This window comes from Aquarana catesbeiana, linkage group LG03 (genome assembly GCF_042186555.1).
Source record: "Aquarana catesbeiana isolate 2022-GZ linkage group LG03, ASM4218655v1, whole genome shotgun sequence".
Lineage (NCBI taxonomy): Eukaryota > Metazoa > Chordata > Amphibia > Anura > Ranidae > Aquarana > Aquarana catesbeiana.
This window is the reverse complement of record NC_133326.1, coordinates 739935185-740977382: the sequence shown is the minus strand read 5'-3', so window position 1 is coordinate 740977382 and position 1042198 is coordinate 739935185. Positions and strand designations below refer to the sequence as shown.

The 1042198-nt window shown below is 45.1% G+C and overlaps 2 protein-coding genes and 1 long non-coding RNA gene across 3 annotated transcripts; 2 read left to right on the top strand and 1 right to left on the bottom strand.

Moving 5' to 3' along the window:
* The first annotated feature begins 8192 nt into the window (after window positions 1-8192).
* On the top strand, window positions 8193-125207 carry LOC141134400 (ribonuclease inhibitor-like). The gene is made up of 6 exons (XM_073623961.1): window positions 8193-8287; window positions 11313-11456; window positions 105366-105536; window positions 118580-118756; window positions 119429-119505; window positions 123407-125207. Exons 1-5 carry the CDS (start codon window positions 8193-8195, stop codon window positions 119469-119471), a joined length of 630 nt encoding a protein of 209 aa, XP_073480062.1. The 3' UTR covers window positions 119472-119505; window positions 123407-125207.
* Window positions 125208-254891: 129684 nt separating this feature from the next.
* LOC141133870 (NACHT, LRR and PYD domains-containing protein 3-like) lies at window positions 254892-756192 on the bottom strand. Its single transcript, XM_073623457.1, has 10 exons — window positions 756065-756192; window positions 697972-698036; window positions 687301-687603; window positions 533107-533145; window positions 530585-532304; window positions 406340-406483; window positions 268613-268783; window positions 264233-264412; window positions 263491-263564; window positions 254892-256490 (listed from the first exon to the last, which is right to left on the bottom strand). The coding sequence occupies exons 2-10, from the start codon at window positions 698006-698008 to the stop codon at window positions 256468-256470; spliced, it is 2691 nt and encodes an 896-aa protein (XP_073479558.1). The 5' UTR covers window positions 698009-698036; window positions 756065-756192; the 3' UTR covers window positions 254892-256467.
* Window positions 636211-642957, top strand: LOC141133871 (uncharacterized). The gene is made up of 2 exons (XR_012243128.1): window positions 636211-636881; window positions 641133-642957. It is a non-coding gene; the product is annotated as an uncharacterized lncRNA (long non-coding RNA).
* Window positions 756193-1042198: the final 286006 nt, after the last annotated feature.

Sequence of the window (1042198 nt, the reverse complement as noted above, 5' to 3'; positions counted from 1 at the left end):
GCAGAGTCTACCAACTGAAAAGGCAGCAGTTGAAGTGCTAGCAATTTTGCAAAGCTAGCATTCAACCGCTGGGCATGTGGATGGCTGGGAGCAAACTTCTTTCGGCGGTGCAGCAGCTGGGGCAGGGAAATTTGCCTGGTACAATCTGACGTCGGTGTACCAAAAGCAGATTGCCCACAAGTACTTGGCTGTGACACACCTAATTCTACACCTTCATTCCTCTCAGTGCAGGTCTCAGAGAGGACTGAAGGTCTAGTGGGGTTGGAAATCTCAGCTGATGAGGAGCAAGGAGAGGTCCTCTTTGTTCTTTGGTGTGGGTCTTTTAGATACGCTTGCCAACGAACTGCATGGCAGGTCAACATATGTCTGGTCAAGCATGTGGTACCCAAGCGGGAGATGTTTTGGCCACGCGAGATACGCTTGAGACATATGTTGCAAATAGCAGCGGTGCGATCTGATGCACTCGTCTCAAAAAAGGCCCACACCAAAGAACTTTTTGAATAACGCGCGGAGACTGCAGCGCCCTGCACATGTGGAGCTTTGGGGTGTGATGCAGTCAATGTGCTGCCCTTATGATGTGCCACCTCCTCCTCCTCCTCCTCCTCCTCCTCTCTCCTATCAGGCACTCACGTTGAGTCAGTGACCTCATCATCCCCTCCCTCCTCATCACTGGAGCAAACCTGGCAGTATGCTGCAGCAGCGGGAGCATGACTGCCAGATTGCTGTCCTTCTTGGGCACCCCCTCTGTCCGTGCTCATGTTACTGCCTTCATCGAGCTCAGTATCATCATCAGAGCCTTCCAAATGCTGGGCATCCTCCTGGAGCATGTACCCAACACTGTGGTCAAACAGTTCGAGGGACTCCTCAGGAGGACATGGTGGGGCTAGGGAAGGAGTCACTGATGACATTGATCTGAGGGAAGAGGCCGCTGCTTTGCCAGACAAAGTACCCTGGGCATGGGTGAGAGAGGATGAGGAGGATGAGGACGGCTTGGTCATCCACTCGACCAAGTCTTCCGCATGTTGTGGCTCAACACGGCCAGCTGCCGAAAAAAAGGCCAAGCGTGTCCCACGGCCACGTGCTGATGAGGATGCACCGTCTCCACGACCAGCACTAGACACAGAGCCTGCTTGCCCTCTCTTATTGGCTTGTGACTGTCTACCTCTCCTTCTTGGCCTTCCAGACATACTAATGGCCTGTAGCTGCACTAAGCTGGGATATATATATATATATATATATATATATATATATATATATATATATATACTGATACTGCAGCTAGCAAAATCAACTGCCTGCCTGTAGTATGAGAACACTACCAACCTTCTACAGGTAGCTTTAGCTGAACACTGTGAGGTGGACGCACCCCACTAACTTGCAGGTTTAGCTGAACACTGTGAGCAGGAGGCACCCCACTAACTTGTAGGTTTAGCTGAACACTGTAAGGTGGATGCACCACACTAACTTGTAGGTTTAGCTGAACACTGTGAGCAGGACGCACCCCACTAACTTGTAGGTTTAGCTGAACACTGTGAGCAGGACGCACCCCACTAACTTGTAGGTTTAGCTGAACACGGTGAGCAGGACGCACTGCACTAACTGTAAATAGTCTAGCTGCCTGACTGTGGTACTAATAGGATCAAAAAAACACCAGTAATTTTCTTCAGGTAGCTGTATATACTGTAACAAGACAAGCCTGCTTGTCAGTAAGAAGATAACAGGAACGGATCTAGCTGAACACTGTGAGCAGGACGCACCCCACTAACTTGTAGGTTTAGCTGAACACTCTGAGCAGGACGCACCCCACTAACTTGTAGGTTTAGCTGAACACTGTGAGGTGGACGCACCCCACTAACTTGTAAGTTTAGCTGAACACTGTGAGCAGGACGCACTGCACTAACTGTAAATAGTCTAGCTGCCTGACTGTGGTACTAATAGGATCAAAAAAACACCAGTAATTTTCTTCAGGTAGCTGTATATACTGTAACAAGACAAGCCTGCCTGTCAGTAGGAAGATAACAGGAACGGATCTAGCTGAACACTGAGCAGGACGCACCCCACTAACTTGTAGGTTTAGCTAAACACTGTGAGCAGGACGCACCCTACTAACTTGTAGGTTTAGCTGAACACTGTGAGCAGGATGCACTGCACTAACTGTAAATAGTCTAGCTGCCTGACTGTGGTACTAATAGGATCAAAAGAACACCAGAAATTTTCTTCAGGTAGCTGTATATACTGTAACAAGACAAGCCTGCCTGTCAGTAAGAAGATAACAGGAACGGATCTAGCTGAACACTGTGAGCAGGACGCACTGCACTAACTTGTAGGTTTAGCTGAACACTCTGAGCAGGACGCACCCCACTAACTTGTAGGTTTAGCTGAACACTGTGAGCAGGACGCACCGCACTAACTTGTAGGTTTAGCTGAACACTGTGAGCAGGACGCACCCCACTAACTTGTAGGTTTAGCTGAACACTGTGAGCAGGACGCACTGCACTAACTGTAAATAGTCTAGCTGCCTGACTGTGGTACTGATAGGATCAAAAGAACACCAGCAATTTTCTTCAGGTAGCTGTATATACTGTAACAAGACAAGCCTGCCTGTCAGTAAGGAGATAACAGGAACGGATCTAGCTGAACACTGTAAGCAGGATGCACTGCACTAACTTGTAGGTTTAGCTGAACACTCTGAGCAGGACGCACCACACTAACTTGTAGGTTTAGCTGAACACTGTGAGGTGGACGCACCACACTAACTTGTAGGTTTAGCTGAACACTGTGAGCAGGACGCACCGCACTAACTTGTAGGTTTAGCTGAACACTCTGAGCAGGACGCACCCCACTAACTTGTAGGTTTAGCTGAACACTGTGAGGTGGACACACCACACTAACTTGTAGGTTTAGCTGAACACTGTGAGCAGGACGCACCGCACTAACTTGTAGGTTTAGCTGAACACTGTGAGCAGGACGCACCCCATTAACTTGTAGGTTTAGCTGAACACTGTGAGCAGGACGCACCCCACTAACTTGTAGTTTTAGCTGAACACTGTGAGCAGGACGCACTGCACTAACTGTAAATAGTCTAGCTGCCTGACTGTGGTACTAATAGGATCAAAAGAACACCAGTAATTTTCTTCAGGTAGCTGTAAATACTGTAACAAGACATGCCTGCCTGTCAGTAGGAAGATAACAAGAACGGATCTAGCTAAACTGAATACAGTGTATATATATATATATATATATATGCAACACCTGGGATGCATATATATACACAATACACTGTAAGTGCAGCTAACTGATTGACTGTTCTGCCTAATCTATCTATCTCAAATCAAATGACACTGTCTCTCAGTCTATCTCTCAATGAACGCTGGAACACACACTACACAGGGCCGCCGTGCAGGCGGCCTTATATAGTGTGGGGCGTGTACTAAATCCCCTGAGCCATAATTGGCCAAAGCCTCTTTGGCTTTGGCCAATTACGGCTCTCTGTTCGCTGTGATTGGCCAAGCATGCGGGTCATAGTGCATGCTTGGCCAATCATCAGCCAGCAATGCACTGCGATGCCACAGTGAATTATAGGCCGTGACGCGCCACACGAATTTGGCGCGAACGGCCCATATCGTTTGCAATTCGGCGAACGGGCGAACAGACGATGTTCGAGTCGAACATGGGTTCGACTCGAACACGAAGCTCATCCCTACTGGGGATAATAGATGACCTATTGACAGGAGATATCCTTAAACAAGCTATTAACAGGGCTTTGTTTCAAGTACGTATGCTAATTCTTAGACATTGGAAATCTGAAGACCCTCCCACAGGGCAGGAATGGATCACACAAATGGGGAACACTATACGCTTGCAAAAAATTATCTATCAACACAGGGGAACATCCCAAAAATATGAGAAACTTTGGGCTCCGTGGTTAGGTGTTCCTGGACTTGCGCCAGTTGATCTGGTGATTGACCGCTTGTTTTAGAGGTTATGACTGATACACTGCCTTAAACAAAATAACAATAGGTGAACTTACTAAGAATCACGGGAAGTATAAGAGTACAGGAAGAAGGTTACTGGGGGTGATTGTGTATCATAATACATTTTGAAGGAAATGGGGGAGAGAGATATGATGCAATAAACGCTGTTTACCTGTTTGATAGAACCGCTACTTTGTACAGTGATAGGTTTGTTCTGGAACTGTATGTAATAATTTTTGCTGAAATAAAAACCTTTTTGTTTGAGAAAAAAAAAACTGTGTTCCCTGACTGTGTTCTAACTGTAGGGGGAGGGGACTGACTAGAGGGGATGACAGATCATGGGTCCTAGCTATTAGGAACTCACGATCTCTCTCTCACAGAACAGAGATTTCTATGTTTACACACACACGTCCCTGTTCTGCCTCTCGTGCCCGCGATCACTCATCGCGACCGTCGGCCACAAGCATTGGCACCCCCACAGTGCAGCAGGTGTGTGCATGCGCCTGCTAACCCTCTTAAAGCAGCCGACGTACAGCTATGACGTCTTACGAAATCGTGCCAACGTGCTGCAGTATAATGATGGTGGCTGGTTCGGTAAGAGGTTAAACAAGTGACAGCTGACTATCCCTCATGTTCTGATGAAGTTCCAGGTGTATAGGAAGGAAACATGTAAACATCTAAATGCTGGGACACCCCCGTTCCCTACTTGGCTCAGCCACTCATTTTCAGGGATATCTAACCCGAGCATCCAATGTACAGACCGGAGAAGTCCATCTGACCTGAGAAGTCCATCTGACCGGAGAAGTCCATCTGACCGGAGGAGTCCATCTGACCGGAGAAATCCACCTGACTGGAGAAGTTCACCTGACCGGAGAAGTCCATCTGACTGGAGAAATCCATCTGACCGGAGAAATCCATCTGACCGGAGAAGTCCATCTGACCGGAGAAATCCATCTGACCGGAGAAGTCCATCTGACCGGAGAAATCCATCTGACCGGAGAAGTCCATCTGACCGGAGAAGTCCACCTGACCGGAGAAATCCGGAGAAGTCCATCTGACCGGAGAAGTCCATCTGACCGGAGAAATCATCCAACCTCCTCCCAAGGACTCTGGAGAACCACTATACTATATATTAAAATAGAAATACTCATCAGCACAATTTGAATCTTACAGTCAAGGAATTTGTCAGCTGGAAAAGCCGTATGTATTGGGAACACACCGACAGATCGATTCCCCTGAATGTAGGTGGAGATCTCTGTACAGTGACCAGAGGGATCTGAGAGTAAATTTTACATGAAGAAACACTGAGAAATGTTACCTATAATTGGGAGTGAATAGAATTATCTGAACACTGCGGGAATCCCTTCACATTGCCGCGCTTTACTTCACTTGAATCTGTTGTAATCTCCTATGTACAAGGAATGAATCTCTGAGCAGATTGGATGAGTATTGTGCATTGTATGCCGTTTTTCTCCACTGATGTTATATCTCCTTGTTCTCAATGTCTACTTACCTGGATTAAGCAGTCAGGACTGAATACAATCATTATTACACTCACATGGAATACGGATGTACAAATATGTGACGGTATCATGATATGTCCAATCCCGTTGTCTTCTCAGCCCCACTGACTGACAGACTCATGACCCGGGTAGTTTTGTAGATATTATAGAGTGTGGTTCTTATTCTGTACATCTTTCCATGACGGGATAGTGTGACATGTGTCATATGTGTTCTACACAGACATACACGGCTCCGCTATAGGAACGAGCTGCAGGGATCCAGTTTTAGCTGGTTTTGAGCCATATCAGAATTAAGGGGGTGCTTCGCACTGGGGGAGGGTGGGCTTGTCTATTGTGGGGTTTTTGCACTTTTTTTGGCCCTCCGTCTCATGAGGGGTATTTTTGCCCTACATAGTGTGTCTGGTTTTAAGAGGAATATTTTTGGGGAGGGTTGGAGTATTTCTAGTGGGGGGGGGGGGGGGGGGGGTCATTGTGCTAATACATTGTTGTATATTGCTTTTTTTAAGTAATCTTTTTTTATTTCTTGTTTGTTGGTTTAGTATATTACTGATTACACCCCCGATATTTATTCGGTGAGCTCTGCATATTTATATTAGGTGGGATTCCCATTTATTCCAGATTTGTTCCATGTAAAATCACCAGAAAGTTGTACATTTGTCTGAATCTTTAAGACTTTGCTGCGACTTCTGAGGCTTCTTTACCCCTCACCTCTCCTCCCTGGTCATCCTTGCTGCCTAAAATCTTCCTCCCAACACATCCCAGTCACACCTGAGCGTAGCGGAAACGCACATTCCCACTTCCATTATTTGTGTATTTTTCATGTGTAAGCACACATTGTGTATAGGGAGTCCATTCACTGGAATGTTCTGCCCTACATGCAACAAACACCCCAAAGTAGATCAAGAATCTTCTCAGTCATGGAGCATCATGCATCTTGGCAGAAATCATGTGCAGAAGCAAATGAATAATAACACAAGTATGACGCACATTGTCGCACATTTATGAAACGCACAGCAAAGCATGGATTTTCTTGCAGGTTGCTGTGCAGTTGGAAATGTACAGATGTGAATGAATGGTAACGTATTTACAACTGACGGCAACCTGCAAGAAAACGCATGCTTTGCTGCGTGTTTTGTGTGGCAATGCGCATCACACTTGCGTTACTATTCATCTGCATCTTCATGTTTTTGAACGCACGCCAACCCGTAAGAAAACGCATGCTTTGCTTTGCTGTGCATTTTGAAAATCTCTTACAACACACGTTGCACTTGCAATACCATTCGTTGGAGTCTGAACGTTTCTGAATGCCCGGCAACCTGCAGGAAAACGCATGCTTTGCCACACGTTTTGGAAACATGCATCGTGCTTGCCTCGCCATTTTTGCAGTACAAGCGTATCTTGGCATGCGGTGGGTGTATCTGCACACACGGTGGAAGTGGGGGGCGGTAGTGGGGGGTCTCATGTCAACTTTTGCAGCGGGGCCCACAATCTTCAAGCTACACCTCTGTATTAACCCATCTGTATATTGGATGGATGTGGGAGATGTATGTTTTGAGTGATGTAAAATCTCATAGTATTTGGAGTTCTCTGCACTTTCACATGGGAGCTCAGCCTAATGTTTGAACATGAACTCTTTTTGGCAATATATGTAGTTGTCTATGTCTGAACAATCATCCCCTATATACGGAGATTTTGCCAATATTTAAAATTGTATATAATAATATAACACATCTGTACAATTTTATATGGGTTGAGCACTTGTAGTAATACCACTATATTGGGGTTGATAGGTTATCAGCACCTGTTTTTGATTTAGAATAATTAAGGGTGGGTAGTGGTCCCTATTTAACCACTTCAGTCCAGGAAGATTTGGCTGCTCAATGACCAGAGCGTTTTTTGCGATTCAGCACTGCATCACTGACAATTGTGCGGTCGTCCGACGCTGTATCCAAACAAGAATGACGTCCTTTCTCCCCCCACAAATACAGCTTTATTTTGGTGGTATTTGATCATCTCTGTGGTTTTTATTTTTTTATGTTATAAAATGAAAAAAGAGCAACAATTTTGAAAAAAAACACAATATTTTTTACTTTTTGCTATAATAAACATCCCCATTTTTTTTTTTTAAAAAGGTAATTTTTTCTCAGTTTAGGCCGATATGTATTCTACACATTTTTGGTAATAAAAATCGCAATAAGCATATATTCATTGGTTTGTGCAAAAGTTATAACATCTACAAAATAGGGGATAGATTTATGGCATTTTTATTATTATTTTTTTTTACTAGTAATGGCGGCAATTGTGACTGCAACATTATGGCGGACACATTGGACACTTTTGACACATTTTTGGGATGATTAACTATTATTCTGCAATCGGTGCTATAAAAATGCACTGATTACTATATAAATGTCACTGGCAGGGAAGGGGCTAACACTAGGGGGCGATCAAGGGGTTAACTGTGTTCCCTGACTGTGTTCTAACTGTAGGGGGAGGGGACTGACTAGAGGGGATGACAGATCATAGGTCCTAGATATAAGAAACGCACGATCTCTCTCTCCTCGCAGAACAGAGATTTCTATGTTTACACACATGTCCCTGTTCTGCCTCTCGTGCCCGCGATCACTCATGGACGGTGGTCATTGCGACTGTCGGGCACAAGCATCGGCACCCCCACAGTGCAGCGGGTGCGTGCATGCGCCTGCTAACCCTCTTAAAGCAGCCGACGTACAGCTATGACGTCTTGCGGAATTGTGCCAACGTGCCCAGTATAATGACGGTGGCTGGTCGGTGAGAGGTTAAACATGTGACAGCTGACTATCCCTCATGTTCTGATGAAGTTCCAGGTGTATAGGAAGGAAACATGTAAACATCTAAATGCTGGGACACCCCCCTTCCCTACTTGGCTCAGCCACTCATTTTCAGGGATATCTAACCCGAGCATCCGATGTACAGACCGGAGAAGTCCATCTGACCGGAGAAGTCCATCTGACCGGAGAAGTCCATCTGACCAGAGAAGTCCACCTGACCAGAGAAATCCACCTGACCAGAGAAGTCCATCTGACCGGAGAAGTCCATCTGACCGGAGAAATCATCCAACCTCCTCCCAAGGACTCTGGAGAACCACTATACTATATATTAAAATAGAAATACTCATCAGCACAATCTGAATCTTATAGCCAAGGAATTTGCCAGCTGGAAAAGCCGTATGTATCGGGAACACACCGACAGATCGATTCCCCTGAATGTAGGTTGAGATCTCTGTACAGTGACCATTTTATGCCATTTTTCTCCAGTGATGTTATATCTCCTTGTTCTCAATGTCTACTTACCTGGATTAAGCAGTCAGGACTGAATACAATCATTATTACACTCACATGGAATACGGATGTACAAATATGTGACTGTATCATGATATGTCCAATCCCGTTGTCTTCTCAGCCCCACTGACTGACAGACGTATGATCCGGGTAGTTTTGTAGATATTATAGAGTGTGGTTCTTATTCTGTACATCTTTCCATAACGGGATAGTGTGACATGTGTCATATGTGTTCTACACAGACATACACGGCTCCGCTATAGGAACGAGCTGCAGGGATCCAGTTTTAGCCAGTTTTGAGCCATCATATAGGAATTAAGGGGGTGCTTTGTATTGGGGGAGGGTGGGCTTGTCTATTGTGGGGTTTTTGCACTTTTTTTGGCCCTCCGTCTCATGAGGGGTATTTTTGCCATACATAGTGTGTCTGGTTTTAAGAGGAATATTTTTTGGGGAGGGTTGGAGTATTTCGGGGGGGGGGGGGTCATTGTGCTAATACATTGTTGTATATTGCTTTTTTTAAGTAATCTTTTTTTATTTCTTGTTTGTTGGTATAATATATTACTGATTACACCCCCGATATTTATTTGGTGAGCTCTGCATATTTATATTAGGTGGGATTCCCATTTATTCCAGATTTGTTCCATGTAAAATCCCCAGAAAGTCGTACATTTGTCTGAATCTTATAGACTTTGCTGCGACTTCTGAGGCTTCTTTACCCCTCACCTCTCCTCCCTGGTCATCCTTGCTGCCTAAAATCTTCCTCCCAACACATCCCAGTCACACCTGAGTGTAGCGGAAACGCACATTCCCACTTCCATTATTTGTGTATTTTTCATGTGTAAGCACACATTGTGTATAGGGAGCCCATTCACTGGAATGTTCTGCCCTACATGCAACAAACACCCCAAAGTAGATCAAGAATCTTCTCAGTCATGGAGCGTCATGCATCTTGGCAGCAAAACATGCGTCTGATAACTGTGATTGGGGTGTCATTAACAATTAGCCGACATTCATATCTGTGTGTTTCCAAATACGAGGCAACCCACACAGAAAATGTGCGCTTTTTCATACGTCTAAAAAATGCACAGCAACACAGCCACACATGCACAGATGTAAATGAATGGGAACACAAAAGCAATGCTCCTTGCTGTGCGTTTTTGAAACATATAGCAAAGCGCATGTATTCTTGCCGTCTGCCATGCATTCCAAAGTGTGCAGAAGCAAATGAATAATAACACAAGTGTGACGCACATTGTCGCACATTTATGAAACGCACAGCAAAGCATGGATTTTCTTGCAGGTTGCTGTGCGGTTGGAAATGTACAGATGTGAATGAATAGAAACGTATTTACAACTGCCCGGCAACCCACAAGAAAACGCATGCTTTGCTGCGTGTTTTGTGTGGCAATGCCCATCACACTTGCGTTACCATTCATCTTCATCTTCATGTTTTTGAACGCACGCCAACCCGTAAGAAAACGCATGCTTTGCTTTGCTGTGCATTTTGAAAATCTCTTACAACACACGTTGCACTTGTGATACCATTCGTTGGCGTCTAAACGTTTCTGAATGCCCGGCAACCTGCAGGAAAACGCATGCTTTGCCACACATTTTGGAAACATGCATCGTGCTCGCCTTGCCATTTTTGCAGTACAAGCGTGATGCACGGTCGCAGCGCATTTCTGAAAGTGCCGCAAAGCACACAATTTCTGTGCGGTTGATGTGCATTCAGAATCATGCAGATGTAAATGCAGCCTGATTGTTAATGACGCCCCAATCACGGTTATCAGACGCATGTTTTGTCATGTGATAAAACACGCTATAAACACGGATCATCAAAGTCACATAGGAATGCTTCTCAGTAAAGTCACTTTGAAGTCACACCTGGTCGCCGGGAAGTTGTAGAGCAAAGTCAAGCTGGAAGTCGCTGCGACTTTCATGTTGTGCTGTGTGAACCAGAGCTAAATGGTGGTTCCCACATATCACCTTCTACCAATCACATCATTTACATCATATTAACCCTTTCCCTGCCCCCCAATTATACCATTTATCACACAGAACATTTGGAGGGAAAGCTTTGTGTTCAGAGATCGGGGGAGGGAAATAATGTCAGGGGTGTGACATCATCATCCCAACATTGGAGGGCCCAATTGTCTGCAGAAGTGGGTGGAGATGGGAATGTCTGGACTGCATTTTATATCTGGAAGCAAAGTGGTGTTCCAGGATTTTCCAGAAGCTGAATGGAGACCCCTGTGTAGGATGGCCGGAGACCCCGTATACATATCAGGGGCCTCCTTTAAGTTTTGTCTGGAGTGTGACTTCAAAGACCACTCATAGCCACCAATGAGAAGTCCTCATCAGGTCCAGTATGAGACTGTAGAGCCAGAGGGAAGGCAGCCATGTGGAAGGGAAATGTTGGGTGTTACATTTGTTATTCTTGGTGTCAGAGGTCATACATTCTTGGTGCTAATTATTATCTCATTATTGCCTTTTAGATTTGACTATTGTACTATTTTAAGTAAAGATTGTCGGGGAGAGGACAAAGCAGAAGAAGAAGATTCCTCCTCTTCAGGATATAAAAGGAAGTGTGATTCTCTTTCCTTTCTGATGAACCCGGAGAGTATAATTCAGAAATTACGGTAAGAGAAATGTGTGATCTGCAGTGATGGGGAAATGTGACGTCTTGTGATTGTTCCCGTCTCTCAGTGTTTCCTTCTATCTCTGTGTGTCCTCCATCCTCACCCATGTAGAATCTTCCATCACCTGTCCTCTTCTCATGTCTTCTCCTCTCTCTGAGGGAATCTTTCTCTTTGTAATCTCATCCATGGGATTTGGGGTTCCCCTTATAGTAGAACAGTGACCAGGCTATGTACAGGGCCGGATTTGCCATAAGGCCACCGAGGCCAGGCCTCGGGGCGGCAGTGGTGCAGGGGCGGCGCCGCTCCTGCGGCGACTTCGCGGCCGCCCCCCCCCTTTCGGGCTGCTCGTTAAAGATGATTAAGGGCACCGGTGCCCTTAGAAAACATGGCCGCGAGCCGCCCACTACTGCGCATGCGCAGTTCTGAAGCGGCCGGGCTCGGGAAAACTCGTATGCGCTCGGCCGGGTGGCGCATGCGCAGTAGCGTGATTTCGCCGCCCGGCGCCATTTTTTGAAAGATTAAGAAGTAATGTCAGCGGTGCGGCGGCGGAGGGAGAGAGATGACATCTCTCATTGCCAGCACCGCTGTTCCGCCCTCCTTCATCTGGTGGCAGACAGGCAGCATGGCAAGTGACATCAACATCTGGTGGCAGCGTGGCAAGTGACATCAACATCTGGTGGCAGCGTGGCAAGTGACGTCTCCATCTGGTGGCAGCATGGCAAGTGACATCAACATCTGGTGGCAGCGTGGCAAGTGACGTCTCCATCTGGTGGCAGCATGGCAAGTGACATCAACATCTGGTGGCAGCGTGGCAAGTGACGTCTCCATCTGGTGGCAGCGTGGCAAGTGACATCCCCATCTGGTGGCAGCGTGGCAAGTGACATCAACATCTGGTGGCAGCGTGGCAAGTGACATCAACATCTGGTGGCAGCGTGGCAAGTGACGTCTCCATCTGGTGGCAGCGTGGCAAGTGACATCCCCATCTTGTGGCAGCATGGCAAGTAACATCCCCATCTGGTGGCAGCGTGGCAAGTGACATCAACATCTGGTGGCAGTGTGGCAAGTGACGTCTCCATCTGGTGGCAGCGTGGCAAGTGACATCCCCATCTGGTGGCAGCGTGGCAAGTGACATCCCCATCTGGTGGCAGCATGGCAAGTGACATCCCCATCTGGTGGCAGCATGGCAAGTGACATCCCCATCTGGTGGCAGCATGGCAAGTGACATCCCCATCTGGTGGCAGCCAGGCAGTGTGGCAAGTGACATCTCCATCTGGTGGCAGCGTGGCAAGTGACATCTCCATCTGGTGGCAGCCAGGCAGCGTGGCAAGTAACATCTCCATCTGGTGGCAGCGTGGCAAGTGACATCTCCATCTGGTGGCAGTGTGGCAAGTGACATCTCCATCTGGTGGCAGCGTGGCAAGTGACATCTCCATCTGGTGGCAGCATGGCAAGTGACATCCACATCTGGTGGCAGGCAGAGTGGCAAGTGACATCTCCATCTGGTGGCAGCGTGGCAAGTGACATCTCCATCTGGTGGCAGCGTGGCAAGTGACATCCCCATCTGGTGGCAGCATGGCAAGTGACATCCCCATCTGGTGGCAGCCAGGCAGTGTGGCAGGTGACATCTCCATCTGGTGGCAGCGTGGCAAGTGACATCCCCATCTGGTTGCAGCATGGCAAGTGACATCTCCATCTGGTGGCAGCCAGGCAGTGTGGCAAGTGACATCTCCATCTGGTGGCAGGCATAGTGGCAAGTGACAAGCGATGGTGGCAAGTGACACGTCAGGGCTCCCAATGATTCTGCATTATGGTGAGTTGAACTATTTCATTTTACATTACAATGTAATGATAGAAATAATGTGTTTCAATCATCCTGACACCATACCAACCATGGTGCCGGGGATGATTGAGGCACTAACACCAGCAATTGCCCTGAAAAATTGCCCGCGAAAAATTGTTACCCCGCGCGCTTACCCTGAAGTACAATTAAAGCCAGTTGTTTTCAGTGTTCTCGTGTGTGGAGATATGTTTTTAATTGATCTATTGTAGCAGTCATCGATAAAGGACGAGAATGGTGGTGTGTGTGTGTGGGGGGGGCGGCATTGAAGGACCCGGCCTTGGGGCGGCAAAGGGAGTAAATCCGAGCCTGGCTATGTACATATGGAATGACCATCCATATTCCTAACAAGCAGGAAATAGGATGGAATAGACCCCCTTAGGACTCGCTCACACGTCTGATGATTATGTAGAAGGAAACAATGCTCAGTAACACTTCTATGACATTTATGATGTGTCTTTATTGTGTTTATGAAGCTCTGAAAACACTAGAAGAATGCTGGAGGGGGGGCGTGACCGGAAGCTGCCCTGCATGGACGCTTGAACTCCCAGCTCTCCACTAGCCCACAGCTTTAAGGCCTGAAAGGGGGATTTTAAGCTACATTATATGGGAGGCAGCAGGAGAACCAGATCCTCCAAGCCCAGGGGATCATCATAGCTGCCATCCGGCTCCACTACAACCCTCCACGAGTACTTTAAAACGCCCTCCATGTCCAAGGACGGGCGGGACAAGATGGCGCCGATGGCCCCCACCTCCTCCACGAGGCCGTCGCTGCTGCAGAGCTCGGCATCGCCTCCACTACCCCAGCATGCAGCGGATCTGGAGCGGGAGACAGAGGGACCGATAAGCAGGGGATCTGCAGCGGTGAGTCCGTCTCCACCTCTCCCAGCACAAGGGAAGCCTCAGAGCGCACCCCAGGACACTTTACTAGGCCTCACTGCAGCCTCCTACATGCAGTGTTCAGAGGCCTTTCCGCAGCTGCTGCGCTCAGTGTCAGATCCATCCTTATCCCTGGGAGGAACGGTCTCTCCTACCCCCTCACTGCAACCTAGTGATTTCCCCCCACTGCCAGACCCAGAGGGAATATGGGATCATGGACATGTATCAGAGGCACAATATGGAGGCTGCACCCCCCAACCAGTGTATGGTCCCCCCCTGACTCCCCTCAACCGCAGAGACAAGCCCGCCATAGTGCCTCCAGGCCCACAGAACAGGGGACAAGCCAGACAAAATCGTACGCCCAGGTGGCAAGCTTGCTGACTTTGACCCCTATGGATGTCCTGGAAGGGCCCCTTCTTATATACAGAGGCCTTCATGGGGAGACTCGCGGGATCGCCAGCTGCAGTTCTGGGACTCACGGAAACCTGCACTCCCCCTACACTCCAAAGGGAATCCTCCCCTCCACGCAGCCCACAACACCACATGGGACACACTCCACGCTTCCAGCAGCCCACCTCATGGAAAGACTGCCTTCAAGCCATCCCTACTAAAGAGGACTTTAAAACCCTCATTGAGGAAGTTAAATCCGCCTGTCGGGCAGAAATCCAAGTGAACCATGCCAATCCTAAACATCTATCTGAGAGGGTGGAGATGGCGGAGGAGGAAATTCAAGAGACCAAACTGGCGGTACATCGTACTCAAGTGCAGGGGGCTGACCACCACATAATGCTCCAGAACATGCAACTCCATATTGAAGATTTGGACAATCGGGGGAGCAGGAATAACATCCGAATCAGGGGCCTACCTGAGTCAGAGGGACCCGAAGACCTCCATGAAACCCTGCAACTCTTGTTTAATGACCTCCTGGGGGACCCCCCAAATAAACCTATAGAAATGGACCATGCTCACCGCGCCCTGCGCCCTAAGGGGCCTGCCTCCAGACCCCGAGACCTCATATGCAGGGTCCATTCCTTCCCCCTAAAGGAAGACATCATGCGCAAAGCCCGCATCACAAAGAAAGTGCTCTTCGAAAATACGCAAGTCCAGCTATTTCCAGACCTTTCCTGGATTACGTTGCAGAAATGAAGACTGCTCCAACCCCTGCTCATTTCGCTTCAAGAAAACTATATAACATACCACTGGGGTTTCCCCTTCAGCCTCACTGCTCGCCGGCAGGGAAAATCAGCAGTACTGCGCTTCCCTGAAGACTTGGATAACTTTTGTGACACCTTGGAGATCCCTGTCCCTCGTCTGCCTGAGTGGGACTTAGTGGACTCGCCAACGCCACCTCCTGTGGTTTGGCAGAAGATCCCACCAACTAAACGTCCTAGGGACTGGGATTCTCCCAGAGGATCTACTAAACCTAAACCTAAGAAAGGCTGACTGCCATGCTACCTACTCCTGCCCCTCTCATCACAGTTATATGCATTCCCCCCCAAGGCCCCCCCGCCTATCATTTAGTTTTCAACTTTGGGCTCCCCCTTTTGGAGACTTGTCAGTGGTAGTTTTTTCTGATCACTAGTCCCCCTAGAGGTTTACCCTACTAAAGTTCCCCCTTGTTACCTTGCTTTGAGAACTTAAACACAGTTGACTTTGTTCAGAGTGGTTCACTATGCCCCCCCGGACTGGGCCCTTGTTGGGGGCTTTGACCGGGGGGACCTACTGGAACTTATTGGAGTCTGGGTGGTGTATACTGCTCGGGACCATAACAAAATGCTTATTTCTAATTGAAATGTTAATAACCAATACTTTTCGTTTTCTCTTTTTTCTCTCCTTATTCTTCTTCCTCTCTCTCCTTCCTACCCCCTCCCTCTTCCTGGCTCGCCGTGGGTTTGGGACGGTCACCTGGTTGCACCCCATTTCCGTATCTCCTCGCTTTCTGAACTTCGTAGAGGACTCACGGCTGGATAAGTTAAGTAATCGTGTGCACACATACACTAATGACCATGGCTAAGCTCATGTCGTTTAATGTCCATGGTTTGAACTCAAACAAAAAAAGACATCTTGCGTTGAGAGAGCTCAGGCGATCTTGGGCAGACGTAGCTCTGTTGCAGGAAACACATTTTAACAAGGGATGCGCCTTCACCTTTGCATCTAAACAATACCTTCAGGTTTATCAGGCCTTTAGCTCCCGCAAACAAGCGGGTGTGGCCATCCTATTTAAAAGAGGCTCCCCGTTTAAATGCTCTGAGTCCTTTGTTGACCCGAGGGGATACTACATAATCCTGAGGGGCCAGTGGCAAATGCAGGCAGTAACTATCTGTAATATCTATGCTCCCAACATCCATCAGATACACTTCCTATCTAAGGTCTTTGCACATCTGTTTAGGTTACCCAATGATTATTTGATCATTGGCGGAGATTTCAACTTGGTTCACTCAGTAGGTCTAGATCGCCACGTGTTCAACCCTACAGCCCCTCAGACCCGAGCCGCCCGTGACTCCAAACTATTTTGTCAATTAACCAGACGTCATGCCCTATTTGATGCATGGCGGGCTTTACACCCAGGAGATAGACAATACACATTATTCTCTGCCCCTCATCGTATGCATTCCCGATTAGACTATTTTTCGTCAACAATGCCACTCTATGCACTACCAAAATGGCTCAGATCCTACCCATTTCCTGGTCCGATCATGCCCCAGTTATCATATCACTAGAGATAGGCACCCCTACCCGCAAACCCAGTAATTGGCAGTTAAACAATTTTCTCCTCCAACATACTCCGTCTAAAATAGAACTAGAGACAACTTTGCAGAACTACTTCTTAGAAAATAATACCCCTGACATCTCCCTCTCTACTCTCTGGGAGGCCCACAAGGCAGTTCTTAGGGGACGGTGCATCGCAATCTCTTCGGCTATGAAGAAAAATGCGATGGCATCTAAACTTCAAGCTGAGAGAGATCTTAAAGCCCTAGAATTCCGATTGCAAACCTCGCCATCCATACCTCTCCTTAAAAAAGTGGTTTGTCTCAGAAACACTCTTCGAGACCTAGCGTTGGGCCAGGTGGAGAAGGCACTTCTTCGGCTAAAACAAACTTATTACGATAAGGGCAATAAAGCCCATACCCTTCTGGCGCGTAAATTGTCTGAGCGTTCCCACATGTCCACCCCTTACCAAATTAAAGATAAGAAGGGGGCACTTTTATCACACCTCCAAGATATAGCTCGGGCCTTTGGGGAATTCTACCAGAAATTCCCCAGGATCCGCTTCCTCCTGACTTAAATGCTCGTATGCGACATTATCTGGAGGAAAGTGGACTTCCCAGACTCCAGGTGACGGACCTAATGTCACCCAATCACGGAGGAAGAACTAACGGCCACTATTAAAATCTTGCCCTCACATAAATCCCCCGGACCGGATGGTCTCCCTTATGAGTACTACAAGGCATTTCTCCCGATTCTCCTACCCCACATGTGTAGGATGTTTAACGCCTTCTTTCAGAAAACTGCTATCCCCGCGGACATGCAGAGGTCGTTCCTCACGCTAATCCCCAAACCTGACAAAGATCCTTCAGTATGTGCCAGTTACAGGCCAATCGCACTTCTAAACTCTGATTTAAAAATCTTTACTAAACTCCTCTCAATGCGATTGAACTTGATACTTCCCTCTCTAATACACAAGGATCAGGTGGGATTTGTCCCCCTGCTTTAGGCGGGGATAACACGAGACAAATTATTGACCTGATAGATGTGGCGAACAGGAATAAGCTGGAGGCATTAGTTCTCGGCTTGGATGCAGAAAAAGCTTTTGACCGCCTTGGCTGGTCCTTCCTGTTCGCCACGTTGAACTGCATGGGATTCCGGGGTCCATTTCTGCAAGCTATTAGACTTTTGTACGTCAATCCCTCATCCCAGGTTAAAACTCCCTTTGCCCTATCGCAGGATTTCCCGATTGTGAATGGAACCCGCCAGGGGTGCCCGCTTTCACCGCTATTATTTGCGTTGTGTGTTGAGCCTCTGGCGGCGTCCATTTGAAAAAATCCGAACATACATGGGATTCCGCTGAGAGGTAGGGAATTTAAGTTAGCACTGTTTGCTGTAAATATCATACTTACCCTGACCCAGCCTAGGGTTTCACTTCCCAACTTGCATGCTAAACTCGACCTATATAGATCTTTATCGGGTTACAAGATAAATGCAGCTAAATCCGAAGCGCTACCCATTAATATCCCAACACAGGAGACCCAACACTTGCAACAATGCTTCCCTTACCACTGGAAAACATCATCCCTGAAATATTTGGGAGTTCAGATAACTCCTTCTTACTCTACCTTATACAGAGCCAATTACCTCCCCCTTTTTAAAACCATAAGGGACCTCCTACAAAAATGGAAGGCTCATCATATCTCCCTACTAGGGAGGATGGCCTCTGTTAAAATGGCTATCCTACCAAAGCTGCTTTATCTTTTCCAAACACTTCCCATCCCAATACCACAGGCGGAACTGCGGAAACTCCAGGCAGATTTGATACGCTTTGTCTGGAATTACAAGAGGCATAGAATATCACAATCGGTCCTGACGGCGGCGCGATCGGATGGCGGGTTGTCCTTCCCTGACCTAACTAAATACTACCAAGCCACCCACTTGCGAGCCATGGCCTCTTGGTTTACCCAGCGTTCTTACAATAGATGGACAGAAATTGAAAAACTATGGATGGCACCAGTCCACCCAAATAGTATGCTATGGAATGCAATGGTGAAGGTAGACTCTACTCAGCTTTTGGGCCCCATGCTCCACCTCAGTTCACTCTGGCGTAAACTATCACGACTTCATAAGTTATGCTCAGAGAGCTCACTCCTCAAGTCATTCCTCTACAACCCCAGGTTGCCTGCAGGTCTTACACACCAGATGTCTTCCCCGTGGGCGACAAGAGATCTGTTCCATTTTGGTCATTTGGTGCATCCATGCACACGTAGATTGCTCTCCTTCACAGACCTTCAAAAAAAATTTGACTTACCGCGGCAAGTGTTCTATGGATACTTGCAGATTAGGCACTATGCTCAATCACTAGCCCCAAACTTACAATTCTCGGCTCCAACTCCATTTGAGGGCTTGATATTGGAGGGTTCGGCTAGACGTGGGCTCATTTAGGATATCTACCGGATACTAAATTCCTACAACATCACTGACCAGGGTAAGCACGCATACATGCTCTGCTGGGAGAGGTTTTTGGACGAAGAGATTCCAGAAACTACATGGAAGATGATTTGGTCTCAGGCAGCTAAGAGTTCACTCTGAACATTGTACAAGGAGAACGCATATAAAATTATTTTTTTTGGTATATGACGCCTGATGTTCTCCACGCCATTTACCCTTCTAGTTCGGACAGATGTTGGCGGTGCCTAAAAGACAGAGGGACCTTATATCACATTTACTGGTCATGTCCTAAAATAGTTCCTTTCTGGACGGAGACGCAATTATTGCTGAATCGCTTGTTGGGCGTGCAGGTGCCTAGAGCTCCGAAATTATTTCTTTTTGGGGTGTCCGGATTACAAATATCTCGACACTCCAGGAAACTGCTTGGCCATGTTCTTACAGCGGTGAGATGCCTGGTTTCTCTGTACTGGAAAAGACAGATTCCACCCACTCAAACAGACCTTTATACCAGAATAAATGATATAGAGCTAATGGAGAAAATGACAGCCAGATTACAAAATAGATTGGAGGCACATGATAAGGTCTGGGAGGAATGGCACAGGCGGGAGGACCCACCCTAGGCCGGCGGCCGAGCCCCCCCCCTCCCTTCCCCCCTCTCCCATCTTATCCCTCTTTTCTTCTTTCCTCCTCTATTTTCTTTCCCTTTCTATATTGCTAGATTATATTCAGATCAAAAATGATATCTGCTGGTTGATAACTTTAGGTGATTCGGAATTTGTTACACTCCTACTGTACTTGGATGATTACATTATGATGTTTACTGATTACCAGTTTGATTGTCCACCAGTTGCACTTAGTTATTTGCGACTCCAATGTCTTTTGTATGTATATATCTTTATGCCTAATAAAAAATTGTTATTTGAAAAAAAAAAAGAAGAATGCTGGATAAATGTCCGGGGGAGGGGTTGCTCTTCTAGTGGGAGGAGCCTAAAGGGGAAGTGATGTAGAGGAAATGATCTCCTCTGATATGTGGATTTCGGATATATTACAATAATTCTATAAAATGAAAACCAGCCGCCATCTCATCATCCTCACTATCGCTCTCCTGCCCCCTGGAGGACAGATTTCCCGGTCTGAGGATAATACCCGCTTGGTGACTTGTTACCAGATCTGTTTTATTTGTATGTGTCACAATAGCTGGGATACTCGGGTCATTAATAGTTTATTAATAATAACATGTAATATATCCTCACATAGAATCACAATATATCCATGTAAGAATGCAGAGCAGCCGGCGACCCTCCTCTCCTTCATAACAGTAGAGCAGCGGCTCTCCTAGTGTATCTGACAGGCGTGATGACGTCTCCACCTTACACGTTACGTCCTAGGCGGGGCTTCATCATGTATATTTGTGTTGTTTGTTTAAAATGTGTAAATATTAACATTTTTAGGTTTAGGGAGTCTCACTTCTAGTGCTGCACAACTATCTTTATATCTATCCTGTAAGGGAGGTGACACTGCACATCACTAATCATAAGTGGACGACCACAAAGTAGGTTTTTTGCATGTAAATAGTATGCTAAAGTTTGGGTGGTCTCACTCATCATGCTGCAATATTGAACACTTTGACAATATCTTACTTATATTGTTTTTTCTAACATTGTAATATTCCTGTATGATTGTGCTGAAACACGTGTGAATTGTTTAAACATTTGAAATAAAAATCCTATTTTTAGGTTTAGGGAGTCTCACTTGTAGTGCTGCACAGTTCTCTTTCTATGTATTTGGTGTTGGATTTTGTGGATGAATCCTTCTGTGTTCAGCTGATTAGTATATATAATTATAAGAGGTTTTTGGCTGTGCAGTGACACATTTCCTGCCTGGCACTGTCAGTATTGCCGGCTGGTTGGTGATTTTGCCGGCACACAGAAGCTATTGGAGTTACCACACGGCTGTTCTGTACAACCAGAAGTGACCGGAGCTTCTCTGTCCTACTTCTCTATTATTTCCCAGTGCATCCTGGGATACCGGAGCCTCCGCTGTCTGTCCTCCAATGCCCAGCGATTATTGGACATCACCATGAAATGAATGGAGGTGACTGACAAGCGTGGATGTCTCATGACAGCGACATGCGGCTTCATTTATAACACGACACAACGCTACCGCTCCTGTGTGACCAGCACTGTGTGCTGCCATTGTAATATTCATGGCAGGCATGGAAGGCGGTTATCAGGCTTTAGAAATGCTGAATAAATGTCACATAATCACATGGTACTGACACACGTGTGACCGAGACCTCACTGACCTCTGTAGCTACAGACACCACGGATCAATTTATCCTCAATTTTCACACAATATCCAGTGATGTCCCTCCGGTGGGTTTCAGCAATCTGCTCCCCCCTCCCCTCCCCCTCCTCTGAGTCATTCAGTTATGAAGGGAAATTACAGCTTGAGCTACTGAGCTCTGTAAATAACATGGATTGTACAGTGATCCAGGAAGGACAGGCAGGTAAACATGTGGAAAATAGATTTCAGCTCCACCTGCTGGCTGGAAATGAAAATGTGAATTATTTATATAGAATATTTCATATTTACAAATCTATGAATGGAATGTTTTGTCCTGACATAATAAAGACAAAAAACACGATCCATTCCTCTGAAGTAGGGATGAGCTGCGAGTTTGAGTCAAACTCAGGTTCGACTCGAACATTGGCTGTTCGCAAGTTCGCTGAACAGCGAACAATTTGGGGTGTTCGCGGCAAATTCGAATGCCACGGAACACCCTTTAAAAGTCTATGGGAGAAATCAAAAGTGCTAATTTTAAAGGCTTATATGCAAGTTATTATAATAAAAAGTGTTTGGGGACCCAGGTCCTGCCCCAGGGGACATGGATCAATGCAAAAAAAAGTTTTTTCAGGAGCAGTGATTTTAATAATGCTTAAAGTCAAACAATAAAAGTGTAATATCCCTTTAAATTTTGTAGCTGGGGGGTGTCTATAGTATGCCTGTAAAGGGGCGCATGTTTCCCGTGTTTAGAACAGTCTGACAGCAAAATGACATTTCGAAGGAAAAAACCCATTTAAAACTACCCGCGGCTATTGCATTGCCGACAATACACATAGAAGTTAATTGATAAAAACGGCATGGGAATTCCCCACTGGGGAACCCCGAACCAAAATTTAAAAAAAAAATGACGTGGGAGTCCCCCTAAATTCCATACCAGGCCCTTCACGTCTGGTATGGATATTAAGGGGAACCCCGGGCAAAATTTTAAAAAAATGACGTGGGGTTCCCCCTAAATTCCATACCAGACCCTTCAGGTCTGGTATGGATTTTAAGGGGAACCCCGCGCCAAAAAAAAAAAAAAAACGGCGTGGGGTCCCCCCAAAAATCCATACCAGACCCTTATCTGAGCACGCAACCTGGCAGGCCTCAGGAAAAGAGGGGGACGAGAGTGTGCCCCCCTCCTTAACCGTACCAGGCCACATGCCCTCAACATTGGGAGGGTGCTTTGGGGTAGCCCCCCAAAACACCTTGTCCCCATGTTGATGAGGACAAGGGCCTCATCCCCACAACCCTGGCCGGTGGTTGTGGGGGTCTGCGGGCGGGGGGCTTATCGGAATCTGGAAGCCCCCTTTAACAAGGGGACCCCCAGATCCCAGCCCCCCCTGTGTGAAATGGTAAGGGGGTACTTACCCCTACCATTTCACTAAAAAACTGTCAAAAATGTTAAAAATGACAAGAGACAGTTTTTGACAATTCCTTTATTTAAATGCTTCTTCTATCTTCTTTCATCTTCTGGTTCTTCTGGTTCTTCCTCCGGCATTCTCGTCCAGCATCTCCTCCACGGCGTATTCTATCTTCTTCTCCTCGGGCCGCTCCGCACCCATGGCATGGGGGGAGGCTCCCGCTCTTCTCTTCATCTTCTTCTTCCTCTTCTTCTCTTCTTCCTTCTTCTCTTCTTCTCTTCTTCATTTTCTTCTCCGAGCCGCTCCGCATCCATGCTGGCATGGAGGGAGGCTCCCGCTGTGTGATGGCGTCTCCTCGTCTGACGGTTCTGACGCATGGGACATGACGGGACTTCCGCGTGGCATTCCCCGTGACGTCACAGGGAAGTCCCGTCAAGTCACCGATGCGTCAGAGGGGGGCAGGGTCACCGGGTGGCCCCGCCCCCCGTTATTTAAGAACCGTCAGACGAGGAGACTCCGTCACACAGCGGGAGCCTCCCTCCATGCCAGCATGGGTGCGGAGCGGCCCGGAGAAGAAAATGAAGAAGAGAAGAAGAGAAGAGCGGGAGCCTCCCCCCATGCCATGGGTCCAGAGCGGCCCGAGGAGAAGAAGATAGAAGACGCCGTGGAGGAGATGCTGGACGAGAACACCGGAGGAAGAACCAGAAGAGCCAGAAGAACCAGAAGAAGAAGATGAAGGAAGATAGAAGAAAGAAGATGCATTTAAATAAAGGAATTGTCAAAAACTGTCTCTTGTCATTTTTAAAATTTTTGACAGTTTTTTAGTGAAATGGTAGGGGTAAGTACCCCCTTACCATTTCACACAGGGGGGGGCGGGATCTGGGGGTCCCCTTGTTAAAGGAGGCTTCCAGATTCCGATAAGCCCCCCGCCCGCAGACTCCCACAACCACCGGCCAGGGTTGTGGGGATGAGGCCCTTGTCCTCATCAACATGGGGACAAGGTGTTTTGGGGGGCTACGCCAAAGCACCCTCCCAATGTTGAGGGCATGTGGCCTGGTATGGTTCAGGAGGGAGGGTGCGCACTCTCGCCCCCCCTCTGTTCCTGTGGCCTGCCAGGTTGCGTGCTCGGATAAGGGTCTGGTATGGATTTTTGGGGGGACCCCATGCCGTTTTTATTTTTTATTTTTTTGGCGTAGGGTTCCCCTTAAAATCCATACCAGACCTGAAGGGCCTGGTATGGAATTTAGGGGGACTCCCACGTCATTTTTTTTTAAATTTTGGTTCGGGGTTCCCCTGTGGGGAATTCCCATGCCGTTTTTATCAATGAACTTCTATGTGTATTGTCGGCAATGCAATAGCCGCGAGTAGTTTTAAATGGGTTTTTTCCTTCAAAATGTCATTTTGCTGTCAGACTGTTCTAAACACGGGAAACATGCGCCCCTTTACAGGCATACTATAGACACCCCCCAGCTACGAAATTTAAAGGGATATTACACTTTTATTGTTTGACTTTAAGCATTATTAAAATCACTGTCCGTTTTAAAACTTTTTTTTTGCATTGATCCATGTCCCCTGGGGCAGGACCCGGGTCCCCAAACACTTTTTATGACAATAACTTGCCTATAAGCTTTTAAAATTAGCACTTTTGATTATTCATGTTCGTGTCCTATAGACTTTAACGGTGTTCGCGTGTTCGAACAAACTTTTTTCCAGCATCTGGAGGGTCCACAGCTTGTTGTAAGACTCCCAGGACTGTGGGTAAGTAGCGGCAGGGACTCCAATGAAGTTGCCAGCAGATGTTGGAAGATCCTGGAGATGCCGGTGGAGGTCACATGATCCGAGTCTAGGGAAAACGAAGATCCCGGAAGTGACGTCGGCGGTGAGGGACAGCAACCAGCGTGGAACAGATGTAGTCATCAAAAAGGGACGTGTTTCAGGACTGCTATTGGTTCCTTTTTCAACCTATGGCTACAGGTATACCCATGAATAATTTCTACTCTCTGGGCCAGCTGTGGGCGGGGACAAGGGCGGGATGAAGTAGGAAATGGTGTATGGCATTCTCACAAGACATGAATCATCAGAATAATGCTAAATACACTATTGGTGAAAACAATATTGATAAAAGGGTAAGTAAACAAGTGGAGGAAGATATATAAGAAATTATGTATACATAAATAATTAAAATATATATATAAAAATATATATATATAAAAAATAGTATAGAAATATATTGTAAGAAACACTGGAATAGTATGTATATATCCTCACAAATGGAGATGTTAATTAACCAGCAGCAATCAGTCAAGTAATAGATCAACCATAAATAAATAAATAAATAAATAAATAAATAAAAAGGAATAAACACAGTTGATATGCGTGATCGAGAGGAAATATATTGTAAGAAACACTGGAATAATATGTATATATCCTCACAAATAAAGATGTTAAATAACCAGCAGCGATCAGTCAAGTAGTAGATAAACTAAAAAGAAAAAAAAAGAAAATATATAGGAATAAGAAATGAACAAACATATATTCTTCCTCCAATAAGAAAAACAAAATTGCGCTTGGATAAACAAAATTGAAAAAATATATATAGAAATTAAATATGGGTGCAAAAAATGTGAATAGGAGTGAGGTGACACCTTATGCAGGTATCATAAAAGAAGTTCAATAAGCTGCGGTTATAAGTGGGGCCCACCAACAAAATACATAAACAGGTAAACCGCGCTAAAAGTGAGTCCAGTATAAAATCAGTGAAAATAAAACAATTAAGTCCAAAATACTGCAATAAATTCTTCTATACGATGAGGTGGAGAAATTGGAAGATGACTATGTGGTGAACTGCTTACCAGAACGTAAGCCAAATCAGACAGATGGCTTAAAACCCAGCCCGGGCCTTTGGGGAGCACTTCAAAGAGGGCAGAATCCTTCACGCTCATACGGCAGAACGGGTCCACATAGGGTTAAATCAAATAAAGAGACCATAGTGTGATACTGACATAAACATATTCCATCAAAAGAGGGGGGGGTGTTCACACAAATAATCATAAAATCATAAATGCACCCTGAATGTATAGCCAATACAGGGACGCAAGAAAAAAGTGTGTGCAGCATGCAATGAGAGGTGTCCTTAGAGTCTAATATAAAAACACCAGTTTACCAAAAAATGGGGTTGAACCAACAGACCAGAAATTGACAGCAAAGAGAACACCCGGTGCACAGACACAAGGGGCCGCTTACCAGATGGTGAACTGGTGAGGGCATAAATAGCAATAGGTTTGCAGCCTCTGTGTAACCCAGAGTGTAGACTTAAATAGACCTATAGGGGTTCCTGCTCACCAGAGAGACGACCAGAAATAGCCCAAACGAAGCACTGGCAGAGTCACCACGATCCCGTCCTGGCAGGTCCTCACAGGCTCGGATAGGTGTATATATTAAAGAGGAGAAGCAGCCAATGGTGTAATAACGTACGACTCCAATTTATTAAAAAACAAGCACTTACATTTAAAAACACGAATAACAGCGATGCCGGCCGGCACTCAGACAGCTCCCGTCCACTCAGAGCAAAGCGTGGTGACGTCAGCACGTCCCTCCCAGACGCGTTTCGTCACAGGTTGACGTTCTCAATGGGGAACGGGCAGCGCGCTGAGCCACCACAATTTATGCAGACACCAAGCCTCGCTCTGTGACCAAATAGGAGAAACATAGAGCGCCATCTTGGATGTGGGCATAGGTATTGGAAAGTCACGGGAATGGCAGCGAATAAACGTCAGCCAATTCCCGTCACTCCTCCAATACGTTAAACACATAGAAAAAAGCACAAAAAAGGCATTTACTATTACACTCAAGTGACCATAATATAATTAACGCCCTTTGTGCACAGAGGGCGGGCCTCAATAGTTAAATACAGAGACCAATCTGAATGACCAGATATGTATAGCAAAGAAAAAAATTGGAAAAATATAGGAAAAAAATATATAGGAAAATTATATAAAAAATATAAGAAAAATATATAGAAATATATAAAAATTATATAAAATGTCCCCAATCCTGGGCACATAAAATGAGGCACTTAGCACTCGAAGTGAAAAACAAATTAATATGATTCGCGCCCTTTATGCACAAAAGGCAGGCCTCAATTATTACATAAAGGGACCACTCGGAATGGCCGGATATGCATAACAAAGGAAGACAGTGTCCCCAATAGTGGACAACTTCCATGCTATACCTCCGGACTTTATACCTTATAGGGGCAAGGCATTTCAAACTTATTAGATTGGAGGTTGTGTGGCACACAGCCCCATTCAGCTCTACAAAGATAAATGACATGCATAGAACAAACAAGGCAAAATAAGTACATTATGAATTACCAAGGGATATATTTGTACCCTGTAAAAAACCAAATGGAATAAACCATAGGCCTACATAATGCGCCCCCCCACATCCACAGATTGCATATATAGTCACATATTCACAGTGTACTAAGCCCCTGAGGAGTAGGGGGTACTAGAGTGTAGGATTGGGAAATTGGATAAATGAATTAGAATAAAAATAAAAATAAATAAAAATCAAAATAATATTAAATACATTAAGCGAAAAATAAACTGCTATATCCTTTAAGGAGACCCTATAGGTTAATAGCTGGTGAGGAAATACACCAGTGTCCAAGACCGGTGGTATCCTGGCCACCTCCATATGGTGCCCATATTAACCAGAACATAAAAAATTTGGACGGGGCCTTGTCAAGGGCCCCGACCAAGGTATATCACAGCAAAAATGGCTGAAAATTAAACTTAAAACTGATCCTAACAGGGGAAATACGGACCGTGAATGGATAAAATCGAAGTGCTAACAGAGGTTGGGTATGTCCAGTCTACTGAGATTCTTTAAACAACAAAAATTAGGAGTTATCAATAAATGAATTTACATCCACATCTATGTTGAGACCGTACGGCGTGTAGCTTTTAATCCTATGAATCCAAGCCATTTCGGATTTAGAGATCTCCCTTACCAGGGAGCTACCCCGCCAATGAGGTTTGTAGCGGTCAATTCCCAAAAACAAGGTGTTAGAGGGGTCTCTGTTATGAACCAGCCTATAATGTTTCGAGACCGAATGGTTTTTAAAACCTGTCAGAATGTTGGTAATATGCTCATTGAGCCTCACCTGGAGGGGGCGTTTGGTCCGCCCCACATATTGCAAGCCACAAGGGCATTGCAATAGGTAAACCACTCCAATGGTAGAACATGGTAATAAATGGAGTGATGTGATGGGTCCGACCAGTTTTTGTCGAAACAAAAGTTTGGGTCCTCCTGGTCACACATGAGTTGTAGGAACAGACCCGACACTTATTACATAGTACATTATGTAACATTTATGTTCTGGTTAATATAGGCACCATATGGAGGTGGCCAGGATACCACCGGTCTTGGACACTGGTGTATTTCCTCACCAGCTATTAACCTATAGGGTCTCCTTAAAGGATATAGCAGTTTATTTTTCGCTTAATGTACTTAATATTATTTTGATTTTTATTTATTTTTATTTTTATTCTAATTCATTTATCCAATTTCCCAATCCTACACTCTAGTACCCCCTACTCCTCAGGGGCTTAGTACACTGTGAATATGTGACTATATATGCAATCTGTGGATGTGGGGGGGCGCATTATGTAGGCCTATGGTTTATTCCATTTGGTTTTTTACAGGGTACAAATATATCCCTTAGTAATTCATAATGTACTTATTTTGCCTTGTTTGTTCTATGCATGTCATTTATCTTTGTAGAGCTGAATGGGGCTGTGTGCCACACGACCTCCAATCTAATAAGTTTGAAATGCCTTGCCCCTATAAGGTATAAAGTCCGGAGGTATAGCATGGAAGTTGTCCACTATTGGGGACACTGTCTTCCTTTGTTATGCATATCCGGCCATTCCGAGTGGTCCCTTTATGTAATAATTGAGGCCTGCCTTTTGTGCATAAAGGGCGCGAATCATATTAATTTGTTTTTCACTTCGAGTGCTAAGTGCCTCATTTTATGTGCCCAGGATTGGGGACATTTTATATAATTTTTATATATTTCTATATATTTTTCTTATATTTTTTATATAATTTTCCTATATATTTTTTTCCTATATTTTTCCAATTTTTTTCTTTGCTATACATATCTGGTCATTCAGATTGGTCTCTGTATTTAACTATTGAGGCCCGCCCTCTGTGCACAAAGGGCGTTAATTATATTATGGTCACTTGAGTGTAATAGTAAATGCCTTTTTTGTGCTTTTTTCTATGTGTTTAACGTATTGGAGGAGTGACGGGAATTGGCTGACGTTTATTCGCCGCCATTCCCGTGACTTTCCAATACCTATGCCCACATCCAAGATGGCGCTCTATGTTTCTCCTATTTGGTCACAGAGCGAGGCTTGGTGTCTGCATAAATTGTGGTGGCTCAGCGCGCTGCCCGTTCCCCATTGAGAACGTCAACCTGTGACGAAACGCGTCTGGGAGGGACGTGCTGACGTCACCACGCTTTGCTCTGAGTGGACGGGAGCTGTCTGAGTGCCGGCCGGCATCGCTGTTATTCGTGTTTTTAAATGTAAGTGCTTGTTTTTTAATAAATTGGAGTCGTACGTTATTACACCATTGGCTGCTTCTCCTCTTTAATATATACACCTATCCGAGCCTGTGAGGACCTGCCAGGACGGGATCGTGGTGACTCTGCCAGTGCTTCGTTTGGGCTATTTCTGGTCGTCTCTCTGGTGAGCAGGAACCCCTAAAGGTCTATTTAAGTCTACACTCTGGGTTACACAGAGGCTGCAAACCTATTGCTATTTATGCCCTCACCAGTTCACCATCTGGTAAGCGGCCCCTTGTGTCTGTGCACCGGGTGTTCTCTTTGCTGTCAATTTCTGGTCTGTTGGTTCAACCCCATTTTTTGGTAAACTGGTGTTTTTATATTAGACTCTAAGGACACCTCTCATTGCATGCTGCACACACTTTTTTCTTGCGTCCCTGTATTGGCTATACATTCAGGGTGCATTTATGATTTTATGATTATTTGTGTGAACACCCCCCCTCTTTTGATGGAATATGTTTATGTCAGTATCACACTATGGTCTCTTTATTTGATTTAACCCTATGTGGACCCGTTCTGCCGTATGAGCGTGAAGGATTCTGCCCTCTTTGAAGTGCTCCCCAAAGGCCCGGGCTGCGTTTTAAGCCATCTGTCTGATTTGGCTTACGTTCTGGTAAGCAGTTCACCACATAGTCATCTTCCAATTTCTCCACCTCATCGTATAGAAGAATTTATTGCAGTATTTTGGACTTAATTGTTTTATTTTCACTGATTTTATACTGGACTCACTTTTAGCGCGGTATATATTCTTCCTCCACTTGTTTACTTACCCTTTTATCAATATTGTTTTCACCAATAGTGTATTTATCAATATTCTGATGATTCATATCCTTGTGAGAATGCCATACACCATTTCCTACTTCCTCCCGCCTTTGTCCCTGCCCACAGCTGGCCCAGAGAGTAGAAATTATGCATGGGTATACCTGTAGCCATAGGTTGAAAAAGTAACCAATAGCAGTTCCGAAACGCATCCCTTTTTGATGACTACATCCTTTCCACGCTGGTTGCTGTCCCTCACCGCCGACGTCACTTCCGGGATCTTCGTTTTCCCTAGACTCAGATCGTGTGACCTCCACCGGCATCTCCAGGATCTTCCAAGATCTGCTGCCAACTTCATTGGAGTCCCTGCCGCTACTTACCCACAGTCCTGGGAGTCTTACAACGAGCTGCGGACCCTCCTGATGCTGTATCGCTCTTAGCATCAATGATGTTATGCTTATTTTACTTTCTGATCTTGTAAGTGTTTTTAATCCCACTGGGGATAATAAATATTTTAATCTTCTGCACTTCTAGGCGCCTTTTTTCCTGCTTGTGTTTTTTAGAGTTTGCTTCCACTTTCAAAGCTGCTGCCCTTAGTGTTGAAGAATCACCATTACCACCACCAGACCCCTGGTCTTAAATAGACATTGCCTGCTTAGTCCTGTTGTCCAGAGCACCCTCAATTTTACATTGTATCAGGATAGGAGTTATAAATCCTGAAAGTTACCCCTCCCCCATCACTAGAAGAAATGATGAACATCCCTAACTCCCATCCCCTTTATGAGTCCTTGTCTACCATAAAAAGTCCCAAGTCTTCCTCTGCCAATGTCTCCCCCTGCTGTGTCTGAGCCAATGAGGAGGGAGAAAGCCAAGAGAGCCCCTGCTCTTGTGCACATTGCTGGATGGAGATCAGGCTCAGGTAAGTATTGGGGGATGGGGGAGCTGCATGCAGAAGATGTTTTACCTTAATACAGAGAATACAGAAAATACATTAACCGGTTCCTGACCAGCCGCCACAGTTGTACTGCAGCAGGTTGGCTCTCCTGCGCGAATCATCATCATTATACGTCGGTCACGCTCCCCGCCGTCCCCACAATGATTGGATTGTTTTCAGAACCAATCAGTCTACAAGCCCAGATCAATGATTTCTGTCCTGGACCTGCTGATCGGTTCTGGTGAATGGCAGACTGTCCTCTGTCTGTGTAATGTAAACACAGGCAGAGGAAGTGATGTCATCTCCGCTTGTGGAGCCCTTTTAGTTTCCAGCGACCGAGGAGAAGACATCTACTGTGAGTACACCAACACTACACTGACACCAGGACATGTAGGTACACATTTTACCCCTTGATCACCCCCTGATCACCCCCCCCCGGTTAACCCTTTCACTCCCTGTCATAGTGTCACTAGTATAGTGTACAGATCACTTTTCTGATCACCATATTAGTGTCACGGGTGACATCAATTGCGTTTTAGTGTCAGTTAGGGTCAGTGTCAATCTCAGGCAGTGTCAGAATAGTGCCAGGTACACTAATACACACACTATATACCTCCATTACTAGTATAGTATCTGAACGGGTCAATATCTTTAATATGATCAGAACTATATTAGCTTCCCCAATAGTATAGTGTTCACAAAAGCACGACATTAGCAGGATCAGCCCAGATACCTGCCAGCACCTGCGTTTAGCCCCTCCGCCCAGCCCAGCCCACCCAAGTGCAGTATCAATAGGTCACTGTCACTTACAAAACACAGCACACAAAACTGCAGCATTAGCAGAGTCACGCCTGATCCCTGCCTGATCCCTGCTACAGTTCATTTTTTTGTAGCGATTGAAGCAGTCACTGACAACCAGGTGCTCTTTTACCTGTGAGTCACACTAGCTGTACCTATAAATTTAGTGGCCAAAAATTCCAAACAGAGGTACAGCATTGAAGAGACCTCACTGTCAGATTCAGGCTCAGTATACAAACTGGTAGAGAGCACCCTGACCGATAGCTCTGATGACGGAGTAGTGGCCCCTGCTAATGTCAGGCATACCCGACCCCGTTCTTCTGTTGCTGAGGTGCAACAGCCGCATGGTTCTTATATGGAGCAGAGAGCCCGTACTAGTGTCGCTCATCCTTCTGGTGAACTGGCAAGCACCAGCAGCCTAGTACATCCTGGTCGTAGACAAACCAGCACTGCAGTAACACTTGGTGATGTGGCGAGTCCCATAAGTGCAGTTCAAGCTGGTGCGGTGGCTAGCACAAGTAGTGCCCTGCAGCCACCAAGAGTTTGAACACAGGCCTGTAGAGCCCATAGTGCCCTTCCTGATGCGTCTGCTAATCCTGATTGGAAGCCAACACTTCTGCAGCGGCCGTACCTCCTCCATTCATTGGCCAACCCAGAATTCAGGTGGAAACAGTGGATTTTAGTACCCTTGACTAGAGATGAGCCCCCCAGTTTGGTTCGCACCAGAACTTGCGAACAGACAAAACATTTGTGCGAACACCATTAAAGTCTATGAGACACAAATGTGAAAATAAAAAGCGCTCATTTTAAAGGCTTATATGCAAGTTATTGCCATAAAAAATGTTTGGAGACCCGGGTCCTGCCCCAGGGGACATGGATCAATGCAAAAAAGTTTTGAAAACGTCCGTTTTTTCAGGTGCAGTGATTTTAATGATTTTTCTCTCTTCTGAAATTCCAACAATCATTCTTGGTGACTTCAAAATCCCTGTTAATCTTAACACTCCCGCTACTTCTAAGCTGCTGAGCTTAACCTCTTCTTTTGACCTACAGTGGGGACGGAAAGTATTCAGACCCCCTTAAATTTTTCACTCTTTGTTATATTGCAGCCATTTGCTAAAATCATTTAAGTTAATTTTTTTTCCTCATTAATGTACACACATCACCCCATATTGTACACACAGCACCCCATATTGTACACACAGCACCCCATATTGTACACACAGCACCCCATATTGTACACACAGCACCCCATATTGACAGAAAAACACAGAATTGTTGACATTTTTGCAGGTTTATTAAGAAAGAAAAACTGAAATATCACATGGTCCTAAGTATTCAGACCCTTTGCTCAGTATTTAGTAGAAGCTCCTTTTGATCTAATACAGCCATGAGTCTTTTTGGGAAAGATGCAACAAATTTTTCACACCTGGATTTGGGGATCCTCTGCCATTCCTCCTTGCAGTTCCTCTCCAGTTCTGTCAGGGGGGATGGTAAACGTTGGTGGACGGCCATTTTTAGGTCTCTCCAGAGATGCTCAATTGGGTTTAAGTGATGCTCTGGCTGGGCCATTCAGGAACAGTCATGGAGTTGCTGTGAAGCCACTCCTTCGTTATTTTAGCTGTGTGCTTAGGATTATTGTCTTGTTAGAAGGTAAACCTTCAGCCCAGTCTGAGGTCCCGAGCACTCTGGAGGTTTTCATCCAGGATATCCCTGTACTTGGCCACATTCATCTTTCCCTCGATTGCAACCAGTCGTCCTGTCCCTGCAGCTGAAAAACACCCCCACAGCATGATGCTGCCACCACCATGCTTCACTGTTGGGACTGTATTGGACAGGTGATGAGCAGTGCCTGGTTTTCTCCACACATACCACTTAGAATTAAAGCCTACAAGTTCTATCTTGGTCTCATCAGACCAGAGAATCTTATTTCTCACCATCTTGGAGTCCTTCAGGTGTTTTTTTTAGCAAACTCCATGCAGGCTTTCATGTGTGTTGCACTGAGGAGAGGCTTCCGTCGGGCCACTCTGCCATAAAGCCCCGACTGGTGGAGGGCTGCAGTGATCAGGGCAGCCATCAGAAATTTTTGGGCCCCTTACACACTTTTAGGCCTGCCCCCCCTCCCAAGCCTGACCACCAACATTCCCCAGGGCTTGCCCACAGGCCATCCCACCGAATCCGCACACTGGCCACCTCACCTGTTCGCACTCAGCCTCACATTCCTGTATATATGTCAGTCCCCTGATCCTGTACATATGCCAGCCCCCCTCACACCTGTATATATGTCAGCCCCCCACACCTGTATATATATATATATATATATATATATACACCTGTATATATGCCAGCCCACCTCACACCTGTATATATGTCAGCCCCCCGACACCTGTATATATATATATATATATATATATATATATATATATATATCTATATATGTCAGCCCCCCACACCTGTAGATATGTCAGCCCCCCTCACTCCTGTAGATATGTCAGCCCCCCTCACTCCTGTATATATGTCAGCCGCCCCTCACTCCTGTATATATGTCAGCCCCCCTCACACCTGTATATATGTCAGCCCCCCACACCTGTATATATATATTTATATATATATATACAGCCCCACCCCCCACCTGTATTTATATGTCAGCCCCCCTCACACCTGTGTGTATATATATATATATATATATATATATATATATATATATATATGTCAGCCCCACAGATACACAAATCTGTAAACACACAAGGCTCTGGCCCCTCCCTGTACACAAACAGCCCCCTGCCTTTCCTTCTCAGCCCCTACTTGTAAAGGGAATCTTCCTACCTGGTCCCAGCTCATTTTCACAAAGCTGACATGTTGCTGACACAGAGGAGCACAGTACAGGCAGCTCACATGAGGGGTGCACATGCACATAGTAGCCAGAGGTGGCGGTAAAGAGCTTGATGTTTGAGCTCAATGACACAGAGAATAGCAGAAGCTGCAAGATCGTTTCCATAGTGCACAACACGGCTCCCCTTCACCCGTCCTGCCCCTCTGGCCCCAAGGCCCCTTACAGCTGTATCGGCTGTACCCCGCTGATGGCGGCCCTGGCAGTGATGGTTGACTTTCTACAAATTTCTCCCATCTCCCGACTGCATCTCTGGAGCTCAACTACAGTGATCTTTGGGTTCTTCTTTACCTCTCTCACCAAGGCTCTTCTCCCCCGATAGCTCAGTTTGGATGGACGGCCAGCTCTAGGAAGGGTTCTGGTCATCCCAAACGTCTTCCATTTAAGGATTATGGAGGCCACTGTGCTCTTAGGAACCTTAAGTGCAGCAGAAATTTTTTTGTAACCTTGGCCAGATCTGTTCCTTGCCACAGTTCTGTGTCTGAGCTCTTCGGGCAGTTCCTTTGACCTCATGATTCTCATTTGCTCTGACATGCACTGTGAGCTGTAAGGTCTTATATAGACAGGTGTGTGGCTTTCCTAATCAAGTCCAATCAGTATAATCAAACACAGCTGGATTCAAATGAAGGTGTAGAACCATCTCAAGGATGATCAGAAGAAATGGACAGCACCTGAGTTATATATGTGAGTGTCACAGCAAAGGGTCTGAATACTTAGGACCATGTGATATTTCAGTTTTTCTTTTTTAATAAATCTGCAAAATATCAACAATTCTGTGTTTTTCTGTCAATATGGGGGGCTGTGTATACAATATGGGGGGCTGTGTGTATAATATGAGGGGCTGTGTGTACAATATGGGGGGCTGTGTATACAATATGGGGTGCAGTGTGTACAATATGGGGTGCTGTGTGTACAATATGAGGGGCTGTGTGTACAATATGGGGTGCTGTGTGTACAATATGGGGTGCTGTGTGTACAATATGGGGTGCTGTGTGTACGTTAATGAGGGAACAAATTAACTTAAATGATTTTAGCAAATGGCTGCAATATAACAAAGAGTGAAAATATATATATATACTGTGGCAGAGCGTTGCCCTGCCAGGGTCTAGAAGGAGGATGTGACCCAGAATTCTCAACCAAACAGGTTGAGGGGCTCCAGGGAGCATGTAACATGAAGAGGAAACTGGCCTTTCAGTTTCCTCAGTGTTTTGTAAAGTCCACTTTGGGACCTGGAGCTCGGGGATTTCTGAGAGATCCAGATGGGATAAAATCCCTAGTCCTGGGTCCTGATTTTGAGAACAGCCAGCATACTGATTGGTCAGGTGTGTGCTGGGCTTTTAGTAGTAACCTGACCATGGTTCTGGGCTCCACCCGGCAGATAGGAAGTCTGAGTACCAGGAGTCAGGAGTCAGGAGGGCTCCACGTGGGAGCCAGTGCAGTAAGAGGCTGTTAGCTGTGTGCGTCCAGGGAGCCAGAAGCTGTGTGCGTCCAGGGAGCCAGAAGCTGTGTGCGTCCAGGGAGCCAGAAGCTGTGTGCGTCCAGGGAGCCAGAAGCTGTGTGCGTCCAGGGAGCCAGAAGCTGTGTGCGTCCAGGGAGCCAGAAGCTGTGTGCATCCAGTGAGCCAGAATCTGTGTGTGTTGAAGGGCTTTGAAGCTGTGTGCACCAAGGTGGTCGGTGAAACAGTCTGTATGAGACAGACAAGGGCCTGGAGTGTAAGGCCAGAGCTGCAGTGCTACAAGTGAGAGCCAACTAGGCTGAATGTAGTTTTGTTGATGAAATGGAATGCTGAAACCCCTGCGAGGGAAACATATCTTTGTTGAACTTTCTTTTAATAAAAATGGGCAAACAAAGCCCTTAAAAAGAACACAATCTAAGATCCCTACAATTAAGTAAGTTCATCTGTTATATGAACTGTGTTTTGATGCATGAGACTGCATAGTCTGTGTGTGCAGGTGAGGAGAACCTGAAAAAGAAAGGTGACCAGCCTTAAAGAGACAGTGCTCCAATTTATTGCTGAACTGTGCAAAGTTTTCTGGAGTGACTGGGAGTATGGGGCGATCAAAGTGCCTAAAAGAAGCAAGGATGGCTGAGATGATAGATAGAGCTCTGAGGCTGGAGGGGTTGTTACCGCCTGAGAGAACCCCATACATGCCCGAATGGAGTTTGCCAAGGAGAAAGAGGGCTGGTGTTGTCCCTAGCAACACTGGTGCAATGAGTGCACAGGTGACTGCAAGTATGGAGAGTCCACCAAAGTCTGAGTCTGCAGTGGATTGGTGCAAGCGACACCTGGCAGCACTGGACCAAGTTAAAGGGGAAGTGCATGTTGTTGCCCCTGGCAACGCTGGTGCAAGTAGGCCATCTATCAAGGTGCAGAGGCCTAAGCTTGAAACGAGATGCAGTGTGGGAAGCCCTGACAAGACATGGAACCAAGTGCACTGTTTGCGGTGCAGTGAGTGGGGGGCATCCAGTCTCCAAGTGTCCTTTGTCCCAGGCTCCAGTGCAAAGCTACCTAGCAAAGCAAAGGTCTGCATCTGTGTTTGAGAAGCCTGCTCTGAGTGCCAGGAGTGAGCAACAGGCTTACCAGAAGTTTGAAAGGAGTGCAGTTGCCCATAGCATGTCAGGTCGGAGGACCGCAAGACAAAGATATTGCCTATAGAGGATCGTGGCAAGTTTAAAGCGACACCGCTTCATAGAGAGAAAAGTGCAGCTGGGAGAGCACTGTTTCCATTAGCAACTAGAGAACATGTGCCAATGGGAATGAGGAGCTACAGGGAAGAGGTGCCCCACCATCCTCCCTTAGCAACAGGAGAAAGTTGCCAAGTAACATGCCAGGAATGTGGTCAACTGGGGCATGGGATATTTTCTTGTCCCAGTTTGTGGAATACAGCTGCTAATATTGTTGCTGGGTTTAACTCTTTGCCTGCAAGCCCGGATTCCTGTGTTAAAATGTTTGCAGTCACCACTGGCAACAGAGAGGAAATTTCTGTTGTGCCTGCTTTAGTTTCATCCTGTGGCCACCAGAGGGAGTCGGCCAGTAGAAGTGCAGTACAAGAAAGTCAACGTACTCAAATGAACATGGCAGGATCTGTTACTCGGATGGGTAAGACTGTTGATGTTGAAGTCATGGGAAAGACTGACTGTGGGATTGCTCACACTGAAGTGGAAGTGATCCCAGGGGGGAGATCCACTATTGGTGCAGAAAAGGACTTGCCTCATTGCAGTGCCCTGTCCAGTGGGGAGGCAAGTGTTAAAATTGAATGCGATGATGTGAAACTTACTGAGGAGTATGATCATACTGGTATTGAGTTAACTAATGCTGATAATGTGATTCTTAATGAGATCGGGGTGATCGCTAAGCAGGATATGCTATTCCCCTCAGCAACAGTATATAAGGCTGGAGAGGTGTCCCTGGAAACCTCAAGGGAGCTCTGTGTGTTTTAGCCAGTGGTTGCCCGGGACAACTGTGGTGCTGCTCTGATGGATAAGAGGGTACTTGACCTTGGTGATGAGAATGTGTCAAATAGTAAAACAAAAATGTCTGAAATTACTTGTGGTGATAATTGGTTACTGCGGTCTGTCGCTGCTGACAGCAAAGATCATTGCGAGTTTAACCACTTCAGCCCCGGAAGGATTTACCCCCTTCCTGACCAGAGCACTTTTTGCGATTCGGCACTGCGTCGCTTTAACTGACAATTGCGCGGTCGTGCGACGTGGCTCCCAAACAAAATTGACGTCCTTTTTTTCCCACAAATAGAGCTTTCTTTTGGTGGTATTTGATCGCCTCTGCGATTTTTATTTTTTGCGCTATAAACAAAATAAGAGCGACAATTTTGAAAAAAACGCATTATTTTTCTCATTTTGCTATAATAAATATCCCCCAAAAATATATAAAAAAACTTTTTTTTTCCTCAGTTTAGGCCGATACGTATTCTTCTACATATTTTTGGTAAAAAAAAATCGCAATAAGCGTTTAATAATTGGTTTGCGCAAACGTTATAGCGTTTACTAAATAGGGGATAGTTTTATGGCATTTTTATTAATAATTTTTTTTTTTTACTAGTAATGGCGGCGATCAGCGATTTTTATTGTGACTGCGACGTTATGGCGGACATTTTTGACACATTTTTGGGACCATTGTCATTTATACAGCGATCAGTGCAATTAAAAATGCACTGATTACTGTGTAAATGGCACTGGCAGTGAAGGGGTTAACCACTAGGGGGCGGGGAGGGGTTACGTGTGTCCTAGGGAGTGATTACTAACTGTAGGGGGATGGGCTGTGTGGGTGACGTCACTGATCTCTGCTCCGATGACAGGGAGCAGAGATCGAATGACACTTGTCACTAGGCAGAACGGGGAGATGCTGTTTACAACGGCAACTCCCCGTTCATCCGCTCCGTGAGGCGATCGCGGGTATCCCCGCGGCGATCGAGTCCGCGGGACCCGCGACCCGACTCACGGAGCTGCCGGCGCGCACGCAATGGCACGGCGGGGAATTCAAATGGAAGTACAGGTACGCCCATTTGCCCAGCCGTGCCATTCTGCCGACGTACATCGGCGTGCGCCGGTCGGGAACCGGTTAATGAAGCACCACCCGAGCAAGGTGGTGAAGTTATGGTATTGCAGCCTGCTGTGTTTAAAATGTTTTGCCACAGGTTAGTTTAAACAAAAGTGATATGTGCAATGTGCCTGCTGTGGAGCCACTCTGTCCTGTGTCTCCTTTGGCAGTTGGAGCAGTACTGCGTAGTACCTCTGATGGGAGCCCAGAGAAAATAGACTGGGACAGATGGGCAACAAGTCTGTTGGCTTTATTGAAAGAAGTCTCAATGTGTAACAATGGAGCGGACACCATTTCTGCTGTGCTAAATGGAGGGACTGCAGAGCAGCTTCTGGACCAGGGCTCACTTGCTGCTATTGCAGGGGATATTCCTCTGGAGATGGAAGGGCCAAGAGAGATTGAGCACATAGCAGAGGTTGTGTCCACAACCCATAAAGGAGTTATTGGTGTGGTATACCAAACTAATGTTATCCATAGAGAAGACCAGGAACAGATCATTGACACTGAGCCTGAGAGTTTTGTGGTGACTCCCGCACCTGGCTGCACTCTAGGAGAGCACCAGGTTATTGCATTGGATACCTCCAGTGGGGAGGAAGCCCATTTAAGATGCGCCACCTCTAGGGCATCAGTAAATGAGTCTTTCCACATCCCTAAAGACATGAAGGACCCCAGGAAGGTCTTAGGTGTGGAATCACACTGCCTTTGTATGACAGATATGCTGAGAGAAATATTAGAATGCTGGAGTGTACAGTCGGTGTATATCCTGTCATCCTCTCCTGCATTTGGAGAACTTGTACCATGGGTATGCATAAATGAAGCTGGATATTACAGGCTGTACTATCACAATCTCTGCAATTTTGGAAGCATGTAATGCAATCATTATTATGGAAAATTGTCTCACAGTGGATGGCGTCATACTGAGGTTGTGTATGAGAGGCACTCTGGAGTACTGTTGGACAGGACAGAAATCTGGGCGGAAGTGCCAGAGGGCACAAGCACATGTACTGTGTTTGGGGCCATCAATCCAAAGGTGAAATTGGATAGTAAGGATCAGGTATCAGGACAGTCGCTGGAGGAGCGTCATGTGGCAGTGGAGTTGGTGGTTAGCGGCGTTGCCATGGTAGACAACCACTCCGCTTTTGTGCGATTCTCCTCCAGACACTGCCTTGCAGAACACTGGTGAAAAGAGTTCTGATAAATGTGGCGATACTTTGGACAATGAGGAAAAGTGCAACACACTGAAATGTTTTGGTTACCATGGGTAAGAGCAAAAATAAGGGAAGACCCGATGGTCAAGGTGACATGGTTGCTCTTGATCTTAAAAAATACAGGAAGATGAATGGTATGACAGACACAGAAGAGGGAAGAGCAACATAGCGTTAATTCGTATACCATTTCAGCAAATGTTGTAAATTACAATACAAAGGGAAAAAGAAGAAAAAAAAAAAAATTTACAACGCTTGCTGAAATGGTATACGAATTAACATAGTATCCCTTAGTTAAAATGGCGCTTTCATACCATCCGCCCTTGCTCAGTGGAGCGCAAGGTGATTTCCGGCTTCGTCTTCATTACGAGGTCTGGTTATGTTGGTTTGTTATTTATGTGCGACACGTCAGTGCGTCGCCCGTGCCCCAGACGACGTCAGAGTGTGACGAAACGTACGTCGGGCGTGCTGACGTGCCGTATCCACCGTCTGCAGGACGGGTGTTCGTGTTAGCCGGCCGGCTCTATATGCGTTTATATATCCAACACATTGTAAGTGTATTTTTAATTTCTTTTAATAAATATCCAACCAGGATTACGCTATGTTGCTCTTCCTTTCTTTTTGGGGCAATGTTTGTGAGAACATCTCCTCGTTAGGAGTATAGTATCCCTAACATCCAGGCTCTGTTTATACGTGGAGGACAGTGGGCTACTCTCGGTCTAAGGAGCGATTTAGTGGTGTCTCCATCCCAAGAAAGGCCCCGACCGGGTTAAGGTCACAAGCTTTCCTTAGCTTGCCGGTTGGTAAGCGCGTATTTTATCCATATCACAGTGGTGCGGTGAAGGTTTATCCAGTGTTATTTGCAGTCCTGCCTAGATAGGGACCTCTGCTCTTGGTTCCTCATCTACCTCACCCTCTGAAGATCTTCACTGATAGGAAGTCTGAGTACCAGGAGTCAGGAGGGCTCCACGTGGGAGCCAGTGCAGCAGGAGGCTGTTAGCTGTGTGCGTCCAGGGAGCCAGAAGCTGTGTGCATTGAAGGGCTTCAAAGCTGTGTGCACCAAGTTGGTCGGTGAAACAGTCTGTATGAGACAGACAAGGGCCTGGAGTGTAAGGCCAGAGCTGCAGTGCTACAAGTGAGAGCCAACTAGGCTGAATGTAGTTTTGTTGATGAAAAGGAATGCTGAAACCCCTGCGAGGGAAACATATCTTTGTTTGTTGAACTTTCTTTTAATAAAAATGGGCAAACAAAGCCCTTAAAAAGAAGAACCAGCGAGTGACGGTGTCCTCCAAGCTCTACATTTGATGTTAATCCTTTACTAATATATATATATATATATATATAACGTACCCGCATTCCCCCCCTATGCCAGGAAGATCAGCACGGAGGGACCTGGGACCTCCAATTTTCCGCCGACGGAGACCAGGCCAAATCCAAGATGGCATCTGCGTCTCAGCCACGAGACACAACCACAGGGGGACAAGCAGAAAACAGGCAAGTGATCGCCCCTGCAACTTTAGCCTACACACCTCAAGTGACTTCCACTATCCCTCTCAATGTATCCCCCTTCACCAGCATCCACAGAATCGTTCATAGAACGATCCCTGGATAACTACTTGCTATCTCCTATGGGAGCTACTCCTAATCACCAGGACACTAGTAATACTCCAGGAGGCCCCGACCCTTACATACCCCAGAATGCAGGAGATCTCTTTATTAAGCTGTCTGAGCTACTTGAGAGGGGTCTGGCTCACACAGCCAACAAAATAATGAATGATATTCGTTCTGATTTCCAAAACCTGGGCACCAGAATAGAAGCCATTGAACAAAAGCTTGATTTCAGTGTCAAGGGCCAACCAAAACACAGACCATATTCAGGTTATACAAGAACAATTGGATGTAGCCCTAAATAGGATCGACAATCAATTTAAAATTGTTCAAGGAGGGAGAACTTCAGGGTCAGGGGCATCCCAGAATCTATCACAGGCACCCTCAAAACTGTCCAGGACCTTTTCAAAGTCCTCATACCTGCAATATCCCCACATAATCTGGAGTTAGACAGGGCCCACAGATCCTTGGGGCCCGCCCAGGAAGGACGGGTCCCCCAGGGATGTGGTGGTGAAACCGCGCTACTACGGAGTGAAAGAAGAAATTATTAAACTCTCACGCCAGCAATCACATATTTCTTTTCAAGGACATGATATTCAGATCTTCGGACATATCACCCATGACTATACAAAAACGCAGAGCCCTTAAACCACTACTAGTAATCCTCACGCAGAAGGAAATCAAATACTGGTGGGCTTTTCCCTTCGCTCTAAATTTTACCTATAAAGGTAAAACCCACTCCTTTACCACCCTCCCGGAAGGCGAATGGGTGCTTCTTTCCCTGACATTCATATCACAAGATCCAGCAATGGACACGTCGAATCTTCAAGCCGGATCCTCCAAGCGACCCACTCCTGCTAGTCCAATTTCCCCCATATGGAAAACAAACAAAAGCAGGTGTTTGGGGGAATCCATGCCCATCTGATCTCTGACGACTCATTATCACTTGCTTTTATCTCCTCAAGGACAGGCCCTGTGTGTTACATTCCAAAAAGTCTCTCCCCTCTGACTTTGGAGACCTCCCAGACTCCCTTTTTATGCTCTTTCAATGTGACCCCATGGGTTGATGGTGCATTCCCAAGCCCAGTCAATCTACCTACACTAAGATTTTTGGACTGAAGGACCTCCACCTTGCAAGCGACCTGTTTGCGACACAAATCTCAAAGACATTTACAGCTCATTTCTCAGGGCCCAGCCCTGTGTGGCAAATTTCTAGTGGTTCTCCTTTCTGAGTCTGAATATTTTCCTGTTTCCCTTTTCCCTCCCTACCAACGTGTCCCCATTGGTTTGTCTTTGGATCCCCTACCCCCATCAATCAACACATCCTTAGTATGTGGGACAGAAGGAACACAGTCAAACAAGTCTGTCTTACTTGTGACGCAAATTCCAAAGAATGTTATCTAATGTTTTCTTTCTACCACCAGGGTTGGCTGTGGCAGCAGTCATGCACCTCCATCCATCCCGCGACAATGGTTTCACCATTTTCGGGAGATGGAAAGCTAGCCCCTTTTGAGGGCTACAACGGTATTTGGTATGGCGATAGTGGGAGGATCCTTTCCCCCTCCCACTATCGCAGGCCCTTGTTTGGCCATTTTACACTCTATCTTCCTTTCTCTCTTTTCTTTCCCACTAATCTTCTCTTCTCTTGTGCCAGTCCACAGACGCCGACGCTCCATTTCCCTGCTCTGGGTCCCGGGTCCTGCATCATCCCTCGATCAACACTATTCCAAAGCATTTTGGAGGAGGTAAGTGATGTCTATTTCGATATGCCCCTCTCCTTCCCTAGCCATGCCAAGTAAAGCCGCGCCTCCACCATCCTTTAGGCTAGTCTCTCATAATGTCCAGGGTCTAAATTTGGCTATCAAGAGACGAAAAATGTTTCAGGCTTATCAATCCCAAAAAAATGGCAGTAGTTCTGCTTCGGGAGACCCATTCCCCTATACAATATTCCCCTTCCTTCCTGCACGCTCATTATCCCCACTTCTTTCTAGCAAATGCTGAGGATAAAATGAAAGGAATAGCAATTCTATTTGCAAAAACATGTAAATTTAAGCCTCTACAAGTACACAGGGACCACGAGGGCAGGTTTATATTGGTCAAGGAATCGTTAGACGACCATTTGTACTCATTCATATCCTATTATTCTCCTAATAAGGGCCAGGCAAAATTTTTTCAATTCATGTTTCAAACCGTAGGCCCCCTACTGTAGGGAACAGTGATATTTGGAGGTGACTCCAATGTCGCGTTTGGACAAATCAAAACCCCTTCCTGCACATCTCACCCGTCCCACGAAATCTAGCTCCAAGAGAGTGAAAATGATTTTCCAACAAGGCCTCGTCGACATCTGTAGGGAACATAACCCGACAAAAAGAGATCTTTCTTGTACATCACGGGACACAGAGCCTCAGTAATTACTGATGGCTTATGTAGTACCACAAGGTGATTGGACACTGGTCACACCCTTGACAGGAAGTTCAACCACCTATATAACCCCTCCCCTTACTGGGGATACCTCAGTTTTTTCACCAGGGTCTTAGGTGTTGCTCACGAATAAGATGTGCTGTGCTGAGCTCCAAAGGAGTATCCTACACTGAGGCAAGCCATGCAACCGGATCCATTCAAAGTGCTTTTTCAGGCCAAATTGGATGGTACCCGGGCCTCGTGTCTGAAGAAACGAGGTTTTACCCGTAACGCTTCTCTTTTTAGAGAGCTGGACCCTGGGACCCAGTATTTGTTTTTTTTCAGCCATATCCCTGGCAGGGTGCTTTACGGGGCCAGAACTGCGGCTCCTCCTATTCAAGGGGACCCCAGTCTCTAAAGGTTTCCCAAACGGAGCCCACTGAGAGGTGAAGATTGGGTCTGTAAAACAGAACCCTGCAGCTGGATAAGGTAAGGGAGATTCCTCAAGGATTTTTTAATTCTAGTAGGTTGTCTCCTTTAAGTAAATGTATGCTATGCCTATTGTCACCACCGGGGACTGCCAAGAGCACATACCTTGTCATGCTTGTTCTGTCTGTCTCAGTGTCCACGCTGTACGCTTCTCCAGGTAGGACGGGTTGGGGGGTTCTCTCCTTAGGGATGCTTCCCCCATGATTTAGGGGGGCCAGGTGGTCTGAACAGATAGCTGTAATTTACCACTCCACCGCTACTGGGTTTTTTGAAAAAAACAAGGGAGGGGTGGTCGGAGGAGGGTGGGGCGGAGCATTAACGCGACGTTTGGCGTGATTAGACGCCCACATCGCTGCCTACACAGGCTATAAAGTGCACTCTTTCCGGTGCACACAGCCTCTGGAGGGACACAGAGCTGACGGGCGCATGTGAGGTGGGACAGGCATTCTCCCAGGCAGCATTTACTTGAAACACCAGACTGGGCATTGGTAGCAGCGGCAGTTGCTAAACTACATCGCTCAGCAGTCAGTGTTTTTGTGATACCTCCACCTTGTAGCTTTGCACTATGGGTAGAAGAGGTACAAATACCCCGAAAACCAGAGGCTCTAGGGGATCTCCCTCAGGCTCCGAGGACCCCCCCGTCTGCAGCACCTCCCCCCCCCCCCCTGTGGGACCTGGGATGGCTGGCCAGGGTGAGCCATCGGGGTCAGGGGCTGCATCTGCTTCTGGCACTTCAGCCCCTGTATACATTATGCAGGAGGTTTTTTCCTCAACCATTAATGGACTAGAGGAAAGACTAATGGCCTTAATTGCGTCTGCACTCAGTGAAAGAAAACGCACTAGGTCTCCCTCTGTCACCCATGATCCTCAAGCAGAGGAACTCTGGAAAAATGAGTGGAATCCCTCTCAGAGGATCGGGATGGGACTGATTGATACTTCAGCTTCTCAGGATGAGAAAGTCTTAGTGCAGATTCTTGCTGGATTGGTCCGCTCCACATTTAAGTTGCCAGTATCTGAGTCAGTTAAAGAACCCTCCTCTTCTTTGGGTTCACTGAAGCCTCCTCAAACACATGCTTTTCCTATTCATAATTTACTAGAAAAGCTAATTTATTCTGAGTGGGATCACCCAGATAAACATTTTTTCCCGCCTAAAAAGTTTTCCACACTTTATCCTATGGAGGAAAAATTTAGAAAAATGTAGGGTATACCGGCAGTTGATGCCGCCATTTCCTCCATAAATAAAAGTCTGACTTGTCCGGTTGACAATGCTCAGATGTGTAGGGATCCAACTGATAAAAAAATGGAATTCCTGTTAAAAAAAACATTTTTTCCTTAGCAGTAGCAGGTTCAGTAGCTCAACCTGCAGTGGCAGCAATTGGAGTCTGTCAATACTTGAGAGACCATGTTAAACAGGTCCTCAATATTTTACCTGAACAGCAAGCCCAGGGGTTGGCAAACCTTCCAGCGGCCTTATGTTTTGCTGTTGACGCAATCAGAGATTCTATCATCCAAACCTCTCTCTTTTCGTTTGGGTTGGTGCCTATGCGTAGAATCTTATGGCTGAAAAATTGGTCAGCCGAATCACCATGTAAGAAGCTTCTGGCTGGATTTCCATTTCGTGGTGCAAGGCTGTTTGGAGAGGATTTGGACAATTCTATCCAAAAGATATCTCTAGTGGCAAAAGCACACTCTTACCAGTTAAGAAAAGGAGCAAACGTCCCTCTTTTAAACGGGCGCTTTCCCCGCTGCCAGGAGCATCAGCCTCCAGGCAGTCGCGATGGTCTCCTTCGTCAGACTCAAATAAATTTCAGAGTCTATCCCAGGGACAAAAGAAGTCCTGGGGGAAGAAGCCTACCAGACAAGACGCTAAAGCCTCTGAAGGAGCACCCCCGCTCGCTCGGGTGGGGGGGAAGACTGCTACAGTTCTCAAAGCTCTGGCAGGAAGATTTCCAGGACAAATGGGTAATCTCCACGGTAGCATCGATAGACATCAGGGATGCATACCTGCATGTACCCATTTTTCCCTGCTCCTCAGGGAAAATGTAGAAAAACGCCACTTTCAGTTTTATAGCCCTGCCTTTCGGGCTAGCCATTGCACCTCAGGTGTTTACAAAGATCTTGGTTCCTCCTCTGGCCAGATTAAGGGCCCAAGGTATAACTGTCATAGCATACCTGGACAACCTTCTCTTGATAGACCGGTCAGTAGCCTGCCTGGACCAGAACTTGGTCACCACAGTCAACTACTTGGAATACCTAGGTTTGATTCTCAACTTAGAAAAGTCTTTCTTAAAACCAGTAAGAAGACTAGAGTATTTGGGCCTGGTCATAGATACAAACCAAGAGAAGGTATTTTTACCTCAGGCAAAGATCAGTGCCTTAAAAGAACTGATTCAGGTAGTCAGGACAAAAAAGGGTCCTTCTGTTCGCCTTTGTATGAGGCTGCTGGGAAAGATGGTGGCTTCATTCGAAGCAGTTCCCTATGCTCAGTTTCGTTCAAGACTGCTGCAACACAGTATCCTGTCTGCCTGGAACAAGAAGGTGCAGGCATTAGATTTTCCAATGCATCTGTCTCCTACTGTGTGTCAGAGCCTCAGTTGGTGGTTAATACCCAAAAACCTGAAAAAAGGGAAATTCTTTTTACCGGTCACCTGAACAGTGGTAACAACGGATGCCAGTCTTTCGGGTTGGGGAGCAGTTCTGGAACAGTCTGCGGTCCTGGGGGAGTTGTCCAAAAATAAGAGGACCTTACCCATCAACATTCTGGAGATCCGTGCGCCGTATCTAGCCCTAAAGGCCTGGACTCTCAGGATCCAGTCCGACAATGCCACAGCAGTGGCTTATATCAATCATCAAGGAGGCACCAGGAGTCGTGCAGCTCAGGACGAAGTGAACCAGATTTTAGTCTGGGCAGAAAAACGTGTCATGCATATCGGCAGTTTTCATTCCGGGGATAGAGAACTGGCAGGCGGACTATTTGAATCGCCAGCGGTTATTCCCAGGGGAATGGTCTCTTCACCCCAACGTCTTTTGGGCCATATGCCAAAGATGGGGGGGGTTCCAGATGTAGATCTCTTTGCATGCAGATTCAACAAGAAGATCGACAAGTTTGTGTCAAGAACAAAGGATCCTCTTGCATGCAGGACAGATGCATTGGTGATTCCGTGGCATCGGTTCTCACTGATTTATGCATTCCCTCCTATTCTGCTACTGCCACAACTCCTTCACAGGATCAGGCAGGAAAAGAAGTCAGTACTTCTGGGGGCCTCAGCTTGGCCCAGATAAGCATGGTATGCATAAATAGTAAGGATGACGGTGGGTTCCCCATGGACCCTACCGTCACATCCAGACCTGTTATCTCAAGGTCCAGTATTCCATCCTGCCTTTAGAAACACTGAATTTGATGGTTTGGTTATTGAAACCCAGGTTCTGAAGAATCGTGGGCTTTCAGATCCTGTGATCTCTGCATTGATCAATGCAAGGAAGCCAGCTTCCAGAGTAATTTATCATAGAGTCTGGAAGACTTATGTATCCTGGTGTGAAGCCATCCCAGGAAATATGTCATAGGTAGAATTCTTGACTTTCTACAAATGTGATTAGAAATGAAGCTGGCCTTGAGTACCATCAAGGGCCAGGTCTCGGCCTTATCAGTATTATTTCAACGGCCACTTGCTTCACATTATTTGGTCCGAAACTTTATGCAGGGGTGATGCGTCTTAATCCTCCGGTTAAGGCACCCCTAAACCCCTGGGACTTAAATTTGGTTCTGTCAGTCTTACAAAGACAGCCTTTTGAACCAATACGTCAAATTCCCTTGGTCTTGTTGACAGTTAATTTTTCTGGTAGCCATTTCTTCTGCTAGAAGAGTATCAGAATTAGCAGCTCTTTCCTGTAAAGAGCCCTATTTGATTGTACTCAAGGATAGAGTGGTATTGCGCCCTCCATCCTAGTTTTTTACCGAAGGTGGTTTCAGATTTCCATCTAAACCAAGATATTGTTCTGCCTTCCTTTTTCCCAGATCCTTGTTCTACGGAAGAAAGGTCACTACATTCTTTGGATGTAGTAAGAGTAGTCAAGGCCTATCTGGAAGCACCTGCTCAAATTCGCAAAACGGATGTTTTTTTCGTACTGCCGGAAGGTCCCAATAGAGGACAGGCAGCGTCAAAGTCTACCATTTCAAAAATGGATTTGACAAATGATTATTCAAGCTTACGGTTTGAAACAGAAAATTCCACCTTTTCAAATCAAGGCGCACTCCACAAGGGCTATTAGTGCTTCTTGGGCGGTGCATCACCAGGCCTCTATGGCTCAAATCTGCAAGGCCGCAACCTGGTCTTCAGTCCATACATTCACCAGATTTTATTAGGTGGGTGTAGGAAGGCATGAGGATATCGCCTTTGGGCGTAGTGTGCTGCAGGCAGCGGTACGAGGTCCTCAGGTCTGATTACACCCTACGTTGTGTGGTCCCCTCCCCTCAAATAGCATTGCTCTGGGACATCCCATCAGTAATTACTGAGGCTATGTGTCCCGTGATTTTCGAGAAATAAAAATCCTATTTTCTAACAGCTTACCTGTAAAATCCTTTTCTTTTGAGGTACGTCACGGGACACAGAGGTCCCACCCCTCTTCTAATACACTTATATTGCTTTGCTACAAAACTGAGGTATTCCCAGTAAGGGGAGTGGTTATATAGGGGGTTGAACTTCCTGTCAAGGGTGTGACCAGTGTCCAATCACCTTGTGATACTACATAACCCATCAGTAATTACTCAGGCTCTGTGTCCCGTGATGTACCTCAAAAGAAAAGGATTTTACAGGTAAGCTGTTATAAAAATCCTATTTTTACACACTTCTCAAACCCTCACCAATCCTACTCCAGGATTGATCACATACTCATTTCAGCAATACATGTACCCTCAGTGCACAAAGCCTACATTAAGGATACAGCCCTATCGGACCATTCCATGGTTGTCATCTCTTTAGAAGGTCTCTTCCACAGACCCCCCATTATTCACTGGAGACTCAATGAAAATTTGCTTAATGACCCTATAAAAGTTAAAGAAATTGAGAAGGAGCTGAAAGATTACTTTTTGCTGACTGACGTGGAGGGAATCTCGGCTGAGATTCAGTGGGCAGCTCATAAAGCTACAGTCTGGGGAAAGCTCATCCAAATAGCTTCACAACGCAAGAGAGAAAGAACTGCGGAGAGATTCTAGAGAGGGACTTCTCGGCCTTATGCAAGCAACACAAACAAGTCCAAATAGCTCAGCTAGACGCAGCCAGATTAACTTTAAACTTAGCACATACAGTTAAGGCTGAGAAATCATTAAACTGGAATAGTGCGAGATTTTATCATCAAAGAGACAAGATGAGCACAATGTTAGCGAGGAAGCTTTTCCCCAAGTTTAGCGCCTTTTAGGCTCTGTTTCCACTACTGCGACTTGTTTTGCGACTTGACACATGTCAAGTCGCATGACAAGTCAAAACCCATATATTTCAATGGTCCCCGTTCTAATTAGTGCGACTCAAGTCGCAGCGTCTCCAAAAAAGGTTCCTGCACTACTTTGTTCCGTCTTCGGTGCGACTTGTTCTCCATAGAAAGGTATTAAGTTGCAATGCAGTCGCATGTACATGTCTGACACCGCGACTTTGTTGCGACTTCCACGGAAGTCTACGGAAGCACATGATCTCTGCTCCTCCCAAATACATCACTTCCTATATTGATGTATGTGAGTGTGGAAGACAGGAAGGGGAAGTAACTAAGCAGGATAAGGAATTACATCACTCTGGCTAAATCGCAGAACATCAAAGTCGTTTTTAAAGTCGCATCAAATCGCAACATAAATCGCATTGTAAAGTTGCAGTGTAAATCGCGCAACTTTGGGGACGCACTAGTGGAAACATAGCCTTACTCTCCCAAAAATTAGACTACAGGATGGATCCACAATCCTAAATCCCCAAAGAACCTTACAAGCCTTTCAGACATTCTACTCTAAACTATATCAGAAAGGCAACACTATAGAAGAACCTTCCATAAACTCCTTTCTAGTTGACCTAAAGACACCCACCCTACCTAAAGAACATATAGAAATCATGGAGACCCCATTCTCAACAGAAGAAACACTGGATGTGATCAAAAAATTAAAAGGGGGCTCAGCATCAGGCCCGGACGGCTTTCCCAATCAATATTACAAAACCTTTGCTGACACTCTAGCTCCACGTATTACTAAGTTTTTTTAACTCCAAACGGGAGGGGGATCTGGTAGACTCCCAACTTAATATGGCATTCATTTCAGTAATTCCGAAACCTGACAAGGACCCGGAATCAGTAGAAAACTACAGACGTGTATCTCTAATTAATAACGATTTAAAAATACTTACCAAAATCTTGGCCAACAGAACTAATTTGTTCATCAACCAATATATCCAGAGACCAAGTTGGATTTATCCCAGGGAGACAAGGTCCAGACCAAGTAAGACTGGCGGTAGACATTGTCTCAATCCTGCAATCAAGATGGGACAGAGGCCCCCCCAGGAAGGCCTATTCCTTTCGTTGGACCTTCAGAAGGCCTTCGATTCCCTCTCATGGCCTTACCTGTTTGCAGTTCTAAGACGATGGGGATTCGAGGAGAACTTCTTGGACCTTGAAATCTTTATACTCTGAACCTAAAGCTAGGGTTAAACTGCAGGGGTACTATTCGGATCCCATTCATATAGCCAGGGGCACCAGGCAGGGATGCCCCCTATCCCCATTGATCTTCGCTTTAGCGATCAAAGTCTTAGCCATAGCGATTAGGTCAGGTCAAAACATCAAGGGCGTTCGTGTGGACCAAATATCCACAAGTGCGCTCTTTTTGCGGACGACATCCTTCTCTTTGTCACTTCCCCAACAACCTCCCTTCCTAACATAAGTTTGCTCCTTGAATCCTTTGGGTCCATATCAGGTCTTCAGATTAACATGCACAAATCCCAAGCACTAAATATTTCTCTGCAACCCTCATTAGTAGAACAGCTTAAACCTTCCTTCAAATTTAAATGGAGCGACACCACAACCGCTATCTTGGGATAAATCTTACCCCCAAGTTTGAACAGCTTTACCAGGCTAACATCCCTCCCATGTACCGCAAACTTGAATCTGACCTCCAAACTTGGCCACGATACAACATTTCATGGCTAGGCAAAGTTCATTCTATCAAAATGACCCTACTACCTAGGTTCCTCTACTTGTTCATATCACTCCCGATAGCAATTAGAAGACATCTCATTTTGTTCCAGGGGAAGGTTATTAAATACATATGGGGAAAGAAAGGTCACAGACTAGCCCGGCATATTCTCTATAGCCCCAAGACACAGGGGGATTGGGTCTGCCTGACCTATTTCGGTATTACCAGGCAGCTAGGCTAGCCCAACTCTCGATGGTCTATTTTAGATTTGAGAAACCCGACTGGATAAATATAGAGACAAGCAGTCCCAACGTATACCCTATACTTCCTCCTGTGGTGCCCCATAAAATCTAGGCTCGCTGTAATGTCACCTACGTTATCCCACTCCTTCAAATTATAGGACAACATGAAACACCTCCCTGCCCTGATTTCAGACATCCATCCACTAGATCACATTTTTCATAACCCTCGCTTCAGTCCGGGCATGGACATCAAGTCCTTCCAATGGTGGCTAGATAAGGGGATGTACCATATTGGACACTACTTCTCCTTCTCTGGACCGATCTCGATGAAACATTGTGTAGAAAAACTGGAACTCCCAGACTCTGAGAAATTTAGATTCTTACAGATTTCCCACTTCCTATCCACTTTAAGGAGAAATAATTCCACTTCCCCAGAATTCACACAATATGAGCGCTGGTGTGGCCAGGCATTGGAACAAAAGGGGGTATATCCATCATATATGCATCACTCCACCACCAAATTTCCTTACATGGAAGCTTGGGAGAGGGATCTACAGGAAACCTGGGACCTGGAGGAATGGCACAAAAGGGGAACAAGAGCCTTCAAAGGTATTTTGAATATTTCTTTGATGGAAGCGAATTCAAAAGTGTTGATGAGATGGTACTTTGTCCCCTCCAGATTAGCACTAATGTTTCCTTCCACCTCACCATTGTGTTTTAGAGATTGTCAAGCCCAGGGTTCCATGCTTCACATTTGGTGGGAGTGTCCGGGACTCAGAGGATTCTAGAACAAAATATTTAATTTGAAGAGTCACGGGCTTTCCCGTTATGAAATCATCCCACATAACTCTACTTAATGCCCAAATCCCTAAGATTCCAAAACACACTCGAAAATTGATATCGTTTATGCTCCTGGGAGCAAAAACTACAATAGCCAAAGCCTGGATGCAACCCATAGTATCTCTCCAGGCCGCCAAAAGAGAATTTGTGGATCATGTCCCAAGAAAAACTAGTCAGTGCTATGACAGACACCACAAAGTCTTTTGAGGCAACACGGGAACCCTGGGCTAGACATATGGGCATATTCTTCATTCCTGGAGTTAAAGCGTCTCAGACAGGCTAATAACAGCCTCTATCTGGCATCTATTCCTTGAATCCTTTTCTTACTTTCCTTTCTTCTATCCACTGTACTTATCTGTTATTATAATAGAGTTTCAGCTAGCAAGAATACTTTCTCCATCTGTTCTGTTCTTGTTTGAAACAAGAGCCTTCACCGTTGTCCTAGGAACAGGAGTTCACAAGCAGATGCGATAACATATGGAAGAACCTCTCTGTTTAGACGAGACTCTAACAAAAGAGCATATTTTACTCTCCTTTGGACTCTCATGTATCTCTGGAAACTGCCAGTATTCCTGAGATGTGAGACCAGTCCTGATCCCCCAAGGAGCAATATTTCTCTCCCTCGATCTGGTCAGCGCCTGACACAGTGTGATTCTATAATGGGTGTCGGGACCGTCGACTGTTTCGAGTGCACTTAAATGTTATCCTTTCGCTCACACGAGTCTCAGATACATATCATTATGTGGGGAAATTTTCTTTTTTTTTTTCACTTTAATTGAATAATTTTTTTTGTGTATTCAGTTGACTAATCCTGGTTATCACAAGCGCTGTCTCTGTGTTACGGTGTATTTAAGTTGTAATGTACTGCTCTTCAATAAATCTTTTTTAAAACTGAGAAAAAAAAATTGGGCAGGCTTGTATTGTGATTCCAGGCCTGGTTGTTTATTTTGAGAACTGGGAGTGTCAGTGTAGTGCAGGGTGTGGCCACCTGTGCTTGGACCCAGAGATGCCTCCTCCTTGCTTTCAGTTGAAATGGTTCTGAAAGAGAGGTTGGCTTGGGATCTGAGTGACAGGCAGCTTGTGTGTGGAGTTCTGGCCAATCATTAATTTGTTTGGCAGGAGGCGGGACTCTCATAAAAGCTGGGGTCACATGCTGCTAGGGAGTTCTGGAGAGGAGAGATCGGAGAGAGGGCCCCCTGCGGGGAGCCAAGTGGAGCCCCCCTATGGGGAAGGGGGGACCAGGCCACACGGAGGAGAGAAGTTAGTGGCACAGCATGTAGTCACTGGTGTCACTGGACACCCCTGTGGGCAAGGGAGCGTGCCAGACTGGAGAGAAGGGATGGAGAAACCATTTCAGAAGAAGTAGCAACCAAGCGGAAGACAATTGGGCGATCAATTGTTTGTGAGTGGCACATGGACTGTTGATCAAGTGAGTGAAAGCCCAGGGGAAAGGTACTACCAGAGGCTAAGGGATGCTGGTACGCAAGTCAGTGAGACAGGTGGTGTTAGCCTGTGACTTTGGGTTCAACAATACCCCAGAATTCCAATCAGTCGGGCGGGAGGAATTATTCAGAGTAATTTCTTCCTTAGCTCAACTTGGAAGTACTGTACAGACAAGCACAGAGATACAGATTGTTTTAAAAAGGTCTACGGGTGAAGAGGTTATTCAAAGTGACTCTTTACTACAACAGCCTATATATTCTCTAGTAAATCTACCAAAGTCTATATGCTAAGAGCTATTCAGAGTGGCTCTTTGCTATTCCTTTTCATTGTTCTCAAAGATCAAACTACTCCTGTCTTCCCAAAGAAAAGTTATTCAGAGTGACTTTTCATTGTCCGCATTGTTCTAAGTCTTTGCATGAGAAGGCAAAGGAAAGATTATAAAGCAGCAAAAGAGCATCTCAGAAAACCCTTCTCCTATCCCAGTTCATGTTACACCAATAAAAGCAGGAGAAAACTACAATATGGACTGTTTCTATTTCTATGGGCTGCGATGGGCTGGGTGGTAAATGTGATTTACGAATAGAACACACAAATTGCAGCTCCTTCGGGGGTAGTGCGCTACATACAGTATATAATACACTTCAGGTGGTGTGTATGTGTATATATACTCTCTGCATTCAGTGTAGTGTGTATATATACAGTTCAGTATGTGTGTGTATATAATATATTTATATTCAAATACGCTGCCTGAATATAGAGTATACACTGAATATATAGTCTACGCTAAATTGTGTGTGTATATCTATCTAATCTATCTATCTTATATTGTAGCAGAGCGTCCCAGAGAGAGACAGCAAAAGTCCTGTTCGGGGTTTATACATCTCCCAGGCTCCTCTCATACACGTTCAGGGATCTCTGATCCATGGTTCAGGTCTTGGTCCTCTCCCCCAGGCTAATTTAAGCTCACCTGAGCAGACAGCCTTGTCTCTTGGCCTGGGATACTCAGACAACTTCTGTGTAGGAGAGCAAAAAGGTATGTGGAAGCTGACAAGCTGTAAGCTTGCTCAGCCTGGTAGTTAGGATCTGTAAATATTGTTTAATTAGTGCCGAGACACGGCCAGGTTTTGTTTTGGCTATTTTTGTTCCTATTTGTTTTTTTGGAACACTGTACAGCACCTGTGTATATATCACGAATAAACACCGCACTGTTTGTCACTATTTCACTGGAGTTGGTATCTGTGCCTGAAAGACTACTCATCCCAGGGAGCTTTGTACCTGCTACCTGTCCCCCAGGTTACATATGGTGGAGAATGCGGGAGCTGTAGTAAGTTACTACTTAAAAGGCCAGTACCTAGAGTGACTAAACATGGAGGAAATCCTAAAACAATTGGTGATATCCAACGCTGCACAGCAACAAGCAAACGCTGCACTGCATCAAGCAAACGATACACAGCAGCAAACAAATGCTATCGCACAGGAGCAAACCAAGGCGCTGTGCCAACAGATTGGTGCTGTACAGGAGCTATTGCAGAGGCTGTTTGAACAGCTAGCCACTGATGCAAAAGAGGATAGGAAAACCCTGGCTGCGGTTGTGGAGACAAGCCCTCAGCCATCCATGTGGGTCGCTTTCTTTCTAAGATGACTGCAGATGATGATCCAGAGGCCTTTCTCATAACGTTTGACCGGACCGCTGAGAGGGAAGGTTGGCCCAAAACCCAGTGGGCAGGACTGATCGCCCCCTTGCTGTCTGGAGAATCGCAGAAGGCCTACTATGATTTAGAGTCAGCAGAAGCAGGAGACTGAAAAGGTCAAGCGGGAAATCCTGGCGCGACTTGGAGTCACCTTGGCAGTTCAAGCACAGCGGGTCCACAGCTGGTTCTTCCAAGACGAGAGGCCCCCAAGATCGCATATGTTCGACCTAATTCACTTGATGAGGAAATGGCTACAGCCGGAGTCCCTGTCTGGGCCACAAATAGTGAAGCGTGTGGTCATGGACTGGTTCCTGAGGTCACTACCAGTTCCCCTGCAGAAGTGGGTGAGTCAAGGAGACCCCAACTCGGCGGAAAACATTGTGGAACTCGTTGAAAGGTACTTTGCTGCAGAGAGCCTGGTCACCACCCCTACAGCCGCACGGACTTTCCACCCAAAGCCACGGTCTCCCCAGGCAACCAGTAAGACTGTTCCAGGGGAAATGGGTGGTAAGCATGGCAAGGAAATAGGGGGGAGGATTTTTGGTGCCAGGACTGAAGTTTGGCGTCCCAAACAAGGGAAGCTACTGCCTGTCAGCAAACCAAACTGGGGAAACATCAGGTGTTTTCGTTGCCAAGAACTGGGACATGTTGCAGCAAACTGTTCATTGACAGATGAACCAATGCAGTGTGATCTATCTTCTAGAAGGCAGTCTATGTTTGCTGCTGTTTCATGCGCTGCAGCACCAAGTATGGGAAAACACATGTGCCAAATGACTGTTAATAATAATCCTATTACGGCCTTGCTGGACTCTGGAAGTCTAGTGACTTTGGTTACAGCTGAGATGGTTGACACTGTGAATTTGCATGCTAAAAAAGTTGCTGTGATCTGTGTACATGGGGATACCCGTGAGTATCCTATAGCCACTGTTCAGTTTAAAACTGACTTAGGTACGGTGACCCATCCTGTCGGACTTGTGCCCCATTTGGTGCACGAGGCCATCGTTGGTAGGGACTTCCCTAAGTTTTGGGAACTGTGGGATCGTCCCGCCCCTGACGCAGTAGCTGCCTCAGTGACAGAGCCAGAACTCCTGGCTGCTACTGACAATGTGGGTTCAGGGGACTCTTCTCAGGGCTCCCCAGGTTTTCCTTTCTCAGTTATGGCAGGAGAGCTGGAGGAGCCTGAGGAGGTCCCCACAACCAGTGGAGCTGGACAGCCATCTGCTGAATCTGAGCCTACGTTGGAGTTTGCTGACCTTTTAATGTACACAAGGAAAATTTTGGTACAGAGCACAGAAAAGACTCAACCCTTGCCAGGGCCTGGGAAAATGTAATAGTGATTAATGATGTACCTGTCGAATCAGGGGACAGACTTTGTTTTCCTTATTTCAGCAGCAATGAGGATTTAATGTATCGTGTATGTAAAAAAAAATGATGAAGTGGTTGAACAGTTGGTGGTCCCTAAGCCATACAGATGGGTGGTGTTGGAACTTGCCCATGGGCACTTGCTAGGAGGTCATTTTAGGGGTTGAGAAAACTACTGAAAGGGTGTTGCGCAAGTTTTATTGGCCCGGGATACAGAAGGATATTGAGAATTATTGTCAATCCTGTGCTGTGTGTCAGATGTCAGCCCCACTATCCCACTTCCGAAGTCCTTTAGTGCCCGTGCCCTTTGAGAGGATTGCCATGGACCTTGTGGGTCCACTCCTCAAGTCTGCCCGAGGTCATCAGCATATCCTTGTAATCATGGATTATGCTACCCATTACCCCGAGGCAATTCCCTTACGCACCGCGTCTGCTAAAAACATTGCCAAAGAGTAGGGATGAGCCGAACACCCCCCGGTTCGGTTCGCACCAGAACCTGCGAACGGACCGAAAATTTGCACGAACGTTAGAACCCCATTGACGTCTATGGGACTTGAACGTTCAAAATCAAAAGTGCTCATTTTAAAGGGCTAATTTGCATGGTATTGTCCTAAAAAGGGTTTGGGGACCTGGGTCCTGCCCCAGGGGACATGTACCAATGCAAAAAAAACTTTTAAAAACGGCCGTTTTTTCGGGAGCAGTGATTTTAATGATGCTTAAAGTTAAAAAAAAAAAAAGTGAAATATTCCTTTTAAATATCGTACCTGGGGGGTGTCTATAGTATGCCTGTAAAGTGGCGCATGTTTCCCGTGTTTAGAACCGTCCCTGCAACAAATGTCATTTTTTTAAAGGAAAAAATCTCATTTAAAACTGCTTGCGGGTTTAATGTAATGTTGGGTCCTGGCAATATGGATGAAAATCAGTGAGACAAACAGCATGGGTACCCCCCAGTCCATTACCAGGCCCTTTGGGTCTTGTATGGATATTAAGGGGAACCCCACACCCAAATTAAAATAAGGAAAGGTGTGGGGCCACAAGGCTCTATATACTCTGAACAGCAGTATACAGGCGGTGCAAACAAGACAGGGACTGTAGGTTTGTTGTTAAGTAGAATCTGTTTGTAATTTTGAACGGGTACATTTTTAACGTGTTTAGCTCCAGCCAAAAAATCTTTTTTAAGCTTTTTGGAAAACATAGGGAAGGGTTATCACCCCTGTGACATTTGTTTTGCTGTCTTTCCTCCTCTTCAGAAGATTTCACCTCACTTTTTGCCCCAATGACAAATGTTTTTTGAAAATTTGGGTTTTTTTGTGGAACAAGGATTGGAAAGCATCAGTGGAAAGGAGAAATGTTTTTCCCATATTAACTCTTACAGGAGAGAATTTCCCTTCCTAGGCGTAGATTTCATCTCACTTCCTGTTGTCTCCTTCCGTTTGCAAGTAGGAGTCATTTGTAAGTTAGATGTTTGAAAGTAGGGGCCTGCCCTATATACTCAGCAGAAATTGGGGCCTTAGGTGTTGTTGTGGCCACAACACTGTAAGCCCTCACAGGGCCCTGCTGTGAAATATTAGATCAAGAATTGTAATTATATGCCCCTGTTGAACAGGGCCAGAAAAACTGGGGTTGTGGTGCTGGTGCCACAACACTGTAAGTCCTCACTCACTCTTGGTGGGTGCAGAAATGGGCCCTGCTGTGAAATATTGGATCAAGAATTGTAATTACATGCCCCTGTTGAACAAGGGCAGAAAAATTGGGCCTTTGGTGGTGGTGGTGCTGGTGCCACAACACTGTAAATCCTCACTCGCTCTTGGTGGGTGCAGAAATGGGCCCTGCTGTGAAATATTACATCAAAAATTGTAATTACACGCCCCTGTTAAACAAGGGCTGAAAAATTGGGCCTTAGGCACTGTTGCTGGTGCCACAACACTGCAACCCCTCACAGACACTCTAGTTGGAACGCAGGAAGGAGCCCTGCTGCAAAGTATTGCATCAAAAATTGTAATTACACGCCCCTGTTAAACAGGGGCTGAAAAATTGTGCCTTAGGCACTGGTGGTGGTGCCCAGAACCAAAAATGTTCTTACAAGCCATCAGCGTGATCATTGAGAAGGAAGAGGATAATTACTCAGGGATAGTTACTCAGAATCAGCATAGGCAGTCTTTGAAGGGATCTAAGATTTAAAAAAAAATGATTCGGTTACATCAGCATCAGGTGCTTGGTAGCTGGTGGTGATCCAAGACTGATTCATTTGAAGGTCAGTCGATTGACCGAGTCAGTGGACAGACACACCCTGTGATCGGTTACCACACCTCCAGCAGCACTGAATGTGCGTTCCGAAAGAATGCTGGATGCAGGACAGGCCAGTAGCTCAATTGCATACTGTGCAAGCTCTGGCCAGTGATCCATCCTCAAGACCCAGTAACCCAGAGGCTTTTCGGTGGGAAAGTCTGATCTTGCCCCTAGGTATTCCTGCACCATGTAAAACAGATGCTGGCGATGGTTGCTGGAACTGATCATACCTTGGGGCTGTGGACCAAAAAATTGTCTGAACGCATCGGTCAGACGGCCACCTTCTCCACGGCTCCTTCTTTGACTGACCGAAGCCTCAGCAACACTTTGTCCAGAAACAGGAGTTTGTAACCTCCCAGTCTCTGGGAACGCGTTGCACAGACCTTTCTGCAAGGCCTCCCGAAGATGTTTCATCCTCTGCTCCCTCTGCGATGGCAAGATAAGGTCCGCAACCTTACCCTTGTAACGTGGATCAAGGAGGGTTGCCAGCCAGTATTGGTCCTTCTCCTTGATACCACGAATACGAGGATCCTTACGCAGGCTTTGCAGGATCAGGGAGGCCATGCAGCGTAGGTTTGCTGAGGCATTCGGTCCGGAGTCCTCTGGGTCACTAAGGATGACATGGTCCGCAGCCACCTCCTCCCAGCCACGTACAAGTCCATGTGTTTCTTGGGACTGATCTCTTAAAGACTGCTGCTGATGCTGAGTGCCAGGCTCCACCTCCATACTGACACAATCTTCCTCCTCCTCTTCCTGTGTGATCGGTGGGCACGCAGGAACACTGTCTGGATAAAGGGGGCCTTGAGAGCTAAGGAAGTCCTCCTCTTCCTGCCTCTGTTCTGCCTCAAATGCCCTGTCCATTATTCCACGCAGCATGTGCTCCAACAGGTGGACAAGGGGGACAGTGTCACTGATGCATGCACTGTCGCTGCTCACCATTCTCGTGGCCTCCTCAAATGGTGACAGGACAGTGCATGCATCCCTGATCATGGCCCATTGGCGTGGGGAAAAAAAAACAAGCTCCCCTGACCCTGTCCTGGTGCCATAGTCGCACAGGTACTCATTGATGGCCCTTTGCTGCGTTTGCAGCCGCTGCAGCATGGCCAACGTTGAGTTCCACCTGGTGGGCATGTCACAGATTAGGCGGTTCTTGGGCAGGTTAAACTCCTTTTTGGAGGTCCGTCAGCCGAGCACTGGCATTATATGACCGGCGGAAATGCACACAGACTTTCCTGGCCTGCCTCAGGACATCCTGTAAGCCCGGGTACCTGCCCAAGAACCGCTGCACCACCAAGTTAAGGACGTGAGCCAAACAGGGCACATGGGTCATTTGTCCCTGTCGGAGGGCAGAGAGGAGGTTGGTGCCATTGTCGCAAACCACCATTTCTGCCTTAAGTTGGTGTGGCATCAACCACCTCTGAACCTGTCCCTGTAGAGCTGACAGAACCTCTGCCCCAGTGTGGCTCCTGTCCCCCAAGCATACCAGCTCAAGCACCGCATGGCATCTTTTGGCCTGCGTACTTGCGTAGCCCCTTGAACGGCTACGGAGCACCGCTGGTTCCGAGGACAAAGCACAGGAGGAGGCCATGGAGGAAGAAGAAGAGGAGGGGGTGGAGGAGAGAGGTGTGTCACAATCATTAGCATTTTGGAGGCGTGGTGGCGGAACAACCTCCAACACTACTGCACCTTGTCCTGCATCCTTCCCAGCTGCCAGCAGAGTCACCCAATGCGCCGTGAAACTTAGGTAACGTCCCTGTCCATGCCTGCTGGACCATAAGTCAGCGGTAATATGCACCTTACCGCCCTGTCCAGCGAGGCATGGACATTGCCTTCCACATGCCGGTAGAGAGCCGGAATCGCCTTCCGTGAGAAAAAGTGGCGTTTGGGTACCTGCCACTGAGGAACCGCACATTCCACAAACTCACGGAAGGGGGCAGAGTCTACCAACTGAAAAGGCAGCAGTTGAAGTGCTAGCAATTTTGCCAAGCTAGCATTCAACCTCTGGGCATGTGGATGGCTGGGAGCAAACTTCTTTTGGCGGTGCAGCAGCTGGGGCAGGGAAATTTGCCTGGTACAATCTGACATTGGTGTACCAAAAGCAGATTGCCCACAAGTACTTGGCTGTGACACACCTAATTCTACACCTTCATTCCTCCCAGTGCAGGTCTCAGAGAGGACTGAAGGTATTGTGGGGTTGGAAATCTCACCTGATGAGGAGCAAGGAGAGGTCCTCTTTGTTCTTTGGTGTGGGTCTTTTAGATACACTTGCCAACAAACTGCATGGCAGGTCAAGCATGTGGTACCCAAGCGGGAGATGTTTTGGCCACGCGAGATACGCTTGAGACATAGGTTGCAAATAGCAGCGGTGCGATCTGATGCACTCGTCTCAAAAAAGGCCCACACCAAAGAACTTTTTGAATAACGCGCAGAGACTGCAGTGCACTGCACATGTGGAGCTTTGGGGTGTGATGCAGTCAATGTGCTGCCCTTAGGCTGGCCCCTGGAGGGCATCCTGCCTCGTTGGTGATGTGCTGCCTCCTCCTCTTCCTCCTCCTCCTCTCTCCTCTCCTCCTCCTCCCTCCTCCTCCTCTCTCCTCCTCCTCTCTCCTCCTCCTCTCTCCTCCTCCTCTCTCCTCCTCCTCTCTCCTCCTCCTCTCTCCTCCTCCTCCTCCTTCTCCTTCCCTCCTCCTCCCTCCTCCTCCCTCCTCCTCCCTCCTCCTCTCTCCTCCTCTCTCCTCCTCTCTCCTCCTCTCTCCTCCTCTCTCCTATCAGCCACCCACGTTGAGTCAGTGACCTCATCATCCCCTCCCTCCTCATCACTGGAGCAAACCTGGCAGTATGCTGCAGCAGGGGGAGCATGACTGCCAGATTGCTGTCCTTCTTGGGCACCCCCTCTGTCCGTGCTCATGTTACTGCCTTCATCAAGCTCAGTATCATCATCAGAGCCTTCCAAACGCTGGGCATCCTCCTGGAGCATGTACCCAACACTGTGGTCAAACAGTTCGAGGGACTCCTCAGGAGGACATGGTGGGGCTAGGGAAGGAGTCACTGATGACATTGAGCCGAGGTAGGAGGCTGCTGCTTTGCCAGACAAAGTACCCTGGGCATGGGTGAGAGAGGATGAGGACGGCTTGGTCATCCACTCGACCAAGTCTTCCGCATGTTGCGGCTCAACACGGCCAGCTGCTGAAAAAACGGCCAAGCGTGTCCCACGGCCATGTGCTGATGAGGATGCACCGTCTCCACGACCAGCGCTAGACACAGAGCCTGCTTGCCCTCTCTTATTGCCTTGTGACTGTTTGCCTCTCCTTCTTGGCCTTCAAGACATACTAATGGCCTGTAGCTGCACTAAGCTGGGATATATATATATGTACTGATACTGCAGCTAGCAAAATCAACTGCCTGCCTGTAGTATGAGAACACCACCAACCTTCTACAGGTAGCTTTAGCTGAACACTGTGAGGTGGACGCACCCCACTAACTTGTAGGTTTAGCTAAACACTGTGAGGTGGACGCACCCCACTAACTTGTAGGTTTAGCTGAACACTGTGAGGTGGACGCACCCCACTAACTTGTAGGTTTAGCTGAACACTGTGAGCAGGACACACCCCACTAACTTGTAGGTTTAGCTGAACACTGTGAGGTGGATGCACCACACTAACTTGTAGTTTTAGCTGAACACTGTGAGCAGGACGCACCGCACTAATTTGTAGTTTTAGCTGAACACTGTGAGCAGGACGCACCGCACTAACTTGTAGTTTTAGCTGAACACTGTGAGCAGGATGCACCCCACTAACTTGTAGTTTTAGTTGAACACTGTGAGCAGGACACACTGCACTAACTTGTAGCTTTAGATGAACACTGTGCAGAGGTCTCACTACACTAACTTGTAGTTTTAGCTGAACACTGTGAGCAGGACGCACCCCACTAACTTGTAGTTTTAGCTGAACACTGTGAGCAGGACGCACTGCACTAACTGTAAATAGTCTAGCTACCTGACTGTGGTACTAATAGGATCAAAAGAACACCAGTAATTTTCTTCAGGTAGCTGTAAATACTGTAAGAAGACAAGCCTGCCTGTCAGTAGGAATATAACAGCAACGGATCTAGCTAAACTGAATACAGTGTGTGTGTGTGTGTATGTGTGTGTGTGTGTGTGTGTGTGTGTGTGTATATATATATATATATATATATGCAACACCTGGGATGCATATATATACACAATACACTGTAAGTGCAGCTAACTGACTGACTGTTCTGCCTAATTCATCTAACTCAAATCAAATGTCACTGTCTGTCTGTCTCTCTGTCTCTCTCTCTCTGTCTCTCTCTCTCTCTCTCTCTCTCTCTCTCTCTCTCTCTCAATGAACGCCGGAACACACTACACAGGGCCGCCGTGTAGGCGGCCTTATATAGTGTGGGGCGTGTACTAAATCCCCTGAGCCATAATTGCCCAAAGCCTCCTTGGCTTTGGCCAATTACGGCTCTCTGTTCAGACGGCGCTGTGATTGGCCAAGCATGCGGGTCATAGTGCATGCTTGGCCAATCATCAGCCAGCAATGCACTGCGATGCCGCAGTGAATTATGGGCCGTGACGCGCCACACCAATTTGGCGCGAACGGCCCATATCGTTCGCAATTCGGTGTACGGGCGAACAGACGATGTTCGAGTCGAACATGGGTTCGACTCGAACATGAAGCTCATCCCTACCAAAGAGCTGTTTATGGTGTTCAGTCGTGTTGGAATCCCTAAAGAAGTCCTTACAGACCAGGGCACCTCATTTATGTCACAAATAACTAGAGAGCTGTGCAAGTTATTTAAGGTGTCACAATTGCGAACCTCAGTGTACCATCCTCAAACAGATGGCTTGGTGGAACGCTTCAATAAGACATTAAAGAGCATGTTAAAAAAGGTTGTTGACAAGGATGGGAAAAACTGGGACTTCCTGATACCATACTTGATGTTTGCCATCAGGGAGGTTCCCCAGTCCTCCACGGGGTACTCTCCATTTGAGTTGCTTTATGGGAGACACCCTCGGGGACTCTTAGACATAGCCAAAGAAACTTGGGAGGGGGAGCAGACACCCTATAAAAGTGTCATTGAGCATATCGCTCAAATGCAGGACAGGATTGCAGCAATCATGCCGATGGTAAAAGAACACTTACTGCAGGCCCAAGCAGCCCAACAGAGGATATACAACAGGGGGGCCCAACTCCATGTTTTCTCACCTGTGACAGGGTCCTGGTATTAGTTCCCACTGTTGAGAGCAAGTTTCTGGCTAAGTGGCAGGGTCCCTTTGAAGTAATTGAAAGAGTTGGGGAGATCAATTACAAGGTATATCAACCAGGGAAAAGGAAGCCCGAACAGATTTACCATATAAACCTGTTAAAGCCCTGGAAGGATAGACTGGCATTAACTGCGAGGTCCTTCCCGGTAACGCCTAAGGGTGCTGAGTCCCCTCTGATCCCCGAGGTCACTATTCTAGACACCCTGTCATATTCCCAAAAGCAGGAAACTAGAGAATTCCTGATAAGACATAGAGAGAAATTTTCAGAGTTACCTGGCACGACTTCAGCAGTTCAGCATGATATTGTTACTGAACCTGGGGTCCGTGTCAAGCTCAAACCGTACCGAATTCCTGAAGCAAGGAGAAAGGACATCAGCGAGGAAGTTAAAAGAATGTTGGAACTAGATGTCATTGAGGAATCCAATAGTGACTGGTCTAGCCCCATCGTGTTAGTCCCAAAACCGGATGGCACTTGGAGGTTCTGTAATGACTTCAGGAAGCTTAATGCAGTGACAAAGTTTGACACGTACCCAATGCCCAGAGTGGACGAACTTATAGACCGACTTGGCAAGGCTCGCTATCTGACCACTTTGGACTTGACAAAAGGTTATTGGCAAATACCCCTGACTGGTAGCGCCAAAGAGAAGACCGCATTTGTGACCCTGGAGGGTTCCTTTCAATACAAAAAAATGCCTTTTTGGTTGCAAAATGCCCCCGCAACATTTCAGAGGGCCATGGACAGGATTCTAAGACCCCACCAACAATATGCAGCAGCATATCTAGATGACATAGTGGTACATAGCACTGACTGGGAGTCTCACTTGCCCCGTGTCCAGGCTGTCCTTGATTCCCTCTTCAAAGAAGGTTTTACAGCAAATCCAAAGAAATGTGCCATTGGTCTAGAGGAAGCCAAGTATTTGGGCTACACTATTGGCCGTGGTGTCATAAAACCTCAAGTGAATAAAATAGAAGCCATCCAGGAGTGGCCACATCCTGCAAACAAAAAGCAGGTCAGGGCCTTTCTTGGCATTTCGGGGTATTATAGAAGATTTATCCCAAATTTTGCAACTATAGCTGCCCCACTGACAGGCCTTATGAAAGGGAAAGACTGTGTAATGGTGAAATGGTCCTCTGTAGCAGAGGAATCTTTCCAAGTCCTGAAGAAGGCTCTTTGTGCACAGCCAGTACTGTACTCCCCCGATTTCTCCAAAGATTTTTTGGTTCAGACAGATGCATCTGATGTTGGTATCGGGGCAGTACTATCACAGGTACACAATGGGGAAGAACACCCTGTGGTGTACCTAAGCAGAAAGCTCAATGACCATGAGAAAAAGTATGCAGTCATTGAAAAGGAGTGTTTAGCCATAAAGTGGGCTGTTGACGCACTCAGGTACTATTTGTTAGGACGCCAGTTTGAGTTAATAACTGACCATGCTCCCCTGAAATGGATGGCCCAAAAGGAGACTAATAGAAGGGTGAACTGGTGGTTTTTGGCTCTACAGGATTACTTCTTCACTGTAAAACACAGGCCAGGTGTTGAGGTGGGAAATGTAGATGCCCTGTCCCGTGTTCACTCCTGTTGGGCTACAGGTGTTCCAACCCTGGGGAAGAAACAAGGGGAGAGGATATGTAGCAGAGCGTCCCAGAGAGAGCCAGGAAAAGTCCTGTTCAGGGTTTATACATCTCCCAGGCTCCTCTCATACAGGTTCAGGGATCTCTGATCCATGGTCCAGTTCAGGTCTTGGTCCTCTCCCCCAGGCTAATTTAAGCTCACCTGAGCAGACAGCTTTTGCTCTTGGCCTGGGATACTCAGACAAGCTTCTGTGTAGGAGAGCAAAAAAGTATGTGGAAGCTGACAAGCTGTAGGCTTGCTCAGCCTGGTAGTTAGGATCTGTAAATATTGTTTAGTTAGTGCCGAGACACGGCTAGGTTTTGTTTTGGCTATTTTTGTTCCTATTTGTTTTTTCGGAACACTGTACAGCACCTGTATATAGACTTGTATATATCACAAATAAACACCGCACTGTTTGTCACTATTTCACTGGATTTGGTATCTGTGCCTGAAAGACTGCTCATCCCAGGGAGCTTTGTACCTGCTACCTGTCCCCCAGGTTAATATATATATACCGTATTTATCGGCGTATAACACGCACCCCAATTTAGGAGGGAATTTTAAGGAAAAAAAAATTTAGGAGGGAAGTGGGAAAAAAACTTACATTTAAATGCCCATCATTGCAGCCTTCTCAGTGCAGCCTTCGATCCCCTGTCCCTGCCATCCTGTGCTTCAAAATCGCCGACCGCAATTTGAAAATGGCGCCGCAGGCGCCGAAATACACAGAGCCGGTCCTCGGCTCTTCCTGGCGGCTCTCGTTCACTTTCGGCTCCACTCGTAGTCCCGAGCGGAGCTATCCGAACCTAGCCAAGTAGGTTCGGATAGCTCCGCTCGGGACTACGAGTGGAGCCGAAAGTGAACGAGAGCTGCCGAGAAGAGCCGAGGACCGGCTCTGTGTATTTCGGCGCCAGCAGCGCCATTTTCAAATCGCGGTTGGCGATTTTGAAGTTGTGACAGCTCGGGATCGCAGGGGATCGGCGTATAACACGCACCTGCGATTTTCCCCCGATTTTAAGGGGAAAAAAGTGCGTGTTATACGCCAATAAATACGGTGTGTGTATATATGTGTGTGTGTGTGTGTGTGTATATATATATATATATATATATATATATATATATATATATATATATGTGTATGTGTGTATATATAATATAAATTGCACATCACATACACTGCAACTAGCCTGCCTAATCTAGTTCAAGCTATCTTTTTCCACAGTCACACACTATACATGGCCGCTATGTAAGCAGCCTTATATAGTGTGGGGTGTGGACTTGGTCCCCCTGAGCCATGATTGGCCAAAGGCACCCTGTCTTTTTATGGCTCTCTGCAGAGCATGCTGTGATGATTGGCCAAAGCATGCACCTGACCTGTATGCTTTGGCCAATCAGACACTAATGCACTGCGATCTCGCAGTGCATTATGGGGCATTCCGCGGCACTTGAATTTCCCACGCATGCCCCATATTGTTTGCTGTTCGGCGAGCGGGCGAACACCCTATGTTCGACTCTAACATCAAGCTCATCTTTACCCTTGAATTTTATTTGCTGTTTTTCACAGAAGATATCTATAGATCTATTGTGTACAAAAGCAATTTATACGCTGGTCAATTTATCGCCGAAAATCCTCATTTGACCCTTTCCAGAGAATGTGGCTGGAAACCTATTACGGTTCCCGAATTTAAGACCTTTCTGGGCCTATCCCTCCTCATGGGCATTACTAAAAAGTGTGAGTTGCGGTCTTATTGGTCCACCAACCCAATTCACCACATGCCCGTGTTCTCTGCTTCCATGACCAGGACTAGATATGAGAAAATCTTGTGGTTTATGCACTTCAACGACAACTCTGTCATCTTCGGGGTGACGCTAAATATGATCGGCTCCACAAAATTCGGCCCCTCTAAAACCACTTCAACCAACAATTTGAAGCCTTGTTTATTCCTGATCAAGTTGAGTGCATTGATGAGTCCCTGATTAAATTTTCTGTCCACCTTTCTTTCAAACCGTATCCCCCCAGCAATCGTGCCAGATATGGGGTCAAGATGTATAATCTCTGAGACAAGGCCACAGGCTATATATATAGTTTTATGGTTTACAAGGGAAAAGATAGTAACGTGGAGCCGACAACTGCCCAGACTACATAGGGGGCAGCAGTAAGATTATTTGGGGCTTGTTGTCACCCTTATTCAGAAAGGGGAACCATTTATATGTGGACAATTATTTCACAAGCGTGACACTTTTTAGTCACCTTTTTAATTCTGGAATTGGCGCTGTACGATCTAATCACCAGGGCTTCCCCCAACGACTTGTAGATTCCCAACTTAGATGGGGAGAGAGCCTGCTTGAAGTGTAATAAATTGCTTGCAGTGAAGTGGAGGGACACACGGAATGTTTTTGTTCTGTCCTCCATTCACACAGATACGACGGTCCAAATTCCAACAGCGACTGGTGTTGTTGAGAAGCCCCTCTGTGTCCACGAATACAACCATAACATGGGAGGGGTGGACTTCAAGGACCAGATGATGGTGCCGTACTTAATTGCCCATAAGACCAGACGCTGGTACAACAAGGTGTCTGTATACTTATGGGCTCTTCTGAACGCTTATGTGCTATACAAAGCACTAGGAAGAACTGTATCCTTCATAAAATTCCAGGAAGAGATCATCACAGCCCTTTTGTATCCAGACGGTGCTGTGCCCCAACTTCCCAATGCAAATGCAGTGAGCCGGCTGCATGAGAGACATTTTCCAGATGTCCTCCCTGTTACCTCTACCCGAAGAGCACCACAAAGAAGATAATAAAAGAACCACAACACTCTGTAATTTGAATATGATTAAGACAGACTGAGGATAAAATCCATCCACGTCTATGTAAGAATAGTGACAGTTGCAAGCACCAATCAGTAGTGGGTGTGTTCCTCTGAATTCATGCAGCATATAACAAAAAAATAGGAGGGAAAGTGAATTCGTACATGAGGAACAAGCAAGAGTCAAATTTAAATTAATTAGGTACTGTTTAATAAACAAATTCACAATAGACACCAATCCAAAAATATCCTGAAAACACAGGTACCATCACCATTAAAAAGACAAGACAGTCATGTGCAGACACAGATGGCCACCTATCACAACCAACCGCTCATGCTCGACATATGAAGTCATTCAAAATAAATAAACATGAATGATTTCAAAATACAAAACATTGCTGAAAGACCTAGTAGCATAAGGGAAGAGCAGCAAATGATGAACAGTAGAGACTGAATAAATGTTGGGTGGTTGTAGCAGCAGAAATTGATCAACACTGTATAATAATGTGGAGGGCAGAACTAGACACGGAGGGGGTTAGAGAAGTGTTGAAGGGCCATGATGGAAAGGCCCTGGATGGAGGGATGTTGGGAGACTCAGCAGCAGCTACGAGGCACAGATGTATATAGGCTGGGAGATCAGAGCCTCTCTAGGCCAGAGATGGCTCACAAGGCTGCAGACCGGGAGATATAGATGGAAAGTGCTGGCAGCTGAAGCAGGAGGAGCGGGGTTAGGCTGTATGGCTGACGCTGTGGGACGGATGCCAAATAGTAAACACAGTGAATAACTGGAGATAACTGTCCCGAATCAGGGATGCAAAAAGGTAGGATCTCACCCAGTGTTGATTGCCGTCCACGTCAGGGGAAGAGGTTTAAAACTGTCACCGTCTCCTGTTTATAAAGTGCCTTTTAGCGAGTAGTTTGATCATGCAGGGAGTCATCCGGAGTGTGCCTCCATCAATGGTAGCAGGTAAACAGTAGGGGGGAGTAAACCCAGTTGGGCGCTGCGGGTAAAGTCCGGATGGCTGAGGCAGCAGTCTCCCCCTCGTCTGGTTTCTGCAAGTGGATTCAAACAACCGTTTCTGAAACGCGTCAGCATGACGCCATCACGCTGCTCATAGCGTATCTGCTGACTCACAGACCCACCTATCAGCTTTGATCACACTGACCCGCGAGACCAGCGGTTGTTTGAATCCACTTGCAGAAACCAGACGAGGGGGAGACTGCTGCTACCTGCTACCATTGATGGAGGCACACTCTGGATGACTCCCTGCACGATCGAACTACTCGCTAAAAGGCACTTTATAAACAGGAGACGGTGACAGTTTTAAACCTCTTCCCCTGACGTGGACGGCAATCAACACTGGGTGAGATCCTACCTTTTTGCATCCCTGATTTGGGACAGTTATCTCCAGTTATTCACTGTGTTTACTATTTGGCATCCGTCCCACAGCGTCAGCCGTACAGCCTAACCCCGCTCCTCCTGCTTCAGCTGCCAGCACTTTCCATCTATATCTCCCGGTCTGCAGCCTTGTGAGCCATCTCTGGCCTAGAGAGGCACTGATCTCCCAGCCTATATACATCTGTGCCTCGTAGCTGCTGCTGAGTCTCCCAACATCCCTCCATCCAGGGCCTTTCCATCATGGCCCTTCAACACTTCTCTCCCCCCCTCCGTGTCTAGTTCTGCCCTCCACATTATTATACAGTGTTGATCAATTTCTGCTGCTACAACCACCCAACATTCATTCAGTCTCTACTGTTCATCATTTGCTGCTCTTCCCTTATGCTACTAGGTCTTTCAGCAATGTTTTGTATTTTGAAATCATTCATGTTTATTTATTTTGAATGACTTCATATGTCGAGCATGAGCGGTTGGTTGTGATAGGTGGCCATCTGTGTCTGCACATGACTGTCTTGTCTTTTTAATGGTGATGGTACCTGTGTTTTCAGGATATTTTTGGATTGGTGTCTATTGTGAATTTGTTTATTAAACAGTACCTAATTAATTTAATTTGACTCTTGCTTGTTCCTCATGTACGAATTCACTTTCCCTCCTATTTTTTTGCCACAAAGAAGATGTTGTGTCTTTAGAAAACGCAGATATAGGCGTGACACCCGCTTTTATTGTCCTTCCTGTCCTGACCAACCTGGTCTCTGCATCGGTGAATGTTTCCGTCACTACCATACACTAGTGGAGTATTAGAATAGGGTACAACACGGCACAAGGAGCAAGGAGAGGTCCTCTTTGTTCTTTGGTGTGGGTCTTTTAGATACGCTTGCCAATGAACTGCATGGCAGGTAAACATATGTCTGGTCAAGCATGTGGTACCCAAGCGGGAGATGTTTTGGCCATGCGAGATATGCTTGAGACATATATTGCAAATAGCAGTGGTGTGATCTGATGCACTCGTCTCAAAAAAGGCCCACACCAAAAAACTTTTGGAATAACGTGCAGAGACAGAAGCGCCCTGCACATGCGGAGCTTTGGGGTGTGATGCAGTCAGTGTGCTGCCCTTAGGCTGGCCCCTGGAGGGCATCCTGCCTCGTTGGTGATGTGCCTCCTCCTCTTCTTAGACACCCACGTTGAGTCAGTGACCTCATCATCCCCTCCCTCCTCATCACTGGAGCAAACCTGGCAGTATGCTGCAGCAGGGGGAGCATGACTGCCAGATTGCTGTCCTTCTTGGGCACCCCCTCTGTCCATGCTCACGTTACTGCCTTCATATAGCTCAGTATCATCATCAGAGCCTTCCAAACGCTGGGCATCCTCCTGGAGCATGTACCCAACACTGTGGTCAAACAGTTCGAGGGACTCCTCAGGAGGACATGGTGGGGCTAGGGAAGGAGTCACTGATGCCATTGAGCCGAGGGAAGAGGCCGCGTTGGCAGCTGCTTTGCCAAAGTACCCTGAGCATGGGTGAGAGAGGATGAGGAGGATGAGGACAGCTTGGTCATCCACTCATCCAAATCTTCTGCATGTTGCGGCTCAACACGGCCAGCTGCCGAAAAAAAGGCCAAGCGTGTCCCACGGCCACGTGCTGATGAGGATGCACCGTCTCCACGACCAGCACTGTTGCCTCTAGACACAGAGCCTGCTTGCCCTCTTTTATTGGCTTGTGACTGTCTGCCTCTTCTTGTTGGCCTTCCAGACATACTAATGGCCTGTAGCTGCACTAAGCTGGGATATATATATATATATATATACTGATACTGCAGCTAGCAAAACCAACTGCCTGCCTGTAGTATGAGAACACCACCAACCTTCTACAGGTAGCTTTAGCTGAACACTGTGCAGAGCTCGCAAAAAACTAACTTGTAGCTTATTTAGCTGCCTGCGGAAGTGATAGGATCAGGAAAACACCACCAACCTTCTACAGGTAGCTTTAGCTGAACACTGTGCAGAGCTCGCACTACACTAACTTGTAGTTTTAGCTGAACACTGTGAGGAGGACGCACTACACTAAATTGTAGCTTTAGCTGAACACTGTGAGGAGGATGCACTACCCTAACTTGTAGCTTTAGCTGAACACTGTGCACTACAATAACTTGTAGTTTTAGCTGAACACTGTGAGGAGGACGCACTACACTAACTTGTAGCTTTAGGTGAACACTGTGCAGAGCTTGCAAAAAACTAACTTGTAACTTATTTAGCTGCCTGCGGTAGTGATAGGATCAGGAAAACACCACCAACCTTCTACAGGTAGCTTTAGCTGAACACTGTGCAGAGGTCACACTAAACTAACTTGTAGCTTTAACTGAACACTGTGAGCAGGACGCACTACACTAACTGTAAATAGTCTAGCTGCCTGACTGTGGTACTAATAGGATCAAAAGAACACCAGCAATTTTCTTCAGGTAGCTGTAAATACTGTAACAAGACAAGCCTGCCTGTAGTAGTAGTAGGAAGATAACAGGAACGGATCTAGCTAAACTGAATACAGTGTGTGTGTGTTTGTGTGTGTGTGTGTGTGTGTGTGTGTGTGTGTGTGTATATATATATATACACTGTATTCAGTTTAGCTAGATCTGTTCCTGTTATCTTCCTACTGACAGGCAGGCTTGTGTTACAGTATTTGAAGAAAATTGCTGGTGTTCTTCTGATCCTAGTAGTACCACAGTCAGGCAGCTACACTATTTACAGTTATGCCCCGTACACACGGTCGAACTTTGTTTGGACATTCCGACAACAAAATCCTAGGATTTTTTCTGACAGATGTTGGCTCAAACTTGTCTTGCATACACACGGTCACACAAAGTTGTCGGAAAATCCGATCATTCTAAATGTGGTGACGTAAAACACGTACGTCGGGACTATAAACGGGGCAGTGGCCAATAGCTTTCATCCCTTTATTTATTCTGAGCATGCGTGGCACTTTGTCCGTCGGATTTGTGTACACACGATCGGAAACGGATTTTGTTGTCGGAAGATTTTATATCCTGCTCTCAAACTTTGTGGGTCGGAAAATCCGATGGAAAATGTGTGATGGAGCCTACACACGGTCGGAATTTCTGACAACCAGGTCCTATCACACATTTTCTGTCGGAAAATCCGACCGTGTGTACGGGGCATTAGTGTAGTGAGTCCTCCTCACAGTGTTCAGCTAAAGCTACAAGTTAGTGCAGTGCACAGTGTTCAGCTAAAGCTACAAGTTAGTGTAGTGCGTCCTGCTCACAGTGTTCAGCTAAAGCTACAAGTTAGTGTAGTGCGACCTCTGCACAGTATTCAGCTAAAGCTACAAGTTAGTGTAGTGCATCCTCCTCACAGTGTTCAGCTAAAGCTACAAGTTATTGTAGTGCGACCTCTGCACAGTGTTCAGCTAAAGCTACCTGTAGAAGATTGGTGGTGTTCTCATACTACAGGCAGGCAGTTGATTTTGCTAGCTGCAGTATCAGAGTGTGTGTGTGTGTGTGTGTGTGTGTATGTGTGTGTGTGTGTGTATATGTATATGTGTATATGTGTATATATATATATATATATATATATATATATATATATATATATATATATATATATATATATATATATATATATATATATATATATATATAATTAGGGTTGTCTCAATACCACTTTTTTAGGACCGAGTACAAGTACCGATACTTTTTTTCAAGTACTCGCCGATACCGATTACCAATACTTTTTTTTTTTTTTTTTTTTTTAATTTCACATGACAGTGGTTTTTTTTTTTCCTTTTTTTAGGGGGCGGGGTAGGGGGTGAACGGTTTCTGTGTGTTTTTTTTTTTTTTTTATTCACATTCATTTTTTACAATAATTTTTTTTTAATTCTTTATTGCAATATGTGTTTTTTTATCAGCCCTGTTGGGGGGCTTTGGTGAGATATTAGGGGTCTTAACAGACCTCTGATATCTCCCCTTTGAGACAGAGAAAGAGACAGAGGATAGAGATTCCCCAGTCCCTTTCTCTGCAGCCTCAGCTGCACTGAGAATGAATGGAGAGAAGACAGCGGCTCCTCTCCATTCATAAACTGAGACATCGTAATCACAGGAGATTGCAATGTTTCAGTTATGTGAATAGATAGTCAGCTGACTCTGTCTATTCACACAGCGGAGAGGGACAGAGAAGGAGAGGGGGACAGCGGAATGCCGGAACGGAGGGGGACAGTGGAATGCCGGAACGGAGGGGGACAGAGCAACGGAGGGGAACAGCATAGGGGGACAGAGGAATGGAGGGGGCATGGAGGAGGATGAGGTGACAGTCAGCGGTGATCACGTGTGGGGGAGTTACAAGCACCGATCACCGCTGTATGTCACTAAAGCCGCGGGGGGAGAAGCTTGTAACTCCCCCACGCGCCGATCACCGCTGACTGTTTAGGTATCGGAGTATATATACATATACTCTCTCTCTATATCCCAGCTTAGTGCAGCTACATCTCACTGCAGGCCATTAGTATGTCTGGAAGGCCAACAAGGAGAGGCAGACAGTCACAAGCCAATAAAAGAGGGAAAGCAGGCTCTGTGTCTAGAGGCAACAGTGCTGGTCATGGACATGGTGCATCCTCATAAGCACGTGGCCGTGGGACACGCTTGGCATTTTTTTCGGCAGCTGGCCGTGTTGAGCCACAACATGCAGAAGACTTGGTCGAGTGGATGGCCGAGCCATCCTCCTCCTCTCTCACCCATGCTCAGGGTACTTTGTCTGGCAAAGCAGCTGCCAAAGCAGCCTCTTCCCTCGGCTCAATGGCATCAGTGACTCCTTCCCTAGCCCCACCATGTCCTCCTGAGGAGTCCGTTTGACGACAGTGTTGGGTACATGCTCCAGGAGGATGCCCAGCATTTAGAAGGCTCTGATGATGCTGATACTGAGCTAGATGAAGGCAGTAACGTGAGCATGGACAGAGGGGGTGCCCAAGAAGGACAGCAATCTGGCAGTCCTGCTCCCCCTGCTGCAGCATACTGCAAGGTTTGCTCCAGTGATGAGGAGAGAGGGGATGAGGTCACTGACTCAACGTGGGTGCCTGAGAGGAGGAGGAGGAGGAGAAGGCACATCACCAATGAGGCAGGATGCCCTCCAGGGGCCAGCCTAAGGGCAGCTCACTGACTGCATCACACCGCAAAGCTCCGCATGTGCAGGGGGCTGCTGTCTCTGCGCGTTATTCCAAAAGTTCTTTGGTGTGGGCCTTTTTTGAGACGAGTGCATCAGATCACACCGCTGATATATATATGTCTCAAGCGTATCTCGCGTGGTCAAAACATCTCCCGCTTGGGCACCACATGCTTGACCAGACATATTTTGACCTGCCATGCAGTTCGTTGGCAAGCGTACCTAAAAGACCCACACCAAAGAACAAAGAGGACCTCTCCTTGCTCCTCATCAGCTGAGATCTCCAACCCCACTATACCTTCAGTTCTCTCTGAGACCTGCACTGAGAGGAATGAAGGTGTAGAATTAGGTGTGTCACAGCCAAGTACTTGTGGGCAATCTGCTTACGGTACACCAACGTCAGATTGTACCAGGCAAATTTCCCTGCCCCAGCTGCTGCACCGCCGAAAGAAGTTTGCTCCCAGCCATCCACATGCCCAGTGGCTGAATGCTAGCTTGGCAAAATTGCTAGCACTTCAACTGCTGCCTTTTCAGTTGGTAGACTCTGCCCCCTTCCGTGAGTTTGTGGAATGTGCGGGTTCCTCAGTGGCAGGTACCCAAACACCACTTTTTCTCATGGAAGGCGATTTCGCTCTCTACCAGCATGTGGAAGGCAATGTCCATGCCTCGCTGGACAGGGCGGTCAGCGGTAAGGTGCATATTCCTGCTGACTTATGGTCCAGCAGGCATGGACAGGAACGTTACCTAAGTTTCTCCGTGCATTGGGTGACTCTTCTGGCAGCTGGGAAGTATGCAGGACAAGGTGCAGTAGTGTTGGAGGTTGTTCCGCCACAACGCCTCCAAAATGCCACTACTAATGATTGTGATGCACCTCTCTCCTCCACCCCCTCCCCTTCTTCTTCCTCCATGGCCTCTTCCTGTGCTTTGTCCTCAGAACCAGCAGTGCTCTGTAGGCGTTCAAGGGGCTACGCAATTATGCAGGCCAAAAAATGCCATGCGGTGCTTGAGCTGGTGTGCTTGGGGGACAGGAGCCACACTGGGGCAGAGGTTCTGTCAGCTCTGCAGGGGCAGGTTCAGAGGTGGTTGATGCCACGCCAACTTAAGGCAGGAATGGTGGTTTGCGACAATGGCACCAACCTCCTCTCCGCCCTCCAACAGGGACAAATGACCCATGTGCCCTGTTTGGCTCACGTCCTTAACTTGGTGGTGCAGCGGTTCTTGGGCAGATTCCCGGGCTTACAGGATGTCCTGAGGCAGGCCAGGAAAGTCTGTGTGCATTTCCGCCGGTCATATAATGCCAGTGCAAAAAGTGAGGTGAAATCTTCTAAAGAGGAGCACAGACAGCAAAACAAATGTCACAGGGGTGATAACCCTTCCCTATGTTATCCAAAAAGCTTAAAATAGATTTTTTGGCTGGAGCTAAACACGTTAAAAATGTACCAGTTCAAAATTACAAACAGATTCTACTTAACAACAAACCTACAGTCCCTGTTTTGTTTGCACCGCCTGTATACTGCTGTTCAGAGTATATAGGGCCTCGTGGCCCCACACCTTTCCTTTTTTAAATTTGGGTGCGGAGTTCCCCTTAATATCCATACAAGACCCAAAGGGCCTGGTAATGGACTGGGGGGTACCCATGCCGTTTGTCTCACTGATTTTCATCCATATTGCCAGGACCCAACATTTTTCCTTTAAAAATGACATTTGGTGCAGGGACTGTGGAAACATGAGCCACTTTACAGGCATACTATAGACACCCCCCAGGTATGATATTTAAAGGAATATTTCACTTTTTTTTTTTTTTTACTTTAAGCATCATTAAAATCACTGCTCCCGAAAAAACGGCTGTTTTTAAAAGTTTTTTTGCATTGATACATGTCCCCTGGGGCAGGACCCGGGTCCCCAAAACCTTTTTAGGACAATACCATGCAAATTAGCCTTTAAAATGAGCACTTTTGATTTCGAACGTTCGAGTCCCATAGACGTCAATGGGGTTCTAACGTTTGTGCGAATTTTTGGTCCGATTGCAGGTTCTGGTGCGAACCAAACCGGGGGGTGTTCGGCTCATCTCTTGTCTTGAAAGGATCTGACATTTAAAAAAAATATATTCGGGTACATCAGCATCAGGTTCTTGGTAGCTGCTGGTGATCCAAGACTGATTCATTTTTATGAAGGTCAGTCGATCGACCGAGTCGGTGGACAGACGCACCCTGTGATTGGTTACAAAGCCTCCAGCAGCACTGAATGTGCGTTCTGAAAGAACGCTGGATGCAGGACAGGCCAGTAGCTCAATTGCATACTGTGCAAGCTCTGGCCAGTGATCCATCCTCAAGACCCAGTAACCCAGAGGATTTTCGGTGGGAAAGGTGTCCAAGTCTGATCTTGCCCCTAGGTATTCCTGCACCTGCAACGTTTGTGCGAATTTTTGGTCCGATTACAGGTTCTGGTGCGAACCAAACCGGGGGGTGTTCGGCTCATCTCTTGTCTTGAAAGGATCTGACATTTAAAAAAAATATATTCGGGTACATCAGCATCAGGTTCTTGGTAGCTGCTGGTGATCCAAGACTGATTCATTTTTATGAAGGTCAGTCGATCGACCGAGTCGGTGGACAGACGCACCCTGTGATTGGTTACAAAGCCTCCAGCAGCACTGAATGTGCGTTCTGAAAGAACGCTGGATGCAGGACAGGCCAGTAGCTCAATTGCATACTGTGCAAGCTCTGGCCAGTGATCCATCCTCAAGACCCAGTAACCCAGAGGATTTTCGGTGGGAAAGGTGTCCAAGTCAGATCTTGCCCCTAGGTATTCCTGCACCATATAAAACAGACGCTGGCGATGGTTGCTGGAACCGATCATACCTTGGGGCTGCGGACCAAAAAATTGTCTGAACGCATCGGTCAGACGGCCACCTTCTCCACCGCTCCTTCTTTGACTGACCGAAGCCTCAGCAACACGTTGTCCAGAAACAGGAGTTTGTAACCTCCCAGTCTCTGGGAACGCGTTGCACAGACCTTTCTGCAAGGCCTCCCGAAGATGTTTCATCCTCTGCTCCCTCTGCGGTGACAAGATAAGGTTCGCAATTATATACGTGCAGGAAAAGATCTGGACAGCCGCACTCAAGAATAAGCAAATGGAATCTTCTTTATTCAAAAACGTGGCATAAAGTTAGTACATTACACCGCTGCAGCAATACAGATTAGCCGCTAACGCGTTTCACGCTCTTGCGGAACGCTTACACATAGCTGGCTTACATAAGAGTAATAACCACTTTTATGCATAAAACATGCATATCACATGACCCGGCATTGATGAGATAATGCCGGGGAGCTGACAGTTTGGCTGCATGAGGTCTTAGTGCTAATTCAGCTGGGTTAATGACATGCGGTGGAATCACATCTGATACAAATGTAGAGTATGAAAAAACAAATATCCATGAATAAACTACTGAATAAGAAAAAATCTATCAGTAAAAAAGGGGGATTATTTATATATCAAGAAATATAAAAGTGAATAGCTTATGTGAATCACTTGTTATTGGGATAGAACCGTGACAAATTTTAAAGTGCAATAGTGAAAATGATATGTGGAAAAATATATATGTAAAATGTGACCAACATAGGGCCAAAATATCTAAAAGGATTTTTGATATAAACCAAGTGTGAAAGCATCTATGTGAAGTGTATAAATATATAACTAAATAAATGATTACACATATGAACCGGGGGCTTCTGTGTCATTTGATGAGCCTGACGGACATTTGTACTGAATACACATAAAAATGAATACCGTAATTAATGCATATAGATGCAATGTGATACAGTGACTTAGTCCTATAGGAACATGTGTATATATATATATAATTTATAGTATGCTGTGATGTGAACTACTTATGAAGTATAAGGTATTGTGGGCAAAAAATAAATTGATTAATATTTATTTTTAGATATGCATGTAAAAAAATTTGTGAAAACTAAAACACCATATACTAGACTAAATATAAAAATAAAAATAAAAAAGAAGAGAAAACGAATGCCTTGTAAGGTGTATATAAAAACTGAGCAATGTTCAAGAGACTATTGCGATGGAGAACAGAGCTGCGGTTGACATCCACAATGTCTCGGTAAAACCCGACCGACTGCACCAAGACCTCAAGCAATAAATGCATACATAAACGTTATACAATCGGTCTGTGCGTGTATGGTCTTCAATCACCAATCACAAGGTCTAAAAACAAAGAACAAAAAACATAAAACATAAACCCAGCATATATCAATGCTCTCACAAAACTAGTTTATGCACATGCTAATGCAAATAATTTCTCATGACATTAAATGCGCTCTTCTTTTCTATTCCTTCCTTGGGCTCAAAGCTCAAAGCTATTAGATATTTTGTCACACAATAAAAATTGCTACACGGTTAAGCTATTTTTGAAGAATAGAAAATATGTAAAATTAATTAAACTTAACTTCCAAACCTACATTGTTACTATTCCTGTTATGAAGTGTGATAGTAAAAGTAAAACATAAGTGGACAAATAAATAAGTATATGCAGTGGCGTAGTGTGGGTTGTCAGCGCCCGGGGCAAGGCAAGTAATTTGCGCCCCCTAACCTGTGGGCTTTTAGCACTCCCAGAGTCCCTTCCCTTCCTACAATAGTACTGACCAGCCTGATTCCTACACTGACCACTACACTAACCTACCTGATTCCTACACTGACCTACCTAACCACTACACTAACCTACCTGATTCCTACACTGACCTACCTAACCACTACACTAACCTACCTGATTCCTACACTGACCTACCTAACCACTGCACTAACCTACCTGATTCCTACACTGACCTACCTGATTTCTACACTGACCTACCTGATTCCTGCACTGACCTTTTTTTTTTTTTTTTTGCCACATCAGCGAAGGGATAAACCATGGGAGTAGCTTTTTTCAAGTTGACGATCAAGAAAAATACCTCCCTTTTTCCGTCACATCATTATGGCTTTAATCTATTGCATTGATTGGGAGATTTCTTAACACACATATTCAAGAATTACACCCCCCCCATTATTTCCAACATAGACCATTAATTCCTTACTAGCCACCCTCCACCACCACCCCCCCTGTCCCCCCACCCGAGACCATACTCCCTCACGTCTCCTGTTTTTTTTTTTTTTTATATTATTTACCCCCCCCTTAGCCATTCAAGATAACCATATCTCAGCTGCTTTTATAGAATTTTTAAATCTCTCCCATTCTCCCCACTTAGACCTAAACGCCTCCATTTTCATCCCTTCACTGAACCTTAGATATTCCAAGTCCTGTATCTCATTTATTTTATTGATCCATTCCCTCATGGTTGGCCTTTCTTTTCTATTCCAGTTTTTGGGGATTAGGCTCTTAGCTGCATCAATAAGGTGAGGAAGGAGTGATCTGAGGTAGGCCTTAGTATGCATCTCACTCAGGTGGAACAGAAGAGCCCTGGGATCCCTTGGCAAATCATATTTAGTAATCTCTTTAATATATTTTCTGATCTCATCCCAAAAGATCACTATCTCAGGACACGACCACCACACATGGGCCATCGTCCCAATTTCGCCACATCCCCTCCAACAAAGCCGAGATTTATCCTTATCGATTTTATGCATCTTATCCGGGGTCATGTACATTCTTGTTAAACACTTGTAATTTAACTCTAGGACTTTATAATTAACTGACGTGGTCAAAAGACGCTTTACTATCAGTTCCACTTCTGTCTCTGCAAATGTTAAACCTAACTCCTTCTCCCATTTACTTATAAAAGACAAGGTGTCTACCCTCTTCAGCTCGACCAATATTTTATATATTCTAGAAAAACCACTTTTTTCGTCTCGTTCTATACATATTTTTTCTAATGGGAGTAGGTTATTCATTGTTCTAATAGGTTGCGGCAAAGATGCTACGAAGTGTTTTAACTGAGCGTAACGCCATGGATTAATATTCATCTTATCTCCTCTTTTCTTGAGCTCCTGAATTGAACAGATTTTCCCCCGGTCTGTTACATCCTTTAATTGCAAATTCTCGTCTAAAAGCCATTTCCCGAACCACTCTTCCTTTCCCGGTGGGAAATATTCTACTTCCTTCAATGACATTAGTGGTGAGTTGTATTCCCAGTGTTCCCTTTTATGAACCCGGTCCCATACTCCAAGTGCATGTCTAGTGATTTCGTGCATTTTTGTGTCTTGTTTTCTTAATTTTGGTGAGTACCATATTATTTTGTGAAGTTTTAACTTACTGATATTATTTTCAATTTCTACCCATTGTTTACCTTTGTTTTTAAACCAATCTATTACCCTCCCCAGTGCAATAGCTTCATAATATTTACTGATATCAGGTGCTCCCCATCCCCCTTTGTTTTTAGTGTTTATTAATTGATCATATTTTATCCGTGGGGTTTTCCCTTTCCATATGAATTTTAATATCATTGAGTGCAGCCTTTTAAGATAACCAGACGGAAGAGCCACTGGGAGCATTTGCAATTTGTATGTAATTTTTGGTAATAAAACCATTTTAAGTGAACTAATTCTACCCGACCACGACAGTTGCCCCTGCTGTAATCTCTTTAGTCCTACTTTAACCTCGTTTAAGAGCGGGATGAAATTGGCCTGGTATAGCTCTTCTACTGATGTTGTAATTTTAATTCCTAGATAGTTTAGGGCTTCCCTCTCCCACCTAAAAGGAAAATGTTTTTGGTAAGCGAAGTCTCTTGTCTTGTTTGGGCTAATGTCTAGTACTTCTGATTTGGTGATGTTTACTTTAAAATTAGACAATTTCCCGTACTCTTCTAATGTAGCTAAGACATTCGGAAGAGAAATTCTTGGATTAGTTATATAGAGGAGAATATCGTCCGCAAAAGCAGCGAGCTTATACTCAGTTCCCCCTATATTAACTCCGCCAATGTCAGGGTTCTGTCTTATCCTGGTAAGAAGGGGCTCCAAAACCATCAGGAAGAGCATTGGGGAGATTGGGCACCCCTGTCTTGTGCCGTTATACATGCTAAAAGGCTCGGACAAGATCCCGTTTATTTTTACTCTCGCTGATGGTTTTGTATAAAGCGCCTTTATCCAACTGCAGATCCTCTCCCCATAGCCTACTTGTTTGAGTGTTTCTATCATGAAGTCCCAGTCTACTCTATCAAATGCTTTTTCAGCATCTATTGATAGCAGTAGACCTGGGACCCCACTCTTTTTAATTTCCTGAGTTATCAGTAGCGTTTTAATACTATTGTCCCTTCCTTGCCTACCTGGTATGAACCCCACTTGATCAGGGTGGATGATGTTTTTAATCGTTTGCTTTACTCTACCCGCAATAACTTTTGCAAAGATTTTTGTGTCGTTATTTAATAGGGAAATAGGCCTAAAACTAGAGCATAGTGTGTTGTCCTTGCCCTCCTTGTGAATGAGCGCTATAGTGGCTGCCAATGCGTCTCTACTCATTTCCCCTCTCTCTCCTATCTCATTCATATAGGTACATAATTTTGGTACTAACCGCTCTTGATATTTCTTATAATATAATACCGTCAGTCCGTCTGGACCCGGGCTCTTTCCTGTCTGGGTCTCCTTGATAGCTTTCCTTACCTCAGCCTCTGTAATGGGGGCATCTAACACGAGACTCTCCTCTTTTGTTATCTTAATCATCCCAGTATCTTTTAGGTAGTTATTTATTTTTTCTCGTTTTTGCTCTCTCACTTTATCGTTATCCTTTGTATTTATTGAGTAGAGTTCCCCATAAAATTCCTGGAAGGTTTTTGCTATATCCTTATATTTACATTCTCCTGATTTCGTCTTTATCTTATCGATGTAATTTTTGTTTTTCTTTCTACACAATGCCCTAGCCAGAACCCGACCTGGTTTATTACCAGATAAATATCTTTCTTTTTTGACTAAATTGTATTTCTTACGATTTTCTGCCTCTATCTGCTGTCTCAAGGCCTCTCTAGCCCCGTATAATTTTCCCAAAATCCCTCCTTCCCCCGTTTCCTTATGCTGCCTTTCTAGTTTTTTAACTTCTTCCTGGAGGTTGCTCAAGACTTTTTTCTGCCTTCTTTCTTTCTCCACTCCCGCCTTTATTATTATCCCCCTAATATATGCCTTATGGGCCTCCCATACTATTACTTCCGATATTTCTTCAGAGGAATTGGTTCTAAAATAGAATTCCAGTTCTTCATTTATTAATTTGTCTATTTCCTTATCGTGAAGGAGATCTTCATTTAGTCTCCAATTATGAAACGGGGGAGTTTGCTTGTTTTGCTTTATTCGTAATGTCACCGGGGCGTGGTCCGAGAATGTTATAGAGCCAATATTTGTACTTTCAACCTCCTCTAAAAACCTATGGTCTATAAAAAAATAGTCAAGTCTTGAGTACGTCGCGTGCACGGGGGAGTAGTAAGTGAAATCCATTATTTTTTGATGTTGCATCCTCCAAACATCGACTAGTTGAAGCTGATGTAATTTTTTTTAAGTTTATTCAACCATACCCCTCCTGTCCCCCGAGCACGCGACGCACTATCCTTGCCCGGCTCAAGGCAAAGATTCAGATCTCCTGCCAGGACCATCCTCCCTCTCCTGAAACCCTCTAGCTTTAATAAAGCTCCAATTAGATATTTACTTGAATTGTTATTAGGGCAATAGATGTTAGCTAATGTATATACCTCACCATTTAGTTTTCCCCTCAAAAACAAAAATCGGCCCTCAGGGTCAGACATTCTCTCCTCTATCTGAAAACGGGTTTCCCTAGCAAAGCCGATCGCTACCCCTTTTGCACCCCTTATCGGGGAGTCGCTATAAAACCACAACGGGTAGTCCCTTGACAGAATCCTCTGATTTCTCCCCAGGTATAGATGTGTCTCCTGGAGGAAGACCACCTCAGCTTTATTGGCTCTCAGCTCGCACATCACGTTCGCACATTTTATGGGCGAGTTGAGCCCCCTCACATTATAGGTTATCAAGTTAATTCCAGCCATTTATTTTCTTTTCAATACCCCATCGCAACTGCCACAGGAGACGAATAAGGTTGTACTGGTCTCGCCCCTCCCTTGCCCCCCCCTCCCCCCCTCCACAACACCCCCCCACCCTCCCTCCCCCCCTACTCTTAGAAGCATCCAATCTCCCCATAACCCTACTGACCGTGACCTCGCCTTCTCCACCCGGCCCTACGGTTAGCCCCTCAAGGGTTGAGCACAGTGCGAGAGCCATGCATTTCCCATCCCGCCCCAGGAGCTACCAGGCCACCCCCCTCCCCCCCGTTCCCCCATCACCCCCCCTCCCCCCCCAACACTCCGGGCTCTAAGCCCATTGCCACCCGCCCCCCCCCCCGCCCCCAGCCGCACAAGACTCTGACCTACTAGACAAGGGATAACTAGCTACAATTTCACCTCTATACACCTCTCCTTTTATACACAGGTTTCCAATTTTGTGTATCTTCAGCAACGTTTTGACCTCCCCCTCTCTCCCACCATCCTGGGATTTCTATGGGTGGAATGTCCAACTTGCGGCAGAAGTTTTGGGTCTCCTCTGGGAACCTTAATGTCGCTGAGCGCCCGTCTTTTTTCCCAATCAAACATGCTGGGAAGCCCCAGGAATAGTGCACTTCTCGCGCTTTGAGTAGATCCAGTAGAGGTCTGAGGACTCTTTTTCTTGCCCGTGTCTCATTCGCCAGATCTGGGTAAATTTGTAGACTGGATTCCCCGTATTTCACTGATTGATTGTTTCTCAGACTTGCCCTGATTTTTTCTTTGTCTTGATAGCTATGAAACCTCACTATCACATCCCGAGGAGTTTCCCTGCTGATCTGAGCAGGTTTCCTAAGTCTATGCACTCTATCTAGTTTAACGGGCTTGTCATCCAGGTTGATTAGGCCTCCGAAGATTTGATCTATCTTTTCCTGTAGGTCTTCGCCCTCCCCTTGTGGCTCTGGGAGGCCTCTAATTCTCAAATTTTTTCTTCTACTTCGATTTTCCTGATCTTCCAATTTATATCTTAAGTCTCTTTGTTCACGCTGCATCTCCTCTAACTGGGATCTCAGTATTCCTATCTCAGTCTTCTGGCTCTCAACTGCCATCTCAGCCTCTTCCACTCTTCTCAAAATGTGACCCATATCCCCTCTTATGGCTTCTGTTTCCGCTCTAATAAAAGTTTCCAGCCTGGCGAACATCTCCGCTATATCATTCTTTGTTGGCATGACTCCTTCCCTTTGACTCTCCATTGGAGCTTCATCTAAAGTTGCCAAAGTCGCTGTATTTAAACCTAGGGATTCTGCTTCTGCAGCCTGCCTCCTTGTATTAACTTTGGGCGGACCGTCAGAGATTTTACCTTTAACTCCCGGACCCTTGCCTGGACTTGTAATATTATCCTGTACCATGTACTTCCTTATCGTTCCTGGACTTGCACTTAATCTGGCGGACACCCCAGTTGGATTAGTTGTTGCTGTTGTTCCCCCCCTGCTTGTTTTTCCTCTCATTCTTATTATCTTTTCACCTCCTTAACTTTATTTTACTCTACCAGAAGCTGAGGTTGAGCCACCAATATGTCCGCCCCCCCCCACTTAATGAGGGACCACAAAGCTAAACTTGCTCCACTTATCTTAGGGTATGTCAGGGCCTGTACCACCAGTGGCGTCTTCACTTGTCTATTTGGGCTAATCCAATCCTTTATAGATTTTAAAGATATTTCTCCAGACACTGGATGGATATCCCCGATTCGGCAAGTAACGGGTGAAGTTGTTCTTACTGGCGGTACATTATCCTTGAGATACTGATATACAGCCCTTATCCTAGATCTTATCCCAGAGTCCAAGGGCGGCGGATATTTAGATTTTTACATATAGATTATATATACATAAAGCCGTTTTCAAAAGTTCTCCAGAAGAGGGTTAAATCGTTCCATATATTAATATAGCCGTTTGATTCAGCAGACTCAAAACCAAACAGTCCCTTCACAAACCATTCAAGCGGAGCCACTCATGACAATTCACTCATTGTATATACCAGGTCTCCATATGGACTTCAGCTACTCTAGAGACAAACGGATAAGAGAGAGGGAATCTGATTCTGAAAACAGTCCAACGCGTCTTCTCCTTTAAGTGGATAAAGGACACTTTCAATGGTTTAGTGCACTATTTGGGAGAGATCTGAAAAGTAATATACACATCCATGTCCATGCCTGTACTGCCAGGGCTTTACCTTTCACCTTTATCTCTCCAATGACAATACGGATTTCACATTGGAACTCCCACCATGTTGATATGTATAAGGCACTTACCCTCTCCTTCCGTCTATTCAGAGGACCATATCACTTATCTGAGGGTTGCCTGTCTCTCCTTTCTTCAGCTGCTTCTGTGTCCCTTGATGTCTGTCAGCAGCTCCGTCTGTTTTACCTCACTCCATGGGCTTGTGTCAGTGCTTTACGGTGCTGTTTCAGGGCTCCCCTGCTTGCTGTTTCTCCTCTCACCTCCTCGGTTCCTGCTCTACCAAGGCTCCGAGAGGGGGAGATCCAACACAGACGCGGCGGGGGGAGGGGGGGGGAGGGAGAGCTGCAGCCGCGATCGTACAGGGACCTAAGTCCCGCGGCGAATCTCGGGTATACGGGGCTAGGGGACGGCCGCCCGCACCAGAGATACGGGAGCCGTAGTCAGCGTCACCCTACCGCCGACCACGAGGAGGAAGGAGAAACCCGGCATCCCAGAGCGATGAGGATGAGGTCAGCCCGACTTCCGCATCCGACCCCTCCCCTCACATGGGGATGTGAGTTCTGCAACTTTTCTTGAGGGAACAGCCGGATGTTGTATGGAGGTCTCCTGCACTGACCTACCTGACCACTACACTAACCTACCTGCTTCCTATACTGGCCACTACACTGACCTACCTGTCCACTATCCTGACCACTATACTACCCAATTTCTACACTGTCCACTACACTACACTGACCTACCTGACCACTACACTATGCTGTCCACTACACTACACTGACCACTACACTGCACAGGCCACTAAACTGCACTGACCACTTCACTACACTGTCCACTGCACTGACCACTACACTAACCTACCTACCTGATTTCTACACTGACCTACCTGACCACTGCACTAACCTACCTGATTCCTGCACTGACCTACCTGATTTCTACATTGACCTACCTGATTCCTGCACTGACCTACCTGACCACTACACTAACCTACCTGCTTCCTATACTGGTCACTACACTGACCTACCTGTCCACTATCCTGACCACTACACTTCCTGATTTCTACACTGTCCACTACACTAAACTGACCTACCTGACCACTACACTACGCTGTCCACTACATTACACTGTCCACTACAGTGCACAGACCACTAAACTGCACTGACCAGGGGGCGTGGCCAAGATGGGGACCAGATAGGACGCGTGTGAAAGGAGCTCCGTCCTATGCCGATATCTCATCCGTTCTTAGGGGACATATACTCACCCTGACGCTGCCGGGAGGTGGAAGAAACGAGCGGGTATGAGCAGGGGAGGCTCCGGTTCCCAGAGGAAGAGGCAGCAGGCTCCTAGGACCCCGCTCACAACCAGCGGTGCGTGCGGGGCGGCCTACACCAACATGGCGTCCCAGACGGAGCAGGCCGAGTCACCCCAGCTGGGAGCCGATAAGTTCCAGGCGCTCATGCAAGCCATCACGGGCTGCCAAACAACACTGACCACCAAGATCGAGCAGATGCAGCTCGAAATGGGCCTTATTAGGCGGGACATGGACAAACACCGAGACCGATTGACTGAGGCGGAGCGGAGAGTGGGGGAGACAGAAGACACGCTCAGGGAACATTCCGCATCCCTACGCACGCTACAGGTTAAAATGAAGGCGATCGAATCCCGAGCAGAAGATCAGGAGAATAGGAACCGGCGGAACAACCTGCGCATGGTTGGCCTCCCGGAGGGGGCTGAAGGGAGAGACCCCGAAACCTATGCAGAACAGCTGCTGCGTACGCTTCTCCCGCAGGTGCCATTCTCCCCCCATTTTGCAGTTGAGCGGGCTCATAGGATGCCATCCGCTCCAGGCCCCTGGCGCTCTGCCATGTACATTTATTTTTCGCCTATTAAACTTTAGAGACCGAGATCTGGTTCTCAGAGAGGCTAGGAAGATTGGTGAACTACGATATGAGAACGTGACGATCATGCTATTTCTGGATTTCTCCATCGAAACACAACGACAACGCAGATCGTTCGACCAGATCAAGGCCCAACTAAGGAGCAAAGGTCTCAAGTACAGCATGATTGACGGCGAGACCACCAAGTTTTTCGTTTCTCCGGAGGAGGCTTCCAGATGGGTTGAATCCCTTCCTTGGCAGCGTTAGGATGCCTACCGTTTTGTCCCCCCTTTTTGTTTGTTTTACTCTCCTCTTTTGATTACTTTGGAAGTTTCTAGTGAACTACGCAGTTACCAGTGAAGTGCATGCTCCTCTACAGATTTACTTTGTCGGCTGCTTGGCACACAAGCTTTCCCTGAGGACAACCCTGATGGGCAGTTTGTTTGCTGTGGGGGCGGGAGGGGAGGGGGGGTGCAACACCTTTAGTCTGAAGATACCTGAGCTCATATTTATATGATACCCAGATGCTTTCCTTGCAAGATGAAAAAACCGACCACCCCTAGATGCTCACAGCATTTACTACTGCAGGAGTCTCCGCCTCTCCTCCTCATGGGTATGTACTCTTACTCTGAAGTGTCTTTATAATTCCCTCTGGAGCCGACTTTTCAGGAGGAGGTATGGATTTATTCTCGAAGGGGGGTGCACCTATGTGTCCGGAATTTGACGACTTAGGTCCCCTCCCCGAAGGTTATTGAGATTGACCTGTCTGTCTGAAATATTTTTCCTGGCAATCATAAAAGGGACTTAAAAAGAGCCTTATTATCCTATCGTGGAGAACTCGGGTCTTGAACTGGCTTTGGGGAAGACAGGCCCCCCATCCCCATCTGGCTTTTTTACTACTGGCCCTCTCTCCCCCTATGGGGGAACTCGAGTGTTAGAACTGAATATTAATGTACATGGGGCTGGTTTTGGCCGTGTGGAAGGGATGTAATTTAGAAAGTGCCCTTGGCTTGATTTGGATGAGGCGGGGAGGGGATCATTATGCTTAGTCGGGCTGAGTCGGGAGCAGTAACTCTCTATAGATGAGTGGTTAGGCATGATTTATACATTTTCTACTCGGTGCCCTCCGTCAGATGGGGAGGTATTGAAGGGAAGATACGGGTGCTTAGGTCGGGCTGTGCTCCATGCCTCTTTCTCCCCCTGCAACTTGGGAAGCAGGATATATTTACAAATAAGTGTGTGCCCTTAGTATGTCTAAGAGAAAAGAAAATTGATTTTGGTATAGGGATGGAGGGGTGGGGTATGGCCATCCGCATGACCCTAGGTAACTGTGCATGATGCCTATATATGGTTTTTAAGTTTGTGCCCCTAGATAATTCTAGGTGAACTGTCGCCGGGGGTCTCCTGGACAGATAACTCTGTGCGGGCTTCCTTGGCAACAGTGGTCTTCATGACTGGTTTTGGGCGGGGCTCCCTAGCCCCGGCTGGGGCTCTAGGTCCTTGGTGCGCTTAGTACTACGCGTCACCCCCCAAGGGAGATCTCTCCTATCTAAAATGTTTACCGGGTTAGGTTCGAGTATACAAACACCCCACGAGTTAAAATTGGAGGTGTGGGGTGGGTTGGGGGGAGTTTGATTTGTTTCAGTTTTATATGATTTTTACTTTAATTGCCTACCTTTATGCCTTACATTCTATGAGATTGTTTTACTACACCCGCTATGACAGCTTTCAGTGGTCGCTGATGTCACTGTTGGACCCTAGCTGTGTGGGATATTCTCTCCTCCGGATCCCTTCGATAATCCACTCCATTATAATATATGATGGCCCCTATTAAAATTCTGTCCTGGAATGTCAGGGGCTTAAACCACAAAATTAAGCGCTCCCTGGTCTTTGAGTACCTCAAAAAATATTCCCCTCAGATCTGCATCCTTCAAGAGACGCATCTGGTGGGTGGGAGGGTGATGGGATTAAAAAGACCCTGGGTGAGCCGCCACTATCATGCCACTTACTCCAGCTATTCTAGAGGAGTTAGTGTCCTGGTACACAAAAATCTTTGTTTTGAATTGTTGGATGTGGTCACGGATCCGGAGGGGAGGTATGTGTTGATACATGCTAACATTGACACAGTAGACATGGTGGTGGTGGGAGTGTATTTGCCACCCCCAGCTAATATTTCTGTGGTGCAGAAGCTGACCGGGTTGATTGCCCAATTCCAGACTGACAATGTGGTCATAGCGGGAGACTTCAATATACCTCCAAACCCTTGTATTGATAAACTATCCCCTGACCCCGCTAGGGACTCAATGTTGTCTAAATGGGCTGATGTGTATGGGCTGGTGGACATATGGCGATGGAAGAATCCATCAGAACGCGCTTATACCTGCCACTCCTCTTCATATAACACCCTGTCCCGTATAGATGTGGTCTATGTTAGTGGAGCAATGCTGCCCAGGGTTATCTCAATCGAGATACTTCCAAGAGGCATCTCGGATCATTCCCCCTACTCTGTACAATACAAACTCATACTCCCCAAGCAGATAGACTTTGGCGACTTTCTAGATTCTGGATTGAACATCCGACCATAGAAATAGAGGTGGCCAAAGAGATAAGAGGTTTTTGGTCGACCAACGCCGCTTCCACAGGGATGGTGATGGTCTGGGATTCGTTTAAAGCCTATATAAGAGGGTGCTATATATCATCTATTACACGAGAAAGGAACAATGATAAAATTACACTAGAGGAGGCGGAGGCCAGAGCGCAGGAACTGGAGTCAAGGTTCGCCATGACTTCTAATCCTATCACGGCTCAGGATATGAAGGTAGCATATCGAGAGGTTATGTTACTTAGGGTGAACAAGGTTCATAAACGTCAGCTTACCCAAACACAAAAGATATTCGAACACGGTGACAAGCCAGGTAGACTGCTGGCTTGGATCTCCAAGGAGCAATCCCCAATTTCCACCATTGCAAGCCTGCGGAGGGAGGATGGGACTAAAGTGGCGGACCCAGTGAGCATCAATCGATGCTTTAAAGAATTTTATGAGGCCTTGTACTCAACTAGGGCAAATTACTCCCCAGACGAGCTGCACAATTTTCTAGAGGGGGTGACCCTCCCGACTCTCTCTGATGAGGCGAGGGAAGACTTAGACGCCCCGATCACGATGCCGGAAGTGCGGGCAGCACTGAGATCTATGCAGACAGGGAAGACTCCAGGGGAGGATGGGATCCCCCCCTGAATTCTACAAACAGTACCTAGACGACCTAACTATTAAAATGCACGACATGCTTACAAAATCACTGCAGGACAAAGACCTCCCACCATCCATGTCCCAGGCCATCATAGTTGTAATACCCAAACCGGGGAAGGACCCACAGTTGTGCTCTTCCTACCGGCCCATCTCCCTCCTCAACTCTGACGCCAAAGTACTTACCAAAATTCTTGCCAGGCGACTAAATGAAGTTATACTTACCCTGATCCATGAAGATCAATCAGGATTCATGCCTGGCAAGGGAACAGACATTAACCTGCGAAGGCTCTATGCAGTCCTGGCCTCTGGAGATGAGGGAGGGGCTGATGAAATGGTGGCCTCTCTGGACGCGGAGAAGGCCTTTGATTCAGTGGAGTGAGGCTATCTCTGGGAGGTCCTCAGTAAATTTGGATTTGGGCCATCCTTCGTCTCCTGGTTCAGGTTGATATATAAGGCGCCGGGGGCCAGGGTGCGTACCGTAACAGTCTTGTCCTCGCCCTTTGCTTTGGGCAGTGGAACACGACAGGGGTGGACCCTGTCCCCAGGACTTTTTGCTCTAGCAATTGAGCCTATGGTGGTGCTTCTTCGGGCTTCAACACAAATTAAAGGGATTGATAGAGGACCACTGCAAGAAAAGGTGTCCTTGTACGCAGATGACACCCTACTGTATCTGAAGGATGATGGGTGCTCGCTGCGGTCGGCTCTGTCACTTATAGACAGCTTTGGGCGATTCTCAGGAATCAGAGTGAATTGGGGGAAGTCAGTGATATTTCCCTTACATTCTGGGACGGGAAGCCAGCAGATGGATGGACAGCTGAGGAGGGTTCCTCAGTTTCGATACCTGGGAGTTGAGATCCATCGGGACTTAAGGCACTTTATCCCTCTGAATCTCAACCCGGTGGTTCAGCGGATATCCCAGAGCTGTGCTAGATGGAGGTCACTCCCCCTGACACCGGTCGGAAGAGTTAACTTAATTAAAATGTCGATTCTTCCTAAGTTCACTTACCTTTTCCGCCAAGCTCCTGTACAATACCACACAGCTTTTTTCAGAGGTTGGATAGCATTTTGATATCCTTTGTCTGGAACGGGAGGGCTCCGAGGGTGGCCAAAGTAAAGCTGCAGATGCCCACATCGCTTGGCGGCCTGGCACTGCCGTCCCTGTTGAAATATTACTGGGCGGCGGTCCTGGTGACGGTCAAGTGGTTGCTGTCGGAGGAGCCGGCTAACCCTGCCTCTTCATTGGAGGCGGCGTTGCTGGGTTCATATGCGGAGCTCAGAAACCTGATTCATAGGGGCCCTAGATCTAACTCTCGAGTCACCCTTCCTATGATCGCGACCCTGAAGGTGTGGGACTCAGTGGCCAGACAGGTGGGTGGACCTGGGAGGTGGTCCCCTGAGACCCCACTGTGGGGGAATCCTCGATTACCACATTTTCGCTCCATACCTGATCCTATTGCGTGGGCCAGATATGGAGTTACAAAACTAGGCGACATAACGTCTCAGGGGCAGCTGATTGCATTTGATGCACTAAAGCATGACCGTGATATCCCGAACCATATGTTTTTCAGGTATATTCAATTAAGACACGCCTATAGATCCCAATTCCCCTCCTCGATCTCACTGGAGATGTCGCCGATGGAGAAAATGCTTAGTTCCCCTGATCAAACCAAAACGATGTCTAACTTATACAATATGTTTATTACGTTGGATACCTCTGGTGTCTCTCGGCTGTTTGCTATATGGCAGAGGGATATCCCGGAGCTAACAGATGATGATTGGGAGGAAGGTGTCCAACAATATCTGCCCCTTGCGATCTCGGCCAGAGACAGATTTATTCAGTTGAAGTTCCTCCACCGAACATACTATTCCCCGGTTCGCCTGGCAAGAATTTGCTCTGACCGCACGGCTACATGCCCTAGATGTAACTATCACGAAGCCGACTTCTTTCATATAACCTGGTCTTGTCCTGTAGTGACAGAATTCTGGAAAGAAATCCTAGCTGAAATTAATAACATTGGGAAACTTTCAGTCCCGTATAGCCCGATTCCTCTTCTCCTAGGCATAAGTGACTTCCTGGACTTAACATGGGGTAAAAAGCTGTTCCTTTTCTACAATACGTTTTATGCTAGGAAAGCTATTTTAATGCAGTGGAACCAAAACTCACCACCCACTAAACAGCTATGGCAATCACTGATAAACACAGCACTCCCACTCTACCAACTGACATATATGGGCAGAAATTGTACCAAAAAGTTTGGGAAAATATGGTCTGACTGGGTAAAGGCAAAGCACCTAACTATCCCATAGATGTAATTTAAATGTTACTTAGAGGTGGGATTGCTCCGTCATTTCGCCTCTCCCTCCCCCCCCTCCTTCGGGTGGATCCTGGATACTTCCTTGGTATAACAGGGTAGGAACTATATGATATTAGTCTGATAACACATATTATTGGAAATACTGCAATATGTAATGCATGTGTGGATATGTGAACAATTCTTGATATATGATTATTGGATGGTATAAAATGGCAATGTAAAGTTTTATTTTATTTTGTTTAAAATCTTTAATAAACTTTATGTTAAAAAAAAAAAAAAAAACTGCATTGACCACTACACTGCACTGACCACTGCACTGACCACTACACTACACTGACCATTACACTGACCACTACACTGCACTGACCACTACAATGTCCACTTCACTACACTGACCACTACACTACACTGTCCACTGCACTGATCACTACACTGCACTGACCACTGCACTGACCACTACACTACACTGACCATTACACTGACCACTACACTGCACTGACCACTACACTGTCCACTTCACTACACTGATCACTGCACTGACCACTACACTACACTGTCCACTGCACTGACCACTACACTGCACTGACCACTACACTACACTGACCATTACACTGACCACTACACTGCACTGACCATTACACTACACTGACCATTACACTGCCCACTTCACTGCACTGACTACTACACTGTCCACTATACTAACCATTATACTACACTGTCCACCACACTGACCATTATACTACACTTTCCACTACACTACTATGCATTCTACACTACACTACACTTATACTGACACCAGACATTTTTTAACTTATACTGAATCTAACTGCTTGTCTTATCTCTCTGACTGGCTGCTCCCTCTCTCCCCAGACCGTATCCACCCCCTCACCTGCAGCTTGTGGCTTCCATCAGTCCGGAGGAGTGGGGGGAGCCTGGAGGAGGTGAAGGCAGCAGCCATCACGGATAGGCCGGCCCCATTGCCATCACGTATTGCCCGGCCCCACCGCCATCACGGATTGGCCAGCCCCGCCGCTATCAGAGATTGGCCAGCCCCGCCGCGGCCGCCGCACTTGACCTAATTCACTTAATCACAGGGCGCCAGCCACAAATGAGCTCAGGGACACAGGAAGTAAACATAAGGGGAATGGAGCCGGCAGTAACACACTGCCTGGCGCGGGATTTCGCCCCCTCAATGTTGTGCCCGGGGCCACGGCCCCTTCCGCACCCCCCACGCTACGTCACTGAGTATATGGGACTATTCCACACCTGAACAGGCCGGAACTCTCTAGGATGATTTTTAATGTGAATCATAAAGATGGCAGTGTGTCATATTTTGTATATAGACTATAGTAAACGACCAAGATGTTCTAATTTTTGTGGGGCTACCGCTAAAAAAGAAATTTAGAAATGAGAGGAAGAAGAAACAGATTCATCAAGACAAATTTGTAGATTATGTATCCATCCAAGTGTGAATGTGTGTATGATTTCTAAACCATCCACGTATATAAATGAAAAAATAAATAAATAAAACTTAAATAATAAATAACTTGGAGGGATATAAATCTCTTGAACATGGCAGACTATTAGAATTGGCGCTGGATGATTTTATTCATAAAAATGGGACATATCCCATTCAAAGTTTAACCCCGACGGGATCCTAGTGTCCAATAGGAAAATCCAAAGGACTTCACGTTTACACAGTATTTGAAATTTGTCACCTCCTCTCACTGGTGTAATGATTCTATCAATACCTTGGATAACCAAACTGGAGGTATCTTTGTGATGTGTGAAGATCCAATGTTTCGATACATTGGTCAATTTATCCTTTTCAATGTCATGCAAGTGGTCATAAAGCCAATCCCTGAGGCGCCGTGTTGTACAGACAACGTACTGTATCTGACAGGTCGTGCATGTAATAACATATGTGACAAACCTGGTATTACAGTCTATAAAAGCTAAAATCTGGAACTCTTTCTTGTTACTACAAGATTTAATGTATTTGCCGGTTTTAATATAACTACAATAACTGCAGGTTTTGGTTCCACACCTAAAGTTGCCAGTAAAGCTGAGCCAGTTAGGTTTGGATCGGTAGGTCATAAACAGACTAGGAGAAAGAGAGCGACCAAGGGTAGGTGCTCTACGAGAGACTACTTTAATCCCTTCAGAAATAATATTGTTGTAAACTGGTTCAATATATAGAACAGGAAGGTGCTTAGTTATAATTTTCTTAATTTTAGTAAATTCTGAACTATATGACATTGAGAAAACCGGAACATGTGGGAACATATTTGCTTTTCGTGTGGTTTGCTTATATGACTTTTTCTTTAAAAGTGAGGATCTAGGGATGGATCTAATGCCCCGTACACACGGTCGGATTTTCCGATGGAAAATGTCCGATCGGAGCGTGTTGTCGGAAATTCCGACCGTGTGTGGGCTCCATCGGACATTTTCCATCGGATTTTCCGACACACAAAGTTGGAGAGCAGGAGATAAAATTTTCCGACAACAAAATTCGTTGTCGGAAATTCCGATCGTGTGTACACAAATCCGACGGACAAAGTGCCACGCATGCTCAGAATAAATAAAGAGATGAAAGCTATTGGCCACTGCCCCATTTATAGTCCCGACGTACGTGTTTTACGCCACTGCATTTAGAACGATCGGATTTTCCGACAACTTTGTGCGACCGTGTGTAGACAAAACAAGTTTGAGCCAACATCCGTCGGAAAAAATCCTAGGATTTTGTTGTCGGAATGTCCGAACAAAGTCCGACCGTGTGTACGGGGCATTACTGTGTCAAGTGCTTTATGAATGAGTGCTTCTGTATAGCCTCGGGCTCTGAATCTGTGTGCCATATTACTGGCCTCAGTCTCAAAGACTTCTGGGGAACTACACAGGCGTTTCAACCTTAAAAAAATGTCCATATGGTATCCCTCTGATCGTGTGACTGGGGTGTGCTGAGGTTGAGATGAGGTTCGCAACCTAACCCTTGTAACGTGGATCTAGGAGTGTTGCCAGCCAGTACTGATCCCTCTCCTTGATACCACGAATACGAGGATCCTTCCATAGGCTTTGCAGGATCAGGGAGGCCATGCAGCGTAGGTTTGCTGAGGCATTCGGTCCGGAGTCCTCTGGGTCACTAAGGACGACATGATCCGCAGCCTCCTCCTCCCAGCCATGTACAAGTCCATGGGTTTCTTGGGACTGTAAATGATCCCTTAAAGACTGCTGCTGATGCTGAGTGCCAGGCTCCACCTCCATGCTGACACAATCCTCCTCCTACTCCTCCTCGTGCTCTTCCTGTGTAATGGGCGGGCACGCAGGAACACAGTATGGCAAAAGGGGGTTTTGAGAGCTAAGGAAGTCCTCCTCTTCCTGCCTCTGTTCTGCTTCAACTGATGCATGCACTGTCACTGCTCACCATCCTCGTGGCCTCCTCAAATGGTGACAGGACAGTGCATGCATCCCTGATCATGGCCCACTGGCATGGAGAATAAAAACCAAGCTCGTCTGACCCTGTCCTGGTGCCACAGTCGCACAGGTATTCATTGATGGCCCTCTGCTGTGTGTGCAGCCGTTGCAGCATGGCCAACGTTGAGTTCCACCTGATGGGCATGTCACAGATTAGGCGGTTCTTGGGCAGGTTAAATTCCTTTTGGAGGTCTGCCAGCCGAGCACTGGCATTATATGACTGGCGGAATTGCACACAGACTTTCCTGGCCTGCCTCAGGACATCCTGTAAGCCCGGATACCTACCCAAGAACCGCTGCACCCCCAAGTTAAGGACGTGAGCCAAACAGGGCACATGGGTCAGTTGTCCCTGTCGGAGGGCGGAGAGGAGGTTGGTGCCATTGTCGCAAACCACCATTCCTGCCTTAAGTTGGCATGGCGTCAACCACCTCTGAACCTGCCCCTGCAGAGCTGACATAATCTCTGCCCCAGTGTGGCTCCTGTCCCCCAAGCACACCAGCTCAAGCACCGCATGGCATCTTTTGGCCTGCGTACTTGCATAGCCCCTTGAACGCCTACGTAGCACCGTTGGTTCTGAGGACAAAGCACAGGAAGAGGCCATGGAGGAAGAAGCAGAGGAAGGGGTGGCGGAGAGGTGTGTCAGAATCACCAGTAGTGGCATTTTGGAGGCGTGGTGGCGGAACAACCTCCAACACTACTGGCAGAGTCTACCAACTGAAAAGATAGCAGTTGAAGTGCTAGCAATTTTGCCAAGCTAGCATTCAACCGCTAGGCATGTGGATGTCTGGGAGCGAACTTCTTTCTGCGGTGCAGCAGCTGGGGCAGGGAAATTTGTCTTGTACAATCTGACATTGGTGTACCTATAGCAGATTGCCCGCAAGTACTTGGCTGTGGCACACCTAATTCAACACCTTCATTCCTCTCAGTGCAGGTCTCAAAGAGGACTGAAGGTATAGCGGGGTTGGAGATCTCAGCTGATGAGGAGCAAGGAGAGGTCCTCTTTGTTCTTTGGTGTGGGTCTTTTAGATACGCCAATGAAATTGCATGGCAGGTCAATATATGTCTGGTCAAGCATGTGGTGCCCAAGCGGGAGAAGTTTTGGCCACGTGAGATACGCTTGAGGCAAATAGCAGCGGTGCGATCTGATGCACTCGTCTCAAAAAAGGCCCACACCAAAGAACTTATGGAATAACGCGCAGAGACAGCAGCGCCCTGCACATGCAGAGCTCTGCAGTGTGATGCAGTCAGTGTGCTGTCCTTAGGCTGGCCCCTGGAGGGCATTCTGCCTCGCTGGTGATGTGCCTCCTCCTCCTCTCTCCTATCAGGCACCCACATGGAGTCAGTGACCTCATCATCCCCTCCCTCCTCATCACTGGAGCAAACCTGGCAGTATGCTGCAGCAGGGGGAACATGACTGCCAGATTGATGTCCTTCTTGGTCACCCCCTCTGTCTGGGCTCACGTTACTGCCTTCCTCTAGCTGAGTACGATCATCAGAGCCTTCAAAACGCTGGGCATCCTCCTGGAGCATGTACCCAACACTGTGGTCAAACAGTTTGAGGGACTCCTCAGAAGGACATGGTGGGGCTATGGAAGGAGTCACTGATGCCTTTGAGCCAAGGGAAGAGGCCATGTTGGCAGCTGCTTTGCCAGACAAAGTACCCTTAGCCTGGGTGAGAGAGGATGAGGAGGATGAGGACGGCTTGGTCATCCACTCGACCAAGTCTTCTACATGTTGCAGCTCAACACGGCCAGCCGAAAAAAATGCCAAGCGTGTCCCACGGCCACGTGCTGATGAGGATGCACCGTGTCCACGACCAGCACTGTTGCCTCTAGGCACAGAGCCTGCTTGCCCTCTTTTATTGGCTTGTGACTGTCTGCCTCTCCTTCTTGGCCTTCCAGACATACTATTGGCCTGCAGTGAGCTGCACAAAACTGGGATGTATATATATATATATATATATATATATATATATATATATATATATACTGTTTATACTGCAGCTAGAAGAATCAACTGCCTGCCTGTAGTATTATTAGTATAATAACACCTGCACTTGTCTGCAGGTAGCTATACTTTAGGTGCAACTGTGCAGGGTACACAGTACAGTAGCTGGAAATACTTCAATGAGCCTACACAAGCACCTGGCTGCAGGTAGCTATACTGTAGGTCAGACTGTGCAGGGTACACAGTACAGTATCTAGAAATACTTCAATGAGCCTCCACAAGCACCTGGCTGCAGGTAGCTATACTGTAGGTCAGACTGTGCAGGGTACACAGTATAGTAACTAGAAATACTGTAAAAACGCCTGCCTGATAGTATATTAGGAAGAGAACAACAGGATCTAGCTAAACTGAATACAGTGTATATATATATATAACACCTGGGATGCATATATATATATACAATACACTGTAACTGCAGCTAACTGACTCGCCTGCCTACTCTATCTAACATAAATCAAATGACACTGTCTCTCTCTCTGTATCTGTCTTAATGCCGGAAAACACTACACAGGGCCGCCGTGCAGGTGGCCTTATATAGTGTGGGGCATGTACTAAACCCCCTGAGCCATAATTGGCCAAAGCCTCCTTGGCTTTGGACAATTACGGCTCTCTGTTCAGATGGCGCTGTGATTGGTCAAGCATGCGGGTCATAGTGCATGCTTGGCCAATCATCAGCCAGCAATGCACTGTGATGCCGCAGTGAATTATAGGCCGTGACGTGCCACTCAAATTTGGCGCAAATGGCCCATATAGTTTGTAATTCGACGAACAGTCGAACAGCCAACGTTCAACACGAACATGAAGCTCATCCCTATTAGGCATCATCTTGGTACCTTTCATTTCAGCCAGCGGTCAGCTTTCCATTTTACAAGACATCCTTTAATAAAGAACAGTCCAGAAAAACAGGCAAGGGAAGGGAAGCACCATAACGGGTCCAATAGGGAAGCACCATAACGGGTCCCATATTTACCCACAATGCCGACCTTCTTGGTGCGTTTAGCCATCTTCCTTTAGGACCCGAGCGGAAAGGGAGGAGCCTACCGCGCATGCGCCATTTACGCACCCTCGACACACCAGCCAGCGGTCAGCTTTCATGTAAAAGCAATCCTAGTGGCTAATTAGTCGCTAGACTGCTTTTACAAGCAGTGAGAGGAAATGTCTCCCCCGCTGTCTACCATGGTTTTCTCGGGCTCTGCTGTCCCACTGTGGAACCCGAGGATGCAGCTGGTGGTTCCTCCAGCTGACCATAGAGCTGATCGGAGACTAGAATGGCTCCAATTATCTCTATGGCTTAAAAAAATGGAAGCTACAAGCAATTCATGACTTCAGTTTTGCCGGATATAAACAGCGCCATTGGGTAATCGGCAAAGCATCTTATCACACCGATCTTGGTGTGGTCAGATGCTTTTAAGGGCTGAGGAGAGATCTAAAGTCTAATAGACCCCAAAATCTTCAAAAAAAGAAATACCTGTCACTACATATTGCTATCATAGGGGATATTTACATTCCCTATGATAACAATAAAAATGATTAAAAAATAAAATGAAAGGGACAGTGTAAAAATAAAATAAAAAGCAATATAAATGATTTAAATAAATAAATAAAACCACCCCTGTCCCCCCCTTGCACACGCGTAAAGGTGAATGCAAGTGTCAGTCTCGTGACATATGTGAACAGCAATTGCACCATGCATGTGAGGTATCACCACAAATGTCAGATCGAGGGCAGTAATTCTAGCAGTAGATGTCCTCTGTAAATTTAAAGTGATAACCTGTAAAGGCATTTAAAGGCTTTTTAAAATGTATATAGTTTGTCGCCGCTGTGCGGGTGTGCGTAATTATAAAGCATGTCGTGTTTGGTATCTATGTACTCGCAATAAGATCATATTTTATATTTCACTAAACATTTGGGCAATATAGTGTGTTTTTGTGCATTACAATTCAAAAAATTGTTTTTTTCCCAAAAAATTGTGTTTGAAAAATCACTGTGCAAATACTTTGTGAAAAAAAATACAACACCCACCATTTTAATCTGTAGGGCCTCTGTAAAAAAATATATGATATATATGTCTGCAGACTTTGCCAGACCAGATGGTGTTCCTTATGTACCCCCTGTACATATCTTAAGGAACGGTACACAGCATTCCAATATAGTGTCATCATTTACACAGGACCCTGACCAATGTCCTATTCTGACCCCCTACTGTGAGATCTCCATAGAAGCTGTAAAGTTATCATTTCTAGCTGCACATAGCCTGGCCTGAGGGACCACTGACACGTTCCTTTCCTGCGGGCCGTTACATTTCAAATCTATAGGTTGAATTAGACCTCTACATACACCATCCACTGACAATGTTAATTTCAGTCTTGCCTGAATACTCTGTGTGTTTGATTGCGGTGCCATTCACCAGATCTCAAATGTAAAATCTCCTATACAAATACCCCTGATGAAATGACTTTGAACCTGAAACATGTTGGATACCGCATTTGGTTACCAGAAAATGTTCTTGGTTACTGGAGAGAAACTACTCTATATACGTGCTTTTGTATTCTACTGCACTACTGTTTTTGCCAATTTAAAGTCCCAATTGGGGTATTCTAACTTTCTCTATATATAGGGATGTGGCAAACTCTCTAGTTTTTCTGGTATGGCAAAAACATTTATCATATGATGTTTGGGGGTTCAAAGTAATTTTTTAGCAAAAAAAAATGTTTTCATGTAAAAAAAAGTGTCAGAAAGGACTTGGTGGTTCAAGTGGTTAGAAGAGTGGGTGATGTGTGACATAAGCTTCTAATGTTTGGCATAAAATGCCAGGACAGTTCAACCCCCCCAAATGACCCCATTTTGGAAAGTAGACCCCCCAAGCTATTTGCTGAGAGGCATGGTGAGTATTTTGCAGATCTCATTTGTTTTGGAAAATTAAGAAAGAAAATTACATATATTTTTTTTATTTTTTAAATATTCAAAACTTTGTGACAAAAAGCGAGATATGCAAAATACTCACCATGCCTCTCAGCAAATATCTTGGGGTGTCTACTTTCCAAAATGGGGTCATTTGGGGGGGGGTTTGTGCCATCTTGTCATTTCAGGGCCTCCAAAACTGTGATAGGTAGTGAGGAGTGAAATAAAAAATTTACACCCTTAGAAATCCTGAAGGTGGTGATCGTTTTTTCGGGGTCCTGTACGCGGCTAGACTCCCAAAAAGTCTCACACATGTGGTATCCCCATACTCAGGAGAAGCAGCAAAATGTATTTTGGGGTGTAATTCCACATATAATCATGTCATGTGTGAGCAATATATCATTTAGTGACAACTTTGTGTACTTTTTCTTTCTTTTATCATTTTTCAATCACTTGTGACAAAAAAAAAAAAAATATTCAATTTGCTCAACATGCTTCTCAGCAAAATCCTTGGGATGTCTACTTTCCAAAATGGGGTCATTTATTTATTTGTATTGCCCTGTCATTTTAGCACCTCAAGAAATGAGATAGGCAGTCATAAACTAAAATCTGTCTAAATTCCAGTAAATGTATCATAGTTTGTAGACACTAAAACTTTTGCACAAACCAATAAATATACGCTTATTGACATTTTTTTACACAAGACATGTGGCTGAATACATTTTGGCCTAAATATATGACTAAAATTGAGTTTATTGAATTTTTCTTATAACAAAAAGTAGAAATATTTTTTTTCAAAATTTTCGGTCTTTTTTCATTTATATTGCAAACAATAAAAATCCCAGAGGTGATAAAATACCACCAAAAGAAAGCTCTATTTGTGGGAAAAAAAGCACACACATTTTGTTTGTGTACAGCATTGCATGACCGCACAATTACCAGATAAAGCAGCGCAGTGCCAAATTGTATAAAGGTCTCTGGTCATTAAGGGGGGTAAATCCTTCCGGGGCTGAAGTGGTTAAGGTAAAAAACCTTCATCCTTTACATCGTCTGTAATAATTCCTGTAACATCCTAGTATATGATCTATATCTATGGAGATGATATCTGATTGCTGGAGACACTAAAGAATGAGGGATGGAAGAATAAAGTGCTTTAATGTGAAGTGTCCCCCATGTGAATGTAGAATCCCATTGTAAATGTGGAATATCCACCAATATAGTACTTGTATCTCTAATATATCCCAGAAGTCTCAGCACTAAAGGCTGGAAATGTATATCCACCCCTCCCCCCTACATTCTCTATAAGGGATCCTATTCCTGCCACAATCCGGTGATCTTCAATGGGAACTCCTGATTGGTGGACTTTAGGAAGGTGATGGAATATTGGGGTCACTGGGGTATCCACCATCAGAAATTCTGCTGTTTTATTTCATAAACCCCCCAGATCCTTTCCTTTATCAATTTCAGAAGCCCCTGTATGAGACACTGTGTGAGGGCCTGCTTAATATCCGGGTACATAAGGGGGTGACTGAGCTGTCACAGTGCCCCCTCTTTATACTGTGTAGACATAAGTACTACAACAGCTTCACCTTTATCAGCTTCCCTAATAACAAGATCTTTCCTCTGTATAACATTCTGTATATCCTGATATTCCGCTCTAGTGATGTTATGTTACTTTTCACTAAATGGGAATAATTCCTCATATTCATCTTATATTATAATATCATGTGTCTGGATTTGTCTCTGCAGGCTGGATTGGTGTGCTGTGACTTCCTCCGGCTGTGATGATCTCCGATCCATTCTTATCAATAATCGATCCCTCACCAGACTGGATTTATCAGGGAATAATCTTGAAGACTCTGGAATAAAACTTCTATGTGAGGGGCTCAGACATCCTGGCTGTACTCTGCAGAGTCTGAGGTGAGAATTATCCTATAAATGATATAATATTCTGCAGGATTCTGTTATAAATCTTCTATGTGAGGGATCCAGACATGTCACCTAGATGAAAGTTATACAAAGACAGACTTCTGATTGGCCTGTTACACTGGGAGTTCCCATCATAGTCCTTCAGGTCACTCGCTGTTATTGGCTTTCATCCCCTCCCCCCTCCACTGACTATCAGAGATCAGATTTTGGCTGGGTTCACACTGGAGGTCACAGCGGCTCACAGCAGGGGGTCCGGTGCGTCTCCATTCACCGTTTCAGGTCAGATTTCTCCTCAAATTTTGGGCTGAATTCAGACCTGAAACAGAGCAGAAGACACACAGGACTACGTATTCTCTTCATTCAGTGACCAATCATAGACAGATGGTCCTCAATTAGAATCTGGAGGGACAGAGCGAGTCTCTAGACAAGAAGTGACCCCTAGATGCCAATAAAATCCCCCCATCCTTGTAGATATAAAATTGTCACCTCACTGAGCCTCAAAGAGAAGTCCTAGTCATTTCATCTACAAGCCCAGCAGGGGACGAGGCCGATACAGTGAGAAGACCCCGAACTGTCTGCCAGATATTGATTTATATCAGAGATCAGAGGAATCTATTTTATCTCTCATACAAAATAAAATATTAGTTGTAGAGAGATGGAAATAATTCCTCCTGATTGTACACATGTTGGGGTACATGCACATATAACATTATATGTGTAGTGAGGATAGAATCCAGGAGAAACCCCCAGAATGGTTCTATGGAGTCTGATCACACCAGACAAGCACTGATTGGTCTTGTTGGGATCAGACTGACATGCTGGAGTTAGAAATCCAATCCTCGTCCATCAGAAACGTTCATGACCCATTTAGCTCTGGTTCCTTCAGAACACAGGACCGGCTTGTTGGCTGGGCAGGGAACACCCCCCAGGGTTGATTGGCTGATGGCTAACCCACATCCATAAATTGAGGATCCTGAGATATGGACGGGGTGATTCCCAGGGTGCCGGTCTAACCGGTGAATAGCGGATGTTCCTGACATGTTTCTGTCACAGGATAATCCTCAGAAAAAGTTTATTTCTGTTTTATTCTCACAGCCAGACTGTGTCTGTCCTTTTGTATTTGTTGTATTTTCTGTCATTCTTTATCTTTGTACATATTTTATACACTAAATAACAAACTAGTGTAGCTCTGCTCTATATTACACAGACAGACAACCTACCTGCAGACAGAGGTAAGTGTTACCACAACCCCAGTGTTACTATACGGTTGTGTAACTATGTAACAAACCAATGACCAAAGAATAAGCAGCAGTCCAATAATAAAGGTTAAGAGATTTAATATATGTGTACAATAAAAACACTATAATAAAAACAATAGGTGAACAGTATATAGTCCCATGTAGATAACACTGTATGACACTTAAATAAAAAAGTTTATAACAACCAGAAGGTCCAATCAGCAGCAGGCAGTCTAAAACTGGAGATCCATCCAAAAAACCTAACCCCAGGCTAAGAAGCAGATAGAAGGGGGTTGGAGGGGAGATGGAAGCCCCAGCCCACCAAACCCAGGAGACTAACACTGTAGACACCAGGTTTAGATGGAAAGGCTCACCGATACCGGAGGACAGATCTGTGGATGTAGTGTGAAGACAGGCTGTGGATCCACTGGGAGGAGAAGGTCTCGCAGACGCTCTGTGTCAGGGAGCGATGACGTCAGCCCAGCTGGAGGAAGAGGGCGCGGCTTCACACAGGGGAACCGCCGGAGAAACAGCTGATAGCGCTAGGCAGCTAAAAAAGCCGGTCTGTGTCCCCTCTGAATGAAAAAGCCTCAGTAAGAGGCAGTGACACTTGGTGAAGCCGTTATGATTGTAATCAGGCTATCAGGGAGTGACAAGGTGGACAGGAGGCCACCAGAGAACAGGCTGGGGACATGAAACAATTAGACTGCCGGTCTGTGTCACTTCTGCGTGGAGTAAACCTCAGGGAAGAGTGGTGTCACTCAGAAAGTCCAATGAAAAACATGGGCTGCCAGCCAAAAGTAGATAGATGGAATTAGCAGGTGAATGGGAGAACGCTGTGTGTAGACCATGTGAAGCTCCCACGGGTGGGTAGATGGAAGGATGGATTCTCACCGTGGCATGGTGCTGAGTGGAACCTCTGTCAGGGGTTGCCTTGACGACGCGTTTCGCGCGTTTGCGCTTTTTCATAGTCAAGGGTGGAGGCAACTTGCAAGGTTTAAATACAAAAATACTGAGTGGGGAAAAAAAGAGGAAAGGGGGGGAGAAACAGGGGGAGGGGAAAAGAAGGGGAGGGACAGTGCAAAAGGAGGGAATTAAAAGTCAAATTTAAAATAAGGGCGGGAGTGGTTAACCCATTGCGAGAACAGGAGGAAGGGGGAAGAGGAGAGGAAAAAAAAAAAAAAAGGATTCTATCTCCAGTCCAAAACCCCTGTTACCCAGAAGACACAGCGGCAAATAAAACATACATTGGTATATACATCAATTCAGCAAGAACAACTCTATACAAAACTGCATGTCTCCAGTTCCTCATTTAACCCCTTAGGGGCAAGTGAGTCAAACATATATATCCAAAATACCTCCCGTTTGCACAGTAGAGAAAATCTTTTGTTACTAGTCAGTGTGCCTTTTGGGATAGTTTCAATAACATAAACTTCTAACAGTCTAAAGTCCTTGTTGTGGAAGCGTAAAAAGTGTCGAGGGACACTATGTTCATCGCTCCCCCTGGAAATCAATCTACAGTGATCGCCCACCCTGGCCCGTAGGGCCCTGATGGTCCAACCAACGTAGAAAAACCCACAAGGACACCGCAAAACAAAGATTACAAAGTCTGTCGAGCAAGTAATAAATTGCCTAATCTCATATGTTTTGCCTAAATTAGTTGTGATGTTCTTGGTGCCATGTGCAATAAATTGGCATGTAAGACATCCCCTTTTCTTGCACTGAAAAATCCCCTTTCGGTCATCAAAATATGACCTAATGTCAAATGGAGATTTAGATGTTTGGTTGGTTACTTTACTAGGTGCTAATAGGTTCTTAATGGTACGAGCCTTGCGGAATGTCACATGTGGAACATCAGGTAAAACTGGAGCTAAACGTTGGTCCAGTAATAAAATATTATAGTGTTTCTTAATAATTCTGGATATAGATTTAAAACTGTCGTTAAAAGTAGAAATAAATTTAACTGTCTGGCTAGTTTCTACGTCTTCTTTAGGAGCCTTCACCTTAGGAAGAGGGTTCATGTGGGAAAAATAGGCGTCATTAATCAAATTACATGGATAGCCCTTCTCTTGGAATTTAATTTTCATCGTGCCCCCTTGTTCAACATAATCCTCTACTCTAGAGTAGGGATGAGCCGAACACCCCCTGTTCGGTTCGCACCAGAACATGCGAACAGGAAAAAAGTTCGTTCGAACACGCGAACACCGTTAAAGTCTATGGGACACGAACATGAATAATCAAAAGTGCTAATTTTAAAGGCTAATATGCAAGTTATTGTCATAAAAAGTGTTTGGGGACCTGGGTCCTGCCCCAGGGGACATGGATCAATGCAAAAAAAGTTTTAAAAACGGCCATTTTTTCAGGAGCAGTGATTTTAATAATGCTTAAAGTCAAACAATAAAAGTGTAATATCCCTTTAAATTTCGTAGCTGGGGGGTGTCTATAGTATGCCTGTAAAGGGGCGCATGTTTCCCGTGTTTAGAACAGTCTGACAGCAAAATGACATTTCGAAGGAAAAAAAGCCATTTAAAACTACCCGCGGCTATTGCATTGCCGACAATACACATAGAAGTTCATTGATAAAAACGGCATGGGAATTCCCCACAGGGCAACCCCGAACCAAAATTTAAAAAGAAATGACGTGGGAGTCCCCCTAAATTCCATACAAGGCCCTTCAGGTCTGGTATGGATTTTAAGGGGAACCCCGCGCCAAAAAAAAAAAAAAAACGGCGTGGGGCCCACCCAAAAATCCATACCAGACCCTTATCCGAGCACGCAACCTGGCAGGCCACAGGAAAAGAGGGGGGGACGAGAGTGCGCCCCCCCTCCTGAACCGTACCAGGCCACATGCCCTCAACATTGGGAGGGTGCTTTGGGGTAGCCCCCCAAAACACCTTGTCCCCATGTTGATAAGGACAAGGGCCTCATCCCCACAACCCTGGCCGGTGGTTGTGGGGGTCTGCGGGCAGGGGGCTTATCGGAATCTGGAAGCCCCCTTTAACAAGGGGACCCCCAGATCCCGGCCCCCCCCCTGTGTGAAATGGTAAGGGGGTACTTACCCCTACCATTTCACTAAAAAACTGTCAAAAATGTTAAAAATGACAAGAGACAGTTTTTGACAATTCCTTTATTTAAATGCTTCTTCTATCTTCCTTCATCTTCTTCTTCTGGTTCTTCTGGCTCTTCTGGTTCTTCATCCGGCATTCTCGTCCAGCATCTCCTCCGCGGCGTCTTCTATCTTCTTCTCCTCGGGCCGCTCCGCACCCATGGCATGGGGGGAGGCTCCCGCTCTTCTCTTCATCTTCTTCCTTCTTCTCTTCTTCTCTTCTTCTCTTCTCTAAGCATTTAAATAAAGGAATTGTCAAAAACTGTCTCTTGTCATTTTTAACATTTTTGACAGTTTTTTAGTGAAATGGTAGGGGTAAGTACCCCCTTACCATTTCACACAGGGGGGGAGGCGGGATCTGGGGGTCCCCTTGTTAAAGGGGGCTTCCAGATTCCGATAAGCCCCCCGCCCACAGACCCCAACAGCCACCGGCCAGGGTTGTGGGGATGAGGCCCTTGTCCTCATCAACATGGGGACAAGGTATTTTGGGGGGCTACCCCAAAGCACCCTCCCAATGTTGAGGGCATGTGGCCTGGTACGGTTCAGGAGGGGGGGCCGCACTCTCGCTCCCCCTTTTCCTGCGGCCTGCCAGGTTGCGTGCTCGGATAAGGGTCTGGTATGGATTTTTGGGGGGGCCCACGCCGTTTTTTTTTTTTTTTGGTGCGGGGTTCCCCTTAAAATCCATACCAGACCTGAAGGGCCTTGTATGGAATTTATGGAATTTAGGGGGACTCCCACGTCATTTTTTTTTTAAATTTTGGTTCGGGGTTGCCCTGTGGGGAATTCCCATGCCGTTTTTATCAATGAACTTCTATGTGTATTGTCGGCAATGCAATAGCCGCGGGTAGTTTTAAATGGCTTTTTTTCCTTCGAAATGTCATTTTGCTGTCAGACTGTTCTAAACACAGGAAACATGCGCCCCTTTTCAGGCATACTATAGACACCCCCAGCTACGAAATTTAAAGGGATATTACACTTTTATTGTTTGACTTTAAGCATTATTAAAATCACTGCTCCTGAAAAAACGGCCGTTTTTAAAACTTTTTTTGCATTGATCCATGTCCCCTAGGGCAGGACCCAGGTCCCCAAACACTTTTTATGACAATAACTTGCATATAAGCCCTTAAAATTAGCACTTTTGATATCTCCCATAGACTTTTAAAGGGTGTTCCGCAGCATTCGAATTTGCCGCGAACACCCCAAATTGTTCGCTGTTCGGCGAACTTGCGAACAGCCAATGTTCGAGTTGAACATGAGTTCGACTCGAACTCAAAGCTCATCCCTACTCTAGAGCAATTACGTCTCAGTCTGTTAAATTGGCCACCTGGGATGTTACATTTCCATGATGGATGATGGCAACTTCTGAAATGGAGGTCGGAGTTGCCACTAGTTGGCTTGACATGGTTTTTAGTGAAAATCCTATGTTGATCATGGGCCAGTACTAGATCCAGGAATACAAGTTCGTGGGGGTCTATGACATGGGTAAAAGACAAACCCAGGGAATTGGAATTACAATGGGCTACAAAAGCGGAGAACAGATCTGGACTCCCACTCCAAATGAGCACAATGTCATCGATGTACCGCCCAAAATAGACAGTGTGCTCAGCAAATGGGTTGTTGGCCCAGATACTGCACTCCTCCCAGTAGCCCATGGTGAGGTTGGCATAGACTGGAGCAAAATTAGCTCCCATAGCAGTTCCTCTACATTGCAAATAGAAGCGATCACAAATGGTAAAATAGTTATATTTGAAACAAAATTCTGTTGCCTGAACCAAAAATTGTGATTGCAAGGAATTGAAGTCTCCACTTTTCATCAAAAAGTGTTGAACAGCTCGCAAACCCCACTCAATATTTTTGTATTTAAACCTTGCAAGTTGCCTCCACCCTTGACTATGAAAAAGCGCAAACGCACAAAACGCATCGTCAAGGCAACCCCTGGCAGAGGTTCCACTCAGCACCATGCCACGGTGAGAATCCATCCTTCCATCTACCCACCCGTGGGAGCTTCACATGGTCTACACACAGCGTTCTCCCATTCACCTGCTAATTCCATCTATCTACTTTTGGCTGGCAGCCCATGTTTTTCATTGGACTTTCTGAGTGACACCACTCTTCCCTGAGGTTTACTCCACGCAGAGGTGACACAGACCGGCAGGCTAATTGTTTCATGTCCCCAGCCTGTTCTCTGGTGGCCTCCTGTCCACCTTGTCACTCCCTGATAGCCTGATTACAATCACAATGGCTTCACCAAGTGTCACTGCCTCTTACTGAGGCTTTTTCATTCAGAGGGGACACAGACCGGCATTTCAGCTGCCTAGCGCTATCAGCTGTTTCTCCGGCGGTTCCCCTGGGTGAAGCCGCGCCCTCCTCCTCCAGCTGGGCTGACATCATCGCTCCCTGACACGGAGCGTCTGCGAGACCTTCTCCTCCCGGTGGATCCACAGCCTGTCTTCACACTACATCTACAGATCTGTCCTCCGGTATCGGTGAGCCTTTCCATCTAAAGCTGGTGTCTACAGTGTGAGTCTCCTGGGTTTGGTGGGCTGGGGCTTCCATCTCCCCTCCAACCCCCTTCTATCTGCTTCTTAGCCTGGGGTTAGGTTTTTTGGATGGATCTCCAGTTTTAGACTGCCTGCTGCTGTTTGGACCTTCTGGCTGTTATAAACTTTCTTATTTAAGTGTCATACAGTGTTATCTACATGGGACTATATACTGTTCACCTATTGTTTTTATTATAGTGTTTTTATTATACACATATATTAAATCTCTTAACCTTTATTATTTGACTGCTGCTAATTGTTTGTGAGACATTCGGAGCGCTGGACACTCTTTGGTCATTGTTTTAAATCTGTATCTATCAGTTACGGTTAGTCCAGCTGCACTGATTTCCCTTTTCCCCTTCCCCTCCCCCCCCCCCCCCGATTTCAAGTCATGTCAATCTACTTAGTACATGTTATGTGTCACATGGAGGACTGACTATACAGTATATGTTATTTTTTTACATGCCTTGATTGAGGTCCCTGGGTTTACACTCATTGGCGCTGGATTAGTATTGTGTTTTTGTTTTATGTAACAAACCACCTCACCACCTGATCCTGATACTTCCAAATGATAATTACACAACAACAATTATAATACAAAGCAAATACTACATACAATATATGTCTGCTACTACCAGTGTTGCCAACCGCCTGTAGATTTATGGACAGCCCGTAAATTAAAGCCCATTTTCGGGGTGCCCGCGAATGTCCGTTACGGGCAACGGTGCCCATAAAAAAGATGGCCGCAAGCATTGCGCATGCGCCGTTCCGAAGCCGGCCGGGCATGGGAAGGTTCGTACACGCTCGGCCGGGTGGCACATACGCAGTAACACAATGAAACCGCCTAGCGCCATTTTTAAATGGAAAGTAGCGGCTGCGAGCGGCATTCGCTTCAGGACAGGGCAGCCTGGGCTTGGGCGGATTATACACGGCATGGATTGTGAGCTCTGCCTTCTAGAGTCCTGGTAATGACACTTCATTTTTTTAGCACAGGGCATGCCTGATGCAGAGGGTGGCACAGCACTTGTACCTTCCTAACTGACACACTGGTCAAAATGTTATGGCTCCCCATAGGAAGTTCCTATAGGGAGGCATAACATTATGACCAGTGCGAGTCGTCACACACACAGCCACAGCCAAGGAGAAGGAGTGGACAGGCAAGTCAGTCCAACTGTGTCATGCCCGCTGCCTCTGTCCATCTCCTGTAGTATGCCCGCAGCCTCCACCCACCTCCTGTAGTATGTCCGCAGCCACCATCCACCTTCTGTAGTATGCCCACAGCCTCCGTCCACCTCCTGTAGTATGCCCGCAGCCTCCGCCCACCTCCTGTAGTATGCCCGCAGCCTCCATCCACCTCTTGCAGTATGCCCGCAGCCTCTGTCCAACTCCTACAGTATGCCCGCAGCCTCCGTCCACCTCCTGCAGTATGCCCGCAGCCTCCGTCCACCTCCTGCAGTATGCCCTCAGCCCCCATTCACCTCCTGCAGTATGCCCGCAGCCTCTGTCTACCTCCTGCAGTATGCCCGCAGCCTCCATCCACCTCCTGCAGTATGCCCGCAGCCTCCATCCACCACCTGTAGTATGCCCGCAGCCTCCATCCACCTCCTATAGCATGTCCACCTCCTGCAGTATGCCCGCAGCCTCTGCCCACCTCCTGTAGTATGCCCGCAGCCTCCATCCACCTCCTTCAGAATGCCCACAGCCTCTGTCTACCTCCTGCAGTATGCCCGCAGCCTCCATCCACCTCCTGCAGTATGCCCGCAGCCTCGGTCCACCTCCTGCAGTATGCCCGCAGCCACTGTCCACCTCCTGCAGTATGCTCGCAGCCTCCATCCACCTCCTGCAGTATGCCCGCAGCCTCCGTCCACCTCCTGCAGTATGCCTGCAGCCTCCGTCCACCTCCTGCAGTATGCCCGCAGCCTCCGCCCACCTCCTGTAGTATGCCCGCAGCCTCTGTCCACCTCCTGCTGTATGCCCGCAGCCTCTGTCCACCTCCTGCAGTATGCCCGCAGCCTCTGTCCACCTCCTGCAGTATGCCCGCAGCCTCCTTCCACCTCCTGCAGTATGCCCGCAGCCTCCGCCCACCTCCTGTAGTATGCCCGCAGCCTCCATTCACCTCCTGTAGTATGTCCACCTCCTGCAGTATGCCCGCAGCCTCCGCCCACCTCCTGTAGTATGCCCGCAGCCTCCATCCACCTCCTGCAGTATGCCCACAGCCTCCGTCCACCTCCTACAGTATGCCCGCAGCCTCCGTCCACCTCCTGCAGTATGCCTGCAGCCTCTGCCCACCTCCTGTAGTATGCCTGCAGACTCTGTCCACCTCCTGCAGTATGTCCGCAGCCTCTGTCCACCTCCTGCAGTATACCCACAGCCTCCGTCCACCTCCTGCAGTATGCCTGCAGCCTCCGTCTACCTCCTGTAGTATGCCCGCAGACTCCGTCCACCTCCTGCAGTATGACCACAGCCTCCATCCACCTCCTGCAGTATGCCCGCAGACTGCATCCACCTCCTGCAGTATGCCCACAGCCTCTATCCACCTCCTGCAGTATGCCCGCAGCCTCCATCAACCTCCTGCAGTATGCCCGCAGCCTCCATCCACCACCTGTAGTATGCCCGCAGCCTCCATCCACCTCCTATAGCATGTCCACCTCCTGCAGTATGCCCGCAGCCTCTGCCCATCTCCTGTAGTATGCCCGCAGCCTCCATCCACCTCCTTCAGAATGCCCGCAGCCTCTGTCTACCTCCTGCAGTATGCCAGCAGCCTCCATCCACCTCCTGCAGTATGCCCCCAGCCTCGGTCCACCTCCTGCAGTATGCCCGCAGCCTCCACCCACCTCCTGCAGTATGCTCGCAGCCTCCATCCACCTCCTGCAGTATGCCCGCAGCCTCCATCCACCTCCTGTAGTATGCCCGCAGCCTCCATCCACCTCCTGCAGTATGCCCGCAGCCTCCATCCACCACCTGTAGTATGCCCGCAGCCTCCATCCACCTCCTATAGCATGTCCACCTCCTGCAGTATGCCCGCAGCCTCTGCCCACCTCCTGTAGTATGCCCGCAGCCTCCATCCACCTCCTTCAGAATGCCTGCAGCCTCTGTCTACCTCCTGCAGTATGCCCGCAGCCTCCATCCACCTCCTGCAGTATGCCCGCAGCCTCGGTCCACCTCCTGCAGTATGCCCGCAGCCTCCACCCACCTCCTGCAGTATGCTCGCAGCCTCCATCCACCTCCTGCAGTATGCCCGCAGCCTCCGTCCACCTCCTGCAGTATGCCTGCAGCCTCCGTCCACCTCCTGTAGTATGCCCGCAGCCTCTGTGCACCTCCTGCAGTATGCCCGCAGCCTCCATCCACCTCCTGTAGTATGCCCGCAGCCTCCGCCCACCTCCTGTAGTATGCCCGCAGCCTCCATCCACCTCCTGTAGTATGTCCACCTCCTGCAGTATGCCCGCAGCCTCCGCCCACCTCCTGTAGTATGCCCGCAGCCTCCATCCACCTCCTGCAGTATGCCCACAGCCTCCGTCCACCTCCTGCAGTATGCCCGCAGCCTCCGTCCACCTCCTGCAGTATGCCCGCAGCCTCTGCCCACCTCCTGTAGTATGCGCGCAGACTCTGTCCACTTCCTGCAGTATGCTCGCAGCCTCTGTCCACCTCCTGTAGTATGCCCGCAGCCTCTGTCCACCTCCTGCAGTATGCCTGCAGCCTCTGTCCACCTACTGCAGTATGTCCGCAGCCTCCGCCCACCTCCTGTAGTATGCCCGCAGCCTCCATCCACCTCCTGTAGTATGTCTACCTCCTGCAGTATGCCCGCAGCCTCTGCCCACCTCCTGTAGTATGCCCGCAGACTCCGTCCACCTCCTGCACTATGCCCACAGCCTCCATCCACCTCCTGCAGTATGCCCGCAGACTCCATCCACCTCCTGCAGTATGCTCGCAGCCTCCATCCACCTCCTGCAGTATGCCCACAGCCTCTATCCACCTCCTGCAGTATGCCCGCAGCCTCCGTCCACCTCCTGCAGTATGCCCGCAGCCTCCATTCACCTCCTGCAGTATGCCCGCAGACTCTGTCCACCTCCTGCAGTATGCCCACAGCCTCCGTCCACCTCCTGCAGTATGCCCTCAGCCTCTGTCTACCTCCTGTAGTATGCCCGCAGCCTCCGTCCACCTCCTGTAGTATGCCCGCAGCCTCTGTCCACCTCCTGCAGTATGCCCACAGCCTCCATCCACCTCCTGCAGTATGCCCGCAGTCTCCATCCACCTCCTGCAGTATGCCCGCAGCCTCCATCCACCTCCTGCAGTATGCCCACAGCCTCTATCCACCTCCTGCAGTATTCCTGCAGCCTCCGCCCACCTCCTGTAGTATGCCCGCAGCCTCCATCCACCTCCTGCAGTATGCCTGCAGCCTCCGTCCACCTCCTGCAGTATGCCTGCAGCCTCCATCCACCTCCTGCAGTATGCCCGCAGCCTCCATCCACCTCCTGCAGTATGCCCGCAGCCTCTGTCCACCTCCTGCAGTATGCCCGCAGCCTCCGCTCACCTCCTGTAGTATGCCTGCAGCCTCTGTCCACCTCCTGCAGTATGCCCGCAGCCTCTGTCCACCTCCTGCAGTATGCCCGCAGCCTCCGTCCACCTCCTGCAGTATGCCCGCAGCCTCTGTCCACCTCCTGCAGTATGCCCGCAGCCTCCATCCACCTCCTGTAGTATGCCTGCAGCTTCTGTCCACCTCCTGCAGTATGCCCGCAGCCTCCGTCCACCTCCTGCAGTATGCCCGCAGCATCCATCCACCTCCTGTGTCATGCCAGCAGCCTCTATCCACCTCCTGCTGTATGCCCGCAGCCTCCGTCCACCTCCTGCAGTATGCCCGTAGCCTCTGTCCACCTCCTGCAGTATGCCCGCAGCCTCCGTCCACCTCCTGCAGTATGCCTTCAGCCTCTATCCACCTCCTGCAGTATGCCCGCAGCCTCTATCCACCTCCTGCAGTATGCCCGCAGCCTCTGTCCACCTCCTGCAGTATGCCCGCAGACTGCGCAGATACCATCAAAATTGCCCCCATCAAAATTGCCCATCATATTGCCTCCATCAAAACTGCCCCATCCTCTAGCCCCATTCTACTGCCACCCTCAAAAGTGCCCTATCCTATTGCCCCATCAAAACTGCCCCATTAAACTTCCCCAATCAAAACTGCCCTCATCCATCCTATTGCCCCATCAAAACTTCCCCATCAAAATGGCCCCATTATACTCCCACCATAAAAATGGCCCCATCAAAATTGCCTCATCCTATTGCCCCCATCAAATTGCCCCATCAAAACTGCCCCCATCAAAACAGCCCCATTAAAATTGCCCCATCACATTGCCCCAATAAAAATTCCCCATCCTATTGCCCTCATCAAACTTGGCCCATCAAAATTGCTCCATTAACTGCCACCATGAAAACTGTCCCATGAAAGCTGCACCCATCTTATTGCTCCAAAATTGCCCCATCCTATTGCCTCATCAAAATTGCCCCATCAAAACTGCCCCTCCTATTCCTGTATTATAAATGATTAGTAATGGTGTGTCCCCTCCGCCCAACCTTCGGGATTTGTATGTAATGAGAGATGAGATGTTCCAGCCCCTCCCCCACCGCCCATCACTGTGTATAAGAAGATTTGGTCACCATGGCAACAAAAGCCTGGTTACCCTTTTTATAAATGGCCGCCGCCTCGCATGACGTCATTTCCGGTTTACAAATAATGGGATGGTACGGCCCGGCGATGCCGATCGATGACACAAATCTCCCAGGAGGCATTGCAGAGCAGAAATGACGAGCTCCGCCCCCAGGGAGGGGGAAGGGAAGATTTCAATCTGAGATATAAAAGATATATAAATGTCTGTGGATGTGTCTACTCCTGCCCCTCCCTGGAAGAACATTTAATTCTGTAAGACCCCGCCCACTGATTATTCATTGGATGTGTCTACTTCTGCCCCTCCCTGGAAGAACATTTCATTCTGTAAGACCCCGCCCACTGATTATTCATTGGATGTGTCTACTTCTGCCCATCCCCGGAAAAACATTTCATTCTCTAAGACCCCGCCCACTGATTATTCATTGGATGTGTCTACTTCTGCCCCTCCCTGGAAGAACATTTCACCTCTTTCTTGCTTCTCCCTCCAGTATTAGGGACTGTAAAGGGACTTTATGGTGCTGTGATGATCTTTGCTCTGTTATCCCCACAAACCGAACTCTGACCTCTCTGTATATAATATTGGATGATGATGAGAAGATGTCGGAGTCAGAAGTGAGACGACGTTGTGAGGTCCTCCAGAATGCCGGCTTTTCTGTGTATAGATGGTAAGATCTGTTCTATTGGAGGTAACACACATACTAAGTCTTAGAATGTGAATAGTAAAATGTAGACAACATTGGATGGTGATGAGATGATGGAGGTGGGACGTTGTTGGGAGGTCTTCTGACACCCGGGCTGCACTGTAATGAAAATGGAAGGACAGGTGACAAACATTCTATACAATTTCTGTAGAACCCATTGGAGGTCTCTGTAGTTCTACAGATAATGAGAGAGATGATTGAGATTTCCTGTGCCAGTCACAGATTTCCCAGATGATGGAGAATTTATTCCTCATCCCAAGTTTTATCATTACAGATGGGGGATGGGGAAAATCAGATCCACCAATAATAATCTTAGTCAGGTCCTACAATCTTCCACAAGGTTTTACCTTTACAGAAAAATAACCCTCCATCCCCCCGAGGTCCATCCAATGTGTCAGTATAACTGAGCCAATCAGATGTGTGTTCTCATCCTGTACACATGACAGCCCAGCACACCAGTCATACAGTCTGCTATCCCAATGGTTGGATAGACATGAGTGTGTGGCCCCTGCCATGGTGAGGGCCCCTCACTTTTCCATCATTTCTTACAGAGCACAGTATAAGACCGTCTCCCCCTCCTCCATCATCACAGCAACATTTCCTCCTCTAACACTCTCATTTTATTCTTCTATGAAGGGATGGAGGAGGCTGGATTGTATCTATATACAGAAGAAGATAAGAAGATGGTGTGTGGGAGCCCCTCCCCCTCTCAGGTAATACACGGATCCGGATATGAAGAGAATGTCCGGAATGGAATGATATCAGAGTAAAGTCATATGAACTCTCAGCTTTTATTTTCTCTTTCTGATCCTTAAATATAGAATTCCAGTAATAGTAATCTTTGTGTTCTTTTCCTCTTCTAAATGGTGTCATTTCTGCTCAGTCTTGCCCACTTCCTGTGTTGTTGTGTGACCGGTGCCCCTTCACAGCACTAATCTGATAGGGGCACCCGCGCATGCGCACTCCCATCTATTGTAATACAAGCCTGCGGTGACACACTGGCTGCACCACACATCAGATCCCCGCTACAGCTCCGCCTCCATTGTTATCTGATTGGAGCCCTGCCTCTGCCCCGCCACCTCTCTGTGAGTGACAGCTGCCCCTGGCAGATTCTGTGTCACCAATCCCACTGCAGAGCATTACATGTCACCAATCCCACTGCAGAGCATTACATGTCACCAATCCCACTGCAGAGCATTACGTGTCACCCATCCCACTGCAGAGCATTACATGTCACCCATCCCACTGCAGAGCATTACGTGTCACCCATCCCACTGCAGAGCATTACATGTCACCCATCCCACTGCAGAGCATTACATGTCACCTATCCCACTGCAGACAATTACATGTCACCCATGCCACTGCAGAGCATTATGTGTCACCCATCCCACTGCAGAACATTACATGTCACCCATCCCACTGCAGAGCATTACGTGTCACCCATCCCACTGCAGAGCATTACGTGTCACCCATCCCACCTCAGAGCATTACGTGTCACCCAACCCACTGCAGAGCATTACGTGTCACCCATCCCACTGCAGAGCATTACGTGTCACCCATCCCACTGCAGAGCATTACGTGTCACCCATCCCACTGCAGAGCATTACGTGTCACCCATCCCACTGCAGAGCATTACATGTCACCCATCCCACTGCAGGGCATTACATGTCACCCATCCCACTGCAGGGCATTACATATCACACACCCCACTGCAGAGCATTACATCTCACCCAACCCATGCAGAGCATTACATATCACCCATCCCACTGCAGAGCATTATGTTTCACCCATCCCACTGCAGAGCATTACGTGTTGTCACTAGTGATGGGCCTAACACCCTCTTGTTCTTTTCATGTCAGAACTTTCAAACATCACAAAAAATTGGACCCGAATGACAAACTCCATTGTAGTTTATGGGACCTGAACTGCAAAAGTCCCCATTTAGAAGGCTTTCAATGCAAGTAAATGACCATAAAGAGTGTTGGGGGCCGGGTACTGCCCTGGGGGACATCAATGAGATTTTCTTTTTTAAACAATTGTAGCACTAACTCTCGGTGGGGCTGCTGGTTTAAGCGGGCTTGTTACCTTCACTCTCGATACCTCTGTTTCACCGGGTCTAGGGTTCAGTTGAGTTTACCTCTGGACGATATAAGCACCAAACACTTGAGTAGGTTTTCCAAGCTTTAATAAACGAACAAGGGAAGTAGCAGGAAAGAGGTAGAAGGAAAGCTGCAGGGAAGCTCAAATACCTTTCTTAGTATTCTTTAGAACACTTCTCTGAATGTTGATCACTTGTAGTTGAAAGCGCTCCCCCTGTGGGATTTAATCTTTGCCCGCCTGGATAGACTTCTCTCACTTGTCTAGCAGCCGGTACGCAGCACGAACAAAAGTCTCTGCCACAGACTTGTTTGGAATAAAACCCATACGATCCTCTGCCACAGGATGTATTGGTTTGTGATGAAAGTCAGACACAGTACTTGAACCTTTAAGCCAACCCGGCAGTACGATACTGTAAGATTACTTCAGGAAACGTCCTCCAACCGAGTCACCAGACCCCTCACCAGACCAGCACTCTGCGTGATCCTTCCATGACCGATCCTCCCCTGGCATCTCCTCGGTTGTCCAGCTTCTTCACTCAGGATAGACAGCTCAGGACCATTCCTCTGCTGCTGTGGTAGGCCCCAGACAGGCTTCTGGGCCCACCCACACGCCGCAGCGACGTGGGCCTCCGGAACGGAGGACCATGAGGTGGTACTCTTAATGCATACCTGTTGGCCAGGAGGGCCAGCAGGTGGCTGAAAAAGAACCCCTAAACATTGCGTCTGTCCCATAAATACCCTCTCCCAGAATGCAACGCGGAGGACGACCTCCACCGAGTTGTCTCCGGGACAGAGGAGCGCTCATACGCTTCAACACGTTGCTTTTCCAACACCAGCCGATGGCGACAACGACACCCACCGGCTCAATGTGGAACTACACGCAACATCAGCCAAGCTGGAACAGAGGCAAATCTAACTCCCTCTAATAAGCGACCCACTAAATTTACCTAACAGCGGTAGATAAAAATCTACCAGCGTTACACAATCTTTTTAAAAGGAGAAATGATTATAATGATGCTTAAAGTGAAACAATAAAAATAAAAAATAAATCCTTTAACTACTTCAGCCCTGGAAGGATTTACCCCCTTCCTGACCAGAGCATTTTTTGCGATTCGGCACTGCTTTATTTTAACTGACAATTGCGCGGTCGTGCGACGTTGTATCCAAACAAAATTGACGTCCTTTTCTTCCCACAAATAGAGTTTCCTTTTGGTGGTATTTGATCATCTCTGCAGTTTTTATTTTTTGCGCTATAAACAAAAAAAGCAACCTTTTTGAAAAAAAAGCAATATTTTTTACTTTTTGCTATAATAAATATCCCCAAAAAATATATAAAAAAAGCAAATTTCTTCCTCAGTTTAGACCTATACGTATTCTTCTACATATTTTTGGTAATAAAAATCGCAATAAGCGTATTTTGATTGGTTTGCGCAAAAGTTATAACATCTACAAAATAGGGGATTTATTTTTTTGGCATTTTTTTATTATTTTTTTTTTTACTAGTTTGGCGGCAATCTGTGATTTTTATCAGGACTATGACATTATGGTGGGCAGATCAGACACTTTTGACACTATTTTGGGACGATTGACAATTATACAGCAATCAGAGATACAAATAGCCACTGATTACTATATAAATATCACTGGCAGGGAAGGGGTTGAACTCTAGGGGGTGATTGAGGAGTTAAGTGTGTTCCCTGGATGTGTTCTAACTATAGGGGGATGGGCTCACTACAACATGACAGAGATCACTGCTCCTGATCACTGGGGATCAGTAGATCCCTGTCATGTTGCTAGGCAGAAATGCCTTGTTTCCCTGTTCTGCCTCTCCTTGCCAAAATCCGCAATTCCTGCCGGCGAATATCGTGTTTGCGGGACCCGCAGGCACACTCCCAGGGTGGGCATGTGCCTGCTAGGTGGCAAATTCTATGAGATGTATGTGTACATCCCTTTGCCTTCCCGTGCCATTCTGCCAACGTAAATGTGTGTGTGGCGGTCGGCATGTGATTAAACATAGTGCCGGGGGGTCTCTTTAGTCTGCCTGTAAAGTGGCCCATCTGTACCCTGTATAGAACCTGCTGCAGCAAAACTGACATTTATAAAAGAAAGCTTTCAGGAAAAAAAATGTCAATTTTTTTTCTTTATAAGTAACGGCTTGGGGAGCCAATCTGTATGATGAGGTCACAATGTAGTGGACTGGGAACAAGATTAGAGATTTGTTGGATAAATTCTGGTGTCTCTTTGGTAGACTTTGGTGCTCTTGCCAATAGGCTGAGTGGTGGGAGGTTAAATGCCTTGTCAAGCATGTGGTACCCAAATGGTTGGTGTTTTTGCCACGCTTGATGTGGCACCCAAGTCACGTCAGTGACGTCATCATCATCATCTCCTCCATCCTCATTACCACTGGAGACAACTTGGCAAATACACATCACATTCAATGTATGTATTGATGAAACATTTCATGGGATGTATACAATGTAATATCTTGGTGTAATTGTACAATTATCTCTTGTAGATGGCCAAAGATTTGTCTGGTGATTGTGTCCCGGTGTTGGATCTGCTGGACCTCTTCCATGTATAGAGGATGTCCTCACCGACACCTCGGATTTCTCTGCAACCCTCTAAAGGAAAGTCTTCTACTCTTCATGGATATAATGGTCGCCTCCCATTGTGAATTCCCTTTTCTCCCCTCTGTAGGATTCCGCACTTCCCAATATTATCAATACTTACTATGATGATGATCCGACTCTTTATTAGGACTCATTCATGGTGGGAAAAAGACATTTTCTAAAGTTTCTCATAAATAAAAGCCGAATGGAACAATCACTAATACAGAGAAAGAGACCGCAGCTTCCTCTTACTGCTATCCTACTACTCTCCATCCTCCATACTCCTCTCCATCCTCCATACTACTCTCCATCCTTCATACTATTCTCCATCCTCCATTCTACTCTCCATCCTCCATAATCCTCTCCATCCCCCGTACTCCTCTCCATCCTCCATACTACTCTCCATTCTCCATACTCCATACTACGCTCCATCCTCCATACTCCTCTCCATCCTCCATACTCCACTCCTCTCCATCCTCTATTCTCCTCTCCATCCTCCTCACCATCCTCCATACTCATCTCCATCATCCACACTACTCTCCATCCTCCATACTCCTCTCCATCCTCCATACTTCTCCCCATCCTCCATACTGCTCTCCATCCTCCATACTACTCTCCATCCTTCATACTCCTCTCCATCCTCCATTCTACTCTCCATCCTCCACAATCCTCTCCATCCTCCGTACTCTTCTCCATCCTACATACTACTCTCCATCCTCCATACTACTCTCCATCCTCCATACTCCTCTCCATACTCCACTCCTCTCCATCCTCTATGCTCCTCTCCATCCTCCTCTCCATCCTCTATACTCTTCTCCATCATCCACACTCTCTCCATCCTCCATACTGCTCTCCATCCTCCATACTGCTCTCCATCCTCCATACTGCTCTCCATCCTCCATACTGCTCTCCATCCTCCATACTCCTCTCCATCCTCCATACTCCTCTCCATCCTCTATACTCCTTTCCATCCTCCTCTCCATTCTCCATACTACTCTCCAACATCTCTCTCCTCCCCCTGCACTCTCCTTTTGTTGCATTTTCTCTCTTTTTCCCGCACTCTCTCTGTCCTTTCTCCTCTCCCTGCACTCTCTCTCTCTCCTCTCCTTTGATATAATAAAGTGATGCGGCTCTATCTAACATATGCGGCATTCCCGGCTCCTAGTGTCTCTCTCTTCTTGCTGCATCTCTCTACAATTGCTTTCTCCATGTTGCTGACATTATCTTGTATAAGAACAGAACCCGATCCATCAGCAATCCCAAGGAGAGACGGACATCTCATAGCCGGCCCTCTGCTGCCTTATATCAGAGTTTTTGTTCCACAACCAGAACTTTATCCCCCTGAATGACAAGCTTAGCCAAGTGATCCCATTTCTAGAAGTTCATCTTCTGCCAACTCCCCCATCTCTGCTCTGCATGACTCTCTGCCAACACGGCTACTAAGATTTCATTGTGCCGAGTCCGTTCAGCCGCTTTGCCTTTCACTGACAACTTGCTGCCATTTTTATTATATCAACTAAATGTAATCAGAACAACCCATGGATAAATTCATTTCATGTCATGGATCATTACCCAAAGGGATGTGATTATCCTGATTGATTATTGGGCTACCAATATTATTACCTAGTTATTGGAAGGTGTTATTCTCTATAGATTTACCCCATTGAGGTTTTTTACTCATCAATAAAGTTTTGTATATTTCATTAACCTTATTCTGCGATTCTGTGATTATTACCAAATTCTTCTCAGCTTGTTCTCCACAGCCAATACCCTCTCCCCTCTCCCTTCCCCCTCTCTTCTCTCCCTTCCCCCTCTCATCTCTCCCTTCCCCCTCTCTCTGCATTTGTTCCTTTCTTTGCCTTCTCTCTATTTACCACATAATATGTTCCTACCATATAATGTATATACAGTATCTGACAAAAGTGAGTACACCCCTAAGTTAAAATGTCCAAATTGGGCACAAAGTGTCAATATTTTGTGTGGCCACGATTATTTTCCAGCACTGCCTTAACCCTCCTGGGCATGGAGGTCACCAGAGCTTCACAGGTTGTCACTGGAGTCCTCTTCCACTCCTCCATGATGACATCACAGAGCTGGTGGATGTTAGAGACCTTGCGCTCCTCCACCTTCCGTTGGAGGATGCCCCACAGATGATCAATAGGGTTTAGGTCTGGAGACATGCTTGGCAAGTCCATCACCTTTACCCTCAGCTTCTTTAGCAAGACAGTGGTGGACTTGGAGGTGTATTTGTTGTCGTTATCATGTTGGAATACTGCCCTGCGGCTCAGTCTCTGAAGGGAGGGGATCATTCTGTGCTTCAGTATATCACAGTACATGGTGGCATTCATGGTTCCCTCAATGAACTGTAGCTCCCCAGTGTCGGCAGCGCTCATGCAGCCCCAGACCATGACACCCCCACCACCATGCTTGACTGTAGACAAGACACACTTGTATTTGTCCTCCTCACCTGGTTGCCGCCACACACGCTTGTCACCATCTGAACCAAATAAGTTTATCTCATCAGACCACAGGACATGGTTCCAGTACTCCATGTCCTTAGTCTGCTTGTCTTCAGCAAACTGTTTGCGGGCTTTCTTGTGCATCATCTTTAGAAGAGGCTTCCTTCTGGGATGACAGCCATGCAGACCAATTTGATGCAGTGTGCAGCGTATGGTCTGAGCACTGACAGGCTGACCCCCCACCCCTTCAACCTCTGCAGCAATGCTGGCAGCACTCATAAGTCTATTTCCCAAAGAAAAGCTCTGGATATGACGCTGAGCACGTGACCTCAACTTCTTTGGTGGACCATGGCGAGGCCTGTTCTGAGTGGAAACCTGTCCTGTTATTCCGCTGTATGGTCTTGGCCACCGTGCTGCAGCTCAATTTCAGGGTCTTGGCAATCTTCTTATAGCCTAGGCCATCTTTATGTAGAGCAACGATTCTTTTTTTTAGATCCTCAAGAGAGTTCTTTGCCATGAGGTGCCATGTTGTACTTCCAGTGACCAGTATGAGAGAGTGAAAGCGATAACACCAAATTTAACACACCTGCTCCCCATTCACACCTGAGACCTTGTAACACTAACGAGTCACATGACATCGGGGAGGGAAAATGTCTAATGGGCCCAATGTGGACATTTTCACTTAGGGGCATACTAGCTTTTGTTGCCAGCGGTTTAGACATCAATGGCTGTGTGTTGAGTTATTTTGAGGGGACAGTAAATTTACACTGTTATACGAGCTGTATACTCACTACTTTACATTGTAGCAAAGTGTGATTTCTTCAGTGTTGTCACATGAAAAGATTTACACTAATGTGACTGAGGGGTGTACTTACTTTTGTTAGATAATGTATATATACACACAACATAAAATTTGTACCATAAAATACATGCATGTTTCTTCTATATTAACTCCAAGTTAGATGTACAGATTGCAAGTGGAGCACTTAGGACACCTAGTGGTGGGTGAAGAAATTACAGCCCAGTCCAATCACACCTTGCTATGGGTAGCAAGAAGGTAGGTGCAGGCAGGAGAAGCATGAATCTCCTGAGGTCTCTGGTGAAGCACCTTTCCCGTCTATGAAAATATGAGTCTGTCAGAGCTGCAGTCAAAGCTATAGGTAAGAATAGGGAAGAGATGTCTGTGCTGTGTGCAGTTGGAATAAGAGACTGCCAGATATCATACACAAGGTGGAGGGGATGGTATTGGGTGAGGTAAGGTCTCTTCATACAGGGAAGATGGTATTTGGTGAGGTGGGGTCTCCTCAGGTGAAGGGGATGGTATTGAGTGAGGTGGGTCTTCTCGGTGGGGGGCGGTATCGGGCGAGGAGGACAGTAACAGGTGAGGTGGGGTCTTCTCGGGTGAAGGGGATGGTATCAGCGAGGTCTTCTTAGGCGAGGATGTAACGGGTGAGGTGGGGTCTCCTTGAGCAGGGAGGATGGTATCAGGTGAGGTGGGGTCTCCTCAGGTGGAGGGGGATGGTATTTGGTGAGGTGGGGTCTCCTCAGGTGAAGGGGATGATATTGGGTGAGGTGGGGTCTTCTCGGGTGGAGGGGGTGGTATCGGGTGAGGACGATGGGTGAGGTGGGGTCTCCTCAGGTGAAGGGGATGATATTGGGTGAGGTGGGGTCTTCTCAGGTGGAGGGGACCGTATCAGGCGAGGAAAGGTATCCTGGGGCGAGGAGGACGATAACAGGTGAGGTGTGGTCTCCTTGTGCAAGGAGGATGGTATCGGGTGAGATGGGGTCTTCTCGGGTGGAGGGGACGGTATCGGGCGAGGAGAGGTCTCCTTGGGCAAGGAGGATGGTAACGGGTGAGGTGGGGTCTCCTCGAGCAGGGAGGATGGTATCAGGTGAGGTGAGGTGGGGTCTCCTCAGGCGAAGGGGATGGCATTAGATGAGGTGGTGGTCTCCTCAGGTCGAGGGAATGATATTAGGTGAAGTGGGGTCCTCAGGTGGAGGGGATGGTATTGGGTGAGGTGGGGTCTTCTCAGGTGGAGGGGACGGTATCAGGAGAGGAAAGGTCTCCTCGGGCAAGGAGGACGGTAATGGGTGAGGTGGGGTCTCCTTGTGCAGGGAGGACGGTATCAGGTGAGGTGGGGTCTCATCAGGTGGAGGGGATGGTATTTGGTGAGGTGGGGTCTCCTCAGGTGAAGGGGATGATATTGGGTGAGGTGGGGTCTAATAATAAATAAATAAATGCGTTGCGCTAGAAAATATGTATCCAAAGTGTATAACTCAAATATAAATATAAAAGTGACAAATATAAAATAAATACCAACAAATATTGAACAATAATTCATAAGTGACAATCCGTGATGTAAAACTAATTAATAAAGTGCTGCGTGCATAGATAATAACGCTGGAAACAAAGTGCATACATAAATTGTAAAAGTGCACAATATTTCCAAAAAAATCCCTGGGCTCTATAATGAAGTGCAGGTGCCGATCTCCAGCCTCATGATAATATTAGAGGTGGTGCTATTGGGATTTGTTATCGGTTAAATTACCAACGTAGAGCCAGTGGCAATCCGCTGATGCTGGTAATCGCCTCAGTATAGAATATACTTTTCCTCTGTCTAGCCTCTTCTGAGAATTCGTGCCTTTTCGCTGAATCAGCACCTTTGTGTTATGTCAATTTTCAGCACGCAAAACATGAAATGATGACTTTTCTTGTGTTAATTAATTTATTTATGCACTTTGGTTCCAGCGTTATTATCTGTGCACGCTGCACTTTATTAATTCATTTTACATCAGGGATTGTCACTTATGAATTATTAAAGGAATGTAAGTGGGGGTATGGCGCTCCCTTGTGGGGGGTATAAGTGATAAAATATATGTGATACAATAAGTGCTGATGAAGATTTGAATGAATTAATAATAGTATGTGACATACACAAAGGGTGACGTGTGCAATACCTCATATTCAATTACCCCAAAACATAAAGAAAAGTGAACCAAAAAACATATGGAAAAACCCTTATATATATTGCATACACATGTAAGGTAGTGGCAAAAAGTGACCACTAGGTGCTGCTGCTATATAATCTATGCAGCTAATGTATTGAGTACAGCGTGTTGTAAAAGTGAATGACAAATGCAATCAAATCTAAAAAATAAACTAAACCGGAAAGTTATATAGAAAACAACAGAAGACCAAATCGCAAATAGTCTGTTCAAAAAGTGGTATGTCCCAATTTGTACATATCAGGAAGAAAACTTTTCAAGAGCTTTGGTGACTGTAGTGCCCACAAGGTGAATATCCGTGACTTCTGTGCTCCCCTTTTGGCTCCCCACTCACCAGCTCACAGTACCCCTGCAGGGGTGACAGACACTTTAAGATCCCAATGCCTTCCTCTTGGTCGGTATCCTGTGGTTGCTGAGAAATGATATCCTCTCTCCCGGGAGTTCCAGGTTACCGCTTCATACCACATCCAAGAAGGGGATCATCAGAGAAATCCTCATAAGAAAAGATGCCACCTCATAGTGTAGTATGATTAAAATCTTTAATAAAATAATGCTCCCCAAAAGGGAGAAAATGATAAAATCCACACAACACTACACTATGGGTGAAGCCGAAAGCCAGGAAGTACTTTCCCGCAGCGTGCGGTCCGGCTGCGTTCCAAGCTCTCTCGCTCCGTACCCGGAAATGACGTAAGTGCGTAGCCCCGCCTTATGAATTATTGTTCAATATTTATTGGTATTCATTTTATATTTGTCACTTTTATATTTATATTTGAGTTATACACTTTGAATACATATTTTCTAGCGCAACGCATTTATTTATTTATTTCACCACTGCACGGTTATGAAACGTGATCTGCGTTTGCAGCTGGTTATTATTATTATCATTTTTATTCTTTAAGCATTGGTCTGTTTGTGGCTCACAAGATTTTTTTCTTTTAATTTTAGTGATTTTAATAATGCTTAAAGTGAAACAATAAAAGTGTAATATTCCTTTAAATTTCGTACTCGGGGGGTGTCTATAGTATGCCTGTAAAATGGCGCATGTTTCCCGTGTTTAGAACAGTCTGACAGCAAAATGACATTTCAAAGGAAAAAAGTCATTTAAAACTACTCGCGGCTATTAATGAATTGCCGGTCCGACAATACACATAAAAGTTCATTAATAAAAACGGCATCATTTAAAAAAAAAATTACGTAGGGGTCCCCATCAAAATTTATACCAGACCCTTCAGGTCTGGTATGGATTTTAAGGGGAACCCCGTGCCAAAATTACAAAAAAAATGGTGTGGGGTTCCCCTAAAAATCCATACCAGACCCTTATCTGAGCACGCAACCTGGCAGGCCGCAGGAAAAGAGGACAGGTTGAGAGAGCACCCCCCCTCCTGAACCGTACCAAGCCACATGCCCTCAACATTGGGAGGGTGCTTTGGGGTAGCCCACCAAACCACCTTATCCCCATGTTGATGGGGACAAGGGCCTCATCCCCACAACCCTTACCCGGTGGTTGTGGGGGTCTGCGGGCGGGGGGGCTTATCGGAATCTGGAAGCCCCCTTTAACAAGGGGACCCCCAGATCCCGCCCCCCCTGTGTGAAATGGTAAGGGGGTACTTGTACCCCTACCATTTCACAAAAAAACTGTCAAAAATGTTAAAAATGACAAGAGACAGTTTTTGACAATTCCTTTATTTAAAGTCTTCTTTTTTCCATCTTCTTTCTTCTATCTTCTATCTTCCTTTGGTTTCTTCCTCTATCTTCTTCTTCCTCTGATCCTCTTCTTCTTTCTCCTGGGTTCTCATCGGGCATCTTCCTCCGTTGCGTCTTCTTCCCTTCTTCTTCTTCTCGGGCCGCTCCGCATCCATGATGGGAGGCTCCCACTGTGTGATGCTTCTTGTCTTCTGACGGTTACGTAATGGGTGACCCCACCCCCTCTGACATCACGGGGAAGGCCACAGGGAAGTCCCCATCAAGTCCCAGTGTGTCAGAGGTAGGCGGGGTCACCGGTGGCCCCGCCCTCCATTATTTAAGAACCGTCAGAAGACAAGAAGCATCACACAGTGGGAGCCTTCGATCATGGATGTGGAGTGGCCCGAGAAGAAGAAGAAGGGAAGAAGACGCCACGGAGGAAGATGCCGGACGAGAACACCGGAGCAAGAAGCAGAGTTTTTTTTTAATTTTGGTTCCGGGTTCCCCTGTGGGGAAATCCCATGCAGTTTTTATCAATGAACTTTTATGTGTATTGTTGGACTGGCAATTCAATAATAGCCGCGAGTAGTTTTAAATGACTTTTTTTCCTTTGAAATGTCATTTTGCTGTCAGACTGTTCTAAACACGGGAAACATGCGCCCCTTTACAGGCATACTATAGACACCCCCCAGGTACGAAATTTAAAGGAAAAAAACGTCCGTTTTAAATTTTTTTGCATTGATACATGTCCCCTGGGGCAGGACCCGGGTCCCCAAACCCTTTTTTAGGACAATACCATGCAAATTAGCCTTTAAAATGAGCACTTTTTATTTCAAACGTTGAGTCCCATAGACTTCAATGGGGTTCTAACGTTTGTGTGAACTTTTGGTCTGTTCTCAAGTTCGGCTCATCCCTAGTGAGGTGGAGTCTTCTCAGATGGAGGGGATGGTATTGGGTGAGGTAAAGTGAGGTTGGGTTTCCTCAGGTGCAGGGGGTGATATTGGGTGAGGTGTGATCTCAGGTGGAGGCAAAAGTATGTGCTGCCCCCCCAAATGAGCTCAGGTGTTCCCAGTGCTAATCCACCATCATACAAAGACATTGTAGACAGTTTTGCTCCTCCAATCTTGTTGTTGGTGAAGACCCTTTTCTATTCCCCCATGATGGTCCACCTGTACACAATGTCAGAACACGGCCAAACTTTATCCCAAAATTCATCTTCTATTATTATAAAAATACACAGAGAAAAGGCAACCCTTCCCCTGGACACTTATACAAAACTAAGGCATACTGGGAGTAGGGGGGGCTATACTGGGCCCACAGTTTTTGTTTTCCAGTGTCTCATTCTTCCTGTAGGTGGCTGTATAACCCGATAGTCTCTGAATTCCTGGGCCCCTCAAAGAAGAAGAAATAAATAGATTTTGTTTTCCTTGACAGAGAGAATCCAATGGTAACACGGAAGGGTCATCAGAACAGCTGGGGCCCCCGGAGTGATACAGCACACCAGCCAGGGGCCCACCTAGAGCCAATAATTCCACCTGCTGCTAATGGGACACTGAAAGAGGACCTGTCACAAAGGGGCATCTATGGTGTCAGCTGGATCAATATTACCCAGATGGGTTTCTATCAGATTACTGGGATCTAGTCGTTGGTGGACAGGAGAGGTGCAGATCCGGGCCCTCTTATTGCACTCCATCCATGGACTGGTCCTCTTATCTTCTCTATTCCTCAGCAATGCCACTGACTGTCCTTGTTATATATAAAGAAAATATGAATCTGCATAGGAAATACAGCCATGGAAATATGAAACAGCAAAGCATATTAATAATATGAAAGTCACACCCAACAGCAGTAATGTAAATCGGAATTCTGATCCCATTGGAGGGCCCAGAGTGGAAGACCAGCCTCCATCTTTGTCCATCCACAATGCATTGTGAGATGTGATGACACCGTGTGTGGCTCCTTGTGTACTGATTGGCTGGATATGAATTGGGCCCCCAATATGGCGGCACCACACCCAGCTGACATGACTCCTCCCTATAACCCCATCTGCAGTGTCCTGATATACACGTATGTTCTCCTGTGTGATGTCCACATCTGTCACCTGACCTCTATGTCCACCATCAACCTCTCAGATTTCATGTAGTTTCACCAATTGGACACCAGGGGGGTCAGTTCTCTCCCGTATGCCGCATGTTATGTCCGGTGTCACTGAGTTTTGTCTGTGTAAATTTCAGTGCTGGATCTGCAGGGGGGGCACCACATACCACCATTACTAATGGGAGAAGACAATATGGGAGGTTCTCTAACCTCTGATGACTTCACTCCCACACGTTTCACTGACACTTTATTGTCCTTCCATGCTCTTCCACCTCACTGTTTATCATCTGGCGACTCTCCTGAGACTGGATGGGATAAACAATCAGCCTGATGATAGGGAGCGTGCCTGAGGAGCACAGAGGAAGAGTTCCAGGGAGACGAAGGGAGGGAAAATTCAAGGGAGGCGAAGGGAGGGGGAGATCCAGTGAGGAGGAGGGAGAGTTCCAGGGAGGCAGAGGGGGAGTTCCAGGGAGGCGGAGAGAGGGGGAGTTCCAGGGAGGCAGAGGGAGGGGGAGTACCAGGGAGGCAGAGGGAGGGGGAGTTCCAGAGAGGGAGAGTTCCAGGAAGGTGGAGTTCCAGGAAGGTGGAGGAAGGAGAAGTTTCAGGGAGGAAGGATGAGATTCTCTATATCAGGAGAGGAAATGGCGATATCTCACCGGAAGAGACTCCTCCTCCACACAGTCCACGATGACAGGACGCTGGCCATGCCTCTCCTGCAGACTTGGGGAGGGGGAAAGGAGCATTAGAATCTGATTGGTGGCAGGAGATCTCCCAGAACTGAATTCTGCTCTAATCCAGGAGATCCTTTACCTGGGACGATTCCATCCAATGAAGAGCTGTGAAGTCATCCGGCCACACAGTATAAAATATATTATCCCCGTCCCTATCCCCATGTGTAAGATAGCCCCGCCCCTCCTTTACCTTTCTCCCCATCGCCTTCTGCACAGCTGTGTTGGTCAATCGTTGCAAAGGCTTGAGAGGTGCTTGTAGTTCCTTCCTCTGCCACTGGGGCATGGAGGCGCTGTCCACACTCTGCAATGTAAAGGAACAATGACACGGTTATGGCGGCTTTGTTGGAGCTTCCAGTGATAGATTGTCTTCCTCAATCACACATCTCCCGATGAATGTGAAATTTATTTTTATTTTGGTGTCCATGGTTTTTTTCCCCCATTGGTACCCCTTCTTTTTAGTCTAAGTCACGTGACCACTTTTCTCCCCCCTGTTGTGGGATATAGCATCACCCATTTCCTAACGCCCCCCCGGTGTGAATCCTGATACTCCAATCTTCACTCACATCCGTCACAAGTCCGAAATCCTTGGACAACCACTGAGCATCATTCAGGGAAGGGGTCACCATCTTCATCCGCTCAACAATGGAATCCACTTCCCTGCGTAGAACCTGTCCCGTCTCCCATGCCTGGAGAGAAGATCAGAGAATGAAGGTGACCCTGGGAGGTCTTATATTTTATTGTACAGGATCAAAATAACAGTAAATTTCACAGATTTTTAATTCTTAATCATCAATAATTAAAATAATTATAATTAAAAATTGTATGATGCAGAGGATTGGATGGATGTGTGCTGGACGTGGCCTCAGATATCTGACCTCTCTGGCTTCTTCTCTGGTAACGGTGATATCGTGACAATCCCTCTCAGCAGAGGTTTCTCGGAGATGATCACCAAATCTTCAATGGCTCCCGTCTTCTGAAGGTGTCTGCATATAAACAGAATTTCAGGAGGAATCGGGGGATCCAGGAGAATCTCAGTATGAATCCAGAGGTGGGGGTCCAAGAATTTTTTTAGAGGAAGCCAGAGGTATGGGTGTCTCAGGAGTAGGGATGAGCCGAACACCCCCGGTTCGGTTCGCACCAGAACCTGCGAACGGACCGAAAATTTGCACGAACGTTAGAACCCCATTGACGTCTATAGGACCCGAACGTTCAAAATCAAAAGTGCTCATTTTAAAGGCTAATTTGCATGGTATTGTCCTAAAAAGGTTTGGGGACCCGGGTCCTGCCCCAGGGGACATGTATCAATGCAAAAAAAACTTTTAAAAATTGACATTTTTTTGGGAGCAGTGATTTTAATGATGCTTAAAGTAAAAAAAAAAAAAAAGTGAAATATTCCTTTAAATATCGTACCTGGGGGGTGTCTATAGTATGCCTGTAAAGTAGCGCGTGTTTTCCGTGTTTAGAACAGTCCCTGCACAAAATGTCATTTTTAAAGGAAAAAAAGTAATTTAAAACTGCTTGCGGCTTTAATGTAATGTTGGGTCCTGGCAATATGGATGAAAATCAGTGAGACAAACTGCATGGGTACCCCCAAGTCCATTACCAGGCCCCCTTGGGTCTTGTATGGATATTAAGGGGAACCCCGCACCCAAATTAAAAAAGGAAAGGCGTGGGCCCCCCAGGCCCTATATACTCTGAATAGCAGTATACAGGCGGTGCAAACAAGACAGGGACTGTAGGTTTGTTGTTAAGTAGAATCTGTTTGTAATTTTGAACTGGTACATTTTTAAAGTGTTTAGCTCCAGCCAAAAAATCTGTTTTTAAGCTTTTTGGAAAACATAGGGAAGGGTTATCATCCCTGTGACATTTGATTTGCTGTCTGTGCTCCTCTTCAGAAGATTTCACCTCACTTTTTGTCCCAATGAAAAATGTTTTTTGAAAATTTAGTGTTTTTTAGTGAAACAAGGATTGGTGATAAAGCATCAGTGGAAAGGGGAAAAGTTTTTCCCATATTAACTCTTACAGGAGAGAATTTTCCTTTCTATGGGGTAGATTTCACCTCACTTCCTGTTGTCTCCCTCCGTTTGCAAGTAGGAGTCGTTTGTAAGTTGGATGTTTGAAAGTATCGGCCTGGCCTATATACTCAGCAGAAATTTGGGCCTTAGGTGTTGTTGTGGCCACAACACTGTAAGCCCTCACAGGGCCCTGCTGTGAAATATTAGATCAAGAATTGTAATTACATGCCCCTGTTGAACAGGGGCAGAAAAATTGGGCCTTTGGTGATGGTGGTTGTGGTACTGGTGCCACAACACTGTAAGTTCTCACAGTTCTCACGGTCGGACATTGATCGTACATTCCGACAACAAAATCCTAGGATTTTTTCAGACGGATGTTGGCTCAAACTTGTCTTGCATACACACAGTCACACAAAGTTGTCGGAAAATCCGATCGCTCTAAACGCGTGACGTAAAACACATACGTCGGGACTATAAACGGGGCAGTGGCCAATAGCTTTCATCTCTTTATTTATTCTGAGCATGCGTGGCACTTTGTCCGTCGGATTTGTGTACACACGATTGGAATTTCCGACAACGGATTTTGTTGTCGGAAAATTTTATAACCTGCTCTCAAACTTTGTGTGTGGGAAAATCCGATGGAAAATGTGTGATGGAGCCTACACACGGTCAGAATTTCCGACAACAAGGTCCTATCACACATTTTCCGTCGGAAAATTCGACCGTGTGTATGGGGCATTACTCTTGGTGGGCGCAGAAATGGGACCTGCTGTGAAATATTAGATCAAGAATTGTAATTACATGCCCCTGTTGAACAGGGCCATAAAAATTGGGCCTTTGGTGGTGGTGCTGGTGGCACAACACTGTAAGACCTCACAGTTACTCTTAGTGGGCGCAGAAATGGGCCCTGCTGTGAAATATTAGATCAAGAATTCTAATTACATGCCCCTGTTGAACAGGGGCTGAAAAATTGGGCCTTAGGCAGGCACTGGTGCTGGTGCCACAACACTGCAACCCCTCACAGATACTCAAGTTGGAGCACAGGAACTAGCCCTGCTGCAAAAGAATTGCATCAAAAATTGTAATTACATGCCCCTGTTAAACAGGGGCTGAAAAATTGGGCCTTAGGCACTGGTGCTGGTGCCACAACACTGCAACCCCTCACAGATACTCTAGTTGGAACGCAGGAACGAGCCCTGCTGCAAAGTATTGCATCAAAAATTGTAATTACACGCCCCTGTTAAACAGGACCTGAAAAATTGGGCCTTAGGCACTGGTGCTGGGGCCACAACACTGCAACCCCTCACAGATACTCTAGTTGGAGCGCAGGAACTAGCCATGCTGCAAAGAATTGCATCAAAAATTGTAATCACATGCCCCTGTTAAACAGTGGCTTAAAAATTGGGCCTTAGGCACTGGTGGCGGTGCCCAGAACCAAAAATGTTCTTACAAGCTATCAGCATGATCATTGAGGAGGAAGAGGATTGTCACTCAGCATAACAAGATAGTCACTCAGCATCAGCATAGGCAGTCTTTGAAGGGATCTGACATTTAAAAAAAATATATTCGGGTACATCAGCATCAGGTTCTTGGTAGCTGCTGGTGATCCAAGACTGATTCATTTTTATGAAGGTCAGTTGATCGACCGAGTCGGTGGACAGATGCACCCTGTGATCGGTTACAAAGCCTCCAGCAGCACTGAATGTGCGTTCCAAAAGAACGCTGGATGCAGGACAGGCCAGTAGCTCAATTGCATACTGTACAAGCTCTGGCCAGTGATCCATCCTCAAAACCCAGTAACCCAGTGGATTTTCGGTGGGAAAGGTATCCAAGTCAGATCTTGCCCCTAGGTATTCCTGCACCATGTAAAACAGACGCTGGTGATGGTTGCTGGAACCGATCATACCTTGGGGCTGCAGACTAAAAAATTGTCTGAATGCATCGGTCAGATGGCTCCTTCTTTGACTGACCGAAGCCTCAGCAACACGTTGTCCAGAAACAGGAGTTTGTAACCTCCCAGTCTCTGGGAACGCGTTGCACAGACCTTTCTGCAAGGCCTCCCGAAGATGTTTCATCCTCTGCTCCATCTGCGACGGCAAGATAAGGTCCGCAAAATTACCCTTGTAACGAGGATCAAGAAGGGTTGCCAGCCAGTATTGGTCCTTCTCCTTGATACCACGAATACGGGGATGCTTACGCAGGCTTTGCAGGATCAGGGAGGCCATGCAGCGTAGGTTTGATGAGGCATTCGGACCGGAGTCCTCTGGGTCACTAAGGACGACATGGTATGCAGCCACCTCCTCCCAGCCACGTACAAGTCCATGTGTTTCTTTGGACTGATCCCTTAAAGACTGCTGCTGATGCTGAGTGCCAGGCTCCACCTCCATACTGACACAATCCCCCTCCTCCTCCTCTTCCTGTGTGATCGGCGGGCATGCAGGAACAGTGTCTGGATAAAGGGTGCCTTGAGTGCTGAGGAAGTCCTCCTCTTCCTGCCTCTTTTCTGCCTCAAGTGCCCTGTCTATTATTCCATGCAGCGTGTGCTCCAACAGGTGGACAAGGGGGACAGTGTCACTGATGCATGCACTGTCACTGCTCACCATCCTCGTGGCCTCCTCAAATGGTGACAGGACAGTGCATGCATCCCTGATCATGGCCCACTGGTGTGGGGGAAAAAAAAACAAGCTCCCCTGACCCTGTCATGGTGCCATAATCGCACAGGTACTCATTGATGGCCCTCTGCTGTGTGTGCAGCCGTTGCAGCATGGCCAATGTTGAGTTCCACCTGGTGGGCATGTCACAGATTAGGCGGTTCTTGGGCAGGTTAAATTCCTTTTGGAGGTCTGCCAGCCGAGCACTGGCATTATATGACCAGCGGAAATGCACACAGACTTTCCTGGCCTGCCTCAGGACATCCTGTAAGCCCGGGTACCCGCCCAAGAACCGCTGCACCACCAAGTTAAGGACGTGAGCCAAACAGGGCACATGGGTCAGTTGTCCTGTCAGAGGGAGGAGAGGAGGTTGGTGCCATTGTCGCAAACCACCATTCCTGCCTTAAGTTGGTGTGGCGTCAACCACCTCTAAACCTGCCCCTGCAGAGCTGACAGAACCTCTGCCCAAGTGTGGCTCCTGTCCCCCAAGCACACCAGCTCAAGCACAGCATGGCATCTTTTGGCCTGCGTACTTGCGTAGCCCCTCAAACGCCTACGGAGCACCGCTGGTTCCAAAAACAAAGCACAGGAAGAGGCCATGGAGGAAGAAGAGGAAGGGGTGGAGGAGAGAGGTGTGTCACAATCATTAGTAGTGGCATTTTGGAGGCGTGGTGGAGGAACAACCTCCAACACTACTGCACCTTGTCCTGCATCCTTCCCAGCTGCCAGCAGAGTGACCCAATGCGCCGTTAAACTTAGGTAACGTCCCTGTCCATGCCTGCTGGACCATGAGTCAGCGGTAATATGCACCTTACCGCTGACTGCCTTGTCCAGCTAGGCCAAGACATTGCCTTCCACATGCCGGTAGAGAGCCGGATTCGCCTTCCATGAGAAAAAGTGGCGTTTGGGTACCTGCCACTGAGGAACCGCACATTCCACAAACTCACAGAAGGGACAGAGTCTACCAACTGAAAAGGCAGCAGTTGAAATGCTAGCAATTTTGCCAAGCTAGCATTCAACCGCTGGGCATGTGGATGGCTGGGAGCGAACTTCTTTCGGCGGTGCAGCAGCTGGGGCAGGGAAATTTGCCTGGTACAATCTGATGTCAGTGTACCGAAAGCAGATTGCCCACAAGTACTTGGCTGTGACACACCTAATTCTACACCTTCATTTCTCTCAGTGCAGGTCTCAGAGAGGACTGAAGGTATAGTGGTGTTGGAGATCTCAGCTGATGAGGAGCAAGGAGAGGTCCTCTTTGTTCTTTGGTGTGGGTCTTTTAGATACGCTTGCCAACGAACTGCATGGCAGGTCAACATATGTCTGGTCAAGCATGTGGTGCACAAGCGGGAGATGTTTTGGCCACACGAGATATGCTTGAGACATATGTTGCAATAGCAGCATTGCAATCTGATGCACTCGTCTCAAAAAAGACCCACACCAAAGAACTTTTGGAATAACGTGCAGAGACAGCAGCGCCCTTCACATGCGGAGCTTTGCGGTGTGATGCAGTCAGTGTGCTGCCCTTAGGCTGGCCCCTGGAGAGCACCCTGCCTCGTTGGTGATGTGCCTCCTCCTCCTCTCTCCTATCAGTCACCCACGTTGAGTCAGTGACCTCATCATCCCCTCCCTCCTCATCACTGGAGCAAACCTGGCAGTATGCTGCAGAAGGGGGAGCACCCCCTCTGTCCGTGCTCACGTTACTGCCTTCATCTAGCTCAGTATCATCATCAGAGCCTTCTAAATGCTGGGCATCCTCCTGGAGCATGTACCCAACACTGTGGTCAAACAATTCGAGGGACTCCTCAGGAGGACATGGTGGGGCTAGGGAAGGAGTCACTGATGCCATTGAGCCGAGGGAAGAGGCCGCGTTGGCAGCTGCTTTGCCAGACAAAGTACCCTGAGCATGGGTGAGGGAGGATTAGGAGGATGAGGACAGCTTGGTCATCCATTCGACCAAGTCTTTCGCATGTTGCGGCTCAACACGGCCAGCTGCCGAAAAAAAGGCCAAGTGTGTCCCACGGCCATGTGCTGATGAGGATGCACCGTCTCCACGACCAGCACTGTTGCCTCTAGACACAGAGCCTGCTTGCCCTCTTTTATTGGCTTGTGACTGTCTGCCCCTCCTTGTTGGCCTTCCAGACATACTAATGGCCTGTAGCTGCACTAGGCTGTGAGATATATATATATATATATATATATGGCTTTTTTTCCTCAAACAATAGGTGCTGGAACTTAACCATGGCCCCACAAAACCCCTCCCCTACACACACCTTCCAAATCATATCTAATAGTGGGTGTATTCATTCAAATTTCACAAAAACAGTAGGAGAGTCTTAAGTGGGCATTAAATACCAGGATTGCATAACATACAGAGTGCAGAGCTGTCACTTGTAAACACAGAAACCAGACTTCTGTGTTTACAAGTGATTGTGGTGTGCAGGCACCAAAGGGTCTGAGCCAGAGGTGGTGGAACTGAGTTTCACCAAGTTCCCCCTGAAAAAAAGCCCAATATATATATATATATATATATATATATATATATATATATATATATATATATACTGATGCTGCAACTAGCAAAATCAGGAAAACACCACCAACATTCTACAGGTAGCTTTAGCTGAACACTGTGCGGAGGTGCACTACACTGACATGTAAATAATTTAGCTGCCTGCGGTAGTGATAGGATCAGGAAAACACCACCAACCTTCTACAGGTAGCTTTAGCTGAACAATGCAGAGGTCACACTACACTAACGTGTAAATAATTTAGCTGCCTGCGGTAGTGATAGGATCAGGAAAACACCACCAACCTTCTACTGGTAGCTTTAGCTAAACACTGTGCAGAGGTCACACTACAAAAACGTGTAAATACTTTAGCTGCCTTCGGTAGTGATAGGATCAGGAAAACACCACCAACCTTCTACAGGTAGCTTTAGCTGAACAGTGCAGAGGTCACACTAAACTAACGTGTAAATAATTTAGCTGCCTGCGATAGTGATATGATCAGGAAAACACCACCAACCTTCTACTGGTAGCTTTAGCTGAATGCTGTGCAGAGGTCGCACTACACTAACGTATAAATAATTTAGCTGCCTGCGGTAGTGATAGGATCAGGAAAACACCACCAACCTTCTACTGGTAGCTTTAGCTGAACACTGTGCAGAGGTCGCACTACACTAATGTGTAAATACTTCAGCTGCCTGCGGTAGTGATAGGATCAGGAAAACACCACCAACCTTCTACAGGTAGCTTTAGCTGAACAGTACAGAGGTCACACTAAACTAACGTGTAAATAATTTAGCTGCCTGCGATAGTGATATGATCAGGAAAACACCACCAACCTTTTACTGTTAGCTTTAGCTGAACGCTGTGCAGAGGTCACACTACACTAACGTGTAAATAATTTAGCTGCCTGCGGTAGTGATAGGATCAGGAAAACACCACCAACCTTCTTCAGGTAGCTTTAGCTGAACACTGTGCAGAGGTCGCACTACACGAACGTATAAATAATTTAGCTGCCTGCGATAGTGATAGGATCAGGAAAACACCACCAACCTTCTACTGGTAGCTTTAGCTGAACACTGTGCAGAGGTCGCACTACACTAATGTGTAAATACTTCAGCTGCCTGCGGTAGTGATAGGATCAGGAAAACACCACCAACCTTCTACAGGTAGCTTTAGCTAAACACTGTGCAGAGGTCGCACTACACTAACGTGTAAATAATTTAGCTGCCTGCTGTAGTGATAGGATCAGGAAAACACCACCAACCTTCTACAGGTATCTTTAGCTGACCAGCGCAGAGGTCGCACTACACTAACGTGTAAATAATTTAGCTGCCTGCGGTAGTGATAGGATCAGGAAAACACCACCAACCTTCTACAGTTAGCTTTAGCTGAACACTGTGCAGAGGTCGCACTACACTAACGTGTAAATAATTTAGCTGCCTTCGGTAGTGATAGGATCAGGAAAACACCACCAACCTTCTACAGGTAGCTTTAGCTGAACACTGTACAGAGGTCGCACTAACGTGTAAATAATTTAGCTGCCTGCGGTAGTGATAGGATCAGGAAAACACCACCAACCTTCTACAGGTAGCTTTAGCTGAACACTGTACAGAGGTCGCACTACATTAACGTGTAAATAATTTAGCTGCCTGTGGTAGTGATAGGATCAGGAAAACACCACCAACCTTCTACAGGTAGCTTTAGCTGAACACTGTGCAGAGGTTGCACTACACTAACGTATAAATAATTTAGCTGCCTGCGGTAGTGATAGGATCAGGAAAACACCACCAACCTTCTACTGGTAGCTTTAGCTGAACACTGTGCAGAGGTCACACTACACTAACGTGTAAATAATTTAGCTGCCTGCGGTAGTGATAGGATCAGGAAAACACCACCAACCTTCTACAGGTAGCTTTAGCTGAACACTGTGCAGAGGTCGCACTACACTAACGTGTAAATAATTTAGCTGCCTGCGGTAGTGATAGGATCAGGAAAACACCACCAACCTTCTACAGGTAGCTTTAGCTGAACACTGTGCAGAGGTCGCACTACATTAACGTGTAAATAATTTAGCTGCCTGCGGTAGTGATAGGATCAGGAAAACACCACCAACCTTCTACAGGTAGCTTTAGCTGAACACTGTGCAGAGGTTGCACTACACTAATGTATAAATAATTCAGCTGCCTGCGGTAGTGATAGGATCAGGAAAACACCACCAACCTTCTACTGGTAGCTTTAGCTGAACACTGTGCAGAGGTCGCACTACACTAACGTGTAAATAATTTAGCTGCCTGCAGTAGTGATAGGATCAGGAAAACACCACCAATCTTCTAAAGGTATCTTTAGCTGAACAGTGCAGAGGTCGCACTACACTAACGTGTAAATAATTTAGCTGCCTGCGGTAGTGATAGGATCAGGAAAACACCACCAACCTTCTACAGGTAGCTTTAGCTGAACACTGTGCAGAGGTCGCACTACACTAACGTGTAAATAATTTGCTGTCTTCGGTAGTGATAGGATCAAGAAAACACCACCAACCTTCTACAGGTAGCTTTAGCTGAACACTGTGCAGAGGTCGCACTACACTAACGTGTAAATAATTTAGTTGCCTGCGGTAGTGATAGGATCAGGAAAACACCACCAACCTTCTACAGGTAGCTTTAGCTGAACACTGTGCAGAGGTCGCACTAACGTGTAAATAATTTAGCTGCCTGCGGTAGTGATAGGATCAGGAAAACACCACCAACCTTCTAAAGGTAGCTTTAGCTGAACACTGTGCAGAGGTCGCACTACATTAACGTGTAAATAATTTAGCTGCCTGCGGTAGTGATAGGATCAGGAAAACACCACCAACCTTCTAAAGGTAGCTTTAGCTGAACACTGTGCAGAGGTCGCACTACATTAACATGTAAATAATTTAGCTGCCTGCTGTAGTGATAGGATCAGGAAAACTCCACCAACCTTCTACAGGTAGCTTTAGCTAAACAGTGCAGAGGTCACACTACACTAACGTGTAAATAATTTAGCTGCCTGCGGTAGTGATAGAATTGGGAAAACACCACCAACCTTCTACAGGTAGCTTTAGCTGAACACTGTGCAGAGGTCACACTACACTAATGTGTAAATAATTTAGCTGCCTGCGGTAGTGATAGGATCAGGAAAACACCACCATCCTTCTACAGGTAGCTTTAGCTGAACACAGTGCAGAGGTCGCACTACACTAACCTGTAAATAATTTAGCTGCCTGCAGTAGTGATAGGATCAGGAAAACACCACCAACCTTCTACTGGTAGCTTTAGCTGAACACTGTGCAGAGGTCGCACTACACTAATGTGTAAATAATTTAGCTGCCTGCGGTATTGATAGGATCAGGAAAACACCACCAACCTTCTACGGGTAGCTTTAGCTGAACACTGTGCAGAGGTTGCACTACACTAGGGATGAGCCGAACACCCCCCTGTTCGGTTCGCACCAGAACATGCGAACAGGAAAAAAGTTCGCTCGAACAAGCGAACACCGTTAAAGTCTATGGGACACGAACATAAATAATCAAAAGTGCTAATTTTAAAGGCTTATATGCAAGTTATTGTCATAAAAAGTGTTTGGGGACCTGGGTCCTGCCCCAGGGGACATGGATCAATGCAAAAAAAAGTTTTAAAAACGGCCGTTTTTTCAGGAGCAGTGATTTTAATAATGCTTAAAGTCAATCAATAAAAGTGTAATATCCCTTTAAATTTCGTACCTGGGGGGTGTCTATAGTGTGCCTGTAAAGGGGCGCATGTTTCCTGTGTTTAGAACAGTCTGACAGCAAAATGACATTTGGAAGGAAAAAACACATTTAAAACTACCCGCGGCTATTGCATTGCCGACAATACACATAGAAGTTCATTGATAAAAACGGCATGGGAATTCCCCCCAGGGAAACCCCGAACCAAAATTAAAAAAAAAAAAAATATGACGTGGGGGGGTCCCCCTAAATTCCATACCAGGCCCTTCAGGTCTGGTATGGATATTAAGGGGAACCCCGGCCAAAATTAAAAAAAAAAATGACGTGGGGTTCCCCCTAAATTCCATACCAGACCCTTCAGGTCTGGTATGGATTTTAAGGGGAACCCCGCGCCAAAAAAAAAAAAAAAAAAAACGGCGTGGGGTTCCCCCAAAAATCCATACCAGACCCTTATCCGAGCACGCAACCTGGCAGGCCGCAGGAAAAGAGGGGGGGACGAGAGTGCGGCCCCCCCCCCCTGAACCGTACCAGGCCACATGCCCTCAACATTGGGAGGGTGCTTTGGGGTAGCCCCCCAAAACACCTTGTCCCCATGTTGATGAGGACAAGGGCCTCATCCCCACAACCGTGGCCGGTGGTTGTGGGGGTCTGCGGGCGGGGGGCTTATCGGAATCTGGAAGCCCCCTTTAACAAGGGGACCCCCAGATCCCGGCCCCCCCCTGTGTGAAATGGTAAGGGGGTACTTACCCCTACCATTTCACTAAAAAACTGTCAAAATAGTTAAAAATGACAAGAGACAGTTTTTGACAATTCCTTTATTTAAATGCTTCTTCTATCTTCCTTCATCTTCTTCTTCTTCTGGTTCTTCTGACTCTTCTGGTTCTTCCTCCGGCGTTCTCGTCCAGCATCTTCTCCGCGGCGTCTTCTATCTTCTTCTCCTCGGGCCGCTCCGCACCCATGGCATGAGGGGAGGCTCCCGCTCTTCTCTTCATCTTCTTCTTCATCCTCTTCTCTTCTTCATCTTCTTCATCTTCATCTTCTCTTCTTTTCTTCTCCGGGCCACTCCGCATCCATGCATGGAGGGAGGCTCCCGCTGTGTGACGGCGTCTCCTCGTCTGACGGTTCTTAAATAACGGGGGGCGGGGCCACCCGGTGACCCCGCCCCCCTCTGACGCACGGTGACTTGACGGGACTTCCCTGTGACGTCACGGGGAATGCCACAGGGAAGTCCCGTCATGTCCCGTGCGTCAGAGGGGGGCGGGGTCACCGGGTGGCCCCGCCCCCCGTTATTTAAGAACCGTCAGACGAGGAGACGCCGTCACACAGCGGGAGCCTCCCTCCATGCATGGATGCGGAGCGGCCCGGAGAAGAAAAGAAGAGAAGATGAAGATGAAGAAGATGAAGAAGAGAAGAGGATGAAGAAGAAGATGAAGAGAAGAGCGGGAGCCTCCCCTCATGCCATGGGTGCGGAGCGGCCCGAGGAGAAGAAGATAGAAGACGCCGCGGAGAAGATGCTGGACGAGAACGCCGGAGGAAGAACCAGAAGAGCCAGAAGAACCAGAAGAAGAAGAAGATGAAGGAAGATAGAAGAAGCATTTAAATAAAGGAATTGTCAAAAACTGTCTCTTGTCATTTTTAACTATTTTGACAGTTTTTTAGTGAAATGGTAGGGGTAAGTACCCCCTTACCATTTCACACAGGGGGGGGGCCGGGATCTGGGGGTCCCCTTGTTAAAGGGGGCTTCCAGATTCTGATAAGCCCCCCGCCCGCAGACCCCCACAACCACCGGCCACGGTTGTGGGGATGAGGCCCTTGTCCTCATCAACATGGGGACAAGGTGTTTTGGGGGGCTACCCCAAAGCACCCTCCCAATGTTGAGGGCATGTGGCCTGGTACGGTTCAGGAGGGGGGGGGCCGCACTCTCGTCCCCCCCTCTTTTCCTGCGGCCTGCCAGGTTGCGTGCTCGGATAAGGGTCTGGTATGGATTTTTGGGGGAACCCCACGCCGGTTTTTTTTTTTTTTTTGGCGCGGGGTTCCCCTTAAAATCCATACCAGACCTGAAGGGTCTGGTATGGAATTTAGGGGGAACCCCACGTCATTTTTTTTTTTAAATTTTGGCCGGGGTTCCCCTTAATATCCATACCAGACCTGAAGGGCCTGGTATGGAATTTAGGGGGACCCCCCCACGTCATTTTTTTTTTTTAAATTTTGGTTCGGGGTTTCCCTGGGGGGAATTCCCATGCCGTTTTTATCAATGAACTTCTATGTGTATTGTCGGCAATGCAATAGCCGTGGGTAGTTTTAAATGTGTTTTTTCCTTCCAAATGTCATTTTGCTGTCAGACTGTTCTAAACACGGGAAACATGCGCCCCTTTACAGGCATACTATAGACACCCCCCAGGTACGAAATTTAAAGGGATATTACACTTTTATTGTTTGACTTTAAGCATTATTAAAATCACTGCTCCTGAAAAAACGTCCGTTTTTAAAACTTTTTTTTGCATTGATCCATGTCCCCTGGGGTAGGACCCGGGTCCCCAAACACTTTTTATGACAATAACTTGCATATAAGCCTTTAAAATTAGCACTTTTGATTTCTCCCATAGACTTTTAAAGGGTGTTCCGCGGCATTCGAATTTGCCGCGAACACCCCAAATTGTTCGGTGTTCGGCGAACTTGCGAACAGCTAATGTTCGAGTCGAACATGAGTTCGACTCAAACTCGAAGCTCATCCCTACACTACACTAACGGGTAAATAATTTAGCTGCCTGCGGTAGTGATAGGATCAGGAAATACCACCAACTTTCTACAGGTATCTTTAGCTGAACAGTGCAGAGGTCGCACTACACTAATGTTTAAATAATTTAGCTGCCTTCGGTAGTGATAGGATCAGGAAAACACCACCAACCTTCTATAGGTAGCTTTAGCTGAACAGTGCAGAGGTCACACTAAACTAACGTGTAAATAATTTAGCTGCCTGCGATAGTGATATGATCAGGAAAACACCACCAACCTTCTACTGGTAGCTTTAGCTGAACGCTGTGCAGAGGTCACACTACACTAACGTGTAAATAATTTAGCTGCCTGCGGTAGTGATAGGATCAGGAAAACACCACCAACCTTCTACAGGTAGCTTTAGCTGAACACTGTGCAGAGGTCGCACTACATTAACGTGTAAATAATTTAGCTGCCTGCGGTAGTGATAGGATCAGGAAAACACCACCAACCTTCTACAGGTAGCTTTAGCTAAACAGTGCAGAGGTCACACTACACTAATGTGTAAATAATTTAGCTGCCTGCGGTAGTGATAGAATCAGGAAAACACCACCAACCTTCTACAGGTAGCTTTAGCTGAACACTGTGCAGAGGTCACACTACACTAACGTGTAAATAATTTAGCTGCCTGCAGTAGTGATAGGATCAGGAAAACACCACCATCCTTCTACAGGTAGCTTTATCTGAACACAGTGCAGAGGTCGCACTACACTAACCTGTAAATAATTTAGCTGCCTGCAGTAGTGATAGGATCAGGAAAACACCACCAACCTTCTACTGGTAGCTTTAGCTGAACACTGTGCAGAGGTCGCACTACACTAATGTGTAAAAAATTTAGCTGCCTGCGGTAGTGATAGGATCAGGAAAACACCACCAACCTTCTACGGGTAGCTTTAGCTGAACACTGTGCAGAGGTTGCACTACACTAACGGGTAAATAATTTAGCTGCCTGCGGTAGTGATAGGATCAGGAAAACACCACCAACCTTCTACAGGTATCTTTAGCTGAACAGTGCAGAGGTCGCACTACACTAACGTTTAAATAATTTAGCTGCCTTTGGTAGTGATAGGATCAGGAAAACACCACCAACCTTCTACAGGTAGCTTTAGCTGAACACTGTGCAGAGTTCGCACTACACTAACGTGTAAATAATTTAGCTGCCTGCGGTAGTGATAGGATCAGGAAAACACCACCAACCTTCTACAGGTATCTTTAGCTGAACAGTGCAGAGGTCGCACTACACTAATGTGTGAATAATTTAGCTGCCTGCGGTAGTGATAGGATCAGGAAAACACCACCAACCTTCTACAGGTAGCTTTAGCTGAACACTGTACAGAGGTCGCACTACACTAATGTGTAAATAATTTAGCTGCCTGCGGTAGTGATAGGATCAGGAAAACACCACCAACCTTCTACAGGTAGCTTTAGCTGAACACAGTGCAGAGGTCGCACTACACTAACCTGTTAATAATTTAGCTGCCTGCGGTAGTGATAGGATCAGGAAAACACCACCAACCTTCTACTGGTAGCTTTAGCTGAACACTGTGCAGAGGTTGCACTACACTAATGTGTAAATAATTTAGCTGCTTGCGGTAGTGATAGGATCAGGAAAACACCACCAACCTTCTACAGGTAGCTTTAGCTGAACACTGTACAGAGGTCGCACTACACTAATGTGTAAATAATTTAGCTGCCTGCGGTAGTGATAGGATCAGGAAAACACCCCCCAACCTTCTACAGGTAGCTTTAGCTGAACACAGTGCAGAGGTCGCACTTCACTAACCTGTAAATAATTTAGCTGCCTGCGGTAGTGATAGGATCAGGAAAACACCACCAACCTTCTACTGGTAGCTTTAGCTGAACACTGTGCAGAGGTCGCACTACACTAATGTGTAAATAATTTAGCTGCCTGCGGTAGTGATAGGATCAGGAAAACACCACCAACCTTCTACAGATAGCTTTAGCTGAACACTGTGCAGAGGTCGCACTACAGTAACATGTAAATAATTTAGCTGCCTGCGATAGTGATATTATCAGGAAAACTCCACCAACCTACTACAGGTAGCTTTAGCTGAACAGTGCAGAGGTCGCACTACACTAACGTGTAAATACTTTAGCTGCCTGCGGCAGTGGTGTACTTAGGTTTTGTGCTGCCCTAGGCCTGACTAAACTTGGGCACCCCCTAATTTAAATATGAACCACCCCTTCCTGTCAAGGCCACACCCCTTCCTTTTTAAGACCCGCCCTGCCATCTTCATCTGAGGAAGACAGAGGGATGTCGGGGGAGGAGGACAGAGAGGGTTGTTGTGGAGGTCAATAAGGCCTAGAGAATAGCAGGTTAAGCACGGCTCAGTCTGTAGGAACAGTAGTGGATAATGGCCAACAGGCCCTCTTACCAGACCCAGCGAAACCGCAACAGTGATCCTGTGGCTCCCTCTCTGGTGGTGCGGCTACAGCGGTGCTCCCTCTCTGCTGGTGCGGGTACAGCATGGCTCCCTCTGTGGTGGTGTGGGTACAGCATGGCTCCCTCTGTGGTGGTGCGGGTACAGCGTGGCTCCCTCTGTGGTGGTGCGGGTACAGCGTGGCTCCCTTTGTGGTGGTGTGGGTACAGCATTGCTCCCTCTGTGGTGGTGCGGGTACAGCGTGGCTCCCTCTCTGGTGGTGCAGGTACAGCATGGCTCCCTCTGTGGTGGTGCAGGTACAGCATGGCTCCCTCTCTGGTGGTGCGGGTACAGCATGGCTCCCTCTGTGGTGGTGCGGGTACAGCGTGGCTCCCTCTCTGGTGGTGCGGGTACAGCATGGCTCCCTCTGTGGTGATGCGGGTACAGCGTGGCTCCCTCTGTGGTGGTGCGGGTACAGCGTGGCTCCCTCTCTGGTGGTGCGGGTACAGCGTGGCTCCCTCTCTGGTGGTGCGGGTACAGCGTGGCTCCCTCTCTGGTGGTGCGGGTACAGCGTGGCTCCCTCTCTGGTGGTGCGGGTACAGCGTGGCTCCCTCTGTGGTGGTGCGGGTACAGCGTGGCTCCCTCTCTGGTGGTGCAGGTACAGCGTGGCTCCCTCTCTGGTGGTGCGGGTACAGCGTGGCTCCCTCTCTGGTGGTGCGGGTACAGCGTGGCTCCCTCTCTGGTGGTGCGGGTACAGCGTGGCTCCCTCTCTGGTGGTGCGGGTACAGCGTGGCTCCCTCTCTGGTGGTGCGGGTACAGCGTGGCTCCCTCTCTGGTGGTGCGGGTACAGCGTGGCTCCCTCTCTGGTGGTGCGGGTACAGCGTGGCTTTATCTGGTGGTGCGGGTACAGCGTGGCTTTATCTGGTCTCCCCCAGCACAGTCCTCTCTTTTTCTTCCCCTGTAGCACTCTGCTGTTTGCTGGGTTCCAGGTCCCCCCCCAGCGCATGTATGTTGGGGGACTGTAGCCTGTAGTATGTCTGTGGACATACTGGGGCCATCAATCTTCTGGGACTACGTTTCCCATAATGCCCATTCCCGTGTTTTCGGATTGGCTCTCTGCTATGACAAGAGCGGGCAGAGAGCCGGGCAGCACTCAGGGGAACGAGACGCTCTCCTCTCCTGTTCAACTTCAGCTGACAGGAGAAAGGAGGGGGGCGAGCAGGGGAAATACAGAGACACTGTGCACACAGCTCTCCTCTCCCTGTCACAGCGCCGCTGCCTGTGATCATCGCTTTGCCAATGGGGTGGGGTGACTGCACCCACTACAACTGCTTCCTGGTGTCACCCAGGGGCAGTACGCCCCCCCCGCACTCCCATAGCGATGTCATTTAGATTTACTCCTCGGATGGCGGCCCTGCATGCGCGAGTCGGGAGGAGGATGCAGGTGCTTTTTTTTTCGTGGGGGGGTTGCCGCCCCCCGCAAAGTGCCGCCCTAGGCCTGGGCCTTGTCGGCCTAGGCCTAAATACAGCACTGGCCTGCGGTAGTGATAGGATCAGAAAAACCCCACCAACCTTCTACAGGTAGCTTTAGCTGAACACTGTGCAGAGGTCGCACTACACTAACGTGTAAATAATTTAGCTGCCTGCGGTAGTGATAGGATCAGGAAAACACCACCAACCTTCTGTCATTTCTTGAGGTGCTAAATTGGCAGGGTGGCACACCCCCCCCAAATGACACCATTTTGGAAAGTAGACACCCCAAGGAAATTGCTGAGAGGCATGTTGAGCCCATTGAATATTATTTTTTTTGTCCCAAGTGATTGAATAATGACAAAAAAAAATTAGAAAAAAGTTGTCACTAAATGATATATTGCTCACACAGGCCATGGGAATATGTGGAATTGCACCCCAAAATACATTTAGCTGCTTCTCCTGAGTATGGGGATACCACATGTGTGGGACTTTTTGGGAGCCTAGCGGCGTACAGGGCCCTGAAAACCGATCACCGCCTTCAGGATTTCTAAGGGCCTAAATTTTTGATTTCACTCCTCACTACCTATCACAGTTTTGAAGGCCATAAAATGCCAAGATGGCACAAACCCCCCCCAAATGACCCCATTTTGGAAAGTAGACACCCCAAGCTATTTGCTGAGAGGCATGTCGAGTCCATGGAATATTTTATATTTTGCCACAAGTTGTGGGAAAATGACAAACTTTTTTTTTTTTTTGTGCACAAAGTTGTCACTAAATGATATATTGCTCAAACAAGCTATGGGCATATGTGGAATTACACCCCAAAATACATTCTGTTGCTTCTCCTGAGTACGGGGATACCACATGTGTGAGACTTTTTGGGAGCCTAGCTGCGTACAGGACCCCGAAATCCAATCACTGCCTTCAGGATTTCTACTGCCCCGTACACGCGGTCGGATTTTCCGATGGAAAATGTCAGATCGGAGCGTGTTGTCAGAAATTCCGACCATGTGTGGGCTCCATCGGACATTTTCCATCGGATTTTCCGACACACAAAGTTGGAGAGCAGGAGATACATTTTTCCGACAACAAAATCCGTTGTCGGAAATTCTGATCGTGTGTACACAAATCCGACGGACAAAGTGCCACGCATGCTCAGAATAAATAAAGAGATAAAAGCTATTGGCCACTGCCCCGTTTATAGTCCCGACGTACGTGTTTTACATCACCGCGTTCAGAACGATCGGATTTTCCGACAACTTTGTGCGACCCTGTGTAGACAAAACAAGTTTGAGCCAACATCCATCGGAAAAAATCCTAGGATTTTGTTGTCGGAATGTCCGAACAAAGTCCGACCGTGTGTACGCCCTATACGGGCGTAAATTTTTGATTTCACTCCTCACTACCTATCACAGTTTCCAAGGCCATAAAATGCCCAGATGACACAACGCCCCCCCCCCCCCAAATGACCCCATTTTGGAAAGTTAGAGATGACTATTGCTGTCCTATAAATTGTAACTGTATATGGCAAAGGCAGAAAGTCTACAATTCCACAACCAATTCTAGCCCCTTTCCAGCCAACTCCCACATGTAATTGTCTTCAGAAATGCAGCATTTTGTTAAAGTTTAGGGCATAGGAGGAGCCTTTCGCCTGGGGGAGGAAATGCAACTAACTGGTCCTTTCATGGAAGGGTAAGGTTTCCCTGGGCTAAAGAAAGTGAACCACGTGCAATGGTGCCACATTGATTAGTGAGCATGGTAAAAGGTGAAAAGGTGGGTGTTCATAAAGGCCATGGATTGTTTTGACACACTTTTTAAAACATTTCTCATTACAAAAGAAGTTAGTGCTGGAAGATTTCCCTCTGCCAGATGATATGATTACAGCTCTGAATAGAGAAGGCATAAAATGCCCAAAATGTGCCACTGATTGTGACTTTCACTGTTATTGATGTCTAAAATATCTCTACTTTGGGACCTTTGGCCAACATGTCTTATTAGTACTGGCCTGGAAGACAAATCAAAAGCCCAGAAGGACATAGCCATGTTTACTTATCCATTATCCGGGGTCTGCATCTACTTTTAAGTTTTCTTTAGAGCTCCACACAGAAGAGAAGAAGAGAAGAAGATGAAAAGAAGAGCGGGAGCCTCCCCCATGCCATGGGTGCGGAGCGGCCAGAGGAGAAGATAGAAGAACGCCGGAGGAAGAACCAGAAGAACCAGAAGAAGAAGAAGATGAAGGAAGATAGAAGAAAGAAGAAGCATTTAAATAAAGGAATTGTCAAAAACTGTCTCTTGTCATTTTTAACATTTTTAACAGTTTTTTAGTGAAATGGTAGGGGTAAGTACCCCCTTACCATTTCACACGGGGGGGGCCGGGATCTGAGGGTCCCCTTGTTAAAGGGGGCTTCCAGATTCCGATAAGCCCCCCGCCTGCAGACCCCCACAACCACCGGCCAGGGTTGTGGGGATGAGGCCCTTGTCCTCATCAACATGGGGACAAGGTGTTTTGGGGGGGTACCCCAAAGCACCCTCCCAATGTTGAGGGCATGTGGCCTGGTACAGTTCAGGAGGGGGGGCACACTCTCGTCCCCCCCTCTTTTCCTGCGGCCTGCCAGGTTGCGTGCGTCTATACCAGACTCCATAAGGGTCTGGTATGGATTTTTGGGGGGACCCCACGCCGTTTTTTTTTTTTTTTTTGGCGCGAGGTTTCCCTTAAAATCCATACCAGACCTGAAGGGTCTGGTATGGAATTAAGGGGAATCCCACATCATTTTTTTTTAAATTTTGGCTGGGGTTCCCCTTAATATCCATACCAGACCTGAAGGGCCTTGTATGGAATTTAGGGGGACTCCCACGTCATTTTTTTTTTTAAATTTTGGTTCGGGGTTGCCCTGTGGGGAATTCCCATGCCGTTTTTATCAATGAACTTCTATGTGTATTGTCGGCAATGCAATAGCCGCGGGTAGTTTTAAATGGGTTTTTTCCTTCGAAATGTCATTTTGCTGTCAGACTGTTCTAAACACAGGAAACATGCGCCCCTTTACAGGCATACTATAGACACCCCCCAAGTACGAAATTTAAAGGGATATTACACTTTTATTGTTTGACTTTAAGCATTATTAAAATCACTGCTCCTGAAAAAACGGCCGTTTTTAAAACATTTTTTTTTTGCATTGATCCATGTCCCCTGGGGCAGGACCTGGGTCCCCAAACACTTTTCATGACAGTAACTTGCATATAAGCCTTTAAAATTAGCACTTTTGATTATTCATGTTCGTGTCCCATAGACTTTAACGGTGTTCGCATGTTCGAGCAAACTTTTTTCCTGTTCGCATGTTCTGGTGCGAACCGAACAGGGGGGTGTTTGGCTCATCCCTAGTGGTGAGACAGTTCTCCAGGGTTTGATAGATAAATACCCTTATTGGTAGGCTGAATACCTTCTACACATAAACAAAATGAAGTGTCCTATCAAGCTTTGACTGTGATTTAAAAGCACTGCTTGGGAAGTAATCCAATCTAACTTTGAAAAGCTGAGCAAATGTTGTTAAAGTGGGCCTTTCAGGGTTCCCAAAGTAGTCAATACTGACCTCCAGGGGGTCATGGGACTGGGGATTAAAAAAAAAACAAAAACCTGGGGTTAAATGGAGGGTCAGAAAATGTTGGGGGTCAAAATATGTCGACAAATGATGAAAAGTGAATTGGAGTCAATACATTTTTTGAGGTCTCTGTAGAGCTCCACACCAGTCCCTATTCCACAAGGTAAACTGGCTAGTGGTAGAACATTACACAGGGTGGAAGGCCCAATACCCTTTTTTGGTAGGATGGATACCTTGTATACATTAACAACATTTTTTTATTTCTAATCAAGCTAAATTGGGAGGTAAAAGCATTTCCCGGCAAGTACTCCAACTTTGAAAATCTGGCCAAATATTGTTAAAATGACCTTAAGGTAACTTTACAAGTCTGAATACATTTGGACAGGTCACAATTTACATCAACAGTGACCTCTTTTCACAAAGTTCTCCCATTCATTATTAAAAATCAGCCCTTCAATTCCAGTCTAGTGATTTTGCCAAGCTGAGGTAATGCCACTAAACAAGTCATAAGACGGGGGGCTGCAGCAGGGGGCTGATTGGTGTCCCCCAAAAACTGCACAGACACCCAGATTTACATGATCTTTGTAAATCTGTCAACCAACATCCCCTCATCTAGAAAGTAGATGCCGACCCTGCATGATGCCTAAACAAACATGGCTCTGTCCCCCCGGAGAGGAAAGCACATGAAGGCATTGCCAATAGGCATACTATGACATATGTTAGAGGTAATATATAATAATAAGTGTTCCATGTATACACCCATTGGCATGCATGTATTTACCATGCAAAAATAGATCTTATGCTGGACCCACTTTAGATTATAACATGGCTTTAGAATGATTGGTCAGATCTCTGGAGAACAGATGATTTAGGACTGGTATAGGAGGTGAGATGGTTACTGATTGATTTCTGTATACTGATGGTAACTACTAAACATTTACATAGAACTCCAGGTAAAAAGGTTCAAGAATTACTAAAGGCAAAACTTTCCTTAGATTTATGCCCCGTACACACGGTCGGACATTGATCGGACATTGATCGGACATTGATCGGACATTGATCAGACATTGATCGGACATTGATCGGACATTGATCAGACTTTGATCGGACATTGATCAGACATTGATCAGACATTGATCGGACATTGATCGGACATTGATCAGACATTGATTGGACATTGATTGGACATTGATCGGACATTGATCAGACATTGATCGGACATTGATCGGACATTGATCAGACATTGATTAGACATTGATCGGACATTGATCAGACATTGATCGGACATTGATCGGACATTGATCGGACATTCCGACAACAAAATACATGGATTTTTTCCGACGGATGTTGGCTCAAACTTGTCTTGCATACACACGGTCACACAAAGTTGTTGGAAAATCCGATCATTCTGAACGCGGTGACGTAAAACACGTACGTCGGGACTATATACGGGGCAGTGGCCAATAGCTTTCATCTCTTTATTTATTCTGAGCATGCGTGGCACTTTGTGCTTCGGATTTGTGTACACACGATCGGAATTTCCGACAACGGATTTTGTTGTCGGAAAATTTTATATCCTGCTCTCAAACTTTGTGTGTCGGAAAATCCGATGGAAAATGTGTGATGGAGCCCACACACGGTAGGAATTTCCGACAACAAGGTCCTATCACACATTTTCCGTCGGAATATCCGACCGTGTGTACGGAGCATAGTCATTTAGTGAATTGGTTGATGGCATGATAACTACAGAAGGGAAGAGGGCTATTTTATTCCATGGTTTAAGCCGCATTAAACCCAAAAACAAAAATGGTATATAGTGCAGCTTACCAATTCCTAAATCTGGTGGCTGGATTAGTTTTATTTTTTTTAGGCTTCGGCATTCTTTTTCACCTGGTGATCCAGCCAGTAACTGTCTTAGTGTGTCTCCACTCTGGATGTAGGGACAACGGTGACACCTTGGGACAGCGGCATCAATCTGGGAAGATGGCAGTGTTAGGTACAGGAGCCAATATAGATGAACCTTCCCTACAAACAAACGGGAACTCCAGGGAACATGATTTATAATGGAACTTTACTTAAACTTAAATACTGGGTACTTTCACCCCCTTCCTACCGAAGGCCAATTTTCGGCCTTCATCGATGTCGCACTTTGAATGTCAATTACACCGTCATTCGAAGCTGTACGCAAATTACATTTTTTATCATTTTTTTGAGACAGATAGATTTTTTTTGGGTGGAATTTAATCACCACTGGGTTTTTTATTTTTTGAAGAAAAAATGTTTTTCTTTGCTTCTGTTGAGGCTGCACTGATGAGGCGGCACTTATGGGCATTGATAAGGCGGCACTGATGAGGAGGCACAAATATGCCGCATTTATGGGCATTGATAGGTGGCACTGATTTGTGGCAATGAAGAGCACTGGCAGGCAATGAAAGGCATCACTGATGGGCACTAATTGGCATCACAGATGGGCACTGATTGGCATCGCTGCTGGGCACTGGTTGGCATCGCTGATGGGCACTGATTGGCATCGCTGCTGGGCACTGATTGGCATCACTGATGGGCACTGGTTGGCATCACCGATGGGTACTGATTGGCATCACTGCTGGACACTGATTGGCATCGCTGCTGGGCACTGGTTGGCATCACTGCTGGGCACTGGTTGGCATCCCTGCTGGGCACTGGTTGGCATCACTGCTGGGCACTGTTGGGCTGCACTCATATTCAGGGCACTAAGTAAGGAAATGCCGCTGATCGGCTCTCCTCATACGTTGTCAGTGTGAGGAGAGGAAAGCTGATAACTGGCATTTCCTTGGTTACATGTGATGAGCTGTGATTGGACACAGCTGATCACATGGGTAAAGAGCCTCATCATCGGCTCTCTACCAAGATGGGGGATGCACCGTGTCCCATATGACGTCATCCCAGAACAAGAGAGCCACCTTGTGTCCCTCATTTTACTATATGGGGGGCGGGGGGGGGGGTTGTTAAAAAAAAAAAAACATTTGTAAACAGTCATCTTTCTAATCCAGAAGAGGCGGATATGTCGGTATTCTGATCTGCCTGGTTGCTCTGTACACTGAGATCTTCTCATCAGATCACTTTACAATTTTGGCATCAATAGAAAAGAATGAATTCCTAAGCAGTGGGAGTGACATCATTTCTGCCCGGCCAATCAGAATGTCTGCAGATGGAAACCCAGAGACTGGCTGAAGATGTCATTGGCTGTCAAAGTGTCTCTGAATCGGAGGGGATTATAGTTCCACGTATAACAAGCTGAAGTAAAAGTTATTTTTTTCTTATAAGATAAGAGTTTTCCAATGAATAAAAGCCGACCATTGTAATCATCTCTCTCCCTGGTAAAGGAGAAATTCACCTTTGGGAAGATGTTACATGTTCCACTCATTATTAGGGTGTTACATGTAACATGTTCCCGTTCCTGCCGCCTCCCGCCGATCCCCTCCCTCCGTCGGTGACAATCACGGCTGATCACCATGGAAACAGGAAGAGACGTTTATTGGCTTTTCCTCACTCACATCTGACAGACGAGAGGAGAGGAGAGCCAATCAGCTGCTCCTCTGACTGGGGGGTTCTGCACTGATTGGTTATCAGTACAGCCCCCCTCGAATGTCCACCCAGGACCACCAGGGATGCCACCAGGACAACTAGGGATGACCACCAGGTATGGCATCCCTGGTGGCCATGGGTGGCAATGTGTGCCCACACACAATGCCACTTAGTGCCCACCAGCAGTACCTGCCAATGCCTCCTAATCAGTGATGCCAATCAGTGCCACTCATCAGTGCCCATCAGTGCCACCTATCAGTGCCCATCCATGCCCATCAGTGCCCACCTATCAGTGCCCATCAGTGCTTCCTATCAGTGCCCATCAGTGCCACCTTTCAGAGCCCATCCATGCCCATCAGTGCTTCCTATCAGTGCCCATCAGTGCCACCCATAAGTACCCATCAGTGCAGCCTTTGTCCATCTGTGCCACCTATCAGTGCTTATCAATGCTGCATATCAGTGCCCATCATTCGTGCTCATCAGTGCCACCTCATCAGTGCCCATCAGTGAAGAAGAAAACTTACTTATTTACAAAAAATTTTAACAGAAACAAAGAAAAACTTTTTTTTTTTTCAAAATTTTCTTTTTTTTTTATTTGTTTAGCAAAAATTAAAAACGGCAGAAGTGATGAAATACCACCAAAAGAAAGATCTATTTGTGGGAACAAAATGATAACAATTTAGTTTGTGTACAGTGTAGCACGACCGCGCAATTGTCATTTAAACAGCGACAGCGCTGAAAGCTGAGAATTGGCCTGGGCAGGAAGGGGGGAAGTGCCCCCCGGTATTGAAGGGGTTAAATTGTTTTCCTCAACACTCAACTGTCATTTCTTCTGGACAGATTGGAATGTTAAGATTCCATTCACATTCCACCAACTTTGGAGTGCGACATTGATGTGATTTGATGTGACTTTGATGTGATTTGATGTGATTTGATGTGATTTGATGTGACTTTGATGTGATTTGATGTGATTTGATGTGACTTTGATGTGATTTGATGTGACTTTGATGTGATTTGATGTGATTTGATGTGATTTGATGTGATTTGATGTGATTTGATGTGACTTTGATGGGATTTGATGTGATTTGATGTGACTTTGATGTGATTTGATGTGATTTGATGTGACTTTGATGTGATTTGATGGAATGGTAAAGCCCCTTTGGACGGGTGTGACTTGGATTTGGCTTTGATCGGTGATAATGGACGATTGTTGCTCTGTATAACATTCAGGGAAGACATTCATACAACTTTTCAGGGTAACATTGAAGTCTTTGGCCCTCAAGTGTCATAAAAGTCGGAGCAAAGTAGTGCAGGAACTCCTCTGAAGTCTCTACAAACTTTAAGTTGCACAGATATGATTGGTTCTCATTGGAGAACAAAGTCACATGACAAGTCCCACAAGTGTGAATGGAGCCTAAAGGAATCCATAAAATATCAGCTCTACTTGTTGGATCAATAGGTGTAAATAAAGGAATAAAAGTCTGGAAGAAAAGGAATGCAGCCACCACATATACTGGAAGAATTGGGAAGCTGCAATACAAGAACTTTTTGTTTGGAGGTTGAATACGGCTTTAAGTTCAGATCTAGACTGTTATCTGAGGTTTACTTTGTGCTCCTGAGCCTGACAAAGAGTCCAGTGATTGGCCTCCTCCTCTAATATCTTATTATTCTACTTAAAGCCGACTTCTACCCAAAAGTGGGACTTCCCCTTTAAGTACCCCTCCCCCCTTACATGTCACATTCCGCATGTCATTTTTTGGGGGGGAGGGGTGACTAGTTTTGAGTGGGACTTCCTGTCCCACCTCCGACTACGGGTTGTCTAGGTGACTCCGCCCCTCCCCCTAGGCGGACCCTCCCTCTCTGTAATATTCTGGGACACGTCACAGGTCCAAGAGGATCGCCTGTCCACTCAGCGAACACAGCGCGACTCGTGCATTTGCAATGCACGACGCCCATCCATGAAGCCGCAAGCTGTCATGGGCGGGTGCCCACACTTTCAATGGAGGCGCCACGGAAAGGAGGGGGAGGGGAGCGAGGCTCCATGCGGCCGCATCGCTGGACTGTGGGACAGGTGAGGGTTTGTTTAGTCAGAAGATACACTTTTTGTAGCGGATACAGTAAAATAAAAAGCCTGGAACTCCGCCTTACACCTGATTGTGAAAACTGTAGAACTTTATATAAGAACCCTTAATGACCATAATCAATGCTGCCTTTGTAGAAATGACTCCCAGACACCGGCTGTGACTGTGGGGATCATTACTGATACTAAATGTCTCTTCAAAGGAACAACAAGCTTGGGGGATACCGAGGAGAACCCCAAACACTCCGCTCTCAGGCTCCATTCACATCTATGCATCTTGCTTGTCAGCGTTTCTGCTGTGTTTTTTGTGCTGCTTCCAGCGTTTTTGAGCAGTGTTTTTACAGCATTTTTGCAGCGTTTTGCGGTTATTTTTTTTTTCTTTTTCGACTGTATACAGTCTAAAGGAAAAAAAACACGCCAAAAATGCAAAATGCATCAAAAACGCCGTAAAACCACTGTAAAACTGCTGTACTTGCGATTTCTATGCTGGTCTATTGAATTCTATTAGGCTCCATTCATGCATTTTGTGATGCATTTTGCAGCAATGCATGGCAATTTTTTAACATGGGTTCCTATGGAACATGTTCACATTAATGCATTTTTGTACCTCTGTGTTTTTGGAAAGGGTCAGGGACTTTTTTCATGCAAAATGCAGCATTTTGCATGTAATAGAATTCAATGGACCAGCATCAAAAACGCAAGTGCAGCGTTTTTACAGCGTTTTTACAGCGTTTTTGCCGCGTTTTGCGTTTTTTTTTTTTAAGATTGTATACAGTAAAAAAAAACTGTAAAAAAAAAAAAAACCTGCAAAACGCCACAAAAATGCCGCAAAAACGCTGCAAAAATGTGGCAAGCACCACAAAAAACACTGCAGAAACGCTCAAAAGCAACATTCACATCTATGGCATTTTTAGTGCTTTTTGCATTTTGCAGAATTGCACTACAGAATGTCACCCATAGGAAACCATGTTAAATGTTCTGTAGTGCAAATCTGCAAAATGCAAAAAGCACTAAAACTGCATAGATGTGAATCCAGCCTTAGGCTCCATTCACACTAGCGTGATTTTTGATGCATTTTGCATTTTCCAGAAATGCACGGGAATTTTTTAACATGGGTTCCTATGGAACTTTTTTTCATGTAAAATGCAGCGTTTTGCATGTAATAGAATTCAATGGACCAGCATCAAAAACCCAAGTGCAGTGTTTTTGATGCGTTTTTTTTTTTTAATTTTTTTTTAACTGTATACAGTCAAAAAAAAAACTGTTAAAAAAAAAACACAAAATGCGGCAAAAACGCTACAAAAGCGCGGCTCAAAAATGTGGCAAGCATGACAAAAAAAAATCCAAAAACGCTCAAAAGCAACATGCATAGGTGTGAATCGAGCCTTACATGCAAAATGCTGCATTTTGCATGAAAATAAGTTCCTGACCCTTTCCAAAAACACAGAGGTACAAAAATGCATTGATGTGAACATGTTCCATAGGAACCCATGTTATAAAATTCCCATGTATTTCTGCAAAATGCATCAAAAAACGCGCTAGTGTGAATGGAGCCTCAGGGAGACAGAATGGCGAGTTCTAGTCCTTCTCTTCAGTATTCCAGTCCTAAATCTTTGGGACATTCTTATCAATGAAATGAATTGGTTGCAGGAAAGACATTTGTACGATTCTCCCATCAACACTGACAGGGGAATCAGCAGCCGGTGATTATTGGTAGCGTCTATAGGAGACACGAGCGATTATTACAAGATATTCCGTCAGGCTGGTTGTACCCGAGCTGATCGATCGATTGGTACATTCAGCCTGCCCATACACAGGTCTAATCTTGGCCGGTTACTGTTGAACCTTGTATGGCCGGCCTCGGAGTCTCACTTAAAGTGGTAGTCAACGTTTGATTTTTTTTTATAAATAACAAGCATGCCTATACTTACCTGCTCTGTGCAATGGTTGTGCACAGAGTAGCCCCTCTCCTCTTCTTTCGGGTGCCCCCCACAGAAAGCCGCATTCCATGGGGGCGCTCATGCAGGCTCGCTCCCGAGTCCCGCTGCTGCATCCATTGACACAGACAGCAGGACGAAGCCTCGCCCCCGACTCCCGTTTCACAGCTTTTGATTAACAGCCAATGGCTCCTACCGCTATCAATCTGTCCAATGAGGAGAGAGACAGTGGGTGGAGCCACTTGTGCACATCGGAGGATGGGATTGGCTCAGGTAAGTAAAGGCGGCTCTCTGGATTGGCTGCAGCACAGAAGGTTTTTTACCTAATGCATGGAAAGCATGAAGGGGAAGAACCTGAAGGCTTTACAAGCACTTTAACACAACAGCAGCCAGTAATACGGCCCCATCATTACACATCATTTATTATTACATGGCCAATGGCAGAAGCAGATTTTATTTCCGGAGTTCAGTTTTATCCATAATGAGTATAAATCAATGTTTATTAGCCTTGCTTTGCATGGAAATGATAAGTTTAAGGCTTAAAGTGGAATTCTAGTGACCTTGTCTCCAGCAATGTGACGTCCTGGAGGATCTCCCCACCAGACACGGACATCTTCCATCATCTGGCTTCTCAGCACTTTTATTGGCTGGGGGGGGAGGGGTGAAGTCACATGACCTGTGCAGCATGGGGAGGAGATCACGGCTTCTTTTACAAGGTATTGACCGGCTTTACAAAGGTATTTGGTGCACAAAGTGGATTTCTATTCTCTGGAGCTTTCCAGGAATAAAGTTCCATGAAAGTTTTTGCTCCGGGTCCCGGAGTTCATCTTCATTTCTTTATAACGGCACAATTTGGAGTAGATGATAGATCTGGGCGGAGCTCAGCTTAAGCATGTGATATTTTATTGAAGCCACAAAACTTTATTTATAATGATCTTTTCTGTGTAGATTGGATACAATATTTTTCCACACTTCTCCTTTATCTAAAACCCGGTCAGATTTCTAGTTTACTACGGAGATGCTGAATATTCGGCTTTTCAGAAGACAATGAACAATTCTTTTTGCTCCCGGCTCACTTTAGCCCCCGGTAGTACATAACGGCGCTGTGTACCATTGTGAAAGCATTGACAACGCCTCATCTTTGGGTTCCGAGCTCAGCTCTGTTTGTCCAGAAGGTTTATTTGGCGGATTTATTACAAAGTCTGAGGAAATGAGTTGTGCAGTTACCGGCACATTCCGTGTCTTCCAGCATTGCCCATAGCAGTAAATGAGTGGAGGTGTCTGCATGAGTTCACACTACTGAAGATGAAGAATGACTTGGCCCAATATAGGGAACTGGTGCCAGGAACACCATAATATGGAGCCCGGGGTTAGGACTCCATCATCATTTTCTTTTACTGATGGAGAAAAGATTGATAAGGACGTTGATGGTGAGGATATTACATTTGTCTTCTTCTGGATAAACGAGAGTCGGCACTTTTATGTGGTTATCATAAAAAGGATCTCCAGATGGGAGAAAAACTGACAGTCGGCTTGAAGATGATCAGATCCTGGAATGTTTGTTTTTATGTGAGATACGGAAATGTGTGTCTGTTGTTTGATAACTATGTTGTATTTTATAGCAATTACTTAGGCTTTGAAAGGACATCATATGTAGGTTGGAGCTGCATTGTGTGCAACAGCTACTACGTTGTGTAGTTTTATAACAGACTCCCACAGTAATTTTTCTTTTAGTTTAACCCCTTCAATACCGGGGGAGACTTATACACCTTCCTGCCCAGACCAATTTTCAGCTTTCAGCGCTGTCGCTGTTTAAATGACAATTGCGCGGTCGTGCTACACTGTACCCAAACTAAATTTTTATCATTTTGTTCCCACAAATAGAGATTTCTATTGGTGGTATTGCGAAACAAATAAAAAATGACCGAAAATTTTGAAAAAATAAAAGTTTTGCATTTGTGTCCGTTTAAAAATTTTGTAAATAAGTAAATTTTTTCTTTCACTGATGGGCACTAATAAGGTGGCACTGACAAGCACTGATAAGGCGGCAGCAATGAGGTGGCACCAATGAGCGGGCACTGACGGGTACTGAAGATGAGCACTGATATGCGGCACTGATGGGTGGCACTGATATGCAGCACTGATGGGCATTGATAGGTGGCACTGATGGGCACTCATGGGTGGCACTGGGTGGCACTGATGGGCACTGATAGGCGACACTGATGGGCATTGAAAGGCTGCAAAGATGGGTTCTTATGGGTGGCACTGATGGGCACTGATAGGCGGCACTGCTGGGCACTGATAGGCACTGATACATGGCACTGATGGGCACTGATACACGGCACTGATAGGCATCCCTGGTGGCACTGGCAGTGGTAGGCATTGGAGTGGGCACTGATTGGCAGCTGCCTTTGCACTGATTAGTACTTCCCTGAGGGTCTAGGGGGCATACCTGGTGGTCCAGTGTGGCTGGTTTCCTGGTGGTCCTGAGCGGCTTCCCTGGTGGTCCTGGGTAGGATCCGAAGGGGGGCTGTCCTGATAAACAATCAGCACAGACCCCCCTGTCAGGAGAGGAGCTGATCGGCTCTCCTCTACTTGCATCTGTCAAACGCGAGTGAGGAAAAGCCGATCACCGGCTCTTCCTATATACATCATGATTAGGCGTGATTGGACACGGCTGATCACGTAGTAAAGAGTCTCCACCAGAGACTCTTTACCTAGATTGGTGCTGCGGGGTGTCAGACTGACACACCACAACAACGATCGCCGCGATGCGCGCCCCCGGGGGCGCGCAGCAGCTCAATATCCTGTAGACGTCATATGACACCCAGTCAGGGTATTGAAACCACTTTGCCGTCCTCATTATGGCAAGTGGTTAAGTTACAGAAGAGAATGGATGTAACCTCTGTCAGGTTTTTATTGTTCTTGGTGTCCAAGTAAGTGAGGGGAAGTTTCTCCCCTCCCCCCTATAGGTGAATAGCAATAAAGCTCTGATAAATTCTAATCATTTCCTTCTCTACCAAATAAAGTTTTCATTCTACTGTATGTATTGCATTGTGGAGATTTCCATTAGCAAAAAAGTAATACAAATTTGACATTTGAGATTAAAGTGATACTAAAGTCTTGTTTTGTTTTTTTTTTCTCCTTTAAAAATAACAAACATGTTATACTTACCTGTCCTGTTCAGTAGTTTTGCACAGAGCAGCCCCGATCCTCCTCTTCTGGGGTCCATCTTCGGTGCTCCTCTCCTCTCCGTCCTGACGAGTGCCCCCCACACCAAGCAGCAGCTCTGTGTGTCTATTCAGACACGGAGCCATGGTTTGGCCCTGCCCCCTTTCTCTCCTCATTGGCTGACTGACTTTGATTGACAGCAGCGGGAGCCAATGGTGCCACTGCTTTGTCTCAGCCAATCAGAAGGCTTAGTCCCGAACGGCCGAGGCACTTATGGACATCGCTGGCTCGATAGGGCTCAGGTAAGTATTAGGGGGGCTGAGGGGGCTGCTGCACACTGAAGGGTTTTTTTATCTTAAGGCATACAAGGCATTAAGAATAAAAACCTTCTGCCTTTAGAACCACTTTAATGATTTCCAATAGAAGAGAAAAAAAATGGAATCAGATTTGGAGCCCAACTTTACAAAGTAACGCCTGTGTCCAAAATGGCCAAAAACAAAACTCTGACTAAAGAGGCTCATTCTTTACACATTTGGACTCTTCATTGAAGATAAAAGTGTGATTAGTTTTTAGATAATGGAAATGTGACTGTTTGTAGTGAGTGAAAATGTCAGAGCGTAAGCCAGAATTCTTATTATGGGATGTGTCATGCTAGGTGACAAAGCTCCAGTGATAGAATCACTAATGCCGCGTACACACGACCCGACTTTTCCACAGCAAAGGGCCGACGGAACGAATCCCCCGGACAATTCCATCGTGTGTGGGCTTCATCCGACCTTTGCTGTCGAAAAATCAGACGGACTTTAGAAATAGAACATGTTTCAAATCTTTCCAACGGACTCGAGTCCGGTTGAAAAATTCGCTCGTCTGTATGCTAGTCCGACGGACGAACAACAACGCAAGGGCAGCTATTGGCTACTGGCTATGAACTTCCGTATTCTAGTCCGGTCGTACGTCATCACGTTCCAATCAGTCGGACTTTGGTGTGATCGTGTGTAGGCAAGTCCGTTGTGTCGGAACTCCGTCTAAAGTCCGTAAAAAAGTCCTTTGGAGTTCAGTTGGTGGAAAGTCTGCTCGTGTGTACACGGCATAAGGCTCCATTCACATGGTGTGCATTAAAATGTGCTGTGTTAGGACAGCCTATTCATTTGAATGGGGTGCCCAATGCATCAATATGGTCTATGTGTCTATTTCTGGCAGTGCAAGGCAATGCAGGATAATGTGTCGCCACGTGTTGTGCTGCACACCCCAAAGCATGACCATCAACATGGTGAACTGAGTGTCCGTCAGTCAGAATAAATGGCATCACATTGTACCAGTGCATGCCAGACGTTGTAGGAATGTGAGCATTGACCACCGCTGAGAAAAGTGCCAGTGGACCGCCAAGAGTCTCCACACTTCCTCCAATGGAGTTCCTCCCTTTCTAGCTTTAAAGATCATGCACAATTTACATTTTATTTTCCAACAATCGATGTTTATTGAATTATAATGGTTTACATGTTGTAGAAATAACAAGGGACACATAGCAACAAGTTAAGAACAGACCAGCCTTTCAGTATATAAAGCACACTGTAGGTGATCCACATAAAACATCCTAAATATCTGCATTGTATTAAACTTATAGGGGACACCAAACAGTAGTAGAAGATATCATTGAGAGCCATGGACTCCATATCCCATTACATTTGGGAATAGAACCTGTCCTAAGAGCTATACTCTTTTCATAATTATAGGTTAGATTCACAAGAGCAACTATCTCAGACACGTTGGGTGCTTGAACAGACCTCCACATATAGCAAGGTATATCACACCAATGGGGATACAGACAGAAATAAGGATCTTCTTACCCTTCCCTGCACCATCCAACACTAGAAGAAAACTTTTTTGGCTGGAGTTTCCCTTTAAAGTGGTTCTAGAGACAGAATGTTTTTACCTTAATGCATTATATGTGCATTATGTGTGCAGGAGCCCCCCTCAGGACCCCTAATACTTACCTGAGCCCCATCTTGAGCCAGCGATGTTACACGAGAGGCTTGGCTGTCTGCGACTCTGCCTCCTGATTGGCTGAGACACACATGGGGTGCCATTGGGGGCTGTGACTCGGACCGGGTGCCCCCCATTTCAAGCTGCTTGCTGTGGGGGGCACTCGACAGGAGGGAGGGGCCAGGAGCACCAGAGAGGGACCCGAGAAGAGGAGGATCTGAGGTGCTCTGTGCAAAGCCATTACACAAAGCAGGTAAGTATAACAGATTTGTCATTTTTAAACAAAAAAAACAACAACGAGACTTTAGTATCAATTTAAAATACCCTTAAAATACGTAACATAAATATATTAAGCAAGGGTCAAATGTATGCCAATCAGGATTTAATATTAACCTAAAGTACAAATCAGCCCTTGTTGTGGAGCTCCCTGAGCACTGAACAGGTTAAAGATGCATTTCTTTCTATGATACCTTAAAAAAAACAGTTTTATCTGCTTTATCACCTTCCTCTCTCAGACTTCTCCATATAACCCGTCTCCAAAGCTGCTTCTAACAAGTAGCACTCGGGTTGATTTACTAAAATTCCAGAGTGCAAAATCAGGTGCAGCTGTGCATGGTAGCCAGTCAGCTTCTAACTTCAGCTTCTTCACGTAAGCTTTGACAAAAAAAAACTGTTTCTATGGAGAGCTACACCAGATTTTGCACTCTCCAGTTTTAGTAAATCAACCCCACTGTGACATCATCAGTAGCACTGTGATATCATCATGTACAATAAAGTGCTGGCAGCCCTGCATTGTAAGTGAGGATGCTGAGGGCCAAATTCACTGGAATAGATAAGGAATGCATTGTCTGCTGGGTGGGGGAGGGGGGAGTAAGGTAAATAAGCCTAGACAGAAGCCAACATGTATTCCTCGCAGTGTGGGAAAGCCTCACTAAGAGGGAAGTTTTGTCATTTTCTCGGAGTTCAGCTTTAATTCTCATATACGGTAAAATAAGAATAGAGTTGAAATATCATCTACTGGACTTTAACATTGCTGACTTGAAAAGCCACCTAGACTTCCCAAATTCTTTACAGCACTTTTTGGACGGGTTGGAAACTCTTTTTGTTGCTGAGACTCCAACACTTTGACGTCATGAAAAGTAAATGGTCTATCTTCTTCTTTTGGAGAATCCAATGTCTGTCATCCATCTTTCACATCTACAGTAGTGTTATAATAAAGGACAGGTTGAAGTGCTGCAGCCGTCACTCAGGAACAAGTGAAGTTTTATGACTTCTTTTATTTGAACTTTCTGGATATCAAAGCTGTTTGTCATCTTTATTACCATCGGGTTCACCTGCCTCCTTGTAAACGCATGTGGAGTCACAGCCGGGCTTATTCAACAAAGCAATTCAATGAGTAAAGCCTTATTTCTATTGGTTACAGCAATTTGCTCTTTGCTGACTGAATTCTCTTATAAAGATCCCGTATATGAACTCACAAAATACTTAAAGCCCAACTCCGAGAAACATGGAAATCCTCCTTTGCTGTGTGGCTACATTGTACAGGTTCATTATGAGTTTAGTCCCCATGAGAGTAAAAACACTTTTACTTCCCTAATGCCGCGTACACACCACCGGACTTTCTGCCAGAAAAGGTGCGATGGAATCATTCCGTCAGACATTCCGATCGTGTGCGGGCTTCATCGGACTTTTCCTTTCTAAAATTCTGACGGACCTAGAAATAGAACATGTTTCAAATCTTCCCGACGGAATCAGTTCCTATCAGGAAGACCGCTCGTCTGTATGCTATTCCGACGGACCGAAAACAACGCAAGGCCAGCTATTGGCTACTGGCTCGCATTCTAAACGATCGGACTTTGGTTGTGAACGTGTGTAGGCAAGTCAGTTTCAGCGGAACTCTGTCGGAAAGACCGTTGGAGTCTATTCTGATGGAAAGTCCGGTCGCCTGATGCAAGGACGGACTCTGCTAGGGGCACCTGATGCAAGGATGGACTCTGCTGGTGGCAGGCGACGTGGTTAGTGACACGCTCAGGGATCACACTGATTCGGCATTATGGTGAGTTGAATGATTTAATTTTATAATACAATGTAATAATAGAAATAATGCGCTTCAATCATCCTGACACCATAACAATCATGGTGCCGGGATGATTGAAGCGTTAACACCAGGTGTTTGGAGTATCTTTATCTGCTGATTGTTAAACTTTCTAGAATACACATATTTCTATTGTTGTGTAGGATCTGGGCCTGCTGTCCCGTCATTCCTCTCTCCCCCTTTCCCTCTCCCCCTTTCCCTCTCCATCCCTCATTCATCTCAGACTCTAACCACACCCTCTTTGAGCCACGCTCATTTAAGCCACGCTCACTATTTCACGTAAACCACGCCCATTTCTCACCACGGCGTGCTTTGCGCACCGCGCTTGGATTTTCTCTTGATAAGCCATGCCTACAAATAAATACCCCGCACCCTAATTATTGTACGGTTCCTCCTACAGCCAAAAAAAGTGTCCCACATATTTTTTTTGCAATGTTGGCAACTATGTGTGTGCACCCCTTCAGTTGGCCATTGGATTGCCTAGCTGATACCCTTGATAGGCAGTCCAAAGTTAAAAGAAAGGAGTGTGAGGCACTGTCAGTCTAAAGGGGAAGCATTGTTACTAGCAGGATCCCATGACAAGAAACTTTCTAGATTCACAAAAACACGCCTCCTGCATGTATCCTTACCTGTCAAATGTCTCCCCTCTGTCTGTTATGAGACCCAAAAAACTGCATATTCTGTGGGCGGGTCTGTTGTCTGGAGCTCGGTGGGTGGAGTCGTGATGTCAGTGGACTCCCCGCCCACCTCTACACTCCCCTTGTCAACATGCATTTTCTCCTGTGTATTTCTGAACTTCTGCTATGATCACTAACATCCAGTCAAAACCCAGAAAAGTCACCACATGACTTCAGCATGCCCAATCACACTGAGGTGTGGAGCAGCCAATCCTGGGAGAGCTGGAGAAGAAAGGAGGAGGGGATCTGAAGTACACAGAATGCCTCTCTCAGGCTCCTGCATGAGATATGTAAATCACCCGTCACTCACAGCAAGGGGGAAGAACAGACTCCTATTTCTCTGTGTGTCAGTTTTTATCTCAATGAAAAAAGATAAGAGGATTGCTCAGAGCTGGATTAACTCTTCGTGGCAAGACTGGGTACAAATGACATGAAATCCTATACTGTACAAGGTGCAAGCCTTAATTAAAAAAAAAAGAAATCGGGTTTACATCCACTTTAAAGCTTGACATATTGGGTATCTATTCACTCATCACAACCTTATATTTTATATTTTACAGAAAAAAAATGTGACTAAAGTTAACATCCGTGTATTATTACATAAAATTTACATTTAATAAACTTGTGCACTAATATCTTTTGCAAAAAAAAGAAAACACAAAACATATCTCACCTACCACCATTTTATTCTACAGGATCTTTTCTTTAAAAAAATATACTGTTTTGGGGGTTTAAGTAGTCTTCAAACCTAAAATGTGCATTTTAATGTGTGTGTGTAAAACCAGAAAAAACGTCTCTAGTAGTAGACATGTGCATTCGTTTTCGTCCGAATTTCAGGTATTTTCATTATCGTTTGAAAGTGCAGAATCTGAAAAACAAAAGATCCGACATAAACAAATGCTTTATTTTCGTTGCTACAACAGTTGGATATAGATAGGAGATTCGACATGATGATGACAACAATCTGTGTCCATCAAACCTGTGGTGGAATGTGCCTAACCTTAACTCTATTAGTCCAAGATTATTCTACATAGAGAGAAAAGATTCGACATAGAGAGAAAAGATAAATAAAAATGATGATGAATGTTATTGGCTGATTGTAACCAAAGAGGAGGAGCAGTAGAATATCTAGAACTAAGTACAAACGTACTTTGGCTTATGGTGTCTGTTGAAAGTTCTAAGAAGATTTGGCGGAGCAGGTAATCTATACGGCGTCGTACAGTTTAGCCGCTCCATCAAATCTTCTTTGAACATTCGATAGACACCATAAGCCTTCAATGACAGATTCGACCTTAATTTGGATTTTCGGACGAATGCAATTTTTAACGAAAAACGAAATAAATAAAAACGAATTTCGGGAGTAACTAAATAAATGTATTTTTCGGACGAAAACGAAATTCCGAAATGAAATATGTCAGTGTGCACATGTCTATCTAGTAGTGAAGTACCTATGTACAGTTTACGCATATTTTAAAGAGGAGGGCCAGCCACCCCCCTCAAAAAAATGAAAAGTCAGCAGCTACAAATACTTAATATTAGGACATTAACCTGTCCTGGAATCCAGTGATGTTGGCACCCCAGCCGCTGTTTCCTTCGGCTCTCGGGTGCTGCCGCTGCCAATGCCTGTAAGGGAAACCGCCAGTGAAGCCTTGTGGCATGCGCGAAGCATGCTGCTCTTTCTGAATGGCCCGGCAGCAGAGGAAGGATGAGGGGGGCCAAACTTCTGGGGGACCTCGCTGCATCTCACCCCAGCCAGGTCTCCCGGAAGTGGGGACAGTACCTGTCAAAACCAGGTACCCGTTCCCCCCTTCCCCCTGAAAGGTGACAAATTTGTCACCGGAGGGAGGGGGGATATAAGCAGAGCTTCCCCTTTTTGAATGTAGCTCCGCTTTAAGATGTTCGTTTTTCTTTTTGTTTTGTTTTTTTCTTTCCCCTTCAATTTTTTACAAGGTAAACCTGTTTTGTCAGGTGATCACTATTCATGTTTTTTTTTACTAAAGGAGTCATATATTCACATAGTCCATTCAAGCTGCTTTATTGCTGTGAGGTTCAAGGGGAATTTTTTTTTTCTTCTTCCCAACACTGGACATTTAAAGTGACCACAGCTTGGCCTAAGTGAGCATTTTACTCCTAAATGAACCCAAATCTATTCATCGTTCAGCTGCCCCACTGCAACTATGGCTGATAACAAACTCCTAATAATCTGGACACACACAGGAGGCTGTATACAAACCATGCTCATTCTTCCTTTATATCTTTTAGGTTCCTAAAAGAATTGAATTCAGTCTTCTGATATTATCATATCTACAGATCATACAGAATAATAGATCTTTTAACTAGAAAAGCTACAATTTCTGGGGAAATTGTGAAAAGTGTTCTTGCCTCTACATCTGGAGTGGGCGGAGTAACTGGGTGGAGTGGGCGGAGTAACTGTTGTGTGAGAGAGCTGAACATTTTTTTCAAAAATTTTTTTTTCAAATTTTTTTTTTTTCAAAAATGATTTTTTTTTTCAAAATTTTTTTTTTTCAAAAATGTTTTTTTTCAAAAATGTTTTTTTTTCTCAAAAATGATTTTTTTTTTTTCAAAAATAATTTTTTTTTTCAAAAATGATATTTTTTTTCAATCATCAAGTAACTATGAAAAGTGTTAAAAAGCTTAATATTTTAAAAAGTATAAATAGTAGTAAAACAGTTGAAGTCCCATCAGCTGAAAGAGTTGAACATTTTTTTCAAAAAAATTTTTCAAACATATTTTTTTTTTCAAAAATGATTTTTTTTTCAAAAATATTTTTTTTTTTAAAAAATGATTTTTTTTTCAAAAATAATTTTTTTTCAGTCATCAAGTAACTGAAAAGTGTTAAAAAGCTTAATATTTTAAAAAGTATAGATAGTAGTAAAACAGTTGAAGTCCCATCAGCTGAAAGAGCTGAACATTTTTTTTCAAAAATAATTTTTTTTTCAAATTTTTTTTTTTCAAAAATGATTTTTTTTTTCAAAAATTTTTTTTTTTTTCAAATTTTTTTTTTTTTTTCAAAAATGAATTTTTTTTTTCAAAATGATTTTTTTTTTCAAAAATGTTTTTTTTTTTTTAAAAAAAATGTTTTTTATTTTCAAAATGTTTATTTTTTCAAAAATGATTTTTTTTTTTTTAAATGATTTAAAAAAAAATATATATATTATTTTTCTTGATGGGGTGATCATAATGTTTAGGCTGATCATAGGGGGGGGGTCATAATGTCAGCTTTTGTCACCTCCCACTCTAGTTTTGAACATTTCGCCATTCATTCCTATGGGACCAATTTCGCCGCAAAAACTATGATATTTTGTGAAAAATTTGGCGAAATGTTCCACAAAGTAATAGCAAACCAATCGGGAACAATCCTCACGTTTCGGTATATTACTTGTCTATGTAGTGTAAAAACTGTGGGAGGAGTTAGGGTGGTAAATTTGGCTATAATAAGAATAATAATAATATATATGTGAGATAACAGAAAGTAGTCTTGCTATGAACACTTAATAATAGAATGACCTTCTTCATCTTTTCCCATTTTTTGCATTACACACACAAGACAATGTTAGAAGCAGAACAATGTGAATGGAATCTCATCACATAGACATGTTTCATAAAACACAAGCACTTAGATCTGATAATCAACTGGAGCTCAAAGAAACAAAATGTATTCATGGATTTGTTTCCCTTTCAGATATTCAGACATTTTATTTTAGCAAATTCATTACCTAATACACATTTTACATAACCCATAATTAATCTGCATAATGCAATTCATTCATTGCATAATATGATTAAAAACATAAAACAAATATTTCACATAATACAGAATTAATTGCAATGATATTTAAAGGTCAAGTGTATTGAAATTAAAATGCGGGGGGTACATGACCCCCCCTATTGCTCTACCACTTCCATCCTCATCAAATACTTCAATAGATGGACGGCAATGTAAAGTAGATTTAAAGTGATTGTTGTAAAGTCTTGTTTTTCTAATAAAATAACAAACATGTTATACTTGTGGTTTTGCACAGGGCAGCCCCGGATCCTCCTCTTCTCGGGTCCCTGGCTGGAGCTTCTGGCCCCTCCTTCGTGTTGAGTGCCCCCACACCAAGCAGCTTGCTATGGAGGCACCCAAGCTGAGCTGCAGCTCCGTTTGTCCATTCAGACATAGGGCTGCCCTTCCGCCCCACCCCCTCTCTCTCCTCATTGGCTAACTGAGTTTGATTGACAGCAGCGGGAGCCAATGACGCCGCTGATGTATCTCAGCCAATCAGGAAACAGAATCCCGGATGGCTGAGGCACTTGTGGACAGATAGAGAGGGGGCTCTGGGTAGTATTAGGGGGGCTGAGGGGGGAGTTGCACACAAAAGACTTTTTATCTTAATCCATAGAATTGAGAATGAAGATAAAAAACCTTCTGACTTTACAACCCTTTAATAGGAGCAGCTGGAGCATGTTAGCTCCACTCATGCAGGTCATAGAGCCAGTGTCTGGATTTAAATGTGGGGCCTTTCCAGCCTTACTATACAAATGGAAACACCTATATATACTGAGAGAAAAGAAATGACTACCAGAATAACCCTAACTTTACTGTCATAAGAAATGGATAATCATCAAGGTCATTTTATAATGACTTTTCTTCTATTTATTCAATACAGTGCTACATGTTCTGAACTTCTGAGCTCTAATTCTCCTTTAATATTTGGATACCCATCCAAACTGAAGAGTTCAGGGGTTTTCAAGAAAAAGTCTTATAAATAGAACTCTGCCCCCTATATATACTGAAGTACTTCATCGTACTTGCATCTGTATTTACCATTTTTTTCTATTTTTCCCCTTGCAAAATCTCCCAAATACTTGTTGACCCGGCCAGTGAAGTCCACCAAATGGAAAATGTGATGAGGGATATCTATGCTCTTCTGAATTCAATGTTGTGTTGTCCTTATGTAGATTGTGCCTGCTTGCACTAAAGTGGAATGAGATGTTACTGAGGATGTGGCTTTCAGCATTGTTACAGCTGACTGACAGACCTGTAGCTTGCTAAGCAGACCTGGCCCCACTCCAGACATGCACATTCTTTGGGCAAAACTGCTTCTGGTGGTGAAATTCTCACACTGCGTCCGGGAGCAGGACCATGTGACACCCAAATGAAGACAGATTTGGGTGCTACAATTGAAGTAAAGTATTTTGTTCAATGAATTCGGCTCAAATGAATCGATCACAAAATAACTGGATCTGAGACCTTTTTAGATACAACACTGGAGTAGATGTATTTTAGTGCTACAATATACAAAGACATTTTAGACAATTGTGCACCTCCAACTTTGAGAAAACCGTTTGAGGAAGGCCTTTTTTTTGTTCAAGCATGACTGTGCCAATGTACACAAAGCCAGCTCCATAAAGACTTGGTTTGCTGGATTTGGGTTTGAGGACCTCGAGTGGCCTGACCTCCACTCTACTGAATGCCGGAATAAATGAAAACACCAATGAGCCATGTCTTCTTGTCCGACATCAGTACCTGACTTCACAAGGGCTCTTTTCACTGACCAGCCACACATTGTAACATTCACACATCAAATCTGATGAAAAGACTTTCTAGAAGAGTAGAGGCTGTTATAGCCATGGGAGGGGGAGGGGCATGGAATTAAAACGGAATGTCCAGCAAGATTATAAAGGTGTGATGGTCGGCTGTCCAAATGCTTTTGGCCATATAGTGTAGTTCTCTCTATATAAATCTGAATCAAAAGATTTTCACAGTGTCAAATGTATAAATGTGACAATGGCAATAGGTTTAAGCAATGGTAGAACTTGAGTAGAATGGATACAACTTTTTTTTTCTGGACAAAGAAACTGGAGTTTAAATGTCAGTGGTGTTACTGAGTGTTGTAGTGCTCGGCTGCAGTCACTCATCTAACAATTCCCAAGGGATGTTTACACCATTTTATTTATTTGTTCTGTGCCAAGGCGGCAGGTAACCCGGAGGCCTTGGAACTCCACATTCCCTGCACAATGGTTCTTTGGTGTTCTGACAAGGAGAGCTGGAACAAGGGGGGCAGAAGCTTTAGCTAAGAGGAAAAGCATTGTGGCCTATGCCAATAGCATTATATCATTTTTCATATTCATCACGGTTGCTGTTCCTGATAAAGCAGACAATCTTCCATGAATGCTTTACAATTTATTAGCAGTTTTATAATGATTTTTTTTTTAATAAACATAATTGAACAAGAAATTGATTATCAGTCTATAATAGATTATCAACAGATATGAACTATCTGTAGGACATTGTAAACTTTTGTTAAAGATTATGATATGGATGAATTAGAAATATGTTCATATTTAGCTTTTTCTAGTATTTGGTCCTAATGATAGATGAATAAAACTCTCAATTTAACATGTTTTTTTCTATTAATTTATTATGGTATCAGTAACATTTCTTATACTTCATGGTAAATGTATTCAAATATAAGGGATGTGGATATCAACTGATATTTAATTCGATAATTATCTTTTTAATTGAATCAAATAAATGACAGTGTTTAAAGGAAAACATGCACTGTGCAAAATACAGATGGCAGAATTGTTCTCCTACTTCTAGGAATACAAGTTACGTGGCTTTATTACCGGTCTACTGACTTCAATACTTACTATGCTACAATGTAAAGTAGTGAGTGTACAGCTTGTATAACAGTGTAAATTTGTTGTCCCCTCAAAATAACTCAACACACATCCATTAATGTCTAAACCACTGGCAACAAAAGTCAGTACACCCCTAAGTGAAAATGTCCAAATTGGGCCCAATTAGCCATTTTCCCTCCCCGGTGTCATGTGACTGGTCAGTGTTACAAGATCTCAGGTGTGAATTGGGAGCAGGTGTGTTAAATTTGGTGTTATCGCTCTCACTCTCTCATACTGGTCACTGGAAGTACAACATGGCACCTCATGGCAAAGAACTCTCTGAGGATCTGAAAAAAAAATGTTGCTCTACATAAATATGGCCTAGGCTATAAGAAGAATGCCAAGACCCCGAAACTGAGCTGCAGCACGGTGGCCAAGACCATACAGCGGTATAACAGGACAGGTTCCACTCAGAACAGGCCTCGCCATGGTCCACCAAAGAAGTTGAGGTCACGTGCTCAGCGTCATATCCAGAGGTTGTCTTTGGGAAATAGACATATGAGTGCTGCCAGCATTGCTGCAGAGGTTGTAGGGGTGGGGGGGTCAGCCTGTCAGTGCTCAGACCATACGCCGCACACTGCATCAAATTGGTCTGCATGGCTGTCGTCCCAGAAGGAAGCCTCTTCTATAGATGATGCACAAGAAAATCTGCAAACAGTTTTCTGAAGACAAGCAGACTAAGGACATGCTGTACGTTACTTTTTCATTGCCCTGTACAGCTTTTTTATTTATTACGTTTTGGTCTATGGTACTACACGATCGGAGGCTACCTTTTGTTCTTCTTTTTTATATTCATCCGGATTCATCCTGATCCGGCCCTACATTTATCATCTACTTTCTGGATGAAACCGCTGGTCTCAAACTCCCATCTACTCACCATGATGGTTGAGGCATTTCCCATGTCTTATAAGGTAAGGGCTCTGTGATCTCATATTTCATCTGTCATCTCACCTCTCATCACACCTTTTCTATTTGTTGCCTCCACTGAGAAGATTCATCAACGGCTTTTCACCATTTTCTGGACTTATTTTATATATATATATTTTTCACCACTCATCACGATTTAGTCACCATTGCACATTGTTATTTTGTCCACTGGACTCTTCATTTTTATTTTTATATATTTCATTTTTTTTATACACATTTCTATCGTGTTTCTTTGATTGTTTATTCATTATTTTCAGGAGCCAATACATAGCTATTCAGCACTGGGACTTTTTTCACTTTCATCTTTTGATGAAAAAGTGAAGACCCGCGGCGCTGCGTGTGATGCCACTCCTCTCCGGGGGCTCATTAGCGGCGGCGTGTTGTCCAGCTTAGTGTGTGTTGGGCGTCTCCGCCGATGCTGGCGGCAGCGTGTCAGCTGTTTTGGGGGGTAAGTCCTAGTCATACACACCCAGCGTGACGCTCGGGGCATCTTGTACGGCTGCCCTGGCGGGTATATCAGGCAGTCCTGGGGGAGGTTTCTTTCTTTCCTTCTACACTGGACACTCCTTGGATCACACATGGAAGTCATGGCACTCACATACAGATCACTAGGTACACTGTTTTTCATTCTCTCTTCCCTCCCCCCCCAAGAAATATGATTTTTGGGGGGTTCTTTCCTTTCTTTTGTCTCTCTGATGTTCCTTGAACTTTTGTACAGGATTGGTCTGTGGTGATTCTAGGACAGTGCACTTCATCACCTCATCACTCCAGGTTCCCCGGTGGTTCTTTCTTCCTCTGTTGTTGTTTTTTTGTTCTGTTTTTTATGGGTATCCTTACCTAATTTCTTTGTCCTTTCAATTTCATCTTCGGCCAGTCCTGAACCCCTGGGCAGTATTGGTCTGTTGTGATTCTAGGATGTCCTATCATTTCTTTTCTGCTCTTATGGGTTTCCTGGTTCTTCATGGGCCTTCTCCCCCTGTCCAGCTACATTCTATGTTTCTGGTCATCATTTTGTCCTTTTGAGTTGTTTTTTTTTTTTGTTTTTACACTTTACACAGATTGGAGCTGTGCACAGGCATCCTCCTGCAGCTCCCCCTGCACACATTTCTTCTCTCCCCCGGAGTGTGGTGTTCTCCGCCTTGGCTGTCTGCAGTGTGACGCCCCCTCAGCTCCCGGCGGGGATGTGTCCCGGCCTCCATTGACCGTCAGGCTTCAGCACTGTATGACTGCTTATAGAGCTGGTAAGTAAGCCATTTGGGGTGTCTGGGTGTTTTCCTTCCCTTCCATTCTTGTTTAATTCATTGGAATCATTTTGGATATTTATTATTTATAGACATGAATTCTGCAATTGCTTCTGAAGAAGGGGAACGAATCCACGAAACGCGTCAAGCCTATTAATGCAGTTTTTTACTTTATCATGTTTGTATACTACAATGTCCCTTGGATTTTAATGCTTGTGCAATATGTATGATGTTTATATGTATTACATGCCCATCAGATCGTCATACTTGCTATGCATCAGGTCCAATGCATCTTTATTAATAAACCTTTTCTGATGATGTCATGGATTTGTTTTTTTCTCACACATCTCATTCAAAGTCCCCAAAATGTTCCTTTCTTCTAAATGATTCCCAGGGATGGAAGTGTAATGCCCGCGCATGACCACACACTTCATTCAAAGTCCCAACCTTTTTCCTTTTTTAGATATTCATATTTCCCCTTGGAAATCTCCCTTTTGGGACAATTTGGTCCCCTCCCCCTTCCCTAGTGGCTACTTGGAGGATTAAATAAATGATCTATTTTATACCAAGCTCTACAAAACCTAGATTTTAATTTATATATTGGGACAATTAAGGTTCCCCAGTTACTTGGCTTCACCGCTTTGCCCCCGGATGACCAAATCCTTTATGGGGTTCCCATGTGGCCGTTACAATAGTCTGCAGGAGTTACGCAGAGGAGGAGCAATAGTCTGCAGGAGTTACATAGAGGAGAAACAATAGTCTGCAGGAGTTACGCAGAGAAGGAGCAATAGTCTGCAGGAGTTATGTAGAGGAGGAACAATAGTCTGCAGGAGTTACGCAGAGGAGGAGCAATAGTCTGCAGGAGTTATGTAGAGGAGGAGCAATAGTCTGCAGGAGTTACGTAGAGGAGGAACAATAGTCTGCAGGAGTTACGCAGAGGAGGAGCAATAGTCTGCAGGAGTTATGCAGAGGAGGAGCAATAATCTGCAGGAGTTACATAGAGGAGGAACAATAGTCTGCAGGAGTTACGCAGAGGAGGAGCAATAGTCTGCAGGAGTTACGCAGAGGAGGAGCAATAGTCTGCAGGAGTTACGTAGAGGAGGAGCAATAATCTGCAGGAGTTACGTAGAGGAGGAGCAATAGTCTGCAGGAGTTACGTAGAGGAGGAGCAATAGTCTGCAGGAGTTACGTAGAGGAGGAGCAATAGTCTGTAGATATAACAAAAAGCACAGCGCTGGATATAAATGCAAAAATACAACAAAAATTGATATTACTATTAAAGCACCAACAACTTTCATATGTGGTAAAAGAAAAATGAACAATAACATGGATGCTTTACTATAGTGATATATATGCGTGACTATTCCCAGTTTTTTATCCACACATTTAGAAAAAGTCCAAAGATGCAAAAATTATGTCAAAACAAATGTCCAAAAAAGCAATTAAATGTGACTTTCTATGAATAATAAATCCGTGACTGTCACCGTGTTGAAATCCCGTCACCTGGTATAGATTGAAGGCTTACCAGATAGCCTCTGATCAGAGGCATAGAGCTAACAGCTTGGGGTTTGCCCTCCACAGCGGCTGGAACTTTAGCTGGGATGATGGATGTAGATCCACAAACGATCGCCACAGGCTTCCAGACAGCGGTACAATCAGGGAAGAGAGCTCTCACCGATATGGAAGTGTTTAAAAGAAAAGAGAAAACTCCAATGGTGTAGAACGTTTTATCTCTTGTTTATTAAAAGTCACCTCACTGGCATCCATAAAAACACTTTTCCTTGCAAGGAACCAATACAGCTTTAAAACGAAACTCCTCGCATGCGCCGTCGGTACGAGCGTGTCAATCCCTTACGTAGAGGAGGAGCAATAGTCTGCAGGAGTTACGCAGAGGAGGAGCAATATTCTGCAGGAGTTACGTAGAGGAGGAGCAATAGTCTGCAGGAGTTACACAGAGGAGGAGCAATAGTCTGCAGGAGTTATGCAGAGGAGGAACAATAGTCTGCAGGAGTTACGCAGAGGTGGATCAATAGTCTGCAGGAGTTACGCAGAGGAGGAGCAATAGTCTGTAGGAGTTACGTAGAGGAGGAGCAATAGTCTGCATGAGTTACGCAGAGGAGGAGCAATAGTCTGCAGGAGTTACACAGAGGAGGAGCAATAGTCTGCAGGAGTTACGTAGAGGAGGAGCAATAGTCTGCATGAGTTACGCAGAGGAGGAGCAATAGTCTGCAGGAGTTACACAGAGGAGGAACAATAGTCTGCAGGAGTTAAACAGAGGAGGAGCAATAGTCTGCAGGAGTTATGCAGAGGAGGAGCAATAGTCTGCAGGAGTTACACAGAGGAGGAACAATAGTCTGCAGGAGTTACGCAGAGGAGGAGCAATAGTCTGCAGGAGTTACGTAGAGGAGGAGCAATAGTCTGCAGGAGATACGCAGAGGAGGAGCAATAGTCTGCAGGAGTTACGTAGAGGAGGAGCAATAGTCTGCAGGAGTTACGCAGAGGAGGAACAATAGTCTGCAGGAGTTACGCAGAGGAGGAACAATAGTCTGCAGGAGTTACGTAGAGGAGGAACAATAGTCTGCAGGAGTTACACAGAGGAGGAACAATAGTCTGCAGGAGTAACACAGAGGAGGAACAATAGTCTGCAGGAGTTACGCAGAGGAGGAACAATAGTCTGCAGGAGTTACGCAGAGGAGGAGCAATAGTCTGCAGGAGTTACACAGAGGAGGAGCAATAGTCTGCAGGAGTTATGCAGAGGAGGAGCAATAGTCTGCAGGAGTTACACAGAGGAGGAGCAATAGTCTGCAGGAGTTATGCAGAGGAGGAGCAATAGTCTTCAGGAGTTGCACAGAGGAGGAACAATAGTCTGCAGGAGTAACACAGAGGAGGAGCAATAGTCTGCAGGAGTAACACAGAGGAGGAACAATAGTCTGCAGGAGTAACACAGAGGAGGAACAATAGTCTGCAGGAGTTACGCAGAGGAGGAACAATAGTCTGCAGGAGTTACGCAGAGGAGGAGCAATAGTCTGCAGGAGTTACACAGAGGAGGAGCAATAGTCTGCAGGAGTTATGCAGAGGAGGAGCAATAGTCTGCAGGAGTTACACAGAGGAGGAGCAATAGTCTGCAGGAGTTACGCAGAGGAGGAGCAATAGTCTTCAGGAGTTGCGCAGAGGAGGAACAAGAGTCTGCAGGAGTAACACAGAGGAGGAGCAATAGTCTGCAGGAGTAACACAGAGGAGGAACAATAGTCTGCAGGAGTTACGCAGAGGAGGAACAATAGTCTGCAGGAGTTACGCAGAGGAGGAACAATAGTCTGCAGGAGTTACGCAGAGGAGGAGCAATAGTCTGCAGGAGTTACACAGAGGAGGAGCAATAGTCTTCAGGAGTTGCGCAGAGGAGGAACAATAGTCTGCAGGAGTAACACAGAGGAGGAACAATAGTCTGCAGGAGTAACACAGAGGAGGAACAATAGTCTGCAGGAGTTACGCAGAGGAGGAACAATAGTCTGCAGGAGTTACGCAGAGGAGGAGCAATAGTCTGCAGGAGTTACACAGAGGAGGAGCAATAGTCTGCAGGAGTTATGCAGAGGAGGAGCAATAGTCTGCAGGAGTTACGCAGAGGAGAGCAATAGTCTGCAGGAGCTGCGCAGAGGAGGAACAATAGTCTGCAGGAGTAACACAGAGGAGGAACAATAGTCTGTATGGTGATGCAGGGAAGAGACTGTAGCTATTACATATGCACATCACTCATTTAGGCTCAAACTAAGTTCTAATCTATTAACTTCTCTTTGATCCCTACTACTTCAACAGGAAACATAGTCACATGTGTGCTTCTCCACTCCAGCTTATCGCACACACTTTTTTGCACCATCTCCTTTGACCACTTTGTAGACGGCCGCTCACATGTTGGGCATTCTAAGGTGCCGCTGACCCGTACGTGCCATCTGCCGGATGCGGGGCACTTTTTACGTGTAGCTCACCGTAAGTCACGCAATTGCTGCTTGACTCCCCCTTATCGGGGTGTTGGCCGCCTGGGGGACTCCAGGCGGGGACCGGATTGTTGAAGGCCCCCCTTCAAAAGTTGCAGGCTCGGGAGATCTGGCTACATACATACTTTGGCGCATGCATTTCCTCTGAAGAAGACCCGATGGGGTCGAAATGCGTCAGAACTATCCAAGCGCCTGTTTTTTGTACTATTCATGTATAGCCATGCATATTCTCTTGCGCTTTTTATAAATGTTCTACACACAGTTCATATTTTTTTACTCTAATGTCTTATGCTTGAATAAAATTACTATTATTTTATACCTTTGTATGAGTTTTGTCCTGCCTAGAAAAACCCCCTTTGTCCTTGGGGGACAAATTCCCTTTTTGTAATCTATTAACCGCTTCCTGACCGTCTCACACTGATATACGTCGGTAGAAGGACAGTACAGGCAGATTAATATACCTGTATGTTGCCCTTTAAGAGGTGGCTTGTGCCCGCCCGCCGGGATCTCTGTGATTGGTGATCGGTGATTGTGGGTCCCGCCGACATCGGGATACCCGCGATCGTCTCACGAAGAGGAAGAACGGGGAGATGCTAATGCCGCGTACACACGACCGGACTTTACGGCAGACTTGGTCCGGTGGACCGGAGTCCGTCGGACAATTCGATGGTGTGTGGGCTCCAGTGGACTTTTTTTCCCAAAAGTTCAACGGACCTAGAAATAGAACATGTTTCATATCTTTCCAACGGACTTGAGTCGGGTCGAAAAGTCCGCTCGTCTGTATTCTAGTCCGACGGATAAAAACCAGCGCTAGGGCAGCTATTGGCTGCTGGCTATGAACTTCCTTGTTTTAGTCCGGTGTACGTCATCACGTACCAATCCGTCGAACTTTGATTGATCGTGTGTAGGCAAGTCTGTTCATTCAGAAAGTCCATCGGAAAGTCCTCTCATGTGTACGCGGCATAATGTAAACAAGTATCTCCCCGTTCTGCCTAATGACAGGACACTGATCTCTGCTGCCTGTGATTAGGAGAGGTGATCACTGTTGTGTCACTCATAGCCCCTCCCCCTAACAGTTAGAATCACTCCCTAGGACACACTTAACCCCTTCATCGCTCCCTCGTGGTTAACCCCTTCACTGCCAGTGACATTTATATAGTAATCAGTGCAATTTTATAGCATTGATCGCTGTAAAAATGACAATGGTCCCAAAATAGTGTCAAAATTGTCCGATATGTCCGCCATAATGTCGCACTCACAATAAAAATCGCTGATCGCCGCCATTACTACTAAAAAAAAAATTAATAATAAAAATGCCATAAAACTATCCCCTATTTTGTAAACGCTATAACTTTTGCGCAAACCAATCATTAAACGCTTATTGTGATTTTTTTTTTACCAAAAATATGTAGAAGAATACGATCGGCCTAAACTGAGGAAAACAAATGTTTTTTTATATATTTTTGGGGATATTTATTATAGCAAAAAGTCAAAAATAATGCTTTTTTTCAAAATTGTCGCTCTACTTTTGTTTATAGCGCAAAAAATAAGAACCGCAGAGGTGATCAAATACCACCAAAAGAAAGCTCTATTTGTGGGGAAAAAAGGACGTCAACTTTGTTTGGGAGAAACGTCGCACGACCGCGCAATTGTCAGTTAAAGCGAAGCAGTGCCGAATAGCTAAAAGTGCTCTGGTCTTTGGCCAGCCAAATGGTCCGGGGCTGAAGTGGTTAATCTATAAATATGATGGCAAAGTGATCTGATCTATGGGCATCCCATATACCCTTTTCCCCAACCAAGTTGTACCCCCCAATAAACAAAACAAATGACTGATGATTGTCTCTGAAGTGATATATGGGAGTCTGGCATCGGGGTGAAATGATGGATATTTGTTACTAGTGGCAACTACAGCGCTACACTCATGTATGTCATTGGTGGATCAGGCTGAAGTTCTGTCAGAATGTGGAGGACCCGTCTGATACTACAATGTTTTTGAACAAATCTGTCAATGAAGGTCATACGGCAGGAACTTAGTCATCCTGTATGAAAAACAATCATTCCTGGGTAGTGGTACACCTATTTCCTTTCTCTAGGTGATAAATAGTGACAAACAGGCATTTCCCTGCCAAGATGGTTCACAGAGAATTCCAGTTCAAAGCAAAGAATTCCCAGTAAGTCCACTCAGCAAAACCTGAACCTCTCCGGCCTCTCCAACCTCTCCAGCCTCTCCGGCCTCTCCAGCCCCTCCGGCCTCTCCTGCCTCTCCATCCTCTCCAGCCCCTCCGGCCTCTCCATCCTCTCCGGCCTCTCCGGCCTCTCCGGCCTCTCCGGCCTCTCCGGCCTTTCCGGCCTCGCTCTTCTATGTTTGCATCATATGAATCTTCTGTGACTTCTTCATATCCTCTATTCCTAAGACGTCTGCTCTTCTCTCAACACTTCCAATGACCTCACCGAAGTATCTTTACCCCGTGTCTGATATTTACCTTCATCCATTTCCACACTACAAGTGTTCATTCCTGACTCTGCCTCCAATTATAGTCCTACATCCATTATGTCCCCTCCAATTCCATCCATCACCCTGTACTGACCTCTATGGGAAAACTCACACTGGATCTAATCCTTCTACACATCACTATGTTCTCTACTCCTCCCAGCAATCAAACCTAAACTGCTCTCCAATCTTCTCAGTATCCTTCATGTGAACGGAATAGAATGCTGCACTAATTCTACCCTATTTAATGGTTAGTGATAATGGAAAGTCCTGTAACACTGATGGGGCATTCTGGTTCTGAGCATGCTCATGAAGTGAGGTCCCACCACCAGCGAAAGCACCCGCCTTCACCCCATAGACCACACCCAACAGACACAACCGTGCCCCACCCCCAGCACACTCATTGGTCCTTTCTAGACATGTGCAGAACACAAACATTAGCTTTGTTTCATTATAGAATTCATTTAGCTTCGTTTCGTTTTCGTTAAATTTCATTTGGTTAAAATTCATCTCATTTATTAATTTTCTAACGAATTCCAACTTTTCAGAATGATCACAATTTAGATCGGTCGAAAAACAATCAACCGATCCGAATTCTGTGTGAAGAAATAGCTGGATGTTAAGCAGCGGGACATGAAAGCCGCGTCCTTAGCAACCATAAGTTATCAGCTGTCAACTGGCTTCCCTACTGACAGAGAAATGTAAAGAAAAGAATGCCGGCAATAGAAAAATGTTTAAAAAAAAAAAGGCGAAGGGTTTCCCCCCCCAGTCCATACCAGGCCAAAATTAAAAAAGAAAAATGGGCGTGGGGTCCCACCCAAAATCTATACCAGACCCTGATCCAAGGATGCAGCCTGGCAGGTCAGAAAAAAGGGGGGGGGAACGAGCGAGCGCCACATGCCCTCAACATGGGGGGGTGCTTTGGGGCTCTGCCCCCCCACCCCAAAGCACCTTGTCCCCATGTTGATGGGGACAAGGGCCTCCTCCCTACAACCCTACAACCCTGGTCTGTGGTTGTTGGGGCCCCCAGATCCCATCCCCACTATGTGAATGGGAATCGGGTACATCGTATCCATTCACCAAAAATGTGTAAAAAAGAATATAAAAACACAGAGACAGTTTTTGACAATTCCTTTATTAAAAAATAAAAGATCAAAAACAGTGTCCCCCAATGTAGATCCATCGTCAATCACGCCGCCCACCGACCCAAAAAAAAAGAAAAAAAAATCACTCTCGCCGACACAGAGGCGCTATGCCAACTGCGGGCTCCTCTGTTTGACAGTTCTTTTATAGGGAGGGGGGGCACCTATCTACCTCACCTGGTGGCGCCACCCCCTTTTGACGTCACGGACCAGTGCATGTTGGGTCCGTGACGTCAGAAGGGGGTGGTGCCACCAGGTGATATAGACAGGTGGCCGCACCCCTTCCCTATAAAAGAACTGTCAAACAGAGGAGTCCGCAGTTGGCATAGCGCCTCTGTGTCGGCGAGAGTGATTTTTTTTCTTTTTCTTTATTGATGACGGATCTACATCGGGGGGGACAATTTTTTAATAAATGATTTGTCAAAAACTGTCTCTGTGTTTTTATTCTTTTTTGACACTATTTTTACGATGTACCTGATATCTATTCACATATAGAGGGTGGGGCAGAATCTCGGGGCCCCCTTGTTAAAGGGGGCTTCCGATAAGCTCCCCCACCCACAGACCCCATAACCGCAGCCCAGGGTTGTCGGTAAGAGGTCCTCGTTCCAATGGGGACAAGGTGCATAGAGATGGGGGGGCGGAGCAAATCACATGTTGAGGGCATGTGGCCTGATATGGTTCAGGAGTAGAGTTGCCACCTCATCCCTTTAAACCCGAACACCTTTGAATTACACAGGTTCTGAGGCTAATTAAATGCAGATAAGGCACCAAGTGATAGTGTGCATGCGCGGGACTCCCGAGGAGACGCTCTAATCGAGAGCTCCGCACCGCTCCGGCCCTTCTCCTCCCCCAGAGCTATCAAAACGAGCGGAACCGGCACCAGACTTCCCCCGGGACTCACCGAACCTCCCCAGCTCATCATCACATGCCGAGCGGAACAAAAAAGAGCGAGGTGAGCCGTCAACTGCTATTCAATCAGGCGGCCCCTGACCCGTCCAAGATGGCGACCGCTACCTCACAGAGAGACAGCATGGATACCACGGATCGATCTTCCCTCACCCAGCAGAGCGCTGACATACTGGCGGCAACAGTAAGTCTCAGCACCGCTCAAGGGTCCCCCCCGGCTAACACAGACTCCCTACACATTAAATCCCGGGGTGACATGATACTCCCTCCCAGGCTCCAGGCTCCCTTAGGCCTAACAGGGCCCGCCCATCCCCCAGCCTCACAGCAGACTCAGCCCCAGGACATGCAGCTCTTGCTACAGAGCTTTTCAGACATGCTGGCAGCAGGATTGGCTCAGAATGCCACCCAGATTACAGCCACCATTAAGGCTGACCTACAAAACTTGGGCTCCCGGATAGATGCAATGGAGAAGGTGGTGGACAACACAGCTGCACGCACAAACCAGCACACAGTTTGTATTCAATCACTTCAAGACCAGCTAGATACGGCCCTATCCAAAATAGACGATTTGGAGAACAGAAATAGACGTTACAACTTCCGTATTCGCGGGATACCCGAAACATTTACAGATATACCAAAAACCGTCCAATCATTCATCAAAGACCTCATACCAGACATCCAAAACCACAGTCTCGAACTGGACAGAGCGCACAGAGCCCTCCAGCTTCCCCGCCAAGATGGCCTCCCGAGGGACATCGTGGTCAAGACACATTACTACGGCGTGAAGGAGGAAGTTATGAGAAGATCTCGCAACATAGAGAACCTGTCATTTCAAGGTCACAAGATTCAAATCTTTGCTGACATTTCGCCAGCTACGGTACAAAAGAGAAGAGCGCTCAAGCCATTGCTGGTAATACTGGCCCAAAATTCCATCAAATATCGCTGGTCGTTCCCCTTTCGCCTTCAATTCCATTACAAAGATGTTCCCTACCAATTCTCCAACTTCCAAGAAGGGGAACATTTGCTCCTGCAACTAGGCCTGATCTCACAATCCCTGGAATCCCTGCACGGAACACCCAACCCGGGGTCCTCCAAGAGACCCCCCCCGGGCAGCCCCCTTACTCCACTATGGAACAAGCAACTACCAAAGCGGCATCGGGACTCTCGCTCCACAAGATGAACACCCCTCCTCACGCCGGAATTGGACTCTCTTCTTCCGATCGACCTGCTGGACTGAGGACAACGTGTATTATTCAGATTAAGGACATCCCTATACCAAACACACCGCTGTTCTCCTCTCCTACCAGCTTTTGCCCACAACTGGACCCCCCCGTGCCTTAACAATGGCGACTGGGGGCCCCAGTACGGGCTAAAACGTATCCTCTTGACGAGGAGATATACTTATAGGCATTGCCAGGTGGACAATACTATGGCTACCCTCGTTCACTATTAATCCCGGTCTCCTCCAGTTAAATTGCTCTCTCTCCTGGTGACCCTTCCCATGAATTTTTTATTTTTTCAAACACCTTTCTTTGGGGGATCCAGACGGCCGGAGCGGCCCTGCATGCCACCCTCTCTGTTGTGACTTGAGGGGTCTCTGTACCCCCCCGGTGACATCAGGTAGACAACCCATATTGAGGTTGCTCCCTCCCACCCCTTTTTTCTCCGGACTCCTCCGTTTAGGGGAATCCGGACTAGGACTAGTAACACTAGTCCGAGTTTTCATTATAGCCTTTATTCACTTGTTCCTAGTTTGATCTCACTTATTGTTGATTTTGCACTTAATGTTTGAAGTATTTTTATACCTGATTAATCTTATTGTCCTACATTTCTTTCTCTCCTTCTTTCTCTCTCATTTTACCTCTCTCTCCCCTCCTTTGTCTTCCCCCCTCCCCTCCCCCTCTTTTCCACACTCCCCCCAGGAATCCTCGAGGAACATAACTACAAACCCAGCCTTCAGGAAAACGGATGGATCCATTCCTCTTCGTGTCCACTCCCATTCCCGGGCGGTCCTGGTAAGCTCCATTTGCCTCATATCGCTTCGCACCCCCTACACCCATGGCTGACCCTAATACCCAGGCACACTTGTTAAAAATAGCTTCGCACAATGTTCAGGGACTCAACTCCCCCTCTAAACGCCGCAAGGCATTTCAAAGCTACCACGCTAGGGGCCTCGATGTTGTCCTACTTCAGGAAACCCATTTCCCAACCAGTTATAATCCCACCTTTCTGCACCGTTCCTTCCCGACTTTTTTCCTGGCGAATGCCGACACCAAAAAAAGGGGTGTCGCCATTCTCCTGTCCAAAGATACTCCCTTTACACTTACACACACGATCAAAGACCCAGAGGGCAGGTATATTTTAATAAAAGGAACAATAGGGGGTATTCTATACTCCATTATCTCCTATTACGCCCCTAACCAACGACAGGCAAGGTTCTTCACTTCCATGCTTTCGATTCTAGCCCCTCACTTGGAAGGCAGAGTGATCATGGGCGGTGACTCTAACATCGCTTTTGATCAAATGCTCGACAAGTCTTCTCAGGGGAGAGCTCGTCTTAAAAACCCACCCACTCAAAGCCTCAAAATAGCCCGCCTTCTCCATGATATGGGCCTGATAGACGTCTGGAGGGAACTGAACCCCAAAGCAAAAGACTACACCCATTTCTCGGCTCCACACAACACCTATGCCAGAATTGATCATATATTTCTCCCAAATTCAGATATACACACAGCATCCAAGGCCTCCATACAGGAAGTACCATGGTCAGACCACTCCCTAGTGACACTTACAATCTCATGCTCTCTTTCTCCCTCTGGGCCTCCACAATGGCGCATAAGCAAATCCCTACTAGCTAACCCCGTCCACTGCATAATTCTAGAAAAAGATATTAAGGAATTCTTTCGTAATAATGATACGGAGGACGTTTCTCCTAGTGTGCTCTGGGGAGCTCACAAGGCAGTCCTCAGAGGGAAAATGATCCAAATGGCGTCTAAACTCAAAAGGGAAAGGAAAGCGGATATTCTGCAAATGGAAAGGGATTTCCAGTCCCTCAGTAAGTCCCATAAAGCTAACCCATCTTCCTCAACCCTGTCCAAACTAGAAGCAGCCCGAGTAGCACTTAATATGGCCCTTACATCTAATGCAGACAAGCATCTTGAATGGCTAAGCGGCAGATTTTATATCCAGGCAAATAAAATAGGCCCCCAGCTGGCTGCTAAATTATCACCCAAAATTAAAACATTCTCACTTCCCAAGATCAGAACCCATTCGGGAACTCTCACCCAAAATCCCCAAAAAATCTTGGAAACCTTCCAGGACTTTTATTCTAAGCTATACTCAGCCCCTGTCCCTAACAACTCAAACAACTCAGACTGTATCGATTCCTTCCTGAATAGCCTCGATATTCCCACAATTTCGGACTCCCATAGGTCCATTACGGATTCCCCCTTCAGGGTTGAGGAAATTCAGGAAGTAATAAAGAACCTCAAAAAAGACTCAGCCCCTGGCCCTGACGGCTTTTCGGCACACTACTACAAAGCTTTTTCGGCTGTCCTCTCTCCCTATCTGGCCCGCCTATATAATTCTCTTCGTGCGGGGTCCCCCTTGGAACCTTCAGCCAACCTGGCATACGTATCAGTAATCCCCAAACCAGGCAAAGACCCTAGCGACGTAAGCAATTACAGACCAATCTCATTGATAAACAATGATTTAAAAATTATGACGAAAATCCTAGCCAATAGTCTGACTTCCTTCATAGCTGACTATATCCACAAGGACCAGGTGGGGTTTATCCCCGGAAGACAGGGGCCGGACCAGATTAGGAGAGCGGTAGATTTAATTTCCCTCATGCAATCGTCATGGGATGGAAGGCCCTCTCAGCCAGGATATGTCCTATCGATAGATCTCCAAAAGGCCTTCGACACGGTCACCTGGCCATACCTCTTTACTGTATTGCGGAAATGGGGCTTTGGTCCGGAGTTTATTACTACTATATCCTCCCTCTATTCCTCCCCTAAAGCACGTATCAAAATACAAGGCCATCTCTCCGATGAACTTTGCATTCTAAAAGGGACTAGACAAGGCTGCCCTCTCTCACCGATTCTATTCGCAATAGCGATAGAAACCTTAGCTCTGGCCATAAGACAAAACCCTAACATTCACGGAGTGCAATGTGGCCAAAAAACCCATAAATGCGCACTATTCGCTGATGACGTTCTCCTTTTTGTCACATCCCCCCTTATTTCCACCCCTAACATTCTCAAACTACTTACCTCATTTGGCGGCATATCGGGACTTAAGGTCAACATGACCAAATCAATGGCGTTAAATATCTCCTCCCCACATGAGCTGGTGGAGCGGCTCAAGACCCATTTCCCCTTCACTTGGTGTGACTCAGCCCTACCATACTTAGGAATTTCTTTATCAGCAAAAATAGATCGGCTCTATCACCACAATTACCCTCCAATGATCAAAAAACTTTCAGAAGATCTCTTGCATTGGGCCCGTTATAAAATGTCCTGGCTTGGTAGAATTAACTCAGTCAAAATGACTTTACTCCCTAAAATCCTGTATCTCTTCCGCTCCCTACCTATCCCCATTTGAAAACACACACTAGACAAACTCCAGGCTTTAATTACCAGATTTATCGGGGGGGGAAGGGACACCGTTTTTCTAAGCTGATACTATACCGACCTAAGAAGAAAGGAGGACTAGGCCTACCTAATTTATGGTGGTATTATCAGGCGGCACAACTCTGCCAATTCTCAGCCATATATTCTAAAGGCCCTAAGCCTGACTGGGTTGATATTGAACGCCAGGCCACTCCTAACCACACTCTGGACTTCCTAGCTTGGAGACCACAAAAAGATAGACCCCCGATCCTTTCCCCATCCTTGTCTCATTCCATGGCCCTGTGTGACACACTTTATAAAAAACATTACATCACTTCCGAATGGTCACCCCTGGCACACATTTTTCACAATCCTCAATTTCAACCGGGTATGAACATCGAGGCCTTTAGGTGGTGGCTCGACAAGGGCCTTTACAGAATAGGTCAATTTTTCACTAACTCCGGTCCCATATCGCTCAAGTACTGCATCTCTAAATTGGAGATGCCAACATCAGAGACCTTCCGTTACTATCAACTTTCACATTTCTTACGAGGGATCTGGAAAAGCTCGTCAACCCCACTATCGGTTACCCCATATGAATTCTGGTGCTCCTCAGCCATGGGTGTAAGGGGTGGAATTTCCCTTATATACTCCGCACTAGCGGAACCCCGGGAGAAAGCGAATTATATGCTGCAATGGGAGCGGGATCTGCAACTCGATTGGGACATGGACACTTGGCATACTTGTGTTTCCCGTTCCTTTAAGGGCATGCTCAGCTCCTCTCTGATGGAAGCAGATCTCAAAGTCATAACCAGGTGGTACCTGGTACCAACCCGAATCACCAAATTCTACCCAAACTCTTCGCCCCTCTGCTTCAGGGGTTGTGGCCATGTAGGTTCTCTTCTTCACACGTTTTGGGAATGTCCCAAAATTAGAGGGTTTTGGAATGGAATATTTCATCTCATACGCAAAACCACAGGATATGCAATCCAACAAAACCCCACAATAGCTTTGCTAAATTACAACATCCCGAGGGTACCTAGGCTGTCACGATCTCTGATTCATTTCATTCTACTAGGGGCCAAGATTACATTGGCTCATGCTTGGAAAAAACCTTCGGTTTCCCTTCGCCAGGCCAAACAAAAAATTTCCTGGATTATGACACAGGAAAAGGTCTCGAGCAGCATTTTAGACACCTCTGATAAATTCAGACTGATTTGGGAACCCTGGGCCCGCTTCCTGGGTCTACCACCGCTAACTTGAATCAGTATATGGGCTGGAAGCCCCCCGGGTCCAGGTCGGATCCAGGTCTGACCCCTTCTCCTCGAGGATTCCTGACCCTAACCTTCTCACCCCATCTCTCTTCCTTCCTTCCCCACCCTTTTCCCCTTTCTTCTTCCTCTTTTCTCTTTAACCCTAATGTCTTACGTCTAAACTTATTCTAATTAAGTTGAGCAAACGTTGAGCATAGAGTACCTGGCAGAAACCCCCTTAACTGTATATTATTCCTCAATAGACATATTAGGGCTATACAATTTAAAAAAGGGGATAAGTCACATAATAGTGACCTAGCAGGTACCTACTCTAAGTTTTGGGGTTAGTCCCCTGTAGAAGTGATACTTTCTTTTATTGCTAAAGTTAGGCTCATAGTCTGTTTTTTATTCCTTCTATGAAACAATAGAGCTCTCAATGGCTCAACCATGGGCGGTCCGTGAGCTCAGGACAGGTTCAGAAAATGCCATTAGGCTCTCCCGGGTTCCCTCTGGGAAGGTTTGCGTACAGCTGGTTCCCATTCGGGGTTCGCGGCCGACCCTGGAGGAGCTCTGGTACCCGCGAACTATAGGTTCCCTGACCTGAGCTCTGGCGGCCTTACACTAGGAAATAGAATATTGAATGTTGACCTTGAGTCCTCATATGTCTACACTCCTCTCTCGTTCATGAATCAAGAGGAGGTACATGTACAGCTTGACACTATGGTAACTTACATTGCTTTGTATCGCCTGGTGGTCTATGCCAGTTTGATAATTTTGTACTGTTATTTATTTTTCAATAAACAGTATTTAAAACGGAAAAAAAAAAAAAAAAAAAAGGCACCAAGTGAGTTTAATTACCACCTTAATCAGACACAGAACCTGTGTAATTAATATGTGTTCGGGTTTACAGGGATGAGGTGGCAACCATATTCAGGAGGGGAGGAGGGGGGGGGGCGTTCGCTCGTCCCCCCATTTTCTGACCCGCCAGGCTGCATGCTCAGATAAGGGTCTGGTATGGATTTTGGGTGGGACACCACGCTGTTTTTTTACATTTTGGCAAAAAAAGGGACTTGGTATGGCCTGGTATGGGGGGAACCCTACGCTTTTTTATTTCTTACATTTTTCTCAGGTAACAAAGAGGGTTTGGTGTCTCTTGAGAGGACGGGATAGTACTTTTAGGAGTGGTGATAGGATAAAGTATAGAGAGTCTAGGACCAATTTAAAGAGAGGTATAAAAGAAGCCAAATCTCACCATAAGGCCCCATGTACACGGGATGCTGGGCAAAGTCCTCTGAATGAATTTTTTTTGACACCTTGAATTCTGCGTTTAAAACGCCCAGTTAGCCGCGTTTGCATGCCACGTTTAGCTGCAATTAACCGTGTTTGCGTCTAGAAGCGTTTCTTAGGATTACCTCATTTAAGACCCTCCCCAAGCTCAAAAAACATTGTAAGTGAACTATTTCAGACATTTTGACCAGAGTGAGTAGCAGCAGCAGAGAGAGCCGCTGTCTACTTGTATTTGTCTCTATTTCTGTGCTTTTCTTTTTTGCACTGAATCCCATAATGAGCGTATGTGAGGAAATGCTCCTGACATTGCTCTTGATGAGGCTGGAACGACGCAGAAAATTGCGTGAGAGGTCCAGAGTCAGAGTTCGTCGCTATTGGACCCATCCATTGATTGCGCAGCGAATGTCGGCAGGATATTTTGTAAACATGTATGTGTAACGACCCCGACTAATTTTTTAATTTCACACACATGTCCATTGCCACATTTGACCTTCTACTTGAAAAAGTACGACTATATATGGTCTATATATGGACTATATATGGGCTATATATAGACTATATATGGACTATGCATGGCTATATATGGACTATATATGGACTATGCATGGCTATATATGGACTAGATATGGCTATATATGGACTAGATATGGCTATATATGGACTAGATATGGCTATATATGGACTATATATGGCTATATATGGACTATATATGGCTATATATGGACTATATATGGGCTATATATGGACTATATATAGGTCTATGAATCATCGCAAGTATGATGATGAATGTGAGAAAAGTCCTGGACAGCCGCACTCAAAATGATAATCGCCTTTATTGATAAAAACAACAAAAATACATGCCACAGCAAGAAGTACAGGAAAGCTGACGCGTTTCACACTATAGTTAGTGCTTAATCATCGCAAGTAATTAAAACATTTTGTAACTATATTTTTTCATGTTTTTTCATTGTTTTCCATCATATTTTTGTCTTTTCAGTTCTAAAATATAGGGCACGTTTAAAAACGCTTATAAACGAAAATGCGTCTAAACGCGGGTTCCCGCATTTAGCCGCGCTTGCCGTCTGAAATGTGGAAATCTTCTGCGTCTGAACCCATTTTTTTGCTTCCAAAGAAACGCTGTTAAACGTAACTGCAAAAAATGGCAATAAAGGAGACTGTGTACATGGTCACATAGGATAACATTGGATGAGTTCAGAGGCAGTTGAAAAAAGCGTCCAACTGCCTCTGAACGCGCGTTTAACAGCGTCCCGTGTACATGGGGCCTAAAAGCCAAAATGAGGAATACATGGAGGGCTCATGCACATTGCAGCTCAAAGGAGCTCAAAGAAGCTCAAATAATCGGCTCTTAAAGGGCTTTTGAGCTCTTATTTTTTTCTGCCTAGAAACTCCCCTCCATGTTAACCAATGTGTCCATACACACGATGGCTATTTCTGGCGTTTTCAGGGATATACAGACGCAGGCAGGCAGAAAAAAAAAAACACCACCAAACTCACGTTTTTGAGTGGAGCTCTTGCCCCAGAGAGCTCAAAAGTGCTCAAAAAAGCGTGAAAACATTTGTTTCAGCTTTTTGTTTTGTTTATAGAGTGGTTAAGAAAATACTATCTAGGAGGGTTTGTGGAAGAAAAAAAAAAAAGCTTAGGCTCAAAAAAGTTCGAAAGAGCTCGATAAAAATTATGAGAAAGATCACAAAAAAGAACAAGCTTCTTCAAGCTTTTACAGGCAGAAATAAAAGCTCAAAACGCCTGTAAAAAGCAGCTTTTTTTATTTTTGAGCTGCAGTGTGTATGAGCATCTAATGCCACGTACACACCACCGGTTTAGCCATCAGAATAAACTCTGAAGGTTTCTCCAATGGAACTCCGAGGGAATTCCATTCAAGCGGTCTTGCCTACACACGGTCAAACCCAAAGTCGGATCAAAGTCCGAGCGCCCAGAATGCGGTGACATACAACACGTACGACGGGACTAGAAAAAGGAAGTTCAATAGCTAGTAGCCAATAACTTCCGTCTCGTACTTGCCTCAGAGCATGCGTCATTTTTGGTCCGTCGGAACAGCATACAGACGAGAGGGCTTCCCGATAGGAAATATTTAGAACATGTTCCATTTCTAGGTCAGTCAGAATTTTCGACGTAAAAAGTCCGATGAGGCCTACACACGATTGGAATATACGATGAAAAGCTTCCGTCGGACATTTTCTGTCAGACATTCCGCTCGTGTGTACGCGGCTTAAGGGAAATCACCCGCCAGAAGGATGGAAAGGGCTGCAGCATATTCTTTACACATGTGCACTGCCGAAAAAATGTGTTTGTTTTTATTCCATTTGTTTTTTTTTTTGTTTTTCGGGTCATTGGTTATGGGGACAAGGTGCCAATTCGTAGATTCATAAAAATTTGAATTTGTTATGCTCCATTCGTTTAGATGTGGCATTTGTTATTTCGATAATTCGCAAAAATCCAAAATTCGAAAATTCGAAAATCCAAAAATTTAAAAGTACAAAAATCTGAGATAATAATTAACTAATAATAACTATTAATTACTTAAGGAGCGGGCCTATTTTTTAGACTTGGTGTTTACAAGTTAAAATCCGTTTATTTTTACTAGAAAATTACTTAAAACCCCCAAATATTATATATTTTTTTTCAGACACCCTAGAGAATAAAATGGCGGTCGTTGCAATACTTTGTCACAACTTATTTGCGCAGCGGTCTTACTAGGGCAATTATTTTGGGGAAAAAATGCACATTTTTAATTAAAAATTAAGACAACAGTAAAGTTAGCCCAATTTTTTTTTATATTGTGAAAGATGATGTTACGCCGAGTAGATTGATACCCAACATGTCACACTTCAAAATGGAATGGCAACAAACGTTTACTCTTAAAAATCTCCATAGGCGACGTTTAAAAATTTCTACAGGTTTCATCTTTTGAGTTACAGAGGAGGTCTGGGGCTAGAATTATTATTATCAGTCTGACACACCACATCTCCGATTGTGGTAAAGAGCCACAGAATGACACAAATATTAATTTTTACAAAGTTGCTGCCTCAGTGTTTTTAGATCTTTTTGTCAGATGTTACTATGGGATACTGAAGTATAATTACAAACATTCCATAAGTGTCAATGGCTTTTATTGACAATGACATGAAGTTTATGTAAAAAGTCAATATTTGCAGTGGTGACCCTTCTATTTCCACCCCCCAATTCTTACTTAATCAACGTTTGGAGTTTGTCAGAATTTGTGGGGTTTTTTGTTCACCCGCCTCTTGAGGATTGACCACAAGTTCTCAATGGGATTAAGGTCTGGGGAGTTTCCTAGCCATGGACCCAAAATGTCCATGTTTTGTTCCCCAAGCTACTTAGTTATGACTTTTTCCTCATGGTAAGGTGCTCCATCATGCTGGAGAAGGCATTGTTCCTCACCCAACTCTTCTTGGATGGTTGGGAGAAGTTGCTCTCGGAGGATGTTTGTGTACCATTCTTTATTCATGGCACATGAATGGTCTCTGGAATGGATGCATGGCACAGGACTGATGGTAGCGCTCACCTTTTCTTCTCTGGAAGCCCCAAACAATCGGAAAGGGGATTGATCAGAGAGAATGACTTTCCCCCAGTCCTCAGCAGTCCAATCCCTGTAACTTCTGCAGAATATCAGTCTGTCCCCGATGTTTTTTCTGAAGAGAAGTGGTTTCTTTGCTGCCCTTCTTGACACCAGACCATCCTCCAAAAGTCTTCTCCTCACTGTGCGTGCCGATGTCCTCACACCTGCTGCTGTTCCTGAGCATGCTCTGCACTGGTGGTGCCCCCATACACCTCTGCTCTGGTGGTATCCCAATCCCCCCTGCACTGGTGGTGCCCCCACCCCCCCTGTACTGGTGGTGCCCCCACATCCCCCTCTGCACTGGTGGTGCCCCCATCCCCCTCTGCATTGGTGATACCCCAATCCCCCCCTGCACTAGTGGTGCCCCAACCCCCCTCTGCACTGATGGTACCCCAATCCCCCCTGCACTGGTGATACCCCAATCCCCCCCTGCACTGGTGGTGCCCTATCCCCCCTGCACTGGTGGTGCCCCATCCCCCCTGCACTGGTGGTATCCCAATCCCCCCTGCACTGGTGGTGCCACCACCTCCCTCTGCACTGGTGGTGCCCCCATCCCCCTCTGCATTGGTGGTGCCTCCACCCCCCCTGCACAGGTGGTGCCCCGATCCCACAGCTGAATCAACTGTAGGAGACAATTCTGGCACTTGCTGGAGTGTCTTGAGTGCCCTGAAGCCTAATTCACAACAATTGAACCTCTCTCCTTGAAGTTCTTGATGATCTGATAAATGATTGATTTAGGTGAAATCGTAGTAGCAGCAATATCATTGCCTGTGAATCCCTTTTTGCATAAAGCAATGATGACGGCACATGTTACTTTGCAGGTAACCATGGTTACCAGAGGAAGAACAATGATTTCAAGTACCCCCCTCCTTTTGAAGCTTCCACCCTGCTGTTCTAACTCAATCAGCATTACAGAGTGATTTCCAGCCTTGTCCTCGTCACCACTGACACCTGGGTTACTCAGAGAATCCTGACATGATGTCGGCAGGTCCTTCTGAGGCTGGTCTAAGAGGGACTTCATTCATCTGATCGCTCTTCATAACATTCTGAAGGATATGCAAATTGCCATCATAAATACGGAGTCAGCAGACTTTGTGATGATTCACGTTTGTGTCATTCTCAGAACTTTTGGCCCCCAGCTGTATATATAATATTTGGGGGGTCTTTATAACTTTCTAGCAAAAAAATTGGTATTTGTTTACATGGAAACAAAATATGTCAGAAATCCTCTGGATCTTCCAGTGGATGAAGATTATCAGAATGGATAGGAAAGTAATATTTACCACACACACCATCTAGTGGCCATAAACCAAACTGCTGCAAACTGATATTTTCATACAAAACTCCTCGCTGGTCATTGTGTACATTTACGCCCCCCCCTGGTGACCAGGCCATTTTTTTTACACTACGGTGCTGCGTAGTTTTAACTGACAGTTTTGCCGTCGTGCAACGCTGTAGAAAAATAAAACTGAGATCCTTTTTTTCCCACAAATAGAGCTTTCTTTTGGTGGTATTTGATCACCTCTGTGATTTTTATTTTTTGCGCTGTAAACAAATTAAGAGCGACAATTTTGGAAAAAAAAACACAATATCTTTTACTTTTTGCTATAATAAATATCCCCAAATAAAAAAAAACAAATGTCTTCATCAGTTTAGGTCGATATGTATTCTTCTACATATTTTTGGTAAAAAAAATCGCAATAAACGTTTATTGATTGGTTGGCGCCTACAAAATAGCGGACAGATTTATGGCATTTTTATTATTTATTTTTGCTAGTAATGGCGGCGATATGCGATTTTTAGCGGGCCTGCAACATTGCGGCGTACAAATCTGGACACTTTTTTGGGACCAGTGACATTTATACAGCGATCAGAGCTAATTATAGCTACTTATTAATGTCACTGGCAGGAAAGGGGATACCACTAGGGGGTGATCAAGAGGTTAAATGATCATTTCAATGCCTGATTTTACCTTACTTTTGTAAGTATAACCTTTTATGTGCAATATATGTTTAGTCTGAACATACTTCACTATTGTCCCCCCTTTTTTCTTCCTTTCTGGGTACCTGTTTTCTGCATGGCTGAGTATTAATGTTTTTATTAGGGATGAGCCAAACACCCCCTGGTTCGGTTCGCACTAGAAACTGCGAACGGACCGAAACTTCACACAAACGTTAGAACCCCATTGACGTCTATGGGACTCGAACGTTCAAAATCAAAAGTGCTAATTTTAAAGGCATATATTCATGGTATTGTCCTAAAAAGGGTTTGTGGACCTGGGTCCTCCCCCAGGGGACATGGATCAATGCAAAAAAAAGTTTTAAAAAAGGCAGTTTTTTCGAGAGCAGTGATTTTAATCACTTGCCTACTGCTGTCAGCACATATACGTCGGCAGAATGGCACGGCTGGGCAAAGTAACGTATGGGTACGTTACTTTGAATTTCCTGCCGTGCATGCACCGCAAGCTCCGTGACCGTGCCCGCGGGACCTGCAGACTCGATTGCCACTGTGATTCCCACGATCGTGTCTTGGAGCTAAAAAACGGGGAGATGCCGATGTAAACAGCATCTCCCCATTCTGCCTAGTGACAGGACACCGATCGTCTGCTCCCTGTCATCGGGAGCAGCGATTAGTGTCATGTCACTGCTAGTCCATCCCCCCCACAGTTACACGCACTACCCAGGACACACTTAACCCCTCCCCGCCCCCTAGTGGTTAACCCCTTTACTGCCAGTGATATTTTTACAGTAATCAATGCAATTTTATAGCATTGATCGCTGTATTAGTGCAAATGGTCCCAAAAATGTGTAAAAATTGTCCGATGTGTCCGCCATAATGTCGCAGTAACAATAAAAATCACTGATCGCCGCCATTACTAGTAAAAAAAAAATCTTAATAAAAATGCCATAAAACTATCCCCTATTTTGCAGACGTTATAACTTTTGCGCAAACCAATCAATAAACGCTTATTGCGATTATTTTTTACCAAAAATATGTCGAAGAATACATATCGGCCTAAACTGAGGAAAAAATGTTTTTTTATATACTTTTGGGGATATTTATTATAGCAAAAAGTAAAAAAATAATGTTTTTTTTTTCAAAATCGTCGCTATTTTTTGTTCATAGTGCAAAAAATAAAAACCACAGAGGTGATCAAATACCACCAAAAGAAAGCTCTACATGTGGGAAAAAAAGGACGTCAATTTTGTTTGGGTGCAACGTCGCATGACCGCGCAATTGTCAGTTAAAGCAATGCAGTGCCGAATCGCAAAAAGTGCTCTGGTCAGGAAGGGGGTAAATCCTTCTGGGGCTGAAGTGGTTAATGATGCTTAAAGTAAAACAAAAGTGAAATATTCCTTTAAATATCGTACCTGGGGGTGTCTATAGTATGCCTGTAAAGTGGAGCATGTTTCCCGTGCTTAGAACAGTCCCTGCACAAAATATGGATTTTTAAAACAGCTTACCTGTAAAATCCTTTTCTTGGAGTACATCACGGGACACAGAGCACCATAATAATGTGGGTTATACGCTTACCTTTAAGTGATTGGACACTGGCAACCAATAATAAGATGGTTCCTCCCATATAAATCCTCCTATACCGGAAGGACCTCAGTTTTGTAGCAAGCAATGACGATCCCAGAAAAGAGGGGCGGGACCTCTGTGTCCTGTGATGTACTCCAAGAAAAGGATTTTACAGGTAAGCTGTTTTAAAAATCCATTTTTCTTTATCGTACATCATGGGACACAGAACACCATAATAATGACTATGTGGGATGTCCTAAAGCAATGCATCTGAGGGGGGGGACACATTATCCATAAGCCCAACGGGCCTGAGATTATAAAGCTGCCTGCAACACGCTGTGGCCAAAAACTGTTTTATTTTGAGATCTCACATCCACCTGGTAAAACCTGGTGAATGTATGAACTGAAGGCCGCTTTGCAAACCTGAGTCATAGACACCTGCTGGCGTACTGCCCATGATGCACTAACCCCTCTAGTGGAGTGTGCTCTTAAATCCCAGGGTGGAACCCTGCGCTTTAATCCATACGCCTGGAGAATAGTCTGGCGAATCCACCTGGATATAGTTGAACTTGTTGCTGGTTGTCCTCTTTTAGGACCCTCAGGCAAGACAAAAAAAGTCAGTCTTCTGAAAAGGAGCTGACATTTCTAATGCCGCGTACACACGAGCGGACTTTCCGGCGGACTTAGTCTGACGTCTTTCCGACTGACTTTCGCCAGAGTTACGGCGGACTTTCAGAATGAATGGACTTGCCCACACAAGGACAAGTCCGTTCATTTTGAACGTGACTCCGGTACGACGGGACTAGAAAATGAAGTGAATCTCGCCGCATTTATCGGCGAGATTGACACCTTGTGAGCCCCATCGTGGGGCATCCCAGGCCCCTAGGTCTGGGATGGATTTTAAGGGGAACCCCCTACGCCGAAAAAATGGCGTGGGGCCCCCCAAATCCATACCAGACCCCGATCCGAGCACGCAGCCCGGCCGGTCAGGAAAGGCAGTGGGGATGAGCGAGCGCCCCCCTCCTTAACCGTACCAGGCCGCATGCCCTCAACATGGGGGGTGGTTGCTTTGGGGGAGGGGGGGCGCCCTGCGGGGCCCCCCACCCCAAAGCACATTGTCCCCATGTTGATGAGAACAAGGGCCTCTTCCCGACAACCCTGGCCGTTGGTTGTCGGGGTCTGCGGGTGGGGAGCTTATCATAATCCGGGAGCCCCCTATAATAAGAGGGCCCCCAGATCCCAGCCCCCCACCCTAGGTGAATGAGTATGGGGTACATGGTACCCCTACCCATTCACCTAGGGAAAAAGTGTCAATAATAAAACACACTACACAGGTTTTTGAAGTAATTTATTAGACAGCTCTGGTGGGGTCTTCTTCCGGCTTCGGGGGTCTTCTTCCGACTTCGGGGGTCCCTCCGGTTCCTCTTCTCCCGGTGTCCGGTTGGTTCTTCTCCGCTCCCTCTGGCCTCTTCTCCCGGTGTTCCAGTTCTTCTGCCGGCTCCTTCGCTGTCTTCATGCCTCTCTTTTGCCAGTGGAGGTCCGGACTTCTGGCCTCTGTCTTCTGGGCTTCTTCTCTTCTTCCCATGTTGACACAACGATCTCTCCGTCTGGAATGGTCTCTGAGAGCTCCGATGTGACTTATATAGGCGGAGACCCCGTCCCCTTATCCATCACAGTCCCTGGGCATGCTGGGACTGTGACGGCATAAGGGGGCGTGGTCACCATACCCGGTGACCACGCCCCCTATGTCACAGTCCCAGCATGCCCAGGGACTGTGACAGCATAAGGGGGCGGCCATCAGAGTTCTGGAGGTGACCTTTAAGAAACACCTTTTCTTGGGCGGTGTCCAAGACCAGACCAAGGCTTGGGTCGGACAAAGAGCTGACTTGTCCATATTCAGCATCCAACCTAGGCGCTGTAAAACCCGTACTGTTCTTGACATGTTTCGAACTAGCATGGGGCGAGAGCATTCCCTTAGAAGAAGATCGTCCAGATATCCTACTACGGAGACCCCTTGAGACCTTAGGGAAGCCAACACAGGGGCCAGAATATTTGTGAAGACCCTGGGGGCCGTGGCCAGACCGAAAGGTAGTGCCACAAATTGGAAATGACTGCCCTCTACAGCGAAGCGTAAAAACCTTTGATGTGGACCGAAGATCGGCACATGAAGGTATGCGTCCTTGATATCTATGGACGCTAAATAGTCTCCCTTTCTCAGGGACTTTATTATTGAACGAACCGACTCCATGCGGAAGGATCGGACATCTACAAAGAAGTTGAGAGCCTTGAGGTCCAAAATGGGCCTTACTTCCCCATTTGGTTTTGGCACGGTGAATAGGTTTGAGTAAAACCCCTTGAATCTTTCCTTGTGCGGAACCTTTACAATTACCCCCTGCGTCAGCAGATGGTGTAAAGCTAGGAATAGGCATCTTCTTTTCTCTGGATCCGACGGGACCCTTGAGTACAGAAACCGGTTCGGGGGATCTCCCAGAACTCTATTCTGTAATCGTATTTTACAGTGGAAATGACCCATCTGTCTTGAACCATTTCTTCCTAGGTCTCCCCAAACAGCCGAAGCCTGCCCCCACCCGTGAGAGCAGGGGCACTCCTTTACAAGGTAGACTTGGAGTTGGGCTTGGGTGTCTTTGGGGCCCAGGGTCTTTTAAACCCAGACAGCTGAGGCCGTCGATACCGCTTAGGGGAAGAAGCACTAGGTCCTGGAGCATTGGGAATTTTATAAGAGGGTTGCTTCCCTTTCTTTTTAATAGGTAGCAGGGCACTCTTTCCTCCAGAGATCTTTTGGATGTATTTATCCAGATCCTCGCCAAACAGGCGCTCTCCATGAAATGGAAAGGAAGCAAGTAGCCTTTTACATGGCGTCTCAGCAGACCAGTTCTTTAGCCACAATACTCTGCGCATATGAACTGACAGTAACGCAAAACTAGACATCTGTTGGATTGAGTCTTTCAATGCGTCTACCGCAAAACATAAGGCATGGGGGATCTCTGATAACTCCTCAGCAGATTCCTCCTGGCAAGGTATGTTCTTTACCAACCTCTTAAAGCAATCCTTTAGGGATTGGCAAATCGCAATAGCTGCAACTGCTGGCTGAACTGCTGCCCCAGCCACCGAAAAGGAGGCCTTTAATAAGGACTCTAGCTTTTTATCAGCCGGATCCTTGAATACCTGGGCATTATCCACTGGACAGGTTAAACTTTTATTCACAGAAGATATGGCAGCGTCCACCGAGGGTGTGCTCCATTTTTTCCTGAACTTCTTCTCCATAGGATATAAGATAGAAAACCTTTTTGGAGGTAAGTATATCCTGTCAGGATACTCCCAGTCTGCGTAAACCACCTGCTCCAGTAACGGATGCAAAGGGAATGCTTAGGAAATTTGCTGAGGTCGCAAAGATCCCAAAGTAGAACAGGAGAATGCAGACTCCTGAACCGGGGGTAACTTAAACCCAACTCGTACCATCTTTATTAGAGATTGGATAAACAATTTTTGGGAATGGGAGGCTGAAATTGGCTCTTCAGAGCCAGAGTCCTCACTTGAGGATTCTTCAGCTTCTCCTTCCTCTCGGGAATTAATAACCACTTCTTCCAAATCCTCTGCCCATTCTTGTTCCAGATCACCTGGACCCATCTGGCTATAAGAGTCCTGGTGCTCTAGTGACTCTCCACTTTGCCCAGGCTCAGGGGAGGGAGATCTATTACACTTCCTCCCTCCCTGTGTTACAGAGGCAATCATGCCAGCTATTTTGCCCTCAAGGCCTGCTAAGGCAGATGCCAAATCCTCCTTTGTAACATAAGCCGAGGCAGGTACATTGGTAGTGGCCACTATGCCTGACAAGTGCAATGGCTCAGCCAGGTCAGATGCCGCAGGTCTTTCAGGAAAAACTGAGGCTGCATCAGCATGGGGTTGGTCTCCTTCTTTTTGTGGAGGGACTCTTACCCCTGTGCTAGCCTTGTTTCCTGTACCTCGTTTTCTGGAAGACATTGCTTACACACGAGGAAATAAAAAAAGGAGTACTCCCCACAAACTATAACCAGCCTTTAACCTATCACCACTGTGTCCAAGACCACCAGACTCACGTTCCCAATAATCGCTCTGTGTTTGCTCTACGCGCACGCCAGGAGCTCCATGCCTATAAGCACCAGTTTGAGAGTGAGCGCGCGTCAGCGATTGGTGGCACGCCTTCCGCCCTGATGCACGCAGTGCACCTGCGATGCACACAGCAGCGGCACACGTGCACACGGGCGGTGCGCACGCGACAGACACGTGGCGCACGCGCGCCTCGCGCATGACAGAATTTTAAAAATGCACGCCAAAACCGGCCTCTGTAATCTTAGACACAGGATCAAGGTTTATACCAGCAGTTACAAAGGGAAATACATATACAAATATAAAATCCCAGTGGGAGTACTCACCATCCCAAGCAGCAGGGCCTGTCTTACCAGGCCCAATCTTCCCCCATCACGGCGGGTAGCGCCTCTGAAGACCTTCAGGGACCGGGTCCCCCATATTTTGGGGTCCACACCCCTGGACCTGTAAAGCACCCTTTCTGGTTTACCTTGGGCAAGATTGACCGGGAATACCAACTTAACAAGGGTCCAGCGCCTATATAGGACACATTACAAGCAACACCTCCTTCTTGAACCGAGGTTCGGGTACCATCCACTTTAGCTTTGTTATGCTATCCGAATGGATCCGATTATAACGTCCTCAGTGGGACATTCTTTCAAGAAGTTTGAAGAGCTTCAACAGCCATGACCATCACCTTCAAGACACTGGCGAAAAAATTGAGGTCCTTCCGGTATAGGAGGGGTCATATGGGAGGAACCATCTTACTATTGGTGGCCAGTGTCCAATCACCTAAAGGTAAGCGTATAACCCACATAGTCATTATTATGGTGCTCTGTGTCCCGTGATATACGATAAAGAAATTACATTTTTAAAGGAATAAAAGTCATTTAAAACTGCTTGCGGCTTTAATGTAATGTTGGGTCCTGGCAATATGGATGAAAATCAGTGAGACAAATGGCATAGGTACCCCCCAGTCCATTACCAGGCCCTTTGGGTCTTGTATGGATATTAAGGGGAACCCCACACCCAACTTAAAAAAGGAAAAGTGTGTGGCCCTCAGGCCCTATATACTCTGAACAGCAGTATACAGGCGGTGCAAACAAGACAGGGACTTTAGGTTTGTTAAGTAGAATCTGTTTGTAATTTTGAACTGGTACATTTTTAATGTGTTTAGCTCCAGCCAAAAAACGGAAAATTGTATACTCACCTTTCCGTAATTTTCCTTTCCTGATGCATCTTCATGGCAGCACACACTGGGTTGTGACTCCGCCCCCACAACCTGACAGAATTGGTCTAGCTATAAAAGTTGAAGAGAGATGACCCCCACCATTCTCTGTATATATCATCTTAAGACAGGGTGGGAATCTGTGTGCTGCCATGAAGATGCGTCAGGAAAGGAAAATTACGGAAAGGTGAGTATACAATTTTCCGTTTTCCTGATGCCTTCATGGCAGCACACACTGGGAAATAACTCGCCAGTCGGGAGGGTGCAATTAAAGATTTATTATTCTAAAGAGCTGTGGAATTGGCTGTAATAATGGATCTGCCAAAGTCCGCTGTAGTTAGATGCGCAGAATCAATCTTATAGTGAGAAGTAAATGTATGTCTTGACGACCAGGTAGCTGCCTTACAGATTGTCTCCGGTGAAACTCTGCAGTATGCTGCCCATGAAGTTGCCACTGCCCTGGTTGAGTGTGCCCTGATGCCTTCTGGGATGGCTAGCTGCTGAGACGAATATGCCTTTTTAATGGTGTTGACCAGCCAGGATGCGATTGTTCGGGAAGTTGCTGGATGACCCTTCCTAGGACAGTGAGGGATTATGAGAAGAGTATCTGATTTTCTGAAAGAGGCTGTAGCTTCCAAATAGCTGGTAATGATAGTTTTGACATCCAATGCATGAGGATCACCCTGGTCGTTAGTAAAGGATGGAAGGTTGATATCTTGATTATAATGAAAAGAAGATGATACCTTGGGAGTGAAACGTTCCGAGGGTCTTAGTACCACTCTATCAGGATAGAAGATTAGGTAAGGTTCTGTTATTAATAGTGCTTTAAGTTCTGAAACTCTTCTCGCAGATGTAATGGCGATAAGGAAGGTTACCTTTAAAGTCAGGTTCCAAAGTGAGATTGACTCAATTGGCCAAAAAGGAGGTTTAGATAATGCATCGAGTACTGTGGAGAGATTCCATGCTGGAAATGTGGGTTTCTTTGGAGGTCTGATTTTTAAGCAAGCCCTCATGAACTGGATCACTAGCGGATGTAGTGCCCATCTAATGCCTGTTTTAGCTGAAAGAGCCGAAATCTGGACTTTAAGAGTACTTGAGCTTAAGCCTTTGGTAATACCCAACTGAAGGAATTCCAGAACTTGCGGTGTCTCTGGTGATACTGGGTTCCATTTTCTTTGTTGGGCCAGAGAACAAAACCTATTCCATACTTGCGAATATGTCTTGTTGGTGGTGCTTTTTCTTGCTTGTAGAAGAGTAGAAATGACCTCCTGCGAGCATCCCTGCTCTAACAGCCGAGTCCTTTCAATTTCCATGCTGTCAAATGTAACTTCTCTGGAGCTGGGTGTAGAAATTGACCCTGGGACAGGAGATCCAATGTTACTGGGAGAGGAAGCGGTTGTTGTAAGCTGAGTTGTAGTAGGGTTGTGAACCATGGTCTCCTCGGCCAAAAGGGAATTATGGCTATTACTGTTGCTGATGATTTCCGAAGCCTGGATAGGAACCTCGCAATTAAGGGTACTGGAGGAAAAATGTAACCCAGCTTGAAATTCCACAGGTGGGTCAAACAATCCATCCCCTCGGCCGATGGGAAGGCTGCTCTTGCCAAGAATCTCTGACATTTGGTGTTCGCAGGTGTGGCTGCTAGGTCGATCTCTGGTGTTCCCCAGGTTCTTGAAAGAAGGGAAAAGGCCTGTTGGCTCAATGACCACTCGTTGTTTGAGAGCAGTTCCTTGCTCAAATAGTCGGCCAGCATGTTTTGAGCTGCTGGGACATATACTGCTTTCAGGTCTATTAGGTGCACTTGAGCCCACTCCATGATAGGGCGTACCTCCTGCATCAAAGTGCGACTCCTTGTACCCCCTTGTCTCTGGATATACGCTACAGCGACTTTGTTGTTCATTCGAATTACGACATTCTTCTCTACCAGGTATGGAGTGAAGGCCAGAAGTGCCTGAAAAGCCGCTCTGAGCTCTAGTATATTGGATACTATCCCACGGGCCTGAAACTTCCACTGCCCTTGGGCTGCTAGATTCTGGTAATGGGCTCCCCATCCTAGCTGGCTGGCATCTGAGGTGACCATCTCTGGTTGTGGAGGAGCTAGAGGTTTGTATCTCTTGAGATTTCTGGGTCGTGTCCACCACCACATCGATTGCTTCACATACCTGTGTATGTAGATTCTCTGAAGCATTGATACTCCATCCCACTGCCTCAGAAAGGAATTCTGGAAGATTCTTGTGTGCCATTGAGACCACTGGATCATGGGCAGAGTTGCAGACATGGAGCCCAGGATACTCATACATACTCTGGCTGGCAAGTGTGTAACCGAGATTAGCCTGTGAATTTTCTGAATCAGAGGCATGATTTTCTCCTGAGGAAGCTGTACTCTGTTCAGGATGGTGTCTAGTTCTGCACCTAAAAAAATCATCTTCTGAGTGGGCTGAAGCTTGCTCTTCTGCCAGTTCACCAGCCAACCAAATTTTTGCAGAGTTAATAGTAGGATCTCTCGGTGTTGTATCAAGACCTGGCGACTTTCTGCTAGAAGAAGTATATCGTCCAGATAATGATGTACTCTTAGACCTTTTTCTCTGAGGTATGCGATGAGAGGCAGGAGAACTTTGGTGAAGGTCCTGGGAGCTGATGAGATGCGGAAGGGTAGGCATTGGAACTGGAAGTGATGTTGTTTGATTGAAAAGCGGAGAAACCTTTGAAAAGCAGGGTGTATTGGGATGTGAAGATAGGCATCTGATAAGTCTATGGACAGCATCCAATCTCCTAGATTCACTGCTAGTAGTATGGACTGCAGGCTTTCCATCTTGAAGGTTTCTAACTTGATATTTTTGTTTAGTCTCTTGAGGTCCAGTACTGGCCGTAAATCCCCCATTTTCTTTTTTACCAAAAACAGAGGGGAGTAAAAACCCCTGCCTTTTTGACATAGTGGAACCTCCACAATTGCCTCCTTTTGTTTTAGTTCCATTATGTATTTCAGAAGGATTCTTTTCTTGTCTGGAGAAGCTGGGAGTTTGGTTGGCAGAAAGTGGTTCCTGGGAATCTCGTTCAGGAATCTCCACCTGTGACCGTACTTGATCGTAGAAATGGTCCAATGGTCCCTGATGTTTTCTGACCATATTTGTATGAATTTCTTTAGTCTGGCGCCCACCCTTGGAAGATGGGCGGGCGTACCTTCAAAAGGACTTCTGTTGCTCGGTAGAAGGGGTGGCCTTGGTTTTTCGCATCCTCAGGAAGGAAGACTGTGTGTTCTTCCAGTTTCTCTTAAACTCTCTGCCTGGTCTGTAGGTTTTGGCTTCTCTGTACCTTTCAGGAAGGTTACCTTTATAAGCAGGACCTCTTGGTCTCTTGGGTCTCCTGTCAGAGGGAATGAGCCCCGATTTTCCTCCTGTCACCTTAGAAATTGCTGTATCTAATTTGGAGCCGAAGAGATTGGAACCATCATAGGGAATTCTACACCAATTTGTTTTCGATGCTGCGTCGGCTACCCATGGTTTTAGCCACAGAGCTCGTCTTGCCATCACCGAGGCTAACATTGCCCGGGCCGAGCACCTAATAATGTCCACGGAGGCTTCTGCGATAAAATCGCCTGCTAATTTAAGTTCCTGTAGGGATGAAATTACCTTCTCCAAGTCTATCTCTCCCTGAAGAGATTTTTCAATATTGACAGTCCAGCCCTTCCCAACCTATGGCCTCTTTGACAGACTTTGCAAAGGGTTCGACTAAGGTGAAGTCAAAACCTGTTGGTACTTCTGGATCTTCGTTTTCTGAAGGAGATTCTTCTGCCCCTGCCTCGATCGCTGAGCGAGGAGGAGCCATGGAAGTACCTGGGTCTGACCTTGTCGGCAGGGGTGCAGTTGACACCATTATAGATTCTCTGACAGATTCCCGAATCAGGTCAGTTACTTCTCTGACGTTTGATTCTCTATCCTTCGTAGCTTCATTGAAGCACGAGCGATATACTAATTTTTCTGGCAAAGCAGTAGCGCCACATACCCAGCAGCAATTGGCTGCGGGACGAGTGTGCTGGGTTTTCTTGCGATGTGCCGAAGGTGATCTTCTATGATGAGATCGGCTACGTCGAGAATGACTGTGGCGTGAGTGACCATGACGAGAATGGCTACGGCGTGAGTGCCTGTGACGGGATGAGGAGCGTGATCGGCTTCTGCGGGATCTTCTGCTTGAGGCATGGCTTGATCTCTCCTTGCGTCTTGATTCAGACCTGGAAGGACTGATAGAAGGAGTCTTGTCAGCAGATGTGCGCTCTTTTTTCTCTCTCTTCAATACTTACCATATGGACAGCCTTTTACCTTACTGGACATGGGTGGTCTGCTTGGGCAGTGGTCTCCATGAGCAGAGAGGAAGAAGGCAGGCAGAAATAAAAGAGGTCTGGAATGGGTTAAAAGAGGAAGATTATATATATATATATATATATATATATATATATATATATATATATATATCCATGCCTAGAAAATAATAACATATATACATTTTTTATTTTTTCATTAAAAAGTTTTTTTCTCTTTTTTTTTTTTTTTTTTAAAAACCCTTGTAACGATGGATCAGGAAGGATAACAAGGACTTACCAGCTTCCAGAGAGAAATTCTGTTCCAGGATGCAAAAAAGAGCAGGCAAAAACGAGCAGAATACCAAACTGCTGTTTTTTTAAAAGCCAGAACCCTTTTTTAAATAGACCGCCACCGTCGCGCCAAAAATGATGCTCTGCGCATGTGCAGAAGCGTCGCGACGGCTCCGGCGCCATGTTGGGAGCTGGCAAAGAAGTAAGCTGTCCCCATCTGACTCCCACGCGCCGACGGCCATCATGAGTGCTGTGGGACTACAGAGCTCAGAATAAGAAAACAAGAATTTCCAGGAACAAAAAAGAAAGATCAGTAAAAATAACTTACAGGAGAAATGAGATTAGAAGTGGAGACCACTGCAATACTGAAGCTTCTTTAAAGCTTACTCTGTGCCAGATGATCCATGTTGCTGCCCCTGAGACCACCAGAGTGGGGCTCCCTCCATAGAAGCTCCTTTAGAGACTGTACAGGAGGGACTTCCAAACAGGAGAGGCTTGAACCTGCTGGAGCGATGCGGTAAGAGGCTCTGCGATGTCCAACCATCTTGTCAGGTGAGGATAAAAAAGAGAATGGTGGGGGTCATCTCTCTTCAACTTTTATAGCTAGACCAATCCTGTCAGGTTGTGGGGGCGGAGTCACAACCCAGTGTGTGCTGACATGAAGGCGTCAGGAAAATCTATTTCAAGCTTTTTGGAAAACATAGGGAAGTGTTATCACCCCTGTGACATTTGTTTTGCTGTCTGTGCACCTCTTCAGAAGATTTCACCTTACTTTTTGTCCCAATGACAAATGTTTTTTGAAAGTTTGGGGTTTTTAGTGAAACAAGGATTGGTGATAAAGCATCAGTGTAAAGGAGAAACGTTTTTCCCATATTAACTCTTACAGGAGAGAATTTCCCTTCCTAGGGGTAGATTTCATCTCACTTCCTGTTGTCTCCTTCTGTTTGCAAGTAGGAGTCGTTTGTAAGTTGGATGTTTGAAAGTAGGAGCCTGCCCTATATACTCTGCAGAAAGTTGGGCCTTAGGTTTGATGTTGCCACAACACTGTAAGCCCTCACAGGGCCCTGCTGTGAAATATTAGATCAAGAATTCTAATTACATGTCCCTGTTGAACAGGGGCAGAAAAATCGGGCCTTAGGCACTGGTGCTGGTGCCACAACACTGGAACCCCATACAGATACTCTAGTTGGAGCACAGGAACGAGCCCTGCTGCAAAGAATTGCATCAAAAATTGTAATTACATGCTCTTGTTAAACAAGGGCTGAAAAATTGGGTCTTAGGCACTGGTGCTGATGCCACAACACTGCAACCCCTAACAGATACTCTAGTTGGAGCGCAGGAATGAGCCCTGCTGCAAAGAATTGCATCAAATATTGTAATTACACGCCCCTGTAAAAAAGGGGCTGCAAAATTGGGCCTTAGGCACTGGTGACGGCGCCCAGAACCAAATATGTTCTAACAAGCTATCAGCATGATCATTGAGGAGGAAGAGGATCTGACATTCCAAAAAAAAATATTCGGTTACATCAGCATCAGGTGCTTGGTAGCTGGTGGTGATCCAAGACTGATTCATTTTTATGAAGGTCAGTCGATCGACCGAGTAGGTGGACAGAAGCACCCTGTGATCGGTTACAAAGCTTCCAGCAGCACTGAATGTGCGTTCCGAAAGAACACTGGATGAAGGACAGGCCAGTAGCTCAATTGCATACTGTGCAAGCTCTGGCCAGTGATCCATCCTCAAGAAGACCCAGTAGCCCAGAGGATTTTCGGTGGGAAAGGTGTCCAAGTCAGATCTTGCCCCTAGGTATTCCTGCACCATGTAAAACAGATGCTGGCGATGGTTGCTGGAACCGATCATACCTTGGGGCTGCGGACTAAAAAATTGCCTGAACGCATCAGTCAGATGGCCACCTTCTCTACCGCTCCTTCTTTGACCCACCGAAGCCTCAGCAACACGTTGTCCAGGAACAGAAGTTTGTAACCTCCCAGTCTCTGGAAACGCATTGCACAGACCTTTCTGCAAGGCCTCCCGAAGATGTTTCATCCTCTGCTCCCTCTGTGATGGCAAGATAAGGTCCGCAACCTTACCCTTGTAATGTGGATCAAGGAAGGTTGCCAGCCAGTATTGATCCCTCTCCTTGATACCACGAATACGAGGATCCTTCCGCAGGCTTTGCAGGATCAGGGAGGCCATGCAGCGTAGGTTTGCTGAGGCATTTGGTCTGGAGTCCTCTGGGTCACTAAGGACGACATGATCTGCAGCCACCTCCTCCCAGCCACATACAAGTCCATTTGTTTCTTGGGACTGATCCCTTAAAGACTGCTGCTGATGCTGAGTGCCAGGCTCCACCTCCATGCAGACACAATCCTCCTCCTTGTCCTCTCCCTGTGTGATCGGCGGGCATGCAGGAACACTGTCTGGATAAAGGGGGCCTTGAGAGCTAAGGAAGTCCATCTCTTCCTGCCTCTGTTCTGCCTCAGGTGCCCTGTCCATTGATCCATGCAGCGTGTGCTCCAACAGGTGGACAAGGGGGACAGTGTCACTGATGCATGCACTGTCACTGCTCACCATCCTCGTGGCCTCCTCAAATGGTGACAGGACAGTGCATGCATTCCTGATCATGGCCCACTGGCGTGGGGAAAAAAAACCAAGCTCCCCTGACCCTGTCCTGGTGCCATAGTCGCACAGGTACTCATTGATGGCCCTCTGCTGCATGTGCAGCCGCTGCAGCATGGCCAACGTTGAGTTCCACCTGGTGGGCATGTCACAGATTAGGCGGTTCTTGGGCAGGTTAAATTCCTTTTGGAGGTCTGCCAGCCGAGGACTGGCATTATATGACTGGCGGAAATGCACACAAACTTTCCTGGCCTGCCTCAGGACATCCTGTAAACCCGGGTACCTGCCCAAGAACCGCTGCACCACAAAGTTAAGGACGTGAGCCAAACAGGGCACATGGGTCATTTGTCCCTGTCAGAGGGTGGAGAGGAGGTTGGTGCCATTGTCACAAACCACAATTCCTGCCTTAAGTTGGCATGGCGTCAATCACCTCTGAACCTGCCCCTGCAGAGCTGACAGAATCTCTGCCCCAGTGTGGCTCCTGTCTCCCAAGCACACCAGCTCAAGCACTGCATGGCATCTTTTGGCCTGCGTACCTGCATAGCCCCTTGAACGCCTACAGAGCACTGCTGGTTCCGAGGACAAAGCACAGGAAGAGGCCATGGAGGAAGAAGAAGAGGAGGGGGTGGAGGAGAGAGGTGTGTCAGAATCACCAGTAGTGGCATTTTGGAGGCATGGTGGCGGAACAACCTTGAGGTTGTTCTGCCACCATGCCTCCAAAATGCCACTACTGGTGTCACTACTGCACCTTGTCCTGCATCCTTCCCAGCTGCCAGCAGAGTCACCCAATGCGCCGTGAAACTTAGGTAACGTCCCTGTCCATGCCTGCTGGACCATGAGTCAGCGGTAATATGCACCTTACTGCTGACCACCCTGTCCAGCGAGGCCAAGACATTGCCTTCCACATGCCGGTAGAGAGCCAGAATCGCCTTCCGTGAGAAAAAGTGGCATTTGGGAACCTGCCACCTAGCAACCGCACATTCCACAAACTCACAGAAGGGGGCAGAGTCTACCAACTGAAAAGGTAGCAGTTGAAGTGCTAGCAATTTTGCCAAGCTAGCATTCAACTGCTGGGCATGTGGATGGCTGGGAGCGAACTTCTTTCTGCGGTGCAGCAGCTGGGACAGGGAAATTTGCCTGGTACAATCTGACGTCGGTGTACCGATAGCAGATTGCCCACAAGTACTTGGCTGTGACACATCTAATTCTACACCTTCATTCCTCTCAGTGCAGGTCTCAGAGAGGACTGAAGGTATAGTGGGGTTAGAGATCCCAGCTGATGAGGAGCAAGGAGAGGTCCTCTTTGTTCTTTGGTGTGGGTCTTTTTAGGTACGCTTGCAATTAAACTGCATGGCAGGTCAACATATGTCTGGTCAAGCATGTGGTGCCCAAGCGGGAGATGTTTTGGCCACATGAGATACGCTTGAGACTTATGTTGCAAATAGCAGCGGTGCGATCTGATGCACTCATCTCAAAAAAGGCCCACACCAAAGAACTTTTGGAATAACGTGCAGAGACAGCAGCGCCCTGCACATGCGAAGCTCTGTGGTGTGATGCAGTCAGTGTGCTGCCCTTAGGCTGGCCCCTGGAGGGCATCCTGCCTTGTTGGTGATGTGCCTCCTTCTCCTCCTCCTCCTCTCTCCTTTCAGGCACCCACGTGGAGTCAGTGACCTCATCATCCCCTCCCTCTTCATCACTGGAGCAAACCTGGCAGTATGCTGTAGCAGGGGGAACATGACTGCCAGATTGCTGTCCTTCTTGGGCACCCCCTCTGTCTGGGCTCACGTTACTGCCGTCCTCTAGCTGAGTACCATCATCAGAGCCTTCAAAACGCTGGGCATCCTCCTGGAGCATGTACCCAACACTGTGGTCAAACAGTTCAAGGGACTCCTCAGGAGGACATGGTGGGGCTAGGGAAGGAGTGACTGAAGCCATTGAGCCGAGGGAAGAGGCCACATTGGCAGCTGCTTTGCCAGACAAAGTACCCTGAGCCTGGGTAAGAGAGGAAGAGGAGGATGAGGATGGCTTGGTCATCCACTCGACCAAGTCTACCGCATGTTGCGGCTCAACGCAGCCAGCTGCCGAAAAAAAGGCCAAGCGTGTCCCACAGCCACGTGCTGATGAGGATGCACCGTGTCCACAACAAGCACTGTTGCCTCCAGGCACAGAGCCTGCTTGCCCTCTTTTATTGGCTTGTGACTGTCTGCCTCTCCTTGTTGGCTTTCCAGACATACTATTGGCCTGCAGTGAGCTGCACAAAACCGATTATACTGCAGCTAGCAGAATCAACTGCCTGCCTGTAGTATTATTAGTATAATAACACCTGTACTTGTCTTCAGGTAGCTATACTGTAGGTGCAACTGTGCGGGGTACACAGTACAGTAACTGGAAATACTTCAAAGAGCCTACACAAGCACCTGGCTGCAGGTAGCTATACTGTAGGTGAGACTGTGCAGGGTACAAAGTACAGTAGCTGGAAATACTGTAAAAACACCTGCCTGCCTGTCAGCATAGTAGGAAGAGAAGAACAGGATCTAGCTAAACTGAATACAGTGTATATATATATATATATATATATATATATATATATATATATATATATATATATATATATATATATATACAACACCTGGGATGCACAATACACAATACACAATACACACAATACACTTTAACTGCAGCTAACTGACTCGACCTGCCTACTCTATTTAACTTAAATCAAATGACACTGTCTGTCTCTCTCTCACTATCTCTGAACGCCGGAACACACTACACAAGGCCGCTGTGCAGGCGGCCTTATATAGTGTGGGGCGTGTACTAAACCTCCTGAGCCATAATTGGCCAAAGCCTCCATGGCTTTGGCCAATTATGGCTTTCTGTTCAGACGGTCCTGTGTTTGGCCAAGCATGTGGGTCATAGTGCATGCTTGGCCAATCATCAGCTAGCAATGCACTGCGATGCCGCAGTTAATTATGGGCCATGGCGCGCCACTCGAATTTGGACGCGAATGGCCCATATCATTCCTAATTTGGCGAATGACCGAACAGCCGATGTTCGAGTCAAACGTGCCTTCGACTCGAACATGAAGCTCATCCCTAATTAGGATATTAATAAGAACATTGCGTTTTTAAATGAATATTATATACATACTAATATATGTGATTTAGAAGTTTAAAGGAAACTTATATTGTATATGATAAATGGTTTTACATATAGGTCCTCTTGGCCCACTCCTCAGGAATAGGGATGAGCTTCGAGTTCGAGTCGAACTCATGTTCGACTCGAACATTGGCTGTTCGCAAGTTCGCCGAACAGCGAACAATTTGGGGTGTTCGCGGCAAATTCGAATGCCGCGGAACACCCTTTAAAAGTCTATGGGAGAAATCAAAAGTGCTAATTTTAAAGGCTTATATGCAAGTTATTTTCATAAAAAGTGTTTGGGGACCTGGGTCCTTCCCCAGGGGACATGGATCAATGCAAAAAAAAGTTTTAAAAACTACCGTTTTTTCAGGAGCAGTGATTTTAATAATGCTTAAAGTCAAACAATAAAAGTGTAATATCCCTTTAAATTTCGTAGCTGGGGGGTGTCTATAGTATGCCTGTAAAGGCGCGCATGTTTCCCGTGTTTAGAACAGTCTGACAGCAAAATGACATTTCGAAGGAAAAAACCCATTTAAAACTACTTGCGGCTATTGCATTGCCGTCCGACAATACAAATAGAAGTTCATTGTTAAAAACGGCATGGGAATTCCCCACAGGGGAACCCTGAACCAAAATTTAAAAAAAAAACTGCGTGGGGTCCCCCCAAAAATCCATACCAGACCCTTATCCCAGCATGCAACCTGGCAGGCCGCAGGAAAAGAGGGGGGGACGAGAGTGCGGCCCCCCCTCCTGAACCGTACCAGGCCACATGCCCTCAACATTGGGAGGGTGCTTTGGGGTAGGGTGCAAGGGCCTCATCCCCACAACCCTGGCCGGTGGTTGTGGGGGTCTGCGGGCGGGGGCTTATCGGAATCTGAAAGCTCCCTTTAACAAGGGGACCCCAGATCCCGGCCCCCCCCTGTGTGAAATGGTAAGGGGATACTTACCCCTACCATTTCACTAAAAAACTGTCAAAAATGTTAAAAAATGACAAGAGACAGTTTTTGACAATTCCTTTATTTAAATGCTTCTTCTTTCTTCTATCTTCCTTCATCTTCTTCTGGTTCTTCTGGTTCTTCATAAATAAAAGGAAAATACTGCGCTGTATCAATGTAACAAAACTGACTAAAAAAGGATGATAACTAAACCAATAAGCAGCTGCTGAAGTGAGATACACATACCAACAATAAATTTCAATACAGAGCAGCGCTACCCCCAAAAAGATATAAAATTAATATAGTAAAGATCAGATACAATTCGCCAATTAGTTTAAACATTAATTAAATCAATTGTGATCAAAAACAAGAACTAAAGTCCATCTTCTCGATTCTGCAGTGATAGAAAAGGAAGTGCCACGCATCAACTGATGCTAAAGAAACAGTGTAACTGTGCATCCAAAATTGCTCAGAAAAGGTAGTAGTAATAGTCCACAATAGGTGAATTCAACCTCCACCACACCTTCAGTGTTAAGAAGAATGCTCGCTTACCAGATGGCAAGCAATTAAAGCTTGCGGTCTAAACCCGACCAGGGCCTTTCTCCAGAATCAGGATACAAAGGTCTGAGGGAGAACCCATCCAGGAGGTCAGCAGGGGATCGCCAAACTCGTCACCCAGAATCGTTCCCAGATCAAATAAGGTGATGATCAGATGTTCCAAAAATATATAAAGGAATCACCATAGCGTAACACGTTTAAAACTAGGTTTATTATAAAACAGAAAGCCACTTACAGTGTATCGTAGCAATTAAAAGCAGTACAGCCGGCCGGCTTGTGCAAACACCCGTCCCTTCGGACACAAACGCGAGACGTCAGCACGTCAGCTCCTCCCGACGCACGTTTCGTCATATAATGACGTCGTCTGGGGCATGGGCGATGCACTGACGTGTCGCGTATACATAGAGGGTTCAGGGAACCAAGCCTCCTTGTGGGACCAAATCCAGAAATCATCCGCGTTCCATCTCCCGATAAACCGGAAGTCAATAACGGCCATTTTAGCTACTGGAAACGGATCCCATATTATAATCCAGATACATAACTAAATATCCAGGTGAGAAAGGAAAAATTAAACAATCTCACCATACTGACACCCTATGAATAAAGGACAAATTATGCCTCCTAAATCGTGGAGGAACCTAATAAAATAGTGTGCAACCGTTCTAAACAAAAATAGGTCCACCTACTTTAAAGGGGGGTAGATATTCTACACCTAATCTCAACCAAAAAACTTCCTGACATAAAGTACCCAATCTACAAACTATATGTGAAATCGGGATGATTTCCTTAGGTTCACAAAGAGTCTGATCCATTAGAAGTTAAATAAGTTAGTAATAACACCACAAAAATACATAATCTCAGGAGTTATCTATGAACGCATTTGTGTCTACATCTACGTTTAACCCATAGGGGGTATAACATTTGACCTTATGGATCCATAGCATCTCCAACCTGGAGATGCTCCTGACCAGAGAACTACCCCTCCAATGGGGACGATATTTATCTATCCCTAAAAAGATCGTATTAGAGGGATCCTTGTTGTGAGTATTCAAATAGTGTTTGGAGACCGAGTGTTTTGGGAATCCATTCTTGATATTAGTGATATGTTCATTCAATCTGACGGAGAGGGGTCGCCTAGTCCTGCCCACATACTGCAACCCACAGGGGCACTGTAGCAGATAGACGACCCCCTCCGTCGAACATGTTATGAATGGCTCAATCACATGTTCCCTCTGTGTAGTGTGGGAAGTAAACTTATGAGTACGTCTCTGTATGCCCCTATTAATGGAGCACACCCTACATCTGCCACACTTATAGTATCCTGTGAAATTACCAAAAAAACTTAATTTAGTAGTAGGTGGATCAATAACATTGGTGGCCAGTCGGTCTTTAAGACACGATGCTCCCCTAAATACCATTTGAGGTCTAACAGGTAGAATAGACCTAAGAACACGATCATTATTCAAAATGTGCCAGTGTTTCTGCACTGAATTCCTGATTTGGTTATGCTGAACTGAATAGGTAGTGATGAAAGGAACCAAAGCAGAATTCTGCTCACGAGGTGGTCTATCCCTTAACAAATCACTCCTATCCAGATTTACCACTGAATGAAGAGTGGAGTTAAGAGTATCTTGCGGATAACCCTTCTCCAAAAATCTTTTGGTAAGAACATCCGCCTGTTCCAAAAACTCAGCAACGTCAGAGCAATTACGCCTCAAACGTATATACTGGCTCTTAGGAACAGAATGAAGCCAGGCCTGATGGTGACAGCTATCCATAGAAATATAGGAGTTCCGATCTGTACTTTTAAAAAACGTAGAGGTACTAAATTGATTATGGCGGATGCCTATATTAAGATCCAAAAAACTAACAGCAGACTGACTGGCTTCAAAATTTAGAACAATGCCTCTATCGTTCTTATTGAGGTCTTCCATAAATTGATCAAGGTCGCTCCGAGAACCGTCCCAAAGGAGGAGGACGTCATCGATGTACCTGGCCCACAACCTGAGTTGGGGCCTTCGGCAAACATGGATGACGTCCTCCTCCCACAGAGCCATAAAAAGGTTCGCAAGGCTGGGGGCATATTTAGCCCCCATAGCCACTCCGCGATCTTGGCGGTAGAACTGCTTGTCGAACCAAAAAGAGTTATGTGAAGCAGCATACCTCAGAAGGTCCATAATAAAATTAATTTGCTCATCAAACAAGTCAGAATCTCTTCTGAGGTAATACTCAACTGCAAAAAGGCCTAAATCATGAGGAATTATTGTATACAAGGACATTATGTCTGCGGTGACCAACCATGTAGATGCAGTAGGGGTGTGATTAGACAAAATGTTTATTACATGCCTAGAGTCTTTGATTAGAGAGGGCATTTTAGCAACCAAAGGTTGTAAAAAGAAGTCAATGTACTTGCCCACCCGGGACGTAAGGGAATCGATCCCGCTCACAATAGGATGTCCCGGGGGGCAAGTAGGGTGCTTATGAACTTTCGGCAGATAGTATATCACTGGCGTACGAGGTGCTTTGGGGATAAGATACAGCTTCTCTTTTTTATTGATAATACCCCGTGTGTAACCATCATCAACAATCTTGGTTAATTCAACCAAATAAGAGATTTTAGGGTCTCGTTTTAACGGGGTGTAGGTATCCCTGTCACCAAGAATTCTATACATTTCTGTTAAATAATCATCTCGATTAAGAATGACGATCCCCCCTCCCTTGTCGGCAGGTCTAGTAACTATTTCTTTGTTGCTACATAGTGAGTCTAGTCCCAATTGGAGTTCACGACTCTGTCTTGCCTTCTTAATAGGCATTTCCTCAAGATCTCTTAACAAGACATCACGAAAAACTCTAATGGATGGAGCCAATGCCCCCGGGGGATTGAATAGGGAGGCGTTAGCAAGCTTAGTGTGCTGGTAATCATTAAACACCTGTCTGCGATCTGTAATAGTGTTAGAAAGCAGATACCTTTTAATATTGACCTTTCTAATAAACTTGTGGACATCCATATATGTCTCAAATTTATTGAGCTTGCGAGGGGGTGCAAACTTAAGGCCTTTGTCTAATAACTGTTTTTCATTAGCACTAAGAATAACGGAACTTAAATTAAGAATTCCTGCTCCAGCTATAGTTTTATTCTTTTTTGCTTGTAATCGTCTCCCCCCCTGGTTCCTCTCCTTGGTCTACGGCCCTCTTGATCCCCTGTGTGGGCCTGTGAAAACCCCACTGTTGGGAGTTTTGACAGGAAGGTCTAGGGTTAGCATGACTCATCCCTCTATTATTACCCTGTTGTTGGGATGGACCAGGAAAGATGGACCAGGACCAGAAATAGTTATTAGACCTGCCGACAAGGGAGGGGGGATCGTCATTCTTAATCGAGACGATTATTTAACAGAAATGTATAGAATTCTTGGTGACAGGGATACCTACACCCCGTTAAAACGAGACCCTAAAATCTCTTATTTGGGTGAATTAACCAAGATTGTTGATGATGGTTACACACGGGGTATTATCAATAAAAAAGAGAAGCTGTATCTTATCCCCAAAGCACCTCGTACGCCAGTGATATACTATCTGCCGAAAGTTCATAAGCACCCTACTTGCCCCCCGGGACATCCTATTGTGAGCGGGATCGATTCCCTTACGTCCCGGGTGGGCAAGTACATTGACTTCTTTTTACAACCTTTGGTTGCTAAAATGCCCTCTCTAATCAAAGACTCTAGGCATGTAATAAACATTTTGTCTAATCACACCCCTACTGCATCTACATGGTTGGTCACCGCAGACATAATGTCCTTGTATACAATAATTCCTCATGATTTAGGCCTTTTTGCAGTTGAGTATTACCTCAGAAGAGATTCTGACTTGTTTGATGAGCAAATTAATTTTATTATGGACCTTCTGAGGTATGCTGCTTCACATAACTCTTTTTGGTTCGACAAGCAGTTCTACCGCCAAGATCGCGGAGTGGCTATGGGGGCTAAATATGCCCCCAGCCTTGCGAACCTTTTTATGGCTCTGTGGGAGGAGGACGTCATCCATGTTTGCCGAAGGCCCCAACTCAGGTTGTGGGCCAGGTACATCGATGACGTCCTCCTCCTTTGGGACGGTTCTCGGAGCGACCTTGATCAATTTATGGAAGACCTCAATAAGAACGATAGAGGCATTGTTCTAAATTTTGAAGCCAGTCAGTCTGCTGTTAGTTTTTTGGATCTTAATATAGGCATCCGCCATAATCAGTTTAGTACCTCTACGTTTTTTAAAAGTACAGATCGGAACTCCTATATTTCTATGGATAGCTGTCACCATCAGGCCTGGCTTCGTTCTGTTCCTAAGAGCCAGTGTATATACGTTTGAGGCGTAATTGCTCTGACGTTGCTGAGTTTTTGGAACAGGCGGATGTTCTCACCAAAAGATTTTTGGAGAAGGGTTATCCGCAAGATACTCTTAATTCCACTCTTCATTCAGTGGTAAATCTGGATAGGAGTGATTTGTTAAGGGATAGACCACCTCGTGAGCAGAATTCTGCTTTGGTTCCTTTCATCACTACCTATTCAGTTCAGCATAACCAAATCAGGAATTCAGTGCAGAAACACTGGCACATTTTGAATAATGATCGTGTTCTTAGGTCTATTCTACCTGTTAGACCTCAAATGGTATTTAGGGGAGCATCGTGTCTTAAAGACCGACTGGCCACCAATGTTATTGATCCACCTACTACTAAATTAAGTTTTTTTGGTAATTTCACAGGATACTATAAGTGTGGCAGATGTAGGGTGTGCTCCATTAATAGGGGCATACAGAGACGTACTCATAAGTTTACTTCCCACACTACACAGAGGGAACATGTGATTGAGCCATTCATAACATGTTCGACGGAGGGGGTCGTCTATCTGCTACAGTGCCCCTGTGGGTTGCAGTATGTGGGCAGGACTAGGCGACCCCTCTCCGTCAGATTGAATGAACATATCACTAATATCAAGAATGGATTCCCAAAACACTCGGTCTCCAAACACTATTTGAATACTCACAACAAGGATCCCTCTAATACGATCTTTTTAGGGATAGATAAATATCGTCCCCATTGGAGGGGTAGTTCTCTGGTCAGGAGCATCTCCAGGTTGGAGATGCTATGGATCCATAAGGTCAAATGTTATACCCCCTATGGGTTAAACGTAGATGTAGACACAAATGTGTTCATAGATAACTCCTGAGATTATGTATTTTTGTGGTGTTATTACTAACTTATTTAACTTCTAATGGATCAGACTCTTTGTGAACCTAAGGAAATCATCCCGATTTCACATATAGTTTGTAGATTGGGTACTTTATGTCAGGAAGTTTTTTGGTTGAGATTAGGTGTAGAATATCTACCCCCTTTAAAGTAGGTGGACCTATTTTTGTTTAGAACGGTTGCACACTATTTTATTAGGTATATGGTTCTCTGTTCTTTTCCAAATAATTGGTTTTTTGAAACAACCAATAAATTCTCTGTATGTTTTTATTTAATAATATTTTTAGTTGTTGAATAATGTCACCTGAAACAATTAATTTTTGTTTTAAGGCCCTAATTATCTATGTTCCTCCACGATTTAGGAGGCATAATTTGTCCTTTATTCATAGGGTGTCAGTATGGTGAGATTGTTTAATTTTTCCTTTCTCACCTGGATATTTAGTTATGTATCTGGATTATAATATGGGATCCGTTTCCAGTAGCTAAAATGGCCGTTATTGACTTCCGGTTTATCGGGAGATGGAACGCGGATGATTTCTGGATTTGGTCCCACAAGGAGGCTTGGTTCCCTGAATCCTCTATGTATACGCGTCAGTGCATCGCCCGTGCCCCAGACGACGTCATTATATGACGAAACGTGCGTCGGGAGGAGCTGACGTGCTGACGTCTCGCGTTTGTGTCCAAAGGGACGGGTGTTTGCACAAGCCGGCCGGCTGTACTGCTTTTAATTGCTACGATACACTGTAAGTGGCTTTCTTTTTTATAATAAACCTAGTTTTAAACGTGTTACGCTATGGTGATTCCTTTATATATTTTTGGAACATCTGATCATCACCTTATTTGATCTGGGAACGATTCTGGGTGACGAGTTTGGCGATCCCCTGCTGACCTCCTGGATGGGTTCTCCCTCAGACCTTTGTATCCTGATTCTGGAGAAAGGCCCTGGTCGGGTTTAGACCGCAAGCTTTAATTGCTTGCCATCTGGTAAGCGAGCATTCTTCTTAACACTGAAGGTGTGGTGGAGGTTGAATTCACCTATTGTGGACTATTACTACTACCTTTTCTGAGCAATTTTGGATGCACAGTTACACTGTTTCTTTAGCATCAGTTGATGCGTGGCACTTCCTTTTCTATCACTGCAGAATCGAGAAGATGGACTTTAGTTCTTGTTTTTGATCACAATTGATTTAATTAATGTTTAAACTAATTGGCAAATTGTATCTGATCTTTACTATATTAATTTTATATCTTTTTGGGGGGTAGCGCTGCTCTGTATTGAAATTTCTTCTGGTTCTTCCTCCGGCGTTCTCGTCCAGCATCTCCTCTGCGGCGTCTTCTATCTTCTTCTCCTCGGGCTGCTCTGCACCCATGGCATGGGGGAGGCTCCCGCTCTTCTCTTCTTCTCTTCTTCATTTTCTTCTCCGGGCTGCTCCGCAGCCATGCTGGCATGGAGGGAGGCTCCCGCTGTGTGACGGCGTCTCCTCATCTGACGGTTCTTAAATAATGGGGGGCGGGGCCACCCAGTGACCCCCGCCCCCCTTTGACGCACGGGACATGATGGGACTTCCCTGTGGCATTCCCCGTGACGTCACAGGGAAGTCCCGTCAAGTCACCGTGCATCAGAGGGGGGCGGGGTCACTGGGTGGCCCCGCCCCCCCATTATTTAAGATCTGTCAGACGAGGAGACGCGGTCACACAGCGGGAGCCTCCCTCCATGCCAGCATGGGTGCGGAACGGCCCGGAGAAGAAAATGAAGAAGAGAAGAAGAGAAGAGCGTGAGCCTCCCCCCATGCCATGGGTGCAGAGCGGCCCGAGGAGAAGAAGATAGAAGACGCCGCAGAGGAGATGCTGGACGAGAATGCCGGAGGAAGAACCAGAAGAAGAAGAAGATGAAGGAAGATAGAAGAAAGAAGAAGCATTTAAATAAAGGAATTGTCAAAAACTCTCTTGTCATTTTTAACATTTTTGACAGTTTTTTAGTGAAATGGTAGGGGTAAGTACCCCCTTACCATTTCACACAGGGGGGGCCGGGATCTGGGGGTCCCCTTGTTAAAGGGGGCTTCCAGATTCCGATAAGCCCCCTGCCCGCAGACCCCCACAACCACCGGCCAGGGTTGTGGGGATGAGGCCCTTGTCCCCATCAACATGGGGACAAGGTGTTTTGGGGGGCTACCCCAAAGCACCCTCCCAATGTTGAAGGCATGTGGCCTGGTACGGTTCAGGAGGGGGGGTGTTTTCTCATCCCCCCTCTTTTCATGCGGCCTGCCAGGTTGCGTGCTGGGATAAGGGTCTGGTATGGATATTGGTGGGGACCCCACACCGTTTTTTTTTGTTCTGTTTTTTGACGCGGGGTTCCCCTTAAAATCCATACCAGACCTGAAGGGTCTGGTATGGAATTTAGGGGGCCCCCACGTCATTTTTTTTTTAAATTTTGCTTCGGGATTCCCCTGTGGGGAATTCCCATGCCATTTTTATCAATGAACTTCTATGTGTATTGTCGGACGGCAATGCAATAGCCGCGAGTAGTTTTAAATGGGTTTTTTCCTTTGAAATGTCATTTTGCTGTCAGACTGTTCTAAACACGGGAAACATGCGCCCCTTTACAGGCATACTATAGACACCCCCCAGCTACGAAATTTAAAGGGATATTACACTTTTATTGTTTGACTTTAAGCATTATTAAAATCACTGCTCCTGAAAAAACGGCCGTTTTTAAAACTTTTTTTTGCATTGATCCATGTCCCCTGGGGCAGGACCCAGGTCCCCAAACACTTTTTATGACAATAACTTGCATATAAGCCTTTAAAATTAGCACTTTTGATTATTCATGTTCGTGTCCCATAGACTTTAACGGTGTTCGCGTGTTCGAACAAACTTTGTTCCTGTTCGCATGTTCTGGTGCGAACCGAACAGGGGGGTGTTTGGCTCATCCCTACTTAGGAATGTCAAAGTTTAGTGACTGAATAACCCCCACCCTTGCGGGAGAGGTGGGAGGAAAGATATGTCCCAGGAAACCCTGAAATTTTCTGTAGGACTACAAGTCAATTAAGAACCTTTCCTTTTAAGGAAGGAGGGGTCGGATTTTAGGAGAAGGTGGGGGCTAAATTTAGGAGTATAAACCTAGTAACAGAGAGTTTTGGGAGACACTCACGCACACCAGGAGGACATTGCTGTCACATCTACACACAGACACACATCTGATTTAATCTTCATCTTAAGAATATTACACATTATTATTAATGACATTCTATACTTTGATATTGTTCTTGTAATATTTTGCTATTTTTTATTATTAAATCAATTTTTGAGTTTTTACACGAGAACTGAACAGACTTTCTTGGAACTTTCCTCATCAATATGAATTATTGAAATATTTATATTATTACCGTAAAAATGAAAATTCAACATACTGGCATGTATAGGTAAAGGTGATCCAGGGAATATCTGATTGCCTCCTGTGGGATCAGGAAGGAATTTTTCCCCTACTGTAGTAAATTGGATCACACTTTGCTGGTGTTTTTTCACCTTCTTCTGGATCAACTGTGGATGAAGGATTGTGTGTATGAGATTGTGTGATTTTTTAAAATTAATTGAACTGGATGGTCTTTTTTCATTCTGACTAATTATGTAACTATGTATGTCTGATATTGTAACACAGGTTTCTTAAATTGTAATGGGGGCGTGTTCTCTAATAATGGGAGGCATGTTCCTGTAGTAATAGGGGGTGTGTTCTCTAGTAATGGGGGTGTGTTCTGCAGTAATGTGGGGCGTGTTCTCTAGTAATATGGGGGTGTTCTCTCGTAATGGGGGTGTGTTCTCTAATAATGTGGGGGTGTTCTCTAGTAATGGGGGTGTGTTCTGTAGTAATGGGGGGCATGTTCTCTAGTAATTGGGGGCGTGTTCTGTAGTAATTGTGGCATGTTCTCTAGTATTGTGGGGCCTGTTCTCTAGTAATGTGGGGTGTGTTCTCTAGTAATGTGGGGTGTGTTCTGTAGTAATGTGGGGCTTTTTCTCTAGTAATGGTGGAGTGTTCTGTGTATTGCAGGGCGATGCGTATCTTGAACTGCACAGGGAGAAGTCACAGGTAAGTCACTATAATGAGATATCGATTAATAGGGAGCGTCTATCTTCCCAGCATGCTCTGCACACCATGGCTCAGTGTTCTTATTGTAAATGGTTCTGTTCAGCCTGTCAGTTTCCCCCACCCCCAGAAGACAGATCACCCCCAGTATAAATGGGAGAGGTATGCAGGTGATTAGCTCTACTCTGTCCCTCAGAACACAGCCCATCAATATACAGCCCCTCAGTGCCCATTCCCTCTTTACCCAGCCCCTCAGTGCTCAGCCCCTCTCTACCCAGCCCCTCCATGCTCAGCCCCTCCGTACCTATCCTTGAAATATCCAGCCTATCAGTGCCTAACTCATCAGTATCCAGACCCTTAGTCCCCAATCACTCAGTATCCAGCCCTTCAGTACCTAGCACATTACTGCCCATTCCTTCAGTTCCCAGTCTTCTGGTACCCAGCCCCTCTGTACCCAGACCCTCAGTACCGTCTCCTGGCACCCAGCACCTCAGTACCCAGCCTCATGGCACCCAGCCCCTCAGTACCCAGCCTCATGGTACCCAGCCCTTCAGCTCCTAGCACATCACTGCCCATTCCTTCCGTACCCAGTTTCCTGGTACCTAGACCCTCAGTTCCTTGCCCTCAGTACCAAACCTCCTGGTATCCAGCATCCCAGTACCCAGCCCCTCTGTTCTCAGCCCCTCTGTTCTCAGCCCCTCTGTTTTCAGCCCCTCAGTTCCCTGCCCCTCAGTACCCCTTCTCCGGGTACCCAGCCCCTCAGTACCCAGTCTCCGGGTACCCAGCCCCTCAGTACCCAGTCTCCGGGTACCCAGCCCCTCAGTACCCAGTCTCCAGGTACCCAGCCCCTCAGTACCCAGTCTCCGCATACCCAACCCATCAGTAATCAGTCTCTGGGTACCCAGCCCCTCAGTACCCAGTCTCCTGCTACCCAGCACCTCAGTACCCAGTCTCCTGGTACCCAGCCCCTCAGTACCCAGTCTCCTGGTACCCAGCCCCTCAGTACCTAGTCTCCTGGTACCCAGCCCCTCAGTACCCTGCCTCTCGGTTCCCTAGCACTTTGGTACCCAGCCCCTCAGTACCCAGCCTCTACATGTGTTATGTGAAATATGGAGAATTTGATGTCTTCTAGTACAATGTTCCGAGCATTCTGTGCTATCTACCATCATTTTTGCTTTTATTTTTTATTTTTTATCACTGGGGCTCAGCAGACCTCTAGGTTTTTTACTCAACCCATTCTCCGGTGGATGGAAAGCTCCCCATCCCCCTCCAGGTCAGTTTCCTCCTGAATAGGGAGAGGGAACCCCCTGAGACTGGACATGGTAGATCTATTGGTCTATATCCTCCTTTGCATTTAATGCCTGCTGAACGTTAGCACACCAATTGTACCCAATCAGGGGAGGCTCTAGGTGCTCTTCGTGGGTGGACTGACAACTGCTCATTATATGAAAGAACACATCCTCAGTTTCCCTTTAGATGTGCATGTTGCTCCCTGCTGGCTACTGGGTTCTACAGATTTTAGCCGTGCATTCTGCTGATCAGTTCCCTGATTACACAGAGCATAACCGAGTAAGCAGCAGATTGCACAGGTAACATCAGCACCCAATCGCCAGCATGCACTTCTAAAGGGATGTTGGGGATGTGTTCTTTCATGGGAACAGAAGTACAGTGCCTGACACCAGCCCTAAAAGTCACACCAACACACGACAAAGGGCAAAAATGATTGATAGCAGAGAATTCTAATAACTGTAAGAGGTGGGCCAACACCAGTATGGATCAGGAGGGTAGGGAATTGATGAGGGGCTTTGTGCTGGAGTACCTGAGCTTGCTAATCCTCGTGAGTGGACCATAGAGCTGCTTTTCTCTCTGCAGTGACATCCAGAGGCTTTGTTTTGATGTACCTGAGCTAGCTGATCCTCATGGGCGGGCCATTGAGCTGCTCCCCTCCCTGTGGTGACACTCAGAGGCTGTGTGTTGAATTACCTGAGCTAGCTGATCCTTGTGGGTAGGCCACAGAGCTGTTTCTCTCTCTCTCCAGTAACATCCAGAAGCTGTGTGTTAAAGTACCTGAGGTAGCTGATCCTCATGGGTGGGCTACAGAACTGCTGCTCTCTCTGCAGTGACACTCAGAAGCTGTGTGTTGGAATACCTAATCTAGCTGATCCTTATGGGTGGGTCACAGCACTGGTTATCACAATGCAGTGACATTCAGAGGCTGCTCCCTTCTCTGCAGTGACACCCAGAGGCTGTGTGCTGAAGTACTTGAGCTAGCTGTTCTTCATGGGTGGGCCATAGATCTGCTCCCTTCTCTGCAGTGACACCCAGAGGCTGTGTGCTGAAGTACCTAAGCTAGCTGTAACTCATGGGTGGGCCATAGAGCTGCTCCCTTCTCTACAGTGACACCCAGAGGCTGTGTGCTGAAGTACCTGAGCTAGGTGCTAAGTAATGGAGAGATTTATTTCATTTCAGATTGTGAGAATCCTGGATGAGAACGAAGAGGCTTTTTTTTGTTTCATAAAGTTTTTATTGATTGAACAAATAAATGTAATACAACATTGTCATAGAAATTTAGTACAGTATAATCACATTATTCGATAATAATGTCAAGATGATTTTGGACAGTGTTAATAGCTAGATTTAGAGCAAATACATATCATATATCTAAGCATTCTTACGTAATGAATACTGAAGTGAGATAACTCACTATAGGAGCGAGGTGGGGTGGGGGAGAAAAAAAAAGGAGGTGGGAGGGGGAGAAGGTGAATAAAGACGATTTATTTATTATAGTAGTCTAGTAATCTCTTTGGCTTTTCTGTATGATTTGTTTTGGTTAAGGGATCCTATTATTAATTAATAATTGCTTTGTAAGACTGTGAATTTTTGAATTCAAACCAGTTGTACCATGTTGATGTAAATTTCGAAATCTTCTCCTGAGATATACTTTCTATTTCTAGTTCTTCTATATTTTCTATATTGTTTATTCTCCGGACCATTCTTTTTTCAATGGAAAAGAGTTTGAGCGCCAGTGGCATGGGATACAGTGTCTTGCTGCATTTATCATGAACATGAGTAAAGATTTTAAATATTGTTTTTTGGGGATTGAATTGTAGTGTAGAAGGTATTGTGCTGGATTAAAACTTATGTTCTCTGAAGTGAGTGAGGTAATGGTTCCATGAACCATTTTCCAGAAGTTTTGCAATAGTGGGCATGACCACCAAATATGAAGCATAGAGCCTTCCTCCTGTTTACATCTCCAGCATCTGTCTGAGATGCACGGGGAGAATTTGTGCAATAGGGTGGGGGTTCTGTACCACCTGGTAATTAGTTTGAAGCCACATTCCTGGGTGGCTACGTTAAGAGATCCTTTATGAGCATACATGTATATTGTTTCCCAGTCTGCTCTTGTTCTCAAGCTTGGCACGACGCACTGGAGAACTCAGTTTTGTCTTCAAAAAGCGAATTGTAGAGGGTAGATATAATATGTCTTTGTGGGGTTTTTCTTGTACATAGATCCTCTAACGTCGTGAGTTGTCTTGTCCATGATTGGACTGTCTTGTTTCTGGTCAAAAAATGTCTGATTTGTAAATAGTTCCATTGTGAAATCTGGTTGGGTTAATGTCTTTGTTTAGTTCATCTCTGGACAGAAGTCTCTTACTCTTAAAGAAACCACTGACCAGGATTTCCTTATGTGGCCATGAATTTGCAAGGAAGTTTTGTTCTAAACCCGGGGGGAAGTCTGGATTGTTTCTAAGTGGTGTAAGGGGGCTAAGCCAAGGAGAGGGATTCATTCTTTTAAAGGTGTTGCGAAAGGTTTCTAATGTGGGGCCTATTAGGGGGTGGGTTTTGATATCTTTTGAATGATTTTTAGGATGAATTCATGGAAGAGATTTAAGCTGTTGGGAGAATTGTTTTTGCTCTAAAGATACTCAGTCTTTCACTGTGTTATGGATGTTCCAGTCTACTATTCGAGCTAAGAGGGCAGCCTGATGATATTTCTTTAGATCAGGTAATGCAATTCCCCCTTATTTTTGGGTAGTCTAGTGAATTTGATTCTGGGAGATTTGCTTTTCCATATGAAGGTGGAGCAAGCTTTGCGAAAGGATTCAAAAAATGACGTTGGTAGTCTAATGGGAATTGTTTGCATCACATATAGAAATCGGGGCAGGATTGTCATTTTTATTAGGGAAGCTCTTCCAAACCACGATACGTTCAAGGATTTTCATCTTTTTATATCGTCATATGTTTCTTTTTAGGATGGGGGTGAAGTTAAGTTTAAAGAGATCATTTAGATTTGCAGGGATTTCAATTCCGAGGTATGTAATACTGTGTCTGGCCCATGAGAAGGAGAAGTTTTTTGGCAAATTTCTACTGAACTTGGGGGTATGGAGATGTTGAGGGTGTTAGATTTGGAGTGATTGATTTTTAGATTTGATAATAATTGATAGTATTCTAGGTCTTGTACAAGATTGGGTATAGAGATGTGTGGTTCTGAGAGAAAGAGGAGCATATCATCCGCAAAAGCTGCAACTTTATACGTATGGTTTTGGATTTCTATTCCCTTAATATCTGAATTTAATCTGATTTTATTTAGTATTGGTTCTAGTCTGAGGACAAACAAAAGTGGAGATAAGGTGCATCCCTGTCTAGTACCATTTTGTAAGTGAAAGGCGTTCGACAGGTGGCCGTTGACACAAACTCGTGCTGTTGGATTTGAATATAATGCTCTAATGTATGATCTCATTAGAGGCAGAATTCCTATATGTTTTAATACTGCGTCAATGAAGTCCCAGGCCACTCTGTCGAACACCTTCTCAGCATCCAGGGAGAGAAAAAATCCTTGTTTCTTATTGGATGTTAACCAGTGGTTTATGTTTAATGCTTTGATTGTATTGTCGCGTCCCTCTCTCCCTGGGATAAATCCCACCTGATCCAAAGAGATAAGGGAGGTTAATAGGGGTAAAAGTCTGTTAGCCAATATTTTGGCATATATTTTTACATCCACATTGATTAGTGAAATTGGTCTGTAGTTAGCAACCAGATTAGTATCTTTTCCTTCTTTGGGAATTACAGTTATGTGTGCTTCTAGTAATTCTTTTGGGGGCTGTTGTTCAGTATGTAGTGATTGGAAGGTTTTCAAAAATCTTGGTTTCAGTATATTGGTGAATGTCTTGTAATATTGTAAGGGTAGTCCATCTGGTCCTGGGTCTTTGCCTGTTTTCATATCCTTTATAGATTTGTCAAATTCTGGGCCTGATATAGGAGCTTCAAGCTCTTGAGCTATATTTTCTGCTATTTTAGGAGGGCTATATTTCTCTAGGAAGTCTTGAATGAGTTTTGTTCTCTTGTCTGTGTTATGTGGGCATCTAGGATTGGAAGGGATGTTGTATAGGGATTGATAGTAATTTTCGAACTGCTTAGCATTCTCCTCATTCGATGAGTGTGGTGTACCTTGTTTATCTCTTATTTGATGTATTGTTGAAGCAACTTTCTTATTTTGAACTGCTTTTGCTAATAATTTCCCACAATTTCCTTGTTCATAATATATCTTATGTCTTAGGATATATTGTCTTTTGGTTTTCATGTTAATTTCTTCTGAGTTTTGTTCGTGCTTTTGTTAACTCATCAAATGTTGAGAGTGCAACACTTCTTTTGTGTGCTATTTCTAACTTGTGGATTTGTTCTATCAGTGATTTTATTTTGGATTGTTGTTCTTTCTTTATACTGGCTAGTTTTCTGATAAATTCTCCTCTAATAACGCATTTGTGCGCCTCCCATTGTGTGATTACAGATGTCTCATCATTTTCATTTTGTGAGAAATATTCTTTTAATGTATTATTAAAATTTAGTACATCTATGGGATCTTTTAGTATGGTGGTGTTAAGTCTCCAAGTTTTAGTTATCGTCTTTTTCTCTGGAAAAGTCGATGTCAAGGTGATCGGGTGGTGATCGGATAAAGTCATGGTTTCGATTGTGGAATTTGTCAATAAGTCGAGGTCAGGTTGTGAGAGAAAAAAGTAGTCTATTCTAGAGTATTTTTGATGGACAGAGGAGAAATAGGTGTCTTTAGTTTGCGGGTTTAGAGTTCTCCAGGCGTCGTGCAGCACTAGTTCCTGAAATTGAATTTTGATTTGTTTCAGTGCTTTATAGGGGAGGCTCGATGTTCCACTTGAGGTGTCAATGAGGGGGTTTAAAGCAGTATTGAAATCTCCTCCAAGGATAAGAATGCCTGATTTGAAGATCCTTTATGTTGCGAAAGAAAGCCACCTGTTTTGAATTGGGGGCGTAGACATTTGCTATTGTTATGGGGTGTGGCCCTATCTTTCCTTTCAAAAATAAGTATCTTCACCCCGGATCTAGCATTGTATCATGAATCTGGATTGGTGTTTGTTTAGATATCAGTATTGACACTCCTTTAGTTTTCCCTTCTGGATTGTGTGGATAGGTGTGGCGCTAAAAAAATTTATAAATGTGCGTTAGTGAGCAAAGTCAGACAGAATATCCGCTGAAAGACGGTATGCACAAAAAAGTGTATTAGTGAAACTTTATCTTAAGTGGAAGTGACAGCAATATATACCCTAGAGTAATTGAATAGAACTACCTAGGTGGAACATATATAAGCTGTTAGCTGACACTGGCAGAAACAAATGTGAATAGGATATAAAAAGATCCTACAACTACTACACATCCCAATAATGGGAAGGAGTAGTAAAATAACTAGAAGTGAAGCAAGAAAAAGTGAAGCAAAAAAAATTGATATCAAATTCCCAAGACATCATTAAACTATAGTGCCCCCAAGTGTATAGTCAAAACAGATGGTGAGAAAACGAAACCTAAAATATTGCAATTGTGGGCTAGGAACATGTGGGCTAGTGCTAGGACATCAGACATAAACTATTGAGTTACTAATATAACCAAAAGTCCAGAAATCAATGGGTGTACATCTGGAAACAAAGACTGAAAAAATCAACAGCAACCGAAAAATAAAATATGGAAATGAGAGTCCCTTAAATCTGGGGATGGCATCCACAGGATGGAATTTCCAGCTTGTATGTGAAAGGGATAAGTAGAGGTACCCTTACCAGCAGTGATGGACTCCCAGCCGGCGGCTTGGGAGTCAAACAGTAGGGATGAGCCGAACACCCCCCTGTTCGGTTCGCACCAGAACATGCGAACAGGAAAAAAGTTCGTTCGAACATGCGAACACCGTTAAAGTCTATGGGACACGAACATGAATAATCAAAAGTGCTAATTTTAAAGGCTTATATGAAAGTTATTGTCATAAAAAGTGTTTGGGGACCTGGGTCCTGCCCCAGGGGACATGGATCAATGCAAAAAAAAGTTTTAAAAACGGCCGTTTTTTCAGGAGCAGTGATTTTAATAATGCTTAAAGTCAAACAATAAAAATGTAATATCCCTTTAAATTTCGTACCTGGGGGGTGTCTATAGTATGCCTGTAAAGGGGCGCATGTTTCCTGTGTTTAGAACAGTCTGACAGCAAAATGACATTTTGAAGGAAAAAACTCATTTAAAACTACTCGCGGCTATTGCATTGCCGACAATACACATAGAAGTTCATTGATAAAAACGGCATGGGAATTCCCCAAAGGGGAACCCCAAACCAAAATTAAAAAAAAAAAATGACGTGGGAGTCCTCCTAAATTCCATACCAGGCCCTTCATGTCTGGTATGGATATTAAGGGGAACCCCGGCCAAAATTAAAAAAAAAAAATGACGTGGGGTTCCCCCTAAATTCCATACCAGACCCTTCAGGTCTGGTATGGATTTTAAGGGGAACCCCGCGCCAAAAAAAAAAAAAAAAAACGGCGTGGGGTCCCCCCAAAAATCCATACCAGACCCTTATCCGAGCACGCAACCTGGCAGGCCGCAGGAAAAGAGGGGGGGACGAGAGTGCGGCCCCCCCTCCCTCCTGAACCGTACCAGGCCACATGCCCTCAACATTGGGAGGGTGCTTTGGGGTAGCCCCCCAAAACACCTTGTCCCCATGTTGATGAGGACAAGGGCCTCATCCCCACAACCCTGGCCGGTGGTTGTGGGGGTCTGCGGGCGGGGGGCTTATCGGAATCTGGAAGCCCCCTTTAACAAGGTGACCCCCAGATCCCGGCCCCCCCCTGTGTGAAATGGTAAGGGGGTACATAAGTACCCCTACCATTTCACGAAGAAAGTGTCAAAAATGTTAAAAATGACAAGAGACAGTTTTTGACAATTCCTTTATTTAAATGCTTCTTCTTTCTTCTATCTTCCTTCATCTTCTGGTTCTTCTGGTTCTTCTGGCTCTTCTGGTTCTTCCTCCGGCGTTCTCGTACAGCATCTCCTCCGCGGCGTCTTCTGTCTTCTTCTCCTCGGGCCGCTCCGCACCCATGGCATGGGGGGAGGCTCCCGCTCTTCTCTTCTTCTTTTCTTCTCTTCTTCTCTTCTTCATTTTCTTCTCCGGGCCGCTCCGCAATCCATGCTGGCATGGAGGGAGGCTCCCGCTGTGTGACGGCGCTCCTCGTCTGACAGTTCTTAAATAACGGGGGGGCGGGGCCACCCGGTGACCCCGCCCCCCTCTGACGCACGGTGACTTGACGGGACTTCCCTGTGGCATTCCCCGTGACGTCACAGGGAAGTCCCGTCAAGTCACCGTGCGTCAGAGGGGGGCGGGGTCACCGGGTGGCCCCGCCCCCCGTTATTTAAGAACTGTCAGACGAGGAGCGCCGTCACACAGCGGGAGCCTCCCTCCATGCCAGCATGGATTGCGGAGCGGCCCGGAGAAGAAAAGAAGAAAAGAAGAAGAGAAGAAGAGAAGAAAAGAAGAAGAGAAGAGCGGGAGCCTCCCCCCCATGCCATGGGTGCGGAGCGGCCCGAGGAGAAGAAGATAGAAGACGCCGCGAAGGAGATGCTGGACGAGAACGCCGGAGGAAGAACCAGAAGAGCCAGAAGAACCAGAAGAACCAGAAGATGAAGGAAGATAGAAGAAAGAAGAAGCATTTAAATAAAGGAATTGTCAAAAACTATCTCTTGTCATTTTTAACATTTTTGACACTTTTTTCGTGAAATGGTAGGGGTACTTATGTACCCCCTTACCATTTCACACAGGGGGGGGGCAGGATCTGGGGGTCACCTTGTTAAAGGGGGCTTCCAGATTCCGATAAGCCCTCCACCCGCAGACCCCCACAACCACCGGCCAGGGTTGTGGGGATGAGGCCCTTGTCCTCATCAACATGGGGACAAGGTGTTTTGGGGGGCTACCCCAAAGCACCCTCCCAATGTTGAGGGCATGTGGCCTGGTACGGTTCAGGAGGGAGGGGGGGCCGCACTCTCGTCCCCCCCTCTTTTCCTGCGGCCTGCCAGGTTGCGTGCTCGGATAAGGGTCTGGTATGGATTTTTGGGGGGACCCCACGCCGTTTTTTTTTTTTTTTTTTTGGCGCGGGGTTCCCCTTAAAATCCATACCAGACCTGAAGGGTCTGGTATGGAATTTAGGGGGAACCCCACGTCATTTTTTTTTTTAAATTTTGGCCGGGGTTCCCCTTAATATCCATACCAGACCTGAAGGGCCTGGTATGGAATTTAGGGGGACTCCCACGTCATTTTTTTTTTTAAATTTTGGTTCGGGGTTCCCCTTTGGGGAATTCCCATGCCGTTTTTATCAATGAACTTCTATGTGTATTGTCAGCAATGCAATAGCCGCGAGTAGTTTTAAATGAGTTTTTTCCTTCAAAATGTCATTTTGCTGTCAGACTGTTCTAAACACAGGAAACATGCGCCCCTTTACAGGCATACTATAGACACCCCCCAGGTACGAAATTTAAAGGGATATTACACTTTTATTGATTGACTTTAAGCATTATTAAAATCACTGCTCCTGAAAAAACGGCCGTTTTTAAAACTTTTTTTTTGCATTGATCCATGTCCCCTGGGGCAGGACCCAGGTCCCCAAACACTTTTTATGACAATAACTTGCATATTAGCCTTTAAAATTAGCACTTTTGATTTCTCCCATAGACTTTTAAAGGGTGTTCCGCGGCATTCGAATTTGCCGCGAACACCCCAAATTGTTCGCTGTTCGGTGAACTTGCGAACAGCCAATGTTCGAGTCGAACATGAGTTCGACTCGAACTCGAAGCTCATCCCTATCAAACAGGTTTGTAATGGAGCAGGGTAAACAGCTCTTTGTCCCCAATGGCAGAAGTTGATAGAAGAATAAAGGCACTCACCAACCGACACTCACTGGTCTCACCGACTCTCGGCTTCGATGGTGCAGGTGAAGGGCTGTTCACCACAGAATAAACTCCATGAAGTAGGTAGAAATCCTCAAGGGAAAAGGGATAAAAAAGGGAGGCTCCCCATAGTGTAAATCAGCTTATCCAAAAGCTTTTATTTAAAATAAAGTAATATAAAATACACTCTGGCTCATAGGTAAAAGTCAGGTATACAACGGTTTAAAAAGCGCTTAAATCAAATGGTGGCAAGACAGGCATAGCAAACCCATTCTGGATTGGTGGCGTGAAAATCTGTTGGAAAATCTTTTGTCTTGTATTTTTGGAATTTTTGAGATTTAAAGTGGGTTTCTTGTATGCAAATGATATTTGCTTTCTGTTTATGGAATTCATTAAGAAATTTGTTTTTTTTTTCTGGTATGTTGAGTCCTTTCGCATTTATTGAGAGTAATTTTTTTGTTAATGAAATGTTCTGTTGTTTTTGGATAGGCATTTTGGAGGTAGTTTTTCGGTCTTTCAAAAAACTGGATTCTAAGATGTTGGTGTTGTGATAATGATCTATGTTTTGAAGGTTTTGATTATTATATCTGTTCGTTTTTATGTTAGTCTGAAAAGAGTACTCAAGTTTGGGGAGGGAAAAAAAAAGGGAAAAACCGCAACTAGAGGTCGGGGAAGTAAATGTTCCGGAGGTAGGTTAGACCAGCTAGTCTACCCTATAAAAAAGGATCCGGTAGGGTCAAAGGGTAAAAAGGAATTTCTACCATTTGTGTGGGTTTGAGGTCTAAGTAGGGCAAGATGAATTCTTATAGTGTCTCTCTTTCTCTTTTTCTATTTTTATTAAGCAGTATGAGATAAAACAGTCCTTTCTTACCTGTTACTATTTTCTAGCACTTCGGAGCAGCTAGCATAATATATTGTTCTAATAATTCAGGAATCGGTATATTATATTAAATTTCATAAAGGATACTGTATTAGGTTAATTAATGTCTAATATACTTTGTGGGCTAGGGTGTGTTGAACTTTTGTATGTTTATGAGGTAATACATAAACCTATGTCTTAATATGAGTAGAGTTCTTTAGGTCAGAAATGATTGAGGTCAACTTTTACAGTTATGCCTTTCGGCCACTAGAGGGATCCCTTGTATTTAAGAACATAAACTTCTTGTAAGTTAGAGAAAAACAGTGCATATTAAATGGATGGAAAATGAAATACAAAAAAAAATTAGAGAGAAATCATAAGTTTTAGTAAATTATACCATAATGATTAGGCAACTGTTTAATCATCTATTAAGTGTGTCCAGTAACAGTAAATACTTGCATTTCTATTTTCACCAGATACAAATGAAAGGCACCATGGTGGTCTAATGAGATGTATGTTGTTTTAATATGTTTGATGCCTCCGATTGATTGAGGAGGTTTTCATCTAGCTGTATAGCACAATTCCCTATGTGTTCTTTGAGGGAGTGGTTGAGTACCTTTGAATTAAATATCTTGAACCTTGGATTTTTGAAGGCATTTAGTATAATCCACCTTGATATCTTTCTTTTGCACTAAATTTGATTGGTCAACAAAATATAGTAATAGTAACTTAAGCTTTGCCTGAACAATATAAATGTAACTTTAGCTTGGATCTATGAACTACATCGCAAGCTACTAATAACTCTCCTCTTAGTTTTATAATAGAGGATATTTCAAATCTAACTTTAATTATGTTTGCTTAAAGTTTTGTTTATTACCTGGGGAATCCAGTGCATGCAGATATTGCAATTTTTAGAATATACAGCATGTCTGATACTGGGTAACTGAGGTTATGAATATTGATTTTTTTTTTTTTATGTTTTTTTGTATATTTTTTTTCTATTTTCCTTTCTCCTTAGATTACCCGAGTATCAGAGTGGTAGCATAAATTACAATATTTACGAACATTTTCCCATAGTTCATAGCTTATTCAACATACCATCAAGATAATGTTTTTCCAAAAGTAGTTGTAAATAATCGAGTATTTTTGAGGATGGTATACTTGCCTTGTTTGAGGTATGTAACATAAATGTAAATGGGTAGAAAGTAAATACGTGGGGATAGGTAAAAGCTAACAGTCAACCTTTTTTTTTTTTTAACTTAAAACTTAGATATCTGTGTTTGGATAGAAGTCTGTTAATCTTCTTGCTTCTGTTTCCTCTGAAGGGTGTAGAGACATATTATTGTAGCTTAGTTGAAGATGCCTGTTTGGGCAGAGGGTGATAGACATCACAGCTATAGACAGATAAAGTTCAGGTGTCCATATGATCCTGATGGTCCATGCGGTCTCTACGTCTGGGTGGTGAGATTCCAGGGCTCCCTTGGTTTAATCTTCTTCTGTTACGTTGAGCTGATGGCGATCTGCAACGGTGATCTCGGTGCTTTTGGGCTCTGGGAGTATAGTTGTTGGTTACATTTAATCCATGAGTCGTTTATCATGAATGAATTGTACCATTCTGGAACCTCGATTGAAGGGATATTTAATGTGTCGCAGAAGGATTGAAGATCGTTGGGTGTGCGTAGTAGTGCTGTGTGTCCTCTCCATGAGGCTGATAGACAGAATGGGAACTTCCATCTATACGGTATTCCTCTGGTATGCAATTGATCAAGAATTGGACGCAGAGCTCTGCGTTGCTGTAATGTAATATTTGACAAGTCTTGGTATAGCTTAATTTCATTTCCATTGAATAGGACTCTGTTTTTTCCCTTGCTTTTTTTAGAATAGCTTCTTTCAGAGGGAAGTTTACCAAGCAACAAATAATATCTCTAGGAGGATCAGTGTCCCTTCCTCACGGTCTGAACTCTTTCAAAATCAATGGGAGAGTCTGGGGGTCTGTCTATCAGATCAATAAAGATTGTTGCAGCAGTCTGTTCTATTGGGTTTTGATCTGCTAATTCTGGGACTCCTCTTATTCTAATGTTATGTCTTCTTCCTCTATTGTCGAGGTCCTCTAGGTGACGGTGAATCTCAATAATATGAGAGAGGTGCATATCTGAAGTTTTCTGTACTTGTTTGATGGCTTCTGCATGGCGTGCTGTGGCCTGCTCCACTGATCCCATCCTTGCTGCTACAGCCTGTATGTCAGTTTTGAGATCTGTAACGGCTGCTGCTAGGGTTGCTTTAATATCAAGGGCCACAACTTGCAAGTCTGCTAGGCATAGGGCTTGAGGTTGTTGTGCTGGGAGTCCTGCTTGCATTGCAGGGTTGTGAGCGCCGTTCGCGCCGTCCGCGGCAGGGCTGGGGCTGCCGAGCGGGACGGGATGTTTAGGCGAGGCTGCGGCTTTGAGGCCTTCACCCTGCGATGTTCCAAACATCGCAGAGATGTTGCTGACCTGCTGCTGGCTTGACTTCTGTGGATCCCGGGTAGATGAGGAGCTCCGGTCGCCCTTCACCATGTTTAGGTAAGCGTTATTGGATCCTGAGGCACAAATTAGCTGCTCCTGTGTGCTGGAGAGCTCGGTCTAAGCGTCCATCTTGGTCCGGAGTTAGGCCACGCCCCCGAGGCATTTTTAACTTCCCTCCAGCAGGAGAGCCGCATCATAGAGGGCACTCTACAGTAGGAAGGTGCTGGTAAAATATTTCCCAGTAAGTGTCAGCAGCCACCCTGTGATGTCATGATACAAGCCAGATATAAAATATATATTGTAAAGATGTAGGAAGTCCATATCCATGGAGAGAAGGATAGTTCTGATGATCGCAGGAGCGTACCTGAGAGTAGAGGGGCAACAGAGGGTACAAATGGGGTAGAGAGGCAGCAGAGGGCACCGGTGGGGTAGAGAGGCAGCAGAGGGTGCCGGTGGGGTAGGGATGCAGCAGAGGGCACTGCTGGGGTAGAGAGGCAGCAGAGGGTACTAATGGGGTAGAGAGGCAACAGAGGGTACTAATGGGGTAGAGAGGCAGCAGGGGGAACCGATGGGGTAGAGATACAGCAGAGGGCACCAATGGGATAGAGAGGCAGCAGGGGGCACCGATGAGGTAGAGAGGCGGCAGAGGGCACCAATGGGGTAGAGAGGCAGCAGAGGGCATTGATGGGGTAGAGATGCAGCAGAGGGCACCAATGGGGTAAAGAGGCAGCAGAGGGCACCGATGGGGTAGAGAGGCAGCAGGGGGCACTGGTGGGGTAGAGAGGCAGCAGAGGGCACCAATGCGGTAGAAAGGGAGCAGAGGGCACTGATGGGGTAGAGAGGCAGCCGGGGACACGGGTGGGGTAGAGAGGCAGCAGGGGGCACCAATGCAGTATAGAGGCAGCAGAGGGCACCGATGGGGGTAGAGAGGCAGCAGGGGGCACCGATGGGGTAGAGAGGCAGCAGGGGGCATGGGTGGGGTAGAGAGGCAGCAGAGGGCACCGATGGGGTAGAAAGGCAGCCAGGGACACGGGTGAGGTAGAGAGGCAGCAGAGGGCACCGATGCGGTATAGAGGCAGCAGAGGGTACCGGTGGAAGAGTGTAGCAGGCCAGACAACAGCAGAGCATATCAGAGGCTTTGTGGAGACATAGGCTCAGCTCAGGCATAGTTATGGAACCTGAAAGAAGACCCTGGATCCTGGGAAAGGTTTTCATTACATAGGAAATACAGCCAGGTCTACAGACCCCACAAGAGGAGTAAACTTCTGTAACATCACCCACATCTAGCAGAGGGCGCTCTGATTCACACGTTTTGTCTCTCTGTTTGCAGCGGATGTGGCGTGGTTTCTGTTCCATAATCTGGGCTTTCCTCTGAACCTCACTGGCTTGATATTGGAGGAGCGGGGCTCTTCTCTGGACAAGGCAGCCCTGGAGGAGCTTGCAGAGGAGGAGGAAAAGGTCAGAGGATATGTAGGGCCTACCATTGTATATACAATGTTTATATATAGTTCTATACTTCCTTTATAATAAAACAGTGGTTCTCAACCTTTCTAGTGCCTTGACCCCTTGATAAAATTTCTCAAGTTGTGGGGACCCCTAACAGTAAAATTATTTTTGTAGCCTGGGTTGTCAGCACCCTAACACCCAAAGTAATTTGCACCCCTAACCCATGGACATTTAGCGCTCCCTGAGTCCCTTCCACTCATACAGTATTACAACCCCTTATGGTACATTTTAGGATATATCACTCTTTCTCTTTGTTCTCCTTTCTTCCCCTTTTATCCATCTCTAGCCTAATTTCTTGTTTTTTTCCCATCCCTCTCTCTAGCCATCTTTCTTTTTCTTTCTCTTAATCTTTCTCTCTTTTTCTTTGTTCCTACCCCTCTTTTCCTCTCCTTTCCATGTATTCTCTATTTTTATTCCTTCTCTTACTCCTTGGTTGGGGGGTAGAGGGAATGAGATGAGTGGCAGTGCTGGCGGGGATTTGGGAGGAGTAGCAGTGCTGGCGGGGAGTTGGGAGGAGTAGCAGTGCTGGCGGGGAGTTGGAAGGAATAGCAGTGCTGGGGAGGAGTTGGGATGAGTGGCAGTGCTGGTGGGGAGTTCTGATCAGCCAATTTAGGTGCTCTTGATCAAGGTAATCTGCTCATCTGAGAACTGTAGTGGGGCCTTTTATTGGCAACTAATCACAGGTGGTGTTATTCACTGTGTCTCCAGATTCACTGTGTCTCTGACTTTGTGGTGTCTCGTAGCAGTGACACCTATGCCAAAATCAGGAGATAGGGTCTCCTCCAGCCCCAAAAAGAGAGTGGTGTGGGCTTCAGGAACAGCCCAGGATTCAGTGACCCCTGGCAAATCATCATTCGACCCCCAAGGGGGTCCCAACTCCCAAGTTGAGAACCACTTTAATATTTTCTACCAGTACATGCTTGGTGTGACCAGGAGGTACTTGGTATTTTCTACCAGTACATGCTTGGTGTGACCAGACAGTACTTGGTATGTTCTACCAAGACATGCCTGATGTGACCAGGAGGTACTTGCTATGTTCTACCAGGACATGCTTGGTGTAACCAGGAGGTACTTGCTATGGTCTACCAGGACATACTTGGTATGTTCTACCAGGACGTGCTTGGTGGGACCAGGAGGTACTTGCTATGGTCTACCAGGACGTACTTGCTATGTTCTACCAGGACGTGCTTGGTGTGACCAGGAGGTATTTGATATGTTCTAACAGGATGTGCTTGGTGTGACCAGGAGATACTTGGTATGTTCTACCAGTACGTAGTGGGTGTGACCAGGATGTAGCTGGTATTGTGAAATAAAGTGTGTCCCTTAGTGACAGGACTTGTCTCTTTCTTTGTATTTTTATACTGATCGAGTTTTGTGTTCTCAGAGAAAGTTGAGGAATCAGCCCGGCAGAGGGGGCTGTAGGTGGTCTGCGGCTGGACATCCACTCTCTAACAGAACTACAGCGCAGGGGGTCCCGGCTACTGATGACTCCCCAAAATACGGCTATACCCTGGGGGATGATGGGAAATATGGTAAGTTCAGTCTTACATCTCCAGCCTGGTTAGTATACTATTGTAGGGGGAGGAGGGTTGTGTACCATATGGTAAGGATGCTGGCTCTTGGTATGGTCAGAGTGTATCTAAGAAGCACTAATTCTGAGGTACTGATATTGGGTTATTGATACTGAGGTACTGATACCGGGGTATTGATATTTGACTTGATACATCTAGAGAGTGACCAGGGTTCTCTGTCTGCAGTGTTCAGTCCCTGCCCGGCCACCATCCTGATGCTGTACAAGGACCAGTCAATACACAGTGCAGTCAGCAGTGGTCAGCACTGTGGGGTCATCCTGGACTGGACCTGTTACTACGCTGAGCAGTGGGGACAGAGCTCAGATCTGGGGTACTTTGTGCATGAAGGTGAGCAGGTAAGATTCCCTACAACAGGTAACATGGATCAATCCTTTCTATATTACATGGAGAGCTAATACCAAGAGATAGCGGAGGGTGCCAACATCAATCCCCAGCAACACCCCCTCCCCCAAGGTCAAACGACTTCTGCCCCCAGGGCAGCTATAGCTTACAGTAAAGAAGCCCTTCCTGTACTGATCACCTCTCCACCATTTATATAGCACTTTCAGTAAAGAATTTATCCCTTTGCTGATCACCACTCCTCCATACACAGCTCTTACAGTGGAGAATTCCTCCTTGTACTGATCACCTCTCCTCCATAAGATAGCTGTGTACAGACCTTGAGAAATCCTTCTACTGACCATGCAGCTTTTCTGTGCTCCACACAGAACATGCTGTTTCTGGTGGAGTACCTACACCAGGCTGGAGGTTATGTCCTACACGAGGTGATGGCCACGGAACACCTGAGGGTTGGAGATCATGTGGTGCTGTTCCTGGATGAGGTATCTGTGGGAAGTCCTGGGGGTGTCCTCAGCTGCTGGGCTGTGATCTCACTATGCTCCCGTCTCCTTGCAGGCACAGCACACTGTGTGTATGGAGAAGCACACCGCCACCCATCTGCTGAACTTCGCCCTGTGCCAGGTTCTGGGGGAGAGCGCAGCACAGCACGGGTCACATGTCACTGCTGAGCGACTGCGGTTTGATGTCAGCGTCATGGTGAGGAGCGGGATAACATGTAGTGGTGAGAGCTAGAAAACTGCAAGCCTGTTCATTGAAGGGAGAAGATCTCTGAGGTAAATTGCCCAATCCCTAGTAGGATGGACACTAAGGGAAAAGTTGCTCCTCCACCAGTTATCATTGCCCAATCCTCCTCTACCAAGTGTCTCTTCCACTTCTTCCCAGTTGGAGTGGACTCTTCCCTGGTTAGTGGTGGGATTGGGGGACTCTTTCTCCTCACTGGTAAGTGGTGGGATTGGGGGACTCTTTCTCCTCACTGGTTAGTGGTGGGATTGGTAGACTCTTCTCACTGGTTAGTGGTGGGATTGGTGGACATCTCCTCCCTGGTTAGTGGTAGGGTTGATGGATTCAATTTCCTTCCTGGTTAGTGATAGGATTAGTGGACATCTACTCCCTGGTTAGTGGTGGGATTGGTGGACATCTACTCCCTGGTTAGTGGTGGGATTGGTGGACTCTTTCTCCTCCCTAGTTAGTGATGGGATTGGGGGACTCTTTATCCTCCCTGGTTAGTGGTTGGATTGGTGGACATCTCCTCCCTGGTTAGTGATAGGATTGGTGGACATCTACTCCCTGGTTAGGGGTAGGATTGGTGGACATCTACTCTCTGGTTAGTGGTGGGATTGGTGGACTCTTTCTCCTCCTTAGTTAATGGTGGGCTCTCCTTCCTGGTTGGTAATAGGAGTTCCACATTTGTTTTTTTGCACCTGTTTACATGGAACCCCCCCAAAACAAATAAAAAAACAGCAAACTATTAATTCTTCTGTAAAGCCCCTCCCATGAGGTCTCAGGGAATAACGCCTCTCTGTTGTGTTCTCAGAAAGCCCCTCCCAGGAGGTCTCTGGGAATGTCCCCTTTCTGGGTGTTTTTATACTGACAGATTATTTGTCTCTTTTTGTGTATTCTCTCACACAGTTGGTATATTTAAGGGGCCGGTGAGCGGTCAGCAGCTGCAGGAAGTTGAGAAGAAGTTCAAGACGTGATTGGACAGAATCAGGAAGTTTATAGTGCGGAGATCCCACTCACAGATGCCAAATGTATCCCGGGTCTTCGCAGTGTGGAGAAAGTATGTAATTTACATCACAATGCCCTGAATGGGTGTAATCCATCCAGAGTCCGGGGAGGGAACTCACAAGTTCTTTTACTATTAAGAGTCAGAGCAACAACCCCTCCCCCTCCAGAACTGTGACTCCTCCCCCTTCTCCAAAGCACTGACTCCTCCCCCTTCAGAGCAGTGAATCCTTCTCTTCCAGAGCAATGACTCCTCACCCTCTCTTTATAGCAGTGACTCCTCCCCCTACCTACTCTGTTCAGGCTTTGTAGGAAGTTTTCAGTCAGAGAGTGACAGTCTGAAAGGAAGCAGCTTCCGCTGTGCACCGTCTGTAGATAACCCACAGTGCTCTGGGAATTCTGTGTTAGAAGTATGTCTGTTAAATGATTATTTGTGAAGCTTCTGTCTTGTGAGAGAAATTCAAAATTCATATTTTTTGCTATATTTTAATTGGACCAAAAACTTCCAATGGGTTTGGGGGGTAGTGCTCTATCCTCCACCATCTAGTCTGGGAAGCCTTTCCTTTCCTGTTTGTGATGTATCAATACCTCAGCCACCAATCAGATACAAACCTCCTTTAAATCTCTGAATCTGATTGGTGGTATATTAGGAGAGTGAAAGGATTTATGAAGAAGGCCACCTACACCACATGTCAGCTTCCCTCTGGAATCAGTCTGCAGGGATTGCACAAAACTTAGTGTTTTTTCCACTTTTGCAGTCAAAAAGAACTACATTTCCCATGAAACATTGGGCATGTGGTGATGTTGGTGGGTGGGAAGAGACAGCGCTGTCCGTATGGCATAGCTGTTAGTCAGTGCCTGTGGAAGGTCACCACCGGATGCTACACAGATTGTAACCGCCCACTCAAGGAAGTCCGACATAATTGGGAGACATTTACCATAGGGAGATATTGGCAGCAGCCGTTCGCTGCACACGGGAGCGTCCCTCGGTCACATCGAGAGAGATGTTGGGGGATAAGAAGAAAGAGGAGAGTTTTTGTGATGGTAAGGCTGTACCTCGTATATAGAAGTGTTTGCTTTCTGGATGGAGTTCCGCTTTAACAGACAGACCAGTGGGACTGTACAGCATACCATTGGTGGTTGTGGCCTGGCATTCCTCTACCCCTGGTCTCCTCACTTCTCCCCTCCCCCAGGTGTACCCAGATCCGGTACATGTGGTCTCAGTGGGCGTTCCCATTTAGGAGATGCTGAGTCTGGCCTCCAGAGCTGCTCAATAGACGTCGGTGGAACTTTGCTGCGGCACGTAAGAGACAAGTTTTTCCCAACTGAATGTGTGTCCGTTTGGTGTCTCCTTCCTGAAATTCTCCTGGATCGCCTTCCCTCTCCTGGTTGCTCCTGGGTTCTCCTGATTACCCCTGCCCGAACTCCTTCTGGACCCTCTACCCCCGGATTCCTCCTGATATTCTCCTGGATCCCCTTTAATTCTTTTATTTAAGATTCCCCCACCCCCCACTTTCCAATTTCTCCTGATATTCTCTTGGATTCCCCAATATTCCCCACCACTTCCTGATTCCTCCTGAGGTCTCCTGGATCCACCCCTCCTGCCAATGCTTTTCAAACTTTTCTGGATTCCCTTTCTCTATCCTGATTCTTCTTGATAATTCCATGGATTGCCCCTCGATTTCTCGAGAGATTCTCCTGGATTCTTCCACCTCCCCTTCCAGTCACCACTCTCCCCCATGTGTCTCTCCTCTAAATTCTCCTGGATTCCCTTTAGTTCCTTCTATCATTCTCCTGCAATCCTCAACTCCACCGCCATGCTTTCCAATTCCTACTGATTTTCCCAAAGGTTTCCTGGATCCACCCCCCTTCGTGATTCCTCCTGAGGATTCCCTCCCTCTATCCTGATTTTTCCCGAGATTTTCATGGATCCCCTTGAATTCTCTGAGATTATCCTGGATTTCCCCCTATCCCAAGATTCCTCCTTAGATTTCCTGCCACCAGTCTCCCCCACCCATTTCCTCTAATACTTAGTTTTCTCCTGTGTTCTATTACCCAATGATTTCTCTTAGGGTTCTCCAAGACCCAACCCCTCCCACCTTTTCCTTTTCCTAGGTTCACCACCACTTCCTCCTGAGATTCTCTGGGATCCCCTTCCTGATCCTCTTGAGATTCTTCTGTATCCCCTAGCCACCCCCTCCCGATTTCTCCTGAGGGTTCTTAGATTCCCTAAATGCTCATGAACCCCCCTCCGCAATTCCCCTTGAGATTCTCCTCTGTCCCCCAGAAAGATTTTTCCTCACTTTACCTTTGTCCCCCCTCCTGATTCCTTCTGAGATTCTTCAGTATTCCCTACCCCAGAGCCACTCTATAACCCCCCTGATTTCTCCTGAGGTTGCCTCAATTCTCTTGATACCCTCCCCGGATTCCTCTGTATCACCCCCAGACATGTTCCTCCTCAGGTTTCCTGGGTTCCCCAAATGCTTATGACCCCCCTAACTTTTCCTGAGATTCTTCAGTATCCCCTATTCTACAGCCACCCCCAACCCCTTCAATTCCTCCTGAGATTCTCCTGGATCCCCTACCCTACAGCCACCCGCAACCCCCTCCCCCCAATTCCTCCTGAGGTTTCCTGGATTACCTTAATTCTCATTGCACCCAACCCCCAATTCCTCTGATTCCTCCAGTTCTCATGAACCACCCAACAACTCCTCAAGAAATTTCCTGGATTTCCTCTGATTCCTCCTGAGAAAGCCGAATCTCTGGATTCCTCTAAAAAATTCTTGGACCCCCCACCTCTGGATTCATACTGAGATTCTCCTGGATCCCCCGATTCCTCCTGAAATTTTATGTTTATATGCAGACACCTTCGGAAGACGGGAGCCATTGAGGATATGGTGATCATCTCCGAGAAACCTCTGCTGAGAGGGATTGTCCACCTTATCGCAGTTACCAGAGAAGAAGCCAGAGAGGTCAGATATCTGAGGCTACGCCAAGCACACATCCATCCAATCCTCTGCATGATACAATTTAATTATTATTATTTTAATTATTGATGATGATTAAGAATTAAAAATCTGTGAAATTTACTGTTATTTTGCTCCTGTACAATAATATATAAGACCTCCCAGGATCACCTTCATTCTCTGATCTTCTCTCCAGGCACGGGACAGGTTCTATGCAGGGAAGTGGATTCCCTTGTTGAGCGGATGAAGATGATAACCCCTTCCCTCAATGGCGCTCGGAGGTTGTCCAAGGAGGTCAGACTTGTGACGGATGTGAAGATCAGGGTGTCAGGATTCACACCGGGGGGGGCATTAGGAAACGGGTGATGCTATATCCCACAGCAGGGGGGAGAAATGTGGTCACATGACTTAGACTAAAAATAAGGGGTACCGATGGAAAAAAAAACGATGGACACCAAATAAAAAATAAGAAGTTTCACATTGGTGGGGAGATGTGTGATCGAGGAAGACAATCTATCACTGGAAGCTCCAACAAAGCCACCATAATTGTGTCATTGTTCCTTTACATTGCAGAGTGTGGACAGCGCCTCCATGCCCCAGTGGCAGAGGAAGGAACTACAGGCATTTCTCAAGGCTTTGCAACGATTGGCCAACACGGCTGTGCGAAAGGCGATAGGGAGAAAGGTAAAGGAGGGGCGGGGCTATCGTACACATGGGGATAGGGACGGGGATAATATATTTTTATATTGTGTGGCTGGATGACTTCACAGCTCTTCATTGGATGGAATCGTCCCAGGTATAGGATCTCCTGGAATAGAGCGGAATTCAGTTCTGGGAGATCTCCTGCCACCAATCAGATTCTAATGCTCCTTTTCCCCTCACCCAGGCTGCAGAGAGTGTCCCCAGTCTGCTGGAGAGGCATGGCCAGCGTCCCGTCATAGTGGACTGTGTGGAGGAGGAGTCTCTTACGGTTAGATATCACCATTTCCTCTCCTGATATAGAGAATCTCATCCTTCCTCCCTGGAACTCCCCCTCCCTGAAACTTCTCCTCCCTCCGCCTTCCTGGAACTCCCCCTCCCTGGAACTCCTCCTCCCCCCACTTTCCTGGAACTCCCCCTCCCTGGAACTTCCCCTCCCTCCTCCTTTCTGGAACTCCCTCCCTCTGCCTCCCTGGAACTCCCCCTCCCTCTGCCTTCCTGGAACTCCCCCTCTGCCTCCCTGGAACTCTCCCTCCTCCTCCCTGGAACTCCCCTCCCTTTGCCTTCCTTGAACTCCCCCTCCCTTTGTCTCCCTGGAACTCTTCCTCTGTGCTCCTCAGGCACGCTCCCTATCATCAGGCTGATTGTTGCTCCCATCCAGTCTCAGGAGATCCACCTGATGATAGACAGTGAGGAGGAAGAGCATGGAAGAACAATAGAGTGTCAGTGAAAGGTGTGGGAGTGAAGTCATCAGAGGTTGGAGAAGACAATACGGAAGGTTCTCCAATTAGTAATGGTGGTGTGTGGTGCCCCTGCAGGTCCTGATGAAGATGGTCTTCCTGCTGTGTGAGCAGTGCCCAGGCTCGGCGGTGATGCTTTTCAGCAGGCAGAGCTCTGGGAAGGTGCCGTGTGCATGTCAGGTGCCCAAGGTAAGGGGGGTGGGAGGGTTTTATTTCATGTCTGATCCATATGTATTCAGGAATTCTGCTCATGTGATCTCTTCTCTCCTCCCCCTCAGGGCCCCTCCCCTGTTATGTCTGCCCTGGATTGGGCGGTGGTGGTCTGTTCAGCGATGGGTGGTAAGGCTGACGGTTCAGAGGGTTACGCCAATGGAAATGGAAGCTGTGAGAACCTGGACGGGGTTGTGGAGGCGGCACTGAAATTCACACAGACAAAACTCAGTGACTCCAGACATGACACGCATCAGGCAGGAGAGAACTGACCCCCCCCCGCTGTCCAATTGGTGGAATTACATGAAATCTGAGAGGTGGATGGTGGACATAGAGGTCAGGTGACAGATGTGGACATCACACAGGAGAACATACGTGTATATCAGGACACTGCAGATGGGGTTATAGGGAGGAGTCATGTCCCTGGACATGTCAGCTGGGTGTGGTGCCGCCATATTGGGGGCCCATTTCATATCCAACCAATCAGTACACAAGGAGCCTCACACAGTGTCATCACATCTCACAGTGATTTGTGGTTGGACAAAGATGGAGGCTGGTCTTCCACTCTGGGCCCTCCAATGGGATTAGACTTCAGATTTGCATTACTGCTGTTGGGTGTGACTTTCACATTATTAATGTGCTTTGCTGTACCATATTTCCATGGCTGTATTTCCTATGCAGATACATATTTTCTTTATGTATAACAAGGACAGTCAGTGGCATTGCTGAGGAATAGATAAGAGGACCAGTCCATGGATGGAGTGCAAGAAGAGGGCCCAGGTCTGCACCTCTCCTGTCCACCAATGACTAGATCCCAGTGATCTGATAGGAGCCCATCTGGGTAATATTAATCCAGCTGATACCATAGATGCCACTTTGTGACAGGTCCTCTTTCAGTGTCCCATTAGAAGCAGGTGCAATCATCGGCTCTAGGTGGGCCCCTGGCTGGTGTGCTGTATCTCTACAGGGGCCCCAGGTGTTCTGATGACCCTTCCTTGTTACTAGGGATGAGATTTGAGTTCGAGTCGAACTCATGTTCGACTCAAACATCGGCTGTTCGCTAGTTTGCCGAACAGCAAACAATTTGGGGTGTTCGCGGCAAATTCGAATGCTGCGAAACACCCTTAGAAAGTCTATAGGAGAAATCAAAAGTGCTAATTTTTAAGCCTTATATTCATGGTATTGTCATAAAAAGTGTTTGGGCACCTGGGTCCTGCCCCAGGGGACAAGGATCAATGCAAAAAAGTTTTAAAAACGGCCGTTTTTTCGGGAGCAGTGATTTTAAAAATACAAGTGTAATATCCCTTTAAATTTTGTACCTGGGGGGTGTCTATAGTATGCCTGTAAAGGGGCGCATGTTTCCCGTGTTTAGAAAAGTCTGACAGCAAAAAGACATTTCAAAGGAAAAAAAGTAATTTAAACTACTCGTGGCTATTAATGAATTGTCGGTTCGACAATACACATAAAAGTTAATTAATAAAAACGGCATGGGAATTCCCCACAGGGGAACCCCGAACCAAAATGTAAAAAAAAAATGATGTGGGTGTCCTCCTAAATTCCATACCAGGCCCTTCAGGTCTGGTATGGATATTAAGGGGAACCCCGGCCAAAATTAAAAAAAGAAAAATGGAGTGGGGTCCCCCCAAAAATCCATACCAGACCCTTATCCGAGCACGCAACCTGGCAGGCCGCAGGAAAAGAGGGGGGACGAGAGACCGCCCCCCCTCCTGAACCGTACCAGGCCACATGCCCTCAACATTGGGAGGGTGCTTTGGGGTAGCCCCCCAAAACACCTTGTCCCCATGTTGATGAGGACAAGAGCCTCATCCCCACAACCCTGGCAGGTGGTTTTGGGGGTCTGCGGGCGGGGGGCTTATCGGAATCTGGAAGCCGCCTTTAACAAAGGGACCCCCAGATCCCGGCCCTCCCCCCTGTGTGAAATGGTAAGGGGCTACAAAAGTACCCCTACGATTTCACAAAAAAACTGTCAAAAATGTTAAAAATGACAAGAGAATTTTTGACAATTTATTTAAATGCTTCTTCTATCTTCTATCTTCCTTAGGTTTCTTCCTCTATCTTCTTCTGGTTCTTCCTCCGGTGTTTTCGTCCGGCATCTTCCTCCGCGGCGTCTGCATCTTCTTCCCTTCTTCTTCAGGCTGCTCTGCATCCATGATGGCATGGAGGGAGGCTCCCGCTGTGTGACGCTTCTCTCTTCATCTTCTTCTCTTCATCTTCTTCTCTTCATCTTCTTTTCAGGCCGCTCCGCATCCATGATGGCATGGAGGGAGGCTCCCGCTGTGTGACACTTCTCCTCTTCTGACGGCTCTTAAATAACGGGGGGGGCACCCGGTGACCCCGCCCCCCTCTGACGCATGGGGACTTGATGGGACTTCCCTGTGGCATTCCCCATGACGCCACAGGGAAGTCCCGTCAAGTCACCGTGCATCAGAGGGGGGCAGCTTGACCGGACTTCCCTGTGGCATTCCCCGTGACGCTACAGGGAAGTCCCGTCAAGTCACCGTGCATCAGAGGGGGGCAGCTAAAGAAGCTGAGGGTAAAGGTGATGGACTGGCCAAGCATGTCTATAGACCTAAACCCTATTGATCATCTGTGGGGCATCCTCAAACGGAAGGTGGAGGAGCGCAAGGTCTCTAACATCCACCAGCTCCGTGATGTCATCATGGAGGAGTGGAAGAGGACTCCAGTGACAACCCGTGAAGCTCTGGTGACCTCCATGCCCAAGAGGGTTAAGGTAGTGCTGGAAAATAATGGTGGACAGACAAAATATTGACACTTTGGCTCAAATTGGAGATTTTCACTTAGGGGTGTACTCACTTTTGTCAGATACTGTATATACATTATATGGTAGGAACATATTATGTGGTAAATATAGAGAGAGGGCAAGGAAAGGAACAAATGCAGAGAGAGGTGGGAGGGAGAGGTTAGGGGGAAGGGAGAGGTGAGGGGGGAAGGGAGAGGAGAGAGGGGGGAGGGAGAGGTGAGAGGGGGAAGGGAGAGGAGAGAGGAGGAAGGGAGAGGTGAGAGGGGGAAGGGAGAGGAGAGAGGGGGAAGGGAGAGGAGAGAGGGGGAAGGGAGAGGTGAGAGGGGGAAGGGAGAGGAGAGAGGGGGAAGGGAGAGGAGAGAGGGGGAAGGGAGAGGTGAGAGGGGGAATGGAGAGGAGAGGGGGAGGGAGAGATGAGAGGGGGAAGGGAGAGGTGAGAGGGTATCGGCTGTGGAGAACAAGCTGGGAAGGAGTTGGTGATAATCGCAGAATGAAGTTAATAAAATATACAAAACTTTATTGATGAGTAAAAAACCTCAATGGGGTAAATCTATAAAGAATAACACATCCCAATAACTAGGTAATAATATTGGTAGCCCAATAATCAATCGGGATAATCACATCCCTTTGGGTAATGATCCATGACATGAAATGAGTTTATCCATGGGTTGTTCTGATTACATTTAGATAATATAATAAATCATGTTAATAAAAATTGCAGCAAGTTGTCAGTGAAAGGCAAAGCGGCTGAACGGACTCGGCACAATGAAATCTTAGTAGCCGTGTTGGCAGAGAGTCATGCAGAGCAGAGATGGGGGAGTTGGCAGAAGTAAAGATGAACTTCTAGAAATGGGATCACTTGGCTAAGCTTGTCATTCAGGGGGATAAAGTTCTGGTTGTGGAAGAAAAACTCTGATATAAGGCAGCAGAGAGCCGGCTATGAGATATCCGTCTCCCCTTGGGATTGCTGATGGATCGGGTTCTGTTCTTATACAAGATAATGTCAGCAACATGGAGAAAGAAATTGTAGAGAGATGCAGCAAGAAAAGAGAGACACTGGGAGCCGGGAATACCGTATATGTTAGATAGAGCCGCATCACTTTATTACATCCAAGGAGAGGAGAGAGAGTATGGAGGATGGAGAGTAGTATGGAAGATGGAGAGGAGTATGGAGGATAGAGAGGAGGATGGAGGATGGAGAGTAGCATGGAGGATGGAAAGGAGTATGGAGGATGGAGAGTAGTATGGAGAGTAGTATGGGGGATGGAGAGGAGTATGGGGGATGGAGAGGAGTATGGAGTATGGAGAGGAGTATGGAGTATGGAGAGTAGTATGGAGTATGGAGAGTAGTATGGAGGATGGAGAGGAGTATGGAGGATGGAGAGGAGGATGGAGAGGAGTATGGAGGATGGAGAGGAGTATGGAGGATGGAGAGTAGTATGGAGGGTGGAGAGTAGTAAGGAGGATAGAGAGGAGTATGGGGGAGGGAGAGGAGTATGGAGGATGGAGAGGAGTATGGAGGATGGAGAGGAGGATGGAGAGGAGGATGGAGAGGAGTATGGAGGATGGAGAGGAGTATGGAGAGTAGTATGGAGTATGGAGAGTAGTATGGAGTATGGAGAGTAGTATGGAGGATGGAGAGTAGTATGGAGGATGGAAAGGAGTATGGAGGATGGAAAGGAGTATGAAGGATGGAAAGGAGTATGAAGGATGGAGAGGAGGATGAAGAGGAGGATGGACAGTAGTAGGACAGCAGTAAGAGGAAGCTGCGGTCTCTTTCTCTGTATTAGTGATTGTTCCATTCGGCTTTTATTGATGAGAAACTTTAGAAAATGTCTTTTTCTCCGCCATGAATGAGTCCTAAAAATGAGTCAGATCCTCATCATCATCATAGTAAGTATTGATAATATTGGGAAGTGCAGAATCCTACAGAGGGGAGAAGAGGGAATTCACAATGGGAGGTGACCATTATATCCATGAAGAGTCCTTTAGACTGTTGCAGAAAAATCCGAGTCGATGAGGACATCCTCTATACATGGAAGAGGTCCAGAACACTCAACACCAGGACACAATCACCAGACAAATCTCTGGCCGTCTACAAGAGATAATTGTACAATTACACCGAGATAATACATTGTATACATTCCATGAAATGTTTCATCAATACATATATATGTGAATGTAATGTGTATTACCAAGTTGTCTCCAGTGGTAATTAGGATGGAGGAGATGACGATGATGAGGTCACTAATGTGACTTGGGTGCCGGATAGAGCAAAGGAGGAAAGTGAGGGTGAGGCACAACCCCAAGGAGGCAGCCATCATGGAAGAGTAGAGAGCAGCCACCCTATTCCATCACATTGTGGAGCTGTCATCTCCCGGCCCACTTCCCACAGCTCAGCTGTCTGGACCTTTTTTAATACATGTGCAGACGATTGCACTGTTGCAATTTGAAACTTTGTCTTAGGCACATCAAGCGTGGCAAAAACACCAACCATTTGGGTACCACATGCTTGACAAGGCATTTAACCTCCCACCACTCAGCCCATTGGTAAGAGCACCAAAGTCTGCCAAAGAGACACCAGAATTTATCCAACAAATCTCTAATCTTGTTCCCAGTGCACTACATTGTGACCTCATCATACAGATTGGCTCCCCAAGCCATTATTTATAAAGAAAGAAAATTGACATTTAAATAGTTTTGAATGGCACGGGCAAGCAAAGGGGCGTACACATACATCTCATTGAATTTGCCGCCTAGCAGGCACATGCCCACCTTGGGAGTGTGCCTGTGGGTCCCGCAAACTCGATATTCGCCGGCAGGAATTGCGGATTTTGGCGAGGAGAGGCAGAGCAGGGAAACAAGGCATTTCCCTGTTCTGCCTAGCAACATGACAGGGATCTACTGATCCCAGTGATCGGGAGCAGTGATCTCTGTCATGCTGTAGTGAGCCCATCCCCCCTACAGTTAGAACACATCCAGGGAACACACTTAACCCCTTGATCACCCCCTAGTGTTTAACCCCTTTCCTGACAGTGACATTTATACAGTAATCAGTGGCTATTTGTATCTCTGATCGCTGTATAATTGTCAATCGTCCCAAAATAGTGTCAAAAGTGTCCAATCTGCCCGCCGTAATGTCACATTCCCGATAAAAATCACAGATTGCCGCCATTACTAGTAAAAAAATGCCATAAATCTATCCCCTATTTTGTAGATGCCATAACTTTTGCGCAAACAATCAATATACGCTTATTGCAATTTTTATTACCAAAAATATGTAAAAGAATATATATTGGTCTAAAGTGAGGAAGAAATTTGTTTTTTTTATATATTTTTTGGGGTTACTTATTATAGCAAAAAGCATAAAATATTGCTTTTTTTTCAACTGGTTGCTTTTTTTTTGTTTATAGCGCAAAAAATAAAAACCGTAGAGGTGATCAAATACCACCAAAAGAAAGCTCTATTTGTGGGAAGAAAAGGACGTCAATTTTGTTTGGGTAAAACGTCACATGACCGCGCAATTGTCAGTTAAAATAAAGCAGTGCCGAATCACAAAAAATGCTCTGGTCAGGAAGGGGGTAAATCCTTCCAGGGCTGAAGTAGTTAAAGGATTTTTTTTTATTGTTTCAATTTTAGCATCATTAAAATCACTTCTCCTTTAAAAAAGATTGTTTTAAAAAATTTCATTGATATCCTCCAGGGCAGTACCCGGGCCCCCATACCCTCTTTATGGCCATTTACTTACATTGAAAGTCTTCTAAATGGGGACTTTTGCAGTTCAGGTCCCATAAACTACAATTAAGTTTGTCATTCGGGTCCAATTTTTTGTGATGTTTGAAAGTTCTGACATGAAAAGAACAAGAGGGTGTTCAGCCCATTACTAGTGACTACACATAATGCTCTGCAGTGGGATGGGTGAAATGTAATGCTCTGCAGTGGGATGGGTGACATGTAATACTCTGCAGTGGGATGGGTGATATGTAAGGCTCTGCAGTGGGATGGGTGATATGTAATACTCTGCAGTGGGATGGGTGACATGTAATGCTCTGCAGTGGGATGGGTGACATGTAATTGTCTGCAGTGGGATGGGTGATATGTAATGCTCTGCAGTGGGATGGGTGACATGTAATGCTCTGCAATGGGATGGGTGACATGTAATACTCTGCAGTGGGATGAGTGATATGTAATGCTCTGCAATGGGATGGGTGACATGTAATACTCTGCAGTGGGTTGGGTGACACTTAATACTCTGCAGTGGGATGGGTGACACGTAATGCTCTGCAGTGGGATGTGTGATATGTAATGCTCTTCAGTGGGATGGTTGATATGTAATGCTCTACAGTGGGATGGGTGACACGTAATGCTCTGCAATGGGATGGGTGACACGTAATGCTCTGCAGTGGGATGGGTGACACGTAATGCTCTGCAGTGGGATGTGTGATATGTAATGCTCTGCGGTGGGATGGTTGATATGTAATGCTCTGCAGTGGGATGGGTGACACATAATGCTCTGCAATGGAATGGGTGACACGTAATGCTCTGCAAAGGGATGGGTGACACGTAATGCTCTGCAGTGGGATGGGAGACACGTAATGCTCTGCAATGGGATGGGTGACACATAATGCTCTGCAGTGGGATGGGTGACACGTAATGCTCTGCAGTGGGATGGGTGACACATAATGCTCTGCAGTGGGATGGGTGACATGTAATGCTCTGCAGTGGGATGGGTGACACGTAATTGTATGCAGTGGGGTGGGTGATATGTAATGCTCTGCAGTGGGTTGGGTAACATGTAATGCTCTGCAGTGGGATGGGTGACAGGTAATGCTCTGCAGTGGGATGGGTGACATGTAATGCTCTGCAGTGGGATGGTTGACAGGTAATGCTCTGCAGTGGGATGGGTGACAGGTAATACTCTGCAGTGGGTTGGGTGACACATAATACTCTGCAGTGGGATGGGTGACATATAATGCTCTGCAGTGGGATGTGTGATATGTAATGCTCTGCAGTGGGATGGTTGATATGTAATGCTCTGCAGTGGGATGGGTGACATGTAATGCTCTGCAATGGGATGGGTGACACGTAATGCTCTGCAAAGGGATGGGTGATATGTAATGCTCTGCAGTGGGATGGGAGACACGTAATGCTCTGCAATGGGATGGGTGACATGTAATGCTCTGCAATGGGATGAGTGGCACGTAATGCTCTGCGGTGGGATGGGTGACACATAATGCTTTGCAGTGGGTTGGGTGACACGTAATAGTCTGCAGTGGGATGGGTGACACATGATGCTTTGCAGTGGGTTGGGTGACATGTTATAATCTGCAGTGGGTTGGGTGACATGTAATTATCTGCAGTGGGATGGGTGACATGTAATGCTCTGCAGTGGGATGGGTGACACATGATGCTTTGCAGTGGGTTGTGTGACATGTAATTGTCTGCAGTGGGATGGGTGACATGTAATGCTCTGGAGTGGGATGTGTGACATGTAATGCTCTGCAGTGGGATGGTTGACAGGTAATGCTCTGCAGTGGGATGGGTGACAGGTAATACTCTGCAGTGGGATGGTTGACACGTAATGCTCTGCAGTGGGTTGGGTGACATGTAATGCTCTGCAATGGGATGAGTGGCACGTAATGCTCTGCAGTGGGATGGGTGACACATAATGCTCTGCAGTGGGATGGGTGACATATAATGCTCTGCAGTGGGTTGGGTGAAACATAATGCTCTGCAATGAGATGAGTAACACGTAATGCTCTGCAGTGGGTTGGGTGACACATAATGGTTTGCAGTGGGATGGGTGACACGTAATGCTCTGCAATGGTATGGGTGACACATAATGCTCTGCAGTGGGATGGGTGACATGTAATGCTCTGCAGTGGGATGGGTGACACGTAATGTTCTGCAATGGGATGGGTGACACATAATGCTCTGCAGTGGGATGGGTGACACGTAATACTCTGCAGTGGGATGGGTGACACAGAATCTTCCTGAAGGGGGTGACACAGAATCTGCCTGGGGGGGTGACACAGAATCTTCCTAGGGGGTGACACAGAATCTTCCTAGGGGGGTGACACAGAATCTTCCTGAGGGGGTGACACAGAATCTTCCTGGGGGTGACACAGAATCTTCCTAGGGGGGTGACACAGAATCTTCCTGAGGGGGTGACACAGAATCTTCCTGGGGGTGACACAGAATCTTCCTGAGGGGGTGACACAGAATCTTCCTGAGGGGGTGACACAGAATCTTCCTGAGGGGGTGACACAGAATCTGCCTAGGGGGGTGTCACAGAATCTTCCTAGGGGGGTGACACAGAATCTTCCTAGGGGGTTACACAGAATCTGCCTGGGGGAGACACAGAATCTTCCTAGGGGGAGACAGAATCTTCCTGGGGGAGACAGAATCTTCCTGGGGAGGTGACAGAATCTTCCTGGGGGGTGACACAGAATTTTCCTTGGGGGAGAAACAGAATCTTCCTGGGGGGGTGATACAGAATCTTCCTGGGGGGGTGACACAGAATCTTCTTCCTGGGGGGTGACACAGAATCTTCCTGGGGGGTCGACACAGAATCTTCCTGGGGGGTGACACAGAATCTTCCTAGAGGGGTGACACAGAATCTTCCTGGGGGGTGACACAGAATCTTCCTGGGGGTGACACAGAATCTGCCTGGGGGGTGATAGAATCTTCCTGGGGGTGACACAGAATCTGCCTGGGGGTTGACACAGAATCTTCCTGGGGGGTGACACGGAATCTTTCTGGGGGGTGACACAGAATCTTCCTGGGGGGTGACACAGAATCTTCCTGGGGTGACACAGAATCTGCCTAGGGGGGTGACACAGAATCTTCCTAGGGGGAGACAGAATCTTCCTGGGGAGACAGAATCTTCCTGGAGGGTGACAGAATCTTCCTGGGGGGTGACACAGAATTTTCCTAGGGGGAGAAACAGAATCTTCCTGGGGGGTGACACAGAATCTTCCTGGGGGGGTGACACAGATTCCTCCTGGGGGGCTGACACAGAATCTTCCTGGGGGGCTGACACAGAATCTTCCTGGGGGGTGACCCAGAATCTTCCTGGGGGGGACACAGAATCTTCCTAGGGGGTGACACAGAATCTTCCTGGGGGGTGACACAGAATCTTCCAGGGGAGTGACACAGAATCTTCTTGAGGGGGTGACAGAATCTGTCTGGGGGGTGACACAGAATCTTCCTGGGGGGTGACACAGAATCTTCCTGGGGGGTCGACACAGAATCTTCCTGGGGGTGACACAAATTCTGCCTGGGGGGTGACACAGAATCTTCCTAGAGGGGTGACACAGAATCTTCCTGGGGGGTGACACAGAATCTTCCTGGGGGTGACACAGAATCTGCCTGGGGGGGTGACAGAATCTTCCTGGGGGGTGACACAGAATCTGCCTGGGGGGTGACAGAATCTTCCTGGGGTGACACAGAATCTGCCTGGGGGTTGACATGGAATCTTTCTGGGGGGTGACACGGAATCTTTTTGGGGGTGACGGAATCTTTTTGGGGGTGACACGGAATCTTCCGGGGGGGTGACACGGAATCTTCCTGGGGGGTGACACAGAATCTTCCTGGGGGGTGACAGAATCTTCCTGGGGGGGTGACACAGAATCTTCCTGGGGGTGACACAGAATCTTCCTGGGGGTGACACGGAATCTTTCTGGGGGGGTGACATGGAATCTTTCTGGGGGGTGACACGGAATCTTCCTGGGGGGTGACACAGAATCTTCCTGGGGGTTGACACAGAATCTTCCTGGGGGGTGACACAGAATCTGCCTGGGGGTGACACAGAATCTTCCTAGGGGGGTGACAGAATCTTTCTGGGGGGTTACACAGAATCTGCCTGGGGGTGACACAGAATCTTCCTGGGGGAGACAGAATCTTCCTGGGGGGAGACAGAATCTTCCTGGGGGGTGACACAGAATTTTCCTAGGGGGGTGACACAGAATCTTCCTGGGGGGTGACACAGAATCATCCTGGGGGGGTGACAGAATCCTCCTGGGGGGCTGACACAGAATCTTCCTGGGGGGTCGACACAGAATCTTCCTGGGGGTGACACAAATTCTGCCTGGGGGGTGACACAGAATCTTCCTAGAGAGGTGACACAGAATCTTCCTGGGGGTGACACAGAATCTGCCTGGGGGGGTGACAGAATCTTCCTGGGGGGGTGACACCGAATCTGCCTGGGGGGTGACACGGAATCTTCCTGGGGGGTCGACACAGAATCTTCCTGGGGGGTCGAAACAGAATCTTCCTGGGGGGTGACACAAATTCTGCCTGGGGGGTGACACAGAATCTGCCTGGGGGTGACACAGAATCTGCCTGGGGGGGTGACAGAATCTTCCTGGGGGTGACACGGAATCTTCCTGGGGGGTGACACGGAATCTTCCTGGGGGGTGACACGGAATCTTTCTGGGGGGGTGACACGGAATCTTCCTGGGGGGTGACACAGAATCTTCCTGGGGGGGACACAGAATTTTCCTGGGGGGATGACACACAATGCTGGGGTGTGATGGTTAAAATAAAAGTTTTTTTTCCAATGAAAATTGAGTCAGTAAAATGAATTGTCAGTAAACTTTGACACAACAGGACAGTGTCTTGTATGAATAAAGTTTGTTGTAATGTTTGGCTCTTGTGCCGTTGTCACAGAATATCATCCAGGAGCCAATCCACAGCTCTGAAAGTGCAGGGGCCACTGTCACTCATAGAGGCAGGGCAGAGGCAGGGCTCCAATCAGATGACAATGGAGGCGGAGCTGTAGCAGTGATCTGATGTGCGGTGCAGCCAGTGTGTCACCGCAGGCTTGTAGTACAATAGATGGGAGCGCGCATGCGCGGGTGCCCCTATCAGATCAGTGCTGTGAAGGGGGCACCAGTCACACAACAACACAGGAAGTGGGCAATACTGAGCAGAAATGACACCATTTAGAAGAGGAAAAGAACACAAAGATTACTATTACTGGAATTCTATATTTAAGGATCAGAAAGAGAAAATAAAAGCTGAGAGTTCATATGACTTTACTCTGATATCATTCCATTCCGGACATTTTCTTCATATCCGGATCTGTGTATCACCTGAGATGGGGAGGGGCTCCCACACACCATCTTCTTTTCTTCTGTCTATAGATACTTTCCAGTCTCCTGGAAACCTTCAAAGAAGAATAAAATGAGAGTGTTAGAGGAGGAAATGTTGCTGTGAAGAAGGAGGGGAGGAGGGGCTCATACTGTGCTCTGTAAGAAATGATGGAAAAGTGAGGGGCCCTCACCATGGCAGGGGCCACACACTCATGTCCATCCAACCATTGGGATAGCAGACTGTATGACTGGTGTGCTGGGCTGTCATGTGTACAGGATGAGAACACACATCTGATTGGCTCAGTTATACTGACACATTGGATGGACCTCGGGGGATGGGGGGGTTATTTCTCTGTAAAGGTAAAACCTTGTGGAAGATTGTAGGACCCGACTAAGATTATTATTGGTGGATCTGATTCTCCCCATCCCCATCTGTAATGATAAAACTTGGGATGAGGAATAAATTCTCCATCATCTGGGAAATCTGTGACTGGCTCAGGAAATCTCAATCATCTCTCTCATTATCTGTAGAACTACAGAGACCTCCAATGGGTTCTACAGAAATTGTATAGAATGTTTGTCACCCGTCCTTCCATTTTCATTACAGTGCAGCCCGGGTGTCCGAAGACCTCCCAACAACGTCCCACCAACATCATCTCATCACCATCCAATGTTGTCTACATTTTACTATTCACATTCTAAGACTTAGTATGTGTGTTACCTCCGATAGAACAGATCTTACCCTCCTCTATCCACAGAGAAGCCGGCATTCCGGAGGACCTCACAACGTCGTCTCACTTCTGACCCCGACATCTTCTCATCATCATCCAATGTTATATACAGATTGGTCAGAGTTCGGTTTGTGGAGATAACGGAGCAAAGATCATCACAGCACCATAACGTCCCTTTACAGCCGATAATCCTGGAGAGAGAAGCAGGAAAGAGGTGAAATGTTCTTTCAGGGAGGGGCAGAAGTAGACACATCCAATGAATAATCAGTGGGCGGAGTCTTAGAGAATGAAATGTTCTTCCAGGGATGGGCAGAAAGAGACACATCCAATGAGTAATTAGTGGGTGGGGTCTTAGAAAATGAAATGTTCTTCCAGGGAGGGGCAGAAGTAAACACATCCAATGAATAATCAGTGGGCGGGGTCTTACAGAATGAAATGTGAAATGGAGGTAAGTTGTCACCCACCTGAAAAGTCTTAGTGTGGAGTTACACTGTTGCGGGTACATTGCGGAGTACGTGGTAACGCACACATTGGAGGTGTGAATGGCTCCATATAGATTCCCTTTCACACTAAACTGCGGCACATCAATGGGAACCGGCCACATAGGAAATAATGGTATTTCTACTTCACATGCGTCTCCGTGCAGCAAAATCCATGAGGATCGCTAAACACACTGACAAGCAATGATAATATGTCAGCAGATCAAGCAATTAATGGGGCAAGTGACCATCGGGCGGAGTCGGGTGATGTAATTTCCTGCCTGAAACTGAAACAGGAAGTGGTGCTGGTGAGTGATATTATCTACTGCCCAATTGGTTGCTGGATATGCTGACATTTTATTGGTTGTCAGTGCATTTATTGTCAATAAAGAGACAATTGTTTTGAAGGACGTACTTCACTATTGGTGGCATTTTTGTTTTGTTTGGAGTTCTTCTATCCAGCCAATCAGGAGGGACCAGATCCCTTAAAGGGACCCCACACTTGTGACAGCTGATCTTGTAGGAATCCCCTGGGCCCATTGAGCCCCCCAAAGGGGGGACAAGCACATGACACCTATATTGTATATGGGGCCAATACCTGAGGGGGCATTTCATCAGCACGGAGGTGGAGGACTCTGAACACACTTCATTTTGTAGTGACACACTGGAGGGGGCGCCATCATTGAGGAAGATTGATCACAGATATATGGACTTTCCTCTTATATATATCCAACTAGATACATTCATTTTACACCACTGGGGTTGTGGTATTACCAGCCAATCACAGCACTGGAGTTGTGGCATCAATTACTTGTAACTAGTTGTTTTATTACAGTCATCATTTCCATTAGTAATGTGTTAGTTTGTAATATGTATTCACAGCACTGGGGTTGTGGTATCACCAGCCAGTCACAGCACTGGGGTTGTGGTATCACCAGCCAGTCACAGCACTGGGGTTGTGGTATCACCAGCCAGTCACAGCACTGGGGTTGTGGTATCACCAGCCAGTCACAGCACTGGGGTTGTGGTATCACCAGCCAGTCACAGCACTGGGGTTGTGGTATCACCAGCCAGTCACAGCACTGGGGTTGTGGTATCACCAGCCAGTCACAGCACTGGGGTTGTGGTATCACCAGCCAGTCACAGCACTGGGGTTATGGTATCACCAGCAATCACAGCACTGGGGTTATGGTATCACCAGCCAGTCACAGCACTGGGGTTGTGGTATCGCCAGCCAATCACAGCACTGGGGTTGTGGTATTGCCAGCCAGTCACAGCACTGGGGTTGTGGTATTACTAGCCAATCACAGGACTGGTACTTTGGTATCACCTTAGGGTGAAGGACATTACAAGCTGTCATGTTCTGATTATGGTGTTTTTTGGACACAGATCTGTATACATTCCATGTTTTTGCTTAAGTACAAATGTTTTAATATAATCTGTTTAATAAATATTATCTTTTCTATTTACATATATATTTTTCTCATACCTTTTAACCACTTCAAAACCGGGCACTTCCCCCCCTTTCTGCCTAGGACAATTTTCAGATTTCAGCGCTGTCACACTTTGAATGACAATTGTGCGGTCATGTAACACTGTACCCAAACAAAATTTTTTTCATTTTCTTCCCACAAATAGAGCTTTCTTTTGGTGGTATTTGATCACCTCTGGGGGTTTTATTTTTTGATAAACAAACTAAAAAAAACAAAATTAAAAAAAAAAAGTTTTTCTTAGTTTTTGTCATAAAATTTTGTTTTCCCCTTCACTGATGGGCACTGATGACGAGGCACTGATGAGTTGGCACTGATATGTGGAATTGCTGGGCACTGATAGGCTGCACTTATATGCAGCACTGATGGGCACTGACAGGTGACTGTGATTGGCACTGACAGGTGGCACTGATGGGCAGCACTGATGATGAGGTACTGATGTGTTACTGCTTGGCACTGATTGGCACTGTGGTGGGCACTGATTGGCACTGTGGTGGGCACTTGAAGGCTTTTTTATTGGGGGAATGCTGGGCACTGATCGTCTCTCCCTGTCAGCACGAACCGAGGAATGCCATTTACCAGCACTTCCTGGTTCATGCTGTGATCAGCTGTGATTGGTCACAGCTGATCACGTGGTAAGAAGCCTCTGACAGAGGCTTCTTATCAAGATCGGAGATGCGGGGTGTCAGACTGACATGCCATGATTGCCACGCTGCGCACCCCCACGGGCGCACGCCGGCATGTTATCCTGCTGGACGTCATATGACGCCCAGTCAGGATTACAGAACCACTTCATTCTGCATATGGCGGGCAGGAAGTGGTTAAATATACAAGTGCCTTAGAAGTCCCCCTTAGGGGTATTTATTTTGTTTCTAACAAGTTTTTGGATGTGGCACTACTGAGAGGAAATCCTCACCGACTCCATTTCTACAATTACCAGTATAAAGTTCTTAATTTTCTGTATATAGTGTATTAATACCAATTCATTATTCTACAACACATTGTTCCAGCACTGAGGTTGTGGTAGTAGCAGACATATATTGTATGTAGTATTTGCTTTGTATTATAATTTGTGTTGTGTAATTATTATTTGGAAGTATCAGGATCAGATGGTTCGGTGGTTTGTTACATAGTTACACAGCCGTATAGTAACACTGGGGTTGTGCTAACACTTACCTCTGTCTGCAGGTAGGTTGTCTGTCTGTGTAATATAGAGCAGAGCTACACTAGTTTGTTATTTAGTGTATAAAATATGTACAAAGATAAAGAATGACAGAAAATACAACAAAGACAAAAGGACAGACACAGTCTGGCTGTAAGAATAAAACAGAAATAAACTTTTTATGAGGATTATCCTGTGACAGGAACATGTCAGGAACATCCGCTATTCACCGGTTAGACCGGCACCATAGGAATCACCCCATCCATATCTCAGGATCCTCAATTTATGGATGTGGGTGGAGTTTAGCCATCAGCCAATCAACCCTGGGGGGTGTTCTCTGCCCAGCCCACAAACCAGTCCTGTGTTCTGAAGGAACCAGAGCTAAATGGGTCATGAATGGTTCTGATGGATGGGGATTGGATTTCCAACACCGGCATGTCAGTCTGATCCCAACAAGACCAATCAGTGCTTGTCTGGTGTGATCAGACTCCATAGAACCATTCTGGGGGTTTCTCCTGGATTCTATCCTCACTACACATACAATGTTATATGTACATGTACCCCAACATGTGTACAATCAGGAGGAATTATTTGCATCTCTCTACAACTAATATTTTATGTTGTATGGGAGATTAAATAGATTCCTCTGATCTCTGATATAAATCAATGTCTGGCAGACAGTTTGGGGTCTTCTCACTGTATCGGCCTCGTCCTTTGCTGGGCTTGTAGATGAAATGACTAGGACTTCTCTTTGAGGCTCAGTGAGGTGACAATTTTATATCTACAAGGATGGGGGGATTTTATTAGCATCTAGGGGTCACTTCTGGTCTAGAGACTCACTCTGTCCTTCCAGATTCTAATTGAGGACCATCTGTCTATGATTGGTCACTGAATGAAGAGAATACGGAGTCCTGTGTGTCTTCTGGTCTGTTTCGGGTCCGAATTCAGCCCAAAATTCAGGCAGAAATAAGACATAAAACTATGAATGGAGATGCACCGGACCCCTGCTGTTAGCCGCTGTGACCTCCAGTGTGAACCCAGCCAAAGTCTGATCTCTGATAGTCAGTGGAGGGGGGAGGGGATGAAAGCCAATAACAGCAAGTGACCTGAAGGACTATGATGGGAACTCTCAGTGTAACCGGCCAATCAGAAGTCTGTCTTTGTATAACTTTCATGTAGGTGACATGTCTGGATCCCTCACATAGAAGATTTATACCAGAATCCTGCAGAATATTATATAATTTATAGGATAATTCTCACCTCAGGTACTGCAGAGTACAGCCAGGATGTCTGAGCCCCTCGCATATAAGTTTTATTCCAGAGTCTTCCAGATTATTCCTTGATAAATCCAGTGTGATGAGTGATCGATTATTGATAAGAATGAATCGGAGATCATCACAGCCTGAAGAAGTCACACCACATACCTCCAACCTACAGAGACAAATCCAGACACATGATATTATATTATAAGATGAATATGAGGAATTATTCCCATTTAGTGAAAAGTAACATAACATAACTAGAGCGGAATATCAGGATTAGGGATGAGCCGAACACCCCCCTGTTCGGTTCGCACCAGAACATGCGAACAGGAAAAAAGTTCGTTCGAATATGCGAACACCGTTAAAGTCTATGGGACACGAACATGAATAATCAAAAGTGCTAATTTTCAAGGCTTATATGCAAGTTATTGTCATAAAAAGTGTTTGGGGACCCGGGTCCTGCCCCAGGGGACATGGATCAATGCAAAAAAAAGTTTTAAAAACGGCCGTTTTTTCAGGAGCAGTGATTTTAATAATGCTTAAAGTCAAACAATAAAAGTGTAATATCCCTTTAAATTTCGTACCTGGGGGGTGTCTATAGTATGCCTGTAAAGGGGCGCATGTTTCCTGTGTTTAGAACAGTCTGACAGCAAAATGACATTTTGAAGGAAAAAACTCATTTAAAACTACCCGCGGCTATTGCATTGCCGACAATACACATAGAAGTTCATTGATAAAAACGGCATGGGAATTCCCCAAAGGGGAACCCCGAACCAAAATTAAAAAAAAAAAAATGACGTGGGGGTCCCCCTAAATTCCATACCAGGCCCTTCAGGTCTGGTATGGATATTAAGGGGAACCCCGGCCAAAATTAAAAAAAAAAAAATGACGTGGGGTTCCCCCTAAATTCCATACCAAACCCTTCAGGTCTGGTATGGATTTTAAGGGGAACCCCGCGCCAAAAAAAAAAAAAAAAAAACGGCGTGGGGTCCCCCCAAAAATCCATACCAGACCCTTATCCGAGCACGCAACCTGGCAGGCCGCAGGAAAAGAGGGGGGGACGAGAGTGCGGCCCCCCCTCCCTCCTGAACCGTACCAGGCCACATGCCCTCAACATTGGGAGGGTGCTTTGGGGTAGCCCCCCAAAACACCTTGTCCCCATGTTGATGAGGACAAGGGCCTCATCCCCACAACCCTGGCCGGTGGTTGTGGGGGTCTGCGGGCGGGGGGCTTATCGGAATCTGGAAGCCCCCTTTAACAAGGTGACCCCCAGATCCCGGCCCCCCCCCTGTGTGAAATGGTAAGGGGGTACATAAGTACCCCTACCATTTCACGAAAAAAGTGTCAAAAATGTTAAAAATGACAAGAGACAGTTTTTGACAATTCCTTTATTTAAATGCTTCTTCTTTCTTCTATCTTCCTTCATCTTCTGGTTCTTCTGGCTCTTCTGGTTCTTCTGGTTCTTCCTCCGGCGTTCTCGTCCAGCATCTCCTCCGCGGCGTCTTCTGTCTTCTTCTCCTCGGGCCGCTCCGCACCCATGGCATGGGGGGGAGGCTCCCGCTCTTCTCTTCTTCTCTTCTTCTTTTCTTCTTTTCTTCTCTTCTGTTCTTCTTCATTTTCTTCTCCGGGCCGCTCCGCAATCCATGCTGGCATGGAGGGAGGCTCCCGCTGTGTGACGGCGCTCCTCGTCTGACAGTTCTTAAATAACGGGGGGGGCGGGGCCACCTGGTGACCCCGCCCCCCCTCTGACGCACGGTGACTTGACGGGACTTCCCTGTGACGTCACGGGGAATGCCACAGGGAAGTCCCGTCAAGTCACCGTGCGTCAGAGGGGGGCGGGGTCACCGGGTGGCCCCGCCCCCCGTTATTTAAGAACTGTCAGACGAGGAGCGCCGTCACACAGCGGGAGCCTCCCTCCATGCCAGCATGGATTGCGGAGCGGCCCGGAGAAGAAAATGAAGAAGAAGAGAAGAAGAGAAGAAAAGAAGAAAAGAAGAAAAGAAGAAGAGAAGAGCGGGAGCCTCCCCCCCATGCCATGGGTGCGGAGCGGCCCGAGGAGAAGAAGACAGAAGACGCCGCGGAGGAGATGCTGGACGAGAACGCCGGAGGAAGAACCAGAAGAACCAGAAGAGCCAGAAGAACCAGAAGATGAAGGAAGATAGAAGAAAGAAGAAGCATTTAAATAAAGGAATTGTCAAAAACTGTCTCTTGTCATTTTTAACATTTTTGACACTTTTTTCGTGAAATGGTAGGGGTACTTATGTACCCCCTTACCATTTCACACAGGGGGGGGGGCCGGGATCTGGGGGTCACCTTGTTAAAGGGGGCTTCCAGATTCTGATAAGCCCCCCGCCCGCAGACCCCCACAACCACCGGCCAGGGTTGTGGGGATGAGGCCCTTGTCCTCATCAACATGGGGACAAGGTGTTTTGGGGGGCTACCCCAAAGCACCCTCCCAATGTTGAGGGCATGTGGCCTGGTACGGTTCAGGAGGGAGGGGGGGCCGCACTCTTGTCCCCCCTCTTTTCCTGCGGCCTGCCAGGTTGCGTGCTCGGATAAGGGTCTGGTATGGACTTTTGGGGGGACCCCACGCCGTTTTTTTTTTTTTTTTTGGCGCGGGGTTCCCCTTAAAATCCATACCAGACCTGAAGGGTCTGGTATGGAATTTAGGGGGAACCCCACGTCATTTTTTTTTTTAAATTTTGGCCGGGGTTCCCCTTAATATCCATACCAGACCTGAAGGGCCTGGTATGGAATTTAGGGGGACCCCCACGTCATTTTTTTTTTTTAATTTTGGTTCGGGGTTCCCCTTTGGGGAATTCCCATGCCGTTTTTATCAATGAACTTCTATGTGTATTGTCGGCAATGCAATAGCCGCGGGTAGTTTTAAATGAGTTTTTTCCTTCAAAATGTCATTTTGCTGTCAGACTGTTCTAAACACAGGAAACATGCGCCCCTTTACAGGCACACTATAGACACCCCCCAGGTACGAAATTTAAAGGGATATTACACTTTTATTGATTGACTTTAAGTATTATTAAAATCACTGCTCCTGAAAAAACGGCCGTTTTTAAAACTTTTTTTTGCATTGATCCATGTCCCCTGGGGCAGGACCCAGGTCCCCAAACACTTTTTATGACAATAACTTGCATATTAGCCTTTAAAATTAGCACTTTTGATTTCTCCCATAGACTTTTAAAGGGTGTTCCGCGGCATTCGAATTTGCCGCGAACACCCCAAATTGTTCGCTGTTCGGTGAACTTGCGAACAGCCAATGTTCGAGTCGAACATGAGTTCGACTCGAACTCGAAGCTCATCCCTAATCAGGATATACAAAATGTTATACAGAGGAAAGATCTTGTTATTAGGGAAGCTGATAAAGGTGAAGCTGTTGTAGTACTTATGTCTACACAGTATAAAGAGGGGGTGCTGTGACAGCTCAGTCACCCCCTTATGTACCCGGTTATTAGGCAGGACCTCACACAGTGTCTCATACAGGGACTTCTGAAATTGATAGATACAGGAAAGGATCTGGGGGGGGGGTTATGAAATAAAACAGCAGAATTTCTGCTGGTGGATACCCCAGTGACCCCAATATTCCATCACCTTCCTAAAGTCCACCAATCAGGAGTTCCCATTGAAGATCACCGGATTGTGGCAGGAATAGGATCCCTTATAGAGAATGTAGGGGGGAGGGGTGGATATACATTTCCAACCTTTAGTGCTGAGACTTCTGGGATATATTAGAGATACAAGTACTATATTGGTGGATATTCCACATTTACAATGGGATTCCACATTCACATGGGGGACACTTCACATTAAAGCACTTTATTCTTCCATCCCCCATTCTTTAGTGTCTCCAGCAATCAGATATCATCTCCATAGATATAGATCATATACTAGGATGTTACAGGAATTATTACAGAGGATGGAAAGGATGAAGGTTTTTTACCTTAACCACTTCAGTCTCGGAAGGATTTACCCCCTTAATGACCAGAGCACTTTTTACAATTTAGCACTGTGCTGCTTTATCTGGTAATTGTGCGGTCATGCAATGCTTTACACAAATTAAAATTGTGTCCTTTTTTTCTTACAAATAGAGCTTTCTTTTGGTGGCATTTTATCACCTCTGGGATTTTTATTTTTTGCAATATAAATAAAAAATGACCAAAGTTGTTGAAAAAAAAAATATTTCTACTTTTTGTTATTAAAAAAATCCAATATACTAAATTTTAGTCATATATTTGGGCCAAAATGTATTCAGCCACATGTCTTTGGTAAAAAAAAAAAAATAAATAATAAGTGTATGTTTATTGGTTTGCACAAAAGTTATATTGTCTACAAACTAGGGTACATTTACTGGAATATCCACAGCTTATGACTGCCTATCTCATTTCTTGAGGTGCTAAAATAACAGGGCAGTACAAACCCCCCAAATGACCCCATTTTGGAAAGTAGACACCCCAAGATATTTGCTGAGAGGCATGTTGAGCTCATTGAATATTTTACTTTTTATTTATTTGATTGAAAAATGACAAAAAAAAAAGAAAAACAAAATGATATATTGCTCACACATAACATGGGTATATGTGGAATTACACCCAGGGGGCAAGGGATGCAATTGCCCCCCCCCCCCCCGGGCCACTCTGATTCCTCGTAAAAAGGCTGATGTGCTGCCAGCTGGGAACCGCGCGCGTGCAGTTCCACAGTTGGCCGAGTGGACAGTCTGTCCATTCTGAGCACAGCCAAATGGAAGAGGGTGGATCCGCTCTGCCTCCTCCATCCCCCTCTCTCACTGTGCCCGCCCACACTCTGAGCAGCCCATGTGCTGCATCTGTGAATAGGACAGGTGGGTGGGAACATTTAAACTGAGAGCAAACGGTGTTCTGTATGGGACGCTCTGGAAGCTGATGACTGAGCCTTGTGCTGGGTCCTTCCTTTCAAGTAAGTGAGCTGTGACCGGCCTCTCCCCCCTCTCTCCCTTCCTGCTCTCTCCCAAATACCTTCCCCCCTTCTGCAGATAAGGAGGTTTCTTTCAGCAGCCTGTGCAGTACCTGGTCCTATGTACTATGATGTGGGCTCACACTGGTGTGCTGCAGTGTTGGTGATCACACTGTCTTAATGCATGTCCCCCCAGTCAAATGCAGCCTCACTGTGCCCATCAAGTGCAACCTCACTGCCCATCAAATGCAGCCTCGCTGTGCCCATCAAATGCAGCCTCGCTGTGCCCATCAAATGCAGCCTTGCTGTGCCCATCAAATGCAGCATCGCTGTGCCCATCAAATGCAGCATCGCTGTGCCCATCAATTGCAGCCTCCCTGTGCCCATCAATTGCAGCCTCCCTGTGCCCATCAAGTGTAGCCTCCCTGTGAACATCAATTGCAGCCTCATTGTGCCAATCAAATGCAGCCACTGTGACCCCCCAGCAGCATTTAACCAGCACCCTCCTGCCCACTCGCTGTCTGCCTGGCACTTGACCCATCTTGGTGGTGGGTCAGGCAATGGATGATGGCGGTAAGCTGTGGGACGGGCAGCGGGTCAAGCAGCGGCTCCTGTGTCCTCCATTCTTCCTTCATGTTTTTCCTCCTGCTAGATGTCCAATAGGAGCACCAGACCTTCCAGCCAATCAGGTGATGGGAATTAGACCTGTGCTATCCTGATTGGCAGAGAGCATGTTAGAAAAGCAAATATTAATTTGCTTTTCTAATACACCTGGGTGGGCTCCGAGCGAAATGATCTATCCTCCGAGTCCACCCTATTTTAAAGCCTATTAGAGATTATGGCTCTAATCAGGTGCTTAAAAGAAACCCCACCGCTGTAATTCAGGTGCCCGGCATCTTAAAAGGGGCCGTATGGCTGAATAGGGGGTGGCCACAGCAGCCAGGGATAGACTTATTCTCTGTGCAGGGAAATGTGGAGCAGGGTCTCTCTCTCTGTGCAGGGAAATGTGGAGCGGGGTCTCTCTCTGTGCAGGGAAATGTGGAGCGGGGTCTCTCTCTGTGCAGGGAAATGTGGAGTGGTGTCTCTCTCTGTGCAGGGAAATGTGGAGCGGTGTCTCTCTCTGTGCAGGGAAATGTGGAGCGGGGTCTCTCTGTGCAGGGAAATGTGGAGCAGGGTCTCTCTGTGCAGGAAATGTGGAGCAGGGTTTCTCTCTGTGCAGGGAATTGTGAAGCGGGGTCTCTCTCTCTCTGTGCAGAGAAATGTGGAGCGGAGTCTCTCTCTGTGCAGGGAAATGTGGAGCAGGGTCTCTCTCTGTGCAGGGAAATGTGGAGCGGGGTCTCTCTCTGTGCAGGGAAATGTGGAGCGAGGTCTCTCTCTGTGCAGGGAAATGTGGAGCGGGGTCTCTCTCTGTGCAGGGAAATGTGGAGAGGGGTCTCTCTCTGTGCAGGGAAATCTGGAGCGGGTCTTTCTCTGTGCAGGGAAATCTGGAGCGGTGTCTCTCTCTGTGCAGGGAAATGTGGAGTGGTGTATCTCTCTGTGCAGGGAAATGTGGAGCAGGGTCTCTCTCTCTAAGCAGGGAAATGTGGAGCGGGGTCTCTCTCTGTGCAGGGAAATGTGGAGCGGGGTCTATCTCTCTGTGCAGGGAAATATGGAGCAGGGTCTCTCTCTGTGCAGGGAAATGTGGAGCGGGGTCTCTCTCTCTCTCTGTGCAGGGAAATGTGGAGCAGGGTCTCTCTCTGTGCATAGAAATGTGGAGAGGGTCTCTCTCTGTGCAGGGAAATGTGGAGCGGGGTCTCTCTCTGTGCAGGGAAATGTGGAGAGGGGTCTCCCTCTGTGCATGGAAATGTGGAGCGGGGTCTCTCTGTGCAGGGAAATGTGGAGCGGGGTCTCTCTCTGTGCAGGGAAATGTGGAGCAGGGTCTCTCTCTCTATGTGTCGGAAAATCTGGAGAGGTGTCTCTCTCTGTGCAGGGAAATGTGGAGCGGTGTATCTCTCTGTGCAGGGAAATCTGGAGCGGGGTCTCTCTCTCTGTGCAGGGAAATGTGGAGTGGGGTCTCTCGTTGTGCATTAAAATGTGGAGCGGGGTCTCTCTCTCTCTGTGCAGGGAAATGTGGAGCGGGGTCTCTCTCTCTCTCTGTGGAGGGAAATGTGGAGTGGGGTCTCTCTCTGTGCAGGGAAATGTGGAGCGGGGTCTCTCTCTGTGCAGGGAAATGTGGAGCGGGGTCTCTCTCTGTGCAGGGAAATGTGGAGCGGGGTCTCTCTCTGTGCAGGGAAATGTGGAGTGGTGACTCTCTCTGTGCAGGGAAATGTGGAGCGGGGTCTCTCTCTCTAAGCAGGGAAATGTGGAGCGGGGTCTCTTTCTGTGCAGGGAAATGTGGAGCGGGGTCTCTCTCTCTCTCTGTGCAGGGAAAAATGGAGCAGGGTCTCTCTCTGTGCAGAGAAATGTGGAGCGGGTCTCTCTCTGTGCAGGGAAATGTGGAGCGGGGTCTCTCTCTGTGCAGGGAAATGTGGAGCGGGGTCTCACTCTCTCTGTGCAGGGAAATGTGGAGCGGGGTCTCTCTCTCTCTCTGTGCAGGGAAATGTGGAGTGGGGTCTCTCTCTCTCTGTGCAGGGAAATGTGGAGCGGGGTCTCTCTCTCTCTGTGCAGGGAAATGTGGAGCGGGGTCTCTCTCTCTGTGCAGGGAAATGTGGAGCGGTTTCTCTCGCTGTGCAGGGAAATGTGGAGCAGGGTCTCTCTCTGTGCAGGGAAATGTGGAGCTTTTTCTCTCGCTGTGCAGGGAAATGTGGAGCGGTGTCTCTCTCTGTGCAGGGAAATGTGGAGCGGTGTCTCTCTCTGTGCAGGGAAATGTGGAGTGGTGTCTCTCTCTGTGCAGGGAAATGTGGAGCGGTGTCTCACGCTGTGCAGGGAAATGTGGAGCGGAGTTTCTCTCTGTGCAGGGAAATGTGGAGGGGGTCTCTCGATATGCAGGGAAATGTGGTGCAGGGTCTCTATCTAAGCAGGGGAAATGTGGCGTGGGGTCTCTCTCTCTAAGCAGGGAAATGTGGAGCGGGTCTCTCTCTATCTGTGCAGGGAAATGTGGAGTGGGGTCTCTCGTTGTGCATTAAAATGTGGAGCGGGGTCTCTCTCTCTCTGTGCAGGGAAATGTGGAGCGGGGTCTCTCTCTCTCTCTGTGGAGGGAAATGTGGAGTGGGGTCTCTCTCTGTGCAGGGAAATGTGGAGCGGGGTCTCTCTCTGTGCAGGGAAATGTGGAGCGGGGTCTCTCTCTCTGTGCAGGGAAATGTGGAGCAGGGTCTCTCTCTGTGCATAGAAATGTGGAGCGGGTCTCTCTCTGTGCAGGGAAATGTGGAGCGGGGTCTCTCTCTGTGCAGGGAAATGTGGAGAGGGGTCTCCCTCTGTGCAGGGAAATGTGGAGCGGGGTCTCTCTCTGTGCAGGGAAATGTGAAGGGGGTCTCACTCTGTGCATGGAAATGTGGAGCGGGGTCTCTCTGTGCAGGGAAATGTGGAGCGGGGTCTCTCTCTGTGCAGGCAAATGTGGAGCAGGGTCTCTCTCTCTATGTGTCGGAAAATCTGGAGCGGTGTCTCTCTCTGTGCAGGGAAATGTGGAGCGGTGTATCTCTCTGTGCAGGGAAATGTGGAGCGGGGTCTCTCTCTATCTGTGCAGGGAAATGTGGAGTGGGGTCTCTCGTTGTGCATTAAAATGTGGAGCGGGGTCTCTCTCTCTCTGTGCAGGGAAATGTGGAGCGGGGTCTCTCTCTCTCTGTGCAGGGAAATGTGGAGCGGTTTCTCTCTCTGTGCAGGGAAATGTGGAGCAGGGTCTCTCTCTGTGCAGGGAAATGTGGAGCTTATTCTCTCGCTGTGCAGGGAAATGTGGAGCGGTGTCTCTCTCTGTGCAGGGAAATGTGGAGTGGTGTCTCTCTCTGTGCAAGGAAATGTGGAGCGGTGTCTCACGCTGTGCAGGGAAATGTGGAGCGGGGTTTCTCTCTGTGCAGGGAAATGTGAAGGGGGTCTCTCGATATGCAGGGAAATGTGGTGCAGGGTCTCTATCTAAGCAGGGGAAATGTGGCGTGGGGTCTCTCTCTCTAAGCAGGGAAATGTGGAGCGGGTCTGTCACGGGCAAGGCCAGAGCGGAGGCTGTTGGAGAGGACTGTGTGCAAGCCTGTTGCCCACCGATTATGGGCCCTAGCATTTGGGGCAATGGTGCTCTCTGTGAGCTGTATGCCTGGGGACCCTGGGGTTGGTGTTACTTTGGATTCAGCTCCATGTTCCCCCAAAACACACAGACTCTGGATAGGGATGAGCCGAACACCCCCCTGTTCGGTTCGCACCAGAACATGCGAACAGGAAAAAAGTTCGTTCGAACATGCGAACACCGTTAAAGTCTATGGGACACGAACATGAATAATCAAAAGTGCTAATTTTCAAGGCTTATATGCAAGTTATTGTCATAAAAAGTGTTTGGGGACCTGGGTCCTGCCCCAGGGGACATGGATCAATGCAAAAAAAAGTTTTAAAAACGGCCGTTTTTTCAGGAGCAGTGATTTTAATAATGCTTAAAGTCAAACAATAAAAGTGTAATATCCCTTTAAATTTCGTATCTGGGGGGTGTCTATAGTGTGCCTGTAAAGGGGCGCATGTTTCCTGTGTTTAGAACAGTCTGACAGCAAAATGACATTTTGAAGGAAAAAACTCATTTAAAACTACCCGCGGCTATTGCATTGCCGACAATACACATAGAAGTTCATTGATAAAAACGGCATGGGAATTCCCCAAAGGGGAACCCCGAACCAAAATTAAAAAAAAAAAATGACGTGGGGGTCCCCCTAAATTCCATACCAGGCCCTTCAGGTCTGGTATGGATATTAAGGGGAACCCCGGCCAAAATTTAAAAAAAAAAAATGACGTGGGGTTCCCCCTAAATTCCATACCAGACCCTTCAGGTCTGGTATGGATTTTAAGGGGAACCCCGCGCCAAAAAAAAAAAAAAAAACGGCGTGGGGTCCCCCCAAAAATCCATACCAGACCCTTATCCGAGCACGCAACCTGGCAGGCCGCAGGAAAAGAGGGGGGGACAAGAGTGCGGCCCCCCCTCCCTCCTGAACCGTACCAGGCCACATGCCCTCAACATTGGGAGGGTGCTTTGGGGTAGCCCCCCAAAACACCTTGTCCCCATGTTGATGAGGACAAGGGCCTCATCCCCACAACCCTGGCCGGTGGTTGTGGGGGTCTGCGGGCGGGGGGCTTATCGGAATCTGGAAGCCCCCTTTAACAAGGTGACCCCCAGATCCCGGCCCCCCCCCCTGTGTGAAATGGTAAGGGGGTACATAAGTACCCCTACCATTTCACGAAAAAAGTGTCAAAAATGTTAAAAATGACAAGAGACAGTTTTTGACAATTCCTTTATTTAAATGCTTCTTCTTTCTTCTATCTTGCTTCATCTTCTGGTTCTTCTGGCTCTTCTGGTTCTTCTGGTTCTTCCTCCGGCGTTCTCGTCCAGCATCTCCTCCGCGGCGTCTTCTGTCTTCTTCTCCTCGGGCCGCTCCGCACCCATGGCATGGGGGGGAGGCTCCCGCTCTTCTTCTCTTCTTCTTTTCTTCTTTTCTTCTTTTCTTCTCTTCTTCTCTTCTTCTTCATTTTCTTCTCCGGGCCGCTCCGCAATCCATGCTGACATGGAGGGAGGCTCCCGCTGTGTGACGGCGCTCCTCGTCTGACAGTTCTTAAATAACGGGGGGGGCGGGGCCACCCGGTGACCCCGCCCCCCTCTGACGCACGGTGAATTGACGGGACTTCCCTGTGGCATTCCCCGTGACGTCACAGGGAAGTCCCGTCAATTCACCGTGCGTCAGAGGGGGGCGGGGTCACCGGGTGGCCCCGCCCCCCCCCGTTATTTAAGAACTGTCAGACGAGGAGCGCCGTCACACAGCGGGAGCCTCCCTCCATGCCAGCATGGATTGCGGAGCGGCCCGGAGAAGAAAATGAAGAAGAAGAGAAGAAGAGAAGAAAAGAAGAAAAGAAGAAAAGAAGAAGAGAAGAAGAGCGGGAGCCTCCCCCCCATGCCATGGGTGCGGAGCGGCCCGAGGAGAAGAAGACAGAAGACGCCGCGGAGGAGATGCTGGACGAGAACGCCGGAGGAAGAACCAGAAGAACCAGAAGAGCCAGAAGAACCAGAAGATGAAGCAAGATAGAAGAAAGAAGAAGCATTTAAATAAAGGAATTGTCAAAAACTGTCTCTTGTCATTTTTAACATTTTTGACACTTTTTTCGTGAAATGGTAGGGGTACTTATGTACCCCCTTACCATTTCACACAGGGGGGGGGCCGGGATCTGGGGGTCACCTTGTTAAAGGGGGCTTCCAGATTCCGATAAGCCCCCCGCCCGCAGACCCCCACAACCACCGGCCAGGGTTGTGGGGATGAGGCCCTTGTCCTCATCAACATGGGGACAAGGTGTTTTGGGGGGCTACCCCAAAGCACCCTCCCAATGTTGAGGGCATGTGGCCTGGTACGGTTCAGGAGGGAGGGGGGGCCGCACTCTTGTCCCCCCCTCTTTTCCTGCGGCCTGCCAGGTTGCGTGCTCGGATAAGGGTCTGGTATGGATTTTTGGGGGGACCCCACGCCGTTTTTTTTTTTTTTTTTGGCGCGGGGTTCCCCTTAAAATCCATACTAGACCTGAAGGGTCTGGTATGGAATTTAGGGGGAACCCCACGTCATTTTTTTTTTTAAATTTTGGCCGGGGTTCCCCTTAATATCCATACCAGACCTGAAGGGCCTGGTATGGAATTTAGGGGGACCCCCACGTCATTTTTTTTTTTTAATTTTGGTTCGGGGTTCCCCTTTGGGGAATTCCCATGCCGTTTTTATCAATGAACTTCTATGTGTATTGTCGGCAATGCAATAGCCGCGGGTAGTTTTAAATGAGTTTTTTCCTTCAAAATGTCATTTTGCTGTCAGACTGTTCTAAACACAGGAAACATGCGCCCCTTTACAGGCACACTATAGACACCCCCCAGGTACGAAATTTAAAGGGATATTACACTTTTATTGATTGACTTTAAGTATTATTAAAATCACTGCTCCTGAAAAAACGGCCGTTTTTAAAACTTTTTTTTGCATTGATCCATGTCCCCTGGGGCAGGACCCAGGTCCCCAAACACTTTTTATGACAATAACTTGCATATTAGCCTTTAAAATTAGCACTTTTGATTTCTCCCATAGACTTTTAAAGGGTGTTCCGCGGCATTCGAATTTGCCGCGAACACCCCAAATTGTTCGCTGTTCGGTGAACTTGCGAACAGCCAATGTTCGAGTCGAACATGAGTTCGACTCGAACTCGAAGCTCATCCCTAACTCTGGAACCCGTTGTATGCCATATTAGAATGATAAGACTGATTTATACCATTGGGACTCGTACTGTTAAATGCTAATGTCATCAACTCTGCTATAATGTGTTTAGTGTGGCTCTAAGAGTCTTTTCACCCATTGTTGTTTATGTTAATTGAGAGAGCTGATCACATTAGCCACCAGCCCTGGCTAATAGACGAATGGTCTAGGCTGAGGAGGGGGGAGATTGTTGTTTGTATTGTTAATTGTATTAATGTGTGAAGCCCGGTGCCCACAAGACTGTCATCTGGTCTGGGTACATTTTGTAGTAAATTAGGTCATGTTAATTAGGTTAGCTTTGAGTCATCCCTGACATAAAAAGGTCTGTGAGATCTCAAAATAAAGGCAGTTCTGATGTACTCCAAGACTGGTGTTGTCTAGTTCTTGGGGTTTCTATAGCCAGATCCATTGGACTCGTGTTCCAGAACTTAGGAAGCGGTATACAGACGGAAGCACTCAAGCGGAGTGTGGGGCGTTCCGTGACAGGGTCTATCTCTATCTGTGCAGGGAAATGTGGAGCGGGGTCTCTCTCTCTGTGCAGGGAAATGTGGAGCTTATTCTCTCGCTGTGCAGGGAAATGTGGAGCGGTGTCTCTCTCTGTGCAGGGAAATGTGGAGTGGTGTCTCTCTCTGTGCAAGGAAATGTGGAGCGGTGTCTCACGCTGTGCAGGGAAATGTGGAGCGGGGTTTCTCTCTGTGCAGGGAAATGTGGAGGGGGTCTCTCGATATGCAGGGAAATGTGGTGCAGGGTCTCTATCTAAGCAGGGGAAATGTGGCGTGGGGTCTCTCTCTCTAAGCAGGGAAATGTGGAGCGGGTCTATCTCTATCTGTGCAGGGAAATGTGGAGTGAGGTCTCTCGTTGTGCATTAAAATGTGGAACGGGGTCTCTCTCTCTCTGTGCAGGGAAATGTGGAGTGGGGTCTCTCTCTCTCACTGTGTGCAGGGAAATATGGAGTGGTTTCGCTCGCTGTGCAGGGAAATGTGGAGCAGTGTGTCTCTCTGTGCAGGGAAATGTGGAGCGGTGTCTCTCTCTGTGCAGGGAAATGTGGAGCGGGTCTATCTCTATCTGTGCAGGGAAATGTGGAGTGAGGTCTCTCGTTGTGCATTAAAATGTGGAACGGGGTCTCTCTCTCTCTGTGCAGGGAAATGTGGAGTGGGGTCTCTCTCTCTCACTGTGTGCAGGGAAATATGGAGTGGTTTCGCTCGCTGTGCAGGGAAATGTGGAGCAGTGTGTCTCTCTGTGCAGGGAAATGTGGAGCGGTGTCTCTCTCTGTGCAGGGAAATGTGGAGCGGGGTCTCTCTCTGTGCAGGGAAATCTGGAGCGGGTCTCTCTCTGTGCAGGGAAATCTGGAGCGGGTCTCTCTCTGTGCAGGGAAATCTGGAGTGGTGTCTCTCTCTGTGCAGGGAAATGTGGAGTGGTGTATCTCTCTGTGCAGGGAAATGTGGAGTGGTGTATCTCTCTGTGCAGGGAAATGTGGAGCAGGGTCTCTCTGTGCAGGGAAATGTGGAGCAGAGTCTCTCTCTGTGCAGGGAAATGTGGAGCGGGGTCTTTCTCTCTGTGCAGGGAAATGTGGTGCGGGGACTCTCACTGTGCAGGGAAATGTGGAGCGGGGTCTCTCTGTGTGCAGGGAAATGTGGAACGGGTCTCTCTCTCTCTGTGCAGTGAAATGTGGAGCGGGGTCTCTCTCTCTCTGTGCAGGGAAATGTGGAGTGGGGTCTCTCTCTCTCTTTGCAGGGAAATGTGGAGCGGGGTCTCTCTCTCTCTCTGTGCAGGAAAATGTGGAACGGGGTCTCTCTCTCTCTCTCTCTCTCTGTGCAGGGAAATGTGGAGTGGGGTCTCTCTCTGTGCAGGGAAATGTGAAGCGGGGTCTCTCGCTATGCAGGGAAATGTGGAGCGTGATCTCTCTCTCTGTGCAGGGAAATGTGGAGTGGGGTCTCTCTCTGTGCAGGGAAATGTGGAGTGGGGTCTCTCTCTGTGCAGGGAAATGTGGAGCGGGATCTCTCTCTCTGTGCAGGGAAATGTGGATCGGGGTCTCTCTCTGTGCAGGGAAATGTGGAGCGGGGTCTTTCTCTGTGCAGGGAAATGTGGAGCAGGGTCTCTCTCTCTGTGCAGGGAAATGTGGAGCGGGGTCTCCCTCTGTGCAGAGAAATGTGGAGTGGTGTCTCTCTCTATGCAGGGAAATGTGGAGCAGGGTCTCTCTCTCTAAGCCGGGAAATGTGGAGTGGTGTCTCTCTCTGTGCAGGGAAATGTGGAGCGGGGTCTCTCTCTCTAAGCAGGGAAATGTGGAGCCGGGTCTTTCTCTGTGCAGGGAAATATGGAGCACGGTCTCTCTCTGTGCAGGAAAATGTGAAGCGGGGTCTCTCTCTGTCTGTGCCGAAAAATATGGAGCAGGGTCTCTCTCTGTGCAGAGAAATGTGGAGCGGGGTCTCTCTCTGTGCAGGGAAATGTGGAGGGGGGTCTCTCTCTGTGCAGGGAAATGTGGAGAGGGGTCTCTCTGTGCAGGGAAATGTGGAGCGGGTCTCTCTCTGTGCAGGGAAATGTGGAGTGGTGTCTCTCGCTGTGCAGGGAAATGAGGAGCGGGGTTTCTCTCTGTGCAGGGAAATATGGAGCGGGGTATCTCGCTATGCAGGGAAATGTGGAGCGGGGTCTCTCTTTCTCTGTGCAGGGAAATGTGGAGCGGGGTCTCTCTCTGTGCAGGGAAATGTGGAGTGGGGTCTCTCTCTCTGTGCAAGGAAATGTGGAGCGGGGTCTCTCTCTCTCTCTGCAGGGAAATGTGGAGTAGGGTCTCTCTCTCTGTGCAGGGAAATGTGGAGCGGGGTCTCTCTCTCTCTGTGCAGGGAAATGTGGAGCGGGGTTTCTCTCCCTCTCTCTCTCTCTCTGTGCAGGGAAATGTGGTGCGGGGTCTGTCTCTGTGTAGGGAAATGTGGAGCGGGGTCTCTCTCTGTGCAGGGAAATGTGGAGCGGGGTCTCTCTCCGTGCAGGGAAATGTGGAGCGGGGTCTTTCTCTGTGCAGGGAAATGTGGAGCAGGGTCTCTCTCTCTCTGTGCAGGGAAATGTGTAGCGGGGTCTCCCTCTGTGCAGGGAAATGTGGAGTGGTGTTTCTCTCTGTGCAGGGAAATGTGGAGCGGGGTCTCTCTCTCTAAGCAGGGAAATGTGGAGCCGGGTCTTTCTCTGTGCAGGGAAATATGGAGTAGGGTCTCTCTGTGCAGGGAAATGTGGAGCAGAGTCTCTCTCTGTGCAGGGAAATGTGGAGCGGGGTCTTTCTCTCTGTGCAGGGAAATGTGGTGCGGGGTCTCTCACTGTGCAGGGAAATGTGGAGCGGGGTCACTCTCTGTGCAGGGAAATGTGGAGCGGGGTCTCTCTTTCTCTGTGCAGTGAAATGTGGAGCGGGGTCTCTCTCTCTCTGTGCAGGGAAATGTGGAGCGGGGTCTCTCTCTCTCTCTGCAGGGAAATGTGGAGCGGGGTCTCTCTCTCTCTCTGTGCAGGAAAATGTGGAACGGGGTCTCTCTCTCTCTCTCTCTCTGTGCAGGGAAATGTGGAGTGGGGTCTCTCTCTGTGCAGGGAAATGTGAAGCGGGGTCTCTCGCTATGCAGGGAAATGTGGAGCGTGATCTCTCTCTCTGTGCAGGGAAATGTGGAGCGGGGTCTCTCTCTGTGCAGGGAAATGTGGAGTGGGGTCTCTCTCTGTGCAGGGAAATGTGGAGCGGGATCTCTCTCTCTGTGCAGGGAAATGTGGATCGGGGTCTCTCTCTGTGCAGGGAAATGTGGAGCGGGGTCTTTCTCTGTGCAGGGAAATGTGGAGCAGGGTCTCTCTCTCTGTGCAGGGAAATGTGGAGCGGGGTCTCTCTCTGTGCAGAGAAATGTGGAGTGGTGTCTCTCTCTATGCAGGGAAATGTGGAGCAGGGTCTCTCTCTCTAAGCCAGGAAATGTGGAGTGGTGTCTCTCTCTGTGCAGGGAAATGTGGAGCGGGGTCTCTCTCTCTAAGCAGGGAAATGTGGAGCCGGGTCTCTCTCTGTGCAGGGAAATATGGAGCACGGTCTCTCTCTGTGCAGGAAAATGTGGAGCGGGGTCTCTCTCTGTCTGTGGCGAAAAATATGGAGCAGGGTCTCTCTCTGTGCAGAGAAATGTGGAGCGGGGTCTCTCTCTGTGCAGGGAAATGTGGAGGGGAGTCTCTCTCTGTGCAGGGAAATGTGGAGAGGGGTCTCTCTGTGCAGGGAAATGTGGAGCGGGTCTCTCTCTGTGCAGGGAAATGTGGAGTGGTGTCTCTCGCTGTGCAGGGAAATGAGGAGCGGGGTTTCTCTCTGTGCAGGGAAATGTGGAGCGGGGTATCTCGCTATGCAGGGAAATGTGGAGCGGGGTCTCTCTTTCTCTGTGCAGGGAAATGTGGAGCGGGGTCTCTCTCTGTGCAGGGAAATGTGGAGTGGGGTCTCTCTCTCTGTGCAGGGAAATGTGGAGCGGGGTCTCTCTCTCTCTCTCTGCAGGGAAATGTGGAGTAGGGTCTCTCTCTCTGTGCAGGGAAATGTGGAGCGGGGTCTCTCTCTCTGTGCAGGGAAATGTGGAGCGGGGTTTCTCTCCCTCTCTCTCTGTGCAGGGAAATGTGGTGCGGGGTCTGTCTCTGTGCAGGGAAATGTGGAGCGGGGTCTCTCTCTGTGCAGGGAAATGTGGAGCGGGGTCTCTCTCCGTGCAGGGAAATGTGGAGCGGGGTCTTTCTCTGTGCAGGGAAATGTGGAGCAGGATCTCTCTCTCTCTGTGCAGGGAAATGTGTAGCGGGGTCTCCCTCTGTGCAGGGAAATGTGGAGTGGTGTCTCTCTCTGTGCAGGGAAATGTGGAGCGGGGTCTCTCTCTCTAAGCAGGGAAATGTGGAGCCGGGTCTTTCTCTGTGCAGGGAAATATGGAGTAGGGTCTCTCTCTGTGCAGGAAAATGTGGAGCGGGGTCTCTCTCTGTGCAGAAAAATATGGAGCAGGGTCACTCCCTGTGCAGGGAAATATGGAGCAGGGTCTCTCTCTGTGCAGGGAAATGTGGAGCGGGGTCTCTCTCTCTCTGTGCAGGGAAATGTGGAGCGGGGTCTCCCTCTCTCTGTGCAGGGAAATGTGGAGCGGGGGTCTCTCTCTCTCAGTGCAGGGAAATGTGGAGCGGGGTCTCTCTCTCTCAGTGCAGGGAAATGTGGAGCGGGGTCTCACTCTGTGCAGGGAAATGTGGAGTGGGTTCTCACTCTCTCTAAGCAGGGAAATCTGGAGCAGGGTCTCTCTCTGTGCAGGGAAATGTGAAGCGGGTCTCTCTCTGTGCAGGGAAATATGGAGTGGTGTAAAATTGTGGATTAACTCATTCCGATTCATTTCCGTCACTTCCGTGATTTTCTTCTTGATATTAACGTACCCAAGGGACAACTAATGAGGGTAAGACGCAACTGCACCCGATTGGAGACCTTTCTAGATCAAGCAAAGAAAATAGGCCAGAGGTTTGTCACAAAGGGCTACGATCAAAAGTATATCAAGAAGAAAATCACGGAAGTGACGGAAATGAATCGGAATGAGTTAATCAAAGAGAAAATCAAAAAGGAGCCATTACCGACAGTAACTCCTATCATCCTGGATTTTAATGTACAGTATAAGAAGGTAGAGAAAATAGTCAAAAAACATTGGCACATCCTTCTGGCAGATAGAGATTTATACAATACCCTACCTATCAACCCAAGGTTCATATACAAGCGAGCACCTACTATCAGAGATAAAGTGGTTAAGAGCGTGGTCGACCCACCAAAGAAAACATTTTCCTTTTTTACTGGAAAAGGCTTTTTTCCTTGTAAAAGATGTTTTGCGTGTTTAAGAACGAAACGTCCAAATGAGAAAAAATTTAATTTTACGTCCAGCAGCACAGGAGAATCATATGAGGTCAACAACTTTATATGCTGCAATACGGAAGGAGCTGTCTATGCTCTAGAATGTAGTTGCGGTCTACAATATATAGGTCGCACGAAAAGACCACTCAGGGTGCGTATTAAAGAGCACGTGCAAAATATCCTTAAAGGATATGACAAGCACAGTGTGTCAAAACATTTTCTGGTGCACCACAACAAGGACCCCACCCAGTTAAGATTCTGGGGAATAGAACCATATGTTAGACACTGGCGGGGCGGACACAAGGTGAGGACCCTTAGCCAGTTAGAATCCAAATGGATATACACATTAGATACCTTCTCACCCAGAGGCTTGAATATCGAGTTCGATCTTAACTGTTTTATCAGTGATTTTTAATTATTGGTTTTTATACACCCCCTGCTCTCTCTTCCCCTAGACCTTCTAGTGTTTTTTATGTATTCTATATAAGATGAACTCTCTCCCCAGGAATGTCTTTATCTCCCCGGAAATTTTTTTATCTCCCCTTATTTACATAATCGTATCCTCTTTTATATATTGTACCATCAGTTTCTTGTTTCCATTTCTATGTATGGATGCTTTTTTAAAAAAATTTTAAAAGATTTTTAGGTTTTATATTGACTATGAGTGGACATATTTTAAAGATAATGTGTATTAACATATGATAGGGTTTCTGCATGTAAGGATTGCGATTTAGCTGTCAGAGCCTATCTCGTCCTATACACATTATTAGAGCCCATATATATATTTTCGTTATATTAGAATGGTCCCACATGGCGTTAACTATTAGTCTATCACTAGGGACACTCTGGAATTGCATTCATGAATACATGCGAGCCAGTGTCAAATGCTCTGTACTGTTGGTATAGACGCTGAGCGCTAGTCACACTATATATTTTCCAATTTATATCCTTATTAAATAAAAAAGCGCTGTACGCTAGTCCCATTTCCCCGTTTTACATTACATTTTTTATATTTTAAAATATTTTCACATTTTTATATTTGCGATTGTATGTGCGATTTTTAAAATAAAATATTATTAGCATTAGGTTTATTGAGCCGCCACCTATAGGTGCTATATTTATAGCATTGTTTGTGTCAACTTGTTCCCCATAGTTTTATTTGGGGCTACAGAGTATCAGCAGCCTGTCATTGGCGTCTATGGTACAAGCAACGCTCAGTTTACAGCCGCAGAGATAATCTTTTGAGACATGGACGCCGGCACACTGCACTTGGCCACAAGAAAATGGCCGCTGATGTAGTACAGACCCCAGCCCTCGGCACTATTAACGTGCCTTCTAACCAAGAAAATGGCCGCGCACGTGTATTGAGACAGGTCTCTCCAAACATGGCCGCCATGACATCACACCGGGCCATAAGAAAATGGCCGCTCATTTACTACAATGTTAAAACTATTTAAAGACATGAATGTGCCTCCCCTGTCATCCCCTGTTGAAGTCACGTGATTGGGTGACGTCACGCGTAGGGACGGGATAGGCACTGACACAGATCGGGTTTGACGAGCTCGCCGCTCGTAGGATATACATGTGATGTACATCTGCTCCATGTGAGTACATGCTGTTGACTTTAATAAAAGTATCATCTTGCTCAAAATACTACACTATCTGGCATCCCCTGTTTTGTTCCTCCATATGCTGACTCTGCTATTGTTGATGCTGGTACTGAGGGATTAAAGCGCAGGAACCATCGGCTCCGGCCCCGGGGACCCCAAAGAGAGACCATCTCCTCCATTTACACTTTATGCGGTTGTCCCATTGCCGCAAGGTAAGGGGCCACTACCTATCTGCGTGTGTTGAAGCACGAAGAGGATAAACACCCTCTCTCTTTCGGCACCCCACCGACTATTTGTTGCACATTTGGATTTTAAAAGGATCACTGAATATCTCCTTTGAGTCTGCACTGGCACATATGCTTTATTGTACTTGCAAATTAACTTGGTCTGGACTTCACGCAGCTATATTTCTAATGGCATTTTCTATTTGGGCCATATAGAGTAATGCCACACACCTATGTTGCACTGATGCGTTATTTGCACAGTTTTTTGCACAATATTTATTCTGTATAGTTTTTTCACTTTGTGTCTATATATATTCACCCTGCAGGATTTGCACTTTCTTTTTTATCCATATATTTTATTTCTATTTTTTGTATATGTCATTTCGGAGATATTTATTATTTTGCTACACATGTTTTACGATTATATTGATACGGGTTGCACAGTGACACTATAGCACTACATCACTTTAAAGTTCATCTGCACAAGCTTTACTAGCACTAGGTGTGCAAGAGGAGTATACCTATTGGTTCCCTGCACACGCTGCACCGATACAGGTTAGATATTCACCCCTTTGCATCGCTGGATTCTTTCACAGGATACTGTGCAGACAGACATACTACCTGCACCAATTTTTATATTTTTTTACACTTTTTTTCTTTACATCTTGTTTTTACCATACACTACCATATAGTTACACTTTACGGGACCAGCGCAGCACTTTTCATTTCTATTTTTACACTACCCATGGGCTTTGTTTGATCCCACTCAGTGTTTGCAGCTGTCCATGTGCACCACTGTTTCCCAAGGTAGCGCAGGAATAATCTATACATATATATCTGATTGTATTTCATCACTGTTTGGTGCACCATGTTTGTATATATTGTATATTTTTTCGTGATCGATCTTCGTTCTGAGCCCTCACATTTCATATATTTTTTATTTAGAGCGGGTAGTTTTACAATATTCAATTGGCAACCAGCTTAGGTAGTTTATTTATTTTATTCTTTATATTTATTTTTATATATATATATTTTTTTAGCCTGACACCTTTCTTTTTTTAGGTATTGTATATGTTGTAAGCACCTTACTACATCCACTCCGGATGACCATGTCATTAGGGTCCTTTGGTGTGGTTTGGATAGAAAAGTTACTCGTGCTGCCCACTAGATGTCGCTCAGCTTATTAGCTGAAGTATGACACCTTTATATACATTGAATAAGTTTCTGGTGTCTGGGTGTGCGATGTGTTAATTGCTTCCATTTATTTTCCAGTTTTCCTTTGCAGTATTTGTATTGTTCCGGACCGTATTGGCTTGGATTATTTTTATCAATTCAAACATTCAGGCTTTGCCTTTTAGCTGCTTTGGACGCTTGTGTTTTAATTGGCGTGCAAGATACTGTTTTTGCGCTACGGCACATGCTCGTGTTTGGGTGTCGGCTTGGAACGAGGCTTGACATGCTTTCTTTTGGTATAATAGAGGTGACACAGCGCGCCGCCCGTGCCCCTGGATGACTCAAGTTATTAGGAAACGCATAGGGCGGAGCGACGCGCTGATGTCACCTCGTACTCCATTTGTGTATCCAGAAGGAACGGGCTGTCTGTTTGTGCTCCAGCCGGCGTTCATTACTTGTTTTATTAATTGTCGTTGGTTTTACACTATTTGGAGCATTTATTTCTTCCATGCACCACATCATCCATATGCTGATCTGAGTGGTTGTGAGGTGGTCTTCCAGTACCTGGGTTATTGCTTGCTGTCCTGTGGAGCCAGTTTATGGTATAATACACACTCTCCCTGACCCTCTGGTTGATATTGGTTTTGGATATCACACAGTATTTGAAGACAACAATTTATTCACATTTTATGGACTTTATTTCACTACTCACTGGTGTATGTTATATTACACTGTTTATTTATTTGTGCACCTAGTGTGTTTTATTAATTTAATTTACATGTTGCTAATGATTTTTGTTCAACATTAATTCACTTTATATGATTTTTTTTTAGTTATTTATACAGTATGCTTATTTTGCACTGTTGATTAATTTCACATATGATTGTATATTGATTTTGGATCATACTCATCATCAATTGCACACTTTTGGTCAGTTATTTATGGGTAGCGCGATTTTTTATTTTTTTCCCATATGTACAGTGGGGACGGAAAGTATTCAGACCCCCTTAAATTTTTCACTCTTTGTTATATTGCAGCCATTTGCTAAAATCATTTAGGTTCATTTTTTTTCCTCATTAATGTACACACAGCACCCCATATTGTACACACATTTTTGCAGATTTATTAAAAAAGAAAAACTGAAATACCACATGGTCCCAAGTATTCAGTGCCTTTGCTCAGTATTTAGTAGAAGCCCCCTTTTGATCTAATACAGCCATGAGTCTTTTTGGGAAAGATGCAACAAGTTTTTCACACCTGGATTTGGGGATCCTCTGCCATTCCTCCTTGCAGATCCTCTCCAGTTCTGTCAGGTTGGATGGTAAATGTTGGTGGACAGCCATTTTTAGGTCTCTCCAGAGATGCTCAATTGGGTTTAAGTCAGGGCTCTGGCTGGGCCATTCAAGAACAGTCACGGAGTTGTTGTGAAGCCACTCCTTCATTATTTTAGCTGTGTGCTTAGGGTCATTGTCTTATTGGAAGGTAAACCTTCGGCCCAGTCTCAGGTCCTGAGCACTCTGGAGAAGGTTTTCATCCAGGATATCCCTGTACTTGGCTGCACTCATCTTTCCCTCAATTGCAACCAGTCGTCCTGTCCCTGCAGCTGAAAAACACCCCCACAGCATGATGCTACCATCACCATGCTTCACTGTTGGGACTGTATTGGACAGGTGATGAGCAGTGCCTGGTTTTCTCCTCACATACCGCTTAGAATTAAGGCCAAAAAGTTCTATCTTGGTCTCATCAGACCAGAGAATCTTAGTTCTCACCAACTTGGAGTCCTTAAGGCGTTTTTTAAGTAAAACTCCATGCGGGCTTTCATGTGTCTTGCACTGAGGAGAGGCTTCCGTCGGGCCACTCTGCCATAAAGCCCTGACTGGTGGAGGGCTGCAGTGATGGTTGACTTTCTACAACTTTCTCTCATCTCCCGACTGCATCTCTGCAGCTTAGCCACAGTGATCTTTGGGTTCATCTTTACCTCTCTCACCAAGGCTCTTCTCCAACAGCTCAGTTTGGCTGGACGGCCAGCTCTAGGAAGGGTTCTGGTCGTCCCAAATGTTTTCCATTTAAGGATTATGGAGGCCACTGTGCTCTTAGGAACCTTAAGTGCAGCAGAAATTTTTTGTAACCTTGGCCAGATCTGTGCCTTGCCACAATTCTGTCTCTGAGCTATTCGTGCAGTTCCTTTGACCTCATGATTCTCATTTGCTCTGACATGCACTGTGAGCTGTAAGGTCTTATATAGACAGGTGTGTGGCTTTCCTAATCAAGTCCAATCAGTATAATAAAAACACAGCTGGACTCAAATGAAGGTGTAGAACCATCTCAAGGATGATCAGAAGAAATGGACAGCACCTGAGTTAAATATATGAGTGTCACAGCAAAGGGTCTGAATACTTAGGACCATGTGATATTTCAGTTTTTCTTTTTTAACCACTTGACAACTGGGCACTAAAACCCCCTTCGTGACCAGACCAATTTTCAGCTTTCGGTGCTCTCACACTTTGAATGACAATTACTCAGTCATGTAATACTGTACCCAAATGAATTTTGTGTCCTTTTTTTCATACAAATAGAGCTTTCTTTTGGTGGTATTTGATCACCTCTGGGCTTTTTATTTTTTGCGCTATAAATGAAAAAAGACCGAAAATTTTGAAAAACACATTTTTCTTCGTTTCTGTGATAAAATTTTGCAAAATATTAATTTTTCTTCATAAATTTTGGCCACAATGTATACTGCTACATATCTTTGATAAAAATAACCCAAATTAGTGGATATTATTTGGTCTTTGTGAAAGTTAGAGAGTCTACAAGTTATGGTGCAAATCATAAAAAATTGATCACATCTGATGTACTGACGGCCTATCTCATTTCTTGAGACCCGAACAAGTCAGGAAAGTACAAATACCCCACAAATGACCCCTTTTTTGAAAGTAGACATTCCAAGGTATTTAGTAAGATGCATGGTGAGGTTTTTGATGTCATTTTTTCCCACAATTCTTTGCAAAATGAAGATTCCCCCCCCCCCACAAAATTTTCATTATAATAGGTTATTTCTCTCACATGGCATGTGTATACCACAAATAACGCCCCAAAATACATTCTGCTACTCCTCCTGAGTATTACAATACCACATGTGTGGGTTTTTTTCACAGCTTGGCCACATAGAGAGGCCCAACATGCAGGGAACATAATCAGGTGTTCTAGGAGCATAAATTACCCATCTAACTTGTTGATTACCTATTACAATTTTGAAGGCCCTGGAGCACCAGGACAATGACATGTGACACTGATGTGGCACTGATGACAGATGGCACTGATACGTGGCACTGATGTGGCACCAATGACAGATGACACTGATACGTGGCACTGACACTGATGTGGCACTGATGACAGATGGCACTGATACGTGGCACTGATGACAGATGGCACTGAAAACAGATGGCACTAATACGTGGCACTGAAAACAGATGGCACTAATACGTGGCACTGATGACACGTGACACTGATAACAAATGGCACTAATATGTGGCACTGATGACACGTGGCACTGATGACAGATGGCACTAATATGTGGCACTGATGACACGTGGCACTGATGACAGATGGCACTAATACGTGGCACTGATGACAGATGGCACTAATACGTGGCACTGATGGCACTGATGACACGTGAAACTAATGACAGATGGCACGTGACACTGACAGGTGGCACTGATGACAGATGGCACTATGTGGCACTGATGACAGATGCCACTTATACGTGGCACTGGGGACAGATGGTAGTGGGGACAGATGGCAGGGACATGACAGCAGGGACATGATGACAGGGACATGACAGGGACATGATGACAGGGACAGATGGCAGGGACATGATGGCAGGGACATGATGGCAGGGACAGATCAGATGACGGGGACAGATGACAGGGACAGATGTCAGTGAGGACACTTTATTTTTATTTTTTTTCACTTACCGCCGCAGCGGTTCGCTCTCCCTCCTCACACGCTGTCTCTGTGAGGAGGGCAGAGCCGCAAAACACCGGCGATGAGAGATGATCTCATATGTTTACATATGAGATCATCTCTCATTGGCACCACCGATCGTGCTGAAAACGGCCGCTAGGATTGGCCGTTTTCAGCGATCTGTGACTGGCTGTGTCCGAGGGACACGGCCAGCACAGAACTTCCTCGATGCGCGCAACGCGGAAGTAAACAGGAGGCCGTCCAGGGACGGCCTCCCGGAAATTAGCGTCCGCGCTGTAGCCGTCTTTCCGCTATAGCGCGGACGCCTAGTGGTTAATAAATCTGCAAAAATGTCAACAATTCTGTGTTTTTCTGTCAATATGGGGTGCTGTGTGTACATTAATGAGAAAAAAAATGAACTTAAATGATTTTAGCAAATGGCTGCAATATAACAAAGAGTGAAAAATTTAAGGGGGTCTGAATACTTTCCATCCCCACTGTATAGGCAAGTATTTGTGAAAAATAAATATCCCTTTATTATGGGTCATAACAAAATAAAGAGGAAGGCAACGCTGGAGAAACTGTTGAAATTGGCAAAGCCTTTGGACCCCAGGGCACACATCAACTATTTTAAGGCAAAATTGGTGGCCTGAGGAGTCCATATATAAGGGAGTATAATCTGGTCCAGAAGTCCAAGAGATAAGGAACAGCAGCAGATGACATACATGCAGGGGCGGACTGACCATTGAGCCACTCGGGCACTGCCCGAGGGCCCTGGGCCACTAGGGGGCCCCATCAGGGTTGCCAGCCTCAGTAAAACCAGGGACAGTATGTATAAATCTGTGTTTTTTTTACATCTGTCTGTGTATACTGTGTGTGTGTATACTGTGTGGCCCCATAATCTCTGATTGCCTGGGGGCCCCATAATCTCCTATTGCCCAGTGCCCCATGAGTTATCAGTCCGCCCCTGCATACATGTCCCCATGCTGTGGTCATACAAGAGCCTGCATCTTCTGTCAGACCAGACTGAACCCAGGCCATCACTTTCTTGTCTTCCTTCCATGCTTCCTTCCTGGCTGTGGCTGTGGTGTTGGAGGTGTGGGAGGAGGAGGAGGAGGAGAAGGAGAAGAAGAATGGTCCAACTCACACAGGTGGGTTTTGTTGGTGAGCTGTCCCCTCAACCAGGGGGTGGACTGACAACTCATGAGGCCCGCGGGCAATAGGAGATCCTGGGGCCCCCTGTCCCCACCCATGTGTTCGTGCCCACACTCAAGCCACACCCACACAAATCCCTCCCTACATAATGCACCGCCCCCACACTGCATGCATTCGTCACAGAATTTATCTGCACATGTTCAAAATAAATGTTTATTATAGAATATAAAGAAAAATAAACTTACATTAAAAGTGCAATAACGGTACATGTCCAAAAATAAGGATTTTATAAACTGACAATAGAACAGGTGCAACAAATGTCTTCTTAGTTGAACAGTTTGATAAAAAAATATACAAAAAATTAAAAGCTCTGTCCAGCGTGTTACAAAATTATGGCCCTAGAATTGCTCTTACTCCAACATTCCCGACTATACCATACATGTGTGGTGCCATTGTTGTTTACATGTGCTTGTCCTACATAAAGCTTTTCACATAGAGCGTGTGCAGGGGTCATGGGTGTGCTTTACATTTTTTTTTAAATAGTTTTTACATACTTTATATCATTTTCACTGATCACCAATGTAAGGAACATTCTTCTCACTGTAAGGGACATTCTTCCCACTGATCACCAATGTAAGGAACATTCTTCTCACTGATCACCAATGTAAGGAACATTCTTCTCACTGATCACCAATGTAAGGACCATTCTTCCCACTGATCACCAATGTAAGGAGCATTCTTCTCACTGATCACCAATGTAAGGAACATTCTTCTCACTGAACACCGATGTAAGGAACATTCTTCTCACTGATCACCAATGTAAGGAACATTCTTCTCACTGATCACCAATGTAAGGAACATTCTTCCCACTGATCACCAATGTAAGGAACATTCTTCTCACTGATCACCAATGTAAGGAACATTCTTCTCACTGATCACCAATGTAAGGACCATTCTTCCCACTGATCACCAATGTAAGGAGCATTCTTCTCACTGATCACCAATGTAAGGAACATTCTTCTCACTGACCATCAATGTAAGGGACATTCTTCCCACTGATCACCAATGTAAGGGACATTCTTCCCACTGACCATCAATGTAAGGGACATTCTTCTCACTGATCACCAATGTAAGGAACATTCTTCTCACTGACCATCAATGTAAGGGACATTCTTCCCACTGATCACCAATGTAAGGGACATTCTTCCCACTGACCATCAATGTAAGGACCATTCTTCCCACTGACCTCCAATGTAAGGGACATTCTTCCCACTGACCATCAATGTAAGGACCATTCTTCCCACTGACCACCAACGTAAGGACCATTCTTCCCACTGACCACCAATGTAAGGAGCATTCTTCTCACTGATCACCAATGTAAGGAACATTATTCTCACTGATCACCAATGTAAGGACCATTCTTCCCACTGACCACCAATGTAAGGACCATTCTTCCCACTGACCACCAATGTAAGGAACATTATTCTCACTGATCACCAATGTAAGGAACATTATTCTCACTGATCACCAATGTAAGGAACATTATTCTCACTAACCACCAATGTAAGGACCATTCTTCCCACTGACCACCAATGTAAGGACCATTCTTCCCACTGACCACCAATGTAAGGACCATTCTTCCCACTGACCACCAATGTAAGGACCATTCTTCCCGCTGACCACCAATGTAAGGACCATTCTTCCCACTGACCACCAATGTAAGGACCATTCTTCCCACTGACCACCAATGTAAGGACCATTCTTCCCACTGACCACCAATGTAAGGAACATTCTTCCCAATTTTTCTTTATTAAAAGTCTTGCAATCAATAAGCATAAAATCATTATATATAATAGACATAAATATATACATATTTACATAAATGAAAAAAAATATTGCAAATCTGCTCTCAAACAAAAAAAATCACTTTACAGCAAAAACAAAAACTCATCATGAACATGTCATTATTGGCAATAATCTCACTATGACTCACACCAATACACCAGACATCAAACCTGTGAGCTCAAGAAACAAACCCGCACCCATTATGCATGCAGCCCTTCTTCAAAAAGAAGATACTAACCAACAAAAGCTAAGGGAGTGAAAGAAACAGAAAAAGAAAAGAGCTCCTCACCCAGAAATGGGCAGTTCACCAAAGGCAGGTCTGATATTCCTCCACGCCCTTTTCCAGACCCCAAATTTTCCCAACCTCACCCAGAATATCGTGCACCACCACCTCAACAGAGAAGACTTTCTTCCACAGGGTAATCTGGCACCGTGCATTCCATGTGAAGTAACGGACAACTATACTAACTAAAAACAGTGTATCCAAATCAAAATCCCAGCGAGTCGGGAATGCCCCATACACCCACTCCGCATAACTCATGCGATAGAAAAAGGGGATGCCTAGAGCTAGGGATGAGCCGAACACCCCCCTGTTCGGTTCGCACCAGAACATGCGAACAGGAAAAAAGTTAGTTCGAACATGCGAACACCGTTATAGTCTATGGGACACGAACATGAATAATCAAAAGTGCTAATTTTAAAGGCTTATATGCAAGTTATTGTCATAAAAAGTGTTTGGGGACCTGGGTCCTGCCCCAGGGGACATGGATCAATGCAAAAAAAGTTTTAAAAATGGCCGTTTTTTCAGGAGCAGTGATTTTAATAATGCTTAAAGTCAAACAATAAAAGTGTAATATCCCTTTAAATTTCGTAGCTTGGGCATTTGTCTATAGTATGCCTGTAAAGGGGCGCATGTTTCCTGTGTTTAGAACAGTCTGACAGCAAAATGACATTTCGAAGGAAAAAACCCATTTAAAAACTACTCGCGGCTATTGCATTGCCGGTCCGACAATACACATAGAAGTTCATTGATAAAAATGGCTTGGGAATTCCCCACAGGGGAACCCCGAACCAAAATTAAAAAAAAAAAAAAAGACATGGGGGTCCCCCTAAATTCCATACCAGGCCCTTCAGGTCTGGTATGGATATTAAGGGGAACCCCGGCCAAAATTTTTTAAAAAACTGTGTGGGGTCCCCCAAAAATTCATAACAGACCCTTATCCAAGCACGCAACCTGGCAGGCCGCAGGAAAAGAGGGGGGACCAGAGAGCGCTCCCCCTCCTGAACCATACCAGGCCACATGCCCTCAACATTGGCAGGGTGCTTTGGGGTAGCCCCCCAAAACACCTTGTCCCCATGTTGATGAGGACAAGGGCCTCATCCCCACAACCCTGGCCGGTGGTTGTGGGGGTCTGTGGGCGGGGGGGCTTATCGGAATCTGGAAGCCCCCTTTAACAAGGGGACCTCCAGATCCCGGCCCTCCCCCCTGTGTGAAATGGTAAGGGGGTACTTACCCCTACCATTTCACTAAAAAACTGTCAAAAATGTTAAAAATTACAAGAGACAGTTTTTGATAATTCCTTTATTTAAATGCTTCTTCTATCTTCCTTCATCTTCTGGTTCTTCCTCCGGTGTTCTCGTCCAGCATCTCCTCCACGGCGTCATCTTCTTCTCCTTGGGCCGCTCCACACCCATGGCATGGGGGGAGGCTCCCGCTCTTCTCTTCATCATCTTCATCATCTTCTTCTCCGGGCCGCTCCGCATCCATGCTGGCATGGAGGGAGGCTCCCGCTGTGTGATGGCGTCTGCTCGTCTGACGGTTCTTAAATAACGGGGGGGTGGGGCCACCCGGTGACCCCACCCCCCTCTGACGCACGGGACATGACGGGACTTCCCTGTGGCATTCCCCGTGACATCACAGGGAAGTCCCGTCAAGTCACCGTGCGTCAGAGGGGGCGGGGTCACTGGGTGGCCCCGCCCCCAGTTATTTAAGAACCGTCAGACGAGCAGACGCCGTCACACAGCGGGAGCCTCCCTCCATGCCAGCATGGATGCGGAGCGGCCCAGAGAAGATGAAGATGATGAAGAGAAGAGCGGGAGCCTCCCCCCATGCCACCCAGTGACCCCGCCCCCTCTGACGCACGGTGACTTGACGGGACTTCCCTGTGATGTCACGGGGAATGCCACAGGGAAGTCCCATCATGTCCCGTGCATCAGAGGGGGGTGGGGTCACCGGGTGGCCCCACCCCCCCGTTATTTAAGAACCGTCAGACGAGGAGACACCGTCACACAGCGGGAGCCTCCCTCCATGCCAGCATGGATGCGGAGCGGCCCGGAGAAGAAAATGAAGAAGAGAAGAAGAGAAGAAGATGAAGAGAAGAGTGGGAGCCTCCCCCCATGCCATGGGTGCGGAGCGGCCCGAGGAGAAGAAGATAGAAGACGCCGCGGAGGAGATGCTGGACGAGAACGCCGGAGGAAGAACCAGAAGAACCAGAAGAAGAAAAGATGAAGGAAGAAAGAAGAAGCATTTAAATAAAGGAATTGTCAAAAACTGTCTCTTTCATTTTTAACATTTTTGACAGTTTTTAGTAAAATGGTAGGGGTAAATACTCCCTTACCATTTCACACAGGGGGGGCGGGATCTGGGGGTCCCCTTGTTAAAGGGGGCTTCCAGATTCCGATAAGCCCCCCGCCCGCAGACCCCCACAACCACCGGCCAGGGTTGTGGGGATGAGGCCCTTGTCCTCATCAAGATGGGGACAAGGTGTTTTGGGGGGCTACCCCAAAGCACCCTCCCAATGTTGAGGGCATGTGGCCTGGTACGGTTCAGGAGGGGGGGCCCGCACTCTCGTCCCCCCCTCTTTTCCTGCGGCCTGCCAGGTTGCGTGCTCGGATAAGGGTCTGATATGGATTTTTGGGAGGACCCCACGCCGTTTTTTTTTTTTTTTTGGCAAGGGGTTCCTCTTAAAATCCATACCTGACCTGAAGGGTCTGGTATAGAATTTAGGGGGACCCCCACGTCTTTTTTTTTAAATTTTGGTTCGGGGTTCCCCTGTGGGGAATTCCCATGCAGTTTTTATCAATGAACTTCTATGTGTATTGTCGGGCGGCAATGCAATAGCCGCAAGTGGTTTTAAATGGGTTTTTCCTTTGAAATGTCATTTTGCTGTCAGACTGTTCAAACACAGGAAACATGCGCCCCTTTACAGGCATACTATAGACACCCCCCAGCTACGAAATTTAAAGGGATATTACACTTTTATTGTTTGACTTTAAGCATTATTAAAATCACTGCTCCTGAAAAAACGGCCGTTTTTAAAACTTTTTTTGCATTGATCCATATCCCCTGGGGCAGGACCCAGGTCCCCAAACACTTTTTATGACAATAACTTGCATATAAGCCTTTAAAATTAGCACTTTTGATTTCTCCCATAGACTTTTAAAGGGTGTTCCGCGGCATTCGATTTTACCGCAAACACCCCAAATTGTTCGCTGTTCGGCAAACTTGCGAACAGCCAATGTTCGAGTCGAACATGAGTTCGACTCGAACTCGAAGTTCATCCCTACCTAGAGCCCTCTCCACCCTTATATACACCTCTATGTTAAAGGGACACTGCAGCAAAAAGTGGTCCATAGACTCCACTTTACCAACACACTCCGCTCTAGGACATCCCGATCATCCACAGGGTGATGCTTCAAGTTCCCTCTGACATAGAGCCTTCCATGGAAAGCAAGCCAGGCTTGGTCCCTAAACTTCAAGGGGATTCTTTCTAAATTGATTAAACGCAACCCCTCCCTCATTACAGAGCCTGGGCAATCCCTTAAGGCCAGTGACACACTGAAAGCAGAGCTCAAAATCCTCTTCTCCAGAAGCTTCCTGGGGAGGGACTTGATATCCTCCACTGTCACCTGCCACTGCAATTTCAGAAACGGGGCAACATAAGCCGGGAGCTTGCCATGTTGGACTCTCAGACTTTTCACTGGCCCGCCATCTTCCCAGCATCGCAGAAAAGGCCTAAAACAAGAATGAAAAATTCCCACCCATCCCGGCGGGTTCTCTGCTAGCATGTTACCAAGATTGTACTTTAAAAAGAGCAGAGAAAAGAAAACTATTGGGTTGACCATTCCTAGGCCACCCTCCCGCCTAGACAGGTAAGTTACATTGCGTTTGATCAGGTTCAGTCTACTTCCCCATAACAGTTGGAAAAAACAGCTGTACACCCTTGCATAGAGAGATGCTGGCATGATACAGACGAAGCTGACATATAAAAAGATTGGGACCAGGTACGTTTTGATCAAGTCAACCCTTTCCCTCAAGGAAAGCTTCCATATCTTCCAGCTTGCTACTTTGGCATTGGCACACACCAACCTGCTTTCCCAATTTCGATGACCATAGTCACCAGGACCAAATTTGATGCCCAACACTTTAATTTCCTGATGGGGCTCTGGGAAGGCATCCGGAAGTTCGAAGCTTTCACCCTCCTCACCTATCCAGAAAACTGCACTCTTTTCATGGTTGATTTTAGAACCAAAAGCCTCCGTGTACTGCTCTATCATAGAGACCACCTCCTGTGCCTCCTCCGTCCCAGAGACAATAACAGACACATCATCGGCATAGGCCATGACCTTCAAAGGTGGCACACCAGCAATGCCCAAAGGCACCCTGCACAAAGATCCACTCGCTAGCCTTCTTATGAAGGGGTCGATTGTGAATACATATAACAGGTGAAACAGCCACAGCTTTACTTGATTTAAGGAAAAAACTACAGTCCATTTTGAACCTTAAAGCCCAAAAGATCCTTTTTTCAAGAAAAAGGTTCTTTTACGAACACGGAGACAAGTCAGGTAAATTTTTAGCAAAAGCATTAAAGGAAACTTTATTATCATCGACAAACATAATGGCCATCAAAACCAGACAAAATCAAATAACTAATGATACCCAAAAGATCGCCCAGCGATTTCAAGAATATTACACAGATTTATACAACTTATCCTCCACACATAAACCTAAAGACCTTATAGGATCCAAAGCAGAAATAATTTGCAAGTCCCTTATAGATAGTGACCTACCCATTCTAAAAGACATAGACACACAAACATTAGAAGAACCGATAACAAAAACAGAAATGACTGAAGCCATTAAATCCCTCAAATTAGGAAAAAGTCCCGGTCCAGACGGCCTAACGGCCCATTATTACAAAACTTTTTCCGACATTTTGATACCACACCTCCTTAAAACACTGAACTCCCTAAGGAATCCACAGGCTATTTCTGAGGACTTTTTGAGAGCTCACGTAACAGTATTGCCCAAACCAAATAAAGACCCCACAGACTGTGCTAATTACAGACCCATTTCCTTACTGAACATCGATCTGAAAATACATACTAAAATACTACCAAACCGACTAAGACCATTACTAAATCAAATAATAGGACCTGAACAGGTGGGATTCATGCCAGGCAGAGAGGCCAAAGATAATGTGACCAAGGCCATGAATCTCATTCATAAAACACACATAGATAAATTGGAAGGCATGATCTTATCAACCGATGCGGAGAAGGCCTTCGACCGGGTGTTGTGGGACTTCCTTTTTGCCGTATGCTCACATACAGGACTAAAAACACATATGTTAACTTGGATAAAGACGTTGTACTACAATCCGACAGCCCAAATTAAAATAAATGGAACACTATCTGACAAAGTAAGGATTTATAATGGGACAAGACAGGGATGTCCATTGTCACCCCTATTATTCATTCTCACCTTAGAACCACTAATTTGCATTGTAAACAAATTACCCGACATTCATGGTTTCGATATCAAAAACAAAACATACAAATGTGCAGCATACGCTGACAATTTACTATTTTTCATATCCCAACCACACATCACTATGCCCAACCTATGTAAGGTATTTTCCCAATATAGCTATATGTCAAACTTCAAAATTAATTACAAAAAATCTGAGGCATTATATCTGACACTCCCAGAAACCACTTTAAACACAAAAAACAACTGCAAATTTAAATGGGAAACAACATCTCTCACATATTTAGGAATACAATTAACTCCAAAACTAGATTTGATGTATAAAGCCAACGTTCAACCACTCTTACAAAAGATCACCATAGACATAAAGAAGTGGACATTGAAATATTTTTCATGGTTCGGTAGGGCAGCCATAATTAAAATGACAGTCTTACCCAGAATACTATACTTTTTCCAAACAATACCCATATTACTACCTTCAAGCTTCTTTAAATCCTTACACTCTGATAAGAAAATTCCTTTGGGCCACCAAAAAAACCCAGAATTAGTTTAAACCTACTAACTATGAATAAACAAAAGGGAGGCATGGGTTTTCCTAATTTTAAAAATTATTATCTAGCTGCACACCTAACTAGAATTATAGATTGGACATGCCACAAAGAGAATAAAGATTGGGTGGGATTGGAGAATAATATGGGACCTATTCCGACATCACATACTCCATGGATACCCTGGAACCTTTGTCCAAAACAATTAAAACCACATCCTCTCATTGGGGCCACTTTAAAAAACTTACAATCAGAGGCATTTCCTCACCTCATCACTGGGACCATTAACACCTCTGACAACAAACCCTGATCTCTCACCAGGAATGGATGGTTCTATCCAATCGCTTTACAACAGAAACACACCACTTTTAGTGGCACACTGTTTACAGAAAAACAAAATCAAATCTCTATCAGAATTGCAAAAAGAAATAGGACAAACACCTCTACAACCCAGGGAATATCAACAAATACATGAATTCATTATGAACACTCAAAAACATTTCCTTAGATCATTAACACCCTTCGAAACTATTTGTCTTTCAGCTACTACAACCACTAAGAGTGTTTCCTTAACATACACATGATTGCAGTCCAGCAATGTACAGGAACCGAATAGACACAAAACTTTCTGGGAATCAACTTTAAATAAATCCTTTACAAAAGACCAATGGTTACAAGCATGTGTGTTCGCACACAAATGTGCAATCAGCGTAAGATTGCAAGAAACATCATTTAAAATTTTAACAAATTGGTACATAACACCAAATAAAATACACAAATGGTTTCCGGCAGTGCCTGGACATTGTTGGCGCTGCAACCAAGAAGAGGGTACTCTATATCATATCTGGTGGGAATGTGGCCTGATAAAACCCTTTTGGAATCAAGTAATAAAGATCATAAAACATATCACAAAAACGACAATTCATCTAGATGATGTTTGCTGCCTCATAAATATCACCAATTGCATTCTGAGAAAATACAAAAACTCTTTGACCAGATTCTTAATCACATCAGCTAAAACAGTGATACCAAGACACTGGAGAAGCACTACCGCCCCTACAATTAAGGAATGGCTGGAAGAAATACATCTCCTTAAAGGAATGGAGGAGATCAGAGCAACAACACAAGGGAATATAGAAAATTTTAATAAAATATGGCAACCATGGATTACTTTTAAATATTCTGATTCATATACCACTTTCACATAAAGATAAACCTTTTATACATAGACCAATATTTTTCCTATAATATATTTATTTTATTTCATTTTTATTTAATTTTCTTTCCTCCTCTTTACTCTTCATTTCTATTACTATATCTATAGACACCTCTCAGGGGTCCACAAATTTACTCTCCCTTTCAAAATAAATAACAGATTTTTTCTATACAAAGCTAGAGTATTTCCAAATAATTTATCAATATAACAATAGGTTGGATACAAAACCACCTTGGTGGCCTTACCAGTAAATACTCTATTATTGAAGTCAATTATTCACTGTTATATGAAACTTATGTACAAATGTTAATATGATTGTACCATTGTTATTTTCAAACATTAATAAAAGCTTTTTGTTTAAAAAAAAAAAATACATATAACAGGGGGTTCAGAGGACATCCTTGGTGCACACCAGAGCCAACCTCAAAAGGCCATCCAACCCAACCATTAACCAGTGGGAAGTTCTCAGCCCCTCTATATAATGTCTTCAGCCAATCTATAAACCTCCCCTGCAGGCCGTATCTACCCAGTAGCAAAAACAGGTACTCGTGATTGACTCCATCAAAAGCCTTTTCCTGATCCAATGCCAGCAAGTACTTTCTCCATCCAGCAGCCCTGCATCGTTCCAAAGCCTCCCGGACAGCTAAAAACGTACTTCTACCTTGGACCGAGCATTGCTAATGACTGGACAACAAATCGCCTGCCACTGATGACAATCGCCAAAAAAGAATATTCGCCAAGATCTATCAACATTGAGAAGACTGATGGGGCACCAGTTCTCAATCATTGAGGGGTCTTTACCTTTTGACAGAAGAATCACAGCAGATTGCCTCATGGAGGGAGGGTGCGAACCCTCTTCTAGACAGCTGTTATAAACCTCTGCTAAAAAGGGAGCCAGAATGGACTTAAAACACTTGTAGAATTCAGCTGTCAACCCATCTGGCCCAGGCAATTTTTTGGTAGCCAGCTTCTCTATAGCATGAACTACCTCATCCACTGAAATTGGTTCTGTCAAATCCATCAAAGGCAACGTACCATTTCCCAATCCTGGAGTAGAATCAAGAAAGCTTTCCATCCTGTCCCGACAAAGGTCATTTCTTCCCAGAAGGTCTGCGTAATATGATCTGAAGATCTCCAGGATCCCTGATCTAGACTTCACCGGGGAACCCGTACTATCCCTCAGGCCTATGATCATCTTAACTGCTATGCCTTACTTACAGTTCTGGTAAGGATCAGGCGAGTGATATTTTCCATAATCCCTCTCCAGAACCAAGGAGGCATTCCAGTCATATTGATGCTTCCTAAGAAGAAACTTCACCTCAGAGATCTCCCCTGGATCTTCTCTATACGAGACAAGACGATCAAGCTTCCTCTGCAAATGCAGGTAGGCAATGTACATACCAAGCTGCTTCTTCTTACTTATGGCCTTGAAAAGTCCAATTGCCCTTTGTTTCACCACTCTGACTTACTGCTGCAAAAGTCCATAATAGAAACCTGTGCCTAAAAAAAATCCTCAAAGGATTGTCTTACCTCTACATCTTCCAGGAGAGCCAAATTCAGTTTCCAGGTACCCCTTCCCCTTGGTGGAGTGTCCGAGGCATTCAGAGTCACAGACAGCATACAGTGGTCAGAGTACTCCACCACCTTCAACTCAGGAGCCGAGAAAGCAGAGTTTTCCTTTAAAAAAAAAAAAAAAAACTATCCATCCTACTCTGTCTATTCCCTCTCTGAAATGTGAATCCCGTGCTGCCAGGGCAGTGCTTAATATGCACAACTACCAGGACTGCTTGTCTCACCATATCTCTAAGAAAAATGCCAGCCTGTCTATGGAGCCTCTCCTGTCCTCAGGCCTAATTATGGTGTTAAAATCACCTCCAAAAGACAACCTGCTGGGATGTAAAAAGGAAGGGCTTGATCTCTGTGAGGAGGCATTTCCTGTCCCATTTTGACTGCGGTCCATAGATTTTGATCAGGCACAGGTTCTGCCCCCTAACAGACATCTAAGACCATGCATCTCCCCATTTTTACCTCAATTACCCACCGGCATGTTACCATGCCGGTTTTAAAAAGGACTGCAACTCCGCTGCAGGGCTCAGCCGCAAGAGACCAAAATGAGGGACCACATCTCCACTCCTTTTGCTAGATGGACATCGGCCAAAGTATTGAGCCAGGTCTCTTGCAAAAATAAAATCTTGGCATCAAACTCACTGAGCAAAAATAAGGCAATATCACAAGCTCTTGCAGATTTAATGCTGGCAACATTAATGGTCGCCACCTTTATCGGAGCGGGAACTGCCATCAGGATGATTGGGGTAGTCATTTCCTAACCTTTGCCACACTCTAATCACCCAAAACAGGTCTCTTCAGACTACGTGACTCCCCCTCATCCATGAATGATAAAGAAAAAGATAAATCAGACATCTCATCACCTGACAAAACTGAAAAAGTGTTGCCAAGAGGAACCCCTCCTTGGTCTGACTCTGAGGAAGAAATGACCACTTTACTTGTCTTCCTCTTCTTCTTCCTACTAAACTTCTTCCACCCCTCATCATCTGAATCCCGCTCAACAGAAGGTGAGACATGGGATATGGACACCCTTCCATCAGCCCCACCCCCATCCAGCACCCCCACATTCCCCTGACCACATTTGTGCTGTTGAGGGACAGGGACTGGAGGCTGAGAGGGAAGATCTGCTAAACCTGCCCCCCCAGCAGCTTCTGCCAGTCTGGAGGATCTACATACAGAACGATTAGGAACTACCACAGGAGGGACAGACTCAGGGACCACATTACTAGGGGAAACAGAATCCGAAACAACAAATGTAACAGACACAGGAGGGACAGACTCAAGGACCACATTACTAGGGGAAACAGATGAAACAGACACAAGAGAGACAACCACAGTTTCAGCGGCCTCATCCTCCTTATCAAGCCTCTGCAACTCAGCCTCCAATCCTGGCAAGTTATGTAATGCCTCCAGGCACTGACTGTAAGGATGACTGAGCTTTTGTCACGAATTGCAATGAACTTCAGTACAATCCTTAACCAAATGGTCCAGATCCTGGCATAGTAAGCATTTCTTACAGGTGCAAAATGGCCTTTTTCACCACATTTATTACAGACTTTACGCTGACCCTGGTAAAAATAGTCAGCCTATCCCTCCCCAGAAAGGCTGAACAGGGAAGGTGTTGAACTACATTTCCCAGCACCCCCAATTTAGTGACACTGTCCAGGCCCCTGTCCATATTCCATGCTCATCAAGGACCTTCCGCAGTGGAGCGAGGACCAGGGCCGTCTTTAATTTTGATTGGGCCCTGGGCAAACATTTTCTTGGGCCCCCCCCATTCTGAGACATACAAAAAAAAATAGCAGGTAGACTCAAAATCAGTTTACTGCAGCAGATCATGCAGCGATTGCAATTGTTTTCCAGAGGTTACAGCCTATCCTTACTGCTCACTGGCTGGTTTCTAGAGGTTACAACACATAATTTCTGCTTGCCGATTGGTTGCTAGAGGTTAATGTACATTATTAGTGCTCAATAATTGGTTGCTAGGGGTTACAGCACATCATTACCACTTACTGATTGGTTGCTAGAGATTAAAGCAGATCACTACTGTTCGCTGATTGGTTGCTAGAGGTTAATGCACATCATTACCTCTCACTGAGCAGTGGAGCAATCCCAAATAATTGAGCAAGTAAAGGGGCACAATAATACACATACTACAGGAGAGTGTCAGAGAGTGCACACATACTACAGGAGAGGTTCAGAGACTGCGGACATACTGCAGGAGACAATCAGAGACTGCAGACATATAGGAGATGGTCAGAGAACTTTCAGCAATGCACAGCTTTACATTTGAATAACACAGCTCAGGGTTTAAACATTCAGGCATTTTATGGGTGTAAGGACATACCTGGCCAGCCAAACTAACTACATACATTCAGTTCTGTGGGTGGGGCTGCCACTCTCTGCTCTCAGTACAACAGCCAGGAGCTCCACTGATGCTTTGTTGGGGGGCCCACGTCACCTGTGAATTGGGGCCCCCAATGACAGCTTTTCAGATCGCAGAGGACACGGGAGGATGTATTCCCGCACTAGCCAGCTGAGAGGGGTGGCTAGTGCACACGTGCAGCCTGTGTACTCGCAATAGAGCGCCTGTAGCGAGAGCCAGTGATCGGAGTGGGAGTGTCATTGGAGCTCCCACTCTGATCACTGGCTCTCACTTCAGATGCTCTATTCCGAGTACACAGCTGCACGTAGACAGGTCAGAGCGTCAGTGGAGCTCCCGGCCCCGCCCCCTCAGCTGGCTAGCGCGGAATACATCCTCCCATGTCCTCTGTGCACTCTGCAAAGCTGTCATTGGGGCCCCAATTCACGGCTAGCGCAGGCCCCCAAACAAAGTTTGGGCCCAGGGCAAGTGCCCCGTTTGCCCTGCGCTAAAGACAGCCCTGGCGAGGACCTCATCATATTGGCGTAGCCATACTATTAAATCAGCCTCTGGATTCATTATGCACCAGGATCGTCAGAGATTTTATCAGAGGCTGCCTGGAAATCACCTTTGGCACCAAACCACTCCACTGCGGAAGGCCCTTGCACCTCCTATATGGCTCCCAAAATAAATCCAAACCCTCAGGCTTTACAAAGGACAAATCAAATTCATAACTCCCCACTGGACAAATCAAAGCAAATATATCCAAGGCTTTAAACCCCATTTCTAAAACCAACTCAGCCACCCTCCCCCTTACTGGTGGGGTCCCCTCCCACTTCAACTGAACCACATTCCTCCTCCTGTACCCACCAACCATCCCACCACCAAACCTCCCCAAATTATAAACCATTAATATTTACAAAATTCCCTCCACCCTCCTTGGTGTGGCTTCCCAAAACTGACACATAGCCCACATTCCTCCCTGCAGAAGAAACATTTGTGTGTTTTGAACCCTCTGACACATTTCTAGCAGATATTGATTATACAGATTTGGTCTGCACAATCAATAAGTCTTTCCTTTGCTGAGCAGGGAGAGTAATGTCATTTTTATTTTTCCCAGCAGTATTAACCCCTTTACCACCACCCACCATATTCATTGTTTTATGATTGCTGTCATTCTTAATACTTTTCACAGTTCCTGCAGTCTTCCCAACAATGTCAGTTCCCACTGCTGTGCAAACTGCTGTGCTGGTGGAATCTTCAGCTGGCCTGTTCTCTTCCATCAGGACAGGTCTTTCAGCAGAGGATAGTGCAGGCTGTTCTGACACATCCATGGCTTCCACTGCACATGGTGCAATGTGCTGATCCCCTCCCCTATCAGCATCAATCAGCTCTGCTGGAATACAGGGAGGCAATCTCTTTGCAGGTGTCAGCCATACTGTTTGAAACACATGCAGCAAACTTGGTAGAGGAACTACAGGTCTCAGCAAATACAGGGAGTAGAAACATCCATGTTTAGGGTGTTTGGTGCAGGTCCATCTTCATTCCCTGGTTTATTTTTCTTCTCATCCTCAGGGACTTCTGATGGATCATCAGAAATGGCAAACTTGGCTGCTCTCAGGGGTGACTCCATCTGCTGGATGAAGGTCAGGGTGCCATGCTCACTCTCAACCCCCTGGCTGGTTGCCGCTGGCGATTCCAAGGCCTAACATGGGGGGAGAGGTGCAGAGGCAGATGGACCCAGGTCATCCATTACCTGAGGATGCTGATCCATGGAACTTGCTGATGACTGGCTGGCAAATCTCTTCTCATTGTCAAATTTTTCTTTAAATGCTCCACTTCTGGCTTTCAACTTCTCCAACAATAAAGTTTGCTGCTTTACCTTTCCTCCAATTCCTGTAACTCAGGCTACATGGCTGTGCGATTTTTACTCCAGGCCTTGAAGTATTTGGCTCTGAGGTTTTAATGTTCAGCTTTCAAAACTTTAAGTTTCTCTTCAGCTCTTCCAATCGCCCTAAAATGATCAATAATCTTCTGACTGAAGACACTTGCATCCACACCAGGGCCTGGACCCACAGTCAGATCCTTCACCTCCTCCTCACTAGACCCCGTGTCATCAGGGGGATCCCTCCCAGGGCCTCCCCCAGGATCAGGCATTATTATTGGGCCAAGCTAGCAGGCAAGGCCCAGGCTTGAAAAAAGGCTGGTTCTTAGAGAGCTCCTTGGGTGTATCCTCCTCCTCCTTCCCACTGATCACCAATGTAAGGAACATTCTTCTCACTGATCACCAATGTAAGGAACATTCTTCTCACTGATCACCAATGTAAGGAACATTCTTCTCACTGATCACCAATGTAAGGAACATTCTTCTCACTGATCACCAATGTAAGGAACATTCTTCTCACTGATCACCAATGAAAGGAACATTCTTCCCACTAGGGATGAGCTTCGTGTTCGAGTCGAACCCATGTTCGACTCGAACATCGTGTGTTCAGCCGTTCGCCGAATTACGAACGATATGGGCCATTTGCACCAAATTCGAGTGGCGCGCCACGGCCCATAATTCACTGCGGCATCGCAGTGCATTGCTGGCTGTTGATTGGCTATGACCCACATGCTTGGCCAATCACAGCGCAGTCTGAACAGAGAGCCATAATTGGCCAAAGCCAAGGAGGCTTTGGCCAATTATGGCTCAGGGGGTTTAGTACACGCCCCACACTATATAAGGAGAGAGAGAGAGAGAGAGAGAGAGTCATTTGATTTAAGTTAGATAGAGTAGGCAGGTCGAGTCAGTTAGCTGCAGTTACAGTGTGTATATATTATATATATTACATATATACATATATATATATATACACACACACTGTATTCAGTTTAGCTAGATCCTGTTCTTCTCTTCCTAATATACTGACAGGCAGGCGTTTTTACAGTATTTCCAGTTACTGTACTGTGTACCCTGCACAGTTGCACCTACAGTATAGCTACCTGCAGCCAGGTGCTTGTGTAGGCTCAATGAAGTATTTCCAGCTACTTTACTGTGTACCCTGCACAGTCTGACCTACAGTATAGCAACCTGAAGACAAGAGCAGGTGTTATCATACTAATAATACTACAGGCAGGCAGTTGATTCTGCTAGCTGCAGTATAAATCGGTATATATAAATTATATATATATATATATATATATATATATATATACATACACACATATACACACACACCCCAGTTTTGTGCAGCTCACTGCAGGCCAATAGTATGTCTGGAAGGCCAACAAGGAGATGCAGACAGTCACAAGCCAATAAAAGAGGGCAAGCAGGCTCTGTGTCTAGAGGCAACAGTGCTGGTCGTGGACACGGTGCATCCTCATCAGCACGTGGTTGTGGGACAGGCTTGGCCTTTTTTTGGCAGCTGGCCGTGTTGAGCCGCAACATGCGGAAGACTTGGTCGAGTGGATGACCAAGCCGTCCTCATCCTCCTCATCCTCTCTCACCCAGGCTCAGGGTACTTTGTCTGGCAAAAGCAGCTGCCAACGTGGCCTCTTCCCTCGGCTCAATGGCATCAGTGACTCCTTCCCTAGCCCCACCATGTCCTTCTGAGGAGTCCCTCAAACTGTTTGACCACAGTGTTGGGTACATGCTCCAGGAGGATGCCCAGCATTTTGAAGGCTCCGATGGTACTCAGCTAGAGGAAGGCAGTAACGTGAGCCCAGACAGAGGGGGAGCCCAAGAAGGACAGCAATCTGGCAGTCATGTTCCCCCTGCTGCAGCATACTGCCAGGTTTGCTCCAGTGATGAGAAGGGAGGGTATGATGAGGTCACTGACTCCATGTGGGTGCATGATAGGAGAGAGGAGGAGGAGGCACATCACCAACGAGGCAGGATGCCCTCCAGGGGCCAGCCTAAGGGCAGCACACCGCAGAGCTCCGCATATGCAGGGTGCTGCTGTCTCTGTGCATTATTCCAAAAGTTGTTTGGTGAGTGCAAACGCCACATTTTCTCATGGAAGGCGATTCCGGCTCTCTACCGGCATGTGGAAGGCAATGTCTTGGCCTCGCTGGACAGGGCGGTCAGCGGTAAGGTGCATATTACTCATGGTCCAGCAGACGTGGACAGGGTAGCAGCTGGGAAGGATGTAGGACAAGGTGCAGTAGTGTTGGAGGTTGTTCCGCCATCACGCCTCCAAAATGCCATTACTGGTGATTCTGATACACCTCTCTCCTCCACCCCCTCCTCTTCTTCTTCCTGTGCTTTGTCCTCGGAACCAGTGGTGCTCAAGGGGCTACGCAAGTAGGCCGGCCAAAAGATTCCATGTGGTGCTTGAGCTGGTGTGCTTGGGGGACAGGAGCCACACTGGGGCAGAGATTCTGTCAGCTCTGCAGGGGCAGGTCCAGAGGTGGTTGATGCCATGCCAACTTAAGCCAGTAATGGTGGTTTGCGACAATGGCACCAACCTCCTCTCCGCCCTCCGACAGGGACAACTGACCCATGTGCCCTGTTTGGCTCACATGCTTAACTTGGTGGTGCAGCGGTTCTTGGGCAGGTACCTGGGCTTACAGGATGTCCCGAGACAGGCCAGGAAAGTCTGTGTGCATTTCCGCCGGTCATATAATGCCAGTGCTTGGTTGGCAGACCTCCAAAAAGAATTTAACCTGCCCAAGAACAGCCTAATCTGTGACATGCCCACCAGGTGGAACTCAATGTTGGACATGCTGCAGCGGCTGCACATGCAGCAGAGGGCTATCATTGAGTACCTGTGCGACTATGGCACTAGGACAGTGTCAGGGGAGCTTGTTTTTTTATCCCCACACCAGTGGGCCATGATCAGGGATGCATGCACTGTCCTGTCACCATTTGAGGAGGCCACGAGGATGGTGAGCAGTGACAGTGCATGCATCAGTGACACTGTCCCTCTTGTCCACCTGTTGGAGCACATGCTACCTGGAATAATGGACAGGGTACCTAAGGCAGAACAGAGGCAGGAAGAGGAGGACTTCCTTAGCTCTCAAGGCCCCCTTTATCCAGACAGTGTTCCTGCATGCCCGCCGATCACACAGGAAGAGGATGGAGAGGAGGAGGAGAATTGTGTCAGCATGGAGATGGAGCCTGGCACTCAGCATCAGCAGCAGTCTTTAAGGGATCATATACAGTCCCAAGAAACCCATGTACTTGTACGTGGCTTTGAGGAGGTGGCTGCGGATCATGTCGTCCTTCGTGACCCAGAGGACTCCGGACCGAATGCCTCAGCAAACCTACGCTGCATGGCCTCCCTGATCCTGCAAAGCCTGCAGAAGGATCCTCATATTCGTGGTATCAAGGAGAGGGATCAATACTGGCTGGCAACACTCCTTGATCCACGTTACAAGGGTAAGGTTGCGGACCTTATCTTGCCATCCCAGAGGGAGCAGAGGATGAAACATTTTTGGGAGGCCTTGCAGAAAGGTCTGTGCAACGCGTTCCCAGAGACTGGGAGGTTACAAACTCCTGTTCCTGGACAACGTGTTGCTGAGGCTTTGGTCAGTCAGAGAAGGAGCGGTGGAGAAGGTGGCCGTCTGACCGATGCGTTCAGACAATTTTTTAGTCCACAGCACCAAGGTATGATCGGTTCCAGCAACCATCGCCAGCATCTGTTTTACATGGTGCAGGAATACCTAGGGGCAAGTTCTGACTTGGACACCTTTCCCACCGAAAATCCTCTGGGTTACTGGGTCTTGAGGATGGATCACTGGCCAGAGCTTGCACAGTATGCAATTGAGCTACTGGCCTGTCCTGCATACAGCGTTCTTTTGGAACTCACATTCAGTGCTGCTGGAGGCTTTGTAACTGATCACAGGGTGTGTCTGTCCACCGACTCAGTTGATCGACTGACCTTCATAAAAATGAATCAGTCTTGGATCACCACCAGCTACCAAGCATCTGATGCTGATGTAACCGAATATTTTTTTTTGAAATGTCAGATCCCTTCAAAGACTGCCTATGCTGATGCTGAGTGACTATCCTGTTATGCTGAGTAATTATCCTCTTCCTCCACAATGATCATGCTGATAGCTTGTAAGAAAATTTTTGGTTCTGGGCACCGCCACCAGTGGCTAAGGCCAAATTTTTCAGCCCCTGTTTAACAGGGGCGTGTAATTACAATTTTTGATGCAATATTTTGCAGGAGAGTTCATTGCTGCGCTCAACTAGAGTATCTGTGAGGGGTTGCAGTGTTGTGGCACCAGCACCAGTGCCTAAGGCCCAATTTTTCTGCCCCTGTCTAACAGGGGTGTGTAATCACAATTCTTGATCTAATATTTCACAGCAGGGCCCGTTACAGCGTCCACCAAGAGTAACTGTGAGGACTTACAGTGTTGTGGCACCAGCACCACAACGATCACCATCACCAAAGGCCCAATGTTTTTGCCCCTGTTCAATGGGGGCATGCAATTACAATTCTTGATCTAATATTTCACAGCAGGGCCCTGTGAGGGCTTACAGTGTTGTGGCAACACCAATACCTATGGCCCCAATTTCTGCAGAGTATATAGGGCAGGCTCCTAATTTAAAACAAACAACTTATAAACGACTCATACTTGTAAATGCAAGGAGACAACAGGAAGTGAGATGAAATCTACCCCTAGGAAGGGAAATTCTCTCCTGTAAGAGCTAATATGGGAAAAATGTTTCTCCTTTCCACTGATGCTTTATCACCAATCCTTGTTTCACTAAAAACCCCAAATTTTCTAAAAACATTTTTCATTGGGGCAAAAGGGGAGGTGAAATCTTCTGAAGAGGAGCACAGACAGCAAAACAAATGTCATAGGGGCAGGCGCGGATTAATGCACAGGCTGGTCTAGGCTGCAGCCTAGGGCTGCACGTGTGCAAGGGCCCCCGATTGGCCAGGATATTTTTATTAATTTATATATATTTATTTATGTATATGTAGAATAAAAATGGATGGGGAGACCTTTTTGATAGTGCTGTGTGGGCCCATGAAACAAGTAATGGCGTGTAATGCTGAAAAAAGGAGGAGGAGGGGATAAAGAATGTGCGAGAGGGAAAAAGCAGTTTGAAGAAATAATGATAATAGATCGTTTCATGAGTCCACACAGCACTATCAAAAAGGTCTCCCCATCCATTTTTATTCTACATATACACACAGTTTTTCATTATGTTTCGTTCAGCCTGTCGATGGTTATTAATATATCCTGGTATCTGATGTTATCTAATCAGCCACTTCCCGAATAGCTCTGAACGATCGCAGCATTATCCAATGCACAGCGTGTTTTGTCAACCTATCAATGTCACTCACTGGCTGTATAAACCCTGCCCAATCACAGCCCACGTTAGGCCTGAGGAAGGAGCGTAGCCCTGCAAATGTGTCGCCTATTTGTGCCCGCTTCCAGAAGTGACGTCATCCTTCTGGTTCCCACCATGCGTTCCAACGGCAGGAAGTGCCAGCATCCATCGGTGCAGCATGTCTATCGGACACCACTGCAATCCAGGAAAGGGACCAGACTCACTCCCAGGATATCCGGCAGCTTTTGCCAACATGCTTGTTCACTATGTACCTTTGTGAGTACCTTCTTACAGTTTTATTAAACTCCATGTTTAGACCTGAGAGTTGCACTTGAGGCGTGTAATATAGGTCTACCCTTTTACACATGGCACTAAATAATTTATTTTCTGGTAAAGCATGCTTAGGAGGGGGCCACACAAAAAGTATCCTAGGGGTCCATGACCACCTTAATCCACCACTGCACAGGGGTGATAAACCTTCCCTAGGTTTTCCAAAAAGCTTAAAATAGATTTTTTGGCTGGAGCTAAACACGTTAAAAATGTACCAGTTCAAAATTACAAACAGATTCTACTTAACAACAAACCTACAGTCCCTGTCTTGTTTGCACCGCCTGTATACTGCTGTTCAGAGTATATAGGGCCTGGTGGCCCCACACCTTTCCTTATTTTAATTTGGGTGCGGGGTTTCCCTTAATACCCATACAAGACCCAAAGGGCCTGGTAATGGACTGGGGGGTACCCATGCCATTCGTCTCACTGATTTTTATCCATATTGCCAGGACCCGACATTACATTAAACCCGCAAGCAGTTTTAAATGACTTTTATTCCTTTAAAAATGAAATTTTGTGCAGGGACTGTTCTAAGCACGGGAAACACGCGTCACTTTACAGGCAAACTATAGACACCCCCCAGGTACGATATTTAAAGGAATATTTCACTTTTTTTTTTTTTTACTTTAAGCATCATTAAAATCGCTGCTCCCGAAAAAACAACCGTTTTTAAAAGTTTTTTTTACATTGATACATGTCCCCTGGGGCAGGACCCGGGTCCCCAAACCCTTTTTAAGACAATACCATGCAAATTAGCCTTTAAAATTAGCATTTTTTATTTTGAACGGTCGAGTCCCATAGACGTCAATGGGGTTCTAATGTTCGTGCAAATTTTAGGTCCGTTCACAGGTTCTGGTGCGAACCGAACCGGGAGGGTGTTCGGCTCATCCCTACTTCCCACTGATCACCAATGTAAGGAGCATTCTTCTCACTGATCACCAATGTAAGGAACATTCTTCTCACTGATCACCAATGTAAGGAACATTCTTCTCACTGATCACCAATGTAAGGAACATTCTTCCCACTGATCACCAATGTAAGGAACATTCTTCCCACTGACCACCAATGTAAGGAACATTCTTCCCACTGATCACCAATGTAAGGAACATTCTTCTCACTGATCACCAATGTAAGGAACATTCTTCTCACTGATCACCAATGTAAGGAACATTCTTCTCACTGATCACCAATGTAAGGAACATTCTTCTCACTGGTCACCAATGTAAGGAACATTCTTCTCACTGATCACCAATGTAAGGGACATTCTTATGCCCCATATACACGGTCAGATTTTCCGATGGAAAATTTCCTGAACGCAGCGTGTTGTCAGAAATTCCGACCGTGTGTGGGCTCCATCAGACATTTTCCATCGGATTTTCCGACACACAAAGTTGGAGAGCAGGAGATAAAATTTTCCGACAACAAAATCCGTTGTCGGAAATTCCGATCGTGTGTACACAAATCCGACGGACAAAGTGCCACGCATGCTCAGAATAAATAAAGGGATGAAAGCTATTGGCCACTGCCCCGTTTATAGTCCCGACATACGTGTTTTACGTCACCGCGTTCAGAACGATCGGATTTTTCGACAACTTTGTGTGACTATGTGTATGCAAGACAAGTTTGAGCCAACATCCGTCGGAAAAAAATCCTAGGATTTTGTTGTCGGAATGTCCGAACAAAGTCCGACCGTGTGTATGCCCTATTAGTGTACAGATGACAGTGTTAGGGAAAAGCACTCAGCGTATACATTTCAGTGAGATAGAGATTATATATATATATATATATATATATATATATATATATATATATACCGTATATACTCGAGTATAAGTCGTTCCGAGTATAAGTCGAGGCCCTAATTTACCACAAAAAAATGGGAAATACTTATTGACCCGAGTATAAGACGAGGGTGAGAAATGCACAGCTACTGTAAGTGGAAAAGAGGGTCAACAATGCCCATTTGCAGCATCACTGTGCCCATTTGCAGCCATAGGTCCCCTGAACTTCAACCTCGGTAGTTAAGGGTTCCTAGATGCCCCCTAGCTGCAGCCAAAATTTGGGGTCTCTAAACCCAAAGGGTCCCGAAATGACATTGCTGCAGATGGACACAGTTGACCAAATTTGGGGCCCGTATCTCAGGGCCACTTAGTGCTATGAACCCCAAATTTGGTGTGGAAACCCAGTGGAACTAGCACCATAAAATTTCCAAAGCTGGGGTTTCTAGCACCAAGTGGCCCCGAGATACAGGGCCCCAAAGATCAGAAAACGTCAAGCACTTTTCTGCAGCAGAGAATGACATTTTCCGAACCGGTTTTGGGGCCCCGTATCTCGGGGCCACTTGGTGCTAGGAACCCCAGCTTTGGATATGTTATGGTACCAGTTTCACTGGGTTTGCACACCAAATTTGGGGTTCCTAGCACCAAGTGGCCCTGAGATATGGGGCCCCAAATTCGGTTCAGAAAATGTCAAGCACTTTTCTGCAGCAGAGAATGACATTTTCCGAATCGATTTTGGGGCCCCGTATCTCGGGGCCACTTGGTGCTAGGAACTTCAGCTTTAGATATGTTGTGGTACCAGCTCCACTGGGTTTGCACACCAAATTTGGGGTTCCTAGCACCAAGTGGCCCTGAGATACGGGGCCCCAAAGTCGGTTCGGAAAATGAAATTTTTTGCTGCAGAAAAGTGCTTGACTCGAGGATAAGTCGAGGGGGGTACTTTCAGCACAAAAAAATGTGCTGAAAAATTCGACTTATACTCGAGTATATACGGTATATAAAAACTCACTTAGCTTAGGTCCTCACTGACAGGGGAAATGAAAGCGCAGCTAAATTTGCACAGATGTCTATGGAAATCGCACCCAGAAGTCGCATAAAGTTGTACAGAAACTACTTTTGGGAGTCAGTGCAGTGCCACATATCTAAATGGAATAGGCTGCGCTGCTTAATATGTGAACGTGATTATAACAGGTGAGTATAACCATGCCATGCACATTCCTGGTGATAAACAACAGTCAAAATGGATGACAAATGTGTACAAAAAAACAAATAAAGTGAATATTGTTAAAACAATGTAGACTAAACTCCACAAACTGCACGATTCATGGTGAAATGCAAAAAACAGTGAAAACTCAGAATCGAGGACCATGTAATGCTGCAAAGTCCATAAATTCAAATAACAGTCCTTATAAGAGAAATAACTTTATGGTGAGAGAAGAAAACACCAATCTTGATGTAGAGTGAGGCATGCACAAACATATCTCCCTGGGGAGCGTGGTGATATAAGAAGTTCCTCCACCTCTGACAAAAACGCCCCTTACCAGATGGTTAGATCTCCTGTCACAGAGATCGTGTAAGCGAGTGGCTGTGTCCCCCAGCCACTGGGTCTCTGCAAGGTTCACACTTCCAAGTTCACAGGATAGGGGTAATAGTGCTGAAATCCCAAAAATAAAAAGAGAGATGCTCCATAGCGTAATACAGTTATGCTTTATTACAATAAAGAATAAAAAAATGCACTTACAGTGTAAAATCGTCTTAAAAACAATGCAAGCCGGCCGGCTCTCAGATGCTGCCCGTGTCTTCCGGGATCAGTGTGGTGTAGTGGTGACGTGGTGACGTCAGCACGCCGCTCCTCCCAGTGCCACATATGCGGCATCACACCGATTCAGGTAGTGCCATTGCCGCCAATTTGCCATGCGATTTGACATGTCAAATCGCATGGCAAATTTCTCCAACGTGAACCAGGGCTAAGTACTATTCCCTATATATAACACTGATATCTATACACGGAGTGGCATTCAATGTACCAGATATCAGTGTGCACTAGTAAATAGCACCTGCCACCTGGTGAATAGGCACAGCACAGGGCAAGGAGGAAGGAACACTCAGCAAGCATGGCTCGTTCTTCTTATAACACAGACACACACTAACTGCTGTGCTGTCATTATCACACTGACCTGCTGCTGCACACAAGGCAAGGTCAGTGTGGGTGGCGTTGAGAAATTCTAAGATGACTCAGTCCGCTCCGCTCTGTGTGCACTCTGCATTGTAGCCTCCAGCTTTTTTACCAACTGTTCCCCACGGCAGTAAAGTATGGCCCCGCCCCTCAGCTGAATTCCCCAGGGGAAGGTGGCCGCAGCGCCTGTCACGGCTGACCGCTCTGATTGCTCTCCATCTTTCTCTGTCTGAATAATCCCGGCCAGCTTGCTTCTCTGAGCCTCTTATATAGCCGCATAAACCAGTCTTCAATGGCTCACTGCTTTCTCGGGGGAATAAACTTTTCTTTTTTCCTGCATGACAAGCTGCGGGCACTGCCTGGGCCCTCCCACCACAGGGCCTTCGGACAGTGCCCGAGTGCCCGAATGGTCAGTCTGCTCCTGCCCTCAACCCCTTAGTGTGAGGTACATGATTTCCTCATACAAGAGGAATTGGCCCTCCTCCATGTCCTGCAGTCTTCATGCAGCCATGGAAGCAAAGGCCTCTTGAAGAGTAAGGGTGGTTCTGAGGGCTGCAGAAGCCTCCCCAATCAGCCTGAGCACTGACTCCTCCACATTCCTTCCCTTCCAGGCCCTTTTGGTTGGAAGGTGGAGGGGAGGGACCTGGGATTCTGTGAGGCTCTTGGGCCTGGCCACCTCCTGGCTGACACCAACACCTGTCTCCTCCTGGCTGCCACATACCACAGCCACCTCCTGGCTGTCACATTCCACGCCCTCCTCCTGGCTGAGGTCTTCCCGTGTATGAAAAAGGGACATAGTTTTAGTTTTTTGTTCATCAATCACACACAATTTTCAGCTCATGACTGTTGCAAATTAAATGTTAACAAATAGTAAAGACTATCCATTCTGACCCCAGCATTTTTCATTCTTTGGGGCCACTACTGTCTATTGATATGTAAAACACTTTATTAAATCAGCAATTAGTGATCAATAATCACATCTAGTTAAAATTATTAATTTTTTGACAAGAAATATGTTGAAAAATGCTATACCTGGCTCAAGCTGGGCTCCTCCACTTCTTCCTGGTTGGAAGGCCGAGGTTGGGCGTCGGAAGCCTCAGCTGGGGTGGAAGGACGTGTGGAAGGAAGGGTGGAAGGGAGAGTGGAGAGTGATGGCCTGACTTCAGTCTGGTCTGACAGAAATCACAGTCTCTCATAGTACCAGAGCCTGGGGACATAAATGTCATCTGCTGCTGCTCCTGATCTCTGGGAATCCTGGACCTTCTTGAGCTCCCTAAGATATGTGCTCCTCAGGCCAACAATTATGGCTTTTAAATAGGTGATGTCTGCCATGGGGACCTGCGGCTTCACCAACTCCAGCAGTTTCTCCATCGCTGCCTGCCTCTTTATTTTGTTGTTATAATGGGGGTGTTTGACCTGCCACAGACAGGGCAGGTCCCTGTACTTATCTATGAAGATTGGGAGAAAGCTGTGGTCTTTGAACCCATCCATTTTCTCTGCAAGACACAACACAAGACAAACCCTAATGTCAGGCGAAACTCTCCTAATCTTGACCCAATATAGGCCTCAATCTATAAGCAGTAAAGGCCAGTGATGCACCAAGTTCAAATTGTACCTTCGTTAGAACGATCTGCGCTTCTGTTACTTCGTCCTCCACTCACAGATTGTACATACGATGCACACGTGTTATGCTTTATATACACTGCGCATGCATGTAACTCCGCCCGCCCCTAACGTTCTTTCTAGTCTATTTCCCACCCCTTCTCTTTCGGTGCAGTGGCCAGAGCACATAGTGGAGACACAGCAGGTGCGTGATAATCTCAGCAACGAGGAAGACGAAAGCCCGGAGCCGGAAACGTCACGATCCAGGAGGAGATTTAAGGCCTCAAATATGTCCTTTGTAGAGATGACGGAGATGGTGGACATCTTGAAGAAAGCCGACTATGAAGGGAAGTATGGACCGTACCCAAACCCAAATATAAGAAAGGCTAAGATCATAACTAAAGTTGTGAGAAGTCTGCACAGGAATTTTGAGGTACGACAATTCAAAGGAGCAATTGAGGAAATGCTGGTCAGACCTAAAAATGAGGGAGCACAATCAGTACAGAAGGATCAAGAGAGTTCTTCTAAAAAGAAAGTAGTTGTCGTGTGTTCCTATTAGTATTGCATGCTGCTCCATGTGCTTTTCTTTACTGTTAAACAGTTTAAAATGGCAACTTTCATGTTCATGGGCACATTAATCGGTCGCAGTGGCGTAGTGTGGGTTGTCAGCACCCGGGGCAAGGCAAGTAATTTGCGCCCCCCCCCCTAACCTGTGGACTTTTATCACTCCCTGAGCCCCCTCAAATACAATAGTACTGACCTACCTGATTCCTATACTGACCATTACACACTACACTGACCATTACACACTACACTGACCACTATACTATACTGTCCACTACACTAAGAACTACACTGACCACTATACTATACTGTCCACTACACTAAGAACTACACTGACCACTATAGTGTCCACTACACTATACTGACCACTACACTGAGAACTACACTGTCCACTACACTATACTGACCACTATACTACACTGAGAACTACACTACAGTGACCATTACACTGACCACTACACTAACCACTATACTGTCCACTATACTGACCACTACACTATACTGTCCACTACACTATACTGACCACAATACTACACTGTCCACTATACTACACTGACCACTACACTATACTGACCACTACACTATACTGACCACAATACTACACTGACCACTACACTATACAGACTACAATACTACACTGTCCACTATACTACACTACACTACCCAGTCCACTACACTACACTGTCCACTACACTACACTGTCCACTACACTACACTGACCACTACACTACACTGACCACTATACTACACTGTCCACTACACTGTCCACTACACTACACTGACCGCTACACTACACTGTCCACTACACTGTCCACTACACTACACTGTCCACTACACTACACTGTCCACTACATTACACTGTCCACTACATTACACTGTCCACTACACTACACTGACCACTACACTACACTGACCACTATACTACACTGTCCACTACACTGTCCACTACACTACACTGACCGTTACACTACACTGTCCACTACACTATACTGACCACTACACTGTCCACTACACTGTCCACTACACTACACTGACCACTACACTACACTGTCCACTACACTGACCACTACACTGTCCGCTACACTACACTGACCACTATACTACACTACACTGACCACTACACTACACTGACCACTACACTACACACTATACTGTCCTGCCTAATCTTCCTATACTGACACTACATATACGGCGCCTGTCTCTTCTCTCCCCCCGCCCCCCCTCCTCACCTTCTTGTCTTGCATCGGTCTGGAGGATAGGAGGAGGAGGAGGAGAAGACAGCGGCCCAGCGGCTCACACTCTCCAGTGCTCGTCTCCCCTGCGCTCCGGCCGCCATATTCAGTGTTTCCCGGCGCACTGTGATTGGGCGTTTGGGTGTCATGTGCGGAGGCGGGACTTCAGGAGCAACCGTGATCGCGGATAGGCCAGCCCCACGCCGCACATGACCCCCATACGCCCAATCACAGGGCGCTAAACACTGGACATGGCGGCGGAGCGCGGGGGACACAGGAAATTAAATTAGGAGGAGGCAGCCAGTAGTGACACTACTGGCACGAAATTGCGCCCCCCTAAATGTCACGCCCGGGGCCACGGCACCCCCCGCACCCCCCACGCTACGCCACTGTGACCACTACACTACACTGACCACTACACTACACTGACCACTACACTACACTGTCCACTACACTACACTGTCCACTACACTGTCCACTACACTACACTGACCACTATACTACACTGACCACTATACTACACTGTCCACTACACTACACTGACCACTACACTGTCCACTACACTACACTGTCCTGCCTAATCTTCCTATACTGACACTACATATACGGCACCTGTCTCTTCTCTCCCCCTGCCTCCCTCCTCACCTTCTTGTCTTGCATCGGTCTGGAGGATAGGAGGAGGAGGAGAAGAAGACAGCGGCCCCGGCGGCTCACACTCTCCAGTGCTAGTCTTTCCTGCGCTCCGGCCGCCATATTCAGTGTTTCCTGGCGCACTGTGATTGGGCATATGGGGGTCATGTGCGGAGGCGGGACTTCAGGAGCAACCGTGATCGCGGATAGGCCAGCCCCACGCCGCACATGACCCCCATGTGCCCAATCACAGGGCGCCAAACACTGGACATGGCGGCGGAGCGCGGGGGACACAGGAAATTAAATTAGGAGGAGGCAGCCAGTAGTGACACTACTGGCACGAAATTGCGCCCCCCCTAAATGTCGCGCCCAGGGCCACGGCACCCCCCGCACCCCCCACGCTACGCCACTGATCGATCGTAGTAGACATCGTTCGTTCGCCCACTAAAATACAATGTTTTGGTCAGATGCAGGTTAACTACATTTGTTCAGGCCTATTTGTATTTAAATAAGTTTGTCGTCTAGATGGGTTTGTAACTAGAATGAAATGCAAACTTGATTCAGTGTAAGGAGAGGACACTCAGCAGCTGTTTACACATCTGGACACAGGATCACTAGTGTGGGACACCAGAACAAACTTTTTAGGGTGTTCCCACACAGGTGGATACTAGGGGTGTCTCCATGTGTGAAACTTGTCCAAAAAAGGTAAGTATAAGATGCACAGTGTGTCAACATGTGCTATCTGCCATCACGGGAGATCAATGTACGCATTTTGTGGGTGCAACCCCTTCCTCCCAACTAAAGTAGCTGAGATGAAGGGGTTGCACCCATAAAACATGTCCATTGATCCCCCATGATGGGAGCTAGCACATGTTGACATCATGCATGGGATCAGGAGGGAAATCCCCATTTTGACTCTCAATTTGTGTGCATCTTCAAAATTTGGCTTTTACAGGGGTGACATCACAACACAGTTTTGACATACTGTCTGATATTGCCTACACTTTATCAAAGTTGAACTTTGTAAGTGCCTGAGTTGTGTATGTTATGTTTTGAAACATGCCCGTTTAACCAAAAAAGGCTATTTCTAATTAATGTGACAAAAAATAATGTTATACACCAAAGATGTTGGTTTGTTCAAAAACCCTTTTATAAATGCACATGTGAATGTGCTTTGAGTAAAAAGTTTTATAATCAACAATGTGTGGCTTCTTCTTTCAATGCTCAAATGCAGTTTTTGGAGTAAAGTTGGTGTTTTCAGTGACAATGGGGGTTCTTTACTAAAGGCAAATCCACTTTGCATTACAAGTGCACTTTCAGTGTAGTTTCAAGTGCACTTTTGCAGTGCACTTGTAGTGCAAAGTGGATAACACCCACAGTGCTTTATAATTTTCCACAATCAGGCCATTTTCATGACTCACAAATTTCACTCATGGTGCTGAAAATGATGAATATTTTTATCAGTAATGAATTACATACATTAATGACAAAAACAAGGTGTGTGTGTGTAGCAGACCCACAACATAATAGTTTGCTGAAGAAGAGATTGTCACCCCACGTATGACCAAAAAGAAAAGACCATTAGATAACCTAGGAGACAGCTAAAAGAAACCCAAGCAGTAAATCAAAGCAAATATTAGTTCAGTTTCAAAAATATATATTTTTTAAAAATGTCTCAGACATTTTCTGGCATATCAATGGCCCCCCTACACGCAAATGTTTGCATGCCTTTATACGGACCTCGCAGGTGCTTTTGGGGGGGGGGGCAAGCCAGGACGGCCAGTTTCAAGCACCGTCAGGGTTTGTTCATTAATAAGTCCCAACTGAGGCAACATAGTTCAAAGAATTTCTCCTTAAAAAGTTGTGGAGAACACAGCAAGAAAGGATTATATGATTGAGTTCATATTCCGCCATGTGTATGGGTGTAAGAAATAGGCGGAACAGACTGGCCATTATCCCGAAAGCGTTCTCCACCACTCTTCTGGCTCTGGCCAGCTGGTAGTTAAAAACCCTCTGCTCTGGGTTGAGGGTCCTCATCGGGAACGACCGCAGCAGGTGTTCACCCAGCCCAAATGCTTCATCAGCAACAAACACAAACGGGAGTCCTTCCACGTTCTCTTCTGGAGGTGGCAATCCCAAGCCACTACTCTGGAGATGCCTGTAGAACTCTGTGTGGGTGATGACTCCACCATCCGACATCTGCCCATTCTTCCCCACGTCCACATAGAGAAACTCATATGTCGCTGACACCACCGCCAACATCACAATACTATTAAACGCCTTATAGTTATAATAGTATGACCCCAAGTTAGGGGGTGGGACTATGTGGACGTGTTTCCCATCAATTGCCCCTCCACAGTTGGGAAAGTCCCACTGCTGGGCAAATTGGGAAGCCACGGTCTGCCATTCCTGTGGCGTTGAAGGAAACTGTGGAGTCAAACAAGAAAAAAAAAAAGTCATTTTGCACATAACATTGCAAGCAGATTAGACACAAACCTTCTTGGCCAACATCAACATAAAATTTATTTTTAGGAGTATTTAAAGTCATAAGTATAAGGTCCACTTATCAGATTCCTCACACCCTCTGATGGCCCATTGTAAAAAAATTTTAGGAAGGGCAAATATTTTGGACAGGTAACCCTCTCCACTTCATTGAGAGCTGAATGCATACACAATGTGTGTTACTAAGGCCAGCCCCTCCTTACTTACACTATTGGCAGCCTACTCGACAGGTAAGAAGTGTCATAATACAAAAATAAAAATACACACTGTACAAAGGGAAGCACATTTTTACATTCTGCAATTACCTATCAAGATAATAGGAGAACAAAACTTTAAACTGTACCATTTGAAAGTATTCAGGCAGGCCCTTTCACTACATGCTTTGGTGAATTCATCCATAAATCTGACCACAAAAGAGGTAGGTATAGTGTGTATGGGTTTGGCAAAGTCAGCAGATAAAGCATTGGTACCAGTTGACTTAGCAGTTGGGGGGGAAGGGTTCCAAATGAGTTTGGGACCCCCCAAAAAAGCCTCTGGCACTCTGCATGAATTTAAGCACACACATAACATTTGGACACATTTTAGGGGGTGTTTAGGGTAAAGCACTACAATGGAGCTGTCAAAATAAATTAAGTGACTAGGCTAGGTGTGTATGGGCCCAGGATAGCATGCTGTGGAGGTTAGTGAAGGCAAATATGCATGAAGGACAAAAAAGGAGGTTTAAAAACTTCCAGCATGCATGGGGACAAAGGGGACATTTACAGCATATTACGATCATGGTAATTAGGGAATGAGGAAAGAAATACAATACAATACATTAGCAAACATTAAATACATAGAATGTGATGTTAAAGGAGAAAACTTACCTTAATATAGTCCTTCTACAGGACCAGCATTATGGCAGGTCTCTGGAATAATGATCCCCTGAGCCTGGGGGGAGATGCCTGTCGTGAACTTGATGTCCTGCAGACTTCTCCCAGTCGCCAAGTACCGCAACGTGGCGACTAGCCTCTGTTCTGGAGTGATGGCTTGCCTGCTAATATAAGGGGACAGCAAAACCAACATACGGTGAAAAACAGGGTCCGTCATCTGGAGATAATTCATGAAATCATCAGGGTTATTCTTCTGGATCTCCCACAACAAAGGCATATGAGAGAATTGATCACGCTGGAGCAACCAATTCTTCATCCATGAACTCCTCCCCGCCCTGGTCATAGACTGGGCTTGGGTCAAAGTAAGAACCCCAACACCAAGCCCCTGCACAGCACGAACTCTACGATGAGCATGCACCCGCAACATGGCTTCAAAACAGTTAGCTGGTCAGAACGAACTAACAGAATGCACTGAAGAACAGCAAGACCTGTGAAGAGCGAGCTGAAAATCAACAATGAGCGGACAAGAAAGCACTGAAAAACAGATACGAACCCACAAGCACAAACTGAGCAGCAGTAAAACGATCTGAAAAGCACGAGTCCGAAAAGCGTGAATCATCTCTAACCAAACTTCTACTAACACGAAATAAACATGAGATTAGCAGAAGGAGCCCAAAGGGTGGCGCACTTGAATATGAGCTTCCCTTTTATAGTCCCATCGTACGTGTTGTATGTCACTGCGTTCTTGATGTTCGGAAATTCCGACAACTTTGTGTGACCGTGTGTATGCAAGACAAGTTTGAGCCAACATCCGTCGGAAAAAAAAACATGGGGTTTTGCTGTCGGAATGTGCGATCGTGTGTACAGGGCATTACTCTACCTGATTACCTGTGTTTGACCCAGCTTGTCTGACCCTGATCCAGCCTGCATTACCCAGCTCACCGTGTCGCTGACCTGCATCTGCTTCTGCTGCCAATGGCATTCCGGTCTTCCCTGGTGATCCATAATCCGCCCTTTTGTGCCAGCTACCACAGTGTCACGAACATTACGTCCCGTTCCAGAAGGCGTGCGCCTATGCGCATGCACGAGTCACGGACCGCTTGTACGAACGTGCGCATGCGCGTTCGTTAGACATGCTTTGGCGCCCAACAGCCTTTAAAAGATGCTCAATGGCACTGCCCCTTGCGCTTTGATCTGCTTCTGTTCCCTGTGTTCCTGATTGTACCAGTACTCTGTTCCTGTGTTTGACCCGGCTTCTTGACCTTGCTTATGTCTCCAATCCTGACCTTGGCTAGTTTGACCCGGCTCTGTTACCTGCCTGATTGCCTGTTGCCAAGACCCAGCCTGGACTCTGACTATTCTCTGCCTTTGTCTCTCTTATTAATTTCTTGTCATCCAGTCCCCGTCGGATCTTCTCAACCTTTAACTCTCTGAAGATGTTGTGAATGGCCTTGTAGGTTATGGTTAGCATTTTGAATTTTACACGGTGGGGTATGGGAAGCCAGTGAAGGGATTGGCAGAGAGGAGCAGAAGTCACGGATCGATTAGTGAGGTGTATTAGTCTAGCAGCAGCATTCATAATAGACTGAAGGGGGGATAGCCTGCTTAAGAGTAGGCCATTAAGGAGAGAGTTGCAGTAGTCAAGGCGGGAAATAATCAAGCAGTGAATAAGTTGCTTTGTGTTGTCATTAGTCAGAAAGGGTCAAATTCTGGAGATGTTGCGGAGGTTAAGGCGACAGGATTTAGTCAGTGGTTGGATGTGGGGGCTGAAGGAGAGGTCAGAGTCAAGGATTACACCCAGCACCCTGGCAGTATGTCACTTGCCACTGTCACCTGCCAACAGATGCAGTATGTCACTTGCCACCAGATGCAGCATGTCACTTGCCACTGCCACTTGCCACCAGATGCAGTGTGTCACTTGCCTCCGTAGCCTGCCGCAAGATGCAGTGTGTCACTTGCCACTGTTGCCTGCCACCAGATGCAGCGTGTCACTTGCCACTGCCACCTGCCACCAGATGCAGTGTGTCACTTGCCACTGACACCTGCCACCAGATGCAGACTGTCACTTGCCACCATTGCCTGCCACAAGATGCAGCGTGTCACTTGCCACTGTCACCAGATGCAGTCTGTCACTTGCCACCGTCACCTGCCACCTGATGCAGCATGTCACTTGCCACCATCGCCTGCCACCAGATGCAGTGTGTCACTTGCCACTGTAGCCTGCCACCAGATGCAGCGTGTCACTTGCCAATATATTCGGTGTGTCCCTTGCCACTGTCACCAGACACCAGATGCAGTGCCACTTGCCACCCATAGCCTGCCACCAGTCAGACACACCGGAGTCCCAAGAAAGTGAACGTCCCTCCCACCTCTGGCTGCTGATGTGGCTCCTCCTAGTGGCAGTGCAGCCCAGGGACCCCTGTTTTAGAGCATGCTGGAGTGGGCCCGGAGAAGAGAGAAAAGGTGGGTGCTAGGGTTGGTGTCACCCCACCGGTGCGATAAAACATGGTGTCACCCCTGCCAAGTATAGTCCCCCCTCAGTACAGACCCCCCCAATAAGTACAGACCCCCAATAGGTACAGACCCCCTCAGTACATACCTGCCCAATAGGTACAGACCCCCCTCCCTCCGTACAGACCCTCCCAGTACAGACCCCCCTCACTCAGTACAGACCCCCCTCAGTACAGACCCCCAATAATTACAGACCCCCCACCCTCAGTAAAGATCCCCCTCCCTCAGTACAGACCCCCCACCTCTCCACTTGTGCTAGTAGGGAGGATATGTGCTGGGGGGTAATTTTTTTACTTTACTGATCACTGTCCCCTCATCTGTCCATCTACCTACAATACAATAATAGAACAGATCTCTGTATGGGAAATGCACAGCGGTGTTCCCTCCTTTGGCTTCTGTGTAGTGATGTAAACAGCGGCTTCGGTCAGCTCTGCTGATAGAGGCTGGGAGACAGCCGCGGACTGAGATCGTAGTGACCCGGAGTGCAGTGCCGGGATCAGTGTCTTTGGTGCTGCTGATGCTGAGAGGTTGCCCGGCATGGAGAGCAGTGGCGCAGAGGAGAAAGTTAACTTCCCCTCTTTGCATGCTGGTTAGGAGTTATGGCTGGGATGTCACAAGTTTTCTAGACACCAGGCAGCTCTAGCAACCAGTGGACAGAGTCTCAGATGGAAGCGGAGCGAGTGCCAGCGCTATGGTGGGGTTTGCTCGCATTGTCAATTTCAATCCGGGACACTGTATTGGCCCGGAATGAAGGTGCCCGGGACCCGGGACAAACTTGCTAATTGCAGGAATGTCCTGTTCGATCCGGGACACGTGGGCACACTACTCACAGGCACTCCTACCTTGCTGCGCTCTCAAGGCCACTGTCTCAACTCCAGTGGCCCATGAGCCAGCGCTGTAAGAGAGATCTCCTCATACAAGTCAGGCTCCACGGTAAGGTACGTAACAGTAACATGTTTGAGCCTGCAGGAGGAACCTCACCTGTGGAGGAGATTTGTCAGCACCTCGCAGCTCTCACACAGGCCATGAAATCCTTACAGGGGGGTTACGTTAAGATGGAAGAACGGGTACAGAATTTAACAGTTTCTACTAATGCAGCTTTTGCATCCTCTGCTGCACCTACACAGACTGTTTTCACTCCCTCAGTGGTGATGCTACCACCCGAACCCAGAGTCCCCACTCCAGAGAGATTCACAGGGGACCAAACTAAATGCCAGGCCTTCCGCAACCGTTTATTTTGCTCTGCAACCCCAGACTTTTTCACTAGAATCCACCAAGGTGGGATTTAAGGGAACCCCAGACCTGGGCCCATCGGTTACTGAAGGGAAACAGTGAACAGATCCATGCTATGTCATCCTTCTTCGATGCCATGGCCCAGCTTTACGAAGATCCACAGTGGACTGCCACAGCAGAGACTGCCCTGTTTGCACTCAAGCAAGGCGTCAGAGCGGCTGAGGACTATGTTACGGACTTCAGATGCTGGAGCGCACCTAGTGGAATGACATCCAGTTTTGCATGGGTCTTTCCAAAAACCTCAAGGATAAAAAACTTGCCCAAGTGGGAAAACCCAATACCCTTGAAGGATTGACCACCCTAGCTATCCAGATCGATCAGCAGCTCCGTGAACGCCAATCAGAGCATTCCACCCAGCAGGGCCATCCTGTAGGGATGACACCAAGAGCTCCAGTCCCTGTCGCACGCTAACTGGCACCAGCCAGTTCAGGCCCTACCAGTTCAGCATCTGATGTTCCTGAGACCATGCAATTAGGATTGATGCGACCAACCCTGTCCCCTGAAGAGCGAACACACAGCTGCCCTGTAAAGACTCATAAGTGCCCATCTCATGTTCCTGCTAACCTGTCAACATTGTCTGCCAATGCCTCTCACCTTGCTCTTCCACTCTCGTTCCAGTTCTCGGAAAGAACAACCTCAGTCAACGCCATCATTGACTCCGGAGCATGGAGCTGCTTCATTGAACCTAACTTTCGCCACTCAGCAACTTATCCCCCTGCAACAAAAGACGCATGAACTTTCTGTCTACTTGGCTGATGGCTCTTGTATTAGGTCAGGACAGGTAACCCAGGAGACACCTCTATTACCTGTTATCATCTCCACCCAACATAAGGAAATACTGAGCCTGGACGCCATCTCCTCCCCATTGTTCATCATCTTGGGTCTACCCTGGCTTCAGGCCCACAATCCCCAGATCAACTGGGTATCCGGAGAAGTCAAACTCTTACCAGCCTACTGCCAAAGACATTGGGTATCAAAGCCCCCTGATCCATGGACTCTGATCAAAACATACTCCAGTCAATGCCTGAACCATATCACAAATTTGTTGACGTCTTCAGCAAACAAGGGGCAGACACTTCTCTCTCAATGTTCCTATGACTGCCAGATTGAGCTTCTCCCCGGGGCTGAGATTCCTTTTGTGCGCATTTTCCCCTGGCAGAACAGGAGCAGGAGGCATTGAAGGAATACATCAACAAAAACCTTGAAAAGGGATTTATCCTCTCCAGCAGGTGCTGGGATCTTCTTTGTAATGAAGAAGGACCAGTCCCTTCGTCCATGTGTGGACTATCGAGAATTAAACAAAATCACGGTCAAAAAACGCTATCCCCTGCCTGTGATGCCCAAGCTATTTCAGCGATTAAGATCTGCAACTATCTTTACCAAATTAGATCTGAGAGGAGCCTAAAACCTGGTTGGCATCCGAGCTGGGGATGAGTGGAAGACAGCTTTTCGTACCTGATTCAGTCACTACAAATATCTGGTCATGTCATTTGGATTTTGCAATGCCACTGCCACCTTCCAACATTTTATCAACATTTTTGTAATTGCCTATGTGACGAACTCTTGTCCTCAACAGGTCTATGTCTGCTGTAAATGCTTCCTCTGTCCAGAACCAGCACTATCCAAGACCCCTTAGCTCACCCAGTCACCAGCCGTAACACAGTGTAGGGTAAACAACAACATCAAAACTCCTTTATTCCAGCACATGTTACCACAGATATCCAACTCCGAGACACTTCCCCCACCCTTGGATTCATGGCGGGGTAAACTGTCCAATCGCAATAGACACACAGCTCAGGTGTATTCAAACTTCTCAACAGTAAACAGTCTTATCAACAGGGAGAGCTGTTGGAGGAATCCCCCCTCCACATAGACATCCATTACATAATATAGGTTTCTTCCAAGGCAGACAGACACAAACAATGGAATACAACCACATCCCAAACAAACACAACAAAGAGTCACAACAGCATGAGACAACACACAATATATACATATTAAGGAAAATTGTTATCCATACTTACCGTCATTTTCCTTTCCTGGATCCATGTCAGCCTACTATGGGTCAGGTCCGCCCTCTCTCACCCCTCCAGGACCACCTCTTTCTTAGCCCATAAAGGGCGGCTGTCTGCCCACACCAGTGTTCAAAAAATTCCCGCGTCGCAACGGATAAACTGGGTGGGAATCCTCCGGCTGACATGGGGAGGATCCAGGAAAAGAAAATTACGGTAAGTATGGATAACAATTTTCCTTATTCCTGGACCTCCCCATGTTAGCCTACTATGGAATGTATTCCCAGCAATATTAAGAAGTGAGGGAAGACAAAAACTAAAAAAAATAAGCCAAACCCTCAATGCAATGCTACTCAAATTTTTTAATGGACAACAGCCGCAGTAATAACCGTAGAGCCAAATGTTTCCTCAGGCGGACAAGCCGCATTAAGCCTGTACTGCCTAAAAAGGTCTTGGGCGCGCCCCAGCTTGCTGCTCTGCAAACTACCTCAGGGGCGACCTTCGCGTATGCTGCCCAGAATGCTGCAATACCCCTCGTCGAATGTGCTTTGATCTCTGAAGGAGGAGGAAGGCCCAGCGTTCTGTATGCAAATATGCCTGGTCTTGACAATCCAGGAAGACAACTGTAGATGTTGATGGCATACACTTTTTAGGCCCCATTGGGAAAACCTACAGCTGATCTTGTTTTTAAAAGCTTTAAGTCCATTGATACCACAGAGACCAGGTCTAACCTACTCCACTCATTATCAGCTGTATCCGTTGGAAAAGCTGGGAGAAAGATCTCCCAGTTCATACGAAATTATGTGGCCACCTTAGGTAAAACAATCAGTACCGGCCTAAGGACTATTTCAATGGAGGTCTGATTTCTATGGCTGCCCCCTAAAAATCAGATCACCAATGGATGTAGAGCACATCTTGTACATGACATAGCCGACAAGGCGGGGATTTGACCCTTCAGGGAATTATAAGCTAACCCCTTATCGAGACCACTCTGCAGAAACTCCAAAATGTTTGATACTAAAGAAGATCCAAGGACCCAACCCCTTTTTGTAGCATTACAGATCTGGTGATAGGTTACACTTGTGGATCTCTTACGAGCCTGTAATGTCTCCACTACAGGGCCCGAGAGATCCAAGCGAGTTAAGGCCCCTCTCACTTCCAAATTATTAACTTCAACCTCCTGTGGTTCGGGTGTCAGGCACCACTCTGCATCCGGAGATTCTGGCAAGGAGACAGTGGGATTTTGTGAGCCCAACTTTATCCTCCAAGCCAGAGGGAACCACGGCTTCCTGAATCAGTAAGGTAGGACTACTATTGCTGTGACCCCTTCTCGCTGAAACTTTAGCAAGATTTTGAGAGCCCATGGAAGCGGTGGGAACACATACACCAAAGGGAAGCTCCAAGGCCTGGACAGTGCACGCTGACCCAACGCCTGTGGATGCCAGGTCCGGGAGAAGAAGCAAGAAAGATGACAAATTATCTTCCGATGCCATAAGATCTATGAAAGGGGTCCCCCAGACCCTGAATATCTTGCATAGGTACTTGGGGTTGAGGCCCCATTTGTTGTGATCCCCAAAGCTTCGACTCAAGTGATCTGCTAAAACTTTCTCGGGCCCTGGGAGATAAGATGCTGTAAGAGAGCTGAGATTCTTCTCTGCCCACAGGAAGATTTGACATGCCACCCAAAGAAGAGGGTGGCTTCTTGTGCCCCCTTGATGAGACACATAAGCCACTGTAGTTTTGTTGTCCGAAAGGATCTTGACAGCTCAACATCGCAACATAGGTTGGAATGCTAAGGGATCACATCTGACAGCATCCAATCCCAGGAAAGTTGACCTCTTTGGGCCACAAAAGTTTCATTGGCCTTGAACCTGCTGTCCCAGGCAGTGTGCCCCCCAGTCTGCCAGACTGGCATTGGTCGTCACCACTACTGGTTCTGAGGCCTTAAACGGAACTCCGCGGGGAAGATTGTGAGCTTTTGATCACCAGCCAGGGACCAGATCATCGGAAATGGCAGATAGATTTTCTGGAACAAGGAGTGACCGAAGAAGAAAGTTGCATTGAAACTGCCACACTACATCACAGTCCCCACTGTGTCAGTGTATGAAATTATTTTCAATTTAACTGCACCATTCCACCGCTGTGTTATTGGCTGACTGGGTCACTGCTTCATTACATCATAGCTCCCACTGTGTCATTGTACAAAATCCCTTCTATTTAATCACACCACTCCACTGCTGTGTTACTGGCCAGTCGGGTCACTGCTTTATTACACCACAGTTCCTACTGTTTTGGTGTATGAGGATGACAACTCGCAGACAAGTAGCTGCGCAGCCATCAGCAGGGAGAGGAAGGAAATCAATGGACGGCATTAAGGCTTTCATGTCCCCCCGCACACCTGAGCCAACTGGACGGCTGGATACTAAAAAACGGAGCGGAGCCATCATAACTGACGGTGTGGAGAAAACAGAGTGGGAGTCTGGGATAAAGCAGGCGGACGTACAGCCGAAAGGGGACAGTATCGTCGTGAACGGTAAGAGACCTCCTACAGCGGGAAGAGGGAGGAGGACCCCGGAGCAGAGCCCTCCCGGTAGTGGTGGTGGGTGTCCCCAGGTAAAAGGGGCTAAAAATATAGGCCAGCTAGTTCCTGGTAATGGACATCTAGAAACGGCTATACAAAGTACATCAATGGGAAGCCGGGGTACAGTAACACAGGGGGAGAATAATAGACAGACTCAAGAAGAGGCTGAGACCATAGATATGGAGAGGATGAGAGCAAGAGAGGGAGAGGACCCAACCCCCAACATGGACCGAAGTAATGGTCAGGAACACCCAAGAATAAAAGGTGGGGGAGAGGGAAGATGTGGGTCACCGCAGAGACATGTCATGGACTGTGACCAGGAGAGCCTCCAAAACAGTGAAGGGAACCCACAAGGATGGACTGGACAAAGTGTAGACCCAGAAAGGGATATCAGGGGCCTGTTGAAGGCCCTCCCCACTAAAAGTGATATTCAGCAACTAATAAATGCAGTTGAACAATCTTGTATGCAAGCAGTAGCAAGCGTAAAAGAGGATGTCAGGGACCTGGGATACAGAGTAGAGGGGATGGAAAAAGAACAAGAAGTTATTATACAAGCTGTGACGGAAACTCAAGAGTCCATGAAAAAATATGAAGAAACTTTAAATGCATACAGGGACCAGCTGGATGAATATGAGAATAGGGATAAACGCCAAAATATACGTATAAAGGGACTGAAGGAGTAAATCACAGCGACAGAACTAGCCCCAGTGGCACAAAAAGTTTTCGGACAGATTTTAATCAAGCCCCTAATGTTATAGAAATAGACTGGATACACCGGGTCCACTCCAAGAGTACAAAAACTGATGTCCCCAGAGATGTAATATGTAAAGTTCACAAATATGCAGTGAAGGAGAGTATAATGAAGATGGCACGTGATAACCCTAGGATTACATTTGAAGGTTCAAACATAGCTCTGTATCCAGATATATCGAAAAGGACTCTCTTTAAACGTGGGGCGGTTCGCCCACTGCTGGAAAATTTAAGGAAGGCGGAGATCAAGTATAGGTGGGGGTTCCCTTTCAGCTTCCAGGAATGGAAGAACCGCAACATTGCAAACGAAGGATGATCTAAAAGTATTTGTGGAAAAATTAGATCTCCCGATGGTGGACTTTGTGGACTGGAGAATAAGTTGTCTAGGGCCCCCCCTACAACGAGCAGAGAAATGGCAAGAAGTACCAGCAAAGGTTAATAGGGCAATAGCCCAGAGAAGGACTTAAAGGACCTTTTATTTATTTATTTATTTATTTTTTTGTCCTTCCCACTTAGGAGGGGGTTAATAGAGTAAGGCCGGGGAGGGGGGGATTGGAAGGGAAGGTGTAGTGGGAAATGTGTACCTTAGGTAGGTCAATAGGTCAGCCCCAATGGAAGGGGAGAATAATCCTGCGGAAGGCAGGGAAGGGAGGTGGCAGGCGCACAGGAGGTATGGGTGTGCGCAAGCTAAATACCCGATTTTTAGATATACCCCTAATGAAAGGTTTGTGGTATGGGAGGACAGGATGTAAGTACGTAAGGTATATATTTATGATATACAAGTGGTATATTTTTTGTTTTTTTGTGTTTTTTGTTTGGAAGTAAAGAATGACGGGGTGGGGGAGGGGGCAGAAGGGGGGGGGATTGGCAGAGGAGAAGATAGAGAACAAGGGCAAGGGGCTGGGTGTTCTGAAAATGAAATAAAATGACAGCCATTTTGAAAATTGTCATATAATGTGAGGGGTTTGAATTCACCAATTAAAAGAGGGCACTTATGGGTTGAGCTGCAACATTGGGAAGCTGATGTTGTTTTCCTGCAGGAGACCCATTTCAAGAGCAGCTCAATTCCAAGCTTACCCCAGAATGTACTGAATCAGTGGTATCATGCAGTATCCCCAGTAGCGAGGGCAAGAGGGGTCACAATTGCGTTCAAAAAATTGTGCCCATGGACTACGGAGACCCTGCAAAGTGACCCAGAAGGTCGGTACTTGTTTGTAAAGGGTACGCTACATACCTTTGCTTCAATATATTCGCCTAATGTTGGGACAGCTAACTTTCTGGTTAAAGTATTTAGAAAACTGGAAGAATTTAAGGAAGGGTGTGTAGTGGTAGGAGGAGATTTTAATATGGTGTTAGAGCTGAGTATAGATACCTCTACGGGTAGAACTGCTGTGTCTTTTAAAGCCATAAAGCGGGTTAAACAAACCTTACGCTCTCAACACCTAGTGGATACTTGGAGAGCTTTACATCCAGGTATCAGGGATTATAGCTATTACTCTAAAATACACGATATGTATTCACGGCTAGACCTCTTTTTGGTGGATCAATTCTACTTGGGGAATGTCAGCACAAGTACAATTGAACCAATAACGATATCTGACCATGCTCCAATAATTTTGACCCTTCAACCAACTCAAATGAATCGGACGGAACGAACTTGGCGTCTGAACGAGTCATTGTTGGATAAAGAAGACATAGTGGAGAAATTAAGGGTTAGGATAAAGGAGTATTTCGAAATAAACAAAACGGAAGGAGTGTCAGATCAAGTGGTGTGGGAAGCACACAAAGCGGTTGTGAGGGGGGACTTAATTGCTTTTGGCACATATATGAAAAAGGAAAGCAAAAAGGGAAATGGACGAATTACTAGAGAAGATCAGAACCCTAGAAATAAAGCATAAGGAAAATCTCGATCCAGTGGATGGTAGATGTCTGGAGAGTGTACGGGCAGAGCTTGCGCAATATTTAGAATATAAAGCCAAGAACAAAATTAGGTTTTTCGCAAATAGAGCATATGAACAAGGAAATAAATGTGGTAGGCTACTGGCAAAACAACTTAAAAAACAACAGGACTCCAGACACGTGCACAGCTTACTAGTTCAGGGTAGGAAAATAATAGACACAAAGGCGATAGCAAAAGAATTTAGTAACTTTTATGAGGTACTATATAATATCTCCAAAACTGAAGCATCTGAAGAAGGGGAAAGCGAGGAACAAAGGAGAGATAAGATCAAGGATTACATTGAGAACGCAGATACGCCCATACTAACTAGAGAAACCTCCGAGATTATAGAAGGCCCAATCACGGTGGAAGAGTTGAGCAGAGTGATAGCAGCCCTACCCCCAGGGAAAAGCCCAGGCCCGGATGGGCTGACAATCATATATTACAAGAAATTTCTCCCAATTTTGGTAAAGCCACTTTGTGATTATTTCAACTCTATGGGTGCTGGAAATCCACTCTCCTCAGAAGCATCACTTGCGTACATAACGGTTTTGCCAAAAGAGGGAAAAGATCCCCAGGTATGTGCCAATTACAGGCCGATCTCTCTGCTGAACTCAGACACCAAGATACTGGCAAAAAGTTTGGCCCTGAGACTACAGGAAGATGTAGGAGAATTAGTGCACCCAGATCAAGCAGGGTTTGTAAAGGGGCGAGAAGCAAGAGATAACACCACCCGCGCATTCCATATGCTGCATTGGATGCAACATGGCCCGGGTGAAGCCCCAGGAATCACTCTGTCGATGGATGTGGAGAAAGCCTTCGACAGAGTGAACTGGGGCTTTATGAGAGAGGTACTGAGGAGGATAGGACTGGGGGAGAGGATGCTGGGATGGATTATGGCACTATACACAAAACCAAGAGCAAGAATTAAGGTAAATGGGACAGTACCTGAATGCTTTAACATACAAAACGGTACCAGGCAGGGGTGTCCACTGTCCCTATTGATATTTGCAATAGTAATGGAACCTTTTTTGCATAGAATTAGAAAGAATAAGGAGATAGCGGGGACGCACATAGGCCATACGGAACATAAAGTAGCAGCATATGCGGACGATTTATTATTTTTTCTGTCCGCTCCCCAGACATCTATAGCCGCATTGATGGTAGAAGTACAGAAATTTGGAAGGGTGTCTGGCTTTAAGATTAATTTCAAGAAATCGGTCATCCTTCCCAGTCATGTCCCAGCGGAGATGGAGAGAACATTGAAGGAGAAATACCCATTTATATGGAACAGGGAGTCGCTGACATACCTGGGGGTACAGATAAGCGTAGAATATGAACTATTGTTGGAGCATAATTATGGCACATTAGTGAAAGAAATAACAGAAGATTTGAAGAAATGGAAGGGGAAATACTTGACCTGGTTCGGAAGAATCAGTGCCATAAAAATGAGCATATTGCCCAGAATAGTTTATGTGCTACGTACAGTGCCAATCAGGTTGCCGGCGAGTCTCCTTAACCAAATGCGTCGGCTATTCATGGCCTTTGTGTGGAACGATAAAAGGCCTAGATTGGCGTACGACATTTTAAGAAGGAGTAGAGCAGAGGGTGGCCTAGGACTCCCGGATATAACATCCTATTACAAGGCCATGGCGCTAGTTAGAATAATAGACTGGTGCCATGACCTAGATAGAAAACCATGGGTACAGGCAGAAATGATGATGGCGGGGAGAAACCTGGCAGGAGCACCATGGATCCAAGGGTCACTGAGAGGGCTGTCACAATGGACATCACCAATAACCCTGAATACATTAGAAGTATGGGATAGAATGAATAAAGAGGGTAGGTATGCCCCACAGACCTCCCCTCTGACTCCTCTGGAGGGATTTCCGTGGTTCCCCCCGGGGGAGAAGACTGGAAGTCTGGGGGCATGGGGACAAGATGGGAATATTAGATGCGGTAAGTTTGCCCCAAGTGGAGTTTTAATACCACTGACAGAGATGATCTTGAAATTTGGGGAGACAAGAATGGCAGAATGGAAACACCGTCAAATGACGAGCTTCCTTAAGAAAATAAAACCGTTAAGATCCATAAATACACTTACCGCATTTGAGAGGAAGTGTGCACAGACATCAGAAGATGGGCATACATTATCCCGGATGTACAGAATGATCCTAGGAGAAGAAAAGAAACCCCCATACTTCATAAAAGAATGGGAGAGGGAGCTAGGCCAAGTGTGGTCAGATAAACAAATAAATAAAATGATAATGTTAACATTTACTACCTCCATAAGTACAAAGGTGCAAGAAATGGCATATAAATTCCTAGCGAGATGGTATAGGACACCAGTTAAAATGGCACAAATCTCTTCAGAAGCTAATGACAAATGCTTGAGGGGCTGTGGACAGAGGGGAACTTTTCTTCATCTATGATGGACATGCCCAATAATTAAGCATTTTTGGGAATTAGTAGCCCCCTGCATTAAGAAAATGACGAAGGAGCACATAGAGTTTGGGCCCATACAATATTTATTTCATGGAATGACTGGATCTGTCAAAAAATAGAGAAAGTATAACCCCACATTTGTTAAATGCAGTGAAAAAACTAATTCCGAAGTACTGGAGACAGAACCGGATCCCGTCAGTTATGGAGTGGAGAAATGAGGTTAATGTAATAAAAGAAGCAGAGAGATGGGTTCATGTGGTTAAAAACCAAAGAAAGAAATTTGAAACGACATGGGCAAACTGGGAACAATGCGCTGAGGAGATAATAGAAGAAGAGGGAAATACAGAGGGGTAGGAGGAAGGAATGGTATAGTCATTTAGAATAGAGACAAAAGAAGAATGGCCCTGAAGGGTAAATGTAAATAGTCATATAACTTCTCTAATGCTAATCAAAGAGGGAGGGGGGTAAGATAATGTATGGTTAAATGTATATGTGGTCTCTGGGTTTTTTTTTTTTTTTTTTCTATTTCCCTCCTGTCCCAGTTGTGACAAACATTGGAGGTGGAGGGGGGAAAGAGATAGGCACACGATTAACAACAATTATGAATTATAGGGATATTTTTTTTTTTTTGCACATTTTTATAATTATGAATTTTAGTGGTTAGTGACACGAACTAGAATAAAGGGGTTGTATTTAATAATGAACTAAAGTAATTAATGACACGAATTAGAATAAGGGGGGAAAGTATTCATAAATGTATCCTTAAAAACACTTTACAAATGATATAATTACAAACACGAATATAGACGGAAGGGTTTTTTTTTTTTTTTTTTTTTTTAAGCACTCTATAATCATAAGCACTATTATACACAGAGGGTTTTTTTTTTTCTTTTTTATAATATATAATTATGAATTGAAGTGATTAATGACACTAATAAGAATAAGGGGGAACTTATTTATAATTTTATTTTTTAAACACTTTATAAATATAAGCACGATAAACACGGTGGGGTGCCCCCCCCCCCTTTTTTTTTTCACAATACATAACAAAGATTGGAGGGGACTAAAGACACCAATCAGAATAAGGGGGGAACTCTTGGTTTTTTTTTGCACTTTTTTTAAATTATGAATTTTAGTGGTTAGTGACACGAACTAGAATAAAGGGGTTGTATTTAATAATGAACTGAAGTAATTAATGACACGAACTAGAATAGGGGGGGAATGTAGTCATAAATTTATCTTTAAAAACATTTTTACAAAACACGAATATACACGGAAGGGTTTTTTTTTTTTTCCTTTTCTTTCTCGCTCCTCGCATATGTAAATGTTGACCGCTGGGACAGGTGGGAAAATGATGGTAGGTGACGTAGGATGTAATGTGTAGTATGTTTCTACTGATTGAACAAAGGGGTATAGAATGTTGTATATATAAATGAAATAAACAATAACAATTATTGATTATTAAAAAAAAGAAACTTACTTCTGCGCCACTTGACCCATGGCACTACTGGAATCGTGGCTGATAGAACCCCCAGATACTGCATGCATTCCTTCACCATCACAGAAGGCCTGGCCATGACTGCTTTTGTCTGAGACTGGATCTCCTGGACCTACTTCTGAGGAAGAGAAACATGACCCCGGTTCCATGTCGAATTGTACTCCTAAATACTCCAACATTTGGGTCAGAAGCATCTGTGTCTCCCGAAAGTTGATCAACCAACCAAACCGAGCTAGTGTTTTGCAGGTGAGATTCACATCAACTAGAAGGAGCTCTTTAGACAGACCCAGAAGTAGCATGGCGTCTAGATAATGAAATATTTGCACTCCTGACCCTGAGAGACACGACAACAACAGATAGTAGCTTTGAAAACTTTCTTGGAGCCGTGCAGAGACCGACTGGGAGACATTGAAATTGAAAATGAGAGCCTGCTACGGAAAACCTGACAAAACGATGGTGAGCTGCGTCTATAGAAACATGAAAATATGAATCTGCCAGATCGATGGAAACCATCCAGTCTCCTGACTCCACAACCAAAATGATTGCCATTTTGAATGGTGGACCCTTCATATAAGAATTCCAGACTTTGAGGTCCAAAACTGGTCTGAAACCCCCTGAAGCCTCTGGGACCAAAAACAGATGGGAACATACACTTTGACCCAATTCGTACCTTGGAACCGGAAGGATGGCCCTTGTTGCCAACAGCTCCCCTATATATCCTTGCAAACATTGCCTCCTTTCCAAATCCGTAGGAAGTCGAATTTCTACGAACAAGGTCTGAGGAGGTCTTGTTCTGAGCTCAAGACCATAACGCGATCGAATGACTGCTACAATCCAGGTATCCTGTATTTTGCACACCCAAACCTCCCCAAATTGTGCTAGTTTTGCTCCTACTTGAGAGGGCTGAGCGGAGACACATTCAGAAGGACTTATCTGAAGCCTTAGGAGCTTTGTTGGCCCTGGGCTTGAAAGGCTTCCGGAAGGTCGAACTGACTCCCTTCCACTGACTGAAGCCTACCAGGCCTGTAAGCACTGGCCTCTCTGATTCCTCCTTTTTTTGGATCTCTTGTTAAACCGAAAGGGCTGAAAGAAGAATTCCCTGACCGGGAATCGAACCCGGGCTGCGGCGGTGAGAGCGTCGAATCCTAGGCACTAGACCAGCTAGGAGAGGTGTCCATTGTCTTTTTCTCTTCTGCGTAATTAGGCCGGAAACCTGCTGAATCGCTGATTCTAAGACTTCGCGAAGAGCAGCTTCCGTTGAATGGAACTGAACACAGACTGTGCTTAGAAGCCTTAGCGGCTGACCAATGCTTCAACTATAAGGCTCTGCGGGCTGTGACGGAATCTTGACCTGGTCGACAGCCACAAACTCTACAGCAGTCTTGCCAAACTGCAAAGGAGAAGAACTGCCACTTCCTAGACTTTCATCCGAACATCCATCCACTAGTAGGGATGAGCCGAACACCCCCCGGTTCGGTTCGCACCAGAACCCGCGAACGGACCGAAAGTTCGCACGAACGTTAGAACCCCATTGACGTCTATGGGACTCGAACGTTCGAAATCAAAAGTGCTCATTTTAAAGGCTAATTTGCATGGTATTGTCCTAAAAAGGGTTTGGGGACCCGGGTCCTACCCCAGGGGACATGTATCAATGCAAAAAAAACTTTTAAAAACGGCCGTTTTTTCGGGAGCAGTGATTTTAATGATGCTTAAAGTAAAAAAAAAAAGTGAAATATTCCTTTAAATATCGTACCTGGGGGGTGTCTATAGTATGCCTGTAAAGTGACGCGTGTTTCCCATGTTTAGAACAGTCCCTGCACCAAATGTCATTTTTAAAGGAAAAAATCTCATTTAAAACTGCTTGCGGGTTTAATGTCATGTCGGGTCATGGCAATATGGATGAAAATCAGTGAGACAAACGGCATGGGTACCCCCCAGTCCATTACCAGGCCCTTTGGGTCTTGTATGGATATTAAGGGGAACCCCGCACCCAAATTAAAATAAGGAAAGGTGTGGGGCCACCAGGCCCTATATACTCTGAACAGCAGTGCAAACAAGACAGGGACTGTAGGTTTGTTGTTAAGTAGAATCTGTTTGTAATTTTGAACATTTTTAACGTGTTTAGCTCCAGCCAAAAAATCTTTTCTAAGCTTTTTGGAAAACATAGGGAAGGGTTATCACCCCTGTGACATTTGTTTTGCTGTCTTTCCTCCTCTTCAGAAGATTTCACCTCACTTTTTTGTCCCAATGAAAAATGTTTTTTGAAAATTTGGGTTTTTTTGTGGAACAAGGATTGGAAAGCATCAGTGGAAAGGAGAAATTGTTTTCCCATATTAACTCTTACAGGAGAGAATTTCCCTTCCTAGGGGTAGATTTCATCTCACTTCCTGTTGTCTCCTTCCGTTTGCAAGTAGGAGTCATTTGTAAGTTAGATGTTTGAAAGTAGGGTCCTGCCCTATATACTCAGCAGAAATTTGGGCCTTAGGTATTGCTGTGGCCACAACACTGTAAGCCCTCACAGGGCCCTGCTGTGAAATATTAGATCAAGAATTGTAATTACATGCCCCTGTTGAACAGGAGCTGAAAAATTAGGCCTTAGGCACTGGTGCTGGTGCCACAACACTGCAACCCCTCACAGACACTCTAGTTGGAACGCAGGAATGAGCCCTGCTGCAAAGTATTGCTTCAAAAATTGTAATTACACGCCCCTGTTAGACAGGGGCAGAAAAATTGGGCCTTAGGCACTGGTGCTGGTGCCACAACACTGCAACCCCTCACAGACACTCTAGTTGGAACGCAGGAACGAGCCCTGCTGCAAAGTATTGCTTCAAAAATTGTAATTACACGCCCCTGTTAGACAGGGGCAGAAAAATTGGGCCTTAGGCACTGGTGCTGGTGCCACAACACTGCAACCCCTCACAGACACTCTAGTTGGAACGCAGGAACGAGCCCTGCTGCAAAGTATTGCATCAAAAATTGTAATTACACGCCCCTGTTAGACAGGGGCAGAAAAATTGGGCCTTAGGCACTGGTGCTGGTGCCACAACACTGCAACCCCTCACAGACACTCTAGTTGGAATGCAGGAACGAGCCCTGCTGCAAAGTATTACATCAAAAATTGTAATTACACGCCCCTGTTAAACAGGGGCTGAAAAATTGTGCCTTAGGCACTGGTGGTGGCGCCCAGAACCAAAAATGTTCTTACAAGCTATCAGCGTGATGATTGAGGAGGAAGAGGATAATTACTCAGGGATAGTCACTCAGCATCAGCATAGGCAGTCTTTGAAGGGATCTGAGATTTCAAAAAAAATTATTCGGTTACATCAGCATCAGGTGCTTGGTAGCTGGTGGTGATCCAAGACTCATTCATTTTTATGAAGGTCAGCCGATCGACCGAGTCGGTGGACAGACGCACCCTGTGATCGGTTACCACGCCTCCAGCAGCACTGAATGTGCGTTCCGAAAGAACGCTGGATGCAGGACAGGCCAGTAGCTCAATTGCATACTGTGCAAGCTCTGGCCAGTGATCCATCCTCAAGACCCAGTAACCCAGAGGATTTTCGGTGGGAAAGGTGTCCAAGTCTGATCTTGCCCCTAGGTATTCCTGCACCATATAAAACAGACGCTGGCGATGGTTGCTGGAACCGATCATACCTTGGGGCTGCGGACCAAAAAATTGTCTGAACGCATCGGTCAGACGGCCACCTTCTCCACCGCTCCTTCTTTGACTGACCGAAGCCTCAGCAACACGTTGTCCAGAAACAGGAGTTTGTAACCTCCCAGTCTCTGGGAACGCGTTGCACAGACCTTTCTGCAAGGCCTCCCGAAGATGTTTCATCCTCTGCTCCCTCTGCGATGGCAAGATAAGGTCCGCAACCTTACCCTTGTAACGTGGATCAAGGAGGGTTGCCAGCCAGTATTGGTCCTTCTCCTTGATACCACGAATACGAGGATCCTTACGCAGGCTTTGCAGGATCAGGGAGGCCATGCAGCGTAGGTTTGCTGAGGCATTCGGTCCGGAGTCCTCTGGGTCACTAAGAACGACATGGTCCGCAGCCACCTCCTCCCAGCCACGTACAAGTCCATGTGTTTCTTGGGACTGATCCCTTAAAGACTGCTGCTGATGCTGAGTGCCAGGCTCCACCTCCATACTGACACAATCTTCCTCCTCCTCCTCTTCCTCCTCGTCCTCTTCCTGTGTGATCGGCGGGCACGCAGGAACACTGTCTGGATAAAGGGGGCCTTGAGAGCTAAGGAAGTCCTCCTCTTCCTGCCTCTGTTCTGCCTCAAGTGCCCTGTCCATTATTCCACGCAGCGTGTGCTCCAACAGGTGGACAAGGGGGACAGTGTCACTGATGCATGCACTGTCAGTGCTCACCATCCTCGTGGCCTCCTCGAATGGTGACAGGACAGTGCATGCATCCCTGATCATGGCCCACTGGCGTGGGGAAAAAAAACCAAGCTCCCCTGACCCTGTCCTGGTGCCATAGTCGCACAGGTACTCATTGATGGCCCTCTGCTGCGTGTGCAGCCGCTGCAGCATGGCCAACGTTGAGTTCCACCTGGTGGGCATGTCACAGATTAGGCGGTTCTTGGGCAGGTTAAACTCCTTTTGGAGGTCCGTCAGCCGAGCACTGGCATTATATGACCGGCGGAAATGCACACAGACTTTCCTGGCCTGCCTCAGGACATCCTGTAAGCCCGGGTACCTGCCCAAGAACCGCTGCACCACCAAGTTAAGGACGTGAGCCAAACAGGGCACATGGGTCATTTGTCCCTGTCGGAGGGCAGAGAGGAGGTTGGTGCCATTGTCGCAAACCACCATTCCTGCCTTAAGTTGGCGTGGCGTCAACCACCTCTGAACCTGCCCCTGCAGAGCTGACAAAACCTCTGCCCCAGTGTGGCTCCTGTCCCCCAAGCACACCAGCTCAAGCACCGCATGGCATCTTTTGGCCTGCGTACTTGCGTAGCCCCTTGAACGCCTACGGAGCACCGCTGGTTCCGAGGAAGAGGCCATAGAGGAAGAAGAAGAGGAGGGGGTGGAGGAGAGAGGTGTGTCACAATCAGCATTTTGGAGGCGTGGTGGCGGAACAACCTCCAACACTACTGCACCTTGTCCTGCATCCTTCCCAGCTGCCAGCAGAGTCACCCAATGCGCCGTGAAACTTAGGTAACGTCCCTGTCCATGCCTGCTGGACCATGAGTCAGCGGTAATATGCACCTTACCGCTGACCGCCCTGTCCAGCGAGGCATGGACATTGCCTTCCACATGCCGGTAGAGAGCCGGAATCGCCTTCCGTGAGAAAAAGTGGCGTTTGGGTACCTGCCACTGAGGAACCGCACATTCCACAAACTCACGGAAGGGGGCAGAGTCTACCAACTGAAAAGGCAGCAGTTGAAGTGCTAGCAATTTTGCCAAGCTAGCATTCAACCGCTGGGCATGTGGATGGCTGGGAGCAAACTTCTTTCGGCGGTGCAGCAGCTGGGGCAGGGAAATTTGCCTGGTACAATCTGACGTCGGTGTACCAAAAGCAGATTGCCCACAAGTACTTGGCTGTGACACACCTAATTCTACACCTTCATTCCTCTCACTGCAGGTCTCAGAGAGGACTGAAGGTCTAGTGGGGTTGGAAATCTCAGCTGATGAGGAGCAAGGAGAGATCCTCTTTGTTCTTTGGTGTGGGTCTTTTAGATACGCTTGCCAACGAACTGCATGGCAGGTCAACATATGTCTGGTCAAGCATGTGGTACCCAAGCGGGAGATGTTTTGGCCACGCGAGATACGCTTGAGACATATGTTGCAAATAGCAGCGGTGCGATCTGATGCACTCGTCTCAAAAAAGGCCCACACCAAAGAACTTTTTGAATAACGCGCAGAGACTGCAGCGCCCTGCACATGTGGAGCTTTGGGGTGTGATGCAGTCAATGTGCTGCCCTTAGGCTGGCCCCTGGAGGGCATCCTGCCTCGTTGGTGATGTGCCGCCGCCTCCTCCTCCTCCTCCTCCTCCTCCTCTCTCCTATCAGGCACCCACGTTGAGTCAGTGACCTCATCATCCCCTCCCTCCTCATCACTGGAGCAAACCTGGCAGTATGCTGCAGCAGGGGGAGCATGACTGCCAGATTGCTGTCCTTCTTGGGCACCCCCTCTGTCCGTGCTCATGTTACTGCCTTCATCGAGCTCAGTATCGTCATCAGAGCCTTCCAAACGCTGGGCATCCTCCTGGAGCATGTACCCAACACTGTGGTCAAACAGTTCGAGGGAATCCTCATGAGGACATGGTGGAGCTAGGGAAGGAGTCACTGATGACATTGAGCTGAGGGAAGAGGCCGCTGCTTTGCCAGACAAAGCACCCGGGGCATGGGTGAGAGAGGATGAGGAGGATGAGGACGGCTTGGTCATCCACTCGACCAAGTCTTCCGCATGTTGCGGCTCAACATGGCCAGCTGCCGAAAAAAAGGCCAAGCGTGTCCCATGGCCACGTGCTGATGAGGATGCACCGTCTCCACGACCAGCACTAGACACAGAGCCTGCTTGCCCTCTCTTATTGGCTTGTGACTGTCTGCCTCTCCTTCTTGGCCTTCCAGACATACTAATGGCCTGTAGCTGCACTAAGCTGGGATAGAACACCTGTAATTTTCTTCAAGTAGCTTTATATACTGTAACCAGACAAGCCTGCCTGTCAGTAGGAAGATAACAGGAACGGATCTAGCTGAACACTGTGAGCAGGACGCACTGTACTAAATGTAAATAGTCTAGCTGCCTGACCGTGGTACTAATAGGATCAAATAGAACACCTGTAATTTTCTTCAGGTAGCTTTATATACTGTAACCAGACAAGCCTGCCTGTCAGTAGGAAGATAACAGGAACGGATCTAGCTGTACACTGTGAGCAGGACGCACTGTACTAAATGTAAATAGTCTAGCTGCCTGACCGTGGTACTAATAGGATCAAATAGAACACCTGTAGTTTTCTTCAGGTAGCTTTATATACTGTAACCAGACAAGCCTGCCTGTCAGTAGGAAGATAACAGGAACGGATCTAGCTGAACACTGTGAGCAGGACGCACTGTACTAAATGTAAATAGTCTAGCTGCCTGACCGTGGTACTAATAGGATCAAATAGAACACCTGTAATTTTCTTCAGGTAGCTTTATATACTGTAACCAGACAAGCCTGCCTGTCAGTAGGAAGATAACAGGAACGGATCTAGCTGAACACTGTGAGCAGGATGCACTGCACTAAATGTAAATAGCAGGAACGGATCTAGCTGAACACTGTGAGCAGGACGCACTGCACTAAATGTAAATAGCAGGAACGGATCTAGCTGAACACTGTGAGCAGGACGCACTGCACTAAATGTAAATAGCAGGAACGGATCTAGCTGAACACTGTGAGCAGGACGCACTGCACTAAATGTAAATAACAGGAACGGATCTAGCTGAACACTGTGAGCAGGACGCACTGCACTAAATGTAAATAGCAGGAACGGATCTAGCTGAACACTGTGAGCAGGACGCACTGCACTAAATGTAAATAGCAGGAACGGATCTAGCTGAACACTGTGAGCAGGACGCACTGCACTAAATGTAAATTGCAGGAACGGATCTAGCTGAACACTGTGAGCAGGACGCACTGCACTAAATGTAAATAGTCTAGAAGATAACAGGAACGGATCTAGCTGAACACTGTGAGCAGGACGCACTGCACTAAATGTAAATAGCAGGAACGGATCTAGCTGAACACTGTGAGCAGGACGCACTGCACTAAATGTAAATAGCAGGAACAGATCTAGCTGAACACTGTGAGCAGGACGCACTGCACTAAATGTAAATAGCAGGAACGGATCTAGCTGAACACTGTGAGCAGGACGCACTGCACTAAATGTAAATTGCAGGAACGGATCTAGCTGAACACTGTGAGCAGGACGCACTGCACTAAATGTAAATAGTCTAGAAGATAACAGGAACGGATCTAGCTGAACACTGTGAGCAGGACGCACTGCACTAAATGTAAATTAGCAGGAACGGATCTAGCTGAACACTGTGAGCAGGACGCACTGCATTAAATGTAAATAGTCTAGATAGAAGATAACAGGAACGGATCTAGCTAAACTGAATACAGTGTATATATATATATGCAACACCTGGGATGCATATATATACACAATACACTGTAAGTGCAGCTAACTGACTGACTGTTCTGCCTAATCTATCTAACTCAAATCAAATGACACTGTCTCTCTCTCTCTCTCTCTATCTCTCAGCACACCGGAACACACACTACACAGGGCCGCCGTGCAGGCGGCCTTATATAGTGTGGGGTGTGTACTAAATCCCCTGAGCCATAATTGGCCAAAGCCACCCTGGCTTTGGCCAATTACAGCTCTCTCTACTGACGGCGCTGTGATTGGCCAAGCATGCGGGTCATAGTGCATGCTTGGCCAATCATCAGCCAGCAATGCACTGCGATGCCGCAGTGAATTATGGGCCGTGACGCGCCACACGAATTTAGCGCGAACGGCCCATAACGTTCGCAATTCGGCGAACGATCGAACAGCCGATGTTCGAGTCGAACATGGGTTCGACTCGAACACGAAGCTCATCCCTATCCACTAGCTACACTACCCACACTCTAATGGGCGCTGCCACAGAAGTGAGTGCTACCGCTAGGGATGAGCTTTGCTTTCGAGTCAAACCCGTGTTTGACTCGAACATCGGCTGTTCGATCGTTCCCTGAATTGTGAACGATATGGGCCGTTTGCGCCAAATTCGTGTGGCGCGTCACGGCCCATAATTCACTGTGGCATCGCAGTGCATTGCTGGCTGATGATTGGCCAAGCATGCACTATCACCCGCATGCTTGGCCAATCACAGCGCCGTCGGTAGTTAGAGCTGTAATTGGCCAAAGCCAGAGTGGCTTTGGGCAATTATGGCTCAGGGGGTTTAGAACACGCCCCACACTATATAAGGCCGCCTGCACAGCGGCCCTGTGCAGTGTGCTTAGAGAGAGACAGTGTCATTTCATTTTAGTTAGCTAGATTAGGCAGGACAGTCAGTGAGTTAGCTGCACTTAGTGTGTATATATATATATATATATATATATATATATATATATATATATATATATATATATATATATATACACACACACACACACACACACACCACAGTATTCAGTTTAGCTAGATCCGTTCCTGTTATCTTCCTACTGACAGGCAGGCTTGTCTTGTTACAGTATTTACAGCTACCTGAAGAAAATTGCTGGTGTTCTTTTGATCCTATTAAGCAACATAAAAGTATGGTTGAACCATCAAACAATATAAATGTGCAGTCAGATAGACTCAAAGGTGGAGATCACCTCTCACCACATCCCAAAAACAAATAACGAGAAAATATGGACCCCAAAAGAGGGGTGGCGACCCCAGGGATTTTATGGGTGGGAGGGAGCCAAACAGTAAAGAAAAGTATAAAGGTGAAGGATGACAGAGTATATATAAAAATTGTAAACTTTATTCAAAATATCACATAATGTAGAAAATTAAAAACAATCCAATGTACAGAAACTGCAAAAGATCCTTTACATACAGGTTCTACACATGAAGAACTCATACGTGAATGATATATATGGAAGGATCCAACATGTTTCGGAATATATGAAACGTGAGTTGCTTCTTCAGGGAATTTCCTTTGAAGTTATACAATGTAATCTGCAAGCGTATAAGAAGTAAAAATATGCTAAGAAACATAGTACAAAAATACTGGACATTTATAGTTTAGTGGGCATACAGGAGTTGGTTGGGGAGCTTGGGAAAAAACTATAGCTGGTAATAGTGACACACCAACAAAAAAACAAATTGACTTGTTACACCATTTACAGTTGTTTACAAGAATCAAGGAGGATGCAATGTTCCGAGTGTAATGCAGTATTGATCTCCCAAATTTTAGAGGTAGTGAAGGAGAAAGGATTGGAGTGGATTGAAAACTCAAACCATCGTTTGGTAGTGTTGTCCCATATCAATATTCATGGGTAACAGCATTTGAGACAGGCAGAGTCATAGAATCCGGCCTATGCAGTCCACAAGGAACGGCTAAGTGGATACCTATGCCAAATCCTATGGTACAAGAATAATGCATAGTCAGATATGCTATACTAAATATGAACTTTGGTACATATACCGTATATACTCGAGTATAAGTCGAATTTTTCAGCACATTTTTTTGTGCTGAAAGTGCCCCCCTCGACTTATCCTCGAGTCAAGCACTTTTCTGCAGCAAAAAATTTCATTTTCCGAACCGACTTTGGGGCCTCGTATCTCAGGGCCACTTGGTGCTAGAAACCCCAAATTTGGTATGCAAACCCAGTGGACCTGGTACCACAACATATCCAAAGCTGGGGTTTCTAGCACCAAGTGGCCCTGAGATACGGGGCCCCAAAACTGGTTCAGAAAATGTCATTCTCGGCTGCAGAAAAGTGCTTGACATTTTCTGAACTGATTTTTGGGGCCCTGTATCTCGGGGCCACTTGGTGCTAGAAACCTCAGCTTTGGAAATGTTATTGTGCTAGTTCCACTGGGTTTGCACACCAAATTTGAGGTTCTTAGCACTAAGTGGCCCCGAGATACGGGGCCCCAAATTCGGTCAACTGTGTCTATCTGCAGCAATGTCATTTCGGGACCCTTTGGGTTCAGAGACCCCAAGTTTTGGCTGCAGCTAGGGGGCATCTAGGAACCCTTAACTACCGAGTTTGAAGTTCGGGGGACCTATGGCTGCAAATGGGCACAGTGAGGCATGCAAATGGGCACAGTGATGCTGCAAATGGGCATTGTTGACCCTCTTTTCCACTTACAGTAGCTGTGCATTTCTCACCCTTGTCTTATACTCGGGTCAATAAGTTTTTCCCATTTTTTTTGTAGTAAATTAGGGCCTCGACTTATACTCGGAACGACTTATACTCGAGTATATACGGTATATATATATGGGTAACGTGGCCTATATAGAAAATTGTAGGAGCTGGATAGACTCAACAATATATGCTACTTTCAAAAAGGGGGGAGGGGGAAAAGGGGAGAGAGAAGGTTTTATAGAGTAAAATGCTAAATCCATATATATGGACCTATGCTCTGTTGTATCCATGAGTATGGAACTGACAGGCATGTTAACACATTCTGGCAAAGAGGGGATTTAGGGCCTATGTATAGTATAAAAAACGGCTGATGGCTATATAGGTGAAAAATTGCCCATGATTTATAAATAAGGAAGCGATTTACTAAATAAATATAGTTAGTTAGTTAGTTACTTGGTATCTAGCAATAATTCAAGTATACATAATTGCTAAGACATAAAAAGAATAAAGGACCAAAAGAAAGGTCATGATAGCCAGTGCTTACTTTGTAGTTGAGAGTCTGCATACACCTGCTCCACAAGACATACCAAAGGTGTATGAGAGGAGACTGGTGTGTTGCCAGATTATAAACCAGCTGATTGTGAGGTGTAACTGCCCATAGAGGGTGGAGAACCTCGCAGCTGTAGGTGTTTTGGTGGATCAGAGACGTATGGGCAGAGGGGAGGGCGGTATCAGCTAGGCGATACACCTTCCATCGCTGACAAGTGTCAGCAAAGGAGGTGATACTATCACCTAGAGCTTGTTCCCCCAGCACAGCGGCAGATGATGCCACCTCACCGGCTGGCGCGGTGACATCAGACGTCCAAGCCCCGCCGACACGGAAAGAGGGACGCCAATGAAGCGAATCCGAAGGTCCGCCGTCCAGCGCATGCGCGGACAGCGGAGTGCTGCAGATCCCCAGGCATCCATGGTATGGCTCCACGCATAGATGCGTGGAGCCTACCCGTGCTGGGGGACAACGCAAGGGCCGAAAAACAAACCGACAGTGCCTGAATAATGCTGATTTAAATGGAAAAAAAAAAAAAAGAAGAGTGATTGATAATACGTTGGAATATTAGATATGGGGGATCAAAAACAGGTAGTTGTAATAATGCGCAAGAAAATATCAAAAGATATTGTAATATTACATTGCATTCTCTCGATTTACATAACATATATACAGTTGGAAAATATTGAATGCATTTGTACAATCAACGAGTATTGAATACATTTGTAACATTGATATTCTGATGGGAATCAACAGGATTATTGGTAAAATAACTTGAAAACCCATAGTCACAATGCACATATCAGCAGACCAACTATATACTGAGATAGATGCTACACAATATATGTTTTATTGTACAGAATGAAGAGAGAGGAAATAAAAACCGTTAAAAAGGGAATTACCAATTAAGGACCGCCTCACGCCGATGTACGTCGGCAGAATGGCACGGGCAGGCAAAATCACGTACCTGGTACGTGATTGCCTTCCCGCGGGTGGGGGGGCCAATCGGACCCCCCCGGTGCCTGAGGCGGTCCGCTTTTGTCCAGCGGCGATCGGAGGTGAGGGGGAGGCCATCCATTCGTTCCCCCCCCTCGCAATCGCCGCCGGCCAATCAGATCATTCCTCTGCTGCTGTATGCTAAACAGCAGCAAAGGAAATGATGTCATCTCTTCTCGGCTCGGTATTTTCCGTTCCGGCGCCGAGGAGAGAAGACTGAATGTGAGTGAAAACACACTATACACAGTAGAACATACCAGGCACACAAAACACCCCCATTTACCCCCCGATCACCCCCCGATCACCCCCCAATCACCCCTCCCCCCGTCACACTGACACCAAGCAGATTTTTTTTCTGATTACTGCATTGGTGTCAGTTTGTGACAGTTAGAAGTGGTAGGACAGTTAGTGTTAGCCCCCTTTAGGTCTAGGGTACCCCCTAACCCCCCTAATAAAGTTTTAACCCCTTGATCACCCCCCGTCACCAGTGTCACTAAGCGATCATTTTTCTGATCGCTGTATTAGTGTCGCTGGTGACGCTAGTTAGGGACGTAAATATTTAGGTTTGCCGTCAGCGTTTTATAGCATCAGGGACCCCCATATACTACCTAATAAAGGTTTTAACCCCTTGATTGCCCCCTAGTTAACCCTTTCACCACTAATCACCGTATAACTGTTACGGGTGACGCTGGTTAGTTAGTTTAATTTTTATAGTGTCAGGGCACCCGCCGTTTACCGAATAAAGGTTTAGCCCCCTGATCGCCCGGCGGTGATATGCATCGCCCCAGGCAGCGTCAGATTAGCGCCAGTACCGCTAACACCCACGCACGCAGCATACGCCTCCCTTAGTGGTATAGTATCTGAACGGATCAATATCTGATCCGATTAGACCTATACTAGCGTCCCCAGCAGTTTAGGGTTCCAAAAAATGCAGTGTTAGCGGGATCAGCCCAGATACCTGCTAGCACCTGCGTTTTGCCCCTCCGCCCGGCCCAGCCCACCCAAGTGCAGTATCGATCGATCACTGTCACTTACAAAACACTAAACGCATAACTGCAGCGTTCGCAGAGTCAGGCCTGATCCCTGCGATCACTAACAGTTTTTTTGGTAGCGTTTTGGTGAACTGGCAAGCATCAGCGGCCTAGTACACCCCGGTCATAGTCAAACCAGCACTGCAGTAACACTTGGTGACGTGGCGAGTCCCATAAATGTAGTTCAAGCTGGTGAGGTGGCAAGCACAAGTAGTGTCCCGCTGCCACCAAGAAGACAAACACAGGCCTGTCATGCCCATAATGCCCTTCCTGCTGCATTCACCAATCCTAATTGGGAACCCACCGCTTCTGCAGCGCCCGTACTTCCCCCATTCACATCCCCAACCAAATGCAGTCAGCTGCATGAGAGGCATTTTCTTTATGTCCTCCCGAGTACCCCTACCCAACGAACCCCCCCCCCAAAAAAGATGTTGTGTCTGCAGCAAGCGCGGATATAGGCGTGACACCCGCTATTATTGTCCCTCCTGTCCTGACAATCCTGGTCTTTGCATTGGTGAATATTTTGAATGCTACCATTCACTAGTTGAGTATTAGCGTAGGGTACAGCATTCCACAAACTAGGACACACTTTCACAGGGTCTCCCAAGATGCCATCGCATTTTGAGAGACCCGAACCTGGAACCGGTTATAGTTATAAAAGTTAGTTACAAAAAAAAGTAAAAAAAAAAATAGTTGTCGTTTTATTGTTCCCTCTCTCTCTATTGTTCTGCTCTTTTTTACTGTATTCTATTCTGCAATGTTTTATTGTTATTATGTTTTATCATGTTTGCTTTTCAGGTATGCAATTTTTTATACTTTACCATCTACTGTGTTTTATTGTTAACCATTTTTTTGTCTTCAGGTACGCCATTCACGACTTTGAGTGGTTATACCAGAATGATGCCTGCAGGTTTAGGTATCATCTTGGTATCATTCTTTTCAGCCAGCGGTCGGCTTTCATGTAAAAGCAATCCTAGTGGCTAATTAGCCTCTAGACTGCTTTTACAAGCAGCGGGAGGGAATGCCCCCCCACCGTCTTCCGTGTTTTTCTCTGGCTCTCCTGTCTCAACAGGGAACCTGAGAATGCAGCCGGTGATTCAGCCAGCTGACCATAGAGCTGATCAGAGACCAGAGTGGCTCAAAACATCTCTATGGCCTAAGAAACCGGAAGCTACGAGCATTTCATGACTTAGATTTCGCCGGATGTAAACAGCGCCATTGGGAAATTGGGAAAGCATTTTATCACACCGATCTTGGTGTGGTCAGATGCTTTGAGGGCAGAGGAGAGATCTAGGGTCTAATAGACCCCAATTTTTTTCAAAAAAGAGTACCTGTCACTACCAATTGCTATCATAGGGGATATTTACATTCCCTCTCGCGCAAAGGCGAACGCAAGCGTCGGTCTGGCGTCAAATGTAAACAGCAATTGCACCATGCATGTGAGGTGTCACTGTGAACGTCAGATCGAGGGCAGTAATTTTAGCAGTAGACCTCCTCTGTAAATCTAAAGTGGTAACCTGTAAAGGCTTTTAAAAATGTATTTAGTTTTTCGCCACTGCACGTTTGTGCGCAATTTTAAAGCATGTCATGTTTGGTATCCATGTACTCGGCCTAAGATCATCTTTTTCATTCATCAAACATTTGGGCAATATAGTATGTTTTAGTGCATTAAAATTTAAAAAAGTGTGTTCGTTCCAGCCTTCTTGTTGTAAACGCGGAAGCGACATCATGACGTCACTTCCCGTTTACTCGGCTGCCAATGGCGCCAAATTTAAAAAAGTACACAGTATTCAGAATCGCCGTTTTCGGCGATCTGAATACTTTCAAGTGTAAAGGAGGGAGGGGGGGTCTTTTAGACCCCCGATCCCTCCATAAAGAGTACCTGTCACCACCTATTACTGTCACAAGGGATGTTTACATTCCTTGTGACAGCAAATAAATAAATAAATAAATAAAAAAAAATTTTAAAGTGCCCCTGTCCCCGCAAGCTCGCGCAGCAAAGAAAACGCATACGGAAGTCGCGCCCGCATATGTAAACGGTGTTCAAACCACACATGTGAGGTATCGCTGCGATCATCAGAGCGAGAGCAATAATTCTAGCCCTAGACCTCCTCTGTAGCTCAAACCTGGTAACCGTAAAAAAATTTTAAAGCGTCGCCTATGGAAATTCATAGGTACCGTAGTTTGTCGCCATTCCACGAGTGCGTGCAATTATAAAGGGTGACATGTTTGGTATGTATTTACTCGGCGTAACATCATCTTTCACATTATACAAAAAAATTGGGGTAACTTTACTGTTTGGATTTTTTAAAATTCATGAAAGTGTCCCTTTTCCAAAAATTTGCATTTAAAACACCGCTGCACAAATACCGTGTGATAAAAAATATTGCAACAATCGCCATTTTATTCTCTAGATTCTCTGCTAAAAAAATATATATTATGTTTGGGAACTCTAAGTAATTTTCTAGCAAAAAATACGGATTTTAACTTGTAAACACCAAATTTCAAAAATAGGCTTAGTCATGAAAGGGATAAGATAAATAATGAATGTGGTTTGACAATTGGCATAATGTTTTGCAGAGAATAACCAGCCACTGGGAAGGTATGGATGCTTATTGGTGTTCATATAGCGGCAATATCCGCAGGAGCCACATGGGAAAGTGCCTAAGGTATTACAGGGGTCTCCTCGAGTAAGGCCCCTGAATTCACTTCTAACCAGTCGGTCCCCCACTGACGTGGTTCGTCGGAAGGTGAGCAGAGGGCTAGGTGACACATAAGGGCCCACCACCGGATCATTGGTGAGGAGGTGCCAATATTTAATTAGAATCTGTCTCAATTCCATATGTTCGTTTGAAAAGGTTGTAATAATTCTGGTGTAAGGATTGGAAGCGGAGGTGGGCCTATCAGACATTTGTAACAAATCTTGTCTATCTCGGGCTTTAGCTTTATTGAAAGCTTTTTTCAAGCACTTATGGCTATAGCCTCTATCTAGTAATCGACTCTTCGGGGATCTGGCTTCCCTGAGAAAGTCGTCGTTGTTAGAGCAATTACGTTTAATCCTCAAAAATTGGCTAAACGGGATTGAATTGATTAGAGGTCTAGGATGGAAACTTTTAGAATGTAGAATTGTATTGCCTGATGTGGGTTTCCGATGGAGTTTACAGGCTAGATAATTATTAGGATCCCTAAATATCTCGATATCCAAAAATGTTAGAGAATTATGGTCATAGACCATCGTAAATTTCAAGTTGAATGCGGTGTTATTCAAGACATCTAGAAAAGTACACAGTAATTCCACAGGTCCGTCCCATAAGACGAGGATATCATCAATGTACCTGCGCCATAATCTGATATGGCGCAGGTACAGAGCGAGGTCCTCATCTTCCAAAAGGGTTTTCTCCCATTCCCCCCAGGTACAGATTGGTGTAGCCAGGGGCACAGCAAGTGCCCATGGCTATGCCCTGTACCTGGAGGAAATGTTGGCCATGAAAGCTGAACACATTATGTCGGAGTATGAAGTCCAGTGCTAATAATACAAATTCATTAAATGGTTTCTTAGACAGAGGAGTTTGTGATAAGACTTTTTGAATGCAAGTTACCCCTTTGTCTTGGGGAATTGAACTGTAAAGTGTTTCGACATCAATGGAGACCAAAATGGTTTCATTAGTTATTTTCTATATAGGCCACGTTTCCCGTGTATATAGACTTATGTACCAAAGTTCCTATTTAGTATAGCATATCTGACTATGCATTATTCTTGTACCATAGGATTTGGCATAGGTATCCACTTGTGGACCGCATAGGCCGGATGCTGTTACCCATGAATATTGATATGGGACAACACTACCAAACGATGGTTTGAGTATTCAATCCACTCCAATCCTTTCTCCTTCACTACCTCTAAAATTTGGGAGATCAATACTGCAAACATTACACTCGGAACATTGCATCCTCCTTGATTCTTATAAACAACTGTAAATGGTGTAACAAGTAAGTTTGTTTTTCGTTGGTGTGTCACTATTACCAGCTATAGTTTTTCCCAAGCTCCCCAACCAACTCCTGTATGCCCACTAAACTATAAATGTCCAGTATTTTTGTACTCTGTTTCTTAGCATATTTTTACTTCTTATACACTTGCAGATTACATTGTATAACTGCACAGGAAATTCCCTGAAGAAGGAATTCACGTTTCATATATTCCGAAACATGTTGGATTCTTCCATATGTATCATTCACGTATGAGTTCTTCATGTGTAGAACCTGTATGTAAAGGATCTTTTGCAGTTTCTGTACATTGGATTGTTTTTAATTTTCTACATTATGTGATATTTTGAATAAAGTTTACAATTTTTATATATACTCTGTCATCCTTCACCTTTATACTTTTCTTTACTGTTTGGCTCCCTCCCACCCATAAAATCCCTGGGGACCCCACCCCTCTTTTGGGGTCCATATTTTCTCGTTATTTGTTTTTGGGATGTGGTGAGAGGTGATCTCCACCTTTGAGTCTGACTGCACATTTATATTGTTTGATGGTTCAACCATAATTTTATGTTGCTTAATACCAGGTAGTAGATACCCAGAGAGGCATTGAACTCTTTTCCTTTTTTCCCCTCCCCCCTCCCCCCTTCCCCCTCCCCTCTCTGTTTTTTCCCCCTATCTTTCTTTTTCCTCTTCTTTTGACCCCCCCCTATTTGGTGCACCATCAAGTGTATACATACTTACTGTTATTATATTTTGTGGGCAGTTTGCTAGTTACTAGTATGGCCGAGTTTGTAGGGCAAGCTTGGATTGCTTTTGCAAATAATCTTCAGAAAGAATACGGACAAAAGGAATCAAAGGAATCCGAATAAGGTTTTCTTTTCTCCAATCTAACCAAATGGTTGGAGAAAAAATCCTCCCTATATTGGCATACCAAGACTTTCGAAGAATACATGAGAGAAGATCTGAACCCTCTAGGTCTTAGGGTTCAGATCTTCCCTTCTTTTGACAATATTGACCCCACGTTTAAAACAGCCTGGGAGGACATCTTAAAAGCTTGTTCTAACCAGATGATGAGCTTATTAACCGAAGAATAAAAAAAACGACTATTAGATATAGATAGAAATATCGAGGATCTTTATTCTAAGCTCAATACATTCAATACTCACCCCTCTTTCTCGTAACTTAATGAGAAAACTAAAGATACATATTGAAGGTTACAATAAAAATATTCTTGCCAAAAAAGAAAGCAAATTCTTACGTGACAAACAAGCCTTCTATGAAGGCCGGGCCTATAAATGGCATCAGACAAAAAAATAGGACATACCAACACCAACAGATACACTATGACTACCAATCAGAATTTTCTAATACTTCTTCTATGGCTTCTTATTCATCACAACCCCCTTTCAAGGGGTCTATGCGCACAAGAAAAGCCAAAAAAGACATAGAGAAGGAGGGAGCTTTGAAGGCAAACCCAAACGGAGCCAGACTAATCGCTCATGTAAAACACCAACAAAAACATCGAGCTCTGCTCCCTTTCCATCTACGAATCAACCTACCCCCATACCCACAAGCACTACCAGCAAAGATACCACAATTCCACCAAATGTAAGGATCCCTGGCTTTTTTCAGTCAAAAAAACATAGGCACTCCTCTAGCCCCCCAAACATAGGAACCATCCCAAGACCATCCCCTCCCCCTTGTCTCCCCTCCCCTATTTAACATCATTAACCTTTCATCCCATTCTCTTACAATAGATGAAACAGCGGTTCTAACTCTCACTTTTTGCCCCAATCAGAAAATTAATACATTTGATACAATAAAAGATCTACATTTATTCACACGTAAACTCCAGCTACAAAGCATGCTTGACAAAACCGATGTGGATTTAAGTACCTTCCGATTCCTTAAGGAGCGACAGGCATTGAAGGACCTAAATACACTCTTTGAGGAAAGTGACACTCGAGATCTCAGACAGAATAGATTTGGAATCTCTCTTGAATCCATCTATTAGTTCCAATACAAAAGATCAGACATCTTCTAAATTGAAGAAAAAATCTGACCTATATCCCTCTCCAGGTACCAACCAGGGCATATCCACATTCCTAAAATTATCAACTCAGGAAATCAGAGAGTTAAATGCAAATAGAAGTCTCCCTGATAACCTAACGAAGAGAAACAGGCCTTGAATACACTAGCTAATAACCTTAACCTAGTCATTAAACCTTCAGCTAAGGGTGGAAATATTGTACTAATGAACAACGAAGTACATATCGATGTGCATGCAGATACTTAACACTGAATGGTACAGACCAATTAAGCCTGAAATAATTACTTCATTCAATGAACAATTCTATATTCTGGTAGATAAAGCACTCAATAACAACATCATTTCCAACCAACTATGGAAATTAATCCGTGCCCCTTTTCCCATTGTCCTACATTCTATTCCCTCCCCAAAATTCGCAAGAACAATATAGATCCCCCAGGTAGACCGATTGTGTCTGGTAATGCATCCATTACCGAGAATCTTTCCAAAATGGTAGACGAAAATCTAAGACCATTCATACTTTCCCTACCATCATACGTAAAAGACACAATACACCTACTCAACATCATCGACGGCATCCGGGTAACTAATGAGACCATTTTGGTCTCCATTGATGTCGAAACACTTTACAGTTCAATTCCCCAAGACAAAGGGGTAACTTGCATTCAAAAAGTCTTATCACAAACTCCTCTGTCTAAGAAACCATTTAATGAATTTGTATTATTAGCACTGGACTTCATACTCAGACATAATGTGTTCAGCTTTCATGGCCAACATTTCCTCCAGGTACAGGGCGTAGCCAGGGGCACTTGCTGTGCCCCTGGCTACGCCAATCTGTACCTGGGGGAATGGGAGAAAACCCTTTTGGAAGGTGAGGACCTCGCTCTGTACCTGTGCCATATCAGATTATGGCGCAGGTACATTGATGATATCCTCGTCTTATGGGACGGACCTGTGGAATTACTGTGTACTTTTCTAGATGTCTTGAATAACAACGCATTCAACTTGAAATTTACAATGGTCTATGACCATAATTCGCTAACATTTTTAGATATCGAGATATTTAGGGATCCTAATAATTATCTAGCCTGTAAACTCCATCGGAAACCCACATCAGGCAATACAATTCTACATTCTAAAAGTTTCCATCCTAGACCTCTAATCAATTCAATCCCGTTTAGCCAATTTTTGAGGATTAAACGTAATTGCTCTAACAACGACGACTTTCTCAGGGAAGCCAGATCCCCGAAGAGTCGATTACTAGATAGAGGCTATAGCCATAAGTGCTTGAAAAAAGCTTTCAATAAAGCTAAAGCCCGAGACAGACAAGATCTGTTACAAATGTCTGATAGGTCCACCTCCGCTTCCAATCCTTACACCAGAATTATTACAACCTTTTCAAACGAACATATGGAACTGAGACAGATTCTAATTAAATATTGGCACCTCCTCACCAATGATCCGGTGGTGGGCCCTTATGTGTCACCTAACCCTCTGCTCACCTTCCGACGAACTACGTTGGTGGGGGACCGACTGGTTAGAAGCGAATTCAGGGGCCTTACTCGAGGAGACCCCTGTAATACCTTAGGCACTTTCCCATGTGGCTCCTGCTGATATTGCCGCTATATGAAGACCAATAAGTATCAATACCTTCCCAACGGCTGGTTATTCTCTGCAAAACATTATGCCAATTGTCAAACCACATTCGTTATTTATCTTATACAGTGCGAATGTGGCTATGTGGGCAAAACCATTCAAAAATTATGCAAATGCCTCTACCGCCACATATTGGCAATGAAAACCAAAACTCCAGATTTCCCTTGGGGACAACATATGGCTACAATCCACAGTGAAGCCTTTCTGAAAATATCAGTTTTAGTTTTGGATCGGCTACACCATAATCCTCGAGGAGGGGATTTAAACAAACTACTTCTTCAACGTGAGATGATGTGGATTTCTACTTTAAACACCACCTCACCCCCAGGATTAAATGAGATCCTAAGTTTCAAACCCTTCCTCCAAGGATTTACATCAGGGGGCTATTAAGGCGATATGTAGGGGTCCCCACATGACCACTGACTTTATATTCCTGACTTTTTGTATTCTTATTTTTGATTCCCTTTTTTACCGGTTTTTATTTCCTCTCTCTTCATTCTGTACAATAATACATATATTGTGTAGCATCTATCTCAGTATATGGTTGGTCTGCTGATATGTGCATTGTGACTATGGGGTTTCAAGTTATTTTACCAATAATCCTGTTGATTCCCATCAGAATATCAATGTTACAAATGTATTCAATACTCGTTGATTGTACAAATGCATTCAATATTTTCCAACTGTATATATGTTATGTAAATCGAGAAAATGCAATGTAATATTACAATATCTTTTGATATTTGCATACCATGGATGCCTGGGGATCTGCAGCACTCTGCTGTCCATGCATGCGCTGGACCTTCGGATTCGCTACATTGGCGTCCCTCTTTCTGTGTCTGTGGCGCTTGGACGTCTGATGTCACCGCGCCAGCCGGCGAGGTGGCATCATATGCCGCTGCGCTAGGGGAACAAGCTCTAGGTGATAGTATCACCTCCTTTGCTGACACTTGTCAGCGATGGGTGGTGTATCGCCTAGCTGATACCGCCCTCCCCTCTGGCCATACGTCTCTGATCCACCAAAACACCTACAGCTGCGAGGTTCTCCACCCTCTATGGGCAGTTACACCTCACAATCAGCTGGTTTATAATCTGGCAACACACCAGTCTCCTCTCATACACCTTTGGTATGTCTTGTGGAGCAGGTGTATGCAGACTCTCAACTACAAAGTAAGCACTGGCTATCATGACCTTTCTTTTGGTCCTTTATTCTTTTTGTCTTAGCAATTATATATACTTGAATTATTGCTAGATACCAAGTAACTAACTAACTATATTTATTTAGTAAATTAAAAAAAGCAAAAAAAAAACGCGCTATAAAGTGATGTGAACAATAGTCCAACTGTGAAGTCCCATACATAAATAAATAGTCCCAATTATGATCCAAAAGGAAGGAAGGTAAGTTTATAACATAAACTTCATCCAAAGAGGGACAGTGATGGAGGACACAATTTTCGGAACACACCAAAAAGTATTGTGCTTACCAGAAGTAAGCCAAAAAGGGGCGAGTGGCTTAAACCCAGCCTGGGCTTTTAGATGAATAATCCAGATGAAGCAGGAAGAATGCCCTCGTCCCGTGGATCCACAGATTATGGTCCGAAAAATATATGACAAAAATATAGCGTAATACTGTTGACATAAACAACACTCCAAACCAGAAAAAAAATGTGACACTCGGCTAGCCATAAATCATATGTGATCATATAAAATCCTGTGCTAAATAGCCAGGACAATATAGTGAGTATCATGCAATCATGCAAAATGAAGGTGAATAGGTGAAAGCTACAAAGACACCCAAAATCTGCTTACCAGATATAAGTGGACAGTCAGCGTGTATCAATCACCCCAAAGGTATGTGAAGGGAAGTCCCACCAAGTGCTAAAAAACTGTTAGTGCGAACTGCTTACCAGAAGACAGACCCTTGTGCGCAGATTCAATAAGACCAGGAACCAAACACCAAATGAGCAGACACTGATAATAACGAACCTTAGGGAATGTCCCCTTACCAGATATGCAAACAAAGAGGGCAGATATATTACGGTCCAAGCCGGACTCCAGACCGGAATGGTGTAAATACGTCTTGACCACTCAACCCGAGCAAAACACCATGACCCCTTTATTTAAAAAGGCAGGTCAGGTGGAGCTTTAACAGATTAAGGAACTGTCGCCTATGCTGGCAAAATCCGATGGGGTACATCTGGGAAATCGCTCCAATCCACAGTTGCTCAGAAAAGATAAAGAGAGCAGGACCATAGCATAATAACGTTTTATTAAAAAGTACAAATATAAAACAGCTAGCCAAATGGCCTCTTACTTTAAAAAGTGCCTTGCCTCGGCACTGAAGGGAAAATGCATATAGAACCAGGTGGGTTGTGAGCCAGCATACAGCGCGAGCGGTACGGCTGGCTCACAACCCACCTGGTTCTATATGCATTTTCCCTTCAGTGCCGAGGCAAGGCACTTTTTAAAGTAAGAAGCCATTTGGCTAGCTGTTTTATATTTGTGAGATGAAATCTACCCCTAGGAAGGGAAATTCTCTCCTGTAAGAGTTAATATGGGACAAACATTTCTCCTTTCCACTGATGCTTTATCACCAATACTTGTTGCACAAAAAACCCCAAATTTTGAAAAAACATTTGTCATTGGGACAAAAAGTGAGGTTCAATCTTCTGAAGAGGAGGAAAGACAGCAAAACAAATGTCACAGGGGTGATAACCCTTCCCTATGTTTTCCAAAAAGCTTAAAAATAGATTTTTTGGCTGGAGCTAAACATGTTAAAAATGTACCCATTTAAAATTACAAACAGATTCTACTTAACAACAAACCTACAGTCCCTGTCTTGTTTGCACAGCCTGTATACTGCTGTTCAGAGTATATAGGGCCTGGTGGCCCCACACCTTTCCTTATTTTAATTTAGGTGCGGGGTTCCCCTTAATATCCATACAGGACCCAAAGGGCCTGGTAATTGACTGGGGGGTACCCATGCCGTTTGTCTCACTGATTTTCATCCATATTGCCAGGACCCGACATTACATTAAAGCTGCAAGCAGTTTTAAATGACTTTTTTTCCTTTAAAAATGACATTTTGTGCAGGGACTGTTCTAAGCACGGGAAACATGCGCCACTTTACAGGCATACTATAGACACCCCCCAGGTACGATATTTAAAGGAATATTTCACTTTCTTTTTTTAACTTTAAGCATCATTAAAATCACTGCTCCCAAAAAAAACAGCCCTTTTTAAAAGTTTTTTTTGCATTGATACATGTCCCCTGGGGCAGGACCCGGGTCCCCAAACCCTTTTTAGGAGCACTTTTGATTTCAAACTTTCCAGTCCCATAGACGTCAATGGGGTTCTAACGTTCGTGCAAATTTTCGGTCCGTTCGCAGGTTCTGGTGCGAACCGAACCGGGGGGTGTTCGGCTCATCCCTAGCTACCGCCGGTCTGCAGGCTGTTCCGGCCAAACTATACAACCTTTTTAGGTCTGCGTTTATTATGCGATCCATAGGATCTCTAAAAGAGACCAAATCCTCCAGCGGAAGAGTAATGTGGCAGGCGAATCTCTAATGAAGCATCCACGTTAGGCGTAGTGGCCGAGGTGTACAGCTTCGATACTCTATTATGCACATTGAGCTTCTTCTCAGGCCTCGCCCACTCGTCAGTTACTTTTTTAGTTTCAGAAATGAATGGGAAGGAAGGTATTGATTTCCTTAACTACGGATAGTATCTCTGCTGTTTCTTTGGAGGCAACGATTCTTCCTGCCACTCTATCGCATCCTAAACAGTCTCCACCAAGGGGGGAACCAGAGCTAAGACCAAACGTATTTGATTCCGAGACCAATTCTGCCTTAGATGGATCCGAATCGCTATCGACTTCAGAGTTAAAATGCACTGAAAACACATGATCCGAATCTGTAGATGCTGGACAGCAGGATGAGCAGGATTCCTAGAACCACTCTTTAACCCTTCCTTGACTGTGTGCTTAATGTAGGATTTAACCTTGCGTGCTTTCGCAGCATTGTCCCGAGCTGCCCCCTTGAAACAAGATGCACATACCCGCTTTAGTCTGAGGACCTCAGCTGAGCAGGCCCAACAGGATCTTTCTTCTGCCTGGGCTGGCGATGAAGACCTATCCGAAGAAGATGATCGACTTTGGTGTCTGCACCTGGATTTGCTCTTTCTAGAGGCTTTCCGATGTCTTGACCTCTCTTGGCTCGGGTCCAAACGACTAAAGTGAGGTAGGAGCGAGGGAGATCTGTAATGCCGTGACAACGGGCGTCTATCCATCCGCATGCGACTCTGCGATTTGTCACGTCTAGTCCCTTTTTTACTCCTTTGAGGTTGGAATGCCAATTTGGAACCTCTTTGCGGGCATTTATCCCTCACTGGGCCCTTCTTTCAGTAAAACACAGAGAGGATGTGCTCTCTTTTAAACAAATATATATTTTTTTAAAAACAAAAATAAATAAAAACAATTAAAATAAACAAAAATCTAAACATTGTGACAGACAACTAACACAGCAGAAAGTAATGAGAGACCAGGAAGTCAAGCTTACCAGAGCAGAGCAGAGCAGCAGATTGATCAGCTGGAGGCTGAGATTAGAGTAGTAGAGCAGCATGAGTCCTCCTGCACACAGAGTGGCTCAGAGAGTGACCCTACAGGACAGAGCCTGCTGCAAATCAGCAATGAGCATTCTGGTGTTTGCTAGGCAACCCAAAGAGGATGCTGCCTCTGACCTCACCTGCCCAACTCTGAGCTTTGTAAAGGATTCGCATCAAATGTAGAGCTTGAAGGACACCGCCACTCGCTGGTTCTTCTTTTTAAGGGCTTTGTTTGTTGAACTTTCTTTTAATAAAAATGGGCAAACAAAGATATGTTTCCCTCGCAGGGGTTTCAGCATTCCTTTTCATCCACAAAACTACATTCAGCCTAGTTGGCTCTCACTTGTAGCACTGCAGCTCTGGCCTTACACTCCAGGCCCTTGTCTGTCTCATACAGACTGTTTCACCGACCACCTTGGTGCACACAGCTTTGAAGCCCTTCAACGCATATAGCTTCTGGCTCCCTGGATGTACACAGCTAACAGCCTCTTGCTGCACTGGCTCCCAAGTGGAGCCCTCCTGACTCCTGGTACTCAGCCTTCCTATCTGCCGGGTGGAGTCTAGAACCATGGCCAGGTTACTACTAAAAGCCCAGCACACACTTGACCAATCAGTATGCTGGCTGTTCTCAAAATCAGGACCCAGGACTAGGGATTTCATCCCATCCGGATCTCTCAGAAATCCCCGAGCTCCAGGTCCCAAAGTGGACTTTACAAAATATTAAGGAAACTGAAAGGCCAGTTTCCTCTTCATGTTACAAGCTCCCTGGAGCCCCTCAACCCATCTGGTTGAGAATTCTGGGTCACATCCTCCTTCTAGACCCTGGCAGGGCAACGCTCTGTCACATTTCTTCCCCCCGTTTCGACCCTGGAAGGGGCGTAACACACCAGCCAAACCTCTTCAAAATGGCACCTCTGTGCCAGTTACCACCAACAAGGGCCAAACCCAGTCTTATCAGGTGACTTTTCCTATGTCCCCCTGCTACACTGACTTGGGTACTACAAAGATACCCCAGTGACTTTTTACGGGTGCGCTTCCAAAAACGCCATCTGCCCATTTTCCTTGGGGCCACACCTTCAAACACTTTTGTTTTTTTTTGTTTTTGTTTTTTTTGAGTGGTACTGTACTTGAAATTTATTGCTCCAAACATGTAGTTTGGTCTCATTAGTGAGGTGGGTTTCCTGCAGGCAAGCCAGTTCAACACCATAATCCTCCATTGCCGAAAACACAGCTGTCCTTTTAGCAGAATCGCCCATGCCCCTAATGTTCCAAGAACCTATTTTTAGGGTTTTAAATGACATCTAAGAAGAAGAAGAAGAAAAAAAAAAGCAAAAAAAAAAAAACTCTAAATCCAAAAGGGAAAAAAGAACACCCCAAAAGAAAAAAAAAAAAAAAAAAAGGGGGCAGTTCAATCGTATAATTGTGTCTACCGTGCTTGCCATCATCTCTATAATTGTGACAAAAAAAATGAAAAAAAGGGGAATTGGCGAGGGGCCCCCGCGTCCAGGGACCGCTCCGCTCCCTCCCCTTGTGTTAGTTGGCTGTAGATATGAACAACATGTGCAAATATGCTTTATTTTTATGAGCCCCCTCCTCCTATCTACGTGTGCCTTTCGTTCACCCTGGTATCTAATCCTGTGTCTCACTGTAAACCCCCCTCCCCCCCAACCTCTACTTGATCTATCTCCATTCCCCCCACCCTTTTTCGTGACCCCCCCACCTGCCTACCTAGGCTAGCCCTGGGGGCTTTGTAGGTGACCTTTTTCCTTCCTCCCTTCCATTCAACAAAAAACACCCTGCTTGAGTACCGAGCAAGTACTTTGTGGTTTGCTCCCGAACTCCTCGCCCCCTCCCTCCCTCCCACAACCCAGTTCCGAAGCATCAAAACAACACCTTCCAAACTCCTCCCCTCCTCCCTCCCCCCCAGAGCCCAATTCCAAAACATCAAAACAACACTCAGAGCATGTAAAATTAGTGAAACCCCATCCTTGATCCGTGCTTCCATCTGGTATACCCCCCCCCTTCCCCATGTCATCCGCTATATGCTACAAAAAAAGAGAAAAGAAAGAAAAAAAACAAAAAAAAAAAACCCAGAAATATATATTCTCCTTTCTTTTCCAAGCTTTAACCAGCCTTATTCAACCCTTGGCTCTACAGGTCCTTTTTGTTTTCTTCAAGCCATTTTGTAGCCCCTGTTGATGTATCAAAAAAATGGGTAGCCCCTAGGGCAGTAATGCGTAAGCGTGCCGGATACAGCAGGGCATATTCAATTTTGAAGTTCCGTAGATTGCGTTTGATATCCCTAAATTCAGCCCTTCGTTTCTGCAAATCTGGGGAGTAATCGGGAAAAAATAAGATTTTAACTCCATTGTGCAAGATATCTCCCATCTCTCTTGCCCTGCGCATCAAGGTTGCCTTGTCTTTGTAGTTAAGAAATTTCATAATTATTGGCCTGGGATGCCCCCCTGATAATGGGGCTCTCGTCGGCACTCTATGGGCTCTTTCGATAGCAAAGAGGTGAGAAAAAGTCTCTGTCCCAAATATACCCCTAAGCCATTTCTCCAAGAACTCCTCAGGGTGGGGACCCTCACACCGTTCTGGTAAGCCCACCACCCTCACGTTGTTCCTGCGGGCCCTATTTTCCGTTTCCTCAATTTTGGCTTTATACAGGCCCATCTGCGTTTGCATCGCATTAAGCTCCAGCTTCATTGGGGCTAAATCGTCCTCCACCTGGCTCAACCTCTCCTCCAGTGCAGTTGTTCTAACAACAGTCCTTTGCAGTTCCTGACTTACTGTTATTAGCTCTTCCTTTAGTCCCTTGAGCTGATCGCATAGATCGCTTAGAGAGGCCCTGCATGAATTAACAGCGCATAAAACAACTTTCAGAGTAGGCTCGGCTATTTCTGATGCGTTTTGTTCAGCGACATTGTTAGTAGCTATTCCCGAGGACTCACCCGCGGAGCTTTTGCTGCTCGCACTTTTTGTGGTATGCATTGCCGCCGATCGCTTTCCTAGGCTCTTCCTATCCCCTGGGCCCCCTACACAGGACTTCTCCTGCTGTTGCTGAGTACTTTTAAGTGGTGATGAAGTAGAGGGGTGCGCAAATTTCTCCAACTTAGCTGCTGCTGCTGCTGCTGCCTGATTTCCCTTCTCTTTAGATGTACGGGTCGCTTGGGAGCTGGTGTTCTCCTGCTGCTGCAACTCTTCACCCTTTTTTCTAGTCATAATTTATTATATTAGCGAGGGGAGTATGTAAAAAAGATTTGGCAACCCTTGAACTGACCTAGTTTTTAGTAATATTGTAATGTTGCAGTCCCAATATTGTCCTGCCAAAGTTCAGTCAGCTTTAGGGCTGTCACCCTGCCTAATGTGATGGATGATTCACAGCTGTTAGAGTTTTTGCATTAGCGATGTATGGCAGGTAGAGCATAGACACAAGAATATTCCGTCTGTCTCTTGCACAAGCAACCCATACGGCTTGGCAAGTATGTCCGAAGCTTTAGCAGATTTGATTTATAAGCGATAATTGGGCGGTATGAACTCCTAGGGATAAAGTTCTTACAGACACTTTAAGGCACCCAGGGACTATCCCCACAGCCCCTGGACCCAGAGCCAAACACTACACAGGAGAAGCAGTTTTAACGTTGTGTATTAGATCTTTCTGCTCACAGAGTGACTTAAAAAGTAGTAGAAATTGTTGAAGCAACACACTGACATGATTGGTATAGTTAAACTTTGCATAAAAAAAATGTCACTTTACCAGGAATTATTCTGAACCAGCATAGACGTGTATTTGTTAAGTTGCTTATGGTTTTGCATACTGAGATCCACTTACTGTACCCTCTCAAGGAGCCTCCGGTTCTTTAGCAAGCGAGTCAGTGGGGGGCACGAGATGCAGCCAGCCAGCTCTCACCTCCCTCGTACCGCTTAGCAAATATCTCACATCAGCGTCTCATGAGTGTGCAGGGAGTGACGTCACTCCCGTGAGTTCTTCGGCATTCTCAGCCAGCCAGCCAGGGGAAATCAGGGAGAGACAGTGAGGGAACGAGTTCCTGAACCCCTCTCACACTTCTCCACAGCGTCTATCTGCCGTGCGCACACTGCCACGATGAGCCCACACCGCCAGGTATGTCACCCGGCTAACCGAGGGAGAAGGGGGAGCGGAGGAGGGGGAGAGCACACAGCATCCTCGCGCTCACTCACTCCATGCCGCAGCCCAACACACACCCATCCATCCGGTCACGCCCTCCCACCTTCAAACACTTTAACACTAAGGGATTTACCAAGGACTTGGATATTGTTTCTCAACTTTTTTCTCTTTACTTCTAAATGTGGTCACATTTTTAAACACCTTTTTAGTCATAAGTGTGGGCACTTTTATTTGGGAATTAAACTCTTTTAATGACACCTTGTTAAGCTTTGGGCCAGTGTCCTCAGACCTTTTACTGTTGCAACTTGGGAGGGTCCTGGACCGCTGGAAATCTTTCCCAAAATTAGACTCCTGAACATGTATGGGACCCATTTCTACTGCACCTATTCCCTCTTCTGTGTCTGTCATACCATTCATCTTCCCGTATTTTATAAGATTAACAGCAACTATGTCACCTTGACCATTAGGTCTACCCTTATTTTTGTTGTTACCCATGGTAACCAAAACATTTACCGGTGCGTTGCACTTTTCCTCATTGTCCAAAATATCACCACATTTATCAGAACTCATCTCACCAGTGTTCTGCAAGGCAGTGTCTGGAGGAGAATCGCACAAAGCGGAGTGGTTGTCTACCATGGCAACGTCACTAACCCTCAACTCCACTGCCACATGATCCTCTCCCAGCAACTGTCCTGATACCTGATCATCATCATCCATTTTCAGTTTTGGGTTGATGACCCCAACCACATCACATATACTTGTGCCCTCTGGCACTTCCACCCAGACTTCTGTCCTGTCCAACAGTACCCCGGAGTGCTTCTCTTACACAACCTCCGTATGAAGCAATCCAGCACACTGAGACAACTTTCCACACTAACAATAATCGCATTAAACGCTTCCAACTTTGGCAATCTCTGCATCCTACAGCCTGTAATATCCAGCTCCATTTATGCATACCCCGTGGTACAAGTTCTCCAAACGCAGGAGAGGATGGCAGGATATACACTCCAACATTCTAATATTTCTCTCAGCATATCTGTCATACAAAGGCAGTGTGATTCCACACTTAAGACCTTCCTGGGGTCCTTCATGTCTTTAGGGATGTGGAAAGACTCATTTACTGATGCCTTAGAGGTGGCACTTCTTAAATGAGCTTCCTCCCTACTGGAGGTATCCAATGCAATAACCTGGTGCTCGCCTAGAGCGCAGCCAGGTGCGGGAGTCACCACAAAACTCAGGCTCAGTGTCAATGATCTGTTCCTTGTCTTCTCTATGGACAACATTAGTTTGGTATACCACACCAATAACTCCTTTATGGGTTGTGGACACAACCTTTGCTATGCGCTTAATCTCTTTTGGCCCTTCCATCTCCTGAGGAATATCCTCTACAACAGCAGCAAGTGAGCCCTGGTCCAGAAGCTGCTCTGCGGTCCCTCCATTTAGCACAGCAGAAATGGTGTCCGCTTCATTGTTACACATTGAGACTTCTTTCAATAAAGCCAACAGACTTGTTGCCCATCTGTCCCAGTCTATTTTCTCTGGGCTCACATCAGAGGTACTACGCAGTACCGCTCCAACTGCCAAGGGAGACACAGGACAGAGTGGCTCCACAGCAGGCACATTGCACATATCACTTTTGTTTAAACTAACCTGTGGCAAAACATTTTTAAACACAGCAGGTTGCAATACCATAACTTCACCACCTTGCTTGGGTGGCGCTTCATTAAACTCACAAAGATCTTTGCTGTCAGCAGCGACAGATCGCAGTAACCTAATATCACCACAAGTAATTTCAGACATTTTTGTTTTACTATTTGACACATTCTCATCACCAAGGTCAAGTACCCTCTTATCCATCAGAGCAGCACCACAGTTGTCCCGGGCAACCACTGGCTAAAACACACAGAGCTCCCTTGAGGTTTCTAGGGACACCTCTGCAGGCTTATATGCTGTTGCTAAGGGGAATAGCATATCCTGCTTAGCGATCACCCCTATCTCATTAGGCATCACATTATCAGCATTAGTTAACTCAATACCAGTATGATCATACTCCTCAGTAAGTTTCACATCATCACATTCAATTTTAACACTTGCCTCCCCACTGGACAGGGCACTGCAGTGAGGCAAGTCCTTTTCTGCACCAATAGTGGATCTCCCCCCTGGGATCACTTCCACTTCAGTGTGAGCACAGTCCCACAGTCAGTCTTTCCCATGACTTCAACATCAACAGTCTTACCCATCCGAGTAACAGATCTTGCCATGTTCATTTGAGTATGTTGACTTTCTTGTACTGCACTTCTACTGGCCGACTCCCTCTGGTGGCCACGGGATGAAACTACAGCAGGCACAACAGGAATTTCCTCTCTGTTGCCAGGGGTGACTGCAAACATTTTAACACATGAATCCGGGCTTGCAGGCAAAGAGTTAAACCCAGCAACAATATCAGCAGCTGTATTCCACAAACTGGGACAAGATCCTATGCCCCAGTTGACCACATTCCTGGCCGGTTACTTGGCGACTTTCTCCTGTTGCTAAGGGAGATGGCACTCTCCCAACATGCAGAATCTTACTGGCATCTCTATGAGGATGGTGGGGCACCTCTTCCTGTAGCTCCTCATTCTCATTGGCACATGTTCTCTAGTTGCTAATGGAAACGGTGCTCTCCCAGCTGCACTTTTCTGGCTCTCCCAAACATGTAAACTTCTCTCTCTATGAAGCGGTGTCACTTTAAACTTGCCACGATCCTCTATAGGCAATATCTTTGTCTTGCAGTCCTCCGACCTGACATCATAGGTGTTGCTATGGGCAACTGCACTCCTTTCAAACTTTTGGTAAGCCTGTTGCTCACTCCTGGCACTTAGAGCAGGCTTCTCAAACACAGATGCAGAACTTTGCTAGGTAGCTTTGCACTGGAGCCTGGGACAAAGGACACTTGGAGACTGGATGCCCCCACTCACTGCACCGCAAACAGTGCACTTGGTTCCATGTCTTGTCAGGGCTTCCCACACTGCATCTCGTTTCAAGTTTAGGCCTCTGCACCTTGATAGCTGGCCTACTTGCACCAGCATTGCCAAGGGCAACAACATGCACTTCCCCTTTAACTTGGTCCAGTGCTGCCAGGTGTCACTTGCACCAATCCACTGCAGACTGAGACTTTGGTGGACACTCAATTCTTGCAGTCAACTGTGCACTAATTGCACCAGTGTTGCTAGGGACAACACCAGCCCTCTTTCTCCTTGGCAAAATCTGTTCAGGCATGTATGGGGTTCTCTCAGGTGGTAACAACCCCTCCAGCCTCAGAGCTCTATCATCTCAGCCATCCTTGCTTCTTTTAGGAGCTTTGACCGCCCTATACTCACAGTCACTCCAGAAAACTTTGCACAGTTCAGCAATACATTGGAGCACTGTCTCTTTAAAGCTAGTCACCTTTCTTTTTCAGGTTCTCCTGCACACACAGATTATGCAGTCTCATGCATCAAAACACAGTTCATATAACAAATGAACGTACTTGATTGTAGGGATCTCAGATTGTGCCCAAAGTACTTCTCCACCACGTGTAAAGGATTAGCATCAAATGTAGAGCTTGAAGGACACCGCCATTCGCTGGTTCTTCTTTTTAAGGGCTTTGTTTGCCCATTTTTATTAAAAGAAAGTTCAAAAAAGATATGTTTCCCTTGCAGGGGTTTCAGCATTCCTTTTCTTGTACAAAAGGTTTTATTGAAAATATATATCAACAGAAAAATACAAAACAGTGATGGATACATCATGAATCAACTGGTATTCTGACGTAACGGTATGATATCAGTACACAATAATATGATTGCAAACATACATAAATAACTAAAAGTTACAATGCGAAATGTTGTTGCAATACATAACTTTAGATGAAGAAATATATATATATATATATATATATATATATATATATATATATATATATATATAAAGCAGAATAAAAATATAAAATAATAATTAAAAAAAAAAAAAAAAAATTATAAAAAAACAGTATTCAATTCAGATTAAATTGAATAACCTCAGAGAGGATGAAATACCTCTGAATGCTGTAAAATTGTTTGTTATGTTAATTTTCTTATCATTGTAGAATTAAGCCCGAGGGCCTGAATAAAGAGAAGGAGAAAGAAATTGAAAGTAGAAAAGGAGGGGGAAAGAAAGAAGAGAAGGGAAGGAAGGACCCTGGGGTGGGGGGAATGAAGGCTTATTATAAGGAGAGGAGCGTTAGGTCAAATCTTGATGGGCGACTGTAAGTCACCCAGGGTTGCCATATCTTGAGGAACTTATCGTGTTTGTCCAGAAATTTGGCCGTAAGTTTCTCATTTACCATGATATAATTCACGGTATTTTTAACTGCTTCAAAACTAAGGTTCGGAGTTTTCCAGGCTCTTGCTATGGTAAGTTTACTTGCAGTGAAGATCTGTGCTGCTAGCTGACGTTCAGGACGAAGAAGTTCTGCAATTGGTTTCCATAAAAGGGCTTCAAAAGGATCCCGCTTTATGTTAGTATTAAAAAGATTACGTAATAGTGCATATACTCTAACCCATAGTCTGCAGACCCTGGGACAGGTCCACCAAATATGCGCCATCGTGCCCTCCTGTGAGCACCCGCGAAAACATAGGGGGGAGTAAGATGGGATGAAACTTGCTGATTTAGCCGGAGTATAATACCATCTGTAGAAGACTTTATACGCATTCTCTAAAAAGAGAACATTCTTGGAACACTTAGGTAGCGCAGTAGTCATACTATGCCAGTCCTCCGGGTCTAATTGTTTCTCGAACTCAGCCTCCCATTGGAGTTGGTAAGGTCTCAATGATATTGTCTTAGAGTTAATTATTGCGGTATATATTAGAGAAATCAAACCTGAGGTTTGGGGGCGTGATCTACACAGGCTTTCAAATGATGTCATGACAAAGGGGGCAGAATGGGATGTTGTGAGTTGTCTGAGAAAATGTCTAATTTGCAAGTAACTGTAATGTTCCCTAAGGGGGATATCATGTGAAGAACGTAAGGCTGCAAAAGAGATAATCTTGGTTGGGGTGAAAAATGAATGGATATCTATGAGGCCATTATCCGACCACCACTTAAATTGCAGCGGATTATCACAACCTGGTTGAAATAAAGGACAGTGGAGGAGACGGAGTAACGGGAGATGAGGAGAAATTAGGCCTGCTGAGTATTTAACCTCATCCCATAATTTGAGAGAATGAGCCCAACAGGGACCTATGGTAGGGGGTCGATGAGCTTTAGGAAGCCAAGGAAGAGAAGCTAAAGGTGTTGGGTGTGCATTGACCAAATCAATGGTGGCCCATAGTGGCATTTATTGCTTTGCATGAAGGTGAGATAATGGGGCAATGCCCCCTACTATATAGTATGCTTGCAAGTTAGGAACTGAAAGGCCACCATTGACTCTGCGCGCGTAAAGGACTTGTCTCTTAATCCTGGGCCTTTTGTGGCCCCATATAAATTGCATAATTTTACGTTGGTGTATTTGAATAATATGGGGAGGCACTTGAACTGGCAAAACTCTCAAATAATAGAGCAATTTAGGGAGGTATGTCATGCGTACCGATGCTATTCTGCCGAACCACGAAATCGGGAGTGTGAACCAAGAGGCCAGCATAGCATCCAGCTTTCAGAAAAGCGGAGGAAAATTCGCCTGATATAATCCCGAATATTTCGGGGTAAGTTTAATACCCAAATAGGGTAAAGAGGATAACCACTGAAACGAAAATGCCGACTGCAAGGCTTCTACTACCGGGGGCCGAAGATTAATAGACATCGCTTTAGATTTAGCCGGATTAACTGAAAGGCCCGAAAATGAGGCAAAAGTGTCTAAGAGAGAGAATAAGTTGGGGAGGGAGATTCTGGGTTGAGTAATGGTTAATAAAATGTCGTCTGCAAACAGGGACAACTTGTATGCAGTGCCTGCTATTTCTACTCCTGAGATATCTGGGTGAGAGCGTATGGCCTCCGCCAGGGGTTCAAGTGCTAGTATAAATAGGAGAGGGGAGAGTGGGCACTCTTGCCGTGTTCCCCTTTTAATTGGGAAAGTAGGCGATTCATAACCATAATACCGCACTTTAGCCCGAGGGGATTGATATATTGCTGAGACCCAACCCAAAAAGGAGGTGCCAAAACCATAATGTGTAAGGACCTGTGTCAAATAGGGCCAGGATAAAGTGTCAAAAGCTTTGTTAACATCTAATGAGAGAAACATTGTACCCAGGGACCTTTCATGCACTATATGTTGGATCTGGAGAAGTCGTCGAATGGCGTCACTTGCCTGTCTACGGGGAACAAATCCCACCTGATCTTTTTTTATTAGGCGCAGTAGGAAGGAATTCAAACGATTGGCCAAAATTTTTGTCAGTATCTTCATGTCAATGTTGATTAAAGAGATTGGCCGAAAATTTGCCCAGGAAGAGTGATCTTTGTCTGGCTTAGGGATAATCACTATGTTGGCAGTTAGCAAGTTCGGCAAAAATAAATGACCTCCTTTGACCGAGTTATACATAGTCGCTAGGTGTGGGGCCAGGACCGCTGCAAATTTTTGATAGTACAAAGCAGTGAAGCCATCCGGACCTGGCCTTTTGCCCACTTTCAGTTCCTTAATGCACTGAAGAATCTCAGAGACCTGTATATCTCGGTCCATTAGGGAGATATGGGGATCCGATAGGGAAGGTAAAGATAATTTACTTGGAAAATCATTCAGGCCCTGTGTTGAAGAATAATTTAGGGGGGAGTAAAGTTTAGTAAGGCGGTAATGGAATTCTTCCAAAATCTGCTGAGGGTTTCCCGTAAGCATATTATGACTGGTGCGCAGGTATATGGGAGTAAATTTCGGTATATAGGTTCGCAGTCTGTTAGCCAACTGCGCATTTGGTTTGTTTGCCCTAGAATACCATTTCTGGCGGGCCCAGCATAAGGTACAGTCCGCCTCATCTGTCAGGCATAAATCCAAGTCGGTACGGGCTTTGTCTAAAGCTCTGCGGTTGACAGGGGTGGGGGATACTTTAAAGGCTGTCGAGCAGTCCTCTAATGTCTGTTCTAACTTACGTCGGGCCTGAACTCTATCTCTCTTGCGCTGGGACGCTATTCGAATAACGCGACCCCGGATGACCGCTTTATAAGCCTCCCATAATGTTATTGGGGAAGAGACCGAACCTACATTAAGTCTAAAGTATTCCATAGTAGCTTCTTTAATCTCACTGAGAATCGGTTTGAAAGATAAAAGTGAATCGTTCATCACCCAGGGAGCATGTTGTGAATTGTTGAGTAGAGTACGACATACAGTTAAAACTGGATCATGATCTGAGCAAGGGACTGCTAGAATCGATAACGACCATTAAGGGAAGGTGTTTCCGTAACATAAATGAATGGTCGATTCTAGAGTGAGAGTGGTGAGGATGACAGTAATGAGTGTAGTCCCTGCCCATGGGATGAAACTCTCGCCATAGGTCTACTAGGTCCAAATTTTGTAGGGCGCGCAAACATTTTCTTGCTGCAGGAGGAGGGGTTTTATGATCCGCCGGGTATTTATCAAGGGCTGGATTGAGCGTCACATTTGAGTCACCCAACAGAAGGGTGCCTCTTTGGTGGACCTGTAACAAGGAACAAACATGAGACAGAAATGGGCCCGGATTTTCGTTTGGGGCATAGTAGGTCATAATGTTTACTTCATTGTCCTGAACAGAACCCTGTAAGATAAGATATCTGCCATTAGAGTCAGCTATTTGTTTATTAAAAAAAATTAGGGACAGATTTTCGTATGGCTATAAGAACCCCCCTCTGCTTAGTAGGACCATTCGCTAGATATACTTGGGGATAATTTGCTGCAAAATATTTGGGGCAGGAAGAAGAGGAAAAATGAGTTTCCTGTAAACAGGCTATATCTATCCTTTGTTGCTTAAGATATTTAAAAACTTTAACTCTTTTTTGTGGGGAATTCATGCCTTGAACATTCAGGGATAGCCAATGAAGAGTCATTGGGATTGAGTTACAACGCTATGGACTACTCCATCCACGCACCCCAGGGGCCAAGGGAAAAGGGAAAGAGAGGGGGAAAGAAAAGAGAGAAAAAAATGGTAAGAGCAGAGAAGAACATAAGATATGAGAAAACCAAGATAAATTCTAATTAGAATATGTAGTGGATACATTGACGTATCGTGCCGTGGGCTGCAAGGCCCACAATAAGGTGGGAGCATGGCCAAGACAAAAATCCTAGCCATGTGCCAACCCCTGAGGGGAGCAGTGGTCCGTCAGAACCACCGGCCTATAATGTAGATAGATCAAACTAAGTAAACTTGACATAAAATTTTAAACAATACTTAGAGATAGCAACTAGACTAACAACATTGGAAGAATTACAGTACGAGAACCTCAGAGCACTATTGGCAGCTTGAGGGTGTGGATGTAGGGGCCCCCCAGGGACGACAGCCACAAGACCGCCCCCCCCCCCGAGGACGGGGCGGGACCCCACACCCAACTCCAAACGCCGTCCCCGTCACCCCACTGAACAGGAGCAAGGGGACTCGGCGAGTGAAGAAAACTTACATTCAACCTAAATAACCGTCAATGGGGGTTTTGACCCCAACCAAAAACCACCTGCCCTTTACCCCCCACCCCACCAGGACTTAAAAGTAATTTGGTTGTGTCTGATGAATCCTCTTCTCCATGAGGACCATCAGCAATGTAGAGGTGGTACAGGGGGCAAACTATTGTCAGTGACCCCTCAGGGAGTTTCACGTGGGGTCGCCACGCCCAAGACCGCCATCTCACAGGTGGGGCAGTCTACCATAGGGCCATGATCCACCCCGCAAATCTCCAGTCAATTCAAGTGGGCAGAGGTATGGTAGGGGGACATCCTCCAAAGGTAACAGCTGAAATTTTCCAGTTAGGTTGGAAGGTAGAAATCAGAACACTAACTGTCATTGACACCCCGAACCAAGCGGCCAAGCAAAATGAACTGCACATCATGAAGAAATGGAACTTATCATCCGTTGTTAGCTTGGTGGAATCTTTGGGCCTGCAGATCACGCAGCGCCTGGGATCCAGATTGTGAACGTTGTGATGCTTGAGGAGGTTTACGAGGGGGCCTAGAGGGGCCTGGCTGAGAATTGGAAACCTGGGGATCAGGTGAAGACAGAGGAATGTCCAATTGCAGATCCTGGAGATGTTGCTTTAGGCCTGATGGAGAGGTGGCATGGAACTGACGACCCTGGTGGGAGAAAGAAAGCTTAAAGGGGAACCCCCATCTGTTTTTGATCTGATTGGATTGTAGAACTTGGAGTTAAGGCTTGAGACCTCATCTTCTGGCGATGGTGACTGGCGAGAGGTCCGCAAATATTTGAAGGTGGTTGCCTTGAAAAGAGATATCTCTTTGTTCTCAAGCAGCTTGTAATAGCTTCTCCTTGGTTCTAAAATAGTGGAATTTGATAATAACGTAACTTGGGGGACCTTCGGAAAGCTTAGGGGCCAATGACCAGTGTATGTGGTCAAATTCTAGCCTTTCCACTAGGATCTCAGGAGCCAGTTCTTGGAAAAAAGCGGTGGCTGTTCCTTGCAGGTCCATGATCGTTTCAGGAAGACCGCGGATATGAAGATTATCCCTGCGGGCCCTGTTTTCCACGTCCTCTAATTTATCTCTGAGAGCATCTAGTTCTGCGGACATTTTGTCCACCTCTTCTTCATGACCCTCCAACACGGTGGTAGCCAGGTCCATGCGGTGTTCTAATTGGTTGGTACGGTGGCCTATCTCTTTAAGGCCTCGAACCAAGTCCGAGGAAAGCTTACGGGAGGCGGCCGTTATCTCATCTCTCACAATGCTACGGAATTTGGCTAGCATAGCATCAGGATCAGCAGGATGAGGGCTTGTGCGCTCCGTGGGGAACAGATGAAGGCTTTCAGCAGGGGATCCTTGTCCCAATTCAGAAAGTTGTGTGTCATTGTCAGGTTCTGGAGGTTCGGGCTCCATTTTAGATCTGCCTTTGCCTGGGGCCGGGGATTTATTGCTGCTCTGCTTGTTTTTTAGCTTGTTTTTTGTAGAGCGGTACATTACCGCTTGCGGCTCCAGGAATTCCTCTGACCTTTGTGATAAAGTAAACCTCCCCCTCATGATTTCTATGTCAGATTAGGCTGGGTATTTGCTTCCGACGGCACGGAGTGGGGGAATCAAATATCCATTTCCTTCGCTCACGCGTATGCCCCCCTCTCGGACAGTGTCTTATATAGCAAAAAAAAAAAAGAAAAAAAAAGGGGGCTCCTTTAAAATTAATGAAAGTTGTTGTTCAGTGGTTCTGTGAGCCTATGTAGTGATTGCAGGGGGGTGGTTAATTATAGCAAATGATGATTAAAGATTCATGCTAAAAGTGAGCAGCCAAGTCACAGTAACAGAAAGTGGTTTTGAGAGTCCCTGGAGTACCAAGATGGCCGCCACCCTCCAGGAGTAGGCCAAAGCCGGGAACTTTCCTAAGGAGCGGCCGCCGGATCTGTAAAGGCTGCTCTGTTGAGGCCCAAAAACCCCCAGCCAGGGACAGATGCCAGTACTTAGAGGGACAGGTGCCCTCAGGCTTGACTCAAGAGGGATGATAGTACTCACTGCGGACCGGGGGGAGGCCTGTAGATCTGATGCTGAGGCCTGAGGCCTGTGGGAAACAACCGGACGCGGAACGGAGCGGATTCTCACTCCATTTTTCGGTTCTTTTTGTTGCCGCTACCCTCCGGAGGTGGGGTATCCCCCCGCAGAGGTCCGGGTACACTCTCCCTGGGTGGATGGCTGCTGGAACAAGTAAAGGGACGCTGGACGGATCCTAGGCCCCAAGATGGCGGGGGCTGCCGCACTTTCAATACCACCGGCGCCATTCCTGACCCAGATGGGCAAAAACGAACCCCCTGTAGCAGGCTGGGGAGAGTCCAAGGGTGTCAGGGTGTAAGCCAGGGGCTTCCCAGGGCAAAGATGGGCTGTGGATGGCGATGGATTGGCCTCGGGTCTGAAGAGCTCAAAGCTGCACGTCTTCACAGTTCAACACCAGGACACGCCCCCCCTCAGCATTCCTTTTCATCAACAAAACTACATTCAGCCTAGTTGGCTCTCACTTGTAGCACTGCAGCTCTGGCCTTACACTCCAGGCCCTTTTCTGTCTCATACAGACTTTAACTGACCACCTTGGTGCACACAGCTTTGAAGCCCTTCAATGCACACAGCTTCTGGCTCCCTGGATGCACACAGCTAACAGCCTCTTGCTGCACTGGCTCCCATGTGGAGCCCTCCTGACTCCTGGTACTCAGACTTCCTATCTGCCGGGTGGAGCCCAGAACCATGGCCGGGTTACTACTAAAAGCCCAGCACACACCTGACCAATCAGTATGCTGGTTGTTCTCAAAATCAGGACCCAGGACTAGGGATTTCATCCCACCCAGATCTCTCAGAAATCCCCGAGCTCCAGGTCCAGGTAAAGTGGACTTTACAAAACACTGAGGAAACTGAAAGGCCAGTTTCCTCTTCATGTTACATGCTCCCTGGAGCCCCTTAACCCGTCTGGTTGAGAATTCTGGGTCACATCCTCCTTCTAGACCCTGGCAGGGCAACGCTCCACCACAATATATATATATATATATGTAGCGCTGGTAGATTTTTTAATCTACCGCTGATAGGTAAATCTTGTGGGTTACTTGTTAGAGGAAGTTAGATTTGCCTCTGTTCCAGCTTGGCTGAGTTGCATGTAGTTTCACACTGCACGTTGGGTGTCGTTGTCACCATGGGCTGGTGTTGGAAAGGCAATGTGTTGAAGCATATGAGTGCTCCTCTGTCCCGGAGACAACTCGGTGGAGGTGGTCCTCCAAGTTGCATTCTGGGAGAGGGTATTTATGGGACAGACGCCATGTTTAGGGGTTCATTTTCAGCCACCTGCTGGCTCTCCTGGCCGACAGGTATGCGTTGAGTACCACCTCGTGGTCCTCCGTTCCGGCGGCCCGCGTCGCTGCGGCGTGTGGGCGGGACCAGAAGCCTGTCTTGGGCCTACCACAGCAGCAGAGGAATGGTCCTGAGCTGTCTATTCAGAGTGAAGAAGCTGGACAACCGAGGAGATCCCAGGGGAGGACCTGTCATGGAAGGATCATGCAGAGTGCTGGTCTGGAGAGGGGCCTGGTGACTCGGTTGGAGGACGTATCCTGAAGTAATCTTACAGTATAGTACTGCCGGGTTGGCTTAAAGGTTCAAGTACTGTGTCTGACATTCATCACAAACCAATACATCCTGTGGCAGAGGATCGTACGGGTTTATTCCAAACAAGTCTGTGGCAGAGACTTTTGTTCGTGCTTCGTACTGGCTGCTAGGCAAGTGAGAGAGGCCTATCCAGGCGGGCAAAGATTGAATCCCACAAGGGGAGCGCATTCAACTACAAGTGTTCAATTCCAAAGAATGTTCTAAAGAAAACTAAGGAAAGGTATTTGAGCTTCCCTGCAACTTTCCTTCTGCCTCTTTCCTGCTACTTCCTTTATTACTTGTTCATTAAAGCATTGGAAAACATACTCAAGTGCTTGGTGCTTATATCGTCCAGAGGTAAACTCAAAGGGACCCTAGACCTGGTGCCGCGAAACAGAGGGAAGGAGAGTGAAGGTAACAGCCCGCTTTAAACCAGCAGCTCCACCGAGAGTTAGTGCTATATATATATATATATATATATATATATATATATATTACAGTGGGGATGGAAAGTATTCAGACCCCCTTAAATGTTTCACTCTTTGTTATATTGCAGCCATTTGCTAAAATCATTTTCCCTCATTAATGTACACACAGCACCCCATATTGACAGAAAAACACAGAATTGTTGACATTTTTGCAGATTTATTAAAAAAGAAAAACTGAAATATCACATGGTCCTAAGTATTCAGACCCTTTGCTGTGACACTCATATATTTAACTCAGGTGCTGTCAATTTCTTCTGATCATCCTTGAGATGGTTCTACACCTTCATTTGAGTGCAGCTGTGTTTGATTATACTGATTGGACTTGATTAGGAAAGCCACACACGCTGCACACCTGCAGCGATCAGTGCATTTTTAATTGCACTGATCGCTGTATAAATGACAATGGTCCCAAAAATGTGTCAAAAATGTCCGCCATAATGTCACAGTCACAATAAAAAAATCGGTGATCGCCGCCATTACTAGTAAAAAAAAATTATTAATAAAAATGCCATAAAACTATCCCCTATTTAGTAAACGCTATAACATTTGCGCAAACCAATTATTAAATGCTTATTGCGATTTTTTTTTACCAAAAATATGTAGAAGAATATGATCGGCCTAAATTGAGGAAAAAAAATGTTTTTTTATATATTTTTGGGGGATATTTATTATAGCAAAATGTAAAAAATAATGCGTTTTTTTCAAAATTGTCGCTCTTATTTTGTTTATAGCGCAAAAAATAAAAATCGCAGAGGTGATCAAATACCACCAAAAGAAAGCTCCATTTGTGGGAAAAAAAAATATTTCAATTTTGTTTGGGAGCCACGTCGCACGACTGCGCAATTGTCAGTTAAAGCGACGCAGTGCCGAATCACAAAAAACGCTCTGGTCAGGAAGGGGGTAAAATCTTCCGGGGCTAAAGTGGTTAAGGTAAAAAATCTTCTGCATGCAGCTCCCCCATCCCCCCAATACTTACCTGAGCCTGATCTCCATCCAGCAATGTGCACAAGAGCAGAGGCTCTCTTGTCTCTCTCCCTCCTCATTGGCTCAGACACAGCAAGGGGAGCCACTGGCAGAGGAAGCCTTGGGACTTTTTATGGCAGACAAGGACTCATAAAGGGGATGGGAGTTAGGGATGTTCATTATTTCTTCTAGTGATGAGGGAGGGGTAACTTTCCAGGATTTATAACTCCTATCCTGATACAATGTATAATTAAGTGCACTCTGGACAACAGGACTAAGCAGGCAGTGTTTATATAAGACCAGGGGTCCGGTGGTGGTGATTCTTCAACACTAAGGGCAGTAGCTTTGAAAGTGGAAGCAAACTCTAAAAAACACAAGCAGGAAAAAAGGCGCCTCTAAGTGCAGAAGATTAAAATATTTAATACCCCCAGCGGGATTAAAAACACTTACAAGATCAGAAAGTAAAATAAGCATAACATCGTTGATGGTAAGAGTGATCCAGCATCAGGAGGGTCCGCAGCTCATTGTAAGACTCCCAGGATTGTGGGTAAGTAGCGGCAGGGACTCCAATGAAGTTGCCAGCAGATGTTGGAAGATCCTGGAGATGCCGGTGGAGGTCACATGATCCGAGTCTAAGGAAAACAAAGATCCCGGAAGTGACGTTGGCGGTGAGGGACAGCAACCAGCGTGGAACGGATGTAGTCATCAAAAAGGACGCGTTTCAGAACTGCTATTGGTTCCTTTTTCAACCTATGGCTACAGGTATACCCCTGCATAATTTATACTCTCTGGACCAGCTGTGGGCGGGGACAAGGGCGGGAGGAAGTAGGAAATGGTGTATGGCATTCTCACAAGAATATGAATCATCAGAATAATTCTAAATACACTATTGGTAAAAACAATATTGATGGGGGGCGTGGCCTGGCTGGAGTTCGGAATGGTCGCTTGAACACAGAGCTCCGGCCATCCGAGGAGTAAAATCAGCCTATTACAGGGGATAACCGCTCTAATCCATGGTGGGGAAATCTTCACTATGACTCTAAACAAGGGTCTGCAGAAGCTGCCTGCTCGAATTTTCCTAGTTAGAGCGAAAGGCTCCCACAGCACTTTTTTCCCTTTTATTTATGTTTTGTTTACTTTTTGCTTGTAATAAACAAAATCAGTCTTAATAACTCACGCGGAAAGAATGTTGGTCCATTATGCAGCGGGGAAACGAAACGCCTCCATCAAATCAGACTCTCGTGTCTTCTGACATTACCTGTCACAACCTCCAAGTCTGAAGTTATTGTGGCTGATGTTGACGTTCTCCCCTGACCCCCCAGATCTGCAGAGGCTTCCCAACACATTACGAAGCTAGTACATCTCATACCTAAGACGCTTCCCATGCATCTAGTCCCTTAGCGCCTACATACACATCAACGCCTTAGGGGACAACCTCTTTGTGAGATGAACATATACACCGCTCTTAGATATTTGGGACGCGTTATATATGTATTGGTAAAGTAATTGGTTTAACATTTTTCCTCCTAGGGCTACCTTTGTCCTCCTTCCCATCCCTATCCACACCTCCCCCTCCCCTCCCTCATTTTTCCTTTCCCCCCTTATCTCTCTTTTTACCCGACCCTCCCCCTTTTTCCCTTCTCCTACCTCTCCCCCTCCCTTCCCCCCAATCCTCACCCCCCTCCTTCCTCCCCATTTTCTACCTCCCTCCCTTCCTCACTCCCTGACCTCCAGTCCCTTTCCTATGAATATATGCGCTAACTGTCTAAGTATATCTTTGACATATGAATATGTATGTTAACTGGGAGTCACCGAGGCAGACACATGCAGTTCACTTCCTTCTCTACAATCACAAATGTCCTCTATTTGTTATTCACTGTAGATGACAATTATATTGAGACATAATAAGAGAATAATACTCTAGGACATTACCTACTACCCCGATAACCATGAATGGAAAGCTGCACAGTATGCCTCGGGGGCTCATAGGGCTATAATGACATATAAGTTAACACGAATCCCCAATACAGAAGCTCGTTTAATGTAGATAAGAAGGTAGCCCTCGAAAACTCAGATGGGTGCTATTCTCACTGCCTAGCTCTAAGATGAAGAGGTACGGTTATATGACCCTATACACCTTCGAACGGAAATATTAGTTTGTACATGCATAATGATGTGAAGCCCCCATAAAATCCAGATAAGGAGGCGAGTACATGGATCCATGAGTCATGATATCTATGTTTATGTATACCACATGTTTTGAATCTCTCTCAGTTTCTAGATGTTAGACCTATATTTGATCCCCATCGGCGGGCTCTCAGGATGTTTGTGTTGAGTTTACTGTTGACACGAAATGATTGTCTCGTTCTCATTTTTGCACTGTTCCCTCTTACACTACTATCTTCTCACACTCCTCCCTATGGCCAAGGAGTAGGACTCCAGACACTCTCACCAACCCCCAGCAGCAGTACTAAGATTTAGTCTGCTGACCAACCAGTTTCCTATTTCATAGGTGGATTGGTACCTCCATTTCCACCTCTGGTATTTCTTTCCACCCTATATCTTTTCTACCCCTACTGATCCCCTTCTAATTTTCCTTACCCCTGGTGGGACTCTTCCCTATTTGTTTCTTAGACAACTCATAAGCTCTACCCCGACACTCCCCGCAGCTGCTAGCTGGACCACCCCCGACGTGAACTGACAATCTTTAGAGAAGATAAATAAAAACCCGGGTCTCGAACTTTGCTTCGAAATACATCTATTTATAATAAATAAAAAAAAAAAGAAAATGCCTCACCATGCTCCTCTATCTCTGAAGTGTGTTTCTCTTAACGCAAAAGGTCTTAATGTATCTGAAAAACGTTCACAGGTCCTGTCCTCCCTTACCAAGCAAAAGGCCCAATTCATCCTCCTTCAGGAGACTCACTTTCGCTCTAACTCCATCCCAAAATTTACCAATCATATATACCAGACTGCCTTCCATTCCACCAATCCCATAGCAAAGACCAAAGGATTTTCCATACTTGTTTCTAAACAGGCCCCATTCAAACTCTCAGACTCCCTACTGGACCCTGAGGGGAGATTCATATTCATTAAAGGTACCTATGCTTCTAAGCCAATAATGCTGGCAAGCATATATGCTCCAAATGAACACCAGGTATCTTATTTTAGGAAAGTATGCGACCTTTTGATCTCCTTAAGGGAGGGTATTGTACTCTTAGGAGGTGACTTCAATGTGCCCCTCAGTCCAGACCTTGATACCTCCTCAGGCACCTCAACGCTGTCTTACCGAGCCCTAAAACAAATTAAATTCCAACTCCAAGGTCTGGCGTTACACGACACATGGCGCACATTGTTCCCCTCTGTGAAGAATTACACCTTCTATTCCGCCCCCTTTCAAAAATATTCAAGACTGGACTATTTTTTCCTCTCCCAGCCTGACTTAACCTATCTCACACAGGCCACGATTGACCCTATGTTCCTTTCTGACCACCACCCTATCTCAGTTACCCTGACCTTCCCGGACTTGACCCCAAAAACAAAAACCTGGAGACTTAACTCCTCCTGTTAAAAGACGAAAAGTTCACTACACACCTGACAGCAAGTATCGACACATATTTCAAAGAGAACTCCACCCCAGACATTTCTCCTACCACTTTGTGGGAAGCTCACAAATGTGTGATCAGAGGGGAATTGATGGCCCAAGCAGCGAAAGTAAAAAAGAATCATCAGGTCACCATAGATAACCTGATCGCCACCATTAGGCGACTGGAGGCCACGCATAAACAATCCCACTCACAACAGACACTGCAAGAGCTGACGCATTCACGCGCAACGCTTTTAGAAGAACTAGACGCCAGTACGTTCTCCACCAACGAGTCTTTTATGAACAAGGCAACAAGTGCGGTAGATTACTGGCCAGAGCAGTACATACCTCTAGACCATCTAACACAATTCACCACATACAGACCCAACAGGGCACTTTACTATCTAAGAATGAAGACATAGCCCACGCGTTTGAACAATACTACAAAAGTCTATATAACCTTAAGTCCCCCAATTCAAACTCGGACCAAGCATTACGCAGAACGGAAGATATAAAAAGCTGCTTGACCCAATATGGCCCACAACCAATCTCACTGACACAAGCAGAGGAATTAGAGCAACCCCTCTCAACAGAAGAATTACAGACTGCCATGCGACAGATGAAAACAGGCAAAAGTCCGTGCCCAGACGCGTTCACTCTGCAATATTACAAATGCTTCTCCCAGATTTTAGCTCCAAAAATGTTAACCACCTTTAATTCTTTAGCTGACCCCATGATGAACATGGGGCGTATGTTGGAGGCACACGTAGCAGTAATCCCTAAGGAGGGAAAGGACACCACACGAGTACAAAATTACAGACCAATTTCACTACTCAATGTGGGCATCAAGATCTACGCCAAAATCTTAGCCAACAGAATGTCCATTTTCCTGCCAAGCCTTATCTCGTTAGATCAGGTTGGTTTTGTGCCTGGACATGAGGCTAGGGACAATACCATTAGAACGTTAAATATCCATCATTGGCTCACGACCACAAAAACGCAAGGTTTTTTTCTGTTATTGGATGCTGAGAAGACGTTCGACAGAGTGGCCTGGGACTACATGGGGGAGGTCCTGAAGAGGATTGGCCTTCACCCATGTATGTTGTCCCACATCTCAGCGCTGTACTCTAACCCGAGTGCAGCTGTAAGAGTAAATGGCCACCTGTCGAACGCCTTCCCTATAAGAAACGGTACGCGTCAGGGCTGCCCCCTTTCACCTTTAATTTTTGTACTCTCTTTAGAACCCCTCCTTAACAGATTAAGGGACAATTCAGACATTACAGGCCTTACAGTTCAAGGAAAGGAGTATAAAGTCTCTCCTTTTGCAGATGATATTCTGCTCTCCTTGACCTCCCCAACCACCTCTATACCCAATCTACTCAAAGACATAGAGCACTTCGGAACTTTATCGCATCTAAAGATTAATTACGCAAAATCCCAGGCCCTAAATGTCACCCTCACAACACAGGAACTTGAACGTTGCCAATCTTCCTTTCCTTTCCAGTGGAGCCAACGGGAAATAACCTACTTAGGTATCCAAATCACCACTAAATTAGAAGACTTATACAGGGTTAATTATCTTAAGGTCCTAAAGAAAGCTCAACTTGATTTAAAAGAATTGGGGAATCTTAATACCTCCTGGTTTGGCCGCTCCGCTCTTCTAAAAATGATAACCTTGCCGCAATTTCTTTATATTATTCAGTGCTTGCCTATTCATCTTCCAGCCTCTTTTTTTGCAGCGTATAGGAAGATGTGCACACTGTTTTTATGGAAAGGCTCCCCTCCGCGCATCAAATTCGCCCGGCTCACGCGGCCAAGGCTTAAAGGAGGCATCGGCTCCCAGACCTCCACAAATACTCCCTGGCGAGTCACCTTGCCCGAATCGTGGACTGGAATGTCCATGAACCGGGTAAGCTTTGGGTCACCTTGGAGAAATCAGTCTCTCAACTTTCACTGGAGTCCCTCCCCTGGATTCTTCCAGGACAAGTGCCACAGGAGATATTAATGCATCCTTTCATTTCAGCGTCGCTGGGTTCCTTTAGACGATCAATTAAAATCCCGTCAATATCCTCCGTACCGGGCCCGTTAACCCCACTGAGAGGCAACCCTGGATTTACCCCAGGGCTCTCATCATCTTTTCTAAACCAGATATGGCCACATAACAGAATGTTAGCCTACCAGTTCTATGTAGACAAGACCCCTAGATCATATGAGAATCTAGTTGACTCGTCCCTCCTCAAATCCTTCCCCTTTTGGACATACCGAAGATCCGACACTTCCTCTCAACTCAAGGAACGACATTGACTTGGACTAGACAACTAACTCCTTTTGAGGAACTATGCACTCGATCCTCCCCACAGGGACACTTAATCTCGTACATGTACAATGCACTTATAGACGATACCTCTTACACCCCAGACTCCGCACACACAGCATGGGAAGCAGACCTTCAGATGACCTTTACGGAGGAGGATTGGACTCGTATCAACGAATATATACATAAGGGCTCCCTTAATGTAGCCATTCAGGAGAATGGCTATAAAATTCAAACACGCTGGTATAGGACTCCGTCACTTCCACATAAATTCTCTCCAACCATCCCAGATACATGCTGGAGATGTGGAAAAGCGAAAGGCACTATGCTGCACATATGGTGGGATTGTGATTCCATACAGCCATTCTGGAAGGAAGTCCACGACCTCATCTCACATATTACAACATACTCTCTGACCTATTCTCCTGCCCAATATCTCCTACATCACACTCACCTGACTAAAAACAAGTACTTTAAATCATTAGCTATGCACCTGGTGAACGCAGCTAGACTATGTATCCCGACACATTGGAGATCCACCTCCGCACCTACAATTGGGGAGTGGTTCCTGGAGGATCTCCAAGATAGAGGAGATGGAGGAGCTGGTGCACATTTCACAAGAACGAATCCAAAAATTTACGACCACATGGGCCTGTTGGGCACATTTCAAATTATCTCAACGCTATAGCACGTATAGTTCCTGAATATTCTTGATTGGACCCTCAAGAGGTAAAATACAGTTCAGGATATGTGCAATGGAAAAAATCTGGACAGCCGCACTCCGGATTGGAAAAGTAAAAATAATGACATGATTTAAAATCCGTACATGGCTCTGTTGGAATAATGCAGCATAACCGCTAATGCGTTTCACGCTCCCATAGAGCGCTTACTCATAGCTGGTTTGTACGAAAGTGATAACCACTTATATACACACTATATGTCTACCACATGACCCCATATTAATTACTTAACTCTAAACAGCTGATCGTAGGTTTGTGTGGGGTTTTGACATTGATGTGATTGGATGTGCGTCCTATAGTGGAATCACTGTTGAAGACATGAATGAATAAACAAAATGTATTCATATTGACAATGTCAACTTATATAAACGATTAAAAAATTATTTTAAAGGTTTCTGAAAAAACATATTTTTTGTTCTCAAAAACCACAGAACTGAGATGGGTGCTGGAGCTTGACATTCAAACGTATAAACGTGTAAAATGTCATGCGGATTGATGCAGGTGTGTGCAGACTGTGTGAGCCGGTAGCCGCGGGACGATATGAACAGTGCATGGAGTGAACGTTAAGTGCATATACATGAAGTGAAAAGAGTGCCCGTTTGACATCACTGTTAGTGTTTAAAATAAAAAAGAAAAAATGGAAAAAACAACATGTGTATGTATACGTGCATGAATATGTACAAAAAATTGAGCAAATGTGAGTATAAAAGACAATTTTTTTATATATGTGTATATATATACACACATTTGTTGAATGGAAAACTTCCAAACAATGTGAAGATGTGTATAAACTGAAGACTGGGCAAAATATTGGCCCCCTATCTCAAAGATGCGACCAACAATGCCCAGACTCACAGTAATCCATATAATGAATGGGTGTTTTCCATTCAATCCCTACATATATGGATACTGATCGTTGCGATACAGAATCCGGAAACGAAAGGTAATAAGATATATCATGCACTAATAGTCCCTCCGCTCCAGCTCACAAAAGCGCACTTCTAAAAACATGCGTCACTCCGCATGGGATGCATTCATCCTGACTAGGCAACAAGGTCAACGTTGCTAGACGTAGTACTTTGAGGCAATCCCATCTCTTGATGAATCGTCTCCAAATGTATGGGCAGAACTATATGAGGTAGGCAAGAATGGAATAAGATGCAGTGTCTACGCACGTATCATTATTTTTTCTATACAAAAAATACTGTTAACCGTAAGAATGTGACGATCTCATTCAATACATATATCAATACGTGAATAACAATCTCACTAAACACATAATTATATAAATAAATGAAAAAATGAGCAAACAATCTACCTCTTTGCAGGCTATGACTCTTAAATCTACTTAAAGTGCATGGAGACCTTATAAAGGTAATAATGATCATGTTCAAGTATGATGAAAATTATGTCTGTAAAGCTAGTGTTGTAGCCTGCATACAGCTACCGTTAAACGATAATATCTACTTAGAAACAGAGTTTAGACAACAGTAGATATGACAGATATGACAAATAATTTCTTCTTGGTGTAAGTATATGTACATATCACTAATCATTCGCTTATATAAATGAATGGGTGTATGGCCTAATAAGAATCAATTATTAGGGAAAGAGAAGGAACTGATATATCAATATGTATTGTTATGTATTTTTTCTTAATTATCCACCAGAAAAAGTGTGAATGTATAACCTAGAAGGGAGGTGGGAGGAGAGGGACACAGGTGTGCCACTCGAGGACATGTCTTCAAGGGTATTTTATTTATAGAAATGTGAAACATCCCACTCAAAGTTTAACCCTCGCGGGATTCCCCCTCACTGGCCAATATTTATATGGGCTGGTGGGAGAGGTCCCGCATCTTTGGACCGGATAGTACCCGCCGTAAAGACACCGTCTTTTTCTGTCGCTTTATAGACGACTTGTTGTTCATTACATCAGATAGGGAGGCAAATTTGGATATCTGGCTTGCATAATTCAATGACAATCCATTTAACTTAAAGTTTACGGGAAATCTGCAATCCAGATCCATAGATTTTCTTGACGTAAAATTGACAGGGTCCGGTGATGCTATTCAATCCAGTCTGTACAGAAAACCCCTCAGTGGTAACACCCTACTCAGAGCTGACTCTGCACACCCTAAACACACTATCAGAGGAATACCATATAGTCAGCTCTTGAGGTTAAAACGTCTATGTAGTTCCCCTGAAACCTTTGAAGCTGAGGCCAAAAATATGGCAAACAGGTTCAAAGCTCATGGTTATAAAGAAACAGCAGTACAAACGGCACTCAATACAGTAAGATCCATCCCAAGACCTTCACTTCTAGAGAAAAAAACATCCAGAAAAATTCAACACAAAAAGGGGACTTCACTCAGAATCCCGTTTTTTTCTACCCCATACAGTTCGGAATTCAACCTAATAAAGAAAATTATCATGAAACATCTTCCTGTCCTGTATGACGACCCAATATATAATAACATCCTCTCTAAAGGGATAAAGGTTGTATCACGCAGAGCACCCACATTGGGACGTTCATTATCCCCCAGTTTGTTTTCAACAAATCGCATCATATCATAGTTACATAGTTACATAGTAGGTGAGGTTGAAAAAAAGACACAAGTCCATCAAGTCCAACCTATGTGTGTGATTATGTGTCAGTATTACATTACATATCCCTGTATATTGTGGTCATTCAGGTGATTATCTAATAGTTTCTTGAAGCTATCAATGCTCCCCGCTGAGACCACCGCCTGTGGAAGGGAATTCCACATCCTTGCCGCTCTTACAGTAAAGAACTCTCTACGTAGTTTAAGGTTAAACCTCTTTTCTTCTAATTGTAATGAGTGGCCACGAGTCTTATTAAACTCTCTTCTGCGAAAAAGTTTTATCCCTATTGTGGGGTCACCAGTACAGTATTTGTAAATTGAAATCATATCCCCTCTCAAGTGTCTCTTCTCCAGAGAGAATAAGTTCAGTGCTCGCAACCTTTCCTCATAACTAAGATCCTCCAGACCCTTTATTAGCTTTGTTGCCCTTCTTTGTACTCGCTCCATTTCCAGTACATCCTTCCTGAGGACTGGTGCCCAGAACTGGACAGCATACTCCAGGTGCGGGCGGACCAGAGTCTTGTAGAGCGGGAGAATTATCGTTTTATCTCTGCAGTTGATCCCCCTTTTAATGCAAGCCAATATTCTGTTTGCTTTATTAGCAGCAGCTTGGCATTGCATGCCATTGCTGAGCCTATCATCCACTAGGACCCCCAAGTCCTTTTCCATCCTAGATTCCCCCAGAGGTTCTCCCCCCAGTGTATAGATTGCATTCATATTTTTGACACCCAAATGCATTATTTTACATTTTTCTACATTGAACCTCATTTGCCATGTAGTCGCCCACCCCATTAATTTGTTCAGGTCTTTTTGCAAGATTTACTCATCCTGCGGAGAAGTTATTGCCCTGCTTAGCTTAGTATCGTCTGCAAATACAGAGATGGAACTGTTTATCCCATCCTCCAGGTCGTTTATGAACAAATTAAATAGGATTGGTCCCAGCACAGAACCCTGGGGGACCCCACTACCCACCCCTGACCATTCTGAGTACTCCCCATTTATCACCACCCTCTGAACACGCCCTTGTAGCCAGTTTTCAATCCATGTACTCACCCTATGGTCCATGCCAACGCACCTTATTTTGTACAGTAAACGTTTATGGGGAACTGTGTCAAATGCTTTTGCAAAATCCAGATACACCACCTCTACGGGCCTTCCTTTATCTAGATGGCAACTCACCTCCTCATAGAAGGTTAATAGATTGGTTTGGCAAGAACGATTCTTCATGAATCCATGCTGATTACTGCTAATGATATCATTCTTATTACTAAAATCTTGTATATAGTCCCTTATCATCCCCTCCAAGAGTTTACATACTATTGATGTTAGGCTAACTGGTCTGTAATTCCCAGGGATGTTTTTTGGGCCCTTTTTAAATATTGGTGCTACATTGGCTTTTCTCCAATCAGCTGGTACCATTCCAGTCAATTGACTGTCTGTAAAAATTAGGAACAACGGTCTGGCAATCACCTGACTGAGTTCCCTAAGTACCCTCGGATGCAAGCCATCTGGTCCCGGTGATTTATTAATGTTAAGTTTCTCAAGTCTAATTTTAATTCCGTTCTCTGTTAACCATGTAGGTGCTTCCTGTGTTGTGTCATGAGGATAAACACTGCAGTTTTGGTTACTGAAGCCCCCCGATTCACTCGTGAAGACTGAGGAGAAGAATAAATTCAATACCTCTGCCATCTCCCCATCCTTTGTAACCAGATGTCCTTCCTCATTCTTTATGGGGCCAATATGGTCTGTCCTCCCTTTTTTACTGTTTACATACTTAAAGAATTTCTTGGGATTTTTTTTGCTCTCCTCCGCTATGTGTCTTTCATGTTCTATCTTAGCCATCCTAATTGCACCCTTACATTTCTTATTGCATTCTTTATAAATTCTGAATGCTGTGGATGATCCCTCAACCTTGTATTTTTTGAAGGCCTTCTCTTTTGCTTTTATATGCATTTTTACATTGGAGTTAAGCCATCCAGGATGTTTGTTCGCTCTTTTAAATTTATTACCCAATGGGATACATTGGCTAATGCCCTTATTTAATATGCTCTTAAAGCAAACCCATCTCTCCTCTGTATTCTTTGTTCCTAATATTTTATCCCAATTTATGCCTTTTAGCCAGGTTTGTAGTTTAGGGAAGTTGGCTCTTTTGAAATTCAGTGTCTTTGTGTTCCCTTCATGTCTCATATTTGTGTGATTTATACTGAAACTAATTGACCTGTGATCGCTGTTACCTAAATTGCCCCGTATTTCCACATCTGTTATCAGGTCTGTATTGTTGGTAATCAGTAGATCTAGTAATGTTTTATTTCTAGTTGGTGCGTCTACCATCTGACCCATAAAATTGTCCTGCAAGACATTAAGGAACTGGCGAGCCTTAAATGAATGCGCGGTTCCCTCCGCCCAGTCTATGTCTGGATAATTAAAATCCCCCATTATGATAACACTTCCCATCCTTGCTGCTAATCCAATTTGTGATAGGAGATCCGTCTCCACTTCCTCCCTCAGGTTAGGGGGCCTATAGCATACTCCCAGTATTATTTTCCCCTTAGCTTCATCCCTTTGGAGCTCTACCCATAAAGATTCCACCTCCTCCCTAGCCCCCTCAGTGATGTCATCTCTCACATTCACTTGTACATTATTCTTGATATATAGGCATACCCCTCCCCCTTTTTTACCCTCTCTATCCTTGCGGTATAGGGTATACCCTTGAATGTTTGCCAGCCAATCATGAGAGCTGTTGAACCAGGTCTCTGAAATTCCCACAAAATCCAAATCCTCCTTGTACAACAGTATCTCTAGTTCACCCATCTTGTCCGCCAGGCTCCTGGCATTGGTGAACATGCCACATAGTTTAGACCGGTCGCATATTGTCCTCGTATTGGGTGTTTCAAGATTGCAACTTGGACTTGCTACTATACTCACCTTGCGTTTTTGTGCTTTGGTTAACCTACCACTAATGCCCCCAATACTACCCTCTGGAGTATCTTCCGCGCTGGCTATCACTGTCTCTGGACCCTCCCCCCCATCGCCTAGTTTAAAAACCCCTCTAACTTTTTGGCCATCTTCATTCCCAGCAGATCTGCACCCTCCTCATTTAGGTGCAGTCCGTCCCTTCTATAGTACCGGTTACCGACTGAGAAGTCGGCCCAGTCCTCCAGGAACCCAAACCCCTCCTTACTACACCAGCTCTTCAGCCACTTGTTTACTTCCCTAATCTCCCTCTGCCTCTCTGGTGTGGCTCGATGTACCGGTAGTATTCCTGAGAACACTACCTTGGAGGTCCTTTTCCTCAATTTAGCTCCTAAGTCCCTAAAATCGTTCTTTAGGACACTCCATCTGCCTCTGACTTTGTCATTGGTGCCAACGTGCACCATGACAGCCGGGTCTTCCCCAGCCCCTCCCAGTAATCTGGCCACAAGATCCGTGATGTGCCGAACCCGAGCGCCCGGTAGACAACATACTGTTCGGCGCTTCAGGTCTTGGTTACAGATTGCCCTCTCTGTCCTTCTAAGAATTGAGTCCCCTACCACCAGAATCTGTCTTTCCTTTCCCTTTGCTGCCCCCCCACTCTCACTGGAGGAGTTCTTCCCCTGGCAGCTAGGAGAGTCCCTCAACTCCAGCAGTGCTGGTCCCTGACTGGTTACACCAATGTCACTCAATGGAGCGTACTTATTGGGATGCTCCAGTCCTGGATCGGCCTCCCTGGCACTTCCCCCTCTACCCCTCCTGACTGTCACCCATCTACTCTTTGCTAGTGCCTGCACCTCTTTGTCTCCACCCGCCTCTGTGCTGGCCCCTGCCGGCACCTGCCGTGTACGTTCCTGGCTCACCTTTAGTATGGAGGGACTTCTCAGTGCTGACAGTTGCTTCCCCAGATTCAGAACCTGGGCTTCCAGGGAAACAATGTGCTTACATTTTGCACAGCAGTATTCGCCCTCGATCGGATGATCAAGGAACGCATACATGCCGCAAGATGTACAAAGAGTCGCCTCTCCACACCCGCCGGGCATCGTACCTATTAAATTTAGTGAGGATTTGGGGATTTTACCCTGTCCAAATTACCTAACAACTAGCTTCCTGGCACTAATACTCAAGACAATACACAGGTACACAATACACAAGTACTAACAATCCACACACACTACTCAGACAACACTCAGATACTCACACTACACAGGTACTATGACCCCTGTTATAACCTCCTGTTTTAAACTCTTGTTTATAACTCCCACTTAATCCAGCTCCACTTACACCAAGCTCCACAGCTTCAAACTGAGCACGCTCAACTGAGTCCTACAACAAGTTAAATAGGCACCTGGGAGCAATTAACCACACCCCTTAATTGATAGACTGATGAAACAGAAAAAAAAAAAAAAAGCTATTTAAAAAGTGACAGCAATTCCAATATCCAATTGGCTTAATTTCACAGGCAACTTTAAATGTGCAATAAAAACCTGCAATTACTGCGGGTACATTAAAACGGGTCAACATATAAAATCATGCAGCAACCAGAAAGAGTTTTTGATTCCTGTGTTTATAAATTGTAACACCAAATTTGTGGTATATGTTATTACATGTACCAGCTGCCAGGTACAATATGTTGGACGCACAACACGGCGTCTTAGGGACAGGCTACATGATCACCTGTATAACATTGAGAAAGAGAATTTGACAAATGTATCAAAGCACTGGATTTACACACACCACAAAGATACCTCCAGCTTGGTTATCCAGGGCATTGAGAAAATCATGACACCAGTGAGAGGAGGTGACAGATTCCAGATATTGTGCAAACGAGAAGTCCTTTGGATATTCTCATTAGACACTAGAATCCCGCGAGGGTTAAACTTTGAGTGGGATGTTTCACATTTCTATGAATAAAATACCCTTGAAGACACGTCCTCGAGTAGCACACCTGTTTCCCTCTCCTCCAACCTCCCTTCTAGGTTATACATTCACACTTTTTCTGGTGGATAATTAAGAAAAAATACATAAGAGTACATATTGATATATCAGTTCCTGAGAAAATACGAGAACCCCCTATCGGGGCTTTGAAGCAGCCAATGAAGTGCAGTATAATTAGTTGAAAAAATTCAATTTTATTGGTACAAAAATTTTTTTGTACCAATAAAATTGAATTTTTTCAACTAATTATACTGCACTTCATTGGCTGCTTCAAAGCCCCGATAGGGGGTTCTCGTATTTTCTCATGCACTTTATGGGGTGTGCGGCCTATCCGTCTACACTCATGTGAGTGCTTCTCATTGTTTGATATATCAGTTCCTTCTCTTTCCCTAATAATTGATTCTTATTAGGCCATACACCCATTCATTTATATAAGCGAATGATTAGTGATATGTACATATACTTACACCAAGAAGAAATTATTTGTCATATCTGTCATATCTACTGTTGTCTAAACTCTGTTTCTAAGTAGATATTATCGTTTAACGGTAGCTGTATGCAGGCTACAACACTAGCTTTACAGACATAATTTTCATCATACTTGAACATGATCATTATTACCTTTATAAGGTCTCCATGCACTTTAAGTAGATTTAAGAGTCATAGCCTGCAAAGAGGTAGATTGTTTGCTCATTTTTTCATTTATTTATATAATTATGTGTTTAGTGAGATTGTTATTCACGTATTGATATATGTATTGAATGAGATCGTCACATTCTTACGGTTAACAGTATTTTTTGTATAGAAAAAATAATGATACGTGCGTAGACACTGCATCTTATTCCATTCTTGCCTACCTCATATAGTTCTGCCCATACATTTGGAGACGATTCATCAAGAGATGGGATTGCCTCAAAGTACTACGTCTAGCAACGTTGACCTTGTTGCCTAGTCAGGATGAATGCATCCCATGCGGAGTGACGCATGTTTTTAGAAGTGCGCTTTTGTGAGCTGGAGCAGAGGGACTATTAGTGCATGATATATCTTATTACCTTTCGTTTCCGGATTCTGTATCGCAACGATCAGTATCCATATATGTAGGGATTGAATGGAAAACACCCATTCATTATATGGATTACTGTGAGTCTGGGCATTGTTGGTCGCATCTTTGAGATAGGGGGCCAATATTTTGCCCAGTCTTCAGTTTATACACATCTTCACATTGTTTGGAAGTTTTCCATTCAACAAATGTGTGTATATATATACACATATATAAAAAAATTGTCTTTTATACTCACATTTGCTCAATTTTTTGTACATATTCATGCACGTATACATACACATGTTATTTTTTCCATTTTTTCTTTTTTATTTTAAACACTAACAGTGATGTCAAACGGGCACTCTTTTCACTTCATGTATATGCACTTAACGTTCACTCCATGCACTGTTCATATCGTCCCGCGGCTACCGGCTCACACAGTCTGCACACACCTGCATCAATCCGCATGACATTTTACACGTTTATACGTTTGAATGTCAAGCTCCAGCACCCATCTCAGTTCTGTGGTTTTTGAGAACAAAAAATATGTTTTTTCAGAAACCTTTAAAATAATTTTTTAATCGTTTATATAAGTTGACATTGTCAATATGAATACATTTTGTTTATTCATTCATGTCTTCAACAGTGATTCCACTATAGGACGCACATCCAATCACATCAATGTCAAAACCCCACACAAACCTACGATCAGCTGTTTAGAGTTAAGTAATCAATATGTAGTCATGTGGTAGACATATAGTGTGTATATAAGTGGTTATCACTTTCGTACAAACCAGCTATGAGTAAGCGCTCTATGGGAGCGTGAAACGCGTTAGCGGTTATGCTGCATTATTCCAACAGAGCCATGTATGGATTTTAAATCATGTCATTATTTTTTCAATAAAGAGGATTTTATTTTTACTTTTCCAATCCGGAGTGCGGCTGTCCAGATTTTTTCCATTGCACATATACTATTGGAATAGCAATTGCCGGCACCTGGGGCTCTCACAATTATCCACACAGCGGAGGACAGGAAGTTTGAACCCGGTTACCTGAAGCGGTGGCAACCACACAGTTCAGGATATGTCGGGGTGACAACGCCACACGGAGTAGACTTCCGTCACTACCCACCCCCCCACAACCCCACTATCTCTCCCCTGCCCAACCCGCCTTCCCTCTCCCCAGTTCCCTCACTCCCACGTTCTTAATGCATACTTTCTCTGATACTTTTCCCTCCCTATCCCCCATTCACTCCTTTTCTTCCCCCTTTCCCTATCTCTTATTTTCGGACCCACATTCGGGTATCATTTTTCTTCCCTTTTTTTCTTTTTTCTTTCTTTTTTCTTTTGTTTTATATATAGTTTAAAAAAAAAATACGATCCCTAATTTCACAAAGGGGTTATAGGAACCCCTCTGAGCACCCTATCAGGGATTATGTACAGAATCACACGAGCTTGTCAAATAATAATTGAAATCTTGACTTGACATCGACATGTTTGTATTTATGTAATATATCTGTAATTGAGAACATTGTGACAAAAAGTACTATATAATACCCATGTTATTGTACAAGATGCTACCTTGCATGTTTTTGTTAATAAAAACTATTGTGGAAAAAAAAAAAAAACAATATTGATAAAAGGGTAGGTAAACAAGTGGAGGAAGAATATATATATTTGTTCATTTCTTATTCCTTTATATTTTATTTTTATTTCTTTTTAGTTTATCTATTACTTGACTGATCGCTGCTGGTTAATTAACATATCCATTTGTGAGGATATATACATAGTATTCCAGTGTTTCTTACAATATATTTCTATACTATTTTTTATATATATATTTTTTAATTACCGTATTTATTGGTGTATAACACGCACCCCAAGTTTAGGAGGGAATTTTAAGGAAAAAAACTTTTAGGAGTAAAGTTTAAGGAAGAAAAACTTACATTAAAATGCCCATCAATGCAGCCTTATCAGTGTTCATCTGCAGCCTTGTCAGTGTCAGTGCAGCCTTGCCCCTGTGTCCATTGCAGCTTTGTCAGTGCAGCTTTGCCCCAGTGCAGAATTGTCAGTGCAGCCATGTCAGTGCAGCCTTGTCAGTGCAGCCATGTCAGTGCAGCTTTGTCAGTGCAGCTTTGCCCCAGTGCAGCCTTGCCCCAGTGCAGCCTTGTGTGATCGCCGCGATCCCTGCCGACATACACAGCTGTGTGTAAATTCAAATATGGCGCTGAGACTGCAGGGACTCGGCGGAGCCGAGATACACATACCCGAGAGTCCTCGGCTTTTCTCGGTGCTGCTCACAGTCACGCCCTATGATGGACATAACACAGGTCCAATGGCGGGACTGGGCGTGACTGTGAGCAGCACCGAGAAAAGCCGAGGGCTCTCGGGTATGTGTATCTCGGCTCCGCTGAGTCCCTGCAGTCTCGGCGCCATATTTGAATTTACACACGGCTGTGTATGTCGGCGGTGATCGCGGCAATCGCCGCGATCGCTCCGATCACACAAAATTGGCGGGGATCGGCCTATAACACGCACCCACGATTTTCCCCTGATTTTCAGGGGAAAAAAGTGCGTGTTATATGCCAATAAATACGGTATTTATGTATACATATTTTCTTATATTTCTTCCTCCACTTGTTTCCCTCCCCTTTTATCAATATTGTTTTCACCAATAGTGTATTTAGCATTATTCTGATGATTCATGTCCTTGTGAGAATGCCATACACCATTTCCTACTTCCTCCCGCCCTTGTCCCCGCCCACAGCTGGCCCAGAGTGTAGAAATTATCCATGGGTATACCTGTAGCCATAGGTTGAAAAAGGAACCAATAGCAGTTCTGAAACGCGTCCTTTTTGATGACTACATCCGTTCCACGCTGGTTGCTGTCCCTCACCGCCGACGTCACTTCCGGGATCTTCGTTTTCCCTAGACTCGGATCATGTGACCTCCACCGGCATCTCCAGGATCTTCCAACATCTGCTGGCAACTTCATTGGAGTCCCTGCCGCTATTTACCCACAGTCCTGGGAGTCTTACAACAAGCTGCGGACCCTCCTGATGCTGGATCGCTCTTACCATCAACAATGTTATGCTTATTTCACTTTCTGATCTTGTAAGTGTTTTTAATCCCGCTGGGGATATTAAATATTTTAATCTTCTGCACTTAGAGGCGCCTTTTTTCCTGCTTATAACTCCTATCCTGCAGAAGGGAGACAATGACAGATGATATTTCTGGAGTATGAGTTGTATTGGTTATGGGACATCCTTTTGTACAGAAGTGAGAACTGTCTGAGGTCTTTGTCTTCAGAGGAATAGATCGTGTTTTCTGTCTTTATTATGGTCAGGACAAAACATTCCATTCATAGATTTGTAAATATGAAATATTCTATATAAATAATTAGCATTTTCATTTTCAGCCAGCAGGTGGAGCTGAAATCATTTTTCCACATGTTTACCTGCCTGTCCTTCCCGTATCTCTGTACAATCCATGTTATTTACAGAGCTCAGTAGCTCAAGCTGTAATTTCCCTTCATAACTGAATGACTCAGAGGAGGGGGAGGGGGGAGCAGATTGCTGAAACCCACCGGCTCACTGGATATTGTGTGAAAATTGAGGATTAATTGATCCGTGGTGTCTGTAGCTACAGAGGTCAGTGAGGTCTCGGTCACACGTGTGTCAGTACCATGTGATTATGTGACATTTATTCAGCATTTCTAAAGCCTGATAACTGCCTTCCATGCCTGCCATGAATATTACAATGGCAGCACACAGTGCTGGTCACACAGGAGCGGTAGCGTTGTGTCGTGTTATAAATGAAGCCGCATGTCGCTGTCATGAGACATCCACGCTTGTCAGTCGCCTCCATTCATTTCATGGTGATGCCCAATAATCGCTGGGCATTGGAGGACAGACAGCGGAGGCTCTGGTATCCCAGAATGCACTGAGAAATAATAGAGAAGTAGGACAGAGCAGCTCCGGTCACTTCTGGTTGTACAGAACAGCCGTGTGGTAAATCCAATAGCTTCTGTGTGCCGGCAAAATCACCAACCAGCCGGCAATACTGACAGTGCCAGGCAGGAAATGTGTCACTGCACAGCCAAAAACCTCTTATAATTATATATACTAATCAGCTGAACACAGAAGGATTCATCCACAAAATCCAACACCAAATACATAGAAAGAGAACTGTGCAGCACTACAAGTGAGACTCCCTAAACCTAAACATAGGATTTTTATTTCAAATGTTTAAACAATCCACACATGTTTCAGCACAATTATACAGGAATATTACAATGTTAGAAAAAACAATATAAGTAAGATATATTCAAAGTGTTTAGTATTGCAGCATGAGGAGTGAGACCACCCAAACTTTAGCATACTATGTACATGCAAAAAACCTACTTTGTGGTCGGCCACTTATGATTGGTGATGTGCAGTGACACCTCCCTTACAGGATAGATATAAAGATAGCTGTGCAGCGCTAGAAGTGAGACTCCCTAAACCTAAAAGTGTTAATGTTTACACATTTTAAACAAACAACCCAAATATACATGATGAAGCCCCACCTAGGGTGAAACGTGTAAGGTGGAGACGTCATCACGCCTGTCAGATACACTAGGAGAGCCGCTGCTATACTGTTATGAAGGAGAGGAGGGTCGCCGGCCACTCTATGCATTCTTACATGGATATATTGTGATTCTATGTGAGGATATATTACATGTTATTATTAATAAACTATTAATGACCCGAGTATCCCAGCTATTGTGACACATACAAATAAAACAGATCTGGTAACAAGGCACCAAGCGGGTATTATCCTCAGACCGGGAAATCTGTCCTCCAGGGGGCAGGAGAGCGATAGTGAGTATGATGACATGGCGGCTGGTTTTCATTTTATAGAATTATTGTAATATATCCGAAATCCACCTATCAGAGGAGATCATTTCCTCTACATCACTTCCTCTTTAGGCTCCTCCCTCTAGAAGAGTAACCCCTCCCCCGGACATTTCTCCAGCATTCTTCTAGTGTTTTCAGAGCTTCATAAACACAATGAAGACACATCATAAATGTCATAGAAGTGTTACTGAGCATTGCTTCCTTCTACATAATCATCAGACGTGTGAGCGAGTCCTAAGGGGGTCTATTCCATCCTATTTCCTGCTTGTTAGGAATATGGATGGTCATTCCATATGTACATAGCCTGGTCACTGTTCTACTATAAGGGGAACCCCAAATCCCATGGATGAGATTACAAAGAGAAAGATTCCCTCAGAGAGAGGAGAAGACATGAGAAGAGGACAGGTGATGGAAGATTCTACATGGGTGAGGATGGAGGACACCCAGAGATAGAAGGAAACACTGAGAGACGGGAACAATCACAAGACGTCACATTTCCACATCACTGCAGATCACACATTTCTCTTACCGTAATTCCTGAATTATACTCTCCGGGTTCATCAGAAAGGAAAGAGAATCACACTTCATTGTATATCCTGAAGAGGAGGAATCTTCTTCTTCTACTTTGTCTTCTCCCCGACAATCTTTACTGGAAATAGTACACCACTCAAATCTAAAAGCCAATAATGAGATAATAATTACCACCAAGAATGTATGACCTCTGACACCAAGAATAACAATGTAACACCCAACATTTCCCTTCCACATGGCTGCCTTCCCTCTGGCTCTACAGTCTCATACTGGACCTGATGAGGACTTCTCATTGGTGGCTATGAGTGGTCTTTGAAGTCACACTCCAGACAAAACTTAAAGGAGGCCCCTGATATGTATAAGGGGTCTCCAGCCTTCCTACACAGGGGTCTCCATTCAGCTTCTGGAAAATCCTGGAACACCACTTTGGTTCCAGATATAAAATGCAGTCCAGACATTCCCATCTCCGCCCACTTCTGCAGACAATTGGCCCCTCCAATGTTGGGATGATGATGTCACACCCCTGACATTATTTTCCTCCCCCGATCTCTGAACACAAAGCTTTCCCTCCAAATGTTCTGTGTGATAAATGGTATAATTGGGGGCAGGGAAAGGGTTAATCCGATGTAAATGATGTGATTGGTAGAAGGTGATATGTGGGAACCACCATTTAGCTCTGGTTCACACAGCACAACATGAAAGTCGCAGCGACTTCCAGCTTGACTTTGCTCTACAACTTCCCGGCGACCAGGTGTGACTTCAAAGTGACTTTACTGAGAAGCATTCCTATGTGACTTTGATGATCCGTGTTTATAGCGTGTTTTATCACATGACAAAACATGCGTCTGATAACCGTGATTGGGGCGTCATTAACAATCAGGCTGCATTTACATCTGCATGATTCTGAATGAACATCAACCGCACAGAAATTGTGTGCTTTGCCGCACGTTTCAGAAATGCGCTGCGACCGCGCATCACGCATGTACTGCAAAAATGGCAAGGCGAGCACGATGCATGTTTCCAAAACGTGTGGTAAAGCATGCGTTTTCCTGCAGGTTGCGTTTTCTTACGGTTGGCGTGTGTTCAAAAACATGAACATGCAGATGAATTGTAACACAAGTGTGATGCGCATTGCCACAAAAAACACACAGAAAAGCATGCGTTTCATAAATGCGCGACAATGTGCGTCACACTTGTGTTATTATTTATTTGCATTGGCACATTTTTGAATGCATGGCAGACCACAAGAATACATGCGCTTTGCTGTATGTTTCAAAAACGCACAGCGAGGAGCATTGCTTTTGCGTTACCATTCATTTACATCTGCACATGTGTGGCGTGCGTTGCTGTGCATTTTTTAGACGTATGAAAAAGCGCACATTTTCTGTGTGGGTCGCCTCGTATTCGGAAACACGCAGATATGAATGTCGGCTAATTGTTAATGACACCCCAATCACAGTTATCAGACGCATGTTTTGCTGCCAAGATGCATGACGCTCCATGACTGAGAAGATTCTTGATCTACTTTGGGGTGTTTGTTGCATGTAGGGCAGAACATTCCAGTGAATGGGCTCCCTATACACAATGTGTGCTTACACATGAAAAATACACAAATAATGGAAGTGGGAATGTGCGTTTCCGCTACACTCAGGTGTGACTGGGATGTGTTGGGAGGAAGATTTTAGGCAGCGAGGATGACCAGGGAGGAGAGGTGAGGGGTAAAGAAGCCTCAGAAGTCACAGCAAAGTCTATAAGATTCAGACAAATGTACGACTTTCTGGGGATTTTACATGGAACAAATCTGGAATAAATGGGAATCCCACCTAATATAAATATGCAGAGCTCACCGAATAAATATCGGGGGTGTAATCAGTAATATATTATACCAACAAACAAGTAATAAAAAAAGATTACTTAAAAAAAGAGATGTACAACAATTTATTAGCACAATGACCCCCCCCCCCCAAAATACTCCAACTCTCCCCAAAAATATTCCTCTTGAAACCAGACACACTATCTACGGCAAAAATACCCCTCATGAGACGGAGGGCCCAGAAAAGTGCAAAAAACCCACAATAGACAAGCCCACCCTCCCCCAATGCAAAGCACCCCCTTAATTCCTATATGATGGCTCAAAACCAGCTAAAACTGGATCCCTGCAGCTCGTTCCTATAGCGGAGCCGTGTATGTCTGTGTAGAACACATATGACACATGTCACACTATCCCGTCATGGAAAGATGTACAGAATAAGAACCACACTCTATAATATCTACAAAACTACCCGGATCATACGTCTGTCAGTCAGTGGGGCTGAGAAGACAACGGGATTGGACATATCATGATACAGTCACATATTTGTACATCCGTATTCCATGTGAGTGTAATAATGATTGTATTCAGTCCTGACTGCTTAATCCAGGTAAGTAGACATTGAGAACAAGGAGATATAACATCACTGGAGAAAAACGGCATACAATGCACAATACTCATCCAATCTGCTCAGAGATTCATTCCTTGTACATAGGAGATTACAACAGATTCAAGTGAAGTAAATCTCGGCAATGTGAAGAGATTCCCGCAGTGTTCAGATAATTCTATTCACTCCCAATTATAGGTAACACTTCTCAATGTTTCTTCATGTAAAATTTACTCTCAGATCCCTCTGGTCACTGTACAGAGATCTCCACATACATTCAGGGGAATCGATCTGTCGGTGTGTTCCCGATACATACGGCTTTTCCAGCTGGCAAATTCCTTGACTATAAAGATTCAGATTGTGCTGATCAGTATTTCTGTTTCAATATACATTATAGTGGTTCCTTGGGAGGAGGTTGGATGATTTCTCCGGTCAGATGGACTTCTCCGGTCAGGTGGACTTCTCCGGTCTGTACATCAGATGCTCGGCTTAGATATCCCTGAGAATGGGTGTCTGAGCCAAGTAGGGAAGGGGGGTGTCCCAGCATTTAGATGTTTACATGTTTCCTTCCTATACACCCGGAACTTCATCAGAACACGAGGGATAGTCAGCTGTCACTTGTTTAACCTCTTACCGACCAGCCATCGTCATTATACTGCGGCACGATTCCGCAAGATGTCATAGCTGTACGTCGGCTGCTTTAAGAGGGTTAGCAGGCGCACGCACGCACCCGCTGCACTGTGGAGGTTCCGATGCTTGTGGCCGATGGTCGCGATGACCACCGGCCATGAGTAATCCTGGGCACGAGAGGCAGAACAGGGACGTGTGTGTGTAAACATAGAAATCCCTGTTATGTTCTGTGAGGAGAGAGAGATTGTGAGTTCCTAATAGCTAGGAGCCACAATCTGTCATCTCCTATAGTCAGTCCCCTCCCCCTACAGTTAGAACACAGTCAGGGAACACAATTAACCCCTTGATCGCCCCCCTAGTGTTAACCCCTTCCTTGCCAGTGACATTTATACAGTAATCATTTTTATAGCATCGATCGCTGAATAATTGTCAATCATCCCAAAAATGTGTCAAAAGTGTCCGATGTTTCTGCCATAATGTCGCAGTCACAATAAAAAATCAGATTGCCGCCATTAGCAGTAAAAAAAAATAATAATAAAAATGGCATAAATCTATCCCCTAATTTGTAGACGTTATAACTTTTGCACAAACCAATCAATATACACTTTGTGATACAATTGTGATTTTTATTACCAAAAATGTGTAGAATGCATATTGGCCTAAACTGAGGAAAAATTAGCTTTTTTTAAAAAAAATGGGGATATTTATTATAGCAAAAAGTAAAAAACAATATGTTTTTTTCAAAATTGTTGCTCTTTTTTCATTTTATAACATAAAAAAATAAAAACCGCAGAGATGATCAAATACCACCAAAAGAAATCTCTATTTGTGGGAAAAAAAGGACCTCAATGTTGTTTGGGAGCCACATCGCACGACCGCACAATTGTCAGTTAAAGCAACACAGTGCCTAATCGCAAAAAATGCTCTGGTCATTAAGTAGCCAAATCTTCCGGGACTGAAGTGGTTAAATAGGGACCACTACCCACCCTAATTATTCTAAATCAAAAACAGGTGCTGATAACCTATCAACCCCAATATAGTGGTATTACTACAAGTGCTCAACCCATATAAAATTGCACAGATGTGTTATATTATTATATACAATTTTAAATATTGGTAAAATCTCTGTATATAGGGGATGATTGTTCAGGAATAGACAACTACATAGATTGCCAAAAAGACTTCATGTTCAAACATTAGGCTGAGCTCTCATGTGAAAGTGCAGGAACTCCAAATACTATGAGATTTTACATCACTCAAAACATACATCTCCCACATCCATCCAATATACAGATGGGTTATTACAGAGGTGTAGCTTGAAGATTGTGGGCCCCGATACAAAAGTTAACATGAGACCCCCCCACTACCACCCCCCACTTCCACCGTGTGTGCAGATACACCCACCGCATGCCAAGATACTCAAAGTAGCTTCCTCCTTACATCAGCGGCACAGTGGCGCAGTGGGTAGCACTCTCGCCTAGCAGTAAGAAGGGTCGCTGGTTCGAATCCCGACCACGACACTACCTGCCTGGAGTTTGCATGTTCTCCCTGTGTCTGCGTGGGTTTCCTCCGGGTACTCCGGTTTCCTCCCACACTCCAAAGACATGCTGGTAGGTTAATTGGACCCTGTCTAAATTGGCCCTAGTATAGGTATGAATGTGAGTTAGGGACCTTAGATTGTAAGCTCCTTGAGGGTATAGGGACTGATGTGAATGTATAATATATATATGTAAAGCGCTGCGTAAATTGACGGCGCTATATAAGTACCTGAAATAAATAAATAATAAATAAATAAATAAATCAGAGGACAGGGATCACTGCAGAAGAATCAGAGGACGGGGATCACCTCTGGAGAATCAGAGGACAGGAATCACCGCTGAAGAATCAGAGGACAGGGATCACTGCTGGAGAATCAGAGGACAGGAATCACCGCTGAAGAATCAGAGGACAGGGATCACTGCTGGAGAATCAGAGGACAGGAATCACCGCTGAAGAATCAGAGGACAGTGATCACCCTAGGAGAATCAGAGGACAGGAATCACCTCTGAAGAATCAGAGGACAGGGATCACTGCTGGAGAATCAGAGGACAGGGATCACTGCTGGAGAATCAGAGGACAGTGATCACCCTAGGAGAATCAGAGGACAGGAATCACCTCTGAAGAATCAGAGGACAGGGATCACTGCTGGAGAATCAGAGGACAGGGATCACTGCTGGAGAATCAGAGGACAGTGATCACCCTAGGAGAATCAGAGGACAGGAATCACCTCTGAAGAATCAGAGGACAGGGATCACCGTGGGAGAATCAGAGGACAGGAATCACCGCTGAAGAATCAGAGGACAGTGATCACCCTAGGAGAATCAGAGGACAGGAATCACCTCTGAAGAATCAGAGGACAGGGATCACTGCTGGAGAATCAGAGGACAGTGATCACCCTAGGAGAATCAGAGGACAGGAATCACCGCTGGAGAATCAGAGGACAGGGATCACCGTGGGAGAATCAGAGGACAGGGATCACCGCTGGAGAATCAATGGACAGGGATCACTGCTGAAGAATCAGTGGACAGGAATCACCGCTGAAGAATCAATGGACCGGGATCACCGCTGAAGAATCAGTGGACAGGAATCACCGCTGAAGAATCAGAGGACAGGAATCACCGCTGAAGAATCAGAGGACAGGAATCACCGCTGGAGAATCAGAGGACAGGGATCACCGTGGGAGAATCAGAGGACAGGGATCACCGCTGAAGAATCAGCAATCAGAGGACAGGGATCACCGCTGAAGAATCAGAGGACAGGGATCACCGCTGAAGAATCAGCAATCAGAGGACAGGAATCACCGCTGAAGAATCAGAGGACAGGGATCACTGCTGGAGAATCAGAGGACAGGGATCACCCTAGGAGAATCAGAGGACAGGAATCACTGCTGGAGAATCAGAGGACAGGAATCACCTCTGGAGAATCAGAGGACAGGGATCACCGTGGGAGAATCAGAGGACAGGGATCACCGCTGAAGAATCAATGGACAGGGATCACTGCTGAAGAATCAGTGGACAGGAATCACCGCTGAAGAATCAGAGGACAGGGATCACCGCTGAAGAATCAGAGGACAGGGATCACCCCTGGAGAATCAGAGGACAGGGATGACCGCTAAAGAATCAGAGGACAGGGATCACCGCTGGAGAATCAGAGGACAGGGATCACCGTGGGAGAATCAGAGGACAGGGATCACCGCTGAAGAATCAATGGACAGGGATCACTGCTGAAGAATCAGTGGACAGGAATCACCGCTGAAGAATCAGAGGACAGGGATCACCGCTGAAGAATCAGAGGACAGGGATCACCCCTGGAGAATCAGAGGACAGGGATGACCGCTAAAGAATCAGAGGACAGGGATCACCGCTGGAGAATCAGAGGACAGGGATCACCGTGGGAGAATCAGAGGACAGGGATCACCGCTGAAGAATCAATGGACAGGGATCACTGCTGAAGAATCAGTGGACAGGAATCACCGCTGAAGAATCAGAGGACAGAGATCACCCCTGGAGAATCAGAGGACAGGGATCACCGCTGAAAAATCAGAGGACAGGGATCACCGCTGAAGAATCAGAGGACAGGAATTACCGCTGAAAAATCAGAGGACAGGGATCACCGCTGAAGAATCAGAGGACAGGGATCACCGCTGGAGAATCAGAGGACAGGGACGCATGGCAGGTCACTTGGCAGAGCTCCTTTCCCATCCCAGCACTGTATACAGCTCCCCCCCACACTACACAGGGCTGGAATCACATTCCTTCACACACAGTCTATCAGCCTTCACAGGGTGTATCTGTCTTTTATGTCACCCTTCTGACCTGTGAAATTCTCTGGTCTGAAAGGCAGTGTAGTTGCAGTAGGCACCCTGTGCAGATCATAGCTGACTGGCTGTGTTGTAAAGGAATGTGATTTCAGCCCTGCAGAGGAGGAGCAGTATACAGTGCTGTAATGGGAAAGGAACTCAGCAGCCTGGCATAGCATGCAGGGTGGAGGGGGGTGGTCAGGGGGCTTTGGGGGGGCAACATAGATCTGGGAGGGCAAAGCCATGTGACACAAAATCTGGAGCCTGCAGCCCCTCAGGGCCCCCTTAGGAGGTGTTAAGGGATTTGTTTTAGCAATTTCTGAAGGTTTCTTTGTCAGTGTTGGCAGGTGCAGGGGGAAGGTCACCTCCCGGAGGTGTGTGTCTTTCCCCAGTTGTCAGGGAAGTGGGGTAAGCAGACATCTCCGGGTGAGGGGTACAAAGAATCCCAGATGGTGACTAGGAGACACTGAGCGGTGTCATACCTCACCAGTAACATCCGTCCCATCGTGGCTACAGGACGGCACTCTCCTCCTCTTAACTCGCTGAGCTCGGTTACCATTCCATGTTGCCAGCACACAGCACAGACACTTCCACATTCTGGGCTGTTCTCACCTCGTGCTCCTCTCCATTCAGGAAAAGTCTCACAGCTTCTCCCCAGCCAATGGGAACAGAGGGGTGTGGACTGTGGAAGGCAAAGTGGAAGCCCAGTAGTGGAGCGTGACTGTGGGGCCCTAGGGCAGATCGGAGCTGGACTTTGTGGAGGATATGTTAATATGACAGGAAGGCTGCAGGGGCCCCCTCGAGCTAGGGGCAGGGTTGAGATTGTGACCCCTGCAACCCCTTATGCTACGCCCATGGGTTAATATATACTTGTGTTGGGGATTTATTTATTTTTTTAATTCGTTTTTATTGAGAAAAGAGGTATACATTGTATATTATAGCAGATAATAACCATTACCCATTACAAAGTAGATCTGAACAGATAGATAGGACGTATAGGCTTGTAATAACAGGGTACATCAAAGAAGCACACTTCTTGTCAACTATAGCCTTATCTAGGTTCAATCTCACCTATGCAGTCTTCTTATCTATCAACATGTTACATAGGTTGAGACATAATTTGCACATATGTGGTAGTGTATTTGAAGGCAAACCAGCAGGACCATATCTTCTTTGCTAGATGAGATTTGTTTCTAAGGGAGAGAGTCATATCTTCCATGTAGTAAATATTGTCTACTTTCATCAACCATTGACGTAGCGTCGGGATGGTCATTTTTTTCCAATATTGAGGAATGAGTGCCTTTGTAGCAAGGAGAAGGTGTGGTGTTATTGATTTTTTATAGGGTCCCACTGGTTTACCTGTACAGTGAAATAAAACAAACCACGGGTCATCAGGGACCTTCCAACCTTGGATTTTCTTGATCCAGTGTAGGGTAGTTAGCCAGAATGGGCGTATCAGTGGGCATAGCCACCAGATGTGAACATGTGTTGCTCTTGCACCACATCCTCTCCAACACAAAGGAGATGTTTTTGGGAAGAACTTGTGTAATACCGCAGGTGTATAGTGCCACCTTGTCAATAGTTTGTAGTTTTCTTCCGCCATTCCAGAGGCCCCAGATGATGTGTGAGCCAATGTGAGAATGGTGGACCTTTGAATTGTTGACAGTTCTTTTTGTAAATCCTGTTCCCAGTTGTGGATGAAAGTGGGGGCTCTTGTAGAAGCCAGATAGGTTTTTCTACTGGTTGATCTTCTGAAGATGCGGCTTCCATGGGAGTCAGATCAGAAAAGAATCTCAGGGGTTTCGGGAGGGAGTGTACAAAGGCTGATAGTTGTCAGTGTCTCCACTGATCCATAGTAGAGATGGTAGAATTATGTAGAAGTGTGGACAGAGGTATTATACCTGAGGAGCTGGTAACTTGGTGTAGTAATATCTTTTTTTTAACAATCAGGAGTGCTTTATTGAAAAGTATAAAATGCAGTACAAAAAAAGTAGGTACATACAGCGGGACATGTGTAGGCAGGTACATCAAAAAATGGATCATATAATCGACTATAGGTAAACTCTTACTCACATAAGATTTAACGTACTGTATCCAACGCCGCTATATAAATACATTTTGTATTGGATTGTTAATCATGCTTGCTATGCCTATCAGGCTTGTCATTACATCAATAGATAAGGAGTCATGAGAGGCATCTGCTAGACCAGAGAAGGAGGCGTGTAATAGTTTAGTTACATCCTTATATCAGCATAACCGCAGGGTCATTCATCCCCTCCCGCCCATAACCCAGTTACCCAACACCCCACTGAGAGAAAGCAAGGACAGTATTATCCACCAATCCATGGCAGCCAGACCTTATCGAACTTCCAAGAGCATCCCCGACTAATATAAGTCAGCCTGTAGAGGGGCAGAGCAGAGTTTACTCTCTTTTCCCAGGAGGAAAGGGTCGGAGGGTTAGCCGAGGTCCAGCCAGCGAGGATCTCCTTTTTAGCATAATAGAAGAGGAGTGAGATTAGAATTTTACTATGATGTGTCCTGTGTTCATCCTCGTGTATTCCCAAAAGGGCTATCTCAGGTGTTTTTGGAACAGATAGGTCCATTCTAACATTTAGATGATCATACACTCCCATCCAAAACTTTGACAATGCAGGACAGTCCCAGAACATGTGTATAAACGTGCCTATCTGAGTTCGACATCTAGGGCAATGTGGGTCCCTATCAGGGTATATTTTGGATAATCTCGCGGGCGTAAAGTAAATCCTGTGTAAAAATTTTATTTGTGTTAGTTTATCTCCAGCTGATATTACCAGTTTGGGGCCTTGTTCCAGACAAGTTTCCGAGTCCTCCCTTTCCAAAGTGGGAATATCTGATTTCCAGGCATTCCATAGCCTGTCCATCTTGGGTATCTCCCTAGGGAGCAGCGTGGTATATATAGCTGACAGGGGCTTTGTTAGGTCACTGCTAGAAAGCAGGTCTTCCAACGGGTCTAATTGTAGGAGAGGAGGGGTAGGAAATTGTGCCCTAGTCGCGTGGCGTAGCTGTGCGTATCGGAAGAACATCCATCCCGGGAATCCATACGTCCGTGACATAAGCACAAAGGACATCAGTTCCCCATTGGGCATAATGTCTCTGAGGGTTTTGATTCCGAATTCCGCCCAGAGCTGAGGATCAGGTATTGTACGGAAATGGGACAACTGAGGGTTTCCCCAGAGAGGCTGGACAGGCGCCCATCGCCCCACTAGGGAGAACCTCCTTCTAGCCATCCTCCACACTTGCAGTGTTGCCCTGGACGGAGCAGGAAGCTCCTCGTATGCCTTTACCCTCCTATAAACCAGATTTTGCAGATTCTGTATAGATCCTAAATATGCCGCCTCCACACAGACCGCGGCGTTGGAGCGTTTCCCCTCAAACCACCAGTACGCCGTCACCAGCATCGCCGCCCAATAATACAGTTTGAAATTGGGGAGGGTGAGCCCCCCCAACTGGGTCGGTAGTTGTAGGGTGGGTTTGGCTAATCTTGGAATGGCTCCATTCCAAATAAAGGAGATAATTTGTTTATCAATTTCCCAAAAAAAGGATGCTGGTAGCCAAATCGGGCTATTTCTAAAAAGATAGGTAAACTTGGGTAAAAGAATCATTTTTAGGATATTTATACGTCCTAGTAAATTAAGTGGCAGTTCAGACCATGCACGACATCTTTCTTTGAGGAGACGGAGCAGAGGAATCATATTTAATTTATAATATTGGGCAGTGTCCCTGGATACCCGGACCCCAAGGTATTTGAACTCTGAGACCCACTGTAGGGGCGTAGCGGCCGCCCCAGCAGGGATCCCGCCATCCAGAGGGAACAGGACTGACTTAGACCAATTTATTCGAATCCCTGATGCAGCACCAAATCTGTCGAAGATGTCCAGGGCAGCCAGCAGAGATGGTCCCGCATCATTCAAATACAGTAATGCGTCGTCCGCATATAGGGAGATTTTCTCTTCCAGTCTACCAACCTGCAGCCCCCTGACCTCCGAAGATTCTCTGACTAAGATCGCTAACGGCTCTAAGGCGAGAGCGAATAAACTAGGTGACAGCGGGCACCCCTGGCGAGTGCCTCTGTGGAGTGGGAAGGGATCAGAAACTCTATTGTTGGTGCGCACCCTAGCTCTTGGTGCTCGGTAAAGCAACTGTATCCAACGGAGATACCCAGGGCCAAAACCAAATCGCCCTAGCACTTCCCAAAGATATTCCCACTCCACAGAGTCAAACGCCTTTTCAGCATCCAAGGAGGCGATCACTCTATCTCCACACTTTTTATGAGTAATGGACAAATTTAGGAAGAGGCGTCTAATATTAATATCTGTCCCCTTACCCGGCATGAAGCCGGTCTGATCAACATGAACTAATGACGATATAACTGATGACAGGCGGGTGGCAAGGATCTTGGCCAAGACTTTCATATCCACATTAAGTAGTGAAATGGGCCTGTATGACGCGCATTCTTGGGGGTCCTTACCCTGTTTATGGATCAATACAATGACCGCCTCCCCCATGGACTCCGGCAGAGCACCCCCACCGACCAGCCCAGCAAAGAGGGATGTAAGTTTGGGTGCAAGGAGCTCCACATTTTAAGAGTAGAACTCCGTAGGGAGTCCATCCGCCCCAGGGGTCTTTCCTTTCTGAAGACCCCCGATAGCAGTCTGGACCTCCTCTAAGGAGATATCCTTATCCAACATTGCCCTATGTTCGTCAGACAGCGTAGGAAATGGGACAATGTTTAAGTATTCCTGCATCGACAAAGGGTTATCACTAGCTCTAGAAGCGTATAGATCCCTGAAGTAACAGGAAAATCTATTATTAATGTCCTCAGGTAGGGTCAGCAATTCCCCATTATCACTCCGTACCCCTGCTATATGTGTAGTGCCCATTTGTCCACGTGCAAGCCAAGCTAATAATCTTCCATTTTTATTGCCGTATTCAAATATCTTCTGTGTGGAGTGTAGCATAGATTTCTTAGTTTGTTCTACATTAAATAAGGAAAGCCCCCTGCCATGTGTAGTAGTTTGGTTCAGTAGGGGACCTTACATAAGCTGCCTCACTCTCCCCGCCACCTCCTCCAGCCGCTCCAGGGACCGAGCAGCCTCTCTCTGCATTGCAGATATACGGGATATATATTCCCCCCTAACCCAGGCCTTAAAAGTATCCCAAAGGGTCTGTGGGTCCGCCGACTCCCTGTTTCTCAACCAAAAATTACAGATAGCTTCCGGCATTGCCTCCTGAATCTTTTCATCTTGCGCCTAAAATCTGGATAGACGCCATAACCTTGGGCCCCCCGATCCACCCAGGGAGATGACAAGATTAAGGGGAGCATGATCTGATATACCCCGTGGCAAGTATTTGACCTCTCTTGCCCAGCAGAGTGCATCTCGAGACACATATGCCAGGTCTATTCGGGATAGAGCTCTGTGTGAGGCTGAATGGCAAGTAAATTCTTTATCCCTGGGGTGAAAAGGTCGCCATGCATCCGTCAGAGTAAAAGTAGTCGCCCAGCTCTGCAGCTCCGACGCAGTGCGGGCCCCAGGGTTGAGTCTATTCGCCTCCTGGGAGGGTACTAAGTTAAAGTCTCCAAAAATAAAAACTTCTTGAGTATGATATCCCATTACCTTCTGCATAATATCTTATAAAAGTTAGACCCTCGCAGGAGGAGGAAGATACAGACCCACCAATACCATCTGTTTGGAGTGAACAGACATATGTATAATCACATATCTACCCTCAGTGTCAGTTTTAACATCAAGGATCTGAGATGGGAGGGATCTGCGGATCAACACGCTCACTCCCCTGGCATAACCAGAGTAAGTAGAGTGGTAATGCGACCCCACCCAGGCCTTTTTTAACCCAAGAATTTTGAAGCCCACCAGATGCGTCTCTTGTAAAATACATATGTGAGGTGTGTGCTTTTGTATATATTTAAAGACAAGAGATCTCTTTATGGCTGAGTTTAATCCCCGGACATTCCACGAAATAATAGAGATGTCAGTCATCTAACCAGTCCCAAAAGTATAGCGTGTCGGATCCACAAGTCCCACCCATCCCCTGGTCTGCTTAAACATCAATACCTCTGCTCCGTCTAGCTTCTTGAAATCATGAACTCCGCACAGTAGTAAATCCAACAGCATTTCAGCAATCATCAGGTATAGTGGTGTAGGGCATAATAACCCACTTATATCAAAAGCAACTCCTTTTTCTATTAAACTAGCACATCTGGTTCCCCTGTGTCTGCAATGGCAGAAAACTCCCTTCCCTCCCCCACACCCCCTTAAAACTGGTGATGTGTATATCCCCATAAATCCCAACTCTTACAACCGTAGAAGGGGCGTGAACTTAGCTAAGATGAAGTTGTCTAGCCAGACAACAGAGATGCTGGAAGTCAGTTTGATGTATAGAATACAATTCTCCTGGACTATTTGCAGGGGCACATAACTTAGTTACAGTATGAAGGTACTGGGCTCCCTCACTCCTGCCCAGTTACCAGCAAAAAATATCTCCTGAGTTTATAGAAATCATTTCTCCTGAACTGTTGCAGGGGCACATTTCTTAGTTACAAAACTGGGGTTCTAGTCTTACTCGCCATTAACCCAGACTCTAGCAAGAATAATATAGGTTATAAACATCGCTTCTCCTGTACATCTACAGGGGCTCCTTTCTAGTTAAACAACTAGGGCTCTAGGCTCATACTTTAGTAACCCAGACAGTATCAGCAATAAAAAGGTTATAGTAATCATTTCTCCTGAACTGCTGCAGGGGCACGTTTCTTAGTTACAAACTGAGGCTTTGGACTCACTTACTTTAAACCCAAACATTAGTAAAAATAATAATATAAGTTATAAGGATCACTTCTCCTGGAGTGTTGCAGGGGCACATAGCATCGTTACAGTACTGAGACACTAGGCTCATTCACTTATATCTCACTATCCAGCCTAGAGAAGTAAGTTAAAGCAATCCTTTCTCCTGGAGCATCACAGGGGTACATAACTTAGTTACGGCTCCGACGAGCTCTGTTCTTTAAGCCTTGACCCGGTGATTGGCATTAAAGGATATTCGTTCAATGGGGATCCTTATTGAGTGTATCTAGCAGTACAGCAGCAGGTGTGGATTAATAACACGTAGAGAGTCTACTGCGATTTGGAAGAGCCAACATGTTAATCCTCTGCTGTGCCGAGTGTGCAGCAAAAGGCCAGATCCACCAGAGCATCCAGTAGATTATAGATATGTATCAACAGGAGCTTGCACCAGAGTCTCTATTATATTGCTGCAAGAAAGAGGTGGTACCTTTAGCAAAATAAAAAACTTATAGACAGTCAGGCAGTCACTAAGCTGATCCAGAGATAACTACAAAAATCTAAAGGTTTAACGAAGCTGTGGCAAGGTCTCCAGCCAGGTGGCAGCCTCACGGGGGGATGTAAAGAACTTCACTGTCTCCCCATCTTGCACCCGCAATCTGGCCGTGAACAGTATACTGTACTTAATGTTCCGTGCCCGCAGTGACGCTTTAACTTGGTCGAACGATCTGCGTAGTTTCTGTGTCTCCACAGAATAATCCGGAAAAAAGAGTAGGTTAGCATTTTGAAATTTTACTTCACCTGCCCTGCGTGCTTCCCTCAGAACAGCATCCCGGTCCCTAAAGTTAAGCATTCGGAAGATTAAGGTGCGGGGGTGAGAGCCAGGTGGACCGGGAACAGGAGGAATCCGATGGGCTCGTTCCACAGTGTAGAAGGGGGAGAACTGTGCTGTGGGGAGCAAGGTTTTCAGTAACCCCTCCACAAAAACCGTAGGATCCTTTCCCTCAGCTCTCTCTGGCAGGCCTATGATCCGAAGATTGTTTCTTCTGTTCCGGTTCTCGGAGTCATCCACCTTATATTCCAAGGCACGGACTTTAGTCTGCAATGTGCGGATAGATGCAGCATGGTCTGCAACCGCATCCTCCACGAGGCCCACTCGCTCCTCCACTTCAGTCACCCTCTATCGGAGCTTGTCCTGGTCCTGCCGAATCAGGCTCACATCGAGCTGCACACTCTCGATCTTGCTGGTCAGGGCAGCTTGACAGGAGGCGATCACCGCCATTACCTCCGGAAATCCAATCTGTGGTGTCTCGGCCGGGTCCGCGGCCTCAGTCTGCGACGCCATATTGGATAGGATCCGCCACGCGGTGGTTCACAATCGGGGCTGTGGCGTCCAGGTTCTGCGGGAAACGTATCTTTTTGGCCCGCTGCCGTGTTCTGTATGGCATTCAGGCTATTTGAGATAAATCTCTTCCCCGAACAAGAGCCAGGAGACAGGATCTTAGGCAGTCTTTCAGCAGAGCTCTGGAACACACGTCCTCCTAAGTTGCCATCTTGGCCACGCCCCCCTGTGTAGTAATATCTTGGTCCCAAGATTCCAGGCATGGATCCCAGGATCGATATTTCCTGGGGGGGAAATAGTTATGTCCAGTCAGAGGTAGTAGTGGGGAATTATATGGCCATTTATTTGCCTTACACAGTGAGTCCCAAGACATGAGGGAAGAATGGGTTAACGGTGATGTGTCAGAGGACAAATTTCTGTATTTTCTTGGTATCCATATTTGTGTAAAAAGATCTGTGCCACTGAGCTCCATTTACAAGGTTACCCAAAGTTTGGAATCTCTGTGGTACTTCCAGTCAGAGATTCTATTTAACACGATTGACCAGAAGTATTTCCTAAAGTCAGGTAGGGCTAAGCCTCCTTCCCTCTTGGGTCTAATGATAAGGGACCTAGGAAGTCTAGGTCTTCTTCTATTCCAGACATATTTACCAATTATAGAGCTTAATATTGTAAAAAAGCCTATCGGTGTTCCATATGGTATCATTTGAATCAGAAAAAAAACACCCTGGGCAGTACATTCATCTTTACAATCCAATTCTCCCCAACCATGAATGAGCGATCTGGGACCATTTCTGTAGGTCTAATTGTGTTCAAAAGGGGCATATAGTTCATGCGGAATAATGCGGTCGGATTTGGTGTGAGAAAAATACCTAAATATTTAATTTTTCTCGCCTGCCAACTAAAAGGAAAGGCTTGTTTTAAATGGGTCACAGTGGAAGTTGGAAGAGATAGGTTTAGGATTTCTGATTTCATCATATTCATTTTGAAATTAGAGATGGCACTGTACGTTGAAAATTCTGACATGAGGTTAGGGAGGGTTATTAGGGGTTGTTATATATAGAACAAGATATCATCTGCGTATGCAGCGTACTTGTGTTCTGATTTACCTGTGAGTACTCCGTGAATATCTGGATTCTGTCTTACTATAGAAATGAAGGGTTCCAATGATAGGGCAAATAAATTGGTGAAAGAGGGCAGCCTTGGCGTGTACCGTTGTGTAGGGTGAAGGGGTCACTTAATATGCTATTTATGCATAATTGTGCCATAGGGTGGTTGTATAGCACAGAGATTTGGGATAGAAGAGATGTACCAATTCCTAGATGGGTCAATGTTTCCATTAGAAACTGGGAGGATCTGCGAACATGTGCCATCAGTGAGAGGGTGTAAAGGGAGTAGTCCCTTGCTTCCCTACCCGGGATAAAACCCGTTTGGTCTTTTGAAATCCATTGCAGGATCAGGGCAAGGAGTCTATTTGCGATAGTTTTGGCATATAATTTAGCATCAATATTCAGTAATGAGATGGGGCGGTAGCTTCCACAGTCACTGGGATCTTTACCGGGTTTGGGGATGACAGTAGTGTGTGCATGGATAGTCTTGGATCGGAGGTTACCACCCTTATGCCCTGTACACACGGTCGGATTTTCCGACGGAAAATGTGCAATCGGAGCGTGTTGTCAGAAAATCCGACCGTGTGTGGGCTCCATCGGACTTTTTTCATCGGATTTTCAGACACACAAAATTTGAGAGCAGGCTATAAAATTTTCCGACAACAAAATCCGATCGCGTCAATTCCGACCGTGTGTGGACAATTCCGACGCACAAAGTGCCACGCATGCTCAGAAGAAATTCCGAGACGAAACAGCTCGGTCTGGTAAAATTAGCGTTCAGAATGGATATAGCACTTTCCTCACGCTGCAATGTTTAAAATTGCTTAATACAGTGCACTCTCTTCTTCTTTATAATGCAGGAAGAACAAAGTCGTTTTGCTGCTCATATTCACACAGAGTTCTTACAAACTTCTTTCTTTATATTTATTGTGATTCCCTCAATATATTATGATTTGTTACATCTGACCCAAAATCTATATCTTTTTTTTTTTTTTAGGTTTTTTTTTTTCAAGCCTGATGTGATTTTTTTGATTTTTTTTGGTTTGTATTTTTTTCAAGGCTGATCTTGTTGTTATTTTATTTTTTTTTAGTTATTTAACATCCAGAATGTTTTGTGTGTCCAGTTACCACAACACCATTATTATCTTGTATTATTTAATCTCAAGGAGATTGTTTGGTGTTGGCGTCTCTTGTTAATTTCACATTGTATTTTTGAAATGTACCTGCCTCCTCACAAACAAACTGTCCTTTTTGAAGGAAAACACACACAGGCGAGTATAATTGAAACAAAAAAAACCTTTATTAAGGGCTCACAAGCAAACAAAGAGGGAGGCAACGCTGGAGAAACAGCAGAAATTGGTGAAGCCTTTGACCCCCAGGGCAGACATCAATTATTTTACTGCAAAATTGGTGGCCTGAGGAGTCCTTATCTAAGGGAGTGCAGTCTGGTCCAGAAGTCCCAGAGATCCTGAAAGCAGCAGATGACATCTGTGTCCCCAGGCTGTGGTCATACAAGAGCCTGCATCTTTTGTCAGACCAGACTGAACCCAGGTCATCACTCTCTGGTCTTCCTTCCACGCTTCCTTCCATGCTGTGGCTGTGGTGGTGGAGTTGTGGCAGGAGGAGGAGGAGGGGGAGGAGGAGGAGGATGGTCCAACTCACTCAGGTGGATATTGGGTGTGATTTCCCCCCTCACCCCCTTAGTTAAGACTTTATAAAGAAGGTCCTCACACAGCTGTCGTTGGCCCTCCTGCATGCCCTGCAGTTTGGTGGTAGCCATGCAGGCAAAGGCCTGTTTAGGAGTGGGGGTGGCTCTAAAGGATGCAGAAGCCTCCCGAATGAGCCTGAGCGCTGAATCCTGCACGTGACTCCCCTTCCTGGGTCTTTTGTTTGGAAGGCGGAGGGGAGGAACCTGCGATTCTGTGAGGCTCCTACTGGGCCAAGGCTTCTCCTGGCTGCCACTTAGCCCCGCCTCCTCCTGGCTGCCACTAACCCACGCCTCCTCCTGTGTGCCACATTCCACAGCCTTCTCCTTTGTGCCAAATTCCACAGCCTCGTCCAGGCTGAGGTCTTCCTGTGTATGAAAAAGGGACATCATTTTAGTTTTTTAGTCATCAATCACACACAATTTTCACCTCATAATTGTTGCAAATTGAATGTTAACAAATATAACTGACTATCATTCTGAGCCCAGCATTTTTCTTTCTTGTCCCAATTATTTTTGCCCACTACTGTCTATTGATATGTAAAACACTTTATTAAATCAGCAATTAGTGATCAATAATAACATCTAGTAAACATCATTTATTTCTTGAACAGAAATCTGTAGAAGAATGCTATACCTGGCTCAAGCTGGGCTCCTCCACTTCTTCCTGTCTGGAAGTCCCAGGTTGGACATCGGAAGCCTCAGCTGGGGTGGAAGATAGGGTGGAAGGAAGAGTGGAAGGAAGGGTGGAGAGGGATTCCCTGACTCCAGTCTGGTCTGACAGAAATTGCAGTCTCTCATAGTAGCACAGCCTGGGGGCATCAACGTCATCTGCTCCAGCTCTGGATCTCTGGGAATCCTGGAGCTTCTTCCGCTCCCTAAGATAAGTGCTCCTCAGGCCACCAATTTTGGCTTTTAAATAGGGGATAGTTGCTGTGGGGACCACCAGCTTCACCAACTCTAGCAGTTTCTCCAGCGCTGCCTGCCTCTTTTGTTTATGATTATAATGTGGATGTTTCACCTGCCACAGACAGGGCAGCTTCCTGTATTTGTCTATGAACAGGGGGAGGAAGTTGTGGTCATTGAAGCCATCCATTTTATCTGCAAGACACAACACAAGACAAACCCTAATGTCAGGCTAAAGGCTCCTGTCTTGTTAAAATATAGACCTCAATCTAGAAGCAGTATAGGCCCAAGTTTAGATCTTACCTTCGTTATCACGATCGGCGCCTCCGATACTCCTTCCTCCGCTCACAGATCGTACATACTACGCATGCGTGTTACCATTTATACACACTGCGCATGCATGAAACTCCACCCACCCCTGACGTTCTTTCTAGTCTATTCCCTGCCCCTTCTTGTTCGGCGCAGCGGGGAAGAACACATGGCGGAGACACAACAGGTGCGTGCTAGTTACAGCAACGAGGAGGAGGAGGAGGAGGAGGAGGAAAGCCCAGAGCCTGAAATGTCTGGATCCAGAGGGAGAAGATTTAAGGCATCAAATATGTCCTTTGGGGAGATGTTGGAGATGGTGGACATCCTGAAGAAGGCCGACTATGACGGGAAGTATGGACCTTACCCCAACTCCAATGTCCGAAAGGCCAACATCATGGCGAAAGTGGTCAAGAGTCTGCACCGGAATTTCGGGGTACGACGATCGAAAGATCAGCTCAGGAAGCGGTGGTCGGACCTCAAATTAAGAGAGCATGAGCAGTACAGAAGGATCCGGAGAGTGCTGCAAAAAAGTAAGTAGTTGTCCTGTGTTCATATTCTTTATGTTTATTACGTTCGTGCTGCTCCATGTGCTTTTCTTAACTGTTGTCCAGTTTAAAATGTCAACTTTCATGTTCATGGGCACATTATTCGTTCGTATGAAACATTGTTCATTCGGCCTAGAAAACACCATTGTTTTGGCCATATGCATTTGCCAACATTTTTTATGGCCTACTTGTCAGAAAATAATTTGGTTGTGTAGATGGGTTTGTAACTAGAATGAAATGCAAACTAGATTCTGTGTAAGGAGAGGACACTCAGCAGTTTTCACATCTGGATGCTGGAGCACTAGTGTGGGACACAAGAACACACTTTTTATTAGGGGGTCCCACACAGGTGCTCCAGTGTATACTATAGGGGGTCTCCATTTGTGAAGCTTGTACTAAACAGGTAAAGTATTGAAGCTTGACAAAGGACACTAAAAATTCTACATCTTGGAACTCTACCAAAACAGACAATTGTACCCCACTTCCAAGCAATGTTTCATATTCCTATTTCTGCCATCAAATATCTGTGTGCTAAGTAAACCTATTTTTTTGACATAGGGGAGAAAAGACTCGGAGGACACCCCTCATCTGAGGAGACCAGAGACCCCCCACCTCATAAAGAAGTGGAGACCCACCAAAGCCAACAGGAGGAGGAGGAGGAAGGAGACGTGGTGGAAATAGTCACCACAACAGGTGAGTGTCTGCGACCACAGGCTCAGGTAAGAGATGGATGCTGGCATATTTATAATACATGGTGTGTTTTTGTTTCTATCTTTTTAGGTGATCGTGATGTTGTGGATCCAGGGCATTTCACCTCAGAAAGTGCACAGATCTCGTCTAGTCTCGTCGTACGTGGTGTACATCACCGCGTTCTTGGCGATCAGAAATTCCGACAACTTTGTGTGACCGTGTGTATGCAAGACAAGTTTGAGCCAACATCCGTCGGAAAAAATCCTAGGATTTTGTTGTCGGAATGTCCGATCAATGTCCGATCGTGTGTACGGGGCATTAGAGGTCGTGTTGGTGTAATCGGTCAAACGAGGTAATGGTATGTCTGCAAAGGATTGATAATAAGCTACCATGAATCCATCTGGTCCCGGTGCTTTGCCATTAGCCATGGCCTTTAGTGCAATGCGTAGCTCCGAGGTGGTAAGCTCCCCCTCTAGTGAAGCTAGAGTCTCAGGTGAGAGTCTAGGTAGGTTCGCAGGCGCTAAGTATTTCCTAATGAGTCTCGTCTTATCATCTTGATCTGTAATCGAATGTTGGACATGGTACAAGTGTTTATAAAACTCTCGGAATTCCTTAGCTATATTAGGCATGTCGTGTACCATAGTAGCTGAAGAATTTTACATTTTTGCTATGAAAGAAGCAGTAGGGAACGGACTAGCAATCTGCTTGGCTTATTTCCCCATTCATAAAAACTTTGAGCTACTATGCGGGTCTGTTGCTTTTGGTCTATGTAAAGAGAGATTTCAATTCTTCTCTCTTTACAGTCAGGGTGTGGAATATCGCCTGCAACTGTCTAGCTTTATGCTGTTGTTCAAGTAGCTTAATTTCGCTAAGTAATCTAGATTGGTGAAAAACTCCCTTTTTTTCCTGGCTCCTAATTCTATTAATTTGCCCCGAATATGGGCCTTGTGAGCTTCCCCTAGCGTCCCTGATGAAATGTCAGGATGTGAGTTCTCCTTAAAAAAAAAGGGATAATTCTTCACCTATCATTTTTTTGTCAATTTCATCAGTGATAAGTTCCTCATTCAGTTTCCAATTAGCGGATTTAACCACTTGCCGACTGCCTAACGACTATATACGTCAACAGAATGGCATGGGCAGGCAAAATCACGTACCTGGTATGTGATTGCCTTCCCGCGGGCGGGGGGTCCGATCGGACCCCCCCGGTGCCAGCAGCGGTCGGCTTTGGTCTGGGAGCGTTTAGAGATGAGGGGGAGGCCATCCGATCGGGGCCCCCCCTTGCGATCGCTCCCAGCCAATGAGAAACATCCCCTGCCTCTGTGTAGTACACAGAGGCAGAGGATGTGATGTCATCTCTCCTCGGCTCGTCAGTTTCCGTTCCAGCGCCGAGGAGAGAAGACATGTGAGTCACCAACACACACACAGTAGAACATGCCAGGCACACTTTACACCCCCAATCCCCCCCGATTGCCCCCCAATCACCCCCCCTGTCACACTGACACCAAGCAGTTTTTTTTTTTTTCTGATTACTGCTAGGTGTCAGTTTGTGACAGTTAGAAGTGGTAGTGCAGATAGTATTAGCCCCCTGTAGGTCTAGGGTACCCCCCCAACCCCCCCTAATAAAGTTTTAACCCCTTGATCACCCCCCGTCACCAGTGTCGCTAAGTGATCATTTTTCTGATCGCTGTATTAGTGTCACTGGTGACGCTAGTTAGGGACGTAAATATTTAGGTTCGCCGTCAGCATTTTAAAGCGACAGGGACCCCCATATACTACCTAATAAATGTTTTAACCCCTTGATTGCCCCCTAGTTAACCCTTTCACCACTGATCACCGTATAACCGTTACGGTTGACGCTGGTTAGTTTGTTTATTTTTTATAGTGTCAGGGCACCCGCCGTTTATTACCGACTAAAGGTTTAGCCCTCTGATCGCCCGGCGGTGATATGCTGCGTCGCCCCAGGCAGCGTCAGATTAGCGCCAGTACCACTAACACCCACGCACGCACCGTACACCTCCCTTAGTGGTATAGTATCTGATCGGATCAATATCTGATCCGATCAGATCTATACTAGTGTCCCCAGCAGTTTAGGGTTCCCAAAAACGCAGTGTTAGTGGGATCAGCCCAGATACCTGCTAGCACCTGCGTTTTGCCCCTCCACCCAGCCCAGCCCAGCCCACCCAAGTGCAGTATCGATCGATCACTGTCACTTACAAAACACTAAACGCATAACTGCAGCGTTCGCAGAGTCAGGCCTGATCCCTGCGATCGCTAACAGTTTTCTTGGTAGTGTTTTGGTGAACTGGCAAGCACCAGCCCCAGGCAGCGTCAGATTAGCGCCAGTACCGCTAACACCCACGCATGCAGCATACGCCTCCCTTAGTGGTATAGTATCTGAGCCATAGGCGTGCGCACAGGGTGTGCCAGGTGTGCCTGGGCACACCCTAATGCCCAGGCACATCCAACACACCCCAGGGCTTTTTGCTGCCAAAATGTGTGAGAATTCTTTTTTTCTAAATGACACTACTGCGAGTTAGACTATTTGCCATGGATGTGTACAACTCCTGTGGGAACCGCAGCCACTGGCTGGAGTAATCAGTCAGTTAGCTGCGTTTTCCGATGCTGACTCTGTAGTTCCGGCTACAGCATCCCTGTCAGCTGAATATCACTCCGCCGCCAGCTGTCAGAGATGAAGCGTGTGAACTTCAGAGAGCATCGGATATTTCCTGACTGCTTACTTTACAGCTGTGGCTGCAGTCCTTACAGGAGTCACCCACCATCCTATCCCCTGTGTGCCAGAAGACAGCTGGCCGAACTCCTCTCTGATACAGCATCTGTCTCTCTCCTCGGGTTCCTGTCTGGCTGAGTCGGGGCTTTCACAGCTCCAGTACAGGTGGGAGGAGCAGGAAGTGATATCACAGAGTGCACCCTCCATCACTTTCCTCCTGTCCAGCACACAGCACAGCTCTCCCGGGGATGATGGAAGAGCTCAAAGGACAGATAGCAACCTTTTACCTGTGAGACCTGTGAGTACTGACCTTCTCTGCCTTCCACTATACAATTCTATGCACTTTGCAGAACAGGTTTACTGAAAGAGAAAATAACATTCTTCAACAGGTTAGGAATTCCCGGGACTTCTGAGGTGTTACATAAATGTATTCCACATACACCTTATATCCCGTTAAAATGATTTTTTTTAATAACATATAATATGTGTGTGTGTGTGAAATACATCTATGTAGCACCTTAGAAGTCCCAGGAATTCCTAAAAACTCTTATCATAATAATACAGCCCAACTCCAGGACAGTGTGTGGGGGGAGGGGAGGGGGGTAACCTCTTTCACTTACCTGACTCTAATGTCTCTTCCTTCACCCCAAAGCCGTGACATCATCACATATCATAGAGGGACATTAACCCTGTATGGTATGATAGGGAGGCTGGAGTGTGACCACAGCCAGTAACTTAAAGCGAAGCTCCACCTTAAAAAAAATATTAAAAGCCAGCAGCTACAAATACTGCAGCTGCTGACTTTTAATAAATGGACACTTACCTGTCCAGGGTGCCCGCGATGTTGGCAGCAGATGACGAGCAATTGCTCGGTTCTCAGCTGCCCCCACTGCCATCCTCGGTCAGGGAATCAGAAAGTGAAGCATTGCGGCTTTACTGCCCGGTTCCCTACTGCACATGCGCGTCTTCACTGGTCCCCATTGTGTTGTGGGAACTGTGTGTTTCCCAGACCACAACGGGGGGGGGGGGCAGGCATCTGCGGCTAGGTATTCCTGGAAGTGGGTGCAGATACCTTTATTATACAGGTATCTGCACCCCCCCCTCCCCCCTGAAAGGTGCCAACAAAACACTAAACACATAACTGCAGCGTTCGCAGAGTCAGGCCTGATCCCTGCGATCGCTAACAGTTTTTTTGGTAGTGTATTGGTGAACTGGCAAGCGCCAGCGGCCTAGTACACCCCGGTCGTAGTCAAACCAGCACTGCAGTAACACTTGGTGACGTGGCGAGTCCCATAAGTGCAGTTCAAGCTGGTGAGGTGGCAAGCACAAGTAGTGTCCCGCTGCCACCAAGAAGACAAACACAGGCCCGTCGTGCCCATAGTGCCCTTCCTGCTGCATTCGCCAATCCTAATTGGGAACCCACCACTTCTGCAGCGCCCGTACTTCCCCCATTCACATCCCCAACCAAGTGCAGTCGGCTGCATGAGAGGCATTTTCTTTATGTCCTCCCGAGTACCCCTACCCAACGAACCCCCCCAAAAAAGATGTCGTGTCTGCAGCAAGCGCGGATATAGGCGTGACACCCGCTATTATTGTCCCCCCTGTCCTGACAATCCTGGTCTTTGCATTGGTGAATGTTTTGAACTCCACCATACACTAGTTGAGTATTAGCGTAGGGTACAGCATTGCACAGACTAGGACACACTTTCACAGGGTCTCCCAAGATGCCATCGCATTTTGAGAGACCCGAACCTGGAACCGGTTACAGTTATAAAAGTTAGTTACAAAAAAAAGTGTAAAAAAAAAAACACAAACAAAAATATAAAATAAAAAAAATAGTTGTTGTTTTATTGTTCTCTCTCTCTCTCTATTCTCTCTCTCTATTGTTCTGCTCTTTTTTACTGTATTCTATTCTGCAATGTTTTATTGTTGTTATGTTTTATCATGTTTGCTTTTCAGGTATGCAATTTTTTATACTTTACCGTTTACTGTGCTTTATTGTTAACCATTTTTTTGTCTTCAGGTACGCCATTCACGACTTTGAGTGGTTATACCAGAATGATGCCTGCAGGTTTAGGTATCATATTGGTATCATTCTTTTCAGCCAGCAGTCGGCTTTCATGTAAAAGCAATCCTAGCGGCCAATTAGCCTCTAGACTGCTTTTACAAGCCATGGGAGGGAATGCCCCCCCACCGTCTTCCGTGTTTTTCTCTGGCTCTCCTGTCTCAACAGGGAACCTGAGAATGCAGCCGGTGATTCAACCAGCTGACCATAGAGCTGATCAGAGACCAGAGTGGCTCCAAACATCTCTATGGCCTAAGAAACCGGAAGCTACAAGCATTTCATGACTTAGATTAGATTTCGCCGGATGTAAACAGCGCCATTAGGAAATTGGGAAAGCATTTTATCACACCGATCTTGGTGTGGTCAGATGCTTTGAGGGCAGAGGAGAAATCTAGGGTCTAATAGACCCCAATTTTTTCAAAAAAGAGTACATGTCACTACCTATTGCTATCATAGGGGATATTTACATTCCCTGAGATAACAATAAAAATGATTAAAAAAAAAAAATGAAAGGAACAGTTTAAAAATAAGATAAAAAAGCAAAAAAATAATAAAAAAAAAAAAAAAAAAAAAGCACCCCTGTCCCCCCGTGCTCTCGCGCTAAGGCGAATGCAAGCGTCGGTCTGGCGTCAAATGTAAACAGCAATTGCACCATGCATGTGAGGTATCACCACGAAGGTCGGATCGAGGGCAGTAATTTTAGCAGTAGACCTCCTCTGTAAATCTAAAGTGGTAACCTGTAAAGGCTTTTAAAGGCTTTTAAAAATATATTTAGTCTGTCGCCACTGCACGTTTGTGCACAATTTTAAAGCATGTCATGTTTGGTATCCATGTACTCGGCCTAAGATCATCTTTTTTATATCATCAAATATTTGGGCAATATAGTGTGTTTTAGTGCATTAAAATTTAAAAAAGTGTGTTTTTTCCCCAAAAAATGTGTTTGAAAAATCACTGCGCAAATACTGTGTGAAAAAAAAAAATGAAACACCCACCATTTTAATCTGTAGGGCATTTGCTTTAAAAAAATATATAATGTTTGGGGGTTCAAAGTAATTTTCTTGCAATAAAAAATAATTTTTTCATGTAAACAAAAAGTGTCAGAAAGGGCTTTGTCTTCAAGTGGTTAGAAGAGTGGGTGATGTGTGACATAAGCTTCTAAATGTTGTGCATAAAATGCCAGGACAGTTCAAAACCCCCCCAAATGACCCCATTTTGGAAAGTAGACACCCCAAGCTATTTGCTGAGAGTCATGTCGAGTCCATGGAATATTTTATATTGTGACACAAGTTGCAGGAAAGAGACAATTTTTTTTTTTGCACAAAGTTGTCACTAAATGATATATTGCTCAAACATGCCATGGGAATATGTGAAATTACACCCCAAAATACATTCTGCTGCTTCTCCTGAGTACGGGGATACCACATGTGTGAGACTTTTTGGGAGCCTAGCCGCGTACGGGACCCCGAAAACCAAGCACCGCCTTCAGGATTTCTAAGGGCGTAAATTTTTGATTTCACTCTTCACTGCCTATCACAGTTTCGGAGGCCATGGAATGCCCAGGTGGCAGAAACCCCCCCCAAATGACCCCATTTTGGAAAGTAGACACCCCAAGCTATTTGCTGAGAGGTATAGTGAGTATTTTGCAGACCTCACTTTTTGTCACAAAGTTTTGAAAATTGAAAAAAGAAAAAAAAAATGTTTTCTTGTCTGTCTTCATTTTCAAAAACAAATGAGAGCTGCAAAATACTCACCATGCTTCTCAGAAAATAGCTTGGGGTGTCTACTTTCCAAAATGGGGTCATTTGGGGGGGGTTGTGCCACCTGGGCATTCCATGGCCTCCGAAAACTGATAGGCAGTGAAGAGTGAAATTAAAAATGTACACCCTTAGAAATCCTGAAGGCGGTGATTGGTTTTCGGGGCCCCGTACGCGGCTAGGCTCCTAAAAAGTCCCACACATGTGGTATCCCCATACTCAGGAGAAACAGCTAAATGTATTTTGGGGTGCAATTCCACATATGCCCATGGCCTGTGTGAGCAATATATCATTTAGTAACAACTCTGTGCAAAAAAAAAATTGTCACTTTCCCGCAACTTGTGTCAAAATATAAAATATTCCATGGACTCAACATGCCTCAAAGCAAATAGCTTGGGGTGTCTACTTTCCAAAATGGGGTCATTTGGGGGGGTTTATGCCATCTGGGCATTTTATGGCCTTCAAAACTGTGATAGGTAGTGAGGAGTAAAATCAAAAATTTACGCCCTTAGAAATCCTGAAGGCAGTGATTGGTTTTCGGGGCCCCGTATGCGGCTAGGCTCCCAAAAAGTCCCACACATGTGGTATCCCCATACTCAGGAGAAGCAGCTAAATGTATTTTGGGGTGCAATTCCACATATGCCCATGGCCTGTGTGAGCAATATATCATTTAGTGATAACTTTTTATAATTTTTTTTTTTGTCATTATTCAATCACTTGGGACAAAGAAAAAGAATATTCAATGGGCTGAACATGCCTCTCAGCAATTTCCTTGGGGTGTCTACTTTCCAAAATGGGGTCATTTGGGGGGGTTTTGTACTGCCCTGCCATTTTAGCACCTCAAGAAACGACATAGGCAGTCATAAATTAAAGGCTGTGTAAATTCCAGAAAATGTTTGTAGACGCTATAACTTTTGCGCAAACCAATAAATATACACTTATTGACATTTTTTTTTACCAAAGACATGTGGCCGAATACATTTTGGCCTAAATGTATGACTAAAATTGAGTTTATTGGATTTTTTTTAGAACAAAAAGTAGAAAATATATTTTTTTTTCAAAATTTTCGGTCTTTTTCCGTGTATAGAGCAAAAAATAAAAACGGCAGAGGTGATCAAATACCATCAAAAGAAAGCTCTATTTGTGGGAAGAAAAGGACGCAAATTTCGTTTGGGTACAGCATTGCATGACCGCGCAATTAGCAGTTAAAGCGACGCAGTGCCAAATTGTAAAAAGTGCTCTGGTTAGGAAGGGGGTAAATCCTTCCGGGGCTGAAGTGGTTAAGGGGTAAGTATGGGATTTTAACAGTGAGCATGATCAGGACATGATCAGATATGGGAGAGGTTTCAATTACGGATTTCATTAGTAAGGGTAGATGATGATGGTCAATAAAAAACAGATCAATTCTGGAGTAGGTCTGATGAACCTGAGAATAATGAGTGAAATCTTGTTTCCGTGGGTGCAAGATCCTCCAGGTGTCTACTAACTGAGATTCAAGCAAATGTTTGCGAATGTATCTTAGGCGTTTATGTGACATGCTAGAGCTCCCTCTGGAGGTGTCTAAGACAGGTTCCAGGGGTGTGTTGAAATCCCCAGCAAGAATAATGCACCCACGGGAAAAGTCTCTCAGTTTCTTAAGTGAAGAGGCTATAAAACCTGCCTGGTCATGGTTGGGAGAATATAAAGTCGCCAAGGTACAAGGCATATTGCCTAGGGTGCCCCTCAGAAACAAAAATCGTCCTGATGGATCACTTAACATGGATTCTAGTGTAAACGCAGTTCCTCTTCGGAACCCAATGGGTACGCCTTTTGCCTCATGTATGTCAGAGAGACTATAATACCACGTGGGGTATTGTTGTGAATAGAGTTTTACAGAGGTAGTATGTGTAAGGTGGGTCTCCTGCAGAAAGATCACGTCTTCCCACAGTCGACCTAGCTCTCTATATAGACTATGCCTCTTTCCAGGGGCGTGTAGGCCCCTTACTTTAAATGAAAGTAGGTTTACCGTAGCCATGGGGACCAAAAGAAGGGTTCCGTGAACACTGGTATCTCGAGGAGTTGGACCTGAGGCAGGGAGAGAAGGGTTAGGGTGAGGAGAGGGATGGGAAAGGGGAGTAAAAGGGAGAGAAGAAAGGAAAGAATAAAAAGAAGAGAGAAGAGATTAGTACCACACAATGAAAAAGGTACAGATCATCACGGGGGGTGACTTCAAGTGCACGCATAAAACTGCGGTGCAAAAACAGGATGCACATGAGGTCCAGCACCTCCACATCCACAACCCACAAAAGGGTAGGAACATGAAGACGCGAGGCCACATGGCCCCTATTGAAGGGGGGGCAATGGATCCTGGGCATCCAGACACAGGCTCCAAGGAGGGGTATGAGCAGTGTCCCGATGCCCCAGGGCCGACACCATATGTTAAAACAAAAATTAACCTTAATAAAAGAACACTAAACATACACCACTAGGTCGTTACTGAACAACCACCTATATGGAACTTAGAACAAAAAGAAAGAAACCCAGGACATAGTCCACTGACTTAACCCAGATCGGCACACAGCTAAATTAGGTATAAATAGGAACTGTCAAATACATGCGTCCGTCTGATAGACCTAACTCGGGACTATGATGGGCCGGGTATACTTGCTGATATAGGGTTTCCATCCCCGTCTGGTGATGGGAAGATGATTCATAGGGCAGCAGGCCCGAGGATCAATTTCAATGGGGCGATGTGAGCTATGGCAAGTTGTCGGGTAGACGTCTGAAGGGTCCTAATGGCGGCCGCGTGGCGGTCCAAACATTGTTCAGATTCCTCCACTCTCTCTAGCACTTGAGAAAGGTCAGAGCACACCGCGGAGACCTCTTTCTTGATAACCCTCTCAAGACTCAACAACATAGGGGCTAGATCTGTCTTGGTATGTAGGTCGCTCACCAAGTCCGCGACCCCCGAGCGTGTATGCATGCTCTCCTCACCTTCCAATCCGGCCGAAGAAGCAGGAGAACAGCAACTGAACTCAGGCCTGGTGCGGGAGGTGGAGCCTGCGCCGGAACTCACGCCATGAGGCGTGCGGCCCAGTCCGTCCATGTCCTCCATGTCCTCAGGTTCCGCGGATAGGAACCTCTTAATCGAGCCAGCTGAGGTGCCTTTTTTAGGCAGGGGTTTGCCTGATCTCTTCCACATCATTACTCGGGCAGTAGCGGTGATGATGTGTCAGTAAAAGCTATTCGTTCTGTGACGGTGCTGGAGCTCAGGGGAGATGCGTCCGCTCTACAGCATGCTGAGACCATGCCCCTCGTGTAGGGGATATATATGATCGAGCGACATACAAATCATTATCAGTCTGCATCCAAGAGATCAGTCAAAACCGTATGACAACTCTTGTAGCTCATCCTAACTGTATATAATACCTACAATGAACCACAGACAGAGCTGATAAATAACACATGGGTATGCACATAGCACACATAGACAGATCAGATCTGTCAGACACAGACTGATATCGTGTCACTACTCGGATATAGACAGTACTGAAAAATCAAAGCAATGAAATGATTTTAATAATAACTAGTGATTGCACATATCTCATCTCTCTCTCTCTCTCTCTCTTCCAATCCTCCTCCCTGGATCTAAACTAGCAAAAATAATCCAATGCTGTATATAGTTAGCACTTCCCATGTTAATTATACATTATATCAGAGAGTTACAATATAGCCATTCCGAGTAAATGGTCAAAACAGACACATATCTAATAGTAATAGCTGAGGATAAATAGGATAAGTTTGGGATGTTCCCTCACTCAAAGCTCTAATCTCTCAGCAGATGTTAAGTTATGGCTTTCTAGAAAGTCGCACCTATAAACAGCATGGACAGTTTGCTCATATGTAAGGGGTTTATTGGCAAACACGGGTCGATCAAAAAATTATTGATCCAAACAGATATATTCATTGATTAATTAACACCTGTGCATCCATAGCACATTATTGCATATGAGACACTCTAAAATCACTGAATAAATATCTGGTGGCTACTAGAGAGAGGATGATATATGCCAGTTGGTCACACACTAATTGATCGAAACCAAATGAAAAATCAATGACTTGGGATGTTTCCTCGCTCAAAGCTCTAGTCTTTCGGCCATTGTTAAGCTACGGATATTTAGATAATCACGCCTATAGACAGTCGACTCATATGTAGGTGGTTTCTGGCATGCACAAGTCGATCAAAAAGTGATCATAAATATTAGATATACTCATTAATTTATTAACACCTACCGTATGCATCCATACCAAAATATTACACATGAGACACTCTAAAGTCACTAAATGAATATCAGGTGGTTACTAGAGAGAGGCTGATATATATACTGGTCACAACAAAGTGATACAGGCGAGACAATCTCAAATAGATGTATTGAGTAATAGATAGACAATAACACAAGAAGGACGAGAACATGTGTCACTCATAGCTAGGGATGATCCGAACACCCCCCCGGTTCGGTTTGCACCAGAACCTGCGAACGGACCGAAAATTTGCACGAACGTTAGAACCCCATTGACGTCTATGGGACTCGAACGTTCAAAATCAAAAGTGCTCATTTTAAAGGCTAATTTGCATGGTATTGTCCTAAAAAGGGTTTGGGGACCCGGGTCCTACCCCAGGGGACATGTATCAATGCAAAAAAAACTTTAAAAACAGCCGTTTTTTCGGGAGCAGTGATTTTAATGATGCTTAAAGTAAAAAAAAACGTGAAATATTCCTTTAAATATTGTACCTGGGGGGTGTCTATAGTATGCCTGTAAAGTGGCACGTGTTTCCCGTGCTTAGAACAGTCCCTGCACAAAATGTCATTTTTAAAGGAAAAAAGTCATTTAAAACTGCTTGCGGCTTTAATGTAATGTCGGGTCCTGGCAATATGGATGAAAATCAGTGAGACAAACGGCATGGGTACCCCCCAGTCCATTACCAGGCCCTTTGGGTCTTGTATGGATATTAAGGGGAACCCCACACCCAAATTAAAAAAAGGAAAGGTGTGGGACCGCCATGCCCTATATACTCTGAACAGCAGTATACAGGCGGTGCAAACAAGACAGGGACTGTAGGTTTGTTGTTAAGTAGAATCTGTTTGTAATTTTGAACTGGTACATTTTTAACGTGTTTAGCTCCAGCCAAAAAATCTATTTTAAGCTTTTTGGAAATAATAGGGAAGGGTTATCACCCCTGTGACATTTGTTTTGCTGTCTGTGCTCCTCTTCAGAAGATTTCATCTCACTTTTTGTCCCAATGACAAACGTTTTTTGAAAATTTGGGTTTTTTTGTGGAACAACGATAGGAAAGCATCAGTGGAAAGGAGAAATGTTTTTCCCATATTAACTCTTACAGGAGAGAACTTCCCTTCCTAGGGGTAGATTTCATCTCACTTCCTGTTGTCTCGTTCCGTTTGCAAGTAGGAGTCGTTTGTAAGTTAGATGTTTGAAAGTAGGGGCCTGCCCTATATACTCAGCAGAAATTTGGGCCTTAGGTGTTGTTGTGGCCACAACACTGTAAGCCTCACAGGGCCCTGCTGTGAAATATTAGATCAAGAATTGTAATTACATGCCCCTGTTGAACAGGGGCTGAAAATTTTTGCCTTTGGTAGTGGTGGTGCCACATCACTGTAAATCCTCACTCGCTCTTGGTGGGCGCAGAAATGGGCCCTGCTGTGAAATATTAGATCAAGAATTGTAATTACAGGCCCCTGTTGAACAGGGGCTAAAAAATTAGGCCTTAGGCACTGGTGCCACAACACTGCAACCCCTTACAGGTACTCTAGTTGGAACACAGGAACGAGCCCTGCTGCAAAGTGTTGCATCAAAAATTGTAATTACATGCCCCTGTTAAACAGGGGCTGAAAAATTGGGCCTTGGGCACTGGTGCTGGTGCCACAACACTGCAACCCCTCACAGATACTCTAGTTGGAATGCAGTAAAGAGCCCTGCTGCAAAGTATTGCATCAAAAATTGTAATTACACGTAGGGCTGAAAAATTGGGCCTTAGGCACTGGTGGCGGCGCACAGAAGCAAAAATGTTCTTACAAGCTATCAGCGTGACCATTGAGGAAGAGGATAATTACTCAGGATAGTCACTCATAGGCAGTCTTTGAAGGGATCTGAGATTTCAAAAAAACTTATTCGGTTACATCAGCATCAGGTGCTTGGTAGCTGGTGGTGATCCAAGACTGATTAATTTTTATGAAGGTCAGTCGATCGACCGAGTCGGTGGACAGACGCACCCTGTGATCGGTTACAAAGCCTCCAGCAGCACTGAATGTGTGTTCCGAAAGAACGCTGGATGCAGGACAGGCCAGTAGCTCAATTGCATACTGTGCAAGCTCTGGCCAGTGATCCATCCTCAAGACCCAGTAACCCAGAGGATTTTTGGTGGGAAAGGTGTCCAAGTCAGATCTTGCCCCTAGGTATTCCTGCACCATGTAAAACAGACACTGGCGATGGTTGCTGGAACCGATCACACCTTGGGGCTGCGGACTAAAAAATTGTCTGAACGCATCGGTCAGACGGCCACCTTCTCCACCGCTCCTTCTTTGACTGACCGAAGCCTCAGCAACACGTTGTCCAGAAACAGGAGTTTGTAACCTCCCAGTCTCTGGAAATGCATTGCACAGACCTTTCTGCAAGGCCTCCCGAAGATGTTTCATCCTCTGCTCCCTCTGCGACAGCAAGATAAGGTCCGCAACCTTACCCTTGTAACGTGGATAAAGGAGGGTTGCCAGCCAGTATTGGTCCTTCTCCTTGATACCACGAATACGAGGATCGTTACGCAGGCTTTGCAGCATCAGGGAGGCCATGCAGCGTAGGTTTGCTGAGGCATTCGGTCCGGAGTCCTCTGGGTCACTAAGGACGACATGGTCCGCAGCCACCTCCTCCCAGCCATGTACAAGTCCATGTGTTTCTTGGGACTGATCCCTTAAAGACTGCTGCTGATGCTGAGTGCCAGGCTCCACCTCCATACTGACGCAATCCTCCTCCTCCTCCTCGTCCTCTTCCTGTGTGATCGGTGGGCATGCAGGAACACTGTCTGGACAAAGGGGGCCTTGAGAGCTAAGGAAGTCCTCCTCTTCCTGCCTCTGTTCTGCCTCAAGTGCCCTGTCCATTATTCCATGCAGCGTGTGCTCCAACAGGTGGACAAGGGGGACAGTGTCACTGATGCATTCACTGTCACTGCTCACCATCCTCGTGGCCTCCTCAAATGGTGACAGGACAGTGCATGCATCCCTGATCATGGCCCACTGGCATGGGGAAAAAAAAACAAGCTCCCCTGATCTTGTCCTGGTGCCATAGTCACACAGGTACTCATTGATGGCCCTCTGCTGCATGTGCAGCCACTGCAGCATGGTCAACGTTGAGTTCCACCTGGTGGGCATGTCACAGATTAGGCAGGTTTTAGGCAGGTTAAACTCCTTTTGGAGGTCCGCCAGCCGAGCACTGGCATTATATGACTGGCGGAAATGCACACAGACTTTCCTGGCCTGCCTCAGGACATCCTGTAAGCCCGGGTTCCTGCCCAAGAACCGCTGCACCACCAAGTTAAGGACATGAGCCACTGAGGAACCGCACATTCCACAAACTCACGGAAGGGGGCAGAGTCTACCAACTGAAAAGACAGCATTTGAAGTGCTAGCAATCTTGCCAAGCTAGCATTCAACCGCTGGGAATGTGGAAGGCTGGGAGCGAACATCTTTCGGCGGTGCAGCAGCTGGGGCAGGGAAATTTGCCTGGTACAATCTGACGTCGGTGTACCAAAAGCAGATTGCCCACAAGTACTTGGCTGTGACACACCAAATTCTACACCTTCATTCCTCTCAGTGCAGGTCTCAGAGGACTGAAGGTATAGTGGGGTTGGAGATCTCAGCTGATGAGGAGCAAGGAGAGGTCCTCTTTGTTCTTTGGTGTGGGTATTTTAGATACGTTTGCCAACTAACTGCATGGCAGGTAGGGATGAGCCGAACACCCCCCGGTTTGGTTCGCACCAGAACCTGCGAACGGACCGAAAATTTGCAAGAACGTTAGAACCCCATTGACGTCTATGGGACTCGAACGTTCAAAATAAAAAGTGCTCATTTTAAAGGCTAATTTGCATGGTATTGTCCTAAAAAGGGTTTGGGGACCCGGGTCCTACCCCAGGGGACATGTATCAATGCAAAAAAAACTTTTAAAAACTGCTGTTTTTTTCGGGAGCAGTGATTTTAATGATGCTTAAAGTAGAAAAAAAGGGAAATATTCCTTTAAATATCGTACCTGGGGTGTGTCTATAGTATGCCTGTAAAGTGGCGTGTGTTTTCCGTGTTTAGAACAGTCCCTGCACCAAATGTCATTTTTAAAGGAAAAATCTCATTTAAAACTGCTTGCGGGTTTAATGTAATGTCGGGTCCTGGCAATATGGATGAAAATCAGTGAGACAAATGGCATGGGTACCCCCCAGTCCATTACCAGGACCCTTTGGGTCTTGTATGGATATTAAGGGTAACCCCGCACCCAAATTAAAATAAGGAAAGGTGTGGGGCCACCAGTCCCTATATACTCTGAACAGCAGTATACAGGCGGTGCAAACAAGACAGGGACTGTAGGTTTGTTGTTAAGTAGAATCTGTTTGTAATGTTGAACGGGTACATTTTTAACGTGTTTAGCTCCAGCCAAAAAATCTTTTTTAAGCTTTTTGGAAAACATAGGGAAGGGTTATCACCCCTGTGACATTTGTTTTGCTGTCTTTCCTCCTCTTCAGAAGATTTCATCTCACGTTTTGTCCCAATGACAAATGTTTTTTGAAAATTTGGGTTTTTTTGTGGAACAAGGATTGGAAAGCATCAGTGGAAAGGAGAAATGTTTTTCCCATATTAACTCTTAGAGAAGAGAATTTCTCTTCCTAGGGGTAGATTTCATCTCACTTCCTGTTGGAGTAGGAGTCGTTTGTAAGTTAGATGTTTGAAAGTAGGGGCCTGCCCTATATACTCAGCAGAAATTTGGGCCTTAGGTGTTGTTGTGGCCACAACACTGTAAGCCCTCACAGGGCCCTGCTGTGAAATATTAGATCAAGAATTGTAATTACATGCCCCTGTTGAACAAGGGCAGAAAAACTGGGCCTTTGGTGGTGGTGATGGTGCTGGTGCCACAACACTGTAAGTCCTCACTCGCTCTTGGTGGGTGCAGAAATGGGCCCTGCTGTGAAATATTAGATCAAGAATTGTAATTACATGCCCCTGTTGAACAAGGGCAGAAAAATTGGGCCTTTGGTGGTGGTGGTGGTGGTGCTGGTGCCACAACACTGTAAGTCCTCACTCGCTCTTGGTGGGTGCAGAAATGGGCCCTGCTGTGAAATATTAGATCAAGAATTGTATTACATGCCCCTGTTGAACAGGGGCTGAAAAATTAGGCCTTAGGCACTGGTGCTGGTGCCACAACACTGCAACCCCTCACAGACACTCTAGTTGGAACGCAGGAACGAGCCCTGCTGCAAAGTATTGCATCAAAAATTGTAATTACACGCCCCTGTTAAACAGGGGCTGAAAAATTGGGCCTTAGGCACTGGTGGTGGCGCCCAGAACAAAAAATGTTCTTACAAGCTATCAGCGTGATCATTGAGGAGGAAGAGGATAATTACTCAGGGATAGTGACTCAGCATCAGCATAGGCAGTCTTTGAAGAAATCTGAGATTTTGAAAAAAAATATTCGGTTACATCAGCATCAGGTGCTTGGTAGCTGGTGGTGATCCAAGACTGATTCATTTTTATGAAGGTCAGTTGATCGACCGAGTCGGTGGACAGACGCACCCTGTGATCGGTTACAAAGCCTCCAGCAGCACTGAATGTGCGTTCTGAAAGAACGCTGGATGAAGGACAGGCCAGTAGCTCAATTGCATACTGTGCAAGCTCTGGCCAGTGATCCATCCTCAAGACCCAGTAACCCAGAGAATTTTCAGTGGGAAAGGTGTCCAAGTCAGATCTTGCCCCTAGGTATTCCTGCACCATGTAAAACAGACGCTGGAAATGGTTGCTGGAACTGATCATACCTTGGGGCTGCGGACCAAAAAATTGTCTGAACGCATCGGTCAGACGGCCACCTTCTCCACCGCTCTTTCTTTGACTGACCGAAGCCTCAGCAACACGTTGTCCAGAAACAGGAGTTTGTAACCTCCCAGTCTCTGGGAACGCGTTGCACAGACCTTTCTGCAAGGCCTCCCGAAGATGTTTCATCCTCTGCTCCCTCTGCGACAGCAAGATAAGGTCCGCAACCTTACCCTTGTAACGTGGATCAAGGAGGGTTGCCAGCCAGTATTGGTCCTTCTCCTTGATACCATGAATACGAGGATCCTTACGCAGGCTTTGCAGGATCAGGGAGGCCATGCAGCATAGGTTTACTGAGGCATTCGGTCCGGAGTCCTCTGGGTCACTAAGGACAACATGGTCCGCAGCCACCTCCTCCCAGCCACGTACACGTCCATGTGTTTCTTGGGACTGATCCCTTAAAGACTGCTGCTGATGCTGAGTGCCAGGCTCCACCTCCATACTGACACAATTTTCCTCCTCCTCCTTCTCCTCATCCTCTTCCTGTGTGATCGGCGGGCACGCAGGAACACTGTCTGGATAAAGGGGGCCTTGAGAGCTAAGGAAGTCCTCCTCTTCCTGCCTCTGTTCTACCTCAAGTGCCCTGTCCATTATTCCACGCAGTGTGTGCTCCAACAGGTGGACAAGGGGGACAGTGTCACTGATGCATGCACTGTCACTGCTCACCATCCTCGTGGCCTCCTCAAATGGTGACAGGACAGTGCATGCATCCCTGATCATGGCCCACTGGCGTGGGGAAAAAAAAACAAGCTCCCCTGACCCTGTCCTGGTGCCAAAGTCGCACAGGTACTCATTGATGGCCCTCTGCTGCGTGTGCAGCCGCTGCGGCATGGCCAACGTTGAGTTCCACCTGGTGGGCATGTCACAGATTAGGCGGTTCTTGGGCAGGTTAAACTCCTTTTGGAGGTCCGTCAGCCGAGCACTGGCATTATATGACCGGCGGAAATGCACACAGACTTTCCTGGCCTGCCTCAGGACATCCTGTAAGCCCGGGTACCTGCCCAAGAACCGCTGCACCACCAAGTTAAGGACGTGAGCCAAACAGGGCACATGGGTCATTTGTCCCTGTCGGAGGGCAGAGAGGAGATTGGTGCCATTGTCGCAAACCACCATTCCTGCCTTAAGTTGGCGTGGCGTCAACCACCTCTGAACCTGCCCCTGCAGAGCTGACAGTACCTCTGCCCCAGTGTGGCTCCTGTCCCCCAAGCACACCAGCTCAAGCACCGCATGGCATCTTTTGGCTTGTGTACTTGCGTAGCCCCTTGAACGGCTACGGAGCACCGCTGGTTCCAAGGACAAAGCACAAGAAGAGGCCATGGAGGAAGAAGAAGAGGAGGGGGTGGAGGAGAGAGGTGTGTCACAATCATTAGCATTTTGGAGGCGTGGTGGCGGAACAACCTCCAACACTACTGCACCTTGTCCTGCATCCTTCCCAGCTGCCAGCAGAGTCACCCAATGCGCCGTGAAACTTAGGTAACGTCCCTGTCCATGCCTGCTGGACCATGAGTCAGCGGTAATATGCACCTTAACGCTGACTGCCCTGTCCAGCGAGGCATGGACATTGCCTTCCACATGCCGGTAGAGAGCCGGAATCGCCTTCCGTGAGAAAAAGTGGCGTTTGGGTACCTGTCACTTAGGAACCGCACATTCCACAAACTCACGGAAGGGGGCAGAGTCTACCAACTGAAAAGGCAGCAGTTGAAGTGCTAGCAATTTTGCCAAGCTAGCATTCAACCGCTGGGCATGTGGATGGCTGGGAGCAAACTTCTTTTGGAGGTGCAGCAGCTGGGGCAGGGAAATTTGCCTGGTACAATCTGATGTCGGTGTACCAAAAGCAGATTGCCCACAAGTACTTGGCTGTGACACACCTAATTCTACACCTTCATTCCTCTCAGTGCAGGTCTCAGAGAGGACTGAAGGTCTAGTGGGGTTGGAAATCTCAGCTGATGAGGAGCAAGGAGAGGTCCTCTTTGTTCTTTGGTGTGGGTCTTTTAGATACGCTTGCCAACGAAGTACATGGCAGGTCAACATATGTCTGGTCAAGCATGTGGTACCCAAGCGGGAGATGTTTTGACCACGTGAGATACGCTTGAGACATATGTTGCAAATAGCAGCGGTGCGATCTGATGCACTCATCTCAAAAAAGGCCCACACCAAAGAACTTTTTGAATAACGCGCAGAGACTGCAGCGCCCTGCACATGTGGAGCTTTGGGGTGTGATGCAGTCAATGTGCTGCCTTTAGGCTGGCCCCTGGAGGGCATCCTGCCTCGTTGGTGATGTGCCGCCTCCTCCTCCTCCTCTCTCCTATCAGGCACCCACGTTGAGTCAGTGACCTCATCATCCCCACCCTCCTCATCACTGGAGCAAACCTGGCAGTATGCTGCAGAAGGGGGAGCATGACTGCCAGATTGCTGTCCTTCTTGGGCACCCCCTCTGTCCGTGCTCATGTTACTGCCTTCATCTAGCTCAGTATCATCATCAGAGCCTTCCAAACACTGGGCATCCTCCTGGAGCATGTACCCAACACTGTGGTCAAACAGTTCGAGGGACTCCTCAGGAGGACATGGTGGGGCTAGGGAAGGAGTCACTGATGCCATTGAGCCAAGGGAAGAGGCCGCGTTGGCAGCTGCTTTGCCAGACAAAGTACCCTGAGCATGGGTGAGAGAGGGTGAGAAGAATGAGGATGGCTTGGTCATCCACTCAACCAAGTCTTCCGCGTGTTGTGGCTCAACACGGCCAGCTGCCGAAAAAAAGGCCAAGCGTGTCTCACGGCCACGTGCTGATGAGCCTGCTTGCCCTCTTTTATTGGCTTGTGACTGTCTGCCTCTCCTTGTTGGCCTTCCAGACATACTAATGGCCTGTAGCTGCACTAAGCTGGGATATATATATATATAATGTATGTATGTATGTATGTATGTATATGTACTGAAACTGCAGCTAGCAAAATCAACTGCCTGCCTGTAGTATGAGAATACCACCAACCTTCTACAGGTAGCTTTAGCTGAACACTGTGCAGAGCTCGCAAAAAACTAACTTGTAGCTTATTTAGCTGCCTGCGTTAGTGATAGGATCAGGAAAACACCACCAACCTTCTACAGGTAACTTTAGGTGAACACTGTGCAGAGCTCGCAAAAAACTAACTTGTAGCTTATTTAGCTGCCTGCGGTAGTGATAGGATCAGGAAAACACCACCAACCTTCTACAGGTAGCTTTAGCTGAACACTGTGCAGAGCTCGCAAAAAATAACTTGTAGCTTTAGTTAGCTGCCTGCGGTAGTGATAGGATCAGGAAAACACCACCAACCTTCTAAAGGTAGATTTAGGTGAACACTGTGCAGAGCTCGCAAAGAAATAACTTGTAGCTTATTTAGCTGCCTGCGGTAGTGATAGGATCAGGAAAACACCACCAACCTTCTACAGGTAGCTTTAGGTGAACACTGTGCAGAGCTCGCAAAAAACTAACTTGTAGCTTATTTAGCTGCCTGCGGTAGTGATAGGATCAGGAAAACACCACCAACCTTCTACAGGTAGCTTTAGGTGAACACTGTGCAGAGCTCACAAAAAAATAACTTGTAGCTTATTTATCTGCCTGCTGTAGTAATAGGATCAGGAAAACACCACCAAGCTTCTACAGGTAGCTTTAGGTGAACACTGTGCAGAGCTCGCAAAAAAATAACTTGTAGTTTTAGCTAAACACTGTGAGGAGGACGCACTACACTAACTTGTAGCTTTAGGTGAACACTGTGCAGAGCTCGCAAAAAAATAACTTGTAGTTTTAGCTGAACACTGTGAGGAGGACGCAGTACACTAACTTGTAGCTTTAGCTGAACACTGTGCAGAGGTTGCACTACACTAACTTGTAGTTTTAGCTGAACACTGTGAGGAGGACGCACTACACCAACTTGTAGCTTTAGCTGAGCACTGTGAGGAGGACGCAGTACCCTAACTTGTAGCTTTAGCTGAACACTGTGCAGAGGTCACACTAAACTAACTTGTAGCTTTAGCTGAACTCTGTGAGGAGGACGCACTACACTAACTTGTAGTTTTAGCTAAACACTGTGCAGAGGTCACACTAAACTAACTTGTAGCTTTAACTGAACACTGTGAGGAGGACGCACTACGCTAACTGTAAATAGTCTAGCTGCCTGACTGTGGTACTAATAGGATCAAAAGAACACCAGCAATTTTCTTGAGGTAGCTGTAAATACTGTAATAAGACAAGCCTGCCTGTCAGTAAGAAGATAACAGGAACAGATCTAGCTAAACTGAATACAGTGTACATATATATATATATATATATATATATATATATATACACACACAACACCTGGGATGCATATATATACACAATACACTGTAAGTGAAGCTAACTCACTGACTGTCCTGCCTAATTTAGCTAACTCAAATGAAAGGACACTGTCTGTCTCTCTCTCTCTCTTAATGAACGCCGGAACACACTACACAGGGCCGCCATGCAAGCGGCCTTATATAGTGTGGGGTGTGTTCTAAACCCCCTGAGCCATAATTGGCCAAAGCCACCCTGGCTTTGGCCAATTACAGCTCTCACTACCGATGGCGCTGTGATTGGCCAAGCATGCGGGTCATAGTGCATGCTTGGCCAATCATCAGCCAGCAATGCACTGCGATGCCACAGTGAATTATGGGCCGTGACGCGCCACACAGATTTGGCGCAAATGGTACATATCGTTCGCAATTCGGCGAATGGTTAATCAGACGATGTTCGAGTCGAACATGGGTTCGACTCGAACACGAAGCTCATCCCTACTCATAGCATATGAAGAAAAGAGAGAGAGAGACAATGAATCATGAATAATCAAAAATAGGGAAAAAGGGAAAGAGGAGACAGTCAGTTTGGGTAAATCTACAGATAGGCAACATATACTAATGAACCGGGCGCATGCATGGCACAAAACTGGCAGGAAGCTAAGAGCCTGAGCTCCGAGGGTAATCAAGACCTAATATCACTCCCCGGGGCTATCAACACAGCTATTTTTCACCTAACAGCCCCAGCTCCCCTGTGGGACCCATGGTGCATGCCGACGGCTAAGAAAAACAAACCAAAATCTGCGCAGCGGTCCCTGACAAACTATTTGCTCCAGGTACGGGAACAGACCACAATGGCCCAAGATGGCATCCGACCGAAGCCTGTTGTGCCGGACATCCCGGATCCAGCAGCTTCTCCCACGGCATCCTCGGAACAGAGTGAGTACATGCCCCATCTCACCATAACAGACCTGGAGGATAGCTTGTCCACAATGTACGACAGACTGGCACGTAAATTTCAGGCTGAACTGCACAAGTCGATGAACGCTCTGACCCATGAGATCACCTCATTAGGAGTGCGAACAGATATGCTAGAAATCAAGCATGACGAATTGCATCTAGCTTATGTTGACCTTCGCAAAGACCATGAATTATGCTCTGATACGGTTATACAGCTACAAATCCACCTCAAGGACCTCGATAACCCTAATAGGAGAAACATCAGGGTATGCGGAGTGCCAGAATCAGTCACTGATCTGTCTGACGCCATTAAGAGACTGTTCAGCTCCAAGCTTCCAGACCAACCTGAGGCCTTGTTCCTGTGTGACAGGCTGCACAGAGCCTTTTGGCCCAAACCACCACCCGAGAAGCCTCCTAAGGACATTGTGATGTGCCTGAAGGACTTCCTAGTGAAAGAGGAGATCCTCTGTGCATCCCGCAACACCCCACGTATACAGCTGGATGGGATCACCATCCAGATTTATCCAGATGTCTCCCCAGCAACCCTAGAGAAGAGGAGAAGGATTAAGGATATCACCAATGTCCTGCAATCAGCGAGGTTTTGCTATATATGGGGTTTCCCATTTAAACTGTCAGTACCCCACAATGGTATGACATACTCCGTGACCACTGTAGCTGAAGGCAAAGAAGTCCTGGTGAAACTGGGCCACCTGGAACCTCAACCCACCCTGAGACACCCACCGACTCTGCGCCCATCACCAATATGGGCTACGCCATCTCCTCATCATGACCGGAGGAACCGCCAATGCTCCAGAGACCCAAACACTTGAGCCCTGCTTGATGGCATTGTTCCAGCTATCGTCGGTGGAGTTTGGTTTGCATAGAAGCAATATTTAAAATTGAAATTTATATTTTGCTTTCTCTACCACCTAAAACTGGTTTTCCATCACACAGGAATATATATAAGAACAATTGGACCCATCTGAATAGCCCCCTCTCCACACCCGCTCTAAACTACATCCCCTTATTTTTATTTTTCTACTCTACCTTATTTTTGCTGGGAGGAAATAATGACTTTCCTGTTTTCCCCTTTCTGCAGAACCCCTCTCCCCCTTTTTTCACCCCACTCCCCCTCAGCGGGGATCCCGAGAGCCTGTGGAAGTTTGGACTGGCTAATGCCCTGTACACACGATCGGACATTGATCGGACATTCCGACAACAAAATCCATGGATTTTTTCCGACGGATGTTGGCTCAAACTTGTCTTGCATACACACGGTCACACAAAGTTGTTGGAAAATCCGATCATTCTGAACGCGGTGACGTAATGTCGGCACTATAAACGGAGCAGTAGCCAATAGCTTTTGTCTCTTAATTTATTCTGAGCTGGCACTTTGCGCGTCGGATTTGTGTACATACGATAAGAATTTAAACGATCAGATTTTGTTGGTGGAAATTTTATAGACTGCTCTTAAACTTTGTGTGCCTGGAATTCCAACGGAAAAAGTCAGATGGAGCCCACACATGATCGGAATTTCCGACAACACAATCCGATCACACTAATGCAGATATACTGCGGCAGAATGGCACGGGCAGGCAAAATCACAAACCTGGTACGTGATCTACCTCCCGAGGGCGGGGGGCGTCTTACGCCCCCCCGGTGCCCGAGGCAGACGGCATCATTAGGGGAGGGATCCAGGCTGAGGGGGAGACCACTCATTCGTGGCCACCCCCTCGCGATCGCTCCCAACGAATGAGAATCTTCCTCTGCTGCTGTATAGTAAACAGCGGCAGAGGAAGTGATGTCATTGCTCCTCGGCTCGGTATTTTCCGTTCCGGCGCAGAGAAGAGAAGACATCAAGTAAGTGCACCAACACTACACTTACAGTAAAACACACCAGGCACACATTTCACCCCCATCACCCCCTGATCACCCCCCCCCCCGTCACAGTCACACCAAGTAGTTTTTTTTTCTGATTATTGCATTGGTGTCAGTTTGTAACAGTTAGAAGTGGTAGGACAGTTAGTGTTAGCCCCTTTAGGTCTAGGGTACCCCCCTAACCCCCCTTAATAAAGTTTTAACCCCTTGATCACCCCCCGTCGCCAGTGTCACTAAGCAATCGTTTTTCTGATTGCTGTATTAGTGTCACTGGTGACGCTAGTTAGGGAGGTAAATATATAGGTTCGCCATCAGCGTTTTATAGCGTCAGGGACCCCCATATACTACCTAATAAAGGTTTTAACCTCTTGATTACCCCCTAGTTAACCCTTTCACCACTAACCACCATATAATTGTTACGGGTGACGCTGGTTAGTTAGTTTGCCCCTTCGCCCGGCCCAGCTCAGCCCACCCAAGTGCAGTATCGATCGATCACTGTCACTTACAAAACACTAAAGACATAACTGCAGCATTTGCAGAGTCAGGCCTGATCCCTGCGATTGCTAACAGTTCTTTTGGTAGTGTTTTGGTGAACTGGCAAGCACCAGCCCCAGGCAGCGTCAGGTTAGTGCCAGTACCGCTAACACCTACGCACGCACCGTACACCTCCCTTAGTGGTATAGTATCTGAACGGATCAATATCTGATCCGATCAGATCTATACTAGCGTCCCCAGCAGTTTTGTAGAGTTTTGGTGAACTGGCAAGCACCAGCGGCCTAGTACACCCCGGTCGTAGTCAAACCAGCACTGCAGTAATACTTGGTGACGTGGCGAGTCCCATAAGTGCAGTCCAAGCTGGTGAGGTGGCAAGCACAAGTAGTGTCCCGCTGCCACCAAGAAGACGACAAACACAGGCCCGTCGTGCCCATAGTGCCCTTCCTGCTGCATTCGCCAATCCTAATTGGGAACCCACCACTTCTGCAGCGCCCGTACTTCCCCCATTCACATCCCCAAACAAATGCAGTCGGCTGCATGAGAGGCATTTTCTTTATGTCCTCCCGAGTACCCCTACCCAACGAAACCCCCCAAAAAAGATGTTATGTCTGCAGCAAGCGCGGATATAGGCGTGACACCCGCTATTATTGTCCCTCCTGTCCTGACAATCCTGGTCTTTGCATTGGTGAATATTTTGAACGCTACCATTCACTAGTTGAGTATTAGTGTAGGGTACAGCATTGCACAGACTAGGCACACTTTCACAGGGTCTCCCAAGATGCCATCGCATTTTGAGAGACCTGAACCTGGAACCGGTTACAGTTATAAAAGTTACAATTACAAAAAAAAGTGTAAAAAAAAAAAACACAAAAAAATATATGAAATACAAAAAAAAAAATAGTTGTTGTTTTATTGTTCTTTCTCTCTCTCTCTCTCTATTCTCTCTCTCTATTGTTCTGCTCTTTTTTACTGTATTCTATTCCGCAATGTTTTATTATTATGTTTTATCATGTTCGCTTTTCAGGTATGCAATTTTTTATACTTTACTGTTTACTGTGTTTTATTGTTAACCATTTATTTGTCTTCAGGTACGCCATTCAGCTGCTGCGCGGATTTATTTATCTTGACAGCAACAGCGTTTGCTCCCACGATACATAAAGCCGTGACTCCAGCGGAGGTGATATTTGCCGAAGCATGGGGGCAGCAGTGGGTGGAGGAACGATTTGCTCCTACCTTTTGCGGGAGGATGCCCCCATGCTTTGGCATATATAAATGGTGCATGTATGCCCATCATTAGAAGTGGGTGGATGAAGGGAGGTATTCTAATGGTGGGCATACCCACCAATCAATCTCTTTTTTTCGTTCAGCCCACAGGCTGCATGAAAAAAAGAGATTACAATACATGCCCAATAAGGAACAGCAACGTACTGGTATGTTGCTGGACTTTGAGTGGTTATACCAGAATGATGCCTGCAGGTTTAGGTATCATCTTGGTATCATTCTTTTCAGCCCGCGGTCAGCTTTCATGTAAAAGCAATCCTAGCGGCTAATTAGCCTCTAGCCTGGGAACCTGAGAATGCAGCCGGTGATTCCACCAGCTGACCATAGAGCTGATCAGAGACCAGAGTGGCTCCAAACATCTCTATGGCCTAAGAAACTGGAAGCTACGAGCATTTCATGACTTAGATTTCGCCGGATGTAAACAGCGCCATTAGGAAATTGGGAAAGCATTTTATCACACTGATCTTGGTGTGGTCAGATGCTTTGAAGGCAAAGGAGAGATCTAGGGTCTAATAGACCCCAATTTTTTCAAAAAAGAGTACCTGTCACTACCTATTGCTATCATAGGGGATATTTACATTCCCTGAGATAACAATAAGAATGATAAAAAAAATAATGAAAGGAACAGTTTAAAAATAAGATAAAAAAGCAAAATTTAAAAAAAGCAAAAAAAAAAAGCACCCCTTTCCCCCCTGCTCTCGTGCAGATGCGAACGCAAGCGTTGCTTTGGCGTCAAATGTAAACAGCAATTGCACCATGCATGTGAGATATCACTGCGAAGGTCAGATCGAGGGCAGTAATTTTAGCAGTAGACCTCCTCTGTAAATCTAAAGTGGTAACCTGTAAAGGCTTTTAAAAGCTTTTAAAAATGTATGTAGTTTGTCGCCACTGCACGTTTGTGCGCAATTTTAAAGCATGTCATGTTTGGTATCCATGTACTCGGCCTAAGATCATCTTTTTTATTTCATCAAACATTTGGGCAATATAGTGTGTTTTAGTGCATTAAAATTTAAAAAAGTGTGTTTTTTCCCCAAAAAATGTGTTTGAAAAATTGCTGCGCAAATACTGTGTGAAAAAAAAAATGAAACACCCACCATTTTAATCTGTAGGGCATTTGCTTTAAAAAAAAATATAATGTGTGGGGGTTCAAAGTAATTTTCTGGCAAAAAAAAAAATATTTTTTCATGTAAACAAATAGTGTCAGAAAGGGCTTTGTCTTCAAGTGGTTAGAAGAGTGGGTGATGTGTGACATAAGCTTCTAAATGTTGTGCATAAAATGCCAGGACAGTTCAAACCCCCCCAAATGACCCCATTTTGGAAAGTAGACACCCCAAGCTATTTGCTGAGAAGCATGTCGAGTCCATGGAATATTTTATATTGTGACACAAGTTGCGGGAAAAATATTTTTTTTTTTTTGCACAAAGTTGTCACGAAATGATATATTGCTCACACATGACATGGGGATATGTGAAATTACACCCCAAAATACATTCTGCTGCTTCTCCTGAGTATGGGGATACCACATGTGTGAGACTTTTTGGGAGCCTAGCCGCATACAGGACCCCAAAATCCAATCAACACCTTTAGGGTTTCTAAGGGTGTAAATTTTTGATTTCACTCCTCACTACCTATCACAGTTTCGGAGGCCATTGAATGCCCAGATGGCACAAACCCCCTAAATGACCCCATTTTGGAAAGTAGACACCCCAAGCTATTTGCTGTGTGAGGCATAGTGAGTATTTTTCAGACCTCAGGTTTTGTCACAAACAGAACAAAAACACACTCACAAGGAGTGCAGCTCCTCTGATGGAACTTTAAGACCCCTTTCACACTGGGGCAGTTTTCAGGCGGTATTGCGCTAAAAATACTGCCTGAAAACCGCCCCTAAACAGCCGCCGCTATTTGTTCAGTGTGAAAGCCCGAGGGCTTTCACACTGAAGCGGTGCGGTGGCAGGACGGTGAAAAAAGTCCTGCAAACCGCTTCTTTGGAGCGGTGAAGGAGCAGTGTGTTCACCAGTCCTGCAAACCGCTCCTGCCCATTGAATTTAATGGGACAGCGCGGCTATACCGCGGTAATACCGCGGCTATAGCCATGCTGTATGAGGTTTTTAACCCTTTTTCGGCCACCAGCGGGGGGTTAAAACCGCACCGCTAGCGGACGAATACCGCTGCAAGAACGACGGTACAGCAGCGCTAAAAATAGCGCTGTTGTACCGCTGACGCCCCCACCGCCCCAGTGTGAAAGGGGCCTAAAGGAGGGTCACCTCTAATATAAGTACAACAGTAGTGAAGGTTTTTTTTAAATGTATGAATATTTATTAAAGAATATATATAAAAAAGGATCATCATGACCTAACAATGATACATAAATAAAATGGATGCATACAATTGAGGAAAATTAATGTATATGGAACAATGACCAATTGTAATGATAAGGTTGATTGAACAACAGTAACCATATGACCCGACATTTCGAGGTAAAAAAGGGGTTGACCTCTTCTTCAAGGGTAACGACAATTGGTCAGGGAGATTTTTTCATCACTCAAGTTCATATAGGGATTTCCATGAACATTCTCAGCATCCAGTAAGAAACAGTGTGATCCGTCACGACTCCACAGGGGCCCAATAACAGAAAACAAAGGAAGGTATGAGAAAGGAAGGAAGTACTGGCATGAAGCGCAAGGACTAGATCCCAGAGTTGGCAGAAGGAACCAATGGCTGCGATCACTCCACAAAGGGCACCCCCAAAGCCGAACACAGTCACCCCTTATGAATGGAACATATCAGAGCCCATATGCAAGGGCTAACTGATCAAAGACCCAAGGTCACTAAAAAGCTTAACTAGTGGTATGTGGAATCACAGAGCCAAAACCTTGAAATTCAAGCCAGAGAGGCATGGACAGATCACTGATATCAATCCCACAATGTTTGTAGGGAGTGTAATGTTCCCTTGCAGGGTGTCACCAACGAATCATCAGTCTCTCCTTCCTCAGTATCTGTCTGTGAAGCGTCAGAAACTGATGATTCTTTGGTGACACCCTACAAGGGAACATTACACTCCCTACAAACATTGTGGGATTGATATCAGTGATCTGTCCATCCCTCCCTGACTTAAATTTCAAGGTTTTGGCTCCGTGATTCCACATACCACTAGTTAAGCTTTTTAGTGACCTTGGGTCTTTGATCAGTTAGCCCTTGCATATGGGCTCTGATATGTTCCATTCCTAAGGGGTGACTGTGTTCGGCTTCGGGGGTGCCCTTTTGTGGAGTGTCTGCAGCCATTGGTTCCTTGTGCCAACTCTGGGATCTAGTCCTTGCGCTTCATGCCAGTACTTCCTTCCTTTTCTCATGCTTTCCTCTGTTTTCTGGTCTTGGGCCCCTGTGGAGTTGTGACGGATTGCACGGTTTCTTACTGGATGCTGAGAATGTTCATGGAAACCCCTATATGAACTTGAGTGATGAAAAAATCTCCCTGACCAACTGTCGTTACCCTTGAAGAAGAGGTCAACCCCTTTTTTACCTCAAAACTTTGGGTCATATAGTTACTGTTGTTCAATCAACCTTATCATTACAATTGGTCATTGTTCCATATATATTCATTTTCCTCAATTGTATGCATCCATTTTATTTATGTATCATTGTTAGGTCATGATGATCCTTTTTTATATATATTCTTTAATAAATATTCATAAATTAAAAAAAAAAAAACTTCACTACTTTTGTACTTATATTAGAGGTGACCCTCCTTTAAAGTCCTGTCAGAGGAGCTGTACTCCTTGTGAGTGTGTTTTTGTTCTGTATGTTACTAGGGATGTGGGTTCACTTCTAAACTCATAACGCATATTGGGGCGACACCTCCCATCTCCGCTTTTTGTCACAAAGTTTTGAAAATTGAAAAAAGAAGCAAAAAATACATTTTTCTGTTCTTTCTTCATTTTCAAAAATGAAGCTGCAAAATACTCACCATGCCTCTCAGCAAATAGCTTGGGGTGTCTACTTTCCAAAATGGGGTCAGTTGGGGGGAGTTTGTGCCATCTTGGCATTTTATGGCCTTCGAAACTGTGACAGATAGTGAGGAGTGAAATTAAAAATTTACGCCCTTAGAAATCCTGAAGGCGGTGATTGGTTTTTGGGGCCCCGTACGCAGCTAGGCTCCCAAAATGTCTCACACATGTGGTATCCCCGTACTCAGGAGAAGCAGCAGAATGTACTTTGGGGTGCAATTCCACATATTCCCATGGCATGTTTGAGCAATATATCATTTAGTGACAACTTTGTGCAAAAAAAAAAAGTGAGGAGTGAAATCAAAAATTTACGCCCTTAGAAATCCTGAAGGCTGTGCTTGGTTTTCGGGCCCCGTACGTGACTAGGCTCCCAAAAAGTCCCACACATGTGGTATCCCTATACTCAGGAGAAGCAGCTAAATGTATTTTGGGGTGCAATTCCACATATGCCCATGGCCTGTGTGAGCAATATATCATTTTTTTTGTCATTATTCAATTACTTGGGACAAAAAAAAATAATATTCAATGGGCTCAACATGCCTCTCAGCAATTTCCTTGGGGTGTCTACTTTCCAAAATGGGGTCATTTGGGGGAGGGTTGTACTGCCCTGACATTTTAGCACCTCAAGAAATGAGATAGGCAGTCATAAACTAAAAGCTGTGTAAATTCCAGAAAATGTACCCTAGTTTGTAGACACTATAACTTTTGCGCAAACCAATAAATATACGCTTATTGACATTTTTTTTACCAAAGACATGTGGCTGAATACATTTTGGACTAAATGTATGACTAAAATTGAGTTTATTGGATTTTTTTGTAACAAAAAGTAGAAAATATCGTTTTTTTCAAAATGTTTGGTCTTTTTCCGTTTATAGCGCAAAAAATAAAAACCGCAGAGGTGATCAAATACCATCAAAAGAAAGCTCTATTTGTGGGAACAAATTTTGTTTGGGTACAGCATTGCATGACCGCGCAATTAGCAGTTAAAGCGACGCAGTGCCAAATTGTAAAAAGTGCTCTGGTCAGGAAGGGGGTAAATCAGGAAGTGGGTAAAGGGGGGTAAAATAAGTGATTAATGAGTATAAACAAGAAAGACATTTAATAAGTTTGTATGGAGACCAAAAAATAAATAGCAGATAATAATGGCTTCATATTGTATACATCGAAAATAGTTATGCAAGAAGGTAGGTGCGTGGACATGATCAGATGCATTCAGTGGAAACCCTTGGGGAGGTGATCATAAAGGTATATAATCCTGGCTTCAATATTTAGACATAACGAGAATAACATAACGAGAATCAAAGAGTCCATAATAAGACATACAGCAGAAAATCATAATATCTAAGTATAGTATATACATTTGCCATTTTGTAATATTGTAGGAACCATAAACAATCAAGAAAAGAAAAAACAGAGATGCACATCATGTCAAACAGTTTATTGATGTATTTTTAGAACATAAAACAAGATATAGTAGTTAACTGTGATGTTTTGTTGGAAAAATTATTCCTTTTCACATCCCCCTGTCACCACCCCTGCCGTCCGGGTGGACTCGGTCAAGGATGGTTAATAGAACCGGGGGGGGGGGGGCTGCTTGCATGATGCTTGTGATGTGTTGTGCTGCCCTCTTATAAAACTCTTGTTTAGTTTTTCCTATATAAAAACATTGGCAAAGTGTCTGGGTCTGTATACTTTACCATTTGGTAATACAAAATTTGATTGTGTGTCATATGTAGCACTAACTCTCGGTGGAGCTGCTGGTTTAAGCGGGCTTGTTACCTTCACTCTCGATACCTCTGTTTCACCGGCACCGGGTCTAGGGTTCTGTTGAGTTTACTTCTGGACGATATAAGCACCAAACACTTGAGTACGTTTTCAATGCTTTATTGAACCAAGTAACGAAGGAAGTAGCAGGAAAGAGGCAGGAGGAAAGCTGCAGGGAAGCTCAAATACCTTTCTTTAGGTTTCTTTAGAACGTCCTTTAAAGTTGAATACTGTAATTGAATGCGATCCCCTTTGTGGGATACGATCTTTGCTCGCCTGGATAGGCTTCTCTCACTTGCCTAGCAACCAGTATGTAGCACGAACAAAAGTCTCTGCCACAGACTTGCTTGGAATAAACCCGTACGATCCTCTGCCACAGGATGTATTGGTTTGCGGTGAATGTCAGACACAGTACTTGGACCTCTAAGCCAACCCAGCAGTACTATGTAATAAGACTACTTCAGGATACGTCCTCCAACCGAGTCACCAGGCCCCTCTCCAGACCAGCACTCTGCATGATCCTTCCATGATGGGTCCTCCCCTGGGATCTCCTCGGTTGTCCAGCTTCTTCACTCTGGATAGACAGCTCAGGACCATTCCTCGGCTGCTGTGGTAGGCCCCAGACAGGCTTCTGGGCCCACCTACGTGCCGCAGCGACGCGGGCCTCCGGAACGGAGGACCGCAAGGTGGTACCGTAACACATACCTGTCGGCCAGGAGGGCCAGCAGGTGGCTGAAAATGAACCCCTAAACATGGCGTCTGTCCCATAAATACCCTCTCCCAGAATGCAACTCGGAGGACCACCTCCACCGAGTTGTCTCCGGGACAGAGGAGCACCCATACGCTTCGACACGTTGCTTTTCCAACACCAGCCAAGGGTAACAACGACACCCACCAGCTCAGCCAACCGTCAGCCAAGCTGGAACAGAGGCAAATCTAACTTCCTCTAACGAGCAATTCACTAAATTTACCTATCAGAGGGTAGATCATAAATCTACCAGCTCTACACATATATCGGCAACATGTGCATCCACCGCAGGTGAAAGTGCCAAATCTTTTGCAGGTGTCAGATCGAGAGGCACCAACATACTCACTTTTGACCAAATGGTCTTTAAGTGAGCGTGCTTTTCTGAAGGTGATGGTGGGTGTAGCTGATGTAAGAGATTTTAAGTTTGGGTTGATTTATAGTAGGTGCCAATGTTTTTGTAAGATTTTTTTATGGCCTTGTGTTGTTTGTTGTAAGTTGTTATCAATCTAGTTGTTGATTTTGAAATATCAGATTTTTTTGGGGGAAGAGTAGTTCTTGCCTTAAATGTCTACGTGCATGTCTAAAGGCCTTTTTGAGGCATGTTGGTGAGTAACCTCTATCAAGGAGACGATGTTTGAGTAGATTGACCTCATGGATAAATTCTGCATCTGTAGAGCAATTGCGTCTGAGTCTAAGGTACTGCCCATATGGAATGGACAGAACCAGAGGCTCAGGATGCAAACTGGACGTGTGCAGAATGGTGTTTCCAACAGTCTCTTTGCAATAAAGACCGCTGGATCAGTGGCGGCTGGTGAAGTTTTAGGATGGGGGGCGCCAGACACCATCCTTCCTTTTTGAACCCTCCCACTTGGTGAAAATGGGCGTGGTTTCAGTGAAATAGTGGACGTGGCTCTAAGGTGGTGTGGTTAGCGTCTGAGATGAACGAGGGATGGAGGGAGAGGGAGAGAGGGATGGAGGGACAGCAGGCCCAGATCCTACACAAAAATAGAAATATGTTTATTCTAGAAAGTTTAACAATCAGCAGATAAAGATACTCTAAACACCTGGTGTTAGCACTTCAATTATCCTGGCACCATGGTTGTTATGGTGTCCGGATGATTGAAGCGCATTATTTCTATTATTACATTGTAATATGAAATTAAATCATTCAACTCACCATAATGCAGAATTAGTGGGAGCCCTGAGCGTGTCACTAGCCATGTCGCCTACAACCAGATGCCATCAGGCGTCCCCAGCAGAGGCCGTCCTTACATCAGGTGCCCGCAGCTGAGTCCCTCCTTACATGCAGCCTGTGTCACATCAAATGCAGCCTTTGTCACATAAAATGCAGCCTCTGTCCCACCAAATGCAGCCTCTGTCTACCCAAATGCAGCCTCTGTCCCCCCAAATGCAGCCTCTGTCCCCCCCAAATGCAGCCTCTGTCCCCCCCAAATGCAGCCTCTGTCTCCACAAATGCAGCCTCTGTCTCCCCAAATGCAGCCTCTGTCCCCCCAAATGCAGCCTCTGTTCCCCCTAATGCAGCATGCCTGTGTCCCATTAAATACAGCATGCCTGTGTCCCATTAAATGCAGCTTGCCTGAGTCCCATTAAATGCAACTTGCCTGTGTCCCATTAAATGCAGCTTGCCTGTGTCCCATTAAATGCAGCATGCCCATGTCCCATTAAATGCAGCTTGCCTGTGTCCCATTAAATGCAGCCTGTAACTTCAAACCCCCCCCCCCTGTTCTCCAGCACAGCAGTACTTACCTTGCTGTTGTCCTCTCCTGCGGTGTCTCCTTCCACTGGCAGCGGCGATGGAGTGGCATACTTCCTGTTTCCTCTCTCGGGCGCAATGGGAGAAAGAAACAGGAAGTGACATCCAACTCAGGTCAGATGTCAATCAAATCTGAAGCGCCCAGTAGCTTCTGCCCAATGCCTGTAGTATATATTACTATGGCCAGACGGAAGCTACTCAGTGCTTCAGAAAACGCTTCAGAAAATGCCGCAATCTTGTGATTGCATAGACGTGGCACTTCCCATAAGTGCACTGTGTCCGGTCTGAACACCCTGCACTTAAGGACCTTTTTTTTTTCATTTTTTTTTTAAAGGGCCAGTTTTTTGACATTTTTTTTTTGGCTGCCTGGAGGGGGGGGGGGGGGGGGCGCCCATGCGCCCCCTGTGGGTGGGCCGCCACTGCTGGATGATGAACCATCTGCTGATTTGGTAATGTTTAAATCAATGATTTAAACATTACCAAATCAGCAGATGGTTCATTATCCCACGGTTTTTATCACAAAGAGACCGCTGGAAACAACACCATTCTGTTCCTGAGGCTCAGACGCAATTGCTCTATAGATGCAGAATTTATCCATGAGGCCAGTCTACTCAAGCATCGTCTCCTTAATCGAGGTTACTCACCAACATGCCTCAAAAAGGCCTTTAGACATGCACGTGGACATTTAGGGCAGGAACTACTCTTCCCCCCAAAAAAATGATATATTAAAACCAACAACTAGATTGATAACAACTTATAACAAGCAACACAAGGCCATAAAAAAAAATCTTACAAAAACACTGGCACCTACTATAAATCGACTCGAACTTAAAATCTCATATATCGGGTACACTCACCATCACCTTCAGAAAAACACGCTCACTTAAAGACCATTTGGTCAAAAGTGAGTATGTTGGTACCTCTCGGTCTGACACCTGCAAAAGATTTGGCACTTTCACCTGCGGTGGATGCACATGTTGCCGATTATATGAACACACAATCAAATTTTCTGTTACCAAATGGCAAAGTGTACAGACCCAGACACTTTGCCAATTGCAAGATGCCTGGAGTCATCTACTTACTAACGTGTCAGTGCCAGTGTTTTTATATAGGAAAAACTAAACAAGAGTTTTATAAGAGAGCAGCACGACACATCACAAGCATGAAATGTGCCAATCCCGACCTCCCTCTGTACAAGATCATCATGCAAGCAGGCCCCCCTGGGTTCTATTCACCATCCTTGACTGAGTCCACCCGGACGGCAGGGGTGGTGACTGGAACAAGATCTTGCTCCAGAGGGAGGTCCGTTGGATTGCTGACCTGAATGCAACCTCATTTCCAGGCCTTAACACTTAATGAAGTTTCTGTCCTTTCTTAGATGGGTTCACTTCAGGGGGTTGTGAAAAGGAATAATTTTTCCAACAAAACATCACAGTTAACTACTATATCTTGTTTTATGTTCTAAAAATACATCAATGAACTGTTTGACATGATGTGCATCTTTTTTTTTTTCTTTTCTTGATTGTTTATGGTTCCTACAATATTACAAAATGGCAAATGTATATGCTATACCTAAATATTATGATTTTCTGCTGTATGTCTTATTATGGACTCTTTGATTCTTGTTATGTCTAAATATTGAAGCCAGGATTATATACCTTTATGATCACCTCCCCAAGGGTTTCCAGTGAATGCATCTGATCATGTCCACTCACCTACCTTCAAGCATAACTATTTTCGATGTATACAATATGAAGCCATTGTTATCTGCTATTTATTTTTTGGTCTCCATACAAACTTAATAAAGCTCTTTCTTATTTATACTCATTAAGCTATTCAAATTTAACAAATTGTCATTCCATACATGTTCCCGTCCTTCATTCCAGGGCTCGGTCCATCACCGCCCGGCACACAGGCGCTCGTGTTTCCGTCGGGAGGGCAGGCGCCTGTTACATGTTGCATGCCTTTTTGCCCCTTGTTCATCCTTGGGACATTCGGGCATTTGCGGCTGTTTTTTGCGCCAGTGGGTTCGATCTGCATGATGCTCTCCCATGGTTCTTCTGCCATGGGTGGGCGCCGTGCAGCTCTTATCCTGGTGATCCCCCATGCATTTTTCCTCATTGGTTTCTATATGTCCAGAAATCTCCCTTTCTGCCAATATTGAATTAAATATTTTTGTTTCCTTTCCTTTTTCCTCATTTGTCACTTTTTTATTTTTCAATATCATTATTTGGTGGTTGCTACCGCTACCATTAAGGATACGCCTGCATCTTCTCTGGCGTACAAAGATGCTAGGTTTGTTTAGCTTATGGGCACCGCCAGTTGTTTACCCGCTCTGCCCTGAGACGCAGTGGGATGATGTTGTTGCATCATTGGGTGCTTCCCATAGACGCCAATAAGCAATGCCATTAGGGGCCAGATGGCTAATTGCGCATGAGCCGGCAGCTTTTAAAGCCCGCTGATGGCGCACTGGCTCAGGGTGGACTTTGTCTCTCGGTACCAGCGGCATCTCAACATTAGATGGTTATACCCATGCCCTAAGTAAGTAGAGCATCTCTCTGTTTCTCCTGTTGTTGCCGCCAGCTATAATATGTCTTCCTTTATATGTAGAGAATATGCGGTAGGCAGAGATTTTGTTCTCTTCCCTTTCCGCTTTCCTTTCCTAGTATGAGGATTCTACAGACATCCTCCTTTTCTTCCCCCTCCTCCTCCTCTTTATATTTTATCTTAAATGGGCCATGCAGCATGTTTGCTATGAAGCCCCATATGGTTCAAATATCTATAGCTTGAGTATCCCCCCTCTTGTTTTTTGATATATATTTATACACACTGTTTATTATAATGGGACATCTGATCATTTTTCCCGGGATATACTTTTTTCTGTGGCTATGCCATGAGGGTCGCTCTGTGGGGATCGCTGTGAGGGCTGTTCTGAGCCCGGACGGGTTCATCGCTTTCTGATGAACAAATTCACTCTTCTATGAAAATCTGTTTTAAAGTATTTACATGAAAATTCTTTACATTTCAATGTTGGTATGTATGTTGGACAGGCTCATGTGTTATATCTTTGATGCAGCTTTGAAACATTGTGATGAAACTACTATTCTTGTTCTCTTTCAGAATATAATTGTACTCTCTCCTATAATGCTGAGGAAGGAATAATTTTCCTGAAACATGTCAGGCCAAAAGGAGAAAATCAACGCTTATTGGAGTTTGTAACAATTTACCATAAGCAATTTTTGTCTTTTTATGTATTATACAAACTGTTGCTATATGTGTCATTCCATGTGCTTTTTAAACAAATTTGTTCAAATAAATTATATATTTTATACACAATTGTTTTCCCATAAAGTCCCAATGTACCGTGGGGTACTTGTTTCCCTCTTGTAGGGTTTTGATTTAACATGCATATGTTACTAGGGGGAGATTTCAATCTGGTTGCTCAATCTGCCTTAGACAGAAGTAAGACTACTAGTGTGGCCAATGCTTTTCCCAAATCCCTAATAAAATCCCTGGGAACACATCAATTAATTGACACTTGGAGAGCCCTTAACACGGGGGCAAAGGAATTTACCCATTACTCAAACCCTCAGGATAGTTATGCTAGGCTGGTTTACATTTTTAGCTCCCCAATCCTACGCGCAAACTCTGCCTCTGCTAACATTCACACTTGCCCCTGATCAAACCATCACCTGGTCTCATTCCACACTTCCCACATTGGACTATCTCCAATGACAGTCTCCTGGAGGCTGAATGACTCCCTTTTAACAGACCCCAAAATGACATCACATATAGCAGATCATTTAGCTGAATATTTCAAACTGAACGATGTAGAAGACATCTCCCCACCTATACTTTGGCAGCTCATAAGGCAGTCCTTTGTGGTCACTTTATAGAGCTCGCCACACTCAAAAAACACCAAAAAATATCCAACATTAAGACCCTCACCCTAGAATTGGATAAATTATACCATGAAAATACCCTGACCCACTCCCCTGATGCACTTACACAAATCAACCAAAAGAGAGTAGAACTAGACACTATCCTTTCAGATCGCACTGAAAAAGCCATGAGATGGTCTAAGGCACAGTTCATCCTCCATAGCAATTCTGCCTCTGCCATGTTCACACGTAAACTCCACCAATCCCTCCAACCGATTCATGTTTACAAACTAAAGAAATGTTTCTGGTCAACTGATTTCCCACTTCAAGGAGGTATTACAAGTCTTTATTTCCTTTTATAGATCCCTGTTGACATCCCCAGACACACCGTTACCAAATGACTCACAGCTGGGATCTATATCCATTCCTTCACTATCAGAGAACCAACTACAAAGCCTGAATACCCCTTGCACTGAACAAGAAATCCTATCTATCATAAAATCCCTAAAATCATCAACAGCCCTGGGTCCAGACAGATATAGCTCATCCTACTACAAAAAAGTTGCAGGTACATTAGCCCCTAAACTTACAAAAGTAATTAATCATATCCTACAATGTCATAAACTCCCTGAAGAGATGCTCTCTGCCAATATGACTCTCATCCCCAAACCTAATAAGGTCCATTCCCTACCACAAAATTACAGACCGATCTCAGTTCTTAACAATGACACTAAGATTTTATCCCAAGTATTAGCTGATAGACTAGTGCCCATTATCTCCATGCTAATAGGCCCAGAACAGACAGGCTTTATCCCCAAGAGACAGATCACAGATAATATCCGCCTAGCGGCTAATATAATACATGATGCAGATATCTGTTCCCGCAAAGTATTAATTCTAGGCCTAGATATACATAAAGCCTTCAATAGCGTCCTCTGGACCTATATAGATGCTGTCCTGACTAAGTTTGGTTTCCTGAGGGAATTTGTTAATGGTTCTAAAGCATTATACCATAACCCACACAGCCGAATCAAACTCCAAGGATGTTCCTCAGAGTACTTCCCACTCAGCCGGGGAACCAGACAGGGCTGTCCATTGTCACCATTGATTTTTGCCCTGGCCATAGAACCATTGGCCAGGGCGATTATCACTAACCCGAACATAAAGGGATACACAGAATGGGAGGAAGATTTTCAAATTGAGTCTCTATGCAGACGACGTGCTCATGTTCTTGCCAGACCCGTTAGTTTCCCTCCCCAAACCTAATATCCGCCCTACAACAATTCCACCTAATTTCTGGGCTGGGAGTGAATCTAGCAAAATGCTCTGCTCTCCCCATCAACATCCCACCTCATATCTCCACTAGCATTAAAGACCCATTCGGTATTACCCTCACAGATAATTCCCTGCAATGCCTGGGAGTGCCACTAGCACCCTCCCTTCAAGCTAGGTACAATGCAAACTACCCTCAGACCTTCCTTAAAACTAAACAATGGCTACAACTTTGGTCTACGTTTTCCATCCCTCTGTTGGGACAGATCACGGCCATTAAAATGTCCATCCTCCCAAAACTGTTGTATTTTTTTAGAGCTCTTCCCCTATATGTGTCTCACCAAACTTGATCCAGAGAGCCAATAACAAATTCATTTGGAAAGGTAAACCCCCCAGATATGGTAAATTACTCACACATAGACCCCTTTCACAGGGAGGATTAGGGTTGCCAAACATATGGCTGTATTATTTATCTGCCAGACTTGCACAAGCAGCCCAGTGGCATGCCCCCCGGCTATGATCCCATGGTTGTGGTTTGAGATGATTTCAGCTCGCCCATTTTATATATCTGGGCTCTTATGGCAAACTGGAATAAAACCTAGAGAGGTCGACACATTAAATAATATTGTAGGCCAAACTATCCACCTATGGAATTTATACCATCAGAAGTTTAAACATCGAATAGACAGACCCCTCCTATCCTCATTCTTAGGAGACAAGAGATTCCCCTGCCTATGATCTACCCAATGAATTCCACAGGTGGGAACTTGGGTCCCTCACCACATTAAGAGCCTTAACAAACGGATCACAGTTTTACTCCTTTACACAACTACAAGAACAGTTTGATATCCCAAGAACTGAGTTCTATAGATCTCTCCAAATAAGACATTTCTTTGAATCTCTATTCTCGTTAAATGGTAATCCCATATTCTCACAATACAAAAATATATGCCTTAATTTATCCAGAGAACAGGGGACCATCTCTACAATATATAGACACCTCAACGAAATAGACTTTCCTGAGAAATCAACAGCTATGATCCGTTGGGAAACCAATGTTGACCAGATATTCTCTATAGAGGACTGGTCGGACATGCTGAATAACATGAATAAATGCTCCCACTCCATGGTCATTAAAGAGACTGTAGTTAAGCTACACACGAGGTGGTACCTCACTCCAGACAGAGTACATAAATTTTACCCTGGAGTCCCAGCTACTTGCTTTAGGGGCTGTCAGGTCTTGGGTACCTTGCTCCACACTTTTTGGCGCTGCCCACAGCTTAAACACATATGGACTCAGGCAGCCACCAAGGTAGCACAGATATCAGGCACTATGGTCACATTGACAGCCCAATGTGTTTGCTTTTCATACCTATCCCAGATGTGCCTCCACCTGCTCAGAAATTGGTGGACACATTATTCTGTGCTATCCTGTGGGCCATAGCCCTGAATTGGCGCTCCCCGATGGTTCTCCGGGCCCAGGTGCTTCAGAGAATGGAATCCGTTAAACTAATGGAAAGGATCCATCGCACTATACTGGACACCTTGCATATTTACCATAACAAGTGGTCCGGATGGACTTCCTATGGTGATACATTATAACTAGCGCCCATGTACACCACTATTATTTTCCCTACTATGAACAAGGGAAGCACCTAATGTGACTCCAAACTGATAAATGGAGCCTTTATTTGATCTTGGTGTGTCACTTGGGTTGCATCCCAGCTTGTGATATATATATCTTTGTTATGACAAAACTGTATTGCATTATTTCAATCCCTAAAATAAAAAATGTTTGTATAAAAAAAAATATATATATACTAATGGACAATGTACCGTATTTATCGGCGTATAACATGCACTTTTTTCCCCTTAAAATCATGGGAAAATCATGGGTGCGTGTTATACGCCGATCCCCGCTGTCTTTGAGGGCAAGAGGAGTGCTGCCGACATTGACTGAGCCGAGCCGAGTGTACTCGGCTAGGCTTGGCTCCACTCGGCTCCGCTCGCAGTCACACCGAGTCCCACCTCCTAGCCTTTATGTCCTGCTATTGGACCGGTGTTGTGTCCATCATAGGAGCCAGGCTAAGGGGCGGGGTGGGGCGTGACTGTGAGTGGAGCTGAGCAGAGCAGAGTAGCCGAGTACAAAGTACACTTAGCTCGGCTCAGTCTATGTCGGCGGCGCTCCTCTTGCCCTCAGAGACAGCAGGGATGACCCGAGAGGAGCCAGGAGGAGCCGAATACACAGACATCCAGCTCTGTGTATCTCGGCTATGCCAAATTTAAAAACCCATAATGCTGCAATTTTGGGCAAGGCTGCAGATGGACGCTGTGCAAGGCTGCAGATGGGCGCTGTGCAAGGCTGCAGATGGACGCTGTGCAAGGCTGCAGATGGACGCTGTGCAAGACTGCATTGATGGGCATTTAAAATGTAAGTTTTTTTTCTTTAAACTTCCCTCCTAAAAGTTTTTTTCCTTAAACTTCCCACCTAAACTTGGGGTGCGTGTTATATGCCAATAAATATGGTACTTATCATAGAAAGCATAGTAGGGGCAAGTCACTATTTAACCCCTTAAGAACCAAAGAGTTCAATAGAAAAATCCATTTTGCCTCCTTCTGTAGTAATATTTTGTCCCAATCTCCTCCCCTCTTAGAAAATTCAAGTTTATAGACAATCATACATTGCAATCCAGTAGTGGATGCCCCATGTTTATCGCTGAATTGCATCCGGTGATGTATTATCTTTAGTGACTATACTGGAGATGTGTTCCCCCATTCTCTTACGGAATTCTTTGATAGTCTTTCCTACATATATTTTACCACAAAGGAACAACATACAGTAAGGTCCATAAATATTGGGAGATCAACATAATTCTAATCTTTTTGGCTCTATACACCACCACAATGGATTTGAAATGAAACGAACAAGATGTGTTTTAACTGCAGACTTTCAGCTTTAATTTGAGGGTATTTACCTCCAAATCATGTGAAAGGTGTAGGAATGACATCAGTTTGTATATGTGTCTCCCACTTTTTAAGGGACCAAAAGTAATGGGACAGATTAACAATCATCCATCAAACTTTCACTTTTTGGCACTTGGTTGCAAATCCTTTTCAGTCAATTACAGCCTGTAGTCTGGAACGCATAGACATCACCAGATGCTGGGTTTCATCCCTGGTGATTAGGAATGAGCCACACACCCCCTGGTTCGGTTCGCACCAGAACCTGCGAACGGACTGAAAATTTGCATGAACGTTAGAACCCCATTGACGTCTATGGGACTCAAATGTTCAAAATCAAAAGTGCTCATTTTAAAGGCTAATTTGCATGGTATTGTCCTAAAAAGGGTTTGGGGACCCGGGTCCTGCCCCAGGGGACATGTATCAATGCAAAAATAACTTTTAAAAAAGGCCATTTTTTCGGGAGCAGTAATTTTAATGATGCTTAAAGTAAAAAAAAAAAAAAAGTGAAATATTCCTTTAAATATCGTACCTGGGGGGTGTCTATAGTATGCCTGTAAAGTGGCGCATGTTTCCCGTGCTTAGAACAGTCCCTGCACAAAATGTCATTTTGAAAGGAAAAAAAGGAAAAAAAGTCATTTAAAACTGCTTGCGGCTTTAATGTAATGTCGGGTCCTGGCAATATGGATGAAAATCAGTGAGACAAATGGCATGGGTACCCCCCAGTCCATTACCAGGCCCTTTGGGTCTTGTATGAATATTAAGGGGAACCCCGCACCCAAATTAAAAAAGGAAAGGTGTGGGGCCCCCAGGCCCTATATACTCTGAACAGCAGTATACAGGCGGTGTATAAAAAAAACCTGTTTTAAGCTTTTTGGAAAACCTAGGGAAAGGTTATCACCCCTGTGACATTTGTTTTGCTGTCTGTGCTCCTCTTCAGAAGATTTCACCTCACTTTTTGTCCCAATGACAAATGTTATTTGAAAATTTGGGGTTTTTTGTGAAACGAGGATTGGTGATAAAGCATCAGTGGAAAGGAGAAACGTTTTTCCCCATACTAATGCCCCGTACACACGGTCGGATTTTCCGATGGACATTGTCCGATCGGAGCGTGTTGTCGGAAATTCCGACCGTGTGTGGGCACCATCGGACATTTTCCATCGGATTTTCCGACACACAAAGTTGGACAGCAGGAGATAAAATTTTCCGACAACAAAATCCGATCGCGTCAATTCTGACCGTGTGTGGCCTGTTCCGACGCACAAAGTGCCACGCATGCTCAGAAGAAATTCCGACACGGGACAGCTCGTTCTGGTAAACTTAGCGTTCGCAATGGATACAGCACTTTCGTCACGCTGCAATGTAAAAAATGGTTTAATACAGCGCACTCTCTTCTTCTTTATAATGTGACAAGAATTAAGTAGTTTTGCTGCATATATTCACACACACTTCTCACAAAGTTTTATTTGTGTTTTTTTAGTGGGATTCCCTCAATATATTGTTATTAGTTGTCACATCTGACAGTTTTATATTTTTTATGTTTTTTTTTTTTTGTTTTTAAGCCTTTTTTTTTCTTTAATGTTTGGATTTTTTCCAAGGCTGATCTTTGTTCAATGTTATTTTTATTTTTACTCCAGAATATTTTTGTGTGTGTTTTGTGTGGCAAGTTACCCCAACACCATTGATATCTTTTATTATTTAATCTCCATGAGATTTTTTGTTGTTGGTGTCCCTTGTTCATTTCACATTGTATATTTGCAATGTACCTGAATCCTCACAAACAAACCATCATTTTTGAAGTAAAACACATAGGAGAGTATAATTCAAAACAAAAATCCTTTATTAAGGGCTCAGAACCAAACAAAGAGGAAGGCAACACTGGATCAACAGGAGAAATTAGTGAAGCCTGGGACCCCCACGGCAGACATCAATTCTTAAACCTCAAAATTGGTGGCCTGAGGAGTCCATATGTAAGGGAGGGCAGTCTGGTCCGGGATTCACAGAGATCCGGATAGCAGCAGATGACATCAGTGTCCCCAGGCTGTGGTACCACAAGAGGCTGCATCTTTTGGCCGACCAGACTGGATCCAGGGTCCTCACTGTCTGGTCTTCCTTTCACACTTCCTTCCGGGCTGTGGCTGTGCAGTTGGAGATGTGGCAGGAGGAGGAGTAGGACCTGGAGGAGGAGTAGGACCTGCAGGAGGAGGACCATCGCGAAGGTGTGTTTGAGGTGTAATTTGGCCCCTCATACCTTTCGCCAGAGCCTCTGATATGAGGGCCTCACACATGGCTTTTTGGCCCTCCTCCATCCTCTGCATTTTATAGGCTATGAATGCAGCAATGTTCTCCTGCCTGGTGTGTGGTGCTCCCAGGACCTCTGTAGCCCTACAAAAAAATCTGATAGCAGCCTCCTCTAGGGTACTCCTCCTACTGCCACTTTCTGTTTCCAGGGGGGGTGGAGGGACCTGCAGATCAGCCAGCCGGCTCGGCCCGGCCACCTCCTGGCTGAGACTTCCCTGTGTATGAAAAAGGGACATGGTTGTAATGTTTTGCATCATCAATCACAATCATAAATTAGTACTCCCAACTAACATCTAGTTAACATCATTGATTGGACAAGCAGAAATATTTAGAGGAATGCTATACCTGGCTCAATCTGGGCTCCTCCACATATCGCCTGGAAGGCCCAGGTTGGGCGTCAGAAGCCTCAGCCGGGGGGGAAGGAAGCGTGGAAGGAAGACTGGAGAGTGATGACCTGGGTTCAGTCTGGCCTGCCAGAAAGTGCAGCCTGTCGTAGTACAACATCCTGGGGACATAGATGTCATCTGCTGCTCCGGATCTCTGTGAATCCAGGACTTTATTGCGCTCCCTCAGATATGTGCTCCTCAGGCCACCAATGAAGATCTTTAAATAAGTGATGTCTGCCGTGGGGATCACCTGCTTCACAATTTCACACAATTGCTCCAGTGCTGCCTTCCTCTTTGCTTGGTTCTTGTAATGGGGGTGTTTAATCTCCCACAGACAGGGCAGCTCCCTTAGCATCTCTATGAAGACTGAAATGAAGTCCTGATCTTTCAGTACCATATCCATGTTCACTGCAAGACACAACACAAGACAAAGCCTAATGTCACACCAAACTCTCCTAATCTTGTTACAATATAGGCCTCAATCTATAGAAGCAGTATAGGCCCAAGTTTGTCTCTTACCTTCGTTCTTACGATCGCCGCGTTCAATGCTCCTTCCTCCGCTCACAGATCAAACGTAATACGCACGCGTGTTACGCTTTATATACACTGCGCATGCGGGTAACTCCGCCCGCCCCTGACGTTATTTCTAGTGTATTCCCCGCCCCTTTTCGTTCGGCGCAGTGGGGGAAGAGCATGATGGCGGAGTTACAACAGGTGCGTGATAATTCTAACAACGAGGAGGAGGAGGAGGAAAGCCCGGATCCAGGCACGTCCCGATCCAGAAGGAGACGTTTTAAAGCCACAAATATGTCGTTTGGGGAGATGTTGGAGATGGTAGACATCATGAGGAAGTCCGACTATGACGGAAAATATGGGCCTTACCCCCACCCCAACATCCGAAAGGCCAAAATCATTGGTAAAGTGGTCCGGAGTCTAGAGCGGAATTTCGGGGTACGAAGGTCTAAAGATCAGCTCAGGAAGCGGTGGTCGGACCTGAAGTTGAGAGAGCCAGAGCAGTACTGAAAGATCCGGAGAGTGCTGCAAAAAAGTAAGTAGTTGTGCTGTGTTCCTATTCTTTCTGTCTTTATTACGTTTGTTCTGCTCCATATGCTTTGATTAGTTGTAACGTTTCCAAAGGTCAACTTTAATGTTCATGGGCACATTATTCGTTCGTATCAAACATTTTTCTTTCGGCCTCTAGAACACCATTGTTTAGGCCATATGCATTTTCACACATTTTTGGGGGCCTACTTGGATGCCAAATATTTATTTGTGTAGATGGGTTTGTTAATAGAATGAAATGCAAACTAGATTGTGTGTAAGGAGAGGACACTGAGCAGCTGTTTTCACATCTGGACACTGGAGCACTAGTGTGGGACACAAGAACACCATTTTTATTAGGGGGCCACACAGGTGCTCCAGTGTGTACTATAGGGGGGTCTCCATCTGTGAAGCTTGTACCAAACAGGTAAAGTATTGCAGCTTGACAAAGGGCAATAAAAAATATACATCTTGGAACTCGGCTAAAATAGACAATTGTACCCCACTTCCAAGCAATGTTTCCTATTTCTATAGTTCTGCCATCAAATATCTGTGTGCTAAGTATACCATTTTTGTTTTACATAGGGGAGAAAAGACTCGGACACCCCTCATCCGAGGAGACCAGAGACCCCCCACCTCTGGAAGAAGGGGAAATACCGCAAACCCAAGAAGCTGAGCAGGAGGAAGAAGAAGACGTGGTGGAGATTGGCACCACAACAGGTGAGTGTCTGCGACCACAGACTCAGGTAAAAGAGATGGCTGGTGGCAGATTTTTGAGACCTGTTTTTTTTGTTCTTTATCTCTTTTTAGGTGATCGTGATGTGAGGGAGAGAGAACGCTTTACATCAGAAAGTGCCCAGATACTGATAGGGGAGATCATGGGATGTAATCTCCAATTGCAAAACATCCAGCAACAAATCAGTGATGTTATTAAAAAAAATAATAACATCATTGATGTTTTGGGGCGAATTTAAACCCCACAAAATCACCTGTTTTATCGTACCAAACTTTTTTCAATGTTTAGAAAAGCCAAATTTGGAGGATGCACACAGTGTGCCAACATGTGCTATCTGCCATCACGGGAGATCAATGGACGCGTTTTGGGGGGGCAACCCCTTCCTCAATTATAAAGTAGCGTTGAGGAAGGGCTTGCTCCCCCCAAACACGTCCCTTGATCCCCCATGATGGCAGATAGCACATGTGGACATTTGTAAATTGGTGTGCATCTTCCAAATTTGGCTTTTCCAGGGGTGATTTCCCCCAATCTGAACGCAATATCAAACCCAGTTCCTAAATACTGATGTCTGATATAGCCTTCAGGTTTTACCTAATGTGAACTTTGTAAGTTCAAGTTTTTTGGCTTTCTTGTTGGTTTTACACAGGCCTGTTTTATCTGAAATGGATATTTTGATTTTTCATAATGCTACTGCAAACATTTTATACAACAAACATGTTGGTTTGTTTTAAAAACCTTTGGTAAATGCGCATGTGATTGTGCAGGTATAAAAAAGGCAAATCCTCTTTGCACTACAAGTGCAGGTTCAGTGCAGTTGCAAGTGCACTTGTAGTGAAATGTGTTTTTGCATTTAGGAAGTACCAGCCAACACTGTTTTTTATAAGGTTACCCAATCACGACATTTTCTGCACTCAACACATTTCTGTCAGGGTCAGCTAAAACAAACACAAGCAGTAAATGTCCACCAAGAATTTCTTTTGGTTGTTTTTTATTTGAAAAAGGTGTCACATATTGTCTGGCATATTGATAGCCCCCCTACCCGCAAGGAACTCCAGGTATCCTAACCGGACATCACGGGCATTCAGGGAGGGCAAGCCAGGACGGCCGCTTTCAAGTGCCGTCATTGTTGATGTATTTGGGATTCCGGCCTCAGGCCCAACTGAGCCAGCATAGTTGGCTGAATGTTTTCGTAGAAAATTATGGAGAACACAGCAGGCAAGTATTATATGGTTCAGTTTATACTCCGCCATATGGATGGGTGTCATAAATAATCGGAACCGGCTGGCCAGGATTCCAAATGTGTTCTCCACCACTCTTCGGGCTCTGGCCAGCCGGTAATTAAAAACCCTCTGTTCCGGGGTGAGGGTCCTCATCGGGAATGGCCACATCAGGTGGTCCCCCAGCGCAAATGCTTCATCAGCAACGAACACAAATGGGAGACCTTCAACATTGTCCTCTGGAGGTGGCAAGTCCAAGCTGCCATTCTGGAGACGCCTGTAGAACTCCGTCTGGGCGATCACTCCACCATCGGACATCCGGCCATTCTTCCCCACGTCCACATACAAGAAGTCGTAATTAGCCGACACCACCGCCAACATCACTATACTATTAAACCCCTTGTAATTATAATAGTACGACCCCGAGTTGGGTGGTGGGACGATGTGGACGTGTTTCCCATCAATTGCCCCTCCGCAGTTAGGAAAGTCCCACCGCTGGGCAAAGTGGGAGGCCACAGTCTGCCATTCCTGTGGCGTGGAAGGAAACTGTTGAGGAAAAAACAATAAACATTACTATTTTTTCACAGAAACCTGGCAAGCAGATTAGACACAAACATTATGGGTCAACCTCCAGATAGCATTTATTAAGGGGAATTTAACAACAACAAAGTATAAGGTACACCTATCATATTCCCCCCCCTCCTCTCATGGGCCATTTCTAACATTATAGGGGGGGGGGAACTCTTGGACAGGTAACCCTCTTCACTTCATTGAGAGATGAATGCCTAAATACAGGGTATTACTTGGAACAGCCCCTCCTTAGTTACACTATTGGCAGCCCACTGGACAGGTAAGAAGTGTCATAATACAAAGATATAAATACACACTGTACACATTTGAGCACATTTGGACATTCTGCTATTACCTATCAAGATCATAATAGGATACAAGAACTTTAAACAGTACCATTGGAAAGTATACAGGCAGGCCCTTGCACTACATGCTTTGGGGAATTCATCCATAAATCTGAGCACTAAAGAGGTGGGTATAGTGTGTATGGGTTTGGCAAAGTCAGCAGATAGATGACTGAGGATAGAGAATTGGGATCAGCTGACTTAGCAGTTGGGGGAGGGAGGGTTACAAAAAATTTGGGGACACCACAAAAAAAAGCCTCTGGCACTCTGCCTGAATTTAAATCAAAAATGACATTTCAAAACATTTTAGGGGGTGTTTGGGGTAAAGCACTACTATGGAGCTGATAAAATACATTGTTAAGTAACTACATGAGGTGAATATAGGGCAGGAGACACCATGCTGGGGAGGTTATTGAAGGGCAAATATGTATGAAGGACATAAAATAATAATTACATAAAAATCCAGCATGCATGAGGACAAAGGGGACATTCACAGCATATTACAATCATGGTAATTAGGGAATGAGGAAAGAAATACAATATATTATCAAACATTCAATACAATAAAATGTGATATAAAAGGATAAAATTCTTACCTTCATATACTCCTTCTGTAGGACCTGGATGATGGCAGAACAGGTCTCTGGGATAATGATCCCCAGAGCCTGGGGGGAGATGCCTGTCGAGAACTTGAGGTCCTGCAGGCTTCTCCCTGTGGCCAAATACCGCAAGGTAGCGACCAACCTCTGCTCCGGAGTGATGGCTTGCCTCATGCAGGTATCCTGCCTGCTGATATAGGGGGTCAGCGAAGCCAACAAACGGTGAAACACGGGGTCCGTCATCCTGAGAAAGTTCCTGAAATCATCAGGATTATTCTCACGGATCTCACGGAGCAAAGGCATATGACAGAACTGGTCACGCTGAAGCAACCAATTCTTGGTCCATGAACTCCTCCCCACCCTGTTCATGGACTGGACTTGTGTCAAGGTCAGGACCCCAACACCAAGCCCCCGCACAGCACAAACTCTACAAGGAGTACGGATACGCAACATGGCTAGAAAACGGTCGGCTGCTCAGAACGAAGTAACAGAACGCACTGAAGAACAGCAAGGCCTGTGAAGAGCGACCTGAAAAACAGCAACGAGCGGACAAGATCGCACAGAAAACTCCAATACGAACTGACTGCACGCACTGAAGAGCAGATACAAACCCACAAGCACAAACTGAACGGCAGAAAACGATCTGAAAGCCACGAGTCTGAAAAATCGCGAATCGTCTCTCACCAAACTTTTACTAACACGAGATTAGCAAAAGGAGCCCAAAGGGTGCCTCGCTTGGTTCTGAACTGGCCTTTTCTAGTCTCGTCGTACGTGCTTGACGTCACCGCGTTCTTGGCGATCGGAAATTCCGACAACTTTGTGCGACCGTGTTTAGGCAAAACAAGTTTGAGCCAACATCCGTCGGAAAAAATCCGAGGATTTTGTTGTCGGTATGTCCGAACAAAGTCCGACCGTGTGTACGGGGCATAACTCTTACAGGAGAGAATTTCCCTTCCTAGGGGTAGATTTTATCTCACTTCCTGTTGTCTCCTTCCATTTGCAAGTAGGAGTCGTTTGTAAGTTGGATGTTTGAAAGTAGGGGCCTGCCCTATATACTCAGCAGAAATTTGGGCCTTAGGTGTTGTTGTGGCCACAACACTGTAAGCCCTCACAGGGCCCTGCTGTGAAATATTAGATCAAGAATTGTAATTACATTCCCCTGTTGAACAGGGGCAGAAAAATTGGGCCTTTGGTGGTGGTGGTGGCGGTGGTGGTGGTGGTGCTGGTGCCACAACACTGTAAGTCCTCACAGATACTCTTGGTAGGCGCAGAAACACGGCCTGCTGTGAAATATTAGATTAAGAATTGTAATTACATTCCCCTGTTGAACAGGGGCATAAAAATTGGGCCTTTGGTGGTGGTGGTGGTGCTGGTGCCACAACACTGTAAGTCCTCACAGATACTCTTGGTGGGTGCAGAAATGGGCCCTGCTGTGAAATATTAGATCAAGAAATCTAATTATATGTCCCTGTTGAACTGGGGCTGAAAAATTGGGCCTTAGGCACTGGTGCTGGTGCCACAACACTGCAACCCCTCACAGAGTTGGAGCGCAGGAACTAGCCCTGCTGCAAAGAATTGCATGAAAAATTGTAATTACACACCCCTGTTAAACAGGGGCTGAAAAATTGGGCCTTAGGCACTGGTGGCGGGACTGGCGGCGCCCAGAACCAAAAATGTTCTTATAAGCTATCATCATGATCATTGAGGGGAAGAGGATAATTACTCAGTATAACAGGATAGTCACTCAGTATCAGCATAGGCAGTCTTTGAAGGGATCTGACATTTCAAAAAAATGTATTCGGTTACATCAGCATCAGGTGCTTGGTAGCTGGTGGTGATTCAAGACTGATTCATTTTTATGAAGGTCAGTTGATCGACCGAGTCGGTGAACAGACGCACCCTGTGATCAGTTACAAAACCTCCAGCAGCACTGAATGTGCGTTCCGAAAAAACACTGGATGCAGGACAGGCCAGTAGCTCAATTGCATACTGTGCAAGCTCTGGCCAGTGATCCATCCTCAAGACCCAGTAACCCAGAGGATTTTCATTGGGAAAGGTGTCCAAGTCAGATCTTGCCCCTAGGTATTCCTGCACCATGTAAAACGATGCAGGAATACCTAGCTGGGGATGGTTGCTGGAAATTATCATACCTTGGGGCTGCGGACTAAAAAATTGTCTGAACGCATCGGTCAGACGGCCACCTTCTCCACCGCTTCTTCTTTGACTGACCGAAGCCTCAGCGACACGTTGTCCAGAAACGGGAGTTTGTAACCTCCCAGTCTCTGGGAACGCGTTGCACAGACCTTTCTGCAAGGCCTCCCGAAGATATTTCATCCTCTGCTCCCTCTGCGATGGCAAGATAAGGTCTGCAACTTTACCCTTGTAACGTGGATCAAGGAGGGTTGCCAGCCAACATTGTTCCTTCTCCTTGATACCACGAATATGAGGATCCTTCCGCAGGCTTTGCAGGATCAGGGAGGCCATGCAGCGTAGGTTTGCTGAGGCATTCGGTCCGGAGTCCTCTGGGTCACTAAGGACGACATGGTCCGCAGCCACCTCCTCCCAGCCACGTACAAGTCCATGTGTTTCTTGGGACTGTAAATGATCCCTTAAAGACTGCTGCTGAAGCTGAGTGCCAGGCTCCACCTCCATACTGACGCAATCCTCCTCCTCCTCTTCCTGTGTGATCGGCGGGTACGCAGGAACACTGTCTGGATAAAGGGGGCCTTGAGAGCTAAGGAAGTCCTCATCTTCCTGCCTCTATTCTGCTTCAAGTGCCCTGTCCATTATTCCACTCAGCGTGTGCTCCAACAGGTGGACAAGGGGGACAGTGTCACTGATGCATGCACTGTCACTGCTCACTAGGAATGAGCTTCGAGTTTGAGTCGAACTCATGTTCGACTCGAACATCGGCTGTTCGCCAGTTCGCCGAACAGCGAACAATTTGGGGTGTTCGCGGCAAATTCAAATGCCGCGGAACACCCTTTAAAAGTCTATGGGAGAAATCAAAAGTGCTAATTTTAAAGGCTTATATGCATGGTATTGTCATAAAAAGTGTTTGGGGACCTGGGTCCTGCCCCAGGGGACATGTATCAATGCAAAAAAAAGTTTTAAAAACGACCGTTTTTTCGGGAGCAGTGATTTTAATAATGCTTAAAGTGAAACAATAAAAGTGTAATATCCCTTTAAATTTTGTACCTGGGGGGTGTCTATAGTATGCCTGTAAAGGGGCGCATGTTTCCCGTGTTTAGAACAGTCTGACAGCAAAATGACATTTCAAGTCAAAAAAGTCATTTAAAACTACTCGCGGCTATTAATGCATTGCCAGTCCGACAATACACATAAAAGTTCATTGATAAAAACGGCATGGGAATTCCCCACAGGGGAACCCCGAACCAAAATTTAAAAAAAAAAATGACGTGGGGGGCCCCCCTAAATTCCATACCAGGCCCTTCAGGTCTGGTATGGATATTAAGGGGAACCCCGGCCAAAATTTAAAAAAAAATGATGTGGGGGTCCCCCTAAATTCCATACCAGGCCCTTCAGGTCTGGTATGGATATTAAAGGGAACCCTAGTGCCAAAAAAAAAAAAAACAACGGCGCGGGGTCCCCCCAAAAATCCATACCAGACCCTTATCTGAGCACGCAACCTGGCAGGCCACAGGGGGGATGAGAGAGCGCCCCCCCTCCTGAACCGTACAAGGCCACATGTCCTCAACATTGGGAGGGTGCTTTGGGGTAGCCCCCCAAAACACCTTGTCCCCCTGTTGATGAGGACAAGGGCCTCATCCCCACAACCCTGGCCGGTGGTTGTGGGGGTCTGGGGGCTTATCGGAATCTGGAAGCCCCCTTTAACAAGGGGACCCCCAGATCCCGGCCCTCCCCCCTGTGTGAAAAGGTATAGGGGTTCAAAAGTATCCCTACCATTATACTAAAAGACTAAAAATGTTAAAAATGACAAGAGACAGTTTTTTACAATTCCTTTATTTAAATGCTTCTTCTTTCTTCTATCTTCTATCTTCCTTCATCTTCATCTTCTTCTGGTTCTTCTGGTTCTTCCTCCGGTGTTCTTGTCAAGCATCTCCTCCATGGTGTCTTCTTCCCTTCTTCTCCTCGGGCCGCTCCGCATCCATGGCATGGAGGGAGGCTCCCACTCTTCTCTTCATCTTCTTCTCTTCATCTTCTTCTCTTCATCTTCTTCTCTTCATCTTCTTCTCTTCATCTTCTTTTCGGGCTGCTCCGCATCCATGCATGGAGGGAGGCTCCCACTGTGTGACGCTTCTCCTCTTCTGACGGTTCTTAAATAAGGGGGGGCGGGGCCACCCGGTGACCCTGCCCCCCTCTGACGCACAGTGACTTGACAGGACTTCCCTGTGGCGTCACGGGGAATGCCACAGGGAAGTCCTGTCAAGTCACCATGCGTCAGAGGGGGGCGGGGTCACCGGGTGGCCCCGCCCCGCGTTATTTAAGAACCGTCAGAAGAGGAGAAGCATCACACAGCGGGAGCCTCCCTCCATGCATGGATGTGGAGCGGCCTGAAAAGAAGATGAAGACAAGAAGATGAAGACAAGAAGATGAAGACAAGAGCGGGAGCTTCCCTCCTTGCCATGGATGAGGCGTGGCCCGAGGAGAAGAAGGGAAGAAGACGCTGTGGAGGAGATGTTGGACGAGAACATCAGAGGAAGAACCAGAAGAAGATGAAGATGAAGGAAGATAGAAGAAAGAAGAAGCATTTAAATAAAGCAATTGTCAAAAACTGTCTCTTGTCATTTTTAACATTTTTGACAGTTTTTTAGTGAAATGGTAGAGGTAAGTACCCCCTTACCATTTCACACAGGGGGGAGGGCCGGGATCTGGGGGTCCCCTTGTTAAAGGGGGCTTCCAGATTCCGATAAGCCCCCCGCCCGCAGACCCCCACAACCATCGGCCAGGGTTGTGGGGATGAGGCCCTTGTCCTCATCAACATGGGGACAAGGTGTTTTGGGGGGCTACCCCAAAGCACCCTCCCAATGTTGAGGGCATGTGGCCTTGTACGGTTATGGAGGGGGGGGCGCTCTCTCATCCCCCCTCTTTTCCTGCGGCCTGCCAGGTTGCGTGCTCGGATAAGGGTCTGGTATGGATTTTTGGGGGGACCCACGCCGTTTTTTTAAAAAATTTTGGTGCAGGGTTCCCCTTAATATCCATACCAGACCTGAAGGGCCTGGTATGGAATTTAGGGGGACCCCCCAGGTCATTTTTTTTTAAATGTTGGCCGGGGTTCCCCTTAATATCCATACCAGACCTGAAGGGCCTGGTATGGAATTTAGGGGGACCCCCACGTCATTTTTTTTTTTTTTGGTTCGGGGTTCCCCTGTGGGGAATTCCCATGCCATTTTTATCAATGAACTTCTATGTGTATTGTCAGACCGGCAATTCATTAATAGCCGCAAGTAGTTTTAAATGACTTTTTTTCCTTTGAAATGTCATTTTGCTGTCAGACTGTTCTAAACACAGGAAACATGCGCCCCTTTATAGGCATACTATAGACACCCCCCAGTGACTCGGTTAAATTGGTGATAGGCAACTCCTATCCTCATATTGATTAGTGGTTCCAAAATAATAATAACTACTGCAGTAGGGAACAGACACAAAAGATACGCTCAGCATCTTTCCAAATAACTGTTCTGCTTTATTATGACGTAATTGAAGGTTGTTATGCACATGATTACGTAGGTATCACATTAATATTACACATTGTACGTTTGTGGTAACAAGGGGCGTTACATAGGCAGGCTAATTCTAATCAGGACTCGAAAGAATGTAAACATTTACTGAAAACATTATTAGTGCTGTGTTGCACAGTGAGGGCATTGTGCAATACATACAAAATACAATACAATTATATACGGAACGTACAAATTTCCATTGTGGTCTCCCCTCTTTTGATCAATATTTTGATCACTAACCATACCTGCTATCACATTTAACCTGGAACCTCCACACGCTTAGGTGGAGGTAGTCCTGGCCAAAGAGGCAAAAAACTCCATTGTGGAGAAAATAATAGCTGAACAACTTTTTCATTACAAAATGGCTTTTCATTGTGAAAAACAAATGATTGATAAGACATATTTACAGAGTACTGGCTGTACACTCCTGTGGCCAGAATGGCCTTCTAGCTGAATTGTTGGCATGCTGACTTATCAGCGTATGTAAACACAGACAATTCTACATAAAATGGAAGACATACAAAAGACAAATATGACTTCAACATGGCTAAACTACTTTTCCAATATATATATCCCTTACAATTAAAGTAATTGAATCAAAAAGTACCCTAGACTGTGATCACAAGAGGGAAACAAATCAAACACAGAGATTTCTTTAATTTAGTCATTTTTGCAGTGTCTGGTGTGGATTCAGGTGACTTTTCCTTCAAGTTTTGCAAAAACTGTACATGAAATAGATGCTGTATTGAGTCTCCAAACATTTCCTTATATATAAATGTCTCTTAACAATCCACAAGTCACCTGGCTTTAGTTTTAGATCCTTCCAAACTTTTAGGATCTGGAATTGGGGAGAAAACACATAAATGAGTTTGTCAAAAACCTTAAAAGATCAGCAACATTCTCTGTGAGATCCGAAAGGAGGCCTTCAGCTGCTGAGACAAAATATAAGCAAGTGAGTAACACACTCCCAAACCAAAATCCCATAGGGAGAGAGTCCAACATCCCCTTAGGGGCTTCATCAAATATAAGAAAACATTAAGGCAAAAGTTTTCTAGTTTCTTGCTCTACTTTGTCCGCTACATTGTAGACAGTAGGGGGTGTAAAAATAAAACCTCAAAACGTCTAGTAAGGACTCTCCTATAAAAATTTGAATCAATAAAGTATCAACACATAGTGGTGGTGTGGATACGTATACAGTACCAGGTGCCACGTCCTAAAATATTTGTATACATAAATATAAGTCTGGGCATTGAACTTTATGGGCACAATAATCACTATTATATATTAAAAAACTGAATTTATTCAAAATGTGGTTTTTAAAAAGAAGCGAGAGTACAAAAGGACAGATACAGAAATCAGTTCATAGAGACACAGTTACAATTATGCACTCCATACATAGCTCTATATTATAAAAATAGGTTATAAGAAAATGGAATACCAATCCTTCCACCATGAAGTTATTTTGTAGTTATAAAGGAGCTATGCAGTTGATAATAATCAATGTCTAGAGCTTGCTCAACATGTTGCACGCCAGAGCGCTTCTTCAGGAGAATAGAACAGATTACTCGAATATACAAAACATCCAATAAATATAACTCAAATACAATAGCTAAAATGACAATAACCAAATGGTAGCAAAATATTGGGAATTTGATATCACTGAAATGGGAGCCCACAAAAAGGTGCCAATCCAGCAAGGCCTAGGCTGTATTCATACACTATGGGGACGTATGTAACATGCTAGATATGGAAATAGGTGGTAATAATTATACTTGGATCGATGCATAAATGTGGCTGCAAATACGGTAGTATTTAACCACTTGCCGACCGCCTAATGCCGATATACGTCGGCAGAATGGCACGGGCAGGCAAAATCACGTACCCGTACGTGATCTGCCTGCCGCAGGTGGGGGGTCCGATCGGACCCCCCCCCGGTGCCATCAGCGGTCGGCATTTGACTGGGAGCGTCGGGAGGCGAGGGGGAGACCATCCGATCGTGGCCCCCCCTCGCGATCGCTCCCAGCCAATGGGAATCCTCCTCTGCCTGTGTGTCGTTTCACACAGGCAGAGGATGTGATGTCATCTCTCCTCGGCTGGACAGTTTCCGTCCCAGCGCCGAGGAGAGAAGACAAGTAAGTGCACACAACACAAACACACACAGTAGAACATGCCAGGCATACTTTACACCCCCGATCCCCCCCCGATCGCCCCCCGATCCCCCCCCAATCACCCCCCCCTGTCACAAACTGACACCAGCAGTATTTTTTTTTTTTTTTTTCTGATTACTGCATAGTGTCAGTTTGTGACAGTTACAGTGTTAGGACAGTTAGTATTACCCCCCTTTAGGTCTAGGGTACCCCCCTAACCCCCCCTAATAAAGTTTTAACCCCTTGATCACCCCCTGTCACCAGTGTCGCTAAGCGATCATTTTTCTGATCGCTGTATTAGTGTCGCTGGTGACGCTAGTTAGGGACGTAAATATTTAGGTTCGCCGTTAGCGTTTTATAGCGTCAGGGACCCCCATATACTACCTAATAAATGTTTTAACCCCTTGATTGCCCCCTAGTTAACCCTTTCACCACTGATCACCGTATAACCATTACGGGTGACGCTGGTTAGTTCGTTTATTTTTTATAGTGTCAGGGCACCCGCCGTTTATTACCGAATAAAGGTTTAGCCCCCTGATCGCCCGGCGGTGATATGCGTCGCCCCAGGCAGCGTCAGATTAGCGCCAGTACCGCTAACACCCACGCACGCAGCATACGCCTCCCTTAGTGGTATAGTATCTGAACGCATCAATATCTGATCCGATCAGATCTATACTAGCGTCTCCAGCAGTTTAGGGTTCCCAAAAATGCAGTGTTAGCGGGATCAGCCCAGATACCTGCTAGCACCTGCGTTTTGCCCCTCCGCCCGGCCCAGCCCACCCAAGTGCAGTATCGATCGATCACTGTCACTTACAAAACACTAAACGCATAACTGCAGCGTTCGCAGAGTCAGGCCTGATCCCTGCGATCGCTAACAGTTTTCTTGGTAGCGTTTTGGTGAACTGGCAAGCACCAGCCCCAGGCAGCGTCAGGTTAGCACCAGTACCGCTAACACCCACGCACGCACCGTACACCTCCCTTAGTGGTATAGTATCTGTACGGATCAATATCTGATCCGATCAGATCTATACTAGCGTCCCCAGTAGTTTAGGGTTCCCAAAAACGCAGTGTTAGCAGGATCAGCCCAGATACCCGCTAGCACCTGCGTTTTGCCCCTCCACCCGGCCCAGCCCACCCAAGTGCAGTATCAATCGATCACTGACACTTACAGAACACTAAACGCATAACTGCAGCATTCGCAGAGTCAGGCCTGATCCCTGCGATCGCTAACAGTTTTTTTGGTAGCGTTTTGGTGAACTGGCAAGCACCAGCCCCAGGCAGCGTCAGGTTAGCGCCAGTACCGCTAACACCCACGCACGCACCGTACACCTCCCTTAGTGGTATAGTATCTGATCGGATCAATATCTGATCCGATCAGATCTATACTAGCGTCCCCAGCAGTTTAGGGTTCCCACAAACGCAGTGTTAGCGGGATCAGCACAGATACCTGCTAGCACCTGCGTTTTGCCCCTCCGCCCGGCCCAGCCCAGCCCACCCAAGTGCAGTATCGATCAATCACTGACACTTACAAAACACTAAACGCATAACTGCAGCGTTCGCAGAGTCAGGCCTGATCCCTGCGATCGCTAACAGTTTTTTTTGTAGCGTTTTGGTGAACTGGCAAGCACCAGCGGCCTAGTACACCCCGGTCGTAGTCAAACCAGCACTGCAGTAACACTTGGTGACGTGGCGAGTCCCATAAGTGCAGTTCAAGCTGGTGAGGTGGCAAGCACAAGTAGTGTCCCGCTGCCACCAAAAAGACAAACACAGGCCCGTCGTGCCCATAGTGCCCTTCCTGCTGCATTCGCCAATCCTAATTGAGAACCCACCGCTTCTGCAGCGCCCGTACTTCCCCCATTCACATCCCCAACCAAATGCAGTCGGCTGCATGAGAGGCATTTTCTTTATGTCCTCCCGAGTACCCCTACCCAGCGAACCCCCCAAAAAAGATGTCGTGTCTGCAGCAAGCGCGGATATAGGCGTGACACCCGCTATTATTGTCCCTCCTGTCCTGACATTCCTGGTCTTTGCATTGGTGAATGTTTTGAACGCTACCATTCACTAGTTGAGTATTAGCGTAGGGTACAGCATTCCACAGACTAGGCACACTTTCACAGGGTCTCCCAAGATGCCATCGCATTTTGAGAGACCCGAACCTGGAACCGGTTACCGTTATAAAAGTTACAGTTACAAAAAAAGTGTAAAAAAAAAAAAAAAAAACACATACAAAAATATAAAATAAAAAAAAAAAAAATAGTTGGCGTTTTATTGTTCTCTCTCTCTCTATTGCTCTGCTCTTTTTTACTGTATTCTATTCTGCAATGTTTTATGGTTATTATGTTTTATCATGTTTGCTTTTCAGGTATGCAATTTTTTATACCTTACCATTTACTGTGCTTTATTGTTAACCATTTTTTTGTCTTCAGGTACGCCATTCACGACTTTGAGTGGTTATACCAGAATGATGCCTGCAGGTTTAGGTATCATCTTGGTATCATTCTTTTCAGCCAGCGGTCGGCTTTCATGTAAAAGCAATCCTAGCGGCTAATTAGCCTCTAGACTGCTTTTACAAGCAGTGGGAGGGAATGCCCCCCCCCCAACGTCTTCCGTGTATTTTCTCTGGCTCTCCTGTCTCAACAGGGAACCTGAAATGCAGCCGGTGATTCAGCCAGCTGACCATAGAGCTGATCAGAGACCAGAGTGGCTCCAAACATCTCTATGGCCTAAGAAACCGGAAGCTACGAGCATTTTATGACTTAGATTTCGCCGGATGTAAACAGCGCCATTGGGAAATTGGGAAAGCATTTTATCACACCGATCTTGGTGTGGTCAGATGCTTTGAGGGCAGAGGAGAAATCTAGGGTCTAATAGACCCCAATTTTTGCAAAAAAGAGTACCTGTCACTACCTATTGCTATGATAGGGGATATTTACATTCCCTGAGATAACAATAAAAATGATTTAAAAAAAAAAAAAATGAAAGGAACAGTTTAAAAATAAGATAAAAAAATAATAATAATAAAGAAAAAAAAAAAAAAAAAAAAAAAAGCACCCCTGTCCCCCCTGCTCTCGCGCTAAGGCGAACGCAAGCGTTGGTCTGGCGTCAAATGTAAACAGCAATTGCACCATGCATGTGAGGTATCACCGCGAAGGTCAGATCGAGGGCAGTAATTTTAGCAGTAGACCTCCTCTGTAAATCTAAAGTGGTAACCTGTAAAGGCTTTTAAAGGCTTTTAAAAATGTATTTAGTTTGTCGCCACTGCACGTTTGTGCGCAATTTTAAAGCATGTCATGTTTGGTATCCATGTACTCGGCCTAAGATCATCTTTTTTATTTCATCAAACATTTGGGCAATATAGTGTGTTTTAGTGCATTAAAATGTAAAAAAGTGTGTTTTTTCCCCAAAAAATGCGTTTGAAAAATCGCTGCGCAAATACTGTGTGAAAAAAAAAATGAAACACCCACCATCTTAATCTGTAGGGCATTTGCTTTAAAAAAAAAATATAATGTTTGGGGGTTCAAAGTAATTTTCTTGCAAAAAAAAATTATTTTTTTATGTAAACAATAAGTGTCAGAAAGGGCTTTGTCTTCAAGTGGTTAGAAGAGTGGGTGATGTGTGACATAAGCTTCTAGATGTTGTGCATAAAATGCCAGGACAGTTCAAAACCCCCCCAAATGACCCCATTTTGGAAAGTAGACACCCCAAGCTATTTGCTGAGAGTCATGTTGAGTCCATGGAATATTTTATATTGTGACACAAGTTGCGGGAAAGAGACAATTTTTTATTTTTTTTATTTTTTTTTGCGCAAAGTTGTCACTAAATGATATATTGCTCAAACATGCCATGGGAATATGTGAAATTACACCCCAAAATACATTCTGCTACTTCTCCTGAGTACGGGGATACCACATGTGTGAGACTTTTTGGGAGCCTAGCCGCGTACGGGACCCCGAAAACCAAGCACCGCCTTCAGGCTTTCTAAGGGTGTAAATTTTTGATTTCACTCTTCACTGCCTATCACAGTTTCGGAGGCCATGGAATGCCCAGGTGGCAAAAACCCCCCCCAAATGACCCCATTTTGGAAAGTAGACACCCCAAGCTATTTGATGAGAGGTATAGTGAGTATTTTGCAGACCTCACTTTTTGTCACAAAGTTTTGAAAATTGAAAAAAGAAAAAAAAAAATGTTTTTTCTCGTCTTTCTTTATTTTCAAAAACAAATGAGAGCTGCAAAATACTCACCATGCCTCTCAGCAAATAGCTTGGGGTGTCCACTTTCCAAAATGGGGTCATTTGGGGGGGGTTTGTGCCACCTGGGCATTCCATGGCCTCCGAAACTGTGATAGGCAGTGAGGAGTAAAATCAAAAATGTACACCCTTAGAAATCCTGAAGGCAGTGATTGGTTTTCGGGGCCCCGTACGCGGCTAGGCTCCCAAAAAGTCCCACACATGTGGTATCCCCATACTCAGGAGAAGCAGCTGAATGTATTTTGGGGTGCAATTCCACATAGGCCCATGGCCTGTGTGAGAAATATATCATTTAGTGACAACTTTTTGTAATTTTTTTTTTTTTTTTTGTCATTATTCAATCACTTGGGACAAAAAAAATGAATATTCAATGGGCTCAACATGCCTCTCAGCAAATTCCTTGGGGTGTCTACTTTCCAAAATGGGGTCATTTGTGGGGGTTTTGTAATGCCCTGCCATTTTAGCACCTCAAGAAACGACATAGGCAGTCATAAATTAAAGGCTGTGTAAATTCCAGAAAATGTACCCTAGTTTGTAGGCGCTATAACTTTTGCGCAAACCAATAAATATACACTTATTGACATTTTTTTTACCAAAGACATGTGGCCGAATACATTTTGGCCTAAATGTATGACTAAAATTGAGTTTATTGGATTTTTTTTAGAACAAAAAGTAGAAAATATCATTTTTTTTCAAAATTTTCGGTCTTTTTCCGTGTATAGCGCAAAAAGTAAAAACGGCAGAGGTGATCAAATACCATCAAAAGAAAGCTCTATTTGTGGGAAGAAAAGGACGCAAATTTCGTTTAGGTACAGCATTGCATGACCGCGCAATTAGCAGTTAAAGCGACGCAGTGCCGAATTGTAAAAAGTGCTCTGGTCAGGAAGGGGGTAAAACCTTCCGGGGCTGAAGTGGTTAACTGAGTGGATGAGGGAGAAAGAGAAGGGGGGAAGAGGAAGGGAAAGGGGCGAGGGGTGGTAGGGAAATGGGAAAAGGAAGGGGGGTGGAATGAGTTAGCGAAAGAAAAAGAGCAAACAGAAACCGCGTAAAATAGGGAGAGCGCAGAAAAGAAAAACAAGAAAAAAGGGGGAGGAGGAGGAGGATGAGTAGGCAGGAATGAGGAGAGATAGAGATATGCGACCTTCTGTTTAGAACTGGACTAAGTAGAGCAGATTGATAATGTTTGACATTGTTAATCAGTATTAGGTAGGAGATTTGTGAGCTGATATAATTATCAGGTGGCATATGCACGGTCAGTCAATAGTGATTTACATTGCTTTAATTTATCGTTTATAAGGAATGATTTTTATTTTTGTATGTATGATAAATCAATTATAAAGGTCCTGTAACGACGTAATGAGTTGCAGTGCATATCAGATAAAAATACATGACGGTGACAGTTTTGGTAAGATATCTATAGTAACTGATGTTAGTAGTAGTAGTCCTTTTGGTAACATGTCTTGCTGGATGACCCCAGCAATAGACTGTCTAATTTAAAGACACATAGTGAATATTTTACTATCAACACCCCAGGTGTATATAGTTTGTCACTTCTCTAATATGATAATGGTAAGTGTAACTCATTTTTATATTACCCTATTTATCGGCGTATAACACGCACTGGCGTATAACACGCACCCCAATTTAGGAGGGAACTTTAAGGAAAAAAAAAAACTTTTAGGAGGGAAGTTGAAGGGAAAAAAAACTTTCATTTAAATGCCCAACAGTGCAGCCTTGCCCCAGTGCAGCCTTGCCCCAGTGCAGCCTGGTCAGTGCAGCCTTGTAAGTGCAGCCTTGTCAGTGCAGCCATGTCAGTGCAGCCATGTCAGTGCAGCCTTGTCAGTGCAGCCTTGTCAGTGCAGCCTTCCCCAGTGTCCATTGCAGCCTTATCCCAGTGCAGCCTTGCCCCAGGGCAGCCTTGCCCCAGTGCAACCTTGCAGCTCGCTGAGCTTCAAAATCGCCGACCGTGATTTGAAAATGGCGCCGCCGGCGCCGAAATACACAGAGCCGGTCCTCGGCTCTTCTCGGCGGCTCTCGTTCACTTTCGGCTCCATTCGTAGTCCCGCCCGGGATGGGCGTGACTGTGAGGGGAGCTATCCGAACCTAGCCGAGTACACTCGGCTAGGTACGGGCGGCGCTCGAGTGAAGCCAAAAGTGGCCGAGAAGAGCCGAGGACCGGCACTGTGTATTTCGGCGTCGGCGGCGCCATTTTCAAATCGTGGTTGGCGATTTTTTTGATCTGTCAGCTCAGGATCGCAGGGGATCGGCGTATAACACGCACCACCGATTTTCCCCTGATTTTAAGGGGAAAAAGTGCGTGTTATATGCCGATAAATACGGTAAGGACTACTACACTGGCAAACAGCGGGAGGAAAAGGGTGGTACCCCACTCATCCAATAGATTAGTCTTTGTATGTCAAGTTGGATGAGTGGCGTACCACCCTTTTTCTCCCGCTGTTTGCCGGTGTAGTAGTCCTTTTGGTAACATGTCTTGCTGGATGACCCCAGCAATAGACTGTCTAATTTAAAGACACATAGTGAATATTTTACGATCAACACCCCAGGTGTATATAGTTTGTCACTTCACTAATATGATAATGGTAAGTGTAACTGATTTTTATATTAATTATGTCTTACTGGCAATTAATTGGCCCGATATCTAGTTAGGAATTTAGACTTAATACTTATATTCATATTTAAAATCTATATGTAGTCCACAATGATTAGTTATTCATTTTTTACCAGCTGTTACAACAATTCAGTAACATCAGTTACTATAGATATCTTACCAAAACTGTCACCGTCATGTATTTTTATCTGAATGACATATGCACTGCAACTCATTACGTCGTTACAGGACCTTTATAATTGATTTATCATACATACAAAAATAAAAATCATTCCTTATAAACTATAAATTAAAGCAACGTAAATCACTATTGACTGACAGTGCATATGCCACCTGATAATTGACGGAGCCTATATATATATATATATATATATATATATATATGGTTATACATATAAGAATATGATTATCTATATCAGCTCACGAATCTACCGAGTACTGATGAACAATGTCAAACATAATCAATCTGCTCTACTTAGTCCAGTTCTGAACAGAAGGACGCATATCTCGATCTCTCCCCATTCCTGCCTACTCATCCTCCTCCCCCTTTTTTCTTTTTTCTTCTTTTCTGCTCTCTCCCTATTTTACCTGGTTTCTGTTTGCTCTTTTTCTTTCGCTTACTCATTCCACCCCCCTTCCTTTTCCCATTTCCCTCCCCCCCTTTCCCTTCCCCCCTACCCCCCCTTCTCTTTCTCCCTCATCCACTCAGTTAAATACTACCACATTCGCTGCCACATTTATGCATCAATCCAAGTATAATTATTACCACCTATTTCCATATCTAGCATATTACATACGTCCCCATAGTGTATGAATACAGCCTAGGCCTTGCTGGATTGGCACCTTTTTGTGGGCTCCCATTTCAGTGATATCAAGCTCACAATATTTTGCTACCATTTGGTTATTGTCATTTTAGCTATTGTATTTGAGTTATATTTATTGGATGTTTTGTATATTCCAGTAATCTGTTCTATGCTCCTTAAGAAGCGCTCTGGCGTGCAACATGTTGAGCAAGCTCTAGACATCGATTATTATCAACTGCATAGCTCCTTTATAACTACAAAATAACTTCATGGTGGAAGGATTGGTATTCCATTTTCTTATAACCTATTTTTATAATATAGAGCTATGTATGGAGTGCATAATTGTAACTGTGTCTCTATGAACTGATTTCTGTATCTGTCCTTTTTGTACTCTCGCTTCTTTTTAAAAACCAAATTTTGAATAAATTCAGTTTTTAATATATAATAGTGATTATTGTGCCCATAAAGTCCAATGCCCAGACTTATATTTATGTATACAAATATTTTAGGATGTGGCACCTGGTAGTGTATACGTATCCACACCACCACTATGTGTTGATACTTTATTGATTCAAATTACATTATGGGTGGAAGCACCTGGGCAAAAAATGTTTTAGTGTTTTTTTTGAGTTAATTTTAACTTTTTATAGTTTTCGGCTAATACGATATACTATTCAATATTACAGGATCTTTTTCATCAACTTTCCTTTTACTTTCTGCTTTCTCTCCCCTCTCAATATGGAATTTGTTGGTTCGGGTTGGTTGGGATATATGACAGAGATCCAAACGAACTGTAACACAGACACCGAACAGGAAATAGGCATAAATCATCACATGGCAAAATTAAAATGTTCCCTTAAAAAGAAATCTAATCTGTATTGGCACATAGAGTTCCTACAAAAATATGTACGGGAGAATATTAATCCCCTTGGCTTAAGGATACAGATGTATCCATCCTTTTAAATAACATCCCCGGAATTTAAACTTGCATGGGAGAATATATTGACCCAATGTAGCTCGGAACTTATGAAACTCCTGATTTCTCACTATCAAATTGAACTTAATACCTTGGATCAGGAGATCCTCCTACTGCAAACTACCAACGAGAGCAGTAAAGATCATTATTCATTATTATTATTATTATTCATTATTCAGCACTATTCTCCAAACGGGTTCAAGGAATTAAAGGCTATGTAACTAGGATTACTAGGGATATTATTTACAAAAAACAAAACAAGTTGTCTAAGGATAGGCTGGCCTTCTCGGAAGGCTTTGCATATCATTGGCACAACTTGGCTCAAACGAAAGGGTCTAGAAACAATCGTCGTATAACAAAAATGAATACCAACTATAGGGCAACTGATGATGACACTGAATCAGACTCATCTCTCAGGTCTTCTTCCTCTTTTTCCAGACAAGGTAAAAGTAACACTACTAACCCTCACAACAATCCAGGTGCACGCAAACGGGATTACGGTGGGGGCTCATATACACCTTCCTCAAGAAAACGTCCCCCCAATCAAGATAATAATAATAATAATAATAATACTAATTTACTACCTTACCCCCAGAAACAGGGAAACATAGCACAACAGAGTGAAAGTTCCCTATCACAACCCAAATATTTGGGTGCCACAGCTTTACAAGCTATCCAAATCTTGAATACCCAAACACAAGCACACAACACCTCACAACTCAATGTCACAGGCCTAACTGAGCTAGGCCGAACCAATGCAATTCCCACTGATCAATCCCAATCCCAAGGACTAGGTTCCCAAACCACATTTCCACCTCCCACACAATGTTCTTTCCACACTAGACAAAGCACTTTAGATGCACATATCCAATCTAATATCTCTCAGGCAAATTTTCAGTTACCCATGGATACGATGCCCCTGACTTAACACCAGGATGAGACATCATTAATTTAACCCCTTATCTTTTTGGGGATGAGATCCTTGATGTTCTAAAATATGGGCTTAGTTTTTGCCCCTCTGCTAATATCAATAAATATGAGACGATTAAAGATGCCTACCTATTCTCACGCAACTTGACCTACAAGTTCCTATTTGATAGGGAAGTCCTACAATCCAAACAAGATAAATCCATCTCTGAACAAGTGAAGCACTTTTCCATGGAGGACTTTAGAGCCCTCCGGGTTCTAATGCTCTTACTTGAAGAAAGTGAATCTTCACAAGACCTTACTAATCCAATAAAGGTGATACGACATCTGCCGGACCTACACCTCCTACCAAAACATTCAAGTCAAAATCTCAATGTTTCCCAGAATTAACAACTAATCCCCGTATTTGGGCCTTCCTGATGGGAACTATCAATGACATCAAACATATGACCACTTCACCGAACTTAGGCAATTTAACCCCTTCCCAAACACGAGCTATTCAATTCCTACGAAACCATCCAGATCTTGAGATTAAGGCCTCCGACAAGGGTGGGAACATAGTCCTCATGACCAGGGCCTACTATGACTCTATGGTCATGAGGATTCTACATAATAAACAATGTTACTCCCGTCTGTCGGAGACCTTGATTTTGGAATTTAAGGAGGAATATTTATGTATTATTGGGTTAGCTCATCAGAGAGGCCTTATCGACCAAGACATCTACAACTACCTAAATGTTAAAAAACCGAGAGAGGCCACATTTTATGCTTTACCAAAAATACATAAGCATTGTACGATGCCCCCAGGTCGTCCCATTGTCCCTGGGATCGGTTCCCTGACTGAGAACGCCAGCCGTCTTGTCGACTTTGTTCTAACACCACATGTATTAAGCTTACCTTCCTACACCCGTGACACACTGGACCTTTTGAAACAGAGGGTTTGCATGTCCCTCCCGATGCCCTCCTCGTGACCTTGGATGTTGAGTCCTTATACTCTAGCATCCCTCATGAGCAGGGCATCGGGATGGTTCACACCTTCTTACGAGAGCAGGATCACTACAGTTGGGATTACTGTGAGTTTATTTTGAAATTACTCAAAATTGTGCTTACCCGCAACTATTTTTGCTTCAAAAGTTCCCACTTCCTCCAGGTACAGGGCGTGGCTATGGGCACTTGTTGCGCACCAGCCTACGCCAACCTGTACCTGGGGGGGTGGGAATGGAGCATTTTTTCAGATGACTCATTGACTTTCTTTACTGACCACGCCCTCATTTGGCGGCGTTATATTGATGACATATTTTTGGTATGGACAGGCACTCAGGACCTACTTGACAGATTCATTCAAACCATTAATCAAAACTGCTTTAACCTTAAATTTACGGTCTACAGCAAACCCCAACAGATATCTTTAAAGATAGTTAGGTCTAAAAAGGTTAACGAGAACTGCTTGGCCTCCACCCTCTACAGGAAGGAAACCGCAGGGAACACCCTGCTACACGCAAATAGTGCCCATCCGAGGCCACTCATTAAAAGTATTCCATACGCACAATATCTATGATTGCGTCGCAATTGCACTCACTTAAAGGAATTTAAATCCCAAGCTGATGCGCTTCGTGACAGGCTCATGGCGAGGGGCTATACAAAAACCTTATTGCGCAGCGCCTACAATAAAGCTATACGTCAATCACGAAGCTCTTTACTATATAAAAAGAAACCAATCACTAGTAACTCCTCAGTGAGATTCATCACGAGATTCTCACAACAACACAAACAACTTTGTGTTATTTTGAGTAAACACTGGCCAATCCTCCAAGAGGATCCTATTCTCAAAAAATATATCGGTCCCTCTCCACAAATCACTTTCAGACGAGCCAGATCCCTAGGTGGCAAGCTGACCTCCAGTCACTATTCCACGACCCCAAAATCTAAGCAACTCAAACATGGTATCTCACAATGTGGCAAATGTTCATTCTGCCCATGGATGAAAGTAGGTACAACATTCATACTTCCGAATGGCAAAACTTTTACCCCAAAATTTCATGCTAATTGCGACACTGAAGGGGTAGTATATCTTATGTTATGCCAGTGCTGTACCTTTTATGTAGACAAAACTATTAGACACCTACGATGCAGAATAAAAGATCATGTCTACTACTCAGCGGAGGGCAAGATGGTCACGGCAGTCAGCAGACATCTAGATTAATACCACAAGTTCGATGTTTCTCTGATATCATTTATTGTACTAGCAGTAGTCTCAAAAGATCCCAGAGGTGGAGACTGGGATAAATACATTTGTCAAAAAGAAACCATGTGGATAGAACGCCTTGGTGCCATACACCCCCCTGGCATCAATGAGGCCCACACATATAAGCCTTTTTTATAATATCCTTTCTTTCCCTCTATGGCCCTTATTGGAAACCTTCCTCTATTCCCCTTCCCTTTTCTGTGGCTGCTTATTTCTGCTTATACTACTCAAGTCAACATGGTTTCAATCAAGGGTAACTTTGAGATATTTCGGTTGACTGTCACCCACATTTATCGTTGTTTGTTTGATTTGCCCTGTTTTGCTGTAAAAATCCTGATTATTGATACCTTAAAACAGCCGTTTTTCACTTCCGGTTCCGGCGCCGCATGGAGTAGCTGCTCTTCACCTCAGCTCCCGCAGCTCGACTCTAAAAACGGCATATAAAGCCTGCAAACCCGCAAATCACACCGGCACTTGCCCCACTCTCTCCCCGGTTACAAGATGGACCAGTTTGTTGAAAAAACAGGCCCGCGACGGCGCGGGCACCACAGCCGCAAATCGAGGCCCCGGCTTTGGCCTACACGGAGCCTCTCACAGAAACAGAGCCTGACATGGAGGTAAGCGGCGCTGCGGCCCCCTCCCACCCACTGAGGCATCCACTCAACTCACAGGCACATCCAGCACTGAGAGGATAGCACAAGCTTTGGCAGCTCTTCTCTCCCCAATGATAACAGCCTCTGTGGAGAAGGCTGTCAGCGCAGGCATGCAGCAGCTCCAGGCCCAGCTAGGGGAACATGCCTCCAGGCTGAATGAAGCTGAGCACCACATAGCTAACATTGAGGAAGAACTATACCACTCTCAATCCTCAGAACAGGCCCAAGACAAAACTAACAAATACATTCTTGAAAAACTGGACGATTTGGAAAATAGATCCAGAAGGAGCAATCTGCGATTTGTGGGCATTCCAGAATCGATGCAGCCTTCAGCTCTCACAGACTTATGTGCCAGACGCATTCCCGAAGCACTAGGCCTACCAGGCCCCCGCACAGTAGAACGTGCACACCGCATGGGAACCTTCAACTCAGATTGCAAATCGCCCCATCCCATAATCGCAAAGTACCTCAATAACTCAGATAAAGCTTTCATCCTGCAAAAATTCAGGCAATCTAGATCTCTTCAAATCGACGGCATGAAAATCCTGATTTTCACGGATTATTCTATTGAGGTGTCCAAGAAGAGGAAAACCTTTCAACAGGTTTGCTCGGAGCTACATCATCAACAAATGAAATTTATCTTGGCGTTTCCAGCCACTCTCCGACTTAAAGCCCCGAATGGCAACCAGCTCTCCTTTCATGACCCAAACGAAGCTGAGGCCTTCCTACAATCACTACGCTCGGGCCCCAACCTCAGCTCCTCTCCCAGAGCGGCTCCTGTCAACCGTGCTCTAGACCAAAGGAGCCCACACAAAAACTCTCCAAAACGGTTTAGAGCCTCTGCACCGGACCACCACCGCTCCACGCCCCGTTGAAGACCATTATCACGGTCCCAAATTGCCAAATTGTTTACCTCACCGCCTCGCCTCTAACGGCCATGGTGGTTCAACTTTCAACAAGATGTCTTATTCAAGAGAAAACGTTAAATTTTTCCCTCAAGCTTGTTCTCTCTTCCTCACCAGGCAAATCAGCTACTGGTAGGCCAAACAGTATTCTAATGTTTTACATATTGTTAACTGGTTAACTTGATTTTGCTATACCTCAGGTGTTGATTTTCTCCCCCTGGCTCTCCTGTGTAACCCACTCCTCCTTTAATATTGCACAATCCAAGCTGCCAGTACATATCACCCCCTCAATTATGGGTTTTAAGTACAGCAGTCTTTGGGTCTTGCGATGGGAGCTGGCCTACACGGTTGACTCCATGCGGAAAAAAGTGAAGTTTATTGAATATGTTTTATTGTTTCTTTTTTCTACCCCCCTCCTCCTAGACCCCTCCCTATATTGCGCACCCCCATCTTATGATAAACATGCCCCCAGTGGTTGTACAAAACCTCGTTCAGACAGATTAAACCCCTCCAGAATCCAGCCTTTTCTCACATCACACCACCACATATTAACCTATGAGGACCATGTAATATCTGCAAACACCCCCCCAGTGACCCCCCCCATATGAAACTGGTCTCCTGGAATGTTAAAGGGCTTCGTTCACCTAATAAGAGAATGAAAATCCTCCGTCACCTTAAAAGACATAAAACCGACATTGCCCTGCTCCAAGAAAACCACCTTTCCGCCTCTGATTTCCACTGCATGAAAAAATTATGAGTAGGCACGGTACTAGGCTCAGATTCCAATGAAAGCAAAGCAGGAGTCTTGATACTCATATACAAAAACCTCCCATGTGAAGTCCTATCTGTCAAATCAGATTCACAGGGACGCCTTATCTCAGCCCACATTAAATTAGCAACCAAGGATATGATAGTCTCCAACATCTATGCGCCCAATAACCCCACAAAGCAATTTTATAGTGAACTTTCAACATGGCTCCTTAGTGACCCGACTCTCCCACATATAGTCGGCGGAGACTTTAACTCCACAATTCACCTGATAGATGAAAGATCCACTCCTAAGCGCTCATGTCTCCCCCCCGGCCCACGATTCGCAAACTCTACTAGCCTCCACGATGGAATCCCTCCATTTAAACGACATTTGGCGACTCCAGCACCCAGCTGACAGAGAATTTACTTTTTACTCCAACCCCCACAACGTTTTCACCAGAATTGATTATCTCTTCTGCTCAGACGACCTTCTACCACTGATATCCGACGCGGACATTCATGACATTGCCATATCCGACCACGCACAGATCTCGACTACGATCGACAACCCTGAACTTCACCCGAATCCTAAAATATGGCGTTTCCCATCTTATCTCCATAACAACTCTGACTTCTGACAATACATGGAAAACGCCTGCTCAGAATACACCTCTACCAATGCGGGACACTGACAACCCCAATCTATTCTGGGAAGCAGGCAAAGCATTTCTCAGAGGCCCTGTAATCTCTTATGCTGCATCCTTTTAAGAGAAATACACTCAAAAAATACAAACTAGCCAGTTCCTGACTGCACCTAGCCCAACGATCACTACTCATAAACAACTCCACTGATAATAGGAAGGCATGGCAGTCAGCAAAACAATCCTTTGACACTTGGGCCGAAACCCTAGAACAAACAAAAAAAGCTTACATGGATGCCACCCTCCATAAATTCGGCAATAAGGCAGGTAAACTCCTGGCCAATTTATGTAGGGGACCCTATCGTCCGACCCATATCACATCTCTCCGTGACTCTTTGGGTAACATAAAAACCACTCAAAAAGACATAAATGAAACCATGCTACAATACTATTCCTCCCTTTACGCACCAGACCCCATAAATGCTTCAAGTATCAACTTCACAGTTAGATGCTCTAAACGCACCTATCTTCCTCCTTGAAATTTCTACTGCCATTAAAAACCTAGCTCCTTCTAAAGCCCCAGGTCCTGATGGATTCACGGGAGAATTCTACAAGTTTATATAGACCTATTTCACTCCTAAACCTGGATGTCAAAATCCTTTCCAAAATTATTGCCACAAGATTAGCCGACATCATACTCTCTCTGATACACCCTGTCCAATCAGGGTTTGTGAAAGGCAGAACTGCCACCATGAACATCAGGAAGGTAATGATGGCCCTGGAACATGCCAATTGAAACTCAGAGGGAAATTATGCTATCATCACCCTAGATGCGGAGAAAGCCTTCGATAACGTCAGTTTCGAATGGCTTTCTTTGGTCATGACTAAAATGGGATTCTCCGGTTCTTTCGCCCATCTTATAAACACCATGTACACCACTCCGGCTGCTAGACTGGTGGCGGCAGGCCTCCTATCTGAGGAATTCCGCCTCCATAAAGGTACTCGGCAGGGTTGCCCCCTATCACCACTTCTCTTTAACATTGCATTAGAACCATTATCTAGATATTTATCTCATGTAGCCCCACTAAATGGCATTCCAATTGGCAAACATGAGCTTCGCACCTCACTCTTCGCGGACAATGTCCTTATATTCTCAGCAAACCCCTCCTCTGACATGCTCACGAATAAATCAATTTTTGACCAATTTAGACTATGCTCGGGCCTTCGTATAAACTATACCAAAAGTGAAATCCTTCCCCTAGTCACCGTGTCCAACCCTTCTTGGACACAGAACTCCATATTCTCTGTAGCACAATCCCACATCACTTACTTAGGCATAAAAATAGGAAAACTACCCTCCTCTCTCTATCACCTTAACTATCCTCCATTACTCAAAAAGATCTCTCAAGAACTAGTTAACTGGATGGATCTGCCTCTTTCGCTACTGGGAAGATGCCATCTAGTGAAAATGGTCAGCTTCGCCCGCCTACTCTATCTACTACAAACCATTCCCTTACTCTTACAGCATAAAGACACAAAAATTCTCAATGATGCAATCTCCAAATTCTTATGGCGAAATAAGCGACCACAAATTGCACTCACTAAGCTTTACCTTCCCAGGCGTGAAGGGGGTATTAGTCTCCCTAATGTCAGGATCTACAATTTAGCCTGCCTCTTAAGGATAAGTTTAGATTGGGTAGCTCAAACATCTCGTTACTCCAATTTCTTCCTGGAAATTGAAATGGTTCACCCATACTCCCTGGTAGCTCTCCTTCACTGCAAGTGGAAATCCATTCCTCCGCCCCTTCAACATAACCTCCTACTTCGAGACACAGCAATTGCCTGGAGGGAAATCCGGAAAAGCCTCAAACTCTCACCTTTTATATCTAGACACCTTCCAATACAAGGAAACCCATGTTTTCCCCCAGGTCTGGAAAGGCAGCAGTATATCACCTGGCAACAGAAAGGCCTCTCTGACTTTTCGTCGCTTTGTGACTTAGAGTCTGGCCGCCCCATCCCTTTGAAGTCATTAGCGGAGAAATTCCAACTTCCCCAGTCACACATCTTTCAATATGGTCAATGCATCAGCTTTCTCAAAAACGCTTGCAGAGAGGATTGCAAAAGATTTAAAACGTCCCTCTCAGACTCTCTCCTCTTAAAGGGCTCCTACAAAATCTCAGACATATACCAGCCTCTCCTCCTAAAAGTCATTCCCTTCCTGGAGTCCTCATCAGCAGCCAACTGGGCAAAAGACTTCCCTGATACCGACTTAGTAAACAAACTACTTCAAGGCCTCAACACTATTCACAAACTGGTGCCGAATCTTGGAAGGAAACCCAACTTAAGATCGTTCATCGAGCTCACATACCTTTCCTCTCAAACAAACAAGCACAAACCGCCCACACATGCCCCTTATGTCAACACCCCAGGCCTTCTTTGACCCATCGTTTCTGGTCATGTACTTTCATCTCCGCCTTCTGGGACCAAGTCCTACAGTACATATTTGAGGTGACCCTGCTAAAATTACCTAAGGACCCCCTACTCCTCATTTTCGGACACTGGGACCCCCAGCTGTTACCCTGGTCACCAAACTCTACCCTCTCATGCAAAAATTGCATCCTGATATGCCTCCTACTCGCTAGAAGAGCCATTCTGAAAAACTGGATCTCAAATGCATGCCCCAACACCTCTCAAATCAAAAGGGATCTCCTACAACTACTCTACAAAGACTGGATCAACATGGACTTAACGCACGAAAGAACCAAGTCACGCTTCCACCATAAATGGGGAGCTTTTATGACCTCAACACTCACTCCCACAGATATAGCTCATCTCGAGACTTTCTCCTTCCGATATCACGACCCCTCCCCCACACCTTAGATGGAATGCTTCTTCCAAACCAAGGATCTACAACACAAGGATACCAACTCTTACCAAATACTACAACATACTACAAGACCTCTTCGAGCTCTTCAAAACTCTATCTTCCCCCCCACATAGAAAGGGGGTGAACACAAATGTTACAAATGACATTAATTTTATTACCATAAAAATCATAGTTTTTTTACCTTTACGTTCTACCCACAGGCTACAATATTCATCTAAAACATGAACTTGGTGCTCAATTTCCCTACTCCCCCCCTGATGTATATTTTGTTTTCTTTCAGTCTTTCCCCCACTCACCTCCCTCCCCACCCCACACCTTTTGTGGGGTACATCCAGTAACATTCTTCTGGCAATCTCAGGGATCCCTCCCCCCCTCCTACCTAGATCCATCCAGTTTATTTCCTTTTTCTCACATAGAAGGTTACCTTATTACCCCATTCCCTAGGCTATTTATCTTTATCAGCTGTTCTGTATCTCTACTCCATACCAGGCTGATGTTCTTCTGTTATTTTTATACAAAATACAATGATACTTTTTTTATGTTATTCCCTGTATGTTACATCTTTCAATAAAATCTATAAAAAAAAAAAAAAAAAAAAAACAGCTGTTTTCAATATTATTACCATGTTATACCTGTCTATCAATTTCTGCTTATATTTACTTATATTGCGACCCTGATAATATTGCTGTTTTGTTAGCTCACGACAGGTGTACCCCGCATGGCCCTTGGTTTATCTTCATCACTATGTGGCCGCTCAGCACCACACCCCCTTAACAGGGCTGTAGGCGCATCATGGTATTACTGGGTTTCCTGGTATACCTGGGGCTGCAGCCTTTCCTTCCCTGTCTCACGCATCAGGCGGTTTCTATGCCGACGCTGGGAGCTGGGTCATGCACGGTATGCACCCAGTGGCCGGCTTGGATGACGTCACATCGGCCTCTCCGATTGGTGAACTACAAGCGGGGCGTGTGTACAAGAGACACCACTCAGCGTCCCTCTACCCATGCTCTACACCACAGTCGCTCTCTACCCGAGCGGCTGTGCGGATGCCGTTCCTGGCTACACTTTGTTTATCTTGAATTGCTAACAGGTATGTGCCTGCATGGGAGATGATACAAGTTTACACCTCAGTCAGGGTTTATATTTGAGATAAACACTTTCCACTTGGCCACTTTGCCAGGAGATATGTTCCTTGTTAACAGTGTAGCTAACTGATACCATGGCACTTCTACCAAATAACTGTTCTGCCTGTTTGCACCATAATAGGTCCGGTACTACAGTTTAATGATCTGGATACCGAATCATCCCCTGACACCACACACAAGCGATGCTGACCGGATACTTGACATACAAGGACTAATCTATTGGATGAGTGGCGTACCACCCTTTTCCTCCCGCTCTTTGCCGGTGTAGTAGTCCTTTTGGTAACATGTCTTGCTGGATGACCCCAGCAATAGACTGTCTAATTTAAAGACACATAGTGAATATTTTACTATCAACACCCCGGGTGTATATAGTTTGTCACTTCGCTAATATGATAATGGTAAGTGTAACTGATTTTTATATTATGTCTTACTGGCAATTAATTAGCCCGATATCTAGTTAGGAATTTAGACTTAATACTTATATTCATATTTAAAATCTATATGTAGTCCACAATGATTAGTTATTCATTTTTTACCAGCTGTTACAACAATTCAGTAACATCAGTTACTATAGATATCTTACCAACACTGTCACCGTCATGTATTTTTATCTGAATGACATATGCACTGCAACTCATTACGTTATTACAGGACCTTTATAATTGATTTATCATACATACAAAAATAAAAATCATTCCTTATAAACTATAAATTAAAGCAACGTAAATCACTATTGACTGACAGTGCATATGCCACTGATAATTGACGGCGCATATATATATATATATATATATATATATATATATATATATATATATATATATATATATATATATATATAGTTATACATATAAGAATATGATTATCTATATCAGCTCATGAATCTACCGAGTACTGATTAACAATGTCAAACATTATCAAACTGCTCTACTTAGTCCAGTTCTGAACAGAAGGACGCATATCTCTATCTCTCCCCATTCCTGCCTACTCATCCTCCTCCTCCTCCCCCTTTTTTCTTTTTTTTTCTTTTCTGCTCTCTCCCTATTTTACCTGGTTTCCGTTTGCTCTTTTTCTTTCGCTTACTCATTCCACCCCCTTCCTTTTCCCTTTCCCTTCCCCCCCTCCTTCTCTACTCCCTCATCCACTCAGTTAAATACTACCGCATTTGCAGCCACATTTATGCATCGATCCAAGTATAATTATTACCACCTATTTCCATATCTAGCATGTTACATACGTCCCCATAGTGTATGAATACAGCCTAGGCCTTGCTGGATTGGCACCTTTTTGTGGGCTCCCATTTCAGTGATATCAAATTTGCTAAATTTTGCTACCGTTTGGTTATTGTCATTTTAGCTTTTGTATTTGAGTTATATTTATTGGATGTTTTGTATATTCCAGTAATCTGTTCTATGCTCCTGAAGAAGTGCTCTGGCGTGCAACATGTTGAGCAAGCTCTAGACATCGATTATTATCAACTGCATAGCTCCTTTATAACTACAAAATAACTTCATGGTGGAAGGATTGGTATTCCATTTTCTTATAACCTGTTTTTATAATATAGAGCTATGTATGGAGTGCATAATTGTAACTGTGTCTCTATGAACTGATTTCTGTATCTGTCCTTTTTATACTCTCGCTTCTTTTTAAAAACCAAATTTTTAATAAATTCAGTTTTTTAATATATAATAGTGATTATTGTGCCCATAAAGTCCAATGCCCAGACTTATATTTATGTATCTCCTATAAAAATGATTTCCTCTGTTACTCTCTGTATATTCTGCACTCTATATTTACAAACTACTTCTGATAACACTTTTTACTGTGGCCTTTGCAGTAGCATTTGCCACTGGACATCCAAAAAACATGTCCATACAGACAAAATGCATACTCGTAAGATCCTAACTTTGGTATCTGGATATATCTTTTTTGTAATCTCTGGAAGGGATGTTCAGCTTTTGGTAACACCTTTGGTAACAGGTAAAACAAGAAGTGGTATGTTATAAAAACAACTGTGGAGAACCCTGGCTCTATCCCATGCTCATTTACTAAGGCAGCCATAACTGCTTGTGACTGATGACACGGTCCATGTGTCAAGCTGGAGGGAAAAGAGTGGCTGACAGACATAAATGATCACCTTTTCCAAAGTCCTGTTTCATAAGAAGTTGCGCCCTGTGGACCACTTGTTCTTCTTGTTCTGGGGTCCTTAAAGTTGAATTATTAATCCCAGCTATACTGGGCCAGAACTGGGGTGGAATCTGTGAGTTGCACAGACCCATCAAGTGTCCGGGGCTGTAAATGCAGCATCCTTAGTCACCTGGTCTGCTTCCATGTGTGAAAGTTAATATGGCTACCTCAGCAAGAAGCTGGAAGGCTGAAAACAGCCAATCAAATTAACTTGGCATGCTTGATAGGTTTACCTACCTAAGTAAAAACAAACTTCTGGCCCTTCAAATGGAACCAAAAGCTCTCTATATCTCTATTATCTTAAAAAAAAAATACATTCTTTTCATAGCTCACAGGCTTTGCTAAAACATGGAGCTCTGCTTCTTGAGCTGGGGAAAAAAGATCCAATGACTTTGAATACAGAGTATCCTTCTGGGTGATAAACTGCATACTCAAATCTACAAAAAAATTAATATCTGGGTCTTCAGGGAGTGTGTCCTGCACTGGGCTCACAGCAGCTGATTCCTACACCATCAATTTAACACATGTGGTTTTTCCTTTCTTTTGAATAAATGTACGCGTTTTTCATTGTTAGATTTGTACATAAACAAACTCATATTTTAAACCTTTCATTAGACAAACATTTAGTTAGCTGGATATTTGCTGCACAGAATGTCGGACCATTAAAAATTAAAAGTTTGACCAAAACAATATCTAACTTTGTCTAATAGCACCTTTGCATAAAGCTACAGCTCTGATATATCGGGGTGAACCCTTCATTACTGGGTCCAGCTTCCATAAATATATTACAATGGCTTGTTTTCTATCATGCTGTTTGTGTAAGAAATCCAGTTTCATGTTTCAAAAGACAACTTTGTCCTGGCAATATTATAATAAATGATAACAATACCCTGCGGTCATGGAGAGATGCCCATAAATCCAAAATATTCTTCTGCTTATACCACTGTCCTTACAAGAAAAAGGGGCACATCATTTCACAATCCACACATTCTGCTTTGGATTTCAAAAATAAAAATAAATAAAACAAAAGGACCAAGAATCTGTATGATGGTCCAGAAAGCATCAAAAACTAAAAAACAACTGGCTGCAGGTGGGATCTATCCTAACAGGGTGTGTGGACTTGATGTGATGGGTCTGTTATATTTGAAATTTATTTATTATAACTCTCACATCATGGACCGCACATCAAGTTATTATCAAAAATCTTAAAATGTCATTTTTGTAGAAAAACTTCTTATGTATCCCATCCATCTTGGCTTTGTTAAATATTATGGCAGCTTTATTCCAAATAACAACCTCATCTTAATCTAAACTAATCTCATTCATTACAAATTTCCCCAATAACCTGGGTTTCATTTCCAACCAAAGGTTGTCTAAACCAGTTTCAATATATTTATATTATTAATACAATTGTTAAACTCATATTAGAAATGAATACTCATTATTACTTAATATCCCTTTTTTAAATGCACTGTTTCCACTATCAAAGGATATTCAATTTGTGTAATACACGGTTAAATGTAACCTTCATTTTACCATGTCTGGAAAACAGATTCAAAAAATAATTGTGATCACATTGTTTACCATTAGATTCGTTAACCCGGCACATTTTGTTATAAATGTTTTGTTTAAAAAACTGGAATTGGCTTGGTGTCCTTCCAGCTTATCACTGACCTCTCATCTCAGCCACATTCTTTCAGGAGAGCACAAAGGAGGGGGTCACATCTGCGTACATGACACACACAAGGGATAGAACTAAAGGTCCCAGCATTCACACACACATACACGAATATCTCTGTAAAACCGCTAACTTTTTTCCCATTTGTACACTACATATGCATATCATTTTCTCACTTTCTATTATTTTGTTCAGATATCTTTTATATCTAGCTTCTATGATCAGACGAGCAGCCAGAGTGCTCATCCCATCTTCCCTCTCTGACAACATATAAAGTATTCTGTTTTAATTCTCATTTATCTGTTTCTGACTCTAATATTTGTAGTGCCTGACCCCCAAATTCATCCCACAACATGAAAATGTCCCTTTCTGTCTAGTGTTAATGTCACCGTTGATCCATCCTGCTCACATAGATAGCTGTTTCTCTAGCTGTTTACTCTGCATGATTCTTAGTCCCTGTGGACTTTGGTAACCCAGTTACCCATTGTGGATCCCTGTCCACTTTAACCATTAATCTAGGGGCTCAGTATAGGCGGAACCACACCTTTTGTTCATATATAGCGCTCCTCTTGCGCTGGGCATTTTTGAGGGTCTCTTACCCTTGATTCCCTTACTTAATTTATTGCCCATAATGACTGGCCAGTCTTCTCTACTTGTGGCTATACCCTCTTGCCTCTAAACTACTTTATCTAGCAGATGTACTACATATACCTGTGAACAGCACTATTCTTCCCTTTCTTTTCTATAACACTCCGATGGACAATAGACAGTGACAACATAACATATAACCACCAATCAATACAGTTCGATTAAGGGGAGTAAAATAGGTATCCTTTGTCCCGAAAATGCCTTACCGATCAAGGAAGTCTGATAACTCAAATGTAAACAAAAGGCTTACCACAGCCGGCTAATTATCAGAAATTCCCGGATCGTCTCAAGCTCCTCGTTTTGGATACTCAGGGTCACCTGGAAACCCCTCCTAAGGCAAAGCTCGCCATGCTGACTCGGTTAAATTGGTGATAGGCAACTCCTATCCTCATATTGATTAGCGGTTCCAAATTAATAAAAACTACTGCAGTAGGGAACAGACACAAAAGATACGCTCAGCATCTTTCCAAATAACTGTTCTGCTTTATTATGACACAATTGAAGGTTTTTATACACATGATTACGTAGGTATCACATTAATATTACAATTGTGCGTTTGTGGTAACAAGGGGCGTTACATAGGCAGGCTAATTCTAATCAGGACTCGAAAGAATGTAAACATTTACTGAAAACATTATTAGTGCTGTTTAAAGAAAATAGGGACTTTGAGGCCATAAATTGGCCCCAGGGACTTTTGAACGGTGCTAGGGTCAATAAGGTAGAAAATATAGAATAAAACAGATCTTTTATTTAACAATCTTTAAAAATAGACATTGGCCAAAAACAACATTAGAAATAGATTTACAAAGCAAATACAAAAATTCATGGATACAGAGATTAATACCACTCTCTCAACATGTTTCGCTTTCCTAAGCTTCTTCAGGAGATATATTATGGTATTTTGATCAGCTATAAAGGTAGAAAAGATATATATAGATAAGAATTACATGTCTGCTAATGAGTTTCAAATCATAAATTATATTGGTTTAGTCATGGCGGGAAAAAAAATTATTAAAAAAAATAAAAAATATATACAAATGAAAACATATCAGAAAAAATGTTAGTATATATACACAAATATAGGACAATTAATATTGTAACAAGAAAAAAAAAAATTAAAAAAAATTAAAAATTACAAACACCACGTAACATATCACGTCACAAATTTCTTTTCGATCTTACCCGTAGAGAGAAAAATATATAGTGAAAAATGAATTTGTGCTTGGCTGATGTTTTGCTCTTCAGCCCACACCTCATTGAAAAAGGCATGCAGAGAGGGATAAAAAATTCTAATAGGGCGTACACACGGTCGGACTTTGTTCGGAAATTCCGACAACAAAATCCTAGGATTTTTTCCGACAGATGTTGGCTCAAACTTGTGTTGCATACACACGGTCACACAAAGTTGTCGGAAAATCCGATCGTTCTGAACGCGGTGACGTAAAACACATACGGCGGGACTATAAATGGGGCAGTGGCCAATAGCTTTCATCTCTTTATTTATTCTGAGCATGCGTGGCACTTTGTCCGTCGGATTTGTGTACACATGATCGGAATTTCCGACAACGGATTTTGTTGTCGGAAAATTTTATCTCCTGCTCTCCAACTTTGTGTGTCGGAAAATCCAATGGAAAATGTCCGATGGAGCCCACACACGGTCGGAATTTCCGACAACACGCTCCGATCGGACAGTTTCCATCGGAAAATCCGACCGTGTGTACGGGGCATAAGAGTGGATGAAATTCTCTAAAGGAGAGAAGAGTTAAATACAGGGGTATTAACATAAAAACAGCTTCAAAAATATAGGGTTGGCTAGCAGAAACGCTATGCATGGGGGTGAAAAATCATCCAGGATAGAAATATAGTTGTGTACCTTTAATAGAATCAATTCACAGATAACCCAGAGTTAAATCCAAAGGATGGTGAAAAGCCAGATTGCTGTATATGTAAATGAATGGTTCTTGTAATGCAGCAGGATGGCAGTCGAGGAATGGGCAGCATACAGGACCAGAACACCCACAGACAGCTAGTGGGTAACTGAACCTGGGAATACGTCTGCAGCCTACCACAAAAGAGCCTATAAATATAAGTAAAAAGAGTTGGCTAAGTTTAAATCCCTAAGTTTGAATCATATGAAAGAAATGGTGAGTTTTAACTGAGAAATAGGAGAATAACCAAAAGACTTACTATTGGTAGTTGGAACCGTTTTTGGCAGCACTCACATAGGTAACGTCCATCTGCCCAGCACATCAACAAAGGGGAATGACAGAGGCTGGCGGGGAAATCCTCGCTTTTAAACCTCTCCAGTGTGACGGCGTCTGACTCGCCGTCACGCTGCGGACAGAAAAAGGCAACTGCGCATGCGCACGCATCCCGGCTTCTATGTGGAAAGAGACGTCAGGCGCGTCAGACAAGTATGACTGACCCGCGGCCATTTTGGAAAATCCTGTGCCCTGAATAGTGCACTACGGAAGCCCTATGACTCAAAATGGATAATGAGGCTAGGGACATTAGCGGCGTCAGGCATATATGACTGATCCACGGCCATTTTTGAAAGTCTTATGCCCTAAATGTAACACCACGGGGACCGTAGGGCTAAAAGCATAAGGAGATAACTGGGAGAGAGGAAAGGCAGCACTGGTTGTCAATTAAAGGGCAACACAGCATCCTCTGAAGAAGTCACGTGACGTGACAACACGCGTTAGGAGCACGGGACGCTGCCACACAACAGCTGATGTTACGAGCACGGCGCTCGCGGAGTTTTACCCCCCAGCTGTCTACTTTTGTAAGTTCATAGTGTTTTTATACAATAAAGTGTGTTTTTTGTACGGGATTACGCTATATGCGGTTTTCTTGTCTTGATACTACATCACTTCTATGACGTATGACGGGTGGTGAGCTACAGGAGATGTGAGATGTTGGAGGGTCCTTCGGCCAGCAGTGTGGATTATACGAGTTCGGCACTCGTGGTTTGAGGATTGCGCTCATCTGTCACAAGTGAGTGCAACCCCCCCTCCCCCACCCCCTCCCTCAGCTCACCTATCCCCCCATTTTCAAACGGTATCACACCATATGCCGTTCCTGTGTTTTTTTCACATGTGATACCACTGCATTTGTGAGCTATACCATCTGCTGCAATTTTCCGGATTCCATCTTCTACTGGGCGTCTAATACATATGCTGTATACCTTACAGCCGTAAGGTAAGGGGCCTGTGTTCACTGAGGTGCCCCCATCGAAGACCACCCCTCTTCCCCTGTCATTTGTCGTTTTTTTTGGACTGCAACTCAGCATTATTACACTTGGTGGCGGGACTGTTTTTTATATTCAACACCATTTTTATATGTTTTTTTATATGTTTGGGAAAAATATTTCCTTTTGCCATCACCACTGTATTCATTTGATTTATTCTTATGCTGCACTTTGTTTTTACAATTTCATTGGTTAAGTGTCTCTGATTTATGTATAAGATCATTTGTCATCCCTTATCCACTTGTTCTTTTGTGCACTTAGTGTCATATGCATTTATTGTTTTATATTTCATCAGCTTGATTGCCCCTTTCATCATGGGCATTGCTCACCTCCATGTGATTTAATACCACTCTGCCTCCATGCTTACACTATTTAGTGGTTTTTTTATTTGTTTACTATATGCACTAGTCAGTGTGCCTTTCCAGTCATTCACTACATATACTCACTAGTGTGCTGTTTATATATATTTTTTATATATATTTTTATATTTTTTTGTTCTATCTATATTTTTATTTCTCTAGGTCACCTGGCATGTCTGTCACATGCACTTTAGTGTAGTTTCCCCCTTTCCCTATCTCCTTTCCTATCACAGCGCAACTACCACCCCCCTAGTATTTATGCGTTTTTTTGTCTGTTTGGAGCAGTCTTATAGGTGTTGCAGCAGTGTCCCCCTGTTAGTATAGGAGTCCGCTAGCAGCGCAGGAGTTCCTCGTTTGGTTTTCTATACTAACACAGCATTCAAGACATTGATTACGAAATGAAATGCTGAGTGCCCCGGGTGTCCATGCAGGCCAAGAGAGTAGAGGAAGATGGACTGAAGAGCAACTGAAAAGGAAAACTCATACCGCACAAAAAACATTTTTTTGGATATGGGGGCGATAGCAATAAAAATCAAGTATAGAAAAATAATTGTGTAAATAACATCCAAAATACTCACTATGAATTCAAAATTGTTATTAGATCGGTTATATATAACGGATCAAATGTATATGAGGGAAGTAAATAGGTGGTGATGTGAAACAACAACAAAAAAAAAAAAAAAAAAAAAAAGGGAACAAACATAATTTAAAGAAAAGGTTTATAACTCAAAACATCATTCAGGCCCGGATGTTTCAAAGCATTAAGAGTGAAGATCCACTTAGTCTTGCGTTGTAGTAAGATCTTACAACTACTACTAGGGGGTGTTCGGCTCATCCTTACTGCTCACCATCCTCGTGGCCTCCTCAACTGGTGACAGGACAGTGCATGCATCCCTGATCATGGCCCACTGGCATGGGAAAAAAAAACAGCTCCCCTGACCCTGTCCTGGTGCCATAGTCACACAGGTACTCATTGATGGCCCTCTGCTGCATGTGCAGCCGCTGCAGAATGGTCAACATTGAGTTCCACCTGCTGGGCGTGTCACAGATTAGGCGGTTCTTGGGCAGGTTAAATTCCTTTTGGAGGTCTGCCAGCCAAGCACTGGCATTATATGACCAGTGGAAATGCACACAGACTTTCCTGGCCTGCCTCAGGACATCCTGTAAGCCCGGGTACCTGCCCAAGAACCGCTGCACCACCAAGTTAAGGATGTGAGTCAAACAGGGCACATGGGTCATTTGTCCCTGTCGGAGGGCAGAGAGGAGGTTGGTGTCATTGTCGCAAACCACCATTCTTGCCTTAATTTGGCGTGGCATCAACCACCTCTGAACCTGCCAATGCAGAGCTGACAGAATATCTGCCCCAGTGTGGCTCCTGTCCCCCAAGCACACCGGCTGAAGAACTGCATGGCATCTTTTGGCCTGCGTACTTGCGTAGCCTCTTGAACGCCTACGGAGCACTGCTGGTTCCAAGGACAAAGCACAGGAAGAGGCCATGGAGGAAGAAGAAGAGGAGGGGTGGAGGAGAGAGGTGTGTCACAATCATTATTAGTGGCATTTTGGATGAGTGGTGGCGAAACAACCTCCAACACTACTGCACCTTGTCCTGCATCCTTCCCAGCTGCCAGCAGAGTCACCCAATGCGCAGCGAAACTTAGGTAACGTCCCTGTCCATGCCTGCTGAACCATAAGTCAGCCGTAATATGCACCAACTGAAAAGGTAGCAGTTGAAGTGCTAGCAATTTTGCAAAGCATTCAACCGCTGAGCATGTGGATGGCTGGGAGCGAACTTCTATTGGCGGTGCAGCAGCTGGGGCAGGGAAATTTGCCTGGTACAATCTGAAGTCGGTGTACCGAAAGCAGATTGCTCACAAGTACTTGGCTGTGACACACCTACTTCTACACCTTCATTCCTCTCAGTGCAGGTCTCAGAGAGGACTGAAGGTATAGTGGGGTTGGAGATCTCAGCTGATGAGGAGCAAGGAGAGGTCCTCTTTGTTCTTTGGTGTGGGTCTTTTAGATACGCTTGCCAATTATCTGCATGGCAGGTCAACATATGTCTGGTAAAGCATGTGGCGCCCAAGCGGGAGATGTTTTGGCCATGAGAGATACGTTTGAGACATATGTTGCAAATAGCAGCGGTGCGATCTGATGCACTCGTCTCAAAAAAGGCCCACACCAAAGAACTTTTGGAATAACGCGCAGAGACAGCAGCGCCCTGCACATGCGGAGCTTTGCGGTGTGATGTAGTCAGTGTGCTGCCCTTAGGCTGGCCCCTGGAGGATATCCTGCCTCGTTGGTGATGTGCCTCCTCCTCCTCTCTTCTATCAGGCACCCACGTTGAGTCAGTGATCTCATCATCCCTCCCTCCTCATCACTGGAGCAAACCTGGCATTATTCTGCAGCAGGGGGAGCATGACTGCTAGATTGCTGTCCTTTTTGGGCACCCCCTCTGTCCGTGCTCACGTTACTGCCTTCATCTAGTTCAGTATCATCATCAGAGCCTTCTAAATGCTGGGCATCCTCCTGGAGCATGTACCCAACACTGTGGTCAAACAGTTCAAGGGACTCCTCAGGAGGACATGGTGGGGCTAGGGAAAGAGTCACTGATGCCACTGAGCCGAGGGAAGAGGCCGCATTGGCAGCTGCTTTGCCAGCCAAAGTACCCTGAGCATGGGTGGGAGAGGATGAGGAGGATCAGGATGGCTTGGTCATCCACTAGACCAAGTCTTCCGCATGTTGCGGCTCAACACGACCAGCTGCCGAAAAAAAGGCCAAGCGTGTCCCACGGCCACGTGCTGATGAGGATGCACCGTGTCCACGACCAGCATTGTTGCCTCTAGACACAGAGCCTGCTTGCCCTCTTTTATTGGCTTGTGACTGTCTGCCTCTCCTTGTTGGCCTTCCAGACATATTAATGGCCTGCAGTGAGAAGTAGCTGCACTAAGCTTGGATATATATATATATATATATATATATATATACACACACACATACACATTCACACTGATACTGCAGCTAGCAAAATCTACTGCCTGCCTATAGTATGAGAGCACCACCAATCTTCTACAGGTAGCTTTAGATGAACACTGTGCAGAGGTCGCACTAGACTAACGTCTAAATAATGTAGCTGCCTGGGGTACTGATAGGATCAGGAAAACACCACCAACCTTCTACAGGTAGCTTAGCTGAACACTGTGCAGAGGTCGCACTAGACTAACGTCTAAATAATGTAGCTGCCTGGGGTAGTGATAGGATCAGGAAAACACCACCAACCTTCTACAGGTAGCTTTAGCTGAACACTGTGCAGAGGTCGCACTAGACTAACGTCTAAATAATGTAGCTGCCTGAGGTAGTGATAGGATCAGGAAAACACCACCAACCTTCTACAGATAGCTTTAGCTGAACACTGGGCAGAGGTGGTACTACACTAATGTGTAAATAATGTAGCTGCCTGATGTAGTGATAGGATCAGGAAAACACCAACGTTCTACAGGTAGCTTTAGCTGAACACTGTGCAGAGGTCACACTAAACTAACATGTACATAATGTAGCTGCCTGCGATAGTGATAGGATCAGGAAAACACCACCAACCTTCTACAGGTAGCTTTAGCTGAACACTGTGCAGAGGTCGCACTAGACTAACGTCTAAATAATGTAGCTGCCTGGGGTAGTGATAGGATCAGGAAAACACCACCAACCTTCTACAGGTAGCTTTAGATGAACACTGTGCAGGGGTCGCACTACACTAACTTGTAGCTTTAGCTGAACACTGTGCAGAGGTAGTACTAAACTAACGTGTAAATAATGTACCTGCCTGCAGTAGTGATAGGATCAGGAAAACACCACCAACCTTGTACAGGTAGCTTTAGCTGAACACTGTGCAGAGGTCGCACTAGACTAATGTCTAAATAATGTAGCTGCCTGGGGTTGTGATAGAATCAGGAAAACACCACCAATCTTCTACGGATAGCTTTAGCTGAACACTGTGAAGAGGACGCACTACACTAACGTTAAAATAATGTAGCTGCCTGTGGTAGTGATAGGATCAGGAAAACACCACCAACCTTCTACAGGTAGCTTTAGCTGAACACTGTGCAGAGGTCGCACAAAACTAACATGTAAATAATGTAGCTGCCTGCGGTAGTGATAGGATCAGGAAAACACCACCAACCTTCTACAGGTAGCTTTAGCTGAACACTGAGCAGAGGTGGCACTACACTAATGTGTAAATAATGTAGCTGCCTGATGTAGTGATTGGATCAGGAAAACGCCACCAACCTTCTACAGGTAGCTTTAGCTGAACACTGTGCAGAGGTCGCACTACACTAACTTGTAGCTTTAGCTGAACACTGTGTAGAGGTCGCACCGCACTAACGTGTAATTAATGTAGCTGCCTGCGGTAGTGATAGGATCAGGAAAACACCACCAACCTTCTACAGGTAGCTTTAGCTGAACACTGTGCAGAGGTCGCACTACACTAACGTGTAAATAATGTAGCTGCCTGCGGAAGTTATAGGATCAGGAAAACACCACCAACCTTCTACAGCTAGCTTTAGCTGAACACTGTGCAGAGGTCGCACTACACTAACGTGTAAATAATCTAGCTGCCTGCAGTAGTGATAGGATCAGGAAAACACCACCAACCTTCTACAGATAGCTTTAGCTGAACACTGTGCAGAGGTCGCACTAGACTAACATGTAAATAATGTAGCTGCTTGCGGTAGTGATAGGATCAGGAAAACACCATCAACCTTCTACAGGTAGCTTTAGCTTAACACTGTGCAGAGGTTGCATTAGACTAACGTGTAAATAATGTAGTTGCCTGGGGTAGTGATAGGATCAGGAAAACACCACCAACCTTCTACAGATAGCTTTAGCTGAACACTGTGCAGAGGACGCACTACACTAACGTTAAAATAATGTAGCTGCCTGCGGTAGTGATAGGATCAGGAAAACACCACCAACCATCTACAGGTAGCTTTAGCTGAACACTGTGCAGAGGTTGCATTAGACTAACGTGTAAATAATGTAGTTGCCTGGGGTAGTGATAGGATCAGGAAAACACCACCAACCTTCTACAGATAACTTTAGCTGAACACTGTGCAGAGGTCACACTACACTAACGTTAAAATAATGTAGCTGCCTGCGGTAGTGATAGGATCAGGAAAACACCACCAACCTTCTACAGGTAGCTTTAGCTGAACACTGTGCAGAGGTCGCACTAGACTAACGTCTAAATAATGTAGCTGCCTGGGGTAGTGATAGGATCAGGAAAACACCACCAACCTTCTACAGGTAGCTTTAGATGAACACTGTGCAGGGGTCGCACTACACTAACTTGTAGCTTTAGCTGAACACTGTGCAGAGGTAGTACTAAACTAACGTGTAAATAATGTACCTGCCTGCAGTAGTGATAGGATCAGGAAAACACCACCAACCTTGTACAGGTAGCTTTAGCTGAACACTGTGCAGAGGTCGCACTAGACTAATGTCTAAATAATGTAGCTGCCTGGGGTTGTGATAGGATCGGGAAAACACCACCAATCTTCTACGGATAGCTTTAGCTGAACACTGTGAAGAGGACGCACTACACTAACGTTAAAATAATGTAGCTGCCTGTGGTAGTGATAGGATCAGGAAAACACCACCAACCTTCTACAGGTAGCTTTAGCTGAACACTGAGCAGAGGTGGCACTACACTAATGTGTAAATAATGTAGCTGCCTGATGTAGTGATTGGATCAGGAAAACGCCACCAACCTTCTACAGGTAGCTTTAGCTGAACACTGTGCAGAGGCCGCACTACACTAACTTGTAGCTTTAGCTGAACACTGTGCAGAGGTCGCACCGCACTAACGTGTAATTAATGTAGCTGCCTGCGGTAGTGATAGGATCAGGAAAACACCACCAACCTTCTACAGGTAGCTTTAGCTGAACACTGTGCAGAGGTCGCACTACACTAACAAGTAAATAATGTAGCTGCCTGCGGAAGTTATAGGATCAGGAAAACACCACCAACCTTCTACAGCTAGCTTTAGCTGAACACTGTGCAGAGGTCGCACTACACTAACGTGTAAATAATCTAGCTGCCTGCAGTAGTGATAGGATCAGGAAAACACCACCAACCTTCTACAGATAGCTTTAGCTGAACACTGTGCAGAGGTCGCACTAGACTAACATGTAAATAATGTAGCTGCTTGCGGTAGTGATAGGATCAGGAAAACACCATCAACCTTCTACAGGTAGCTTTAGCTTAACACTGTGCAGAGGTTGCATTAGACTAACGTGTAAATAATGTAGTTGCCTGGGGTAGTGATAGGATCAGGAAAACACCACCAACCTTCTACAGATAGCTTTAGCTGAACACTGTGCAGAGGACGCACTACACTAACGTTAAAATAATGTAGCTGCCTGCGGTAGTGATAGGATCAGGAAAACACCACCAACCATCTACAGGTAGCTTTAGCTGAACACTGTGCAGAGGTTGCATTAGACTAACGTGTAAATAATGTAGTTGCCTGGGGTAGTGATAGGATCAGGAAAACACCACCAACCTTCTACAGATAACTTTAGCTGAACACTGTGCAGAGGTCACACTACACTAACGTTAAAATAATGTAGCTGCCTGCGGTAGTGATAGGATCAGGAAAACACCACCAACCTTCTACAGGTAGCTTTAGCTGAACACTGTGCAGAGGTCGCACTAGACTAACGTCTAAATAATGTAGCTGCCTGGGGTAGTGATAGGATCAGGAAAACACCACCAACCTTCTACAGGTAGCTTTAGATGAACACTGTGCAGGGGTCGCACTACACTAACTTGTAGCTTTAGCTGAACACTGTGCAGAGGTAGTACTAAACTAACGTGTAAATAATGTACCTGCCTGCAGTAGTGATAGGATCAGGAAAACACCACCAACCTTGTACAGGTAGCTTTAGCTGAACACTGTGCAGAGGTCGCACTAGACTAATGTCTAAATAATGTAGCTGCCTGGGGTTGTGATAGGATCGGGAAAACACCACCAATCTTCTACGGATAGCTTTAGCTGAACACTGTGAAGAGGACGCACTAAACTAATGTTAAAATAATGTAGCTGCCTGTGGTAGTGATAGGATCAGGAAAACACCACCAACCTTCTACAGGTAGCTTTAGCTGAACACTGTGCAGAGGTCGCACTACACTAACTTGTAGCTTTAGCTGAACACTGTGCAGAGGTCGCACCGCACTAACGTGTAATTAATGTAGCTGCCTGCGGTAGTGATAGGATCAGGAAAACACCACCAACCTTCTACAGGTAGCTTTAGCTGAACACTGTGCAGAGGTCGCACTACACTAACAAGTAAATAATGTAGCTGCCTGCGGAAGTTATAGGATCAGGAAAACACCACCAACCTTCTACAGCTAGCTTTAGCTGAACACTGTGCAGAGGTCGCACTACACTAACGTGTAAATAATCTAGCTGCCTGCAGTAGTGATAGGATCAGGAAAACACCACCAACCTTCTACAGATAGCTTTAGCTGAACACTGTGCAGAGCTCGCACTAGACTAACATGTAAATAATGTAGCTGCCTGCGGTAGTGATAGGATCAGGAAAACACCATCAACCTTCTACAGGTAGCTTTAGCTTAACACTGTGCAGAGGTTGCATTAGACTAACGTGTAAATAATGTAGTTGCCTGGGGTAGTGATAGGATCAGGAAAACACCACCAACCTTCTACAGATAGCTTTAGCTGAACACTGTGCAGAGGACGCACTACACTAACGTTAAAATAATGTAGCTGCCTGCGGTAGTGATAGGATCAGGAAAACACCACCAACCTTCTACAGGTAGCTTTAGCTTAACACTGTGCAGAGGTTGCATTAGACTAACGTGTAAATAATGTAGTTGCCTGGGGTAGTGATAGGATCAGGAAAACACCACCAACCTTCTACAGATAACTTTAGCTGAACACTGTGCAGAGGTCACACTACACTAACGTTAAAATAATGTAGCTGCCTGCGGTAGTGATAGGATCAGGAAAACACCACCAACCTTCTACAGGTAGCTTTAGCTGCAGAGGTCGCACTAGACTAACGTCTAAATAATGTAGCTGCCTGGAGTAGTGATAGGATCAGGAAAACACCACCAACCTTCTACAGATAGCTTTAGCTGAACACTGTGCAGAGGTCGCACTAGACTAACATGTAAATAATGTAGCTGCCTGCGGTAGTGATAGGATCAGGAAAACACCATCAACCTTCTACAGGTAGCTTTAGCTTAACACTGTGCAGAGGTTGCATTAGACTAACGTGTAAATAATGTAGTTGCCTGGGGTAGTGATAGGATCAGGAAAACACCACCAACCTTCTACAGATAGCTTTAGCTGAACACTGTGCAGAGGACGCACTACACTAACGTTAAAATAATGTAGCTGCCTGCGGTAGTGATAGGATCAGGAAAACACCACCAACCTTCTACAGGTAGCTTTAGCTGAACACTGTGCAGAGGTCGCACTACACTAACTTGTAGCTTTAGCTGAACACTGTGAGGAGGACGCACTACACTAACTTGTAGCTTTAGCTGAACACTGTTCAGAGGACGCACTACAATAAGTTGTAGCTTTAGTTGAACACTGTGAGGTGGACGCACTACACTAACTTGTAGCTTTAGCTGAACACTGTGAGGAGGACGCACTACACAAACTTGTAGCTTTAGCTGAACACTGTGCAGAGGTCACACTACACTAACGTGTAAATAATGTAGCTGCCTGCGGTAGTGATAGGATCAGGAAAACACCACCAACCTTCTACAGGTAGCTTTAGCTGAACACTGTGCAGAGGTAACACTACACTAACTTGTAGCTTTAACTGAACACTGTGCAGAGGTCGCACTACACTAACTTGTAGCTTTAGCTGAACTCTGTGAGGAGGACACACTACACTAACTTGTAGCTTTAGCTGAACACTGTGCAGAGGTTGCACTACACTAAATTTTAGCTTTAGCTGAACACTGTGAGAAGGACGCACTACACTAACCTGTAGCTTTAGCTGAACACTGTGCACTACACTAACTTGTAGCTTTAGCTGAACACTGTGAGGAGGATGCACTACACTAACTTGTAGCTTTAGCTGAACACTGTGCACTACACTAACTTGTAGCTTTAGCTGAACACTGTGAGGAGGACGCACCACACTAACTTGTAGCTTTAGCTGAACACTGTGCACTACACTAACTTGTAGCTTTAGCTGAACACTGTTCAGAGGACGCACTACACTAACTTGTAGCTTTAGCTGAGCACTGTGCAGAGGTCACACTAAATTAACTTGCAGCTTTAGCTGAACACTGTGAGGAGGACGCACTACACTAACTTGTAGCTTTAGTTGAACACTGCGAGGAGGACGCACTACACTAACTTGTAGCTTTAGCTGAGCACTGTGCAGAGGTCACACTAAACTAACTTGTAGCTTTAGCTGAACACTGTGAGGAGGACGCACTACACTAACTGTAAATAGTCTAGCTGCCTGACTGTGGTACTAATAGGATCAGAAGAACACCAGCAATTTTCTTCAGGTAGCTGTAAATACTGTAACAACACAAGCCTGCGTGTCAGTAGGAAGATAATAACAGGAACGGATGGGATGCATATATGTACACAATACACTGTAAGTGTAGCTAACTGACTGTCCTGCCTAATCTATCTAACTTAAATCAAATGACACTGTCTCTCTGTCTGTCTATCTCCCCCTGAGCCATAATTTGCCAAAGCCACCCTGGCTTTAGCCAATTACAGCTCTCTCTACAGACGGTGCTGTGATTGGCCAAGCATGTGGGTCATAGTGCATGCTTGGCCAATCATCAGCCAGAAATGCACTGCGATGCCGCAGTGAATTACGGGCCATGACGCGCCACACGAATTTGGCACGAACGGCCCATATAGTTCGCGATTCGGCGAACAGACGTTCCAGTCGGTCATGGGTTCAACTCGAACACGAAGCTCATCCCTACTGGTGATGCTCTGCCAGGCCTCTACTGCAACGGTCTTCAGTTCCTGCTTGTTCTTGGGGCATTTTCCCTTCAGTTTTGTCTTCAGCAAGTGAAATGCATGCTCAATCTGAATTTCTCTACTTCCTTTTTCAGTCTTTCATTAAATTTACTAAACTCATCTAGATCCTGATATTCATCAAGTGACCCTATGCTATCCTTTAGCTGCATCTCCAGATCCTGTAGCTGTATTCTTTCCTCATCAACAATCAGCTCAATCATATGCAGTCCATGTTTGACAGACTCCTCAGTCCAAACTTTCAGGAATCTGTCATTATGGAGAGGGTCAGCAGCATAGGTGTGCACAGCCTATTGCATTAGGGTGTGCACTCCAAATCTCAAATACACATGTCTTTCTCTGCAGCCTCAGCTGCACTGGACTCTGAATGAATGGGAAGTGCTCTGTGCTGAGCTGCTTCCTGTTCATTCACAAACCGAAGCATAGTAAAAGCAGTACACTATGCTTCAGTTATGATTTAACATAGTGAGTGAGTGTGATCACTGTCTTCTTTGAGAAAAGAAAGGGGCCGGTAATGTCATATTGATTAGCCCCTTCCCCCGCTCTCCAAACTGAAACATCCCCCCATTGCAGCTGGGGGAAAGGAGAGGAGGGAAGCTGGCAGCACTGTGGTAGGGGGGGCACAACACAGGGGGAAGCCCAGGCATTAGGGGCAATCAGCGCCACACAGAGTGATTAGGGTGTGCCCAGGCACATCTGGCACACCCCCTGCGCACGCCTATGGTCAGCAGGTATAATACGCTCCCTAAGTCCTCGTGAGATCATACCTGCTTCTAGGTATGCCTCCAAGGAGATTATATTCCACTTCCTTTTCAGGTGTTTAATAGTTAAATTACTATGTTTCCTAAATATCTGCCTGAATTCATTTTGACGTTGAGGGGCATTTTGTTTGTCCCTACTGAACACCGATCTAATATCTTGTTCCATTCCACTATCAATACGAAATGATATGTGTTTTATTAGTCTCTATACCTGAACAAAAATATATACAATGCAACAACACACTTTGTGCAAACTTAAAAGTCAAAATGTACTCAAAAAATATCCCAACGTGGTACTACGGGGATTCACCAATTAGAAGGTCAAAAGGAGTCGCAATTGGTTTTGGGAAAAACATCTGCTTTGTTATTGAAAAGAGAAAAGCTGACCCAGAAGGACGTTTTCTCTTCCTCACAGGGACAATACAGGGTATGAGGTACACGTTAGCAAACATCTACTGTCCCAACACAAACCCTAAAAAGTACCTAGTGGAGAAGCTGAAAGATCTGCTTGAATTTAAACAGGGTAAATTAATATTGGCTGGTGACTTTAATTTTCCTATGTGACCATAAATCAGATACTACGTCTACTGCACCGGATAGAGGAAAAAAGCAACTAAGGAAGATCAAAAAGAAATTATATGAACGTCAATTAGTAGATGTATGGCGAGTACAACATGCAAGTATAAAGGATTACACATATTACTAAACAGTTCATGGAACATATTCTAGATTGGACTACATCATGGTGGAACATAGATCATTGGAGGAAGTATCAGAGACAACAATAGGAATATCATCATTTTCAGATCATTCCCCAGTTTTGCTGAAGATGAATTTTCAGGGAGAGTCCATGGGAAGAGTTACATGGAGAATAAATGAAGGTTTACTAGAAGATGGTGAAACTGTAAAAACTATAATAGACGAGATTGAAAAATAATTCTGGGAAAATGACACCCCTGAACTATCAAAAGCAACTCTATGGGAGGCGCATAAATCCGTTATCAGAGGTAAATTAATATCGATAGGGGCAGGAAAAAAGAAGGAAAGAACACCCCCCTGTTCGGTTCGCACCAGAACATGCGAACAGGAAAAAAGTTTGTTCGAACACGCGAACACCGTTAAAGTCTATGGGACACGAACACGAATAATCAAAAGTGCTAATTTAAAGGCTTATATGCAAGTTATTGTCATAAAAAGTGTTTGGGGACCTGGGTCCTGCCCCAGGGGACATGGATCAATGCAAAAAAAAGTTTTAAAAATGGCCGTTTTTTCAGGAGCAGTGATTTTAATAATGCTTAAAGTGAAACAATAAAAGTGTAATATCCCTTTAAATTTCGTAGCTGGGGGGTGTCTATAGTATGCCTGTAAAGGGGCGCATGTTTCCCGTGTTTAGAACAGTCTGACAGCAAAATGACATTTCGAAGGAAAAAAACGATTTAAAACTACTCGCGGCTATTGCATTGCCGACAATACACATAGAAGTTCATTGATAAAAACGGCATGGGAATTCCCCACAGGGGAACCCCGAACCAAATTTTTTTTAAAAAATGACGTGGGAGTCCCCCTAAATTCCATACCATGCCCTTCAGGTCTGGTATGGATTTTAAGGGGAACCCCGCACCAAAAAAAAAAAAAAACAGCATGAGGTCCCCCCAAAAATCCATACCAGACCCTTATCCGAGCACGCAACCTGGCAGGCCGCAGGAAAAGAGGGGGGGACGCCCCCCCTACTGAATCGTACCAGGCCACATGCCCTCAACATTGGGAGGGTGCTTTGGGGTAGCCCCCCAAAACACCTTGTCCCCATGTTGATGAGGACAAGGGCCTCATCCCCACAACCCTGGCCGGTGGTTGTGGGGGTCTGCGGGCGGGGGGCTTATCGGAATCTGGAAGCCCCCTTTAACAAGGGGACCCCCAGATCCCAGCCCCCCCCGTGTGAAATGGTAAGGGGGTACTTACCCCTACCATTTAACTAAAAAACTGTTAAAAATTACAAGAGACAGTTTTTGACAATTCCTTTATTTAAATGCTTTTTCTTTCTTCTATCTTCCTTCATCTTCTTCTTCTGGTTCTTCTGGCTCTTCTCGTTCATCCTCCGGCGTTCTCATCCAGCATCTCCTCTGCGGCGTCTTCTATCTTCTTCTCCTCTGGCCGCTCCGCACCCACGGCATGGGGGGAGGCTCCCGCTCTTCTCTTCATCCTCTTCTCTTCTTCTTTTCTTCTCTTCTTCATTTTCTTCTCCGGGCCACTCCGCACCCATGCTGGCATGGAGGGAGGCTCTCGCTGTGTGACGGCGTCTCCTCGTCACCCGGTGACCCCGCCCCCCTCGGACGCACGGTGACTTGGCGGGACTTATCTGTGATGTCACGGGGAATGCCACAGGGAAGTCCCGTCATGTCCCGTGCGTCAGAGGGGGGCGAGGTCACCGGGTGGCCCCGCCCCCCGCTATTTAGGAACTGTCAGACGAGGAGACGCCGTCACACAGCGGGAGCCTCCCTCCATGCCAGCATGGGTGCGGAGCGGCCCGGAGAAGAAAATGAAGAAGAGAAGAAGAGAAGAAAAGAAGAAGAGAAGAGGATGAAGAGAAGAGCGGGAGCCTCCCCCCATGCCATGGGTGCGGAGCGGCCCGAGGAGAAGAAGATAGAAGACGCCACGGAGGAGATGCTGGACGAGAACGCAGGAGGAAGAACCAGAAGAACCAGAAGAAAATGAAGGAAGATAGAAGAAAGAAGAAGCATTTAAATAAAGGAATTGTCAAAAACTGTCTCTTGTCATTTTTAACATATTTGACAGTTTTTTAGTGAAATGGTAGGGGTAATTACCCCCTTACCATTTCACAGAGGGGGGGCCGGGATCTGGGGGTCCCCTTGTTAGAGGGGGCTTCCAGATTCCGATAAGCCCCCCGCCCGCAGACCCCCAAAACCAACGGCCAGGGTTGTGGGGATGAGGCCCTTTTCCTCATCAACATGGGGACAAGGTGTTTTGGGGGGCTACCCCAAAGCACCCTCCCAATGTTGAGGGCATGTGGCCTGGTATGGTTCAGGAGGGGGGGCCGCACTCTCGCCCCCCCTCTTTTCCTGCGGCATGCCAGGTTGCGTGCTCGGATAAGGGTCTGGTATGGATTTTTGGGGGGTCCCAACACCGTTTTTTAAATTTTGGCCGGGGTTCCCCTTAATATCCATACCAGACCTGAAGGGCCTGATATGGAATTTAGGGGGACTCCCACGTCATTTTTTTTTTTTTTTTTTGGTTTGGGGTTCCCCTGTGGGGAATTCCCATGCCGTTTTTATCAATGAACTTCTATGTGTATTGTCGGCAATGCAATAGCCGCGAGTAGTTTTAAATGGGTTTTTTCCTTAGAAATGTCATTTTGCTATCAGACTGTTCTAAACACGGGAAACATGCGCCCCTTTACAGGCATACTATAGACACCCCTCAGCTACGAAATTTAAAGGGATATTACACTTTTATTGTTTGAGCATTATTAAAATCACTGCTCCTGAAAAAACGGCCGTTTTTAAAACTTTTTTTTGCATTGATCCATGTCCCCTGGGGCAGGACCCAGGTCCCCAAACACTATTTATGACAATAACTTGCATATAAGCCTTTAAAATTAGCACTTTTGATTTCTCCCATAGACTTTTAAAGGGTGTTCCGTGGCATTCGAATTTGCCGCCAACACCCCAAATTGTTCGCTGTTCGGCGAACTTGCGAACAGCCAATGTTCGAGTCGAACAAGAGTTCGACTCGAACTCGAAGCTCATCCCTAATGATGAGACTTTTAAATGAAATTTACAACTTGGAACAAAGACACAAAAAGCAAGCCGAAAAGGAAATATATTGGTCCCTGACTCTAAAAAGAGACCAATTAAAAGACCTGATGGAACAAGAAAACAGAAAGGAGCTTAATAGAATATTACAAGAGAGTTTCACGAAGGGAAATAAAGCAGGTAAACACCTTGCGAATATCCTTAGAAAAAGGAAGACCCTAAACTATATAGAGAAGATAAAAAATGATAAGGGAGAAATAAAAAATAACACTATGGATATTGCATAAGCTTTTGCACAATATTATAGCTCACTTTATGCAATAAAAAGCAAGAAACAAATCAACAAGTAGAAAAAAGAAGGAAGAAGATACAAATTTACTTAAAAAAAGGCCAACTTACCAAAAATCAAACCCAAGTTATTAAAAGATCTAGAAAATGAGATAACAGGATGATATCAAATTGGCCCCGAAGGAAACCCCCACTGGTAAAAGTCCTGGGCCAGACGGGTTTACGATTAAATATTACAAAAGATTTCAAGAACAGCTGATTCCAAGGTTCTGTGAATACTTGAATAAAATAGGAGATGATGATGATGATATAAGAAGAGAGTCACTCTTGGCACATATCACAATAATACCTAAAGAGGGAAAAGATACAACCAACTGTTCAAGGTTGTCCGCTCTCGCCTCTTCTATATGTATTGTCGTTAGAACCTTTTCTAGCAACCCTACGAAACAACCAGGGGATAGCGGGGGCAAGAGTGGAGGAAAAGAACATAAAGTTGCAGCGTATGCCGATGATATCCTAATGTATGTGACTAATCCCAGGGTGACTCTGTCAAATATTCTGAAAGAAGTGACTGAATATGGAGAACTCTCAAACTTTAAAATAAATCCTATAAAAACAGAAATATTGAACATCGGATTGGGGAAAAAAGAAGTCCTTGCCCTTCAAAAAGAATTCCCATTCACGTGGGTAAAAGGCGAATTATCCTATCTGGAAATTTAACTAACATCATCATATGAGAAAATTTATTATGCAAACTATATTCCATTATTAAATGAGATTAACCCCTTCCTGACCGGCGCACACCGATGTACATTGGCAGAATGGCACGGCTGGGCAAATGGGCGTACAGGTACGTCCATTTGAATTTCCCACCGTGCCATTGCGCGCGCGCCGGGCGGGAGCTCCGTGAGTCGGATCGCGGGTCCCGCGGACTCGATCGCCACGGGGATACCCGCGATCGTCTCAGAGAGCATGAACGGGGAGATGCTGATGTAAACAGCCTAGTGACAGTGTTACTGGATCTCTGCTCCCAGTCATCGGGAGCAATGATCAGTGACTGTCACACACAGCCCAACCCCCCCACAGTTAGAAAACACTCCCAGTACTGATTTAACCCCTCCCCGCCCCCTAGTGGTTGACCCCTTCACTGCCATTGTCATTTACACAGGAATCAATGCATTTTTATATCACTGATTGCTGTATAAATGACAATGGTCTCAAATATGTGTTAAAAATGTCTAACATGTTCTCCATAATGTTGCAGTCACAAATAAAATCACTGATCGCCGCCATTACTAGTAAAAAAAAAATTATGAATAAAAATGCCATAAAACTATCCCCTATTTTGTAAACGCTATAACTTTTGCGCAAACCAATCAATAAAGGCTTATTGCGGGTTTTTTTACCAAAAATATGTAGAAGAATACGTATCGGCCTAAACTGAGGAAAAAAAATGTTTTTTTATATAGTTTTGGGGGATATTTGTTATAGCAAAAAGTAAAAAATAATGTGTTTTTTTCAAAAATGTCGTTCTTATTTTGTTTATAGTGCAAAAAATAAAAATCGCAGAGGTGTTCAAATACCACCAAAAAAAAGCTCTATTTGTGGGAAAAAAAGGACGTCAATTTTGTTTGCGAGCCACGACCGCGCAATTGTCAGTTAAAGCGACGCAGTGCCGAATCACAAAAAGTGCTCTGGTCAGGAAGGGGGTAAATTCTTCCGGGGCTGAAGCGGTTAAGGCAGAAATAAAGAAGATGAGTACACAACCAATATCATGGATTGGAAGAGTCAATACGCTTAAAATGGTAATACTACCAAAAATAATGTATAAATCCCAGATGTTACCAATAGGGATTCCACAGAGCTTTTTCAAAATTATACAAAAAATACTGTCAAAGTATATCTGGCAAAATAAAAAACCGAGAATAAAATTTGCACTAATTTCTAGGAAAAGACAGCATGAGGGGTTGGCAGCTCTGGATATTTTTAGATATTATAAAGCGGTAATCTTAGCACGTATGATTGAATGGACAAAAGAAAATAAAGAAAAAAAATGGGTTCAGATAGAAAACACTTTTAGCAGAACCACACTTCACAAAAATATTTGGATTTCAAATAAGTTTAGAACACTAGATCCAGATTCTCATGAATTGACCAAAAATGTAGTTAAAATATGGGATGCTGTTCAACTGTAACTACTCAATTGTGAACTACTCATCGATCGCTTATTATTTATCTCAAAACCTGCTGGTGCCCTTCCCCCCCTTTTTCTCCCTCCTTCCCCCTACTCCCCCCCCATCCCAACCCCCCCCCTTCCCCGTCTAGAACCTATCACTACTCGACATCCTTTTTTCACACAACCTTTGTTCAAAATTTTACTGTTTTCATTTACCATGATGTTAATTAAAGATTGTTTCTAGTCGGAACATCTGTAATTGTAACCACTGTTATGGCTATAACATGTATGTACTATTTGAAACTTCAATAAAAATTATAATTTAAAAAAATATGGGATGCACTTCACCGGAAGGAAAAATGGGTATATAACAATTTTTTTTTGCACCAGGAGAAGATATATTCTGTAGACTTGGAATAAAGAATCCACAAATCAAAGATTACAAATGGGAAGATGAAATCTGCACAAGAATTAGAGATAATATTTGGTGGGAAGTTGCGTGAGTGGGAATTTCTTCAATTGAATCACTTAGTTAACAAATCATCACACATGTTTAGAGACGGAGAGGGACTAAATCAGTTGGAAAGGTTTGTACAACATCAACGCCATGGAAAAAGGGTATTTCAAAAGTTTATGAAATATTGACAGACCTTGAAGGACAGGGAAGATCCTCCTTTATAGAAAAGTGGGAAAAAGAACTAGAAGTAAAACTAGAAGACCAGCAAGTCGATAGGATGATAGAAGCAAGATATAACCAAGCTTGGGATATTAATACCGTCGAGATGAACTATAAATTCCTGGTAAGGTGGTACTTAACCCTGGAGAGAATCCATAAAATTAAGCAAGATGGATCGCCATGATGCTGGAGAAAATGTGGACAAAAAGCCACAATGGAACATATATGGTGGGATTGCCCGAAAATAAAAGAATTCTGGCAGGAAATAATCAGTTGTATAAAGGAAATAACGTGCGAGAAGACAGCAATATATGAAAACAGTGATGCTAAAACTTTTGAACGCTGCAAAGGGATTGATCCCAAAAAAGTGGTTGAATAGTGAAAGACCAGACTTAAGAGATTGGTTTAAACAAGTGGATTAATATAGTAAAATGGAATTCCTAAGCAGCAAGGATAAAGGGCAACCAGATAAATATAATAGTATTTGGGGAGGGTGGTGAAAATATAAAACCTTGGACAATTACTGGCAGAAGATGTTGGAAGGCATAGGGTCTTAAGATAGAAAATAGTAGGGTAAGAAAGAAACAAACTAAAGGCGAGGAAAGAGGGGGGGGGTGGGAGGAGGGAGGAGAGGTGGGATGGTAGGTGGGTAGGGTATAAAGGGGAAAAGGGGAAATTCTTGTAGTTTTTGTATAAATATAAATACAATTTTCTAAATAAATTCTTTTTTATCGATGCCACAATGATGTGAAATTGAGAAGGGACAAAATTTGAACGGCAAGTTGAAATAAGTCTCTCAAAAGTGTTCACTGAATTGGAAAAAAAATTGAAGAGGGGAAAGAAGATGAAAAACAACAAAGAGGGCTTGCCAAACTGTGGGTACTAAATTCCTATAGGTGTCAATGCCCACAGAAACCACAATAAGGTGCAGGAAAATGGGAGGTGGTAATATATGTATATATAGGGATGAAAGGGAAGATATATAATTTACACCATACAAAGTGCTAAATATCCAAGAACAAACTTGGTAAAAATGGTAGGACTCGACAAAATAACGGTAAGGTACAACCGATAACTATATATATATATATATATATATATATATATATATATATATATATATATATATATATATATACACAACAAATATGGAATAAATGGGAATCCCACTTAATATAAATATGCAGAGCTCACCGAATAAATATCGGGGGGTGTAATCAGTAATATACTATACCCACAAACAAAAAATAAAAAACACAACGACTTCTACACACCCTAAAGAGTTAAACTACAAAAAAGATTTATTGCTTAAAAAAGTGATGTACAACAATTTATTAGCACAATGACCCAGCCCCCCCCCCCTAATATACTCCAACCCTCCCCAAAAATATTCCTCTTAAAGACAGACACACTATGTAGGATAAAAATACCCCTCATGAGACTGAGGGTCAAAAAAAGTGCAAAAAAACCCACAATAAGCAAGCCCAGCCCCCCAATGCAAAGCACCCCCCTTAATTCCTATATGATGGCTCAAAGCCAGCTAAAACGGGATCCCTGCAGCTCGTTCCTAAAGCAGAGAAGTGTATGTCTGTGTAGAACACATATGACATATGTCACACTATCCCATTACAGGATCTACACAGACATACACGGCTCCACTTTAGGAACGAGCTGCAGGAATCCAGTTTTAGCAGGCTTTTAGCCATCATATAGATATTAAGGGGGTGCTTTGCATTGGGGAGGGTGGGCTTGCCTATTGTGGGTTGGAGGAATACATTTGGGGAGGGTTGGAGTATATATGGGGGGTTTGGGTCATTGTGCTAATAAATTGTTGGCCATCGCTTTTTTAAGCAATAAATATTTTTTGTAGTTTAACTCTTTAGGGTGTGTAGAAGTCTTTGTGTTTTTATTTTTTTGTTTGTTGGAACTTTACATTAAAGTCTATGGGAGTCGTGCAGCACAAACATCGCCCAAAAGTAGTGCAGGAAGTATTTTCTTTTGTTGCAGTGACTCAAAACGCAGCCATTAAGACAACGCCCATTAAAATCTTTGTGTTTTCACTTGACCTGCGACTTTACATGTCATCAGAATGTTGCTGGGAAATTGCTGTAGTGTGAACCAGGGCTTAGGGCTGAGGAAAGTGTGAGTTCCCAGGACTTCTAACAAGTGTGGTAGATGGAGAACATGTCTGATAATCACCGTTATACTGTATGCAGGTTCCTGCCCATTCTCTGAATTCAGTTAGGATATCCTCACACTCACTTACCTGACATGCTGACTCCTGTGTAGGAATGGAGATAGAAGTTTCTGGCACTCTGGACCCACAGTGAGAGATGAAAAATGTAAAGACTGAAAACTTTCTCTCTTCAAAGTCTTCAAGCAATAGTTCAGCTGCTTGGAAAAATTCCTGTTCATCCACAAGTGATCAGTACATGAGCCACACAGCTTCAAATCTGTACAACCAGACATGACTCTCCTAATGAAGTCCTCATCCTGAGTCTCATACAGACAGAAGATGGTCTGAGTATACAAAGTCTGATAACTGCCCTTCATGACCCATTCTATCATTGCAGGTTTGGCTCGGAGTGAGATGGTGATTCCTGTGATCTCTGAGAATTTCTTCACCTGATTTTCATTTAAGAGACCAAACATGAATTGTACAGATAATGCTAAATGTGAGTAATGTGAACTGAAGTCATCGTGTGATTTCCCTTTACAGATCCTTGGGAGGAAAGAACGTTTCATAAATCCAAACCAACCATCATCCATCCCATAATAGAGAGCAGCAAGGAACTCCTGTACACTCAGGTGGATGAAGCTGTAGCAGATCTGGCTGCGGACGTCACAATGAAAGATGTTCTCATTCAGAAATACAGACTCCACCTCAGACAGAGAAAGTCCATGTCTTTTTAGATCTTTCTTCTCAAATAAGATTTGTTGGTTCTGAATTCCCTGATTGGCCAGAGCACACAGCTTCTTCAGACAGGTTTGTTTCCTACGTACAGACTGCTCCTTCTTGCTGTGATGGGTTAGTAAAACCTCCAGGTAGAGAAGGTAAATTGAAGTCATTGTATCACACTGAATTAAAGCCAAATCTTTTCTTATTTCTTGTTTCATTACAGTGCAGACAATCCAGCATGTGATGGGGACGGCACACATGGTGTACACAACGTCATTGTCTTTTATTATACTGAGAACCTTGCCTGCATCTTCTTTATTTCCAAAGAATTTATGGACATATTCCTCTTGATCGTCCCTTGTAAATCCCTGGATTTCCACATTGCGAGAATCATCGATGAATGTGTTAAGTTTCTCCATGGCCAGTGACCTTGTGGTGATGATCAGAGAAGATTGTGGGAGAACCTGTCTCCTGAGCAAGCTTTGGAGAATTATTTCTTTGTGGGTTTCCATAGAAATGTCAGGACAACCCTCAGATTTCTCCTCCAAAGTCCACCTCAGTTCATCAAACCCATCAACTATGGTGAGAAGTTTTCTCTGACTTCCAGGATCCTTCAGAATAGACACCAGGTCATCTGGACTCAGTCTGCAGGTTCTGGATAAAATTCCCACAAGGCTTATGTTTTCAGGGATGGTGTTGATTTCTCTACAGCTCAGATAAAACACAAAATCAAACTTGTCTTGGTAGAGCTCCCCAGAGGCCCAGTCCAGCATGATCTTCTTGGAGGTCATTGTTTTTCCAATCCCAGCAGCTCCTTGTAACACCACAATCTTAGGGATGAACCCATATTTATCAGCGTCAAAGAGGGCCTGGATTGTGGTTGGGGATCTTTTCTCCATGATCTGTAGATGTCTTCTGCCTGAACTCCTTATTTGTTCTTCTTTTCCCTCTTTATTCTGGGGTCTGTTTATCATCAATAACTTGGTGAATCTTTCCTGTAGATGAACAGCTTCCCCCATACAGGAATTATATTCTAGAATCCTCTGGAACTTCTCTTTCGTGGACTCTCTGTGTTCCTTACTGATATCTTTTTGAGAGAAAAGAGAATATTTTATTCCTAATACATACATGACATAGTATTTATAAGACAGAGTTGGAAATATTATATTCTAACCATAAACCCAATAAATGGGACCCTAAAAGAAGATATCCCATGAAATACAGGAGGACTGTGGAAGCATCCAAACTATGGACACACCATCAAGACCAGAGGCATAAATAGAACCTTCAGGGCTCCGGTACAAGAAACCATGAAGAGCCAATATGACTGCTGGGGCCCTTTCCATCAGTCCCAGGCCCTTTCCTCCAAGAGTGGGGCTCTTCCCTCTGAGGCAGGGGCTCTTTCTCTAGCCTTTTGCACTTGTTCCTGTCGTGGGCCCATTATAAGCTCTGGTTCACACTGCTGCGACTCATCATGTGACTTGCAACACAAAGTTACATGACAAGTCAAAACACATTCATTTCAATTGGTGCTGTCATAATCAAGGCGACTCAAGCAACACAGAAAAAGGATCCTACAATACCTTTCTGTAACTTTGGTGTGATTTGAGTGCCATAGACCACAATGTTAAATAACAAAATTGCAATCAAGTCACAAGGAAATTGCAAGCAAGTTGCAAAACTTTGGGATCACAGCAGTGTGAACTGAGCCCATGTTCTGAAGTGGGCCCCCTTCCTGCCATCTTGGCCCCCCTACAGTGGTGGAATGCCAGGGCCTGGTCTCAAGTGCAACTTTGTGACCCTGGTAGTACCATCACTGATCCAGATTACAACAGAACAAAATGTTAATCCAAAAGAGATTACATATGAAACGTGGATGTCCTACTAACCTGATAATGTTTTGCCATGTGTCGTCTTCTTCAGTTTGGCTGGAAATAAGATTAGGGAAGTGATTAGTCCTGACAAACCTCTGAAATGTATAAAATAATAATTAAGCGAGTTATTAGTGTAGCAGATCCTCCCAGATACCATCATCCCACCAACCCTCTGTAGATTGGAGTCTCTCCTCCTCCAGGTGATGGGGAGTGTCTTTGTCTGCCTGGTAACATCTCAGCACATTGCAGTGACATGTGACCATGGTGGGGGGACCAGAAAAGACCCCAATTCTCTATGCAGGTTTACAGGCACACACCTAGAATCTGGAGCCTTGACTCCTCTTTCTGATGGAGGTTCAGATGGATGCATGAGGCACAAGGCTCAGAACCCCGAGCAACAATCATGAGGGTCTCCTAGGAATACAGCTATAAATATGGAGGTTCTGTATAATAGACAAGTGGCTGTGATTGTATTGCTCTGCTCGGCATGCTGAGTGATGTTATAGTGTTATGGTGACTGACTGCCGGCATCCTGGAGAAGTGTTACTCTGCTTCCATTTTACATTTTATTTTATTCTGTAAACTCCCTCAGTAAAGATAGTTTGGACCTCACAGCCAACCAAAACTATTATACAAAATAAATACCAAAGGATAATATATCATCCTAAAAATACACATGAAAAAGCAGCAACTATTAGCAAGTGACCTCAACACTTTTAACACAAATAATGATAAAAAAAATATGGTGCGCTAATGCAAGAAGCTATACCGCAAAAATAGACAAATATGCATGGATGACTATCCCCAATTAAAAAAATTAGACATGTGCACACTGAAATATTTTGTTTCGAAATTTCGTTTTCATCCGAAAAATACATTTATTTAGTTACTCCCGAAATTCGTTTTTATTTATTTTGTCTTTCGTTAAAAATTGCATTCGTCCGAAAATCCAAATTAAGGTTGAATCTGTCATTGAAGGCTAATGCCCCATACACACGGTCGGACATTGATTGGACATTCCGACAATAAAACCCATGGATTTTTTCCGACGGATGTTGGCTCAAACTTGTCTTGCATACACACAGTCACACAAAGTTGTCGGAAAATCTGATCGTTCTGAACGCGGTGACGTAAAACACATACGTTGGGACTATAAATGGGGCAGTGGCCAATAGCTTTTGTCTCTTAATTTATTCTGAGCATGCGTGGCACTTTGTCATCAGATTTGTGTACACACGATTGGAATTTCCGACAACGGATTTTGTTGTCGGAAAATTTTATAGCCTGCTCTCAAACTTGTGTGTCAGAAATTCCGATGGAAAATGTGTAATGGAGCCCACACACAGTCGGAATTTTCGACAACAAGGTCCTATCACACATTTTCCGTCGGAAAATCCAACCATGTGTACAGGGCATTATGGTGTCTGTCGAATGTTCAAAGAAGATTCGACGGAGCAGCTAAACTGTACGACGCCGTATAGTTTACCTGCTCCGTCGAATCTTCTTAGAACCTTCAACAGACACCATAAGCCAAAGTACGTGTGTACTTAGTTCTAGATATTTTACTGCCCCTCCTCTTTGGTTACAATCAGCCAATAACATTCATCATCATCATTATTTTTATTTATCTTTTCTCCCCTACGTCAAATCTTTTCTCTCTATGTCAAATCTTTTCTCTCTATGTAGAATAATCTTGGACTAATAGAGTTAAGGTTAGGCACATTCGATGACAGGTTTGATGGACACAGATTGTTATTGTCATCATCATGTCAAATCTCCTATCTATATCGAACTGTTTTAGCAACAAAAACGAAAATAAAGCATTTGTTTATGTCGGATCTTTCGTTTTTCTGATTCTGCACTTTCGTTATCGTTTGTTAAAATGATAACAAAAATACCTGAAATTCGGACGAAAATGCATTCGGATGAAAACGAAAGCACATTTCTAATAAAAAACACAGTATTATGCGATAAGATATGATAATGTGTGAAACAATGATAAAGTGCTTGGATCAAAAGCAGATATTTTATTATTATTTTTATGTAAAATCAGATGAATAAGTCCCCAATAATAAAGGGCATGTGCATCAAAAAGTGATGAGTTGTGAAGATCAAGTGCTCAAAAAGCAGTTCTTGAAAGTTGTGAACACAATTGCTCCCACCATCCAGGCATCCACCCGGGGTGTGCTCTAGTAGCTCACCTTAACCGCATGCCGACCAGTTGCTGCAGTTGTACTGCGGCAACATGACTCGGCTGCGCGAATCGCCATCATGGTACGTCGGTACCATAGACGGCCACTAGGGGGCGCGCACGTGCCCCCTGCTCGCCCACGATCGCTCGGGGCACACAGTTTCCGGTTCTTTGAGGGGAGAACAGGCAGATCGTCTGTTCTTACAGAGTATTAACAGACGATCTGTCATCTCCCCTACACAGACCCATCCCCCTTCAGTTAGAACATGTACTAGGACACACTTAACCCCTTCACTGCCCCCTAGTGGTTAACCCCTTCACTGCCAGTGACATTTTTACAGTAATCAATGTAATTTTATAGCACTGATCACTGTAAAAATGCCAAAGGTCCCAAAAATGTGTCAAAATTGTCTGACGTGTCCGCCATAATGTCGCAGCCCCGATAAAAATCGCAGACCGTCATTACTAGTAAAAAAAAATTAATAATAAAAAAGGCATAAAACTATCCCCTATTTTGTAGACACTATAACTTTTGCGCAAACCAAATAATATACGCTTATTACAGGTTTTTTTACTAAAAATATGTAGAAGAATACATATCGGCCTAAACTGAGAAAAAAATTTTTATATACTTTTTGGGGATATTATAGCAAAAAGTAAAAAATATTGCTTTTTTTCAAAATTTTAGCTCTTTTTTTGTTTATAGCGCAAAAAATAAAAAACGCAGAGGCGATCAAATACCACCAAAAGAAAGCTCTATTTGTGGGAAAAAAAGGACGTCAATTTTGTTTGGGTGCAACGTCGCACAACCGCGCAATTGTCAGTTAAAACAACGCAGTGCCGAATCGCAAAAAGTGCTTTGGTCTTTGGCCAGTAGAGGTGCAACAGATCAAAAAACTCACCGTTCGGATCGTTCCTCGGATCAGGAGTCATGGTTCGGATCATTTTCGGATGAACAAAAAAAATCTCCCCCACTGTAATATCCACGTCATCTCCCCCACTGTAATATCCGCAATCTCCCCCACTGTAATAAGATATTATGGTATGGCAGAGTATTGGCAGAGTGTTGCAGAGTATTGGCAGGGTATTGCAGAGTATTGGCAGAGTATTGGCAGACTATTGGCAGGTATTGGCGGGTATTGGCAGAGTATTGGCAGAGTATTGGCAGGTATTGGTGGGTATTGGCAGAGTATGAAAGAGTATTGGCAGGGTATTGGCAGGGTATTGCAGAGTATTGGCAGAGTATTGGCAGGGTATTGGCAGAGTATTGGCAAAGTATTGGCAGGTATTGGCGGGTATTGGCAGAGTATTGCACAGAGTATTGCAGGGTATTGGCAGAATATTGGTAGGGTATTGCAGAGTATGACAGAGTATTAGCAGGGTATTGGCAGGGTATTGGCAGGGTATTGGCAGGTATTGGCAGAGTATTGGCAGAGTATTGCAGAGTATTAGCATGGTATTGCAGATTATTAGCAGGGTATTGCAGAGTATTAGCAGGGTATTGCAGAGTATTAGCAGGGTATTGCAGAGTATTAGCAGGGTATTGCAGAGTATTGGCAAGGTATTGTCAGGGTATTGCACAGTATTGTCAGGGTATTGCAGAGTATTGGCAGGGCATTGCAGAGTATTGGCAGGGTATGGCAGAGTATTGGCACTGCTGCCATCTGATCTCTCCCCTCCACTGTACAGATCAGTACACAGAGGGGAAAGAGGAACCGGTGTCATGACATGACGCCAGGTTTGTTTACAAGTGATCGCTCCCTCAATTGACGGAGCGATCACGTGGTAAACGGCCACCGGGTGTACCAAGATGGCCGCTGCTCAGGAGCTAGGCCGAAGCCGCGGCCTTTCCTAAGGCCAAGGCGGCGGCACGCTCTGCAGAGCACATGTGTGCCGATCCGAACAGGCTGAACCGGCCAAATGGTCCGGAGCTTAAGTGGTTAAACAAAGACCCCAACAGTTCTAATGGAACTTTGGTATACAGATCCTTTATGACAGTTCACATTCCACTCTCCTCTCTACTCCTTACAGCATGAACCCAGGGATGTGGTATATGGCTCAGTAATCGGGGATAAATATCCACTATACTGGATTGGATCTCCTCCTCTTCTCCATTCACAGGCCATACAAGACAAATAAGAACTCCATAGTGTAGTCTTTTCACAGAAGAAATGGTTTTAATAAAACCTAATACCTTATATCTAGGTTAAAAGCATGCAGTATCGTTACAATCCCTACTTCCTGTCTCAGCCGTGATATCACTGAATCCTCCTACGTGTTACGTCACTGGTCACGTGACTTTTTCAAGGATAGGGAGACAGATGACAGACGTCGGGCTTATAAAGCCCATAGGTTACTATGGAAATTTATAAATAGTATCCCTGCAATCTTGTGTCCTCACAGCCACTGGTGGAATTGCAAAAAACAGCCCCCAGTGGTCAAAGACGAACATTACATCTCACAGATTGGTTTTAAAAAATGGTGCTAAATATTAGGGTGAACTGCAATTCATTATAAGACATTTATAAATCACAAAATTTCACTAAAAAAAAAACAACAAACAACAAAAAGCCAAAAAAGGAAACAAGACTAAAAAAATAAACAATGCAATGAAATTAAAAATAGAAAACATAAATAATTGTTGTTGTGTAAAAGCTAATGAAATCTAGTGGGGAAATTGTCTAACTACACCCAATTTAGCCTAACCATTGATAGAAGTAAAAACAGCGCCATCTAGCATTAAAAATACCTGAAATAAATATAAAATGCCAGAAAATAAATTTTGTAGGGACTAATGACATCTAGCGGGGAAATTTAAATATAAACACACAATTTAACCATTAATAGAGGCAAAAACAGTGCCATCCAGCTTTAAAAAATACCTGAAGTAAGTATTAAAAAAAAAACAAGAGTTGGAAATGAAACAATTAAGGCCTGTACGTGAATTTCGGCTGTTCAGGTAAAATTGCACGTAATTGTATATCTGCTCTCAAGATAGGCCAGTATTTTCTAAGAAAATTTTCAACCTGTTTGTTTTGTACATTATAATTTAGTATGATGGGTAGATCATGTGAGGTCTTATCATTTCTTGGTTTATCTTCAATGAGATAATTTCTTTCCATTATAGAGGCTTCTTCAATTCTCTCATTAATAAAGGTTTCATCATATCCTCTTTTGTGCTAATCAAATATTTTCCCAATAAATTTGGCCTGTTCATTAAAATCTTCTTCTTTACTACAATTTCTTCGAAGTCTAATGAGTTGCCCTTTTGGTATGTTTATAAGCCAAGGATCATGATGACAACTATCCACTGGGATATAGCCGTTACCATCAACAGGTTTAAAGAATGTTTTAGTTAATATTTTATGGTTCTCTAACTCTAACCTCCAATCAGGACAATGAATGGTTTTAGCATGATACTCAAATGACAGTTGGATATTTCTGTCCTTGTTGTTCAGTCGTTGAAAAAAATGGGTTAAACTTTCCACATCCTCAGTCCATATCACTATCAGATCATCAATATACCTTTTATATAATACAAGTTCAGGTGGAGGATCCCTGAAAACTAATTCCTCTTCCCACTTTGCCATAAAAAGATTGGCCATGCTGGGGGCGAACTTCGCACCCATCGCAATGTCCTTAATTTGTTTATAATAATCTGAATTATGCCAAAAATATCTGCGATGTAGACCATATTCTAAACACTTAAGGATATAGGATTTTTGCTTGGAGACTAATTCACTAAATATTTCCAGGGCCAATTTTGTTGCAGGTAAAGCTTCATTATGGTTAATGATCGTATATATGATGATACATCGGCTGTTGCCAAAAGTAATTTTTCATTTCCCACTTCAATTTCATTAAAGAACTCAAGTTTTTTTATGAAAAAGGTCTTAAACTGGTTCTACACCCTTATTCCACATAAAAGACCTTTCACCAAAACATCTAATATGACGAATTGGGAAAGGGAGCTAGGCTCTACCTTCACTTCTAAAGAATAGCAATGTGCTATCCAGACAGGTTATCACTATTCCCATTGTGCCAACCACTGGGAAATAATGCAAAAAATAATTCACAGAAGCTATTTAACCCCTGTGAGGTTGTCCCAAATCTTCCCTCTAGAACCCAATACCTGTTGGAGACAATGTGGTACAAGAGGCAGTATAACACACATTCTATGGGCCTATGAGGGTGTGCGCAGTTTCTAGAATGAGGTTTTTAAAGTAATTTCCTCAGTAACTGGATTTTTCATTAGACCCACCCCTCACCTTTCCCTACTCAACCTCTCTATTAATATTATACCAACCCAATTTAGAAGTATGATAATACATATTCTTATAGCTGGACGTCTGACTAGAACTACAGAATGGAAATCTACTATGACACCTAATATCAATGAAGTAGTACAAAGGTTAATGTCCAATACTCTTATGAAAAACACTTTGCTGTCTATTCTAATAATTTAGGTTCTTTCTTATCACAGTGGACACCATGGACTTCACGTTATACAGATGAAAACTAATTTTACTGACAATCTTTACAAGCATGTATGTAACCAAGCAATCCTCAGGTTGTGGTACAGGTTTTGTTTATTTTTGTTCTTACTTTATTACTTTTCTTCAAATTTTTCTGTATTAGTGCATATGCATAAATCATTATGGAAATATTCAAATTATATATATATATATATATATATATATATATATATATATATATATATATATATATATATATATATATATATATAGTCCCAAGGATCGCTGCACTTAGAATGTCTTTATTGAACGAAAGTTCAAACAAACATCACATGATGTGTAAGTTCATTATGTTTCGGGCTCACAAGCTTACGCCCTTCTTCAGATCAAACACACATCTAAAGTCAGAGTCACACACATGGCTTAAATACCATCATTTTACACATTTTGAATCAATTATGTGATTAGTAATCGATTGAAAGCAAACAAAATCCTTTTCTTGTACATCACAGGTGGAGAAATGGTTAGCAAAATGTAGAACCCTCCCATATTTCAACAGAAGCCTTCAACTCGTTTAATCTGTCAAAAAGAAACATGTACACAATGTATCACCATCTAGACATCACATTGAATTAATTATCACCTAAATAAACAGATATAAATACAGATCTGTATTCAACCCCTAATGCCACGTACACACAGTCGGACTTTTTGGCTACAAAAGTGCGACAGCCCGTCCAACAGACTTTCGACTGACTTTTGGCGGACTTAGTTACATAGTTACATAGTAGGTGAGGTTGAAAAAAGACACAATTCCATCAAGTCCAACCTATGTGTGTGATTATGTGTCAGTATTTCATTACATTTCCCTGTATGTTGCGGTCATTCAGGTGATTATCTAATAGTTTCTTGAAGCTATCAATGCTCCCCGCTGAGACCACCGCCTGTGGAAGGGAATTCCACATCCTTGCCGCTCTTAGTTTTATCCCTATTGTGGGGTCACCAGTACAGTATTTGTAAATTGAAATCATATCCCCTCTCAAGCGTCTCTTCTCCAGAGAGAATAAGTTCAGTGATCGCAACCTTTCCTCATAACTAAGATCCTCCAGACCCTTTATTAGCTTTGTTGCCCTTCTTTGTACTCGCTCCATTTCCAGTACATCCCTCCTGAGGACTGGTGCCCAGAACTGGACAGCATACTCCAGGTGCGGCCGGACCAGAGTCTTGTAGAGCAGGAGAATTATTGTTTTATCTCTGGAGTTGATCCCCCTTTTAATGCATGCCAATATTCTGTTTGCTTTATTAGCAGCAGCTTGGCATTGCATGCCATTGCTGAGCCTATCATCTACTAGGACCCCCAGGTCCTTTTCCATCCTAGATTCCCCCAGAGGTTCTCCCCCAGTGTATAGATTGCATTCATATTTTTGCCACCCAAATGCATTATTTTACATTTTTCTACATTGAACCTCATTTGCCATGTAGTCGCCCACCCCATTAATTTGTTCAGGTCTTTTTGCAAGGTTTCCACATCCTGCAGAGAAGTTATTGCCCTGCTTAGCTTAGTATCGTCTGCAAATACAGAGATTGAACTGTTTATCCCATCCTCCAGGTCGTTTATAAACAAATTAAATAGGATTGGTCCCAGCACAGAACCCTGGGGAACCCCACTACCCACCCCTGACAATTATGAGTACTCCCCATTTATCACCACCCTCTGAACCGGCCTTGTAGCCAGTTTTCAATCCATGTACTCACCCTATGGTCCATGCCAATGGACCTTATTTTGTACAGTAAAAGTTTATGGGGAACTGTGTCAAATGCTTTTGCAAAATCCAGATACACCACCTCTACGGGCCTTCCTTTATCTAGATGGCAACTCACCTCCTCATAGAAGGTTAATAGATTGGTTTGGCAAGAACGATTCTTCATGAATCCATGCTGATTACTGCTAATGATATCATTCTTTCTACTAAAATCTTGTATATAGTCCCTTATCATCCCCTCCAAGAGTTTACATACTATTGATGTTAGGCTAACTGGTCTGTAATTCCCAGGGATGTTTTTGGGCCCTTTTTAAATATTAGTGCTACATTGGCTTTTCTCCAATCAGCTGGTACCATTCCAGTCAATAGACTGTCTGTAAAAATTAGGAACAACGGTCTGGCAATCACCTGACTGAGTTCCCTAAGTACCCTCGGATGCAAGCCATCTAGTCCCGGTGATTTATTAATGTTAAGTTTCTCAAGTCTAATTTTAATTCTGTCCTCTGTTAACCATGTAGGTGCTTCCTGTGTTGTGTCATGAGGATAAACACTGCAGTTTTGGTTACTGAAGCCCCCCGATTCACTCGCGAATACTGAGGAGAAGAATAAATTCAATACCTTTGCCATCTCCCCATCCTTTGTAACCAGATGTCCTTCCTCATTCTTTATGGGGCCAATATGGTCTGTCCTCCCTTTTTTTTTTTTGAAAAATATTTATTGGGTTTTATAGCATACAAAAGTATAAAAACTTAATGTAACAAAAGTTACAGAGTATTATTCGTTACAATCTATGACATTCAATGACTTCTCATAATAGTTGAAATACAAGCTTGTCATATCAGTTAGAACAAGGGAGAAGTAACAGAAAACATAAAAATAAAAAGAAAATTAGGGGAAAGGGAAGACGGGGGAGTTCATGTTTGCCATCTTATCAACACTATGGAGTGTAACTTTGCTTGACATATGAAATCTTAACATCTAAATACCTTCAGGAGTGGAGGCAGCGTTTGAATAAACGTGGGAGGGGGGTGGATGCCAAGGGGCACAATGGATTTGTGGATATCCTACGGTGGGTTAAAAGTAAAGGAATCTGGGGTGGGGGGTATTTTGAGTCGGTCAAGAGAGTTGGTGAGATCTTTTGTCAAGTACCATTTCGTGTAGCGAAATGGGTTCATTATCTCGATCAGTGCCTGCGAAGCGAATGTGGCTTCAATGTATTTCCTCCATCTTTTGAAAAAACGGGAAGTCGATCGGAGATTAAGGGTGATGGTGTCCAGTCTCTCTAGGTGGAAGAGTGATGCTAGGGCTTTTTTAAACATTGTTAGGGTAGGAGGAGTAGCTGATATCCAGTGAGACATAATAGTCCTGCGAGCCACTAGGAGACATAGGTGAGCCCAGTGTGGAATATTTTGTGAGACCGTCGTTGGCGATGAGGATGAAGGGGGTATGCTGAACAGGCATAATAGGCGGTCCTTAGTGCACTGAATTTTGTGGACCTCGTTGATGTAAGTGATCACCTTAGTCCAGTAAGCATCAATCTTGTTACAGTCCCAAAGCCTGTGTAGTAAAGTGGGGCGAGGTAAGTTACACCAGGAACATTGCGCTTGGGTGGGGTCCTTCTTGTTGAAGCGGAAAGGGAAATAAGCTCTGTGGATGATCTTGAATTGTGTTTCCCTCCAAGATTCAGAAGCTGTAAGGTTGCGGACTGTCTTGTACCCCTCAAGGATTTTTTCTGGCAGAGATTCGTCATCTAATAAGTGTGACCATTTTTGAAAGGGTTTGAGGGCATAATTCCGTGTTTGATGTTGTATGAGACAAGAGTAAATATTGTAGATGGAGTAGTTATTGCTTTTGATGAGAGTATCAATGCAGGATGTTTCAAGTGGGTTGGTACTAGGTCCCGAGCATGATTTGAGATAGCTGATGAGTTGGTGATAGAAGAAGACATGAGTTGGTGGTAGGGAGTACTCCCTCATCAGTGTTTGAAATGGTTTGAATTTGCCTGGCTTGTTGAGATAAAGAGACGAGACATCCGTGAGGCTTTTAAGTTTCCATTGGCCAAAGGCTTTATGGATGATAGATGGAAGGAACATAGGGTTCCCTTGTATTTTGAGGTATTTGGAGATGCTGGATGGCACTTTGAGCAATTTTCTTACTTCTCTCCATGCAATGACCGTGTCCTTAATGATTACACTTGTTTTGAGGTGGGGGGTAATGTATTGGGATTAGAATGAAGGATGGTCGAGAGGTCATATGGGTGTACCATAGCCTCTTCTAAGGATAGGTTAGAATATTTAGACCCACCAGTTAGCCAGTCTAAGCCCTGTCTAAGTAAACATGCCAGGTTGTAAAAACGCATATTGGGCAGTCCCGCCCCGCCCTCGCCCTTCGGGAGCCATAATTTCTGTAGCGCTATGCAAGGTTTCTTGTTAGACCATATAAAGGCAGTTAGGGCCTTCTGGAGTTTTTGGATGTCTGAATGCTTAATTAGAAGAGGTATGGTCTGCATTGGGTAAAGTAAGCGTGCGAAAGACACCATTTTGAAAAGGTGGCATCTCCCAAAGAGCGAGAGAGGTAGGGACCCCCAAGCCTCCAGCTCCTTCACAATTTTGGTTATCAATGGGGGGGTAATTTAAAGGGTACAGAGATGATGGTTCACGTCCTATTTTAATGCCCAGGTATGTAATATGTTGGTTGGCTATGGCCAGGGGGGATAGATGTTTCCATTTACTGGAGAGATGGGGGTGTAATGGTAGGATCTCGCTTTTATCAAAATTGATTCTGAATCCCGAGCAAAGTCTGAAGTCTGAAAAAAGTTGTTTAAGTCTGTCAAAGTCTGTTATGGGGTCGGTGGAGAACAATAGTATGCCGTCTGCAAATAGCGCCGAACAAAAAGTGTGGTTCTCCAGAGTGATGCCACTGATTCCATCAGCCAAATTTAGTATTCTGGACAGGGGTTCGATTGCTAAATTGAACAGGAGTGGAGACAGGGGGCAGCCCTGTCTCGTTCCTTTTGTTAATGGAATCGTGTCTGAGATAAAGTCAGGGGTGACAAGATGTGCGGTAGGGGATGCGTACATTTGTAAAAGAAATCGCATAATCGGTCCTGAGAATCCAAATTGTGTCATCACTCTGAAGAGCCAAGAGAAACTGATGTTGTCAAAGGCCTTTTCCGCGTCTAATGACATGATGGCAATGTCTTGGTTAGGGTGAGTTTTGGCGTATTCCAGAGCCATTAACACTTTGCGAATGTTTAGGGTGGCCGATCTGCCCGAAACAAAGCCAGATTGGGCTGGGTGTAATAATGATGGCAGTAGGGGAGCTAATCGCGACGCAATTATTTTGGATAGGATTTTGACATCGACATTGATTAATGATATCGGTCGGTATGAGCCCGGTAATAGGGGATCTTTCCCTTTCTTAGAGATTAGTTTGATGTGGGCCTGTGTTTCCGTGGGAAGATAGGGCCCTCCATCCCACATAGCTGCGTATACATGTTTTAAGGTGTCCGGGATAAATTCCCTGGTCATTTTATAGAATTCGGCGGTGTATCCGTCGGGTCCCGGGGCTTTGGCCGAAGCCATGTCTTTGATCGTAAATCGAATATCATCAACAGTAATGGGGGCATTAATCGTCTCTAATTATGTGTGGTGGAGTTTGGATAGACGTATTTTGTTGAGCAGTAAGTCAGTAGTAGGTAAGTCAGTTGGGTCAGCTTTGTATAAATTAGTGTAGTATTCCACGAGTAGGTTGCTAATTTCAGCTGGGGAGGTGACCAGAGAGCCTGTCTTAGCTCTAAGAGCAGAAATACGGGTAGGACGTCTGGGGCCTGAGCACATCTTGGCCAGGAGCCTACCAGCCTTGTTTCCAAATCTATGAAAATGTAGCTGAGAGTATGACATTTTGGCCGCTTCATGCTGTTCTGCCCAGAGGTCAAAGGTGCTTTTGGCCTGTCTCCATTTTTGTATGTTCTCTGTGGTGCGGTTTAATGTGAGCTGTTCATGTGCCAAGCGTAGGGCTTCGCTTGACTCATTATATTGTTGCTTGGCTCTTTTTTTAAACTGTGTTGTGTATGAGATTATTTTACCCCGTAAGAAGGCCTTGCCTGCTTCCCAGAATAGGTTAGGGTCTGTAATGTGAGCTCCATTAGTGGAGATGTATTCCTCCCAGGCACAGTATAGTGTATGTTGAAAGTCCTCATTGTCAACTAAATAGGAGGGGAAGCGCCAAGTAGGGGAGGGAGAGGAGTGAGCTGTTTGGGTTAGATGAACCACGATTGGGCTGTGGTCTGAGATCACTGCGTCTTGTATGTCTGGTGCGCTGATTACAGAGCTTAGGGCCGGGGAGGCAAAAAAATAGTCTATACGTGAGAACGTATTGTGCGGGGGCGAAAAAAAAGTGTATTCCCGATCCGTTGGGTGCATTAAGCGCCAGACATCCACAAAGTGCATGGAGGCGATGGCTTGTGACAGTAGGGTAGATGCAGATGATGAGGGGGTACGGGTGTGTGATCTATGTGTAGGGGAACCTGTGCGATCAGCTAAGGAGGACATGACTGAGTTAAAATCCCCACCCAATAGGTGTAGCGTCTCTGGTGTGGTTAGCACCCATTTCACCAAGTCTTGAAAGAAGGAGGTGTCAGGAGAATTGGGAGCATAGATGTTGGTAAGTGCTACAGGTTTGTCATCTATAGTCAGATGTAGAGTCAGTTTCCTTCCTTCCGAGTCAACCTTGATGTCCCTGACAGTGTGCTGTAAATTCTTGTGCAGAAGGATTGCAACACCCGCTTTACGGCCTACTGCTGGTGAACCATACACAGAGCCCACCCACAATTTACGAAGACGCTGTAGGTCGTCTGCAGCCAGATGTGTCTCCTGAAGTAGAGCCACATCAGCCCGGAGACGACGCAAGTGTCTGAGGATAGACATGCATTTGTTTGGGGAGCGCAGCCCCTTAACATTCCACGAGACAAACTTTAGGTGACTCCCAACTGCAGATTGTGACATAATTGATAGTTAAAAGCGTTTTGGTTGAGGGGTTTGTATAAGGACCCCTTTGTAGATGTGCTATCTACCTTTTGAGAGCCATCAAAGCGCCTCAGAGCCCCTGAGGACATATGAACCAAGCTGGCAAACATGAACTTAAACTTCTCTAAGCAACAACAAGTTATAAACATTAATAAGGCAGTATATCATATTAGGAATTACATAACGTGAGTTGTGGACTTCTCTTTTTTCCACATGAGGTCTCACCTAGTTAGCATAGCTCCCATTGATTGCCAGCTCCTTACTTAGGGGCAGGGTGGTAGCAACGGGGGGTGGGGATAGGGATGGTAGGGGAGATGAAAGGGGGATGGGGGGGTACAGGATAGGAAGGGAGAGTAGTCTAGGGGGGATCCCCTGAGGAGGTAGTGTAGGTTTAAATTAATCGATGGTGAGCTAAACACAGGGGAGGGCCCCCCTCTTAAAATTAGGCATAAACAAACCATAAAATAGAAAATATAAGAAATTACAACATTGCAAGTGTCCCTGATAAGGAAAGTTTCCCAGGTAGTGGGGGACTATCTCTGTTATTGAGTCACATGACCCTAGCAGTATAGCTGCATAACTTTTAGCTGCATACTTTGCAGCTACAGGTTGGGAGGGGTAGTGCTCCACAGAGAGCATGTATGGCAGTTTATAGATGCATCAATAGCATCCTCATCTTAAGAATAAAAAATTTTAGAAAAAAGAAAAAGTATAAGATGGGTTGATACTACCCGTTAGAAGATGGCGATGTGGAAAAGGTGGTGATGTGGGGTCCTTCGACGATTCCTTCAACGATTCCCAGAGCGGTCTTCCTGGTTGGTGGAGCGGCTGCGCTTGTATGGAGGTTTGGTCGGGCTTCGGGGGTGTTTAGGGGGTCCATATGCATGCTGTGAAGATGACGATGGAGATCCCTCTGTCGCGGCGCTGTGTTCCATTTCGGAGCTTCTGTTGGTTAGGTAGGTTTCCGCCTCTTCAGGTGTATGAAAGGTGAGTTGCTCCCCTTCAGATGTTTGAACGCAGAGGACAGCTGGATAGGCTAGGGAGAATCGGGTTTGAGTGCGGTGCAGAGTGGAACATACCGAGGAGAATGCCTTACGTTGTTTCATTACCTCTATGGAATAGTCCGCGAAAAGCAACAGTTTCGCGCCATCTACCAACAGTGAGCACGTGCGACGAAATTTTTGCATTATGGCGTTTTTGTCAGCGTAGTTTAAGTATTTTACTATCACATGCCAAGGTTTAGCGCGCGTGTCAGAATATTGACCCATACGGTGCGCTCGTTCAACAGTGCATGGTATGCGGAGGCCAAGTTGCTCTGGGATGGTTTTCACACATATGTTTGTGAGGTGGGAAGCTGGGATCGACTCTGGCAAGCCAATGATGCGCAGGTTGTTCCTTCTTGAGCAATTTTCCAAATCGTCCAGCTTGTCCCATATGTCCCTATATGAAGCATTGATACGTGCAAGTGCTGCAGATGAGGCTGTGCAGTCATCTTCAATTATAGAGATCCTTTCCTCCACCTGGGTGATGTGCTGGGCCTGAGCCTGGAGCTCTATGTGTAGCTGTTCCAGCCCTCTGTGTACCGCTGCGTCCACAGTGGCTGTTAGTGTTGGCCCCAGTAGTTGAACTACAGCCTGGGCAATGTTGGCAGGGGATGCGGGGTCAGTTTCTGCCATAGCAGGGGCAGGGGGAGGTTGTGGCTGCTGCTGAGGCCGCTCTGCTGTGTCCGGAGCGGCCGCCATCTTGGCTGTGTCAGCCGCTATGTCTCCCGCCGGCGGAGCTGTGGAGGGGGGCAAGGACAGCGCCCGAGCGTAGGATCGCTCCACGAAGCGATCCATGTCTGCCTGAGATGGAGCAGAGGCAGTAGGGGTTTCCCCCGGTGCTGTGGCTGGCTTAAATGCCGGTTATGTGAGGAGCTGTGCGGGAGCTGGAGCTGCTCACCTCCTCCTCATGTGGCACCGGAACCGGAAGTCCTCCCTTTTTTACTGTTTACATACTTAAAGAATTTCTTGGGATTTTTTTTGCTCTCCTCCACTATGTGTCTTTCATGTTCTATCTTAGCCGTCCTAATTGCACCCTTACATTTCTTATTGCATTCTTTATAAAGTCTGAATGCTGAGGATGATCCCTCAACCTTGTATTTTTTGAAGGCCGTCTCCTTTGCTTTTATATGCATTTTTACATTGGAGTTAAGCCATCCAGGATTTTTGTTCGCTCTTTTAAATTTATTACCCAATGGGATACATTGGCTAATGCCCTTATTTAATATGCTCTTAAAGCAAACCCATCTCTCCTCCGTATTCTTTGTTCCTAATATTTTATCCCAATTTATGCCTTTTAGCCAGGTTTGTAGTTTAGGGAAGTTGGCTCTTTTGAAATTCAGTGTCTTTGTGTTCCCTTCATGTTTCCTATTTGTGTGATTTATACTGAAACTAATTGACCTGTGATCGCTGTTACCTAAATTGCCCCGTATTTGCACATCTGTGATCAGGTCTGTATTGTTGGTAATCAGTAGATCCAGTAATGTTTTATTTCTAGTTGGTGCGTCTACCATCTGACCCATAAAATTGTCCTGCAAGACATTAAGGAACTGGCAAGCCTTAAATGAATGCGCGGTTCCCTCCACCCAGTCTATGTCTGGATAATTAAAATCCCCCATTATGATAACACTTCCCATCCTTGCTGCTCATCCAATTTGTGATAGGAGATCCGTCTCCACTTCCTACCTCAGGTTAGGGGGCCTATAGCATACTCCCAGTATTATTTTCCCCTTAGCCTCATCCCTTTGGAGCTCTACCCATAAGGATTCCACCTCCTCACTAGCTCCCTCAGTGATGTCATCTCTCACATTCACTTGTACATTATTATATACTTACGGTGGACTTTCTAACGAACGGACTTGCCTACATACGATCACACAAAAGTCAGACAGATTCGTACGTGATGAATAAACTAGACTCCACCAGACTAAAATAAGGAAGTTGATAGCCAGTAGCCAATAGCTGCCCTAGCGTGGGTTTTTGTCCGTCGGACTAGCATACAGATGAGCGGATTTCTGGGTCCGGCAGAGTTACGATGTAAAGATTTGAAGCATGTTTCAAATCTAAAGTCAGTCCACTGAAAGTCCAGGGAAGCCCACACTCGATCGGATTGTCCGCCGGATTTGGTCTGTCGGCGTCCGTCGGACTTTTGTAGACGAAAAATCTGACCATGTGTACGTGGCATTAGGGGCAATAGTATCAAGAAAATGAATTCAATGTACTTCTTGCTTTTTTTAAAATGGAATCTCGGTTACCACCCCTCCTATTCATATTGATCCCCCCCAGCACCATGATTTTTTTTGGTACGGTTCTTTTGCTGCAGCCTGCCAGGTTGTGTGCTCGGATAAGGGTCTGGTATGGATTTTTAGGGGGACTCCCACGCCATTTTTTAAAAAATTTTGGCGCAGGATTCCCCTTAATGTCCATACCAAACCTGAAGGGCCTGGTATGGAATTTGGCGGGACCCCCACGCAATTTTTTTAAAAATTTTGGTTCATGTTCCCCTTAATATTCATACCAGACCCAAAGGGCCTGGTAATGGACTGTGGGGGAATCCCATGCCATTTATTTCAATTACTTTTATGTGTATTGCTGGTACCGGCAATTCAGAATTTAGAAATGTCCTTTTGCTCTCGGACTGTTCTAAACACGGGAAACACGCGCCCCTTTACAGGCATACTATAGACATCCCCCAGGTAGGAAATTTAAAGGAATATTTCACTTTTATTGTTTCACTTTAAGCATTATTAAAATCACTACTCCAAAAAACTGATGTTTTTAAAACTTTTTTTTTGCCCTGATACATGTCCCCTGGGACAGGACCCAGGTCCCCAAACACTTTATTACAATAGCTTGCATATTAACCTGTAAAATTAGCACTTTTTATTTCTCCCATAGACTTTTAAAGGGTGTTCCATGACTTTCGAATTTGCTGTGAACACCCCAAATTGTTCGCTATTCGACAAATGGGTGAACAGCCAACGTTAGCCCGAACATAAAGCCAATGTTAGCCAGAACATAAAGCTCATCCCTACTGTACAGTATATAATACATTGCAGTCAGTTTACAGTATATAATACAGTGTATTGAAATGGTTAAGGGGAACCCTATGACAGAATTAAGAAAAAAACAGCATGGGGTCCCCCCAAAGTCCATACCAGGCCTTTTGGGTCTGGTATAGATTTTAAGGGGAACTCCACACCCAAAGAAAAAAAAAACGTGTGGGGTACCCACCTGAATCCATACCAGGCCCAGTGGCGAAAGTATAGGGGTCGCTGGGGTCACCATGGCCCCTTGAGGGTCCCATGTATATCTCGATAGGAGTGGAGCAGATGAGACCGAGTTCCCCGATCATTAGCAAAACTGTAATCGGCACTGCAGGGAGCTCGTCACACTGATCTTAAATGAAAGCAGTGTGTGCTGTGCTCTTTGTCTCCCCCTACAGTGTAGTACCCGGCAGGAAGAGGTAAAGTAAAGCATTGCCGATTTTTTAAAGGCTTTCTGTATGTATGTGTGTGTTTGCATTTGTTTATATGTGTGTGCATTTATATATATATGTGTGTAATTATATATGTGTGTGTGTGTGTATATATACAGTATTTGTGTGTGTGTGTGTTTATATAGGTGTATACATGTGTGTGTGTATTATGTGTGTGTGTTTAGATGTGTGCACATTTTATGTATGCACATTTAATCCTGACCCCCCTATATGTGTACAATCCAATCAGAACTGTTTTTTTTTCTTGCTTGTTCAAAGTACCAAGGTACCAGAAAAAAAGCTGTTCCTCTGAAAAGCGATCCATGCTCAGATCGCTTTTTTCAGAGCCATTTGACAGCCTTTAAAAAGGCAATATGTTGCCTTCTGACCGCCTGTTTTAACCCCTTAAATGCATCATCACTATGCTGCAACTGCATACAATGCACACAGTTGCGGAGTGGTTGCAGTGTATTCCCCTAGGGGTATACTTCAAGGGTGCCCTGACTGGAAAAAGATTGAGAAACACCGACATAGAGGAACCTATCTCTCCATTTTCCTCCTGCAGCCGCTGAATGCCTGCGGGAAGGGAGAGGAGGCGAAGCGGGGGGAAATGGAGAAATTGGTTCCTTTATATGCAGCCATCCACTTGCAACCGGGCCCTGTTGTTCCGCCACCGGGCTCGAAGGAAAGGGCCCTGTCCAGGAGTCAGGGGGGTCCTTCATGGTTTCTTGCATTGGGGCCCTGAAGGTTCTAGTTTCACCACTGACCAGGCCCTTTGGGTCTGGCATAGATTTTAAGGGGAAAAATTGGCGTGGGGTCCCCCCAAAATCCATATTAGACCCTTATCCAAGCAAGCAGCCTGGCAGGCCAAGAAAGGCCAGGGGGGCCAAGTGAGCGCCCCCTCTCCCGAACCATATCAGGCCGCTTGTCTTCAACATAACCTGGAAGCCCCCTTTAACAAGGGGGGCCCCCAGATCCCACCCCCCATGTGAATGGGTATCGGGTATATTGTACCCCTACCCATTCAAAAGAGTGTCAAAAAGTGAAAACCTCAAAAGACAGTTTTTGACAATTTCTTTATTAACCACTTCCGGACCGCCGCACACCAATGTACGTTCAAACTTTGCCGGTGGATATCGTTGTTTTGGCAGCAGCTAGCTGCCATAACCCCGGTATCCCTGTTTTCGTGCGACAGACGGCACTTCCGCCCACGCCTCTTAAAGGCATATTTTTTTCAATGCCATTTTTTAAAATAGGGATATTTACATTCCTTGCAATAGGAATAAAAGTGACACAACTTTTTTAAAACAGTGTAAAAATAAATAAAATAATGTAAAATAAATAATAAAAAAAAAAAAAAAATTTAAAACCCCCCATCCCGACGAGCTCGCATGCAGAAGCGAACGCATACGTGAGTAGCGCCCGCATATAAAAACGGTGGTCAAACCACACTTGTGAGGTATCGCCGCGACCGGTAGAGCGAGAGCAATAATTCTTGCCCTAGACCTCGTTTGTAACGCAAAACATGCAACCTGCAGAATTTTTTAAATGTCACCTATGGAGATTTTTGAGGGTAAAAGTTTGACGCCATTCCACGAGCCGCCGCAATTTTGAAGCGTGACATGTTGGGTATCAGTTTACTTGGCGTAACATTATATTTCACAATATAAAAAAATTGGGCTAACTTTACTGTTGTCTTATTTTTTTATTCAAAAAGTGATTTTTTTCCAAAAAAAGTGCGCTTATAAGACCGCTGCGCAAATACGGTGAAAAAAAAAGTATTGTCACAACCGCCATTTTATTCTCTAGGGTGTTAGAAAAAAAAACATATATAATGTTTGGGAGTTCTAAGTAATTTTCTAGCAAAAAAACCTGTTTTAAACATGTAAACACCTAAAATCCAAAACGAGGCTGGTCCTTAAGTGGTTAAAAAAAAAAAAAATTTTCCCACAATGTCCACCGATCTTCAATCACACCGCCTGATGGACCCAAAAAAAAACGAAAAAGCTCCGCCTCCCAGGGACTGCTGTCTCTTGGCTGCGACAGCTGTTATATAGGCAAGGGTGGGGCCACCTGGTGACGGCACCGAGTGACCCCCTTTCTTGACATCATGTGACGTCAGAGGGGGGCGGGGTCATCTGGTTAAATCAGTGGGTGGCCCAGACCTTGCCTATATAACTGCTGTCACAGCCAAGAGACAGCAGTCGCCTGGGTTCTAATTCTTCTTTTTTATAAAGGAATTGTCAAAAACTGTGTATTGTGGTTTTTATTTTTGACACTTTTTGGTGAATGGGTAGGGGTACAATGTACCCCATACCTATCCACATAGGAGGGGTGGGATCTGGGGGCCCTCTTGTTAAAGGGGGCTTCCAGATTTTGATAAGCCCCCTGCCTGCAGACCCCGACAACCAATGGTCAAGGTTGTCAGGAAGAGGCTCTTGTCCCTAAAGCACCCTCCCCATGTTGAGGGCATGATACAGTTCAGGATGGGGGGGTGCTCACTCATCCCCCTTTCCTGTCCTCCAGGCTGCATGCTCGGATAAGGGTCTGGTATGGATTTTGGGCGGGGCCCCACACCTATTTCTTACAATGATTTTAATCTATATTGCCGGGATCCGACAATACATTACAACAGCAAGCAATTTTAAATGACATTGTTTCTTTAGAAATGTCATTATTGCTGTGGCACTGTTCTAGACATACTACAGATGCACCACTTTACAGGCAGACTAAGGTGACCCCAGGCACAATATTTAAAGGAATATTTAATTCTTTATTGTTTCACTTTAAGCATTTTTAAAATCACTGTAGTTTTAAAAACATTTTTTTGCACTGATACATGTCCCCTGGGGCAGGACCCGGGTTCCCAAACACTTTTTATGGCAATAACTTGCATATTAGCCTTTAAAATTAACACTTTTGATTTTTCATGTTCGTGTCCTATAGACTTTAATAGGGTTTGCATGTTTTGCCTGTTCACATGTTCTGGTACAAACTGAACCGGGGGGTGTTCGGCCCATCCCTACTTTAAACCTATTGATCGTAACAGCTATATCCCAGTGGATAGTTGTCATCATGATCCTTGGCTTATAAACATACCAAAAGGGCAACTCATTAGACTTTGGAGAAATTGTACTAAAGAAGATTTTAATGAGCAGGCCAAATTTATTGGGAAAAGATTTGATTTGTGCAGAAGAGGATATGATGAAACCTTCATTAATGAGAGAATTGAAGAAGTCTCTAAAATGAAAAGAAATTATCTAATTGAAGATAATCCAAGAAATGATAAGACCTCACATGATCTACCCATCATACTAAATTATAATGTACAATACAAACAGGTTGAAAAATGATTTAGAAAATTCTGAGAGCGAATATACAATAAGTACAATTTTACCTTTTAACAGCCAAAATTCACGTACAGGAGAGCGCAACGTTACGGGATATTATTTCCAAAAATGTTACAGACCCCCCAAGTTGTCCAGCAATTTTACTTTCTTTAACCACTTGCTTACTGGGCACCTAAACCCCCCTCCTGCCCAGACCAATTTTCAACTATCAGCGCTGATGCGCTTTGAATGACAATTGCGCAGTCATACAACACTGTACCCAAATTACATTTTTATCATTTTTTTCCCACAAATAGAGCTTTCTTTTGGTGATTTTTAATCACAGCTGGGATTTTTATTTTTTGCTAAACAAACAAAAAAAGATGGAAAATTTTGGAAAAAAAGTCATGCTTAATAGTTTGTTATAAACTTTTGCAAACAGGTAATTTTTTTCCTTCATTGATATGTGCTGATGAGGCGGCACTGGTTGGCACTGATAGGCTGCACTGGTGGGCACTGATAGGCTGCAATGATAGGCACAGAAAAAGTGGCACTGATGGGGACAGATAAGGCGGTACTGATGGGCACAGATAAGGCGGCACTGATAAGATGGCACTGGGGACGTGGCCTGGCTCTGTTCTGTGATGGATGCTTAAGCCCTGAGCTCCCATTCCACGAGGTTCAGCTACCTGACTACAGACACCATCACCCGGACTAATTATGGAGAGCACACCCCAGAGTGCTTCGGCAACCAGGTCAAGGTCTCCCAGGAGCCAAGACACACAGATAAGCGGTCAAATTACGGAGATATTCCGGATGCGGCCCAGAGATGCCACATTAGAAACGCAGGCCTCATTCTGAGAACCACGCTCCTCGAGTAGAAGCACTCACCGGACCCGCAGCCGAAGTCCTCCCCTGCCAGACATGCACCAAACATCCTCACTGAGCGGACATTAAAAACTCGCTCTCTGCAACAATCGCAGATGCCATTTCGGAGCTGCGCTCTGACATACAGGCCATATCCCTGGGGGTAGAGGAGACTGAGGAGACGCAAGCCCGCCACTATGCCTCACTTTGTCAGATGCAGCAAATCACAGAGTCACATGCGGTTCACCTAAGAGAGATAAATCGACACATGGAGGACCTGGACAACTGCGGGAGACGCTGCAACCTACAGGTAAGAGGTCTCCCTGAATCCATAGACTCCAACCAACTCTCCTGTGTGATTACTACCCTGTTCAATGATCTGTTGGAAAGGCCCCCTGACACGCAGATAGTTATGGAATGTATGCACAGAGCCCTACGACCGAGGGGCCGAGACACGGATCCCCCAGGGATGTGATCTGTTGCCTCACAGATTTCATCCTGAAAGAGGAGATCATGAGGAAAGCCAGGGGCTGAGTATGCTTTTCATACTTAGGGGCAGAGGTGAACATTTTTCAAGACCTGTCCAACATAACACTACAGAGGAGGAGAGAGCTGAAACCTCTATTGGATGTACGGAGAGCAAAAGCAATTGTTTACTGCTGGAAGTTTCCCTTTTGTTTGTCAGCAACTGTAAATGGGCACACAGTAAACCTCAGAGTACCTGAAGACCTGGAACACTTTTGTACCACTCTCAACATCCCACTAATTGAGCTGCCAGACTGGTACAGTGACTTCCGCCTCCTGCCGATGTGCAGAGCAACCTCCATGGACGATATCATTAAAGCAGGCAATTTCAGTATTAGTCGCCGACACCGTGCCCGTCCACCATCCTCTCCTCATCAGGCTGCAGGACCACTGAGGAATGGCAGCCCCACAGCCTCACCTGGCCATCGCTTGGCATGTCGCTCATAAGGAGGTAACCCATCTTCTCCTTGACACAACCCCACTTCCCTCTTGCAGGCTATTTCCTGTGAACACGATAGCTAACTTCCTGACCCGACACTGCCTGAGAACCGTACATGAGCAGACTGAAAACTATACCACCCCCAACCATTCTGGAACACCCGACAACCAAATATACATGCACCTAGAGGTATCCCCTCATCCTCTAATCTTATGGCTCCACACCCTGTGACAATACCGGACTATTACCCATCGACACCAAACTCCCAACCATATCTGGAAGGGTGACATATCTATTGAATGGAAAACCTGGCACACTCGGCACTACCTTCTCAGATCGGCGCAGGTCCCTTGACCCACGTTGAAGCCCATATCTCATGCACTTGTTGGAGCTATACAACATGAGAACAACCACCAAGGAACCCACCTTCCACCTATGCACGAGGCAGAGTAGTTACAAACTCCGAACCTGCCATATAATGCCTGAACCACATATTATTATGTCTCTAAACCATGCATGGGAAATGCTCTCCCGTAACAGAAGGGACTGAGCTACTCTATTCAACTAACCCCTACTTCCCTTCCAGCTCCTACTACCACCTCTAAAAACTTGGATTGGTTGAGTTGACAACACCAAGGAATGCCAAGATGACCATTGCTTGAGGATAGGTATACTCGAGTGGGGGTGGTGTGGGATGGGCGCCTATTGTTAGGTGGGGTCAAGACACCCGATCTGGTTAATAGGGACAGCCCTTGCTCTTTACAACAAACTCTTGGTTTTCACAGCGCATATCCTAACATAGGGCCCACAGTTCATACCTCTAAGGGAGACACAGGGCACCACCGCAACCCCTTCCCCAAGCAAAACAAAACAAAACCAAAAAAAATATAATAAAAGTGATAAAAGACCACACTTACACACCAGGCCATTGAGAGCGGTTACAAACCAAAACCAGTGAAAATAAAAGTGAGAAAACACTGCGCTAACTATAATAACAGAAAAAGGGGGGAGCAGCTACATACAGTATGACAAATACAATAAACAGAATAGTGAAAAAATAGGATTTTTATAACAGCTTACCTGTAAAATCCTTTTCTTTTGAGGTACATCACGGGACACAGAGCCTCAGTAATTACTGATGGGTTATAGGGTATCACTAGGTGATTGGACACTGGTCACACCCTAGACAGGAAGTTTAACCCCCTATATAACCCCTCCCCTTCCTGGGGATACCTCAGTTTTGTAGCAAAGCAATATAAGTGTATTAGAAGAGGGGCGGGACCTCTGTGTCCCATGATGTACCTCAAAAGAAAAGGATTTTACAGGTAAGCTGTTATAAAAATCCTATTTTCTTTCTCGTACATCACGGGACACAGGGCCTCAGTAATTACTGATGGGATGTCCCAGAGCAATGCTTTTTGAGGGGAGGGAACCACACAAAGTAGGGTGTAATCAGACCTGAGGACCTTGTACCGCTGCCTGCAGCACACTACGCCCAAAGGCGATATCCTCATACCTTCCCACATCCACCTGATAAAATCTGGTGAATGTATGGACTGAAGACCAGGTTGTGGCCTTGCAGATTTGAGCCATAGAGGCCCGGTGATGCACCGCCCAAGAAGCACTAATAGCCCTTGTGGAGTGTGCCTTGATTTGAAAAGGTGGAATTTTCTGTTTCAAACCATAAGCTTAAATAATCATTTGTCGAATCCATTTTGAAATGGTAGACTTTGACGCTGCCTGTCCTCTATTAGGACCTTCTGGCAGTACGAACAAAACATCCGTTTTGTGAATTTGAGCAGTTGCTTCCAGATAGGCCTTGACTGCTCTTACTACATCCAAAGAATGTAGTGACCTTTCTTCCGTAGAACAGGGATCTGGAAAAAAGGAAGGTAGAACAATATCTTGGTTTAGATGAAAATCTGAAATCACTCTCGGTAGAAAGCTAGGATGAGGGTGCAATACCACTATATCCTTGTGCATGATTAAATAAGGCTCTTTACAGGAAAGAGCTGCTAATTGATACTCTTCCAGTAGAAGAAATGGCTACCAGAAAAAATTAACTTTCTTGTCAACAAGACCAAGGGAATTTGACGTATTGGCTCAAAAGGCTGTCTCTGTAAGACTGACAGAACCAATTTCAAGTCCCAGGGGTTTAGGGGTGCCCTAACCGGAGGATTAAGATGCATTACCCCCTGTATAAAGCTTTGGACCAAAGAATGTAAAGCAAGCGGCCATTGAAATAATACTGACAAGGCCGAGACCTGGCCCTTGATGGTACTCAAGGCCAGCTTAATTTCTAATCCCATCTGTAGAAAGTCAAGAATTCTACTTATGACATATTTTCTGGGATGCCAACCCCTGGATACACACCAGGAGACCAAAGCTTTCCAGACTCTATGATAAATCTTTCTGGAAGCTGGCTTCCTTGCATTGATCAAGGTACAACTCATAGGACCTGAAAGCCCACGACTCTTCAGAACGTGGGTTTCAATAGCCAGACCCTCAAATTTAGCGTTATTAAGGCAGGATGGAACACTGGACCTTGGGATAGCAGGTCTGGACGTGACGGTAGGGTCCACAGGGGACCTACTGCCATCCTTACTATTTCTGCATAACAAGCTTTTCTGGGCCACGCTGAGCCACCAGAAGTACCGACTTCCTTTCCTGCCTGATTCTGCATAGAAGTCATGGCAGTAGCAGAATAGGAGGAAATGTATAAATCTGGGAGAATTGATGCCATGGAGTCACCAACGCATCTGTCCCGCATGTAAGAGGATCCCTTGTTCTTGACACAAAGTTGTCAATCTTGTTGTTGAACCTGAATGCAAAGAGGTCTACATCCAGAACCCCCCATCTTTGGCATATGGCCAAGAAGACGTCGGGGTGAAGAGACCATTCCCCTGGGAATAACTGCCGGCGACTCAAGTAGTCCGCCTGCCAGTTCTCTACTCCCGGAATGAAGATTGCCGATATGCACGGCACATGTTTCTGCCCAGATTAAGATCTGGTTTACTTCTCCTTGGGCTGCATGACTCCTGGTGGCTCCTTGGTGATTGATGTAAGCCACTGCTGTGGCATTGTCGGACTGGATCCTGACAGGGCAACCCTGTAGCCTGAGTGTCCAGGCCTTTAGGGCTAGATACGCCGCACGGATCTCTAGAATGTTGATGGGTAAGGTCCTCTCTGTCTTGGACCATCTCCCTTGGACAGTCGACTGTTCCAGAACTGCTCCCCAACCCGAAAGACTGGCATTTGTTGTTACCACTGTCCAGGTAACTGGAAAAAAGGATTTTCCCTTTTGCAGATTTTCGGGTATCAACCACCAACTGAGGCTCTGACGCACTGTAGGAGACAGATGCATCAGGAAATCCAATGTCTGAACCTCCTTGTTCCAGGCAGACAGGATACTGTTTTGCAGCAGTCTCTAATGAAACTGAGCATAGGGAACTGCTTCGAATGAAGCCACCATCTTCCCCAGTAGCCTAATACAAAGGCGAATAGGAGGATTTTTCTTTGCCCTGACTACCTGAATCAGTTCTTTTATGGTACTGATCTTTGCCTGGGGTAAAATACCCTCTTCTGGGCTGTATCTTTGACCAGACCAAAATACTCTAGTCTTCTTACTGGTTTCAAAGAAGACTTCTCTGAGTTGAGGAGCCAACTTAGGTATTCCAGGTTGTTGACTGTGGTGACCAAGCTTTGGTCCAAGAGGGCTACCAAGCGGTCTATCAAGAGCAGGTCGTCTAGGTATGCTATTACCGTTATACCTTGGGCCCCTAATCTGGCCAGCGGAGGGGCCAAGATTTTTGTAAACACCAGAGGTGCAGTAGCTAGCCCGAAAGGCAGAGCTATAAACTGAAAGTGGCGTTTTTCTACTTTGAAAACGCAGGTACTTTTGATGAGCAGGGAAAATAGGTACATGCAGGTATGCGTCCTTGATGTCTATTGAAGCCAGAAATTCTCCTTCTTGTAGGATGGAGACTACTGATCGGATTGATTCCATGCGAAAGGATCGTATCTTTAGGAATCGGTTTAGATTCTTGAGATCTAAAATGGGTCTGACATCTCCATTCGGTTTTGGAACCGTGAAAAGGTTTGAATAAAACCCCAATCCCTGCTCTTGCGTGGGAACCACGATAACTTTTTGCGATAATGGTCGCTTTAATGCTAGAAGAGAGACTTCTTTTTCTCTGGGTCTCTGGGAACATTTGATCTGAGGAAACGAGGAGAGGGGAATTCTCTGAACTCTAGTTTGTAACCTAGAGTTAATGTGGACATCACTCATCTGTCCTGGAAATCCTCCTACCAGAGCCTTGAGAACTGTAGCAGTGTTCCCTCCACCCGAGCGAGCGGGGGCACTCCTTCATAAAGAGGCTTTAGCGTCTTGTCTAGTAGGCTTCCTCCCATAGGACTTCTTTTGTCTCTGGGTCGACTCTGAGATTTATTTCTTGAGCCTGATGGAGGAGGCCGTCGCGACTGCCTGGAAGCTGATGCTCCTGGCACTGGGGACAGAGCCTGTTTAAAAGAGGGACGTATACCAAATCCTCTCCGAACAGCCTTGCACCATGAAGGGAAAACCCAGCCAGAAGCTTCTTACATGGTGATTTGGCTGAAATTTTTCAACCATAAGATTCTATGCATATGTACCAACCCAAGCGCAAGGCGAAAGGTTTGGATGATAGAATCTCTGATTGCGTCAACAGCAAACACAAAGCCGCTGGTAGGTTGGCAAACCCCCGAGATTGCTGTTCAGGTAAAACTTTGAGGACCTGTTTAACATGGTCTCTCAAGTATTGACAGACTCTGATTTCTGCCACTGCAGGTTGAGCTATTAGGACCTTCTGCCACTGAACCTGCCAAGAAGAAAACACTTTTCAACAGGAATTCCAATTTCTTATCAGTTGGATCCCTAGGTATCTGAGCGTTGTCGACAAGACAAGCCAGACTTATTTACGGAGGAATGGCGGCGTCAACTGCCAGTATACCCCCCATCTTAGTAAATTTTTCCTCCATAGGATAAAGTGTTGCAAACTTTTTTAGGCGGAAAAAAATGTTTATCTGGTTGATCACACTCAGAATAAATAAGCTTTTTCAGTAACCATAAACAGAAAAGCATGTGTAGTTTGAGGAGGCTTCAGTGAACCCAAACCAAAGGAGGGTTCTTTAACTGACTCAGATACGGGTAACTTGAATGTGGAGCGGACCAATCCAGCAAAAATTTGCACCAACACCTTCTCATCCTGAGAAGCTGAAGAGGGCCCTTCTCCACTTGATTCCTCAGAAGAGGAATCATAAGTCTCATCCCGATCCTCTAAGAGGGATTCCTCTCCTTTTCCCCAGAGTTCCTCTGTTTGAGGGTCCTGGGTGGCAGAGGGGGACCTAGTACGTTTTCTTTCACAGAGTGAAGATGCGATTAAGGCCACCAGTCTTTTCTCTAATCGTTTAATGGTTGAGGAAAGAACCTCCTGTGTAATGTATACATGGGCTGAAGTGTCAGAAGCAGCTGCAGCCCCTGACCCCAACGGCTCACCCTGGCCAGCTTCCCCCGGTCCTTCAGGGGGGGAAGGTGCTGAAGAAGGGGGGTCCTCAGAGCCTGAGGGAGTCCCTTAGAGTCCCTATTTTTCAGGGTATATGTACCTCTTCTGCCCATAGTGCAAAAACACAAAAAGCAGAGGCACTATCAGAATGCACTGACTGCTGAGCAATGTAGTTCAGCAACTGTGGCTGCTACCAAGTCTCAGTCTGGTGCTCAAGTAAATGTTTGCCTGGGGATGCCTGTGTCTACCACCTCACATGCGCCCGTCTGCTCTGTGTCTCTCCATAGGCTGTGTGCATCTGAAAAGAGTGCACCTTATAGCCTGTGTGCAGCCTGCAATGTGAGCGTTTCACCATGCTGACGTAGCGTTAATGCTCCACCCCCCCACCCCCTTGCCGCCCCTCCCGCATCTTTTTTTTTTTTCCTGCACGAGCCGAGGCTCTAGATCCTCGGATAGCATGGAGGGGGGGCGGGGTGGAGGAGAGAGGAGGGCCGGTGGATGGGAAGCCGCTGTAATGGCCATGGCCGCATGCGGTGCGGCATACTACCGCTTCCCTGTGCTTTTACCTAAGCTGTGGGGGGAGAATCCCAGTAGGGAAACCCCCCCTTCCCACATCCTACCTGGAGCATGGCTTGGAGGAGCGTACAGTGTAGACATTGAGACAAGACAGATCAAGCATGAAAAGGTATGTGCTCTTGACAGCCCCCGGTGTTAACTATAGGCATAAAATACTTTTACTTAAAGGAGAAACCTTATAAGAACTGGAAAAATTCTTAAGGATGTCTTCCCTTACCTTATCCAGCTGCAGGGTTCTGTTGTAACAGACCCAATCTTCACCTCTCACGGTGGGCTCCATTTAGAGAAAAACCTTCAGAGACTGGGGCCCCCTATGTATAGGGGGATCCACAGTTCTGGCCCTGTAAAGCACCCCGCCAGGGATATGGCTGAAAAAACCAAATACTGGATCCCAAGGTCCAGCTCTCTAAAAAGAGAAGCGTTACAGGTAAAACCTTGTTTCTTCGGACACGAGGCCTGGGTACCATCCAATTCGGCCTGGAAAAGACACTTTGAATGGATCTGGTTGCATGGCTTGCCCCAGTATAGGATATTCCTTTGGAGCTCAGCACAGCACATCTTAATTATGACCAACACCTAAGACACTGGAAAAAAAACTGAGGTATCCCCAGGAAGGGGAGGGGTTATATAGGGGGTTGAACTCCCTGTCTAGGGTGTGACCAGTGTCCAATCACCTAGTGATACCCTATAACCCATCAGTAATTACTGAGGATCTGTGTCCCGTGATGTACGAGAAAGAAATGTAGTGCATGACAAATGTGCATGAATATCGTGATATTAATGTAAAAAAGGGTAATTCCTATAAAAGTCAATGAACCAAATCAATGTAGAACAAACAAATTTGCCTATATCTAAATAGAAAAAGGCAAGTAGAAGTCCCACTGTGTCTAAAACAGTATAAACAGCCACTGAATGGTGTGAATCCCGGACTGATAGAAATGGGTATGCAGATCTATCCGTGGCAACAACGTCATGGAGGAAAAACATCAAAACTGGATGGTAGGTATATGCGCTTACCAGATCAGGTGGACTCTAATGTCAGCAACATAGAGTCATCAAGGCAGTGTGCCACACATGGCAGATGTATAGATGTCCAGGTGGATGGGACCTCAAGATGGATTCCAAGGATACTCCTGGGGGCTTCCAAATCCAACGCCACTTCTGGAACTTCCGAAATGGGATCCTGGAGGGTGAGTAAAGCCAGGTGGAGTGCCCGCTTCTGCCAGGAGATTATGTCCCAGGATGCTAATAGGGGCTTCCAAATCCAACGCCACTTCGGGAACTCCGGAACAAGAACCTTGGAGGATGAGTATAGCCAGATGGAGTGCCCACTCGTGCCAGGAAAATATGTGGAGAAAAAATATTACTTCCATCACTCTCCATATTGCCCTTTCTTTTATTGTGATCACGTTTTATTGTATTGTTTTTTTATAAATAAAATACCTCCCTTTTTACCTGCACTATGTGGAAGCAATATTTTTTCTCCACATAATTTTCTGGCACGAGTGGGCACTCTACCTGGCTATACTCATCCTCCAAGGTTCTTGTTCCGGAGTTCCCGAAGTGGCGTTGGATTTGGAAGCCCCTAGGAGTATCCTGGGACATAATCTCCTGGCACGAGTGGGCACTCCACCTGGCTATGCTACTCACCCTCCAGGATCCCATTCTGGAAGTTCCAGAAGTGGCGTTGGATTGGAAGCCACCAGGAGTATCCTTGGAATCCATCTTGAGGTCCCATCCACCTGGACATCTATACATCTGCGATGTGTGGCACACTGCCTTGATGACTCTATGTTGCTGACATTAGAGTCCACCTGATCTGGTACGAGCATGGTGTGTAGTCTGGTTGTCTTGCATAAACATCTTGTCATTTGCACTGTACATGCCTGTGTCCTTTGGTTTTATGTATATTTTTTGTTTTACTTTTTAAAACAAAAATAAAATATTTTTTATTGAATACATGTGACGGTATTTTGCACCCTCAAAAATCCCCACTCTCACTTAAAATAATCTCATTGAACATGAAGAGATTGAATATCCCCGAGAAACGGGCCAAAATTTTAAACAGTATGCGAAGCATGAAAGCAGACATTGTATATCTGCAAGAGACACACTTCTGTTCATCTTCTATTCCTAAACTATCAAACAGGGACTTCCCAATGTACTATCATGCAACCTCACCAAATTCCAAAACAAAAGGGGTCTCAATCCTCATATCCAAAAATGTCACTATTCAGATAACAGACACTCTCATTGATGATCGTGGCAGATACATCTTCCTGAAGATTCATTCTTTTGCTCAACTTTACAAACTCTTGCCAATTTTAAACAAGGTATGTTAATCTTGGGAGGCGATTTTAACGTCCCTCTCGATCCCCTTCTTGACACGTCGACGGGATCTTCCTGCCTACCATACAGAGCGTTACGCCAAATTAAACTCTCTACAGACTCTCCTTATACATGACACATGGCGCACCCTTAGACCAGAAGAAAAAGACTACCTTTTTCTCAACCCCACACAACAAATATTCAAGACTGCACTATCGCTTCCTGACACAACAGGATCTCCCCTTGCTTACAAAGGCAAGGATAGAACCAATGACCATAACAGATCATCATCCAATTACGATTACACTTTCCCTTCCTGACAAACTCTCAATGACCAGAATCTGGAGATTAGACCCTAAGATCTTGACTGACGAAACTCAGGTAAACACACTCACCAAATGTCTGGAAAATTACTTCATAGACAATGACACCCCTGGACACTTAAAAAATAACGGGAATAATGGGAAGCACATACAGTCAGCTGTATACACCACAATGGATTTAAAATGGAACGAACAAGATGTGCTTTAACTGCAGACTTTCAGCTTTAATTTGAGGGTATTTACATCCAAATCAAGTGAATGGTGTAGGAATTACAACAGTTTGTATATGTGCCTCCCACTTTTTAAGGGACCAAAAGTAATGGGACAATTGGCTGTTCAGCTGTTCCATGGCCAGGTGTGTGTTATTCCCTCATTATCCCATTTACAAGGAGCAGATAAAAGGTCCAGAGTTCATTACAAGTGTGCTATTTGCATTTGGAATCGGTTGCTGTCAACTCTCAATATGAGATCCAAAGAGCTGTCACTATCAGTGAAGCAAGTCATCATTAGGCTGAAAAAAACAAAACAAACCCATCAGAGAGATAGCAAAAACATTAGGTGTGGCCAAATCAACTGTTTGGAACATCCTTAAAAAGAAAGAACGCACCGGTGAGCTCAGCAACACCAAAAGACCTGGAAGACCACGGGAAACAACTGTGGTGGATGACCAAAGAATTCTTTCCCTGGTGAAGAAAACACCCTTCACAACAGTTGGCCAGATCTAGAACACTATCCAGGAGGTAGGTGTATGTGTATCAAAGTCAACAATCAAGAGAAGACTTCACCAGAGTGAATACAGAGGGTTTACTACAAGATGTAAACCATTGGTGAGCCTCAAAAACGGGAAGGCCAGATTAGAGTTTGCTAAACAACATCTAAAAAAGCCTTTACAGTTCTGGAACAACATCCTATGGACAGATGAGACCAAGATCAACTTGAACCAGAGTGATGGGAAGAGAAGAGTATGGAGAAGGAAAGGAACTGCTCATGATCCAAAGCATACCACCTCATCAGTGAAGCATGGTGGTGGTAGTGTCATGGCGTGGGCATGTATGGCTGCCAATGGAACTGGTTTCCCTTTATTTATTGATGATGTGACTGCTGAAAAAATCAGCAGGATGAATTCTGAAGTGTTTTGGACATTATTATCTGCTATTATTCAGCAAAATGCTTCAGAACTCATTGGACGGCGCTTCACAGTGCAGATGGACAGAGACCCAAAGGACACTGCGAAAGCAACCAACGAGTTTAAGGGAAAGAAGTGGAATGTTATGCAATGGCCAAGTCAATCACCTGACCTGAATCCGATTGAGCATGCATTTCACTTGCTGAAGACAAAACTGAAGGGAAAATGCCCCAAGAACAAACAGGAACCGAAGACAGTTGCAGTAGAGCCTGGCAGAGCATCACCAGGGATGAAACCCAGCGTCTGATGATGTCTATGCGTTACAGACTTCAGGCTGTAAACGACTGCAAAGGATTTGCAACCAAGTATTAAAAAGTGAAAGTTTGATGGATGATTGTTAATCTGTTCCATTACTTTTGGTCCCTTAAAAAGTGGGAGGCACATATTCAAACTGTTGTAATTTTTACACCGTTCACCTGATTTGGATGTAAATACCCTCAAATTAAAGCTGAAAGACTGTAGTTAAAGTACATCTTGTTTAATTCATTTCAAATCCATTGAGGTGGTGTATAGAGCCAAAAAGATTAGAATTGTGTCGATGTCTCAATATTTATGGACCTGACTAAGTGTGCCATACGAGGCAGAATCATTTCTACGACGGCCAAACTTAAGAAAGATAGACAACAACGACTCTCAGACCTGTTCAAAACACTCAGGACATTGGAAGCACTCCACAAAAAGACGCTAACACAACAAACGTACCAGGAACTGACTGAGACACGTAAACTCATACAAGAAGAACTAGGCCGAACTATCAGGAAAAACTTTATGTTGTCACAAAAACTTTTTTATGAATTTGGGAACAAAAGCGGACACCTATTAGCCGAGCACTACATGCTAGAAAAGCCAAAACGACAGTACACAAGTTGCATTCCCCTATAGGTGACGTCTATACGAAAAATGACGGAAAAAAACTGAAACCTGGAAAAATTCCCGGCCCTGGACGGCCTATTGGCAACGTACTACAAAACATTTGCAGACACTCTATGTACTCCATACCTAAAAGCATTTAATTCCATATCTAACTCCAACCCACTCCAGGAATGCTGGAAGCTCACATTACTGTAATACCAAAGGCAGATAGAGACCCAATACAAGCTGCAAACTATAGGCCAATTTTGCTCCTCAATGTGGATATCAAAATTTTCTCCAAAATTTTAGCTAACAGACTACTACCACTTCGTCTCCCATGATCAAGTTGGATTTGTCCCTGGAAGAGAAGCCAGGGACAATACTTTGAAAGCCATCAACCACCACCATCTTTTCACCACATCGAAGCAAAAAGGCTTCTTCCTTTCACTGGATGTGGAGAAGGCATTCGACAGGGTGGCATGGGATTATATGGCAGCAGTCTTACAAGCACTAGGTATAAGACAGTATATGCTCAGCCTTATAATGTCATTATATGCTAAACCCACAGCTTGGATTAGAGTAAACATCACCCTGTCGAGTGCCTTCTGCATCCAAACTGGAACAAGGCAGGGATGTCCCTTGTCCCCTATCCTCTTTGTCCTTACCCTAAAGCCTTTACTCTGCTCCATCAGGCAGAACCCCGACATCCAAGGGATCAGAACAAACCAGAGAGAACACAAATTGGCTGCTTACGCAGATGATATATTATTGTTTCTCATAAACCCTCACACCACATTACCGGTATTGCTAGATTAATTCAGACGCTTTAACCTAATTTCTAACCTTAAGATAAATTTCTCTAATGCCGCGTACACACAAGCGGACTTTCCGGCATACTTGGTCCGGCGTCCGTCCGGAGTCCGTCGGACAATTCGATCGTGTGTAGGTTTCAGCTGACTTTTTTTCCTCAAAAGTTTGACGGACTTAGATTTGAAACATGTTTCAAATCTGTCCGATGGACTCTGCTTTCTAGCGGACAAACGGTCGTCTGTGTGCTAGTCTGATGGACCAAAACTAACGCATGCTCTAAAGTAAGTACAAGACAGAAGCGCTCGGTCTGGTAAAACTAGCCTTCGTATTGAAGCTAGCACATTCCTCTTCTGTGATATTTTAATACAGCACTTTTTTTTTCTTTATAATGCGAGAGGAATGAGGTTGTTTTGCTGCTTTATATTCACACAGAGTTCTCACAAAGTACTTTCTTCATGATTTATCCTCATGCCATGACTAATATGATATTTTTAGAAAGCCAGATCTCCATAAATAAAGTATTAAATTAGATTTTGGACTCATCTTTCTTTTTTTTAGATGTAAACACTATATCTATTTTACAATGTGTGCTAAATTATACAAAATGTATATATTTTTTTTTTTAGTTTTGGAGTTTCAAGTTACCACAATAACCTTAATATTTTGTGTTGTTTTGAACCTTAATGAGGTTGGTGTCCCTTGGTAATTAGACATAGGGGGGTTTATTTCCCAAAGGCAAATTCATTTTTCACTAAAAGTGCAAATTCTACTTGGAATTGCACAGAAAGAGCATTTGGAAGTGCATTCGCTGTGGATCCGAGGGGCACATGCAAGGAGCCACAAAAAAAAAACCTCTCTCTTGCACATGATTGTATGATAAAATCAGCAGAGCTTCCCCTCATTTCAGATCTTTCCCTCAGATTTACAGCGACTGCACTTCCAACAAGTGCACTTGCAGTGCAATTTTTAAAGTGTACTTTTCACTAGTACTTTGCACTTGATTTTCAAAATGATTTAGCCTTTTGGAAAAAACCCACATAGTCTTTTTAACCTGTACCTACCTACTCCCAAACAAAATGTTGTTTTTGAATCAAAACACATAGTCCATAATGTAAGGTAAAGAAAATATTCATTTATTTTGGGAAAATAAAATGAGCAAGGCAACACTGGAGACACTTTTGGAATCTGTGAAGCCTTTCGTCCCCCAGGACACACATCAAGTTTTAGGACAAGAAAATGGGTTTCTTGCGACCAGGGAGCACAGGGAGCACAGTCAGACCAGACAGAAGCCAGGCAATCACTTTCGACTCTTCCGTGGAGCCTTCCCTGCACGCTTCTCTGCAGCCTTTCCTCCACGCTTCTCTGCAGCCTTCCTTGGAGGCTGTGCCTCTGGTGGTGTACTTGGGGCAGGAGGAGGAGGAGGAGGAGTGGCTTCATCTGCTAGATATGTTTTAGCAGTAAGCTCTCCTCTCAAGCCCTTCTGATACGCCTGAAAAATCAGACTCTCACAGAGGAGGCGTTGCCCCTTTCGAGTTCCAGCAATCTGGTGGCCATATATGTCCCATACGCCTCTTCTGCATTGGGTGGTGTGCTGATGATTTTGCTGGCTTCATGAATGAGGTCTAGTGATTCCTCCTCAGTTTGGGTCATTTTTCTGGCCCTTTTGGTGGTAATGCGGAGGGGAGGCACCTGACACTCCGTGCGGCTTCTACTGGGCCCAGCCACAGCCTCCTCCTCTCTCCCACTGGGCAAGGCCTCCTCCTCTCTTCCACTGGGCAAGGCCTCCTCCTCTCTCCCACTGGGCAAGGCATCCTCCTGGCTGAGCTCATCCTGGGTAAAAAAAGGGACATAGTTGTAATTTTGGGTTACACGCAATTTTCAGCTCATAACTTGCAAATATAATTCTAAGCAAATAGTAAAGGCTATCTATTTGTCCCCACCATTATTCCAGCTGCTCACCAATATCTGAAGTATATTTTTGGCCACTACTGTCTAGTAATATGTCTACATATTAATATTTGTGATTAAGTTTTTTTTATGAAGTACTTAAAAATTTGAGACGTTTACATCATTAATATTTACACAATCACAAATTCAAAAAAAAAGTTTACCTGGCTGAAGCTGGGCGCATCCACTTCATCAAGGATGAAAGGACCCAGTTCTTCCTGGGACTCCTCATCTGGGGTGGAGGTGGAGGGAAGGCTGGAGGGAAGGGTGGGGGGAAGGGTCGAAAGTGATTGCCTTGCTTCTGTCTGGTCATCTAGAAATTGCATTTTTTGATAGTACCACAGCCTGGGTACATAAACCTGGTCTGCTGCTGCTCCGGATCTGAGCGACTCCTGGATCTTATTGTGTTCCGCTTGTACATATTGCGCAAGATACCAATTTTCTTGTCCACAAACTTGAGTTCTGCCTGGGGGACTCGAGTCTTCACAAATTCCAAAAGTGTGCCCAGTGTTGCCTTCCTTACATCTCTATTGGAATATAATGGGTGTTTGACCTCCCACAGGTTTTTGTTTTCCTGATACAAATCAATGAATCTTGATAAAAATTCAGCCTCCTTAAAAGGATTCATTTTTGCTGAAAGACAAGACACAAGATAAAAACTGTAATGTCAGTCAGAACTCCTAGGATTATTTTTGGCAGAATCTAGGGGACACATATATACACACACACACACACACACACAAAACACATTCACCAAACACACACACACCCCCACGTTTTCTTAGTATCATATGTATTTTACAAAGAACGGACTTTACGAACAATGCTGTATAAACAAAAAACATATGGATCAGCATGCAAGTTAAGTATCTCAATAGGAACACACAACAAGTACTTCAGACCACCGCTTCCTCAATTGTTCTTTAGCCTGTTTAGTGCCAAATTTTTCTTCTAGAGCGGTGACAACTGAGGACATTATTTTGTCCTTCCGCATATTGGGACGTGTGTACGGTCCTTTTTTCCTATCGTAGTCCTCCCTTCTCAATATGGACACCATCTCCACCATCTCTTCAAAAGCCATGTTGGTGGCCTTATATCTCCTCCTGGATGTGGATGGTTGTAGCTCCGGGCTTTCCTCCATGCTAGTTGCAGATAATCTCTCCACCATCTTTCTCTATATACTCCCACTGCGCAATGAAGAGTGAAGGGGCGGGGACAAATCCTACTAATAAACGGCAGGGGCAGGCGACGCAGGCGGAGCATGACACGTGCACAGTGTATATAAAGCTATTACGATGGCCTACGTATGTCCGTGCGGAAGTAGCGAGCGTCAGAAACGAAGGTAAGATTAAATAATGTTTTTTTTTCGCCAAAAACTATGGTACAGGGTTGGGACATACATTTAGGTCTTGAGAATTTGTTGTATTCAAAAAATATGGTGATGTTGTTTAAATGTGTTTGAAAATATAATGCTTCTTCAAAAATGATTCAGTGTAATGTAAGGACAGGACACAGCAGCTGTTTCCACATCTGGACTCATGAGCACTAGTGTACTATGTGACCGTAAATAAATTTTTTAGGGGTAATACACATAGGAGATCATTGAGGTGTCTGCATCTGTGAAACTTGTTTTTAATTTTTGTTCAGAGAGAATTTTCATCCTGTCTTCTAAATTTTTGTGCCAAAAAAATGACAATTGTCCCCAACTCCTAAACAATGTTTCATATTATTTAAAAAAAAATATCACTGTGTTTTAACTATACCTTTTGTTTAATTATCATAGGGGAGAAAAGACTCAGACAACAGTCCAAGGATCCCAGCACCCCCCCAAGTCACCAGCCTGAAGCTGAATATACCCCAAGTCTCAGCCCAAGACCATGCCCACCCGACGAGCTGGAGGAAGGAGAGGTGGAGGAAGTGTGCGAGATTTCAACCCCACCAAGTGAGTGACTGACACCCCAGCTTAAGGTAATCTACTTAGGCGTGCATATTTTAACCAATTTTTTTATCCACATATTTTAGGTGAGGTTCTGGTTGTGGAAGGCCAAGCGGTGGATCCATTTAGCACAGACAGTGCACAAAGACTCATTGGGCAGATAATGTTGTGGAATGGCCAAATTGACAGCATGAGAAATCGGCTGGACACCATGCAACAGGAAATGAAGAACATGATTGATGTTTTGGGCAGAATCTAATAACTTTTTGCCTAAAAACATCAATCATGTTCTTCATTTCATTGTCAAGTTTGTTTTTTCTTAAATTTTGTAACTTAAAAAAAAAGAATTGAAACAATTTGCAGATGCACACAGTGTGTCATCATGAGCTATCTTCCATCAGGGGATATCAATGTACTTGTTTTGTGTTTGCAACCCCTTCATCAGAAAAATGTGCGAGGAACAAAGGGATTGCACACACACAAAACACGTACATTGCTCCCCATAATGGGAGATAGCACATGTTGACTTGAACCTTTTTAATCCCCAATTTTGAGCATCTGCAAATTTTAGGCTTTACAAGGGTGACATCACCAGCACCGTATTTAACATGTTGAACTTAGTAAGTTCCTTTTTTTTGTATGTTTTTAAAAACACTGTTGTTAATTTCAATTTTGTAAACAAGGTCTATTTTTGTTGAAATATGCCTAAAATACCACAAAAAAAAGGATTGTTTAAAAAAAACAAAAAAACAAAATAAAAGATTGTTTTAAAAAAAAAATAAAACAAACAAACAAAAAAAACACGTTTCCAAAAAATTCACCTTTCAATGTGCACACAGTAAAATGTTTTTACTACTACAATGTGTGTGGCTGATTATTTATCAGTAAGATTTTTTGATAATTTTTGTGTGGTTACAGTGACAAAGGGCCTTATTAACTAAAGGGAAATGCACTTGCCACTACAAGTGCACTAGGAGACAGACAAAACTAAATGCAAACAAGAATAAAAACAAGATATTTTTGCAAAAATTTATTTTCTTTATTTTTGGAATAAATTATAGCTCTTGTTGAATTGCAATGGCCCCCCGACCATTAAAATAATTAACATATCGGTCACGCACTTGACGTGCGGTTTGGGGGGGCCAAGCCAATACGGCCACTTTCCAGGCCTGTGAGTGGTTGTTCAACTACAAGTCTGGCCTCAGGCCCAACAGAGGTCATATATGTAGCAGAATGTCTTCTCAAATAATTATGGAGAATGCAGCAAGCCATTATCACATGATTTATTTATATTCCGCAGGATTTATGGCCGAGAGGAACAAACGGAACCAGCTGGCCAGAATCCCAAAGGCATTCTCCACAACTCTTCTTTCTCTGGTCAGCCGGTAATTAAATACCCTCCTCTCAGGGGTGAGTGTTCTTTTGGGGAACAGCCTTATCAAGTGCTCGCCGAGAGCAAACGCTTCATCAGCGATAAAAACTGAGGGGAGTCCATCCACATTCTGTTCATCAGGTGGCAATCCCAGGCCACCAGTCTTGAGACGCTGGCACAGCTCAGTCTGTGCAAAGACTCCTCCGTCAGACATCCGGCCATTCTTCCCCACTTCCACGAACATAAATTCCAAATGTGCGAGACCACCGCCATCAAAACTACACTATGGAACCCACTGTAGAAATAATTGTAGAAATAAGACCCCGAATGGGGTGGTGGCACAATGCGGACATGCTTCCCATTAATCGCCCCGACACAGTTGGGAAAGTCCCAACGGTCACCGAACTGGAAGGCCACAGTCTGCCATTCCTGTGTACTCGAAGAAAACTGTGGAGTGAAAGAAGAAAAAAAATAAGATAAGTACTTTTAAACATAACTTTGATATCAGATTACATAAAAACATTCTTGAACAACAGCAGTCGAACATTATTAATATGTGTTTTTTTTCTTTAAATTCTAAAAAACATAAGGCCCACTTATAAGATTACTCACCCCCTCTGATGGCCCATTGATCAATTTGAATGTGGGGGAGGGGTTCTAATTTGGTTAAAAAACACACCTGACAGTTGCAAACATTTAAGGGGGTGGGGGAGGGGTTCTAATCTGGTTCAAAAACACACCTGACAGTTGCAAACATTTGAGGGGGTGGGGGAGGGGTTCTAATTTGGGTCAAAAACACATCTGACAGTTGCAAACATTTGAGGGGGTGGGGGAGGGGTTCTAATTTGGGTCAAAAACACACCTGACAGTTGCAAACATTTGAGGGGGTGGGGGGTTCTAATGTGGGTCAAAAACACACCTGACAGTTCAAACAGTATAATGGAGCTGACAATATACATTGTTCAAGGGACTATAGGCTAGAGATATAAATGGACCCAGGATTGCATGGTGGGGAGGTTATTGAAGGTAAATATGCATGTAGGGCAAAAAATGATTAATGTAAAAAAAACAGGCATGCATGAAGATAAAGGGGACATTCACAGCATATTCCAAGCATGGTAATTAGGTAACGAGGACATTTAGACTATACTATAGCAAACATTTAATACAAATCATGTAATGTTAAAGGATAAAACTTACCTTCATATAGTCCTTCTGCAGGACCTGAATAATAGCAGAACAGGTCTCTGGGATTATGATCCCCATTGCCTGGGGGGAGATGCCTATCGAGAACTTCAAGTCCTGCAGACTTCTCCCAGTCGCCAAGTAACGTAAAGTGGAAACTAGCCTCTGCTCCGCAGTGATGGCTTGCCTCATGCAGGTATCCTGCCTGCTGATATAGAGGGTCAGCATAGCCAGCAGACGTTCAAAAACGGGGTCCGTCATCCTGAGAAATTTCCTGAAATCCTCAGGATTATTCTCATGGATCTCAAGGAGCAAAGGCATGTGCGAGAATTGATCAAGCTGGCGCAACCAATTCTTGGCCCATGAACTCCTCCTCGCTTGTTCATGGACTGGACTCGGGTCAAAGTATTAACCCCAACACCAAGTCCCCATGCAGCACGAACTCGAGAACGCAACATGGCTTCAAAACGGTCCGCTGGTCAAACAAACAAACTTATAACAAACGCACTGAAGAACAGCAAGGCCTATGAAGAGCGACCTGAAAATCAGGAATGAGCGGACCAGAACGGCCTGCTAGGCAGGTTACGAACTGACCAACACGCACTGAAAAGCAGATACAAACCTCACAAGCACAAACTGAACCGCAGAAAATGATCGAAATAAGCTGAAGTGTGAAAAGCGCGAATCGTCTCTAACCAAACTTCTACTAACACGAGATAAACACGAGATTAGCAGAAGGAGCCCAAAGGGTGCCATAGTGGGGCTTGAACTTCCTTTTTCTAGTCCCGTCGTACGTGCTGTACGTCACCGCGTTCAAAACCATCTGACTTTTGGAGTGATCGTGTGTGTCCAAGTCCGTCCGTTTTTAAGTCTGGCGCACCTAGCGGACAAAGTCCGTTGAAAAGTCCACTGGACAAAGTCTGCTGTAAAGTCCGGTCATGTGTATGCGGCGTAAGTCTTATGCCCTCAACATATCCCTACCACAATCCATCGTTCCGGCAATGCAAAGAAAATTTCCCCTTCCAATGGCAGACAGATGCAATTACCTATCTTGGAATACAACTACCCACCCAATTTACAGACTTATATGCGAAGAAGTACCTATCAATACTGACCAAACTGATCACTGATCTAAAAAAACTGGAATAGACCAGTGTTCTTATGGTTCGGGAGGGCAGCAATATTGAAAATGAACGAGCTCCCAAGAATGTTATACATCCTACAAACAGTACCAATATACATACCATTTGCAAACAATCTTCCATAACGATGATACCAGGTCTATTATCTCCAATATGATTGAACCCTGACTTCCCCCCGGGTATGTCTGCAGACTTTTTATCACAACATTGGTTGGAAGCAAAGGTCCTCAAAGGTCCTTGCTCATCAATTCTTTGACCAAGGTAAACTCTATACAGCACCTCTCCTCTCTACATGACTTGACAGATCCCTGATCTCACCATGGACATACCTTCTAATTGCACAGTACCTGGGAACACCAGACAAGAAATCCTCATGCTCTAGACAATTTAAGTCTTTTGAGCACCTCTGTTCCCTGTCGTCCCCACAAACTCACTTTATTTCTGCCACACATTCCCTTCTATTCTTGGACTGTCATCCCAACAGCCCAGCTATATGCAAAGTTTGGGAAAAAGAACTTCACTTCCTCTAACACAAGTAGACATCTACCTCAACATCCACAAAGGATCCATTAATGTTTCCACTCAGGAAAATGGACACAAAATCCAATCCCAGATCTCTGCTGGAGATGCAACACACAACCAGGCACCTTACTACACATCTGGCGGAAATGCCCACAGATCCAACCATTTTTAAAAGAAGTACATCGCATAATCTCACTTGTCACTACATATTACTTGGAATGGTCACCGACTCAATTTCTCCTACACCACCCCAATCTATCTCATCGTACCTATCACAAATCCCTAGCAATGCACATGGTAAACACAGCAAAACAATGCATACCGATACATTGGAAGTCCCAAACCATTCCATCACTGAAGGAATGGTTCTGTAGAATCAAAGGAATTGCAGAATTGGAAGAACTAATTCACATAGCAAAAGACTCCCCCAGCAAATTTGGCATAAAATGGGCATGCTGGAAACATTTCCAAACCACACCAGAATACTCCCTCTTATACTCCCCAACCAACCAGAAATTAATCTAAAACATACTGAACTTAGAAATCTGGACTTTCTAGGAATTACTAGCACCGTCCTTTCCTCACCACTCCATAAAAATATACTTCTATCAGGTGGATAACCACACGAGGAGGGAAGCAAGAGACGGTCAACCTTACTCAAAGAGGCAGGATCCCTGTCCACCATATCACTCACTCTCTCCTATGGTCCCCTCCCCCTCACCACATACATGGCATATCCCTCTGCCCGAACCCCCCCCCCCCAGTTATTTTCCCTGGATTGACATTCTTGATATTATCAAATAAATTATGACGAACACGCCTCGTATGCCCCACATAGTAACCTCTCACGACGCATCACTTAACAATTCAGAACACTTACACACAGGTACTCCTTGCTGAGTACTAGCACCCAATTACAAAATAAAGACTCTCTAATCTACATATTATCTAAAATTCCACATAATGCACACTCAACTATAAAACGAGAGACCTATCTCGATACATTAAAGCTAATGCTGGGTTCCTTGCATTGGATAATGATGGTCCTTTTTTTAATGCTTTCAGCCAATGTTAATATGCCATTTATGTTGAGGCAACCTGTACAATGTGAAATGTAACATGTTACTTTGTTTGATTTTATCAATAAAAAAATTGGAAAAAAAAAAGGATGGCACTGATGGGCCCTGATGGGTGGCACAGATGGGTGGCACAGATGGGCACTGATAGGTACCACTGATAGATGGCACTGATGGGCACTGATAGGTGGCACTGATGTGCAGCACTATTGTTGAGGCACTGATTGTGAGCACTGATGGGTGACACTGTGGGCACTGATGAGTGGCACTATGGGCACTGATGGGTGGCCCTGGTGGGCACTGGTACGCAGCACTGTTGCCTATTGCCTACTGGCAGGGGGCACAGGTGGGCACTGATGATCTGGTGGCAGCTTGCCGTGATCAGGACTGATGTCCCTCTCACAGCCGCTGGTGATCGCCTTCTTTTTTTTTCTCCTCACGCAGTCAGCGCGAAGAGAAAAAATAGCTGATTACAGGGTCTGTTGACATCACATGATTAGCTGTCATTGGCTGACAGCTGATCACGTGGTAAGGGGTCCGGATCGACCCCGTACTCCGATCTGTGATCCCGCGAGTCTCATAGACTCGCTGTTCACAGAGCACGCAGGCCACTCGGGCACGAGACTACGTCAAGCGACGTAGTCCCGGCAAAGCAGGTCCGCGCTGTAGCCATCTTTCAGCTATAGCATGGATCTGAACTGGTTAAAGGAAAAGGTTTTTTTATGTAAAAAGTCTTATGCCTTTAGGAACATCAACTATAACAGTCAAAAAGGTGAAAAATGTAGTTCTAGTGTTACCAGAAAAGAATATACCATTAAAGACTTCATTTCATGTAGGATGGAGGGTGTGGTTTATGTCCTCCAGTGCCCTTGATCGATGCAGTATGTAGCCGTGCGCCATCAGTAGAGGCACAACGCACAATTTCATATTTACAAAACGGTGCGCCGGGAACAGAGCGCAAATCCCCCATTTACTATAGCAATCTCGGCGCACTGGAGAATGCAATCTGTGTGCCACTATGGACATGCCGCACGGCATCTTCAATTCAATACTAACAGAAGATGGAGGTGCCAATATTATGGGGTGATGTGAGGAAGTTTAGTAATAACTGCCCAAGTAACAAATATGACCAAAATAGAATGAGAAAGTAACTTTTTCAGAGCATGCCTGCTGTGCCTGCAAGTACATTTAGAACTGCGTGAGATCAATGTAGTGGCTCTTGCGCTCGTTCAAATGTGTTTGTTCTCTGCGTGGCCAAAATCTTAGTAAATGTCAAGCAACGTAAATGCAATTGTGTGGGTTGAATGGGCGCACCTCTAAACTTGACACATTTTTTTTTTTAATGCTGGTTAAACCTTTATGTATTTTTTAACCACTTAAGGACCAGCCTCGTTTTGGATTTTAGGTGTTTAGATGTTTAAAACAGGTTTTTTTGCTAGAAAATTACTTAGAACCCCCAAACATTATATATGGTTTTTCGTCTAACACCCTAGAGAATAAAATGGCGGTCGTTGCAATACTTTTTTGCACCGTATTTTCGCAGCGATCTTAAAAGCGCACTTTTTTTGGAAGCAATTCACTTTTTTGAATAAAAAAATAAAACAGCAGTAAAGTTAGCCCAATTTTTTTTTATATTGTGAAATATAATGTTACGCCAAGTAAATTGATACCCAACATGTCATGCTTGAAAATTGCGGACACTCATGGAATGGCATTAAACTTTTACCCTTAAAAATCTCCATAGGCGACGTTTAAAAAATTCTACAGGTTTCATATTTTGTGGTACAGAGGAGGTCTAGGGCTAGAATTATTGCTCTTGCTCTACCGGTCACGGCGATACCTCACATGTGTGGTTTGAATATCGTTTTCATATGCGGGCGCTACTCGCGTAGGCGTTCGCTTCTGAACGCGAGCTCATCAGGACGGGGGGTTTTTTACAATTTTTTTTATTTTTATTATTTATTTTACATTATTTTATTTATTTTTACACGGTTTAAAAAAAAAAAATGTGTCACTTTTATTCCTATTACAAGGAATGTAAACATCCCTTGTAATAGAAAAAAGCATGACAGGACCTCTTAGATATGAGATCTGGGGTCAAAAAGACCTCAGATCTCATATTTACACTAAAATGCAATAAAAAAAAGTGATTTAAAAAAAATGACATTTGAAAAAATGTGCCTTTAAGAGGCGTGGACAGAAGTTACGTTTTGACATCGCTTCCGCCCAGCAGTGTCATGAAGACAAGTGGGGGCCTTCTTAGCCTCACTTGTCTCCAGGCACAGGACGGTGACAGATGCGATCGCCTCCGCCGCTACCGACGGCTCTGGTAAGCGGCGGAGGGCACCGGATTGTGGCGGGAGGGGGGCCCCTCTCCCGTCACTGATAAAAGTGATCTCGCAGCGAATCCACTGCAGGGACCACTTTTATCTGAAAGCCGGCCGCAGCATGAAAATGGGGATACCGGGGTTATGGCAGCTAGCTGCTACCATAACAACGATATCCCCGATCAAAGTTTGGACGTACATTGGCTTGCGGCGGTCGGTAAATGGTTAAGGAGATTTGCACACAGGTCATGTTAGCGTGTTACGTTGCCAACATGTGACATGTACCATGTTAAAATTATGTAAAAAGACTCCTCTAGGTTCTCCTAAAAGGGCATTTAACCTTCCCCCTCTAATGCATATGATTTCCATGGGCTAGCTTTTCTTCTATACTCCAAAGGCTGTGAGCTGCCTTCACCAATCCAAACCACATCCTTTTTCAGAGCATACAACAGGGCCAGCTAGGAAAGGGGTGAGAAGAGCGATCGCCCAACCCCCTCCTGAACCATACAAGGCCACATGAACTCAACATAGGTGGCTGCCTTTGGGGCATGTTGGGCTCAGTCCAATACCAACCACAAAGCACCTTGTACCCACTAGTTTAAAGCGGCTTTCCACATTACGTAAAGCCCCCTGTCTGCAGCCCCCCACAACTCCAGCCTAGGGTTGTGTAGAAGAGCCCCTTGTCCCCTTGAATATGGGAACAAGGTGGTTGACTTTTGGGGTGCCCGAGCCCCTCCTGCCCCCAAGCATCCACCCCCCTTTCATGGGCCGGTTTGCTGTGTGTTTTGCTAGGGGTTTGTTACTGTGTGGGAGGGGCACAATATTTTTTTAGTTTGGGGTGGGATTTTTTATGTGGGGGTTCTCATTTTAAGCCTTTTTTTTTTCTCCTTTTCTTTCCACATCAGCGAACACAGCTAGAGGGCAGAATCAGCTTAACGTTCATTAACTGTTGCCTTCGCAAATTCACATCATTGTGGTATATGCTTTTCCTCTTTTCCAATTGAAAAATCACTGTATGAAACTTTATTAAATGAGCTTACTAAAAACCCTACTTACTTATTCTCAAATACCCAGTTTTATCGAACTGAGAGCAATGAGACAAAAAAGAGCCTTGACTCTTGCCAACTAAAGTGTCTGAGCTAATAATACAATAGGGATACAGCGAGCCACCCTATACAAGAAAAAAAAAAAAAAGAAAGGAAAAAGAAAAGACTGAACTAGTGGGCTCCCCACGCCCACCACCTAGTGGTAACGCCAGTGTTATACATACCAGTAAAGGGACATAATTACCATCTTCCTTCCCTCTCCCTTCCCAAGCACCACCTAAGCTAAGTACATACCCAAGAACCGTATTTACATCCTTTCTACTATTACCTAAATTGGCTTATCAAAACCAACCACCCTATGTCACCCGATACAGTCAAAAGTTCCATATTCCTGCCGGTCTTGTCATATTGAAACTATGGCCCACTCTGCTGCTCTCCGAACTCTCCATTGAGGCAACCCACCTTTTCCCAACACGGCCTCCACATTCTATCAAATTCCTGAAGATTGCCTCTTAATATATTCCAATCTTTCCCTACACAGGGTTTCGCTTAGTGTATCTATCCAGTCTTTCACAGTCGGGGGGTCCTGTGATTGCCATCTTAATGCTATCATTTTCCTACCTTGAAACAAGCCTATCGAGATGGCCATAGTGGTACTCCTCCTCTCCCCCTCCACCCACCTATAGCCCAAGATACATACCACAGCCTCCCTTTTCACTAAAGGTGCCAAAAATATCTCCCAGGCTGTTAGTCACCCCCTCCCAGTACCAAAACAGCTTGGGGCACCTCCAAATCATGTGGATGAGGTCCCCAGACTCCCAGCTATCATTGGGTCTTCTGCCAAACTTAAAGAGCCGTTTAGGAGTATAATAGGCTCTGTTTAGCAACAGCAAATGCGAGATCTTCTGTGAAGGGGACACCGAAACCAATGGCCCCCACTCCAGAATCCTCTTCCATTGTTCCTGGGTCAGTACTCCTATATCCCCTTCCCATTTAGCTGTTACACTCTGGAGTTGCCCCCCCCTGTTATCTGAGTTGCTTAGTTGACCGTAGATCTTTAAAATTAACCCCTAGTGGGGACTACCTGAAGTATGTTTTGAAATAGGGGCATTTCTTCCCATCTTGGAGGCCGATTCTTAAATTGGGCTTTGAGTGCGTGTTCTATCTGGCCATACAAAAAGAAAGAGCTCTGTGGTATCTTGAATTCCCTCACCAACTCTGGGAATTTCTTTAGAGTGTTGCCTGTATAAAGTTGTCTTAACCTTTTAATACCAAGATTCTCCCACCCTCTAGCTTTTCCAATTTTAAGAATTTTCTGTAGATTGCGATTATTCCAGATAGGGATATAATCTGTAAACCCCTCATACCTCATCAGTTTCTTAACTGTTTTCCAAAGCCTAGCTAACAATTTGATTGTTGGAGATTCATGGTGAAACATGTCTGCCTCCAAGGCCTCAATTAACGTATCATGCAAGGCACTTGTCAATAATAGCCTACCATTCTGAGTGCCACCCTCCGGCATCCCACACCCCATTAATTGCTGCAGTTGAGTTGCAAGAAAATAACGCTCTGGGTGTGGGAGGGCAAAGCCCCCCTCCCGGGTGGGGAGCTGAAGCACACGTAACCATATCCTGGCTTGTCTCCCTTTCCATATCAGATCTCTGAAAAGAGCCTCAATTCTTTTAAACCAACTCTTGCAAATCCACACTGGGGAGTTATGCAAGACATACAGCAATTGAGGCATCCAAATAATTTGTATTAAGCTACATCTTCCTGCAACTGACAAGGGGAGGCGTCTCCATATCCCTATCTTTTGTTTAAATTTTGTCAAAAGGGGTACAAGGTTTTTACTAATATATTGGTTAGGGTCCTTCGTCAAGACGATTCCCAAGTACTTCAATGCTTCCACATTTGCCACCTGGGGCAGTCCATGTGCTGTTGGCGCACCTATGGGGTCTAATGATAGAAACTCTGACTTTTCCCAGTTTATTTCCAAACCAGAAAAACTGCCAAATTCCTCCACTATTCTCATTGCTCCCGTCACTGTGTTTCTAGTATCCCCCAAAAATAGCAAGATGTCATCCGCGTAAAGCACAATCCTTTCTTCGCTCAACCTTCTCTGAAAGCCAGTTATCTCATGGCTCTCTCTTATGGAGATAGCCAGGGGTTCCATTACCAGTGCGAAGAGCAATGGGGAGAGTGGGCACCCCTGTCTTGTCCCCCGCCCCAGCTCAAACCAATCTGAAAACTCATTATTAATTTTTACTCTTGCCTTAGGGCTATTATAAAGCATTTTGATTCAGCCAATAAAGGAGGGACCAAGTCCAAATTTCCCCAGTACACGCCACATATATCCCCATTCCACACTGTCAAAGGCCCTAGAAACATCTAGGATCAATAAGGCTCTCAAACCCACATTCTCCATAGGGGATTGTATGTTCAAGAAGGCCCTTCTGATGTTCAAACTTGTGCATCTGTTGGCTAAAAAGCCCGCCTGGTCCTCATGAATTAATTTATGAATGACTCTATTCAATCTAGCAGCCAGGACCTTGGCCAGGATCTTAGCGTCGGTGCATAAAAGGGAAATAGGCCTATAAGCAGCCACATCTAGGGGGTCTTTCCCCTCTTTATGCAACACAATAATTGTTGCCTCTAGAATTGATGCAGGCAGCTGGCCCCCCTTAAGTGCCCCTCCCAGTGCTTTCAGCAGTTTGGGGATTAATACCTCACCATAGTGTTTATAGGCCTCGACTGGTAGTCCGTCGGGACCAAGCGACTTAAGGCTCGCCATACTCCCTATTGATTGCTGTAATTCTGCAATTGTTATTGGGGTTTCTAGTAAGTCCCTTTCCTCTTGTGATATGGCCGGGATCGATAACTTCCCAAGGAAGTCCTCCATCACCGATTCCTTTCCTTTTTTCTAAGAGGTATACAGGCTTTTATAGTAGTCCCTAAAGGTTTGTACTATTTTTGGGGTACTTGATAGTATATCTCCACTCTGAGATCTAATGGCGAGGATCGTGGATGGAGCCGTATTGGATTTCACCAACTGCGCCAGCACTCTTCCCACCCTCTCGCCCTCCACCAAGGATACCTGTTGCTGGAGAAACCGCCTAGTCTCTGCCTTCTGCATGATAACTAGCTTGTATACCTGTTGTTTATCTTGCCATGCTGTTTCCTTCTCAGGGGTTGGATTTCTAATAAAGTTATTTTCAGCCTCAAGTGCTTCCCTAAGAGAATTCTCTTCCTCACTCCTAGCCTCTTTATTGAATTTGGCCATCTGCTGTATTAGGACCCCCCTAAGAAAAGCCTTAAGGGCGTCCCATAGCACATTGGGCGACACCGTTCCCTGATTGAATCCTACAAACTCTCTCAAGGTAGGGAGTACCCCATCCGCCTTTCTAATAACTTCAAACCAGTGTGGACTTATTCTCCACTCCTTCCGAGATCTATTTCCTCCTAGATTCAATGTAACTACCATGGGGGAATGATCTGAGATACCTCGAGAGTGCTGAATGTGACACTGAGCGACAAGAATATTGTAACACACCCGGGTTACGCACCCTCCACAGGTCCACTAACCCTACCTCATCCAAAAATTGACTTAAACGGCTCTTCTCAATATACTCTGAGAGGGTTCGTACCGGGAATCGATCAAACTTTCTATCTAAGATCTCGTTAAAGTCCCCTACTGCTATAATCGATATTTCTTTTTTGTCTAACAGGAATTCATTCAATTTAAGCATAACATCTAAATTAAAAGGCGGTGGGATATATATATTTGCCACCACATACATAACACTGTCAATACTACAGAGTAGGAAAATGTATCGGCCCATTTTGTCTATCCTGGACTGCCTGCAGGAAAATTTCACCCCAGTTTTCACCAAGATACTTACACCCCTATAGGAAGAGTGGACCGCATGAAATTGACATTGACATTTTTGCGTCTGTAGATGTCGGGCTGTGTCTTTGGTTAGGTGAGTTTCCTGCAGGCAGACCAGGTCTGCCCCATAACTCTCCATCACAGAGAGCACTGCCAGCCTTTTGAGCGATATCCCTAGACCCCTAACGTTCCAAGATCCTATTTTCACAGTTCTAACCTGCATCTATTTACTGAGAAATATGGACTGCCCAGACGGTTACCACTGTACAAAACAAAGTTCCTTACAGCGTAACGTTTTTTGAGCCCTGCAACCCAAAAGAATGGTTTTAACCAGTGGAAACCGTGTTTCTTCTATCCGTTTAAACATTGGTAATTCTAAAAAAGTGTAAACAAAGCCACATCAACACTACCTTAAAACGTAAGTGGAAAATAAACAAAAGTGTTTTTCAAGTGCAAATTTAAGAGCCAGACAAGAGTTTCCTGTCATCATATCTATAAATGTAAACCTGGGTCCGACCAGGGTGTTTTCCTATGGTGTATATACTTCCTATGAATATTTTACCAAAAATGCTGCCCCTCTCACCCCCACCTCCTTTCACCCTCCTTCCATCCCCCCTTCTAACCCCCCACCACCCACCTAGGTGAACCCCCTGGGGGTTAACCATGACCATTGGCCAACCAACCAATACTAATACCATACATTGACTCTTAATTTCCCTTCCCATTCACCACCCCTCATACAGACGCCTGTGTGCACGTACCCCCCCCCCCCCCACCCCCAACCTCACAAAAAAAAAAAACACATATATATATCCTAAGACTTTCATACCTCCCTTATCCCTCTACAGAGAGCTTAAAAATTTCTCTCTATTCTCCTCAAGCCACTTCTCCACACCAGCAGGGGAGTCAAAAAACAGGGTTCCCCCAAGGCTGTTACCCGTAACCTCACCGGGTAGAGGAGGGCATACGGGAGATTACACTTTTGGAAGGTGCGTTTTGACAAACTCTGCTCTGCGCTTCTGCAAGTCTGGCGAAAAGTCGCGCATAAAAAGATAATTTAGCACCCTTGAAGGAGACATTTTCTGCCTCCCTTATTTTTCGAAGCAGCGCCACTTTGTCCCTGTAGTTAAGGAACCTCATAAGTAGAGGTCTAGGATAACCCCCACCCGGAGGAGCCCTGAAGGGGACCCTATGGGCTCTTACAATTGCAAAAGAGGATGAAAATGATTCTCTCCTGAACTGGTCCACCAACCACTTTTCTAGGAATTCGAGTTAGCGCCCTCACTTTTTTCAGGTAACCCCACCAGTCTCACATTGTCCCTTCGACTCCTATTCTCCATTTCATCCAATTTGGAGGCTTGTTTGGATATCTGTTCCTTCATCCATTTCATTTCTTTAATAAGTGGGGACATGTCATCTTCCAGCAGTCCTACTCTTTCTTCCAGTGCTGTTGTTCTCTCTGCAGTTTTCTGTAGATCTTGTCTGACCAGTAACAAGTCTGCTTTTACTCCCTTCATCTGTTCACAGAGTTCTTTTAGCGAGGTGTTACACACCCTACTGCCATGAATACATCCGTTAGGGTTGGCTCTTATTATATCATTATATCAAATTTGAGTCAGTAATGACCTCAATATTTGCGTTTATATTTTGATCACTTGACCCCGATCCTTTATTACTGTGCGTTTTAGTTAGCTGAGCCGCCCGAGTAGCACCTGATGGCTGTAACTGAGGCTGGCCCTGGCCCTGACTCTTCCTATCAAGTGCCCCCCCGGTGTGCTTTCAACTGTGACCCCTTCTTTGGGGGAGTCACAGTGGGGGTATGAGCGTATTGCTCTAGTTTCGCTGCTACTGACGCTACTGCTGAAAGCTGCGGATTTTTGTCTTTAGCAGAGCGTAGGTTCTGCATCATGCACTCTTTTAGCAATAAGTTGAATTCCGACAATGTTTCCAATACAAAGGAGAGATAAAGGGGCTATACCCCTATCCGCCCACTATGTAGGTACGGGAGCCACAGTGGTTTAAGATGACCAGGCAGGTACCAGCTCCCACTGTTCGTATGCGCCTCAACAGGGTCAGTATTATGTGCTATCCCCCCAACAAGCTCCACCGTTGTATCAGGTTATAGTAAAAACCATACTCTATAGCATACAGTGATCAGGGTGCTGCAGTCTGGATTGCCCTCCAATTTGCGAGTATGCAAAATAGTCAGTAGTTGGAGGGTACTTGCTCCCAGGAAGAAGGATCTTAAAAAAAAAAAAAAAACACCCAGGTGATGTCCCCACAGTCCCTGGACCGGAACCACACAGAGCCTAAACAGAGCAGTATATCCGGTAAATGTTAATCTTTCTCCCTGCAGAGAGCCCTATCCAGCAGCCGAGATTGGTAAGGCAGAAAATACCGACATGGATAACACACTTATGCCCCGTACACACGGTCAGATTTTCCGATGGAAAATGTCCGATCGGAGCGTGTTGTCAGAAATTCCGACCGTGTGTGGGCTCCATCGGACATTTTCCATCGGATTTTCCGACACACAAAGTTGGAGAGCAGGAGATAAAATTTTCTGACAACAAAATCCGTTGTCGGAAATTCCGATCGTGTGTACACAAATCCGACGGACAAAGTGCCACGCATGCTCAGAATAAATAAAGAGATGAAAGCTATTGGCCACTGCCCCATTTATAGTCCCGACGTACGTGTTTTACGTCATCGCGTTTAGAACGATCGGATTTTCTGACAACTTTGTGCGACCGTGTGTAGACAAAACAAGTTTGAGCCAACATCCGTCGAAAAAAATCCTAGGATTTTGTTGTCGGAATGTCCGAACAAAGTCCGACCGTGTGTACGCCCTATTAGACTTGACAAGAGAAAGGAGAAAATCACATTACCAGGGTCTAATCTGGGCCAGCGGCAGCCCGTATTACTTGCGATGTAGAGTGGTTTTGTATATAACAGTCCACTTACTGTACCCACTTAAGAAGCCTTCGGAACTCCAGCTGACAGTATACACACGGGGGGCACTGAGCGCAGACAGCCAACTCTCACCTTTCTCGATCCGCTAACCGGGTAACACCCATCGGCATGTGGGAGGTGACGTCACTCCTGGAGTCTCTCACTAATGTCATATTTTTTACATTATTTTTAAAAAATTCAAACAATGTAGTAGTTGTGGCGAGGATTTCGGCACATAGATATCGTTTATATGTTTTATTTGTTGTTTTTTTTTGTTTTTGTCCTGTGCTTTGCGTTGCCATATCCGGTGACTATTTGATGCAGTGGCCTCCGGATATATGTCATGTTCACGTGTCTTAATTATTACCTTCCATTGAGGAGTTCATAGAATTTTTTATTAATCAATAAATTTTATATTTTTTCAACTTATCCCTACATTGTATGCTGTGTCACTCATTTGGTCCTCTGGCTCCTTACTTTCTTGGTAGGGAGAAAATCCCTTCTTTTTTATATATATGCAGTTTTTTGACTAGAGTGACGCTACTTATACTAGGTAAACAATGTTTGAGGATATTACTTTGTGTCATCACGCATAAAGTTTGGGCCCTTTTATGTCTTCTTTTTGGTTTGTACTTATATAGCACCATCAATTTACACAGCACTTTACATACATATTATACATTTAGATCAGTCCCTACCCTCAAGGGGCTTACAATCTAAGGTCCCTAACTCACATACATACACATACAAGGCCCATTTTAGACAGGATCCAATTACTTACCAGCATGTCTTTGTAGTGTGGGAGGAAACCAGAGTACCCGGAGGAAACCCGCGCAGGGAGAACATGCAAACTCCAGACAGGCGGTGTCGTGGTTGGGATTCAAACCAGCAAACCTTTTTACTGCTATGCAAAAGTGTACTATTTATAAGTTTCCATAGTAACCTATAGGCTTTATAACCCCGACAACTGTCACCTGTCTCCTATCCTTGAAAAAGTCACGTGACCAGTGATGTAACACGTAGGAGGAGCCGGTGACATCACTTCCGGTCATGACTGAGACAGGAAGTAGGTATTGTAATGATATTGCTTGCTTTTAACCTAGATGTAAGGTATTATGTTTTAATAAATCCATTTCTTCTGTGAAAAAACTACACTATTGAGTTCTTATTTGTCTTGTATGGCCTGTGAATGGAGGAGAGAAGCAGATCTAATACAGCATAGCGGATATTACTTTGGTATTACCTGTACGTTACTTTGAATTTGCTGCCGTGTGCGCACCTGCCGCGATCTCCATGACTCGGGTTGTGGGTCCCGCGGACTCGATCGCTGCGGGGATTCCTGCGATTGCCTCACGGAGAGGATGAACGGGGAGATGCCGTTGTAAACAGCATCTCCCCGTTCTGCCTAGTGACAGTGTCACTGATCTCTGCTCCCTGTCATCGGGAGCAGAGATCAGTGTAGTGACACATACAGCCCCTCCCCCCTATAGTTAGAAACACTACCCAGGACATACTTAACCCCTCCCCTAGTGGTTAACCCCTTCTCTGCCAGTGTCATTTACACAGGAATCAGTGCATTTTTATAGCACTGATTGCTGTATAAATGACAATGGTCCCAAAAATGTGTCAAAAATGTCTGATGTGTCCGCCATAATGTCGCAGTCCCGATAAAAATCACTGATCGCCGCCATTACTAGTAAAAAAAAAATGATTAATAAAAATGCCATAAAATTATCCCCTATTTTGTAAACGCTATAACTTTTGCGCAAACCAATCAATAAACGCTTATTGCGATTTTTTTTTACCAAAAATATGTAGAATAATACATATCGGCCTAACCTGAGGAAAAAAATGTTTTTTTATACATTTTGTGGAGATATTTATTATAGCAAAATGTAAAAAATAATGCGTTTTTTTTTTCAAAATTGCCGCTCTTTTTTTGTTTATAGCGTAAAAAATAAAAATCGCAGAGATGATCAAATACCACCAAAAGAAAGCTCTATTTGTGGGAAAAGAAGGATGTCAATTTTGTTCCGGAGCCACGTCGCACAACCGCGCAATTGTCAGTTAAAGGGACGCAGTGCCGAATCACAAAAAGTGCTCTGGTCAGGAAGGGGGTAAATCCTTCCGGGGCTGAAGTGGTTAACCTCTGCCATAATGCCGAATGTCATATGACGTCCTGGGATTTCAGTGGTGATCTCTGAATGATGGGTGCAACTGTAGGCATCATCCAGATATATTTTCTTTTAGCGGGCAATTTCCTATACCATAAGAATGATCATAGTGGCAGTTCAACTGCTTTTTCGTTCTTACCAGCAATGGGAGGGGACGCCCCGCTCCCGCCACCCTCTGCTGCTTCTCCGGGCTCTCCCATGTGATCGAGGACCCGGAGAAGGAATCCACTGGCACCAGAAGTAAGTCATAGAGAAAACTAAGGGAGAGATGGCCCCCGGCAATCTCTATGACTCTCGAAAGCCCAGGCGCGATGTTATGACATCACTCCTGGGCCACCGGAAGTAAACAAAGCTGTGATCATGGCTAGAAAGCATCAGATTGTTCATTTTTTTGATCTTATGCATTCCAGCCTGGAGGAGAGATGTGGAGAGATGTGGGCTCTATAAAGAGGACCAATTACATACTATTCCCATTACAAGAGATGTTTGCACATGGTCTGCTAGTGCAGGTAGGCTGCGAGTGCACATGGGTCTGCAAGTGCACATGGGCAGTGAGTACCTGTGTATTGTCTTGTTGAGTACCTGTGTCTTGTCTTGTTGAGTATTAGTGTCAGGAAGCTAGTTGTTAGGTAATTTGGACAGGGTATAGTCCCCAATCCTCATTAAATTAATAAGTATGCTGCCCGGCGGGTGTGGAGAGGTGACTTGTTGTACATCTTGCAGCATGTATGCGTTCCTTAATCATCCAATCGAGGGCGAATACTGCTGTGTAAACTGTAATGCCGCGTACACACGGTCGGACTTTTCGTCTACAAAAGTCCAACGGACGCTGACGGACTAAAGCTGGCTGGTAATCCGATCGTGTGTGGGCTTCTCCGGACTTTCAACGGACTTTTTTAGCCTAAAATCCGACGGACTTTAGATTTGAAGCATGCTTCAAATCTTTACGTCGTAAGTACGACGGACCCCGAAGTCCGCTCGTCTGTATGCTAGTCCGACGGACAAAAACCCATGCTAGGGCAGCTATTGGCTACCGGCTATGAACTTCCTTATTTTAGTCCGGTGTACGTCATCACGTACGAATCCGTCGGACTTTTGTGTGGTCGTGTGTAGGCAAGTCCGTTCGTTAGAAAGTCTGCTGCAAGTCCGCTGAAAGTCCGCCGGAAGTCTGTCGGACAGGCTGTCGGACTTTTGTAGACGAAAAGTCCGACCGTGTGTACGCGGCATAAGCACATTGTTTCCCTGGAAGCCCAGGTTCTGAATCTGGGGAAGCAACTGTCAGCACTGAGAAGTCCCTCCATACTAAAGGTGAGCCAGGAACGTACACGGCAGGTGCCGGCAGGGGCCAGCACAGAGGCGGGTGGAGACAAAGAGGTGCCAGCACTAGGAAAGAGTAGATGGGTGACAGTCAGGAAGGGTAGAGGGGGAAGTGCCAGGGAGCCCGATCCAGGACTGGAGCATCCCAATAAGTACGCTCCATTGAGTGACATTGGTGAAACCAGTCAGAGACCAGCACTGCTGGAGCTGAGGGACTCTCCTAGCAGCTGGGGGAAGAACTCCTCCAGTGAGAGTGGGGGGAAGCGAAGGGAAAGAAAAGACAGATTCTGGTGGTAGGGGACTCCATTCTTAGAAGGACAGAGAGGGCAATCTGTGACAAAGACCTGAACTGTATGCTGTCTACTGAGCACTCGGATTCAGCACATCACAGATCTGGTGGACAGATTACTGGGAGGTGAAGATAAATTGGGTATCTGGTGTTCCAGGAGGCAATGCCCTTAGTTTGTAATAATGTACATTTGATTAGTCAGTCTGTAGGTAAAAACAAAGTTCAATCATGATAAGGTGTGATTTAAAAAAAAAGTCAGCCATCCTCAGAGTATGTCCAGCAACTCTGCAAAACATATAAAAGAAACAAGTGGGGGTGCCTCTCTAAGTGTAGTATTAAAACAGTAACATTTACTGCACAGGATTAAAAACACTTACACAATATAAGTAGGAGTCATGCTCATCAAAATTATGTAGTCCTGGCAGTTCTACTGCGTCCCACAGGCTCCTTGCATGATCTGAGTAGCTGGGAAGAGTTCTGGTGTGATGTTGTGCTGAATAGCTGTACAATTCAGGAAAACCAGGAAGTAGTCAGCTCCATGCTGACCAGCTTGAACTGGAAGCGGAAATGACATCACCAGCACGGGGCGGGAGGAAGGGGTCAGGACTGTCTCTGTGGAATGAAAGGCTACGTGCTCGGAGCTCACAGCTCCATCTACTGGCCTGTTGTTCTCTGGAGGAGAGCATCATTAAATACACTCTCCTGGGCATGACTTTCGTGGCCGTAGAACTTAAAACGGTCAGCGAACCAAAGGCAATGGGATGAAGGAATTTTGGAAAATTAGTAGATTATAAATAGTTGGGCTTACAAAGGTTGACAGCTGATGCAAAACAGAGCACATGTTGAGTTAAAAAAGGCCAAAAATCAAACTAAGGGTGCACAGTCTGAATATCAATGTTAAAAAATAACATAAAAAATTTAATCATATACAGTATATATAAAATGGGAGGAATATATTTAAAAAAAAATTATATATATATATATTTATTATGTGTGAAAATTTGTATTGTAAAAGAGACATCATAAAATTTATTTTGTATACTGCATGACCACACATATGCAGATATGTACCAATGTATGTTTGTGAGAGATACATATTATTGTATACTGTATGACCACACAAATGCAGATACACACCAATGTATGTATGCGTGAGATGGTTACTTACAATCCCACCACCCCTAACCACTGACTAGGGACCCAACGATATCCAAATTTGAAGATGATGACCGTACAGTTCTACTGTAAAAAATGAAATAGTATTAAAGAAGCTGGAATCTAAATACATGTATTATAACAGAGTATGTATCTCAATATCTTCGTTAAGAGAGAGTACTTAACCACCTCAATACAGGGCACTTAAACCCCCTTCCTGCCCAGACCAATTTTCAGCTTTCGGTGCTCTCACACTTTGAATGACAATTACTCAGTCATGCAACACTGTACCCAAATGAAATTTGTGTCCTTTTTTTCACACACAGCTTTCTTTTGGTGGTATTTAATCACTAATGTTTTTTTTTATATTTGTGCTTTAAATAAAAAAACATAACCTATACCTAATGGATAAAATGTGTCAATGGTGAACACTTAACACATAAGTGAGAAGGAGAAGAGTCCATAGGCATTAGGGTTGCTAATGCTTATTAATGCCCTGCTATCACGCATTTTTATTCTGCTTTGTTTTACTTGTGATCACGTTTTATATCTCAAGTGCATTGTCTAGCACCTTTTTAGCTTTTCAATAAAAGCTTTTTCTTAACCGATTCATGCCCTATGTGGAGAATTTTCACTCTTGTCTCCTTCCATGAATGGGATCTTGTTGAGCTTTAACCAGTCCTCTTGGCATACTCCCTCCATCCGAGCAAGATGTCCCGATTGATTGGGAACCCCCATACCAGCGTACAGTGATGGTCGCCCAAGACATAACTTCACATCAGGATTTCTTCAGCCAGTTACCCTTGGGATCGTTGAATCCCTCAAGCCTGTAAGACACTCCACCGTATGGTGCCTGTGTCCACCCCTTTTGGTAAGGATATTTATTTCTACCACTTGCTGTCTACATTTGAAATCTAGAAGATCCACACGCAAGGTGTCTCCTCATATAGGATCCCTGCATGCGGAGTTTTGGCATCATTTACATCCATTAATCCTCCTGCACTTATGAACTGACATATCATTTATTATTCAGTTATGGACTCTTCTCCTTCTCACTTATGTGTTAAATATTCACCATTGACACATTTTATCCATTAGGTATAGGTTATGTTTCTTGCACTTGTTCGCAATTATATGTCGAACACATAAATTGCACAAAATTTTAGCGCTGCATGTGTTTCATATATATCCACTTGTAAATTGCCTACCACATTGTTACATGCTGGCAGCTATCACCTGTATTTTTGTAATAGCGCAACTATTGTTTGATTTTTTTGATATAAATAAAAAAAGACCGTAAATTTTGTGAAAAATTGCCTTTTTCTTTGTTTTTGTCATAAAATTTAGCAAATTAGTAATTTTTCTTCATAAATTTTGGCCAAAATTTATACTGCTATATATCTTTGGTAAAAATAACCCAAATTAGTGTATATTATTTGGTCTTTGTGAAAGTTATAGAGTCTACAAACTATGGTGCCAATAACTGAAAATTGAAAACATCTGATCAAGCCTTCAGTACATCAGGTGAATCTCATTTCTTGAGGTACTAACAAGTCAGAAAAGTACAAATACCCCCGCAAATGACCCCTTTTTAGAAAGTAGACATTCCAAGGTATTAGGTAAGTAGCATGGTGAGTTTTTTTAAGTTGTAATTTTTTCCCACAATTCTTTACAAAATTGTCATATTAACTGGTTATTTCTCTCACAGAGCATATGCATACAACAAATTACACCCCAAAATACATTCTGCTACCACATGTGGGGATACCACATGTGTGGGACTTTTACACAGCCTGGCCACATACAAAGGCCCAACATTGAAGTAGCACCATCAGGCGATCTACGAGCATAAATTGCACATCTCATGTCTCCACCACCTATTACACTTTTGAAGGCCCTGGAGCACCAGGACAAAGGAATTGCCCACAAAATGACCCCATTTTGGAAAGCAAACACTCCAATGTATAATCTATGAGGCATAATGAGTCTTTTGTTTTTTTTTTTAAATCTTTATTTAATTTTCAAAATCTCGATACAAAAAATAGACCCCAAACATTTGGGGGGAACACAATAAGACTTATAACAAGATTCTCCAGTTCTCCTCAACAAATACAATAAATAAGTCCCCCATATGTCTCTCCCATTCCGTCCCTCCTCCTTCCCCTCCCGGCCCCTGTAGATTATTTCCCGTCCAATCGGATCTTGACGAGTTCTAGTGCTCCTGATCCTATATTACTGCATAATTACTTCCACATATCGCTCGGTTTTTTTAAATGCTATCCAGCAATCCCATTTACCCCTTTGTTCATTTTGGTCCCTTTCTAAATATCCTCCTGACTCTTCTCTCTCCAAAGTACAGATTTAATTCACTCTGGCAACCCAGTCCCTAATCCTTGGTACTTGTAATTCCTGCCATTTCTTTGGGATTATGTTCTTAGCTGAATTTAGTAAAACTGGGACTATTGATGTTTTATACCCTCTTTTTCCTCCTTCCAACCCATGGAACAAGCAGTCCCAGGGGTCGAAGTGGATCACTTTACTTTACTCGTTATTTCTTCAATTAGCCTAATCACTTCTTGCCAAAAAAATTTAATTTTGGGGCAATCCCACCACAGATGCGCCAAGGTTCCTGGTGACCCGCATCCTCACCAACAGTTAGGGGACCTTTCTGGTACAAACGTACTGATTTTGACCGGGGTCATATACCACCTGGTCAAACACTTGTAATTGCTCTCCCTTGTTTTTGTGTCAATTGCCGTTCCGTGCGTCGCCCCCAAGATGCTCCTTAATTTGTCTCCATCGCAGCATGTTCCCAATTCCTCTTCCCATTTTTTGATGAAAGGCGGTGACTCCAGCCCCATTCCCCTTACCAAAATTTTGTAAATCTCTGAGATTTTCCTCTTCACTGAATCCTTACAAAATAGCTTCTCTATCGGTCTTATATCTGGATTTTTCCTTATCATAGCTAACAGGGGTTCTAGGGCTAGGACAAACAGAAGCGGGGACAAAGGACAACCTTGTCTTGTCCCGTTTTCCATAACAAATTGTGCTGAGGGTGCGTTATTAACCTTTACAAATGCTGTAGGTTGGGTATATAAGGTTTTTATCCATTTAAACATTATTGGCCCTACTCCCAATACTTCGAGTGTACAAAACATGAATCCCCAGTCTACTCTGTCGAATGCCTTCTCGGCATCTATCGACAGAAGTAGACTAGGGGATCCACTCAATTTAAATGCCTCCATTATCAGGAAAGACCGCACCCAGTTGTCTCTTCCTTCCCTCCCAGGAACAAATCCCACCTGGTCCGGATGAACCAGGTAGGTCATTTTCTCCCTGAGCCGTAATGCCAACACTTTTGCATAAAGTTTGGTGTCCGCGTTTAAAAGCACAATCGTTCTATAACTCGCGCATGAGGTACGGTCCCTCATCTCCTTAGGGATAAGTGTCACTGAAGCCAACAGGTTGTCTCTACACAATTCTCCCTGCCTCCCTAGGCCATTCCAAATTTGGCTCAACCGACGGACCAGGGTACTACTAAATTTTTTATAGAAGCTGGTTGTAAAGCCATCTGGCCCCGGACTCTTGCCCGGGGGGATGACTTTAGGGCCAAGTATACCTCCTCTTCCGTTATCGGGCTCTCCAGCTCTAATGTATCTGATTCCGACAAGGTAGGAAGTCCCGCCCCTTTTAAGAACTCTCTCATCTTCTCTTCTTTATTTCCACTACTTTTTTCCCTCTGCCCAACCGAATAGAGCAATGAATAAAACTGTCTGAATTCCTCTCCTATCTCTTTGGTAGTGTGTCTCATTTCACCTTTTTTACTTTTTGATCTTCTCTATAAAGTTCTCATCCTTTTTTTCCTAATGACTGATGCCAAATGTTTCCCCACCTTATTTCCCTTCAGATGGAAATTTTTTAGATATTTATTCCTGGTTTTCACCGACTCTTCTTCTACAGTAGGTGACCGCGATATTGTGTCAATCTCGCCGCACTTCTCGGCGAGATTTGACACCTACAAGCCCCGTCGCAGGAGCCAGCGCCGAGATGTCTCAGTCATCGGGAAAGGAAAACTTTGTTTTCCTTCCGCGATGAGTGACAGGCAGCGCTGACAGCTGTCTAGTATGAATCCTGAGGCGGGAACACCGCGCCAAATTTTCAATGAAAAAACCGGCGTGGGTTCCCCCCTCGGGGGCATACCAGGCCCTTAGGTCTGGCATGGATTGTAAGGGGAACCCCCTATGCCGAAAAATCGGCGTGGGGGTCCCCCCCCAAATCCATACCAGACCCTTATCCGAGCACGCAGCCCGGCCGGCCAGGAAAGGGGGTGGGGACGAGCGAGCGCCCCCCCCCTCCTGAGCCGTACCAGGCCGCATGCCCTCAACATGGGGGGGTGGGTGCCTTGGGAGAGGGGGGTGCCCTGCGGCCCCCCCACCCCAAAGCACCTTGTCCCCATGTTGATGAGGACAAGGGCCTCTTCCCGACAACCCTGGCCGTTGGTTGTCGGGGTCTGCGGGCGGGGGGCTTATCGGAATCCGGGAGCCCCCCTTAATAAGGGGGCCCCCAGATCCCGGCCCCCCACCCTGTGTGAATGAGTTTGGGGTACATGGTACCCCTACCCATTCACCTAGGGAAAAGTGTCAATATAAAAAAAACACACTACACAGGTTTTAAGAGTAATTTATTAGTCAGCTCCGGGGTCTTCTTCCGACTTCGGGGGGTCTCCTTCCGACTTCTCCCGGTGTTCGGCCTCTTCTCCCGGGCCCCGCCGCTATCTTCTTCCAGCTCTATTGCCAGCGAGGGGCCCGGTCTGCTGCCGCTGTCTGCTGCCGCTGTCTCGCCGCTGCTGTCTCTCTGCCGCTGTCTTGTCGCCGCTGTCTCTCCGCTTCTTCTCTTCTTTTCTTCTTCCCCGATGTTGACACGACGCTCTCTCCGGCTCAAATGCTGTGTGCGAGCTGCGGAGCCATTTATATAGGCGGTAACCCCGCCCCCTTACGACGTCATGGTCCCAGCATGCGCAGGGACTCTGGGGCCACGCCCCCTTATGACGCCAGAGTCCCTGCGCATGCTGGGACCATGACGTCGTAAGGGGGCGGGGTTACCGCCTATATAAATGGCTCCGCAGCTCGCACACAGCATTCGAGCCGGAGAGAGCGTCGTGTCAACATCGGGGAAGAAGAAAAGAAGAGAAGAAGCGGAGAGACAGCGGCGACAAGACAGCGGCGGAGAGACAGCGGCGGCGAGACAGTGGCAGCAGACAGCGGCAGCAGACCGGGCCCCTCGCTGGCAATAGAGCTGGAAGAAGATAGCGGCGGGGCCCGGGAGAAGAGGCCGAACACCGGGAGAAGTCGGAAGGAGACCCCCCGAAGTCGGAAGAAGACCCCGGAGCTGACTAATAAATTACTCTTAAAACCTGTGTAGTGTGTTTTTTTTATATTGACACTTTTCCCTAGGTGAATGGGTAGGGGTACCATGTACCCCAAACTCATTCACACAGGGTGGGGGGCCGGGATCTGGGGGCCCCCTTATTAAGGGGGGCTCCCGGATTCCGATAAGCCCCCCGCCCGCAGACCCCGACAACCAACGGCCAGGGTTGTCGGGAAGAGGCCATTGTCCTCATCAACATGGGGACAAGGTGCTTTGGGGTGGGGGGGCCGCAGGGCGCCCCCCTCTCCCAAGGCACCCACCCCCCCATGTTGAGGGCATGCGGCCTGGTACGGCTCAGGAGGGGGGGGGGCGCTCGCTCGTCCCCACCCCCTTTCCTGGCCGGCCGGGCTGCGTGCTCGGATAAGGGTCTGGTATGGATTTGGGGGGGACCCCCACGCCGATTTTTCGGCATAGGGGGTTCCCCTTACAATCCATGCCAGACCTAAGGGCCTGGTATGCCCCCGAGGGGGGAACCCACGCCGGTTTTTTCATTGAAAATTTGGCGCGGTGTTCCCGCCTCAGGATTCATACTAGACAGCTGTCAGCGCTGCCTGTCACTCATCGCGGAAGGAAAACAAAGTTTTCCTTTCCCGATGAGCGAGCCAGCGCGACATTCACAGTACCCTGTCGCCGAGAACCAGCGCGATGCTATCGCGCTGGAAACACAATCTCGCGGTCAGGTACTGTATTAACTCCCTTAGCTCTTCTCTTTTTAATATCAGTTCTTTAAATATAGGTTCTTCACTACCCTTATAATGAGTCTTTTGAACGGTTATTTTTTTTCCAGAAGTTTTTGGAAAATGTGGAAAAAAAATGTAAACGCATTTTTTTTACACAAAGTTGTTTATTTATAAGATATTTCCAACACATAGCAAATACATAGCAAAAATGACACTCCAAAATACATTCTGCTACTCCTGCTGAGTATGGCGATACCACATGTGTGAGACTTTTACACAGCCTGGCCACATACAAAGGCCCAACATTAAAGTAACACCATCAGGCGATCTACGAGCATAAATTGCACATCTCATTTCTCAACCACCTATTACACTTTTGAAGGCGCTGGAGCACCAGGACAATGGAATTGCCCACAAAATGACCCCATTTTGGAAAGCAAACACCCCAATGTATATTCTATGAGGCATAATGAGTCTTTTGAATGGTTATTTTTTTTCCAGAAGTTTTTAGAAAATGTGGGAAAAAAATAAAAATGCATTTTTTTACACAAAGTTGTCCATTTATAAGATATTTCCAACACAAAGCAAAAATGACACTCCAAAATACATTCTGCTACTCCTCCTGAGTATGGGGATACCACATGTGTGAGACTTTTACACAGCTTGGCCACATACAGAGGCCCAACATCCAAGTAGCACAATCAGGCATTCTAGGAGCATACATTACATAGATAATTTCCTGGCAACCTATCATTTTTGAAGGCCCTTCATATTTCTAACACACAGCATGTACATACCAAGAATTACAATCCAAAATAAATTCTATTGCAGAAAGGGTAAAAAAAAGTATTACCTGTGCTTTTAGTAGTGTCCACAGAAGAGAGCACTGGTCCAGGCAGCAGTCAGGGATGTGCTTAGCGACAGCAATAGTAATTATCCAGGCAGCAGGCAGGAATATTGTCTATAGTCAGCACAAGGATATTGTCAGCACAGCCAAAGCATTTGTCCATAGAAATTGTCCAGGCAGAGACAGCCAGCACAGCCATAATATTGGTCCTGGTACACTGTTACCTGCAGACACTCATTATTGTACCGCTCTCCAGCCCTTCATAAACATACTGCCTCTTGCTACAGCTAATTATTTGCATAGTCCTGGTAGCAGGCAGAGGTGTGGTCCGTTCATGCGGCAGGCAAAGGCATGATGGCAGTAAGTCAGCAGCAGGCTGAGGGCTGCAATCGGGTAAGACCTGTGCACAGGGGCACAGGGGTAGAGGCTTCGACCCACCCAAATCTCTATTAAGCCTCCAGACTCCAGACCCTAATCCGGAAATTACAAAACCCGGAGAGAAAAAAAATTGTTTTCTCCATCCGGAAAAACTATTCTGGAGCCCCTCACATATGTGAGACCCCTGTGTACTATAGTAGCAGGGCAACAGATCAGTCCAAGCGGTAGGCAAAAGCATAGTCCATAAAACAGGCCAGGGTCAGTTAACGTGCAAGCAGTCCAAGCGGTGGGCAGAATCATAGACACAAAACAGGCCAGGGTCAGTTCACAAACAAGCAGTCCAAACGGTGGGCAGAGGCATAGTCAAAACAGGCCAGGGTCAGTTCATGTGGAAGCAGTCCAAACGGTAGGCAGAGGCATAGTCAAAAAGCAGGCCAGGGTCAGTTCACGCTGAAGGCAGTGGCATGGTTATTTGGGGAAGCATGGAAAATGATCAGCGAAAATGGGTAAAATATGCGCTAATTATTTAGGGATGTATGATACAGTTCGAAGCATTCACCAATGCAAAGGCCAGGTTGGGAGGGACACTGGGGACAATGGAAGCTGGTATCTTTTCGAAAACCTCTTCTGCTGCACATGCGACATCTTTTTTGCCATCTTCGGCCTGCTTCCAATGGTGGAATGTTGTACGGGAAATGGCGTTCATGAAGTCGGCTAACAGCATCAGAACGAAGGTCTTCTGGGGGGGTCTTTGTTGATAGATGAGGGACGTGATTACTACTTCTATGAATTTTAGGAAGGGGGCGGGGATTTCTGTGGATTTTGTGTAGACTATGTAGGAATTGTAAATGGCCAAATGGATTAGATAAATTGCTACCTTCTTGTACTAGAATCAGGACCTCCTTTTTGACAAATAGGGCTGAATCCTTTGGTCATTGAAATCCACCCCCCCATGTAGAGATTATAGTCTTGGACACATGTCGGTTTTTCAATGGGACCTTGTCTTTGCTGAACTACAACTGTAGTGTCATCGTGAGTGGTGGACATCATGTGCACGTTCCTGTTATCCTTCCACCTCAAGGCCAGCACTTCATTGCATCTCAGTGTTGTTCTTTCCCCCTTTGCAGCTTTTTGTTCACTATGGATTGTGGGAAGCCCTTCCTATTTTTTCTTGAGGTTCCGCAGGCCAGGGTTTTTTCGATATATAGGTGTCTGAAAAGGGGCAGGCTGGTAAAAAAGTTATCCATGTATATATGATATCCTTTTTTCAGAAGTGGGTAAGCCAGGTCCCATACGATTTTTCCAGTTGTGCCCATGTAGGCTGGGCACTCAGGGGGCTGGAGCTGGGAATCTCTTCCTTCATATATGCGGAATGCATACAGATATCCCGTGGCTCTCTCACAGAGCTTGTAAAATTTTACTCCATATTCGGCCTTTTTGCTAGGAATATATTGTTTTATTCCTAGCCGGCCTGAAAATGGTACCAGGGACTCATCCACACATATATTCTTCTCAGGGACATAGAGTTCTGCAAACCGTTGGGAAAATAAATGTATCAGTGGGGAATCTTGTATAGCTTATATTTTGATGATTGCGGGGAGGGTACTGGGTGTTGTCATTAAAATGAAAGAATCTCATATTCATCTCATATCGGGACCTGGACATTGCGGCAGAATACATTGGCATATGGTGGATGGGGTTGGTGGACGAATAGGTATGTCCTGCATTTTTTTTTGTAAGCCCCATATTTAGGGTGAGGCCCAAAATTCTCCTCCAAATTCAAATCTCTCCACTCAAACGGACAGGCATAAGATGATTGGGGGTTGCTGGCAATATACTGCTGGGCATACAAATTCCACAATGAATTGCAGCAAAGTGTCGGGCAAAAAAAGTGAAAAAAAATCGATCTCTGTGAAATTTTGGGTGTTGGCCTTGTTAAAGGGGGCTTCCAGATTCCGATAAGCCCCCCACCCGCAGACCCCCACAACCACCGGCCAGGATTGTGGGGATGAGGCCCTTGTCCTCATCAACATGGGGACAAGGTGTTTTGGGGGGTTACCCCAAAGCACTCTCCCAATGTTGAGGGCATGTGGCCTGGTATGGTTCAGGAGGGGGGGGCGCACTCTCGTCCCCCCTCCTTTCCTGCGGCCTGCCAGGTTGCGTGCTCGGATAAGGGTCTGGTATGGATTTTTGGGGGAACCCCACGTCATTTTTTTTTTTAATTTTTGGCGGGGTTCCCCTTAATATCCATACGAGACCTGAAGGGCCTGGTATGGAATTTAGGGGGACTCCCACGTCCTTTTTTTTTTATTTTGGTTCGGGGTTCCCCTGTGGGAAATTCCCCTGCCGTTTTTATCAATGAACTTCTATGTGTATTGACGGCAATGCAATAGCCGTGAGTAGTTTTAAATGGGTTTTTTCCTTTGAAATGTCATTTTGCTGTCAGACTGTTCTAAACACGGGAAACATGCGCCCCTCTACAGGCATACTATAGACACCCCCCCAGCTACGAAATTTAAAGGGATATTACACTTTTATTGTTTGACTTTAAGCATTATTAAAATCACTGCTCCTGAAAAAACGTCCATTTTTAAAACTTTTTTTTGCATTGATCCATGTCCCCTGGGGTAGGACCCGGGTCCCCAAACACTTTTTATGACAATAACTTTCATATAAGCCTTTAAAATTAGCACTTTTGATTGCTCCCATAGACTTTTAAAGGGTTTTCCGCGGCATTCGAATTTACCGCAAACACCCCAAATTGTTCGCTGTTCGGCGAACTTGCGAACAGCCAAGTTCGAGTTGAACTCATGTTCGACTCGAACTAGAAGCTCATCCCTAATGAGAACTCCCCGGTGCTCTCATCAGTCATAGAGAGGATCTGGAATGCGTCCCCACTAGTATATCCTCTTTTGGACATGGCTGTGTGGCGGGTAGCTGTGCGACGGGTGCCAGATGGGTGGCAGGTGATGGTCACTGATGGGCTGTGCGATGGGTGGCAGGTGACGTTCACTGAGAGGTAATGATGGTGTGATGAGCGATGGTCACTGATGGGTGACAGGCAATGGTCACTGATGGGTGACAGGCCACGGATGGTGACGGGTAATGGTCACAGATAGTTGACAGGTGACGGTCACTTATGGGTGACAGGTGCACCGCTGATGGTCACTGATGGGTGACAGGACACAGTCACTGATGGTTGATGGGTGACGGGTGACAGGGCATGGTCACTGATGGGTGATGGGTGAGAGGGCATGGTTACTGATGGGTGACAGGCCACGGACGGTGACAGGTGATGGTCACAGATGGTTGACAAGCGACGGTCACTGACAGGCAACGGTCACTGATGGGTGACGGGTGCACCGCTGATGGTCACTGATGGGTGACAGGGCATGGTCACTGATGGGTGACAGGTGACAGGGCACGGTCACTGGTGGGTGATGGGTGACAGGTGACAGGGCACGGTCACTGGTGGGTGATGGGTGACAGGGCAGGTCACTGATGGGTGACGGTTCCACCACTGATTGTCACTAATTGCAGTCTCTTATGTGACAGGTGCACTTTTATGGGGTGACTGTTGGGTGACAGATGACAATTGGCGGGGCGATGGGACAGGTGTGTTGTTGGTGCAGACACTACTAAACATAGATCTGTAACTCACTGCTCCTGGCTCTTCTCTCCTCACACTGGAAACGGTGGGTGAGGAGAGAAGGGCTAGTAACAGCTAGTGACAGCTCTTTTTTACAGTTAGTGATCAGCTGTGAATGGATCACAGCTGATCATATGGTACACAGCCCTGGCCAATGGCTGTGTACTATCGTCTGTGAGGAGCAGTGTTCTCGGGAACACGCCGCCACCGACGTGCATGCGCAGCATGCTCGCGATCCCGCGCATGCGCCATGCAATGCGCCGTGCAATGCGGGGATTTACCATTCGTGATCGGCCGTGACTTCATCACGGAAGATCACGTGGTAAACAGCCATGCCCTGTCTGTGACAAGCTGTGTCTCGGTGACACGCCGCCACCGACAGTACAGGGCTGCGCGCTCACAATCACGCGCATGCCCTGTTTAAATGGGCTCACGTCATATGACGTCCGCCCAGAACAAGAGGCTTACCGTCCCGCCGTCATATGACGGTGGGCGGTAGGCTAGTGGTTAAAGAGTATATCCAGAAGGTCTCCTGCTGGCACAGCAGATCTTCGCAGCAGGAAGATCTCTGGAGATGGCCTCAATCACCCAGACTTGTAGACCCGCAGTAGATTATTTTTGAGATCCTTCAGAAAGTGTCTGGGGACACCATGTTTGTCTCAATAAATCGTCTATGTTTACCAAATTGTTGGCGTAAGGGACGGATGGTCCTTCCAACAAAAAATCCACTGCGGGTCTACAAGTCTGGATGATTGAGGCCATCTCCAGAGATCTTCCTGCTGTGGAGTGTTTTAAATGGCTGTGCCAGGAGACTTTATGGATATACTCTAAGTACTGTCTTGCCAGGGGGGCTTAACAAAGAGATTGAGATACATACTCTGTTATAATACATGTACGTAGATACCAGCTTCTTTAATACTATTTCATTTTTTACAGTAGAACTGTACAGTCATCATCTTCAAATTTGGATATCATTGGGTCCCTAGTCAGTGGTTGGGGGTGGTGGGATTGTAAGAAATCATCTCACACATACATACATTGGTGTGTATCTGTATTTGTGTGGTCATACAGTATAAAATAATACATATCTCTCACAAGCATACATTGGTACGTATCTGCATATGTGTGGTCATGTAGTATACAAAAATACATTTTATGATGTCTCTTTTACAAATATATGAATTCTGTACATATTGTCATTCTTACATACTAATTTTCACACATATTTTTAATCTCTGGAGCTCAGCCACAGTGATCTTTGGGTTCTTCTTTACCTCTCTCACCAAGGCTCTTCTCCCCCGATAGCTCAGTTTGGCTGGACGACCAGCTTTAGGAAGGGTTCTGGTCATCCCAAATGTCTTCCATTTAAGGATTATGGAGGCCATTGTGCTCTTAGGAACCTTAAGTGCAGCAGAATTTTTTTGTAACCTTGGCCAGATCTGTGCCTTGCCACAATTCTGTCTCTGAGCTCTTCAGGCAGTTCCTTTGACCTCATGATTCTCATTTGCTCTGACATGCACTGTGAGCTGTAAGGTCTTATATAGACAGGTGTGTGGCTTTCCTAATCAAGTCCAATCAGGATAATCAAACACAGCTGGACTCAAATTAAGGTGTAGAACAGGGATTCTCAAACTGTGGCCCTCCAGCTGTTGCAGAACTACACATACCATAAGGCATTGTAAAACTCTGACATTCACAGACATGATTAGGCATGATGGGAATTGTAGTTCCTGAACAACTGGAAGGCCATAGTTTGAAGACCCCTGGTGTAGAACCATCTCAAGGATGATCAGAAGAAATGGACAGCACCTGAGTTAAATATATGAAATATGGAATACTTCCATCTGCTTGTATTCACTTATGACTGCATTTGTACACTATGGACTGATTGGAACTTTTAGTCACCTGGATTTTTTGTTGCACGAGGCAGTTTGTTATTGCTGTACGCCTGCAGTGTTCATGTCACACTCAGCATCGCAGTGGTTACACTGAATGGTTGCACTTTCACAGGAAGCTGTTTCCTTGCAGTTTTGCACATGTTTTGCATTGCACAATATTTTTTAGCTTATGTCTTATTAAGTACACTTGATAGTGTCATTTATGCATTTAATATTGCACTCTGCACTTTTGTATATTATTGTATTTTTTATTTTATTGTATTTTTTTATACATTATTTGTCACATACTATTTCCATATATAGTCACTAGGGATGAGCTTCGAGTTTGAGTCAAACTCATGTTCGACTCGAACATTGGCTGTTCGCAAGTTCGGCGAACAGCAAACAATTTGGGGTGTTCGCTGCGAATTCGAATGCCGCGGAACACCCTTTAAAAGTCTATGGGAGAAATCAAAAGTGCTAATTTTAAAGGCTTATATGCAAGTTATTGTCATAAAAAGTGTTTGGGGACCTTGGTCCTGCCCCAGGGGACATGGATCAATGCAAAAAAAAGTTTCAAAAACGGCCGTTTTTTCAGGAGCAGTGATTTTAATAATGCTTAAAGTGAAACAATAAAAGTGTAATATCCCTTTAAATTTCGTAGCTGGGGGGTGTCTATAGTATGCCTGTAAAGGGGCGCATGTTTCCTGTGTTTAGAACAGTCTAAAAGCAAAATGACATTGCAAAGGAAAAAACCCATTTAAAACTACTCGCGGCTATTGCATTGCCGTCCGACAATACACATAGAAGTTCATTGATAAAAACGGCATGTGAATTCCCCACAGGGGAAACCTGAACCAAAATTTTAAAAAAAAATTACGTGGGGGTCCCCCTAAATTCCATACCAGGCTCTTCAGGTCTGGTATGGATATTAAGGGAAACCCCGGCCAAAATTTTTTTAAAAAATTACGTGGGGGTCCCCCTAAATTCCATACCAGACCCCTCAGGTCTGGTATGGATTTTAAGGGGAACCCCGCGCCAAAAAAAAAAAAAAGAAAACGGTGTGGGGTCCCCCCAAAAATCCATACCAGACCCTTATCCGAGCACGCAACCTGGCAGGCCGCAGGAAAAGAGGGGAGACGAGAGTGCGCCCCCCCTCCTGAACCGTACCAGGCCACATGCCCTCAACATCGGGAGGGTGCTTTGGGGTAGCCCCCAAAAACACCTTGTCCCCATGTTGATGAGGACAAGGGCCTCATCCCCACAACCCTGGCCGGTGGTTGTGGGGGTCTGTGGGCAGGGGGCTTATCGGAATCTGGAAGCCCCCTTTAACAAGGGGACACCCAGATCCCGGCTCCCCCCTGTGTGAAATGGTAAGGGGGTACTTACCCCTACCATTTCACTAAAAAACTGTCAAAAATGTTAAAAATGACAAGAGACAGTTTTTGACAATTCCTTTATTTAAATGCTTCTTCTTTCTTCTATCTTCCTTCATCTTCTTCTTCTTCTGGTTCTTCCTCCGGCGTTCTCGTCCAGCATCTCCTCCGTGGCGTCTTCTATCTTCTTCTCCTCGGGCCACTCCGCACCCATGGCATGGGGGGAGGCTCCCACTCTTCTCTTCTTCTCTTCTTCTCTTCTTCATTTTCTTCTCCGGGCCGCTCCGCACCCATGCTGGCATGGAGGGAGGCTCCCGATGTGTGACGGCGTCTCCTCGTCTGACGATTCTTAAATAATGGGGGGTGGGGCCACCCGGTGACCCCGCCCCTCTGACGCACGGGACATGACGGGAGTTCCCTGTGGCATTCCCTGTGACGTCACAGGGAAGTCCCGTCAACTCACCGTGCGTCAGCCACCCGGTGACCCCGCCCCCCATTATTTAAGAACCGTCAGACGAGGAGACGCCGTCACACAGCGGGAGCCTCCCTCCATGCCAGCATGGGTGCGGAGCGGCCTAGAGAAGAAAATGAAGAAGAGAAAAAAAGAAAAAGATGAAGAGAAGAGCGGGAGCCTCCCCCTATGCCATGGGTGTGGAGCGGCCCGAGGAGAAGAAGATAGAAGATGCCGCGGAGGAGATGCTGGATGAGAACGCTGGAGGAAGAACCAGAAGAACCAGAAGAAGAAGAAGATGAAGGAAAATAGATGAAAGAAGAATCATTTAAATAAAGGAATTGTCAAAAACTGTCTCTTGTCATTTTTAACATTTTTGACAGTTTTTTAGTGAAATGGTAGGGGTAAGTACCCCCTTACCATTTCACACAGGGGGGGGCGGGATCTGGGGGTCCCCTTGTTAAAGGGGGCTTCCAGATTCCGATAAGCCCCCCACCCGCAGACCCCCACAACCACCGGCCAGGGTTGTGGGGATGAGGCCCTTGTCCTCATCAACATGGGGACAAGGTGTTTTGGGGGGCTACCCCAAAGCACCCTCCCAATGTTGAGGGCATGTGGCCTGGTATGGTTCAGGAGGGGGGCGCACTCTCATCCCCCCTCTTTTCCTGCAGCCTGCCAGGTTGCGTGCTTGGATAAGGGTCTGGTATGGATTTTTGGGGGAACCCCACGCCGTTTTTTTTTTTTTTGGCACAGGGTTCCCCTTAAAATCCATACCAGACCTGAAGGGCCTGGTATGGAATTTAGGGGGACCCCCACATCATTTTTTTTTTAAATTTTGGTTCGGGGTTCCCCTGTGGGGAATTCCCATGCCGTTTTTATCAATTAACTTCTATGTGTATTGTCGGACGGCAATGCAATAGCGGCGAGTAGTTTTAAATGGGTTTTTTCCTTCGAAATGTCATTTTGCTGTCAAACTGTTATAAACACGGGAAACATGCGCCCCTTTACAGGCATACTATAGACACCCCCCCCCTACGAAATTTAAAGGGATATTACACTTTTATTGTTTGACTTTAAGCATTATTAAAATCACTGCTCCTGAAAAAACGGCCGTTTTTGAAACTTTTTTTTGCATTGAACCATGTCCCCTGGGGCAGGACCCAGGTCCCAAACACTTTTTATGTCAATAACTTGCATATAAGCCTTTAAAATTAGCACTTTTGATTATTCATGTTCGTGTCCTATTGACTTTAACGGTGTTCGCGTGTTCAAACAAACTTTTTTCCTGTTCGCATGTTCTGGTGCGAACCGAACAGGGGGGTGTTCGGCTCATCCCTAATAGTCACTGTTAGTGGCTGCAATTTATCCCTTTGGGATTATTTTACTCTCAGTGCTTTATTTTGACTTACACTGCGATTTGTAGCAAAATTTATTTTATTGCTGGATTAGCGCAGCACCCCCCCCCCCATTGCATTTCACTGATTATTTGGGTTTGGTTGGACCCTATTCAGTGCAGGAAGCTTTTCCATTCGCTCCGTCCTATTATGCATGATAGCGCAGGAATAACCTCTCTACACTTTAAATATATGAGTGTCACAGCAAAGGGTCTGAATACTTAGTACCATGTGATATTTAAGTTTTTCTTTTTTAATAAATCTGCAAAAATGTCAACAATTCTGTGTTTTTCTGTCAATATGGGGTGCTGTGTATACATTAATAAGGAAAAAAATGAACTTAAATGATTTTAGCAAATGGCTGCAATATAACAAAGAGTGAAAAATTTAAGGGGGTCTGAATACTTTCCGCCCCCACTATATATATATTAAGTTTAATTTATTTTTTAATATTGATATTCAGATCGTGCATCAGCTGTCAACCTTTGTAAGCCCAACTATTTATAATCTACTATTTTTCCAAAATTCCTTTATCCCATTGCCTTTGGTCCGCTGACCATTATAGTTCTACGGCCACATACGTCATGCCCAGGAGAGTGTATTTAACCACTTGACGACCGCCTCACGCCGATGTACGTCGGCAAAGTGGCACGGACAGGCAAAATCACGTACATGTACGTGATTTGCCTTCCGCGGGTGGGGGGTCCGATCGGACCCCCCCCGGTGCCCGAGGCGGTCGTCTTTTGTCCAGCGGCGATCCGTGATGAGGGGGAGACCATCCGTTCGTGGCCCCCCCCTCGCGATCGCCGCCGGCCAATGAGAACACTCCTTTGCTGCTGTATGCTAAACAGCAGCAAAGGAAGTGATGTCATCTCCCCTCGGGTCGGTATTTTCCGTTCCGGCCCGAGGAGAGAAGACATCTATGTGAGTGCACAACACACACACACACAGTAGAACATGCCAGGCACACAAAACACCCCGATCCCCCCCCCGATCGCCCCCCGATCCCCCCCCCAATCACCCCCCCCCCCTGTCACAAACTGACACCAGCAGTTTTTTTTTTTTTTTTTTTTTTTTTTTCTGATTACTGCATAGTGTCAGTTTGTGACAGTTACAGTGTTGGGACAGTGAGTATTACCCCCCTTTAGGTCTAGGGTACCCCCCTAACCCCCCCTAATAAAGTTTTAACCCCTTGATCACCCCCTGTCACCAGTGTCACTAAGCGATCATTTTTCTGATCGCTGTATTAGTGTCGCTGGTGACGCTAGTTAGTGAGGTAAATATTTAGGTTCGCCGTCAGCGTTTTATAGCGTCAGGGACCCCCATATACTACCTAATAAATGTTTTAACCCCTTGATTGCCCCGTAGTTAACCCTTTCACCACTGATCACTGTATAACTGTTACGGATGACGCTGGTTAGTTCGTTTATTTTTTATAGTGTCAGGGCACCCGCCGTTTATTACCGAATAAAGGTTTAGCCCCCTGATCGCCCGGCGGTGATATGCGTCGCCCCAGGCAGTGTCAGATTAGCGCCAGTACCGCTAACACCCACGCATGCAGCATACGCCTCCCTTAGTGGTATAGTATCTGATCGGATCAATATCTGATCCGATCAGATCTATACTAGCGTCCCCAGCAGTTTAGGGTTCCCAAAAACGCAGTGTTAGCGGGATCAGCCCAGATACCTGCTAGCACCTGCGTTTTGTGCCTCCGCCCAGCCCACCCAAGTGCAGTATCGATCGATCACTGTCACTTACAAAACACTAAACGCATAACTGCAGCGTTCGCAGAGTCAGGCCTGATCCCTGCGATCGCTAACAGTTTTTTTGGTAGCATTTTGGTGAACTGGCAAGCACCAGCCCCAGGCGTCAGGTTAGCGCCAGTACCGCTAACACCCATGCACGCAGCATACGCCTCCCTTAGTGGTATAGTATCTGATCGCATCAATATCTGATCCGATCAGATCTATACTAGCGTCCCCAGCAGTTTAGGGTTCCCAAAAACGCAGTGTTAGCGGAATCAGCCCAGATACCTGCTAGCACCTGCGTTTTGCCCCTCCGCCCGGCCCAGCCCAGCCCACCCAAGTGCAGTATCGATCGATCACTGACACTTACAAAACACTAAACGCATAACTGCAGCGTTCGCAGAGTCAGGCCTGATCCCTGCGATCGCTAACAGTTTTTTTTGTAGCGTTTTGGTGAACTGGCAAGCACCAGCCCCAGGCAGCGTCAGATTAGCGCCAGTACCGCTAACACCCACGCACGCACCGTACACCTCCCTTAGTGGTATAGTATCTGATCGCATCAATATCTGATCCGATCAGATCTATACTAGCGTCACCAGCAGTTTAGGGTTCCCAAAAACGCAGTGTTAGCGGGATCAGCCCAGATACCTGCTAGCACCTGCGTTTTGCCCCTCCGCCCGGCCCGGCACAGCCCACCCAAGTGCAGTATCGATCGATCACTGACACTTACAAAACACTAAACGCATAACTGCAGCGTTCGCAGAGTCAGGCCTGATCCCTGCGATCGCTAACGTTTTTTGGTAGCGTTTTGGTGAACTGGCAAGCGCCAGTGGCCTAGTACACCCCGGTCGTAGTCAAACCAGCACTGCAGTAACACGTGGTGACGTGGCGAGTCCCATAAGTGCAGTTGAAGCTGGTGAGGTGGCAAGCACAAGTAGTGTCCCGCTGCCACCAAGAAGACAAACACAGGCCCGTCGTGCCCATAGTGCCCTTCCTGCTGCATTCGCCAATCCTAATTGGGAACCCACCGCTTCTGCAGCGCCCGTACTTCCCCCATTCACATCCCCAACCAAATGCAGTCGGCTGCATGAGAGGCATTTTTATGTCCTCCCGAGTACCCCTACCCAACGAACCCCCAAAAAAGATGTTGTGTCTGCAGTAAGAGCGCGGATATAGGCGTGACACCCGCTATTATTGTCCCTCCTGTCCTGACAATCCTGGTCTTGCATTGGTGAATGTTTTGAACGCTACCATTCACTAGTTGAGTATTAGCGTAGGGTACAGCATTGCACAGACTAGGCACACTTTCACAGGGTCTCCCAAGATGCCATCGCATTTTGAGAGACCCGAACCTGGAACCGGTTACCGTTATAAAAGTTAGTTACAAAAAAAGTGTAAAAAAAAAAAAAAATATGAAATAAAAAAAAATAGTTGTCGTTTTATTGTTCTCTCTCTCTCTATTCTCTCTCTCTATTGTTCTGCTCTTTTTTACTGTATTCTATTCTGCAATGATTGTTATTGTTATTGTTATTGTTATTGTTATTATGTTTTATCATGTTTGTTTTTCAGGTGTGTAATTATTTACACTTTACTGTGCTTTATTGTTAACCATTGTTAACCATTTTTTTGTCTTCAGGTACGCCATTCACGACTTTGAGTGGTTATACCAGAATGATGCCTGCAGGTTTAGGTATCATCTTGGTATCATTCTTTTCAGCCAGCGGTCGGCTTTCATGGAAAAGCAATCCTAGCGGCTAATTAGCCTCTAGACTGCTTTTACAAGCCGTGGGAGGGAATGCCCCCCCCCCACCGTCTTCCGTGTTTTTCTCTGGCTCTCCTGTCTCAACAGGGAACCTGAGAATGCAGCCGGTGATTCAGCCAGCTGACCATAGAGCTGATCAGAGACCAGAGTGGCTCCAAACATCTCTATGGCCTAAGAAACCGGAAGCTACGAGTATTTCATGACTTAGATTTCGCCGGATGTAAATAGCGCCATTGGGAAATTGGGGAAGCATTTTATCACACCGATCTTGGTGTGGTCAGATGCTTTGAGGGCAGAGGAGAGATCTAGGGTCTAATAGACCACAATTTTTTCAAAAAAGAGTACCTGTCACTACCTATTGCTATCATAGGGGATATTTACATTCCCCGAGATAACAATAAAAATGATTAAAAAAAAAAATATGAAAGGAACAGTTTAAAAGTAAGATTAAAAAAGCAAAAAAATAATAAAGAAAAAAAAAAAAAAAAAAAAAAACACCCCTGTCGCCCCCTGCTCTCGCGCTAAGGCGAACGCAAGCGGCGGTCTGTCGTCAAACATAAACAGCAATTGCACCATGCATGTGAGGTATCACCGCGAAGGCCAGATCGAGTGCAGTAATTTTTCCAGTAGACCTCCTCTGTAAATCTAAAGTGGTAACCTGTAAAGGCTTTTGAAGGCTTTTAAACATGTATTTATTTTGTTGCCACTGCACGTTTGTGCGCAATTTTAAAGCATGTCATGTTTGGTATCCATGTACTCGGCCTAAGATCATCTTTTTTATTTCATCAAACATTTGGGCAATATAGCGTGTTTTAGTGCATTAAAATTAAAAAAAGTGTGTTTTTTCCCAAAAAAATGCGTTTGAAAAATCGCTGCGCAATTACTGTGTGAAAAAAAAAAATGAAACACCCACCATTTTAATCTGTAGGGCATTTGCTTTAAAAAAATATATAATGTTTGGGGGTTCAAAGTAATTTTTTTGCAAAAAAAAAAACTTTTTCATGTAAACAATAAGTGTCAGAAAGGGCTTTGTCTTCAAGTGGTTAGAAGAGTGGGTGATGTGTGACATAAGCTTCTAAATGTTGTGCATAAAATGCCAGGACAGTTCAAAACCCCCCCAAATGACCCCATTTTGGAAAGTAGACACCCCAAGCTATTTGCTGAGAGGCATGTCGAGTCCATGGAATATTTTATATTGCGACACAAGTTGCGGGAAAGAGACAAATTTTTTTTTTTTTTTTTTTTTTTGCACAAAGTTGTCACTAAATGATATATTGCTCAAACATGCCATGGAAATATGTGAAATTACACCCCAAAATACATTCTGCTGCTTCTCCTGAGTACGGGGATACCACATGTGTGAGACTTTTTGGGAGCCTAGCCGCGTACGGGACCCCGAAAACCAAGCACCGCCTTCAGGCTTTCTAAGGGCGTGAATTTTTGATTTCACTCTTCACTGCCTATCACAGTTTCGGAGGCCATGGAAAGCCCAGGTGGCACAAAACCCCCCCAAATGACCCCATTTTGGAAAGTAGACACCCCAAGCTATTTGCTGAGAGGTATAGTGAGTATTTTGCAGACCTCACTTTTTGTCACAAAGTTTTGAAAATTGAAAAAAGAAAAAAAAAAATGTTTTTTCTTGTCTTTCTTCATTTTCAAAAACAAATGAGAGCTGCAAAATACTCACCATGCCTTTCAGCAAATAGCTTGGGGTGTCTACTTTCCAAAATGGGGTCATTTGGGGGGGTTTTGTGCCACCTGGGCATTCCATGGCCTCCGAAACTGTGATAGGCAGTAAAGAGTGAAATCAAAAATTTTCACCCTTAGAAATCCTGAAGGCAGTGATTGGTTTTCGGGGTCCAGTACGCGGCTAGGCTCCCAAAAAGTCCCACACATGTGGTATCCCCATACTCAGGAGAAGCAGCTAAATGTATTTTGGGGTGCAATTCCACATATGCCCATGGCCTGTGTGAGCAATATATCATTTAGTGACAACTTTATGAAAAAAAAAAAAAAAAAAAAAAAAAAGTGTCACTTTCCCGCAACTTGTGTCAAAATATAAAATATTCCATGGACTCAATATGCCTCTCAGCAAATAGCTTGGGGTGTCTACTTTCCAAAATGGGGTCATTTTGGGGGGTTTTGTGCCACCTGGGCATTCCATGGCCTCCGAAACTGTGATAGGCAGTGAAGAGTGAAAGCAAAAATTTACACCCTTAGAAATCCTGAAGGCGGTGATTGGTTTTCGGGGCCCCGTACGCGGCTAGGCTCCCAAAAAGTCCCACACATGTGGTATCCCCATACTCAGGAGAAGCAGCTAAATGTATTTTGGGGTGCAATTCCACATAGGCCCATGGCCTGTGTGAGCAATATATCATTTAGTGACGACTTTTTGTAAATATTTTTTTTTTTTTTTTTGTCATTTTTCAATTACTTGGGACAAAAAAAATAAATATTCAATGGGTTCAACATGCCTCTCAGCAATTTCCTTGGGGTGTCTACTTTCCAAAATGGGGTCATTTGGGGGGGTTTTGTACTGCCCTGCCATTTTAGCACCTCAAGAAATGACATAGGCAGTCATAAACTAAAAGCTGTGTAAATTCCAGAAAATGTACCCTAGTTTGTAGACGCTATAACTTTTGCGCAAACCAATAAATATACGCTTATTGACATTTTTTTTACCAAAGACATGTGGCCGAATACATTTTGGCCTAAATGTATGACTAAAATTGAGATTTTTTTTATAACAAAAAGTAGAAAATATCATTTTTTTTCAAAATTTTCGGTCTTTTTCCGTTTATAGCGCAAAAAATAAAAACCGCAGAGGTGATCAAATACCATCAAAAGAAAGCTCTATTTGTGGGAAGAAAAGGACGCAAATTTCGTTTGGGTACAGCATTGCATGACCGCGCAATTAGCAGTTAAAGCGACGCAGTGCCAAATTGGAAAAAGACCTCTGGTCCTTAGGCAGCATAATGGTCCGGGGCTCAAGTGGTTAATGATGCTCTCCTCCAGAGAACAACAGGCCAGTAGAAGGAGCTGTGAGCTCCGAGCACGTAGCCTTTCATTCCAGAGAGACAGTTCTGACCCCTTCCTCCCACCCCGTGTTGGTGACGTCATTTCCGCTTCCGGTTCAAACTGGTCGGCATGGAGCTGACTACTTCCTGGTTTTCCTGACTGTACAGCTATTCAGCACAACATCACACAAGAACTTTTCCCAGCTACGGATCATGCGAGGAGCCTGAGGGACGCAGTAGATCTGCCAGGACTACATACTTTTAATGAGCATGACTCCCACTTCATCTTTTTTTTTTTAATTATTTTTATTGGTTTTATCAACATAGCAAATCATACAACATTAAGGACGTGTCCAATAAGACATCGTCCCTACTGGGTCAACAAGACCTCATGCCTATATAACAAAGATCTACTAACTACAAGAACTTTCCAATGCCCCCCTGGTCCCCCCCTCCCCCCACCCATGAACCACAGCTTGCCAAGAATTTCCAGGATCCCTGGTATAGCCTATATCAGAAGCTTGTGCTAGTATATATGCTTATATATGATCATGAACCTCTACCCTCTAAAATTAATTATTGACACTTATTGAGACCTTTATGAGAAATACATTCATCCAAATATAGCGCTTTTTGTCAGAACAATACTTCCTCCCCTATCCCACCGTGGTGTTAGACTTATACCATGCTTGCCACACTCTATCAAATTTATTTACAGTGCATCTGGCTTTTTCCAGGCCAACAAGATAGCTTTTCTACCGTAAAACAGAAGTATATTTAACAGTGTTCGCATGGCACGTGTTGGTACTAAATCTTCCACTAAGCCCAGCAGACAGACCTTAATAGTCATCGGAATTGGTATTGATAACAATTCCATGATACAGGAGGTAATATCTTTCCAAAATTCCTGGATCTTTGGACAACGCCAAAAAATGTGATCTGCATCTGCGGTTGAATGAGAACATCTCCAACACTCTGCCGATACTGTAGGGAAAATCTTATTTAGCCTAGCTGGAGTAAGATAGCTTCTGTGTAGAAATTTGAACTGGATTAGCCTATCTCTGGCAGATACCAAGTGCCTAAATGGTTGAATCAACAGTTCATCCCAGTCTTCCCCTTGCACTTCCAGGACTTCCATCTCCCATCTCTCTCTGCATTTGGTAATTGCTGGTGGGGTTATCTTAAAGAACTCTTTATAGGCCACTGAGAGAGGTTTGACCAGATCTCCATCTGCCAATAGCGATTACAGAGATGAAGGCAGAGACTCTACCTTCAGTTCTCTAAATTGCTCCTGAAATGCATGTCTGACTTGTAAAAATCTAAACAGGTATGAATTTGGAAGATCATGCCTCGACTGTAGTTGAGAAAAGGTCAATAACTCTCCAAAAGATGTTATGTCTCTTAATGTCTTAATTCCTTTTACTGCCCAAATCATAGGATCTGGTAGATTGTAGAATTGTGGCAAGGTTGGATTTATCCAAATCGGGGCTGAAAGCGATATCCCCCTATAACTAGGGCATGCTAGTTTCACCGCTGTCATCCACGCTTTAATAGTGGCCTTCATTGTCAGCGTCAGGGGCAGTTCAGACCTAGAACCTCTAAACAGGGCAAACTTAAGATTTTCATACGATCCGAGTTGGGCCGCTTCCAACACCGTGGCCGCATCCCTATCCTTAGCTATCAACCATCTACGAGCGAACACCATTTGTCCCGCTATATAGTATTTTTGCCAATCAGGCAGTGCCAGGCCCCCTTGGTCCCCCGGTTCCTGCAGGACCCTAAGGCCTATTCTTGGAGGCTTCGGAGCCCATATAAAGGATGAGATGATACTATCCAGCTTCTGAAAATACGTCCTCGGAATCCAGATAGGTGCATGTCGTAGAAAATATAAGATGACAGGGAGAAATTTAATTTTGATTAAACTAATGCGACCTATAAGGGACAGTGGAAGTTTAGTCCATGTTCAAATCTTTTGCTGTAGGGATGTTAAGAATGGCAGTAAATTTAGGGACGCGTATTCCTGAACATTCGCTTTAATTTGTACCCCTAGATATTTAATAGTCGTGACCCACTCCAGCGGCAAACTAGGATCTACCCTTGTTTTGGCCCCTTCATCTATTGGTAAAATGGATGATTTACCCCAGTTTACCCCTAACCCGGAAAAAGTGGCAAAAAAATTGATGATTTCCAGTGCCGCTCTTAGGGATTCTTCCGGGTCGTCAAGGAACAACAGCATATCGTCAGCGTATAAAGCCAGAGACTCATCTATCATTCCCACTAGTATAGATTTGATATGGTTTGAGGATCTAAGCGCTACCGCCAGAGGCTCCAGGGCGAGAGCAAACAAAAAGGGTGAAAGCGGGCAACCCTGTCGGGTTCCTCTTCCCACCGCAAAATAATCCGAAATGGATGATCCTAGTCGGACAGCCACTTTCGGACTTCTGTATAACATGGCAACCCATTTCCTGAATTTTGGGCCAAACCCCATAACCTCCAAGACCTTAAACATAAACTGCCAATCTACGGAGTCAAAGGCCTTTTCAAAATCAATAGAGACCACAACTCTGGAGTTAGCATCCCTCAACTGCAATTGTAAATGGGTGAAGAGTCTTCTTAAATTTGTGTCAGTTGATTTCCCTGGCATAAATCCTGTTTGGTCGATGTTTACAATAGAGGGGAGTACCCTAGTCAGTCTAAGGGCCAAAATCTTAGTCAGAATTTTCAAGTCCGTATTTAGCAAAGCTACAGGTCGGTATGATGCACAAGCTTTCGGGTCTTTCCCTGGTTTCAGAAGAAGAACCATATATGCCTCTAGCATAGAGTCAGGTAGCGTATCATGTTCATGGCAATAGTCTAAGAGTAAGTTAATTCTAGGGGCCAAAACTTCAACATTTGCCTTATAAAAATCGGCAGGGAAAACGTCTAGTCCAGGAGCTTTGTTTGGGGGGAACGAGAATAACGCTTTCTCAATTTCTTTAATTGTGATTTTCCCTTCAATATTATTCATGTCATCGTCCGAGAGTCTAGGTATAGGTAAGTCAACTAAAAGGGAGTCCAAGTCTGCGGGGTCATAAGAAGGAATTGGGGAGTAGAGAGATGCAAAGAAACTGACAAATTCCTGCATAATACGCTTGGGTTCACTAATTAAGTCTCCTCTTGGATTTCTAATAATCGGGATATTAGTAAGTGGGTGGTAGTCAGCAACTAACATAGCCAATAGTTTGCCATTTTTGTCTCCCTCTGCGAAGACAGTCTGGGCCCTTTTTGTCATGTCTATATGAGCTTGACCTGTGAAAAAAATAGATAAGGAGCGTCTCGCCTCCAGCAAGGCTTTATACGAGGCCCCAGTTGGGTTCTCTGCATGAGCTCTCGCACATTCCCGTTCTCTATGTTGTAGAAGCTCAGTCTCTTCTCTGTCATGTTTCCGTGCCGTTTTTATTGCCGAGATGCATTCCCCCTGAGTCACTGCCTTGAAGGCATCCCATACCAGTGGAGGGTCCCCTGAATCAACATTAAATGACCAATATGACTGCATGGCTCCTGTCAGCTGGACAGCAACCTGTTCATTTTGCAGCCAACCAGGTGACAGTCGCCATACCCCCCCCTATTTTCCCAGACACAAAGGTCAGAATTACCTCAAGAGGGTTGTGATCAGTCAGGCCTCTGGCCAGATATGATATGTCTTTCTCAAAAGGCAACATTAGGTTATTTCCAAATGCTAGGTCAATCCTAGCCAAGGACCTGTGGGTTGTCGACACGTGTGAGAAGCTAGTGGCAGTTGGATGTTTCCAGCGCCACAGTTCCGTGAGGTCTGCTACTGACTTCCAGCCATTGATATCAACAGAGCTTCGCCTAGCTGGGTTAGAAGTGTCCAACGCCGCATCAAGAACAGCGTTGAAGTCCCCCAACAACACCATAGGGAGATGAGCAAATGGTGCTATTTTACCTAAAAGATCATATAACATCTTGGCCTGAAATGGAGGAGGTACATATATATTCACCAGCACAATGGTTTTTTGACATAAATCCAAAACAACCACCACATATCTTCCTCCCGTATCAGAGATCACCTGGTGAATCGTGTAGGGTATAGTTCTACTGATTAAAATAGAAACACCTCTTGCAAAGGTGGAATAAGTCGAATGGAATGCCCTTTGGATCCACGGTTTTCGCAGTGAAAGTATTCTACTGCCATCCAGGTGCGTCTCCTGTAGGAGTACAATATGCGGACGGATGTGCTTAAGGTATTGGAATACTGAGGCCCTCTTTAGCTTGTGATTAAGGCCTCGAACATTCCAAGACACAATCCTGATATCATTAGCCATTATTCTTTATGTATTTAAATTTAAACCACCTGTTCTTCTGTAGTGGGTAGTCAACCCTATAAACTATGCACCTTTTAGCTACTGCAATAACAGTTATGATATTAAAGACCCCAGGTCGTGCTGTGGTTCCAGAACTTCCCACCCTTGCCTTCATACCAAAAACAATCAAAAAACGATCAGTATGTAGCATCATCCCAAAACAGAAAAACAAAAAAATTGCGGTGAATTCCCGCCGCTGTAATCTAAAGTTCGGCAGTTCTTTGTATCTTCTTTTCACCTCCACCCGCTCCAGTACAAAAATAAAAAAAGACTGTGGAGCCTCATATGCCCTATTAAAAAGAGCTGCACCTTCGGTTATCTTTGAAGGGCGTATTCAAAATAACAGGGGCCTGTATATCTTAAAGTAAGTACAGGGAAAATCTGCTCCTGCCCCTCAAAGAACATTGAAGAGTGTCAGTAGGTAATAAACAATAAAAAACCACATCAAAGAAAGAAAAATTGAGAACCCAAAGCAGGAAAAACTGTCAGGGCGATATCCCTAACACCAGTGCTGTGTCTTGGCCTAGGCCGACAAGGCCTAGGCCTAGGGCGGCACTTTGCGGGGGGGCGGCGGCTTTTTGCCACCCCCCCACGTGAAACCCCCCCCAACCCGTCCTCCCCACGTCCCGAATAGATTCAGCCTCCCGCGGCCAGCTCCCGCTCTCATACAGCCTCCCGTGGCCGGCTTGCCTTATAATGTATTGTGCACTCATCAGTACTGGCACGTACTTTGGCCGAGGGAGGGAACGACTGCGGCCCCCACAAAACGGCACATGACAGACTGTCAGCTTGACTGATGGAGGCGGAGCCTAATGCTCCGCCTACCCACCTCTGCAGTCCAGCTCGGGGAGTCGGGATGTGTCTCTTTGGTTACCAGAGGAGGAGGAGGAGCGAGAGAGACAACGACGACGACGGCGGGAACCCTCAGGTAATTGATTTAAAAACTTGTATACTGTAACCCAGGCAGCCACTGTGCCCCCAAACGCATCCACTCTGCCCCCAAACACAGCCACTGTGCCCCCAAACACAGCTACTGTGCCCATCAATAGCTGCCACTGTGCACATCAAATGCACCACTATGCCCATCAATTGTCACCACTGTGCCCCCAAACGCAGCCACTGTGCCCCCAAACGCAGCCACTGTGCTCATCAATAGCTGCCACTGTGCACATCAAACGCACCACTATGCCCATCAATTGTCACCACTGTGCCCCCAAACGCATCTACTGTGCCCCCAAACACAGCCACTGTGCCCCCAAACGCAGCTACTGTGCCCATCAATAGCTGCCACTGTGCCCCCAAACACAGCCACTGTGCCCAGCAATAGCTGCCACTGTGCACATCAAACGCACCACTATGCCCATCAATTGTCACCACTGTGCCCCCAAACGCAGCCACTATGCCCCCAAACACAACCACTGTGCCCCCAAACACAGCCACTGTGCCCATCAATAGCTGCCACTGTGCACATCAAACGCACCACTATGCCCATCAATTGTCACCACTGTGCCCCAAAACGCAGCCACTGTGCCCCCAAACGCAGCTACTGTGCCCCCAAACACAGCCACTGTGCCAATCAATAGCTGCCACTGTGCACATTAAACGCACCACTATGCCCATCAATTGCCACCACTGTGCCATCAAATGCAGCCACTGTGCACATCAAACGTAGCCATTGTGCCCATCAAACGCAGCCACTGTGCCCATCAATTGTCACCACTGTGCCATCAAACGCACCACTGTGCCTCCAAATGCAGCCACTGTGCCCCCAAACGCAGCCACTGTGCCCCCAAACACAGCCACTGTGCCCCCAAACACAGCCACTGTGCCCATCAATAGCTGCCACTGTGCACATCAAACGCACCACTATGCCCATCAATTGTCACCACTGTGCACATCAAACGTAGCCACTGTGCCCATCAAACGCAGCCACTGTGCCCATCAAACGAGGCCACTGTGCCCATCAATTGCCACTACTGTGCCATCAAAGGCAGCCACTGTGCCCATAAAACGCAGCCACTGTGCCCATCAATTGCCACCACTGTGCCATCAAACGCAGCCACTATGCCCATTAATTGCTGCCACTGTGCCCATCAAACGCAGCCACTGTGCCCATCAATTGCCGCCACTTTTCTATCAAATGCCTCCACTGTTCCCATCAAATGCTGCCACTGTGCCCATCAAACACAACCACTGTGCCCATCAATTGAAAGAGGAAGGGGTGTGGTTTACAGGGCGTGTCTTAAATAGGAAGGGGTGTGGCCTTGACAGGAAGGGGTGGGTCATATTTAAATGAGGGGGCGTGAGTTAAGTCAGGCCTAGGGCAGCACAAAACCTAAATACACCACTGCCTAACACACTGCAGCACATGCTCATGGTACTAGAGAAACTCATCAGAGAGAAAACATAAAAAAGATAAAAACAGGAAAAAAGGAAAAATAAAATATACCAGCTTCCATTACAGGACTGTGGACATGTTGTAGAGCTTCAAAGTTCCTTATCCATCCAGTCACACGCTTCTTCTGGGTGCTCAAAAAACTTTACCATCCCTTTGTTTTGGACCCGGAGCTTGCTGGGGTAAAGCATGTTGTACTTGACTTCCTTTTCCCTGAGTCGTCTTCAGACTTCATTAAATGATCGCCTTTTCTGTTGCGTAGCTGCTGAAAAATCAGGAAATAACATCACCCTTGTGTTTTCATGTCGCAGATCCTGTAGTTTCCTGGCCTGTGTCAGGAGCATGTCCCAGTCGCGGAAGTTCAGAAATCTGACTAGGAAAGGCCGAGGAAAGGCACCTGGGGGTCTGTTACCAGTAGGAACCCTGTGGGCTTGTTCCACAACATATGTGGGGGGCATTTCTTGTATGGACAGCAGCTGTTTGAAGAAAAGTTCAGCGAATTGAGCAGGCTTGTCTCCTTCAGTTCCTTCCGGAAGGCCCACCACCCTAATGTTGTTCCGTCTCTAACGGTCTTCAGCATCTGTGGCTTTATGTTGCAGTGCTCTGACCTGATCTCTCAGTTCAGCAATCTGGGCACCATGATCTTGGGACGTGTCTTCCACATCTGAGACACGCGTCTCCACTGTCGTCAGGTGGCCCCGATTCTTGTCCAAATCATGTCTTATTAAATTACACTCAGAGAATAGGTGATCTATTCTCCCCATAAGTTCTGCCTTGCTAGCGCTGATTGTCTCCAGGATCGGCCGGGTGATCGCTTCTGCGTCCACTGCAGGATTCAGATCGGGCGCCGGAGCTGTCTCCTCTGCTGCTTTAGCCTGTGCCATCTTATCTCCTGCGGCTTTAGCACGTTGTTTCTTCAGAGAAGAAGCCAAGATGGCGGGGGCGGGGCCAGGATCTGTGTCTTTTGTGGAACGGGTCTGTCTTTGGTCCATGGGGGGCTTTGCTGGCTTCTTTGAAGTGGATGATGGCATCACTGAGCTCAGCGCACCTTCCCCTGTTCAGCTGTGATATTTTTGTGCAGCTCAAGCCGGTAGAAATTGCTCTAAAGTCCCGGAGATTAGTCAGGAGTAACGGAGCTATGGAGGGAGGTGTGCTGCCCTGATCACATCCGGCCGGAAGTCCCTCCCACTTATATCTTGTAAGTGTTTTTAATCTTGTGCAATAAATGTTACTGTTTTAATACTACACTTAGAGAGGCACCCCCCTTGTTTCTTTTAGATTACTGGGAGGGGCTGGGGAAGACCCGGCTATCATGGCACACATTGGCACTAATGAAAAAGTTAGAGGCAGATGAAGTGTCCTAAAGAACGATTTTAGGGACTTGGGAGCTAAATTGAGGAAAAGAACCTCCAAGGTAGCATTCTCAGGAATACTACCGGTACATCGAGCCACACCAGAAAGGCAGAGGGAGATTAGGGAAGTAAACAAGTGGCTGAAATCTGGTGTAGTAAGGAAGATTTTGGGTTTCTGGAGAACTCGGCCGACTTCTCAGTCCTTCACCAGTACTATAGAAGGGACGGACTGCACCTAAATGAGGAGGGTGCAGATCTGCCTGAGACTGAAGATGGCTGGAAAGTTAATAGGGTTTTTAAACTAGGCAATGGGGTGGAGGGTCCAGAGGTAAAGATAGTCAGCATGAAACATATTCCAGAAGGTAGTACTGGGGGCATTAGTGGTAGGTTGACTAAAGCACATAAACCCAAGGTAAGTATAGTAATAAGTCCTAGTTGCAATCTCGGAACACCCAATAAGAGGATAGTATGTTACCGGTCCAAACTACGTAGCATGTTCACCGATGCCAGGAGCCTGGTTCAACAGCTCTCATGATTGGCTGGCAACCATTCAAGGGTATACACTTTATTGCAGGGATAGAGAGGGTAAAAAATGGGAGGGGTATGCCTATATATCAAGGATAATGTACAAGTGAATGTGAGAGATGACATCACTAAGGGAGCTAGGGAGGAGGTGGAATCTTTATGGGTAGAGCTCCAAAGGGATAAAGCTAAGGGGAAAATAATACTGGGAGTATGCTATAGGCCCCCTAATCTGAGGGAGGAAGGGGAGACGGATCTCCTATCACAATTTGGACTATCAGCAAGGATGGGAAGTGTTATCATAATGGGGAATTTTAATCATCCAGACATAGACTGGGCGGAGGGAACCGCGCATTCATCTAAGGCTTGTCAGGTCCTTAATGTCTTGCAGGACAATTTCGTGGGTCAGATGGTAGATGCACCAACTAGAAATAAAGCGTTACTAGATCTACTGACTACCAACAATACAGACCTGATCACGGATGTTGAAATACGGGGCAATTTAGGTAACAGCGATCACAGGTCAATTGGCTTCAGTATAAATCACACAAATAGGAAACATAAGTGGAATAGAAAGGAAACTGAATTTCAAAAGAGCCAGCTTCCCTAAACTTCAAACCTTGCTAAAAGGTATAAATTGGGATAAAATATTAGGAATAAAGAACACGGAGGAGAGATGGGTTTGCTTTAAGAGTATTATAAATAAGGTCGTTAGCCAATGCATCCCATTGGGTAATTGTGACAGACCTAGCCAGGAGAGAGACTTTTGGAGGGGACTGAATGCTAGCCTGTTGTGGATCGAAAATGGACCCTGGCATTTGGGGGAACAGTGCTCTTTGTGAGCTGTATGCCTGGGGACCCTTGAGGTGGTATTACTGTGGATTCGGGTCCTGGTCCCCCAGGACACAAAGACTATGGGGACCCTGGATTTGCCATATTAGTAATAGTGGCTGATTCATAATGCTGGGACAAATACTGTTAGGAGATGCTGACGTCAATTCCAGCCACCTGTCTGTCTGTTGCCTGCTAGAATGTGTATTGTAAATAAGTCTCTAGTATGGGATCTAAGAGTCATTAGATCCCCATTGTTGTTTGTGTTAATTAACTCTGCTATTGTGATAATGTTGATTGGGTTTTATGAGCTACAAGACGGCCAGTCTGGCCTAAAGGTCATGTCTGAGTCATCTAGGCTGCCTAAAGGGATTAGTTAATTAGCTCATGTTAATTAGGTTAATTAGGTCACAGGTGTATGTTCAGAGTAATATGAGCAGGAGGTATAAAAGAGCCTGTATTCCTCAATAAAAGAGATTCCTGGTTGAACTTACATACAGCCTGCCTGGTGTTTGTTCTGAGCTATACAACTGAATTAGAACAGCACATAGCTGTAGTTCTAGTCCCGGAGCATCGGATGACCGAACTATATAGCTGCAGAAGAGTGTCAGGAGAGTGGAATTGAGCGAACAGGGGCTCATTACAGTAATGAATTTAAAAGAGTGAACAAAAGTCCTGGATGGCTTAACTCCAATGTAAAAATGCATATAAAAGCAAAGAAGGCTTTCAAAAAATACAAGGCTGAGGGATCATCATCAGCATTCAGACTTTATAAAGTATGCAAAAAGAAATGTAAGGGTGCAATTAGAATGGCTAAGATAGAACACAAAAAAGACACATAGCGGAGGAGAGCAAAAAAAATCCCAAGAAATTCTTTAAAGAGTTCCAGGCTTTTTTTCCTTTATTAAAAGTCAGCAGCTACAAAAAGTGTAACAGGCTGATTTTAATAAACAGACACTTACCTGTCCCACAGTCCAGTAATGTGGCCGCACGGAGCCTTGCTCCTCTCCCCCTCCTCTCCACAGGGCCTCCATTGAAACTCACGGGCGATGCGCTCTCCGAGTGGACAGGCAATCTTCTGGGACCTGTGACGTGTCCCAAGAGATTGATGAATCATTAATAAATCACCGGGACCAGATGGCTTGCAACCGAGGGTACTTAGGGAACTCAGTCAAGTGATTTCCAGACCATTGTTCTTAATTTTTAACTGACGGTCTACTGACTGAATTGGTACCAGCTGATTGGAGAAAAGCCAATGTAGCACCAATATTTAAAAAGGGCCCAAAGTACATCCCTGGGAATTACAGACCAGTTAGCCTAACATCAATAGTATGTAAACTCTTGGAGGGGATGATAAGGGACTATATACAAGATTTTAGTAATGAGAAGGGTATCATTAGCAGTAATCAGCATGGATTCATGAAGAATCGTTCTTGCCAAACCAATCTATTAACCTTCTATGAGGAGGTGAGTTGCCATCTAGATAAAGCAAGGCCCGTAGACGTGGTGTATTTGGATTTTGCAAAAGCATTTGACACAGTTCCCCATAAATGTTTATTGTACAAAATAAGATCTGTTGGCATGGACCATAGGGTGAGTACATGGATTGAAAACTGGCTACAAGGGTGAGTTCAGAGGGTGGTGATAAATGGGGAGTACTCAGAATGGTCAGGGGTGGGTAGTGGGGTTCCCCAGGGTTCTGTCCTGGGACCAATCCTATTTAATTTGTTCATAAATGACCTGGAGGATGGGATAAACAGTTCAATCCCTGTATTTGCAGACGATACTAAGCTAAGCAGGGCAATAACGTCTCCGCAGGATGTGGAAACCTATAAAAAAGATCTGAACAAATGAATGGGGTGGGCGACTACATGGCAAATGAGGTTTAATGTAGAAAAATGTAAAATAATGCATTTGGGTGGCAAAAATCTGAATGCAATCTATACACTGGGGGGAGAACCTCTGGGGGAATCTAGGATGGAAAAGGACCTGGGGGTCCTAGTAGATGATAGGCTCAGCAATGGCAAACAGAATATTGGCATGCATTAAAAAGGAGGTCAACTCCAGAGATAAAATGATAATTCTCCCACTCTACAAGACTATGGTCCGGCCGCACCTGGAGTATGCTGTCCAGTTCTGGGCACCAGTCCTCAGGAAGGATGTACTGGAAATGAAGCGAGTACAAAGAAGGGCAACAAAGCTAATTAAGGGTCTGGAGGATCTTAGTTATGAGGAAAGGTTGCGAGCACTGAACTTATTCTCTCTGGAGAAGAGACGCTTGAGAGGGGATATGATTTCAATGTATAAATACCGTACTGGTGACCCCACACTAGGGAGAAAACCTTAAACTACATAGAGGGTTCTTTACTGTAAAAGCGGCAAGGATGTGGAATTCCCCTCCACAGGCAGTGGTCTCAGCGGGGAGCATCGATAGTTTCAAAAAACTATTAGATAAGCACCTGAACGATCGCAACATACGGGGATATACAATGTAATACTGACATATAATCACACACATAGATTGGACTTTTCAACCTCACCTACTATGTAACTATGAATAAAGGTGATTAAAACATTTTTTTTAAGGGGAAAATGTAAAACAAAAAAAAAAGCTAATAAAATAAACAATTAAAAATAAATAAATAAAGCTCCCCCATCCCCGCGAGCTCGCACGCAGAAGAAAACGCATACGTACTTTGTGCCCGCATATGTAAATGACATTCAAACCACACATGTGAGGTATCATCGCAAATGTCATGCCCTGTACACACGATAGGATTTTCCGACAACAAAATCCATGTTTTTTTTTCCGACGGATGTTGGCTCAAACTTGTCTTGCATACACACGGTCACACAAATATTGTCAGAAATTCCGAACGTCAAGAACGCTGTGACGTACAACACGTATGACGAGCCGAAAAAAATGAAGTTCAATAGCCAGTGCGGCTCTTCTGCTTGATTCTGAGCATGCGTGGCATTTTGTGTACACACGGTTGGAATTTCCGACAACAAGCTCCCATCGAACATTTGTTGCCGGAAAATCCTATTGAGTGTACGGGGCATTAGAGCGAGAGAAATAATTATAGCTGAAGACCTCCTCTGTAAGTCTAAACGTGTAACCTGTAAAAAATGTTTAAAATCTCCATAGACGAGTGTGCGCAATTTTAAAGTGTGACATGTGAGGTATCTATTTACTCAGCATAACATCATGTCACATTATATAAAAACTGAGCTAACATTACTGTTTTGTTTTATTAATGAAAATGTTTTTTTTCCAAAAAAAATTGAGTTTGAAAAATTACTGCGCAAATACTGTGTGACATAAAAAGTTGCAACAACCGCCATTTTATTTCCTAGGGTGTCTGCTAAAAGAAATATATAATGTTTGCTGGTGCTGAGTAATTTTCTACTAAAAAATGAGGATAATTACATGTAGGAGAGGAGTGCTGGAATTTGCGTGGTATGGAAGTGGTTAAGAGCCATAGCCGCACGGTGGGAGAACTGATGGTTGTGGCTGGTGGCCGGGATGTCCGCTGGTAACCCGCAATCATGGGAAAGAGAATCAGAATGGGGATCTGTCAATTTAAATACACAGATCCCCATTCTGTTAGGGGAGAGAGATCTGCTGTTCTTAGTGATTAGAAACAGTGATCTCTCTGTAGTCCCAGTCAGTCCCCTCCCCCCTACAGTTAGAAACACCTCTCTTGGGAACACATTTAACCCCTTGATCACCCCCTAGTGTTAACCTCTTCCCTGCAAGTGACATTTACACAGTAATCAGTGCATTTTTTATAGCACTGATCGCTGTATAGATGTCAGTGGTCCCAAAAAAGTGTCAAAAGTGTCAGATCTGTCCGCTGCAATGTTGCAATCCTGATAAAAATCACTGATCACCGCCATTACTAGCAAAAAAATAATAATAAAAAGTACTATATAATGTATCCTGTATGTATACAATGTATTATATAATGAATCCTGTATGTATACAATGTATTATATAATATATCATGTATGTATACAATGTATTATATAATATATCCTGTATGTATACAATGTATTATATAATGGATCCTGTATGTACACAATGTATTATATAATAGATCCTGTATGTGTACAATGTATTATGTAATGGATCCTGTATGTATACAATGTATTATATATTATATCCTGTATGTATACAATGTATTATATAATATATCCTGTATGTATACAATGTATTATATAATGTATTCTGTATGTGTACAATGCCTTATATAATGAATCCTGCATGTATACAATGTATTATATAATATATCCTTTATGTATACAATGTATTGTATAATGGATCCTATATGTATAAAATGTATTATATAATATATCCTGTATGTATACAATGTATTATATATAAATATTCTGTATGTATGTAATTTATTATATAATATATCCTGTATGTTTACAATTAGGGATGAGCTTCATGTTCAAGTCGAACCGATGTTCAACTCGAACATCGGCTGTTCGATCGTTCGCCGAATTGCGAACGATATGGGCCATTCGCGTCAAATTAGTGTGGAACGTCACGGCCCATAATTCACTGCTGGCTGATGATTGGCTAAGCATGCACTATGACCCACATGCTTGGCCAATCACAGCGCCATCGGTAGAGAGAGCTGTAATTGGCCAAAGCCAGGGTGGCTTTGGCCAATTATGGCTCAGGGGGTTTAGAACACGCCCAACACTATATAAGGCCACCTGCACGGTGGCCTTGTGTAGTGTGTTCCGGCGTGCTTGGATAGAGAGACAGAGACAGTGTCATTTTATTTGAGTTAGCTAGATTAGGCAGGACAGTCAGTGAGTTAACTGCACTTATAGTGTATTGTGTGTATATATATGCATCCCAGGTGTTGTATATATATATATATATATATATATATATATATATATATATATATATATATATATATACACTGTATTCAGTTCAGCTAGATCCGTTCCTGTTATCTTCCTACTGACAGGCAGGCTTGTCTTGTTACAGTATTTACAGCTACCTGAAGAAAATTGCTGGTGTTCTTTTGATCCTATTAGTACCACAGTCAGGCAGCTAGACTATTTACAGTTAGTGTAGTGCGTCCTCCTCACAGTGTTCAGTTACAGCTACAAGTTAGTTCAGTGTGACCTCTGCACAGTGTTCAGCTAAAACTACAAGTTAGTGTAGTGCACAGTGTTCAGCTAAAGCTACAAGTTAGGGTAGTGCGTCCTCCTCACAGTGTTCAGCTATAGCTACAAGTTAGTGTAGTGAGACCTCTGCACAGTGTTCAGCTAAAGCTACAAGTTAGTGTAGTGCGTCCTGCTCACAGTGTTCAGCTAAAACTACAAGTTAGTGTAGTGCGACCTCTGCACAGTGTTCAGCTAAAGCTACAAGTTAGTGTAGTGAGACCTCTGCACAGTGTTCAGCTAAAGCTACAAGTTAGTGTAGTGCGTCCTGTTCACAGTGTTCAGCTAAAACTACAAGTTAGTGTAGTGAGACCTCTGCACAGTGTTCAGCTAAAGCTACAAGTTAGTGTAGTGCGTCCTGCTCACAGTGTTCAGCTAAAACTACAAGTTAGCATAGTGAGACCTCTGCACGGTGTTCAGCTAAAGCTACAAGTTAGTGTAGTGCGTCCTGCTCACAGTGTTCAGCTAAAACTACAAGTTAGTGTAGTGCGACCTCTGCACAGTGTTCAGCTAAAGCTACAAGTTAGTGTAGTGCATCCTGCTCACAGTGTTCAGCTAAAACTACAAGTTAGTGTAGAGAGACCTCTGCACAGTGTTCAGCTAAAGCTACAAGTTAGTGTAGTGCGTCCTGCTCACAGTGTTCAGCTAAAACTACAAGTTAGTGTAGTGCGACCTCTTCAGCTAAAACTACAAGTTAGTGTAGTGGGACCTCTGCACAGTGTTCAGCTAAAGCTACAAGTTAGTGTAGTGAGACCTCTGCACAGTGTTCAGCTAAAGCTAAAAGTTAGTGTAGTGTGTCCTGCTCACAGTGTTCAGCTAAAACTACAAGTTAGTGTAGTGCAACCTCTGCACAGTGTTCAGCTAAAACTACAAGTTAGTGTAGTGAGACCTCTGCACAGTGTTCAGCTAAAGCTACAAGTTAGTGTAGTGCGTCCTGTTCACAGTGTTCAGTTAAAACTACAAGTTAGTGTAGTGAGACCTCTGCACAGTGTTCAGCTAAAGCTACAAGTTAGTGTAGTGCGTCCTGCTCACAGTGTTCAGCTAAAACTACAAGTTAGCGTAGTGAGACCTCTGCACGGTGTTCAGCTAAAGCTACAAGTTAGTGTAGTGCGTCCTGCTCACAGTGTTCAGCTAAAACTACAAGTTAGTGTAGTGCGACCTCTGCACAGTGTTCAGCTAAAGCTACAAGTTAGTGTAGTGCGTCCTACTCACAGTGTTCAGCTAAAACTACAAGTTAGTGTAGAGAGACCTCTGCACAGTGTTCAGCTAAAGCTACAAGTTAGTGTAGTGAGACCTCTGCACAGTGTTCAGCTAAAGCTACAAGTTAGTGTAGTGCGTCCTGCTCACAGTGTTCAGCTAAAGGTACAAGTTAGTGTAGTGCGTCCTGCTCACAGTGTTCAGCTAAAACTACAAGTTAGTGTAGTGCGTCCTCCTCACAGTGTTCAGCTACAACTACAAGTTAGTGTAGGGAGACCTCTGCACAGTGTTCAGCTAAAGCTACAAGTTAGTGTAGTGCGACCTCTGCACAGTGTTCAGCTAAAACTGCAAGTTAGTGTAGTGCATCCTGCTCACAGTGTTCAGCTAAAACTACACGATAGTGTCTAGCGACCTCTGCACAGTGTTCAGCAAAAGCTACAAGTTAGTGTAGTGCGTCCTCCTCACAGTGTTCAGCTAAACCTACAAGTTATTTTTTGCGAGCTCTGCACAGTGTTCAGCTAAAGCTACCTGTAGAAGGTTGGTGGTGTTTTCCTGATCCTATCACTACCACAGGCAACTAAATAAGATACAAGTTATTTTTTTCAGCGAGCTCTGCACAGTGTTCACCTAAAGCTACCTGTAGAAGGTTGGTGGTGTTCTCATACTACAGGCAGGCAGTTGAGTTTGCTAGCTGCAGTATCAGTATATATATATATATATATCCTAGCTTAGTGCAGCTACAGGCCATTAGTATGTCTGGAAGGCCAACAAGGAGAGGCAGACAGTCACAAGCCAATAAAAGAGGGCAAGCAGGCTCTGTGTCTAGAGGCGACAGTGCTGGTCGTGGAGACGGTGCATCCTCATCAGCACGTGGCCGTGAGACACGCTTGGCCTTTTTTTCAGCAGCTGGCCGCGTTGAGCCGCAACATGCGGAAGACTTGGTCGAGTGGATGACCAAGCCGTCCTCATCCTCCTAATCCTCTCTCACCCATGCTCAGGGTACTTCGTCTGGCAAAGCAGCAGCCTCTTCCCTCGGCTCAATGTCATCAGTGACTCCTTCCCTAGCCCCACCATGTCCTCCTGAGGAGTCCCTCGAACTGTTTGACCACAGTGTTGGGTACATGCTCCAGGAGGATGCCCATCGTTTGGAAGGCTCTGATGATGATACTGAGCTAGATAAAGGCAGTAACGTGAGCACGGACAGAGGGGGTGCCCAAGAAGGACAGCAATCTGGCAGTCATGCTCCCCCTGCTGCAGCATACTGCCAGGTTTGCTCCAGTGATGAGGAGGGAGAGGATGAGGTCACTGACTCAACGTGGGTGCCTGATAGGAGAGAGGAGGAGGAGGAGAAGGAGGAGGCGGCACATCACCAATGAGGCAGGATGCCCTCCAGGGGCCAGCCTAAGGGCAGCACACTGACTGCATCACACCCCAAAGCTCCCCATGTGCAGGGCGCTGCAGTCTCTGCGCATTATTCAAAAACTTCTTTGGTGTGGGCCTTTTTTGAGACAAGTGAATGAGATCGCACCGCTGCTATTTGCAACATATATCTCAAGTGTATCTCGCGTGGCCAAAACATCTCCCGCTTGGGCACCACATGCTTGACCAGACATATGTTGACCTGCCATGCAGTTCGTTGGCAAGTGTATTTAAAAGACCCACACCAAAGAACAAAGAGGACCTCTCCTTGCTCCTCATGAGCTGAGCTCTTCAACCCCACTATACCTTCAGTCCTCTCTGAGACCTGCACTGAGAGGAATGAAGGTGTAGAATTAGGTGTGTCACAGCCAAGTACTTGTGGGCAATCTGCTTTCGGTACACCGACGTCAGATTGTACCAGGCAAATTTCCCTGCCCCAGCTGCTGCACCGCCGAAAGAAGTTCGCTCTCAGCCATTCACATGCCCAGCGGTTGAATGCTAGCTTGGAAAAATTGCTAGCACTTCAACTGCTGCCTTTTCAGTTGGTAGACTCTGTCCCCTTCCGTGAGTTTGTGAAATGTGCGGTTCCTCAGTGACAAGTACCCAAATGCATCTTTTTCTCACGGAAGGTGATTCCTGCTCTCTACCGGCATGTGGAAGGCAATGTCCATGCTTCGCTGGGCAAGGCGGTCAGCAATAAGGTGCATATTACCGCTGACTCATGGTCCAGCAGGCATGGACAGGGACGTTACCTAAGTTTCACCGCGCATTGGGTGACTCTGCTGGCAGCTGGGAAGAATGCAGGACAAAGTGCAGTAGTGTTGGAGGTTGTTCCGCCACCACGCCCCCAAAATGCCACTACTAATGATTGTGACACACCTCTCTCCTCCACCCCCTCCTATTCTTCTTCCTCCATGACCTCTTCCTGTGCTTTGTCCTTGGAACCAGCGGTGCTCCGTAGCCGTTCAAGGGGCTACGCAAGTATGCAGGCCAAAAGATGCCATGCGGTGCTTGAGCTGGTGTGCTTGGGGGACAGGAGCCACACTGGGGCAGAGGTTCTGTCAGCTCTGCAGGGGCAGGTTCAGATGTGGTTGACGCCACGCCAACTTAAGGCAGGAATGGTGGTTTGCGACAATGGCACCAACCTCCTCTCTGCCCTCCGACAGGGACAAATGACCCATGTGCCCTGTTTGGCTCACGTCCTTAACTTGGTGGTGCAGCAGTTCTTGGGCAGGTACCCGGGCTTACAGGATGTCCTGAGGCAGGCCAGGAAAGTCTGTGTGCATTTCCGCCTGTCATATAATGCCAGTGCTCAGCTGGCAGACCTCCAAAAGGAGTTTAACCTGCCCAAGAACCGCCTAATCTGTGACATGCCCACCAGGTGGAACTCAACGTTGGCCATGCTGCAGCGGCTGCACATGCAGCAGAGGGCCATCAATGAGGACCTGTGCGACTATGGCACCAGGACAGGGTCAGGGGAGCTTATTTTTTTCCCCACGCCAGTGGGCCATGATCAGGGATGCATGCACTGTCCTGTCACCATTTGAGGAGGCCACGAGGATGGTGAGCAGTGACAGTGCATGCATCAGTGACACTGTCCCCCTTGTCCACCTGTTGGAGCACAGGCTGCGTGTAATAATGGACAGGGCACTTGAGGCAGAACAGAGGCAGGAAGAGGAGGACTTCCTTAGCTCTCAAGGCCCCCTTTATCCAGACAGTGTTCCTGCGTGCCCACTGATCACACAGGAAGAGGACGAGGACAAGGAAGAGGAGGAGGAGGTGGAAGATTGTGTCAGTATGGAGGTGGAGCCTGGCACTCAGCATCAGCAGCAGTCTTTAAGGGATCAGTCCCAAGAAACACATGGACTTGTACGTGGCTGGGAGGAGGTGGCTGCGGACCATGTCGTCCTTAGTGACCCAGAGGACTCCGGACCGAATGCCTCAGCAAACCTACGCTGCATGGCCTCCCTGATCCTGCAAAGCCTGCGTAAGGATCCTCGTATTCGTGGTATCAAGGAGAAGGACCAATACGGGCTGGCAACCCTCCTTGATCCACGTTACAAGGGTAAGGTTGCGGACCTTATCTTGCCATCACAGAGGGAGCAGAGGATGAAACATCTTCTGAGGCCTTGTAGAAAGGTCTGTGCAACGTGTTCCCAGAGACTGGGAGGTTACAAACTCCTGTTTCTGGACAACGTGTTGCTGAGGCTTCGGTCAGTCAAAGAAGGAGCGGTGGAGAAGGTGGCTGTCTGACCGATGCGTTCAGACAATTTTTTGGTCCACAGCCCCAAGGTATGATCGGTTCCAGCAACCATCGCCAGCGTCTGTTTTACATGGTGCAGGAATACCTAGCGGCAAGATCTGACTTGGATACCTTTCCCACTGAAAATCCTCTGGGTTACTGGGTCTTGAGGATGGATCACTGGCCAGAGCTTGCACAGTATGCAATTGAGCTACTGGCCTGTCCTGCATCCAGCGTTCTTTCGGAATGCACATTCAGTGCTGCTGGAGGCTTTGTAACCGATCACAGGGTACATCTGTCCACTCGGTCGATCGACTGACCTTCATAAAAATGAATCAGTCTTGGATCTCCACCAGCTACCAAGCACCTAAAGCTGATGTAACCCAATATTTTTTTTTGAAATCTCAGATCCCTTCAAAGACTGCCTATGCTGATGCTGAGTGACTATCCCTGAGTAATTATCCTCTTCCTCCTCAATGATCACGCTGATAGCTTGTAAGAACATTTTTGGTTCTGGGCGCCACCACCAGTGCCTAAGGCCCAATTTGTCAGCCCCTGTTTAACAGGGGCGTGTATTTACAATTTTTGATGCAATACTTTGCAGCAGGGCTCGTTTCTGCGTTCCAACTAGAGTATCTGTGAGGGGTTGCAGTGCTGTGGCACCAGCACCAGTGCCTAAGGCCCAATTGTTCATCCCCTGTTTAACAGGGGAGTGTAATTATAATTTTTGATGCAATACTTTGCAGCAGGGCTCATTTCTCCGTTCCAACTTGAGTATCTGTGAGGGGTTGCAGTGTTGTGGCACCAGCACCAGTGCCTAAGACCCAATTTTTCAGCCCCTGTTCAACAGGGGAATGTAATTACAATTCTTGATCTAATATTTCACAGAAGGGCTCGTTTCTGCGCCCGCCAAGAGCGAGTGAGGACTTACAGTGTTGTGGCACTAGCACCACCACCACCAAAGGCCCCATTTTTTCTGCCCCTGTTCAACAGGGGCATGTAATTACAATTCTTGATCTAATATTTTACAGCACGGCCCTGTGAGGGCTTACAGTGTTGTGGTCACAACAAATTTCTGCTGAGTATATAGGGCAGGCCCCTACTTTCAAACATCCAACTTACAAACGACTCCTACTTGCAAACGGAAGGAGACAACAGGAAGTGAGATAAAATCTACCCCTAGGAAGAGAAATTCTCTCCTGTAAGAGTTAATATAGGAAAAATGTTTCTCCTTTCCACTGATGCTTTATCACCAATCCTTGTTTCACAAAAAAACCCAAATTTTCAAAAAACATTTGTCATTGGGACAAAAAATGAGGTGAAATCTTCTGAAGAGGAGGACAGAAAGCAAAACAAATGTCACAGGGGTGATAACCCTTCCCTATGTTTTCCAAAAAGCTTAAAATAGATTTTTTGGCTGGAGCTAAACACGTTAAAAATGTACCAGTTCAAAATTACAAACAGATTCTACTTAACAACAAACCTACAGTCCCTGTCTTGTTTGCACCGCCTGTATACTGCTGTTCAGAGTATATAGGGCCTGGTGGCCCCACGCCTTTCCTTTTTTTAATTTAGGTGCAGGGTTCCCCTTAATATCCATACAAGCCCCAAAGGGCCTGGTAATGGACTGGGGGGGTACCCATGCTGTTTGTCTCACTGATTTTCATCCATATTGCCAGGACCCGACTGAAGGGATATTTAGCTTAACCAAATCCATTTTAAAACTTAGTTTCCATTTTGTGTTTTTCCCTGTACTCTATTTTCACATATTACTAGGAGTGTAATGTAATCTAGTTTCGTTTCTCACATCCCTGTTATCTTTTGTGTTTCGTTTCCTGTAAAGCACGTGATATTTTAAAAATAATTAGTTTCTCTTTTGTCATTGATTGTTTCTGTATTTTATTGGATAATTTGTATGACGCAGTCAAGGGGCGGTAGTTTCTGAAAGCCCCCTTTAAATATTCACACCAAAGAATAAAGATTAGATTTGCTCGGCGAGACTTTTAGAGTTTTTTTATCATTGTCTCAATGGGCTAATCTCACAGGCCTGTGGGAATTGTAAGGTACATCTTATGCAGACTTATCGAGGGTCTAAAAATATCCCTAGACAATCTACATTTCCCAACAGAAATGGGAGCTCGTTCCGGGATTGATTATAATGGGTCCGGTGATTTTGATTTATATTTATTTTTCTCTTGCCGTGATTTATTTAGAGATTGATTCCTTTTAAGGGACCTGTAATTAGTCCTTTTTTAGACCTCAATAGATAAGCCCTGGGTGGGCTTCAAGAAACTGTTCTGAGAAACAGTAAGATAAGCCCTGGGTGGGCAGAAAATTGCTCTGAGAAGCAATAAAAAACCTTAGGTGGATTTTAAGGAATTTAAGGAGAAGTCCATAGAAAAAGACTGCAGCCGACTGTTTTGGGTAAACAGTGAATAAGCTCCGGTAGAGCTTAATGAGTTATACAGTACTGTAATTATAAGAAAAAGTCTGATAAGGTGTGCCGGACAAAACCCGATCTCTTTGCTTATCTTTCTGTTGCGTAGCTAGCTGTCATCTGTGTAATGTTTGTCTGTGTGGAATTTGTCGGGTGTCATAAGGTAAGATGACACCTTTTCCACTGCACTGTTTATTTTTTAATGATTTATATATGAATGCTTTGACCCTAAAGTTTAAGATACAACTTGTATCGTATTGTAATCGGCAGAATGATTCTGGTATTGTTTCAGTGAGTAAAAAATATTTTTTTTTTTCCTTGCAGTAATCAGACGTTCAGTGTCATTTTAGAGAAAGAACTAAAAAGAGAACTAAAATATTGGGTGGTCTGACAGAACTAAGTCTTATACCGGAATTATTGTTTTAAGGTTTATTGGTGTTTAGTTTCTGCTGATTTATCTGTATAGAGTTGAATAAGAATTTTAGAGTTTATAAGGAACCCTGGATTGGTGAGTATCCAGGTTAATTTCTTATGTACTAACAAATGTTTCTAAAGTGTTTTGATTGTATTATTGGTTTGTTATTCTGTTATACTGGTCCTCGTACATATCTTGTAGCCAATGTCCCAGGAGGGTATTCTAAACTAGGTAAGGGACCCTTATTTAGAGAAGGTAAACCAAGGGTTCAAGGTTTAAAGTTTAATTTATATAACAAATTTGTGTTTTAAGAAGGGTTGACAGTGAAGGGAGTAATGTCACTTATTCAAAGAGCAGGGGAGACTTATCAAGTCTGTCCCGGGTCTTTGAAGTATTGTGACATTAGGGACGTTTTTACCAATTAAAATATGGGTAGAGCGTTAATAACACTTTCTTAAGGTAAAACATAAATTTGTGAGGCTAACTTTTAATTAAAACATGTTATTTGAATAATTCTTTTTGCTACTGACATTTTTTGCAAAGGGGAAGTCAGGTGCAAAATTTGGACATTTGGCTTTTTGCCAACAGGGTTCAAGTGCTAATATCTCACTTACTGTAATAGATAGTGGGGAATTGTTTGTGGCATTAGTGCTACCGCAATTGAAGGCACTGTTTGAACCTGTTGGCACTCTGCCAAAAATTTGAAATGTAAATAAAAATTGTTTGGTTATAAACATAGGAAAAGTAATAACATACAAAGTTTGTTTATGATAAGGGGAACCTCTAGCCATAAGGAGTGCTTATTGGCATTTTGCAGAAAAAAAAAAAAAAAGAGAGAGACTTAGTATCTACAAGGATTTAGAATGTTTAGAAAGAAAAATAAAGATGAAAATAAAAATGCATGCTGTGGAGATCCCCCGGCTGGACCGAGGCTCCCAGAGTTTAGCAGAGTCATAGGATAGTAAATTTAAGGGTTAAATCAACCTTCTCTATGCTTGTACTGTGTTCCCCGCCTCCTCCCCCTTACATTCCAGAACCAGATAAAGACCTCATCACATAAATACACACAGCAACAATTTTTTTTCTTAACAGTTTGTAAGCAAAAGTTAGCAGAATCTGTGTTAGGATTCTGGAAAAAAAGATTTATAGACGTTTGGACACAAGAGGCAGGATTTGTTCAGTATAATATGCACAGTCTCTTAATACAGACATACCTCAGCAACCTTGGCCTTAAACATGCACTTATAGTAAGACAGCAAATATCAGAAGCTGACAGAGAAGGATGCTGCAGGATGTTTTGACATTCCTAAACAAACACCAGTGCAGACACATTATCAAAATGATTTCTTAGGAAATCAAAAGGGGAAACTTTTATACAAAGAGGGAGTTACATATAGAGAAAAAGAGGATTTCTTGGAGAAAGGAATCTTAAGGGAAATTGTCTCGCCCTACAATACTCCCATTAACCTGGTAAAGAAGGCAAATGGTGACTATAGGTTTGTACAAGACCTAAGTGCCATCAATAGCCTAGTGGTACCGATTGCCCCAATAGTGCCTGATGTGCCGTCAATACTTACCGCCATACCCTATGATGCAGAGTATTTTGCTGTGATTGATTTAAAGAATTTTCTTTTTCTCCATCCCTGTAGACGAGGAGACACGGCCACTCTTTGTTTTTACTGTGTCGATTGACCAACACAGTCGTCAGTTTAACTGGCGTAGAATGCCGCAGAGTTACATAGACTCACCTGTGGTCTATTCTATAGTACTCCAAACCACCCTCAGGCCTTGGACTGCCCCTCATGGTTCTGTACTGTTGCAGTATGTTAATGATCTTTTGATTTGTAGTTCTTCAGAGGAGGACTGCAGAGCTGATAGCCTATACTTATTGAAATGGTTACATGTATGTGGTCACAAAGTGTCTAAGAAAAAGTTACAATGGTGTAAACAGGAGGTTGAGTACCTAGGGTTTGTGCTGTCTCCGGGAGTTAGGAAAGTCAGTCAAAAAAAAAAAAGAGCTGTCGCTCTTGTGGGTTTGCCCCGCCCACTTTCCAAGAAAGACATGCTTACCTCTCTTGGAATGATTGGTTGCTGCCGCCAATGAATACCTGACTGTTCTTTCTATGACAATATATTGAGACAAGCAACCCTCTCTGAAATGTCTGATACTGTAAAATGGTCTGATGAAATGTTAAATGTTTTTGCCATGTTGAAATGTGCAATCGTTACCAGCCCGAGCCTCGGCCTCCCTGAAATATGGCAAAATGTATAACTTGTTTGCCAGGGAAAATTTCAGAACCATGGCGGGAGTACTGGCCCAGGAACATGGTGGGAGACTGCGCTCTGTAGTTTTTATTTTTTTCTCTCAAAGATGGTCCCGGTGCAGGTTCAGGGCATGCCCGTGTGTCTCAGAACTCTAGTGTTCTGTGTGATGGTGGTTGAGATGGCCACTTCTTTTACTCTGGGACACGACACCCCACTTCACACCACCCAAAATGTGTCAATCCTGTTGAAAAATGTACATACACAGCACATGTCTGCTCAGAGGTTGAGCGGATATAAGGTGATTTTGCTGTCCAATCCAAAATTGCACATCAAATATGCTTCTCCCACTGCAGGCCCAGCGCCAATTTTAAACGCCCTTTTAGGATTAAAAGGAGAACAGGATGAGGTCATGCCACAACATGACTGAATTGACCTCATTCACCAAGACACATCACCCAGGTCTGATTTGTCTTCCACAGCACTACCAGATACACAGAATGTTTTTGTGGATGATTCTTGCTCTAGGCCAAATGATCACACATACCATGCAGGTTATGCAGTTGTGCAGCTTCCAAATGTTATACTTGAGGCCAAGCCTAACTCATGTCAATCAGCACAGGCTGCTGAATTGCACTCACTAGAGCATGCCAGCTCTTTGAAGGTCAGGATGTAAAACATTTACACTGACTCGAAGTATGGGTACGGTGTGGTACACGACTTCGGTGTGATATGAAGTAGTCGTGGCTTTGTGGCAGCAGATGGAAAGAACATTTCACATTCTTCTTTGGTAATGTTATTGCTAAAAGCTATCCAGCTACCTAAAACACTGGCTATAGTACATTGCAGAGCACATACAGGCCAACAGACAGAGATAGCCAGGGGAAATGCTCTGGCTGACTTTGCTGCTAAACAAGCTGCTATCTCACAGACAACAGACATCCAAATGGCTATGCTGATACCTGACATATCCCCATTTGAACAGTCACTTGCAGATCTCCAGGATTATGCATCAAATTATGAGTCAAGGGACTGGGATAAAAAGGGTGTGCAGAAAGATCCAAAAACTGGACTTCTCTGCAAAGAGGGGAAACCATGTATACCAGCGGCAAGTGCATCACTCTTTATTTTACAGTACCACAGAATAGGCCACGCAGGTATACAGGTCACGGCTGATCTGCTGATCTTCTGAGTAGAGATTTTTATATTCTCAAGATGGGTCGAACTTTTCGTGACCACAAAAGAAGATGCACAAACAGTAGTGAGGATCCTCACTCAGGAAATCATTTCTCGATGGGGATGCCCACTTCGAATAAACTCAGACAATGGCCCAACTTTTATGGCCAGGGTCTGCCAGGACTTGGTAAAAACTCTCAAGATAGAATGGAAGTTCCACATTCCCTACCAACCTCAAAGCTCAGGGATAGTAGAAAGAATGAACAGAAAAATAAAAGACAAAAGGAAGACAAGAAAGGCCACAGGAGGAACCTTTGCCAACTGGAAAAAGGTCCTCCCAGCAGTCCTGGCAGAAATAAGAATGACCCCTTCCAAAACAACAGGGTATTCACCTTTGAAGTTTTGATGGGTAGACCTTTCCCCACCCCATGGGCCAGATCACCTTTAATAGTAGAAAAGGGAGATTTAGACTTAATACAGGAAGAATATGTAAGAAAACTGGTTGAAACATTGGATACAGTCGAAAGAAATGTTGCTCACACCTCTCCTTTTTCTTCACAGGAAGCTACTCACCCCTTCACGGTGGGAGACACCGTGGTGGTCCAACAGCTGAACAGAAATAGGAAGCAAGAGTATCCCTTTGGACCTCCTACCACAGTGGTTGCAGTGACCAGAACAGCCATCCTAGTGGAAAACTGCCAGCCCTGGATCCATGCCAGCCGAGTGAAAAAGGTTGCCCAAAGCCCCAGGAGCAGGAAGGAGACCTTGGATAAAGGAGGCCCTCAAGCAGAAGTCCAAGCAGATGAAAGAGGAGTTCCTGGGAAAGCAGGTCCGGCCAGAGAAGATGACCTCGCTTATTTCACCACAGACTTCTGGCAAGGCATTTTGCCTCCTGATCTCTCTGATAGTGTTCCTGCCCACCTGGATCATCATTAACTGTATCTACCACCCTGAAGATTTGGGTGCATTTAAAAGTATGTGTGGGAACACACACACACACAAGAACATTACAGTGACACAAGCTAGAACAAAGAGAGAGATTGGAGATAGTTTTACTGATAAGATGCTTTTGCTAAAATTTAAGTATGCTTATGCTCAAAAAATCAAGGTATGAAGAATGTTGAATATGTAGCAAATTACATCCTAGTACTGCCCGAATTCCCTTTTGGCTGTATCTTTAAATATTTCCTCCTTCCTCAACGAGACTCCTGTCTTCTTAACTAACATATCCACTCTGTACATAAATAACACTGTTACCTTTCCAATAGCAGGTAAAATTCATTCCCCGATTGGTGTTTAAATTTATGGGAATGAGACACAGACTAACTCCTCCATTTGTAGTAGATCAATATTTAACATTTTCATGTGCGAATCTAGAGGCCAGTATACACCCCAGATACCCCCTCATACACTGCGACAAAAGGGAATTGTTCTATAAACAAGATATTGCCTGGGCATGGTTTCCTTCTTGGACAGGATAGGGTACAGACATGATGAAAAGGTTGAACAATTATTCAAGTGTATTGGATGAGATAATGGAGAGGAATTCAGATGACATTGCTATGTTAAACATAGAAACTAGAGCAATTAGAAAACAGATAGAACTACACGAGTTAGCTATAGAAAGCATAAGTGCAGCACTCACAGGTTTATGTGAAATGACTGAGGACTACGAATGCTGTACTTGGATCTCTAACACAAATGCTAAGGTGCCCGACTACTATGATATTATTGCACAACACCGAAAAGAAGTAGGCCAGATCCAGCAGGAAGCTAGGGACATTGCCAAAACATGGAGTCCATTTGACAATGCAGAATTTGGGCTTGGAGGTATATTTTCATGGTTAAAAGACATTGTCCTTGTCATTGTTATGATATTTATCCTTGCTCTGATTCTTTACCTCTGTTTTAAGTGTTGTATTTGCATAATTGCACACATTCAATCTCCTAATAATAAGGTTCTATCCTACATGACATACATGAAGAATCATCAGGCAATCTATGCCACAATCCCAAAGAAGTACTAGAACACTAGATAGAATGTAGAGATCATCTTATATGATCTAAGAGGGGATTGAAGGGATATTTAGCTTAACCACATCCATTTTAAAACCTAGTTTCCATTTTGTGTTTTTCCCTGTACTCTATTTTCACATATTACTAGGAGTGTAATGTAATCTAGTTTCGTTTCTCACATCCCTTTTATCTTTTTTGTTTCGTTACCTGTAAAGCACGTGATATTTTAAAAATAATTAGTTTCACTTTTGTCATAAATTGTTTCTGTATTTTATTGGATAATTTGTATGACGCGGTCAAGGGGCGGTAGTTTCTGAAAGCCCCCTTTAAATATTCACACCAAAGAATAAAGATTAGATTTGCTCGGCGAGACTTTTAGAGTTTTTTTATCATTGTCTCAATGGGCTAATCTCACAGGCCTGTGGGAATTGTAAGGTACATCTTATGCAGACTTATCGAGGGTCTAAAAATATCCCTAGACAATCTACATTTCCCAACACTGACATTACATTAAAGCCACATACAGTTTTAAATGACTTTTTTTCCTTTAAAAATGTCATTTTGTGCAGGGACTGTTCTAAGCACGGGAAACACGTGCTAGTTTACAGTCATACTATAGACACCCCCCCAGGTACGATATTTAAAGGAATATTTTACTTTTTTCTTTAACTTTAAGCATTAAAATCACTGCTCCCGAAAAAACGTCTGTTTTTAAAAATTTTTTTGCATCGATACATGTCCCCTGGGGCAGGACCCGGGTCCCCAAACCCTTTTTAGGACAATACAATGCAAATTAGCCTTTAAAATGAGCACTTTTGATTTTGAACGTTCAAGTCCCATAGATGTCAATGGGGTTCTAACGTTCATTCTAACGTTCGTGCAAATTTTCGGTCCGTTCGCAGGTTCTGGTGTGAACCAAACTGGGGGGTGTTCGGCTCATCCCTATTTACAATGTAGTATATCATGAATCCTGTCTGTATAAAATGTATTGTATCCTGTATGTATTCAATGTATTATATAATAGATCCTGTATGTATACAATGTATTACAATTGTATCCTTTATGTATAAAATGTATTATATAATGGATCCTATATGTATACAATGTATTATATAATATATCCTGTATGTGTACAATGTATTATATAATATATCCTGTATGTATTCAATGTATTATTTAATAGATCCTGCATGTATATTATATACATATTATATAATATATCCTGTATGTATACAATGTATTACATAAAGTATCCTTTATGTATACAATGTATTATATAATGTATTCTGTATGTATACAATGCATTATATAATATATCCTGTATGTATACAATGTATTATATAATTGATCCAATATGTATACAATGTATTATATAATATATCCTGTATGTGTACAATGCATTATATAATATATCCTGTATGTATACAATGTATTATATAATGGATCCTGTATGTATACAATGTATTTTATATAAAAATATTCTGTATGTATATAATGTATTATATAATATATCCTGTATGTATGCAATGTAGTATATAATGGATCCTGTATGTATACAATGTATTATATATTATATCCTGTATGTATATAATGTATCATATAATATATCCTGTATGTATATAATGTAGTATACAATGGATCCTGTCTGTATACAATGTAGTGTATCATGTATGTATTCAATGTATTGTATAATAGATCCTACATGTATATTATATACATATTATACAATATATCCTGTATGTATACATTGTATTATATAATGGATCCTGTATTTATACAATGCATTATATAATATGTCCTGTATATATACAATGTATTATATAATGTATCCTGTATGTATACAATGTATTATATAATAGATCCTGTACGTATACAATGTATTATATAATATATCCTGTATGTATGCAATATATTATATAATACAGTGGTCATCCACCCTGTCCTCAGGGCCCACTAACAGGCCAGGTTTGCAAGATAACTGAAATACATCACAGGTGATATCATTTGCTGCTCAGTGATTGCATCTCCCTAATACATAAAACCTGGCCTGTTAGTGGGCCCTGAGGACAGGGTTGATGACCACTGATATAATATATCCTGTATTTAATATATCCTGTATGTATACAATGTATTATATAATATATCCTGTATGTATACAATGTATTATATAATGTATCCTGTATGTATATAATGTATTATATAATGTATCATGTATGTATACAATGTATTATATAATATATCCTGTATGTATACAATGTATTATATAATGGATCCTCTATGTATACAATGTATTATATAAAGTATCCTCTATGTATACAATGTATTATATAATAGTCAGGGCTGGGCTCAGCCCTTCCTTCTCTGAGTTGACTGTTCAGCTGTCGGCTAGTTGCCAGCTCCCATCTCTCTCCATGTAAAATTGTCATTTTTCGGTAATAATGATATTTCAATCATTCATATTGATGAGGAAAGTTCCAAGAAAGTCCGTTCAGTTCTCGTGTAAAAACTCAAAAATTGATTTAATAATAAAAATAGCAAAATATTACAAGAACAATATCAAGGTATGGAATGTCATTAATAATGGATTATATTCTTAAGATGAAGATTTAATCAGATGTCTGTGTGTATGTAGACAATGAAAGGGTTAATATGGCACACTCAGAGTGTGGCTATATACATACGGTATAAAAGAAAATAATTATTTTAAGAATAGGTAAAAATGGGCAGAGCATGATACAATTGGGGGGAGAGGGACCCTTGGTGGTAGTGTAGAGTGTTACAGTTCAAGTCCAAGCATTAGTCCATGTGAGGATAATAAGGTGCTGAGAGCATAGAAGGCTTCCAGTCCAAAACAAGCTAGAAGAGGCTCTGGAACAAAGACAAAAAGGAGAGAGGATGGCGCTGTCCTCTCTCCTTTTTGTGTGTATGTAGATGTGTGAGAATAACTGTATCAGCTTCTTTCAATGTCTCGTGGTGTCTCGTGTCTGCAGCAGAATCTGCTTGTCTGCCCTCTGTTACTAGATTTCTACTGCTAAAATCCAGCCCCACCTTCTCCTATGAAGGCTGGCTGAAAGGTTTGTTTTGTCTTCTAGTTCCACAGAAAACCGCGGGCTTTCCTGAGACATATGAATGAATGAATGAATGAATGATTTGTAAAGTGCTGCAAATGCGAACTGAATCGCCTCAAGGCGCTGATGCGTTGTGTTGTCAGCTTCATTAGAAGAGGTAAGTCTTGAGTTTTTTCCTGAATGCCAGATGGTTTTCTTCCATGCGGATGTGAGTCGGAAGAGAGTTCCATAGCCGAAGTCCCTGGACTGCAAATCTTCGTTCTCCCCTTGCTTTGTAGCAGTATTTGGGAACGAGGAGGAGGTTTTGGCTAGATGATCGCAGATTGCGATTCGGTGTGTAATGTTTTATTTTCTCTCGGAGGTATTGAGGGGCGTTTCCATGTATGCATTTGTGGGTGAGGCAGAAGGTCTTGAAAGTGATCTGATTCTTTACTGTTAGCCAATGTAGGCTCCTCAGGGATGGGGAGATGGACTCCCAGGGTTTTTTTCCTGTTATTAGTCTTGCCGGCGCGTTTTGAATGGCCTGTAGGCGCGTAAGCTGATATTGGGGTAATCCTATGTAGAGTGAGTTTTGCGTAGTCGAGACGGGAATTGATGATTGTTCCAACTACTGCTGCTTTGTCATCTTCTGGGATGAAGGGGATGAGTCTGCGTAACATGCGGAGGAGATGGTGCGATCCACTAACTACTGATCCTATTTGTGCATCCATTGTCATTTCTGGGTCTAAGATAACTCCAAGACTTTTTGCTCGGAGAAATGGTCTGTCCAAAGATGGCGGGGGGTGTCCATGGGGTCTTGGTTTTGGGATTTTGGTTAGCGTGTAGGTAGAGAAGTTCTGTTTTTGACCCGTTGAGTTTGAGGGAACTAATGGTCATCCAGTCATCTATTGAAGTGAGGCATTTCTCTAGTTGCTGATGGTGGTCTTTTTGTCCGGTGATCCGAAAGTAGATTTGGGTATCGTCTGCGTATGAGTGGAAGCAGAGGTCTGATTTTTTGATGATATTGAGGAGAGGGCGGATGTAAATGTTGAATAGCACTGGCGACAAGGGGGAGCCCTGAGGGACTCCACAGGAGATTGCCTGGGTTTCCGAGGTAAATGCTCCTAGTTTCACTGTCTGCGAGCGATTCTCTAAGAAGGATGCAAACCATTTTAGACTAGAATCTGTGGCTACTGCTACTTCTGTGAGCCGGACAAGTAGAGTATTGTGGTCCACTGTGTCAAATGCTGCACTGAGGTCTAACAGTACCAGGAGACATGATTCTCCGTCATCTGCTGCTTCGAGTGCATCGTCCCATATTTTTAGAAGTGCAGTTTCCGTACCATGGCCTGGGCGGAAACCTGATTGTAGAGTGTCCAGAAGTTGATGCGTGTCAAGGTGGCGTTGTAGCTGTTGTACTACCGCTTTCTCCATAATCTTGGAGACGGTGTTGAGGCTTGTTATAGGTCTGAGGTGGTTAGGGTCTTTAGGGTCGAGATTGGGCTTCTTTAGCAGGGGTTTGACGATGCCTTGTTTGAGGGTGGTTGGCACAATCCCTTCTTTGAATGACTGATTTATGAGGTGTGTTATAGTTGGAGCCAGGATGTCGGCGCATTCTTTCAGGAGTTTCGTGGGAATGATGTCGTTTGATGATTTGCTGTTTCGAAGGCTCTCATAATGTTTTTTGTCATGTCAGTGGTGATTGGGGTCAAGAAGAAGTCTGGCGGTTGTGTGCTGTTCGCGTTAATGTCTTCCTTTTGCTTTGGTTGGGTAAGGTTGGTTGCTTTTTTCTGTTGAATTGATTCCCGAATGCTGTCGATTTTGTCAATGAAAAAATTAGCTAGCTCATTGCAGAATTCTTGAGTATCGTTTGCTGGGAGCTTTAAGCAGGTTGGGTTCATTGATTGGGTGACTATTTTGAAAAGTTCCCGCGGCCGGTTTAAGGCAGTTGAGATGGTGTTCGAGAAATGTTCTTTTTTGGCTGTGAAAATCGCTTTGTGGTATTTCACAGTGAGTATTTTGTAGTTTGTATGGTTTTCCATGGTGGGATTTCTTCTCCATGCTCTTTCCGCTCTTCTACGTTCTTTCTTGAGTAGAGTGAGAGTGCCGTTGAACCATCTCGAGTTTTTTTTGCGGATGTGTGTTCTGCATTTTGGTGCTACTGAGTCTGCTGTTTGTAGTAAAGCCTTGTTTAGGGAGTTGAGTGTTTGTTCCGTTGAGAGGTCTAGGTTTAATGATTGTATTTTGTTTGATAATGTGGTTTTGAAGAGTTCAGAATGCAGTTTCTTCTGGGATCTGTTCCAGTGTGTTATTGTTGAGTGTTTCTGTTTTTGGAGGATAGAGTTGGTGGTGATTAGGGATGAGCCGAACACCCCCCTGTTCGGTTCGCACCAGAACATGCGAACAGGAAAAAAGTTTGTTCCAACACGCAAACACCGTTAAAGTCTATGGGACACGAACATGAATAATCAAAAGTGCTAATTTTAAAGGCTTATATGCAAGTTATTGTCATAAAAAGTGTTTGGGGACCTGGGTCCTGCCCCAGGGGACATAGATCGATGCAAAAAAAGTTTTAAAAACTGCCGTTTTTTCAGGAGCAGTGATTTTAATAATGCTTAAAGTCAAACAATAAAAGTGTAATATCCCTTTAAATTTTATACCTGGGGGGTGTCTATAGTATGCCTGTAAAGGGGTGCATGTTTCCTGTGTTTAGAACAGTCTGACAGCAAAATTACATTTCGAAGGAAAAAACCCATTTAAAACTACTCACGGCTATTGCATTGCCGGTCCGACAATACACATAGAAGTTGATGTGGGGGTCCCCCTAAATTCCATACCAGGCCCTTCAGGTCTGGTATGGATATTAAGGGGAACCCCGGCCAAAATTTAAAAAAAAATGACGTGGGGTCCCCCTAAATTCCATACCAGACCCTTCAGGTCTGGTACAGATTTTAAGGGGAACCCCGCGCCAAAAAAAACGGCGTGGGGTCCCCCCAAAAATCCATACCAGACCCCAGGCCCCATGCCCTCAACATTGGGAGGGTGCTTTGGGGTAGCCCCCCAAAACACCTTGTCCCCATGTTGATGAGGACAAGGGCCTCATCCCCACAACCCTGGCCGGTGGTTGTGGGGGTCTGCGGGCGGTGGGCTTATCGGAATCTGGAAGCCCCTTTAACAAGGGGACCCCCAGATCCCGGTCCTCCCCCCTGTGTGAAAAGGTAAGGGGGTACTTACCCCTACCATTTCACTAAAAAACTGTCAAAAATGTTAAAAATGACAAGAGACAGTTTTTAACAATCCCCTTATTTAAATGCTTCTTCTTTCTTCTATCTTCCTTCATCTTCTTCTTCTGGTCCTTCTGGCTCTTCCTCCAGCGTTCTCGTCCAGCATCTCCTCCGCGGCGTCTTCTATCTTCTTCTCCTCAGGCCGCTCCGCACCCATGGCATGGGGGGGGAGGCTCCCGCTCTTCTCTTCATCTTCTTCATCTTCTTCTCTTCTTCTTTTCTTCTCTTCTTTTCTTCTTCATTTTCTTCTCCGGGCCGCTCCGCATCCATGCTGGCATGGAGGGAGGCTCCCGCTGTGTGACGGCATCTCCTCGTCTGATGGTTCTTAAATAACGGGGGGGGGGCCACCCGGTGACCCCGCCCCCCTCTGACACACGGTAACTTGATGGGACTTCCCTGTGATGTCACGGGGAATGCCACAGGGAAGTCCCGTCATGTCCCGTGCGTCAGAGGGGGGCAGGGTCACCGGGTGGCCCCGCCCCCCGTTATTTAAGAACCGTCAGACGAGGAGACGCCGTCACACAGCGGGAGCCTCCCTCCATGCCAGTATGCATGCGGAGCGGCCCGGAGAAGAAGATAGAAGACGCCGCAGAGGAGATGCTGGACGAGAATGCCAGGGGAAGAACCAGAAGAAGAAGAACATGAAGGAAGATAGAAGAAAGAAGAAGCATTTAAATAAAGGAATTGTCAAAAACTGTCTCTTGTCATTTTTAACATTTTTGACAGTTTTTTAGTGAAATAGTAGGGGTAAGTACCCCCTTACCATTTCACACGGGGGGGCCGGGATCTGGGGGTCCCCTTGTTAAAGGGGGCTTCCAGATTCCGATAAGCCCCCTGCCCGCAGACCCCCACAACCACCGGCCAGGGTTGTGGGGATGAGGCCCTTGTCCTTATCAACCTGGGGACAAGGTGTTTTGGGGGGCTACCCAAAAACACCCTCCCAATGTTGAGGGCATGTGGCCTGGTACGGTTCAGGAGGGGGGCCGCACTCTCATCCCCCCTCTTTTCCTGCGGCCTGCCAGGTTGCGTGCTCGGATAAGGGTCTGGTATGGATTTTTGGGGGGACCCCATGCCGTTTTTTTTTTTTGGCGCGGGGTTCTCCTTAAAATCCATACCAGACCTGAAGGGTCTGGTATGGAATTTAGGGGGACCCCCACGTCACTTTAAAAAAAATTTTGGTTCGGGGTTACATAGTTACATAGTTACATAGTAGGTGAGTTTGAAAAAAGACACAAGTCCATCAAGTCCAACCTATGTGTGTGATTATGTGTCAGTATTACATTACATATCCCTGTATATTACGGTCATTCAGGTGATTATCTAATAGTTTCTTGAAGCTATCAATGCTCCCTGCTGAGACCACCGCCTGTGGAAGGGAATTCCACATCCTTGCCGCTCTTACAGTAAAGAACCCTCTACGTAGTTTAAGGTTAAACGTCTTTTCTTCTAATTGTAATGAGTGGCCACGAGTCTTATTAAACTCTCTTCTGCGAAAAAGTTTTATCCCTATTGTGGGGTCACCAGTACAGTATTTGTAAATTGAAATCATATCCCCTCTCAAGCGTCTCTTCTCCAGAGAGAATAAGTTCAGTGCTCGCAACCTTTCCTCATAACTAAGATCCTCCAGACCCTTTATTAGCTTTGTTGCCCTTCTTTGTACTCACTCCATTTCCTGTACGTCCCTCCTGAGGACTGGTGCCCAGGACTGGGCAGCATACTCCAGGTGCGGCCGGACCAGAGTCTTGTAGAGCGGGAGAATTATCGTTTTATCTCTGCATTTGATCCCCCTTTTAATGCATGCCAATATTCTGTTTGCTTTATTAGCAGCAGCTTGGCATTGCATGCCATTGCTGAGCCTATCATCTACTAGGACCCCCAGGTCCTTTTCCATCCTAGATTCCCCCAGAGGTTCTCCCCCCAGTGTATAGATTGCATTCATATTTTTGCCACCCAAATGCATTATTTTACATTTTTCTACATTGAACCTCATTTGCCATGTAGTCGCCCACCCCATTAATTTGTTCAGGTCTTTTTGCAAGATTTCCACATCCCGCGGAGAAGTTATTGCCCTGCTTAGCTTAGTATCGTCTGCAAATACAGAGATTGAACTGTTTATCCCATCCTCCAGGTCATTTATGAACAAATTAAATAGGATTGGTCCCAGCAAAGAACCCTGGGGAACCCCACTACCCACCCCTGATCATTCTGAGTACTCCCGATTTATCACCACCCTCTGAACACGCCCTTGTAGCCAGTTTTCAATCCATGTACTCACCCTATGGTCCATGCCAACGCACCTTATTTTGTACAGTAAACGTTTATGGGGAACTGTGTCAAATGCTTTTGCAAAATCCAGATACACCACGTCTACGGGCCTTCCTTTATCTAGATGGCAACTCACCTCCTCATAGAAGTTTAATAGATTGGTTTGGCAAGAATGATTCTTCATGAATCCATGCTGATTACTGCTAATGATATCATTCTTATTACTAAAATCTTGTATATAGTCCCTTATCATCCCCTCCAAGAGTTTACATACTATTGATGTTAGGCTGACTGGTCTGTAATTCCCAGGGATGTTTTTTGGGCCCTTTTTAAATATTGGTGCTACATTGGCTTTTCTCCAATCAGCTGGTACCATTCCAGTCAATAGACTGTCTGTAAAAATTAGGAACAACGGTCTGGCAATCACCTGACTGAGTTCCCTAAGTACCCTCGGATGCAAGCCATCTGGTCCCGGTGATTTATTAATGTTAAGTTTCTCAAGTCTAATTTTAATTCCGTCCTCTGTTAACCATGTAGGTGCTTCCTGTGTTGTGTCATGAGGATAAACACTGCAGTTTTGGTTACTGAAGCCCCCCGATTCACTCGTGAAGACTGAGGAGAAGAATAAATTCAATACCTTTGCCATCTCCCCATCCTTTGTAACCAGATGTCCTTCCTCATTCTTTATGGGGCCAATATGGTCTGTCCTCCCTTTTTTACTGTTTACATACTTAAAGAATTTCTTGGGATTTTTTTTGCTCTCCTCCGCTATGTGTCTTTCATGTTCTATCTTAGCCATCCTAATTGCACCCTTACATTTCTTATTGCATTCTTTATAAATTCTGAATGCTGAGGATGATCCCTCAACCTTGTATTTTTTTAAGGCCTTCTCCTTTGCTTTTATATGCATTTTTACATTGGAGTTAAGCCATCCAGGATGTTTGTTCGCTCTTTTAAATTTATTACCCAATGGGATACATTGGCTAATGCCCTTATTTAATATGCTCTTAAAGCAAACCCATCTCTCCTCCATATTCTTTGTTCCTAATATTTTATCCCAATTTATGCTTTTTAGCAAGGTTTGTAGTTTAGGGAAGTTGGCTCTTTTGAAATTCAGTGTCTTTGTGTTCCCTTCATGTTTCCTATTTGTGTGATTTATACTGAAACTAATTGACCTGTGATCGCTGTTACCTAAATTGCCCCGTATTTCCACATCTGTTATCAGGTCTGTATTGTTGGTAATCAGTAGATCTAGTAATGTTTTATTTCTAGTTGGTTCGTCTACCATCTGACCCAAATTGTCCTGCAAGACACTAAGGAACTGGCGAGCCTTAAATGAATGCGCGGTTCCCTCCGCCCAGTCTATGTCTGGATAATTAAAATCCCCCATTATGATAACACTTCCCATCCTTGCTGCTAATCCAATTTGTGATAGGAGATCCGTCTCCACTTCCTCCCTCAGGTTAGGGGGCCTATAGCATACTCCCAGTATTATTTTCCTCTTAGCTTCATCCCTTTGGAGCTCTACCCATAAAGATTCCACCTCCTCCCTAGCCCCCTCAGTGATGTCATCTCTCACATTCACTTTTACATTATTCTTGATATATAGGCATACCCCTCCCCTTTTTTACCCTCTCTATCCTTGCGGTATAGGGTATACCCTTGAATGTTTGCCAGCCAATCATGAGAGCTGTTGAACCAGGTCTCTGAAATTCCCACAAAATCCAAATCCTCCTTGTACAACAGTATCTCTAGTTCACCCATCTTGTCCGCCATGCTCCTGGCATTGGTGAACATGCCACATAGTTTAGACCGGTCGCATATTGTCCTCGTATTGGGTGTTTCAAGATTGCAACTAGGACTTGCTACTATACTCACCTTGTGTTTTTGTGCTTTGGTTAACCTACCACTAATGCCCCCAATACTACCCTCTGGAATATCTTCCGGGCTGGCTATCACTGTCTCTGGACCCTCCCCCCCATCGCCTAGTTTAAAAACCCCTCTAACTTTTTGGCCATCTTCATTCCCAGCAGATCTGCACCCTCCTCATTTAGGTGCAGTCCGTCCCTTCTATAGTACCGGTTACCGACTGAGAAGTCGGCCCAGTCCTCCAGGACCCCAAACCCCTCCTTACTACACCAGCTCTTCAGCCACTTGTTAACTTCCCTAATCTCCCTCTGCCTTTCTGGTGTGGCTCGATGTACCGATAGTATTCCTGAGAACACTACCTTGGAGGTCCTTTTCCTCAATTTAGCTCCTAAGTCCCTAAAATCGTTCTTTAGGACACTCCATCTGCCTCTGACTTTGTCATTGGTGCCAACGTGCACCATGACAGCCGGGTCTTCCCCAGCCCCTCCCAGTAATCTGTCCACAAGATCCCTGATGTGCCGAACCCGAGCCCCCGGTAGACAACATACTGTTTGGCGCTTCAGGTCTTGGTTACAGATTGCCCTCTCTGTCCTTCTAAGAATTGAGTCCCCTACCACCAGAATCTGTCTTTCCTTTCCCTTTGCTGCCCCCCCCACTCTCACTGGAGGAGTTCTTCCCCTGGCAGCTAGGAGAGTCCCTCATCTCCAGCAGCGCTGGTCCCTGACTGGTTTCACCAATGTCACTCAATGGAGCGTACTTATTGGGATGCTCCAGTCCTGGATTGGCCTCTCTGGCACTTCCCCCTCTACCCCTCCTGACTGTCACCTATCTACTCTTTGCTAGTGCCTGCACCTCTTTGTCTCCACCCGCCTCTGTGCTGGCCCCTGCTGGCACCTGCCGTGTATGTTCCTGGCTCACCTTTAGTGTGGAGGGGTACTCGGTGCTGACAGTTGCTTCCCCAGATTCAGAACCTGGGCTTCCAGGGAAACAATGTGCTTACATTTTGCACAGCAGTATTCGACCTCGATCGGATGATCAAGGAATGCATACATGCGGCAAGATGTACAAAGAGTCGCCCTCCACACCCGCCGGGCATCGTACCTATTAAATTTAGTGAGGATTTGGGGATTTTACCCTGTCCAAATTACCTAACAGCTAGCTTCCTGGCACTAATACTCAAGACAATACACAGGTACACGACAAGACAATACACAGGTACTCACAGACCTATGTGCACTCGCAATACACAAGTACACAATACACAAGTACTAATGATCCACACACACTACTCAGACAACACTCAGATACTCACACTACACAGATACTATGACCCCTGTTATAACCTCCTGTTTTAAACTCTGGTTTTAACTCCCACTTATTCCAGCTCCACTTACACCAAGCTCCACAGCTTCAGACTGAGCACGCTCAGACTGAGTCCTATAACCAGTTAAATAGGCACCTGTAAGCAATTAACCCCACCCCTTAATTGATAGACTGATGAAACCAGGAAAAAAAAAAGCTATTTAAAAAGTGACAGCAAAAGGCAAATTAAAAACTAAAAGGAAAAGCCCCAAAAATGCAACCCAGCAAACAGACAGCAAACAGACAGCAAACAGCAAACAGACAGCAAACAGCAAACAGCAAACAAACAGCAAGACTTGTATACTCTAACTCTGGTTTTAACTCCCACTTATTCCAGCTCCACTTACACCAAGCTCCACAGCTTCAGACTGAGCACGCTCAGACTGAGTCCTACAACCAGTTAAATAGGCACCTGTGAGCAATTAACCACACCCCTTAATTGATAGACTGATGAAACCAGGAAAAAAAAAGCTATTTAAAAAGTGACAGCAAAAGGCAAATTAAAAACTAAAAGGAAAAGCCCCAAAAATGCAACCCAGCAAACAGACAGCAAACAGACAGCAAACAGCAAACAGACAGGAAACAGACAGCAAACAGACAGCAAACAGCAAACAGACAGCAAACAGCAAACAGACAGCAAACAGCAAACAAACAGCAAGACTTGTATACACTAACTCTGGTTTTAACTCCCACTTATTCCAGCTCCACTTACACCAAGCTCCACAGCTTCAGACTGAGTCCTACAACCAGTTAAATAGGCACCTGTGAGCAATTAACCACACCCCTTAATTGATAGACTGATGTAACCAGGAAAAAAAAAAAAAAGCTATTTAAAAAGTGACAGCAAAAGGCAAATTAAAAACTAAAAGGAAAAGCCCCAAAAATGCAACCCAGCAAACAGACAGGATGCCGTTTTTATCAATGAACTTCTATGTGTATTGTCGGACCGGCAATGCATTAATAGCCGCAATTAGTTTTAAATGGGTTTTTTCCTTCGAAATGTAATTTTGCTGTCAGACTGTTCTAAACACAGGAAACATGCGCCCCTTTACAGGCATACTATAGACACCCCCCAGCTATGAAATTTAAAGGGATATTACACTTTTATTGTTTGACTTTAAGCATTATTAAAATCACTGCTCCTGAAAAAACGGCCGTTTTTAAAACTTTTTTTTGCATTGATCCATGTCCCCTGGGGCAGGACCCAGGTCCCCAAACACTTTTTATGACAATAACTTGCATATAAGCCTTTAAAATTAGCACTTTTGATTTCTCCCATAGACTTTTAAAGGGTGTTCCGCGGCATTCGAATTTGCCGCGAACACCCCAAATTGTTTGCTATTCGGCGAACTTGCGAACAGCCAATGTTCGAGTCGAACATGAGTTCGACTCAAACTCGAAGCTCATCCCTAGTGGTGATATTAAATTTGATGGCGTAGTGGTCTGTCCATGGTAGTGGAGTGTTGTCGAATATGTTGATGTCTATATTCTGTTGGAAGATGAGATCTAGGGTATGTCCTGAACCATGCGTGGGAGTCTTTATCAGCTGTTGAAGACCTAGCTCTTCCAGTTGGTTGATGCAGACGGTCACAATAGGATCTTGGATGGAGTTTGCCCAAAGGTTGAAGTCTCCAAGTACCAGAAGGTTTTTGGTTTTCAGGGTGTGCATTGAGATGAATTCCGTAAGTGGTGTGAGGAGATTAGTCTTTGGTCCTGGTGGTCTGTAGCATAGTAATATGTGAATGGTGTTTTGGGGTGTAGTTTGAAGTTGCAGGGGGAGTATCTCCATGAAATGCACCGAGTTCTGTGAGGTTGGTTTGGTGACGGGAAGGTGCAATTTGAAGATCGCCACTAGGCCTCCTCCTTTTTTTCCTGTACTGTGCTCGGTTAGGATGCTGTAGTTCTCTGGTACCAATTCAGTTAGGATGGTGTTGCAGTCGGATTTTAGCCAACTTTCTGTAATGAAGAGGCAATCTATGTTGTTGTAGATGATGAAGTCGTGGATTTCTAGTCTGTGCTTGACTGCAGATCTCATATTAATCAGGGCGCATGCTAGTTGTTGTAGTTGGATTGGTGTCTCTCTGTATTTGATGGTAGCTTGTAGGTTGGTCCTCAGTAATTTTTCTTTTCTTAGTCTTTTTTGAGTGGTGGTTGGTAGAGTTGAATCGATGTTTCTTAGCCTGTGGAGTGCGTCCGCGGTGTACTTGAGATTACACATGGTGACGCAAGACGGTTGCTGAAGGAGGGTGATGGAGGTGATGGAGGCTGCTTACCACCCTCCCCGTTGATCCAGAGGAAGGCGAAAAAACCTCTGGCTGAGCTGGCCAATTGCTACAGCAGCAGGAAAAATTCCTTCCTGACCCCCCGAGCGGCGATCGGCTCAAGGGCCCTGGATCAACAGCTGTGGTACCCCAGTGGCTTACCTGTGCAGGCTGGTCCGGAGGATGATGGTGGGGGGGTGGGGGTAAGGGGATCTGGTCTGGTTGGAGTGATGCTGCGACTGGGTTTAGGTGGAACTTAAGATGAACACTGGTCTGGTCCAGCGTCTCTGGTGGTAGGCTGTGCCCACGCAGTGAAGTCAATGTAGAGGAGGGGGTGTTCCAGGAGTGGGGGCACGGTGCCCGCTGGACAGGTGTGGGTGCTGGGTGGCTGGAGCTAGGCCGCAGCCGTGGTCTATCCCCCAAGTCTAACAGCTAGAGAGCGGGTGATTGGATGGTGGCTGCGGTGGTGCCCCGGGTGGGCTGAGGAGGGGGGGTGAGGGATGGTGGTCTTTGTCTGGTAGTGGGATGGTGCAGGCCTGGGGGGGCGGTCCCGGTACTAACCTGCTGGGGGGGTCCGGGCTGAGCTCCGGGTGGAGGTTCGGCCGCACTGGGAGGACCAAGATGGCTGACAGGATGGATCCGAGCCACGTGCTGTCCAGATGCTCGCTCTCTGGAGGTTGCAGGTCCTGTGAAGGATGGTGGTAGGTCCTAGTACTACCTGCCTGGGTGGTCTGTGGATGAGCTCTGGGTGGAGGTGGTGATCACAGCCGAGTGGGTGGACCAAGATGGCCGACGGCCAAGGCCCGGGCCGCGGTGGGAGTGCTGCAGCAGAGGGTGAGTATGGTGGTGGGGATGCTGGTGACCTGGGCTGGGGGTCTGCTGAGGCTGAGGTCCAGGTGGTATTGCTGGATGTCTGGGCTGATCTCCGGGCGGCCGGCGGAGTGCCGTGGCCTCGGGAGGGAAGACCAAGATGGCCGCCGGCTAGGCCCGAGCCGCGGCTGTCTGGTTGTTCTGATACCGGCGCGACTACATATCTTACCTCCCACCTCTCTCGCAAGGTTGGGGGTTATTCAGTCACTGTAAAAATCTCACTAAATAGCTGTGAAAGCCTCTTCTGCCTTAGCCCGATGATTGTGCGACAAATTTCTTAATTGTATGTGACTGAGTCAGCTTGAATCAAACCGTGTGATTTATTTCCACACAAAAATTACAAAAATACTTACAAATGTTGTACATTTAAATACAAAATAAATGCAGCTTCAAATATGATTAAAGATATGAGATAAAGTTGTTTGTTTCAAAATATAAGTTCAAACCATGTGCTTAAAAAATGGCTGCAGTTTCCTTTGTTCTGAGAGCAGTTGTCTGCATGTTGAGTTCTGTAGTAGTTAGAAGTGTAGAGCAAGAAAAGTGTGTGTTTTTCATGAAAAGCTTTCCTTAAATCCAATCTGCTTTCTTTGTTAGAAATTGTGCCAAAAACAAAATACTCCCATAATACTCCCTTTTCTCTCCCTTTTCTTCCCTTGCAAGGGTGGGTGTTAAGAGTATGCAACATGAACACCATCTCAAAATAAATGCAGACACAGGAAGAAGGGAGTTGTGTGCCACATACTGATTGACTATGCCATACGCTTTTAAAACAAGGTATCTATCTATCTATATCTATTCAAATGTCACCATCTGTAGGTTATTAACTCAAAAGACTTTGCATACACACTTATTTTACAGGGAATATCCTCTGTTATATAATTTTTAAAACCAAATTAAAATTTGAATATAAAAAATATAACAGTCACTAACTTTCAGTCTAACACCAAATGTTGAAATACAACACCATCTCTATTCAAGTCATTCCTTGGGGATGGGCAAGACTGCTATGTGTAAAGTTTTAAACATATACAATATAAGTTTCCTTTAACTTCTAAATCAAATACTACATATCAGTAAGTATATTCATTTAAAATGCAAAGTTCTTATTAATATCCTAATCAATACATTTTGTAATATAAAGAAATTATGATCTTAACTAAAACATTGAACTTTTACATCTTAAAGTATATGAATCCTTCCTTCTCACAGATGAAAGGAGTTGAATGGTCAGCTCACTCCTAATTACAGCCATATGTGGGCTCTCCCAAAAAATGCTTATGAGTTTATAACAGCATATACTTTCACGAGTATAAAGATCTTATATAATTTCACTTTTTCCATACGAAGAAGAGATACATATATATATATATTTATATACAATTCAATTATTATGCAAGATCCAATCCATTCATTCATTCATTTGTTAATATTTGTTAATAATGAAAATCCAACACTCCACAGTTACTCATCTGTTGTTCATATCCTGCTCGTCAGTCCTGCCTACTTAAGCTGTCCAGTCCACAGGGTCTCTGCCTTTGCCTTGGTCAACATCACAATAAACATCTCCGGCGTTCCTGTTTAAAGACTGGCTTTGCTGATATCCTTTCTGGCTCCAGATCCTGCTTGCTGTTACACTACTTTGATCCCTGAATTCTGGCTTGGCTGACTATCCATTCCGGTTACTGAACTCTGGCTATGTTTTGACTATGTTTGTTCTTTTTACTTTTATTATTAAACAAGTGTGATTTAACTGTACTTCTGTCTCGTTCTGATTTCATGATTTCTGACAATAATAGATCCTATATGTATACAATGTATTATATAATATATCCTGTATATAAACAATGTATTATATAATGGATCCTGTATGTATACAATATATAATATAATGTATCCTGTATGTATATATACAATGTAGTATATGTCTGATTTCATGGTTTCTGACAGTAGGCAAAGGCCATGAATTCAGAAGATGTACTCAATACACTTGCTGGCAATATTTTTTCCAGATTGAATGAACTGGATGCAGGCCTGTTCATTGATGCTGCCTTGGTATCGAAGTACTCGATTCCGTTGCAGCTGTGTGACACTCCACTTGCCATTGAGGCTTTTGACAGGAGACCTCTACAGTCTGCCCATTTGACTCGTGAGACAGTTCTGTTGTCCATGACCGTAGTGGCTCTTCACCATGAGATAATCCAATTCCAAGTTAATTCCTCACCCAAGTTTCCGCTGGTTATTGGTTATCCTTGGTTACAGAGGCACAACCCCTCTTTTGATTGGCTCCATGCTGATGTTCTCTCCTGGTCATCACAATGCAGTGAGACATGCTTCCAGAAGGTAGCCAAGGTTCTGTGCACCTCTTCACTCTCCTCCCTGCCAGAGGAGTACTGCGATTTTAGCGATGTCTTTGACAAAGGTCAAGCCGGTAGTTTGCCTCCACACCGGCCATATAATTGCGCGATTGACCTTCAACCTGGGACCATACCCCCTCATGGCCGGGTTTACCCTTTGTCGGTCTTGGAGGATAAGGCCATGGAGGAGTATGTTGCAGACGCACTTTCTCGAGGTTTCATCTGCAAATCCTCATCTTCTGCTGGTGCTGGCTTCTTCTTTGTGAAGAATAAGAGTGGTGAACTGAGACCTTGTATTGATTATAGGGGGCTCAATTGTTTCACGATATCATGATATCTTGCAAACCCTCTATGGGAGATGCAAAAACCTGTTGTCTTGAGCTACCCTGAGTTTGTAAATAGCTGGAGGAAACTGCCGTGCCAACTCTAGATAAAGGAGCAGCCTACACTACAATAAGACTCATTGTGGGAAGTAAATGAAAAACAATAAAGTGTAGCGCTTGAGCCCCTGAGTTTGTGGCTTCATTTAAAAGGGTATTTGATGTTCCTGCACACTACGCTTCTGCTGCCAAGTGCTTTATGTCCATCGAACAGAGTACGAGAACTGTTGCCGGTTATGCCATTGAATTCCGTACTCTGGCAGCAGAGGTTGCGTGGAACAATGAGGCCCTCATGGCTGCTTTTTCTCATGGTCTCTCGCATACCATCAAGGATGAGATAGCAGCCCGAGATATACCCACTTAGCTGGAGAAGTTGATCTCGTTTGCCATCCTCATTGACTCCATACTCAGAGAAAGACTCTCTTTTAAGGAGCACTTTCAGAAGCCTCCTGTATGTTTGTCTCTGAGCTTTGCAGTCCCAAATGTGCCTGACTCACCTCCCATGCCTCCTGGTACCGAGTCGGTCAGTGAAGATGAACCTATGCACTTGGGTTTCATGCATCTCTCTGCTGATGAGAGAACCTTTAGGAGGAGGTAGAGATTGTGCCTTTATTGGAGCCAGGCATGTCACTTTTTGAAGTCTTGTCCTACCCATCCAGTGAATGCCCGAACCTTGAGGTCCTGTCATGGACAGACCTTAGGTGGCGTTGTTTCATCCCCAGTTATCCAGAAGGATAAGCCCCTGGTTTTGGTTACCCTTTCTTGGGCTGTTGTCCATCAAGATACAGGCTCTAATCGACTCTTGGGCTGCAGGCCTGTTCATTGATGCTGCCTTTGTATTGAAGCACTCGATTCCGCTATGTGACACTCAACTTTCCATTGAGGCTTTTGATGGGAGACCTCTACAGCCTGCCCATTTGACTATGAGACAGTTCTGTTGTCCATGACCGTAGGGGCTCTTCACCATGAGATAATCCAATTCCAAGTTAATTCCTCACCCAAGTTTCCGCTGGTTATTGGTTATCCTTGATTACAGAGGCACAACCCCTCTTTTGATTGGCTCCTTGCTGATGTTCTCTCCTGGTCATCACAATGCAGTGAGACATGCTTCCAGACGGTAGCCAAGGTTCTGTGCACCTCTTCACTCTCCTCCCTGCCAGAGGAGTACTGCGATTTTAGCGATGTCTTTGACAAAGGTCAAGCCGGTAGTTTGCCTCCACACCGGCCATATAATTGCGCGATTGACCTTCAACCTGGGACCATACCCCCTCATGGCCGGGTTTACCCTTTGTCGGTCTTGGAGGATAAGGCCATGGAGGAGTATGTTGCAGATGTACTTTCTCGAGGTTTCATCTGCAAATCCTCATCTTCTGCTGGTGCTGGCTTCTTCTTTGTGAAGAATAAGAGTGGTGAACTGAGACCTTGTATTGATTATAGGGGGCGCAATTGTTTCACGATATCATGATATCTTGCAAACCCTCTATGGGAGATGCAAAAACCTGTTGTCTTGAGCTACCCTGAGTTTGTAAATAGCTGGAGGAAACTGCCGTGCCAACTCTAGATAAAGGAGCAGCCTACACTACAATAAGACTCATTGTGGGAAGTAAATGAAAAACAATAAAGTGTAGCGCTTGAGCCCCTGAGTTTGTGGCTTCATTTAAAAGGGTATTTGATGTTCCTGCACACTCCGCTTCTGCTGCCAAGTGCTTTATGTCCATCGAACAGAGTACGAGAACTGTTGCCGATTATGCCATTGAATTCCGTACTCTGGCAGCAGAGGTTGCGTGGAACAATGAGGCCCTCATGGCTGCTTTTTCTCATGGTCTCTCGCATACCATCAAGGATGAGATAGCAGCCCGAGATATACCCACTTAGCTGGAGAAGTTGATCTCGTTTGCCATCCTCATTGACTCCATACTCAGAGAAAGACTCTCTTTTAAGGAGCACTTGCAGAAGCCTCCTGTATGTTTGTCTCTGAGCTTTGCAGTCCCAAATGTGCCTGCCTCACCTCCCATGCCTCCTGGTACCGAGTCGGTCAGTGAAGATGAACCTATGCACTTGGGTTTCATGCATCTCTCTGCTGATGAGAGAACCTTTAGGAGGAGGTAGAGATTGTGCCTTTATTGGAGCCAGGCATGTCACTTTTTGAAGTCTTGTCCTACCCATCCAGTGAATGCCCGAACCTTGAGGTCCTGTCATGGACAGACCTTAGGTGGCGTTGTTTCATCCCCAGTTATCCAGAAGGATAAGCCCCTGGTTTTGGTTACCCTTTCTTGGGCTGTTGTCCATCAAGATACAGGCTCTAATCGACTCTTGGGCTGCAGGCCTGTTCATTGATGCTGCCTTTGTATTGAAGCACTCGATTCCGCTATGTGACACTCAACTTGCCATTGAGGCTTTTGATGGGAGACCTCTACAGCCTGCCCATTTGACTATGAGACAGTTCTGTTGTCCATGACCGTAGGGGCTCTTCACCATGAGATAATCCAATTCCAAGTTAATTCCTCACCCAAGTTTCCGCTGGTTATTGGTTATCCTTGGTTACAGAGGCACAACCCCTCTTTTGATTGGCTCCTTGCTGATGTTCTCTCCTGGTCATCACAATGCAGTGAGACATGCTTCCAGACGGTAGCCAAGGTTCTGTGCACCTCTTCACTCTCCTCCCTGCCAGAGGAGTACTGCGATTTTAGCGATGTCTTTGACAAAGGTCAAGCCGGTAGTTTGCCTCCACATCGGCCATATGATTGCGCAATAGACCTTCAACCTGGGACCATACCCCCTCGTGGCTGGGTTTACCCTTTGTCGGTCTTGGAGGATAAGGCCATGGAGGAATATGTTGCAGATGTACTTTCTCGAGGTTTCATCTGCAAATCCTCATCTTCTGCTGTTGCTGGTTTCTTCTTTGTTAAGAATAAGAGTGGTGAACTGAGACCTTGTATTGATTATAGGGGACTCAATCGTTTCACGATTAAGAATGCCTATCCGATTCTATTGATTACGGAGTTATTTGGCCGCCTCAAGGGAGCAACAGTTTTCATGAAGCTTGATTTAAGACAAGACATACAATCTCATGAGAATTAAGGAGGGCAACAAGTGGAAAACTGTGTTTAATACCAGAACAGGCCATTATGAGTACCTCGTAATGCCTTTTGGCCTTTGTAACGCCTCGGCAGTTTTCCAGGAATTTATTTCCCCTCAAGCCTGGTGGTCCTCCGAGGGGAGGCGTCATTGAGGAGGGGGTACTGTCAGGGCTGGGCTCAGCCCTTCCTTCTCTGAGCTGGCCGATCAGCTGTCAGCTAATTGCCAGCTCCCATCTCTCTCCACAGTTATTTAGCTGTTGTTCATATCCTGCTCGTCAGTCCTGCCTACTTAAGCCATCCAGTCCAGAGGGTCTCTGCTTTCACCTTGGTCAACATCACAAGAAACATCTCCTGCATTCCTGTTTAAAGACTGGCTTTGCTGTCATCCCTTCTTGCTCAAGATCCTGCTTGCTGTTCCACTACTTTGATCCCTGACTTCTGGCTTGGCTGACTATCCATTCTGGTTATGTAACTCTGGCTATGTTTTGACTACATTTGTTCTTTTTACTTTTATTATTAAACAAGTGTGATTTAACTGTACTTCTGTCTCAGTCTGATTTCATGGTTTAAGACAATAATGGATTCTATATGTAGACAATGTATTATATAATGGATCCTGTATGTATTCAATGTATTATATAATGGATCTTGTATGTATACAATGTATTAAATAATGGATCCTCTATGTATACAATGTATTATATAATGGATCCTGTACATATAAAATGTATTATATAATGTATCCTGTGTATACAATGTATTATATAATGTATCCTGAATGCATACAATGTATTATATAATAAATCCTGTATGTATACAATGTATTATATAATGTATCTTGTATGTATACAATGTGTTATATAATGTATCCTGGCAATATAAAGAAACACATATGTGAGAGTACCCGGGGCTGCACAACCCAAAAAAGAATTAAAAAAAAATAGAAGGTTTCCCCAGGGTTTTTTTTAGCAGCAAAACATTAATATTATTATAAAAAATAATAAAGTAGATCAAAAATAAAATGTAAATTCAAATTTGCGATAGATTTATTAAAAATTACAATCTCTGGTTCAGGTAAACAAACAAAAACACATAACATCACTCATGGCAAGAATGCCCCCAGGAGGATAGAGTTTGACTATTACATTTACAACATTAATAACATTTTATCCACATGAATACCCCAATGCATTTTGACACATTCTGGTCTTCTTCAGGGGATAACAGGATAACGCGTGTGCGTGACGTCACTGACAGTCCGGCGGTGATCAAAGGGACGCTGCCACGTTGAAGGCTCCCCACAGTGGCCCTTGGAATAGGGCCTGTCTGCGGGAAACACAGATGGGGAAAAAAAACACAAACTGGATTGCATCTCCCCCCCGTGCCGGGAAGCCAGATGGAAAGGGAAACCCCCACCCAGTGTCGCGGAGCGGGACACGATAACCCATGGAAAATGAACACTGAATGCACAAACATAATGTTGAAAAAACAATTATAGATTTAAAGCACAGAAATATTGATTGAATCTGGTCATATATATGTGTATTGTCTTATTTTAATTATATTAACTATTTGTTATAGGAGGTGAAAGCATATTTGTTCGACCAATTGGATGAAGGATGGGGAGGGAAATATGATTGTTTTCCTTAATCCCAGGAGTATAGTTCTCCTATGCCTGAATAGTTGATACAATCTATCCAGGCTACATCCTCAAACAATTGGGATATGCCTCATCTCATATTGGGTCTCTTATGTGTTGGAAGGGGAGCGGGTGTTTAACCACCCAAATAGACAAGCAAAATAAAGAAACACATATGTGAGAGTACCCGGGGCTGCACAACCCAAAAAAGAATTTGAAAAGTGGAAGGTTTCCCCAGGGGTTTTATTAGCAGCAAAACATTAATATTATTATAAAAAATAATAAAGTAGATCAAAAATAAAAGGTAAATTCAAATATGCAATAGATTTATTAAAAATTACCATCTCTGGTTCAGGTAAACAAACAACAACACATAACATCATTAATGGCAAGAATGCCCCCAGGAGGACATAGTTTGACAATTACATTTACAACATTAATAACATTTTATCCACATGAATACCCCAATGCATTTTGACCCAAATAATTTACTTTTAACTTAGGTCAGTATACAGAACATCATTGTAACATTTCAAATTGTGCAGAACAAAGTCTCCCCATATACATGGAGGCATATTTACCATTAAGTGGATGATGGGGTGAGGATGCATCGCACAAACCAGATTGTTAAAAGCATTCAAAATCAAGATCCCAATGACCACGCATATTCCTTCCTTGCTCTCCAGGCAGTCCCACAGTCCATCGGACTTGCAAGGGGCCACACACTTGGTCCTGGAAGGGAGGATGGGGGGCAAGGCTCCTGCAATTGGGTAAAAAACCTTAGTTTAAAGGTATTCTAAAAGTATCTAGTATGGTTTTACGACTACAGACTGGCCCATACTAAAACAAATGTTGGATTCATATTAGTTGGACCTAAAGATTTAGGAGATTTATAAGGGGGGGGTTTTATAAAAAAATCAAAGGGGTATTTATTCTCACACCCTTTTTATCATTGCACGTCGCACACCCAGCATGTTCACTTCCACATTCTCACCAAATGGGGTAATAATACCTCACCCATTGTATTCTATTGTATACTCCTGAAAGAATGTTCTGACATCTTGGCCCCTACTATAACACACCTCATAAATCAGTTATTCAAAGAAGGGATTGTGCCAACCACCCTCAAGCAAGGCATCGTCAAACCCCTACTAAAGAAACCCAATCTCGACCCTAAGGACCCTAACTACCGCAGACCGATAACAAGCCTTAACACCATCTCCAAAATTATGGAGAAAGCAGTAGTACAACAGCTACAATGCCATCTGGACACACACCAACTCCTGGACCCTCTGCAATCAGGCTTCCGCCCAGGCCATGGCACAGAAACAGCACTTCTTAAAATATGGGACAATGCCCTTGAAGCAGCAGATGACGGAGAATCATGTCTCCTGGTACTGTTAGACCTCAGTGTAGCATTTGATACAGTGGACCACAATACTCTACTTGTCCGCCTCACAGAAGTAGCAGGAGCCACAGATTCTGGTCTAAAATGGTTTGCATCCTTCTTAGAGAATCGCTCTCAGACAGTGAAACTAGGAGCATTCACCTCTGAAACCCATGCAATGTCCTGTGGAGTCCTTCAGGGTTCACCATTGTCACCAGTCATCAACATCTACATCTGGCCACTCCTCAAAATCATCAAAAAATCGGACCTCTGCTTCCACTCATACGCTGATGACACCCAACTCTACTTTCGCATCACCGGACAAAAAAAACACCATCAGCAATTAGAGAAATGCGTCACTTTGATAGATGACTGGATGACCATTAGCTCCCTCAAACTCAACGGTTCAAAAACAGAACTTCTTCTCCTACACGCTAACCAAAATTCCAAAACCAAGACTCCATGGACTAGGGATGAGCCGAACACCCCCCTTTTCGGTTCGCACCAGAACATGCGAACAGGCAAAAAAATTGTTTGAACATGCGAACACCATTAAAGTCTATGGGACACGAACATGAATAATCAAAAGTGCTAATTTTAAAGGCTTATATGCAAGTTATTGTCATAAAAAGTGTTTGGGGACCTGGGTCCTGCCCCAGGGGACATGGATCAATGCAAAAAAAGGTTTTAAAAGCGGCTGTTTTTTCGGGAGCAGTGATTTTAATAATGCTTAATGTGAAACAATAAAAGTGTAATATCCCTTTAAATTTCGTACCTGGGGGGTGTCTATAGTATGCCTGTAAAGGGGCGCATGTTTCCCGTGTTTAGAACAGTCTGACAGCAAAATGACATTTCAAAGGAAAAAAAGTCATTTAAAACTACTCGTGGCTATTAATGCATTGCCGGTCCGACAATACACATAGAAGTTAATTGATAAAAACGACATGGGAATTCCCCGCAGGGGAACCCCGAACCAAGATTTTTTTAAAAAAATGATGTGGGGGGTCCCCCTAAATTCCATACCAGGCCCTTCAGGTCTGGTATGGATATTAAGGGGAACACCGGCCAAAATTTTTTTAAAAATGGTGTGGGGTCCCCCTCAAAATCACTTTTATTGTTTCACTTTAAGCGTTATTAAAATCACTGCTCCCGAAAAAACGGCAGTTTTTAAAACTTTTTTTTGCATTGATCCATGTCCCCTGGGGCAGGACCCAGGTCCCCAAACACTTTTTGTGACAATACCATGAATATAAGCCTTTAAAATTAGCACTTTTGATTTCTCCCATAGACTTTTAAAGGGTGTTCCGCTGCATTCGAATTTGCCGCGAACACCCCAAATTGTTTGAACATGAGTTCAACTCGAACTCGAAGCTCATCCCTACCATGGACACCTCCCACCATCTTTGGACAGACCATCTCTCCAAGCACCAAAGCCAAGAGTCTCGGAGTTATCTTTGACTCAGAAATGACAATGGATGCACAAATAGGATCAGTAGTTAGCGGATCCCACATCCGCATGGAAGAAAACCATCTGGCCTTCAGGAAAAAAGTCAAGACCTTCCTCTTCTAAGAAGCTGACAACACAAAACGCATGTAGCGCCTTGAGGCGATTCAGTTCGCATTTGCAGCGCTTTACAAATCAATCTTATTGAATTTTTATTTAATCTATCTCACTTTTATTAATCCAAATCTATCAATTTTAAAGCAATCTAAACAATAGTTAAATCATAATAAAATCTTTAGGTCCAACTAATATGAATACAACATTTGTTTTAGTATGGGCCAGTCTGTAGTCATAAAACCATACTAGATACTTTTAGAATAGCTTTAAACTAAGGTTTTTTACCCAATTGCAGGAGCCTTGCCCCCGTCCTCACTTCCAGGACCAAGCGTGTGGCCCCTTGCAAGTCCGATGGACTGTGGGCCTGCCTGGGGAGCGCGGAGGGAATATGCGTGGTCATTGGGATCTTTGATTTTGAATGCTTTTAACAATCTGGTTTGTGCGATGCATCCTCACCCCATCATCCACTTAATGGTAAATATGCCTCCATTTATATGGGGAGACATTGTTCTGCACAATTTGAAATGTTACAATGATGTTCTGTATAGTGACCTAAGTTTAAAAGTAAATTATTTTTTTAAAACATTTCCCTAGAATTTAAATCCCCTTGAAGAAGACCAGAATGGGTCGAAGTGCATTGGGGTATTCATGTGGATAAACTGTTATTAGTGTTGTAAATGTAATTGTCAAACTATGTCCTCCTGGGGGCATTCTTGCCATGAGTGATGTTATGTGCTGTTCTTTGTTTACCTGAACCAGAGATTGTAATTTTTAATAAATCAATCGCACATTTGAATTTACCTTTTATTTTTGATCTAATTTGTTATTTTTTATAATAATATTAATGTTTTGCTGCTAAAAAAACCCTGGAAAAAACTTCCATTTTTTGAATATAATGTATCCTGTATGTATACAATGCGTTATATAATGTATCCTGTATGTATATAATGTACTATATAACCACTAGCTGACCAGCTTGAGCAGATATACTGTGGAAGGTCAGCTTCCCTGTGCAAATTGACGTGCCTGTATGTCAATCCGTGCAAGGAGGATAGCAGGTGCGCATCCGTGGGTCCGGCGGACTCGATGTCCGCCGACGACCTGCAATCGCGGTGAGGAAAAGCAGGAAAGGGGACTGCCTATGTAGACAAAGCATTTCTCCATTCTGCCTAGTGACATGAAAGAGATCTACTGTTCCCAGTGATCACTGTCATGTTCCTGGCAGCCCACCCCCCCTACAGTTAGAACACACCCAGGGAACACACCCCTTGATCGCCCCCTAGTGTTAACCCCTTCCCTGCCAGTTTAATTTTTACATTGATCAGTGCATTTTTATAGCACTGAACAATGAAATGTCACTGGTCCCCAAAAAGTGGCATTTGGGGTCAGATTTGTCTACCGCAATGTTGCAGTCCTGCTAAAAATTGCAGATCGCCGTCATTACTAGTAAAAACAATAATTTAAAAAGACTCTAAATCTATCCCATAGTTTGTAGACACGATAACTTTTGCACAAACCAATTAATATACACCTATTGCAATTTTTTTTACCAAAAATATGTAGAAGAATACATATCTGCCTAAACTGATGAATACATTTTTTTTATATGTATTCTAGCAGAAAGGGAAAAGAATGTTTTTTTTTTTAATTGTTGGCCTTTCTTGTTTATAGTGTGAAAAATAAAAACCGCAGACACGATCAAATACCACCAAAAGAAAGCTCTATTTGTTGGTAAAAAGGGCGTCAATTTTGTTTGGGTACAACGTTGCATGATAGCACAATTGTCAGTTAAAGAAACACAGTGGAGTATAGCAAAAAATGGCCTGGTCATTAAGGGGCAAGTCCTTCTGGGGCTGAAGTGGATAATATATCCTGTATGTACAGTACCTGACCGCAAGAATGTTTTTCCAGCGCGATCCCATCGCGCTGGTTCTCAGGCAACAGGGTACTGTGCATCTTGCGCTGGCTTGCTCATCGGGAAAGGAAAACTGTGTTTTTTCCTTTCGCGATGAGTGGCAAGCATTGCTGACAGGTGTCTGGTATGAATCATGAGGGGAACACCGTGCCAAATTTGAAATTAAAACACCAGGCGTCCTGCGGCCCCCCACCCCAAAGCACCTTGTCCCCATGTTGATGAGGACAAGGGCCTCTTCCCGACAACCCTGGCTGTTGGATGTCAGGGCCTGTGGGCAGAGGGCTTATCGGAATCCAGGAGCCCCCTTTAATAAGGGGCCCCCAGATCCCGGCCCCCACCCTATGTGAATGAGTATGGGGTACATTGTACCCCTATCCATTCACCTGGGGGAAAAAGTGTCAATAAAAAAACACACTAGACAGGTTTTTAAAGTAATTTATTAGTCAGCTCTGGGGATCTTCCGACTTTGGGAGTCTTCTTCCTACTTCTCCGCTCTCTCCGGTCTCTTCTCCCGGTGTCCGGTTCTTCTCCAACTCTCCGGCCTCTTCTCCCACTCTCCGGCCTCTTCTCCACTCTCCGGTTCTTCTGCTGGGTTCCTCTGCTATCTTCTGCCACTCTTTTGCTAGCGGTGGCCCGGTCTTTTCCGTCGTCTTGTTCCCTCTTCTCTTCTTCCGATGTTGACATGCTCTCTCCCACTGTAATGCTGTGTGCGAGGTGCACGATGACTTATATAGACACCCAGTGACCCTGACCCTTATGATGTCACAGTCAAATCATGCTGGGTATGGGGATACCACATGTGTGGTTGGTTTTTGGGAGCCTAGCCACCTACGGGGCCCCAAAAACCAAGCACCACCTTCAGGATTTCTAAGGGCGTAAATTTTTTATTCATTGCTTACTGCCTATCACAGTTTTGAAGGCCATAAAATGCCAGGATGGCACAAACCCCCCCAAATGACCCCATTTTGTAAAGTAGACGCCCCAAGCTATTTTCTGAGAGGCATGTTGAGTCAATGGAATATTTTATATTTTGCCACAAGTTGCAGGAAAATGACAAACTTTTTTTTTTTTGCACCAAGTTGGCACTAAATGATATATTGCTCACACATGACATGGGCATATGTGGAATTGCACCCCAAAATACATTCTGTGGATTCTCCTGAGTAAAGGGATACCACATGTATGGGACTTTTTGGGAGCCTAGCCACGTATGGGGCCCCAAAAACAAAGCACCGCCTTGAGGATTTCTAAGGGCGTAAATTTTTGATTTCACTCCTCACTACCTATTACAGTTTTGAAGGCCATAAAATACCCAGATGGCACAAAATCCCCCAAAATGACCCCATTTTGGAAAGTAGACACCTCAAGCTATTTGCTGAGAGGCATGTTGAGTCCATGGAATATTTTATATTTTGCCACAAGTTGCGGGAAAGTGACACATTTTTTTTTTGAACAAAGTTGTCACTAAATTATATATTGCTCAAACATGCCATGGGCATATGTTGAAATACACCCCAAAATTCATTCTGCTGCTTCTCCTGAGTATGGGGATACCACATGTGTGGGACTTTTGGGAGCCTAGCTGCATACGGGGCTCCGAAATCCAATCACCGCCTTCAGGATTTCTAAGGGCGTAAATTTTTGATTTCACTCCTCACTACCTATCACAATTTCGAAGGCCATAAAATGCCAAGATAGCACAACCCGCCCCAAATGACCCCATTTTGGAAAGTAGACACCCCAAGCTTTTTGCTGAGAGGCATGGTCAGTATTTTGCAGCTCTCATTTGTTTTTGAGAATGAAGAAAGACAAGAATTATTTTTTTTTCAATTTCCAAATCTTGTGACAAAAAGTGAGGTCTGCAATACTCACTATACCTCTCAGCAAATAGCTTGGGGTGTCTAATTTCCAAAATTAGGTCATTTGGGGGTTTGTGCCACCTGGGAATTCCATGGCCTCCAAAACTGTGATAGGCAGTGAAGAGTAAAATCAAAAATTTACACCCTTAGAAAGCCTAAAGGCGGTGCTTGATTTTCGGGGTCCCATACACGGAGTGTAATTTCACATATTCCCATGGCATGTTTGAGCAATATATCATTTAGTGACAACTTTGTGCAAAAAAAAATTGTCTTTTTCCCACAACTTGTGTTACAATATAAAATATTCCATGGACTCGACATGCCTCTCAGCAAATAGCTTGGGATGTCTACTTTCCAAAATGGGGTCATTTTGGGTGGTTTGCACTGTCCTGGCATTTTATGCACAACATTTAGAAGCTTATGTCACACATCACCCCCTCTTCTAATGGGAAGACAAAGCCCTTTCTGACACTTTTTGTTTACATGAAAAAATAATTTTTTATTGCAAGAAAATTACTTTGAACCCCCAAACATTATATATATTTTTAAAGCAAATGCTCTACAGATTAAAATGGTGGGAGTTTAATTTTTTTTTCACACAGTATTTGCGCAGCGATTTTTCAAACACATTTTTTTTGGGAAAAAACACACTTTTTTAAATTTTAATACACTAAAACATACTATATTGCCCAAATGTTTGATGAAATAAAAAAGATGATTTTAGGCCGAGTACATGGATGCCAAACACGACATGCTTTAAAATTGTGCACAAACGTGCAGTGGCGACAAACTTAATACATTTTTAAAAGCCTTTAAAAGCCTTTACAGGTTACCACTTTAGATTTACAGAGGAGGTCTACTGCTAAAATTACTGCCCTCGATCTGACCTTCGCGGTGATACTTCACATGCATGGTGCAATTGCTGTTTACATTTGACGCCAGACCAATGTTTGCGTTCGCATTTGCGCGAGAGCAGAGGGGGGCAGGGGTGCTTTTTTTTTTTCCTTTATTATTTTTTTGCTTTTTTATCTTATTTTTAAACTGTTCCTTTCATTTTTTTAAATCATTTTTATTGTTATCTCAGGGAATGTAAATATCCCCTATGATAGCAATAAGTAGTGACAGGTACTCTTTTTTGAAAAAAATGAAAAAGATTGATACCAAGATGATACCTAAACCTGCAGACATCATTCTGGTATAACCAATCAAAGTCCAGTAACATACCAGTACGTTGCTGGTCCTTGTTGGGCATATATTGTAAACTTTTTTTTATGCAGCCTGTGGGCTGAACAAAAAAAAGAGATTGATCAGTGGGTATGCCCACCATTAGAATACCTCCCTTCATCCACCCACTTCTAATGATGGGCATACATGCACCGTTTATATATGCCGAAGCATGGGGGCATCTGCCCCAAAAGGTAGGAGCAAATCGCTCCTCCGCCCCTGCTGCCCCCATGCTTCGGCATATATGCTCTTTTTTTTAAATGTGGTGGTGAAATCACCTCCTACAACGCTGGAGTCACAGCTTTATGTACCGTGGGAGCAAACGCTGTTGCTGTCAAGATAAATAAATCCGCGCTGCAACTGAATGGCGTACCTGCTAAGCAAATGATGGTTAACAATAAAACAAAGTAACATTACAGTATAACAATAAGACTTCCCATACCTGAAAAACAAATACAAAAAAAATAGTAAAAAAATAAAACATTTTTTAACCTGTGCCTAAAATATATATATATATATGCCGAAGCATATATACCCAGCGGGGTTCTTTATTTCCCAAAACGATCTTTCATATCTCACAAAAGCAAATATTGAGCCGATGATCCTATCAGACCATAACCCCATCACTATGACCCTAAATCTCCCCACCACAATGGATAGATCACCCATTTGGCGACTCAATAATTCTCTTCTCACTGACCCAGAAACAACTCAAACAATTTCCAAAACCCTTACAAATTACTTTGCTGAAAATGTACAAGAAGGGGTGTATTCATATCCCAAGCAGTCAAACGATCGAAAATAAGAAAAGCCCGCATTGAGGAATTGACTAAACGCATATATACATTGGAACTAAAACACAAAGCCACTCTAGCCAATAATGCCTTGTCAGATTTGATACAAGCCAGAGAGGAACTCCTAGAGGTATTAAACAAATCAATAAAGCACAAGTTCGCCTTGACTCAAAAAATCTACTACGAGTTTGGAAACAAGTCTGGGAGGCTATTGGCTGGGGCTGTACAAGTTAAGAAGGTGGGGAATACTATCCACACAATAAAAGACACGGTAGGAAACACCTTTGAGACCTCAGATAAGATAGCAGACCAATTTGTGAGGTACTTCTCCAAATTGTACAATCTAACTTCCCTAGTAACAGCTTCAGACACAAATGACAGACGATCTGGGATACAAGACTTTCTAAAACAATATGCTCCTTCACCCTTAAATGATGCAGAATCTACAGGTTTAGACTCACCACTATCTATAGAAGAAATCCTACATGCTTTGAAACAATTAAAACCCGGCAAAAGCCCAGGTCCTGACGGATTAACAGTAAGCTACTATAAAACTTTCCCAGACATACTCATTCCACATTTAGTAAAGGCCTTTAACAATCTAAACCCCCAAATAATGCGAACAAAGACATCTTAGAAGCACATATCGCTGTTATACCAAAACCTAATAAGGACGCTACCCTAGTATCAAACTATCGCCCCATATCGCTTCTAAACGTTGATGTAAAACTTTACGCCAAAGCACTAGCCAATCGCCTACTTCCCCTAATTCCCAGATTAGTATCCCTGGACCAAGTCGGTTTTGTCCCCGGCAGGGAAGCAAGGGACAATACCATAAAGGCTCTAAATGTCCATCATTGGCTCTCCTCTACCTCGACCCAGGGCTTTTTCTTGTCCCTGGACGCGGAGAAGGCGTTCGACAGGGTAGCCTGGGATTACATGGAGGAAACACTTCGTACGGTGGGTATACCACCACGCCTCTTACGGATGATTCTTGCTCTGTATTCCTCCCCAACAGCAAAAGTCAGAGTGAACGGTTGCCTGTCGGACACCTTCTCCATGTCTAACGGAACGAGACAGGGTTGTCCCCTTTCCCCCTTACTATTTATACTCACTATGGAACCTATGCTACGTAAACTCAGAGAGAACCCTGATATAAAAGGCCTAGAGTTCAATCACAGAAACTATAAAGTAGCTGCTTACGCAGATGACATCTTACTCTTTCTAACGGACCCTATAACCACCATCCCCAACCTGCTTAAGGACTTCTCTCTTTTTAAATCACTCTCCAACCTACAAATACATTTTTCCAAATCAAAGGCCCTGAATATAACCCTACCAAATACACTGGTTACACATTGTAAGAACAACTTCCCATTCCACTGGGAACCCCAAGCCATCACATATCTGGGTATTAAAATTCCTACCAACCTGACTGATTTATACGCTCAGAATTTTCAACCCACCTTAATGGCCATCCAAGGAGATCTGCACAAATGGCACACAGGCCCCTTTTCATGGATTGGCAGGATAGCTATCTTAAAAATGAACGTACTACCTAGGCTATTATACCTGTTTCAGGCTATCCCCAATAAACTCCCACATCCTTCTTTGTTACCTACAAACAAATGTGTAGGGCTTTTATTTGGTCCTCCAAAACACCCAGATTGAGTTGGGAGAGGCTGACACTCCCTAAATCGCAGGAGGGCTTAAGTCTTCCTGATATCCAGAAATACCATTGGGCATGCCACTTGACTAGAATAGTCGACTGGCACTTACATGGGAGCAAAAAGGACTGGATTCAGCTAGAGAATGCTTTCTCCCAAATCCCAGTGCCACACCTACCCTGGCTCAATCCCTCGAGCATCCCTAAAGAACTTAAAACTCATCCTTTAATCAATGCTACAACACTGCAATTCAAGAATGCAAGTACGAAATTAAACTTTAAACCCACTCGCGGTCCCATGACTCCTCTAGAAAACAACCCAGATTTCCAACCGGGCATCTCCTCAATCCCTTCATTGACAGACCCACCCAGATGACATATTAGGGTTAATCAACTGTTTCACAACGACAGATTGCTTTCACACCAAGCTATGACTTCTCAGTTACCAAATTATCAAATACCATTTTACAAGTACCTACAAATTCGGCACTTTCTTCAACACTCTAATCCAAATCCTCAATGGTCCCGAGATCTCTCACCTTTCGAATCCATCTGTAACAGCGAAGAACTGCAAAAACCCCTTAATATCGACTGTGTATGCACTCCTTTTCTCCTTACATAAAATCAAAGACGACAAGCTGGTCAAACAGTGGGAAACAGACCTCAAACTGGACTTAAGCACGGAGGAGTGGGATCGCATATACAGCTATATACATAAAGGCACGATTAATGTATCAACACAAGAAAGCAGATTCAAAATATTTACAAAATGGTACAGAACACCAGACAAAATCCACAAGTTCCACCCTAGGGTCTCCCCTTTGTGTTGGAGATGCAATGCAGCTCACGGGACTCTACTTCACATCTGGTGGGAATGCACCCTCATACAACCATTCTGGATAGAAATACATTGCCTAATCAGCCAGATCACAACTTTCACACCTGACTTTACTCCAGCTCAATTTTTACTACACCACACGTCAATTCCTAGATCGACATACAAAAAATCCTTAGTTCTTCATTTAATAAACGCCGCTAACCAATGCATCCCAGTACATTGGAGAAGCATTTCCCACCCAACAATCACAGAATGGATACGAAGAGTTGACAAGACAGCTGAAATGGAAAACCTCATACACCAATCCCAAGACAAGCCAACGAAATACTGGGAGATCTGGGCATGTTGGTTGCACTATAAAGAGAAGCTAACAGAAAGTGCTTCCAAAGGAATCTATTCTCCCTTGTTACAAAGCACCACGTAGATCCTATTGCTAACTAAATTTCAGTACTCCGCCTTCCTCATACCTATCCCCACCCTTCCCTCAATTTCATATTGCTCAATTACTTTACACTGAACATATAACGAAATGCAATACATACACTTTCTAATAATAAGACTTTTAAAGCTTCACAGGTAGGAATACATTGATAAAGGGTCTTCAGGGACAACATTTGTTACCAATATGCAGATTTCTAATACCTAAGCCCACACTTACTCACCATCAGGCTCTTTCCCCCTATACAAAGCTCAGATCTTAGCAACTCCTTCACTACACATGTAGGTGTTCCCCCTTGGCCACAGTCAGAACCCCTTTGGGGTGGTCAGGGAGGAGAACTAATATGGTCGGATAATATTCATATTCTTCACAGAGCCCATTTCATGACCCAGATATCACAGCCCGCTTTAAAACACGTTGTGTTTTCTATGGTCTATACAGCGCACGTCTATATTATCTTAAGACAGTTACAGCTATGATGATTTTCAAGAGTTCATTCTTCATACGAAACTCTAGGAATTTAGATTATCATCAAGTACAACGTCTGACTGACTGTTAACATTTTGCATGTAACAGTGACTTAATGTAAAGTCATTGTATTTTAAGACTTAATTGTATTCCCCGTAAAATTGTAAACTTTCAATAAAATTTCTTTAAAAAAAACAAAACAGGGGTTCCAATCCCTCTCCACTGTATCCAAAACAAAAATAAAAAGTTTTGCCTTTAATTTAAAAAAAAAAAAAAACAACTTTATTAGGGGGGTTAGGGGGGTACCCTAGACCTAAAGGGGCCTACCACTAACTGCCCTACCACCCACGGGAGGCAAATCACGTACCAGGTACGTGATTTTGCCTGGCCGTGCCATTCTGCTGCAGTATATGTGGATTAGGCGGTTGGCAAGTGGTTAACTGATAACAACAATTTGGTCATAAAACCTTTCGATAAAGGGGGAAACATTGTGTTGCAAAAACATGTGTATGAAATTATTGTCAAATAAGAAATGGTATAAACCCATAAGTGGGGACAGGATTACTGAAATTAACCATCATTTTTATCAACTAATTGACACTGCATATCATCAAGGTATCATTTCTCAACAGATTTTGGAATATGTATATACACCATTTCCACAGGAGGCATGCTTCTATACCTTACCTAAGATGCATAAGAATGTGAAGGACCCCCAGTCGCCCTATCGTGTCCAGAAACAGATGCATAACTGAAAATGCAAGTCGATATATTGACTCTTTTCTACGTTCTTTTGTGTTGCCCATTCCCTCCTATCTAAGCGATTCTTTGCATTTTTTACAAATACTTGATGATATGCAAGTCCCTGCCTCGACATTTTTGGTCACCATTGATGTTGAGGTCTTATATTGTATTATCCCACATAAACAGGGCATTAACATACTCAATTCCTTCCTCATTCAGAAGGATTGGCGAGAGGGCCAATTCCATCATTTTGTAGCAGATTTGTTGTTTTTCATTTTGTCCAACAATGATTTTTGCTTTGCAGACTCCCACTACCTCCAGATGCAGGGTGTCGCTATGGGCACATGATGTGCCCTGACGTATGCCAATCTGTACCTGTGGGGGTGGGAGTGATACATTTTCTCTGACGGTGGTGTTGCGATGTACCTGTGCCATGTTCTTTCATGGCACAGGTACATCGACAACATTTTCATCGTCTGGGACGGCAGTCCGGAATTATTGTTGGAATCTCTCACAAAATGTAATTCAAACGATTGTACCTTACAATTTACTATGACTTACAACTTTAACAAAGTTCCCTTTCTTGACGTAATGGTTTACAAAATGAGTATGGATATTTATCCAGCGGACTATACCGCAAGTCTACATCAGGCAACGCCATTTTACATGCTACCAGTGCTCACCCTGCATCCCTAGTGCGTTCGATACCCTACAGACAATATCTAGGGGCCAAAATGTAACTGTAGCACCACTGAAGCCTTTGAGATCAAGGCAGGTTTGTTGAGAGAGCGACTGAAAATTAGAGGATACAGTAATAAAACATTTAGCTGAAGCATACAATCAAGCGAGAGGCAAGACTAGAGATTCACTATTGTTTCACAAAAAGGTTACAAAGGTGAACTGTAATGTTTGTTTTATCACCCGCTATAGCTCTCAACATGAGGACTTTAAAGCCATATTGCAAAAACACTGGTATTTGCTGACAGGTGACCCGGTCATTTCTGGGTTTGTCTCTCCTCAACCGTTGGTAGTATACCGATGAGCCTCGTCTCTCAAGGATAAGTTGGTGCATAGTCATCTGGCCGGACCAAGTTCCAATATGCATTCACTCAAGGGCACTTTTCAATGTGGGGGTTGCCCATGCTGCAAGTTCATTAATACGGGTCAAAACTTGATCCTACCGAATGGAAATAATTTTTTTCCCCAAAAGATTTTGTGAATTGCCAAACTAAAGCAATTGTATACCTTATGACCTGTGAGTGTGGTGCAATCTACGTAGGAAAGACTTTTAGGGAATTTTGGGGACAGATTTATGACCACACGTATGCCATTGAAATAGGTGATCTGTATTCCCCTATTGGTAGGCACGTTGCCCAGGACCATGCATATGGTTCTCCCAAAGTTCTATTTTTATGGTGTGAACACATTCCACAGGATCCACATGGGGGAAACTGGGATAGGGTTATTCTCCAGCGAGAAATGTGGTGGGTTTTCTTACTAGGAGCCACCAAGGCCCCTGGTTTGAATGAAACCACCTCATTCAAGTCCTTTCTGCCCATTTAGGGTGTGATAATTATGTAATTCTTTGTATATTTACTAACTGTTGTCTCCATTTAGAGACCTATGTAATGTGCCATGTATGATGCTGTTTTCTATTCTGGGCACATGATGGTGCTTGGATATCAGTGCTTAGAATTATATCTATATTTATACTTGCATTTGGGATTTCCCTCTATTCTGTATCTGGTAGGAGGGTTTTTTCCGAAGTATTCTGCCTCCCTTTGTTCCCCAATTTCTCATTCCCGGGAGCTGCAATCCCTCCTGGCTTTCCAGGCTCCTCCTTGCACACCTCGCACATACACGCTCATGGGGAGTTATTCTCTCTTTTGAGTGGTGTGGAGATGTTCACAGAGGGCTTTGGATGCCACAGGTCTCATTCCACCACTGATGTTGGGAGACTGGTGGAATTGGCGTCGTCTTTTTTTTCCTTTTTTTTCCCCAGTGCTGCATTTTCCATTCTACCGGCATGACGTCATCGCGCCGGCACCACTGCAACTATGTGTCTGCCCCCCTTTGGGTGAGATACAGGCAGTGATGGCAGTGCCCATTCTCTTGTGTAGCAATGACGCTTTAGCATCACCGCGCATGCACCATCGCATACCTGCCGTGGCATCATCTTACCCACATGCGCAGCACCGATGCTTTGTCGTCACTGTGTGTGCACCATCGAGTGTTTACAGTGATTTACGGCACCATTCGGGTGGCAGGTATGATGTCGGCGTGGCTGAGCATGCGCATTGGAGAATTTTTACTGTGACTGGTGGCGTTGACATTGATGACACAGCTGCATTAGCTTTGTCATCATCAGGGATCATTGGGTACCAGCTGGCCGCAATGAATGGGGATGAGCAATTATGTCTCTTCCCCTTTCTCCATGCAAGCCCATTGGTGGTTTTCCACCATGAGGACACTGTGTGGGCGGGGTTAACTCAATGGTCTGAGCTATATAGTTCAGATCACTGTTTGGTCCCAGTGTAGCTTGCCGAGATTCCGACCACCAGGTGCTAAGTCTGCCTTCCTCTCAGGGTAAGTGATTGTATGTTTGAAGGTTTCACATGCCAGTTTTATCCACTTCCTTGAGGATTTAGCTTGTCCTTTGTTGGTGTGGTTTTCTTTTCCCATTTTTGGCAAATGTATTTATTTGTTTATCAGCAGGATATATTTTTTCTCCTTTTGATTTACCTTTTCACATTCACATTAATTGATACATAATCAAGTAACATCTGGTAGTTCAATATTTACACTATGGTAAAAAAGCAGGAGTAGTATGGCGCTGCCCTTATGGAGACAAATTTTTTTTTTCTTCTTTGTAGTGAATGTATTGCCTAGTGTTCTTAAAGAATTGTTTCTAAAACCTGTATATGCTCAAAAGTTGAATAAAACTGTGTCTGGTGGAGAATATTTCTATTAAAAATGAAAATACAACAACTGGTGCTCCAATTGTTCAACAAAAAAAGTTGTGGATATGGATACAATATCATCTAGGTGGAAAGTGTTAAAAACAATACAATACCACCTAAGTGGAAAGTATTAGAAAATGGTAAAAAAGCAGGAGTAGTATGGCGCTGCCCTTATGGAGACAAAAAGATATTTTCTTCTTTGTAGTGAATGTATTGCCTAGTGTCCTTATAGAATTGCTTCCAAAACCTGTATGTGTTCAAAAATTGAATAAAACTGTGACTGGTGGCGAATATTTCTATTAGAAGTTAAAATACAACAACTGGTGCTCCAATTGTTCAACAAAGGTGCATCGTGCCCTTTAAATTAAGTAATAAAGTAGTTATGGATATGGATACAATATCATCTAGGTGGAAAGTGTTAAAAAAGAAAAAAAAAATGAAAAAAAGGAAAACAGGAATAGTATGGCGCTGCCCTTATAGAGACAGAAAAAAAAATCTCTCTTTAAAATGACTTTATAATTCCTAAAGAGTGTGTGCCAAAAATGAATAAATATGTGACTGGTGCCAAGTCCTTACTGTTAAAAGTACAATTGCAACATAAAGTGCTTCAAGTATTCAACAGAAGTGCATAATGCAGCATCACTAAAGTGACCAGTGTTAAATCATACAAATCCATACAACATTGTGCAAATTATCCATCATAAATAGTGACTCTTGTGCTGTGACCAGTATTAGTTGGATAGGAAAAGTTCCGTTTATGAAAAAACAAGTTCTTTTTGGAGTATTTTGTAGTGTTCAATCCCAGTAGAAGTCTGACGACGAAACGTGCGTAGGGTGGGTTAAGAACGTCTTGCAGCACCTCTAACAAAGGGAATTTGCTAACTTTTGCCATGCTTGATTTGTTCATTTGAAATGTGAGTACATTTGTCTATTAAGTTTTAATAAAAGTTCTCCTATGGTTTTACGCGATGGGCATACCTTCTTTCATTTACATGTAATTACTACACCACAATACGCAAGTAAAGTTTGGGGGATATCCTTGATTGCTGCACAGTGGCAGACACTGTGACCATCCATACCCCTGCAGGGGAAAGGAGAATCCGGTGAGTGCAAGCATTGTCAGAGCATGCAGACAAGGCACTAATTAAAGAAACCAGCACCTGGATAAGAAGCTTTCCTACAGATATTTGATCCTCAAAGATTGAACACTACAAAATACTCCAAAAAGAACTTGTTTTTTCATAAACAGAACTTTTCCTATCCAACTAATACTGGTCACAGCTAGGGATGAGCCGAACACCCCCCTGTTCGGTTCGCACCAGAACATGCGAACAGGAAGAAAATTCGTTCGAACACGTGAACGCCGTTAAAGTCTATGGGACACGAACATGAATAATCAAAAGTGCTAATTTTAAAGGCTAATATGCAAGTTATTGTCAATAAAAGTGTTTGGGGACCTGGGTCCTGCCCCAGGGGACATGGATCAATGCAAAAAAAAGTTTTAAAAACGGCCGTTTTTTCAGGAGCAGTGATTTTAATAATGCTTAAAGTCAAACAATAAAAGTGTAATATCCCTTTAAATTTCATACCTGGGGGGTGTCTATAGTATGCCTGTAAAGGGGCGCATGTTTCCTGTGTTTAGAACAGTCTGACAGCAAAGTGACATTTTGAAGGAAAAAACACATTTAAAACTACCGCGGCTATTGCATTGCCGACAATACACATAGAAGTTCATTGATAAAAACGGCATGGGAATTCCCCACAGGGCAACCCCGAACCAAAATTAAAAAAAAAAAATGATGTGGGAGTCCCCCTAAATTCCATACAAGGCCCTTCAGGTCTGGTATGGATATTAAGGGGAACCCCAGCCAAAATTTTAAAAAAAAAATTGACGTGGGGTTCCCCCTAAATTCCATACCAGACCCTTCAGGTCTGGCATGGATTTTAAGGGGAACCCCGCGCCAAAAAAAAAAAAAAAAAAAACGGCGTGGGGTCCCCCTAAAAATCCATACCAGACCCTTATCCGAGCACGCAACCTGGCAGGCCGCAGGAAAAGAGGGGGGGACGAGAGTGCGGCCCCCCCCTCCTGAACCGTACCAGGCCACATGCCCTCAACATTGGGAGGGTGCTTTGGGGTAGCCCCCCAAAACACCTTGTCCCCATGTTGATGAAGACAAGGGCCTCATCCCCACAACCCTGGCCGGTGGTTGTGGGGGTCTGCGGGCGGGGGGCTTATCGGAATCTGGAAGCCCCCTTTAACAAGGGGACCCCCAGATCCCGGCCCCCCCCCTGTGTGAAATGGTAAGGGGGTACTTACCCCTACCATTTCACTAAAAAACTGTCAAAAATGTTAAAAATGACAAGAGACAGTTTTTGACAATTCCTTTATTTAAATGCTTCTTCTTTCTTCCTTCATCTTCTTCTTCTTCTGGTTCTTCTGGCTCTTCTGGTTCTTCCTCCGGCGTTCTCGTCCAGCATCTTCTCCGCGGCGTCTTCTATCTTCTTCTCCTCGGGCCGCTCCGCACCCATGGCATGGGGGGGAGGCTCCCGCTCTTCTCTTCATCTTCTTCTCTTCTTCATCTTCTTCTTCATCTTCTTCTTCTTCTTCTCTTCTTCCTTCTTCTCTTCTTCATGTCTTCTCCGGGCCGCTCCGCAGCCATGCTGTGGCATGGAGGGAGGCTCCCGCTGTGTGACGGCGTCTCTTCGTCTGACGGTTCCTAAATAACGGGGGCGGGGCCATCCGGTGACCCCGCCCCCCTCTGACGCACGGTGACATGACGGGACTTCCCTGTGGCATTCCCCGTGACGTCACAGGGAAGTCCCTCAAGTCACCGTGCGTCAGAGGGGGGCGGGGTCACCGGATGGCCCCGCCCCCCGTTATTTAAGAACCGTCAGACGAAGAGACGCCGTCACACAGCGGGAGCCTCCCTCCATGCCACAGCATGGCTGCGGAGCGGCCCGGAGAAGACATGAAGAACAGAAGAAGGAAGAAGAGAAGAAGAAGAAGAAGATGAAGAAGAAGATGAAGAAGAGAAGAAGATGAAGAGAAGAGCGGGAGCCTCCCCCCTCATGCCATGGGTGCGGAGCGGCCCGAGGAGAAGAAGATAGAAGACGCCGCGGAGAAGATGCTGGACGAGAACGCCGGAGGAAGAACCAGAAGAGCCAGAAGAACCAGAAGAAGAAGAAGATGAAGGAAGAAAGAAGAAGCATTTAAATAAAGGAATTGTCAAAAACTGTCTCTTGTCATTTTTAACATTTTTGACAGTTTTTTAGTGAAATGGTAGGGGTAAGTACCCCCTTACCATTTCACACAGGGGGGGGGGCCGGGATCTGGGGGTCCCCTTGTTAAAGGGGGCTTCCAGATTCCGATAAGCCCCCCGCCCGCAGACCCCCACAACCACCGGCCAGGGTTGTGGGGATGAGGCCCTTGTCTTCATCAACATGGGGACAAGGTGTTTTGGGGGGCTACCCCAAAGCACCCTCCCAATGTTGAGGGCATGTGGCCTGGTACGGTTCAGGAGGGGGGGGCCGCACTCTCGTCCCCCCCTCTTTTCCTGCGGCCTGCCAGGTTGCGTGCTCGGATAAGGGTCTGGTATGGATTTTTGGGGGGACCCCACGCCGTTTTTCTTTTTTTTTTTGGCGCGGGGTTCCCCTTAAAATCCATACCAGACCTGAAGGGTCTGGTATGGAATTTAGGGGGAACCCCACGTCAATTTTTTTTTAAAATTTTGGCTGGGGTTCCCCTTAATATCCATACCAGACCTGAAGGGCCTTGTATGGAATTTAGGGGGACCCCCACATCATTTTTTTTTTTTTTTTATTTTGGTTCGGGGTTGCCCTGTGGGGAATTCCCATGCCGTTTTTATCAATGAACTTCTATGTGTATTGTCGGCAATGCAATAGCCGCGGGTAGTTTTAAATGAGTTTTTTCCTTCCAAATGTCATTTTGCTGTCAGACTGTTCTAAACACAGGAAACATGCGCCCCTTTACAGGCATACTATAGACACCCCCCAGGTACGAAATTTAAAGGGATATTACACTTTTATTGTTTGACTTTAAGCATTAATAAAATCACTGTTCCTGAAAAAACGTCCGTTTTTAAAACTTTTTTTTGCATTGATCCATGTCCCCTGGGGCAGGACCCGGGTCCCCAAACACTTTTTATGACAATAACTTGCATATAAGCCTTTAAAATTAGCACTTTTGATTTCTCCCATAGACTTTTAAAGGGTGTTCCGCGGCATTCGAATTTGCCGCGAACACCCCAAATTGTTCGCTGTTCGTCGAACTTGCGAACAGCCAATGTTCGAGTAGAACATGAGTTCGACTCGAACTCGAAGCTCATCCCTAGTCACAGCACAAGAGTCACTATTTATGATGGATAATTTGCACAATGTTGTATGGATTTGTATGACTTAACACTGGTCACTTTGGAAATGCTGCACTATGCACTTTTGTTGAATAATTGAAGCACCTTAGGTTGCAATTGTACTTTTAACAGTCACATATTTATTCATTTTTGGCACACACACTTTAGTATTTATAAAGTCATTATAAAAAGAGTTTTTTGTTGTCTCCATAAGGGCAGCACCATACTATTCCTGTTTTCCTTTTTTTCATTTTTTTGTCTTTTTTTTTGTCTTTTTTAACACTTTCCACCTAGATGATATTGTATCCATATCCATCACTACTTTATTACTTAATTTAAAGGGCACGATGCACCTTTGTTGAACAATTGGAGCACCAGTTGTTGTATTTTCACTTCTAATAGAAATATTCGCCACCAGTCACAGTTTTATTCAATTTTTGAACACATACAGGTTTTAGAAGCAATTCTATAAGGACACTAGGCAATACATTCACTACAAAGAAGAAAATATCTTTTTGTCTCCATAAGGGCAGCGCCATACTGCTCCTGCTTTTTTACCATTTTCTAATACTTTCCACTTAGGTGGTATTGTATGTGTAGAGGCAGCAGCCATATCCATAACTAAAACATTCAATTCATTGCGCGGATTTACCCCATACACCTACAATATTTACACTATAGGCGATGCTTTCCTTGTTTATACATATATATATACACATACACACACACTCCACCACAGCACACAATTTTTACTTCTAATCACACACAATTATCGTATTTCATTATTTTAATATATGTGCATTTATATTTTATTTGATATATTTTTCTATGTTATTTCACCTCATATAATAACATTTTGTATATATTATTTTGTTAATCCATTTCATTTTATCATATAATGATTTGGATTTTATCATGGTAGTACATAGGCACCCTTATCTTACACTCATTTTCACCATTTCATGCTCATTTATTTTCATTAATCACACTAGTCATAATCACACCTCGCCCGAATACATCAATTTCTGGACCACTCTATAACCAGTTAACTATACGACGCCAGTAGGCCAGGATTTCTCCATCAATTGTAAGTGGAACATACTGGATTATATATGAAAATGTTTGGCACCTCCCCCATTCACCTCCCCCTTTCACCTTTCCCTTTTTTTCATCTGTTTATTCATTGTGCTTTTGATCTCCAGACATCTATCTGTGCTTCTCCCGAAGAATTGTGATTCTTCTCGTGAAACGTGTCGAGACCCAACACAGCCATCCCAGACTATTGACAGTCAATTTCATGACATATTATCCAGGTCTCATGAAAAGGTTTATTACATGAATGTAAAATGTATCAATATGTTGATGCTTAATATATTTTCTTCTTTCTGTATTACATGTGGTTTTAAATGTTTGTTAATAAATCATTTACAAATTTTACTTTTCACGTCTTGAGGTTTTCTCTTTAAAAGTCCCATGGGCAATTTTGTTTTTTGTTGTGTGCATATTATATAATATATCCTGTATGTATACAATATATTATATAATATATCCTGTATGTATACAATGTATTATATAATGGATCCTGTATGTACACAATGTATTATATAATATATCCTGTATGTATACAATGTATTATATAATATATCCTGTATGTATACAATGTATTATATAATGGATTCTGTATGTATACAATGTATTATATAATGGATTCTGTATGTATACAATGTATTATATAATATATCCTGTATGTATACAATGTATTATATAATATATCCTGTATGTATACAATGTATTATATAATGGATCCTATATGTATACAATGTATTATATAATGGATTCTGTATGTATACAATGTATTATATAATATATCCTGTATGTATACAATGTATTATATAATATATCCTGTATGTATACTTCAGTGAGGCCTCATATGTATGTAGTGTCAGTGGGAAGTGGTTCATCCAGTTGGAAGCTCCTGATTGGTCACTGGCTTTCCCTGGGTGACATTCCTAGTTCTTCCTCACACAGATATAGATCAGGAATTGGTATGAAATGGACATTATAGATGGGAACTCACCATTTTGTGCTCTCCTCTCCTGGAGGTCATTTCCAGGTCCCATCAGATCAATCAGTGTAAAGACATGAATGGTGACATCCAGAGCCCCTTCTTCTCCATATGTATCTATCAGGAGGTTTTTGGTGGTGATCCAGTCTGCATTTTCTAGTCTTCCTCGGGGGATGGGAGGTTTATCTCCATAGGAGAAATCAGACAATTTGTTCCTAAATCTCTTAAAGTCACATTCTATCAGATCCTGCAGAGAATATATGATAAGATCCCCGGGGGTTTGTGGAACATTTCCCAGGACACCAGGAGCCGACCCTGCAGAGAGAACAATCAGAAATCATAAACATTCATCCCGATTGGATGATTTCTGACACATGACAGCAGATACAGAACCTTGAAAAAGTATTCATACCCCTTTAAATTTTCCACATTTTGTCATGTTACATCCAAAAACCGTAAATGTATTTTATTGGGATTTTATGTGATAGACCAACACAAAGTGGCACATAATTGTGAAGTGGAAGGAAAATGATGAATGGTTTTCAAATAAATATGTAGAAAAGTGTGGGGGGGACATTTGTATTACGCCGAGTCAAAACTTTGTATAACCACTTTTCGCTGCAATTACAGCTGCAAACATTGCCACAAATTTTTAATGGGATTTAGGTCTGGACTGTGACTGGGCCATTCTAACACATGAATATGCTTTGATCTAAACCATTCCATTGTAGCTCTTGCTGTATGTTTAGGGTCATTGTCCCGCTGGAAGGTGAACATCCGCCCCAGTCTCAAGTCTTTTGCAGACTCCAACAGGTTTTCTTTTAAGATTGTCCTGTATTTGTCTCCATCCATCTTCCCATCAACTCTGACCAGCTTCCCTGTCCCTGCTGAAGAAAAGCATCACCACCACATGATGCTGCCACCACCATGTTTCATGGTGGGGATGGTGTGATAAGGGTGATAATATAATATCAAGGGTGATTAGTACAGTGTTAGTTTTCTGCCACACTTATGCCCCGTACACACGGTCGGATTTTCCGATGGACAATGTCCGATCGGAGCGTGTTGTCGGAAATTCCGACCGTGTGTGGGCACCATCGGACATTTTCCATCGGATTTTCCGACACACAAAGTTGGACAGCAGGAGATAAAATTTTCCGACAACAAAATCCGATCGCGTCAATTCCGACCGTGTGTGGCCTGTTCCGACGCACAAAGTGCCACGCATGCTCAGAAGAAATTCCGACACGGGACAGCTCGTTCTGGTAAACTTAGCGTTCGCAATGGATACAGCACTTTCGTCACGCTGCAATGTTCAAAATGGTTTAATACAGCGCACTCTCTTCTTCTTTATAATGTGACAAGAATTAAGTCGTTTTGCTGCTCATATTCACACAGACTTCTCACAAACTTATTTCGTTACTATTTATCGGGATTCCCTCAATATATTTTGATTTCTCACATCTGACAACATATTTTTTTTTTTTTTTGACTTTAATGTAGATTCTTTTTTTGTGTTTCTCTTTTTTAATTTTTTTTTTGGTGATTTTGATTTGTACTCCCAAAAATGTTTGTGTGTTTTTTGTGACAAGTTCCCACAACACCATTGATATGTTGTTCTATTTAATCTGTAGCAGATTGTTTGGTGTTGTTGTCTCTTGTTAATTTCACATTTTATGTTTTTAGAAATATACCTGAATCGTCACCAACAAACGGTCCTTTTTGGATGAAAACACACACAGGAGAGTAGAATTTACCTAAAAAAATTTTATTAAGGGGTCACAACTATAAAAAAACAAAGAGGGAGGCAACGCTGGAGAAACTGCAGAAATTGGCGAAGCCTTGGACCCCCAGGGCAGACATTAATTATTTAAAAGCAAAATTTGTGGCCTGAGGAGTCCATATCTAAGGGAGGGCAGTCTGGTCCAGAAGTCCCAGAGATCCGGAAAGCAGCAGATGACATCTGTGTCCCCAGGCTGTGGTCATACGAGAGACTGCATCTTCTGTCAGACCAGACTGAACCCAGGGCAATCACTCTTTGGTCTTCCTTCCACGCTTCCTTCCAGGCTTTGGCTGTGGTGGTGGAGTTGTGGCAGCAGGAGGAGGAGGAGGAGGAGGATCGTCGATCTGAATGACATCCGTCTTGTGTGTCAGTTCCCCACTCTCCCCCTTACGTAGGACTTTATAAATCAGGTCCTCAGAGATCTTGCGTTGGCCCTCCTGCATGCCCAGCAATTTGGTGGCAGCCATGCAGGCAAAGGCCTCTTCAGGACTGGGGAAGGCTCTGAGGGACGCCAAAGCCTCCTGGATCAGCCTGTATGCTGAATCCTGCACGGGACTGGGAGTCATCTTCCTGGCTCGTTTATGTGGCAGGCGGAGGGGAGGAACCTGAGACTCAGTCAGGCTGCGACTTGTCCCAGGCTTCTCTTGGCTCACACTTGGACCCGCCTCCTCCTGGCTGCCACTAATCCCCGCCTCCTCCTGGCTGACACTAATCCCCGCCTCCTCCTGACTGCCACATTCCACAGCCTCCTCCTGGCTGAGGTCTTCCTGTGTATGAAAAAGGGACATAGTTTTAGTATTTTTTACATCAATCACACACAATTTTCACCTCCTGACTGCTGCAAATTGAATGTTAACAAATATAACAGACTATCATTCTGAGCCCAGCAGTTTTCATTCTTGTCCCAATTTTGGGTGCCCACTACTGTCTATTGATATGTAAAACACTTTTTTCAATCAGCAATTAGTGATCAATAATAACATCTAGTAAACATCATTTATTTATTGCCCAGAAATCTGTAGAGGAATGCTATACCTGACTCCAGCTGGGCTCCTCCACTTCTGTCTGGCTGGAAGGCCCGGGTTGGACATCGGAAGCCTCAGCTGGTATGGAAGGAAGCGTGGAAGGAAGAGTAGAGAGGGATTCCCTGACTTCAGTGTGGTCTGACAAAAAATCGCAGTCTCTCATAGTACCACAGCCTGGGGACATAAACGTCATCTGCTGCAGCTCCGGACCTCTGGGAATCTGTGACCTTCTTGCGCTCCCTAGGATACGTGCTCCTCAGGCCACCAATTTTGGCTTTTAAATAAGGGATGGTTGCTGTGGGGACCACCGGCTTCACCAACTCCAGCAGTTTCTTCAGCGCTGCCTGCCTCTTCTGTTTATGGTTATAGTGGGGGTGTCTCACCTGCCACAGACAGGGCAGCTCCCTGTACTTGTCAATGAACAGGGGCAGGAAATTGTGGTCGTTGAACCCATCCATTTTCTCTGCAAGTCACAACACAAGACAAACCCTAATGTCAGGCCAAACTCCCCTAATCTTGATACAATATAGGCTTCAATTTCAAAGCAGTATAGGCCCAAGTTTAGATCCTACCTTCGTTAGCATGATCGGCGTCTCCGATGCTCCTTCCTCCGCTCACAGATCGTACGTAAGACGCGCGCGTTACGATTTATATACACTGCGCATGCGTATAACTCCGCCCGCCCCTGACGTTCTTTCTATTCTATTCCCCGCCCCTTTTCGTTCGGCGCAGTGGAGGAAGAGCACATGGCGGATAGACAGCAGGATCATGCTAATTACAGCAACGAGGAGGAGGAGGAGGAAAGGCCGGAGCCTGAAACGTCCCGATCCAGAAGGAGATTAAAGGACTCAAATATGTCCTTTGGGGAGATGTTGGAGATGGTGGACATCCTGAAGAAGGCTGACTATGATGGAAAGTATGGGCCTTACCCCAACCACAATTTCCGAAAGGCCAAGATCATGGCGAAAGTGGTCAGGAGTCTGCACCGGAAATTCGGGGTACGACGATCGAAAGATCAGCTCAGGAAGCGGTGGTCGGACCTGAAATTACGAGAACATGAGCAGTACAGAAAGATCTGGAGAGTGCTGCAAAAAAGTAAGTAGTTGTGCTGTGTTCCTATTGTTAAAAACAACAAAAAAGTGTAGCGCTAAACAATATCAAACATAAAGCAACTATGGACCAGTCAATGTGCAGTGAAAGGGATCAACTGTATCTGAGAAATGAATCTTATAAATAGGTAGTCCTCATGTAGACATTGTGACTGAACAATAAAGGTGAGTAGTTCTTATAAAAACATTTTTTGAAGAATTTTTTGGCATCCCAAATGCAGACCAGCTCACTCACACCGAGAGATGAAAAGGCTTACCGGATAAGGTGGACCCAAAGGAGCATACGCCGAATTGGGTCAGATAAGGCTTGGGTGGTGAGTGGCTGTGTTAGGCTCAAAGACGGATGTTATCTCGCGGATTACTGTATTCCTCCAAGTAGCACCCGGGTCATGAAGGGTGTAGGCAATCTCACGGATATGGATGGTCCTGTAGATCCTAGGAGGGTGGGGTGTTCCGTAGGTGAACCCCTCGAAGCAACATTCCACGGACCAGGAAATGGTGTTGTTAGATAAGGAAAGAAAGGAAGGGCCACATAGTGTAAATCCGAAAACGAAAATTTTATTTAAAATAAATAGATGTACACTCACATGTAGATCCAAAATATAAAACAGCGCTGTGAGAAAAAGTGGCGACAATGGGGTCCTGCCCGACGCGTTTCATCCTTATAGACGTCATCTGGGGGGTTCCCCCCACTGTAGCCACCCTAATATATATTGGAAATGTGTCTATAATCATGGGAAACAGCTCCACATATGAAAAAACTTCACTTCCGGTATCGGCCAAAATGGCCGTCCGGCGTGCGTTCCAGGCGTGCGTGCCACGCCTCCCTTCCATGATATATGATGAACCGGAAGTGTAGGAACGATCTGACCCAAAAGATGAATAAAAATAAATGAATCTTGTTTTGTCAGACCAAAACTAGCAAATGGCCAAGTGATGTGCAGAAAGTGGGAAACTAGGTGCAGCGATGTGAGCGCAGATCTGAGGAATGCACCCGATACTGCGCGTGCGCGATGCGTGCACAGGGGAAAGGGAACGAAGTGTCTGCTGTGTGCGGGCGTGAGGACACAGAGAGGTGACGCTGCCGGGAGGAGCCTGAAGTGTGAAGGGGATGGCACAGAGGCACTTAGATTGTGCCTGCGCAGTAATGATAGTGAGAGAAACTCCGCTGATGCGATCGTGATGTCAGCGGACATGGCGTGACCCGGAGGCCGCTATGTTTAAGAAGGGTGACAATGAAAAAGAGTTGCAAAGAGAGCCAGATGTAAAAGGAGTGTGAAGACTCAGAAAGTGCATGAATAAGGATGTAAAAAAGAAGAAAACGTTTAAATATAAATGGAAGGAATAAAAACGGCTACCTCATGTGATGCACCAGCAATAAATATTAATGACTCAAAAGGTAAATAGTGACCCCCAATACAAGGATAAGGGGAACTGATGTGTGATTATAGAGGTGTAGTTCCTATTGTTCTTGTGTTTATTACGTTCGTGCTGCTCCACCTGCTTTTAGGAACTGTTGTACAGTTTAAAATGGCAACTTTCATGTTCATGGGCACATTATTCGTTCGGATCACACATTTTTATTTCGGACGATAATATACCATTGTTTAGCCCATATGCATTTGGCCACCATTTTGAGGCCCTATACTTGTCTTCAAAGAATTGGGTCGTGTAGATGGCTTTGTTACTAGAATGAAATGCAAACTGGATTGTGTGTAAGGAGAGGACACTGAGCAGCTGTTTTCACATCTGGACACTGGAGCACTAGTGTGGGACCCCAGAACACCATTTTTATTAGGGGGGCCACACAGGTGCTCCAGTGTATACTATAGGGTGGTCTCCATCTGTGAAGCTTGTACTAAACAGGTAAAGTATTGAAGCTTGACAAAGGACACTAAAAAAGCTACATCTTGGAACAATAGATAATTGTACCCCACTTCCAAGCAATGTTTCATCTTTATAGTTCTGCCATCAAATATCTGTGTGCTAATTATACCATTTTTGTTTTACATAGGGGAGAAAAGACTCGGGGGACACCCCTCATCCGAGGAGACCAGAGCCCCCCCCTCTGAAAGAAGGGGAAATCCCCCCAACACAAGAAGAGCAGGAGGAAGAAGACGTGGTGGAACTAGTCACCACAACAGGTGAGTGTCTGCGACCACAGGCTCAGATAAGAGATGGATGGTGGCATTTTTTTTAGACCTAATTTATTTTTGGGTTCCTCTCTTTTTAGGTGATCGTGAGGTTGTGGATGAAGATCCTTTCACATCCAAAAGTGCCCAGATCCTGATCGGGGAGATCATGGGGTGTAATTTACAATTGGAAAACATCAAGCAAAACATCAATGATGTTATTCCAAAATATAAAAACATCATTGATGGTTTGGGGCGAGTTTAAAACCCCTCCAAATCACTTTCTTCTTTTGTGTGCTACAATGTGCGAAATGCTTTTGTGATTTTTCCCAAAGCCAGATTTGGAGGATGCAGACAGTGTGCCAACATGTGCTATCTGCCATCACGGGAGATCAATGGACGCGTTTTGGGGGTGCAACCCCTTCCTCAATTATAAAGTAACGGTGAGGAAGGGCTTTCTACCCCAAAACACGTCCCTTGATCCCCCCTGATGGCAGATAGCACATGTTGACATTGTGAAATTTGTGTGCATCTTCCAAATTTGGCTTTTCCAGGGGTGATTTCCCCCCATCTGAACGCAATATCAAACACAGTTCCTAAATACTCATGTCTGATATTGCCTTCCAGTTCTACCAAATGTGAACTTTGTAAGATCAAGATTTGTGTCTTTCTTGTGGGTTTTACACAGGCCTGTTTTCTATACACATTTTGATTTTGGATAATGACACCGCAAAATATGTTATACAATAAACATGTCGGTTTGTCAGAAAAACCTTTGGTAAATGCACATGTGATTGTGCAGTTATTAAAAAGATTGCTCATCAAGAATGTGTGGATTATTGTCTCAACGCTACAACACTTTTGGGGTGATGTAATTGTTGTTTTATGAGAAAATGGGGGTTATTTCCTAAGGGCAAATCCACTTTGCACTACAAGTGCAGTTTCAGTGCAGTTGCAAGTGCACTTGTAGTGAAAAGTGTCTTTGCATTTAGTAAATAACAGCCAACAGTGCTTTGTAAGGTTACACAATCACAACATTTTCTGCACTCCACACATTTCTGTCAGGGTCAGCTCAAACAAACACAAGCAGTAAATGTCCACAAAGAAGAGCCTGGGGGGAGATGCCTGTCGAGAACTTGAGGTCCTGCAGGCTTCTCCCTGTGGTCAAATACCGCAGGGTAGCGACCAACCTCTGCTCCGGAGTGATGGCTTGCCTCATGCAGGTATCCTGCCTGCTAATATAAGGGGTCAGCGAAGCCAACAGACGGTGAAACACGGGGTCCGTCATCCTGAGAAAGTTCCTGAAATCATCAGGATTATTCTCACGGATCTCACGGAGCAAAGGCATATGAGAGAACTGGTCACGCTGAAGCAACCAATTCTTGGTCCATGAACTCCTCCCCACCCTGTTCATGGACTGGACTTGTGTCAAGGTCAGGACCCCAACACCAAGCCCCCGCACAGCACGAACTCTACGAGGAGTACGCATACGAAACATCGCTAGAAAACGGTCGGCTGCTCAGAACGAAGTAACAGAACGCACTGAAGAACAGCAAGGCCTGTGAAGAGCGAACTGAAAAACAGCAACGAGCAGGCAAGATCACACAGAAAACTCCGATACGAACTGACTGCACGCACTGAAGAGCAGATACAAACCCACAAGCACAAACTGAACGGCAAATGATCTGAAAGCCACGAGTCTGAAAAAGCACGAATCGTCTCTCACCAAACTTTTACTAACACGAGATTAGCAAAAGGAGCCCAAAGGGTGCCGCGCTTGGTTCTGAACCGGCCTTCTCTAGTCTCGTCGTACGTGGTGTACGTGACCGCGTGGTTGTCGATCGGAAATTCCGACAACTTTGTGCGACCGTGTGTAGGCAAAACAAGTTTGAGCCAACATCTGTCGGAAAAAATCCTAGGATTTTGTTGTCGGAATGTCCGAACAAAGTCCGATCGTGTGTACGGGGCACTAGTATTTTGTTTTTAGGCCAAAAAGTTCAATTTTGGTCTCATCTGACCAGAGCACCTTCTTCTACATGTGGATCTCTGCAACTCCTCCAGAGTTACCATGGACCTCTTGGCTCTTCTCTGATGAATGCTCTCCTTGCCCGGCCGGTCAGTTTAGGTGGACGGCCATGTCTTGGTAGGTTTGCAGTCGTGCCATACTCTTTCCATTTTCTGATGATGGATTGAACAGAGCTCCGTGAGATGTTCAAAGCTTCAGAGATTTTTTTATAACCTAACCCTGCTTTAAACTTCTCCACAACTTTATCCCTGAGCTGTCTGGTGTGTTACTTGGCCTTCATGATGCTGTTTGTTCACTAAGGTTCTCTAACAAACCTCTGAGGGCTTCACAGAACAGCTGTATTTATACTGGGATTAAATGACACACAGGTGGACTCTATTTACTAATTGGTGACTTCCGAAGGCAATTGGTTGCACTAGATTTTAGTTAGGGGTATCAGAGTAAAGGGGGCTGAATACAAATGCCCTCCTCACACTTTTCACATATTTATTTGTAAAACATTTTTAAAACCATTTATCATTTTCCTTTAACTTCACAATTAATGTCCACTTTGTGTTAGTCTATCATATAAAATCCCAATAAAATACATTTATGTTTTTGGTTGTAACATGACAAAATTTGGAAAATGTCAAGGGGTATGAATACTTTTTCAAGGCACTGTTAGTCTGTACTGGCAGCTGGCACTGCTATAAAGAGCACATAGAAGGGAAGGGAAAGAATCCCCCAATATGACTATATGTGCATTATCCTATTCAGAGATTGGTTTCCCTGTGGTAATCTCACGATTGCCTCTATAGTGGAAAGGTACCTCTCAGATGAATGAATATTGGGTGCTATTTATTAAAAAAAATTATAAAAAATTATTAGGGGGGCTATTTATTAAAATAATCACCTTCATGAATAATTCACATAATGTGTGTAATATGTTTATTTCCTATAATCTTCAGCTCCATCTAGTGGCCATAATGTCATATATTACTGGTTGAGGTATTTCAAGAAAATACTGTATTATGGCCGCTAGATGGAGCTGATGATTATAGGAAGTAAACCTGTTAGACAAATTACGGGGATTATCAGTGATAGTTGTAGAAATGACACAAGCTCATAATATTTTTTTATATATAGACCTCCAAATGTATATGTAGGGATTTTAGGCATCATGTTTATTGATCGTTTCTTAATTAACCGGTTCCTGACCGCTGCATGTACTTATACGTCGGTAGAATGGCACGGCTGCGCAAATGGGTGTACCTGTACGTCCCTTTGAATTTGCCGCCGTGCCATCGCGTGCGCGTGCGTGTGTTACCGCCGCGAGCTCCGTGAGTAGAATCGTGGGTCCCACGGACTTGATGTCCGTGGGGATACCCGCGATCGTCTCACGGAGAGGGAGAACAGTGTGATGATAATGTAAACAAGCATCTCCTCATTCTGCCTAGTGACACTGTCAGTGATCACAGCTCCCTGTGATCGAGAGCAGTGATCAGTGATGTGTCACTCGTAGCCACGCCCCCCACAGTTAGAATCACTCCCAAGGTCAGACTTAACCCCTCCCTAGCCCCCTAGTGGTTAACCCCTTCACTGCCAGTGTCATTTTTACAGTAATCAGTGCAATTTTATAGCACTGATCGCTGTAAAAATTACAATGGTCCCAAAAATGTGTCAAAAGTGTCCGATGTGTCTGCCATAATGTCGCAGTCACAATAAAAATCGCTGATCACCGCCATTACTAGTAAAAAAAAATATTAATAAAAATGCCATAAAACTATCCCTTGTTTTGTAGACGCTATAACTTTTGCGCAAAGCAATCAATAAACGCTTATTGTGATTTTTTTTACCAAAAATATGTAGAATACATATCGGCCTAAACTGAGGAAAAAAATATGTTTTTTATATATTTTTGGGGGATATTATAGTAAAAAATTATGCGTTTTTTTTTCAAAAATAATGCTCTATTTTTGTTTATAGCGCAAAAAATAAAAACCGCAGAGGTGATCAAATACCACTAAAAGAAAGTTCTATTTGTGGGAAAAAAAGGACGTCAATTTTGTTTGGGAGCCACGTCGCACGACCGCGCAATTGTCAGTTAAAGCGATGCAGTGCCGAATCGCAAAAAGTGCTCTGGTCTTTGGCCAGCAAAATGGTCTGTGGCTTAAGTGGTTAACTAAAAGAAGCTATAAATCCTTTAAGAAACCTTCCCCCTGAATAATGATGAGTCTGATCAGTGTGAACTAAGAACTCTGATTACCCCAAATCTCCCAGCAGTATGTGTGATTTAACACGGGCTGTTTTTTCCCCAGGATTATAGACAAAGGGTTCCCCCGACCACTACACAAATCACCATAAAATTTGGGGTCCTCCAGTCATTATGGATCACTGGACCATCTCAGAAGATCATTTCCATCACTGATAAATACAATCTGAAGACACGGGAATGTGATGGTGGAATTGATGAAAGCTCCTGAACTCTTCTAATGGGTGGACTGACCAGATGTCTACAGGAAATGTCCAGACTATGGAGACATAAGATGTCCTATCATCAAATTCCAATCTCTGGAGATGTGAGATGGAGGAAAACATTGGAAAGGATTGTCAGGATCAGCAGTCATACCTTGTGGGGAGGAGGATGAGGAGGAAGGGGTAGCCATGACATTAGATGATCTGGGATGACATCACCTGGAAAGAGCACAAACAATAATAAACAAATTTGTAGTGCGATGAACAGGAATTTGCTTCCTTATGTGAATAACGATTGGCTGTCTAGTTGTGCAATCTGAGAAGATCTGAAATGGACTTCTGTCATTTACAGCCCATAACTATGAGGGTCAATATATAACTCAATCCCGGCATTCTTCTGATTGGTATATCGGGGTCACAAAGGAATTTCACCCTGTTTAGGTTCACAATTTTTACAGGCACATATATTTAGGTGTCACCTCCACAAATCTGTGCCATTCATAGCCAAGACTGATACTAATCAGCACCAAAGTATCAACCAGAAAGATGTCTATAGAGAGGTCAGGTGATAAAAAGGAGAAGACCCCAAAATGGAAGCCGTGTGTGGTCAGCAGAGACCTCCATTAACTAATAAGATGCTTCCAAGTGGATTCTTCAGGAAGGTCGGTATTTATTGATCATAAAAAGGTTAAACACCATTAATGAATTTTGTGTCTCTTTAGTGGTCACTTTGTCAGGGAAAGGTGTACAGGACACTTTAATGGGTGGGATCTGTGTGTGTCCTTCAGCCCAGACTATACTGTACAGTATACTGATATGTAAAGTTTTTTATATAATTATAATTATTCATGACCTAGTAATATTCCTGGTCAGTGGCCAGGGCTGAAACTAGGGGGGGCAGGGGGAGGCTGCCCCAGGTGCGGCATTGTGAGGGGTGCTGCAGCTGGTACTGATCCTCCTGCAACAGCTGGAAGGCCGCTTCTCCTCTTTTACCTCCCGCTAGCATTCAGCTGCTGCAGGAAGAAAATACAGAGATCAGTACATACCCGTCAAAGCTGACCCAGCTGCCACTCCGGTTCCTGCCCCTTCTTTAGATTATGCCCCCCTCCACTCCTCTGTCCCCCTTCTCTGGTACCCCTGCAGCGCTCACCTCTTCTTCCTGGCTAGTCATGTAGTGCAGACTGAGAAAAAAAAACATGATCCTGAGTATCATACGATCAGGAAGACAGCCACACAAAGTTATAACATAACCTTCCTCAGCACTCGCTCCCCTGGTCTTTTCTTCCCCCACTTTCCATCCTGGCTGCTGCTGCAGGGAATCTAGATGGAGAGCGGGGGAAGGAAAGACCAGGAGAATGGGTGCCAAGGAAGAATATGTTATGACTTTGTGTGGCTGTCTTCCCGATCGTAATAGGAGCTTCTCCATGATGAGGCTCATGTTTTTATTCAGCCTGCACAACTAGCCAGGGAGAGGAGGTGAGTGCTGCGGGGGTACCAGTGGAAGAGGGGCAGAGGAGGGGGACCAGAGGAGCACAGGGGGAACAGAGGAGCACAGGGGACCAGAGGAGTATGGGGGAACCAGAGAAGCATGGGGGGAACCAGAGAAGCACGGGGGGAACCAGAGAAGCACTGGGGGAACCAGAGAAGCACGGGGGGAACCAGAGAAGCACTGGGGGAACCAGAGAAGCACGGGGAGAACAAGAGGAGCATGGCAGGAACAAGAGGAGCATGGCGGGGAACAAGAGGAGCAAGGGGGAACCAGAGGAACACAGGGGGGACCAGAGGAGCAAGGAAGCCCCCATGGCATCAGAGGGGGGCAGGGTCACCCGTTTACATCACTGGGTGGCCCCACCATCAGCTATATAAAAACTGTCACCCAGAAGAAGCGTCACTCGGCGGGAGCCTCCCATGAAGGCGTAACGGTTGCGGCTTTTTTTGGTCCGTCGGGCAGCGTGGATTTACATGGTGAAACATTTTTATAGTTTTATTCTTTAATAAAGGACTTGTCCCAAGCTGTCTCTTGTCTTTTTTACCATTTTTGACACTTTTTGTGAAATGTACCCCGTTACCAATTCACATAGGGCCGGCGGGATCTTGGGGGTCCCCTTGTTAAAGGGGGCTTCCAGATTCCCATAAGCCCCCCACAACCACCAGGCAAGGATTGTGGGGATGGGGCCCTTGTCCCATCAACATGGGGACAGGGTGCTTTGGGGGCTACCCCAAAGCACCCTCCTCATGTTGAGGGCATGTGGCATGTGGCCTGGTACGGTTCAGGAGGGGGGCGCTCTCTTGACCCTTACTCTTTTCCTGTGCCCTGACAGTTTGCTTGCTTGAATAAGGGTCTGGTATGGATTTTGGGGGGGACCCCACGCATAAGGGGGATATTATCTCCATGTATAAATACATAAGGGGGATATGATCACCATGTATAAATACATAAGGGGGGATATGATCACCATGTATAAATACATAAGGGGGATATGATCTCCATGTATAAATACATAAGGGGGATATGATCACCATGTATAAATACATAAGGGGGGATATGATCACCATGTATAAATACATAAGGGGGGATATGATCACCATGTATAAATACATAAGGGGGATATGATCTCCATGTATAAATACATAAGGGGGATATGATCTCCAATAGGGATGAGCCGAACACCCCCCGGTTCGGTTCGCACCAGAACCTGCGAACGGACCGAAAAATTGCACGAACGTTAGAACCCCATTGACGTCTATGGGACTCGAACGTTCGAAATCAAAGTGCTAATTTTAAAGGCTAAATTGCATGGTATTGTCCTAAAAAGGGTTTGGGGACCTGGGTCCTGCCCCAGGGGACATGTATCAATGCAAAAAAAAACTTTTAAAAACGGCCGTGTTTTCGGGAGCAGTGATTTTAATGATGCTTAAAGTAAAAAAAAGTGAAATATTCCTTTAAATATCGTACCTGGGGTGTGTCTATAGTATGCCTGTAAAGTGGTGCGTGTTTCCCGTGTTTAGAACAGTCCCTGCACAAAATGTCATTTTTAAAGGAAAAAATCTCATTTAAAACTGCTTGCGGGTTTAATGTAATGTCGGGTCCTGGCAATATGGATGAACATCAGTGAGACAAACAGCATGGGTACCCCCCAGTCCATTACCAGGCCGTTTGGGTCTTGTATGGATATTAAGGGGAACCCCGCACCCAAATTAAAATAAGGAAAGGTGTGGGGCCACCAGGCCCTATATACTCTGAACAGCAGTATACAGACGGTGCAAAGAAGACAGGGACTGTAGGTTTGTTGTTAAGTAGAATCTGTTTGTAATTTTGAACGGGTACATTTTTAACGTGTTTAGCTCCAGCCAAAAAATCTTTTTTAAGCTTTTTGGAAAACATAGGGAAGGGTTATCACCCCTGTGACATTTGTTTTGCTGTCTTTCCTCCTCTTTAGAAGATTTCACCTCACTTTTTGTCCCAATGACAAATGTTTTTTGAAAATTTGGGTTTTTTTATGGAACAAGGATTGGAAAGCATCAGTGGAAAGGAGAAATGTTTTTCCCATATTAACTCTTACAGGAGAGAATTTCCCTTCCTAGAGGTAGATTTCATCTTACTTCCTGTTGTCTCCTTCCGTTTGCAAGTAGGAGTTGTTTGTAAGATAGATGTTTGAACGTAGGGGCCTGCCCTATATACTCAGCAGAAATTTGGGCCTTAGGTGTTGTTGTGGCCACAACACTGTAAGCCCTCACAGGGCCCTGCTGTGAAATATTAGATCAAGAATTGTAATTACATGCCCCTGTTGAACAGGGGCAGAAAAATTGGGCCTTTGGTGGTGGTGGTGGTGCTGGTGCCACAACACTTTAAGTCCTCAGTCGCTCTTGGTGGGCACAGAAATGGGCCCTGCTGTGAAATATTAGATCAAGAATTGTAATTACATGCCCTTGTTGAACAAGGGCAGAAAAATTGGGCCTTTGGTGGTGGTGGTGGTGCCACAGCACTGCAACCCCTCACAGACACTCTAGTTGGAACGCAGGAACGAGCCCTGCTGCAAAGTATTGCATCAAAAATTGTAATTACACGCCCCTGTTAAAGAGGGGCTGAAAAATTGGGCCTTAGGCACTGGTGCTGGTACCACAACACTGCAACCCCTCACAGATACTCTAGTTGGATCGCAGAAATGAGCCCTGCTGCAAAGTATTGCATCAAAAATTGTAATTACATGCCCCTGTTAAACAGGGGCTGAAAAATTGGGCCTTAGGCACTGGTGCTGGTGCCACAACACTGCAACCCCTCACAGATACTCTAGTTGGAACGCAGAAATGAGCCCTGCTGCAAAGTATTGCATCAAAAATTGTAATTACACGCTCCTGTTAAACAAGGGCTGACAAATTAGGACTTAGGCACTGGTGCTGGTGCCACAACACTACAACCCCTCACAGACACTCTAGTTGGAATGCAGGAACGAGCCCTGCTGCAAAGTATTGCATCAAAAATTGTAATTACACGCCCCTGTTAAACAGGGGCTGAAAAATTGGGCCTTAGGCACTGGTGGTGGTGCCCAGAACCAAAAATGTTCTTACAAGCTATCAGCATGATGATTGAGGAGGAAGAGGATAATTAGACAGGGATAGGGATGAGCTTCGTGTTCGAGTCGAACCCATGTTCGACTGGAACATCGTCTGTTCGCCCGTTCGCCGAATTGCGAACGATATGCGCCGTTCGCGCCAAATTCGTGTGGCGCGTCACGGCCCATAATTCACTGCGGCATCGCAGTGCATTGCTGGCTGATGATTGGCCTAGCATGCACTATGACCCGCATGCTTGGCCAATCACAGCACCGTCTGAACAGAGAGCCGTAATTGGCCAAAGCCAAGGAGTGGCTTTGGCCAGTGTTCAGCTAAACCTACAAGTTAGTGCTGTGCGTCCTGCTCACAGTGTTCAGCTAAAACTACAAGTTAGTGCGGTGTATCCTGCTCACAGTGTTCAACTAAAACTACAAGTTAGTGGGGTGCGTCCTGCTCACAGTGTTCAGCTAAAACTACAAGTTAGTGCGGTGCGCCTGCTCACAGTGTTCAGCTAAAACTACAAGTTAGTGCTGTGCGTCCTGCTCACAGTGTTCAGCTAAAACTACAAGTTAGTGCGGTGCGTCCTGCTCACAGTGTTCGGCTAAAACTACAAGTTAGTGCTGTGCGTCCTGCTCACAGTGTTCAGCTAAAACTACAAGTTAGTGCGGTGCGTCCTGCTCACAGTGTTCAGCTAAAACTACAAGTTAGTGCTGTGCGTCCTGCTCACAGTGTTCAGCTAAAACTACAAGTTAGTGCGGTGCGTCCTGCTCACAGTGTTTGGCTAAAACTACAAGTTAGTGGGGTGCATTCTGCTCACAGTGTTCAGCTAAAACTACAAGTTAGTGGGGTGCATCCACCTCACAGTGTTCAGCTAAACCTACAAGTTAGTGTAGTGAGACCTCTGCACAGTGTTCATCTCAAGCTACAAGTTAGTGCAGTGCGTCCTGCTCACAGTGTTCAGCTAAAACTACAAGTTAGTGCTGTGCGTCCTGCTCACAGTGTTCAGCTAAAACTACAAGTTGGTGTAGTGAGACCTCTGCACAGTGTTCATCTCAAGTTACAAGTTAGTGCAGTGCGTCCTGCTCACAGTGTTCAGCTAAAACTACAAGTTAGTGCTGTGCGTCCTGCTCACAGTGTTCAGCTAAAACTACAAGTTAGTGTTGTGCGTCCTGCTCACAGTGTTCAGCTAAACCTACAAGTTGGTGTAGTGAGACCTCTGCACAGTGTTCATCTAAAGCTACAAGTTAGTACAGTGCGTCCTGCTCACAGTGTTCAGCTAAAACTACAAGTTAGTGCTGTGTGTCCTGCTCACAGTGTTCAGCTAAACCTACAAGTTGGTGTAGTGAGACCACTGCACAGTGTTCATCTAAAGCTACAAGTTAGTGCTGTGCGTCCTGCTCACAGTGTTCAGCTAAAACTACAAGTTAATGTGGTTAACACTGTAAGTCCTCAGTCGCTCTTGTGGGCACAGAAATGGGCCCTGCTGTGAAATATTAGATCAAGAATTGTAATTACATGCCCTTGTTGAACAAGGGCAGAAAAATTGGGCCTTTGGTGGTGGTGGTGGTGCCACAGCACTGCAACCCCTCACAGACACTCTAGTTGGAACGCAGGAACGAGCCCTGCTGCAAAGTATTGCATCAAAAATTTTAATTACACGCCCCTGTTAAACAGGGGCTGAAAAATTGGGCCTTAGGCACTGGTGCTGGTACCACAACACTGCAACCCCTCACAGATACTCTAGTTGGATCACAGAAATGAGCCCTGCTGCAAAGTATTGCATCAAAAATTGTAATTACATGCCCCTGTTAAACAGGGGCTGAAAAATTGGGCCTTAGGCACTGGTGCTGGTGCCACAACACTGCAACCCCTCACAGATACTCTAGTTGGAACGCAGAAATGAGCCCTGCTGCAAAGTATTGCATCAAAAATTGTAATTACACGCTCCTGTTAAACAAGGGCTGACAAATTAGGACTTAGGCACTGGTGCTGGTGCCACAACACTACAACCCCTCACAGACACTCTAGTTGGAATGCAGGAACGAGCCCTGCTGCAAAGTATTGCATCAAAAATTGTAATTACACGCCCCTGTTAAACAGGGGCTGAAAAATTAGGCCTTAGGCACTGGTGGTGGTGCCCAGAACCAAAAATGTTCTTACAAGCTATCAGCATGATGATTGAGGAGGAAGAGGATAATTAGACAGGGATAGGGATGAGCTTCGTGTTCGAGTCGAACCCATGTTCGACTGGAACATCGTCTGTTCGCCCGTTCGCCGAATTGCGAACGATATGCGCCGTTCGCGCCAAATTCGTGTGGCGCGTCACGGCCCATAATTCACTGCGGCATCGCAGTGCATTGCTGGCTGATGATTGGCCTAGCATGCACTATGACCCGCATGCTTGGCCAATCACAGCACCGTTTGAACAGAGAGCCGTAATTGGCCAAAGCCAAGGAGTGGCTTTGGCCAGTGTTCAGCTAAACCTACAAGTTAGTGCAGTGCGTCCTGCTCACAGTGTTCAGCTAAAACTACAAGTTAGTGCGGTGTATCCTGCTCACAGTGTTCAACTAAAACTACAAGTTAGTGGGGTGCGTCCTGCTCACAGTGTTCAGCTAAAACTACAAGTTAGTGCGGTGCGTCCTGCTCACAGTGTTCAGCTAAAACTACAAGTTAGTGCTGTGCGTCCTGCTCACAGTGTTCAGCTAAAACTACAAGTTAGTGCGGTGCGTCCTGCTCACAGTGTTCGGCTAAAACTACAAGTTAGTGGGGTGCATTCTGCTCAGTGTTCAGCTAAAACTACAAGTTAGTGGGGTGCATCCACCTCACAGTGTTCAGCTAAACCTACAAGTTAGTGTAGTGAGACCTCTGCACAGTGTTCATCTCAAGCTACAAGTTAGTGCAGTGCGTCCTGCTCACAGTGTTCAGCTAAAACTACAAGTTAGTGCTGTGCGTCCTGCTCACAGTGTTCAGCTAAACCTACAAGTTGGTGTAGTGAGACCTCTGCACAGTGTTCATCTAAAGCTACAAGTTAGTGCAGTGCGTCCTGCTCACAGTGTTCAGCTAAAACTACAAGTTGGTGTAGTGAGACCTCTGCACAGTGTTCATCTCAAGCTACAAGTTAGTGCAGTGCGTCCTGCTCACAGTGTTCAGCTAAAACTACAAGTTAGTGCTGTGTGTCCTGCTCACAGTGTTCAGCTAAAACTACAAGTTAGTGTTGTGCGTCCTGCTCACAGTGTTCAGCTAAACCTACAAGTTGGTGTAGTGAGACCTCTGCACAGTGTTCATCTAAAGCTACAAGTTAGTACAGTGCGTCCTGCTCACAGTGTTCAGCTAAAACTACAAGTTAGTGCTGTGTGTCCTGCTCACAGTGTTCAGCTAAACCTACAAGTTGGTGTAGTGAGACCACTGCACAGTGTTCATCTAAAGCTACAAGTTAGTGCTGTGCGTCCTGCTCACAGTGTTCAGCTAAAACTACAAGTTAATGTGGTTCGTCCACTTCACAGTGTTCAGCTAAACCTACAAGTTAGTTTTTTGCGAGCTCTGCACAGTGTTCAGCTAAAGCTACCTGTAGAAGGTTGGTGGTGTTCTCATACTACAGGCAGGCAGTTGATTTTGCTAGCTGCAGTATCAGTACATACATATATATATATATATATATATATATATATATATATATATATATATATCCCAGCTTAGTGCAGCTACAGGCCATTAGTATGTCTGGAAGGCCAAGAAGGAGAGACAGACAGTCACAAGCCAATAAGAGAGGGCAATCAGGCTCTGTGTCTAGTGCTGGTCGTGGAGGCGGTGCATCCTCATCAGCACGTGGCCGTGGGACACGCTTGGCCTTTTTTTCGGCAGCTGGCCGCGTTGAGCCGCAACATGCGGAAGACTTGGTCGAGTGGATGACCAAGCCATCCTCATCCTCCTCATCCTCTCTCACCCATGCCCAGGGTACTTTGTCTGGCAAAGCAGCGGCCTCTTCCCTCGGCTCAATGTCATCAGTGACTCCTTCCGTAGCCCCACCATGTCCTCCTGAGGAGTCCCTCGAACTGTTTGACCACAGTGTTGGGTACATGCTCCAGGAGGATGCCCAGTGTTTGGAAGGCTCTGATGATGATATAGAGCTCGATGAAGGCAGTAACATGAGCACGGACAGAGGGGGTGCCCAAGAAGGACAGCAATCTGGCAGTCATGCTCCCCCTGCTGCAGCATACTGCCAGGTTTGCTCCAGTGATGAGGAGGGAGGGGATGATGAGGTCACTGACTCAACGTGGGTGCCTGATAGGAGAGAGAAAGAGGAGGAGGAGGCGCCACATCACCAACAAGGCAGGATGGCCAGGGGCCAGCCTAAGGGCAGCACATTGACTGCATCACACCCCAAAGCTCCACATGTGCAGGGCGCTGCAGTCTCTGCGCGTTATTCAAAAAGTTCTTTGGTGTGGGCCTTTTTTGAGACGAGTGCATCAGATCACACCGCTGCTATTTGCAACATATGTCTCAAGCGTATCTCGCGTGGCCAAAACATCTCCCGCTTGGGTACCACATGCTTGACCAGACATATGTTGACCTGCCATGCAGTTCGTTGGCAAGCATATCTAAAAGACCCACACCAAAGAACAAAGAGGTCCTCTCCTTGCTCCTCATCAGCTGAGATCTCCAACCCCACTATGCCTTCAGTCCTCTCTGAGACCTGCACTAAGAGGAATGAAGGTGTAGAATTAGGTGTGTCACAGCCAAGTACTTGTGGGCAATCTGCTTTTGGTACACCGACGTCAGATTGTACCAGGCAAATTTCCCTGCCCCAGCTGCTGCACCCCCGAAAGAAGTTTGCTCCCAGCCATCCACATGCGCAGCGGTTGAATGCTAGCTTGGCAAAATTGCTAGCACTTCAACTGCTGCCTTTTCAGTTGGTAGACTCTGCCCCCTTCCGTGAGTTTGTGGAATGTGCGGTTCCTCAGTGGCAGGTACCCAAACGCCACTTTTTCTCACGGAAGGCGATTCCGGCTCTCTACCGGCATGTGGAAGGCAATGTCCATGCCTCGCTGGACAGGGCGGTCAGCGGTAAGGTGCATATTACCACTGACTCATGGTCCAGCAGGCATGGACAGGGACGTTACCTAAGTTTCAGGGCGCATTGGGTGACTCTGCTGGCAGCTGGGAAGTATGCAGGACAAGGTGCAGTAGTGTTGGAGGTTGTTCTGCCACCACGCCTCCAAAATGCTAATGATTGTGACACACCTCTCTCCTCCACCCCCTCCTCTTCTTCTTCCTCCATGGCCTCTTCCTGTGCTTTGTCCTCGGAACCAGCGGTGCTCCGTAGCCGTTCAAGGGGCTACGCAAGTACACAGGCCAAAAGATGCCATGCGGTGCTTGAGCTGGTGTGCTTGGGGGACAGGAGCCACACTGGGGCAGAGGTTCTGTCAGCTCTGCAGGGGCAGGTTCAGAGGTGGTTGACGCCACGCCAACTTAAGGCAGGAATGGTGGTTTGCGACAATGGCACCAACCTCCTCTCTGCCCTCCGACAATTGGCTTGGCTCACGTCCTTAACTTGGTGGTGCAGCGGTTCTTGGGCAGGTACCCGGGCTTACAGAATGTCCTGAGGCAGGCCAGGAAAGTCTGTGTGCATTTCCGCCGGTCATATAATGCCAGTGCTCGGCTGACGGACCTCCAAAAGGAGTTTAACCTGCCCAAGAACCGCCTAATCTGTGACATGCCCACCAGGTGGAACTCAACGTTGGCCATGCTGCAGCGGCTGCACATGCAGCAGAGGGCCATCAATGAGTACCTGTGCGACTATGGCGCCAGGACAGGGTCAGGGGAGCTTGGTTTTTTTTCCCCACGCCAGTGGGCCATGATCAGGGATGCATGAACTGTCCTGTCAACATTTGAGGAGGCCACGAGGATGGTGAGCAGTGACAGTGCATGCATCAGTGACACTGTCCCCCTTGTCCACCTGTTGGAGCACACGTTGCGTGGAATAATGGACAGGGCACTTGAGGCAAAACAGAGGCAGGAAGAGGAGGACTTCCTTAGCTCTCAAGGCCCCCTTTATCCAGACAGTGTTCCTGCGTACCCGCCGATCACACAGGAAGAGGAGGAGGAGGAGGAGGAGGAAGATTGTGTCAGTATGGAGGTGGAGCCTGGCACTCAGCATCAGCAGCAGTCTTTAAGGGATCAGTCCCAAGAAACACATGGACTTGTACGTGGCTGGGAGGAGGTGGCTGTGGACCATGTCGTCCTTAGTGACCAGGAGGACTCCGGACCGAATGCCTCAGCAAACCTACGCTGCATGGCCTCCCTGATCCTGCAAAGCCTGCGTAAGGATCCTCGTATTCGTGGTATCAAGGAGAAGGACCAATACTGGCTGGCAACCCTCCTTGATCCACGTTACAAGGGTAAGGTTGCAGACCTTATCTTGCCATCGCAGAGGGAGCAGAGGAAGAAACATCTTCGGGAGGCCTTGCAGAAAGTTGTGTGCAACGCGTTCCCAGAGACTGGGAGGTTACAAACTCCTGTTTCTGGACAACGTGTTGCTGAGGCTTCGGTCAGGCAAAGAGGAAGCAGTGGAGAAGGTGGCCATCTGACCGATGCGTTCAGACAATTTTTTGGTCTGCAGCCCCAAGGTATGATCGGTTCTAGCAACCATCGCCAGCGTCTGTTTTACATGGTGTAGGAATACCTAGGGGCAAGATCAGACTTGGACACCTTTCCCACCGAAAATCCTCTGGGTTACTGGGTCTTGACGATGGATCACTGGCCAGAGCTTGCACAGTATGCAATTGAGCTACTGGCCTGTCCTGCATCCAGCGTTCTTTTGGAACGCACATTCAGTGCTGCTGGAGGCGTGTTAACCGATCACAGGGTGCGTCTGTCCACCGACTCGGTTGATTGACTGACCTTCATAAAAATTAATCAGTCTTGGATCACCACCAGCTACCAAGCACCTTATGCTGATGTAACCGAATACTTTTTTTTGAAATCTCAGATCCCTTCAAAGACTGCCTATGCTGATGCTGAGTGACTATCCCTGAGTAATTATCCTCTTCCTCCTCAATTATCACGCTAATAGCTTGTAAGAACATTTTTGGTTCTGGGCGCCACCACCAGTGCCTAAGGCCCAATTTTTCTGCCCCTGTTTAACAGGGGCGTGTAATTACAATTTTTGATGCAATACTTTGCAGCAGGGCTCGTTCCTGCGTTCCAACTAGAGTGTCTGTGAGGGGTTGCAGTGTTGTGGCGCCAGCACCAGTGCCTAAGGCCCAATTTTTCTGCCCCTGTTTAACAGGGGCGTGTAATTACAATTTTTAATGCAATACTTTGCAGCAGGGCTCGTTCCTGCGTTCCAACTAGAGTGTCTGTGAGGGGTTGCAGTGTTGTGGCACCAGCATCACCACCACCACCAAAGGCCCAATTTTTCTGCCCCTGTTCAACAGGGGCATGTAATTACAATTCTTGATCTAATATTTCACAGCAGGGCCCATTTCTGCACCCACCAAGAGCGAGTGAGGTCTTACAGTGTTGTGGCACCAGCACCACCACCACCAAAGGCCCAGTTTTTCTGCCCCTGTTCAACAGGGGCATGTAATTACAATTCTTGATCTAATATTTCACAGCAGGGCCCTGTGAGGGCTTACAGTGTTGTGGCCACAACAACACCTAAGGCCCAAATTTCTGCTGAGTATATCGGGCAGGCCCCTACTTTCAAACATCTAACTTACAAACGACTCCTACTTGCAAACAGAAGGAGACAACCGGAAGTGAGATGAAATCTACCCCTAGGAAGGGAAATTCTCTCCTGTAAGAGTTAATATGGGAAAAACATTTCTCCTTTCCACTGATGCTTTCCAATCCTTGTTCCATAAAAAAACCCAAATTTTCAAAAAACATTTGTCATTGGGACAAAAAGTGAGGTGAAATCTTCTAAAGAGGAGGAAAGACAGCAAAACAAATGTCACAGGGGTGATAACCCTTCCCTATGTTTTCCAAAAAGCTTAAAAAAGATTTTTTGGCTGTAGCTAAACACGTTAAAAATGTACCCGTTCAAAATTACAAACAGATTCTACTTAACAACAATCCTACAGTCCCTGTCTTGTTTGCACCGCCTGTGTACTGCTGTTCAGAGTATATAGGGCCTGGTGGCCCCACACCTTTCCTTATTTTAATTTGGGTGCGGGGTTCCCCTTAATATCCATACAAGACCCAAAGGGCCTGGTAATGGACTGGGGGGTACCCATGCCGTTTGTCTCACTGATTTTCATCCATCCATCGTTTGTCTCACTGATTTTCATCCATATTGCCAGGACCGGACATTACATTAAACTTCCTTCTTTAACATTCTGCTTAAAAATGTGTGAATCAGTACTGCTTGGACCTTGAAGAAGGGGACATACCCCGAAAGCTTGTCCTGAAAAATTGTATGTTAGTGCAAATAAAAAAAGTATCACGGACAGTACTCAATTTTCTCTGTCACAATTGCACTAATACGGCTACAATCAAATCAAGTATTAAACCTGCAAGCAGTTTTAAATGAGATTTTTTCCTTTAAAAATGACATTTGGTGCAGGGACTGTTCTAAAAACAGGAAACAAGCGCCACTTTACAGGCATACTATAGACACCCCCCAGGTACGATATTTAAAGGAATATTTCACTTTTTTTTTTTACTTTAAGCATCATTAAAATCACTGCTCCTGAAAAAACGGCCGTTTTTAAAAGTTTTTTTTGCATTGATACATGTCCCCTGAGGTAGTACCCAGGTCCCCAAACCCTTTTTAGGACAATACCATGCAAATTAGCCTTTAAAATGAGCACTTTTGATTTCAAACGTTCGAGTCCCATAGACGTCAATGGGGTTCTAACGTTCGTGCGAACTTTCGGTCCGTTCGCAGGTTCTGGTGCGAACCGAACCGGGGGTGTTCGGCTCATCCCTATTGACCAGACATATGTTGACCTGCCATGCAGTTCGTTGGCAAGCGTATCTAAAAGACCCACACCAAAGAACAAAGAGGACCTCTCCTTGCTCCTCACCAGCTGAGATCTCCAACCCCACTATACCTTCAGTCCTCTCTGAGACCTGCACTGAGAGGAATGAAGGTGTAGAATTAGGTGTGTCACAGCCAAGTACTTGTGGACAATCTGCTTTTGGTACACCGACGTCAGATTGTACCAGGCAAATTTCCCTGCCCCAGCTGCTGCACCGCCGAAAGAAGTTTGCTCCCAGCCATCCACATACCCAGCGGTTGAATGCTAGCTTGGCAAAATTGCTAGCACTTCAACTGCTGCCTTTTCAGTTGGTAGACTCTGCCCCCTTCCGTGAGTTTGTGGAATGTGCGGTTCCTCAGTGGCAGGTACCCAAATGCCACTTTTTCTCACGGAAGGCGATTCCGGCTCTCTACCGGCATGTGGAAGGCAATGTCCATGCCTCGCTGGACAGGGCGGTCAGCGGTAAGGTGCATATTACCGCTGACTCATGGTCCAGCAGGCATGGACAGGGACGTTACCTAAGTTTCACGGCGCATTGGGTGACTCTGCTGGCAGCTGGGAAGTATGCAGGACAAGGTGCAGTAGTGTTGGAGGTTGTTCCGCCACTACGCCTCCAAAATGCTAATGATTGTGACACACCTCTCTCCTCCACCCCCTCCTCTTCTTCTTCCTCCATGGCCTCTTCCTCGGAACCAGCGGTGCTCCGTAGGCGTTCAAGGGGCTACGCAAGTACGCCGGCCAAAAGATGCCATGCGGTGCTTGAGCTGGTGTGCTTGGGGGACAGGAGCCACACTGGGGCAGAGGTTCTGTCAGCTCTGCAGGGGCAGGTTCAGAGGTGGTTGACGCCACGCCAACTTAAGGCAGGAATGGTGGTTTGCGACAATGGCACCAACCTCCTCTCTGCCCTCCGACAGGGACAAATGACCCATGTGCCCTGTTTGGCTCACGTCCTTAACTTGGTGGTGCAGCGGTTCTTGGGCAGGTACCCAGGCTTACAGGATGTCCTGAGGCAGGCCAGGAAAGACTGTGTGCATTTCCGCCGGTCATATAATGCCAGTGCTCGGCTGGCGGACCTCCAAAAGGAGTTTAACCTGCCCAAGATCAGCCTAATCTGTGACATGCCCACCAGGTGGAATTCAACGTTGTCCATGCTGCAGCGGCTGCACACGCAGCAGAAGGCCATCAATGAGTACCTGTGCGACTATGGCACCAGGACAGGGTCAGGGGAGCTTGTTTTTTTTTCCCCACGCCAGTGGGCCATGATCAGGGATGCATGCACTGTCCTGTCACCATTTGAGGTGGCCACGAGGATGGTGAGCAGTGACAGTGCATGCATCAGTGACACTGTCCCCCTTGTCCACTTGTTGGAGCACACGCTGCGTGGAATAACGGACAGGGCACTTGAGGCAGAACAGAGGCAGGAAGAGGAGGACTTCCTTAGCTCTCAAGGCCCCCTTTATCCAGACAGTGTTCCTGCATGCCCGCCGATCACACAGGAAGAGGAGGAGGAGGAGGAGGAGGAGGAAGATTGTGTCAGTATGGAGGTGGAGCCTGGCACTCAGCATCAGCAGCAATCTTTAAGGGATCAGTCCCAAGAAACACATGGACTTGTACGTGGCTAGGAGGAGGTGGTGCGGACCATGTCGTCCTTAGTGACCCAGAGGACTCCGGACCAAATGCCTCAGCAAACCTACGCTGCATGGCCTCCCTGATCCTGCAAAGCCTGCGTAAGGATCCTCATATTCGTGGTATCAAGGAGAAGGACCAATACTGACTGGCAACCCTCCTTGATCCACATTACAAGGGTAAGGTTGCGGACCTTATCTTGCCATCACAGAGGGAGCAGAGGATGAAACATCTTCGGGAGGCCTTGCAGAAAGGTCTGTGCAATGCGTTCCCAGAGACTGGGAGGTTACAAACTCCTGTCTCTGGACAACGTGTTGCTGAGGCTTCGGTCAATCAAAGAAGGAGCGGTGGAGAAGGTGGCCGTCTGACCGATGCGTTCAGACAATTTTTTGGTCCGCAGCCCCAAGGCATGATCGGTTCCAGCAACCATCGCCAGCGTCTGTTTTACATGGTGCAGGAATACCTAGGGGCAAGATCTGACTTGGACACCTTTCCCACCGAAAATCCTCTGGGTTACTGGGTCTTGAGGATGGATCACTGGCCAGAGCTTGCACAGTATGCAATTGAGCTACTGGCCTGTCCTGCATCCAGCGTTCTTTCGGAACGCACATTCAGTGCTGCTGGAGGCTTTGTAACTGATCACAGGGTGCGTCTGTCCACCAACTCGGTCGATCGACTGACCACCAGCTACCAAGCACCTGCTGCTGATGTAACCGAATATTTTGATGTACTTTATATTTGTATTATATTATTATATTATTATTATTATATTAGTATATTATTATTATTATTATTATTATTATTATTAATATTATTATTATTATTATTATATTATTTATATACTTTTATATTTGACATACAGCACCAACGTCGAGACTAGAAAAGGCCATTTCAGAACCAAGCGCGACACCCTTTGGGCTGCTCTTGCTAATCTCGTGTTAGTAAATTTTGGTGAGAGACGATTTGCGCTTTTTCAGACTCGTGGTTTTCAGATCGTTTTCTGCTGTTCAGTTTGTGCTTGTGGGTTTGTATCTGCTCTTCAGTGCGTGCAGCGAGTACCCTTGACTTGTCATTGTGTTCTTGTTCGTTTGTTACTGTTTTTCAGGTCGATCTTCACAGGCCTTGCTGTTCTTCAGTGCGTTCTGTTACTTTGTTCTGAGCAGCCGACCGTTTTCTAGCCATGTTGCGTATACGTACTCCTCGTAGTATTTGTGCTGTGCGGGGGCTTGGTGTTGGGGTCCTTACCTTGACACAAGTCCAGTCCATGAACAGGGTGGGGAGGAGTTCATGGACCAAGAATTGGTTGCTTCAGCGTGACCAGTTCTGTCATATGCCTTTGCTCCGTGAGATCCGTGAGAATAATCCTGATGATTTCAGGAACTTTCTCAGGATGACGGACCCCGTGTTTCACCTTTTGTTGGCTTTGCTGACCCCATATATCAGCAGGCAGGATACCTGCATGAGGCAAGCCATCACTCCGGAGCAGAGGCTCGTCGCCACCCTGCGGTACTTGGCGATGGGGAGAAGCCTTCAGGACTTGAAGTTCTCGACAGGCATCTCCCCCCAGGCTCTGGGGATCATTATCCCAGAGACCTGTTCTGCCATCATCCAGGTCCTGCAGAAGGAGTATATTAAGGTAAGATTTTTATCCTTTAATATCACATTTTTTTGTATTTAATGTTTGATAATATATTGTATTTCTTTCCTCATTCCGTAATTACCATGATTGTAATATGCTGTGAATGTCCCCTTTGTCCTCATGCATGCTGGATTTTTATGTAATTATTTTTGTTGTCCTTCATACTTATTTGCCTTCACTTACCTCCCCAGCATGCTCTCCTGGCCCTATATTAACCTCGTGTAGTCACTTAACAATGTATTTTATCAGCTTTACCCCAAACACCCCCTAAAATGTTTTTTAAATGTGATTTGTGCTTTAAATTCAGGCAGAGTGCCAGAGGCTTTTTTTGGGGGGGTCCCCCAATCAGTTGGAACCCTCCCTCCCCCAACTGCTAAGTCAGCTGATACCAATTCTCTATCTATCCTCAATCATCTATCTGCTGACTTTGCCAAACCCATACACACTATACCCATCTCCTTTGTGCTCAGATTTATGGAGGAATTCACCAAAGCATGTAGTGCAAGGGCCTGCCTGAATACTTTCAAATGGTACTGTTTAAAGTTTTTTGTATTCTATTATTATCTTGATAGGTAATAGCAGAATGCCCAAATGTGCTAAAATGTGTACAATGTTTATTTATATCTTTGTAATATGACACTTCTTACCTGTCCAGTGGGCTGCCAATAGTGTAACTAGGGAGGGACTGTTCAAAGTAATACCCATTATTTAGGCATTCATCTCTCAATGAAGTCAAGAGGGTTACCTGTCCAAGAGTTCCCCCCCTATAAAGTTAGAAATGGCCCATGAGAGGGGGTGGGGGAGGGGGAATCTGATAGGTGTACCTTATACTTTGGTCTTTAAAAAATACCTCCAAAAAATGTTATCTTGATGTTGGCCAACAATGTTTGTGTCTAATCTGCTTTCCCTGTTTATGTGCAAAATGACTAATTTGTGATTTTGTTTTGACTCCACAGTTTCCTTCCACGCCACAGGAATGGCAGACTGTGGCCTCCCACTTTGCCCAGTGGTGGGACTTTTCTAACTGAAAGGGGCTGGAGGGGCAATTGATGGGAAACACGTCCACATCGTCCCACCACCCAACTCGGGGTCGTACTATTACAACTACAAGGGGTTCAATAATATTGTGATGTTGGCGGTGGTGTCGGCTACTTACGAGTTCCTGTATGTGGACAGGGGGAAGAATGGCCGGATGTCCGATGGTGGAGTCATCGCCCAGACGGAGTTCTACAGGCGTCTCCAGAATGGCAGTTTGGACTAGCCACCTTTCAGAAGACAATGTGGAAGGACTCCCATTTGTCTTTGTTGCGGATGAAGCATTTGCGCTGGGGGACCATCTTATGCAGCCATTCCCGATGAGGACCCTCACCCCGGACCAGAGGGTTTTTAATTACCGGCTGGCCAGAGCCAGAAGAGTGGTGGAGAACATGTTTGGAATCATGGCCATCTCCGCCTATTTCTTATACCCATACACATGGCGGAGTACAAACTGAACCATATTATCCTGGCGTGCTGTGTTCTACACAACTTTTTACAGAAACATTCTGCCAACTATGATGGCTCAGTTGGGCCTGAGGCCGGAATTCAAAATGAACCAACCCTGACGGCACTTGAAAGTGGCCATCCTGGCTTGCCCCCCCTGAGTGCCCGTGATGTCCGGATAAGATACCTTGAATTCTTTGCGGGTAGGGGGGGCCATCAATATGCCAGACAATGTCTAAAACATTTTTAAAATAAAAAAAATAAAAAAACAAAAAAAAACAAAGCTTTGGTGACATTTACTGCTTGTGTTTGTTTTAGCTGACCCTGAGAGAAATGTGGTGAGTCCTGAAAATGGCATGATTGTGTAACCTTACAAAGCACTGTTGGGTGTTATTTGCTAAAGGCAAAGACACTTTGCACTACAAGTGCACTTGAAACTGCACTTGTAGTGCAAAGTGTATTTGCCCTCAGGAAATAACACCCATTGTCACAGAAAACAGCAATTAAAGCACCACAAAAGTGTTGTAGCATTGAGACAATAATCCACACATTCTTGATTAACAATCTTTTTAATACCAGCACAATCACATGTGCATTTAGAAAAGGTTTTTAAAACAAACCAACATGTTTGTTGTATAACAATTTTTGGGGTCACATTCGAAAAAGTAGAAATGTCCATTTAAGATAAAACAGGCATGTTTAAAACCAACAAGAAAGACACAAATCTGGAACTTACAAAGTTCACATTTGGTAGAACTTGAAGGCAATATCAGACATGAGTATTTACAAACTGTGTTTGATATTGTGTTCAGATGGGGTAAAGTCACCCCAGGAAAAGTCAAATTTTGAAGATGCACACAAATTTAAGAATGTCAACATGTGCGACCTGCCATCACAGGGGATCAAGGGACGTGTTTTGGGGGTGCAACCCCTTCCTCACAGCTACTTTATTATTGAGGAAGGGATTGCACCCCCAAAACGCGTCCATTGATCTCCCGTGATGGCAGATAGCACACTGTGTGCCTCTTCAAAATTTGGCTTTTCTAATATTTGTCAAAAAATGTTCAAAAATTTTAGCACACCAAAAAACCAAAGGGATTTTGAGGGCTTTTAAACTCTCCCTAAAACATCAATGATGTTCTTATTTTTTTGAAGAACATCATTGATGTTTTTCTTGATGTTTTCTTGATGTTTTCCAAGTCCCTATTACACCCCATGATCTCCCCGATCAGAATCTTGGCTGTTTCCGAGCTGAAAGGATCTGGATTCACAACATCACGATCACCTAAAAAGAGAGAAATAAAAAAAAAAACAGGTATTATAAATATGCCAGCATCCATCTCTTACCTGAGCCTGTGGTCGCAGACACTCACCTGTTGTGGTGACAATTTCCACCACGTCTTCCTCCTCCTGCTCTGCTTGGCTTTGGGGGATTTCCCCTTCTTCCAGAGGTGGGGGGTCTGTGGTCTCCTGGGATGAGGGGTGTCCTCTGAGTCTTTTATCCCCTATGTACCAAAAAATAGGTATACTTAGCACACAGATATTTGATGGCAGAACTATAAATATGAAACATTGCTTGGAAGTGGGGTACAATTGTCTGTTTTGGCAGAGTTCCAAGATGTTGCATTTTTCTGGTCTTTTGTCAAGCTTGAATACGTACCTGTCTTGTACAAGCTTCACAGATGGAGACACCCCTATAGTATACACTGGAGCACCTGTATGGGGCCCCCTAATAAAAAGGGTGTTCTGGGGTCCCACACTAGTGCTCCCGCGTCCAGATGTGAAAACTGCTGCTGAGTGTCCTCTCCTTACACAGAATCTAGTTGGCATTTCATTCTAGTAACAAACACATCTACACAACCCAATTCTTTTCACACAAGTAGGCCCCAAAAAATGATGGCAATTGCATATGGCCAAATGAACTATGTTTGATACGAATGAATAATGTGCTCATGAACATGAAAGTTGACATTTTAAACTGGGTAACAGTAAAAGAAGCACATGGAGCAGCTCGAACGTAATAAACATAAAAAGAATAGGAACACAGGACAACTACTTACTTTTTTGCAGCACTCTCCGGATCTTTCTGTACTGCTCATGCCCTCTTAATTTGAGGTCCAACCACCGCTTCCTAAGCTGATCTTTCGATCGTCGTACCCCGAAATTCCGGTGCAGACTCTTGACCACTTTCGCCATGATCTTGGCCTTTCTGACATTGGGGTTGGGGTAAGGTCCATACTTTCCATCATAGTTGGCCTTCTTCAGGATGTCCACCATCTCCAACATCTCCCCAAAGGACATATTTGATGCCCTAAATCGTCTCTTCCGGGATCGGGACGTTTCAGGCTCCGGGTTTTCCTCCCCCTCCTCCTCGTTGCTGTAATTATCTGACACCTGCTGTGTCTCCACCATCTGCTCTTCCCCCACTGCACTGAACAAGAAGGGGTGGGAATAGACCAGAAAGAACGTCAGGGGCGGGCGGAGTTACACGCATGCGCAGTGTCTATAAAGCGTAACACGCGTGCATAGTACATACGATCTGTGAGCGGAGGAAGGAGTATCGGAGGCGCCGATCGTGAAAACGAAGGAAAGATCTAAACTTGGGCCTATACTGCTTCTAAATTGAGGCCTATATTGTAAGTATATTAGGAGAGTTTAGCCTGAAATAAGGGTTTGTCTTGTGTTGTGTCTTGCAGAGAAAATGGATGGCTTCAACGACCACAATTTCCTCCCCCTGTTCATAGACAAATACAGGGAGCTGCCCTGTCTGTGGCAGGTGAGACACCCCCAATACAACAATAAACAAAAGAGGCGGGCAGCACTGGAGAAACTGCTGGAGTTGGTGAAGCCGGTGGTCCCCACAGCAACCAACCCCTATTTAAAAAACAAAATTGGTGGCCTGAGGAGCACTTATCTTAGGGAGCGCAAGAAGGTCACGGATTCCTAGAGGTCCGGAGCTGCAGCAGATGACGTTTATGTCCCCAGGCTGTGGTACTATGAGAGACTTTGTTTTCTGTCAGACCAGACTGAAGTCAGGGAATCCCTTTCCACCCTTCCTTCCATTCTTCCTTCCACCCTATCTTCCACCCCAGCTGAGGCTTCCGATGTCCAACCTGGGCCTTCTAGCCAGGAAGAAGTGGAGGAGCCCAGCTGGAGCCAGGCATAGCATTCTTCTACAGATTTCTGGTCAATAAATAAATGATGTTTAATAGATGTTAGTATTGATCACTAATTGCTGATTTAATAAAGTGTTTTACATATCAATAGTCAGTAGTGGGCAAAAATAATTGGGACAAGAATGAAAAATGCTGGGCTCAGAATGATAAGATGTTATATTTGTTAACATTCAATTTGCAACAGTCATGAGATGAAAATGGTGTGTGATTGATGAATAAAAAACTAAAACGATGTCCCTTTTTCATACACAGGAGGACCTCAGCCAGGAGGAGGCTGTGGAATGTGGCAGCCAGGAGGTGGCGGGGGTTAGTGGCAGCCAGGAGGAGGTGGGGCTAAGTGGCAGCCAAGAGAAGCCTGGGGCCAGTCGCAGCCTGACTGAATCACAGGTTCCTCCCCTCCGCCTTTCATACAAAAGAGCGAGGAAGGCGACTCACATGCAGGATTTAGCACTCAGGCTCATTCAGGAGGCTTCTGCGTCCCTCAGAGACTTACCCACTCCTGAAGAGGCCTTTGCCTGCATGGCTGCCACCAAACTGCAGGGCATGCAGGAGGGCCAACGCCGGCTGTGTGAGGACCTTCTGTATAAAGTCCTAAGTAAGGGGGTGAGTGGGGAACTAACACCCAATACCCACCTGAGTGAGTTGGCCCCTCCTCCTCCTCCTCCTGCTGCCACAACTCCACCACCACAGCCACAGCGTGGAAGGAAGCATGGAAGGAAGACCAGAGAGTGATGGCCTTTGGTTCAGTCTGGTCTGACAAAATGACCACAGCCTAGGGACACAGATGTCATCTGCTGCTTTCTGGATCTCTGGGACTTCTGGACCAGACTGCACTCCCTTAGATATGGACTCCTCAGGCCACCAATTTTGCTTGCAAATAGTTGATGTCTGCCCTGGGGGCCAAAGGCTTCACCCATTTCAGCTGTTTCTCCAGCGTTGCCTCCCTCTTTGTTTAGTTGTGAGCCCTTAAAAAAGGAATTTGTTGTTCAATTATACTTGCCTATGTGTGTTTTCCTTCAAAAAGGACAGTTTGTTTGTGAGTAGGCAGGTACATTTCAAAAATACAATGTGAAATTAACAAGGGACACCAACACCAAACAATCTCCTACAGATTAAATAATACAAGATATCCATGGTGTTGTGGTAACTTGACACACAAAACACACACAAAAATATTATAGAGTAAAACACAACAAAAACAACAATAAAAACACAGCCTTGAAAAAAAAAACAAACCCCCCAAAAAATACAAAACCAGCCTGGAATAAAACAAAAAAAAAAAAATTAAAAACGGGGCGCATTCGCTGCATGGAGAGGAGCAGACGCAGCTGAGGATAGCTCCGTTGTTCCCGGGCAAACGGCCGCAATAAACGGGGATAAAATCACCCGCAACTGGCACATTTTGTGACATCCCCACACCCCCAACATAGTGCATGCCTGCACCGAAGAAAAGGGGTAGAGGAGGACTGCAGAAAACCCTCACACAATACCGCCGGAGATCTGTGAAAAGAGGCAGCATGTCTCAAGATGGCGCACTCCCCTGCAGAGTCTCACTCCCCTGCTGAAGTTCGGCAGAACCTCATGGCATCAGCATCAGGAGGTCAATCACCAGAAAACAGTGAGTACACCCCCCTTTCAAAAGCAGAATTGGACATCAGCTTAGATGTACATTGCACTAAGTTACTCACTAAATTTCAAACAGAACTGCAAAAATCTACCTCCACTTTGTCCCGAGAAATAGCTGCCCTAGGCTCCCGCACTGATTTACTTGAAAACAAGCATGACGAACTTGCAATTACTTTCAATGATTTATCCAGGGAGCATGAAATAGGCCAGAATCAGATACAGATGGGGTTCTCCCTTTAAGCTGATTATCCCGCACAACGGCACAACTTATATTGCTACCTCGATCCCTGAAGGCCAAGATATTCTCGTCAAACTAGGATTGTGGAACCCCAATAATCCTCCACACACCCCGTCTACACCCAGGCAAGCTCCGATATGGAACACTCCTTCACTTAGAGGGGACAGACGCAGGCCTAGACATGAAGCCGGCCAATGGAGTCCTAGTTAACATTACGCACCTTTGATGAGCCTTCAGTGTCAGTCATTCACACTGGACATTTGAGATCCAATTGGCTCTCTTTCTACAATATCTTTTTTTCTCAATTTTAATTATATCTGTTTTCTGGTTTCATTTGTTTTAAAGGTTTCAATTTTTTTTTTCAGGCCGAATTTATTACAGGCTTCTATATTGTTCTTATACAATTAATCTCCTCTACTTCCTTTAGCAGCTAATGATGGTGTTATTGTCCCCAAAGGAATCATCACTGACATCTTCAGCTCTTCACAGGGACTGTGAGTATACATCACTCACCTTCATATAACTCACATACCAACTCATATAATAATTGCAACGCTGACATCTTGTGACAATATATGGTATTACGACCATTTTTTTTCTTCTTCAAGATAATGATATCTAATTGCCATGTATGTGTTCTAATTCAAAATGTAACAGTTGCAACTCCTTCTTCTTAAATTAGCAAGTTATGATAATTTTGAATTTAAATTCTGTTTCTATGCTGTTTCCAGTGTACATGACCTCAGATTTCTCAGCAATTTGGAATACACATGTGGCACAGATCCAACTAATACCGTAAACCTTTCTGTAAAAGTATACATGCTGATTGTGGGTACATACCAGCTATTAATACTTTTACATTAGTAGATGTTGGGCCTATCATTAATATTTTACAAGTAGCACATTACAGGGCCTTTAGTAATATGAAGCAAGCTTAGTTGCATAAAAGATACATATGCTTTCAGACAAGTATTTTTTGTGGTCCTTTGTTTTCTTTTTCTTTACCTTTTTTGATGCACTATTATTAATATAACAACTATTAGTGGCGGCCGTTTGCCCACTTGTCGACATGAATCACCCCCTCTCAGTCGTTACCCATTCTCCAGTTTTTAGGAGACATTACAAGTTTTTTTAGATGTATTGATTTACATCTTTTGTTTCAACATCCTATATTACTTTTTTTTATTTTTCTCATCACCAATATTTTGACGTACAAATTGCTAAGACTGGGTTTGAGACACTGTGGTTTCATATGGGTTCTCAGTCCTTTGGAGACTTCTGTCTTTCCCAACCCCATGTTATTTTCCTAAAATAGATCTAAGGTACAATTCACATGGTTTAACAAAATTTTCGTTAATATTTCAGATAAGAAAGTTCACGGTACATGGCTTAAATTCTTTATTTGCCTCAATAGAATTAAGCAAATCGCTTTTTCCATTAACGTTTTTTGCACCTGTTTATATATAGAAATAAAATCTCAAGGTTGTATATGTAATACAATTTATAAATCTTTTTTTCAATATACATTAGTACTTTCTGTCAGAGTTCCAAAAAAAAACATACCACCATAACCATTGTAACTATTTCACATAATGTACAAGGATTTAATTCCCCAAATAAAAGGAAAAAAGCTTTTCTGCAATATAAAAAATTAAACGCAAAAATAATCCTTTTGCAGGAAACTCACTTTATGAAGGACAATCATCCAAACTTCTTTCATAAAGCCTATAATCAATCCTTCTACACTTCATCATCCTCTAAAACTAAAGGAGTAGCCATCTTTATGCATCAATCTTTACCACTTGAGGTTCAACAGGTCTACAAAGATCCCTACAGTAGATTTATTACAATTGAAGGTATCCTGTCTGGTAGAGAAATAACAATAGCTAATGTTTATGCACCAAATGATACTCAAACCACATTCTTTACTAATTTTTTCAACACCCTGCAACGTTATCATTCACCACATATTATAATAGGTGGAGACTTTAATTCAGTAGCTCAACCAAATTTAGATCGTAGCAGACACAATATAAATTCTAGAACATTCTCTAAAACAACATCTAAACACATAAACAACCTACAACTTATAGATTCATGGAGAGCATTAAACGTGGGTGCACGTGAATACACTTTTTATTCACACCCACATGATTCATATTCACGTTTAGACTACATCTTATGTACCCCTATAATCCTATCCAACGCATGTGAAGCACTTATTCACCCATGTACTTGGTCAGACCATCAGATAACTACGCTCAACACACATTTTATAGGTCTTGCCTCAACACCTTACTCATGGAGATTCAACAAATCTTTATTAACAGAACCTACCCACCATCAAGAAATAACCTCAGCAATTAAAGATTATTTCACATTAAACAATACACCAGGCATATCCTCTACTACTTTGTGGCTTGCTCACAAAGAAGTCTTGAGAGGTCGTCTTATTAAAATGGCAGCTCAAGCCAATAAAGAATAATGGGCAAAAATTCACTCCCTTACACTGGATCTCCAAAAACTTTATAGAGAACACACAAACACACATGATCCAGATGTCTATAATATCTCAAAAACGTAATGAACTAGATTCTATACTTACATTTAAAGCAGAGAAGGCCCTCCGTTGGTCAAAAGCCAAATTTTTCCTCTCAAGTAACTTCTACTCAACAATGTTTGCCCGTAAATTAAATCAATCTATTAAACCCACCCACGTCTACAAGCTAAAAAATAACACTAATCAATTAGTCACTCATCCACAAGATGTTTTATCAATCTTTTCAAAATTTTATTCAGAGCTTTTATCCAAACCTTCTTCACCAATCCCTCCCTCAACAATATCATGGCTGAATAATATTTCAGCTCCTTCATTATCCCATACACAGACAGACCTTCTGAATGCTCCCTGTACAGATGAGGAAATTCTCCAAATCATTCAATCCCTTAAAAGAGGTTCTGCCCCTGGTCCAGACGGATTTTCTTCTTTTTATTATAAACAATTCCATCAGCTCCTAATCCCTCATCTCACCACATTATTTAAATAAAATTCTAAATGGTGACCATTTCCCAGATGAAATGCTATTAGCTAACATGTCTTTAATCCCAAAACCGAATAAAGATCACACATTACCCCAAAATTACAGACCAATCTCCGTTATCAATAACGACCTCAAGATCTTTAGCAGACTTTTAGCAAATAGATTTGCAACAATAATCCCCTCCTTGATATCCCCTTACCAATCAGGTTTTTTCCCAGGCAGGCGAATTACAGACAATATTAGACTAGTCACAAATATAATTCAGGATGCCAATATCAAATCACGTCCTGTACTCCTTTTAAGTCTAGACATTAATAAAGCATTCGATAGCGTAACCGGGAATTACTTAGATATAGTACTACAAAAATATGGATTTAATGGAGCATTCATACACGCTTTTCATGCACTCTACCACAATCCGGCCACTAGGACAAAATTACCTGGTTGTAACTCTGATTTCTTTAAGATAGGGAAAGGAAAAAGACAGGGCTGCCCCCTTTCTCCCCTTTTATTCGCCCTCGCAATTGAACCGTTAGCTACTGCTATTTTACATAACCCAGATATTAAAGGCTACACAGCAAACAATCACACATATAAACTCAGTATGTATGCTGATGACATGATCCTGTTTTTATCACAACCTAACATAACTTTGCCAAACCTTTTACAAACACTAAAAATTTTCTTGTGCCTTTCTGGTTTATCAGTAAATGTCTCAAAATCATTAGGTATGCCAATTAATATTCCAACATCACAACTAGACAACATTCGCTCTTCATTTAAATTCATATATACAACAGAGTCTCTTCCATATTTAGGTGTACATCTCACCCCAGATATTAATAATCTAGCTAACAAAAGCGTTCTCCCCATGTTTCAGAGATTAAGATCAACAATGAAACTATGTTCCTTTAATATTTAATTTTTAGGTAGAATAACAGCTATAAAAATGTCCCTCTTACCTAAATTACTTTATTTATTTTGCGCTCTTCCAACCAGACTTAATAAAACATTGATCTCCAAATTCCAATCTGATGTTAACAAATTTATATGGTCTAATTCTCACCCAAGGATTGCCAAAACAGTACTATATAAATCACAGATAGAGGGAGGCTTTGGGCTCCCAGATTTTTGGCTATACTATCTCGCAGCTAGATGGTCACAATTAGCTCAATGGCACATACGGAATTCCAAAATCCCCTGGGTTAAGTTTGAAAATGAATCAATTTCCCCTTACTCTTTAGCGGGATTACTTTGGGGTCATAAAATACCAATATACAAATTAGCCAATCTTAATCTTGTGGTTGCCAATTCTTACCAACTCTGGAAATTACATAATCAAAAATTCAATATGGCATCAACCACACCCCCAACTAGCTTCCTTTATTGGGGACCCCAAATTCCTATCACTACATCAAGACACAGATCAATACAAATGGTGGATTGAAAATAATTTAACCACACTCAAAACCCTTATTGAAGACTCTACCTTCACTTCCTTTGCAACATTAAAAGAAAAATACAAGACTCCCAATAGTGAATTTAGAAGATACCTTCAAATTAGACACTATTACAACACTTATTTTCCACTTTCGTCTAATTTATCACATACATTTTTTGAAAAAACTTGTATTAATTCTCCAGGGGCCGCTGGCTTAATCTCGGAAACATACTCAAATCTGATAGGCACCAATAGCCCAGAAAAACACCCCTATATGCTTAAATGGGAACAAGAATGCGATATCACCCTTTCAGCTGAAAACTGGTCAGATAGCATCTCCAATCTTCTCAAATGCACGAGATCAATCACAATTAGAGAAACAGCAATTAAGCTCTTCACACGGTGGTATTATACTCCATCTAAACTTCATGCCATTTTCCCATCAGTTCCTCATACATGCTTTAGAGTTTGCATAGCTACAGGTTCATTCTCACATACTTTCTGGCATTGCGACAAGGTCTCCCAGATATGGAAACTTCTCGAAGGTTTTGCATCCATTATATCCGAGAATAATGTTAACCTCACTCTTTCAAATTGCCTTCTATTCACACCGATCATAGGTCTAAATAATTTTCATATAAGATTGGTCCATACTATATGTATTGCCATACACTGGCTCATTGCATACCATTGGAAATCTCCTACACTACCCTTATCTCAACTTAAAACAAGGATCAACAATATCCTCCTTATGGAAAAAATATTTCACACTCTAAATAACTCACAACACATATTTGAAAAAAAATGGAATCCTTGGTTCACTCATGCAAATCGTTTTATAAATGTGGAATAACTTTTTATCTACCTCTACCTTTCTAAAATAAATTCTTATAGTGTTATTACCAAATTTGCACAACCACTGTATGCAAAATTGCTATTTTTTTTTGTACTGATGATTATTTATCGATGTTAATCCTTTGATAATCAACATTTTGCAAGGTACCGTTTTTCTTTCTGTTTTATACCCAATAAAACAGTTTGTAAACAAAAAAAAATTTAAAAACAATCCAAAACAAATTTGGTCAGATGTGAGAAATCTAAATATATTGAGGGAATCACAGTAAATAATAAAGAAAGAAGTTTGTGAGAAGTGTGTGTGAATATGAGCATCAAAACTACTTCATTCTTCTCACATTATAAAGAAGAAGAGAGTGCGCTGTATTAAACCATTTTTGACATTGCAGCGTGACGAAAGTGCTGTATCAATTCCGAACGCTAATTTTACCAGACTGAGCTGTTCCGTCTCGGAATTTCTTCTGAGTATGCGTGGCACTTTGTGCATCGGAACTGGCCACACACGGTCAGAATTGACACGATCGGATTTTGTTGTCGAAAAATTTTATATCCTGCTCTCCAACTTTGTGTGTCGGAAAATCCGATGGAAAATGTCCGATGAAGCCCACACACGGTCGGAATGTCCGACAACACGCTCCGATCAGACATTTTCCACTGGAAAATCCGACCGTCCGACCGTGTGTACGGGGCATTAGTGTTCAAACTCACATTGAGTATAGAAGAGGATGAACTCATGGAGGGACTTTAATGGTCGCCACAGTGAGCGTAGGCTGAGGATCCATCTTGGTGGTTTGTGAGGAGGGCGCTTCTATGCGAAAGACCACCCTGCAGTCCTCCAGTTGTCCATGGTGGTCTGGCATTAGGTTAGTGTCATCCTGGCGAGCTGCAATTCCTTTTGCAGTTTCTGCTGTTGTAGTCGCTCTATAAAGAGAAGCAGAGACACCACTCCAGCATTCGCTGGTCCTCTAGAATTTGACATAGCTTTAATAGAAGTAGTAATAGTTGTACCTTTACCCTCCTTAATTTTCAAAAAAAAACACACACACAGAAATAGGAATAGGAGATATTGCACCAACAAGTAGTTACTCTCAAAAAAAAAAATGTAAGGATTTTAAAAAATCTATAGGTCTTAACTTCTCTGCGACTCTGTTGCATAAACTTCTGCTTCGTGAACTTCGGTATCAGCTCAGTATCAAACAGTATCCAGGTAGTTACTCTCCAAAAAAAATAAGAATTTTAAACAGTTTATAGGTCTCAGCTTCTCTGCGACTTCTCTGCGACTCTGCAACTCTGCTTCAAAAACTTCAATATCAGCTCAGTATAAAACAGTACCCAGCCCCCCACACAATACCCGATCAACAACTGCAACTGTCCAAAGTGTGGAAGTGTGGAGGCGGGGGGGGGAAGAAGCTAGCTAGTCAGTCCAGCGGGATATTTGTTACAATGTCTATCTCCCAGCAAAAATCACACACCTCACGGCTACAGATGGATTGAAGAGGAAGAAGCATCCGTCACAGTCATCCACGAGTCCTCTGGAGACCCTCCGGAAAGCGATAAGGCAGAAAGCCAACAGTCAGCAGCCCACTACTTGCAGCCCCAACACAACACAAGAAGCACTGGGACAGCACAGGCACAGGGAGCCACCATAGCACAAACCGACCAGGACAAACTGTTCAGGTGTGCAGGTTCAGGTATACAGTGGGGTGCGGTGGGGATAGGGATGGACATGAACACCACCTCGGTCACAGCTTTATCGCAACCCCCCTCACCTTTCTCCTGTTTCTCCCATCAGTCCAGTCAGTGCAGTAGTCAAAGCAGCAAAAGAAGCGACTCGAACAGCGGCTCGATCAGCCTTTCGGTTTCTTTCTTCAATATGGCTTCAATATGGCTCAGACAGCATACAGCACTCGGTATGCTCGTTTTATGGAGGAATCACAGAGATAGAGCACGGCATTAGACACGAAGACGGAGCATCAACAATGATCAGTCAGCCAGGAATCGGAGCTCAATCATCTGTGAGTGCTCACAGTTGCTCACATCCTACTCCTCCCAAGTATCTATTATTAAAGATATATAGCATGTATACCCTAATAATTGTTTTCTGGTTGTGATTAGGGATGAGCCAAACACCCCCCGGTTCGGTTCACACCAGAACTTGCGAACAGACCATAACTTTGCACGAACGTGCGAACCCCATTGAAGTCTATGGGACTTGAATGTTTCAAATCAAAAGTGCTCATTTTAAAGGCTAATTTGCATGGTATTGTCCTAAAAAGTGTTTGGGGACCCGGGTCCTGCCCCAGGGGACATGTATCAATGCAAAAAAAAGTTTTAAAAATGGCCGTTTTTTCGAGAGCAGTGATTTTAATGCTTAAAGTCAAACAATAAAAGTGTAATATTCCTTTAAATTTCGTACCTGGGGGTTTCTATAGTATGTCTGTAAAGGGGCGCATGTTTCCCATGTTTAGAACAGTCTGACAGCAAAATGACATTTCAAAGGAAAAAAGTCATTTAAAACTACTCGCGGCTATTAATGAATTGCCGGTCCGACAATACACATAAAAATTAATTGATAAAAACTGCATGGGATTTCCCCACAGGGGAACCCCAAACCAAAAAAAAAAAAAAAACTGCCGCGGGGGTCCTCCTAAATTCCATACCAGGCCCTTCAGGTCTGGTGTGGATTTTAAGGGGAACCCCGTGCCAAAATTTTTAAAAAATTTGGCATGGGGTCCCCCAAAAAATCCATACCAGACCCTATCCGAGCACGCAACCTGGCAGGCCACAGGAAAAGAGGGGGGACGATAGAGCGCCCCCCCCTCCTGAACCGTACCAGGCCACATGCCCTCAACATTGGGAGGGTGCTTTGGGGTAGCCCCCCAAAACACCTTGTCCCCATGTTGATGAGGACAAGGGCCTCATCCCCACAACCCTTGGCCGGTGGTTGTGGGGGTCTGCGGGCGGGGGGCTTATCGGAATCTGGAAGCCCCCTTTAACAGGGGGACCTCCAGATCCCGGCCCCCCTGTGTAAAATGGTAAGGGGGTACCCCTACCATTTCACAAAAAAACTGTCAAAAATGTTAAAAATGACAAGAGACAGTTTTTGACAATTCCTTTATTTAAAGTCTTCTTTTTTCCCATCTTCTATCTTCTTTCTTCTATCTTCCTTCGGTTTCTTCCTCCATCTTCTTCTTCCTCCGATCCTCTGCTTCTTTCTCCGGTGTTCTCGTCCGGCATCTCCCTCCATGGCATCTTCTTCTCTTCATCTTCTTTTTGGGCCGCTCCGCATCCATGATTGGATGGAAGGCTCCCGCTGTGTGACGCTTCTCTCTTCATCTTTTTCTCTTCATCTTCTTGTCTTCATCTTCTTTTCGGGCCGCTCTGCATCCATGATTGGATGGGAGGCTCCCGCTGTGTGACGCTTCTCGTCTTCTGACTGTTCTTAGATGGAGAAGCGTTACACAGCGGGAGCCTCTCATCCAATCGTGGATGCGGAGCGGCCCGAAAAGAAGATGAAGACAAGATGAAGACAAGAAGTTATAGAGAAAAAGATGAAGAGAGCAGCGTCACACAGCTCAAAGCTCATCCCTAGTTGTGATACATTCAGCGACGCCACACTAGAAGTTTTTTTCCAGTTTAGTATTTTCTTTGTTCAGTGGTCCTCTGAATCACTAATGTTTCCTTTATATTCTTTCCTTTTTTCCTTCCTTTTTCCGCATTGGCGGGGGTGTACTTGTTGTATCCATTTTTAAATTTTTATTTAACTGATATCTGAGGTTATTATGGGTACCCTGAATGTTCAGGGCTTTAATAATCCAAAGAAGAGGTCGCAAATTTTGCATAATATGCATCAGCAGAAAATACATGTTCTTTTTTACAATAAACTCATTTTAAGGAGTCCTCTTCCCCCTGAATATCCACGTGTTATTATACATTAAACATTGGTTTACAAGGAATTGCCTGATAGTAAAACCAAAGGGGTCTTTATAGGACTTCATGTCTCTGTACTCTCCACTGTGATAGAAATCATTTCTGATTCTAAGGGCCGCTATCTTTTTCTTAAATGTACGCTTTATAATCAACTTTTTACACTTGTACATATCTACCTTCCCAATACAGGTCAAACATCTTCTTTTCTCTCCATTTTAAGTAAATCAGAACAATTTGCCTCGGGATGCATAATATTGTGTGGAGAATTTAATTCTATATTTGATCCCCTTTGAGACTCCTCCTCTGGGAAAAGTAGAGCACCCTTTGCAGATGTCCATTATTTTATCCATAGGCTTCAGATAGATATTTGGTGTATGCCGAATCCAACCATCAAGGACTATACTTATGAATCAGCAGCACATTCTTCCTATAGTCTGATTGATTATAATTTTGCATCTCATCACACCTTGAGCCGGTCTCCTACAGCAACCATTGGTTCTCATTTATGGTCGGATCATTTCCCAGTCAGCACCTCATTTCGCCTTCAAATACTAATAATCGGACTGCTCTCTGGCCCTTGACTGAGATGCTCTTAGGAGACTGGTTAGTACAAACAGATATTGAAGCAGCTATTCAGGAGTTTCATATACGAGACCCGACCCCTAAAACAATTCAATGGGTACTAAGAGGAATATTAATTAAACATGGCTCCAGGTTGAAAAGAGCAAAATAGTTTGCAATATAGACAAATTCACAAATAGGCCCCTGACTCTGCCACCCTAAAACCACTTCTATCTAAACATATAGAACTTAGTAGACTGCTTGATCAATCATACACTATTTTTTCAAAAGTATTGAGACACCTGCCTTTACACACACAAACTTTAATGACATCCCAGTCTTATGCCCCGTACACACGGTCGGACTTTGTTCGGACATTCCGACAACAAAATCCTAGGATTTTTTCCGACGGATGTTGGCTCAAACTTGTTTTGCCTACACACGGTCGCACAAAGTTGTCGGAATTTCCGATCGACAACCACGCGGTCACGTACACCACGTACGACGAGACTAGAAAAGGCCGGTTCAGAACCAAGCGCGGCACCTTTTGGGCTCCTTTTGCTAATCTTGTGTTAGTAAAAGTTTGGTGAGAGACGATTCATGCTTTTTCAGACTCGTGGCTTTCAGATCGTTTTCTGCCGTTCAGTTTGTGCTTGTGGGTTTGTATCTGCTCTTCAGTGCATGCTGTCAGTTCGTATCGGAGTTTTCTGTGTGATCTTGCCTGCTCGTTATTGTTTTTCAGGTCGCTCTTCACAGGCCTTGCTGTTCTTCAGTGCGTTCTGTTACTTCGTTCTGAGCAGCCGACCGTTTTCTAGCCATGTTTCGTATGCGTACTCCTCGTAGAGTTCGTGCTGTGCGGGGGCTTGGTGTTGGGGTCCTGACCTTGACACAAGTCCAGTCCATGAACAGGGTGGGGAGGAGTTCATGGACCAAGAATTGGTTGCTTCAGCGTGACCAGTTCTCTCACATGCCTTTGCTCTGTGAGATCCGTGAGAATAATCCTGATGATTTCAGGAACTTTCTCAGGATGACGGACCCCGTGTTTCACAGTTTGTTGGCTTCTCTGACCCCCTATATCAGCAGGCAGGATACCTGCATGAGGCAATACATCACTCCGGAGCAGAGGCTGGTTGCTACCCTGCGGTATTTGGCCACAGGGAGAAGCCTGCAGGACCTCAAGTTCTCGACAGGCATCTCCACCCAGGCTCTTCTTTGTGGACATTTACTGCTTGTGTTTGTTTGAGCTGACCCTGACAGAAAGGTGTGGAGTGCAGAAAATGTCGTGATTGTGTAATCTTACAAAGCACTGTTGGATGTTATTTTCTAAATGCAAAGACACTTTTCACTACAAGTGGACTTCCAACTGCACTGAAACTGCACTTGTAGTGCAAAGTGGATTTGCCCTTAGGAAATAACCCCCATTTTCTCATAAAACAACAATTACATCACCCCAAAAGTGTTGTAGCGTTGAGACAATAATCCACACATTCTTGATGAGCAATCTTTTTAATACCTGCACAATCACATGTGCATTTACCAAAGGTTTTTCTGACAAACCAACATGTTTGTTGTATAACAATTTTTGTGGTGTCATTATCCAAAATCAAAATGTGCATTTTATAGAAAACAGGCCTGTGTAAAACCCACAAGAAAGACACAAATCTTGATCTTACAAAGTTCACATTTGGTAGAACTGGAAGGCAATATCAGACATGAGTATTTAGGAACTGTGTTTGATATTGCGTTCAGATGGGGTGAAATCACCCCAGGAAAAGCCAAACTTGGAAGATGCACACAAATTTCACAATGTCAACATGTGCTATCTGCCATCATGGGGGATCAAGGGACGTGTTTTGGGGTAGAAAGCCCTTCCTCACCGTTACTTTATAATTGAGGAAGGGGTTGCACCCCCAAAACGCGTCCATTGATCTCCCATGATGGCAGATAGCACATGTTGGCACACTGTGTGCATCCTCCAAATTTGGCTTTGGGAAAAATCACAAAAGCATTTCGCACATTGTAGCACACAAAAGAAGAAAGTGATTTGGAGGGGTTTTAAACTCGCCCCAAAACATCAATGATGTTTTTATATTTTGGAATAACATCATTGATGTTTTGCTTGATGTTTTCCAATTGTAAATTACACCCCATGATCTCCCCGATCAGGATCTGGGCACTTTCGGATGTGAAAGGATCTTCATCCACAACCTCACGATCACCTAAAAAGAGAGGAACCCAAAAATAAATGAGGTCTAAAAAAAATGCCGCCATCCATCTCTTATCTGAGCCTGTGGTCGCAGACACTCACCTGTTGTTGTGACTAGTTCCACCACGTCTTCTTCCTCCTGCTCTTCTTGTGTTGGGGGGATTTCCCCTTCTTCCAGAGGGGGGGGGGCTCTGGTCTCCTCGGATGAGGGGTGTCCTCCGAGTCTTTTCTCCCCTATGTAAAACAAAAATGGTATAATTAGCACACAGATATTTGATGGCAGAACTATAAAGATGAAACATTGCTTGGAAGTGGGGTACAATTATCTATTTTAGCCGAGTTCCAAGATGTAGCTTTTTTAGTGTCCTTTGTCAAGCTTCAATACTTTACCTGTTTGGTACAAGCTTCACAGATGGAGACCCCCCTATAGTATACACTGGAGCACCTGTGTGGCCCCCCTAATAAAAATGGTGTTCTGGGGTCCCACACTAGTGCTCCAGTGTCCAGATGTGAAAACAGCTGCTGAGTGTCCTCTCCTTACACAGAATCTAGTTTGCATTTCATTCTAGTAACAAAGCCATCTACACAACCCAATTCTTTGAAGACAAGTATAGGGCCTCAAAATGGTGGCCAAATGCATATGGCCTAAAAAATGGTATTTTATCGTCCGAAATAAAAATGTGTGATCCGAACGAATAATGTGCCCATGAACATGAAAGTTGCCATTTTAAACTGTACAACAGTTCCTAAAAGCACATGGAGCAGCACGAACGTAATAAACACAAGAACAATAGGAACACAGCACAACTACTTACTTTTTTGCAGCACTCTCCAGATCTTTCTGTACTGCTCATGTTCTCGTAATTTCAGGTACGACCACCGCTTCCTGAGCTGATCTTTCGATCGTCGTACCCCGAATTTCCGGTGCAGACTCCTGACCACTTTCGCCATGATCTTGGCCTTTTGGACATTGTGGTTGGGGTAAGGCCCATACTTTCCATCATAGTCGGCCTTCTTCAGGATGTCCACATCTCCAACATCTCCCCAAAGGACATATTTGAGTCCTTTAATCTCCTTCTGGATCAGGACGTTTCAGGCTCCGGCCTTTCCTCCTCCTCCTCCTCCTCGTTGCTGTAATTAGCACGATCCTGCTGTCTATCCGCCATGTGCTCTTCCTCCACTGCGCCGAACGAAAAGGGGCGGGGAATAGAATAGAAAGAACGTCAGGGGCGGGCAGAGTTATACGCATGCGCAGTGTGTATAAATCGTAACGCGCACGTCTTACGTACGATCTGTGAGCGGAGGAAGGAGCATCGGAGACGCCGATCGTGCTAACAAAGGTAGGATCTAAACTTGGGCCTATACTGCTTCGAAATGGAAGCCTATATTGTAACAAGATTAGGGGAGTTTGGCCTGACATTAGGGTTTATCTTGTGTTGTGTCTTGCAGAGAAAATGGATGGGTTCAATGACCACAATTTCCTGCCCCTGTTCATTGACAAGTACAGGGAGCTGCCCTGTCTGTGGCAGGTGAGACACCCCCACTAAACCCATAAACAGAAGAGGCAGGCAGCGCTGGAGAAACTTCTGGAGTTGGTGAAGCTGGTGGTCCCCACAGCAACCATCCCTTATTTAAAAGCCAAAATTGGTGGCCTGAGGAGCACGTATCTTAGGGAGCGCAAGAAGGTCACAGATTCCCAGAGGTCCGGAGCTGCAGCAGATGACGTTTATGTCCCCAGGCTGTGGTACTATGAGAGACTGCGATTTCTGTCAGACCACACTGAAGTCAGGGAATCCCTCTCTACTCTTCCTTCCACGCTTCCTTCCATACCAGCTGAGGCTTCCGATGTCCAACCTGGGCCTTCCAGCCAGGAAGAAGTGGAGGAGCCCAGCTGGAGTCAGGTATAGCATTCTTCTACAGATTTCTGGGCAATAAATAAATGATGTTTACTAGATGTTATTATTGATCACTAATTGCTGATTGAAAAAAGTGTTTTACATATCAATAGACAGTAGTGGGCACCCAAAATTGGGACAAGAATGCAAAATGCTGGGCTCAGAATGATAGTCTGTTATATTTGTTAACATTCAATTTGCAGCAGTCAGGAGGTGAAAATTGTGTGTGATTGATGTAAAAAATACTAAAACTATGTCCCTTTTCCATACACAGGAAGACCTCAGCCAGGAGGAGGTTGTGGAATGTGGCAGTCAGGAGAAGGCGGGGATTAGTGTCAGCCAGGAGGAGGCGGGGATTAGTGGCAGCCAGGAGGAGGCGGGTCTAAGTGTGAGCCAAGAGAAGCCTGGGACAAGTCGCAGCCTGACTGAGTCTCAGGTTCCTCCCCTCCGCCTGCCACATAAATGAGCCAGGAAGATGACTCCAAGTCCTGTGCAGGATTCAGCATACAGGCTGATCCAGGAGGCTTCGGTGTCCCTCAGAGCCTTACCCAGTCCTGAAGAGGCCTTTGCCTGCATGGCTGCCACCAAATTGCTGGGCATGCAGGAGGGCCAATGCAAGATCTCTGAGGACCTGATTTATAAAGTCCTACATAAGGGGGAGAGTGGGGAACTGACACACAAGACGGATGTCATTGAGATCGATGATCCTCCTCCTCCTCCTGCTGCCACAACTCCACCACCACAGCCAAAGGCTGGACGGAAGCGTGGAAGGAAGACCAAAGAGTGATTGCCCTGGGTTCAGTCTGATCTGACAGAAGCTGCAGTCTCTCGTATGACCACAGCCTGGGGACACAGATGTCATCTGCTGCTTTCCGGATCTCTGGGACTTCTGGACCAGACTGCCCTCCCTTAGATATGGACTCCTCAGGCCACAAATTTTGCTTTTAAATAATTAATGTCTGCCCTGGGGGTCCAAGGCTTCGCCAATTTCTGCAGTTTCTCCAGCGTTGCCTCCCTCTTTGTTTTTTTATAGTTGTGACCCCTTAATAAAATTTTTTTAGGTAAATTCTACTCTCCTGTGTGTGTTTTCATCCAAAAAGGACAGTTTGTTGGTGACGATTCAGGTACATTTCTAAAAACATAAAATGTGAAATTAACAAGGGACAACAACACCAAACAATCTCCTACAGATTAAATAGAACAACATATCAATGGTGTTGTGGGAACAAAAAACACACAGACATTTTCGGGAGTACAAATCAAAATCACCAAAAAAAAAAAATTAAAAAAGAGAAACACAAAAAAAGAATCTACATTAAAGTAAAAAAACAAAAAATATGTTGTCAGATATCAAAATATATTGAGGGAATCCCGATAAATAGTAACGAAAGAAGTTTGTGAGAAGTGTGTGTGAATATGAGCAGCAAAACTACTTAATTCTTGTCACATTATAAAGAAGAAGAGAGTGCGCTGTATTAAACCATTTTTAACATTGCAGCGTGACGAAAGTGCTGTATCCATTGTGAATGCTAATTTTACCAGAACGAGCTGTCCCGTGCCGGAATTTCTTCTGAGCATGCGTGGCACTTTGTGCATCGGAACAGGCCACACGCGGTCGGAATTGACGCGATCGGATTTTGTTGTCGGAAAATTTTATCTGCTGCTGTCCAACTTTGTGTGTCGGAAAATCCGATGGAAAATGTCCGATGGCGCCCACACACGGTCGGAATTTCCGACAACACGCTCCGATCGGACATTGTCCATCGGAAAATCCGACCGTGTGTACGGGGCATTAGTCTGCAGGGTTCAATATTGAGTTACATAGTTACAAAGTTACATAGTAGGCGAGGTTGAAAAAAGACACAAGTCCATCAAGTCCAACCTATGTGTGATTATGTGTCAGTATTACAAAGTATATATATTTATTATTATTATTATTATACAGGATTTATATAGCGGCAACAGTTTACGCAGCGCTTTACAACATTAGGGCAGACAATACAAGTACAATACAATTCAATATAGGAGGAATCAGAGGGCCCTGCTCGTTAGAGCTTACAATCTAGGAAGCTATCGATGCTCCCGCTGAGACCACCGCCTGTGGAAGGGAATTTCACATCCTTGCATCTCTACATAGTTTAGGGTCTAACCTCTTTTCTTCTAATTTTAATGAGTGGCCACGAGTTGGCCCACCCTTTGCAGCTATAACAGCTTCAACTCTTCTGGGAAGGCCATCCACAAGGTTTAGGAGTGTGTCTATGGGAATGTTTGACCATTCTTCCAGAAGCACATTTGTGAGGTCAGGCACTGATGTTGGACAAGAAGGCCTGGCTCACAGTCGGTGCTCTAATTCATCCCAAAGGTGTTCAATCATGTTGCAGGCCAGTCAAGTTCCTCCACCCCAGATGCACTCATCCATGTCTTTATGGACCTTGCTTTGGGCACTATTCCAAATCATTTGGTGGAAGAAAGATTATGGTGTGGGGTTGTTTTTCAGGGTTTGGACCTGGCCCCTTAACTCTTAAGGTGTCAGCATACCAAGACATTTTGGACAATTTCATGCTCCCAACTGTGTGGCAACAGTTTGGGGATGTCCCCTGTGATGGAACCATCCAGCAGCCTGCTTTGGTGCTTCCACCAGTATACCGCTTCCTCCAGTCTGGACATAGGAACCAGATATTATAGCTGACCATACAAGACTAGCCCACAAATAGCTTGTATGAGAACTGGTACACTTTATTGAACAGAAATACAGGCTTTTTATACACTTGAAAAATAGGTCAGTCACCACATGAACAATAACCCAAATATTTACCCAAAACATCACACAATGGTTTAGATAATGAAGTAGAGCTGAATCATGGCTAATCCAATCCTAGACAATCCTCCAAGAGTTAGTCAAATTAGCCACCAGACAGACACAATAGGTGAAGGGAAATTCACACTGTAATATCGGGGACCATTAGCTCTCGTGGCAGATACATTTGTCTGTGATTCATGCCAGTCAGGAATTATATTTAGGGGCATGGTAGCCCATTTTTATTAAAAAGGCAAATAAAAGTCCGTAACATAAAGGGTTCCGACGCAGGGGTTCATCTCGAGAAAATAAACACAATAGAAAATGCTAGCCCACCTGGCTCTCTTTAGCAGTACCTCTGCTCTTTATCCTGGTCACATAGACCATAGGATTCCTCAATGTGGATGGCTTCACTTTAGTGCCCACAGCTCCACTTTGGCCTTAGTCCTCAGGCCGTTCCACTGCCTCTTGCAGTAATACGTTCTGGCTGCCTCCTGCAGCCCCTCTGACTCCTGAATGCCTCCGGTCTCTCTGGGTGTGGAGCAGTCTCCAACTGGGAGCCATGAGGTCTTCCCATACCCTCATTATAAGTGCTGTGCTCACCTGAGCACACACCCTGCTGGTAATCTACAAAGTCTGGACACAGAGTTGGAGCTCCCGTCCCATCCAAGACACTCTGGAATCTCCAAACTACAGAGCCCCATGACCGAATACCAAAACCTAGAGAAAGCTGCAAAAGCAGTTTTCTCCAGTGCACATTTATGCTCTGTAGCCTTGCACCAAGCAAATGTGCATACCCTGTGTCCCCCAAACTATCAATTTTACCTTGACAGCATCTCCTACTGTCACAACACCTAGACAATGCTTTGATTAATCAGGATCTCCCTGTAGCAGACTGTACAGCTCCTACATTGAAGCCCATGGAACAGAGGCCAATGTGACCAGTTCTTTCAATTAACATGTATAGTTCAGAATCAAACCACAAACCAGAAATAGTCTTCAGGGCAAATCCAAGAAAACAGTTTCTCAAAAATGTAACAGAAAGAGAAATATTGTAATAACAAATGACAGGGTGAATGTGATCAGAAAAGTTCCCTACAGCCAGTATCTGTGACAGTGTCTCCCCATCCCATAGTTTGGCAGATCCAGCTAGATCCACCACAGGTCGGCCTGGAGCTGTCCAGGAGCATCTTATAGTTCCGTTTGCCAGGAAAGCCCATCAACGTTCCCATTTGAAGTAATCCAAACCACACTCAGCATCCATTAAGTAGTTGTCCACCATTTTCTCGGTCACCCTGTGCCACTAATAGACACAGGGTTACTTAAACATAAGAGGGACACAGGGAGTTAAAACAAGAGTTTACAGACCTCTCTAAGGTAAGCTGGGTTCCACAGGCTCCCCGCCCCCCGCCATGACAGCCCCTTTCTGTTCCAACATGACTGCGCACCAGTGCACAAAGCAAGGTCCTTAAAGACATGGATGAGCAAGTTTGGGGTGGAGGAACTTAAATGCCCTACACAGAGTCCTGACCTCAACCTGATAGAACACCTTTGGGATCAATTAGAGTGGAGACTATGAGCCAGGCCTTCTCGTCCAACATCAGTGCCTGACCTCACAAATGCGCTTCTGGAAGAATTGTCAAACATTCCCATAGACACACTCCTAAACATTATGGATAGCCTTCCCAGGAGAGTTGAAGCTGTTATAGCTATGTTAGACTGGGATGCCATTAATGTTCATGTGTGTAAAGGCGTGCGTCCCAATACTTTTGACAATATAGTGTATATGCAACATAAAGAATTAGCTCATTGTCACTTGCATAAATTTGGCAATAAGAATGGTCGGCTCTTAGCTCAATCGATTAGGGTTCCTGCATGTATATATCTAAGATATCATGCTCATCTCAGGGCTTGCTATATTCCTCTGAAGCCATAGCCAAAGCTTTTCAGTTATATTACTCCTCCTTATATAACATTTCAGCCACATCATTGAATACTCGTGATTATTCACCTACTACTTCATTATTACACTATATTCAGTCGCCTGCTATTCCAACTTTATCAGCGGATGCTGCTGAGGAACTCTCAAAGCCATTGAAGTCCTCTGACATTGTCTCTGCAATAAATCTTTTCCTGTGAGGGAGAAGTCCAGGTCCGGGTGGCTTTACTCACATTTCTATTCTCATTTTTCAGACTATCTGCCTCCAGTTATGGAAGAAGTGTTCAATTCCATCTCACAGACGTGTCCTTTTCCACGGCACTCTCAAGACACGCATACAACTGTTATTCCAAAAGCCAAGAAAGATCCGCCATTATGCTGTAGCTACAGACCCATTTATTTCATTCATTTGGATTAACCACTTTACGATCGCCTTATTGTAGCTTTACTGCTACAGGATGACCACTGTGTGCAGGATCATGTGTGTATATATACGTGATTCTGCACTTTTGGGTCACCACTCGTATAATCACAGTGGGAACTAGGGATGAGCCGAACACCCCCCTGTTCGGTTCGCACCAGAACATGCGAACAGGAAAAATGTTCGCTCGAACACGCGAACACCGTTAAAGTCTATGGGACACGAACATGAATAATCAAAAGTGCTAATTTTAAAGGCTTATATGCAAGTTATTGTCATAAAAAGTGTTTGGGGACCTGGGTCCTGCCCCAGGGGACATGGATCAATGCAAAAAAAAGTTTTAAAAACGGCCGTTTTTTCAGGAGCAGTGATTTTAATAATGCTTAAAGTCAAACAATAAAAGTGTAATATCCCTTTAAATTTCATACCTGGGGGGTGTCTATAGTATGCCTGTAAAGGGGCGCATGTTTCCTGTGTTTAGAACAGTCTGACAGCAAAATGACATTTGGAAGGAAAAAACACATTTAAAACTACCCGCGGCTATTGCATTGCCGACAATACACATAGAAGTTCATTGATAAAAACGGCATGGGAATTCTCCACAGGGCAACCCCGAACCAAAATTAAAAAAAAAAAAAATGACGTTGGGGGGTCCCCCTAAATTCCATACCAGGCCCTTCAGGTCTGGTATGGATATTAAGGGGAACCCCGGCCAAAATTTAAAAAAAAAAATGACGTGGGGTTCCCCCTAAATTCCATACCAGACCCTTCAGGTCTGGTATGGATTTTAAGGGGAACCCCGCGCCCAAAAAAAAAAAAAAAACAGCGTGGGGTTCCCCCAAAAATCCATACCAGACCCTTATCCGAGCACGCAACCTGGCAGGCCGCAGGAAAAGAGGGGGGGACGAGAGTGCGGCCCCCCCCCCCTCCTGAACCGTACCAGGCCACATGCCCTCAACATTGGGAGGGTGCTTTGGGGTAGCCCCCCAAAACACCTTGTTCCCATGTTGATGAGGACAAGGGCCTCATCCCCACAACTGTGGCCGGTGGTTGTGGGGGTCTGCGGGCGGGGGGCTTATCGGAATCTGGAAGCCCCCTTTAACAAGGGGACCCCCAGATCCCGGCCCCCCCGTGTGAAATGGTAAGGGGGTACTTACCCCTACCATTTCACTAAAAAACTGTCAAAATAGTTAAAAATGACAAGAGACAGTTTTTGACAACTCCTTTATTTAAATGCTTCTTCTATCTTCCTTCATCTTCTTCTTCTTCTGGTTCTTCTGACTCTTCTGGTTCTTCCTCCGGCGTTCTCGTCCAGCATCTTCTCCGCGGCGTCTTCTATCTTCTTCTCCTCGGGCCGCTCCGCACCCATGGCATGAGGGGAGGCTCCCGCTCTTCTCTTCATCTTCTTCTTCATCCTCTTCTCTTCTTCATCTTCTTCATCTTCTTCATCTTCTTCATCTTCTCTTCTTAATTTTCTTCTGCGGGCCGCTCCGCATCCATGCATGAAGGGAGGCTCCCGCTGTGTGACGGCGTCTCCTCGTCTGACGGTTCTTAAATAACGGGGGGCGGGGCCACCCGGTGACCCCGCCCCCCTCTGACGCACGGTGACTTGACGGGACTTCCCTGTGACGTCACGGGGAATGCCACAGGGAAGTCCCGTCATGTCCCGTGCGTCAGAGGGGGGCGGGGTCACCGGGTGGCCCCGCCCCCCGTTATTTAAGAACTGTCAGACGAGGAGACGCCGTCACACAGCGGGAGCCTCCCTCCATGCATGGATGCGGAGCGGCCCGCAGAAGAAAAGAAGAGAAGATGAAGATGAAGAAGATGAAGAAGAGAAGAGGATGAAGAAGAAGATGAAGAGAAGAGCGGGAGCCTCCCCTCATGCCATGGGTGCGGAGCGGCCCGAGGAGAAGAAGATAGAAGACGCCGCGGAGAAGATGCTGGACGAGAACGCCGGAGGAAGAACCAGAAGAGCCAGAAGAACCAGAAGAAGAAGAAGATGAAGGAAGATAGAAGAAGCATTTAAATAAAGGAATTGTCAAAAACTGTCTCTTGTCATTTTTAACTATTTTGACAGTTTTTTAGTGAAATGGTAGGGGTAAGTACCCCCTTACCATTTCACACAGGGGGGGCCGGGATCTGGGGGTCCCCTTGTTAAAGGGGGCTTCCAGATTCCGATAAACCCCCCGCCCGCAGACCCCCACAACCACCGGCCAGGGTTGTGGGGATGAGGCCCTTGTCTTCATCAACATGGGGACAAGGTGTTTTGGGGGGCTACCCCAAAGCACCCTCCCAATGTTGAGGGCATGTGGCCTGGTACGGTTCAGGAGGGGGGGGGGGGCCGCACTCTCGTCCCCCCCTCTTTTCCTGCGGCCTGCCAGGTTGCGTGCTCGGATAAGGGTCTGGTATGGATTTTTGGGGGAACCCCACGCCGTTTTTTTTTTTTTTTTTTTTGGCGCGGGGTTCCCCTTAAAATCCATACCAGACCTGAAGGGTCTGGTATGGAATTTAGGGGGAACCCCACGTCATTTTTTTTTTTTAATTTTGGCCGGGGTTCCCCTGAATATCCATACCAGACCTGAAGGGCCTGGTATGGAATTTAGGGGGACCCCCCCCACGTCATTTTTTTTTTTTTTAATTTTGGTTCGGGGTTTCCCTGGGGGGAATTCCCATGCCGTTTTTATCAATGAACTTCTATGTGTATTGTCGGCAATGCAATAGCCGTGGGTAGTTTTAACCACTTGCCGACCGCCTCACGCATATATACGTGAGCAGGTCGGCACGGGCAGGCAAAATCACGTACCTGGTACGTGATGCCTTCCCGCGGGCGGGGGGTCCGATCGGACCCCCCCCGGTGCCCTGAGCGGTCGGCTCTTGTTCGCGGGCGATTAGGGGTCAGGGGGAGGCCATCCATTGATGGCCACCCCCTCCCGATCGCTCCCACGAATCAAATGCTTCCTCTCCCTCTGTAATGTAAACAGAGGGAGAGGAAGTGATGTCATCTCTCCTGGAGCCGGTCTTTTTGATCCGACGCCGAGGAGAGAAGACATCCAAGTAAGTGCACCAACACCACACGCTCAGTAGAACACGCCAGGCACACTTTTCACCCCCCTGTCACCCCCCGATCACCCCCCGATCACCCCCCTGTACCCCCTGTCACTCTGACACCAATAGCAGTGTTTTTTTTTTTTTTGCATTGGTGTCAGTTTGTCAGTTATAAGTGTTAGGGCAGTTAGGTTAGCCCCCTTTAGGTCTAGGGTACCCCCCCTTAGGTCCAGGGTACCCCCTAACCCCCCCTAATAAAAGTTAACTCCTTGATTACCCCCCGTCACCAGTGTCGCTAAGCGATCGTTTTTCTGATCGCTGTATTAGTGACACAGGTGACGCTAGTTTAGGGAGGTAAGTATATAGGTTCGCTGTCAGTGTTTTATAGCGACAGGGACCCCCATATACTACCTGCTAAAGGTTTTAACCCCCTGATTGCCCCCTAGTTAACCCTTTCACCAGCGATCACCGTATAAGTGTTACGGGTGACGCTGGTTAGATAGTTTGTTTTTTGTAGTTTATTATAGTTTATTACAGTTTATTATAGTTTTAGGGCACCCGCCGTTTATTACCTTATAAAGGTTTAACCCCCTAATTGCCCGGCGGTGATAGAAGTTAAGTTTTTAGGATCAGATAAGGTCTGCGTCGCCCCAGGCAGCGTCAGGTTAGCGCCAGTACCGCTAAAACCCACGCACGCAGCATACACCTCCCTTAGTGCTATAGTATCTGAACGGATCGATATCTGATCCGATCAGATCTATACTCCCCAGCAGTTTAGGGTTCCCTGAAACGCAGTGTTAGCGGGATCAGCCCAGATACCTGCTAGCACCTGCGTTTTGCTCCTCGGCCCAGCCCAGCCCAGCCCACCCAAGTGCAGTATCGATCGATTACTGACACTTACAAAACACTAAGCACACATAACTGCAGCGGTCGCAGAGTCAGGCCTGATCCCTGCGATCGCTAACAGTTTTTTGGTAGCGTTTTGAATCAGTCGCTGACAGTCGGGAGCTTTTTTGCCTGTGAGTCTCACTAGTGTACCCCTAAATTTAGAGGCCAAAATGGCAAATCGAAGGTACACTAGTGAAGAGGCCTACAGGATTCTGAGCATGACAGATAGTGAAGAGGAAGTCACTCATCTGTCAAGTTCAGGCTCAGAATACGATCCTGTAGAGGACAGCGGCTCCATGACAGATAGCTCTGACGACGGAGTTGTGGTCCCTGCTAGGGTCAGGCGTACCAGACCCCGAACTTATGCTGTCCTTGAAGTGCATGAACCGCAGGGCTCTCGTATGGAGCAGAGCAGTACTAGTGCCGCTACTCCTTCTGGTGAACTGGCAAGCACCAGCGGCCTAGTACACCCTGGTCGTACATCCAGCACTGCAGTATCACGTGGTGACGTGGCGAGTCCCATAAGTGCAGTTCAAGCTGGCGAGGTGGCAAGCACTAGTAGTGTCCCGCTGCCACCAAGAAGACGAACACAGGCCCGTCGTGCCCATAGTGCCCTTCCTGCTGCATTGGCCAATCCGAATTGGGTACCCACCACTTCTGCAGCACCCGTACTTCCCCCTTTCACTGGCCAACCCGGAATTCAGGTGGAAACAGTTGACTTTATGCCACTGGATTTTTATTCGCTGTTTTTCACCGAAGATCTCTATAGATCTATTGTGGACCAAAGCAATTTATACGCTGGTCAATACATCGCCACTATGCCCCAGTCCACCCTTGCCAGAGATTGGAGACCAATTACGGTCTCCGAATTTAAGATCTTTCTGGGCCTTTCCCTCCTCATGGGGTTGAATAAAAAGAGTGAGTTGCGGTCATATTGGTCCACTGACCCAATTTACCATTCACCCTTGTTCTCTGCCTCCATGGCCAGGGCACGATACGAGCAGATTTTGCGGTTCATGCACTTCAACGACAATGAACTCTGTCGTCCTCGTGGAGACCCTGAATACGATCGGCTCTACAAAATTCGGCCCCTCGTAAACCACTTCAACCAACGTTTTGCAGACTTGTTTACCCCCCATCAAGTTGTCTGCGTTGATGAGTCCCTGGTTAAATTTTCTGGCCGCTTGTCATTCAAACAGTACCTTCCCAGCAAGCGTGCCAGATACGGGGTCAAGATGTATAAGCTCTGTGACAGGGCCACAGGCTATACATATAGTTTTATGGTTTACGAGGGAAAAGATAGTCACGTAGAGCCGACAAACTGCCCTGACTACATAGGAAGCGCTGGCAAGATAGTGTGGGACTTGGTGTCACCCTTATTCGGAAAGGGGTACCACTTGTACGTGGACAATTATTATACGAGCGTGCCACTTTTTAGTCACTTGTTTGATCAGCAGATTGGAGCATGTGGCACCGTGCGACCTAATCGCCGGGGCTTTCCCCAGCGGCTTGTAGATTCCCGTCTTAGGCTGGGGGAGAGAGCCTGCTTGAAGTATAATAATTTGCTCGCTATGAAGTGGAGGGATAAGAAGAATGTTTTCGTTCTCACCTCCCTTCATGCAGACACGATGGTCCAAATTCCTACGGCGACTGGTGTTGTGGAGAAACCCCTCTGTGTCCACGAATATAACCTTAATATGGGAGGGGTGGACCTCAACGACCAGTTGTTGGCGCCGTACCTAATTGCCCGTAAGGCCAGACGCTGGTACAAAAAAGTGTCTGTTTATTTATTTCAATTGGCTTGGCTGAATGCTTATGTGCTATACAGAGCTTCAGGACGGACTGGATCCTTCCTTAAATTCCAGGAAGAGATCGTCAGAGCCCTTCTGTATCCAGACGGTGCTCCACCTCACCAACCCCAACCAAATGCAGTAAGCCGGCTGCATGAGAGGCATTTTCTTTATGCCCTCCCGAGTACCCCTACCCAACGAACCCCCCAAAAAAGATGTCGTGTCTGCAGCAAGCGCGGATTTAGGCGTGACACCCGGTATTGTTGTCCCCTCTGTCCTGGCAATCCTGGTCTTTGCATTGGTGAATGTTTTGAACGCTACCACACACTAGTGGAGTATTAGCGTAGGGTACAGCACTGCACAGACTAGGCACACTTCCACAGGGTCTCCCAAGATGCTGTCGCATTTTGAGAGACCCAAACCTGGTACCAGTTAAAAAAGTTAAAGTTACAAAAAAAAGTGTAAAAAAAACAAAAAAAAGTAAAAAAAAGAAAAAAACACAAAAAAAAATATAAAATAAAAAAACCAAAAATAGTTGTTGTTTTATTGTTCTCTCTCTATTCTCTCTCTATTGTTCTGCATTCTATACTGCAATGTTTTATTGTTATGTTTTTATCATGTTTGCTTTATAGGTATGCAATTTTTTTATACTTTGTTTTTTTTATTGTTAACCACCTTTGTGTTTTCAGGTACGCCATTCAGCTGCAGAGCGGATTTATTTATCTTGACAGCAACAGCGTTTGCTCCCACGATACATAAAGCCGTGACTCCAGCGCTGTCGGAGGTGATTTCACCACCACAGTTACATACTTCAGCATATATGCCGAAGCGTGGGGGCAGCAGTGGGTGGAGGAGCGATTTGCTCCTGCCTTTTGCGGGAGGATGCCCCCATGCTTCGGCATATATATTTTTTAGGTAGGCACAGGTTGCGTTAAATGTTTTATTTTTTACTATGTTTTTTTTGTATTTTGCTTTGCAGGTATGGTAAGTATTACTGTTATACTGTAATGTTACTTTGTTTTTTTGTTAACCATCATTTGCTTAGCAGGTACGCCATTCAATTGCAGCACGGATTTATTTATCTTGACAGCAACAGCGTTTGCTCCCACGATATATAAAGCCGTGACTCCAGCGCTGTCGGAGGTGATTTCACCACCACAGTTACATACTTCAGCATATATGCCGAAGCGTGGGGGCAGCAGTGGGTGGAGGAGCGATTTGCTCCTGCCTTTTGCGGGAGGATGCCCCCATGCTTCGGCATATATATATTTTTAGGTAGGCACAGGTTGCGTTAAATGTTTTATTTTTTACTATGTTTTTTTTGTATTTTGCTTTGCAGGTATGGTAAGTAATACTGTTATACTGTAATGTTACTTTGTTTTTTTGTTAACCATCATTTGCTTAGCAGGTACGCCATTCAGTTGCAGCACGGATTTATTTATCTTGACAGCAACAGCGTTTGCTCCCACGATACATAAAGCCGTGACTCCAGCGCTGTCGGAGGTGATTTCACCACCACAGTTACATACTTCAGCATATATGCCGAAGCGTGGGGGCAGCAGTGGGTGGAGGAGCGATTTGCTCCTGCCTTTTGCGGGAGGATGCCCCCATGCTTCGGCATATATATACGGTGCATGTATGCCCATCATTAGAAGTGGGTGGATGAAGGGAGGTATTCTAATGGTAGGCATACCCACCGATCAATATCTTTTTTTCGTTCAGCCCACAGGCTGCATGAAAAAAAAGTTTACAATGTATGCCCAACAAGGACCAGCAACGTACTGGTATGTTGCTGGACTTTGAGTGGTTATACCAGAATGATGCCTGCAGGTTTAGGTATCATCTTGGTATCATTCTTTTCAGCCAGTGGTCGGCTTTCTTGTAAAAGCAATCCTAGTGGCTAATTAGCCTCTAGACTGCTTTTACAAGCAGTGGGAGGGAATGCCCCCCCCACACCGTCGTCCATGTTTTTCTCTGGCTCTCCTGTCCCAACAGGGAACTTGAGAATGCAGCCGGTGATTCAGCCAGCTGACCATAGAGCTGATCAGAGACCAGAATGGCTCCAAACATCTCTATGGCCTAAGAAACTGGAAGCTACAAGCATTTCATGACTTAGATTTCGCCGGATGTAAACAGCGCCATTGGGAAATTGGGAAAGCATTTTATCACACCGATCTTGGTGTGGTCAGATGGTTTGAGGGCAGAGGAGAGATCTAGGGTCTAATAGACCCCAATTTTTTCTAAAAAGAGTACCTGTTACTACCTATTGCTATCATGGGGGATATTTACATTCCCTGAGATAACAATAAAAATGATAAAAAAAAAAAAAAAAATGAAAGGAACAGTTTAAAAATAAGATAAAAAAGCAAAAAAAATAATAAAAAAAAAAAAAAAAAAAAAAGCACCCCTGCCCCCCCCCCTGCTCTCGCACAAAGGCGAACGCAAGCGTCGGTCTGGCGTCAAATGTAAACAGCAATTGCACCATGCATGTGAGGTATCACCGCGAAGGTCAGATCGAGGGCAGTAATTTTAGCAGTAGACCTCCTCTGTAAATCTAAAGTGGTAACCTGTAAAGGCTTTTAAAGGCTTTTAAAAATGTATTTAGTTTGTCGCCACTGCACGTTTGTGCGCAATTTTAAAGCATGTCATGTTTGGTATCCATGTACTCGGCCTAAGATCATCTTTTTTATTTCATCAAACATTTTGACAAAATAGTGTGTTTTAGTGTATTAAAATTTAAAAAAGTGTGTTTTTTCCCCAAAAAATGCGTTTGAAAAATCGCTGCGCAAATACTGTGTGAAAAAAAAAAAATGAAACACCCACCATTTTAATCTGTAGGGCATTTGCTTTAAAAAAATATATAATGTCTGGGGGTTCAAAGTAATTTTTTTGCAAAAAAAAATAATTTTTTCATGTAAACAATAAGTGTCAGAAAGGGCTTTGTCTTCAAGTGGTTAGAAGAGTGGTCGATGTGTGACATAAGCTTCTAAATGTTGTGCATAAAATGCCAGGACAGTTCAAAACCCCCCCAAATGACCCCATTTTGGAAAGTAGACACCCCAAGCTATTTGCTGAGAGGCATGTCGAGTCCATTGAATATTTTATATTGTGACACAAGTTGCGGGAAAAAGACAAATTTTTTTTTTTTTTTTTTTTTTTGCACAAAGTTGTCACTAAATGATATATTGCTCAAACATGCCATGGGAATATGTGAAATTACACCCCAAAATACATTCTGTTGCTTCTCCTGAGTACGGGGATACCACATGTGTGAGACTTTTTGGGAGCCTAGCCGCGTACGGGACCCCGAAAACCAAGCCCCGCCTTCAGGCTTTCTAAGGGCGTAAATTTTTGATTTCACTCTTCACTGCCTATCACAGTTTCGGAGGCCATGGAATGCCCAGATGGCACAACCCCCCCCCCAAATGACCCTATTTTGGAAAATAGACACCCAAAGCTATTTGCTGAGAGGTATAGTGAGTATTTTGCAGACCTCACTTTTTGTCACAAAGTTTTGAAAATTGAAAAAAGAAAAAAAAAATACGTTTTTCTTGCCTTTCTTCATTTTCAAAAACAAATGAGAGCTGCAAAATGCTCACCATGCCTCTCAGCAAATAGCTTGGGGTGTCTACTTTCCAAAATGGGGTCATTTGGGGGGGTTTGTGCCATCTTGGCATTTTATGGCCTTCAAAAGTGTGATAGGTAGTGAGGAGTAAAATCAAAAATGTATGCCCTTAGAAATCCTGAAGGCGGTGCTTGGTTTTCGGGGCCCCGTACGCGGCTAGGCTCCCAAAAAGTCCCACACATGTGGTATCCCCGTACTCAGGAGAAGCAGCAGAATATATTTTGGGGTGTAATTCCACATATGCCCATGGCATGTTTGAACAATATATCATTTAGTGACAACTTTGTGCAAAAAAAAAAAAAAAAAAAAAAAAATTGTCACTTTCCCGCAACTTGTGTCAAAATATAAAATATTCCATGGACTCAACATGCCTCTCAGCAAATAGCTTGGGGTGTCTACTTTCCAAAATGGGGTCAATTGGGGGGGGGTTGTGCCATCTGGGCATTTTATGGCCTTCAAAAATGTGATAGGTAGTGGGGAGTGAAATTACAACTTTACACCCTTAGAAATCCTGAAGGCAGTGCTGGGTTTTCGGGGCCCCGTACGCAGCTAGGCTCCCAAAAAGTCCCACACATGTGGTATCCCCGTACTCAGGAGAATCAGCAGAATGTATTTTGGGGTGCAATTCCACATATGCCCATGGCCTGTGTGAGCAATATATCATTTAGTGACAACTTTGTGCAAAAAAAAAAAAAATTCTCACATTCCCGCAACTTGTGTCAAAAAATAAAATATTCCATGGACTCAACATGCCTCTCAGCAAATAGCTTGGGGTGTCTACTTTCCAAAATGGGGTCATTTGGGGGGGTTTTGTGCCATCTTGGCATTTTATGGCCTTCAAAACTGTGATAGGTAGTGAGAAGTGAAATCAAAAATTTATGCCCTTAGAAATCCTGAAGGCGGTGCTTGGTTTTCGGGGCCCCGTACGCGGCTAGGCTCCCAAAAAGTCCCACACATGTGGTATCCCCGTACTCAGGAGAAGCAGCAGAATATATTTTGGGGTGCAATTCCACATATGCCCATGGCATGTTTGAGCAATATATCATTTAGTGACAACTTTGTGCAAAAAAAAAAAAAAAAAATTGTCACTTTCCAGCAACTTGTGTCAAAATATAAAATATTCCATGGACTCAACATGCCTCTCAGCAAATAGCTTGGGGTGTCTACTTTCCAAAATGGGGTCATTTGGGGGGGTTTTGTGCCATCTTGGCATTTTATGGCCTTCAAAACTCTGATAGGTAGTGAGGAGTGAAATGAAAAATTTATGCCCTTAGAAATCCTAAAGGCGGTGATTGGTTTTCGGGGCCCCGTACGCGGCTAGGCTCCCAAAAAGTCCCACACATGTGGTATCCCCATACTCAGGAGAAGCAGCTGAATGTATTTTGGGGTACAATTCCACATATGCCCATGGCCTGTGTGAGCAATATATCATTTAGTGACAACTTTGTGCAAAAAAAAAAAAAAATTGTCACATTCCCACAACTTGTGTCAAAAAATAAAATATTCCATGGACTCAACATACCTCTCAGCAAATAGCTTGGGGTGTCTACTTTCCAAAATGGGGTCATTTGGGGGTGTTTTGTGCCATCTTGGCATTTTATGGCCTTCAAAACTGTGATAGGTAGTGAGGAGTGTAATCAAAAATCTATGCCCTTAGAAATCCTGAAGGCAGTGCTTGGTTTTCGGGGCCCCATACGCGGCTAGGCTCCCAAAAAGTCCCACACATGTGGTATCCCCGTACTCAGGAGAAGCAGCTGAATGTATTTTGGGGTGCAATTCCACATATGCCCATGGCCTGTGTGAGCAATATATCATTTAGTGACAACTTTTTGTAAATTTTTTTTTTTTTTTTTTTTTTTTGTCATTATTCAATCACCTGGGACAAAAAAAATAAATATTCAATGGGTTCAACATGCCTCTCAGCAATTTCCTTGGGGTGTCTACTTTCCAAAATGGGGTCATTTGGGGGGGTTTTGTACTGCCCTGCCATTTTAGCACCTCAAGAAATGACATAGGCAGTCATAAACTAAAAGCTGTGTAAATTCCAGAAAATGTACCCTAGTTTGTAGGCGCTATAACTTTTGCGCAAACCAATAAATATACGCTTATTGACTTTTTTTTTACCAAAGACATGTGGCCGAATACATTTTGGCCTAAATGTATGACTAAAATTGAGTTTATTGGATTTTTTTTATAACAAAAAGTAGAAAATATCATTTTTTTTCAAACTTTTCGGTCTTTTTCCGTTTATAGCGCAAAAAATAAAAATGGCAGAGGTGATCAAATACCATCAAAAGAAAGCTCTATTTGTGGGAAGAAAAGGACGCAAATTTCGTTTGGGTACACCATTGCATGACCGCGCAATTAGCAGTTAAAGCGACGCAGTGCCAAATTGTAAAAAGTGCTCTGGTCAGGAAGGGGGTAAATCCTTCCGGGGCTGAAGTGGTTAAATGTGTTTTTTCCTTCCAAATGTCATTTTGCTGTCAGACTGTTCTAAACACAGGAAACATGCGCCCCTTTACAGGCATACTATAGACACCCCCCAGGTACGAAATTTAAAGGGATATTACACTTTTATTGTTTGACTTTAAGCATTATTAAAATCACTGCTCCTGAAAAAACGTCCGTTTTTAAAACTTTTTTTTGCATTGATACATGTCCCCTGGGGCAGGACCCGGGTCCCCAAACACTTTTTATGACAATAACTTGCATATAAGCCTTTAAAATTAGCACTTTTGATTTCTCCCATAGACTTTTAAAGGATGTTCCGTGGCATTCGAATTTGCCGCGAACACCCCAAATTGTTCGGTGTTCGGCGAACTTGCGAACAGCTAATGTTCGAGTCGAACATGAGTTCGACTCGAACTCGAAGCTCATCCCTAGTGGGAACCAATCAGCGGGTACTCGATGTCCTCCGACACCCACAGATTATGCCATTACTAGTAGTTGCATATAGGCTTCTTATATACATTCCCTGATTCATTTAGATCAGGTTGTGTTTGTCCCTGGTAGAGAGACTGGGGACAACACCACTTAAACATTCACTCTCATTGATTATGTTAGTAAAAAAACATTTCCCTTCTCACAATTGATGTGGAGAAGGCTTTTGACTACATCTCATCAGATTTTATCTCAGCCTCCCTTACACAGATTGGTAGACCATAGAGCTTGTTAAATAAAATATTGGCTCTCTATGAAACCCTCATCTGCTAGAATTAGGATCAATGGTATCCTCTCCGATTCCCTTCATATACATAATGGCACTCGCCAAGGGTGCCCACTCTCGCCCTAACTTATAGGGCTTACAATAAGGCGATGTGAGATTAAGCTGAGTTTATACGCAGATTATCTATTATTATATATATCAAATCCCTCAGTGACATTTCCAGCACTCATACATGAATTTACACACTTTGGACATCATAGTAATATTAAGGTAAACGTACGTAAGACCGAGGTCTTCAATGTCTCTATATCAGATTCTACCATTGTCAGTTTACGTAAATCATTTCCTTTTATATGGAAGCCAAAAGTCATCAAGTATTTAGGAATACAAATTCCATCTAAGCTAGATAATCTTTATGACCTAAACTATAAACCTCGTTTATCATTTGTAAACTTAAGGAATGGTGAACTCTGAAACATTCCTGGTTCAGGCGGACGGCATTATTAAAAAATGTATATTTTACCACAAATTCTTTATGTTTTCCAAACAGTCCTGTTGTGAATTCATGAAGAAATACATTTTATATTTACTGTCAGAAATGTGAGAGTTGCTTAAGCCTCAAAATAGATAAACTATGATATTGCTCTCTTGAAACCAGTTAAAACAAGATTGATGAACTAAAAGGTCTTTGAGTTCAGATGTGTTTACAAGTCTCCAATATATCAACTATTGAAGACTTTTACAGGCATGTATTATGAGAGAAACTCGCTGGAATAATGGTAGCTCTCGTCACAAAACAAGGAGATATTTACATGGTTTTAGTGGATAAACAAAAGTGACAAACACAGCCATAGGAAAAAAAGGTTCTACAGACTGTTATCACATAGAAATTACCTCACCTGACCCAAACCGTTGTGGTCGAGTGAGGAACCGTTTAAATAGCTAACACAACTCATTGTGTAGATTTTAGGAATTGTGGACACAGCTAAACTATCTAAATATCCATTGAAACTAAGTTCAATTCAATACATGGTGGGAAAGATTTGAAATTTGTGCAAGTAAAAAATATTTTATAAGTACCTATATGGTTATTATAAATCATCCAATTTATGTATGATAATGTAGGTCACAGAGACCATTATAATTTTAGTATCTGCGGACCCAGCAATTTTGGTATAAAGAAAATATTTATGAAAGTGTGATTTTATAAGTAGAAGTGTTTTAATACTAATACTAATTAGTATTATGAAAAACATATAATTATGATTATAACTATATAAGACTGTAGCCTAAGTTTAGAAAAACAAATATACATTGGATATACCAGAATTATACATGTATCCATATATATAACCAGTTGATGTAATAGTGATTAATCAAGATTATACTGAGTGTATTTTATATTAGACCGATTACCAGAATATTTAAAGGTATATATTCTTCCCACCATTATACACATTATGAAAATAGAACGTATTAACTTAAAAAGATCAACTCAAAACACATGTGAGACACCAGACTGACACTCTCAGATACTGAGATATACATGCACCATGCATCAATACATATCTTTACATTCATGAAGATTCCTCAACACCTGATACTTGGAACTCGGAGGTCGCAAGAAGTAAATCCTCTTTAAGAGTATCCATTTTGAAAACCACGGCAGCCATCTTAACTCTGTTAACCAGCAATCCAGACTAGTAGCCATCTTGGAATGGGTAATTATGTCATGTTGATTTTATCTGGTCTGTTCTCTCAAATATTGATGTATTGAATGTTATACAATTGATTATCGTTCTCCCGAATCAATAACCGCATTGTAGATTTTTCTCTAAAGATTCAAATTATTCATTATATTTTTCTTTTTGCATAGTTGCCACTGTTATTGACAAAGCAAATGTCTAATTTATTTCACATTTTTAACCACTTACTTACCTGCAGTATAGTAATGGTTGGACGTGTGAAATACAGACATTCTGTTTTATTGTCAAGTTCACAAGGTTATTGATTCTGCTGAGAAGTTATCATGGTGGTATTATGTCAAAGAGACGCTACGCCCATTTTTGTAAGTGTTTTTATTGATTTTCAAGATGTTCATGTAACGCAATCGGTATCTTAATTTCATGTGATTATTTGTTTTTTGTCAACCAATAAATGTAACTATTTTGTATGATCACATGTCTCCATGAATAAGTTTCATATGCATAGACTGTGTCATATAGATTGATTTTGTATCTTAAAAATATCCTCCTTAAAAATTACTAATTAATTATTACTGTGCAGGAAACCTGTCCTTAAAAAGCACAACAGTCCCCACCGACCCTCCACAGGCCTTTTTTAGTTCATTAAAATCTTTATTTTTGGGATACACATGGGCTGACTCCCCAGCCAGGATCAGATACAATATCCTCACTAGGCTTAAATCTTTGGGAGGGGAAAGCTTACCCTATTTGGGTTACTATCACAAGGCAAAACACCTTACCAGTATTTTGGATTGGTTTCATAATTCCTCTGGGAAACTATTGGTTCAAATAGATGAACAGTTGTCCAATTCTCCCCTTACATCTCTATCATGAACTTTGTCTTCTTTACAAACACGAATGGGCTTTATATCTCTGGGTGTCTCATTAGCTCTTATGCCGCGTACACACGACCGGTTTTCCCATCGGAATACTCTGAAGATTTTTCCGACGGAATTCCGCTGAAACTGTCTTGCATACACATGATCACACCAAAGTCCGACCGTCCAGAATGCCGTGACGTACAACACGTACGACAGGACTAGAAAAAGGAAGTTCAGTAGCCAATAGCTTCCGTCTCGTACTTCCTTCAGAGCATGCATCGAACAGCATACAGACAAGGGGTTTTCCCGATAGGAATTGGTTCCATCAGAAAAATTTAGAACATGTTCTCTTTCTAGGTCCGTCAGAATTTACGACGTAAAAAGTGAGATGGGGCATACACATGATCGGAATAGACGATGAAAAGCTTCCGTTGGACTTTTTCTGTCAGACATTCCGCTTGTGTGTACACAGCATTAGAGTTTGGGACCATACACTTCAAATCTTTCCGCTGTCCTCTTATGCGAGTGTTAAATTCTATTTGATACTATTTTGAGACCTGCACCAGATTGGTATTGTTAAATCAGTGGTGGGAGGAGGTATTCCCCTCACATCCTGCCCCCTATATGATTTGTGATTTTATTTTTTGTAGTGGTTCTTTCACTCTGTTTCTTTGTAATTATTGCTATACTATAATAAAAAAATATATTGTTACATATATTATAAAAAAAGGAAAAGAAGAATGATTGGTGTCTCACCTTATTAGATCTGTCCATATATCCTCAGATTGTATGTTCTCTTCTGACAATGAAGAGATCTGAAAATAGTTCTAATGAGCAAAGATGTTTTTCTGCCTCGGAGGTAGAGAGGTGGAATTTCCAGTAACATATCACACCTCCGCCCATATAGACTATTCAGACGTCCTTATTCTCTAATACAACACGGCACTGGGTGTGTCCACATTCCTCATCCTGTATAACAAGCTGAACACGTCTCATCCAGAGGCTTGCCATATATTATACAATTTTCTTATTTAATTTCCTTTAGATTTACCTTCAATTATGTAGTGCAAGGACCTGCCTGATTGCATGCAAATTGAAAGTGTTTAGGTTTGACCTTATATCATCTGGTTTTGGTACATCTGAAGGAAAATGATATAATGTATGGCCAGCCTAAGGGGTCTATTCATAAAAAGATCTGCAGAGCTATTCAACCAGCAAACTGCATGTCTATCTGTCATGGATGGGGGACTGAGGGTGGAGGGATGGGGGAGCCTGGTATCTCCATATGTTGTATGTCCTCAGAAATCAACCAACATTTTTGTAGATTTCTTTATATATTGCTGAACAACTTGGATAGGATACAGGGAGCAGAGGGATACTCCAGAACACTAAACAGTACTAGGAGGACCCTCTTCACTCTGCAGATACTTTTCAGAAGAGTCCCTTCAAATGGTAGCTCAGGGAATGGACAGCACTGGGACACCATAAGCAATGTTCCAGGACAGGCAAGTCTTAGGATTAGTGTACCACGGGTTAAGCGCAGCAACAGTCACCCAGATTCTGCCCTCAGCTCTGTACTCACAAGTCCTCGGATGCCTCCTTCCATTATCAGACAGATTTTTTTTAGTGAACGCTCCAGACCGGATCCTAGGTGAAATCCCCCTTCTTTAGCTTCAGAGGTTTTTAGAAAGTAGGCCTCCCCCCAGCTTTAGCATAGTCGGGGCCTTGATGAGCACAAGTAAATCTCAGCTGGGCTGCCTGGGTGGGCAGCAGTCCCCCAGGCTGGGAACATCTCCTCCTGGACAAGAACAAGAACTTCTGTAGGCCTCAGGCTTTTTATGTGCTGTGCAGCCACCTACTGGGCACACCTCCCCAGGGATTGCCTGAGACCTCATAAATATTCTGGATACTCATTTGGCCTATTCCACTCCTATGTTCTGAGTTTTCCAGAAGACAGGGTGGAGCAATCAATCCTGCAGCCTGTAAAACCCTGATCAGTCCAAAGCAATCAATCACTGCTCCACTGATTACAGAACAGCCCCCCAAAAAATAAATATACCCGACATCCCAGCACCTAACTAGGAGGGTGCTACATATAGATGAAGGGAATCTCTGGCCATGTGAACAAAGAAGCCGGACATAGTTCTTTTCTTTCAGAGGACCAGCACTTTATTTAGGACAATTTCTAACACTGAGTTTCCTTGTAGAAAGAATAAAATGTACCAGCGTCATATTAAGGAAAAGGCATTATGGGCACTCAGGATGACATCCATGAAATGGTATTCCTTTGTTGAAAAGACATGTACAATGCTGTAAGAACAGCCTCAGACCATCCGAAAAGGATAGGCTGTTTTTACAGCGTTGTACACGTCTTTTCAATAAAGGAATACCATTTCATGGATGTCATCCTGAGTGCTGACCATCCCTTTTCTTAATTTGGTACACTGGAGGTGTCGGCAGCCTGGAGGTCTGAGCACCAGGTGGATCTGTTATGTGGGAAGGTTGTAGCACCTACATACCTGTTTTTCCTAAATGTACCAGTATATCTTCATACAGGCTCTTCATATTGACATACAGGAATGCAAATTAGTGCAAGAAAACTCTGTAACATTTCAAACTTTTTAACAATTTTGTATAAAACTTGGTTGTTCAGCTTGAAGAGGTAGGCAGCTAATGAACTAAAACAAACATGTAAGTGTGGACAGGGCCAGACCGGCCTACCGGGATACCGGAAATTTCCCGATAGGCCGCCTGCCCTGGGGCCGCTTTGAGCTGTGGCTCAAGCAGGACCGATCCTGCGTGGCTGCACTGCGGCTGGTCGCCGAAGCTTCCGTGCTGTCCTGCCCTCCCTTTCCTTGTGTTTGCCACACAAGGCTCCCGCTGTGTCTGAACTGTTTGGTGGCGCTGTAATGCCCTGTACACACGGTTGGACTTTGTTCGGACATTCCGACAACAAAATCCTAGGATTTTTTCCGACGGATGTTGGCTCAAACTTGTCTTCCATACACACGGTCACACAAATTTGTCGGAAAATCCGATCGTTCTAAACGCGGTGACGTAAAACACGTACGTCGGGACTATAAACGGGGCAGTGGCCAATAGCTTTCATCTCTTTATTTATTCTGAGCATGCGTGGCACTTTATCCGTCGGATTTGTGTACACACGATCGGAATTTCCGACAACAGATTTTGTTGTCGGAAAATTTTATAGCCTGCTCTCAAACTTTGTGTGTCGGAAAATCTGATGGAAAATGTGTGATGGAGCCTACACACGGTCAGAATTTCCGACAACAAGGTCCTATCACACATTTTCCATCGGAAAATCCGACCGTGTGTACGGGGCATAAGAAAGCCCTGCCTTCTAGACCGGCTTCTGTGACTGATGGAAAAATGATCCAATGGGGCATTGAATCAATGTGATGTGTGTTACAGGAGGCAGGACTTTCTTACAGCGGCCGCCCAGGCAGGCAATTGAAATCCAAGTTTCATGAGGAGATTGTGAACCAGGTACTGGTGGGCACTGCACAGGTAGGCTGAATTAGGTGGGCACTGGACAGGTGGGCTGCATGAGGTGGGCACTGCAAAGATGGGCTGCATCGGGTGGGCACTGGACAGGTGGGCTGCATGAGGTGGGCACTGGACAGGTGGGCCGCATGAGGTGGGCACTGGACAGGTGGGCTGCATTAGGTGGGCTGCGTGAGGTGGGCACTGCACAGGTAGGCTGCATGAGGTGGGCACTGGACAGATGGGCTGCATTAGGTGGACTGCATGAGGTGGGCACTGCACAGGTGGGCTGCATTAGGTGGGCTGCATTAGGTGGGCACTGCATAGATGGCCTGCATTAGGTTGGCATTGCACAGGTAGGCTTAATTAGGTGGGCACTGGACAGGTGGGCTGCATGAGGTGGGCACTGGACAGATGTGCTGCATGAGGTGGGCACTGCACAGGTGTGCTGCATGAGGTGGGCACTGCACAGGTGTGCTGCATGAGGTGTGCTGCATGAGGTGGGCACTGCACAGGTAGGCTGCATGAGGTGGGCACTGGAAGGGTGGGCTGCGTTAGGTGGACTGCATGAGGTGGGCACTGCACAGGTAGGCTGCATTAGGTGGGCACTGCACATATGAGCTGCATTAGGTTGGCATTGCACAGGTAGGCTACATAAGGTGGGCACTGGACAGGTGGGCTGCATGAGGTGGGCACTGGACAGGTTGGCTGCATGAGGTGGGCACTTCACAGGTGGGCTGAATTAGGTGGGCTGTATGAGGTGGACACTGCACAGATGGCCTGCATTAGGTTGGCATTGCACAGGTAGGCTTAATTAGGTGGGCACTGGACAGGTGGGCTGCATGAGGTGGGCACTTGACAGGTGGGCTGCATGTGGTGGGCACTGCACAGGTGTGCTGCATGAGGTGGGCTGCATGAGGTGGGCACTGCACAGGTAGGCTGCATTAGGTGGGCACTGGACAGGTGGGCTGCATCAGGTGGGCACTGCAAAGATGGGCTGCATCGGGTGGGCACTGGACAGGTGGGCTGCATGAGGTGGGCACTGGACAGGTGGGCCGCATGAGGTGGGCACTGGACAGGTGGGCTGCATTAGGTGGGCTGCGTGAGGTGGGCACTGCACAGGTAGGCTGCATGAGGTGGGCACTGGACAGATGGGCTGCATTAGGTGGACTGCATGAGGTGGGCACTGCACAGGTGGGCTGCATTAGGTGGGCTGCATTAGGTGGGCACTGCATAGATGGCCTGCATTAGGTTGGCATTGCACAGGTAGGCTTAATTAGGTGGGCACTGGACAGGTGGGCTGCATGAGGTGGGCACTGGACAGATGTGCTGCATGAGGTGGGCACTGCACAGGTGTGCTGCATGAGGTGGGCACTGCACAGGTGTGCTGCATGAGGTGTGCTGCATGAGGTGGGCACTGCACAGGTAGGCTGCATGAGGTGGGCACTGGAAGGGTGGGCTGCGTTAGGTGGACTGCATGAGGTGGGCACTGCACAGGTAGGCTGCATTAGGTGGGCACTGCACATATGAGCTGCATTAGGTTGGCATTGCACAGGTAGGCTACATAAGGTGGGCACTGGACAGGTGGGCTGCATGAGGTGGGCACTGGACAGGTTGGCTGCATGAGGTGGGCACTTCACAGGTGGGCTGAATTAGGTGGGCTGTATGAGGTGGACACTGCACAGATGGCCTGCATTAGGTTGGCATTGCACAGGTAGGCTTAATTAGGTGGGCACTGGACAGGTGGGCTGCATGAGGTGGGCACTTGACAGGTGGGCTGCATGTGGTGGGCACTGCACAGGTGTGCTGCATGAGGTGGGCTGCATGAGGTGGGCACTGCACAGGTAGGCTGCATTAGGTGGGCACTGGACAGGTGGGCTGCATCAGGTGGGCACTGGACAGGTGGGCTGCATTAGGTGGACACTGCACAGGTAGGCTGCATGAGGTAGGCACTGCACAGGTGGGCTGCATGAGGGGGGCACTGGACAGGTGGGCTGCATTAGGTGGACTGCATGAGGTGGGTACTGCAAAGGTGGGCTGCATTAGGTGGGCACTGCACAGGTGTGCTGCATGAGGTAGGCACTGCACAGGTGTGCTGCATGAGGTGGGCACTGCACAGGTGTGCTGCATTCGATGGGCACTGCACAGGTAGGCTGCATTCGGTGGGCACTGGTCAGGTGGACTGCATGAGGTGGGCACTGCACAGATGGGCTGCATGAGGTAGGCACTGCACATATGGGCTGCATGAGGTAGGCACTGAACAGATAAGCTGCATTTGCTGGGCACTGTGCAGGTGGGCTGCATTTGCTGGGCACTGAGCAGGTGGGCTGCATTAGGTGGGCACTGCACAGGTTGGCTGCATTTGGTGTGCACTGCACTGGTAGGTTGCATTTGGTGGGCACTGATAAGGCTACATTTGGTGGGTTCTGGTAGGCTGCATTTGGTGGGCACTGGTAGGTTGCATTTGATGAGCAATGATGAGGCTGCATTTGATGCATTGATCTCTTGCACCTGAGAGGAGGTCAGCATCAGTGCCGCCAAACCAGTCTGAGGGGGGGTCACTGATGTAAGGGGGGAGTGAATACAATAATGTAAGAGGTCACTGATAGAGATATATATGTATATATATATATATATATATATATATATATATATATATTTTTTTTTTTTTATTTATTCTTCAAGATTTATATAGCACCAATGTAGAGGGGAGACAACACAATTACAGTACAGTTCAATACAAAAGGTACAGGAGGGCCCGGCTCGTAGAGCTTACATTCTAAAGGGAGGGGGTGGTGATACAAAAGGTAATAGCTGCAGAGAATGATTTGATGGGGGTGATTATATATTTGCTGCAGAGAATGATTTGATGGGGGTGATTATATAATCACCCCCATCAAATCATTCTTTGCAGCTATTACCTTTTGTATCACCACCCCCTCCCTTTAGAATGTAAGCTCTACGAGCCGGGCCCTCCTGTACCTTTTGTATTGAACTGTACTGTAATTGTGTTGTCCCCCTCTACATTGTAAAGCGCTGTGTAAACTGTTGGCACTATATAAATCTTGAATAATAATAATAATAATAATAATAATAATAATAATAATAATAATAATAAATATATATATACATATCCCCATGTGCTTTGATATCTGTCTTATCTATATATCTATATATAATACACTTCAAATGTGCTTTAAAATGCATGGTTTTCCCTTTTATGAATAAGAAAATGACATAATGATGTTGGGCTGGTATAATAATCCTATGGGGCTGGTATGACATTTTTTCCAGGGCTGGTTTTTATTCCCAGTCCGGCCCTGAGTGTGGAGTCACATTTTACTGATTTAAGTCTAAATTCAGACATCAGGCCACACATGATCTGAAAGTTCCTAAAAACAAGGTAAGGACTCTCGGGTTTACATGGTTACGGGATTTGTTTGTCTTCTTTTTTTTTTTTTTTTTTTGATAAACCTTTTTATTGAGAAAATACATTTGTTTTCCAATCTTAAAACCACATTATTTAGCTAGTATACATTTCCCAAAGCAAGGAGCCAAGACATCAAACAAAGAAAAAAATGGAAAAGGAAGAAAAAAAAAAGAAAGTCAGAAAAACAAACCATATTTTCTCCACTATAACCCCATCCCTCCTCCTTCCCCTCCCTTACCCCATACATCCTTATGTACAACTTACATTCTCAACCAAACTTCCTCTCTTACTCAATCATAACTAAGTGTTCCAAATTATTCCGACTCTAACCATTGCTTCCATATTTTAACACATTTCTTTGTAGTTTCCCCTCTTGTTATATGTATATTTCTCCTTCCCAATCGTATCTTTTACTACTTTCACCCATTCTACTACTGTTGGGGGATTTTTGTACTGCCACTTACATGCAATTAGTTTCCTTCCTTGAAACAAGCATCTAGTTACAGCAATCTGTGTAGATCCCAGTACTCCTTCCTCTTCTATTAGACCCAAAAGGCACACCTTAGCCTCTGTATCCAATGAGGTCCCAAACACAGCGTTTATTTTTCCTATTATTCCCCTCCAGTACCTATGTAGCTTGGGACATCGCCAGATCATATGTACCAAGTCACCCCTCCTATCCCCACACCTTTGGCATTCTGCATTCGGTCCTCTCCTGAACATAAATAACTTTACAGGTGTATAATAGGACCTGTGTATCAAGTACAAGTGGGATACAATCTGTGAGAGTGAGAGCGAAACCTTAGGTCCTAAAGCCAGGACCTGCCTCCATTGCTCCTCCGTTATTGGCCCCACATCCTTCTCCCACTTGACCCTGTTACCATGTTCCACCTCTCCTTTCTGTCCTGCTCCCCTTACAGTGGGGACGGAAAGAATTTATTTAGACCCCCTTAAATTTTTCACTCTTTGTTATATTGCAGCCATTTGCTAAAATCATTTAAAGTGGAGTTCCACCCACTTTTACAACTCTTCAGCATCCCTCACTAAACTGTGCACTGTAAACAAATGGGATATTTTTTTATTTTTTTCTCAGCACTTACTGTATATCTGCTGTATTCATTTTTCACTTCCTCCTCCCTGGTCGCGGCCCATCGCATCATTTCCTGTTTGCAATGCCTTCTGGGAAGGGGCGGCAACTTCCTCTGACACTGCCGTTGCTATGGAAACCTGACCTGAAACCTATTACACTGCTTGTGCTGCACTGAGCATGTGCGAGATCTGCAAGGATGAGATCCAGGAAGAAATACAGTCTGGCTTCAGATGCCCACACTTAAGATGGCCATGGCCTGCTGCAAGTTTATAAAATAACAAACTACTGCTATAAACTAATAAAACAGACCTTAGTTTACAGACTAACTTTACTAGAATACATTAAGCTTGTGTATTATAGGGGTATTTTTATTTAAAAAGTGGAATTTTCGGCCGGAACACCACTTCAAGTTCATTTTTTTCCTCATTAATGTACACACAGCACCCCATATTGACAGAAAAACACAGAATTGTTGACATTTTTGCAGATTTATTAAAAAAAAAAAAACTGAAATATCACATGGTCATAAGTATTCAGACCCTTTCCTCAGTATTTAGTAGAAGCCCCTTTTGATCTTATACAGCCATGAGTCTTTTTGGGAAAGATGCAACAAGTTTTTCACACCTGGATTTGGGGATCCTCTGCCATTCCTCCTTGCAGATCCTCTCCAGTTCTGTCAGGTTGGATGGTAAACGTTGGTGGACAGCCATTTTTAGGTCTCTCCAGAGATGCTCAATTGGGTTTAAGTCAGGACTCTGGCTGGGCCATTCAAGAACAGTCACGGAGTTGTTGTAAAGCCACTCCATTATTTTAGCTGTGTTCTTGTCTTGTTGGAAGGTAAACCTTCAGCCCAGTCTGAGGTCCTGAGCACTCTGGAGAAGGTTTTCGTCCAGGATATCCCTGTACTTGGCCGCACTCATCTTTCCCTCGATTGCAACCAGTCGTCCTGTCCCTGCAGCTGAAAAACACACCACAGCATGATGCTGCCACCACCATGCTTCACTGTTGGAACTGTATTAGACAGGTGATGAGCAGTGCCTGGTTTTCTCCACACATACCGCTTAGAATTAAGGTCAAAAAGTTCTATCTTGGTCTCATCAGACTAAACAATCTTATTTCTCACCATCTTGGAGTCCTTCAGGTGTTTTTTTAGCAAACTCCATGCAGGCTTTCATGTGTCTTGCACTGAGGAGAGGCTTCCGTCGGGCCACTCTGCCATAAAGCCCCGACTGGTGGAGGGCTGCAGTGATGGTTGACTTTCTACAACTTTCTCCCATCTCCCGACTGCATCTCTGGAGCTCAGCCACAGTGATCTTTGGGTTCTTCTTTACCTTTCTCACCAAGGCTCTTCTCCCCCGATAGTTCAGTTTGGCCAGACGGCCAGCTCTAGGAAGGGTTCTGGTCATCCCATACATCTTCCATTTAAGGATTATGGAGTCCACTGTGCTCTTAGGAACCTTAAGTGCAGCAGAAATTTTTTTGTAAGCTTGGCCAGATATGTGCCTTGCCACAATTCTGTCTCTGAGCTCTTGAGGCAGTTCCTTTGACCTCATGATTCTCATTTGCTCTGACATGCACTGTGAGCTGTAAGGTCTTATATAGACAGGTGTGTGGCTTTCCTAACCAAGTCCAATCAGTATAATCAAACACAGCTGGACTCAAATGAAGGTGTAGAACCATCTCAAGGATGATCAGAAGAAATGGACAGCACCTGAGTTATATATATATGAGTGTCACAGCAAAGAGCCTGAATACTTAGGACTATGTGATATTTCAGTTTTTTTTAATAAATGTGCAAAAATGTTAACAATTTTGTGTTTTTCTGTCAATATGGGGTGCTGTGTGTACATTAATGAGGAAAAAATGAACTGCAATATAACAAAGAGTGAAAAATTTAAGGGGTTCTGAATACTTTCCGTCTCCACTGTATATGCTCATACATTTCTGATATTAACCCTTTTGTCTTCTTTACTTCAGTGCCTTTCTCTGGGTTGATTGAAAAAAATACCTTAGATATTATTTTACATTAGATATAATGATGATATTATTGTACATTAGATGCAATGATGATATTACTGATTAAAGTTTACATTGGTTAGAAAAATGTGTTTAAGTTCTTATCTGATTATGTGTGGTATAAATTGCGTGTGAATTTACAATAAGGGGAGTACCAGTTTGCACCAAAGCTAGTGTTGTCTAGTCCTCGGGTACAATTCCCAGCTATAATTCCTTGTTCCGGTGTTCCAGCAGCGAGGACGCAGCACCCAGGCGGGGTGCCAGGCGGTCTGTCAAAGTAATTTTTTGATATTTTTCAGTGCTGCATTCTAACATGACTTGGGTCCACAAATGGCTTCTACAGTAATATGACTTTTAAATGTGAGGAGAAAAAATACTTAAAAATGAGCTCATCATTGGGGCTCAGCAGCAAAGGGGTTAAAATGGATATTAGTCATTTATAATAGTAAAGTAAAATGACAAGTGTCCTAACCCCCAACTCACTGTAGTACTTTATATTGGTTTCAGTTCAGAAAAGTGTCCCACCTCTGCAGGACCTCCGGGGTGGATGGCGGCTCCGATGGATAATGGATTGACCAATAATTGATCCCAGACATCATACAGGGCAGTAATGAAGGAGGGAATGTTGTCCAGTACAATGTTCTCATCCACACATAGAAAAGCATCAACTGTCTTGAAGAATAGCAGGATTGACCTAAGAAAAAAATCAAACAAATGGATAAAAACATCAATGGTCATTTTATCAAACAAATCATTTTAGTTATATAGTTTTCATCAACAACATTTTTCATTGATGAAGACTGGACTAAAACGAAATAAAAGTGAAGCTTTGATGACTAAATCTACTGTATTGACATTTTCATGAACTGACTAAAACTAGACTTAAATGTTAGGCATGGAAGAACAAATCTATTTGGACCTAAATCTGTGCATGTATTGCGTGTTTAACCAATTCGCGCCAGCGCTATAGCCGAAAGACGGCTGCAGTGTGGACGCTATCTGCCGGGAGGCCGTCCCTGGACGCCCTCCTGTTTACTTCTGCAATGCGCGCTCCCACGGGCGCGCATCGGGAAAGTTCTGTGCTGGCCGTGTCCCTTGGACACAGCCAGTCACAGATCGCTGAAAACGGCCAATCATAGCGGCCGTTTTCAGGAGGGAGAGTGAATCGCTGCGGCGGTAAGTAAAAAAAAAACAGAAAAATGAAAATTAAGTGTCAAACTACCATGCAGCATAGAGATATGAAACAGAACCTCATTCCACAGTATTTCAAAGCAGCTATGTTTATTGAAATCTATCAAAATATTCACAAACAGTGAAGCATAAAATACATGTCAAGCCGATAATCATGTCTGAGTTTCAAACCAACAAAATGGCCAACTTCCGTGCATGGCGACGTCACAAGACCAGGCTCTACACTAAGATAAATGTTAAATTTTGGGCATCCCCTGCAACAAAAATCTCATTTTTGGTGAGATCCTCCCAATAGGAAATCACTTCTAAAGGGATGCAGACCCTGCCACTTTCCTCATTAGAGCCCCGCAGGTGCAGCAGCTGATTGATTATATTCATGAAACCATACAGATGGTCATGGACACAGCCAAACACACAGGGATTTCTTCAGAATAACAAAAGGTCAGAATCTGCAAACAAAGTTTGTTACAATTTCTGCAATGTACAGAGATCACCCAGAGGGGAAGGTTTTCTCCTCAACAAAAGTGGAGGTGCACTTTAACCACTTAAGGCAGTTAGGGTTAGCCCCTTTTAGGTCTAGGATACCCCCCTAACCCCCCCTAATAAAGTTTTAACCCCTTGATCACCCCCTGTTGCCAGTGTCACTAAGCGATAATTTTTCTGATCGCTGTATTAGTGTCACTGGTGACGCTAGTTAGGGAGGTAAATATTTAGGTTCGCCATCAGCGTTTTATAGCGACAGGGACCCCCATATACTATCTAATAAAGGTTTTAACCCCTTGATTGCCCCCTAGTTAACCCTTTCACCACTGATCACCGTATAACTGTTACGGGTGACGCTGGTTAGTTCGTTTATTTTCTATAGTGTCAGGGCACCCGCCATTTATTACCGAATAAAGATTTAGCCCCCTGATCGCCCGGCGGTGATATGCGTTGCCCCAGGCAGCGTCAGATTAGCGCCAGTACCGCTAACACCCACACACGCACCGTAGACGCACCGTACACCTACCTTAGTGGTATAGTATCTGAACGCATCAATATCTGATCCGATCAGATCTATAATAGCGTCCCCAGCAGTTTAGGGTTCCCAAAAATGCAGTGTTAGTGGGATCAGCCCAGATACCTGCTAGCACCTGCGTTTTGCCCCTCCGCCCAGCCCACCCAAGTGCAGTATCGATCGATCACTGTCACTTACAAAACACTAAACACATAACTGCAGCGTTTGCAGAGTCAGGCCTGATCCCTGCGATCGCTAACAGTTTTTTTGGTAGCATTTTGGTGAACTGGCAAGCACCAGTGGCCTAGTACACCCCGGTCGTAGTCAAACCAGCACTGCAGTAACACTTGGTGACGTGGCGAGTCCCATAAGTGCAGTTCAAGCTGGTGAGGTGGCAAGCACAAGTAGTGTCCCGCTGCCACCAAGAAGACGAACACAGGCCCGTCGTGCCCATAATGCCCTTCCTGCTGCATTCGCCAATCCTAATTGGGAACCGCTTCTGCAGCGCCCGTACTTCCCCCATTCACATCCCCAACCAAATGCAGTCGGCTGCATGAGAGGCATTTTTATGTCCTCCCGAGTACCCCTACCCAACGAACCCCCCCAAAAAAGATGTTGTGTCTGCAGCAAGCGCGGATATAGGCGTGACACCCGCTATTATTGTCCCTCCTGTCCTGACAATCCTGGTCTTTGCATTGGTGAATGTTTTGAACACTACCATTCACTAGTTGAGTATTAGCATAGGGTACAGCACTGCACAGACTAGGACACACTTTCACAGGGTCTCCCAAGATGCCATCACATTTTGAGAGACCCGAACCTGGAACCGGTTACAGTTATAAAAGTTAGTTACAAAAAAAAGTGTAAAAAAAATATATATAATAAAAAAAAATAGTTGTCGTTTTATTGTTCTCTCTATTCTCTCTCTATTATTCTGCTCTTTTTTACTGTATTCTATTCTGCAATGTTTTATTGTTATTATGTTTTATCATGTTTGCTTTTCAGATATGCAATTTTTTATACTTTACCGTTTACTGTGTTTTATTGTTAACCATTTTTTTGTCTTCAGGTAAGCCATTCACGACTTTGAGTGGTTATACCAGAATGATGCCTGCAGGTTTAGGTATCATCTTGGTATCATTCTTTTCAGCCAGCGGTCATCTTTCATGTAAAAGCAATCCTAGCAGCTAATTAGCCTCTAGACTGCTTTTACAAGCAGTGGGAGGGAATGCCCCCCCCCACCGTCTTCCGTGTTTTTCCCTGGCTCTCCTGTCTCAACAAGGAACCTGAGAATGCAGCCGGTGATTCAGCCAGATGACCATAGAGCTGATCAGAGACCAGAGTGGCTCCAAACATCTCTATGGCCTAAAAAACCGGAAGCTACGAGCATTTCATGACTTAGATTTCGCCGGATGTAAACAGCGCCATTGGGAAATTGGGAAAGCATTTTATCACACCGATCTTGGTGTGGTCAGATGCTTTGAGGGCAGAGGAGAGATCTAGGGTCTAATAGACCCCAATTTTTTCAAAAAAGAGTACCTGTTACTACCTATTGCTATCATAGGGGATATTTACATTCCCTGAGATAATAATAAAAATGATTAAAAAAAAAATGAAAGGAACAGTTTAAAAATAAGATAAAAAAGCAAAAAAATAAATAAATAAATAAAAAAAAAAAGCACCCCTGTCCCCCCTGCTCTCGCGCTAAGGCGAGTGCAAGCGTCGGTCTGGCGTCAAATGTAAACAGCAATTGCACCATGCATGTGAGGTGTCACCGCGAAGGTCAGATCGAGGGCAGTAATTTTAGCAGTAGACCTCCTCTGTAAATCTAAAGTGGTAACCTGTAAAGGCTTTTAAAAGCTTTTAAAAATGTATTTAGTTTGTCGCCACTGCACGTTTGTGCGCAATTTTAAAGCATGTCATGTTTGGTATCCATGTACTCAGCCTAAAATCATCTTAATTATTTCATCAAACATTTGGGCAATATAGTGTGTTTTAGTGCATTAAAATTTAAAAAAGTGTGTTTTTTCCCCAAAAAATGCGTTTGAAAAATCGCTGCGCAAATACTGTGTGAAAAAAAATGAAACACCCACCATTTTAATCTGTAGGGCATTTGCTTTAAAAAAATATATAATGTTTGGGGGTTCAAAGTAATTTTCTTGCAAAAAAAAAATAATTTTTTCATGTAAACAAAAAGTGTCAGAAAGGGCTTTGTCTTCAAGTGGTTAGAAGAGTGGGTGATGTGTGACATAAGCTTCTAAATGTTGTGCATAAAATGCCAGGACAGTTCAACCCCCCCCCAAATGACCCCATTTTGGAAAGTAGACACCCCAAGCTATTTGCTGAGAGGCATGTCGAGTCCATGGAATATTTTATATTGTGACACAAGTTGCGGGAAAGAGACAATTTTTTTTTTTTTTGCACAAAGTTGTCACTAAATGATATATTGCTCAAACATGCCATGGGAATATGTGAAATTACACCCCAAAATACATTCTGTTGCTTCTCCTGAGTATGGGGATACCACATGTGTGAGACTTTTTGGGAGCCTAGCCGCGTACAGGACCCCGAAAACCAAGCACTGCCTTCAGGATTTCTAAGGGCGTAAATTTTTGATTTCACTCTTCACTGCCTATCACAGTTTCGGAGGCCATGGAATGCCCAGGTGGCACAAACCCCCCCCCTAATGACCCCATTTTGGAAAGTAGACACCCCAAGCTATTTGCTGAGAGGTATAGTGAGTATTTTGCAGACCTCACTTTTTGACACAAAGTATTGAAAATTGAAAAAAGAAAAAAAAAAGTTTTTTCTTGTCTTTCTTCATTTTCAAAAACAAATGAGAGCTGCAAAATACTCACCATGCCTCTCAGCAAATAGCTTGGGGTGTCTACTTTCCAAAATGGGGTTATTTGGGGGGGGGGGGTTGTGCCACCTGGGCATTCCATGGCCTCCAAAACTGTGATAGGCAGTGAAGAGTGAAATCAAAAATTTACACCCTTAGAAATCCTGAAGGCGGTGATTGGATTTCGGGGCCCCGTACGCAGCTAGGCTCCCAAAAAGTCCCACACATGTGGTATCCCCATACTCAGGAGAAGCAGCTAAATGTATTTTGGGGTGCAATTCCACATATGCCCATGGCCTGTGTGAGCAATATATAATTTAGTGACAACTTTATGCAAAAAAAAATTGTCACATTCCCGCAACTTGTGTCAAAATATAAAATATTCCATGGACTCAACATGCCTCTCAGCAAATAGCTTGGGGTGTCTACTTTCCAAAATGGGGTCATTTGGGGAGGTTTTGTGCCATCTGGGCATTTTATGGCTTTCAAAACTGTGATAGGTAGTGAAGAGTGAAATAAAAAATTTACGCCCTTAGAAATCCTGAAGGCGGGGATTGGTTTTGGGGCCCCGTATGCGGCTAGGCTCCCAAAAAGTCCCACACATGTGGTATCCCCATACTCAGGAGAAGCAGCTGAATGTATTTTGGTGTGCAATTCCACATAGGCCCATGGCCTGTGTGAGCAATATATCATTTAGTGACAACTTTTTGTAAATATATATATTTTTTTGTCATTATTCAATCACTTGGGACAAAAAAAATAAATATTCAATGGGTTCAACATGCCTCTCAGCAATTTCCTTGGGGTGTCTACTTTCCAAAATGGGGTCATTTGGGGGGGGGTTTGGACTGCCCTGTCATTTTAGCACCTCAAGAAATGACATAGGCAGTCATAAACTAAAAGCTGTGTAAATTCCAGAAAATGTACCCTAGTTTGTAGACGCTATAACTTTTGCGCAAACCAATAAATATACACTTATTGACATTTTTTTTTACCAAAGACTAAAATTGAGTTTATTGGATTTTTTTTATAACAAACAGTAGAAAATATCATTTTTTTTCAATATTTTCGTTTTATTCCGTTTATAGCGCAAAAAATAAAACTGGCAGAGGTGATCAAATACCATCAAAAGAAAGCTCTATTTGTGGGAAGAAAAGGACGCAAATTTAGTTTGGGTACAGCATTGCAATACCGCGCAATTAGCAGTTAAAGCGACGCAGTGCCAAATTGGAAAAAGTCCTCTGGTCCTTAGGCAGCCAAATGGTCTGGGGCTGAAGTGGTTAACTGAACCCTGCACAAAGATTTTCCAGCTTGTAGGACCACAATCTAGGGGCCAACAGCCTGAGAGCGATTGTTAGTGGGTTACGTTAATTAAGCAATTGACCCTTTAAATTGGCACCACCCCCTTTTTGCCAAGAAGGAGGAAACTCCCAATCTTGCTGTGAACAATTCACAATTTAATTAATTAAATAACGCAATTAAAAAACATAACATATGTAGCTATAAAAAGTCCATATCAGTGATGAAATGTTGCCAATCACCATGCTACTCAGAAACTCTGCAATGTGTCCAAATCTTTAATGAAATGTGCTCCACCACGTGTTAATAAATGACGTGTTCACCAAAACCATAAGGCCAACAAGGTGACCATCGAGCGGGTTAAAACTGAATCCAACTTTCGGCGGTTTTATCCAAATCTTCTCCCAACACTCTCTTATTCTCTCTGTGTCACTCTGTACAACTGCACAATTGACCTTCAATCTGCTGCCATTCCTCCTCGTGGCCGGGTTTACCCTCTGTCTGTATTGAAAGATAAGTCTATGGACAGGGGAGGGCTGGCAGCCTTAAGCCTGGGGGGCAAGTCCAGTCGAGTGGCCCATTGTACCACCAAATCAGCCAACCATCCATGCCCACTGGGTTTTATAAAAGATATTAATGTTATGAAGCAAGACAAATATGACACAGCAATGACAGCATGACTTCGATCTTGGTAAAGATTACACGGCTCTTTACCCATGTGATTGGCTGTGTCCAATAACAGCCATTCACATGTAAATGGTAGCATGTGAGGACAGCCGGTCAGTGGCATCTCCTCGCAGGGGAGACTGTACAGATAGTTAGGGCTAGAGATGAGCTTCGTGTTCGAGTCGAGCCCATGTTCGACTCGAACATCTTCTGTTCGATCGTTCGCCAAATTTCAAACGATATGGTCCGTTCGTGCCAAATTCGTGTGGCTTGTCACAGCCCATAATTCACTGCGGCATCGCAGTGCATTGCTGGCTGATGATTGACCAAGCATGCACTATGACCTGCGCAGTACGGAGGAGCAGGAGATGCCGAAAATGTCCGAAGTTGATCAGCTGACCATCAGCTGTACACGGCGCTCGGGCACTTGTTAGCGATGGCAGTGTAAGAGGGCTTCGCTCGCCACGCTTCGGGCACGGCCTCGCTGCGCTCGGCAACTATTTATTCTAACTCTATGTCCACTTGGATAGTAGGGAATGATCCTGGACATAGGGTAAGAATAAATGAGCAGGCGCCGTGTACAGCTGACGATCAGCTGTTAAACTTCGGAGACTTTCGGCGCCTCGTTTGTCCTCCGTACTGCGCCTGCGCAGTACAGGGCGGACACTTTTGGATAGGGGACTGTATTCGACAAGACACCGGCGTTGAGAGACAGTGTCATTTGATTTAAGTTAGATAGATTACGCACGACAGTCAGTCAGTTAGCTGCACTTAGGCTCGATTCACACCTATGCATGTTGCTTTTGAGTTTTTTTTTTCATGCTTGCCACGTTTTTGAGCAGCGTTTTTGCGGCGTTTTTGTGGCGTTTTTGGTGCGTTTTTGCGGCGTTTTGCATTTTTTTTTTTTTTTTTACAGATTTTTTTTACAGTCTAAAAAAAAAATAAAAAAAAAAATAAAAAAAAATAAAAACGGCAAAAACGCATCAAAAACGCTATAAAAACGCTGCAAAAACGGTGCACTTGCGTTTTTGATGCTTGTCCATTGAATTCTATTACATGCAAAACGCTGCATTTTGCATGAAAAAAAGTCCCTGACCCTTTCCAAAAATGCAGAGATACGATGTGAACATGTTCCATAGGAACCCATGTTAAAAAATTCCCATGCATTTCTGCAAAATGCATCAAAAAACGCGCTAGTGTGAATGGAGCCTTACAGTGTATTGTGTATATATATGCATCCCAGGTGTTGTATATATATATATATATATATATATATATATATATATACACTGTATTCACTTTAGCTAGATCCGTTACTGTTATTATCTTCCTACTGACAGGCAGGCAGGTGTTGTTACAGTACAGCTAACTGAAGAAAATTGCTGGTGTTCTTCTAAATCTATTAGTACCACAGTCAGGCAGCTAAACTATTTACAGTTAGTATAGTGTGTCCTCTGCACATTGTTCAGCTAAAGCTACAAGTTAGTGTAGAGCGACCTCTGCACAGTGTACAGCTAAAGCTACAAGTTAGTGTAGTGAGACCTCTGCACAGTGTACAGCTAAAGCTACCTGTAGAAGATTGGTGGTGTTTTCCTGATCCTATCACTACCACAGGCAGCTACATTATTTTAACGTTAGTGTTGTGCGTCCTCTGCACAGTGTTCAGCTAAAGCTAAGCAAAAAAAGAAAAAAGCAAAAAGCCAAAAGGAAATCTCAACTACTCCTAAATACCAGTGCCTGTAGTCCCTCTAGGAAATATAATGGCCGTACCTTGGCCTGAACCTTTAATGTGGATTTTTGAAAACAGTCACACCGTCAAAGTCCGGTATCTTGGATTATAAATAAAAATCAGAGATCCCAGGACTTAGTTGTCCTCTGAGTTATATGTAATCATATAAAACAATTTGTGGAAACCACAAAGACACTCTTCCATGAGGACAAATCGGTGATGAAGGTATAAATCTTTATTAACAACTATCCAAAAAATAGAAGTTACTGCATTTAAATATATAAATGTCACTTAACAACCCTATTTCCCAATTCACATTAAAAAGACCTAGTGTCTAGAGAAGGTATAGGTGGCCACCATTTTCTAAATAGAGCTCATGCAACTCTCATTCTCACATACACATACACTGAAAGATCTTGATTGCTCATGAGATCTGTTTGAATTGTGGATGTACACATCAGGTGATCAGAAGGGTTTATCAATGAAAAAGACTGGTGTAGATAGTATTAATGAACAGTCTCGATCACGGATGGTATAGTTACAGTTTATGGCAATATTATAGATAATATAAAGTGCAGGTGTGGTGAGGTAGTTCCTTGTTGCTTCCGTAAAACTAGTTTATGACATTTGCAGCTTCAGTTTCACCTTATAACCAAAGTCTATTCAAAAGTAATGAGAAATTAAAGTGGCACAGCAGATGTTTATACAGCATCTAAGCGAGATATGAGAAATTAATCTGACTTTACCATTAGCTGGAGCGGTTCAACAAGCAGCACATCATGTCAAGTAACAGAAGATCCGGCGTGCAGAGAGCGGCATTCAGAAGAGACCTCACCGGTCTATAAGTAGCTGTCACTGAAGCTGAAGTACGGAGTCCCACTTACTGATCTCTGTGCAGCTTCCCGCATTCACAGTGCTTGTTTTCATCAGCTGATTGTGTAGGTATTATCTGCTCGCTGTTATTGCATGTAGAATGCCGCTGTTAAAGCTGCTGTCATCAGGCTCTCAGGCTAGTTCTCGGTCAGTAGGAAGCAAAGAGACATGCAGGGCGATTTAGTGAATATATCTGTGGCCATCCATAAGTCCTCCTCAGAGATACCAATTAGTGCTGCCTACATGTTTCGCTAATTCAATAGCTTCCTCAGAGCATGCGCATTAGTGTGTTGGTCTGGTTTATATCATCATAGCAATCAAGTTTCAATTTCTTACAACAGATCCACTTCCACAGCGCTTGAGTCATTCATGGTATCTTTCACCCGTACATAAACAATCATAATACTAAGGAGCACTCAGAGTTAACCCTATATGCATCAAGGATTGTCTCTGGTATTAGACTTAAAAGAGATTAACCGATCAAAGTAGCAAAATCCTAGATAAAATGAAGTAGAAAAGCTAGTCAAGAGAAATTGGAAACAAAGTCATCTGTGTTCAAGAGACTGCTACATATCCAATGTTTAGAAAAGATAGAGATCAGTGTAGCGATTCTATTAGAAAATAGGACCCATCTCCACATACAGTACTCATATATATGTGGAAACTAGTCACTTATTTAATCGCACAGCTTTGTGGATATTATGAACAGCACAGGTGGCTTATATAGAAGGATAGGGAAACTACATATGTAGGGATAGAAGAAATATCACTGTTGCATACAGAATTTTAATAGCAGATCTCTGGCCATACTTATTAACCATAGATGTGCCATGCTTAAAACATAGTCAAAGGTACCCCTGCTTCATTCCCATCATATGAAGAATCCCCATTTTTGTTCCTGGAACAGTTCATAAAGAGGCATATTATCGGTATGTGGTATTTCTCATTGTTCTAAGAAAACTGATAAGTTACATTCGTTGTTCAGGCCTCGTGGCTGCATACTTTTTAACATAAATATCCACATCTTTTCCTTCTGATATAGCACTTTATCAAAATCACCTCTCCGTGGAGGTAAGTTTAATTTGTAGATACCTTTGCATTTAAGGCCACTGGGGTCACCGTCATGTTTCTCCAAAAAGTGCAGAGATAAAGGTCTATCATCATCTTTGTTTAATATACTTTGGACATGCTCACCCACCCTGACCTTAAGCTGTCTTTTGGTCTTGCCCACGTAAATAAGACCACACGGGCAGGTTAGCATATAAATAACCCTTGTTGACCGGCAATTAATAAAATGATGAATTTTAAATTGTTTTGTGCCGTCAGAGTTTGCGAACATGTCTGTCCTATCGACAAATTTGCAGATATGGCATCTGCCACATTGGAACATACCTCTCGGGGGGGGAGGCTAGTGAGCCAATTGCGTCTAGTTGGTCTCGTATATTCTGAATGGACCAAATTGTCTCTCAGATTTGTGGCCCATCTAGCTGTGAGCAGAGGTCTACTGCCTACTATCCTCCCTAATATAGGGGATTCAGCTAGGATGTGCAAATGGCGGTTCAGAATTTTACGGACCTGCCCCCATTGTGCACCAAATTTTGTGATGATCCTTATTGGGGGAGGGATAGTTCTGTCTGGTTGTTGAGCCGGTTTACTTTTGGAGAGTAGAGACATTCGTTCGGTAAGATACGCCCGTTTTTTGGCTTTTCTGATACAGCCATGCGAGTACCCTCGCTCACGGAATCGCCTATATAATTCATGTGATTCCTGAAGGAATTAATTATCCTCTAAACAGTTTCGTCTGGTACGCAGAAACTGTCACACTGGGATTCCATGAATGAGGGACCTCGGGTGATGGCTGGTAGCTAAAAGCAGAGTATTAGCTGCTGTGTCTTTTTTGAACGTTTTTGTAGATATTTGGCCATTCTTGATCTGAATAGTAAGGTCAAGAAATGGCAAGGAAACGGAGTCAGAAGAGAAAGTCAATTTTATGTTTTTATTGTTCAGGTTCAGTTCTTCAATAAAGGACTGTAGTTCCTGGGGTGTACCCCCCCAAAACATAATCACGTCATCAATGTACCTCAGCCACAGGGTACAGTGGCTGAGGTACATAGATGAGGGATAAACGTTTTACAGCTCCCACAGACCAAGATACAGACAGGCATGTGCTGGGGCCCACGGGGCTCCCATGGAGGTGCCTCTTATCTGTCTATAATATTGGTTGAGAAACTGGAAGCAATTGTTGTCAAGCATAAATTGCAGTAGGTCTACAATAAGCTCATTTTGAGCAGCTAATTGTGGAAATTTCGAGTCGAGGAAGTACTGTACTGCTTTTAGGCCACATTCATGTGGGATTGATGTATACAACGATTCCACGTCAATCCCCACCAATATGGTATCTGTCGGTACCCTAAGTCCGTCTATTTTCCTAAGAACATCACGTGTCTCCTGTACATAAGAGGAGAGCTCCTCGACCAATTCCTTTATCATTGCGTCAACGAATTTACCCACTCTCTCCAGTGGTCCTTTGATAGTGGACACTATGGGTCTTCCTGGAGGGTTAGTAATCGATTTATGGAGTTTGGGTATAATGTAAAAAGTTGGCGTGTTGAATTTGTTGACGCAAAGGTACTTTGTCTCCTTATTGGAAAGAAGATAGCTATCACATGCCATTCTTAGTTTGAAATTTAAGGCATCTATGATTTCAGGAAAAGGATTGTAGGGTAGTTTTTTATACGTGGTTTCATCTTTTAGAAGGCGCATGGTTTCCTTCTCATACATCTCTGATGATAGCAATACTGTGTTTCCATATTTGTCACTACTTTTAATAATGATCTCCTTGGCCTCCTTAAGTTCTCTAAGGGCCTTTCTCTTCTCTGGACACAGATTGTCTAATCCACGATAATTCCAGTCGAGTGTAGACAGGTCCCTTTGGACCTGCTCCAAAAATGACTGGATCTGTTTGTGTTTCGAGAGGGGGGGCATTTTTTAGTGACTTGATAGTTAGGTTTGAGGGGCGTAGTGATTCAGATGGGGGGCTGCTGGTTTCATCTTCGGCATTTGTGTTATCATTTTCCTCCAACAATGACACCAGTATCTCTAGAGCCTCCCTCTCTTCCCTTGTTTTTTCATCACTGGGGTTGGTATCCCCATGGTCAGAGTGCCAGTATCTAAAGATGACCTTGCGTAAAAATAAGTTTATATCTTTAAACACCTCAAACTCACTCATTGAGTTTGTATTTGAAAAAGACAATCCTTTCTGCAAAAGTGATATATGGTATTGATTCAGGGGAAAATCAGATAAATTAACTACTTTTCTATCCTGCATAGCTAGGCCTTGTAAATTATGTATTTCTCTCTCTCTTCTTTCCTTCGTTAGTTAAGTCCTCCGTGAGCCCGATCTTAGTTCCCTTTGGCTTCCCTTTATGTCTCTTTCTCTTCCTTGACTTCTGTTTTTGCTTAGGGGGGAATTTTGCCTGCTTTCAATTGGCCCTTTCTGGGGTTTGAGCTGTTTGGTAAATCCCCCTCTGTATCTAAAAAAGCAACTGTCCTTTCAGGGTGTCCTGTTTCACTATCTGTGAATGAATATCTTGATTGGGTTACTTTAGACCTGTTTCTATGATTTCTTCTACGGGATCTGCTTCTAGCCCTTGGTACAGTGAGGTCAAAAATATCCCCACTCTCCCAGTCCTGGAGGTTTTGCTTGAATTTTTCTTGTTTTGTGGATTTCAAGAGTTTTTGCGTTTTTTCTACCTCCTTCTTTAAAAGTTCGTTGGATTTAATGAATGTCGGGTCCTCTTTATATGGTTCAAGTAATTGGACACTTATATCAATATCCTTTCTAATCTCCTCTAACTGTAACTGCTCTTCCTCAACTATCATTTTAAGAATGGCTAAACCACGTTCCAGGCAGCTTTGTTTCCAAACCTGCAGGAATCTAGGGGTGTGTAGGTGCCCTGCTGGGGTCACTCTTTCCCTAAGGCCTCTAGGGATAACTTGGTGTTCGATATGCGATTTCAGTGAGGAGATGTCCCACTTCCTATTAAAAAATTTAATCGTAAGATTTTTATGATTTTTCAAAAGTCCTTTTAGGGTATCATCTCCACCGCTGTGTATCGCAGTCGCCTCACCGGAAAATGCTGATTGTATTTCAATGTCTATTTCCTCATTCAGTAAGTATGCCATATTCAGTCTAATAATGGGAAGAACCGCTTAACCCCCACAGTATCGCCCCACACAAAGCCTTATGCGATTTATATGTATATTTTTAGGAGATATACTCTGGGTACCCCTCAATGTGTATAATAAAAGAAAATTGGGATGCATCCTTGATGCATATAGGGTTAACTCTGAGTGCTCCTTAGTATTATGATTGTTTATGCATGGGTGAAAGATACCATGAATGACTCAAGCGCTGTGGAAGTGGATCTGTTGTAACCAATTGAAACTTGATTGCTATGATGATATAAACCAGACCAACACACTAATGCGCATGCTCTGAGGAAGCTATTGAATTAGCGAAACATGTAAGCAGCACTAATTGGTATCTCTGAGGAGGACTTATGGATGGCCACAGATATATTCACTAAATCGCCCTGCATGTCTCTTTGCGTTCAGCTAAAGCTACCTGTTGAAGGTTGGTGGTGTTTTCCTGATCCCATCACTACCACAGGCAGCTACATTATTTTAACGTTAGTGTTGTAAGTCCTCTGCACAGTGTTCAGCTAAAGCTACCTGTAGAAGGTTGGTGTTTGCCTGATCCTATCACTACCGCAGGCAGCTACATTATTTTAACGTTAGTGTTGTGCATCCCCTGCACAGTGTTCAGCTAAAGCTACCTGTAGAAGGTGGGTGTTTGCCTGATCCTATCACTACCGCAGGCAGCTACATTATTTTAACGTTAGTGTTGTGCGTCCTCTGCACAGTGTTAAGCTAAAGCTACCTGTAGAAGGTTGGTGGTGTTTTCCTGATCCTATCACTACCGCAGGCAGCTACATTATTTTAACGTTAGTGTTGTGCGTCCTCTTCACAGTGTTCAGCTAAAGCTACCTGTAGAAGGTTGGTGGTGTTTTCCTGATCCTATCACTACCGCAGGCAGCTACATTATTTACACGTTAGTGTAGTGCGACCTCTGCACAGTGCTCAGCTAAAGCTACCTGTAGAAGGTTGGTGGTGTTTTCCTGATCCTATCACTACCGCAGGCAGCTACATTATTTACATGTTAGTGTAGTGCGACCTCTGCACAGTGTTCAGCTAAAGCTACCTGTAGAAGGTTGGTGGTGTTTTCCTGATCCTAATACCGCAGGCAGCTACATTATTTTAACTTTGGTGTAGTGTGTCCTCTGCACAGTGTTCAGCTAAAGCTACAAGTTAGTGTAGTGCGACCTCTGCACAGTGTTCAGCTAAAGCTACCTGTAGAAGATTGGCGGTGTTCTCATACTACAGGCAGGCAGTTGATTTTGCTGGCTGCATTATCAGTATATATATATATATATATATATATATATATATATATATATATATATAATTACTATTATTACACAGGATTTATATAGCGCCGACAGTTTACGCATCGCTTTACAACATTAGGGCAGACAGTACAAGTACAATACAATTCAATACAGGAGGAATCAGAGGGCCCAGCTCGGTAGAGCTTACAATCTAGGAATATATATATATATATATATATATATATATATATATATATATATATATATATATATATATATATACTGATAATGCAGCCAGCAAAATCAACTGCCTGCCTGTAGTATGAGAACACTACAAGGAGAGGCAGACAGTCACAAGCCAATAAAAGAGGGCAAGCAGGCTCTGTCTCTAGAGGCAACAGTGCTGGTCGTGGACACGGTGCATCCTCATCAGCACGTGGCCGTGGGACACGCTTGGCCTTTTTTTCGGCAGCTGGCCGTGTTGAGCCACAACATGCGGAAGACTTGGTCGAGTGGATGACCAAGCCGTCCTCATCCTCCTCATCCTCTCTCACCCATGCTCAGGGTACTTTGTCTGGCAAAGCAGCTGCCTACGTGGCCTCTTCCCTCGGCTCAATGGCATCAGTGACTCCTTCCCTAACCCCATTATGTCCTCCTGAGGAGTCCCTCAAACTGTTTGACCACAGTGTTGGGTACATGCTCCAGGAGGATGCCCAGCGTTTAGGAGGCTCTGATGATGATACTGAGCTAGATGAAGACAGATTAATGTGAGCACGGACAGAGGGGATGACAAGAAGGACAGCAATCTGGCAGTCATGTTCCCCCTGCTGCAGCACACTGCCAGGTTTGCTCCACTGATGAGGAGGGAGGGGATGATAAGGTCACTGACTCAACGTGGGTGCCTGATAGGAGAGAGGAGGAGGAGGAGGCACATCACCAACGAGGCAGGATGCCCTCCAGGGGCCAGCTTAAGGGCAGCACACTGACTGCATCACACCGCAAAGCTCCGCATGTGCAGGGCGCTGCTGTCTCTGCGCGTTATTTCAAAAGTTCTTTGGTGTGGGCCTCTTTTGAGACGAGTGCATCAGATCACACCACTGCTATTTGCAACATATGTCTCAAGCGTATCTCGCATGGCCAAAACATCTATCGCTTGGGCACCACATGCTTGACCAGACATATGTTGACCTGCCATGCAGTTCGTTGGCAAGCGTACCTGAAAGACCCACACCAAAGAACAAAGAGGACCTCTCCTTGCTCCTCATCAGCTGAGATTTCCAACCCCACTATACCTTCAGTCCTCTCTGAGATCTGCACTGAGAGGAATAAAGGTGTAGAATTAAGTGTGTCACAGCCAAGTACTTGTGGGCAATCTGCTTTCGGTACACCTACATCAGCTTGTACCAGGCAAATTTCCCTGCCCTAGCTGCTGCCCCGCCGAAAGAAGTTCGCTCCCAGCCATCCACATGCCCAGCGGTTGAATGCTAGCTTGGCAAAATTGCTAGCACTTCAACAGCTGCCTTTTCAGTTGGTAGACTCTGCCCCCTTCTGTGAGTTTGTGGAATGTGCGGTTCCTCAGTGGCAGGTACCCAAATGCCACTTTTTCTCACAGGAGGCTCTCTACCAGCACGTGGAAGACAATGTCCATGCCTCGCTGGACAGGGCGGTCAATGGTAAGGTGCATATTTCTCATGGTCCAGCAGGCATTGACAGGGAAGTTTCCTTAGTTACCTAAGTTTCACGGCACATTGGGTGACTCTGCTGGCAACTGGGAAGGATGCAGGACAAGGTGCAGTAGTGTTGGAGGTTGTTCCGCCACCACGCCTCCAAAATGCCATTACTAATGATTGTGACGCACCTCTCTCCACCACCCCTCCTCCTATTCTTCCTCCATGGCCTCTTCCTGTGCTTTGTCCTCAGAACCAGCGCAGCTCCAAAGGTGTTCAAGGGGCTACTCAAGTACGCAGGCCAAAAGATGCCATGTGGTGCTTGAGCCGGTGTGCTTGGGGGACAGGAGCCACACTGGGGCAGAGGTTCTGTCAGCTCTGCAGGGGCAGGTTCAGAGGTGGTTGACACCACGCCAACTTAATGCAGGAATGGTGGTTTGCGACAATGGCACCAACCTCCTCTCCGCCCTCCAACAGGGACAAATGACCCATGTGCCCTGTTTGGCTCACGTCCTTAACTTGGTGGTGCAGCGGTTCTTGGGCATGTACCGGGCTTACAGGATGTCCTGAGGCAGGCCAGGAAAGTCTGTGTGCATTTCCGCCGGTCATATAATGCCAGTGCTCTGCTGGCAGACCTCCAAAAGGAATTTAACCTGCCCAAGAACGGCCTAATCTGTGACATGCCCAACAGGTGGAACTCAATGTTGGCCATGCTGCAGCGGCTGCACATGCAGCAGAGGGCCATCAATAAGTACCTGTGCGACTATGGCACCAGGACAGGGTCATGGGAGCTTGTTTTTTTTCTCCACGCCAGTGGGCCATGATCAGGGATGCATGCACTGTCCTGTCACCATTTGAAGAGGCCACGAGGATGGTGAGCAGTGACAGTGCATGCATCAGTGACACTGTCCCCCTTGTCCACCTGTTGGAGCACACGCTGCGTGGAATAATGGACAGGGCACTTGAGGTAGAACAGAGGCAGGAAGAGGAGGACTTCCTTAGCTCTCAAGGCCCCCTTTATCCAGACAGTGTTCATGCGTGCCCGCTGATCACACAGGAAGAGGATGAGGAGGAGGAGGAGGATTGTGTCAGTATGGAGGTGGAGCCTGGCACTCAGCATCAGCAGCAGTCTTTAAGGGATCATTTACAGTCCCAAGAAACACATTATTATTATTATTATTTTTATACAGGATTTATATAGCGCCGACAGTTTACGCATCGCTTTACAACATTAGGGCAGACAATACAAGTACAATACAATTCAATACAGGAGGAATAAGAGGGCCCTGCTTGTTAGAGCTTACAGTCTAGGAGGGAGGGTCAAGGTATACAAAATGGTAATAGCAGTGGGGGATGAGCTAATGGAGAAAATAGTGCAGTTGTTAGATGGAGGCAGGATAGGCTTCTCTGAGGAGGAAAGTTTTCAGGGATCGCCCAAAGGTGGATAAATTTGAAGACAGTCTGACAGATTGGGGTAGTGAATTCCAGAGGATGGGCGAGGCTCAGGAGAAGTCCTGGAGGCGGATATGGGAGGAGGTGATGAGGGAGCTAGAGAGCAGAAGGTTTTGGGAGGAACGGAGATGGCGATTAGGTTGGTATTTTGAGACTAGGCTAGTGATGTAGCTGGGGGCAGAGTTGTGGATGGCTTTGTAACTTATTGTTAGTATTTTGAATTTAATTTGTTGGGTGAGTGGTAGCCAGTGGAGGGATTGGCAGAGAGGGGTAGCAGACACTGAGCGGTTTGTAAGGTGGATGAGTCTGGCAGCAGCATTCATGATGGACTGAAGGGGGAAGGTCTATTTAAAGGTAAGCCAATGAGGAGGTAGTTGCAGTAGTCAAGGCGAGAGATAACCAGGGAGTCAATCAGGAGCTTTGTGGATTCATTGGTTAGAAAGGGACATAGTTTACAGATGTTGCGGAGGTTGAGGCCACAAGCTTTGGAAAGTGATTGGATGTGGAGCCGAAAAGAGAGTTCAGAGTCCAGGATAACACCTAGCACCCTGACATGTGGAGATGGGTGGATGGTTTTGCCATTGCACTTGACAGAGAAGTCAGGGGAAGAGGCACGTGGGGGAGGAAATATTATAAGCTCGGTTTTGGACAAGTTGAGTTTGAGGAAGTGGTGTGACATCCATACAGATATGTCGGTTAGTAAGTTAGTGATGCGTGAGGAGACTGATGGAGTGAGTTGAAAGGTGGAGAGATAGATTTGTGTGTCGTCAGCATATCAGCTGACCCCGGGAAGAGGTGTAGATTGAAAATAAGAGAGATCCAAGAACAGAACCTTGGGGGACCCCAACAGAGAGGGGAAGAGGAGTGGAGGAAGTAGAATTGTAAGTGACACTGAAGGTGCGTTGGGATAGGTAGGATGAGAGCCACTAAAGAGCACAGTCACGGAGACTGAGGGAGTAAAGTTTTTTGAGGAGGAGGGGGTGGTCAACCATGTCAAAGGCAGCTGAAAGATCCAGAAGTAGGAGTACAGAATAGTGTCCGTTGGTTTTTGCAGTTAGTAGGTCATTTGCGAGTTTTAAAAGAGCAGTTTCTGTGGAGTGTTGAGGGCGAAATCCAGATTGAAGGGGATCAAGAAGGTTGTTTTTAATGAGGTGGTCACTCAGTTGGTTGTAAACCAGGCGCTCAAGTAGTTTAGAGGAAAAGGGTAGCAAGGAGATAGGGCGTAGGTTGTTAAGATTGGTAGGGTCCAAGGACGGCTTTTTAAGTATGGGAGTGACCAGTGCATGTTTTAGAGCTTTTGGGAAGATGCCAGAGGTGAAGGAGAGATTGAAGATGTGGGTTAGAGAGTGTAGGATAGGGTCAGAGGGCGACCGTTGCATTTGAGAGGGAATAGCGTCTAGGGGACAAGTGGTTAGGTGGGCGATAGAAAGGAGTTTAGCAACTTCGTCTGTAGTAGCAGATTTGAATAGGGGGAGTGTCAGTTGTACCTGTTGACATGGGGTCTTAGCTAGGGGAGATACCTGTAGAGTGGAGATTTCATCACAGATTGTATCAATCTTGTTTTTGAAGTGATTAGCGATCTCCTGGTCAGTGAGTAAGCCAGTCGGTGGAGGCGGCGGAGGACAAAGTAGAGAGTTGAAGGTGAAGAAGAGTTTACGGGGACTGGATGAAAAGGTGTTAATAAGAGTTGTAAAATAGGTTTGCTTGGCAGTGTGAAGGAAAGAATAGTATTTTTGGAGGGCAGATTTGTATTGGTTGAAGTCTTTGAGAGACTTAGTCTTGTGCCACAGACGCTCAAGAGCGCGACTACATTTTTTGAGAATTTTAGTGTCATCTGTTTGCCAGGGTTGTAGGGGCCGAGGCCTGATTCTGCGTGTAGTGAGGGGAGCGAGCTTGTCCAGGGTGGAGGACGGGGATTTGTTGTAGATGGACGTGGCTTGGTTGGGGCAGGACAGGGGAGAGATTTTGTCATAGAGGTGGTCAGTAGCAGAATAGAGGAGAGAGGAGTTGAGGTTGCGTAAGTTTCTACGGGTGATGAATAGGCGATTGGAGGGAAAGGTGGTGGAAGACAGGGGGAGAGAGAAACTAATAAGGTGATGGTCGGAGAGAGCAAAAGGATTGTTTGAGAAGTTGCATGGAGTGCATAGGTAGGAGAATACAAGGTCAAGGGTGTTGCCATCAGAGTGAGTAGAAGCCTGTACCCATTGCTTCAGGTCAAATGAAGAGGTTAGACTAAGAAGTAGGGATGAGCCGAACACCCCCCTGTTCGGTTCACACCAGAACATGCGAACAGGAAAAAAGTTTGCGCGAACACCGTTAAAGTCTATGGGACATGAACATGAATAATCAAAAGTGCTAATTTTAAAGGCTTATATGCAAGTTATTGTCATAAAAAGTGTTTGGGGACCCGGGCCCTGTCCCAGGGGACATGGATCAATGCAAAAAAAAGTTTTAAAAACGGCCATTTTTTCAGGAGCAGTGATTTTAATAATGCTTAAAGTCAAACAATAAAAGTGTAATATCCCTTTAAATTTCGTACCTGGGGGGTGTCTATAGTATGCCTGTAAAGGGGCGCATGTTTCCCGTGTTTAGAACAGTCTGACAGCAAAATGACATTTCAAAGGAAAAAAACCCATTTAAAACTACTCACGGCTATTGCATTGCTGACAATACACATACAAGTTCATTGATAAAAACAGCATGGAAATTCCCCACAGGGAAACCCCGAACCAAAATTTAAAAAAAAAATGACGTGGGAGTCCCCCTAAATTCTATACCAGGCCCTTCAGGTCTGGTATGGATTTTAAGGGGAACCCCGCGCCAAAACCCCCCCCCAAAAAACGGCATGAGGTATCCCCAAAAATCCATACCAGACCCTTATCCGAGCACGCAACCTGGCAGGCCGCAGGAAAAAAGGGGGGGACGAGAGTGCGCCCCCCCTCCTGAACCGTACCAGGCCACATGCCCTCAACATTGGGAGGGTGCTTTGCGGTAGCCCCCCAAAACACCTTGTCCCCATGTTGATGAGGACAAGGGCCTCATCCCCACAACCCCGGCCGGTGGTTGTGGGGGTCTGCGGGCGGGGGGCTTATCGGAATCTGGAAGCCCCCTTTAACAAGGGGACCCCCAGATCCCGGCTCCCCCTGTGTGAAATGGTAAGGGGGTACATACCCCTACCATTTCACTAAAAAACTCAAAAATGTTAAAAATGACAAGAGACAGTTTTTGACAATTCCTTTATTTAAGTGCTTCTTTCTTCTATCTTCCTTCATCTTCTTCTTCTTCTGGTTCTTCTGGCTCTTCTCGTTCTTCCTCCGGCGTTCTCGTCCAGCATCTCCTCCGCGGCGTCTTCTATCTTCTTCTCCTCGGGCCGCTCCGCACCCATGACATGGGGGGAGGCTCCCGTTCTTCTCTTCATCTTCTTCTTCATCCTCTTCTCTTCTTCCTTCTTCTCTTCTTCTCTTCTTCATTTTCTTCTCCGGGCCGCTCCGCACCCATGCTGGCATGGAGGGAGGCTCCCGCTGTGTGAGGGTGTCTCCTCATCTGACGGTTCTTAAATAATGGGGGGCGGGGCCACCCGGTGACCCCGCCCCCCTCTGACGCACGGTGACTTGACGGGACTTCCCTGTGACATCACGGGGAATGCCACAGGGAAGTCCCGTCATGTCCTGTGCGTCAGAGGGGGCGGGGTCACCAGGTGGCCCCACCCCCCCTTATTTAAGAACCGTCTGATGAGGAGACGCCGTCACACAGCGGGAGCCTCCCTCCATGCCAGCATGGATGCGGAGCGGCCCGGAGAAGAAAATGAAGAAGAGAAGAAGGAAGAAGGGAAGAGGATGAAGAAGAAGATGAAGAGAAGAGCGGGAGCCTCCCTCCATGCCATGGGTGCGGAGCGGCCCGAGGAGAGGATGATAGAAGACGCTGCGGAGGAGATGTTGGACGAGAACGCCGGAGGAAGAACCAGAGGAGCCAGAAGAACCAGAAGAAGATGAAGGAAGATAGAAGAAAGAAGAAGCATTTAAATAAAGGAATTGTCAAAAACGGTCTCTTGTCATTTTTAACATTTTTGACAGTTTTTTAGTGAAATGGTAGGGGTAAGTACCCCCTTACCATTTCACACAGGGGGGGGCGGGATCTGGGGGTCCCCTTGTTAAAGGGGGCTTCCAGATTCCGATAAGCCCCCCGCCTGCAGACCCCCACAACCACCGGCCAGGGTTGTGGGGATGAGGCCCTTGTCCTCATCAACATAGGGACAAGGTGTTTTGGGGGGCTACCCCAAAGCACCCTCCCAATGTTGAGGGCATGTGGCCTGGTACGGTTCAGGAGGGGGGGCGCACTCTCGTCCCCCCCTCTTTTCCTGCGGCCTGCCAGGTTGCGTGCTCGGATAAGGGTCTGGTATGGATTCTTGGGGGGACCCCGCGCCGTTTTTTTTTTTTTGGCGCGGGGTTCCACTTAAAATCCATACCAGACCTGAAGGGTCTGGTATGGAATATAGGGGGAACCCCACATCATTTTTTTTTTTAATTTTGGCCGGGGTTCCCCTTAATATCCATACCAGACCTGAAGGGCCTGGTATGGAATTTAGGGGGACTCCCACGTCATTTTTTTTTTCAATTTTGGTTCGGGGTTTCCCTGTAGGGAATTCCCATGCCGTTTTTATCAATGAACTTGTATGTGTATTGTCGGCAATGCAATAGCCGCGGGTAGTTTTAAATGGGTTTTTTTCCTTCGAAATGTCATTTTGCTGTCAGACTGTTCTAAACACGGGAAACATGCGCCCCTTTACAGGCATACTATAGACACCCCCCAGGTATGAAATTTAAAGGGATATTACACTTTTATTGTTTGACTTTAAGCATTATTAAAATCACTGCTCCTGAAAAAACGGCCGTTTTTAAAACTTTTTTTTGCATTGATCCATGTCCCCTGGGGCAGGACCCGGGTCCCCAAACACTTTTTATGACAATAACTTGCATATAAGCCTTTAAAATTAGCACTTTTGATTTCTCCCATAGACTTTTAAAGGGTGTTCCGCGGCATTCGAATTTGCCGCGAACACCCCAAATTGTTCGCTGTTCGGCGAACTTGCGAACAGCCAATGTTCGAGTTGAACATGAGTTTGACTCGAACTCGAAGCTCATCCCTACTAAGATATTTTGAAGTAGCAGGAGTGTTTGTATTAGCAGGGATGTTGAAATCACTGAGAAGGATTGTGGGAATTTCCCAAGAGAGAAAGTAGGGTAGCCAGGCAGAGAACTCATCAACGAAAGTTGATAATGGTCCAGGGGGCCAGTAGATCACAGCGATTCTTAGGGAAGTAGGAGAGAATAGACGTATACAGTGGGCTTTAAATGTAGAGAGGGAAAAAGAGGGAGGAGAGTGAATAACCTGGAAGGTGCTCTTGGGGGATAGGAGGAATCCCACTCCACCTCCTTTGCGTCCATTAGGCCTAGGGGAGTGAGTCCAGTGAAGGCCACCCTGGGACAGGGAAGCAGGAGAAGGGGTGTCATGTTCGTGGAGCCAGGTTTTGGTGAGAGCAAGTAGATTAAAGGAATTAGTGACAAAGAGGTCATGAACAGCAGTGAGTTTGTTGCAGACAGAGCGGGCATTCCAGAGGGCACAGGAGAGAGGGAGGCTGGTGTTGGGATGAAGAGGAATCGAGACTAAATTGCGTAGATTGCGACTACTGTCAGATGGTGTAGGGTGATGGTGATGGGTGTATTGGGTACAGTTAAATAAGGGAGGCCCAGGGTTTGGGGAAATATCTCCAGCGATTAGGAGAAGCAGAAGAGTAAGGGAGGTAGTATGAGAATGTGATTTGTATGAGGCGACATGCTTCAGTTTCCTGGGGGGTTGTTAGCAAGTGGGCTTAGAGTTAGAAAGAGGTGATGAGTGCAGTAATAGGGGGAGGGGAGAAGTGAGGGTGATATGTACAGATTGTGGGGTGGAGCAGAAGGGTGAAGAAAAGAGAGTTTGAGGAGAGAGGCAGCAATTGTGAAAAGGAGGATAGGTAAAAAGTGCATGTTTCAGAGAGGAAGGAGAGATAATTTGAAACTGCGGTCACCTGCAGTCTTTTGTAGTTTGCTTTGTGCAAATCGCTGAAGTGCAAGAGCAGAAGTGCCACTTATTTAAAGAACCCCACTTCTTTATAAGAACCCCTGTATGTGCAGCCCCCTGTATGTTTTCCCCAGTTAAGAAAGCCTTGTTATATACTGTGTTGGGTGTGTATGGAATCTGGCAATTAATCAATTAGGACTTGTACGTGGCTGGGAGGAGGTGGCTGCGGATCATGTCGTCCTTAGTGACCCAAAGGAATCCGTACCGAATGCCTCAGCAAACCTATGCTGCATGGCCTCCCTGATCCTGCAAAGCCTGCTGAAGGATCCTCGTATTCGTGGTATCAAGGGGAACAATACTGGCTGGCAACCCTCCTTGATCCACGTTACAAGGGTAAGGTTGCAGACCTTATCTTGCCGATGCAGAAGGAGCAAAGGATGAAACATCTTCGGGAGGCCTTGCAGAAAGGTCTGTGCAATGCGTTCCCAGAGACTGGGAGGTTACAAACTCCTGTTTCTGGACAACGTGTTGCTGAGGCTTTGGTCAGTCAAAGAAGGAGCGGTGGAGAAGGTGGCTGTCTGACCGATGCATTCAGACAATTTTTTAGTCCGCAGCCACAAGGTATGATCGGTTCCAGCAACCATTGCCAGCATCTGTTTTACATGGTGCAGGAATACCTAGAGGCAAGATCTGACTTGGACACCTTTCCCACCGAAAATCCTCTGGGTTACTGGGTCTTGAGGATGGATCACTGGCCAGAGCTTGCACAGTATGCAATTGAGTTACTGGCCTGTCCTGCATCCAGCATTCTTTCGGAACGGACATTCAGTGCTGCTGGAGGCTTTGTAACCGATCACAGGGTGTGTCCACCGACTCGGCCGATCGACTGACCTTCATAAAAATTAATCAGTCTTTTGATCACCACCAGCTACCAAGCACCTGATGCTGATGTAACCGAATACATTTTTTTGAAATGTCAGATCCCTTCAAAGACTGCCTATGCTGATGCTGAGTGACTATTCTGTTATGCTGAGTAATTATCCTCTTCCTCCTCAATGATCATGATGATAGCTTGTAAGAACATTTTTGGTTCTGGGCGCCGCCACCAGTGCCTAAAGCCCAATTTTTCAGCCCCTGTTTGTCAGGGGCGTGCAATTACAATTTTTGATGCAATAATTTGAGCAGGGCTCGTTCCTGCGCTCCAACTAGAGTATCTATGAGGGGTTGCAGTGTTGTGGCACCAGCACCAGTGCCTAAGGCCCAATTTTTCAGCCCCTGTTCAACAGGGACATGTAATTAGAATTCTTGATCTAATATGTCACGGCAGGGCCCGTTTCTGTGCCCACCAAGAGTAACTGTGAGGACTTACAGTGTTGTGTCACCAGCACCACCACCACCACCAAAGGCCCAATTTTTCTGGCCCTGTTTAACAGGGGCATGTAATTACAATTCTTGATCTAATATTTCACAGCAGGGCCCTGTGAGGGTTTACAGTGTTGTTGCCACAACAACACCTAAGGCCCAAATTTCTGCTGAGTATATAGGGCAGGCCCCTACTTTCAAACATCCAACTTACAAACGACTTCTACTTGCAAACAGAAGGAGACAACAGGAAGTGAGATGAAATCTACCCCATAGGAAGGGAAATTCTCTCCTGTAAGAGTTAATATGTGAAAAACGTTTCTCCTTTCCACTGATGCTTTATCACCAATCCTTGTTTCACAAAAAAACCCAAATTTTCAAAAAACATTTGTGAGGTGAAATCTTCTGAAGAGGAGCACAGACAGCAAAACATGTTAAAAATGTACCAGTTCAAAATTGCAAACAGATTTTACTTAACAACAAACCTACAGTCCCTGTCTTGTTTGCACTGCCTGTATATTGCTGTTCAGAGTATATAAGGCCTGGGGGCCCCACAACTGTTGCTGGTATGTTGGCCCATTCCTCCATGCAGATCTCCTCTGTGATGTTTTGGGGCTGTCGCTGGGCAACACGAACTTTCAACTCCCTCCAAAGGTTTTCTATGGGGTTGAGATCTGGAGACTGGCTTGGCCACTCCAGGACCTTGAAATGCTTCTTACAAAGCCACTCTTTTGTTGCCCGGGCAAGGATCATTGTCATGCTGAAAGACCCAGCCACGTTTCATCTTCAATGCCCTTGCTGATGGGAGGAGGTTTGCACTCAAAATCTCATGATACATGGCCCCATTCATTCTTTCATGTACACGGATCAGTCATCCTGTTCCCTTTGCAGAGAAACAGCCCCAAAGCATGATGTTGCCACCCCCATGCTTCACAGTAGGTATGGTGTTCTTTGGTTGCAACTCAGCATTCTCTCTCCTCCAAACACGACGAGTTGTGTTTCTACAAAACAGTTCTACTTTGGTTTCATCTGACCATATGACGTTCTCCCAATCCTCTTCTGGATCACCCAAATGCTCTCTAGCAAACCTCAGACGGGCCCGGACATGTACTGGCTTAAGCAGGGGGACATGCCTGACACTGCAGGATCTGAGTACCTGGCGGCGTAGTGTGTTACTGATGGTAGCCTTTGTTTCGTTGGTCCCAGCTCTCTGCAGGTCATTCACTAGGTTTCCCCCGTGTGGTTCTGGGATTTTTGCCCACTGTTCTCGTGATCATTTTGACCCCACGGGGTGAGATCTTGCGTGGAGCCCCAGATCGAGAGAGATTATGAGTGGTCTTGTGTCTTCCATTTTCTAATTATTGCTCCCACAGTTGATTTCTTCACACCAAGCTGCTTGCCTATTGCAGATTTAGTCTTCCCAGCCTGGTGCAGGTCTACAATTTTGTTTCTGGTGTCCTTCGACAGCTCTTTGGTCTTCACCATAGTGGAGTTTGGAGTGTGACTGTTTGAGGTTGTGGACAGGTGTCTTTTATACTGATAACAAGTTCAAACAGGTGCCATTAATACAGGTAATGAGTGGGGGACAGAGGAGCATGTTAAAGAAGAAGATACAGGTCTGTGAGAGACAGAAATCTTGCTTGTTTGTAGGAGACCAAATACTTATTTTCCACCATAATTTGCAAATAAATTCTTTGAAAAATCAGACAATGTGATTGTCTGGATTTGTTTCCACATTTTGTCTCTCATAGTTGGGGTATACCTATGATGACAATTACAGGCCTCTCTCATCTTTTTAAGTGGGAGAACTTTAACAATTGGTGGCTGACTAAATACTTTTTTGCCCCACTGTATCTATTGTTCCGTATGTGTACATTACAACAATAACCTCCTACCTCCTCCAAAGAAATAACAGCTGCCATAGAGGGGGACATCATGTGTCTGGCACCCCACAAGAGGAGCTGGGCATGTGCCCTGGGTTCCCACACTAACCCACTTGGCTCCACTAACCCTTCTAATATGGGCACGCTAGCATGGGCACATGTCTTTTGCCTCACACGCTCACCCCCTCTATGGCAGCAATCCAACTCTGGTGATTTAATTTACACAGGCCATGAGGAGGAGTCAGGAGGGAGGGACACTGTGCATGAACCCACACTGATCCGAGGTCTGTGCAAGCTGGGAGAAAACAGTGTTTGGAAAGGTGGAGAAGACAGTGAATGGGAAAGGGAAAGCACAGGGACCGGCAAAATTGCAGCTAACAAAGTTTCATACAAGGAGTGATTTGAGGGGAGGATATGTGCTGGGGGTACTTTGGGAGAGGAAAGAACTTATACTAGAAAGGATGTTTGGATTTATAGTCTGACCTCCCCCAACCCCCCTTCACCTTCAAAAGGACCCCCCAGCACATGTATTCTCCTAGCCGCCAAAGGAATTCCAGGTGCCAGAGAGACATCATGGCATCTGAATCCACAGGCACCCTACAAAAGATGATGGGCATGTTCCCTGGATGCCCACACTAACACACCTCTGTCAGAAAGGTTGGTGGAGCCAAGTGCTGGAACGTGTTCTGCCATCTGGCTCTGGGACTTAGAACAGTATTGTGGGACATCAGGATTTTGTTCAAATCTCCTGCAAAATCTATAGGATGGTTGGGGGTCATGCTAGAAGTGCGGAAAGGATATGGGCTGTGAGGAGGGACTAGGGGAAAGAGGATTTGCACTGGGGGATTTGAAGAGGGGAAAAAAAGGTTTGAGAGGGCATAGGAATTGTGCTGGAATTGGGGAGAGGATTTGTGCTAGGAGGGGGGATTTGGAGGAAGGAGGATTTGTGTTGGAAGGATATGTTCTGAGATGAGAAGTTGTGTTGGTGATTTGGGGTGATTTGGGGATGAGGGTGGGTGGGTCAAAAATTATTTGTTCTAAAAAAGGGGGATTTGGGGGAGGGGGATAAAGAAGATTTGTGTTAGAAGGGGTGATTAATGGGAGAGGATTTGTGCTAGACGTGGAGAAAGGATTACGTTGGGAGGAGAAGGATTTGTGTTAGGGGATGGGGGGTGTGACGTAAGTCCTTCTCACCAACTTGTGACAAAGGACTGACCGATCTAATATCAGATTGTCACTTGCTTAACAATGCCACTCTTAACTGAACCCTGCACAAAGATTTTCCAGCTTGTGGGACCACAATCTAGGTGCCAGCAGCCTGAGAGCGATTGTTAGTGGGTTAATTAAGCAATTGACCCTTTAAATTGGCACCACCCCCTTTTTGCCAAGAAGGAGGAAACCCCCAATCTTGCTGTGAACAATTCACAATTTAATTAATTAAATAAAGCAATTCAAAAACATAACATATGTAGCTATAAAAAGTCCATATCAGTGATGAAATGTTGCCAATCACCATGCTACTCAAAAACTCTGCAATGTGTCCAAATCTTCAATTGAATGTGCTCCACCACATGTTAATAAATGATATGTTCACCGAAACCATAAGGCGAACAAGGTGACCATTGAGTGGGTTAAAACTGAATCCAACTTTCAGGGGGTTTTAGCCAAATCTTCTCCCAACACTCTCTTATTCTCTGTGTGTCACTCTGTACCACTGCACAATTGACCTTCAACCTGCTGCCATTCCTCCTCTTGGCCGGGTTTACCCTCTTTCTGTATCGAAAGATAAGACTATGGAGGAGTATGTTCCGGATTCACTTTCCCAAAGGTTCTTCCGCAAATTCTCTTACATAGTTACATAGTAGGCGAGGTTGAAAAAAGATACAAGTCCATCAAGTCCAACCTATGTGTGATTATGTGTCAGTATTACATTGTATATCCCTGTATGTTGCGTTCATTTAGGTGCTTATCTAATAGTTTCTTGAAGCTATCAATGCTCCACGCTGAGACCACCGCCTGTAAAAGGGAATTCCGCATCCTTGCTGCTCTTACAGTAAAGAACCCTCTACGTAGTTTAAGGTTAAACCTCTTTTCTTCTAATTTTAATGAGTGGCCACGAGTCTTGTTAAACTCTCTTCTGCGAAAAAGTTGTATTTTTATTGTGGGGTCACCAGTACGGTATTTGTATATTGAAATAATATCCCCTCTCAAGCGTCTCTTCTCCAGAGAGAATAAGTTCAGTGCTCGCAACCTTTCCTCATAACTAAGATCCTCCAGACCCTTTATTAGCTTTGTTGCCCTTCTTTGTACTCGCTCCATTTCCAGTACATCCTTCCTGAGGACTGGTGCCTAGAAATGGACAGCATACTCTAGGTGCAGCCGGACCAGAGTCTTGTGGAGTGGGAGAATTATCGTTTTATCTCTGGAGTTGATCCCCTCTTGCCGGTGCTGTTTTTTCTTTGTGAAAAAGAAGAGTGGTGAACTGAGACCTTGTGTCGATTATATGGGTCTCAATCTCATTACAGTTAAGAATGCTTATCCAATCCCATTGATAACGGAATTATTTGACCACCTCAAAGTAGCAATAGTCTTCACTAAGTTCGATTTGAAAGGAGCATACAATCTTGTGGGCATTAAGGAGGATGATGAATGGAAAACTGCATTTATTACTAGGACCGGATACTACAAATACCTTGTAATGCCCTTTGGTCTATGCAACGCTTCTGCAGTTTTTCAATAATTTAATAAAGATGTGCTCTGAGATATGCTGCAGTGATGTGTGGTGGTTTTCCTTTGATGATATTCTCATGTATTCTAAATCCCTAGAGAGCCACCACACAGATGTCTCCCATGTACTACAGGGGTAGAGAGAGAACAACCTGTATTGCAAGTTGGAAAAAAGCGAGTTCCATCATGAACAGGTTAAATTTTGGAGTTATGTTTTATCTACTGCCGGGGTTTTGATGGACCCAGAGAAACTATATGCAGTCTTACAGTGGCCTAGACTCTATAGGTCTACACCCTCTACAATGTTTTCTTGGCTCTGCCAATTATTATGGGAAAAGTATTTGTCATTTCTCTTCTCTGGTCAAAGCCAAAGGTTTTAATGGAATCCGGGGACCAATTCTGTGGGTTCCCTTCTTTTGTGCTACAACCAGAGAAGACGGGAACCCACAGAATTGGTCTTCGGTTACTCTTCATTCTTGAGGTCGATGCGTCTGAGGCTGAAGTACCAATGCAATACTCCCAACGCACACGTTCCTGCACAAACGGCTGTATTTTAGATTGGGTGCTGAAATGACTATCGGCTGGAACTGACTGCAATCATGAGAAGAAAGTGTCACCAGCACACCACGATCTCCAAAATTGGGTCCAAAACTTTAATCACATAGTATCAAAATAATTAAATAGAAGCAATGTTTTGGAGCCATGCTGGCTTTGTTGGTGCACAAGCAGCACCGGTGGTGGCCCGAATAGAGGAGGTTCCTGGGCGCTCTGTGTGCAATTTTGTTGCACAGAGTAGTTAAGTATAGAAATGTTTGTCCTTTTTTTCTTAATTACCTTTACAACCCATTTGAATGGTTTAATTGTACGTGTTTTAATTAAGAACAAAGACAAATTATCAGCAACCAACAAGGCACAAATAACGCATTAAAACCAATTACGTGAAACATCTCAAAACCCAATACAAACATCATTTAAATAAAGCACCCAAAAAAAACCATAGTAAACAATTTTTATTGCCCTTGAAGTAGACACAATGTTGATGCAAATAAAGGAAAAGTGGATCCATGATTACACAAGGAAAAAATATGTCTATTTTTTATAGAGAAACATAATTTGGTTCCTTCAGACTACCAATTAAGGGGAGTGGTTAATTGTTCACAGGTGCTTGAGGCCTATAAAACTTTGTGTAGGACTCATCCTGAGCCTGCTCATTGTCTTGGAACTCAGTCCAAGTGGAACTGGTCTAAGTGGTGAGTTAAAAGCAGAGGGAGAGTGAACAAGTCTTGCTTTTTGTTTGCTGGGTTGCATTTTTGGGGCTTTTCCTTGTAGCTTTTCAATCACCTTTTTCTGTCACTTTTTAAATAGCTTTTTTTTTTTCTTCTTCTTCTTTGGTTCCTTCAGACTACCAATTAGGGGGAGTGGTTAATTGCTCACAGGTGCTTGGGGCCTATATAACTTTGTGTAGGACTCATACTGAGCCTGCTCATTGTGAGGCTGTTGGAACTCAGTCCAAGTGGAACTGGTCTAAGTGGTGAGTTAAAACCAGAGTTCAAAGCAGGAGGTTATAATAGGGGTCATAGTACGTGTGTAGTGTGAGTATCTGAGTGTTGTCTGAGTAGTGTGTGTGGATCGTTAGTACTTGTGTATTGTGTACTGTATACCTGTGTATTGCGAGTGCACGTATGTCTGTGACTTTTCTGCGATGGCATGTAGGTCTGTGAGTACCTGTGTATTGTCTTGTTGTGTACCTGTGTACCTGTGTATTGTCTTGAGTATTAGTGCCAGGAAGCTAGCTGTTAGGTAATTTGGACAGGGTAAAATCCCCAATCCTCACTAAATTTAATAGGTACGATGCCCGGCGGGTGTGGAGAGGCGACTCTTTGTACATTTTGCTGCATGTATGCGTTCCTTGATCATCCGATCAAGGGCGAATACTGCTGTGCAAAATGTAAGCACATTGTTTCCCTGGAAGCCCAGGTTCTGAATCTGGGGAAGCAACTGTCAGCACTGAGAAGTCCCTCCATACTAAAGGAGAGCCAGGAACGTACATGGCAGGTGCCGGCAGGGGCCAGCACAGAGGCGGGTGGAGACAAAGAGGTACAGGCACTAGCAAAGAGTAGATGGGTGACAGTCAGGAAGGGTAGAGGGGGAAGTGCCAGGGAGGCCGATCCAGGACTGGAGCATCCCAAAAGGTAGGCTCCATTGAGTGACATTGGTGAAACCAGTCAGGGACCAGCACTGATGGAGCTGAGGGACTCTCCTAGCTGCCGGGGGAAGAACTCCTCCAGTGAGAGTGAGGCGGCAGAGAAGGGAAAGGAAAGACAGATTCTGGTGGTAGGGGACTCCATTCTTAGAAAGACAGAGAGGGCAATCTGTAACCAAGACCTAAAGCGCCGAACAGTATGTTGTCTACCAGGCGCTCAGGTTCGGCACATCACGGATCTTGTGGACAGATTACTGGGAGGGGCTGGGGAAGACCCAGCTGTCATGGTGCACGTTGGCACCAATGACAAAGTCAGAGGCAGATGGAGTGTCCTAAAGAAGGATTTTAGGGACTTAGGAGCTAAATTGAGGAAAAGGACCTCCAAGGTAGTATTCTCAGGAATACTACCGGTACATCGAGCTAAACCAGAAAGGCAGAGGGAGGTTAGGGAAGTAAACACGTGGCTGAAAAGCTGGTGTAGTAAGGAGGGGTTTGGGTTCCTGGAGGACTGGGCCGACTTCTCAGTCGGTAACCGGTACTATAGAAGGGACGGACTGCACCTAAATGAGGAGGGTGCAGATCTGCTGGGAATGAAGATGGCCAAAAAGTTAGAGGGGTTTTTAAACTAGGCGATGGGGGGAGGGTCCAGAGGTAGAGATAGTCAGCGCGGAAGATATTCCAGAGGGTAGTATTGGGGGCATTAATGGTAGGTTGACCAAAGCACAAAAACACAAGGTGAGTATAGTAGCAAGTCCAAGTTGCAATCTCTAAACACCCAATACGAAGACAATATGTGACCGGTCTAAACTATGTGGCATGTTCACCAATGCCAGGAGCATGGCAGACAAGATGCATGAACTAGAGATACTGTTGTACGAGGAGGATTTGGATTTTGTGGGAATTTCAGAGACAAGGTTCAACAGCTCTCATGATTGGCTGGCAAACATTCAAGGGTATACCCTTTACCGCAAGGATAGCGAGGGTAAAAAAGGGGGAGGAGTATGCCTATATATCAAGAATAATGTACAAGTGAATGTGAGAGATGACAACAATGAGGGAGCTAGAGAGGAGGTGGAATCCTTATGGGTAGAGCTCCATAGGGATGAAGCTAAGGGGGAAATAATACTGGGAGTATGCTATAGGCCCCCTAACCTGAGGGAGGAAGTAGAGACAGATCTCCTATCACAATTTGGATTAGCAGCAAGAATGGGAAGTGTTATCATAATGGGGGATTTTAATTATCTAGACATAGACTAGGCGGAGGGAACCGCGCATCCATTTAAGGCTCGCCAGTTCCTTAATATCTTTCAGGACAATTTTATGGGTCAGATGGTAGACGTACCAACTAGAAATAAAGCGTTACTGGATCTACTGATTACCAACAATACAGACCTGATCACGGATGTGGAAATACGGGGCAATTTAGGTAACAGCAATCACAGGTCAATTAGTTTCATTATAAATCACACAAATAGGAAACATAAAGGGAATACAAAGACACTGAATTTCAAAAGAGCCAACTTCCCTAAACTACAAACCTTGCTAAAAGGCATAAATTGGGACAAAATATTAGGAACAAAGAATACGGAGGAGAGATGGGTTTGCTTTAAGAGCATATTAAATAAGGGCATTAGCCAATGTATCCCATTGGGTAATAAATTTAAAAGAGCAAACAAAAGTCCTGGATGGCTTAACTCCAATGTAAAAATGCATATAAAAGCAAAGGAGAAGGCCTTCAAAAAATACAAGGTTGAGGGATCATCCTCAGATTTCAGACTTTATAAAGAATGCAACAAGAAATGTAAGGGTGCAATTAGGACGGCTAAGATAGAACATGAAAGACATATAGCGGAGGAGAGCAAAAACAATCCCAAGAAATTCTTTAAGTATGTAAACAGTAAAAAAGGGAGGACAGACCATATTGGCCCCATAAAGAATGAGGAAGGACATCTGGTTACAAAGGATGGGGAGATAGCGAAGGTATTGAATTTATTCTTTTCCTCAGTCTTCACGAGTAAATCGGGGGGCTTCAGTAACCAAAACTGCAGTGTTTATCCTCATGACACAACACAGGAAGCACCTCCATGGTTAACAGAGGATAGAATTAAAATTAGACAGATATAATAAATCACCGGGACCAGATGGCTTGCATCCGAGGGTACTTAGGGAACTCAGTCAAGTGATTGCCAGACCGTTGTTCCTAATTTTTACAGACAGTCTACTGACTGGAATGGTACCAGCTGATTGGAAAAAAGCCAATGTAGCACCAATATTTAAAAAGGGCCCAAAATACATCCCTGGGAATTACAGACCAGTTAGCCTAACATCAATAGTATGTAAACTCTTGGAGGGGATGATAAGGGACTATATAAATGATTTTAGTAATGAGAACGGTATCATTAGCAGTAATCAGCATGGATTCATGAAGAATTGTTCTTGTCAAACGAATCTACTAACCTTCTATGAGGAGGTGAGTTGCCATCTAGATAAAGGAAGGCCCGTAGACGTGGTGTATCTGGATTTTGCAAAAGCATTTGACACAGTTCCCCAAAAACGTTTACTGTACAAAATAAGGTCCGTTGGCATGGACCATAGGGTGAGTACATGGATTGAAAACTGGCTACAAGGGCGAGTTCAGAGGGTTGTGATAAATGAGGAGTACTCGGAATGGTCAGGGGTGGGTAGTGGGGTTCCCCAGGGTTCTGTGCTGGGACCAATCCTATTTAATTTGTTCATAAACGATCTGGAGGATGGGATAAACAGTTCAATCTCTGTATTTGCAGACGATACTAAGCTAAGCAGGGCAATAACTTCTCCGCAGGATGTGGAAACCTTGCAAAAAGACCTGAACAAATTAATGGGGTGGGCGACTACATGGCAAATGAGGTTCAATGTAGAAAAAGGTAAAATAATGCATTTGGGTGGCAAAAATATGAATGCAATCTACACATTGGGGGGAGAACTTCTGGGGGAATCTAGGATGGAAAAGGACCTGGGGGTCCTAGTAGATGATAGGCTCAGCAGTGGCATGCAATGCCAATCTGATGCTAGCAAAGCAAACAGAATATTGGCATGTAAATATGGATTAATGAATGTACTATATGAAACAGCAATTAACCCATCAAAGCAGTGCTATTTTCAGTCCTCAATGCTGACTGATAAAACAAAGTCTTTGTAAATGCAAGCAAAACACATGCAGGCAGGTAAATTCCAACAAAGACACAGCGGTTGGAGCTCGGTCTGGATTCCCTTATATGAATAGTAGATCTGATGAGTGCACCTTTCACCATCTATTGGGACACCTTGTGCTGCACACACCCCGTAGGTGTGTGTAACTCACCGGAGCCAAGAGGTTAACAAGCCTTGGATCAAATCCTCTCTCTGTTTACTCCAGAAGTCCTCCAGAGTTGATGATCAGATAACAGCAACAATGTCCACATGTAAAAAAGAGACCCCGAATAGTCCAGTACCTATTGATAATTTATTGTAAGTAGGGATGAGCCGAACACCCCCCTGTTCGGTTCGCACCAGAACATGCGAACAGGAAAAAAATTCGTTCGAACACGCGAACGCCGTTAAAGTCTATGGGACACGAACATGAATAATCAAAAGTGCTAATTTTAAAGGCTAATATGCAAGTTATTGTCAATAAAAGTGTTTGGGGACCCGGGTCCTCCCCCAGGGGACATGAATCAATGCAAAAAAAAGTTTTAAAAATGGCCGTTTTTTCAGGAGCAGTGATTTTAATAATGCTTAAAGTCAAACAATAAAAGTGTAATATCCCTTTAAATTTCATACCTGGGGGGTGTCTATAGTATGCCTGTAAAGGGGCGCATGTTTCCCGTGTTTAGAACAGTCTGACAGCAAAATGACATTTTGAAGGAAAAAACACATTTAAAACTACCGCGGCTATTGCATTGCCGACAATACACATAGAAGTTCATTGATAAAAACGGCATGGGAATTCCCCACAGGGCAACCCCGAACCAAAATTAAAAAAAAAAAATGATGTGGGAGTCCCCCTAAATTCCATACAAGGCCCTTCAGGTCTGGTATGGATATTAAGGGGAACCCCAGCCAAAATTAAAAAAAAAAATTGACGTGGGGTTCCCCCTAAATTCCATACCAGACCCTTATCCGAGCACGCAACCTGGCAGGCCGCAGGAAAAGAGGGGGGGACGAGAGTGCGGCCCCCCCCTCCTGAACCGTACCAGGCCACATGCCCTCAACATTGGGAGGGTGCTTTGGGGTAGCCCCCCAAAACACCTTGTCCCCATGTTGATGAAGACAAGGGCCTCATCCCCACAACCCTGGCCGGTGGTTGTGGGGGTCTGCGGGCGGGGGGCTTATCGGAATCTGGAAGCCCCCTTTAACAAGGGGACCCCCAGATCCCGGCCCCCCCCCTGTGTGAAATGGTAAGGGGGTACTTACCCCTACCATTTCACTAAAAAACTGTCAAAAATGTTAAAAATGACAAGAGACAGTTTTGACAATTCCTTTATTTAAATGCTTCTTCTTTCTTCCTTCATCTTCTTCTTCTTCTGGTTCTTCTGGCTCTTCTCGTTCTTCCTCCGGCGTTCTCGTCCAGCATCTTCTCCGCGGCGTCTTCTATCTTCTTCTCCTCGGGCTGCTCCGCACCCATGGCATGGGGGGGGAGGCTCCCGCTCTTCTCTTCATCTTCTTCTCTTCTTCATCTTCTTCTTCATCTTCTTCTTCTTCTTCTCTTCTTCCTTCTTCTCTTCTTCATGTCTTCTCCGGGCCGCTCCGCAGCCATGCTGTGGCATGGTGGGAGGCTCCCGCTGTGTGACGGCGTCTCTTCGTCTGACGGTTCTTAAATAACGGGGGGCGGGGCCATCCGGTGACCCCGCCCCCCTCTGACGCACGGTGACTTGACGGGACTTCCCTGTGACGTCACGGGGAATGCCACAGGGAAGTCCCGTCATGTCACCGTGCGTCAGAGGGGGGCGGGGTCACCGGGTGGCCCCGCCCCCCGTTATTTAAGAACCGTCAGACGAAGAGACGCCGTCACACAGCGGGAGCCTCCCTCCATGCCACAGCATGGCTGCGGAGCGGCCCGGAGAAGACATGAAGAAGAGAAGAAGGAAGAAGAGAAGAAGAAGAAGAAGATGAAGAAGAAGATGAAGAAGAGAAGAAGATGAAGAGAAGAGCGGGAGCCTCCCCCCATGCCATGGGTGCGGAGCGGCCCGAGGAGAAGAAGATAGAAGACGCCGCGGAGAAGATGCTGGACGAGAACGCCGGAGGAAGAACCAGAAGAGCCAGAAGAACCAGAAGAAGAAGAAGATGAAGGAAGAAAGAAGAAGCATTTAAATAAAGGAATTGTCAAAAACTGTCTCTTGTCATTTTTAACATTTTTGACAGTTTTTTAGTGAAATGGTAGGGGTAAGTACCCCCTTACCATTTCACACAAGGGGGGGGCCGGGATCTGGGGGTCCCCTTGTTAAAGGGGGCTTCCAGATTCCGATAAGCCCCCCGCCCGCAGACCCCCACAACCACCGGCCAGGGTTGTGGGGATGAGGCCCTTGTCTTCATCAACATGGGGACAAGGTGTTTTGGGGGGCTACCCCAAAGCACCCTCCCAATGTTGAGGGCATGTGGCCTGGTACGGTTCAGGAGGGGGGGGGCGCACTCTCGTCCCCCCCTCTTTTCCTGCGGCCTGCCAGGTTGCGTGCTCGGATAAGGGTCTGGTATGGATTTTTGGGGGGACCCCACGCCGTTTTTTTTTTTTTTTTTGGCGCGGGGTTCCCCTTAAAATCCATACCAGACCTGAAGGGTCTGGTATGGAATTTAGGGGGAACCCCACGTCAATTTTTTTTTTTAATTTTGGCTGGGGTTCCCCTTAATATCCATACCAGACCTGAAGGGCCTTGTATGGAATTTAGGGGGACCCCCACATCATTTTTTTTTTTTTTTTTTGGTTCGGGGTTGCCCTGTGGGGAATTCCCATGCCGTTTTTATCAATGAACTTCTATGTGTATTGTCGGCAATGCAATAGCCGCGGGTAGTTTTAAATGAGTTTTTTCCTTCCAAATGTCATTTTGCTGTCAGACTGTTCTAAACACGGGAAACATGCGCCCCTTTACAGGCATACTATAGACACCCCCCAGGTACGAAATTTAAAGGGATATTACACTTTTATTGTTTGACTTTAAGCATTAATAAAATCACTGCTCCTGAAAAAACGTCCGTTTTTAAAACTTTTTTTTGCATTGATCCATGTCCCCTGGGGCAGGACCCAGGTCCCCAAACACTTTTTATGACAATAACTTGCATATAAGCCTTTAAAATTAGCACTTTTGATTTCTCCCATAGACTTTTAAAGGGTGTTCCGCGGCATTCGAATTTGCCGCGAACACCCCAAATTGTTCGCTGTTCGGCGAACTTGCGAACAGCCAATGTTCGAGTAGAACATGAGTTCGACTCGAACTCGAAGCTCATCCCTAATTGTAAGTCACAAATAAGAGAAAAAAAAATAATAAAGTAAATACACTGTAAAAATCAGTGGGCGCAGTTCCTTACAAAGGATAGCCTTCTAGCTTTCAGTTGGTTGGTAATAGTGGATAACTCAAACTGCTTCTCTCAAAGCACAAGGGTACTGGTTGCAGACTGGATGGATGATACACACTCACAGCTGATCAGTCCTTCATTCCACTAGTATACAACTACAAGCTTGGAGCGCACTGCGTGTCAACCAGCACAGCTGATCCGCACTTCCTCCCTCTCGTGTCTGAAGCTTCAGGCTAGAAGCACACTGCGTCCTCACGTGATAACGGTTGCCGTGGTATCGTGCTCTGACTAGTTTCGTCAGGAAGACTTTTTCAAAGAGCGTGACTACACGGCTTGTTGAACAAAATGTATCTGAAAACCAGGGGGTCGAATATTGGCATGCATTAAAAAGGGGATCAACTCCAGAGATAAAACGATAATTCTCCCGCTCTACAAGACTCTGGTCCAGCCGCACCTAGAGTATGCTGTCCAGTTCTGGGCACCAGTCCTCAGGAAGGATGTACTGGAAATGGAGCAAGTACAAAGAAGGGCAACAAAGCTAATAAAGGGTCTGGAGGATATTAGTTATGAGGAAAGGTTGAGAGCACTGAACTTATTCTCTCTGGAGAAGAGACGCTTGAGAGGGGATATAATTTCAATATACAAATACCGTACTGGTGACCCTACAATAGAAATAAAACTTTTTTGCAGAAGAGAGTTTAACAAGACTCGTGGCCACTCATTAAAATTAGAAGAAAAGAGGTTTAACCTTAAACTACGTAGAGGGTTCTTTACTGTAAGAACGGCAAGGATGTGGAATTCCCTTCCACAGGCGGTGGCCTCAGCGGTGAGCAACGATAGTTTCAAGAAACTATTAGATAAGCACCTAAATTAACGCAACAAACAGGGATATACAATGTAGTACTGACACATAATCACATATAGGTTGGACATGATGGACTTGTGTCTTTTTTCAACCTCGCCTACTATGTAACGATATAACTATGTAACTATGGATCGACGGGGCACCATGTGATGGAGGTCTGGATAATGGATGGGGCCCCATGTGATGGAGGTCTGGATGATGGATGGGGCCTCATGTAATGGAGGTCTGGATGGGGCCCCATGTGATGGAGGTCTGGATGGGGCCCCATGTGATGAAGATCTGGATGGATGGGGCCTATTGTGATGGAGGTCTGGATGAATGGGGCCCCATGTGATGGAGGTCTGGATGGACGGGGCCCCATGTGATTGAGGTCTGGATGGACAGGGCTTCATGTGATGTAGGTGTGGATGGAGGGGGCCCCATGTGATGGAGGTCTGGATGGATGGGGCCTCATGTGATGGAGGTCTGGATGGGGCCCCATGTGATGGAGGTCTGGATGATGGGCGGGGGCCCCATATGATGGAGGTCTGGATGATGGACGGGGCCTCATGTAATGGGGGTCTGGATGGGGCCCTATGTGATGGAGGTCTGGACTGGCCCCATGGGATGGAGGTCTGGATGGATGGGGCCTCATGTGATGTAGGTCTGGATGATGGACAGGGCCTCATAGTGATGGAGGGCTGGATGATGGATGGGGCCCCATGTGATGGAGGTCTGGATGATGGTCGGGGCCCCATGTGATGGAGGTCTGGATGGGGCCCCATGTGATGGAGGTCTGGATGGTGGACGGGGCCCCATGTGATGGAGGTCTGGATGATGGACGGGGCCCCATGTGATGGAGGTCTGCATGATGGACAGGGCCCCATGTGATTGAGGTCTGGATGGACAGGGCTTCATGTGATGTAGGTGTGGATGGAGGGGGCCCCATGTGATGGAGGTCTGGATGGATGGGGCCTCATGTGATGGAGGTCTGGATGGGGCCCCATGTGATGGAGATCTGGATGATGGGCGGGGGCCCCATATGATGGAGGTCTGGATGATGGATGGGGCCTCATGTAATGGGGGTCTGGATGGGGTCCCATGTGATGGAGGTCTGGACTGGCCCCATGTGATGGAGGTCTGGATAATGGATGGGACCCCATGTGATGGAGGTCTGGATGATGGACAGTTCCCCATGTGATAAAGGTCTGGTTAGACGGGGCACCATGTGATGGAGGTCTGGATGGACAGGGCCCCATGGGATGGAGGTCTGGATGGATGGGGCCTCATGTGATGTAGGTCTGGATGATGGACAGGGCCTCATGGTGATGGAGGGCTGGATGATGGATGGGGCCCCATGTGATGGAGGTCTGTATGATGGACGGGGCCCCATGTGATGGAGGTCTGGATGGGGCCCCATGTGATGGAGGTCTGAATGGTGGACGGGGCCCCATGTGATGGAGGTCTGGATGATGGACGGGGCCCCATGTGATGGAGGTCTGGATAATGGATGGGGCCCCATGTGATGGAGGTCTGGATGATGGATGGGGCCTCATGTAATGGAGGTCTGGATGGGGCCCCATGTGATGGAGGTCTGGATGGGGCCCCATGTGATGAAGATCTGGATGGATGGGGCCTATTGTGATGGAGGTCTGGATGAATGGGGCCCCATGTGATGGAGGTCTGGATGGACGGGGCCCCATGTGATTGAGGTCTGGATGGACAGGGCTTCATGTGATGTAGGTGTGGATGGAGGGGGCCCCATGTGATGGAGGTCTGGATGGATGGGGCCTCATGTGATGGAGGTCTGGATGGGGCCCCATGTGATGGAGGTCTGGATGATGGGCGGGGGCCCCATATGATGGAGGTCTGGATGATGGACGGGGCCTCATGTAATGGGGGTCTGGATGGGGCCCTATGTGATGGAGGTCTGGACTGGCCCCATGGGATGGAGGTCTGGATGGATGGGGCCTCATGTGATGTAGGTCTGGATGATGGACAGGGCCTCATAGTGATGGAGGGCTGGATGATGGATGGGGCCCCATGTGATGGAGGTCTGGATGATGGTCGGGGCCCCATGTGATGGAGGTCTGGATGGGGCCCCATGTGATGGAGGTCTGGATGGTGGACGGGGCCCCATGTGATGGAGGTCTGGATGATGGACGGGGCCCCATGTGATGGAGGTCTGCATGATGGACGGGGCCCCATGTGATTGAGGTCTGGATGGACAGGGCTTCATGTGATGTAGGTGTGGATGGAGGGGGCCCCATGTGATGGAGGTCTGGATGGATGGGGCCTCATGTGATGGAGGTCTGGATGGGGCCCCATGTGATGGAGATCTGGATGATGGGCGGGGGCCCCATATGATGGAGGTCTGGATGATGGATGGGGCCTCATGTAATGGGGGTCTGGATGGGGTCCCATGTGATGGAGGTCTGGACTGGCCCCATGTGATGGAGGTCTGGATAATGGATGGGACCCCATGTGATGGAGGTCTGGATGATGGACAGTTCCCCATGTGATAAAGGTCTGGTTAGACGGGGCACCATGTGATGGAGGTCTGGATGGACAGGGCCCCATGGGATGGAGGTCTGGATGGATGGGGCCTCATGTGATGTAGGTCTGGATGATGGACAGGGCCTCATGGTGATGGAGGGCTGGATGATGGATGGGGCCCCATGTGATGGAGGTCTGTATGATGGACGGGGCCCCATGTGATGGAGGTCTGGATGGGGCCCCATGTGATGGAGGTCTGAATGGTGGACGGGGCCCCATGTGATGGAGGTCTGGATGATGGACGGGGCCCCATGTGATGGAGGTCTGGATGATGGACGGGCCCCATGTGATGGAGCTCTGGATGATGGACGGGGCCCCATGTGATGGAGGTCTGGATGCATGGGGCCCCATGTGATGGAGGTCTGGATGGATGGGGCCTCATGTGATGGAGGTCTGAATGGGGCCCCATGTGATGGAGGTCTGGATAATGGATGGGGCCCCATGTGATGGAGGTCTGGATGATGGATGGGGCCTCATGTAATGGAGGTCTGGATTGGGCCCCATGTGATGGAGGTCTGGATGGATAGGGCCTATTGTGATGGAGGTCTGGATGAATGGGGCCCCATGTGATGGAGGTCTGGATGGACGGGGCCATATGTGATTGAGGTCTGGATGGACAGGGCTTCATGTGATGTAGGTGTGGATGGAGGGGGCCCCATGTGATGGAGGTCTGGATGATGGACGAGGCAACATGTGATGGAGGTTTGGATGATGGAAAAGGCCCCATGTGATGGAGGTCAGGATGGACGGGGCCCCATGTGATGTAGGTCTGGATGATGGACAGGGCCCCATGGTGATGGAGGGCTGGATGATGGATGGGCCCCATGTGATGGACGTCTGGATGATGAACGGGGCCCCATGTGATGGAGGTCTGGATGATGGACGAGGCCCCATGTGATGGAGGTCTGGATGGACGGGGCCCCATGTGATGGAGGTCTGGATGGATGGGGCCTCATGTGATGGAGGTCTGGATGGGGCCCCATGTAATGGAGGTCTGGATGATGGACGGGGGCCCCATTTGATGGAGGTCTGGATGATGGACGGGGCCCCATGTGATGGGGGTCTGGATGATGGACAGGACCCCATGTGATGTAGGTCTGGATGGATGGGTCCCCATGTGATGGAGGTCTGGATAGATGGGGCCTCATGTGATGGAGGTCTTGATGGGGCCACATGAGATGGAGGTCTGAAAGATGGACGGGGCCTCATGTAATGGGGGTCTGGATGGGGCCCCATGTGATGGAGGTCTGGACGGGCCCCATGTGATGGAGGTCTGGATAATGGAAGGGACCCCATGTGATGGAGGTCTGGATTATGGACAGTTCCCCATGTGATAAAGGTCTGGATAGACGGGGCACCATGTGATGGAGGTCTGGATGGACAGGGCCCCATGGGATGGAGGTCTGGATGGATGGGGCCCCATGTGATGTAGGTCTGGATGATGGACAGAGCCTCATGGTGATGGAGGTCTGGATGATGGATGGGGCCTCATGTAATGGGGGTCTGGATGGGGTCCCATGTGATGGAGGTCTGGACTGGCCCCATGTGATGGAGGTCTGGATAATGGATGGGACCCCATGTGATGGAGGTCTGGATGATGGACAGTTCCCCGTGTGATAAAGGTCTGGTTAGACGGGGCACCATGTGATGGAGGTCTGGATGGACAGGGCCCCATGGGATGGAGGTCTGGATGGATGGGGCCTCATGTGATGTAGGTCTGGATGATGGACAGGGCCTCATGGTGATGGAGGGCTGGATGATGGATGGGGCCCCATGTGATGGAGGTCTGTATGATGGACGGGGCCCCATGTGATGGAGGTCTGGATGGGGCCCCATGTGATGGAGGTCTGAATGGTGGACGGGGCCCCATGTGATGGAGGTCTGGATGATGGACGGGGCCCCATGTGATGGAGGTCTGGATGATGGACGGGCCCCATGTGATGGAGCTCTGGATGATGGACGGGGCCCCATGTGATGGAGGTCTGGATGCATGGGGCCCCATGTGATGGAGGTCTGGATGGATGGGGCCTCATGTGATGGAGGTCTGAATGAGGCCCCATGTGATGGAGGTCTGGATAATGGATGGGGCCCCATGTGATGGAGGTCTGGATGATGGATGGGGCCTCATGTAATGGAGGTCTGGATTGGGCCCCATGTGATGGAGGTCTGGATGGATAGGGCCTATTGTGATGGAGGTCTGGATGAATGGGGCCCCATGTGATGGAGGTCTGGATGGACGGGGCCATATGTGATTGAGGTCTGGATGGACAGGGCTTCATGTGATGTAGGTGTGGATGGAGGGGGCCCCATGTGATGGAGGTCTGGATGATGGACGAGGCAACATGTGATGGAGGTTTGGATGATGGAAAAGGCCCCATGTGATGGAGGTCAGGATGGACGGGGCCCCATGTGATGTAGGTCTGGATGATGGACAGGGCCCCATGGTGATGGAGGGCTGGATGATGGATGGGCCCCATGTGATGGAGGTCTGGATGATGAACGGGGCCCCATGTGATGGAGGTCTGGATGATGGACGAGGCCCCATGTGATGGAGGTCTGGATGGACGGGGCCCCATGTGATGGAGGTCTGGATGGATGGGGCCTCATGTGATGGAGGTCTGAATGGGGCCCCATGTAATGGAGGTCTGGATGATGGACGGGGGCCCCATTTGATGGAGGTCTGGATGATGGACGGGGCCCCATGTGATGGGGGTCTGGATGATGGACAGGACCCCATGTGATGTAGGTCTGGATGGATGGGTCCCCATGTGATGGAGGTCTGGATAGATGGGGCCTCATGTGATGGAGGTCTTGATGGGGCCACATGAGATGGAGGTCTGAAAGATGGACGGGGCCTCATGTAATGGGGGTCTGGATGGGGCCCCATGTGATGGAGGTCTGGACGGGCCCCATGTGATGGAGGTCTGGATAATGGAAGGGACCCCATGTGATGGAGGTCTGGATTATGGACAGTTCCCCATGTGATAAAGGTCTGGATAGACGGGGCACCATGTGATGGAGGTCTGGATGGACAGGGCCCCATGGGATGGAGGTCTGGATGGATGGGGCCCCATGTGATGTAGGTCTGGATGATGGACAGAGCCTCATGGTGATGGAGGGCTGGATGATGGATGGGGCACCATGTGATGGAGGTCTGGATGATGGACGGGGCCCCATGTGATGGAGGTCTTGATAAAGGACAGGGCCCCATGTGATGGAGGTCTGGATGGTGGACGGGCCCCCATGTGATGGAGGTCTGCATGGATGGAGCCCCATGTGATGGAGGTCTGGATGAATGGGGCCTCATGTGATGGAGGTCTGAATGGATGGGGCCCCATGTGATGGAGGTCTGAATGATGGATGGGGCCTCATGTAATGGAGGTCTGGATGGGGCCCCATGTGATGGAGGTCTGGACGGGCCCCATGTGATGGAGGTCTGGATGATGGATGGGACCCCATGTGATGGAGGTCTGGATGATTTACAGTTCCCCATGTGATGAAGGTCTGGATGGAGGGGGCCCCATGGAATGGAGGTCTGGATGATGGACAGGGCCCCATGGTGATGGAGGGCTGGATGATGGATGGGGCCCTATGTGATAGAGGTCTGGATGATGGACGGGGCCCCATGTGATGGAGGTCTGGATGGACAGGGCCCTATGTGATGGAGATGTGGATGGATGGGGCCACATGTGATGGAGGTCTGTATGGATGGGGCCCCATGTGATGGAGATGTGGATAGGTAGGGCCCATGTGATAGAGGTCTGGATGGATGGGGCCCCATGTGATGGAGATGTGGATGGATGGGGGCCCATGTGATGGAGGTCTGGATGGATGGGGCCCCATGTGATGGAGATGTGGATGGATGAGGCCCCATGTGATGGAGATCTGGAAGGACAGGGCCCAATTTGATGGAGGTCTGGATGGATGGGGCGCCATGTGATGGAGGTGTGGATGTATGGGGCCCAATGTGATGGAGGTCTGGATGGACGGGGCCCCATGTGATGGAGGTCTGGATGGATGGAGCCCCATGTGATGGAAATCTGGATGATGGACAGGGCCCCATGTGATGGAGGTCTGGATGGACGGGGCCCCACGTGGTGGAGGTCTGGATGGACAGGGCCCCATGTGATGGAGGTCTGGACAGGCCCCATGTGATGGAGGTCTGGATGATGGACAGGGCCCCATGTGATGAAGGTCTGGATAATGGATGGGGCCCCATGTGATGGAGGTCTGGATGAATGGGGCCCCATGTGATGGAGGTCTGGATGGATGGGGCCCCATGTGATGGAGGTCTGGATGGACAGGGCCCCATGTGATGAAGGTCTGGATGGGGCCCCATGTGATGGAGGTCTGGATAGACGGGGCCCCATGTGATTGAGGTCTGGATGGATGGGGCCAGATGTGATCGAGGTCAGGATGAATGAGGCCCCATGTGATTGAGGTCTGGATGGACAGGGCCCCATGTGATAGAGGTCTGGATGGACAAGGTCCCATGTGATGGAGATCTGGATGGATGGGGCACCATGTGATGGAGGTCTGGATGGACGGGCCCCATGTGATGGAGGTCTGGATGGGGCCTCTTGTGATGGAGGTCTGGACGGGGCCTAATGTGATGGAAGTCTGTATGAGGGCCTCATTTGATGGAGTTCTGGATGGATAGGGCTCCATGTAATGGAGATCTGGATGTACAGGGCCCCATGTGATGGAGGTCTTGATGGAGGGGGCCCCATGTGATGGAGGTCTGGATGATGGATGGGGCAACATGTGATGGAGGTCTGAATGATGGACGGGGCCCCATGTGATGGAGCCCTGGATAATGGTTGGAGCCCCATGTGATAGAGGTCTGGATGGGCCCCATGTGATGGAGGTCTGGATGATGGATGGGGCCCCAGGTGATGGAGGTCTGGATGATGGACGGGGCCCCATGTGATGGAGGTCTGGATAAAGGACGGGGCCCCATGTGATGGAGGTCTAGATGATGGAGGGGGCCCCATGTGATGGAGGTCTGGATAAAGGACAGGGCCCCATGTGATGGAGGTCTGGATGGACGGAGCCCCATGTGATGGAGGTCTGGATGGATGGGGTTCCATGTGATGGAGGTCTGGATGGACAGGGCCCCATGTGATGGAGGTCTGGATGGAGGGGGCCCCATGTGATGAAGGTCTGGATGATGGATGGGGCCTCATGTGATGGAGGTCTAGATGATGATGGATGGGGCCCCATGTAATGGAGCCCTGGATGATGGTTGGGGCCCCATGTGATAGAGGTCTGGACGGGCCCCATGTGATGGAGGTCTGGATGATGGATAAGGGCCCCATGTGATGGAGGTCTGGATGATGGACGGGGCCCCATGTGATGGAGGTCTGGATGATGGACAAGGCCCTTATGTGATGGAGGTCTGGATGGACGGGGCCCCATGTGATGGAGGTCTGGATGGATGGAGCCTCATGTGATGGAGGTCTGGATGGGGCCCCATGTGATGGAGGTCTGGATGATGGGCGGGGGCCCCATATGATGGAGGTCTGGATGATGGACGGGGCCCCATGTGATGGAGGTCTGGATGATGGACAGTACCTCATGTGATGTAGGTCTGGATGGATGGGGCCTCATGTGATGGAGGTCCGGATGGTGCCCCATGAGATGGAGGTCTGGATAATAGATGGGGCCTCATGTAATGGGGGTCTGGATGGGGCCCCATGTGATGGAGGTCTGGACTGGCCCCATGTGATGGAGGTCTGGATAATGGATGGGACCCCATGTGATGGAGGTCTGGATTATGGACACTTCCCCATGTGATAAAGGTCTGGATAGACGGGGCACCATGTGATTGGAGGTCTGGATGGACAGGGCCCCATGGGATGGAGGTCTGGATGGATGGGGCCTCATGTGATGTAGGTCTGGATGATGGACAGGGCCTCATGGTGATGGAGGGCTGGATGATGGATGGGGCCCCATGTGATGGAGGTCTGGATGGGGCCTCATGTGATAGAGGTCTGGATGGTGGACGGGGCCCCATGTGATGGAGGTCTGGATGATGGACGGGGCCCCATGTGATGGAGGTCTGCATGATGGACGGGGCCCCATGTGATGGAGGTCTGGATGCATGGGGTCCCATGTGATGGAGGTCTGGATGTATGGGGCCTCATGTGATGGAGGTCTGAATGGGGCCCCATGTGATGGAGGTCTGGATAATGGATGGGGCCCCATGTGATGGATGTCTGGATGATGGATGGGGCCTCATGTAATGGAGGTCTGGATGGGGCCTAATGTGATGGAGGTCTGGATGGGGCCCCATGTGGTGAAGATCTGGATGGATGGGGCCTATTGTGATGGAGGTCTGGATGAATGGGGCCCCATGTGATGGAGGTCTGGATGGACGGGCCCCATGTGATTGAGGTCTAGATGGACAGGGCTTCATGTGATGTAGGTGTGGATGGAGGGGGCCCCATGTGATGGAGGTCTGGATGATGGAAAAGGCCCCATGTGATGGAGGTCAGGATGGACGGGGCCCCATGTGATGTAAGTCTGGATGATGGACAGGGCCCCATGGTGATGGAGGGCTGGATGATGGATGGGCCCCATGTGATGGAGGTCTGGATGATGGACGGGGCCCCATGTGATGGAGGTCTGGATGATGGACGAGGCCCCATGTGATGGAGGTCTGGATGGGGCCACATGTGATGGAGGTCTGAAAGATGGATGGGGCCTCATGTAATGGGGGTCTGGATGGGGCCCCATGTGATGGAGGTCTGGACGGGCCCCATGTGATGGAGGTCTGGATAATGGATGGGACCCCATGTGATGGAGGTCTGGATGATGGACAGTTCCCCATGTGATAAAGGTCTGGATAGACGGGGCACCATGTGATGGAGGTCTGGATGGACAGGGCCCCATGGGATGGAGGTCTGGATTGATGGGGCCTCATGTGATGTAGGTCTGGATGATGGACAGGGCCTCATGGTGATGGAGGGCTGGATGATGGATGGGGCCCCATGTGATGGAGGTCTGGATGATGGACGGGGCCCCATGTGATGGAGGTCTGGATAAAGGACAGGGCCCCATGTGATGGAGGTCTGGATGGTGGACGGGGCCCCATGTGATGGAGGTCTGGATGGGGCCCCATGTGATGGAGGCCTGGATGATGGACGGGGCCCCATGTGATGGTGGTCTGGATGATGGACGGGGCCCCATGTGATGAAGGTCTGGATGATGGACGGGGCCCCATGTGATGGAGGCCTGGATGGATGGAGCCCCATGTGATGTAGGTCTGGATGAATGGGGCCTCATGTGATGGAGGTCTGAATGGGGCCCCATGTGATGGAGGTCTGGATGATGGATGGGGCCCCATGTGATGGAGGTCTGGATGATGGATGGGGCCTCATGTAATGGAGGTCTGGACAGGGCCCCATGTGATGGAGGTCTGGACGGGCCCCATGTGATGGAGGTCTGGATGATGGATGGGACCCCATGTGATGGAGGTCTGGATGATTTACAGTTCCCCATGTGATGAAGGTCTGGATGGAGGGGGCCCCATGGGATGGAGGTCTGGATGATGGACAGGGCCCCATGGTGATAGAGGGCTGGATGATGGATGGGGCCCTATGTGATAGAGGTCTGGATGATGGACGGGGCCTCATGTGATGGAGGTCTGGATGGACAGGGCCCTATGTGATGGAGATGTGGATGGATGGTGCCACATGTGATGGAGGTCTGTATGGATGGGGCCCCATGTGATGGAGATGTGGATAGATAGGGCCCATGTGATAGAGGTCTGGATGGATGGGGCCCCATGTGATGGAGATGTGGATGGATGGGGGCCCATGTGATGGAGGTCTGGATGGATGGGGCCCCATGTGATGGAGATGTGGATGGATGAGGCCCCATGTGATGGAGATCTGGAAGGACGGGGCCCCATTTGATGGAGGTCTGGATGGATGGGGCACCATGTGATGGAGGTGTGGATGTATGGGGCCCAATGTGATGGAGGTCTGGATGGACGGGGCTCCATGTGATGGAGGTCTGGATGAATTGAGCCCCATGTGATGGAGATCTGGATGATGGACAGGGCCCCATGTGATGGAGGTCTGGATGGACGGGGCCCCACGTGGTGGAGGTCTGGATGGACAGGGCCCCATGTGATGGAGGTCTGGACAGTCCCATGTGATGGAGGTCTGGATGATGGACGGAGCCCCATGTGATGGAGGTCTGGATGGATGGGGCCCCATGTGATGGAGGTCTGGATGGATGGGGCCCCATGTGATGGAGGTCTGGATGGATGGGGCCCCATGTGATGGAGGTCTGGATGGATGGGGCCCCATGTGATGGAGGTCTGGATGGATGGGGCCCCATGTGATGGAGGTCTGGATGGACAGGGCCCCATGTGATGAAGGTCTGGTTGGGGCCCCATGTGATGGAGGTCTGGATAGACGGGGCCCCATGTGATTGAGGTCTGGATGGATGGGGCCAGATGTGATGGAGGTCAGGATGAATGAGGCCCATGTGATGGAGGTCTGGATGGACAGGGCCCCATGTGATAGAGGTCTGGATGGACAAGGCCCCATGTGATGGAGATCTGGATGGATGGGAACCCATGTGATGGAGATCTGGATGGATGGGGCACCATGTGATGGAGATGTGGATAGATAGGGCCCATGTGATAGAGGTCTGGATGGATGGGGCCCCATGTGATGGAGATGTGGATGGATGGGGGCCCATGTGATGGAGGTGTGGATGGATGGGGCCCCATGTGATGGAGGTCTGGATGAATTGAGCCCCATGTGATGGAGATCTGGATGATGGACAGGGCCCCATGTGATGGAGGTCTGGATGGACGGGGCCCCACGTGGTGGTTGTCTGGATGGACAGGGCCCCATGTGATGGAGGTCTGGACAGGCCCCATGTGATGGAGGTCTGGATGATGGACGGGGCCCCATGTGATGGAGGTCTGGATGGATGGGGCCCCATGTGATGGAGGTCTGGATGGATGGGGCCCCATGTGATGGAGGTCTGGATGGATGGGGCCCCATGTGATGGAGGTCTGGATGGATGGGGCCCCATGTGATGGAGGTCTGGATGGATGGGGCCCCATGTGATGGAGGTCTGGATGGATGCGGCCCCATGTGATGGAGGTCTGGATGGATGGGGCCCCATGTGATGAAGGTCTGGTTGGGGCCCGATGTGATGGAGGTCTGGATAGACGGGGCCCCATGTGATTGAGGTCTGGATGGATGGGGCCAGATGTGATCGAGGTCAGGATGAATGAGGCCCATGTGATGGAGGTCTGGATGGACAGGGCCCCATGTGATAGAGGTCTGGATGGACAAGGCCCCATGTGATGGAGATCTGGATGGATGGGAACCCATGTGATGGAGATCTGGATGGATGGGGCACCATGTGATGGAGATGTGGATAGATAGGGCCCATGTGATAGAGGTCTGGATGGATGGGGCCCCATGTGATGGAGATGTGGATGGATGGGGGCCCATGTGATGGAGGTCTGGATGGATGGGGCCCCATGTGATGGAGATGTGGATGGATGAGGCCCCATGTGATGGAGATCTGGAAGGACGGGGCCCCATTTGATGGAGGTCTGGATGGATGGGGCACCATGTGATGGAGGTGTGGATGTATGGGGCCCAATGTGATGGAGGTCTGGATGGACGGGGCCCCATGTGATGGAGGTCTGGATGAATTGAGCCCCATGTGATGGAGATCTGGATGATGGACAGGGCCCCATGTGATGGAGGTCTGGATGGACGGGGCCCCACGTGGTGGAGGTCTGGATGGACAGGGCCCCATGTGATGGAGGTCTGGACAGGCCCCATGTGATGGAGGTCTGGATGATGGACGGGGCCCCATGTGATGGAGGTCTGGATGGATGGGGCCCCATGTGATGGAGGTCTGGATGGCTGGGGCCCCATGTGATGGAGGTCTGGATGGATGGGGCCCCATGTGATGGAGGTCTGGATGGATGGGGCCCCATGTGATGGAGGTCTGGATGGACAGGGCCCCATGTGATGAAGGTCTGGTTGGGGCCCCATGTGATGGAGGTCTGGATAGACAGGGCCCCATGTGATTGAGGTCTGGATGGATGGGGCCAGATGTGATCGAGGTCAGGATGAATGAGGCCCATGTGATGGAGGTCTGGATGGACAGGGCCCCATGTGATAGAGGTCTGGATGGACAAGGCCCCATGTGATGGAGATCTGGATGGATGGGAACCCATGTGATGGAGATCTGGATGGATGGGGCACCATGTGATGGAGATGTGGATAGATAGGGCCCATGTGATAGAGGTCTGGATGGATGGGGCCCCATGTGATGGAGATGTGGATGGATGGGGGCCCATGTGATGGAGGTCTGGATGGATGGGGCCCCATGTGATGGAGATGTGGATGGATGAGGCCCCATGTGATGGAGATCTGGAAGGACGGGGCCCCATTTGATGGAGGTCTGGATGGATGGGGCACCATGTGATGGAGGTGTGGATGTATGGGGCCCAATGTGATGGAGGTCTGGATGGACGGGGCCCCATGTGATGGAGGTCTGGATGAATTGAGCCCCATGTGATGGAGATCTGGATGATGGACAGGGCCCCATGTGATGGAGGTCTGGATGGACGGGGCCCCACGTGGTGGAGGTCTGGATGGACAGGGCCCCATGTGATGGAGGTCTGGACAGGCCCCATGTGATGGAGGTCTGGATGATGGACGGGGCCCCATGTGATGGAGGTCTGGATGGATGGGGCCCCATGTGATGGAGGTCTGGATGGCTGGGGCCCCATGTGATGGAGGTCTGGATGGATGGGGCCCCATGTGATGGAGGTCTGGATGGATGGGGCCCCATGTGATGGAGGTCTGGATGGACAGGGCCCCATGTGATGAAGGTCTGGTTGGGGCCCCATGTGATGGAGGTCTGGATAGACAGGGCCCCATGTGATTGAGGTCTGGATGGATGGGGCCAGATGTGATCGAGGTCAGGATGAATGAGGCCCATGTGATGGAGGTCTGGATGGACAGGGCCCCATGTGATAGAGGTCTGGATGGACAAGGCCCCATGTGATGGAGATCTGGATGGATGGGAACCCATGTGATGGAGATCTGGATGGATGGGGCACCATGTGATGGAGGTCTGGATGGATGGGCCCCATGTGATGGAGGTCTGGATGGGGCCCCTTGTGATGGAGGTCTGGACGGGGCCTAATGTGATGGAGGTCTGGATGAGGGCCTCATTTGATGGAGTTCTGGATGGATAGGGCTCCATGTAATGGAGATCTGGATGTACAGGGCCCCATGTGATGGAGGCCTTGATGGAGGGGGGCCCCATGTGATGGAGGTCTGGATGATGGATGGGGCAACATGTGATGGAGGTCTGAATGATGGACGGGGCCCCATGTGATGGAGCCCTGGATAATGGTTGGAGCCCCATGTGATAGAGGTCTGGACGGGCCCCATGTGATGGAGGTCTGGATGATGGATGGGGCCCCATGTGATGGAGGTCTAGATGATGGACAGGGCCCCATGTGATGGAGGTCTGGATAAAGGACGGGGCCCCATGTGATGGAGGTCTAGATGATGGAGGGGGCCCCATGTGATGGAGGTCTGGATAAAGGACAGGGCCCCATGTGATGGAGGTCTGGATGGACGGAGCCCCATGTGATGGAGGTCTGGATGGATGGGGTTCCATGTGATGGAGGTCTGGATGGACAGGGCCCCATGTGATGGAGGTCTAGATGGAGGGGGCCCCATGTGATGGAGGTCTGGATGATGGATGGGGCAACATGTGATGGAGGTCTAGATGATGATGGATGGGGCCCCATGTGATGGAGCCCTGGATGATGGTTGGGGCCCCATGTGATGGAGGTATGGATGGAGGGGGCCCCATGTGATGGAGGTCAGGTTGATGGATGGGGCAACATGTGATAGAGGTCTGGATGATGGACGGGGCCCCATGTGATGGAGCCCTGGATGATGTTTGGGGCCCCATGTGATAGAGGTCTGGACGGGCCCCATGTGATGGAGGTCTGGATGATGGATGGGGCCCCATGTGATGGAGGCCTGGATGGAGGGGGCCCCATGTGATGGAGATCTGGATGATGGATGGGGCAACATGTGATGGAGGTCTAGATGATGATGGATGGGGCCCCATGTGATGGAGCCCTGGATGATGGTTGGGGCCACATGTGATAGAGGTCTGGACAGGCCCCATGTGATAGAGGTCTGGATGATGGACGGGGCCCCATGTGATGGAGCCCTGGATGATGGTTGGGGCCCCATGTGATAGAGGTCTGGACGGGCCCCATGTGATGAAGGTCTGGATAATGGATGGGGCCCCATGTGATGGAGGTCTGGATGGATGGAGCCCCATGTGATGGAGGTCTGGATGGATGGGGCCCCATGTGATGGAGGTCTGGATGGACAGGGCCCCATGTGATGATGGTCTGGATGGGGCCCCATGTGATGGAGGTCTGGATAGACGGGGCCCCATGTGATTGAGGTCTGGATGGACAAGGCCCCATGTGATGGAGATCTGGATGGATGGGAACCCATGTGATGGAGATCTGGATGGATGGGGCACCATGTGATGGAGGTCTGGATGGACGGGCCCCATGTGATGGAGGTCTGGATGGGGCCCCTTGTGATGGAGGTTTGGACGGGGCCTAATGTGATGAAGGTCTGGATGAGGGCCTCATTTGATGGAGTTCTGTATGGATAGGGCTCCATGTAATGGAGATCTGGATGTACAGGGCCCCATGTGATGGAGGTCTTGATGGAGGGGGCCCCATGTGATGGAGGTCTGGATGATGGATGGGGCAACATGTGATGGAGGTCTGAATGATGGACGGGGCCCCATGTGATGGAGCCCTGGATAAAGGTTGGAGCCCCATGTGATAGAGGTCTGGACGGGCCCCATGTGATGGAGGTCTGGATGATGGATGGGGCCCCATGTGATGGAGCCCTGGATGATGGTTGGGGCTCCATGTGATAGAGGTCTGGACGGGCCCCATGTGATGGAGGTCTGGATGATGGATAAGGCCCCCATGTGATGGAGGTCTGGATGATGGACAGGGCCCCATGTGATGGAGATCTGGATGGACGGGGCCTCATGTGATGGATGTGTGGATGGGGCCCCATGTGATGGAGGTCTGGATGATGGACGGGATCTCATGTGATGGAGGTCTGGATGATTGACGGGGCCCCATGTGATGGAGGTCTGGATGATGGACGGGACCTCATGTGATGGAGGTCTGGATGGGGCCCCATGTGATGGAGGTCTGGACGGGCCCCATGTGATGGAGGTCTGGATGATGGATGGGGCCCCATGTGATGGAGGTCTGGATGATGGATGGGGCTCTATGTGATGGAGGTCTGAATACACAGGGCCCCATGTGATGGAGGTCTGGATGGATGGGGCCTCATGTGATGGAGGCTCGGATGGATGGGGCCCCATGTGATGGAGGTCTGGATAATGGACGGGGCCCCATGTGATGGAGGGCTGGATGATTGATGGGGCCCCATTTGATGGAGGTCTGGATGATGGATGGGGCCCCATGTGATGGAGGTCTAGATGATGGACGGGGCCCCATGTGATGGAGGTCTGGATAAAGGACAGGGCCCCATGTGATGGAGGTCTGGATGGACAGGGCCCCATGTGATGGAGGTCTAGATGATGGATGGGGCACCATATGATGGGGGTCTGAATGGACAGGGCCCCATATGATGGAGGTCTGGATAAAGGACGGGGCCCCTTGTGATGGAGGTGTGGATGGACAGGGCCCTATGTGATGGAGATGGGGATAGATGGGGCCACATATGATGGAGATGTGGATGGATGGGGCCCCATGTGACGGAGGTCTATATGGATGGGGCCCCATGCGATGGAGATGTGGATGGATGGGGGCCCATGTGATGGAGGTCTGGATGATGTGGCTCCATGTGATGGAGATGTGGATGGAGGAGGCCCCATGTGATGGAGATGTGAATGGATGAGGCCCAATGTGATGGAGATGTGGATGGATGAGGCCCCATGTGATGGAGATCTGGAAGGATGGGGCCTCATTTGATGGAGGTCTGGATGGATGGGGCGCTATGTGATGGAGGTGTGGATGGATGAGGCCCAATGTGATGGAGGTCTGGATGGACGGGCCCCATGTGATGGAGGTCTGGATGGACGGGGCCTCATGTGGCGGAGGTCTGGATAGACAGGGCCCCATGTGTTGGAGGTCTGGACTGGCCCCATGTGATGGAGGTCTGGAATATGGACTGGGCCCCACGTGATGAAGGTCTGGATAATGGATGGGGCCCCATGTGATGGAGGTCTGGATGGACGGGGCCCCATGTGATGGAGTTCTGGATGGACGGGGCCCCATGTGATTGAGGTCTGGATGGATGGGGCTCCATGTGATGGAGGTCTGGATGGATGGGGCTCCATGTGATGGAGGTCTGGATTTACAGGGCCCCATGTGATGGAGGTCTGGATGGAGGGGGCCCCATGTGATGGAGGTCTGGATGGAGGGGGCCCCATGTGATGGAGGTCTGGATGATGGATGGGGCAACATGTGATAGAGGTCTGGATGATGGACGGGGCCCCATGTGATGGAGCCCTGGATGATGGTTGGGGCCCCATGTGATAGAGGTCTGGACGGGCCCCATGTGATGGAGGTCTGGATGATGGATGGGGCCCCATGTGATGAAGGTCTGGATGAAGGACAGGGCCCCATGTGATGGAGGTCTGGATGGACGGGGCCTCATGTGATGGATGTGTGGATGGGGCCCCATGTGTTGGAGGTCTGAATGATGGACGGGGCCCCATGTAAGGAAGGTCTGGATAATGGACGGGGCCTCATGTGATGGGGGTCTGGATGGGGCCCCATGTGATGGAGGTCTGGACGGGCCCCATGTGATGAAGGTCTGGATGATGGATGGGGCCCCATGTGATGGAGGTCTGGATGATGGATGGGGTCCCATGTGATGGATGTCTGGATGATGGACGGGGCTCCATGTGATGAAGGTCTGGATGGACGGGGCCCCATGTGATGGAGGTCTGAATGGACAAGGCCCCATGTGATGGAGGTCTGGATGGATGGGGCCTCATGTGATGGATGTGTGGATGGGGCCCCATGTGATGGAGGTCTGGATGATGGACGGGATCTCATGTGATGGAGGTCTGGATGATTGACGGGGCCCCATGTGATGGAGGTCTGGATGATGGACGGGACCTCATGTGATGGAGGTCTGGATGGGGCCCCATGTGATGGAGGTCTGGACGGGCCCCATGTGATGGAGGTCTGGATGATGGATGGGGCCCCATGTGATGGAGGTCTGGATGATGGATGGGGCTCTATGTGATGGAGGTCTGAATACACAGGGCCCCATGTGATGGAGGTCTGGATGGATGGGGCCTCATGTGATGGAGGCTCGGATGGATGGGGCCCCATGTGATGGAGGTCTGGATAATGGACGGGGCCCCATGTGATGGAGGGCTGGATGATTGATGGGGCCCCATTTGATGGAGGTCTGGATGATGGACGGGGCCCCATGTGATGGAGGTCTAGATGATGGACGGGGCCCCATGTGATGGAGGTCTGGATAAAGGACAGGGCCCCATGTGATGGAGGTCTGGATGGACAGGGCCCCATGTGATGGAGGTCTAGATGATGGATGGGGCACCATATGATGGGGGTCTGAATGGACAGGGCCCCATATGATGGAGGTCTGGATAAAGGACGGGGCCCCTTGTGATGGAGGTGTGGATGGACAGGGCCCTATGTGATGTAGATGGGGATAGATGGGGCCACATATGATGGAGATGTGGATGGATGGGGCCCCATGTGACGGAGGTCTATATGGATGGGGCCCCATGCGATGGAGATGTGGATGGATGGGGGCCCATGTGATGGAGGTCTGGATGATGTGGCTCCATGTGATGGAGATGTGGATGGAGGAGGCCCCATGTGATGGAGATGTGAATGGATGAGGCCCAATGTGATGGAGATGTGGATGGATGAGGCCCCATGTGATGGAGATCTGGAAGGATGGGGCCTCATTTGATGGAGGTCTGGATGGATGGGGCGCTATGTGATGGAGGTGTGGATGGATGAGGCCCAATGTGATGGAGGTCTGGATGGACGGGCCCCATGTGATGGAGGTCTGGATGGACGGGGCCTCATGTGGCGGAGGTCTGGATAGACAGGGCCCCATGTGTTGGAGGTCTGGACTGGCCCCATGTGATGGAGGTCTGGAATATGGACTGGGCCCCACGTGATGAAGGTCTGGATAATGGATGGGGCCCCATGTGATGGAGGTCTGGATGGACGGGGCCCCATGTGATGGAGTTCTGGATGGACGGGGCCCCATGTGATTGAGGTCTGGATGGATGGGGCTCCATGTGATGGAGGTCTGGATGGATGGGGCTCCATGTGATGGAGGTCTGGATTTACAGGGCCCCATGTGATGGAGGTCTGGATGGAGGGGGCCCCATGTGATGGAGGTCTGGATGGAGGGGGCCCCATGTGATGGAGGTCTGGATGATGGATGGGGCAACATGTGATAGAGGTCTGGATGATGGACGGGGCCCCATGTGATGGAGCCCTGGATGATGGTTGGGGCCCCATGTGATAGAGGTCTGGACGGGCCCCATGTGATGGAGGTCTGGATGATGGATGGGGCCCCATGTGATGAAGGTCTGGATGAAGGACAGGGCCCCATGTGATGGAGGTCTGGATGGACGGGGCCTCATGTGATGGATGTGTGGATGGGGCCCCATGTGATGGAGGTCTGAATGATGGACGGGGCCCCATGTAAGGAAGGTCTGGATAATGGACGGGGCCTCATGTGATGGGGGTCTGGATGGGGCCCCATATGATGGAGGTCTGGACGGGCCCCATGTGATGAAGGTCTGGATGATGGATGGGGCCCCATGTGATGGAGGTCTGGATGATGGATGGGGTCCCATGTGATGGATGTCTGGATGATGGACGGGGCTCCATGTGATGAAGGTCTGGATGGACGGGGCCCCATGTGATGGAGGTCTGAATGGACAAGGCCCCATGTGATGGAGGTCTGGATGGATGGGGCCCCATGTGATGGAGGTCGGGATAATGGACGGGGCCACATGTGATGGAGGGCTGGATGATTGATGTGACGGAGGTCTATATGGATGGGGCCCCATGCGATGGAGATGTGGATGGATGGGGCCCCATGTGATGGAGGTCTGGATAGGACTCAACGTAATGGAGATCTGGATGGACGGGGCCCCATGTGATGGAAATGTGGATGGATAGTGCACCATGGGATGGAGCTATGGATGGATGGGGCCCCATGTGATGGAGATGTGGATGGAAGGTGCCCCATGTGATGAAGGTCTGGATAGACAGAGCCCCATGTGATGGAGGTCTGGACAGGGCCCCATGTGATGGAGGTGTGGATGGGGCACCATGTGATGGAGATCTGGTTGGACAGGGTCCCATGTGCTGGAGATCTGGATGAATGGGGCCCCATGTGATGGAGGCCTGGATCGACAGGGCCCCATGTAATGGAGGTCTGGATTAGGGATGAGCTTCGAGTTCGTATCGAACTCATGTTCGACTCGAACATTGGCTGTTCGCAAGTTCGCCGAACAGCGAACAATTTGGGGTGTTCGCGGCAAATTCGAATGCCGCGGAACACCCTTTAAAAGTCTATGGGAGAAATCAAAAGTGCTAATTTTAAAGGCTTATATGCAAGTTATTGTCATAAAAAGTGTTTGGGGACCCGGGTCCTGCCCCAGGGGACATGGATCAATGCAAAAAAAAGTTTTAAAAACGGGCGTTTTTTCAGGAGCAGTGATTTTAATATCCCTTTTATCCCATTTAAGTGTAATATCCCTTTAAATTTCGTAGCTGGGGGGTGTCTATAGTATGCCTGTAAAGGGGCGCATGTTTCCCGTGTTTAGAACAGTCTGACAGCAAAATGACATTTTGAAGGAAAAAAAGCCATTTAAAACTATTCGCGGCTATTGCATTGCCGGTCTGACAATACACATAGAAGTTCATTGATAAAAACGGCATGGGAATTCCCCACAGGGGAACACCGAAACCAAAATTAAAAAAAAAAATGATGTGGGGGTCCCCCTAAATTCCATACCAGGTCCTTCAGGTCTGGTATGGATTTTAAGGGGAACCCCGCGCCAAAAAAAAAAAAAAAAAAACGGCGTGGGGTCCCCCCAAAAATCCATACCAGACCCTTATCCGAGCATGCAACCTGGCAGGCCGCAGGAAAAGAGGGGGGGATGAGAGAGCGCCCCCCCTCCTGAACCGTACCAGGCCACATGCCTTCAACATTGGGAGGGTGCTTTGGGGTAGCCCCCCAAAACACCTTGTCCCCATGTTGATGAGGACAAGGGCCTTATCCCCACAACCCTGTCCGGTGGTTGTGGGGGTCTGCGGGCGGGGGGCTTATTGGAATCTGGAAGCCCCCTTTAACAAGGGGACCCCCAGATCCCAGCCCCCCCTGTGTGAAATGGTAAGGGGGTACATTTACCCCTACCATTTCACTAAAAAACTGTCAAAAATGTTAAAAATGACAAGAGACAGTTTTTGACAATTCCTTTATTTAAATGTTTCTTCTTTCTTCTATCTTCCTTCATCTTCTTCTTCTTCTTCTGGTTCTTCTGGCTCTTCTGGTTCTTCCTCCGGCGTTCTCATCCAGCATCTCCTCCACGGCGTTTTCTATCTTCTTCTCCTCGGGCCGCTCCGCACCTATGGCATGGGGGGAGGCTCCCGCTCTTCTCTTCATCTTCTTCATCTTCTTCTTCATTTTCTTCTTCATCTTCTTCTTTTCTTCTCTTCTTCTTTTCTTCTCCTCTTCATTTTCTTCTCCGGGCCGCTCCGCACCCATGCTGGCATGGAGGGAGGCTCTCGCTGTGTGACGGCATCTCCTTGTCTCCTTAAATAACGGGGGCGGGGCCACCCGGTGACCCCGCCCCCCTCTGACACACGGGACATGGTGGGACTTCCCTGTGGCATTCCCCGTGACGTCACAGGGAAGTCCCGTCAAGTCACTGTGCGTTAGAGGGGGCGGGTCACTGGGTGGCCCCGCCCCCCGTTATTTAAGAACTGTCAGACGTGGAGACGCTGTCACACAGCGGGAGCCTCCCTCCATGCCAGCATGGGTGCTGAGCAGCCCGGAGAAGAAAATGAAGAAGAGAAGAAAAGAAGAGAAGAAAAGAAGAGGATGAAGAAGAAGATGAAGAAGAGAAGAGCGGGAGCCTCCCCCCATGCCCTGGGTGCGGAGCGGCCCGAGGAGAAGAAGATAGAATACGCCGCGGAGGAGATGCTGGACGAGAACGCCAGAGGAAGAACCAGAAGAGCCAGAAGAACCAGAAGAAGAAGAAGAAGATGAAAGAAGATAGAAGAAAGAAGAAACATTTAAATAAAGGAATTGTCAAAAACTGTCTCTTGTCATTTTTAACATTTTTGACAGTTTTTTAGTGAAATGGTTGGGGTACCCCCTTACCATTTCACACAGGGGGGGGCCGGGATCTGGGGGTCCCCTTGTCCTGATAAGACCCCCACAACCACTGGCCAGGGTTGTGGGGATGAGGCCCTTGTCCTCATCAACATGGGGACAAGGTGTTTTGGGGGCTACCCCAAAGCACCCTCCCAATGTTGATGGCATGTGGCCTGGTATGGTTCAGGAGGGGGGGCGCTCTCTCGTCCCCCCTCTTTTCCTGCAGCCTGCCAGGTTGTGTGCTCGGATAAGGGTCTGGTATGGATCTTTGGGGGGACCCCACACCGTTTAGTTTTTTTTTTGGCGCGGGGTTCCCCTTAAAATCCGTTCCAGACCTGAAGGGTCTGGTATGGAATTTAGGGGGACCCCCACGTCATTTTTAAAAAAAAATTTGGCCGGGGTTCCCCTTAATATCCATACCAGACCTGAAGGGCCTGGTATGGAATTTAGGGGGACCCCCACATCATTTTTTTTTAAATTTTGGTTCGGGGTTCCCCTGTGGGGAATTCCCATGCCGTTTTTATCAATGAACTTCTATGTGTATTGTCGGACCGGCAATGCAATAGCTGTGAGTAGTTTTAAATGGCTTTTTTCCTTTGAAATGTCATTTTGCTGTCAGACTGTTCTAAACACAGGAAACATGCGCCCCTTTACAGGCATACTATAGACACCCTCCAGGTACAAAATTTAAAGGGATATTACACTTTTATTGTTTGACTTTAAGCATTATTAAAATCACTGCTCCTGAAAAAACGGACATTTTTAAAACTTTTTTTTGCATTGGTCCATGTCCCCTGGGGCAGGACCCGGGTCCCCAAACACTTTTTATGACAATAACTTGCATATAAGTCTTTAAAATGAGCACTTTTGATTATTCATGTTCGTGTCCCATAGACTTTAACGGTGTTTGCGCGTTCGAACAAACCTTTTTCCTGTTTGCATGTTCTGGTGCGAACCGAACAGGGGGGTGTTTGGCTCATCCCTAGTCTGGATGGACAGAGCCCCATGTGATCAAAGTCTGGATGGTGAACTGGGCCCCATGTGATGGTCATCTGGACGGGGCCCCATGTGATGCAGATCTGGATGGGGCCCCATGTGATGGAAGTCTGGATAGGGCCCCATGTGATGGAGGTCTGGGGGGGTCAGCTCAGTTCCAGAGTGAATCTCTCAATGTGGTAGATATAGCTGACAGTTTGTACACTCCTCCCAGTACCAGTACATTCTCCTCTCACTGGTTTCTGCTGGTTCCCGCAGTCTCATTCTCCCTGCAGGACCAGATCTTCCAGTCAAACCAGTGAGTGGTGGGGGCCCGGGGACCGAAGAGGACTGGCTGGAGGGAAGACAAAAGATGCTGGTAGGGAGCCGAGGATGAACTTTATCATATAGAGGAGAAAACAGAGAGGGGTCAGGGGAGAGCGATCCCCCGGGGGGGGGGCAACTAGACTGACAAGATCACAGGGAGGGGCTCCTTGTATGATATAGCTCTGACATATACCACAATGTTGTACAGAGATCACTGAGCCAGTCACATCAGTCTCTGTACAGAGAAGCTTACACTCTAATGTCCCCTCCCCCACAGTCACATCAGTCTCTGTACAGAGGAGCTTACATTCTAATGTCCCTCCCCCCACAGTCACACACTATTATTATTACACATTTATATAGCTCTGATGTAGACTGTGGCACTGTACGCTGATTGGGATTGGTCGGATCCGGTTATTACCGGTGTGAATTGTTGCAGTTTAAGAGGGAATTGTTTACAGAGACAACATGATAGATTGTCGGGGGAGGGGTTGTCATGGATGGATGGATGGGTGTGTCGGTGGATTTGGTTCGAGGCCAATATTTGTCAGAGAGGCAGAATATACAGTGCCTTGAAAAAGTATTCATCGTAGGTGTTTTTCAGCGCTTGAACTGAGGGCCAGATTGAGTTCTACTCTGGCAGCTTCCTGGCTAGCAAGAGAATCAGGTGTAGGTTTGCATTTATGAGTTTTACTGAGGGAGTGAAAAGTCTTTTCTAGGGTGACTAGATCCATCTGCCGCTCTCTCTTCAGATGGGAAGCTAGCTGGATGAATTTGCCGTCTCTTAGCTAAGAAGACACAACCAGCATTATAAACACAGAACTCCTTCATACAATAGCAAGGTTAATTAGCACAAAGAACAATGGGTGAAATACTCAAATGTACACATGATCGGACTTCTCGTCGGAAAAAGATTTGATGGCTTTTCCGACTGGATTCCGCTCAATTTTACCTTGCATGCACACGGTCACACAAAAGTTTGCTGAATTTACGACCGTCAAGAACGCGGTGACATACAACACTACGACGAGCCGAGAAAATGAAGTTCAATGCTTCTAAGCATGCGTTGAATTGTTTCCGAGCATCGGAATTGCATACAGACTATCGCATTTTCGAGTAGGAACTTTTTCCGACCGAAAAATTAAGAACTTGCTCTCAATCTTTGGCTGGCTGAAATTCGGCCTGGGGACCCTGGATATGCCATTTTGACGGGAGTCACTAATAGGGGCACAGGGTGAATGAGAACCCCACTATGATCTGTGCTAGTCAGACTCAATGCTGTATATATGAGTATACATAATGTGTGCTGTCTCATTGTGTTGTGTACTACTTGCTGTGATAGTTGGGGTGTGACTGTATTCTATTGTCTATTGTGGCTGTCTGCCTCAACTATTATGGGATGTCTAAGTGTCCTGCTGTGAGGAAAGAGGGAGGGGGGATTCCTCCAGCAGCCCCCTGTTAAGACTGTTTATTGATGAGAAGTTAAGCACACCTGACCAATGTGTCCATTGTCGTTGGACAGTTTAACCCGCCCTGTTTTCCAAGGGTGGGGGGAAGTGTTTTGAAGTGGGATCTGTATAACATGTGTTTGAATAAAGATTGTATTCCTGCTTGAACCTCAAGACAGAGCATCTTGTCTCGTACTTGGGGAAGAATTATTCTTATGGGGTTCTTGTTCGGCCGACCGGCCAACAACCGTAAGAAGAGGGACATTATCGCAGAACTAGTCGAAATGGATAGAGCTGGAAGACCCAACATAACCGAAAGGCCCAGCGTAAGAGACAGGACACCCGAAGAGACAATTTTTGATCGGGCTGTTAACATAAGGCTGGCACATTATGGTCCTAACCCTACAGCGGAGATCATAGACCTAGTTATAGCGGCTGTGGATGCAAATTGGCTACAGCAAAGAGGTGCTGCAGCAGCAGAAGTCACAGCAGCACCAACTGAAAGGAGAGGAGAGGTACAGATACCAGCCGCCATGGAAGAGAAATTCAGAAGGAGGTTGCGAGAGATGCAGATACAGCACAGATGACCAGTATCAGAGCAGGTTCTCCTTGGATGGTCTGATTCTATCTGCTGCGAACTCTGGAAGAAAGCACTTGTAACGACACCCTGAGTATGAAAGGGGTTAAAGTCGTTTAGGACATTCCATACCCAAACACAAAGGCAGCTACCAAACACTTCAATCAGCCAAACAAGGAACCCATACGAATAATTCTCCCCCAAGTACGAGATTAGGCTCTGTCTTGAGGTACAAGCAGGAATGACTCTTTATTCAAACACATGTTATACAGATCCCACTTCAAAACACTTCCCCCCACCCTTGGAAAACAGGGCGGGTTAAACTGTCCAATGACAATGGACACACAGGTCAGGTGTGTTTAACTTCTCATCAGTAAACAGTCTTATCAGCAGGGAGAGCTGTTGCAGGAATCCCCCCTCCCTCCATAGAGATACACATCCTGTGTATATCCAAGGCAGACTGACACAATAGAACATTGGAATACAGCACCACCCCAAACGATCACAGCAAATAGTACAAAACAGCATGAAACAACACACAATATATACACACAACATTGTGAAGCAGTCACTATTTATAATATGGCACATACAGGGTTCCCAGAATTTTGTGTTTTGGGGGGACATGGACTTGAATCCAAAGTAACATTACTTCAGGGTCCCCAGGCATACACCCCGCAAAGAGTATTGTTCCCTTACAATCCAGGGCCCACAGTCAGTAGGCAAGAGGCTTGCATTCAGTCCCCTCCAAAAGCCTTGGTCCCGGCTAGGTCTGTCAAAGCACTAGCTCTCGAGCAGCAACACCAGGGAAAAGTTCTCCCCTCCATCCATATGAGGTACTGGTCGCAGTATGAAGTACGAATGCTGTTATTGAGGGAACAACCGAAGGAGGAGTTTACAGCTGAGTTAAGCAGGCTGATCTGGGCAGAGATGCGGTTGGACGAGAGCTACAGAGCCCTCTGGTGGTATGTAGCCCAAGAGTGCCCGTAGTCAGCGGATGACAGCCCCACGGAAGGCTTTGACAATGATGGCCTGGGATTGTTGTATTGGAGACTGTCCAGGGACCCTGACTTTGGGAGTGTGACAGACCTAGCCGGGAGAGAGGCTTTTGGAGGGGACTGAATTCTAGCCTCTTGCCGACCGATTATGGGCCCTGGCATTTGGGGGAATGGTGCTCTTTGTGAGCTGTATGCCTGGGGACCCTTGAGGTGGCGTTACTTTAGATTTACGTCCATATCCCCCCAAGAGACACAGACTCTGGGGACCCTGGATTTGCCATATTAGAAATAGTGGCTGATTCATAATGCTGGGACAAATACTGTTAGACGATGCTGATGTCAATTCCAGCCACCTGTCTGTCTGTTGTCTGCTAGAATGTGTTTATTGTAAATAAGTCTAGTATGGGATCTAAGAGTCATTAGATCCCCATTGTTGTTTGTGTCAATTTAAGTGCAGTATGTAAAATTTAATAGAGTGCACAAAGGGTTAAAAGCACTTACAAGATTGTTGAGTGTTCTGACGAAGGAGCCGCACATGCTCCGAAACGCGCTACCACCCCCTTCTCTACACTGACACCATCAGCCTTGTGTGTCCCGCAGTGAATACAGGCTTCCCTGCTGCCTCCTCTTTCCAACATGCATGAGAACGCTTTACAGCTGCTGGACGGCTCTACACTGCTCTCTACCACCGTGCTGAGGATGGACACATGCCACAGATGAGGACATCTGATTTTATCATGTCTTTTAACACTCAACAATCTTGTAAGTGCTTTTAACCCTTTGTGCACTCTATTAAATCTTACATACTGCACATAGAGGCGCCTTTCTTTTCCTTTTTTATATCTTCAGAGCTGCTTCTTCTCTAACCAAAGTGCTTCCAGAAGTGCCATATCATCACTATCATCCCTCTGACCAGCTACCCACCTCCACCAGAGCGCCCTTATCACCTCTTTGTTTGTGTTAATTAACTCTGCTATTTTGTGAAGAAGAGTTCTGTGTTGATTTGTGATAATGTTGATTGGGTTTTCTGAGCTACAAGACGGCCAGTCTGGCCTAAAGGTCATGTCTGAGTCATCTAGGCTGTCTAAAGGGATTAGTTAATTAGCCCATGGTAATTAGGTTTCTAGTCACAGGTGTATGTTCAGAGTAATATGAGCAGGAGGTATTTTACTGTATAAAAGAGCCTGTATTCCTTTCAATAAAAGTCATTCCTGCTTGAACCTGAAGACAGAGCATCTTGTCTCGTATTTGGGGGGAGAATTATTTGCATTGGTTCCTTGTTCGGCTGATTGAAGTGTTCGGTAGCTGCCTTTGTGTTTGGGTATGGAATGTCCTAAATTACTTTAACCCCTTTTATACTCAGGGTGTCGTTACAGGGAGTGATCGAGAGTGGCATTTGGAGGAAATAATGGAGCACAGAGAGCAAAGACTGAATGTCTCGGAAGGGCACTGGGCACAGGAAGATTTGGAGTTTCTGGCCGTTCAGGAATGGGAGCTGGAGATCGCCTACAGACAGCTGCTAGACTCTGCTCAGTAGCAGGGTGGGGCTCCCTTTGCATGGGACTATCAGGAAATACCAGTTGACAACTCCGAAATCCTGGCTGAAGAATCGGCAGTGGAAAATCTGGAGATTGCCATCCCCAAAGCTGAAGTGCTGACAACAGGGCAGAGTTCTGCTAACCTCTGCCCAGCACTAATAGCATCTTCTGGGTTCCATGGACATGAGATTGTGAACTTCTATCCCAAGACACCAGTTGCAGAGACAAGGGATTTGATAGACTTTTCTGCTGAGGAAGAACAACCTGATGAGCCTCCAGCAGAAGAGCTGGTATCAGGGACAAATTTCACTGTGCTCTGCCCAGCACCAACAGCAGTATCTGTGGAGTTGCAAGGAACTTCCCCAGCTGAGGCGCTGGACACCGGACAGAGGGTCCAAGACCTCTGCCCACACCTGTGGCAGTTCCGGAGGCTCATGGTGAGAAGGTGGCAATCACTTCACAGTGTATTTTAGAGATGCAGGGAGGAGAAGCAGCCACTTTCCCTCCCCAACAAGGGTTCGTGCACCTGGGAGACAATACCAGTGAAAGGGAGTTCCAACAGCAGACAGAGCCCCAGAATGATGACACCAACCCAGTTGAAGCTCTGGCAAATGGGAAGAGTGCTACCAACCTCTGCCCAGCACCAACTACAGAGTTCCAGGAAGCCGGGGCAGTCAGCCTCCCTCCCCAACAGTTAGCCAGAGGAGATGATGTGCGGTTTCCAGCAGAAGGGCTGACAACAGGGCAGAATGCTGCTGGCCTCTGCCCTCAACTAACAGAGGACACATTTCCTGTAAGGGTGGATGGGGCTTCAGTCCCCACCTGCATACCCCAGGGATGCTGGGCAGTCAGCCCAGATCCCCAACAGCATGATGGAGTGAGCTCAGTCACTCTGTCTTCTCTCCAGCGGCTGAAAGGACTCCAGGGAGAAGGGCCAGTCCAGACCTCTCCCCAGCAGCAGGCATATTTTCTGAGAGAGGCAGAGGTTGGCTTGGTGAGTAATACTCTGTTTGGAACAATTTGTTTGGGGTACTGTGTGGATACCAGCATTAGAGGACTGGAACTACTGACTAACTTCGGAGTCAACCCATCTGGGGTCTTCTCCTGTGTTAGTTTCCTGCTGAAAGGGGAGATATGTGAAAGACCTAGCCGGGACAGAGGCTTTTGGAGGGGACTGAATGCCAGCCTCTTGCCTACCGATTATGGGCCCTGGCATTTGGGGGAATGATGCTCGCTGTGAGCTGTATGCCTGGGGACCCTTGAGGTGGTGTTACTTTAGATTCTGGTCCATATCCCCCCAAGACTAGGGATGAGCCGAACACCCCCCCCGGTTCGGTTCGCACCAGAACCTGCGAACGGACCGAAAATTTGCACGAACGTTAGAACCCCATTGATGTCTATGGGACTCGAACATTCAAGATTAAAAGTGCTAATTTTAAAGGCTAATTTGCATGGTATTGTCCTAAAAAGGGTTTGGGGACCCGGGTCCTGCCCCAGGGGATATGTATCAATACAAAAAAAAGTTTTAAAAACAGACGTTTTTTCGGCTGAAAATCAGTGAGACAAACGGCATGGGTACCCATAAGTCCATTAACAGGCCCTTTGGGTCTTGTATGGAGGGGGAAGGGGAAACCCGCACCCAAATTTAAAAAAGGAAAGGCGTGGGGCCCCCAGGCCCTATATACTCTGAACAGCAGTATACAGGCGGTGCAAACAAGACAGGGACTGTAGGTTTGTTGTTAAGTAGAATCTGTTTGTAATTTTGAACTGGTACATTTTTAACGTGTTTAGCTCCAGCCAAAAAATTGATTTTAAGCTTTTTGGAAAACATAGGGAAGGGATATCACCCCTGTAACATTTGTTTTGCTGTCTGTGCTCCTCTTCAGAAGATTTCACCTCACTTTCTGTCCCAATGACAAATGTTTTTAGAAAATTTAGGGTTTTTAGTGAAACAAGGATTGTTGATAAAGCATCAGTGGAAAGGAGAAACGTTTTTCCCATATTAACTCTTACAGGAGAGAATTTCCCTTCCTAGGGGTAGATTTCATCTCACTTCCTGTTGTCTCCTTCCGTTTGCAAGTAGGAGTCATTTGTAATTTGGATGTTTTAAATTAGGGGCCTGCCCTATATACTCTGCAGAAATTGTGGCCTTAGATGTTGTGGCTTTAGGCCCTCACAGGGCCCTGCTGTGAAATATTAGATCAAGAATTGTAATTACATGCCCCTGTTGAACAGGGGCAAAAAAATTGGGCCTTTGGTGATGGTGGTGGTGCTGGTGCCACAACACTGTAAGTCCTCACAGTTACTCTTGGTGGGTGCTGGAACGGGCCCTGCTGTGAAATATTAGATCAAGAATTGTAATTACATGGACCTGTTGAACAGGGGCAGAAAAATTGGGCCTTTGGTGGTGGTGGTGCTGGTGCCACAACGCTGTAAGTCCTCACAGTTACTCTTGGTGGGCGCAGAAACTGGCCCTGCTGTGAAATATTAGATCAGGAATTGTAATTACATGCACTTGTTGAACAGGGGCAGAAAAATTGGGCCTTTGGTGGTGGAGTTGCTGGCGCCACAACACTGTAAGTCCTCACAGTTAGTCATGGTGGGTGCTGGAACAGGCCTAGCTGTGAAATATTAGATCAAATTGTAATTACATGTCCCTGTTGAACAGGGGCAGAAAAATTGGGCCTTAGGCACTGGTGCTGGTGCCACAACACTGCAACCCCTCACAGATACTCTAGTTGAGTGCAGCAACAAACCCTCCTGCAAAATATTGCATCAAAAATTGTAATTACATGCCCCTGTTAAACAGGGGATGAAAAATTGGGCCTTAGCCACTGGTGGCGGCGCCCAAAACCAAAAGTTTTCTTACAAGCTATCAGCATGATCATTGAGGAGGAAGAGGGTAATCACTCAGCATAACAGGATAGTCACTCAGCATCAGCATAGGCAGTCTTGAACCCTGTGATCGATTACAAAGCCTCTGAAAGAACGCTGGATGCAGGACAGGCCAGTAGCTCAATTGCATACTGTGCAAGCTCTGGCCAGTGATCCATTCTTAAGACCTTGTAACCCAGAGGATTTTCGGTGGGAAAGGTGTCCAAGTCAGATCTTGCCCCTACTGTATATCATGTACCTGGTGGAGACTGGAATGTGATGGAGGCCTTCCTTGCTCCTCCCGCCTACACTCCTGAAGGTGGGAACAGAAAGTGTAAATGGAAGGAGTGGCACGAGTGTCGGGTAGCTGGCTAGTGATGTCCCCTCCGAAGGTGGGTAGAGCTGGCAGCCAAGATCCTTGGAACAGGAAGCGGAAGCAGCTGGGCACCGGAGCATGGACAGGAGCAGAACCAGGAGAAGAGCAGTAGTCAGCAACAACTGGGCAGCAGGACACTGAATCAGCATGCAAAAGGAAGTCCAGAGGGCAGGCCAAGGTCGGGGAACAGCCAGGCAATGCGGTACCAAGTCAGCAGGCAGATCAAGTCCAATAAACAGGCCGAAGTCAGGATACCAGGTAACAGGTGAAGGAGCAAGCAGAGGGGAAGTCCAAGACAAGCTGGGTCATACACAAACAGACAGGAACACAGGATCAGGACTTGGTGGTTCAGGGAGAGATGAAGATCATCCAGCACTTGTTTGCAGTAACAGAGCAGTTTAAATAGGCCACTGGGTGCCAAGTGCTAATTGGTGTGTGCACGAGCGTGTGCACACACGCGTGTGCACACGCACACTCGCCCGCGCACTCGTGAGCGACAAACTGGCATTGCGAGCATTCTGTTGGTCCTTTGCTCACGAATATTAGCATGGGTGCAATGTGTGCGAGAATGAGCAGGTATCTGTACTGGCCTTTTGATGGTGGAAGTCCGGTTTACCTTACATTGCCCCCCCAATGGGCAGCCTCCGGATGCCCATCTGAGACATCTTTGCAGGATGGGTTTGAAAAAACTTACTAATCTTGGAGCATGGACATTGTCTTCTGGTTCCCAGGAACTCTCCTTAGGACCGTACCCTTTCCATTTGATCAAATACTGAATGCGGCCACCCCTCTTCCTACAATCAATAACGGCCTCAATTTCATACTCTTCTTCGTCATCGATAGTAACAGGTGCTGGAGGGCCAGGATTACAGCCAGGGAAGGGATCTGGTACAGTAGGCTTTAGTAAAGATACATGAAAGACCAGATGAATCTTATACTTTTCTGGAAGCAAAAGTTCATATGCTGTTGGATTTATTTTTCTCTTCACAGCAAACGGGCCAATGTACTTGGGAGCAAGTTTTTTGGAAGGACAAGTCATTTTCAGATTAGTGGTTGATAACCAAACTCTGTCACCAGGTTTAAGATCCAGATCACCCCTTCTCCTTCTATCAAAAAATTTCTTGTTATCCTGTTGGGCCTTGGCAATAGCTTCTTGTAGAATCTTATTGTTGGTTTGTAGAAACAACAGTCACTCCTGGACTGCTGGAACAGAAGAATCAAAGACTGCATCAGGCAAAAAAGAGGGGTTGAATCCGAAGTTTGTGAAGAATGGCGTTTGACCTGTAGCTGAGTGGACAGAATCATTGTAAGCAAATTCAGCTAGCGGAAGAAGCGAAGCCCAGTCATCCTGTGTAAATGAAGAAAAACACTGAAGATACTGTTCTAAGGTCTGATTTGTACATTCTGTCTGACCATTTGTCTGGGGGTGATATGCTGAAGATAACCATGACTCAATCTTAAGTGCTTTACAAAGTTCTTTCCAGAATTTGGACGTAAACTGCACTCCCCAGTCAGAAGTTATGCTCCGAGGAACCCCATGCAGCCGTAATATCTCCTTGATAAATGCTTGCACAGTCTCTGAAGAAGTTGGTGTTCCAATCATTGGTATGAAATGGGCCATTTTGGATAACCTATCAACTGTCACAAAAATAGTGGAAACATTTTCAGAAGGTGGGAGCTCGACAATGAAGTCCATGTTAATCATCTCCCAGGGTTTGCTAGGAATGGGCAAAGGCCTTAACAAACCCCAAGCTTTGGTTTTGTCCCCTTTGCTCCGGATACAGATCTCACAACTCCCCAAATACTTCTGACAATCAAGTCTCAGGCCGGGCCACCAGAAGGATCACTGTAACAGTTCCAAAATCTTATGGATCCCAAAATGCCCTGCCAGGGGGTGGTCATTGCATAGACTTAATGTTGACTGGCGCAAACTTGAAGGTACCACTGTGCCAGTCCTCATGTTGACTGACCGTAATAATCTCACATTCTTGTCTGATGCTAAACGCCTCTCTCCTAGAAGAGCATTATGGGCTCTTTTCTGCTTCTTTTTCAAGCTTCCATTACATAGTCTCATTCTTACCTGGTACTGAGAATGTAAGGGCTGATGCATTGTCGTGACAGTTTTCCTCTACTTCCAAAATTGAGTCTGTGCCTGTTCCTGTAATACCTCCCAATCACATTCTGGCTACTGTGTGCACCAGTCTCACCTCACCTTTGGGTGACAGAATTCTTGCCGCTCAGATCCAGTCTCTTCCTGGGAAACCTGGTGACCAGGGATGAGCTTCGAGTTCGAGTCGAACTCATGTTCTACTCGAACATTGGCTGTTCGCAAGTTCGCCGAACAGCGAACAATTTGGGGTGTTCGCGGCAAATTCGAATGCCGCGGAACACCCTTTAAAAGTCTATGGGAGAAATCAAAAGTGCTAATTTTAAAGGCTTATATGCAAGTTATTGTCATAAAAAGTGTTTGGGGACCCGGGTCCTGCCCCAGGGGACATGGATCAATGCAAAAAAAAGTTTTAAAAACGGATGTTTTTTCAGGAACAGTGATTTTATTAATGCTTAAAGTCAAACAATAAAAGTGTAATATCCCTTTAAATTTCGTACCTGGGGGGTGTCTATAGTATGCCTGTAAAGGGGCGCATGTTTCCTGTGTTTAGAACAGTCTGACAGCAAAATGACATTTGGAAGGAAAAAACTCATTTAAAACTACCCGCGGCTATTGCATTGCCGACAATACACATAGAAGTTCATTGATAAAAACGGCATGGGAATTCCCCACAGGGCAACCCCGAACCAAAATAAAAAAAAAAAATGATGTGGGGGTCCCCCTAAATTCCATACAAGGCCCTTCAGGTCTGGTATGGATATTAAGGGGAACCCCAGCCAAAATTAAAAAAAAAAATTGACGTGGGGTTCCCCCTAAATTCCATACCAGACCCTTCAGGTCTGGTATGGATTTTAAGGGGAACCCCGCGCCAAAAAAAAAAAAAAACGGCGTGGGGTCCCCCCAAAAATCCATACCAGACCCTTATCCGAGCACGCAACCTGGCAGGCCGCAGGAAAAGAGGGGGGGACGAGAGTGCGGCCCCCCTCCTGAACCGTACCAGGCCACATGCCCTCAACATTGGGAGGGTGCTTTGGGGTAGCCCCCCAAAACACCTTGTCCCCATGTTGATGAAGACAAGGGCCTCATCCCCACAACCCTGGCCGGTGGTTGTGGGGGTCTGCGGGCGGGGGGCTTATCGGAATCTGGAAGCCCCCTTTAACAAGGGGACCCCCAGATCCCGGCCCCCCCCTGTGTGAAATGGTAAGGGGGTACTTACCCCTACCATTTCACTAAAAAACTGTCAAAAATGTTAAAAATGACAAGAGACAGTTTTTGACAATTCCTTTATTTAAATGCTTCTTCTTTCTTCCTTCATCTTCTTCTTCTTCTGGTTCTTCTGGCTCTTCTGGTTCTTCCTCCGGCGTTCTCGTCCAGCATCTTCTCCGCGGCGTCTTCTATCTTCTTCTCCTCGGGCCGCTCCGCACCCATGGCATGGGGGGGGAGGCTCCCGCTCTTCTCTTCATCTTCTTCTCTTCTTCATCTTCTTCTTCTTCTTCTCTTCTTCCTTCTTCTGTTCTTCATGTCTTCTCCGGGCCGCTCCGCAGCCATGCTGGCATGGAGGGAGGCTCCCGCTGTGTGACGGCGTCTCTTCGTCTGACGGTTCTTAAATAACGGGGGGCGGGGCCATCCGGTGACCCCGCCCCGCTCTGACGCACGGTGACTTGAGGGACTTCCCTGTGACGTCACGGGGAATGCCACAGGGAAGTCCCGTCATGTCACCGTGCGTCAGAGGGGGGCGGGGTCACCGGGTGGCCCCGCCCCCCGTTATTTAAGAACCGTCAGACGAAGAGACGCCGTCACACAGCGGGAGCCTCCCTCCATGCCACAGCATGGCTGCGGAGCGGCCCGGAGAAGACATGAAGAACAGAAGAAGGAAGAAGAGAAGAAGAAGAAGAAGATGAAGAAGAAGATGAAGAAGAGAAGAAGATGAAGAGAAGAGCGGGAGCCTCCCCCCCCCATGCCATGGGTGCGGAGCGGCCCGAGGAGAAGAAGATAGAAGACGCCGCGGAGAAGATGCTGGACGAGAACGCCGGAGGAAGAACCAGAAGAGCCAGAAGAACCAGAAGAAGAAGAAGATGAAGGAAGAAAGAAGAAGCATTTAAATAAAGGAATTGTCAAAAACTGTCTCTTGTAATTTTTAACATTTTTGACAATTTTTTAGTGAAATGGTAGGGGTAAGTACCCCCTTACCATTTCACACAGGGGGGGGCCGGGATCTGGGGGTCCCCTTGTTAAAGGGGGCTTCCAGATTCCGATAAGCCCCCCGCCCGCAGACCCCCACAACCACTGGCCAGGGTTGTGGGGATGAGGCCCTTGTCTTCATCAACATGGGGACAAGGTGTTTTGGGGGGCTACCCCAAAGCACCCTCCCAATGTTGAGGGCATGTGGCCTGGTACGGTTCAGGAGGGGGGGGGCGCACTCTCGTCCCCCCCTCTTTTCCTGCGGCCTGCCAGGTTGCGTGCTCGGATAAGGGTCTGGTATGGATTTTTAGGGGGACCCCACGCCGTTTTTTTTTTTTTTTTGGCGCGGGGTTCCCCTTAAAATCTATACCAGACCTGAAGGGTCTGGTATGGAATTTAGGGGGAACCCCACGTCAATTTTTTTTTTAAATTTTGGCTGGGGTTCCCCTTAATATCCATACCAGACCTGAAGGGCCTTGTATGGAATTTAGGGGGACACCCACATCATTTTTTTTTTTTAATTTTGGTTCGGGGTTGCCCTATGGGGAATTCCCATGCCGTTTTTATCAATGAACTTCTATGTGTATTGTCGGCAATGCAATAGCCGCGGTAGTTTTAAATGTGTTTTTTCCTTCAAAATGTCATTTTGCTGTCAGACTGTTCTAAACACGGGAAACATGCGCCCCTTTACAGGCATACTATAGACACCCCCCAGGTACGAAATTTAAAGGGATATTACACTTTTATTGTTTGACTTTAAGCATTATTAAAATCACTGCTCCTGAAAAAACGGCCGTTTTTAAAACTTTTTTTTGCATTGATTCATGTCCCCTGGGGCAGGACCCAGGTCCCCAAACACTTTTATTGACAATAACTTGCATATTAGCCTTTAAAATTAGCACTTTTGATTATTCATGTTCGTGTCCCATAGACTTTAACGGTGTTCGCGTGTTCGAACAAATTTTTTTCCTGTTCGCATGTTCTGGTGCGAACCGAACAGGGGGGTGTTCGGCTCATCCCTACTGGTGACCGCTGCTTTGTCCCTGAAAATCTCTGCACTGCTTTGCTCCAGACTTACCATTCTCCCAAGGTGGCTGGCCACCCAGGGAAGAATCAATTCATTTGGGCTATTTCTCAACAATTCCAGTGGTCTAGTCTCTGCGCTGATGTAACCTCCTTTGTAGCTGCTTGTTCTGTGTGTGCACAGGGGATTGTGCTAGGAGGGGGTGTTTGGAGGGGGGATTGTTCTAGGAGGGGGTATTTGGAGGGAGGATTGTACTAGGAGGGGGTATTTGGAGGGGGGATTGTGCTAGGAGGGGGTATTCAGAGGAGAGGGAGATTGTGCTAGGAGGGGGATTTGGAGGGGGAATTGTGCAAGGAGGGGTATTTGGAGGGGGGTTGTGCTATGAGGGGGTATTTGGAGAGGAGATTGTGCTAGGAGGGGGAATTTGGAGAGGGGATTATGCTAGGAGAGGGAATATGGATGGGGGATTGTGCTAGGAGGGTTATTTGGAGGGGGGATTGTGCTAGGAGGGGTATTTGGAGGGGGGATTGTGCTAGGAGGGGTATTTGGAGGGGGGATTGTGCTAGGAGGGGTATTTGGAGGGGGATTGTACTAGGTGGGATTTTTGGAGGGGGAGGGCATTGTGCACCGATCATTCCCGGCTGTTCTGTGTGCTCCTCCCTGGCTCCCTCCATGCCCTTCTCCGACCCCCCATGCTCTTCTCTGGCCCACGTGTTCTCCTCCGGACCCCGTGTTCTCCACCAGACCCTGTGTTCTCCCTTGGACCCCCGTGTTCTCCTCCAGCCCCCGTGTTCTCCTCCGGCCCCCATGTTCTCCTCCGGCCCCCGTGTTTTCCTCTGGCCACTGTGTTTTCCTCTGGACCCCGTGATCTCCTCCAGCTCCCGTGTTCTCCTCCAGCTTCCGTGTTCTCCTCCAGCTCCCGTGTTCTCCTCCAGCCCCCATGTTCTCCTCCAGCTCCCATGTTCTCCTCTGGCCCTCGTGTTCTCCAACGGCCCCATGTTCTCCTCCAGCTCCCATGTTCTCTTCTGGCCCCCGTGTTCTCCTCCGGCCCCATGTCCTCCTCCTGACTCTGTGTTCTCCTCTGGCCTCCGTGTTCTCCTCCAGCCCCATGTCCTCCTCCTCTGCCCCCCTCATCCCCCGCAGCGGCTTCCCTCCTCTTGACTTCCACAAGCTGTGGGGGGAACTGTCAGGAACTGGACACAGTGAGTGAGATCGCTCCTGTGTCCTGTGATAACTGAGCAGAGTGACCTGTGTTTACTCTGCTCAGTTTATGAATGGAGAGGAGCCTCTGTCTCCTATTCATTCATCTTTAGGGATGAGAAAGGGACTGGGGAATCTGTGTGCTCAGTCCCTTTCCCTGTCTCAAAGGGGAGATGTCAGGGTTCTGTTTAGACTGCTGACATCTCACCAAAGCCCCCCAAAAAATATAAAAAAAAATTGTAAAAAAATTCTAAAAAATGAAAAAGTGTAAAAAATAAATAAATAAACTACTGACACCACTCCCCCCTGCCCTACTAACACTGTCCACTGCCCCAACCCCCTCCCCCCAGAAGCACTGTGAAAAAATATTGAAAAAGTGATTTAAAAAGTGTCACCTCCCTGAAATGAGTTTTTGCAGGTTGGAATGTCTGATGTAGTCATCTTCATTTTTCATGCCCTATAATAGTGATGGCAAACCCGTGGCATGTGTGCCATTGCCGGCACGCCAAGTCTTCTCTGTGAGCACGCCAGGAAAACTGAGAAAACACACTAAAACACTGACATCCAATTGCGCACCACAACCCCCATCGCAAACTACATCTCCCACAGGTCTGTAGGACAGCGGTGACATATCCAAGGTGGGTGTGACTAATGCCGCGTACACATGAGCGGACTTTCCGGCATACTTGGTCCAGCGGACCAGAGTCCGTTAGACAATTCGATCGTGTGTGGGCTCCAGCGGACTTTGTTTTCTCAAAAGTTTGACGGACTTAGATTTGAAACATGTTTCAAATCTGTCCGACGGACTCTTCTTTCTAGCGGACAAACCAGTTGTCTGTGTGCTAGTCTGACAGACTCAAACTGACGTATGCTCTGAAGCAATTACAAGATGGAAGCGCTCGGTCTGGTAAAACTAGCTAACACATTCCTCTTCTGTGATCTTTTAAAACAGCGCTTTTTGTAGGATTGATAATGCGAGAGGAATGAAGTTGTTATTATGCTTTATATTCACACAGAGTTCTCACAAACTACTTTCTTCATGATTTATCCTCATGCCATGACTAATATTATATTTTTTAAAAGCCAGATCTCCAGAAATAAAGTAGCAAATTTGTTTTTGGACTCATCTTTATTTTTTACAGATTTCAACAATATAGATTTTACAATGTGTGCTAAATTATCCAAAATGTTTTTTTTTTTTTTTTGGATTTTGAGTTTCAAGTTACCACAATTACCTTAATCATTTTTATTGTTTTAATGAATCTTAATGAGGTTGGTGTCCCTTGTTAATTAGACATAGGGGGGTTATTTTAAAAAGGCAAAATCATTTTTCACTACAAGTGCAAATTGTATTCGGAATTGCCCTAAAAGAGCATTTGTAAGTGCATTCGCTGTGGATCCGAGGGGCACATGCAAGGAACCCCCCAACAAAAAAAAAAATACTCTTGCACATGATTGTATGATAAAATCAGCAGAGTTTCCCCTCATTTCAGATCTTCCCCTCAGATTTACAGCAACTGCACTTCCAACAAGTGCACTTGCAGTGCAATTTATCAAGTGCACTTTGCAATAGCACTATGCACTTGAGTTGCAAAATGATTTAGCCTTTTGTAAATAACCCACATATAGTCTTTTTGGAAAAAAAGATGATAACCAAGAAAACCGTGCTACCCTTGGGTCACCACCACTGCGCTAAAGTGTAAAATAGTGAATGAATATGTATATGTAACCAACCCCCCAAGCTGCCACTTTAAAACATGAAATCTATAAAACATATATTAACTTACTATAGGGATAAAGGAAATTAATATAAGTGGCGCTAGAAAAATGACACTTGAAAAATGATAAAGTGAACATCCGTTTGTATAACCTATATCATGAATACTTATGATATAATATAAAATCACCCTGTGTCAGTAATCAAAGTGCTAGTATTAGGTGCAAAAAGTCCATATATGATGAACACCGTGAATGCTGTGCAATCTTCTTAGATTATCCACCACACCACACGTGCCAGTGATTCCTCTCCCGTCAGACTCAAAACTCACCGAATAGCAATGCCTCACATTCTCGTGTTTTGGCAAGAAAAGCGTGATAAACCTCGTAAGTGGGTTTAAACGAGTGATCCAACATCCATCCGTGTATACCAGGTTCAATCCACATGTAAATAAAAATGCACTAATAGTGTAGTAACGTAAAACCAAATTTAATAACCACTATGTACACTTCAATCATTGAACTCACATAAATCTCTTTAAAATGAGCAAAATCCACAGCAACTTCACATAAACTTCACATCAAATGCTCCTGTGTGAACGACTAACACCAATGTATAAAGGTCACAGCGGACCCGAGGTGTGCGGATCGAATCTCCGGTTTCTTAGGCCATAGAGATGTTTGGAGCCACTCTGGTCTCTGATCAGCTCTATGGTCAGCTGGCTGAATCACCGGCTGCATTCTCAGGTTCCCTGTTGAGACAGGAGAGCCAGAGAAAAACACGGAAGACGGTGGGGGGGGGCATTCCGTCCCACTGCTTGTAAAAGCAGTCTAGAGGCTAATTAGCCACTAGGATTGCTTTCACATGAAAGCCGACCGCTGGCTGAAAAGAATGATACCAAGATGATACCTAAACCTGCAGGCATCATTCTGGTATAACCACTCAAAGTCGTGAATGGCGTACCTGAAGACAAAAAAATGGTTAACAATAAAACACAGTAAACGGTAAAGTATAAAAAATTGCATACCTGAAAAGCAAACATGATAAAACATAATATCAATAAAACATTGCAGAATAGAATACAGTAAAAAAGAGCAGAACAATAGAGAGAGAGAATAGAGAGAGAGAACAATAAAACAACAACTATTATTTTTTATTTTATATTTTTGTTTGTGTTTTTTTTTTTTTTACACTTTTTTTCTAACTGTAACTTTTGTAACTGTAACCGGTTCCAGGTTCGGGTCTCTCAAAATGCGATGGCATCTTGGGAGACCCTGTGAAAGTGTGCCTAGTCTGTGCAATGCTGTACCCTACACTAATACTCAACTAGTGAATGGTAGCGTTCAAAACATTCACCAATGCAAAGACAAGGATTGTCAGGACAGGAGGGACAATAATAGCGGGTGTCACGCCTATATCCGCGCTTGCTGCAGACACAACATCTTTTTTGGGGGGGTTCGTTGGGTAGGGGTACTCGGGAGGACATAAAGAAAATGCCTCTCATGCAGCCGACTGCATTTGGTTGGGGATGTGAATGGGGGAAGTACAGGCGCTGCAGAAGCGGTGGGTTCCCAATTAGGATTGGCGAATGCAGCAGGAAGGGCATTATGGGCACGACGAGCCTGAAGTTTGTCTTCTTCTTGGTGGCAGCGGGACACTACTTGTGCTTGCCACCTCACCAGCTTGAACTGCACTTATGGGACTCGCCACGTCACCAAGTGTTACTGCAGTGCTGGTTTGACTATGACCGGGGTGTACTAGGCCGCTGGTGCTTGCCACTTCACCAAAACGCTACCAAAAAAACTGTTAGCGATCCCAGGGATCAGGCCTGACTCTGCGAACACTGCAGTTATGCGTTTAGTGTTTTATAAGTGACAGTGATCGATCGATACTGCACTTGGCTGGGCTGGGCTGGGCCGGGCGGAGGGGCAAAACGCAGGTGCTAAAAGCATTGGTCTCTAGAGATGTTAGAAATTTCCTGTATGGTATTGTCCAGCATCTGTTCTTGGTACCCCTTCTGTATAAATTTATCTTTTAGAATACTGACTTGTGCAAAATAATCAGCTAATTCAGTGCAGTTACGCCATATTTGTCCCTTGGGAATATTTTTTATCCAGGCTGGATGATGTCCACTAGGGATGAGCTTCGTATTCGAGTTGAACCCATGTTCGACTCGAACATCGGCTGTTCGATCGTTCGCCGAATTGCGAACGATATGGGTCGTTCGCGCCAAATTCGTGTGGCGCGTCACGGCCCATAATTCACTGCGGCATCGCAGTGCATTGCTGGCTGATGATTGGCCAAGCATGCACTAAGACTCACATGCTTGGCCAATCACAGCGCCGTCAGTAGAGAGAGCTGTAATTGGCCAAAGCCAGGGTGTCTTTGGCCAATTATGGCTCAGGGGGTTTAGAACACGCCCCACACTATATAAGGCTGCCTGCACGGCGGCCCTGTGTAGTGTGTTCCGGCATTGAGATACATAGATAGACAGAGAGACAGTGTCATTTCATTTGAGTTAGCTAGATTAGGCAGGACAATCAGTGAGTTAGCTGCACTTACAGTGTATTGTGTATATATATGCATCCCAGGTGTTGCATATATATATATACACTGTATTCAGTTTAGCTAGATCCGTTCCTGTTATCTTCTTACTGACAGGCAGGCTTGTCTTGTTACAGTATTTACAGCTACCTGAAGAAAATTGCTGGTGTTCTTTTGATCCTATTAGTACCACAGTCAGGCAGCTAGACTATTTACAGTTAGTGCAGTGAGTCCTGCTCACAGTGTTCAGCTAAAACTACAAGTTAGTGCGGTGCATCCTGCTCACAGTGTTCAGCTAAAACTACAAGTTAGTGGGGTGCGTCCTGCTCACAGTGTTCAGCTAAAACTACAAGTTAGTGTAGTGAGACCTTTGCACAGTGTTCATCTAAAGCTACAAGTTAGTGCAGTGCGTCCTGCTCACAGTGTTCAGCTAAAACTACAAGTTAGTGGGGTGCGTCCTGCTCACAGTGTTCAGCTAAAACTACAAGTTAGTGTAGTGCGACCTCTGCACAGTGTTCAGCTAAAACTACAAGTTAGTGTAGTGCGACCTCTGCACAGTGTTCAGCTAAAACTACAAGTTAGTGGGGTGTGTCCTGCTCACAGTGTTCATCTAAAGCTACAAGTTAGTGTAGTGCGACCTCTGCACAGTGTTCAGCTAAAACTACAAGTTAGTGCGGTGCGTTCTGCTCACAGTGTTCAGCTAAAACTACAAGTTAGTGTAGTGAGACCTCTGCACAGTGTTCAGCTAAAACTACAAGTTAGCGCAGTGCGTCCTACTCACAGTGTTCAGGTAAAACTAAAAGTTAGTGTAGTGAGACCTCTGCACAGTGTTCAGCTAAAACTACAAGTTAGTGCGGTGCGTCCTGCTCACAGTGTTCAGCTAAAACTACAAGTTAGTGGGGTGCGTCCTGCTCACAGTGTTCAGCTAAAACTACAAGTTAGTGCGGTGCGTCCTGCTCACAGTGTTCAACTAAAACTACCGGCATGTGGAAGGCAATGTCCATGCCTCGCTGGACAGGGTGGTCAGCGGTAAGGTGCATATTACTGCTGACTCATGGTCCAGCAGGCATGGACAGGGACGTTACCTAAGTTTCACGGCACATTGGGTGACTCTGCTGGCAGCTGGGAAGGATGCAGGACAAGGTGCAGTAGTGTTGGAGGTTGTTCCGCCACCACGCCTTCCAAATGCTAATGATTGTGACACACCTCTCTCCTCCACCCCCTCCTCTTCTTCTTCCTCCATGGCCTCTTCCTGTGCTTTGTCCTCAGAACCAGCGGTGCTCCGTAGTCGTTCAAGGGGCTACGCAAGTACGCAGGCCAAAAGATGCCATGCGGTGCTTGAGCTGGTGTGCTTGGGGGACAGGAGCCACACTGGGGCAGAGGTTCTGTCAGCTCTGCAGGGGCAGGTTCAGAGGAGGTTGATGCCACGCCAACTTAAGGCAGTAATGGTGGTTTGCGACAATGGCACCAACCTCCTCTCTGCCCTCTGACAGGGACAAATGACCCATGTGTCCTGTTTGGCTCACGTCCTTAACTTGGTGGTGCAGCGGTTCTTGGGCAGGTACCCGGGCTTACAGGATGTCCTGAGGCAGGCCAGGAAAGTCTGTGTGCATTTCTGCCGGTCATATAATGCCAGTGCTCGGCTGACGGACCTCCAAAAGGAGTTTAACCTGCCCAAGAACCGCCTAATCTGTGACATGCCCACCAGGTGGAACTCAACGTTGGCCATGCTGCAGCAGCTGCACACGCAGCAGAGGGCCATCAATGAGTACCTGTGCGACTATGGCACCAGGACAGGGTCAGGGGAGCTTGTTTTTTTTTCCCCACGCCAGTGGGCCATGATCAGGGATGCATGCACTGTCCTGTCACCATTTGAGGAGGCCACAAGGATGGTGAGCAGTGACAGTGCATGCATCAGTGACACTGTCCCCCTTGTCCACATGTTGGAGCACATGCTGCGTGGAATAATGGACAGGGCACTTGAGGCAGAACAGAGGCAGAAAGAGGAGGACTTCCTTAGCTCTCAAGGCCCCCTTTATCCAGACAGTGTTCCTGCATGCCCGCGGATCACACAGGAAGAGGACGAGGAGGGAGAGGAGGAGGAGGAGGAAGATTGTGTCAGTATGGAGGTGGAGCCTGGCACTCAGCATCAGCAGCAGTCTTTAAGGGATCAGTCCCAAGAAACACATGGACTTGTACGTGGCTGGGAGGAGGTGGCTGCGGACCATGTCATCCTTAGTGACCCAGAGGACTCCGGACCAAATGCCTCAGCAAACCTACGCTGCATGGCCTCCCTGATCCTGCAAAGCCTGCGTAAGGATCCTCGTATTCGTGGTATCAAGGAGAAGGACCAATACTGGCTGGCAACCCTCCTTGATCCACGTTATAAGGGTAAGGTTGCGGACCTTATCTTGCCATCGCAGAGTGAGCAGAGGATGAAACATCTTCGGGAGGCCTTGCAGAAAGGTCTGTGCAACGCGTTCCCAGAGACTGGGAGGTTACAAACTCCTGTTTCTGGACAACGTGTTGCTGAGGCTTCGGTCAGTCAAAGAAGGAGCGGTGGAGAAGGTGGCCGTCTGACCGATGCGTTCAGACAATTTTTTGATCCGCAGCCTCAAGGTATGATCGTTTCCAGCAACCATCGCCAGCGTCTGTTTTACATGGTGCAGGAATACCTAGGGGCAAGATCTGACTTGGACACCTTTCCCACCGAAAATCCTCTGGGTTACTGGGTCTTGAGGATGAATCACTGGCCAGAGCTTGCACAGTATGCAATTGAGCTATTGGCCTGTCCTGCATACAGCGTTCTTTCGGAACGCACATTCAGTGCTGCTGGAGGCTTTGTAACCGATCACAGGGTGCGTCTGTCCACCGACTCGGTCGATCGACTGACCTTCATAAAAATGAATCAGTCTTGGATCACCACCAGCTACCAAGCACCTGATGCTGATGTAACCGCATATTTTTTTTGAAATCTCAGATCCCTTCAAAGACTGCCTATGCTGATGCTGAGTGACTATCCCTGAGTAATTATCCTCTTCCTCCTCAATCATGCTGATAGCTTGTAAGAACATTTTTGGTTCTGGGAGCCACCACCAGTGCCTAAGGCCCAATTTTTCCACCCCTGTTTAACAGGGGCGTGTAATTACAATTTTTGATGCAATACTTTGCAGCAGGGCTCGTTTCTGCGTTACAACTAGAGTGTCTGTGAGGGGTTGCAGTGTTGTGGCACCAGCACCAGTGCCTAAGGCCCAATTTTTCAGCCCCTGTTTAACAGGGGCGTGTTATTGCAATTTTTGATGCAATACTTTGCAGCAGGGCTCATTTCTGCGTTCCAACTAGAGTATCTGTGAGGGGTTGCAGTGTTGTGGCACCAGCACCAGTGCCTAAGGCCTAATTTTTCAGCCCCTGTTCAACAGGGGCATGTAATTACAATTCTTTTTTTTTTAATTTAAATAATCTTTATTCAATTTTTCAAAAAGTATAAAAAGAGGTTTTTTCTCATTATTTTTAACAATTCTTAAATACACCTTGTACAAAACCCTTTTTTATATAATAACAACAAAAAAAAGCATTACTGTCCATTTTCCCCCTCCCCCCCCCCAACCACCCCCTTCTTTATCCCCATATCCTCCCCCCTATCTTACCCTCATTCCTACCACGTCTTCCTATTACTTAATATCGTACATCCATTACCTTATCTCTTCCTACATCCATTTTACATGGGATAACCCATTTCCTCTAGCCAAGGCAACCAAATTTTTTAAAATTCCTTTAAATTCCCTCTCCTTGCATATACTACCTTTTCCTTCCATATTGTTTCCGTTACTGTTTTAAACCAGTCTTCTTTGGAGGGGGGTTTCTCTGCCTGCCATCTCTGCGCTATTAATTTCTTTGCCTGGAACAGGCACCTTAACACTGCTTTATTTTTAATGTCCCCCAACCTCTCCCCCACACCCATAATACACAGTTTGGGGTGCATTTTGAGTGACAGCTTAAAGATCTTATTTATATTATCTAATATTTCCGTCCAATAACGGTATAGTTTCGGGCATTTCCAGATCATGTGGATCAGGTCCCCGGTATTTTGGCACCTAGGGCATTTAGCATCCCCCCTCCACCCCCATTCAAACAGTTTTTTTGGAGTGTAGTATGTTCTATGTAAAAGCATTAGGTATGACATCTTCTGGGCGGGTGAAACTGAAACTTGGTTCCCCCCGGTTAATATCTTTTTCCATTGGTCATCCGGAATTCTTCCTAAATCTCTTTCCCACTTACTTCTGCACTTTAGTTTTTCTGAACTCATAATAGTGTTACTGCATATATGTGGGTAGAATTCGGCTATGGATCCATTTGGTCCATCAGACCTACTTATTCTTTCATATATGGGGGACGTACTCCACACCGGGCCTTGTTCCCCAAACTGTGCTTTTAGAGCATGTTTGATTTGCAAATAGCTATAGTATGAGTTGTTTGGTATATCAAAATCCTCTTTTAATGCAGAAAACGTTTTTAGGGAGCTACCATTATATAATTGATCCAGGCTAACTATCCCCTTTATTTCCCATATCTTTATTTTCCCCATTGATCTTAACTCTTGTAGGTTCTTATTGTCCCAGAGCGGCACACCTTTAACCATACCTCCCATACCCCTCAAATCCTTTATAGATTTCCACACTTTTATCATTAGTTTAACCGTAGGGGGTCTATAGGCAAAAGAATTTGCCTCCAAGACCTCCACTAATGTCTTATGTGGCGCATCTACAATCATCAATTCCCCACTTTTATCCCCTTCAATGTCCGAACCCAGATGTTGTAATTGGGCTGCTAAAAAATAACTACGCGGATGCGGTACTGCCAGGCCCCCCTCCAAAATTGGCAGTTGTAAGGTCTGGAGGCCTATTCTAGGCTGTCTTCCTTTCCATATAAGGGCTCTTAGTAGAGTATCTATTTTTTTAAACCATTTTCTTTGTATCCAAATTGGTGAATTGTGCAGCAGATATAATAACTGAGGCAACCACAGCATTTTGATCAGGTTACATCTACCAACTACTGATAAAGGGAGTCCCTTCCATATATCACTCTTGTTCTTAAATTTAGATAGTAGAGGGACTAGGTTATTATTTATATAGTTATTTGGGTCATTTGTTATATATATGCCTAAGTATTTCGTTTTCTCTACTATTTCTACTTGAATATTTTCCAAGCCTGAACTCTTTCTAATGGGATCTATTGGTAACAATGCTGATTTTCCCCAGTTTATGGTAAGACCCGAGATTGTTCCAAACCTCGAAAAGATGTCCATCACTTGTCTAAGCGATCTCTCTGTATCCCCCAGAAAAATGAGGACATCATCCGCATATAACGCAATCCGTTCTTCTCTGTCCCTTCTCCGGAACCCTTCCATAATCCTGTCCTGCCTTACTGCAATGGCAACTGGCTCCATTGCCAGAGCAAAGATCAGGGGTGACAGGGGACAACCCTGCCTAGAACCCCTTTCAAGTCGGAATTCATCCGAAAAGACATTATTCACTCTGATCTTTGCCCTGGGATTGTTATAAAGAATTTTAACCCAACTGATATAGGAAGGACCGAACCCATACTCCTTCATTACTCGCCATATATACCCCCATTCAAGACTGTCAAACGCCTTTACCACATCTAGCATCATCACAGCCCTTGCGCCAGTGTTTTCGGTTGGTATCTGCAGGTTCAAAAATAGCCTTCTGATATTCCTGCTGGTTGATCTTTGGGGTATAAAACCTGTCTGGTCGGGATGGACCAGTTTATGGATTATTTTCTTTAGTCTAGTAGCCAAGATCTTTGATAGTATTTTCACATCGGAGCATAATAGGGAGATAGGTCTGTAGGACCCGGGATCTAAAGGATCTTTCCCTTCTTTGTGCAGCACTATTATCGTGGCTTCAGTCATTGATATGGGAAGCTTCCCCTCCTTTTTTACCCACTCAAACATTTTAAGAAGCTCCGGGAGTAACACCGTCCCATAATTTTTATAAGTTTCAACAGGGAGTCCATCAGGACCAGGGGATTTCTGATTTTTCATTTCTGTTACGGCTAATTTGATTTCCTCCAGAGTTATCGGGGCTTCTAATACCTCACTATCTGACTCTGTAAGGGAAGGCATCTCAATATCCCCAAAAAATTTATCTAACTCCTCTCCCTCCACGACCCCCCTGGATGTATACAATTCTTCATAATAATTTTTAAATGTATCTGTAATCACATCTACCTGAGATGAGATCTCTCCACTCATTGTCCTAATGGCGGGTATCATGGAGGGTGAGGATCCAGATCTAACTAAATGGGCCAACATCTTCCCAACCCTTTCCCCCTCCCCATATACTATTTGGTTTTGGAATAATCTTTTATGTTCGGACTTCCTAAACATTGCATCTTTATATATTTGTTGTTTATTTTCCCATTTACTTTGTTTGTCCGGGGTTGGATCCTTCACATATTCCCTTTCTGCTGTTATTACCTCTTTCCTGACCTTGTCCTCCCAATCTAGCGAGGATTTTTTAATTTTAGAAACTTGTTGTATAAACAAACCCCTCAAATAGGCCTTCAGTGCATCCCACATCATCCCTCTTGTTGTGGTATCCGTATTAAACCTTATAAACTCATTTACCTTGGCTATTATATCATTTTGATCCTCTATAATTCCAAACCATATTGGGTTCATTTTCCATAACCTATCAACCTTCTTATTTTTAATACTTATCGAGATCCTTAGGAGCAAATGATCTGATACACCCCTAGGTTGGTAAGTTATATTTTTAATTGTTTGAGAGCCTAGCTCATTACCCAATGCAAGATCTATTCTTGAAAATGTAGAATAGGAACCCGAGTAACATGAAAATTGTAATGTCTCGGGGGGGCGTGGCCTGCCGCGGAGAGGAATGGACGCCTGAGTACAGAGCTCCGTTCCACAGGCACTGATCCGCAGCAACACACAGCGACATTCCGACCCCGCTCCGGTCACACGGAAGGGGCAAGGATCCGTGACCACCCCGGGCATGTCAAGACGGCGGAACAAACCGCCAGCTCCACGCCGCCTTACAGACTACTACGGCAGCGCAGCCATGAACAGGGCCCAAGATGGCGCCGGCTCCGGGAACACCGCCTCAGGCACAGCCCGCACAGCGCCTGATGAGGAGCGCCGTCTGACCCTCTCACAGGAAGACTTCCCAGCGCTATCATGCGGAGACAACATGATCAGGGAAGAGATGGACACCATACCCTCACCAGATGCTGCGGTATCCCACACCAGCATGGATAGAGGTAAGAGGCTGGCTTCTTCTCCGGCCCTCTCCCCCAGCAAAGAGCCCCAGCTCAAGAAACATCAGTGGGCAGACAGGGACACTGATACCACACACGTCCCTGCCCTAGCAGCAGTCCCTGCATCAGATAATCCTGTCACTGAATCCATGTTAAAATCAATGCTCCTCACACTGCAGAAAGATCTACACAGAGAACTGCAGCTATCTGTCTCCCAAATACATGACAGGGTAGACTGCTTAGAAGAAAGAGCTCATCTGCTTGAAGACAGCATGCATGACCATGTCAAAGCTCATAATGAATTACTGGATGCGCATCAACACCATGCCTCAGAAATACACCACATGAAATTAAAATTGGCAGATTTGGAAGACCGTTCCAGAAGGAACAACATAAAATTTAGAGGCATTCCCGAATCTGTCAAATCAAATGAAATTACTCCTTATCTGCAGCAGCTATTCTCACGTCTATTGCCTCGTTTAAATGCACGGGATATCACCATTGACCGGGCGCATAGGATCGCCAAACCTACGCACCTGTCCCAGGACATCCCACGGGATGTTCTAGCAAGAGTGCACTACTTTCACGTTAAGGAGCAGATTTTACAAGCAGCTAAAAACGCCAAACCGCTTCCAGCACCGTATGCAAATGTTCTCCTATTCAATGATCTCTCCAAAGCCACCATGGAGATGCGAAGAGCATTCACCCCTGTCACCTCCATCTTACAAGAAAAAAAAATCACTTACAAATGGGGCTTCCCTACCAAGCTTCTAGTAACTTATCAACAGCAAATAATCCCTATTCACACCCCCAAAGAAGGGTACAAAAAATTAACCAACTGGGGTCTTCTCCCATTACCCACTGCCACGAGTGACCGCATGGGCTCCCATCCACACTCCGCTCCATTCCGGAATCAGATCCCTGGTAGAGGCGAACACCCTCACATTCCGAAGGCCTTAGGTCACGACCACTCTTAGGATCCTCTGTGGGCACTGCTTTAGTGTTACCTCACCCCCTCAGGTTATAGTGTGCCACGCACACTGATACTCTTGTTATTAGTGTTCATTTTGCCTTCTTTTTTGAAATTGTTCTTTTTTTTTTTTTTTTTTATTATCTCTTTTTGGTGCTTGTTTGATTGCTCTCTTTTTGAGTACTTTACGTATTGCTTGACTAGTAACAAATAGTGGTAAATCACCTGTGATATATTCAGAAAGGTACAATACTCTATATATAGTATCATAACAAAGTTGCTTACCTTTTTTTTTTTTTGGGGACTCTCTGACAGGATCTAAAGTTGCCTAATCTTTTAAGTGTGGTCTCGCTCCCCGTGTCCGCATCCCAGGTCACCTCCTACTAAAATGGCCGTTAAAATCACCTCACTGAATGCCAAAGGTTTGAATTCCCCCTTTAAGCGTAATCTCCTCTGGAAAGAAGCACTGACTCAGAAAGCAGACATATTCTGCGTACAAGAAACACATTTTCTCAAAGACAAAGCACCAAACTGCACACACAAACGTTACCCACACTGCTTCTTTGCCAATGCCACCGCCAAAAAGAGAGGAGTGATGATTGCAATTAGCTCATCCATTTCGTTCCAGTTACACCACTGTGAAACTGATGAAGATGGTAGATATTTGATCCTCTCCGCAACATTTGAAAACCAACGCTTAACATTAGTAAATCTCTATGCACCCAACACAGGCCAAAAATTTTTTTACAACAAACTACTCTCCAAATTGGCACCTTACAGATCCGACCCAGTAGTACTGTGTGGGGACTTTAATGAAATCATTGATAATTCTCTAGACACATCTAACCCAAGCAAACGTAGGCCTTCCACACTTTCCTCTCTCATACAAAATGAAGATCTTTATGACCCCTGGAGATGCGCACACGATACGGAGCGAGACTACACTTTCTACTCCAACTCTCAACACTCTTACTCTCGGATCGATATGTTCCTTACAGATAAATTCCTACTACAAACAATCACAGAGACGCGAATTGGTACAATTACCTGGTCGGACCACGCACCGATATCGATCACACTATTTAATAGCAACAAAAATACACGACATACTATTTGGAGAATGAACACATCCCTGCTCACCAACCCAACACTGGAAAGGGAACTTAGATCCGAGATTGAGAGCTACTTCGACAACAACCAATTCTCTATTAACGATCAATCTATGATTTGGCATGCGCACAAAGCTTACTTACGTGGCATTTTCATAAAATTCGGAGCACAGGCAAAAAAGCAACACATAGCCACCACTGAAAAACTATTAACACAAATCCGTGCGTTAGAAATTATCAACAAAAACAAAATATCCAGTACCATCTCCGATGATCTAAAAAATTTAAGACACCAACTTAGTGAGCACCTGCATAAAAAATTTGAATATTATATTAAACGCCTTAAACTCCAGCACTACTCCTCAGCCAACAAATCAGGAAAATTCATGGCCAGACAAGTGAAAAAACACAATGCTAAAACGAAAATACAGACCCTAATTAATTCCCAAGGTAAACGAGTACACAACCCCTTAGATATTGCAAACGAATTTAGTGCATTTTACTCTAAATTATATAATCTTAAAGACTCTGATCAAGAAGCCCATCCTACACTAGAAGACATTGACAAATTCCTCTCCTCCATTCATCTTCCCTCTATTTCCACTGCACAGCTAGAGAACATTTCTACAGCCTTCTCTCCCACCGAAATCCTCAAAACAATAAAAACACTGCCACTACATAAAGCCCCCGGCCCCGATGGATTCCCAAACGAATATTACAAATACTTCTCTGACTTACTCACCCCACATCTATGTAACACCTTTAATTACTACACTACTACAGGTAAAATTCCCAAAGAATCTTTAGAGGCCCTAATTGTTACCATACCCAAACCGGGCAAATCCCCTGACACACCAGCACACTACCGCCCAATCTCACTGTTAAACACAGACACCAAAATTTACGCAAAATTGCTAGCTCAGCGGCTCTCTACAATTATTCCACAAATAATACACCCTGACCAGGTCGGATTTGTACCTGGCAGACAAGCCTCGGACGGCACTAGACGCCTCATCGACCTAATCCAGTGGGTAGAGCACAACCAAACGCCTTCTCTCTTCCTCTCACTGGACGCAGAGAAGGCGTTTGATAGAATTCACTGGACATACATGGAAAAAGTACTATACAAATTTGGCCTATCAGGACCTATTCTGACAGCGATATTAAATTTATATTCCTCCCCCAGCGCCCGAGTCTGGACATCAGGGATGACGTCCACTCCATTCAACATCACTAATGGCACCAGGCAGGGGTGCCCACTTTCACCCCTGATTTTTGCCATGGTGATGGAGCCCCTGGCACAAGCCATCAGATCCACAACAGCAATCTCAGGTATTAAAACAGGGGACGTTGAACACAAAATTGGACTGTATGCAGACGATGTCATTATCACCCTAACAGAACCCGAAATCTCCCTCTCAAATGTTTTAGAGATCCTAGAAAAGTTCAGCCTAATATCACTTTACAAAATCAATAATAGTAAATCCACTATGTTAAACGTAGGGATAAACCAACAGACCAAACAGACCATAACGAAAACCACACCTTTCACATGGTCCAAAAACTCCTCACTTCAATACTTGGGGATTCACCTTACCTCCCCGAGCAAGACATTACTAAAAGTAAACTATGCCATATTACAGGAAAAGCTTCTGCGCAATGCCAAAGACCTGAGTAACGCATATGTATCATGGGCTGGTAGGATAGCCCTGGTCAAAATGTACCTGCTCCCACACATTCTGTATATGTTTTGCACAATCCCTATACCAATGCTCTCCACGCAACTGAATCAACTACAAGGACTGATCAATAAGTTTATCTGGCAACAAAAAAAACCCAGACTTAAACAAAATATTCTTCTGTCACCAGTCCAACACGGTGGAATGGGAGCCCCCAACATTCACGCCTACTACAAAGCAGTAATATTGGACCAATTAAAAGAATGGTGGTCTCCCACTTCCAGGAAAACGTGGCACCAAATTGAGTCCGCAGCTATCACGCCAAACTTGAAACACGTCTTGTCAGCTACCCTACTAAACCTAAAACCACAACGCCATTTTCTACAATCTACAACATCGGCTCTCCGGGTCTGGACAGCTCTCACACAACAAGCAAGGGGAATACCCAATTCAATCCTTTCCAAACTCCCCATTCAAACATTAGAAATGATATCGCCTGACCTGTCTGTCCACCTATGGACACAGAAAGGTCTCGTCAACATTGGACAACTGATGACCACATCCGGGATCCACTCATTTGTTCAACTTCAACAATTATTCGATATTCCCACATCAACCTTTTTCCTATACCTACGGATCCGCTCTATCATATCCCCAATCACTATACTCACAGACAATGCTCCAATGGCTGATATATTAAAATTCTATGACATCCCAGCACCAGCACAGAAAGGAATCTCAGTAATGTACAAAATACTAACGACATCGTCTGCAAATCAGTCTTCTCCCTCCATTGACTTCTGGTCATCCCTCACCACCACTCCACCACCACCTGCAAATTGGTACAAAGCCTTAACTCTCCCACTTCGAGCGTCACGTTGCACCTCCCATTGGGAATCAACTCAAAAACTGTTCCACAAATGGTACTATACCCCAGCCAGACTCGCAAAAATATACCCAACCACCTCATCTCAATGCTGGCGGAATTGCACCGAAGCAGGCACTCTGAGGCACATCTGGTGGGAATGCCCTGTAATTCGCAAATTCTGGCAAGATGTTGCAAATCTCCTATCAACGTTGTGCAAAGTCCCCCCTCCATCATCCCCCCTAGATCTTCTCCTGGGTCTTGATGTCCCGTCCTGGCCGAAACATATCAGAGTAGTGGCGACTCATATCCTTATTGCAGCCCGCTTAGCTCTAGCGAAAAAATGGAAATCACCACAACCTCCCCTTCTATCAGATCTCATTGTTCTTTTAAATCACCACTTCCACATGGAATTCGCCTTCGCTAAAGCTAACCTAAATACCGCCTTGTTCCTCCAAAAATGGGAACCTTGGATATCCGATTCGAGAAGCACAGCTCTCTCATAGATTCTACCTGAACTCTCTCGCTTAAACCCCTATTTACAGTAACCTATTTTCACTAAGCAGGACTTACAATTCTTTGTCATGACTAGTTTAAAGTTACACACTCTTAGGCCTACTTTATTTGTTTCTGTTGATTGCAGTATATTTCACGACTGGCGGTTGAAGGACTGGCTCACCCCCCGTGGCACAGTGAGCGCCCAATTTGGGGTGCCAGGGTGGAGAGACAGTGCTGACACCACCCACCTGATGTATGAGTTAAAAGTATAGAGTTGAATTTGCATAATCCACATCCTATTACGCGACTAATATCTTACTCGTAATTGATGTATATTGTATTACTCAATATGGCATGTTGATGTAATGCTTTTTTGTTTTTTTTACACGCTTTGTATGGATTCTCATGAAAAACTCAATAAAACTTGAAATATAAAAAAAAAGAAAATTGTAATGTCTCAGGGTTCCGTATTCTCCATAGATCCAATAGACCAGCTTCCTGAAGGAAGTGGCTCATACGGTTTCCCTGAGGTGTCTGACCCTGGTTACCTGGGGGGAACCTATCAATCTTTTTGTTTATTACCACATTAAAATCCCTAACTACTATAATTGGTATGTTGTTCTTGTCTACTATAAACTCTAATAAATCATACAAGACATCTAGTTTAAAAGGTGGAGGGATATATACATTTGCCAGCACATATTCCTGGTTTTCTATTATACAGTGTAAAAAAATGTACCGACCCTCCCCATCTATTTTGCTCTGTCTGCAGGTGAAAGTCACCCCTCTCCCAATTAACACTGATACCCCCCTAGAATAGGTGGTATGCACAGAGTGGAATTGGCACTGGAATCTCTTGTTTCTTACCTGAGATTTAGTGTCTTGAGACAGGTGTGTCTCCTGCAGACAGGCAATTCCTATTTTAAAGATACCCAACATATCGAATACGACTGCTCTTTTGACCGGGGTACCCAATCCACGAACATTCCATGATCCAATATTCAATGCCATTGAACTTTTATATAACATCTATCGAAAGAGAAACCAAAAGGTAGTAGCAATAAGCTAGATCCTAGTAATTTCAAGGAGGTGTGCCCAGTTATCCATAGGGAATCTTATTAGTACTACTCCCAGAGACAAAAAAAAAAAAATTTCCCTTTTCATATTTATCATTATACCCCTTTGTGTCAGATAGTGTATCTACCCCATGATTACATAAAACCCATATTTTCATACTGTAAACTAGGGTTGTCCCGATACCACTTTTTTAGGACCGAGTACAAGTACCGATACTTTTTTTTCAAGTACTCGCCGATACCGATTACCGATACTTTTTTTTTAATGTCACGTGACAGTTTTTGTTTTTTTTTTGTTTTTTTAACAGTGCTTGCTTTTTTTTGGGGGGGGGGGAGGGGGTGAACGTTGTATGTGTGTGTTATTTTTTTTTGTTTACAATTTTTATTTTTTACAATAATATTTTTTTATTCTTGTTTTTTTTTTTTTTAATCAGCCCTTTTGGGGGGCTTTGGTGAGATATCAGGGGTCTTAACAGACCTCTGATATCTCCCCCTTGAGACAGAGAAAGAGACAGAGGATAGAGATTCCCCAGTCCCTTTCTCTGCAGCGTCAGCTGCACTGAGAATGAATGGAGAGAATACAGCGGCTCCTCTCTATTCATAAACTGACACATTGTAATCACAGGAGATTACAATGTTTCAGTTATGTGAATGGACAGAGTCAGCTGACTCTCTCCATACACAAAGGAAGGAGGGGGAGGACGGAGGAACGGAGGGGGAGAACGGAGGGGACAGATAAGGAGAGCAGAACGGAGGGGGACAGATAAGGAGAGCAGAACGGAGGGGGACAGATAAGGAGAGCAGAACAGAGGGGGACAGATAAGGAGAGCAGAACGGAGGGGACAGCTGAGAGGCACAGAGGAAAGGAGGGGGGATGGAGGAGGATGCAGTGACATACAGCGGTGACCGATCACCGCTGTATGTCACTAAAGCAGCTGAAAGCCGGCGGGGGGAGAAGCTTGTAACTCCCCCACGCGCCGATCACAGCTGACTTTCAGGTATCGGGGGAAGCATCGGGAGCATTTGCCCGAGTACAAGTACTTGGGCAAATGCTCGGTATCGGTGCCGATACCGATACTAGTATCGGTATCGGGACAACCCTACTGTAAACATTCATATTCTGTCTGTGTTTATTTTATCAGTGCCCAATGTATTATCCAATATTCTAATGTGCCATTTATATTTTGTTTAACCAGTGCCCAGTGTGTTATCCTGTATTCCACTGTACGAAAAAAAACTCCTTGTGATTCCGTGTACCATAAATTCTCCTTCTAAATATATTCCTTTTCCTATGATCCCTGCCCCCCCTCCCACTCTGTCCGCCCTCCCTACCCTCCCCCCCACCCCACCCCACACCACACCATTCTAGGTTACCCCTAGAGGCTTTTTTAATAACCGTCTCACACTCTTTGGTCATCTCACTCTCACCTTCCCTCCCCCCCACCCCCCACACAACAGTTTTCCCCCCCTTCCTTCCAAAATCTAGATCCATTTACCATTTCATTTCTCCACCCCACCCTTCCCCAAGAAAACAAAATTTAAATAATTCACTATATTTGTGCCCCATACTCTATAACATCTTCAACCCAGATTCCCTATAGTTTCATTGGTAACTGATCTCTTTTATCTTCTAGCCATGCTAACGCATCCGCAGGCATATCAAACAATTGACTACCTCCGAGTGCGTTTATCCGAAGCCTGGCAGGGTAAAGGAGAGCATAAGTAATGTTAAATTTTTGAAGGCTACGCTTAACTCCTAGGAACTCAGCTCTACGTTTTTGAAGGTCAGGAGAGAAATCAGGATATATTGATATCCTAGCCCCATTATAGGAAATACTCCCCATCTCTCTGGCCTTCCTAAGGAGTTTTACTTTATCTTTATAATTTAAAAATTTCACTAACAGCGGTCTCGGGGACCTTCCTTGAGGGGGGGCCTAAAGGGAACCCTATGTGCTCTTTCGATTGAAAACTGCTGTGAGAATAAGTCTCCTCCAAAAGTTTCAATCATCCATTTCTCTAAAAATGCTATTGGGTCTGAGCCTTCACACTTTTCGGGGAGTCCCACCACCCTCACATTGTCTCTGTGAAGTCTATTTTCCATCTCATCAAATTTTTCCGTAAGTTTGTCTATTTTCTCTTTCCATGTCTTGGATTCTTGTTTCATAGGGTACAAATCATCTTCTATCAGACTTATCCTCTTCTCCGTTTCTGTTACTCTTCCCGCTGTTTCCTTAAGTTCTTGCCTTACCATAATTAGCTCCCCTTTAATATCTTCCATTTTGTTACTTAAGTCACTCAAAGATTGTTTACATGCATTAATTGCCATGAAGATATCTTTCAGGGAGGGCTCTCCTTCTGCTGGGGGTATTGGATTGATAGAAATTTCTGTTCCCTTCCCAATCACGCCTACCCCTTTACTTGAAAGGTTTTTGGTGCCAGTGGTCCCTGTGGACGAACTCAGGTGCCCCTGACTCTTTCTGTCCGTAGTTGATTTACCTTGAGTTTGCTGCCCCCCTTTGCTTGGTGTATGATCCGTGGCATGGATCATTCTCTCTAGCTTGGCAGTTGCTGCGACAGCTGCTGCAGTTGCACCCGCCACAGTGGACTGAGCTCCCTTTTCCTTTTCTTTAGCCGACCGAAGGGATTGACCTCCCACGTTTTCATGGCTAGCTTGCTCATCCCCTTTCCTCCTTGTTAACATCATGTCTATCCTACTGTGGCGGTATTAACGTAAGGTCAGCGGATCGAATTCCCTGAGAGCCAAAAAGGCAGTGTTAAATAGCCTCCAAGTTTAAACCTCCTGACCTTTCTGTTTGTTAACGCTGAGAGTTGTAGCAGTTAGGTAAAAGAATGACAAAAAAAAAAAAAAATGATGACAACTTTCATTTACAGCAGATGCGTGTGGTGGTATTCAAATTAGGCCCACTCTAGACATTTTCCCCTGCATCCAATATATATTTTAGTGTTGGAGACCTCAGTCCATTTAACCAGCAATTCAAATATTATCCTGCCCACAATACAGTAGCATACGATAGCAGAAGTTACAGTTCAATGGAGGTTCCGTTCACCTGGGGTCATTACTGTCCTCCCTCTTATGGCAAGTAACAAACAAAAGAAGATAGAGCGCAGTACCTCATCCCACCGGCCTTGGCAAGTCACACTGTTTTCCTTCTCCGCTGCAGAGACCACTGTATACACTTACTTCTATTCCCAAGCAGCTCTACCTCCTCTTATTCTTCTGGGCGGCGTATACAGTACACTTGCTGGAGTCTCCACATCGGGCATACGTCATCAGTGTGTTCCCGCAGCTGAATTCCGTCCTCTCCTTCCCGTTATCGCGGGACTTCACCAGCACTATGCCCGCACCCATCACCAGCCGTGGATAAGGGGATACAGAAAAAACACCCACACACTCGTCTCCGGGTACGCCGGGCTGGGGAGCAGAAGGACCGAGGAGGCAGACAAGTCACTGCAGCTCACTTCACCACATGGGTAGTGTCTATCTCGTTTATCCCCGGGGCGACACAGTCATGAAGCAGGGAGAGCGGGGTGGACACACACACGCTCACACCTTACCAACTAGCACCGCCATCCGCTTCCGGTTACGCCCCCCCCAGATCCCCGTAATTACAATACTTGATCTAATATTTCACAGCAGGGCCCTGTGAGGGCTTACAGTGTTGTGGCCACAACAACACCTAAGGCCCAAATTTCTGCTGAGTATATAGGGCAGGCCCCTACTTTCAAACATCTAACTTACAAACGACTCCTACTTGCAAACGGAAGGAGACAACAGGAAGTGAGATGAAATCTACCCCTAGGAAGGGAAATTCTCTCCTGTAAGAGTTAATATGGGAAAAACGTTTCTCCTTTCCACTGATGCTTTCCAATCCTTGTTCCACAAAAAAACCCAAATTTTCAAAAAACATTTGTCATTGGGACAAAAAGTGAGGTGAAATCTTCTGAAGAGGAGGACAGACAGCAAAACAAATGTCACAGGGGTGATAACCCTTCCCTATGTTTTCCAAAAAGCTTAAAAAAGATTTTTTGGCTGGAGCTAAACACGTTAAAATTGTACCCGTTCAAAATTACAAACAGATTCTACTTAACAACAAACCTACAGTCCCTGTCTTGTTTGCACCGCCTGTATACTGCTGTTCAGAGTATATAGGGCCTGGTGGCCCCACACCTTTCCTTATTTTAATTTGGGTGCGGGCAGGCATGTACTGGCCATTGGGACTACAGGGAGTTTCCCGGTGGGCCGATGGCTCAGTGGGCCGATTTCAGTGACAGTGGACCACTGCCTCCCTCCGGTCCTCTGTCCCCCCCCCCCGCAGTGCTCACCTCCTCTCCCTGGCTAGTTATGCAGCGCGCCTGAATACAGACATGATGCTCAGGAGTCAACACTGAGAAGCTCATCATACGATCTGGAAGGAGGGCGGCCTCACTTTCCTGCCTAATCTTGTCCCATTGGGGGGGGGCGCCAAACTGATTCTTTGCCCCAGGTGAAATAATGTCTAGCTTCCCCACTGGTACTGCCTATAAGAGAAATAATGTAGAACGGCTAATGGCTAGTGGGGGGGGGGGGCTTGGGTGGCAAGCCGTCATGGGAGAGACCTGTCAAAGTGGGCCAGTCTGGATGAAGTCCAGGGCCAAATTTTTGTCCCAGTCCAGCCCTGGGTGCGGGGTTCCCCTTAACATCCATACAAGACCCAAAGGCCTGGTAATGGACTGGGGGGTACCCATGCCGTTTGTCTCACTGATTTTCATCCATATTGCCAGGACCCGACATTACATTAAAGCCGCAAGCAGTTTTAAATGAGATTTTTTCCTTTAAAAATGACATTTTGTGCAGGGACTGTTCTAAACACGGGAAACATGTGCCACTTTACAGGCATACTATAGACACCCCCCAGGTACGATATTTAAAGGAATATTTCACTTTTTTTTTTTTTACTTTAAGCATCATTAAAACCACTGCTCCCGAAAAAATGGCCGTTTTTAAAAGTTTTTTTTGCATTGATACATGTCCCCTGGGGCAGGACCTGGGTCCCCAAACCCTTTTTAGGACAATACCATGAAAATTAGCCTTTAAAATGAGCACTTTTGATTTCAAAGGTTCGAGTCCCATAGACGTCAATGGGGTTCTAACGTTCGTTCGAATTTTCGTTCCGTTCGCAGGTTCTGGTGCGAACCGAACCGGGGGGTGTTCGGCTCATCCCTAATGTCCACTATTGATTGACAAATAGCTATTTCGATCGGTTGGCTTAAAGTATATTTTAGTGCTCAACCGTTCAGTTTCTTTTCAATAGTTACATCAAGAAAATTAGCAGTAGTGTCGCTAATTTGATAATCCAATCTGATATTATTAGGATTATTATTCAAAATTTCTAAGAATTCCATCACCGATTCCCTCGATCCTTCCCATATAAAGATAAGGTCGTCTCTGAATCGACAGTAAAATCTTAGTTGAGGTCTTTGTGTGCTAAACACATGCCTGTCCTCCCATTCTGACATGAATAGGTTGGCGAGGCTGGGAGCAAATTTCGCTCCCATGGCAATGCCAACCTGTTGGGAGAAAAAAAATCCATGATACCAAAAATAATTGTGAGACATGCAAAACTCCAAAACATGTCCCAAAAATCGTTTCTGCACATGACCTGTACCTGCCTACTAACAAACCAAATGTCCTTTTTGAATCAAAACACATAGTCAATAATGTAAGGTAACGAAAATATCCATTTATTTGGGTCAAAACAGAAATGAGGAAGGCAACACTGGAGACACTTTTGGAATGTGTGAAGCCTTTTGTCCCCTAGGACACACATCAAGTTAGATGACAATAAAATTGGTATCTTGCGACTAAGGAGCACAGTCAGAAGTCAGACCAGACAGAAGGCAGCCAATCACTTTCGACTCTTCCGTGGAGCCTTCCCTGCACGCTGCCCTGCTGCCCTGCTGCCCCACGCTGCCCTCCACACTTCGCTGCAGCCTTCCTTGGAGCCTGTGCCTCTGGTGGTGTACTTGGGGCAGGAGGAGGAAGAGGAGGAGTAGCAGGAGGAGTGGCTTTATCTGCTATAAATGATTTTGCAGTAAGCTCCCCTCTCAAGGCCTTCTGATAGGCTTGAAAAATCAGACCCTCACAGAGGAGGCATTGCCCCTATTTCAAGTTCCAGCAATCTGGTGGCCATATAGGTTCCATACGCCTCTTCTGCATTGGGTGGTGTGCTGATGATTTGGCTGGCTTTGAGAATGAGGGCTAGTGATTCCTCCTCAGTTCGGCTCATCTTTCTTGCCCTTTTGGTGGTAATGCGGAGGGAAGGCACCTAACACTCCATGAGGCTTCTACTGGGCCCAGCCATGGCCTCCTCCTCTCTCCCACTGGGCAAGGCTTCCTCTATACCTCTGGGCACAGACTCCTCCTGGCTGAGCTCATCCTGGGTAAAAAAAAGGGACATACCGGTATTTGTAATTTCTGCTTACGCAATCACACACAATTTTCAGCTCATGACTTGCAAATATAATTCTAAACAAATATTAAAGGCTATCATTTTGACCCCACCATTATTATAGCTGCTCACCAATATTTGAAGTCTATTTTTGCGCACTACTATCTAGTGATATGTCTACATATTAATAATTGTGATGAAGTAATTTTTGGTGAAGCACTTAAAACATTTAGAGGTTTAGATCATTAATATTTACACAATCCCAAATTCACCAAAAAAGTATACCTGGCTGAAGCTGGGCGCATCCACCTCATCAATGATGAAAGGGCCCAGTTCTTCTTGGGACTCCTCAGCTGTGGTGGATGGAAGGGTGGAGGTGGAGGGAAGGCTGGAGGGAAGGGTGGAGGTGGAGGGAAGGGTGGAGGTGGAGGGAAGGGTGGAGGGAAGGCTGGAGGGAAGGCTTGAAAGTGATTGCCTTGCTTCGGTCTGGTCATCCAGAAATTGCATTTTTTGGTAGTACCACAGCTTGGGGACATACACCTGGTCTGGTGCTGCTCCGGATCTGTGTGACTCCTGGATCTTCCTGTGTTACCGCCTATACATGTTGCGCAAGATACCAATTTTAGTGTCCAGAAAATTAAGGTCTGCCTGGGGGACTCAAGTCTTCACAAATTTCAAAATTCTCCACAGTGTTGCCTTCCTTGCCTCTTTATTGGAATGTAATGGGTGCTTGACCTCCCACAGGTTTCTGTTTTCTTCATACAAATCAATAAAACGTGTCAAAAAATCTTGCTCCTTAAAAGGATTCATTTTTGCTGAAAGACAACACACAAGATAAAAACTGTAATGTCAGTCTAAACTCCCAGTATTATATTTGGCTCAATCTAGGGTACACACACACCAAACACACACCAAACACACACCAAACACATTCACCAAACACACACCCACGTTTAATATTACCTTCGTTTCTGACGCTCGCTACTTCCGCACGGACATACGTAGGCCATCGTAATAGCTTTATATACACTGCGCATGTGTCATGCTCTGCCTGCGTCGCCCGCCCCTGAAGTTCTTTAGTATGATTTGTGCCCACCCCTTCACTCTTCGTTGCCAAGTGGGAGTATACAGAGAAAGATGGCGGTGAGATAATCTGGAACTAGCGCGGAGGAAAGCCCGGAGCCACAACCATCCAGATCCAGGAGGAGATATAAGGCCTCCAACATGGCCTTTGAAGAGAGGGTGGAGATGGTGTCCATATTGAGAAGGGAGGACTACGATGGCAAAAAAGGACCGTACACCCGACCCAATATGCAGAAGGACAAAATAATGTCCTCAGTTGTCACCGCTAGGGATGAGCCGAACACCCACCCCCCTGTTCGGTTTGCACCAGAACATGCGAACAGGAAAAAAGTTTGTTCGAACACGCTAACACTGTTAAAGTGTATGGGACACGAACATGAATAATCAAAAGTGCTAATTTTAAAGGCTTATATGCAAGTTATTGTTATAAAAAGTGTTTGGGGACCTGGGTCCTGCCCCAGGGGACATGGATCAATGCAAAAAAATGTATAAAAACGGCCGTTTTTTCAGGAGCAGTGATTTTAATAATGCTTAAAGTCAAACAATAAAAGTGTAATATTCCTTTAAATTTCATACCTGGGGGGTGTCTATAGTATGCCTGTAAAGGGGCGCATGTTTCCCGTGTTTAGAACAGTCTGACAGCAAAATGACATTTCAAAGGAAAAAAGTCATTTAAAACTACTCGCGGCTATTAATGAATTGCCGGTCCGACAATACACATAGAAGTTCATTGATAAAAACAGCATGGGAATTCCCCACAGGGGAACCCCGAACCAAAATTAAAAAAAAAATGACGTGGGGGTCCCGCCAAATTCCATACCAGTCCCTTCAGGTCTGGTGTGAATATTAAGGGGAACCCCGGCCAAAATTTAAAAAAAAATGACGTGGGGGTCCCCCTAAATTCCATACCAGACTCTTCAGGTCTGGTATGGATTTTAAGGGGAACCCCGAGCCCAAAAAAAAAAAACGGCGTGGGGTCCCCCCAAAAATCCATACGAGACCCTTATCCGACCACGCAACCTGGCAGGCCGCAGGAAAAGAGGGGGGATGAGAGAGCGACCCCCCTCCTGAACCATACCAGGCCACATGCCCTCAACATTGGGAGGGTGCTTTGGGGTAGCCCCCAAAGCACCTTGTCCCCATGTTGATGTGGACAAGGGCCTCATCCCCACAACCCTGGCCGGTGGTTGTGGGGGTCTGCGGGCAGGGGGCTTATCAGAATCTGGAAGCCCCCTTTAACAAGGGGACCCCCAGATCCCGGCCCCCCCCTGTGTGAAATGGTAAGGGGGTACTTACCCCTACCATTTCACTAAAAAACTGTCAAAAATGTTAAAAATGACAAGAGACAGTTTTTGACAATTCCTTTATTTAAATGCTTCTTCTATCTTCCTTTATCTTCTTCTTCTGGTTCTTCTGGCTCTTCTGGTTCTTCCTCCAGCGTTCTCGTCCAGGATCTCCTCCGCGGCGTCTTCTATCTTCTTCTCCTCGGGCCTCTCCGCACCCATGGCATGGGGGGAGGCTCCCACTCTTCTCTTCATCTTCTTCTCTTGTTCATCTTCTTCTTCATCTTCTTCTCTTCTTCTCTTCTTCATTTTCTTCTCCGGGCCGCTCCGCACCCATGCTGGCATGGAGGGAGGCTCCTGCTGTGTGACGGCGTCTCCTCGTCTGACGGTTCTTAAATAATGGGGGGTGAGGCCACCCGGTGACCCCGCCCCCCTCTTACGCACGGTGACTTGACGGGACTTCCCTGTGACATCACGGGAATGCCACAGGGAAGTCCCATCATGTCCCATGCGTCATTATTTAAGAACCGTCAGAAGAGGAGATGCCGTCACACAGTGGGAGCCTCCCTCCATGCCAGCATGGGTGCAGAGCGGCCCGGAGAAGAAGATGAAGAAGAGAAGAAGAGAAGAAAAGAAGATAAAGAAGAAGATGAAGAGAAGAAGATGAAGAGAAGAGCGGGAGCCTCCCCCCATGCCATGGGTGCGGATCGGCCCGAGGAGAAGAAGATAGAAGACGCCACGGAGGAGATGCTGGACGAGAATGCCGGAGGAAGAACCAGAAGAGCCAGAAGAACCAGAAGAAGAAGAAGATGAAGGAAGATAGAAGAAAGCAGAAAAAAGAAGCATTTAAATAAAGGAATTGTCAAAAACTGTCTCTTGTCATTTTTAACATTTTTGACAGTTTTTTAGTGAAATGTTAGGTACCCCCTTACCATTTCACACAGGGGGAGGGCCGGGATCTGGGGGTCCCCTTGTTAAAGGGGGCTTCCAGATTCCGATAAGCCCTCCGCCCGCAGACCCCCACAACCACCGGCCAGGGTTGTGGGGATGAGGCCCTTGTCCTCATCAACATAGGGACAAGGTGTTTTGGGGGGCTACCCCAAAGCACCCTCCCAATGTTGAGGGCATGTGGCCTGGTACGGTTCAGGAGGGGGGCCCTGGCAGTTTGTGTGCTCGGATAAGGGTCTGGTATGGATTTTTGGGGGGACCCCATGCCATTTTTTTTTTGGCACGGAGTTCCCCTTAAAATCCATACCAGACCTGAAGGGTCTGGTATAGAATTTAGGGGGACCCCCACGTCATTTTTTTTTAAATTTTGGCCGGGTTCCCCTTAATATCCATACCAGACCTGAAGGGCCTGGTATGGAATTTAGGGGGACCCCCACGTCATTTTTTTTTTTAATCTTGGTTCGGGGTTCCCCCTGTGGGGAATTCCCATGCCGTTTTTATCAATGAACTTCTATGTGTTTTGTCGGACCGGCAATGCATTAATAGCCACGAGTAGTTTTAAATGGCTTTTTTCCTTTGAAATGTCATTTTGCTGTCAAACTGTTCTAAACACGGGAAACATGCGCCCCTTTACAGGCATACTATAGACACCCCCAGGTACAAAATTTAAAGGGATATTACACTTTTATTGTTTGACTTTAAGAATTATTAAAATCACTTCTCCCAAAAAAAGTCAGTTTTTAAAACTTTTTTTTTGCATTGATCCATGTCCCCTGGGGCAGGACCCAGGTTCCCAAACACATTTTATAATAATAACTTGCATATAAGCCTTTAAAATTAGCACTTTTGATTTCTCCCATAGACTTTTTGTTCAAATAGTTTTTATTGAAAAAGTTTTTAGTGCAAATACAAACAAATGCAGTCGTACAGGAAGAATATGAAACGAACCTGTACTATCTGTACAGAGAGCAATCAAAAATAGTAATAATTACAAATTTTATATACCCTTTAAATATGTACGTAGCAATATTAACATATCTTAGATATTATTGCTTTATTGCTATAAAGAAACTTTGAAGTAGGATTAGTTACTTGTGTCCCAAGAGTAATTGAATATGTAATAGGAAGTACCAAGCATATATCAAAGGAAAGGGGGGGACTCCCGGGCACCCCAATGGGAACACACTGTGCTCACACAGGAATCACCCCCCTCACATGTGTCATCAATCCAGTAAACATTCCAAAAAGGGTCAGTATGATTCGGGGAACACTGAGATATGTTACTTGTATAACTTACTGGTTCAGCTAGTTTAAATGGTAAATAAAGGAGTTAAAACAGATAATTAGAGGAGAGAAGAAGTTTCCATGGGGACCAGTTAGATTCAAACTTTGAAAAGGCACCATCCCTGTATGCTAGAATTTTTTCATATTCTATTATAGTGTTAAGTTTTAATTTTTATCTTTAATAGTAGGTACATCAACAGATTTCCATCTATATATTAGTTCCATTCTTGCTGCCAGCAAGACTTGTGTTACTATACATCTATGTTCAGGTTTAAAATGGTCCATATTTATTCGTAGAATAGCTTGTTCTATGTTTGGGACTACCGTGCTATTTGTTATTTTAGAGAGCAAATCATAGACCTTCCACCAAAATTTTTTGATTACTGGGCATGACCATAGCATATGTGCCAGGGTCCCTATCTGTCCGCACCCTCTCCAGCATAGATTGGAGTTGTCTTTAGAGAATTTTGCCGTTATATACGGTGTGTAGTACCATCTTATCAATAGTTTTTGTGATAGTTCCTCATAATTAGCACATCTGGAGAATTTGCGATTATTAGTAATCGCCTGTTTCCATTGTAGATCTGTGAATTCTTTGCCTAATTCCCTTTCCCATTTGAGAATCTTGTTATTTTTTATAAACGCATCTTTAGAATGAAGGCAATTGTAGATCAATTTTATTCCTTTTATATTGGGGTTTTTGGATTGGAGGAAGGTCCACATTTTCTCCATTATGGGCTCATGTGTGGCCTTAGCCTCTTGAAGGTATGAAGTGATCTGGGTATATGTTAGGAATTCGGAAGTATTGAGATTAAATTTCTCTTGTATCTTGCTAAACGGTAACGGTCTATTGCCACACATGCTGTCCACTATATTTTTTATGTTTGCCTTATACCAGTTGCGAAGGTTGATGTTGGGAATTATCCATTGCAGTGTGTCAAGGGGAATGGGTATCATTGTTGAGGGGTAAAATTCATTCCCTGTAATGTTGATCTCTTCCCAAGATTGTAGTATCGCTTGCATTGTTAGTGGGAGAGGTCTTCTATTTTGCTTATGTGCTTTATTAGCCATTAGAAATGACAATGGTGACGTCTTGTTTAAACGTACAGTTTCCAAGTGGCACCATGGTTTAGTAGTAGGGTTAGAGAACCAATTTTTAAGTTGGTCCAGAACTGCCGCTGTGTGATAGTCTTTCAGGATTGGTAAACCCATGCCTCCCACCGTTTTGTTCTTAGTTTGAGTTTCAGGGGAGCATCTTGGTCTTTTCCCTGCCCATACAAAGTTAGATAGTTGTTTTTGCATTGATCTAAAGAATGATGCTGGAGCTGGTATTGGTAAAACTCTAAATATGTATATTAGTTTTGGTAGGATGAGCATTTTGTATGCTGCTAATCGGCCTAGCCACGTCAAGTGGTGTTTCCCTAGTCTAGATAGTTCTGGCTGAAGGGAGGATAGAAGTGGATTATAATTAATGGTGTATGTTTTTGATACTGGGTAAGTAAGCTTAATACCTAGGTAATTGATTGATTCGTTTGTCCAGGGATATGGTAGGGAGTGTTTGAGGTGGTTTTCAAGTTTTTTATGTATGTGTATTCCTAATATGCTGGATTTAGATGCATTAACTTTATAATAAGATATTTTACAGAATTGTGCAAGGACTTCATGTGCTGTGGGTAAAGATTTGTCTGGGTTCGATAGGGTTAGAATAACATCGTCTGCAAATAAGGAGATCTTGTGGTGGTGTTCTTGTGACGTGATACCATGTATGGAGGGATGGGACCTTATTTTTTCCGCTAATGTTTCCATAAGCATGGTAAAAATTATGGGGGATAGAGGGCACCCCTGTCTTGTTCCGTTTGTGATGAGGAATGGCTTAGAGAACTTGCCTTCTGTATACACAAATGCGGATGGTGAGGAATATAGTGCCATTATTGCATTTTGCAATGGCCCGGCCAGACCAAACTTATCCATGACTTTGGACAAGTATCCCCAATGCACTCTATCAAAGGCCTTCTCTGCGTCCAAGGCTAGAAGCAGAGAAGGCTCTTTTTTCTCCTCTACCAAATGAAGAAGATTTAACATTCTTCTGGTGGCATCTGTGGTCTGGCGACCCATTACAAATCCCACCTGGTCATAGTTTATTAAGTTGGGTAAAATGCATGATAATCTGTTTGCTATCAGTTTAGCATGCAGTTTAACATCTACATTTAATAAGGACATTGGCTGAAAATTTTGTGGAAGGTTGGGTTCTTTGCCTGGTTTAGGGAGAGTTATGATTGTGGCTGTAAGCATTTCTGGGGGACATTTTGCTGTAGTTGTTACAGCTTCAAAAACAGGGAGTAAGTGGGGGGTTAGGATGGGGGAAAATAGTTGCTAATATTCTGAAGTGTAACCGTCCGGGCCCGGGGCTTTGTTGCGGGGGAGACGTTTGATGGCGTCATTTGTTTCTTTCAGCGTAAATGGTTGGTTTACATATGCCAAATCCTCTGGTAATATTTTAGGGAGATGTATTGACTCCAGAAAGTCTGAAATCACTGTGTCATTGGGCTGGAAAGTGTCTGGGTCCTTGTTAAGGTTATATAGTTCTGCATAGTAATCGCTAAATGCATCGGCTATTTCTTGTGGGTTGTTAACTTTTTTGTTGGATTTGGGGTTAATGAGGTAGGAGATTTTTTGTTTAATAGTTTTTTCTTTTAATTGTGTGGCTAGGGACTTTCCTGCTTTATTCCCGTATCTATATGTCTGGGCTTTAAGTGATCTCAATTGATGGTTATGGCATGATATTAGGAGAGTTCGCAGTTCTTGCCTGGACATGAACAATGCTTCTCTTGTATTTTGTGTGGTATGTTGTTTATTTAAGTTTTCTAACTGTTGGATTTGAGCTAATATAGTATTGAGTTTTTCTAATCTTTGTCTTTTTGCTCTAGCACTCATCTGTATGAGTAGACCCCTTATATAAGCTTTATGAGCATTCCATAGTGTGAAGGGGTCGCTGACCGAGGGGGCGTTGATGGCAAAGAATTCTTTAATTGCTTTTTCGATTTTCGTTAGATTTTGCGGTTGGGATAAATTGAAAATGTCATTGCGCCATCTGTTAGCCCTGGTCTCGGCACAGCGATCCCCCACGACTACTGATATCGGAGCATGGACCGACCACGTAATACAATGCAGTTCAGATTTAGTAATCTGTTGTAGGATAAATTTATCAACTAAAAACAAATCTATACGTGAATATGTATGGTGAACGCTGGAAAAAAAAGTAAAGTCCTTTTCTGAGGAATGTTGGCACCTCCACACATCATACAAACCGGAGGATGATATGAATTCTTTCAGAGTCACTCTAACTCTTGAATGCTTGGTCTGGCTGGAAACATCTAGCTCTCTGTTAGGGACAGCATTAAAGTCTCCGCACAGAATGATATGACCTTGTTGCATCGATGAGACTTTTTGCCATACTTTTTTTAGAAAAGATAGTTGTTTGGTGTTTGGAAGATAGATGTTCACTAAGGTGAATTTTTTGCCGTTCAGGTCACATATTAAGATGATGAATCTGCCTGAAATGTCCGAATGGATATCTAGACTCTGGAATTGCACAGTGTCTTTGATAGCTATGGCAACACCCCTTTTTTTTGAGGTATAATTTGCTTGGAAGATGTGTGGGAATTGGCGATTTTGAAAGTTAGGCGATTTGTTTGCTGCAAAGTGGGTTTCTTGGAAACATATCACATCACAGTGAAGACTTTTAGCTTCTTTCCAGGCCATTTGCCGTTTGTATGGGCTGTGTAAGCCTTTTACATTGAGGGATACAATTTTGATTGGCATGGTGTGGATTCCTGTTGTTCTTAGTTCTAGGGTATGATAACTATGTAGATGCTGGTTACCTTGAGGTCAATGGATGACTCGGGTCTGATCCAGAAGGCGATGACCGAATGCAGGCAGTGTGGTGGTCCGTAAAGTGGGACTTGCGGTTACGGGAACTCTCAGGTGGTAGCTGTTGTGGATGCTGAGTTGAAGTACTGCCGGTGGGGTTTCTGTTCAGGTGATGTAGTAGACGGTTCCTTGGGTTGTGCAGGGATGGGTCCTATTCTGTGAAACTTCTTGGAGAAAAGTAAACAGTTAACAACAACAAACAAAACTTGATTCTTAAAGGAATCAGTGCGGTAGGAATAACCGCTCAATCGAGGAGTGTTTAACAGGTAAACGAAAGGTGGCAATCCCCGGGGCCATCAGGGATATAATAGCAGTAGTGGTTGCCTAGAGGTAGATCTGGTTTGTGGATCTCTTTTTATCTAGCCATGGTTGGTTTGATCGTCTGCATCAGGGATAATGATTTGCCAATCACGCAGAAGGCTGAGGCCATCTTTGATGTTAGAGATCACATGTGTAGTTCCTTCTCTTGTTATCATGAGTTTTGCTGGGTATATCCACCTATAGGTGATATGGTGATTATTCAATGGCTTCGTGATAGAGGCTAGTTGACGCCTCTGTTGCATGGTGAAGGCTGATAGGTCGGTGTAAAAGGAAAGTTCTTGGAACTCCTCTGGAAGGGAATCACGGTTTCTTGTGGCTGCCATAAACTGATCTTTGACATGATGAAAATGTATTCTGACAATAGTGTCCCTGGGAAGGTGGGCGGCTACATGTTTAGGCTTTGGCAGCCTGTGGATACGATCCACTACCAGTTCCTCATGAGGAACTTCTGGGAGGGCCGATTTCAGCATTTGAATAAAGTGAGGTTTCAGATCAGGATTTTTGACTGATTCAGGTATTCCACGTATTTTAACGTTGTTTCTTCTGGACCTATCTTCTAAATTTGCTAATTTTAGTTTCAGTTGCATCATGTCATCATCTCTATCATTGTGGGCATCAACTAGATCATTAAAGGTGCAAGCGAATTCACCCATCTTTGTTTCAACATGCGATATTCTCTTGTTTACTGAAGATATTTCAGACTTAAATTGTCTAGTCAGTGATTGAATGTCAGCATGCAATGTGGATCTGAGAGATATCAGCATGTCTTTAAGTGTAGTGTCCATAATCGGTGTATTGGCGGTAGGGAAGTCAGTTATGGAGTCTTGTAGTTCTCTGGTATCATCCTGAGATGAGTGCAAGCTTACCTCATCATCTTCCTCCTCTGTGTGATCCAACTTTGGCTTGCTTTTGGCTGGGCTGGATGAGGCTGATGGAGGCAGGGAGTACTGCTCAGCGGTGGGTGAAGTGTAAGCTCTGCTTGATCTTCTCCCCTGTGCAGCGCCGTTCTGTGAGTGAGAGCCTCGAGTGCCTTTCCCCTGCTTGCCGCCGCCATCTTGCTCAGGAGACCGCCGCTGCCACATGAAGTAATCAGGCAGCTTATTGGGGTAAATATCCTCTTTTCTTTTCCTGGAAGTCATCTCTGATGTTCCCCCAGCTGAACCGCTTAGGTGGCTGTGAAATTCCTAGGCTGAAAGTCGCTGTTTGAGTGTCTGATGGCCCTTGGCAGAGAGGAGCTCTTTCAGTGAGCGTCCATACACCGCGCCAGCTAGCCACGCCCCCTCTCTCCCATAGACTTTTAAAGGGTGTTCCGCGGCATTCGAATTTGCCGCAAACACCCCAAATTGTTCGCTGTTTGGCGAACTTGTGAACAGCCAATGTTCGAGTCGAACATGAGTTCGACTCAAACTCGAAGCTCATCCCTAGTCACCGCTCTTGAACATAAATTTGGAACTAAACGGGCTAAAGAACAAATGAGGAAGAGGTGGTCTGTCCTCAAAAGTAGGGAGCCTGAACAATATTGGCAAATAAAGAAGCTGCTTAAAAAAAGTAAGTACTTCTTGTGTGTTCCTATTGAGATACTTAACTTGCATGCTGATCCATATGCTTTTCGTTTATACAGCATTGTTCGTAAAGACCGTTCTTTATATAAAACATGATACTTAGAAAATGACGGGTTTTTTCGCCAGATACGATGGTACAGGGTTTGGACATACATTTAGGTCTTGATAATTTGTCGTATTCCAAAAATGTGGTGATATTGAGTAGATGAGTTGGAAAATATAATGCTTCTTCAAAAATGATTCAGTGTAATGTAAGGACAGGACACAGCAGCTGTTTCCACATCTGGACTCACAAGCACTAGTGTACTATGTGACACCAGAGAAAATTGTTGTGAGTAATACACATAGGGGCTCCAGGGGATACTTGAGGTTTCTGCATCTGTGAAACTTGCATGAAAATGTGTATTGTTTGGCATTTTTGGGCAGAGTGAATGTAGATCCTGTCTTCAAAAGTTTTGTTGCAAAAAAATGACAATTGTCCACAAATTCTAACAAACGTTTCATATTCCTTTTTCAAGACTGAAATATCACTGTGTTTTAACTATACCTTTCTGTATAATTCTCATAGGGGAGAAAAGACTCAGACAACAGTCCAAGGATCCCAGGACCCCCCCAAGTCACCAGCCTGAAGCTGAAATTAGCCCAAGCCCCAGCCCAAGATCATGCCCACCCGACGAGCTGGAGGAAGGAGAGGTGGAGGAAGTGTGCAATATTTCCACCCCACCAAGCGAGTGACTGACACCCCAACTTAAGTTCATCTATTTAGGCGTGCATATTTTACAATAATTTTTTTATCCACAAATTTTAGGTGATCTTCTGGTTGTGGAAGGCCAAGCGGCACAGTCATTTAGCACAGACAGTGCACAAAGACTCATTGGCCAGGTAATGGTGTGGAATGGCCAAATTGATAGAATGCATGACCAAATTGACAGCATGAGAAATCGGCTGGACACCATGAAACAGGAAATGAAGAACATGATTGATGTTTTGGGCAGAATATAATAACTTTTTGCCTAAAAACATTAATCATGTTCTTCATTTCATTGTCAAGTTTTATTTTTCAAAAATGTTTTTACTTTATAAATACTAATGAAAAAATGTAGCAGATGTACACGGTTTGTCATCATGTGCTATCTTCCATCGGGGATATCAATGTATTTGTTTTGTGTTTGCAACCCCTTCATCATAATAATGTTAGTTTGTGAGAGAAACAAAGGGATTGCACACACAAAACATGTCCATTGCTCCCCCATGATGGGAGATAGCACATGTTGACTTGAACCTTTTTTCAGCGGAAATTGTGAGCATCTGCAATTTTTTTAGTTTTACATGGGTGACATCACCAGCACCGTTATTAACATGTTGAACTTTGTAAGTTCCTTTTATTTTTTGTTCTTATGGTTTTTAAAACCCTATTGTGAAGCACAATTTTTTTAAAAATGTATATTTTCGATAAATATGCAGAAACTAAAAAAAAAGTAAAAAAATAAAAATATAAAAAACAGGTTCAAACAAAATGCAACTTTCAATGTGCACACAGTAAAATGTTTTTACTACTACAATGTGTGTGCCTTCTTATTTACCAATAACATTTTTTAGTTTAATTGTGTGGTTACAGTGACAAAGGGCCTTATTAACTAAAGGGAAATGCACTTGCCACTACAAGTGCACTAGGAGACAGACAAAACAGAATGCAAACAGGAATCAAAACAAGAGATTGTTGGCCAAAAGTTTTTAGTTTTTTGCTAGAAAAAATTTAAGATCTTGTGGCATTGCAATGGCCCCCTGACCATTAAAATAATTGACATATCTGTCACGCACTTCACGTGCGGTTTGGGGAGCCAAGCCAATACGGCCACTTTCCAGGCCTGTGAGTGGTAAATCAACACCAAGTCTGGCCTCAGGCCCAACAGAAGATGCATATGTTAAAGAATGTCTCAAAAAATTGTGCAGAATGCAGCAAGCAAAGATCACATGATTTATTTTGTATTCAGCTAGATTTATTGCGGAGAGGAACAAATGGAACCGGCTGGCCAGAATCCCAAAGGCAAACTCTTCTTGCTCTGGCCAGCCGGTAATTAAATACCCTCCTCTCAGGGGTGAGTGTCCTTTGGGGGAATGGCCTCATCAAGTGCTCACCAAGAGCAAACGCTTCATCAGCGATAAAAACTGAGGGGAGTCCATCCACATTTTGGTCATCAGGTGGCAATCCCAGGCCACCAGTCTGGAGACGCTGGCACAGCTCGGTCTGTGCAAACACTCCTCCGTCAGACATCCAGCCATTCTTCCCTACGTCCATAAACATAAATTCCAATTGTGCCGAGACCACCGCCATCAAAACTACACTATGGAACCCCTTATAGTTGTAGAAATAAGACCCTGAATGGGGTGGTGGCACAATGCGGACATGCTTCCCATCGATCGCCCCGACACAGTTGGGAAAGTCCCAACGGTCAGAGAACTGGGAGGCTACAGTCTGCCATTCCTGTGTGTTTGAAGGAAACTGTGGAGTCAAACAAGAAAAAAAAAAAAGTACTTTTAAACATACCTTGAATATCAGATTACACAAAAACATTATTGAACAACAGCAGTTGAACATTATTAATATGTGTTATTTAAAAAAAAAAAAGGCCACTTATAACATTACTCACCCCCTCTGATGGACCATTGATCAATTTGTATGTGGGGGGAGGGGTACTAATTGGGGCTAAGAACACACCTGACAGTTTTAAATATTTGAGGGGGTGGGGGAGGGGTACTAATTGGGGCCAAGAACACACCTGACAGTTGCAAACATTTGAGAGGGGGGAAGGTAAAACAGTACAATGGAGATGACAATATACATTGTTCAAGGGACTAGAGGCTAGAGGTATAAATGGACCCAGGATTGCATGGTGGGGAGGTTATTGAAGGGAAATATGCATGTAGGGCAAAAAATTATTAACGTAAAAAAACAGCCATGCCTGAAGATAAAGGGAACATTCCCAGCATATTCCAAGCATGGTAATTAGGTAACGAGGACATTTAGACAATACATTAGCAAACATTAAATACATATCATGTAATGTTAAAGGATAAAACTTACCTTCATATAGTCCTTCTGCAGGACCTGAATGATGGCAGAACAGGTCTCTGGGATTATGATCCCCAGAGCCTGGGGGGAGATGCCTCTCGAGAACTTCAAGTCCTGAAGACTTCTCCCTGTCGCCAAGTAACGTAAAGTGGCAACTGGCCTCTGCTCCGCAGTGATGGCTTGCCTCATGCAGGTATCCTGCCTGCTGATATAGGGGGTCAGCAAAGCCAGCAGACGTTCAAAAATGGGGTCCATCATCCTGAGAAAATTCCTGAAATCCTCATGATTATTCTCACGGAGCAAAGGCATGTGCAAAAATTGGTCACGCTGGCGCAACCAATTCTTCATCCATGAACTCCTCCTCGCCCTGTTCTTGGACTGGACTTGGGTCAAAGTATTAACCCCAATACCAAGTCCCCACGCAGCAAGAACGAGTACATCCACACAACATGGCTTCAAAACAGTCTGCTGGTCAAAACAAACAAACTTAGAACAAACGCACTGAAGAACAGCAAGGCCTATGAAGAGCAACCTGAAAATCAGGAACGAGCGGACCAGAACGGCCTGCTAGGCAGGTTACGAACTGATCAACATGCACTAAAAAGCAGATACTAACCTCACAAGCACAAACTGAACCGCAGAAAATGAGCAAAATAAGCTGAAGTGTGAAAAGCGTGAATCGTCTCTAACCAAACTTCTGCTAAACACGGGATAAACACGAGATTAGCAGAAGGAGGCCAAAGGGTGGCGTAGTGGGGCTTGAACTTCCCTTTTCTAGTCCCGTCGTACATGCTGTACGTCACTGCGTTCAAAACCAATGGACTTTTGGAGTGATCGTGTGTGTCCAAGTCCGTCCGTTTTTAAGTCCGGCGCACCTAGCATACAAAGTCTGTCGAAAAGATCGCCAGACCAAGTATGCCGGAAAGTCCGATCGTGTGTACGCAGCATTAGACTTTTTTCAGGTTGGGTTTTTCTAAGTAAAGACCATGATTAAGCAGAGATTGAGCAGAAGAAAAAAATTGTCTGTAACTCGGATGATTGAGATTAGATTAATGAAGTGAAAGGGACACTTAAACAAGTCAGAACTAAACAAGGTGGAGGAACCAGAAAGGTTAAAATGTCTAAGGAGGCCGGAAAGACTGAAATACTACATGAAGCAAAAAAAACTTTTTTTCCCTGATGGAAATTCACCAAGAGGAAAAGAATCCTTTTTACATTTGATGTCTGCGACTTCCAGCAAAATCCTCTTTCTGATGACATTACAATAGGCAAAATGTATGAGCTGGTAATACTTTCTGTTCTGCGTTTTTACCTGAAAACTGTTATTAAAGCTGATAGTGAAGGAGGAGACTCTACCTACTTTCCTTCATTACCCACATCAGTTTGTGTTGGGGCGACTCAAAGTCAGCATTATTCCACAAATAACACACCAGTTTTGATTGAAAATATACTGATGGAAGAAGGTGATGTAGCTGTGCAAGCTTCTGCCTTTGGAGAGCTAACAAATAGTGATAATGAAATGAAATTTTGGTCCACTAAGCACCTCTGATGAAGAATTAGAAAGCACCCTTCTATGGTTATCTCCGAGTCCTGCTGAAAATGAAGAGGAATACACGGTAACTATTCACCATGCTAACTGTCTGATCGATATGATCACTGCTTTTAGCAATCTCGAAATTCGAAGGCAAAACATACATGTGAGACGTCTGTTTTGAGATGGCTCAGAAGAACCTGCATGTGGGTCAGGTGTCATGAGAGATACATTGTGTCATTTTTGGGAGGAATTTTATGAGCGGTGTACTTTAGGAAACAGTTGTAAAGTACCATTCATAAGACACAACTTTACATATGAAACATGGAAAGCAATTGCCAGAACCATCCTCAAAGGTTACAAAGATTGTGGGTACCTTCCTATTAAACTTGCACTTCCATTCATACATGAAGTCTTATTTGGAAGTATTTATGAAGATATAATTGAAGATTTCTTTGAGTATGTCAGCTATTCAGAAAAAAGAAACCCTCCCCATGGCTCTGGACACGTTTTCAGTAGTTGATGAAGCAGAACTTATGGATGTTCTTGATAATTATGGATGTCGACGTAAAATAACATCAATCAGTTACAGAGCTACACTGTTTGAGATAGTACACAAAGAATTAATACAAAAACCAATGTTTGTCATTGATGCCTGGAAAGAGATATTACAGGAAATGCAGTTTATTACAGTCGACCTGTTATCACAACATTACACAGAACTCCAGCCAACATGTCAAAAAGTTCTGAAGCAGTTAGAATTCCCTATTGCCATGTCGCCAAAAGAAAATGAGGGATCAAAATACCTTAAAAAATACATTAGAGAACTCACTAAAAGCAATTTGTGTACGTTTCTGAGGTACTGCACTGGCAGTGATTTAAATATGCCTGGGATCATTTATGTGCAATTTGAAGAAATGCCTAGTTTTTTCAGAAGGCCTATTGCCCGTGCATGTGGTAGGGTCCTGCATCTTTCTGAAAACTATGAAAATTACCCTGATTTTCTAGCAGAATTTAATGGCATACTGGATTGCAACATTTGGGTAATGGAAATTGTATGAATGCTTTCCATTATGCCTTTCATTTTTTTTGGTTGTATACATCTTATTTCTGCTTTTTTTTTGTTTCATATTTTTTTTTTTTGGGAGGACTACTTTATTTTAATTGCCTAGCTACTTTGGTCCAGTTTGGCACAATGTAAATATGTATATCTGAGGTACTGCAGGGGAAGAAGACATTCACTGTAGTAGTTGGTGCTACTACAATGTTTGCCACTTCTGAATCATGTGCCAAATGGCTTTTCAGTTGAATAGTGAACTCAGGGGGTTGCTCACTAGGAAACAGGCTGCTGCTGTTCACAGAGCACCTTGCTTTTTTTTATAACATGGCATTCTCTGATTGGATGAAGTGCAGATTGTGATGTCCAAGCCCCAACTCTCCATCTAGTCCAATCAGAGAATGCTATGAATTAATTTATAAAAATACTAGCCATTTTATAAATGGCAGCAGTGCCAGTGAGCAATCCCTTGTGTTCACCATGTAGAAGGTACGCTGCTTGGTACAGGTCTCAAAAGATAAAAAGCAGTGCTTGCTTCCACGGCGGTCCCTCAGATACGGAATTTGCATACTTATGTTGGTTCAAGTTGGACCAATGTAATTATGAAAATAAAATCATACCTTGTAGGAGTGTCTGAGCAGTTATGGACCTTTATTTAGGATGAGCGCCAACTCCACTGTTTTAGTTTTCACACTTGAGCTTATTCCTGCAGAAAAATATCCAAATCGCAGTATTCTGCCACCAGATCCAGAATGCAGAATTGCTTCAAGATGACTTATTAGTTGGTGGACAGTGAGGACAGGCATGCAATTGCATTGATATGTGCTCAGACAATTCCTGCTTCCTCCTAAACCTCAAGAACCATGGCTGTTTTCCTCTTCCACTGATTCTGAGTCCAGTGGATTTGATGTGAACAACTTCCACCTGGAATTGCCAAGTGGGCAGTTTGAGTAGAACCTGACCCAGCCTTTGTCTTGTGTAAAATAGGTGAGGTGCTTAAGTGCACCGATTCTAGAAATACAAAGGCAGATGTTGAGGCCCTGATTCATCAAGTGCATGATCCTTAACAAAAATGTTTTAATGTAAATCCACAGTGACTTTTTCCAAGTTACTGAAAGACTAGATAAGGGAGAGTCTACAACTTCAACAATGAAGGCCAGGATTGTCCTACTAGAACAATTTCCGGGTTCACAAACTGTACATTTGTGCACTCTCCTGCTGCACACTAAGGACTTAGATGGAGGACAGAAGTCACTGGAAAAAAATACAACTATGTGCCCTTGCTGGAGGCAACTGAAGCTGAACATTTCCAAAACACTACGAAATCCATACTATTTTAACTACTAGACAACACTACAGAACTCTGTACTCATGGTCACCTGACCCTGCCAGAACATGTGAGGTTCTTGGTTGTATCCATTATTAATCTCAGAAAAATGAGATCTTATGTCAGGCATGGATTAAGGGTCTGGTAGAGTTTGATGGTGCACAAACAAATCTTGAGGATACTGATCTTGAACTTTAAATCTGACTGAGACCTCTGTTAAACATTCTAGTTCACCCAAAGCACTCTGAACCCTGCAATATTTTACTTCCCACCTTCTCTTGTTCTGCATACATGTGAACTTTACCCTCTTTAGACTACCATTCCCATCTCACTCCTGAGAGAGATGTAAACCCACCTTTGCCCCTTGTTAACACCTGTAACCCACTCAGAAAAACATGGATGTCCTACGTGGAGCTTGTATCGTCTACCCCCTTTTACATTTTCAGCTTGCCTATACAGACTATAGTGTATAGGGGGAGGCAATCTTTTATTGGAACCCCAGAATCTGTCAGGTTACCACTTTTACAACCTATTTGGTGTTCTTCAAGGATTATGGTGATGTTGCTATCATTCCTATTTGGACTAGATTGTGGCTAACATGTATGTCTTTTACAGTGCTTGCAGATGTATTTTTGTAATACGCTTAACATCTGATTGAAACCTTTGATGATCAATGCTTTAATCACATGTAACAATACACATTGGATTTCCAGGGGTTAAGGAGGGTACTTATGTCCATGCTTTGTGTTGTATGTGGCTATTTTCTGCCATGCGTTCAATGATGGGCTCATAGATGTGAATGTGATCTGGGCTTTTGGATGGATATTCCTAAGACTGTGGTGCTTCAAGAAGCAGGTTCCATCTTTATACCTCAGGGGACCCTTTAATTGCCCACTGCTCTACCTTTTACATTTGTTCTTTTCATTGTCAGTTATAAATGTTGTCAGTTGATTTGTTGAAAACAGGGGTTTGGTCGGCTGATTATCTGCAGATTGTGCCACATCCTAGATTTAAGAATTTAAACAGAGATAATTCCCCTAGTGGACTTTAAAGGCACATATAAAAGAATATGTAGGAGAGTATATTATATAAACAACAATTTATTAATTACAAAAGAATTCTCATAAAGACATCAAACAAATGACATAGATAAAAAAGGAATGCGGTTACACATATTTTATAACTATTAATACCAATACGCTTGCACCCGACGCGTTTCGGAGTTGTTTTGGCCTCCTTCTTCAGGGGTGGTTGTAAGCTTTAAAAAAAAATTTCTGTATAGGGAATGGTATATACAACATAGACATAATAAGTACATGTGTATATCAAGCCATAAAGCATATAGGTGCAGTATTATATTCACTTTCGTTTACACTTACATTGGTATATATAAATGTTGGCTGCGCATTCCAGAAAGGTTTAAAAACAACGGTATTGACATATACTGCCCATCAAGCGCATCTTCCAATCGTGGTGTATATAACTTTGTTTAGTATATCCAAAGTATTCATATGGCTTCTATCGAGGTGGAAATGTGTGGGTAAGGATGTATAAGGTGGTTTTACTTCCTTATGGTAGGAAGAAAGGCCCAATAATCGAGGGCATGCAAAGATTTGGATCTGGAATCACACTGGGGCCAAATGCGAGTCCTGTAAGTTGTGAAAATGTATAAATGAGTGTATAGTGACCAAAAATATGTATAAATTCAGTGATAGGTAGGAAGTCCTGGGATGTATCCTACCTGATAGACCTACGGTATAGAGTTCGAGAAGGGTCACCAACTGATGATAGGTGTAGACCAGGTGGAACTCAGATAGCTAGAGAATCAACATGAAGGAGAAGGAACATATAAAAATCTCATTTTTGTACTTCTGTCATTTGTCCTGACAGTTTAGGGTGTATTTAAAAAGGTATGTGTTTGGGGATTTATATGGAATACAATAGGGGTTCAAACAACTTTGCCCCTGGTTAGCAGTGTCCAGTTTGATCAAGGAGGGGAAAGAAGGGGGGGGAAAGGAGGGGGAAAAGAAAGGGGGGGTGAAAGAAAGGGGGGGAAGAAAAGGAAGGAGGGGAGAAAGAAGGGGGAGGGGGGAGAAAAGAAAGAAAGAAAAGAAAGCCGAAGGAGAAAGAGGGGGGGAAGGGAGGAAACAGGGGGGAGGGGGGGGAGGGTGAAAAGGGGAAAGGGGGGGAGGGGGAGAAAAGGGAACAAAAGGGGGAAGAGGGGGGAGAGGGGGGGGGGGAAGGAAAAGGGGAAGGGGGGAAGAAAAAGGGGGGGGGGAAGAAAGGGGAAGAGGGAAGAAACATAAAAAAACACACAGGTGTGATATAAGATCCATGGTTTGTAGTTTCATTAATACAATCTAGGTATATGAGTGTGCCTAGGTTCAATATGGTATTAAGGTTACTTACAATATGTGGCAGCAGCTCACACCAACAACGTCCTGCCCAAAGCAGATGACGCTCGGTGTGAGCATTAGCCGAGTATTTAAAACCCTCCCCACCAATCAGCTGTTGATGGAAAGAAGCAACAGCTGATTGTGGATGGTGGAGGAGGGACGGACGCGCTATGACTGGCCCCCCGGGTGGAGCGAGTGCCGCCAGGCCCCCACAGCGCATGCGCTCGCAGACGCGGTGAGGCGTGGCCACGCCTACTACACCCGCCGGCACGTCCAGCTTCCCCAACGGACTGCGCATGTCCGCTGGGGTCGCAAGATGGAGGACAGTGTCAGCAACACTGTACCTCACACAGCGCCGCCAAGAGCCAGAATCACTCAGGCGGCTTTGTGTGCCGGGCGGATAACAGATCACAGTGTGGAGGAAATACAGAATACGTTAAAGCACATATATTGTGCAAACTGTGAAAATTGAATACATGTATAATCAATTAGTCACCATTATGCAAGAAGAGACGCTGGTGGGCAGTGTTATACAGGTTGGGACGGTTCCTAATAGAAGGGTATATACTGTTAAACAGTGACTTAAATTCACAAGCATAAAGAATATATAACTCAGATATACATTGTATGGGTAGGATCCAGAGATTTCACTCAGTTATACATACACACAGTCCGAATTGTTGGGACCTACGGTGTCACAGTGTACAATATGCAAATGCATGACAGTAGTTTAATCAGAATATCCAAGACATATCGTTATAGTATATCCTACAACATACTAAGGGTCCCACTTCTATGTAAGCATGAGTCTAAATAATAGACAGTAAGCAATAACCAGGCTAGGCATATATACATATTGCTAAATTCAGAACGCCTCTTCTAAGTTTTTATTTATGGTGTAAATAGCCAATAGTATAGAATCTGCTAGGCATATGGGTATAGCCGGTCCATACTTGAAAGATGTGTCTTTGCATCTATGTATATATGCCTCTAGTTGTATATAGGCAAGAGGAGGGGGAAAAGAAAACAATATGTAGGTGGATATCTAGAGAAACGGGCAGTAGTGCCATAGGGATAGGAGGTATTTATAGATGAGATGTTGGCATATTCGAAAACTCGATCTATGGTCCAAGTGTGGATATATGATGTATATATAATCTTATTCATTGCTCTCTGCCGCCTGATGAAAAACCTTCGAGAAAGGGTTTAAACCAGATGGTTTCGTTTAAGCCTGGGGGTTGGGTAGCTCTTAGATTATATATCCAGCGGGACTCTAACTGTAAAAGTATTTTATTCCAGTCGCCTCCCCTCGATTCCGGATGTACCCGGTCCAGAATAAGAAATTTAATCTTAGGACATTTACCCTTATGTACTGTTAAAGTATGTCTCCCAAGTGGGAGATCGGGATCGCATGTTTCCATGCTTACTAAGTGTCTATATGCCCTCTTCCAAAATTCTGTTTTGGTTTTCCCTATATAAAAACATGTACATTTGCACAAAAGTAGGTATATCACCCCGTAGGTCCTACAATTGGCAAAATGTTTGGGGTGGAAGGGCTGGCCGTTTGGAAGAATCGGGTTTTTTGTTGTAAGCATATATTTGCAGTATTTACATTTTCCACACATGAATGTTCCCTTGTACTTACAGTGTGTTTTATTTGTCCCTGCCTTAAACTCGCTAACAGTGATCTTGTCTCTTAGGGAGGTGGTTCTTTTAAAAGTAAAGAGAGGTCTCTGTGGGACCAATGGTCCTAGTGTTGGATCACACTGTAGCATGTGCCAGTATTTTGTAACAATATTCCTGACCTGTCTGTGTTGGTTGTTAAATTTGGTAATGATCCTGAGAGTGTCGGTATCATTCTTGTCAGGTTTATTCACTTTTTTAGAGTATAGTAGCTCCTCTCTTGGCTGCATCAAAGCTTTTTTGAAAGAGCGTTTGAGTGACGTGTGGGAATACCCCCGTAGTAATAACCTGTCGCGTAGTTTATTTGCCTCTAATCTGAAGGTACTATCGTCGGAGCAATTACGTTTTACTCTCAGGTACTGGCTATATGGGATTGAATTAAGGAGGGATTTAGGGTGGAAGCTGCTCGCATGCAAAATTGCATTACTTGCAGTGGGTTTCCTATATAGTTTACTTATGATGTTTCCTTCCTTGCCCCTACAGACCTCTACGTCAAGGAATGTAACGCACTGTTTATCAAACGACATAGTAAAGTTGAGGTTAAAGTCGTTATGATTCATTCTCAGCAGGCACTCCTTAAGGAGGTCGATCGATCCGTCCCATATGATGAAAAGGTCGTCGATGTACCGGTACCATCCAAGTATGTGGTCCGTATACATCGACAGGCCCTCATCATTCAGGAACATGGCCTCCCACTCCCCCAGGTACAGGTTGGCATACGATGGGGCACAACATGTCCCCATCGCAACCCCCTGCACCTGGAGGTAGTGGGAGCCATTGAAAGTAAACACATTGTGGCTGAGAATAAATTCTAATAATGAAGTGATAAACTCTCCATAAGTGGGGTCCATATCTCTGGCTGTACGGAGGATGTGTTTTATGGCTGCTACACCCTTCTCATGGGGAATGGAACTATATAGGGACTCGACATCAATTGTGACAAACGTGGCATGTTCGGGGATTGCTTGTTTATCAATAATTTGTAAGAAGTGTACTGTATCTTTTACAAAGGAAGGGAGGGCATAGACAAATGGTTTCAGTACTTCGTCTTTTAACTTGCTGGCATTTTCACTGATTGCCCCTATACCGGAGATGATTGGTCTGCCGGGGGGGTTTTTTATGTCTTTGTGGACTTTGGGTAATGAATAAAAGACCGGTGTGCGGGGGAAGTTGTTTCTAATAAATTCCCATAGGGATTTTGTGATTGTTGAGTTGGAATAGGCCGTGTCTATCAGTGTGTAGAAATCCTGGTTGTATTTTTTAACCAGACTCGCTGGTATAGGGCGATACCACTCTCGGTTGTCCAGTAGTCTATTACACATCCTAATGTAGTCTTCATTATCGAACACCACAATGTTCCCACCCTTGTCCGCATTTTTGATTGTAATGCGGTTGTTCTTTGACAATGATTTGAGTGCTGCCTTCTCATTTGTAGTAAGGTTTTCAGGGGATTTACTATGAATTCTTATCTTATCTAGTTCTTTGCCAACTAGCTTTAGGAAGGCCGCTGCATTCGGATGGGTACTTGGTGCAGGGCAGAAGTCGGACTTCTTCTTAAGTGTGGACATATTTCCCTTGGGGGGTTCATTGGGCGTTTCGATAGACTCTAGTAATTGGGAAAGGTTGATTTCATCTATAAGGTCAGTTGGGTCGTTCTCATCAAGAAGGGACACCAACTGCTTCAATGCTTGATGTTCTTGTAAGGTCAGATTGGTAGGTCTCTCCTGCTTATGATAAAGTTTTTTTAGGATCAACTTGCGTATGAACAGTTGGAGATCCTTGTAGATCTCGAACTTATCCAAGTTTTGATTAGGACAAAAATTTAGACCTTTTTTCAGGACATTGGTTTCATCATGAGAGAGTTTATAGGATGATAATATTCAGGTTGTTTGATTTTAATTCTTGATCAGTATCTGGGACAGTTAAAGTGCTATTTGAGTGTAAGTATTGGGGTTGGATTGTGTGGGTTGTACACCCATCAAGATTTTTTCTAAAAAAGATGGGTCATTGGAAATCGTGTCTAGTGTCGTGACCGTGGAGGGATTGGATTGGGAATTCATTTCCCTTATCGGGGTATGTGTGTTACTCTGTGCATTTGGTGTTTTTAAGGTTGATTCCTGTGTGGATGTGGAGGGATTAGTTTTTTTGGGGATGTCAAAGGTTAATTTCTTTGCTTGTTGCCCCTCATTGGGGTCACCACGAAATGTACGTTTGGTGCTTTGTCCTATGTTAGGTTTCTGAAACATTTGGGTGTGAGTTTGAGGTGGGTTAGGAGTGGGTTGTGAGGAGTTGGTTTGGTGTCCCTGATGCTGGTGGTTTTTATTTTGATTCAATCTATTTTGGGTCCATCTATAAGCCCTTCCATCTTTAAAGGCGTTTCTGTCACGGATGAGCTTCTGTCGTTTTTTGATAAGTACATCCTTATTGAATGTTTCTAAGTGTGTTTTTAGTCTATCTTCTTTATTGGTAAGGGGTCTCTGCATTTTTAGCTGCTGTAGTTTGTTACAGAGAGTTACAATGTCTGTGTCTAGGGTGTTGGATCTCTTTCTATATTCCTCAATCAGGATTTCCATTAGATTTTGTGAACATGCCCGTAGTGCCTGTTCCCATTTACTTTTAAATTCCGAGTCCAAGCCCTCCAATGTCGGGAAGATTTGGACTCGCAATCCTGCAGGGTTAATATCCTCTTTGATGTAGTCCTGAAAGGATCTAACATGCCAGTAAAATAATGATTTTTTCTCCAGAGTCTTAGAGAGTCTGGAGAAAAGGGAGGATATCTCGGAGTCAACGGATTCCTTGTCTCCGAAATCTTTTAAGTAGCCCTCCATCAGTGTTTCCCATCCAGCACCTGTAAAGTTGGTCATTTTACCTTGTTGGTATAAAAATGCTAGGGAAGTGTACGTAATTTTCCAATAAGCAATAAAACAGAAAAAAGAAATAATAAAACGTTTCTCAACTATCCAGAATACTCATATAGAGTTCTAGAAAGTCGTGCAGAGATAATTGCCGATCTAGTGCGGGGAGCGGTATCTACTACCAGTTTAATTGAAAACAGGGGTTTGGTCGGCTGATTATCTGCAGATTGTGCCACATCCTAGATTTAAGAATTTAAACAGAGATAATTCCCCTAGTGGACTTTAAAGGCACATATAAAAGAATATGTAGGAGAGTATATTATATAAACAACAATTTATTAATTACAAAAGAATTCTCATAAAGACATCAAACAAATGACATAGATAAAAAAGGAATGCGGTTACACATATTTTATAACTATTAATACCAATACACTTGCACCCGACGCGTTTCGGAGTTGTTTTGGCCTCCTTCTTTAGGGGTGGTTGTAAGCTTTAAACAAAAATTTCTGTATAGGGAATGGTATATACAACATAGACATAATAAGTACATGTGTATATCAAGCCATAAAGCATATAGGTGCAGTATTATATTCATTTTCGTTTACACTTACATTGGTATATATAAATGTTGGCTGCGCATTCCAGAAAGGTTTAAAAACAACGGTATTGACACATACTGCCCATCAAGCGCGTCTTCCAATCGTGGTGTATATAACTTTGTTTAGTATATCCAAAGTATTCATATGGCTTCTATCGAGGTGGAAATGTGTGGGTAAGGATGTATAAGGTGGTTTTACTTCCTTATGGTAGGAAGAAAGGCCCATTAATCGAGGGCATGCAAAGATTTGGATCTGGAATCACACTGGGGCCAAATGCGGGTCCTGTAAGTTGTGAAAATGTATAAATGAGTGTATAGTGACCAAAAATATGTATAAATTCGGTGATAGGTAGGAAGTCTTGGGATGTATCCTACCTGATAGACCTACGGTATAGAGTATAGTCTACACCTATCATCAGGTGGTGACCCTTCTCGAACTCTATACCGTAGGTCTATCAGGTAGGATACATCCCAAGACTTCCTACCTATCACCGAATTTATACATATTTTTGGTCACTATACACTCATTTATACATTTTCACAACTTACAGGACCCGCATTTGGCCCCAGTGTGATTCCAGATCCAAATCTTTGCATGCCCTCGATTAGAAAAAATACGCAAACTTGAAGGGCTACATAAACAATCCCAAGCACTGTCCGCCCTGAATGAACTGATCCAAGCAAGGAAAGATCTATTAGACTTACTAGATAAACAGATACAGCGCAAATACATACTCGCCAAGAAAAAATATTACGAATTTGGCAACAAAGCTAGTAAAATGTTGGCCAGAGCATTACAAACTTCCAGATCTAACAGAACTATACACTACGTCAACGACCCCTCAGGACAAAAGATTACCAAAACCCCTGACATCGCATGACAATTTGTACAGTACTATAGCAAACTATACAACTTAGCCACCCCTCCCCCCCTATAGATGGCACCACTCGATCTCAAATGATATCTGATTTCCTCAAACAATATGGCCCAACCCCCATCTCTGATTCCGTTGCACAAGACTTAAATGCCCCAATTACTCGAGCGGAAGTTGACAAGTCCCTAAAACAAATGAAAACGGGCAAAAGCCCTGGACCGGACGGCCTCACAGCTGGTTACTACAAAACCTATGCAGAAATACTTACCCCTTCTTTCTTGACAGCTTTCAACTCTTTCGCGAATCCGGTCGATCCCCCCGAGACCTTCTAACAGCCCATATAACAGTAATACCCAAGCCTGACAAAGACCATTCCTTAGTCACGAACTACAGACCTATCTCTCTACTTAACGTAGATGTCAAATGGTACGCCAAAACATTAGCTAATAGACTTTTACCTCTACTCCCCCATCTTATTGGCTTTGACCAAGTGGGCTTTGTACCAGGGCGAGAAGCGAGGGATAATACCCTCAAAGCCATTAATATTCACCACTGGCTCACGACTACTAGGACCGAAGGATTCCTGCTTTCCCTCGATGCGGAGAAGGCATTCGACAGAGTGGCCTGGGACTACATGAAAGAAACACTCAAAGCCGTAGGACTCCCACAAACGATGTTAAATTATATCTCGGCACTATACTCTAACCCTACTGCGAAAGTCCAAGTTAATGGCCAGCTGTCGGATGCCTTCTCCGTGTCGAACGGAACGCGCCAGGGTTGTCCACTCTCCCCTTTAATTTTCATCCTGACCCTGGAACCTCTTCTTAGACGCATTAATGAGAACCCAGATATTAAAGGTATCCAAATTAATCAACACACATATAAACTAGCAGCATTTGCCGACGACATTCTCCTCTTCCTCACTAACCCGCTTACCTCTATTCCTAACCTACTTAATGACTTTCACACCTTTCACGCCATCTCAAACTTCCAAATCAACTTTTCAAAATCACATGCCCTCAACATCTCTCTACCCGCAGAAATCTGTCAACAATGCCAAAACTCCTTCCCCTTCACCTGGAACAAGCACGCAATCCCATACTTAGGTATTCAATTACCATCCTCCCTAAAGGACCTATACACCCTAAATTACACCCCTCTCCTTCGAAATATACAAGTGGACCTTACAAAATGGTCCTCGGGACAATTCTCATGGTTTGGCAGGGCCGCCATCATTAAAATGAATGTTTTAACCAGAATCTTATACTTCCTACAAACTATCCCAATTAAAATACCACCCACCTTCTTTTCAACGTACTGTACCGCCTGCACGAACTTTATATGGGGGACAAAACACCCGAGAATCAGCTTTATGAGACTCACAGCACCCAAACTCCTAGGGGGCATAGGTTTGCCAGACATACGCAAATACCAACTGGCATGTCACCTAGCGAGAATCATCGATTGGATTGTCCACCCCAAACATAAAGAATGGGTCCAACTTGAACAGTCACTTTCGAATGTACCAATCCAAAACCTTCCATGGGTCGACCCCTCTTTTATACCCTCAGAATACACTCAACATCCCCTCATTCACCCTACTCTGCTATCATTCCGTAATGCGTGTAGCTCTAATAACATCTCATCAATTAAAGGCCCAATGACACCCTTACGGTTAAACCCTGAATTCTCTCCTGGTATGCACTCCTCTTTCCTAACTGATATATGGCCCCATCAGCCCGCTAGATCTAAACATTTCTTTGACGGAGATCGCCTTCTCTCTCAAACTGAACTGGCTTCCAAATCGGGAGCTGAAAATTTTCCCTTCTGGACCTACGTCCAACTAAGAAACTTCTTTATCAAACCCAAGCCTACCCCAGACTGGTCCAGACCCACGACTCCATTTGAAGACTTATGCTTGAGTGACAAACCCCTTGCACACCTGATTTCACAAACATACAACCTATTATTTAATGACCAATCCAAACACATTCACTGGAACATCAGACAATGGGAACGCGACCTCTCCGTACACCTGACTGACCAAGAGTGGACTAACATTTACACCTTGATCCATAAGGGTTCGATGAACGTGCAGGTCCAAGAAAATGCCTATAAAATTTTTTCCAGGTGGTACAGGACCCCGCTTCTACTACACCATTTCAGCCCACAAATACCACAAACCTGTTGGAGATGTGAGTCAGAAATAGGTTCCATGCTACACATCTGGTGGTCCTGCTCTAAGATCCAACCCTTCTGGAGAGAAGTCCAAACACTGATCGCACAAATTACTACCTACTCCTTGGACTTTAACCCCTCAATGTTTTTACTAAACCACTCCTCGACACATATACCATCCTATCACCGCTCACTGGCCATGCACTTGGTGAATGCAGCAAGAATGTGTATACCCCCCAAATGGCGCTCCTCAGACCCACCTACCATATCTGACTGGTTTCAACGTATTAACCAAACTAAATTAATGGAAGATCTTATCCATCAGTCAAATGACACACAGGCTAAGTTCACCAAAACTTGGACGTGCTGGATACACTTTACTTCGACGGCTGAATACAAAAAACACTTACCATGAAAACACCCTATGGGCTGTGGCAGGACTGACCAGACCCTTTACCATCCCCCTCCCCCCCCATACTTTCCACCACCACACATAGGCCCAATTCACCCGCTTTTTTGTTAACAACTAACCCCTTCTGTCACACTTCCTTAATGTCGATCTTCATATTAATACACAGTACATCATTACAACACCTTGTTACATAAGCTTTAATTTCTATATTTTGGAATAAGAAATCCTCAAATACACTTTTCCCTGAATCAAAGGATTAGTTCATTGTCAACTCTGAAAAGGTATATAGACCATCTGATGAGATTGTAACAGATGTTTAACATCTCCTTTATGCTTTGGCTCATGACCAACTATTGTATAGCCTATTGCCTACAATCTCTCATTCGCAGCGGCTGCGTCCGCGATACTGCATTTACCTGTGCATTTTTCCTTTTCAATTCATCATTGCATCTTCTGTTTTATTCTGTACAAGTCAATGTATATCTGAAACTTTCAATAAAAATCTGTTTAAAAAGAAAAAAAAAAAAAAAGATTATATATACATCATATATCCACACTTGGACCATAGATCGAGTTTTCGAATATGCCAACATCTCGTCTATAAATACCTCCTATCCCTATGGCACTACTGCCCGTTTCTCTAGATATCCACCTACATATTGTTTTCTTTTCCCCCTCCTCTTGCCTATATACAACTAGAGGCATATATACATAGATGCAAAGACACATCTTTATGGACCGGCTATACCCATATGCCTAGCAGATTCTATACTATTGGCTATTTACACCATAAATAAAAACTTAGAAGAGGCGTTCTGAATTTAGCAATATGTATATATGCCTAGCCTGGTTATTGCTTACTGTCTATTATTTAGACTCATGCTTACATAGAAGTGGGACCCTTAGTATGTTGTAGGATATACTATAACGATATGTCTTGGATATTCTGATTAAACTACTGTCATGCATTTGCATATTGTACACTGTGACACCGTAGGTCCCAACAATTCGGACTGTGTGTATGTATAAATGAGTGAAATCTCTGGATCCTACCCATACAATGTATATCTGAGTTATATATTCTTTATGCTTGTGAATTTAAGTCACTGTTTAACAGTATATACCCTTCTATTAGGAACCGTCCCAACCTGTATAACACTGCCCACCAGCGTCTCTTCTTGCATAATGGTGACTAATACATGTATAATCAATACATGTATTCAATTTTCACAGTTTGCACAATATATGTGCTTTAACGTATTCTGTATTTCCTCCACACTGTGATCTGTTATCCGCCCGGCACACAAAGCCGCCTGAGTGATTCTGGCTCTTGGTGGCGCTGTGTGAGGTACAGTGTTGCTGACACTGTCCTCCATCTTGCGACCCCAGCGGACATGCGCAGTCCATTGGGGAAGCTGGATGTGCCGGCGGGTGTAGTATGCGTGGCCACGCCTCACCGCGTCTGTGAGCGCATGCGCTGTGGGGGCCTGGCGGCGCTCGCTCCACCCGGGGGGCCAGTCATAGCGCATCCGTCCCTCCTCCACCATCCACAATCAGCTGTTGCTTCTTTCCATCAACAGCTGATTGGTGGGGAGGGTTTTAAATACTCGGCTAATGCTCACACCGAGCGTCATCTGCTTTGGGCAGGACGTTGTTGGTGTGAGCTGCTGCCACATATTGTAAGTAACCTTAATACCATATTGAACCTAGGCACACTCATATACCTAGATTGTATTAAAGAAACTACAAACCATGGATCTTATATCACACCTGTGTGTTTTTTTATGTTTCTTCCCTCTTCCCCTTTCTTCCCCCCCCTTTTTCTTCCCCCCCTTCCCCTTTTCCTTTCCCCCCCCTCTCCCCCCTCTTCCCCCCGCCCTTTTGTTCCCTTTTCTCCCCTTCCCCCCCCTTTCCCCTTTTCACCCTCCCCCCCCTCCCCCCTGTTTCCTCTCTTCCCCCCCTCTTTCTCCTTCGGCTTGTTATTTCTTCTCCCCCCCCGCTCTCTTTCTTTTATTCCCCCTTTCTTTTCTCCCCCTCCCCCTTCTTTCTCCCCTCCTTCCTTTTCTTCCCCCCCTTTCTTTCTCCCCCCCCCTTTCTTTTCCCCCTCCTTCCCCCCCCCCTTCTTTCCCCTCCTTGATCAAACTGCACACTGCTAACCAGGGGCAAAGTTGTTTGAACCCCTATTGTATTCCATATAAATCCCCAAACACATACCTTTTTAAATACACCCTAAACTGTCAGGACAAATGACAGAAGTACAAAAATGAGATTTTTATATGTTCCTTCTCCTTCATGTTGATTCTCTAGCTATCTGAGTTCCACCTGGTCTACACCTATCATCAGTTGGTGACCCTTCTCGAACTCTATACCGTAGGTCTATCAGGTAGGATACATCCCAAGACTTCCTACCTATCACCGAATTTATACATATTTTTGGTCACTATACACTCATTTATACATTTTCACAACTTACAGGACCCGCATTTGGCCCCAGTGTGATTCCAGATCCAAATCTTTGCATGCCCTCGATTAATGGTCCTTTCTTCCTACCATAAGGAAGTAAAACCACCTTATACATCCTTACCCACACATTTCCACCTCGATAGAAGCCATATGAATTCTTTGGATATACTAAACAAAGTTATATACACCACGATTGGAAGACGCGCTTGATGGGCAGTATATGTCAATACCGTTGTTTTTAAACCTTTCTGGAATGCGCAGCCAACATTTATATATACCAATGTAAGTGTAAACGAAAATGAATATAATACTGCACCTATATGCTTTATGGCTTGATATACACATGTACTTATTATGTCTATGTTGTATATACCATTCCCTATACAGAAATTTTTGTTTAAAGCTTACAATCACCCCTGAAGAAAGAGGCCAAAACAACTCCGAAACGCGTCGGGTGCAAGCGTATTGGTATTAATAGTTATAAAATATGTGTAACCGCATTCCTTTTTTATCTATGTCATTTGTTTGATGTCTTTATGAGAATTCTTTTGTAATTAATAAATTGTTGTTTATATAATATACTCTCCTACATATTCTTTTATATGTGCCTTTAAAGTCCACTAGGGGAATTATCTCTGTTTAAATTCTTAAATCTAGGATGTGGCACAATCTGCAGATAATCAGCCGACCAAACCCCTGTTTTCAACAAATCAACTGACAACATTTATAACTGACAATGAAAAGAACAAATGTAAAAGGTAGAGCAGTGGGCAATTAAAGGGTCCCCTGAGGTATAAAGATGGAACCTGCTTCTTGAAGCACCACAGTCTTAGGAATATCCGTCCAAAAGCCCAGATCACATTCACATCTATGAGCCCATCATTGAACGCATGGCAAAAAATAGCCACATACAACACAAAGCATGGACATAAGTACCCTCCTTAACCCCTGGAAATCCAATGTGTATTGTTACATGTGATTAAAGCATTGATCATCAAAGGTTTCAATCAGATGTTAAGCGTATTACAAAAATACATCTGCAAGCACTGTAAAAGACATACATGTTAGCCACAATCTAGTCCAAATAGGAATGATAGCAACATCACCATAATCCTTGAAGAACACCAAATAGGTTGTAAAAGTGGTAACCTGACAGATTCTGGGGTTCCAATAAAAGATTGCCTCCCCCTATACACTATAGTCTGTATAGGCAAGCTGAAAATGTAAAAGGGGGTAGACGATACAAGCTCCACGTAGGACATCCATGTTTTTCTGAGTGGGTTACAGGTGTTAACAAGGGGCAAAGGTGGGTTTACATCTCTCTCAGGAGTGAGATGGGAATGGTAGTCTAAAGAGGGTAAAGTTCACATGTATGCAGAACAAGAGAAGGTGGGAAGTAAAATATTGCAGGGTTCAGAGTGCTTTGGGTGAACTAGAATGTTTAACAGAGGTCTCAGTCAGATTTAAAGTTCAAGATCAGTATCCTCAAGATTTGTTTGTGCACCATCAAACTCTACCAGACCCTTAATCCATGCCTGACATAAGATCTCATTTTTCTGAGATTAATAATGGATACAACCAAGAACCTCACATGTTCTGGCAGGGTCAGGTGACCATGAGTACAGAGTTCTGTGGAGTAAGTCAATCATTAAAGGTGTCTGTAGTGTTGTCTAGTAGTTAAAATAGTATGGATTTCATAGTGTTTTGGAAATGTTCAGCTTCAGTTGCCTGCAGCAAGGGCACATAGTTGTATTTGTTTCCAGTGACTTCTGTCCTCCATCTAAGTCCTTAGTGTGCAGCAGGAGAGTGCACAAATGTACAGTTTGTGAACCCGGAAATTGTTCTAGTAGGACAATCCTGGCCTTCATTGTTGAAGTTGTAGACTCTCCCTTATCTAGTCTTTCAGTAACTTGGAAAAAGTCACTGTGGATTTACATTAAAACCTTTTTGTTAAGGATCATGCACTTGATGAATCAGGGCCTCAACATCTGCCTTTGTATTTCTAGAATTGGTGCACTTAAGCACCTCACCTATTTTACACAAGACAAAGGCTGGGTCAGGTTCTACTCAAACTGCCCACTTGGCAATTCCAGGTGGAAGTTGTTCACATCAAATCCACTGGACTCAGAATCAGTGGAAGAGGAAAACAGCCATGGTTCTTGAGGTTTAGGAGGAAGCAGGAATTGTCTGAGCACATATCAATGCAATTGCATGCCTGTCCTCACTGTCCACCAACTAATAAGTCATTTTGAAGCAATTCTGCATTCTGGATCTGGTGGCAGAATACTGCGATTTGGATATTTTTCTGCAGGAATAAGCTCAAGTGTGAAAACTGAAACAGTGGAGTTGGCGCTCATCCTAAATAAAGGTCCATAACTGCTCAGACACTCCTACAAGGTATGATTTTATTTTCATAATTACATTGGTCCAACTTGAACCAACATAAGTATGCAAATTCCGTATCTGAGGGACCGCTGTGGAAGCAAGCACTGCTTTTTATCTTTTGAGACCTGTACCAAGCAGCGTACCTTCTACATGGTGAACACAAGGGATTGCTCACTGGCACTGCTGCCATTTATAAAATGGCTAGTATTTTTATAAATTAATTCATAGCATTCTCTGATTGGACTAGATGGAGAGTTGGGGCTTGGACATCACAATCTGCACTTCATCCAATCAGAGAATGCCATGTTATAAAAAAAAGCAAGGTGCTCTGTGAACAGCAGCAGCCTGTTTCCTAGTGAGCAACCCCCTGAGTTCACTATTCAACTGAAAAGCCATTTGGCACATGATTCAGAAGTGGCAAACATTGTAGTAGCACCAACTACTACAGTGAATGTCTTCTTCCCCTGCAGTACCTCAGATATACATATTTACATTGTGCCAAACTGGACCGAAGTAGCTAGGCAATTAAAATAAAGTAGTCCTCCCAAAAAAAAAAAATATGAAACAAAAAAAAAGCAGAAATAAGATGTATACAACCAAAAAAAATGAAAGGCATAATGGAAAGCATTCATACAATTTCCATTACCCAAATGTTGCAATCCAGTATGCCATTAAATTCTGCTAGAAAATCAGGGTAATTTTCATAGTTTTCAGAAAGATGCAGGACCCTACCACATGCACGGGCAATAGGCCTTCTGAAAAAACTAGGCATTTCTTCAAATTGCACATAAATGATCCCAGGCATATTTAAATCACTGCCAGTGCAGTACCTCAGAAACGTACACAAATTGCTTTTAGTGAGTTCTCTAATGTATTTTTTAAGGTATTTTGATCCCTCATTTTCTTTTGGCGACATGGCAATAGGGAATTCTAACTGCTTCAGAACTTTTTGACATGTTGGCTGGAGTTCTGTGTAATGTTGTGATAACAGGTCGACTGTAATAAACTGCATTTCCTGTAATATCTCTTTCCAGGCATCAATGACAAACATTGGTTTTTGTATTAATTCTTTGTGTACTATCTCAAACAGTGTAGCTCTGTAACTGATTGATGTTATTTTACGTCGACATCCATAATTATCAAGAACATCCATAAGTTCTGCTTCATCAACTACTGAAAACGTGTCCAGAGCCATGGCGAGGGTTTCTTTTTTCTGAATAGCTGACATACTCAAAGAAATCTTCAATTATATCTTCATAAATACTTCCAAATAAGACTTCATGTATGAATGGAAGTGCAAGTTTAATAGGAAGGTATCCACAATCTTTGTAACCTTTGAGGATGGTTCTGGCAATTGCTTTCCATGTTTCATATGTAAAGTCGTGTCTTATGAATGGTAATCAGAGGTGCTTAGTGGACCAAAATTTCATTTCATTATCACTATTTGTTAGCTCTCCAAAGGCAGAAGCTTGCACAGCTACATCACCTTCTTCCATCAGTATATTTTCAATCAAAACTGGTGTGTTATTTGTGGAATAATGCTGACTTTGAGTCGCCCCAACACAAACTGATGTGGGTAATGAAGGAAAGTAGGTAGAGTCTCCTCCTTCACTATCAGCTTTAATAACAGTTTTCAGGTAAAAACGCAGAACAGAAAGTATTACCAGCTCATACATTTTGCCTATTGTAATGTCATCAGAAAGAGGATTTTGCTGGAAGTCGCAGACATCAAATGTAAAAAAGGATTCTTTTCCTCTTGGTGAATTTCCATCAGGGAAAAAAAGTTTTTTTTGCTTCATGTAGTATTTCAGTCTTTCCGGCCTCCTTAGACATTTTAACCTTTCTGGTTCCTCCACCTTGTTTAGTTCTGACTTGTTTAAGTGTCCCTTTCACTTCATTAATCTAACCTCAATCATCCGAGTTACAGACAATTTTTTTCTTCTGCTCAATCTCTGCTTCATCATGGTCTTTACTTAGAAAAACCCAACCTGAAAAAAGTCTAATGCTGCGTACACACGATCGGGCTTTCCGGCATACTTGGTCTGGTGATCTTTTCGACGGACTTTGTATGCTAGGTGCGCCGGACTTAAAAACGGACGGACTTGGACACACACACGATCACTCCAAAAGTCCATTGGTTTTGAACGCAGTGACGTACAGCATGTACGACGGGACTAGAAAAGGGAAGTTCAAGCCCCACTACGCCACCCTTTGGCCTCCTTCTGCTAATCTCGTGTTTATCCCGTGTTTAGCAGAAGTTTGGTTAGAGACGATTCACGCTTTTCACACTTCAGCTTATTTTGCTCATTTTCTGCGGTTCAGTTTGTGCTTGTGAGGTTAGTATCTGCTTTTTAGTGCATGTTGATCAGTTCGTAACCTGCCTAGCAGGCCGTTCTGGTCCGCTCGTTCCTGATTTTCAGGTTGCTCTTCATAGGCCTTGCTGTTCTTCAGTGCGTTTGTTCTAAGTTTGTTTGTTTTGACCAGCAGACCGTTTTGAAGCCATGTTGCGTGGATGTACTCGTTCTTGCTGCGTGGGGACTTGGTGTTGGGGTTAATACTTTGACCCGAGTCCAGTCCAAGAACAGGGCGAGGAGGAGTTCATGGATGAAGAATTGGTTGCGCCAGCGTGACCAATTTTTGCACATGCCTTTGCTCCGTGAGAATAATCCTGAGGATTTCAGGAATTTTCTCAGGATGATGGACCCCATTTGTGAACGTCTGCTGGCTTTGCTGACCCCCTATATCAGCAGGCAGGATACCTGCATGAGGCAAGCCATCACTGCGGAGCAGAGGCCAGTTGCCACTTTACGTTACTTGGCGACGGGGAGAAGTCTTCAGGACTTGAAGTTCTCGACAGGCATCTCCCCCCAGGCTCTGGGGATCATAATCCCAGAGACCTGTTCTGCCATCATTCAGGTCCTGCAGAAGGACTATATGAAGGTAAGTTTTATCCTTTAACATTACATGATATGTATTTAATGTTTGCTAATGTATTGTCTAAATGTCCTCGTTACCTAATTACCATGCTTGGAATATGCTGGGAATGTTCCCTTTATCTTCAGGCATGGCTGTTTTTTTACGTTAATAATTTTTTGCCCTACATGCATATTTCCCTTCAATAACCTCCCCACCATGCAATCCTGGGTCCATTTATACCTCTAGCCTCTAGTCCCTTGAACAATGTATATTGTCATCTCCATTGTACTGTTTTACCTTCCCCCCTCTCAAATGTTTGCAACTGTCAGGTGTGTTCTTGGCCCCAATTAGTACCCCTCCCCCACCCCCTCAAATATTTAAAACTGTCAGGTGTGTTCTTAGCCCCAATTAGTACCCCTCCCCCCACATACAAATTGATCAATGGTCCATCAGAGGGGGTGAGTAATGTTATAAGTGGCCTTTTTTTTTTTTTTTAAATAACACATATTAATAATGTTCAACTGCTGTTGTTCAATAATGTTTTTGTGTAATCTGATATTCAAGGTATGTTTAAAAGTACTTTTTTTTTTTTTCTTGTTTGACTCCACAGTTTCCTTCAAACACACAGGAATGGCAGACTGTAGCCTCCCAGTTCTCTGACCGTTGGGACTTTCCCAACTGTTTCGGGGCGATCGATGGGAAGCATGTCTGCATTGTGCCACCACCCCATTCAGGGTCTTATTTCTACAACTATAAGGGGTTCCATAGTGTAGTTTTGATGGCGGTGGTCTCGGCACAATTGGAATTTATGTTTATGGACGTAGGGAAGAATGGCTGGATGTCTGACGGTGGAGTGTTTGCACAGACCGAGCTGTGCCAGCGTCTCCAGACTGGTGGCCTGGGATTGCCACCTGATGACCAAAATGTGGATGGACTCCCCTCAGTTTTTATCGCTTATGAAGCGTTTGCTCTTGGTGAGCACTTGATGAGGCCGTTCCCCCAAAGGACACTCACCCCTGAGAGGAGGGTATTTAATTACCGGCTGGCCAGAGCAAGAAGAGTTTGCCTTTGGGATTCTGGCCAGCCGGTTCCATTTGTTTCTCTCCGCAATAAATCTAGCTGAATACAAAATAAATCATGTGATCTTTGCTTGCTGCATTCTGCACAATTTTTTGAGACATTCTTTAACATATGCATCTTCTGTTGGGCCTGAGGCCAGACTTGGTGTTGATTTACCACTCACAGGCCTGGAAAGTGGCTGTATTGGCTTGGCCCCCCAAACCGCACGTGAAGTGCGTGACAGATATGTCAATTATTTTAATGGTCAGGGGGCCATTGCAATGCCACAAGATCTTAATTTTTTTCTAGCAAAAAACTAAAAACTTTTGGCCAACAATCTCTTGTTTTGATTCCTGTTTGCATTCTGTTTTGTCTGTCTCCTAGTGCACTTGTAGTGGCAAGTGCATTTCCCTTTAGTTAATAAGGCCCTTTGTCACTGTAACCACACAATTAAACTAAAAAATGTTATTGATAAATAAGAAGGCACACACATTGTAGTAGTAAAAACATTTTACTGTGTGCACATTGAAAGTTGCATTTTGTTTGAACCTGTTTTTTATATTTTTATTTTTTTACTTTTTTTTTTAGTTTCTGCATATTTATCGAAAACATACATTTTTAAAAAAATTGTGCTTCACAATAGGGTTTTAAAAACCATAAGAACAAAAAATAAAAGGAACTTACAAAGTTCAACATGTTAATAACGGTGCTGGTGATGTCACCCATGTAAAACTAAAAAAATTGCAGATGCTCACAATTTCTGCTGAAAAAAGGATCAAGTCAACATGTGCTATCTCCCATCATGGGGGAGCAATGGACATGTTTTGTGTGTGCAATCCCTTTGTTCCTCTCACAAACTAACATTATTATGATGAAGGGGTTGCAAACACAAAACAAGTACATTGATATCCCCGATGGAAGATAGCACATGATGACAAACCGTGTACATCTGCTACATTTTTTCATTAGTATTTATAAAGTAAAAACATTTTTGAAAAATAAAACTTGACAATGAAATGAAGAACATGATTAATGTTTTTAGGCAAAAAGTTATTATATTCTGCCCAAAACATCAATCATGTTCTTCATTTCCTGTTGCATGGTGTCCAGCCGATTTCTCATGCTGTCAATTTGGTCATGCATTCTATCAATTTGGCCATTCCACACCATTACCTGGCCAATGAGTCTTTGTGCACTGTCTGTGCTAAATGACTGTGCCGCTTGGCCTTCCACAACCAGAAGATCACCTAAAATTTGTGGATAAAAAAATTATTGTAAAATATGCACGCCTAAATAGATGAACTTAAGCTGGGGTGTCAGTCACTCGCTTGGTGGGGTGGAAATATTGCACACTTCCTCCACCTCTCCTTCCTCCAGCTCGTCGGGTGGGCATGATCTTGGGCTGGGGCTTGGGCTAATTTCAGCTTCAGGCTGGTGACTTGGGGGGGTCCTGGGATCCTTGGACTGTTGTCTGAGTCTTTTCTCCCCTATGAGAATTATACAAAAGGTATAGTTAAAACACAGTGATATTTCAGTCTTGAAAAAGGAATATGAAACATTCGTTAGAATTTGTGGACAATTGTCATTTTTTTGCAACAAAACTTTTGAAGACAGGATCTACATTCACTCTGCCCAAAAATGCCAAACAATACACATTTTCATGCAAGTTTCACAGATGCAGAAACCTCAAGTATCCCCTGGAGCCCCTATGTGTATTACTCACAACAATTTTCTCTGGTGTCACATAGTACACTAGTGCTTGTGAGTCCAGATGTGGAAACAGCTGCTGTGTCCTGTCCTTACATTACACTGAATCATTTTTGAAGAAGCATTATATTTTCCAACTCATCTACTCAATATCACCACATTTTTGGAATACGACAAATTATCAAGACCTAAATGTATGTCCAAACCCTGTACCATCGTATCTGGCGAAAAAACCCGTCATTTTCTAAGTATCATGTTTTATATAAAGAACGGTCTTTACGAACAATGCTGTATAAACGAAAAGCATATGGATCAGCATGCAAGTTAAGTATCTCAATAGGAACACACAAGAAGTACTTACTTTTTTTAAGCAGCTTCTTTATTTGCCAATATTGTTCAGGCTCCCTACTTTTGAGGACAGACCACCTCTTCCTCATTTGTTCTTTAGCCCGTTTAGTTCCAAATTTATGTTCAAGAGCGGTGACTAGGGATGAGCTTCGAGTTTGAGTCAAACTCATGTTCGACTCGAACATTGGCTGTTCACAAGTTCGCCAAACAGCGAACAATTTGGGGTGTTTGCGGCAAATTCGAATGCCGCAGAACACCCTTTAAAAGTCTATGGGAGAGAGGGGGCGTGGCTAGCCAGCGCGGTGTATGGATGCTCACTGAAAGAGCTCCTCTATGCCAAGGGCCATCAGACACTCAAACAGCGACTTTCAGCCTAGGAATTTCACAGCCACCTAAGCGGTTCAGCTGGGGGAACATCAGAGATGACTTCCAGGAAAAGAAAAGAGGATATTTACCCCAATAAGCTGCCTGATTACTTCATGTGGCAGCGGCGGTCTCCTGAGCAAGATGGCGGCGGCAAGCAGGGGAAAGGCACACGAGGCTCTCACTCACAGAACGGCGCTGCACAGGGGAGAAGATCAAGCAGAGCTTACACTTCACCCACCGCTGAGCAGTACTCCCTGCCTCCATCAGCCTCATCCAGCCCAGCCAAAAGCAAGCCAAAGTTGGATCACACAGAGGAGGAAGATGATGAGGTAAGCTTGCACTCATCTCAGGATGATACCAGAGAACTACAAGACTCCATAACTGACTTCCCTACCGCCAATACATCGATTATGGACACTACACTTAAAGACATGCTGATATCTCTCAGATCCACATTGCATGCTGACATTCAATCACTGACTAGACAATTTAACCACTTCCGGACCGCCCACTGTATATATACGTCATTTTTTTGAAGATGGATATCTCGGTAACGGCAGCAGCTGCTGCCACAACCGAGGTATCCATCTTTTCAGTGGGTGGTTCCGTACACGATAATGGTGGTCTCCGCGGCGGGTTCACCGCGAGATCACCGTTATCGGCGGTGGGAGAGGTGCCACCCCCCCTCCCGCACCCTCTGCCGCTTACCGGAGCCGTCGGTAGCGGCGGAGGCGATCGGGTCCTTTCCCTGCTGAGGTATGGAGACGAGTGAGGCCAAGATGGTGCCCACCCGTCTCCATACCATGTGACGGCCGGAGCGACGTCATTACGACGGCTCCGCCCACTCTCTTAAAGGCACAAATTTTTTTGTGTCATTTTTTTTAAACAACTTTTTTTTTTTTTTTTGCATTTCAGTCTAAATATGAGATCTGAGGACTTTTTGACCCCAGATCTCATATTTAAGAGGACCTGTCATGCTTTTTTCTACTACAAGGGATGTTTACATTCCTTGTAATAGGAATAAAAGTGATCCAAATTTTTTTTTTTAAAAACAGTGAAAAAATAAATTAAATAAAATAAAATAAATAATAAAAAAAAAAAAAAAAATTTTTAAAGCGCCCTGTCCCGACGAGCTCGCGCGCAGAAGCGAACGCATACGTGAGTAGCACCCGCATATGAAAACGGTGGTCAAACCACACATGTGAGGTATCGCCGCGACCGGTAGAGTGAGAGCAATAATTCTAGCCCTAGACCTCCTCTGTAACGTAAAACATGCAATCTGTAGAATTTTTTAAACGTTGCCTATGGAGATTTTTAAGGGTAAAAGTTTGACGCTATTCCACGAGCGGGCGCAATTTTGAAGCGTGAAATGATGGGTATCAATTTACTTGGCGTAACATTATATTTCACAATATAAAAAAATTGGGCTTACTTTACTGTTGTCTTGTTTTTTTTTTCAAAAAAGTGAATTTTTTCCAAAAAAAGTGCGCTTAGAAGACCGCTGCGCAAATACGGTGCAAAAAAAGTATTGCAATGATCGCTATTGTATTCTCTAGGATGTTAGAAAAAAAAACAATATATAATGTTTGGGGGTTCTAAGTAATTTTCTAGCAAAAAAACCTGTTTTAAACTTGTAAACACCTAAAATCCAAAACGAGGCTGGTCTTGAAGTGGTTAAGTCTGAAATATCTTCAGTAAACAAGAGAATATCGCATGTTGAAACAAAGATGGGTGAATTCGCTTGCACCTTTAATGATCTAGTTGATGCCCACAATGATAGAGATGATGACATGATGCAACTGAAACTAAAATTAGCAAATTTAGAAGATAGGTCCAGAAGAAACAACGTTAAAATACGTGGAATACCTGAATCAGTCAAAAATCCTGATCTGAAACCTCACTTTATTCAAATGCTGAAATCGGCCCTCCCAGAAGTTCCTCATGAGGAACTGGTAGTGGATCGTATCCACAGGCTGCCAAAGCCTAAACATGTAGCCGCCCACCTTCCCAGGGACACTATTGTCAGAATACATTTTCATCATGTCAAAGATCAGTTTATGGCAGCCACAAGAAACCGTGATTCCCTTCCAGAGGAGTTCCAAGAACTTTCCTTTTACACCGACCTATCAGCCTTCACCATGCAACAGAGGCGTCAACTAGCCTCTATCACGAAGCCATTGAATAATCACCATATCACCTATAGGTGGATATACCCAGCAAAACTCATGATAACAAGAGAAGGAACTACACATGTGATCTCTAACATCAAAGATGGCCTCAGCCTTCTGCGTGATTGGCAAATCATTATCCCTGATGCAGACGATCAAACCAACCATGGCTAGATAAAAAGAGGTCCACAAACCAGATCTACCTCTAGGCAACCACTACTGCTATTATATCCCTGATGGCCCCGGGGATTGCCACCTTTCGTTTACCTGTTAAACACCCCTCGATTGAGCGGTTATTCCTACCGCACCGATTCCTTTAAGAATCAAGTTTTGTTTGTTGTTGTTAACTGTTTACTTTTCTCCAAGAAGTTTCACAGAATAGGACCCATCCCTGCACAACCCAAGGAACCGTCTACTACATCACCTGAACAGAAACCCCACCGGCAGTACATCAACTCAGCATCCACAACAGCTACCACCTGAGAGTTCCCGTAACCGCAAGTCCCACTTTACGGACCACCACACTGCCAGCATTCGGTCATCGCCTTCTGGATCAGACCCGAGTCATCCATTGACCTCAAGGTAACCAGCATCTACATAGTTATCATACCCTAGAACTAAGAACAACAGGAATCCACACCATGCCAATCAAAATTGTATCCCTCAATGTAAAAGGCTTACACAGCCCATACAAACGGCAAATGGCCTGGAAAGAAGCTAAAAGTCTTCACTGTGATGTGATATGTTTCCAAGAAACCCACTTTGCAGCAAACAAATCGCCTAACTTTCAAAATCGCCAATTCCCACACATCTTCCAAGCAAATTATACCTAAAAAAAAAGGGGTGTCGCCATAGCTATCAAAGACACTGTGCAATTCCAGAGTCTAGATATCCATTCGGACATTTCAGGCAGATTCATCATCTTAATATGTGACCTGAACGGCAAAAAATTCACCTTAGTGAACATCTATCTTCCAAACACCAAACAACTATCTTTTCTAAAAAAAGTATGGCAAAAAGTCTCATCGATGCAACAAGGTCATATCATTTATAAAATGGCTAGTATTTTTATAAATTAATTCATAGCATTCTCTGATTGGACTAGATGGAGAGTTGGGGCTTGGACATCACAATCTGCACTTCATCCAATCAGAGAATGCCATGTTATAAAAAAAAGCAAGGTGCTCTGTGAACAGCAGCAGCCTGTTTCCTAGTGAGCAACCCCCTGAGTTCACTATTCAACTGAAAAGCCATTTGGCACATGATTCAGAAGTGGCAAACATTGTAGTAGCACCAACTACTACAGTGAATGTCTTCTTCCCCTGCAGTACCTCAGATATACATATTTACATTGTGCCAAACTGGACCGAAGTAGCTAGGCAATTAAAATAAAGTAGTCCTCCCAAAAAAAAAAAATATGAAACAAAAAAAAAGCAGAAATAAGATGTATACAACCAAAAAAAATGAAAGGCATAATGGAAAGCATTCATACAATTTCCATTACCCAAATGTTGCAATCCAGTATGCCATTAAATTCTGCTAGAAAATCAGGGTAATTTTCATAGTTTTCAGAAAGATGCAGGACCCTACCACATGCACGGGCAATAGGCCTTCTGAAAAAACTAGGCATTTCTTCAAATTGCACATAAATGATCCCAGGCATATTTAAATCACTGCCAGTGCAGTACCTCAGAAACGTACACAAATTGCTTTTAGTGAGTTCTCTAATGTATTTTTTAAGGTATTTTGATCCCTCATTTTCTTTTGGCGACATGGCAATAGGGAATTCTAACTGCTTCAGAACTTTTTGACATGTTGGCTGGAGTTCTGTGTAATGTTGTGATAACAGGTCGACTGTAATAAACTGCATTTCCTGTAATATCTCTTTCCAGGCATCAATGACAAACATTGGTTTTTGTATTAATTCTTTGTGTACTATCTCAAACAGTGTAGCTCTGTAACTGATTGATGTTATTTTACGTCGACATCCATAATTATCAAGAACATCCATAAGTTCTGCTTCATCAACTACTGAAAACGTGTCCAGAGCCATGGCGAGGGTTTCTTTTTTCTGAATAGCTGACATACTCAAAGAAATCTTCAATTATATCTTCATAAATACTTCCAAATAAGACTTCATGTATGAATGGAAGTGCAAGTTTAATAGGAAGGTATCCACAATCTTTGTAACCTTTGAGGATGGTTCTGGCAATTGCTTTCCATGTTTCATATGTAAAGTCGTGTCTTATGAATGGTAATCAGAGGTGCTTAGTGGACCAAAATTTCATTTCATTATCACTATTTGTTAGCTCTCCAAAGGCAGAAGCTTGCACAGCTACATCACCTTCTTCCATCAGTATATTTTCAATCAAAACTGGTGTGTTATTTGTGGAATAATGCTGACTTTGAGTCGCCCCAACACAAACTGATGTGGGTAATGAAGGAAAGTAGGTAGAGTCTCCTCCTTCACTATCAGCTTTAATAACAGTTTTCAGGTAAAAACGCAGAACAGAAAGTATTACCAGCTCATACATTTTGCCTATTGTAATGTCATCAGAAAGAGGATTTTGCTGGAAGTCGCAGACATCAAATGTAAAAAAGGATTCTTTTCCTCTTGGTGAATTTCCATCAGGGAAAAAAAGTTTTTTTTGCTTCATGTAGTATTTCAGTCTTTCCGGCCTCCTTAGACATTTTAACCTTTCTGGTTCCTCCACCTTGTTTAGTTCTGACTTGTTTAAGTGTCCCTTTCACTTCATTAATCTAACCTCAATCATCCGAGTTACAGACAATTTTTTTCTTCTGCTCAATCTCTGCTTCATCATGGTCTTTACTTAGAAAAACCCAACCTGAAAAAAGTCTAATGCTGCGTACACACGATCGGGCTTTCCGGCATACTTGGTCTGGTGATCTTTTCGACGGACTTTGTATGCTAGGTGCGCCGGACTTAAAAACGGACGGACTTGGACACACACACGATCACTCCAAAAGTCCATTGGTTTTGAACGCAGTGACGTACAGCATGTACGACGGGACTAGAAAAGGGAAGTTCAAGCCCCACTACGCCACCCTTTGGCCTCCTTCTGCTAATCTCGTGTTTATCCCGTGTTTAGCAGAAGTTTGGTTAGAGACGATTCACGCTTTTCACACTTCAGCTTATTTTGCTCATTTTCTGCGGTTCAGTTTGTGCTTGTGAGGTTAGTATCTGCTTTTTAGTGCATGTTGATCAGTTCGTAACCTGCCTAGCAGGCCGTTCTGGTCCGCTCGTTCCTGATTTTCAGGTTGCTCTTCATAGGCCTTGCTGTTCTTCAGTGCGTTTGTTCTAAGTTTGTTTGTTTTGACCAGCAGACCGTTTTGAAGCCATGTTGCGTGGATGTACTCGTTCTTGCTGCGTGGGGACTTGGTGTTGGGGTTAATACTTTGACCCGAGTCCAGTCCAAGAACAGGGCGAGGAGGAGTTCATGGATGAAGAATTGGTTGCGCCAGCGTGACCAATTTTTGCACATGCCTTTGCTCCGTGAGAATAATCCTGAGGATTTCAGGAATTTTCTCAGGATGATGGACCCCATTTGTGAACGTCTGCTGGCTTTGCTGACCCCCTATATCAGCAGGCAGGATACCTGCATGAGGCAAGCCATCACTGCGGAGCAGAGGCCAGTTGCCACTTTACGTTACTTGGCGACGGGGAGAAGTCTTCAGGACTTGAAGTTCTCGACAGGCATCTCCCCCCAGGCTCTGGGGATCATAATCCCAGAGACCTGTTCTGCCATCATTCAGGTCCTGCAGAAGGACTATATGAAGGTAAGTTTTATCCTTTAACATTACATGATATGTATTTAATGTTTGCTAATGTATTGTCTAAATGTCCTCGTTACCTAATTACCATGCTTGGAATATGCTGGGAATGTTCCCTTTATCTTCAGGCATGGCTGTTTTTTTACGTTAATAATTTTTTGCCCTACATGCATATTTCCCTTCAATAACCTCCCCACCATGCAATCCTGGGTCCATTTATACCTCTAGCCTCTAGTCCCTTGAACAATGTATATTGTCATCTCCATTGTACTGTTTTACCTTCCCCCCTCTCAAATGTTTGCAACTGTCAGGTGTGTTCTTGGCCCCAATTAGTACCCCTCCCCCACCCCCTCAAATATTTAAAACTGTCAGGTGTGTTCTTAGCCCCAATTAGTACCCCTCCCCCCACATACAAATTGATCAATGGTCCATCAGAGGGGGTGAGTAATGTTATAAGTGGCCTTTTTTTTTTTTTTTAAATAACACATATTAATAATGTTCAACTGCTGTTGTTCAATAATGTTTTTGTGTAATCTGATATTCAAGGTATGTTTAAAAGTACTTTTTTTTTTTTTCTTGTTTGACTCCACAGTTTCCTTCAAACACACAGGAATGGCAGACTGTAGCCTCCCAGTTCTCTGACCGTTGGGACTTTCCCAACTGTTTCGGGGCGATCGATGGGAAGCATGTCTGCATTGTGCCACCACCCCATTCAGGGTCTTATTTCTACAACTATAAGGGGTTCCATAGTGTAGTTTTGATGGCGGTGGTCTCGGCACAATTGGAATTTATGTTTATGGACGTAGGGAAGAATGGCTGGATGTCTGACGGTGGAGTGTTTGCACAGACCGAGCTGTGCCAGCGTCTCCAGACTGGTGGCCTGGGATTGCCACCTGATGACCAAAATGTGGATGGACTCCCCTCAGTTTTTATCGCTTATGAAGCGTTTGCTCTTGGTGAGCACTTGATGAGGCCGTTCCCCCAAAGGACACTCACCCCTGAGAGGAGGGTATTTAATTACCGGCTGGCCAGAGCAAGAAGAGTTTGCCTTTGGGATTCTGGCCAGCCGGTTCCATTTGTTTCTCTCCGCAATAAATCTAGCTGAATACAAAATAAATCATGTGATCTTTGCTTGCTGCATTCTGCACAATTTTTTGAGACATTCTTTAACATATGCATCTTCTGTTGGGCCTGAGGCCAGACTTGGTGTTGATTTACCACTCACAGGCCTGGAAAGTGGCTGTATTGGCTTGGCCCCCCAAACCGCACGTGAAGTGCGTGACAGATATGTCAATTATTTTAATGGTCAGGGGGCCATTGCAATGCCACAAGATCTTAATTTTTTTCTAGCAAAAAACTAAAAACTTTTGGCCAACAATCTCTTGTTTTGATTCCTGTTTGCATTCTGTTTTGTCTGTCTCCTAGTGCACTTGTAGTGGCAAGTGCATTTCCCTTTAGTTAATAAGGCCCTTTGTCACTGTAACCACACAATTAAACTAAAAAATGTTATTGATAAATAAGAAGGCACACACATTGTAGTAGTAAAAACATTTTACTGTGTGCACATTGAAAGTTGCATTTTGTTTGAACCTGTTTTTTATATTTTTATTTTTTTACTTTTTTTTTTAGTTTCTGCATATTTATCGAAAACATACATTTTTAAAAAAATTGTGCTTCACAATAGGGTTTTAAAAACCATAAGAACAAAAAATAAAAGGAACTTACAAAGTTCAACATGTTAATAACGGTGCTGGTGATGTCACCCATGTAAAACTAAAAAAATTGCAGATGCTCACAATTTCTGCTGAAAAAAGGATCAAGTCAACATGTGCTATCTCCCATCATGGGGGAGCAATGGACATGTTTTGTGTGTGCAATCCCTTTGTTCCTCTCACAAACTAACATTATTATGATGAAGGGGTTGCAAACACAAAACAAGTACATTGATATCCCCGATGGAAGATAGCACATGATGACAAACCGTGTACATCTGCTACATTTTTTCATTAGTATTTATAAAGTAAAAACATTTTTGAAAAATAAAACTTGACAATGAAATGAAGAACATGATTAATGTTTTTAGGCAAAAAGTTATTATATTCTGCCCAAAACATCAATCATGTTCTTCATTTCCTGTTGCATGGTGTCCAGCCGATTTCTCATGCTGTCAATTTGGTCATGCATTCTATCAATTTGGCCATTCCACACCATTACCTGGCCAATGAGTCTTTGTGCACTGTCTGTGCTAAATGACTGTGCCGCTTGGCCTTCCACAACCAGAAGATCACCTAAAATTTGTGGATAAAAAAATTATTGTAAAATATGCACGCCTAAATAGATGAACTTAAGCTGGGGTGTCAGTCACTCGCTTGGTGGGGTGGAAATATTGCACACTTCCTCCACCTCTCCTTCCTCCAGCTCGTCGGGTGGGCATGATCTTGGGCTGGGGCTTGGGCTAATTTCAGCTTCAGGCTGGTGACTTGGGGGGGTCCTGGGATCCTTGGACTGTTGTCTGAGTCTTTTCTCCCCTATGAGAATTATACAAAAGGTATAGTTAAAACACAGTGATATTTCAGTCTTGAAAAAGGAATATGAAACATTCGTTAGAATTTGTGGACAATTGTCATTTTTTTGCAACAAAACTTTTGAAGACAGGATCTACATTCACTCTGCCCAAAAATGCCAAACAATACACATTTTCATGCAAGTTTCACAGATGCAGAAACCTCAAGTATCCCCTGGAGCCCCTATGTGTATTACTCACAACAATTTTCTCTGGTGTCACATAGTACACTAGTGCTTGTGAGTCCAGATGTGGAAACAGCTGCTGTGTCCTGTCCTTACATTACACTGAATCATTTTTGAAGAAGCATTATATTTTCCAACTCATCTACTCAATATCACCACATTTTTGGAATACGACAAATTATCAAGACCTAAATGTATGTCCAAACCCTGTACCATCGTATCTGGCGAAAAAACCCGTCATTTTCTAAGTATCATGTTTTATATAAAGAACGGTCTTTACGAACAATGCTGTATAAACGAAAAGCATATGGATCAGCATGCAAGTTAAGTATCTCAATAGGAACACACAAGAAGTACTTACTTTTTTTAAGCAGCTTCTTTATTTGCCAATATTGTTCAGGCTCCCTACTTTTGAGGACAGACCACCTCTTCCTCATTTGTTCTTTAGCCCGTTTAGTTCCAAATTTATGTTCAAGAGCGGTGACTAGGGATGAGCTTCGAGTTTGAGTCAAACTCATGTTCGACTCGAACATTGGCTGTTCACAAGTTCGCCAAACAGCGAACAATTTGGGGTGTTTGCGGCAAATTCGAATGCCGCAGAACACCCTTTAAAAGTCTATGGGAGAGAGGGGGCGTGGCTAGCCAGCGCGGTGTATGGATGCTCACTGAAAGAGCTCCTCTATGCCAAGGGCCATCAGACACTCAAACAGCGACTTTCAGCCTAGGAATTTCACAGCCACCTAAGCGGTTCAGCTGGGGGAACATCAGAGATGACTTCCAGGAAAAGAAAAGAGGATATTTACCCCAATAAGCTGCCTGATTACTTCATGTGGCAGCGGCGGTCTCCTGAGCAAGATGGCGGCGGCAAGCAGGGGAAAGGCACACGAGGCTCTCACTCACAGAACGGCGCTGCACAGGGGAGAAGATCAAGCAGAGCTTACACTTCACCCACCGCTGAGCAGTACTCCCTGCCTCCATCAGCCTCATCCAGCCCAGCCAAAAGCAAGCCAAAGTTGGATCACACAGAGGAGGAAGATGATGAGGTAAGCTTGCACTCATCTCAGGATGATACCAGAGAACTACAAGACTCCATAACTGACTTCCCTACCGCCAATACATCGATTATGGACACTACACTTAAAGACATGCTGATATCTCTCAGATCCACATTGCATGCTGACATTCAATCACTGACTAGACAATTTAACCACTTCCGGACCGCCCACTGTATATATACGTCATTTTTTTGAAGATGGATATCTCGGTAACGGCAGCAGCTGCTGCCACAACCGAGGTATCCATCTTTTCAGTGGGTGGTTCCGTACACGATAATGGTGGTCTCCGCGGCGGGTTCACCGCGAGATCACCGTTATCGGCGGTGGGAGAGGTGCCACCCCCCCTCCCGCACCCTCTGCCGCTTACCGGAGCCGTCGGTAGCGGCGGAGGCGATCGGGTCCTTTCCCTGCTGAGGTATGGAGACGAGTGAGGCCAAGATGGTGCCCACCCGTCTCCATACCATGTGACGGCCGGAGCGACGTCATTACGACGGCTCCGCCCACTCTCTTAAAGGCACAAATTTTTTTGTGTCATTTTTTTTAAACAACTTTTTTTTTTTTTTTTTGCATTTCAGTCTAAATATGAGATCTGAGGACTTTTTGACCCCAGATCTCATATTTAAGAGGACCTGTCATGCTTTTTTCTACTACAAGGGATGTTTACATTCCTTGTAATAGGAATAAAAGTGATCCAAATTTTTTTTTTTAAAAACAGTGAAAAAATAAATTAAATAAAATAAAATAAATAATAAAAAAAAAAAAAAAAATTTTTAAAGCGCCCTGTCCCGACGAGCTCGCGCGCAGAAGCGAACGCATACGTGAGTAGCACCCGCATATGAAAACGGTGGTCAAACCACACATGTGAGGTATCGCCGCGACCGGTAGAGTGAGAGCAATAATTCTAGCCCTAGACCTCCTCTGTAACGTAAAACATGCAATCTGTAGAATTTTTTAAACGTTGCCTATGGAGATTTTTAAGGGTAAAAGTTTGACGCTATTCCACGAGCGGGCGCAATTTTGAAGCGTGAAATGATGGGTATCAATTTACTTGGCGTAACATTATATTTCACAATATAAAAAAATTGGGCTTACTTTACTGTTGTCTTGTTTTTTTTTTCAAAAAAGTGAATTTTTTCCAAAAAAAGTGCGCTTAGAAGAGCGCTGCGCAAATACGGTGCAAAAAAAAGTATTGCAATGATCGCTATTGTATTCTCTAGGATGTTAGAAAAAAAACAATATATAATGTTTGGGGGTTCTAAGTAATTTTCTAGCAAAAAAACCTGTTTTAAACTTGTAAACACCTAAAATCCAAAACGAGGCTGGTCTTGAAGTGGTTAAGTCTGAAATATCTTCAGTAAACAAGAGAATATCGCATGTTGAAACAAAGATGGGTGAATTCGCTTGCACCTTTAATGATCTAGTTGATGCCCACAATGATAGAGATGATGACATGATGCAACTGAAACTAAAATTAGCAAATTTAGAAGATAGGTCCAGAAGAAACAACGTTAAAATACGTGGAATACCTGAATCAGTCAAAAATCCTGATCTGAAACCTCACTTTATTCAAATGCTGAAATCGGCCCTCCCAGAAGTTCCTCATGAGGAACTGGTAGTGGATCGTATCCACAGGCTGCCAAAGCCTAAACATGTAGCCGCCCACCTTCCCAGGGACACTATTGTCAGAATACATTTTCATCATGTCAAAGATCAGTTTATGGCAGCCACAAGAAACCGTGATTCCCTTCCAGAGGAGTTCCAAGAACTTTCCTTTTACACCGACCTATCAGCCTTCACCATGCAACAGAGGCGTCAACTAGCCTCTATCACGAAGCCATTGAATAATCACCATATCACCTATAGGTGGATATACCCAGCAAAACTCATGATAACAAGAGAAGGAACTACACATGTGATCTCTAACATCAAAGATGGCCTCAGCCTTCTGCGTGATTGGCAAATCATTATCCCTGATGCAGACGATCAAACCAACCATGGCTAGATAAAAAGAGGTCCACAAACCAGATCTACCTCTAGGCAACCACTACTGCTATTATATCCCTGATGGCCCCGGGGATTGCCACCTTTCGTTTACCTGTTAAACACCCCTCGATTGAGCGGTTATTCCTACCGCACCGATTCCTTTAAGAATCAAGTTTTGTTTGTTGTTGTTAACTGTTTACTTTTCTCCAAGAAGTTTCACAGAATAGGACCCATCCCTGCACAACCCAAGGAACCGTCTACTACATCACCTGAACAGAAACCCCACCGGCAGTACATCAACTCAGCATCCACAACAGCTACCACCTGAGAGTTCCCGTAACCGCAAGTCCCACTTTACGGACCACCACACTGCCAGCATTCGGTCATCGCCTTCTGGATCAGACCCGAGTCATCCATTGACCTCAAGGTAACCAGCATCTACATAGTTATCATACCCTAGAACTAAGAACAACAGGAATCCACACCATGCCAATCAAAATTGTATCCCTCAATGTAAAAGGCTTACACAGCCCATACAAACGGCAAATGGCCTGGAAAGAAGCTAAAAGTCTTCACTGTGATGTGATATGTTTCCAAGAAACCCACTTTGCAGCAAACAAATCGCCTAACTTTCAAAATCGCCAATTCCCACACATCTTCCAAGCAAATTATACCTAAAAAAAAAGGGGTGTCGCCATAGCTATCAAAGACACTGTGCAATTCCAGAGTCTAGATATCCATTCGGACATTTCAGGCAGATTCATCATCTTAATATGTGACCTGAACGGCAAAAAATTCACCTTAGTGAACATCTATCTTCCAAACACCAAACAACTATCTTTTCTAAAAAAAGTATGGCAAAAAGTCTCATCGATGCAACAAGGTCATATCATTCTGTGCGGAGACTTTAATGCTGTCCCTAACAGAGAGCTAGATGTTTCCAGCCAGACCAAGCATTCAAGAGTTAGAGTGACTCTGAAAGAATTCATATCATCCTCCGGTTTGTATGATGTGTGGAGGTGCCAACATTCCTCAGAAAAGGACTTTACTTTTTTTTCCAGCGTTCACCATACATATTCACGTATAGATTTGTTTTTAGTTGATAAATTTATCCTACAACAGATTACTAAATCTGAACTGCATTGTATTACGTGGTCGGACCATGCTCCGATATCAGTAGTCGTGGGGGATCGCTGTGCCGAGACCAGGGCTAACAGATGGCGCAATGACATTTTCACATTATCCCAACCGCAAAATCTAACGAAAATTGAAAAAGCAATTAAAGAATTCTTTGCCATCAACGCCCCCTCGGTCAGCGACCCCTTCACACTATGGAATGCTCATAAAGTTTATATAAGGGGTCTACTCATACAGATGAGTGCTAGAGCAAAAAGACAAAGATTAGAAAAAGTCAATACTATATTAGCTCAAATCCAACAGTTAGAAAACTTAAATAAACAACATACCACACAAAATACAAGAGAAGCATTGTTCATGTCCAGGCAAGAACTGCGAACTCTCCTAATATCATGCCATAACCATCAATTGAGATCACTTAAAGCCCAGACATATAGATACGGGAATAAAGCAGGAAAGTCCCTAGCCACACAATTAAAAGAAAAAACTATTAAACAAAAAATCTCCTACCTCATTAACCCCAAATCCAACAAAAAAGTTAACAACCCACAAGAAATAGCCAATGCATTTAGCAATTACTATGCAGAACTATATAACCTTAACAAGGACCCAGACACTTTCCAGCCCAATGACACAGTGATTTCAGACTTTCTGGAGTCAATACATCTCCCTAAAATATTACCAGAGGATTTGGCATATGTAAACCAACCATTTACGCTGAAAGAAACAAATGACGCCATCAAACGTCTCCCCCGCAACAAAGCCCCGGGCCCGGACGGTTACACTTCAGAATATTAGCAACTATTTTCCCCCATCCTAACCCCCCACTTACTCCCTGTTTTTGAAGCTGTAACAACTACAGCAAAATGTCCCCCAGAAATGCTTACAGCCACAATCATAACTCTCCCTAAACCAGGCAAAGAACCCAACCTTCCACAAAATTTTCAGCCAATGTCCTTATTAAATGTAGATGTTAAACTGCATGCTAAACTGATAGCAAACAGATTATCATGCATTTTACCCAACTTAATAAACTATGACCAGGTGGGATTTGTAATGGGTCGCCAGACCACAGATGCCACCAGAAGAATGTTAAATCTTCTTCATTTGGTAGAGGAGAAAAAAGAGCCTTCTCTGCTTCTAGCCTTGGACGCAGAGAAGGCCTTTGATAGAGTGCATTGGGGATACTTGTCCAAAGTCATGGATAAGTTTGGTCTGGCCGGGCCATTGCAAAATGCAATAATGGCACTATATTCCTCACCATCCGCATTTGTGTATACAGAAGGCATGTTCTCTAAGCCATTCCTCATCACAAACGGAACAAGACAGGGGTGCCCTCTATCCCCCATAATTTTTACCATGCTTATGGAAACATTAGCGGAAAAAATAAGGTCCCATCCCTCCATACATGGTATCACGTCACAAGAACACCACCACAAGATCTCCTTATTTGCAGACGATGTTATTCTAACCCTATCGAACCCAGACAAATCTTTACCCACAGCACATGAAGTCCTTGCACAATTCTGTAAAATATCTTATTATAAAGTTAATGCATCTAAATCCAGCATATTAGGAATACACATACATAAAAAACTTGAAAACCACCTCAAACACTCCCTACCATATCCCTGGACAAACGAATCAATCAATTACCTAGGTATTAAGCTTACTTACCCAGTATCAAAAACATACACCATTAATTATAACCCACTTCTATCCTCCCTTCAGCCAGAACTATCTAGACTAGGGAAACACCACTTGACGTGGCTAGGCCGATTAGCAGCATACAAAATGCTCATCCTACCAAAACTAATATACATATTTAGAGTTTTACCAATACCAGCTCCAGCATCATTCTTTAGATCAATGCAAAAACAACTATCTAACTTTGTATGGGCAGGGAAAAGACCAAGATGCTCCCCTGAAACTCAAACTAAAAACAAAACGGTGGGAGGCATGGGTTTACCAATCCTGAAAGACTATCACACAGCGTCAGTTCTGGACCAACTTAAAAATTGGTTCTCTAACCCTACTACTAAACCATGGTGCCACTTGGAAACTGTACTTTTAAACAAGACGTCACCATTGTCATTTCTAATGGCTAATAAAGCACATAAGCAAAATAGAAGACCTCTCCCACTAACAATGCAAACGATACTACAATCTTGGGAAGAGATCAACATTACAGGGAATGAATTTTACCCCTCAACAATGATACCCATTCCCCTTGACACACTGCAATGGATAATTCCCAACATCAACCTTCGCAACTGGTATAAGGCAAACATAAAAAATATAGTGGACAGCATGTGTGGCAATAGACCGTTACCGTTTAGCAAGATACAAGAGAAATTTAATCTCAATACTTCCGAATTCCTAACATATACCCAGATCACTTCATACCTTCAAGAGGCTAAGGCCACACATGAGCCCATAATGGAGAAAATGTGGACCTTCCTCCAATCCAAAAACCCCAATATAAAAGGAATAAAATTGATCTACAATTGCCTTCATTCTAAAGATGCGTTTATAAAAAATAACAAGATTCTCAAATGGGAAAGGGAATTAGGCAAAGAATTCACAGATCTACAATGGAAACAGGCGATTACTAATAATCGCAAATTCTCCAGATGTGCTAATTATGAGGAACTATCACAAAAACTATTGATAAGATGGTACTACACACCGTATATAACGGCAAAATTCTCTAAAGACAACTCCAATCTATGCTGGAGAGGGTGCGGACAGATAGGGACCCTGGCACATATGCTATGGTCATGCCCAGTAATCAAAAAATTTTGGTGGAAGGTCTATGATTTGCTCTCTAAAATAACAAATAGCACGGTAGTCCCAAACATAGAACAAGCTATTCTAGGAATAAATATGGACCATTTTAAACCTGAACATAGATGTATAGTAACACAAGTCTTGCTGGCAGCAAGAATGGAACTAATATATAGATGGAAATCTGTTGATGTACCTACTATTAAAGATAAAAATTAAAACTTAACACTATAATAGAATATGAAAAAATTCTAGCATACAGGGATGGTGCCTTTTCAAAGTTTGAATCTAACTGGTCCCCATGGAAACTTCTTCTCTCCTCTAATTATCTGTTTTAACTCCTTTATTTACCATTTAAACTAGCTGAACCAGTAAGTTATACAAGTAACATATCTCAGTGTTCCCCGAATCATACTGACCCTTTTTGGAATGTTTACTGGATTGATGACACATGTGAGGGGGGTGATTCCTGTGTGAGCACAGTGTGTTCCCATTGGGGTGCCCGGGAGTCCCCCCCTTTCCTTTGATATATGCTTGGTACTTCCTATTACATATTCAATTACTCTTGGGACACAAGTAACTAATCCTACTTCAAAGTTTCTTTATAGCAATAAAGCAATAATATCTAAGATATGTTAATATTGCTACGTACATATTTAAAGGGTATATAAAATTTGTAATTATTACTATTTTTGATTGCTCTCTGTACAGATAGTACAGGTTCGTTTCATATTCTTCCTGTACGACTGCATTTATTTGTATTTGCACTAAAAACTTTTTCAATAAAAACTATTTGAACAAAAAGTCTATGGGAGAAATCAAAAGTGCTAATTTTAAAGGCTTATATGCAAGTTATTATTATAAAAACTGTCCCAGGGGACATGGATCAATGCAAAAAAAAAGTTTTAAAAACTGACTTTTTTTGGGAGAAGTGATTTTAATAATTCTTAAAGTCAAACAATAAAAGTGTAATATCCCTTTAAATTTTGTACCTGGGGGTGTCTATAGTATGCCTGTAAAGGGGCGCATGTTTCCCGTGTTTAGAACAGTTTGACAGCAAAATGACATTTCAAAGGAAAAAAGCCATTTAAAACTACTCGTGGCTATTAATGCATTGCCGGTCCGACAAAACACATAGAAGTTCATTGATAAAAACGGCATGGGAATTCCCCACAGGGGGAACCCCGAACCAAGATTAAAAAAAAAAATGACGTGGGGGTCCCCCTAAATTCCATACCAGGCCCTTCAGGTCTGGTATGGATATTAAGGGGAACCCGGCCAAAATTAAAAAAAAAATGACGTGGGGGTCCCCCTAAATTCTATACCAGACCCTTCAGGTCTGGTATGGATTTTAAGGGGAACTCCGTGCCAAAAAAAAAATGGCATGGGGTCCCCCCAAAAATCCATACCAGACCCTTATCCGAGCACACAAACTGCCAGGGCCCCCCTCCTGAACCGTACCAGGCCACATGCCCTCAACATTGGGAGGGTGCTTTGGGGTAGCCCCCCAAAACACCTTGTCCCTATGTTGATGAGGACAAGGGCCTCATCCCCACAACCCTGGCCGGTGGTTGTGGGGGTCTGCGGGCGGAGGGCTTATCGGAATCTGGAAGCCCCCTTTAACAAGGGGACCCCCAGATCCCGGCCCTCCCCCTGTGTGAAATGATAAGGGGGTACCTAACATTTCACTAAAAAACTGTCAAAAATGTTAAAAATGACAAGAGACAGTTTTTGACAATTCCTTTATTTAAATGCTTCTTTTTTCTGCTTTCTTCTATCTTCCTTCATCTTCTGGTTCTTCTGGCTCTTCTGGTTCTTCCTCCGGCATTCTCGTCCAGCATCTCCTCCGTGGCGTCTTCTATCTTCTTCTCCTCGGGCCGATCCGCACCCATGGCATGGGGGGAGGCTCCCGCTCTTCTCTTCATCTTCTTCTCTTCATCTTCTTCTTTATCTTCTTTTCTTCTCTTCTTCTCTTCTTCATCTTCTTCTCCGGGCCGCTCTGCACCCATGCTGGCATGGAGGGAGGCTCCCACTGTGTGACGGCATCTCCTCTTCTGACGGTTCTTAAATAATGTGGGGCGGGGCCACCCGGTGACCCCGCCCCCTCTGACGCATGGGACATGACGGGACTTCCCTGTGGCATTCCCGTGATGTCACAGGGAAGTCCCGTCAAGTCACCGTGCGTAAGAGGGGGGCGGGGTCACCGGGTGGCCTCACCCCCCATTATTTAAGAACCGTCAGACGAGGAGACGCCGTCACACAGCAGGAGCCTCCCTCCATGCCAGCATGGGTGCGGAGCGGCCCGGAGAAGAAAATGAAGAAGAGAAGAAGAGAAGAAGATGAAGAAGAAGATGAACAAGAGAAGAAGATGTAGAGAAGAGTGGGAGCCTCCCCCCATGCCATGGGTGCGGAGAGGCCCGAGGAGAAGAAGATAGAAGACGCCGCGGAGGAGATCCTGGACGAGAACGCTGGAGGAAGAACCAGAAGAGCCAGAAGAACCAGAAGAAGAAGATAAAGGAAGATAGAAGAAGCATTTAAATAAAGGAATTGTCAAAAACTGTCTCTTGTCATTTTTAACATTTTTGACAGTTTTTTAGTGAAATGGTAGGGGTAAGTACCCCCTTACCATTTCACACAGGGGGGGGCCGGGATCTGGGGGTCCCCTTGTTAAAGGGGGCTTCCAGATTCTGATAAGCCCCCTGCCCGCAGACCCCCACAACCACCGGCCAGGGTTGTGGGGATGAGGCCCTTGTCCACATCAACATGGGGACAAGGTGCTTTGGGGGCTACCCCAAAGCACCCTCCCAATGTTGAGGGCATGTGGCCTGGTATGGTTCAGGAGGGGGGTCGCTCTCTCATCCCCCCTCTTTTCCTGCGGCCTGCCAGGTTGCGTGGTCGGATAAGGGTCTCGTATGGATTTTTGGGGGGACCCCACGCCGTTTTTTTTTTTTTTGGGCACGGGGTTCCCCTTAAAATCCATACCAGACCTGAAGAGTCTGGTATGGAATTTAGGGGGACCCCCATGTCATTTTTTTTTAAATTTTGGCCGGGGTTCCCCTTAATATTCACACCAGACCTGAAGGGACTGGTATGGAATTTGGCGGGACCCCCACGTCATTTTTTTTTAAATTTTGGTTCGGGGTTCCCCTGTGGGGAATTCCCATGCTGTTTTTATCAATGAACTTCTATGTGTATTGTCGGACCGGCAATTCATTAATAGCCGCGAGTAGTTTTAAATGACTTTTTTCCTTTGAAATGTCATTTTGCTGTCAGACTGTTCTAAACACGGGAAACATGCGCCCCTTTACAGGCATACTATAGACACCCCCCAGGTATGAAATTTAAAGGAATATTACACTTTTATTGTTTGACTTTAAGCATTATTAAAATCACTGCTCCTGAAAAAACGGCCGTTTTTATACATTTTTTTGCATTGATCCATGTCCCCTGGGGCAGGACCCAGGTCCCCAAACACTTTTTATAACAATAACTTGCATATAAGCCTTTAAAATTAGCACTTTTGATTATTCATGTTCGTGTCCCATACACTTTAACAGTGTTAGCGTGTTTGAACAAACTTTTTTCCTGTTCGCATGTTCTGGTGCAAACCGAACAGGGGGGTGTTCGGCTCATCCCTAGCGGTGACAACTGAGGACATTATTTTGTCCTTCTGCATATTGGGTCGGGTGTATGGTCCTTTTTTGCCATCGTAGTCCTCCCTTCTCAATATGGACACCATCTCCACCCTCTCTTCAAAGGCCATGTTGGAGGCCTTATATCTCCTCCTGGATCTGGATGGTTGTGGCTCCGGGCTTTCCTCCGCGCTAGTTCCAGATTATCTCACCGCCATCTTTCTCTGTATACTCCCACTTGGCAACGAAGAGTGAAGGGGTGGGCACAAATCATACTAAAGAACTTCAGGGGCGGGCGACGCAGGCAGAGCATGACACATGCGCAGTGTATATAAAGCTATTACGATGGCCTACGTATGTCCGTGCGGAAGTAGCGAGCGTCAGAAACGAAGGTAATATTAAACGTGGGTGTGTGTTTGGTGAATGTATTTGGTGTGTGTTTGGTGTGTGTGTACCCTAGATTGAGCCAAATATAATACTGGGAGTTTAGACTGACATTACAGTTTTTATCTTGTGTGTTGTCTTTCAGCAAAAATGAATCCTTTTAAGGAGCAAGATTTTTTGACACGTTTTATTGATTTGTATGAAGAAAACAGAAACCTGTGGGAGGTCAAGCACCCATTACATTCCAATAAAGAGGCAAGGAAGGCAACACTGTGGAGAATTTTGAAATTTGTGAAGACTTGAGTCCCCCAGGCAGACCTTAATTTTCTGGACACTAAAATTGGTATCTTGCGCAACATGTATAGGCGGTAACACAGGAAGATCCAGGAGTCACACAGATCCGGAGCAGCACCAGACCAGGTGTATGTCCCCAAGCTGTGGTACTACCAAAAAATGCAATTTCTGGATGACCAGACCGAAGCAAGGCAATCACTTTCAAGCCTTCCCTCCAGCCTTCCCTCCACCCTTCCCTCCACCTCCACCCTTCCCTCCACCTCCACCCTTCCCTCCAGCCTTCCCTCCACCTCCACCCTTCCATCCACCACAGCTGAGGAGTCCCAAGAAGAACTGGGCCCTTTCATCATTGATGAGGTGGATGCGCCCAGCTTCAGCCAGGTATACTTTTTTGGTGAATTTGGGATTGTGTAAATATTAATGATCTAAACCTCTAAATGTTTTAAGTGCTTCACCAAAAATTACTTCATCACAATTATTAATATGTAGACATATCACTAGATAGTAGTGCGCAAAAATAGACTTCAAATATTGGTGAGCAGCTATAATAATGGTGAGGTCAAAATGATAGCCTTTAATATTTGTTTAGAATTATATTTGCAAGTCATGAGCTGAAAATTGTGTGTGATTGCGTAAGCAGAAATTACAAATACCGGTATGTCCCTTTTTTTTACCCAGGATGAGCTCAGCCAGGAGGAGTCTGTGCCCAGAAGTATAGAGGAAGCCTTGCCCAGTGGGAGAGAGGAGGAGGCCATGGCTGGGCCCAGTAGAAGCCTCATGGAGTGTTAGGTGCCTTCCCTCCGCATTACCACCAAAAGGGCAAGAAAGATGAGCCGAACTGAGGAGGAATCACTAGCCCTCATTCTCAAAGCCAGCCAAATCATCAGCACACCACCCAATGCAGAAGAGGCGTATGGAACCTATATGGCCACCAGATTGCTGGAACTTGAAATAGGGGCAATGCCTCCTCTGTGAGGGTCTGATTTTCAAGCCTATCAGAAGGCCTTGAGAGGAGAGCTTACTGCAAAATCATTTATAGCAGATAAAGCCACTCCTCCTGCTACTTCTCCTCTTCCTCCTCCTGCCCCAAGTACACCACCAGAGGCACAGGCTCCAAGGAAGGCTGCAGCGAAGTGTGGAGGGCAGCGTGGGGCAGCAGGGCAGCAGGGCAGCGTGCAGGGAAGGCTCCACGGAAGAGTCGAAAGTGATTGGCTGCCTTCTGTCTGGTCTGACTTCTGACTGTGCTCCCTAGTCGCAAGATACCAATTTTATTGTCATCTAACTTGATGTGTGTCCTAGGGGACAAAAGGCTTCACACATTCCAAAAGTGTCTCCAGTGTTGCCTTCCTCATTTCTGTTTTGACCCAAATAAATGGATATTTTCGTTACCTTACATTATTGACTATGTGTTTTGATTCAAAAAGGACATTTGGTTTGTTAGTAGGCAGGTACAGGTCATGTGCAGAAACGATTTTTGGGACATGTTTTGGAGTTTTGCATGTCTCACAATTATTTTTGGTATCATGGATTTTTTTTCTCCCAACAGGTTGGCATTGCCATGGGAGCGAAATTTGCTCCCAGCCTCGCCAACCGATTCATGTCAGAATGGGAGGACAGGCATGTGTTTAGCACACAAAGACCTCAACTAAGATTTTACTGTCGATTCAGAGACGACCTTATCTTTATATGGGAAGGATCGAGGGAATCGGTGATGGAATTCTTAGAAATTTTGAATAATAATCCTAATAATATCAGATTGGATTATCAAATTAGCGACACTACTGCTAATTTTCTTGATGTAACTATTGAAAAGAAACTGAACGGTTGAGCACTAAAATATACTTTAAGCCAACCGATCGAAATAGCTATTTGTCAATCAATAGTGGACATTAGGGATGAGCCGAACACCCCCCGGTTCGGTTCGCACCAGAACCTGCGAACGGAACGAAAATTCGAACGAACGTTAGAACCCCATTGACGTCTATGGGACTCGAACCTTTGAAATCAAAAGTGCTCATTTTAAAGGCTAATTTTCATGGTATTGTCCTAAAAAGGGTTTGGGGACCCAGGTCCTGCCCCAGGGGACATGTATCAATGCAAAAAAAACTTTTAAAAACGGCCATTTTTTCGGGAGCAGTGGTTTTAATGATGCTTAAAGTAAAAAAAAAAAAAAGTGAAATATTCCTTTAAATATCGTACCTGGGGGGTGTCTATAGTATGCCTGTAAAGTGGCACATGTTTCCCGTGTTTAGAACAGTCCCTGCACAAAATGTCATTTTTAAAGGAAAAAATCTCATTTAAAACTGCTTGCGGCTTTAATGTAATGTCGGGTCCTGGCAATATGGATGAAAATCAGTGAGACAAACGGCATGGGTACCCCCCAGTCCATTACCAGGCCTTTGGGTCTTGTATGGATGTTAAGGGGAACCCCGCACCCAAATTAAAATAAGGAAAGGTGTGGGGCCACCAGGCCCTATATACTCTGAACAGCAGTATACAGGCGGTGCAAACAAGACAGGGACTGTAGGTTTGTTGTTAAGTAGAATCTGTTTGTAATTTTGAACGGGTACAATTTTAACGTGTTTAGCTCCAGCCAAAAAATCTTTTTTAAGCTTTTTGGAAAACATAGGGAAGGGTTATCACCCCTGTGACATTTGTTTTGCTGTCTGTCCTCCTCTTCAGAAGATTTCACCTCACTTTTTGTCCCAATGACAAATGTTTTTTGAAAATTTGGGTTTTTTTGTGGAACAAGGATTGGAAAGCATCAGTGGAAAGGAGAAATGTTTTTCCCATATTAACTCTTACAGGAGAGAATTTCCCTTCCTAGGGGTAGGTTTCATCTCACTTCCTGTTGTCTCCTTCCGTTTGCAAGTAGGAGTCGTTTGTAAGTTAGATGTTTGAAAGTAGGGGCCTGCCCTATATACTCAGCAGAAATTTGGGCCTTAGGTGTTGTTGTGGCCACAACACTGTAAGCCCTCACAGGGCCCTGCTGTGAAATATTAGATCAAGTATTGTAATTACGGGGATCTGGGGGGGCGTAACCGGAAGCGGATGGCGGTGCTAGTTGGTAAGGTGTGAGCGTGTGTGTGTCCACCCCGCTCTCCCTGCTTCATGACTGTGTCGCCCCGGGGATAAACGAGATAGACACTACCCATGTGGTGAAGTGAGCTGCAGTGACTTGTCTGCCTCCTCGGTCCTTCTGCTCCCCAGCCCGGCGTACCCGGAGACGAGTGTGTGGGTGTTTTTTCTGTATCCCCTTATCCACGGCTGGTGATGGGTGCGGGCATAGTGCTGGTGAAGTCCCGCGATAACGGGAAGGAGAGGACGGAATTCAGCTGCGGGAACACACTGATGACGTATGCCCGATGTGGAGACTCCAGCAAGTGTACTGTATACGCCGCCCAGAAGAATAAGAGGAGGTAGAGCTGCTTGGGAATAGAAGTAAGTGTATACAGTGGTCTCTGCAGCGGAGAAGGAAAACAGTGTGACTTGCCAAGGCCGGTGGGATGAGGTACTGCGCTCTATCTTCTTTTGTTTGTTACTTGCCATAAGAGGGAGGACAGTAATGACCCCAGGTGAACGGAACCTCCATTGAACTGTAACTTCTGCTATCGTATGCTACTGTATTGTGGGCAGGATAATATTTGAATTGCTGGTTAAATGGACTGAGGTCTCCAACACTAAAATATATATTGGATGCAGGGGAAAATGTCTAGAGTGGGCCTAATTTGAATACCACCACACGCATCTGCTGTAAATGAAAGTTGTCATCATTTTTTTTTTTTTTGTCATTCTTTTACCTAACTGCTACAACTCTCAGCGTTAACAAACAGAAAGGTCAGGAGGTTTAAACTTGGAGGCTATTTAACACTGCCTTTTTGGCTCTCAGGGAATTCGATCCGCTGACCTTACGTTAATACCGCCACAGTAGGATAGACATGATGTTAACAAGGAGGAAAGGGGATGAGCAAGCTAGCCATGAAAACGTGGGAGGTCAATCCCTTCGGTCGGCTAAAGAAAAGGAAAAGGGAGCTCAGTCCACTGTGGCGGGTGCAACTGCAGCAGCTGTCGCAGCAACTGCCAAGCTAGAGAGAATGATCCATGCCACGGATCATACACCAAGCAAAGGGGGGCAGCAAACTCAAGGTAAATCAACTACGGACAGAAAGAGTCAGGGGCACCTGAGTTCGTCCACAGGGACCACTGGCACCAAAAACCTTTCAAGTAAAGGGGTAGGCGCGATTGGGAAGGGAACAGAAATTTCTATCAATCCAATACCCCCAGCAGAAGGAGAGCCCTCCCTGAAAGATATCTTCATGGCAATTAATGCATGTAAACAATCTTTGAGTGACTTAAGTAACCAAATGGAAGATATTAAAGGGGAGCTAATTATGGTAAGGCAAGAACTTAAGGAAACAGCGGGAAGAGTAACAGAAACGGAGAAGAGGATAAGTCTGATAGAAGATGATTTGTACCCTATGAAACAAGAATCCAAGACATGGAAAGAGAAAATAGACAAACTTACGGAAAAATTTGATGAGATGGAAAATAGACTTCACAGAGACAATGTGAGGGTGGTGGGACTCCCCGAAAAGTGTGAAGGCTCAGACCCAATAGCATTTTTAGAGAAATGGATGATTGAAACTTTTGGAGGAGACTTATTCTCACAGCAGTTTTCAATCGAAAGAGCACATAGGGTTCCCTTTAGGCCCCCCCTCAAGGAAGGTCTCCGAGACCGCTGTTAGTGAAATTTTTAAATTATAAAGATAAAGTAAAACTCCTTAGGAAGGCCAGAGAGATGGGGAGTATTTCCTATAATGGGGCTAGGATATCAATATATCCTGATTTCTCTCCTGACCTTCAAAAACGTAGAGCTGAGTTCCTAGGAGTTAAGCGTAGCCTTCAAAAATTTAACATTACTTATGCTCTCCTTTACCCTGCCAGGCTTCGGATAAACGCACTCGGAGGTAGTCAATTGTTTGATATGCCTGCGGATGCGTTAGCATGGCTAGAAGATAAAAGAGATCAGTTACCAATGAAACTAAAGGGAATCTGGGTTGAAGATGTTATAGAGTATGGGGCACAAATATAGTGAATTATTTAAATTTTGTTTTCTTGGGGAAGGGTGGGGTGGAGAAATTAAATGGTAAATGGATCTAGATTTTGGAAGGAAGGGGGGGGAAACTGTTGTGTGGGGGGTGGGGGGGAGGGAAGGTGAGAGTGAGATGACCAAAGAGTGTGAGACGGTTATTAAAAAAGCCTCTAGGGGTAACCTAGAATGGTGTGGTGTGGGGTGGGGTGGGGGGGAGGGTAGGGAGGGCGGACAGAGTGGGAGGGGGGGGCAGGGATCATAGGAAAAGGAATATATTTAGAAGGAGAATTTATGGTACACGGAATCACAAGGAGTTTTTTTTCGTACAGTGGAATACAGGATAACACACTGGGCACTGGTTAAACAAAATATAAATGGCACATTAGAATATTGGATAATACATTGGGCACTGATAAAATAAACACAGACAGAATATGAATGTTTACAGTAGGGTTGTCCCGATACCGATACTAGTATCGGTATCGGCACCGATACCGAGCATTTGCCCAAGTACTTGTACTCGGGCAAATGCTCCCGATGCTTCCCCCGATACCTGAAAGTCAGCTGTGATCGGCGCGTGGGGGAGTTACAAGCTTCTCCCCCCGCCGGCTTTCAGCTGCTTTAGTGACATACAGCTGTGATCGGTCACCGCTGTATGTCACTGCATCCTCCTCCATCCCCCCTCCTTTCCTCTGTGCCTCTCAGCTGTCCCCTCCGTTCTGCTCTCCTTATCTGTCCCCCTCCGTTCTGCTCTCCTTATCTGTCCCCCTCCGTTCTGCTCTCCTTATCTGTCCCCCTCCGTTCTGCTCTCCTTATCTGTCCCCTCCGTTCTCCCCCTCCGTTCCTCCGTCCTCCCCCTCCTTCCTTTGTGTATGGAGAGAGTCAGCTGACTCTGTCCATTCACATAACTGAAACATTGTAATCTCCTGTGATTACAATGTGTCAGTTTATGAATAGAGAGGAGCCGCTGTATTCTCTCCATTCATTCTCAGTGCAGCTGACGCTGCAGAGAAAGGGACTGGGGAATCTCTATCCTCTGTCTCTTTCTCTGTCTCAAGGGGGAGATATCAGAGGTCTGTTAAGACCCCTGATATCTCACCAAAGCCCCCCAAAAGGGCTGATTAAAAAAAAAAAAACAAGAATAAAAAAATATTATTGTAAAAAATAAAAATTGTAAACAAAAAAAAATAACACACACATACAACGTTCACCCCCTCCCCCCCCCCAAAAAAAGCAAGCACTGTTAAAAAAAAAAAAAAAAAAACAAAAACTGTCACGTGACATTAAAAAAAAAGTATCGGTAATCGGTATCGGCGAGTACTTGAAAAAAAAGTATCGGTACTTGTACTCGGTCCTAAAAAAGTGGTATCGGGACAACCCTAGTTTACAGTATGAAAATATGGGTTTTATGTAATCATGGGGTAGATACACTATCTGACACAAAGGGGTATAATGATAAATATGAAAAGGGAAATTTTTTTTTTTTTGTCTCTGGGAGTAGTACTAATAAGATTCCCTATGGATAACTGGGCACACCTCCTTGAAATTACTAGGATCTAGCTTATTGCTACTACCTTTTGGTTTCTCTTTCGATAGATGTTATATAAAAGTTCAATGGCATTGAATATTGGATCATGGAATGTTCGTGGATTGGGTACCCCGGTCAAAAGAGCAGTCGTATTCGATATGTTGGGTATCTTTAAAATAGGAATTGCCTGTCTGCAGGAGACACACCTGTCTCAAGACACTAAATCTCAGGTAAGAAACAAGAGATTCCAGTGCCAATTCCACTCTGTGCATACCACCTATTCTAGGGGGGTATCAGTGTTAATTGGGAGAGGGGTGACTTTCACCTGCAGACAGAGCAAAATAGATGGGGAGGGTCGGTACATTTTTTTACACTGTATAATAGAAAACCAGGAATATGTGCTGGCAAATGTATATATCCCTCCACCTTTTAAACTAGATGTCTTGTATGATTTATTAGAGTTTATAGTAGACAAGAACAACATACCAATTATAGTAGTTAGGGATTTTAATGTGGTAATAAACAAAAAGATTGATAGGTTCCCCCCAGGTAACCAGGGTCAGACACCTCAGGGAAACCGTATGAGCCACTTCCTTCAGGAAGCTGGTCTATTGGATCTATGGAGAATACGGAACCCTGGGACATTACAATTTTCATGTTACTCGGGTTCCTATTCTACATTTTCAAGAATAGATCTTGCATTGGGTAATGAGCTAGGCTCTCAAACAATTAAAAATATAACTTACCAACCTAGGGGTGTATCAGATCATTTGCTCCTAAGGATCTCGATAAGTATTAAAAATAAGAAGGTTGATAGGTTATGGAAAATGAACCCAATATGGTTTGGAATTATAGAGGATCAAAATGATATAATAGCCAAGGTAAATGAGTTTATAAGGTTTAATACGGATACCACAACAAGAGGGATGATGTGGGATGCACTGAAGGCCTATTTGAGGGGTTTATTTATACAACAAGTTTCTAAAATTAAAAAATCCTCGCTAGATTGGGAGGACAAGGTCAGGAAAGAGGTAATAACAGCAGAAAGGGAATATGTGAAGGATCCAACCCCGGACAAACAAAGTAAATGGGAAAATAAACAACAAATATATAAAGATGCAATGTTTAGGAAGTCCGAACATAAAAGATTATTCCAAAACCAAATAGTATATGGGGAGGGGGAAAGGGTTGGGAAGATGTTGGCCCATTTAGTTAGATCTGGATCCTCACCCTCCATGATACCCACCATTAGGACAATGAGTGGAGAGATCTCATCTCAGGTAGATGTGATTACAGATACATTTAAAAATTATTATGAAGAATTGTATACATCCAGGGGGGTCGTGGAGGGAGAGGAGTTAGATAAATTTTTTGGGGATATTGAGATGCCTTCCCTTACAGAGTCAGATAGTGAGGTATTAGAAGCCCCGATAACTCTGGAGGAAATCAAATTAGCCGTAACAGAAATGAAAAATCAGAAATCCCCTGGTCCTGATGGACTCCCTGTTGAAACTTATAAAAATTATGGGACGGTGTTACTCCCGGAGCTTCTTAAAATGTTTGAGTGGGTAAAAAAGGAGGGGAAGCTTCCCATATCAATGACTGAAGCCACGATAATAGTGCTGCACAAAGAAGGGAAAGATCCTTTAGATCCCGGGTCCTACAGACCTATCTCCCTATTATGCTCCGATGTGAAAATACTATCAAAGATCTTGGCTACTAGACTAAAGAAAATAATCCATAAACTGGTCCATCCCGACCAGACAGGTTTTATACCCCAAAGATCAACCAGCAGGAATATCAGAAGGCTATTTTTGAACCTGCAGATACCAACCGAAAACACTGGCGCAAGGGCTGTGATGATGCTAGATGTGGTAAAGGCGTTTGACAGTCTTGAATGGGGGTATATATGGCGAGTAATGAAGGAGTATGGGTTCGGTCCTTCCTATATCAGTTGGGTTAAAATTCTTTATAACAATCCCAGGGCAAAGATCAGAGTGAATAATGTCTTTTCGGATGAATTCCGACTTGAAAGGGGTTCTAGGCAGGGTTGTCCCCTGTCACCCCTGATCTTTGCTCTGGCAATGGAGCCAGTTGCCATTGCAGTAAGGCAGGACAGGATTATGGAAGGGTTCCGGAGAAGGGACAGAGAAGAACGGATTGCGTTATATGCGGATGATGTCCTCATTTTTCTGGGGGATACAGAGAGATCGCTTAGACAAGTGATGGACATCTTTTCGAGGTTTGGAACAATCTCGGGTCTTACCATAAACTGGGGAAAATCAGCATTGTTACCAATAGATCCCATTAGAAAGAGTTCAGGCTTGGAAAATATTCAAGTAGAAATAGTAGAGAAAACGAAATACTTAGGCATATATATAACAAATGACCCAAATAACTATATAAATAATAACCTAGTCCCTCTACTATCTAAATTTAAGAACAAGAGTGATATATGGAAGGGACTCCCTTTATCAGTAGTTGGTAGATGTAACCTGATCAAAATGCTGTGGTTGCCTCAGTTATTATATCTGCTGCACAATTCACCAATTTGGATACAAAGAAAATGGTTTAAAAAAATAGATACTCTACTAAGAGCCCTTATATGGAAAGGAAGACAGCCTAGAATAGGCCTCCAGACCTTACAACTGCCAATTTTGGAGGGGGGCCTGGCAGTACCGCATCCGCGTAGTTATTTTTTAGCAGCCCAATTACAACATCTGGGTTCGGACATTGAAGGGGATAAAAGTGGGGAATTGATGATTGTAGATGCGCCACATAAGACATTAGTGGAGGTCTTGGAGGCAAATTCTTTTGCCTATAGACCCCCTACGGTTAAACTAATGATAAAAGTGTGGAAATCTATAAAGGATTTGAGGGGTATGGGAGGTATGGTTAAAGGTGTGCCGCTCTGGGACAATAAGAACTTACAAGAGTTAAGATCAATGGGGAAAATAAAGATATGGGAAATAAAGGGGATAGTTAGCCTGGATCAATTATATAATGGTAGCTCCCTAAAAACGTTTTCTGCATTAAAAGAGGATTTTGATATACCAAACAACTCATACTATAGCTATTTGCAAATCAAACATGCTCTAAAAGCACAGTTTGGGGAACAAGGCCCGGTGTGGAGTACGTCCCCCATATATGAAAGAATAAGTAGGTCTGATGGACCAAATGGATCCATAGCCGAATTCTACCCACATATATGCAGTAACACTATTATGAGTTCAGAAAAACTAAAGTGCAGAAGTAAGTGGGAAAGAGATTTAGGAAGAATTCCGGATGACCAATGGAAAAAGATATTAACCGGGGGGAACCAAGTTTCAGTTTCACCCGCCCAGAAGATGTCATACCTAATGCTTTTACATAGAACATACTACACTCCAAAAAAACTGTTTGAATGGGGGTGGAGGGGGGATGCTAAATGCCCTAGGTGCCAAAATACCGGGGACCTGATCCACATGATCTGGAAATGCCCGAAACTATACCGTTATTGGACGGAAATATTAGATAATATAAATAAGATCTTTAAGCTGTCACTCAAAATGCACCCCAAACTGTGTATTATGGGTGTGGGGGAGAGGTTGGGGGACATTAAAAATAAAGCAGTGTTAAGGTGCCTGTTCCAGGCAAAGAAATTAATAGCGCAGAGATGGCAGGCAGAGAAACCCCCCTCCAAAGAAGACTGGTTTAAAACAGTAACGGAAACAATATGGAAGGAAAAGGTAGTATATGCAAGGAGAGGGAATTTAAAGGAATTTTAAAAAATTTGGTTGCCTTGGCTAGAGGAAATGGGTTATCCCATGTAAAATGGATGTAGGAAGAGATAAGGTAATGGATGTACGATATTAAGTAATAGGAAGACGTGGTAGGAATGAGGGTAAGATAGGGGGGAGGATATGGGGATAAAGAAGGGGGTGGTTGGGGGGGGGGGAGGGGGAAAATGGACAGTAATGCTTTTTTTTTGTTGTTATTATATAAAAAAGGGTTTTGTACAAGGTGTATTTAAGAATTGTTAAAAATAATGAGAAAAAACCTCTTTTTATACTTTTTGAAAAATTGAATAAAGATTATTTAAATTAAAAAAAAAAGAATTGTAATTACATGCCCCTGTTGAACAGGGGCTGAAAAATTAGGCCTTAGGCACTGGTGCTGGTGCCACAACACTGCAACCCCTCACAGATACTCTAGTTGGAACGCAGAAATGAGCCCTGCTGCAAAGTATTGCATCAAAAATTGCAATAACACGCCCCTGTTAAACAGGGGCTGAAAAATTGGGCCTTAGGCACTGGTGCTGGTGCCACAACACTGCAACCCCTCACAGACACTCTAGTTGTAACGCAGAAACGAGCCCTGCTGCAAAGTATTGCATCAAAAATTGTAATTACACGCCCCTGTTAAACAGGGGTGGAAAAATTGGGCCTTAGGCACTGGTGGTGGCTCCCAGAACCAAAAATGTTCTTACAAGCTATCAGCATGATTGAGGAGGAAGAGGATAATTACTCAGGGATAGTCACTCAGCATCAGCATAGGCAGTCTTTGAAGGGATCTGAGATTTCAAAAAAAATATGCGGTTACATCAGCATCAGGTGCTTGGTAGCTGGTGGTGATCCAAGACTGATTCATTTTTATGAAGGTCAGTCGATCGACCGAGTCGGTGGACAGACGCACCCTGTGATCGGTTACAAAGCCTCCAGCAGCACTGAATGTGCGTTCCGAAAGAACGCTGTATGCAGGACAGGCCAATAGCTCAATTGCATACTGTGCAAGCTCTGGCCAGTGATTCATCCTCAAGACCCAGTAACCCAGAGGATTTTCGGTGGGAAAGGTGTCCAAGTCAGATCTTGCCCCTAGGTATTCCTGCACCATGTAAAACAGACGCTGGCGATGGTTGCTGGAAACGATCATACCTTGAGGCTGCGGATCAAAAAATTGTCTGAACGCATCGGTCAGACGGCCACCTTCTCCACCGCTCCTTCTTTGACTGACCGAAGCCTCAGCAACACGTTGTCCAGAAACAGGAGTTTGTAACCTCCCAGTCTCTGGGAACGCGTTGCACAGACCTTTCTGCAAGGCCTCCCGAAGATGTTTCATCCTCTGCTCACTCTGCGATGGCAAGATAAGGTCCGCAACCTTACCCTTATAACGTGGATCAAGGAGGGTTGCCAGCCAGTATTGGTCCTTCTCCTTGATACCACGAATACGAGGATCCTTACGCAGGCTTTGCAGGATCAGGGAGGCCATGCAGCGTAGGTTTGCTGAGGCATTTGGTCCGGAGTCCTCTGGGTCACTAAGGATGACATGGTCCGCAGCCACCTCCTCCCAGCCACGTACAAGTCCATGTGTTTCTTGGGACTGATCCCTTAAAGACTGCTGCTGATGCTGAGTGCCAGGCTCCACCTCCATACTGACACAATCTTCCTCCTCCTCCTCCTCTCCCTCCTCGTCCTCTTCCTGTGTGATCCGCGGGCATGCAGGAACACTGTCTGGATAAAGGGGGCCTTGAGAGCTAAGGAAGTCCTCCTCTTTCTGCCTCTGTTCTGCCTCAAGTGCTCTGTCCATTATTCCACGCAGCATGTGCTCCAACATGTGGACAAGGGGGACAGTGTCACTGATGCATGCACTGTCACTGCTCACCATCCTTGTGGCCTCCTCAAATGGTGACAGGACAGTGCATGCATCCCTGATCATGGCCCACTGGCGTGGGGAAAAAAAACAAGCTCCCCTGACCCTGTCCTGGTGCCATAGTCGCACAGGTACTCATTGATGGCCCTCTGCTGCGTGTGCAGCTGCTGCAGCATGGCCAACGTTGAGTTCCACCTGGTGGGCATGTCACAGATTAGGCGGTTCTTGGGCAGGTTAAACTCCTTTTGGAGGTCCGTCAGCCGAGCACTGGCATTATATGACCGGCAGAAATGCACACAGACTTTCCTGGCCTGCCTCAGGACATCCTGTAAGCCCGGGTACCTGCCCAAGAACCGCTGCACCACCAAGTTAAGGACGTGAGCCAAACAGGACACATGGGTCATTTGTCCCTGTCAGAGGGCAGAGAGGAGGTTGGTGCCATTGTCGCAAACCACCATTACTGCCTTAAGTTGGCGTGGCATCAACCTCCTCTGAACCTGCCCCTGCAGAGCTGACAGAACCTCTGCCCCAGTGTGGCTCCTGTCCCCCAAGCACACCAGCTCAAGCACCGCATGGCATCTTTTGGCCTGCGTACTTGCGTAGCCCCTTGAACGACTACGGAGCACCGCTGGTTCTGAGGACAAAGCACAGGAAGAGGCCATGGAGGAAGAAGAAGAGGAGGGGGTGGAGGAGAGAGGTGTGTCACAATCCTTAGCATTTGGAAGGCGTGGTGGCGGAACAACCTCCAACACTACTGCACCTTGTCCTGCATCCTTCCCAGCTGCCAGCAGAGTCACCCAATGTGCCGTGAAACTTAGGTAACGTCCCTGTCCATGCCTGCTGGACCATGAGTCAGCAGTAATATGCACCTTACCGCTGACCACCCTGTCCAGCGAGGCATGGACATTGCCTTCCACATGCCGGTAGTTTTAGTTGAACACTGTGAGCAGGACGCACCGCACTAACTTGTAGTTTTAGCTGAACACTGTGAGCAGGACGCACCCCACTAACTTGTAGTTTTAGCTGAACACTGTGAGCAGGACGCACCGCACTAACTTGTAGTTTTAGCTGAACACTGTGCAGAGGTCTCACTACACTAACTTTTAGTTTTACCTGAACACTGTGAGTAGGACGCACTGCGCTAACTTGTAGTTTTAGCTGAACACTGTGCAGAGGTCTCACTACACTAACTTGTAGTTTTAGCTGAACACTGTGAGCAGAACACACCGCACTAACTTGTAGTTTTAGCTGAACACTGTGCAGAGGTCGCACTACACTAACTTGTAGCTTTAGATGAACACTGTGAGCAGGACACACCCCACTAACTTGTAGTTTTAGCTGAACACTGTGCAGAGGTCGCACTACACTAACTTGTAGTTTTAGCTGAACACTGTGCAGAGGTCGCACTACACTAACTTGTAGTTTTAGCTGAACACTGTGAGCAGGACGCACCCCACTAACTTGTAGTTTTAGCTGAACACTGTGAGCAGGACGCACTGCACTAACTTGTAGCTTTAGATGAACACTGTGCAAAGGTCTCACTACACTAACTTGTAGTTTTAGCTGAACACTGTGAGCAGGACGCACCCCACTAACTTGTAGTTTTAGCTGAACACTGTGAGCAGGATGCACCGCACTAACTTGTAGTTTTAGCTGAACACTGTGAGCAGGACTCACTGCACTAACTGTAAATAGTCTAGCTGCCTGACTGTGGTACTAATAGGATCAAAAGAACACCAGCAATTTTCTTCAGGTAGCTGTAAATACTGTAACAAGACAAGCCTGCCTGTCAGTAAGAAGATAACAGGAACGGATCTAGCTAAACTGAATACAGTGTATATATATATATGCAACACCTGGGATGCATATATATACACAATACACTGTAAGTGCAGCTAACTCACTGATTGTCCTGCCTAATCTAGCTAACTCAAATGAAATGACACTGTCTCTCTGTCTATCTATGTATCTCAATGCCGGAACACACTACACAGGGCCGCCGTGCAGGCAGCCTTATATAGTGTGGGGCGTGTTCTAAACCCCCTGAGCCATAATTGGCCAAAGACACCCTGGCTTTGGCCAATTACAGCTCTCTCTACTGACGGCGCTGTGATTGGCCAAGCATGTGAGTCTTAGTGCATGCTTGGCCAATCATCAGCCAGCAATGCACTGCGATGCCGCAGTGAATTATGGGCCGTGACGCGCCACACGAATTTGGCGCGAACGACCCATATCGTTCGCAATTCGGCGAACGATCGAACAGCCGATGTTCGAGTCGAACATGGGTTCAACTCGAATACGAAGCTCATCCCTAGTGGACATCATCCAGCCTGGATAAAAAATATTCCCAAGGGACAAATATGGCGTAACTGCACTGAATTAGCTGATTATTTTGCACAAGTCAGTATTCTAAAAGATAAATTTATACAGAAGGGGTACCAAGAACAGATGCTGGACAATACCATACAGGAAATTTCTAACATCTCTAGAGACCAATGCTTTGATAAAAAAGAAACATCAGGACCAACTGACCAACATCAATGGGGTTTTATTACTGGTTTCCACTTCCAATACAAGGAGGTGGAAACCAATTTCAAAAAACACTGGCATATTTTGAGCAGAGATGGGCATCTAGGAGAAGTCCTACCCACACAACCTAAATTCATTTATAGGCGTGCCCCGAGTTTTGGGGATTGGGTGGTGAGGAAAATTCTGGATCCACCCGGTCAACAAACCCTAAGCATTGACCTTAAAGGCTTTTACCCATGCAGAAAATGTGTATGTTGTAGAACTGTGAGGGTTTCCAATAGAGGTATGTCAAGAGTGACTAACACGGACCATGAATCCTTTGAAATAAAATAATTCATTACCTGTAATTCTTTGCATGTTGTGTACCCATTATGGTGCCCATGCGGATTATTATATTTAGGGAGAACTGAAAGATTACTTAAGGTCCGTGTAGCTGAACATCTCACTAATATAAAAAATGGATACAAGTACCATAGTGTATCAGTGCATTTCAAAGAGAAACATAACCAGGATCCTTCTTTAGCACAATTTTGTGGGATAGATTGCGTGCATCCATCGTGGAGGGGCTCTAACCGAGTTAGTGATTTATCACAGAGAGAGACCCTATGGATATTCCGTTTAAAATGTCTTTCACCTAGGGGCCTCAATATTGAGGTTGACCTGAACTGCTTTATTAATAATTCTTAGTTTTTCTTAAGGGTCAGTCGACTGGATCTGGCGGGTTGTAGCTCTGCACCTATAGTATGCCATCAACATCATAGTATGAGGACATATGGCTTACACTGCATAGGACTGAATATGATTGATCAGTCGGATTCATCTTACTGCACCGTATCGATCCACCCATGGGTTGGGGGATATTGGGACAGTGTAGTTTGATGCATCCTAGGGATGTGTATGGACACAAATGAGTTAATTACAGCCACTATTCATATGGCATGCTTTTAGTTCTTACCATATTAGCATACTCTTGTTCTAATTGCTTTAATTGGTTCGGTTCACATATTTATGTGTACATACATGTTTACATTTTTATATCTATTTTTTAGTCAAATATTTTACATACACATATTTTCCTTAAATTTTATTAAATATATTTTTTCATGTAATTTTATTATTTTATATTTATTATTACTTGCATCAATTTAACAATATCTGGTGCATGTCATTGGTTGCAGTGAATGGCGATAATTATATGATATATAGAGATTATAGATGAGCCGAACACCCCCCTGTTCGGTTCGCACCAGAACATGCGAACAGGAAAAAAGTTCATTCGAACACGCGAACACCGTTAAAGTCTATGGGACACGAACATGAATAATCAAAAGTGCTAATTTTAAAGGCTAATATGCAAGTTATTGTCATAAAAAGTGTTTGAGGACCCGGGTCCTCCCCCAGGGGACATGGATCAATGCAAAAAATTTTTTTTAAAAACGGCCGTTTTTTCAGGAGCAGTGATTTTAATAATGCTTAAAGTCAAACAATAAAAGTGTAATATCCCTTTAAATTTCGTACCTGGGGGGTGTCTATAGTATGCCTGTAAAGGGGCGCATGTTTCCTGTGTTTAGAACAGTCTGACAGCAAAATGACATTTTGAAGGAAAAAACTCATTTAAAACTACCGCGGCTATTGCATTGCCGACAATACACATAGAAGTTCATTGATAAAAACGGCATGGGAATTCCCCAAAGGGGAACCCCGAACCAAAATTAAAAAAAAAAAAAAAAAAGACGTAGGAGTCCCCCTAAATCCCATACCAGGCCCTTCAGGTCTGATATGGATATTAAGGGGAACCCCGGCCAAAATTAAAAAAAAAAAATGACGTGGGGTTCCCCCTAAACTCCATACCAGACCCTTCAGGTCTGGTATGGATTTTAAGGGGAACCCCGCGCCAAAAAAAAAAACAAAACGGCGTGGGGTCCCCCCAAAAATCCATACCAGACCCTTATCCGAGCACGCAACCTGGCAGGCCGCAGGAAAAGAGGGGGGACGAGAGTGCGCCCCCCCTCCCTCCTGAACCGTACCAGGCCACATGCCCTCAACATTGGGAGGGTGCTTTGGGGTAGCCCCCCAAAACACCTTGTCCCCATGTTGATGAGGACAAGGGCTTCATCCCCACAACCCTGGCCGGTGGTTGTGGGGGTCCGCGGGCAGGGGGCTTATCGGAATCTGGAAGCCCCCTTTAACAAGGGGACCCCCAGATCCCGGCTCCCCCCTGTGTGAAATGGTAAGGGGGTACAAAAGTACCCCTACCATTTCACTAAAAAACTGTCAAAAATGTTAAAAATGACAAGAGACATTTTTTGACAATTCCTTTATTTAAATACTTCTTCTTTCTTCTATCTTCCTTCATCTTCTGGTTCTTCTGGCTCTTCTGGTTCTTCCTCCGGCGTTCTCGTCCAGCATCTCCTCCGCGGCGTCTTCTATCTTCTTCTCCTCGGGCCGCTCCGCACCCATGGCATGGGGGGAGGCTCCCGCTCTTCTCTTCATCTTCTTCATCTTCTTCTCTTCTTCTCTTCTTCTCTTCTTCATTTTCTTCTCCGGGCCGCACCGCACCCATGCTGGCATGGAGGGAGGCTCCCGCTGTGTGACGGCGCTCCTCGTCTGACAGTTCTTAAATAACGGGGGCGGGGCCCCCGTGACCCCGCCCCCCTCTGACGCACGGGACATGACGGGACTTCCCTGTGGCATTCCCCGTGACGTCACAGGGAAGTCCCGTCAAGTCACCGTGTGTCAGAGGGGGGCGGGGTCACCGGGTGGCCCCGCCCCCCGTTATTTAAGAACTGTCAGACGAGGAGCGCCGTCACACAGCGGGAGCCTCCCTCCATGCCAGCATGGGTGCGGAGCGGCCCCGAGAAGAAAATGAAGAAGAGAAGAAGAGAAGAAAAGAAGAAGATGAAGAAGATGAAGAGAAGAGCGGGAGCCTCCCCCCATGCCATGGGTGCGGAGCGGCCCGAGGAGAAGGAGATAGAAGACGCCGCGGAGGAGATGCTGGACGAGAACGCCGGAGGAAGAACCAGAAGAACCAGAAGAACCAGAAGATGAAGGAAGATAGAAGAAAGAAGAAGTATTTAAATAAAGGAATTGTCAAAAACTGTCTCTTGTCATTTTTAACATTTTTGACAGTTTTTTAGTGAAATGGTAGGGGTACTTTTGTACCCCCTTACCATTTCACACGGGGGGGGCCGGGATCTGGGGGTCCCCTTGTTAAAGGGGGCTTCCAGATTCCGATAAGCCCCCCGCCCGCAGACCCCCACAACCACCGGCCAGGGTTGTGGGGATGAGGCCCTTGTCCTCATCAACATGGGGACAAGGTGTTTTGGGGGGCTACCCCAAAGCACCCTCCCAATGTTGAGGGCATGTGGCCTGGTACGGTTCAGGAGGGGGGGGCGCACTCTCGTCCCCCCCTCTTTTTCTGCGGCCTGCCAGGTTGCGTGCTCGGATAAGGGTCTGGTATGGATTTTTGGGGGGACCCCACGCCTTTTTTTTTTTTTTTTTGGCGCGGGGTTCCCCTTAAAATCCATACCAGACCTGAAGGGTCTGGTATGGAATTTAGGGGGAACCGCACGTCATTTTTTTTTTTAATTTTGGCCGGGGTTCCCCTTAATATCCATATCAGACCTGAAGGGCCTGGTATGGAATTTAGGGGGACTCCTACGTCTTTTTTTTTTTTAATTTTGGTTCGGGGTTCCCCTTTGGGGAATTCCCATGCCGTTTTTATCAATGAACTTCTATGTGTATTGTCGACAATGCAATAGCCGCGGTAGTTTTAAATGAGTTTTTTCCTTCAAAATGTCATTTTGCTGTCAGACTGTTCTAAACACAGGAAACATGCGCCCCTTTACAGGCATACTATAGACACCCCCCAGGTACGAAATTTAAAGGGATATTACACTTTTATTGTTTGACTTTAAGCATTATTAAAATCACTGCTCCTGAAAAAACGTCCGTTTTTAAAAAAATTTTTTGCATTGATCCATGTCCCCTGGGGCAGGACCCGGGTCCCCAAACACTTTTTATGACAATAACTTGCATATTAGCCTTTAAAATTAGCACTTTTGATTTCTCCCATAGACTTTTAAAGGGTGTTCCGCGGCATTCAAATTTGCCGCGAACACCCCAAATTGTTCGCTGTTCGGCGAACTTGCGAACAGCCAATGTTCGAGTCGAACATGAGTTCGACTCGAACTCGAAGCTCATCCCTAATAGAGATATGTGTTCATGTGTTTTCTGCCTTTCCTGCACACTGTGTGATCGGCCCAATATGAGGTATATTGTGGTTGCGGGGACACCCGGTGAGCACAGCTGAGAGTTAATGTAATCTCTGATCGTTGCTGACGTGAGGAGTATAAGAGGAGGGGTTGCCGTGCCGTACAGCCAATCCCATAAGTAAGTCGATGTGACTAAACATGTTGGGGCATGGCTGTACGGCAACCATCTGAATCAGCGTGTGACGTAGGACGGGCTGAGCCGAGTCAGGGAGCGGGGATCCAAGCCTGAGATGCGAAGGATAGCGAGTGGTGGTGAGATTCGATCCGCACACCTCGGGTCCGCTGTGACCTTTATACATTGGTGTTAGTCGTTCACACAGGAGCATTTGATGTGAAGTTTATGTGAAGTTGCTGTGGATTTTGCTCATTTTAAAGAGATTTATGTGAGTTCAATGATTGAAGTGTACATAGTGGTTATTAAATTTGGTTTTACGTTACTACACTATTAGTGCATTTTTATTTACATGTGGATTGAACCTGGTATACACGGATGGATGTTGGATCACTCGTTTAAACCCACTTACGCGGTTTATCACGCTTTTCTTGCCAAAACACGAGAATGTGAGGCATTGCTATTCGGTGAGTTTTGAGTCTGACGGGAGAGGAATCACTGGCACGTGTGGTGTGGTGGATAATCTAAGAAGATTGCACAGCATTCACGGTGTTCATCATATATGGACTTTTTGCACCTAATACTAGCACTTTGATTACTGACACAGGGTGATTTTATATTATATCATAAGTATTCATGATATAGGTTATACAAACGGATGTTCACTTTATCATTTTTCAAGTGTCATTTTTCTAGCGCCACTTATATTAATTTCCTTTATCCCTATAGTAAGTTAATATATGTTTTATAGATTTCATGTTTTAAAGTGGCAGCTTGGGGGGTTGGTTACATATACATATTCATTCACTATTTTACACTTTAGCGCAGTGGTGGTGACCCAAGGGTAGCACGGTTTTCTTGGTTATCATCTTTTTTTCCAAAAAGACTATATGTGGGTTATTTACAAAAGGCTAAATCATTTTGCAACTCAAGTGCATAGTGCTATTGCAAAGTGCACTTGATAAATTGCACTGCAAGTGCACTTGTTGGAAGTGCAGTTGCTGTAAATCTGAGGGGAAGATCTGAAATGAGGGGAAACTCTGCTGATTTTATCATACAATCATGTGCAAGAGTATTTTTTTTTTTGTTGGGGGGTTCCTTGCATGTGCCCCTCGGATCCACAGCGAATGCACTTACAAATGCTCTTTTAGGGCAATTCCGAATACAATTTGCACTTGTAGTGAAAAATGATTTTGCCTTTTTAAAATAACCCCCCTATGTCTAATTAACAAGGGACACCAACCTCATTAAGATTCATTAAAACAATAAAAATGATTAAGGTAATTGTGGTAACTTGAAACTCAAAATCTAAAAAAAAAAAAAAAAACATTTTGGATAATTTAGCACACATTGTAAAATCTATATTGTTGAAATCTGTAAAAAATAAAGATGAGTCCAAAAACAAATTTGCTACTTTATTTCTGGAGATCTGGCTTTTAAAAAATATAATATTAGTCATGGCATGAGGATAAATCATGAAGAAAGTAGTTTGTGAGAACTCTGTGTGAATATAAAGCATAATAACAACTTCATTCCTCTCGCATTATCAATCCTACAAAAAGCGCTGTTTTAAAAGATCACAGAAGAGGAATGTGTTAGCTAGTTTTACCAGACCGAGCGCTTCCATCTTGTAATTGCTTCAGAGCATACGTCAGTTTGAGTCTGTCAGACTAGCACACAGACAACTGGTTTGTCCGCTAGAAAGAAGAGTCCGTCGGACAGATTTGAAACATGTTTCAAATCTAAGTCCGTCAAACTTTTGAGAAAACAAAGTCCGCTGGAGCCCACACACGATCGAATTGTCTAACGGACTCTGGTCCGCTGGACCAAGTATGCCGGAAAGTCCGCTCATGTGTACGCGGCATTAGTCACACCCACCTTGGATATGTCACCGCTGTCCTACAGACCTGTGGGAGATGTAGTTTGCGATGGGGGTTGTGGTGCGCAATTGGATGTCAGTGTTTTAGTGTGTTTTCTCAGTTTTCCTGGCGTGCTCACAGAGAAGACTTGGCGTGCCGGCAATGGCACACATGCCACGGGTTTGCCATCACTATTATAGGGCATGAAAAGTGAAGATGACTACATCAGACATTCCAACCTGCAAAAACTCATTTCAGGGAGGTGACACTTTTTAAATCACTTTTTCAATATTTTTTCACAGTGCTTCTGGGGGGAGGGGGTTGGGGCAGTGGACAGTGTTAGTAGGGCAGGGGGGAGTGGTGTCAGTAGTTTATTTATTTTTTACACTTTTTCATTTTTTAGAATTTTTTTACAATTTTTTTTTATATTTTTTGGGGGGCTTTGGTGAGATGTCAGCAGTCTAAACAGAACCCTGACATCTCCCCTTTGAGACAGGGAAAGGGACTTAGCACACAGATTCCCCAGTTCCTTTCTCATCCCTAAAGATGAATGAATAGGAGACAGAGGCTCCTCTCCATTCATAAACTGAGCAGAGTAAACACAGGTCACTCTGCTCAGTTATCACAGGACACAGGAGCGATCTCACTTACTGTGTCCAGTTCCTGACAGTTCCCCCCACAGCTTGTGGAAGTCAAGAGGAGGGAAGCCGCTGCGGGGGATGAGGGGGGCGGAGGACATGGGGCTGGAGGAGAACACGGAGGCCAGAGGAGAACACAGGGTCTGGAGGAGGACATGGGGCCGGAGGAGAACACGGGGGCCAGAAGAGAACATGGGAGCTGGAGGAGAACATGGGGCCGTTGGAGAACACGGGGGCCAGAGGAGAACATGGGAGCTGGAGGAGAACATGGGGGCTGAAGGAGAACACGGGAGCTGGAGGAGAACACGGGGGCTGGAGGAGAACACAGTGGCCAGAGGAAAACACGGGGGCCGGAGGAGAACACGGGGGCCGGAGGAGAACACGGGGGCTGGAGGAGAACACGGGGGTCCAAGGGAGAACACAGGGTCTGGAGGAGAACACGGGGTCCGGAGGAGAACACGTGGGCCAGAGAAGAGCATGGGGGGTCGGAGAAGGGCATGGAGGGAGCCAGGGAGGAGCACACAGAACAGCCGGGAATGATCGGTGCAGTGGGAGGGACAGCTGGGAACATCGATCTCCCTGTATAGCTCTTTAGCTGACAGCCACAGGAGGGAGAGAAGGAGAAGCGTCTGTCAGCTAAAAATGAATACAAAGGAGATTGGTTTTAACAGCTGTTCCCTGCCGCACTGATCATTCCCAGGAGATCGCGAGGCGCTTGCGGGTGTGCGGGAGCCGCCGCAGAAATGGGGGAGACTCTCGCACCTCGCAGGAGACTTAGGATGTCGGCTACATCATGATGAAACGGGATTTAGTTCTATAAAATCTGAGCTTACACTATACACAGCATATACTGCAGCCTTTGTACCCAAAAATATGTCTTCATTATTGTGCCAACACCCCGACATGCAGAGAATAATGGTGGTCTTCACAGCAGAGTCTGGAGTGGGCTAAGGCACCACATCCCATGTAGAGAGGTGCAGTCTGTACTCATCAATGAAGGAGAAAAATCACCTGTTTGTAAAATTTTATAACAAAATATAAAAAATATTTTTTTTTTCAAAATATTCCGTCTTTTTTGTTTGTTTAGCAAAAATAAATAAAAAACCCCCAGAGGTGATTAAATACCACCAAAAGAAAGCTCTATTTGTGTGATAAAATGATAAAAATTTCCTATGTGTACAGTGTAGGATGACCGTGTAATTGTCATTCAAAGTGTGAGAGCGCTGAAAGCTGAACATTGGTCTGGGCAGGAAGGGGGGAAGTGTCTGGTATTGAGGGGGTTATAATAGTCAGGAAGTGATTATAATCCAGCAACTGTGGAAACAATCATCACTTTGGTCATAAGAATGTCAGAATATACAAATCAGCAGCTCCCCTACATTCCCCCTCCTAGCACAATGCCCTCCCCCTCCAAAAATCCCTCCTAGTACAATCCCCCTCCAAATACCCCTCCTAGCACAATCCCCCCTCCAAATACCCCTCCTAGCACAATCCCCCCCTCCAAATAACCCTCCTAGCACAACCCCCCCCTCCAAATAACCCTCCTAGCACAATCCCCCCCTCCAAATAACCCTCCTAGCACAATCCCCCCATCCATATTCCCTCTCCTAGCATAATCCCTTCTCCAAATTCCCCCTCCTAGCACAATCTCCTCTCCAAATACCCCCTCCCAGCACAACCCCCCTCCAAATACCCCTCCTTGCACAATTCCCCCTCCAAATCCCCCTCCTAGCACAATCTCCCTCTCCTCTGAATACCCCCTCCTAGCACAATCCCCCCTCCAAATACCCCCTCCTAGTACAATCCTTCCTCCAAATACCGAATCCTAGTACAATCCTCCCTCCAAATACCCCCTCCTAGAACAATCCCCCCTCCAAACACCCCCTCCTAGCACAATCCCCTGTGCACACACAGAACAAGCAGCTACAAAGGAGGTTACATCAGCGCAGAGACTAGACCACTGAAATTGTTGAGAAATAGCCCAAATGAATTGATTCTTCCCTGGGTGGCCAGCCACCTTGGGAGAATGGTAAGTCTGGAGCAAAGCAGTGCAGAGATTTTCAGGGACAAAGCAGCGGTCACCAGGTTTCCCAGGAAGAGACTGGATCTGAGCGGCAAGAATTCTGTCACCCAAAGGTGAGGTGAGACTGGTGCACACAGTAGCCGGAATGTGATTGGGAGGTATTACAGGAACAGGCACAGACTCAATCTTGGAAGTAGAGGAAAACTGTCACGACAATGCATCAGCCCTTACATTCTCAGTACCAGGTAAGAATGAGACTATGAAATGGAAGCTTGAAAAAGAAGCAGAAAAGAGCCCATAATGCTCTTCTAGGAGAGAGGCGTTTAGCATCAGACAAGAATGTGAGATTATTACGGTCAGTCAAAATGAGGACTGGCACAGTGGTACCTTCAAGTTTGCGCCAGTCAACAATAAGTCTATGCCATGACCACCCCCTGGCAGGGCATTTTGGGATCCATATGATTTTGCAACTGTTACAGTGATCCTTCTGGTGGCCCGGCCTGAGACTTGATTGTCAGAAGTATTTGGGGAGTTGTGAGATCTGTATCCGGAGCAAAGGGGACAAAACCAATACTTGGGGTTTGTTAAGGCCTTTGCCCATTCCTAGCAAACCCTGGGAGATGATTAACATGGACTTCATTGTCGAGCTCCCACCTTCTGAAAATGTTTCCACTATTTTTGTGACAGTTGATAGGTTATCCAAAATGGCCCATTTCATACCAATGATTGGAACACCAACTTCTTCAGAGATTTGGCAAGCATTTATCAAGGAGATAGTACGGCTGCATGGGGTTCCTCGGAGCATAACTTCTGACCGGGGAGTGCAGTTTACGTCCAAATTCTGGAAAGAACTTTGTAAAGCACTTAAGATTGAGTCATGGTTATCTTCAGCATATCACCCCCAGACAAATGGTCAGACAGAATGTACAAATCAGACCTTAGAACAGTATCTTCAGTGTTTTTCTTCATTTACACAGGATGACTGGGCTTTGCTTCTTCCGCTAGCTGAATTTGCTTACAATGATTCTGTCCACTCAGCTACAGGTCAAACGCCATTCTTCACAAACTTCGGATTCAACCCCTCTTTTTTGCCTGATGCAGTCTTTGATTCTTCTGTTCCAGCAGTCCAGGAGTGACTGTTGTTTCTACAAACCAACAATAAGATTCTACAAGAAGCTATTGCCAAGGCCCAACAGGATAACAAGAAATTTTTTGATAGAAGGAGAAGGGGTGATCTGGATCTTAAACCCGGTGACAGAGTTTGGTTATCAACCACTAATCTGAAAATGACTTGTCCTTCCAAAAAACTTGCTCCCAAGTACATTGGCCCGTTTGCTGTGAAGAGAAAAATAAATCCAACAGCGTATGAACTTTTGCTTCCAGAAAAGTATAAGATTCATCTGGTCTTTCATGTATCTTTACTAAAGCCTACTGTACCAGATCCCTTCCCTGGCTGTAATCCTGGCCCTCCAGCACCTGTTACTATCGATGACGAAGAAAAGTATGAAATTGAGGCCGTTATTGATTGTAGGAAGAGGGGTGGCCGCATTCAGTATTTGATCAAATGGAAAGGGTACGGTCCTAAGGAGAGTTCCTGGGAACCAGAAGACAATGTCCATGCTCCAAGATTAGTAAGTTTTTTCAAACCCATCCTGCAAAGATGTCTCAGATGGGCATCCGGAGGCTGCCCATTGGGGGGGGCAATGTAAGGTAAACCGGACTTCCACCATCAAAAGGCCAGTACAGATACCTGCTCATTCTCGCACACATTGCACCCATGCTAATATTCGTGAGCAAAGGACCAACAGAATGCTCGCAATGCCAGTTTGTCATTCACGAGTGCGCGGGCGAGTGTGCGTGTGCACACACCAATTAGCACTTGGCGCCCAGTGGCCTATTTAAACTGCTCTGTTACTGCAAACAAGTGCTGGATGATCTTCATCTCTCCCTGAACCACCAAGTCCTGATCCTGTGTTCCTGTCTGTTTGTGTATGACCCGGCTTGTCTTGGACTTCCCCTCTGCTTGCTCCTTCACCTGTTACCTGGTATCCTGACTTCGGCCTGTTTATTGGACTTGATCTGCCTGCTGACTTGGTACCGCATTGCCTGGCTGTTACCCGACCTTGGCCTGCCCTCTGGACTTCCTTTTGCATGCTGATTCATTGTCCTGCTGCCCAGTTGTTGCTGACTACTGCTCTTCTCCTGGTTCTGCTCCTGTCCATGCTCCGGTGCCCAGCTGCTTCCGCTTCCTGTTCCAAGGATCTTGGCTGCCAGCTCTACCCACCTTCGAAGGGGACATCACTAGCCAGCTACCCGACACTCGTGCCACTCCTTCCATTTACACTTTCTGTTCCCACCTTCAGGAGTGTAGGCGGGAGGAGCAAGGAAGGCCTCCATCACATTCCAGTCTCCACCAGGTACATGATATACAGTAGGGGCAAGATCTGACTTGGACACCTTTCCCACCGAAAATCCTCTGGGTTACTAGGTCTTAAGGATGGATCACTGGCCAGAGCTTGCACAGTATGCAATTGAGCTACTGGCCTGTCCTGCATCCAGCGTTCTTTCAGAGGCTTTGTAACCGATCACAGGGTTCAAGACTGCCTATGCTGATGCTGAGTGACTATCCTGTTATGCTGAGTGATTATCCTCTTCCTCCTCAATGATCATGCTAATAGCTTGTAAGAAAACTTTTGGTTTTGGGCACCGCCACCAGTGGCTAAGGCCCAATTTTTCATCCCCTGTTTAACAGGAGCGTGTAATTACAATTTTTGATGCAATATTTTGCAGGAGGGTTTGTTGCTGCACTCAACTAGAGTATCTGTGAGGGGTTGCAGTGTTGTGGCACCAGCACCAGTGCCTAAGGCCCAATTTTTCTGCCCCTGTTCAACAGGGACATGTAATTACAATTTGATCTAATATTTCACAGCTGGGCCTGTTCCAGCACCCACCAAGAGTAACTGTGAGGACTTACAGTGTTGTGGCGCCAGAAACTCCACCACCAAAGGCCCAATTTTTCTGCCCCTGTTCAACAAGTGCATGCAATTACAATTCCTGATCTAATATTTCACAGCAGGGCCAGTTTCTGCGCCCACCAAGAGTAACTGTGAGGACTTACAGTGTTGTGGCACCAGCACCACCACCATCACCAAAGGCCCAATTTTTTTGCCCCTGTTCAACAGGGGCATGTAATTACAATTCTTGATCTAATATTTCACAGCAGGGCCCTGTGAGGGCCTAAAGCCACAACATCTAAGGCCACAATTTCTGCAGAGTATATAGGGCAGGCCCCTAATTTAAAACATCCAAATTACAAATGACTCCTACTTGCAAACGGAAGGAGACAACAGGAAGTGAGATGAAATCTACCCCTAGGAAGGGAAATTCTCTCCTGTAAGAGTTAATATGGGAAAAACGTTTCTCCTTTCCACTGATGCTTTATCAACAATCCTTGTTTCACTAAAAACCCTAAATTTTCTTGTACAAAGGTTTTTATTAAACATAAAAATCGTCAATAAAAATACAAAAAAAAAAACAGTGGTGAGCACACCATGTAAACACATCTGCAATAAGATTGCGGATATATAACAGGCATAATAATATTAGACATAACAGATCTTACACGGTCTTGAGGTTCAGGAGAGTTTGCATGAGGTCTGCGGAATTTTATGAATATATCAACCTGATAAATCATTGCAAGGGGTGCTTAAGATTAGAAAAATACCCATTACAGATTGGATAGACTATGGATATTTAGAGTCTTGATGAAAAAGACCATATGGCGCTGAGTAGCAAATTTTCATGTCATTAGAACGGTTGCTCATCAGTTGTCCAACCTGACAGGGGTTGGTCTGTAAATCAGAGAAATCGCGAGAAAGAATATAAGAAGGGAGATTCGAAAGAGGAAAGGCCAAGGAAAGAGGAAAGAAAATAGTGTAGCAGAGGTGAGAGAAGAAGAAGAGGGTGGAGGGAGCGGGGGGAGGGGGGTCCCCGGGGCTAGAGGACGGAGGCATCTCAAAGCGAGAGTAGCACAGGATCAAATCTAGAAGGGTGGGCATGAGACACCCAAGGCTGCCATGTCCGAAGGAATTTATCATGCGTGTCAGATAGGACAGCTGTCAATTTTTCGTTAATCATAATATCATTTACATGATTCTTAACTGCTTCGAAGCTGAGAACTGGGGTTTTCCAAGCCTTTGCTATGGTCAGTTTAGTTGCAGTAAAAATATGCGACGCCAGCTGGCGTTCCGGTCTCAGTAATTCTATGATTGGTTTCCCCAAGAGAGCTTCATAGGGATCCCTTCTTATATTTGTATTGAAGAGGTTACGGAGAAGAGCATAAATTCTGACCCACAGTCTGCAAACCTTGGGACATTTCCACCAGATATGTGCCATTGTTCCCTCCTGGGTGCACCCACGAAAGCATAAGGGGGAATAGGATGGAATAAAGCTCGCAAGTCTAGCTGGGGTATAATACCATCGATAGAGTATTTTGTAAGCATTTTCTAGATGTAACACATTCTTGGAGCATTTGGATAGAGCAGCAGTCATGGCCTGCCAGTCTTCCGGATCTAGTTTTTTCCCCAATTCTGCCTCCCACTGGAGATGATATGGCCTCAGGGGTGGTTTCCTGGAGCCTATTATGGCTGCGTATATTAAAGAGATCAGACCTGAGGATTGGGGTCTTGATCTGCATAGGCTTTCGAAAGGGGTCAATGTATAGGGAGATGGTTGCGATTTAATGAGTTGTTGTAGGAAGTGCCGAATCTGCATGTAGCTGTAGTGCTCCCTAAGGGGAATATCGTGGGAGGACCGCAATGCTGCGAATGGGATAATCCTGGTAGGGGTAAACATAGAGTGGATATCTACAAAACCATTCACGGACCACCACGTGAATTGCATCGGGTTATCACGCCCAGGTGGAAATAGCGGGCAGTGAAGGAGGTGGAGTAGAGGAAGATGCGGGGAAATCAGGTTCGCTGAGTATTTAATCGAGTCCCATAACTTAAGTGAGTGAGCCAAACAGGGGCCTATATTGGTTGGGCGGTGAGCTTTGGGAAGCCAAGGGATAGAGGCCAGTGGTATCGGGTGAGCGTCCACCAGGTCGACGACGGCCCACAACGGCATCTGCTGTTTTTCATGGAGATGTGATAGCGGGGCAATAGCCGCCGCCGTGTAGTAAGCTTGCAGATTAGGAACCGAGAGGCCGCCATCGACCCTGCGGGCATACAGCACCCGTTTATTGATTCTGGGTCTGGTGGAACCCCATATAAATTGCATTATTTTCCGTTGTTGAATGCGTATAATATGGGGTGGAACATGGACCGGTAGGACCCTGAAATAATAGAGTAGTTTTGGGAGATAGGTCATTCGTATAGTTACAATCCTTCCGAACCAGGATAGTGGGAGGGCAGACCAAGAGTTGAGCATTGCTGTCAACTTCGCAAAGAGCGAGGGGAAGTTGGCCTGGTAGAGGTTTGAATAACTCGGGGTAAGTTTGATCCCCAGGTAGGGTAGGGAGGTCAGCCAGTGAAAGGAAAAAGTAGCTTTTAAGTGTTCTAGTTCAAGGGGCGCTAGATTAATTGACATCGCTTTGGACTTAGAGGGATTGACAACTAGGCCCGAGATGGCGGCAAAGGTGTTTAAGAGGGATAGTAGGTTAGGCAAGGTGATTCTAGGCTTGGTAATAGTCAGCAGGATATCATCCGCAAACAGGGATAATTTATGAGGGGAGCTCGCAATTTCTACCCCCTCTATGTCTGGGTGAGATCGAATTGCCTCAGCCAGAGGTTCCAGTGCCAATATAAATAGAAGTGGAGAGAGGGGGCAGCCTTGATGGGTCCCTCTTAGGATAGGAAAGGTGGGTGACTCAAATCCATAATATTTCACTTTAGCTTGGGGGGTGTCATAAATAGCTAAAACCCATTTCACAAAGGACGCACCAAACCCATAGCGGTTTAATACCTGTATAAGATAGGGCCAGGACAGGGTGTCGAAAGCTTTAGTGATGTCCAGAGACAAAAACATTGTCTCCAGAGATCTGTTGTGTACAATGTGTTGTATTTGTAGGAGGCGTCGGATAGCGTCACCAGCCTGTCTCCCCGGGACAAAGCCCACCTGGTCTTTTTTTATTAGCCGTGGAAGGAAGGAGTTAAGGCGTTTGGCCAGAATTTTTGTCAAAACCTTCATGTCTATGTTGATCAGGGAGATTGGCCTAAAGTTGGCCCAGGAGGAGTGGTCTTTGTCAGGCTTGGGGATCATCACTATGTTGGCTGTTAGTAGATTTGGTGTGAAAGAATGACCATCTTTAACCGAGTTATACATATTTGTGAGGTGGGGAGCGATGACATCAGCTAATTTCCAATAGTAAAGAGCCGAGAAACCATCAGGGCCTGGTCTTTTACCTACTTTCAATTCTTTAATACATTGAAGGACTTCTGAGACTTGAATGTCTCGGTCCATGAGTGATTTGTGGGTCTCAGATAGAGAAGGTAAAGAAAGATTGGTCAAAAAGTCATTGGGGGATTGGGGGGAAAGATGGTCAGGAGATGAGTAAAGTTTTGTGAGACGGTATCTAAATTCATCTAGAACACGTTGTGGGTTTCCCGTTAGGATGTTGTGGCGAGTGCGCAGGGTGATGGGAGTGAATTTCGGGGTGAAGGTACGTAATCTATTGGACAACATTGCATTGGGTTTATTGGCCTTGGCATACCATTTTTGTCTGGCCCAGCGTAGTGTGCGCTCTGCGTCATCTGTTAAGCATAAGTCTAAATCTGTACGAGCCTTATCAAGGAGCCTGCGATTATCTGGAGTGGGAGATTGTTTAAAGGTCTCGGAAAAGGTCTCCAATTGGTGCTCTAACATTCGGCGGACTTGCGCCCTTTCCCGTTTACGTCGGGATGCGATCCTAATTACATGGCCTCGAAGGACTGCTTTATAGGCTTCCCAAAGTGTGACCGGGGATGAGACTGACCCTACATTGAGTTTAAAATATTCCTCGGAAGTGTCTTGGATATCTTTAAAAATGTCTTTGAAGGAGAGGAGAGAGTCATTCATGATCCAGGGGGAGTGTTGTGGTTTGCTCAAAATTGAGTGGAGTACTGTTACAATAGGGTCATGATCTGTCCATGGAGTGGCAAGCACAGAGCATGAATCTACTAGTGAGAGGTGTTTTCTTAGCACAAACATGTGATCTATTCTTGAGTGAGAGTTATGGGGATGTGAGTAGTGGGTGAAGTCCCTACCCCGGGGGTGCAATTCCCTCCACACGTCTACCAGATCGTGAGATTGTAGGGAGTATTTAAATATTTTGGCGGCAGGGGAGGGAGACTTATGATCCGGTGGGTAGTTGTCGATAGAGGGATTCAATGACACATTAGAATCTCCTGCTAGCAGGAGGGTACCCTTCTGGTGCGACTTCAAGAGGGAACAGATGTGGGTCAAGAAGGGTCCCGGATTTCTATTTGGGGCATAATAAGACATTATGGTTACATCGTTGTCTTGAACTGTGCCTTGAACTATTAAATACCTGCCATCTGGATCAGCGATTTGTTTACTGCAAATAAACGGAACAGATTTGTGTATAGCAATCAGGACTCCTCTTTGCTTAGTAGGGCCGTTAGCTAAATAGACCTGGGGGTAGTCTGCGGCAAAGTATTTAGGGCAGGAGGTGGAAGAGAAATGCGTTTCCTGTAGGCACGCAATGTCTATCTTTTGTTGTTTGAGATATTTAAATATCTTGACCCTCTTTTGAGGAGAGTTCATGCCCTGAACATTCAGGGATAACCAGTGGAGGGTCATGGAATCAAGGGTGTGCTGCTATGTAAAACTCCATTCGCGAACCCCGGGGACCAAAAGGGGAGAGTGGGGGAGGAGAGGAGAGAGAAAGTAGCAAGAGGCAGGAGAGAAAAAAGGAGAGCATATGGTTTAAATTTACTGAAATACATTTGAAGTAGGGTGTGTAATGTAAACCAAATTGCATCAAGTTGTGAACTCTGAGGTTCACGGTGGAGTGGGTCGTTGGCCAAGGCTTTCGTCGCAGCCAAGTACCTACTCATGGGGGGAGCAGTGGTCCGCTGGAACCACCGGCCGGATCATAGAAAAATAATTACAAGTTAAACAGTATGTTAGCACAGAGCCTAAACAGAATAAAAAAAAAAAAAAAAAAAAAAAGGAAAACAAAAGAAAATCTGATTATGTTTCAATCTTTAAGAACCATGTGAAGCCCTTCTGTTAACAATGTATATGGGAAGGAGCATAAAAAAGAAGGAAAACAACCAAGAAGAGTATAAAAATAACTCTAATCAAACAACAAGGTTTCTTTACCTGCAACTTCAGGACCCCAGGCGGCAGCGGCCAAAAACATGCCACCGCCGGGTGGGCCAAAAGACCCACTCAGGCAGTGCCCACGCACGGGCCCCCCGCACCACCAGGCGTGGGCGAGGGACCCGTGGGTAGGAACAAAGACCACAGCCGCCCCGCCCAACCAATCAAAAGATACGTCTTACAGGGGTGTGTTACTCCTTAACGATATACTAGTCCCGGACACATTGGTGCAAGGGAATAAAAAGGAGGATAAATAAAAAGTAAATAAATAAAATTGGGGAGAGGATAGTATAACAAGCCAGTTCCTGTCTTTCTAGAAAACAGCCGTATGGGAAAAGGGTAGTGGCTGTCCAAAAGTCATGCTGCTAAGTATTGCCTGAAGGGGGGGTCAACATCCCTGACTGCCATCAAACAACTGGGGCAGTCTATAGCGGGACGCATCACCTTAACTGACGAGCCAGGTTTAATAGATGGTGCAGGAAGAGCAGGGAGTTCCCTTCAGGGTAGCACGTTTGTTCTGGGAGCAAGTGGTTGCGGGCGGGCCAAGTTCGTCGGTCATACCTAGGGTCCGGGTTGCATAGAAACACTCAAAGAGGTGTTGTAGAAGCGGTTTCAGCCAGTGTTGGACTTGTGGAACCTTTGGGCCTGAAGATCCCTTAACGCCTGCGATCCGAGCATAGATCGCTGGGAGACCTGTGAGAGCTGGCGAGAAGGCCCGGCAGTTCCAGGTTTAGAGGAAGAGGACGATGCATCCGCAGGGGATGAGGGCAAATCTAGGTGTAATTCCTGAAAGTGGCGTCTCAACTCAGACTGGGAGGTAACATGGAACTGGCGGCCCAGATAAGAAAATGATAGCTTAAAGGGGAACCCCCATCTGTACCTGATCCCCTGGGTTTGCAGAATCTGCAGGTAGGGTTTGAGGCCCCGTCTTCTGGTGATTGTAACTGGCGATAGGTCAGCAAACAATTGTAGGGGGTTACCTTGAAAGGAGATGTTTTGTTGTTCTCTGGCGGCTTGTAAGAGTTTCTCCTTAGTACGGTAAAAATGGAATTTAATGATAACGTCTCTCGGTGGGCCGTCAGAGGGTTTAGGGGCTAGGGAGCGGTGTATGCGATCAAATTCCAATCTGTCAACCGGAATCCCAGGGGCCAGTTCCTGAAAAAAGGCAGTTGCTGTACCTTGTAAATCAGTGATGTTCTCAGGGATGCCACAGATGCGGAGATTGTCCCTGCGAGCTCTATTTTCTGCCTCCTCCAGCTTATCCTTTAAAAGTTCAATCTCAGCATTCATTTTGTCTACTTCTTCCTCATGTCCCTCTAGTACTGTAGTGGCCAGGTCCATACGCTGTTCTAGCTGGTTAGTGCGGTGGCCTATCTCTTTGAGCCCCCTCACCATGTCAGAGGAGAGCTTGCGGGAGGCCACGGTGATCTCGTCCCTGACTATGCTGCGGAATTTAGCTAGCATATTATCTGTGTCTGTAGGGAGAGGACTCACCAGGTCTGAGGGGAACTGCTGCAGGCTGTCAGCTGGCGATGCAGGATCCTCTGCAGAGTGCTGCGTGGTATTGTCTGGCTCTGGGGGGTCGGGCGCCATCTTGCCTCTCACCTTCCCTGGGGCTGGAGCAGGCCTGTGAGCTTGCCGGTTCCTGGGCTTCGTTTTAGCCGCTTTATACATCCCCAGAAGCGGCCCGAGGGGATCCGGGAGCCGCCGCTGTGTGTGTCAGGCGGCGATATGCGCTCTGTGCTTTGTACGGCAGGTTATTGTGTGCCAGCGGCGCGGAGCGGAGATCTCAAGCGGCCATCTCCTTCACTCGCGCGCATGCGCCCCAAAAACCCTAAATTTTCTAAAAACATTTGTCATTGGGACAGAAAGTGAGGTGAAATCTTCTGAAGAGGAGCACAGACAGCAAAACAAATGTTACAGGGGTGATAACCCTTCCCTATGTTTTCCAAAAAGCTTAAAATCAATTTTTTGGCTGGAGCTAAACACGTTAAAAATGTACCAGTTCAAAATTACAAACAGATTCTACTTAACAACAAACCTACAGTCCCTGTCTTGTTTGCACCGCCTGTATACTGCTGTTCAGAGTATATAGGGCCTGGGGGCCCCACGCGTTTCCTTTTTTAAATTTGGGTGCGGGGTTCCCCTTCCCCCTCCATACAAGACCCAAAGGGCCTGTTAATGGACTTATGGGTACCCATGCCGTTAGTCTCACTGATTTTCAGCCGAAAAAACGTCTGTTTTTAAAACTTTTTTTTGTATTGATACATATCCCCTGGGGCAGGACCCGGGTCCCCAAACCCTTTTTAGGACAATACCATGCAAATTAGCCTTTAAAATTAGCACTTTTAATCTTGAATGTTCGAGTCCCATAGACATCAATGGGGTTCTAACGTTTGTGCAAATTTTCGGTCCGTTCGCAGGTTCTGGTGTGAACCGAACCGGGGTTGGTGTTCGGCTCATCCCTAGTCTTGGGGGGATATGGACCTGAATCTAAAGTAACACCACCTCAAGGGTCCCCAGGCATACAGCTCACAGCGAGCATCATTCCCCCAAATGCCAGGGCCCATAATCGGTAGGCAAGAGGCTGGCATTCAGTCCCCTCCAAAAGCCTCTGTCCCGGCTAGGTCTTTCACATATCTCCCCTTTCAGCAGGAAACTAACACAGGAGAAGACCATAGATGGGTTGACTCCAAAGTTAGTCAGTAGTTCCAGTCCTCTAATGCTGGTATCCACACAGTACCCCAAACAAATTGTTCCAAACAGAGTATTACTCACCAAGCCAACCTCTGCCTCTCTCAGAGAATATGCCTGCTGCTGGGGAGAGGTCTGGACTGGCCCTTCTCCCTGGAGTCCTTTCAGCCGCTGGAGAGAAGACAGAGTGACTGAGCTCACTCCATCATGCTGTTGGGGATCTGGGCTGACTGCCCAGCATCCCTGGGGTATGCAGGTGGGGACTGAAGCCCCATCCACCCTTACAGGAAATGTGTCCTCTGTTAGTTGAGGGCAGAGGCCAGCAGCATTCTGCCCTGTTGCCAGCCCTTCTGCTGGAAACCGCACATCATCTGCTCTGGCTAACTGTTGGGGAGGGAGGCTGACTGCCCCAGCTTCCTGGAACTCTGTAGGTGGTGCTGGGCAGAGGTTGGTAGCACTCTTTCCATTTGCCAGAGCTTCAGCTGGGTTGGTGTCATCATTCTGGGGCTCTGTCTGCTGTTGGAACTCCCTTTCACTGGTATTGTCTCCCAGGTGCACAAACCCTTGTTGGGGAGGGAAAGTGGCTGCTTCTCCTCCCTGCATCTCTGAAATCCACTGTGAAGTGATTGCCACCTTCTCACCATGAGCCTCCAGAACTGCCACAGGTGTGGGGCAGAGGTCTTGGACCCTCTGTCCTGTGTCCAGCGCCTCAGCTGGGGAAGTTCCTTGCAACTCCACAGATACTGCCGTTGGTGCTGGGCAGAGCACAGTAAAATTTGGCCCTGATACCAGCTCTTCTGCTGGAGGCTCATCAGGTTGTTCTTCCCCAGCAGAAAAGTCTATCAAATCCCTTGTCTCTGCAACTGGTGTCTTGGGATAGAAGTTCACAATCTCATGTCCATGGAACCCAGAAGATGCTATCAGTGCTGGGCAGAGGTTAGCAGAACTCTGCCCTGTTGTCAGCACTTCAGCTTTGGGGATGGCAATCTCCAGATTTTCCACTGCCGATTCTTCAGCCAGGATTTCGGAGTTGTCAACTGGTATTTCCTGATAGTCCCATGCAAAGGGAGCCCCACCCTGCTACTGAGCAGAGTCTAGCAGCTGTCTGTAGGCGATCTCCAGCTCCCATTCCTGAACGGCCAGAAACTCCAAATCTTCCTGTGCCCAGTGCCCTTCCGAGACATTCAGTCTTCGCTCTCTGTGCTCCATTATTTCCTCCAAATGCCACTCTCGATCACTCCCTGTAACGACACCCCAAGTATAAAAGGGGTTAAAGTCATTTAGGACATTCCATACCCAAACACAAAGGCAGCTACCGAACACTTCAATCAGCTGAACAAGGAACCAATGCAAATAATTCTCCCACCAAATACGAGACAAGATGCTCTGTCTTCAGGTTCAAGCAGGAATGACTTTTATTGAAAGGAATACAGGCTCTTTTATACAGCTTATACCTGCTCATATTACTCTGAACATACACCTGTGACTAGAAACCTAATTACCATGGGCTAATTAACTAATCCCTTTAGACAGCCTAGATGACTCAGACATGACCTTTAGGCCAGACTGGCCGTCTTGTAGCTCAGAAAACCCAATCAACATTATCACAATAGCAGAGTTAATTAACACAAACAACAATGGGGATCTAATGACTCTTAGATCCCATACTAGACTTCTTTACAATAAACACATTCTAGCAGACAACAGACAGACAGGTGGCTGGAATTGACATCAGCATCGTCTAACAGTATTTGTCCCAGCATTATGCATCAACCACTATTTCTAATATGGCAAATCCAGGGTCCCCAGAGTCTGTGTCTCTTGGGGGGATATGGACGTGAATCTAAAGTAACGCCACCTCAAGGGTCCCCAGGCATACAGCTCACAAAGAGCACCATTCCCCCAAATGCCAGGGCCCATAATCGGTCGGCAAGAGGCTAGAATTCAGTCCCCTCCAAAAGCCTCTCTCCCGGCTAGGTCTGTCACACTCCCAAAGTCAGCGTCCCTGGACAGTCTCCAATACAACAATCCCAGGCCATCATTGTCAAAGCCTTCCGTGGGGCTGTCATCCTCTGACTACGGGCACTCTTGGGCTACATACCACCATAGGGCTCTGTAGCTCTCGTCCAACCGCATCTCTGCCCAGATCAGCCTGCTTAACTCAGCTGTCCACTCCTGCTTCCGTTGTTCCCCCAATAACAGCATTCGTACTTCATACTGCAACCAGTACCTCATATGGATGGAGGGGAGAACTTTTCCCTGGTGTTGCTGCTCGAGAGCTAGTGATTTGACAGACCTAGCCAGGACCAAGGCTTTTGGAGGGGACTGAATGCAAGCCTCTTGCCTACCGACTATGGGCCCTGGATTGTAAGGGAACAATACTCTTTGCGGGGTGTATGCCTGGGGACCCTGAAGTAATGTTACTTTGGATTCAAGTCCATGTCCCCCCAAAACACAAAACTCTGGGAACTCTGTATGTGCCATATTATAAATAGTGACTGCTTCACAGTGTTGTGTGTATATATTGTGTGTTGTTTCATGCTGTTGTGTACTATTTGCTGTGATCGTTTGGGGTGGTGCTGTATTCCAATGTTCTATTGTGTCTGTCTGCCTTGGATATACACAGGATGTGTATCTCTATGGAGGGAGGGGGGATTCCTCCAACAGCTCTCCCTGCTGATAAGACTGTTTACTGATGAGAAGTTAAACACACCTGACCTGTGTGTCCATTGTCATTGGACAGTTTAACCCGCCCTGTTTTCCAAGTGTGGGGGGAAGTTTTTTGAAGTGGGATCTGTATAACATGTGTTTGAATAAAGAGTCATTCCTGCTTGTACCTCAAGACAGAGCCTCATCTCGTACTTGGGGGAGAATTATTCGTATGGGTTCCTTGTTCAGCTGATTGAAGTGTTCGGTAGCTGCCTTTGTGTTTGGGTATGGAATGTCCTAAACGACTTTAACCCCTTTCATACTCAGGGTGTTGTTACAAGCGCTTTCTTCCAGAGTTTGCAGCAGATAGAATCAGACAATGGACACATAGGTCAGGTGTGCTTAACTTCTCATCAGTAAACAGTCTTAACAGGGGGGCTGCTGGAGGAATCCCCCCTCCCTCTTTCCTCACAGCAAGACACTTAGACATCCCATGATAGTTGAGGCAGACAGCCACAATAGACAATAGAATACAGTCACACCCCAACCATCACAGCAAGTAGTACACAACACAATGAGACAGCACACATTATATATAGCATTGAGTCTGACTAGCACAGATCATAGTGGAGTTCTCATTCACCCTGTGCCCCTATTAGTGACTCCTGTTAAAATGGCATATCCAGGGTCCCCAGGCCGAATTTCAGCCAGCAAAAGATTGAGAGCATGTTCTTAATTTTTTGGTCGGAAAAAGTTCCTACTCGAAAATGTGATAGTCTGTATCGCATTTTCGAGTAGGAACTTTTTCCGACCAAAAAATTTTGCAAAATTTCTACGCATGCTCGGAAAAACAATTTGACGCATGCTCAGAAGCATTGAACTTAATTTTCTCGGCTCATCGTACTGTTGTACGTTGCCGCGTTCTTGACGGTCGTAAATTCAGCAAACTTTTGTGTGACCGTGTGCATGCAAGGCAAACTTGAGCGGAATCCAGTCGGAAAAGCCATCAAATCTTTTTCCGATGAGAAGTCTGATCGTGTGTACGTGGCATTTGAGTATTTCACCCATTGTTCTTTGTGCTAATTAACCTTGCTATTGTATGAAGGAGTTCTGTGTTTATAATGCAGGTTGTGTCTTCTGAGCGAAGAGACGGCAAATTCATCCAGCTAGCTTCCCATCTGAAGAGAGAGCGGCAGATGGATCTAGTCACCCTAGAAAAAACTTTTCACTCCCTCAGTAAAACTCATAAATGCAAACCTACACCTGATTCTCTTGCTAGTCAGGAAGCTGCCAGAATAGAACTGAATCTGGCCCTCACTTCAAGCGCTGAAAAACACCTACGATGAATACTTTTTCAAGGCACTGTATATTCTGCCTCTCTGACAAATATTGGCCTCCAACCAAATCCACCGATACACCCATCCATCCATCCATCCATCCATGACAACCCCTCCCCCGACAATCTATCATGTGGTCTCTGTAAACAATTCCCTCCTAAACTGCAACAATTTACACCGGTGATAACCGGATCCGACCAATCCCCATCAGCGTACAGCGCCACAGTCAACATCAGAGCTATATAAATGTGTAATAATAATAGTGTGTTACTGTGGGGGGGAGGGACATTAGAATGTAAGCTCCTCTGTACAGAGACTGATGTGACTGATGTGATTGAGGGGGAGGGGACATTAGAGTGTAAGCTTCTCTGTACAGAGACTGATGTGACTGGCTCAGTGATCTCTGTACAACACTGCGGTATATGTCAGAGCTATATCATACAAGGAGCCCCTCCCTGTGATCTTGTCAGTCTAGTTGCCCCCCCGGGGGATCGCTCTCCCCTGACCCCTCTCTTTTCTCCTCTATATGATAAAGTTCATCCTCGGCTCCCTACCAGCATCTTTTGTCTTCCCTCCAGCCAGTCCTCTTCGGTCCCCGGGCCCCCACCACTCACTGGTTTGACTGGAAGATCTGGTCCTGCAGGGAGAATGAGACTGCGGGAACCAGCAGAAACCAGTGAGAGGAGAATGTACGAACTGTCAGCTATATCTACTACATTGAGAGATTCACTCTGGAACTGAGCTGACCCCCCCAGACCTCCATCACATGGGGCCCTATCCAGACCTCAATCACATGGGGCCCCATCCAGATCTGCATCACATGGGGCCCCGTCCAGACGACCATCACATAGGGCCCAGTTCACCATCCAGACTTTGATCACATGGGGTTCCGTCCATCCAGACTAGGGATAAGCCGAACACCCCCCTGTTCGGTTCGCACCAGAACATGCGAACAGGAAAAAGGTTCGTTCGAACACGCGAACGCCGTTAAAGTCTATGGGACACGAACATGAGTACTCTTCTTCATTTTCTTCTCTGGGCCACTCCGCACCCATGCTGGCATGGAGGGAGGCTCCCGCTGTGTGACGGCGTCTCCTCATCTGACGGTTCTTAAATAATGGGGGGCGGGGCCTCCCGGTGACCCCGCCCCCCTCTGACACACAGGACATGACGGGACTTCCCTGTGGCATTCCCCGTGACGTCACAGGGAAGTCCCGTCAAGTCACCGTGCGTCAGAGGGGGCGGGGTCACCGGGTGGCCCCGCCCCCTGTTATTTAGGAACCGTCAGACGAGGAGACGCCGTCACACAGCGGGAGCCTCTCTCCATGCCAGCATGGGTGCGGAGCGGCCCGGAGAAGAAAATAAATAAGAGAAGAAAAGAAGAAGATGAAGAAGAAGATGAAGAAGATGAAGAAGATGAAGAGAAGAGCGGGAGCCCACCGCATGCCATGGGTGCGGAGCGGCCCAAAACTTGCATATAAGCCTTTAAAATTAGCACTTTTGATTTCTCCCATAGACATTTAAAGGGTGTTCCGCGGCATTCGAATTTGCCGCAAACACCCCAAATTGTTCGCTGTTCGGCGAACTTGCGAACAGCCAATGTTCAAGTCGAACATGAGTTTGACTCGAACTCGAAGCTCATCCCTAATCCAGACCTCCATTACATGGGGCCCTGTCCATCCAGGCCTCCATCACATGGGGCCCTATCCATCCAGATCTCCAGAACATGGGACCCTGTCCAACCAGATCTCCATCACATGGTGCCCCATCCACACCTCCATCACATGGGGCCCTGTCCAGACCTCCATCACATGGGGCTCTGTCTATCCAGATCTCCATCACATGGTGCCCCATCTATCCAGACATTCATCACATGGGGCACCTTCCATCCACATCTTTATCACATGGGGCCCCATCCATCCATAGCTCCATCCCATGGGGCCCTATCCATCCACATTTCCATCACATGGGGCCCCGTCCATCCAGATCTCCATTACGTGGGGTCCTATCCAGACCTCCATCACATGGGGCCCCATCCATCCACATCTCCATCACATGGTGCCCCGTCTATCATCCAGACCTTCATCACATGGGGCCCCGTCCATCCAGACCTCGATCACATGGTACCCCATCCATCATCCAGACCTTCATCACATGGGGCCCCGTCTATTCAGACCTCCATCACATGGGGCCTGTCCTTTATGCAGACCTCCATCACATGGGGCCCTGTCCATCATCCAGACCTCCATCACATGGGGCCCCGTCCTTTATCCAGACCTCCATCACATGGGGCCCCGTCCATCATCCAGACCTCCATCAAATGGGGCCCCATCAATCATCCAGCCCTCCATCACATGGGGCCCCATCCATTATCCAGACATCCATCACATGGGGCCCCATCCATTCAGACCTCCATCACATGAGGCCCCATCCATCCAGCCCTCCATCACATGGGGCCTTGTCCATCCAGACCTCCATCACATGGAGCCCCGTCCATCCAGACCTTCATCACATGGAGCCCCGTCCATCATCCAGACCTCCATCACATGGGGCCCCATCCATCATCCAGACCTCCATCACATGGGGCCCCATCCATCATCCAGACCTTCATCACATGGGGCCCGTCCAAACCTCTATCACATGGGGCCCCATCCAGACCTCCATCACATGAGGCCCCGTCCATCATCCAGACCTCCATCACATGGGGCCCCATCCATCATTCAGACCTCCATCATATGGGGCCCCATCCACACATCCATCACATGAGGCCCCGTCCATCCAGACCTCCATCACATGGGGCCCTGTCCACCATCCAGACCTTCATCACATGGGGCCCCATCCATCATCCAGACCTCCATCACATGGGGCCCATCCAGACCTCTATCACATGGGGCCCCAACCATCATCCAGGGCTCCATCACATGGGGCCCCATCCATCATCCATATAAGTAGAAAAATCCGCGCTTAAGACAGTGTGAGAGCTGCTGCCTATTCCTAATTAGTACCCCAACAGGTCCAATATGAAAGTAAATAAAGTGATAATGGAATAAAGACGGCGCTGCCCTCAATAGACTAATAAAGTAATAATAAGTGACCCCAAACTCTATATACACTGAGTCAATAAAAATACCCCTAAACACAAAACAGATGCCGCAATCTCAATAATTTCAACTCTAGTAATACATCAAATTAATAAATTAAAATCCTCCCAGTGAATAGATAAATAAGTGCATAGTATAAGTGATAGAATGAACTGTGATTGAATGTACAATAAGTGTTTCCTCAAAAATCAAAAGTTTTGGGACAAAAAAACGCCAGAGGTGATATAATTATTATGCTGAAAAATAATTAATTGGATGTGTGTGTGTTGGTGATACTGTGGTCTCTACGTATCATTACCATGTGTGTGTGAAAAAGGTTCCTAACAATACCAAAAATATTAGGACACCCTGCCACTTGTGTGTGAACCATAAAAACATAGAAAACTTGTTTGTGACACCCTATTGCACACTACTATTGGGTATATTGCAGTTATTTAGAGTTGTTTAAAAGTTCGTACAACAGCCATAAGACCAGTTATAAAATTACACATTCAGCACACATTAGTTCATAAAAAAGTCCATGCCAGGGGTCATCCTTTACTGACCAAGATGGAGAAGACAAAATTCACCCTTATAAAAGCTGTAGATTTGAAACTTTAGGGGACACTGCAGTGACTTCCGTGCCTTACACTCAGGACAGTGACTTACAGGTGCACGCCCCCCTATCACACCCCACTCACCAGAGATGAACACCCCTGCAGGGGTACCGAGTGACTGAGTGGGCGTCCCAGGGCATGCGATATTCACTCCAAGTCTGCTTGCTGTCCTCTCCAACGTTCGATCCTCACCGCTGCTCCCAAGAAGTATAGTGATGTGATCAGGGTACTACAGCAGTTTGCCACCTTCAGCTCTCCAGTATACCGGAGCAACAGAAAAAACAAAGGGGCCCTCCTTGGTGAAGTACGTTATGTCCAATTTATTGCACAAAATGTTAAGAAAAGGTTACAGTAAAAGTTCCATTTCATTTGTCCACTTGTTTACAAGCCAAAAAAACAAGAAAGATGCATAAGACAAGCACCGCTGTATGCAGGGTTGGAGCCGGCTGCTAGCCGCGGGTGTGCGTTCCACCGTGCGTTCCAGCCAGCACTTCCAGGTTGTGACGTGTGAGCGTGGCTCCGCCTTACGCGTTTCGTCATAGGACGTTTTCAAAGACGGTGCCGGCGCCTACGCTTCACACACTGATATAGTTCCACAATACGCTTGACCACTCCCCTTATTATGGTAATGTCGCTCGGGAGGGGAGGGTATAATCCGGCCTCTGACATCAAACGTGTATTCCTGTCTAGGCAAGTTAGGCAGTAACCTGTTGTTTGCCTGACCAGTCACCGCTACCATTGATCCAAACATGCATTAATACTACAGCCCCCAGCATATACCACTACCCCTCAGCCAGTGATATATAGTCTCAAAGCTAGGGGACATCCTTTATTATATGCGTGTGTGTTATTATATGCGTGTGTATTGGGACCGTTGGCGGTGAAGCATTTATGTTGTGACTAGATAGTCAGCAGTAAATAAACAATTAGCAGTAAAATAAAAGTTATATTGGTCTGCCTTTGTGGAACTATATTCTTAAAGTTAGAGTTACAATAAAACATCCGTATATATTTATAAAACATATCCTAAATGAGATCCCCACTGTTTAGATATACCATACTATAAGAAACCTAACAAAAATTATTTAAAATTTGGTACATTTATCTTAAAACCCCAGAATTGTTTAAACATATTTATTATATTAAAAACTCTACATTATATCAGCCTATGTACCATCATAATCGGACTCCATAAGAAATAGCTAAAAATATATAAAAAATATATAAAAATATGTAAAAAAGATATAAAAATATATAGAAATATTTGTAGAAAATATATATAAAAAATATATGTATATATATGGGTCTATATGGAAGAGGGTGAGGTAGTAGTGGTCTGTTAAGTGTGTATGTACTTAAAATTTATTTATTATAAAGATGTTGTACTGGCATATAACCTACACTGCATGGGTAAAAATATGGTCATATCCCTTATATCATATACCCTTGCTCTTCAACATTTACCATTCTCTACTAGGTTCGAGAATATCAGGACAGGTCCATACAACAATTATGGTTGTGAATGATTATTGCTAGAGTCAAAGGGAGATGGGAAGCAAATATGAGGAGATGAATAAAAAGATTGTTATTCAGTTAACGTCTATCTAGTGAATCATACTCTAGTCTAGGGGTTCGCTATATAACAGTTCAAATCTATGTCCAGGTTTAACCCTCTTGGGGCGAGGGAGCCTAGTCGGTATATCCAGCTGGTTTCGTTTCTGGATACTGCGTTTTCTCTGTTTCCTCCTCGCCAATGTTCCTGGACAGAGTCAATACCGTAAAAAATGAGTACACTTGGATCCCTATGATGAACCTCATCGAAGTGTCTAGATAAACTGTGGTTCGGGAACCCCTTCCTTATATTTTTAATATGTTCCCGGATCCGGACAAATAACTGACGGGTGGTTCTTCCCACATATTGGAGGTGACATGGACATTCCACGACATATGTGACATGCGTGCTTCTACAGGTAATCAGCTGGTTAATTTTGTATTCTTTATGGTCAGTGCATGATTTAAATGTGTCCTTTCTCCTAGGTTGTTTTTTAGCTACCTTACACGGTAGACATCTTTGGCACCTGAAGAAGCCCTTCAATTCTGGACAAATTTTAATGGATTTTGGGGGGTCAGTAACATTTTTCACTAGATGGTCCCTTAAATTCGGTGCTTTTCTGTATATGAATCTAGGTTTAACCGGTAGTAGTTTTGTTAGGGTGAGATCTTCTTTAAGTATGGGCCAGTACTTTTTTATTATTTTTTTCAAAGTCTCTGTATTGACTATTGAACCCTGTAATAAACGCTATTTCAGGTACCTTTTTAGCTTTCTTTTTCTGTTTCTGAAACAGGGAGGTTCTATCCATCTTCATGATGTCTTCTTTTAGTTTCATTAGTCTCTCCTTGTCATACCCTTTTTCTTGAAATTTATTGATTAAAATATCAGCCTGTTTGTTAAAATCCTCAATTAAATTACAATTCCGACGTATCCGTAGGAGCTGCCCTTTGGGAACATTGGTTTTCCATCTTGGGTGATGGCAGCTGGAGGTAGGGATGTACCCGTTTCTGTCTGTCGGTTTAAAAAAAGTGCGAGTGCATAACTTGTCTCCTGTTTTAAAAATTTCAAGATCCAGATAATCAATTATCTCTGAGCTCCACTTGCCAGTAAACTTGATACCATATTGGTTATTATTGAGGTTATCTAGAAATTTTGTGAGGCTATCAGTTGTTCCATTCCATAAGATGAACACGTCATCTATGTACCTTTTATACATCTTGATCTGGGGTATGTTTTTACTATAGATGTATTTCTCTTCCCATAGGTCCATAAATAAATTAGCTACGCTAGGAGCATAGCGAGCTCCCATTGCAACTCCCTTTGTTTGTACATAATATTTTTTGTCATGCCAAAAATAATTACATTCCATGGCCATTTTTAGGCCCTCAAGGATATAGCCTATTTGTTCCTGCTTCATGCTTGTGTTCATATGTAGAGCTCTTTCCACACCACGTAAACCATCTTTCTGTTCAATACTGGTGTACAGGGAATTAACATCTACCGCAACCAGTAACCATTGTTCCGCTCCTTTAATCTCTTGTAAATCCTGTATTAGTTGCATACTATCCCGCAGGTAGGACTTTCCTTCTTTCACTAAAGGTTTAAGGAATTTGTCCAGGTATTCTCCCAGCCTGGAAAAAATGGAATTGATTCCACTAATTATGGGCCTTCCTGGTGGTTTTTCCAGCCTTTTATGGATTTTAGGTGTATGGTATATGACAGGGGTTTTGGTTGAGTTGGATATCAGATATTCTGCTTCCTTACAGTTTAAGATACCTTTGGTTTTCCCTTTTTCCACAAAGGATTTCAACTTCTTCTCGTATTTTTTCTTTGGGTTCCCTTTGAGCGTTTTGTAGGTGTTTTCTATACTTAGCAGATTGTTCATCTCATCTTGATAATCCTTTTTATTCAGAATGGCAAGGCCTCCCCCCTTGTCGGCAGGCCTTATTACTACCTCATGTTTTTTAGCTATACCTTTGATGGTTTTCCAGATATTGTTTGGCCTTTTCTTCTTGTTACCCATTATTTTGATGTCTTCCTCTACCATTTTTTTAAAAGCATTAATACATTGGTTCCCTGTTGTTTTGGGATTAAAAATAGAATTATTTTTGAGATTCGTTTGTTCAAATTCTGTCTCAGCCCTTGTTATTTCTCCAGGATTCATTGCATAATGTTTCTTAATATTTAGCTTTCTTAAAAAATTTTGTAGATCAATAAAAGCCTCAAATTGATCAAATGGTTTGTTAGGGGCATATTTAAGCCCCAGTTCTAGCACGCTCAGCTCTTCTTGTGTGAACGTCACGTTGCTAAGATTAAAGATGCCTCGTCCTAATCATTTCTGGGCCTCTTTCTTCTTCTTGCCTCCTCGTTTCCCTCTTGTCTGTTTTCTCTTTCTGTTTGTCTGTGTACTGGTCCTGTGTTCGTCTCCTGTTGGTATTCCCTCGTGGTTTCGGTCCGGGGATTTGTGTCGTACTCCTGATATGCGTTGCGGTCTCTCATTCCCCTTGAACTCCAGTGGCGGTCTTCCTGTCGTGATCCTTCTTCCATATTGCGTCCCCTCCATCCATAATTCCTGTACGGGATGCGAGGTCTCCATCTGCCTGGAGGTCTGTCTTGATAGGTGACTCGGGGAAAAACCTTCCTTCCACTATTGCCTCTTCCATATTCTGGATATGTTCTTCTGTACTCATCCCTCGGGGGTCTTCTATACTCTTCTCTCAAAGGGGAGTAACGATTATTCACGGGTACATTGTAACTGTTATTAGGGGTCCTGTAATTGGGAGGTCCTCTGTACACATCCCTTCTATTATCCCTTCTGTCTGTTGGTCCATTGGGGATATTATACACAGCTGGGCTGTGTGGGGGATTTTCAAGTCTTCTTGGTGTACTAAGGGATGGGATGGGTATTGCTTCCTCTGATTCCTCCTCCATAGAAAGATCTTCTAGTGGGTCATCATCCTCTTCTCCACTAGTTTGCCATTTGTAGACTTTCGAATTTTTGTAATCCATTACATCTCTCTTAAATTTTTTCTGTTTCTTAGCCTGTATGTTATTATCGTATTTCTTAATGGACTCTTGTAATTCCTTTTCCTTGTCCTTATACTCCTTCAGATGAGTGAAGGGTAGGAGTAGGTTTTTTATTTCAGAAATGTTGCTCTCTATCATACGCATTTTAAATTGTCTTCTCTTGATAATATTTTGGAGTAATTCTCCCTCGCATTTATTGAATAGGGAGTACCAATCTCTCATAAGGTCAGTATTATCTATCCCATCGTTGGGATGCATGTCCCACCTTAGCCTTCTAGGGGTAATTTTTTCTGTAACATACATTTCCAACGTGGAGATATCCCACCACACCCTCAATTGTTTCTCCAAGGTGTGTTTAAGTTGTTTGAGCAGCCCATGCATATCATTGTTGTTTGAGACCTGCTCTTGGCTAAAAATCGCCTCTACATCTATATTTCTGGTATTAAAATAACCAAAGATGTCCATAGCTGCAGACAGAAAATCCACCCTAGAGTGGTATTATAAATATAAGTAGAAAAATCCGCGCTTAAGACAGTGTGAGAGCTGCTGCCTATTCCCAATTAGTACCCCAACAGGTCCAATATGAAAGTAAATAAAGTGATAATGGAATAAAGACGGCGCTGCCCTCAATAGACTAATAAAGTAATAATAAGTGACCCCAAACTCTATATACACTGAGTCAATAAAAATACCCCTAAACACAAAACCTCCCCGAGCGACATTACCATAATAAGGGGAGTGGTCAAGCGTATTGTGGAACTATATCAGTGTGTGAAGCGTAGGCGTCGGCACCGTCTTTGAAAACGTCCTATGATGAAATGCGTAAGGCGGAGCCACGCTCACACGTCACAACCCGGAAGTGCTGGCTGGAACGCACGGTGGAACGCACACCCGCGGCTAGCAGCCGGCTCCAATCCTGCATACAGCGGTGCTTGTCTTATGCATCTTTCTTGTTTTTTTGGCTTGTAAACAAGTGGACAAATGAAATGGAACTTTTACTGTAACCTTTTCTTAACATTTTGTGCAATAAATTGGACATAACGTACTTCACCAAGGAGGGCCCCTTTGTTTTTTCTGTTGCTCCGGTATACTGGAGAGCTGAAGGTGGCAAACTGCTGTAGTACCCTGATCACATCACTATACTTCTTGGGAGCAGCGGTGAGGATCGAACGTTGGAGAGGACAGCAAGCAGACTTGGAGTGAATATCGCATGCCCTGGGACGCCCACTCAGTCGCTCGGTACCCCTGCAGGGGTGTTCATCTCTGGTGAGTGGGGTGTGATAGGGGGGCGTGCACCTGTAAGTCACTGTCCTGAGTGTAAGGCACGGAAGTCATTGCAGTGTCCCCTAAAGTTTCAAATCTACAGCTTTTATAAGGGTGAATTTTGTCTTCTCCATCTTGGTCAGTAAAGGATGACCCCTGGCATGGACTTTGGATTTTCTGTCTGCAGCTATGGACATCTTTGGTTATTTTAATACCAGAAATATAGATGTAGAGGCGATTTTTAGCCAAGAGCAGGTCTCAAACAACAATGATATGCATGGGCTGCTCAAACAACTTAAACACACCTTGGAGAAACAATTGAGGGTGTGGTGGGATATCTCCACGTTGGAAATGTATGTTACAGAAAAAATTACCCCTAGAAGGCTAAGGTGGGACATGCATCCCAACGATGGGATAGATAATACTGACCTTATGAGAGATTGGTACTCCCTATTCAATAAATGCGAGGGAGAATTACTCCAAAATATTATCAAGAGAAGACAATTTAAAATGCGTATGATAGAGAGCAACATTTCTGAAATAAAAAACCTACTCCTACCCTTCACTCATCTGAAGGAGTATAAGGACAAGGAAAAGGAATTACAAGAGTCCATTAAGAAATACGATAATAACATACAGGCTAAGAAACAGAAAAAATTTAAGAGAGATGTAATGGATTACAAAAATTCGAAAGTCTACAAATGGCAAACTAGTGGAGAAGAGGATGATGACCCACTAGAAGATCTTTCTATGGAGGAGGAATCAGAGGAAGCAATACCCATCCCATCCCTTAGTACACCAAGAAGACTTGAAAATCCCCCACACAGCCCAGCTGTGTATAATATCCCCAATGGACCAACAGACAGAAGGGATAATAGAAGGGATGTGTACAGAGGACCTCCCAATTACAGGACCCCTAATAACAGTTACAATGTACCCGTGAATAATCGTTACTCCCCTTTGAGAGAAGAGTATAGAAGACCCCCGAGGGATGAGTACAGAAGAACATATCCAGAATATGGAAGAGGCAATAGTGGAAGGAAGGTTTTTCCCCGAGTCACCTATCAAGACAGACCTCCAGGCAGATGGAGACCTCGCATCCCGTACAGGAATTATGGATGGAGGGGACGCAATATGGAAGAAGGATCACGACAGGAAGACCGCCACTGGAGTTCAAGGGGAATGAGAGACCGCAACGCATATCAGGAGTACGACACAAATCCCCGGACCGAAACCACGAGGGAATACCAACAGGAGACGAACACAGGACCAGTACACAGACAAACAGAAAGAGAAAACAGACAAGAGGGAAACGAGGAGGCAAGAAGAAGAAAGAGGCCCAGAAATTATTAGGACGAGGCATCTTTAATCTTAGCAACGTGACGTTCACACAAGAAGAGCTGAGCGTGCTAGAACTGGGGCTTAAATATGCCCCTAACAAACCATTTGATCAATTTGAGGCTTTTATTGATCTACAAAATTTTTTAAGAAAGCTAAATATTAAGAAACATTATGCAATGAATCCTGGAGAAATAACAAGGGCTGAGACAGAATTTGAACAAACGAATCTCAAAAATAATTCTATTTATAAATCCCAAAACAACAGGGAACCAATGTATTAATGCTTTTAAAAAAATGGTAGAGGAAGACATCAAAATAATGGGTAACAAGAAGAAAAGGCCAAACAATATCTGGAAAACCATCAAAGGTATAGCTAAAAAACATGAGGTAGTAATAAGGCCTGCCGACAAGGGGGGAGGCCTTGCCATTCTGAATAAAAAGGATTATCAAGATGAGATGAACAATCTGCTAAGTATAGAAAACACCTACAAAACGCTAAAAGGGAACCCAAAGAAAAAATACGAGAAGAAGTTGAAATCCTTTGTGGAAAAAGGGAAAACCAAAGGTATCTTAAACTGTAAGGAAGCAGAATATCTGATATCCAACTCAACCAAAACCCCTGTCATATACCATACACCTAAAATCCATAAAAGGCTGGAAAAACCACCAGGAAGGCCCATAATTAGTGGAATCAATTCCATTTTTTCCAGGCTGGGAGAATACCTGAACAAATTCCTTAAACCTTTAGTGAAAGAAGGAAAGTCCTACCTGCGGGATAGTATGCAACTAATACAGGATTTACAAGAGATTAAAGGAGCGGAACAATGGTTACTGGTTGCGGTAGATGTTAATTCCCTGTACACCAGTATTGAACAGAAAGATGGTTTACGTGGTGTGGAAAGAGCTCTACATATGAACACAAGCATGAAGCAGGAACAAATAGGCTATATCCTTGAGGGCCTAAAAATGGCCATGGAATGTAATTATTTTTGGCATGACAAAAAATATTATGTACAAACAAAGGGAGTTGCAATGGGAGCTCGCTATGCTCCTAGCGTAGCTAATTTATTTATGGACCTATGGGAAGAGAAATACATCTATAGTAAAAACATACCCCAGATCAAGATGTATAAAAGGTACATAGATGACGTGTTCATCTTATGGAATGGAACAACTGATAGCCTCACAAAATTTCTAGATAACCTCAATAATAACCAATATGGTATCAAGTTTACTGGCAAGTGGAGCTCAGAGATAATTGATTATCTGGATCTTGAAATTTTTAAAACAGGAGACAAGTTATGCACTCGCACTTTTTTTAAACCGACAGACAGAAACGGGTACATCCCTACCTCCAGCTGCCATCACCCAAGATGGAAAACCAATGTTCCCAAAGGGCAGTTCCTACGGATACGTCGGAATTGTAATTTAATTGAGGATTTTAACAAACAGGCTGATATTTTAATCAATAAATTTCAAGAAAAAGGGTATGACAAGGAGAGACTAATGAAACTAAAAGAAGACATCATGAAGATGGATAGAACCTCCCTGTTTCAGAAACAGAAAAAGAAAGCTAAAAAGGTACCTGAAATAGCGTTTATTACAGGGTTCAATAGTCAATACAGAGACTTTGAAAAAATAATAAAAAAGTACTGGCCCATACTTAAAGAAGATCTCACCCTAACAAAACTACTACCGGTTAAACCTAGATTCATATACAGAAAAGCACCGAATTTAAGGGACCATCTAGTGAAAAATGTTACTGACCCCCCAAAATCCATTAAAATTTGTCCAGAATTGAAGGGCTTCTTCAGGTGCCAAAGATGTCTACCGTGTAAGGTAGCTAAAAAACAACCTAGGAGAAAGGACACATTTAAATCATGCACTGACCATAAAGAATACAAAATTAACCAGCTGATTACCTGTAGAAGCACGCATGTCACATATGTCGTGGAATGTCCATGTCACCTCCAATATGTGGGAAGAACCACCCGTCAGTTATTTGTCCGGATCCGGGAACATATTAAAAATATAAGGAAGGGGTTCCCGAACCACAGTTTATCTAGACACTTCGATGAGGTTCATCATAGGGATCCAAGTGTACTCATTTTTTACGGTATTGACTCTGTCCAGGAACATTGGCGAGGAGGAAACAGAGAAAACGCAGTATCCAGAAACGAAACCAGCTGGATATACCGACTAGGCTCCCTCGCCCCAAGAGGGTTAAACCTGGACATAGATTTGAACTGTTATATAGCGAACCCCTAGACTAGAGTATGATTCACTAGATAGACGTTAACTGAATAACAATCTTTTTATTCATCTCCTCATATTTGCTTCCCATCTCCCTTTGACTCTAGCAATAATCATTCACAACCATAATTGTTGTATGGACCTGTCCTGATATTCTCGAACCTAGTAGAGAATGGTAAATGTTGAAGAGCAAGGGTATATGATATAAGGGATATGACCATATTTTTACCCATGCAGTGTAGGTTATATGCCAGTACAACATCTTTATAATAAATAAATTTTAAGTACATACACACTTAACAGACCACTACTACCTCACCCTCTTCCATATAGACCCATATATATACATATATTTTTTATATATATTTTCTACAAATATTTCTATATATTTTTATATCTTTTTTACATATTTTTATATATTTTTTATATATTTTTAGCTATTTCTTATGGAGTCCGATTATGATGGTACATAGGCTGATATAATGTAGAGTTTTTAATATAATAAATATGTTTAAACAATTCTGGGGTTTTAAGATAAATGTACCAAATTTTAAATAATTTTTGTTAGGTTTCTTATAGTATGGTATATCTAAACAGTGGGGATCTCATTTAGGATATGTTTTATAAATATATACGGATGTTTTATTGTAACTCTAACTTTAAGAATATAGTTCCACAAAGGCAGACCAATATAACTTTTATTTTACTGCTAATTGTTTATTTACTGCTGACTATCTAGTCACAACATAAATGCTTCACCGCCAACGGTCCCAATACACACGCATATAATAACACACACGCATATAATAAAGGATGTCCCCTAGCTTTGAGACTATATATCACTGGCTGAGGGGTAGTGGTATATGCTGGGGGCTGTAGTATTAATGCATGTTTGGATCAATGGTAGCGGTGACTGGTCAGGCAAACAACAGGTTACTGCCTAACTTGCCTAGACAGGAATACACGTTTGATGTCAGAGGCCGGATTATACCCTCCCCTCCCGAGCGACATTACCATAATAAGGGGAGTGGTCAAGCGTATTGTGGAACTATATCAGTGTGTGAAGCGTAGGCGCCGGCACCGTCTTTGAAAACGTCCTATGACGAAACGCGTAAGGCGGAGCCACGCTCACACGTCACAACCTGGAAGTGCTGGCTGGAACGCACGGTGGAACGCACACCCGCGGCTAGCAGCCGGCTCCAACCCTGCATACAGCGGTGCTTGTCTTATGCATCTTTCTTGTTTTTTTGGCTTGTAAACAAGTGGACAAATGAAATGGAACTTTTACTGTAACCTTTTCTTAACATTTTGTGCAATAAATTGGACATAACGTACTTCACCAAGGAGGGCCCCTTTGTTTTTTCTGTTGCTCCGGTATACTGGAGAGCTGAAGGTGGCAAACTGCTGTAGTACCCTGATCACATCACTATACTTCTTGGGAGCAGCGGTGAGGATCGAACGTTGGAGAGGACAGCAAGCAGACTTGGAGTGAATATCGCATGCCCTGGGACGCCCACTCAGTCACTCGGTACCCCTGCAGGGGTGTTCATCTCTGGTGAGTGGGGTGTGATAGGGGGGCGTGCACCTGTAAGTCACTGTCCTGAGTGTAAGGCACGGAAGTCACTGCAGTGTCCCCTAAAGTTTCAAATCTACAGCTTTTATAAGGGTGAATTTTGTCTTCTCCATCTTGGTCAGTAAAGGATGACCCCTGGCATGGACTTTTTTATGAACTAATGTGTGCTGAATGTGTAATTTTATAACTGGTCTTATGGCTGTTGTACGAACTTTTAAACAACTCTAAATAACTGCAATATACCCAATAGTAGTGTGCAATAGGGTGTCACAAACAAGTTTTCTATGTTTTTATGGTTCACACACAAGTGGCAGGGTGTCCTAATATTTTTGGTATTTTTAGGAACCTTTTTCACACACACATGGTAATGATACGTAGAGACCACAGTATCACCAACACACACACATCCAATTAATTATTTTTCAGCATAATAATTATATCACCTCTGGCGTTTTTTTGTCCCAAAACTTTTGATTTTTGAGGAAACACTTATTGTACATTCAATCACAGTTCATTCTATCACTTATACTATGCACTTATTTATCTATTCACTGGGAGGATTTTAATTTATTAATTTGATGTATTACTAGAGTTGAAATTATTGAGATTGCGGCATCTGTTTTGTGTTTAGGGGTATTTTTATTGACTCAGTGTATATAGAGTTTGGGGTCACTTATTATTACTTTATTAGTCTATTGAGGGCAGCGCCGTCTTTATTCCATTATCACTTCCATCCATCATCCAGACCTCCATCACATGTTGCCCCATCCATCATCCAGACCTCCATCACATGGGGCCCCCTCCATCCAGACCTCCATCACATGGGGCCCTGTCCATCCAGACCTCCATAACATGGAACCCCATCCATCCAGACCTCCATCACATGGGGCCCCGTCCATCCAGACCTCCATCACATGGGGCCCTGTCCTTTATCCAGACCTCCATCACATGGGGCCCCGTCCATCATCCAGACCTCCATCACATGGGGCCCCGTCCATCATCCAGACCTCCATCACATGGGGCCCCGTCCATCATCCAGACCTCCATCACATGGGGCCCCATCCATCATCCAGACCTCCATCACATGGGGCCCATCCAGACCTCTATCACATGGGGCCCCAACCATCATCCAGGGCTCCATCACATGGGGCCCCGTCCAACATTCAGACCTCCATCACATGTTGCCCCATCCATCATCCAGACCTCCATCACATGGGGCCCCCTCCATCAAGACCTCCATCACATGGGGCCCTGTCCATCCAGATTTCCATTACATGGAGCCCTATCCATCCAGAACTCCATCACATGAGGCCCTCATCCAGACCTCCATCACATTAGGCCCTGTCCAGACCTCCATCACAAGGGGCCCCATCCAGACCTCCATCACATGGGGCCCATCCATCCAGACCTCCATCACATGGTGCCCCATCCATCCAGATCTCCATCACATGGGTTTCCATCCATCCAGATCTCCATCACATGGGTTTCCATCCATCCAGATCTCCATCACATGGGGCCTCGTCCATCCAGACCTTTATCACATGGGGCCCTGTCCATCCACACCTCCATCACATGGGGCCTCATCCATCCTGACCTCGATCACATCTGGCCCCATCCATCCAGACCTCAATTACATGGGGCCCCGTCTATCCAGACCTCCATCACATGGGGCCCCATCCAGACCTCCATCACATGGGGCCCTGTCCATCCAGACCTCCACCACGTGGGGCCCCATCCATCCAGACCTCCATCACATGGGGCCCCATACATCCACACCTCAATCACATGGCGCCCCATCCATCCAGACCTCCATCAAATAGGGCCCCATCTTTCCAGATCTCCATCACATGGGGCCCCGTCCATCATCCAGACCTCCATCACATGGGGCCCCGTCCATCATCCAGACCTCCATCACATGGGGCCCCGTCCATCATCCAGGCCTCCATCACATGGGGCCCCATCCAGACCTCCATCACATGGGGCCCCGTCCACCATCCAGACCTCCATCACATGGGGCCCTGTCCTTTATCCAGACCTCCATCACATGGGGCCCCATCCATCATCCAGACCTCCATCACCATGAGACCCTGTCCATCATCCAGACCTACATCACATGAGGCCCCATCCATCCAGACCTCCATCCCATGGGGCCCTGTCCATCCAGACCTCCATCACATGGTGCCCCGTCTATCCAGACCTTTATCACATGGGGAACTGTCCATAATCCAGACCTCCATCACATGGGGCCCCATCCAGACCCCCATTACATGAGGCCCCGTCCATCTTTCAGACCTCCATCACATGTGGCCCCATCCAGACCTCCATCACATGAGGCCCCATCCATCCAGACCTCCATCACATGGGGACCCATTCATCCAGACCTACATCACATGGGGTCCTGTCCATCATCCAGACCCCCATCACATGGGGCCCCGTCCATCATCCAGACCTCCATCAAATGATCACCCGTCCATCATCCAGACCTCCATCACATGGGACCCCATCCAGACCTCCATCACATGAGGCCTCATCCATCCAGACCTCCATCACATGGGGCCCCGTCCATCCAGACCTCCATCACATGGGGCCTCGTCCATCATCCAGACCTCCATCACATGGGGCCCCGTCCATCATCCAGACCTCCATCACATGGGGCCTTTTCCATCATCCAGACCTCCATCACATGTTGCCTCGTCCATCATCCAGACCTCCATCACATGGGGCCCCCTCCATCCACACCTACATCACATGGAGCCCTGTCCATCCAGACCATCCATCACATGGGGCCCCATTCATCCAGACCTCCATCACAATAGGCCCCATCCATCCAGATCTTCATCACATGGGGCCCCATCCAGACCTCCATCACATGGGGCCCCATCCAGACCTCCATCACATGAGGCCCCATCCATCCAGACCTCCATCACATGGGGCCCCGTCCATCATCCAGACCTCCATCACATGGGGCCCCGTCCATCATCCAGACCTCCATCACATGGGGCCCCGTCCACCATCCAGACCTCCATCACATGGGGTTCCATCCAGACCTCCATCACATGGGGCCCCGTCCATCATCCAGACCTCCATCACATGGGGCCCCATCTATCATCCAGCCCTCCATCACCATGAGGCCCTGTCCATCATCCAGACCTACATCACATGAGGCCCCATCCATCCAGACCTCCATCCCATGGGGCCCTGTCCATCCAGACCTTTATCACATGGGGAACTGTCCATCATCCAGACCTCCATCACATGGGGTCCCATTCATTATCCAGACCTCCATCACATGGGGCCAGTCCAGACCTCCATCACATGGGGCCCCATCCAGACCCCCATTACATGAGGCCCCATCCATCATCCAGACCTCCATCTCATGGGGCACCATCCGGACCTCCATCACATGAGGCCCCATCCATCCAGACCTCCATCACATGGGGACCCATTCATCCAGACCTACATCACATGGGGTACTGTCCATCATCCAGACCTCCATCACATGGGGCCCCGTCCATCATCCAGACCTCCATCATATGGGGCCCCCGCCCATCATCCAGACCTCCATCACATGGGGCCCCATCCAGACCTCCATCACATGAGGTCCCATCCATCCAGACCTCCATCACATGGGGCCCCATCCATCCAGACCTCCATCACATGGGGCCTCGTCCATCATCCAGACCTCCATCACATGGGGCCCCGTCCATCATCCAGACCTCCATCACATGGGGCCCATCCATCATCCAGCCCTCCATCACCATGGGACCCTGTCCATCATCCAGACCTACATCACATGGGGCCCCGTCCATCCAGACTTCCATCACATGGGGCCCTTTCCTTCATCCAGACCTCCATCACATGTTGCCTCATCCATCATCCAGACCTCCATCACATGGGGCCCCCTCCATCCACACCTACATCACATGGAGCCCTGTCCATCCAGACCTCAATCACATGGGGCCCCGTCCATCCAGACCTCCATTACATGGGGCCCCATCTATCCAGACCTCCATCACAATAGGCCCCATCCATCCAGATCTTCATCACATGGGGCCCCATCCAGACCTCCATCACATGGGGCCCTGTCCAGACCTCCATCACATGGGGCTCTGTCTATCCACATCTCCATCACATGGTGCCCCGTCGATCCATAGTTACATAGTTATATTGTTACATAGTAGGCGAGGTTGAAAAAAGACACAAGTCCATCAAGTCCAACCTATATGTGATTATGTGTCAGTATTACATTGTATATCCCCGTTTGTTGCGTTCATTTAGGTGCTTATCTAATAGTTTCTTGAAACTATCGTTGCTCACCGCTGAGGCCACCACCTGTGGAAGGGAATTCCACATCCTTGCCGTTCTTACAGTAAAGAACCCTCTACGTAGTTTAAGGTTAAACCTCTTTTCTTCTAATTTTAATGAGTGGCCACGAGTCTTGTTAAACTCTCTTCTGCAAAAAAGTTTTATTTCTATTGTAGGGTCACCAGTACGGTATTTGTATATTGAAATTATGTCCCCTCTCAAGCGTCTCTTCTCCAGAGAGAATAAGTTCAGTGCTCTCAACCTTTCCTCATAACTAATATCCTCCAGACCCTTTATTAGCTTTGTTGCCCTTCTTTGTACTTGCTCCATTTCCAGTACATCCTTCCTGAGGACTGGTGCCCAGAACTGGACAGCATACTCTAGGTGCGGCTGGACCAGAGTCTTGTAGAGCGGGAGAATTATCGTTTTATCTCTGGAGTTGATACCCTTTTTAATGCATGCCAATATTCGACCCCCTGGTTTTCAGATACATTTTGTTCAACAAGCTGTGTAGTCACGCTCTTTGAAAAAGTCTTCCTGACGAAACTAGTCAGAGCACGATACCACGGCAACCGTTATCACGTGAGGACGCAGTGTGCTTCTAGCCTGAAGCTTCAGACACGAGAGGGAGGAAGTGCGGATCAGCTGTGCTGGTTGACACGCAGTGCGCTCCAAGCTTGTAGTTGTATACTAGTGGAATGAAGGACTGATCAGCTGTGAGTGTGTATCATCCATCCAGTCTGCAACCAGTACCCTTGTGCTTTGAGAGAAGCAGTTTGAGTTATCCACTATTACCAACCAACTGAAAGCTAGAAGGCTATCCTTTGTAAGGAACTGCGCCCACTGATTTTTACAGTGTATTTACTCTATTATTTTTTTTTCTCTTATTTGTGACTTACAATAAATTATCAATAGGTACTGGACTATTCGGGGTCTCTTTTTTACATGTGGACATTGTTGCTGTTATCTTATCATCAACTCTGGAGGACTTCTGGAGTAAACAGAGAGAGGATTTGATCCAAGGCTTGTTAACCTCTTGGCTCCGGTGAGTTACACACACCTACGGGGTGTGTGCAGCACAAGGTGTCCCAATAGATGGTGAAAGGTGCACTCATCAGATCTACTATTCATATAAGGGAATCCAGACCGAGCTCCAACCGCTGTGTCTTTGTTGGAATTTACCTGCCTGCATGTGTTTTGCTTGCATTTACAAAGACTTTGTTTTATCAGTCAGCATTGAGGACTGAAAATAGCACTGCTTTGATGGGTTAATTGCTGTTTCATATAGTACATTCATTAATCCATATTTACATGCCAATATTCTGTTTGCTTTGCTAGCATCAGATTGGCATTGCATGCCACTGCTGAGCCTATCATCTACTAGGACCCCCAGGTCCTTTTCCATCCTAGATTCCCCCAGAAGTTCTCCCTCCAATGTATAGATTGCATTCATATTTTTGCCACCCAAATGCATTATTTTACATTTTTCTACATTGAACCTCATTTGCCATGTAGTTGCCCCTCCCCCATTAATTTGTTCAGGTCTTTTTGCAAGGTTTCCACATCCTGCAGAGAAGTTATTGCCCTGCTTAGATTAGTATCATCTGCAAATACAGAGATTGAACTGTTTACCCCATCCTCCAGGTCATTTATGAACAAATTAAATAGGATTGGTCCCAGCACAGAACCGTGGGGAACCCCACTACCCACCCCCGACCATTCTGAGTACTCTCCATTTATCACCACCCCCTGAAATTGCCCTTGTAGCCAGTTTTCAATCCATGTACTCACCCTATGGTCCATGCCAATGGACCTTATTTTGTACAGTAAACGTTTATGGGGAACTGTGTCAAATGCTTTTGCAAAATCCAGATACACCATGTCTACGGGCCTTCCTTTATCTAGATGGCAACTCACCTCCTCATAGAAGGTTAGTAGTGGTTTGGCAAGAACGATTCTTCATGAATCCATGCTGATTACTGCTAATGATACCGTTCTCATTACTAAAATCATTTATATAGTTCCTTATCATCCCCTCCAAGAGTTTACATACTATTGATGTTAGGCTAACTGGTCTGTAATTCCCAGGGATGTTTTTTGGGCCCTTTTTAAATATTGGTGCTACATTGGCTTTTTTCCAATCAGCTGGTACCATTCCAGTCAGTAGACAGTCTGTAAAAATTAGGAACAACGGTCTGGCAATCACTTGACTGAGTTCCCGAAGTACTCTCGGATGCAAGCCATCAGGTCCCGGTGATTTATTACTTCTGTTTAATTTTAATTTTGTCCTCTGTTAACCATGGAGGTGCTTCCTGTGTTGTGTCATGAGGATAAACACTGCAGTTTTGGTTACTGAAGCCCCCCGATTCACTCGTGAATACTGAGGAGAAGAATAAATTCAATACCTTTGCCATCTCCCCATCCTTTGTAACCAGATGTCCTTCCTCATTCTTTATGGGGCCAATATGGTCTGTCCTCCCTTTTTTACTGTTTACATACTTAAAGAATTTCTTGGGATTTTTTTTGCTCTCCTCCGCTATGTGTCTTTCATGTTCTATCTTAGCCATCCTAATTGCACCCTTACATTTCTTATTGCATTCTTTATAAAGTCTGAATGCTGAGGATGATCCCTCAACCTTGTATTTTTTGAAGGCCTTCTCCTTTGCTTTTATATGCATTTTTACATTGGAGTTAAGCCATCCAGGATTTTTGTTTGCTCTTTTAAATTTATTACCCAATGGGATACATTGGCTAATGCCCTTATTTAATATGCTCTTAAAGCAAACCCATCTCTCCTCCGTATTCTTTGTTCCTAATATTTTATCCCAATTTATGCCTTTTAGCAAGGTTTGTAGTTTAGGAAAGTTGGCTCTTTTGAAATTCAGTGTCTTTGTATTCCCTTTATGTTTCCTATTTGTATACTGAAACTAATTGACCTGTGATTGCTGTTATCTAAATTGCCCCGTATTTCCACATCTGTGATCAGGTCTGTATTGTTGGTAATCAGTAGATCCAGTAACACTTTATTTCTAGTTGGTACGCCTACCATCTGACCCATAAAATTGTCCTGCAAGACATTAAGGAACTGGCGAGCCTTAAATGAATGCGCGGTTCCCTCCGCCTAGTCTATGTCTGGATAATTAAAATCCCCCATTATGATAACACTTCCCATCCTTGCTGCTAATCCAAATTGTGATAGGAGATCTGTCTCTACTTCCTCCCTCAGGTAAGGGGGCCTATAGCATACTCCCAGTATTATTTTCCCCTTAGCTTCATCCTTTGGAGCTCTACCCATAAAGATTCCACCTCCTCTCTAGCTCCCTCAGTGATGTCATCTCTCACATTCACTTGTACATTATTCTTGATATATAAGCATACACCTCCCCCTTTTTTACCCTCTCTATCCTTGCGGTAAAGGGTATACCCTTGAATGTTTGCCAGCCAATCATGAGAGCTGTTGAACCTTGTCTCTGAAATTCCCACAAAATCCAAATCCTCCTTGTACAACAGTATCTCTAGTTCATCCATCTTGTCTGCCATGCTCCTGGCATTGGTGAACATGACACATAGTTTAGACCGGTCGCATATTGTCCTCGTATTGGGTGTTTTGAGATTGCAGCTAGGACTTGCTACTATACTTACCTTGTGTTTTTGTGCTTTGGTCAACCTACCACTAATGCCCCCAGTACTAGGCATGTGCATTTCGTTTCATTCCGAATTGAAATTCGGACGAATTTTTCATTATTCGGAAATTCGGATGCATCCGAATTTCCGAATTACAAAAGTAAAGAATTTAAACGAATCCGAAAAAAAACGAACGAATTCGAAAACATATTCGAATCGAATTCATTAAAAAATAGAAAACGTTTTTCTAAAAAAAACAATAAGATAGAATATAAAATAATAAAGCAATAGAATATATTTATATATATATATATATATCTATATCTATCTATCTATCTATCTATCTATCTAATTTTTTTTTTTATTATTCTCTGCTATTTCTTTTATGCTTTTCTTTTCTATTATTTTATATTCTATAATAGTCTATTCAAATTCATTCTATACGAAATTCGAATTTCAAAACATGGCTTCTGAAGTTTGAATTTCGTATAGAATGAATTCGAATTTGAATAGAAAAGATTAGAACAGAAAATAATAGAAAAGAATAGACTAGAAAAACAATAGAACAGAATAGAAGAAAATATAATATATATATTATATTTTCTTCTATTCTGTTCTATCGTTTTTCTAGTCTATTCTTTTCTATTATTTTCTATTCTATTCAAATCTTTTATATTCAAATTTGATTTCGGTCTATATGAAATTCGAACTTTGGAAGATGTTTTATATATATATATATATATATATATATATATATATATATATATATATATATATATATATATATATATATATATATATATATATATATATATATATATATATATATATAAATATATAAATAATTTTTTTTTTTCTATTCTGTTTCATTGTTTTTCTATGCTATTCTTTTCTATTCTATTCTAAACTTTTCTATTCGAATTTGAATTCATTCTATACGAAATTCGAATTTCGGAAGATGGCTTCTGAAAGTGGAATTTCGTATAGAATGAATTCGAATTTGAATAGAAAAAATTAGAACAGAAAATAATAGACTAGACAAACAATAGAACAGAACAGAATAAAATATAATATATATATTTTATTCTATTCTGTTCTATTGTTTTTCTTGTCTTTTCTCTTCTACTCTATTCTAATCTTTCTATTCAAATTCAAATTCATTTTATAAGAAATTCAAATTTCGGAAGATGTTTATATATATATATATATATATATATATATATATATATATATATATATATATATATATATATATATATATATATATATATATATATATATATATATATATATATATATATATAAAAAACCATCTTCCGAAATTGGAATTTGGTACAGAATGAATTAAAATAGAAAAGATTAGAATAGAACAGAAAATAATATAAAAGAATAGCAAAGAAAAACAATAGAACAGAATAGAAAAAAATATAAAATATTCTATTCTAATCTATTCTATTCGAATTCATTCTGTACCAAATTCCAATTTCAGAAGATGTTTTTATTTATATATATATATATATATATTTCTTTCTATTCTGTTCTACTGTTCTATTGTTTTTCTATTCTATTCTTTTCTATTAGAATTTGATTTCATTCTATTTCTATATAACCATTTTCCGAAATTCGAATTTTGTATAGAATGAATTTGAATTCAAATAGAAAAGATCAGAATATAATAGAAAATAATAGAAAAACAATAGAGCAGAATAGAAAAATTATATATATATATATATATATATATATATATATATATATATATAAATAAAACCATCTTCCAAAATTCGAATTTCGCATAGAATTAATTCAAATTTAAAAGTTTAGAATAGAATACAAAAGAATAGCATAGAAAAACAATGGAACAGGATAGAACATTTTTATATATATATATATATATATATATATATATATATATATATATATATATATATATATATATATAAACCCATCTTCCAAAATTGGAATTTGGTACAGAATGAATTCGAATTTGAATAGAAAAGATTAGAATACAATATATTATATATTTTCTATTCTGTTCTATTGTTTTTCTATGCTATTCTTTTATATTTTCTATTCTATCCTAATCTTTTCTATTGGAATTCGATTTCATTCTATACGAATTTCAAATTTCGCAAAATGGTTATATATATAGTTTACTTTTTCAAATTCAGTTAATGTTTTTTTCGAATGCGGTAGAATTTTTTCAAATTTTATAGTTTTTTTCGAATATGGTAGAATTTTTTCGAATTTGACAGTTTTTTTCGAATGTGATAGAATTTTTTCGAATTTGATAGTTTTTTTCGAATACGGTCGAATTTTTTCGAATGCGGTCGAATTTTTTCAAATTTTATAGTTTTTTTCGAATATGGTAGAATTTTTTCGAATTTGACAGTTTTTTTCGAATGTGATAGAATTTTTTCGAATTTGATAGTTTTTTTCGAATACGGTCGAATTTTTTCGAATGCGGTCGAATTTTTTCGAATGCGGTCGAATACGAAACGAATTCCGAAAACGAATGTAACGAATGCAACAAATTTAACTAAACAAATTTAGTTAAATAACGAATCGAAACTAAACTAAACTAAACTAATTTTTTCATCCTGCACATGTCTACCCAGTACTACCCTCTGGAATATCTTCCGCGCTGACTATCTCTACCTCTGGACCCTCGCCTAGTTTAAAAACCCCTCTAACTTTTTGGCCATCTTCATTCCCAGCAGATCTGCACCCTCCTCATTTAGGTGCAGTCCGTCCCTTCTATAGTACCGGTATCGACTGAGAATTTGGCCCAGTCCTCCAGGAACCCAAACCCCTCCTTACTACACCAGCTTTTCAGCCACTTGTTTACTTCCCTAATGTCCCTCTGCCTTTCTGGTGTAGCTCGATGTACCGGTAGTATTCCTGAGAACACTACCTTGGAGGTCCTTTTCCTCAATTTAGCTCCTAAGTCCCTAAAATCGTTCTTTAGGACACTCCATCTGCCTCTCACTTTGTCATTGGTTCCAACGTGCACCATGACAGCTGGGTCTTCCCCAGCCCCTCCCAGTAATCTGTCCACAAGATCCGTGATGTGCCGAACCCGAGCGCCTGGTAGACAACATACTGTTCGGCGCTTCAGGTCTTGGTTACAGATTGCCCTCTCTGTCCTTCTAAGAATTTAGTCCCCTACCACCAGAATCTGTCTTTCCTTTCCCTTTGCTGCCCCCTCACTTTAACTGGAGGAGTTCTTCCCCCGGCAGCTAGGAGAGTCCCTCAGCTCCATCAGTGCTGGTCCCTGACTGGTTTCACCAATGTCACTCAATGGAGCGTACTTATTGGGATGCTCCAGTCCTGGATCGGCCTCCCTGGCACTTCCCCCTCTACCCTTCCTGACTGTCACCCCTCTACTCTTTGCTAGTGCCTGTACCTCTTTGTCTCCACCCGTCTCTGTGCTGGCCCCTGCCGGCACCTGCCATGTACATTCCTGGTTCTCCTTTAGTATGGAGGGACTTCTCAGTGCTGACAGTTGCTTCCCCAGATTCAGAACCTGGGCTTCCAGGGAAACAATGTGCTTACATTTTGCACAGCAGTATTCGCCCTCGATCGGATGATCAAGGAACGCATACATGCAGCAAAATGTACAAAGAGTCGCCTCTCCACACCCGCCGGGCATCGTACCTATTAAATTTAGTGAGGATTGGGGATTTTACCCTGTCCAAATTACCTAACAGCTAGCTTAATGGCACTAATACTCAAGACAATACACAGGTACACAGGTACACAACAAGACAATACACAGGTACACAGGTACACAACAAGACAATACACAGGTACTCACAGACCTACATGCCATCGCAGAACAGTCGCAGACCTACGTGCACTCGCAATACACAAGTATACAGTACACAATACACAAGTACTAACGATCCACACACACTAATCAGACAACACTCAGGTACTCACACTACACAGGTACTATGACCCCTATTATAACCTCCTGCTTTAAACTCTGGTTTTAACTCACCACTTAGACCAGTTCCACCAGCCTCACAATGAGCAGGCTCAGTATGAGTCCTACACAAAGTTATATAGGCCTCAAGCACCTGTGAGCAATCAACCACTCCCCTTAATTGGTAGTCTGAAGGAACCAAAGAAGAAAAAAAGAAGAAAAGCTATTTAAAAAGTGACAGAAAAAGGTGATTAAAAAGCTACAAGGAAAAGCCCCAAAAATGCAACCCAGCAAACTTAAAGCAAGACTCTCCCTCTGGTTTTAACTCACCACTTAGACCAGTTCCACTTGGACTGAGTTCCAACAGCCTCACAATAAGCAGGCTCAGGATATGTCCTACACAAAGTTATATAGGCCTCAAGCACCTGTGAACAATGAACCACTCCCCTTAATTGGTAGTCTGAAGGAACCAAATTATGTTTCTCTATAAAAAATAGACATATTTTTTCCTTGTGTAATCATGGATCCACTTTTCCTTTATGTGCATCAACATTGTGTCTACTTCAAGGGCAATAAAAATTGTTTACTATGGGGTTTTATTGGGTGCTTTATTTAAATGATGTTTGTATTGGGTTTTGAGATGTTTCAAGTAATTGGTTTTAATGCATTATTTGTGCCTTGTTGGTTGCTGATAATTTTCTTTGTTCTTAATTAAAACATGTACAATTAAACCATTCAAAGGGGTTGTAAAGGTAATTAAGAAAAAAAAGGACAAACATGTCTATACTTAACTACTCTGTGCAACAAAATTGCACACAGAGCGCCCAGGAACCTCCTCTATTCGGGCCCCCACCGGTGCTGCTTGTGCCCCAGCAAAGCCAGCATGGCTCCAAAACATTGCTTTTATTTAATTATTTTGAAACTATGTGATTAAAGTTTTGGACCCAATTTTGGAGATCCTGGTGTGCTGGTGACACTTCCTTCTCATGATTGCAGTCGGTTCCAGCCGTTGGCCATTTCAGCACCCAATCTAAAATACAGCCGTTTGTGCAGGAACGTGTGCATTGGGAGTATTGCATTGGTACTTCAGTCTCAGACGCATCGACCTCAAGAATGAAGAGTTATAGCAGAGAAGACGGGAACCCACAGAATTGGTCCCCGGATTTCATTAAAACCTTTGGCTTTGACCAGAGAAGAGAAATGACAAATACTTTTCCCATAATAATTGGCAGAGCCAAGAAAAGATTGTAGAGGGTGTAGACCTATAGAGTCTAGGCCACTGTAAGACTGCATATAGTTTCTCTGGGTCCATCAAAACCCCGGCAGTAGATAAAACATAACTCCAAAATTTAACCTGTTCATGACGGAACTCGCTTTTTTCCAACTTGCAATACAGGTTGTTCTCTCTCTACCCCTGTAGTACATGGGAGACGTCTGTGTGGTGGCTCTCTAGGGATTTAGAATACATGAGAATATCATCAAGGAAAACCACCACACATCACTGCAGCATATCTCAGAGCACATCTTTAATAAATTATTGAAAAACTGCAGAAGTGTTGCAAAGACCAAAGGGCATTACAAGGTATTTGTAGTATCCGGTCCTAGTAATAAATGCCGTTTTCCATTCATCATCCTCCTTAATGCCCACAAGATTGTATGCTCCTTTCAAATCAAACTTAGTGAAGACTATTGCTCCTTTGAGGTGGTCAAATAATTCCGTTATCAATGGGATCGGATAAGCATTCTTAACTGTAATGAGATTGAGACCCCTATAATCGATACAAGGTCTCAGTTCACCACTCTTCTTTTTCACAAAGAAAAAACAGCACCGGCATAAGAGGGGATCAACTCCAGAGATAAAACAATAATTCTCCCACTCCACAAGACTCTGGTCCGGCTGCACCTAGAGTATACTGTCCATTTCTAGGCACCAGTCCTCAGGAAGGATGTACTGGAAATGGAGCGAGTACAAAGATGGGCAACAAAGCTAATAAAGGGTCTGGAGGATATTAGTTATGAGGAAAGGTTCCAAGCACTGAACTTATTCTCTCTGGAGAAGAGACGCTTGAGAGGGGATATTATTTCAATATACAAATACCGTACTGGTGACCCCACAATAAAAATACAACTTTTTCACAGAAGAGAGTTTAACAAGACTTGTGGCCACTCATTACAATTAGAAGAAAAGAGGTTTAACCTTAAACTACGTAGAGGGTTCTTTACTGTAAGAGCGGCAAGGATGTGCAATTCCCTTCTACAGGCGGTGGTCTCAGCGGGGAGCATCGATAACTTCAAGAAACTATTAGATAAGCACCTAAATGAACGCAACATACAGGGATATGTAATGTAATACTGACACATAATCACACATAGGTTGGACTTGATGGACTTGTGTCTTTTTTCAACCTCGCCTACTATGTAACTATGTAAGAGAATTTGCGGAAGAACCTTTGGGAAAGTGAATCCGGAACATACTCCTCCATAGTCTTATCTTTCGATACAGAAAGAGGGTAAACCCGGCCAAGAGGAGGAATGGCAGCAGGTTGAAGGTCAATTGTGCAGTGGTACAGAGTGACACAGAGAGAATAAGAGAGTGTTGGGAGAAGATTTGGCTAAAACCCTCGAAAGTTGGATTCAGTTTTAACCCACTCGATGGTCACCTTGTTCGCCTTATGGTTTCGGTGAACATATCATTTATTCACACGTGGTGGAGCACATTCAATTGAAGATTTGGACATATTGCAGAGTTTCTGAGTAGCATGGTGATTGGCAACATTTCATCACTGATATGGACTTTTTATAGCTAAATATGTTATGTTTTTGAATTGCTTTATTTAATTAATTAAATTGTGAATTGTTCACAGCAAGATTGGGAGTTTCCTCCTTCTTGGCAAAAAGGGGGTGGTGCCAATTTAAAGGGTCAATTGCTTAGTTAACGTAACCCACTAACAATCGCTCTCAGGCTGCTGGCACCTAGATTGTCATCTCACAAGCTGGAAAATCTTTGTGCAGGGTTCAGTTAAGAGTGGCATTGTTAAGCAAGTGACAATCTGATATTAGATCGGTCAGTCCTTTGTCACAAGTTGGTGAGAAGGACTTACGTCACACCCCCCATCCCCTAACACAAATCCTTCTCCTCCCAACGTAATCCTTTCTCCACGTCTAGCACAAATCCTCTCCCATTAATCACCCCTCCTAACACAAATCTTCTTTATCCCCCTCCCCCAAATCCCCCTTTTTTAAAACAAATAATTTTTGACCCACCCACCCTCATCCCCAAATCACCCCAAATCACCAACACAACTTCTCATCTCAGAACATATCCTTCCAACACAAATCCTCCTTCCTCCAAATCCCCCCTCCTAGCACAAATCCTCTCCCCAATTCCAGCACAAATCCTATGCCCTCTCAAACCTTTTTTTCCCCTCTTCAAATCCCCCAGTGCAAATCCTCTTTCCCCTAGTCCCTCCTCACAGCACATATCCTTTCCGCACTTCTAGCATGACCCCCAACCATACTATACATTTTGCAGGAGATTTGAACAAAATCCTGATGTCCCACAATACTGTTCTAAGTCCCAGAGCCAGATGGCAGAACACGTTCCAGCACTTGGCTCCACCAACCTTTCTGACAGAGGTGTGTTAGTGTGGGCATCCAGGGAACATGCCCATCATCTTTTGTAGGGTGCCTGTGGATTCAGATGCCATGATGTCTCTCTGGCACCTGGCATTCCTTTGGCGGCTAGGAGAATACATGTGCTGGGGGGTCCTTTTGAAGGTGAAGGGGGGTTGGGGGAGGTCAGACTATAAATCCAAACATCCTTTCTAGTATAAGTTCTTTCCTCTCCCAAAGTACCCCCAGCACATATCCTCCCCTCAAATCACTCCTCGTATGAAACTTTGTTAGCTGCAATTTTGCCGGTCCCTGTGCTTTCCCTTTCCCATTCACTGTCTTCTCCACCTTCCCAAACACTGTTTTCTCCCAGCTTGCACAGACCTCGGATCAGTGTGGGTTCATGCACGGTGTTCCTCCCTCCTGACTCCTCCTCATGGCCTGTGTAAATTAAATTGCCAGAGTTGGATTGCTGCCATAGAGGGGGTGAGTGTGTGAGGCAAAAAGACATGTGCCCATGCTAGCGTGCCCATATTAGAAGGGTTAGTGGAGCCGAGTGGGTTAGTGTGGGAACCCAGGGCAAATGCCCAGCATCTCTTGTGGCGTGCCAGACACATGATGTCCCCCTCTACAACAGCTGTTATTTCTTTGGAGGAGGTAGGAGGTTATTGTTGTAATGTACACATACGGAACAATAGATACAGTGGGGCAAAAAAGTATTTAGTCAGCCACCAATTGTTAAAGTTCTCCCACTTAAAAAGATGAGAGAGGCCTGTAATTGTCATCATAGGTATACCTCAACTATGAGAGACAAAATGTGGAAACAAATCCACACAATCACATTGTCTGATTTTTCAAAGAATTTATTTGCAAATTATGGTGGAAAATAAGTATTTGGTCACCTACAAACAAGCAAGATTTCTGGCTCTCACAGACCTGTATCTTCTTCTTTAACAGGTTCCTCTATCCTCCACTCATTACCTGTATTAATGGCACTTGTTTGAACTTGTTATCAGTATAAAAGACACCTGTCCACAACCTCAAACAGTCACACTCCAAACTCCACTATGGTGAAGACCAAAGAGCTGTCGAAGGACACCAGAAACAAAATTGTAGACCTGCACCAGGCTGGGAAGACTAAATCTGCAATAGGCAAGCAGCTTGGTGTGAAGAAATCAACTGTGGGAGCAATAATTAGAAAATGGAAGACACAAGACCACTCATAATCTCCCTGGATCTGGGGCTCTACGCAAGATCTCACCCCGTGGGGTCAAAATGATCACAAGAACAGTGAGCAAAAATCCCAGAACCACACGGGGGGGGGGACCTAGTGAATGACCTGCAGAGAGCTGGGACCAACGTAACAAAGGTTACCATCAGTAACACACTACGCCACCAGGTACTCAGATCCTGCAGTGCCAGACATGTCCCCCTGCTTAAGCCAGTACATGTCCGGGCCCGTCTGAGTTTTGCTAGAGAGCATTTGGGTGATCCAGAAGAGGATTGGGAGAATGTCATATGGTCAGATGAAACCAAAGTAGAACTGTTTGGTAGAAACACAACTCGTCGTGCTTGGAGGAGAGACAATGCTGAGTTGCAACCAAAGAACACCATACCTACCGTTAAGCATGGGGGTGGCAACATCATGCTTTGGGGCTGTTTCTCTGCAAAGGGAACAGGACGACTGATCCGTGTACATGAAAGAATGAATGGGGCCATGTATCATGAGATTTTGAGTGCAAACCTCCTCCCATCAGCAAGGGCATTGAAGATGAAACGTGGCTGGGTCTTTCAGCATGACAATGATCCCAAACACACCGCCCGGGCAACAAAAGAGTGGCTTTGTAAGAAGCATTTCAAGGTCCTGGAGTGCCCAAGCCAGTCTCCAGATCTCAACCCCATAGAAAACCTTTGGAGGGAGTTGAAAGTCCGTGTTGCCCAGCGACAGCCCCAAAACATCACTGCTCTAGAGGAGATCTGCATGGAGGAATGGGCCAACATACCAGCAACAGTGTGTGACAACCTTGTGAAGACTTACAGAAAACATTTGACCTCTGTCATTGCCAACAAAGGATATATAACAAAGTATTGAGATGAACTTTTCATATTCACCAAATACTTATTTTCCACCATAATTTGCAAATAAAGTGGGAGAACTTGCACAATTGGTGGCTGACTAAATCGTACCTGGGGGTGTCTATAGTATGCCTGTAAAGTGGCGCGTTAAAAATTAAAAAAGGAAAGGTGTGGGGCCACCAGGCCCTATATACTCTGAACAGCAGTATACAGGCGGTGCAAACAAGACAGGGACTGTAGGTTTGTTGTTAAGTAGAATCTGTTTGTAATTTTGAACTGGTAAATTTTTAACGTGTTTTGCTCCAGCCAAAAAATATATTTTAAGCTTTTTGGAAAACATAGGGAGGGGTTATCATCCCTGTGACATTTGTTTTGCTGTCTGTGCTCATCTTCAGAAGATTTCACCTCACTTTTTGTCCCAATGACAAATGTTTTTTGAAAATTTGGGGTTTTTGGTGAAACAAGGATTGGTGATAAAGCATCGGTGGAAAGGAGAAATGTTTTTCACATATTAACTCTTACAGGAGAAAATTTCCCTTCCTATTGGGTAGATTTCATCTCACTTCCTGTTGTCTCCTTCCGTTTGCAAGTAGGAGTCGTTTGTAAGTTGGATGTTTGAAAGTAGGGGCCTGCCCTATATACTCAGCAGAAATTTGGGCCTTAGGTGTTGTTGTGGCCACAACACTGTAAGCCCTCACAGGGCCCTGCTGTGAAATATTAGATCAAGAATTGTAATTACATGCCCCTGTTGAACAGGGCCAGAAAAATTGGGCCTTTGGTGGTGGTGGTGGTGCTGGTGACACAACACTGTAAGTCCTCACAGTTACTCTTGGTGGGCAAAGAAACGGGCCCTGCCGTGACATATTAGATCAAGAATTCTAATTACATGTCCCTGTTGAACAGGGGCTGAAAAATTGGGCCTTAGGCACTGGTGCTGGTGCCACAACACTGCAACCCCTCACAGATACTCTAGTTGGAGCGCAGGAACGAGCCCTGCTTCAAATTATTGCATCAAAAATTGTAATTACACGCCCCTGTTAAACAGGGGCTGAAAAATTGGGCTTTAGGCACTGGTGGCGGTGCCCAGAACCAAAAATGTTCTTACAAGCTATCATCATGATCATTGAGGGGAAGAGGATAATTACTGAGCATAACAGGATAGTCACTCAGCATCAGCATAGGCAGTCTTTGAAGGGATCTGACATTTCAAAAAAATGTATTCGGTTACATCAGCATCAGGTGCTTGGTAGCTGGTGGTGATCAAAAGACTGATTCATTTTTATGAAGGTCAGTCGATCGACCGAGTCGGTGGACGCACCATGTGGTCGGTTACAAAGCCTCCAGCAGCACTGAATGTGCGTTCCAAAAGAACGCTGGATGCAGGACAGGCCAGTAACTCAATTGCATACTGTGCAAGCTCTGGCCAGTGATCCATCCTCAAGACACAGTAACCCAGAGGATTTTCGGTGGGAAAGGTGTCCAAGTCAGATCTTGCCTCTAGGTATTCCTACACCATGTAAAACAGACGCTGGCAATGGTTGCTGGAACCGATCATACCTTGGGGCTGCGGACTAAAAAATTGTCTGAATGCATCGGTCAGACAGCCCCCTTCTCCACCGCTCCTCCTTTGACTGACCGAAGCCTCAGCAACACGTTGTCCAGAAACAGGAGTTTGTAACCTCCCAGTCTCTGGAAACGCATTGCACAGACCTTTCTGCAAGGCCTCCCGAAGATGTTTCATCTTCTGCTCCCTCTGCGATGGCAAGATAAGGTTCGCAACCTTACCCTTGTAACGTGGATCAAGGAGGGTTGCCAGCCAGTATTGTTCTCCTTGATACCACAAATACGAGGATCCTTCCGCAGGCTTTGCAGGATCAGGGAGGCCATGCAGCATAGGTTTACTGAGGCATTCGGTCCGGATTCCTTTGGGTCACTAAGGACGACATGATCTGCAGCCACCTCCTCCCAGCCACGTATAAGTCCTAATTGATTAATTACAACAAAATCCAATCGCGTCAATTCCGACCGTGTGTGGCCTGTTCAGACGCACAAAGTGCCACGCATGCTCAGAAGAAATTCCGACACGGGACAGCTCGTTCTGGTAAACTTAGCGTTCGCAATGGATACAGCATTTTCGTCACGCTGCAATGTTCAAAATGGTTTAATACAGCGCACTCTCTTCTTCTTTATAATGTGACAAGAATTAAGTAGTTTTGCTGCTCATATTCACACACACACTTCTCACAAAGTTTTATTTGTGTTTTTTTAGTGGGATTCCCTGAATATATTGTTATTAGTTGTCTCATCTGACAGTTTTATATTTTTTATTTTTTTTTTTGGATTTTAAGCCTTTTTTTTCTTTAATGTTTGGATTTTTTCCAAGGCTGATCTTTGTTCAATGTTATTTTTATTTTTACTCCCAAATATTTTTGTGTGTGTTTTGTGTGTCAAGTTACCCCAACACCATTGATATCTTTTATTATTTAATCTCCAGGAGATTGTTTGGTGTTGGTGTCCCTTGTTCATTTCACATTGTATATTTGAAATGTACCTGAATCCTCACAAACCAACTGTCATTTTTGAAGTAAAACACATAGGAGAGTATAATTCAAAACAAAAATCCTTTATTAAGGGATCAGAACCAAACAAAGAGGAAGGCAACACTGGATCAACAGCAGAAATTAGCGAAGCCTGGGACCCCCATGGCAGACAACAATTCTTCAACATCAAAATTGGTGGCCTGAGGAGTCCATATCTAAGGGAGGGCAGTCTGGTCCAGAATTTGCAGAGATCCGGATAGCAGCAGATGACATCTGTGTCCCCAGGCTGTGGTACCACAAGAGACTGCATCTTTTGGCCAACCAGGCTGAACCCAGGGCAATCACTGTCTGGTCTTCCTTCCACGCTTCCTTCCGGGCTGTGGCTGTGCAGTTGGAGATGTGGCAGGAGGAGGAGTAGGACCTGGAGGAGGAGGACGACTGGGGGGACCTGGAGGAGGACTGGGGGGACCTGGAGGAGGACTGGGAGGACCTGGAGGAAAGGGAGAAGGAGGAGGAGGACCTGCAGGAGGAGGAGGAGGACCATCTCAAAGATGTGTCTGAGGTGTAATTTGGCCCCTCATACCTTTCTCCAGAGCCTCCGATATGAGGGCCTCACACAAGACTTTTTGGCCCTCCTCCATCCTCTGCATTTTATAGGCTATGAAGGCAGCAATGTTCTCCTCCATGGTGTGGGGTGCTCCCAGGACCTCTGTAGCCCTCCAAAAGAATGCTATAGCAGCCTCCTCTAGGGTACTCCTCCTACTGCCACTTTCTCTTTTCAGGGGTGGTGGAGGGACCTGCAGATCAGCCAGCCGGCTTTGCCCGGACACCTCCTGGCTGAGGCTTCCCTGTGTATGAAAAAGGGACATGGTTTTAGTTTTTGCATCATCAATCACAATCCTAAATTAGTACTCCCAACTAACATCTAGTTAACATCATTGATTGGACAAGCAGAAATATTTAGAGGAATGCTATACCTGGCTCAATCTGGGCTCCTCCACATGTGGCCTGGAAGGCCCAGGTTGGGCGTCAGAAGCCTCAGCCGGGGGGAAGGAAGCGTGGAAGGAAGACTGGAGAGGGATGGCCTGGGTTCAGTCTGGCCTGCCAGAAAGTGCAGCCTGTCGTAGTACAACATCCTGGGGACATAGATGTCATCTGCTGCTCCGGATCTCTGTGAATCCAGGACTTTCTTGCGCTCCCTCAGATATGTGCTCCTCAGGCCACCAATGAAGATCTTTAAATAGGTGATGTCTGCCGTGGGGATCACCTGCTTCACAATTTCACACAATTGCTCCAGTGCTGCCTTCCTCTTTGCTTGGTTCTTGAAATGGGGGTGGGTAATCTCCCACAGACAGGGCAGCTCCCTTAGCATCTCTACGAATACTGACATGAAGTCATTGTCTTTCATTAAGATATCCATGTTCACTGCAAGACACAACACAAGACAAAGCCTAATGTCAGACAAAACTCTCCTAATCTTGTTACAATATAGGCCTCAATCTAGAAGCAGTATAGGCACAAGTTTGTCTCTTACCTTCGTTCTTACGATCGGCGCGTCCAATGCTCCTTCCTCCGCTCACAGATCGTACGTAATACGCACGCGTGTTACGCTTTATACACACTGCGCATGCGTGTAACTCCGCCCGCCCCTGACGTTCTTTCTAGTCTATTCCCCGCCCCTTTTCGTTCAGCGCAGTGGGTGAAAAGCATGATGGCGGAGTTACAGCAGGTGCATGCTAATTCTAGCAACGAGGAGGAGGAGGAGGAGGAAAGCCCGGATCCAGGCATGTCCCGATCCAGAAGGAGACGTTTTAAGGCCACAAATATGTCGTTTGGGGAGATGTTGGAGATGGTCGACATCATAAGGAAGTCCGACTATGACGGAAAATATGGGCCTTACCCCCACCGCAACATCCGAAAGGCAAAAATCATTGCTAAAGTGATCAAAAGCCTTCACAGGAATTTCGGGGTACGAAGATCTAAAGATCAGCTCAGGAAGCGGTGGTCAGACCTGAAGTTGAGAGAGCCAGAGCAGTACCGAAAGATCCGGAGAGTGCTGCAAAAAAGTAAGTAGTTGTGCTGTGTTCCTATTCTTTCTGTCTTTATTCCGTTCGTGCTGCTCCATATGCTTTTATTCATTGTAACGTTTAAAAAAGCAACTTTAATGTTCATGGGCCCATTATTCGTTCGTATCAAACATTTTTCTTTCGGCCTCTAGAACACCATTGTTTAGGCCATATGCATTTTCACAAATTTTTTGGGGCCTACTTGGATGCCAAATATTTGTTTGTGTAGATGGGTTTGTTACTAGAATGAAATGCCAACTAGATTGTGTGTAAGGAGAGGACGCTGAGCAGCTGTTTTCACATCTGGACACTGGAGCACTAGTGTGGGACACAAGAACACCATTTTTATTAGGGGGGGCACACAGGTGCTCCAGTGTATACTATAGGGGGGGGCTACATCTGTGAAGCTTGTACCAAACAGGTAAAGTATTGCAGCTTGACAAAGGGCAATAAAAAATATACTTCTTGGAACTCGGCTAAAATAGACAATTGTACCCCACTTCCAAGCAATTGTTTCCTATTTCTAGTTCTGCCATCAAATATCTGTGTGCTAATTATACCATTTTTGTTTTACATAGGGGAGAAAAGACTCGGAGGACACCCCTCATCCCAGGAGAACACAGACCCCCCACCTATGGAAGAAGGTGAAATACCACCAACACAAGAAGCTGAGCAGGAAGAAGAAGAAGATGTGGGGAGATTGGCACCACAACAGGTGAGTGTCTGCGACCACAGGCTCAGGTAAAAGAGATGGATGTTGGCAGATTTTTGAGACTTTTTTTTGTTCTTTATCTCTCTTTAGGTGATCGTGATGTGAGGGAGAGAGAACGTTTCACATCTGAAAGTGCCCAGATACTGATCGGGGAGATCATGGGGTGTAATCTTGAATTGCACAACATACAGCAACAAATCAGTGATGTTATTAAAAAAAATAATAACATCATTGATGTTTTGGGGCGAATTTAAACCCCACAAAATCACCTGTTTTATTATTGTGGTCCAGTCTTCGAAAAAATGTTTCAATGTTTAGAAAAGCCAAATTTGGAGGATGCACACAGTGTGCCAACATGTGCTATCTGCCATCAGGGGAGATCAATGGACGTGTTTTGGGGGTGCAACCCCTTCCTCAATTATAAAGTCGCGTTGAGGAAGGGCTTGCTCCCCCAAAACACGTCCATTGATCCCCCCTGATGGCAGATAGCACATGTTGACATTTGTAAATTGGTGTGCATCTTCCAAATTTGGCTTTTCCAGGGGTGATTTCCCCCCATCTGAACGCTATATCAAACCCAGTTCCTAAATACTGATGTCTGATATAGCCTTCAGGTTTTACCATATGTGAACTTTGTAAGTTCAAGTTTTTTGGCTTTCTTGTTGGTTTTACACAGGCCTGTTTTATCTGAAATGGATATTTCGATTTTTGATAATGCTACTGCAAAAATTGTTATACAACAAACATGTTGGTTTGTTTTAAAAACCTTTCGTAAATGCACATGTGATTGTGCAGGTATAAAAAAAGTGGCTTACTCAAGAATGTGTGGATTATTGTCTCAACACTACAACACTTTTGGGGTGATGTAATTGCGGTTTTATGCAAAAATGGGGGTTATTTCCTAAGGGCAAATCCACTTTGCACTACAAGTGCAGGTTCAGTGCAGTTGCAAGTGCACTTGTAGTGAAATGTGTTTTTGCATTTAGGAAGTACCAGCTAACACTGTTTTTTATAAGGTTACCCAATCACGACATTTTATGCACTCAACACATTTCTGTCAGGGTCAGCTAAAACAAACACAAGCAGTAAATGTCCACAAAGAAATTATTTTGGTTGTTTTTTATTTGAAAAAGGTTTCACAGATTGTCTGGCATATTGATAGCCCCCCTACCCGCAAAGAACTCCAGGTATCGTAACCGGACATCACGGGCACTCAGGGAGGGCAAGCCAGGACGGCCAGTTTCAAGCGCCGTCAGTGTTGATGGATTTGGGATTCCGGCCTCAGGCCCAACTGAGCCAGCATAGTTGGCTGAATGTTTTCTTAAAAAATTATGGAGAACACAGCAGGCAAGTATTATATGGTTCAGTTTATACTCCGCCATATGGATGGGTGTCAGAAATAATCGGAACCGGCTGGCCAGGATTCCAAATGTGTTCTCCACCACTCTTCGGGCTCTGGCCAGCCAGTAATTAAAAACCCTCTGTTCCGGGGTGAGGGTCCTCATCGGGAATGGCCGCATCAGTTGGTCCCCCAGCGCAAATGCTTCATCAGCAACGAACACAAATGGGAGACCTTCAACATTGTCCTCTGGAGGTGGCAAGTCCAAGCTGCCATTCTGGAGACGCCTGTAGAACTCCGTCTGGGCGATGACTCCACCATCGGACATCCGGCCATTCTTCCCCACGTCCACATACAAGAACTCGTAATTAGCCGACACCACCGCCAACATCACTATACTATTAAACCCCTTGTAATTATAATAGTACGACCCCGAGTTGGGTGGTGGGACGATGTGGACGTGTTTCCCATCAATTGCCCCTCCGCAGTTAGGAAAGTCCCACCGCTGGGCAAAGTGGGAGGCCACAGTCTGCCATTCCTGTGGCGTTGAAGGAAACTGTTGAGGAAAAAACAATAAACATTACTATTTTTTCACAGAAACATGGCAAGCAGATTATACACAAACATTATGGGGCAACCTCCAGATAGCATTTATTAAGGGGAATTTAACAACAACAAAGTATAAGGTACACCTATCATATTCCCCCTCCCCCCCTCATGGGCCATTTCTAACATTATAGGGGGGGAACTCTTGGACAGGTAACCCTCTTCACTTCATTGAGAGATGAATGCCTAAATAATGGGTATTACTTGGAACAGCCCCTCCTTAGTTACACTATTGGCAGACCACTGGACAGGTAAGAAGTGTCATAATACAAAGATATAAATACACACTGTACACATTTGAGCACATTTGAACATTCTGCTATTACCTATCAAGATAATAATAGGATACAAAAACTTTAAACAGTACCATTGGAAAGTATACAGGCAGGCCCTTGCACTACATGCTTTGGGGAATTCATCCATAAATCTGACCAGTAAAGAGGTGGGTATAGTGTGTATGGGTTTGGCAAAGTCAGCAGATAGATGATTGAGGATAGAGAATTGGGATCAGCTGACTTAGCAGTTGGGGGAGGGAGGGTTACAAAAAATTTGGGGACACCACAAAAAAAAGCCTCTGGCACTCTGCCTGAATTTAAATAAAAAATAACATTTACAAACATTTTAGGGGGTGTTTGGGGTAAAGCACTACTATAGAGCTGATAAAATACATTGTTAAGTGACTACATGAGGTGAATATAGGGGCAGGAGACACCATGCTGGAGAGGTTATTGAAGGGCAAATATGTATGAAGGACATAAAATAATAATTACATAAAAATCCAGCATGCATGAGAACAAAGGGGACATTCACAGCATATTACAATCATGGTAATTAGGGAATGAGGAAAGAAATACAATATATTAGCAAACATTCAATACAATAAAATGTGATATAAAAGGAAAAAAATCTTACCTTCATATACTCCTTCTGCAGGACCTGGATGATGGCAGAACAGGTCTCTGGGATAATGATCCCCAGAGCCTAGGGGGAGATGCCTGTCGAGAACTTGAGGTCCTGCAGGCTTCTCCCTGTGGCCAAATACCGCAAGGTAGCGACCAGCCTCTGCTCCGGAGTGATGGCTTGCCTCATGCAGGTATCCTGCCTGCTGATATAGGGGGTCAGCGAAGCCAACAAACGGTGAAACACGGGGTCTATCATCCAGAGAAAGTTCCTGAAATCATCAGGATTATTCTCACGGATCTCACGGAGCAAAGGCGTATGACAGAACTGGTCATGCTGAAGCAACCAATTCTTGGTCCATGAACTCCTCCTCACCCTGTTCATGGACTGGACTTGTGTCAAGGTCAGGACCCCAACACCAAGCCCCCGCACAGCACGAACTCTACGAGGAGTACGCATACGAAACATGGCTAGAAAACGGTCGGCTGCTCAGAACGAAGTAACAGAATGCACTGAAGAACAGCAAGGCCTGTGAAGAGCGACCTGAAAAACAGCAACGAGCAGGCAAGATCACACAGAAAACTCTGATATGAACTGACTGCACGCACTGAAGAGCAGACACAAACCCACAAGCACAAACTGAATGGCAGAAAACGATCTGAAAGCCACGAGTCTGAAAAAGCACGAATCGTCTCTCACCAAACTTTTACTAACACGAGATTAGCAAAAGGAGCCCAAAGGGTGCCGCGCTTGGTTCTGAACCGGCCTTTTCTAGTCTCGTCGTACGTGGTGTACGTGACCGCGTGGTTGTCGATCGGAAATTCCGACAACTTTGTGCAACTGTGTGTAGGCAAAACAAGTTTGAGCCAACATCCGTCGGAAAAAATCCTAGGATTTTGTTGTCGGAATGTCCGAACAAAGTCCGATCGTGTGTACGCCCTATAAGTCTCTCAAAGACTTCAACCAATACAAATCTGCCCTTCAAAAATACTATTCTTTCCTTCACACTGCCAAGCAAACCTATTTTACAACTCTTATTAACAACTAAAAATGGAAAAACAGGTGTTTTCACCAGGCCTGCAGATACACCACTCAGAAAAAACATTATATATATAAAAATCCAAGTAAAAATTCATACATATATATGAGTGAGACTCAATCTGCAACCATGCAGAGAGGTATAAAGCCCCAAGGCAGGGAGAGCAGCCATTTAAAAATCACTACATAAATGTAAACACAGTGTTTAAAATAATCTAAAAATAGACTAAATTGTCACACTAAACAGCGCTAATGTTAAGCAATAATATGATAAACATGCGGCCAACTACACATGCACAAGAAAGTCCTTTAAAAGAAAGTCCCTTAAAAAGAAAAGTGATGCAGAATTCAGAGTGTAGTTCATAGAGCATTCATCAGGTGATCATGAAAAAAAAAATTCCTCAACGTGCACCTTCCACCGATCACTCCAGATTCCACCCAGTGCGAACACACTCCCCTCGGGGGGTTAAACTCACCAGAACTGGGAAGTAATAAAGCATTCAAAATAATACTTTACGCCAGCAGCTGCTGTTAACACCACTCAGGAGGGATCGCAGATGTTCAAGGCTCATAATAAGTCAAAAAACAAAGAGAGAGGCGTACATAGCATAATCCTGTTTATTGACTGTATTCCCTTCCAACGCATAAAAACACCCCCCTTCAATAAATATACGTACATCAATAATCTTAATAAACTTGCAATCAATCAAGCAGGTAGTAAGGAGCGTTCTACTTCACCAAAACAAGCCAGTGCCGCTGTACAGGAGACGTTGACCACTTCCTGGTTGTGTAGCTGGCTAAGGTGGAGCGCACACGTCACTTCCTACGTCGCGTAAGCCACGTCCTAAAAGGGGAAGGGGGGTGTTTTTATGTGTTGGAAGGGAATACAGTCAATAAACAGGATTACGCTATGTGCGCCTCTCTCTTTGTTTTTTGACTTATTATGAGCCTTGAACATCTGTGATCCCTCCTGAGTGGTGTTAACAGCAGCTGCTGGCGTGAAGGATTATTTTGAATGCTTTATTACTTCCCAGGGGACTGTGTTCGCACTGGGTGGAATCTGGAGTGATCGGTGGAAGGTGCACGTTGAGGAATTTTTTTTTTTATGATCACCTGATGAATGCTCTATGAACTACACTCTGAAATCTGCATCACTTTTCTTTTTAAGGGACTTTCTTTTAAAGGACTTTCTTATGCATGTGTAGTTGGCCGCATGTTTATCATATTATTGCTCAACATTTAGTGTGACAATTTAGTCTGTTTTTAGATTATTTTAAACACTATGTTTACAACTCTTATTAACACCTTTTCATCCAGTCCCCGTAAACTCTTCTTCACCTTCAACTCTCTACTTTGTCCTCCACCGCCTCCACCGACTGACTTACTCACTGCCCAGGAGATTGCTAATCACTTCAAAAACAAGATTGATACAATCCATGATGAAATCTCCACTCTACAGGTATCTCCCCTAGCTAAGACCCCATGTCAACAGGTACAACTGACACTCCCCCTATTCAAATCTGCTACTACAGACAAAGTTGCTAAACTCCTTTCAGTCGCCCACCTAACCACCTGTCCCCTAGACCCTATTCCCTCTCAAATGCAAAGGTCGCCCTATGACCCTATCCTACACTCTCTAACCCACATCTTCAATCTCTCCCTCACCTCTGGCATCTTCCCCAATGCTCTAACACATGCATTGGTCACTCCCATACTTAAAAAGCCATCCTTAGACCCTACCAATCTTAACAACCTATGCCCTATCTCCTTGCTACCCTTTTCCTCTAAACTACTTGAGCGCCTGGTTTACAACCAACTGAGTGACCACCTCATTAAAAACAACCTTCTTGATCCCCTTCCATCTGGATTTCGCCCTCAACACTCCACAGAAACTGCTCTTTTAAAACACACAAATGACCTACTAACTGCAAAAACCAACGGACACTATTCTGTACTCCTACTTCTGGATCTTTCAGCTGCCTTTGACACGGTTGACCACCCCCTCCTCAAAAAAAAACTTTACTCCCTCTGTCTCCGTGACTGTGCTCTTCAGTGGCTCTCATCCTACCTATCCCAACGCACCTTCAGTGTCACTTACAATTCTACTTCCTCCACTCCTCTTCCCTTCTCTGTTGGGGTCCCCCAAGGTTCTGTTCTTGGATCTCTTATTTTCAATCTACACCTCTTCCCTGGGTCAGCTGATAGCCTCTCATGGCTTTCAATATCATTTCTATGCTGACGACACACAAATCTATCTCTCCACCCTTCAACTCACTCCATCAGTCTTCTCACGCATCACTAACTTACTAACCGACATATCTGTATGGATGTCACACCACTTCCTCAAACTCAACTTGTCCAAAACCGAGCTTATAATATTTCCTCCCCCACGTGCCTCTTCCCCTGACTTCTCTGTCAAGAGCAATGGCAAAACCATCCACCCATCTCCACATTTCAGGGTGCTAGGTGTTATCCTGGACTCTGAACTCTCCTTTCGGCTCCACATCCAATCACTTTCCAAAGCTTGCCGCCTCAACCTCTGCAACATCTGTAAACTACGTCCCTTTCTAACCAATGAATCCACAAAGCTCCTGATTCACTCCTTGGTTATCTCTCGCCTTGACTACTGCAACTCCCTCCTCATTGGCTTACCTTTAAATAGACTATCCCCCCTTCAGTCCATCATGAATGCTGCTGCCAGACTCATTAACCTTACAAACCGCTCAGTGTCTGCTACCCCTCTCTGCCAATCCCTCCATTGGCTACCACTCACCCAACTAATTAAATTCAAAATACTAACAATAAGTTAAAAAGCCATCCACAACTCTGCCCCCAGCTACATCACTAGCCTAGTCTCAAAATACCAACCTAATTGCCATCTCCGTTCCTCCCAAAACCTTCTGCTCTCTAGCTTCCTCATCACCTCCTCCCATATCCGCCTCCAGGACTTCTCCTGAGCCTCGCCCATCCTCTGGAATTCGCTACCCCAATCTGTCAGACTGTCTTCAAATTTATCCACCTTTAGGCGATCCCTGAAAACTTTCCTCTTCAGAGAAGCCTATCCTGCCTCCATCTAACAACTGCACTATTTTCTCCATTAGCTCATCTCCCACAGCTATTACCCTTTTGTATACCTTGACCCTCCCTCCTAGATTGTAAGCTCTAACGAGCAGGGCCCACTGATTCCTCCTGTATTGAATTGTATTGTACTTGTATTGTCTGCCCTAATGTTGTAAAGCGCTGCGTAAACTGTCAGTGCTATATAAATCCTGTATAATAATAATAATAATAATAATAATAATAATAATAATAATAATAATAATAATAATAATGTGTTTCTTGGGACTGTAAATGATCCCTTAAAGACTGCTGCTGATGCTGAGTGCCAGGCTCCACCTCCATACTGACACAATCCTCCTCCTCCTCGTCCTCTTCCTGTGTGATCGGCGGGCACGCAGGAACAATTTCTGGATAAAGGGGGCCTTGAGAGCTAAGGAAGTCCTCCTCTTCCTGCCTCTGTTCTGCCTCAAGTGCCCTGTCCATTATTCCATGCAGCGTGTGCTCCAACAGGTGGACAAGGGGGACAGTGTCACTGATGCATGCACTGTCACTGCTCACCATCCTCGTGGCCTCTTCAAATGGTGACAGGACAGTGCATGCATCCCTGATCATGGCCCACTGGCATGGGGAAAAAAAACAAGCTCCCCTGACCCTGTCCTGGTGCCATAATCGCACAGGTACTCATTGATGGCCCTCTGCTTTGTGTGCAGCTGCTGCAGCATGGCCAACATTGAGTTCCACCTGGTGGGCATGTCACAGATTAGGCGGTTCTTGGGCAGGTTAAATTACTTTTGGAGGTCTGCCAGCAGAGCACTGGCATTATATGACCAGCGGAAATGCACACAGACTTTCCTGGCCTGCCTCAGGACATCCTGTAAGCCCGGGTACCTGCCCAAAAACCGCTGCACCACCAAGTTAAGGACATGAGCCAAACAGGGCACATGGGTCATTTGTTCCTGTCGGAGGGTGGAGAGGAGGTTGGTGCCATTGTCGCAAACCACCATTCCTGCCTTAAGTTGGTGTGGTTTCAACCACCTCTGAACCTGCCCCTGCAGAGCTGACAGAACCTCTGCCCCAGTGTGGCTCCTGTCCCCCAAGCACACCGGCTCAAGCACCGCATGGCATCTTTTGGCCTGCGTACTTGAGTAGCCCCTTGAACACCTTTGGAGCACCGCTGGTTCCGAGGACAAAGCACAGGAAGAGGCCATGGAGGAAGAAGAGGAGGAGGGGGTGGAGGAGAGAGGTGTGTCACAATCATTAGCATTTTGGAGGCGTGGTGGCGGAACAACCTCCAACACTACTGCACCTTGTCCTGCATCCTTCCCAGTTGCCAGCAGAATCACCCAATGCGCTGTGAAATTTAGGAAACTTCCCTGTCCATGCCTGCTGGACCATGAGAAATATGCACCTTACCGCTGACCGCCCTGTCCAGCGAGGCATGGACATTGCCTTCCACGTGCCGGTAGAGAGCCTTCCATGAGAAAAAGTGGCATTTGGGTACCTGCCACTGAGGAACCGCACATTCCACAAACTCATGGAAGGGGGCAGAGTCTACCAACTGAAAAGGCAGCTGTTGAAGTGCTAGCAATTTTGCCAAGCTAGCATTCAACCGCTGGGCATGTGGATGGCTGGGAGCAAACTTCTTTCAGTGGTGCAGCAGCTGGGGCAGGGAAATTTGCCTGGTACAAGCTGATGTCGGTGTACCGAAAGCAGATTGCCCACAAGTACTTGGCTGTGACACATCTAATTCTACACCTTCATTCCTCTCAGAGATCTCAGAGAGGACTGAAGGTATAGTGGGGTTGGAGATCTCAGCTGATGAGGAGCAAGGAGAGGTCCTCTTTGTTCTTTGGTGTGGGTCTTTTAGGTACGCTTGCCAACGAACTGCATGGCAGGTCAACATATGTCTGGTCCAGCATGTGGTGCCCAAGCGGGAGATGTTTTGGCCATGCGAGATACGCTTGAGACATATGTTGCAAATAGCAGCGGTGCGATCTGATGCACTCGTCTCAAAAGAGTCCCACACCAAAGAACTCTTAAAATATTGCGCAGAGACAGCAGCGCCCTGCACATGCGGAGCTTTGCGGTGTGATGCAGTCAGTGTGCTGCCCTTAAGCTGGCCCCTGGAGGGCATCCTGCCTCATTGGTGATGTGCCTCCTCCTCCTCCTCTCTCCTATCAGGCACCCACGTTGAGTCAGTGGCCTCATCATCCCCTCCCTCCTCATCACTGGAGCAAACCTGGCAGTGTGCTACAGCAGGGGGAACATGACTGCCAGATTGCTGTCCTTCTTGGCATCCCCTCTGTCCGTGCTCACATTACTGTCTTCATCTAGCTCAGTATCATCATCAGAGCCTTCTAAACGCTGAGCATCCTCCTGGAGCATGTACCCAACACTGTGGTCAAACAGTTCGAGGGACTCCTCAGGAGGACATAATGGGGCTAGGGAAGGAGTCACTGATGCCATTGAGCTGAGGGAAGAGGCCACGTAGGCAGCTGCTTTGCCAGACAAAATACTCTGAGCCTGGGTGAGAGAGGATGAGGAGGATGAGGGTGGCTTGGTCATCCACTCGACCAAGTCTTCCGCATGTTGTGGCTCAACACGGCCAACTGACGAAAAAAAGGCAAAGCGTGTCCCACGGCCACGTGCTGATGAGGATGCACCATGTCCATGACCAGCACTGTTGCCTCTAGAGACACAGCCTGCTTGCCCTCTTTTATTGGCTTGTGACTGTCTGCCTCTCCTTGTTGGCCTTCCAGACATACTATTGGCCTGCAGTGAGATGTAGCTGCACTAAGCTGGGATCTATCTATCTATCTATCTATCTATCTATCTATCTATCTATCTATCTATATAGATATATATATAGATATAGATATAGATATAGATATAGATATAGATATAGATATATATATATATATATATATATATATATATATATATATATATATATATATCTATATCTATATCTATATCTATATCTATATCTATATCTATATATAGATATATATATTCCTAGATTGTAAGCTCTACCGAGCAGGGCCCTCTGATTCCTCCTGTATTGAATTGTATTGTACTTGTACTGTCTGCCCTAATGTTGTAAAGCGCTGCGTAAACTGTCGGCGCTATATAAATCCTAGTACAAAAAGAGGCAGGGGGTAGGGAACGGCCGCAGTTGGCTGCTTCTGTCGGCCAGTATCTCAACCCCCCACGCAGGGGAAGAAACAAGGGGGGGGACTATTGCGGTACTGGATAGAACTAAGTATTTGGTAAGAAAAGGTAAAGAGGAAGGTAGTAGTTTGATAAAATTCAATTTTAATAGAAAACAATGTTAAAAAATTACAGTGTCACATACAGTTGTAGTTCAAAGCAGAGGCAGTAAATACAACCATATGGATATGGTTGTATCCACCATCACTATTGGGTGTAATCCATATGGTTGTATTTACTGCCTCTGCTTTGAACTACAACTGTATGTGACACTGTAATTTTTTAACATTGTTTTCTATTAAAATTGAATTTTATCAAACGACTACCTTCCTCTTTACCTTTTCTTACCAAATACTTAGTTCTATCCAGTACCGCAATAGTCCCCCCCCTTGTTTCTTCCCCTGCGTGGGGGGTTGAGATACTGGCCGACAGAAGCAGCCAACTGCGGCCGTTCCCTACCCCCTGCCTCTTTTTGTACTAGACATTTGGGATGATGGTACTTTTATCTGGTAATTAAACTCTTTCAATCTAGGTGTTTTTTTCCTATGCTATATAAATCCTGTATAATAATAATTATATATATATATATATATATATATATATATATATATATATATATATATATATATATATATATATATATATATACACATATACATACATACATACACTGATAATGCAGCTAGTAAAATCAACTGCCTGCCTGTAGTATGAGAACACCGCTAATCTTCTACAGGTAGCTTTAGCTGAACACTGTGCAGAGGTCGCACTACACTAACTTGTAGCTTTAGCTGAATACTGTGCAGAGGACGCACTACACCAACGTTAAAATAATGTAATAAGAATATTCCTGCGCTACCCAATTGGAAAAAGAGAAGAAAACAAAAACTCAGAAAAAATTGTAAAAACGCACGTATGCGACTGGACAGCTGCATGCACCGAAGCAAGGGTCAGACATAAGCCCAAAATCAAACTGAGGTATAGGGGGGGAGGTGCTGCGCTAACCAGAAGAAAGCTGTAAATCTCTGTCTGTGGTCAATTAATAAAATGACTTAAAATCGCATAATAACATAAATCGCATAAATAAGTGTTGACACTAAAAACATTCAAGTCTTAATGATCAGCATCCTGTGTATGTGAAAAAAAGTGCATAAAAAATCCTTTTCAGTTGGTATATACTAAATGACAAAAAAAAAATAAAAAAAAAAATTGCATGTAAAATCGCATAAATAGGTGTTGACACTAAAAACATATAAATCTAGATAATCATGTGTAGGTGCACAAAGGGACATAAACACTACTTCATGTGCATAATTCTAAATAAAAATACATAGATAAATCAGAAATAACCATCAAAAACATATCCTTATAAATGGTGCAAAACGTACAAAAGGGCCAGTGCTTAAAGGTGATCTAGATATCGCAAATAAAACACATCAATCCAACGCAATATGGATAATAAATAATATAAATAAATGTCTCAATAATAGTGATATAAAATATATTGTGCTGGCCTGCGAAACAAATGACCAATGACATGCCAGTAAGTGCAGCAAACTTAAAGTGCCAGTGTAAAAGTCATTGAAGGTGCAAAAGCAAGTTCTGGTGTATTCAACAAAACAGTGGGGTGTCTGGGATGCAATTCACTCAGTGTCCTCTTCGTGCATAAAACACTAATGTAAGCAGTGGCCCCTTACCTAGCGGTGCTAGGTCAACCGCATGAATTGTAGCTAAAACGCCAGGTCCTGAGCCTCCATCGCGTCCCTATATCAACGCTTGCCGGTGTTGGGTTATCCTAATGGCAGCTGATTACAAGTGGCTATGGTCCTATCAGGGGTCCTGGACCAGCGCGGATCCTAGCTCAGCCTCCACATCTCAGGTATGTATGTAGAGGAATATGCAGGACAAAGGTACTTGATAGTGAAGTATGTCTTAACCAGGTAATGCTTTATTAAAAATCTTTAAGTAGATGTACTCACATAGAAACAATGCAGAGCAAACCTCTCTCCTACGAGCAGCGAACTCGTTATGTGTCTAGCAATGTGAAACAGCCTATTCCGTCCCTACTCGTGTCATCACCGATCACGTGACTTCTTCAGGGGATGAGCAAAATAGGCTTATTGTGGTCTTAAATAGTCTCTCCCATAGTGATTAATCTGCAGCCATTTTCTCGTAGCCACGCCGGCCATTACTGTGTCTCACATAGGCGCGGCCATTTTGTAGGTTAGAAATGACACATGGGTCTCACATGGACGCGGCCATTTTGTAGGTTAGAAACGACTACCTGATCTTAACAAAGCTAATAACTAGGTGTCTGATGGGTGCGGCCATTTTATAGGTTAGAGAAGACTTTATACTCATACCAAGGCAAATAGATATTGAATTGGCTGTATGTCTATGTAACGATATATTGCGTTTCTCATAAATATGGCTTAATGATATACAGAGGGGCTAATTGGCCAGAGACGGATGCATAGGTGGGCATATATTAAAAAAAAAAAAAAAAAGAGAGAGATCCCGCTGTATAAGAAGCTAAAAAATGCCAAATGGTCGGAGGCTACCACTAAAAGTGCATACATGGAAATTTTAATTCGTAAAATATATTGAAAGGTAATAAAAAGGCTAAAATTAAATTATTTAATAAAATATGATTAAAATATATGCGGAGTTAAGGTGCAAATAGCTGGAATATCCAGTAAAATTCAAATTAAAATAGCCGCGGAGGGATGATGGAATGGGCTATTTCATATCATGTATACTCGTATAAATATCACATGGAATACCTACAATCTCAACTACAGTGCAATCATAAGGAAAGGGAGGAAGAGGGGAAAGAGAGAGGGGAGACAGGGAAGGGAGGGGGAAAAGGAGGGGGAGACGTAAGGAGGTAATGGAAGGAGGGGGGGCGGGGGGGTAGCGAATAAATCTTTATTGATAAATCACAACATGTACTAATAATAACAATATCCAAGGGCATAAGAAGAGGGAGAGGAAGGGCCAAAACATATTCTTAAAATACTGGTGAGAGAAAAAAAGAGAGCTGGTAATGTACACTCCTATTAAAAATCGCTTAAAAAGCAGTTCAAATCAAATTCGATGTTCAAACCTCTGGGTGCAAAAGTATCTAGGGTGAAAATCCACTTAGATTCGAGCTGGCTGAGGGTCCTAACCTTATGTCCCCCCCGCCAGTGTCTGACATATGGTTCGATTCCCCAAAATTTAAATTGTGTGGGGTCTTTGTTGTGACACAGCAGGAAGTGCTTAGAAACACTATGTTTGTCATACCCATTCAAAATATTCTTCACGTGTTCTTTGATCCTAACTCGAAGGGGTCTTTTTGTGCGGCCTATATACTGTAGGCCGCAACTGCATTCTAGGGCGTATACCGCTCCTTCCGTGTTACAACAGATAAATTCTTTTATTTCATATGTCTCCCCTGTACTAGTCGACGTAAAGTGGGACTTCTTCTCATTGGGGCGCCTAGTTCTCAAACATGCAAAGCACCTTTTGCAAGGGAAGAAACCATTCCGGGTAAAGAAGGAGATTACTTTCTTTGGTGGATCAATTATGTTTTTCACAATTTTGTCTCTAAGGGTAAGTGCTTTCTTGTAAATGAACCTGGGATTGGGGGGTAACTTATCCTGTAATTCCTTATCTGCCAAAAGTATATGCCAGTGTCTCTTGATAATCTTCTCAATTCTCTTGTGTTGGGCGTTGAAGTCCAAGATTATCGGTGCTACCGCTAATGTCGTTTCATTTCTGGTTTTATCTCTGATTAATTCTTTTCGGTCCATTTCCTTGACTTCCAGTATTTTGTCTCTTATGAATTGTTGGTCGTAGCCTTTCTTGGCGAATCTCTGTGCAATCAGTTCTGCTTGTTCTAGATAAATATTAAGGTGGGTACAGTTCCGTCTTACCCTCATAAGTTGACCTTTAGGGACATTAAACAGCCAATTCCTGTGGTGGCAGCTTTCAATAGGGAGATAACTGTTCCTGTCCACCGTTTTAAAGTGCGTGCGTGACCATAGTATACCGTTTTCTTGTATGATGTCTAAATCTAAAAATGTCACTTTTTCATCACTGGCCTCCCAAGATAATTTAATATTTCTATCATTGATGTTAAGGTTTTCCAAAAAACTGGTGAGCTGATCCAGTTCACCTTTCCAGAGTATAAAGACATCATCAATATATCTCTTGTAAATGGCTAGTTCGGTGGGCCTGTCTCTAAAAACATTCTGCTCCTCCCACTGGGCCATGAAGAGGCCTGCCACGCTTGGGGCAAATTTAGCTCCCATCGCTACTCCTGTTTGTTGATAGTAGTAATTCTTGTCATACCAGAAATAGTTGTTCTTGAGGCAGAAGTCTAAGCATTTCACTATGAACTTCCTTTGGACGCATGGTAGCTTGGTGTATGACCGTAGGCCCCATTTTGTGGCTTCGCATGCTTGATGGTGAGGTATCACTGTGTATAGGGATGAAACATCCGCGGTAGCCATAATCCATGGACCTGTTTCTTTTGGGACATCTTCTAGTATTTGCAACATCTGCTTGGTGTCTCTGAGGTATGCCTCTGTGTTCTGGACCGCTGGCTGTAGGAAATAATCTATATATTGCCCGATTCTCGATGTCAGTGAGTCTATCCCATTTACAATCGGTCTTGGTGGTGGGTTAATTTTATCTTTATGAATTTTTGGCAATGAATATATGATCGGGGTCCTACAGGAATCAGGTATCAGATATCTGGCTTCTTTTTTATTCAGTATGTTTCTCTTTACTCCTAAGCACACCACCTTTTCTAGTGCTTTTCTGCACTTGAACATCGGGTTACTTAATAATCTGCTGTAAGTCGTCTCATCTCCCAGCATCTTGGTCATACTGCTGTGGTATTGCTCTTTCGATAGAATCACAATTCCTCCTCCCTTATCTGCTGGTCGTATAACCAAGTCTTTCCTTCTTGTTAGTTTCTTGATACCACTCTTTATGTGGCTTGGTTCTTCTCTTTTCTTGATTTTTAAAACTTTAATATCATCTAAAACTACTTTTAAAAACCTCAGTATACTTGTTGTTCTTTATTGAACGATTAAAAACAGATTTGTTTCGTAGTGTACTATGCACAATCTCCTCATCACAAGACTCTATATGTCTAGGCCTTGGTGGATTTCCTGCAATGTACTTGGCAATATTAAGTTTCCTTACGAATTTCTGAATCCCTAGATAGGTTTGGAATTTGTCCAAGTTCTTGGAGGGTGCATATTTTAATCCTTTATCTAGAACCCCTATTTCCTCATGTCTCGGTTTGCCTTCCCTCCCTTTCCTTATGATTGCACTGTAGTTGAGATTGTAGGTATTCCATGTGATATTTATACGAGTATACATGATATGAAATAGCCCATTCCATCATCCCTCCGCGGCTATTTTAATTTGAATTTTACTGGATATTCCAGCTATTTGCACCTTAACCCCACATATATTTTAATCATATTTTATTAAATAATTTAATTTTAGCCTTTTTATTACCTTTCAATATATTTTACGAATTAAAATTTCCATGTATGCACTTTTAGTGGTAGCCTCCGACCATTTGGCATTTTTTAGCTTCTTATACAGCGGGATCTCTCTCTTTTTTTTTTTTTTTTTTAATATATGCCCACCTATGCATCCGTCTCTGGCCAATTAGCCCCTCTGTATATCATTAAGCCATATTTATGAGCAACGCAATATATCGTTACATGGACATACAGCCAATTCGATATCTATTTGCCTTGGTATGAGTATAAAGTCTTCTCTAACCTATAAAATGGCCGCACCCATCAGACACCTAGTTATTAGCTTTGTTAAGATCAGGTAGTCGTTTCTAACCTACAAAATGGCCGCGTCCATGTGAGACCCATGTGTCATTTCTAACCTACAAAATGGCCGCTCCCATGTGAGACACAGTAATGGCCGGCATGGCTACGAGAAAATGGCTGCCCATTAATCACTATGGGAGAGACTATTTAAGACCACAATAAGCCTATTTTGCTCAGCCCCTGAAGAAGTCACGTGATCGGTGATGACACGAGTAGGGACGGAATAGGCTGTTTCACATTGCTAGACACATAACGAGTTCGCTGCTCGTAGGAGAGAGGTTTGCTCTGCATTGTTTCTATGTGAGTACATCTACTTAAAGATTTTTAATAAAGCATTACCTGGTTAAGACATACTTCACTATCAAGTACCTTTGTCCTGCATATTCCTGTACATACATACCTGAGATGTGGAGGTTGATCTAGGATCCGCGCTGGTCCAGGACCCCTGATAGGACCATAGCCACTTGTAATCAGCTGCCATTAGGATAACCCAACACCGGCAAGCGTGGATATAGGGACGCGATGGAGGCTCAGGACCTGGCGTTTTAGCTACAATTCATGCGGTTGACCTAGCACCGCTAGGTAAGGGGCCACTGCTTACATTAGTGTTTTATGCACAAAGAGGACACTGAGTGAATTGCATCCCAGACACCCCACTGTTTTGTTGAATACACCAGAACTTGCTTTTGCACCTTCAATGACTCTTACACTGGCACTTTAAGTTTGCTGCACTTACTGGCATGTCATTGGTCATTTGTTTCGCAGGCCAGCACAATATATTTTATATCACTATTATTGAGACATTTATTTATATTATTTATTATCCATATTGCGTTGGATTGATGTGTTTTATTTGCGATATCTAGATACCCTTTAAGCACTGGCACTTTGTACGTTTTGCACCATTTATAAGGATATGTTTTTGATGGTTATTTCTGATTTATTCTATGTATTTTTATTTATCTATCTATTTATTTTATGCACATGAAGTAGTGTTTATGTCCCTTTGTGCACCTACACATGATTATCTAGATTTATATGTTTTTAGTGTCAACACCTATTTATGCGATTTTTACATGCGATTTTTTTTTTTTTTGTCATTTAGTATATACCAACTGAAAAGGATTTTTTATGCACTTTTTTCACATACACAGGATGCTGATCATTAAGACTTGAATGTTTTTAGTGTCAACACTTATTTATGCGATTTATGTTATTTTGCGATTTTAAGTTAAAATAATGTAGCTGCCTGCGGTAGTGTTAGGATCAGGAAAACACCACCATCCTTCTACAGGTAGCTTTAGCTGAACACTGTGCAGAGGTCGCACTACACTAACATGTAAATAATGTAGCTGCCTGCGGTAGTGATAGGATCAGGAAAACACCACCAACCTTCTACAGGTAGCTTTAGCTGAACACTGTGCAGAGGACGCACAACACTAACGTTAAAATAATGTAGCTGTCTGTGGTAGTGATGGGATCAGGAAAACACCACCAACCTTCTACAGGTAGCTTTAGCTGAACGCAAAGAGACATGCAGGGCGATTAAGTGAATATATCTGTGGCCATCCATAAGTCCTCCTCAGAGATACCAATTAGTGCTGCTTACATGTTTCGCTAATTCAATAGCTTCCTCAGAGCATGCGCATTAGTGTGTTGGTCTGGTTTATATCATCATAGCAATCAAGTTTCAATTGGTTACAACAGATCCACTTCCACAGCGCTTGAGTCATTCATGGTATCTTTCACCCGTGCATAAACAATCATAATACTAAGGAGCACTCAGAGTTAACCCTATATGCATCAAGGATGCATCCCAATTTTCTTTTATTATACACATTGAGGGGCACCCAGAGTATATCTCCTAAAAATATACATATAAATCGCATAAGGCTTTGTGTGGGGCGATACTGTGGGGGTTAAGCAATTCTTCCCATTATTAGACTGAATATGGCATACTTACTGAATGAGGAAATAGACATTGAAATACAATCAGCATTTTCTGGTGAGGCGACTGCGATACACAGCGGTGGAGATGATACCCTAAAAAGGCTTTTGAAAAATCATAAAAAACGTACGATTAAATTTCTTAATAGGAAGTGGGACATCTCCTCACTGAAATCGCATATCGAACACCAAGTAATCCCTAGAGGCCTTAGGGAAAGAGTGACCCCAGCAGGGCACCTACACACCCCTAGATTCCTGCAGCTTTGGAAACAAAGCTGCCTGGAACGCGGTTTAGCCATTCTTAAAATGATAGTTGAGGAAGAGCAGTTACAGTTAGAGGAGATTAGAAAGGATATTGATATAAGTGTCCAATTACTTGAACCATATAAAGAGGACCCGACATTCATTAAATCCAACAAACTTTTAAAGAAGGAGGTAGAAAAAACGCAAAAACTCTTGAAATCCACAAAACAAGAAAAATTCAAGCAAAACCTCCAGGACTGGGAGAGTGGGGATATTTTTGACCTCACTGTACCAAGGGCTAGAAGCAGATCCCGTAGAAGAAATCATTCAAAACAGATCTAAAGTAACCCAATCAAGATATTCATCCACAGATAGTGAAACAGGACACCCTGAAAGGACAGTTGCTTTTTTAGATACAGAGGGGGATTTACCAAACAGCTCAAACCCCAGAAAGGGCCAATTAAAAGCAGGCAAAATTCCCCCCCAAGCAAAAACGGAAGTCAAGGAAGAGAAAGAGACATAAAGGGAAGTCAAAGGGAACTAAGATCTGGCTCACGGAGGACTTAACTAACGAAGGAAACATGAGAGAAATACATCATTTACAAGGCCTAGCTATGCAGGATAGAAAAGTAGTTAATTTATCTGATTTTCCCCTGAATCAATACATATATCACTTTTGCAGAAAGGATTGTCTTTTTCACCTACAAACTCAATGAGTGAGTTTGAGGTGTTTAAAGATATAAACTTATTTTTACGCAAGGTCATCTTTAGATACTGGCACTCTGACCATGGGGATACCAACCCCAGTGATGAAAAAACAAGGGAAGAGAGGGAGGCTCTAGAGATACTGGTGTCATTGTTAGAGGAAAATGATAACTCAAATCCCGATGATGAAACCAGCAGCCCCCCATCTGAATCACTACGCCCCTCAAACCTAACTATCAGGTCACTAAAAATGCCCCCCTCTCGAAACACAAACAGATCCAGTCATTTTTGGAGCAAGTCCAAAGGGACCTGTCTACACTCGACTGGAATTATCGTGGATTAGACAATCTGTGTCCAGAGGAGAGAAAGGCCCTTAGAGAACTTAAGGAGGTCAAGGAGATTATTATTAAAAGTAGTGACCAATGTGGAAACACAGTATTGCTATCATCAGAGATGTATGAGAAGGAAACCATGCGCCTTCTAAAAGATGAAACCACATATAAAAAACGACCCTACAATCCTTTTCCTGAAATCATAGATGCCTTAAATTTCAAACTAAGAATGGCATGTGATAGCTATCTTCTTTCCAAAAAGGAGACCAAGTACCTTTGCATCAACAAATTCAACACGCCAACTTTTTACATTATACCCAAACTCCATAAATCGATTACTAACCCTCCAGGAAGACCCATAGTGTCCGCTATCAAAGGACCACTGGAGAGAGTGGGTAAATTCGTTGACGCAATGATAAAGGAATTGGTCGAGGACCTCCCCTCTTATGTACAGGACACACGTGATGTTCTTAGGAAAATAGACGGACTTAGGGTACCGACAGATACCATATTGGTGGGGATTGACGTGGAATCGTTGTATACGTCAATCCCACATGAATGTGGCCTAAAAGCAGTACAGTACTTCCTTGACTCCAAATTTCCACAATTAGCTGCTCAAAATGAGTTTATTGTAGACCCACTGCAATTTATACTTGACAACAATTGCTTCCAGTTTCTCAACCAATATTATAGACAGATAAGAGGCACCTCCATGGGAGCCCCGTGGGCCCCAGCATATGCCTGTCTGCATCTTGGTCTGTGGGAGCTTGAAAACATTTATCCTTCGTCTATGTACCTCAGCCACTGTACCCTGTGGCTGAGGTACATTGATGACGTGATTATGTTTTGGGGGGTACACCACAGGAACTACAGTCCTTTATTGAAGAACTGAACCTGAACAATAAAAACATGAAATTGACTTTCTCTTCTGACTCTGTTTCCTTGCCATTTCTTGACCTTACTATTCAGATCAAGAATGGCCAAATATCTACAAAAACGTTCAGAAAAGACACAGCAAATAATACTCTGCTTTTAGCTACCAGCCATCACCCGAGGTCCCTCATTCACAGAATCCCAGTGGGACAGTTTCTGCGTACCAGACGAAACTGTTCAGAGGATAATGAATTCCTTCAGGAATCGCGTGAATTATATAGGCGATTCCGTGAGCGAGGGTACTCGCATGGCTGTATCAGAAAAGCCAAAAAATGGGCGTATCTTACCGAACGAATGTCTCTACTCTCCAAAAGTAAACCAGCTCAACAACCAGACAGAACTATCCCTCCCCCAATAAGGATCATCACAAAATTTGGGGCACAATGGGGGCAGGTCCATCAAATTCTGAACCGCCATTGGCACATCCTAGCTGAATCCCCTATATTAGGGAGGATAGTAGGCAGTAGACCTCTGCTCACAGCTAGACGGGCCACAAATCTGAGAGACAATTTGGTCCATTCAGAATATACAAGACCAACTAGATGCAATTGGCTCACTAGCCTCCCCCCCTGAGAGGTATGTTCCAATGTGGCAGATGCCATATCTGCAAATTTGTCGATAGGACAGACATGTTCGCAAACTCTGACGGCACAAAACAATTTAAAATTCATCATTTTATTAATTGCCGGTCAACGAGGGTTATTTATATGCTAACCTGCCCGTGTGGTCTTATTTACGTGGGCAAGACCAAAAGACAGCTTAAGGTCAGGGTGGGTGAGCATGTCCAAAGTATATTAAACAAAGATGATGATAGACCTTTATCTCTGCACTTTTTGGAGAAACATGACGGTGACCCCAGTGGCCTTAAATGTAAAGGTATCTACAAATTAAACTTACCTCCACGGAGAGGTGATTTTGATAAAGTGCTATATCAGAAGGAAAAGATGTGGATATTTATGTTAAAAAGTATGCAGCCACGAGGCCTGAACAACGAATGTAACTTATCAGTTTTCTTAGAACAATGAGAAATACCACATACCGATAATATGCCTCTTTATGAACTGTTCCGGGAACAAAAATGGGGATTCTTCATATGATGGGAATGAAGCAGGGGTACCTTTGACTATGTTTTAAGCATGGCACATCTATGGTTAATAAGTATGACCAGAGATCTGCTATTAAAATTCTGTATGCAACAGTGATATTTCTTCTATCCCTACATATGTAGTTTCCCTATCCTTCTATATAAGCCACCTGTGCTGTTCATAATATCCACAAAGCTGTGCGATGAAATAAGTGACTAGTTTCCACATATATATGAGTACTGTATGTGGAGATGGGTCCTATTTGCTAATAGAATCGCTACACTGATCTCTATCTTTTCTAAACATTGGATATGTAGCAGTCTCTTGAACACAGATGACTTTGTTTCCAATTTCTCTTGACTAGCTTTTCTACTTCATTTTATCTAGGATTTTGCTACTTTGTTTGATCGGTTAATCTCTTTTAAGTCTAATACCAGAGACAATCCTTTATGCATATAGGGTTAAAGCGGGGTTACACCCAAATTTTGAACATTATCTCTATGCATTCTCTTCCTTGCCTAGATGCTGACATGCTGTGTAAAAAAAATTTAAATCGCCGTAATTACCTTTTTTTTCTAATCTTCTTAGCACTTCCTGGTTTTCCTCCCATGGGAGTAGGCGTGTTTCTAGCCTCTCCCAGACCTCCCACAGTCCCCTGGGAGCTAGTCTCAGGCTTCCCAGCATGCATTGTGCAACAGCGTCATCTCAACATCTTGGTGAATGCTGGGAGCACAGCATTCACCGCATCCAGGAAATACATGCTTGTGGGCTTCAAATGCCCACAATGAAGATGGAAACCGCCTTCAGTGAATTTTATAAGTTATTCTTTACAACAAAATCGGACACAGGCGGACTTATTACACAGAACATGTGAGTAGATAATCATGAGAAGAAAAGTTTGTGAATGAACTCCAAAAAAAAACGATTGATAGGTGGACCCCTGCTTTAACTCTGAGTGCTCCTTAGTATTATGATTGTTTATGCACAGGTGAAAGATACCATGAATGACTCAAGCGCTGTGGAAGTGGACCTGTTGTAACCAATTGAAACTTGATTGCTATGATGATATAAACCAGACCAACACACTAACTTGTAGCTTTAGCTGAACACTGTGCAGAGGTCGCACTACACTAACTTGTAGCTTTAGCTGAACATTGTGCAGAGGATGCACTACACTAACTGTAAATAGTGTAGCTGCCTGACTGTGGTACTAATAGGTTTAGAAGAACACCAGCAATTTTCTTCAGTTAGCTGTACTGTAACAACACCTGCCTGCCTGTCAGTAGGAAGATAATAACAGTAACGGATGTAGCTAAACTGAATACAGTGTATGTATGTATGTGTATATATATATATATATATATATATATATATATATATATATATATATACACACACACAACACCTGGGATGCATATATATACACAATACACTGTAAGTGCAGCTAACTGACTGACTGTCCTGTCTAATCTATCTAACTTAAATCAAATGACACTGTCTCTCTGTCTCTCAATGCCGGAACACACTCCAAAGGGCCACCGTGCAGGCAGCCTTATATAGTGTGGGGCGTGTACTAAACCCCCTGAGCCATAATTGGCCAAAGCCACCCTGGCTTTGGCCAATTACAGCTCTCTCTACAGAAGGCGCTGTGATTGGCCAAGCATGCGGGTCATAGTGCATGCTTGGTCAATCATCAGCCAGCAATGCACTGCGATGCCGCAGTGAATTATGGGCTGTGACGTGCCACACGAATTTGGCGCGAACTGACCATATAGTAGAAATTTGGCGCAATACTGTACCCAAGCGAAATTTGTGTCCTTTTCTTCCCACAAATAGAGCTTTCTTTTGATGGTATTTGATCACCTCTGCGTTTTTATTTTTTTGCGCTATAAACGGAATAAAACGAAAATTTTGAAAAAAAATGATATTTTCTACTGTTTGTTATAAAAAAAATCCAATAAACTCAATTTTAGTCATACATTTAGGCCAAAATGTATTCGGCCACATGTCTTTGGTAAAAAAAATGTCAATAAGCGTATATTTATTGGTTTGCGCAAAAGTTATAGCGTCTACAAACTAGGGTACATTTTCTGGAATTTACACAGCTTTTAGTTTGACTGCCTATGTCATTTCTTGAGGTGCTAAAATGACAGGGCAGTACAACCCCCCCCCCCCCCCCCAAATGACCCCATTTTGGAAAGTAGACACCCCAAGGAAATTGCTGAGAGGCATGTTGAACCCATTGAATATTTATTTTTTTGTCCCAAGTGATTGAATAATGACAAAAAAAAAATATTTACAAAAAGTTGTCACTAAATGATATATTGCTCACACAGGCCATGGGCCTATGTGGAATTGCACACCAAAATACATTCAGCTGCTTCTCCTGAGTATGGGGATACCACATGTGTGGGACTTTTTGGGAGCCTAGCCGCGTACGGGGCCCCGAAAACCAATCACCGCCTTCAGGATTTCTAAGGGCGTAAATTTTTTATTTCACTCCTCACTACCTATCACAGTTTTGAAGGCCATAAAATGCCCAGATGGCACAAAACCTCCCCAAATGACCCCATTTTGGAAAGTAGACACCCCAAGCTATTTGCTGAGAGGCATGTTGAGTCCATGGAATATTTTATATTTTGACACAAGTTGCGGGAAAGTGACAATTTTTTTTTTTCTTGCACAAAGTTGTCACTAAATGATATATTGCTCACACAGGCCATGGGCATATGTGGAATTGCACCCCAAAATACATTTAGCTACTTCTCCTGAGTATGGGGATACCACATGTGTGGGACTTTTTGGGAGCCTAGCTGCCTTCAGGGCCCCAAAAACCAATCACCGCCTTCAGGATTTCTAAGGGTGTAAATTTTTTATTTCACTCTTCACTGCCTATCACAGTTTTGGAGGCCATGGAATGCCCAGGTGGCACAAACCCCCCCAAATGACCCCATTTTGGAAAGTAGACACCCCAAGCTATTTGCTGAGAGGCATGGTGAGTATTTTGCAGCTCTCATTTGTTTTTGAAAATGAAGAAAGACAAGAAAAAAACATTTTTTTTTCTTTTTTCAATTTTCAAACTTTGTGACAAAAAGTGAGGTCTGCAAAATACTCACTATACCTCTCAGCAAATAGCTTGGGGTGTCTACTTTCCAAAATGGGGTCATTGGGGGGGGGTTGCCACCTGGGCATTCCATGGCCTCCGAAACTGTGACAGGCAGTGAAGAGTGAAATCAAAAATTTACGCCCTTAGAAAGCCTGAAGGCGGTGCTTGGTTTTCGGGGTCCCGTACGCGGCTAGGCTCCCAAAAAGTCTCACACATGTAGTATCCCCGTACTCAGGAGAAGCAACAGAATTTATTTTGGGGTGTACTTTCACATATTCCCATGGCATGTTTGAGCAATATATCATTTAGTGACAACTTTGTGCAAAAAAAAAAAATTGTCTCTTTCCCGCAACTTGTGTCACAATAGAAAAATATTCCATGGACTCGACATGCCTCTCAGCAAATAGCTTGGGGTGTCTACTTTCCAAAATGGGGTCATTTGGGGGGGTTTGAACTGTCCTGGCATTTTATGCACAACATTTAGAAGCTTATGTCACACATCACCCACTCTTCTAACCACTTGAAGACAAAGCCCTTTCTGACACTTTTTGTTTACATGAAAAAATTATTTTTTTTTGCAAGAAAATTACTTTGAATCCCCAAACATTATATATTTTTTAAAGCAAATGCCCTACAGATTAAAATGGTGGGTGTTACATTTTTCTTTAACACGGTATTTGCGCAGCGATTTTTCAAACGCATTTTTTGGGGAAAAAACACACTTTTTAAAATTTTAATGCACTAAAACACACTATATTGCCCAAATGTTTGATGAAATAAAAAAGATGATCTTAGGCCGAGTACATGGATACCAAACATGACATGCTTTAAAATTGCGCACAAACGTGCAGTGGCGACAAACTATATACATTTTTAAAAGCCTTTACAGGTTACCACTTTAGATTTACAGAGGAGGTCTACTGCTAAAATTACTGCCCTCGATCTGACCTTCGCGGTGACACCTCACATGCATGGTGCAATTGCTGTTTACATTTGACGCCAGACCGATGCTTGTGCGAGAGCAAGGGGGACAGGGGTGCTTTTTTTTTTTTTTTTTCTTTATTATTTTTTTGCTTTTTTATCTTATTTTTAAACTGTTCCTTTCATTTTTTTTTTTAATCATTTTTATTGTTATCTCAGGGAATGTAAATATCCCCTATTATAACAATAGGTAGAGACAGGTACTCTTTTTTGAAAAAACTGGGGTCTATTAGACCCTAGATCTCTCCTCTGCCCTCAAAGCATCTGACCACACCAAGATCGGTGTGATAAAATGCTTTCCCAATTTCCCAATGGCGCTGTTTACATCCGGCGAAATCTAAGTCATGAAATGCTCGTAGCTTCTGGTTTCTTAGGCCATAGAGATGTTTGGAGCCACTCTGGCCTCTGATCAGCTCTATGATCAGCTGGCTGAATCACCGGCTGCATTCTCAGGTTCCCTGTTGAGACAGGAGAGCCAGACAAAAACACGGAAGATGGGGGGGGCATTCCCTCCCACTGCTTGTAAAAGCAGTCTAGAGGCTAATTAGCTGCTAGGATTGCTTTTACATGAAAGCCGACCGCTGGCTGAAAAGAATGATACCAAGATGATACCTAAACCTGCAGGCATCATTCTGGTATAACCACTCAAAGTCGTGAATGGCGTACCTGAAGACAAAAAAATGGTTAACAATAAAGCACAGTAAACGCTAAAGTATAAAAAATTGCATACCTGAAAAACAAACATGATAAAACATAATAACAATAAAACATTGCAGAATAGAATACAGTAAAAAAGAGCAGAGCAATAGAGAGAGAATAGAGAGAGAGAGAACAATAAAACGACAACTATTTTTTTTATTTTATATATTTTTTTTTTTTTACACTTTTTTTGTAACTAACTTTTATAACGTTAACCGGTTCCAGGTTCGGGTCTCTCAGAATGCGATGGCATCTTGGGAGACCCTGTGAAAGTGTGCCTAGTCTGTGCAGTGCTGTACCCTACGCTAATACTCAACTAGTGAATGGTAACGTTCAAAACATTCACCAATGCAAAGACCAGGATTGTCAGGACAGGAGGGACAATAATAGCGGGTGTCACGTCTATATCCGCGCTTTCTGCAGACACATCTTTTTTGGGGGGGTTCGTTGGGTAGGGGTACTCGGGAGGACATAAAGAAAATGCCTCTCATGCAGCCGACTGCATTTGGTTGGGGATGTGAATGGGGGAAGTACGGGCGCTGCAGAAGCGGTGGGTTCCCAATTAGGATTGGCGAATGCAGCAGGAAGGGCATTATGGGCACGACGGGCCTGTGTTTGTCCTCTTGGTGGCAGCGGGACACTACTTGTGCTTGTCATCTCACCAGCTTGAACTGCATTTATGGGACTCGCCACGTCACCAAGTGTTACTGCAGTGCTGGTTTGACTACGACCGGGGTGTACTAGGCCACTGGTGCTTGCCAGTTCACCAAAATGCTACCAAAAAAACTGTTAGCGATCGCAGGGATCAGGCCTGACTCTGCGAACGCTGCAGTTATGCGTTTAGTGTTTTGTAAGTGACAGTGATCGATCGATACTGCACTTGGGTGGGCTGGGCCGGGCGGAGGGGCAAAACGCAGGTGCTAGCAGGTATCTGGGCTGATCCCACTAACACTGCATTTTTGGGAACCCTAAACTGCTGGGGACGCTAGTATAGATCTGATCGGATCAGATATTGATCCGTTCAGATACTATACCACTAAGGGAGGTGTACGGTGCGTGCGTGGGTGTTAGCGGTACTGGCGCTAACCTGACGCTGCCTGGGGCTGGTGCTTACCAGTTCACCAAAATGCTACCAAAAAAACTGTTAGCGATCGCAGGGATCAGGCCTGACTCTGCGAACGCTGCAGTTATGCGTTTAGTGTTTTGTAAGTGACAGTAATCAATCAATACTGCACTTGGGTGGGCTGGGCTGGATCGGGCGGAGGGGCAAAACGCAGGTGCTAGCAGGTATCTGGGCTGATCCCGCTAACACTGCGTTTTTGGGAACCCTAAACTGCTGGGGACGCTAGTATAGGTCTGATCGGATCAGATATTGATGCGTTCAGATACTATACCACTAAGAGAGACGTATGCTGCGCGCGTGGGTGTTAGCAGTACTGTTGCTAAACTGACGCTGCCTGGGGCGACGCATATCACCGCCGGGCGATCAGGGGGCTAAACCTTTATTCGGTAATAAACGGCGGGTGCCCTGACACTATAAAAAATAAATGAACTAACCAGCGTCACCCGTAACAGTTATACGGTGATCAGTGGTGAAAGGGTTAACTAGGGGGCAATCAAGGGGTTAAAACATTTATTAGATAGTATATGGGGGTCCCTGTCGCTATAAAATGCTGACGGCGAACCTAAATATTTACCTCCCTAACTAGCGTCACCAGTGACACTAATACAGCGATCAGAAAAATGATCGCTTAGTGACACTGGCGACAAGGTGTGATCAAGGGGTTAAAACTTTATTAGGGGGGGTTAGGGGGATACCCTAGACCTAAAACGGGCTAACAGTAACTGTCCTAACACAGTAACTGTCACAAACTGACATCATGCAGTAATCAGAAAAAAAAAAACTGCTTGGTGTCAGTGTGACGGGAGGGGATTAGGGGGTGATCGGGGGGATCAGGGGGTAAAGGGGGGTGTTTTGTGTGCCTGGCATGTTCTACTTTGTGTGTGTAGTGTTACACTCACATTTCAGTCTTCTCTCCTCGGCGCCGGAACAGAAAATACAGAGCCGAGGAGAGATGACATCATTTCCTTCGCTGCTGTTTAGCATACAGCAGCAAAGGAATGATTTGATTGGCCGGCAGCGATCGCGAGGGGGGGCCACAAACGGATGGTCTGCCCCTCATCTCTGATCGCCGCTGGTCAGAAGCGGACCGCCTCGGGCACCGGGGGGGGTCCGATCGGACCCCCCGCCTGTGGGAGGCAGATCACGTATATGTACGTGATTCTGCCTGCCCGTGCCATTCTGCCGACGTATATCGGCGTGAGGCGGTCCTTAAGTTGTTAAAGTGCAACTCCACTTTTGTTGAGGAAAAAACCTTCCCCTCTGGGTGATCTCTGTACATTGCAGAAATTGTAACAAACTTTGTTTGCAGATTCTGACCTTTTGTTATTTTGAAGAAATCCCTGTGTGTTTGGCTGTGTCCATGACCATCTGTATGGTTTCATGATTATAATCAATCAGCTACTGCACCTGCAGGGCTATAATGAGGAAAGTGGCAGGGTCTGCATCCCTTTAGAAGTGATTTCCTATTGGGAGGATCGCACCAAAAATTAGATTTTTGTTGCAGGGGATGCCCAAAACTTAACTTTTATCTTAGTGTGGAGCCTGGTCACGTGACGTCGCCATTCACGGAAGTTGGCCATTTTGTTGGTTGGAAACTCGGACATGATTATCGGCTTGACATGCATTTTATGCTTCACTGTTTGTGAATATTTTCATAGATTTCAATAAACAGCTGTTTTGACATACTGTGGAAAGAGGTTCTGTTTCATCCCTCTATGCTGCATGGTATAACATTGCTTCTGGTGGAATGGTCCGGTCCCGAGGACTAGGAGGACCATCTAGATGCTCCGTTTGGAGTTGATGGTTAATGGAGCTCTTCTGACCACTTTATTTAGGTGGTCCACAATGGAGGGTAAGAGGCTTGGAGTGCTGGGATATCGATGGAGGATCTTCTTATCACCCTTTGTGATAATAGAGCACTTGTGATGCATCTACCAATCCCTGGATTTTATTATGGGACTGCAATAGACTTTTTATTCATTGTGTGAATTTGCTGCATATTATTCTTTTTTTATTTTGTATTATTTGTCGCCAGGAAAGTTTTTCCAGCTGCATACCCTAAAGAACCTTGATGGTATATCTCTCTGAGGGCAGGAAATTTGCTTTTATTTATGTTAGTGCAGACTTCTGGGAAAATCAGTGAGCCAATCACACAAGCAGGAAATTATGTTTCTGGGGGGTGGAGCTCTGTATACATTCTGTGTACAGAGCACCTCCAGGTGGCCATAGTGCATTTCACAGAGAATGACAGCGGCTGCAGATTGAAGAGGAAAGGAAGTTTTTAATAATGTCCAATTACAATATGACTTGTGTAGTAATTGTATACGCTAGATTTTTTTTGCTACTTTATTTCCCATGAAAGTGGAGTTATCCTTTAACCGTTTGCCAGCCACCCCACTTACATTTACTGCGGGGAGGAGCTTCTACAGGCAGAATCATGTACCTGTATATCATTGCCTCTTCTGGGTCTGTGCCGGCAGCCAGCTCCCCACTGTGATTGGACAGAGTGGGAGTCAATCAGCGGGTCCAGGGGACTCGATGTCTGCCGGGAACCACCAATCATTCCCAACAAAGACAGAATGGCGGTGTGTCTATATAAACAAGGCAGATCTCTGTTCTGTGACAAGGGAAGACAGACATCCTGTGTTTCCACTAAGCAGGAACACGGATCTCTGTCTTCCCAAAGTCAAAGTACCTCCCCCACAGTTAGCAAGCACTCTCTAGGAGCACATTTAATCTGTTGATCACCCCTGATGTTAACCCCTTCCCTGCCAGTGTCAGTAGTACAGTGACAGTGCATATTTTTTAGCACTGAAATGAAAGGAAAAACAGATCAGTGTTAATAAAAACAACACTTTGTTCTAATATCCACTTACATCTAAAAATCTTGCAGACTGCATGTAGAGCTGCTGGTATCATGCTTGGTAATCCAAGACAGTAGACTGGAGGGCTGCTGGGAATGTTGGGACCCGTTGGAAATGATAACTGGGGGAACGTCATAAGCAAAGACCAAGACTCCCACCACCGAGTGACTGAAGGTAAAAGGGAAGATGGTGGGACAGCCACTCACACAAGCCCAGACCCACCACATAAGGGTGCAGGAGAACGGCAGAGTCACAAGCTTTCACACACCACTACGAGCTGCAACAAGACAGGGCACACAAGCGGGGGAGGGGGTGTGCTGCAACGTGTTTCCAGGGCCCCGCCTCCTTATGACCCACCCCTCCTGGAGGGGGAGACTATATACTAAGCCAATCAGGGAGGGGATGGGCGGGGTCGGGAAGTCCTACCCCACGCTCAGCAGAAACAACACCAGCTATAAACAGCGGTACTAAGATAACACCTGCAGATGCAGCCATTATCTTGGACTGATACCTTGAAGGTCAGAATGGTCATCAAGTGGTTAACCACTTGCCGACCGCCGCACGACGATGTACGTCGACAGAGCGGCACGGGCAGGCAAAAGGGCTTACCTGTACGTCCCTGCCTGCCCGCGGGTGGGGGGTCCGATCGGACCCCCCCGGTGCCTGCGGCGGTCGGATCGAGGTCAATGTCGATCAAAGGTGAGGGGGAGGCCACTCATTCGTGGCCCCCACCTCGCGATCGCTCCTGGCCAATGACAAGCTTCCTCCGCTTCTGTGAATGTAAACAGAAGCAGAGGAAGTGATGTCATCTCTCCTTGAGCCGGTCTTTTCGTCCGGCGCCGAGGAGAGAAGACATCCAAGTAAGTGCACCAACACTACACATACAGTAGAACACGCAGGCACACTTGTCACCCCCCTGTCACGCCCCTGTACCCCCTGTCACTCTGACACCAATAGCAGGTTTTTTTTTTTTTCTGATTTATTGCATTGGTGTCAGTTTGTGACAGTAACAAGTGTTAGGGCAGTTAGGTTAGGCCCCTTTAGGTCAGGGGTACCCCCCTTTAGGTCCAGGGTACCCCCCTAACCCCCCTAATAAAGTTTTAACCCCGTGATCACCCCCCGTCGCCAGTGTCACTAAGCGATCGTTTTTCTGATCGCTGTATTAGTGACACAGGTGACGCTAGTTAGGGAGGTAAGTATATAGGTTCGCTGTCAGTGTTTTATAGCGACAGGGACCCCCATATACTACCTACTAAAGGTTTTAACCCCTTGATTGCCCCCTAGTTAACCCTTTCACCAGCGATCACCATATAATTGTTACAGGTGACGCTGGTTAGTTGGTTTGTTTTTTGTAGTTTATTGTAGTTTATTACATTTTTAGGGCACCCGCCGTTTATTACCCTATAAAGGTTTAACCCCCTAATTGCCCGGCGGTGATAGAAGTTAAGTTTTTAGGATCAGATAAGGTCTGCGTCGCCCCAGGCAGCGTCAGGTTAGCGCTAGTCTGATCCGATCAGATCTATACTCCCCAGCAGTTTAGGGTCCCCCCAAAAAACGCAGTGTTAGCGGGATCAGCCCAGATACCTGCTAGCACCTGCGTTTTGCTCCTCGGCCCAGCCCAGCCCAGCCCAGCCCACCCAAGTGCAGTATCGATCGATAACTGTCACAAAACACTAAGCACACATAACTGTAGTGTTTGCAGAGTCAGGCCTGATCCCTGCGATCGCTAACAGTTTTTTGGTAGCGCTTTGAATCAGTCGCTGACAGTCAGGAGCTTTTTTGCCTGTGAGTCTCACTAGTGTACCCCTAAATTTAGAGCCCAAAATGGCAAATCGAAGGTACACTAGTGAAGAGGCCTACAGGATTCTGAGCATGACAGATAGTGAAGAGGAAGTCACTCATCTGTCAAGTTCAAGCTCAGAATACGAACCTGTAGAGGACAGCGGCTCCATGACAGATAGCTCTGACGACGGAGTTGTGGTCCCTGCTAGGGTCAGGCGTACCAGACCCCGATCTTCTTCTTCTGTCCTTGACGTGCAAGAACCGCAGGGCTCTCGTAGGGAGCAGAGAGGTACTAGTGCCGCTATTCCTTCTGGTGAACTGGCAAGCACCAGCGGCCTAGTACACCCTGGTCGTACATCCAGCACTGCAGTATCACGTGGTGACGTGGCGAGTCCCATAAGTGCAGTTCAAGCTGGCGAGGTGGCAAGCACAACTAGTGTCCCGCTGCCACCAATAAGACAAAGACAGGCCCGTCGTGCCCATAGTGCCCTTCCTACTGCATTCGCCAATCCGAATTGGGTACCCACCACTTCTGCAGCACCCGTACTTCCCCCTTTCACTGGCCAACCCGGAATTCAGGTGGAAACAGTTGACTTTATGCCACTGGATTTTTATTCACTGTTTTTCACCGAAGATCTCTATAGATCTATTGTGGACCAAAGCAATTTATACGCTGGTCAATACATCACCACTATGCCCCAGTCCACCCTTGCCAGAGATTGGAGACCAATTACGGTCTCCGAATTTAAGATCTTTCTGGGCCTTTCCCTCAACATGGGCATAACCAAAAAGAGTGAGTTGCGGTCATATTGGTCCACTGACCCAATTCACCATATGTCCGTGTTCTCTGCTTCAATGGCCAGGGCACGATACGAGCAGATTTTGCGGTTCATGCACTTCAACGACAATGAACTCTGTCGTCCTCGTGGAGACCCTGAATACGATCGGCTCTACAAAATTCGGCCCCTCGTAAACCACTTCAACCAATGTTTTGCAGACTTGTTTACCCCCCATCAAGTTGTCTGCATTGATGAGTCCCTGATTACGTTTTCTGGCCGCTTGTCCTTCAAACAGTACCTTCCCAGCAAGCGTGCCAGATACGGGGTCAAGATGTATAAGCTCTGTGACAGGGCCACAGGCTATACATGTAGTTTTATGGTTTACGAGGGCAAAGATAGTCACGTAGAGCCGACAAACTGCCCTGACTACATAGGAAGCGCTGGCAAAATAGTGTGGGACTTGGTGTCACCCTTATTCGGAAAGGGGTACCACTTGTACGTGGACAATTATTATACGAGCATGCCACTTTTTAGTCACTTGTTTGATCAGCAGATTGGAGCATGTGGCACCATGCGACCTAATCGCCGGGGCTTTCCCCAGCGGCTTGTAGAGTCCCGTCTTAGGCTGGGGGAGAGAGCCTGCTTGCAGTATAATAATTTGCTCGCTATGAAGTGGAGGGATAAGAAGAATGTTTTCGTTCTTACCTCCCTTCATGCAGACACGACGACCCAAATTACTACGACGACTGGTGTTGTGGAGAAACCCCTCTGTGTCCACGAATACAACCTTAATATGGGAGGGGTGGACCTCAACGACCAGTTGTTGGCGCCGTACCTAGTTGCCCGTAACGCCAGACGCTGGTACAAAAAAGTGTCTGTTTATTTATTTCAATTGGCTTTGCTGAACGCTCATGTGCTATACAGAGCTTCAGGACAGACTGGATCCTTCCTTAAATTCCAGGAAGAGATCGTCAGAGCCCTTCTGTTTCCAGACGGTGCTCCACCTCACCTTCCCAATCCAAATGCAGTAGGCCGGCTGCATGAGAGGCATTTTCCTTATGTCCTCCAGAGTACCCCTACCCAACGAGCCCCCCAAAGAAAATGTCGTGTCAGCAGAAAGCGCGGATTTAGGCGTGACACCCGGTATTATTGTCCCTCCTGTCCTGGCAATCCTGGTCTTTGCATTGGTGAATGTTTTGAACGCTACCATACACTAGTTGAGTATTAGCGTAGGGTACAGCACTGCACAGACTAGGACACACTTCCACAGGGTCTCCCAAGATGCCATTGCATTTTGAGAGACCCAAACCTGGAACCGTTACAGTTTTAAAAGTTACAGTTATAAAAAAAAAAAAGTAAAAAAAAAAAAAAAATACACAAAAAAAATATAAAATAAAAAAAACAAAAATAGTTGTCGTTTTATTGTTCTCTCTCTATTTTCTCTCTATTGTTCTGCTCTTTTTTACTGTATTCTATTCTGCATTGTTTTATTGTTATGTTTTATCATGTTTGCTTTTCAGGTATGTAATTTTTTTATAGTTTACTGTGTTTTAAACATTTTTTTGTTTTCAGGTACGCCATTCAGCTGCAGCGCGGATATATTTATCTTGACAGCAACAGCGTTTGCTCCCACGATACATAAAGCCGTGACTCCAGCGCTGTCGGAGGTGATTTCACCACCACAGTTACATACTTCAGCATATATGCCGAAGCGTGGGGGCAGAAGTGGGTGGAGGAGCGATTTGCTCCTGCCTTTTGTGGGAGGATGCCCCCATGCTTCGGCATATATATATTTTAGGTAGGCACAGGTTGCGTTAAATGTTTTATTTTTTACTATGGTTTTTTTTTGTATTTGCTTTGCAGGTATGGTAAGTATTACTGTTATACTGTAATGTTACTTTGTTTTTTGTTAACCATCATTTGCTTAGCAGGTACGCCATTCAGTTGCAGCGCGGATTTATTTATCTTGACAGCAACAGCGTTTGCTCCCACGATACATAAAGCCGTGACTCCAACGCTGTCGGAGGTGATTTCACCACCACAGTTACATACTTCAGCATATATGCCGAAGCGTGGGGGCAGTGGGTGGAGGAGCAATTTGCTCCTGCCTTTTGCGGGAGGATGCCCCCATGCTTCGGCATATATAAATGGTGCATGTATGCCCATCATTAGAAGTGGGTGGATGAAAGGAGGTATTCTAATGGTGGGCATACCCACCGATCAATATCTTTTTTTCGTTCAGCCCACAGGCTGCATGAAAAAAAAGTTTACAATATATGCCCAACAAGGACCAGCAACGTACTGGTATGTTGCTGGACTTTGAGTGGTTATACCAGAATGATGCCTGCAGGTTTAGGTATCATCTTGGTATCATTCTTTTCAGCCAGCGGTCAGCTTTCATGTAAAAGCAATCCTAGCGGCTAATTAGCCTCTAGACTGCTTTTACAAGCAGTGGGAGGAAATGCCCCCCCCACCGTCTTCCATGTTTTTCTCTGGCTCTCCTGTCCCAACAGGGAACCTGAGAATGCAGCCAGTGATTCGGCCAGCTGACCATAGAGCTGATCGGAGACCAGAATGGCTCCAAACATCTCTATGGCCTAAGAATCCGGAAGCTACGAGCATTTCAAGACTTAGATTTCGCCGGATGTAAACAGCGCCATTGGGAAATTGGGAAAGCATTTTATCACACCGATCTTGGTGTGGTCAGATGCTTTGAGGGCAGAGGAGAGATCTAGGGTCTAATAGACCCCAATTTTTTCAAAAAAGAGTACCTGTCACTACCTATTGCTATCATAGGGGATATTTACATTCCCTGAGATAACAATAAAAATGATTTAAAAAAAAATAAAAATGAAAGGAACAGTTTAAAAATAAGATAAAAAAATCAAAAAAATAATTTAAAAAAAAAAAAAAAAAAAAAAAAAAAGCACCCCCGTCCCCCCCTGCTCTCGCGCAAAGGCAAACGCAAGCGTTGGTCTGGCGTCAAATGTAAACAGCAATTGCACCATGCATGTGAGGTATCACCGCGAAGGTCAGATTGAGAGCAGTAATTTTAGCAGTAGACCTCCTCTGTAAATCTAAAGTGGTAACCTGTAAAGGCTTTTAAAGGCTTTTAAAAATTTATTTAGTTTGTCGCCACTGCACGTTTGTGCGCAATTTTAAAACATGTCATGTTTGGTATCCATGTACTCGGCCTAAGATCATCTTTTTTATTTCATCAAACATTTGGGCAATATAGTGTGTTTTAGTGCATTAAAATTTTAAAAAGTGTGTTTTTTCCCCAAAAAATGCGTTTGAAAAATCGCTGCGCAAATACTGTGTGAAAAAAAAAAATCAAACACCCACCATTTTAATCTGTAGGGCATTTGCTTTAAAAAAATATATAATGTTTGGGGGTTCAAAGTAATTTTCTTGCAAAAAAAAATAATTTTTTCATGTAAACAAAAAGTGTCAGAAAGGGCTTTGTCTTCCAGTGGTTAGAAGAGTGGGTGATGTGTGACATAAGCTTCTAAATGTTGTGCATAAAATGCCAGGACAGTTCAAAACCCCCCCAAATGACCCCATTTTGGAAAGTAGACACCCCAAGCTATTTGCTGAGAGGCATGTCAAGTCCATGGAATATTTTATATTGTGACACAAGTTGCGGGAAAAAGACAAATTATTTTTTTTTTTTTTTGCACAAAGTTGTCACTAAATGATATATTGCTCAAACATGCCATGGGAATATGTGAAATTACACCCCAAAATACATTCTGTTGCCTCTCCTGAGTACGGGGATACCACATGTGTGAGACTTTTTGGGAGCCTAACCGCATAGGGGACCCCGAAAACCAAGCACCGCCTTCAGGCTTTCTAAGGGCGTAAATTTTTGATTTCACTCTTCACTGCCTATCACAGTTTCGGAGGCCATGTAATGCCCAGATGGCACAAACCCCCCCAAATGACCCCATTTTGGAAAATAGACACCCAAAGCTATTTGCTGAGAGGTATAGTGAGTATTTTGCAGACCTCACTTTTTGTCAAACTTTTGAAAATTGAAAAAAGAAAAAAAAAATACGTTTTTCTTGTCTTTCTTCATTTTCAAAAACAAATGAGAGCTGCAAAATACTCACCATGCCTCTCAGCAAATAGCTTGGGGTGTCTACTTTCCAAAATGGGGTCATTTTGGGGCGGTTTTGTGCTATCTTGGCATTTTATGGCCTTCAAAACTGTGATGGGTAGTAAGGAGTGAAATCAAAAATTAACGCTCTTAGAAATCCTGAAGGCGGTGATTGAATTTCGGGGCCCCGTATGAAGCTAGGCTCCCAAAAAGTGCCACTCATGTGGTATCCCCGTACTCAGGAGAAGCAGCAGAATGTATTTTGGGGTGTAATTCCACATATGCCCATGGCATGTTTGAGCAATATATCATTTAGTGACAACTTTGTGCAAAAAAAAAAAAAATTGTCACTTTCCCGCAACTTGTGTCAAAATATAAAATATTCCATGTACTCATCATGCCTCTCAGCAAATAGCTTGGGGTGTCTTCTTTCCAAAATGGGGTCATTTGGGGGGGTTTGTGCCATCTGGGCATTTTATGGCCTTCAAAAATGTGATAGGTAGTGAGGAGTGAAATCACAACTTTACGCCCTTAGAAATCCTGAAGGCGGTGCTTGGTTTTCGGGGCCCCGTACGCGGCTAGGCTCCCAAAAAGTCCCACACATTTGGTATCCCCGTACTCAGGAGAAGCAGCTGAATGTATTTTGGGGTGCAATTCCACATAGGCCCATGGCCTGTGTGAGCAATATATCATTTAGTGACAACTTTTTGTAATTTTTTTTTTTTTTTTTGTCATTATTCAATCACTTGGGACAAAAAAAAAAAAAAATCAATGGGTTCAACATGCCTCTCAGCAATTTCCTTGGGGTGTCTACTTTCCAAAATGGGGTCATTTGGGGGGGTTTTGTACTGCCCTGCCATTTTAGCACCTCATGAAATGACATGGACAGTCATAAACTAAAAGCTGTGTAAATTCCAGAAAATGTACCCTACTTTGTAGGCGCTATAACTTTTGCGCAAACCAATAAATATACGCTTATTGACATTTTTTTTACCAAAGACATGTGGCCGAATACATTTTGGCCTAAATGTATGACTAAAATTGATTTTAATGGATTTTTTTTATAACAAAAAGTAGAAAATATCATTTTTTTTCAAAATTTTCGGTCTTTTTCCGTTTATAGCGCAAAAAATAAAAGCGGCAGAGGTGATCAAATACCATCAAAATAAAGCTCTATTTGTGGGAAGAAAAGGACGCAAATTTCGTTTGGGTACAGCATTGCATGACCGCGCAATTAGCAGTTAAAGCGACGCAGTGCCAAATTGTAAAAAGTGCTCTGGTCAGGAAGGGGGTAAATCCTTCCGGGGCTGAAGTGGTTAAACACTTGCCTACTGGGCACTTAAAGCCCCCCCCTGCCCAGACCAATTTTCAGCTTTCATCGCTGTCACACTTTGAATGACAATTACTCAGTCATGTAATACTGTACCCAAATGAATTTTTTGTCCTTTTTTTCATACAATTAGAGCTTTCTTTTGGTGGTATTTGATCACCTCTGGGCTTTTTTTATTTTTTGCGCTATAAATGAAAAAAAAAAAAACGAACATTTTGAAAAAAAAACGCATTTTTCTTAGTTTCTGTGATAAAATTTTGCAAATTAGTAATTTTTCTTCATAAATTTTGGCCACAATTTATACTGCTAAATATCTTTGGTAAAAATAACCCAAATTAGTGGATATTATTTGGTCTTTGTGAAAGTTAGAGAGTCTACAAGTTATGGTGGAAATCATAAAGAATTGATTACACCTGAAGTACTGACGGCCTATCTCATTTCTTGCAACCCGAACAAGTCAGGAAAGTACAAACACCCCCCAAATGACCCCTTTTTTGAAAGTAGACATTCTAAGGTATTCAGTAAGATGCATGGTGAGCTTTTTGATGTTGTCATTTTTTCCCACAATTCTTTGCAAAATTAAGATTTTTTTTTCCCCACAAAATTGTCATTGTAATAGGTTATTTCTCTCACATGGCATGAATATACCACAAATGACACCCCAAAATACATTCTGCTACTCTTCCTGAGTATTACGATACCACATGTGTGGGACTTTTTCACAGCGTGGCCACATAGAGAGGCCCAACATGCAGGGAGCACCATCAGGTGTTCTAGGAGCATAAATTACATATCTAACTTGTTGATTACCTATTACACTTTTGAAGGTCCTGGAGCACCAGGACAATGACACGTGACACTGACGTGGCACTGATACGTGACACTGATGTGGCACTGATGACAGATGGCACTGATGTGGCACTGACACTGATGTGGCACTGATGAGAGATGGCACTAATACGTGGCACTGATGACAGATGGCACTAATACATGGCACTGACAGATGCCACTAATACGTGGTACTGATGACACGTGACACTGATGACAGATGGCACTAATATGTGGCACTGACACGTTGCACTGATGACAGGTGGCACTGCTAACAGATGGCACTGATGACAGATGGCACTAATACGTGGCACTGATGACACGTGGCACTGATGACAGATGGCACTAATACGTGGCACTGATGACAGATGGCACTAATACATGGCATTGATGACACTGATGACAGATGGCACTGATACGTGGCACTGATGACAGATGGCACTGATACGTGGCACTGATGACAGATGGCACGTGACACTGACAGTTGGCAC

Excerpts from the sequence above, each read along its gene's own strand:
- LOC141134400 (XM_073623961.1), top strand. The coding sequence starts at position 8,193 with ATGCGCCTGCTAACCCTCTTAAAGCAGCCGACGTACAGCTATGACGTC. Across the intron at positions 105,537-118,579 it reads TGTACTCTGCAGAGTCTGAG|TATTAGGGACTGTAAAGGGA; the intron begins GTGAGAATTATC and ends TTCTCCCTCCAG. Across the intron at positions 118,757-119,428 it reads GGCTTTTCTGTGTATAGATG|GGATGGAGGAGGCTGGATTG; the intron begins GTAAGATCTGTT and ends TCTTCTATGAAG.
- LOC141133870 (XM_073623457.1), bottom strand. The coding sequence starts at position 698,008 with ATGGCTACCCCTTCCTCCTCATCCTCCTCCCCACAAG. Across the intron at positions 533,146-687,300 it reads GGAGAGGAGAGCACAAAATG|CCAAACTGAAGAAGACGACA; the intron begins GTGAGTTCCCAT and ends TCTTATTTCCAG. Across the intron at positions 256,491-263,490 it reads GGAGCCCCTCCCCATCTCAG|ACGGCCAGAGATTTGTCTGG; the intron begins GTGATACACAGA and ends TATCTCTTGTAG.